This window comes from Phyllobates terribilis, unplaced genomic scaffold, assembly GCF_046119375.1.
Source record: "Phyllobates terribilis strain yellow unplaced genomic scaffold, ASM4611937v1 Scaffold_170__1_contigs__length_4071412, whole genome shotgun sequence".
Classification (NCBI taxonomy): domain Eukaryota; kingdom Metazoa; phylum Chordata; class Amphibia; order Anura; family Dendrobatidae; genus Phyllobates; species Phyllobates terribilis.
Window position 1 is genome coordinate 1,558,615 of NW_027362930.1, and position 1,106,697 is coordinate 2,665,311.

General features: G+C 44.8%; 421 non-coding genes and 41 pseudogenes across 421 annotated transcripts; 176 read left to right on the forward strand and 286 right to left on the reverse strand.

The window, feature by feature from the left end:
* Positions 1-5,418: 5,418 nt before the first annotated feature.
* LOC141212316 (U2 spliceosomal RNA) lies at positions 5,419-5,609 on the reverse strand. Its single transcript, XR_012282127.1, has one exon. It is a non-coding gene; the product is annotated as a U2 spliceosomal RNA (small nuclear RNA).
* Positions 5,610-6,724: 1,115 nt separating this feature from the next.
* On the reverse strand, positions 6,725-6,915 carry LOC141212317 (U2 spliceosomal RNA). The gene has a single exon (XR_012282128.1). It is a non-coding gene; the product is annotated as a U2 spliceosomal RNA (small nuclear RNA).
* Positions 6,916-8,030: 1,115 nt separating this feature from the next.
* On the reverse strand, positions 8,031-8,221 carry LOC141212318 (U2 spliceosomal RNA). Its single transcript, XR_012282129.1, has one exon. It is a non-coding gene; the product is annotated as a U2 spliceosomal RNA (small nuclear RNA).
* Positions 8,222-9,336: 1,115 nt separating this feature from the next.
* LOC141212319 (U2 spliceosomal RNA) lies at positions 9,337-9,527 on the reverse strand. The gene has a single exon (XR_012282130.1). It is a non-coding gene; the product is annotated as a U2 spliceosomal RNA (small nuclear RNA).
* Positions 9,528-10,642: 1,115 nt separating this feature from the next.
* LOC141212320 (U2 spliceosomal RNA) lies at positions 10,643-10,833 on the reverse strand. The gene has a single exon (XR_012282131.1). It is a non-coding gene; the product is annotated as a U2 spliceosomal RNA (small nuclear RNA).
* A 1,115-nt stretch (positions 10,834-11,948) lies between these two features.
* Positions 11,949-12,139, reverse strand: LOC141211947 (U2 spliceosomal RNA). The gene has a single exon (XR_012281769.1). It is a non-coding gene; the product is annotated as a U2 spliceosomal RNA (small nuclear RNA).
* Positions 12,140-13,254: 1,115 nt separating this feature from the next.
* LOC141212322 (U2 spliceosomal RNA) lies at positions 13,255-13,445 on the reverse strand. The gene has a single exon (XR_012282132.1). It is a non-coding gene; the product is annotated as a U2 spliceosomal RNA (small nuclear RNA).
* A 1,115-nt stretch (positions 13,446-14,560) lies between these two features.
* LOC141212323 (U2 spliceosomal RNA) lies at positions 14,561-14,751 on the reverse strand. Its single transcript, XR_012282133.1, has one exon. It is a non-coding gene; the product is annotated as a U2 spliceosomal RNA (small nuclear RNA).
* A 5,481-nt stretch (positions 14,752-20,232) lies between these two features.
* Positions 20,233-20,423, reverse strand: LOC141212324 (U2 spliceosomal RNA). The gene has a single exon (XR_012282134.1). It is a non-coding gene; the product is annotated as a U2 spliceosomal RNA (small nuclear RNA).
* Positions 20,424-21,538: 1,115 nt separating this feature from the next.
* On the reverse strand, positions 21,539-21,729 carry LOC141212325 (U2 spliceosomal RNA). Its single transcript, XR_012282135.1, has one exon. It is a non-coding gene; the product is annotated as a U2 spliceosomal RNA (small nuclear RNA).
* A 1,115-nt stretch (positions 21,730-22,844) lies between these two features.
* LOC141212326 (U2 spliceosomal RNA) lies at positions 22,845-23,035 on the reverse strand. Its single transcript, XR_012282136.1, has one exon. It is a non-coding gene; the product is annotated as a U2 spliceosomal RNA (small nuclear RNA).
* Positions 23,036-24,150: 1,115 nt separating this feature from the next.
* On the reverse strand, positions 24,151-24,341 carry LOC141212328 (U2 spliceosomal RNA). The gene has a single exon (XR_012282138.1). It is a non-coding gene; the product is annotated as a U2 spliceosomal RNA (small nuclear RNA).
* Positions 24,342-25,453: 1,112 nt separating this feature from the next.
* Positions 25,454-25,644, reverse strand: LOC141212329 (U2 spliceosomal RNA). Its single transcript, XR_012282139.1, has one exon. It is a non-coding gene; the product is annotated as a U2 spliceosomal RNA (small nuclear RNA).
* A 1,115-nt stretch (positions 25,645-26,759) lies between these two features.
* On the reverse strand, positions 26,760-26,941 carry LOC141211590 (U2 spliceosomal RNA). The gene has a single exon (XR_012281559.1). It is a non-coding gene; the product is annotated as a U2 spliceosomal RNA (small nuclear RNA).
* A 524-nt stretch (positions 26,942-27,465) lies between these two features.
* On the reverse strand, positions 27,466-27,581 carry LOC141211837 (U2 spliceosomal RNA; annotated as a pseudogene).
* Positions 27,582-28,696: 1,115 nt separating this feature from the next.
* LOC141211625 (U2 spliceosomal RNA) lies at positions 28,697-28,892 on the reverse strand. The gene has a single exon (XR_012281592.1). It is a non-coding gene; the product is annotated as a U2 spliceosomal RNA (small nuclear RNA).
* Positions 28,893-34,456: 5,564 nt separating this feature from the next.
* LOC141211825 (U2 spliceosomal RNA) lies at positions 34,457-34,534 on the reverse strand (annotated as a pseudogene).
* A 1,112-nt stretch (positions 34,535-35,646) lies between these two features.
* Positions 35,647-35,837, reverse strand: LOC141211494 (U2 spliceosomal RNA). Its single transcript, XR_012281467.1, has one exon. It is a non-coding gene; the product is annotated as a U2 spliceosomal RNA (small nuclear RNA).
* A 1,115-nt stretch (positions 35,838-36,952) lies between these two features.
* Positions 36,953-37,143, reverse strand: LOC141212330 (U2 spliceosomal RNA). Its single transcript, XR_012282140.1, has one exon. It is a non-coding gene; the product is annotated as a U2 spliceosomal RNA (small nuclear RNA).
* Positions 37,144-38,258: 1,115 nt separating this feature from the next.
* On the reverse strand, positions 38,259-38,449 carry LOC141212331 (U2 spliceosomal RNA). The gene has a single exon (XR_012282141.1). It is a non-coding gene; the product is annotated as a U2 spliceosomal RNA (small nuclear RNA).
* A 1,115-nt stretch (positions 38,450-39,564) lies between these two features.
* On the reverse strand, positions 39,565-39,755 carry LOC141212332 (U2 spliceosomal RNA). The gene has a single exon (XR_012282142.1). It is a non-coding gene; the product is annotated as a U2 spliceosomal RNA (small nuclear RNA).
* Positions 39,756-40,870: 1,115 nt separating this feature from the next.
* LOC141212333 (U2 spliceosomal RNA) lies at positions 40,871-41,061 on the reverse strand. Its single transcript, XR_012282143.1, has one exon. It is a non-coding gene; the product is annotated as a U2 spliceosomal RNA (small nuclear RNA).
* A 1,115-nt stretch (positions 41,062-42,176) lies between these two features.
* LOC141212334 (U2 spliceosomal RNA) lies at positions 42,177-42,367 on the reverse strand. Its single transcript, XR_012282144.1, has one exon. It is a non-coding gene; the product is annotated as a U2 spliceosomal RNA (small nuclear RNA).
* A 1,115-nt stretch (positions 42,368-43,482) lies between these two features.
* LOC141211544 (U2 spliceosomal RNA) lies at positions 43,483-43,673 on the reverse strand. Its single transcript, XR_012281515.1, has one exon. It is a non-coding gene; the product is annotated as a U2 spliceosomal RNA (small nuclear RNA).
* A 6,093-nt stretch (positions 43,674-49,766) lies between these two features.
* On the reverse strand, positions 49,767-49,957 carry LOC141212335 (U2 spliceosomal RNA). The gene has a single exon (XR_012282145.1). It is a non-coding gene; the product is annotated as a U2 spliceosomal RNA (small nuclear RNA).
* Positions 49,958-51,072: 1,115 nt separating this feature from the next.
* On the reverse strand, positions 51,073-51,263 carry LOC141212336 (U2 spliceosomal RNA). The gene has a single exon (XR_012282146.1). It is a non-coding gene; the product is annotated as a U2 spliceosomal RNA (small nuclear RNA).
* A 1,115-nt stretch (positions 51,264-52,378) lies between these two features.
* On the reverse strand, positions 52,379-52,565 carry LOC141211723 (U2 spliceosomal RNA). Its single transcript, XR_012281663.1, has one exon. It is a non-coding gene; the product is annotated as a U2 spliceosomal RNA (small nuclear RNA).
* Positions 52,566-53,359: 794 nt separating this feature from the next.
* LOC141211900 (U2 spliceosomal RNA) lies at positions 53,360-53,451 on the reverse strand (annotated as a pseudogene).
* A 1,115-nt stretch (positions 53,452-54,566) lies between these two features.
* Positions 54,567-54,757, reverse strand: LOC141212337 (U2 spliceosomal RNA). Its single transcript, XR_012282147.1, has one exon. It is a non-coding gene; the product is annotated as a U2 spliceosomal RNA (small nuclear RNA).
* Positions 54,758-55,872: 1,115 nt separating this feature from the next.
* LOC141211657 (U2 spliceosomal RNA) lies at positions 55,873-56,055 on the reverse strand. The gene has a single exon (XR_012281613.1). It is a non-coding gene; the product is annotated as a U2 spliceosomal RNA (small nuclear RNA).
* A 791-nt stretch (positions 56,056-56,846) lies between these two features.
* On the reverse strand, positions 56,847-56,938 carry LOC141211888 (U2 spliceosomal RNA; annotated as a pseudogene).
* Positions 56,939-58,053: 1,115 nt separating this feature from the next.
* Positions 58,054-58,288, reverse strand: LOC141211774 (U2 spliceosomal RNA; annotated as a pseudogene).
* Positions 58,289-64,505: 6,217 nt separating this feature from the next.
* Positions 64,506-64,696, reverse strand: LOC141212339 (U2 spliceosomal RNA). The gene has a single exon (XR_012282149.1). It is a non-coding gene; the product is annotated as a U2 spliceosomal RNA (small nuclear RNA).
* A 1,115-nt stretch (positions 64,697-65,811) lies between these two features.
* Positions 65,812-66,002, reverse strand: LOC141212340 (U2 spliceosomal RNA). Its single transcript, XR_012282150.1, has one exon. It is a non-coding gene; the product is annotated as a U2 spliceosomal RNA (small nuclear RNA).
* Positions 66,003-67,117: 1,115 nt separating this feature from the next.
* Positions 67,118-67,308, reverse strand: LOC141212341 (U2 spliceosomal RNA). The gene has a single exon (XR_012282151.1). It is a non-coding gene; the product is annotated as a U2 spliceosomal RNA (small nuclear RNA).
* Positions 67,309-68,423: 1,115 nt separating this feature from the next.
* On the reverse strand, positions 68,424-68,614 carry LOC141212342 (U2 spliceosomal RNA). Its single transcript, XR_012282152.1, has one exon. It is a non-coding gene; the product is annotated as a U2 spliceosomal RNA (small nuclear RNA).
* Positions 68,615-69,732: 1,118 nt separating this feature from the next.
* On the reverse strand, positions 69,733-69,923 carry LOC141212343 (U2 spliceosomal RNA). The gene has a single exon (XR_012282153.1). It is a non-coding gene; the product is annotated as a U2 spliceosomal RNA (small nuclear RNA).
* Positions 69,924-71,038: 1,115 nt separating this feature from the next.
* On the reverse strand, positions 71,039-71,229 carry LOC141211437 (U2 spliceosomal RNA). The gene has a single exon (XR_012281411.1). It is a non-coding gene; the product is annotated as a U2 spliceosomal RNA (small nuclear RNA).
* A 1,118-nt stretch (positions 71,230-72,347) lies between these two features.
* Positions 72,348-72,538, reverse strand: LOC141211438 (U2 spliceosomal RNA). Its single transcript, XR_012281413.1, has one exon. It is a non-coding gene; the product is annotated as a U2 spliceosomal RNA (small nuclear RNA).
* A 1,118-nt stretch (positions 72,539-73,656) lies between these two features.
* LOC141211110 (U2 spliceosomal RNA) lies at positions 73,657-73,847 on the reverse strand. Its single transcript, XR_012281096.1, has one exon. It is a non-coding gene; the product is annotated as a U2 spliceosomal RNA (small nuclear RNA).
* Positions 73,848-74,962: 1,115 nt separating this feature from the next.
* LOC141211111 (U2 spliceosomal RNA) lies at positions 74,963-75,153 on the reverse strand. The gene has a single exon (XR_012281097.1). It is a non-coding gene; the product is annotated as a U2 spliceosomal RNA (small nuclear RNA).
* Positions 75,154-76,268: 1,115 nt separating this feature from the next.
* LOC141211112 (U2 spliceosomal RNA) lies at positions 76,269-76,459 on the reverse strand. Its single transcript, XR_012281098.1, has one exon. It is a non-coding gene; the product is annotated as a U2 spliceosomal RNA (small nuclear RNA).
* Positions 76,460-77,574: 1,115 nt separating this feature from the next.
* On the reverse strand, positions 77,575-77,765 carry LOC141211537 (U2 spliceosomal RNA). The gene has a single exon (XR_012281509.1). It is a non-coding gene; the product is annotated as a U2 spliceosomal RNA (small nuclear RNA).
* A 1,115-nt stretch (positions 77,766-78,880) lies between these two features.
* On the reverse strand, positions 78,881-79,070 carry LOC141211566 (U2 spliceosomal RNA). The gene has a single exon (XR_012281537.1). It is a non-coding gene; the product is annotated as a U2 spliceosomal RNA (small nuclear RNA).
* Positions 79,071-80,188: 1,118 nt separating this feature from the next.
* Positions 80,189-80,379, reverse strand: LOC141211431 (U2 spliceosomal RNA). The gene has a single exon (XR_012281406.1). It is a non-coding gene; the product is annotated as a U2 spliceosomal RNA (small nuclear RNA).
* Positions 80,380-82,703: 2,324 nt separating this feature from the next.
* Positions 82,704-82,894, reverse strand: LOC141211113 (U2 spliceosomal RNA). Its single transcript, XR_012281099.1, has one exon. It is a non-coding gene; the product is annotated as a U2 spliceosomal RNA (small nuclear RNA).
* A 1,115-nt stretch (positions 82,895-84,009) lies between these two features.
* On the reverse strand, positions 84,010-84,200 carry LOC141211114 (U2 spliceosomal RNA). The gene has a single exon (XR_012281100.1). It is a non-coding gene; the product is annotated as a U2 spliceosomal RNA (small nuclear RNA).
* A 1,114-nt stretch (positions 84,201-85,314) lies between these two features.
* On the reverse strand, positions 85,315-85,505 carry LOC141211424 (U2 spliceosomal RNA). Its single transcript, XR_012281399.1, has one exon. It is a non-coding gene; the product is annotated as a U2 spliceosomal RNA (small nuclear RNA).
* Positions 85,506-86,620: 1,115 nt separating this feature from the next.
* Positions 86,621-86,811, reverse strand: LOC141211116 (U2 spliceosomal RNA). Its single transcript, XR_012281102.1, has one exon. It is a non-coding gene; the product is annotated as a U2 spliceosomal RNA (small nuclear RNA).
* Positions 86,812-87,926: 1,115 nt separating this feature from the next.
* LOC141211117 (U2 spliceosomal RNA) lies at positions 87,927-88,117 on the reverse strand. Its single transcript, XR_012281103.1, has one exon. It is a non-coding gene; the product is annotated as a U2 spliceosomal RNA (small nuclear RNA).
* Positions 88,118-89,229: 1,112 nt separating this feature from the next.
* On the reverse strand, positions 89,230-89,420 carry LOC141211118 (U2 spliceosomal RNA). The gene has a single exon (XR_012281104.1). It is a non-coding gene; the product is annotated as a U2 spliceosomal RNA (small nuclear RNA).
* A 1,115-nt stretch (positions 89,421-90,535) lies between these two features.
* Positions 90,536-90,726, reverse strand: LOC141211552 (U2 spliceosomal RNA). Its single transcript, XR_012281523.1, has one exon. It is a non-coding gene; the product is annotated as a U2 spliceosomal RNA (small nuclear RNA).
* A 1,115-nt stretch (positions 90,727-91,841) lies between these two features.
* LOC141211119 (U2 spliceosomal RNA) lies at positions 91,842-92,032 on the reverse strand. Its single transcript, XR_012281105.1, has one exon. It is a non-coding gene; the product is annotated as a U2 spliceosomal RNA (small nuclear RNA).
* A 1,115-nt stretch (positions 92,033-93,147) lies between these two features.
* Positions 93,148-93,338, reverse strand: LOC141211120 (U2 spliceosomal RNA). Its single transcript, XR_012281106.1, has one exon. It is a non-coding gene; the product is annotated as a U2 spliceosomal RNA (small nuclear RNA).
* A 1,115-nt stretch (positions 93,339-94,453) lies between these two features.
* On the reverse strand, positions 94,454-94,644 carry LOC141211121 (U2 spliceosomal RNA). The gene has a single exon (XR_012281107.1). It is a non-coding gene; the product is annotated as a U2 spliceosomal RNA (small nuclear RNA).
* A 1,115-nt stretch (positions 94,645-95,759) lies between these two features.
* LOC141211122 (U2 spliceosomal RNA) lies at positions 95,760-95,950 on the reverse strand. The gene has a single exon (XR_012281108.1). It is a non-coding gene; the product is annotated as a U2 spliceosomal RNA (small nuclear RNA).
* A 1,115-nt stretch (positions 95,951-97,065) lies between these two features.
* LOC141211123 (U2 spliceosomal RNA) lies at positions 97,066-97,256 on the reverse strand. The gene has a single exon (XR_012281109.1). It is a non-coding gene; the product is annotated as a U2 spliceosomal RNA (small nuclear RNA).
* A 647-nt stretch (positions 97,257-97,903) lies between these two features.
* Positions 97,904-98,111, reverse strand: LOC141211798 (U2 spliceosomal RNA; annotated as a pseudogene).
* A 796-nt stretch (positions 98,112-98,907) lies between these two features.
* LOC141211889 (U2 spliceosomal RNA) lies at positions 98,908-98,999 on the reverse strand (annotated as a pseudogene).
* A 1,115-nt stretch (positions 99,000-100,114) lies between these two features.
* Positions 100,115-100,305, reverse strand: LOC141211124 (U2 spliceosomal RNA). Its single transcript, XR_012281110.1, has one exon. It is a non-coding gene; the product is annotated as a U2 spliceosomal RNA (small nuclear RNA).
* Positions 100,306-101,420: 1,115 nt separating this feature from the next.
* Positions 101,421-101,603, reverse strand: LOC141211653 (U2 spliceosomal RNA). The gene has a single exon (XR_012281609.1). It is a non-coding gene; the product is annotated as a U2 spliceosomal RNA (small nuclear RNA).
* A 6,205-nt stretch (positions 101,604-107,808) lies between these two features.
* On the reverse strand, positions 107,809-107,998 carry LOC141211711 (U2 spliceosomal RNA). Its single transcript, XR_012281652.1, has one exon. It is a non-coding gene; the product is annotated as a U2 spliceosomal RNA (small nuclear RNA).
* Positions 107,999-114,168: 6,170 nt separating this feature from the next.
* LOC141211125 (U2 spliceosomal RNA) lies at positions 114,169-114,359 on the reverse strand. The gene has a single exon (XR_012281111.1). It is a non-coding gene; the product is annotated as a U2 spliceosomal RNA (small nuclear RNA).
* Positions 114,360-115,474: 1,115 nt separating this feature from the next.
* Positions 115,475-115,658, reverse strand: LOC141211748 (U2 spliceosomal RNA). Its single transcript, XR_012281680.1, has one exon. It is a non-coding gene; the product is annotated as a U2 spliceosomal RNA (small nuclear RNA).
* Positions 115,659-116,457: 799 nt separating this feature from the next.
* On the reverse strand, positions 116,458-116,549 carry LOC141211890 (U2 spliceosomal RNA; annotated as a pseudogene).
* Positions 116,550-117,664: 1,115 nt separating this feature from the next.
* LOC141211127 (U2 spliceosomal RNA) lies at positions 117,665-117,855 on the reverse strand. The gene has a single exon (XR_012281113.1). It is a non-coding gene; the product is annotated as a U2 spliceosomal RNA (small nuclear RNA).
* Positions 117,856-118,970: 1,115 nt separating this feature from the next.
* On the reverse strand, positions 118,971-119,154 carry LOC141211737 (U2 spliceosomal RNA). Its single transcript, XR_012281673.1, has one exon. It is a non-coding gene; the product is annotated as a U2 spliceosomal RNA (small nuclear RNA).
* Positions 119,155-119,953: 799 nt separating this feature from the next.
* Positions 119,954-120,045, reverse strand: LOC141211904 (U2 spliceosomal RNA; annotated as a pseudogene).
* Positions 120,046-121,160: 1,115 nt separating this feature from the next.
* Positions 121,161-121,351, reverse strand: LOC141211128 (U2 spliceosomal RNA). The gene has a single exon (XR_012281114.1). It is a non-coding gene; the product is annotated as a U2 spliceosomal RNA (small nuclear RNA).
* Positions 121,352-122,466: 1,115 nt separating this feature from the next.
* Positions 122,467-122,657, reverse strand: LOC141211674 (U2 spliceosomal RNA). Its single transcript, XR_012281628.1, has one exon. It is a non-coding gene; the product is annotated as a U2 spliceosomal RNA (small nuclear RNA).
* A 6,100-nt stretch (positions 122,658-128,757) lies between these two features.
* Positions 128,758-128,953, reverse strand: LOC141211738 (U2 spliceosomal RNA). The gene has a single exon (XR_012281674.1). It is a non-coding gene; the product is annotated as a U2 spliceosomal RNA (small nuclear RNA).
* A 2,445-nt stretch (positions 128,954-131,398) lies between these two features.
* LOC141211129 (U2 spliceosomal RNA) lies at positions 131,399-131,589 on the reverse strand. The gene has a single exon (XR_012281115.1). It is a non-coding gene; the product is annotated as a U2 spliceosomal RNA (small nuclear RNA).
* A 1,109-nt stretch (positions 131,590-132,698) lies between these two features.
* On the reverse strand, positions 132,699-132,889 carry LOC141211131 (U2 spliceosomal RNA). The gene has a single exon (XR_012281116.1). It is a non-coding gene; the product is annotated as a U2 spliceosomal RNA (small nuclear RNA).
* Positions 132,890-133,998: 1,109 nt separating this feature from the next.
* On the reverse strand, positions 133,999-134,189 carry LOC141211132 (U2 spliceosomal RNA). The gene has a single exon (XR_012281117.1). It is a non-coding gene; the product is annotated as a U2 spliceosomal RNA (small nuclear RNA).
* Positions 134,190-135,304: 1,115 nt separating this feature from the next.
* LOC141211753 (U2 spliceosomal RNA) lies at positions 135,305-135,495 on the reverse strand. Its single transcript, XR_012281685.1, has one exon. It is a non-coding gene; the product is annotated as a U2 spliceosomal RNA (small nuclear RNA).
* A 6,134-nt stretch (positions 135,496-141,629) lies between these two features.
* LOC141211736 (U2 spliceosomal RNA) lies at positions 141,630-141,824 on the reverse strand. The gene has a single exon (XR_012281672.1). It is a non-coding gene; the product is annotated as a U2 spliceosomal RNA (small nuclear RNA).
* Positions 141,825-144,268: 2,444 nt separating this feature from the next.
* On the reverse strand, positions 144,269-144,459 carry LOC141211133 (U2 spliceosomal RNA). The gene has a single exon (XR_012281118.1). It is a non-coding gene; the product is annotated as a U2 spliceosomal RNA (small nuclear RNA).
* A 1,109-nt stretch (positions 144,460-145,568) lies between these two features.
* LOC141211134 (U2 spliceosomal RNA) lies at positions 145,569-145,759 on the reverse strand. Its single transcript, XR_012281119.1, has one exon. It is a non-coding gene; the product is annotated as a U2 spliceosomal RNA (small nuclear RNA).
* A 1,112-nt stretch (positions 145,760-146,871) lies between these two features.
* Positions 146,872-147,062, reverse strand: LOC141211135 (U2 spliceosomal RNA). The gene has a single exon (XR_012281120.1). It is a non-coding gene; the product is annotated as a U2 spliceosomal RNA (small nuclear RNA).
* Positions 147,063-148,177: 1,115 nt separating this feature from the next.
* Positions 148,178-148,368, reverse strand: LOC141211136 (U2 spliceosomal RNA). Its single transcript, XR_012281121.1, has one exon. It is a non-coding gene; the product is annotated as a U2 spliceosomal RNA (small nuclear RNA).
* Positions 148,369-149,483: 1,115 nt separating this feature from the next.
* LOC141211696 (U2 spliceosomal RNA) lies at positions 149,484-149,678 on the reverse strand. Its single transcript, XR_012281642.1, has one exon. It is a non-coding gene; the product is annotated as a U2 spliceosomal RNA (small nuclear RNA).
* A 6,390-nt stretch (positions 149,679-156,068) lies between these two features.
* LOC141211137 (U2 spliceosomal RNA) lies at positions 156,069-156,259 on the reverse strand. The gene has a single exon (XR_012281122.1). It is a non-coding gene; the product is annotated as a U2 spliceosomal RNA (small nuclear RNA).
* Positions 156,260-157,374: 1,115 nt separating this feature from the next.
* On the reverse strand, positions 157,375-157,565 carry LOC141211139 (U2 spliceosomal RNA). The gene has a single exon (XR_012281124.1). It is a non-coding gene; the product is annotated as a U2 spliceosomal RNA (small nuclear RNA).
* Positions 157,566-158,680: 1,115 nt separating this feature from the next.
* LOC141211703 (U2 spliceosomal RNA) lies at positions 158,681-158,886 on the reverse strand (annotated as a pseudogene).
* A 6,370-nt stretch (positions 158,887-165,256) lies between these two features.
* Positions 165,257-165,447, reverse strand: LOC141211559 (U2 spliceosomal RNA). The gene has a single exon (XR_012281530.1). It is a non-coding gene; the product is annotated as a U2 spliceosomal RNA (small nuclear RNA).
* A 1,749-nt stretch (positions 165,448-167,196) lies between these two features.
* Positions 167,197-167,387, reverse strand: LOC141211465 (U2 spliceosomal RNA). The gene has a single exon (XR_012281439.1). It is a non-coding gene; the product is annotated as a U2 spliceosomal RNA (small nuclear RNA).
* Positions 167,388-168,485: 1,098 nt separating this feature from the next.
* Positions 168,486-168,676, reverse strand: LOC141211466 (U2 spliceosomal RNA). The gene has a single exon (XR_012281440.1). It is a non-coding gene; the product is annotated as a U2 spliceosomal RNA (small nuclear RNA).
* A 1,097-nt stretch (positions 168,677-169,773) lies between these two features.
* LOC141211560 (U2 spliceosomal RNA) lies at positions 169,774-169,964 on the reverse strand. The gene has a single exon (XR_012281531.1). It is a non-coding gene; the product is annotated as a U2 spliceosomal RNA (small nuclear RNA).
* Positions 169,965-171,062: 1,098 nt separating this feature from the next.
* LOC141211695 (U2 spliceosomal RNA) lies at positions 171,063-171,258 on the reverse strand. The gene has a single exon (XR_012281641.1). It is a non-coding gene; the product is annotated as a U2 spliceosomal RNA (small nuclear RNA).
* A 6,387-nt stretch (positions 171,259-177,645) lies between these two features.
* On the reverse strand, positions 177,646-177,836 carry LOC141211140 (U2 spliceosomal RNA). The gene has a single exon (XR_012281125.1). It is a non-coding gene; the product is annotated as a U2 spliceosomal RNA (small nuclear RNA).
* Positions 177,837-178,951: 1,115 nt separating this feature from the next.
* LOC141211540 (U2 spliceosomal RNA) lies at positions 178,952-179,142 on the reverse strand. The gene has a single exon (XR_012281512.1). It is a non-coding gene; the product is annotated as a U2 spliceosomal RNA (small nuclear RNA).
* A 1,115-nt stretch (positions 179,143-180,257) lies between these two features.
* LOC141211578 (U2 spliceosomal RNA) lies at positions 180,258-180,448 on the reverse strand. Its single transcript, XR_012281549.1, has one exon. It is a non-coding gene; the product is annotated as a U2 spliceosomal RNA (small nuclear RNA).
* Positions 180,449-181,563: 1,115 nt separating this feature from the next.
* Positions 181,564-181,754, reverse strand: LOC141211141 (U2 spliceosomal RNA). The gene has a single exon (XR_012281126.1). It is a non-coding gene; the product is annotated as a U2 spliceosomal RNA (small nuclear RNA).
* A 1,115-nt stretch (positions 181,755-182,869) lies between these two features.
* On the reverse strand, positions 182,870-183,060 carry LOC141211142 (U2 spliceosomal RNA). The gene has a single exon (XR_012281127.1). It is a non-coding gene; the product is annotated as a U2 spliceosomal RNA (small nuclear RNA).
* Positions 183,061-184,175: 1,115 nt separating this feature from the next.
* Positions 184,176-184,366, reverse strand: LOC141211143 (U2 spliceosomal RNA). Its single transcript, XR_012281128.1, has one exon. It is a non-coding gene; the product is annotated as a U2 spliceosomal RNA (small nuclear RNA).
* A 1,115-nt stretch (positions 184,367-185,481) lies between these two features.
* LOC141211144 (U2 spliceosomal RNA) lies at positions 185,482-185,672 on the reverse strand. The gene has a single exon (XR_012281129.1). It is a non-coding gene; the product is annotated as a U2 spliceosomal RNA (small nuclear RNA).
* Positions 185,673-186,781: 1,109 nt separating this feature from the next.
* Positions 186,782-186,972, reverse strand: LOC141211145 (U2 spliceosomal RNA). The gene has a single exon (XR_012281130.1). It is a non-coding gene; the product is annotated as a U2 spliceosomal RNA (small nuclear RNA).
* A 1,115-nt stretch (positions 186,973-188,087) lies between these two features.
* On the reverse strand, positions 188,088-188,278 carry LOC141211147 (U2 spliceosomal RNA). Its single transcript, XR_012281131.1, has one exon. It is a non-coding gene; the product is annotated as a U2 spliceosomal RNA (small nuclear RNA).
* Positions 188,279-189,387: 1,109 nt separating this feature from the next.
* On the reverse strand, positions 189,388-189,578 carry LOC141211475 (U2 spliceosomal RNA). The gene has a single exon (XR_012281448.1). It is a non-coding gene; the product is annotated as a U2 spliceosomal RNA (small nuclear RNA).
* A 1,115-nt stretch (positions 189,579-190,693) lies between these two features.
* Positions 190,694-190,884, reverse strand: LOC141211148 (U2 spliceosomal RNA). Its single transcript, XR_012281132.1, has one exon. It is a non-coding gene; the product is annotated as a U2 spliceosomal RNA (small nuclear RNA).
* Positions 190,885-191,993: 1,109 nt separating this feature from the next.
* Positions 191,994-192,184, reverse strand: LOC141211149 (U2 spliceosomal RNA). Its single transcript, XR_012281133.1, has one exon. It is a non-coding gene; the product is annotated as a U2 spliceosomal RNA (small nuclear RNA).
* A 1,109-nt stretch (positions 192,185-193,293) lies between these two features.
* On the reverse strand, positions 193,294-193,484 carry LOC141211151 (U2 spliceosomal RNA). Its single transcript, XR_012281135.1, has one exon. It is a non-coding gene; the product is annotated as a U2 spliceosomal RNA (small nuclear RNA).
* A 1,115-nt stretch (positions 193,485-194,599) lies between these two features.
* LOC141211152 (U2 spliceosomal RNA) lies at positions 194,600-194,790 on the reverse strand. The gene has a single exon (XR_012281136.1). It is a non-coding gene; the product is annotated as a U2 spliceosomal RNA (small nuclear RNA).
* A 1,109-nt stretch (positions 194,791-195,899) lies between these two features.
* Positions 195,900-196,090, reverse strand: LOC141211153 (U2 spliceosomal RNA). Its single transcript, XR_012281137.1, has one exon. It is a non-coding gene; the product is annotated as a U2 spliceosomal RNA (small nuclear RNA).
* Positions 196,091-197,199: 1,109 nt separating this feature from the next.
* On the reverse strand, positions 197,200-197,390 carry LOC141211154 (U2 spliceosomal RNA). The gene has a single exon (XR_012281138.1). It is a non-coding gene; the product is annotated as a U2 spliceosomal RNA (small nuclear RNA).
* A 1,115-nt stretch (positions 197,391-198,505) lies between these two features.
* LOC141211155 (U2 spliceosomal RNA) lies at positions 198,506-198,696 on the reverse strand. The gene has a single exon (XR_012281139.1). It is a non-coding gene; the product is annotated as a U2 spliceosomal RNA (small nuclear RNA).
* Positions 198,697-199,805: 1,109 nt separating this feature from the next.
* Positions 199,806-199,996, reverse strand: LOC141211156 (U2 spliceosomal RNA). Its single transcript, XR_012281140.1, has one exon. It is a non-coding gene; the product is annotated as a U2 spliceosomal RNA (small nuclear RNA).
* A 1,109-nt stretch (positions 199,997-201,105) lies between these two features.
* LOC141211157 (U2 spliceosomal RNA) lies at positions 201,106-201,296 on the reverse strand. Its single transcript, XR_012281141.1, has one exon. It is a non-coding gene; the product is annotated as a U2 spliceosomal RNA (small nuclear RNA).
* A 1,109-nt stretch (positions 201,297-202,405) lies between these two features.
* LOC141211158 (U2 spliceosomal RNA) lies at positions 202,406-202,596 on the reverse strand. Its single transcript, XR_012281142.1, has one exon. It is a non-coding gene; the product is annotated as a U2 spliceosomal RNA (small nuclear RNA).
* A 1,109-nt stretch (positions 202,597-203,705) lies between these two features.
* Positions 203,706-203,896, reverse strand: LOC141211159 (U2 spliceosomal RNA). The gene has a single exon (XR_012281143.1). It is a non-coding gene; the product is annotated as a U2 spliceosomal RNA (small nuclear RNA).
* Positions 203,897-205,011: 1,115 nt separating this feature from the next.
* LOC141211160 (U2 spliceosomal RNA) lies at positions 205,012-205,202 on the reverse strand. Its single transcript, XR_012281144.1, has one exon. It is a non-coding gene; the product is annotated as a U2 spliceosomal RNA (small nuclear RNA).
* A 1,109-nt stretch (positions 205,203-206,311) lies between these two features.
* LOC141211162 (U2 spliceosomal RNA) lies at positions 206,312-206,502 on the reverse strand. Its single transcript, XR_012281146.1, has one exon. It is a non-coding gene; the product is annotated as a U2 spliceosomal RNA (small nuclear RNA).
* Positions 206,503-207,617: 1,115 nt separating this feature from the next.
* Positions 207,618-207,808, reverse strand: LOC141211163 (U2 spliceosomal RNA). Its single transcript, XR_012281147.1, has one exon. It is a non-coding gene; the product is annotated as a U2 spliceosomal RNA (small nuclear RNA).
* Positions 207,809-208,917: 1,109 nt separating this feature from the next.
* LOC141211164 (U2 spliceosomal RNA) lies at positions 208,918-209,108 on the reverse strand. Its single transcript, XR_012281148.1, has one exon. It is a non-coding gene; the product is annotated as a U2 spliceosomal RNA (small nuclear RNA).
* Positions 209,109-210,223: 1,115 nt separating this feature from the next.
* LOC141211456 (U2 spliceosomal RNA) lies at positions 210,224-210,414 on the reverse strand. The gene has a single exon (XR_012281430.1). It is a non-coding gene; the product is annotated as a U2 spliceosomal RNA (small nuclear RNA).
* A 1,109-nt stretch (positions 210,415-211,523) lies between these two features.
* LOC141211165 (U2 spliceosomal RNA) lies at positions 211,524-211,714 on the reverse strand. The gene has a single exon (XR_012281149.1). It is a non-coding gene; the product is annotated as a U2 spliceosomal RNA (small nuclear RNA).
* A 1,115-nt stretch (positions 211,715-212,829) lies between these two features.
* LOC141211166 (U2 spliceosomal RNA) lies at positions 212,830-213,020 on the reverse strand. Its single transcript, XR_012281150.1, has one exon. It is a non-coding gene; the product is annotated as a U2 spliceosomal RNA (small nuclear RNA).
* A 1,115-nt stretch (positions 213,021-214,135) lies between these two features.
* On the reverse strand, positions 214,136-214,326 carry LOC141211529 (U2 spliceosomal RNA). The gene has a single exon (XR_012281501.1). It is a non-coding gene; the product is annotated as a U2 spliceosomal RNA (small nuclear RNA).
* Positions 214,327-215,441: 1,115 nt separating this feature from the next.
* On the reverse strand, positions 215,442-215,632 carry LOC141211530 (U2 spliceosomal RNA). Its single transcript, XR_012281502.1, has one exon. It is a non-coding gene; the product is annotated as a U2 spliceosomal RNA (small nuclear RNA).
* Positions 215,633-216,747: 1,115 nt separating this feature from the next.
* Positions 216,748-216,938, reverse strand: LOC141211532 (U2 spliceosomal RNA). The gene has a single exon (XR_012281504.1). It is a non-coding gene; the product is annotated as a U2 spliceosomal RNA (small nuclear RNA).
* Positions 216,939-218,053: 1,115 nt separating this feature from the next.
* LOC141211168 (U2 spliceosomal RNA) lies at positions 218,054-218,244 on the reverse strand. Its single transcript, XR_012281152.1, has one exon. It is a non-coding gene; the product is annotated as a U2 spliceosomal RNA (small nuclear RNA).
* A 1,115-nt stretch (positions 218,245-219,359) lies between these two features.
* On the reverse strand, positions 219,360-219,550 carry LOC141211417 (U2 spliceosomal RNA). The gene has a single exon (XR_012281392.1). It is a non-coding gene; the product is annotated as a U2 spliceosomal RNA (small nuclear RNA).
* Positions 219,551-220,665: 1,115 nt separating this feature from the next.
* On the reverse strand, positions 220,666-220,856 carry LOC141211542 (U2 spliceosomal RNA). Its single transcript, XR_012281513.1, has one exon. It is a non-coding gene; the product is annotated as a U2 spliceosomal RNA (small nuclear RNA).
* A 1,115-nt stretch (positions 220,857-221,971) lies between these two features.
* On the reverse strand, positions 221,972-222,162 carry LOC141211169 (U2 spliceosomal RNA). Its single transcript, XR_012281153.1, has one exon. It is a non-coding gene; the product is annotated as a U2 spliceosomal RNA (small nuclear RNA).
* A 1,115-nt stretch (positions 222,163-223,277) lies between these two features.
* Positions 223,278-223,468, reverse strand: LOC141211498 (U2 spliceosomal RNA). The gene has a single exon (XR_012281471.1). It is a non-coding gene; the product is annotated as a U2 spliceosomal RNA (small nuclear RNA).
* A 1,115-nt stretch (positions 223,469-224,583) lies between these two features.
* LOC141211170 (U2 spliceosomal RNA) lies at positions 224,584-224,774 on the reverse strand. The gene has a single exon (XR_012281154.1). It is a non-coding gene; the product is annotated as a U2 spliceosomal RNA (small nuclear RNA).
* A 1,116-nt stretch (positions 224,775-225,890) lies between these two features.
* On the reverse strand, positions 225,891-226,081 carry LOC141211490 (U2 spliceosomal RNA). Its single transcript, XR_012281463.1, has one exon. It is a non-coding gene; the product is annotated as a U2 spliceosomal RNA (small nuclear RNA).
* Positions 226,082-227,196: 1,115 nt separating this feature from the next.
* LOC141211171 (U2 spliceosomal RNA) lies at positions 227,197-227,387 on the reverse strand. Its single transcript, XR_012281155.1, has one exon. It is a non-coding gene; the product is annotated as a U2 spliceosomal RNA (small nuclear RNA).
* A 1,115-nt stretch (positions 227,388-228,502) lies between these two features.
* Positions 228,503-228,693, reverse strand: LOC141211173 (U2 spliceosomal RNA). Its single transcript, XR_012281156.1, has one exon. It is a non-coding gene; the product is annotated as a U2 spliceosomal RNA (small nuclear RNA).
* A 1,115-nt stretch (positions 228,694-229,808) lies between these two features.
* Positions 229,809-229,999, reverse strand: LOC141211175 (U2 spliceosomal RNA). Its single transcript, XR_012281158.1, has one exon. It is a non-coding gene; the product is annotated as a U2 spliceosomal RNA (small nuclear RNA).
* A 1,115-nt stretch (positions 230,000-231,114) lies between these two features.
* On the reverse strand, positions 231,115-231,305 carry LOC141211176 (U2 spliceosomal RNA). The gene has a single exon (XR_012281159.1). It is a non-coding gene; the product is annotated as a U2 spliceosomal RNA (small nuclear RNA).
* A 1,115-nt stretch (positions 231,306-232,420) lies between these two features.
* Positions 232,421-232,611, reverse strand: LOC141211177 (U2 spliceosomal RNA). Its single transcript, XR_012281160.1, has one exon. It is a non-coding gene; the product is annotated as a U2 spliceosomal RNA (small nuclear RNA).
* A 1,115-nt stretch (positions 232,612-233,726) lies between these two features.
* Positions 233,727-233,917, reverse strand: LOC141211178 (U2 spliceosomal RNA). Its single transcript, XR_012281161.1, has one exon. It is a non-coding gene; the product is annotated as a U2 spliceosomal RNA (small nuclear RNA).
* Positions 233,918-235,032: 1,115 nt separating this feature from the next.
* LOC141211441 (U2 spliceosomal RNA) lies at positions 235,033-235,223 on the reverse strand. The gene has a single exon (XR_012281416.1). It is a non-coding gene; the product is annotated as a U2 spliceosomal RNA (small nuclear RNA).
* A 3,382-nt stretch (positions 235,224-238,605) lies between these two features.
* Positions 238,606-238,793, reverse strand: LOC141211733 (U2 spliceosomal RNA). Its single transcript, XR_012281670.1, has one exon. It is a non-coding gene; the product is annotated as a U2 spliceosomal RNA (small nuclear RNA).
* Positions 238,794-239,586: 793 nt separating this feature from the next.
* On the reverse strand, positions 239,587-239,678 carry LOC141211892 (U2 spliceosomal RNA; annotated as a pseudogene).
* Positions 239,679-240,793: 1,115 nt separating this feature from the next.
* LOC141211179 (U2 spliceosomal RNA) lies at positions 240,794-240,984 on the reverse strand. The gene has a single exon (XR_012281162.1). It is a non-coding gene; the product is annotated as a U2 spliceosomal RNA (small nuclear RNA).
* A 1,115-nt stretch (positions 240,985-242,099) lies between these two features.
* Positions 242,100-242,290, reverse strand: LOC141211180 (U2 spliceosomal RNA). Its single transcript, XR_012281163.1, has one exon. It is a non-coding gene; the product is annotated as a U2 spliceosomal RNA (small nuclear RNA).
* A 1,115-nt stretch (positions 242,291-243,405) lies between these two features.
* On the reverse strand, positions 243,406-243,596 carry LOC141212286 (U2 spliceosomal RNA). The gene has a single exon (XR_012282098.1). It is a non-coding gene; the product is annotated as a U2 spliceosomal RNA (small nuclear RNA).
* Positions 243,597-244,711: 1,115 nt separating this feature from the next.
* On the reverse strand, positions 244,712-244,902 carry LOC141211181 (U2 spliceosomal RNA). The gene has a single exon (XR_012281164.1). It is a non-coding gene; the product is annotated as a U2 spliceosomal RNA (small nuclear RNA).
* Positions 244,903-246,020: 1,118 nt separating this feature from the next.
* Positions 246,021-246,211, reverse strand: LOC141211182 (U2 spliceosomal RNA). The gene has a single exon (XR_012281165.1). It is a non-coding gene; the product is annotated as a U2 spliceosomal RNA (small nuclear RNA).
* A 1,115-nt stretch (positions 246,212-247,326) lies between these two features.
* On the reverse strand, positions 247,327-247,517 carry LOC141211167 (U2 spliceosomal RNA). The gene has a single exon (XR_012281151.1). It is a non-coding gene; the product is annotated as a U2 spliceosomal RNA (small nuclear RNA).
* Positions 247,518-248,632: 1,115 nt separating this feature from the next.
* On the reverse strand, positions 248,633-248,823 carry LOC141211183 (U2 spliceosomal RNA). The gene has a single exon (XR_012281166.1). It is a non-coding gene; the product is annotated as a U2 spliceosomal RNA (small nuclear RNA).
* Positions 248,824-249,941: 1,118 nt separating this feature from the next.
* On the reverse strand, positions 249,942-250,132 carry LOC141211184 (U2 spliceosomal RNA). The gene has a single exon (XR_012281167.1). It is a non-coding gene; the product is annotated as a U2 spliceosomal RNA (small nuclear RNA).
* Positions 250,133-251,247: 1,115 nt separating this feature from the next.
* Positions 251,248-251,477, reverse strand: LOC141211744 (U2 spliceosomal RNA; annotated as a pseudogene).
* Positions 251,478-257,695: 6,218 nt separating this feature from the next.
* On the reverse strand, positions 257,696-257,886 carry LOC141211453 (U2 spliceosomal RNA). The gene has a single exon (XR_012281427.1). It is a non-coding gene; the product is annotated as a U2 spliceosomal RNA (small nuclear RNA).
* A 1,115-nt stretch (positions 257,887-259,001) lies between these two features.
* On the reverse strand, positions 259,002-259,192 carry LOC141211445 (U2 spliceosomal RNA). The gene has a single exon (XR_012281419.1). It is a non-coding gene; the product is annotated as a U2 spliceosomal RNA (small nuclear RNA).
* A 1,115-nt stretch (positions 259,193-260,307) lies between these two features.
* Positions 260,308-260,498, reverse strand: LOC141211186 (U2 spliceosomal RNA). Its single transcript, XR_012281169.1, has one exon. It is a non-coding gene; the product is annotated as a U2 spliceosomal RNA (small nuclear RNA).
* Positions 260,499-261,613: 1,115 nt separating this feature from the next.
* Positions 261,614-261,804, reverse strand: LOC141211460 (U2 spliceosomal RNA). Its single transcript, XR_012281434.1, has one exon. It is a non-coding gene; the product is annotated as a U2 spliceosomal RNA (small nuclear RNA).
* A 1,115-nt stretch (positions 261,805-262,919) lies between these two features.
* Positions 262,920-263,110, reverse strand: LOC141211187 (U2 spliceosomal RNA). Its single transcript, XR_012281170.1, has one exon. It is a non-coding gene; the product is annotated as a U2 spliceosomal RNA (small nuclear RNA).
* Positions 263,111-264,225: 1,115 nt separating this feature from the next.
* LOC141211189 (U2 spliceosomal RNA) lies at positions 264,226-264,416 on the reverse strand. The gene has a single exon (XR_012281171.1). It is a non-coding gene; the product is annotated as a U2 spliceosomal RNA (small nuclear RNA).
* Positions 264,417-265,531: 1,115 nt separating this feature from the next.
* LOC141211284 (U2 spliceosomal RNA) lies at positions 265,532-265,722 on the reverse strand. The gene has a single exon (XR_012281263.1). It is a non-coding gene; the product is annotated as a U2 spliceosomal RNA (small nuclear RNA).
* A 1,115-nt stretch (positions 265,723-266,837) lies between these two features.
* LOC141211190 (U2 spliceosomal RNA) lies at positions 266,838-267,028 on the reverse strand. The gene has a single exon (XR_012281172.1). It is a non-coding gene; the product is annotated as a U2 spliceosomal RNA (small nuclear RNA).
* A 1,115-nt stretch (positions 267,029-268,143) lies between these two features.
* Positions 268,144-268,334, reverse strand: LOC141211191 (U2 spliceosomal RNA). Its single transcript, XR_012281173.1, has one exon. It is a non-coding gene; the product is annotated as a U2 spliceosomal RNA (small nuclear RNA).
* A 1,115-nt stretch (positions 268,335-269,449) lies between these two features.
* LOC141211399 (U2 spliceosomal RNA) lies at positions 269,450-269,640 on the reverse strand. The gene has a single exon (XR_012281374.1). It is a non-coding gene; the product is annotated as a U2 spliceosomal RNA (small nuclear RNA).
* Positions 269,641-270,755: 1,115 nt separating this feature from the next.
* Positions 270,756-270,946, reverse strand: LOC141211192 (U2 spliceosomal RNA). Its single transcript, XR_012281174.1, has one exon. It is a non-coding gene; the product is annotated as a U2 spliceosomal RNA (small nuclear RNA).
* Positions 270,947-272,061: 1,115 nt separating this feature from the next.
* LOC141211418 (U2 spliceosomal RNA) lies at positions 272,062-272,252 on the reverse strand. The gene has a single exon (XR_012281393.1). It is a non-coding gene; the product is annotated as a U2 spliceosomal RNA (small nuclear RNA).
* Positions 272,253-273,367: 1,115 nt separating this feature from the next.
* LOC141211616 (U2 spliceosomal RNA) lies at positions 273,368-273,555 on the reverse strand. Its single transcript, XR_012281584.1, has one exon. It is a non-coding gene; the product is annotated as a U2 spliceosomal RNA (small nuclear RNA).
* Positions 273,556-275,967: 2,412 nt separating this feature from the next.
* On the reverse strand, positions 275,968-276,158 carry LOC141211193 (U2 spliceosomal RNA). The gene has a single exon (XR_012281175.1). It is a non-coding gene; the product is annotated as a U2 spliceosomal RNA (small nuclear RNA).
* Positions 276,159-277,273: 1,115 nt separating this feature from the next.
* Positions 277,274-277,464, reverse strand: LOC141211194 (U2 spliceosomal RNA). The gene has a single exon (XR_012281176.1). It is a non-coding gene; the product is annotated as a U2 spliceosomal RNA (small nuclear RNA).
* A 1,115-nt stretch (positions 277,465-278,579) lies between these two features.
* Positions 278,580-278,770, reverse strand: LOC141211195 (U2 spliceosomal RNA). The gene has a single exon (XR_012281177.1). It is a non-coding gene; the product is annotated as a U2 spliceosomal RNA (small nuclear RNA).
* Positions 278,771-279,888: 1,118 nt separating this feature from the next.
* LOC141211196 (U2 spliceosomal RNA) lies at positions 279,889-280,079 on the reverse strand. Its single transcript, XR_012281178.1, has one exon. It is a non-coding gene; the product is annotated as a U2 spliceosomal RNA (small nuclear RNA).
* A 1,118-nt stretch (positions 280,080-281,197) lies between these two features.
* On the reverse strand, positions 281,198-281,388 carry LOC141211198 (U2 spliceosomal RNA). The gene has a single exon (XR_012281180.1). It is a non-coding gene; the product is annotated as a U2 spliceosomal RNA (small nuclear RNA).
* A 9,059-nt stretch (positions 281,389-290,447) lies between these two features.
* Positions 290,448-290,638, reverse strand: LOC141211199 (U2 spliceosomal RNA). The gene has a single exon (XR_012281181.1). It is a non-coding gene; the product is annotated as a U2 spliceosomal RNA (small nuclear RNA).
* A 1,115-nt stretch (positions 290,639-291,753) lies between these two features.
* On the reverse strand, positions 291,754-291,939 carry LOC141211700 (U2 spliceosomal RNA). Its single transcript, XR_012281645.1, has one exon. It is a non-coding gene; the product is annotated as a U2 spliceosomal RNA (small nuclear RNA).
* A 789-nt stretch (positions 291,940-292,728) lies between these two features.
* Positions 292,729-292,820, reverse strand: LOC141211893 (U2 spliceosomal RNA; annotated as a pseudogene).
* Positions 292,821-293,935: 1,115 nt separating this feature from the next.
* On the reverse strand, positions 293,936-294,126 carry LOC141211200 (U2 spliceosomal RNA). Its single transcript, XR_012281182.1, has one exon. It is a non-coding gene; the product is annotated as a U2 spliceosomal RNA (small nuclear RNA).
* A 1,115-nt stretch (positions 294,127-295,241) lies between these two features.
* Positions 295,242-295,432, reverse strand: LOC141211201 (U2 spliceosomal RNA). Its single transcript, XR_012281183.1, has one exon. It is a non-coding gene; the product is annotated as a U2 spliceosomal RNA (small nuclear RNA).
* Positions 295,433-296,547: 1,115 nt separating this feature from the next.
* Positions 296,548-296,738, reverse strand: LOC141211202 (U2 spliceosomal RNA). The gene has a single exon (XR_012281184.1). It is a non-coding gene; the product is annotated as a U2 spliceosomal RNA (small nuclear RNA).
* Positions 296,739-297,853: 1,115 nt separating this feature from the next.
* LOC141211747 (U2 spliceosomal RNA) lies at positions 297,854-298,034 on the reverse strand (annotated as a pseudogene).
* An 809-nt stretch (positions 298,035-298,843) lies between these two features.
* LOC141211851 (U2 spliceosomal RNA) lies at positions 298,844-298,919 on the reverse strand (annotated as a pseudogene).
* A 1,115-nt stretch (positions 298,920-300,034) lies between these two features.
* LOC141211598 (U2 spliceosomal RNA) lies at positions 300,035-300,219 on the reverse strand. The gene has a single exon (XR_012281567.1). It is a non-coding gene; the product is annotated as a U2 spliceosomal RNA (small nuclear RNA).
* Positions 300,220-300,743: 524 nt separating this feature from the next.
* On the reverse strand, positions 300,744-300,896 carry LOC141211807 (U2 spliceosomal RNA; annotated as a pseudogene).
* Positions 300,897-302,011: 1,115 nt separating this feature from the next.
* LOC141211203 (U2 spliceosomal RNA) lies at positions 302,012-302,202 on the reverse strand. Its single transcript, XR_012281185.1, has one exon. It is a non-coding gene; the product is annotated as a U2 spliceosomal RNA (small nuclear RNA).
* Positions 302,203-303,317: 1,115 nt separating this feature from the next.
* LOC141211205 (U2 spliceosomal RNA) lies at positions 303,318-303,508 on the reverse strand. Its single transcript, XR_012281186.1, has one exon. It is a non-coding gene; the product is annotated as a U2 spliceosomal RNA (small nuclear RNA).
* A 1,115-nt stretch (positions 303,509-304,623) lies between these two features.
* Positions 304,624-304,814, reverse strand: LOC141211206 (U2 spliceosomal RNA). Its single transcript, XR_012281187.1, has one exon. It is a non-coding gene; the product is annotated as a U2 spliceosomal RNA (small nuclear RNA).
* Positions 304,815-305,929: 1,115 nt separating this feature from the next.
* LOC141211207 (U2 spliceosomal RNA) lies at positions 305,930-306,120 on the reverse strand. Its single transcript, XR_012281188.1, has one exon. It is a non-coding gene; the product is annotated as a U2 spliceosomal RNA (small nuclear RNA).
* A 1,115-nt stretch (positions 306,121-307,235) lies between these two features.
* Positions 307,236-307,426, reverse strand: LOC141211208 (U2 spliceosomal RNA). Its single transcript, XR_012281189.1, has one exon. It is a non-coding gene; the product is annotated as a U2 spliceosomal RNA (small nuclear RNA).
* A 1,115-nt stretch (positions 307,427-308,541) lies between these two features.
* On the reverse strand, positions 308,542-308,732 carry LOC141211210 (U2 spliceosomal RNA). Its single transcript, XR_012281192.1, has one exon. It is a non-coding gene; the product is annotated as a U2 spliceosomal RNA (small nuclear RNA).
* A 1,112-nt stretch (positions 308,733-309,844) lies between these two features.
* On the reverse strand, positions 309,845-310,035 carry LOC141211211 (U2 spliceosomal RNA). Its single transcript, XR_012281193.1, has one exon. It is a non-coding gene; the product is annotated as a U2 spliceosomal RNA (small nuclear RNA).
* A 1,115-nt stretch (positions 310,036-311,150) lies between these two features.
* On the reverse strand, positions 311,151-311,334 carry LOC141211791 (U2 spliceosomal RNA). Its single transcript, XR_012281708.1, has one exon. It is a non-coding gene; the product is annotated as a U2 spliceosomal RNA (small nuclear RNA).
* A 6,114-nt stretch (positions 311,335-317,448) lies between these two features.
* On the reverse strand, positions 317,449-317,639 carry LOC141211212 (U2 spliceosomal RNA). Its single transcript, XR_012281194.1, has one exon. It is a non-coding gene; the product is annotated as a U2 spliceosomal RNA (small nuclear RNA).
* A 1,115-nt stretch (positions 317,640-318,754) lies between these two features.
* LOC141211213 (U2 spliceosomal RNA) lies at positions 318,755-318,945 on the reverse strand. The gene has a single exon (XR_012281195.1). It is a non-coding gene; the product is annotated as a U2 spliceosomal RNA (small nuclear RNA).
* A 1,115-nt stretch (positions 318,946-320,060) lies between these two features.
* On the reverse strand, positions 320,061-320,251 carry LOC141211214 (U2 spliceosomal RNA). The gene has a single exon (XR_012281196.1). It is a non-coding gene; the product is annotated as a U2 spliceosomal RNA (small nuclear RNA).
* A 1,115-nt stretch (positions 320,252-321,366) lies between these two features.
* Positions 321,367-321,557, reverse strand: LOC141211216 (U2 spliceosomal RNA). Its single transcript, XR_012281197.1, has one exon. It is a non-coding gene; the product is annotated as a U2 spliceosomal RNA (small nuclear RNA).
* Positions 321,558-322,672: 1,115 nt separating this feature from the next.
* Positions 322,673-322,863, reverse strand: LOC141211217 (U2 spliceosomal RNA). Its single transcript, XR_012281198.1, has one exon. It is a non-coding gene; the product is annotated as a U2 spliceosomal RNA (small nuclear RNA).
* Positions 322,864-323,978: 1,115 nt separating this feature from the next.
* On the reverse strand, positions 323,979-324,169 carry LOC141211420 (U2 spliceosomal RNA). Its single transcript, XR_012281395.1, has one exon. It is a non-coding gene; the product is annotated as a U2 spliceosomal RNA (small nuclear RNA).
* Positions 324,170-325,284: 1,115 nt separating this feature from the next.
* On the reverse strand, positions 325,285-325,475 carry LOC141211218 (U2 spliceosomal RNA). The gene has a single exon (XR_012281199.1). It is a non-coding gene; the product is annotated as a U2 spliceosomal RNA (small nuclear RNA).
* A 1,115-nt stretch (positions 325,476-326,590) lies between these two features.
* LOC141211219 (U2 spliceosomal RNA) lies at positions 326,591-326,781 on the reverse strand. The gene has a single exon (XR_012281200.1). It is a non-coding gene; the product is annotated as a U2 spliceosomal RNA (small nuclear RNA).
* Positions 326,782-327,896: 1,115 nt separating this feature from the next.
* On the reverse strand, positions 327,897-328,087 carry LOC141211220 (U2 spliceosomal RNA). The gene has a single exon (XR_012281201.1). It is a non-coding gene; the product is annotated as a U2 spliceosomal RNA (small nuclear RNA).
* Positions 328,088-329,202: 1,115 nt separating this feature from the next.
* Positions 329,203-329,393, reverse strand: LOC141211222 (U2 spliceosomal RNA). Its single transcript, XR_012281203.1, has one exon. It is a non-coding gene; the product is annotated as a U2 spliceosomal RNA (small nuclear RNA).
* Positions 329,394-330,508: 1,115 nt separating this feature from the next.
* LOC141211223 (U2 spliceosomal RNA) lies at positions 330,509-330,699 on the reverse strand. Its single transcript, XR_012281204.1, has one exon. It is a non-coding gene; the product is annotated as a U2 spliceosomal RNA (small nuclear RNA).
* Positions 330,700-331,814: 1,115 nt separating this feature from the next.
* Positions 331,815-332,005, reverse strand: LOC141211224 (U2 spliceosomal RNA). The gene has a single exon (XR_012281205.1). It is a non-coding gene; the product is annotated as a U2 spliceosomal RNA (small nuclear RNA).
* Positions 332,006-333,120: 1,115 nt separating this feature from the next.
* On the reverse strand, positions 333,121-333,311 carry LOC141211225 (U2 spliceosomal RNA). The gene has a single exon (XR_012281206.1). It is a non-coding gene; the product is annotated as a U2 spliceosomal RNA (small nuclear RNA).
* A 1,115-nt stretch (positions 333,312-334,426) lies between these two features.
* LOC141211226 (U2 spliceosomal RNA) lies at positions 334,427-334,617 on the reverse strand. The gene has a single exon (XR_012281207.1). It is a non-coding gene; the product is annotated as a U2 spliceosomal RNA (small nuclear RNA).
* Positions 334,618-335,732: 1,115 nt separating this feature from the next.
* LOC141211227 (U2 spliceosomal RNA) lies at positions 335,733-335,923 on the reverse strand. Its single transcript, XR_012281208.1, has one exon. It is a non-coding gene; the product is annotated as a U2 spliceosomal RNA (small nuclear RNA).
* A 1,115-nt stretch (positions 335,924-337,038) lies between these two features.
* On the reverse strand, positions 337,039-337,229 carry LOC141211228 (U2 spliceosomal RNA). Its single transcript, XR_012281209.1, has one exon. It is a non-coding gene; the product is annotated as a U2 spliceosomal RNA (small nuclear RNA).
* Positions 337,230-338,344: 1,115 nt separating this feature from the next.
* On the reverse strand, positions 338,345-338,535 carry LOC141211229 (U2 spliceosomal RNA). The gene has a single exon (XR_012281210.1). It is a non-coding gene; the product is annotated as a U2 spliceosomal RNA (small nuclear RNA).
* A 1,118-nt stretch (positions 338,536-339,653) lies between these two features.
* Positions 339,654-339,844, reverse strand: LOC141211230 (U2 spliceosomal RNA). The gene has a single exon (XR_012281211.1). It is a non-coding gene; the product is annotated as a U2 spliceosomal RNA (small nuclear RNA).
* A 1,115-nt stretch (positions 339,845-340,959) lies between these two features.
* Positions 340,960-341,150, reverse strand: LOC141211231 (U2 spliceosomal RNA). Its single transcript, XR_012281212.1, has one exon. It is a non-coding gene; the product is annotated as a U2 spliceosomal RNA (small nuclear RNA).
* A 1,115-nt stretch (positions 341,151-342,265) lies between these two features.
* Positions 342,266-342,456, reverse strand: LOC141211513 (U2 spliceosomal RNA). The gene has a single exon (XR_012281486.1). It is a non-coding gene; the product is annotated as a U2 spliceosomal RNA (small nuclear RNA).
* A 1,115-nt stretch (positions 342,457-343,571) lies between these two features.
* On the reverse strand, positions 343,572-343,762 carry LOC141211433 (U2 spliceosomal RNA). Its single transcript, XR_012281407.1, has one exon. It is a non-coding gene; the product is annotated as a U2 spliceosomal RNA (small nuclear RNA).
* A 1,115-nt stretch (positions 343,763-344,877) lies between these two features.
* On the reverse strand, positions 344,878-345,068 carry LOC141211233 (U2 spliceosomal RNA). Its single transcript, XR_012281214.1, has one exon. It is a non-coding gene; the product is annotated as a U2 spliceosomal RNA (small nuclear RNA).
* A 1,115-nt stretch (positions 345,069-346,183) lies between these two features.
* LOC141211234 (U2 spliceosomal RNA) lies at positions 346,184-346,374 on the reverse strand. The gene has a single exon (XR_012281215.1). It is a non-coding gene; the product is annotated as a U2 spliceosomal RNA (small nuclear RNA).
* A 1,115-nt stretch (positions 346,375-347,489) lies between these two features.
* Positions 347,490-347,680, reverse strand: LOC141211235 (U2 spliceosomal RNA). Its single transcript, XR_012281216.1, has one exon. It is a non-coding gene; the product is annotated as a U2 spliceosomal RNA (small nuclear RNA).
* A 1,115-nt stretch (positions 347,681-348,795) lies between these two features.
* LOC141211924 (U2 spliceosomal RNA) lies at positions 348,796-348,986 on the reverse strand. Its single transcript, XR_012281746.1, has one exon. It is a non-coding gene; the product is annotated as a U2 spliceosomal RNA (small nuclear RNA).
* Positions 348,987-350,101: 1,115 nt separating this feature from the next.
* LOC141211236 (U2 spliceosomal RNA) lies at positions 350,102-350,292 on the reverse strand. The gene has a single exon (XR_012281217.1). It is a non-coding gene; the product is annotated as a U2 spliceosomal RNA (small nuclear RNA).
* A 1,112-nt stretch (positions 350,293-351,404) lies between these two features.
* LOC141211237 (U2 spliceosomal RNA) lies at positions 351,405-351,595 on the reverse strand. The gene has a single exon (XR_012281218.1). It is a non-coding gene; the product is annotated as a U2 spliceosomal RNA (small nuclear RNA).
* Positions 351,596-352,710: 1,115 nt separating this feature from the next.
* On the reverse strand, positions 352,711-352,901 carry LOC141211238 (U2 spliceosomal RNA). Its single transcript, XR_012281219.1, has one exon. It is a non-coding gene; the product is annotated as a U2 spliceosomal RNA (small nuclear RNA).
* A 1,115-nt stretch (positions 352,902-354,016) lies between these two features.
* LOC141211239 (U2 spliceosomal RNA) lies at positions 354,017-354,207 on the reverse strand. Its single transcript, XR_012281220.1, has one exon. It is a non-coding gene; the product is annotated as a U2 spliceosomal RNA (small nuclear RNA).
* Positions 354,208-355,322: 1,115 nt separating this feature from the next.
* Positions 355,323-355,513, reverse strand: LOC141211240 (U2 spliceosomal RNA). Its single transcript, XR_012281221.1, has one exon. It is a non-coding gene; the product is annotated as a U2 spliceosomal RNA (small nuclear RNA).
* Positions 355,514-356,628: 1,115 nt separating this feature from the next.
* Positions 356,629-356,819, reverse strand: LOC141211241 (U2 spliceosomal RNA). The gene has a single exon (XR_012281222.1). It is a non-coding gene; the product is annotated as a U2 spliceosomal RNA (small nuclear RNA).
* A 1,115-nt stretch (positions 356,820-357,934) lies between these two features.
* Positions 357,935-358,125, reverse strand: LOC141211242 (U2 spliceosomal RNA). Its single transcript, XR_012281223.1, has one exon. It is a non-coding gene; the product is annotated as a U2 spliceosomal RNA (small nuclear RNA).
* Positions 358,126-359,240: 1,115 nt separating this feature from the next.
* LOC141211666 (U2 spliceosomal RNA) lies at positions 359,241-359,429 on the reverse strand. Its single transcript, XR_012281622.1, has one exon. It is a non-coding gene; the product is annotated as a U2 spliceosomal RNA (small nuclear RNA).
* Positions 359,430-366,034: 6,605 nt separating this feature from the next.
* LOC141211244 (U2 spliceosomal RNA) lies at positions 366,035-366,225 on the reverse strand. The gene has a single exon (XR_012281225.1). It is a non-coding gene; the product is annotated as a U2 spliceosomal RNA (small nuclear RNA).
* A 1,115-nt stretch (positions 366,226-367,340) lies between these two features.
* LOC141211245 (U2 spliceosomal RNA) lies at positions 367,341-367,531 on the reverse strand. The gene has a single exon (XR_012281226.1). It is a non-coding gene; the product is annotated as a U2 spliceosomal RNA (small nuclear RNA).
* A 1,115-nt stretch (positions 367,532-368,646) lies between these two features.
* Positions 368,647-368,837, reverse strand: LOC141211504 (U2 spliceosomal RNA). The gene has a single exon (XR_012281477.1). It is a non-coding gene; the product is annotated as a U2 spliceosomal RNA (small nuclear RNA).
* A 1,115-nt stretch (positions 368,838-369,952) lies between these two features.
* Positions 369,953-370,135, reverse strand: LOC141211714 (U2 spliceosomal RNA). The gene has a single exon (XR_012281655.1). It is a non-coding gene; the product is annotated as a U2 spliceosomal RNA (small nuclear RNA).
* A 791-nt stretch (positions 370,136-370,926) lies between these two features.
* Positions 370,927-371,018, reverse strand: LOC141211894 (U2 spliceosomal RNA; annotated as a pseudogene).
* A 1,115-nt stretch (positions 371,019-372,133) lies between these two features.
* On the reverse strand, positions 372,134-372,324 carry LOC141211246 (U2 spliceosomal RNA). Its single transcript, XR_012281227.1, has one exon. It is a non-coding gene; the product is annotated as a U2 spliceosomal RNA (small nuclear RNA).
* Positions 372,325-373,439: 1,115 nt separating this feature from the next.
* LOC141211444 (U2 spliceosomal RNA) lies at positions 373,440-373,630 on the reverse strand. The gene has a single exon (XR_012281418.1). It is a non-coding gene; the product is annotated as a U2 spliceosomal RNA (small nuclear RNA).
* A 1,115-nt stretch (positions 373,631-374,745) lies between these two features.
* LOC141211715 (U2 spliceosomal RNA) lies at positions 374,746-374,928 on the reverse strand. Its single transcript, XR_012281656.1, has one exon. It is a non-coding gene; the product is annotated as a U2 spliceosomal RNA (small nuclear RNA).
* A 790-nt stretch (positions 374,929-375,718) lies between these two features.
* On the reverse strand, positions 375,719-375,810 carry LOC141211895 (U2 spliceosomal RNA; annotated as a pseudogene).
* A 1,113-nt stretch (positions 375,811-376,923) lies between these two features.
* LOC141211511 (U2 spliceosomal RNA) lies at positions 376,924-377,114 on the reverse strand. Its single transcript, XR_012281484.1, has one exon. It is a non-coding gene; the product is annotated as a U2 spliceosomal RNA (small nuclear RNA).
* Positions 377,115-378,229: 1,115 nt separating this feature from the next.
* On the reverse strand, positions 378,230-378,420 carry LOC141211247 (U2 spliceosomal RNA). Its single transcript, XR_012281228.1, has one exon. It is a non-coding gene; the product is annotated as a U2 spliceosomal RNA (small nuclear RNA).
* A 1,115-nt stretch (positions 378,421-379,535) lies between these two features.
* On the reverse strand, positions 379,536-379,725 carry LOC141211661 (U2 spliceosomal RNA). The gene has a single exon (XR_012281617.1). It is a non-coding gene; the product is annotated as a U2 spliceosomal RNA (small nuclear RNA).
* Positions 379,726-385,825: 6,100 nt separating this feature from the next.
* Positions 385,826-386,016, reverse strand: LOC141211545 (U2 spliceosomal RNA). The gene has a single exon (XR_012281516.1). It is a non-coding gene; the product is annotated as a U2 spliceosomal RNA (small nuclear RNA).
* A 1,115-nt stretch (positions 386,017-387,131) lies between these two features.
* LOC141211248 (U2 spliceosomal RNA) lies at positions 387,132-387,322 on the reverse strand. The gene has a single exon (XR_012281229.1). It is a non-coding gene; the product is annotated as a U2 spliceosomal RNA (small nuclear RNA).
* Positions 387,323-388,434: 1,112 nt separating this feature from the next.
* On the reverse strand, positions 388,435-388,625 carry LOC141211249 (U2 spliceosomal RNA). Its single transcript, XR_012281230.1, has one exon. It is a non-coding gene; the product is annotated as a U2 spliceosomal RNA (small nuclear RNA).
* A 1,115-nt stretch (positions 388,626-389,740) lies between these two features.
* On the reverse strand, positions 389,741-389,931 carry LOC141211428 (U2 spliceosomal RNA). The gene has a single exon (XR_012281403.1). It is a non-coding gene; the product is annotated as a U2 spliceosomal RNA (small nuclear RNA).
* Positions 389,932-391,046: 1,115 nt separating this feature from the next.
* LOC141211250 (U2 spliceosomal RNA) lies at positions 391,047-391,237 on the reverse strand. Its single transcript, XR_012281231.1, has one exon. It is a non-coding gene; the product is annotated as a U2 spliceosomal RNA (small nuclear RNA).
* A 1,115-nt stretch (positions 391,238-392,352) lies between these two features.
* On the reverse strand, positions 392,353-392,538 carry LOC141211776 (U2 spliceosomal RNA). Its single transcript, XR_012281697.1, has one exon. It is a non-coding gene; the product is annotated as a U2 spliceosomal RNA (small nuclear RNA).
* Positions 392,539-393,331: 793 nt separating this feature from the next.
* On the reverse strand, positions 393,332-393,423 carry LOC141211859 (U2 spliceosomal RNA; annotated as a pseudogene).
* A 1,115-nt stretch (positions 393,424-394,538) lies between these two features.
* LOC141211719 (U2 spliceosomal RNA) lies at positions 394,539-394,722 on the reverse strand. The gene has a single exon (XR_012281660.1). It is a non-coding gene; the product is annotated as a U2 spliceosomal RNA (small nuclear RNA).
* Positions 394,723-395,513: 791 nt separating this feature from the next.
* Positions 395,514-395,605, reverse strand: LOC141211896 (U2 spliceosomal RNA; annotated as a pseudogene).
* A 1,115-nt stretch (positions 395,606-396,720) lies between these two features.
* Positions 396,721-396,911, reverse strand: LOC141211252 (U2 spliceosomal RNA). The gene has a single exon (XR_012281232.1). It is a non-coding gene; the product is annotated as a U2 spliceosomal RNA (small nuclear RNA).
* A 1,115-nt stretch (positions 396,912-398,026) lies between these two features.
* Positions 398,027-398,217, reverse strand: LOC141211253 (U2 spliceosomal RNA). Its single transcript, XR_012281233.1, has one exon. It is a non-coding gene; the product is annotated as a U2 spliceosomal RNA (small nuclear RNA).
* Positions 398,218-399,332: 1,115 nt separating this feature from the next.
* LOC141211254 (U2 spliceosomal RNA) lies at positions 399,333-399,523 on the reverse strand. Its single transcript, XR_012281234.1, has one exon. It is a non-coding gene; the product is annotated as a U2 spliceosomal RNA (small nuclear RNA).
* A 1,115-nt stretch (positions 399,524-400,638) lies between these two features.
* LOC141211720 (U2 spliceosomal RNA) lies at positions 400,639-400,822 on the reverse strand. Its single transcript, XR_012281661.1, has one exon. It is a non-coding gene; the product is annotated as a U2 spliceosomal RNA (small nuclear RNA).
* A 791-nt stretch (positions 400,823-401,613) lies between these two features.
* LOC141211897 (U2 spliceosomal RNA) lies at positions 401,614-401,705 on the reverse strand (annotated as a pseudogene).
* A 1,115-nt stretch (positions 401,706-402,820) lies between these two features.
* Positions 402,821-403,011, reverse strand: LOC141211256 (U2 spliceosomal RNA). The gene has a single exon (XR_012281236.1). It is a non-coding gene; the product is annotated as a U2 spliceosomal RNA (small nuclear RNA).
* Positions 403,012-404,126: 1,115 nt separating this feature from the next.
* Positions 404,127-404,317, reverse strand: LOC141211257 (U2 spliceosomal RNA). The gene has a single exon (XR_012281237.1). It is a non-coding gene; the product is annotated as a U2 spliceosomal RNA (small nuclear RNA).
* A 1,115-nt stretch (positions 404,318-405,432) lies between these two features.
* On the reverse strand, positions 405,433-405,623 carry LOC141211258 (U2 spliceosomal RNA). The gene has a single exon (XR_012281238.1). It is a non-coding gene; the product is annotated as a U2 spliceosomal RNA (small nuclear RNA).
* A 1,115-nt stretch (positions 405,624-406,738) lies between these two features.
* Positions 406,739-406,923, reverse strand: LOC141211626 (U2 spliceosomal RNA). The gene has a single exon (XR_012281593.1). It is a non-coding gene; the product is annotated as a U2 spliceosomal RNA (small nuclear RNA).
* Positions 406,924-413,313: 6,390 nt separating this feature from the next.
* Positions 413,314-413,504, reverse strand: LOC141211508 (U2 spliceosomal RNA). The gene has a single exon (XR_012281481.1). It is a non-coding gene; the product is annotated as a U2 spliceosomal RNA (small nuclear RNA).
* Positions 413,505-414,619: 1,115 nt separating this feature from the next.
* Positions 414,620-414,810, reverse strand: LOC141211259 (U2 spliceosomal RNA). Its single transcript, XR_012281239.1, has one exon. It is a non-coding gene; the product is annotated as a U2 spliceosomal RNA (small nuclear RNA).
* Positions 414,811-415,925: 1,115 nt separating this feature from the next.
* On the reverse strand, positions 415,926-416,101 carry LOC141211746 (U2 spliceosomal RNA; annotated as a pseudogene).
* Positions 416,102-418,104: 2,003 nt separating this feature from the next.
* Positions 418,105-418,295, reverse strand: LOC141211484 (U2 spliceosomal RNA). The gene has a single exon (XR_012281457.1). It is a non-coding gene; the product is annotated as a U2 spliceosomal RNA (small nuclear RNA).
* A 1,115-nt stretch (positions 418,296-419,410) lies between these two features.
* LOC141211567 (U2 spliceosomal RNA) lies at positions 419,411-419,601 on the reverse strand. Its single transcript, XR_012281538.1, has one exon. It is a non-coding gene; the product is annotated as a U2 spliceosomal RNA (small nuclear RNA).
* Positions 419,602-420,716: 1,115 nt separating this feature from the next.
* LOC141211260 (U2 spliceosomal RNA) lies at positions 420,717-420,907 on the reverse strand. The gene has a single exon (XR_012281240.1). It is a non-coding gene; the product is annotated as a U2 spliceosomal RNA (small nuclear RNA).
* Positions 420,908-422,022: 1,115 nt separating this feature from the next.
* LOC141211261 (U2 spliceosomal RNA) lies at positions 422,023-422,213 on the reverse strand. Its single transcript, XR_012281241.1, has one exon. It is a non-coding gene; the product is annotated as a U2 spliceosomal RNA (small nuclear RNA).
* Positions 422,214-423,328: 1,115 nt separating this feature from the next.
* Positions 423,329-423,519, reverse strand: LOC141211262 (U2 spliceosomal RNA). Its single transcript, XR_012281242.1, has one exon. It is a non-coding gene; the product is annotated as a U2 spliceosomal RNA (small nuclear RNA).
* A 1,115-nt stretch (positions 423,520-424,634) lies between these two features.
* LOC141211263 (U2 spliceosomal RNA) lies at positions 424,635-424,825 on the reverse strand. Its single transcript, XR_012281243.1, has one exon. It is a non-coding gene; the product is annotated as a U2 spliceosomal RNA (small nuclear RNA).
* A 1,115-nt stretch (positions 424,826-425,940) lies between these two features.
* On the reverse strand, positions 425,941-426,131 carry LOC141211264 (U2 spliceosomal RNA). Its single transcript, XR_012281244.1, has one exon. It is a non-coding gene; the product is annotated as a U2 spliceosomal RNA (small nuclear RNA).
* A 1,115-nt stretch (positions 426,132-427,246) lies between these two features.
* On the reverse strand, positions 427,247-427,437 carry LOC141211265 (U2 spliceosomal RNA). The gene has a single exon (XR_012281245.1). It is a non-coding gene; the product is annotated as a U2 spliceosomal RNA (small nuclear RNA).
* A 1,115-nt stretch (positions 427,438-428,552) lies between these two features.
* On the reverse strand, positions 428,553-428,743 carry LOC141211267 (U2 spliceosomal RNA). The gene has a single exon (XR_012281247.1). It is a non-coding gene; the product is annotated as a U2 spliceosomal RNA (small nuclear RNA).
* A 1,115-nt stretch (positions 428,744-429,858) lies between these two features.
* LOC141211268 (U2 spliceosomal RNA) lies at positions 429,859-430,049 on the reverse strand. Its single transcript, XR_012281248.1, has one exon. It is a non-coding gene; the product is annotated as a U2 spliceosomal RNA (small nuclear RNA).
* Positions 430,050-431,161: 1,112 nt separating this feature from the next.
* Positions 431,162-431,352, reverse strand: LOC141211269 (U2 spliceosomal RNA). Its single transcript, XR_012281249.1, has one exon. It is a non-coding gene; the product is annotated as a U2 spliceosomal RNA (small nuclear RNA).
* Positions 431,353-432,464: 1,112 nt separating this feature from the next.
* Positions 432,465-432,655, reverse strand: LOC141211270 (U2 spliceosomal RNA). The gene has a single exon (XR_012281250.1). It is a non-coding gene; the product is annotated as a U2 spliceosomal RNA (small nuclear RNA).
* A 1,115-nt stretch (positions 432,656-433,770) lies between these two features.
* LOC141211271 (U2 spliceosomal RNA) lies at positions 433,771-433,961 on the reverse strand. Its single transcript, XR_012281251.1, has one exon. It is a non-coding gene; the product is annotated as a U2 spliceosomal RNA (small nuclear RNA).
* Positions 433,962-435,076: 1,115 nt separating this feature from the next.
* Positions 435,077-435,267, reverse strand: LOC141211568 (U2 spliceosomal RNA). Its single transcript, XR_012281539.1, has one exon. It is a non-coding gene; the product is annotated as a U2 spliceosomal RNA (small nuclear RNA).
* Positions 435,268-440,525: 5,258 nt separating this feature from the next.
* LOC141211272 (U2 spliceosomal RNA) lies at positions 440,526-440,716 on the reverse strand. The gene has a single exon (XR_012281252.1). It is a non-coding gene; the product is annotated as a U2 spliceosomal RNA (small nuclear RNA).
* Positions 440,717-441,831: 1,115 nt separating this feature from the next.
* On the reverse strand, positions 441,832-442,022 carry LOC141211273 (U2 spliceosomal RNA). The gene has a single exon (XR_012281253.1). It is a non-coding gene; the product is annotated as a U2 spliceosomal RNA (small nuclear RNA).
* Positions 442,023-443,137: 1,115 nt separating this feature from the next.
* Positions 443,138-443,328, reverse strand: LOC141211274 (U2 spliceosomal RNA). Its single transcript, XR_012281254.1, has one exon. It is a non-coding gene; the product is annotated as a U2 spliceosomal RNA (small nuclear RNA).
* Positions 443,329-444,443: 1,115 nt separating this feature from the next.
* LOC141211629 (U2 spliceosomal RNA) lies at positions 444,444-444,634 on the reverse strand. Its single transcript, XR_012281596.1, has one exon. It is a non-coding gene; the product is annotated as a U2 spliceosomal RNA (small nuclear RNA).
* Positions 444,635-445,749: 1,115 nt separating this feature from the next.
* Positions 445,750-445,940, reverse strand: LOC141211275 (U2 spliceosomal RNA). The gene has a single exon (XR_012281255.1). It is a non-coding gene; the product is annotated as a U2 spliceosomal RNA (small nuclear RNA).
* A 1,112-nt stretch (positions 445,941-447,052) lies between these two features.
* Positions 447,053-447,243, reverse strand: LOC141211276 (U2 spliceosomal RNA). The gene has a single exon (XR_012281256.1). It is a non-coding gene; the product is annotated as a U2 spliceosomal RNA (small nuclear RNA).
* A 1,115-nt stretch (positions 447,244-448,358) lies between these two features.
* On the reverse strand, positions 448,359-448,549 carry LOC141211279 (U2 spliceosomal RNA). Its single transcript, XR_012281258.1, has one exon. It is a non-coding gene; the product is annotated as a U2 spliceosomal RNA (small nuclear RNA).
* A 1,115-nt stretch (positions 448,550-449,664) lies between these two features.
* LOC141211505 (U2 spliceosomal RNA) lies at positions 449,665-449,855 on the reverse strand. Its single transcript, XR_012281478.1, has one exon. It is a non-coding gene; the product is annotated as a U2 spliceosomal RNA (small nuclear RNA).
* Positions 449,856-450,970: 1,115 nt separating this feature from the next.
* LOC141211434 (U2 spliceosomal RNA) lies at positions 450,971-451,161 on the reverse strand. Its single transcript, XR_012281408.1, has one exon. It is a non-coding gene; the product is annotated as a U2 spliceosomal RNA (small nuclear RNA).
* A 1,115-nt stretch (positions 451,162-452,276) lies between these two features.
* Positions 452,277-452,467, reverse strand: LOC141211483 (U2 spliceosomal RNA). The gene has a single exon (XR_012281456.1). It is a non-coding gene; the product is annotated as a U2 spliceosomal RNA (small nuclear RNA).
* A 1,115-nt stretch (positions 452,468-453,582) lies between these two features.
* Positions 453,583-453,759, reverse strand: LOC141211707 (U2 spliceosomal RNA; annotated as a pseudogene).
* Positions 453,760-459,871: 6,112 nt separating this feature from the next.
* On the reverse strand, positions 459,872-460,062 carry LOC141211446 (U2 spliceosomal RNA). The gene has a single exon (XR_012281420.1). It is a non-coding gene; the product is annotated as a U2 spliceosomal RNA (small nuclear RNA).
* Positions 460,063-461,177: 1,115 nt separating this feature from the next.
* On the reverse strand, positions 461,178-461,368 carry LOC141211501 (U2 spliceosomal RNA). The gene has a single exon (XR_012281474.1). It is a non-coding gene; the product is annotated as a U2 spliceosomal RNA (small nuclear RNA).
* A 1,112-nt stretch (positions 461,369-462,480) lies between these two features.
* Positions 462,481-462,671, reverse strand: LOC141211280 (U2 spliceosomal RNA). The gene has a single exon (XR_012281259.1). It is a non-coding gene; the product is annotated as a U2 spliceosomal RNA (small nuclear RNA).
* Positions 462,672-463,786: 1,115 nt separating this feature from the next.
* LOC141211470 (U2 spliceosomal RNA) lies at positions 463,787-463,977 on the reverse strand. Its single transcript, XR_012281443.1, has one exon. It is a non-coding gene; the product is annotated as a U2 spliceosomal RNA (small nuclear RNA).
* Positions 463,978-465,092: 1,115 nt separating this feature from the next.
* On the reverse strand, positions 465,093-465,283 carry LOC141211281 (U2 spliceosomal RNA). The gene has a single exon (XR_012281260.1). It is a non-coding gene; the product is annotated as a U2 spliceosomal RNA (small nuclear RNA).
* Positions 465,284-466,392: 1,109 nt separating this feature from the next.
* Positions 466,393-466,583, reverse strand: LOC141211512 (U2 spliceosomal RNA). Its single transcript, XR_012281485.1, has one exon. It is a non-coding gene; the product is annotated as a U2 spliceosomal RNA (small nuclear RNA).
* Positions 466,584-467,701: 1,118 nt separating this feature from the next.
* On the reverse strand, positions 467,702-467,892 carry LOC141211282 (U2 spliceosomal RNA). Its single transcript, XR_012281261.1, has one exon. It is a non-coding gene; the product is annotated as a U2 spliceosomal RNA (small nuclear RNA).
* A 1,115-nt stretch (positions 467,893-469,007) lies between these two features.
* Positions 469,008-469,198, reverse strand: LOC141211283 (U2 spliceosomal RNA). Its single transcript, XR_012281262.1, has one exon. It is a non-coding gene; the product is annotated as a U2 spliceosomal RNA (small nuclear RNA).
* Positions 469,199-470,313: 1,115 nt separating this feature from the next.
* Positions 470,314-470,504, reverse strand: LOC141211285 (U2 spliceosomal RNA). The gene has a single exon (XR_012281264.1). It is a non-coding gene; the product is annotated as a U2 spliceosomal RNA (small nuclear RNA).
* Positions 470,505-471,619: 1,115 nt separating this feature from the next.
* On the reverse strand, positions 471,620-471,810 carry LOC141211286 (U2 spliceosomal RNA). The gene has a single exon (XR_012281265.1). It is a non-coding gene; the product is annotated as a U2 spliceosomal RNA (small nuclear RNA).
* Positions 471,811-472,928: 1,118 nt separating this feature from the next.
* On the reverse strand, positions 472,929-473,119 carry LOC141211287 (U2 spliceosomal RNA). Its single transcript, XR_012281266.1, has one exon. It is a non-coding gene; the product is annotated as a U2 spliceosomal RNA (small nuclear RNA).
* A 1,118-nt stretch (positions 473,120-474,237) lies between these two features.
* Positions 474,238-474,428, reverse strand: LOC141211288 (U2 spliceosomal RNA). Its single transcript, XR_012281267.1, has one exon. It is a non-coding gene; the product is annotated as a U2 spliceosomal RNA (small nuclear RNA).
* Positions 474,429-475,543: 1,115 nt separating this feature from the next.
* LOC141211289 (U2 spliceosomal RNA) lies at positions 475,544-475,734 on the reverse strand. Its single transcript, XR_012281268.1, has one exon. It is a non-coding gene; the product is annotated as a U2 spliceosomal RNA (small nuclear RNA).
* A 30,839-nt stretch (positions 475,735-506,573) lies between these two features.
* LOC141211291 (U2 spliceosomal RNA) lies at positions 506,574-506,764 on the forward strand. Its single transcript, XR_012281270.1, has one exon. It is a non-coding gene; the product is annotated as a U2 spliceosomal RNA (small nuclear RNA).
* A 6,082-nt stretch (positions 506,765-512,846) lies between these two features.
* LOC141211992 (U2 spliceosomal RNA) lies at positions 512,847-513,037 on the forward strand. Its single transcript, XR_012281813.1, has one exon. It is a non-coding gene; the product is annotated as a U2 spliceosomal RNA (small nuclear RNA).
* Positions 513,038-519,427: 6,390 nt separating this feature from the next.
* Positions 519,428-519,616, forward strand: LOC141211642 (U2 spliceosomal RNA). The gene has a single exon (XR_012281602.1). It is a non-coding gene; the product is annotated as a U2 spliceosomal RNA (small nuclear RNA).
* A 1,115-nt stretch (positions 519,617-520,731) lies between these two features.
* LOC141211547 (U2 spliceosomal RNA) lies at positions 520,732-520,922 on the forward strand. Its single transcript, XR_012281518.1, has one exon. It is a non-coding gene; the product is annotated as a U2 spliceosomal RNA (small nuclear RNA).
* A 1,115-nt stretch (positions 520,923-522,037) lies between these two features.
* LOC141211292 (U2 spliceosomal RNA) lies at positions 522,038-522,228 on the forward strand. The gene has a single exon (XR_012281271.1). It is a non-coding gene; the product is annotated as a U2 spliceosomal RNA (small nuclear RNA).
* A 1,115-nt stretch (positions 522,229-523,343) lies between these two features.
* Positions 523,344-523,534, forward strand: LOC141211536 (U2 spliceosomal RNA). The gene has a single exon (XR_012281508.1). It is a non-coding gene; the product is annotated as a U2 spliceosomal RNA (small nuclear RNA).
* Positions 523,535-524,643: 1,109 nt separating this feature from the next.
* Positions 524,644-524,834, forward strand: LOC141211293 (U2 spliceosomal RNA). Its single transcript, XR_012281272.1, has one exon. It is a non-coding gene; the product is annotated as a U2 spliceosomal RNA (small nuclear RNA).
* Positions 524,835-525,949: 1,115 nt separating this feature from the next.
* LOC141211294 (U2 spliceosomal RNA) lies at positions 525,950-526,140 on the forward strand. Its single transcript, XR_012281273.1, has one exon. It is a non-coding gene; the product is annotated as a U2 spliceosomal RNA (small nuclear RNA).
* A 1,115-nt stretch (positions 526,141-527,255) lies between these two features.
* On the forward strand, positions 527,256-527,446 carry LOC141211295 (U2 spliceosomal RNA). Its single transcript, XR_012281274.1, has one exon. It is a non-coding gene; the product is annotated as a U2 spliceosomal RNA (small nuclear RNA).
* A 1,115-nt stretch (positions 527,447-528,561) lies between these two features.
* Positions 528,562-528,752, forward strand: LOC141211296 (U2 spliceosomal RNA). The gene has a single exon (XR_012281275.1). It is a non-coding gene; the product is annotated as a U2 spliceosomal RNA (small nuclear RNA).
* Positions 528,753-529,867: 1,115 nt separating this feature from the next.
* Positions 529,868-530,058, forward strand: LOC141211297 (U2 spliceosomal RNA). The gene has a single exon (XR_012281276.1). It is a non-coding gene; the product is annotated as a U2 spliceosomal RNA (small nuclear RNA).
* A 1,115-nt stretch (positions 530,059-531,173) lies between these two features.
* LOC141211298 (U2 spliceosomal RNA) lies at positions 531,174-531,364 on the forward strand. Its single transcript, XR_012281277.1, has one exon. It is a non-coding gene; the product is annotated as a U2 spliceosomal RNA (small nuclear RNA).
* A 1,115-nt stretch (positions 531,365-532,479) lies between these two features.
* LOC141211299 (U2 spliceosomal RNA) lies at positions 532,480-532,670 on the forward strand. Its single transcript, XR_012281278.1, has one exon. It is a non-coding gene; the product is annotated as a U2 spliceosomal RNA (small nuclear RNA).
* Positions 532,671-533,785: 1,115 nt separating this feature from the next.
* LOC141211300 (U2 spliceosomal RNA) lies at positions 533,786-533,976 on the forward strand. Its single transcript, XR_012281279.1, has one exon. It is a non-coding gene; the product is annotated as a U2 spliceosomal RNA (small nuclear RNA).
* A 1,109-nt stretch (positions 533,977-535,085) lies between these two features.
* Positions 535,086-535,276, forward strand: LOC141211302 (U2 spliceosomal RNA). Its single transcript, XR_012281281.1, has one exon. It is a non-coding gene; the product is annotated as a U2 spliceosomal RNA (small nuclear RNA).
* A 1,115-nt stretch (positions 535,277-536,391) lies between these two features.
* On the forward strand, positions 536,392-536,582 carry LOC141211304 (U2 spliceosomal RNA). The gene has a single exon (XR_012281282.1). It is a non-coding gene; the product is annotated as a U2 spliceosomal RNA (small nuclear RNA).
* A 1,115-nt stretch (positions 536,583-537,697) lies between these two features.
* LOC141211935 (U2 spliceosomal RNA) lies at positions 537,698-537,888 on the forward strand. The gene has a single exon (XR_012281757.1). It is a non-coding gene; the product is annotated as a U2 spliceosomal RNA (small nuclear RNA).
* A 1,115-nt stretch (positions 537,889-539,003) lies between these two features.
* Positions 539,004-539,194, forward strand: LOC141211305 (U2 spliceosomal RNA). The gene has a single exon (XR_012281283.1). It is a non-coding gene; the product is annotated as a U2 spliceosomal RNA (small nuclear RNA).
* Positions 539,195-540,309: 1,115 nt separating this feature from the next.
* LOC141211306 (U2 spliceosomal RNA) lies at positions 540,310-540,500 on the forward strand. The gene has a single exon (XR_012281284.1). It is a non-coding gene; the product is annotated as a U2 spliceosomal RNA (small nuclear RNA).
* A 1,115-nt stretch (positions 540,501-541,615) lies between these two features.
* On the forward strand, positions 541,616-541,806 carry LOC141211307 (U2 spliceosomal RNA). Its single transcript, XR_012281285.1, has one exon. It is a non-coding gene; the product is annotated as a U2 spliceosomal RNA (small nuclear RNA).
* A 1,115-nt stretch (positions 541,807-542,921) lies between these two features.
* On the forward strand, positions 542,922-543,112 carry LOC141211308 (U2 spliceosomal RNA). Its single transcript, XR_012281286.1, has one exon. It is a non-coding gene; the product is annotated as a U2 spliceosomal RNA (small nuclear RNA).
* A 1,115-nt stretch (positions 543,113-544,227) lies between these two features.
* On the forward strand, positions 544,228-544,418 carry LOC141211309 (U2 spliceosomal RNA). The gene has a single exon (XR_012281287.1). It is a non-coding gene; the product is annotated as a U2 spliceosomal RNA (small nuclear RNA).
* Positions 544,419-545,533: 1,115 nt separating this feature from the next.
* On the forward strand, positions 545,534-545,724 carry LOC141211310 (U2 spliceosomal RNA). The gene has a single exon (XR_012281288.1). It is a non-coding gene; the product is annotated as a U2 spliceosomal RNA (small nuclear RNA).
* Positions 545,725-546,839: 1,115 nt separating this feature from the next.
* LOC141211311 (U2 spliceosomal RNA) lies at positions 546,840-547,030 on the forward strand. Its single transcript, XR_012281289.1, has one exon. It is a non-coding gene; the product is annotated as a U2 spliceosomal RNA (small nuclear RNA).
* Positions 547,031-548,145: 1,115 nt separating this feature from the next.
* On the forward strand, positions 548,146-548,336 carry LOC141211312 (U2 spliceosomal RNA). The gene has a single exon (XR_012281290.1). It is a non-coding gene; the product is annotated as a U2 spliceosomal RNA (small nuclear RNA).
* Positions 548,337-549,451: 1,115 nt separating this feature from the next.
* LOC141211314 (U2 spliceosomal RNA) lies at positions 549,452-549,642 on the forward strand. Its single transcript, XR_012281292.1, has one exon. It is a non-coding gene; the product is annotated as a U2 spliceosomal RNA (small nuclear RNA).
* A 1,115-nt stretch (positions 549,643-550,757) lies between these two features.
* Positions 550,758-550,948, forward strand: LOC141211315 (U2 spliceosomal RNA). Its single transcript, XR_012281293.1, has one exon. It is a non-coding gene; the product is annotated as a U2 spliceosomal RNA (small nuclear RNA).
* A 1,115-nt stretch (positions 550,949-552,063) lies between these two features.
* LOC141211316 (U2 spliceosomal RNA) lies at positions 552,064-552,254 on the forward strand. Its single transcript, XR_012281294.1, has one exon. It is a non-coding gene; the product is annotated as a U2 spliceosomal RNA (small nuclear RNA).
* Positions 552,255-553,369: 1,115 nt separating this feature from the next.
* LOC141211471 (U2 spliceosomal RNA) lies at positions 553,370-553,560 on the forward strand. Its single transcript, XR_012281444.1, has one exon. It is a non-coding gene; the product is annotated as a U2 spliceosomal RNA (small nuclear RNA).
* A 1,112-nt stretch (positions 553,561-554,672) lies between these two features.
* LOC141211317 (U2 spliceosomal RNA) lies at positions 554,673-554,863 on the forward strand. Its single transcript, XR_012281295.1, has one exon. It is a non-coding gene; the product is annotated as a U2 spliceosomal RNA (small nuclear RNA).
* A 1,115-nt stretch (positions 554,864-555,978) lies between these two features.
* Positions 555,979-556,169, forward strand: LOC141211318 (U2 spliceosomal RNA). The gene has a single exon (XR_012281296.1). It is a non-coding gene; the product is annotated as a U2 spliceosomal RNA (small nuclear RNA).
* Positions 556,170-557,284: 1,115 nt separating this feature from the next.
* On the forward strand, positions 557,285-557,475 carry LOC141211319 (U2 spliceosomal RNA). The gene has a single exon (XR_012281297.1). It is a non-coding gene; the product is annotated as a U2 spliceosomal RNA (small nuclear RNA).
* Positions 557,476-558,590: 1,115 nt separating this feature from the next.
* LOC141211320 (U2 spliceosomal RNA) lies at positions 558,591-558,781 on the forward strand. The gene has a single exon (XR_012281298.1). It is a non-coding gene; the product is annotated as a U2 spliceosomal RNA (small nuclear RNA).
* A 1,115-nt stretch (positions 558,782-559,896) lies between these two features.
* LOC141211321 (U2 spliceosomal RNA) lies at positions 559,897-560,087 on the forward strand. Its single transcript, XR_012281299.1, has one exon. It is a non-coding gene; the product is annotated as a U2 spliceosomal RNA (small nuclear RNA).
* Positions 560,088-561,202: 1,115 nt separating this feature from the next.
* LOC141211322 (U2 spliceosomal RNA) lies at positions 561,203-561,393 on the forward strand. The gene has a single exon (XR_012281300.1). It is a non-coding gene; the product is annotated as a U2 spliceosomal RNA (small nuclear RNA).
* A 1,115-nt stretch (positions 561,394-562,508) lies between these two features.
* Positions 562,509-562,699, forward strand: LOC141211323 (U2 spliceosomal RNA). Its single transcript, XR_012281301.1, has one exon. It is a non-coding gene; the product is annotated as a U2 spliceosomal RNA (small nuclear RNA).
* Positions 562,700-563,814: 1,115 nt separating this feature from the next.
* On the forward strand, positions 563,815-564,005 carry LOC141211325 (U2 spliceosomal RNA). Its single transcript, XR_012281303.1, has one exon. It is a non-coding gene; the product is annotated as a U2 spliceosomal RNA (small nuclear RNA).
* A 1,115-nt stretch (positions 564,006-565,120) lies between these two features.
* Positions 565,121-565,311, forward strand: LOC141211326 (U2 spliceosomal RNA). Its single transcript, XR_012281304.1, has one exon. It is a non-coding gene; the product is annotated as a U2 spliceosomal RNA (small nuclear RNA).
* A 6,155-nt stretch (positions 565,312-571,466) lies between these two features.
* LOC141211757 (U2 spliceosomal RNA) lies at positions 571,467-571,665 on the forward strand. The gene has a single exon (XR_012281686.1). It is a non-coding gene; the product is annotated as a U2 spliceosomal RNA (small nuclear RNA).
* A 1,115-nt stretch (positions 571,666-572,780) lies between these two features.
* Positions 572,781-572,971, forward strand: LOC141211327 (U2 spliceosomal RNA). Its single transcript, XR_012281305.1, has one exon. It is a non-coding gene; the product is annotated as a U2 spliceosomal RNA (small nuclear RNA).
* A 1,112-nt stretch (positions 572,972-574,083) lies between these two features.
* On the forward strand, positions 574,084-574,193 carry LOC141211806 (U2 spliceosomal RNA; annotated as a pseudogene).
* Positions 574,194-574,458: 265 nt separating this feature from the next.
* LOC141211656 (U2 spliceosomal RNA) lies at positions 574,459-574,658 on the forward strand. The gene has a single exon (XR_012281612.1). It is a non-coding gene; the product is annotated as a U2 spliceosomal RNA (small nuclear RNA).
* Positions 574,659-575,770: 1,112 nt separating this feature from the next.
* LOC141211328 (U2 spliceosomal RNA) lies at positions 575,771-575,961 on the forward strand. The gene has a single exon (XR_012281306.1). It is a non-coding gene; the product is annotated as a U2 spliceosomal RNA (small nuclear RNA).
* Positions 575,962-579,317: 3,356 nt separating this feature from the next.
* On the forward strand, positions 579,318-579,508 carry LOC141211329 (U2 spliceosomal RNA). Its single transcript, XR_012281307.1, has one exon. It is a non-coding gene; the product is annotated as a U2 spliceosomal RNA (small nuclear RNA).
* A 1,115-nt stretch (positions 579,509-580,623) lies between these two features.
* Positions 580,624-580,715, forward strand: LOC141211863 (U2 spliceosomal RNA; annotated as a pseudogene).
* Positions 580,716-581,509: 794 nt separating this feature from the next.
* LOC141211754 (U2 spliceosomal RNA) lies at positions 581,510-581,685 on the forward strand (annotated as a pseudogene).
* A 1,115-nt stretch (positions 581,686-582,800) lies between these two features.
* LOC141211330 (U2 spliceosomal RNA) lies at positions 582,801-582,991 on the forward strand. The gene has a single exon (XR_012281308.1). It is a non-coding gene; the product is annotated as a U2 spliceosomal RNA (small nuclear RNA).
* A 1,115-nt stretch (positions 582,992-584,106) lies between these two features.
* LOC141211458 (U2 spliceosomal RNA) lies at positions 584,107-584,297 on the forward strand. The gene has a single exon (XR_012281432.1). It is a non-coding gene; the product is annotated as a U2 spliceosomal RNA (small nuclear RNA).
* Positions 584,298-585,412: 1,115 nt separating this feature from the next.
* Positions 585,413-585,603, forward strand: LOC141211423 (U2 spliceosomal RNA). The gene has a single exon (XR_012281398.1). It is a non-coding gene; the product is annotated as a U2 spliceosomal RNA (small nuclear RNA).
* Positions 585,604-586,718: 1,115 nt separating this feature from the next.
* On the forward strand, positions 586,719-586,909 carry LOC141211454 (U2 spliceosomal RNA). Its single transcript, XR_012281428.1, has one exon. It is a non-coding gene; the product is annotated as a U2 spliceosomal RNA (small nuclear RNA).
* Positions 586,910-588,024: 1,115 nt separating this feature from the next.
* On the forward strand, positions 588,025-588,215 carry LOC141211331 (U2 spliceosomal RNA). Its single transcript, XR_012281309.1, has one exon. It is a non-coding gene; the product is annotated as a U2 spliceosomal RNA (small nuclear RNA).
* A 1,115-nt stretch (positions 588,216-589,330) lies between these two features.
* On the forward strand, positions 589,331-589,521 carry LOC141211332 (U2 spliceosomal RNA). Its single transcript, XR_012281310.1, has one exon. It is a non-coding gene; the product is annotated as a U2 spliceosomal RNA (small nuclear RNA).
* Positions 589,522-590,636: 1,115 nt separating this feature from the next.
* On the forward strand, positions 590,637-590,827 carry LOC141211333 (U2 spliceosomal RNA). Its single transcript, XR_012281311.1, has one exon. It is a non-coding gene; the product is annotated as a U2 spliceosomal RNA (small nuclear RNA).
* A 1,115-nt stretch (positions 590,828-591,942) lies between these two features.
* On the forward strand, positions 591,943-592,133 carry LOC141211487 (U2 spliceosomal RNA). The gene has a single exon (XR_012281460.1). It is a non-coding gene; the product is annotated as a U2 spliceosomal RNA (small nuclear RNA).
* A 1,115-nt stretch (positions 592,134-593,248) lies between these two features.
* Positions 593,249-593,439, forward strand: LOC141211334 (U2 spliceosomal RNA). The gene has a single exon (XR_012281312.1). It is a non-coding gene; the product is annotated as a U2 spliceosomal RNA (small nuclear RNA).
* A 1,115-nt stretch (positions 593,440-594,554) lies between these two features.
* On the forward strand, positions 594,555-594,745 carry LOC141211336 (U2 spliceosomal RNA). Its single transcript, XR_012281314.1, has one exon. It is a non-coding gene; the product is annotated as a U2 spliceosomal RNA (small nuclear RNA).
* Positions 594,746-595,860: 1,115 nt separating this feature from the next.
* LOC141211488 (U2 spliceosomal RNA) lies at positions 595,861-596,051 on the forward strand. Its single transcript, XR_012281461.1, has one exon. It is a non-coding gene; the product is annotated as a U2 spliceosomal RNA (small nuclear RNA).
* A 1,115-nt stretch (positions 596,052-597,166) lies between these two features.
* Positions 597,167-597,357, forward strand: LOC141211337 (U2 spliceosomal RNA). Its single transcript, XR_012281315.1, has one exon. It is a non-coding gene; the product is annotated as a U2 spliceosomal RNA (small nuclear RNA).
* A 1,115-nt stretch (positions 597,358-598,472) lies between these two features.
* Positions 598,473-598,663, forward strand: LOC141211551 (U2 spliceosomal RNA). The gene has a single exon (XR_012281522.1). It is a non-coding gene; the product is annotated as a U2 spliceosomal RNA (small nuclear RNA).
* A 1,115-nt stretch (positions 598,664-599,778) lies between these two features.
* LOC141211338 (U2 spliceosomal RNA) lies at positions 599,779-599,969 on the forward strand. The gene has a single exon (XR_012281316.1). It is a non-coding gene; the product is annotated as a U2 spliceosomal RNA (small nuclear RNA).
* A 1,115-nt stretch (positions 599,970-601,084) lies between these two features.
* LOC141211827 (U2 spliceosomal RNA) lies at positions 601,085-601,162 on the forward strand (annotated as a pseudogene).
* Positions 601,163-606,725: 5,563 nt separating this feature from the next.
* LOC141211628 (U2 spliceosomal RNA) lies at positions 606,726-606,923 on the forward strand. The gene has a single exon (XR_012281595.1). It is a non-coding gene; the product is annotated as a U2 spliceosomal RNA (small nuclear RNA).
* A 1,115-nt stretch (positions 606,924-608,038) lies between these two features.
* Positions 608,039-608,229, forward strand: LOC141211517 (U2 spliceosomal RNA). Its single transcript, XR_012281489.1, has one exon. It is a non-coding gene; the product is annotated as a U2 spliceosomal RNA (small nuclear RNA).
* Positions 608,230-609,344: 1,115 nt separating this feature from the next.
* LOC141211340 (U2 spliceosomal RNA) lies at positions 609,345-609,535 on the forward strand. The gene has a single exon (XR_012281317.1). It is a non-coding gene; the product is annotated as a U2 spliceosomal RNA (small nuclear RNA).
* Positions 609,536-615,708: 6,173 nt separating this feature from the next.
* LOC141211664 (U2 spliceosomal RNA) lies at positions 615,709-615,900 on the forward strand. Its single transcript, XR_012281620.1, has one exon. It is a non-coding gene; the product is annotated as a U2 spliceosomal RNA (small nuclear RNA).
* Positions 615,901-617,015: 1,115 nt separating this feature from the next.
* LOC141211341 (U2 spliceosomal RNA) lies at positions 617,016-617,206 on the forward strand. The gene has a single exon (XR_012281318.1). It is a non-coding gene; the product is annotated as a U2 spliceosomal RNA (small nuclear RNA).
* Positions 617,207-618,321: 1,115 nt separating this feature from the next.
* LOC141212004 (U2 spliceosomal RNA) lies at positions 618,322-618,512 on the forward strand. Its single transcript, XR_012281824.1, has one exon. It is a non-coding gene; the product is annotated as a U2 spliceosomal RNA (small nuclear RNA).
* A 1,118-nt stretch (positions 618,513-619,630) lies between these two features.
* Positions 619,631-619,821, forward strand: LOC141211467 (U2 spliceosomal RNA). The gene has a single exon (XR_012281441.1). It is a non-coding gene; the product is annotated as a U2 spliceosomal RNA (small nuclear RNA).
* Positions 619,822-626,208: 6,387 nt separating this feature from the next.
* LOC141211663 (U2 spliceosomal RNA) lies at positions 626,209-626,398 on the forward strand. The gene has a single exon (XR_012281619.1). It is a non-coding gene; the product is annotated as a U2 spliceosomal RNA (small nuclear RNA).
* A 1,114-nt stretch (positions 626,399-627,512) lies between these two features.
* Positions 627,513-627,604, forward strand: LOC141211898 (U2 spliceosomal RNA; annotated as a pseudogene).
* Positions 627,605-628,398: 794 nt separating this feature from the next.
* LOC141211778 (U2 spliceosomal RNA) lies at positions 628,399-628,595 on the forward strand. The gene has a single exon (XR_012281699.1). It is a non-coding gene; the product is annotated as a U2 spliceosomal RNA (small nuclear RNA).
* Positions 628,596-629,710: 1,115 nt separating this feature from the next.
* On the forward strand, positions 629,711-629,901 carry LOC141212017 (U2 spliceosomal RNA). Its single transcript, XR_012281836.1, has one exon. It is a non-coding gene; the product is annotated as a U2 spliceosomal RNA (small nuclear RNA).
* A 1,115-nt stretch (positions 629,902-631,016) lies between these two features.
* Positions 631,017-631,207, forward strand: LOC141211342 (U2 spliceosomal RNA). The gene has a single exon (XR_012281319.1). It is a non-coding gene; the product is annotated as a U2 spliceosomal RNA (small nuclear RNA).
* A 1,115-nt stretch (positions 631,208-632,322) lies between these two features.
* Positions 632,323-632,513, forward strand: LOC141212028 (U2 spliceosomal RNA). Its single transcript, XR_012281847.1, has one exon. It is a non-coding gene; the product is annotated as a U2 spliceosomal RNA (small nuclear RNA).
* A 1,115-nt stretch (positions 632,514-633,628) lies between these two features.
* On the forward strand, positions 633,629-633,819 carry LOC141211343 (U2 spliceosomal RNA). The gene has a single exon (XR_012281320.1). It is a non-coding gene; the product is annotated as a U2 spliceosomal RNA (small nuclear RNA).
* Positions 633,820-639,994: 6,175 nt separating this feature from the next.
* LOC141211670 (U2 spliceosomal RNA) lies at positions 639,995-640,184 on the forward strand. Its single transcript, XR_012281626.1, has one exon. It is a non-coding gene; the product is annotated as a U2 spliceosomal RNA (small nuclear RNA).
* Positions 640,185-641,299: 1,115 nt separating this feature from the next.
* LOC141211549 (U2 spliceosomal RNA) lies at positions 641,300-641,490 on the forward strand. The gene has a single exon (XR_012281520.1). It is a non-coding gene; the product is annotated as a U2 spliceosomal RNA (small nuclear RNA).
* Positions 641,491-642,605: 1,115 nt separating this feature from the next.
* Positions 642,606-642,796, forward strand: LOC141211449 (U2 spliceosomal RNA). The gene has a single exon (XR_012281423.1). It is a non-coding gene; the product is annotated as a U2 spliceosomal RNA (small nuclear RNA).
* Positions 642,797-643,911: 1,115 nt separating this feature from the next.
* On the forward strand, positions 643,912-644,102 carry LOC141211450 (U2 spliceosomal RNA). The gene has a single exon (XR_012281424.1). It is a non-coding gene; the product is annotated as a U2 spliceosomal RNA (small nuclear RNA).
* A 1,115-nt stretch (positions 644,103-645,217) lies between these two features.
* On the forward strand, positions 645,218-645,408 carry LOC141211344 (U2 spliceosomal RNA). The gene has a single exon (XR_012281321.1). It is a non-coding gene; the product is annotated as a U2 spliceosomal RNA (small nuclear RNA).
* A 1,118-nt stretch (positions 645,409-646,526) lies between these two features.
* Positions 646,527-646,717, forward strand: LOC141211345 (U2 spliceosomal RNA). Its single transcript, XR_012281322.1, has one exon. It is a non-coding gene; the product is annotated as a U2 spliceosomal RNA (small nuclear RNA).
* A 1,115-nt stretch (positions 646,718-647,832) lies between these two features.
* LOC141211346 (U2 spliceosomal RNA) lies at positions 647,833-648,023 on the forward strand. Its single transcript, XR_012281323.1, has one exon. It is a non-coding gene; the product is annotated as a U2 spliceosomal RNA (small nuclear RNA).
* Positions 648,024-649,138: 1,115 nt separating this feature from the next.
* LOC141211348 (U2 spliceosomal RNA) lies at positions 649,139-649,329 on the forward strand. Its single transcript, XR_012281325.1, has one exon. It is a non-coding gene; the product is annotated as a U2 spliceosomal RNA (small nuclear RNA).
* Positions 649,330-650,444: 1,115 nt separating this feature from the next.
* Positions 650,445-650,635, forward strand: LOC141211349 (U2 spliceosomal RNA). Its single transcript, XR_012281326.1, has one exon. It is a non-coding gene; the product is annotated as a U2 spliceosomal RNA (small nuclear RNA).
* Positions 650,636-651,750: 1,115 nt separating this feature from the next.
* Positions 651,751-651,941, forward strand: LOC141211350 (U2 spliceosomal RNA). The gene has a single exon (XR_012281327.1). It is a non-coding gene; the product is annotated as a U2 spliceosomal RNA (small nuclear RNA).
* A 1,115-nt stretch (positions 651,942-653,056) lies between these two features.
* LOC141211489 (U2 spliceosomal RNA) lies at positions 653,057-653,247 on the forward strand. Its single transcript, XR_012281462.1, has one exon. It is a non-coding gene; the product is annotated as a U2 spliceosomal RNA (small nuclear RNA).
* Positions 653,248-654,362: 1,115 nt separating this feature from the next.
* Positions 654,363-654,553, forward strand: LOC141211351 (U2 spliceosomal RNA). Its single transcript, XR_012281328.1, has one exon. It is a non-coding gene; the product is annotated as a U2 spliceosomal RNA (small nuclear RNA).
* A 1,115-nt stretch (positions 654,554-655,668) lies between these two features.
* LOC141211352 (U2 spliceosomal RNA) lies at positions 655,669-655,859 on the forward strand. Its single transcript, XR_012281329.1, has one exon. It is a non-coding gene; the product is annotated as a U2 spliceosomal RNA (small nuclear RNA).
* A 1,115-nt stretch (positions 655,860-656,974) lies between these two features.
* On the forward strand, positions 656,975-657,165 carry LOC141211353 (U2 spliceosomal RNA). The gene has a single exon (XR_012281330.1). It is a non-coding gene; the product is annotated as a U2 spliceosomal RNA (small nuclear RNA).
* A 1,115-nt stretch (positions 657,166-658,280) lies between these two features.
* Positions 658,281-658,471, forward strand: LOC141211354 (U2 spliceosomal RNA). Its single transcript, XR_012281331.1, has one exon. It is a non-coding gene; the product is annotated as a U2 spliceosomal RNA (small nuclear RNA).
* A 1,112-nt stretch (positions 658,472-659,583) lies between these two features.
* Positions 659,584-659,774, forward strand: LOC141211356 (U2 spliceosomal RNA). Its single transcript, XR_012281332.1, has one exon. It is a non-coding gene; the product is annotated as a U2 spliceosomal RNA (small nuclear RNA).
* Positions 659,775-660,889: 1,115 nt separating this feature from the next.
* On the forward strand, positions 660,890-661,080 carry LOC141211572 (U2 spliceosomal RNA). The gene has a single exon (XR_012281543.1). It is a non-coding gene; the product is annotated as a U2 spliceosomal RNA (small nuclear RNA).
* Positions 661,081-662,195: 1,115 nt separating this feature from the next.
* On the forward strand, positions 662,196-662,386 carry LOC141211357 (U2 spliceosomal RNA). Its single transcript, XR_012281333.1, has one exon. It is a non-coding gene; the product is annotated as a U2 spliceosomal RNA (small nuclear RNA).
* A 5,994-nt stretch (positions 662,387-668,380) lies between these two features.
* Positions 668,381-668,562, forward strand: LOC141211712 (U2 spliceosomal RNA). Its single transcript, XR_012281653.1, has one exon. It is a non-coding gene; the product is annotated as a U2 spliceosomal RNA (small nuclear RNA).
* Positions 668,563-669,674: 1,112 nt separating this feature from the next.
* On the forward strand, positions 669,675-669,865 carry LOC141211358 (U2 spliceosomal RNA). Its single transcript, XR_012281334.1, has one exon. It is a non-coding gene; the product is annotated as a U2 spliceosomal RNA (small nuclear RNA).
* A 1,115-nt stretch (positions 669,866-670,980) lies between these two features.
* LOC141211360 (U2 spliceosomal RNA) lies at positions 670,981-671,171 on the forward strand. Its single transcript, XR_012281336.1, has one exon. It is a non-coding gene; the product is annotated as a U2 spliceosomal RNA (small nuclear RNA).
* Positions 671,172-677,164: 5,993 nt separating this feature from the next.
* Positions 677,165-677,346, forward strand: LOC141211713 (U2 spliceosomal RNA). Its single transcript, XR_012281654.1, has one exon. It is a non-coding gene; the product is annotated as a U2 spliceosomal RNA (small nuclear RNA).
* Positions 677,347-678,458: 1,112 nt separating this feature from the next.
* LOC141211361 (U2 spliceosomal RNA) lies at positions 678,459-678,649 on the forward strand. Its single transcript, XR_012281337.1, has one exon. It is a non-coding gene; the product is annotated as a U2 spliceosomal RNA (small nuclear RNA).
* A 1,115-nt stretch (positions 678,650-679,764) lies between these two features.
* On the forward strand, positions 679,765-679,955 carry LOC141211362 (U2 spliceosomal RNA). Its single transcript, XR_012281338.1, has one exon. It is a non-coding gene; the product is annotated as a U2 spliceosomal RNA (small nuclear RNA).
* A 6,473-nt stretch (positions 679,956-686,428) lies between these two features.
* Positions 686,429-686,616, forward strand: LOC141211645 (U2 spliceosomal RNA). Its single transcript, XR_012281604.1, has one exon. It is a non-coding gene; the product is annotated as a U2 spliceosomal RNA (small nuclear RNA).
* A 1,115-nt stretch (positions 686,617-687,731) lies between these two features.
* LOC141211363 (U2 spliceosomal RNA) lies at positions 687,732-687,922 on the forward strand. Its single transcript, XR_012281339.1, has one exon. It is a non-coding gene; the product is annotated as a U2 spliceosomal RNA (small nuclear RNA).
* A 1,115-nt stretch (positions 687,923-689,037) lies between these two features.
* On the forward strand, positions 689,038-689,228 carry LOC141211546 (U2 spliceosomal RNA). Its single transcript, XR_012281517.1, has one exon. It is a non-coding gene; the product is annotated as a U2 spliceosomal RNA (small nuclear RNA).
* Positions 689,229-690,343: 1,115 nt separating this feature from the next.
* On the forward strand, positions 690,344-690,534 carry LOC141211364 (U2 spliceosomal RNA). The gene has a single exon (XR_012281340.1). It is a non-coding gene; the product is annotated as a U2 spliceosomal RNA (small nuclear RNA).
* Positions 690,535-691,649: 1,115 nt separating this feature from the next.
* On the forward strand, positions 691,650-691,840 carry LOC141211365 (U2 spliceosomal RNA). Its single transcript, XR_012281341.1, has one exon. It is a non-coding gene; the product is annotated as a U2 spliceosomal RNA (small nuclear RNA).
* A 1,115-nt stretch (positions 691,841-692,955) lies between these two features.
* LOC141211366 (U2 spliceosomal RNA) lies at positions 692,956-693,146 on the forward strand. Its single transcript, XR_012281342.1, has one exon. It is a non-coding gene; the product is annotated as a U2 spliceosomal RNA (small nuclear RNA).
* A 6,613-nt stretch (positions 693,147-699,759) lies between these two features.
* Positions 699,760-699,875, forward strand: LOC141211838 (U2 spliceosomal RNA; annotated as a pseudogene).
* A 524-nt stretch (positions 699,876-700,399) lies between these two features.
* Positions 700,400-700,581, forward strand: LOC141211600 (U2 spliceosomal RNA). The gene has a single exon (XR_012281569.1). It is a non-coding gene; the product is annotated as a U2 spliceosomal RNA (small nuclear RNA).
* Positions 700,582-706,687: 6,106 nt separating this feature from the next.
* Positions 706,688-706,900, forward strand: LOC141211730 (U2 spliceosomal RNA; annotated as a pseudogene).
* A 1,112-nt stretch (positions 706,901-708,012) lies between these two features.
* LOC141211367 (U2 spliceosomal RNA) lies at positions 708,013-708,203 on the forward strand. Its single transcript, XR_012281343.1, has one exon. It is a non-coding gene; the product is annotated as a U2 spliceosomal RNA (small nuclear RNA).
* A 1,115-nt stretch (positions 708,204-709,318) lies between these two features.
* Positions 709,319-709,509, forward strand: LOC141211941 (U2 spliceosomal RNA). The gene has a single exon (XR_012281763.1). It is a non-coding gene; the product is annotated as a U2 spliceosomal RNA (small nuclear RNA).
* Positions 709,510-710,624: 1,115 nt separating this feature from the next.
* On the forward strand, positions 710,625-710,815 carry LOC141211368 (U2 spliceosomal RNA). Its single transcript, XR_012281344.1, has one exon. It is a non-coding gene; the product is annotated as a U2 spliceosomal RNA (small nuclear RNA).
* A 1,115-nt stretch (positions 710,816-711,930) lies between these two features.
* Positions 711,931-712,046, forward strand: LOC141211839 (U2 spliceosomal RNA; annotated as a pseudogene).
* A 524-nt stretch (positions 712,047-712,570) lies between these two features.
* Positions 712,571-712,752, forward strand: LOC141211591 (U2 spliceosomal RNA). Its single transcript, XR_012281560.1, has one exon. It is a non-coding gene; the product is annotated as a U2 spliceosomal RNA (small nuclear RNA).
* A 1,115-nt stretch (positions 712,753-713,867) lies between these two features.
* LOC141211840 (U2 spliceosomal RNA) lies at positions 713,868-713,983 on the forward strand (annotated as a pseudogene).
* Positions 713,984-714,507: 524 nt separating this feature from the next.
* On the forward strand, positions 714,508-714,689 carry LOC141211592 (U2 spliceosomal RNA). The gene has a single exon (XR_012281561.1). It is a non-coding gene; the product is annotated as a U2 spliceosomal RNA (small nuclear RNA).
* A 6,106-nt stretch (positions 714,690-720,795) lies between these two features.
* Positions 720,796-721,008, forward strand: LOC141211731 (U2 spliceosomal RNA; annotated as a pseudogene).
* Positions 721,009-722,123: 1,115 nt separating this feature from the next.
* LOC141211369 (U2 spliceosomal RNA) lies at positions 722,124-722,314 on the forward strand. Its single transcript, XR_012281345.1, has one exon. It is a non-coding gene; the product is annotated as a U2 spliceosomal RNA (small nuclear RNA).
* A 1,115-nt stretch (positions 722,315-723,429) lies between these two features.
* On the forward strand, positions 723,430-723,620 carry LOC141212056 (U2 spliceosomal RNA). The gene has a single exon (XR_012281875.1). It is a non-coding gene; the product is annotated as a U2 spliceosomal RNA (small nuclear RNA).
* A 1,115-nt stretch (positions 723,621-724,735) lies between these two features.
* LOC141211457 (U2 spliceosomal RNA) lies at positions 724,736-724,926 on the forward strand. Its single transcript, XR_012281431.1, has one exon. It is a non-coding gene; the product is annotated as a U2 spliceosomal RNA (small nuclear RNA).
* Positions 724,927-726,041: 1,115 nt separating this feature from the next.
* On the forward strand, positions 726,042-726,232 carry LOC141211371 (U2 spliceosomal RNA). The gene has a single exon (XR_012281347.1). It is a non-coding gene; the product is annotated as a U2 spliceosomal RNA (small nuclear RNA).
* A 1,115-nt stretch (positions 726,233-727,347) lies between these two features.
* LOC141211372 (U2 spliceosomal RNA) lies at positions 727,348-727,538 on the forward strand. The gene has a single exon (XR_012281348.1). It is a non-coding gene; the product is annotated as a U2 spliceosomal RNA (small nuclear RNA).
* Positions 727,539-728,652: 1,114 nt separating this feature from the next.
* Positions 728,653-728,843, forward strand: LOC141211587 (U2 spliceosomal RNA). The gene has a single exon (XR_012281557.1). It is a non-coding gene; the product is annotated as a U2 spliceosomal RNA (small nuclear RNA).
* A 1,115-nt stretch (positions 728,844-729,958) lies between these two features.
* LOC141211373 (U2 spliceosomal RNA) lies at positions 729,959-730,149 on the forward strand. Its single transcript, XR_012281349.1, has one exon. It is a non-coding gene; the product is annotated as a U2 spliceosomal RNA (small nuclear RNA).
* A 1,112-nt stretch (positions 730,150-731,261) lies between these two features.
* LOC141211374 (U2 spliceosomal RNA) lies at positions 731,262-731,452 on the forward strand. The gene has a single exon (XR_012281350.1). It is a non-coding gene; the product is annotated as a U2 spliceosomal RNA (small nuclear RNA).
* Positions 731,453-732,567: 1,115 nt separating this feature from the next.
* On the forward strand, positions 732,568-732,758 carry LOC141211375 (U2 spliceosomal RNA). The gene has a single exon (XR_012281351.1). It is a non-coding gene; the product is annotated as a U2 spliceosomal RNA (small nuclear RNA).
* A 1,118-nt stretch (positions 732,759-733,876) lies between these two features.
* LOC141211376 (U2 spliceosomal RNA) lies at positions 733,877-734,067 on the forward strand. Its single transcript, XR_012281352.1, has one exon. It is a non-coding gene; the product is annotated as a U2 spliceosomal RNA (small nuclear RNA).
* A 1,115-nt stretch (positions 734,068-735,182) lies between these two features.
* LOC141211377 (U2 spliceosomal RNA) lies at positions 735,183-735,373 on the forward strand. Its single transcript, XR_012281353.1, has one exon. It is a non-coding gene; the product is annotated as a U2 spliceosomal RNA (small nuclear RNA).
* A 1,115-nt stretch (positions 735,374-736,488) lies between these two features.
* LOC141211378 (U2 spliceosomal RNA) lies at positions 736,489-736,679 on the forward strand. The gene has a single exon (XR_012281354.1). It is a non-coding gene; the product is annotated as a U2 spliceosomal RNA (small nuclear RNA).
* Positions 736,680-737,794: 1,115 nt separating this feature from the next.
* On the forward strand, positions 737,795-737,985 carry LOC141211379 (U2 spliceosomal RNA). The gene has a single exon (XR_012281355.1). It is a non-coding gene; the product is annotated as a U2 spliceosomal RNA (small nuclear RNA).
* Positions 737,986-739,103: 1,118 nt separating this feature from the next.
* On the forward strand, positions 739,104-739,294 carry LOC141211380 (U2 spliceosomal RNA). The gene has a single exon (XR_012281356.1). It is a non-coding gene; the product is annotated as a U2 spliceosomal RNA (small nuclear RNA).
* A 6,386-nt stretch (positions 739,295-745,680) lies between these two features.
* On the forward strand, positions 745,681-745,894 carry LOC141211652 (U2 spliceosomal RNA; annotated as a pseudogene).
* A 1,118-nt stretch (positions 745,895-747,012) lies between these two features.
* LOC141211382 (U2 spliceosomal RNA) lies at positions 747,013-747,203 on the forward strand. The gene has a single exon (XR_012281358.1). It is a non-coding gene; the product is annotated as a U2 spliceosomal RNA (small nuclear RNA).
* A 1,118-nt stretch (positions 747,204-748,321) lies between these two features.
* LOC141211383 (U2 spliceosomal RNA) lies at positions 748,322-748,512 on the forward strand. Its single transcript, XR_012281359.1, has one exon. It is a non-coding gene; the product is annotated as a U2 spliceosomal RNA (small nuclear RNA).
* A 1,115-nt stretch (positions 748,513-749,627) lies between these two features.
* On the forward strand, positions 749,628-749,705 carry LOC141211826 (U2 spliceosomal RNA; annotated as a pseudogene).
* A 5,564-nt stretch (positions 749,706-755,269) lies between these two features.
* LOC141211619 (U2 spliceosomal RNA) lies at positions 755,270-755,464 on the forward strand. The gene has a single exon (XR_012281587.1). It is a non-coding gene; the product is annotated as a U2 spliceosomal RNA (small nuclear RNA).
* Positions 755,465-756,582: 1,118 nt separating this feature from the next.
* On the forward strand, positions 756,583-756,674 carry LOC141211865 (U2 spliceosomal RNA; annotated as a pseudogene).
* A 794-nt stretch (positions 756,675-757,468) lies between these two features.
* LOC141211750 (U2 spliceosomal RNA) lies at positions 757,469-757,650 on the forward strand. Its single transcript, XR_012281682.1, has one exon. It is a non-coding gene; the product is annotated as a U2 spliceosomal RNA (small nuclear RNA).
* Positions 757,651-758,765: 1,115 nt separating this feature from the next.
* Positions 758,766-758,956, forward strand: LOC141211384 (U2 spliceosomal RNA). Its single transcript, XR_012281360.1, has one exon. It is a non-coding gene; the product is annotated as a U2 spliceosomal RNA (small nuclear RNA).
* Positions 758,957-760,074: 1,118 nt separating this feature from the next.
* On the forward strand, positions 760,075-760,265 carry LOC141211385 (U2 spliceosomal RNA). The gene has a single exon (XR_012281361.1). It is a non-coding gene; the product is annotated as a U2 spliceosomal RNA (small nuclear RNA).
* A 1,115-nt stretch (positions 760,266-761,380) lies between these two features.
* On the forward strand, positions 761,381-761,571 carry LOC141211482 (U2 spliceosomal RNA). Its single transcript, XR_012281455.1, has one exon. It is a non-coding gene; the product is annotated as a U2 spliceosomal RNA (small nuclear RNA).
* Positions 761,572-762,689: 1,118 nt separating this feature from the next.
* Positions 762,690-762,880, forward strand: LOC141211387 (U2 spliceosomal RNA). The gene has a single exon (XR_012281362.1). It is a non-coding gene; the product is annotated as a U2 spliceosomal RNA (small nuclear RNA).
* A 1,115-nt stretch (positions 762,881-763,995) lies between these two features.
* On the forward strand, positions 763,996-764,186 carry LOC141211388 (U2 spliceosomal RNA). Its single transcript, XR_012281363.1, has one exon. It is a non-coding gene; the product is annotated as a U2 spliceosomal RNA (small nuclear RNA).
* Positions 764,187-765,304: 1,118 nt separating this feature from the next.
* Positions 765,305-765,495, forward strand: LOC141211389 (U2 spliceosomal RNA). The gene has a single exon (XR_012281364.1). It is a non-coding gene; the product is annotated as a U2 spliceosomal RNA (small nuclear RNA).
* A 1,115-nt stretch (positions 765,496-766,610) lies between these two features.
* Positions 766,611-766,801, forward strand: LOC141211390 (U2 spliceosomal RNA). Its single transcript, XR_012281365.1, has one exon. It is a non-coding gene; the product is annotated as a U2 spliceosomal RNA (small nuclear RNA).
* A 1,115-nt stretch (positions 766,802-767,916) lies between these two features.
* Positions 767,917-768,107, forward strand: LOC141211391 (U2 spliceosomal RNA). The gene has a single exon (XR_012281366.1). It is a non-coding gene; the product is annotated as a U2 spliceosomal RNA (small nuclear RNA).
* A 1,115-nt stretch (positions 768,108-769,222) lies between these two features.
* On the forward strand, positions 769,223-769,413 carry LOC141211392 (U2 spliceosomal RNA). Its single transcript, XR_012281367.1, has one exon. It is a non-coding gene; the product is annotated as a U2 spliceosomal RNA (small nuclear RNA).
* Positions 769,414-775,521: 6,108 nt separating this feature from the next.
* Positions 775,522-775,706, forward strand: LOC141211735 (U2 spliceosomal RNA). Its single transcript, XR_012281671.1, has one exon. It is a non-coding gene; the product is annotated as a U2 spliceosomal RNA (small nuclear RNA).
* A 1,115-nt stretch (positions 775,707-776,821) lies between these two features.
* LOC141211841 (U2 spliceosomal RNA) lies at positions 776,822-776,937 on the forward strand (annotated as a pseudogene).
* Positions 776,938-777,461: 524 nt separating this feature from the next.
* On the forward strand, positions 777,462-777,643 carry LOC141211593 (U2 spliceosomal RNA). The gene has a single exon (XR_012281562.1). It is a non-coding gene; the product is annotated as a U2 spliceosomal RNA (small nuclear RNA).
* Positions 777,644-778,758: 1,115 nt separating this feature from the next.
* On the forward strand, positions 778,759-778,949 carry LOC141211394 (U2 spliceosomal RNA). Its single transcript, XR_012281369.1, has one exon. It is a non-coding gene; the product is annotated as a U2 spliceosomal RNA (small nuclear RNA).
* A 1,115-nt stretch (positions 778,950-780,064) lies between these two features.
* On the forward strand, positions 780,065-780,255 carry LOC141211395 (U2 spliceosomal RNA). Its single transcript, XR_012281370.1, has one exon. It is a non-coding gene; the product is annotated as a U2 spliceosomal RNA (small nuclear RNA).
* Positions 780,256-781,370: 1,115 nt separating this feature from the next.
* Positions 781,371-781,561, forward strand: LOC141211396 (U2 spliceosomal RNA). The gene has a single exon (XR_012281371.1). It is a non-coding gene; the product is annotated as a U2 spliceosomal RNA (small nuclear RNA).
* A 1,114-nt stretch (positions 781,562-782,675) lies between these two features.
* Positions 782,676-782,866, forward strand: LOC141211397 (U2 spliceosomal RNA). The gene has a single exon (XR_012281372.1). It is a non-coding gene; the product is annotated as a U2 spliceosomal RNA (small nuclear RNA).
* Positions 782,867-783,981: 1,115 nt separating this feature from the next.
* On the forward strand, positions 783,982-784,172 carry LOC141211398 (U2 spliceosomal RNA). Its single transcript, XR_012281373.1, has one exon. It is a non-coding gene; the product is annotated as a U2 spliceosomal RNA (small nuclear RNA).
* Positions 784,173-785,287: 1,115 nt separating this feature from the next.
* LOC141211400 (U2 spliceosomal RNA) lies at positions 785,288-785,478 on the forward strand. Its single transcript, XR_012281375.1, has one exon. It is a non-coding gene; the product is annotated as a U2 spliceosomal RNA (small nuclear RNA).
* Positions 785,479-786,593: 1,115 nt separating this feature from the next.
* Positions 786,594-786,685, forward strand: LOC141211858 (U2 spliceosomal RNA; annotated as a pseudogene).
* A 799-nt stretch (positions 786,686-787,484) lies between these two features.
* Positions 787,485-787,670, forward strand: LOC141211788 (U2 spliceosomal RNA). The gene has a single exon (XR_012281705.1). It is a non-coding gene; the product is annotated as a U2 spliceosomal RNA (small nuclear RNA).
* A 1,114-nt stretch (positions 787,671-788,784) lies between these two features.
* LOC141211401 (U2 spliceosomal RNA) lies at positions 788,785-788,975 on the forward strand. Its single transcript, XR_012281376.1, has one exon. It is a non-coding gene; the product is annotated as a U2 spliceosomal RNA (small nuclear RNA).
* Positions 788,976-790,090: 1,115 nt separating this feature from the next.
* Positions 790,091-790,281, forward strand: LOC141211402 (U2 spliceosomal RNA). The gene has a single exon (XR_012281377.1). It is a non-coding gene; the product is annotated as a U2 spliceosomal RNA (small nuclear RNA).
* Positions 790,282-791,396: 1,115 nt separating this feature from the next.
* On the forward strand, positions 791,397-791,587 carry LOC141211403 (U2 spliceosomal RNA). Its single transcript, XR_012281378.1, has one exon. It is a non-coding gene; the product is annotated as a U2 spliceosomal RNA (small nuclear RNA).
* A 1,115-nt stretch (positions 791,588-792,702) lies between these two features.
* Positions 792,703-792,882, forward strand: LOC141211842 (U2 spliceosomal RNA; annotated as a pseudogene).
* A 710-nt stretch (positions 792,883-793,592) lies between these two features.
* On the forward strand, positions 793,593-793,778 carry LOC141211770 (U2 spliceosomal RNA). Its single transcript, XR_012281695.1, has one exon. It is a non-coding gene; the product is annotated as a U2 spliceosomal RNA (small nuclear RNA).
* A 1,115-nt stretch (positions 793,779-794,893) lies between these two features.
* LOC141211404 (U2 spliceosomal RNA) lies at positions 794,894-795,084 on the forward strand. Its single transcript, XR_012281379.1, has one exon. It is a non-coding gene; the product is annotated as a U2 spliceosomal RNA (small nuclear RNA).
* A 1,112-nt stretch (positions 795,085-796,196) lies between these two features.
* LOC141211899 (U2 spliceosomal RNA) lies at positions 796,197-796,288 on the forward strand (annotated as a pseudogene).
* Positions 796,289-797,077: 789 nt separating this feature from the next.
* On the forward strand, positions 797,078-797,262 carry LOC141211630 (U2 spliceosomal RNA). Its single transcript, XR_012281597.1, has one exon. It is a non-coding gene; the product is annotated as a U2 spliceosomal RNA (small nuclear RNA).
* Positions 797,263-798,377: 1,115 nt separating this feature from the next.
* LOC141211406 (U2 spliceosomal RNA) lies at positions 798,378-798,568 on the forward strand. The gene has a single exon (XR_012281381.1). It is a non-coding gene; the product is annotated as a U2 spliceosomal RNA (small nuclear RNA).
* Positions 798,569-799,683: 1,115 nt separating this feature from the next.
* LOC141211407 (U2 spliceosomal RNA) lies at positions 799,684-799,874 on the forward strand. The gene has a single exon (XR_012281382.1). It is a non-coding gene; the product is annotated as a U2 spliceosomal RNA (small nuclear RNA).
* Positions 799,875-800,989: 1,115 nt separating this feature from the next.
* LOC141211408 (U2 spliceosomal RNA) lies at positions 800,990-801,180 on the forward strand. Its single transcript, XR_012281383.1, has one exon. It is a non-coding gene; the product is annotated as a U2 spliceosomal RNA (small nuclear RNA).
* A 1,115-nt stretch (positions 801,181-802,295) lies between these two features.
* On the forward strand, positions 802,296-802,486 carry LOC141211409 (U2 spliceosomal RNA). Its single transcript, XR_012281384.1, has one exon. It is a non-coding gene; the product is annotated as a U2 spliceosomal RNA (small nuclear RNA).
* A 1,115-nt stretch (positions 802,487-803,601) lies between these two features.
* On the forward strand, positions 803,602-803,792 carry LOC141211410 (U2 spliceosomal RNA). The gene has a single exon (XR_012281385.1). It is a non-coding gene; the product is annotated as a U2 spliceosomal RNA (small nuclear RNA).
* Positions 803,793-804,907: 1,115 nt separating this feature from the next.
* LOC141211411 (U2 spliceosomal RNA) lies at positions 804,908-805,098 on the forward strand. Its single transcript, XR_012281386.1, has one exon. It is a non-coding gene; the product is annotated as a U2 spliceosomal RNA (small nuclear RNA).
* Positions 805,099-806,213: 1,115 nt separating this feature from the next.
* Positions 806,214-806,404, forward strand: LOC141211429 (U2 spliceosomal RNA). The gene has a single exon (XR_012281404.1). It is a non-coding gene; the product is annotated as a U2 spliceosomal RNA (small nuclear RNA).
* A 1,115-nt stretch (positions 806,405-807,519) lies between these two features.
* LOC141211412 (U2 spliceosomal RNA) lies at positions 807,520-807,710 on the forward strand. Its single transcript, XR_012281387.1, has one exon. It is a non-coding gene; the product is annotated as a U2 spliceosomal RNA (small nuclear RNA).
* Positions 807,711-808,825: 1,115 nt separating this feature from the next.
* On the forward strand, positions 808,826-809,016 carry LOC141211413 (U2 spliceosomal RNA). Its single transcript, XR_012281388.1, has one exon. It is a non-coding gene; the product is annotated as a U2 spliceosomal RNA (small nuclear RNA).
* Positions 809,017-810,131: 1,115 nt separating this feature from the next.
* LOC141211414 (U2 spliceosomal RNA) lies at positions 810,132-810,322 on the forward strand. The gene has a single exon (XR_012281389.1). It is a non-coding gene; the product is annotated as a U2 spliceosomal RNA (small nuclear RNA).
* Positions 810,323-811,438: 1,116 nt separating this feature from the next.
* Positions 811,439-811,630, forward strand: LOC141211724 (U2 spliceosomal RNA). Its single transcript, XR_012281664.1, has one exon. It is a non-coding gene; the product is annotated as a U2 spliceosomal RNA (small nuclear RNA).
* Positions 811,631-1,039,225: 227,595 nt separating this feature from the next.
* Positions 1,039,226-1,039,328, reverse strand: LOC141211831 (U2 spliceosomal RNA; annotated as a pseudogene).
* Between the last annotated feature and the right edge of the window lie 67,369 nt (positions 1,039,329-1,106,697).

Sequence of the window (1,106,697 nt, forward strand, 5' to 3'; positions counted from 1 at the left end):
CATCGAGAATTTTTTTCATTTAAAAATGCTTGCTTATTGTATTTTCGTTTGAGACCCAAGTCCTCTGGGGATGAATCCCAGCGCGTAGGGTTCATAATGTCACTTTTGCGCAAAGAGCCTCAGGAGTGGGCCTTTTCTTTGCAACCTAGTGATACATGCTTCAGATCAGTGGATAGTTTTTTTTCTGCTTTAGGACTATTATATGATGATCCTGACCGTGTGGCATCAGCTGAGACTGAGTTGAGACGTTTAAAACAAGGATCAGGTAATATGGAAAAATATTGTACACATTTTCGTCGTTGGTCCACTCAAACAGGGTGGAACGATTCTGCTCTGAAAAGTCTATTTCTTGCTGGGCTCAGTGAAAAGGTTAAAGACCTGCTAATTGCTTATCCTACACCTGAGGATTTGCAACAGGCTATGCAATTAGCTATACGGGTGGATAGAAGACTGCGTGCTAGGGTTAATGAGAGCAAATCCTCTGCTATGTCAGTTTCTGGTTATGATAATGTGTGTACTAACAGTGGTGAACCGATGGAGATTGGATCGGTGGCACCTCGCTCTCAAGAAAAACACCGTCGTTTTTCAGAAGGCTTGTGTTTCTATTGCGGGAAATCTGGTCATTTGATTAAAGGCTGTGAGCTTCGTATGAAGAAAGAAAAAAAAATGGTCAGTCACGCCCGTATTGCCTGTTTAAATTCCAAGGGTATATTTTTAGCTGCTTCCACGATTGCTCAGGAAAAATTAATGGAATTTCGGGTGTTTGTTGATTGCGGGTCTACACTGAATGTTATTGATGGGGGATTCGTGGAAAAACTCAATTTAAAACCTGAACCTTTATCATCCCCCATTGCTGTGGTTTCTGTGGATGGCTCCCCTTTGAAGAATATTACTCTCAAGGTCAGTGAATTTCCTCTCACTATTAATGGTGTTCATCATGAGAAATTGGATTTGGTAGTGTTGAATAACTTGCCTTCTCCAGTAATATTGGGTTTGCCCTGGTTAAAATTTCACAATCCTGTACTGGATTGGTCTACCAGTGAAATTAAATCCTGGAGCCATAAATGTTATGACAAGTGTTGTAACGGGCGTATTGCAGCTTTGGATAGGGGAGAATTGCCTGTTCCTATTCAGGATTTTTGGAGAGTTTTTTCTGAGAAAGAATCGCAGGTTTTGCCTCCCCATAGAGACTATGATTGTTCTATTGAATTTGTCCCTGGAGCGACTCTTCCTAAAAGTCGTTTATTTAACCTTACTATTCCTGAGAGGAAGGCTTTGGAGGAATACATACAGACAAGTTTGGCCGCCGGTCACATTAGGCCCTCTAAGTCTCCTGTGGCGGTTGGATTTTTTTTTGTAAAAAAAAAGGACGGCGGTTTACGTCCTTGTCTGGATTTTCGTGAGATTAACAAAATTACGGTACGCAATCCTTACCCACTGCCATTGATTCCTGATCTGTTTAACCAGTTATTGGGGGCCAAGTGGTTCTCTAAAATTGACCTTAAGGGGGCATACAATCTGTTGCGCATGAAGGAGGGTGATGAATGGAAGACTGCTTTTAACACTCCTGTGGGTCATTTTGAGAATCTGGTTATGCCTTTTGGTCTTACTAATGCTCCTGCATTTTTTCAGAATCTGATTAATGACATCCTTAGACCTTTGATCGGTAAAAATGTGGTTGTGTATTTGGATGACATTTTGATTTATTCGCCAGATCTGGAGTCTCATTGGCGGAGCGTGCGTGAGGTATTACAGTTATTAATGGACAATTCGCTTTTTGCTAAGCTGGAGAAATGTGAGTTCGCTGTACAGAGAATTAGTTTTTTGGGCTACATTATCTCCAGCAAAGGTTTTGAGATGGATCCGGTTAAGGTTCAGGCTGTGCAGGAATGGCCTAGGCCTATTGGTTTGAAATCGATACAGAGGTTTTTGGGTTTCGCCAATTACTATAGAAAATTCATAAAAAATTTTTCTAGTATTGTCAAACCTCTGACTGATCTCACCAGGAAAGGTGCTGATGCGGTTCAGTGGTCTTCTGAGGCCATTGAAGCTTTTGTGTATCTCAAGGAGAGGTTCACCTCTGCTCCCATCCTTATGCAGCCTGATGTTACTAGGCCGTTTTTGGTTGAGGTTGATGCTTCCTCTGTGGGGGTTGGCGCAGTATTGTCTCAGGATAACGGGGATGGATTACATCCCTGTGCATTTTTTTCAAAAAAATTTTCGGAGACTGAATTGAATTACGATATTGGTAATCGGGAATTATTGGCTATTAAACTCGCATTTGAACACTGGCGCCACTTCTTGGAAGGTGCGGAATTTCCCGTTCAGGTTCTTACGGATCATAAAAATCTGATATATCTTGACGCTGCCAAGCGCCTGAATGCCCGTCAGGCTAGGTGGGCACTGTTTTTCTCGCGGTTTAATTTCTCCATTACTTGCATCCCTGGTACTAAGAATGTTAAGGCGGATGCCTTGTCTCGCAGTTTTTCTCCCATAGTCGGTGCTGAGAAAGAGGAAAACATTTTACAAGAAGGTGTTGTGATAGCTGCTTTAGACTCCGTTTTGGAAGATGAGATTCTTAAAGCTCAGGAGAATGCCCCATCTAACACTCCTCATGGGAGGTTGTTTGTGCCTGGGACCTTTAGGAGAGATTTGTTTGTTGAGTGTCACGAATCTCGGTTGGCAGGTCATCCCGGAATCTCTGAGACCAAGAGACTGGTGGGTCGCAGTTTTTGGTGGCCTGGATGGCAGAAGGAAGTCATTAAGTGGGTGCGCCAATGTACTATATGTGCTAGATCTAAGTCCTCACATACTCCTGCTGCGGGGTTGCTTTGTCCTTTGGAGGTCCCCAGTGCTCCTTGGACACATTTGGCTATGGACTTTATAACTGACCTTCCCCCCTCTGAGGGTTTTACTGTCATCTGGGTGGTCGTGGACCGTTTTAGCAAGATGTGTCACTTGGTTCCCTTCGTCAAACTGCCCTGCGCTAAAACTCTCGCTAAGGCCTTTGTCAAGGAAATTGTCAGACTTCATGGCGTTCCTACTGACATTGTTTCTGATAGGGGTCCTCAGTTCGTGGCTCGTTTTTGGCGTGCCTTTTGTGACAGGTTGGGAATTCATTTGTCGTTTTCGTCCGGATATCATCCTGAATCTAATGGCCAGACAGAAAGGAAAAACCAGGATGTTGAGCAGTTCTTGCGTTGTTTTGTGGCAGACAATCAAGAGGGGTGGTCTGAGTTTCTGCCACTTGCCGAATTTGCTCTGAACAATCATACATCTTCTTCTGCTGGTTGTTCGCCTTTTTTTTGTTGTTCTGGGAGACATCCGTCGTTTGGGTCGTTCTCCAAGTTGGGATCTGCCGTGCCTGAGGAGGAGAATTTTTCCGGTGATTTGGAAAGAGTTTGGACGGATGTGCGTGGTAATCTTCAGGAGGCCAACAGAAAATCTAAAGACTACTTTGATAGGAAACGACAGGAGGTTTTGTTCGCTGTTGGTGACATGGTTTGGTTGTCCTCTAGGAATCTGCGGTTGAGGATTCCTTCTAAGAAATTGGGTCCCAAGTTTGTAGGGCCCTTTAAGGTGCTTCAGGTTGTCAACCAATCTGCTGTTAGGTTGGAGGTTCCTACCTCCTGGAGAATTAATCCGGTCTTTCATGTCTCTCTGTTAAAAAAAGCTGTTGTGTCGGATGGTGACGCCTCTGCCTCTGTTCCTCCGGTGGTGGAGGACGGGGAATATGAAATTTCTCGCATCCTTGACTCTAGACGGTATAGAGGTAGTTTGCAGTATCTTGTGGCCTGGAAAGGTTTCGGACCCGAGGATAACTCCTTGGGTGAGGTCAGATGATGTTTCCGCGTCCAGACTTATCAGAGCGTTTCACAGGAGATTTCCTGATAAGCCTGGTCCTAGGGGATCCGGAGGATCCTCTTAGAAGGGGGGGTACTGTTAGAACCTTGCTGTTAGGTTTTTTTTTCCTTTGCTGGTCACATTACCTTGTTGGCCTATTTAATCCTGCTCCGCCCTTCTGGCTTTGCTGGACTTCATTGTATATCTACTTTCTAGCTAGCCTGTGCTCTGTATCTAACTCTGTTAGTTTGCTTGGTCTACGGACCTCTATGTTCTATCTATTTTGTTTGTTCGTCTGTCTGCTACTTTTTCTGTTAGGAGGTGTCCCATATTCCTCCCAGTCCTTAGTACTTGTAGGGATTCCCTCCCCAAATCTATAGGTCTCCGTACAGACTAGATTAGGACTTTAGCAGGTCTGATCGCAGGATCAGGTTCCCTGTTACATCGTAGGGATTCAGCTGAGTCTTATAGTAGGGACAGATCTCCTCTCTTTCCTTAGCTTTGGTAGCAGAACATAACAGATGAGCTCCTGGACTCCCGTTAAGAAGACATGTTGTCAACCTCTAGATCCCTTACATGCCTGCACTTTTCGGCTTGCTGCTGCTGCAATCCACGCGTTTTAGATCTGCATAACTCCACCTCTTTAAACACAGCACCTTCACCCCCTGCTGTTCCCACCCGCCTCAACACCGTTGGAAGGGAGGAGAACCAATTAAGGCGGGGGGTGGGGTGGAACGAGCAGCTGTCTACCCTTAGCAGGAGGGCTCCTGATTACATACCTCTCCTGCTGCTGCTGCTGCTGGCTGTCCAGCAGCAGACTGAAGGTGGCTGCTGCTGTGCACAGGTATATAAAGGCTCAGAGCCTATTATGACACGCGCAGCCAGCGTTCCATTGCCACATTCCATCTACTGCAGGCAGGATACCTGGCTGGCTGAATGTCGCTGAGAAGCTCACAGAGACCGCCATAAGCAACAGTTTAACAGAATGCCACAGACTAATCAACCAAACTTTTTGGGTTGGGTTCTCTTTTATAGTCTGCAGGCATTAAATGAAAGAAGTCAGTGTTCCAGCAGAAGGAGACAACGTTTCAGAAAAGGCATTGTAGCAAACCAAAAAAGAAATTTTAAGCGCAGCAGAGTAACCAGCGCACATACCTGTTAGCTCAGGTGAGTTTAAAAGGCTGCTGTTGATAACAAGGGCATTTGCTAAATAGATGGTGTGTGTGCAACAATATACTGAAAGGTCAATTATATTGTGCAGCTTATCTCACCACCTGTAGTTATTTAGGTGAAAGCTCCAAAATGCTTGCCTAATATGTCTGTTTATCCAAAAGGAAGTAAAAAGGGAGAGCTAGAAAGATAGCATTGCATCACATTACATGGCAATGCAATGCACAGTTGCTGAAGTTGAACCAAAATGAGCTTGTAATCTGGCTTCTGCAACTTTGAACATGAAAAATCCAATGAGGAGAAGAAAAGCAAAGCCAAAGAGTCCATCCCAAAATCCGACAAACAAGCAAAATGAACAAAAAACATTGAATTCAATTCTTTCTGATTTTAGAAACTGCATTAAAGAAGGGGTGCACCGGTCCTGGAGATACTGCAATACCAGGTCAATGCGTGGAGTGGACAGAGCAAGCTCTTTTTCCATCTCCCTGTTCTAAAAATCCATTTAATATATGGTCCCCAGATAGGGGACGTATCAGATATTAAACTGATAAGAACAGATACTACACTTGATCTTAGCCAAAAGGCCGAGAAGCGATAACCAGAATTGGTTTCAAACTACGGAGCCACCCAAGGATCCTGAAAAGTCCATTTGTGGAGATGAGCTCCTGGACTCCCGTTAAGAAGACATGTTGTCAACCTCTAGATCCCTTACATGCCTGCACTTTTCGGCTTGCTGCTGCTGCAATCCACGCGTTTTAGATCTGCATAACTCCACCTCTTTAAACACAGCACCTTCACCCCCTGCTGTTCCCACCCGCCTCAACACCGTTGGAAGGGAGGAGAACCAATTAAGGCGGGGGGTGGGGTGGAACGAGCAGCTGTCTACCCTTAGCAGGAGGGCTCCTGATTACATACCTCTCCTGCTGCTGCTGCTGCTGGCTGTCCAGCAGCAGACTGAAGGTGGCTGCTGCTGTGCACAGGTATATAAAGGCTCAGAGCCTATTATGACACGCGCAGCCAGCGTTCCATTGCCACATTCCATCTACTGCAGGCAGGATACCTGGCTGGCTGAATGTCGCTGAGAAGCTCACAGAGACCGCCATAAGCAACAGTTTAACAGAATGCCACAGACTAATCAACCAAACTTTTTGGGTTGGGTTCTCTTTTATAGTCTGCAAGCATTAAATGAAAGAAGTCAGTGTTCCAGCAGAAGGAGACAACGTTTCAGAAAAGGCATTGTAGCAAACCAAAAAAGAAATTTTAAGCGCAGCAGAGTAACCAGCGCACATACCTGTTAGCTCAGGTGAGTTTAAAAGGCTGCTGTTGATAACAAGGGCATTTGCTAAATAGATGGTGTGTGTGCAACAATATACTGAAAGGTCAATTATATTGTGCAGCTTATCTCACCACCTGTAGTTATTTAGGTGAAAGCTCCAAAATGCTTGCCTAATATGTCTGTTTATCCAAAAGGAAGTAAAAAGGGAGAGCTAGAAAGATAGCATTGCATCACATTACATGGCAATGCAATGCACAGTTGCTGAAGTTGAACCAAAATGAGCTTGTAATCTGGCTTCTGCAACTTTGAACATGAAAAATCCAATGAGGAGAAGAAAAGCAAAGCCAAAGAGTCCATCCCAAAATCTGACAAACAAGCAAAATGAACAAAAAACATTGAATTCAATTCTTTCTGATTTTAGAAACTGCATTAAAGAAGGGGTGCACCGGTCCTGGAGATACTGCAATACCAGGTCAATGCGTGGAGTGGACAGAGCAAGCTCTTTTTCCATCTCCCTGTTCTAAAAATCCATTTAATATATGGTCCCCAGATAGGGGACGTATCAGATATTAAACTGATAAGAACAGATACTACACTTGATCTTAGCCAAAAGGCCGAGAAGCGATAACCAGAATTGGTTTCAAACTACGGAGCCACCCAAGGATCCTGAAAAGTCCATTTGTGGAGATGAGCTCCTGGACTCCCGTTAAGAAGACATGTTGTCAACCTCTAGATCCCTTACATGCCTGCACTTTTCGGCTTGCTGCTGCTGCAATCCACGCGTTTTAGATCTGCATAACTCCACCTCTTTAAACACAGCACCTTCACCCCCTGCTGTTCCCACCCGCCTCAACACCGTTGGAAGGGAGGAGAACCAATTAAGGCGGGGGGTGGGGTGGAACGAGCAGCTGTCTACCCTTAGCAGGAGGGCTCCTGATTACATACCTCTCCTGCTGCTGCTGCTGCTGGCTGTCCAGCAGCAGACTGAAGGTGGCTGCTGCTGTGCACAGGTATATAAAGGCTCAGAGCCTATTATGACACGCGCAGCCAGCGTTCCATTGCCACATTCCATCTACTGCAGGCAGGATACCTGGCTGGCTGAATGTCGCTGAGAAGCTCACAGAGACCGCCATAAGCAACAGTTTAACAGAATGCCACAGACTAATCAACCAAACTTTTTGGGTTGGGTTCTCTTTTATAGTCTGCAGGCATTAAATGAAAGAAGTCAGTGTTCCAGCAGAAGGAGACAACGTTTCAGAAAAGGCATTGTAGCAAACCAAAAAAGAAATTTTAAGCGCAGCAGAGTAACCAGCGCACATACCTGTTAGCTCAGGTGAGTTTAAAAGGCTGCTGTTGATAACAAGGGCATTTGCTAAATAGATGGTGTGTGTGCAACAATATACTGAAAGGTCAATTATATTGTGCAGCTTATCTCACCACCTGTAGTTATTTAGGTGAAAGCTCCAAAATGCTTGCCTAATATGTCTGTTTATCCAAAAGGAAGTAAAAAGGGAGAGCTAGAAAGATAGCATTGCATCACATTACATGGCAATGCAATGCACAGTTGCTGAAGTTGAACCAAAATGAGCTTGTAATCTGGCTTCTGCAACTTTGAACATGAAAAATCCAATGAGGAGAAGAAAAGCAAAGCCAAAGAGTCCATCCCAAAATCCGACAAACAAGCAAAATGAACAAAAAACATTGAATTCAATTCTTTCTGATTTTAGAAACTGCATTAAAGAAGGGGTGCACCGGTCCTGGAGATACTGCAATACCAGGTCAATGCGTGGAGTGGACAGAGCAAGCTCTTTTTCCATCTCCCTGTTCTAAAAATCCATTTAATATATGGTCCCCAGATAGGGGACGTATCAGATATTAAACTGATAAGAACAGATACTACACTTGATCTTAGCCAAAAGGCCGAGAAGCGATAACCAGAATTGGTTGCAAACTACGGAGCCACCCAAGGATCCTGAAAAGTCCATTTGTGGAGATGAGCTCCTGGACTCCCGTTAAGAAGACATGTTGTCAACCTCTAGATCCCTTACATGCCTGCACTTTTCGGCTTGCTGCTGCTGCAATCCACGCGTTTTAGATCTGCATAACTCCACCTCTTTAAACACAGCACCTTCACCCCCTGCTGTTCCCACCCGCCTCAACACCGTTGGAAGGGAGGAGAACCAATTAAGGCGGGGGGTGGGGTGGAACGAGCAGCTGTCTACCCTTAGCAGGAGGGCTCCTGATTACATACCTCTCCTGCTGCTGCTGCTGCTGGCTGTCCAGCAGCAGACTGAAGGTGGCTGCTGCTGTGCACAGGTATATAAAGGCTCAGAGCCTATTATGACACGCGCAGCCAGCGTTCCATTGCCAAATTCCATCTACTGCAGGCAGGATACCTGGCTGGCTGAATGTCGCTGAGAAGCTCACAGAGACCGCCATAAGCAACAGTTTAACAGAATGCCACAGACTAATCAACCAAACTTTTTGGGTTTGGTTCTCTTTTATAGTCTGCAGGCATTAAATGAAAGAAGTCAGTTTTCCAGCAGAAGGAGACAACGTTTCAGAAAAGGCATTGTAGCAAACCAAAAAAGAAATTTTAAGCGCAGCAGAGTAACCAGCGCACATACCTGTTAGCTCAGGTGAGTTTAAAAGGCTGCTGTTGATAACAAGGGCATTTGCTAAATAGATGGTGTGTGTGCAACAATATACTGAAAGGTCAATTATATTGTGCAGCTTATCTCACCACCTGTAGTTATTTAGGTGAAAGCTCCAAAATGCTTGCCTAATATGTCTGTTTATCCAAAAGGAAGTAAAAAGGGAGAGCTAGAAAGATAGCATTGCATCACATTACATGGCAATGCAATGCACAGTTGCTGAAGTTGAACCAAAATGAGCTTGTAATCTGGCTTCTGCAACTTTGAACATGAAAAATCCAATGAGGAGAAGAAAAGCAAAGCCAAAGAGTCCATCCCAAAATCCGACAAACAAGCAAAATGAACAAAAAACATTGAATTCAATTCTTTCTGATTTTAGAAACTGCATTAAAGAAGGGGTGCACCGGTCCTGGAGATACTGCAATACCAGGTCAATGCGTGGAGTGGACAGAGCAAGCTCTTTTTCCATCTCCCTGTTCTAAAAATCCATTTAATATATGGTCCCCAGATAGGGGACGTATCAGATATTAAACTGATAAGAACAGATACTACACTTGATCTTAGCCAAAAGGCCGAGAAGCGATAACCAGAATTGGTTTCAAACTACGGAGCCACCCAAGGATCCTGAAAAGTCCATTTGTGGAGATGAGCTCCTGGACTCCCGTTAAGAAGACATGTTGTCAACCTCTAGATCCCTTACATGCCTGCACTTTTCGGCTTGCTGCTGCTGCAATCCACGCGTTTTAGATCTGCATAACTCCACCTCTTTAAACACAGCACCTTCACCCCCTGCTGTTCCCACCCGCCTCAACACCGTTGGAAGGGAGGAGAACCAATTAAGGCGGGGGGTGGGGTGGAACGAGCAGCTGTCTACCCTTAGCAGGAGGGCTCCTGATTACATACCTCTCCTGCTGCTGCTGCTGCTGGCTGTCCAGCAGCAGACTGAAGGTGGCTGCTGCTGTGCACAGGTATATAAAGGCTCAGAGCCTATTATGACACGCGCAGCCAGCGTTCCATTGCCACATTCCATCTACTGCAGGCAGGATACCTGGCTGGCTGAATGTCGCTGAGAAGCTCACAGAGACCGCCATAAGCAACAGTTTAACAGAATGCCACAGACTAATCAACCAAACTTTTTGGGTTGGGTTCTCTTTTATAGTCTGCAGGCATTAAATGAAAGAAGTCAGTGTTCCAGCAGAAGGAGACAACGTTTCAGAAAAGGCATTGTAGCAAACCAAAAAAGAAATTTTAAGCGCAGCAGAGTAACCAGCGCACATACCTGTTAGCTCAGGTGAGTTTAAAAGGCTGCTGTTGATAACAAGGGCATTTGCTAAATAGATGGTGTGTGTGCAACAATATACTGAAAGGTCAATTATATTGTGCAGCTTATCTCACCACCTGTAGTTATTTAGGTGAAAGCTCCAAAATGCTTGCCTAATATGTCTGTTTATCCAAAAGGAAGTAAAAAGGGAGAGCTAGAAAGATAGCATTGCATCACATTACATGGCAATGCAATGCACAGTTGCTGAAGTTGAACCAAAATGAGCTTGTAATCTGGCTTCTGCAACTTTGAACATGAAAAATCCAATGAGGAGAAGAAAAGCAAAGCCAAAGAGTCCATCCCAAAATCCGACAAACAAGCAAAATGAACAAAAAACATTGAATTCAATTCTTTCTGATTTTAGAAACTGCATTAAAGAAGGGGTGCACCGGTCCTGGAGATACTGCAATACCAGGTCAATGCGTGGAGTGGACAGAGCAAGCTCTTTTTCCATCTCCCTGTTCTAAAAATCCATTTAATATATGGTCCCCAGATAGGGGACGTATCAGATATTAAACTGATAAGAACAGATACTACACTTGATCTTAGCCAAAAGGCCGAGAAGCGATAACCAGAATTGGTTTCAAACTACAGAGCCACCCAAGGATCCTGAAAAGTCCATTTGTGGAGATGAGCTCCTGGACTCCCGTTAAGAAGACATGTTGTCAACCTCTAGATCCCTTACATGCCTGCACTTTTCGGCTTGCTGCTGCTGCAATCCACGCGTTTTAGATCTGCATAACTCCACCTCTTTAAACACAGCACCTTCACCCCCTGCTGTTCCCACCCGCCTCAACACCGTTGGAAGGGAGGAGAACCAATTAAGGCGGGGGGTGGGGTGGAACGAGCAGCTGTCTACCCTTAGCAGGAGGGCTCCTGATTACATACCTCTCCTGCTGCTGCTGCTGCTGGCTGTCCAGCAGCAGACTGAAGGTGGCTGCTGCTGTGCACAGGTATATAAAGGCTCAGAGCCTATTATGACACGCGCAGCCAGCGTTCCATTGCCACATTCCATCTACTGCAGGCAGGATACCTGGCTGGCTGAATGTCGCTGAGAAGCTCACAGAGACCGCCATAAGCAACAGTTTAACAGAATGCCACAGACTAATCAACCAAACTTTTTGGGTTGGGTTCTCTTTTATAGTCTGCAGGCATTAAATGAAAGAAGTCAGTGTTCCAGCAGAAGGCGACAACGTTTCAGAAAAGGCATTGTAGCAAACCAAAAAAGAAATTTTAAGCGCAGCAGAGTAACCAGCGCACATACCTGTTAGCTCAGGTGAGTTTAAAAGGCTGCTGTTGATAACAAGGGCATTTGCTAAATAGATGGTGTGTGTGCAGCAATATACTGAAAGGTCAATTATATTGTGCAGCTTATCTCACCACCTGTAGTTATTTAGGTGAAAGCTCCAAAATGCTTGCCTAATATGTCTGTTTATCCAAAAGGAAGTAAAAAGGGAGAGCTAGAAAGATAGCATTGCATCACATTACATGGCAATGCAATGCACAGTTGCTGAAGTTGAACCAAAATGAGCTTGTAATCTGGCTTCTGCAACTTTGAACATGAAAAATCCAATGAGGAGAAGAAAAGCAAAGCCAAAGAGTCCATCCCAAAATCCGACAAACAAGCAAAATGAACAAAAAACATTGAATTCAATTCTTTCTGATTTTAGAAACTGCATTAAAGAAGGGGTGCACCGGTCCTGGAGATACTGCAATACCAGGTCAATGCGTGGAGTGGACAGAGCAAGCTCTTTTTCCATCTCCCTGTTCTAAAAATCCATTTAATATATGGTCCCCAAATAGGGGACGTATCAGATATTAAACTGATAAGAACAGATACTACACTTGATCTTAGCCAAAAGGCCGAGAAGCGATAACCAGAATTGGTTTCAAACTACGGAGCCACCCAAGGATCCTGAAAAGTCCATTTGTGGAGATGAGCTCCTGGACTCCCGTTAAGAAGACATGTTGTCAACCTCTAGATCCCTTACATGCCTGCACTTTTCGGCTTGCTGCTGCTGCAATCCACGCGTTTTAGATCTGCATAACTCCACCTCTTTAAACACAGCACCTTCACCCCCTGCTGTTCCCACCCGCCTCAACACCGTTGGAAGGGAGGAGAACCAATTAAGGCGGGGGGTGGGGTGGAGCGAGCAGCTGTCTACCCTTAGCAGGAGGGCTCCTGATTACATACCTCTCCTGCTGCTGCTGCTGCTGGCTGTCCAGCAGCAGACTGAAGGTGGCTGCTGCTGTGCACAGGTATATAAAGGCTCAGAGCCTATTATGACACGCGCAGCCAGCGTTCCATTGCCACATTCCATCTACTGCAGGCAGGATACCTGGCTGGCTGAATGTCGCTGAGAAGCTCACAGAGACCGCCATAAGCAACAGTTTAACAGAATGCCACAGACTAATCAACCAAACTTTTTGGGTTGGGTTCTCTTTTATAGTCTGCAGGCATTAAATGAAAGAAGTCAGTGTTCCAGCAGAAGGAGACAACGTTTCAGAAAAGGCATTGTAGCAAACCAAAAAAGAAATTTTAAGCGCAGCAGAGTAACCAGCGCACATACCTGTTAGCTCAGGTGAGTTTAAAAGGCTGCTGTTGATAACAAGGGCATTTGCTAAATAGATGGTGTGTGTGCAACAATACACTGAAAGGTCAATTATATTGTGCAGCTTATCTCACCACCTGTAGTTATTTAGGTGAAAGCTCCAAAATGCTTGCCTAATATGTCTGTTTATCCAAAAGGAAGTAAAAAGGGAGAGCTAGAAAGATAGCATTGCATCACATTACATGGCAATGCAATGCACAGTTGCTGAAGTTGAACCAAAATGAGCTTGTAATCTGGCTTCTGCAACTTTGAACATGAAAAATCCAATGAGGAGAAGAAAAGCAAAGCCAAAGAGTCCATCCCAAAATCCGACAAACAAGCAAAATGAACAAAAAACATTGAATTCAATTCTTTCTGATTTTAGAAACTGCATTAAAGAAGGGGTGCACCGGTCCTGGAGATACTGCAATACCAGGTCAATGCGTGGAGTGGACAGAGCAAGCTCTTTTTCCATCTCCCTGTTCTAAAAATCCATTTAATATATGGTCCCCAGATAGGGGACGTATCAGATATTAAACTGATAAGAACAGATACTACACTTGATCTTAGCCAAAAGGCCGAGAAGCGATAACCAGAATTGGTTTCAAACTACGGAGCCACCCAAGGATCCTGAAAAGTCCATTTGTGGAGATGAGCTCCTGGACTCCCGTTAAGAAGACATGTTGTCAACCTCTAGATCCCTTACATGCCTGTACTTTTCGGCTTGCTGCTGCTGCAATCCACGCGTTTTAGATCTGCATAACTCCACCTCTTTAAACACAGCACCTTCACCCCCTGCTGTTCCCACCCGCCTCAACACCGTTGGAAGGGAGGAGAACCAATTAAGGCGGGGGGTGGGGTGGAACGAGCAGCTGTCTACCCTTAGCAGGAGGGCTCCTGATTACATACCTCTCCTGCTGCTGCTGCTGCTGGCTGTCCAGCAGCAGACTGAAGGTGGCTGCTGCTGTGCACAGGTATATAAAGGCTCAGAGCCTATTATGACACGCGCAGCCAGCGTTCCATTGCCACATTCCATCTACTGCAGGCAGGATACCTGGCTGGCTGAATGTCGCTGAGAAGCTCACAGAGACCGCCATAAGCAACAGTTTAACAGAATGCCACAGACTAATCAACCAAACTTTTTGGGTTGGGTTCTCTTTTATAGTCTGCAGGCATTAAATGAAAGAAGTCAGTGTTCCAGCAGAAGGAGACAACGTTTCAGAAAAGGCATTGTAGCAAACCAAAAAAGAAATTTTAAGCGCAGCAGAGTAACCAGCGCACATACCTGTTAGCTCAGGTGAGTTTAAAAGGCTGCTGTTGATAACAAGGGCATTTGCTAAATAGATGGTGTGTGTGCAACAATATACTGAAAGGTCAATTATATTGTGCAGCTTATCTCACCACCTGTAGTTATTTAGGTGAAAGCTCCAAAATGCTTGCCTAATATGTCTGTTTATCCAAAAGGAAGTAAAAAGGGAGAGCTAGAAAGATAGCATTGCATCACATTACATGGCAATGCAATGCACAGTTGCTGAAGTTGAACCAAAATGAGCTTGTAATCTGGCTTCTGCAACTTTGAACATGAAAAATCCAATGAGGAGAAGAAAAGCAAAGCCAAAGAGTCCATCCCAAAATCCGACAAACAAGCAAAATGAACAAAAAACATTGAATTCAATTCTTTCTGATTTTAGAAACTGCATTAAAGAAGGGGTGCACCGGTCCTGGAGATACTGCAATACCAGGTCAATGCGTGGAGTGGACAGAGCAAGCTCTTTTTCCATCTCCCTGTTCTAAAAATCCATTTAATATATGGTCCCCAGATAGGGGACGTATCAGATATTAAACTGATAAGAACAGATACTACACTTGATCTTAGCCAAAAGGCCGAGAAGCGATAACCAGAATTGGTTTCAAACTACGGAGCCACCCAAGGATCCTGAAAAGTCCATTTGTGGAGATGAGCTCCTGGACTCCCGTTAAGAAGACATGTTGTCAACCTCTAGATCCCTTACATGCCTGCACTTTTCGGCTTGCTGCTGCTGCAATCCACGCGTTTTAGATCTGCATAACTCCACCTCTTTAAACACAGCACCTTCACCCCCTGCTGTTCCCACCCGCCTCAACACCGTTGGAAGGGAGGAGAACCAATTAAGGCGGGGGGTGGGGTGGAACGAGCAGCTGTCTACCCTTAGCAGGAGGGCTCCTGATTACATACCTCTCCTGCTGCTGCTGCTGCTGGCTGTCCAGCAGCAGACTGAAGGTGGCTGCTGCTGTGCACAGGTATATAAAGGCTCAGAGCCTATTATGACACGCGCAGCCAGCGTTCCATTGCCACATTCCATCTACTGCAGGCAGGATACCTGGCTGGCTGAATGTCGCTGAGAAGCTCACAGAGACCGCCATAAGCAACAGTTTAACAGAATGCCACAGACTAATCAACCAAACTTTTTGGGTTGGGTTCTCTTTTATAGTCTGCAGGCATTAAATGAAAGAAGTCAGTGTTCCAGCAGAAGGAGACAACGTTTCAGAAAAGGCATTGTAGCAAACCAAAAAAGAAATTTTAAGCGCAGCAGAGTAACCAGCGCACATACCTGTTAGCTCAGGTGAGTTTAAAAGGCTGCTGTTGATAACAAGGGCATTTGCTAAATAGATGGTGTGTGTGCAACAATATACTGAAAGGTCAATTATATTGTGCAGCTTATCTCACCACCTGTAGTTGACGCGCCCCCTGGGACATATTCCTTTTTGAGGGGAATACCCGGCACCGGATCAGATGGGGGGTTGTAGTCTCCGAGCGGCTGTGACCCGGCCCGTGCCCAGGGCGTCAAGCTCAGTGTTATGTGGCAGTCCTACAGATGTTATTAAGAGTTCTTTTGTGTCGACTACGCCACCCGTTGTGATGCGGTCACTGTGGCCGCCGCTGCAGCAGGGTCCGCTGAGGCTGATGGTGGGTGCGCAGCTTGGTGGGATAACCCCCAACGGGAGGGGTATAGCCTCAGAGGGGACAGGCGCAGAGGATGGGGGTTGTGGTGGTGTAGTGCAGACGGCAGTGAAGACAGAGTCGGGTTGTGCAGTTAAGGGTGTTTACTTACTGCAGATGTTGTACTGGTCACTCCAGCTGCTAGTGACCACCCGAGCCGTGCTGCGTCCACCAGGTCCTGGATCCAGCCAACCCCCAAACAAGTCCGGAGCGTGGCCCTGAGCTCTCTTTCTGTCCCGTTCTCTGGCCGTCCCCACCAGTAATCCACCTAGGTCCAGCTCCCTCGGGCCTTCTGTTGGGACACCCTTGGCCCTGGGTTCCCTGACCCTTCATGTGGTGTGCCTTCGGGGTGGATGTGATGGGTGACCGTGGCAGACGCTGCCCACGGTCTCCGGTCTCTGGCTGGGGAATGTTTTTACCCCCACCAGCTTGGGTTCCGGTACCCTGATGCCGACTCTTCACCCGGTGCTTTTAGTTGGGATCTCAGAGTCCTTCTCTTCTGTGCTCTGGGTCTCTCTCTTTTCTCCTCTCTCACTCTGGGTCTTTGTCTTTCTTCTCTCCTCTGCTCCTGACTTGTTCTCTGCAGCTGACTGACTCTCTGCATCTGATCCTCTGCATCTGACCCTGATCTTAGTTGGTGCCCACCTTATATACACCCTCTATGTGTGAGCTCAGGTGACCAGCACCCAATGAGCTCCTATCTTTACCCAGGCTGCTCCCCCTATCTGCCCCTACACTACATGGGATGTACCACCCCCCTCCCACTCCAGCCAGGAACAGACTCGGTCGTACCTGCACATTTCTAAGTGGGAGTACCGTCGGCCTGTTCCCCGGAAATGGGATGTGTGTAGTGCATGCAGCCTACCGAGCTCAGTTCCACTCTCCATCCTTGCCCGGGAGTGGAATATCACACCTCTGGGTTGAGGTGCAATACTCCTGTAGCAGCCGAATCCTCAGGGTGCTACATTCCCCCCTGGTAAACCACAGCACGTCCTCGGGCTGTAAAGACAAAAACACCAAAACATACAAAAAAAATTTTTTTTTTCATATAAACATAATAAAACATATAAAACATTATATATATAAAACTTTTCATATAAACATTCTCGTCGTCTCTTGTTTCAGGTTCCTCCTCCGGACACTGTGCAACGTGTGTCCGGGAAAAGTGCGACAGTCTCTTAGAAAAACTGGTTTTACTATAAAACCGGTAGGGGGCGCTTTAGGACGCGCAACTATATACAGGGGAAGTTGGCCGCTCTCAGTCCTCGGCCAGGTAGAGGGAAGGGGATGGCTGCTCACAGTCCTCAGCCTGTGGGATTAAGGGGTTAACGGGTAAACAGTTCACTCAGCTGGTCCCAACGGGGACTATATATATGTAGCAACAGTTTCAGTTTCTTTATACCCCGATTGGGTAACTATTTACATCACTTCTCTGCCGCACTCAACGGCGTCTTCCTCCTGCTCTTTGCTTGTAGCTGGTTGTAACTTCAGACCCGTCCGGCCATGTGAGCTGGCTGAACAAGTCCTCCCCCAGGTGTGGCACCCTTGGTTTTACGGGCGCGGGCGCGGTGGTGGTGGCGCCCGGGTTGCCCAGGCCTTGCGGCCAGGCCTGGGGCACCTGGAAGGTGAAGGGCACCGTTAATACGGTGGCGCCCTGGGCTACCTGGCCTTGCGACCAGGCCGGAGGCTCCGCAGAGGTAGGGGGCGCTGTTGGTGTTGCGGCGCCCGGGAATTCTAGGCCCTGCGACCAGGCTGGTGGTACTTCCTGCTTGGTCACGCTCGGGGTCGAGGCGTGTGACGTCACAGGGGTCGCGGCGGCGGCTTCCGGTTGGGGCCTAGTCTGCGTCGGTGACATGGCGTTTTCGGGCACAGCAGGGGGACTTTCGGACTCTGCGACGGGGAGCTGGGGCAGGTAAGCGGTGTCACGGCTTGGGGTATAGGCGTCCCCTTTACCTGCCTCCACTCGTTCGGCTCCCTCCTCGGCGCCGTCTCCGGCCTTGGGTCCTCCCGCGCCATCCTCAGAGGCGGTCTCCTTCCTCATCTCGGCTGGCGTGCTCCGGGTCTTGGTTTCAGCTTGCTGGGCCATCTCCCGGCTCCATTCCGCCAATATCTCGCGCTGTACCCGGGCCATCCTCCGTGCGAGGCCCTCCAGGGCAGTCTGTGCACACTCCCGGTCTCGGGGGAGCTGTGCAAGGACCTCCACTAGGCCTAGTGGGGTCGTGGTGTCCAGCAGGCTCCTGACCAACGGGTCGGTGCTGCTCTGCTCTTCTTCCAGCAGGCTCCTGGCCAGCGGGCCGGTGCTGCTCTGCTCTCTGGACATCTCCGGGTGAGCTTCTCTGCTACTCCTCTCCAGGCTTCTTGCCTCCGGGTGCGCTCGCTCCAGACTGCTCCAGGCGGCACCCATCTTCGCTCTCTTCTTTCGTCTCCTCCCACTTCGAGGGCGGTCCCGGGGCAACTCGGTGACTGTCAGCTCCAGGGGTAGTTCTTTCACGCTGACAGACACCTCCAGCATCACAGTCTCTGTTGGTGGGGGCGGTTTCCACTTTTGGCGCCATTTTCTGTCCCGGCCCACGATGGGAGGCGGCCTCTCGCCCTCCTTTGGCACGCCCATAATGGCGTCCGCTGCTCTTCCAAGGCGGGAAATCTTCGGATTTGGCGGGAAGCGTCGCCCAGTGGCGGGAAACTCTGCAGATGGCGGGAACAAGCTGGAAATGGCGGACAATCGGCGGGAAACGACCTGTGATGGGGTCCGATGGCGTGGACCCTCCGGAACCGGCGGGAGACTTCTTTCTGAGGTAAACTTGCACTTTTCTTCAGGCACGCAGTACCCGGGTGTTGCGGGCACGTAATCCTGCCGACTACGCCAAAGTTGACGCGCCCCCTGGGACATATTCCTTTTTGAGGGGAATACCCGGCACCGGATCAGATGGGGGGTTGTAGTCTCCGAGCGGCTGTGACCCGGCCCGTGCCCAGGGCGTCAAGCTCAGTGTTATGTGGCAGTCCTACAGATGTTATTAAGAGTTCTTTTGTGTCGACTACGCCACCCGTTGTGATGCGGTCACTGTGGCCGCCGCTGCAGCAGGGTCCGCTGAGGCTGATGGTGGGTGCGCAGCTTGGTGGGATAACCCCCAACGGGAGGGGTATAGCCTCAGAGGGGACAGGCGCAGAGGATGGGGGTTGTGGTGGTGTAGTGCAGACGGCAGTGAAGACAGAGTCGGGTTGTGCAGTTAAGGGTGTTTACTTACTGCAGATGTTGTACTGGTCACTCCAGCTGCTAGTGACCACCCGAGCCGTGCTGCGTCCACCAGGTCCTGGATCCAGCCAACCCCCAAACAAGTCCGGAGCGTGGCCCTGAGCTCTCTTTCTGTCCCGTTCTCTGGCCGTCCCCACCAGTAATCCACCTAGGTCCAGCTCCCTCGGGCCTTCTGTTGGGACACCCTTGGCCCTGGGTTCCCTGACCCTTCATGTGGTGTGCCTTCGGGGTGGATGTGATGGGTGACCGTGGCAGACGCTGCCCACGGTCTCCGGTCTCTGGCTGGGGAATGTTTTTACCCCCACCAGCTTGGGTTCCGGTACCCTGATGCCGACTCTTCACCCGGTGCTTTTAGTTGGGATCTCAGAGTCCTTCTCTTCTGTGCTCTGGGTCTCTCTCTTTTCTCCTCTCTCACTCTGGGTCTTTGTCTTTCTTCTCTCCTCTGCTCCTGACTTGTTCTCTGCAGCTGACTGACTCTCTGCATCTGATCCTCTGCATCTGACCCTGATCTTAGTTGGTGCCCACCTTATATACACCCTCTATGTGTGAGCTCAGGTGACCAGCACCCAATGAGCTCCTATCTTTACCCAGGCTGCTCCCCCTATCTGCCCCTACACTACATGGGATGTACCACCCCCCTCCCACTCCAGCCAGGAACAGACTCGGTCGTACCTGCACATTTCTAAGTGGGAGTACCGTCGGCCTGTTCCCCGGAAATGGGATGTGTGTAGTGCATGCAGCCTACCGAGCTCAGTTCCACTCTCCATCCTTGCCCGGGAGTGGAATATCACACCTCTGGGTTGAGGTGCAATACTCCTGTAGCAGCCGAATCCTCAGGGTGCTACATAGTTATTTAGGTGAAAGCTCCAAAATGCTTGCCTAATATGTCTGTTTATCCAAAAGGAAGTAAAAAGGGAGAGCTAGAAAGATAGCATTGCATCACATTACATGGCAATGCAATGCACAGTTGCTGAAGTTGAACCAAAATGAGCTTGTAATCTGGCTTCTGCAACTTTGAACATGAAAAATCCAATGAGGAGAAGAAAAGCAAAGCCAAAGAGTCCATCCCAAAATCCGACAAACAAGCAAAATGAACAAAAAACATTGAATTCAATTCTTTCTGATTTTAGAAACTGCATTAAAGAAGGGGTGCACCGGTCCTGGAGATACTGCAATACCAGGTCAATGCGTGGAGTGGACAGAGCAAGCTCTTTTTCCATCTCCCTGTTCTAAAAATCCATTTAATATATGGTCCCCAGATAGGGGACGTATCAGATATTAAACTGATAAGAACAGATACTACACTTGATCTTAGCCAAAAGGCCGAGAAGCGATAACCAGAATTGGTTTCAAACTACGGAGCCACCCAAGGATCCTGAAAAGTCCATTTGTGGAGATGAGCTCCTGGACTCCCGTTAAGAAGACATGTTGTCAACCTCTAGATCCCTTACATGCCTGCACTTTTCGGCTTGCTGCTGCTGCAATCCACGCGTTTTAGATCTGCATAACTCCACCTCTTTAAACACAGCACCTTCACCCCCTGCTGTTCCCACCCGCCTCAACACCGTTGGAAGGGAGGAGAACCAATTAAGGCGGGGGGTGGGGTGGAACGAGCAGCTGTCTACCCTTAGCAGGAGGGCTCCTGATTACATACCTCTCCTGCTGCTGCTGCTGCTGGCTGTCCAGCAGCAGACTGAAGGTGGCTGCTGCTGTGCACAGGTATATAAAGGCTCAGAGCCTATTATGACACGCGCAGCCAGCGTTCCATTGCCACATTCCATCTACTGCAGGCAGGATACCTGGCTGGCTGAATGTCGCTGAGAAGCTCACAGAGACCGCCATAAGCAACAGTTTAACAGAATGCCACAGACTAATCAACCAAACTTTTTGGGTTGGGTTCTCTTTTATAGTCTGCAGGCATTAAATGAAAGAAGTCAGTGTTCCAGCAGAAGGAGACAACGTTTCAGAAAAGGCATTGTAGCAAACCAAAAAAGAAATTTTAAGCGCAGCAGAGTAACCAGCGCACATACCTGTTAGCTCAGGTGAGTTTAAAAGGCTGCTGTTGATAACAAGGGCATTTGCTAAATAGATGGTGTGTGTGCAACAATATACTGAAAGGTCAATTATATTGTGCAGCTTATCTCACCACCTGTAGTTATTTAGGTGAAAGCTCCAAAATGCTTGCCTAATATGTCTGTTTATCCAAAAGGAAGTAAAAAGGGAGAGCTAGAAAGATAGCATTGCATCACATTACATGGCAATGCAATGCACAGTTGCTGAAGTTGAACCAAAATGAGCTTGTAATCTGGCTTCTGCAACTTTGAACATGAAAAATCCAATGAGGAGAAGAAAAGCAAAGCCAAAGAGTCCATCCCAAAATCCGACAAACAAGCAAAATGAACAAAAAACATTGAATTCAATTCTTTCTGATTTTAGAAACTGCATTAAAGAAGGGGTGCACCGGTCCTGGAGATACTGCAATACCAGGTCAATGCGTGGAGTGGACAGAGCAAGCTCTTTTTCCATCTCCCTGTTCTAAAAATCCATTTAATATATGGTCCCCAGATAGGGGACGTATCAGATATTAAACTGATAAGAACAGATACTACACTTGATCTTAGCCAAAAGGCCGAGAAGCGATAACCAGAATTGGTTTCAAACTACGGAGCCACCCAAGGATCCTGAAAAGTCCATTTGTGGAGATGAGCTCCTGGACTCCCGTTAAGAAGACATGTTGTCAACCTCTAGATCCCTTACATGCCTGCACTTTTCGGCTTGCTGCTGCTGCAATCCACGCGTTTTAGATCTGCATAACTCCACCTCTTTAAACACAGCACCTTCACCCCCTGCTGTTCCCACCCGCCTCAACACCGTTGGAAGGGAGGAGAACCAATTAAGGCGGGGGGTGGGGTGGAACGAGCAGCTGTCTACCCTTAGCAGGAGGGCTCCTGATTACATACCTCTCCTGCTGCTGCTGCTGCTGGCTGTCCAGCAGCAGACTGAAGGTGGCTGCTGCTGTGCACAGGTATATAAAGGCTCAGAGCCTATTATGACACGCGCAGCCAGCGTTCCATTGCCACATTCCATCTACTGCAGGCAGGATACCTGGCTGGCTGAATGTCGCTGAGAAGCTCACAGAGACCGCCATAAGCAACAGTTTAACAGAATGCCACAGACTAATCAACCAAACTTTTTGGGTTGGGTTCTCTTTTATAGTCTGCAGGCATTAAATGAAAGAAGTCAGTGTTCCAGCAGAAGGAGACAACGTTTCAGAAAAGGCATTGTAGCAAACCAAAAAAGAAATTTTAAGCGCAGCAGAGTAACCAGCGCACATACCTGTTAGCTCAGGTGAGTTTAAAAGGCTGCTGTTGATAACAAGGGCATTTGCTAAATAGATGGTGTGTGTGCAACAATATACTGAAAGGTCAATTATATTGTGCAGCTTATCTCACCACCTGTAGTTATTTAGGTGAAAGCTCCAAAATGCTTGCCTAATATGTCTGTTTATCCAAAAGGAAGTAAAAAGGGAGAGCTAGAAAGATAGCATTGCATCACATTACATGGCAATGCAATGCACAGTTGCTGAAGTTGAACCAAAATGAGCTTGTAATCTGGCTTCTGCAACTTTGAACATGAAAAATCCAATGAGGAGAAGAAAAGCAAAGCCAAAGAGTCCATCCCAAAATCCGACAAACAAGCAAAATGAACAAAAAACATTGAATTCAATTCTTTCTGATTTTAGAAACTGCATTAAAGAAGGGGTGCACCGGTCCTGGAGATACTGCAATACCAGGTCAATGCGTGGAGTGGACAGAGCAAGCTCTTTTTCCATCTCCCTGTTCTAAAAATCCATTTAATATATGGTCCCCAGATAGGGGACGTATCAGATATTAAACTGATAAGAACAGATACTACACTTGATCTTAGCCAAAAGGCCGAGAAGCGATAACCAGAATTGGTTTCAAACTACGGAGCCACCCAAGGATCCTGAAAAGTCCATTTGTGGAGATGAGCTCCTGGACTCCCGTTAAGAAGACATGTTGTCAACCTCTAGATCCCTTACATGCCTGCACTTTTCGGCTTGCTGCTGCTGCAATCCACGCGTTTTAGATCTGCATAACTCCACCTCTTTAAACACAGCACCTTCACCCCCTGCTGTTCCCACCCGCCTCAACACCGTTGGAAGGGAGGAGAACCAATTAAGGCGGGGGGTGGGGTGGAACGAGCAGCTGTCTACCCTTAGCAGGAGGGCTCCTGATTACATACCTCTCCTGCTGCTGCTGCTGCTGGCTGTCCAGCAGCAGACTGAAGGTGGCTGCTGCTGTGCACAGGTATATAAAGGCTCAGAGCCTATTATGACACGCGCAGCCAGCGTTCCATTGCCACATTCCATCTACTGCAGGCAGGATACCTGGCTGGCTGAATGTCGCTGAGAAGCTCACAGAGACCGCCATAAGCAACAGTTTAACAGAATGCCACAGACTAATCAACCAAACTTTTTGGGTTGGGTTCTCTTTTATAGTCTGCAGGCATTAAATGAAAGAAGTCAGTGTTCCAGCAGAAGGAGACAACATTTCAGAAAAGGCATTGTAGCAAACCAAAAAAGAAATTTTAAGCGCAGCAGAGTAACCAGCGCACATACCTGTTAGCTCAGGTGAGTTTAAAAGGCTGCTGTTGATAACAAGGGCATTTGCTAAATAGATGGTGTGTGTGCAACAATATACTGAAAGGTCAATTATATTGTGCAGCTTATCTCACCACCTGTAGTTATTTAGGTGAAAGCTCCAAAATGCTTGCCTAATATGTCTGTTTATCCAAAAGGAAGTAAAAAGGGAGAGCTAGAAAGATAGCATTGCATCACATTACATGGCAATGCAATGCACAGTTGCTGAAGTTGAACCAAAATGAGCTTGTAATCTGGCTTCTGCAACTTTGAACATGAAAAATCCAATGAGGAGAAGAAAAGCAAAGCCAAAGAGTCCATCCCAAAATCCGACAAACAAGCAAAATGAACAAAAAACATTGAATTCAATTCTTTCTGATTTTAGAAACTGCATTAAAGAAGGGGTGCACCGGTCCTGGAGATACTGCAATACCAGGTCAATGCGTGGAGTGGACAGAGCAAGCTCTTTTTCCATCTCCCTGTTCTAAAAATCCATTTAATATATGGTCCCCAGATAGGGGACGTATCAGATATTAAACTGATAAGAACAGATACTACACTTGATCTTAGCCAAAAGGCCGAGAAGCGATAACCAGAATTGGTTTCAAACTACGGAGCCACCCAAGGATCCTGAAAAGTCCATTTGTGGAGATGAGCTCCTGGACTCCCGTTAAGAAGACATGTTGTCAACCTCTAGATCCCTTACATGCCTGCACTTTTCGGCTTGCTGCTGCTGCAATCCACGCGTTTTAGATCTGCATAACTCCACCTCTTTAAACACAGCACCTTCACCCCCTGCTGTTCCCACCCGCCTCAACACCGTTGGAAGGGAGGAGAACCAATTAAGGCGGGGGGTGGGGTGGAACGAGCAGCTGTCTACCCTTAGCAGGAGGGCTCCTGATTACATACCTCTCCTGCTGCTGCTGCTGGCTGTCCAGCAGCAGACTGAAGGTGGCTGCTGCTGTGCACAGGTATATAAAGGCTCAGAGCCTATTATGACACGCGCAGCCAGCGTTCCATTGCCACATTCCATCTACTGCAGGCAGGATACCTAGCTGGCTGAATGTCGCTGAGAAGCTCACAGAGACCGCCATAAGCAACAGTTTAACAGAATGCCACAGACTAATCAACCAAACTTTTTGGGTTGGGTTCTCTTTTATAGTTTGCAGGCATTAAATGAAAGAAGTCAGTGTTCCAGCAGAAGGAGACAACGTTTCAGAAAAGGCATTGTAGCAAACCAAAAAAGAAATTTTAAGCGCAGCAGAGTAACCAGCGCACATACCTGTTAGCTCAGGTGAGTTTAAAAGGCTGCTGTTGATAACAAGGGCATTTGCTAAATAGATGGTGTGTGTGCAACAATATACTGAAAGGTCAATTATATTGTGCAGCTTATCTCACCACCTGTAGTTATTTAGGTGAAAGCTCCAAAATGCTTGCCTAATATGTCTGTTTATCCAAAAGGAAGTAAAAAGGGAGAGCTAGAAAGATAGCATTGCATCACATTACATGGCAATGCAATGCACAGTTGCTGAAGTTGAACCAAAATGAGCTTGTAATCTGGCTTCTGCAACTTTGAACATGAAAAATCCAATGAGGAGAAGAAAAGCAAAGCCAAAGTGTCCATCCCAAAATCCGACAAACAAGCAAAATGAACAAAAAACATTGAATTCAATTCTTTCTGATTTTAGAAACTGCATTAAAGAAGGGGTGCACCGGTCCTGGAGATACTGCAATACCAGGTCAATGCGTGGAGTGGACAGAGCAAGCTCTTTTTCCATCTCCCTGTTCTAAAAATCCATTTAATATATGGTCCCCAGATAGGGGACGTATCAGATATTAAACTGATAAGAACAGATACTACACTTGATCTTAGCCAAAAGGCCGAGAAGCGATAACCAGAATTGGTTTCAAACTACGGAGCCACCCAAGGATCCTGAAAAGTCCATTTGTGGAGATGAGCTCCTGGACTCCCGTTAAGAAGACATGTTGTCAACCTCTAGATCCCTTACATGCCTGCACTTTTCGGCTTGCTGCTGCTGCAATCCACGCGTTTTAGATCTGCATAACTCCACCTCTTTAAACACAGCACCTTCACCCCCTGCTGTTCCCACCCGCCTCAACACCGGTGGAAGGGAGGAGAACCAATTAAGGCGGGGGGTGGGGTGGAACGAGCAGCTGTCTACCCTTAGCAGGAGGGCTCCTGATTACATACCTCTCCTGCTGCTGCTGCTGCTGGCTGTCCAGCAGCAGACTGAAGGTGGCTGCTGCTGTGCACAGGTATATAAAGGCTCAGAGCCTATTATGACACGCGCAGCCAGCGTTCCATTGCCACATTCCATCTACTGCAGGCAGGATACCTGGCTGGCTGAATGTCGCTGAGAAGCTCACAGAGACCGCCATAAGCAACAGTTTAACAGAATGCCACAGACTAATCAACCAAACTTTTTGGGTTGGGTTCTCTTTTATAGTCTGCAGGCATTAAATGAAAGAAGTCAGTGTTCCAGCAGAAGGAGACAACGTTTCAGAAAAGGCATTGTAGCAAACCAAAAAAGAAATTTTAAGCGCAGCAGAGTAACCAGCGCACATACCTGTTAGCTCAGGTGAGTTTAAAAGGCTGCTGTTGATAACAAGGGCATTTGCTAAATAGATGGTGTGTGTGCAACAATATACTGAAAGGTCAATTATATTGTGCAGCTTATCTCACCACCTGTAGTTATTTAGGTGAAAGCTCCAAAATGCTTGCCTAATATGTCTGTTTATCCAAAAGGAAGTAAAAAGGGAGAGCTAGAAAGATAGCATTGCATCACATTACATGGCAATGCAATGCACAGTTGCTGAAGTTGAACCAAAATGAGCTTGTAATCTGGCTTCTGCAACTTTGAACATGAAAAATCCAATGAGGAGAAGAAAAGCAAAGCCAAAGAGTCCATCCCAAAATCCGACAAACAAGCAAAATGAACAAAAAACATTGAATTCAATTCTTTCTGATTTTAGAAACTGCATTAAAGAAGGGGTGCACCGGTCCTGGAGATACTGCAATACCAGGTCAATGCGTGGAGTGGACAGAGCAAGCTCTTTTTCCATCTCCCTGTTCTAAAAATCCATTTAATATATGGTCCCCAGATAGGGGACGTATCAGATATTAAACTGATAAGAACAGATTTTTTGATTGAAGCTGCATCCAAGGCACTGAAAAATGTGACCGAAGTCACACCAAAACAGCGCACGAGGCGAGGATTCATGTGGACCCTTCCCGGAGGAGAGGGTCCCCAATAAACCATCCCCATCCCTCCGAGCCAGAAGGCCACAGCGAGGGTCAGGGATCTCCGATGCTCTCCCTAGCCGAAGCCGGAGAAGAGCCGTTTTCGTGCTCCCAGCTTCCATCTAGGCTGCCACCCTAGTGGAGCTGGAGCCTGTGTTGGTTTCTCAGCCCAAAGCTGACCGGACCTCCGACCGGGTTTATAAAAATTCCCCTTCCTAGCCCGGAGGCCAGGAATAGGGGGGGTTGCTCAGAAAGTATGATTGGCAAAGGTGCGGCGTGCTACGAAGCCAAGTCTTTCTGGGGTTCCCAGTCCCAGTAAGCTTGGACTCCCACCAGGGCGCCTACTCCTGGGGCACATTGCTCCAAAGCCCTCACACTTACCCAGCCTAGTGACTTCGATCCTGGAGGGCCATGTTTTCCATCAGATAACTCTATGAGCCACCTGGCGTACTAACAAGTGCACCAAACCAGTGTGTAATATGCATCAATTTACTAGGGCAGCCCAAGGACAAAACTGCCTTTTCAAAAGATACTACACTTGATCTTAGCCAAAAGGCCGAGAAGCGATAACCAGAATTGGTTTCAAACTACGGAGCCACCCAAGGATCCTGAAAAGTCCATTTGTGGAGATGAGCTCCTGGACTCCCGTTAAGAAGACATGTTGTCAACCTCTAGATCCCTTACATGCCTGCACTTTTCGGCTTGCTGCTGCTGCAATCCACGCGTTTTAGATCTGCATAACTCCACCTCTTTAAACACAGCACCTTCACCCCCTGCTGTTCCCACCCGCCTCAACACCGTTGGAAGGGAGGAGAACCAATTAAGGCGGGGGGTGGGGTGGAACGAGCAGCTGTCTACCCTTAGCAGGAGGGCTCCTGATTACATACCTCTCCTGCTGCTGCTGCTGCTGGCTGTCCAGCAGCAGACTGAAGGTGGCTGCTGCTGTGCACAGGTATATAAAGGCTCAGAGCCTATTATGACACGCGCAGCCAGCGTTCCATTGCCACATTCCATCTACTGCAGGCAGGATACCTGGCTGGCTGAATGTCGCTGAGAAGCTCACAGAGACCGCCATAAGCAACAGTTTAACAGAATGCCACAGACTAATCAACCAAACTTTTTGGGTTGGGTTCTCTTTTATAGTCTGCAGGCATTAAATGAAAGAAGTCAGTGTTCCAGCAGAAGGAGACAACGTTTCAGAAAAGGCATTGTAGCAAACCAAAAAAGAAATTTTAAGCGCAGCAGAGTAACCAGCGCACATACCTGTTAGCTCAGGTGAGTTTAAAAGGCTGCTGTTGATAACAAGGGCATTTGCTAAATAGATGGTGTGTGTGCAACAATATACTGAAAGGTCAATTATATTGTGCAGCTTATCTCACCACCTGTAGTTATTTAGGTGAAAGCTCCAAAATGCTTGCCTAATATGTCTGTTTATCCAAAAGGAAGTAAAAAGGGAGAGCTAGAAAGATAGCATTGCATCACATTACATGGCAATGCAATGCACAGTTGCTGAAGTTGAACCAAAATGAGCTTGTAATCTGGCTTCTGCAACTTTGAACATGAAAAATCCAATGAGGAGAAGAAAAGCAAAGCCAAAGAGTCCATCCCAAAATCCGACAAACAAGCAAAATGAACAAAAAACATTGAATTCAATTCTTTCTGATTTTAGAAACTGCATTAAAGAAGGGGTGCACCGGTCCTGGAGATACTGCAATACCAGGTCAATGCGTGGAGTGGACAGAGCAAGCTCTTTTTCCATCTCCCTGTTCTAAAAATCCATTTAATATATGGTCCCCAGATAGGGGACGTATCAGATATTAAACTGATAAGAACAGATTTTTTTTTGATTGAATATATCTTTTATTAGCACAAAAAATAAGTTAACAGACAGTGTACAGTGCCGCAGCCCAGTACACACAGAATTCTACATCATATTTACATAGCATGAGGATACGACGCACTAACTAGACACATCACACCCCTATGCTACACAAAACACTCAATCTGAAAGAAAAAGCATGTCAATCAATACAGTACGACGAACCGTGATAAGGGATGGGGATTGGGAAAAAGGGGATGGGGAGGGGAAAATCACAGGCCCGAAGCTTTATTGAAAGACAAGACACATAAGGGGAGAGGGGGAGGAGGGGTTTAGTCCTCGTCCTCGTCCTCCGGACCGTCCATGATGGAATAGTCTCTGAGCAGGCTGTGGATCAGCCTGCGGCAGTCCTGGATGGACATCCTCTCCCTCCTCAAGATGAGCCGGTTCCTGGCGACCCAAACGGCATCCTTGAAGCAGTTCATAAGGCGCCAAGCCTCCTGGATGGCTCCGACGGTATGAACCCCAGGGAAGAGTCCGTAAAGCACAGAATGGTGCGATAGGCTCGCCCTGGGGACAGAGTTCCTCAGGTCGTCCTCAAGTGCAGTCAATAGGCGCTGTGCAAATCCGCAGTCCCAAAAAGTGTGCAAAGATGTTTCCTCCACGAAGGGGCACCTTGGGCAGTACCGGGTCTTGCACAGGTTCCGGGCATGCATGAATGACCGGACGGGCAGTCCGCCCTGAATCGCCATCCACGACAAGTCCTTGTGCCCGTTGGTCAGCCTGTCAGACGACACATTTGTCCACACAGTCTCCAGCGTGTCCTGGTGAAGTCCTGTGATGTTCTCCACGTCATCCTTGGCTCTGATTAGCTTGTGGATAGTTTTGGGCTTCCACAAGTCGGGCTTGAGTCCCTCCAGTTGATGCTCCCCCACAAATCGAACGACGTCTCCGTAGAACCATGGCGTCGTCCAGTTGTAGGGGAAGGAGCTGTCCCACTTGTCCCAGCCGAGTCGCCTCCAAAGAGGAAGCAGGAAGAAGCGAGACATGGACCTGCCCGCGGAGCCATTCTTGACTTGCAAAGTCCGGCGGACACAATCACACACAAAAGAGGATCGCAGGAGGGTGGGGATATCTGGAACGCCCTTCCCACCCTTGCGAGGCTCCTTGTACATGACGGCCCGCCTGACTCTGTCCATCTTGGATCCCCAGACAAAGTGAAACACTGTCCTGGTAATGGCCCTGCACACAGTGACGTGTGGGGGCCAGGCCTGCGCCGTGTACTGCAAGACGGGCAGGACCTCATTACGCAGGACGAGTGCCTTACCCTCACAAGTGAGGTGTCTGAGGCTCCAGAGTCCGATCCGTTGCTTCACCTTGGCCAAGCGTTCTTGCCAGGACTTGAGGGCCGCTCCTTCCTTCCCGAACCAGACTCCCAGCACCTTGAGGAAATCCGGTTGAATGTTGAAGGGGAAGGGGGCGGAGGAGGCCGGCTGCCAATCCCCGAAGAGCATGGCTTCCGACTTCCTGCAGTTGACTTTGGCCCCTGAAGCCCGGCCGAACCTCTCACACGTCTGGACGAGGGCGTCGACTGAACCACGATCAGCGCAGAAGACGGTGACGTCGTCCATGTAGAGCGAGCACTTGACCTCGTGTCGTCCCGGACCCGGTGCGGTGATCCCTCTGATCTCTCCATTCTGCCGGATAGCCTCTGCGAAGAGTTCTATAACACAAACAAAAAGAAGAGGTGATAGAGGGCAGCCTTGTCTGACCCCAGAGAGGACAGGGAAGGGGTCAGTCTTCCAGCCGTTCACCAACACCGAGCTGTGGATATCAAAATACATCAGACGGACATACGAACAAAACATGTTACCCAAACCTAACCGGTGCAGAGCTCGGCCCATGAACTCGTGGGAAACCCGGTCGAAGGCCTTCTCCTGATCCAAGGAGACCAGGGCCGCGTGTGCGCGGCGGACCTTGATGTACTCGACCGTGTCCCGCACGAGAGCGAGGCTGTCTGCGATGCGACGTCCAGGGATGCCGCAGGTCTGGTCCGGGTGGATGATCCGTCCGATGACCGTCTTAAGTCGTGTCGCCATCGTCTTGGCCAGGATCTTGTAGTCCACGTTGAGCAGAGTGATGGGACGCCAATTCCTCAGGTCGCACCTCTCTCCCTTCCGCTTGTACAGGATCGTGACCATTCCTTCCCTCAAAGATGGAGGCATTCTACCCTCCACCACCATCTCCTCGTACAGGTCCAACAGGTCCGGACAGATGAGGTCTCCCAGCGCTACATAGAGCTCCGCTGGAAGACCATCACTGCCCGGGGTCCTGCCGGTCCTAAAGGATTTAGCGGCAGAGAGCAATTCGCCCACCATCAGAGGTTTGTCCAAGGCTGCCGTGCCTGCAGGATCAAGATGGTTAGTGATACCTGACAGGAACTTATCAGCAGCGTCGGGGTCGGTAGTCTTGTGGGAGTAGAGTTCGCTGTAGAAGTCGCTGACGACCCTCATCACGTCCTCCTTCCCACGTCGCATGTTTCCGCTCTCGTCTCGCAGCTCGTTCAGGGGCGTGTGACCGGCATGAAGTTTCCTGAAAAAGAATGAGTTACATTTCTCACCCTTCTCCAGATTCTCCACTTTGGAACGGAAGATGATTCGCTTGGACTCCTCCTCAAAGTGCCTTTTCAGGCTCTTCTTGGTCTCCTCCAGCTCCTCCCTCACGTCCCAGCCGCAGTGAAGAAGGTCCTGCAGCGACCGCAGCTCGCGCTGCAGCCCTCTGAAGTCCCTCCTCTTCTCACACGCCTGTTGTCGACCCTTGGCCTGAAAGAAACAGCGAAACTCAAGTTTAACATATTCCCACCAATCAGAGACTGTTTGGAAGCTACCCTTGTAGGACTGCCACATTGCGTAGGCTGCTCTCAGCTCCTCCACGACTTCATCCTGAGCCAGCAGAGCACAATTCAGCTTCCAGGAGCCGGGGCCGGACGGAAAACCGTCGCCGAGGACACCTTGTAAGTGAATGGCTCTGTGGTCGGAGAAGAAGCAGGAGACCATCGAGTGCCTACTCTGCCTGACTGCCCGAGAGGTGAACACAAAGTCAATCCTGGAGCGGAGTGAGCCATCGGGTCGGCTCCACGAATAGTTCGTGGAGCCTCTCCCCATGGAGCCCACCACGTCCTGAAGAGAGGCCTCGGTTACCATCTCGATGAGCAGCTTGGACGTGATGTCCAACTTGGCAGATGTGCCAGAACTACGACCGTCCTCCTCGATGGGGCAGTTGAAATCCCCGGCCATCACTAAGGTCCTGGTGGTGGCAAGCTGAAGCTGCAGGGTCTGGAAAAGCTCCAAACGCTCATTCTTCAGTGGGGACGCATACACGTTGATGAACCTGACAGGTTCTCCCGCCCAGTTGCCATCTACAACAAGAGCCCTGCCGCAGATGAGCTCCTGGACGGACTCAAGCGTGAATGCGCCCCCCCTGATCAGAATTGCGACCCCCGCAGACTTGCAGTCACCCCCACCGGACCAGTAGGATGGACCGTGGGACCACTCCCTGGCCAGATGTTTGAAGGACCTAGAGGAGGGAAGGGAACATTCCTGCAACATATAAACATCACACAACTGGGAAGTAAGGAAGGCATAAATAGTCTGACGTCTGAACTTGTCCTTGATGCTCCTGACATTAATGGAAAATAAGTTAATATTAGCCATCATGTAGGGAAAAAAGAAAAAGTTAGCGCAGGCAATACACCTTAGTTACCACTCCGGTCGGGTGGTCCCTCGTCGGTGTTGACTGCTGGTGACGGGATCACCAGCAGGCCCTCTTCCTCCATCTGGTCAAGCAGCGCGGCCTCAATCTCGGCGACCACCAGTTCCTCCTCTTCTGGCTCGGCCACCAGGGTCTCAACCATGTGCTCCATCTCTTCTGGCTCAGGGAGGGTATCCTCCTTTTCGCCTACGAAATCCAGAATCTTCTTTTTGGAGGATTCAGTAGCAGGGCTGTCCTCCACCTTCCTCTTTCCCCGGGTTGGAACTGGGGAGACAAGAAGGGGAAAATCCTCCTCGGAATAGATAGCGGCGGGTGGAGGAAAGGTTAATTCCACCGCTACCATGGTCTGGGGAGGGAGAGTGGCTGCCGGGGCAGGGGAAAGGACACCTGCTGAGGAGTAGGGGAAGGAGGAAGAGGAAGTGGAATCCTCAGCAGGGGTGGCCGGGGTGGGGGGGGATTGGACGGGGGTGGCAGGGGGAGGGATCGAGAGAGGGGTGACAGAACTCTTACCCTCCTTTGACTTTTTCTTCTGCTTCGGAGCTGCTGGGACCGTCGCTGGGGCTTTGGCCACCGACTCCTTGACCGCTTTGGCCTTGGTCGTCTCGGCCTTGGCCGCTGGGGCCTTGGTCGTCGCGTCCTTGACCTTCACAGGCCTGGTCGTCGGGGCCTTGTCCTCCGTAGCTGGGGTCGTCGCAACCACCGATGCCCAGGATCTCTCACGCCTGGGGCAATCCTTGTACAGATGAGCCGCCAGCCCACACAGGTTGCAGGACGTCTTCTTCGGGCAGTCCTTCGAGCTGTGTCCCGTCACTCGACAAATCCTGCAGGCATCCTCCTTGCAGTCCTTCATCTCGTGGCCGTTCTTGCCGCATCTCCTGCAGTTCCGCGGCATGTCCGGGTAATAGATGAGGCCGTAGGAGTTGCCCAGGGAGAATGTCGGGGGCAGGTGCCGAAGTCCGTCTGAGTACGCCAGGTCCCTGTGAAGTCTAACGGTCACCGACCACTTACCTGTCCAGAAGCCGAGTCCATTCAGGATGTGAGAGGGTTCCTTCACAACCAAACAGAAGCGTCTCAGGAAGGTACAGATGTCTTGGCCTGGGGTGTGCGGGTTGCGCATGGAGACCGTGATCCTCCTTTCATCCCTCTGGATAGGGCAGCTACCTGTAAAGCCAGAGAAAGAATTATCCGGTCCTTTTGCGCTTACCATTTCCCAGAACCTCCTGCAGGTGTTCACAGTGGCGAAGGTGACGAAGAAGATCCCCGTCAAGAAGGTCTGGATGCTGAGTGTGTCCGACCTGGAGAAGCCTCGATCCAGCAGCATCTTCTGGCAGAACACGTCCGAGGACATGTCCGGCACCCTCCCATCCACTTCCTTCAGCTTCAGGGCCACCGTCTGCCGCATCCATGGCTCCAGGGCTGGAGCTTCGTGGCGGGGCTTCTGGGGTCCCTTCTGCTGGCCAGTCGTGGAGGCAGAGTCCTTGGGGTCAGAATCGGCTCCTGGCTGGGCCCTCCTGGCTGTCCCCAGCTCCAGGCTCTTCTTTTCGGCCTTCCTCGCAGCGCTTGCCATGGCTTTCCTCCTGCAGTTACTTCTTGGAGCTGGATCTGGAACTCTTCCCGGAATGGGTGGAGCTATGCAGATTCTTCTCCCGTCGTGTTCTGGACAAATTCCCCGAAAGGTCTTTGTCTCGATGATTTTCTTCCTCGAAGATTCCACAGGACAGCCCGATTCTTCTCCGAGTCTTCATCTTCTTCTGGATTCTTTAGAGCTTCTTCCTCCCACCGATATCCGCCTTCGTTCTCTGATGTCAGCTGGGCTCCGAAGCTCTTCTCCTTCCGAGTTCGATCGCTCTCGTCAAGTGTAGATCGTAGCTCTTGTGTTCTTAAAAGAACAGATACTACACTTGATCTTAGCCAAAAGGCCGAGAAGCGATAACCAGAATTGGTTTCAAACTACGGAGCCACCCAAGGATCCTGAAAAGTCCATTTGTGGAGATGAGCTCCTGGACTCCCGTTAAGAAGACATGTTGTCAACCTCTAGATCCCTTACATGCCTGCACTTTTCGGCTTGCTGCTGCTGCAATCCACGCGTTTTAGATCTGCATAACTCCACCTCTTTAAACACAGCACCTTCACCCCCTGCTGTTCCCACCCGCCTCAACACCGTTGGAAGGGAGGAGAACCAATTAAGGCGGGGGGTGGGGTGGAACGAGCAGCTGTCTACCCTTAGCAGGAGGGCTCCTGATTACATACCTCTCCTGCTGCTGCTGCTGGCTGTCCAGCAGCAGACTGAAGGTGGCTGCTGCTGTGCACAGGTATATAAAGGCTCAGAGCCTATTATGACACGCGCAGCCAGCGTTCCATTGCCACATTCCATCTACTGCAGGCAGGATACCTGGCTGGCTGAATGTCGCTGAGAAGCTCACAGAGACCGCCATAAGCAACAGTTTAACAGAATGCCACAGACTAATCAACCAAACTTTTTGGGTTGGGTTCTCTTTTATAGTCTGCAGGCATTAAATGAAAGAAGTCAGTGTTCCAGCAGAAGGAGACAACGTTTCAGAAAAGGCATTGTAGCAAACCAAAAAAGAAATTTTAAGCGCAGCAGAGTAACCAGCGCACATACCTGTTAGCTCAGGTGAGTTTAAAAGGCTGCTGTTGATAACAAGGGCATTTGCTAAATAGATGGTGTGTGTGCAACAATATACTGAAAGGTCAATTATATTGTGCAGCTTATCTCACCACCTGTAGTTATTTAGGTGAAAGCTCCAAAATGCTTGCCTAATATGTCTGTTTATCCAAAAGGAAGTAAAAAGGGAGAGCTAGAAAGATAGCATTGCATCACATTACATGGCAATGCAATGCACAGTTGCTGAAGTTGAACCAAAATGAGCTTGTAATCTGGCTTCTGCAACTTTGAACATGAAAAATCCAATGAGGAGAAGAAAAGCAAAGCCAAAGAGTCCATCCCAAAATCCGACAAACAAGCAAAATGAACAAAAAACATTGAATTCAATTCTTTCTGATTTTAGAAACTGCATTAAAGAAGGGGTGCACCGGTCCTGGAGATACTGCAATACCAGGTCAATGCGTGGAGTGGACAGAGCAAGCTCTTTTTCCATTTCCCTGTTCTAAAAATCCATTTAATATATGGTCCCCAGATAGGGGACGTATCAGATATTAAACTGATAAGAACAGATACTACACTTGATCTTAGCCAAAAGGCCGAGAAGCGATAACCAGAATTGGTTTCAAACTACGGAGCCACCCAAGGATCCTGAAAAGTCCATTTGTGGAGATGAGCTCCTGGACTCCCGTTAAGAAGACATGTTGTCAACCTCTAGATCCCTTACATGCCTGCACTTTTCGGCTTGCTGCTGCTGCAATCCACGCGTTTTAGATCTGCATAACTCCACCTCTTTAAACACAGCACCTTCACCCCCTGCTGTTCCCACCCGCCTCAACACCGTTGGAAGGGAGGAGAACCAATTAAGGCGGGGGGTGGGGTGGAACGAGCAGCTGTCTACCCTTAGCAGGAGGGCTCCTGATTACATACCTCTCCTGCTGCTGCTGCTGCTGGCTGTCCAGCAGCAGACTGAAGGTGGCTGCTGCTGTGCACAGGTATATAAAGGCTCAGAGCCTATTATGACACGCGCAGCCAGCGTTCCATTGCCACATTCCATCTACTGCAGGCAGGATACCTGGCTGGCTGAATGTCGCTGAGAAGCTCACAGAGACCGCCATAAGCAACAGTTTAACAGAATGCCACAGACTAATCAACCAAACTTTTTGGGTTGGGTTCTCTTTTATAGTCTGCAGGCATTAAATGAAAGAAGTCAGTGTTCCAGCAGAAGGAGACAACGTTTCAGAAAAGGCATTGTAGCAAACCAAAAAAGAAATTTTAAGCGCAGCAGAGTAACCAGCGCACATACCTGTTAGCTCAGGTGAGTTTAAAAGGCTGCTGTTGATAACAAGGGCATTTGCTAAATAGATGGTGTGTGTGCAACAATATACTGAAAGGTCAATTATATTGTGCAGCTTATCTCACCACCTGTAGTTATTTAGGTGAAAGCTCCAAAATGCTTGCCTAATATGTCTGTTTATCCAAAAGGAAGTAAAAAGGGAGAGCTAGAAAGATAGCATTACATCACATTACATGGCAATGCAATGCACAGTTGCTGAAGTTGAACCAAAATGAGCTTGTAATCTGGCTTCTGCAACTTTGAACATGAAAAATCCAATGAGGAGAAGAAAAGCAAAGCCAAAGAGTCCATCCCAAAATCCGACAAACAAGCAAAATGAACAAAAAACATTGAATTCAATTCTTTCTGATTTTAGAAACTGCATTAAAGAAGGGGTGCACCGGTCCTGGAGATACTGCAATACCAGGTCAATGCGTGGAGTGGACAGAGCAAGCTCTTTTTCCATCTCCCTGTTCTAAAAATCCATTTAATATATGGTCCCCAGATAGGGGACGTATCAGATATTAAACTGATAAGAACAGATACTACACTTGATCTTAGCCAAAAGGCCGAGAAGCGATAACCAGAATTGGTTTCAAACTACGGAGCCACCCAAGGATCCTGAAAAGTCCATTTGTGGAGATGAGCTCCTGGACTCCCGTTAAGAAGACATGTTGTCAACCTCTAGATCCCTTACATGCCTGCACTTTTCGGCTTGCTGCTGCTGCAATCCACGCGTTTTAGATGTGCATAACTCCACCTCTTTAAACACAGCACCTTCACCCCCTGCTGTTCCCACCCGCCTCAACACCGTTGGAAGGGAGGAGAACCAATTAAGGCGGGGGGTGGGGTGGAACGAGCAGCTGTCTACCCTTAGCAGGAGGGCTCCTGATTACATACCTCTCCTGCTGCTGCTGCTGCTGGCTGTCCAGCAGCAGACTGAAGGTGGCTGCTGCTGTGCACAGGTATATAAAGGCTCAGAGCCTATTATGACACGCGCAGCCAGCGTTCCATTGCCACATTCCATCTACTGCAGGCAGGATACCTAGCTGGCTGAATGTCGCTGAGAAGCTCACAGAGACCGCCATAAGCAACAGTTTAACAGAATGCCACAGACTAATCAACCAAACTTTTTGGGTTGGGTTCTCTTTTATAGTCTGCAGGCATTAAATGAAAGAAGTCAGTGTTCCAGCAGAAGGAGACAACGTTTCAGAAAAGGCATTGTAGCAAACCAAAAAAGAAATTTTAAGCGCAGCAGAGTAACCAGCGCACATACCTGTTAGCTCAGGTGAGTTTAAAAGGCTGCTGTTGATAACAAGGGCATTTGCTAAATAGATGGTGTGTGTGCAACAATATACTGAAAGGTCAATTATATTGTGCAGCTTATCTCACCACCTGTAGTTATTTAGGTGAAAGCTCCAAAATGCTTGCCTAATATGTCTGTTTATCCAAAAGGAAGTAAAAAGGGAGAGCTAGAAAGATAGCATTGCATCACATTACATGGCAATGCAATGCACAGTTGCTGAAGTTGAACCAAAATGAGCTTGTAATCTGGCTTCTGCAACTTTGAACATGAAAAATCCAATGAGGAGAAGAAAAGCAAAGCCAAAGTGTCCATCCCAAAATCCGACAAACAAGCAAAATGAACAAAAAACATTGAATTCAATTCTTTCTGATTTTAGAAACTGCATTAAAGAAGGGGTGCACCGGTCCTGGAGATACTGCAATACCAGGTCAATGCGTGGAGTGGACAGAGCAAGCTCTTTTTCCATCTCCCTGTTCTAAAAATCCATTTAATATATGGTCCCCAGATAGGGGACGTATCAGATATTAAACTGATAAGAACAGATACTACACTTGATCTTAGCCAAAAGGCCGAGAAGCGATAACCAGAATTGGTTTCAAACTACGGAGCCACCCAAGGATCCTGAAAAGTCCATTTGTGGAGATGAGCTCCTGGACTCCCGTTAAGAAGACATGTTGTCAACCTCTAGATCCCTTACATGCCTGCACTTTTCGGCTTGCTGCTGCTGCAATCCACGCGTTTTAGATCTGCATAACTCCACCTCTTTAAACACAGCACCTTCACCCCCTGCTGTTCCCACCCGCCTCAACACCGTTGGAAGGGAGGAGAACCAATTAAGGCGGGGGGTGGGGTGGAACGAGCAGCTGTCTACCCTTAGCAGGAGGGCTCCTGATTACATACCTCTCCTGCTGCTGCTGCTGCTGGCTGTCCAGCAGCAGACTGAAGGTGGCTGCTGCTGTGCACAGGTATATAAAGGCTCAGAGCCTATTATGACACGCGCAGCCAGCGTTCCATTGCCACATTCCATCTACTGCAGGCAGGATACCTGGCTGGCTGAATGTCGCTGAGAAGCTCACAGAGACCGCCATAAGCAACAGTTTAACAGAATGCCACAGACTAATCAACCAAACTTTTTGGGTTGGGTTCTCTTTTATAGTCTGCAGGCATTAAATGAAAGAAGTCAGTGTTCCAGCAGAAGGAGACAACGTTTCAGAAAAGGCATTGTAGCAAACCAAAAAAGAAATTTTAAGCGCAGCAGAGTAACCAGCGCACATACCTGTTAGCTCAGGTGAGTTTAAAAGGCTGCTGTTGATAACAAGGGCATTTGCTAAATAGATGGTGTGTGTGCAACAATATACTGAAAGGTCAATTATATTGTGCAGCTTATCTCACCACCTGTAGTTATTTAGGTGAAAGCTCCAAAATGCTTGCCTAATATGTCTGTTTATCCAAAAGGAAGTAAAAAGGGAGAGCTAGAAAGATAGCATTGCATCACATTACATGGCAATGCAATGCACAGTTGCTGAAGTTGAACCAAAATGAGCTTGTAATCTGGCTTCTGCAACTTTGAACATGAAAAATCCAATGAGGAGAAGAAAAGCAAAGCCAAAGAGTCCATCCCAAAATCCGACAAACAAGCAAAATGAACAAAAAACATTGAATTCAATTCTTTCTGATTTTAGAAACTGCATTAAAGAAGGGGTGCACCGGTCCTGGAGATACTGCAATACCAGGTCAATGCGTGGAGTGGACAGAGCAAGCTCTTTTTCCATCTCCCTGTTCTAAAAATCCATTTAATATATGGTCCCCAGATAGGGGACGTATCAGATATTAAACTGATAAGAACAGATACTACACTTGATCTTAGCCAAAAGGCCGAGAAGCGATAACCAGAATTGGTTTCAAACTACGGAGCCACCCAAGGATCCTGAAAAGTCCATTTGTGGAGATGAGCTCCTGGACTCCCGTTAAGAAGACATGTTGTCAACCTCTAGATCCCTTACATGCCTGCACTTTTCGGCTTGCTGCTGCTGCAATCCACGCGTTTTAGATCTGCATAACTCCACCTCTTTAAACACAGCACCTTCACCCCCTGCTGTTCCCATCCGCCTCAACACCGTTGGAAGGGAGGAGAACCAATTAAGGCGGGGGGTGGGGTGGAACGAGCAGCTGTCTACCCTTAGCAGGAGGGCTCCTGATTACATACCTCTCCTGCTGCTGCTGCTGCTGGCTGTCCAGCAGCAGACTGAAGGTGGCTGCTGCTGTGCACAGGTATATAAAGGCTCAGAGCCTATTATGACACGCGCAGCCAGCGTTCCATTGCCACATTCCATTTACTGCAGGCAGGATACCTGGCTGGCTGAATGTCGCTGAGAAGCTCACAGAGACCGCCATAAGCAACAGTTTAACAGAATGCCACAGACTAATCAACCAAACTTTTTGGGTTGGGTTCTCTTTTATAGTCTGCAGGCATTAAATGAAAGAAGTCAGTGTTCCAGCAGAAGGAGACAACGTTTCAGAAAAGGCATTGTAGCAAACGAAAAAAGAAATTTTAAGCGCAGCAGAGTAACCAGCGCACATACCTGTTAGCTCAGGTGAGTTTAAAAGGCTGCTGTTGATAACAAGGGCATTTGCTAAATAGATGGTGTGTGTGCAACAATATACTGAAAGGTCAATTATATTGTGCAGCTTATCTCACCACCTGTAGTTATTTAGGTGAAAGCTCCAAAATGCTTGCCTAATATGTCTGTTTATCCAAAAGGAAGTAAAAAGGGAGAGCTAGAAAGATAGCATTGCATCACATTACATGGCAATGCAATGCACAGTTGCTGAAGTTGAACCAAAATGAGCTTGTAATCTGGCTTCTGCAACTTTGAACATGAAAAATCCAATGAGGAGAAGAAAAGCAAAGCCAAAGAGTCCATCCCAAAATCCGACAAACAAGCAAAATGAACAAAAAACATTGAATTCAATTCTTTCTGATTTTAGAAACTGCATTAAAGAAGGGGTGCACCGGTCCTGGAGATACTGCAATACCAGGTCAATGCGTGGAGTGGACAGAGCAAGCTCTTTTTCCATCTCCCTGTTCTAAAAATCCATTTAATATATGGTCCCCAGATAGGGGACGTATCAGATATTAAACTGATAAGAACAGATACTACACTTGATCTTAGCCAAAAGGCCGAGAAGCGATAACCAGAATTGGTTTCAAACTACGGAGCCACCCAAGGATCCTGAAAAGTCCATTTGTGGAGATGAGCTCCTGGACTCCCGTTAAGAAGACATGTTGTCAACCTCTAGATCCCTTACATGCCTGCACTTTTCGGCTTGCTGCTGCTGCAATCCACGCGTTTTAGATCTGCATAACTCCACCTCTTTAAACACAGCACCTTCACCCCCTGCTGTTCCCACCCGCCTCAACACCGTTGGAAGGGAGGAGAACCAATTAAGGCGGGGGGTGGGGTGGAACGAGCAGCTGTCTACCCTTAGCAGGAGGGCTCCTGATTACATACCTCTCCTGCTGCTGCTGCTGCTGGCTGTCCAGCAGCAGACTGAAGGTGGCTGCTGCTGTGCACAGGTATATAAAGGCTCAGAGCCTATTATGACACGCGCAGCCAGCGTTCCATTGCCACATTCCATCTACTGCAGGCAGGATACCTGGCTGGCTGAATGTCACTGAGAAGCTCACAGAGACCGCCATAAGCAACAGTTTAACAGAATGCCACAGACTAATCAACCAAACTTTTTGGGTTGGGTTCTCTTTTATAGTCTGCAGGCATTAAATGAAAGAAGTCAGTGTTCCAGCAGAAGGAGACAACGTTTCAGAAAAGGCATTGTAGCAAACGAAAAAAGAAATTTTAAGCGCAGCAGAGTAACCAGCGCACATACCTGTTAGCTCAGGTGAGTTTAAAAGGCTGCTGTTGATAACAAGGGCATTTGCTAAATAGATGGTGTGTGTGCAACAATATACTGAAAGGTCAATTATATTGTGCAGCTTATCTCACCACCTGTAGTTATTTAGGTGAAAGCTCCAAAATGCTTGCCTAATATGTCTGTTTATCCAAAAGGAAGTAAAAAGGGAGAGCTAGAAAGATAGCATTGCATCACATTACATGGCAATGCAATGCACAGTTGCTGAAGTTGAACCAAAATGAGCTTGTAATCTGGCTTCTGCAACTTTGAACATGAAAAATCCAATGAGGAGAAGAAAAGCAAAGCCAAAGAGTCCATCCCAAAATCCGACAAACAAGCAAAATGAACAAAAAACATTGAATTCAATTCTTTCTGATTTTAGAAACTGCATTAAAGAAGGGGTGCACCGGTCCTGGAGATACTGCAATACCAGGTCAATGCGTGGAGTGGACAGAGCAAGCTCTTTTTCCATCTCCCTGTTCTAAAAATCCATTTAATATATGGTCCCCAGATAGGGGACGTATCAGATATTAAACTGATAAGAACAGATACTACACTTGATCTTAGCCAAAAGGCCGAGAAGCGATAACCAGAATTGGTTTCAAACTACGGAGCCACCCAAGGATCCTGAAAAGTCCATTTGTGGAGATGAGCTCCTGGACTCCCGTTAAGAAGACATGTTGTCAACCTCTAGATCCCTTACATGCCTGCACTTTTCGGCTTGCTGCTGCTGCAATCCACGCGTTTTAGATCTGCATAACTCCACCTCTTTAAACACAGCACCTTCACCCCCTGCTGTTCCCACCCGCCTCAACACCGTTGGAAGGGAGGAGAACCAATTAAGGCGGGGGGTGGGGTGGAACGAGCAGCTGTCTACCCTTAGCAGGAGGGCTCCTGATTACATACCTCTCCTGCTGCTGCTGCTGCTGGCTGTCCAGCAGCAGACTGAAGGTGGCTGCTGCTGTGCACAGGTATATAAAGGCTCAGAGCCTATTATGACACGCGCAGCCAGCGTTCCATTGCCACATTCCATCTACTGCAGGCAGGATACCTGGCTGGCTGAATGTCGCTGAGAAGCTCACAGAGACCGCCATAAGCAACAGTTTAACAGAATGCCACAGACTAATCAACCAAACTTTTTGGGTTGGGTTCTCTTTTATAGTCTGCAGGCATTAAATGAAAGAAGTCAGTGTTCCAGCAGAAGGAGACAACGTTTCAGAAAAGGCATTGTAGCAAACCAAAAAAGAAATTTTAAGCGCAGCAGAGTAACCAGCGCACATACCTGTTAGCTCAGGTGAGTTTAAAAGGCTGCTGTTGATAACAAGGGCATTTGCTAAATAGATGGTGTGTGTGCAACAATATACTGAAAGGTCAATTATATTGTGCAGCTTATCTCACCACCTGTAGTTATTTAGGTGAAAGCTCCAAAATGCTTGCCTAATATGTCTGTTTATCCAAAAGGAAGTAAAAAGGGAGAGCTAGAAAGATAGCATTGCATCACATTACATGGCAATGCAATGCACAGTTGCTGAAGTTGAACCAAAATGAGCTTGTAATCTGGCTTCTGCAACTTTGAACATGAAAAATCCAATGAGGAGAAGAAAAGCAAAGCCAAAGAGTCCATCCCAAAATCCGACAAACAAGCAAAATGAACAAAAAACATTGAATTCAATTCTTTCTGATTTTAGAAACTGCATTAAAGAAGGGGTGCACCGGTCCTGGAGATACTGCAATACCAGGTCAATGCGTGGAGTGGACAGAGCAAGCTCTTTTTCCATCTCACTGTTCTAAAAATCCATTTAATATATGGTCCCCAGATAGGGGACGTATCAGATATTAAACTGATAAGAACAGATACTACACTTGATCTTAGCCAAAAGGCCGAGAAGCGATAACCAGAATTGGTTTCAAACTACGGAGCCACCCAAGGATCCTGAAAAGTCCATTTGTGGAGATGAGCTCCTGGACTCCCGTTAAGAAGACATGTTGTCAACCTCTAGATCCCTTACATGCCTGCACTTTTCGGCTTGCTGCTGCTGCAATCCACGCGTTTTAGATCTGCATAACTCCACCTCTTTAAACACAGCACCTTCACCCCCTGCTGTTCCCACCCGCCTCAACACCGTTGGAAGGGAGGAGAACCAATTAAGGCGGGGGGTGGGGTGGAACGAGCAGCTGTCTACCCTTAGCAGGAGGGCTCCTGATTACATACCTCTCCTGCTGCTGCTGCTGGCTGTCCAGCAGCAGACTGAAGGTGGCTGCTGCTGTGCACAGGTATATAAAGGCTCAGAGCCTATTATGACACGCGCAGCCAGCGTTCCATTGCCACATTCCATCTACTGCAGGCAGGATACCTGGCTGGCTGAATGTCGCTGAGAAGCTCACAGAGACCGCCATAAGCAACAGTTTAACAGAATGCCACAGACTAATCAACCAAACTTTTTGGGTTGGGTTCTCTTTCATAGTCTGCAGGCATTAAATGAAAGAAGTCAGTGTTCCAGCAGAAGGAGACAACGTTTCAGAAAAGGCATTGTAGCAAACCAAAAAAGAAATTTTAAGCGCAGCAGAGTAACCAGCGCACATACCTGTTAGCTCAGGTGAGTTTAAAAGGCTGCTGTTGATAACAAGGGCATTTGCTAAATAGATGGTGTGTGTGCAACAATATACTGAAAGGTCAATTATATTGTGCAGCTTATCTCACCACCTGTAGTTATTTAGGTGAAAGCTCCAAAATGCTTGCCTAATATGTCTGTTTATCCAAAAGGAAGTAAAAAGGGAGAGCTAGAAAGATAGCATTGCATCACATTACATGGCAATGCAATGCACAGTTGCTGAAGTTGAACCAAAATGAGCTTGTAATTGTTATGTTCTGCTACCAAAGCTAAGGAAAGAGAGGAGATCTGTCCCTACTATAAGACTCAGCTGAATCCCTACGATGTAACAGGGAACCTGATCCTGCGATCAGACCTGCTAAAGTCCTAATCTAGTCTGTACGGAGACCTATAGATTTGGGGAGGGAATCCCTACAAGTACTAAGGACTGGGAGGAATATGGGACACCTCCTAACAGAAATAGCAGCAGACAGACGAACAAACAAAAATAGATAGAACCTAGAGGTCCGTAGACCAAGCAAACTAACAGAGTTAGATACAGAGCACAGGCTAGCTAGAAAGTAGATATACAATGAAGTCCAGCAAAGCCAGAAGGGCGGAGCAGGATTAAATAGGCCAACAAGGTCATGTGACCAGCAAAGGAAAAAAAACATAACAGCAAGGTTCTAACAGTACCCCCCCTTCTAAGAGGATCCTCCGGATCCCCTAGGACCAGGCTTATCAGGAAATCTCCTGTGAAACGCTCTGATAAGTCTGGACGCGGAAACATCATCTGACCTCACCCAAGAGTTATCCTCGGGTCCGAAACCTTTCCAGGCCACAAGATACTGCAAACTACCTCTATACCGTCTAGAGTCAAGGATGCGAGAAATTTCATATTCCCCGTCCTCCACCACCGGAGGAACAGAGGCAGAGGCGTCACCATCCGACACAACAGCTTTTTTTAACAGAGAGACATGAAAGACCGGATTAATTCTCCAGGAGGTAGGAACCTCCAACCTAACAGCAGATTGGTTGACAACCTGAAGCACCTTAAAGGGCCCTACAAACTTGGGACCCAATTTCTTAGAAGGAATCCTCAACCGCAGATTCCTAGAGGACAACCAAACCATGTCACCAACAGCGAACAAAACCTCCTGTCGTTTCCTATCAAAGTAGTCTTTAGATTTTCTGTTGGCCTCCTGAAGATTACCACGCACATCCGTCCAAACTCTTTCCAAATCACCGGAAAAATTCTCCTCCTCAGGCACGGCAGATCCCAACTTGGAGAACGACCCAAACGACGGATGTCTCCCAGAACAACAAAAAAAAGGCGAACAACCAGCAGAAGAAGATGTATGATTGTTCAGAGCAAATTCGGCAAGTGGCAGAAACTCAGACCACCCCTCTTGATTGTCTGCCACAAAACAACGCAAGAACTGCTCAACATCCTGGTTTTTCCTTTCTGTCTGGCCATTAGATTCAGGATGATATCCGGACGAAAACGACAAATGAATTCCCAACCTGTCACAAAAGGCACGCCAAAAACGAGCCACGAACTGAGGACCCCTATCAGAAACAATGTCAGTAGGAACGCCATGAAGTCTGACAATTTCCTTGACAAAGGCCTTAGCGAGAGTTTTAGCGCAGGGCAGTTTGACGAAGGGAACCAAGTGACACATCTTGCTAAAACGGTCCACGACCACCCAGATGACAGTAAAACCCTCAGAGGGGGGAAGGTCAGTTATAAAGTCCATAGCCAAATGTGTCCAAGGAGCACTGGGGACCTCCAAAGGACAAAGCAACCCCGCAGCAGGAGTATGTGAGGACTTAGATCTAGCACATATAGTACATTGGCGCACCCACTTAATGACTTCCTTCTGCCATCCAGGCCACCAAAAACTGCGACCCACCAGTCTCTTGGTCTCAGAGATTCCGGGATGACCTGCCAACCGAGATTCGTGACACTCAACAAACAAATCTCTCCTAAAGGTCCCAGGCACAAACAACCTCCCATGAGGAGTGTTAGATGGGGCATTCTCCTGAGCTTTAAGAATCTCATCTTCCAAAACGGAGTCTAAAGCAGCTATCACAACACCTTCTTGTAAAATGTTTTCCTCTTTCTCAGCACCGACTATGGGAGAAAAACTGCGAGACAAGGCATCCGCCTTAACATTCTTAGTACCAGGGATGTAAGTAACGGAGAAATTAAACCGCGAGAAAAACAGTGCCCACCTAGCCTGACGGGCATTCAGGCGCTTGGCAGCGTCAAGATATATCAGATTTTTATGATCCGTAAGAACCTGAACGGGAAATTCCGCACCTTCCAAGAAGTGGCGCCAGTGTTCAAATGCGAGTTTAATAGCCAATAATTCCCGATTACCAATATCGTAATTCAATTCAGTCTCCGAAAATTTTTTTGAAAAAAATGCACAGGGATGTAATCCATCCCCGTTATCCTGAGACAATACTGCGCCAACCCCCACAGAGGAAGCATCAACCTCAACCAAAAACGGCCTAGTAACATCAGGCTGCATAAGGATGGGAGCAGAGGTGAACCTCTCCTTGAGATACACAAAAGCTTCAATGGCCTCAGAAGACCACTGAACCGCATCAGCACCTTTCCTGGTGAGATCAGTCAGAGGTTTGACAATACTAGAAAAATTTTTTATGAATTTTCTATAGTAATTGGCGAAACCCAAAAACCTCTGTATTGATTTCAAACCAATAGGCCTAGGCCATTCCTGCACAGCCTGAACCTTAACCGGATCCATCTCAAAACCTTTGCTGGAGATAATGTAGCCCAAAAAACTAATTCTCTGTACAGCGAACTCACATTTCTCCAGCTTAGCAAAAAGCGAATTGTCCATTAATAACTGTAATACCTCACGCACGCTCCGCCAATGAGACTCCAGATCTGGCGAATAAATCAAAATGTCATCCAAATACACAACCACATTTTTACCGATCAAAGGTCTAAGGATGTCATTAATCAGATTCTGAAAAAATGCAGGAGCATTAGTAAGACCAAAAGGCATAACCAGATTCTCAAAATGACCCACAGGAGTGTTAAAAGCAGTCTTCCATTCATCACCCTCCTTCATGCGCAACAGATTGTATGCCCCCTTAAGGTCAATTTTAGAGAACCACTTGGCCCCCAATAACTGGTTAAACAGATCAGGAATCAATGGCAGTGGGTAAGGATTGCGTACCGTAATTTTGTTAATCTCACGAAAATCCAGACAAGGACGTAAACCGCCGTCCTTTTTTTTTACAAAAAAAAATCCAACCGCCACAGGAGACTTAGAGGGCCTAATGTGACCGGCGGCCAAACTTGTCTGTATGTATTCCTCCAAAGCCTTCCTCTCAGGAATAGTAAGGTTAAATAAACGACTTTTAGGAAGAGTCGCTCCAGGGACAAATTCAATAGAACAATCATAGTCTCTATGGGGAGGCAAAACCTGCGATTCTTTCTCAGAAAAAACTCTCCAAAAATCCTGAATAGGAACAGGCAATTCTCCCCTATCCAAAGCTGCAATACGCCCGTTACAACACTTGTCATAACATTTATGGCTCCAGGATTTAATTTCACTGGTAGACCAATCCAGTACAGGATTGTGAAATTTTAACCAGGGCAAACCCAATATTACTGGAGAAGGCAAGTTATTCAACACTACCAAATCCAATTTCTCATGGTGAACACCATTAATAGTGAGAGGAAATTCACTGACCTTGAGAGTAATATTCTTCAAAGGGGAGCCATCCACAGAAACCACAGCAATGGGGGATGATAAAGGTTCAGGTTTTAAATTGAGTTTTTCCACGAATCCCCCATCAATAACATTCAGTGTAGACCCGCAATCAACAAACACCCGAAATTCCATTAATTTTTCCTGAGCAATCGTGGAAGCAGCTAAAAATATACCCTTGGAATTTAAACAGGCAATACGGGCGTGACTGACCATTTTTTTTTCTTTCTTCATACGAAGCTCACAGCCTTTAATCAAATGACCAGATTTTCCACAATAGAAACACAAGCCTTCTGAAAAACGACGGTGTTTTTCTTGAGAGCGAGGTGCCACCGATCCAATCTCCATCGGTTCACCACTGTTAGTACACACATTATCATAACCAGAAACTGACATAGCAGAGGATTTGCTCTCATTAACCCTAGCACGCAGTCTTCTGTCCACCCGTATAGCTAATTGCATAGCCTGTTGCAAATCCTCAGGTGTAGGATAAGCAATTAGCAGGTCTTTAACCTTTTCACTGAGCCCAGCAAGAAATAGACTTTTCAGAGCAGAATCGTTCCACCCTGTTTGAGTGGACCAACGACGAAAATGTGTACAATATTTTTCCATATTACCTGATCCTTGTTTTAAACGTCTCAACTCAGTCTCAGCTGATGCCACACGGTCAGGATCATCATATAATAGTCCTAAAGCAGAAAAAAAACTATCCACTGATCTGAAGCATGTATCACTAGGTTGCAAAGAAAAGGCCCACTCCTGAGGCTCTTTGCGCAAAAGTGACATTATGAACCCTACGCGCTGGGATTCATCCCCAGAGGACTTGGGTCTCAAACGAAAATACAATAAGCAAGCATTTTTAAATGAAAAAAATTCTCGATGTTCACCAAAAAATAAATCCGGCAAACATACCTTAGGCTCCAAGAAATATGCTCCAGGACAGTTACTCACGTGCTGACGGAGCTCGGCCACTTCCAGAGAGAGTCCCTGCAGGTGTTTAGCCAAATCCTGAACCGACACCATGATGGAACAAAAAAAAATCTTTCCTTAGAGAATTTACAGGCTGGACTTACTGTTATGTTCTGCTACCAAAGCTAAGGAAAGAGAGGAGATCTGTCCCTACTATAAGACTCAGCTGAATCCCTACGATGTAACAGGGAACCTGATCCTGCGATCAGACCTGCTAAAGTCCTAATCTAGTCTGTACGGAGACCTATAGATTTGGGGAGGGAATCCCTACAAGTACTAAGGACTGGGAGGAATATGGGACACCTCCTAACAGAAATAGCAGCAGACAGACGAACAAACAAAAATAGATAGAACCTAGAGGTCCGTAGACCAAGCAAACTAACAGAGTTAGATACAGAGCACAGGCTAGCTAGAAAGTAGATATACAATGAAGTCCAGCAAAGCCAGAAGGGCGGAGCAGGATTAAATAGGCCAACAAGGTCATGTGACCAGCAAAGGAAAAAAAACATAACAGCAAGGTTCTAACAGTAATCTGGCTTCTGCAACTTTGAACATGAAAAATCCAATGAGGAGAAGAAAAGCAAAGCCAAAGAGTCCATCCCAAAATCCGACAAACAAGCAAAATGAACAAAAAACATTGAATTCAATTCTTTCTGATTTTAGAAACTGCATTAAAGAAGGGGTGCACCGGTCCTGGAGATACTGCAATACCAGGTCAATGCGTGGAGTGGACAGAGCAAGCTCTTTTTCCATCTCCCTGTTCTAAAAATCCATTTAATATATGGTCCCCAGATAGGGGACGTATCAGATATTAAACTGATAAGAACAGATACTACACTTGATCTTAGCCAAAAGGCCGAGAAGCGATAACCAGAATTGGTTTCAAACTACGGAGCCACCCAAGGATCCTGAAAAGTCCATTTGTGGAGATGAGCTCCTGGACTCCCGTTAAGAAGACATGTTGTCAACCTCTAGATCCCTTACATGCCTGCACTTTTCGGCTTGCTGCTGCTGCAATCCACGCGTTTTAGATCTGCATAACTCCACCTCTTTAAACACAGCACCTTCACCCCCTGCTGTTCCCACCCGCCTCAACACCGTTGAAAGGGAGGAGAACCAATTAAGGCGGGGGGTGGGGTGGAACGAGCAGCTGTCTACCCTTAGCAGGAGGGCTCCTGATTACATACCTCTCCTGCTGCTGCTGCTGCTGGCTGTCCAGCAGCAGACTGAAGGTGGCTGCTGCTGTGCACAGGTATATAAAGGCTCAGAGCCTATTATGACACGCGCAGCCAGCGTTCCATTGCCACATTCCATCTACTGCAGGCAGGATACCTGGCTGGCTGAATGTCGCTGAGAAGCTCACAGAGACCGCCATAAGCAACAGTTTAACAGAATGCCACAGACTAATCAACCAAACTTTTTGGGTTGGGTTCTCTTTTATAGTCTGCAGGCATTAAATGAAAGAAGTCAGTGTTCCAGCAGAAGGAGACAACGTTTCAGAAAAGGCATTGTAGCAAACCAAAAAAGAAATTTTAAGCGCAGCAGAGTAACCAGCGCACATACCTGTTAGCTCAGGTGAGTTTAAAAGGCTGCTGTTGATAACAAGGGCATTTGCTAAATAGATGGTGTGTGTGCAACAATATACTGAAAGGTCAATTATATTGTGCAGCTTATCTCACCACCTGTAGTTATTTAGGTGAAAGCTCCAAAATGCTTGCCTAATATGTCTGTTTATCCAAAAGGAAGTAAAAAGGGAGAGCTAGAAAGATAGCATTGCATCACATTACATGGCAATGCAATGCACAGTTGCTGAAGTTGAACCAAAATGAGCTTGTAATCTGGCTTCTGCAACTTTGAACATGAAAAATCCAATGAGGAGAAGAAAAGCAAAGCCAAAGAGTCCATCCCAAAATCCGACAAACAAGCAAAATGAACAAAAAACATTGAATTCAATTCTTTCTGATTTTAGAAACTGCATTAAAGAAGGGGTGCACCGGTCCTGGAGATACTGCAATACCAGGTCAATGCGTGGAGTGGACAGAGCAAGCTCTTTTTCCATCTCCCTGTTCTAAAAATCCATTTAATATATGGTCCCCAGATAGGGGACGTATCAGATATTAAACTGATAAGAACAGATACTACACTTGATCTTAGCCAAAAGGCCGAGAAGCGATAACCAGAATTGGTTTCAAACTACGGAGCCACCCAAGGATCCTGAAAAGTCCATTTGTGGAGATGAGCTCCTGGACTCCCGTTAAGAAGACATGTTGTCAACCTCTAGATCCCTTACATGCCTGCACTTTTCGGCTTGCTGCTGCTGCAATCCACGCGTTTTAGATCTGCATAACTCCACCTCTTTAAACACAGCACCTTCACCCCCTGCTGTTCCCACCCGCCTCAACACCGTTGGAAGGGAGGAGAACCAATTAAGGCGGGGGGTGGGGTGGAACGAGCAGCTGTCTACCCTTAGCAGGAGGGCTCCTGATTACATACCTCTCCTGCTGCTGCTGCTGCTGGCTGTCCAGCAGCAGACTGAAGGTGGCTGCTGCTGTGCACAGGTATATAAAGGCTCAGAGCCTATTATGACACGCGCAGCCAGCGTTCCATTGCCACATTCCATCTACTGCAGGCAGGATACCTGGCTGGCTGAATGTCGCTGAGAAGCTCACAGAGACCGCCATAAGCAACAGTTTAACAGAATGCCACAGACTAATCAACCAAACTTTTTGGGTTGGGTTCTCTTTTATAGTCTGCAGGCATTAAATGAAAGAAGTCAGTGTTCCAGCAGAAGGAGACAACGTTTCAGAAAAGGCATTGTAGCAAACCAAAAAAGAAATTTTAAGCGCAGCAGAGTAACCAGCGCACATACCTGTTAGCTCAGGTGAGTTTAAAAGGCTGCTGTTGATAACAAGAGCATTTGCTAAATAGATGGTGTGTGTGCAACAATATACTGAAAGGTCAATTATATTGTGCAGCTTATCTCACCACCTGTAGTTATTTAGGTGAAAGCTCCAAAATGCTTGCCTAATATGTCTGTTTATCCAAAAGGAAGTAAAAAGGGAGAGCTAGAAAGATAGCATTGCATCACATTACATGGCAATGCAATGCACAGTTGCTGAAGTTGAACCAAAATGAGCTTGTAATCTGGCTTCTGCAACTTTGAACATGAAAAATCCAATGAGGAGAAGAAAAGCAAAGCCAAAGAGTCCATCCCAAAATCCGACAAACAAGCAAAATGAACAAAAAACATTGAATTCAATTCTTTCTGATTTTAGAAACTGCATTAAAGAAGGGGTGCACCGGTCCTGGAGATACTGCAATACCAGGTCAATGCGTGGAGTGGACAGAGCAAGCTCTTTTTCCATCTCCCTGTTCTAAAAATCCATTTAATATATGGTCCCCAGATAGGGGACGTATCAGATATTAAACTGATAAGAACAGATTTTTCTTTTCTTTTTTCGAAAGCCCGAATTCGTGTACAAAACCCGAGTGCGCTTAAAAAAGTGACAAGTGCCACAAAAAAAAGTGCACTAGGATGCTGGTCTTCTTGAAACCCTCTCCAAAAGGAGAAGGGTCCCCCAAACCATTCCCTGTCCCTCCGAGCCAGAAGGCCACAGCGAGGAACAGGGACAAATAGCCACCTCCAGCCGGAGCCAGAGGCGACCCAATCTTACCCCCAATACCTGCCCGAGTTCTCACCCGAGCAAGGCACTGGGAGCCAAAGACTGTGCTCCCCTCCCGGAAGAGGGGAGCCAACAACGCTCTCCTCCCGAAAGAGGAGAGCCAGTGGGGTTCAGGGGGGAGCGGAACCTGATGGCCACACACTCCCCCCCTAGACCTGCCAAGAGAGGAACCCGTAAGGGAACCGCATCCCGACAAAATCCTAGTAAGGACGTGGACACACGTGAAAAAGTGGACACACAGTGACAAAAAAAAATTAAATAAATAGTGAAGGTTTCACAGTATAATACTGCCCGGACCTTCGACCGGGAATTGAAAAATTCCCCATCCTAAGGCCAGAAGGCCCGGAATAAGGGTGTGTGTGAAGAAAGAAATATTGAAGTGCTAGTGCAAATGTGCCATAAACTCAAGTGGGGTTCCCAATCCCAGTGAGTTAAGGCACCCCAGGGTCACCACTCCTGGGGCACTTCACACTTCGGGCTTTCGATCTTCCCCGGCCCAATGGCGTCGATCCTGGGGGGCCATGCTTTCCACCAGATGACTATATTAGCCACCTGGCGTACTAACAAACGCCTAAACCCCAGTGTGCATAATGTATCAATCTACTAGGGCGGCCAACATCCAAAACCGCCTTTTCGAAAGATACTACACTTGATCTTAGCCAAAAGGCCGAGAAGCGATAACCAGAATTGGTTTCAAACTACGGAGCCACCCAAGGATCCTGAAAAGTCCATTTGTGGAGATGAGCTCCTGGACTCCCGTTAAGAAGACATGTTGTCAACCTCTAGATCCCTTACATGCCTGCACTTTTCGGCTTGCTGCTGCTGCAATCCACGCGTTTTAGATCTGCATAACTCCACCTCTTTAAACACAGCACCTTCACCCCCTGCTGTTCCCACCCGCCTCAACACCGTTGGAAGGGAGGAGAACCAATTAAGGCAGGGGGTGGGGTGGAACGAGCAGCTGTCTACCCTTAGCAGGAGGGCACCTGATTACATACCTCTCCTGCTGCTGCTGCTGCTGGCTGTCCAGCAGCAGACTGAAGGTGGCTGCTGCTGTGCACAGGTATATAAAGGCTCAGAGCCTATTATGACACGCGCAGCCAGCGTTCCATTGCCACATTCCATCTACTGCAGGCAGGATACCTGGCTGGCTGAATGTCGCTGAGAAGCTCACAGAGACCGCCATAAGCAACAGTTTAACAGAATGCCACAGACTAATCAACCAAACTTTTTGGGTTGGGTTCTCTTTTATAGTCTGCAGGCATTAAATGAAAGAAGTCAGTGTTCCAGCAGAAGGAGACAACGTTTCAGAAAAGGCATTGTAGCAAACCAAAAAAGAAATTTTAAGCGCAGCAGAGTAACCAGCGCACATACCTGTTAGCTCAGGTGAGTTTAAAAGGCTGCTGTTGATAACAAGGGCATTTGCTAAATAGATGGTGTGTGTGCAACAATATACTGAAAGGTCAATTATATTGTGCAGCTTATCTCACCACCTGTAGTTATTTAGGTGAAAGCTCCAAAATGCTTGCCTAATATGTCTGTTTATCCAAAAGGAAGTAAAAAGGGAGAGCTAGAAAGATAGCATTGCATCACATTACATGGCAATGCAATGCACAGTTGCTGAAGTTGAACCAAAATGAGCTTGTAATCTGGCTTCTGCAACTTTGAACATGAAAAATCCAATGAGGAGAAGAAAAGCAAAGCCAAAGAGTCCATCCCAAAATCCGACAAACAAGCAAAATGAACAAAAAACATTGAATTCAATTCTTTCTGATTTTAGAAACTGCATTAAAGAAGGGGTGCACCGGTCCTGGAGATACTGCAATACCAGGTCAATGCGTGGAGTGGACAGAGCAAGCTCTTTTTCCATCTCCCTGTTCTAAAAATCCATTTAATATATGGTCCCCAGATAGGGGACGTATCAGATATTAAACTGATAAGAACAGATACTACACTTGATCTTAGCCAAAAGGCCGAGAAGCGATAACCAGAATTGGTTTCAAACTACGGAGCCACCCAAGGATCCTGAAAAGTCCATTTGTGGAGATGAGCTCCTGGACTCCCGTTAAGAAGACATGTTGTCAACCTCTAGATCCCTTACATGCCTGCACTTTTCGGCTTGCTGCTGCTGCAATCCACGCGTTTTAGATCTGCATAACTCCACCTCTTTAAACACAGCACCTTCACCCCCTGCTGTTCCCACCCGCCTCAACACCGTTGGAAGGGAGGAGAAACAATTAAGGCGGGGGGTGGGGTGGAACGAGCAGCTGTCTACCCTTAGCAGGAGGGCTCCTGATTACATACCTCTCCTGCTGCTGCTGCTGCTGGCTGTCCAGCAGCAGACTGAAGGTGGCTGCTGCTGTGCACAGGTATATAAAGGCTCAGAGCCTATTATGACACGCGCAGCCAGCGTTCCATTGCCACATTCCATCTACTGCAGGCAGGATACCTGGCTGGCTGAATGTCGCTGAGAAGCTCACAGAGACCGCCATAAGCAACAGTTTAACAGAATGCCACAGACTAATCAACCAAACTTTTTGGGTTGGGTTCTCTTTTATAGTCTGCAGGCATTAAATGAAAGAAGTCAGTGTTCCAGCAGAAGGAGACAACGTTTCAGAAAAGGCATTGTAGCAAACCAAAAAAGAAATTTTAAGCGCAGCAGAGTAACCAGCGCACATACCTGTTAGCTCAGGTGAGTTTAAAAGGCTGCTGTTGATAACAAGGGCATTTGCTAAATAGATGGTGTGTGTGCAACAATATACTGAAAGGTCAATTATATTGTGCAGCTTATCTCACCACCTGTAGTTATTTAGGTGAAAGCTCCAAAATGCTTGCCTAATATGTCTGTTTATCCAAAAGGAAGTAAAAAGGGAGAGCTAGAAAGATAGCATTGCATCACATTACATGGCAATGCAATGCACAGTTGCTGAAGTTGAACCAAAATGAGCTTGTAATCTGGCTTCTGCAACTTTGAACATGAAAAATCCAATGAGGAGAAGAAAAGCAAAGCCAAAGAGTCCATCCCAAAATCCGACAAACAAGCAAAATGAACAAAAAACATTGAATTCAATTCTTTCTGATTTTAGAAACTGCATTAAAGAAGGGGTGCACCGGTCCTGGAGATACTGCAATACCAGGTCAATGCGTGGAGTGGACAGAGCAAGCTCTTTTTCCATCTCCCTGTTCTAAAAATCCATTTAATATATGGTCCCCAGATAGGGGACGTATCAGATATTAAACTGATAAGAACAGATTTTTTTTTTTTTCGAAAGCCCGAATTCGTGTACAAAACCCGAGTGCGCTTAAAAAAGTGACAAGTGCCACAAAAAAAGTGCACTAGGATGCTGGTCTTCTTGAAACCCTCTCCAAAAGGAGAAGAGTCCCCCAAACCATTCCCCGTCCCTCCGAGCCAGAAGGCCACAGCGAGGAACAGGGACAAATAGCCACCTCCAGCCGGAGCCAGAGGCGACCCAATCTTACCCCCAGCACCTGCCCGAGTTCTCACCCGAGCAAGGCACTGGGAGCCAAAGACTGTGCTCCCCTCCCGGAAGAGGGGAGCCAACAACGCTCTCCTCCAGAAAGAGGAGAGCCAGGGGGGTTCAGGGGGGAGCGGAACCTGATGGCCACACACTCCCCCCCTAGACCTGCCAAGAGAGGAACCCGTAAGGGAACCGCATCCCGACAAAATCCTAGTAAGGACGTGGACACACGTGAAAAAGTGGACACACAGTGACAAAAAAATTAAATAAATAGTGAAGGTTTCACAGTATAATACTGCCCGGACCTTCGACCGGGAATTGAAAAATTCCCCATCCTAAGGCCAGAAGGCCCGGAATAAGGGTGTGTGGGAAGAAAGAAATATTGAAGTGCTAGTGCAAATGTGCCATAAACTCAAGTGGGGTTCCCAATCCCAGTGAGTTGAGGCACCCCAGGGTCACCACTCCTGGGGCACTTCACACTTCGGGCTTTCGATCTTCCCCGGCCCAATGGCGTCGATCCTGGGGGGCCATGCTTTCCACCAGATGACTATATTAGCCACCTGGCGTACTAACAAGCGCCTAAACCCCAGTGTGCATAATGTATCAATCTACTAGGGCGGCCAACATCCAAAACCGCCTTTTCGAAAGATACTACACTTGATCTTAGCCAAAAGGCCGAGAAGCGATAACCAGAATTGGTTTCAAACTACGGAGCCACCCAAGGATCCTGAAAAGTCCATTTGTGGAGATGAGCTCCTGGACTCCCGTTAAGAAGACATGTTGTCAACCTCTAGATCCCTTACATGCCTGCACTTTTCGGCTTGCTGCTGCTGCAATCCACGCGTTTTAGATCTGCATAACTCCACCTCTTTAAACACAGCACCTTCACCCCCTGCTGTTCCCACCCGCCTCAACACCGTTGGAAGGGAGGAGAACCAATTAAGGCGGGGGGTGGGGTGGAACGAGCAGCTGTCTACCCTTAGCAGGAGGGCTCCTGATTACATACCTCTCCTGCTGCTGCTGCTGCTGGCTGTCCAGCAGCAGACTGAAGGTGGCTGCTGCTGTGCACAGGTATATAAAGGCTCAGAGCCTATTATGACACGCGCAGCCAGCGTTCCATTGCCACATTCCATCTACTGCAGGCAGGATACCTGGCTGGCTGAATGTCGCTGAGAAGCTCACAGAGACCGCCATAAGCAACAGTTTAACAGAATGCCACAGACTAATCAACCAAACTTTTTGGGTTGGGTTCTCTTTTATAGTCTGCAGGCATTAAATGAAAGAAGTCAGTGTTCCAGCAGAAGGAGACAACGTTTCAGAAAAGGCATTGTAGCAAACCAAAAAAGAAATTTTAAGCGCAGCAGAGTAACCAGCGCACATACCTGTTAGCTCAGGTGAGTTTAAAAGGCTGCTGTTGATAACAAGGGCATTTGCTAAATAGATGGTGTGTGTGCAACAATATACTGAAAGGTCAATTATATTGTGCAGCTTATCTCACCACCTGTAGTTATTTAGGTGAAAGCTCCAAAATGCTTGCCTAATATGTCTGTTTATCCAAAAGGAAGTAAAAAGGGAGAGCTAGAAAGATAGCATTGCATCACATTACATGGCAATGCAATGCACAGTTGCTGAAGTTGAACCAAAATGAGCTTGTAATCTGGCTTCTGCAACTTTGAACATGAAAAATCCAATGAGGAGAAGAAAAGCAAAGCCAAAGAGTCCATCCCAAAATCCGACAAACAAGCAAAATGAACAAAAAACATTGAATTCAATTCTTTCTGATTTTAGAAACTGCATTAAAGAAGGGGTGCACCGGTCCTGGAGATACTGCAATACCAGGTCAATGCGTGGAGTGGACAGAGCAAGCTCTTTTTCCATCTCCCTGTTCTAAAAATCCATTTAATATATGGTCCCCAGATAGGGGACGTATCAGATATTAAACTGATAAGAACAGATTTTTTTTTTTTTTTTTTTTTTTTTCTTTTTCTACTCAGATCTTTAAGTCCACCATCACAAGTCATCATGTTAAAATGGTTTCAAACTTAAAAGTTTCCTCATTGTAGATAGCAAACTGGATCTTTTTTTTTTTTTTTTCCTTTTTTTGTTGTTGTAAATTTACAGCTTATATTATTTTCCATATTCCAGTTTATTTCCGTTTTAACTTTAGAATTTCCATTTTTTACAGGGGGGTACATATGGTGCAACAAGAACATCACAAGGTAAGTACATTCCAATCTTTTTGCTTCCAAATTTCATTAGCTTTTTTATCACCAAACAACACCTTATCTCTCCAGAAATATAAAAACATATAACTTAGGCATAACTTAATACATTCTTGTACCGATACTTCCTTATGTTTAAAAATCAAAATATTCCGAGTTTTCCAAAGCGCCATTTTCACACAAGATAAAATTATCCATACAACCTTGAACACTTCATCCTTGACACCCAACCCGTAAAAAATCCTATTAAAATCTAGAAAATTAACACCACTTAGAGCTTTAACTAAATTACTAATCTTTCTCCATACTAATTGCGCATAACAACAGTTCCAAAAAATGTGCATAGCTGTTTCGCCAGCAGCACATTTACGTCTTGGGCATTTTTCAAACCGTACCAATCCTCTTCTATATTGGAAATCTCGAGTTGGCAGACAGTCTTTAATACTACACCATATTAAGTCCTTGTGTTCATTAGTCAAACACTTAAAATTTGCATTAATCCAAATTTTATCTACAACATTATCGGAAAATCGCTCTACCGGACTAGCTATCACCCTGCTTTCTAAGACTTTTAAAATGTTCTTATGATTTCCAAGTATTTTAAGATCCATATTCATTAATTTAAAATCCCTCAGAATTCTTTCTAAAATAATATAATTCCCAGATGGCATAAACTTATATGGCCGATCCAAATGCATTTGTAACCATTTGTATTTCCTAATAAAAAAACCCAAATTGTATGTTAAAAAGGTTTTCAGCCTAGAAACTGGTCCTAATAAAGTGCATATGCAATTAGCTAAATACTTGGCATAAATGAAGGTTCTGATGTCTGGGAAGCCTTTCCCTCCTTTCCCTTTAATTTTGTACAACTCTTCCCTTTTTACCCTTTCCATTTTTGACTTCCATAGGAAATTAAAACATAACTTAATTATCTTTTTCATTACATTAATAGGAGGTATAAAAACAGTTGAAATGTATAAAATTACCGGAAGTAAGACCTGCTTTATTATCAAGATTTTGCCTTCCATTGTTAAACTTCTCAAGTTCCAAAAATCAATCTTTTTCCTTACCCTTTCAAGCAGGGACTCCCAATTCCTCACATTCCCACATGTCTCTGTAAAAAATACCCCTAAAACTTTAATTTCCATTACTCTCATCAGCATGCAATCCGAATTTAAAAGAAATTTACCCATAGTTAAAACACCTGATTTTTCTAAATTTATTTTAAAACCAGATGCTCCACCAAACCACACAACTGTCCTTAAAACTCTATGAAGACTCTTAATGTCCCGCACTAAAACTGACACATCATCCATATAAGCTAAAACCTTCACTTGGTCATTCCTACTGCCAGGAATAAAAAAGCCATTAATAACTTTATCTTTCCTAAAAGCAGTTAAAAGGGGTTCTATTGCACAAATGAAAAGTATAGGCGACAGGGGGCACCCCTGCTTAACCCCACAATTAATATTAATATTTTCCGATAAAAAACCATTAATAGAAATCTTACTAAAACATAACTTATACAGACATTTAATACGTTCAATAAAAACACCAGGACATCCTATTTTTTTTAAAACGGCAAATAAAAACTCATGAGCAACCCTATCATATGCCTTCTCAAAATCAAGGGAAACAAGGGCCAAGTCCTGCTTCCTATCAGCCACATCCCATATTATATCTCTCAGTAAGATTAGCGTGTCGGTAATCTTACGATTCGGGACTGCACAAGACTGATCCACCTCAATAACCGACCCTATCACACTCTTTAATCTATTGGCCAATAGTTTTGCATATACTTTATAGTCTGTATTTAGCAGCGTAATAGGCCTCCAATTTTTAATCAGTTCTTTTCCTCCTTTTTTATATAATAAAACAATAAGGCCTTCTGCCCATGACTTGGGAATATTAAAAGAGGACTCCACTTCTAAAAACAACTCATAAAAATCTTCCCCTATAATATCCCACACAACCCTGTAAAACTCCACAGGGAGGCCATCCACACCTGGTGTCTTCTGATTTTGTAAAGTGCAAATAGTATTAAATATCTCCTCCTTAGTAAACTCCCTAGATAAAAGTAATTTTTCTTCCTCACTAAGAGCTTTATCCAGAACCTCTAAAAAATGGTTTTTCAATGATTCATCAATCTTTTTTCGAGAAAACAGATCATCATAAAACATTTTGGCCTGCAATGCTTTCCCTTCTGGGCTCACCTCACCCTCTAAGACCTCAATAAAATCCTTTTTTCCACATATTTTTTTAAAGAAAAACTTAGTGCATTTCTCATCCTCATCCAGGACCTTTACCCTAGAGTTGAAGATGATTTCTTTTCCCTTCTCTTTTAGTGCATTCTGAATTTTCTCCTTTACCTCACTAATACTGCTGTCCATATTAACTCCATTGTTTTGAAAATAATAATAACACTGCAAATTAGCATTTAACGCATCATAAAACTGCCTTTTCTCATACGCTTTCCTCTTTCCCAATTTAACAAAGAAGGTTCTGATCTTACCCTTCATAAAATCCCACCAGTCTAAAATACACTTAAAACCCTTTTTGTTAAGTTTTAATTCATTATAAAAAACCTTAAAGTCTTCTTTAAAATTCTCCCCCTGTAATAAAGAAACATTCAGTTTCCAATGCGAAGGTTTTTTCTTACCGCAAGGGTCTATTGCTAAAGTGCATCCCAATAACTTATGATCCGAAAAAGGATTAATACTTGTCTTAAAAGAGGAACATTTAAAAGAATCAGACATAAAAAAGTGATCAATCCTAGACGTAAAACCTCTGTTTGACCACGTAACTTCAAATTCTTTTTTACTACCATCCATAGCCCATGCATCCTTTAAACTGAAGGCAGAAATTATGTTCTTAAGGCAGGTTACCGACCCATCCCGTACATTATTTAACTGGCAGTTAAAATCCCCACCAATTAAAATCGGATCCGCACCTGATAAAAAAAGCTGTAAAATCTCGAATAAATGTAATCTTTGATTTTTCTCAGTATGAGCATAAATATTAAAACAACACACCCTTTTACCCTCCCTCATTACTTCTACACATAGAATACGACCAGGGTAAATTTCCTCATACTTCACCACCTCCCACTCACTAGAGCACAAAAAACCCACCCCATCACTTTTCAATTCATTCCCACCAGAAAAAACCATGTTACCCTTCCATATTCCACGTAAATATTCATAGCTCATTTTCCTTTCTAAATTACATTCTTGTAAAAAAATAAAATCGCATTTCTCATTATTCAAAAAATCATATAATGCAGTGCGTTTGTATAAATTGTTCAACCCCTGAACATTCAGGGATACAACAGTAATCATCTTCTAGTAATAGGCCCAGGGCTAATCCCTCCGCCCTCATCTACCAAAGGTGATTTCACATCCACAATTAAGGATTCTTGATCAGAAGAACTTGAGGGAGATACATCCCCAAACAAAGAAGACGCGTCACCACGAGATTTTTTCCCACCCAAGTCCTCCATGATCTCCTGTTGCTCTTCTTCCCATGTACTCCTTTTCAAAGATTTTGAACTTAAGTCCATATTTTCCTGGGCACAAGGAATCCCTGACGACATCTCTGATAATACCGCCAGAGCAGCAACTGTATCCACAATACCTTGTTGCCCCTCCTTTTCCTCTTCCAATGTTCCTTCCTCTCTTCCATCTTCTTTCCTCTCTCCTTCTTTCTTTTTATCTTCTTTCTTCTTGTCTTCCTTCTTCTTGTCTTCCTTCTTCTTTTCTTCCTTCTTCTTTACTTCCTTCTTCTTTTCTTCCTTCTTCCTTTCTTCTTTCTTCTTTTCTTCAGCTTTCTTCCTCTCTTCTCTTTTTTCTCTATTACTTAGAGGTGCCAGAACCTCTACTTCCTGCGCCACATTAGAAGAACTTTCTGATCCTCCATCCTCCATCTGCCCACCATCCCCTTGTTTATCTTCAGCATCAGCCTCAGATCTTTGCCTGGCTTGCATTGGGCACTCTCTCGCCTGATGAACCGGGCCAGAACATACTTCACAAGGGGCGCAATTTTCATCCATATGGCCATATTTCCGACATCGTTTACAATATGGTGGCATATTAGAAAAAAACAAAAAGCCTCTATCTCTATTTATGAACACGACTGGTGGGGGTCTTAAGACACCCCCCTCCACTGACGGGTCCTTTTTAAAAACGACCTGATACAGTCTCTTGCCGTTCCAGGCCCCAAAACCAGTCGTACAACGTTTTTTCATAATTAATACGGAGCAAAACCTTCTTAAGTATGAAGTCACTTGCTCATCAGATATGAAAGGGTTATACATATGTATTGTTAGCATCCTTTGATCAAATTGAAAGCGAGGCGTGGCTGAAATTCCTTCCAATACCTCACTATGCTCACAGGCTGCAGCATATCTAAAACTGGAAAAAACCCTCTCACATACACCAGCACCTCTCAAAGTCACATCGTGTACTCCTCTGTTAGAAAATGACTGAACACAAAAGTACTCATCCTTGCTGATATGCAAGATAGGAGTAAAGACTTTCCTGTACAAAAAGTCCAAGTTTTTAACTTGCCTAAATTCCACACTCACCACAAACCGGATGGTGTCCTTCATGTAGGCATCGTCCTGATCCAAATTCATCTCCATTTCCACACAGAGAAAATTCAAAAGAAAGCCCGATGACGTCCAAAAATAACAGCACCAGACTCGATCCCTTCTGTTCAGCAGCGTCCAGAACTCCAGTCCTGAAGAAATCCTCCTCCACGATCCAGAATTCCTTCCACGCCGAAAGGTACGAGAAACACCTTCCTTCCTTCCCAATAGCAGCAGTTCCAATCGGAAAAGGCCGAGAAAGAATTCCAGTGATCACGAACCTGCCTCCTGACACCAATCACAAGGATCGTGCCAAAAGGCCGAGAAGCGATAACCAGAATTGGTTTCAAACTACGGAGCCACCCAAGGATCCTGAAAAGTCCATTTGTGGAGATGAGCTCCTGGACTCCCGTTAAGAAGACATGTTGTCAACCTCTAGATCCCTTACATGCCTGCACTTTTCGGCTTGCTGCTGCTGCAATCCACGCGTTTTAGATCTGCATAACTCCACCTCTTTAAACACAGCACCTTCACCCCCTGCTGTTCCCACCCGCCTCAACACCGTTGGAAGGGAGGAGAACCAATTAAGGCGGGGGGTGGGGTGGAACGAGCAGCTGTCTACCCTTAGCAGGAGGGCTCCTGATTACATACCTCTCCTGCTGCTGCTGCTGCTGGCTGTCCAGCAGCAGACTGAAGGTGGCTGCTGCTGTGCACAGGTATATAAAGGCTCAGAGCCTATTATGACACGCGCAGCCAGCGTTCCATTGCCACATTCCATCTACTGCAGGCAGGATACCTGGCTGGCTGAATGTCGCTGAGAAGCTCACAGAGACCGCCATAAGCAACAGTTTAACAGAATGCCACAGACTAATCAACCAAACTTTTTGGGTTGGGTTCTCTTTTATAGTCTGCAGGCATTAAATGAAAGAAGTCAGTGTTCCAGCAGAAGGAGACAACGTTTCAGAAAAGGCATTGTAGCAAACCAAAAAAGAAATTTTAAGCGCAGCAGAGTAACCAGCGCACATACCTGTTAGCTCAGGTGAGTTTAAAAGGCTGCTGTTGATAACAAGGGCATTTGCTAAATAGATGGTGTGTGTGCAACAATATACTGAAAGGTCAATTATATTGTGCAGCTTATCTCACCACCTGTAGTTATTTAGGTGAAAGCTCCAAAATGCTTGCCTAATATGTCTGTTTATCCAAAAGGAAGTAAAAAGGGAGAGCTAGAAAGATAGCATTGCATCACATTACATGGCAATGCAATGCACAGTTGCTGAAGTTGAACCAAAATGAGCTTGTAATCTGGCTTCTGCAACTTTGAACATGAAAAATCCAATGAGGAGAAGAAAAGCAAAGCCAAAGAGTCCATCCCAAAATCCGACAAACAAGCAAAATGAACAAAAAACATTGAATTCAATTCTTTCTGATTTTAGAAACTGCATTAAAGAAGGGGTGCACCGGTCCTGGAGATACTGCAATACCAGGTCAATGCGTGGAGTGGACAGAGCAAGCTCTTTTTCCATCTCCCTGTTCTAAAAATCCATTTAATATATGGTCCCCAGATAGGGGACGTATCAGATATTAAACTGATAAGAACAGATACTACACTTGATCTTAGCCAAAAGGCCGAGAAGCGATAACCAGAATTGGTTTCAAACTACGGAGCCACCCAAGGATCCTGAAAAGTCCATTTGTGGAGATGAGCTCCTGGACTCCCGTTAAGAAGACATGTTGTCAACCTCTAGATCCCTTACATGCCTGCACTTTTCGGCTTGCTGCTGCTGCAATCCACGCGTTTTAGATCTGCATAACTCCACCTCTTTAAACACAGCACCTTCACCCCCTGCTGTTCCCACCCGCCTCAACACCGTTGGAAGGGAGGAGAACCAATTAAGGCGGGGGGTGGGGTGGAACGAGCAGCTGTCTACCCTTAGCAGGAGGGCTCCTGATTACATACCTCTCCTGCTGCTGCTGCTGCTGGCTGTCCAGCAGCAGACTGAAGGTGGCTGCTGCTGTGCACAGGTATATAAAGGCTCAGAGCCTATTATGACACGCGCAGCCAGCGTTCCATTGCCACATTCCATCTACTGCAGGCAGGATACCTGGCTGGCTGAATGTCGCTGAGAAGCTCACAGAGACCGCCATAAGCAACAGTTTAACAGAATGCCACAGACTAATCAACCAAACTTTTTGGGTTGGGTTCTCTTTTATAGTCTGCAGGCATTAAATGAAAGAAGTCAGTGTTCCAGCAGAAGGAGACAACGTTTCAGAAAAGGCATTGTAGCAAACCAAAAAAGAAATTTTAAGCGCAGCAGAGTAACCAGCGCACATACCTGTTAGCTCAGGTGAGTTTAAAAGGCTGCTGTTGATAACAAGGGCATTTGCTAAATAGATGGTGTGTGTGCAACAATATACTGAAAGGTCAATTATATTGTGCAGCTTATCTCACCACCTGTAGTTATTTAGGTGAAAGCTCCAAAATGCTTGCCTAATATGTCTGTTTATCCAAAAGGAAGTGAAAAGGGAGAGCTAGAAAGATAGCATTGCATCACATTACATGGCAATGCAATGCACAGTTGCTGAAGTTGAACCAAAATGAGCTTGTAATCTGGCTTCTGCAACTTTGAACATGAAAAATCCAATGAGGAGAAGAAAAGCAAAGCCAAAGAGTCCATCCCAAAATCCGACAAACAAGCAAAATGAACAAAAAACATTGAATTCAATTCTTTCTGATTTTAGAAACTGCATTAAAGAAGGGGTGCACCGGTCCTGGAGATACTGCAATACCAGGTCAATGCGTGGAGTGGACAGAGCAAGCTCTTTTTCCATCTCCCTGTTCTAAAAATCCATTTAATATATGGTCCCCAGATAGGGGACGTATCAGATATTAAACTGATAAGAACAGATACTACACTTGATCTTAGCCAAAAGGCCGAGAAGCGATAACCAGAATTGGTTTCAAACTACGGAGCCACCCAAGGATCCTGAAAAGTCCATTTGTGGAGATGAGCTCCTGGACTCCCGTTAAGAAGACATGTTGTCAACCTCTAGATCCCTTACATGCCTGCACTTTTCGGCTTGCTGCTGCTGCAATCCACGCGTTTTAGATCTGCATAACTCCACCTCTTTAAACACAGCACCTTCACCCCCTGCTGTTCCCACCCGCCTCAACACCGTTGGAAGGGAGGAGAACCAATTAAGGCGGGGGGTGGGGTGGAACGAGCAGCTGTCTACCCTTAGCAGGAGGGCTCCTGATTACATACCTCTCCTGCTGCTGCTGCTGCTGGCTGTCCAGCAGCAGACTGAAGGTGGCTGCTGCTGTGCACAGGTATATAAAGGCTCAGAGCCTATTATGACACGCGCAGCCAGCGTTCCATTGCCACATTCCATCTACTGCAGGCAGGATACCTGGCTGGCTGAATGTCGCTGAGAAGCTCACAGAGACCGCCATAAGCAACAGTTTAACAGAATGCCACAGACTAATCAACCAAACTTTTTGGGTTGGGTTCTCTTTTATAGTCTGCAGGCATTAAATGAAAGAAGTCAGTGTTCCAGCAGAAGGAGACAACGTTTCAGAAAAGGCATTGTAGCAAACCAAAAAAGAAATTTTAAGCGCAGCAGAGTAACCAGCGCACATACCTGTTAGCTCAGGTGAGTTTAAAAGGCTGCTGTTGATAACAAGGGCATTTGCTAAATAGATGGTGTGTGTGCAACAATATACTGAAAGGTCAATTATATTGTGCAGCTTATCTCACCACCTGTAGTTATTTAGGTGAAAGCTCCAAAATGCTTGCCTAATATGTCTGTTTATCCAAAAGGAAGTAAAAAGGGAGAGCTAGAAAGATAGCATTGCATCACATTACATGGCAATGCAATGCACAATTGCTGAAGTTGAACCAAAATGAGCTTGTAATCTGGCTTCTGCAACTTTGAACATGAAAAATCCAATGAGGAGAAGAAAAGCAAAGCCAAAGAGTCCATCCCAAAATCCGACAAACAAGCAAAATGAACAAAAAACATTGAATTCAATTCTTTCTGATTTTAGAAACTGCATTAAAGAAGGGGTGCACCGGTCCTGGAGATACTGCAATACCAGGTCAATGCGTGGAGTGGACAGAGCAAGCTCTTTTTCCATCTCCCTGTTCTAAAAATCCATTTAATATATGGTCCCCAGATAGGGGACGTATCAGATATTAAACTGATAAGAACAGATACTACACTTGATCTTAGCCAAAAGGCCGAGAAGCGATAACCAGAATTGGTTTCAAACTACGGAGCCACCCAAGGATCCTGAAAAGTCCATTTGTGGAGATGAGCTCCTGGACTCCCGTAAAGAAGACATGTTGTCAACCTCTAGATCCCTTACATGCCTGCACTTTTCGGCTTGCTGCTGCTGCAATCCACGCGTTTTAGATCTGCATAACTCCACCTCTTTAAACACAGCACCTTCACCCCCTGCTGTTCCCACCCGCCTCAACACCGTTGGAAGGGAGGAGAACCAATTAAGGCGGGGGGTGGGGTGGAACGAGCAGCTGTCTACCCTTAGCAGGAGGGCTCCTGATTACATACCTCTCCTGCTGCTGCTGCTGCTGGCTGTCCAGCAGCAGACTGAAGGTGGCTGCTGCTGTGCACAGGTATATAAAGGCTCAGAGCCTATTATGACACGCGCAGCCAGCGTTCCATTGCCACATTCCATCTACTGCAGGCAGGATACCTGGCTGGCTGAATGTCGCTGAGAAGCTCACAGAGACCGCCATAAGCAACAGTTTAACAGAATGCCACAGACTAATCAACCAAACTTTTTGGGTTGGGTTCTCTTTTATAGTCTGCAGGCATTAAATGAAAGAAGTCAGTGTTCCAGCAGAAGGAGACAACGTTTCAGAAAAGGCATTGTAGCAAACCAAAAAAGAAATTTTAAGCGCAGCAGAGTAACCAGCGCACATACCTGTTAGCTCAGGTGAGTTTAAAAGGCTGCTGTTGATAACAAGGGCATTTGCTAAATAGATGGTGTGTGTGCAACAATATACTGAAAGGTCAATTATATTGTGCAGCTTATCTCACCACCTGTAGTTATTTAGGTGAAAGCTCCAAAATGCTTGCCTAATATGTCTGTTTATCCAAAAGGAAGTAAAAAGGGAGAGCTAGAAAGATAGCATTGCATCACATTACATGGCAATGCAATGCACAGTTGCTGAAGTTGAACCAAAATGAGCTTGTAATCTGGCTTCTGCAACTTTGAACATGAAAAATCCAATGAGGAGAAGAAAAGCAAAGCCAAAGAGTCCATCCCAAAATCCGACAAACAAGCAAAATGAACAAAAAACATTGAATTCAATTCTTTCTGATTTTAGAAACTGCATTAAAGAAGGGGTGCACCGGTCCTGGAGATACTGCAATACCAGGTCAATGCGTGGAGTGGACAGAGCAAGCTCTTTTTCCATCTCCCTGTTCTAAAAATCCATTTAATATATGGTCCCCAGATAGGGGACGTATCAGATATTAAACTGATAAGAACAGATACTACACTTGATCTTAGCCAAAAGGCCGAGAAGCGATAACCAGAATTGGTTTCAAACTACGGAGCCACCCAAGGATCCTGAAAAGTCCATTTGTGGAGATGAGCTCCTGGACTCCCGTTAAGAAGACATGTTGTCAACCTCTAGATCCCTTACATGCCTGCACTTTTCGGCTTGCTGCTGCTGCAATCCACGCGTTTTAGATCTGCATAACTCCACCTCTTTAAACACAGCACCTTCACCCCCTGCTGTTCCCACCCGCCTCAACACCGTTGGAAGGGAGGAGAACCAATTAAGGCGGGGGGTGGGGTGGAACGAGCAGCTGTCTACCCTTAGCAGGAGGGCTCCTGATTACATACCTCTCCTGCTGCTGCTGCTGCTGCTGGCTGTCCAGCAGCAGACTGAAGGTGGCTGCTGCTGTGCACAGGTATATAAAGGCTCAGAGCCTATTATGACACGCGCAGCCAGCGTTCCATTGCCACATTCCATCTACTGCAGGCAGGATACCTGGCTGGCTGAATGTCGCTGAGAAGCTCACAGAGACCGCCATAAGCAACAGTTTAACAGAATGCCACAGACTAATCAACCAAACTTTTTGGGTTGGGTTCTCTTTTATAGTCTGCAGGCATTAAATGAAAGAAGTCAGTGTTCCAGCAGAAGGAGACAACGTTTCAGAAAAGGCATTGTAGCAAACCAAAAAAGAAATTTTAAGCGCAGCAGAGTAACCAGCGCACATACCTGTTAGCTCAGGTGAGTTTAAAAGGCTGCTGTTGATAACAAGGGCATTTGCTAAATAGATGGTGTGTGTGCAACAATATACTGAAAGGTCAATTATATTGTGCAGCTTATCTCACCACCTGTAGTTATTTAGGTGAAAGCTCCAAAATGCTTGCCTAATATGTCTGTTTATCCAAAAGGAAGTAAAAAGGGAGAGCTAGAAAGATAGCATTGCATCACATTACATGGCAATGCAATGCACAGTTGCTGAAGTTGAACCAAAATGAGCTTGTAATCTGGCTTCTGCAACTTTGAACATGAAAAATCCAATGAGGAGAAGAAAAGCAAAGCCAAAGAGTCCATCCCAAAATCCGACAAACAAGCAAAATGAACAAAAAACATTGAATTCAATTCTTTCTGATTTTAGAAACTGCATTAAAGAAGGGGTGCACCGGTCCTGGAGATACTGCAATACCAGGTCAATGCGTGGAGTGGACAGAGCAAGCTCTTTTTCCATCTCCCTGTTCTAAAAATCCATTTAATATATGGTCCCCAGATAGGGGACGTATCAGATATTAAACTGATAAGAACAGATACTACACTTGATCTTAGCCAAAAGGCCGAGAAGCGATAACCAGAATTGGTTTCAAACTACGGAGCCACCCAAGGATCCTGAAAAGTCCATTTGTGGAGATGAGCTCCTGGACTCCCGTTAAGAAGACATGTTGACAACCTCTAGATCCCTTACATGCCTGCACTTTTCGGCTTGCTGCTGCTGCAATCCACGCGTTTTAGATCTGCATAACTCCACCTCTTTAAACACAGCACCTTCACCCCCTGCTGTTCCCACCCGCCTCAACACCGTTGGAAGGGAGGAGAACCAATTAAGGCGGGGGGTGGGGTGGAACGAGCAGCTGTCTACCCTTAGCAGGAGGGCTCCTGATTACATACCTCTCCTGCTGCTGCTGCTGCTGGCTGTCCAGCAGCAGACTGAAGGTGGCTGCTGCTGTGCACAGGTATATAAAGGCTCAGAGCCTATTATGACACGCGCAGCCAGCGTTCCATTGCCACATTCCATCTACTGCAGGCAGGATACCTGGCTGGCTGAATGTCGCTGAGAAGCTCACAGAGACCGCCATAAGCAACAGTTTAACAGAATGCCACAGACTAATCAACCAAACTTTTTGGGTTGGGTTCTCTTTTATAGTCTGCAGGCATTAAATGAAAGAAGTCAGTGTTCCAGCAGAAGGAGACAACGTTTCAGAAAAGGCATTGTAGCAAACCAAAAAAGAAATTTTAAGCGCAGCAGAGTAACCAGCGCACATACCTGTTAGCTCAGGTGAGTTTAAAAGGCTGCTGTTGATAACAAGGGCATTTGCTAAATAGATGGTGTGTGTGCAACAATATACTGAAAGGTCAATTATATTGTGCAGCTTATCTCACCACCTGTAGTTATTTAGGTGAAAGCTCCAAAATGCTTGCCTAATATGTCTGTTTATCCAAAAGGAAGTAAAAAGGGAGAGCTAGAAAGATAGCATTGCATCACATTACATGGCAATGCAATGCACAGTTGCTGAAGTTGAACCAAAATGAGCTTGTAATCTGGCTTCTGCAACTTTGAACATGAAAAATCCAATGAGGAGAAGAAAAGCAAAGCCAAAGAGTCCATCCCAAAATCCGACAAACAAGCAAAATGAACAAAAAACATTGAATTCAATTCTTTCTGATTTTAGAAACTGCATTAAAGAAGGGGTGCACCGGTCCTGGAGATACTGCAATACCAGGTCAATGCGTGGAGTGGACAGAGCAAGCTCTTTTCCCATCTCCCTGTTCTAAAAATCCATTTAATATATGGTCCCCAGATAGGGGACGTATCAGATATTAAACTGATAAGAACAGATACTACACTTGATCTTAGCCAAAAGGCCAAGAAGCGATAACCAGAATTGGTTTCAAACTACGGAGCCACCCAAGGATCCTGAAAAGTCCATTTGTGGAGATGAGCTCCTGGACTCCCGTTAAGAAGACATGTTGTCAACCTCTAGATCCCTTACATGCCTGCACTTTTCGGCTTGCTGCTGCTGCAATCCACGCGTTTTAGATCTGCATAACTCCACCTCTTTAAACACAGCACCTTCACCCCCTGCTGTTCCCACCCGCCTCAACACCGTTGGAAGGGAGGAGAACCAATTAAGGCGGGGGGTGGGGTGGAACGAGCAGCTGTCTACCCTTAGCAGGAGGGCTCCTGATTACATACCTCTCCTGCTGCTGCTGCTGCTGCTGGCTGTCCAGCAGCAGACTGAAGGTGGCTGCTGCTGTGCACAGGTATATAAAGGCTCAGAGCCTATTATGACACGCGCAGCCAGCGTTCCATTGCCACATTCCATCTACTGCAGGCAGGATACCTGGCTGGCTGAATGTCGCTGAGAAGCTCACAGAGACCGCCATAAGCAACAGTTTAACAGAATGCCACAGACTAATCAACCAAACTTTTTGGGTTGGGTTCTCTTTTATAGTCTGCAGGCATTAAATGAAAGAAGTCAGTGTTCCAGCAGAAGGAGACAACGTTTCAGAAAAGGCATTGTAGCAAACCAAAAAAGAAATTTTAAGCGCAGCAGAGTAACCAGCGCACATACCTGTTAGCTCAGGGGAGTTTAAAAGGCTGCTGTTGATAACAAGGGCATTTGCTAAATAGATGGTGTGTGTGCAACAATATACTGAAAGGTCAATTATATTGTGCAGCTTATCTCACCACCTGTAGTTATTTAGGTGAAAGCTCCAAAATGCTTGCCTAATATGTCTGTTTATCCAAAAGGAAGTAAAAAGGGAGAGCTAGAAAGATAGCATTGCATCACATTACATGGCAATGCAATGCACAGTTGCTGAAGTTGAACCAAAATGAGCTTGTAATCTGGCTTCTGCAACTTTGAACATGAAAAATCCAATGAGGAGAAGAAAAGCAAAGCCAAAGAGTCCATCCCAAAATCCGACAAACAAGCAAAATGAACAAAAAACATTGAATTCAATTCTTTCTGATTTTAGAAACTGCATTAAAGAAGGGGTGCACCGGTCCTGGAGATACTGCAATACCAGGTCAATGCGTGGAGTGGACAGAGCAAGCTCTTTTCCCATCTCCCTGTTCTAAAAATCCATTTAATATATGGTCCCCAGATAGGGGACGTATCAGATATTAAACTGATAAGAACAGATACTACACTTGATCTTAGCCAAAAGGCCAAGAAGCGATAACCAGAATTGGTTTCAAACTACGGAGCCACCCAAGGATCCTGAAAAGTCCATTTGTGGAGATGAGCTCCTGGACTCCCGTTAAGAAGACATGTTGTCAACCTCTAGATCCCTTACATGCCTGCACTTTTCGGCTTGCTGCTGCTGCAATCCACGCGTTTTAGATCTGCATAACTCCACCTCTTTAAACACAGCACCTTCACCCCCTGCTGTTCCCACCCGCCTCAACACCGTTGGAAGGGAGGAGAACCAATTAAGGCGGGGGGTGGGGTGGAACGAGCAGCTGTCTACCCTTAGCAGGAGGGCTCCTGATTACATACCTCTCCTGCTGCTGCTGCTGCTGCTGGCTGTCCAGCAGCAGACTGAAGGTGGCTGCTGCTGTGCACAGGTATATAAAGGCTCAGAGCCTATTATGACACGCGCAGCCAGCGTTCCATTGCCACATTCCATCTACTGCAGGCAGGATACCTGGCTGGCTGAATGTCGCTGAGAAGCTCACAGAGACCGCCATAAGCAACAGTTTAACAGAATGCCACAGACTAATCAACCAAACTTTTTGGGTTGGGTTCTCTTTTATAGTCTGCAGGCATTAAATGAAAGAAGTCAGTGTTCCAGCAGAAGGAGACAACGTTTCAGAAAAGGCATTGTAGCAAACCAAAAAAGAAATTTTAAGCGCAGCAGAGTAACCAGCGCACATACCTGTTAGCTCAGGGGAGTTTAAAAGGCTGCTGTTGATAACAAGGGCATTTGCTAAATAGATGGTGTGTGTGCAACAATATACTGAAAGGTCAATTATATTGTGCAGCTTATCTCACCACCTGTAGTTATTTAGGTGAAAGCTCCAAAATGCTTGCCTAATATGTCTGTTTATCCAAAAGGAAGTAAAAAGGGAGAGCTAGAAAGATAGCACTGCATCACATTACATGGCAATGCAATGCACAGTTGCTGAAGTTGAACCAAAATGAGCTTGTAATCTGGCTTCTGCAACTTTGAACATGAAAAATCCAATGAGGAGAAGAAAAGCAAAGCCAAAGAGTCCATCCCAAAATCCGACAAACAAGCAAAATGAACAAAAAACATTGAATTCAATTCTTTCTGATTTTAGAAACTGCATTAAAGAAGGGGTGCACCGGTCCTGGAGATACTGCAATACCAGGTCAATGCGTGGAGTGGACAGAGCAAGCTCTTTTTCCATCTCCCTGTTCTAAAAATCCATTTAATATATGGTCCCCAGATAGGGGACGTATCAGATATTAAACTGATAAGAACAGATACTACACTTGATCTTAGCCAAAAGGCCGAGAAGCGATAACCAGAATTGGTTTCAAACTACGGAGCCACCCAAGGATCCTGAAAAGTCCATTTGTGGAGATGAGCTCCTGGACTCCCGTTAAGAAGACATGTTGTCAACCTCTAGATCCCTTACATGCCTGCACTTTTCGGCTTGCTGCTGCTGCAATCCACGCGTTTTAGATCTGCATAACTCCACCTCTTTAAACACAGCACCTTCACCCCCTGCTGTTCCCACCCGCCTCAACACCGTTGGAAGGGAGGAGAACCAATTAAGGCGGGGGGTGGGGTGGAACGAGCAGCTGTCTACCCTTAGCAGGAGGGCTCCTGATTACATACCTCTCCTGCTGCTGCTGCTGCTGGCTGTCCAGCAGCAGACTGAAGGTGGCTGCTGCTGTGCACAGGTATATAAAGGCTCAGAGCCTATTATGACACGCGCAGCCAGCGTTCCATTGCCACATTCCATCTACTGCAGGCAGGATACCTGGCTGGCTGAATGTCGCTGAGAAGCTCACAGAGACCGCCATAAGCAACAGTTTAACAGAATGCCACAGACTAATCAACCAAACTTTTTGGGTTGGGTTCTCTTTTATAGTCTGCAGGCATTAAATGAAAGAAGTCAGTGTTCCAGCAGAAGGAGACAACGTTTCAGAAAAGGCATTGTAGCAAACCAAAAAAGAAATTTTAAGCGCAGCAGAGTAACCAGCGCACATACCTGTTAGCTCAGGTGAGTTTAAAAGGCTGCTGTTGATAACAAGGGCATTTGCTAAATAGATGGTGTGTGTGCAACAATATACTGAAAGGTCAATTATATTGTGCAGCTTATCTCACCACCTGTAGTTATTTAGGTGAAAGCTCCAAAATGCTTGCCTAATATGTCTGTTTATCCAAAAGGAAGCAAAAAGGGAGAGCTAGAAAGATAGCACTGCATCACATTACATGGCAATGCAATGCACAGTTGCTGAAGTTGAACCAAAATGAGCTTGTAATCTGGCTTCTGCAACTTTGAACATGAAAAATCCAATGAGGAGAAGAAAAGCAAAGCCAAAGAGTCCATCCCAAAATCCGACAAACAAGCAAAATGAACAAAAAACATTGAATTCAATTCTTTCTGATTTTAGAAACTGCATTAAAGAAGGGGTGCACCGGTCCTGGAGATACTGCAATACCAGGTCAATGCGTGGAGTGGACAGAGCAAGCTCTTTTTCCATCTCCCTGTTCTAAAAATCCATTTAATATATGGTCCCCAGATAGGGGACGTATCAGATATTAAACTGATAAGAACAGATACTACACTTGATCTTAGCCAAAAGGCCGAGAAGCGATAACCAGAATTGGTTTCAAACTACGGAGCCACCCAAGGATCCTGAAAAGTCCATTTGTGGAGATGAGCTCCTGGACTCCCGTTAAGAAGACATGTTGTCAACCTCTAGATCCCTTACATGCCTGCACTTTTCGGCTTGCTGCTGCTGCAATCCACGCGTTTTAGATCTGCATAACTCCACCTCTTTAAACACAGCACCTTCACCCCCTGCTGTTCCCACCCGCCTCAACACCGTTGGAAGGGAGGAGAACCAATTAAGGCGGGGGGTGGGGTGGAACGAGCAGCTGTCTACCCTTAGCAGGAGGGCTCCTGATTACATACCTCTCCTGCTGCTGCTGCTGCTGGCTGTCCAGCAGCAGACTGAAGGTGGCTGCTGCTGTGCACAGGTATATAAAGGCTCAGAGCCTATTATGACACGCGCAGCCAGCGTTCCATTGCCACATTCCATCTACTGCAGGCAGGATACCTGGCTGGCTGAATGTCGCTGAGAAGCTCACAGAGACCGCCATAAGCAACAGTTTAACAGAATGCCACAGACTAATCAACCAAACTTTTTGGGTTGGGTTCTCTTTTATAGTCTGCAGGCATTAAATGAAAGAAGTCAGTGTTCCAGCAGAAGGAGACAACGTTTCAGAAAAGGCATTGTAGCAAACCAAAAAAGAAATTTTAAGCGCAGCAGAGTAACCAGCGCACATACCTGTTAGCTCAGGTGAGTTTAAAAGGCTGCTGTTGATAACAAGGGCATTTGCTAAATAGATGGTGTGTGTGCAACAATATACTGAAAGGTCAATTATATTGTGCAGCTTATCTCACCACCTGTAGTTATTTAGGTGAAAGCTCCAAAATGCTTGCCTAATATGTCTGTTTATCCAAAAGGAAGTAAAAAGGGAGAGCTAGAAAGATAGCATTGCATCACATTACATGGCAATGCAATGCACAGTTGCTGAAGTTGAACCAAAATGAGCTTGTAATCTGGCTTCTGCAACTTTGAACATGAAAAATCCATTGAGGAGAAGAAAAGCAAAGCCAAAGAGTCCATCCCAAAATCCGACAAACAAGCAAAATGAACAAAAAACATTGAATTCAATTCTTTCTGATTTTAGAAACTGCATTAAAGAAGGGGTGCACCGGTCCTGGAGATACTGCAATACCAGGTCAATGCGTGGAGTGGACAGAGCAAGCTCTTTTTCCATCTCCCTGTTCTAAAAATCCATTTAATATATGGTCCCCAGATAGGGGACGTATCAGATATTAAACTGATAAGAACAGATACTACACTTGATCTTAGCCAAAAGGCCGAGAAGCGATAACCAGAATTGGTTTCAAACTACGGAGCCACCCAAGGATCCTGAAAAGTCCATTTGTGGAGATGAGCTCCTGGACTCCCGTTAAGAAGACATGTTGTCAACCTCTAGATCCCTTACATGCCTGCACTTTTCGGCTTGCTGCTGCTGCAATCCACGCGTTTTAGATCTGCATAACTCCACCTCTTTAAACACAGCACCTTCACCCCCTGCTGTTCCCACCCGCCTCAACACCATTGGAAGGGAGGAGAACCAATTAAGGCGGGGGGTGGGGTGGAACGAGCAGCTGTCTACCCTTAGCAGGAGGGCTCCTGATTACATACCTCTCCTGCTGCTGCTGCTGCTGGCTGTCCAGCAGCAGACTGAAGGTGGCTGCTGCTGTGCACAGGTATATAAAGGCTCAGAGCCTATTATGACACGCGCAGCCAGCGTTCCATTGCCACATTCCATCTACTGCAGGCAGGATACCTGGCTGGCTGAATGTCGCTGAGAAGCTCACAGAGACCGCCATAAGCAACAGTTTAACAGAATGCCACAGACTAATCAACCAAACTTTTTGGGTTGGGTTCTCTTTTATAGTCTGCAGGCATTAAATGAAAGAAGTCAGTGTTCCAGCAGAAGGAGACAACGTTTCAGAAAAGGCATTGTAGCAAACCAAAAAAGAAATTTTAAGCGCAGCAGAGTAACCAGCGCACATACCTGTTAGCTCAGGTGAGTTTAAAAGGCTGCTGTTGATAACAAGGGCATTTGCTAAATAGATGGTGTGTGTGCAACAATATACTGAAAGGTCAATTATATTGTGCAGCTTATCTCACCACCTGTAGTTATTTAGGTGAAAGCTCCAAAATGCTTGCCTAATATGTCTGTTTATCCAAAAGGAAGTAAAAAGGGAGAGCTAGAAAGATAGCATTGCATCACATTACATGGCAATGCAATGCACAGTTGCTGAAGTTGAACCAAAATGAGCTTGTAATCTGGCTTCTGCAACTTTGAACATGAAAAATCCAATGAGGAGAAGAAAAGCAAAGCCAAAGAGTCCATCCCAAAATCCGACAAACAAGCAAAATGAACAAAAAACATTGAATTCAATTCTTTCTGATTTTAGAAACTGCATTAAAGAAGGGGTGCACCGGTGCTGGAGATACTGCAATACCAGGTCAATGCGTGGAGTGGACAGAGCAAGCTCTTTTTCCATCTCCCTGTTCTAAAAATCCATTTAATATATGGTCCCCAGATAGGGGACGTATCAGATATTAAACTGATAAGAACAGATACTACACTTGATCTTAGCCAAAAGGCCGAGAAGCGATAACCAGAATTGGTTTCAAACTACGGAGCCACCCAAAGATCCTGAAAAGTCCATTTGTGGAGATGAGCTCCTGGACTCCCGTTAAGAAGACATGTTGTCAACCTCTAGATCCCTTACATGCCTGCACTTTTCGGCTTGCTGCTGCTGCAATCCACGCGTTTTAGATCTGCATAACTCCACCTCTTTAAACACAGCACCTTCACCCCCTGCTGTTCCCACCCGCCTCAACACCGTTGGAAGGGAGGAGAACCAATTAAGGTGGGGGGTGGGGTGGAACGAGCAGCTGTCTACCCTTAGCAGGAGGGCTCCTGATTACATACCTCTCCTGCTGCTGCTGCTGCTGGCTGTCCAGCAGCAGACTGAAGGTGGCTGCTGCTGTGCACAGGTATATAAAGGCTCAGAGCCTATTATGACACGCGCAGCCAGCGTTCCATTGCCACATTCCATCTACTGCAGGCAGGATACCTGGCTGGCTGAATGTCGCTGAGAAGCTCACAGAGACCGCCATAAGCAACAGTTTAACAGAATGCCACAGACTAATCAACCAAACTTTTTGGGTTGGGTTCTCTTTTATAGTCTGCAGGCATTAAATGAAAGAAGTCAGTGTTCCAGCAGAAGGAGACAACGTTTCAGAAAAGGCATTGTAGCAAACCAAAAAAGAAATTTTAAGCGCAGCAGAGTAACCAGCGCACATACCTGTTAGCTCAGGTGAGTTTAAAAGGCTGCTGTTGATAACAAGGGCATTTGCTAAATAGATGGTGTGTGTGCAACAATATACTGAAAGGTCAATTATATTGTGCAGCTTATCTCACCACCTGTAGTTATTTAGGTGAAAGCTCCAAAATGCTTGCCTAATATGTCTGTTTATCCAAAAGGAAGTAAAAAGGGAGAGCTAGAAAGATAGCATTGCATCACATTACATGGCAATGCAATGCACAGTTGCTGAAGTTGAACCAAAATGAGCTTGTAATCTGGCTTCTGCAACTTTGAACATGAAAAATCCAATGAGGAGAAGAAAAGCAAAGCCAAAGAGTCCATCCCAAAATCCGACAAACAAGCAAAATGAACAAAAAACATTGAATTCAATTCTTTCTGATTTTAGAAACTGCATTAAAGAAGGGGTGCAACGGTCCTGGAGATACTGCAATACCAGGTCAATGCGTGGAGTGGACAGAGCAAGCTCTTTTCCATCTCCCTGTTCTAAAAATCCATTTAATATATGGTCCCCAGATAGGGGACGTATCAGATATTAAACTGATAAGAACAGATACTACACTTGATCTTAGCCAAAAGGCCGAGAAGCGATAACCAGAATTGGTTTCAAACTACGGAGCCACCCAAGGATCCTGAAAAGTCCATTTGTGGAGATGAGCTCCTGGACTCCCGTTAAGAAGACATGTTGTCAACCTCTAGATCCCTTACATGCCTGCACTTTTCGGCTTGCTGCTGCTGCAATCCACGCGTTTTAGATCTGCATAACTCCACCTCTTTAAACACAGCACCTTCACCCCCTGCTGTTCCCACCCGCCTCAACACCGTTGGAAGGGAGGAGAACCAATTAAGGCGGGGGGTGGGGTGGAACGAGCAGCTGTCTACCCTTAGCAGGAGGGCTCCTGATTACATACCTCTCCTGCTGCTGCTGCTGCTGCTGGCTGTCCAGCAGCAGACTGAAGGTGGCTGCTGCTGTGCACAGGTATATAAAGGCTCAGAGCCTAATATGACACGCGCAGCCAGCGTTCCATTGCCACATTCCATCTACTGCAGGCAGGATACCTGGCTGGCTGAATGTCGCTGAGAAGCTCACAGAGACCGCCATAAGCAACAGTTTAACAGAATGCCACAGACTAATCAACCAAACTTTTTGGGTTGGGTTCTCTTTTATAGTCTGCAGGCATTAAATGAAAGAAGTCAGTGTTCCAGCAGAAGGAGACAACGTTTCAGAAAAGGCATTGTAGCAAACCAAAAAAGAAATTTTAAGCGCAGCAGAGTAACCAGCGCACATACCTGTTAGCTCAGGTGAGTTTAAAAGGCTGCTGTTGATAACAAGGGCATTTGCTAAATAGATGGTGTGTGTGCAACAATATACTGAAAGGTCAATTATATTGTGCAGCTTATCTCACCACCTGTAGTTATTTAGGTGAAAGCTCCAAAATGCTTGCCTAATATGTCTGTTTATCCAAAAGGAAGTAAAAAGGGAGAGCTAGAAAGATAGCATTGCATCACATTACATGGCAATGCAATGCACAGTTGCTGAAGTTGAACCAAAATGAGCTTGTAATCTGGCTTCTGCAACTTTGAACATGAAAAATCCAATGAGGAGAAGAAAAGCAAAGCCAAAGAGTCCATCCCAAAATCCGACAAACAAGCAAAATGAACAAAAAACATTGAATTCAATTCTTTCTGATTTTAGAAACTGCATTAAAGAAGGGGTGCACCGGTCCTGGAGATACTGCAATACCAGGTCAATGCGTGGAGTGGACAGAGCAAGCTCTTTTTCCATCTCCCTGTTCTAAAAATCCATTTAATATATGGTCCCCAGATAGGGGACGTATCAGATATTAAACTGATAAGAACAGATACTACACTTGATCTTAGCCAAAAGGCCGAGAAGTGATAACCAGAATTGGTTTCAAACTACGGAGCCACCCAAGGATCCTGAAAAGTCCATTTGTGGAGATGAGCTCCTGGACTCCCGTTAAGAAGACATGTTGTCAACCTCTAGATCCCTTATGACGCGCCCCCTGGGACATATTCCTTTTTTAGGGGAATACCCGGCACCGGATCAGATGGGGGGTTGTAGTCTCCGAGCGGCTGAGACCCGGTCCCGTGCCCAGGGCGTCAAGCTATGTGTTATGTGGCAGTCCTTACTGATGTTATAAGAGTTCTTTTGTGTCGACTACGCCACCCGTTGTAATGCGGTCACTGTGGCCGCCGCTGCAGCAGGGTCCGCTGAGGCTGATGGTGGATGTGCAGCTTGGTGGGATAACCCCCAACGGGAGGGGTATAGCCTCAGAGGGGACAGGCGCAGAGGATGGGGGTTGTGGTGGTGCGGTGCAGCCGGCAATGAAGACAGACTCGGGTTGTGCAGTTAAGGGAGTTTACTTACTGCTGATGTTTCGGTCACTCCAGCTGTTAGTGACCACCCGAGCCGTGCTGCGTCCACCAGGTCCTGGATCCGGCCAACCCCCAAACAAGTCCGGAGCGTGGCCCTGAGCTCTCCCTCTGTCCTTTCTTCAGCCGTCCCCACCAGGGATTCACCTAGGTCCAGCTCCCTCGGGCCTTCTGTTGGGACACCCTTGGCCCTGGGTTCCCTGACCCTCCATGTGGTGTGCCTTCGGGGTGAATGTGGTGGGTGACCGTGACAGACACTGCCCACGGTCTCCGGTCTCTGGCTGGGGAATGTCTTTGCCCCCACCAGCTTGGGTTCCGGTACCCTCTTGCTGACTCCTCACCCGATGCTCTAATTTGGGTTCTTGGGTCCCTTCAGTCTTCCCCCTCTGGGTCTTTCTCTTTCTTTCTCCTCTCTCTCTCTCCAGGGCTGCTGTTTCCTTCTCTCTCCTCTCCAACTGACTTGTTCTCAGCGTCTGACCCTGATTCTAGTTGGTGCCCTCCTTATATATCCCTCTATGTGTGAGCTCAGGTGACCAGCACCCAATGAGCTCCTATCACTACCCAGACTGCTCCCCCTATCTGCCCCTACACTACATGGGATGTACCACCCCCCTCCCACTCCAGCCAGGAACAGACTCGGTCGTACCTGCACATTTCTAAGTGGGAGTACCGTCGGCCTGCTCCTCTGGAATGGGATGTATGTAGTGCATGCAGTCTATCTGAGCTCAGTTCCACACTCCATCCTTACCCGGGAGTGGAATATCACACCTCTGGGTTGAGGTGCAATACCCCTGTAGCAGCCGAATCCTCAGGGTGCTACACTTACATGCCTGCACTTTTCGGCTTGCTGCTGCTGCAATCCACGCGTTTTAGATCTGCATAACTCCACCTCTTTAAACACAGCACCTTCACCCCCTGCTGTTCCCACCCGCCTCAACACCGTTGGAAGGGAGGAGAACCAATTAAGGCGGGGGGTGGGGTGGAACGAGCAGCTGTCTACCCTTAGCAGGAGGGCTCCTGATTACATACCTCTCCTGCTGCTGCTGCTGCTGCTGGCTGTCCAGCAGCAGACTGAAGGTGGCTGCTGCTGTGCACAGGTATATAAAGGCTCAGAGCCTATTATGACACGCGCAGCCAGCGTTCCATTGCCACATTCCATCTACTGCAGGCAGGATACCTGGCTGGCTGAATGTCGCTGAGAAGCTCACAGAGACCGCCATAAGCAACAGTTTAACAGAATGCCACAGACTAATCAACCAAACTTTTTGGGTTGGGTTCTCTTTTATAGTCTGCAGGCATTAAATGAAAGAAGTCAGTGTTCCAGCAGAAGGAGACAACGTTTCAGAAAAGGCATTGTAGCAAACCAAAAAAGAAATTTTAAGCGCAGCAGAGTAACCAGCGCACATACCTGTTAGCTCAGGTGAGTTTAAAAGGCTGCTGTTGATAACAAGGGCATTTGCTAAATAGATGGTGTGTGTGCAACAATATACTGAAAGGTCAATTATATTGTGCAGCTTATCTCACCACCTGTAGTTATTTAGGTGAAAGCTCCAAAATGCTTGCCTAATATGTCTGTTTATCCAAAAGGAAGTAAAAAGGGAGAGCTAGAAAGATAGCATTGCATCACATTACATGGCAATGCAATGCACAGTTGCTGAAGTTGAACCAAAATGAGCTTGTAATCTGGCTTCTGCAACTTTGAACATGAAAAATCCAATGAGGAGAAGAAAAGCAAAGCCAAAGAGTCCATCCCAAAATCCGACAAACAAGCAAAATGAACAAAAAACATTGAATTCAATTCTTTCTGATTTTAGAAACTGCATTAAAGAAGGGGTGCACCGGTCCTGGAGATACTGCAATACCAGGTCAATGCGTGGAGTGGACAGAGCAAGCTCTTTTTCCATCTCCCTGTTCTAAAAATCCATTTAATATATGGTCCCCAGATAGGGGACGTATCAGATATTAAACTGATAAGAACAGATACTACACTTGATCTTAGCCAAAAGGCCGAGAAGCGATAACCAGAATTGGTTTCAAACTACGGAGCCACCCAAGGATCCTGAAAAGTCCATTTGTGGAGATGAGCTCCTGGACTCCCGTTAAGAAGACATGTTGTCAACCTCTAGATCCCTTACATGCCTGCACTTTTCGGCTTGCTGCTGCTGCAATCCACGCGTTTTAGATCTGCATAACTCCACCTCTTTAAACACAGCACCTTCACCCCCTGCTGTTCCCACCCGCCTCAACACCGTTGGAAGGGAGGAGAACCAATTAAGGCGGGGGGTGGGGTGGAACGAGCAGCTGTCTACCCTTAGCAGGAGGGCTCCTGATTACATACCTCTCCTGCTGCTGCTGCTGCTGGCTGTCCAGCAGCAGACTGAAGGTGGCTGCTGCTGTGCACAGGTATATAAAGGCTCAGAGCCTATTATGACACGCGCAGCCAGCGTTCCATTGCCACATTCCATCTACTGCAGGCAGGATACCTGGCTGGCTGAATGTCGCTGAGAAGCTCACAGAGACCGCCATAAGCAACAGTTTAACAGAATGCCACAGACTAATCAACCAAACTTTTTGGGTTGGGTTCTCTTTTATAGTCTGCAGGCATTAAATGAAAGAAGTCAGTGTTCCAGCAGAAGGAGACAACGTTTCAGAAAAGGCATTGTAGCAAACCAAAAAAGAAATTTTAAGCACAGCAGAGTAACCAGCGCACATACCTGTTAGCTCAGGTGAGTTTAAAAGGCTGCTGTTGATAACAAGGGCATTTGCTAAATAGATGGTGTGTGTGCAACAATATACTGAAAGGTCAATTATATTGTGCAGCTTATCTCACCACCTGTAGTTATTTAGGTGAAAGCTCCAAAATGCTTGCCTAATATGTCTGTTTATCCAAAAGGAAGTAAAAAGGGAGAGCTAGAAAGATAGCATTGCATCACATTACATGGCAATGCAATGCACAGTTGCTGAAGTTGAACCAAAATGAGCTTGTAATCTGGCTTCTGCAACTTTGAACATGAAAAATCCAATGAGGAGAAGAAAAGCAAAGCCAAAGAGTCCATCCCAAAATCCGACAAACAAGCAAAATGAACAAAAAACATTGAATTCAATTCTTTCTGATTTTAGAAACTGCATTAAAGAAGGGGTGCACCGGTCCTGGAGATACTGCAATACCAGGTCAATGCGTGGAGTGGACAGAGCAAGCTCTTTTTCCATCTCCCTGTTCTAAAAATCCATTTAATATATGGTCCCCAGATAGGGGACGTATCAGATATTAAACTGATAAGAACAGATACTACACTTGATCTTAGCCAAAAGGCCGAGAAGCGATAACCAGAATTGGTTTCAAACTACGGAGCCACCCAAGGATCCTGAAAAGTCCATTTGTGGAGATGAGCTCCTGGACTCCCGTTAAGAAGACATGTTGTCAACCTCTAGATCCCTTACATGCCTGCACTTTTCGGCTTGCTGCTGCTGCAATCCACGCGTTTTAGATCTGCATAACTCCACCTCTTTAAACACAGCACCTTCACCCCCTGCTGTTCCCACCCGCCTCAACACCGTTGAAAGGGAGGAGAACCAATTAAGGCGGGGGTGGGGTGGAACGAGCAGCTGTCTACCCTTAGCAGGAGGGCTCCTGATTACATACCTCTCCTGCTGCTGCTGCTGCTGGCTGTCCAGCAGCAGACTGAAGGTGGCTGCTGCTGTGCACAGGTATATAAAGGCTCAGAGCCTATTATGACACGCGCAGCCAGCGTTCCATTGCCACATTCCATCTACTGCAGGCAGGATACCTGGCTGGCTGAATGTCGCTGAGAAGCTCACAGAGACCGCCATAAGCAACAGTTTAACAGAATGCCACAGACTAATCAACCAAACTTTTTGGGTTGGGTTCTCTTTTATAGTCTGCAGGCATTAAATGAAAGAAGTCAGTGTTCCAGCAGAAGGAGACAACGTTTCAGAAAAGGCATTGTAGCAAACCAAAAAAGAAATTTTAAGCGCAGCAGAGTAACCAGCGCACATACCTGTTAGCTCAGGTGAGTTTAAAAGGCTGCTGTTGATAACAAGGGCATTTGCTAAATAGATGGTGTGTGTGCAACAATATACTGAAAGGTCAATTATATTGTGCAGCTTATCTCACCACCTGTAGTTATTTAGGTGAAAGCTCCAAAATGCTTGCCTAATATGTCTGTTTATCCAAAAGGAAGTAAAAAGGGAGAGCTAGAAAGATAGCATTGCATCACATTACATGGCAATGCAATGCACAGTTGCTGAAGTTGAACCAAAATGAGCTTGTAATCTGGCTTCTGCAACTTTGAACATGAAAAATCCAATGAGGAGAAGAAAAGCAAAGCCAAAGAGTCCATCCCAAAATCCGACAAACAAGCAAAATGAACAAAAAACATTGAATTCAATTCTTTCTGATTTTAGAAACTGCATTAAAGAAGGGGTGCACCGGTCCTGGAGATACTGCAATACCAGGTCAATGCGTGGAGTGGACAGAGCAAGCTCTTTTTCCATCTCCCTGTACTAAAAATCCATTTAATATATGGTCCCCAGATAGGGGACATATCAGATATTAAACTGATAAGAACAGATACTACACTTGATCTTAGCCAAAAGGCCGAGAAGCGATAACCAGAATTGGTTTCAAACTACGGAGCCACCCAAGGATCCTGAAAAGTCCATTTGTGGAGATGAGCTCCTGGACTCCCGTTAAGAAGACATGTTGTCAACCTCTAGATCCCTTACATGCCTGCACTTTTCGGCTTGCTGCTGCTGCAATCCACGCGTTTTAGATCTGCATAACTCCACCTCTTTAAACACAGCACCTTCACCCCCTGCTGTTCCCACCCGCCTCAACACCGTTGGAAGGGAGGAGAACCAATTAAGGCGGGGGGTGGGGTGGAACGAGCAGCTGTCTACCCTTAGCAGGAGGGCTCCTGATTACATACCTCTCCTGCTGCTGCTGCTGCTGGCTGTCCAGCAGCAGACTGAAGGTGGCTGCTGCTGTGCACAGGTATATAAAGGCTCAGAGCCTATTATGACACGCGCAGCCAGTGTTCCATTGCCACATTCCATCTACTGCAGGCAGGATACCTGGCTGGCTGAATGTCGCTGAGAAGCTCACAGAGACCGCCATAAGCAACAGTTTAACAGAATGCCACAGACTAATCAACCAAACTTTTTGGGTTGGGTTCTCTTTTATAGTCTGCAGGCATTAAATGAAAGAAGTCAGTGTTCCAGCAGAAGGAGACAACGTTTCAGAAAAGGCATTGTAGCAAACCAAAAAAGAAATTTTAAGCGCAGCAGAGTAACCAGCGCACATACCTGTTAGCTCAGGTGAGTTTAAAAGGCTGCTGTTGATAACAAGGGCATTTGCTAAATAGATGGTGTGTGTGCAACAATATACTGAAAGGTCAATTATATTGTGCAGCTTATCTCACCACCTGTAGTTATTTAGGTGAAAGCTCCAAAATGCTTGCCTAATATGTCTGTTTATCCAAAAGGAAGTAAAAAGGGAGAGCTAGAAAGATAGCATTGCATCACATTACATGGCAATGCAATGCACAGTTGCTGAAGTTGAACCAAAATGAGCTTGTAATCTGGCTTCTGCAACTTTGAACATGAAAAATCCAATGAGGAGAAGAAAAGCAAAGCCAAAGAGTCCATCCCAAAATCCGACAAACAAGCAAAATGAACAAAAAACATTGAATTCAATTCTTTCTGATTTTAGAAACTGCATTAAAGAAGGGGTGCACCGGTCCTGGAGATACTGCAATACCAGGTCAATGCGTGGAGTGGACAGAGCAAGCTCTTTTTCCATCTCCCTGTTCTAAAAATCCATTTAATATATGGTCCCCAGATAGGGGACGTATCAGATATTAAACTGATAAGAACAGATACTACACTTGATCTTAGCCAAAAGGCCGAGAAGCGATAACCAGAATTGGTTTCAAACTACGGAGCCACCCAAGGATCCTGAAAAGTCCATTTGTGGAGATGAGCTCCTGGACTCCCGTTAAGAAGACATGTTGTCAACCTCTAGATCCCTTACATGCCTGCACTTTTCGGCTTGCTGCTGCTGCAATCCACGCGTTTTAGATCTGCATAACTCCACCTCTTTAAACACAGCACCTTCACCCCCTGCTGTTCCCACCCGCCTCAACACCGTTGGAAGGGAGGAGAACCAATTAAGGCGGGGGGTGGGGTGGAACGAGCAGCTGTCTACCCTTAGCAGGAGGGCTCCTGATTACATACCTCTCCTGCTGCTGCTGCTGCTGGCTGTCCAGCAGCAGACTGAAGGTGGCTGCTGCTGTGCACAGGTATATAAAGGCTCAGAGCCTATTATGACACGCGCAGCCAGCGTTCCATTGCCACATTCCATCTACTGCAGGCAGGATACCTGGCTGGCTGAATGTCGCTGAGAAGCTCACAGAGACCGCCATAAGCAACAGTTTAACAGAATGCCACAGACTAATCAACCAAACTTTTTGGGTTGGGTTCTCTTTTATAGTCTGCAGGCATTAAATGAAAGAAGTCAGTGTTCCAGCAGAAGGAGACAACGTTTCAGAAAAGGCATTGTAGCAAACCAAAAAAGAAATTTTAAGCGCAGCAGAGTAACCAGCGCACATACCTGTTAGCTCAGGTGAGTTTAAAAGGCTGCTGTTGATAACAAGGGCATTTGCTAAATAGATGGTGTGTGTGCAACAATATACTGAAAGGTCAATTATATTGTGCAGCTTATCTCACCACCTGTAGTTATTTAGGTGAAAGCTCCAAAATGCTTGCCTAATATGTCTGTTTATCCAAAAGGAAGTAAAAAGGGAGAGCTAGAAAGATAGCATTGCATCACATTACATGGCAATGCAATGCACAGTTGCTGAAGTTGAACCAAAATGAGCTTGTAATCTGGCTTCTGCAACTTTGAACATGAAAAATCCAATGAGGAGAAGAAAAGCAAAGCCAAAGAGTCCATCCCAAAATCCGACAAACAAGCAAAATGAACAAAAAACATTGAATTCAATTCTTTCTGATTTTAGAAACTGCATTAAAGAAGGGGTGCACCGGTCCTGGAGATACTGCAATACCAGGTCAATGCGTGGAGTGGACAGAGCAAGCTCTTTTTCCATCTCCCTGTTCTAAAAATCCATTTAATATATGGTCCCCAGATAGGGGACGTATCAGATATTAAACTGATAAGAACAGATACTACACTTGATCTTAGCCAAAAGGCCGAGAAGCGATAACCAGAATTGGTTTCAAACTACGGAGCCACCCAAGGATCCTGAAAAGTCCATTTGTGGAGATGAGCTCCTGGACTCCCGTTAAGAAGACATGTTGTCAACCTCTAGATCCCTTACATGCCTGCACTTTTCGGCTTGCTGCTGCTGCAATCCACGCGTTTTAGATCTGCATAACTCCACCTCTTTAAACACAGCACCTTCACCCCCTGCTGTTCCCACCCGCCTCAACACCGTTGGAAGGGAGGAGAACCAATTAAGGCGGGGGGTGGGGTGGAACGAGCAGCTGTCTACCCTTAGCAGGAGGGCTCCTGATTACATACCTCTCCTGCTGCTGCTGCTGGCTGTCCAGCAGCAGACTGAAGGTGGCTGCTGCTGTGCACAGGTATATAAAGGCTCAGAGCCTATTATGACACGCGCAGCCAGCGTTCCATTGCCACATTCCATCTACTGCAGGCAGGATACCTGGCTGGCTGAATGTCGCTGAGAAGCTCACAGAGACCGCCATAAGCAACAGTTTAACAGAATGCCACAGACTAATCAACCAAACTTTTTGGGTTGGGTTCTCTTTTATAGTCTGCAGGCATTAAATGAAAGAAGTCAGTGTTCCAGCAGAAGGAGACAACGTTTCAGAAAAGGCATTGTAGCAAACCAAAAAAGAAATTTTAAGCGCAGCAGAGTAACCAGCGCACATACCTGTTAGCTCAGGTGAGTTTAAAAGGCTGCTGTTGATAACAAGGGCATTTGCTAAATAGATGGTGTGTGTGCAACAATATACTGAAAGGTCAATTATATTGTGCAGCTTATCTCACCACCTGTAGTTATTTAGGTGAAAGCTCCAAAATGCTTGCCTAATATGTCTGTTTATCCAAAAGGAAGTAAAAAGGGAGAGCTAGAAAGATAGCATTGCATCACATTACATGGCAATGCAATGCACAGTTGCTGAAGTTGAACCAAAATGAGCTTGTAATCTGGCTTCTGCAACTTTGAACATGAAAAATCCAATGAGGAGAAGAAAAGCAAAGCCAAAGAGTCCATCCCAAAATCTGACAAACAAGCAAAATGAACAAAAAACATTGAATTCAATTCTTTCTGATTTTAGAAACTACATTAAAGAAGGGGTGCACCGGTCCTGGAGATACTGCAATACCAGGTCAATGCGTGGAGTGGACAGAGCAAGCTCTTTTTCCATCTCCCTGTTCTAAAAATCCATTTAATATATGGTCCCCAGATAGGGGACGTATCAGATATTAAACTGATAAGAACAGATACTACACTTGATCTTAGCCAAAAGGCCGAGAAGCGATAACCAGAATTGGTTTCAAACTACGGAGCCACCCAAGGATCCTGAAAAGTCCATTTGTGGAGATGAGCTCCTGGACTCCCGTTAAGAAGACATGTTGTCAACCTCTAGATCCCTTACATGCCTGCACTTTTCGGCTTGCTGCTGCTGCAATCCACGCGTTTTAGATCTGCATAACTCCACCTCTTTAAACACAGCACCTTCACCCCCTGCTGTTCCCACCCGCCTCAACACCGTTGGAAGGGAGGAGAACCAATTAAGGCGGGGGGTGGGGTGGAACGAGCAGCTGTCTACCCTTAGCAGGAGGGCTCCTGATTACATACCTCTCCTGCTGCTGCTGCTGCTGGCTGTCCAGCAGCAGACTGAAGGTGGCTGCTGCTGTGCACAGGTATATAAAGGCTCAGAGCCTATTATGACACGCGCAGCCAGCGTTCCATTGCCACATTCCATCTACTGCAGGCAGGATACCTGGCTGGCTGAATGTCGCTGAGAAGCTCACAGAGACCGCCATAAGCAACAGTTTAACAGAATGCCACAGACTAATCAACCAAACTTTTTGGGTTGGGTTCTCTTTTATAGTCTGCAGGCATTAAATGAAAGAAGTCAGTGTTCCAGCAGAAGGAGACAACGTTTCAGAAAAGGCATTGTAGCAAACCAAAAAAGAAATTTTAAGCGCAGCAGAGTAACCAGCGCACATACCTGTTAGCTCAGGTGAGTTTAAAAGGCTGCTGTTGATAACAAGGGCATTTGCTAAATAGATGGTGTGTGTGCAACAATATACTGAAAGGTCAATTATATTGTGCAGCTTATCTCACCACCTGTAGTTATTTAGGTGAAAGCTCCAAAATGCTTGCCTAATATGTCTGTTTATCCAAAAGGAAGTAAAAAGGGAGAGCTAGAAAGATAGCATTGCATCACATTACATGGCAATGCAATGCACAGTTGCTGAAGTTGAACCAAAATGAGCTTGTAATCTGGCTTCTGCAACTTTGAACATGAAAAATCCAATGAGGAGAAGAAAAGCAAAGCCAAAGAGTCCATCCCAAAATCCGACAAACAAGCAAAATGAACAAAAAACATTGAATTCAATTCTTTCTGATTTTAGAAACTGCATTAAAGAAGGGGTGCACCGGTCCTGGAGATACTGCAATACCAGGTCAATGCGTGGAGTGGACAGAGCAAGCTCTTTTTCCATCTCCCTGTTCTAAAAATCCATTTAATATATGGTCCCCAGATAGGGGACGTATCAGATATTAAACAGATAAGAACAGATACTACACTTGATCTTAGCCAAAAGGCCGAGAAGCGATAACCAGAATTGGTTTCAAACTACGGAGCCACCCAAGGATCCTGAAAAGTCCATTTGTGGAGATGAGCTCCTGGACTCCCGTTAAGAAGACATGTTGTCAACCTCTAGATCCCTTACATGCCTGCACTTTTCGGCTTGCTGCTGCTGCAATCCACGCGTTTTAGATCTGCATAACTCCACCTCTTTAAACACAGCACCTTCACCCCCTGCTGTTCCCACCCGCCTCAACACCGTTGGAAGGGAGGAGAACCAATTAAGGCGGGGGGTGGGGTGGAACGAGCAGCTGTCTACCCTTAGCAGGAGAGCTCCTGATTACATACCTCTCCTGCTGCTGCTGCTGCTGGCTGTCCAGCAGCAGACTGAAGGTGGCTGCTGCTGTGCACAGGTATATAAAGGCTCAGAGCCTATTATGACACGCGCAGCCAGCGTTCCATTGCCACATTCCATCTACTGCAGGCAGGATACCTGGCTGGCTGAATGTCGCTGAGAAGCTCACAGAGACCGCCATAAGCAACAGTTTAACAGAATGCCACAGACTAATCAACCAAACTTTTTGGGTTGGGTTCTCTTTTATAGTCTGCAGGCATTAAATGAAAGAAGTCAGTGTTCCAGCAGAAGGAGACAACGTTTCAGAAAAGGCATTGTAGCAAACCAAAAAAGAAATTTTAAGCGCAGCAGAGTAACCAGCGCACATACCTGTTAGCTCAGGTGAGTTTAAAAGGCTGCTGTTGATAACAAGGGCATTTGCTAAATAGATGGTGTGTGTGCAACAATATACTGAAAGGTCAATTATATTGTGCAGCTTATCTCACCACCTGTAGTTATTTAGGTGAAAGCTCCAAAATGCTTGCCTAATATGTCTGTTTATCCAAAAGGAAGTAAAAAGGGAGAGCTAGAAAGATAGCATTGCATCACATTACATGGCAATGCAATGCACAGTTGCTGAAGTTGAACCAAAATGAGGTTGTAATCTGGCTTCTGCAACTTTGAACATGAAAAATCCAATGAGGAGAAGAAAAGCAAAGCCAAAGAGTCCATCCCAAAATCTGACAAACAAGCAAAATGAACAAAAAACATTGAATTCAATTCTTTCTGATTTTAGAAACTGCATTAAAGAAGGGGTGCACCGGTCCTGGAGATACTGCAATACCAGGTCAATGCGTGGAGTGGACAGAGCAAGCTCTTTTTCCATCTCCCTGTTCTAAAAATCCATTTAATATATGGTCCCCAGATAGGGGACGTATCAGATATTAAACTGATAAGAACAGATACTACACTTGATCTTAGCCAAAAGGCCGAGAAGCGATAACCAGAATTGGTTTCAAACTACGGAGCCACCCAAGGATCCTGAAAAGTCCATTTGTGGAGATGAGCTCCTGGACTCCCGTTAAGAAGACATGTTGTCAACCTCTAGATCCCTTACATGCCTGCACTTTTCGGCTTGCTGCTGCTGCAATCCACGCGTTTTAGATCTGCATAACTCCACCTCTTTAAACACAGCACCTTCACCCCCTGCTGTTCCCACCCGCCTCAACACCGTTGGAAGGGAGGAGAACCAATTAAGGCGGGGGGTGGGGTGGAACGAGCAGCTGTCTACCCTTAGCAGGAGGGCTCCTGATTACATACCTCTCCTGCTGCTGCTGCTGCTGGCTGTCCAGCAGCAGACTGAAGGTGGCTGCTGCTGTGCACAGGTATATAAAGGCTCAGAGCCTATTATGACACGCGCAGCCAGCGTTCCATTGCCACATTCCATCTACTGCAGGCAGGATACCTGGCTGGCTGAATGTCGCTGAGAAGCTCACAGAGACCGCCATAAGCAACAGTTTAACAGAATGCCACAGACTAATCAACCAAACTTTTTGGGTTGGGTTCTCTTTTATAGTCTGCAGGCATTAAATGAAAGAAGTCAGTGTTCCAGCAGAAGGAGACAACGTTTCAGAAAAGGCATTGTAGCAAACCAAAAAAGAAATTTTAAGCGCAGCAGAGTAACCAGCGCACATACCTGTTAGCTCAGGTGAGTTTAAAAGGCTGCTGTTGATAACAAGGGCATTTGCTAAATAGATGGTGTGTGTGCAACAATATACTGAAAGGTCAATTATATTGTGCAGCTTATCTCACCACCTGTAGTTATTTAGGTGAAAGCTCCAAAATGCTTGCCTAATATGTCTGTTTATCCAAAAGGAAGTAAAAAGGGAGAGCTAGAAAGATAGCATTGCATCACATTACATGGCAATGCAATGCACAGTTGCTGAAGTTGAACCAAAATGAGCTTGTAATCTGGCTTCTGCAACTTTGAACATGAAAAATCCAATGAGGAGAAGAAAAGCAAAGCCAAAGAGTCCATCCCAAAATCCGACAAACAAGCAAAATGAACAAAAAACATTGAATTCAATTCTTTCTGATTTTAGAAACTGCATTAAAGAAGGGGTGCACCGGTCCTGGAGATACTGCAATACCAGGTCAATGCGTGGAGTGGACAGAGCAAGCTCTTTTTCCATCTCCCTGTTCTAAAAATCCATTTAATATATGGTCCCCAGATAGGGGACGTATCAGATATTAAACTGATAAGAACAGATACTACACTTGATCTTAGCCAAAAGGCCGAGAAGCGATAACCAGAATTGGTTTCAAACTACGGAGCCACCCAAGGATCCTGAAAAGTCCATTTGTGGAGATGAGCTCCTGGACTCCCGTTAAGAAGACATGTTGTCAACCTCTAGATCCCTTACATGCCTGCACTTTTCGGCTTGCTGCTGCTGCAATCCACGCGTTTTAGATCTGCATAACTCCACCTCTTTAAACACAGCACCTTCACCCCCTGCTGTTCCCACCCGCCTCAACACCGTTGGAAGGGAGGAGAACCAATTAAGGCGGGGGGTGGGGTGGAACGAGCAGCTGTCTACCCTTAGCAGGAGGGCTCCTGATTACATACCTCTCCTGCTGCTGCTGCTGCTGGCTGTCCAGCAGCAGACTGAAGGTGGCTGCTGCTGTGCACAGGTATATAAAGGCTCAGAGCCTATTATGACACGCGCAGCCAGCGTTCCATTGCCACATTCCATCTACTGCAGGCAGGATACCTGGCTGGCTGAATGTCGCTGAGAAGCTCACAGAGACCGCCATAAGCAACAGTTTAACAGAATGCCACAGACTAATCAACCAAACTTTTTGGGTTGGGTTCTCTTTTATAGTCTGCAGGCATTAAATGAAAGAAGTCAGTGTTCCAGCAGAAGGAGACAACGTTTCAGAAAAGGCATTGTAGCAAACCAAAAAAGAAATTTTAAGCGCAGCAGAGTAACCAGCGCACATACCTGTTAGCTCAGGTGAGTTTAAAAGGCTGCTGTTGATAACAAGGGCATTTGCTAAATAGATGGTGTGTGTGCAACAATATACTGAAAGGTCAATTATATTGTGCAGCTTATCTCACCACCTGTAGTTATTTAGGTGAAAGCTCCAAAATGCTTGCCTAATATGTCTGTTTATCCAAAAGGAAGTAAAAAGGGAGAGCTAGAAAGATAGCATTGCATCACATTACATGGCAATGCAATGCACAGTTGCTGAAGTTGAACCAAAATGAGGTTGTAATCTGGCTTCTGCAACTTTGAACATGAAAAATCCAATGAGGAGAAGAAAAGCAAAGCCAAAGAGTCCATCCCAAAATCTGACAAACAAGCAAAATGAACAAAAAACATTGAATTCAATTCTTTCTGATTTTAGAAACTGCATTAAAGAAGGGGTGCACCGGTCCTGGAGATACTGCAATACCAGGTCAATGCGTGGAGTGGACAGAGCAAGCTCTTTTTCCATCTCCCTGTTCTAAAAATCCATTTAATATATGGTCCCCAGATAGGGGACGTATCAGATATTAAACTGATAAGAACAGATACTACACTTGATCTTAGCCAAAAGGCCGAGAAGCGATAACCAGAATTGGTTTCAAACTACGGAGCCACCCAAGGATCCTGAAAAGTCCATTTGTGGAGATGAGCTCCTGGACTCCCGTTAAGAAGACATGTTGTCAACCTCTAGATCCCTTACATGCCTGCACTTTTCGGCTTGCTGCTGCTGCAATCCACGCGTTTTAGATCTGCATAACTCCACCTCTTTAAACACAGCACCTTCACCCCCTGCTGTTCCCACCCGCCTCAACACCGTTGGAAGGGAGGAGAACCAATTAAGGCGGGGGGTGGGGTGGAACGAGCAGCTGTCTACCCTTAGCAGGAGGGCTCCTGATTACATACCTCTCCTGCTGCTGCTGCTGCTGGCTGTCCAGCAGCAGACTGAAGGTGGCTGCTGCTGTGCACAGGTATATAAAGGCTCAGAGCCTATTATGACACGCGCAGCCAGCGTTCCATTGCCACATTCCATCTACTGCAGGCAGGATACCTGGCTGGCTGAATGTCGCTGAGAAGCTCACAGAGACCGCCATAAGCAACAGTTTAACAGAATGCCACAGACTAATCAACCAAACTTTTTGGGTTGGGTTCTCTTTTATAGTCTGCAGGCATTAAATGAAAGAAGTCAGTGTTCCAGCAGAAGGAGACAACGTTTCAGAAAAGGCATTGTAGCAAACCAAAAAAGAAATTTTAAGCGCAGCAGAGTAACCAGCGCACATACCTGTTAGCTCAGGTGAGTTTAAAAGGCTGCTGTTGATAACAAGGGCATTTGCTAAATAGATGGTGTGTGTGCAACAATATACTGAAAGGTCAATTATATTGTGCAGCTTATCTCACCACCTGTAGTTATTTAGGTGAAAGCTCCAAAATGCTTGCCTAATATGTCTGTTTATCCAAAAGGAAGTAAAAAGGGAGAGCTAGAAAGATAGCATTGCATCACATTACATGGCAATGCAATGCACAGTTGCTGAAGTTGAACCAAAATGAGCTTGTAATCTGGCTTCTGCAACTTTGAACATGAAAAATCCAATGAGGAGAAGAAAAGCAAAGCCAAAGAGTCCATCCCAAAATCCGACAAACAAGCAAAATGAACAAAAAACATTGAATTCAATTCTTTCTGATTTTAGAAACTGCATTAAAGAAGGGGTGCACCGGTCCTGGAGATACTGCAATACCAGGTCAATGCGTGGAGTGGACAGAGCAAGCTCTTTTTCCATCTCCCTGTTCTAAAAATCCATTTAATATATGGTCCCCAGATAGGGGACGTATCAGATATTAAACTGATAAGAACAGATACTACACTTGATCTTAGCCAAAAGGCCGAGAAGCGATAACCAGAATTGGTTTCAAACTACGGAGCCACCCAAGGATCCTGAAAAGTCCATTTGTGGAGATGAGCTCCTGGACTCCCGTTAAGAAGACATGTTGTCAACCTCTAGATCCCTTACATGCCTGCACTTTTCGGCTTGCTGCTGCTGCAATCCACGCGTTTTAGATCTGCATAACTCCACCTCTTTAAACACAGCACCTTCACCCCCTGCTGTTCCCACCCGCCTCAACACCGTTGGAAGGGAGGAGAACCAATTAAGGCGGGGGGTGGGGTGGAACGAGCAGCTGTCTACCCTTAGCAGGAGGGCTCCTGATTACATACCTCTCCTGCTGCTGCTGCTGCTGGCTGTCCAGCAGCAGACTGAAGGTGGCTGCTGCTGTGCACAGGTATATAAAGGCTCAGAGCCTATTATGACACGCGCAGCCAGCGTTCCATTGCCACATTCCATCTACTGCAGGCAGGATACCTGGCTGGCTGAATGTCGCTGAGAAGCTCACAGAGACCGCCATAAGCAACAGTTTAACAGAATGCCACAGACTAATCAACCAAACTTTTTGGGTTGGGTTCTCTTTTATAGTCTGCAGGCATTAAATGAAAGAAGTCAGTGTTCCAGCAGAAGGAGACAACGTTTCAGAAAAGGCATTGTAGCAAACCAAAAAAGAAATTTTAAGCGCAGCAGAGTAACCAGCGCACATACCTGTTAGCTCAGGTGAGTTTAAAAGGCTGCTGTTGATAACAAGGGCATTTGCTAAATAGATGGTGTGTGTGCAACAATATACTGAAAGGTCAATTATATTGTGCAGCTTATCTCACCACCTGTAGTTATTTAGGTGAAAGCTCCAAAATGCTTGCCTAATATGTCTGTTTATCCAAAAGGAAGTAAAAAGGGAGAGCTAGAAAGATAGCATTGCATCACATTACATGGCAATGCAATGCACAGTTGCTGAAGTTGAACCAAAATGAGCTTGTAATCTGGCTTCTGCAACTTTGAACATGAAAAATCCAATGAGGAGAAGAAAAGCAAAGCCAAAGAGTCCATCCCAAAATCCGACAAACAAGCAAAATGAACAAAAAACATTGAATTCAATTCTTTCTGATTTTAGAAACTGCATTAAAGAAGGGGTGCACCGGTCCTGGAGATACTGCAATACCAGGTCAATGCGTGGAGTGGACAGAGCAAGCTCTTTTTCCATCTCCCTGTTCTAAAAATCCATTTAATATATGGTCCCCAGATAGGGGACGTATCAGATATTAAACTGATAAGAACAGATACTACACTTGATCTTAGCCAAAAGGCCGAGAAGCGATAACCAGAATTGGTTTCAAACTACGGAGCCACCCAAGGATCCTGAAAAGTCCATTTGTGGAGATGAGCTCCTGGACTCCCGTTAAGAAGACATGTTGTCAACCTCTAGATCCCTTACATGCCTGCACTTTTCGGCTTGCTGCTGCTGCAATCCACGCGTTTTAGATCTGCATAACTCCACCTCTTTAAACACAGCACCTTCACCCCCTGCTGTTCCCACCCGCCTCAACACCGTTGGAAGGGAGGAGAACCAATTAAGGCGGGGGGTGGGGTGGAACGAGCAGCTGTCTACCCTTAGCAGGAGGGCTCCTGATTACATACCTCTCCTGCTGCTGCTGCTGCTGGCTGTCCAGCAGCAGACTGAAGGTGGCTGCTGCTGTGCACAGGTATATAAAGGCTCAGAGCCTATTATGACACGCGCAGCCAGCGTTCCATTGCCACATTCCATCTACTGCAGGCAGGATACCTGGCTGGCTGAATGTCGCTGAGAAGCTCACAGAGACCGCCATAAGCAACAGTTTGAACATGAAAAATCCAATGAGGAGAAGAAAAGCAAAGCCAAAGAGTCCATCCCAAAATCCGACAAACAAGCAAAATGAACAAAAAACATTGAATTCAATTCTTTCTGATTTTAGAAACTGCATTAAAGAAGGGGTGCACCGGTCCTGGAGATACTGCAATACCAGGTCAATGCGTGGAGTGGACAGAGCAAGCTCTTTTTCCATCTCCCTGTTCTAAAAATCCATTTAATATATGGTCCCCAGATAGGGGACGTATCAGATATTAAACTGATAAGAACAGATTTTTTTTTTTTTTTTTTTTTTTTCTTTTTTTCTTTTTTTTATCGAAAGCCCGAATTCGTGTACAAAACCCGAGTGCGCTTAAAAAAGTGACAAGTGCCACAAAAAAAAAGTGCACTAGGATGCTGGTCTTCTTGAAACCCTCTCCAAAAGGAGAAGGGTCCCCCAAACCATTCCCCGTCCCTCCGAGCCAAAAGGCCACAGCGAGGAACAGGGACAAAAAGCCACCTCCAGCCGAAGCCAGAGGCGACCCAATCTTACCCCCAGCACCTGCCCGAGTTCTCACCCGAGCAAGGCACTGCGAGCCAAAGACTGTGCTCCCCTCCCGGAAGAGGGGAGCCAACAACGCTCTCCTCCCGAAAGAGGAGAGCCAGGGGGGTTCAGGGGGGAGCGGAACCTGATGGCCACACACTCCCCCCCTAGACCTGCCAAGAGAGGAACCCGTAAGGGAACCGCATCCCGACAAAATCCTAGTAGGACGTGACACACGTGAATAAGTGGACACACAGTGACAAAGAAATTGAATAAATAGTGAAGGTTTCACAGTATAATACTGCCCGGACCTTCGACCGGGAATTGAAAAATTCCCCATCCTAAGGCCAGAAGGCCCGGAATAAGGGTGTGTGCGAAGAAAGAAAATTTGAAGTGCTTGTGCAAATGTGCCATAAACTCAAGTGGGGTTCCCAATCCCAGTGAGTTAAGGCACCCCAGGGTCACCACTCCTGGGGCACTTCACACTTCGGGCTTTCGATCTTCCCCGGCCCAATGGCGTCGATCCTGGGGGGCCATGCTTTCCACCAGATGACTATATTAGCCACCTGGCGTACTAACAAGCGCCTAAACCCCAGTGTGCATAATGTATCAATCTACTAGGGCGGCCAACATCCAAAACCGCCTTTTCGAAAGATACTACACTTGATCTTAGCCAAAAGGCCGAGAAGCGATAACCAGAATTGGTTTCAAACTACGGAGCCACCCAAGGATCCTGAAAAGTCCATTTGTGGAGATGAGCTCCTGGACTCCCGTTAAGAAGACATGTTGTCAACCTCTAGATCCCTTACATGCCTGCACTTTTCGGCTTGCTGCTGCTGCAATCCACGCGTTTTAGATCTGCATAACTCCACCTCTTTAAACACAGCACCTTCACCCCCTGCTGTTCCCACCCGCCTCAACACCGTTGGAAGGGAGGAGAACCAATTAAGGCGGGGGGTGGGGTGGAACGAGCAGCTGTCTACCCTTAGCAGGAGGGCTCCTGATTACATACCTCTCCTGCTGCTGCTGCTGCTGGCTGTCCAGCAGCAGACTGAAGGTGGCTGCTGCTGTGCACAGGTATATAAAGGCTCAGAGCCTATTATGACACGCGCAGCCAGCGTTCCATTGCCACATTCCATCTACTGCAGGCAGGATACCTGGCTGGCTGAATGTCGCTGAGAAGCTCACAGAGACCGCCATAAGCAACAGTTTAACAGAATGCCACAGACTAATCAACCAAACTTTTTGGGTTGGGTTCTCTTTTATAGTCTGCAGGCATTAAATGAAAGAAGTCAGTGTTCCAGCAGAAGGAGACAACGTTTCAGAAAAGGCATTGTAGCAAACCAAAAAAGAAATTTTAAGCGCAGCAGAGTAACCAGCGCACATACCTGTTAGCTCAGGTGAGTTTAAAAGGCTGCTGTTGATAACAAGGGCATTTGCTAAATAGATGGTGTGTGTGCAACAATATACTGAAAGGTCAATTATATTGTGCAGCTTATCTCACCACCTGTAGTTATTTAGGTGAAAGCTCCAAAATGCTTGCCTAATATGTCTGTTTATCCAAAAGGAAGTAAAAAGGGAGAGCTAGAAAGATAGCATTGCATCACATTACATGGCAATGCAATGCACAGTTGCTGAAGTTGAACCAAAATGAGCTTGTAATCTGGCTTCTGCAACTTTGAACATGAAAAATCCAATGAGGAGAAGAAAAGCAAAGCCAAAGAGTCCATCCCAAAATCCGACAAACAAGCAAAATGAACAAAAAACATTGAATTCAATTCTTTCTGATTTTAGAAACTGCATTAAAGAAGGGGTGCACCGGTCCTGGAGATACTGCAATACCAGGTCAATGCGTGGAGTGGACAGAGCAAGCTCTTTTTCCATCTCCCTGTTCTAAAAATCCATTTAATATATGGTCCCCAGATAGGGGACGTATCAGATATTAAACTGATAAGAACAGATACTACACTTGATCTTAGCCAAAAGGCCGAGAAGCGATAACCAGAATTGGTTTCAAACTACGGAGCCACCCAAGGATCCTGAAAAGTCCATTTGTGGAGATGAGCTCCTGGACTCCCGTTAAGAAGACATGTTGTCAACCTCTAGATCCCTTACATGCCTGCACTTTTCGGCTTGCTGCTGCTGCAATCCACGCGTTTTAGATCTGCATAACTCCACCTCTTTAAACACAGCACCTTCACCCCCTGCTGTTCCCACCCGCCTCAACACCGTTGGAAGGGAGGAGAACCAATTAAGGCGGGGGGTGGGGTGGAACGAGCAGCTGTCTACCCTTAGCAGGAGGGCTCCTGATTACATACCTCTCCTGCTGCTGCTGCTGCTGGCTGTCCAGCAGCAGACTGAAGGTGGCTGCTGCTGTGCACAGGTATATAAAGGCTCAGAGCCTATTATGACACGCGCAGCCAGCGTTCCATTGCCACATTCCATCTACTGCAGGCAGGATACCTGGCTGGCTGAATGTCGCTGAGAAGCTCACAGAGACCGCCATAAGCAACAGTTTAACAGAATGCCACAGACTAATCAACCAAACTTTTTGGGTTGGGTTCTCTTTTATAGTCTGCAGGCATTAAATGAAAGAAGTCAGTGTTCCAGCAGAAGGAGACAACGTTTCAGAAAAGGCATTGTAGCAAACCAAAAAAGAAATTTTAAGCGCAGCAGAGTAACCAGCGCACATACCTGTTAGCTCAGGTGAGTTTAAAAGGCTGCTGTTGATAACAAGGGCATTTGCTAAATAGATGGTGTGTGTGCAACAATATACTGAAAGGTCAATTATATTGTGCAGCTTATCTCACCACCTGTAGTTATTTAGGTGAAAGCTCCAAAATGCTTGCCTAATATGTCTGTTTATCCAAAAGGAAGTAAAAAGGGAGAGCTAGAAAGATAGCATTGCATCACATTACATGGCAATGCAATGCACAGTTGCTGAAGTTGAACCAAAATGAGCTTGTAATCTGGCTTCTGCAACTTTGAACATGAAAAATCCAATGAGGAGAAGAAAAGCAAAGCCAAAGAGTCCATCCCAAAATCCGACAAACAAGCAAAATGAACAAAAAACATTGAATTCAATTCTTTCTGATTTTAGAAACTGCATTAAAGAAGGGGTGCACCGGTCCTGGAGATACTGCAATACCAGGTCAATGCGTGGAGTGGACAGAGCAAGCTCTTTTTCCATCTCCCTGTTCTAAAAATCCATTTAATATATGGTCCCCAGATAGGGGACGTATCAGATATTAAACTGATAAGAACAGATAAGGTTTCAACATAAATTTATTCAGATATAAAAAAGTACAAAAACACATTATTCTTATTTACAGCGTTAATAGAGCTCTTTCCACAGACATTATTAGTACAAAATAGTATTCCACATGTAAAAACACCATCTTCTATTCGCTTCGTGTTTACCCACATCTTTGACATCTTTCAAATAATAAATATACATTTCGCTAAAAACCATTCTAATACAATCATTGATGGAAATACAGTCACGTTTGAACAACAAAATATTCCTCACTTTCCACATAGCACTTTTTGCACAATTTATTATACACCAGCATATTTTGGTTTGATGTAAAGTTGGGCAATTAAAAAGTCCGTATAAAACATATTCGTGACAAAAGTCTTTCAGACCACAAACCCATTTCAAAAGCACCCCCAGTCTCCGCCAAAGTTCTTGCGCATAAAAACAGTTCCAAAACAGATGTAAAACCGTCTCATCACTTCCACACGAGTCTCTAGGACATTTTGCCCGCGCCGCCAGGCCTCTCCTGTGCTGAAAGTCTCTAGTTGGGAGGCACTGGTGGACGGACATCCAGGCAAGGTCTTTATGAATATTTGCGAGAAACTTTCCAAACACATTCCTCCAGACTCGCTTGGATCTGCTCCAGGAAAAGTTGATTACTTCAGATACTCTTTCTTCCCTTCTCAGATGAGTTATCAATTTCCTTCGGTCTTGAAGAATATCAGTATCCAAGTCTCTTAATTTATAATTTCTACATACTTTCTCTAAGATGATAAGATGCTTTGGGGGACATAATAAAACAGGCGAAGATAAGGATGGCCGTAGCCATCTCTTAAAAACATAACCACAAGTATATTTTAAAAACAGACTAAAAACACTGTTAGAATTAAGAAGCTTAAAACAGAAACAGAAGAAATTTATATACAAAAACATGCTCAAATCCGGGACATCCTTTCCACCATTTTGATGCCTTTTATACATTTCTGTGCGTTTTACTTTTTCCATCTTCGAGCCCCAAATAAATATAAACATGCAGCGAGTCAGCTTTTTGAGCATTAAGTCGGAGGGAGGGTACACAATTGCAACATATAACATCATTGGCAATAATACAGACTTAATAATTAGAACTTTCCCTTCGATTGACAAACTACGCAAATTCCAAAAGGATAGTTTCTTCACCATTTTCTCCTGGACCTCCCCCCAACTCACAACCCCGTCATTTTCTTTATTAAAAGTAATGCCCAAAATTTTAACTTTATCACACTTCATTTTGACTGCTGGTAGGTCCACTGTATCCCAGGAACCAATTGTCAAACACTCAGTTTTATTAAAATTCAACTTAAAACCTGAAGCCTGACTAAAAAAACTGGTACACCTCACCACCCTCCGGAGGGAAGCAGGATCCGTGCAGATGGCAGTAACATCGTCCATATACCCGAAGACTTTAATTTGGGCCCCCCCTCCACCCGGAACAGGGACCCCACGGATCACTTTATCTTTCCTAATTTGGCATAATAAAGGCTCCATAGCACAAATAAACAGGATCGGGGACAAAGGGCAGCCCTGCTTCACTCCGGATTCCAGCGGTATTTCACCTGTTAAGAAGCCATTAACAGAGATTTGACAATATGAATCTTTATACAAAATCTTAATTAGAGACATGATAAAATCCGGGATCGCCATCTTCTTTAAAACACTAAAAAGATACTTGTGCGATACCCTGTCGAACGCCTTCTCAAAGTCCAGCGCCAACAGGGCTAAATTCTGACCACGATCCCTAGTATACCATATTGCATCTCTTATGACATTTAACACCTCCGCAATACTCCTTCCCGGTACACCACAAACTTGTTCTGGTTGTATCAACTTATCAATTATCATTTTAAGCCGGCATGCAATAAATTTGGCTAATACTTTATAATCCATGTTGAGGAGGGTGATAGGCCTCCAATTTGCAAGGTCCTCACGAGCCCCTTTCTTTTTAAAGATCAAGGACACTATTCCCCTCCTCCATCCCTTGGGCAACCGTTTACACTTAAAAACCTCCTTAAAAAGTGCTAAAAGATCATCCTTTAAAATATCCCAGAAAGTCAGATAAAATTCGACGGGGAGACCGTCTGCTCCCGGAGCTTTGCCCTTTGAAAAACTTTTAAAAATGTTAAAAAGTTCCTCTAAGCTAAAATCCCGTATTAAAAACTCCTGATCTGACTGATTCAACTTAAAATCTAGGACATTAAGAGCATCTTGTAAAAAGGAATCATCCACACTTTTCTCACTAAAAAGGAGTCGGTAAAAATCAAAAGCCACGTTCTTCATGCCCTGTATAGTGGATTCTTCACCTAAACAAGTAATCGCATCTTTCCTCTCCATTGCTTTTTTAAAAAAGAAGCGTGTACATTTTTCATCTTCTTCTAACTGCTTTACCTTTGAATTAAAAATAACCTCTCTCCCCTTCTGCTCCAAAAGTGTATGTATTTCTGCTTTTAGGCTGACAATGTCTTCCTCCACCTCCAACCCAATCTCTTTAAATTTATAAAGTGTCTGCAGCCTAGTATTTAGATTTGAGAAAAATTGTTTTTTCTGTCTTGATTTCTTCCTCCCTGCCGTGATAAAAAAAAGCCTAATTTTATTTTTAATCTTTTCCCACCAAGACAACATTTTTATATAAGGAGGCCTATGTTGTCTCCATTCCTGGTAGGCTGTACAAAAATCCGACCTTATCTGAGGATCCTCCAGCAGATGTGTCCCCAAACGCCACAGTCCTTTGTTTATTCTCTGCTCTCCTTGGTATTCTAACTGTAATTTTAACATTTTGTGATCGGAAAATAAATTAGACATTAGATCAAACATCACCGGCTTAAAATCCACAGATAAAAACATAAAATCGATCCTAGAGGCCACTCCCCGACCGGACCATGTAAATCCAGGGTCCGTCGGTGAAAGAGACCTCCAGGCATCGCATAGCTTAAAATCAGTTTGAAAATTTTTTAGCAGAAAACATGACTTATCCAACTTACGGAGAGGGTCCCCTCCTACTCGTTGTTCGCCGACACTAAGGCAGTTGAAATCCCCACCTATCAGGAGGGGAGAAGACCCAACACAAAATACAGGCAAAATTTCAAACAATTGGATGCGCTCTTGCTTGTCGGGAGGAGCATACACATTAATTATGCGAAAACTAAAATTATTAATATGCAAATGTACTAACATTGCCCTGCCTGGTGTAATCTCTGTAACAGAGGAAAACACGATGTTATTACCACGACAGAGCAAACCCACTCCAGCAGACCTATTCACATTTGAGCCGGACCACACTGACGGTCCCGACTTCCAATCCTTTTTAAGCTCGTCATAATTAATTGAGTGTTGTAGTCCACATTCCTGCAATAAACACACATCAAAGTCTAAAGTCTCTAAATATTGAAAAAGAGCAGCCCTGCGAACAGGGCTCTTTAAAGATCTCACATTCAGTGAGAGGCATTTTATGGACGGCATTAAAGTCAAGGTGGGAGGGAGTCATCCAGAATCATCTTGACCTGTTCAGGACTATGATCCAACAGTGCCTCCAAGATCCCTGACTCCGGGGAAAAGGAAATGTTCATTGGATCCGAGGCAGTGACCGGGTATCCAGCTCCTGCTCCCTGCAGCCACAAATCACCGACACCCAAGGAAACATCCGGTGAATCCGGACAGACATCCGCACGCATCTTTTTCCCGCTGGGTTCAGGTAGGTCACTAGTGCAATCTTCTCCCACTACTGCCTCATGGTCTCTCTTCTCGAGGTCGTCACCTAGGGAAAAACACACTGCGTCCTGCTGGCTCGACACTTGAATAGCATCTGGGGCCTTCGCAGCAGGGTCCACCAGTGCCAACATACTGGGGGCACCCTGCTCCAGCACACCAGAAACACACACATCTTCAGGGGCCATCGACACAGAGACACCCTCCCGAACAGAAGAGCATCCCTGCTCCGGTCCCTGGACGGACCGCCCATAGTCCCCTTTTTGCGGGGGCTTCTTCTTTGCCACCTCCACTACAGAGGGGCCAGTAGAGCTTAGCTCAGTCCTGTCAAGGGGATCCTCCCCGACGGACACTGAGGGGCGAGCTAGAGATTGTCTTCGCCAGGGACCCCCAGTTGCCTCTGCATATGTCCGTACCTTGGTTCTCTGGGGGCAACTCCGGAATACATGTCCATCCTCCCCGCACAGATTACACTGTTTCTTGTGAGGACAGTCTTTCGTCAAGTGTCCATACTGGCTGCAATTATTACAACGGGCAGCCCTCCTCTCCTGGCAAGCGTCTTGGGTATGCCCCATTGTGCCACAATTCCTACAATACAAGGGCATACCTTGATAGAAGAGGTATCCTCGGCTCTTCCCGATTGTGAAGGTGGAGGGAGGGTGCTGTGTTCCTCCGACTCCCGTTGGATCCTTCTTTAATCGTGCCAGGAACCTCCGCTTCCCACACCAAAAATTAACTGCATTTTTAATTTTTCCTAAAAAGGACACGTCATCGCAATAGCGACGCAAGAAAGTCAAAATATCCAGCACTTCCACAAAAGGGTTAGGGAGGTGAACCACAATCTGGACTTCTTCATAAACAAATAATAAGGAAAAAATCAAACCTTCCATTTCGTCCATGTGGCTATTTTCGTTCACTTTCTGGACCAGTTGTTGGCAGCACCCTTGACTCCTAAAAGTGATGGTGTAGGTACCTTTCGATTCGTTGTCCTGGAAGCAGAAGATGTCCTCTCTACTAAATCCCAGAAGTCCAAGAAGGATGATGTTGCAAACATACTGGATGTTTTTCTCACAGCGAAACTTCTCCAAAACGTCAATTCGCACTGTATTTCTCATCCGGGGTTCACCCGATGCATATGACAGCACAGCCGGCATCTCTTCCAAAAAAAGTACGCCAACTACGGAAAGAAAAAAAAAGGCATATGCCTTTTTAGGGGATCACTTCCCGTTGCTCCCGGACTAAGCCTCTCTCCCTATAGCAGCAGGGGGGTGAAGTCCCTCCGAAGAGGAACGATCCCCCCAGGCCGAGAGAGAGGGTACCGGAAGCACCCAGATAGACAACAACCAAACAGACAAGCTGTAAGATCGAAGCCAAAAGGCCGAGAAGCGATAACCAGAATTGGTTTCAAACTACGGAGCCACCCAAGGATCCTGAAAAGTCCATTTGTGGAGATGAGCTCCTGGACTCCCGTTAAGAAGACATGTTGTCAACCTCTAGATCCCTTACATGCCTGCACTTTTCGGCTTGCTGCTGCTGCAATCCACGCGTTTTAGATCTGCATAACTCCACCTCTTTAAACACAGCACCTTCACCCCCTGCTGTTCCCACCCGCCTCAACACCGTTGGAAGGGAGGAGAACCAATTAAGGCGGGGGGTGGGGTGGAACGAGCAGCTGTCTACCCTTAGCAGGAGGGCTCCTGATTACATACCTCTCCTGCTGCTGCTGCTGCTGGCTGTCCAGCAGCAGACTGAAGGTGGCTGCTGCTGTGCACAGGTATATAAAGGCTCAGAGCCTATTATGACACGCGCAGCCAGCGTTCCATTGCCACATTCCATCTACTGCAGGCAGGATACCTGGCTGGCTGAATGTCGCTGAGAAGCTCACAGAGACCGCCATAAGCAACAGTTTAACAGAATGCCACAGACTAATCAACCAAACTTTTTGGGTTGGGTTCTCTTTTATAGTCTGCAGGCATTAAATGAAAGAAGTCAGTGTTCCAGCAGAAGGAGACAACGTTTCAGAAAAGGCATTGTAGCAAACCAAAAAAGAAATTTTAAGCGCAGCAGAGTAACCAGCGCACATACCTGTTAGCTCAGGTGAGTTTAAAAGGCTGCTGTTGATAACAAGGGCATTTGCTAAATAGATGGTGTGTGTGCAACAATATACTGAAAGGTCAATTATATTGTGCAGCTTATCTCACCACCTGTAGTTATTTAGGTGAAAGCTCCAAAATGCTTGCCTAATATGTCTGTTTATCCAAAAGGAAGTAAAAAGGGAGAGCTAGAAAGATAGCATTGCATCACATTACATGGCAATGCAATGCACAGTTGCTGAAGTTGAACCAAAATGAGCTTGTAATCTGGCTTCTGCAACTTTGAACATGAAAAATCCAATGAGGAGAAGAAAAGCAAAGCCAATGAGTCCATCCCAAAATCCGACAAACAAGCAAAATGAACAAAAAACATTGAATTCAATTCTTTCTGATTTTAGAAACTGCATTAAAGAAGGGGTGCACCGGTCCTGGAGATACTGCAATACCAGGTCAATGCGTGGAGTGGACAGAGCAAGCTCTTTTTCCATCTCCCTGTTCTAAAAATCCATTTAATATATGGTCCCCAGATAGGGGACGTATCAGATATTAAACTGATAAGAACAGATCAGGTTTCAACATATTTTATTATGTGCGTAAAAGATGGTTTACAATCAAAAAACAGCAACACAAATACATTAATAAAACACAGAATTCCACCCATAAAAACCCCATATACGATTAGCATCCCTCCTCCCAATACATTTGACATCCCTCAAGTAATAAATATACATCTGACTAAAAGCAATTTTAAGACAATCCTTCACAGAAATAGCATCACGTTTAAAAAGTAAAATATTGCGTGCCTTCCAAAGGGCGTCTTTAAAACAGTTAATCATGCACCAACATATACAATACTGTTGAGGGGTCGGACATTTAAAAAGGCCATATAAAACATATTCATGGTTAAAATCTCTTAAACCGCAAGTCCATTTTAAAAGAATCCCAACTTTGTGCCAAAGTTCCTGTGCAAACGGGCAATTCCACATAAGGTGCAAGGTGGTTTCGTCATTAACACATGAGTCTCTGGGGCATTTGGCTCTGGCCACCAGGCCTCTCCTGTGTTGAAACTCTCTGGTGGGGAGGCACTGGTGGACCACCATCCATGCGATGTCCTTATGTCCATTTGCTAAAAATTTTCCGAAGACATTCTTCCAAACTTGCTTCGACCTCTCTTCTGAGAAATTTACTATGGGGGTCACATCTTCATTCCTCCTCAGAAAAGATAAAAGCTTCTTGCGGTCTTTAAAAATGTCCATTTTAAAATCACCAAGGCTATAAAATCGAACAGTCTTTTCTAAGATTGCTTGGTGTTTGGGGGGGCATAGTAAAACAGGGGAATTCAACGACAACTTAAACCATCTTTTAAAAATCATCCCACAGGTATATTTTAAAAAATAACTTAGCGCACTATTACCATTAAAATGTTTGAAACAAAAGCAGAAATAATTTAAATACAAATAAATATGTAAGTCGGGGACATCCCTTCCGCCGTTCATTTTATTCTTCCTCATTATTTCTCGCCTTAATTTTTCCATTTTGGAGTTCCATAAAAACATAAAGATCATCCTAGTCATTTTTTTAATTAAAACATCAGAGGGGGGGTACACCATAGCTATATACAGTATGAGGGGTAACAACACTGATTTTATAATTAAAATTTTCCCCTCCATTGTTAGGGACCTCAAACCCCAAAATGATATTTTCTTTGACATTTTTTCTATGACATTCTCCCAGCTTTGAGTTCCCACATTCTCCTCGTTAAAAACAACTCCAAGAATTTTTACATTGTCTCGTTTTATAGTGAGCTGCGGGAGTTGGGCGGTGTCCCAGGATCCCAAAGTCAGACATTCAGATTTATTTAAATTAAGTTTAAACCCGGATGCCTGGGAAAAAAATTCAATGCGCAACACCGCCCTCCGGAGGGAAGCAGGGTCCACGCACACAACCGTCACGTCATCCATGTAGCCAAAGACTCTCACATCACTGCCACCTCCGCCAGGAACAGGAACCCCTCTAATCACTTTGTCTTTCCTTATTGCGCTCAGCAGGGGCTCCATGGCGCAGATGAACAGGATGGGCGACAAGGGGCATCCCTGCTTCACTCCGGACTCAAGGGGAACTCCATCTGTTAAAAAGCCATTAAGAGAAATTTGACTAAAACAATTTTTATATAAAATCTTAATACAATTTAAAAGCATATTAGGGATACCCATTCTTTTTAAAACTCTAAAAAGAAATCTATGAGAGACTCTATCGAAAGCTTTTTCAAAATCAAGGGCTAAAAGAGCTACATTTTGACCCCGGTCTCTGGAATACCAAATTACATCCCTTAATACGTTTAAAACCTCTGAAATACTTCTGCCTGGTACACTACAAACCTGCTCAGGCTGGATTAGTTTGGCAATGACATTCCTGAGCCGGTTTGCAACCACCTTAGCAAGTACCTTGTAATCGACGTTTAGGAGAGTTATGGGTCTCCAATTCGCTAGAGCACTGCGATCACCTTTTTTATATATCAAAGACACCACTCCTCTCCTCCACGAAAATGGCAACTGTTCACAAATAAAAACTTCTTTAAAAAGCATAAAAAGGTCCTCTTTTAAAATGTCCCAAAAAGTAAGATAAAACTCTACAGGTAGTCCATCACACCCAGGTGCTTTGCCCTTAGAGAAACTTTTAAAAACATAAAATAATTCCTCTAAAACAATATCGCGTTCTAAAAACTCCTGGTCTATAAAATTTAACTTAAAATCGAGATCATTAAGAGCATCAGATAAAAAGGACTCATCTATACACTTTTTACTAAAAAGATGCTTATAAAAGTTAAAAGTAGCATTCAACATTCCCTGCATAGATGTTTCACCCTCTAGATTTGTGATCACTTCTCTTTTATCCATGACTTTTTTGAAGAAGAAGCGAGAGCACTTCTCCCCCTCCTCCAAGTGCTGCACTCTAGAGTTAAAAATAATCTCTTTCCCCTTTGTGTCTATGCAGTTCTGAATTTCAGTTTTTAGGCTAGCAATATCATCTCCCACCTCCACCCCTAGCTCTTTGAATTTAAAAAGTGTTTGTAGTTTGGTGTTAAGATCACTAAAACATCTTTTTTTCTCTCTAGCTTTACGTCTCCCTGCTTTTATAAAAAACATTCTGACTTTTTTTTTCAAATTTTCCCACCAGGTTACCATAGGGGCATCAGAAGGTTTTTGTCGCCGCCAGGCTTGATAGGCTTTACAAAAGTCTTGTCGAATCAGAGGGTCCTCCAGCAGGTAAGTACTTAGACGCCAGAGGCCCCTGTTGACCCTCTGTTCATCCCGGTATTCTAGGTGCACCTCCAAGCCCTTATGGTCAGAAAATATATTTGATGTTAAAACACATTTTACAGGGTTAAAATCATCTGATAGGAAAATAAAATCGATCCTGGAGGACACCCCTCTTCCGGACCACGTATAACCAGGGTCCGTCGGCAGGAGTGACCTCCACGCATCGCATAATTTAAAATCAGTTATAAAATCTTTCAATAGATGACATGACTTATCCAATTTGCGTTTAGGGTCACCCCCCGCTCGTTGTTCACTAGCACAAAGACAATTAAAATCACCCCCTACGATCAGGGGAGATGACCCAGTACAGTACAATGGCAATATCCCAAATAAATAAATTCTCTCTTGCTTATCAGGGGAAGCATAAACATTCATTACACGTAGGGTAAAACCATTAAATTTAAAATGCACTAAAACCACTCTGCCTGGTACTATTTCTGTGACAGTATTTATAGCAATATTTCTCCCACGACAGAGGAAGCCCACCCCCGCTGACTTGTTGTCATTGGAGCCAGACCAGATGGAGGGCCCCAGTCTCCAATCTGTCTTGATGTCATTATAATTTAGTGCATGTTGTATCCCGCATTCCTGTAATAAACATATGTCAACGTCAGTGGTTTCTAAGTACTTAAATAGAGCAGCCCTACGAACTGGGCTCTTTAATGACCTCACATTCAGTGAGACAAGTCTTAATGTGGGCATTCATAGGTCAGGGTGGTGGATCTTCCATGAGGACACCTGACTCAAAGCCCTGTATGCCAAATTGCTCCAGGACATCCGGGCTAGAGGACCCAAATGACTCGATATTCTGTGAGCCGGCGGTTGCCCCCTCGTAGGTCACGGTTCCCAGCCACATTCCAGGAGACGCTGGGGCTTCGACATTCCGTCTCTTTTTCGGGGCAGACTCCACTAGGTCACTGGTGCAGTCCTCCTCTTCCTCCACCTCCTCCAGGGGGAGAGACTGGTCCATCAGGATAAGATCACCAACACAGATTCCCTGATGTTCGCCACCTAGAAGCAAAGCCCCCTCATCTGGCTGGCTAATCGCCCTGGAAGATCCTGAGGCCATCGCTGCGTGGTCCCCTGTAGCCAACCGCACAGGGGCACCACCCTCCAGCCCAACAGGATCGGTATCGGGAACCATCGACACGGAGGATACCCTCCCAGAAGGAGGACCCCTCCGCTCCGGTCCATGCGAGGTCCGCCCATCGTTAAGGGACTTCGATGCAGGGGCCGCCCCAGAGGGGCCTCCGGCTCCCTGCTCCATCCCAGCCTTCTCGCCCTTCGAACCGCCCTCCGACGCCGGCCCGCCAGTGAAGACCGGCGGGCGCATCGGCTCAGCTGCAGAAGATGCAGCTTCTGCGTAAGTCCTGGTCCTGGTCCTGTTGGGGCATCCTCGGAACATGTGCCCCGCCTCACCACAAAGATTGCATTTCCTCCCAGCGGGACAGTCCTTCATTAAATGTCCGTAACAGCTGCAATTATTGCAGCGGTCTACTTTCCTGCCCGTGCAGGACGTTTGGGTATGACCCATTTGTCCACAGTTCCTGCAACATACCGGCATTCCAGGGTAAAATAAGTAGCCTCTGCTCTTACCGATCACAAATGTTGAGGGAGGGTGTAGCATTCCTCCCACTCCGCTTGGGTCCCTCTTTAGACGGGCCATGTACCTCCTCTTGCCGCACCAGAAGCCTACCGCGTTCTTCACAGTGCCCAGGTATCTCAGATCATCACAATAACGGATAAGGTAGGTCGAGATGTCTGCAGCCTCCACAAAGGGGTTCGGGAAATGCACCACGATAGGGATCTCGTCATAGGCATACAAGAGACAAAAGGTTAGTCCATCCAATTCATCTAAGTAGTTTTTCTCATTTACCTTTTGTACGAGTTGGTGACAGCATCCCTGGCTCTTGAAGGTGATGGTGTAAGTCCCCTTGTACTCATTGTCCTGGAAGCAGAATATGTCTTCCCGCCGAAACTCCAGAACTCCAAGCAGAATCCTATGGCAGATGTAGTCCAAGTTCTTCTCCGTCCTCGATCCTGCTCCAACTTCAATCCTCACGGTGTTCCGCATCCGGGCATCACCCGATGAATATGTGAGCGTTGCCGGCATCCTTCACTCAGGAACGTACCGACTCTTCTCTCTGAAAGGCGCAAGCCTTCATGGGATCCCTTCCCGTTGCTCCCGGACTAATCCTTCCTCCCAATAGCAGCAGGGGGGTTAAGTCCCTCCGAAGAGGAACGATCCCCCCAGGCCGAGAGAAAGGGTACCAAGAGCACCTCACAGGCAAGACCACACAGGTAAACCTGATAGATCGTGCCAAAAGGCCGAGAAGCGATAACCAGAATTGGTTTCAAACTACGGAGCCACCCAAGGATCCTGAAAAGTCCATTTGTGGAGATGAGCTCCTGGACTCCCGTTAAGAAGACATGTTGTCAACCTCTAGATCCCTTACATGCCTGCACTTTTCGGCTTGCTGCTGCTGCAATCCACGCGTTTTAGATCTGCATAACTCCACCTCTTTAAACACAGCACCTTCACCCCCTGCTGTTCCCACCCGCCTCAACACCGTTGGAAGGGAGGAGAACCAATTAAGGCGGGGGGTGGGGTGGAACGAGCAGCTGTCTACCCTTAGCAGGAGGGCTCCTGATTACATACCTCTCCTGCTGCTGCTGCTGGCTGTCCAGCAGCAGACTGAAGGTGGCTGCTGCTGTGCACAGGTATATAAAGGCTCAGAGCCTATTATGACACGCGCAGCCAGCGTTCCATTGCCACATTCCATCTACTGCAGGCAGGATACCTGGCTGGCTGAATGTCGCTGAGAAGCTCACAGAGACCGCCATAAGCAACAGTTTAACAGAATGCCACAGACTAATCAACCAAACTTTTTGGGTTGGGTTCTCTTTTATAGTCTGCAGGCATTAAATGAAAGAAGTCAGTGTTCCAGCAGAAGGAGACAACGTTTCAGAAAAGGCATTGTAGCAAACCAAAAAAGAAATTTTAAGCGCAGCAGAGTAACCAGCGCACATACCTGTTAGCTCAGGTGAGTTTAAAAGGCTGCTGTTGATAACAAGGGCATTTGCTAAATAGATGGTGTGTGTGCAACAATATACTGAAAGGTCAATTATATTGTGCAGCTTATCTCACCACCTGTAGTTATTTAGGTGAAAGCTCCAAAATGCTTGCCTAATATGTCTGTTTATCCAAAAGGAAGTAAAAAGGGAGAGCTAGAAAGATAGCATTGCATCACATTACATGGCAATGCAATGCACAGTTGCTGAAGTTGAACCAAAATGAGCTTGTAATCTGGCTTCTGCAACTTTGAACATGAAAAATCCAATGAGGAGAAGAAAAGCAAAGCCAAAGAGTCCATCCCAAAATCCGACAAACAAGCAAAATGAACAAAAAACATTGAATTCAATTCTTTCTGATTTTAGAAACTGCATTAAAGAAGGGGTGCACCGGTCCTGGAGATACTGCAATACCAGGTCAATGCGTGGAGTGGACAGAGCAAGCTCTTTTTCCATCTCCCTGTTCTAAAAATCCATTTAATATATGGTCCCCAGATAGGGGACGTATCAGATATTAAACTGATAAGAACAGATACTACACTTGATCTTAGCCAAAAGGCCGAGAAGCGATAACCAGAATTGGTTTCAAACTACGGAGCCACCCAAGGATCCTGAAAAGTCCATTTGTGGAGATGAGCTCCTGGACTCCCGTTAAGAAGACATGTTGTCAACCTCTAGATCCCTTACTTGCCTGCACTTTTCGGCTTGCTGCTGCTGCAATCCACGCGTTTTAGATCTGCATAACTCCACCTCTTTAAACACAGCACCTTCACCCCCTGCTGTTCCCACCCGCCTCAACACCGTTGGAAGGGAGGAGAACCAATTAAGGCGGGGGGTGGGGTGGAACGAGCAGCTGTCTACCCTTAGCAGGAGGGCTCCTGATTACATACCTCTCCTGCTGCTGCTGCTGCTGGCTGTCCAGCAGCAGACTGAAGGTGGCTGCTGCTGTGCACAGGTATATAAAGGCTCAGAGCCTATTATGACACGCGCAGCCAGCGTTCCATTGCCACATTCCATCTACTGCAGGCAGGATACCTGGCTGGCTGAATGTCGCTGAGAAGCTCACAGAGACCGCCATAAGCAACAGTTTAACAGAATGCCACAGACTAATCAACCAAACTTTTTGGGTTGGGTTCTCTTTTATAGTCTGCAGGCATTAAATGAAAGAAGTCAGTGTTCCAGCAGAAGGAGACAACGTTTCAGAAAAGGCATTGTAGCAAACCAAAAAAGAAATTTTAAGCGCAGCAGAGTAACCAGCGCACATACCTGTTAGCTCAGGTGAGTTTAAAAGGCTGCTGTTGATAACAAGGGCATTTGCTAAATAGATGGTGTGTGTGCAACAATATACTGAAAGGTCAATTATATTGTGCAGCTTATCTCACCACCTGTAGTTATTTAGGTGAAAGCTCCAAAATGCTTGCCTAATATGTCTGTTTATCCAAAAGGAAGTAAAAAGGGAGAGCTAGAAAGATAGCATTGCATCACATTACATGGCAATGCAATGCACAGTTGCTGAAGTTGAACCAAAATGAGCTTGTAATCTGGCTTCTGCAACTTTGAACATGAAAAATCCAATGAGGAGAAGAAAAGCAAAGCCAAAGAGTCCATCCCAAAATCCGACAAACAAGCAAAATGAACAAAAAACATTGAATTCAATTCTTTCTGATTTTAGAAACTGCATTAAAGAAGGGGTGCACCGGTCCTGGAGATACTGCAATACCAGGTCAATGCGTGGAGTGGACAGAGCAAGCTCTTTTTCCATCTCCCTGTTCTAAAAATCCATTTAATATATGGTCCCCAGATAGGGGACGTATCAGATATTAAACTGATAAGAACAGATTTTTTTTTTTTTTTTTATCGAAACCCCGAATTCGTGTACAAAACCCGAGTGCGCTTAAAAAAGTGACAAGTGCCACAAAAAAAAGTGCACTAGGATGCTGGTCTTCTTGAAACCCTCTCCAAAAGGAGAAGGGTCCCCCAAACCATTCCCCGTCCCTCCGAGCCAGAAGGCCACAGCGAGGAACAGGGACAAATAGCCACCTCCAGCCGGAGCCAGAGGCGACCCAATCTTACCCCCAATACCTGCCCGAGTTCTCACCCGAGCAAGGCACTGGGAGCCAAAGACTGTGCTCCCCTCCCGGAAGAGGGGAGCCAACAACGCTCTCCTCCCGAAAGAGGAGAGCCAGTGGGGTTCAGGGGGGAGCGGAACCTGATGGCCACACACTCCCCCCCTAGACCTGCCAAGAGAGGAACCCGTAAGGGAACCGCATCCCGACAAAATCCTAGTAAGGACGTGGACACACGTGAAAAAGTGGACACACAGTGACAAAAAAAAATTAAATAAATAGTGAAGGTTTCACAGTATAATACTGCCCGGACCTTCGACCGGGAATTGAAAAATTCCCCATCCTAAGGCCAGAAGGCCCGGAATAAGGGTGTGTGTGAAGAAAGAAATATTGAAGTGCTAGTGCAAATGTGCCATAAACTCAAGTGGGGTTCCCAATCCCAGTGAGTTAAGGCACCCCAGGGTCACCACTCCTGGGGCACTTCACACTTCGGGCTTTCGATCTTCCCCGGCCCAATGGCGTCGATCCTGGGGGGCCATGCTTTCCACCAGATGACTATATTAGCCACCTGGCGTACTAACAAGCGCCTAAACCCCAGTGTGCATAATGTATCAATCTACTAGGGCGGCCAACATCCAAAACCGCCTTTTCGAAAGATACTACACTTGATCTTAGCCAAAAGGCCGAGAAGCGATAACAAGAATTGGTTTCAAACTACGGAGCCACCCAAGGATCCTGAAAAGTCCATTTGTGGAGATGAGCTCCTGGACTCCCGTTAAGAAGACATGTTGTCAACCTCTAGATCCCTTACATGCCTGCACTTTTCGGCTTGCTGCTGCTGCAATCCACGCGTTTTAGATCTGCATAACTCCACCTCTTTAAACACAGCACCTTCACCCCCTGCTGTTCCCACCCGCCTCAACACCGTTGGAAGGGAGGAGAACCAATTAAGGCGGGGGGTGGGGTGGAACGAGCAGCTGTCTACCCTTAGCAGGAGGGCTCCTGATTACATACCTCTCCTGCTGCTGCTGCTGCTGGCTGTCCAGCAGCAGACTGAAGGTGGCTGCTGCTGTGCACAGGTATATAAAGGCTCAGAGCCTATTATGACACGCGCAGCCAGCGTTCCATTGCCACATTCCATCTACTGCAGGCAGGATACCTGGCTGGCTGAATGTCGCTGAGAAGCTCACAGAGACCGCCATAAGCAACAGTTTAACAGAATGCCACAGACTAATCAACCAAACTTTTTGGGTTGGGTTCTCTTTTATAGTCTGCAGGCATTAAATGAAAGAAGTCAGTGTTCCAGCAGAAGGAGACAACGTTTCAGAAAAGGCATTGTAGCAAACCAAAAAAGAAATTTTAAGCGCAGCAGAGTAACCAGCGCACATACCTGTTAGCTCAGGTGAGTTTAAAAGGCTGCTGTTGATAACAAGGGCATTTGCTAAATAGATGGTGTGTGTGCAACAATATACTGAAAGGTCAATTATATTGTGCAGCTTATCTCACCACCTGTAGTTATTTAGGTGAAAGCTCCAAAATGCTTGCCTAATATGTCTGTTTATCCAAAAGGAAGTAAAAAGGGAGAGCTAGAAAGATAGCATTGCATCACATTACATGGCAATGCAATGCACAGTTGCTGAAGTTGAACCAAAATGAGCTTGTAATCTGGCTTCTGCAACTTTGAACATGAAAAATCCAATGAGGAGAAGAAAAGCAAAGCCAAAGAGTCCATCCCAAAATCCGACAAACAAGCAAAATGAACAAAAAACATTGAATTCAATTCTTTCTGATTTTAGAAACTGCATTAAAGAAGGGGTGCACCGGTCCTGGAGATACTGCAATACCAGGTCAATGCGTGGAGTGGACAGAGCAAGCTCTTTTTCCATCTCCCTGTTCTAAAAATCCATTTAATATATGGTCCCCAGATAGGGGACGTATCAGATATTAAACTGATAAGAACAGATACTACACTTGATCTTAGCCAAAAGGCCGAGAAGCGATAACCAGAATTGGTTTCAAACTACGGAGCCACCCAAGGATCCTGAAAAGTCCATTTGTGGAGATGAGCTCCTGGACTCCCGTTAAGAAGACATGTTGTCAACCTCTAGATCCCTTACATGCCTGCACTTTTCGGCTTGCTGCTGCTGCAATCCACGCGTTTTAGATCTGCATAACTCCACCTCTTTAAACACAGCACCTTCACCCCCTGCTGTTCCCACCCGCCTCAACACCGTTGGAAGGGAGGAGAACCAATTAAGGCGGGGGGTGGGGTGGAACGAGCAGCTGTGTACCCTTAGCAGGAGGGCTCCTGATTACATACCTCTCCTGCTGCTGCTGCTGCTGGCTGTCCAGCAGCAGACTGAAGGTGGCTGCTGCTGTGCACAGGTATATAAAGGCTCAGAGCCTATTATGACACGCGCAGCCAGCGTTCCATTGCCACATTCCATCTACTGCAGGCAGGATACCTGGCTGGCTGAATGTCGCTGAGAAGCTCACAGAGACCGCCATAAGCAACAGTTTAACAGAATGCCACAGACTAATCAACCAAACTTTTTGGGTTGGGTTCTCTTTTATAGTCTGCAGGCATTAAATGAAAGAAGTCAGTGTTCCAGCAGAAGGAGACAACGTTTCAGAAAAGGCATTGTAGCAAACCAAAAAAGAAATTTTAAGCGCAGCAGAGTAAGCAGCGCACATACCTGTTAGCTCAGGTGAGTTTAAAAGGCTGCTGTTGATAACAAGGGCATTTGCTAAATAGATGGTGTGTGTGCAACAATATACTGAAAGGTCAATTATATTGTGCAGCTTATCTCACCACCTGTAGTTATTTAGGTGAAAGCTCCAAAATGCTTGCCTAATATGTCTGTTTATCCAAAAGGAAGTAAAAAGGGAGAGCTAGAAAGATAGCATTGCATCACATTACATGGCAATGCAATGCACAGTTGCTGAAGTTGAACCAAAATGAGCTTGTAATCTGGCTTCTGCAACTTTGAACATGAAAAATCCAATGAGGAGAAGAAAAGCAAAGCCAAAGAGTCCATCCCAAAATCCGACAAACAAGCAAAATGAACAAAAAACATTGAATTCAATTCTTTCTGATTTTAGAAACTGCATTAAAGAAGGGGTGCACCGGTCCTGGAGATAATGCAATACCAGGTCAATGCGTGGAGTGGACAGAGCAAGCTCTTTTTCCATCTCCCTGTTCTAAAAATCCATTTAATATATGGTCCCCAGATAGGGGACGTATCAGATATTAAACTGATAAGAACAGATTTTTTTTTTTTTTTTTATCGAAACCCCGAATTCGTGTACAAAACCCGAGTGCGCTTAAAAATGTGACAAGTGCCACAAAAAAAAGTGCACTAGGATGCTGGTCTTCTTGAAACCCTCTCCAAAAGGAGAAGGGTCCCCCAAACCATTCCCCGTCCCTCCGAGCCAGAAGGCCACAGCGAGGAACAGGGACAAATAGCCACCTCCAGCCGGAGCCAGAGGCGACCCAATCTTACCCCCAATACCTGCCCGAGTTCTCACCCGAGCAAGGCACTGGGAGCCAAAGACTGTGCTCCCCTCCCGGAAGAGGGGAGCCAACAACGCTCTCCTCCCGAAAGAGGAGAGCCAGTGGGGTTCAGGGGGGAGCGGAACCTGATGGCCACACACTCCCCCCCTAGACCTGCCAAGAGAGGAACCCGTAAGGGAACCGCATCCCGACAAAATCCTAGTAAGGACGTGGACACACGTGAAAAAGTGGACACACAGTGACAAAACAAAATTAAATAAATAGTGAAGGTTTCACAGTATAATACTGCCCGGACCTTCGACCGGGAATTGAAAAATTCCCCATCCTAAGGCCAGAAGGCCCGGAATAAGGGTGTGTGTGAAGAAAGAAATATTGAAGTGCTAGTGCAAATGTGCCATAAACTCAAGTGGGGTTCCCAATCCCAGTGAGTTAAGGCACCCCAGGGTCACCACTCCTGGGGCACTTCACACTTCGGGCTTTCGATCTTCCCCGGCCCAATGGCGTCGATCCTGGGGGGCCATGCTTTCCACCAGATGACTATATTAGCCACCTGGCGTACTAACAAGCGCCTAAACCCCAGTGTGCATAATGTATCAATCTACTAGGGCGGCCAACATCCAAAACCGCCTTTTCGAAAGATACTACACTTGATCTTAGCCAAAAGGCCGAGAAGTGATAACCAGAATTGGTTTCAAACTACGGAGCCACCCAAGGATCCTGAAAAGTCCATTTGTGGAGATGAGCTCCTGGACTCCCGTTAAGAAGACATGTTGTCAACCTCTAGATCCCTTACATGCCTGCACTTTTCGGCTTGCTGCTGCTGCAATCCACGCGTTTTAGATCTGCATAACTCCACCTCTTTAAACACAGCACCTTCACCCCCTGCTGTTCCCACCCGCCTCAACACTGTTGGAAGGGAGGAGAACCAATTAAGGCGGGGGGTGGGGTGGAACGAGCAGCTGTCTACCCTTAGCAGGAGGGCTCCTGATTACATACCTCTCCTGCTGCTGCTGCTGCTGGCTGTCCAGCAGCAGACTGAAGGTGGCTGCTGCTGTGCACAGGTATATAAAGGCTCAGAGCCTATTATGACACGCGCAGCCAGCGTTCCATTGCCACATTCCATCTACTGCAGGCAGGATACCTGGCTGGCTGAATGTCGCTGAGAAGCTCACAGAGACCGCCATAAGCAACAGTTTAACAGAATGCCACAGACTAATCAACCAAACTTTTTGGGTTGGGTTCTCTTTTATAGTCTGCAGGCATTAAATGAAAGAAGTCAGTGTTCCAGCAGAAGGAGACAACGTTTCAGAAAAGGCATTGTAGCAAACCAAAAAAGAAATTTTAAGCGCAGCAGAGTAACCAGCGCACATACCTGTTAGCTCAGGTGAGTTTAAAAGGCTGCTGTTGATAACAAGGGCATTTGCTAAATAGATGGTGTGTGTGCAACAATATACTGAAAGGTCAATTATATTGTGCAGCTTATCTCACCACCTGTAGTTATTTAGGTGAAAGCTCCAAAATGCTTGCCTAATATGTCTGTTTATCCAAAAGGAAGTAAAAAGGGAGAGCTAGAAAGATAGCATTGCATCACATTACATGGCAATGCAATGCACAGTTGCTGAAGTTGAACCAAAATGAGCTTGTAATCTGGCTTCTGCAACTTTGAACATGAAAAATCCAATGAGGAGAAGAAAAGCAAAGCCAAAGAGTCCATCCCAAAATCCGACAAACAAGCAAAATGAACAAAAAACATTGAATTCAATTCTTTCTGATTTTAGAAACTGCATTAAAGAAGGGGTGCACCGGTCCTGGAGATACTGCAATACCAGGTCAATGCGTGGAGTGGACAGAGCAAGCTCTTTTTCCATCTCCCTGTTCTAAAAATCCATTTAATATATGGTCCCCAGATAGGGGACGTATCAGATATTAAACTGATAAGAACAGATACTACACTTGATCTTAGCCAAAAGGCCGAGAAGCGATAACCAGAATTGGTTTCAAACTACGGAGCCACCCAAGGATCCTGAAAAGTCCATTTGTGGAGATGAGCTCCTGGACTCCCGTTAAGAAGACATGTTGTCAACCTCTAGATCCCTTACATGCCTGCACTTTTCGGCTTGCTGCTGCTGCAATCCACGCGTTTTAGATCTGCATAACTCCACCTCTTTAAACACAGCACCTTCACCCCCTGCTGTTCCCACCCGCCTCAACACCGTTGGAAGGGAGGAGAACCAATTAAGGCGGGGGGTGGGGTGGAACGAGCAGCTGTCTACCCTTAGCAGGAGGGCTCCTGATTACATACCTCTCCTGCTGCTGCTGCTGCTGGCTGTCCAGCAGCAGACTGAAGGTGGCTGCTGCTGTGCACAGGTATATAAAGGCTCAGAGCCTATTATGACACGCGCAGCCAGCGTTCCATTGCCACATTCCATCTACTGCAGGCAGGATACCTGGCTGGCTGAATGTCGCTGAGAAGCTCACAGAGACCGCCATAAGCAACAGTTTAACAGAATGCCACAGACTAATCAACCAAACTTTTTGGGTTGGGTTCTCTTTTATAGTCTGCAGGCATTAAATGAAAGAAGTCAGTGTTCCAGCAGAAGGAGACAACGTTTCAGAAAAGGCATTGTAGCAAACCAAAAAAGAAATTTTAAGCGCAGCAGAGTAACCAGCGCACATACCTGTTAGCTCAGGTGAGTTTAAAAGGCTGCTGTTGATAACAAGGGCATTTGCTAAATAGATGGTGTGTGTGCAACAATATACTGAAAGGTCAATTATATTGTGCAGCTTATCTCACCACCTGTAGTTATTTAGGTGAAAGCTCCAAAATGCTTGCCTAATATGTCTGTTTATCCAAAAGGAAGTAAAAAGGGAGAGCTAGAAAGATAGCATTGCATCACATTACATGGCAATGCAATGCACAGTTGCTGAAGTTGAACCAAAATGAGCTTGTAATCTGGCTTCTGCAACTTTGAACATGAAAAATCCAATGAGGAGAAGAAAAGCAAAGCCAAAGAGTCCATCCCAAAATCCGACAAACAAGCAAAATGAACAAAAAACATTGAATTCAATTCTTTCTGATTTTAGAAACTGCATTAAAGAAGGGGTGCACCGGTCCTGGAGATACTGCAATACCAGGTCAATGCGTGGAGTGGACAGAGCAAGCTCTTTTTCCATCTCCCTGTTCTAAAAATCCATTTAATATATGGTCCCCAGATAGGGGACGTATCAGATATTAAACTGATAAGAACAGATTTTTTTTTTTTTTTTTATACCATTCAGTAAAATTTTTCAAGCAACAATCAATAGTATAAAAACTCATACTACGTTGCCCAGTCTTACATCATAATGGTACTTTCTTTATTTCATATTTATAACTTTATACTGAAACAGTTGTAATACCTTTTGAATGGACAAAAAACTATAAAACATACCATTATCATAAAAAAAGACAGATCACAACACTTAAACAAGGACTTACTGGTACTTTACCAGTGACCTCCATTTTTTTACTTTCCAAAAACCTTCTGAATCAGAGCCACCACCGCCACGGCTGTCCCATAAATAAACTATGTATAACCTTGACAAAACCATCCTAACACAATTATTAACTGAGATTATTTTCCTTTTAAATAAACACAAATTCCTAACGTCCCACAGACTTTCTATTACACATGCCATTATCAACCACAACAATCTCTCTTTCACCCGGCTACTTGCACCCATCCCAAACATTACCACTCTCCAATTTATAAAGTTCACGCCCGCTAGTTCCTTGCATAAACCACCCACTCCCTTCCAAACACTCTGAGCATAATCACAATTCCAAACCAAATGCATAACAGTTTCACTCGCCCCACATCCATCCCTCGGACATACCTCTGTTCTAATCAGATCCCTCCTCTTCTGTACCTCTCTCACAGGCAAAATCTCATGCAAACTCATCCATACGATATCACGCTGCCTATTCGATATTCCTTTTATACTCAGGTTCCTCCATACACACAACGCTTCACTCGATCTCAAGCCCCTAATGTTACATTCAAACTCTCTAACACGCATCCTTCTCCTTACATTCCTTATCACTTTGAAATCACCCATAGGAACATCCAACAAATCATGCTTGACAACAAATTTTTCAACAAACTCATACCACACTGGACATTTAAACGAAACAGGCACTCTTGCATCCCTTCTCATCCATTTCAACCCAAACAACATCCATCCAGCCATATATTTAATCATAAAAGCCGTCTTGTTATCCCTACCTAACAGAACAACCACCGTTTTAATATAATTTAAACCAAGACAAAATTCAAAATTTGGGAAATCCATTCCCCCATGTTCACGTAACTTACACAAATATTCCCTTTTAAGTTTTTCCATCTTACTTCCCCAATAAAACGTAAAAATTAGCTTCTCAATCCGCCTAAAACCCCTATAAGGGGCTGGAAAAACCACTGACACAAAAAGTAACATAGGAAGAATCACTGACTTAATAATAAGGACTTTGCCTGACAATGTCAAGTCCCGTAACCTCCAAAAATTTAACTTCTGTTCAATCCTCTTACCGCATTCATCCCAACTCTCATTCCCTTTCAGATCTTTGTTAAACCACACCCCCAAAACCTTAATAGCACCTTCTTCACATATCACACCATCCATCCTAACACTCGAATCCCCGAAACACTTAAAGCTACACTTCCCCCAATTCACCCTAAAACCAGATGCACCACAAAAGAAATCTAAAAGCAACCTTGCTCGATTCATAGCAGCCATATTATCACTCACCACAACAACATCGTCCATATACCCCATTACCTTTACAGTCTTTCCACCACTCCCTGGGATCAGAAGACCATTCATCACTTTCTCTTTCCGAATCATGCACAACAGGGGCTCAATCACACTTATAAACAGGACAGGGGACAACGGACACCCCTGCCTGACCCCTGATTTTATGCACACCTTCTCACTCAAACATCCATTCACTAACACTTCACTCACCACACCATCATACAAACACCTTATGGCATTCACAAAAACACTAGGAAAACCCATCCTAACTAACACCTCAAACATAAACGCATGCGACACTCTATCAAAAGCTTTCTCAAAATCCACACAAAAAACCATACATTTCCCCTTCCTAAACATACAATCTCCAATTACGTCCCGCAACAACAAGAGGTTATCAGTCATACACCTACCTGGCACCGCGCACACTTGATCATCACCAACCACACTTCCAATCACCCCACGCATACGGTTAGCCAGAATTTTGCTAAAGACTTTATAATCTGCATTGAGTAATGTAATCGGCCTCCAATTACGCAAATTCTTTTTCTCACCCTTCTTATATAGTAAAACAACTACTCCTTCTTTCATGGAATTACAAAGTACACCATTCATCCACATATATTGACATACCTCCACAAAATCAACACCAATCACATCCCATGCTTTTACATAAAACTCCACAGGCAACCCATCTTTCCCAGGTGTTTTATTCTTTTTCGCACCATCCACCGCCTTTTTAACCTCATCAAAAACAATATCCTCACTCAAACACTCACGTTCCCCTGATTCAAGCTGACTCTCCAACATACCTAACACATGCTCTTTCAAACCCCCATCCACCCATTTAGACTCAAATAAACTACTATAGAAACTATGTACCTCATCCAACACTTCCCTTCCAACCACAGTCATACCATTATCATTTACAACCTCATCCAACTCATCTTTTTTACTGCACATTTTTTTAAAAAAGTACCTCGTACACTTCTCATCCATATCCAAATGCTCAACTCTCGTCCTAAAAATAATTTCCTTCCCACGCTTTTCCAAAACACGCTTCATCTCATCTCTCGCTCCTCTGAGTTGATCACTAACATCAATTCCTTTCATACTCATTTTATGTAACCACTCAATCCTCATATTTAAATCTTTAAATCTGCCTCTTTCAATTGCTGCTTTTTTATAACCCCACCTCCTAAAAAAATTCTTAATTTCCACTTTCACCCAATCCCACCATACAGTCACATCCACAAAATTATTTTTCCTAGACCTCCACCATTCATACTTACTTTCGAAGTCTCTCATAACCCTAACATCCTCTAACAACCTAACATTTAGCTTCCATACCCCAACACCATGCACCATTTTTTTATCACCTTCAAACATACCCCACAAACATTCATGGTCTGTGAAAGAAAAAACATGCTGTTTAAAAAATTTACACACCAAACCTCTATTTGTATACAGCATGCGGTCAATCCTGGACACTATTCCTCCCCTATCAGCTCTATATGTGGCCGGTGGTGGCTTACTCAAAAATTCCGCTGCATCTAAAAAAGAAAAATCAGATGTAATTTGATTAAGGACCTTACCCGTGACATCAATTTCCCCTTCAGAAACACAATTGAAATCACCAACTAATAATATTGGAATCCTTCCAGGCAAAAATAAACGTATTTTCTCTAATAGTGCTAACCTATCCCCTTTGTTAATTGGACAATACACGTTAACAATTTTCACCCTCCACCCTCTCCCCTTAACCACTGCCATTATACAACGACCTGGCTCCACCACCATATAATTTTCAAAACTTAAATCCCTATTCCCCAACAAAATCCCCACACCATCATTTTTGTTTGTCATTGAACCTGACCAAATACTATGCCCATATACCCAGTCCTTTTCAGGAGGTGACTCTTCAATTCCGCACTCTTGCAGACAGTAAATATTTGCTCCAAGATTTTTTAGTTCTTCCAGTATAGCCAATCTTCTAGGCTTAGATTTTATAAGCCTTACATTTATTGACAGTACACTACAGCCCACGTTGGAGCCCATTTTTTAACCATATTCGGTAAAAAAGAACATACCCCCCACCGAAGAGTCAACCTTTCTCGTCTTGAAACTCGATTCCTGATGTTAAGCAGAGAATGCTGGCCCCCTCCTCCAAAAAAGACCTCCTAGGAGAGGCACTGTAGCTCTCGGGATAGCTCCTATCACTTAAGGGGCTGATGCTCCCAATACTGGCAGGTGAAAAATCTGGCCGGAACTTCTTTGCAGAAGACACATCAGAGTCCTCATCAGGGGGCCTCACCACAGCCCCGGTGAAGTCACCCTGGCCACCACCACCTTCATGAATTGCCTCTGAGCTTTCCAAAGCCAACACCGGTGTTGTGGAGAGTGAACCGCTCACTTCTCCCTCACCACTCATATCAAGCAGAATTGACATATCTGCAGGCTCTATCTCAACAGCGCTTCCACCAGCAGGATCGGGTGCTTGCTCCATCTCTTCCATGAAGTCCCTTACTGCCTCGATCGCCTCACCAATAGTGGCGGCAGTAGTAGGACGTGGGGACACGGCCTCTGCATATGACCTGGAACGATGGGGACAGTCCTTGAAAGCGTGTCCCTCCTCGCCACATGCATTACAAACCATGGAGTTAGTACACTCCATTGCCAGATGACCCTCTTTATTGCATTTCCCACAAAACTTCTCCACCGTGCAGTCCTCTTGGTAGTGTCCAAAGGATTTACACTTCCTGCAAAAACGCGGAGCACCAGGAAAAAACATATACCCTCTATCCCTCCCGATGGCAAAACTGAGGGGAGGGTAGTGGATACCCCCAGGTCCCTGGGGGTCCTCCTGGAACCGAACAAAAAACTTGTGTTTGCCAGTCCACAAGCCCACCTCATTCCTCACCTTGTGTGAGTAGGACACATAGCTGCAATGAAGGTTCAGGAATCTAGTAATGTCCTCCACATCCACAAGGGGGTTGTGCATAAACACAACAACTGGCACTTCCCCCTTAGTATACAATACCGTGAATGTAAGCCCATCAAGAGCCGGATGATCCAAGGCTTGCTGATCCTTTAGAGTCTTGAAAAGATTCTGGCAAGCTGCCATACGATCAAGGACTAAAACGTACCGGCCATTCTTTGGGAACTCCTGTAGGCAAATGATGTCTCCACGACCAACATTCAAAATCTTGAAGATGACGACTTCCACCAAGAACCGCAGGTTAAAGAAATTCCTCTTCGACTCCTCAATATCAATGCGAAAAGCATTTTTGACCCGAATATCATCGGTCCCGGCATAGCGAATCTTGACGCCCATTATCACCTCTCGTTTCCTCTGGACCCCCCCCAATAGCAGCAGGCAGCTTAAGCCACCTAAGTGGCGATGCTGCAAGGCCGAGGGGGAGACACTATAGGATCCTTCTGACCAGATACAAGATCTAAGCCAAAAGGCCGAGAAGCGATAACCAGAATTGGTTTCAAACTACGGAGCCACCCAAGGATCCTGAAAAGTCCATTTGTGGAGATGAGCTCCTGGACTCCCGTTAAGAAGACATGTTGTCAACCTCTAGATCCCTTACGTGCCTGCACTTTTCGGCTTGCTGCTGCTGCAATCCACGCGTTTTAGATCTGCATAACTCCACCTCTTTAAACACAGCACCTTCACCCCCTGCTGTTCCCACCCGCCTCAACACCGTTGGAAGGGAGGAGAACCAATTAAGGCGGGGGGTGGGGTGGAACGAGCAGCTGTCTACCCTTAGCAGGAGGGCTCCTGATTACATACCTCTCCTGCTGCTGCTGCTGCTGGCTGTCCAGCAGCAGACTGAAGGTGGCTGCTGCTGTGCACAGGTATATAAAGGCTCAGAGCCTATTATGACACGCGCAGCCAGCGTTCCATTGCCACATTCCATCTATTGCAGGCAGGATACCTGGCTGGCTGAATGTCGCTGAGAAGCTCACAGACACCGCCATAAGCAACAGTTTAACAGAATGCCACAGACTAATCAACCAAACTTTTTGGGTTGGGTTCTCTTTTATAGTCTGCAGGCATTAAATGAAAGAAGTCAGTGTTCCAGCAGAAGGAGACAACGTTTCAGAAAAGGCATTGTAGCAAACCAAAAAAGAAATTTTAAGCGCAGCAGAGTAACCAGCGCACATACCTGTTAGCTCAGGTGAGTTTAAAAGGCTGCTGTTGATAACAAGGGCATTTGCTAAATAGATGGTGTGTGTGCAACAATATACTGAAAGGTCAATTATATTGTGCAGCTTATCTCACCACCTGTAGTTATTTAGGTGAAAGCTCCAAAATGCTTGCCTAATATGTCTGTTTATCCAAAAGGAAGTAAAAAGGGAGAGCTAGAAAGATAGCATTGCATCACATTACATGGCAATGCAATGCACAGTTGCTGAAGTTGAACCAAAATGAGCTTGTAATCTGGCTTCTGCAACTTTGAACATGAAAAATCCAATGAGGAGAAGAAAAGCAAAGCCAAAGAGTCCATCCCAAAATCCGACAAACAAGCAAAATGAACAAAAAACATTGAATTCAATTCTTTCTGATTTTAGAAACTGCATTAAAGAAGGGGTGCACCGGTCCTGGAGATACTGCAATACCAGGTCAATGCGTGGAGTGGACAGAGCAAGCTCTTTTTCCATCTCCCTGTTCTAAAAATCCATTTAATATATGGTCCCCAGATAGGGGACGTATCAGATATTAAACTGATAAGAACAGATTTTTTTTTTTTTTTTTTTTTTTTCCAAACACTCAGAAATTAAGTTTTATAATCTTAAATCGTATATCACCAAACTCAAGATTTTAGTTCCATCATCGTGTTTAGATATTATATTTATATTTTTTTATTTGAATTAATATATATAAAGTTAAACATAACAATTCCTTTGCAGTTTCAACAGTTTCCAAACAAATCACCACTGACATTACTTCACCCGGTTTCCCAAACTAAATATCCCCTTTTTCTCTTTTACTTTCCTCCCAACAAAACCCCTTAACTTCTTTTCTTCCTCCTCATGCTCTAACCGCATCTGTTCCCTATCATACTCTTCCTCATCATCTCTGAAAGTCACCACCTTCTCCAACACTTTACCCTTTTCCTCTTTTACTTCTTTCTTTTCACCAGATACTTTCCTTGATCCACAATTTTCCTGTACCGTTACCTTTTTCTTCAATTTCACCTTTAAACTTTCAACTTCTTTTCCCTGCTTATTCTCCTCTATAATTATGGCATCAACTTCCTTCTTCATTTTATCACCAATATCTTCCTTTTGTCCTCCAAAGTTCTTTTCAAAAGTTCCTTTGCTGCTTTCCATGTAACAATACCCAGAACTCCCGTTTACCATAATCCTCCCATTATGCAAATTTTCTTCTCCTGTTGTCCACACCAAAAAACGTCTCTTTCCGTTCCAAATACCAACTTTGTTCCTGTATAATTTCTGAAACTTTACCATCTTACATTTAGATTCCAAAAAAAACATTATCTCCTCTATTTCCACAAACGGATTGTCCATGTAAATTATCACACTCTTCGGTTTCCCCATGAATGATGCACTTACTCCAATTTTCCCAGAATCCTCTTCACTCCAGCCTTTGAAAAAATGAATGCACTTTTCCTCAGAAACTAGAGTCACATCACAAACTTTACCTTGCTTTATTTCTTGCATACAGTAGATATCCTTCTCCAAAACTTCATATTTCCTCAAAATTTCCAGAATCCATTTTTCTTCCAAAAAAGTTTCTTCCGTCTCCCGTTTCACAAAAAAACGTAAGCATCTCTTCTTTTTCCAAAACTCCATCTCAACGATCCGTTTTCCTTCCGTTTTTTCCTTTTAATCCTCCAAATGTTGCCACCACAGCTATGTGTGGCGACAGTTGCCCCCCACAGCTATGTGTGGTGACAAGGTGATCGCCTCTCGTTGCCCAGGGACTAATCCGACTCCCTAATAGCAGCAGGGGGGTTTAGCTCCACCGATAAGTGTAGCGATCCCCCCAGGCCAAGGAGCCGGGTACCCCAAGCGCCTCCCAGCCAAGACCAAGGCAGAAACCGCTAGATCACTGCACTTGATCTTAGCCAAAAGGCCGAGAAGCGATAACCAGAATTGGTTTCAAACTACGGAGCCACCCAAGGATCCTGAAAAGTCCATTTGTGGAGATGAGCTCCTGGACTCCCGTTAAGAAGACATGTTGTCAACCTCTAGATCCCTTACATGCCTGCACTTTTCGGCTTGCTGCTGCTGCAATCCACGCGTTTTAGATCTGCATAACTCCACCTCTTTAAACACAGCACCTTCACCCCCTGCTGTTCCCACCCGCCTCAACACCGTTGGAAGGGAGGAGAACCAATTAAGGCGGGGGGTGGGGTGGAACGAGCAGCTGTCTACCCTTAGCAGGAGGGCTCCTGATTACATACCTCTCCTGCTGCTGCTGCTGCTGGCTGTCCAGCAGCAGACTGAAGGTGGCTGCTGCTGTGCACAGGTATATAAAGGCTCAGAGCCTATTATGACACGCGCAGCCAGCGTTCCATTGCCACATTCCATCTACTGCAGGCAGGATACCTGGCTGGCTGAATGTCGCTGAGAAGCTCACAGAGACCGCCATAAGCAACAGTTTAACAGAATGCCACAGACTAATCAACCAAACTTTTTGGGTTGGGTTCTCTTTTATAGTCTGCAGGCATTAAATGAAAGAAGTCAGTGTTCCAGCAGAAGGAGACAACGTTTCAGAAAAGGCATTGTAGCAAACCAAAAAAGAAATTTTAAGCGCAGCAGAGTAACCAGCGCACATACCTGTTAGCTCAGGTGAGTTTAAAAGGCTGCTGTTGATAACAAGGGCATTTGCTAAATAGATGGTGTGTGTGCAACAATATACTGAAAGGTCAATTATATTGTGCAGCTTATCTCACCACCTGTAGTTATTTAGGTGAAAGCTCCAAAATGCTTGCCTAATATGTCTGTTTATCCAAAAGGAAGTAAAAAGGGAGAGCTAGAAAGATAGCATTGCATCACATTACATGGCAATGCAATGCACAGTTGCTGAAGTTGAACCAAAATGAGCTTGTAATCTGGCTTCTGCAACTTTGAACATGAAAAATCCAATGAGGAGAAGAAAAGCAAAGCCAAAGAGTCCATCCCAAAATCCGACAAACAAGCAAAATGAACAAAAAACATTGAATTCAATTCTTTCTGATTTTAGAAACTGCATTAAAGAAGGGGTGCACCGGTCCTGGAGATACTGCAATACCAGGTCAATGCGTGGAGTGGACAGAGCAAGCTCTTTTTCCATCTCCCTGTTCTAAAAATCCATTTAATATATGGTCCCCAGATAGGGGACGTATCAGATATTAAACTGATAAGAACAGATACTACACTTGATCTTAGCCAAAAGGCCGAGAAGCGATAACCAGAATTGGTTTCAAACTACGGAGCCACCCAAGGATCCTGAAAAGTCCATTTGTGGAGATGAGCTCCTGGACTCCCGTTAAGAAGACATGTTGTCAACCTCTAGATCCCTTACATGCCTGCACTTTTCGGCTTGCTGCTGCTGCAATCCACGCGTTTTAGATCTGCATAACTCCACCTCTTTAAACACAGCACCTTCACCCCCTGCTGTTCCCACCCGCCTCAACACCGTTGGAAGGGAGGAGAACCAATTAAGGCGGGGGGTGGGGTGGAACGAGCAGCTGTCTACCCTTAGCAGGAGGGCTCCTGATTACATACCTCTCCTGCTGCTGCTGGCTGTCCAGCAGCAGACTGAAGGTGGCTGCTGCTGTGCACAGGTATATAAAGGCTCAGAGCCTATTATGACACGCGCAGCCAGCGTTCCATTGCCACATTCCATCTACTGCAGGCAGGATACCTGGCTGGCTGAATGTCGCTGAGAAGCTCACAGAGACCGCCATAAGCAACAGTTTAACAGAATGCCACAGACTAATCAACCAAACTTTTTGGGTTGGGTTCTCTTTTATAGTCTGCAGGCATTAAATGAAAGAAGTCAGTGTTCCAGCAGAAGGAGACAACGTTTCAGAAAAGGCATTGTAGCAAACCAAAAAAGAAATTTTAAGCGCAGCAGAGTAACCAGCGCACATACCTGTTAGCTCAGGTGAGTTTAAAAGGCTGCTGTTGATAACAAGGGCATTTGCTAAATAGATGGTGTGTGTGCAACAATATACTGAAAGGTCAATTATATTGTGCAGCTTATGTCAACACCTGTAGTTATTTAGGTGAAAGCTCCAAAATGCTTGCCTAATATGTCTGTTTATTAAAAAGGAAGTAAAAAGGGAGAGCTAGAAAGATAGCATTGCATCACATTACATGGCAATGCAATGCACAGTTGCTGAAGTTGAACCAAAATGAGCTTGTAATCTGGCTTCTGCAACTTTGAACATGAAAAATCCAATGAGGAGAAGAAAAGCAAAGCCAAAGAGTCCATCCCAAAATCCGACAAACAAGCAAAATGAACAAAAAACATTGAATTCAATTCTTTCTGATTTTAGAAACTGCATTAAAGAAGGGGTGCACCGGTCCTGGAGATACTGCAATACCAGGTCAATGCGTGGAGTGGACAGAGCAAGCTCTTTTTCCATCTCCCTGTTCTAAAAATCCATTTAATATATGGTCCCCAGATAGGGGACGTATCAGATATTAAACTGATAAGAACAGATACTACACTTGATCTTAGCCAAAAGGCCGAGAAGCGATAACCAGAATTGGTTTCAAACTACGGAGCCACCCAAGGATCCTGAAAAGTCCATTTGTGGAGATGAGCTCCTGGACTCCCGTTAAGAAGACATGTTGTCAACCTCTAGATCCCTTACATGCCTGCACTTTTCGGCTTGCTGCTGCTGCAATCCACGCGTTTTAGATCTGCATAACTCCACCTCTTTAAACACAGCACCTTCACCCCCTGCTGTTCCCACCCGCCTCAACACCGTTGGAAGGGAGGAGAACCAATTAAGGCGGGGGGTGGGGTGGAACGAGCAGCTGTCTACCCTTAGCAGGAGGGCTCCTGATTACATACCTCTCCTGCTGCTGCTGGCTGTCCAGCAGCAGACTGAAGGTGGCTGCTGCTGTGCACAGGTATATAAAGGCTCAGAGCCTATTATGACACGCGCAGCCAGCGTTCCATTGCCACATTCCATCTACTGCAGGCAGGATACCTGGCTGGCTGAATGTCGCTGAGAAGCTCACAGAGACCGCCATAAGCAACAGTTTAACAGAATGCCACAGACTAATCAACCAAACTTTTTGGGTTGGGTTCTCTTTTATAGTCTGCAGGCATTAAATGAAAGAAGTCAGTGTTCCAGCAGAAGGAGACAACGTTTCAGAAAAGGCATTGTAGCAAACCAAAAAAGAAATTTTAAGCGCAGCAGAGTAACCAGCGCACATACCTGTTAGCTCAGGTGAGTTTAAAAGGCTGCTGTTGATAACAAGGGCATTTGCTAAATAGATGGTGTGTGTGCAACAATATACTGAAAGGTCAATTATATTGTGCAGCTTATGTCAACACCTGTAGTTATTTAGGTGAAAGCTCCAAAATGCTTGCCTAATATGTCTGTTTATTAAAAAGGAAGTAAAAAGGGAGAGCTAGAAAGATAGCATTGCATCACATTACATGGCAATGCAATGCACAGTTGCTGAAGTTGAACCAAAATGAGCTTGTAATCTGGCTTCTGCAACTTTGAACATGAAAAATCCAATGAGGAGAAGAAAAGCAAAGCCAAAGAGTCCATCCCAAAATCCGACAAACAAGCAAAATGAACAAAAAACATTGAATTCAATTCTTTCTGATTTTAGAAACTGCATTAAAGAAGGGGTGCACCGGTCCTGGAGATACTGCAATACCAGGTCAATGCGTGGAGTGGACAGAGCAAGCTCTTTTTCCATCTCCCTGTTCTAAAAATCCATTTAATATATGGTCCCCAGATAGGGGACGTATCAGATATTAAACTGATAAGAACAGATACTACACTTGATCTTAGCCAAAAGGCCGAGAAGCGATAACCAGAATTGGTTTCAAACTACGGAGCCACCCAAGGATCCTGAAAAGTCCATTTGTGGAGATGAGCTCCTGGACTCCCGTTAAGAAGACATGTTGTCAACCTCTAGATCCCTTACATGCCTGCACTTTTCGGCTTGCTGCTGCTGCAATCCACGCGTTTTAGATCTGCATAACTCCACCTCTTTAAACACAGCACCTTCACCCCCTGCTGTTCCCACCCGCCTCAACACCGTTGGAAGGGAGGAGAACCAATTAAGGCGGGGGGTGGGGTGGAACGAGCAGCTGTCTACCCTTAGCAGGAGGGCTCCTGATTACATACCTCTCCTGCTGCTGCTGCTGCTGGCTGTCCAGCAGCAGACTGAAGGTGGCTGCTGCTGTGCACAGGTATATAAAGGCTCAGAGCCTATTATGACACGCGCAGCCAGCGTTCCATTGCCACATTCCATCTACTGCAGGCAGGATACCTGGCTGGCTGAATGTCGCTGAGAAGCTCACAGAGACCGCCATAAGCAACAGTTTAACAGAATGCCACAGACTAATCAACCAAACTTTTTGGGTTGGGTTCTCTTTTATAGTCTGCAGGCATTAAATGAAAGAAGTCAGTGTTCCAGCAGAAGGAGACAACGTTTCAGAAAAGGCATTGTAACAAACCAAAAAAGAAATTTTAAGCGCAGCAGAGTAACCAGCGCACATACCTGTTAGCTCAGGTGAGTTTAAAAGGCTGCTGTTGATAACAAGGGCATTTGCTAAATAGATGGTGTGTGTGCAACAATATACTGAAAGGTCAATTATATTGTGCAGCTTATCTCACCACCTGTAGTTATTTAGGTGAAAGCTCCAAAATGCTTGCCTAATATGTCTGTTTATCCAAAAGGAAGTAAAAAGGGAGAGCTAGAAAGATAGCATTGCATCACATTACATGGCAATGCAATGCACAGTTGGTGAAGTTGAACCAAAATGAGCTTGTAATCTGGCTTCTGCAACTTTGAACATGAAAAATCCAATGAGGAGAAGAAAAGCAAAGCCAAAGAGTCCATCCCAAAATCCGACAAACAAGCAAAATGAACAAAAAACATTGAATTCAATTCTTTCTGATTTTAGAAACTGCATTAAAGAAGGGGTGCACCGGTCCTGGAGATACTGCAATACCAGGTCAATGCGTGGAGTGGACAGAGCAAGCTCTTTTTCCATCTCCCTGTTCTAAAAATCCATTTAATATATGGTCCCCAGATAGGGGACGTATCAGATATTAAACTGATAAGAACAGATTTTTTTTTTTTTTTTTTTTTTTTTTTTTTTAAACCATTCAGTTTAGTTTTTTAGCAAACAGTATGAATTTCTCCAAAATTTGCTACTTAAAACTTCTCATCATCATGGTTCTATTTATTTAGCAGTAGTATAAGACGAAATATAATCACAAGGGAACATCCTTTACGTAACACAAATGCAGAAACTTCAAGGAATCACAAAGAAAAAAAATCACTGGTATTTGATAAGGTAATGCCACTTTTTAAATTTCCAAATCCCTTCGGCATCTGTGCCACCACCGCCTCTGCTGTCCAACTTATATATCAGGTATAGTCTTGAAAGAATAAGTCTAACACATTCATTCACTGATAAAGATTTCCTCTTGAAAAGTCCAAGGTTCCTTGCATCCCACAAACTCTCCATCACACAAGCCATTATCAACCATAAAATTCTATCTTTAGACCGACTACACGCACCAATTCCAAACATCGCCACACGCCAATCCACAAAATTCACGCCTGCTAAACCCTTACACAATCCACCTACACACTTCCACACACTGTACGCGTACTCACAATCCCACATAACATGCCTCACAGTCTCACAACCACCACATCCCACTCTCGGACACACATCTGTTCTTATCAACTCTCTTTTCTTCTGCACTTCTCTCACAGGTAAAATATTATGTAAAGTCATCCACACAACATCCTTCTGTTTGTTTGACATCCCAAACGTATCTAACTTCTTCCATGCATCTGAAACCTCATTCCCTCTCAGCCCAACAATATTACACTCTACCTCATTTGCACTCATTCTTTTCACCACATTCTTGGTCATTCTAAATTCATTCATTCCCACACTCAACAAATCATGCTTTCTCACAAATTTCTCAATCACCTCATACCAAACAGGACACTTAAAGGCCACAGGCACACTCGCATCTCTCTTCCTCCAGCATAACCCATACAACATCCATCCAGCAGAATAATTAGCCATAAAAGCACCTTTATTGCCTTTACCCAGCAAAATAACCACAGTCTTAATATAATTAAGGCCTAAAAAAACTTCAATATTGGGAAAGGCCAGCCCACCATGCTGACAAGCCTTAAAAAGGCTCTCCCGCTTCAACTTCTCCATCTTACTACACCACAGGAATGTGAATACCAACTTCTCTATTCTCTTAATTTTCCTGTAAGGAGAAGGAAAAACAGTCGCCACATAAAGCAGGATAGGGAGAATCACTGCTTTGATAATTAATACCTTACCACGCAGAGTCAATTCTCTCATTCGCCAAAAATTCAATTTACGTTCAACCCGCATACCACACTCTTCCCAACTTTCATTCCCTTTTAAGTCATCATTAAATAATACGCCCAAAATCTTGATTGCACCCACTTCACACTTTACACCATCCATACGAATACTACTATCTCCAAAACATTTAAAACTACATTTATTCCAATTTACCCTAAAACCAGACGCACCAACAAAAAAATCCAAAAGCAATTTAATTCTACTCAAAGAAGCCATACTTTCACTCACAACCACAACATCATCCATATAACCTAACACTTTCACATGCTTACCACCACTACCAGGCACCAACAAACCTCTCATCATTTTATCCCGTCTAATCAAACATAACAATGGTTCTATTACACATACAAATAAGACGGGGGACATAGGACACCCCTGCCTTACTCCTGACCTAATCTTCACTTTGTCACACAGCCACCCATTAACCAAGAACTCACTTGACACACAATCATACAATGATTTTACACAATTCACAAATTCTCTAGGAAACCCCATTCTTTCCAGTACTTTAAACAGAAACACATGCGAAACCCTGTCAAACGCCTTCTCAAAATCAATAGCTAAAGTCATACATTTCTGCTTTCTATCCTTGCAATCCCCAATCATATCTCTCAACAATAACAAGTTATCACTCATACTTCTTCCAGGCACTGCACATACTTGGTCCTCCTCCACAACACTACCAATCACTTCACGCATACGATTTGCCAGTAACTTACTGTAGACCTTATAATCCGAATTCAGCAGTGTTATTGGTCTCCAGTTTTCCAAACGTTTCCTCTCACCCTTTTTATACACAAGCACAACCACTCCTTCTTTCATTGATTCACACAACCTACCATTCACCCACATATACTTACATACCTCAGTCAAATCTGTTCCCAAAACTTCCCATGCTTTCACATACAACTCTACAGGTATACCATCTTTCCCAGGAGTCTTACTCTTTTTAGCACTCCACACCACATTCTTCACTTCATCCAGAACTACATCCTCACACAACAGATCACGCTCCTCAGAATCAAGTTTTTTCTCCACACCATTCAGAACATATGACACAAGCCCAGAGTCAATCCATTTCTCATCATACAACTTGCTATAAAACCTATTCACTTCTTTCAGCACATCCTCACCCATACAGTTGGTTCCACTTTCATTCACAACTTCATTCATATCAGTCTTCCTACCATTCATTTTTTTAAAAAAGAACCTCGTACACTTCTCATTTTTCTCCAGGTGCTCAATTTTAGTACGATATATAATTTCCTTTCCTTTCTCATCCAACACACGCTTCAATTCATTCTTAGCCTCAGTAAGTTGATCAGACATCTCCAAACCACTTGCAACACACTTTCTCAACCAGTCAATCCGTCTATTAAGGTCATTAAACCTATTCCTATATCTGGCAGCTTTTCTATAGCCCCACTTTTTGAAGAAAGTTTTAAATTGCACTTTCACCCAGTCCCACCAGTCAAGAACACACACAAAATCCTTCTTACGCATTCTCCATCTTTCATACTTTACATTAAACTCATTCATCACCTCATCATCCTCTAACAGCCTTGCATTCAACTTCCATACCCCACCGCCATACACTTGGTCACCATTCGCACAAAACACGCCTCTCAAACATTCATGGTCCGAAAAAGGTACCTTTTGTTGAGAAAAATCCAAACATACCATATTTTTAGAAAATAACATTAAATCAATTCTGGAATGAATCTCACCACGGTCAGCATGGTATGTCGGCGGTGGTGGCATGCCAAGAACAATAACTGCTGCATCTAAAAAGGAAAAATCACAAATTAAATGGGACAATTTCTTTCCTGTTATGTCACACTTTCCTTCTGTGACACAATTAACGTCCCCAACAAAAATAGTGGGAGATTTCCCTGGAAGAAAAAAACTTAATTTTTCAAGAAGAGCAAGCCGCTCTTCCTTCCCTGTAGGGCAATATAAATTAATAATTCTGACCCGCCACCCTCTATAACTCAAAAATGCAATTAAACATCGGCCCACCTCCACCACAATATAACTATCAATAGAGATTTCTTTATTCCCAACTAATATCCCCACCCCATCATTTTTATTATGATTAGACCCTGACCAGATATGCTGTCCGTAAGGCCAGTCTTTGTCACAAGGAGCATCCTGAATCCCACACTCCTGAAGGCAAAAAACATCAGCACCTAAATGTTTCAGGTAGTCCAGAACAGTTGTTCTTCTGATTTTAGATCTGATCTGCCTTACATTTAGGGACACTACATCCCAACCAGATTGGCAAGACATTAATTAAAGAAAAGAAATACATGACTCAATGTTGATCACACCATACTCATCCATTATCATCAGACTGGGAAAGCACCCCAAAGGTGTTGATGCTCTCAGGGATGCCAAGGTAAGGAGCATCAGGGGAGAAGACATCCTGCGGGTAAATGCGGTCACTTGCAGGACTGTCGCACCCTCCGCTGGCAGGTGAGTACTCTCGTCTGGGTTTTTTATTGGCCAGTTCAGGAGTATCATCATCATCAAAAGACCTCCCAGAAGTAAAGTCTCCTTGGCCACCATCCCTGGCCACCTCTTCGTCTGTAGCACCCCAGGACAATGCAGGGGTTCGAGCAAGAGACACATCCATGTCACCCTCACCACATATTTCGGACTGATGAGGGAGGTCCACATCCAACTCGGAGATCTCCATACTTGGCCCAGCAGGGGCTGGAGGGTCCAACAGGGTCTGGGCCTCACCCACCAGATCTTCAACCTCAGGGGGCTCCGTCTCCTCATTGATCTCTGCAGTAGTCACCTGTGGGGTAACAGCAGGGACAGTAGGCTTACCTTTGGTCACTTCGGAGAAGGACCTAGGCTTGACTTTAGCCTTACAATCCCGAATCACATGTCCTTCCTCCCCGCAGGCATCACATACCACCGGGTTGGAACAATCCTTCGCCAGATGACCGTACTTGTTGCACTTTCTACAGTTTGGCAATTGTTTGCAGAAATCCTGGATATGCCCGAACATGTTGCATCTCCTGCAGAACAATGGCGCCTCGGGAAAAAACAGATATCCAGAGTCTCTTCCAATTGTAAAGTTCAGGGGAGGATAGTGAATACCTCCAGGACCATGAGGGTCTATCCCAAACCTCACAAAGTATTTATACTTCCCAGTCCACAGCCCTTCTCCATTTAAGATTTTATGGGAGAATTGCACAAAAATGCAGTGTCTTCTCAGGAATGCAGTGATATCATCCCGGGAGATAAAGGGGTTGTGCATGAATACTACCACCGGGATATCCCCCTTAGAGTAGAGTACAGTGAAGATAAGTCCATCCAGCTGAGGGTGCTCTGAAAGGACTTGAAGAGTTTTGAAAAGGTTTTGGCAAGCCGCCATAGAAGAAAGCACCAAGACGTACCTATGCTCCCTTCTGAACTCCTGCAAACAGATGATCTCCGACTTCTGGATCTTCAGAATTTCATAGAAAATGGCGTTGACCAGGTATGACAACGAGAAATGGTCCTTCTTCTCCTCAGAGACCTCGATACGGAAAGCATTCTTGACCCGGGGATCCCCGGTCCCAGCAAAGCGAAGCTTGACACCCATGGTCGCTTCAGGAATCGCCTTCTCGTTTCCTCCTCACTCTCCCCCTATAGCAGCATCCAGCTTAAGCCACCGAAGTGGCGATGCTGGAAGGCCGAGGGCTAGTACACAAGGAACCTCTTGTCCAAACACTAGGTCTGAGCCAAAAGGCCGAGAAGCGATAACCAGAATTGGTTTCAAACTACGGAGCCACCCAAGGATCCTGAAAAGTCCATTTGTGGAGATGAGCTCCTGGACTCCCGTTAAGAAGACATGTTGTCAACCTCTAGATCCCTTACATGCCTGCACTTTTCGGCTTGCTGCTGCTGCAATCCACGCGTTTTAGATCTGCATAACTCCACCTCTTTAAACACAGCACCTTCACCCCCTGCTGTTCCCACCCGCCTCAACACCGTTGGAAGGGAGGAGAACCAATTAAGGCGGGGGGTGGGGTGGAACGAGCAGCTGTCTACCCTTAGCAGGAGGGCTCCTGATTACATACCTCTCCTGCTGCTGCTGCTGCTGGCTGTCCAGCAGCAGACTGAAGGTGGCTGCTGCTGTGCACAGGTATATAAAGGCTCAGAGCCTATTATGACACGCGCAGCCAGCGTTCCATTGCCACATTCCATCTACTGCAGGCAGGATACCTGGCTGGCTGAATGTCGCTGAGAAGCTCACAGAGACCGCCATAAGCAACAGTTTAACAGAATGCCACAGACTAATCAACCAAACTTTTTGGGTTGGGTTCTCTTTTATAGTCTGCAGGTATTAAATGAAAGAAGTCAGTGTTCCAGCAGAAGGAGACAACGTTTCAGAAAAGGCATTGTAGCAAACCAAAAAAGAAATTTTAAGCGCAGCAGAGTAACCAGCGCACATACCTGTTAGCTCAGGTGAGTTTAAAAGGCTGCTGTTGATAACAAGGGCATTTGCTAAATAGATGGTGTGTGTGCAACAATATACTGAAAGGTCAATTATATTGTGCAGCTTATCTCACCACCTGTAGTTATTTAGGTGAAAGCTCCAAAATGCTTGCCTAATATGTCTGTTTATCCAAAAGGAAGTAAAAAGGGAGAGCTAGAAAGATAGCATTGCATCACATTACATGGCAATGCAATGCACAGTTGCTGAAGTTGAACCAAAATGAGCTTGTAATCTGGCTTCTGCAACTTTGAACATGAAAAATCCAATGAGGAGAAGAAAAGCAAAGCCAAAGAGTCCATCCCAAAATCCGACAAACAAGCAAAATGAACAAAAAACATTGAATTCAATTCTTTCTGATTTTAGAAACTGCATTAAAGAAGGGGTGCACCGGTCCTGGAGATACTGCAATACCAGGTCAATGCGTGGAGTGGACAGAGCAAGCTCTTTTTCCATCTCCCTGTTCTAAAAATCCATTTAATATATGGTCCCCAGATAGGGGACGTATCAGATATTAAACTGATAAGAACAGATTTTTTTTTTTTTTTTTTTTTTTCCAAACACTCAGAAATTAAGTTTTATAATCTTAAATCGTATATCACCAAACTCAAGATTTTAGTTCCATCATCGTGTTTAGATATTATATTTATATTTTTTCATTTGAATTAATATATATAAAGTTAAACATAACAATTCCTTTGCAGTTTCAACAGTTTCCAAACAAATCACCACTGACATTACTTCACCCGGTTTCCCAAACTAAATATCCCCTTTTTCTCTTTTACTTTCCTCCCAACAAAACCCCTTAACTTCTTTTCTTCCTCCTCATGCTCTAACCGCATCTGTTCCCTATCATACTCTTCCTCATCATCTCTGAAAGTCACCACCTTCTCCAACACTTTACCCTTTTCCTCTTTTACTTCTTTCTTTTCACCAGATACTTTCCTTGATCCACAATTTTCCTGTACCGTTACCTTTTTCTTCAATTTCACCTTTAAACTTTCAACTTCTTTTCCCTGCTTATTCTCCTCTATAATTATGGCATCAACTTCCTTCTTCATTTTATCACCAATATCTTCCTTTTGTCCTCCAAAGTTCTTTTCAAAAGTTCCTTTGCTGCTTTCCATGTAACAATACCCAGAACTCCCGTTTACCATAATCCTCCCATTATGCAAATTTTCTTCTCCTGTTGTCCACACCAAAAAACGTCTCTTTCCGTTCCAAATACCAACTTTGTTCCTGTATAATTTCTGAAACTTTACCATCTTACATTTAGATTCCAAAAAAAACATTATCTCCTCTATTTCCACAAACGGATTGTCCATGTAAATTATCACACTCTTCGGTTTCCCCATGAATGATGCACTTACTCCAATTTTCCCAGAATCCTCTTCACTCCAGCCTTTGAAAAAATGAATGCACTTTTCCTCAGAAACTAGAGTCACATCACAAACTTTACCTTGCTTTATTTCTTGCATACAGTAGATATCCTTCTCCAAAACTTCATATTTCCTCAAAATTTCCAGAATCCATTTTTCTTCCAAAAAAGTTTCTTCCGTCTCCCGTTTCACAAAAAAACGTAAGCATCTCTTCTTTTTCCAAAACTCCATCTCAACGATCCGTTTTCCTTCCGTTTTTTCCTTTTAATCCTCCAAATGTTGCCACCACAGCTATGTGTGGCGACAGTTGCCCCCCACAGCTATGTGTGGTGACAAGGTGATCGCCTCTCGTTGCCCAGGGACTAATCCGACTCCCTAATAGCAGCAGGGGGGTTTAGCTCCACCGATAAGTGTAGCGATCCCCCCAGGCCAAGGAGCCGGGTACCCCAAGCGCCTGACAGCCAAGACCAAGGCAGAAACCGCTAGATCACTGCACTTGATCTTAGCCAAAAGGCCGAGAAGCGATAACCAGAATTGGTTTCAAACTACGGAGCCACCCAAGGATCCTGAAAAGTCCATTTGTGGAGATGAGCTCCTGGACTCCCGTTAAGAAGACATGTTGTCAACCTCTAGATCCCTTACATGCCTGCACTTTTCGGCTTGCTGCTGCTGCAATCCACGCGTTTTAGATCTGCATAACTCCACCTCTTTAAACACAGCACCTTCACCCCCTGCTGTTCCCACCCGCCTCAACACCGTTGGAAGGGAGGAGAACCAATTAAGGCGGGGGGTGGGGTGGAACGAGCAGCTGTCTACCCTTAGCAGGAGGGCTCCTGATTACATACCTCTCCTGCTGCTGCTGCTGCTGGCTGTCCAGCAGCAGACTGAAGGTGGCTGCTGCTGTGCACAGGTATATAAAGGCTCAGAGCCTATTATGACACGCGCAGCCAGCGTTCCATTGCCACATTCCATCTACTGCAGGCAGGATACCTGGCTGGCTGAATGTCGCTGAGAAGCTCACAGAGACCGCCATAAGCAACAGTTTAACAGAATGCCACAGACTAATCAACCAAACTTTTTGGGTTGGGTTCTCTTTTATAGTCTGCAGGCATTAAATGAAAGAAGTCAGTGTTCCAGCAGAAGGAGACAACGTTTCAGAAAAGGCATTGTAGCAAACCAAAAAAGAAATTTTAAGCGCAGCAGAGTAACCAGCGCACATACCTGTTAGCTCAGGTGAGTTTAAAAGGCTGCTGTTGATAACAAGGGCATTTGCTAAATAGATGGTGTGTGTGCAACAATATACTGAAAGGTCAATTATATTGTGCAGCTTATCTCACCACCTGTAGTTATTTAGGTGAAAGCTCCAAAATGCTTGCCTAATATGTCTGTTTATCCAAAAGGAAGTAAAAAGGGAGAGCTAGAAAGATAGCATTGCATCACATTACATGGCAATGCAATGCACAGTTGCTGAAGTTGAACCAAAATGAGCTTGTAATCTGGCTTCTGCAACTTTGAACATGAAAAATCCAATGAGGAGAAGAAAAGCAAAGCCAAAGAGTCCATCCCAAAATCCGACAAACAAGCAAAATGAACAAAAACATTGAATTCAATTCTTTCTGATTTTAGAAACTGCATTAAAGAAGGGGTGCACCGGTCCTGGAGATACTGCAATACCAGGTCAATGCGTGGAGTGGACAGAGCAAGCTCTTTTTCCATCTCCCTGTTCTAAAAATCCATTTAATATATGGTCCCCAGATAGGGGACGTATCAGATATTAAACTGATAAGAACAGATACTACACTTGATCTTAGCCAAAAGGCCGAGAAGCGATAACCAGAATTGGTTTCAAACTACGGAGCCACCCAAGGATCCTGAAAAGTCCATTTGTGGAGATGAGCTCCTGGACTCCCGTTAAGAAGACATGTTGTCAACCTCTAGATCCCTTACATGCCTGCACTTTTCGGCTTGCTGCTGCTGCAATCCACGCGTTTTAGATCTGCATAACTCCACCTCTTTAAACACAGCACCTTCACCCCCTGCTGTTCCCACCCGCCTCAACACCGTTGGAAGGGAGGAGAACCAATTAAGGCGGGGGGTGGGGTGGAACGAGCAGCTGTCTACCCTTAGCAGGAGGGCTCCTGATTACATACCTCTCCTGCTGCTGCTGGCTGTCCAGCAGCAGACTGAAGGTGGCTGCTGCTGTGCACAGGTATATAAAGGCTCAGAGCCTATTATGACACGCGCAGCCAGCGTTCCATTGCCACATTCCATCTACTGCAGGCAGGATACCTGGCTGGCTGAATGTCGCTGAGAAGCTCACAGAAACCGCCATAAGCAACAGTTTAACAGAATGCCACAGACTAATCAACCAAACTTTTTGGGTTGGGTTCTCTTTTATAGTCTGCAGGCATTAAATGAAAGAAGTCAGTGTTCCAGCAGAAGGAGACAACGTTTCAGAAAAGGCATTGTAGCAAACCAAAAAAGAAATTTTAAGCGCAGCAGAGTAACCAGCGCACATACCTGTTAGCTCAGGTGAGTTTAAAAGGCTGCTGTTGATAACAAGGGCATTTGCTAAATAGATGGTGTGTGTGCAACAATATACTGAAAGGTCAATTATATTGTGCAGCTTATGTCAACACCTGTAGTTATTTAGGTGAAAGCTCCAAAATGCTTGCCTAATATGTCTGTTTATTAAAAAGGAAGTAAAAAGGGAGAGCTAGAAAGATAGCATTGCATCACATTACATGGCAATGCAATGCACAGTTGCTGAAGTTGAACCAAAATGAGCTTGTAATCTGGCTTCTGCAACTTTGAACATGAAAAATCCAATGAGGAGAAGAAAAGCAAAGCCAAAGAGTCCATCCCAAAATCCGACAAACAAGCAAAATGAACAAAAAACATTGAATTCAATTCTTTCTGATTTTAGAAACTGCATTAAAGAAGGGGTGCACCGGTCCTGGAGATACTGCAATACCAGGTCAATGCGTGGAGTGGACAGAGCAAGCTCTTTTTCCATCTCCCTGTTCTAAAAATCCATTTAATATATGGTCCCCAGATAGGGGACGTATCAGATATTAAACTGATAAGAACAGATACTACACTTGATCTTAGCCAAAAGGCCGAGAAGCGATAACCAGAATTGGTTTCAAACTACGGAGCCACCCAAGGATCCTGAAAAGTCCATTTGTGGAGATGAGCTCCTGGACTCCCGTTAAGAAGACATGTTGTCAACCTCTAGATCCCTTACATGCCTGCACTTTTCGGCTTGCTGCTGCTGCAATCCACGCGTTTTAGATCTGCATAACTCCACCTCTTTAAACACAGCACCTTCACCCCCTGCTGTTCCCACCCGCCTCAACACCGTTGGAAGGGAGGAGAACCAATTAAGGCGGGGGGTGGGGTGGAACGAGCAGCTGTCTACCCTTAGCAGGAGGGCTCCTGATTACATACCTCTCCTGCTGCTGCTGCTGGCTGTCCAGCAGCAGACTGAAGGTGGCTGCTGCTGTGCACAGGTATATAAAGGCTCAGAGCCTATTATGACACGCGCAGCCAGCGTTCCATTGCCACATTCCATCTACTGCAGGCAGGATACCTGGCTGGCTGAATGTCACTGAGAAGCTCACAGAGACCGCCATAAGCAACAGTTTAACAGAATGCCACAGACTAATCAACCAAACTTTTTGGGTTGGGTTCTCTTTTATAGTCTGCAGGCATTAAATGAAAGAAGTCAGTGTTCCAGCAGAAGGAGACAACGTTTCAGAAAAGGCATTGTAACAAACCAAAAAAGAAATTTTAAGCGCAGCAGAGTAACCAGCACACATACCTGTTAGCTCAGGTGAGTTTAAAAGGCTGCTGTTGATAACAAGGGCATTTGCTAAATAGATGGTGTGTGTGCAACAATATACTGAAAGGTCAATTATATTGTGCAGCTTATCTCACCACCTGTAGTTATTTAGGTGAAAGCTCCAAAATGCTTGCCTAATATGTCTGTTTATCCAAAAGGAAGTAAAAAGGGAGAGCTAGAAAGATAGCATTGCATCACATTACATGGCAATGCAATGCACAGTTGGTGAAGTTGAACCAAAATGAGCTTGTAATCTGGCTTCTGCAACTTTGAACATGAAAAATCCAATGAGGAGAAGAAAAGCAAAGCCAAAGAGTCCATCCCAAAATCCGACAAACAAGCAAAATGAACAAAAAACATTGAATTCAATTCTTTCTGATTTTAGAAACTGCATTAAAGAAGGGGTGCACCGGTCCTGGAGATACTGCAATACCAGGTCAATGCGTGGAGTGGACAGAGCAAGCTCTTTTTCCATCTCCCTGTTCTAAAAATCCATTTAATATATGGTCCCCAGATAGGGGACGTATCAGATATTAAACTGATAAGAACAGATACTACACTTGATCTTAGCCAAAAGGCCGAGAAGCGATAACCAGAATTGGTTTCAAACTACGGAGCCACCCAAGGATCCTGAAAAGTCCATTTGTGGAGATGAGCTCCTGGACTCCCGTTAAGAAGACATGTTGTCAACCTCTAGATCCCTTACATGCCTGCACTTTTCGGCTTGCTGCTGCTGCAATCCACGCGTTTTAGATCTGCATAACTCCACCTCTTTAAACACAGCACCTTCACCCCCTGCTGTTCCCACCCGCCTCAACACCGTTGGAAGGGAGGAGAACCAATTAAGGCGGGGGGTGGGGTGGAACGAGCAGCTGTCTACCCTTAGCAGGAGGGCTCCTGATTACATACCTCTCCTGCTGCTGCTGCTGCTGGCTGTCCAGCAGCAGACTGAAGGTGGCTGCTGCTGTGCACAGGTATATAAAGGCTCAGAGCCTATTATGACACGCGCAGCCAGCGTTCCATTGCCACATTCCATCTACTGCAGGCAGGATACCTGGCTGGCTGAATGTCGCTGAGAAGCTCACAGAGACCGCCATAAGCAACAGTTTAACAGAATGCCACAGACTAATCAACCAAACTTTTTGGGTTGGGTTCTCTTTTATAGTCTGCAGGCATTAAATGAAAGAAGTCAGTGTTCCAGCAGAAGGAGACAACGTTTCAGAAAAGGCATTGTAGCAAACCAAAAAAGAAATTTTAAGCGCAGCAGAGTAACCAGCGCACATACCTGTTAGCTCAGGTGAGTTTAAAAGGCTGCTGTTGATAACAAGGGCATTTGCTAAATAGATGGTGTGTGTGCAACAATATACTGAAAGGTCAATTATATTGTGCAGCTTATCTCACCACCTGTAGTTATTTAGGTGAAAGCTCCAAAATGCTTGCCTAATATGTCTGTTTATCCAAAAGGAAGTAAAAAGGGAGAGCTAGAAAGATAGCATTGCATCACATTACATGGCAATGCAATGCACAGTTGCTGAAGTTGAACCAAAATGAGCTTGTAATCTGGCTTCTGCAACTTTGAACATGAAAAATCCAATGAGGAGAAGAAAAGCAAAGCCAAAGAGTCCATCCCAAAATCCGACAAACAAGCAAAATGAACAAAAAACATTGAATTCAATTCTTTCTGATTTTAGAAACTGCATTAAAGAAGGGGTGCACCGGTCCTGGAGATACTGCAATACCAGGTCAATGCGTGGAGTGGACAGAGCAAGCTCTTTTTCCATCTCCCTGTTCTAAAAATCCATTTAATATATGGTCCCCAGATAGGGGACGTATCAGATATTAAACTGATAAGAACAGATACTACACTTGATCTTAGCCAAAAGGCCGAGAAGCGATAACCAGAATTGGTTTCAAACTACGGAGCCACCCAAGGATCCTGAAAAGTCCATTTGTGGAGATGAGCTCCTGGACTCCCGTTAAGAAGACATGTTGTCAACCTCTAGATCCCTTACATGCCTGCACTTTTCGGCTTGCTGCTGCTGCAATCCACGCGTTTTAGATCTGCATAACTCCACCTCTTTAAACACAGCACCTTCACCCCCTGCTGTTCCCACCCGCCTCAACACCGTTGGAAGGGAGGAGAACCAATTAAGGCGGGGGGTGGGGTGGAACGAGCAGCTGTCTACCCTTAGCAGGAGGGCTCCTGATTACATACCTCTCCTGCTGCTGCTGCTGCTGGCTGTCCAGCAGCAGACTGAAGGTGGCTGCTGCTGTGCACAGGTATATAAAGGCTCAGAGCCTATTATGACACGCGCAGCCAGCGTTCCATTGCCACATTCCATCTACTGCAGGCAGGATACCTGGCTGGCTGAATGTCGCTGAGAAGCTCACAGAGACCGCCATAAGCAACAGTTTAACAGAATGCCACAGACTAATCAACCAAACTTTTTGGGTTGGGTTCTCTTTTATAGTCTGCAGGCATTAAATGAAAGAAGTCAGTGTTCCAGCAGAAGGAGACAACGTTTCAGAAAAGGCATTGTAGCAAACCAAAAAAGAAATTTTAAGCGCAGCAGAGTAACCAGCGCACATACCTGTTAGCTCATGTGAGTTTAAAAGGCTGCTGTTGATAACAAGGGCATTTGCTAAATAGATGGTGTGTGTGCAACAATATACTGAAAGGTCAATTATATTGTGCAGCTTATCTCACCACCTGTAGTTATTTAGGTGAAAGCTCCAAAATGCTTGCCTAATATGTCTGTTTATCCAAAAGGAAGTAAAAAGGGAGAGCTAGAAAGATAGCATTGCATCACATTACATGGCAATGCAATGCACAGTTGCTGAAGTTGAACCAAAATGAGCTTGTAATCTGGCTTCTGCAACTTTGAACATGAAAAATCCAATGAGGAGAAGAAAAGCAAAGCCAAAGAGTCCATCCCAAAATCCGACAAACAAGCAAAATGAACAAAAAACATTGAATTCAATTCTTTCTGATTTTAGAAACTGCATTAAAGAAGGGGTGCACCGGTCCTGGAGATACTGCAATACCAGGTCAATGCGTGGAGTGGACAGAGCAAGCTCTTTTTCCATCTCCCTGTTCTAAAAATCCATTTAATATATGGTCCCCAGATAGGGGACGTATCAGATATTAAACTGATAAGAACAGATTTTTTTTTTTTTTTTAATTTGGCTATCCCCTGCAGAGGGATAAAACCGTTTATTAAAACTTTAACAAATTACAAGCATAATTACACAAATACCAAACGTTAAAAGACAAATGAAATTTACAAAACAAAAAAATACAAAGATTTTAAATAATTAGGTTCCATTGGTCAACAAGCCATTTTTTGGAAATATGTACATTCTTCTTTTTGTCAATTAAATAATAAGTATACATTTCACATAAACATAAACTTAAAACATCATTCACTGATAAAACATCTTGTTTAAAAATAGCAATGTTGCGCGCTTTCCAGAGAGATGACTTGGCGCAGTTCACTGTCTTCCAAGCCATTGTGTACTGGTCCATTGTGGGGCATTCCATAAGTCCGTATAGCACAGTTTTATATGTAAAGTCCTTGAGGTCTGCCACCCTTTCCAGTAGGGGGAGCAGTCTTCTCCAGAAATCCTTTGCAAAATTACATGTCCATAATAGATGTTCCACCGTTTCCTCGTCTTGGCATCCGGCTCTTGGGCAGATGGCAGACCTCACAAATCCTCTTCTGTATTGGAATGCCCGGCAAGGAAGACAGCGGTGCATGCAACTCCAAGCCAGATCTCTCTGTTCATTAAAAAGATAAAAAACGTTAATCATTTTCCAGATAGACATAGATTTGTCATCATCATATCTGTCAACATTACATATTTCCTCACTTTTACGTATTTCTTTAATTAGTTTCTTACTATTTCTTAATTCCTCTATTTTCTTAGTCCCTAAATTAAAATCGGACACTATTTTCCTTAAAATCTCATAATGCGTCGACAAATTAAAAGCATGGGGCACAGATATATTAACTTCATACCATCCAAACTTTCTCATAAAAAATCCTGTATTAAAACGCATAAAAAAGGACCAATAGTGATTCTTAAAAAGGGCATTAAAACAGTAAACGAACAGATGGATTAAAAGAAACCTATTAAAATCTGGAAAATCTTTACCACCTTTTACTTTTGATTTCATCACGATTTCTCTTTTCAGCTTTTCCATTTTTGAGTTCCAAAAGAAGGTAAAACAGGTTTTGGTTATCTTTTTTAAAACATTAACAGGCGGGGGGAAAACCATGCTAAGATACAATAAAAGAGGTAAAATCACCATCTTTAAAACCAATACTTTACCCTCCATTGTAAGTCTCCTCATGTTCCACATACATATTTTCGTATTTACTTTCTGTGTAACTGTTTCCCAACTATTATAACCATCATTATTTTCAGTGAATGATATACCTAAAATGGAAATGGATTCGGAGACATTAATTGGTACATCACGTAAAATCATCCCCCCAACACTTAAAATGTTACACTTATTAAAATTGATTTTAAAACCAGAAGCTAGGCAAAAGGATTGCACTTGATGGAGAGTGGCCGTAAGTGATGGTGCATCTGTACACAAGACCGCCACGTCATCCATGTAGCCTACAACCTTGGCCTCCAAACCACCGCTTCCAGGCAGAGGGACACCGCATATCTGTTTATTTTGGCGTATTGCACATAACATTGGTTCCAGTGCACAGATAAACAGTAGGGGGGACAGAGGGCATCCCTGTTTCACCCCTGACCGTAAAAATACCTCTTGTGTCTTAAAACCATTCACTAAAATCTTACTTGTACAATCCTTGTAAAATGCTTTAAGCGATAGTAAAAACCCTTCTGGTATGCCCATTTTCTCTAAAACTTTAAAAAGATAAAAGTGTGAGACACGGTCAAATGCTTTTTCAAAATCAATAGATAAAATCGCCATTTTCCCCTTTCTGTCTTTCACATCCTCAATACAGTCTTTCACTAAATTCAGATTGTCCCATATACTGCGCCCCGGCACCCCACACACTTGATTAGAATGAATAACTTTGCTGATGACTTCTTTTAGACGATTTGCACAAATTTTAGCCATTATTTTATAGTCACAATTTAAAAGTGTTATTGGTCTCCAGTTTTCTAATTTTGATTTATCACCTTTTTTGTATAGGAGGGAGACTTCACCTTTCTTCCAGGAATTTAATAAAACCTTATTATTAAAAACCTCAGTAAACAAATAAAACAAATCATCTTTTAAAATATCATAAAAACATACATAAAATTCTATTGGGATGCCATCAGGACCAGGGACCTTTCCAGTTTTAAAACTTTTAATAGTTTTTAACACTTCTTGTTCCATTAAAACTTGGGATAAAAACTCTTGGGATGCGGGATCTAAAACAGCTGTTAGTCCTTGCAGCGAATCATCCATTAATTTATTATCTATATTTTTTCCATTAAATAGATTAGAAAAAAAAACCTAAACTTTACCCAGCATATTTTTTATATTATTCTCACCATCTATATGGTCAATTATCACTTTTTCTTTTTTATTTTTCCTAAAAAAATATCTGGAACACTTTTCATTTTCTTCTATATGTTGTACTCTAGAACGAAAAATGATCTCTTTTCCTTTTTGTTCTAGCCATTTTGAAATCTCTTCTTTTAAGTTTGAAATATCAAGTTGTACATCTATCCCATTGTCTCTGAGCTTAAATAATGTTTGTAGGCGGGTATTTAAAATTCTATATTCTTCATATTTTTCTTTGGCTCTACATATACTCTTTTTAATAAAAAAGTCTTTTATTTTTACTTTCATTCTATCCCACCATACACTCATAGTCTCATTTGTTTTTTTCCCTTTTCTACATTTCCTATAAAACTCAATAAAATCTGATAAAATCTGCGGGTCGGTTAAAAGGGATACATTCATTTTCCAGCTTTTCTTACCACATTTTTTGTTGTCATTTACTTTTATGGTAAAGGATAAAAGTTTATGGTCTGAAAATATATTAGTTAAAACTTCACATTTGGCAGGTATTGTTTTATCTGAACCAAAAATAAAATCAATCCTAGAGCTACAATTAGCATTGCTCCAAGTGAAACCGGCGTCCTCTGTGCTGTCACTATGACACTCTTTATATATGTCTATCAATTTAGCATCTTTGACTATATCATGTAGCATACCTGAGGTTTTATCGTAGTTCCTGCTTACAGAGCTGGAGCGCCGGTTTTCACCTTTAAAAACACAATTAAAATCCCCTGCTAAGATAAAAGGTTCAGAGTTATTAATAAATAATGGTAAAAGATCAAGCATTTCGGCTCTTTCATTTTTCTCTGGGGATCCATAAAAATTTAAAAACTGCCATCTAATACCATCAATAAAAGCTTTCACTAATAAAATACGACCTGGTAAAATTTCCTGAATAAAATCAATTAAAACGTTCCCTTTAAAAAGTATGGCTACACCCGCTGATCCTGCAGCATTCGATCCGGACCAGACAGATGGCCCACACTTCCACTCATCTTTATATTTTTGATATGACATTTCATGTGGGATATTACATTCTTGCAGAAAAAATACAGATGCAGTAAAACACGTAAAAAAATTAAAAAGAGCAGTTCTTCTCGTGTTAGATTTTATGCCTCTCACGTTGAGGGAAATACCTTTCAGTTCAGCCATCATTAGAAAATGTAGAAATTTTACTTAGGTAACTAAGAGCAACGGATTTACCTGTCCGATGAACCTGATCAGACCACTGGGCTTACGCCTCCCTCCTCATCTGATAGTATCGTCACGAGAGTCTCCGTGGAGGAGGAAAGATTACCACATTTATATAAACCCGACGCTACACTGGCATAGCTCGGAGGGCTGGCTGGCAGAACCCGCTGGGTCTCCATTGGCTGGCCATGCAGTTCCTCATCAGGTGGGTCCCCGAGGGGTTCCGCCGCCCCTGTTTGACCTGTAGAAGGTCGTCCTATAGGAGGAGGTTGCGCACAAGGCAGAGCCTCTGACTCTTCAGAGGCAGCAAGATCCCGGTCCCCACCTGTAGCAGCGGAGACCGAAACCCCTGAGGGTCCAGCGTCCACGTCCCCTTCTGGAGAAGTGTCCATCTGTTCACCTCCTGCTGCCTCCTCCGAACCACCCTTTTTCTTTTTCTTAGGACCCACCTTTATCCACTCAGCGCCCTCAGCACTAGGAGACCCAGACTGGGCATGGGCTTCTGTGTCGGCCTTTTGCCGGTCCCTTTTGACCTTACCAGTAGTGCCCTTCTGCTCCTTCTCAGCCCTCCTTTTGGACTCCCGCAGGTCCTGCAGCCAGGTTTTGGGATTTGGTATTTTACCTGTCATAGACTCTGGAGACACTTCACTATTTGGTACGCCCTTATTGTCTCCAGAGGCTCCAGGTTGTTGTTCCTCCTCCTGAGGGGTGGTCTGATCTTTTGGTCCTTGATCGGACGTCTTGGACTTCCCCTTTTGCTCATCTTCCCGAAATCTGTGAGGGCAAGAAAAATAAAAGTGACCTGGAGTCTGGCAAAAACTGCATTTCTTTTCCTTAGGGCATTCTTTTGTCTCATGTTCTTCACTAGCACAATTTCTACATGATACATGACAGTTTTCTTTTGAATGACCATAGCGCCCACAATTTCTGCAATATACTGGCATCCCAGAAAAGAAGAAATCCCCATTTGTTTGCCCAATTTTGAAACGGGCAGGGGGGAGCCGTATACCACCTGGTGTATTTGGATCTCTTGTACACTTCACAAGGAATTTCCACTTAGATGTCCATATGTTATATTCGTTTAATATCTTCCCAATACATTTAACACTTTTAAAATAAATTGCTAGAAATGACATTACTTCTGGAGCAGAAACAAAGGGCGAAAATATTTTTACAATAACCAGTCTTACCTCATCCAGGACGTGCTCAACAATTTGTATCCCTTTCAAAACAGGACTATTTTCAACTTTTTTTAACTTTTCTAGTACATCTCTAAAAATACCTTCTCCGGTGAATGTGATGTCATAGTCACCTCTTCTGGGATAATCCTGGATGGAGAGAATTTCATTCCTTTGTACGCCAAGAAGGTTCCTGAGCACGTCCTGGACTACATACCCTAATTTCCTCATATCCGAGCCACCCGCCGTGAAGTGAACTCGGATAGAGTTTTTTAGCCTCGCATAAAGAGGCACGAGGTTAGGGTCAACCTCCATGGAAAAACGCAACAAGGTTGCAAGTTGCAGCCGCTTGCAATCTGCGCTCCCAGTGTTCTTGCAGCGAAAAACACCTGGAAGCTGGGGGATCGCAACTCGTTACCCTGGGACTAAGCCCTCTCCCTAATAGCAGCAAGCAGGTTAAGTCCACCAAAGTGGACGATCCTGCCAGGCCAAGGAGAGGGGTACCCGAGTGCCCTTCAACCACAATCTCCTGCAATAAAGCACTTGATCTTAGCCAAAAGGCCGAGAAGCGATAACCAGAATTGGTTTCAAACTACGGAGCCACCCAAGGATCCTGAAAAGTCCATTTGTGGAGATGAGCTCCTGGACTCCCGTTAAGAAGACATGTTGTCAACCTCTAGATCCCTTACATGCCTGCACTTTTCGGCTTGCTGCTGCTGCAATCCACGCGTTTTAGATCTGCATAACTCCACCTCTTTAAACACAGCACCTTCACCCCCTGCTGTTCCCACCCGCCTCAACACCGTTGGAAGGGAGGAGAACCAATTAAGGCGGGGGGTGGGGTGGAACGAGCAGCTGTCTACCCTTAGCAGGAGGGCTCCTGATTACATACCTCTCCTGCTGCTGCTGCTGCTGGCTGTCCAGCAGCAGACTGAAGGTGGCTGCTGCTGTGCACAGGTATATAAAGGCTCAGAGCCTATTATGACACGCGCAGCCAGCGTTCCATTGCCACATTCCATCTACTGCAGGCAGGATACCTGGCTGGCTGAATGTCGCTGAGAAGCTCACAGAGAACGCCATAAGCAACAGTTTAACAGAATGCCACAGACTAATCAACCAAACTTTTTGGGTTGGGTTCTCTTTTATAGTCTGCAGGCATTAAATGAAAGAAGTCAGTGTTCCAGCAGAGGGAGACAACGTTTCAGAAAAGGCATTGTAGCAAACCAAAAAAGAAATTTTAAGCGCAGCAGAGTAACCAGCGCACATACCTGTTAGCTCAGGTGAGTTTAAAAGGCTGCTGTTGATAACAAGGGCATTTGCTAAATAGATGGTGTGTGTGCAACAATATACTGAAAGGTCAATTATATTGTGCAGCTTATCTCACCACCTGTAGTTATTTAGGTGAAAGCTCCAAAATGCTTGCCTAATATGTCTGTTTATCCAAAAGGAAGTAAAAAGGGAGAGCTAGAAAGATAGCATTGCATCACATTACATGGCAATGCAATGCACAGTTGCTGAAGTTGAACCAAAATGAGCTTGTAATCTGGCTTCTGCAACTTTGAACATGAAAAATCCAATGAGGAGAAGAAAAGCAAAGCCAAAGAGTCCATCCCAAAATCCGACAAACAAGCAAAATGAACAAAAAACATTGAATTCAATTCTTTCTGATTTTAGAAACTGCATTAAAGAAGGGGTGCACCGGTCCTGGAGATACTGCAATACCAGGTCAATGCGTGGAGTGGACAGAGCAAGCTCTTTTTCCATCTCCCTGTTCTAAAAATCCATTTAATATATGGTCCCCAGATAGGGGACGTATCAGATATTAAACTGATAAGAACAGATACTACACTTGATCTTAGCCAAAAGGCCGAGAAGCGATAACCAGAATTGGTTTCAAACTACGGAGCCACCCAAGGATCCTGAAAAGTCCATTTGTGGAGATGAGCTCCTGGACTCCCGTTAAGAAGACATGTTGTCAACCTCTAGATCCCTTACATGCCTGCACTTTTCGGCTTGCTGCTGCTGCAATCCACGCGTTTTAGATCTGCATAACTCCACCTCTTTAAACACAGCACCTTCACCCCCTGCTGTTCCCACCCGCCTCAACACCGTTGGAAGGGAGGAGAACCAATTAAGGCGGGGGGTGGGGTGGAACGAGCAGCTGTCTACCCTTAGCAGGAGGGCTCCTGATTACATACCTCTCCTGCTGCTGCTGCTGCTGGCTGTCCAGCAGCAGACTGAAGGTGGCTGCTGCTGTGCACAGGTATATAAAGGCTCAGAGCCTATTATGACACGCGCAGCCAGCGTTCCATTGCCACATTCCATCTACTGCAGGCAGGATACCTGGCTGGCTGAATGTCGCTGAGAAGCTCACAGAGACCGCCATAAGCAACAGTTTAACAGAATGCCACAGACTAATCAACCAAACTTTTTGGGTTGGGTTCTCTTTTATAGTCTGCAGGCATTAAATGAAAGAAGTCAGTGTTCCAGCAGAAGGAGACAACGTTTCAGAAAAGGCATTGTAGCAAACCAAAAAAGAAATTTTAAGCGCAGCAGAGTAACCAGCGCACATACCTGTTAGCTCAGGTGAGTTTAAAAGGCTGCTGTTGATAACAAGGGCATTTGCTAAATAGATGGTGTGTGTGCAACAATATACTGAAAGGTCAATTATATTGTGCAGCTTATCTCACCACCTGTAAATATTTAGGTGAAAGCTCCAAAATGCTTGCCTAATATGTCTGTTTATCCAAAAGGAAGTAAAAAGGGAGAGCTAGAAAGATAGCATTGCATCACATTACATGGCAATGCAATGCACAGTTGCTGAAGTTGAACCAAAATGAGCTTGTAATCTGGCTTCTGCAACTTTGAACATGAAAAATCCAATGAGGAGAAGAAAAGCAAAGCCAAAGAGTCCATCCCAAAATCCGACAAACAAGCAAAATGAACAAAAAACATTGAATTCAATTCTTTCTGATTTTAGAAACTGCATTAAAGAAGGGGTGCACCGGTCCTGGAGATACTGCAATACCAGGTCAATGCGTGGAGTGGACAGAGCAAGCTCTTTTTCCATCTCCCTGTTCTAAAAATCCATTTAATATATGGTCCCCAGATAGGGGACGTATCAGATATTAAACTGATAAGAACAGATACTACACTTGATCTTAGCCAAAAGGCCGAGAAGCGATAACCAGAATTGGTTTCAAACTACGGAGCCACCCAAGGATCCTGAAAAGTCCATTTGTGGAGATGAGCTCCTGGACTCCCGTTAAGAAGACATGTTGTCAACCTCTAGATCCCTTACATGCCTGCACTTTTCGGCTTGCTGCTGCTGCAATCCGCGCGTTTTAGATCTGCATAACTCCACCTCTTTAAACACAGCACCTTCACCCCCTGCTGTTCCCACCCGCCTCAACACCGTTGGAAGGGAGGAGAACCAATTAAGGCGGGGGGTGGGGTGGAACGAGCAGCTGTCTACCCTTAGCAGGAGGGCTCCTGATTACATACCTCTCCTGCTGCTGCTGCTGCTGGCTGTCCAGCAGCAGACTGAAGGTGGCTGCTGCTGTGCACAGGTATATAAAGGCTCAGAGCCTATTATGACACGCGCAGCCAGCGTTCCATTGCCACATTCCATCTACTGCAGGCAGGATACCTGGCTGGCTGAATGTCGCTGAGAAGCTCACAGAGACCGCCATAAGCAACAGTTTAACAGAATGCCACAGACTAATCAACCAAACTTTTTGGGTTGGGTTCTCTTTTATAGTCTGCAGGCATTAAATGAAAGAAGTCAGTGTTCCAGCAGAAGGAGACAACGTTTCAGAAAAGGCATTGTAGCAAACCAAAAAAGAAATTTTAAGCGCAGCAGAGTAACCAGCGCACATACCTGTTAGCTCAGGTGAGTTTAAAAGGCTGCTGTTGATAACAAGGGCATTTGCTAAATAGATGGTGTGTGTGCAACAATATACTGAAAGGTCAATTATATTGTGCAGCTTATCTCACCACCTGTAGTTATTTAGGTGAAAGCTCCAAAATGCTTGCCTAATATGTCTGTTTATCCAAAAGGAAGTAAAAAGGGAGAGCTAGAAAGATAGCATTGCATCACATTACATGGCAATGCAATGCACAGTTGGTGAAGTTGAACCAAAATGAGCTTGTAATCTGGCTTCTGCAACTTTGAACATGAAAAATCCAATGAGGAGAAGAAAAGCAAAGCCAAAGAGTCCATCCCAAAATCCGACAAACAAGCAAAATGAACAAAAAACATTGAATTCAATTCTTTCTGATTTTAGAAACTGCATTAAAGAAGGGGTGCACCGGTCCTGGAGATACTGCAATACCAGGTCAATGCGTGGAGTGGACAGAGCAAGCTCTTTTTCCATCTCCCTGTTCTAAAAATCCATTTAATATATGGTCCCCAGATAGGGGACGTATCAGATATTAAACTGATAAGAACAGATTTTTTTTTTTTTTTTTTAATTTGGCTATCCCCCACATGGGGATAAAAACCGTTTATTTAAAATTTAACAAATTACAGAAATAAAACCATTACATCCACATTACACTTTCGGGACTTCAAAGAAAAATAAAAATTCCATCACAGCAAATTTTACAAGACTTCAAATATTCCATAGGTTAAAAAGCCATTTGCCTGCCAACGTTACATTCTTTTTCCTGTCCAATAAATAGTATATGTACATTTCACTTTTACAAAAGGCTAAAACATCATCTACTGGTAACATTTCATGTTTGAAAACAGCAATATTTCTAGCATTCCAGAGCGCTATCTTGGCACAATTCACTGTCTTCCACGCCATTATTTTTTGGTCCATTGTTGGGCATTCCAGAAGACCATATAACACTGATGCAAAATTAAAGTCCTTGAGGTCCACCATTTTCTCCAGCAGGGGGATTAATCTTCTCCAGAACTCTTTAGCAAAAGCACAAGTCCATAAAAGATGCTTCACTGTCTCTTCTTCTTGACAACCTTCTCTTGGGCAGATGGCAGACCTCACAAAACCTCTTCTGTACTGGAATGCCCGGCAAGGAAGACAGTGGTGTGCGCAGCTCCAAGACATGTCTTTCTGTACATTAAAAAGATAAGGGGCGTTAATCATTTTCCATATGTGTACAGTTTTGTCATCATCATAACGTTCAATATCACACAACGTCACATCAGTACTAATTTGTTTGAGTAGTGTCTTGCTGTTACATAGATCCCCTGTCTGTTTCTTATTCAAATTAAAATCAAGAATAATTTTCTTTAAAATCTCATAATGTGCAGGTAGGTTAAAAGCATAAGGAAAGGATAAAACCGTTTCAAACCAACCAAACCTTCTCATGAGAAAACCAGTGTTAAAACGCATAAAATAGGAAAGGTAATTATCTTTAAAAAGGGTTTTAAAACAGAAACAGAAAAAATGTATTAAAAGAAACTTATCTAAAACAGGGAAATCTTTCCCACCTTTAACCTTTGGCTTTGTCACAATTTCTCTTTTGAGTTTCTCCATTTTTGAGCCCCAAAAAAAGGTAAAACATACTTTTGTAATTCGTTTCAACAAATTTGTAGGAGGGGGGAACACCAAACTAAGATATAACAGGATAGGTAATATCACCATTTTTACAATCAGAACTTTACCTTCCATTGACAGCTTTCTCATATTCCACATGCAGATTTTCTGATTAATTTTCTGTGCTGCCGCATCCCAGCTATTAAAACCATTATTAGATTCATTAAAAGAAACACCTAAAATAGTAATGGAATCTGTAACTTCAATTGGTACATCATGTAAACTCATCCCCCCGACATTTAAAATATTACATTTAGTAAGATTAATTTTAAAACCGGAAACTGTACAAAAAGACTGAATTTGGCTTATCGTTTTTTGTATTGAAGGTACATCACATCCAAACACTGCTACATCATCCATATAGCTTACAACTTTAACTTGTAGACCGTTCCCTCCGGGTAAGGGTACTCCACATATTTGCTTATCCCGGCGTATTGTACATAAAAGGGGTTCTATAGCACATATAAAAAGCAGGGGGGACAAAGGGCAACCCTGCTTCACCCCTGATTTTAAAACTACCTCTTTTGTTTTAAAACCATTAACTAAAATCTTACTCGTACAATCATTATAAAAAGCTTTAAGAGACAATAAAAACTCACCCGGAATGCCCATTTTTTCTAAAACTTTAAAAAGATAAAAATGAGACACGCGGTCAAAAGCTTTCTCAAAATCCACCGCTAGGATTGACATCTTTGTCTTTCTGGTTTTTACATCTTCAATACAATCTTTCACCAGGTTTAAATTGTCCCAGATACTACGCCCAGGTACCCCGCATACCTGATTTGCATGAATTACTTTATGTATCACCTTTTTCAACCGATTTGCACAGATCTTAGCCATAATTTTGTAATCACTATTTAAAAGAGTTATCGGCCTCCAGTTTTTAAGATCCGTTTTGTCACCTTTTTTGTATAGTAGTGATACCTCACCTTTCTTCCATGAGTTGAGTAAAACCTTATTATTAAAAACTTCGGAAAACAAATTAAACAAATCATCTTTTAAAATATCATAAAAACTTATATAAAACTCTATGGGGATACCATCAGGGCCGGGCACTTTACCATTTTTAAAACTCTTCATGGTTTCTAAAATCTCTTCCTCACATAGAGGTTGGGATAAAAAACTTTGGGCATCAGCATCTAGGGTGGACTTGATCTCCCCCAGGAAAGTGTGTATTAAATCATGGTCTACAGTTTTTACATTAAAAAGATCATTAAAATAGACATTTACCTTATCCAATATAACGTTGATATTATTATCTCCATCTATGTTATCAATTATTGTTTTCGCCTGTTTGTTTTTCTTAAAAAAATACCTGGAACAAGTCTCATCCTCTTCTACGTGTTTTACCTTTGAACGAAAAATCAGTTCTTTTCCTTTTTGTTCCAACCACTTTGAAATTTCTCCTTTAAGACTCAATATATCATTACCTACATCCAGACCATTGTCTTTGAATTTGTACAATGTCTGTAACCTGATATTAAGAAAATTATAGATCTCAAACTTTTCTTTAGCTTTTTGTATGCTTTTCTTTATAAAGAAATCTTTAATGCTTATTTTCATTCTATCCCACCAGGAGCTAAAAGAAATATTGGGGTTTTTCCTTTTTCTACAGTTTACATAAAACTCAATAAAATCCGATAAAATTTGTGGATCTTTTAAAAGGGACACATTCAATTTCCAAGATTTCTTACCACATTTCTTCTTTCCATTAATCCTCACTCTAAAAGATAAAACCTTGTGATCTGAGAGAATATTAGTTAAAACTTCACATTTCACTGGCAGTATTTTTTCTGAACCTAAAACAAAATCTATCCTGGAGCTACATGTAGAATTGCTCCAGGTGAAACGAGCGTCTATAGGGTTATCCTTGTTACATTCTTTATACACATCAGTTAATTTACAATCATTTATAATATTGCTTAACATTCCAGACGTTTTGTCATAATTTCTACTCACGGAACCGGAGCGTCGGCTTTCGCCTTTTAAAATACAATTAAAATCACCTGCCAGGATAAAAGGTTCAGAAATGTTAATAAATAAAGGTAAAATTTCCAGCATATCAGCCCTTTCATTTTTATCAGGTGACCCATAAAAATTTAAAAACTGCCATCTTGTCCCATCAATAAAAGCCTTAACTAAAAGAATACGACCCGGTAAAATATCTTGGATAAAATCAATAGACACATTTCCCTTAAAAAGTATAGCTACCCCGGCTGATCCGGTTGCATTTGATCCAGACCAGACCGATGGACCATGTTTCCACTCTTCCTTATATTTTTTGTAAGAAATCTTATGAGGGATATGACATTCTTGTAAAAAGAAAACAGAAGCTGTAAAACAGGTTAAAAAATGTAAAACAGTAGCTCTTCTGGTCTTGGATCCTATGCCTCTCACATTGAGGGAAACACCACTAATGTCAGCCATCATAACAAATGGTTAGGAAGAAACAAAAACTGGACTTTACCTATCCGATGGACGGATCAGACCACTTGGACTTTCACCAACGCCCTCTTCTGAATCCACCGTTATCAAAGAGTCTTCATCATCGGAGAAGGAACATTCACTTAAATTAAGACCCGACGCTACTGGGGTGTAGCTCGGAAGGATATTGAGAGAAAGGTTACACTGGGTCTCCATAGGCTGACCATTTAGGTCCTCGTCAGGTGGGTCTCCGAGAGGCTCCGCACTCCCCTGCTGACCCGCAGAGGGTCGTAACACAGGGGCAGGCTGCGCACATGGCGGAGCCTCAGAGTCCCCGGAGGCAGCCAGGTTCGGGGCCCCACCTGGGGCAGCAGAGCCCCGGGACCTCGGGATTCCAGAGTCTACACCCCCGTGATGGGATGTATCCATCTCCTCCCTATTAGCCACCTCCACGGAACCATTCTTTTTCTTATTATGAGACCTCACCAAATGCCACGTACCGCCCTCGCTCTCGTGAGACCCAGTGGGAATTTTGGGCTCGGTGTCAGCCTTTTGGCGCTCTTTTTTGGCCTTACCGACCGCCCCTTTATGATCTTTCTCAGCCTTCCTTTTAGCCTCCTTATGGTCTTTCAGCCAGCTCCTGGGCTCCTGTGAGTTACCTGTCATTGACTCGGAGGGATTGTTACTAGTCGAAGCGCCCTTATCACCTCCCGAGGCTCCAGGTTGTTGTTCCTCCTCCTGAGGGGTGGTCTGATTGGCCCGTCCATTCCCGGATGTCTTGGACTTCTCCTTTTGTTTTTGTTCATCCTCTCTGAACCTGTGAGGGCAAGAAAAATAGAAATGACCAGGTGTCCGACAAAAAGAGCATTTTTTTTCATTTGGGCACTCCTTTGTGTCATGTTCAGTACTGGCACAATTTCTACAAGTGGCACCACAACTATCCTTAGAGTGCCCATAGAGACCACAATACCTACAGAAAAGTGGCATTCCTGAGAAAAAAAAATCCCCATTAGTTTGTCCTATTTTAAATCGAGCTGGAGGAAGTCTCACACCTCCAGGGAATTTAGGGTCTCTTTCACATTTTACTAAAAACTTCCATTTTGAGGTCCAGATGTTAAACTCATTCAACACTTTCCCAATCAATTTCACACTTTTAAAATAAACTGACAAAAAGGAAATAACCTCTGGTGCTGTTATGAAGGGTGAAAAGATTTTCACAACCACCATCTTTACCTCATCCAGGACGTGCTCGATGATCTGAATCCCTTTTAGACCAGGGCTATTTTCTACCGACTTAACTCTGGACAAAACATCTTTGAAAATACCTTCGCCAGTAAAGGTTACATCATAATCTCCACGTCGAGGATAATCCTGGATAGAAAGGATTTCGTTGGTTCTGACGTGGAGCAGTTTCTCAAGCACGTCCTGGACTACATATCCCAGATTCCGCATATCGGAACCACCAGCCGTAAAGCGGACCCTTATGGTGTTCTTAAGCCTCGCATATAGAGGCACGAGGTTGGGGTCAACCTCCATGGTATGGCGCAACAAAATGCAAATTGCAACCGCCTGCAATCTGCGCCTTCAGAGCTTTGAGATAAAGCACCTGAAGGCTGGGGGATCGCTGCCCGTTACCCTAGGACTAATCCCTCTCCCTAATAGCAGCAGGCAGGTGAAGCCCACCGAAGTGGACGATCCTGCCAGGCCAAGGAGAGGGGTACCTGAGTGCCATTCAACTGAAACCTCCTGCTGTGAAGCACTTGGTCTCAGCCAAAAGGCCGAGAAGCGATAACCAGAATTGGTTTCGGCCTACGGTGCCACCCTCGGATCCTGAAAAGTCCATTTGTGGAGATGGCCACCTGGACTCCCGTTAAGAAGACATGTTGTCAACCTCTAGATCCCTTACATGCCTGCACTTTTCGGCTTGCTGCTACAGCAATCCACGCGTTTTAGATCTGCATGACTCCAACTATTTTTGCGCAGCACCCTCACCCCCTGCTGTTCCCACCCGCCTCAACACCGGTGGAAGGGAGGAGAACCAATTAAGGGGGGGACGAGCAGCTGTCTACCCTTAGCAGGAGTGTTGCTGATTACTTACCTTTCCTGCTGCTGCTGGCTGTCCAGCAGCAGACTGAAGGTGGCTGCTGCCGTGCGCTGGTATATAAAGGCTCAGAGCCTATTATGACACGCGCAGCCAGTGTTCCATTGCCACATTCCATCTACTGCAGGCAGGATACCTGGCTGGTTGAACGGCACTGAGAAGCTCACAGAGACCGCCATAAGCAACAGTTTAAAAGAATGCCACAGACTAATCAACCAAACTTTTTGGGTTGGGTTATTTTTTATAGTCTGCAGGCATTAAATGAAAGAAGTCAGTGTTCCACCAGAGGGAGACAACGTTTCAGAAAAGGCATTGGAGCAAGCCAAAAAAGACATTTTAAGTGCAGCAGAGTAACCAGCGCACATACCTGTTAGCTCAGGTGAGTTTAAATGGCTGCTGTTGATAACAAGGGCATTTGCTAAATAGATGGTGTGTGTGCAACAATATACTGAAAGAACAATTATATTGTGCAGCTTATCTCACCACCTGTAATTAGTTAGGTGAAAGCTCCAAAATGCTTGCCTAATATGGCTGTTTATCCAAAAGGAAGTAAAGAGGGAGAGCTAGATAGATAGCATTGCATTACAGTACATGGCTATGCAATGCAGAGTTGCTGAAGTTGAACCAAAATGAGTTTGTCATCTGGCTTCTGCAACTTTTAACATGAAAAATACAATGAGGAGAAGAAAAGCAAAGCCAAAAAGTCCATCCAAAAATCCGACAAACAAGCAAAAGCAACAAAAAGCATTGAATTCAATTCTTTCTGATTTTAGAAACTGCATTAAAGAATGAGTGCACTGGTTCTGGAAATGCTGCAATACCAGGTCAATGCGTGGAGTGGACAGAGCAAGCTCTTTTACCATCTCCCTGTTCTAAAAATCCATTTAATATATGGTCCCCAGATAGGGGACGTATCAGATATTAAACTGATAAGAACAGATACTACACTTGATCTTAGCCAAAAGGCCGAGAAGCGATAACCAGAATTGGTTTCGGCCTACGGTGCCACCCTCGGATCCTAAAAAGTCCATTTGTGGAGATGGCCACCTGGACTCTCGTTAAGAAGACATGTTGTCAACCTCTAGATCCCTTACATGCCTGCACTTTTCGGCTTGCTGCTGCAGCAATCCACGCGTTTTAGATCTGCATGACTCCAACTATTTTAGCACAGCACCCTCACCCCCTGCTGTTCCCACCCGCCTCAACACCGGTGGAAGGGAGGAGAACCAATTAAGGGGGGGACGAGCAGCTGTCTACCCTTAGCAGGAGTGTTGCTGATTACTTACCTTTCCTGCTGCTGCTGGCTGTCCAGCAGCAGACTGAAGGTGGCTGCTGCCGTGCGCTGGTATATAAAGGCTCAGAGCCTATTATGACAGGCGCAGCCAGTGTTCCATTGCCACATTCCATCTACTGCAGGCAGGATACCTGGCTGGTTGAACGGCACTGAGAAGCTCACAGAGACCGCCATAAGCAACAGTTTAAAAGAATGCCACAGACTAATCAACCAAACTTTTTGGGTTGGGTTATTTTTTATAGTCTGCAGGCGTTAAATGAAAGAAGTCAGTGTTCCACCAGAGGGAGACAACGTTTCAGAAAAGGCATTGGAGCAAGCCATAAAAGACATTTTAAGTGCAGCAGAGTAACCAGCGCACATACCTGTTAGCTCAGGTGAGTTTAAATGGCTGCTGTTGATAACAAGGGCATTTGCTAAATAGATGGTGTGTATGCAACAATATACTGAAAGAACAATTATACTGTGCATCTTATCTCACCACATGTAATTAGTTAGGTGAAAGCTCCAAAATGCTTGCCTAATATGGCTGTTTATCCAAAAGGAAGTAAAGAGGGAGAGCTAGATAGATAGCATTGCATTACAGTACATTGCATTACAGTACAGTGCGATGCAGCAGCAAAAAAGGCAAATACAATTCTGGGATGTATTAACAGAAGCATACAGTCTAGATCACGTGAAGTCATTATCGGTCTTTACTCCTCTTTGGTCAGACCTCATCTGGAATACTGTGTACAGTTTTGGGCACCACATTTTAAAAAAGACATAGACAAACTGGAGCAAGTTCAGAGAAGAGCGACCAGAATGGTGACTGGTCTGCAAACCATGTCCTATGAGGAACGGTTGCAGGATTTGGGAATGTTTAGCTTGCAAAAAAGAAGACTGAGAGGAGACTTAATAGCTGTCTACAAATATGTCAAAGGCTGTCACATTGTAGAAGGATCATCTTTATTCTCATTTGCACAAGGAAAGACTAGAAGCAATGGGATGAAACTAAATGGGAGGAGACACAGATTAGATATTAGAAAAAACTTTTTGACAGTTAGGGTGATTAATGAGTGGAACAGGCTGCCACGAGAGGTGGTGAGTTCCCCTTCAATGGACGTCTTCAAACAGAGGCTGGACAGACATCTGTCTGAGATGATCTAGTGAATCCTGCTTTGAGCAGGGGGTTGGACCAGATGACCCAGGAGGTCCCTTCCAACTCTACCATTCTATGATTCTATGATTCTATGATTCTATGGCTATGCAATGCAGAGTTGCTGAAGTTGAACCAAAATGAGTTTGTCATCTGGCTTCTGCAACTTTTAACATGAAAAATACAATGAGGAGAAGAAAAGCAAAGCCAAAAAGTCCATCCAAAAATCCGACAAACAAGCAAAAGCAACAAAAAGCATTGAATTCAATTCTTTCTGATTTTAGAAACTGCATTAAAGAATGAGTGCACTGGTCCTGGAAATGCTGCAATACCAGGTCAATGCGTGGAGTGGACAGAGCAAGCTCTTTTACCATCTCCCTGTTCTAAAAATCCATTTAATATATGGTCCCCAGATAGGGGACGTATCAGATATTAAACTGATAAGAACAGATACTACACTTGATCTTAGCCAAAAGGCCGAGAAGCGATAACCAGAATTGGTTTCGGCCTACGGTGCCACCCTCGGATCCTGAAAAGTCCATTTGTGGAGATGGCCACCTGGACTCCCGTTAAGAAGACATGTTGTCAACCTCTAGATCCCTTACATGCCTGCACTTTTCGGCTTGCTGCTGCAGCAATCCACGCGTTTTAGATCTGCATGACTCCAACTATTTTAGCACAGCACCCTCACCCCCTGCTGTTCCCACCCGCCTCAACACCGGTGGAAGGAAGGAGAACCAATTAAGGGGGGGACGAGCAGCTGTCTACCCTTAGCAGGAGTGTTGCTGATTACTTACCTTTCCTGCTGCTGCTGGCTGTCCAGCAGCAGACTGAAGGTGGCTGCTGCCGTGCGCTGGTATATAAAGGCTCAGAGCCTATTATGACACGCGCAGCCAGTGTTCCATTGCCACATTCCATCTACTGCAGGCAGGATACCTGGCTGGTTGAACGGCACTGAGAAGCTCACAGAGACCGCCATAAGCAACAGTTTAAAAGAATGCCACAGACTAATCAACCAAACTTTTTGGGTTGGGTTATTTTTTATAGTCTGCAGGCGTTAAATGAAAGAAGTCAGTGTTCCACCAGAGGGAGACAATGTTTCAGAAAAGGCATTGGAGCAAGCCAAAAAAGACATTTTAAGTGCAGCAGAGTAACCAGCGCACATACCTGTTAGCTCAGGTGAGTTTAAATGGCTGCTGTTGATAACAAGGGCATTTGCTAAATAGATGGTGTGTGTACAACAATATACTGAAAGAACAATTATATTGTGCAGCTTATCTCACCACCTGTAATTAGTTAGGTGAAAGCTCCAAAATGCTTGCCTAATATGGCTGTTTATCCAAAAGGAAGTAAAGAGGGAGAGCTAGATAGATAGCATTGCATTACAGTACATGGCTATGCAATGCAGAGTTGCTGAAGTTGAACCAAAATGAGTTTGTCATCTGGCTTCTGCAACTTTTAACATGAAAAATACAATGAGGAGAAGAAAAGCAAAGCCAAAAAGTCCATCCAAAAATCCGACAAACAAGCAAAAGCAACAAAAAGCATTGAATTCAATTCTTTCTGATTTTAGAAACTGCATTAAAGAATGAGTGCACTGGTCCTGGAAATGCTGCAATACCAGGTCAATGCGTGGAGTGGACAGAGCAAGCTCTTTTACCATCTCCCTGTTCTAAAAATCCATTTAATATATGGTCCCCAGATAGGGGACGTATCAGATATTAAACTGATAAGAACAGATACTACACTTGATCTTAGCCAAAAGGCCGAGAAGCGATAACCAGAATTGGTTTCGGCCTACGGTGCCACCCTCGGATCCTGAAAAGTCCATTTGTGGAGATGGCCACCTGGACTCCCGTTAAGAAGACATGTTGTCAACCTCTAGATCCCTTACATGCCTGCACTTTTCGGCTTGCTGCTGCAGCAATCCACGCGTTTTAGATCTGCATGACTCCAACTATTTTAGCACAGCACCCTCACCCCCTGCTGTTCCCACCCGCCTCAACACCGGTGGAAGGGAGGAGAACCAATTAAGGGGGGGACGAGCAGCTGTCTACCCTTAGCAGGAGTGTTGCTGATTACTTACCTTTCCTGCTGCTGCTGGCTGTCCAGCAGCAGACTGAAGGTGGCTGCTGCCGTGCGCTGGTATATAAAGGCTCAGAGCCTATTATGACACGCGCAGCCAGTGTTCCATTGCCACATTCCATCTACTGCAGGCAGGATACCTGGCTGGTTGAACGGCACTGAGAAGCTCACAGAGACCGCCATAAGCAACAGTTTAAAAGAATGCCACAGACTAATCAACCAAACTTTTTGGGTTGGGTTATTTTTTATAGTCTGCAGGCGTTAAATGAAAGAAGTCAGTGTTCCACCAGAGGGAGACAACGTTTCAGAAAAAGCATTGGAGCAAGCCAAAAAAGACATTTTAAGTGCAGCAGAGTAACCAGCGCACATACCTGTTAGCTCAGGTGAGTTTAAATGGCTGCTGTTGATAACAAGGGCATTTGCTAAATAGATGGTGTGTGTGCAACAATATACTGAAAGAACAATTATATTGTGCAGCTTATCTCACCACCTGTAATTAGTTAGGTGAAACTCCAAAATGCTTGCCTAATATGGCTGTTTATCCAAAAGGAAGTAAAGAGGGAGAGCTAGATAGATAGCATTGCATTACAGTACATGGCTATGCAATGCAGAGTTGCTGAAGTTGAACCAAAATGAGTTTGTCATCTGGCTTCTGCAACTTTTAACATGAAAAATACAATGAGGAGAAGAAAAGCAAAGCCAAAAAGTCCATCCAAAAATCCGACAAAGAAGCAAAAGCAACAAAAAGCATTGAATTCAATTCTTTTTGATTTTAGAAACTGCATTAAAGAATGAGTGCACTGGTACTGGAAATGCTGCAATACCAGGTCAATGCGTGGAGTGGACAGAGCAAGCTCTTTTACCATCTCCCTGTTCTAAAAATCCATTTAATATATGGTCCCCAGATAGGGGACGTATCAGATATTAAACTGATAAGAACAGATACTACACTTGATCTTAGCCAAAAGGCCGAGAAGCGATAACCAGAATTGGTTTCGGCCTACAGTGCCACCCTCGGATCCTGAAAAGTCCATTTGTGGAGATGGCCACCTGGACTCCCGTTAAGAAGACATGTTGTCAACCTCTAGATCCCTTACATGCCTGCACTTTTCGGCTTGCTGCTGCAGTAATCCACGCGTTTTAGATCTGCATGACTCCAACTATTTTAGCACAGCACCCTCAACCCCTGCTGTTCCCACCCGCCTCAACACCGGTGGAAGGGAGGAGAACCAATTAAGGGGGGGACGAGCAGCTGTCTACCCTTAGCAGGAGTGTTGCTGATTACTTACCTTTCCTGCTGCTGCTGGCTGTCCAGCAGCAGACTGAAGGTGGCTGCTGCCGTGCGCTGGTATATAAAGGCTCAGAGCCTATTATGACACGCGCAGCCAGTGTTCCATTGCCACATTCCATCTACTGCAGGCAGGATACCTGGCTGGTTGAACGGCACTGAGAAGCTCACAGAGACCGCCATAAGCAACAGTTTAAAAGAATGCCACAGACTAATCAACCAAACTTTTTGGGTTGGGTTATTTTTTATAGTCTGCAGGCGTTAAATGAAAGAAGTCAGTGTTCCACCAGAGGGAGACAACGTTTCAGAAAAGGCATTGGAGCAAGCCAAAAAAGACACTTTAAGTGCAGCAGAGTAACCAGCGCACATACCTGTTAGCTCAGGTGAGTTTAAATGGCTGCTGTTGATAACAAGGGCATTTGCTAAATAGATGGTGTGTGTACAACAATATACTGAAAGAACAATTATATTCTGCAGCTTATCTCACCACCTGTAATTAGTTAGGTGAAAGCTCCAAAATGCTTGCCTAATATGGCTGTTTATCCAAAAGGAAGTAAAGAGGGAGAGCTAGATAGATAGCATTGCATTACAGTACATGGCTATGCAATGCAGAGTTGCTGAAGTTGAACCAAAATGAGTTTGTCATCTGGCTTCTGCAACTTTTAACATGAAAAATACAATGAGGAGAAGAAAAGCAAAGCCAAAAAGTCCATCCAAAAATCCGACAAACAAGCAAAAGCAACAAAAAGCATTGAATTCAATTCTTTCTGATTTTAGAAACTGCATTAAAGAATGAGTGCACTGGTCCTGGAAATGTTGCAATACCAGGTCAATGCGTGGAGTGGACAGAGCAAGCTCTTTTACCATCTCCCTGTTCTAAAAATCCATTTAATATATGGTCCCCAGATAGGGGACGTATCAGATATTAAACTGATAAGAACAGATTTTTTTTAATTTGGCTATCCCCCACATGGGGATAAAAACCGTTTATTTAAAATTTAACAAATTACAGAAATAAAACCATTACATCCACATTACACTTTCGGGACTTCAAAGAAAAATAAAAATTCCATCACAGCAAATTTTACAAGACTTCAAATATTCCATAGGTTAAAAAGCCATTTGCCTGCCAACGTTACATTCTTTTTCCTGTCCAATAAATAGTATATGTACATTTCACTTTTACAAAAGGCTAAAACATCATCTACTGGTAACATTTCATGTTTAAAAACAGCAATATTTCTAGCATTCCAGAGCGCTATCTTGGCACAATTCACTATCTTCCACGCCATTATTTTTTGGTCCATTGTTGGGCATTCCAGAAGACCATATAACACTGATGCAAAATTAAAGTCCTTGAGGTCCACCATTTTCTCCAGCAGGGAGATTAGTCTTCTCCAGAACTCTTTAGCAAAAGCACAAGTCCATAAAAGATGCTTCACTGTCTCTTCTTCTTGACAACCTTCTCTTGGGCAGATGGCAGACCTCACAAAACCTCTTCTGTACTGGAATGCCCGGCAAGGAAGACAGTGGTGTGCGCAGCTCCAAGACATGTCTTTCTGTACATTAAAAAGATAAGGGGCGTTAATCATTTTCCATATGTGTACAGTTTTGTCATCATCATAACGTTCAATATCACACAACGTCACATCAGTACTAATTTGTTTGAGTAGTGTCTTGCTGTTACATAGATCCCCTGTCTGTTTCTTATTCAAATTAAAATCAAGAATAATTTTCTTTAAAATCTCATAATGTGCAGGTAGGTTAAAAGCATAAGGAAAAGATAAAACCGTTTCAAACCAACCAAACCTTCTCATGAGAAAACCAGTGTTAAAACGCATAAAATAGGAAAGGTAATTATCTTTAAAAAGGGTTTTAAAACAGAAACAGAAAAAATGTATTAAAAGAAACTTATCTAAAACAGGGAAATCTTTCCCACCTTTAACCTTTGGCTTTGTCACAATTTCTCTTTTGAGTTTCTCCATTTTTGAGCCCCAAAAAAAGGTAAAACATACTTTTGTAATTCGTTTCAACAAATTTGTAGGAGGGGGGAACACCAAACTAAGATATAACAGGATAGGTAATATCACCATTTTTACAATCAGAACTTTACCTTCCATTGACAGCTTTCTCATATTCCACATGCAGATTTTCTGATTAATTTTCTGTGCTGCCGCATCCCTGCTATTAAAACCATTATTAGATTCATTAAAAGAAACACCTAAAATAGTGATGGAATCTGTAACTGCAATTGGTACATCATGTAAACTCATCCCCCCGACATTTAAAATATTACATTTAGTAAGATTAATTTTAAAACCGGAAACTGTACAAAAAGACTGAATTTGGCTTATCGTTTTTTGTATTGAAGGTACATCACATCCAAACACTGCTACATCATCCATATAGCTTACAACTTTAACTTGTAGACCGTTCCCTCCGGGTAAGGGTACTCCACATATTTGCTTATCCCGGCGTATTGTACATAAAAGGGGTTCTATAGCACATATAAAAAGCAGGGGGGACAAAGGGCAACCCTGCTTCACCCCTGATTTTAAAACTACCTCTTTTGTTTTAAAACCATTAACTAAAATCTTACTCGTACAATCATTATAAAAAGCTTTAAGAGACAATAAAAACCCACCCGGAATGCCCATTTTTTCTAAAACTTTAAAAAGATAAAAATGAGACACGCGGTCAAAAGCTTTCTCAAAATCCACCGCTAGGATTGACATCTTTGTCTTTCTGGTTTTTACATCTTCAATACAATCTTTCACCAGGTTTAAATTGTCCCAGATACTACGCCCAGGTACCCCGCATACCTGATTTGCATGAATTACTTTATGTATCACCTTTTTCAACCGATTTGCACAGATCTTAGCCATAATTTTGTAATCACTATTTAAAAGAGTTATCGGCCTCCAGTTTTTAAGATCCGTTTTGTCACCTTTTTTGTATAGTAGTGATACCTCACCTTTCTTCCATGAGTTGAGTAAAACCTTATTATTAAAAACTTCGGAAAACAAATTAAACAAATCATCTTTTAAAATATCATAAAAATTTATATAAAACTCTATGGGGATACCATCAGGGCCGGGCACTTTACCATTTTTAAAACTCTTCATGGTTTCTAAAATCTCTTCCTCACATAGAGGTTGGGATAAAAAACTTTGGGCATCAGCATCTAGGGTGGACTTGATCTCCCCCAGGAAAGTGTGTATTAAATCATGGTCTACAGTTTTTACATTAAAAAGATCATTAAAATAGACATTTACCTTATCCAATATAACGTTGATATTATTATCTCCATCTATGTTATCAATTATTGTTTTCGCCTGTTTGTTTTTCTTAAAAAAATACCTGGAACAAGTCTCATCCTCTTCTACGTGTTTTACCTTTGAACGAAAAATCAGTTCTTTTCCTTTTTGTTCCAACCACTTTGAAATTTCTCCTTTAAGACTCAATATATCATTACCTACATCCAGACCATTGTCTTTGAATTTGTACAATGTCTGTAACCTGATATTAAGAAAATTATAGATCTCAAACTTTTCTTTAGCTTTTTGTATGCTTTTCTTTATAAAGAAATCTTTAATGCTTATTTTCATTCTATCCCACCAGGAGCTAAAAGAAATATTGGGGTTTTTCCTTTTTCTACAGTTTACATAAAACTCAATAAAATCCGATAAAATTTGTGGATCTTTTAAAAGGGACACATTCAATTTCCAAGATTTCTTACCACATTTCTTCTTTCCATTAATCCTCACTCTAAAAGATAAAACCTTGTGATCTGAGAGAATATTAGTTAAAACTTCACATTTCACTGGCAGTATTTTTTCTGAACCTAAAACAAAATCTATCCTGGAGCTACATGTAGAATTGCTCCAGGTGAAACCAGCGTCTATAGGGCTATCCTTGTTACATTCTTTATACACATCAGTTAATTTACAATCATTTATAATATTGCTTAACATTCCAGATGTTTTGTCATAATTTCTACTCACGGAACCGGAGCGTCGGCTTTCGCCTTTTAAAATACAATTAAAATCACCTGCCAGGATAAAAGGTTCAGAAATGTTAATAAATAAAGGTAAAATTTCCAGCATATCAGCCCTTTCATTTTTATCAGGTGACCCATAAAAATTTAAAAACTGCCATCTTGTCCCATCAATAAAAGCCTTAACTAAAAGAATACGACCCGGTAAAATATCTTGGATAAAATCAATAGACACATTTCCCTTAAAAAGTATAGCTACCCCGGCTGATCCGGTTGCATTTGATCCAGACCAGACCGATGGACCATGTTTCCACTCTTCCTTATATTTTTTGTAAGAAATCTTATGAGGGATATGACATTCTTGTAAAAAGAAAACAGAAGCTGTAAAACAGGTTAAAAAATGTAAAACAGTAGCTCTTCTGGTCTTGGATCCTATGCCTCTCACATTGAGGGAAACACCACTAATGTCAGCCATCATAACAAATGGTTAGGAAGAAACAAAAACTGGACTTTACCTATCCGATGGACGGATCAGACCACTTGGACTTTCACCAACGCCCTCTTCTGAATCCACCGTTATCAAAGAGTCTTCATCATCGGAGAAGGAACATTCACTTAAATTAAGACCCGACGCTACTGGGGTGTAGCTCGGAAGGATATTGAGAGAAAGGTTACACTGGGTCTCCATAGGCTGACCATTTAGGTCCTCGTCAGGTGGGTCTCCGAGAGGCTCCGCACTCCCCTGCTGACCCGCAGAGGGTCGTAACACAGGGGCAGGCTGCGCACATGGCGGAGCCTCAGAGTCCCCGGAGGCAGCCAGGTTCGGGGCCCCACCTGGAGCAGCAGAGCCCCGGGACCTCGGGATTCCAGAGTCTACACCCCCGTGAGGGGATGTATCCATCTCCTCCCTATTAGCCACCTCCACGGAACCATTCTTTTTCTTATTATGAGACCTCACCAAATGCCACGTACCGCCCTCGCTCTCGTGAGACCCAGTGGGAATTTTGGGCTCGGTGTCAGCCTTTTGGCGCTCTTTTTTGGCCTTACCGACCGCCCCTTTATGATCTTTCTCAGCCTTCCTTTTAGCCTCCTTATGGTCTTTCAGCCAGCTCCTGGGCTCCTGTGAGTTACCTGTCATTGACTCGGAGGGATTGTTACTAGTTGAAGCGCCCTTATCACCTCCCGAGGCTCCAGGTTGTTGCTCCTCCTCCTGAGGGGTGGTCTGATTGGCCCGTCCATTCCCGGATGTCTTGGACTTCTCCTTTTGTTTTTGTTCATCCTCTCTGAACCTGTGAGGGCAAGAAAAATAGAAATGACCAGGTGTCCGACAAAAAGAGCATTTTTTTTCATTTGGGCACTCCTTTGTGTCATGTTCAGTACTGGCACAATTTCTACAAGTGGCACCACAACTATCCTTAGAGTGCCCATAGAGACCACAATACCTACAGAAAAGTGGCATTCCTGAGAAAAAAAAATCCCCATTAGTTTGCCCTATTTTAAATCGAGCTGGAGGAAGTCTCACACCTCCAGGGAATTTAGGGTCTCTTTCACATTTTACTAAAAACTTCCATTTTGAGGTCCAGATGTTAAACTCATTCAACACTTTCCCAATCAATTTCACACTTTTAAAATAAACTGACAAAAAGGAAATAACCTCTGGTGCTGTTATGAAGGGTGAGAAGATTTTCACAACCACCATCTTTACCTCATCCAGGACGTGCTCGATGATCTGAATCCCTTTTAGACCAGGGCTATTTTCTACCGACTTAACTCTGGACAAAACATCTTTGAAAATACCTTCGCCAGTAAAGGTTACATCATAATCTCCACGTCGAGGATAATCCTGGATAGAAAGGATTTCGTTGGTTCTGACGTGGAGCAGTTTCTCAAGCACGTCCTGGACTACATATCCCAGATTCCGTATATCGGAACCACCAGCCGTAAATCGGACCCTTATGGTGTTCTTAAGCCTCGCATATAGAGGCACGAGGTTGGGGTCAACCTCCATGGTATGGCGCAACAAAATGCAAATTGCAACCGCCTGCAATCTGCGCCTTCAGAGCTTTGAGATAAAGCACCTGAAGGCTGGGGGATCGCTGCCCGTTACCCTAGGACTAATCCCTCTCCCTAATAGCAGCAGGCAGGTGAAGCCCACCGAAGTGGACGATCCTGCCAGGCCAAGGAGAGGGGTACCTGAGTGCCCTTCAACTGAAACCTCCTGCTGTGAAGCACTTGGTCTCAGCCAAAAGGCCGAGAAGCGATAACCAGAATTGGTTTCAAACTACGGAGCCACCCAAGGATCCTGAAAAGTCCATTTGTGGAGATGAGCTCCTGGACTCCCGTTAAGAAGACATGTTGTCAACCTCTAGATCCCTTACATGCCTGCACTTTTCGGCTTGCTGCTGCTGCAATCCACGCGTTTTAGATCTGCATAACTCCACCTCTTTAAACACAGCACCTTCACCCCCTGCTGTTCCCACCCGCCTCAACACCGTTGGAAGGGAGGAGAACCAATTAAGGCGGGGGGTGGGGTGGAACGAGCAGCTGTCTACCCTTAGCAGGAGGGCTCCTGATTACATACCTCTCCTGCTGCTGCTGCTGCTGGCTGTCCAGCAGCAGACTGAAGGTGGCTGCTGCTGTGCACAGGTATATAAAGGCTCAGAGCCTATTATGACACGCGCAGCCAGCGTTCCATTGCCACATTCCATCTACTGCAGGCAGGATACCTGGCTGGCTGAATGTCGCTGAGAAGCTCACAGAGACCGCCATAAGCAACAGTTTAACAGAATGCCACAGACTAATCAACCAAACTTTTTGGGTTGGGTTCTCTTTTATAGTCTGCAGGCATTAAATGAAAGAAGTCAGTGTTCCAGCAGAAGGAGACAACGTTTCAGAAAAGGCATTGTAGCAAACCAAAAAAGAAATTTTAAGCGCAGCAGAGTAACCAGCGCACATACCTGTTAGCTCAGGTGAGTTTAAAAGGCTGCTGTTGATAACAAGGGCATTTGCTAAATAGATGGTGTGTGTGCAACAATATACTGAAAGGTCAATTATATTGTGCAGCTTATCTCACCACCTGTAGTTATTTAGGTGAAAGCTCCAAAATGCTTGCCTAATATGTCTGTTTATCCAAAAGGAAGTAAAAAGGGAGAGCTAGAAAGATAGCATTGCATCACATTACATGGCAATGCAATGCACAGTTGCTGAAGTTGAACCAAAATGAGCTTGTAATCTGGCTTCTGCAACTTTGAACATGAAAAATCCAATGAGGAGAAGAAAAGCAAAGCCAAAGAGTCCATCCCAAAATCCGACAAACAAGCAAAATGAACAAAAAACATTGAATTCAATTCTTTCTGATTTTAGAAACTGCATTAAAGAAGGGGTGCACCGGTCCTGGAGATACTGCAATACCAGGTCAATGCGTGGAGTGGACAGAGCAAGCTCTTTTTCCATCTCCCTGTTCTAAAAATCCATTTAATATATGGTCCCCAGATAGGGGACGTATCAGATATTAAACTGATAAGAACAGATACTACACTTGATCTTAGCCAAAAGGCCGAGAAGCGATAACCAGAATTGGTTTCAAACTACGGAGCCACCCAAGGATCCTGAAAAGTCCATTTGTGGAGATGAGCTCCTGGACTCCCGTTAAGAAGACATGTTGTCAACCTCTAGATCCCTTACATGCCTGCACTTTTCGGCTTGCTGCTGCTGCAATCCACGCATTTTAGATCTGCATAACTCCACCTCTTTAAACACAGCACCTTCACCCCCTGCTGTTCCCACCCGCCTCAACACCGTTGGAAGGGAGGAGAACCAATTAAGGCGGGGGGTGGGGTGGAACGAGCAGCTGTCTACCCTTAGCAGGAGGGCTCCTGATTACATACCTCTCCTGCTGCTGCTGCTGCTGGCTGTCCAGCAGCAGACTGAAGGTGGCTGCTGCTGTGCACAGGTATATAAAGGCTCAGAGCCTATTATGACACGCGCAGCCAGCGTTCCATTGCCACATTCCATCTACTGCAGGCAGGATACCTGGCTGGCTGAATGTCGCTGAGAAGCTCACAGAGACCGCCATAAGCAACAGTTTAACAGAATGCCACAGACTAATCAACCAAACTTTTTGGGTTGGGTTCTCTTTTATAGTCTGCAGGCATTAAATGAAAGAAGTCAGTGTTCCAGCAGAAGGAGACAACGTTTCAGAAAAGGCATTGTAGCAAACCAAAAAAGAAATTTTAAGCGCAGCAGAGTAACCAGCGCACATACCTGTTAGCTCAGGTGAGTTTAAAAGGCTGCTGTTGATAACAAGGGCATTTGCTAAATAGATGGTGTGTGTGCAACAATATACTGAAAGGTCAATTATATTGTGCAGCTTATCTCACCACCTGTAGTTATTTAGGTGAAAGCTCCAAAATGCTTGCCTAATATGTCTGTTTATCCAAAAGGAAGTAAAAAGGGAGAGCTAGAAAGATAGCATTGCATCACATTACATGGCAATGCAATGCACAGTTGCTGAAGTTGAACCAAAATGAGCTTGTAATCTGGCTTCTGCAACTTTGAACATGAAAAATCCAATGAGGAGAAGAAAAGCAAAGCCAAAGAGTCCATCCCAAAATCCGACAAACAAGCAAAATGAACAAAAAACATTGAATTCAATTCTTTCTGATTTTAGAAACTGCATTAAAGAAGGGGTGCACCGGTCCTGGAGATACTGCAATACCAGGTCAATGCGTGGAGTGGACAGAGCAAGCTCTTTTTCCATCTCCCTGTTCTAAAAATCCATTTAATATATGGTCCCCAGATAGGGGACGTATCAGATATTAAATTGATAAGAACAGATACTACACTTGATCTTAGCCAAAAGGCCGAGAAGCGATAACCAGAATTGGTTTCAAACTACGGAGCCACCCAAGGATCCTGAAAAGTCCATTTGTGGAGATGAGCTCCTGGACTCCCGTTAAGAAGACATGTTGTCAACCTCTAGATCCCTTACATGCCTGCACTTTTCGGCTTGCTGCTGCTGCAATCCACGCGTTTTAGATCTGCATAACTCCACCTCTTTAAACACAGCATCTTCACCCCCTGCTGTTCCCACCCGCCTCAACACCGTTGGAAGGGAGGAGAACCAATTAAGGCGGGGGGTGGGGTGGAACGAGCAGCTGTCTACCCTTAGCAGGAGGGCTCCTGATTACATACCTCTCCTGCTGCTGCTGCTGCTGGCTGTCCAGCAGCAGACTGAAGGTGGCTGCTGCTGTGCACAGGTATATAAAGGCTCAGAGCCTATTATGACACGCGCAGCCAGCGTTCCATTGCCACATTCCATCTACTGCAGGCAGGATACCTGGCTGGCTGAATGTCGCTGAGAAGCTCACAGAGACCGCCATAAGCAACAGTTTAACAGAATGCCACAGACTAATCAACCAAACTTTTTGGGTTGGGTTCTCTTTTATAGTCTGCAGGCATTAAATTAAAGAAGTCAGTGTTCCAGCAGAAGGAGACAACGTTTCAGAAAAGGCATTGTAGCAAACCAAAAAAGAAATTTTAAGCGCAGCAGAGTAACAAGCGCACATACCTGTTAGCTCAGGTGAGTTTAAAAGGCTGCTGTTGATAACAAGGGCATTTGCTAAATAGATGGTGTGTGTGCAACAATATACTGAAAGGTCAATTATATTGTGCAGCTTATCTCACCACCTGTAGTTATTTAGGTGAAAGCTCCAAAATGCTTGCCTAATATGTCTGTTTATCCAAAAGGAAGTAAAAAGGGAGAGCTAGAAAGATAGCATTGCATCACATTACATGGCAATGCAATGCACAGTTGCTGAAGTTGAACCAAAATGAGCTTGTAATCTGGCTTCTGCAACTTTGAACATGAAAAATCCAATGAGGAGAAGAAAAGCAAAGCCAAAGAGTCCATCCCAAAATCCGACAAACAAGCAAAATGAACAAAAAACATTGAATTCAATTCTTTCTGATTTTAGAAACTGCATTAAAGAAGGGGTGCACCGGTCCTGGAGATACTGCAATACCAGGTCAATGCGTGGAGTGGACAGAGCAAGCTCTTTTTCCATCTCCCTGTTCTAAAAATCCATTTAATATATGGTCCCCAGATAGGGGATGTATCAGATATTAAACTGATAAGAACAGATACTACACTTGATCTTAGCCAAAAGGCCGATAAGCGATAACCAGAATTGGTTTCAAACTACGGAGCCACCCAAGGATCCTGAAAAGTCCATTTGTGGAGATGAGCTCCTGGACTCCCGTTAAGAAGACATGTTGTCAACCTCTAGATCCCTTACATGCCTGCACTTTTCGGCTTGCTGCTGCTGCAATCCACGCGTTTTAGATCTGCATAACTCCACCTCTTTAAACACAGCACCTTCACCCCCTGCTGTTCCCACCCGCCTCAACACCGTTGGAAGGGAGGAGAACCAATTAAGGCGGGGGGTGGGGTGGAACGAGCAGCTGTCTACCCTTAGCAGGAGGGCTCCTGATTACATACCTCTCCTGCTGCTGCTGCTGCTGGCTGTCCAGCAGCAGACTGAAGGTGGCTGCTGCTGTGCACAGGTATATAAAGGCTCAGAGCCTATTATGACACGCGCAGCCAGCGTTCCATTGCCACATTCCATCTACTGCAGGCAGGATACCTGGCTGGCTGAATGTCGCTGAGAAGCTCACAGAGACCGCCATAAGCAACAGTTTAACAGAATGCCACAGACTAATCAACCAAACTTTTTGGGTTGGGTTCTCTTTTATAGTCTGCAGGCATTAAATGAAAGAAGTCAGTGTTCCAGCAGAAGGAGACAACGTTTCAGAAAAGGCATTGTAGCAAACCAAAAAAGAAATTTTAAGCGCAGCAGAGTAACCAGCGCACATACCTGTTAGCTCAGGTGAGTTTAAAAGGCTGCTGTTGATAACAAGGGCATTTGCTAAATAGATGGTGTGTGTGCAACAATATACTGAAAGGTCAATTATATTGTGCAGCTTATCTCACCACCTGTAGTTATTTAGGTGAAAGCTCCAAAATGCTTGCCTAATATGTCTGTTTATCCAAAAGGAAGTAAAAAGGGAGAGCTAGAAAGATAGCATTGCATCACATTACATGGCAATGCAATGCACAGTTGCTGAAGTTGAACCAAAATGAGCTTGTAATCTGGCTTCTGCAACTTTGAACATGAAAAATCCAATGAGGAGAAGAAAAGCAAAGCCAAAGAGTCCATCCCAAAATCCGACAAACAAGCAAAATGAACAAAAAACATTGAATTCAATTCTTTCTGATTTTAGAAACTGCATTAAAGAAGGGGTGCACCGGTCCTGGAGATACTGCAATACCAGGTCAATGCGTGGAGTGGACAGAGCAAGCTCTTTTTCCATCTCCCTGTTCTAAAAATCCATTTAATATATGGTCCCCAGATAGGGGACGTATCAGATATTAAACTGATAAGAACAGATACTACACTTGATCTTAGCCAAAAGGCCGAGAAGCGATAACCAGAATTGGTTTCAAACTACGGAGCCACCCAAGGATCCTGAAAAGTCCATTTGTGGAGATGAGCTCCTGGACTCCCGTTAAGAAGACATGTTGTCAACCTCTAGATCCCTTACATGCCTGCACTTTTCGGCTTGCTGCTGCTGCAATCCACGCGTTTTAGATCTGCATAACTCCACCTCTTTAAACACAGCACCTTCACCCCCTGCTGTTCCCACCCGCCTCAACACCGTTGGAAGGGAGGAGAACCAATTAAGGCGGGGGGTGGGGTGGAACGAGCAGCTGTCTACCCTTAGCAGGAGGGCTCCTGATTACATACCTCTCCTGCTGCTGCTGCTGCTGGCTGTCCAGCAGCAGACTGAAGGTGGCTGCTGCTGTGCACAGGTATATAAAGGCTCAGAGCCTATTATGACACGCGCAGCCAGCGTTCCATTGCCACATTCCATCTACTGCAGGCAGGATACCTGGCTGGCTGAATGTCGCTGAGAAGCTCACAGAGACCGCCATAAGCAACAGTTTAACAGAATGCCACAGACTAATCAACCAAACTTTTTGGGTTGGGTTCTCTTTTATAGTCTGCAGGCATTAAATGAAAGAAGTCAGTGTTCCAGCAGAAGGAGACAACGTTTCAGAAAAGGCATTGTAGCAAACCAAAAAAGAAATTTTAAGCGCAGCAGAGTAACCAGCGCACATACCTGTTAGCTCAGGTGAGTTTAAAAGGCTGCTGTTGATAACAAGGGCATTTGCTAAATAGATGGTGTGTGTGCAACAATATACTGAAAGGTCAATTATATTGTGCAGCTTATCTCACCACCTGTAGTTATTTAGGTGAAAGCTCCAAAATGCTTGCCTAATATGTCTGTTTATCCAAAAGGAAGTAAAAAGGGAGAGCTAGAAAGATAGCATTGCATCACATTACATGGCAATGCAATGCACAGTTGCTGAAGTTGAACCAAAATGAGCTTGTAATCTGGCTTCTGCAACTTTGAACATGAAAAATCCAATGAGGAGAAGAAAAGCAAAGCCAAAGAGTCCATCCCAAAATCCGACAAACAAGCAAAATGAACAAAAAACATTGAATTCAATTCTTTCTGATTTTAGAAACTGCATTAAAGAAGGGGTGCACCGGTCCTGGAGATACTGCAATACCAGGTCAATGCGTGGAGTGGACAGAGCAAGCTCTTTTTCCATCTCCCTGTTCTAAAAATCCATTTAATATATGGTCCCCAGATAGGGGACGTATCAGATATTAAACTGATAAGAACAGATACTACACTTGATCTTAGCCAAAAGGCCGAGAAGCGATAACCAGAATTGGTTTCAAACTACGGAGCCACCCAAGGATCCTGAAAAGTCCATTTGTGGAGATGAGCTCCTGGACTCCCGTTAAGAAGACATGTTGTCAACCTCTAGATCCCTTACATGCCTGCACTTTTCGGCTTGCTGCTGCTGCAATCCACGCGTTTTAGATCTGCATAACTCCACCTCTTTAAACACAGCACCTTCACCCCCTGCTGTTCCCACCCGCCTCAACACCGTTGGAAGGGAGGAGAACCAATTAAGGCGGGGGGTGGGGTGGAACGAGCAGCTGTCTACCCTTAGCAGGAGGGCTCCTGATTACATACCTCTCCTGCTGCTGCTGCTGCTGGCTGTCCAGCAGCAGACTGAAGGTGGCTGCTGCTGTGCACAGGTATATAAAGGCTCAGAGCCTATTATGACACGCGCAGCCAGCGTTCCATTGCCACATTCCATCTACTGCAGGCAGGATACCTGGCTGGCTGAATGTCGCTGAGAAGCTCACAGAGACCGCCATAAGCAACAGTTTAACAGAATGCCACAGACTAATCAACCAAACTTTTTGGGTTGGGTTCTCTTTTATAGTCTGCAGGCATTAAATGAAAGAAGTCAGTGTTCCAGCAGAAGGAGACAACGTTTCAGAAAAGGCATTGTAGCAAACCAAAAAAGAAATTTTAAGCGCAGCAGAGTAACCAGCGCACATACCTGTTAGCTCAGGTGAGTTTAAAAGGCTGCTGTTGATAACAAGGGCATTTGCTAAATAGATGGTGTGTGTGCAACAATATACTGAAAGGTCAATTATATTGTGCAGCTTATCTCACCACCTGTAGTTATTTAGGTGAAAGCTCCAAAATGCTTGCCTAATATGTCTGTTTATCCAAAAGGAAGTAAAAAGGGAGAGCTAGAAAGATAGCATTGCATCACATTACATGGCAATGCAATGCACAGTTGCTGAAGTTGAACCAAAATGAGCTTGTAATCTGGCTTCTGCAACTTTGAACATGAAAAATCCAATGAGGAGAAGAAAAGCAAAGCCAAAGAGTCCATCCCAAAATCCGACAAACAAGCAAAATGAATAAAAAACATTGAATTCAATTCTTTCTGATTTTAGAAACTGCATTAAAGAAGGGGTGCACCGGTCCTGGAGATACTGCAATACCAGGTCAATGCGTGGAGTGGACAGAGCAAGCTCTTTTTCCATCTCCCTGTTCTAAAAATCCATTTAATATATGGTCCCCAGATAGGGGACGTATCAGATATTAAACTGATAAGAACAGATACTACACTTGATCTTAGCCAAAAGGCCGAGAAGCGATAACCAGAATTGGTTTCAAACTACGGAGCCACCCAAGGATCCTGAAAAGTCCATTTGTGGAGATGAGCTCCTGGACTCCCGTTAAGAAGACATGTTGTCAACCTCTAGATCCCTTACATGCCTGCACTTTTCGGCTTGCTGCTGCTGCAATCCACGCGTTTTAGATCTGCATAACTCCACCTCTTTAAACACAGCACCTTCACCCCCTGCTGTTCCCACCCGCCTCAACACCGTTGGAAGGGAGGAGAACCAATTAAGGCGGGGGGTGGGGTGGAACGAGCAGCTGTCTACCCTTAGCAGGAGGGCTCCTGATTACATACCTCTCCTGCTGCTGCTGCTGCTGGCTGTCCAGCAGCAGACTGAAGGTGGCTGCTGCTGTGCACAGGTATATAAAGGCTCAGAGCCTATTATGACACGCGCAGCCAGCGTTCCATTGCCACATTCCATCTACTGCAGGCAGGATACCTGGCTGGCTGAATGTCGCTGAGAAGCTCACAGAGACCGCCATAAGCAACAGTTTAACAGAATGCCACAGACTAATCAACCAAACTTTTTGGGTTGGGTTCTCTTTTATAGTCTGCAGGCATTAAATGAAAGAAGTCAGTGTTCCAGCAGAAGGAGACAACGTTTCAGAAAAGGCATTGTAGCAAACCAAAAAAGAAATTTTAAGCGCAGCAGAGTAACCAGCGCACATACCTGTTAGCTCAGGTGAGTTTAAAAGGCTGCTGTTGATAACAAGGGCATTTGCTAAATAGATGGTGTGTGTGCAACAATATACTGAAAGGTCAATTATATTGTGCAGCTTATCTCACCACCTGTAGTTATTTAGGTGAAAGCTCCAAAATGCTTGCCTAATATGTCTGTTTATCCAAAAGGAAGTAAAAAGGGAGAGCTAGAAAGATAGCATTGCATCACATTACATGGCAATGCAATGCACAGTTGCTGAAGTTGAACCAAAATGAGCTTGTAATCTGGCTTCTGCAACTTTGAACATGAAAAATCCAATGAGGAGAAGAAAAGCAAAGCCAAAGAGTCCATCCCAAAATCCGACAAACAAGCAAAATGAACAAAAAACATTGAATTCAATTCTTTCTGATTTTAGAAACTGCATTAAAGAAGGGGTGCACCGGTCCTGGAGATACTGCAATACCAGGTCAATGCGTGGAGTGGACAGAGCAAGCTCTTTTTCCATCTCCCTGTTCTAAAAATCCATTTAATATATGGTCCCCAGATAGGGGACGTATCAGATATTAAACTGATAAGAACAGATACTACACTTGATCTTAGCCAAAAGGCCGAGAAGCGATAACCAGAATTGGTTTCAAACTACGGAGCCACCCAAGGATCCTGAAAAGTCCATTTGTGGAGATGAGCTCCTGGACTCCCGTTAAGAAGACATGTTGTCAACCTCTAGATCCCTTACATGCCTGCACTTTTCGGCTTGCTGCTGCTGCAATCCACGCGTTTTAGATCTGCATAACTCCACCTCTTTAAACACAGCACCTTCACCCCCTGCTGTTCCCACCCGCCTCAACACCGTTGGAAGGGAGGAGAACCAATTAAGGCGGGGGGTGGGGTGGAACGAGCAGCTGTCTACCCTTAGCAGGAGGGCTCCTGATTACATACCTCTCCTGCTGCTGCTGGCTGTCCAGCAGCAGACTGAAGGTGGCTGCTGCTGTGCACAGGTATATAAAGGCTCAGAGCCTATTATGACACGCGCAGCCAGCGTTCCATTGCCACATTCCATCTACTGCAGGCAGGATACCTGGCTGGCTGAATGTCGCTGAGAAGCTCACAGAGACCGCCATAAGCAACAGTTTAACAGAATGCCACAGACTAATCAACCAAACTTTTTGGGTTGGGTTCTCTTTTATAGTCTGCAGGCATTAAATGAAAGAAGTCAGTGTTCCAGCAGAAGGAGACAACGTTTCAGAAAAGGCATTGTAGCAAACCAAAAAAGAAATTTTAAGCGCAGCAGAGTAACCAGCGCACATACCTGTTAGCTCAGGTGAGTTTAAAAGGCTGCTGTTGATAACAAGGGCATTTGCTAAATAGATGGTGTGTGTGCAACAATATACTGAAAGGTCAATTATATTGTGCAGCTTATCTCACCACCTGTAGTTATTTAGGTGAAAGCTCCAAAATGCTTGCCTAATATGTCTGTTTATCCAAAAGGAAGTAAAAAGGGAGAGCTAGAAAGATAGCATTGCATCACATTACATGGCAATGCAATGCACAGTTGCTGAAGTTGAACCAAAATGAGCTTGTAATCTGGCTTCTGCAACTTTGAACATGAAAAATCCAATGAGGAGAAGAAAAGCAAAGCCAAAGAGTCCATCCCAAAATCCGACAAACAAGCAAAATGAACAAAAAACATTGAATTCAATTCTTTCTGATTTTAGAAACTGCATTAAAGAAGGGGTGCACCGGTCCTGGAGATACTGCAATACCAGGTCAATGCGTGGAGTGGACAGAGCAAGCTCTTTTTCCATCTCCCTGTTCTAAAAATCCATTTAATATATGGTCCCCAGATAGGGGACGTATCAGATATTAAACTGATAAGAACAGATACTACACTTGATCTTAGCCAAAAGGCCGAGAAGCGATAACCAGAATTGGTTTCAAACTACGGAGCCACCCAAGGATCCTGAAAAGTCCATTTGTGAAGATGGGCTCCTGGACTCCCGTTAAGAAGACATGTTGTCAACCTCTAGATCCCTTACATGCCTGCACTTTTCGGATTGCTGCTGCTGCAATCCACGCGTTTTAGATCTGCATAACTCCACCTCTTTAAACACAGCACCTTCACCCCCTGCTGTTCCCACCCGCCTCAACACCGTTGGAAGGGAGGAGAACCAATTAAGGCGGGGGGTGGGGTGGAACGAGCAGCTGTCTACCCTTAGCAGGAGGGCTCCTGATTACATACCTCTCCTGCTGCTGCTGCTGCTGGCTGTCCAGCAGCAGACTGAAGGTGGCTGCTGCTGTGCACAGGTATATAAAGGCTCAGAGCCTATTATGACACGCGCAGCCAGCGTTCCATTGCCACATTCCATCTACTGCAGGCAGGATACCTGGCTGGCTGAATGTCGCTGAGAAGCTCACAGAGACCGCCATAAGCAACAGTTTAACAGAATGCCACAGACTAATCAACCAAACTTTTTGGGTTGGGTTCTCTTTTATAGTCTGCAGGCATTAAATGAAAGAAGTCAGTGTTCCAGCAGATGGAGACAACGTTTCAGAAAAGGCATTGTAGCAAACCAAAAAAGAAATTTTAAGCGCAGCAGAGTAACCAGCGCACATACCTGTTAGCTCAGGTGAGTTTAAAAGGCTGCTGTTGATAACAAGGGCATTTGCTAAATAGATGGTGTGTGTGCAACAATATACTGAAAGGTCAATTATATTGTGCAGCTTATCTCACCACCTGTAGTTATTTAGGTGAAAGCTCCAAAATGCTTGCCTAATATGTCTGTTTATCCAAAAGGAAGTAAAAAGGGAGAGCTAGAAAGATAGCATTGCATCACATTACATGGCAATGCAATGCACAGTTGCTGAAGTTGAACCAAAATGAGCTTGTAATCTGGCTTCTGCAACTTTGAACATGAAAAATCCAATGAGGAGAAGAAAAGCAAAGCCAAAGAGTCCATCCCAAAATCCGACAAACAAGCAAAATGAACAAAAAACATTGAATTCAATTCTTTCTGATTTTAGAAACTGCATTAAAGAAGGGGTGCACCGGTCCTGGAGATACTGCAATACCAGGTCAATGCGTGGAGTGGACAGAGCAAGCTCTTTTTCCATCTCCCTGTTCTAAAAATCCATTTAATATATGGTCCCCAGATAGGGGACGTATCAGATATTAAACTGATAAGAACAGATACTACACTTGATCTTAGCCAAAAGGCCGAGAAGCGATAACCAGAATTGGTTTCAAACTACGGAGCCACCCAAGGATCCTGAAAAGTCCATTTGTGGAGATGAGCTCCTGGACTCCCGTTAAGAAGACATGTTGTCAACCTCTAGATCCCTTACATGCCTGCACTTTTCGGCTTGCTGCTGCTGCAATCCACGCGTTTTAGATCTGCATAACTCCACCTCTTTAAACACAGCACCTTCACCCCCTGCTGTTCCCACCCGCCTCAACACCGTTGGAAGGGAGGAGAACCAATTAAGGCGGGGGGTGGGGTGGAACGAGCAGCTGTCTACCCTTAGCAGGAGGGCTCCTGATTACATACCTCTCCTGCTGCTGCTGGCTGTCCAGCAGCAGACTGAAGGTGGCTGCTGCTGTGCACAGGTATATAAAGGCTCAGAGCCTATTATGACACGCGCAGCCAGCGTTCCATTGCCACATTCCATCTACTGCAGGCAGGATACCTGGCTGGCTGAATGTCGCTGAGAAGCTCACAGAGACCGCCATAAGCAACAGTTTAACAGAATGCCACAGACTAATCAACCAAACTTTTTGGGTTGGGTTCTCTTTTATAGTCTGCAGGCATTAAATGAAAGAAGTCAGTGTTCCAGCAGAAGGAGACAACGTTTCAGAAAAGGCATTGTAGCAAACCAAAAAAGAAATTTTAAGCGCAGCAGAGTAACCAGCGCACATACCTGTTAGCTCAGGTGAGTTTAAAAGGCTGCTGTTGATAACAAGGGCATTTGCTAAATAGATGGTGTGTGTGCAACAATATACTGAAAGGTCAATTATATTGTGCAGCTTATCTCACCACCTGTAGTTATTTAGGTGAAAGCTCCAAAATGCTTGCCTAATATGTCTGTTTATCCAAAAGGAAGTAAAAAGGGAGAGCTAGAAAGATAGCATTGCATCACATTACATGGCAATGCAATGCACAGTTGCTGAAGTTGAACCAAAATGAGCTTGTAATCTGGCTTCTGCAACTTTGAACATGAAAAATCCAATGAGGAGAAGAAAAGCAAAGCCAAAGAGTCCATCCCAAAATCCGACAAACAAGCAAAATGAACAAAAAACATTGAATTCAATTCTTTCTGATTTTAGAAACTGCATTAAAGAAGGGGTGCACCGGTCCTGGAGATACTGCAATACCAGGTCAATGCGTGGAGTGGACAGAGCAAGCTCTTTTTCCATCTCCCTGTTCTAAAAATCCATTTAATATATGGTCCCCAGACAGGGGACGTATCAGATATTAAACTGATAAGAACAGATACTACACTTGATCTTAGCCAAAAGGCCGAGAAGCGATAACCAGAATTGGTTTCAAACTACGGAGCCACCCAAGGATCCTGAAAAGTCCATTTGTGGAGATGGGCTCCTGGACTCCCGTTAAGAAGACATGTTGTCAACCTCTAGATCCCTTACATGCCTGCACTTTTCGGATTGCTGCTGCTGCAATCCACGCGTTTTAGATCTGCATAACTCCACCTCTTTAAACACAGCACCTTCACCCCCTGCTGTTCCCACCCGCCTCAACACCGTTGGAAGGGAGGAGAACCAATTAAGGCGGGGGGTGGGGTGGAACGAGCAGCTGTCTACCCTTAGCAGGAGGGCTCCTGATTACATACCTCTCCTGCTGCTGCTGCTGCTGGCTGTCCAGCAGCAGACTGAAGGTGGCTGCTGCTGTGCACAGGTATATAAAGGCTCAGAGCCTATTATGACACGCGCAGCCAGCGTTCCATTGCCACATTCCATCTACTGCAGGCAGGATACCTGGCTGGCTGAATGTCGCTGAGAAGCTCACAGAGACCGCCATAAGCAACAGTTTAACAGAATGCCACAGACTAATCAACCAAACTTTTTGGGTTGGGTTCTCTTTTATAGTCTGCAGGCATTAAATGAAAGAAGTCAGTGTTCCAGCAGATGGAGACAACGTTTCAGAAAAGGCATTGTAGCAAACCAAAAAAGAAATTTTAAGCGCAGCAGAGTAACCAGCGCACATACCTGTTAGCTCAGGTGAGTTTAAAAGGCTGCTGTTGATAACAAGGGCATTTGCTAAATAGATGGTGTGTGTGCAACAATATACTGAAAGGTCAATTATATTGTGCAGCTTATCTCACCACCTGTAGTTATTTAGGTGAAAGCTCCAAAATGCTTGCCTAATATGTCTGTTTATCCAAAAGGAAGTAAAAAGGGAGAGCTAGAAAGATAGCATTGCATCACATTACATGGCAATGCAATGCACAGTTGCTGAAGTTGAACCAAAATGAGCTTGTAATCTGGCTTCTGCAACTTTGAACATGAAAAATCCAATGAGGAGAAGAAAAGCAAAGCCAAAGAGTCCATCCCAAAATCCGACAAACAAGCAAAATGAACAAAAAACATTGAATTCAATTCTTTCTGATTTTAGAAACTGCATTAAAGAAGGGGTGCACCGGTCCTGGAGATACTGCAATACCAGGTCAATGCGTGGAGTGGACAGAGCAAGCTCTTTTTCCATCTCCCTGTTCTAAAAATCCATTTAATATATGGTCCCCAGATAGGGGACGTATCAGATATTAAACTGATAAGAACAGATACTACACTTGATCTTAGCCAAAAGGCCGAGAAGCGATAACCAGAATTGGTTTCAAACTACGGAGCCACCCAAGGATCCTGAAAAGTCCATTTGTGGAGATGAGCTCCTGGACTCCCGTTAAGAAGACATGTTGTCAACCTCTAGATCCCTTACATGCCTGCACTTTTCGGCTTGCTGCTGCTGCAATCCACGCGTTTTAGATCTGCATAACTCCACCTCTTTAAACACAGCACCTTCACCCCCTGCTGTTCCCACCCGCCTCAACACCGTTGGAAGGGAGGAGAACCAATTAAGGCGGGGGGTGGGGTGGAACGAGCAGCTGTCTACCCTTAGCAGGAGGGCTCCTGATTACATACCTCTCCTGCTGCTGCTGGCTGTCCAGCAGCAGACTGAAGGTGGCTGCTGCTGTGCACAGGTATATAAAGGCTCAGAGCCTATTATGACACGCGCAGCCAGCGTTCCATTGCCACATTCCATCTACTGCAGGCAGGATACCTGGCTGGCTGAATGTCGCTGAGAAGCTCACAGAGACCGCCATAAGCAACAGTTTAACAGAATGCCACAGACTAATCAACCAAACTTTTTGGGTTGGGTTCTCTTTTATAGTCTGCAGGCATTAAATGAAAGAAGTCAGTGTTCCAGCAGAAGGAGACAACGTTTCAGAAAAGGCATTGTAGCAAACCAAAAAAGAAATTTTAAGCGCAGCAGAGTAACCAGCGCACATACCTGTTAGCTCAGGTGAGTTTAAAAGGCTGCTGTTGATAACAAGGGCATTTGCTAAATAGATGGTGTGTGTGCAACAATATACTGAAAGGTCAATTATATTGTGCAGCTTATCTCACCACCTGTAGTTATTTAGGTGAAAGCTCCAAAATGCTTGCCTAATATGTCTGTTTATCCAAAAGGAAGTAAAAAGGGAGAGCTAGAAAGATAGCATTGCATCACATTACATGGCAATGCAATGCACAGTTGCTGAAGTTGAACCAAAATGAGCTTGTAATCTGGCTTCTGCAACTTTGAACATGAAAAATCCAATGAGGAGAAGAAAAGCAAAGCCAAAGAGTCCATCCCAAAATCCGACAAACAAGCAAAATGAACAAAAAACATTGAATTCAATTCTTTCTGATTTTAGAAACTGCATTAAAGAAGGGGTGCACCGGTCCTGGAGATACTGCAATACCAGGTCAATGCGTGGAGTGGACAGAGCAAGCTCTTTTTCCATCTCCCTGTTCTAAAAATCCATTTAATATATGGTCCCCAGATAGGGGACGTATCAGATATTAAACTGATAAGAACAGATACTACACTTGATCTTAGCCAAAAGGCCGAGAAGCGATAACCAGAATTGGTTTCAAACTACGGAGCCACCCAAGGATCCTGAAAAGTCCATTTGTGGAGATGAGCTCCTGGACTCCCGTTAAGAAGACATGTTGTCAACCTCTAGATCCCTTACATGCCTGCACTTTTCGGCTTGCTGCTGCTGCAATCCACGCGTTTTAGATCTGCATAACTCCACCTCTTTAAACACAGCACCTTCACCCCCTGCTGTTCCCACCCGCCTCAACACCGTTGGAAGGGAGGAGAACCAATTAAGGCGGGGGGTGGGGTGGAACGAGCAGCTGTCTACCCTTAGCAGGAGGGCTCCTGATTACATACCTCTCCTGCTGCTGCTGGCTGTCCAGCAGCAGACTGAAGGTGGCTGCTGCTGTGCACAGGTATATAAAGGCTCAGAGCCTATTATGACACGCGCAGCCAGCGTTCCATTGCCACATTCCATCTACTGCAGGCAGGATACCTGGCTGGCTGAATGTCACTGAGAAGCTCACAGAGACCGCCATAAGCAACAGTTTAACAGAATGCCACAGACTAATCAACCAAACTTTTTGGGTTGGGTTCTCTTTTATAGTCTGCAGGCATTAAATGAAAGAAGTCAGTGTTCCAGCAGAAGGAGACAACGTTTCAGAAAAGGCATTGTAGCAAACCAAAAAAGAAATTTTAAGCGCAGCAGAGTAACCAGCGCACATACCTGTTAGCTCAGGTGAGTTTAAAAGGCTGCTGTTGATAACAAGGGCATTTGCTAAATAGATGGTGTGTGTGCAACAATATACTGAAAGGTCAATTATATTGTGCAGCTTATCTCACCACCTGTAGTTATTTAGGTGAAAGCTCCAAAATGCTTGCCTAATATGTCTGTTTATCCAAAAGGAAGTAAAAAGGGAGAGCTAGAAAGATAGCATTGCATCACATTACATGGCAATGCAATGCACAGTTGCTGAAGTTGAACCAAAATGAGCTTGTAATCTGGCTTCTGCAACTTTGAACATGAAAAATCCAATGAGGAGAAGAAAAGCAAAGCCAAAGAGTCCATCCCAAAATCCGACAAACAAGCAAAATGAACAAAAAACATTGAATTCAATTCTTTCTGATTTTAGAAACTGCATTAAAGAAGGGGTGCACCGGTCCTGGAGATACTGCAATACCAGGTCAATGCGTGGAGTGGACAGAGCAAGCTCTTTTTCCATCTCCCTGTTCTAAAAATCCATTTAATATATGGTCCCCAGATAGGGGACGTATCAGATATTAAACTGATAAGAACAGATACTACACTTGATCTTAGCCAAAAGGCCGAGAAGCGATAACCAGAATTGGTTTCAAACTACGGAGCCACCCAAGGATCCTGAAAAGTCCATTTGTGGAGATGGGCTCCTGGACTCCCGTTAAGAAGACATGTTGTCAACCTCTAGATCCCTTACATGCCTGCACTTTTCGGATTGCTGCTGCTGCAATCCACGCGTTTTAGATCTGCATAACTCCACCTCTTTAAACACAGCACCTTCACCCCCTGCTGTTCCCACCCGCCTCAACACCGTTGGAAGGGAGGAGAACCAATTAAGGCGGGGGGTGGGGTGGAACGAGCAGCTGTCTACCCTTAGCAGGAGGGCTCCTGATTACATACCTCTCCTGCTGCTGCTGCTGCTGGCTGTCCAGCAGCAGACTGAAGGTGGCTGCTGCTGTGCACAGGTATATAAAGGCTCAGAGCCTATTATGACACGCGCAGCCAGCGTTCCATTGCCACATTCCATCTACTGCAGGCAGGATACCTGGCTGGCTGAATGTCGCTGAGAAGCTCACAGAGACCGCCATAAGCAACAGTTTAACAGAATGCCACAGACTAATCAACCAAACTTTTTGGGTTGGGTTCTCTTTTATAGTCTGCAGGCATTAAATGAAAGAAGTCAGTGTTCCAGCAGATGGAGACAACGTTTCAGAAAAGGCATTGTAGCAAACCAAAAAAGAAATTTTAAGCGCAGCAGAGTAACCAGCGCACATACCTGTTAGCTCAGGTGAGTTTAAAAGGCTGCTGTTGATAACAAGGGCATTTGCTAAATAGATGGTGTGTGTGCAACAATATACTGAAAGGTCAATTATATTGTGCAGCTTATCTCACCACCTGTAGTTATTTAGGTGAAAGCTCCAAAATGCTTGCCTAATATGTCTGTTTATCCAAAAGGAAGTAAAAAGGGAGAGCTAGAAAGATAGCATTGCATCACATTACATGGCAATGCAATGCACAGTTGCTGAAGTTGAACCAAAATGAGCTTGTAATCTGGCTTCTGCAACTTTGAACATGAAAAATCCAATGAGGAGAAGAAAAGCAAAGCCAAAGAGTCCATCCCAAAATCCGACAAACAAGCAAAATGAACAAAAAACATTGAATTCAATTCTTTCTGATTTTAGAAACTGCATTAAAGAAGGGGTGCACCGGTCCTGGAGATACTGCAATACCAGGTCAATGCGTGGAGTGGACAGAGCAAGCTCTTTTTCCATCTCCCTGTTCTAAAAATCCATTTAATATATGGTCCCCAGATAGGGGACGTATCAGATATTAAACTGATAAGAACAGATACTACACTTGATCTTAGCCAAAAGGCCGAGAAGCGATAACCAGAATTGGTTTCAAACTACGGAGCCACCCAAGGATCCTGAAAAGTCCATTTGTGGAGATGAGCTCCTGGACTCCCGTTAAGAAGACATGTTGTCAACCTCTAGATCCCTTACATGCCTGCACTTTTCGGCTTGCTGCTGCTGCAATCCACGCGTTTTAGATCTGCATAACTCCACCTCTTTAAACACAGCACCTTCACCCCCTGCTGTTCCCACCCGCCTCAACACCGTTGGAAGGGAGGAGAACCAATTAAGGCGGGGGGTGGGGTGGAACGAGCAGCTGTCTACCCTTAGCAGGAGGGCTCCTGATTACATACCTCTCCTGCTGCTGCTGGCTGTCCAGCAGCAGACTGAAGGTGGCTGCTGCTGTGCACAGGTATATAAAGGCTCAGAGCCTATTATGACACGCGCAGCCAGCGTTCCATTGCCACATTCCATCTACTGCAGGCAGGATACCTGGCTGGCTGAATGTCGCTGAGAAGCTCACAGAGACCGCCATAAGCAACAGTTTAACAGAATGCCACAGACTAATCAACCAAACTTTTTGGGTTGGGTTCTCTTTTATAGTCTGCAGGCATTAAATGAAAGAAGTCAGTGTTCCAGCAGAAGGAGACAACGTTTCAGAAAAGGCATTGTAGCAAACCAAAAAAGAAATTTTAAGCGCAGCAGAGTAACCAGCGCACATACCTGTTAGCTCAGGTGAGTTTAAAAGGCTGCTGTTGATAACAAGGGCATTTGCTAAATAGATGGTGTGTGTGCAACAATATACTGAAAGGTCAATTATATTGTGCAGCTTATCTCACCACCTGTAGTTATTTAGGTGAAAGCTCCAAAATGCTTGCCTAATATGTCTGTTTATCCAAAAGGAAGTAAAAAGGGAGAGCTAGAAAGATAGCATTGCATCACATTACATGGCAATGCAATGCACAGTTGCTGAAGTTGAACCAAAATGAGCTTGTAATCTGGCTTCTGCAACTTTGAACATGAAAAATCCAATGAGGAGAAGAAAAGCAAAGCCAAAGAGTCCATCCCAAAATCCGACAAACAAGCAAAATGAACAAAAAACATTGAATTCAATTCTTTCTGATTTTAGAAACTGCATTAAAGAAGGGGTGCACCGGTCCTGGAGATACTGCAATACCAGGTCAATGCGTGGAGTGGACAGAGCAAGCTCTTTTTCCATCTCCCTGTTCTAAAAATCCATTTAATATATGGTCCCCAGATAGGGGACGTATCAGATATTAAACTGATAAGAACAGATACTACACTTGATCTTAGCCAAAAGGCCGAGAAGCGATAACCAGAATTGGTTTCAAACTACGGAGCCACCCAAGGATCCTGAAAAGTCCATTTGTGGAGATGAGCTCCTGGACTCCCGTTAAGAAGACATGTTGTCAACCTCTAGATCCCTTACATGCCTGCACTTTTCGGCTTGCTGCTGCTGCAATCCACGCGTTTTAGATCTGCATAACTCCACCTCTTTAAACACAGCACCTTCACCCCCTGCTGTTCCCACCCGCCTCAACACCGTTGGAAGGGAGGAGAACCAATTAAGGCGGGGGGTGGGGTGGAACGAGCAGCTGTCTACCCTTAGCAGGAGGGCTCCTGATTACATACCTCTCCTGCTGCTGCTGGCTGTCCAGCAGCAGACTGAAGGTGGCTGCTGCTGTGCACAGGTATATAAAGGCTCAGAGCCTATTATGACACGCGCAGCCAGCGTTCCATTGCCACATTCCATCTACTGCAGGCAGGATACCTGGCTGGCTGAATGTCACTGAGAAGCTCACAGAGACCGCCATAAGCAACAGTTTAACAGAATGCCACAGACTAATCAACCAAACTTTTTGGGTTGGGTTCTCTTTTATAGTCTGCAGGCATTAAATGAAAGAAGTCAGTGTTCCAGCAGAAGGAGACAACGTTTCAGAAAAGGCATTGTAGCAAACCAAAAAAGAAATTTTAAGCGCAGCAGAGTAACCAGCGCACATACCTGTTAGCTCAGGTGAGTTTAAAAGGCTGCTGTTGATAACAAGGGCATTTGCTAAATAGATGGTGTGTGTGCAACAATATACTGAAAGGTCAATTATATTGTGCAGCTTATCTCACCACCTGTAGTTATTTAGGTGAAAGCTCCAAAATGCTTGCCTAATATGTCTGTTTATCCAAAAGGAAGTAAAAAGGGAGAGCTAGAAAGATAGCATTGCATCACATTACATGGCAATGCAATGCACAGTTGCTGAAGTTGAACCAAAATGAGCTTGTAATCTGGCTTCTGCAACTTTGAACATGAAAAATCCAATGAGGAGAAGAAAAGCAAAGCCAAAGAGTCCATCCCAAAATCCGACAAACAAGCAAAATGAACAAAAAACATTGAATTCAATTCTTTCTGATTTTAGAAACTGCATTAAAGAAGGGGTGCACCGGTCCTGGAGATACTGCAATACCAGGTCAATGCGTGGAGTGGACAGAGCAAGCTCTTTTTCCATCTCCCTGTTCTAAAAATCCATTTAATATATGGTCCCCAGATAGGGGACGTATCAGATATTAAACTGATAAGAACAGATACTACACTTGATCTTAGCCAAAAGGCCGAGAAGCGATAACCAGAATTGGTTTCAAACTACGGAGCCACCCAAGGATCCTGAAAAGTCCATTTGTGGAGATGGGCTCCTGGACTCCCGTTAAGAAGACATGTTGTCAACCTCTAGATCCCTTACATGCCTGCACTTTTCGGATTGCTGCTGCTGCAATCCACGCGTTTTAGATCTGCATAACTCCACCTCTTTAAACACAGCACCTTCACCCCCTGCTGTTCCCACCCGCCTCAACACCGTTGGAAGGGAGGAGAACCAATTAAGGCGGGGGGTGGGGTGGAACGAGCAGCTGTCTACCCTTAGCAGGAGGGCTCCTGATTACATACCTCTCCTGCTGCTGCTGCTGCTGGCTGTCCAGCAGCAGACTGAAGGTGGCTGCTGCTGTGCACAGGTATATAAAGGCTCAGAGCCTATTATGACACGCGCAGCCAGCGTTCCATTGCCACATTCCATCTACTGCAGGCAGGATACCTGGCTGGCTGAATGTCGCTGAGAAGCTCACAGAGACCGCCATAAGCAACAGTTTAACAGAATGCCACAGACTAATCAACCAAACTTTTTGGGTTGGGTTCTCTTTTATAGTCTGCAGGCATTAAATGAAAGAAGTCAGTGTTCCAGCAGATGGAGACAACGTTTCAGAAAAGGCATTGTAGCAAACCAAAAAAGAAATTTTAAGCGCAGCAGAGTAACCAGCGCACATACCTGTTAGCTCAGGTGAGTTTAAAAGGCTGCTGTTGATAACAAGGGCATTTGCTAAATAGATGGTGTGTGTGCAACAATATACTGAAAGGTCAATTATATTGTGCAGCTTATCTCACCACCTGTAGTTATTTAGGTGAAAGCTCCAAAATGCTTGCCTAATATGTCTGTTTATCCAAAAGGAAGTAAAAAGGGAGAGCTAGAAAGATAGCATTGCATCACATTACATGGCAATGCAATGCACAGTTGCTGAAGTTGAACCAAAATGAGCTTGTAATCTGGCTTCTGCAACTTTGAACATGAAAAATCCAATGAGGAGAAGAAAAGCAAAGCCAAAGAGTCCATCCCAAAATCCGACAAACAAGCAAAATGAACAAAAAACATTGAATTCAATTCTTTCTGATTTTAGAAACTGCATTAAAGAAGGGGTGCACCGGTCCTGGAGATACTGCAATACCAGGTCAATGCGTGGAGTGGACAGAGCAAGCTCTTTTTCCATCTCCCTGTTCTAAAAATCCATTTAATATATGGTCCCCAGATAGGGGACGTATCAGATATTAAACTGATAAGAACAGATACTACACTTGATCTTAGCCAAAAGGCCGAGAAGCGATAACCAGAATTGGTTTCAAACTACGGAGCCACCCAAGGATCCTGAAAAGTCCATTTGTGGAGATGAGCTCCTGGACTCCCGTTAAGAAGACATGTTGTCAACCTCTAGATCCCTTACATGCCTGCACTTTTCGGCTTGCTGCTGCTGCAATCCACGCGTTTTAGATCTGCATAACTCCACCTCTTTAAACACAGCACCTTCACCCCCTGCTGTTCCCACCCGCCTCAACACCGTTGGAAGGGAGGAGAACCAATTAAGGCGGGGGGTGGGGTGGAACGAGCAGCTGTCTACCCTTAGCAGGAGGGCTCCTGATTACATACCTCTCCTGCTGCTGCTGGCTGTCCAGCAGCAGACTGAAGGTGGCTGCTGCTGTGCACAGGTATATAAAGGCTCAGAGCCTATTATGACACGCGCAGCCAGCGTTCCATTGCCACATTCCATCTACTGCAGGCAGGATACCTGGCTGGCTGAATGTCGCTGAGAAGCTCACAGAGACCGCCATAAGCAACAGTTTAACAGAATGCCACAGACTAATCAACCAAACTTTTTGGGTTGGGTTCTCTTTTATAGTCTGCAGGCATTAAATGAAAGAAGTCAGTGTTCCAGCAGAAGGAGACAACGTTTCAGAAAAGGCATTGTAGCAAACCAAAAAAGAAATTTTAAGCGCAGCAGAGTAACCAGCGCACATACCTGTTAGCTCAGGTGAGTTTAAAAGGCTGCTGTTGATAACAAGGGCATTTGCTAAATAGATGGTGTGTGTGCAACAATATACTGAAAGGTCAATTATATTGTGCAGCTTATCTCACCACCTGTAGTTATTTAGGTGAAAGCTCCAAAATGCTTGCCTAATATGTCTGTTTATCCAAAAGGAAGTAAAAAGGGAGAGCTAGAAAGATAGCATTGCATCACATTACATGGCAATGCAATGCACAGTTGCTGAAGTTGAACCAAAATGAGCTTGTAATCTGGCTTCTGCAACTTTGAACATGAAAAATCCAATGAGGAGAAGAAAAGCAAAGCCAAAGAGTCCATCCCAAAATCCGACAAACAAGCAAAATGAACAAAAAACATTGAATTCAATTCTTTCTGATTTTAGAAACTGCATTAAAGAAGGGGTGCACCGGTCCTGGAGATACTGCAATACCAGGTCAATGCGTGGAGTGGACAGAGCAAGCTCTTTTTCCATCTCCCTGTTCTAAAAATCCATTTAATATATGGTCCCCAGATAGGGGACGTATCAGATATTAAACTGATAAGAACAGATACTACACTTGATCTTAGCCAAAAGGCCGAGAAGCGATAACCAGAATTGGTTTCAAACTACGGAGCCACCCAAGGATCCTGAAAAGTCCATTTGTGGAGATGAGCTCCTGGACTCCCGTTAAGAAGACATGTTGTCAACCTCTAGATCCCTTACATGCCTGCACTTTTCGGCTTGCTGCTGCTGCAATCCACGCGTTTTAGATCTGCATAACTCCACCTCTTTAAACACAGCACCTTCACCCCCTGCTGTTCCCACCCGCCTCAACACCGTTGGAAGGGAGGAGAACCAATTAAGGCGGGGGGTGGGGTGGAACGAGCAGCTGTCTACCCTTAGCAGGAGGGCTCCTGATTACATACCTCTCCTGCTGCTGCTGGCTGTCCAGCAGCAGACTGAAGGTGGCTGCTGCTGTGCACAGGTATATAAAGGCTCAGAGCCTATTATGACACGCGCAGCCAGCGTTCCATTGCCACATTCCATCTACTGCAGGCAGGATACCTGGCTGGCTGAATGTCACTGAGAAGCTCACAGAGACCGCCATAAGCAACAGTTTAACAGAATGCCACAGACTAATCAACCAAACTTTTTGGGTTGGGTTCTCTTTTATAGTCTGCAGGCATTAAATGAAAGAAGTCAGTGTTCCAGCAGAAGGAGACAACGTTTCAGAAAAGGCATTGTAGCAAACCAAAAAAGAAATTTTAAGCGCAGCAGAGTAACCAGCGCACATACCTGTTAGCTCAGGTGAGTTTAAAAGGCTGCTGTTGATAACAAGGGCATTTGCTAAATAGATGGTGTGTGTGCAACAATATACTGAAAGGTCAATTATATTGTGCAGCTTATCTCACCACCTGTAGTTATTTAGGTGAAAGCTCCAAAATGCTTGCCTAATATGTCTGTTTATCCAAAAGGAAGTAAAAAGGGAGAGCTAGAAAGATAGCATTGCATCACATTACATGGCAATGCAATGCACAGTTGCTGAAGTTGAACCAAAATGAGCTTGTAATCTGGCTTCTGCAACTTTGAACATGAAAAATCCAATGAGGAGAAGAAAAGCAAAGCCAAAGAGTCCATCCCAAAATCCGACAAACAAGCAAAATGAACAAAAAACATTGAATTCAATTCTTTCTGATTTTAGAAACTGCATTAAAGAAGGGGTGCACCGGTCCTGGAGATACTGCAATACCAGGTCAATGCGTGGAGTGGACAGAGCAAGCTCTTTTTCCATCTCCCTGTTCTAAAAATCCATTTAATATATGGTCCCCAGATAGGGGACGTATCAGATATTAAACTGATAAGAACAGATACTACACTTGATCTTAGCCAAAAGGCCGAGAAGCGATAACCAGAATTGGTTTCAAACTACGGAGCCACCCAAGGATCCTAAAAAGTCCATTTGTGGAGATGAGCTCCTGGACTCCCGTTAAGAAGACATGTTGTCAACCTCTAGATCCCTTACATGCCTGCACTTTTCGGCTTGCTGCTGCTGCAATCCACGCGTTTTAGATCTGCATAACTCCACCTCTTTAAACACAGCACCTTCACCCCCTGCTGTTCCCACCCGCCTCAACACCGTTGGAAGGGAGGAGAACCAATTAAGGCGGGGGGTGGGGTGGAACGAGCAGCTGTCTACCCTTAGCAGGAGGGCTCCTGATTACATACCTCTCCTGCTGCTGCTGGCTGTCCAGCAGCAGACTGAAGGTGGCTGCTGCTGTGCACAGGTATATAAAGGCTCAGAGCCTATTATGACACGCGCAGCCAGCGTTCCATTGCCACATTCCATCTACTGCAGGCAGGATACCTGGCTGGCTGAATGTCGCTGAGAAGCTCACAGAGACCGCCATAAGCAACAGTTTAACAGAATGCCACAGACTAATCAACCAAACTTTTTGGGTTGGGTTCTCTTTTATAGTCTGCAGGCATTAAATGAAAGAAGTCAGTGTTCCAGCAGAAGGAGACAACGTTTCAGAAAAGGCATTGTAGCAAACCAAAAAAGAAATTTTAAGCGCAGCAGAGTAACCAGCGCACATACCTGTTAGCTCAGGTGAGTTTAAAAGGCTGCTGTTGATAACAAGGGCATTTGCTAAATAGATGGTGTGTGTGCAACAATATACTGAAAGGTCAATTATATTGTGCAGCTTATCTCACCACCTGTAGTTATTTAGGTGAAAGCTCCAAAATGCTTGCCTAATATGTCTGTTTATCCAAAAGGAAGTAAAAAGGGAGAGCTAGAAAGATAGCATTGCATCACATTACATGGCAATGCAATGCACAGTTGCTGAAGTTGAACCAAAATGAGCTTGTAATCTGGCTTCTGCAACTTTGAACATGAAAAATCCAATGAGGAGAAGAAAAGCAAAGCCAAAGAGTCCATCCCAAAATCCGACAAACAAGCAAAATGAACAAAAAACATTGAATTCAATTCTTTCTGATTTTAGAAACTGCATTAAAGAAGGGGTGCACCGGTCCTGGAGATACTGCAATACCAGGTCAATGCGTGGAGTGGACAGAGCAAGCTCTTTTTCCATCTCCCTGTTCTAAAAATCCATTTAATATATGGTCCCCAGATAGGGGACGTATCAGATATTAAACTGATAAGAACAGATACTACACTTGATCTTAGCCAAAAGGCCGAGAAGCGATAACCAGAATTGGTTTCAAACTACGGAGCCACCCAAGGATCCTGAAAAGTCCATTTGTGGAGATGAGCTCCTGGACTCCCGTTAAGAAGACATGTTGTCAACCTCTAGATCCCTTACATGCCTGCACTTTTCGGCTTGCTGCTGCTGCAATCCACGCGTTTTAGATCTGCATAACTCCACCTCTTTAAACACAGCACCTTCACCCCCTGCTGTTCCCACCCGCCTCAACACCGTTGGAAGGGAGGAGAACCAATTAAGGCGGGGGGTGGGGTGGAACGAGCAGCTGTCTACCCTTAGCAGGAGGGCTCCTGATTACATACCTCTCCTGCTGCTGCTGGCTGTCCAGCAGCAGACTGAAGGTGGCTGCTGCTGTGCACAGGTATATAAAGGCTCAGAGCCTATTATGACACGCGCAGCCAGCGTTCCATTGCCACATTCCATCTACTGCAGGCAGGATACCTGGCTGGCTGAATGTCGCTGAGAAGCTCACAGAGACCGCCATAAGCAACAGTTTAACAGAATGCCACAGACTAATCAACCAAACTTTTTGGGTTGGGTTCTCTTTTATAGTCTGCAGGCATTAAATGAAAGAAGTCAGTGTTCCAGCAGAAGGAGACAACGTTTCAGAAAAGGCATTGTAGCAAACCAAAAAAGAAATTTTAAGCGCAGCAGAGTAACCAGCGCACATACCTGTTAGCTCAGGTGAGTTTAAAAGGCTGCTGTTGATAACAAGGGCATTTGCTAAATAGATGGTGTGTGTGCAACAATATACTGAAAGGTCAATTATATTGTGCAGCTTATCTCACCACCTGTAGTTATTTAGGTGAAAGCTCCAAAATGCTTGCCTAATATGTCTGTTTATCCAAAAGGAAGTAAAAAGGGAGAGCTAGAAAGATAGCATTGCATCACATTACATGGCAATGCAATGCACAGTTGCTGAAGTTGAACCAAAATGAGCTTGTAATCTGGCTTCTGCAACTTTGAACATGAAAAATCCAATGAGGAGAAGAAAAGCAAAGCCAAAGAGTCCATCCCAAAATCCGACAAACAAGCAAAATGAACAAAAAACATTGAATTCAATTCTTTCTGATTTTAGAAACTGCATTAAAGAAGGGGTGCACCGGTCCTGGAGATACTGCAATACCAGGTCAATGCGTGGAGTGGACAGAGCAAGCTCTTTTTCCATCTCCCTGTTCTAAAAATCCATTTAATATATGGTCCCCAGATAGGGGACGTATCAGATATTAAACTGATAAGAACAGATACTACACTTGATCTTAGCCAAAAGGCCGAGAAGCGATAACCAGAATTGGTTTCAAACTACGGAGCCACCCAAGGATCCTGAAAAGTCCATTTGTGGAGATGGGCTCCTGGACTCCCGTTAAGAAGACATGTTGTCAACCTCTAGATCCCTTACATGCCTGCACTTTTCGGATTGCTGCTGCTGCAATCCACGCGTTTTAGATCTGCATAACTCCACCTCTTTAAACACAGCACCTTCACCCCCTGCTGTTCCCACCCGCCTCAACACCGTTGGAAGGGAGGAGAACCAATTAAGGCGGGGGGTGGGGTGGAACGAGCAGCTGTCTACCCTTAGCAGGAGGGCTCCTGATTACATACCTCTCCTGCTGCTGCTGCTGCTGGCTGTCCAGCAGCAGACTGAAGGTGGCTGCTGCTGTGCACAGGTATATAAAGGCTCAGAGCCTATTATGACACGCGCAGCCAGCGTTCCATTGCCACATTCCATCTACTGCAGGCAGGATACCTGGCTGGCTGAATGTCGCTGAGAAGCTCACAGAGACCGCCATAAGCAACAGTTTAACAGAATGCCACAGACTAATCAACCAAACTTTTTGGGTTGGGTTCTCTTTTATAGTCTGCAGGCATTAAATGAAAGAAGTCAGTGTTCCAGCAGATGGAGACAACGTTTCAGAAAAGGCATTGTAGCAAACCAAAAAAGAAATTTTAAGCGCAGCAGAGTAACCAGCGCACATACCTGTTAGCTCAGGTGAGTTTAAAAGGCTGCTGTTGATAACAAGGGCATTTGCTAAATAGATGGTGTGTGTGCAACAATATACTGAAAGGTCAATTATATTGTGCAGCTTATCTCACCACCTGTAGTTATTTAGGTGAAAGCTCCAAAATGCTTGCCTAATATGTCTGTTTATCCAAAAGGAAGTAAAAAGGGAGAGCTAGAAAGATAGCATTGCATCACATTACATGGCAATGCAATGCACAGTTGCTGAAGTTGAACCAAAATGAGCTTGTAATCTGGCTTCTGCAACTTTGAACATGAAAAATCCAATGAGGAGAAGAAAAGCAAAGCCAAAGAGTCCATCCCAAAATCCGACAAACAAGCAAAATGAACAAAAAACATTGAATTCAATTCTTTCTGATTTTAGAAACTGCATTAAAGAAGGGGTGCACCGGTCCTGGAGATACTGCAATACCAGGTCAATGCGTGGAGTGGACAGAGCAAGCTCTTTTTCCATCTCCCTGTTCTAAAAATCCATTTAATATATGGTCCCCAGATAGGGGACGTATCAGATATTAAACTGATAAGAACAGATACTACACTTGATCTTAGCCAAAAGGCCGAGAAGCGATAACCAGAATTGGTTTCAAACTACGGAGCCACCCAAGGATCCTGAAAAGTCCATTTGTGGAGATGAGCTCCTGGACTCCCGTTAAGAAGACATGTTGTCAACCTCTAGATCCCTTACATGCCTGCACTTTTCGGCTTGCTGCTGCTGCAATCCACGCGTTTTAGATCTGCATAACTCCACCTCTTTAAACACAGCACCTTCACCCCCTGCTGTTCCCACCCGCCTCAACACCGTTGGAAGGGAGGAGAACCAATTAAGGCGGGGGGTGGGGTGGAACGAGCAGCTGTCTACCCTTAGCAGGAGGGCTCCTGATTACATACCTCTCCTGCTGCTGCTGGCTGTCCAGCAGCAGACTGAAGGTGGCTGCTGCTGTGCACAGGTATATAAAGGCTCAGAGCCTATTATGACACGCGCAGCCAGCGTTCCATTGCCACATTCCATCTACTGCAGGCAGGATACCTGGCTGGCTGAATGTCGCTGAGAAGCTCACAGAGACCGCCATAAGCAACAGTTTAACAGAATGCCACAGACTAATCAACCAAACTTTTTGGGTTGGGTTCTCTTTTATAGTCTGCAGGCATTAAATGAAAGAAGTCAGTGTTCCAGCAGAAGGAGACAACGTTTCAGAAAAGGCATTGTAGCAAACCAAAAAAGAAATTTTAAGCGCAGCAGAGTAACCAGCGCACATACCTGTTAGCTCAGGTGAGTTTAAAAGGCTGCTGTTGATAACAAGGGCATTTGCTAAATAGATGGTGTGTGTGCAACAATATACTGAAAGGTCAATTATATTGTGCAGCTTATCTCACCACCTGTAGTTATTTAGGTGAAAGCTCCAAAATGCTTGCCTAATATGTCTGTTTATCCAAAAGGAAGTAAAAAGGGAGAGCTAGAAAGATAGCATTGCATCACATTACATGGCAATGCAATGCACAGTTGCTGAAGTTGAACCAAAATGAGCTTGTAATCTGGCTTCTGCAACTTTGAACATGAAAAATCCAATGAGGAGAAGAAAAGCAAAGCCAAAGAGTCCATCCCAAAATCCGACAAACAAGCAAAATGAACAAAAAACATTGAATTCAATTCTTTCTGATTTTAGAAACTGCATTAAAGAAGGGGTGCACCGGTCCTGGAGATACTGCAATACCAGGTCAATGCGTGGAGTGGACAGAGCAAGCTCTTTTTCCATCTCCCTGTTCTAAAAATCCATTTAATATATGGTCCCCAGATAGGGGACGTATCAGATATTAAACTGATAAGAACAGATACTACACTTGATCTTAGCCAAAAGGCCGAGAAGCGATAACCAGAATTGGTTTCAAACTACGGAGCCACCCAAGGATCCTGAAAAGTCCATTTGTGGAGATGGGCTCCTGGACTCCCGTTAAGAAGACATGTTGTCAACCTCTAGATCCCTTACATGCCTGCACTTTTCGGATTGCTGCTGCTGCAATCCACGCGTTTTAGATCTGCATAACTCCACCTCTTTAAACACAGCACCTTCACCCCCTGCTGTTCCCACCCGCCTCAACACCGTTGGAAGGGAGGAGAACCAATTAAGGCGGGGGGTGGGGTGGAACGAGCAGCTGTCTACCCTTAGCAGGAGGGCTCCTGATTACATACCTCTCCTGCTGCTGCTGCTGCTGGCTGTCCAGCAGCAGACTGAAGGTGGCTGCTGCTGTGCACAGGTATATAAAGGCTCAGAGCCTATTATGACACGCGCAGCCAGCGTTCCATTGCCACATTCCATCTACTGCAGGCAGGATACCTGGCTGGCTGAATGTCGCTGAGAAGCTCACAGAGACCGCCATAAGCAACAGTTTAACAGAATGCCACAGACTAATCAACCAAACTTTTTGGGTTGGGTTCTCTTTTATAGTCTGCAGGCATTAAATGAAAGAAGTCAGTGTTCCAGCAGATGGAGACAACGTTTCAGAAAAGGCATTGTAGCAAACCAAAAAAGAAATTTTAAGCGCAGCAGAGTAACCAGCGCACATACCTGTTAGCTCAGGTGAGTTTAAAAGGCTGCTGTTGATAACAAGGGCATTTGCTAAATAGATGGTGTGTGTGCAACAATATACTGAAAGGTCAATTATATTGTGCAGCTTATCTCACCACCTGTAGTTATTTAGGTGAAAGCTCCAAAATGCTTGCCTAATATGTCTGTTTATCCAAAAGGAAGTAAAAAGGGAGAGCTAGAAAGATAGCATTGCATCACATTACATGGCAATGCAATGCACAGTTGCTGAAGTTGAACCAAAATGAGCTTGTAATCTGGCTTCTGCAACTTTGAACATGAAAAATCCAATGAGGAGAAGAAAAGCAAAGCCAAAGAGTCCATCCCAAAATCCGACAAACAAGCAAAATGAACAAAAAACATTGAATTCAATTCTTTCTGATTTTAGAAACTGCATTAAAGAAGGGGTGCACCGGTCCTGGAGATACTGCAATACCAGGTCAATGCGTGGAGTGGACAGAGCAAGCTCTTTTTCCATCTCCCTGTTCTAAAAATCCATTTAATATATGGTCCCCAGATAGGGGACGTATCAGATATTAAACTGATAAGAACAGATACTACACTTGATCTTAGCCAAAAGGCCGAGAAGCGATAACCAGAATTGGTTTCAAACTACGGAGCCACCCAAGGATCCTGAAAAGTCCATTTGTGGAGATGAGCTCCTGGACTCCCGTTAAGAAGACATGTTGTCAACCTCTAGATCCCTTACATGCCTGCACTTTTCGGCTTGCTGCTGCTGCAATCCACGCGTTTTAGATCTGCATAACTCCACCTCTTTAAACACAGCACCTTCACCCCCTGCTGTTCCCACCCGCCTCAACACCGTTGGAAGGGAGGAGAACCAATTAAGGCGGGGGGTGGGGTGGAACGAGCAGCTGTCTACCCTTAGCAGGAGGGCTCCTGATTACATACCTCTCCTGCTGCTGCTGGCTGTCCAGCAGCAGACTGAAGGTGGCTGCTGCTGTGCACAGGTATATAAAGGCTCAGAGCCTATTATGACACGCGCAGCCAGCGTTCCATTGCCACATTCCATCTACTGCAGGCAGGATACCTGGCTGGCTGAATGTCGCTGAGAAGCTCACAGAGACCGCCATAAGCAACAGTTTAACAGAATGCCACAGACTAATCAACCAAACTTTTTGGGTTGGGTTCTCTTTTATAGTCTGCAGGCATTAAATGAAAGAAGTCAGTGTTCCAGCAGAAGGAGACAACGTTTCAGAAAAGGCATTGTAGCAAACCAAAAAAGAAATTTTAAGCGCAGCAGAGTAACCAGCGCACATACCTGTTAGCTCAGGTGAGTTTAAAAGGCTGCTGTTGATAACAAGGGCATTTGCTAAATAGATGGTGTGTGTGCAACAATATACTGAAAGGTCAATTATATTGTGCAGCTTATCTCACCACCTGTAGTTATTTAGGTGAAAGCTCCAAAATGCTTGCCTAATATGTCTGTTTATCCAAAAGGAAGTAAAAAGGGAGAGCTAGAAAGATAGCATTGCATCACATTACATGGCAATGCAATGCACAGTTGCTGAAGTTGAACCAAAATGAGCTTGTAATCTGGCTTCTGCAACTTTGAACATGAAAAATCCAATGAGGAGAAGAAAAGCAAAGCCAAAGAGTCCATCCCAAAATCCGACAAACAAGCAAAATGAACAAAAAACATTGAATTCAATTCTTTCTGATTTTAGAAACTGCATTAAAGAAGGGGTGCACCGGTCCTGGAGATACTGCAATACCAGGTCAATGCGTGGAGTGGACAGAGCAAGCTCTTTTTCCATCTCCCTGTTCTAAAAATCCATTTAATATATGGTCCCCAGATAGGGGACGTATCAGATATTAAACTGATAAGAACAGATACTACACTTGATCTTAGCCAAAAGGCCGAGAAGCGATAACCAGAATTGGTTTCAAACTACGGAGCCACCCAAGGATCCTGAAAAGTCCATTTGTGGAGATGGGCTCCTGGACTCCCGTTAAGAAGACATGTTGTCAACCTCTAGATCCCTTACATGCCTGCACTTTTCGGATTGCTGCTGCTGCAATCCACGCGTTTTAGATCTGCATAACTCCACCTCTTTAAACACAGCACCTTCACCCCCTGCTGTTCCCACCCGCCTCAACACCGTTGGAAGGGAGGAGAACCAATTAAGGCGGGGGGTGGGGTGGAACGAGCAGCTGTCTACCCTTAGCAGGAGGGCTCCTGATTACATACCTCTCCTGCTGCTGCTGCTGCTGGCTGTCCAGCAGCAGACTGAAGGTGGCTGCTGCTGTGCACAGGTATATAAAGGCTCAGAGCCTATTATGACACGCGCAGCCAGCGTTCCATTGCCACATTCCATCTACTGCAGGCAGGATACCTGGCTGGCTGAATGTCGCTGAGAAGCTCACAGAGACCGCCATAAGCAACAGTTTAACAGAATGCCACAGACTAATCAACCAAACTTTTTGGGTTGGGTTCTCTTTTATAGTCTGCAGGCATTAAATGAAAGAAGTCAGTGTTCCAGCAGATGGAGACAACGTTTCAGAAAAGGCATTGTAGCAAACCAAAAAAGAAATTTTAAGCGCAGCAGAGTAACCAGCGCACATACCTGTTAGCTCAGGTGAGTTTAAAAGGCTGCTGTTGATAACAAGGGCATTTGCTAAATAGATGGTGTGTGTGCAACAATATACTGAAAGGTCAATTATATTGTGCAGCTTATCTCACCACCTGTAGTTATTTAGGTGAAAGCTCCAAAATGCTTGCCTAATATGTCTGTTTATCCAAAAGGAAGTAAAAAGGGAGAGCTAGAAAGATAGCATTGCATCACATTACATGGCAATGCAATGCACAGTTGCTGAAGTTGAACCAAAATGAGCTTGTAATCTGGCTTCTGCAACTTTGAACATGAAAAATCCAATGAGGAGAAGAAAAGCAAAGCCAAAGAGTCCATCCCAAAATCCGACAAACAAGCAAAATGAACAAAAAACATTGAATTCAATTCTTTCTGATTTTAGAAACTGCATTAAAGAAGGGGTGCACCGGTCCTGGAGATACTGCAATACCAGGTCAATGCGTGGAGTGGACAGAGCAAGCTCTTTTTCCATCTCCCTGTTCTAAAAATCCATTTAATATATGGTCCCCAGATAGAGGACGTATCAGATATTAAACTGATAAGAACAGATACTACACTTGATCTTAGCCAAAAGGCCGAGAAGCGATAACCAGAATTGGTTTCAAACTACGGAGCCACCCAAGGATCCTGAAAAGTCCATTTGTGGAGATGAGCTCCTGGACTCCCGTTAAGAAGACATGTTGTCAACCTCTAGATCCCTTACATGCCTGCACTTTTCGGCTTGCTGCTGCTGCAATCCACGCGTTTTAGATCTGCATAACTCCACCTCTTTAAACACAGCACCTTCACCCCCTGCTGTTCCCACCCGCCTCAACACCGTTGGAAGGGAGGAGAACCAATTAAGGCGGGGGGTGGGGTGGAACGAGCAGCTGTCTACCCTTAGCAGGAGGGCTCCTGATTACATACCTCTCCTGCTGCTGCTGGCTGTCCAGCAGCAGACTGAAGGTGGCTGCTGCTGTGCACAGGTATATAAAGGCTCAGAGCCTATTATGACACGCGCAGCCAGCGTTCCATTGCCACATTCCATCTACTGCAGGCAGGATACCTGGCTGGCTGAATGTCGCTGAGAAGCTCACAGAGACCGCCATAAGCAACAGTTTAACAGAATGCCACAGACTAATCAACCAAACTTTTTGGGTTGGGTTCTCTTTTATAGTCTGCAGGCATTAAATGAAAGAAGTCAGTGTTCCAGCAGAAGGAGACAACGTTTCAGAAAAGGCATTGTAGCAAACCAAAAAAGAAATTTTAAGCGCAGCAGAGTAACCAGCGCACATACCTGTTAGCTCAGGTGAGTTTAAAAGGCTGCTGTTGATAACAAGGGCATTTGCTAAATAGATGGTGTGTGTGCAACAATATACTGAAAGGTCAATTATATTGTGCAGCTTATCTCACCACCTGTAGTTATTTAGGTGAAAGCTCCAAAATGCTTGCCTAATATGTCTGTTTATCCAAAAGGAAGTAAAAAGGGAGAGCTAGAAAGATAGCATTGCATCACATTACATGGCAATGCAATGCACAGTTGCTGAAGTTGAACCAAAATGAGCTTGTAATCTGGCTTCTGCAACTTTGAACATGAAAAATCCAATGAGGAGAAGAAAAGCAAAGCCAAAGAGTCCATCCCAAATTCCGACAAACAAGCAAAATGAACAAAAAACATTGAATTCAATTCTTTCTGATTTTAGAAACTGCATTAAAGAAGGGGTGCACCGGTCCTGGAGATACTGCAATACCAGGTCAATGCGTGGAGTGGACAGAGCAAGCTCTTTTTCCATCTCCCTGTTCTAAAAATCCATTTAATATATGGTCCCCAGATAGGGGACGTATCAGATATTAAACTGATAAGAACAGATACTACACTTGATCTTAGCCAAAAGGCCGAGAAGCGATAACCAGAATTGGTTTCAAACTACGGAGCCACCCAAGGATCCTGAAAAGTCCATTTGTGGAGATGGGCTCCTGGACTCCCGTTAAGAAGACATGTTGTCAACCTCTAGATCCCTTACATGCCTGCACTTTTCGGATTGCTGCTGCTGCAATCCACGCGTTTTAGATCTGCATAACTCCACCTCTTTAAACACAGCACCTTCACCCCCTGCTGTTCCCACCCGCCTCAACACCGTTGGAAGGGAGGAGAACCAATTAAGGCGGGGGGTGGGGTGGAACGAGCAGCTGTCTACCCTTAGCAGGAGGGCTCCTGATTACATACCTCTCCTGCTGCTGCTGCTGCTGGCTGTCCAGCAGCAGACTGAAGGTGGCTGCTGCTGTGCACAGGTATATAAAGGCTCAGAGCCTATTATGACACGCGCAGCCAGCGTTCCATTGCCACATTCCATCTACTGCAGGCAGGATACCTGGCTGGCTGAATGTCGCTGAGAAGCTCACAGAGACCGCCATAAGCAACAGTTTAACAGAATGCCACAGACTAATCAACCAAACTTTTTGGGTTGGGTTCTCTTTTATAGTCTGCAGGCATTAAATGAAAGAAGTCAGTGTTCCAGCAGATGGAGACAACGTTTCAGAAAAGGCATTGTAGCAAACCAAAAAAGAAATTTTAAGCGCAGCAGAGTAACCAGCGCACATACCTGTTAGCTCAGGTGAGTTTAAAAGGCTGCTGTTGATAACAAGGGCATTTGCTAAATAGATGGTGTGTGTGCAACAATATACTGAAAGGTCAATTATATTGTGCAGCTTATCTCACCACCTGTAGTTATTTAGGTGAAAGCTCCAAAATGCTTGCCTAATATGTCTGTTTATCCAAAAGGAAGTAAAAAGGGAGAGCTAGAAAGATAGCATTGCATCACATTACATGGCAATGCAATGCACAGTTGCTGAAGTTGAACCAAAATGAGCTTGTAATCTGGCTTCTGCAACTTTGAACATGAAAAATCCAATGAGGAGAAGAAAAGCAAAGCCAAAGAGTCCATCCCAAAATCCGACAAACAAGCAAAATGAACAAAAAACATTGAATTCAATTCTTTCTGATTTTAGAAACTGCATTAAAGAAGGGGTGCACCGGTCCTGGAGATACTGCAATACCAGGTCAATGCGTGGAGTGGACAGAGCAAGCTCTTTTTCCATCTCCCTGTTCTAAAAATCCATTTAATATATGGTCCCCAGATAGGGGACGTATCAGATATTAAACTGATAAGAACAGATACTACACTTGATCTTAGCCAAAAGGCCGAGAAGCGATAACCAGAATTGGTTTCAAACTACGGAGCCACCCAAGGATCCTGAAAAGTCCATTTGTGGAGATGAGCTCCTGGACTCCCGTTAAGAAGACATGTTGTCAACCTCTAGATCCCTTACATGCCTGCACTTTTCGGCTTGCTGCTGCTGCAATCCACGCGTTTTAGATCTGCATAACTCCACCTCTTTAAACACAGCACCTTCACCCCCTGCTGTTCCCACCCGCCTCAACACCGTTGGAAGGGAGGAGAACCAATTAAGGCGGGGGGTGGGGTGGAACGAGCAGCTGTCTACCCTTAGCAGGAGGGCTCCTGATTACATACCTCTCCTGCTGCTGCTGCTGCTGGCTGTCCAGCAGCAGACTGAAGGTGGCTGCTGCTGTGCACAGGTATATAAAGGCTCAGAGCCTATTATGACACGCGCAGCCAGCGTTCCATTGCCACATTCCATCTACTGCAGGCAGGATACCTGGCTGGCTGAATGTCGCTGAGAAGCTCACAGAGACCGCCATAAGCAACAGTTTAACAGAATGCCACAGACTAATCAACCAAACTTTTTGGGTTGGGTTCTCTTTTATAGTCTGCAGGCATTAAATGAAAGAAGTCAGTGTTCCAGCAGAAGGAGACAACGTTTCAGAAAAGGCATTGTAGCAAACCAAAAAAGAAATTTTAAGCGCAGCAGAGTAACCAGCGCACATACCTGTTAGCTCAGGTGAGTTTAAAAGGCTGCTGTTGATAACAAGGGCATTTGCTAAATAGATGGTGTGTGTGCAACAATATACTGAAAGGTCAATTATATTGTGCAGCTTATCTCACCACCTGTAGTTATTTAGGTGAAAGCTCCAAAATGCTTGCCTAATATGTCTGTTTATCCAAAAGGAAGTAAAAAGGGAGAGCTAGAAAGATAGCATTGCATCACATTACATGGCAATGCAATGCACAGTTGCTGAAGTTGAACCAAAATGAGCTTGTAATCTGGCTTCTGCAACTTTGAACATGAAAAATCCAATGAGGAGAAGAAAAGCAAAGCCAAAGAGTCCATCCCAAAATCCGACAAACAAGCAAAATGAACAAAAAACATTGTATTCAATTCTTTCTCATTTTAGAAACTGCATTAAAGAAGGGGTGCACCGGTCCTGGAGATACTGCAATACCAGGTCAATGCGTGGAGTGGACAGAGCAAGCTCTTTTTCCATCTCTCTGTTCTAAAAATCCATTTAATATATGGTCCCCAGATAGGGGACGTATCAGATATTAAACTGATAAGAACAGATACTACACTTGATCTTAGCCAAAAGGCCGAGAAGCGATAACCAGAATTGGTTTCAAACTACGGAGCCACCCAAGGATCCTGAAAAGTCCATTTGTGGAGATGAGCTCCTGGACTCCCGTTAAGAAGACATGTTGTCAACCTCTAGATCCCTTACATGCCTGCACTTTTCGGCTTGCTGCTGCTGCAATCCACGCGTTTTAGATCTGCATAACTCCACCTCTTTAAACACAGCACCTTCACCCCCTGCTGTTCCCACCCTCCTCAACGCCGTTGGAAGGGAGGAGAACCAATTAAGGCAGGGGGTGGGGTGGAACGAGCAGCTGTCTACCCTTAGCAGGAGGGCTCCTGATTACATACCTCTCCTGCTGCTGCTGCTGCTGGCTGTCCAGCAGCAGACTGAAGGTGGCTGCTGCTGTGCACAGGTATATAAAGGCTCAGAGCCTATTATGACACGCGCAGCCAGCGTTCCATTGCCACATTCCATCTACTGCAGGCAGGATACCTGGCTGGCTGAATGTCGCTGAGAAGCTCACAGAGACCGCCATAAGCAACAGTTTAACAGAATGCCACAGACTAATCAACCAAACTTTTTGGGTTGGGTTCTCTTTTATAGTCTGCAGGCATTAAATGAAAGAAGTCAGTGTTCCAGCAGATGGAGACAACGTTTCAGAAAAGGCATTGTAGCAAACCAAAAAAGAAATTTTAAGCGCAGCAGAGTAACCAGCGCACATACCTGTTAGCTCAGGTGAGTTTAAAAGGCTGCTGTTGATAACAAGGGCATTTGCTAAATAGATGGTGTGTGTGCAACAATATACTGAAAGGTCAATTATATTGTGCAGCTTATCTCACCACCTGTAGTTATTTAGGTGAAAGCTCCAAAATGCTTGCCTAATATGTCTGTTTATCCAAAAGGAAGTAAAAAGGGAGAGCTAGAAAGATAGCATTGCATCACATTACATGGCAATGCAATGCACAGTTGCTGAAGTTGAACCAAAATGAGCTTGTAATCTGGCTTCTGCAACTTTGAACATGAAAAATCCAATGAGGAGAAGAAAAGCAAAGCCAAAGAGTCCATCCCAAAATCCGACAAACAAGCAAAATGAACAAAAAACATTGTATTCAATTCTTTCTCATTTTAGAAACTGCATTAAAGAAGGGGTGCACCGGTCCTGGAGATACTGCAATACCAGGTCAATGCGTGGAGTGGACAGAGCAAGCTCTTTTTCCATCTCTCTGTTCTAAAAATCCATTTAATATATGGTCCCCAGATAGGGGACGTATCAGATATTAAACTGATAAGAACAGATACTACACTTGATCTTAGCCAAAAGGCCGAGAAGCGATAACCAGAATTGGTTTCAAACTACGGAGCCACCCAAGGATCCTGAAAAGTCCATTTGTGGAGATGAGCTCCTGGACTCCCGTTAAGAAGACATGTTGTCAACCTCTAGATCCCTTACATGCCTGCACTTTTCGGCTTGCTGCTGCTGCAATCCACGCGTTTTAGATCTGCATAACTCCACCTCTTTAAACACAGCACCTTCACCCCCTGCTGTTCCCACCCTCCTCAACGCCGTTGGAAGGGAGGAGAACCAATTAAGGCAGGGGGTGGGGTGGAACGAGCAGCTGTCTACCCTTAGCAGGAGGGCTCCTGATTACATACCTCTCCTGCTGCTGCTGCTGCTGGCTGTCCAGCAGCAGACTGAAGGTGGCTGCTGCTGTGCACAGGTATATAAAGGCTCAGAGCCTATTATGACACGCGCAGCCAGCGTTCCATTGCCACATTCCATCTACTGCAGGCAGGATACCTGGCTGGCTGAATGTCGCTGAGAAGCTCACAGAGACCGCCATAAGCAACAGTTTAACAGAATGCCACAGACTAATCAACCAAACTTTTTGGGTTGGGTTCTCTTTTATAGTCTGCAGGCATTAAATGAAAGAAGTCAGTGTTCCAGCAGAAGGAGACAACGTTTCAGAAAAGGCATTGTAGCAAACCAAAAAAGAAATTTTAAGCGCAGCAGAGTAACCAGCGCACATACCTGTTAGCTCAGGTGAGTTTAAAAGGCTGCTGTTGATAACAAGGGCATTTGCTAAATAGATGGTGTGTGTGCAACAATATACTGAAAGGTCAATTATATTGTGCAGCTTATCTCACCACCTGTAGTTATTTAGGTGAAAGCTCCAAAATGCTTGCCTAATATGTCTGTTTATCCAAAAGGAAGTAAAAAGGGAGAGCTAGAAAGATAGCATTGCATCACATTACATGGCAATGCAATGCACAGTTGCTGAAGTTGAACCAAAATGAGCTTGTAATCTGGCTTCTGCAACTTTGAACATGAAAAATCCAATGAGGAGAAGAAAAGCAAAGCCAAAGAGTCCATCCCAAAATCCGACAAACAAGCAAAATGAACAAAAAACATTGTATTCAATTCTTTCTGATTTTAGAAACTGCATTAAAGAAGGGGTGCACCGGTCCTGGAGATACTGCAATACCAGGTCAATGCGTGGAGTGGACAGAGCAAGCTCTTTTTCCATCTCTCTGTTCTAAAAATCCATTTAATATATGGTCCCCAGATAGGGGACGTATCAGATATTAAACTGATAAGAACAGATACTACACTTGATCTTAGCCAAAAGGCCGAGAAGCGATAACCAGAATTGGTTTCAAACTACGGAGCCACCCAAGGATCCTGAAAAGTCCATTTGTGGAGATGAGCTCCTGGACTCCCGTTAAGAAGACATGTTGTCAACCTCTAGATCCCTTACATGCCTGCACTTTTCGGCTTGCTGCTGCTGCAATCCACGCGTTTTAGATCTGCATAACTCCACCTCTTTAAACACAGCACCTTCACCCCCTGCTGTTCCCACCCGCCTCAACACCGTTGGAAGGGAGGAGAACCAATTAAGGCGGGGGGTGGGGTGGAACGAGCAGCTGTCTACCCTTAGCAGGAGGGCTCCTGATTACATACCTCTCCTGCTGCTGCTGCTGCTGGCTGTCCAGCAGCAGACTGAAGGTGGCTGCTGCTGTGCACAGGTATATAAAGGCTCAGAGCCTATTATGACACGCGCAGCCAGCGTTCCATTGCCACATTCCATCTACTGCAGGCAGGATACCTGGCTGGCTGAATGTCGCTGAGAAGCTCACAGAGACCGCCATAAGCAACAGTTTAACAGAATGCCACAGACTAATCAACCAAACTTTTTGGGTTGGGTTCTCTTTTATAGTCTGCAGGCATTAAATGAAAGAAGTCAGTGTTCCAGCAGAAGGAGACAACGTTTCAGAAAAGGCATTGTAGCAAACCAAAAAAGAAATTTTAAGCGCAGCAGAGTAACCAGCGCACATACCTGTTAGCTCAGGTGAGTTTAAAAGGCTGCTGTTGATAACAAGGGCATTTGCTAAATAGATGGTGTGTGTGCAACAATATACTGAAAGGTCAATTATATTGTGCAGCTTATCTCACCACCTGTAGTTATTTAGGTGAAAGCTCCAAAATGCTTGCCTAATATGTCTGTTTATCCAAAAGGAAGTAAAAAGGGAGAGCTAGAAAGATAGCATTGCATCACATTACATGGCAATGCAATGCACAGTTGCTGAAGTTGAACCAAAATGAGCTTGTAATCTGGCTTCTGCAACTTTGAACATGAAAAATCCAATGAGGAGAAGAAAAGCAAAGCCAAAGAGTCCATCCCAAAATCCGACAAACAAGCAAAATGAACAAAAAACATTGAATTCAATTCTTTCTGATTTTAGAAACTGCATTAAAGAAGGGGTGCACCGGTCCTGGAGATACTGCAATACCAGGTCAATGCGTGGAGTGGACAGAGCAAGCTCTTTTTCCATCTCCCTGTTCTAAAAATCCATTTAATATATGGTCCCCAGATAGGGGACGTATCAGATATTAAACTGATAAGAACAGATACTACACTTGATCTTAGCCAAAAGGCCGAGAAGCGATAACCAGAATTGGTTTCAAACTACGGAGCCACCCAAGGATCCTGAAAAGTCCATTTGTGGAGATGAGCTCCTGGACTCCCGTTAAGAAGACATGTTGTCAACCTCTAGATCCCTTACATGCCTGCACTTTTCGGCTTGCTGCTGCTGCAATCCACGCGTTTTAGATCTGCATAACTCCACCTCTTTAAACACAGCACCTTCACCCCCTGCTGTTCCCACCCGCCTCAACACCGTTGGAAGGGAGGAGAACCAATTAAGGCGGGGGGTGGGGTGGAACGAGCAGCTGTCTACCCTTAGCAGGAGGGCTCCTGATTACATACCTCTCCTGCTGCTGCTGCTGCTGGCTGTCCAGCAGCAGACTGAAGGTGGCTGCTGCTGTGCACAGGTATATAAAGGCTCAGAGCCTATTATGACACGCGCAGCCAGCGTTCCATTGCCACATTCCATCTACTGCAGGCAGGATACCTGGCTGGCTGAATGTCGCTGAGAAGCTCACAGAGACCGCCATAAGCAACAGTTTAACAGAATGCCACAGACTAATCAACCAAACTTTTTGGGTTGGGTTCTCTTTTATAGTCTGCAGGCATTAAATGAAAGAAGTCAGTGTTCCAGCAGAAGGAGACAACGTTTCAGAAAAGGCATTGTAGCAAACCAAAAAAGAAATTTTAAGCGCAGCAGAGTAACCAGCGCACATACCTGTTAGCTCAGGTGAGTTTAAAAGGCTGCTGTTGATAACAAGGGCATTTGCTAAATAGATGGTGTGTGTGCAACAATATACTGAAAGGTCAATTATATTGTGCAGCTTATCTCACCACCTGTAGTTATTTAGGTGAAAGCTCCAAAATGCTTGCCTAATATGTCTGTTTATCCAAAAGGAAGTAAAAAGGGAGAGCTAGAAAGATAGCATTGCATCACATTACATGGCAATGCAATGCACAGTTGCTGAAGTTGAACCAAAATGAGCTTGTAATCTGGCTTCTGCAACTTTGAACATGAAAAATCCAATGAGGAGAAGAAAAGCAAAGCCAAAGAGTCCATCCCAAAATCCGACAAACAAGCAAAATGAACAAAAAACATTGAATTCAATTCTTTCTGATTTTAGAAACTGCATTAAAGAAGGGGTGCACCGGTCCTGGAGATACTGCAATACCAGGTCAATGCGTGGAGTGGACAGAGCAAGCTCTTTTTCCATCTCCCTGTTCTAAAAATCCATTTAATATTTGGTCCCCAGATAGGGGACGTATCAGATATTAAACTGATAAGAACAGATACTACACTTGATCTTAGCCAAAAGGCCGAGAAGCGATAACCAGAATTGGTTTCAAACTACGGAGCCACCCAAGGATCCTGAAAAGTCCATTTGTGGAGATGAGCTCCTGGACTCCCGTTAAGAAGACATGTTGTCAACCTCTAGATCCCTTACATGCCTGCACTTTTCGGCTTGCTGCTGCTGCAATCCACGCGTTTTAGATCTGCATAACTCCACCTCTTTAAACACAGCACCTTCACCCCCTGCTGTTCCCACCCGCCTCAACACCGTTGGAAGGGAGGAGAACCAATTAAGGCGGGGGGTGGGGTGGAACGAGCAGCTGTCTACCCTTAGCAGGAGGGCTCCTGATTACATACCTCTCCTGCTGCTGCTGCTGCTGGCTGTCCAGCAGCAGACTGAAGGTGGCTGCTGCTGTGCACAGGTATATAAAGGCTCAGAGCCTATTATGACACGCGCAGCCAGCGTTCCATTGCCACATTCCATCTACTGCAGGCAGGATACCTGGCTGGCTGAATGTCGCTGAGAAGCTCACAGAGACCGCCATAAGCAACAGTTTAACAGAATGCCACAGACTAATCAACCAAACTTTTTGGGTTGGGTTCTCTTTTATAGTCTGCAGGCATTAAATGAAAGAAGTCAGTGTTCCAGCAGAAGGAGACAACGTTTCAGAAAAGTCATTGTAGCAAACCAAAAAAGAAATTTTAAGCGCAGCAGAGTAACCAGCGCACATGCCTGTTAGCTCAGGTGAGTTTAAAAGGCTGCTGTTGATAACAAGGGCATTTGCTAAATAGATGGTGTGTGTGCAACAATATACTGAAAGGTCAATTATATTGTGCAGCTTATCTCACCACCTGTAGTTATTTAGGTGAAAGCTCCAAAATGCTTGCCTAATATGTCTGTTTATCCAAAAGGAAGTAAAAAGGGAGAGCTAGAAAGATAGCATTGCATCACATTACATGGCAATGCAATGCACAGTTGCTGAAGTTGAACCAAAATGAGCTTGTAATCTGGCTTCTGCAACTTTGAACATGAAAAATCCAATGAGGAGAAGAAAAGTAAAGCCAAAGAGTCCATCCCAAAATCCGACAAACAAGCAAAATGAACAAAAAACATTGAATTCAATTCTTTCTGATTTTAGAAACTGCATTAAAGAAGGGGTGCACCGGTCCTGGAGATACTGCAATACCAGGTCAATGCGTGGAGTGGACAGAGCAAGCTCTTTTTCCATCTCCCTGTTCTAAAAATCCATTTAATATATGGTCCCCAGATAGGGGACGTATCAGATATTAAACTGATAAGAACAGATACTACACTTGACCTTAGCCAAAAGGCCGAGAAGCGATAACCAGAATTGGTTTCAAACTACGGAGCCACCCAAGGATCCTGAAAAGTCCATTTGTGGAGATGAGCTCCTGGACTCCCGTTAAGAAGACATGTTGTCAACCTCTAGATCCCTTACATGCCTGCACTTTTCGGCTTGCTGCTGCTGCAATCCACGCGTTTTAGATCTGCATAACTCCACCTCTTTAAACACAGCACCTTTACCCCCTGCTGTTCCCACCCGCCTCAACACCGTTGGAAGGGAGGAGAACCAATTAAGGCGGGGGGTGGGGTGGAACGAGCAGCTGTCTACCCTTAGCAGGAGGGCTCCTGATTACATACCTCTACTGCTGCTGCTGCTGCTGGCTGTCCAGCAGCAGACTGAAGGTTGCTGCTGCTGTGCACAGGTATATAAAGGCTCAGAGCCTATGATGACACGCGCAGCCAGCGTTCCATTGCCACATTCCATCTACTGCAGGCAGGATACCTGGCTGGCTGAATGTCGCTGAGAAGCTCACAGAGACCGCCATAAGCAACAGTTTAACAGAATGCCACAGACTAATCAACCAAACTTTTTGGGTTGGGTTCTCTTTTATAGTCTGCAGGCATTAAATGAAAGAAGTCAGTGTTCCAGCAGAAGGAGACAACGTTTCAGAAAAGGCATTGTAGCAAACCAAAAAAGAAATTTTAAGCGCAGCAGAGTAACCAGCGCACATACCTGTTAGCTCAGGTGAGTTTAAAAGGCTGCTGTTGATAACAAGGGCATTTGCTAAATAGATGGTGTGTGTGCAACAATATACTGAAAGGTCAATTATATTGTGCAGCTTATCTCACCACCTGTAGTTATTTAGGTGAAAGCTCCAAAATGCTTGCCTAATATGTCTGTTTATCCAAAAGGAAGTAAAAAGGGAGAGCTAGAAAGATAGCATTGCATCACATTACATGGCAATGCAATGCACAGTTGCTGAAGTTGAACCAAAATGAGCTTGTAATCTGGCTTCTGCAACTTTGAACATGAAAAATCCAATGAGGAGAAGAAAAGCAAAGCCAAAGAGTCCATCCCAAAATCCGACAAACAAGCAAAATGAACAAAAAACATTGAATTCAATTCTTTCTGATTTTAGAAACTGCATTAAAGAAGGGGTGCACCGGTCCTGGAGATACTGCAATACCAGGTCAATGCGTGGAGTGGACAGAGCAAGCTCTTTTTCCATCTCCCTGTTCTAAAAATCCATTTAATATATGGTCCCCAGATAGGGGACGTATCAGATATTAAACTGATAAGAACAGATACTACACTTGATCTTAGCCAAAAGGCCGAGAAGCGATAACCAGAATTGGTTTCAAACTACGGAGCCACCCAAGGATCCTGAAAAGTCCATTTGTGGAGATGAGCTCCTGGACTCCCGTTAAGAAGACATGTTGTCAACCTCTAGATCCCTTACATGCCTGCACTTTTCGGCTTGCTGCTGCTGCAATCCACGCGTTTTAGATCTGCATAACTCCACCTTTTTAAACACAGCACCTTCACCCCCTGCTGTTCCCACCCGCCTCAACACCGTTGGAAGGGAGGAGAACCAATTAAGGCGGGGGGTGGGGTGGAACGAGCAGCTGTCTACCCTTAGCAGGAGGGCTCCTGATTACATACCTCTTCTGCTGCTGCTGCTGCTGGCTGTCCAGCAGCAGACTGAAGGTGGCTGCTGCTGTGCACAGGTATATAAAGGCTCAGAGCCTATTATGACACGCGCAGCCAGCGTTCCATTGCCACATTCCATCTACTGCAGGCAGGATACCTGGCTGGCTGAATGTCGCTGAGAAGCTCACAGAGACCGCCATAAGCAACAGTTTAACAGAATGCCACAGACTAATCAACCAAACTTTTTGGGTTGGGTTCTCTTTTATAGTCTGCAGGCATTAAATGAAAGAAGTCAGTGTTCCAGCAGAAGGAGACAACGTTTCAGAAAAGGCATTGTAGCAAACCAAAAAAGAAATTTTAAGCGCAGCAGAGTAACCAGCGCACATACCTGTTAGCTCAGGTGAGTTTAAAAGGCTGCTGTTGATAACAAGGGCATTTGCTAAATAGATGGTGTGTGTGCAACAATATACTGAAAGGTCAATTATATTGTGCAGCTTATCTCACCACCTGTAGTTATTTAGGTGAAAGCTCCAAAATGCTTGCCTAATATGTCTGTTTATCCAAAAGGAAGTAAAAATGGAGAGCTAGAAAGATAGCATTGCATCACATTACATGGCAATGCAATGCACAGTTGCTGAAGTTGAACCAAAATGAGCTTGTAATCTGGCTTCTGCAACTTTGAACATGAAAAATCCAATGAGGAGAAGAAAAGCAAAGCCAAAGAGTCCATCCCAAAATCCGACAAACAAGCAAAATGAACAAAAAACATTGAATTCAATTCTTTCTGATTTTAGAAACTGCATTAAAGAAGGGGTGCACCGGTCCTGGAGATACTGCAATACCAGGTCAATGCGTGGAGTGGACAGAGCAAGCTCTTTTTCCATCTCCCTGTTCTAAAAATCCATTTAATATATGGTCCCCAGATAGGGGACGTATCAGATATTAAACTGATAAGAACAGATACTTCACTTGATCTTAGCCAAAAGGCCGAGAAGCGATAACCAGAATTGGTTTCAAACTACGGAGCCACCCAAGGATCCTGAAAAGTCCATTTGTGGAGATGAGCTCCTGGACTCCCGTTAAGAAGACATGTTGTCAACCTCTAGATCCCTTACATGCCTGCACTTTTCGGCTTGCTGCTGCTGCAATCCACGCGTTTTAGATCTGCATAACTCCACCTCTTTAAACACAGCACCTTCACCCCCTGCTGTTCCCACCCGCCTCAACACCGTTGGAAGGAAGGAGAACCAATTAAGGCGGGGGGTGGGGTGGAACGAGCAGCTGTCTACCCTTAGCAGGAGGGCTCCTGATTACATACCTCTCCTGCTGCTGCTGCTGCTGGCTGTCCAGCAGCAGACTGAAGGTGGCTGCTGCTGTGCACAGGTATATAAAGGCTCAGAGCCTATTATGACACGCGCAGCCAGCGTTCCATTGCCACATTCCATCTACTGCAGGCAGGATACCTGGCTGGCTGAATGTCGCTGAGAAGCTCACAGAGACCGCCATAAGCAACAGTTTAACAGAATGCCACAGACTAATCAACCAAACTTTTTGGGTTGGGTTCTCTTTTATAGTCTGCAGGCATTAAATGAAAGAAGTCAGTGTTCCAGCAGAAGGAGACAACGTTTCAGAAAAGGCATTGTAGCAAACCAAAAAAGAAATTTTAAGCGCAGCAGAGTAACCAGCGCACATACCTGTTAGCTCAGGTGAGTTTAAAAGGCTGCTGTTGATAACAAGGGCATTTGCTAAATAGATGGTGTGTGTGCAACAATATACTGAAAGGTCAATTATATTGTGCAGCTTATCTCACCACCTGTAGTTATTTAGGTGAAAGCTCCAAAATGCTTGCCTAATATGTCTGTTTATCCAAAAGGAAGTAAAAAGGGAGAGCTAGAAAGATAGCATTGCATCACATTACATGGCAATGCAATGCACAGTTGCTGAAGTTGAACCAAAATGAGCTTGTAATCTGGCTTCTGCAACTTTGAACATGAAAAATCCAATGAGGAGAAGAAAAGCAAAGCCAAAGAGTCCATCCCAAAATCCGACAAACAAGCAAAATGAACAAAAAACATTGAATTCAATTCTTTCTGATTTTAGAAACTGCATTAAAGAAGGGGTGCACCGGTCCTGGAGATACTGCAATACCAGGTCAATGCGTGGAGTGGACAGAGCAAGCTCTTTTTCCATCTCCCTGTTCTAAAAATCCATTTAATATATGGTCCCCAGATAGGGGACGTATCAGATATTAAACTGATAAGAACAGATACTACACTTGATCTTAGCCAAAAGGCCGAGAAGCGATAACCAGAATTGGTTTCAAACTACGGAGCCACCCAAGGATCCTGAAAAGTCCATTTGTGGAGATGAGCTCCTGGACTCCCGTTAAGAAGACATGTTGTCAACCTCTAGATCCCTTACATGCCTGCACTTTTCGGCTTGCTGCTGCTGCAATCCACGCGTTTTAGATCTGCATAACTCCACCTCTTTAAACACAGCACCTTCACCCCCTGCTGTTCCCACCCGCCTCAACACCGTTGGAAGGGAGGAGAACCAATTAAGGCGGGGGGTGGGGTGGAACGAGCAGCTGTCTACCCTTAGCAGGAGGGCTCCTGATTACATACCTCTCCTGCTGCTGCTGCTGCTGGCTGTCCAGCAGCAGACTGAAGGTGGCTGCTGCTGTGCACAGGTATATAAAGGCTCAGAGCCTATTATGACACGCGCAGCCAGCGTTCCATTGCCACATTCCATCTACTGCAGGCAGGATACCTGGCTGGCTGAATGTCGCTGAGAAGCTCACAGAGACCGCCATAAGCAACAGTTTAACAGAATGCCACAGACTAATCAACCAAACTTTTTGGGTTGGGTTCTCTTTTATAGTCTGCAGGCATTAAATGAAAGAAGTCAGTGTTCCAGCAGAAGGAGACAACGTTTCAGAAAAGGCATTGTAGCAAACCAAAAAAGAAATTTTAAGCGCAGCAGAGTAACCAGCGCACATACCTGTTAGCTCAGGTGAGTTTAAAAGGCTGCTGTTGATAACAAGGGCATTTGCTAAATAGATGGTGTGTGTGCAACAATATACTGAAAGGTCAATTATATTGTGCAGCTTATCTCACCACCTGTAGTTATTTAGGTGAAAGCTCCAAAATGCTTGCCTAATATGTCTGTTTATCCAAAAAGGAAGTAAAAAGGGAGAGCTAGAAAGATAGCATTGCATCACATTACATGGCACTGCAATGCACAGTTGCTGAAGTTGAACCAAAATGAGCTTGTAATCTGGCTTCTGCAACTTTGAACATGAAAAATCCAATGAGGAGAAGAAAAGCAAAGCCAAAGAGTCCATCCCAAAATCCGACAAACAAGCAAAATGAACAAAAAACATTGAATTCAATTCTTTCTGATTTTAGAAACTGCATTAAAGAAGGGGTGCACCGGTCCTGGAGATACTGCAATACCAGGTCAATGCGTGGAGTGGACAGAGCAAGCTCTTTTTCCATCTCCCTGTTCTAAAAATCCATTTAATATATGTTCCCCAGATAGGGGACGTATCAGATATTAAACTGATAAGAACAGATACTACACTTGATCTTAGCCAAAAGGCCGAGAAGCGATAACCAGAATTGGTTTCAAACTACGGAGCCACCCAAGGATCCTGAAAAGTCCATTTGTGGAGATGAGCTCCTGGACTCCCGTTAAGAAGACATGTTGTCAACCTCTAGATCCCTTACATGCCTGCACTTTTCGGCTTGCTGCTGCTGCAATCCACGCGTTTTAGATCTGCATAACTCCACCTCTTTAAACACAGCATCTTCACCCCCTGCTGTTCCCACCCGCCTCAACACCGTTGGAAGGGAGGAGAACCAATTAAGGCGGGGGGTGGGGTGGAACGAGCAGCTGTCTACCCTTAGCAGGAGGGCTCCTGATTACATACCTCTCCTGCTGCTGCTGCTGCTGGCTGTCCAGCAGCAGACTGAAGGTGGCTGCTGCTGTGCACAGGTATATAAAGGCTCAGAGCCTATTATGACACGCGCAGCCAGCGTTCCATTGCCACATTCCATCTACTGCAGGCAGGATACCTGGCTGGCTGAATGTCGCTGAGAAGCTCACAGAGACCGCCATAAGCAACAGTTTAACAGAATGCCACAGACTAATCAACTAAACTTTTTGGATTGGGTTCTCTTTTATAGTCTGCAGGCATTAAATGAAAGAAGTCAGTGTTCCAGCAGAAGGAGACAACGTTTCAGAAAAGGCATTGTAGCAAACCAAAAAAGAAATTTTAAGCGCAGCAGAGTAACCAGCGCACATACCTGTTAGCTCAGGTGAGTTTAAAAGGCTGCTGTTGATAACAAGGGCATTTGCTAAATAGATGGTGTGTGTGCAACAATATACTGAAAGGTCAATTATATTGTGCAGCTTATCTCACCACCTGTAGTTATTTAGGTGAAAGCTCCAAAATGCTTGCCTAATATGTCTGTTTATCCAAAAGGAAGTAAAAAGGGAGAGCTAGAAAGATAGCATTGCATCACATTACATGGCAATGCAATGCACAGTTGCTGAAGTTGAACCAAAATGAGCTTGTAATCTGGCTTCTGCAACTTTGAACATGAAAAATCCAATGAGGAGAAGAAAAGCAAAGCCAAAGAGTCCATCCCAAAATCCGACAAACAAGCAAAATGAACAAAAAACATTGAATTCAATTCTTTCTGATTTTAGAAACTGCATTAAAGAAGGGGTGCACCGGTCCTGGAGATACTGCAATACCAGGTCAATGCGTGGAGTGGACAGAGCAAGCTCTTTTTCCATCTCCCTGTTCTAAAAATCCATTTAATATATGGTCCCCAGATAGGGGACGTATCAGATATTAAACTGATAAGAACAGATACTACACTTGATCTTAGCCAAAAGGCCGAGAAGCGATAACCAGAATTGGTTTCAAACTACGGAGCCACCCAAGGATCCTGAAAAGTCCATTTGTGGAGATGAGCTCCTGGACTCCCGTTAAGAAGACATGTTGTCAACCTCTAGATCCCTTACATGCCTGCACTTTTCGGCTTGCTGCTGCTGCAATCCACGCGTTTTAGATCTGCATAACTCCACCTCTTTAAACACAGCACCTTCACCCCCTGCTGTTCCCACCCGCCTCAACACCGTTGGAAGGGAGGAGAACCAATTAAGGCGGGGGGTGGGGTGGAACGAGCAGCTGTCTACCCTTAGCAGGAGGGCTCCTGATTACATACCTCTCCTGCTGCTGCTGCTGCTGGCTGTCCAGCAGCAGACTGAAGGTGGCTGCTGCTGTGCACAGGTATATAAAGGCTCAGAGCCTATTATGACACGCGCAGCCAGCGTTCCATTGCCACATTCCATCTACTGCAGGCAGGATACCTGGCTGGCTGAATGTCGCTGAGAAGCTCACAGAGACCGCCATAAGCAACAGTTTAACAGAATGCCACAGACTAATCAACCAAACTTTTTGGGTTGGGTTCTCTTTTATAGTCTGCAGGCATTAAATGAAAGAAGTCAGTGTTCCAGCAGAAGGAGACAACGTTTCAGAAAAGGCATTGTAGCAAACCAAAAAAGAAATTTTAAGCGCAGCAGAGTAACCAGCGCACATACCTGTTAGCTCAGGTGAGTTTAAAAGGCTGCTGTTGATAACAAGGGCATTTGCTAAATAGATGGTGTGTGTGCAACAATATACTGAAAGGTCAATTATATTGTGCAGCTTATCTCACCACCTGTAGTTATTTAGGTGAAAGCTCCAAAATGCTTGCCTAATATGTCTGTTTATCCAAAAGGAAGTAAAAAGGGAGAGCTAGAAAGATAGCATTGCATCACATTACATGGCAATGCAATGCACAGTTGCTGAAGTTGAACCAAAATGAGCTTGTAATCTGGCTTCTGCAACTTTGAACATGAAAAATCCAATGAGGAGAAGAAAAGCAAAGCCAAAGAGTCCATCCCAAAATCCGACAAACAAGCAAAATGAACAAAAAACATTGAATTCAATTCTTTCTGATTTTAGAAACTGCATTAAAGAAGGGGTGCACCGGTCCTGGAGATACTGCAATACCAGGTCAATGCGTGGAGTGGACAGAGCAAGCTCTTTTTCCATCTCCCTGTTCTAAAAATCCATTTAATATATGGTCCCCAGATAGGGGACGTATCAGATATTAAACTGATAAGAACAGATACTACACTTGATCTTAGCCAAAAGGCCGAGAAGCGATAACCAGAATTGGTTTCAAACAACGGAGCCACCCAAGGATCCTGAAAAGTCCATTTGTGGAGATGAGCTCCTGGACTCCCGTTAAGAAGACATGTTGTCAACCTCTAGATCCCTTACATGCCTGCACTTTTCGGCTTGCTGCTGCTGCAATCCACGCGTTTTAGATCTGCATAACTCCACCTCTTTAAACACAGCACCTTCACCCCCTGCTGTTCCCACCCGCCTCAACACCGTTGGAAGGGAGGAGAACCAATTAAGGCGGGGGGTGGGGTGGAACGAGCAGCTGTCTACCCTTAGCAGGAGGGCTCCTGATTACATACCTCTCCTGCTGCTGCTGCTGCTGGCTGTCCAGCAGCAGACTGAAGGTGGCTGCTGCTGTGCACAGGTATATAAAGGCTCAGAGCCTATTATGACACGCGCAGCCAGCGTTCCATTGCCACATTCCATCTACTGCAGGCAGGATACCTGGCTGGCTGAATGTCGCTGAGAAGCTCACAGAGACCGCCATAAGCAACAGTTTAACAGAATGCCACAGACTAATCAACCAAACTTTTTGGGTTGGGTTCTCTTTTATAGTCTGCAGGCATTAAATGAAAGAAGTCAGTGTTCCAGCAGAAGGAGACAACGTTTCAGAAAAGGCATTGTAGCAAACCAAAAAAGAAATTTTAAGCGCAGCAGAGTAACCAGCGCACATACCTGTTAGCTCAGGTGAGTTTAAAAGGCTGCTGTTGATAACAAGGGCATTTGCTAAATAGATGGTGTGTGTGCAACAATATACTGAAAGGTCAATTATATTGTGCAGCTTATCTCACCACCTGTAGTTATTTAGGTGAAAGCTCCAAAATGCTTGCCTAATATGTCTGTTTATCCAAAAGGAAGTAAAAAGGGAGAGCTAGAAAGATAGCATTGCATCACATTACATGGCAATGCAATGCACAGTTGCTGAAGTTGAACCAAAATGAGCTTGTAATCTGGCTTCTGCAACTTTGAACATGAAAAATCCAATGAGGAGAAGAAAAGCAAAGCCAAAGAGTCCATCCCAAAATCCGACAAACAAGCAAAATGAACAAAAAACATTGAATTCAATTCTTTCTGATTTTAGAAACTGCATTAAAGAAGGGGTGCACCGGTCCTGGAGATACTGCAATACCAGGTCAATGCGTGGAGTGGACAGAGCAAGCTCTTTTTCCATCTCCCTGTTCTAAAAATCCATTTAATATATGGTCCCCAGATAGGGGACGTATCAGATATTAAACTGATAAGAACAGATACTACACTTGATCTTAGCCAAAAGGCCGAGAAGCGATAACCAGAATTGGTTTCAAACAACGGAGCCACCCAAGGATCCTGAAAAGTCCATTTGTGGAGATGAGCTCCTGGACTCCCGTTAAGAAGACATGTTGTCAACCTCTAGATCCCTTACATGCCTGCACTTTTCGGCTTGCTGCTGCTGCAATCCACGCGTTTTAGATCTGCATAACTCCACCTCTTTAAACACAGCACCTTCACCCCCTGCTGTTCCCACCCGCCTCAACACCGTTGGAAGGGAGGAGAACCAATTAAGGCGGGGGGTGGGGTGGAACGAGCAGCTGTCTACCCTTAGCAGGAGGGCTCCTGATTACATACCTCTCCTGCTGCTGCTGCTGCTGGCTGTCCAGCAGCAGACTGAAGGTGGCTGCTGCTGTGCACAGGTATATAAAGGCTCAGAGCCTATTATGACACGCGCAGCCAGCGTTCCATTGCCACATTCCATCTACTGCAGGCAGGATACCTGGCTGGCTGAATGTCGCTGAGAAGCTCACAGAGACCGCCATAAGCAACAGTTTAACAGAATGCCACAGACTAATCAACCAAACTTTTTGGGTTGGGTTCTCTTTTATAGTCTGCAGGCATTAAATGAAAGAAGTCAGTGTTCCAGCAGAAGGAGACAACGTTTCAGAAAAGGCATTGTAGCAAACCAAAAAAGAAATTTTAAGCGCAGCAGAGTAACCAGCGCACATACCTGTTAGCTCAGGTGAGTTTAAAAGGCTGCTGTTGATAACAAGGGCATTTGCTAAATAGATGGTGTGTGTGCAACAATATACTGAAAGGTCAATTATATTGTGCAGCTTATCTCACCACCTGTAGTTATTTAGGTGAAAGCTCCAAAATGCTTGCCTAATATGTCTGTTTATCCAAAAGGAAGTAAAAAGGGAGAGCTAGAAAGATAGCATTGCATCACATTACATGGCAATGCAATGCACAGTTGCTGAAGTTGAACCAAAATGAGCTTGTAATCTGGCTTCTGCAACTTTGAACATGAAAAATCCAATGAGGAGAAGAAAAGCAAAGCCAAAGAGTCCATCCCAAAATCCGACAAACAAGCAAAATGAACAAAAAACATTGAATTCAATTCTTTCTGATTTTAGAAACTGCATTAAAGAAGGGGTGCACCGGTCCTGGAGATACTGCAATACCAGGTCAATGCGTGGAGTGGACAGAGCAAGCTCTTTTTCCATCTCCCTGTTCTAAAAATCCATTTAATATATGGTCCCCAGATAGGGGACGTATCAGATATTAAACTGATAAGAACAGATACTACACTTGATCTTAGCCAAAAGGCCGAGAAGCGATAACCAGAATTGGTTTCAAACTACGGAGCCACCCAAGGATCCTGAAAAGTCCATTTGTGGAGATGAGCTCCTGGACTCCCGTTAAGAAGACATGTTGTCAACCTCTAGATCCCTTACATGCCTGCACTTTTCGGCTTGCTGCTGCTGCAATCCACGCGTTTTAGATCTGCATAACTCCACCTCTTTAAACACAGCACCTTCACCCCCTGCTGTTCCCACCCGCCTCAACACCGTTGGAAGGGAGGAGAACCAATTAAGGCGGGGGGTGGGGTGGAACGAGCAGCTGTCTACCCTTAGCAGGAGGGCTCCTGATTACATACCTCTCCTGCTGCTGCTGCTGCTGGCTGTCCAGCAGCAGACTGAAGGTGGCTGCTGCTGTGCACAGGTATATAAAGGCTCAGAGCCTATTATGACACGCGCAGCCAGCGTTCCATTGCCACATTCCATCTACTGCAGGCAGGATACCTGGCTGGCTGAATGTCGCTGAGAAGCTCACAGAGACCGCCATAAGCAACAGTTTAACAGAATGCCACAGACTAATCAACCAAACTTTTTGGGTTGGGTTCTCTTTTATAGTCTGCAGGCATTAAATGAAAGAAGTCAGTGTTCCAGCAGAAGGAGACAACGTTTCAGAAAAGGCATTGTAGCAAACCAAAAAAGAAATTTTAAGCGCAGCAGAGTAACCAGCGCACATACCTGTTAGCTCAGGTGAGTTTAAAAGGCTGCTGTTGATAACAAGGGCATTTGCTAAATAGATGGTGTGTGTGCAACAATATACTGAAAGGTCAATTATATTGTGCAGCTTATCTCACCACCTGTAGTTATTTAGGTGAAAGCTCCAAAATGCTTGCCTAATATATCTGTTTATCCAAAAGGAAGTAAAAAGGGAGAGCTAGAAAGATAGCATTGCATCACATTACATGGCAATGCAATGCACAGTTGCTGAAGTTGAACCAAAATGAGCTTGTAATCTGGCTTCTGCAACTTTGAACATGAAAAATCCAATGAGGAGAAGAAAAGCAAAGCCAAAGAGTCCATCCCAAAATCCGACAAACAAGCAAAATGAACAACAAACATTGAATTCAATTCTTTCTGATTTTAGAAACTGCATTAAAGAAGGGGTGCACCGGTCCTGGAGATACTGCAATACCAGGTCAATGCGTGGAGTGGACAGAGCAAGCTCTTTTTCCATCTCCCTGTTCTAAAAATCCATTTAATATATGGTCCCCAGATAGGGGACGTATCAGATATTAAACTGATAAGAACAGATACTACACTTGATCTTAGCCAAAAGGCCGAGAAGCGATAACCAGAATTGGTTTCAAACTACGGAGCCACCCAAGGATCCTGAAAAGTCCATTTGTGGAGATGAGCTCCTGGACTCCCGTTAAGAAGACATGTTGTCAACCTCTAGATCCCTTACATGCCTGCACTTTTCGGCTTGCTGCTGCTGCAATCCACGCGTTTTAGATCTGCATAACTCCACCTCTTTAAACACAGCACCTTCACCCCCTGCTGTTCCCACCCGCCTCAACACCGTTGGAAGGGAGGAGAACCAATTAAGGCGGGGGGTGGGGTGGAACGAGCAGCTGTCTACCCTTAGCAGGAGGGCTCCTGATTACATACCTCTCCTGCTGCTGCTGCTGCTGGCTGTCCAGCAGCAGACTGAAGGTGGCTGCTGCTGTGCACAGGTATATAAAGGCTCAGAGCCTATTATGACACGCGCAGCCAGCGTTCCATTGCCACATTCCATCTACTGCAGGCAGGATACCTGGCTGGCTGAATGTCGCTGAGAAGCTCACAGAGACCGCCATAAGCAACAGTTTAACAGAATGCCACAGACTAATCAACCAAACTTTTTGGGTTGGGTTCTCTTTTATAGTCTGCAGGCATTAAATGAAAGAAGTCAGTGTTCCAGCAGAAGGAGACAACGTTTCAGAAAAGGCATTGTAGCAAACCAAAAAAGAAATTTTAAGCGCAGCAGAGTAACCAGCGCACATACCTGTTAGCTCAGGTGAGTTTAAAAGGCTGCTGTTGATAACAAGGGCATTTGCTAAATAGATGGTGTGTGTGCAACAATATACTGAAAGGTCAATTATATTGTGCAGCTTATCTCACCACCTGTAGTTATTTAGGTGAAAGCTCCAAAATGCTTGCCTAATATGTCTGTTTATCCAAAAGGAAGTAAAAAGGGAGAGCTAGAAAGATAGCATTGCATCACATTACATGGCAATGCAATGCACAGTTGCTGAAGTTGAACCAAAATGAGCTTGTAATCTGGCTTCTGCAACTTTGAACATGAAAAATCCAATGAGGAGAAGAAAAGCAAAGCCAAAGAGTCCATCCCAAAATCCGACAAACAAGCAAAATGAACAAAAAACATTGAATTCAATTCTTTCTGATTTTAGAAACTGCATTAAAGAAGGGGTGCACCGGTCCTGGAGATACTGCAATACCAGGTCAATGCGTGGAGTGGACAGAGCAAGCTCTTTTTCCATCTCCCTGTTCTAAAAATCCATTTAATATATGGTCCCCAGATAGGGGACGTATCAGATATTAAACTGATAAGAACAGATACTACACTTGATCTTAGCCAAAAGGCCGAGAAGCGATAACCAGAATTGGTTTCAAACTACGGAGCCACCCAAGGATCCTGAAAAGTCCATTTGTGGAGATGAGCTCCTGGACTCCCGTTAAGAAGACATGTTGTCAACCTCTAGATCCCTTACATGCCTGCACTTTTTGGCTTGCTGCTGCTGCAATCCACGCGTTTTAGATCTGCATAACTCCACCTCTTTAAACACAGCACCTTCACCCCCTGCTGTTCCCACCCGCCTCAACACCGTTGGAAGGGAGGAGAACCAATTAAGGCGGGGGGTGGGGTGGAACGAGCAGCTGTCTACCCTTAGCAGGAGGGCTCCTGATTACATACCTCTCCTGCTGCTGCTTCTGCTGGCTGTCCAGCAGCAGACTGAAGGTGGCTGCTGCTGTGCACAGGTATATAAAGGCTCAGAGCCTATTATGACACGCGCAGCCAGCGTTCCATTGCCACATTCCATCTACTGCAGGCAGGATACCTGGCTGGCTGAATGTCGCTGAGAAGCTCACAGAGACCGCCATAAGCAACAGTTTAACAGAATGCCACAGACTAATCAACCAAACTTTTTGGGTTGGGTTCTCTTTTGTAGTCTGCAGGCATTAAATGAAAGAAGTCAGTGTTCCAGCAGAAGGAGACAACGTTTCAGAAAAGGCATTGTAGCAAACCAAAAAAGAAATTTTAAGCGCAGCAGAGTAACCAGCGCACATACCTGTTAGCTCAGGTGAGTTTAAAAGGCTGCTGTTGATAACAAGGGCATTTGCTAAATAGATGGTGTGTGTGCAACAATATACTGAAAGGTCAATTATATTGTGCAGCTTATCTCACCACCTGTAGTTATTTAGGTGAAAGCTCCAAAATGCTTGCCTAATATGTCTGTTTATCCAAAAGGAAGTAAAAAGGGAGAGCTAGAAAGATAGCATTGCATCACATTACATGGCAATGCAATGCACAGTTGCTGAAGTTGAACCAAAATGAGCTTGTAATCTGGCTTCTGCAACTTTGAACATGAAAAATCCAATGAGGAGAAGAAAAGCAAAGCCAAAGAGTCCATCCCAAAATCCGACAAACAAGCAAAATGAACAAAAAACATTGAATTCAATTCTTTCTGATTTTAGAAACTGCATTAAAGAAGGGGTGCACCGGTCCTGGAGATACTGCAATACCAGGTCAATGCGTGGAGTGGACAGAGCAAGCTCTTTTTCCATCTCCCTGTTCTAAAAATCCATTTAATATATGGTCCCCAGATAGGGGACGTATCAGATATTAAACTGATAAGAACAGATACTACACTTGATCTTAGCCAAAAGGCAGAGAAGCGATAACCAGAATTGGTTTCAAACTACGGAGCCACCCAAGGATCCTGAAAAGTCCATTTGTGGAGATGAGCTCCTGGACTCCCGTTAAGAAGACATGTTGTCAACCTCTAGATCCCTTACATGCCTGCACTTTTCGGCTTGCTGCTGCTGCAATCCACGCGTTTTAGATCTGCATAACTCCACCTCTTTAAACACAGCACCTTCACCCCCTGCTGTTCCCACCCGCCTCAACACCGTTGGAAGGGAGGAGAACCAATTAAGGCGGGGGGTGGGGTGGAACGAGCAGCTGTCTACCCTTAGCAGGAGGGCTCCTGATTACATACCTCTCCTGCTGCTGCTGCTGCTGGCTGTCCAGCAGCAGACTGAAGGTGGCTGCTGCTGTGCACAGGTATATAAAGGCTCAGAGCCTATTATGACACGCGCAGCCAGCGTTCCATTGCCACATTCCATCTACTGCAGGCAGGATACCTGGCTGGCTGAATGTCGCTGAGAAGCTCACAGAGACCGCCATAAGCAACAGTTTAACAGAATGCCACAGACTAATCAACCAGGGCCGGCGTCAGCACCCGGCGCACCCGGGCAAATGCCGGGGCCCTGAGCAGGCAGAGGGGCCCACTGGCGGTCGCGCACCGCGCTGGGCTATGGGCGGAGGAGAGCGGTGTCAGCGCCCGCCCTTCTCCGCCGCTTGCTCAGGGCCCCGGCAGCCGGATACTTACCTCTCCCCGTGCCTCCGCAGATCAGCTGTCTTCCTGGTGCGCGCTCCCTGTGACGTCTCAGGTCAGAGGGCGCGGTGACGTCTTTAGACCGCGCCCTCCCCTGAGCCGTCACAGGGAGCGCTGAGCGGGAAGACACCGACAACGCTGCAGCAGCGGGCAGCAGGCAGCGGGCAGCAGGTAGCAGGTGAGGAGAAGGGAGGTGAGTATTTGATTTTTTTTTTTTTAATGTATGGAGGCATGGGGCAGTATAAAGAGAATGGGGGGGGGCATCCTGCATGGGGCAGTATAAAGAGAAGGGGGGGGACATCCTGCATGGGGCATTATAAGGTGGGGAACAGCCTGCATGGAGCATTATAAGGGGGGGGCAGCCTGTATGGGGCATTATGTGGGGGGGGGGTAACAGCCTGCATGGAGCATTAAAAGGGGGGGGGGCCTGTATGGGGCATTATGTGGGGGGGAACAGCCTGCATGGAGCATTATAAGGGGGGGGGGCCTGTATGGGGCATTATGTGGGGGGGAACAGCCTGCATGGAGCATTATAAGGGGGGGGGGCATCCTGCATGGGGCATTATAAAGAGGGGGGGGCATCCTGCATGGGGCATTATATAGAGGGGGGGGTGACATCCTGCATGGGGCATTATAAGGTGGGGAACAGCCTGCATGGGGCATTATAAAGGGGGGGCAGCCTGCATAGTGCATTATGTGGGGGGGAACAGCCTGCATGGAGCATTATAAGGGGGGGCAACCTGTATGGGGCATTATGTGGGGGGTAACAGCCTGCATGGAGCATTAAAAGGGGGGAGCCTGTATGGGGCATTATGTCGGGGGTAACAGCCTGCATGGAGCATTATAAGGGGGGGACAGCCTGTATGGGGCATTATGTGGGGGGTAACAGCCTGCATGCAGCATTATATGGGGGCCAGTATCCTGTATGGAGAGTTATAAGGGGACCGGTATCCTGTATGGAGCGTTATAAGGGGACCGGTATCCTGTATGGAGCGTTATATGGGGGCCAGTATCCTGTATGGAGCTTTATAAGGGGACCAGTATCCTGTATGGAGCGTTATATGGGGGCCAGTATTCCGTATGGAGCCTTATATGGGTGCCAGTATTCCGTATGGAGCCTTATATGGAGGCCAGTATTCCGTATGGAGCCTTATATGGGGGCCAGTATTCCGTATGGAGCCTTATATGGGGGCCAGTATTCCGTATGGGGCATAATATGGGGGCCAGTATTCCGTATGGGGCATAATATGGGGGCCAGTATTCCGTATGGAGCCTTATATGGGGGCCAGTATTCCGTATGGAGCCTTATATGGGGGCCAGTATTCCGTATGGAGCCTTATATGGGGGGCCAGTATTCCGTATGGAGCCTTATATGGAGGCCAGTATTCCGTATGGGGCCTTATATGGGGGCCAGTATTCCGTATGGGGCCTTATATGGGGGCCAGTATTCCGTATGGAGCCTTACATGGGGGCCAGTATTCCATATGGGGCCTTACATGGGGGCCAGTATTCCGTATGGAGCCTTATATGGGGGCCAGTATTCCGTATGGAGCCTTATATGGGGGCCAGTATTCCGTATGGAGCCTTATATGGGGGCCAGTATTCCGTATGAAGCGTTATATGGGGGCCAGTATTCCGTATGGAGCCTTATATGGGGGCCAGTATTCCGTATGGAGCCTTATATGGGGGCCAGTATTCCGTATGGAGCCTTATATGGGGGCCAGTATTCCGTATGGAGCCTTATATGGGGGCCAGTATTCCGTATGGAGCCTTATATGGGGGCCAGTATTCCGCATGGGGCCTTATATGGGGGCCAGTATTCCGTATGGAGCCTTATATGGGGGCTAGTATTCTGTGTGTAGCGATTCATCAGTTTCTGAGCTATTGTGGAATTTACAATAGATATCACTCATGTAATGTAAGAAGTTAAATCTTTGCATTGTACTATATATATATATATATATATATATATATATATATATATATTTCTCCGCTTTATCTCTGCATCATGAATCGTGGTATGTGTTAAAGGGGCCCACTGAGACTCTTTCGCCCGGGGCCCAGAAAAACCTGGAGCCGGCCCTGTAATCAACCAAACTTTTTGGGTTGGGTTCTCTTTTATAGTCTGCAGGCATTAAATGAAAGAAGTCAGTGTTCCAGCAGAAGGAGACAACGTTTCAGAAAAGGCATTGTAGCAAACCAAAAAAGAAATTTTAAGCGCAGCAGAGTAACCAGCGCACATACCTGTTAGCTCAGGTGAGTTTAAAAGGCTGCTGTTGATAACAAGGGCATTTGCTAAATAGATGGTGTGTGTGCAACAATATACTGAAAGGTCAATTATATTGTGCAGCTTATCTCACCACCTGTAGTTATTTAGGTGAAAGCTCCAAAATGCTTGCCTAATATGTCTGTTTATCCAAAAGGAAGTAAAAAGGGAGAGCTAGAAAGATAGCATTGCATCACATTACATGGCAATGCAATGCACAGTTGCTGAAGTTGAACCAAAATGAGCTTGTAATCTGGCTTCTGCAACTTTGAACATGAAAAATCCAATGAGGAGAAGAAAAGCAAAGCCAAAGAGTCCATCCCAAAATCCGACAAACAAGCAAAATGAACAAAAAACATTGAATTCAATTCTTTCTGATTTTAGAAACTGCATTAAAGAAGGGGTGCACTGGTCCTGGAGATACTGCAATACCAGGTCAATGCGTGGAGTGGACAGAGCAAGCTCTTTTTCCATCTCCCTGTTCTAAAAATCCATTTAATATATGGTCCCCAGATAGGGGACGTATCAGATATTAAACTGATAAGAACAGATTTTTTTTTTTTTTTTTTTTTATCGAAAGCCCGAATTCGTGTACAAAACCCGAGTGCGCTTAAAAAAGTGACAAGTGCCACAAAAAAAGTGCACTAGGATGCTGGTCTTCATGAAACCCTCTCCAAAAGGAGAAGGGTCCCCCAAACCATTCCCCGTCCCTCCGAGCCAAAAGGCCACAGCGAGGAACAGGGACAAAAAGCCACCTCCAGCCGAAGCCAGAGGCGACCCAATCTTACCCCCAGCACCTGCCCGAGTTCTCACCCGAGCAAGGCACTGGGAGCCAAAGACTGTGCTCCCCTCCCGGAAGAGGGGAGCCAACAACGCTCTCCTCCCAAAAGAGGAGAGCCAGGGGGGTTCAGGGGGGAGCGGAACCTGATGGCCACACACTCCTCCCCTAGACCTGCCAAGAGAGGAACCCGTAAGGGAACCGCATCCCGACAAAATCCTAGTAGGACGTGACACACGTGAATAAGTGGACACACAGTGACAAAGAAATTAAATAAATAGTGAAGGTTTCACAGTATAATACTGCCCGGACCTTCGACCGGGAATTGAAAAATTCCCCATCCTAAGGCCAGAAGGCCCGGAATAAGGGTGTGTGCGAGAAAGAAAATTTGAAGTGCTTGTGCAAATGTGCCATAAACTCAAGTGGGGTTCCCAATCCCAGTGAGTTAAGGCACCCCAGGGTCACCACTCCTGGGGCACTTCACACTTCGGGCTTTCGATCTTCCCCGGCCCAATGGCGTCGATCCTGGGGGGCCATGCTTTCCACCAGATGACTATATTAGCCACCTGGCGTACTAACAAGCGCCTAAACCCCAGTGTGCATAATGTATCAATCTACTAGGGCGGCCAACATCCAAAACCGCCTTTTCGAAAGATACTACACTTGATCTTAGCCAAAAGGCCGAGAAGCGATAACCAGAATTGGTTTCAAACTACGGAGCCACCCAAGGATCCTGAAAAGTCCATTTGTGGAGATGAGCTCCTGGACTCCCGTTAAGAAGACATGTTGTCAACCTCTAGATCCCTTACATGCCTGCACTTTTCGGCTTGCTGCTGCTGCAATCCACGCGTTTTAGATCTGCATAACTCCACCTCTTTAAACACAGCACCTTCACCCCCTGCTGTTCCCACCCGCCTCAACACCATTGGAAGGGAGGAGAACCAATTAAGGCGGGGGGTGGGGTGGAACGAGCAGCTGTCTACCTTTAGCAGGAGGGCTCCTGATTACATACCTCTCCTGCTGCTGCTGCTGCTGGCTGTCCAGCAGCAGACTGAAGGTGGCTGCTGCTGTGCACAGGTATATAAAGGCTCAGAGCCTATTATGACACGCGCAGCCAGCGTTCCATTGCCACATTCCATCTACTGCAGGCAGGATACCTGGCTGGCTGAATGTCGCTGAGAAGCTCACAGAGACCGCCATAAGCAACAGTTTAACAGAATGCCACAGACTAATCAACCAAACTTTTTGGGTTGGGTTCTCTTTTGTAGTCTGCAGGCATTAAATGAAAGAAGTCAGTGTTCCAGCAGAAGGAGACAACGTTTCAGAAAAGGCATTGTAGCAAACCAAAAAAGAAATTTTAAGCGCAGCAGAGTAACCAGCGCACATACCTGTTAGCTCAGGTGAGTTTAAAAGGCTGCTGTTGATAACAAGGGCATTTGCTAAATAGATGGTGTGTGTGCAACAATATACTGAAAGGTCAATTATATTGTGCAGCTTATCTCACCACCTGTAGTTATTTAGGTGAAAGCTCCAAAATGCTTGCCTAATATGTCTGTTTATCCAAAAGGAAGTAAAAAGGGAGAGCTAGAAAGATAGCATTGCATCACATTACATGGCAATGCAATGCACAGTTGCTGAAGTTGAACCAAAATGAGCTTGTAATCTGGCTTCTGCAACTTTGAACATGAAAAATCCAATGAGGAGAAGAAAAGCAAAGCCAAAGAGTCCATCCCAAAATCCGACAAACAAGCAAAATGAACAAAAAACATTGAATTCAATTCTTTCTGATTTTAGAAACTGCATTAAAGAAGGGGTGCACCGGTCCTGGAGATACTGCAATACCAGGTCAATGCGTGGAGTGGACAGAGCAAGCTCTTTTTCCATCTCCCTGTTCTAAAAATCCATTTAATATATGGTCCCCAGATAGGGGACGTATCAGATATTAAACTGATAAGAACAGATACTACACTTGATCTTAGCCAAAAGGCCGAGAAGCGATAACCAGAATTGGTTTCAAACTACGGAGCCACCCAAGGATCCTGAAAAGTCCATTTGTGGAGATGAGCTCCTGGACTCCCGTTAAGAAGACATGTTGTCAATCTCTAGATCCCTTACATGCCTGCACTTTTCGGCTTGCTGCTGCTGCAATCCACGCGTTTTAGATCTGCATAACTCCACCTCTTTAAACACAGCACCTTCACCCCCTGCTGTTCCCACCCGCCTCAACACCGTTGGAAGGGAGGAGAACCAATTAAGGCGGGGGGTGGGGTGGAACGAGCAGCTGTCTACCCTTAGCAGGAGGGCTCCTGATTACATACCTCTCCTGCTGCTGCTGCTGCTGGCTGTCCAGCAGCAGACTGAAGGTGGCTGCTGCTGTGCACAGGTATATAAAGGCTCAGAGCCTATTATGACACGCGCAGCCAGCGTTCCATTGCCACATTCCATCTACTGCAGGCAGGATACCTGGCTGGCTGAATGTCGCTGAGAAGCTCACAGAGACCGCCATAAGCAACAGTTTAACAGAATGCCACAGACTAATCAACCAAACTTTTTGGGTTGGGTTCTCTTTTATAGTCTGCAGGCATTAAATGAAAGAAGTCAGTGTTCCAGCAGAAGGAGACAACGTTTCAGAAAAGGCATTGTAGCAAACCAAAAAAGAAATTTTAAGCGCAGCAGAGTAACCAGCGCACATACCTGTTAGCTCAGGTGAGTTTAAAAGGCTGCTGTTGATAACAAGGGCATTTGCTAAATAGATGGTGTGTGTGCAACAATATACTGAAAGGTCAATTATATTGTGCAGCTTATCTCACCACCTGTAGTTATTTAGGTGAAAGCTCCAAAATGCTTGCCTAATATGTCTGTTTATCCAAAAGGAAGTAAAAAGGGAGAGCTAGAAAGATAGCATTGCATCACATTACATGGCAATGCAATGCACAGTTGCTGAAGTTGAACCAAAATGAGCTTGTAATCTGGCTTCTGCAACTTTGAACATGAAAAATCCAATGAGGAGAAGAAAAGCAAAGCCAAAGAGTCCATCCCAAAATCCGACAAACAAGCAAAATGAACAAAAAACATTGAATTCAATTCTTTCTGATTTTAGAAACTGCATTAAAGAAGGGGTGCACCGGTCCTGGAGATACTGCAATACCAGGTCAATGCGTGGAGTGGACAGAGCAAGCTCTTTTTCCATCTCCCTGTTCTAAAAATCCATTTAATATATGGTCCCCAGATAGGGGACGTATCAGATATTAAACTGATAAGAACAGATACTACACTTGATCTTAGCCAAAAGGCCGAGAAGCGATAACCAGAATTGGTTTCAAACTACGGAGCCACCCAAGGATCCTGAAAAGTCCATTTGTGGAGATGAGCTCCTGGACTCCCGTTAAGAAGACATGTTGTCAACCTCTAGATCCCTTACATGCCTGCACTTTTCGGCTTGCTGCTGCTGCAATCCACGCGTTTTAGATCTGCATAACTCCACCTCTTTAAACACAGCACCTTCACCCCCTGCTGTTCCCACCCGCCTCAACACCGTTGGAAGGGAGGAGAACCAATTAAGGCGGGGGGTGGGGTGGAACGAGCAGCTGTCTACCCTTAGCAGGAGGGCTCCTGATTACATACCTCTCCTGCTGCTGCTGCTGCTGGCTGTCCAGCAGCAGACTGAAGGTGGCTGCTGCTGTGCACAGGTATATAAAGGCTCAGAGCCTATTATGACACGCGCAGCCAGCGTTCCATTGCCACATTCCATCTACTGCAGGCAGGATACCTGGCTGGCTGAATGTCGCTGAGAAGCTCACAGAGACCGCCATAAGCAACAGTTTAACAGAATGCCACAGACTAATCAACCAAACTTTTTGGGTTGGGTTCTCTTTTATAGTCTGCAGGCATTAAATGAAAGAAGTCAGTGTTCCAGCAGAAGGAGACAACGTTTCAGAAAAGGCATTGTAGCAAACCAAAAAAGAAATTTTAAGCGCAGCAGAGTAACCAGCGCACATACCTGTTAGCTCAGGTGAGTTTAAAAGGCTGCTGTTGATAACAAGGGCATTTGCTAAATAGATGGTGTGTGTGCAACAATATACTGAAAGGTCAATTATATTGTGCAGCTTATCTCACCACCTGTAGTTATTTAGGTGAAAGCTCCAAAATGCTTGCCTAATATGTCTGTTTATCCAAAAGGAAGTAAAAAGGGAGAGCTAGAAAGATAGCATTGCATCACATTACATGGCAATGCAATGCACAGTTGCTGAAGTTGAACCAAAATGAGCTTGTAATCTGGCTTCTGCAACTTTGAACATGAAAAATCCAATGAGGAGAAGAAAAGCAAAGCCAAAGAGTCCATCCCAAAATCCGACAAACAAGCAAAATGAACAAAAAACATTGAATTCAATTCTTTCTGATTTTAGAAACTGCATTAAAGAAGGGGTGCACTGGTCCTGGAGATACTGCAATACCAGGTCAATGCGTGGAGTGGACAGAGCAAGCTCTTTTTCCATCTCCCTGTTCTAAAAATCCATTTAATATATGGTCCCCAGATAGGGGACGTATCAGATATTAAACTGATAAGAACAGATACTACACTTGATCTTAGCCAAAAGGCCGAGAAGCGATAACCAGAATTGGTTTCAAACTACGGAGCCACCCAAGGATCCTGAAAAGTCCATTTGTGGAGATGAGCTCCTGGACTCCCGTTAAGAAGACATGTTGTCAACCTCTAGATCCCTTACATGCCTGCACTTTTCGGCTTGCTGCTGCTGCAATCCACGCGTTTTAGATCTGCATAACTCCACCTCTTTAAACACAGCACCTTCACCCCCTGCTGTTCCCACCCGCCTCAACACCGTTGGAAGGGAGGAGAACCAATTAAGGCGGGGGGTGGGGTGGAACGAGCAGCTGTCTACCCTTAGCAGGAGGGCTCCTGATTACATACCTCTCCTGCTGCTGCTGCTGCTGGCTGTCCAGCAGCAGACTGAAGGTGGCTGCTGCTGTGCACAGGTATATAAAGGCTCAGAGCCTATTATGACACGCGCAGCCAGCGTTCCATTGCCACATTCCATCTACTGCAGTCAGGATACCTGGCTGGCTGAATGTCGCTGAGAAGCTCACAGAGACCGCCATAAGCAACAGTTTAACAGAATGCCACAGACTAATCAACCAAACTTTTTGGGTTGGGTTCTCTTTTATAGTCTGCAGGCATTAAATGAAAGAAGTCTGTGTTCCAGCAGAAGGAGACAACGTTTCAGAAAAGGCATTGTAGCAAACCAAAAAAGAAATTTTAAGCGCAGCAGAGTAACCAGCGCACATACCTGTTAGCTCAGGTGAGTTTAAAAGGCTGCTGTTGATAACAAGGGCATTTGCTAAATAGATGGTGTGTGTGCAACAATATACTGAAAGGTCAATTATATTGTGCAGCTTATCTCACCACCTGTAGTTATTTAGGTGAAAGCTCCAAAATGCTTGCCTAATATGTCTGTTTATCCAAAAGGAAGTAAAAAGGGAGAGCTAGAAAGATAGCATTGCATCACATTACATGGCAATGCAATGCACAGTTGCTGAAGTTGAACCAAAATGAGCTTGTAATCTGGCTTCTGCAACTTTGAACATGAAAAATCCAATGAGGAGAAGAAAAGCAAAGCCAAAGAGTCCATCCCAAAATCCGACAAACAAGCAAAATGAACAAAAAACATTGAATTCAATTCTTTCTGATTTTAGAAACTGCATTAAAGAAGGGGTGCACCGGTCCTGGAGATACTGCAATACCAGGTCAATGCGTGGAGTGGACAGAGCAAGCTCTTTTTCCATCTCCCTGTTCTAAAAATCCATTTAATATATGGTCCCCAGATAGGGGACGTATCAGATATTAAACTGATAAGAACAGATACTACACTTGATCTTAGCCAAAAGGCCGAGAAGCGATAACCAGAATTGGTTTCAAACTACGGAGCCACCCAAGGATCCTGAAAAGTCCATTTGTGGAGATGAGCTCCTGGACTCCCGTTAAGAAGACATGTTGTCAACCTCTAGATCCCTTACATGCCTGCACTTTTCGGCTTGCTGCTGCTGCAATCCACGCGTTTTAGATCTGCATAACTCCACCTCTTTAAACACAGCACCTTCACCCCCTGCTGTTCCCACCCGCCTCAACACCGTTGGAAGGGAGGAGAACCAATTAAGGCGGGGGGTGGGGTGGAACGAGCAGCTGTCTACCCTTAGCAGGAGGGCTCCTGATTACATACCTCTCCTGCTGCTGCTGCTGCTGCTGGCTGTCCAGCAGCAGACTGAAGGTGGCTGCTGCTGTGCACAGGTATATAAAGGCTCAGAGCCTATTATGACACGCGCAGCCAGTGTTCCATTGCCACATTCCATCTACTGCAGGCAGGATACCTGGCTGGCTGAATGTCGCTGAGAAGCTCACAGAGACCGCCATAAGCAACAGTTTAACAGAATGCCACAGACTAATCAACCAAACTTTTTGGGTTGGGTTCTCTTTTATAGTCTGCAGGCATTAAATGAAAGAAGTCAGTGTTCCAGCAGAAGGAGACAACGTTTCAGAAAAGGCATTGTAGCAAACCAAAAAAGAAATTTTAAGCGCAGCAGAGTAACCAGCGCACATACCTGTTAGCTCAGGTGAGTTTAAAAGGCTGCTGTTGATAACAAGGGCATTTGCTAAATAGATGGTGTGTGTGCAACAATATACTGAAAGGTCAATTATATTGTGCAGCTTATCTCACCACCTGTAGTTATTTAGGTGAAAGCTCCAAAATGCTTGCCTAATATGTCTGTTTATCCAAAAGGAAGTAAAAAGGGAGAGCTAGAAAGATAGCATTGCATCACATTACATGGCAATGCAATGCACAGTTGCTGAAGTTGAACCAAAATGAGCTTGTAATCTGGCTTCTGCAACTTTGAACATGAAAAATCCAATGAGGAGAAGAAAAGCAAAGCCAAAGAGTCCATCCCAAAATCCGACAAACAAGCAAAATGAACAAAAAACATTGAATTCAATTCTTTCTGATTTTAGAAACTGCATTAAAGAAGGGGTGCACCGGTCCTGGAGATACTGCAATACCAGGTCAATGCGTGGAGTGGACAGAGCAAGCTCTTTTTCCATCTCCCTGTTCTAAAAATCCATTTAATATATGGTCCCCAGATAGGGGACGTATCAGATATTAAACTGATAAGAACAGATACTACACTTGATCTTAGCCAAAAGGCCGAGAAGCGATAACCAGAATTGGTTTCAAACTACGGAGCCACCCAAGGATCCTGAAAAGTCCATTTGTGGAGATGAGCTCCTGGACTCCCGTTAAGAAGACATGTTGTCAACCTCTAGATCCCTTACATGCCTGCACTTTTCGGCTTGCTGCTGCTGCAATCCACGCGTTTTAGATCTGCATAACTCCACCTCTTTAAACACAGCACCTTCACCCCCTGCTGTTCCCACCCGCCTCAACACCGTTGGAAGGGAGGAGAACCAATTAAGGCGGGGGGTGGGGTGGAACGAGCAGCTGTCTACCCTTAGCAGGAGGGCTCCTGATTACATACCTCTCCTGCTGCTGCTGCTGCTGGCTGTCCAGCAGCAGACTGAAGGTGGCTGCTGCTGTGCACAGGTATATAAAGGCTCAGAGCCTATTATGACACGCGCAGCCAGCGTTCCATTGCCACATTCCATCTACTGCAGGCAGGATACCTGGCTGGCTGAATGTCGCTGAGAAGCTCACAGAGACCGCCATAAGCAACAGTTTAACAGAATGCCACAGACTAATCAACCAAACTTTTTGGGTTGGGTTCTCTTTTATAGTCTGCAGGCATTAAATGAAAGAAGTCAGTGTTCCAGCAGAAGGAGACAACGTTTCAGAAAAGGCATTGTAGCAAACCAAAAAAGAAATTTTAAGCGCAGCAGAGTAACCAGCGCACATACCTGTTAGCTCAGGTGAGTTTAAAAGGCTGCTGTTGATAACAAGGGCATTTGCTAAATAGATGGTGTGTGTGCAACAATATACTGAAAGGTCAATTATATTGTGCAGCTTATCTCACCACCTGTAGTTATTTAGGTGAAAGCTCCAAAATGCTTGCCTAATATGTCTGTTTATCCAAAAGGAAGTAAAAAGGGAGAGCTAGAAAGATAGCATTGCATCACATTACATGGCAATGCAATGCACAGTTGCTGAAGTTGAACCAAAATGAGCTTGTAATCTGGCTTCTGCAACTTTGAACATGAAAAATCCAATGAGGAGAAGAAAAGCAAAGCCAAAGAGTCCATCCCAAAATCCGACAAACAAGCAAAATGAACAAAAAACATTGAATTCAATTCTTTCTGATTTTAGAAACTGCATTAAAGAAGGGGTGCACTGGTCCTGGAGATACTGCAATACCAGGTCAATGCGTGGAGTGGACAGAGCAAGCTCTTTTTCCATCTCCCTGTTCTAAAAATCCATTTAATATATGGTCCCCAGATAGGGGACGTATCAGATATTAAACTGATAAGAACAGATACTACACTTGATCTTAGCCAAAAGGCCGAGAAGCGATAACCAGAATTGGTTTCAAACTACGGAGCCACCCAAGGATCCTGAAAAGTCCATTTGTGGAGATGAGCTCCTGGACTCCCGTTAAGAAGACATGTTGTCAACCTCTAGATCCCTTACATGCCTGCACTTTTCGGCTTGCTGCTGCTGCAATCCACGCGTTTTAGATCTGCATAACTCCACCTCTTTAAACACAGCACCTTCACCCCCTGCTGTTCCCACCCGCCTCAACACCGTTGGAAGGGAGGAGAACCAATTAAGGCGGGGGGTGGGGTGGAACGAGCAGCTGTCTACCCTTAGCAGGAGGGCTCCTGATTACATACCTCTCCTGCTGCTGCTGCTGCTGGCTGTCCAGCAGCAGACTGAAGGTGGCTGCTGCTGTGCACAGGTATATAAAGGCTCAGAGCCTATTATGACACGCGCAGCCAGCGTTCCATTGCCACATTCCATCTACTGCAGTCAGGATACCTGGCTGGCTGAATGTCGCTGAGAAGCTCACAGAGACCGCCATAAGCAACAGTTTAACAGAATGCCACAGACTAATCAACCAAACTTTTTGGGTTGGGTTCTCTTTTATAGTCTGCAGGCATTAAATGAAAGAAGTCTGTGTTCCAGCAGAAGGAGACAACGTTTCAGAAAAGGCATTGTAGCAAACCAAAAAAGAAATTTTAAGCGCAGCAGAGTAACCAGCGCACATACCTGTTAGCTCAGGTGAGTTTAAAAGGCTGCTGTTGATAACAAGGGCATTTGCTAAATAGATGGTGTGTGTGCAACAATATACTGAAAGGTCAATTATATTGTGCAGCTTATCTCACCACCTGTAGTTATTTAGGTGAAAGCTCCAAAATGCTTGCCTAATATGTCTGTTTATCCAAAAGGAAGTAAAAAGGGAGAGCTAGAAAGATAGCATTGCATCACATTACATGGCAATGCAATGCACAGTTGCTGAAGTTGAACCAAAATGAGCTTGTAATCTGGCTTCTGCAACTTTGAACATGAAAAATCCAATGAGGAGAAGAAAAGCAAAGCCAAAGAGTCCATCCCAAAATCCGACAAACAAGCAAAATGAACAAAAAACATTGAATTCAATTCTTTCTGATTTTAGAAACTGCATTAAAGAAGGGGTGCACCGGTCCTGGAGATACTGCAATACCAGGTCAATGCGTGGAGTGGACAGAGCAAGCTCTTTTTCCATCTCCCTGTTCTAAAAATCCATTTAATATATGGTCCCCAGATAGGGGACGTATCAGATATTAAACTGATAAGAACAGATACTACACTTGATCTTAGCCAAAAGGCCGAGAAGCGATAACCAGAATTGGTTTCAAACTACGGAGCCACCCAAGGATCCTGAAAAGTCCATTTGTGGAGATGAGCTCCTGGACTCCCGTTAAGAAGACATGTTGTCAACCTCTAGATCCCTTACATGCCTGCACTTTTCGGCTTGCTGCTGCTGCAATCCACGCGTTTTAGATCTGCATAACTCCACCTCTTTAAACACAGCACCTTCACCCCCTGCTGTTCCCACCCGCCTCAACACCGTTGGAAGGGAGGAGAACCAATTAAGGCGGGGGGTGGGGTGGAACGAGCAGCTGTCTACCCTTAGCAGGAGGGCTCCTGATTACATACCTCTCCTGCTGCTGCTGCTGCTGCTGGCTGTCCAGCAGCAGACTGAAGGTGGCTGCTGCTGTGCACAGGTATATAAAGGCTCAGAGCCTATTATGACACGCGCAGCCAGCGTTCCATTGCCACATTCCATCTACTGCAGGCAGGATACCTGGCTGGCTGAATGTCGCTGAGAAGCTCACAGAGACCGCCATAAGCAACAGTTTAACAGAATGCCACAGACTAATCAACCAAACTTTTTGGGTTGGGTTCTCTTTTATAGTCTGCAGGCATTAAATGAAAGAAGTCAGTGTTCCAGCAGAAGGAGACAACGTTTCAGAAAAGGCATTGTAGCAAACCAAAAAAGAAATTTTAAGCGCAGCAGAGTAACCAGCGCACATACCTGTTAGCTCAGGTGAGTTTAAAAGGCTGCTGTTGATAACAAGGGCATTTGCTAAATAGATGGTGTGTGTGCAACAATATACTGAAAGGTCAATTATATTGTGCAGCTTATCTCACCACCTGTAGTTATTTAGGTGAAAGCTCCAAAATGCTTGCCTAATATGTCTGTTTATCCAAAAGGAAGTAAAAAGGGAGAGCTAGAAAGATAGCATTGCATCACATTACATGGCAATGCAATGCACAGTTGCTGAAGTTGAACCAAAATGAGCTTGTAATCTGGCTTCTGCAACTTTGAACATGAAAAATCCAATGAGGAGAAGAAAAGCAAAGCCAAAGAGTCCATCCCAAAATCCGACAAACAAGCAAAATGAACAAAAAACATTGAATTCAATTCTTTCTGATTTTAGAAACTGCATTAAAGAAGGGGTGCACCGGTCCTGGAGATACTGCAATACCAGGTCAATGCGTGGAGTGGACAGAGCAAGCTCTTTTTCCATCTCCCTGTTCTAAAAATCCATTTAATATATGGTCCCCAGATAGGGGACGTATCAGATATTAAACTGATAAGAACAGATACTACACTTGATCTTAGCCAAAAGGCCGAGAAGCGATAACCAGAATTGGTTTCAAACTACGGAGCCACCCAAGGATCCTGAAAAGTCCATTTGTGGAGATGAGCTCCTGGACTCCCGTTAAGAAGACATGTTGTCAACCTCTAGATCCCTTACATGCCTGCACTTTTCGGCTTGCTGCTGCTGCAATCCACGCGTTTTAGATCTGCATAACTCCACCTCTTTAAACACAGCACCTTCACCCCCTGCTGTTCCCACCCGCCTCAACACCGTTGGAAGGGAGGAGAACCAATTAAGGCGGGGGGTGGGGTGGAACGAGCAGCTGTCTACCCTTAGCAGGAGGGCTCCTGATTACATACCTCTCCTGCTGCTGCTGCTGCTGGCTGTCCAGCAGCAGACTGAAGGTGGCTGCTGCTGTGCACAGGTATATAAAGGCTCAGAGCCTATTATGACACGCGCAGCCAGCGTTCCATTGCCACATTCCATCTACTGCAGGCAGGATACCTGGCTGGCTGAATGTCGCTGAGAAGCTCACAGAGACCGCCATAAGCAACAGTTTAACAGAATGCCACAGACTAATCAACCAAACTTTTTGGGTTGGGTTCTCTTTTATAGTCTGCAGGCATTAAATGAAAGAAGTCAGTGTTCCAGCAGAAGGAGACAACGTTTCAGAAAAGGCATTGTAGCAAACCAAAAAAGAAATTTTAAGCGCAGCAGAGTAACCAGCGCACATACCTGTTAGCTCAGGTGAGTTTAAAAGGCTGCTGTTGATAACAAGGGCATTTGCTAAATAGATGGTGTGTGTGCAACAATATACTGAAAGGTCAATTATATTGTGCAGCTTATCTCACCACCTGTAGTTATTTAGGTGAAAGCTCCAAAATGCTTGCCTAATATGTCTGTTTATCCAAAAGGAAGTAAAAAGGGAGAGCTAGAAAGATAGCATTGCATCACATTACATGGCAATGCAATGCACAGTTGCTGAAGTTGAACCAAAATGAGCTTGTAATCTGGCTTCTGCAACTTTGAACATGAAAAATCCAATGAGGAGAAGAAAAGCAAAGCCAAAGAGTCCATCCCAAAATCCGACAAACAAGCAAAATGAACAAAAAACATTGAATTCAATTCTTTCTGATTTTAGAAACTGCATTAAAGAAGGGGTGCACCGGTCCTGGAGATACTGCAATACCAGGTCAATGCGTGGAGTGGACAGAGCAAGCTCTTTTTCCATCTCCCTGTTCTAAAAATCCATTTAATATATGGTCCCCAGATAGGGGACGTATCAGATATTAAACTGATAAGAACAGATTTTTTTTTTTTTTTTTTTTTCTTTTCTACTCAGATCTTTAAGTCCACCATCACAAGTCATCATGTTAAAATGGTTTCAAACTTAAAAGTTTCCTCATTGTAGATAGCAAACTGGATCTTTTTTTTTTTTTTTTTTCTTTTTTTGTTGTTGTAAATTTACAGCTTATATTATTTTCCATATTCCAGTTTATTTTCCTTTTAACTTTAGAATTTCCATTTTTTACAGGGGGGTACATATGGTGCAACAAGAACATCACAAGGTAAGTACATTCCAATCTTTTTGCTTCCAAATTTCATTAGCTTTTTTATCACCAAACAACACCTTATCTCTCCAGAAATATAAAAACATATAACTTAGGCATAACTTAATACATTCTTGTACCGATACTTCCTTATGTTTAAAAATCAAAATATTCCGAGTTTTCCAAAGCGCCATTTTCACACAAGATAAAATTATCCATACAACCTTGAACACTTCATCCTTGACACCCAACCCGTAAAAAATCCTATTAAAATCTAGAAAATTAACACCACTTAGAGCTTTAACTAAATTACTAATCTTTCTCCATACTAATTGCGCATAACAACAGTTCCAAAAAATGTGCATAGCTGTTTCGCCAGCAGCACATTTACGTCTTGGGCATTTTTCAAACCGTACCAATCCTCTTCTATATTGGAAATCTCGAGTTGGCAGACAGTCTTTAATACTACACCATATTAAGTCCTTGTGTTCATTAGTCAAACACTTAAAATTTGCATTAATCCAAATTTTATCTACAACATTATCGGAAAATCGCTCTACCGGACTAGCTATCACCCTGCTTTCTAAGACTTTTAAAATGTTCTTATGATTTCCAAGTATTTTAAGATCCATATTCATTAATTTAAAATCCCTCAGAATTCTTTCTAAAATAATATAATTCCCAGATGGCATAAACTTATATGGCCGATCCAAATGCATTTGTAACCATTTGTATTTCCTAATAAAAAAACCCAAATTGTATGTTAAAAAGGTTTTCAGCCTAGAAACTGGTCCTAATAAAGTGCATATGCAATTAGCTAAATACTTGGCATAAATGAAGGTTCTGATGTCTGGGAAGCCTTTCCCTCCTTTCCCTTTAATTTTGTACAACTCTTCCCTTTTTACCCTTTCCATTTTTGACTTCCATAGGAAATTAAAACATAACTTAATTATCTTTTTCATTACATTAATAGGAGGTATAAAAACAGTTGAAATGTATAAAATTATCGGAAGTAAGACCTGTTTTATTATCAAGATTTTGCCTTCCATTGTTAAACTTCTCAAGTTCCAAAAATCAATCTTTTTCCTTACCCTTTCAAGCAGGGACTCCCAATTCCTCACATTCCCACATGTCTCTGTAAAAAATACCCCTAAAACTTTAATTTCCATTACTCTCATCAGCATGCAATCCGAATTTAAAAGAAATTTACCCATAGTTAAAACACCTGATTTTTCTAAATTTATTTTAAAACCAGATGCTCCACCAAACCACACAACTGTCCTTAAAACTCTATGAAGACTCTTAATGTCCCGCACTAAAACTGACACATCATCCATATAAGCTAAAACCTTCACTTGGTCATTCCTACTGCCAGGAATAAAAAAGCCATTAATAACTTTATCTTTCCTAAAAGCAGTTAAAAGGGGTTCTATTGCACAAATGAAAAGTATAGGCGACAGGGGGCACCCCTGCTTAACCCCACAATTAATATTAATATTTTCCGATAAAAAACCATTAATAGAAATCTTACTAAAACATAACTTATACAGACATTTAATACGTTCAATAAAAACACCAGGACATCCTATTTTTTTTAAAACGGCAAATAAAAACTCATGAGCAACCCTATCATATGCCTTCTCAAAGTCAAGGGAAACAAGGGCCAAGTCCTGCTTCCTATCAGCCACATCCCATATTATATCTCTCAGTAAGATTAGCGTGTCGGTAATCTTACGATTCGGGACTGCACAAGACTGATCCACCTCAATAACCGACCCTATCACACTCTTTAATCTATTGGCCAATAGTTTTGCATATACTTTATAGTCTGTATTTAGCAGCGTAATAGGCCTCCAATTTTTAATCAGTTCTTTTCCTCCTTTTTTATATAATAAAACAATAAGGCCTTCTGCCCATGACTTGGGAATATTAAAAGAGGACTCCACTTCTGAAAACAACTCATAAAAATCTTCCCCTATAATATCCCACACAACCCTGTAAAACTCCACAGGGAGGCCATCCACACCTGGTGTCTTCTGATTTTGTAAAGTGCAAATAGTATTAAATATCTCCTCCTTAGTAAACTCCCTAGATAAAAGTAATTTTTCTTCCTCACTAAGAGCTTTATCCAGAACCTCTAAAAAATGGTTTTTCAATGATTCATCAATCTTTTTTCGAGAAAACAGATCATCATAAAATATTTTGGCCTGCAATGCTTTCCCTTCTGGGCTCACCTCACCCTCTAAGACCTCAATAAAATCCTTTTTTCCACATATTTTTTTAAAGAAAAACTTAGTGCATTTCTCATCCTCATCCAGGACCTTTACCCTAGAGTTGAAGATGATTTCTTTTCCCTTCTCTTTTAGTGCATTCTGAATTTTCTCCTTTACCTCACTAATACTGCTGTCCATATTAACTCCATTGTTTTGAAAATAATAATAACACTGCAAATTAGCATTTAACGCATCATAAAACTGCCTTTTCTCATACGCTTTCCTCTTTCCCAATTTAACAAAGAAGGTTCTGATCTTATCCTTCATAAAATCCCACCAGTCTAAAATACACTTAAAACCCTTTTTGTTAAGTTTTAATTCATTATAAAAAACCTTAAAGTCTTCTTTAAAATTCTCCCCCTGTAATAAAGAAACATTCAGTTTCCAATGCGAAGGTTTTTTCTTACCGCAAGGGTCTATTGCTAAAGTGCATCCCAATAACTTATGATCCGAAAAAGGATTAATACTTGTCTTAAAAGAGGAACATTTAAAAGAATCAGACATAAAAAAGTGATCAATCCTAGACGTAAAACCTCTGTTTGACCACGTAACTTCAAATTCTTTTTTACTACCATCCATAGCCCATGCATCCTTTAAACTGAAGGCAGAAATTATGTTCTTAAGGCAGGTTACCGACCCATCCCGTACATTATTTAACTGGCAGTTAAAATCCCCACCAATTAAAATCGGATCCGCACCTGATAAAAAAAGCTGTAAAATCTCGAATAAATGTAATCTTTGATTTTTCTCAGTATGAGCATAAATATTAAAACAACGCACCCTTTTACCCTCCCTCATTACTTCTACACATAGAATACGACCAGGGTAAATTTCCTCATACTTCACCACCTCCCACTCACTAGAGCACAAAAAACCCACCCCATCACTTTTCAATTCATTCCCACCAGAAAAAACCATGTTACCCTTCCATATTCCACGTAAATATTCATAGCTCATTTTCCTTTCTAAATTACATTCTTGTAAAAAAATAAAATCGCATTTCTCATTATTCAAAAAATCATATAATGCAGTGCGTTTGTATAAATTGTTCAACCCCTGAACATTCAGGGATACAACAGTAATCATCTTCTAGTAATAGGCCCAGGGCTAATCCCTCCGCCCTCATCTACCAAAGGTGATTTCACATCCACAATTAAGGATTCTTGATCAGAAGAACTTGAGGGAGATACATCCCCAAACAAAGAAGACGCGTCACCACGAGATTTTTTCCCACCCAAGTCCTCCATGATCTCCTGTTGCTCTTCTTCCCATGTACTCCTTTTCAAAGATTTTGAACTTAAGTCCATATTTTCCTGGGCACAAGGAATCCCTGACGACATCTCTGATAATACCGCCAGAGCAGCAACTGTATCCACAATACCTTGTTGCCCCTCCTTTTCCTCTTCCAATGTTCCTTCCTCTCTTCCATCTTCTTTCCTCTCTCCTTCTTTCTTTTTATCTTCTTTCTTCTTGTCTTCCTTCTTCTTGTCTTCCTTCTTCTTTTCTTCCTTCTTCTTTACTTCCTTCTTCTTTTCTTCCTTCTTCCTTTCTTCTTTCTTCTTTTCTTCAGCTTTCTTCCTCTCTTCTCTTTTTTCTCTATTACTTAGAGGTGCCAGAACCTCTACTTCCTGCGCCACATTAGAAGAACTTTCTGATCCTCCATCCTCCATCTGCCCACCATCCCCTTGTTTATCTTCAGCATCAGCCTCAGATGTTTGCCTGGCTTGCATTGGGCACTCTCTCGCCTGATGAACCGGGCCAGAACATACTTCACAAGGGGCGCAATTTTCATCCATATGGCCATATTTCCGACATCGTTTACAATATGGTGGCATATTAGAAAAAAACAAAAAGCCTCTATCTCTATTTATGAACACGACTGGTGGGGGTCTTAAGACACCCCCCTCCACTGACGGGTCCTTTTTAAAAACGACCTGATACAGTCTCTTGCCGTTCCAGGCCCCAAAACCAGTCGTACAACGTTTTTTCATAATTAATACGGAGCAAAACCTTCTTAAGTATGAAGTCACTTGCTCATCAGATATGAAAGGGTTATACATATGTATTGTTAGCATCCTTTGATCAAATTGAAAGCGAGGCGTGGCTGAAATTCCTTCCAATACCTCACTATGCTCACAGGCTGCAGCATATCTAAAACTGGAAAAAACCCTCTCACATACACCAGCACCTCTCAAAGTCACATCGTGTACTCCTCTGTTAGAAAATGACTGAACACAAAAGTACTCATCCTTGCTGATATGCAAGATAGGAGTAAAGACTTTCCTGTACAAAAAGTCCAAGTTTTTAACTTGCCTAAATTCCACACTCACCACAAACCGGATGGTGTCCTTCATGTAGGCATCGTCCTGATCCAAATTCATCTCCATTTCCACACAGAGAAAATTCAAAAGAAAGCCCGATGACGTCCAAAAATAACAGCACCAGACTCGATCCCTTCTGTTCAGCAGCGTCCAGAACTCCAGTCCTGAAGAAATCCTCCTCCACGATCCAGAATTCCTTCCACGCCGAAAGGTACGAGAAACACCTTCCTTCCTTCCCAATAGCAGCAGTTCCAATCGGAAAAGGCCGAGAAAGAATTCCAGTGATCACGAACCTGCCTCCTGACACCAATCACAAGGATCGTGCCAAAAGGCCGAGAAGCGATAACCAGAATTGGTTTCAAACTACGGAGCCACCCAAGGATCCTGAAAAGTCCATTTGTGGAGATGAGCTCCTGGACTCCCGTTAAGAAGACATGTTGTCAACCTCTAGATCCCTTACATGCCTGCACTTTTCGGCTTGCTGCTGCTGCAATCCACGCGTTTTAGATCTGCATAACTCCACCTCTTTAAACACAGCACCTTCACCCCCTGCTGTTCCCACCCGCCTCAACACCATTGGAAGGGAGGAGAACCAATTAAGGCGGGGGGTGGGGTGGAACGAGCAGCTGTCTACCCTTAGCAGGAGGGCTCCTGATTACATACCTCTCCTGCTGCTGCTGCTGCTGGCTGTCCAGCAGCAGACTGAAGGTGGCTGCTGCTGTGCACAGGTATATAAAGGCTCAGAGCCTATTATGACACGCGCAGCCAGCGTTCCATTGCCACATTCCATCTACTGCAGGCAGGATACCTGGCTGGCTGAATGTCGCTGAGAAGCTCACAGAGACCGCCATAAGCAACAGTTTAACAGAATGCCACAGACTAATCAACCAAACTTTTTGGGTTGGGTTCTCTTTTATAGTCTGCAGGCATTAAATGAAAGAAGTCAGTGTTCCAGCAGAAGGAGACAACGTTTCAGAAAAGGCATTGTAGCAAACCAAAAAAGAAATTTTAAGCGCAGCAGAGTAACCAGCGCACATACCTGTTAGCTCAGGTGAGTTTAAAAGGCTGCTGTTGATAACAAGGGCATTTGCTAAATAGATGGTGTGTGTGCAACAATATACTGAAAGGTCAATTATATTGTGCAGCTTATCTCACCACCTGTAGTTATTTAGGTGAAAGCTCCAAAATGCTTGCCTAATATGTCTGTTTATCCAAAAGGAAGTAAAAAGGGAGAGCTAGAAAGATAGCATTGCATCACATTACATGGCAATGCAATGCACAGTTGCTGAAGTTGAACCAAAATGAGCTTGTAATCTGGCTTCTGCAACTTTGAACATGAAAAATCCAATGAGGAGAAGAAAAGCAAAGCCAAAGAGTCCATCCCAAAATCCGACAAACAAGCAAAATGAACAAAAAACATTGAATTCAATTCTTTCTGATTTTAGAAACTGCATTAAAGAAGGGGTGCACCGGTCCTGGAGATACTGAAATACCAGGTCAATGCGTGGAGTGGACAGAGCAAGCTCTTTTTCCATCTCCCTGTTCTAAAAATCCATTTAATATATGGTCCCCAGATAGGGGACGTATCAGATATTAAACTGATAAGAACAGATACTACACTTGATCTTAGCCAAAAGGCCGAGAAGCGATAACCAGAATTGGTTTCAAACTACGGAGCCACCCAAGGATCCTGAAAAGTCCATTTGTGGAGATGAGCTCCTGGACTCCCGTTAAGAAGACATGTTGTCAACCTGTAGATCCCTTACATGCCTGCACTTTTCGGCTTGCTGCTGCTGCAATCCACGCGTTTTAGATCTGCATAACTCCACCTCTTTAAACACAGCACCTTCACCCCCTGCTGTTCCCACCCGCCTCAACACCGTTGGAAGGGAGGAGAACCAATTAAGGCGGGGGGTGGGGTGGAACGAGCAGCTGTCTACCCTTAGCAGGAGGGCTCCTGATTACATACCTCTCCTGCTGCTGCTGCTGCTGGCTGTCCAGCAGCAGACTGAAGGTGGCTGCTGCTGTGCACAGGTATATAAAGGCTCAGAGCCTATTATGACACGCGCAGCCAGCGTTCCATTGCCACATTCCATCTACTGCAGGCAGGATACCTGGCTGGCTGAATGTCGCTGAAAAGCTCACAGAGACCGCCATAAGCAACAGTTTAACAGAATGCCACAGACTAATCAACCAAACTTTTTGGGTTGGGTTCTCTTTTATAGTCTGCAGGCATTAAATGAAAGAAGTCAGTGTTCCAGCAGAAGGAGACAACGTTTCAGAAAAGGCATTGTAGCAAACCAAAAAAGAAATTTTAAGCGCAGCAGAGTAACCAGCGCACATACCTGTTAGCTCAGGTGAGTTTAAAAGGCTGCTGTTGATAACAAGGGCATTTGCTAAATAGATGGTGTGTGTGCAACAATATACTGAAAGGTCAATTATATTGTGCAGCTTATCTCACCACCTGTAGTTATTTAGGTGAAAGCTCCAAAATGCTTGCCTAATATGTCTGTTTATCCAAAAGGAAGTAAAAAGGGAGAGCTAGAAAGATAGCATTGCATCACATTACATGGCAATGCAATGCACAGTTGCTGAAGTTGAACCAAAATGAGCTTGTAATCTGGCTTCTGCAACTTTGAACATGAAAAATCCAATGAGGAGAAGAAAAGCAAAGCCAAAGAGTCCATCCCAAAATCCGACAAACAAGCAAAATGAACAAAAAACATTGAATTCAATTCTTTCTGATTTTAGAAACTGCATTAAAGAAGGGGTGCACCGGTCCTGGAGATACTGCAATACCAGGTCAATGCGTGGAGTGGACAGAGCAAGCTCTTTTTCCATCTCCCTGTTCTAAAAATCCATTTAATATATGGTCCCCAGATAGGGGACGTATCAGATATTAAACTGATAAGAACAGATACTACACTTGATCTTAGCCAAAAGGCTGAGAAGCGATAACCAGAATTGGTTTCAAACTACGGAGCCACCCAAGGATCCTGAAAAGTCCATTTGTGGAGATGAGCTCCTGGACTCCCGTTAAGAAGACATGTTGTCAACCTCTAGATCCCTTACATGCCTGCACTTTTCGGCTTGCTGCTGCTGCAATCCACGCGTTTTAGATCTGCATAACTCCACCTCTTTAAACACAGCACCTTCACCCCCTGCTGTTCCCACCCGCCTCAACACCGTTGGAAGGGAGGAGAACCAATTAAGGCGGGGGGTGGGGTGGAACGAGCAGCTGTCTACCCTTAGCAGGAGGGCTCCTGATTACATACCTCTCCTGCTGCTGCTGCTGCTGGCTGTCCAGCAGCAGACTGAAGGTGGCTGCTGCTGTGCACAGGTATATAAAGGCTCAGAGCCTATTATGACACGCGCAGCCAGCGTTCCATTGCCACATTCCATCTACTGCAGGCAGGATACCTGGCTGGCTGAATGTCGCTGAGAAGCTCACAGAGACCGCCATAAGCAACAGTTTAACAGAATGCCACAGACTAATCAACCAAACTTTTTGGGTTGGGTTCTCTTTTATAGTCTGCAGGCATTAAATGAAAGAAGTCAGTGTTCCAGCAGAAGGAGACAACGTTTCAGAAAAGGCATTGTAGCAAACCAAAAAAGAAATTTTAAGCGCAGCAGAGTAACCAGCGCACATACCTGTTAGCTCAGGTGAGTTTAAAAGGCTGCTGTTGATAACAAGGGCATTTGCTAAATAGATGGTGTGTGTGCAACAATATACTGAAAGGTCAATTATATTGTGCAGCTTATCTCACCACCTGTAGTTATTTAGGTGAAAGCTCCAAAATGCTTGCCTAATATGTCTGTTTATCCAAAAGGAAGTAAAAAGGGAGAGCTAGAAAGATAGCATTGCATCACATTACATGGCAATGCAATGCACAGTTGCTGAAGTTGAACCAAAATGAGCTTGTAATCTGGCTTCTGCAACTTTGAACATGAAAAATCCAATGAGGAGAAGAAAAGCAAAGCCAAAGAGTCCATCCCAAAATCCGACAAACAAGCAAAATGAACAAAAAACATTGAATTCAATTCTTTCTGATTTTAGAAACTGCATTAAAAAAGGGGTGCACCGGTCCTGGAGATACTGCAATACCAGGTCAATGCGTGGAGTGGACAGAGCAAGCTCTTTTTCCATCTCCCTGTTCTAAAAATCCATTTAATATATGGTCCCCAGATAGGGGACGTATCAGATATTAAACTGATAAGAACAGATACTACACTTGATCTTAGCCAAAAGGCCGAGAAGCGATAACCAGAATTAGTTTCAAACTACGGAGCCACCCAAGGATCCTGAAAAGTCCATTTGTGGAGATGAGCTCCTGGACTCCCGTTAAGAAGACATGTTGTCAACCTCTAGATCCCTTACATGCCTGCACTTTTCGGCTTGCTGCTGCTGCAATCCACGCGTTTTAGATCTGCATAACTCCACCTCTTTAAACACAGCACCTTCACCCCCTGCTGTTCCCACCCGCCTCAACACCGTTGGAAGGGAGGAGAACCAATTAAGGCGGGGGGTGGGGTGGAACGAGCAGCTGTCTACCCTTAGCAGGAGGGCTCCTGATTACATACCTCTCCTGCTGCTGCTGCTGCTGGCTGTCCAGCAGCAGACTGAAGGTGGCTGCTGCTGTGCACAGGTATATAAAGGCTCAGAGCCTATTATGACACGCGCAGCCAGCGTTCCATTGCCACATTCCATCTACTGCAGGCAGGATACCTGGCTGGCTGAATGTCGCTGAGAAGCTCACAGAGACCGCCATAAGCAACAGTTTAACAGAATGCCACAGACTAATCAACCAAACTTTTTGGGTTGGGTTCTCTTTTATAGTCTGCAGGCATTAAATGAAAGAAGTCAGTGTTCCAGCAGAAGGAGACAACGTTTCAGAAAAGGCATTGTAGCAAACCAAAAAAGAAATTTTAAGCGCAGCAGAGTAACCAGCGCACATACCTGTTAGCTCAGGTGAGTTTAAAAGGCTGCTGTTGATAACAAGGGCATTTGCTAAATAGATGGTGTGTGTGCAACAATATACTGAAAGGTCAATTATATTGTGCAGCTTATCTCACCACCTGTAGTTATTTAGGTGAAAGCTCCAAAATGCTTGCCTAATATGTCTGTTTATCCAAAAGGAAGTAAAAAGGGAGAGCTAGAAAGATAGCATTGCATCACATTACATGGCAATGCAATGCACAGTTGCTGAAGTTGAACCAAAATGAGCTTGTAATCTGGCTTCTGCAACTTTGAACATGAAAAATCCAATGAGGAGAAGAAAAGCAAAGCCAAAGAGTCCATCCCAAAATCCGACAAACAAGCAAAATGAACAAAAAACATTGAATTCAATTCTTTCTGATTTTAGAAACTGCATTAAAGAAGGGGTGCACCGGTCCTGGAGATACTGCAATACCAGGTCAATGCGTGGAGTGGACAAAGCAAGCTCTTTTTCCATCTCCCTGTTCTAAAAATCCATTTAATATATGGTCCCCAGATAGGGGACGTATCAGATATTAAACTGATAAGAACAGATACTACACTTGATCTTAGCCAAAAGGCCGAGAAGCGATAACCAGAATTGGTTTCAAACTACGGAGCCACCCAAGGATCCTGAAAAGTCCATTTGTGGAGATGAGCTCCTGGACTCCCGTTAAGAAGACATGTTGTCAACCTCTAGATCCCTTACATGCCTGCACTTTTCGGCTTGCTGCTGCTGCAATCCACGCGTTTTAGATCTGCATAACTCCACCTCTTTAAACACAGCACCTTCACCCCCTGCTGTTCCCACCCGCCTCAACACCGTTGGAAGGGAGGAGAAACAAGTAAGGCGGGGGGTGGGGTGGAACGAGCAGCTGTCTACCCTTAGCAGGAGGGCTCCTGATTACATACCTCTCCTGCTGCTGCTGCTGCTGGCTGTCCAGCAGCAGACTGAAGGTGGCTGCTGCTGTGCACAGGTATATAAAGGCTCAGAGCCTATTATGACACGCGCAGCCAGCGTTCCATTGCCACATTCCATCTACTGCAGGCAGGATACCTGGCTGGCTGAATGTCGCTGAGAAGCTCACAGAGACCGCCATAAGCAACAGTTTAACAGAATGCCACAGACTAATCAACCAAACTTTTTGGGTTGGGTTCTCTTTTATAGTCTGCAGGCATTAAATGAAAGAAGTCAGTGTTCCAGCAGAAGGAGACAACGTTTCAGAAAAGGCATTGTAGCAAACCAAAAAAGAAATTTTAAGCGCAGCAGAGTAACCAGCGCACATACCTGTTAGCTCAGGTGAGTTTAAAAGGCTGCTGTTGATAACAAGGGCATTTGCTAAATAGATGGTGTGTGTGCAACAATATACTGAAAGGTCAATTATATTGTGCAGCTTATCTCACCACCTGTAGTAATTTAGGTGAAAGCTCCAAAATGCTTGCCTAATATGTCTGTTTATCCAAAAGGAAGTAAAAAGGGAGAGCTAGAAAGATAGCATTGCATCACATTACATGGCAATGCAATGCACAGTTGCTGAAGTTGAACCAAAATGAGCTTGTAATCTGGCTTCTGCAACTTTGAACATGAAAAATCCAATGAGGAGAAGAAAAGCAAAGCCAAAGAGTCCATTCCAAAATCCGACAAACAAGCAAAATGAACAAAAAACATTGAATTCAATTCTTTCTGATTTTAGAAACTGCATTAAAGAAGGGGTGCACCGGTCCTGGAGATACTGCAATACCAGGTCAATGCGTGGAGTGGACAGAGCAAGCTCTTTTTCCATCTCCCTGTTCTAAAAATCCATTTAATATATGGTCCCCAGATAGGGGACGTATCAGATATTAAACTGATAAGAACAGATACTACACTTGATCTTAGCCAAAAGGCCGAGAAGCGATAACCAGAATTGGTTTCAAACTACGGAGCCTCCCAAGGATCCTGAAAAGTCCATTTGTGGAGATGAGCTCCTGGACTCCCGTTAAGAAGACATGTTGTCAACCTCTAGATCCCTTACATGCCTGCACTTTTCGGCTTGCTGCTGCTGCAATCCACGCGTTTTAGATCTGCATAACTCCACCTCTTTAAACACAGCACCTTCACCCCCTGCTGTTCCCACCCGCCTCAACACCGTTGGAAGGGAGGAGAACCAATTAAGGCGGGGGGTGGGGTGGAACGAGCAGCTGTCTACCCTTAGCAGGAGGGCTCCTGATTACATACCTCTCCTGCTGCTGCTGCTGCTGGCTGTCCAGCAGCAGACTGAAGGTGGCTGCTGCTGTGCACAGGTATATAAAGGCTCAGAGCCTATTATGACACGCGCAGCCAGCGTTCCATTGCCACATTCCATCTACTGCAGGCAGGATACCTGGCTGGCTGAATGTCGCTGAGAAGCTCACAGAGACCGCCATAAGCAACAGTTTAACAGAATGCCACAGACTAATCAACCAAACTTTTTGGGTTGGGTTCTCTTTTATAGTCTGCAGGCATTAAATGAAAGAAGTCAGTGTTCCAGCAGAAGGAGACAACGTTTCAGAAAAGGCATTGTAGCAAACCAAAAAAGAAATTTTAAGCGCAGCAGAGTAACCAGCGCACATACCTGTTAGCTCAGGTGAGTTTAAAAGGCTGCTGTTGATAACAAGGGCATTTGCTAAATAGATGGTGTGTGTGCAACAATATACTGAAAGGTCAATTATATTGTGCAGCTTATCTCACCACCTGTAGTTATTTAGGTGAAAGCTCCAAAATGCTTGCCTAATATGTCTGTTTATCCAAAAGGAAGTAAAAAGGGAGAGCTAGAAAGATAGCATTGCATCACATTACATGGCAATGCAATGCACAGTTGCTGAAGTTGAACCAAAATGAGCTTGTAATCTGGCTTCTGCAACTTTGAACATGAAAAATCCAATGAGGAGAAGAAAAGCAAAGCCAAAGAGTCCATCCCAAAATCCGACAAACAAGCAAAATGAACAAAAAACATTGAATTCAATTCTTTCTGATTTTAGAAACTGCATTAAAGAAGGGGTGCACCGGTCCTGGAGATACTGCAATACCAGGTCAATGCGTGGAGTGGACAGAGCAAGCTCTTTTTCCATCTCCCTGTTCTAAAAATCCATTTAATATATGGTCCCCAGATAGGGGACGTATCAGATATTAAACTGATAAGAACAGATACTACACTTGATCTTAGCCAAAAGGCCGAGAAGCGATAACCAGAATTGGTTTCAAACTACGGAGCCACCCAAGGATCCTGAAAAGTCCATTTGTGGAGATGAGCTCCTGGACTCCCGTTAAGAAGACATGTTGTCAACCTCTAGATCCCTTACATGCCTGCACTTTTTGGCTTGCTGCTGCTGCAATCCACGCGTTTTAGATCTGCATAACTCCACCTCTTTAAACACAGCACCTTCACCCCCTGCTGTTCCCACCCGCCTCAACACCGTTGGAAGGGAGGAGAACCAATTAAGGCGGGGGGTGGGGTGGAACGAGCAGCTGTCTACCCTTAGCAGGAGGGCTCCTGATTACATACCTCTCCTGCTGCTGCTGCTGCTGGCTGTCCAGCAGCAGACTGAAGATGGCTGCTGCTGTGCACAGGTATATAAAGGCTCAGAGCCTATTATGACACGCGCAGCCAGCGTTCCATTGCCACATTCCATCTACTGCAGGCAGGATACCTGGCTGGCTGAATGTCGCTGAGAAGCTCACAGAGACCGCCATAAGCAACAGTTTAACAGAATGCCACAGACTAATCAACCAAACTTTTTGGGTTGGGTTCTCTTTTATAGTCTGCAGGCATTAAATGAAAGAAGTCAGTGTCCCAGCAGAAGGAGACAACGTTTCAGAAAAGGCATTGTAGCAAACCAAAAAAGAAATTTTAAGCGCAGCAGAGTAACCAGCGCACATACCTGTTAGCTCAGGTGAGTTTAAAAGGCTGCTGTTGATAACAAGGGCATTTGCTAAATAGATGGTGTGTGTGCAACAATATACTGAAAGGTCAATTATATTGTGCAGCTTATCTCACCACCTGTAGTTATTTAGGTGAAAGCTCCAAAATGCTTGCCTAATATGTCTGTTTATCCAAAAGGAAGTAAAAAGGGAGAGCTAGAAAGATAGCATTGCATCACATTACATGGCAATGCAATGCACAGTTGCTGAAGTTGAACCAAAATGAGCTTGTAATCTGGCTTCTGCAACTTTGAACATGAAAAATCCAATGAGGAGAAGAAAAGCAAAGCCAAAGAGTCCATCCCAAAATCCGACAAACAAGCAAAATGAACAAAAAACATTGAATTCAATTCTTTCTGATTTTAGAAACTGCATTAAAGAAGGGGTGCACTGGTCCTGGAGATACTGCAATACCAGGTCAATGCGTGGAGTGGACAGAGCAAGCTCTTTTTCCATCTCCCTGTTCTAAAAATCCATTTAATATATGGTCCCCAGATAGGGGACGTATCAGATATTAAACTGATAAGAACAGATACTACACTTGATCTTAGCCAAAAGGCCGAGAAGCGATAACCAGAATTGGTTTCAAACTACGGAGCCACCCAAGGATCCTGAAAAGTCCATTTGTGGAGATGAGCTCCTGGATTCCCGTTAAGAAGACATGTTGTCAACCTCTAGATCCCTTACATGCCTGCACTTTTCGGCTTGCTGCTGCTGCAATCCACGCGTTTTAGATCTGCATAACTCCACCTCTTTAAACACAGCACCTTCACCCCCTGCTGTTCCCACCCGCCTCAACACCGTTGGAAGGGAGGAGAACCAATTAAGGCGGGGGGTGGGGTGGAACGAGCAGCTGTCTACCCTTAGCAGGAGGGCTCCTGATTACATACCTCTCCTGCTGCTGCTGCTGCTGGCTGTCCAGCAGCAGACTGAAGGTGGCTGCTGCTGTGCACAGGTATATAAAGGCTCAGAGCCTATTATGACACGCGCAGCCAGCGTTCCATTGCCACATTCCATCTACTGCAGGCAGGATACCTGGCTGGCTGAATGTCGCTGAGAAGCTCACAGAGACCGCCATAAGCAACAGTTTAACAGAATGCCACAGACTAATCAACCAAACTTTTTGGGTTGGGTTCTCTTTTATAGTCTGCAGGCATTAAATGAAAGAAGTCAGTGTTCCAGCAGAAGGAGACAACGTTTCAGAAAAGGCATTGTAGCAAACCAAAAAAGAAATTTTAAGCGCAGCAGAGTAACCAGCGCACATACCTGTTAGCTCAGGTGAGTTTAAAAGGCTGCTGTTGATAACAAGGGCATTTGCTAAATAGATGGTGTGTGTGCAACAATATACTGAAAGGTCAATTATATTGTGCAGCTTATCTCACCACCTGTAGTTATTTAGGTGAAAGCTCCAAAATGCTTGCCTAATATGTCTGTTTATCCAAAAGGAAGTAAAAAGGGAGAGCTAGAAAGATAGCATTGCATCACATTACATGGCAATGCAATGCACAGTTGCTGAAGTTGAACCAAAATGAGCTTGTAATCTGGCTTCTGCAACTTTGAACATGAAAAATCCAATGAGGAGAAGAAAAGCAAAGCCAAAGAGTCCATCCCAAAATCCGACAAACAAGCAAAATGAACAAAAAACATTGAATTCAATTCTTTCTGATTTTAGAAACTGCATTAAAGAAGGGGTGCACCGGTCCTGGAGATACTGCAATACCAGGTCAATGCGTGGAGTGGACAGAGCAAGCTCTTTTTCCATCTCCCTGTTCTAAAAATCCATTTAATATATGGTCCCCAGATAGGGGACGTATCAGATATTAAACTGATAAGAACAGATACTACACTTGATCTTAGCCAAAAGGCCGAGAAGCGATAACCAGAATTGGTTTCAAACTACGGAGCCACCCAAGGATCCTGAAAAGTCCATTTGTGGAGATGAGCTCCTGGACTCCCGTTAAGAAGACATGTTGTCAACCTCTAGATCCCTTACATGCCTGCACTTTTCGGCTTGCTGCTGCTGCAATCCACGCGTTTTAGATCTGCATAACTCCACCTCTTTAAACACAGCACCTTCACCCCCTGCTGTTCCCACCCGCCTCAACACCATTGGAAGGGAGGAGAACCAATTAAGGCGGGGGGTGGGGTGGAACGAGCAGCTGTCTACCCTTAGCAGGAGGGCTCCTGATTACATACCTCTCCTGCTGCTGCTGCTGCTGGCTGTCCAGCAGCAGACTGAAGGTGGCTGCTGCTGTGCACAGGTATATAAAGGCTCAGAGCCTACTATGACACGCGCAGCCAGCGTTCCATTGCCACATTCCATCTACTGCAGGCAGGATACCTGGCTGGCTGAATGTCGCTGAGAAGCTCACAGAGACCGCCATAAGCAACAGTTTAACAGAATGCCACAGACTAATCAACCAAACTTTTTGGGTTGGGTTCTCTTTTATAGTCTGCAGGCATTAAATGAAAGAAGTCAGTGTTCCAGCAGAAGGAGACAACGTTTCAGAAAAGGCATTGTAGCAAACCAAAAAAGAAATTTTAAGCGCAGCAGAGTAAGCAGCGCACATACCTGTTAGCTCAGGTGAGTTTAAAAGGCTGCTGTTGATAACAAGGGCATTTGCTAAATAGATGGTGTGTGTGCAACAATATACTGAAAGGTCAATTATATTGTGCAGCTTATCTCACCACCTGTAGTTATTTAGGTGAAAGCTCCAAAATGCTTGCCTAATATGTCTGTTTATCCAAAAGGAAGTAAAAAGGGAGAGCTAGAAAGATAGCATTGCATCACATTACATGGCAATGCAATGCACAGTTGCTGAAGTTGAACCAAAATGAGCTTGTAATCTGGCTTCTGCAACTTTGAACATGAAAAATCCAATGAGGAGAAGAAAAGCAAAGCCAAAGAGTCCATCCCAAAATCCGACAAACAAGCAAAATGAACAAAAAACATTGAATTCAATTCTTTCTGATTTTAGAAACTGCATTAAAGAAGGGGTGCACCGGTCCTGGAGATACTGCAATACCAGGTCAATGCGTGGAGTGGACAGAGCAAGCTCTTTTTCCATCTCCCTGTTCTAAAAATCCATTTAATATATGGTCCCCAGATAGGGGACGTATCAGATATTAAACTGATAAGAACAGATACTACACTTGATCTTAGCCAAAAGGCCGAGAAGCGATAACCAGAATTGGTTTCAAACTACGGAGCCACCCAAGGATCCTGAAAAGTCCATTTGTGGAGATGAGCTCCTGGACTCCCGTTAAGAAGACATGTTGTCAACCTCTAGATCCCTTACATGCCTGCACTTTTCGGCTTGCTGCTGCTGCAATCCACGCGTTTTAGATCTGCATAACTCCACCTCTTTAAACACAGCACCTTCACCCCCTGCTGTTCCCACCCGCCTCAACACCGTTGGAAGGGAGGAGAACCAATTAAGGCGGGGGGTGGGGTGGAACGAGCAGCTGTCTACCCTTAGCAGGAGGGCTCCTGATTACATACCTCTCCTGCTGCTGCTGCTGCTGGCTGTCCAGCAGCAGACTGAAGGTGGCTGCTGCTGTGCACAGGTATATAAAGGCTCAGAGCCTATTATGACACGCGCAGCCAGCGTTCCATTGCCACATTCCATCTACTGCAGGCAGGATACCTGGCTGGCTGAATGTCGCTGAGAAGCTCACAGAGACCGCCATAAGCAACAGTTTAACAGAATGCCACAGACTAATCAACCAAACTTTTTGGGTTGGGTTCTCTTTTATAGTCTGCAGGCATTAAATGAAAGAAGTCAGTGTTCCAGCAGAAGGAGACAACGTTTCAGAAAAGGCATTGTAGCAAACCAAAAAAGAAATTTTAAGCGCAGCAGAGTAACCAGCGCACATACCTGTTAGCTCAGGTGAGTTTAAAAGGCTGCTGTTGATAACAAGGGCATTTGCTAAATAGATGGTGTGTGTGCAACAATATACTGAAAGGTCAATTATATTGTGCAGCTTATCTCACCACCTGTAGTTATTTAGGTGAAAGCTCCAAAATGCTTGCCTAATATGTCTGTTTATCCAAAAGGAAGTAAAAAGGGAGAGCTAGAAAGATAGCATTGCATCACATTACATGGCAATGCAATGCACAGTTGCTGAAGTTGAACCAAAATGAGCTTGTAATCTGGCTTCTGCAACTTTGAACATGAAAAATCCAATGAGGAGAAGAAAAGCAAAGCCAAAGAGTCCATCCCAAAATCCGACAAACAAGCAAAATGAACAAAAAACATTGAATTCAATTCTTTCTGATTTTAGAAACTGCATTAAAGAAGGGGTGCACTGGTCCTGGAGATACTGCAATACCAGGTCAATGCGTGGAGTGGACAGAGCAAGCTCTTTTTCCATCTCCCTGTTCTAAAAATCCATTTAATATATGGTCCCCAGATAGGGGACGTATCAGATATTAAACTGATAAGAACAGATACTACACTTGATCTTAGCCAAAAGGCCGAGAAGCGATAACCAGAATTGGTTTCAAACTACGGAGCCACCCAAGGATCCTGAAAAGTCCATTTGTGGAGATGAGCTCCTGGACTCCCGTTAAGAAGACATGTTGTCAACCTCTAGATCCCTTACATGCCTGCACTTTTCGGCTTGCTGCTGCTGCAATCCACGCGTTTTAGATCTGCATAACTCCACCTCTTTAAACACAGCACCTTCACCCCCTGCTGTTCCCACCCGCCTCAACACCGTTGGAAGGGAGGAGAACCAATTAAGGCGGGGGGTGGGGTGGAACGAGCAGCTGTCTACCCTTAGCAGGAGGGCTCCTGATTACATACCTCTCCTGCTGCTGCTGCTGCTGGCTGTCCAGCAGCAGACTGAAGGTGGCTGCTGCTGTGCACAGGTATATAAAGGCTCAGAGCCTATTATGACACGCGCAGCCAGCGTTCCATTGCCACATTCCATCTACTGCGGGCAGGATACCTGGCTGGCTGAATGTCGCTGAGAAGCTCACAGAGACCGCCATAAGCAACAGTTTAACAGAATGCCACAGACTAATCAACCAAACTTTTTGGGTTGGGTTCTCTTTTATAGTCTGCAGGCATTAAATGAAAGAAGTCAGTGTTCCAGCAGAAGGAGACAACGTTTCAGAAAAGGCATTGTAGCAAACCAAAAAAGAAATTTTAAGCGCAGCAGAGTAACCAGCGCACATACCTGTTAGCTCAGGTGAGTTTAAAAGGCTGCTGTTGATAACAAGGGCATTTGCTAAATAGATGGTGTGTGTGCAACAATATACTGAAAGGTCAATTATATTGTGCAGCTTATCTCACCACCTGTAGTTATTTAGGTGAAAGCTCCAAAATGCTTGCCTAATATGTCTGTTTATCCAAAAGGAAGTAAAAAGGGAGAGCTAGAAAGATAGCATTGCATCACATTACATGGCAATGCAATGCACAGTTGCTGAAGTTGAACCAAAATGAGCTTGTAATCTGGCTTCTGCAACTTTGAACATGAAAAATCCAATGAGGAGAAGAAAAGCAAAGCCAAAGAGTCCATCCCAAAATCCGACAAACAAGCAAAATGAACAAAAAACATTGAATTCAATTCTTTCTGATTTTAGAAACTGCATTAAAGAAGGGGTGCACCGGTCCTGGAGATACTGCAATACCAGGTCAATGCGTGGAGTGGACAGAGCAAGCTCTTTTTCCATCTCCCTGTTCTAAAAATCCATTTAATATATGGTCCCCAGATAGGGGACGTATCAGATATTAAACTGATAAGAACAGATACTACACTTGATCTTAGCCAAAAGGCCGAGAAGCGATAACCAGAATTGGTTTCAAACTACGGAGCCACCCAAGGATCCTGAAAAGTCCATTTGTGGAGATGAGCTCCTGGACTCCCGTTAAGAAGACATGTTGTCAACCTCTAGATCCCTTACATGCCTGCACTTTTCGGCTTGCTGCTGCTGCAATCCACGCGTTTTAGATCTGCATAACTCCACCTCTTTAAACACAGCACCTTCACCCCCTGCTGTTCCCACCCGCCTCAACACCGTTGGAAGGGAGGAGAACCAATTAAGGCGGGGGGTGGGGTGGAACGAGCAGCTGTCTACCCTTAGCAGGAGGGCTCCTGATTACATACCTCTCCTGCTGCTGCTGCTGCTGGCTGTCCAGCAGCAGACTGAAGGTGGCTGCTGCTGTGCACAGGTATATAAAGGCTCAGAGCCTATTATGACACGCGCAGCCAGCGTTCCATTGCCACATTCCATCTACTGCAGGCAGGATACCTGGCTGGCTGAATGTCGCTGAGAAGCTCACAGAGACCGCCATAAGCAACAGTTTAACAGAATGCCACAGACTAATCAACCAAACTTTTTGGGTTGGGTTCTCTTTTATAGTCTGCAGGCATTAAATGAAAGAAGTCAGTGTTCCAGCAGAAGGAGACAACGTTTCAGAAAAGGCATTGTAGCAAACCAAAAAAGAAATTTTAAGCGCAGCAGAGTAACCAGCGCACATACCTGTTAGCTCAGGTGAGTTTAAAAGGCTGCTGTTGATAACAAGGGCATTTGCTAAATAAATGGTGTGTGTGCAACAATATACTGAAAGGTCAATTATATTGTGCAGCTTATCTCACCACCTGTAGTTATTTAGGTGAAAGCTCCAAAATGCTTGCCTAATATGTCTGTTTATCCAAAAGGAAGTAAAAAGGGAGAGCTAGAAAGATAGCATTGCATCACATTACATGGCAATGCAATGCACAGTTGCTGAAGTTGAACCAAAATGAGCTTGTAATCTGGCTTCTGCAACTTTGAACATGAAAAATCCAATGAGGAGAAGAAAAGCAAAGCCAAAGAGTCCATCCCAAAATCCGACAAACAAGCAAAATGAACAAAAAACATTGAATTCAATTCTTTCTGATTTTAGAAACTGCATTAAAGAAGAGGTGCACCGGTCCTGGAGATACTGCAATACCAGGTCAATGCGTGGAGTGGACAGAGCAAGCTCTTTTTCCATCTCCCTGTTCTAAAAATCCATTTAATATATGGTCCCCAGATAGGGGACGTATCAGATATTAAACTGATAAGAACAGATACTACACTTGATCTTAGCCAAAAGGCCGAGAAGCGATAACCAGAATTGGTTTCAAACTACGGAGCCACCCAAGGATCCTGAAAAGTCCATTTGTGGAGATGAGCTCCTGGACTCCCGTTAAGAAGACATGTTGTCAACCTCTAGATCCCTTACATGCCTGCACTTTTCGGCTTGCTGCTGCTGCAATCCACGCGTTTTAGATCTGCATAACTCCACCTCTTTAAACACAGCACCTTCACCCCCTGCTGTTCCCACCCGCCTCAACACCGTTGGAAGGGAGGAGAACCAATTAAGGCGGGGGGTGGGGTGGAACGAGCAGCTGTCTACCCTTAGCAGGAGGGCTCCTGATTACATACCTCTCCTGCTGCTGCTGCTGCTGGCTGTCCAGCAGCAGACTGAAGGTGGCTGCTGCTGTGCACAGGTATATAAAGGCTCAGAGCCTATTATGACACGCGCAGCCAGCGTTCCATTGCCACATTCCATCTACTGCAGGCAGGATACCTGGCTGGCTGAATGTCGCTGAGAAGCTCACAGAGACCGCCATAAGCAACAGTTTAACAGAATGCCACAGACTAATCAACCAAACTTTTTGGGTTGGGTTCTCTTTTATAGTCTGCAGGCATTAAATGAAAGAAGTCAGTGTTCCAGCAGAAGGAGACAACGTTTCAGAAAAGGCATTGTAGCAAACCAAAAAAGAAATTTTAAGCGCAGCAGAGTAACCAGCGCACATACCTGTTAGCTCAGGTGAGTTTAAAAGGCTGCTGTTGATAACAAGGGCATTTGCTAAATAAATGGTGTGTGTGCAACAATATACTGAAAGGTCAATTATATTGTGCAGCTTATCTCACCACCTGTAGTTATTTAGGTGAAAGCTCCAAAATGCTTGCCTAATATGTCTGTTTATCCAAAAGGAAGTAAAAAGGGAGAGCTAGAAAGATAGCATTGCATCACATTACATGGCAATGCAATGCACAGTTGCTGAAGTTGAACCAAAATGAGCTTGTAATCTGGCTTCTGCAACTTTGAACATGAAAAATCCAATGAGGAGAAGAAAAGCAAAGCCAAAGAGTCCATCCCAAAATCCGACAAACAAGCAAAATGAACAAAAAACATTGAATTCAATTCTTTCTGATTTTAGAAACTGCATTAAAGAAGGGGTGCACCGGTCCTGGAGATACTGCAATACCAGGTCAATGCGTGGAGTGGACAGAGCAAGCTCTTTTTCCATCTCCCTGTTCTAAAAATCCATTTAATATATGGTCCCCAGATAGGGGACGTATCAGATATTAAACTGATAAGAACAGATTTTTTTTAATTGAATGCGTCAGAAGACGCGACATAAATTAAATTCCATTTGCATGGATAACCAAAAAAATGTCGCCTACGCCTTCATCATCCGAATTCAACTTTTTGTTTTTTTTAAGAAAATTTAATGATAATTAATAAATAAAACATAACATAACATATCCTTACATCAACAACAAAAAACTTCCAACAAAAACATCAACTCAACATTTTTCTTCTTCCACGTTTCTTCTTCCTCCATGACATGTCCAACAATTTCCAGTCAAAACCTTGCAGCAAAATCTTTTCATCTTCTTCAGCTTCAGCACTGGTATCAACACAATCCTGCATTACTTTCTCTTTTCCCTTATCATCCACCTTCCTTTTTTCCTTAATGTCTTTACTTCTAGGTACTCTCTCCAGTCTGCAAAACATAGAGTCCCCAACTCCTGAGAACTCCTGCTTCTCTCCCACAAACTCCTTCTTATTTTCAACTACTTGTATATCTTTGTCTTCTTTCTCTTTACAATCTTCAAACGATTCTTCAAATATCTTTTTCCCTTTCTCCTCTTTTTTCCCACCTTCCTCATAACAAAATCCAGGTTTCCCATTATCAATTCTTCTTTTACCATTTTCCACATAACTGAATCCACATTTACCATTTATAACAATCCTTCCTAAACTTAGTTCATTTTGTCCATTTTCCCAAACTAGGAAACTTCTCTTCCCATTCCAGACTCCCACTTTATTTAAGTAGTCCTTCTGGAATTTTACCAAAATACTCCATGGCTTCAAAAACTCCATCACTTCCTCCATCTCTACAAAGGGGTCATCCATACAGATAACCACCTTTTTCGGCCTTCCAGCAAAAAGAGCATTAACTCCAATTTCTTTTCCTTCCCAATTCTTGAGAAGACAAATACACTTTTCTTCAGACTTCAGTGTTACGTCAAATACCTTTTTAAACTTGATTTCTTGCATACAAAAAATGTCCTCTTCAATGATCGTCCCATACTTGAACAGAATATCCAAGATCTGATTCTCCTCCAACGAAAAATCCTCCAACTCCGTCTTCACATAGAACCGTAAACAGTTCCTCTTCCTCGTCAACTCCATCTTCTTCCTCCAAAAGAACTGCCCCCCACAGCTATGTGTGGTGACACGATGATCGCCTCTCGTTGCCCAGGGACTAATCCGACTCCCCAATAGCAGCAGGAGGGTGAAGCCCTGCCGTTAGACAAAGCGATCCCCCCAGGCCAAGGAGCCGGGTACCCTGGGCACCTCCTAGCCAAGGCCAAGGCAGCAACTGGTAGATCACTGCACCTGATCTTAGCCAAAAGGCCGAGAAGCGATAACCAGAATTGGTTTCAAACTACGGAGCCACCCAAGGATCCTGAAAAGTCCATTTGTGGAGATGAGCTCCTGGACTCCCGTTAAGAAGACATGTTGTCAACCTCTAGATCCCTTACATGCCTGCACTTTTCGGCTTGCTGCTGCTGCAATCCACGCGTTTTAGATCTGCATAACTCCACCTCTTTAAACAAAGCACCTTCACCCCCTGCTGTTCCCACCCGCCTCAACACCGTTGGAAGGGAGGAGAACCAATTAAGGCGGGGGGTGGGGTGGAACGAGCAGCTGTCTACCCTTAGCAGGAGGGCTCCTGATTACATACCTCTCCTGCTGCTGCTGCTGCTGGCTGTCCAGCAGCAGACTGAAGGTGGCTGCTGCTGTGCACAGGTATATAAAGGCTCAGAGCCTATTATGACACGCGCAGCCAGCGTTCCATTGCCACATTCCATCTACTGCAGGCAGGATACCTGGCTGGCTGAATGTCGCTGAGAAGCTCACAGAGACCGCCATAAGCAACAGTTTAACAGAATGCCACAGACTAATCAACCAAACTTTTTGGGTTGGGTTCTCTTTTATAGTCTGCAGGCATTAAATGAAAGAAGTCAGTGTTCCAGCAGAAGGAGACAACGTTTCAGAAAAGGCATTGTAGCAAACCAAAAAAGAAATTTTAAGCGCAGCAGAGTAACCAGCGCACATACCTGTTAGCTCAGGTGAGTTTAAAAGGCTGCTGTTGATAACAAGGGCATTTGCTAAATAGATGGTGTGTGTGCAACAATATACTGAAAGGTCAATTATATTGTGCAGCTTATCTCACCACCTGTAGTTATTTAGGTGAAAGCTCCAAAATTCTTGCCTAATATGTCTGTTTATCCAAAAGGAAGTAAAAAGGGAGAGCTAGAAAGATAGCATTGCATCACATTACATGGCAATGCAATGCACAGTTGCTGAAGTTGAACCAAAATGAGCTTGTAATCTGGCTTCTGCAACTTTGAACATGAAAAATCCAATGAGGAGAAGAAAAGCAAAGCCAAAGAGTCCATCCCAAAATCCGACAAACAAGCAAAATGAACAAAAAACATTGAATTCAATTCTTTCTGATTTTAGAAACTGCATTAAAGAAGGGGTGCACCGGTCCTGGAGATACTGCAATACCAGGTCAATGCGTGGAGTGGACAGAGCAAGCTCTTTTTCCATCTCCCTGTTCTAAAAATCCATTTAATATATGGTCCCCAGATAGGGGACGTATCAGATATTAAACTGATAAGAACAGATACTACACTTGATCTTAGCCAAAAGGCCGAGAAGCGATAACCAGAATTGGTTTCAAACTACGGAGCCACCCAAGGATCCTGAAAAGTCCATTTGTGGAGATGAGCTCCTGGACTCCCGTTAAGAAGACATGTTGTCAACCTCTAGATCCCTTACATGCCTGCACTTTTCGGCTTGCTGCTGCTGCAATCCACGCGTTTTAGATCTGCATAACTCCACCTCTTTAAACACAGCACCTTCACCCCCTGCTGTTCCCACCCGCCTCAACACCGTTGGAAGGGAGGAGAACCAATTAAGGCGGGGGGTGGGGTGGAACGAGCAGCTGTCTACCCTTAGCAGGAGGGCTCCTGATTACATACCTCTCCTGCTGCTGCTGCTGCTGGCTGTCCAGCAGCAGACTGAAGGTGGCTGCTGCTGTGCACAGCTATATAAAGGCTCAGAGCCTATTATGACACGCGCAGCCAGCGTTCCATTGCCACATTCCATCTACTGCAGGCAGGATACCTGGCTGGCTGAATGTCGCTGAGAAGCTCACAGAGACCGCCATAAGCAACAGTTTAACAGAATGCCACAGACTAATCAACCAAACTTTTTGGGTTGGGTTCTCTTTTATAGTCTGCAGGCATTAAATGAAAGAAGTCAGTGTTCCAGCAGAAGGAGACAACGTTTCAGAAAAGGCATTGTAGCAAACCAAAAAAGAAATTTTAAGCGCAGCAGAGTAACCAGCGCACATACCTGTTAGCTCAGGTGAGTTTAAAAGGCTGCTGTTGATAACAAGGGCATTTGCTAAATAGATGGTGTGTGTGCAACAATATACTGAAAGGTCAATTATATTGTGCAGCTTATCTCACCACCTGTAGTTATTTAGGTGAAAGCTCCAAAATGCTTGCCTAATATGTCTGTTTATCCAAAAGGAAGTAAAAAGGGAGAGCTAGAAAGATAGCATTGCATCACATTACATGGCAATGCAATGCACAGTTGCTGAAGTTGAACCAAAATGAGCTTGTAATCTGGCTTCTGCAACTTTGAACATGAAAAATCCAATGAGGAGAAGAAAAGCAAAGCCAAAGAGTCCATCCCAAAATCCGACAAACAAGCAAAATGAACAAAAAACATTGAATTCAATTCTTTCTGATTTTAGAAACTGCATTAAAGAAGGGGTGCACCGGTCCTGGAGATACTGCAATACCAGGTCAATGCGTGGAGTGGACAGAGCAAGCTCTTTTTCCATCTCCCTGTTCTAAAAATCCATTTAATATATGGTCCCCAGATAGGGGACGTATCAGATATTAAACTGATAAGAACAGATACTACACTTGATCTTAGCCAAAAGGCCGAGAAGCGATAACCAGAATTGGTTTCAAACTACGGAGCCACCCAAGGATCCTGAAAAGTCCATTTGTGGAGATGAGCTCCTGGACTCCCGTTAAGAAGACATGTTGTCAACCTCTAGATCCCTTACATGCCTGCACTTTTCGGCTTGCTGCTGCTGCAATCCACGCGTTTTAGATCTGCATAACTCCACCTCTTTAAACAAAGCACCTTCACCCCCTGCTGTTCCCACCCGCCTCAACACCGTTGGAAGGGAGGAGAACCAATTAAGGCGGGGGGTGGGGTGGAACGAGCAGCTGTCTACCCTTAGCAGGAGGGCTCCTGATTACATACCTCTCCTGCTGCTGCTGCTGCTGGCTGTCCAGCAGCAGACTGAAGGTGGCTGCTGCTGTGCACAGGTATATAAAGGCTCAGAGCCTATTATGACACGCGCAGCCAGCGTTCCATTGCCACATTCCATCTACTGCAGGCAGGATACCTGGCTGGCTGAATGTCGCTGAGAAGCTCACAGAGACCGCCATAAGCAACAGTTTAACAGAATGCCACAGACTAATCAACCAAACTTTTTGGGTTGGGTTCTCTTTTATAGTCTGCAGGCATTAAATGAAAGAAGTCAGTGTTCCAGCAGAAGGAGACAACGTTTCAGAAAAGGCATTGTAGCAAACCAAAAAAGAAATTTTAAGCGCAGCAGAGTAACCAGCGCACATACCTGTTAGCTCAGGTGAGTTTAAAAGGCTGCTGTTGATAACAAGGGCATTTGCTAAATAGATGGTGTGTGTGCAACAATATACTGAAAGGTCAATTATATTGTGCAGCTTATCTCACCACCTGTAGTTATTTAGGTGAAAGCTCCAAAATTCTTGCCTAATATGTCTGTTTATCCAAAAGGAAGTAAAAAGGGAGAGCTAGAAAGATAGCATTGCATCACATTACATGGCAATGCAATGCACAGTTGCTGAAGTTGAACCAAAATGAGCTTGTAATCTGGCTTCTGCAACTTTGAACATGAAAAATCCAATGAGGAGAAGAAAAGCAAAGCCAAAGAGTCCATCCCAAAATCCGACAAACAAGCAAAATGAACAAAAAACATTGAATTCAATTCTTTCTGATTTTAGAAACTGCATTAAAGAAGGGGTGCACCGGTCCTGGAGATACTGCAATACCAGGTCAATGCGTGGAGTGGACAGAGCAAGCTCTTTTTCCATCTCCCTGTTCTAAAAATCCATTTAATATATGGTCCCCAGATAGGGGACGTATCAGATATTAAACTGATAAGAACAGATACTACACTTGATCTTAGCCAAAAGGCCGAGAAGCGATAACCAGAATTGGTTTCAAACTACGGAGCCACCCAAGGATCCTGAAAAGTCCATTTGTGGAGATGAGCTCCTGGACTCCTGTTAAGAAGACATGTTGTCAACCTCTAGATCCCTTACATGCCTGCACTTTTCGGCTTGCTGCTGCTGCAATCCACGCGTTTTAAATCTGCATAACTCCACCTCTTTAAACACAGCACCTTCACCCCCTGCTGTTCCCACCCGCCTCAACACCGTTGGAAGGGAGGAGAACCAATTAAGGCGGGGGGTGGGGTGGAACGAGCAGCTGTCTACCCTTAGCAGGAGGGCTCCTGATTACATACCTCTCCTGCTGCTGCTGCTGCTGCTGGCTGTCCAGCAGCAGACTGAAGGTGGCTGCTGCTGTGCACAGGTATATAAAGGCTCAGAGCCTATTATGACACGCGCAGCCAGCGTTCCATTGCCACATTCCATCTACTGCAGGCAGGATACCTGGCTGGCTGAATGTCGCTGAGAAGCTCACAGAGACCGCCATAAGCAACAGTTTAACAGAATGCCACAGACTAATCAACCAAACTTTTTGGGTTGGGTTCTCTTTTATAGTCTGCAGGCATTAAATGAAAGAAGTCAGTGTTCCAGCAGAAGGAGACAACGTTTCAGAAAAGGCATTGTAGCAAACCAAAAAAGAAATTTTAAGCGCAGCAGAGTAACCAGCGCACATACCTGTTAGCTCAGGTGAGTTTAAAAGGCTGCTGTTGATAACAAGGGCATTTGCTAAATAGATGGTGTGTGTGCAACAATATACTGAAAGGTCAATTATATTGTGCAGCTTATCTCACCACCTGTAGTTATTTAGGTGAAAGCTCCAAAATTCTTGCCTAATATGTCTGTTTATCCAAAAGGAAGTAAAAAGGGAGAGCTAGAAAGATAGCATTGCATCACATTACATGGCAATGCAATGCACAGTTGCTGAAGTTGAACCAAAATGAGCTTGTAATCTGGCTTCTGCAACTTTGAACATGAAAAATCCAATGAGGAGAAGAAAAGCAAAGCCAAAGAGTCCATCCCAAAATCCGACAAACAAGCAAAATGAACAAAAAACATTGAATTCAATTCTTTCTGATTTTAGAAACTGCATTAAAGAAGGGGTGCACCGGTCCTGGAGATACTGCAATACCAGGTCAATGCGTGGAGTGGACAGAGCAAGCTCTTTTTCCATCTCCCTGTTCTAAAAATCCATTTAATATATGGTCCCCAGATAGGGGACGTATCAGATATTAAACTGATAAGAACAGATACTACACTTGATCTTAGCCAAAAGGCCGAGAAGCGATAACCAGAATTGGTTTCAAACTACGGAGCCACCCAAGGATCCTGAAAAGTCCATTTGTGGAGATGAGCTCCTGGACTCCCGTTAAGAAGACATGTTGTCAACCTCTAGATCCCTTACATGCCTGCACTTTTCGGCTTGCTGCTGCTGCAATCCACGCGTTTTAAATCTGCATAACTCCACCTCTTTAAACACAGCACCTTCACCCCCTGCTGTTCCCACCCGCCTCAACACCGTTGGAAGGGAGGAGAACCAATTAAGGCGGGGGGTGGGGTGGAACGAGCAGCTGTCTACCCTTAGCAGGAGGGCTCCTGATTACATACCTCTCCTGCTGCTGCTGCTGCTGCTGGCTGTCCAGCAGCAGACTGAAGGTGGCTGCTGCTGTGCACAGGTATATAAAGGCTCAGAGCCTATTATGACACGCGCAGCCAGCGTTCCATTGCCACATTCCATCTACTGCAGGCAGGATACCTGGCTGGCTGAATGTCGCTGAGAAGCTCACAGAGACCGCCATAAGCAACAGTTTAACAGAATGCCACAGACTAATCAACCAAACTTTTTGGGTTGGGTTCTCTTTTATAGTCTGCAGGCATTAAATGAAAGAAGTCAGTGTTCCAGCAGAAGGAGACAACGTTTCAGAAAAGGCATTGTAGCAAACCAAAAAAGAAATTTTAAGCGCAGCAGAGTAACCAGCGCACATACCTGTTAGCTCAGGTGAGTTTAAAAGGCTGCTGTTGATAACAAGGGCATTTGCTAAATAGATGGTGTGTGTGCAACAATATACTGAAAGGTCAATTATATTGTGCAGCTTATCTCACCACCTGTAGTTATTTAGGTGAAAGCTCCAAAATGCTTGCCTAATATGTCTGTTTATCCAAAAGGAAGTAAAAAGGGAGAGCTAGAAAGATAGCATTGCATCACATTACATGGCAATGCAATGCACAGTTGCTGAAGTTGAACCAAAATGAGCTTGTAATCTGGCTTCTGCAACTTTGAACATGAAAAATCCAATGAGGAGAAGAAAAGCAAAGCCAAAGAGTCCATCCCAAAATCCGACAAACAAGCAAAATGAACAAAAAACATTGAATTCAATTCTTTCTGATTTTAGAAACTGCATTAAAGAAGGGGTGCACCGGTCCTGGAGATACTGCAATACCAGGTCAATGCGTGGAGTGGACAGAGCAAGCTCTTTTTCCATCTCCCTGTTCTAAAAATCCATTTAATATATGGTCCCCAGATAGGGGACGTATCAGATATTAAACTGATAAGAACAGATACTACACTTGATCTTAGCCAAAAGGCCGAGAAGCGATAACCAGAATTGGTTTCAAACTACGGAGCCACCCAAGGATCCTGAAAAGTCCATTTGTGGAGATGAGCTCCTGGACTCCCGTTAAGAAGACATGTTGTCAACCTCTAGATCCCTTACATGCCTGCACTTTTCGGCTTGCTGCTGCTGCAATCCACGCGTTTTAAATCTGCATAACTCCACCTCTTTAAACACAGCACCTTCACCCCCTGCTGTTCCCACCCGCCTCAACACCGTTGGAAGGGAGGAGAACCAATTAAGGCGGGGGGTGGGGTGGAACGAGCAGCTGTCTACCCTTAGCAGGAGGGCTCCTGATTACATACCTCTCCTGCTGCTGCTGCTGCTGCTGGCTGTCCAGCAGCAGACTGAAGGTGGCTGCTGCTGTGCACAGGTATATAAAGGCTCAGAGCCTATTATGACACGCGCAGCCAGCGTTCCATTGCCACATTCCATCTACTGCAGGCAGGATACCTGGCTGGCTGAATGTCGCTGAGAAGCTCACAGAGACCGCCATAAGCAACAGTTTAACAGAATGCCACAGACTAATCAACCAAACTTTTTGGGTTGGGTTCTCTTTTATAGTCTGCAGGCATTAAATGAAAGAAGTCAGTGTTCCAGCAGAAGGAGACAACGTTTCAGAAAAGGCATTGTAGCAAACCAAAAAAGAAATTTTAAGCGCAGCAGAGTAACCAGCGCACATACCTGTTAGCTCAGGTGAGTTTAAAAGGCTGCTGTTGATAACAAGGGCATTTGCTAAATAGATGGTGTGTGTGCAACAATATACTGAAAGGTCAATTATATTGTGCAGCTTATCTCACCACCTGTAGTTATTTAGGTGAAAGCTCCAAAATGCTTGCCTAATATGTCTGTTTATCCAAAAGGAAGTAAAAAGGGAGAGCTAGAAAGATAGCATTGCATCACATTACATGGCAATGCAATGCACAGTTGCTGAAGTTGAACCAAAATGAGCTTGTAATCTGGCTTCTGCAACTTTGAACATGAAAAATCCAATGAGGAGAAGAAAAGCAAAGCCAAAGAGTCCATCCCAAAATCCGACAAACAAGCAAAATGAACAAAAAACATTGAATTCAATTCTTTCTGATTTTAGAAACTGCATTAACCCCTTAATAACATCTGACGTACTAATACGCGTCTGTGCCCTGGGACTTAAGAGCCAGACCCGTATTAGTACGTCATGGCGATCGCGCGCGCACACAGGCTGTGCGGGCGCGATCGCCGCCGGGTGTCAGCTGATTGTCACAGCTGACACCCGGTACTATGTGCAGGGAGCGGTCACGCACCGCTCCCAGCACATTAACCCCCGCGATGCTGCGATCGAAGTCGATCGAAGTCGATCGCGGCATTGCGGGGGCAAGGGGAGGTGATCGCCGATACTCACCTCCTCTTCCGGCTTCCAGCGCAGTCTGCAAAGGCTTCCCGGGTGTTGCCATGACGACCCGATGTCGTCATGACAACATCCGGGTCACCAGAGAGCAGGAAGATTGCTTGGACATGCGCAGTGCATCTCCAAGCAATCTTCACACTGTGCACTTCTGACAGCCTTCATGGCATAGGGATGGTGCTCCATTCCTGTGCCATGCAGGCGATCAGAAAAAAAAAAGTGAAAGTCCCAGAGTGGGACAAAGTAATAAAGTGTATAAACTGTGTGAAAGTGGAAAAAAAAAAAAAAAAAAAATGTGCAAAAATATTATAAAAAAATAAAAAAAATAATACACCAAAAATAAAAATATAATGTACCCATCAATAAATATTATTATAAAAAAAATAAAAAAAAAATAATAAAAGTACACATATTTGGTATCGCCGCGTCCGGAACAACCTGACCTATAAAACTGTCCCACTAGTTAACCCCTTCAGTGAACACGGTAAAAAAAAAAAAAAAAAAACCAAGCAAAAAACAATGCTTTATCACCATACCGCCAAACAAAAAGTGGAATAACACGCGATCAAAAAGACGCATATAAATAAAAATGATACCGCTGAAAACGTCATCTCGTCCCGCAAAAAACAAGCCACCATATAGCTCAATCAGCCGAAAAATAAAAAAGTTATAGCTCTCAGAATAAAGCGATACTAAAAAATATTTTTTTCTATAAAATAGCTTTTATTGTGTATAAGCGCCAAAACATAGAAAAATTATACAAATGTGGTACCGCTGTAAACGTTACTGACCCGAAGAGTAAAGCTGCCTCATCAATTTTACCACACGCGGAACAGAATAAAAAAAAAAAAAAAAAAACAATTCCTGAATTGTTGGTTTTTGTTTATTCTGCCTCCCAAAAATCGGAATAGAAAGCGATCAAAAAATGTCACGTGCCTGAAAATGGCACCAATAACAACGTCAAGTCATCCCGCAAAAAACGAGCCGTCACATGACTGTCTGCCAAAATTTGGAAAAATTATAGCTCTCAAAATATGGCGATGCAAAAACTAGATTTTACAAAAAATGCGTCTTTTAGTGTGTGACAGCTGTCAGTCATAAAAACCCCATATGATTCTGGCATTGCTGTAATCACACCGACCCGAAGAATAAAGTCGTCTAATCACTTATACCGCACAAGGAACGGCGTCAAAAATAAACTCTTGAGTTAGGATTGGGCTAGGGTTAGGGCTGGGTTTGGGGCTAGGGTTGTGCTGGGGCTAGGGTTGTGCTGGGGCTAGGGTTGTGCTGGGGCTAGGGTTGTGCTGGGGCTAGGGTTGTGCTAGGGTTAGGGCTGGGGTTGGGATTTTTTTCAAAAGTAAGAAAAAAAGATGACGATATGGCGACTAGTGTTGAGAGCAAGTGCTCGCTACTTGAGTTTGCATCGGGTGCTCTGGTATGCATTTAGTATCGTGGGTATTTGAGTGACATGCTCGAGTCTCTGCCCCATATGCTTCGCGGCCAAAAAACTTTACGGGGATTGCCTGCCATGCACGAGCGATCCCCGCATGTTTTTTTTTGGGTGTCTAATAACCGTGAAACATGCGGAGCAGGGACTCGAGCATGTCACTCGAGCACACGCTGTACATGGTGCATACCTGAGTACCCGATGCAAACTCAAGTAGCGAGCACTTGCGCTCAAGAATAATGAAAACTTATTCAATATGATGACCTAATGTAAACAAATAATGTGCCGTACCTCTGGGTTCAAAATGTTCACTATACACCTTAATAAAATCTTTGAGGGGTATAGTTTCCAAAATGGGGACACTTGTGGGGGAGCTCCACTGTTTAGGCACATCACGGGCTCTCCAAACGCGACATGGTGTCCGCTAACAAATTGAATGGAAAATCGGCTCAAATTGTTAGCGGACGCCATGTTGCGTTTGGAGAGCCCCTGTGTGTCCAAACATTGGAGCTCCCCCACAAGTGACCCCATTTTGGAAACTAGACCCCCCAAGGCACCTATCTAGATGCATAGTGAGCACTTAGAACCCCCAGGTGCTTCACAAATTGATTCGTAAAAATGAAAAAGTGAAAATAAAACACTTTTTCATTTTTATGAATCAATTTGTGAAGCACCTGGGGGTTCCAACTGCTCACTATGCATCTAGATAGGTGCCTTGGGGGGTCTAGTTTCCAAAATGGGGTCACTTGTGGGGGAGCTCCAATGTTTGGGCACACAGGGACTCTCTAAATGCAACATGGTATCCGCTAACAAATTGAATGGAAAATCGGCTCAAATTGTTAGCGGACACCACATTGCGTTTGGAGAGCCCCTCTGTGCCCAAACTTTGGAGCTCCCCCACAAGTGACCCCATTTTGGAAACTAGATCCCCCAAGGCACCTTTCTAGATGCATAGTGAGCACTTGGAACCCCCAGGTGCTTCACAAATTGATTCGTAAAAATGAAAAAGTGAAAAAAAAAACACTTTTTCATTTTTATGAATCAATTTGTGAAGCACCTGGGGTTCCAAGTGCTCACTATGAATCTAGATAGGTGCCTTGGGGGGTCTAGTTTCCAAAATGGGGTCACTTGTGGGGGAGCTCCAATGTTTGAGCACACAGGGACTCTCCAAATGCAACATGATATCCGCTAACAAATTGTCGGCTCAAATTGTTAGCGGATATCATGTTGCATTTGGAGAGTCCCTGTGTGCCCAAACATTGGAGCTCCTCCACAAGTGACCCCATTTTGGAAACTAGACCCCCCAAGGCACCTATCTAGATGCATAGTGAGCACTTAGAACCCCCAGGTGCTTCACAAATTGATTCGTAAAAATGAAAAAGTGAAAATAAAACACTTTTTCATTTTTATGAATCAATTTGTGAAGCACCTGGGGGTTCCAACTGCTCACTATGCATCTAGATAGGTGCCTTGGGGGGTCTAGTTTCCAAAATGGGGTCACTTGTGGGGGAGCTCCAATGTTTGGGCACACAGGGACTCTCTAAATGCAACATGGTATCCGCTAACAAATTGAATGGAAAATCGGCTCAAATTGTTAGCGGACACCACATTGCGTTTGGAGAGCCCCTCTGTGCCCAAACTTTGGAGCTCCCCCACAAGTGACCCCATTTTGGAAACTAGATCCCCCAAGGCACCTTTCTAGATGCATAGTGAGCACTTGGAACCCCCAGGTGCTTCACAAATTGATTCGTAAAAATGAAAAAGTGAAAAAAAAAACACTTTTTCATTTTTATGAATCAATTTGTGAAGCACCTGGGGTTCCAAGTGCTCACTATGAATCTAGATAGGTGCCTTGGGGGGTCTAGTTTCCAAAATGGGGTCACTTGTGGGGGAGCTCCAATGTTTGAGCACACAGGGACTCTCCAAATGCAACATGATATCCGCTAACAAATTGTCGGCTCAAATTGTTAGCGGATATCATGTTGCATTTGGAGAGTCCCTGTGTGCCCAAACATTGGAGCTCCTCCACAAGTGACCCCATTTTGGAAACTAGACCCCCCAAGGCACCTATCTAGATGCATAGTGAGCACTTGGAACCCCTAGGTGCTTCACAAATTGATTCGTAAAAATGAAAAAGTGTTTTTTTTTTCACTTTTTCATTATTACGAATCAATTTGTGAAGCACCTGGGGGTTCCAAGTGCTCACTATGCATCTAGAAAGGTGCCTTGGGGGGTCTAGTTTCCAAAATGGGGTCACTTGTGGGGGAGCTCCAAAGTTTGGGCACAGAGAAGCTCTCCAAACGCAATGTGGTGTCCGCTAACAATTTGAGCCGATTTTCCATTCAATTTGTTAGCGGATACCATGTTGCATTTAGAGAGTCCCTGTGTGCCCAAACATTGGAGCTCTCCCACAAGTGACCCCATTTTGGAAACTAGACCACCCAAGGCACCTATCTAGATGCATAGTGAGCACTTGGAACCCTCAGGTGCTTCACAAATTGATTCATACAAATGAAAAAGTGTTTTTTTTTTCACTTTTTCATTGTTACGAATCAATTTGTGAAGCACCTGGGGGTTCCAAGTGCTCACTATGCATCTAGATAGGTGCCTTGGGGGGTCTAGTTTCCAAAATGGGGTCACTTGTGGGGGAGCTCCAATGTTTGGGCACACAGGGACTCTCTAAATGCAACATGGTGTCCTCTAACAAATTTAACGGAAAATCGGCTCAAATTGTTAGCGACACCATGTTGCGTTTGGAGAGCCGCTGTGTGCCCAAACATTGGAGCTCCCCCACAAGTGACCCCATTTTGGAAACTAGACCCCCCAAGGCACCTATCTAGATGCATTGTGAGCACTTGGAACACTCAGGTGCTTCACAAATTGATTCATAAAAATGAAAAAGTGTTTTTTTTTTTCACTTTTTCATTATTACGAATCAATTTGTGAAGCACCTGGGGGTTCCAAGTGCTCACTATGCATCTAGAAAGGTGCCTTGGGGGGTCTAGTTTCCAAAATGGGGTCACTTGTGGGGGAGCTCCAAAGTTTGGGCACAGAGAAGCTCTCCAAACGCAATGTGGTGTCCGCTAACAATTTGAGCCGATTTTCCATTCAATTTGTTAGCGGATACCATGTTGCATTTAGAGAGTCCCTGTGTGCCCAAACATTGGAGCTCTCCCACAAGTGACCCCATTTTGGAAACTAGACCCCCCAAGGCACCTATCTAGATGCATAGTGAGCAGTTGGAACCCCCAGGTGCTTCACAAATTGATTCATAAAAATGAAAAAGTGTTTTTTTTTTCACTTTTTCATTGTTACGAATCAATTTGTGAAGCACCTGGGGGTTCCAAGTGCTCACTATGCATCTAGATAGGTGCCTTGGGGGGTCTAGTTTCCAAAATGGGGTCACTTGTGGGGGAGCTCCAAAGTTTGGGCACACAGCAGCTCTCCAAACGCAACATGGTGTCGCTAACAATTTGAGCCAATTTTGCGTTAAATTTGTTAGCGGACACCATGTTGCATTTAGAGAGCCGCTGTGTGCCCAAATATTGGAGCTCCCCCACAAGTGACCCCATTTTGGAAACTAGACCACCCAAGGCACCTATCTAGATGCATAGTGAGCACTTGGAACCCTCAGGTGCTTCACAAATTGATTCATACAAATGAAAAAGTGTTTTTTTTTTCACTTTTTCATTGTTACGAATCAATTTGTGAAGCACCTGGGGGTTCCAAGTGCTCACTATGCATCTAGATAGGTGCCTTGGGGGGTCTAGTTTCCAAAATGGGGTCACTTGTGGGGGAGCTCCAATGTTTGGGCACACAGGGACTCTCTAAATGCAACATGGTGTCCTCTAACAAATTTAACGGAAAATCGGCTCAAATTGTTAGCGACACCATGTTGCGTTTGGAGAGCCGCTGTGTGCCCAAACATTGGAGCTCCCCCACAAGTGACCCCATTTTGGAAACTAGACCCCCCAAGGCACCTATCTAGATGCATTGTGAGCACTTGGAACACTCAGGTGCTTCACAAATTGATTCATAAAAATGAAAAAGTGTTTTTTTTTTTCACTTTTTCATTATTACGAATCAATTTGTGAAGCACCTGGGGGTTCCAAGTGCTCACTATGCATCTAGAAAGGTGCCTTGGGGGGTCTAGTTTCCAAAATGGGGTCACTTGTGGGGGAGCTCCAAAGTTTGGGCACAGAGAAGCTCTCCAAACGCAATGTGGTGTCCGCTAACAATTTGAGCCGATTTTCCATTCAATTTGTTAGCGGATACCATGTTGCATTTAGAGAGTCCCTGTGTGCCCAAACATTGGAGCTCTCCCACAAGTGACCCCATTTTGGAAACTAGACCCCCCAAGGCACCTATCTAGATGCATAGTGAGCAGTTGGAACCCCCAGGTGCTTCACAAATTGATTCATAAAAATGAAAAAGTGTTTTTTTTTTCACTTTTTCATTGTTACGAATCAATTTGTGAAGCACCTGGGGGTTCCAAGTGCTCACTATGCATCTAGATAGGTGCCTTGGGGGGTCTAGTTTCCAAAATGGGGTCACTTGTGGGGGAGCTCCAAAGTTTGGGCACACAGCAGCTCTCCAAACGCAACATGGTGTCGCTAACAATTTGAGCCAATTTTGCGTTAAATTTGTTAGCGGACACCATGTTGCATTTAGAGAGCCGCTGTGTGCCCAAATATTGGAGCTCCCCCACAAGTGACCCCATTTTGGAAACTAGACCACCCAAGGCACCTATCTAGATGCATAGTGAGCACTTGGAACCCTCAGGTGCTTCACAAATTGATTCATACAAATGAAAAAGTGTTTTTTTTTTCACTTTTTCATTGTTACGAATCAATTTGTGAAGCACCTGGGGGTTCCAAGTGCTCACTATGCATCTAGATAGGTGCCTTGGGGGGTCTAGTTTCCAAAATGGGGTCACTTGTGGGGGAGCTCCAATGTTTGGGCACACAGGGACTCTCTAAATGCAACATGGTGTCCTCTAACAAATTTAACGGAAAATCGGCTCAAATTGTTAGCGACACCATGTTGCGTTTGGAGAGCCGCTGTGTGCCCAAACATTGGAGCTCCCCCACAAGTGACCCCATTTTGGAAACTAGACCCCCCAAGGCACCTATCTAGATGCATTGTGAGCACTTGGAACACTCAGGTGCTTCACAAATTGATTCATAAAAATGAAAAAGTGTTTTTTTTTTTCACTTTTTCATTGTTACGAATCAATTTGTGAAGCACCTGGGGGTTCCAAGTGCTCACTATGCATCTAGAAAGGTGCCTTGGGGGGTCTAGTTTCCAAAATGGGGTCACTTGTGGGGGAGCTCCAAAGTTTGGGCACACATGGGCTCTCCAAACACAACATGGCGTCCGCTAATTATTCAAGCAAATTTTACAATCAAAAAGTCAAATAGCGCTCCTTCCCTTCCGAGCCCTGCCGTGCGCCCAAACAGTATTTTTTCCCCAAATATTGGGTATCTGCGTGCCCAGGGGAAATTGCACAACAAATTTTGGGGTCCATTTTTTCTTGTTACCCCTGTGAAAATAAAAAAAATTGGGTCTAAATTAACATTTTTGTGAAAAAAGTTAAATGTTCATTTTTTTCTTCCACATTCAAAAAATTCCTGTGAAGCACCTGAAGGGTTAATAAAGTTCTTGAATGTGGTTTTGAGCACCTTGAAGGGTGCAGTTTTTAGAATGGTGTCACTTTTGGGTATTTTCTGTCATAAAGACCTCTCAAAGTGACTTCAAATGTGATGTGGTCCCTAAAAAAATGGTTTTGTAAATTTTGTTGGAAAAATGAGAAATCGCTGGTCAACTTTTAACCCTTATAGCTCCCTAACAAAAAAAAATTTTGGTTCCAAAATTGTGCTGATGTAAAGTAGACATGTGGGAAATGTTATTTATTAACTCTTTTGTGTGACATATCGCTCTGATTTCAGGGCTTAAAAATTCAAATTTTGAAAATTGCAAAATTTTCAAAATTTTCGCCAAATTTCCGTTTTTTTCACAAATAAACGCAAGTGATATCGAAGAAATTTTTCCACAATCATGAAGTACAATATGTCACGAAAAAACAATCTCAGAATCAGGGGGATCCGTTGAAGCGTTCGAGAGTAATTACCTCATAAAGTGACAGTGGTCAGAATTGTAAAAATTGGCCCGGTCATTAACGTGCAAACCACCCGCGGGGCTTAAGGGGTTAAAGAAGGGGTGCACCGGTCCTGGAGATACTGCAATACCAGGTCAATGCGTGGAGTGGACAGAGCAAGCTCTTTTTCCATCTCCCTGTTCTAAAAATCCATTTAATATATGGTCCCCAGATAGGGGACGTATCAGATATTAAACTGATAAGAACAGATACTACACTTGATCTTAGCCAAAAGGCCGAGAAGCGATAACCAGAATTGGTTTCAAACTACGGAGCCACCCAAGGATCCTGAAAAGTCCATTTGTGGAGATGAGCTCCTGGACTCCCGTTAAGAAGACATGTTGTCAACCTCTAGATCCCTTACATGCCTGCACTTTTCGGCTTGCTGCTGCTGCTATCCACGCGTTTTAGATCTGCATAACTCCACCTCTTTAAACACAGCACCTTCACCCCCTGCTGTTCCCACCCGCCTCAACACCGTTGGAAGGGAGGAGAACCAATTAAGGCGGGGGGTGGGGTGGAACGAGCAGCTGTCTACCCTTAGCAGGAGGGCTCCTGATTACATACCTCTCCTGCTGCTGCTGCTGCTGGCTGTCCAGCAGCAGACTGAAGGTGGCTACTGCTGTGCACAGGTATATAAAGGCTCAGAGCCTATTATGACACGCGCAGCCAGCGTTCCATTGCCACATTCCATCTACTGCAGGCAGGATACCTGGCTGGCTGAATGTCGCTGAGAAGCTCACAGAGACCGCCATAAGCAACAGTTTAACAGAATGCCACAGACTAATCAACCAAACTTTTTGGGTTGGGTTCTCTTTTATAGTCTGCAGGCATTAAATGAAAGAAGTCAGTGTTCCAGCAGAAGGAGACAACGTTTCAGAAAAGGCATTGTAGCAAACCAAAAAAGAAATTTTAAGCGCAGCAGAGTAACCAGCGCACATACCTGTTAGCTCAGGTGAGTTTAAAAGGCTGCTGTTGATAACAAGGGCATTTGCTAAATAGATGGTGTGTGTGCAACAATATACTGAAAGGTCAATTATATTGTGCAGCTTATCTCACCACCTGTAGTTATTTAGGTGAAAGCTCCAAAATGCTTGCCTAATATGTCTGTTTATCCAAAAGGAAGTAAAAAGGGAGAGCTAGAAAGATAGCATTGCATCACATTACATGGCAATGCAATGCACAGTTGCTGAAGTTGAACCAAAATGAGCTTGTAATCTGGCTTCTGCAACTTTGAACATGAAAAATCCAATGAGGAGAAGAAAAGCAAAGCCAAAGAGTCCATCCCAAAATCCGACAAACAAGCAAAATGAACAAAAAACATTGAATTCAATTCTTTCTGATTTTAGAAACTGCATTAAAGAAGGGGTGCACCGGTCCTGGAGATACTGCAATACCAGGTCAATGCGTGGAGTGGACAGAGCAAGCTCTTTTTCCATCTCCCTGTTCTAAAAATCCATTTAATATATGGTCCCCAGATAGGGGACGTATCAGATATTAAACTGATAAGAACAGATTTTTTTTTTTTTTATCGAAAGCCCGAATTCGTGTACAAAACCCGAGTGCGCTTAAAAAAGTGACAAGTGCCACAAAAAAAGTGCACTAGGATGCTGGTCTTCTTGAAACCCTCTCCAAAAGGAGAAGGGTCCCCCAAACCATTCCCCGTCCCTCCGAGCCAAAAGGCCACAGCGAGGAACAGGGACAAAAAGCCACCTCCAGCCGAAGCCAGAGGCGACCCAATCTTACCCCCAGCACCTGCCCGAGTTCTCACCCGAGCAAGGCACTGGGAGCCAAAGACTATGCTCCCCTCCCGGAAGAGGGGAGCCAACAACGCTCTCCTCCCGAAAGAGGGGAGCCAGGGGGGTTCAGGGGGGAGCGGAACCTGATGGCCACACACTCCCCCCCTAGACCTGCCAAGAGAGGAACCCGTAAGGGAACCGCATCCCGACAAAATCCTAGTAGGACGTGACACACGTGAATAAGTGGACACACAGTGACAAAGAAATTAAATAAATAGTGAAGGTTTCACAGTATAATACTGCCCGGACCTTCGACCGGGAATTGAAAAATTCCCCATCCTAAGGCCAGAAGGCCCGGAATAAGGGTGTGTGCGAAGAAAGAAAATTTTAAGTGCTTGTGCAAATGTGCCATAAACTCAAGTGGGGTTCCCAATCCCAGTGAGTTAAGGCACCCCAGGGTCACCACTCCTGGGGCACTTCACACTTCGGGCTTTCGATCTTCCCCGGCCCAATGGCGTCGATCCTGGGGGGCCATGCTTTCCACCAGATGACTATATTAGCCACCTGGCGTACTAACAAGCGCCTAAACCCCAGTGTGCATAATGTATCAATCTACTAGGGCGGCCAACATCCAAAACCGCCTTTTCGAAAGATACTACACTTGATCTTAGCCAAAAGGCCGAGAAGCGATAACCAGAATTGGTTTCAAACTACGGAGCCACCCAAGGATCCTGAAAAGTCCATTTGTGGAGATGAGCTCCTGGACTCCCGTTAAGAAGACATGTTGTCAACCTCTAGATCCCTTACATGCCTGCACTTTTCGGCTTGCTGCTGCTGCAATCCACGCGTTTTAGATCTGCATAACTCCACCTCTTTAAACACAGCACCTTCACCCCCTGCTGTTCCCACCCGCCTCAACACCGTTGGAAGGGAGGAGAACCAATTAAGGCGGGGGGTGGGGTGGAACGAGCAGCTGTCTACCCTTAGCAGGAGGGCTCCTGATTACATACCTCTCCTGCTGCTGCTGCTGCTGGCTGTCCAGCAGCAGACTGAAGGTGGCTGCTGCTGTGCACAGGTATATAAAGGCTCAGAGCCTATTATGACACGCGCAGCCAGCGTTCCATTGCCACATTCCATCTACTGCAGGCAGGATACCTGGCTGGCTGAATGTCGCTGAGAAGCTCACAGAGACCGCCATAAGCAACAGTTTAACAGAATGCCACAGACTAATCAACCAAACTTTTTGGGTTGGGTTCTCTTTTATAGTCTGCAGGCATTAAATGAAAGAAGTCAGTGTTCCAGCAGAAGGAGACAACGTTTCAGAAAAGGCATTGTAGCAAACCAAAAAAGAAATTTTAAGCGCAGCAGAGTAACCAGCGCACATACCTGTTAGCTCAGGTGAGTTTAAAAGGCTGCTGTTGATAACAAGGGCATTTGCTAAATAGATGGTGTGTGTGCAACAATATACTGAAAGGTCAATTATATTGTGCAGCTTATCTCACCACCTGTAGTTATTTAGGTGAAAGCTCCAAAATGCTTGCCTAATATGTCTGTTTATCCAAAAGGAAGTAAAAAGGGAGAGCTAGAAAGATAGCATTGCATCACATTACATGTCAATGCAATGCACAGTTGCTGAAGTTGAACCAAAATGAGCTTGTAATCTGGCTTCTGCAACTTTGAACATGAAAAATCCAATGAGGAGAAGAAAAGCAAAGCCAAAGAGTCCATCCCAAAATCCGACAAACAAGCAAAATGAACAAAAAACATTGAATTCAATTCTTTCTGATTTTAGAAACTGCATTAAAGAAGGGGTGCACCGGTCCTGGAGATACTGCAATACCAGGTCAATGCGTGGAGTGGACAGAGCAAGCTCTTTTTCCATCTCCCTGTTCTAAAAATCCATTTAATATATGGTCCCCAGATAGGGGACGTATCAGATATTAAACTGATAAGAACAGATACTACACTTGATCTTAGCCAAAAGGCCGAGAAGCGATAACCAGAATTGGTTTCAAACTACGGAGCCACCCAAGGATCCTGAAAAGTCCATTTGTGGAGATGAGCTCCTGGACTCCCGTTAAGAAGACATGTTGTCAACCTCTAGATCCCTTACATGCCTGCACTTTTCGGCTTGCTGCTGCTGCAATCCACGCGTTTTAGATCTGCATAACTCCACCTCTTTAAACACAGCACCTTCACCCCCTGCTGTTCCCACCCGCCTCAACACCGTTGGAAGGGAGGAGAACCAATTAAGGCGGGGGGTGGGGTGGAACGAGCAGCTGTCTACCCTTAGCAGGAGGGCTCCTGATTACATACCTCTCCTGCTGCTGCTGCTGCTGGCTGTCCAGCAGCAGACTGAAGGTGGCTGCTGCTGTGCACAGGTATATAAAGGCTCAGAGCCTATTATGACACGCGCAGCCAGCGTTCCATTGCCACATTCCATCTACTGCAGGCAGGATACCTGGCTGGCTGAATGTCGCTGAGAAGCTCACAGAGACCGCCATAAGCAACAGTTTAACAGAATGCCACAGACTAATCAACCAAACTTTTTGGGTTGGGTTCTCTTTTATAGTCTGCAGGCATTAAATGAAAGAAGTCAGTGTTCCAGCAGAAGGAGACAACGTTTCAGAAAAGGCATTGTAGCAAACCAAAAAAGAAATTTTAAGCGCAGCAGAGTAACCAGCGCACATACCTGTTAGCTCAGGTGAGTTTAAAAGGCTGCTGTTGATAACAAGGGCATTTGCTAAATAGATGGTGTGTGTGCAACAATATACTGAAAGGTCAATTATATTGTGCAGCTTATCTCACCACCTGTAGTTATTTAGGTGAAAGCTCCAAAATGCTTGCCTAATATGTCTGTTTATCCAAAAGGAAGTAAAAAGGGAGAGCTAGAAAGATAGCATTGCATCACATTACATGGCAATGCAATGCACAGTTGCTGAAGTTGAACCAAAATGAGCTTGTAATCTGGCTTCTGCAACTTTGAACATGAAAAATCCAATGAGGAGAAGAAAAGCAAAGCCAAAGAGTCCATCCCAAAATCCGACAAACAAGCAAAATGAACAAAAAACATTGAATTCAATTCTTTCTCATTTTAGAAACTGCATTAAAGAAGGGGTGCACCGGTCCTGGAGATACTGCAATACCAGGTCAATGCGTGGAGTGGACAGAGCAAGCTCTTTTTCCATCTCCCTGTTCTAAAAATCCATTTAATATATGGTCCCCAGATAGGGGACGTATCAGATATTAAACTGATAAGAACAGATACTACACTTGATCTTAGCCAAAAGGCCGAGAAGCGATAACCAGAATTGGTTTCAAACTACGGAGCCACCCAAGGATCCTGAAAAGTCCATTTGTGGAGATGAGCTCCTGGACTCCCGTTAAGAAGACATGTTGTCAACCTCTAGATCCCTTACATGCCTGCACTTTTCGGCTTGCTGCTGCTGCAATCCACGCGTTTTAGATCTGCATAACTCCACCTCTTTAAACACAGCACCTTCACCCCCTGCTGTTCCCACCCGCCTCAACACCGTTGGAAGGGAGGAGAACCAATTAAGGCGGGGGGTGGGGTGGAACGAGCAGCTGTCTACCCTTAGCAGGAGGGCTCCTGATTACATACCTCTCCTGCTGCTGCTGCTGCTGGCTGTCCAGCAGCAAACTGAAGGTGGCTGCTGCTGTGCACAGGTATATAAAGGCTCAGAGCCTATTATGACACGCGCAGCCAGTGTTCCATTGCCACATTCCATCTACTGCAGGCAGGATACCTGGCTGGCTGAATGTCGCTGAGAAGCTCACAGAGACCGCCATAAGCAACAGTTTAACAGAATGCCACAGACTAATCAACCAAACTTTTTGGGCTGGGTTCTCTTTTATAGTCTGCAGGCATTAAATGAAAGAAGTCAGTGTTCCAGCAGAAGGAGACAACGTTTCAGAAAAGGCATTGTAGCAAACCAAAAAAGAAATTTTAAGCGCAGCAGAGTAACCAGCGCACATACCTGTTAGCTCAGGTGAGTTTAAAAGGCTGCTGTTGATAACAAGGGCATTTGCTAAATAGATGGTGTGTGTGCAACAATATACTGAAAGGTCAATTATATTGTGCAGCTTATCTCACCACCTGTAGTTATTTAGGTGAAAGCTCCAAAATGCTTGCCTAATATGTCTGTTTATCCAAAAGGAAGTAAAAAGGGAGAGCTAGAAAGATAGCATTGCATCACATTACATGGCAATGCAATGCACAGTTGCTGAAGTTGAACCAAAATGACCTTGTAATCTGGCTTCTGCAACTTTGAACATGAAAAATCCAATGAGGAGAAGAAAAGCAAAGCCAAAGAGTCCATCCCAAAATCCGACAAACAAGCAAAATGAACAAAAAACATTGAATTCAATTCTTTCTGATTTTAGAAACTGCATTAAAGAAGGGGTGCACCGGTCCTGGAGATACTGCAATACCAGGTCAATGCGTGGAGTGGACAGAGCAAGCTCTTTTTCCATCTCCCTGTTCTAAAAATCCATTTAATATATGGTCCCCAGATAGGGGACGTATCAGATATTAAACTGATAAGAACAGATACTACACTTGATCTTAGCCAAAAGGCCGAGAAGCGATAACCAGAATTGGTTTCAAACTACGGAGCCACCCAAGGATCCTGAAAAGTCCATTTGTGGAGATGAGCTCCTGGACTCCCGTTAAGAAGACATGTTGTCAACCTCTAGATCCCTTACATGCCTGCACTTTTCGGCTTGCTGCTGCTGAAATCCACGCGTTTTAGATCTGCATAACTCCACCTCTTTAAACACAGCACCTTCACCCCCTGCTGTTCCCACCCGCCTCAACACCGTTGGAAGGGAGGAGAACCAATTAAGGCGGGGGGTGGGGTGGAACGAGCAGCTGTCTACCCTTAGCAGGAGGGCTCCTGATTACATACCTCTCCTGCTGCTGCTGCTGCTGGCTGTCCAGCAGCAGACTGAAGGTGGCTGCTGCTGTGCACAGGTATATAAAGGCTCAGAGCCTATTATGACACGTGCAGCCAGCGTTCCATTGCCACATTCCATCTACTGCAGGCAGGATACCTGGCTGGCTGAATGTCGCTGAGAAGCTCACAGAGACCGCCATAAGCAACAGTTTAACAGAATGCCACAGACTAATCAACCAAACTTTTTGGGTTGGGTTCTCTTTTATAGTCTGCAGGCATTAAATGAAAGAAGTCAGTGTTCCAGCAGAAGGAGACAACGTTTCAGAAAAGGCATTGTAGCAAACCAAAAAAGAAATTTTAAGCGCAGCAGAGTAACCAGCGCACATACCTGTTAGCTCAGGTGAGTTTAAAAGGCTGCTGTTGATAACAAGGGCATTTGCTAAATAGATGGTGTGTGTGCAACAATATACTGAAAGGTCAATTATATTGTGCAGCTTATCTCACCACCTGTAGTTATTTAGGTGAAAGCTCCAAAATGCTTGCCTAATATGTCTGTTTATCCAAAAGGAAGTAAAAAGGGAGAGCTAGAAAGATAGCATTGCATCACATTACATGGCAATGCAATGCACAGTTGCTGAAGTTGAACCAAAATGAGCTTGTAATCTGGCTTCTGCAACTTTGAACATGAAAAATCCAATGAGGAGAAGAAAAGCAAAGCCAAAGAGTCCATCCCAAAATCCGACAAACAAGCAAAATGAACAAAAAACATTGAATTCAATTCTTTCTGATTTTAGAAACTGCATTAAAGAAGGGGTGCACCGGTCCTGGAGATACTGCAATACCAGGTCAATGCGTGGAGTGGACAGAGCAAGCTCTTTTTCCATCTCCCTGTTCTAAAAATCCATTTAATATATGGTCCCCAGATAGGGGACGTATCAGATATTAAACTGATAAGAACAGATTTTTTTTTTTTTTTTTGAAAGCCCGAATTCGTGTACAAAACCCGAGTGCGCTTAAAAAAGTGACAAGTGCCACAAAAAAAGTGCACTAGGATGCTGGTCTTCTTGAAACCCTCTCCAAAAGGAGAAGGGTCCCCCAAACCATTCCCCGTCCCTCCGAGCCAAAAGGCCACAGCGAGGAACAGGGACAAAAAGCCACCTCCAGCCGAAGCCAGAGGCGACCCAATCTTACCCCCAGCAACTGCCCGAGTTCTCACCCGAGCAAGGCACTGGGAGCCAAAGACTGTGCTCCCCTCCCGGAAGAGGGGAGCCAACAACGCTCTCCTCCCGAAAGAGGAGAGCCAGGGGGTTCAGGGGGGAGCGGAACCTGATGGCCACACACTCCCCCCCTAGACCTGCCAAGAGAGGAACCCGTAAGGGAACCGCATCCCGACAAAATCCTAGTAGGACGTGACACACGTGAATAAGTGGACACACAGTGACAAAGAAATTAAATAAATAGTGAAGGTTTCACAGTATAATACTGCCCGGACCTTCGACCGGGAATTGAAAAATTCCCCATCCTAAGGCCAGAAGGCCCGGAATAAGGGTGTGTGCGAAGAAAGAAAATTTGAAGTGCTTGTGCAAATGTACCATAAACTCAAGTGGGGTTCCCAATCCCAGTGAGTTAAGGCACCCCAGGGTCACCACTCCTGGGGCACTTCACACTTCGGGCTTTCGATCTTCCCCGGCCCAATGGCGTCGATCCAGGGGGGCCATGCTTTCCACCAGATGACTATATTAGCCACCTGGCGTACTAACAAGCGCCTAAACCCCAGTGTGCATAATGTATCAATCTACTAGGGTGGCCAACATCCAAAACCGCCTTTTCGAAAGATACTACACTTGATCTTAGCCAAAAGGCCGAGAAGCGATAACCAGAATTGGTTTCAAACTACGGAGCCACCCAAGGATCCTGAAAAGTCCATTTGTGGAGATGAGCTCCTGGACTCCCGTTAAGAAGACATGTTGTCAACCTCTAGATCCCTTACATGCCTGCACTTTTCGGCTTGCTGCTGCTGCAATCCACGCGTTTTAGATCTGCATAACTCCACCTCTTTAAACACAGCACCTTCACCCCCTGCTGTTCCCACCCGCCTCAACACCGTTGGAAGGGAGGAGAACCAATTAAGGCGGGGGGTGGGGTGGAACGAGCAGCTGTCTACCCTTAGCAGGAGGGCTCCTGATTACATACCTCTCCTGCTGCTGCTGCTGCTGGCTGTCCAGCAGCAGACTGAAGGTGGCTGCTGCTGTGCACAGGTATATAAAGGCTCAGAGCCTATTATGACACGCGCAGCCAGCGTTCCATTGCCACATTCCATCTACTGCAGGCAGGATACCTGGCTGGCTGAATGTCGCTGAGAAGCTCACAGAGACCGCCATAAGCAACAGTTTAGCAGAATGCCACAGACTAATCAACCAAACTTTTTGGGTTGGGTTCTCTTTTATAGTCTGCAGGCATTAAATGAAAGAAGTCAGTGTTCCAGCAGAAGGAGACAACGTTTCAGAAAAGGCATTGTAGCAAACCAAAAAAGAAATTTTAAGCGCAGCAGAGTAACCAGCGCACATACCTGTTAGCTCAGGTGAGTTTAAAAGGCTGCTGTTGATAACAAGGGCATTTGCTAAATAGATGGTGTGTGTGCAACAATATACTGAAAGGTCAATTATATTGTGCAGCTTATCTCACCACCTGTAGTTATTTAGGTGAAAGCTCCAAAATGCTTGCCTAATATGTCTGTTTATCCAAAAGGAAGTAAAAAGGGAGAGCTAGAAAGATAGCATTGCATCACATTACATGGCAATGCAATGCACAGTTGCTGAAGTTGAACCAAAATGAGCTTGTAATCTGGCTTCTGCAACTTTGAACATGAAAAATCCAATGAGGAGAAGAAAAGCAAAGCCAAAGAGTCCATCCCAAAATCCGACAAACAAGCAAAATGAACAAAAAACATTGAATTCAATTCTTTCTGATTTTAGAAACTGCATTAAAGAAGGGGTGCACCGGTCCTGGAGATACTGCAATACCAGGTCAATGCGTGGAGTGGACAGAGCAAGCTCTTTTTCCATCTCCCTGTTCTAAAAATCCATTTAATATATGGTCCCCAGATAGGGGACGTATCAGATATTAAACTGATAAGAACAGATTTTTTTTTGATTGAAGCTGCATCCAAGGCACTGAAAAATGTGACCGAAGTCACACCAAAACAGCGCACGAGGCGAGGATTCATGTGGACCCTTCCCGGAGGAGAGGGTCCCCAATAAACCATCCCCATCCCTCCGAGCCAGAAGGCCACAGCGAGGGTCAGGGATCTCCGATGCTCTCCCTAGCCGAAGCCGGAGAAGAGCCGTTTTCGTGCTCCCAGCTTCCATCTAAGCTGCCACCCTAGTGGAGCTGGAGCCTGTGTTGGTTTCTCAGCCCAAAGCTGACCGGACCTCCGACCGGGTTTATAAAAATTCCCCTTCCTAGCCCGGAGGCCAGGAATAGGGGGGGTTGCTCAGAAAGTATGATTGGCAAAGGTGCGGCGTGCTACGAAGCCAAGTCTTTCTGGGGTTCCCAGTCCCAGTAAGCTTGGACTCCCACCAGGGCGCCTACTCCTGGGGCACATTGCTCCAAAGCCCTCACACTTACCCAGCCTAGTGACTTCGATCCTGGAGGGCCATGTTTTCCTTCAGATAACTCTATGAGCCACCTGGCGTACTAACAAGTGCACCAAACCAGTGTGTAATATGCATCAATTTACTAGGGCAGCCCAAGGACAAAACTGCCTTTTCAAAAGATACTACACTTGATCTTAGCCAAAAGGCCGAGAAGCGATACTACACTTGATCTTAGCCAAAAGGCCGAGAAGCGATAACCAGAATTGGTTTCAAACTACGGAGCCACCCAAGGATCCTGAAAAGTCCATTTGTGGAGATGAGCTCCTGGACTCCCGTTAAGAAGACATGTTGTCAACCTCTAGATCCCTTACATGCCTGCACTTTTCGGCTTGCTGCTGCTGCAATCCACGCGTTTTAGATCTGCATAACTCCACCTCTTTAAACACAGCACCTTCACCCCCTGCTGTTCCCACCCGCCTCAACACCGTTGGAAGGGAGGAGAACCAATTAAGGCGGGGGGTGGGGTGGAACGAGCAGCTGTCTACCCTTAGCAGGAGGGCTCCTGATTACATACCTCTCCTGCTGCTGCTGCTGCTGGCTGTCCAGCAGCAGACTGAAGGTGGCTGCTGCTGTGCACAGGTATATAAAGGCTCAGAGCCTATTATGACACGCGCAGCCAGCGTTCCATTGCCACATTCCATCTACTGCAGGCAGGATACCTGGCTGGCTGAATGTCGCTGAGAAGCTCACAGAGACCGCCATAAGCAACAGTTTAACAGAATGCCACAGACTAATCAACCAAACTTTTTGGGTTGGGTTCTCTTTTATAGTCTGCAGGCATTAAATGAAAGAAGTCAGTGTTCCAGCAGAAGGAGACAACGTTTCAGAAAAGGCATTGTAGCAAACCAAAAAAGAAATTTTAAGCGCAGCAGAGTAACCAGCGCACATACCTGTTAGCTCAGGTGAGTTTAAAAGGCTGCTGTTGATAACAAGGGCATTTGCTAAATAGATGGTGTGTGTGCAACAATATACTGAAAGGTCAATTATATTGTGCAGCTTATCTCACCACCTGTAGTTATTTAGGTGAAAGCTCCAAAATGCTTACCTAATATGTCTGTTTATCCAAAAGGAAGTAAAAAGGGAGAGCTAGAAAGATAGCATTGCATCACATTACATGGCAATGCAATGCACAGTTGCTGAAGTTGAACCAAAATGAGCTTGTAATCTGGCTTCTGCAACTTTGAACATGAAAAATCCAATGAGGAGAAGAAAAGCAAAGCCAAAGAGTCCATCCCAAAATCCGACAAACAAGCAAAATGAACAAAAAACATTGAATTCAATTCTTTCTGATTTTAGAAACTGCATTAAAGAAGGGGTGCACCGGTCCTGGAGATACTGCAATACCAGGTCAATGCGTGGAGTGGACAGAGCAAGCTCTTTTTCCATCTCCCTGTTCTAAAAATCCATTTAATATATGGTCCCCAGATAGGGGACGTATCAGATATTAAACTGATAAGAACAGATACTACACTTGATCTTAGCCAAAAGGCCGAGAAGCGATAACCAGAATTGGTTTCAAACTACGGAGCCACCCAAGGATCCTGAAAAGTCCATTTGTGGAGATGAGCTCCTGGACTCCCGTTAAGAAGACATGTTGTCAACCTCTAGATCCCTTACATGCCTGCACTTTTCGGCTTGCTGCTGCTGCAATCCACGCGTTTTAGATCTGCATAACTCCACCTCTTTAAACACAGCACCTTCACCCCCTGATGTTCCCACCCGCCTCAACACCGTTGGAAGGGAGGAGAACCAATTAAGGCGGGGGGTGGGGTGGAACGAGCAGCTGTCTACCCTTAGCAGGAGGGCTCCTGATTACATACCTCTCCTGCTGCTGCTGCTGCTGGCTGTCCAGCAGCAGACTGAAGGTGGCTGCTGCTGTGCACAGGTATATAAAGGCTCAGAGCCTATTATGACACGCGCAGCCAGCGTTCCATTGCCACATTCCATCTACTGCAGGCAGGATACCTGGCTGGCTGAATGTCGCTGAGAAGCTCACAGAGACCGCCATAAGCAACAGTTTAACAGAATGCCACAGACTAATCAACCAAACTTTTTGGGTTGGGTTCTCTTTTATAGTCTGCAGGCATTAAATGAAAGAAGTCAGTGTTCCAGCAGAAGGAGACAACGTTTCAGAAAAGGCATTGTAGCAAACCAAAAAAGAAATTTTAAGCGCAGCAGAGTAACCAGCGCACATACCTGTTAGCTCAGGTGAGTTTAAAAGGCTGCTGTTGATAACAAGGGCATTTGCTAAATAGATGGTGTGTGTGCAACAATATACTGAAAGGTCAATTATATTGTGCAGCTTATCTCACCACCTGTAGTTATTTAGGTGAAAGCTCCAAAATGCTTGCCTAATATGTCTGTTTATCCAAAAGGAAGTAAAAAGGGAGAGCTAGAAAGATAGCATTGCATCACATTACATGGCAATGCAATGGACAGTTGCTGAAGTTGAACCAAAATGAGCTTGTAATCTGGCTTCTGCAACTTTGAACATGAAAAATCCAATGAGGAGAAGAAAAGCAAAGCCAAAGAGTCCATCCCAAAATCCGACAAACAAGCAAAATGAACAAAAAACATTGAATTCAATTCTTTCTGATTTTAGAAACTGCATTAAAGAAGGGGTGCACCGGTCCTGGAGATACTGCAATACCAGGTCAATGCGTGGAGTGGACAGAGCAAGCTCTTTTTCCATCTCCCTGTTCTAAAAATCCATTTAATATATGGTCCCCAGATAGGGGACGTATCAGATATTAAACTGATAAGAACAGATACTACACTTGATCTTAGCCAAAAGGCCGAGAAGCGATAACCAGAATTGGTTTCAAACTACGGAGCCACCCAAGGATCCTGAAAAGTCCATTTGTGGAGATGAGCTCCTGGACTCCCGTTAAGAAGACATGTTGTCAACCTCTAGATCCCTTACATGCCTGCACTTTTCGGCTTGCTGCTGCTGCAATCCACGCGTTTTAGATCTGCATAACTCCACCTCTTTAAGCACAGCACCTTCACCCCCTGCTGTTCCCACCCGCCTCAACACCGTTGGAAGGGAGGAGAACCAATTAAGGCGGGGGGTGGGGTGGAACGAGCAACTGTCTACCCTTAGCAGGAGGGCTCCTGATTACATACCTCTCCTGCTGCTGCTGCTGCTGGCTGTCCAGCAGCAGACTGAAGGTGGCTGCTGCTGTGCACAGGTATATAAAGGCTCAGAGCCTATTATGACACGCGCAGCCAGCGTTCCATTGCCACATTCCATCTACTGCAGGCAGGATACCTGGCTGGCTGAATGTCGCTGAGAAGCTCACAGAGACCGCCATAAGCAACAGTTTAACAGAATGCCACAGACTAATCAACCAAACTTTTTGGGTTGGGTTCTCTTTTATAGTCTGCAGGCATTAAATGAAAGAAGTCAGTGTTCCAGCAGAAGGAGACAACGTTTCAGAAAAGGCATTGTAGCAAACCAAAAAAGAAATTTTAAGCGCAGCAGAGTAACCAGCGCACATACCTGTTAGCTCAGGTGAGTTTAAAAGGCTGCTGTTGATAACAAGGGCATTTGCTAAATAGATGGTGTGTGTGCAACAATATACTGAAAGGTCAATTATATTGTGCAGCTTATCTCACCACCTGTAGTTATTTAGGTGAAAGCTCCAAAATGCTTGCCTAATATGTCTGTTTATCCAAAAGGAAGTAAAAAGGGAGAGCTAGAAAGATAGCATTGCATCACATTACATGGCAATGCAATGCACAGATGCTGAAGTTGAACCAAAATGAGCTTGTAATCTGGCTTCTGCAACTTTGAACATGAAAAATCCAATGAGGAGAAGAAAAGCAAAGCCAAAGAGTCCATCCCAAAATCCGACAAACAAGCAAAATGAACAAAAAACATTGAATTCAATTCTTTCTGATTTTAGAAACTGCATTAAAGAAGGGGTGCACCGGTCCTGGAGATACTGCAATACCAGGTCAATGCGTGGAGTGGACAGAGCAAGCTCTTTTTCCATCTCCCTGTTCTAAAAATCCATTTAATATATGGTCCCCAGATAGGGGACGTATCAGATATTAAACTGATAAGAACAGATACTACACTTGATCTTAGCCAAAAGGCCGAGAAGCGATAACGAGAATTGGTTTCAAACTACGGAGCCACCCAAGGATCCTGAAAAGTCCATTTGTGGAGATGAGCTCCTGGACTCCCGTTAAGAAGACATGTTGTCAACCTCTAGATCCCTTACATGCCTGCACTTTTCGGCTTGCTGCTGCTGCAATCCACGCGTTTTAGATCTGCATAACTCCACCTCTTTAAACACAGCACCTTCACCCCCTGCTGTTCCCACCCACCTCAACACCGTTGGAAGGGAGGAGAACCAATTAAGGCGGGGGGTGGGGTGGAACGAGCAGCTGTCTACCCTTAGCAGGAGGGCTCCTGATTACATACCTCTCCTGCTGCTGCTGCTGCTGGCTGTCCAGCAGCAGACTGAAGGTGGCTGCTGCTGTGCACAGGTATATAAAGGCTCAGAGCCTATTATGACACGCGCAGCCAGCGTTCCATTGCCACATTCCATCTACTGCAGGCAGGATACCTGGCTGGCTGAATGTCGCTGAGAAGCTCACAGAGACCGCCATAAGCAACAGTTTAACAGAATGCCACAGACTAATCAACCAAACTTTTTGGGTTGGGTTCTCTTTTATAGTCTGCAGGCATTAAATGAAAGAAGTCAGTGTTCCAGCAGAAGGAGACAACGTTTCAGAAAAGGCATTGTAGCAAACCAAAAAAGAAATTTTAAGCGCAGCAGAGTAACCAGCGCACATACCTGTTAGCTCAGGTGAGTTTAAAAGGCTGCTGTTGATAACAAGGGCATTTGCTAAATAGATGGTGTGTGTGCAACAATATACTGAAAGGTCAATTATATTGTGCAGCTTATCTCACCACCTGTAGTTATTTAGGTGAAAGCTCCAAAATGCTTGCCTAATATGTCTGTTTATCCAAAAGGAAGTAAAAAGGGAGAGCTAGAAAGATAGCATTGCATCACATTACATGGCAATGCAATGCACAGTTGCTGAAGTTGAACCAAAATGAGCTTGTAATCTGGCTTCTGCAACTTTGAACATGAAAAATCCAATGAGGAGAAGAAAAGCAAAGCCAAAGAGTCCATCCCAAAATCCGACAAACAAGCAAAATGAACAAAAAACATTGAATTCAATTCTTTCTGATTTTAGAAACTGCATTAAAGAAGGGGTGCACCGGTCCTGGAGATACTGCAATACCAGGTCAATGCGTGGAGTGGACAGAGCAAGCTCTTTTTCCATCTCCCTGTTCTAAAAATCCATTTAATATATGGTCCCCAGATAGGGGACGTATCAGATATTAAACTGATAAGAACAGATACTACACTTGATCTTAGCCAAAAGGCCGAGAAGCGATAACCAGAATTGGTTTCAAACTACGGAGCCACCCAAGGATCCTGAAAAGTCCATTTGTGGAGATGAGCTCCTGGACTCCCGTTAAGAAGACATGTTGTCAACCTCTAGATCCCTTACATGCCTGCACTTTTCGGCTTGCTGCTGCTGCAATCCACGCGTTTTAGATCTGCATAACTCCACCTCTTTAAACACAGCACCTTCACCCCCTGCTGTTCCCACCCGCCTCAACACCGTTGGAAGGGAGGAGAACCAATTAAGGCGGGGGGTGGGGTGGAACGAGCAGCTGTCTACCCTTAGCAGGAGGGCTCCTGATTACATACCTCTCCTGCTGCTGCTGCTGCTGGCTGTCCAGCAGCAGACTGAAGGTGGCTGCTGCTGTGCACAGGTATATAAAGGCTCAGAGCCTATTATGACACGCGCAGCCAGCGTTCCATTGCCACATTCCATCTACTGCAGGCAGGATACCTGGCTGGCTGAATGTCGCTGAGAAGCTCACAGAGACCGCCATAAGCAACAGTTTAACAGAATGCCACAGACTAATCAACCAAACTTTTTGGATTGGGTTCTCTTTTATAGTCTGCAGGCATTAAATGAAAGAAGTCAGTGTTCCAGCAGAAGGAGACAACGTTTCAGAAAAGGCATTGTAGCAAACCAAAAAAGAAATTTTAAGCGCAGCAGAGTAACCAGCGCACATACCTGTTAGCTCAGGTGAGTTTAAAAGGCTGCTGTTGATAACAAGGGCATTTGCTAAATAGATGGTGTGTGTGCAACAATATACTGAAAGGTCAATTATATTGTGCAGCTTATCTCACCACCTGTAGTTATTTAGGTGAAAGCTCCAAAATGCTTGCCTAATATGTCTGTTTATCCAAAAGGAAGTAAAAAGGGAGAGCTAGAAAGATAGCATTGCATCACATTACATGGCAATGCAATGCACAGATGCTGAAGTTGAACCAAAATGAGCTTGTAATCTGGCTTCTGCAACTTTGAACATGAAAAATCCAATGAGGAGAAGAAAAGCAAAGCCAAAGAGTCCATCCCAAAATCCGACAAACAAGCAAAATGAACAAAAAACATTGAATTCAATTCTTTCTGATTTTAGAAACTGCATTAAAGAAGGGGTGCACCGGTCCTGGAGATACTGCAATACCAGGTCAATGCGTGGAGTGGACAGAGCAAGCTCTTTTTCCATCTCCCTGTTCTAAAAATCCATTTAATATATGGTCCCCAGATAGGGGACGTATCAGATATTAAACTGATAAGAACAGATACTACACTTGATCTTAGCCAAAAGGCCGAGAAGCGATAACGAGAATTGGTTTCAAACTACGGAGCCACCCAAGGATCCTGAAAAGTCCATTTGTGGAGATGAGCTCCTGGACTCCCGTTAAGAAGACATGTTGTCAACCTCTAGATCCCTTACATGCCTGCACTTTTCGGCTTGCTGCTGCTGCAATCCACGCGTTTTAGATCTGCATAACTCCACCTCTTTAAACACAGCACCTTCACCCCCTGCTGTTCCCACCCACCTCAACACCGTTGGAAGGGAGGAGAACCAATTAAGGCGGGGGGTGGGGTGGAACGAGCAGCTGTCTACCCTTAGCAGGAGGGCTCCTGATTACATACCTCTCCTGCTGCTGCTGCTGCTGGCTGTCCAGCAGCAGACTGAAGGTGGCTGCTGCTGTGCACAGGTATATAAAGGCTCAGAGCCTATTATGACACGCGCAGCCAGCGTTCCATTGCCACATTCCATCTACTGCAGGCAGGATACCTGGCTGGCTGAATGTCGCTGAGAAGCTCACAGAGACCGCCATAAGCAACAGTTTAACAGAATGCCACAGACTAATCAACCAAACTTTTTGGGTTGGGTTCTCTTTTATAGTCTGCAGGCATTAAATGAAAGAAGTCAGTGTTCCAGCAGAAGGAGACAACGTTTCAGAAAAGGCATTGTAGCAAACCAAAAAAGAAATTTTAAGCGCAGCAGAGTAACCAGCGCACATACCTGTTAGCTCAGGTGAGTTTAAAAGGCTGCTGTTGATAACAAGGGCATTTGCTAAATAGATGGTGTGTGTGCAACAATATACTGAAAGGTCAATTATATTGTGCAGCTTATCTCACCACCTGTAGTTATTTAGGTGAAAGCTCCAAAATGCTTGCCTAATATGTCTGTTTATCCAAAAGGAAGTAAAAAGGGAGAGCTAGAAAGATAGCATTGCATCACATTACATGGCAATGCAATGCACAGTTGCTGAAGTTGAACCAAAATGAGCTTGTAATCTGGCTTCTGCAACTTTGAACATGAAAAATCCAATGAGGAGAAGAAAAGCAAAGCCAAAGAGTCCATCCCAAAATCCGACAAACAAGCAAAATGAACAAAAAACATTGAATTCAATTCTTTCTGATTTTAGAAACTGCATTAAAGAAGGGGTGCACCGGTCCTGGAGATACTGCAATACCAGGTCAATGCGTGGAGTGGACAGAGCAAGCTCTTTTTCCATCTCCCTGTTCTAAAAATCCATTTAATATATGGTCCCCAGATAGGGGACGTATCAGATATTAAACTGATAAGAACAGATACTACACTTGATCTTAGCCAAAAGGCCGAGAAGCGATAACAAGAATTGGTTTCAAACTACGGAGCCACCCAAGGATCCTGAAAAGTCCATTTGTGGAGATGAGCTCCTGGACTCCCGTTAAGAAGACATGTTGTCAACCTCTAGATCCCTTACATGCCTGCACTTTTCGGCTTGCTGCTGCTGCAATCCACGCGTTTTAGATCTGCATAACTCCACCTCTTTAAACACAGCACCTTCACCCCCTGCTGTTCCCACCCGCCTCAACATCGTTGGAAGGGAGGAGAACCAATTAAGGCGGGGGGTGGGGTGGAACGAGCAGCTGTCTACCCTTAGCAGGAGGGCTCCTGATTACATACCTCTCCTGCTGCTGCTGCTGGCTGTCCAGCAGCAGACTGAAGGTGGCTGCTGCTGTGCACAGGTATATAAAGGCTCAGAGCCTATTATGACACGCGCAGCCAGCGTTCCATTGCCACATTCCATCTACTGCAGGCAGGATACCTGGCTGGCTGAATGTCGCTGAGAAGCTCACAGAGACCGCCATAAGCAACAGTTTAACAGAATGCCACAGACTAATCAACCAAACTTTTTGGGTTGGGTTCTCTTTTATAGTCTGCAGGCATTAAATGAAAGAAGTCAGTGTTCCAGCAGAAGGAGACAACGTTTCAGAAAAGGCATTGTAGCAAACCAAAAAAGAAATTTTAAGCGCAGCAGAGTAACCAGCGCACATACCTGTTAGCTCAGGTGAGTTTAAAAGGCTGCTGTTGATAACAAGGGCATTTGCTAAATAGATGGTGTGTGTGCAACAATATACTGAAAGGTCAATTATATTGTGCAGCTTATCTCACCACCTGTAGTTATTTAGGTGAAAGCTCCAAAATGCTTGCCTAATATGTCTGTTTATCCAAAAGGAAGTAAAAAGGGAGAGCTAGAAAGATAGCATTGCATCACATTACATGGCAATGCAATGCACAGTTGCTGAAGTTGAACCAAAATGAGCTTGTAATCTGGCTTCTGCAACTTTGAACATGAAAAATCCAATGAGGAGAAGAAAAGCAAAGCCAAAGAGTCCATCCCAAAATCCGACAAACAAGCAAAATGAACAAAAAACATTGAATTCAATTCTTTCTGATTTTAGAAACTGCATTAAAGAAGGGGTGCACCGGTCCTGGAGATACTGCAATACCAGGTCAATGCGTGGAGTGGACAGAGCAAGCTCTTTTTCCATCTCCCTGTTCTAAAAATCCATTTAATATATGGTCCCCAGATAGGGGACGTATCAGATATTAAACTGATAAGAACAGATACTACACTTGATCTTAGCCAAAAGGCCGAGAAGCGATAACCAGAATTGGTTTCAAACTACGGAGCCACCCAAGGATCCTGAAAAGTCCATTTGTGGAGATGAGCTCCTGGACTCCCGTTAAGAAGACATGTTGTCAACCTCTAGATCCCTTACATGCCTGCACTTTTCGGCTTGCTGCTGCTGCAATCCACGCGTTTTAGATCTGCATAACTCCACCTCTTTAAACACAGCACCTTCACCCCCTGCTGTTCCCACCCGCCTCAACACCGTTGGAAGGGAGGAGAACCAATTAAGGCGGGGGGTGGGGTGGAACGAGCAGCTGTCTACCCTTAGCAGGAGGGCTCCTGATTACATACCTCTCCTGCTGCTGCTGCTGCTGGCTGTCCAGCAGCAGACTGAAGGTGGCTGCTGCTGTGCACAGGTATATAAAGGCTCAGAGCCTATTATGACACGCGCAGCCAGCGTTCCATTGCCACATTCCATCTACTGCAGGCAGGATACCTGGCTGGCTGAATGTCGCTGAGAAGCTCACAGAGACCGCCATAAGCAACAGTTTAACAGAATGCCACAGACTAATCAACCAAACTTTTTGGGTTGGGTTCTCTTTTATAGTCTGCAGGCATTAAATGAAAGAAGTCAGTGTTCCAGCAGAAGGAGAGAACGTTTCAGAAAAGGCATTGTAGCAAACCAAAAAAGAAATTTTAAGCGCAGAAGAGTAACCAGCGCACATACCTGTTAGCTCAGGTGAGTTTAAAAGGCTGCTGTTGATAACAAGGGCATTTGCTAAATAGATGGTGTGTGTGCAACAATATACTGAAAGGTCAATTATATTGTGCAGCTTATCTCACCACCTGTAGTTATTTAGGTGAAAGCTCCAAAATGCTTGCCTAATATGTCTGTTTATCCAAAAGGAAGTAAAAAGGGAGAGCTAGAAAGATAGCATTGCATCACATTACATGGCAATGCAATGCACAGTTGCTGAAGTTGAACCAAAATGAGCTTGTAATCTGGCTTCTGCAACTTTGAACATGAAAAATCCAATGAGGAGAAGAAAAGCAAAGCCAAAGAGTCCATCCCAAAATCCGACAAACAAGCAAAATGAACAAAAAACATTGAATTCAATTCTTTCTGATTTTAGAAACTGCATTAAAGAAGGGGTGCACCGGTCCTGGAGATACTGCAATACCAGGTCAATGCGTGGAGTGGACAGAGCAAGCTCTTTTTCCATCTCCCTGTTCTAAAAATCCATTTAATATATGGTCCCCAGATAGGGGACGTATCAGATATTAAACTGATAAGAACAGATTTTTTTTTTTTTTTTTTTTTTTTTCCATATTCCAGTTTATTTTCGTTTTAACTTTAGAATTTCCATTTTTTACAGGGGGGTACATATGGTGCAACAAGAACATCACAAGGTAAGTACATTCCAATCTTTTTGCTTCCAAATTTCATTAGCTTTTTTATCACCAAACAACACCTTATCTCTCCAGAAATATAAAAACATATAACTTAGGCATAACTTAATACATTCTTGTACCGATACTTCCTTATGTTTAAAAATCAAAATATTCCGAGTTTTCCAAAGCGCCATTTTCACACAAGATAAAATTATCCATACAACCTTGAACACTTCATCCTTGACACCCAACCCGTAAAAAATCCTATTAAAATCTAGAAAATTAACACCACTTAGAGCTTTAACTAAATTAGTAATCTTTCTCCATACTAATTGCGCATAACAACAGTTCCAAAAAATGTGCATAGCTGTTTCGCCAGCAGCACATTTACGTCTTGGGCATTTTTCAAACCGTACCAATCCTCTTCTATATTGGAAATCTCGAGTTGGCAGACAGTCTTTAATACTACACCATATTAAGTCCTTGTGTTCATTAGTCAAACACTTAAAATTTGCATTAATCCAAATTTTATCTACAACATTATCGGAAAATCGCTCTACCGGACTAGCTATCACCCTGCTTTCTAAGACTTTTAAAATGTTCTTATGATTTCCAAGTATTTTAAGATCCATATTCATTAATTTAAAATCCCTCAGAATTCTTTCTAAAATAATATAATTCCCAGATGGCATAAACTTATATGGCCGATCCAAATGCATTTGTAACCATTTGTATTTCCTAATAAAAAAACCCAAATTGTATGTTAAAAAGGTTTTCAGCCTAGAAACTGGTCCTAATAAAGTGCATATGCAATTAGCTAAATACTTGGCATAAATGAAGGTTCTGATGTCTGGGAAGCCTTTCCCTCCTTTCCCTTTAATTTTGTACAACTCTTCCCTTTTTACCCTTTCCATTTTTGACTTCCATAGGAAATTAAAACATAACTTAATTATCTTTTTCATTACATTAATAGGAGGTATAAAAACAGTTGAAATGTATAAAATTACCGGAAGTAAGACCTGCTTTATTATCAAGATTTTGCCTTCCATTGTTAAACTTCTCAAGTTCCAAAAATCAATCTTTTTCCTTACCCTTTCAAGCAGGGACTCCCAATTCCTCACATTCCCACATGTCTCTGTAAAAAATACCCCTAAAACTTTAATTTCCATTACTCTCATCAGCATGCAATCCGAATTTAAAAGAAATTTACCCATAGTTAAAACACCTGATTTTTCTAAATTTATTTTAAAACCAGATGCTCCACCAAACCACACAACTGTCCTTAAAACTCTATGAAGACTCTTAATGTCCCGCACTAAAACTGACACATCATCCATATAAGCTAAAACCTTCACTTGGTCATTCCTACTGCCAGGAATAAAAAAGCCATTAATAACTTTATCTTTCCTAAAAGCAGTTAAAAGGGGTTCTATTGCACAAATGAAAAGTATAGGCGACAGGGGGCACCCCTGCTTAACCCCACAATTAATATTAATATTTTCCGATAAAAAACCATTAATAGAAATCTTACTAAAACATAACTTATACAGACATTTAATACGTTCAATAAAAACACCAGGACATCCTATTTTTTTTAAAACGGCAAATAAAAACTCATGAGCAACCCTATCATATGCCTCCTCAAAATCAAGGGAAACAAGGGCCAAGTCCTGCTTCCTATCAGCCACATCCCATATTATATCTCTCAGTAAGATTAGCGTGTCGGTAATCTTACGATTCGGGACTGCACAAGACTGATCCACCTCAATAACCGACCCTATCACACTCTTTAATCTATTGGCCAATAGTTTTGCATATACTTTATAGTCTGTATTTAGCAGCGTAATAGGCCTCCAATTTTTAATCAGTTCTTTTCCTCCTTTTTTATATAATAAAACAATAAGGCCTTCTGCCCATGACTTGGGAATATTAAAAGAGGACTCCACTTCTGAAAACAACTCATAAAAATCTTCCCCTATAATATCCCACACAACCCTGTAAAACTCCACAGGGAGGCCATCCACACCTGGTGTCTTCTGATTTTGTAAAGTGCAAATAGTATTAAATATCTCCTCCTTAGTAAACTCCCTAGATAAAAGTAATTTTTCTTCCTCACTAAGAGCTTTATCCAGAACCTCTAAAAAATGGTTTTTCAATGATTCATCAATCTTTTTTCGAGAAAACAGATCATCATAAAACATTTTGGCCTGCAATGCTTTCCCTTCTGGGCTCACCTCACCCTCTAAGACCTCAATAAAATCCTTTTTTCCACATATTTTTTTAAAGAAAAACTTAGTGCATTTCTCATCCTCATCCAGGACCTTTACCCTAGAGTTGAAGATGATTTCTTTTCCCTTCTCTTTTAGTGCATTCTGAATTTTCTCCTTTACCTCACTAATACTGCTGTCCATATTAACTCCATTGTTTTGAAAATAATAATAACACTGCAAATTAGCATTTAACGCATCATAAAACTGCCTTTTCTCATACGCTTTCCTCTTTCCCAATTTAACAAAGAAGGTTCTGATCTTACCCTTCATAAAATCCCACCAGTCTAAAATACACTTAAAACCCTTTTTGTTAAGTTTTAATTCATTATAAAAAACCTTAAAGTCTTCTTTAAAATTCTCCCCCTGTAATAAAGAAACATTCAGTTTCCAATGCGAAGGTTTTTTCTTACCGCAAGGGTCTATTGCTAAAGTGCATCCCAATAACTTATGATCCGAAAAAGGATTAATACTTGTCTTAAAAGAGGAACATTTAAAAGAATCAGACATAAAAAAGTGATCAATCCTAGACGTAAAACCTCTGTTTGACCACGTAACTTCAAATTCTTTTTTACTACCATCCATAGCCCATGCATCCTTTAAACTGAAGGCAGAAATTATGTTCTTAAGGCAGGTTACCGACCCATCCCGTACATTATTTAACTGGCAGTTAAAATCCCCACCAATTAAAATCGGATCCGCACCTGATAAAAAAAGCTGTAAAATCTCGAATAAATGTAATCTTTGATTTTTCTCAGTATGAGCATAAATATTAAAACAACGCACCCTTTTACCCTCCCTCATTACTTCTACACATAGAATACGACCAGGGTAAATTTCCTCATACTTCACCACCTCCCACTCACTAGAGCACAAAAAACCCACCCCATCACTTTTCAATTCATTCCCACCAGAAAAAACCATGTTACCCTTCCATATTCCACGTAAATATTCATAGCTCATTTTCCTTTCTAAATTACATTCTTGTAAAAAAATAAAATCGCATTTCTCATTATTCAAAAAATCATATAATGCAGTGCGTTTGTATAAATTGTTCAACCCCTGAACATTCAGGGATACAACAGTAATCATCTTCTAGTAATAGGCCCAGGGCTAATCCCTCCGCCCTCATCTACCAAAGGTGATTTCACATCCACAATTAAGGATTCTTGATCAGAAGAACTTGAGGGAGATACATCCCCAAACAAAGAAGACGCGTCACCACGAGATTTTTTCCCACCCAAGTCCTCCATGATCTCCTGTTGCTCTTCTTCCCATGTACTCCTTTTCAAAGATTTTGAACTTAAGTCCATATTTTCCTGGGCACAAGGAATCCCTGACGACATCTCTGATAATACCGCCAGAGCAGCAACTGTATCCACAATACCTTGTTGCCCCTCCTTTTCCTCTTCCAATGTTCCTTCCTCTCTTCCATCTTCTTTCCTCTCTCCTTCTTTCTTTTTATCTTCTTTCTTCTTGTCTTCCTTCTTCTTGTCTTCCTTCTTCTTTTCTTCCTTCTTCTTTACTTCCTTCTTCTTTTCTTCCTTCTTCCTTTCTTCTTTCTTCTTTTCTTCAGCTTTCTTCCTCTCTTCTCTTTTTTCTCTATTACTTAGAGGTGCCAGAACCTCTACTTCCTGCGCCACATTAGAAGAACTTTCTGATCCTCCATCCTCAATCTGCCCACCATCCCCTTGTTTATCTTCAGCATCAGCCTCAGATGTTTGCCTGGCTTGCATTGGGCACTCTCTCGCCTGATGAACCGGGCCAGAACATACTTCACAAGGGGTGCAATTTTCATCCATATGGCCATATTTCCGACATCGTTTACAATATGGTGGCATATTAGAAAAAAACAAAAAGCCTCTATCTCTATTTATGAACACGACTGGTGGGGGTCTTAAGACACCCCCCTCCACTGACGGGTCCTTTTTAAAAACGACCTGATACAGTCTCTTGCCGTTCCAGGCCCCAAAACCAGTCGTACAACGTTTTTTCATAATTAATACGGAGCAAAACCTTCTTAAGTATGAAGTCACTTGCTCATCAGATATGAAAGGGTTATACATATGTATTGTTAGCATCCTTTGATCAAATTGAAAGCGAGGCGTGGCTGAAATTCCTTCCAATACCTCACTATGCTCACAGGCTGCAGCATATCTAAAACTGGAAAAAACCCTCTCACATACACCAGCACCTCTCAAAGTCACATCGTGTACTCCTCTGTTAGAAAATGACTGAACACAAAAGTACTCATCCTTGCTGATATGCAAGATAGGAGTAAAGACTTTCCTGTACAAAAAGTCCAAGTTTTTAACTTGCCTAAATTCCACACTCACCACAAACCGGATGGTGTCCTTCATGTAGGCATCGTCCTGATCCAAATTCATCTCCATTTCCACACAGAGAAAATTCAAAAGAAAGCCCGATGACGTCCAAAAATAACAGCACCAGACTCGATCCCTTCTGTTCAGCAGCGTCCAGAACTCCAGTCCTGAAGAAATCCTCCTCCACGATCCAGAATTCCTTCCACGCCGAAAGGTACGAGAAACACCTTCCTTCCTTCCCAATAGCAGCAGTTCCAATCGGAAAAGGCCGAGAAAGAATTCCAGTGATCACGAACCTGCCTCCTGACACCAATCACAAGGATCGTGCCAAAAGGCCGAGAAGCGATAACCAGAATTGGTTTCAAACTACGGAGCCACCCAAGGATCCTGAAAAGTCCATTTGTGGAGATGAGCTCCTGGACTCCCGTTAAGAAGACATGTTGTCAACCTCTAGATCCCTTACATGCCTGCACTTTTCGGCTTGCTGCTGCTGCAATCCACGCGTTTTAGATCTGCATAACTCCACCTCTTTAAACACAGCACCTTCACCCCCTGCTGTTCCCACCCGCCTCAACACCGTTGGAAGGGAGGAGAACCAATTAAGGCGGGGGGTGGGGTGGAACGAGCAGCTGTCTACCCTTAGCAGGAGGGCTCCTGATTACATACCTCTCCTGCTGCTGCTGCTGCTGGCTGTCCAGCAGCAGACTGAAGGTGGCTGCTGCTGTGCACAGGTATATAAAGGCTCAGAGCCTATTATGACACGCGCAGCCAGCGTTCCATTGCCACATTCCATCTACTGCAGGCAGGATACCTGGCTGGCTGAATGTCGCTGAGAAGCTCACAGAGACCGCCATAAGCAACAGTTTAACAGAATGCCACAGACTAATCAACCAAACTTTTTGGGTTGGGTTCTCTTTTATAGTCTGCAGGCATTAAATGAAAGAAGTCAGTGTTCCAGCAGAAGGAGACAACGTTTCAGAAAAGGCATTGTAGCAAACCAAAAAAGAAATTTTAAGCGCAGCAGAGTAACCAGCGCACATACCTGTTAGCTCAGGTGAGTTTAAAAGGCTGCTGTTGATAACAAGGGCATTTGCTAAATAGATGGTGTGTGTGCAACAATATACTGAAAGGTCAATTATATTGTGCAGCTTATCTCACCACCTGTAGTTATTTAGGTGAAAGCTCCAAAATGCTTGCCTAATATGTCTGTTTATCCAAAAGGAAGTAAAAAGGGAGAGCTAGAAAGATAGCATTGCATCACATTACATGGCAATGCAATGCACAGTTGCTGAAGTTGAACCAAAATGAGCTTGTAATCTGGCTTCTGCAACTTTGAACATGAAAAATCCAATGAGGAGAAGAAAAGCAAAGCCAAAGAGTCCATCCCAAAATCCGACAAACAAGCAAAATGAACAAAAAACATTGAATTCAATTCTTTCTGATTTTAGAAACTGCATTAAAGAAGGGGTGCACCGGTCCTGGAGATACTGCAATACCAGGTCAATGCGTGGAGTGGACAGAGCAAGCTCTTTTTCCATCTCCCTGTTCTAAAAATCCATTTAATATATGGTCCCCAGATAGGGGACGTATCAGATATTAAACTGATAAGAACAGATACTACACTTGATCTTAGCCAAAAGGCCGAGAAGCGATAACCAGAATTGGTTTCAAACTACGGAGCCACCCAAGGATCCTGAAAAGTCCATTTGTGGAGATGAGCTCCTGGACTCCCGTTAAGAAGACATGTTGTCAACCTCTAGATCCCTTACATGCCTGCACTTTTCGGCTTGCTGCTGCTGCAATCCACGCGTTTTAGATCTGCATAACTCCACCTCTTTAAACACAGCACCTTCACCCCCTGCTGTTCCCACCCGCCTCAACACCGTTGGAAGGGAGGAGAACCAATTAAGGCGGGGGGTGGGGTGGAACGAGCAGCTGTCTACCCTTAGCAGGAGGGCTCCTGATTACATACCTCTCCTGCTGCTGCTGCTGCTGGCTGTCCAGCAGCAGACTGAAGGTGGCTGCTGCTGTGCACAGGTATATAAAGGCTCAGAGCCTATTATGACACGCGCAGCCAGCGTTCCATTGCCACATTCCATCTACTGCAGGCAGGATACCTGGCTGGCTGAATGTCGCTGAGAAGCTCACAGAGACCGCCATAAGCAACAGTTTAACAGAATGCCACAGACTAATCAACCAAACTTTTTGGGTTGGGTTCTCTTTTATAGTCTGCAGGCATTAAATGAAAGAAGTCAGTGTTCCAGCAGAAGGAGACAACGTTTCAGAAAAGGCATTGTAGCAAACCAAAAAAGAAATTTTAAGCGCAGCAGAGTAACCAGCGCACATACCTGTTAGCTCAGGTGAGTTTAAAAGGCTGCTGTTGATAACAAGGGCATTTGCTAAATAGATGGTGTGTGTGCAACAATATACTGAAAGGTCAATTATATTGTGCAGCTTATCTCACCACTTGTAGTTATTTAGGTGAAAGCTCCAAAATGCTTGCCTAATATGTCTGTTTATCCAAAAGGAAGTAAAAAGGGAGAGCTAGAAAGATAGCATTGCATCACATTACATGGCAATGCAATGCACAGTTGCTGAAGTTGAACCAAAATGAGCTTGTAATCTGGCTTCTGCAACTTTGAACATGAAAAATCCAATGAGGAGAAGAAAAGCAAAGCCAAAGAGTCCATCCCAAAATCCGACAAACAAGCAAAATGAACAAAAAACATTGAATTCAATTCTTTCTGATTTTAGAAACTGCATTAAAGAAGGGGTGCACCGGTCCTGGAGATACTGCAATACCAGGTCAATGCGTGGAGTGGACAGAGCAAGCTCTTTTTCCATCTCCCTGTTCTAAAAATCCATTTAATATATGGTCCCCAGATAGGGGACGTATCAGATATTAAACTGATAAGAACAGATACTACACTTGATCTTAGCCAAAAGGCCGAGAAGCGATAACCAGAATTGGTTTCAAACTACGGAGCCACCCAAGGATCCTGAAAAGTCCATTTGTGGAGATGAGCTCCTGGACTCCCGTTAAGAAGACATGTTGTCAACCTCTAGATCCCTTACATGCCTGCACTTTTCGGCTTGCTGCTGCTGCAATCCACGCGTTTTAGATCTGCATAACTCCACCTCTTTAAACACAGCACCTTCACCCCCTGCTGTTCCCACCCGCCTCAACACCGTTGGAAGAGAGGAGAACCAATTAAGGCGGGGGGTGGGGTGGAACGAGCAGCTGTCTACCCTTAGCAGGAGGGCTCCTGATTACATACCTCTCCTGCTGCTGCTGCTGCTGGCTGTCCAGCAGCAGACTGAAGGTGGCTGCTGCTGTGCACAGGTATATAAAGGCTCAGAGCCTATTATGACACGCGCAGCCAGCGTTCCATTGCCACATTCCATCTACTGCAGGCAGGATACCTGGCTGGCTGAATGTCGCTGAGAAGCTCACAGAGACCGCCATAAGCAACAGTTTAACAGAATGCCACAGACTAATCAACCAAACTTTTTGGGTTGGGTTCTCTTTTATAGTCTGCAGGCATTAAATGAAAGAAGTCAGTGTTCCAGCAGAAGGAGACAACGTTTCAGAAAAGGCATTGTAGCAAACCAAAAAAGAAATTTTAAGCGCAGCAGAGTAACCAGCGCACATACCTGTTAGCTCAGGTGAGTTTAAAAGGCTGCTGTTGATAACAAGGGCATTTGCTAAATAGATGGTGTGTGTGCAACAATATACTGAAAGGTCAATTATATTGTGCAGCTTATCTCACCACTTGTAGTTATTTAGGTGAAAGCTCCAAAATGCTTGCCTAATATGTCTGTTTATCCAAAAGGAAGTAAAAAGGGAGAGCTAGAAAGATAGCATTGCATCACATTACATGGCAATGCAATGCACAGTTGCTGAAGTTGAACCAAAATGAGCTTGTAATCTGGCTTCTGCAACTTTGAACATGAAAAATCCAATGAGGAGAAGAAAAGCAAAGCCAAAGAGTCCATCCCAAAATCCGACAAACAAGCAAAATGAACAAAAAACATTGAATTCAATTCTTTCTGATTTTAGAAACTGCATTAAAGAAGGGGTGCACCGGTCCTGGAGATACTGCAATACCAGGTCAATGCGTGGAGTGGACAGAGCAAGCTCTTTTTCCATCTCCCTGTTCTAAAAATCCATTTAATATATGGTCCCCAGATAGGGGACGTATCAGATATTAAACTGATAAGAACAGATACTACACTTGATCTTAGCCAAAAGGCCGAGAAGCGATAACCAGAATTGGTTTCAAACTACGGAGCCACCCAAGGATCCTGAAAAGTCCATTTGTGGAGATGAGCTCCTGGACTCCCGTTAAGAAGACATGTTGTCAACCTCTAGATCCCTTACATGCCTGCACTTTTCGGCTTGCTGCTGCTGCAATCCACGCGTTTTAGATCTGCATAACTCCACCTCTTTAAACACAGCACCTTCACCCCCTGCTGTTCCCACCCGCCTCAACACCGTTGGAAGGGAGGAGAACCAATTAAGGCGGGGGGTGGGGTGGAACGAGCAGCTGTCTACCCTTAGCAGGAGGGCTCCTGATTACATACCTCTCCTGCTGCTGCTGCTGCTGGCTGTCCAGCAGCAGACTGAAGGTGGCTGCTGCTGTGCACAGGTATATAAAGGCTCAGAGCCTATTATGACATGCGCAGCCAGCGTTCCATTGCCACATTCCATCTACTGCAGGCAGGATACCTGGCTGGCTGAATGTCGCTTTGAAGCTCACAGAGACCGCCATAAGCAACAGTTTAACAGAATGCCACAGACTAATCAACCAAACTTTTTGGGTTGGGTTCTCTTTTATAGTCTGCAGGCATTAAATGAAAGAAGTCAGTGTTCCAGCAGAAGGAGACAACGTTTCAGAAAAGGCATTGTAGCAAACCAAAAAAGAAATTTTAAGCGCAGCAGAGTAACCAGCGCACATACCTGTTAGCTCAGGTGAGTTTAAAAGGCTGCTGTTGATAACAAGGGCATTTGCTAAATAGATGGTGTGTGTGCAACAATATACTGAAAGGTCAATTATATTGTGCAGCTTATCTCACCACCTGTAGTTATTTAGGTGAAAGCTCCAAAATGCTTGCCTAATATGTCTGTTTATCCAAAAGGAAGTAAAAAGGGAGAGCTTGAAAGATAGCATTGCATCACATTACATGGCAATGCAATGCACAGTTGCTGAAGTTGAACCAAAATGAGCTTGTAATCTGGCTTCTGCAACTTTGAACATGAAAAATCCAATGAGGAGAAGAAAAGCAAAGCCAAAGAGTCCATCCCAAAATCCGACAAACAAGCAAAATGAACAAAAAACATTGAATTCAATTCTTTCTGATTTTAGAAACTGCATTAAAGAAGGGGTGCACCGGTCCTGGAGATACTGCAATACCAGGTCAATGCGTGGAGTGGACAGAGCAAGCTCTTTTTCCATCTCCCTGTTCTAAAAATCCATTTAATATATGGTCCCCAGATAGGGGACGTATCAGATATTAAACTGATAAGAACAGATACTACACTTGATCTTAGCCAAAAGGCCGAGAAGCGATAACCAGAATTGGTTTCAAACTACGGAGCCACCCAAGGATCCTGAAAAGTCCATTTGTGGAGATGAGCTCCTGGACTCCCGTTAAGAAGACATGTTGTCAACCTCTAGATCCCTTACATGCCTGCACTTTTCGGCTTGCTGCTGCTGCAATCCACGCGTTTTAGATCTGCATAACTCCACCTCTTTAAACACAGCACCTTCACCTCCTGCTGTTCCCACCCGCCTCAACACCGTTGGAAGGGAGGAGAACCAATTAAGGCGGGGGGTGGGGTGGAACGAGCAGCTGTCTACCCTTAGCAGGAGGGCTCCTGATTACATACCTCTCCTGCTGCTGCTGCTGCTGGCTGTCCAGCAGCAGACTGAAGGTGGCTGCTGCTGTGCACAGGTATATAAAGGCTCAGAGCCTATTATGACACGCGCAGCCAGCGTTCCATTGCCACATTCCATCTACTGCAGGCAGGATACCTGGCTGGCTGAATGTCGCTGAGAAGCTCACAGAGACCGCCATAAGCAACAGTTTAACAGAATGCCACAGACTAATCAACCAAACTTTTTGGGTTGGGTTCTCTTTTATAGTCTGCAGGCATTAAATGAAAGAAGTCAGTGTTCCAGCAGAAGGAGACAACGTTTCAGAAAAGGCATTGTAGCAAACCAAAAAAGAAATTTTAAGCGCAGCAGAGTAACCAGCGCACATACCTGTTAGCTCAGGTGAGTTTAAAAGGCTGCTGTTGATAACAAGGGCATTTGCTAAATAGATGGTGTGTGTGCAACAATATACTGAAAGGTCAATTATATTGTGCAGCTTATCTCACCACCTGTAGTTATTTAGGTGAAAGCTCCAAAATGCTTGCCTAATATGTCTGTTTATCCAAAAGGAAGTATAAAGGGAGAGCTAGAAAGATAGCATTGCATCACATTACATGGCAATGCAATGCACAGTTGCTGAAGTTGAACCAAAATGAGCTTGTAATCTGGCTTCTGCAACTTTGAACATGAAAAATCCAATGAGGAGAAGAAAAGCAAAGCCAAAGAGTCCATCCCAAAATCCGACAAACAAGCAAAATGAACAAAAAACATTGAATTCAATTCTTTCTGATTTTAGAAACTGCATTAAAGAAGGGGTGCACCGGTCCTGGAGATACTGCAATACCAGGTCAATGCGTGGAGTGGACAGAGCAAGCTCTTTTTCCATCTCCCTGTTCTAAAAATCCATTTAATATATGGTCCCCAGATAGGGGACGTATCAGATATTAAACTGATAAGAACAGATACTACACTTGATCTTAGCCAAAAGGCCGAGAAGCGATAACCAGAATTGGTTTCAAACTACGGAGCCACCCAAGGATCCTGAAAAGTCCATTTGTGGAGATGAGCTCCTGGACTCCCGTTAAGAAGACATGTTGTCAACCTCTAGATCCCTTACATGCCTGCACTTTTCGGCTTGCTGCTGCTGCAATCCACGCGTTTTAGATCTGCATAACTCCACCTCTTTAAACACAGCACCTTCACCCCCTGCTGTTCCCACCCGCCTCAACACCGTTGGAAGGGAGGAGAACCAATTAAGGCGGGGGGTGGGGTGGAACGAGCAGCTGTCTACCCTTAGCAGGAGGGCTCCTGATTACATACCTCTCCTGCTGCTGCTGCTGCTGGCTGTCCAGCAGCAGACTGAAGGTGGCTGCTGCTGTGCACAGGTATATAAAGGCTCAGAGCCTATTATGACACGCGCAGCCAGCGTTCCATTGCCACATTCCATCTACTGCAGGCAGGATACCTGGCTGGCTGAATGTCGCTGAGAAGCTCACAGAGACCGCCATAAGCAACAGTTTAACAGAATGCCACAGACTAATCAACCAAACTTTTTGGGTTGGGTTCTCTTTTATAGTCTGCAGGCATTAAATGAAAGAAGTCAGTGTTCCAGCAGAAGGAGACAACGTTTCAGAAAAGGCATTGTAGCAAACCAAAAAAGAAATTTTAAGCGCAGCAGAGTAACCAGCGCACATACCTGTTAGCTCAGGTGAGTTTAAAAGGCTGCTGTTGATAACAAGGGCATTTGCTAAATAGATGGTGTGTGTGCAACAATATACTGAAAGGTCAATTATATTGTGCAGCTTATCTCACCACCTGTAGTTATTTAGGTGAAAGCTCCAAAATGCTTGCCTAATATGTCTGTTTATCCAAAAGGAAGTAAAAAGGGAGAGCTAGAAAGATAGCATTGCATCACATTACATGGCAATGCAATGCACAGTTGCTGAAGTTGAACCAAAATGAGCTTGTAATCTGGCTTCTGCAACTTTGAACATGAAAAATCCAATGAGGAGAAGAAAAGCAAAGCCAAAGAGTCCATCCCAAAATCCGACAAACAAGCAAAATGAACAAAAAACATTGAATTCAATTCTTTCTGATTTTAGAAACTGCATTAAAGAAGGGGTGCACCGGTCCTGGAGATACTGCAATACCAGGTCAATGCGTGGAGTGGACAGAGCAAGCTCTTTTTCCATCTCCCTGTTCTAAAAATCCATTTAATATATGGTCCCCAGATAGGGGACGTATCAGATATTAAACTGATAAGAACAGATACTACACTTGATCTTAGCCAAAAGGCCAAGAAGCGATAACCAGAATTGGTTTCAAACTACGGAGCCACCCAAGGATCCTGAAAAGTCCATTTGTGGAGATGAGCTCCTGGACTCCCGTTAAGAAGACATGTTGTCAACCTCTAGATCCCTTACATGCCTGCACTTTTCGGCTTGCTGCTGCTGCAATCCACGCGTTTTAGATCTGCATAACTCCACCTCTTTAAACACAGCACCTTCACCCCCTGCTGTTCCCACCCGCCTCAACACCGTTGGAAGGGAGGAGAACCAATTAAGGCGGGGGGTGGGGTGGAACGAGCAGCTGTCTACCCTTAGCAGGAGGGCTCCTGATTACATACCTCTCCTGCTGCTGCTGCTGCTGGCTGTCCAGCAGCAGACTGAAGGTGGCTGCTGCTGTGCACAGGTATATAAAGGCTCAGAGCCTATTATGACACGCGCAGCCAGCGTTCCATTGCCACATTCCATCTACTGCAGGCAGGATACCTGGCTGGCTGAATGTCGCTTTGAAGCTCACAGAGACCGCCATAAGCAACAGTTTAACAGAATGCCACAGACTAATCAACCAAACTTTTTGGGTTGGGTTCTCTTTTATAGTCTGCAGGCATTAAATGAAAGAAGTCAGTGTTCCAGCAGAAGGAGACAACGTTTCAGAAAAGGCATTGTAGCAAACCAAAAAAGAAATTTTAAGCGCAGCAGAGTAACCAGCGCACATACCTGTTAGCTCAGGTGAGTTTAAAAGGCTGCTGTTGATAACAAGGGCATTTGCTAAATAGATGGTGTGTGTGCAACAATATACTGAAAGGTCAATTATATTGTGCAGCTTATCTCACCACCTGTAGTTATTTAGGTGAAAGCTCCAAAATGCTTGCCTAATATGTCTGTTTATCCAAAAGGAAGTAAAAAGGGAGAGCTTGAAAGATAGCATTGCATCACATTACATGGCAATGCAATGCACAGTTGCTGAAGTTGAACCAAAATGAGCTTGTAATCTGGCTTCTGCAACTTTGAACATGAAAAATCCAATGAGGAGAAGAAAAGCAAAGCCAAAGAGTCCATCCCAAAATCCGACAAACAAGCAAAATGAACAAAAAACATTGAATTCAATTCTTTCTGATTTTAGAAACTGCATTAAAGAAGGGGTGCACCGGTCCTGGAGATACTGCAATACCAGGTCAATGCGTGGAGTGGACAGAGCAAGCTCTTTTTCCATCTCCCTGTTCTAAAAATCCATTTAATATATGGTCCCCAGATAGGGGACGTATCAGATATTAAACTGATAAGAACAGATACTACACTTGATCTTAGCCAAAAGGCCGAGAAGCGATAACCAGAATTGGTTTCAAACTACGGAGCCACCCAAGGATCCTGAAAAGTCCATTTGTGGAGATGAGCTCCTGGACTCCCGTTAAGAAGACATGTTGTCAACCTCTAGATCCCTTACATGCCTGCACTTTTCGGCTTGCTGCTGCTGCAATCCACGCGTTTTAGATCTGCATAACTCCACCTCTTTAAACACAGCACCTTCACCCCCTGCTGTTCCCACCCGCCTCAACACCGTTGGAAGGGAGGAGAACCAATTAAGGCGGGGGGTGGGGTGGAACGAGCAGCTGTCTACCCTTAGCAGGAGGGCTCCTGATTACATACCTCTCCTGCTGCTGCTGCTGCTGGCTGTCCAGCAGCAGACTGAAGGTGGCTGCTGCTGTGCACAGGTATATAAAGGCTCAGAGCCTATTATGACACGCGCAGCCAGCGTTCCATTGCCACATTCCATCTACTGCAGGCAGGATACCTGGCTGGCTGAATGTCGCTGAGAAGCTCACAGAGACCGCCATAAGCAACAGTTTAACAGAATGCCACAGACTAATCAACCAAACTTTTTGGGTTGGGTTCTCTTTTATAGTCTGCAGGCATTAAATGAAAGAAGTCAGTGTTCCAGCAGAAGGAGACAACGTTTCAGAAAAGGCATTGTAGCAAACCAAAAAAGAAATTTTAAGCGCAGCAGAGTAACCAGCGCACATACCTGTTAGCTCAGGTGAGTTTAAAAGGCTGCTGTTGATAACAAGGGCATTTGCTAAATAGATGGTGTGTGTGCAACAATATACTGAAAGGTCAATTATATTGTGCAGCTTATCTCACCACCTGTAGTTATTTAGGTGAAAGCTCCAAAATGCTTGCCTAATATGTCTGTTTATCCAAAAGGAAGCAAAAAGGGAGAGCTAGAAAGATAGCACTGCATCACATTACATGGCAATGCAATGCACAGTTGCTGAAGTTGAACCAAAATGAGCTTGTAATCTGGCTTCTGCAACTTTGAACATGAAAAATCCAATGAGGAGAAGAAAAGCAAAGCCAAAGAGTCCATCCCAAAATCCGACAAACAAGCAAAATGAACAAAAAACATTGAATTCAATTCTTTCTGATTTTAGAAACTGCATTAAAGAAGGGGTGCACCGGTCCTGGAGATACTGCAATACCAGGTCAATGCGTGGAGTGGACAGAGCAAGCTCTTTTTCCATCTCCCTGTTCTAAAAATCCATTTAATATATGGTCCCCAGATAGGGGACGTATCAGATATTAAACTGATAAGAACAGATACTACACTTGATCTTAGCCAAAAGGCCGAGAAGCGATAACCAGAATTGGTTTCAAACTACGGAGCCACCCAAGGATCCTGAAAAGTCCATTTGTGGAGATGAGCTCCTGGACTCCCGTTAAGAAGACATGTTGTCAACCTCTAGATCCCTTACATGCCTGCACTTTTCGGCTTGCTGCTGCTGCAATCCACGCGTTTTAGATCTGCATAACTCCACCTCTTTAAACACAGCACCTTCACCCCCTGCTGTTCCCACCCGCCTCAACACCGTTGGAAGGGAGGAGAACCAATTAAGGCGGGGGGTGGGGTGGAACGAGCAGCTGTCTACCCTTAGCAGGAGGGCTCCTGATTACATACCTCTCCTGCTGCTGCTGCTGCTGGCTGTCCAGCAGCAGACTGAAGGTGGCTGCTGCTGTGCACAGGTATATAAAGGCTCAGAGCCTATTATGACACGCGCAGCCAGCGTTCCATTGCCACATTCCATCTACTGCAGGCAGGATACCTGGCTGGCTGAATGTCGCTGAGAAGCTCACAGAGACCGCCATAAGCAACAGTTTAACAGAATGCCACAGACTAATCAACCAAACTTTTTGGGTTGGGTTCTCTTTTATAGTCTGCAGGCATTAAATGAAAGAAGTCAGTGTTCCAGCAGAGGGAGACAACGTTTCAGAAAAGGCATTGTAGCAAACCAAAAAAGAAATTTTAAGCGCAGCAGAGTAACCAGCGCACATACCTGTTAGCTCAGGTGAGTTTAAAAGGCTGCTGTTGATAACAAGGGCATTTGCTAAATAGATGGTGTGTGTGCAACAATATACTGAAAGGTCAATTATATTGTGCAGCTTATCTCACCACCTGTAGTTATTTAGGTGAAAGCTCCAAAATGCTTGCCTAATATGTCTGTTTATCCAAAAGGAAGTAAAAAGGGAGAGCTAGAAAGATAGCATTGCATCACATTACATGGCAATGCAATGCACAGTTGCTGAAGTTGAAACAAAATGAGCTTGTAATCTGGCTTCTGCAACTTTGAACATGAAAAATCCAATGAGGAGAAGAAAAGCAAAGCCAAAGAGTCCATCCCAAAATCCGACAAACAAGCAAAATGAACAAAAAACATTGAATTCAATTCTTTCTGATTTTAGAAACTGCATTAAAGAAGGGGTGCACCGGTCCTGGAGATACTGCAATACCAGGTCAATGCGTGGAGTGGACAGAGCAAGCTCTTTTTCCATCTCCCTGTTCTAAAAATCCATTTAATATATGGTCCCCAGATAGGGGACGTATCAGATATTAAACTGATAAGAACAGATACTACACTTGATCTTAGCCAAAAGGCCGAGAAGCGATAACCAGAATTGGTTTCAAACTACGGAGCCACCCAAGGATCCTGAAAAGTCCATTTGTGGAGATGAGCTCCTGGACTCCCGTTAAGAAGACATGTTGTCAACCTCTAGATCCCTTACATGCCTGCACTTTTCGGCTTGCTGCTGCTGCAATCCACGCGTTTTAGATCTGCATAACTCCACCTCTTTAAACACAGCACCTTCACCCCCTGCTGTTCCCACCCGCCTCAACACCATTGGAAGGGAGGAGAACCAATTAAGGCGGGGGGTGGGGTGGAACGAGCAGCTGTCTACCCTTAGCAGGAGGGCTCCTGATTACATACCTCTCCTGCTGCTGCTGCTGCTGGCTGTCCAGCAGCAGACTGAAGGTGGCTGCTGCTGTGCACAGGTATATAAAGGCTCAGAGCCTATTATGACACGCGCAGCCAGCGTTCCATTGCCACATTCCATCTACTGCAGGCAGGATACCTGGCTGGCTGAATGTCGCTGAGAAGCTCACAGAGACCGCCATAAGCAACAGTTTAACAGAATGCCACAGACTAATCAACCAAACTTTTTGGGTTGGGTTCTCTTTTATAGTCTGCAGGCATTAAATGAAAGAAGTCAGTGTTCCAGCAGAAGGAGACAACGTTTCAGAAAAGGCATTGTAGCAAACCAAAAAAGAAATTTTAAGCGCAGCAGAGTAACCAGCGCACATACCTGTTAGCTCAGGTGAGTTTAAAAGGCTGCTGTTGATAACAAGGGCATTTGCTAAATAGATGGTGTGTGTGCAACAATATACTGAAAGGTCAATTATATTGTGCAGCTTATCTCACCACCTGTAGTTATTTAGGTGAAAGCTCCAAAATGCTTGCCTAATATGTCTGTTTATCCAAAAGGAAGTAAAAAGGGAGAGCTAGAAAGATAGCATTGCATCACATTACATGGCAATGCAATGCACAGTTGCTGAAGTTGAACCAAAATGAGCTTGTAATCTGGCTTCTGCAACTTTGAACATGAAAAATCCAATGAGGAGAAGAAAAGCAAAGCCAAAGAGTCCATCCCAAAATCCGACAAACAAGCAAAATGAACAAAAAACATTGAATTCAATTCTTTCTGATTTTAGAAACTGCATTAAAGAAGGGGTGCACCGGTCCTGGAGATACTGCAATACCAGGTCAATGCGTGGAGTGGACAGAGCAAGCTCTTTTTCCATCTCCCTGTTCTAAAAATCCATTTAATATATGGTCCCCAGATAGGGGACGTATCAGATATTAAACTGATAAGAACAGATACTACACTTGATCTTAGCCAAAAGGCCGAGAAGCGATAACCAGAATTGGTTTCAAACTACGGAGCCACCCAAGGATCCTGAAAAGTCCATTTGTGGAGATGAGCTCCTGGACTCCCGTTAAGAAGACATGTTGTCAACCTCTAGATCCCTTACATGCCTGCACTTTTCGGCTTGCTGCTGCTGCAATCCACGCGTTTTAGATCTGCATAACTCCACCTCTTTAAACACAGCACCTTCACCCCCTGCTGTTCCCACCCGCCTCAACACCGTTGGAAGGGAGGAGAACCAATTAAGGCGGGGGGTGGGGTGGAACGAGCAGCTGTCTACCCTTAGCAGGAGGGCTCCTGATTACATACCTCTCCTGCTGCTGCTGCTGCTGGCTGTCCAGCAGCAGACTGAAGGTGGCTGCTGCTGTGCACAGGTATATAAAGGCTCAGAGCCTATTATGACACGCGCAGCCAGCGTTCCATTGCCACATTCCATCTACTGCAGGCAGGATACCTGGCTGGCTGAATGTCGCTGAGAAGCTCACAGAGACCGCCATAAGCAACAGTTTAACAGAATGCCACAGACTAATCAACCAAACTTTTTGGGTTGGGTTCTCTTTTATAGTCTGCAGGCATTAAATGAAAGAAGTCAGTGTTCCAGCAGAAGGAGACAACGTTTCAGAAAAGGCATTGTAGCAAACCAAAAAAGAAATTTTAAGCGCAGCAGAGTAACCAGCGCACATACCTGTTAGCTCAGGTGAGTTTAAAAGGCTGCTGTTGATAACAAGGGCATTTGCTAAATAGATGGTGTGTGTGCAACAATATACTGAAAGGTCAATTATATTGTGCAGCTTATCTCACCACCTGTAGTTATTTAGGTGAAAGCTCCAAAATGCTTGCCTAATATGTCTGTTTATCCAAAAGGAAGTAAAAAGGGAGAGCTAGAAAGATAGCATTGCATCACATTACATGGCAATGCAATGCACAGTTGCTGAAGTTGAACCAAAATGAGCTTGTAATCTGGCTTCTGCAACTTTGAACATGAAAAATCCAATGAGGAGAAGAAAAGCAAAGCCAAAGAGTCCATCCCAAAATCCGACAAACAAGCAAAATGAACAAAAAACATTGAATTCAATTCTTTCTGATTTTAGAAACTGCATTAAAGAAGGGGTGCACCGGTCCTGGAGATACTGCAATACCAGGTCAATGCGTGGAGTGGACAGAGCAAGCTCTTTTTCCATCTCCCTGTTCTAAAAATCCATTTAATATATGGTCCCCAGATAGGGGACGTATCAGATATTAAACTGATAAGAACAGATACTACACTTGATCTTAGCCAAAAGGCCGAGAAGCGATAACCAGAATTGGTTTCAAACTACGGAGCCACCCAAGGATCAGGAAAAGTCCATTTGTGGAGATGAGCTCCTGGACTCCCGTTAAGAAGACATGTTGTCAACCTCTAGATCCCTTACATGCCTGCACTTTTCGGCTTGCTGCTGCTGCAATCCACGCGTTTTAGAACTGCATAACTCCACCTCTTTAAACACAGCACCTTCACCCCCTGCTGTTCCCACCCGCCTCAACACCGTTGGAAGGGAGGAGAACCAATTAAGGCGGGGGGTGGGGTGGAACGAGCAGCTGTCTACCCTTAGCAGGAGGGCTCCTGATTACATACCTCTCCTGCTGCTGCTGCTGCTGGCTGTCCAGCAGCAGACTGAAGGTGGCTGCTGCTGTGCACAGGTATATAAAGGCTCAGAGCCTATTATGACACGCGCAGCCAGCGTTCCATTGCCACATTCCATCTACTGCAGGCAGGATACCTGGCTGGCTGAATGTCGCTGAGAAGCTCACAGAGACCGCCATAAGCAACAGTTTAACAGAATGCCACAGACTAATCAACCAAACTTTTTGGGTTGGGTTCTCTTTTATAGTCTGCAGGCATTAAATGAAAGAAGTCAGTGTTCCAGCAGAAGGAGACAACGTTTCAGAAAAGGCATTGTAGCAAACCAAAAAAGAAATTTTAAGCGCAGCAGAGTAACCAGCGCACATACCTGTTAGCTCAGGTGAGTTTAAAAGGCTGCTGTTGATAACAAGGGCATTTGCTAAATAGATGGTGTGTGTGCAACAATATACTGAAAGGTCAATTATATTGTGCAGCTTATCTCACCACCTGTAGTTATTTAGGTAAAAGCTCCAAAATGCTTGCCTAATATGTCTGTTTATCCAAAAGGAAGTAAAAAGGGAGAGCTAGAAATATAGCATTGCATCACATTACATGGCAATGCAATGCACAGTTGCTGAAGTTGAACCAAAATGAGCTTGTAATCTGGCTTCTGCAACTTTGAACATGAAAAATCCAATGAGGAGAAGAAAAGCAAAGCCAAAGAGTCCATCCCAAAATCCGACAAACAAGCAAAATGAACAAAAAACATTGAATTCAATTCTTTCTGATTTTAGAAACTGCATTAAAGAAGGGGTGCACCGGTCCTGGAGATACTGCAATACCAGGTCAATGCGTGGAGTGGACAGAGCAAGCTCTTTTTCCATCTCCCTGTTCTAAAAATCCATTTAATATATGGTCCCCAGATAGGGGACGTATCAGATATTAAACTGATAAGAACAGATACTACACTTGATCTTAGCCAAAAGGCCGAGAAGCGATAACCAGAATTGGTTTCAAACTACGGAGCCACCCAAGGATCCTGAAAAGTCCATTTGTGGAGATGAGCTCCTGGACTCCCGTTAAGAAGACATGTTGTCAACCTCTAGATCCCTTACATGCCTGCACTTTTCGGCTTGCTGCTGCTGCAATCCACGCGTTTTAGATCTGCATAACTCCACCTCTTTAAACACAGCACCTTCACCCCCTGCTGTTCCCACCCGCCTCAACACCGTTGGAAGGGAGGAGAACCAATTAAGGCGGGGGGTGGGGTGGAACGAGCAGCTGTCTACCCTTAGCAGGAGGGCTCCTGATTACATACCTCTCCTGCTGCTGCTGCTGCTGGCTGTCCAGCAGCAGACTGAAGGTGGCTGCTGCTGTGCACAGGTATATAAAGGCTCAGAGCCTATTATGACACGCGCAGCCAGCGTTCCATTGCCACATTCCATCTACTGCAGGCAGGATACCTGGCTGGCTGAATGTCGCTGAGAAGCTCACAGAGACCGCCATAAGCAACAGTTTAACAGAATGCCACAGACTAATCAACCAAACTTTTTGGGTTGGGTTCTCTTTTATAGTCTGCAGGCATTAAATGAAAGAAGTCAGTGTTCCAGCAGAAGGAGACAACGTTTCAGAAAAGGCATTGTAGCAAACCAAAAAAGAAATTTTAAGCGCAGCAGAGTAACCAGCGCACATACCTGTTAGCTCAGGTGAGTTTAAAAGGCTGCTGTTGATAACAAGGGCATTTGCTAAATAGATGGTGTGTGTGCAACAATATACTGAAAGGTCAATTATATTGTGCAGCTTATCTCACCACCTGTAGTTATTTAGGTGAAAGCTCCAAAATGCTTGCCTAATATGTCTGTTTATCCAAAAGGAAGTAAAAAGGGAGAGCTAGAAAGATAGCATTGCATCACATTACATGGCAATGCAATGCACAGTTGCTGAAGTTGAACCAAAATGAGCTTGTAATCTGGCTTCTGCAACTTTGAACATGAAAAATCCAATGAGGAGAAGAAAAGCAAAGCCAAAGAGTCCATCCCAAAATCCGACAAACAAGCAAAATGAACAAAAAACATTGAATTCAATTCTTTCTGATTTTAGAAACTGCATTAAAGAAGGGGTGCACCGGTCCTGGAGATACTGCAATACCAGGTCAATGCGTGGAGTGGACAGAGCAAGCTCTTTTTCCATCTCCCTGTTCTAAAAATCCATTTAATATATGGTCCCCAGATAGGGGACGTATCAGATATTAAACTGATAAGAACAGATACTACACTTGATCTTAGCCAAAAGGCCGAGAAGCGATAACCAGAATTGGTTTCAAACTACGGAGCCACCCAAGGATCCTGAAAAGTCCATTTGTGGAGATGAGCTCCTGGACTCCCGTTAAGAAGACATGTTGTCAACCTCTAGATCCCTTACATGCCTGCACTTTTCGGCTTGCTGCTGCTGCAATCCACGCGTTTTAGATCTGCATAACTCCACCTCTTTAAACACAGCACCTTCACCCCCTGCTGTTCCCACCCGCCTCAACACCGTTGGAAGGGAGGAGAACCAATTAAGGCGGGGGGTGGGGTGGAACGAGCAGCTGTCTACCCTTAGCAGGAGGGCTCCTGATTACATACCTCTCCTGCTGCTGCTGCTGCTGGCTGTCCAGCAGCAGACTGAAGGTGGCTGCTGCTGTGCACAGGTATATAAAGGCTCAGAGCCTATTATGACACGCGCAGCCAGCGTTCCATTGCCACATTCCATCTACTGCAGGCAGGATACCTGGCTGGCTGAATGTCGCTGAGAAGCTCACAGAGACCGCCATAAGCAACAGTTTAACAGAATGCCACAGACTAATCAACCAAACTTTTTGGGTTGGGTTCTCTTTTATAGTCTGCAGGCATTAAATGAAAGAAGTCAGTGTTCCAGCAGAAGGAGACAACGTTTCAGAAAAGGCATTGTAGCAAACCAAAAAAGAAATTTTAAGCGCAGCAGAGTAACCAGCGCACATACCTGTTAGCTCAGGTGAGTTTAAAAGGCTGCTGTTGATAACAAGGGCATTTGCTAAATAGATGGTGTGTGTGCAACAATATACTGAAAGGTCAATTATATTGTGCAGCTTATCTCACCACCTGTAGTTATTTAGGTGAAAGCTCCAAAATGCTTGCCTAATATGTCTGTTTATCCAAAAGGAAGTAAAAAGGGAGAGCTAGAAAGATAGCATTGCATCACATTACATGGCAATGCAATGCACAGTTGCTGAAGTTGAACCAAAATGAGCTTGTAATCTGGCTTCTGCAACTTTGAACATGAAAAATCCAATGAGGAGAAGAAAAGCAAAGCCAAAGAGTCCATCCCAAAATCCGACAAACAAGCAAAATGAACAAAAAACATTGAATTCAATTCTTTCTGATTTTAGAAACTGCATTAAAGAAGGGGTGCACCGGTCCTGGAGATACTGCAATACCAGGTCAATGCGTGGAGTGGACAGAGCAAGCTCTTTTTCCATCTCCCTGTTCTAAAAATCCATTTAATATATGGTCCCCAGATAGGGGACGTATCAGATATTAAACTGATAAGAACAGATACTACACTTGATCTTAGCCAAAAGGCCGAGAAGCGATAACCAGAATTGGTTTCAAACTACGGAGCCACCCAAGGATCAGGAAAAGTCCATTTGTGGAGATGAGCTCCTGGACTCCCGTTAAGAAGACATGTTGTCAACCTCTAGATCCCTTACATGCCTGCACTTTTCGGCTTGCTGCTGCTGCAATCCACGCGTTTTAGAACTGCATAACTCCACCTCTTTAAACACAGCACCTTCACCCCCTGCTGTTCCCACCCGCCTCAACACCGTTGGAAGGGAGGAGAACCAATTAAGGCGGGGGGTGGGGTGGAACGAGCAGCTGTCTACCCTTAGCAGGAGGGCTCCTGATTACATACCTCTCCTGCTGCTGCTGCTGCTGGCTGTCCAGCAGCAGACTGAAGGTGGCTGCTGCTGTGCACAGGTATATAAAGGCTCAGAGCCTATTATGACACGCGCAGCCAGCGTTCCATTGCCACATTCCATCTACTGCAGGCAGGATACCTGGCTGGCTGAATGTCGCTGAGAAGCTCACAGAGACCGCCATAAGCAACAGTTTAACAGAATGCCACAGACTAATCAACCAAACTTTTTGGGTTGGGTTCTCTTTTATAGTCTGCAGGCATTAAATGAAAGAAGTCAGTGTTCCAGCAGAAGGAGACAACGTTTCAGAAAAGGCATTGTAGCAAACCAAAAAAGAAATTTTAAGCGCAGCAGAGTAACCAGCGCACATACCTGTTAGCTCAGGTGAGTTTAAAAGGCTGCTGTTGATAACAAGGGCATTTGCTAAATAGATAGTGTGTGTGCAACAATATACTGAAAGGTCAATTATATTGTGCAGCTTATCTCACCACCTGTAGTTATTTAGGTAAAAGCTCCAAAATGCTTGCCTAATATGTCTGTTTATCCAAAAGGAAGTAAAAAGGGAGAGCTAGAAATATAGCATTGCATCACATTACATGGCAATGCAATGCACAGTTGCTGAAGTTGAACCAAAATGAGCTTGTAATCTGGCTTCTGCAACTTTGAACATGAAAAATCCAATGAGGAGAAGAAAAGCAAAGCCAAAGAGTCCATCCCAAAATCCGACAAACAAGCAAAATGAACAAAAAACATTGAATTCAATTCTTTCTGATTTTAGAAACTGCATTAAAGAAGGGGTGCACCGGTCCTGGAGATACTGCAATACCAGGTCAATGCGTGGAGTGGACAGAGCAAGCTCTTTTTCCATCTCCCTGTTCTAAAAATCCATTTAATATATGGTCCCCAGATAGGGGACGTATCAGATATTAAACTGATAAGAACAGATACTACACTTGATCTTAGCCAAAAGGCCGAGAAGCGATAACCAGAATTGGTTTCAAACTACGGAGCCACCCAAGGATCAGGAAAAGTCCATTTGTGGAGATGAGCTCCTGGACTCCCGTTAAGAAGACATGTTGTCAACCTCTAGATCCCTTACATGCCTGCACTTTTCGGCTTGCTGCTGCTGCAATCCACGCGTTTTAGATCTGCATAACTCCACCTCTTTAAACACAGCACCTTCACCCCCTGCTGTTCCCACCCGCCTCAACACCGTTGGAAGGGAGGAGAACCAATTAAGGCGGGGGGTGGGGTGGAACGAGCAGCTGTCTACCCTTAGCAGGAGGGCTCCTGATTACATACCTCTCCTGCTGCTGCTGCTGCTGGCTGTCCAGCAGCAGACTGAAGGTGGCTGCTGCTGTGCACAGGTATATAAAGGCTCAGAGCCTATTATGACACGCGCAGCCAGCGTTCCATTGCCACATTCCATCTACTGCAGGCAGGATACCTGGCTGGCTGAATGTCGCTGAGAAGCTCACAGAGACCGCCATAAGCAACAGTTTAACAGAATGCCACAGACTAATCAACCAAACTTTTTGGGTTGGGTTCTCTTTTATAGTCTGCAGGCATTAAATGAAAGAAGTCAGTGTTCCAGCAGAAGGAGACAACGTTTCAGAAAAGGCATTGTAGCAAACCAAAAAAGAAATTTTAAGCGCAGCAGAGTAACCAGCGCACATACCTGTTAGCTCAGGTGAGTTTAAAAGGCTGCTATTGATAACAAGGGCATTTGCTAAATAGATGGTGTGTGTGCAACAATATACTGAAAGGTCAATTATATTGTGCAGCTTATCTCACCACCTGTAGTTATTTAGGTAAAAGCTCCAAAATGCTTGCCTAATATGTCTGTTTATCCAAAAGGAAGTAAAAAGGGAGAGCTAGAAATATAGCATTGCATCACATTACATGGCAATGCAATGCACAGTTGCTGAAGTTGAACCAAAATGAGCTTGTAATCTGGCTTCTGCAACTTTGAACATGAAAAATCCAATGAGGAGAAGAAAAGCAAAGCCAAAGAGTCCATCCCAAAATCCGACAAACAAGCAAAATGAACAAAAAACATTGAATTCAATTCTTTCTGATTTTAGAAACTGCATTAAAGAAGGGGTGCACCGGTCCTGGAGATACTGCAATACCAGGTCAATGCGTGGAGTGGACAGAGCAAGCTCTTTTTCCATCTCCCTGTTCTAAAAATCCATTTAATATATGGTCCCCAGATAGGGGACGTATCAGATATTAAACTGATAAGAACAGATACTACACTTGATCTTAGCCAAAAGGCCGAGAAGCGATAACCAGAATTGGTTTCAAACTACGGAGCCACCCAAGGATCCTGAAAAGTCCATTTGTGGAGATGAGCTCCTGGACTCCCGTTAAGAAGACATGTTGTCAACCTCTAGATCCCTTACATGCCTGCACTTTTCGGCTTGCTGCTGCTGCAATCCACGCGTTTTAGATCTGCATAACTCCACCTCTTTAAACACAGCACCTTCACCCCCTGCTGTTCCCACCCGCCTCAACACCGTTGGAAGGGAGGAGAACCAATTAAGGCGGGGGGTGGGGTGGAACGAGCAGCTGTCTACCCTTAGCAGGAGGGCTCCTGATTACATACCTCTCCTGCTGCTGCTGCTGCTGGCTGTCCAGCAGCAGACTGAAGGTGGCTGCTGCTGTGCACAGGTATATAAAGGCTCAGAGCCTATTATGACACGCGCAGCCAGCGTTCCATTGCCACATTCCATCTACTGCAGGCAGGATACCTGGCTGGCTGAATGTCGCTGAGAAGCTCACAGAGACCGCCATAAGCAACAGTTTAACAGAATGCCACAGACTAATCAACCAAACTTTTTGGGTTGGGTTCTCTTTTATAGTCTGCAGGCATTAAATGAAAGAAGTCAGTGTTCCAGCAGAAGGAGACAACGTTTCAGAAAAGGCATTGTAGCAAACCAAAAAAGAAATTTTAAGCGCAGCAGAGTAACCAGCGCACATACCTGTTAGCTCAGGTGAGTTTAAAAGGCTGCTGTTGATAACAAGGGCATTTGCTAAATAGATGGTGTGTGTGCAACAATATACTGAAAGGTCAATTATATTGTGCAGCTTATCTCACCACCTGTAGTTATTTAGGTGAAAGCTCCAAAATGCTTGCCTAATATGTCTGTTTATCCAAAAGGAAGTAAAAAGGGAGAGCTAGAAAGATAGCATTGCATCACATTACATGGCAATGCAATGCACAGTTGCTGAAGTTGAACCAAAATGAGCTTGTAATCTGGCTTCTGCAACTTTGAACATGAAAAATCCAATGAGGAGAAGAAAAGCAAAGCCAAAGAGTCCATCCCAAAATCCGACAAACAAGCAAAATGAACAAAAAACATTGAATTCAATTCTTTCTGATTTTAGAAACTGCATTAAAGAAGGGGTGCACCGGTCCTGGAGATACTGCAATACCAGGTCAATGCGTGGAGTGGACAGAGCAAGCTCTTTTTCCATCTCCCTGTTCTAAAAATCCATTTAATATATGGTCCCCAGATAGGGGACGTATCAGATATTAAACTGATAAGAACAGATACTACACTTGATCTTAGCCAAAAGGCCGAGAAGCGATAACCAGAATTGGTTTCAAACTACGGAGCCACCCAAGGATCCTGAAAAGTCCATTTGTGGAGATGAGCTCCTGGACTCCCGTTAAGAAGACATGTTGTCAACCTCTAGATCCCTTACATGCCTGCACTTTTCGGCTTGCTGCTGCTGCAATCCACGCGTTTTAGATCTGCATAACTCCACCTCTTTAAACACAGCACCTTCACCCCCTGCTGTTCCCACCCGCCTCAACACCGTTGGAAGGGAGGAGAACCAATTAAGGCGGGGGGTGGGGTGGAACGAGCAGCTGTCTACCCTTAGCAGGAGGGCTCCTGATTACATACCTCTCCTGCTGCTGCTGCTGCTGCTGGCTGTCCAGCAGCAGACTGAAGGTGGCTGCTGCTGTGCACAGGTATATAAAGGCTCAGAGCCTATTATGACACGCGCAGCCAGCGTTCCATTGCCACATTCCATCTACTGCAGGCAGGATACCTGGCTGGCTGAATGTCGCTGAGAAGCTCACAGAGACCGCCATAAGCAACAGTTTAACAGAATGCCACAGACTAATCAACCAAACTTTTTGGGTTGGGTTCTCTTTTATAGTCTGCAGGCATTAAATGAAAGAAGTCAGTGTTCCAGCAGAAGGAGACAACGTTTCAGAAAAGGCATTGTAGCAAACCAAAAAATAAATTTTAAGCGCAGCAGAGTAACCAGCGCACATACCTGTTAGCTCAGGTGAGTTTAAAAGGCTGCTGTTGATAACAAGGGCATTTGCTAAATAGATGGTGTGTGTGCAACAATATACTGAAAGGTCAATTATATTGTGCAGCTTATCTCACCACCTGTAGTTATTTAGGTGAAAGCTCCAAAATGCTTGCCTAATATGTCTGTTTATCCAAAAGGAAGTAAAAAGGGAGAGCTAGAAAGATAGCATTGCATCACATTACATGGCAATGCAATGCACAGTTGCTGAAGTTGAACCAAAATGAGCTTGTAATCTGGCTTCTGCAACTTTGAACATGAAAAATCCAATGAGGAGAAGAAAAGCAAAGCCAAAGAGTCCATCCCAAAATCCGACAAACAAGCAAAATGAACAAAAAACATTGAATTCAATTCTTTCTGATTTTAGAAACTGCATTAAAGAAGGGGTGCACCGGTCCTGGAGATACTGCAATACCAGGTCAATGCGTGGAGTGGACAGAGCAAGCTCTTTTTCCATCTCCCTGTTCTAAAAATCCATTTAATATATGGTCCCCAGATAGGGGACGTATCAGATATTAAACTGATAAGAACAGATACTACACTTGATCTTAGCCAAAAGGCCGAGAAGCGATAACCAGAATTGGTTTCAAACTACGGAGCCACCCAAGGATCCTGAAAAGTCCATTTGTGGAGATGAGCTCCTGGACTCCCGTTAAGAAGACATGTTGTCAACCTCTAGATCCCTTACATGCCTGCACTTTTCGGCTTGCTGCTGCTGCAATCCACGCGTTTTAGATCTGCATAACTCCACCTCTTTAAACACAGCACCTTCACCCCCTGCTGTTCCCACCCGCCTCAACACCGTTGGAAGGGAGGAGAACCAATTAAGGCGGGGGGTGGGGTGGAACGAGCAGCTGTCTACCCTTAGCAGGAGGGCTCCTGATTACATACCTCTCCTGCTGCTGCTGCTGCTGGCTGTCCAGCAGCAGACTGAAGGTGGCTGCTGCTGTGCACAGGTATATAAAGGCTCAGAGCCTATTATGACACGCGCAGCCAGCGTTCCATTGCCACATTCCATCTACTGCAGGCAGGATACCTGGCTGGCTGAATGTCGCTGAGAAGCTCACAGAGACCGCCATAAGCAACAGTTTAACAGAATGCCACAGACTAATCAACCAAACTTTTTGGGTTGGGTTCTCTTTTATAGTCTGCAGGCATTAAATGAAAGAAGTCAGTGTTCCAGCAGAAGGAGACAACGTTTCAGAAAAGGCATTGTAGCAAACCAAAAAAGAAATTTTAAGCGCAGCAGAGTAACCAGCGCACATACCTGTTAGCTCAGGTGAGTTTAAAAGGCTGCTGTTGATAACAAGGGCATTTGCTAAATAGATGGTGTGTGTGCAACAATATACTGAAAGGTCAATTATATTGTGCAGCTTATCTCACCACCTGTAGTTATTTAGGTGAAAGCTCCAAAATGCTTGCCTAATATGTCTGTTTATCCAAAAGGAAGTAAAAAGGGAGAGCTAGAAAGATAGCATTGCATCACATTACATGGCAATGCAATGCACAGTTGCTGAAGTTGAACCAAAATGAGCTTGTAATCTGGCTTCTGCAACTTTGAACATGAAAAATCCAATGAGGAGAAGAAAAGCAAAGCCAAAGAGTCCATCCCAAAATCCGACAAACAAGCAAAATGAACAAAAAACATTGAATTCAATTCTTTCTGATTTTAGAAACTGCATTAAAGAAGGGGTGCACCGGTCCTGGAGATACTGCAATACCAGGTCAATGCGTGGAGTGGACAGAGCAAGCTCTTTTTCCATCTCCCTGTTCTAAAAATCCATTTAATATATGGTCCCCAGATAGGGGACGTATCAGATATTAAACTGATAAGAACAGATACTACACTTGATCTTAGCCAAAAGGCCGAGAAGCGATAACCAGAATTGGTTTCAAACTACGGAGCCACCCAAGGATCCTGAAAAGTCCATTTGTGGAGATGAGCTCCTGGACTCCCGTTAAGAAGACATGTTGTCAACCTCTAGATCCCTTACATGCCTGCACTTTTCGGCTTGCTGCTGCTGCAATCCACGCGTTTTAGATCTGCATAACTCCACCTCTTTAAACACAGCACCTTCACCCCCTGCTGTTCCCACCCGCCTCAACACCGTTGGAAGGGAGGAGAACCAATTAAGGCGGGGGGTGGGGTGGAACGAGCAGCTGTCTACCCTTAGCAGGAGGGCTCCTGATTACATACCTCTCCTGCTGCTGCTGCTGCTGGCTGTCCAGCAGCAGACTGAAGGTGGCTGCTGCTGTGCACAGGTATATAAAGGCTCAGAGCCTATTATGACACACGCAGCCAGCGTTCCATTGCCACATTCCATCTACTGCAGGCAGGATACCTGGCTGGCTGAATGTCGCTGAGAAGCTCACAGAGACCGCCATAAGCAACAGTTTAACAGAATGCCACAGACTAATCAACCAAACTTTTTGGGTTGGGTTCTCTTTTATAGTCTGCAGGCATTAAATGAAAGAAGTCAGTGTTCCAGCAGAAGGAGACAACGTTTCAGAAAAGGCATTGTAGCAAACCAAAAAAGAAATTTTAAGCGCAGCAGAGTAACCAGCGCACATACCTGTTAGCTCAGGTGAGTTTAAAAGGCTGCTGTTGATAACAAGGGCATTTGCTAAATAGATGGTGTGTGTGCAACAATATACTGAAAGGTCAATTATATTGTGCAGCTTATCTCACCACCTGTAGTTATTTAGGTGAAAGCTCCAAAATGCTTGCCTAATATGTCTGTTTATCCAAAAGGAAGTAAAAAGGGAGAGCTAGAAAGATAGCATTGCATCACATTACATGGCAATGCAATGCACAGTTGCTGAAGTTGAACCAAAATGAGCTTGTAATCTGGCTTCTGCAACTTTGAACATGAAAAATCCAATGAGGAGAAGAAAAGCAAAGCCAAAGAGTCCATCCCAAAATCCGACAAACAAGCAAAATGAACAAAAAACATTGAATTCAATTCTTTCTGATTTTAGAAACTGCATTAAAGAAGGGGTGCACTGGTCCTGGAGATACTGCAATACCAGGTCAATGCGTGGAGTGGACAGAGCAAGCTCTTTTTCCATCTCCCTGTTCTAAAAATCCATTTAATATATGGTCCCCAGATAGGGGACGTATCAGATATTAAACTGATAAGAACAGATACTACACTTGATCTTAGCCAAAAGGCCGAGAAGCGATAACCAGAATTGGTTTCAAACTACGGAGCCACCCAAGGATCCTGAAAAGTCCATTTGTGGAGATGAGCTCCTGGACTCCCGTTAAGAAGACATGTTGTCAACCTGTAGATCCCTTACATGCCTGCACTTTTTGGCTTGCTGCTGCTGCAATCCACGCGTTTTAGATCTGCATAACTCCACCTCTTTAAACACAGCACCTTCACCCCCTGCTGTTCCCACCCGCCTCAACACCGTTGGAAGGGAGGAGAACCAATTAAGGCGGGGGGTGGGGTGGAACGAGCAGCTGTCTACCCTTAGCAGGAGGGCTCCTGATTACATACCTCTCCTGCTGCTGCTGCTGCTGGCTGTCCAGCAGCAGACTGAAGGTGGCTGCTGCTGTGCACAGGTATATAAAGGCTCAGAGCCTATTATGACACGCGCAGCCAGCGTTCCATTGCCACATTCCATCTACTGCAGGCAGGATACCTGGCTGGCTGAATGTCGCTGAGAAGCTCACAGAGACCGCCATAAGCAACAGTTTAACAGAATGCCACAGACTAATCAACCAAACTTTTTGGGTTGGGTTCTCTTTTATAGTCTGCAGGCATTAAATGAAAGAAGTCAGTGTTCCAGCAGAAGGAGACAACGTTTCAGAAAAGGCATTGTAGCAAACCAAAAAAGAAATTTTAAGCGCAGCAGAGTAACCAGCGCACATACCTGTTAGCTCAGGTGAGTTTAAAAGGCTGCTGTTGATAACAAGGGCATTTGCTAAATAGATGGTGTGTGTGCAACAATATACTGAAAGGTCAATTATATTGTGCAGCTTATCTCACCACCTGTAGTTATTTAGGTGAAAGCTCCAAAATGCTTGCCTAATATGTCTGTTTATCCAAAAGGAAGTAAAAAGGGAGAGCTAGAAAGATAGCATTGCATCACATTACATGGCAATGCAATGCACAGTTGCTGAAGTTGAACCAAAATGAGCTTGTAATCTGGCTTCTGCAACTTTGAACATGAAAAATCCAATGAGGAGAAGAAAAGCAAAGCCAAAGAGTCCATCCCAAAATCCGACAAACAAGCAAAATGAACAAAAAACATTGAATTCAATTCTTTCTGATTTTAGAAACTGCATTAAAGAAGGGGTGCACCGGTCCTGGAGATACTGCAATACCAGGTCAATGCGTGGAGTGGACAGAGCAAGCTCTTTTTCCATCTCCCTGTTCTAAAAATCCATTTAATATATGGTCCCCAGATAGGGGACGTATCAGATATTAAACTGATAAGAACAGATACTACACTTGATCTTAGCCAAAAGGCCGAGAAGTGATAACCAGAATTGGTTTCAAACTACGGAGCCACCCAAGGATCCTGAAAAGTCCATTTGTGGAGATGAGCTCCTGGACTCCCGTTAAGAAGACATGTTGTCAACCTCTAGATCCCTTACATGCCTGCACTTTTCGGCTTGCTGCTGCTGCAATCCACGCGTTTTAGATCTGCATAACTCCACCTCTTTAAACACAGCACCTTCACCCCCTGCTGTTCCCACCCGCCTCAACACCGTTGGAAGGGAGGAGAACCAATTAAGGCGGGGGGTGGGGTGGAACGAGCAGCTGTCTACCCTTAGCAGGAGGGCTCCTGATTACATACCTCTCCTGCTGCTGCTGCTGCTGGCTGTCCAGCAGCAGACTGAAGGTGGCTGCTGCTGTGCACAGGTATATAAAGGCTCAGAGCCTATTATGACACGCGCAGCCAGCGTTTCATTGCCACATTCCATCTACTGCAGGCAGGATACCTGGCTGGCTGAATGTCGCTGAGAAGCTCACAGAGACCGCCATAAGCAACAGTTTAACAGAATGCCACAGACTAATCAACCAAACTTTTTGGGTTGGGTTCTCTTTTATAGTCTGCAGGCATTAAATGAAAGAAGTCAGTGTTCCAGCAGAAGGAGACAACTTTTCAGAAAAGGCATTGTAGCAAACCAAAAAAGAAATTTTAAGCGCAGCAGAGTAGCCAGCGCACATACCTGTTAGCTCAGGTGAGTTTAAAAGGCTGCTGTTGATAACAAGGGCATTTGCTAAATAGATGGTGTGTGTGCAACAATATACTGAAAGGTCAATTATATTGTGCAGCTTATCTCACCACCTGTAGTTATTTAGGTGAAAGCTCCAAAATGCTTGCCTAATATGTCTGTTTATCCAAAAGGAAGTAAAAAGGGAGAGCTAGAAAGATAGCATTGCATCACATTACATGGCAATGCAATGCACAGTTGCTGAAGTTGAACCAAAATGAGCTTGTAATCTGGCTTCTGCAACTTTGAACATGAAAAATCCAATGAGGAGAAGAAAAGCAAAGCCAAAGAGTCCATCCCAAAATCCGACAAACAAGCAAAATGAACAAAAAACATTGAATTCAATTCTTTCTGATTTTAGAAACTGCATTAAAGAAGGGGTGCACCGGTCCTGGAGATACTGCAATACCAGGTCAATGCGTGGAGTGGACAGAGCAAGCTCTTTTTCCATCTCCCTGTTCTAAAAATCCATTTAATATATGGTCCCCAGATAGGGGACGTATCAGATATTAAACTGATAAGAACAGATACTACACTTGATCTTAGCCAAAAGGCCGAGAAGCGATAACCAGAATTGGTTTCAAACTACGGAGCCACCCAAGGATCCTGAAAAGTCCATTTGTGGAGATGAGCTCCTGGACTCCCGTTAAGAAGACATGTTGTCAACCTCTAGATCCCTTACATGCCTGCACTTTTCGGCTTGCTGCTGCTGCAATCCACGCGTTTTAGATCTGCATAACTCCACCTCTTTAAACACAGCACCTTCACCCCCTGCTGTTCCCACCCGCCTCAACACCGTTGGAAGGGAGGAGAACCAATTAAGGCGGGGGGTGGGGTGGAACGAGCAGCTGTCTACCCTTAGCAGGAGGGCTCCTGATTACATACCTCTCCTGCTGCTGCTGCTGCTGGCTGTCCAGCAGCAGACTGAAGGTGGCTGCTGCTGTGCACAGGTATATAAAGGCTCAGAGCCTATTATGACACGCGCAGCCAGCGTTCCATTGCCACATTCCATCTACTGCAGGCAGGATACCTGGCTGGCTGAATGTCGCTGAGAAGCTCACAGAGACCGCCATAAGCAACAGTTTAACAGAATGCCACAGACTAATCAACCAAACTTTTTGGGTTGGGTTCTCTTTTATAGTCTGCAGGCATTAAATGAAAGAAGTCAGTGTTCCAGCAGAAGGAGACAACGTTTCAGAAAAGGCATTGTAGCAAACCAAAAAAGAAATTTTAAGCGCAGCAGAGTAACCAGCGCACATACCTGTTAGCTCAGGTGAGTTTAAAAGGCTGCTGTTGATAACAAGGGCATTTGCTAAATAGATGGTGTGTGTGCAACAATATACTGAAAGGTCAATTATATTGTGCAGCTTATCTCACCACCTGTAGTTATTTAGGTGAAAGCTCCAAAATGCTTGCCTAATATGTCTGTTTATCCAAAAGGAAGTAAAAAGGGAGAGCTAGAAAGATAGCATTGCATCACATTACATGGCAATGCAATGCACAGTTGCTGAAGTTGAACCAAAATGAGCTTGTAATCTGGCTTCTGCAACTTTGAACATGAAAAATCCAATGAGGAGAAGAAAAGCAAAGCCAAAGAGTCCATCCCAAAATCCGACAAACAAGCAAAATGAACAAAAAACATTGAATTCAATTCTTTCTGATTTTAGAAACTGCTTTAAAGAAGGGGTGCACCGGTCCTGGAGATACTGCAATACCAGGTCAATGCGTGGAGTGGACAGAGCAAGCTCTTTTTCCATCTCCCTGTTCTAAAAATCCATTTAATATATGGTCCCCAGATAGGGGACGTATCAGATATTAAACTGATAAGAACAGATACTACACTTGATCTTAGCCAAAAGGCCGAGAAGCGATAACCAGAATTGGTTTCAAACTACGGAGCCACCCAAGGATCCTGAAAAGTCCATTTGTGGAGATGAGCTCCTGGACTCCCGTTAAGAAGACATGTTGTCAACCTCTAGATCCCTTACATGCCTGCACTTTTCGGCTTGCTGCTGCTGCAATCCACGCGTTTTAGATCTGCATAACTCCACCTCTTTAAACACAGCACCTTCACCCCCTGCTGTTCCCACCCGCCTCAACACCGTTGGAAGGGAGGAGAACCAATTAAGGCGGGGGGTGGGGTGGAACGAGCAGCTGTCTACCCTTAGCAGGAGGGCTCCTGATTACATACCTCTCCTGCTGCTGCTGCTGCTGGCTGTCCAGCAGCAGACTGAAGGTGGCTGCTGCTGTGCACAGGTATATAAAGGCTCAGAGCCTATTATGACACGCGCAGCCAGCATTCCATTGCCACATTCCATCTACTGCAGGCAGGATACCTGGCTGGCTGAATGTCGCTGAGAAGCACACAGAGACCGCCATAAGCAACAGTTTAACAGAATGCCACAGACTAATCAACCAAACTTTTTGGGTTGGGTTCTCTTTTATAGTCTGCAGGCATTAAATGAAAGAAGTCAGTGTTCCAGCAGAAGGAGACAACGTTTCAGAAAAGGCATTGTAGCAAACCAAAAAAGAAAATTTAAGCGCAGCAGAGTAACCAGCGCACATACCTGTTAGCTCAGGTGAGTTTAAAAGGCTGCTGTTGATAACAAGGGCATTTGCTAAATAGATGGTGTGTGTGCAACAATATACTGAAAGGTCAATTATATTGTGCAGCTTATCTCACCACCTGTAGTTATTTAGGTGAAAGCTCCAAAATGCTTGCCTAATATGTCTGTTTATCCAAAAGGAAGTAAAAAGGGAGAGCTAGAAAGATAGCATTGCATCACATTACATGGCAATGCAATGCACAGTTGCTGAAGTTGAACCAAAATGAGCTTGTAATCTGGCTTCTGCAACTTTGAACATGAAAAATCCAATGAGGAGAAGAAAAGCAAAGCCAAAGAGTCCATCCCAAAATCCGACAAACAAGCAAAATGAACAAAAAACATTGAATTCAATTCTTTCTGATTTTAGAAACTGCATTAAAGAAGGGGTGCACCGGTCCTGGAGATACTGCAATACCAGGTCAATGCGTGGAGTGGACAGAGCAAGCTCTTTTTCCATCTCCCTGTTCTAAAAATCCATTTAATATATGGTCCCCAGATAGGGGACGTATCAGATATTAAACTGATAAGAACAGATACTACACTTGATCTTAGCCAAAAGGCCGAGAAGCGATAACCAGAATTGGTTTCAAACTACGGAGCCACCCAAGGATCCTGAAAAGTCCATTTGTGGAGATGAGCTCCTGGACTCCCGTTAAGAAGACATGTTGTCAACCTCTAGATCCCTTACATGCCTGCACTTTTCGGCTTGCTGCTGCTGCAATCCACGCGTTTTAGATCTGCATAACTCCACCTCTTTAAACACAGCACCTTCACCCCCTGCTGTTCCCACCCGCCTCAACACCGTTGGAAGGGAGGAGAACCAATTAAGGCGGGGGGTGGGGTGGAACGAGCAGCTGTCTACCCTTAGCAGGAGGGCTCCTGATTACATACCTCTCCTGCTGCTGCTGCTGCTGGCTGTCCAGCAGCAGACTGAAGGTGGCTGCTGCTGTGCACAGGTATATAAAGGCTCAGAGCCTATTATGACACGCGCAGCCAGCGTTCCATTGCCACATTCCATCTACTGCAGGCAGGATACCTGGCTGGCTGAATGTCGCTGAGAAGCTCACAGAGACCGCCATAAGCAACAGTTTAACAGAATGCCACAGACTAATCAACCAAACTTTTTGGGTTGGGTTCTCTTTTATAGTCTGCAGGCATTAAATGAAAGAAGTCAGTGTTCCAGCAGAAGGAGACAACGTTTCAGAAAAGGCATTGTAGCAAACCAAAAAAGAAATTTTAAGCGCAGCAGAGTAACCAGCGCACATACCTGTTAGCTCAGGTGAGTTTAAAAGGCTGCTGTTGATAACAAGGGCATTTGCTAAATAGATGGTGTGTGTGCAACAATATACTGAAAGGTCAATTATATTGTGCAGCTTATCTCACCACCTGTAGTTATTTAGGTGAAAGCTCCAAAATGCTTGCCTAATATGTCTGTTTATCCAAAAGGAAGTAAAAAGGGAGAGCTAGAAAGATAGCATTGCATCACATTACATGGCAATGCAATGCACAGTTGCTGAAGTTGAACCAAAATGAGCTTGTAATCTGGCTTCTGCAACTTTGAACATGAAAAATCCAATGAGGAGAAGAAAAGCAAAGCCAAAGAGTCCATCCCAAAATCCGACAAACAAGCAAAATGAACAAAAAACATTGAATTCAATTCTTTCTGATTTTAGAAACTGCATTAAAGAAGGGGTGCACCGATCCTGGAGATACTGCAATACCAGGTCAATGCGTGGAGTGGACAGAGCAAGCTCTTTTTCCATCTCCCTGTTCTAAAAATCCATTTAATATATGGTCCCCAGATAGGGGACGTATCAGATATTAAACTGATAAGAACAGATACTACACTTGATCTTAGCCAAAAGGCCGAGAAGCGATAACCAGAATTGGTTTCAAACTACGGAGCCACCCAAGGATCCTGAAAAGTCCATTTGTGGAGATGAGCTCCTGGACTCCCGTTAAGAAGACATGTTGTCAACCTCTAGATCCCTTACATGCCTGCACTTTTCGGCTTGCTGCTGCTGCAATCCACGCGTTTTAGATCTGCATAACTCCACCTCTTTAAACACAGCACCTTCACCCCCTGCTGTTCCCACCCGCCTCAACACCGTTGGAAGGGAGGAGAACCAATTAAGGCGGGGGGTGGGGTGGAACGAGCAGCTGTCTACCCTTAGCAGGAGGGCTCCTGATTACATACCTCTCCTGCTGCTGCTGCTGCTGGCTGTCCAGCAGCAGACTGAAGGTGGCTGCTGCTGTGCACAGGTATATAAAGGCTCAGAGCCTATTATGACACGCGCAGCCAGCGTTCCATTGCCACATTCCATCTACTGCAGGCAGGATACCTGGCTGGCTGAATGTCGCTGAGAAGCTCACAGAGACCGCCATAAGCAACAGTTTAACAGAATGCCACAGACTAATCAACCAAACTTTTTGGGTTGGGTTCTCTTTTATAGTCTGCAGGCATTAAATGAAAGAAGTCAGTGTTCCAGCAGAAGGAGACAACGTTTCAGAAAAGGCATTGTAGCAAACCAAAAAAGAAATTTTAAGCGCAGCAGAGTAACCAGCGCACATACCTGTTAGCTCAGGTGAGTTTAAAAGGCTGCTGTTGATAACAAGGGCATTTGCTAAATAGATGGTGTGTGTGCAACAATATACTGAAAGGTCAATTATATTGTGCAGCTTATCTCACCACCTGTAGTTATTTAGGTGAAAGCTCCAAAATGCTTGCCTAATATGTCTGTTTATCCAAAAGGAAGTAAAAAGGGAGAGCTAGAAAGATAGCATTGCATCACATTACATGGCAATGCAATGCACAGTTGCTGAAGTTGAACCAAAATGAGCTTGTAATCTGGCTTCTGCAACTTTGAACATGAAAAATCCAATGAGGAGAAGAAAAGCAAAGCCAAAGAGTCCATCCCAAAATCCGACAAACAAGCAAAATGAACAAAAAACATTGAATTCAATTCTTTCTGATTTTAGAAACTGCATTAAAGAAGGGGTGCACCGGTCCTGGAGATACTGCAATACCAGGTCAATGCGTGGAGTGGACAGAGCAAGCTCTTTTTCCATCTCCCTGTTCTAAAAATCCATTTAATATATGGTCCCCAGATAGGGGACGTATCAGATATTAAACTGATAAGAACAGATACTACACTTGATCTTAGCCAAAAGGCCGAGAAGCGATAACCAGAATTGGTTTCAAACTACGGAGCCACCCAAGGATCCTGAAAAGTTCATTTGTGGAGATGAGCTCCTGGACTCCCGTTAAGAAGACATGTTGTCAACCTCTAGATCCCTTACATGCCTGCACTTTTCGGCTTGCTGCTGCTGCAATCCACGCGTTTTAGATCTGCATAACTCCACCTCTTTAAACACAGCACCTTCACCCCCTGCTGTTCCCACCCGCCTCAACACCGTTGGAAGGGAGGAGAACCAATTAAGGCGGGGGGTGGGGTGGAATGAGCAGCTGTCTACCCTTAGCAGGAGGGCTCCTGATTACATACCTCTCCTGCTGCTGCTGCTGCTGGCTGTCCAGCAGCAGACTGAAGGTGGCTGCTGCTGTGCACAGGTATATAAAGGCTCAGAGCCTATTATGACACGCGCAGCCAGCGTTCCATTGCCACATTCCATCTACTGCAGGCAGGATACCTGGCTGGCTGAATGTCGCTGAGAAGCTCACAGAGACCGCCATAAGCAACAGTTTAACAGAATGCCACAGACTAATCAACCAAACTTTTTGGGTTGGGTTCTCTTTTATAGTCTGCAGGCATTAAATGAAAGAAGTCAGTGTTCCAGCAGAAGGAGACGTTTCAGAAAAGGCATTGTAGCAAACCAAAAAAGAAATTTTAAGCGCAGCAGAGTAACCAGCGCACATACCTGTTAGCTCAGGTGAGTTTAAAAGGCTGCTGTTGATAACAAGGGCATTTGCTAAATAGATGGTGTGTGTGCAACAATATACTGAAAGGTCAATTATATTGTGCAGCTTATCTCACCACCTGTAGTTATTTAGGTGAAAGCTCCAAAATGCTTGCCTAATATGTCTGTTTATCCAAAAGGAAGTAAAAAGGGAGAGCTAGAAAGATAGCATTGCATCACATTACATGGCAATGCAATGCACAGTTGCTGAAGTTGAACCAAAATGAGCTTGTAATCTGGCTTCTGCAACTTTGAACATGAAAAATCCAATGAGGAGAAGAAAAGCAAAGCCAAAGAGTCCATCCCAAAATCCGACAAACAAGCAAAATGAACAAAAAACATTGAATTCAATTCTTTCTGATTTTAGAAACTGCATTAAAGAAGGGGTGCACCGGTCCTGGAGATACTGCAATACCAGGTCAATGCGTGGAGTGGACAGAGCAAGCTCTTTTTCCATCTCCCTGTTCTAAAAATCCATTTAATATATGGTCCCCAGATAGGGGACGTATCAGATATTAAACTGATAAGAACAGATACTACACTTGATCTTAGCCAAAAGGCCGAGAAGCGATAACCAGAATTGGTTTCAAACTACGGAGCCACCCAAGGATCCTGAAAAGTCCATTTGTGGAGATGAGCTCCTGGACTCCCGTTAAGAAGACATGTTGTCAACCTCTAGATCCCTTACATGCCTGCACTTTTCGGCTTGCTGCTGCTGCAATCCACGCGTTTTAGATCTGCATAACTCCACCTCTTTAAACACAGCACCTTCACCCCCTGCTGTTCCCACCCGCCTCAACACCGTTGGAAGGGAGGAGAACCAATTAAGGCGGGGGGTGGGGTGGAACGAGCAGCTGTCTACCCTTAGCAGGAGGGCTCCTGATTACATACCTCTCCTGCTGCTGCTGCTGCTGGCTGTCCAGCAGCAGACTGAAGGTGGCTGCTGCTGTGCACAGGTATATAAAGGCTCAGAGCCTATTATGACACGCGCAGCCAGCGTTCCATTGCCACATTCCATCTACTGCAGGCAGGATACCTGGCTGGCTGAATGTCGCTGAGAAGCTCACAGAGACCGTCATAAGCAACAGTTTAACAGAATGCCACAGACTAATCAACCAAACTTTTTGGGTTGGGTTCTCTTTTATAGTCTGCAGGCATTAAATGAAAGAAGTCAGTGTTCCAGCAGAAGGAGACAACGTTTCAGAAAAGGCATTGTAGCAAACCAAAAAATAAATTTTAAGCGCAGCAGAGTAACCAGCGCACATACCTGTTAGCTCAGGTGAGTTTAAAAGGCTGCTGTTGATAACAAGGGCATTTGCTAAATAGATGGTGTGTGTGCAACAATATACTGAAAGGTCAATTATATTGTGCAGCTTATCTCACCACCTGTAGTTATTTAGGTGAAAGCTCCAAAATGCTTGCCTAATATGTCTGTTTATCCAAAAGGAAGTAAAAAGGGAGAGCTAGAAAGATAGCATTGCATCACATTACATGGCAATGCAATGCACAGTTGCTGAAGTTGAACCAAAATGAGCTTGTAATCTGGCTTCTGCAACTTTGAACATGAAAAATCCAATGAGGAGAAGAAAAGCAAAGCCAAAGAGTCCATCCCAAAATCCGACAAACAAGCAAAATGAACAAAAAACATTGAATTCAATTCTTTCTGATTTTAGAAACTGCATTAAAGAAGGGGTGCACCGGTCCTGGAGATACTGCAATACCAGGTCAATGCGTGGAGTGGACAGAGCAAGCTCTTTTTCCATCTCCCTGTTCTAAAAATCCATTTAATATATGGTCCCCAGATAGGGGACGTATCAGATATTAAACTGATAAGAACAGATACTACACTTGATCTTAGCCAAAAGGCCGAGAAGCGATAACCAGAATTGGTTTCAAACTACGGAGCCACCCAAGGATCCTGAAAAGTCCATTTGTGGAGATGAGCTCCTGGACTCCCGTTAAGAAGACATGTTGTCAACCTCTAGATCCCTTACATGCCTGCACTTTTCGGCTTGCTGCTGCTGCAATCCACGCGTTTTAGATCTGCATAACTCCACCTCTTTAAACACAGCACCTTCACCCCCTGCTGTTCCCACCCGCCTCAACACCGTTGGAAGGGAGGAGAACCAATTAAGGCGGGGGGTGGGGTGGAACGAGCAGCTGTCTACCCTTAGCAGGAGGGCTCCTGATTACATACCTCTCCTGCTGCTGCTGCTGCTGGCTGTCCAGCAGCAGACTGAAGGTGGCTGCTGCTGTGCACAGGTATATAAAGGCTCAGAGCCTATTATGACATGCGCAGCCAGCGTTCCATTGCCACATTCCATCTACTGCAGGCAGGATACCTGGCTGGCTGAATGTCGCTGAGAAGCTCACAGAGACCGCCATAAGCAACAGTTTAACAGAATGCCACAGACTAATCAACCAAACTTTTTGGGTTGGGTTCTCTTTTATAGTCTGCAGGCATTAAATGAAAGAAGTCAGTGTTCCAGCAGAAGGAGACAACGTTTCAGAAAAAGCATTGTAGCAAACCAAAAAAGAAATTTTAAGCGCAGCAGAGTAACCAGCGCACATACCTGTTAGCTCAGGTGAGTTTAAAAGGCTGCTGTTGATAACAAGGGCATTTGCTAAATAGATGGTGTGTGTGCAACAATATACTGAAAGGTCAATTATATTGTGCAGCTTATCTCACCACCTGTAGTTATTTAGGTGAAAGCTCCAAAATGCTTGCCTAATATGTCTGTTTATCCAAAAGGAAGTAAAAAGGGAGAGCTAGAAAGATAGCATTGCATCACATTACATGGCAATGCAATGCACAGTTGCTGAAGTTGAACCAAAATGAGCTTGTAATCTGGCTTCTGCAACTTTGAACATGAAAAATCCAATGAGGAGAAGAAAAGCAAAGCCAAAGAGTCCATCCCAAAATCCGACAAACAAGCAAAATGAACAAAAAACATTGAATTCAATTCTTTCTGATTTTAGAAACTGCATTAAAGAAGGGGTGCACCGGTCCTGGAGATACTGCAATACCAGGTCAATGCGTGGAGTGGACAGAGCAAGCTCTTTTTCCATCTCCCTGTTCTAAAAATCCATTTAATATATGGTCCCCAGATAGGGGACGTATCAGATATTAAACTGATAAGAACAGATACTACACTTGATCTTAGCCAAAAGGCCGAGAAGCGATAACCAGAATTGGTTTCAAACTACGGAGCCACCCAAGGATCCTGAAAAGTCCATTTGTGGAGATGAGCTCCTGGACTCCCGTTAAGAAGACATGTTGTCAACCTCTAGATCCCTTACATGCCTGCACTTTTCGGCTTGCTGCTGCTGCAATCCACGCGTTTTAGATCTGCATAACTCCACCTCTTTAAACACAGCACCTTCACCCCCTGCTGTTCCCACCCGCCTCAACACCGTTGGAAGGGAGGAGAACCAATTAAGGCGGGGGGTGGGGTGGAACGAGCAGCTGTCTACCCTTAGCAGGAGGGCTCCTGATTACATACCTCTCCTGCTGCTGCTGCTGCTGGCTGTCCAGCAGCAGACTGAAGGTGGCTGCTGCTGTGCACAGGTATATAAAGGCTCAGAGCCTATTATGACACGCGCAGCCAGCGTTCCATTGCCACATTCCATCTACTGCAGGCAGGATACCTGGCTGGCTGAATGTCGCTGAGAAGCTCACAGAGACCGCCATAAGCAACAGTTTAACAGAATGCCACAGACTAATCAACCAAACTTTTTGGGTTGGGTTCTCTTTTATAGTCAGCAGGCATTAAATGAAAGAAGTCAGTGTTCCAGCAGAAGGAGACAACGTTTCAGAAAAGGCATTGTAGCAAACCAAAAAAGAAATTTTAAGCGCAGCAGAGTAACCAGCGCACATACCTGTTAGCTCAGGTGAGTTTAAAAGGCTGCTGTTGATAACAAGGGCATTTGCTAAATAGATGGTGTGTGTGCAACAATATACTGAAAGGTCAATTATATTGTGCAGCTTATTTCACCACCTGTAGTTATTTAGGTGAAAGCTCCAAAATGCTTGCCTAATATGTCTGTTTATCCAAAAGGAAGTAAAAAGGGAGAGCTAGAAAGATAGCATTGCATCACATTACATGGCAATGCAATGCACAGTTGCTGAAGTTGAACCAAAATGACCTTGTAATCTGGCTTCTGCAACTTTGAACATGAAAAATCCAATGAGGAGAAGAAAAGCAAAGCCAAAGAGTCCATCCCAAAATCCGACAAACAAGCAAAATGAACAAAAAACATTGAATTCAATTCTTTCTGATTTTAGAAACTGCATTAAAGAAGGGGTGCACCGGTCCTGGAGATACTGCAATACCAGGTCAATGCGTGGAGTGGACAGAGCAAGCTCTTTTTCCATCTCCCTGTTCTAAAAATCCATTTAATATATGGTCCCCAGATAGGGGACGTATCAGATATTAAACTGATAAGAACAGATACTACACTTGATCTTAGCCAAAAGGCCGAGAAGCGATAACCAGAATTGGTTTCAAACTACGGAGCCACCCAAGGATCCTGAAAAGTCCATTTGTGGAGATGAGCTCCTGGACTCCCGTTAAGAAGACATGTTGTCAACCTCTAGATCCCTTACATGCCTGCACTTTTCGGCTTGCTGCTGCTGCAATCCACGCGTTTTAGATCTGCATAACTCCACCTCTTTAAACACAGCACCTTCACCCCCTGCTGTTCCCACCCGCCTCAACACCGTTGGAAGGGAGGAGAACCAATTAAGGCGGGGGGTGGGGTGGAACGAGCAGCTGTCTACCCTTAGCAGGAGGGCTCCTGATTACATACCTCTCCTGCTGCTGCTGCTGCTGGCTGTCCAGCAGCAGACTGAAGGTGGCTGCTGCTGTGCACAGGTATATAAAGGCTCAGAGCCTATTATGACATGCGCAGCCAGCGTTCCATTGCCACATTCCATCTACTGCAGGCAGGATACCTGGCTGGCTGAATGTCGCTGAGAAGCTCACAGAGACCGCCATAAGCAACAGTTTAACAGAATGCCACAGACTAATCAACCAAACTTTTTGGGTTGGGTTCTCTTTTATAGTCTGCAGGCATTAAATGAAAGAAGTCAGTGTTCCAGCAGAAGGAGACAACGTTTCAGAAAAAGCATTGTAGCAAACCAAAAAAGAAATTTTAAGCGCAGCAGAGTAACCAGCGCACATACCTGTTAGCTCAGGTGAGTTTAAAAGGCTGCTGTTGATAACAAGGGCATTTGCTAAATAGATGGTGTGTGTGCAACAATATACTGAAAGGTCAATTATATTGTGCAGCTTATCTCACCACCTGTAGTTATTTAGGTGAAAGCTCCAAAATGCTTGCCTAATATGTCTGTTTATCCAAAAGGAAGTAAAAAGGGAGAGCTAGAAAGATAGCATTGCATCACATTACATGGCAATGCAATGCACAGTTGCTGAAGTTGAACCAAAATGACCTTGTAATCTGGCTTCTGCAACTTTGAACATGAAAAATCCAATGAGGAGAAGAAAAGCAAAGCCAAAGAGTCCATCCCAAAATCCGACAAACAAGCAAAATGAACAAAAAACATTGAATTCAATTCTTTCTGATTTTAGAAACTGCATTAAAGAAGGGGTGCACCGGTCCTGGAGATACTGCAATACCAGGTCAATGCGTGGAGTGGACAGAGCAAGCTCTTTTTCCATCTCCCTGTTCTAAAAATCCATTTAATATATGGTCCCCAGATAGGGGACGTATCAGATATTAAACTGATAAGAACAGATACTACACTTGATCTTAGCCAAAAGGCCGAGAAGCGATAACCAGAATTGGTTTCAAACTACGGAGCCACCCAAGGATCCTGAAAAGTCCATTTGTGGAGATGAGCTCCTGGACTCCCGTTAAGAAGACATGTTGTCAACCTCTAGATCCCTTACATGCCTGCACTTTTCGGCTTGCTGCTGCTGCAATCCACGCGTTTTAGATCTGCATAACTCCACCTCTTTAAACACAGCACCTTCACCCCCTGCTGTTCCCACCCGCCTCAACACCGTTGGAAGGGAGGAGAACCAATTAAGGCGGGGGGTGGGGTGGAACGAGCAGCTGTCTACCCTTAGCAGGAGGGCTCCTGATTACATACCTCTCCTGCTGCTGCTGCTGCTGGCTGTCCAGCAGCAGACTGAAGGTGGCTGCTGCTGTGCACAGGTATATAAAGGCTCAGAGCCTATTATGACATGCGCAGCCAGCGTTCCATTGCCACATTCCATCTACTGCAGGCAGGATACCTGGCTGGCTGAATGTCGCTGAGAAGCTCACAGAGACCGCCATAAGCAACAGTTTAACAGAATGCCACAGACTAATCAACCAAACTTTTTGGGTTGGGTTCTCTTTTATAGTCTGCAGGCATTAAATGAAAGAAGTCAGTGTTCCAGCAGAAGGAGACAACGTTTCAGAAAAGGCATTGTAGCAAACCAAAAAAGAAATTTTAAGCGCAGCAGAGTAACCAGCGCACATACCTGTTAGCTCAGGTGAGTTTAAAAGGCTGCTGTTGATAACAAGGGCATTTGCTAAATAGATGGTGTGTGTGCAACAATATACTGAAAGGTCAATTATATTGTGCAGCTTATCTCACCACCTGTAGTTATTTAGGTGAAAGCTCCAAAATGCTTGCCTAATATGTCTGTTTATCCAAAAGGAAGTAAAAAGGGAGAGCTAGAAAGATAGCATTGCATCACATTACATGGCAATGCAATGCACAGTTGCTGAAGTTGAACCAAAATGAGCTTGTAATCTGGCTTCTGCAACTTTGAACATGAAAAATCCAATGAGGAGAAGAAAAGCAAAGCCAAAGAGTCCATCCCAAAATCCGACAAACAAGCAAAATGAACAAAAAACATTGAATTCAATTCTTTCTGATTTTAGAAACTGCATTAAAGAAGGGGTGCACCGGTCCTGGAGATACTGCAATACCAGGTCAATGCGTGGAGTGGACAGAGCAAGCTCTTTTTCCATCTCCCTGTTCTAAAAATCCATTTAATATATGGTCCCCAGATAGGGGACGTATCAGATATTAAACTGATAAGAACAGATACTACACTTGATCTTAGCCAAAAGGCCGAGAAGCGATAACCAGAATTGGTTTCAAACTACGGAGCCACCCAAGGATCCTGAAAAGTCCATTTGTGGAGATGAGCTCCTGGACTCCCGTTAAGAAGACATGTTGTCAACCTCTAGATCCCTTACATGCCTGCACTTTTCGGCTTGCTGCTGCTGCAATCCACGCGTTTTAGATCTGCATAACTCCACCTCTTTAAACACAGCACCTTCACCCCCTGCTGTTCCCACCCGCCTCAACACCGTTGGAAGGGAGGAGAACCAATTAAGGCGGGGGGTGGGGTGGAACGAGCAGCTGTCTACCCTTAGCAGGAGGGCTCCTGATTACATACCTCTCCTGCTGCTGCTGCTGCTGGCTGTCCAGCAGCAGACTGAAGGTGGCTGCTGCTGTGCACAGGTATATAAAGGCTCAGAGCCTATTATGACACGCGCAGCCAGCGTTCCATTGCCACATTCCATCTACTGCAGGCAGGATACCTGGCTGGCTGAATGTCGCTGAGAAGCTCACAGAGACCGCCATAAGCAACAGTTTAACAGAATGCCACAGACTAATCAACCAAACTTTTTGGGTTGGGTTCTCTTTTATAGTCTGCAGGCATTAAATGAAAGAAGTCAGTGTTCCAGCAGAAGGAGACAACGTTTCAGAAAAGGCATTGTAGCAAACCAAAAAAGAAATTTTAAGCGCAGCAGAGTAACCAGCGCACATACCTGTTAGCTCAGGTGAGTTTAAAAGGCTGCTGTTGATAACAAGGGCATTTGCTAAATAGATGGTGTGTGTGCAACAATATACTGAAAGGTCAATTATATTGTGCAGCTTATCTCACCACCTGTAGTTATTTAGGTGAAAGCTCCAAAATGCTTGCCTAATATGTCTGTTTATCCAAAAGAAAGTAAAAAGGGAGAGCTAGAAAGATAGCATTGCATCACATTACATGGCAATGCAATGCACAGTTGCTGAAGTTGAACCAAAATGAGCTTGTAATCTGGCTTCTGCAACTTTGAACATGAAAAATCCAATGAGGAGAAGAAAAGCAAAGCCAAAGAGTCCATCCCAAAATCCGACAAACAAGCAAAATAAACAAAAAACATTGAATTCAATTCTTTCTGATTTTAGAAACTGCATTAAAGAAGGGGTGCACCGGTCCTGGAGATACTGCAATACCAGGTCAATGCGTGGAGTGGACAGAGCAAGCTCTTTTTCCATCTCCCTGTTCTAAAAATCCATTTAATATATGGTCCCCAGATAGGGGACGTATCAGATATTAAACTGATAAGAACAGATAAGGTTTCAACGCAATTTTATTGATTCAAAAGTATATTTACAAAGGTTTTAAAAAAGAACATTTATAACATTACAATAAAATGATAAAACATGATAATAATCAATTCAAGTTTTTTGTAAAAACACAATTTACCATCATAAAACCATTGTAACAATTAAGAAAATCATAATTACAGATGTACTTGGGTTTATTTAATTACCACTAATTGTGTTCCATAATTGTACACACCACATAGAAGCCGCTTCTTTTGCTCCATACAGTTTTTTATCTCTGAGATAGTAAATATACATTTCACTTAAAGCAATTTTTATACAGTCTGTTGAATCAATATGATCATGTTTGAAGAGTAAAATATTTCTAACTTTCCACATGGCATTTTTAAAACAATTAATAATAATCCAGGCAACTCGGAATTGTTTAAAATTTGGACACTTAAAAAGACCATAAAAGACATAAAAGTGATTAAAATCTTTCAGGCCACATGCCCATTTTAAAAGTGGGCCTACCTTTCTCCAAACCTCCTGTGCAAAATGACAATTCCAAAAGAGATGCAATACAGACTCACTTTCCCCGCATATATCTCTTGGACATTTGGCTCTCGCCACCAGCCCCCGCCTATGTTGAAACTCACGGGTAGGGAGGCACTGGTGGACGATAGCCCAGGCAAGGTCCTTGTGTACATTTGCAAGATATTTCCCGTACACATTTCGCCACACCGTTTTGGACCTTGCCTGTGAAAAATTGGAGACAGGAATTGTGTCCTCAGAGTGTCTGCAAGCAATAGATACCTTCCTTTGGTCCCCCAATATATCAGGCTCCAATTCCTGGAGACCTAAAAGTCTGACCGTTTTCTCAAGTATCACATACTGTTTAGGTGGGCACAGGAGCACAGGAGAACTTAAAGGTAGGCTAAACCACCTTTTAAAAATCATTCCTGCTGCATATTTTAAAAAATAACTAAAAATGCCATCAGATTTAAAAACCTTAAAACAGAAGCAGAAATACTTTATATGGAAAAAGGTAAAAAAATTGGGTACATCTTTACCTCCATTAGATTTACATTTGTACATCAGATCTCTTTTTAACTTTTCCATTTTTGAACCCCATAAAAACATAAAAACAATTCTTGTTACTTTCTTGATTTGTAAATTGGAAGGGGGAAACACCATTGCAACATACAACATAATGGGAATTAAAACGGCTTTAATAATTAAAATTTTACCTTCCATACTAAGGTTCCTTAAATTCCACAATGAGATCTTTTTTTCTATTTTATCCATTGCAGAGTCCCAGTTAGGGTCCCCCTCATTGGCTTGGTTAAAAATAATTCCTAAAATTTTTATGTGATTTTTCTGTATCACTATCCCAGGGGTCAAAGAGGAGTCCCATCCCCCCACATTAAAACAGTCACATTTATCTATATTTAATTTAAAACCTGAGGCTTCACAGAAAAATTGTGTGTTTCTCAATACCCTCCTCAGAGATGTGGAATCTGGACATAGTATGGTAACATCATCCATGTAACTTAGGGCTTTAAGTTGCATACCCCTACTCCCGGGAATAGGTACCCCTTTAATTACTTTATCTTTTCTCAGTATGGTTAATAGTGGTTCCATAACACAGATAAAGAGCAGTGGTGAGAGAGGGCACCCTTGTTTCACCCCTGATAATAGAGGAACCCCCTTCGTTAAAAACCCATTTACAGAAATTTGACTAAAACAAGAATGATATAAAAGCATAATGCGGGTTAAAATTTTCTCTGGAAACGCCATTTTTTTAAGAACCATAAAAAGAAATTCATGCGATACCCTGTCAAAAGCTTTTTCAAAGTCTAAGGATAAAATAGCAAGGTTTTGACTTCTCTCTTTTGAATACCATATGGTATCCCTAATTATGTTGAGGGACTCAGCTATGGTTCTTCCGGGAACACCACATACCTGGTTAGGGTGAATTAATTTGGCTATAAAGGGTTTTAAACGGACTGCAATAAGTTTAGCTAAAATTTTATAATCAAGGTTTAAAAGCGTAATAGGCCGCCAGTTTTTAAGTTGGCTCCTATCCCCTTTTTTATATATTAAAGATACCAGACCTCTCCTCCAAGATGGGGGTAATTTATTAGTATTAAAAGCTTCTTTAAACAATAAAAACATATCGTTCTTTAAAATTCCCCAAAAAGTCAGATAAAACTCAATCGGTAGACCGTCTTCCCCAGGGGCTTTCCCACTGGAGAAACTTTTAAAAATCTGTAAAAGTTCCTCACTGGTGAGATCCCTAGATAAAATACCCTGGTCTAAAATATCTAACTTAAAATCAAGGGAATTAATAGCATACTCTAAAAAGGATGGATCTATAACTTTAGTGTTAAAAAGAAGTTGATAAAAATTAAAAGCTTTTCCTAACATACCCTTAATATCATTTTCACCTTCAAGATTTAGGATTGCGTCCCTCCTCCCCATTACCTTTTTGAAGAAGAATCGGGAGCATTTCTCTCCTTCCTCCAGGTGCTGTACATGGGAGTTAAAAATTATTTGTTTTCCTTTTTCATTAAGAGCATTTTTTATTTCAGACTTAAGATTTGCAATATCATCATCCACATCAATACCAACTTCTTTTAGTTTAAAGAGTACTTGTAATCTCATATTAAAAACATAAAACCACTGCTTTTTCTTTTTTGCTTTCATTTTCCCTGCCTTAATAAAAAATAATTTAATCTTAGGTTTAATGCTCTCCCACCAATCCAGCATCGAGGCGCGGGGGTCTCTCTTTGATTGCCAGCACTGGTAGGCCTGCACAAACCTCTTTTGAATATCAATATCCTCTAGGAGAGTTGTATTTAATCTCCATGGGCCTCTTGAGGTATTTTGTTCCCCTGCTAACTCTAAAAACACAGATAAAACTTTATGATCAGAGAATAAATTAGATAAAAGAAAACATTTACAAGGTTTAAAGGCAGTAGAAGCAAATATGAAATCAATTCTAGAAGAAACTCTTCCATTGGACCATGTAACACCTGGATCCGCCGGCAAGAGTTCCTTCCAGCAGTCCTGTAATCTAAAATCATCAATTAAACTTTTCAACAAATAGGAGGTACGGTCTTTACGATTCACATCCCCACCCTGCCGGGATTCCCCATCACGTAAACAATTAAAATCTCCTCCCACTAGCAGGGGGGTTGACCCAACACAAAATAATGGCAATATTTCAAGTAAATCCGCCCTTTCCTGCTTCCCAGGAGGAGCGTACACATTTAATAAACGTAAAGAAAGTCCATTAAAAACAAGATGTATTAAAATAGCTCTGCCAGGTATAATTTCAGTCACAGATTGAATGATGGTAGAATGTCCACGGCAAAGTAGTCCAACTCCGGCAGCACGACAGTCATTAGCACCGGACCACACAGAAGCGCCCAGTTTCCAGTCTTCTTTTAAGTCCTTATAATTTAAATTACTCTGTATACCACATTCTTGTAGAAACCAGAAATCAAAGTCCAATGTCTCTAAATAAGAAAATAAAGCAGCCCTACGTGTAGGGCTCTTTAGGGACCTCACATTTAGTGAGGAGATTTTAAAAGGAACAGACATTAAGAAGAATCAGGATCTGAAGATGGGAAGAAGTCAATACACGGCACCTCCTCCTCCGCATCTCCAGGGGTCAGGATTTGTTTAATATTACCGGGATCTGAAGCAGGCAAAAAGGAATCATCCACTTTTGACTCCTCATCTGGACCTCGACATCCGTGTTTTCTTTGGATATCAGGTTGCTTTACGTCCTCCCGTTGCCTTTTCAGAGGCTGGGAGCTGTCCATCTTTTCCAAGTCCTGTGCATCTACAGTCCTCATGGCGGTCTGGTCTATGGAACGGGTGTCATCCCTCTGGGTCGTCTTGTCCTCTGGTCTGGTCACGGAACTACTGCGACTTCTGGTTCAAGGACCAGGGCTCGACTGGGTCTTAGCCGGGTCCTTTTTACTTCGCGCCCTAGAGGTCTCTCTATCCGACACACTGGTTGATCGATTAAGGAGCGTACCCTTTTTGCCCTTACCCAAGATCACCGATGATGGTGTGGTGAATCTGGGTGCTTGCTTAATCGGGGTACTAGAGGTCTCCTCAGTTCCACATAATGCCGGTGGTGCATTCATGCTGGATGAGGACCCTTCCTCTTGACTCTGAGATACGGCAACATCTAGAGCCAGAACATCGATCAATTCCACAGAGAGCGAACCCTCGGTTAATCTTATGGAACCCCTACGACCGTCCTTCTGTGGAACTACCAGCGGGCCCTCTGGCGGAGCCGTTGAAGGATTTGTTCCGGACCCGTCAGCGTGCGCCAACCCAGGTCCAGGGGCAGGTGTAGTAATACTCCCTCCGAAGTATTCTTGGATAGTCAGTTGACCTGACTTAAACATGTCATATGTTTTTGACTTTTTGCTCGGACAATTCCTGAAGGCGTGACCTGCCTTCCCACATAGGTTACATACGATCTCAGAGTCACACGTAGCGGAGGTGTGCCCACTCTTACCGCACTTGTTGCAAAAGACTACATGAGCCCTTGTACAATTTTCTCGTGTATGCCCATATTCATGACAATTCCGGCATTGAAGGGGCATTCCTGGGTAGCGTAGGAATCCCCTGACATTACCAATGGCAAAATTAGCAGGCGGGTGGTGAAGACCACCAATGCCGCTCTGATCTGGATGGAACTTCACCAGGTATTTCCTCTTCCCATTCCAGAAGCGCTGGGAGTTGAGGATATCATGTGAGAAGCGCACTGACTTGCAGTAACGCTTCAAAAAGGTTTCGATATCGCCCTCAGAGACGAATGGGCTGTACATGAAGATCACCAAGGGTACTTCCTCTTCACCGTACAGGAAGTCAAAGCTCAGCCCGTTCAGTCTCTCATCGTCCTTGTCCGCAACCATCAGTGCTGCATGGATATTATCACAGCATGATTTAGCCATAAAGGAAATGGTATATCGCCCACGGAATTCCTGATCGTAAAGACACAGGATCTTATCTCGCTCCAGGTGGAAGAACCCAAAAAGAATCTCATGCACGATGTACTGCAGATTCTTCTCATGGCGCTGGCATTCATCCACCATGATTCTAATGGACTGTCGCAGTGGAGTCTCCCCCACCGCAAATCCAAAAGAAAAAGGCATTTTCGGCCCTCAGGGACTAAGCCCTCCCCCAATAGTAACAAGGGAATGAATCCCACAAAAGCAGGAACAAACCCAAGACCGAGGGAGGGGTACCCCAAGAACTTACACAGCCCACTAAGCGATAAAGCTCAGCAAAGGAAAACGCCCTTATTTCCTCGGGTCGCCCCGAAGACAAGACGCGATCGCTCCCCGTTGTCCGGGGACTAAGCCGACCTGCCAATAGCTGCAAGGAGGTGAAGCTCCCTCCGTTAAGAGAGAGCGATCCCCCAAGGCCCACAAGTCGGGTACCCCAGGCACCTCCTAGCCGAGACCAAGGCAGCAACCTTTAGATCACTGCACCTGATCTTAGCCAAAAGGCCGAGAAGCGATAACCAGAATTGGTTTCAAACTACGGAGCCACCCAAGGATCCTGAAAAGTCCATTTGTGGAGATGAGCTCCTGGACTCCCGTTAAGAAGACATGTTGTCAACCTCTAGATCCCTTACATGCCTGCACTTTTCGGCTTGCTGCTGCTGCAATCCACGCGTTTTAGATCTGCATAACTCCACCTCTTTAAACACAGCACCTTCACCCCCTGCTGTTCCCACCCGCCTCAACACCGTTGGAAGGGAGGAGAACCAATTAAGGCGGGGGGTGGGGTGGAACGAGCAGCTGTCTACCCTTAGCAGGAGGGCTCCTGATTACATACCTCTCCTGCTGCTGCTGCTGCTGGCTGTCCAGCAGCAGACTGAAGGTGGCTGCTGCTGTGCACAGGTATATAAAGGCTCAGAGCCTATTATGACACGCGCAGCCAGCGTTCCATTGCCACATTCCATCTACTGCAGGCAGGATACCTGGCTGGCTGAATGTCGCTGAGAAGCTCACAGAGACCGCCATAAGCAACAGTTTAACAGAATGCCACAGACTAATCAACCAAACTTTTTGGGTTGGGTTCTCTTTTATAGTCTGCAGGCATTAAATGAAAGAAGTCAGTGTTCCAGCAGAAGGAGACAACGTTTCAGAAAAGGCATTGTAGCAAACCAAAAAAGAAATTTTAAGCGCAGCAGAGTAACCAGCGCACATACCTGTTAGCTCAGGTGAGTTTAAAAGGCTGCTGTTGATAACAAGGGCATTTGCTAAATAGATGGTGTGTGTGCAACAATATACTGAAAGGTCAATTATATTGTGCAGCTTATCTCACCACCTGTAGTTATTTAGGTGAAAGCTCCAAAATGCTTGCCTAATATGTCTGTTTATCCAAAAGGAAGTAAAAAGGGAGAGCTAGAAAGATAGCATTGCATCACATTACATGGCAATGCAATGCACAGTTGCTGAAGTTGAACCAAAATGAGCTTGTAATCTGGCTTCTGCAACTTTGAACATGAAAAATCCAATGAGGAGAAGAAAAGCAAAGCCAAAGAGTCCATCCCAAAATCCGACAAACAAGCAAAATGAACAAAAAACATTGAATTCAATTCTTTCTGATTTTAGAAACTGCATTAAAGAAGGGGTGCACCGGTCCTGGAGATACTGCAATACCAGGTCAATGCGTGGAGTGGACAGAGCAAGCTCTTTTTCCATCTCCCTGTTCTAAAAATCCATTTAATATATGGTCCCCAGATAGGGGACGTATCAGATATTAAACTGATAAGAACAGATACTACACTTGATCTTAGCCAAAAGGCCGAGAAGCGATAACCAGAATTGGTTTCAAACTACGGAGCCACCCAAGGATCCTGAAAAGTCCATTTGTGGAGATGAGCTCCTGGACTCCCGTTAAGAAGACATGTTGTCAACCTCTAGATCCCTTACATGCCTGCACTTTTCGGCTTGCTGCTGCTGCAATCCACGCGTTTTAGATCTGCATAACTCCACCTCTTTAAACACAGCACCTTCACCCCCTGCTGTTCCCACCCGCCTCAACACCGTTGGAAGGGAGGAGAACCAATTAAGGCGGGGGGTGGGGTGGAACGAGCAGCTGTCTACCCTTAGCAGGAGGGCTCCTGATTACATACCTCTCCTGCTGCTGCTGCTGCTGGCTGTCCAGCAGCAGACTGAAGGTGGCTGCTGCTGTGCACAGGTATATAAAGGCTCAGAGCCTATTATGACACGCGCAGCCAGCGTTCCATTGCCACATTCCATCTACTGCAGGCAGGATACCTGGCTGGCTGAATGTCGCTGAGAAGCTCACAGAGACCGCCATAAGCAACAGTTTAACAGAATGCCACAGACTAATCAACCAAACTTTTTGGGTTGGGTTCTCTTTTATAGTCTGCAGGCATTAAATGAAAGAAGTCAGTGTTCCAGCAGAAGGAGACAACGTTTCAGAAAAGGCATTGTAGCAAACCAAAAAAGAAATTTTAAGCGCAGCAGAGTAACCAGCGCACATACCTGTTAGCTCAGGTGAGTTTAAAAGGCTGCTGTTGATAACAAGGGCATTTGCTAAATAGATGGTGTGTGTGCAACAATATACTGAAAGGTCAATTATATTGTGCAGCTTATCTCACCACCTGTAGTTATTTAGGTGAAAGCTCCAAAATGCTTGCCTAATATGTCTGTTTATCCAAAAGGAAGTAAAAAGGGAGAGCTAGAAAGATAGCATTGCATCACATTACATGGCAATGCAATGCACAGTTGCTGAAGTTGAACCAAAATGAGCTTGTAATCTGGCTTCTGCAACTTTGAACATGAAAAATCCAATGAGGAGAAGAAAAGCAAAGCCAAAGAGTCCATCCCAAAATCCGACAAACAAGCAAAATGAACAAAAAACATTGAATTCAATTCTTTCTGATTTTAGAAACTGCATTAAAGAAGGGGTGCACCGGTCCTGGAGATACTGCAATACCAGGTCAATGCGTGGAGTGGACAGAGCAAGCTCTTTTTCCATCTCCCTGTTCTAAAAATCCATTTAATATATGGTCCCCAGATAGGGGACGTATCAGATATTAAACTGATAAGAACAGATACTACACTTGATCTTAGCCAAAAGGCCGAGAAGCGATAACCAGAATTGGTTTCAAACTACGGAGCCACCCAAGGATCCTGAAAAGTCCATTTGTGGAGATGAGCTCCTGGACTCCCGTTAAGAAGACATGTTGTCAACCTCTAGATCCCTTACATGCCTGCACTTTTCGGCTTGCTGCTGCTGCAATCCACGCGTTTTAGATCTGCATAACTCCACCTCTTTAAACACAGCACCTTCACCCCCTGCTGTTCCCACCCGCCTCAACACCGTTGGAAGGGAGGAGAACCAATTAAGGCGGGGAGTGGGGTGGAACGAGCAGCTGTCTACCCTTAGCAGGAGGGCTCCTGATTACATACCTCTCCTGCTGCTGCTGCTGCTGGCTGTCCAGCAGCAGACTGAAGGTGGCTGCTGCTGTGCACAGGTATATAAAGGCTCAGAGCCTATTATGACACGCGCAGCCAGCGTTCCATTGCCACATTCCATCTACTGCAGGCAGGATACCTGGCTGGCTGAATGTCGCTGAGAAGCTCACAGAGACCGCCATAAGCAACAGTTTAACAGAATGCCACAGACTAATCAACCAAACTTTTTGGGTTGGGTTCTCTTTTATAGTCTGCAGGCATTAAATGAAAGAAGTCAGTGTTCCAGCAGAAGGAGACAACGTTTCAGAAAAGGCATTGTAGCAAACCAAAAAAGAAATTTTAAGCGCAGCAGAGTAACCAGCGCACATACCTGTTAGCTCAGGTGAGTTTAAAAGGCTGCTGTTGATAACAAGGGCATTTGCTAAATAGATGGTGTGTGTGCAACAATATACTGAAAGGTCAATTATATTGTGCAGCTTATCTCACCACCTGTAGTTATTTAGGTGAAAGCTCCAAAATGCTTGCCTAATATGTCTGTTTATCCAAAAGGAAGTAAAAAGGGAGAGCTAGAAAGATAGCATTGCATCACATTACATGGCAATGCAATGCACAGTTGCTGAAGTTGAACCAAAATGAGCTTGTAATCTGGCTTCTGCAACTTTGAACATGAAAAATCCAATGAGGAGAAGAAAAGCAAAGCCAAAGAGTCCATCCCAAAATCCGACAAACAAGCAAAATGAACAAAAAACATTGAATTCAATTCTTTCTGATTTTAGAAACTGCATTAAAGAAGGGGTGCACCGGTCCTGGAGATACTGCAATACCAGGTCAATGCGTGGAGTGGACAGAGCAAGCTCTTTTTCCATCGCCCTGTTCTAAAAATCCATTTAATATATGGTCCCCAGATAGGGGACGTATCAGATATTAAACTGATAAGAACAGATACTACACTTGATCTTAGCCAAAAGGCCGAGAAGCGATAACCAGAATTGGTTTCAAACTACGGAGCCACCCAAGGATCCTGAAAAGTCCATTTGTGGAGATGAGCTCCTGGACTCCCGTTAAGAAGACATGTTGTCAACCTCTAGATCCCTTACATGCCTGCACTTTTCGGCTTGCTGCTGCTGCAATCCACGCGTTTTAGATCTGCATAACTCCACCTCTTTAAACACAGCACCTTCACCCCCTGCTGTTCCCACCCGCCTCAACACCGTTGGAAGGGAGGAGAACCAATTAAGGCGGGGGGTGGGGTGGAACGAGCAGCTGTCTACCCTTAGCAGGAGGGCTCCTGATTACATACCTCTCCTGCTGCTGCTGCTGCTGGCTGTCCAGCAGCAGACTGAAGGTGGCTGCTGCTGTGCACAGGTATATAAAGGCTCAGAGCCTATTATGACACGCGCAGCCAGCGTTCCATTGCCACATTCCATCTACTGCAGGCAGGATACCTGGCTGGCTGAATGTCGCTGAGAAGCTCACAGAGACCGCCATAAGCAACAGTTTAACAGAATGCCACAGACTAATCAACCAAACTTTTTGGGTTGGGTTCTCTTTTATAGTCTGCAGGCATTAAATGAAAGAAGTCAGTGTTCCAGCAGAAGGAGACAACGTTTCAGAAAAGGCATTGTAGCAAACCAAAAAAGAAATTTTAAGCGCAGCAGAGTAACCAGCGCACATACCTGTTAGCTCAGGTGAGTTTAAAAGGCTGCTGTTGATAACAAGGGCATTTGCTAAATAGATGGTGTGTGTGCAACAATATACTGAAAGGTCAATTATATTGTGCAGCTTATCTCACCACCTGTAGTTATTTAGGTGAAAGCTCCAAAATGCTTGCCTAATATGTCTGTTTATCCAAAAGGAAGTAAAAAGGGAGAGCTAGAAAGATAGCATTGCATCACATTACATGGCAATGCAATGCACAGTTGCTGAAGTTGAACCAAAATGAGCTTGTAATCTGGCTTCTGCAACTTTGAACATGAAAAATCCAATGAGGAGAAGAAAAGCAAAGCCAAAGAGTCCATCCCAAAATCCGACAAACAAGCAAAATGAACAAAAAACATTGAATTCAATTCTTTCTGATTTTAGAAACTGCATTAAAGAAGGGGTGCACCGGTCCTGGAGATACTGCAATACCAGGTCAATGCGTGGAGTGGACAGAGCAAGCTCTTTTTCCATCTCCCTGTTCTAAAAATCCATTTAATATATGGTCCCCAGATAGGGGACGTATCAGATATTAAACTGATAAGAACAGATTTTTTTTTCTTTCGAAAGCCCGAATTCGTGTACAAAACCCGAGTGCGCTTAAAAAAGTGACAAGTGCCACAAAAAAAGTGCACTAGGATGCTGGTCTTCTTGAAACCCTCTCCAAAAGGAGAAGGGTCCCCCAAACCATTCCCCGTCCCTCCGAGCCAGAAGGCCACAGCGAGGAACAGGGACAAATAGCCACCTCCAGCCGGAGCCAGAGGCGACCCAATCTTACCCCCAGCACCTGCCCGAGTTCTCACCCGAGCAAGGCACTGGGAGCCAAAGACTGTGCTCCCCTCCCGGAAGAGGGGAGCCAACAACGCTCTCCTCCCGAAAAAGGAGAGCCAGGGGGGTTCAGGGGGGAGCGGAACCTGATGGCCACACACTCCCCCCCTAGACCTGCCAAGAGAGGAACCCATAAGGGAACCGCATCCCGACAAAATCCTAGTAAGGACGTGGACACACGTGAAAAAGTGGACACACAGTGACAAAAAAATTAAATAAATAGTGAAGGTTTCACAGTATAATACTGCCCGGACCTTCGACCGGGAATTGAAAAATTCCCCATCCTAAGGCCAGAAGGCCCGGAATAAGGGTGTGTGTGAAGAAAGAAATATTGAAGTGCTAGTGCAAATGTGCCATAAACTCAAGTGGGGTTCCCAATCCCAGTGAGTTAAGGCAATCCCAGGGTCACCACTCCTGGGGCACTTCACACTTCGGGCTTTCGATCTTCCCCGGCCCAATGGCGTCGATCCTGGGGGCCATGCTTTCCACCAGATGACTATATTAGCCACCTGGCGTACTAACAAGCGCCTAAACCCCAGTGTGCATAATGTATCAATCTACTAGGGCGGCCAACATCCAAAACCGCCTTTTCGAAAGATACTACACTTGATCTTAGCCAAAAGGCCGAGAAGCGATAACCAGAATTGGTTTCAAACTACGGAGCCACCCAAGGATCCTGAAAAGTCCATTTGTGGAGATGAGCTCCTGGACTCCCGTTAAGAAGACATGTTGTCAACCTCTAGATCCCTTACATGCCTGCACTTTTCGGCTTGCTGCTGCTGCAATCCACGCGTTTTAGATCTGCATAACTCCACCTCTTTAAACACAGCACCTTCACCCCCTGCTGTTCCCACCCGCCTCAACACCGTTGGAAGGGAGGAGAACCAATTAAGGCGGGGGGTGGGGTGGAACGAGCAGCTGTCTACCCTTAGCAGGAGGGCTCCTGATTACATACCTCTCCTGCTGCTGCTGCTGCTGGCTGTCCAGCAGCAGACTGAAGGTGGCTGCTGCTGTGCACAGGTATATAAAGGCTCAGAGCCTATTATGACACGCGCAGCCAGCGTTCCATTGCCACATTCCATCTACTGCAGGCAGGATACCTGGCTGGCTGAATGTCGCTGAGAAGCTCACAGAGACCGCCATAAGCAACAGTTTAACAGAATGCCACAGACTAATCAACCAAACTTTTTGGGTTGGGTTCTCTTTTATAGTCTGCAGGCATTAAATGAAAAAAGTCAGTGTTCCAGCAGAAGGAGACAACGTTTCAGAAAAGGCATTGTAGCAAACCAAAAAAGAAATTTTAAGCGCAGCAGAGTAACCAGCGCACATACCTGTTAGCTCAGGTGAGTTTAAAAGGCTGCTGTTGATAACAAGGGCATTTGCTAAATAGATGGTGTGTGTGCAACAATATACTGAAAGGTCAATTATATTGTGCAGCTTATCTCACCACCTGTAGTTATTTAGGTGAAAGCTCCAAAATGCTTGCCTAATATGTCTGTTTATCCAAAAGGAAGTAAAAAGGGAGAGCTAGAAAGATAGCATTGCATCACATTACATGGCAATGCAATGCACAGTTGCTGAAGTTGAACCAAAATGAGCTTGTAATCTGGCTTCTGCAACTTTGAACATGAAAAATCCAATGAGGAGAAGAAAAGCAAAGCCAAAGAGTCCATCCCAAAATCCGACAAACAAGCAAAATGAACAAAAAACATTGAATTCAATTCTTTCTGATTTTAGAAACTGCATTAAAGAAGGGGTGCACCGGTCCTGGAGATACTGCAATACCAGGTCAATGCGTGGAGTGGACAGAGCAAGCTCTTTTTCCATCTCCCTGTTCTAAAAATCCATTTAATATATGGTCCCCAGATAGGGGACGTATCAGATATTAAACTGATAAGAACAGATACTACACTTGATCTTAGCCAAAAGGCCGAGAAGCGATAACCAGAATTGGTTTCAAACTACAGAGCCACCCAAGGATCCTGAAAAGTCCATTTGTGGAGATGAGCTCCTGGACTCCCGTTAAGAAGACATGTTGTCAACCTCTAGATCCCTTACATGCCTGCACTTTTTGGCTTGCTGCTGCTGCAATCCACGCGTTTTAGATCTGCATAACTCCACCTCTTTAAACACAGCACCTTCACCCCCTGCTGTTCCCACCCGCCTCAACACCGTTGGAAGGGAGGAGAACCAATTAAGGCGGGGGGTGGGGTGGAACGAGCAGCTGTCTACCCTTAGCAGGAGGGCTCCTGATTACATACCTCTCCTGCTGCTGCTGCTGCTGGCTGTCCAGCAGCAGACTGAAGGTGGCTGCTGCTGTGCACAGGTATATAAAGGCTCAGAGCCTATTATGACACGCGCAGCCAGCGTTCCATTGCCACATTCCATCTACTGCAGGCAGGATACCTGGCTGGCTGAATGTCGCTGAGAAGCTCACAGAGACCGCCATAAGCAACAGTTTAACAGAATGCCACAGACTAATCAACCAAACTTTTTGGGTTGGGTTCTCTTTTATAGTCTGCAGGCATTAAATGAAAGAAGTCAGTGTTCCAGCAGAAGGAGACAACGTTTCAGAAAAGGCATTGTAGCAAACCAAAAAAGAAATTTTAAGCGCAGCAGAGTAACCAGCGCACATACCTGTTAGCTCAGGTGAGTTTAAAAGGCTGCTGTTGATAACAAGGGCATTTGCTAAATAGATGGTGTGTGTGCAACAATATACTGAAAGGTCAATTATATTGTGCAGCTTATCTCACCACCTGTAGTTATTTAGGTGAAAGCTCCAAAATGCTTGCCTAATATGTCTGTTTATCCAAAAGGAAGTAAAAAGGGAGAGCTAGAAAGATAGCATTGCATCACATTACATGGCAATGCAATGCACAGTTGCTGAAGTTGAACCAAAATGAGCTTGTAATCTGGCTTCTGCAACTTTGAACATGAAAAATCCAATGAGGAGAAGAAAAGCAAAGCCAAAGAGTCCATCCCAAAATCCGACAAACAAGCAAAATGAACAAAAAACATTGAATTCAATTCTTTCTGATTTTAGAAACTGCATTAAAGAAGGGGTGCACCGGTCCTGGAGATACTGCAATACCAGGTCAATGCGTGGAGTGGACAGAGCAAGCTCTTTTTCCATCTCCCTGTGCTAAAAATCCATTTAATATATGGTCCCCAGATAGGGGACGTATCAGATATTAAACTGATAAGAACAGATACTACACTTGATCTTAGCCAAAAGGCCGAGAAGCGATAACCAGAATTGGTTTCAAACTACGGAGCCACCCAAGGATCCTGAAAAGTCCATTTGTGGAGATGAGCTCCTGGACTCCCGTTAAGAAGACATGTTGTCAACCTCTAGATCCCTTACATGCCTGCACTTTTCGGCTTGCTGCTGCTGCAATCCACGCGTTTTAGATCTGCATAACTCCACCTCTTTAAACACAGCACCTTCACCCCCTGCTGTTCCCACCCGCCTCAACACCGTTGGAAGGGAGGAGAACCAATTAAGGCGGGGGGTGGGGTGGAACGAGCAGCTGTCTACCCTTAGCAGGAGGGCTCCTGATTACATACCTCTCCTGCTGCTGCTGCTGCTGGGTGTCCAGCAGCAGACTGAAGGTGGCTGCTGCTGTGCACAGGTATATAAAGGCTCAGAGCCTATTATGACACGCGCAGCCAGCGTTCCATTGCCACATTCCATCTACTGCAGGCAGGATACCTGGCTGGCTGAATGTCGCTGAGAAGCTCACAGAGACCGCCATAAGCAACAGTTTAACAGAATGCCACAGACTAATCAACCAAACTTTTTGGGTTGGGTTCTCTTTTATAGTCTGCAGGCATTAAATGAAAGAAGTCAGTGTTCCAGCAGAAGGAGACAACGTTTCAGAAAAGGCATTGTAGCAAACCAAAAAAGAAATTTTAAGCGCAGCAGAGTAACCAGCGCACATACCTGTTAGCTCAGGTGAGTTTAAAAGGCTGCTGTTGATAACAAGGGCATTTTCTAAATAGATGGTGTGTGTGCAACAATATACTGAAAGGTCAATTATATTGTGCAGCTTATCTCACCACCTGTAGTTATTTAGGTGAAAGCTCCAAAATGCTTGCCTAATATGTCTGTTTATCCAAAAGGAAGTAAAAAGGGAGAGCTAGAAAGATAGCATTGCATCACATTACATGGCAATGCAATGCACAGTTGCTGAAGTTGAACCAAAATGAGCTTGTAATCTGGCTTCTGCAACTTTGAACATGAAAAATCCAATGAGGAGAAGAAAAGCAAAGCCAAAGAGTCCATCCCAAAATCCGACAAACAAGCAAAATGAACAAAAAACATTGAATTCAATTCTTTCTGATTTTAGAAACTGCATTAAAGAAGGGGTGCACCGGTCCTGGAGATACTGCAATACCAGGTCAATGCGTGGAGTGGACAGAGCAAGCTCTTTTTCCATCTCCCTGTTCTAAAAATCCATTTAATATATGGTCCCCAGATAGGGGACGTATCAGATATTAAACTGATAAGAACAGATTTTTTTTTCTTTCGAAAGCCCGAATTCGTGTACAAAACCCGAGTGCGCTTAAAAAAGTGACAAGTGCCACAAAAAAAGTGCACTAGGATGCTGGTCTTCTTGAAACCCTCTCCAAAAGGAGAAGGGTCCCCCAAACCATTCCCCGTCCCTCCGAGCCAGAAGGCCACAGCGAGGAACAGGGACAAATAGCCACCTCCAGCCGGAGCCAGAGGCGACCCAATCTTACCCCCAGCACCTGCCCGAGTTCTCACCCGAGCAAGGCACTGGGAGCCAAAGACTGTGCTCCCCTCCCGGAAGAGGGGAGCCAACAACGCTCTCCTCCCGAAAAAGGAGAGCCAGGGGGGTTCAGGGGGGAGCGGAACCTGATGGCCACACACTCCCCCCCTAGACCTGCCAAGAGAGGAACCCATAAGGGAACCGCATCCCGACAAAATCCTAGTAAGGACGTGGACACACGTGAAAAAGTGGACACACAGTGACAAAAAAATTAAATAAATAGTGAAGGTTTCACAGTATAATACTGCCCGGACCTTCGACCGGGAATTGAAAAATTCCCCATCCTAAGGCCAGAAGGCCCGGAATAAGGGTGTGTGTGAAGAAAGAAATATTGAAGTGCTAGTGCAAATGTGCCATAAACTCAAGTGGGGTTCCCAATCCCAGTGAGTTAAGGCACCCCAGGGTCACCACTCCTGGGGCACTTCACACTTCGGGCTTTCGATCTTCCCCGGCCCAATGGCGTCGATCCTGGGGGCCATGCTTTCCACCAGATGACTATATTAGCCACCTGGCGTACTAACAAGCGCCTAAACCCCAGTGTGCATAATGTATCAATCTACTAGGGCGGCCAACATCCAAAACCGCCTTTTCGAAAGATACTACACTTGATCTTAGCCAAAAGGCCGAGAAGCGATAACCAGAATTGGTTTCAAACTACGGAGCCACCCAAGGATCCTGAAAAGTCCATTTGTGGAGATGAGCTCCTGGACTCCCGTTAAGAAGACATGTTGTCAACCTCTAGATCCCTTACATGCCTGCACTTTTCGGCTTGCTGCTGCTGCAATCCACGCGTTTTAGATCTGCATAACTCCACCTCTTTAAACACAGCACCTTCACCCCCTGCTGTTCCCACCCGCCTCAACACCGTTGGAAGGGAGGAGAACCAATTAAGGCGGGGGGTGGGGTGGAACGAGCAGCTGTCTACCCTTAGCAGGAGGGCTCCTGATTACATACCTCTCCTGCTGCTGCTGCTGCTGGCTGTCCAGCAGCAGACTGAAGGTGGCTGCTGCTGTGCACAGGTATATAAAGGCTCAGAGCCTATTATGACACGCGCAGCCAGCGTTCCATTGCCACATTCCATCTACTGCAGGCAGGATACCTGGCTGGCTGAATGTCGCTGAGAAGCTCACAGAGACCGCCATAAGCAACAGTTTAACAGAATGCCACAGACTAATCAACCAAACTTTTTGGGTTGGGTTCTCTTTTATAGTCTGCAGGCATTAAATGAAAAAAGTCAGTGTTCCAGCAGAAGGAGACAACGTTTCAGAAAAGGCATTGTAGCAAACCAAAAAAGAAATTTTAAGCGCAGCAGAGTAACCAGCGCACATACCTGTTAGCTCAGGTGAGTTTAAAAGGCTGCTGTTGATAACAAGGGCATTTGCTAAATAGATGGTGTGTGCAACAATATACTGAAAGGTCAATTATATTGTGCAGCTTATCTCACCACCTGTAGTTATTTAGGTGAAAGCTCCAAAATGCTTGCCTAATATGTCTGTTTATCCAAAAGGAAGTAAAAAGGGAGAGCTAGAAAGATAGCATTGCATCACATTACATGGCAATGCAATGCACAGTTGCTGAAGTTGAACCAAAATGAGCTTGTAATCTGGCTTCTGCAACTTTGAACATGAAAAATCCAATGAGGAGAAGAAAAGCAAAGCCAAAGAGTCCATCCCAAAATCCGACAAACAAGCAAAATGAACAAAAAACATTGAATTCAATTCTTTCTGATTTTAGAAACTGCATTAAAGAAGGGGTGCACCGGTCCTGGAGATACTGCAATACCAGGTCAATGCGTGGAGTGGACAGAGCAAGCTCTTTTTCCATCTCCCTGTTCTAAAAATCCATTTAATATATGGTCCTCAGATAGGGGACGTATCAGATATTAAACTGATAAGAACAGATACTACACTTGATCTTAGCCAAAAGGCCGAGAAGCGATAACCAGAATTGGTTTCAAACTACAGAGCCACCCAAGGATCCTGAAAAGTCCATTTGTGGAGATGAGCTCCTGGACTCCCGTTAAGAAGACATGTTGTCAACCTCTAGATCCCTTACATGCCTGCACTTTTCGGCTTGCTGCTGCTGCAATCCACGCGTTTTAGATCTGCATAACTCCACCTCTTTAAACACAGCACCTTCACCCCCTGCTGTTCCCACCCGCCTCAACACCGTTGGAAGGGAGGAGAACCAATTAAGGCGGGGGGTGGGGTGGAACGAGCAGCTGTCTACCCTTAGCAGGAGGGCTCCTGATTACATACCTCTCCTGCTGCTGCTGCTGCTGGCTGTCCAGCAGCAGACTGAAGGTGGCTGCTGCTGTGCACAGGTATATAAAGGCTCAGAGCCTATTATGACACGCGCAGCCAGCGTTCCATTGCCACATTCCATCTACTGCAGGCAGGATACCTGGCTGGCTGAATGTCGCTGAGAAGCTCACAGAGACCGCCATAAGCAACAGTTTAACAGAATGCCACAGACTAATCAACCAAACTTTTTGGGTTGGGTTCTCTTTTATAGTCTGCAGGCATTAAATGAAAGAAGTCAGTGTTCCAGCAGAAGGAGACAACGTTTCAGAAAAGGCATTGTAGCAAACCAAAAAAGAAATTTTAAGCGCAGCAGAGTAACCAGCGCACATACCTGTTAGCTCAGGTGAGTTTAAAAGGCTGCTGTTGATAACAAGGGCATTTGCTAAATAGATGGTGTGTGTGCAACAATATACTGAAAGGTCAATTATATTGTGCAGCTTATCTCACCACCTGTAGTTATTTAGGTGAAAGCTCCAAAATGCTTGCCTAATATGTCTGTTTATCCAAAAGGAAGTAAAAAGGGAGAGCTAGAAAGATAGCATTGCATCACATTACATGGCAATGCAATGCACAGTTGCTGAAGTTGAACCAAAATGAGCTTGTAATCTGGCTTCTGCAACTTTGAACATGAAAAATCCAATGAGGAGAAGAAAAGCAAAGCCAAAGAGTCCATCCCAAAATCCGACAAACAAGCAAAATGAACAAAAAACATTGAATTCAATTCTTTCTGATTTTAGAAACTGCATTAAAGAAGGGGTGCACCGGTCCTGGAGATACTGCAATACCAGGTCAATGCGTGGAGTGGACAGAGCAAGCTCTTTTTCCATCTCCCTGTTCTAAAAATCCATTTAATATATGGTCCCCAGATAGGGGACGTATCAGATATTAAACTGATAAGAACAGATACTACACTTGATCTTAGCCAAAAGGCCGAGAAGCGATAACCAGAATTGGTTTCAAACTACGGAGCCACCCAAGGATCCTGAAAAGTCCATTTGTGGAGATGAGCTCCTGGACTCCCGTTAAGAAGACATGTTGTCAACCTCTAGATCCCTTACATGCCTGCACTTTTCGGCTTGCTGCTGCTGCAATCCACGCGTTTTAGATCTGCATAACTCCACCTCTTTAAACACAGCACCTTCACCCCCTGCTGTTCCCACCCGCCTCAACACCGTTGGAAGGGAGGAGAACCAATTAAGGCGGGGGGTGGGGTGGAACGAGCAGCTGTCTACCCTTAGCAGGAGGGCTCCTGATTACATACCTCTCCTGCTGCTGCTGCTGCTGGGTGTCCAGCAGCAGACTGAAGGTGGCTGCTGCTGTGCACAGGTATATAAAGGCTCAGAGCCTATTATGACACGCGCAGCCAGCGTTCCATTGCCACATTCCATCTACTGCAGGCAGGATACCTGGCTGGCTGAATGTCGCTGAGAAGCTCACAGAGACCGCCATAAGCAACAGTTTAACAGAATGCCACAGACTAATCAACCAAACTTTTTGGGTTGGGTTCTCTTTTATAGTCTGCAGGCATTAAATGAAAGAAGTCAGTGTTCCAGCAGAAGGAGACAACGTTTCAGAAAAGGCATTGTAGCAAACCAAAAAAGAAATTTTAAGCGCAGCAGAGTAACCAGCGCACATACCTGTTAGCTCAGGTGAGTTTAAAAGGCTGCTGTTGATAACAAGGGCATTTTCTAAATAGATGGTGTGTGTGCAACAATATACTGAAAGGTCAATTATATTGTGCAGCTTATCTCACCACCTGTAGTTATTTAGGTGAAAGCTCCAAAATGCTTGCCTAATATGTCTGTTTATCCAAAAGGAAGTAAAAAGGGAGAGCTAGAAAGATAGCATTGCATCACATTACATGGCAATGCAATGCACAGTTGCTGAAGTTGAACCAAAATGAGCTTGTAATCTGGCTTCTGCAACTTTGAACATGAAAAATCCAATGAGGAGAAGAAAAGCAAAGCCAAAGAGTCCATCCCAAAATCCGACAAACAAGCAAAATGAACAAAAAACATTGAATTCAATTCTTTCTGATTTTAGAAACTGCATTAAAGAAGGGGTGCACCGGTCCTGGAGATACTGCAATACCAGGTCAATGCGTGGAGTGGACAGAGCAAGCTCTTTTTCCATCTCCCTGTTCTAAAAATCCATTTAATATATGGTCCCCAGATAGGGGACGTATCAGATATTAAACTGATAAGAACAGATTTTTTTTTTTTTTTTATACCATTCAGTAAAATTTTTCAAGCAACAATCAATAGTATAAAAACTCATACTACGTTGCCCAGTCTTACATCATAATGGTACTTTCTTTATTTCATATTTATAACTTTATACTGAAACAGTTGTAATACCTTTTGAATGGACAAAAAACTATAAAACATACCATTATCATAAAAAAAGACAGATCACAACACTTAAACAAGGACTTACTGGTACTTTACCAGTGACCTCCATTTTTTTACTTTCCAAAAACCTTCTGAATCAGAGCCACCACCGCCACGGCTGTCCCATAAATAAACTATGTATAACCTTGACAAAACCATCCTAACACAATTATTAACTGAGATTATTTTCCTTTTAAATAAACACAAATTCCTAACGTCCCACAGACTTTCTATTACACATGCCATTATCAACCACAACAATCTCTCTTTCACCCGGCTACTTGCACCCATCCCAAACATTACCACTCTCCAATTTATAAAATTCACGCCCGCTAGTTCCTTGCATAAACCACCCACTCCCTTCCAAACACTCTGAGCATAATCACAATTCCAAACCAAATGCATAACAGTTTCACTCGCCCCACATCCATCCCTCGGACATACCTCTGTTCTAATCAGATCCCTCCTCTTCTGTACCTCTCTCACAGGCAAAATCTCATGCAAACTCATCCATACGATATCACGCTGCCTATTCGATATTCCTTTTATACTCAGGTTCCTCCATACACACAACGCTTCACTCGATCTCAAGCCCCTAATGTTACATTCAAACTCTCTAACACGCATCCTTCTCCTTACATTCCTTATCACTTTGAAATCACCCATAGGAACATCCAACAAATCATGCTTGACAACAAATTTTTCAACAAACTCATACCACACTGGACATTTAAACGAAACAGGCACTCTTGCATCCCTTCTCATCCATTTCAACCCAAACAACATCCATCCAGCCATATATTTAATCATAAAAGCCGTCTTGTTATCCCTACCTAACAGAACAACCACCGTTTTAATATAATTTAAACCAAGACAAAATTCAAAATTTGGGAAATCCATTCCCCCATGTTCACGTAACTTACACAAATATTCCCTTTTAAGTTTTTCCATCTTACTTCCCCAATAAAACGTAAAAATTAGCTTCTCAATCCGCCTAAAACCCCTATAAGGGGCTGGAAAAACCACTGACACAAAAAGTAACATAGGAAGAATCACTGACTTAATAATAAGGACTTTGCCTGACAATGTCAAGTCCCGTAACCTCCAAAAATTTAACTTCTGTTCAATCCTCTTACCGCATTCATCCCAACTCTCATTCCCTTTCAGATCTTTGTTAAACCACACCCCCAAAACCTTAATAGCACCTTCTTCACATATCACACCATCCATCCTAACACTCGAATCCCCGAAACACTTAAAGCTACACTTCCCCCAATTCACCCTAAAACCAGATGCACCACAAAAGAAATCTAAAAGCAACCTTGCTCGATTCATAGCAGCCATATTATCACTCACCACAACAACATCGTCCATATACCCCATTACCTTTACAGTCTTTCCACCACTCCCTGGGATCAGAAGACCATTCATCACTTTCTCTTTCCGAATCATGCACAACAGGGGCTCAATCACACTTATAAACAGGACAGGGGACAACGGACACCCCTGCCTGACCCCTGATTTTATGCACACCTTCTCACTCAAACATCCATTCACTAACACTTCACTCACCACACCATCATACAAACACCTTATGGCATTCACAAAAACACTAGGAAAACCCATCCTAAATAACACCTCAAACATAAACGCATGCGACACTCTATCAAAAGCTTTCTCAAAATCCACACAAAAAACCATACATTTCCCCTTCCTAAACATACAATCTCCAATTACGTCTCTCAACAACAAGAGGTTATCAGTCACACACCTACCTGGCACCGCGCACACTTGATCATCACCAACCACACTTCCAATCACCCCACGCATACGGTTAGCCAGAATTTTGCTAAAGACTTTATAATCTGCATTGAGTAATGTAATCGGCCTCCAATTACGCAAATTCTTTTTCTCACCCTTCTTATATAGTAAAACAACTACTCCTTCTTTCATGGAATTACAAAGTACACCATTCATCCACATATATTGACATACCTCCACAAAATCAACACCAATCACATCCCATGCTTTTACATAAAACTCCACAGGCAACCCATCTTTCCCAGGTGTTTTATTCTTTTTCGCACCATCCACCGCCTTTTTAACCTCATCAAAAACAATATCCTCACTCAAACACTCACGTTCCCCTGATTCAAGCTGACTCTCCAACATACCTAACACATGCTCTTTCAAACCCCCATCCACCCATTTAGACTCAAATAAACTACTATAGAAACTATGTACCTCATCCAACACTTCCCTTCCAACCACAGTCATACCATTATCATTTACAACCTCATCCAACTCATCTTTTTTACTGCACATTTTTTTAAAAAAGTACCTCGTACACTTCTCATCCATATCCAAATGCTCAACTCTCGTCCTAAAAATAATTTCCTTCCCACGCTTTTCCAAAACACGCTTCATCTCATCTCTCGCTCCTCTGAGTTGATCACTAACATCAATTCCTTTCATACTCATTTTATGTAACCACTCAATCCTCATATTTAAATCTTTAAATCTGCCTCTTTCAATTGCTGCTTTTTTATAACCCCACCTCCTAAAAAAATTCTTAATTTCCACTTTCACCCAATCCCACCATACAGTCACATCCACAAAATTATTTTTCCTAGACCTCCACCATTCATACTTACTTTCGAAGTCTCTCATAACCCTAACATCCTCTAACAACCTAACATTTAGCTTCCATACCCCAACACCATGCACCATTTTTTTATCACCTTCAAACATACCCCACAAACATTCATGGTCTGTGAAAGAAAAAACATGCTGTTTAAAAAATTTACACACCAAACCTCTATTTGTATACAGCATGCGGTCAATCCTGGACACTATTCCTCCCCTATCAGCTCTATATGTGGCCGGTGGTGGCTTACTCAAAAATTCCGCTGCATCTAAAAAAGAAAAATCAGATGTAATTTGATTAAGGACCTTACCCGTGACATCAATTTCCCCTTCAGAAACACAATTGAAATCACCAACTAATAATATTGGAATCCTTCCAGGCAAAAATAAACATATTTTCTCTAATAGTGCTAACCTATCCCCTTTGTTAATTGGACAATACACGTTAACAATTTTCACCCTCCACCCTCTCCCCTTAACCACTGCCATTATACAACGACCTGGCTCCACCACCATATAATTTTCAAAACTTAAATCCCTATTCCCCAACAAAATCCCCACACCATCATTTTTGTTTGTCATTGAACCTGACCAAATACTATGCCCATATACCCAGTCCTTTTCAGGAGGTGACTCTTCAATTCCGCACTCTTGCAGACAGTAAATATTTGCTCCAAGATTTTTTAGTTCTTCCAGTATAGCCAATCTTCTAGGCTTAGATTTTATAAGCCTTACATTTATTGACAGTACACTACAGCCCACGTTGGAGCCCATTTTTTAACCATATTCGGTAAAAAAGAACATACCCCCCACCGAAGAGTCAACCTTTCTCGTCTTGAAACTCGATTCCTGATGTTAAGCAGAGAATGCTGGCCCCCTCCTCAAAAAAAGACCTCCTAGGAGAGGCACTGTAGCTCTCGGGATAGCTCCTATCACTTAAGGGGCTGATGCTCCCAATACTGGCAGGTGAAAAATCTGGCCGGAACTTCTTTGCAGAAGACACATCAGAGTCCTCATCAGGGGGCCTCACCACAGCCCCGGTGAAGTCACCCTGGCCACCACCACCTTCATGAATTGCCTCTGAGCTTTCCAAAGCCAACACCGGCGTTGTGGAGAGTGAACCGCTCACTTCTCCCTCACCACTCACATCAAGCAGAATTGACATATCTGCAGGCTCTATCTCAACAGCGCTTCCACCAGCAGGATCGGGTGCTTGCTCCATCTCTTCCATGAAGTCCCTTACTGCCTCGATCGCCTCACCAATAGTGGCGGCAGTAGTAGGACGTGGGGACACGGCCTCTGCATATGACCTGGAACGATGGGGACAGTCCTTGAAAGCGTGTCCCTCCTCGCCACATGCATTACAAACCATGGAGTTAGTACACTCCATTGCCAGATGACCCTCTTTATTGCATTTCCCACAAAACTTCTCCACCGTGCAGTCCTCTTGGTAGTGTCCAAAGGATTTACACTTCCTGCAAAAACGCGGAGCACCAGGAAAAAACATATACCCTCTATCCCTCCCGATGGCAAAACTGAGGGGAGGGTAGTGGATACCCCCAGGTCCCTGGGGGTCCTCCTGGAACCGAACAAAAAACTTGTGTTTGCCAGTCCACAAGCCCACCTCATTCCTCACCTTGTGTGAGTAGGACACATAGCTGCAATGACGGTTCAGGAATCTAGTAATGTCCTCCACATCCACAAGGGGGTTGTGCATAAACACAACAACTGGCACTTCCCCCTTAGTATACAATACCGTGAATGTAAGCCCATCAAGAGCCGGATGATCCAAGGCTTGCTGATCCTTTAGAGTCTTGAAAAGATTCTGGCAAGCTGCCATACGATCAAGGACTAAAACGTACCGGCCATTCTTTGGGAACTCCTGTAGGCAAATGATGTCTCCACGACCAACATTCAAAATCTTGAAGATGACGACTTCCACCAAGAACCGCAGGTTAAAGAAATTCCTCTTCGACTCCTCAATATCAATGCGAAAAGCATTTTTGACCCGAATATCATCAGTCCCGGCATAGCGAATCTTGACGCCCATTATCACCTCTCGTTTCCTCTGGACCCCCCCCAATAGCAGCAGGCAGCTTAAGCCACCTAAGTGGCGATGCTGCAAGGCCGAGGGGGAGACACTATAGGATCCTTCTGACCAGATATAAGATCTAAGCCAAAAGGCCGAGAAGCGATAACCAGAATTGGTTTCAAACTACGGAGCCACCCAAGGATCCTGAAAAGTCCATTTGTGGAGATGAGCTCCTGGACTCCCGTTAAGAAGACATGTTGTCAACCTCTAGATCCCTTACATGCCTGCACTTTTCGGCTTGCTGCTGCTGCAATCCACGCGTTTTAGATCTGCATAACTCCACCTCTTTAAACACAGCACCTTCACCCCCTGCTGTTCCCACCCGCCTCAACACCGTTGGAAGGGAGGAGAACCAATTAAGGCGGGGGGTGGGGTGGAACGAGCAGCTGTCTACCCTTAGCAGGAGGGCTCCTGATTACATACCTCTCCTGCTGCTGCTGCTGCTGGCTGTCCAGCAGCAGACTGAAGGTGGCTGCTGCTGTGCACAGGTATATAAAGGCTCAGAGCCTATTATGACACGCGCAGCCAGCGTTCCATTGCCACATTCCATCTACTGCAGGCAGGATACCTGGCTGGCTGAATGTCGCTGAGAAGCTCACAGAGACCGCCATAAGCAACAGTTTAACAGAATCCCACAGACTAATCAACCAAACTTTTTGGGTTGGGTTCTCTTTTATAGTCTGCAGGCATTAAATGAAAGAAGTCAGTGTTCCAGCAGAAGGAGACAACGTTTCAGAAAAGGCATTGTAGCAAACCAAAAAAGAAATTTTAAGCGCAGCAGAGTAACCAGCGCACATACCTGTTAGCTCAGGTGAGTTTAAAAGGCTGCTGTTGATAACAAGGGCATTTGCTAAATAGATGGTGTGTGTGCAACAATATACTGAAAGGTCAATTATATTGTGCAGCTTATCTCACCACCTGTAGTTATTTAGGTGAAAGCTCCAAAATGCTTGCCTAATATGTCTGTTTATCCAAAAGGAAGTAAAAAGGGAGAGCTAGAAAGATAGCATTGCATCACATTACATGGCAATGCAATGCACAGTTGCTGAAGTTGAACCAAAATGAGCTTGTAATCTGGCTTCTGCAACTTTGAACATGAAAAATCCAATGAGGAGAAGAAAAGCAAAGCCAAAGAGTCCATCCCAAAATCCGACAAACAAGCAAAATGAACAAAAAACATTGAATTCAATTCTTTCTGATTTTAGAAACTGCATTAAAGAAGGGGTGCACCGGTCCTGGAGATACTGCAATACCAGGTCAATGCGTGGAGTGGACAGAGCAAGCTCTTTTTCCATCTCCCTGTTCTAAAAATCCATTTAATATATGGTCCCCAGATAGGGGACGTATCAGATATTAAACTGATAAGAACAGATACTACACTTCATCTTAGCCAAAAGGCCGAGAAGCGATAACCAGAATTGGTTTCAAACTACGGAGCCACCCAAGGATCCTGAAAAGTCCATTTGAGGAGATGAGCTCCTGGACTCCCGTTAAGAAGACATGTTGTCAACCTCTAGATCCCTTACATGCCTGCACTTTTCGGCTTGCTGCTGCTGCAATCCACGCGTTTTAGATCTGCATAACTCCACCTCTTTAAACACAGCACCTTCACCCCCTGCTGTTCCCACCCGCCTCAACACCGTTGGAAGGGAGGAGAACCAATTAAGGCGGGGGGTGGGGTGGAACGAGCAGCTGTCTACCCTTAGCAGGAGGGCTCCTGATTACATACCTCTCCTGCTGCTGCTGCTGCTGGCTGTCCAGCAGCAGACTGAAGGTGGCTGCTGCTGTGCACAGGTATATAAAGGCTCAGAGCCTATTATGACACGCGCAGCCAGCGTTCCATTGCCACATTCCATCTACTGCAGGCAGGATACCTGGCTGGCTGAATGTCGCTGAGAAGCTCACAGAGACCGCCATAAGCAACAGTTTAACAGAATGCCACAGACTAATCAACCAAACTTTTTGGGTTGGGTTCTCTTTTATAGTCTGCAGGCATTAAATGAAAGAAGTCAGTGTTCCAGCAGAAGGAGACAACGTTTCAGAAAAGGCATTGTAGCAAACCAAAAAAGAAATTTTAAGCGCAGCAGAGTAACCAGCGCACATACCTGTTAGCTCAGGTGAGTTTAAAAGGCTGCTGTTGATAACAAGGGCATTTGCTAAATAGATGGTGTGTGTGCAACAATATACTGAAAGGTCAATTATATTGTGCAGCTTATCTCACCACCTGTAGTTATTTAGGTGAAAGCTCCAAAATGCTTGCCTAATATGTCTGTTTATCCAAAAGGAAGTAAAAAGGGAGAGCTAGAAAGATAGCATTGCATCACATTACATGGCAATGCAATGCACAGTTGCTGAAGTTGAACCAAAATGAGCTTGTAATCTGGCTTCTGCAACTTTGAACATGAAAAATCCAATGAGGAGAAGAAAAGCAAAGCCAAAGAGTCCATCCCAAAATCCGACAAACAAGCAAAATGAACAAAAAACATTGAATTCAATTCTTTCTGATTTTTGAAACTGCATTAAAGAAGGGGTGCACCGGTCCTGGAGATACTGCAATACCAGGTCAATGCGTGGAGTGGACAGAGCAAGCTCTTTTTCCATCTCCCTGTTCTAAAAATCCATTTAATATATGGTCCCCAGATAGGGGACGTATCAGATATTAAACTGATAAGAACAGATACTACACTTGATCTTAGCCAAAAGGCCGAGAAGCGATAACCAGAATTGGTTTCAAACTACGGAGCCACCCAAGGATCCTGAAAAGTCCATTTGTGGAGATGAGCTCCTGGACTCCCGTTAAGAAGACATGTTGTCAACCTCTAGAACCCTTACATGCCTGCACTTTTCGGCTTGCTGCTGCTGCAATCCACGCGTTTTAGATCTGCATAACTCCACCTCTTTAAACACAGCACCTTCACCCCCTGCTGTTCCCACCCGCCTCAACACCGTTGGAAGGGAGGAGAACCAATTAAGGCGGGGGGTGGGGTGGAACGAGCAGCTGTCTACCCTTAGCAGGAGGGCTCCTGATTACATACCTCTCCTGCTGCTGCTGCTGGCTGTCCAGCAGCAGACTGAAGGTGGCTGCTGCTGTGCACAGGTATATAAGGGCTCAGAGCCTATTATGACACGCGCAGCCAGCGTTCCATTGCCACATTCCATCTACTGCAGGCAGGATACCTGGCTGGCTGAATGTCGCTGAGAAGCTCACAGAGACCGCCATAAGCAACAGTTTAACAGAATGCCACAGACTAATCAACCAAACTTTTTGGGTTGGGTTCTCTTTTATAGTCTGCAGGCATTAAATGAAAGAAGTCAGTGTTCCAGCAGAAGGAGACAACGTTTCAGAAAAGGCATTGTAGCAAACCAAAAAAGAAATTTTAAGCGCAGCAGAGTAACCAGCGCACATACCTGTTAGCTCAGGTGAGTTTAAAAGGCTGCTGTTGATAACAAGGGCATTTGCTAAATAGATGGTGTGTGTGCAACAATATACTGAAAGGTCAATTATATTGTGCAGCTTATCTCACCACCTGTAGTTATTTAGGTGAAAGCTCCAAAATGCTTGCCTAATATGTCTGTTTATCCAAAAGGAAGTAAAAAGGGAGAGCTAGAAAGATAGCATTGCATCACATTACATGGCAATGCAATGCACAGTTGCTGAAGTTGAACCAAAATGAGCTTGTAATCTGGCTTCTGCAACTTTGAACATGAAAAATCCAATGAGGAGAAGAAAAGCAAAGCCAAAGAGTCCATCCCAAAATCCGACAAACAAGCAAAATGAACAAAAAACATTGAATTCAATTCTTTCTGATTTTAGAAACTGCATTAAAGAAGGGGTGCACCGGTCCTGGAGATACTGCAATACCAGGTCAATGCGTGGAGTGGACAGAGCAAGCTCTTTTTCCATCTCCCTGTTCTAAAAATCCATTTAATATATGGTCCCCAGATAGGGGACGTATCAGATATTAAACTGATAAGAACAGATACTACACTTGATCTTAGCCAAAAGGCCGAGAAGCGATAACCAGAATTGGTTTCAAACTACGGAGCCACCCAAGGATCCTGAAAAGTCCATTTGTGGAGATGAGCTCCTGGACTCCCGTTAAGAAGACATGTTGTCAACCTCTAGATCCCTTACATGCCTGCACTTTTCGGCTTGCTGCTGCTGCAATCCACGCGTTTTAGATCTGCATAACTCCACCTCTTTAAACACAGCACCTTCACCCCCTGCTGTTCCCACCCGCCTCAACACCGTTGGAAGGGAGGAGAACCAATTAAGGCGGGGGGTGGGGTGGAACGAGCAGCTGTCTACCCTTAGCAGGAGGGCTCCTGATTACATACCTCTCCTGCTGCTGCGGCTGCTGGCTGTCCAGCAGCAGACTGAAGGTGGCTGCTGCTGTGCACAGGTATATAAAGGCTCAGAGCCTATTATGACACGCGCAGCCAGCGTTCCATTGCCACATTCCATCTACTGCAGGCAGGATACCTGGCTGGCTGAATGTCGCTGAGAAGCTCACAGAGACCGCCATAAGCAACAGTTTAACAGAATGCCACAGACTAATCAACCAAACTTTTTGGGTTGGGTTCTCTTTTATAGTCTGCAGGCATTAAATGAAAGAAGTCAGTGTTCCAGCAGAAGGAGACAACGTTTCAGAAAAGGCATTGTAGCAAACCAAAAAAGAAATTTTAAGCGCAGCAGAGTAACCAGCGCACATACCTGTTAGCTCAGGTGAGTTTAAAAGGCTGCTGTTGATAACAAGGGCATTTGCTAAATAGATGGTGTGTGTGCAACAATATACTGAAAGGTCAATTATATTGTGCAGCTTATCTCACCACCTGTAGTTATTTAGGTGAAAGCTCCAAAATGCTTGCCTAATATGTCTGTTTATCCAAAAGGAAGTAAAAAGGGAGAGCTAGAAAGATAGCATTGCATCACATTACATGGCAATGCAATGCACAGTTGCTGAAGTTGAACCAAAATGAGCTTGTAATCTGGCTTCTGCAACTTTGAACATGAAAAATCCAATGAGGAGAAGAAAAGCAAAGCCAAAGAGTCCATCCCAAAATCCGACAAACAAGCAAAATGAACAAAAAACATTGAATTCAATTCTTTCTGATTTTAGAAACTGCATTAAAGAAGGGGTGCACCGGTCCTGGAGATACTGCAATACCAGGTCAATGCATGGAGTGGACAGAGCAAGCTCTTTTTCCATCTCCCTGTTCTAAAAATCCATTTAATATATGGTCCCCAGATAGGGGACGTATCAGATATTAAACTGATAAGAACAGATACTACACTTGATCTTAGCCAAAAGGCCGAGAAGCGATAACCAGAATTGGTTTCAAACTACGGAGCCACCCAAGGATCCTGAAAAGTCCATTTGTGGAGATGAGCTCCTGGACTCCCGTTAAGAAGACATGTTGTCAACCTCTAGATCCCTTACATGCCTGCACTTTTCGGCTTGCTGCTGCTGCAATCCACGCGTTTTAGATCTGCATAACTCCACCTCTTTAAACACAGCACCTTCACCCCCTGCTGTTCCCACCCGCCTCAACACCGTTGGAAGGGAGGAGAACCAATTAAGGCGGGGGGTGGGGTGGAACGAGCAGCTGTCTACCCTTAGCAGGAGGGCTCCTGATTACATACCTCTCCTGCTGCTGCTGCTGCTGGCTGTCCAGCAGCAGACTGAAGGTGGCTGCTGCTGTGCACAGGTATATAAAGGCTCAGAGCCTATTATGACACGCGCAGCCAGCGTTCCATTGCCACATTCCATCTACTGCAGGCAGGATACCTGGCTGGCTGAATGTCGCTGAGAAGCTCACAGAGACCGCCATAAGCAACAGTTTAACAGAATGCCACAGACTAATCAACCAAACTTTTTGGGTTGGGTTCTCTTTTATAGTCTGCAGGCATTAAATGAAAGAAGTCAGTGTTCCAGCAGAAGGAGACAACGTTTCAGAAAAGGCATTGTAGCAAACCAAAAAAGAAATTTTAAGCGCAGCAGAGTAACCAGCGCACATACCTGTTAGCTCAGGTGAGTTTAAAAGGCTGCTGTTGATAACAAGGGCATTTGCTAAATAGATGGTGTGTGTGCAACAATATACTGAAAGGTCAATTATATTGTGCAGCTTATCTCACCACCTGTAGTTATTTAGGTGAAAGCTCCAAAATGCTTGCCTAATATGTCTGTTTATCCAAAAGGAAGTAAAAAGGGAGAGCTAGAAAGATAGCATTGCATCACATTACATGGCAATGCAATGCACAGTTGCTGAAGTTGAACCAAAATGAGCTTGTAATCTGGCTTCTGCAACTTTGAACATGAAAAATCCAATGAGGAGAAGAAAAGCAAAGCCAAAGAGTCCATCCCAAAATCCGACAAACAAGCAAAATGAACAAAAAACATTGAATTCAATTCTTTCTGATTTTAGAAACTGCATTAAAGAAGGGGTGCACCGGTCCTGGAGATACTGCAATACCAGGTCAATGCGTGGAGTGGACAGAGCAAGCTCTTTTTCCATCTCCCTGTTCTAAAAATCCATTTAATATATGGTCCCCAGATAGGGGACGTATCAGATATTAAACTGATAAGAACAGATACTACACTTGATCTTAGCCAAAAGGCCGAGAAGCGATAACCAGAATTGGTTTCAAACTACGGAGCCACCCAAGGATCCTGAAAAGTCCATTTGTGGAGATGAGCTCCTGGACTCCCGTTAAGAAGACATGTTGTCAACCTCTAGATCCCTTACATGCCTGCACTTTTCGGCTTGCTGCTGCTGCAATCCACGCGTTTTAGATCTGCATAACTCCACCTCTTTAAACACAGCACCTTCACCCCCTGCTGTTCCCACCCGCCTCAACACCGTTGGAAGGGAGGAGAACCAATTAAGGCGGGGGGTGGGGTGGAACGAGCAGCTGTCTACCCTTAGCAGGAGGGCTCCTGATTACATACCTCTCCTGCTGCTGCTGCTGCTGGCTGTCCAGCAGCAGACTGAAGGTGGCTGCTGCTGTGCACAGGTATATAAAGGCTCAGAGCCTATTATGACATGCGCAGCCAGCGTTCCATTGCCACATTCCATCTACTGCAGGCAGGATACCTGGCTGGCTGAATGTCGCTGAGAAGCTCACAGAGACCGCCATAAGCAACAGTTTAACAGAATGCCACAGACTAATCAACCAAACTTTTTGGGTTGGGTTCTCTTTTATAGTCTGCAGGCATTAAATGAAAGAAGTCAGTGTTCCAGCAGAAGGAGACAACGTTTCAGAAAAGGCATTGTAGCAAACCAAAAAAGAAATTTTAAGCGCAGCAGAGTAACCAGCGCACATACCTGTTAGCTCAGGTGAGTTTAAAAGGCTGCTGTTGATAACAAGGGCATTTGCTAAATAGATGGTGTGTGTGCAACAATATACTGAAAGGTCAATTATATTGTGCAGCTTATCTCACCACCTGTAGTTATTTAGGTGAAAGCTCCAAAATGCTTGCCTAATATGTCTGTTTATCCAAAAGGAAGTAAAAAGGGAGAGCTAGAAAGATAGCATTGCATCACATTACATGGCAATGCAATGCACAGTTGCTGAAGTTGAACCAAAATGAGCTTGTAATCTGGCTTCTGCAACTTTGAACATGAAAAATCCAATGAGGAGAAGAAAAGCAAAGCCAAAGAGTCCATCCCAAAATCCGACAAACAAGCAAAATGAACAAAAAACATTGAATTCAATTCTTTCTGATTTTAGAAACTGCATTAAAGAAGGGGTGCACCGGTCCTGGAGATACTGCAATACCAGGTCAATGCGTGGAGTGGACAGAGCAAGCTCTTTTTCCATCTCCCTGTTCTAAAAATCCATTTAATATATGGTCCCCAGATAGGGGACGTATCAGATATTAAACTGATAAGAACAGATTTTTTTTTTTTTTTTTTTTGTGAAAGCCCGAATTCGTGTACAAAACCCGAGTGCGCTTAAAAAAGTGACAAGTGCCACAAAAAAAGTGCACTAGGATGCTGGTCTTCTTGAAACCCTCTCCAAAAGGAGAAGGGTCCCCCAAACCATTCCCCGTCCCTCCGAGCCAAAAGGCCACAGCGAGGAACAGGGACAAAAAGCCACCTCCAGCCGAAGCCAGAGGCGACCCAATCTTACCCCCAGCACCTGCCCGAGTTCTCACCCGAGCAAGGCACTGGGAGCCAAAGTCTGTGCTCCCCTCCCGGAAGAGGGGAGCCAACAACGCTCTCATCCCGAAAGAGGAGAGCCAGGGGGGTTCAGGGGGGAGCGGAACCTGATGGCCATACACTCCCCCCCTAGACCTGCCAAGAGAGGAACCCGTAAGGGAACCGCATCCGACAAAATCCTAGTAGGACGTGACACACGTGAATAAGTGGACACACAGTGACAAAGAAATTAAATAAATAGTGAAGGTTTCACAGTATAATACTGCCCGGACCTTCGACCGGGAATTGAAAAATTCCCCATCCTAAGGCCAGAAGGCCCGGAATAAGGGTGGGTGCGAAGAAAGAAAATTTGAAGTGCTTGTGCAAATGTGCCATAAACTCAAGTGGGGTTCCCAATCCCAGTGAGTTAAGGCACCCCAGGGTCACCACTCCTGGGGCACTTCACACTTCGGGCTTTCGATCTTCCCCGGCCCAATGGCGTCGATCCTGGGGGGCCATGCTTTCCACCAGATGACTCTATTAGCCACCTGGCGTACTAACAAGCGCCTAAACCCCAGTGTGCATAATGTATCAATCTACTAGGGCGGCCAACATCCAAAACCGCCTTTTCGAAAGATACTACACTTGATCTTAGCCAAAAGGCCGAGAAGCGATAACCAGAATTGGTTTCAAACTACGGAGCCACCCAAGGATCCTGAAAAGTCCATTTGTGGAGATGAGCTCCTGGACTCCCGTTAAGAAGACATGTTGTCAACCTCTAGATCCCTTACATGCCTGCACTTTTCGGCTTGCTGCTGCTGCAATCCACGCGTTTTAGATCTGCATAACTCCACCTCTTTAAACACAGCACCTTCACCCCCTGCTGTTCCCACCCGCCTCAACACCGTTGGAAGGGAGGAGAACCAATTAAGGCGGGGGGTGGGGTGGAACGAGCAGCTGTCTACCCTTAGCAGGAGGGCTCCTGATTACATACCTCTCCTGCTGCTGCTGCTGCTGGCTGTCCAGCAGCAGACTGAAGGTGGCTGCTGCTGTGCACAGGTATATAAAGGCTCAGAGCCTATTATGACACGCGCAGCCAGCGTTCCATTGCCACATTCCATCTACTGCAGGCAGGATACCTGGCTGGCTGAATGTCGCTGAGAAGCTCACAGAGACCGCCATAAGCAACAGTTTAACAGAATGCCACAGACTAATCAACCAAACTTTTTGGGTTGGGTTCTCTTTTATAGTCTGCAGGCATTAAATGAAAGAAGTCAGTGTTCCAGCAGAAGGAGACAACGTTTCAGAAAAGGCATTGTAGCAAACCAAAAAAGAAATTTTAAGCGCAGCAGAGTAACCAGCGCACATACCTGTTAGCTCAGGTGAGTTTAAAAGGCTGCTGTTGATAACAAGGGCATTTGCTAAATAGATGGTGTGTGTGCAACAATATACTGAAAGGTCAATTATATTGTGCAGCTTATCTCACCACCTGTAGTTATTTAGGTGAAAGCTCCAAAATGCTTGCCTAATATGTCTGTTTATCCAAAAGGAAGTAAAAAGGGAGAGCTAGAAAGATAGCATTGCATCACATTACATGGCAATGCAATGCACAGTTGCTGAAGTTGAACCAAAATGAGCTTGTAATCTGGCTTCTGCAACTTTGAACATGAAAAATCCAATGAGGAGAAGAAAAGCAAAGCCAAAGAGTCCATCCCAAAATCCGACAAACAAGCAAAATGAACAAAAAACATTGAATTCAATTCTTTCTGATTTTAGAAACTGCATTAAAGAAGGGGTGCACCGGTCCTGGAGATACTGCAATACCAGGTCAATGCGTGGAGTGGACAGAGCAAGCTCTTTTTCCATCTCCCTGTTCTAAAAATCCATTTAATATATGGTCCCCAGATAGGGGACGTATCAGATATTAAACTGATAAGAACAGATTTTTTTTTTTTTTCGAAAGCCCGAATTCGTGTACAAAACCCGAGTGCGCTTAAAAAAGTGACAAGTGCCACAAAAAAAGTGCACTAGGATGCTGGTCTTCTTGAAACCCTCTCCAAAAGGAGAAGAGTCCCCCAAACCATTCCCCGTCCCTCCGAGCCAGAAGGCCACAGCGAGGAACAGGGACAAATAGCCACCTCCAGCCGGAGCCAGAGGCGACCCAATCTTACCCCCAGCACCTGCCCGAGTTCTCACCCGAGCAAGGCACTGGGAGCCAAAGACTGTGCTCCCCTCCCGGAAGAGGGGAGCCAACAACGCTCTCCTCCAGAAAGAGGAGAGCCAGGGGGGTTCAGGGGGGAGCGGAACCTGATGGCCACACACTCCCCCCCTAGACCTGCCAAGAGAGGAACCCGTAAGGGAACCGCATCCCGACAAAATCCTAGTAAGGACGTGGACACACGTGAAAAAGTGGACACACAGTGACAAAAAAATTAAATAAATAGTGAAGGTTTCACAGTATAATACTGCCCGGACCTTCGACCGGGAATTGAAAAATTCCCCATCCTAAGGCCAGAAGGCCCGGAATAAGGGTGTGTGTGAAGAAAGAAATATTGAAGTGCTAGTGCAAATGTGCCATAAACTCAAGTGGGGTTCCCAATCCCAGTGAGTTGAGGCACCCCAGGGTCACCACTCCTGGGGCACTTCACACTTCGGGCTTTCGATCTTCCCCGGCCCAATGGCGTCGATCCTGGGGGGCCATGCTTTCCACCAGATGACTATATTAGCCACCTGGCGTACTAACAAGCGCCTAAACCCCAGTGTGCATAATGTATCAATCTACTAGGGCGGCCAACATCCAAAACCGCCTTTTCGAAAGATACTACACTTGATCTTAGCCAAAAGGCCGAGAAGCGATAACCAGAATTGGTTTCAAACTACGGAGCCACCCAAGGATCCTGAAAAGTCCATTTGTGGAGATGAGCTCCTGGACTCCCGTTAAGAAGACATGTTGTCAACCTCTAGATCCCTTACATGCCTGCACTTTTCGGCTTGCTGCTGCTGCAATCCACGCGTTTTAGATCTGCATAACTCCACCTCTTTAAACACAGCACCTTCACCCCCTGCTGTTCCCACCCGCCTCAACACCGTTGGAAGGGAGGAGAACCAATTAAGGCGGGGGGTGGGGTGGAACGAGCAGCTGTCTACCCTTAGCAGGAGGGCTCCTGATTACATACCTCTCCTGCTGCTGCTGCTGCTGGCTGTCCAGCAGCAGACTGAAGGTGGCTGCTGCTGTGCACAGGTATATAAAGGCTCAGAGCCTATTATGACACGCGCAGCCAGCGTTCCATTGCCACATTCCATCTACTGCAGGCAGGATACCTGGCTGGCTGAATGTCGCTGAGAAGCTCACAGAGACCGCCATAAGCAACAGTTTAACAGAATGCCACAGACTAATCAACCAAACTTTTTGGGTTGGGTTCTCTTTTATAGTCTGCAGGCATTAAATGAAAGAAGTCAGTGTTCCAGCAGAAGGAGACAACGTTTCAGAAAAGGCATTGTAGCAAACCAAAAAAGAAATTTTAAGCGCAGCAGAGTAACCAGCGCACATACCTGTTAGCTCAGGTGAGTTTAAAAGGCTGCTGTTGATAACAAGGGCATTTGCTAAATAGATGGTGTGTGTGCAACAATATACTGAAAGGTCAATTATATTGTGCAGCTTATCTCACCACCTGTAGTTATTTAGGTGAAAGCTCCAAAATGCTTGCCTAATATGTCTGTTTATCCAAAAGGAAGTAAAAAGGGAGAGCTAGAAAGATAGCATTGCATCACATTACATGGCAATGCAATGCACAGTTGCTGAAGTTGAACCAAAATGAGCTTGTAATCTGGCTTCTGCAACTTTGAACATGAAAAATCCAATGAGGAGAAGAAAAGCAAAGCCAAAGAGTCCATCCCAAAATCCGACAAACAAGCAAAATGAACAAAAAACATTGAATTCAATTCTTTCTGATTTTAGAAACTGCATTAAAGAAGGGGTGCACCGGTCCTGGAGATACTGCAATACCAGGTCAATGCGTGGAGTGGACAGAGCAAGCTCTTTTTCCATCTCCCTGTTCTAAAAATCCATTTAATATATGGTCCCCAGATAGGGGACGTATCAGATATTAAACTGATAAGAACAGATACTACACTTGATCTTAGCCAAAAGGCCGAGAAGCGATAACCAGAATTGGTTTCAAACTACGGAGCCACCCAAGGATCCTGAAAAGTTCATTTGTGGAGATGAGCTCCTGGACTCCCGTTAAGAAGACATGTTGTCAACCTCTAGATCCCTTACATGCCTGCACTTTTCGGCTTGCTGCTGCTGCAATCCACGCGTTTTAGATCTGCATAACTCCACCTCTTTAAACACAGCACCTTCACCCCCTGCTGTTCCCACCCGCCTCAACACCGTTGGAAGGGAGGAGAACCAATTAAGGCGGGGGGTGGGGTGGAACGAGCAGCTGTCTACCCTTAGCAGGAGGGCTCCTGATTACATACCTCTCCTGCTGCTGCTGCTGCTGGCTGTCCAGCAGCAGACTGAAGGTGGCTGCTGCTGTGCACAGGTATATAAAGGCTCAGAGCCTATTATGACACGCGCAGCCAGCGTTCCATTGCCACATTCCATCTACTGCAGGCAGGATACCTGGCTGGCTGAATGTCGCTGAGAAGCTCACAGAGACCGCCTTAAGCAACAGTTTAACAGAATGCCACAGACTAATCAACCAAACTTTTTGGGTTGGGTTCTCTTTTATAGTCTGCAGGCATTAAATGAAAGAAGTCAGTGTTCCAGCAGAAGGAGACAACGTTTCAGAAAAGGCATTGTAGCAAACCAAAAAAGAAATTTTAAGCGCAGCAGAGTAACCAGCGCACATACCTGTTAGCTCAGGTGAGTTTAAAAGGCTGCTGTTGATAACAAGGGCATTTGCTAAATAGATGGTGTGTGTGCAACAATATACTGAAAGGTCAATTATATTGTGCAGCTTATCTCACCACCTGTAGTTATTTAGGTGAAAGCTCCAAAATGCTTGCCTAATATGTCTGTTTATCCAAAAGGAAGTAAAAAGGGAGAGCTAGAAAGATAGCATTGCATCACATTACATGGCAATGCAATGCACAGTTGCTGAAGTTGAACCAAAATGAGCTTGTAATCTGGCTTCTGCAACTTTGAACATGAAAAATCCAATGAGGAGAAGAAAAGCAAAGCCAAAGAGTCCATCCCAAAATCCGACAAACAAGCAAAATGAACAAAAAACATTGAATTCAATTCTTTCTGATTTTAGAAACTGCATTAAAGAAGGGGTGCACCGGTCCTGGAGATACTGCAATACCAGGTCAATGCGTGGAGTGGACAGAGCAAGCTCTTTTTCCATCTCCCTGTTCTAAAAATCCATTTAATATATGGTCCCCAGATAGGGGACGTATCAGATATTAAACTGATAAGAACAGATACTACACTTGATCTTAGCCAAAAGGCCGAGAAGCGATAACCAGAATTGGTTTCAAACTACGGAGCCACCCAAGGATCCTGAAAAGTCCATTTGTGGAGATGAGCTCCTGGACTCCCGTTAAGAAGACATGTTGTCAACCTCTAGATCCCTTACATGCCTGCACTTTTCGGCTTGCTGCTGCTGCAATCCACGCGTTTTAGATCTGCATAACTCCACCTCTTTAAACACAGCACCTTCACCCCCTGCTGTTCCCACCCGCCTCAACACCGTTGGAAGGGAGGAGAACCAATTAAGGCGGGGGGTGGGGTGGAACGAGCAGCTGTCTACCCTTAGCAGGAGGGCTCCTGATTACATACCTCTCCTGCTGCTGCTGCTGCTGGCTGTCCAGCAGCAGACTGAAGGTGGCTGCTGCTGTGCACAGGTATATAAAGGCTCAGAGCCTATTATGACACGCGCAGCCAGCGTTCCATTGCCACATTCCATCTACTGCAGGCAGGATACCTGGCTGGCTGAATGTCGCTGAGAAGCTCACAGAGACCGCCTTAAGCAACAGTTTAACAGAATGCCACAGACTAATCAACCAAACTTTTTGGGTTGGGTTCTCTTTTATAGTCTGCAGGCATTAAATGAAAGAAGTCAGTGTTCCAGCAGAAGGAGACAACGTTTCAGAAAAGGCATTGTAGCAAACCAAAAAAGAAATTTTAAGCGCAGCAGAGTAACCAGCGCACATACCTGTTAGCTCAGGTGAGTTTAAAAGGCTGCTGTTGATAACAAGGGCATTTGCTAAATAGATGGTGTGTGTGCAACAATATACTGAAAGGTCAATTATATTGTGCAGCTTATCTCACCACCTGTAGTTATTTAGGTGAAAGCTCCAAAATGCTTGCCTAATATGTCTGTTTATCCAAAAGGAAGTAAAAAGGGAGAGCTAGAAAGATAGCATTGCATCACATTACATGGCAATGCAATGCACAGTTGCTGAAGTTGAACCAAAATGAGCTTGTAATCTGGCTTCTGCAACTTTGAACATGAAAAATCCAATGAGGAGAAGAAAAGCAAAGCCAAAGAGTCCATCCCAAAATCCGACAAACAAGCAAAATGAACAAAAAACATTGAATTCAATTCTTTCTGATTTTAGAAACTGCATTAAAGAAGGGGTGCACCGGTCCTGGAGATACTGCAATACCAGGTCAATGCGTGGAGTGGACAGAGCAAGCTCTTTTTCCATCTCCCTGTTCTAAAAATCCATTTAATATATGGTCCCCAGATAGGGGACGTATCAGATATTAAACTGATAAGAACAGATACTACACTTGATCTTAGCCAAAAGGCCGAGAAGCGATAACCAGAATTGGTTTCAAACTACGGAGCCACCCAAGGATCCTGAAAAGTCCATTTGTGGAGATGAGCTCCTGGACTCCCGTTAAGAAGACATGTTGTCAACCTCTAGATCCCTTACATGCCTGCACTTTTCGGCTTGCTGCTGCTGCAATCCACGCGTTTTAGATCTGCATAACTCCACCTCTTTAAACACAGCACCTTCACCCCCTGCTGTTCCCACCCGCCTCAACACCATTGGAAGGGAGGAGAACCAATTAAGGCGGGGGGTGGGGTGGAACGAGCAGCTGTCTACCCTTAGCAGGAGGGCTCCTGATTACATACCTCTCCTGCTGCTGCTGCTGCTGGCTGTCCAGCAGCAGACTGAAGGTGGCTGCTGCTGTGCACAGGTATATAAAGGCTCAGAGCCTATTATGACACGCGCAGCCAGCGTTCCATTGCCACATTCCATCTACTGCAGGCAGGATACCTGGCTGGCTGAATGTCGCTGAGAAGCTCACAGGGACCGCCATAAGCAACAGTTTAACAGAATGCCACAGACTAATCAACCAAACTTTTTGGGTTGGGTTCTCTTTTATAGTCTGCAGGCATTAAATGAAAGAAGTCAGTGTTCCAGCAGAAGGAGACAACGTTTCAGAAAAGGCATTGTAGCAAACCAAAAAAGAAATTTTAAGCGCAGCAGAGTAACCAGCGCACATACCTGTTAGCTCAGGTGAGTTTAAAAGGCTGCTGTTGATAACAAGGGCATTTGCTAAATAGATGGTGTGTGTGCAACAATATACTGAAAGGTCAATTATATTGTGCAGCTTATCTCACCACCTGTAGTTATTTAGGTGAAAGCTCCAAAATGCTTGCCTAATATGTCTGTTTATCCAAAAGGAAGTAAAAAGGGAGAGCTAGAAAGATAGCATTGCATCACATTACATGGCAATGCAATGCACAGTTGCTGAAGTTGAACCAAAATGAGCTTGTAATCTGGCTTCTGCAACTTTGAACATGAAAAATCCAATGAGGAGAAGAAAAGCAAAGCCAAAGAGTCCATCCCAAAATCCGACAAACAAGCAAAATGAACAAAAAACATTGAATTCAATTCTTTCTGATTTTAGAAACTGCATTAAAGAAGGGGTGCACCGGTCCTGGAGATACTGCAATACCAGGTCAATGCGTGGAGTGGACAGAGCAAGCTCTTTTTCCATCTCCCTGTTCTAAAAATCCATTTAATATATGGTCCCCAGATAGGGGACGTATCAGATATTAAACTGATAAGAACAGATTTTTTTTTTTTTTCGAAAGCCCGAATTCGTGTACAAAACCCGAGTGCGCTTAAAAAAGTGACAAGTGCCACAAAAAAAGTGCACTAGGATGCTGGTCTTCTTGAAACCCTCTCCAAAAGGAGAAGAGTCCCCCAAACCATTCCCCGTCCCTCCGAGCCAGAAGGCCACAGCGAGGAACAGGGACAAATAGCCACCTCCAGCCGGAGCCAGAGGCGACCCAATCTTACCCCCAGCACCTGCCCGAGTTCTCACCCGAGCAAGGCACTGGGAGCCAAAGACTGTGCTCCCCTCCCGGAAGAGGGGAGCCAACAACGCTCTCCTCCAGAAAGAGGAGAGCCAGGGGGGTTCAGGGGGGAGCGGAACCTGATGGCCACACACTCCCCCCCTAGACCTGCCAAGAGAGGAACCCGTAAGGGAACCGCATCCCGACAAAATCCTAGTAAGGACGTGGACACACGTGAAAAAGTGGACACACAGTGACAAAAAAATTAAATAAATAGTGAAGGTTTCACAGTATAATACTGCCCGGACCTTCGACCGGGAATTGAAAAATTCCCCATCCTAAGGCCAGAAGGCCCGGAATAAGGGTGTGTGTGAAGAAAGAAATATTGAAGTGCTAGTGCAAATGTGCCATAAACTCAAGTGGGGTTCCCAATCCCAGTGAGTTGAGGCACCCCAGGGTCACCACTCCTGGGGCACTTCACACTTCGGGCTTTCGATCTTCCCCGGCCCAATGGCGTCGATCCTGGGGGGCCATGCTTTCCACCAGATGACTATATTAGCCACCTGGCGTACTAACAAGCGCCTAAACCCCAGTGTGCATAATGTATCAATCTACTAGGGCGGCCAACATCCAAAACCGCCTTTTCGAAAGATACTACACTTGATCTTAGCCAAAAGGCCGAGAAGCGATAACCAGAATTGGTTTCAAACTACGGAGCCACCCAAGGATCCTGAAAAGTCCATTTGTGGAGATGAGCTCCTGGACTCCCGTTAAGAAGACATGTTGTCAACCTCTAGATCCCTTACATGCCTGCACTTTTCGGCTTGCTGCTGCTGCAATCCACGCGTTTTAGATCTGCATAACTCCACCTCTTTAAACACAGCACCTTCACCCCCTGCTGTTCCCACCCGCCTCAACACCGTTGGAAGGGAGGAGAACCAATTAAGGCGGGGGGTGGGGTGGAACGAGCAGCTGTCTACCCTTAGCAGGAGGGCTCCTGATTACATACCTCTCCTGCTGCTGCTGCTGCTGGCTGTCCAGCAGCAGACTGAAGGTGGCTGCTGCTGTGCACAGGTATATAAAGGCTCAGAGCCTATTATGACACGCGCAGCCAGCGTTCCATTGCCACATTCCATCTACTGCAGGCAGGATACCTGGCTGGCTGAATGTCGCTGAGAAGCTCACAGAGACCGCCATAAGCAACAGTTTAACAGAATGCCACAGACTAATCAACCAAACTTTTTGGGTTGGGTTCTCTTTTATAGTCTGCAGGCATTAAATGAAAGAAGTCAGTGTTCCAGCAGAAGGAGACAACGTTTCAGAAAAGGCATTGTAGCAAACCAAAAAAGAAATTTTAAGCGCAGCAGAGTAACCAGCGCACATACCTGTTAGCTCAGGTGAGTTTAAAAGGCTGCTGTTGATAACAAGGGCATTTGCTAAATAGATGGTGTGTGTGCAACAATATACTGAAAGGTCAATTATATTGTGCAGCTTATCTCACCACCTGTAGTTATTTAGGTGAAAGCTCCAAAATGCTTGCCTAATATGTCTGTTTATCCAAAAGGAAGTAAAAAGGGAGAGCTAGAAAGATAGCATTGCATCACATTACATGGCAATGCAATGCACAGTTGCTGAAGTTGAACCAAAATGAGCTTGTAATCTGGCTTCTGCAACTTTGAACATGAAAAATCCAATGAGGAGAAGAAAAGCAAAGCCAAAGAGTCCATCCCAAAATCCGACAAACAAGCAAAATGAACAAAAAACATTTAATTCAATTGTTTCTGATTTTAGAAACTGCATTAAAGAAGGGGTGCACCGGTCCTGGAGATACTGCAATACCAGGTCAATGCGTGGAGTGGACAGAGCAAGCTCTTTTTCCATCTCCCTGTTCTAAAAATCCATTTAATATATGGTCCCCAGATAGGGGACGTATCAGATATTAAACTGATAAGAACAGATACTACACTTGATCTTAGCCAAAAGGCCGAGAAGCGATAACCAGAATTGGTTTCAAACTACGGAGCCACCCAAGGATCCTGAAAAGTCCATTTGTGGAGATGAGCTCCTGGACTCCCGTTAAGAAGACATGTTGTCAACCTCTAGATCCCTTACATGCCTGCACTTTTCGGCTTGCTGCTGCTGCAATCCACGCGTTTTAGATCTGCATAACTCCACCTCTTTGAACACAGCACCTTCACCCCCTGCTGTTCCCACCCGCCTCAACACCGTTGGAAGGGAGGAGAACCAATTAAGGCGGGGGGTGGGGTGGAACGAGCAGCTGTCTACCCTTAGCAGGAGGGCTCCTGATTACATACCTCTCCTGCTGCTGCTGCTGCTGGCTGTCCAGCAGCAGACTGAAGGTGGCTGCTGCTGTGCACAGGTATATAAAGGCTCAGAGCCTATTATGACACGCGCAGCCAGCGTTCCATTGCCACATTCCATCTACTGCAGGCAGGATACCTGGCTGGCTGAATGTCGCTGAGAAGCTCACAGAGACCGCCTTAAGCAACAGTTTAACAGAATGCCACAGACTAATCAACCAAACTTTTTGGGTTGGGTTCTCTTTTATAGTCTGCAGGCATTAAATGAAAGAAGTCAGTGTTCCAGCAGAAGGAGACAACGTTTCAGAAAAGGCATTGTAGCAAACCAAAAAAGAAATTTTAAGCGCAGCAGAGTAACCAGCGCACATACCTGTTAGCTCAGGTGAGTTTAAAAGGCTGCTGTTGATAACAAGGGCATTTGCTAAATAGATGGTGTGTGTGCAACAATATACTGAAAGGTCAATTATATTGTGCAGCTTATCTCACCACCTGTAGTTATTTAGGTGAAAGCTCCAAAATGCTTGCCTAATATGTCTGTTTATCCAAAAGGAAGTAAAAAGGGAGAGCTAGAAAGATAGCATTGCATCACATTACATGGCAATGCAATGCACAGTTGCTGAAGTTGAACCAAAATGAGCTTGTAATCTGGCTTCTGCAACTTTGAACATGAAAAATCCAATGAGGAGAAGAAAAGCAAAGCCAAAGAGTCCATCCCAAAATCCGACAAACAAGCAAAATGAACAAAAAACATTGAATTCAATTCTTTCTGATTTTAGAAACTGCATTAAAGAAGGGGTGCACCGGTCCTGGAGATACTGCAATACCAGGTCAATGCGTGGAGTGGACAGAGCAAGCTCTTTTTCCATCTCCCTGTTCTAAAAATCCATTTAATATATGGTCCCCAGATAGGGGACGTATCAGATATTAAACTGATAAGAACAGATACTACACTTGATCTTAGCCAAAAGGCCGAGAAGCGATAACCAGAATTGGTTTCAAACTACGGAGCCACCCAAGGATCCTGAAAAGTCCATTTGTGGAGATGAGCTCCTGGACTCCCGTTAAGAAGACATGTTGTCAACCTCTAGATCCCTTACATGCCTGCACTTTTCGGCTTGCTGCTGCTGCAATCCACGCGTTTTAGATCTGCATAACTCCACCTCTTTAAACACAGCACCTTCACCCCCTGCTGTTCCCACCCGCCTCAACACCGTTGGAAGGGAGGAGAACCAATTAAGGCGGGGGGTGGGGTGGAACGAGCAGCTGTCTACCCTTAGCAGGAGGGCTCCTGATTACATACCTCTCCTGCTGCTGCTGCTGCTGGCTGTCCAGCAGCAGACTGAAGGTGGCTGCTGCTGTGCACAGGTATATAAAGGCTCAGAGCCTATTATGACACGCGCAGCCAGCGTTCCATTGCCACATTCCATCTACTGCAGGCAGGATACCTGGCTGGCTGAATGTCACTGAGAAGCTCACAGAGACCGCCTTAAGCAACAGTTTAACAGAATGCCACAGACTAATCAACCAAACTTTTTGGGTTGGGTTCTCTTTTATAGTCTGCAGGCATTAAATGAAAGAAGTCAGTGTTCCAGCAGAAGGAGACAACGTTTCAGAAAAGGCATTGTAGCAAACCAAAAAAGAAATTTTAAGCGCAGCAGAGTAACCAGCGCACATACCTGTTAGCTCAGGTGAGTTTAAAAGGCTGCTGTTGATAACAAGGGCATTTGCTAAATAGATGGTGTGTGTGCAACAATATACTGAAAGGTCAATTATATTGTGCAGCTTATCTCACCACCTGTAGTTATTTAGGTGAAAGCTCCAAAATGCTTGCCTAATATGTCTGTTTATCCAAAAGGAAGTAAAAAGGGAGAGCTAGAAAGATAGCATTGCATCACATTACATGGCAATGCAATGCACAGTTGCTGAAGTTGAACCAAAATGAGCTTGTAATCTGGCTTCTGCAACTTTGAACATGAAAAATCCAATGAGGAGAAGAAAAGCAAAGCCAAAGAGTCCATCCCAAAATCCGACAAACAAGCAAAATGAACAAAAAACATTGAATTCAATTCTTTCTGATTTTAGAAACTGCATTAAAGAAGGGGTGCACCGGTCCTGGAGATACTGCAATACCAGGTCAATGCGTGGAGTGGACAGAGCAAGCTCTTTTTCCATCTCCCTGTTCTAAAAATCCATTTAATATATGGTCCCCAGATAGGGGACGTATCAGATATTAAACTGATAAGAACAGATACTACACTTGATCTTAGCCAAAAGGCCGAGAAGCGATAACCAGAATTGGTTTCAAACTACGGAGCCACCCAAGGATCCTGAAAAGTCCATTTGTGGAGATGAGCTCCTGGACTCCCGTTAAGAAGACATGTTGTCAACCTCTAGATCCCTTACATGCCTGCACTTTTCGGCTTGCTGCTGCTGCAATCCACGCGTTTTAGATCTGCATAACTCCACCTCTTTAAACACAGCACCTTCACCCCCTGCTGTTCCCACCCGCCTCAACACCATTGGAAGGGAGGAGAACCAATTAAGGCGGGGGGTGGGGTGGAACGAGCAGCTGTCTACCCTTAGCAGGAGGGCTCCTGATTACATACCTCTCCTGCTGCTGCTGCTGCTGGCTGTCCAGCAGCAGACTGAAGGTGGCTGCTGCTGTGCACAGGTATATAAAGGCTCAGAGCCTATTATGACACGCGCAGCCAGCGTTCCATTGCCACATTCCATCTACTGCAGGCAGGATACCTGGCTGGCTGAATGTCGCTGAGAAGCTCACAGGGACCGCCATAAGCAACAGTTTAACAGAATGCCACAGACTAATCAACCAAACTTTTTGGGTTGGGTTCTCTTTTATAGTCTGCAGGCATTAAATGAAAGAAGTCAGTGTTCCAGCAGAAGGAGACAACGTTTCAGAAAAGGCATTGTAGCAAACCAAAAAAGAAATTTTAAGCGCAGCAGAGTAACCAGCGCACATACCTGTTAGCTCAGGTGAGTTTAAAAGGCTGCTGTTGATAACAAGGGCATTTGCTAAATAGATGGTGTGTGTGCAACAATATACTGAAAGGTCAATTATATTGTGCAGCTTATCTCACCACCTGTAGTTATTTAGGTGAAAGCTCCAAAATGCTTGCCTAATATGTCTGTTTATCCAAAAGGAAGTAAAAAGGGAGAGCTAGAAAGATAGCATTGCATCACATTACATGGCAATGCAATGCACAGTTGCTGAAGTTGAACCAAAATGAGCTTGTAATCTGGCTTCTGCAACTTTGAACATGAAAAATCCAATGAGGAGAAGAAAAGCAAAGCCAAAGAGTCCATCCCAAAATCCGACAAACAAGCAAAATGAACAAAAAACATTGAATTCAATTCTTTCTGATTTTAGAAACTGCATTAAAGAAGGGGTGCACCGGTCCTGGAGATACTGCAATACCAGGTCAATGCGTGGAGTGGACAGAGCAAGCTCTTTTTCCATCTCCCTGTTCTAAAAATCCATTTAATATATGGTCCCCAGATAGGGGACGTATCAGATGTTAAACTGATAAGAACAGATTTTTTAATTTGGCTATCCCCTGCAGAGGGATAAAACCGTTTATTAAAACTTTAACAAATTACAAGCATAATTAAACAAATACCAAACGTTAAAAGACAAATGAAATTTACAAAACAAAAAAATACAAAGATTTTAAATAATTAGGTTCCATTGGTCAACAAGCCATTTTTTGGAAATATGTACATTCTTCTTTTTGTCAATTAAATAATAAGTATACATTTCACATAAACATAAACTTAAAACATCATTCACTGATAAAACATCTTGTTTAAAAATAGCAATGTTGCGCGCTTTCCAGAGAGATGACTTGGCGCAGTTCACTGTCTTCCAAGCCATTGTGTACTGGTCCATTGTGGGGCATTCCATAAGTCCGTATAGCACAGTTTTATATGTAAAGTCCTTGAGGTCTGCCACCCTTTCCAGTAGGGGGAGCAGTCTTCTCCAGAAATCCTTTGCAAAATTACATGTCCATAATAGATGTTCCACCGTTTCCTCGTCTTGGCATCCGGCTCTTGGGCAGATGGCAGACCTCACAAATCCTCTTCTGTATTGGAATGCCCGGCAAGGAAGACAGCGGTGCATGCAACTCCAAGCCAGATCTCTCTGTTCATTAAAAAGATAAAAAACGTTAATCATTTTCCAGATAGACATAGATTTGTCATCATCATATCTGTCAACATTACATATTTCCTCACTTTTACGTATTTCTTTAATTAGTTTCTTACTATTTCTTAATTCCTCTATTTTCTTAGTCCCTAAATTAAAATCGGACACTATTTTCCTTAAAATCTCATAATGCGTCGACAAATTAAAAGCATGGGGCACAGATATATTAACTTCATACCATCCAAACTTTCTCATAAAAAATCCTGTATTAAAACGCATAAAAAAGGACCAATAGTGATTCTTAAAAAGGGCATTAAAACAGTAAACGAACAGATGGATTAAAAGAAACCTATTAAAATCTGGAAAATCTTTACCACCTTTTACTTTTGATTTCATCACGATTTCTCTTTTCAGCTTTTCCATTTTTGAGTTCCAAAAGAAGGTAAAACAGGTTTTGGTTATCTTTTTTAAAACATTAACAGGCGGGGGGAAAACCATGCTAAGATACAATAAAAGAGGTAAAATCACCATCTTTAAAACCAATACTTTACCCTCCATTGTAAGTCTCCTCATGTTCCACATACATATTTTCGTATTTACTTTCTGTATAACTGTTTCCCAACTATTATAACCATCATTATTTTCAGTGAATGATATACCTAAAATGGAAATGGATTCGGAGACATTAATTGGTACATCACGTAAAATCATCCCCCCAACACTTAAAATGTTACACTTATTAAAATTGATTTTAAAACCAGAAGCTAGGCAAAAGGATTGCACTTGATGGAGAGTGGCCGTAAGTGATGGTGCATCTGTACACAAGACCGCCACGTCATCCATGTAGCCTACAACCTTGGCCTCCAAACCACCGCTTCCAGGCAGAGGGACACCGCATATCTGTTTATTTTGGCGTATTGCACATAACATTGGTTCCAGTGCACAGATAAACAGTAGGGGGGACAGAGGGCATCCCTGTTTCACCCCTGACCGTAAAAATACCTCTTGTGTCTTAAAACCATTCACTAAAATCTTACTTGTACAATCCTTGTAAAATGCTTTAAGCGATAGTAAAAACCCTTCTGGTATGCCCATTTTCTCTAAAACTTTAAAAAGATAAAAGTGTGAGACACGGTCAAATGCTTTTTCAAAATCAATAGATAAAATCGCCATTTTCCCCTTTCTGTCTTTCACATCCTCAATACAGTCTTTCACTAAATTCAGATTGTCCCATATACTGCGCCCCGGCACCCCACACACTTGATTAGAATGAATAACTTTGCTGATGACTTCTTTTAGACGATTTGCACAAATTTTAGCCATTATTTTATAGTCACAATTTAAAAGTGTTATTGGTCTCCAGTTTTCTAATTTTGATTTATCGCCTTTTTTGTATAGGAGGGAGACTTCACCTTTCTTCCAGGAATTTAATAAAACCTTATTATTAAAAACCTCAGTAAACAAATAAAACAAATCATCTTTTAAAATATCATAAAAACATACATAAAATTCTATTGGGATGCCATCAGGACCAGGGACCTTTCCAGTTTTAAAACTTTTAATAGTTTTTAACACTTCTTGTTCCGTTAAAACTTGGGATAAAAACTCTTGGGATGCGGGATCTAAAACAGCTGTTAGTCCTTGCAGCGAATCATCCATTAATTTATTATCTATATTTTTTCCATTAAAAAGATTAGAAAAAAAAACCTCAACTTTACCCAGCATATTTTTTAGATTATTCTCACCATCTATATGGTCAATTATCACTTTTTCTTTTTTATTTTTCCTAAAAAAATATCTGGAACACTTTTCATTTTCTTCTATATGTTGTACTCTAGAACGAAAAATTATCTCTTTTCCTTTTTGTTCTAGCCATTTTGAAATCTCTTCTTTTAAGTTTGAAATATCAACTTGTACATCTATCCCATTGTCTCTGAGCTTAAATAATGTTTGTAGGCGGGTATTTAAAATTCTATATTCTTCATATTTTTCTTTGGCTCTACATATACTCTTTTTAATAAAAAAGTCTTTTATTTTTACTTTCATTCTATCCCACCATACACTCATAGTCTCACTTGTTTTTTTCCCTTTTCTACATTTCCTATAAAACTCAATAAAATCTGATAAAATCTGCGAGTCGGTTAAAAGGGATACGTTCATTTTCCAGCTTTTCTTACCACATTTTTTGTTGTCATTTACTTTTATGGTAAAGGATAAAAGTTTATGGTCTGAAAATATATTAGTTAAAACTTCACATTTGGCAGGTATTGTTTTATCTGAACCAAAAATAAAATCAATCCTAGAGCTACAATTAGAATTGCTCCAAGTGAAACCGGCGTCCTCTGTGCTGTCACTATGACACTCTTTATATATGTCTATCAATTTAGCATCTTTGACTATATCATGTAGCATACCTGAGGTTTTATCGTAGTTCCTGCTTACAGAGCTGGAGCGCCGGTTTTCACCTTTTAAAACACAATTAAAATCCCCTGCTAAGATAAAAGGTTCAGAGTTATTAATAAATAATGGTAAAAGATCAAGCATTTCGGCTCTTTCATTTTTCTCTGGGGATCCATAAAAATTTAAAAACTGCCATCTAATACCATCAATAAAAGCTTTCACTAATAAAATACGACCTGGTAAAATTTCCTGAATAAAATCAATTAAAACGTTCCCTTTAAAAAGTATGGCTACACCCGCTGATCCTGCAGCATTCGATCCGGACCAGACAGATGGCCCACACTTCCACTCATCTTTATATTTTTGATATGACATTTCATGTGGGATATTACATTCTTGCAGAAAAAATACAGATGCAGTAAAACACGTAAAAAAATTAAAAAGAGCAGTTCTTCTCGTGTTAGATTTTATGCCTCTCACGTTGAGGGAAATACCTTTGAGTTCAGCCATCATTAGAAAATGTAGAAATTTTACTTAGGTAACTAAGAGCAACGGATTTACCTGTCCGATGAACCTGATCAGACCACTGGGCTTGCGCCTCCCTCCTCATCTGATAGTATCGTCACGAGAGTCTCCGTGGAGGAGGAAAGATTACCACATTTATATAAACCCGACGCTACACTGGCATAGCTCGGAGGGCTGGCTGGCAGAACCCGCTGGGTCTCCATTGGCTGGCCATGCAGTTCCTCATCAGGTGGGTCCCCGAGGGGTTCCGCCGCCCCTGTTTGACCTGTAGAAGGTCGTCCTATAGGAGGAGGTTGCGCACAAGGCAGAGCCTCTGACTCTTCAGAGGCAGCAAGATCCCGGTCCCCACCTGTAGCAGCGGAGACCGAAACCCCTGAGGGTCCAGCGTCCACGTCCCCTTCTGGAGAAGTGTCCATCTGTTCACCTCCTGCTGCCTCCTCCGAACCACCCTTTTTCTTTTTCTTAGGACCCACCTTTATCCACTCAGCGCCCTCAGCACTAGGAGACCCAGACTGGGCATGGGCTTCTGTGTCGGCCTTTTGCCGGTCCCTTTTGACCTTACCAGTAGTGCCCTTCTGCTCCTTCTCAGCCCTCCTTTTGGACTCCCGCAGGTCCTGCAGCCAGGTTTTGGGATTTGGTATTTTACCTGTCATAGACTCTGGAGACACTTCACTATTTGGTACGCCCTTATTGTCTCCAGAGGCTCCAGGTTGTTGTTCCTCCTCCTGAGGGGTGGTCTGATCTTTTGGTCCTTGGTCGGACGTCTTGGACTTCCCCTTTTGCTCATCTTCCCGAAATCTGTGAGGGCAAGAAAAATAAAAGTGACCTGGAGTCTGGCAAAAACTGCATTTCTTTTCCTTAGGGCATTCTTTTGTCTCATGTTCTTCACTAGCACAATTTCTACATGATACATGACAGTTTTCTTTTGAATGACCATAGCGCCCACAATTTCTGCAATATACTGGCATCCCAGAAAAGAAGAAATCCCCATTTGTTTGCCCAATTTTGAAACGGGCAGGGGGGAGCCGTATACCACCTGGTGTATTTGGATCTCTTGTACACTTCACAAGGAATTTCCACTTAGATGTCCATATGTTATATTCGTTTAATATCTTCCCAATACATTTAACACTTTTAAAATAAATTGCTAGAAATGACATTGCTTCTGGAGCAGAAACAAAGGGCGAAAATATTTTTACAATAACCAGTCTTACCTCATCCAGGACGTGCTCAACAATTTGTATCCCTTTCAAAACAGGACTATTTTCAACTTTTTTTAACTTTTCTAGTACATCTCTAAAAATACCTTCTCCGGTGAATGTGATGTCATAGTCACCTCTTCTGGGATAATCCTGGATGGAGAGAATTTCATTCCTTTGTACGCCAAGAAGGTTCCTGAGCACGTCCTGGACTACATACCCTAATTTCCTCATATCCGAGCCACCCGCCGTGAAGTGAACTCGGATAGAGTTTTTTAGCCTTGCATAAAGAGGCACGAGGTTAGGGTCAACCTCCATGGAAAAACGCAACAAGGTTGCAAATTGCAGCCGCTTGCAGTCTGCGCTCCCAGTGTTCTTGCAGCGAAAAACACCTGGAAGCTGGGGGATCGCAACTCGTTACCCTGGGACTAAGCCCTCTCCCTAATAGCAGCAAGCAGGTTAAGTCCACCAAAGTGGACGATCCTGCCAGGCCAAGGAGAGGGGTACCCAAGTGCCCTTCAACCACAATCTCCTGCAATAAAGCACTTGATCTTAGCCAAAAGGCCGAGAAGCGATAACCAGAATTGGTTTCAAACTACGGAGCCACCCAAGGATCCTGAAAAGTCCATTTGTGGAGATGAGCTCCTGGACTCCCGTTAAGAAGACATGTTGTCAACCTCTAGATCCCTTACATGCCTGCACTTTTCGCCTTGCTGCTGCTGCAATCCACGCGTTTTAGATCTGCATAACTCCACCTCTTTAAACACAGCACCTTCACCCCCTGCTGTTCCCACCCGCCTCAACACCGTTGGAAGGGAGGAGAACCAATTAAGGCGGGGGGTGGGGTGGAACGAGCAGCTGTCTACCCTTAGCAGGAGGGCTCCTGATTACATACCTCTCCTGCTGCTGCTGCTGCTGGCTGTCCAGCAGCAGACTGAAGGTGGCTGCTGCTGTGCACAGGTATATAAAGGCTCAGAGCCTATTATGACACGCGCAGCCAGCGTTCCATTGCCACATTCCATCTACTGCAGGCAGGATACCTGGCTGGCTGAATGTCGCTGAGAAGCTCACAGAGACCGCCATAAGCAACAGTTTAACAGAATGCCACAGACTAATCAACCAAACTTTTTGGGTTGGGTTCTCTTTTATAGTCTGCAGGCATTAAATGAAAGAAGTCAGTGTTCCAGCAGAAGGAGACAACGTTTCAGAAAAGGCATTGTAGCAAACCAAAAAAGAAATTTTAAGCGCAGCAGAGTAACCAGCGCACATACCTGTTAGCTCAGGTGAGTTTAAAAGGCTGCTGTTGATAACAAGGGCATTTGCTAAATAGATGGTGTGTGTGCAACAATATACTGAAAGGTCAATTATATTGTGCAGCTTATCTCACCACCTGTAGTTATTTAGGTGAAAGCTCCAAAATGCTTGCCTAATATGTCTGTTTATCCAAAAGGAAGTAAAAAGGGAGAGCTAGAAAGATAGCATTGCATCACATTACATGGCAATGCAATGCACAGTTGCTGAAGTTGAACCAAAATGAGCTTGTAATCTGGCTTCTGCAACTTTGAACATGAAAAATCCAATGAGGAGAAGAAAAGCAAAGCCAAAGAGTCCATCCCAAAATCCGACAAACAAGCAAAATGAACAAAAAACATTGAATTCAATTCTTTCTGATTTTAGAAACTGCATTAAAGAAGGGGTGCACCGGTCCTGGAGATACTGCAATACCAGGTCAATGCGTGGAGTGGACAGAGCAAGCTCTTTTTCCATCTACCTGTTCTAAAAATCCATTTAATATATGGTCCCCAGATAGGGGACGTATCAGATATTAAACTGATAAGAACAGATACTACACTTGATCTTAGCCAAAAGGCCGAGAAGCGATAACCAGAATTGGTTTCAAACTACGGAGCCACCCAAGGATCCTGAAAAGTCCATTTGTGGAGATGAGCTCCTGGACTCCCGTTAAGAAGACATGTTGTCAACCTCTAGATCCCTTACATGCCTGCACTTTTCGGCTTGCTGCTGCTGCAATCCACGCGTTTTAGATCTGCATAACTCCACCTCTTTAAACACAGCACCTTCACCCCCTGCTGTTCCCACCCGCCTCAACACCGTTGGAAGGGAGGAGAACCAATTAAGGCGGGGGGTGGGGTGGAACGAGCAGCTGTCTACCCTTAGCAGGAGGGCTCCTGATTACATACCTCTCCTGCTGCTGCTGCTGCTGGCTGTCCAGCAGCAGACTGAAGGTGGCTGCTGCTGTGCACAGGTATATAAAGGCTCAGAGCCTATTATGACACGTGCAGCCAGCGTTCCATTGCCACATTCCATCTACTGCAGGCAGGATACCTGGCTGGCTGAATGTCGCTGAGAAGCTCACAGAGACCGCCATAAGCAACAGTTTAACAGAATGCCACAGACTAATCAACCAAACTTTTTGGGTTGGGTTCTCTTTTATAGTCTGCAGGCATTAAATGAAAGAAGTCAGTGTTCCAGCAGAAGGAGACAACGTTTCAGAAAAGGCATTGTAGCAAACCAAAAAAGAAATTTTAAGCGCAGCAGAGTAACCAGCGCACATACCTGTTAGCTCAGGTGAGTTTAAAAGGCTGCTGTTGATAACAAGGGCATTTGCTAAATAGATGGTGTGTGTGCAACAATATACTGAAAGGTCAATTATATTGTGCAGCTTATCTCACCACCTTTAGTTATTTAGGTGAAAGCTCCAAAATGCTTGCCTAATATGTCTGTTTATCCAAAAGGAAGTAAAAAGGGAGAGCTAGAAAGATAGCATTGCATCACATTACATGGCAATGCAATGCACAGTTGCTGAAGTTGAACCAAAATGAGCTTGTAATCTGGCTTCTGCAACTTTGAACATGAAAAATCCAATGAGGAGAAGAAAAGCAAAGCCAAAGAGTCCATCCCAAAATCCGACAAACAAGCAAAATGAACAAAAAACATTGAATTCAATTCTTTCTGATTTTAGAAACTGCATTAAAGAAGGGGTGCACCGGTCCTGGAGATACTGCAATACCAGGTCAATGCGTGGAGTGGACAGAGCAAGCTCTTTTTCCATCTCCCTGTTCTAAAAATCCATTTAATATATGGTCCCCAGATAGGGGACGTATCAGATATTAAACTGATAAGAACAGATACTACACTTGATCTTAGCCAAAAGGCCGAGAAGCGATAACCAGAATTGGTTTCAAACTACGGAGCCACCCAAGGATCCTGAAAAGTCCATTTGTGGAGATGAGTTCCTGGACTCCCGTTAAGAAGACATGTTGTCAACCTCTAGATCCCTTACATGCCTGCACTTTTCGGCTTGCTGCTGCTGCAATCCACGCGTTTTAGATCTGCATAACTCCACCTCTTTAAACACAGCACCTTCACCCCCTGCTGTTCCCACCCGCCTCAACACCGTTGGAAGGGAGGAGAACCAATTAAGGCGGGGGGTGGGGTGGAACGAGCAGCTGTCTACCCTTAGCAGGAGGGCTCCTGATTACATACCTCTCCTGCTGCTGCTGCTGCTGGCTGTCCAGCAGCAGACTGAAGGTGGCTGCTGCTGTGCACAGGTATATAAAGGCTCAGAGCCTATTATGACACGCGCAGCCAGCGTTCCATTGCCACATTCCATCTACTGCAGGCAGGATACCTGGCTGGCTGAATGTCGCTGAGAAGCTCACAGAGACCGCCATAAGCAACAGTTTAACAGAATGCCACAGACTAATCAACCAAACTTTTTGGGTTGGGTTCTCTTTTATAGTCTGCAGGCATTAAATGAAAGAAGTCAGTGTTCCAGCAGAAGGAGACAACGTTTCAGAAAAGGCATTGTAGCAAACCAAAAAAGAAATTTTAAGCGCAGCAGAGTAACCAGCGCACATACCTGTTAGCTCAGGTGAGTTTAAAAGGCTGCTGTTGATAACAAGGGCATTTGCTAAATAGATGGTGTGTGTGCAACAATATACTGAAAGGTCAATTATATTGTGCAGCTTATCTCACCACCTGTAGTTATTTAGGTGAAAGCTCCAAAATGCTTGCCTAATATGTCTGTTTATCCAAAAGGAAGTAAAAAGGGAGAGCTAGAAAGATAGCATTGCATCACATTACATGGCAATGCAATGCACAGCTGCTGAAGTTGAACCAAAATGAGCTTGTAATCTGGCTTCTGCAACTTTGAACATGAAAAATCCAATGAGGAGAAGAAAAGCAAAGCCAAAGAGTCCATCCCAAAATCCGACAAACAAGCAAAATGAACAAAAAACATTGAATTCAATTCTTTCTGATTTTAGAAACTGCATTAAAGAAGGGGTGCACCGGTCCTGGAGATACTGCAATACCAGGTCAATGCGTGGAGTGGACAGAGCAAGCTCTTTTTCCATCTCCCTGTTCTAAAAATCCATTTAATATATGGTCCCCAGATAGGGGACGTATCAGATATTAAACTGATAAGAACAGATTTTTTTTTTTGAAAGCCCGAATTCGTGTACAAAACCCGAGTGCGCTTAAAAAAGTGACAAGTGCCACAAAAAAAGTGCACTAGGATGCTGGTCTTCTTAAAACCCTCTCCAAAAGGAGAAGGGTCCCCCAAACCATTCCCCGTCCCTCCGAGACAGAAGGCCACAGCGAGGAACAGGGACAAATAGCCACCTCCAGCCGGAGCCAGAGGCGACCCAATCTTACCCCCAATACCTGCCCGAGTTCTCACCCGAGCAAGGCACTGGGAGCCAAAGACTGTGCTCCCCTCCCGGAAGAGGGGAGCCAACAATGCTCTCCTCCCGAAAGAGGAGAGCCAGGGGGGTTCAGGGGCGAGCGGAACCTGATGGCCACACACTCCCCCCCTAGACCTGCCAAGAGAGGAACCCGTAAGGGAACCGCATCCCGACAAAATCCTAGTAAGGACGTGGACACACGTGAAAAAGTGGACACACAGTGACAAAAAAAATTAAATAAATAGTGAAGGTTTCACAGTATAATACTGCCCGGACCTTCGACCGGGAATTGAAAAATTCCCCATCCTAAGGCCAGAAGGCCCGGAATAAGGGTGTGTGTGAAGAAAGAAATATTGAAGTGCTAGTGCAAATGTGCCATAAACTCAAGTGGGGTTCCCAATCCCAGTGAGTTAAGGCACCCCAGGGTCACCACTCCTGGGGCACTTCACACTTCGGGCTTTCGATCTTCCCCGGCCCAATGGCGTCGATCCTGGGGGGCCATGCTTTCCACCAGATGACTATATTAGCCAACTGGCGTACTAACAAGCGCCTAAACCCCAGTGTGCATAATGTATCAATCTACTAGGGCGGCCAACATCCAAAACCGCCTTTTCGAAAGATACTACACTTGATCTTAGCGAAAAGGCCGAGAAGCGATAACCAGAATTGGTTTCAAACTACGGAGCCACCCAAGGATCCTGAAAAGTCCATTTGTGGAGATGAGCTCCTGGACTCCCGTTAAGAAGACATGTTGTCAACCTCTAGATCCCTTACATGCCTGCACTTTTCGGCTTGCTGCTGCTGCAATCCACGCGTTTTAGATCTGCATAACTCCACCTCTTTAAACACAGCACCTTCACCCCCTGCTGTTCCCACCCGCCTCAACACCGTTGGAAGGGAGGAGAACCAATTAAGGCGGGGGGTGGGGTGGAACGAGCAGCTGTCTACCCTTAGCAGGAGGGCTCCTGATTACATACCTCTCCTGCTGCTGCTGCTGCTGGCTGTCCAGCAGCAGACTGAAGGTGGCTGCTGCTGTGCACAGGTATATAAAGGCTCAGAGCCTATTATGACACGCGCAGCCAGCGTTCCATTGCCACATTCCATCTACTGCAGGCAGGATACCTGGCTGGCTGAATGTCGCTGAGAAGCTCACAGAGACCGCCATAAGCAACAGTTTAACAGAATGCCACAGACTAATCAACCAAACTTTTTGGGTTGGGTTCTCTTTTATAGTCTGCAGGCATTAAATGAAAGAAGTCAGTGTTCCAGCAGAAGGAGACAACGTTTCAGAAAAGGCATTGTAGCAAACCAAAAAAGAAATTTTAAGCGCAGCAGAGTAACCAGCGCACATACCTGTTAGCTCAGGTGAGTTTAAAAGGCTGCTGTTGATAACAAGGGCATTTGCTAAATAGATGGTGTGTGTGCAACAATATACTGAAAGGTCAATTATATTGTGCAGCTTATCTCACCACCTGTAGTTATTTAGGTGAAAGCTCCAAAATGCTTGCCTAATATGTCTGTTTATCCAAAAGGAAGTAAAAAGGGAGAGCTAGAAAGATAGCATTGCATCACATTACATGGCAATGCAATGCACAGTTGCTGAAGTTGAACCAAAATGAGCTTGTAATCTGGCTTCTGCAACTTTGAACATGAAAAATCCAATGAGGAGAAGAAAAGCAAAGCCAAAGAGTCCATCCCAAAATCCGACAAACAAGCAAAATGAACAAAAAACATTGAATTCAATTCTTTCTGATTTTAGAAACTGCATTAAAGAAGGGGTGCACCGGTCCTGGAGATACTGCAATACCAGGTCAATGCGTGGAGTGGACAGAGCAAGCTCTTTTTCCATCTCCCTGTTCTAAAAATCCATTTAATATATGGTCCCCAGATAGGGGACGTATCAGATATTAAACTGATAAGAACAGATTCTACACTTGATCTTAGCCAAAAGGCCGAGAAGCGATAACCAGAATTGGTTTCAAACTACGGAGCCACCCAAGGATCCTGAAAAGTCCATTTGTGGAGATGAGCTCCTGGACTCCCGTTAAGAAGACATGTTGTCAACCTCTAGATCCCTTACATGCCTGCACTTTTCGGCTTGCTGCTGCTGCAATCCACGCGTTTTAGATCTGCATAACTCCACCTCTTTAAACACAGCACCTTCACCCCCTGCTGTTCCCACCCGCCTCAACACCGTTGGAAGGGAGGAGAACCAATTAAGGCGGGGGGTGGGGTGGAACGAGCAGCTGTCTACCCTTAGCAGGAGGGCTCCTGATTACATACCTCTCCTGCTGCTGCTGCTGCTGGCTGTCCAGCAGCAGACTGAAGGTGGCTGCTGCTGTGCACAGGTATATAAAGGCTCAGAGCCTATTATGACACGCGCAGCCAGCGTTCCATTGCCACATTCCATCTACTGCAGGCAGGATACCTGGCTGGCTGAATGTCGCTGAGAAGCTCACAGAGACCGCCATAAGCAACAGTTTAACAGAATGCCACAGACTAATCAACCAAACTTTTTGGGTTGGGTTCTCTTTTATAGTCTGCAGGCATTAAATGAAAGAAGTCAGTGTTCCAGCAGAAGGAGACAACGTTTCAGAAAAGGCATTGTAGCAAACCAAAAAAGAAATTTTAAGCGCAGCAGAGTAACCAGCGCACATACCTGTTAGCTCAGGTGAGTTTAAAAGGCTGCTGTTGATAACAAGGGCATTTGCTAAATAGATGGTGTGTGTGCAACAATATACTGAAAGGTCAATTATATTGTGCAGCTTATCTCACCACCTGTAGTTATTTAGGTGAAAGCTCCAAAATGCTTGCCTAATATGTCTGTTTATCCAAAAGGAAGTAAAAAGGGAGAGCTAGAAAGATAGCATTGCATCACATTACATGGCAATGCAATGCACAGTTGCTGAAGTTGAACCAAAATGAGCTTGTAATCTGGCTTCTGCAACTTTGAACATGAAAAATCCAATGAGGAGAAGAAAAGCAAAGCCAAAGAGTCCATCCCAAAATCCGACAAACAAGCAAAATGAACAAAAAACATTGAATTCAATTCTTTCTGATTTTAGAAACTGCATTAAAGAAGGGGTGCACCGGTCCTGGAGATACTGCAATACCAGGTCAATGCGTGGAGTGGACAGAGCAAGCTCTTTTTCCATCTCCCTGTTCTAAAAATCCATTTAATATATGGTCCCCAGATAGGGGACGTATCAGATATTAAACTCATAAGAACAGATACTACACTTGATCTTAGCCAAAAGGCCGAGAAGCGATAACCAGAATTGGTTTCAAACTACGGAGCCACCCAAGTATCCTGAAAAGTCCATTTGTGGAGATGAGCTCCTGGACTCCCGTTAAGAAGACATGTTGTCAACCTCTAGATCCCTTACATGCCTGCACTTTTCGGCTTGCTGCTGCTGCAATCCACGCGTTTTAGATCTGCATAACTCCACCTCTTTAAACACAGCACCTTCACCCCCTGCTGTTCCCACCCGCCTCAACACCGTTGGAAGGGAGGAGAACCAATTAAGGCGGGGGGTGGGGTGGAACGAGCAGCTGTCTACCCTTAGCAGGAGGGCTCCTGATTACATACCTCTCCTGCTGCTGCTGCTGCTGGCTGTCCAGCAGCAGACTGAAGGTGGCTGCTGCTGTGCACAGGTATATAAAGGCTCAGAGCCTATTATGACACGCGCAGCCAGCGTTCCATTGCCACATTCCATCTACTGCAGGCAGGATACCTGGCTGGCTGAATGTCGCTGAGAAGCTCACAGAGACCGCCATAAGCAACAGTTTAACAGAATGCCACAGACTAATCAACCAAACTTTTTGGGTTGGGTTCTCTTTTATAGTCTGCAGGCATTAAATGAAAGAAGTCAGTGTTCCAGCAGAAGGAGACAACGTTTCAGAAAAGGCATTGTAGCAAACCAAAAAAGAAATTTTAAGCGCAGCAGAGTAACCAGCGCACATACCTGTTAGCTCAGGTGAGTTTAAAAGGCTGCTGTTGATAACAAGGGCATTTGCTAAATAGATGGTGTGTGTGCAACAATATACTGAAAGGTCAATTATATTGTGCAGCTTATCTCACCACCTGTAGTTATTTAGGTGAAAGCTCCAAAATGCTTGCCTAATATGTCTGTTTATCCAAAAGGAAGTAAAAAGGGAGAGCTAGAAAGATAGCATTGCATCACATTACATGGCAATGCAATGCACAGTTGCTGAAGTTGAACCAAAATGAGCTTGTAATCTGGCTTCTGCAACTTTGAACATGAAAAATCCAATGAGGAGAAGAAAAGCAAAGCCAAAGAGTCCATCCCAAAATCCGACAAACAAGCAAAATGAACAAAAAACATTGAATTCAATTCTTTCTGATTTTAGAAACTGCATTAAAGAAGGGGTGCACCGGTCCTGGAGATACTGCAATACCAGGTCAATGCGTGGAGTGGACAGAGCAAGCTCTTTTTCCATCTCCCTGTTCTAAAAATCCATTTAATATATGGTCCCCAGATAGGGGACGTATCAGATATTAAACTGATAAGAACAGATACTACACTTGATCTTAGCCAAAAGGCCGAGAAGCGATAACCAGAATTGGTTTCAAACTACGGAGCCACCCAAGGATCCTGAAAAGTCCATTTGTGGAGATGAGCTCCTGGACTCCCGTTAAGAAGACATGTTGTCAACCTCTAGATCCCTTACATGCCTGCACTTTTCGGCTTGCTGCTGCTGCAATCCACGCGTTTTAGATCTGCATAACTCCACCTCTTTAAACACAGCACCTTCACCCCCTGCTGTTCCCACCCGCCTCAACACCGTTGGAAGGGAGGAGAACCAATTAAGGCGGGGGGTGGGGTGGAACGAGCAGCTGTCTACCCTTAGCAGGAGGGCTCCTGATTACATACCTCTCCTGCTGCTGCTGCTGCTGGCTGTCCAGCAGCAGACTGAAGGTGGCTGCTGCTGTGCACAGGTATATAAAGGCTCAGAGCCTATTATGACACGCGCAGCCAGCGTTCCATTGCCACATTCCATCTACTGCAGGCAGGATACCTGGCTGGCTGAATGTCGCTGAGAAGCTCACAGAGACCGCCATAAGCAACAGTTTAACAGAATGCCACAGACTAATCAACCAAACTTTTTGGGTTGGGTTCTCTTTTATAGTCTGCAGGCATTAAATGAAAGAAGTCAGTGTTCCAGCAGAAGGAGACAACGTTTCAGAAAAGGCATTGTAGCAAACCAAAAAAGAAATTTTAAGCGCAGCAGAGTAACCAGCGCACATACCTGTTAGCTCAGTTGAGTTTAAAAGGCTGCTGTTGATAACAAGGGCATTTGCTAAATAGATGGTGTGTGTGCAACAATATACTGAAAGGTCAATTATATTGTGCAGCTTATCTCACCACCTGAAGTTATTTAGGTGAAAGCTCCAAAATGCTTGCCTAATATGTCTGTTTATCCAAAAGGAAGTAAAAAGGGAGAGCTAGAAAGATAGCATTGCATCACATTACATGGCAATGCAATGCACAGTTGCTGAAGTTGAACCAAAATGAGCTTGTAATCTGGCTTCTGCAACTTTGAACATGAAAAATCCAATGAGGAGAAGAAAAGCAAAGCCAAAGAGTCCATCCCAAAATCCGACAAACAAGCAAAATGAACAAAAAACATTGAATTCAATTCTTTCTGATTTTAGAAACTGCATTAAAGAAGGGGTGCACCGGTCCTGGAGATACTGCAATACCAGGTCAATGCGTGGAGTGGACAGAGCAAGCTCTTTTTCCATCTCCCTGTTCTAAAAATCCATTTAATATATGGTCCCCAGATAGGGGACGTATCAGATATTAAACTGATAAGAACAGATACTACACTTGATCTTAGCCAAAAGGCCGAGAAGCGATAACCAGAATTGGTTTCAAACTACGGAGCCACCCAAGGATCCTGAAAAGTCCATTTGTGGAGATGAGCTCCTGGACTCCCGTTAAGAAGACATGTTGTCAACCTCTAGATCCCTTACATGCCTGCACTTTTCGGCTTGCTGCTGCTGCAATCCACGCGTTTTAGATCTGCATAACTCCACCTCTTTAAACACAGCACCTTCACCCCCTGCTGTTCCCACCCGCCTCAACACCGTTGGAAGGGAGGAGAACCAATTAAGGCGGGGGGTGGGGTGGAACGAGCAGCTGTCTACCCTTAGCAGGAGGGCTCCTGATTACATACCTCTCCTGCTGCTGCTGCTGCTGGCTGTCCAGCAGCAGACTGAAGGTGGCTGCTGCTGTGCACAGGTATATAAAGGCTCAGAGCCTATTATGACACGCGCAGCCAGCGTTCCATTGCCACATTCCATCTACTGCAGGCAGGATACCTGGCTGGCTGAATGTCGCTGAGAAGCTCACAGAGACCGCCATAAGCAACAGTTTAACAGAATGCCACAGACTAATCAACCAAACTTTTTGGGTTGGGTTCTCTTTTATAGTCTGCAGGCATTAAATGAAAGAAGTCAGTGTTCCAGCAGAAGGAGACAACGTTTCAGAAAAGGCATTGTAGCAAACCAAAAAAGAAATTTTAAGCGCAGCAGAGTAACCAGCGCACATACCTGTTAGCTCAGGTGAGTTTAAAAGGCTGCTGTTGATAACAAGGGCATTTGCTAAATAGATGGTGTGTGTGCAACAATATACTGAAAGGTCAATTATATTGTGCAGCTTATCTCACCACCTGTAGTTATTTAGGTGAAAGCTCCAAAATGCTTGCCTAATATGTCTGTTTATCCAAAAGGAAGTAAAAAGGGAGAGCTAGAAAGATAGCATTGCATCACATTACATGGCAATGCAATGCACAGTTGCTGAAGTTGAACCAAAATGAGCTTGTAATCTGGCTTCTGCAACTTTGAACATGAAAAATCCAATGAGGAGAAGAAAAGCAAAGCCAAAGAGTCCATCCCAAAATCCGACAAACAAGCAAAATGAACAAAAAACATTGAATTCAATTCTTTCTGATTTTAGAAACTGCATTAAAGAAGGGGTGCACCGGTCCTGGAGATACTGCAATACCAGGTCAATGCGTGGAGTGGACAGAGCAAGCTCTTTTTCCATCTCCCTGTTCTAAAAATCCATTTAATATATGGTCCCCAGATAGGGGACGTATCAGATATTAAACTGATAAGAACAGATACTACACTTGATCTTAGCCAAAAGGCCGAGAAGCGATAACCAGAATTGGTTTCAAACTACGGAGCCACCCAAGGATCCTGAAAAGTCCATTTGTGGAGATGAGCTCCTGGACTCCCGTTAAGAAGACATGTTGTCAACCTCTAGATCCCTTACATGCCTGCACTTTTCGGCTTGCTGCTGCTGCAATCCACGCGTTTTAGATCTGCATAACTCCACCTCTTTAAACACAGCACCTTCACCCCCTGCTGTTCCCACCCGCCTCAACACCGTTGGAAGGGAGGAGAACCAATTAAGGCGGGGGGTGGGGTGGAACGAGCAGCTGTCTACCCTTAGCAGGAGGGCTCCTGATTACATACCTCTCCTGCTGCTGCTGCTGCTGGCTGTCCAGCAGCAGACTGAAGGTGGCTGCTGCTGTGCACAGGTATATAAAGGCTCAGAGCCTATTATGACACGCGCAGCCAGCGTTCCATTGCCACATTCCATCTACTGCAGGCAGGATACCTGGCTGGCTGAATGTCGCTGAGAAGCTCACAGAGACCGCCATAAGCAACAGTTTAACAGAATGCCACAGACTAATCAACCAAACTTTTTGGGTTGGGTTCTCTTTTATAGTCTGCAGGCATTAAATGAAAGAAGTCAGTGTTCCAGCAGAAGGAGACAACGTTTCAGAAAAGGCATTGTAGCAAACCAAAAAAGAAATTTTAAGCGCAGCAGAGTAACCAGCGCACATACCTGTTAGCTCAGTTGAGTTTAAAAGGCTGCTGTTGATAACAAGGGCATTTGCTAAATAGATGGTGTGTGTGCAACAATATACTGAAAGGTCAATTATATTGTGCAGCTTATCTCACCACCTGAAGTTATTTAGGTGAAAGCTCCAAAATGCTTGCCTAATATGTCTGTTTATCCAAAAGGAAGTAAAAAGGGAGAGCTAGAAAGATAGCATTGCATCACATTACATGGCAATGCAATGCACAGTTGCTGAAGTTGAACCAAAATGAGCTTGTAATCTGGCTTCTGCAACTTTGAACATGAAAAATCCAATGAGGAGAAGAAAAGCAAAGCCAAAGAGTCCATCCCAAAATCCGACAAACAAGCAAAATGAACAAAAAACATTGAATTCAATTCTTTCTGATTTTAGAAACTGCATTAAAGAAGGGGTGCACCGGTCCTGGAGATACTGCAATACCAGGTCAATGCGTGGAGTGGACAGAGCAAGCTCTTTTTCCATCTCCCTGTTCTAAAAATCCATTTAATATATGGTCCCCAGATAGGGGACGTATCAGATATTAAACTGATAAGAACAGATACTACACTTGATCTTAGCCAAAAGGCCGAGAAGCGATAACCAGAATTGGTTTCAAACTACGGAGCCACCCAAGGATCCTGAAAAGTCCATTTGTGGAGATGAGCTCCTGGACTCCCGTTAAGAAGACATGTTGTCAACCTCTAGATCCCTTACATGCCTGCACTTTTCGGCTTGCTGCTGCTGCAATCCACGCGTTTTAGATCTGCATAACTCCACCTCTTTAAACACAGCACCTTCACCCCCTGCTGTTCCCACCCGCCTCAACACCGTTGGAAGGGAGGAGAACCAATTAAGGCGGGGGGTGGGGTGGAACGAGCAGCTGTCTACCCTTAGCAGGAGGGCTCCTGATTACATACCTCTCCTGCTGCTGCTGCTGCTGGCTGTCCAGCAGCAGACTGAAGGTGGCTGCTGCTGTGCACAGGTATATAAAGGCTCAGAGCCTATTATGACACGCGCAGCCAGCGTTCCATTGCCACATTCCATCTACTGCAGGCAGGATACCTGGCTGGCTGAATGTCGCTGAGAAACTCACAGAGACCGCCATAAGCAACAGTTTAACAGAATGCCACAGACTAATCAACCAAACTTTTTGGGTTGGGTTCTCTTTTATAGTCTGCAGGCATTAAATGAAAGAAGTCAGTGTTCCAGCAGAAGGAGACAACGTTTCAGAAAAGGCATTGTAGCAAACCAAAAAAGAAATTTTAAGCGCAGCAGAGTAACCAGCGCACATACCTGTTAGCTCAGGTGAGTTTAAAAGGCTGCTGTTGATAACAAGGGCATTTGCTAAATAGATGGTGTGTGTGCAACAATATACTGAAAGGTCAATTATATTGTGCAGCTTATCTCACCACCTGTAGTTATTTAGGTGAAAGCTCCAAAATGCTTGCCTAATATGTCTGTTTATCCAAAAGGAAGTAAAAAGGGAGAGCTAGAAAGATAGCATTGCATCACATTACATGGCAATGCAATGCACAGTTGCTGAAGTTGAACCAAAATGAGCTTGTAATCTGGCTTCTGCAACTTTGAACATGAAAAATCCAATGAGGAGAAGAAAAGCAAAGCCAAAGAGTCCATCCCAAAATCCGACAAACAAGCAAAATGAACAAAAAACATTGAATTCAATTCTTTCTGATTTTAGAAACTGCATTAAAGAAGGGGTGCACCGGTCCTGGAGATACTGCAATACCAGGTCAATGCGTGGAGTGGACAGAGCAAGCTCTTTTTCCATCTCCCTGTTCTAAAAATCCATTTAATATATGGTCCCCAGATAGGGGACGTATCAGATATTAAACTGATAAGAACAGATACTACACTTGATCTTAGCCAAAAGGCCGAGAAGCGATAACCAGAATTGGTTTCAAACTACGGAGCCACCCAAGGATCCTGAAAAGTCCATTTGTGGAGATGAGCTCCTGGACTCCCGTTAAGAAGACATGTTGTCAACCTCTAGATCCCTTACATGCCTGCACTTTTCGGCTTGCTGCTGCTGCAATCCACGCGTTTTAGATCTGCATAACTCAACCTCTTTAAACACAGCACCTTCACCCCCTGCTGTTCCCACCCGCCTCAACACCGTTGGAAGGGAGGAGAACCAATTAAGGCGGGGGGTGGGGTGGAACGAGCAGCTGTCTACCCTTAGCAGGAGGGCTCCTGATTACATACCTCTCCTGCTGCTGCTGCTGCTGGCTGTCCAGCAGCAGACTGAAGGTGGCTGCTGCTGTGCACAGGTATATAAAGGCTCAGAGCCTATTATGACACGCGCAGCCAGCGTTCCATTGCCACATTCCATCTACTGCAGGCAGGATACCTGGCTGGCTGAATGTCGCTGAGAAGCTCACAGAGACCGCCATAAGCAACAGTTTAACAGAATGCCACAGACTAATCAACCAAACTTTTTGGGTTGGGTTCTCTTTTATAGTCTGCAGGCATTAAATGAAAGAAGTCAGTGTTCCAGCAGAAGGAGACAACGTTTCAGAAAAGGCATTGTAGCAAACCAAAAAAGAAATTTTAAGCGCAGCAGAGTAACCAGCGCACATACCTGTTAGCTCAGGTGAGTTTAAAAGGCTGCTGTTGATAACAAGGGCATTTGCTAAATAGATGGTGTGTGTGCAACAATATACTGAAAGGTCAATTATATTGTGCAGCTTATCTCACCACCTGTAGTTATTTAGGTGAAAGCTCCAAAATGCTTGCCTAATATGTCTGTTTATCCAAAAGGAAGTAAAAAGGGAGAGCTAGAAAGATAGCATTGCATCACATTACATGGCAATGCAATGCACAGTTGCTGAAGTTGAACCAAAATGAGCTTGTAATCTGGCTTCTGCAACTTTGAACATGAAAAATCCAATGAGGAGAAGAAAAGCAAAGCCAAAGAGTCCATCCCAAAATCCGACAAACAAGCAAAATGAACAAAAAACATTGAATTCAATTCTTTCTGATTTTAGAAACTGCATTAAAGAAGGGGTGCACCGGTCCTGGAGATACTGCAATACCAGGTCAATGCGTGGAGTGGACAGAGCAAGCTCTTTTTCCATCTCCCTGTTCTAAAAATCCATTTAATATATGGTCCCCAGATAGGGGACGTATCAGATATTAAACTGATAAGAACAGATACTACACTTGATCTTAGCCAAAAGGCCGAGAAGCGATAACCAGAATTGGTTTCAAACTACGGAGCCACCCAAGGATCCTGAAAAGTCCATTTGTGGAGATGAGCTCCTGGACTCCCGTTAAGAAGACATGTTGTCAACCTCTAGATCCCTTACATGCCTGCACTTTTCGGCTTGCTGCTGCTGCAATCCACGCGTTTTAGATCTGCATAACTCCACCTCTTTAAACACAGCACCTTCACCCCCTGCTGTTCCCACCCGCCTCAACACCGTTGGAAGGGAGGAGAACCAATTAAGGCGGGGGGTGGGGTGGAACGAGCAGCTGTCTACCCTTAGCAGGAGGGCTCCTGATTACATACCTCTCCTGCTGCTGCTGCTGCTGGCTGTCCAGCAGCAGACTGAAGGTGGCTGCTGCTGTGCACAGGTATATAAAGGCTCAGAGCCTATTATGACACGCGCAGCCAGCGTTCCATTGCCACATTCCATCTACTGCAGGCAGGATACCTGGCTGGCTGAATGTCGCTGAGAAGCTCACAGAGACCGCCATAAGCAACAGTTTAACAGAATGCCACAGACTAATCAACCAAACTTTTTGGGTTGGGTTCTCTTTTATAGTCTGCAGGCATTAAATGAAAGAAGTCAGTGTTCCAGCAGAAGGAGACAACGTTTCAGAAAAGGCATTGTAGCAAACCAAAAAAGAAATTTTAAGCGCAGCAGAGTAACCAGTGCACATACCTGTTAGCTCAGGTGAGTTTAAAAGGCTGCTGTTGATAACAAGGGCATTTGCTAAATAGATGGTGTGTGTGCAACAATATACTGAAAGGTCAATTATATTGTGCAGCTTATCTCACCACCTGTAGTTATTTAGGTGAAAGCTCCAAAATGCTTGCCTAATATGTCTGTTTATCCAAAAGGAAGTAAAAAGGGAGAGCTAGAAAGATAGCATTGCATCACATTACATGGCAATGCAATGCACAGTTGCTGAAGTTGAACCAAAATGAGCTTGTAATCTGGCTTCTGCAACTTTGAACATGAAAAATCCAATGAGGAGAAGAAAAGCAAAGCCAAAGAGTCCATCCCAAAATCCGACAAACAAGCAAAATGAACAAAAAACATTGAATTCAATTCTTTCTGATTTTAGAAACTGCATTAAAGAAGGGGTGCACCGGTCCTGGAGATACTGCAATACCAGGTCAATGCGTGGAGTGGACAGAGCAAGCTCTTTTTCCATCTCCCTGTTCTAAAAATCCATTTAATATATGGTCCCCAGATAGGGGACGTATCAGATATTAAACTGATAAGAACAGATACTACACTTGATCTTAGCCAAAAGGCCGAGAAGCGATAACCAGAATTGGTTTCAAACTACGGAGCCACCCAAGGATCCTGAAAAGTCCATTTGTGGAGATGAGCTCCTGGACTCCCGTTAAGAAGACATGTTGTCAACCTCTAGATCCCTTACATGCCTGCACTTTTCGGCTTGCTGCTGCTGCAATCCACGCGTTTTAGATCTGCATAACTCCACCTCTTTAAACACAGCACCTTCACCCCCTGCTGTTCCCACCCGCCTCAACACCGTTGGAAGGGAGGAGAACCAATTAAGGCGGGGGGTGGGGTGGAACGAGCAGCTGTCTACCCTTAGCAGGAGGGCTCCTGATTACATACCTCTCCTGCTGCTGCTGCTGCTGGCTGTCCAGCAGCAGACTGAAGGTGGCTGCTGCTGTGCACAGGTATATAAAGGCTCAGAGCCTATTATGACACGCGCAGCCAGCGTTCCATTGCCACATTCCATCTACTGCAGGCAGGATACCTGGCTGGCTGAATGTCGCTGAGAAGCTCACAGAGACCGCCATAAGCAACAGTTTAACAGAATGCCACAGACTAATCAACCAAACTTTTTGGGTTGGGTTCTCTTTTATAGTCTGCAGGCATTAAATGAAAGAAGTCAGTGTTCCAGCAGAAGGAGACAACGTTTCAGAAAAGGCATTGTAGCAAACCAAAAAAGAAATTTTAAGCGCAGCAGAGTAACCAGCGCACATACCTGTTAGCTCAGGTGAGTTTAAAAGGCTGCTGTTGATAACAAGGGCATTTGCTAAATAGATGGTGTGTGTGCAACAATATACTGAAAGGTCAATTATATTGTGCAGCTTATCTCACCACCTTTAGTTATTTAGGTGAAAGCTCCAAAATGCTTGCCTAATATGTCTGTTTATCCAAAAGGAAGTAAAAAGGGAGAGCTAGAAAGATAGCATTGCATCACATTACATGGCAATGCAATGCACAGTTGCTGAAGTTGAACCAAAATGAGCTTGTAATCTGGCTTCTGCAACTTTGAACATGAAAAATCCAATGAGGAGAAGAAAAGCAAAGCCAAAGAGTCCATCCCAAAATCCGACAAACAAGCAAAATGAACAAAAAACATTGAATTCAATACTTTCTGATTTTAGAAACTGCATTAAAGAAGGGGTGCACCGGTCCTGGAGATACTGCAATACCAGGTCAATGCGTGGAGTGGACAGAGCAAGCTCTTTTTCCATCTCCCTGTTCTAAAAATCCATTTAATATATGGTCCCCAGATAGGGGACGTATCAGATATTAAACTGATAAGAACAGATACTACACTTGATCTTAGCCAAAAGGCCGAGAAGCGATAACCAGAATTGGTTTCAAACTACGGAGCCACCCAAGGATCCTGAAAAGTCCATTTGTGGAGATGAGCTCCTGGACTCCCGTTAAGAAGACATGTTGTCAACCTCTAGATCCCTTACATGCCTGCACTTTTCGGCTTGCTGCTGCTGCAATCCACGCGTTTTAGATCTGCATAACTCCACCTCTTTAAACACAGCACCTTCACCCCCTGCTGTTCCCACCCGCCTCAACACCGTTGGAAGGGAGGAGAACCAATTAAGGCGGGGGGTGGGGTGGAACGAGCAGCTGTCTACCCTTAGCAGGAGGGCTCCTGATTACATACCTCTCCTGCTGCTGCTGCTGGCTGTCCAGCAGCAGACTGAAGGTGGCTGCTGCTGTGCACAGGTATATAAAGGCTCAGAGCCTATTATGACACGCGCAGCCAGCGTTCCATTGCCACATTCCATCTACTGCAGGCAGGATACCTGGCTGGCTGAATGTCGCTGAGAAGCTCACAGAGACCGCCATAAGCAACAGTTTAACAGAATGCCACAGACTAATCAACCAAACTTTTTGGGTTGGGTTCTCTTTTATAGTCTGCAGGCATTAAATGAAAGAAGTCAGTGTTCCAGCAGAAGGAGACAACGTTTCAGAAAAGGCATTGTAGCAAACCAAAAAAGAAATTTTAAGCGCAGCAGAGTAACCAGCGCACATACCTGTTAGCTCAGGTGAGTTTAAAAGGCTGCTGTTGATAACAAGGGCATTTGCTAAATAGATGGTGTGTGTGCAACAATATACTGAAAGGTCAATTATATTGTGCAGCTTATCTCACCACCTGTAGTTATTTAGGTGAAAGCTCCAAAATGCTTGCCTAATATGTCTGTTTATCCAAAAGGAAGTAAAAAGGGAGAGCTAGAAAGATAGCATTGCATCACATTACATGGCAATGCAATGCACAGTTGCTGAAGTTGAACCAAAATGAGCTTGTAATCTGGCTTCTGCAACTTTGAACATGAAAAATCCAATGAGGAGAAGAAAAGCAAAGCCAAAGAGTCCATCCCAAAATCCGACAAACAAGCAAAATGAACAAAAAACATTGAATTCAATTCTTTCTGATTTTAGAAACTGCATTAAAGAAGGGGTGCACCGGTCCTGGAGATACTGCAATACCAGGTCAATGCGTGGAGTGGACAGAGCAAGCTCTTTTTCCATCTCCCTGTTCTAAAAATCCATTTAATATATGGTCCCCAGATAGGGGACGTATCAGATATTAAACTGATAAGAACAGATACTACACTTGATCTTAGCCAAAAGGCCGAGAAGCGATAACCAGAATTGGTTTCAAACTACGGAGCCACCCAAGGATCCTGAAAAGTCCATTTGTGGAGATGAGCTCCTGGACTCCCGTTAAGAAGACATGTTGTCAACCTCTAGATCCCTTACATGCCTGCACTTTTCGGCTTGCTGCTGCTGCAATCCACGCGTTTTAGATCTGCATAACTCCACCTCTTTAAACACAGCACCTTCACCCCCTGCTGTTCCCACCCGCCTCAACACCGTTGGAAGGGAGGAGAACCAATTAAGGCGGGGGGTGGGGTGGAACGAGCAGCTGTCTACCCTTAGCAGGAGGGCTCCTGATTACATACCTCTCCTGCTGCTGCTGCTGGCTGTCCAGCAGCAGACTGAAGGTGGCTGCTGCTGTGCACAGGTATATAAAGGCTCAGAGCCTATTATGACACGCGCAGCCAGCGTTCCATTGCCACATTCCATCTACTGCAGGCAGGATACCTGGCTGGCTGAATGTCGCTGAGAAGCTCACAGAGACCGCCATAAGCAACAGTTTAACAGAATGCCACAGACTAATCAACCAAACTTTTTGGGTTGGGTTCTCTTTTATAGTCTGCAGGCATTAAATGAAAGAAGTCAGTGTTCCAGCAGAAGGAGACAACGTTTCAGAAAAGGCATTGTAGCAAACCAAAAAAGAAATTTTAAGCGCAGCAGAGTAACCAGCGCACATACCTGTTAGCTCAGGTGAGTTTAAAAGGCTGCTGTTGATAACAAGGGCATTTGCTAAATAGATGGTGTGTGTGCAACAATATACTGAAAGGTCAATTATATTGTGCAGCTTATCTCACCACCTGTAGTTATTTAGGTGAAAGCTCCAAAATGCTTGCCTAATATGTCTGTTTATCCAAAAGGAAGTAAAAAGGGAGAGCTAGAAAGATAGCATTGCATCACATTACATGGCAATGCAATGCACAGTTGCTGAAGTTGAACCAAAATGAGCTTGTAATCTGGCTTCTGCAACTTTGAACATGAAAAATCCAATGAGGAGAAGAAAAGCAAAGCCAAAGAGTCCATCCCAAAATCCGACAAACAAGCAAAATGAACAAAAAACATTGAATTCAATTCTTTCTGATTTTAGAAACTGCATTAAAGAAGGGGTGCACCGGTCCTGGAGATACTGCAATACCAGGTCAATGCGTGGAGTGGACAGAGCAAGCTCTTTTTCCATCTCCCTGTTCTAAAAATCCATTTAATATATGGTCCCCAGATAGGGGACGTATCAGATATTAAACTGATAAGAACAGATACTACACTTGATCTTAGCCAAAAGGCCGAGAAGCGATAACCAGAATTGGTTTCAAACTACGGAGCCACCCAAGGATCCTGAAAAGTCCATTTGTGGAGATGAGCTCCTGGACTCCCGTTAAGAAGACATGTTGTCAACCTCTAGATCCCTTACATGCCTGCACTTTTCGGCTTGCTGCTGCTGCAATCCACGCGTTTTAGATCTGCATAACTCCACCTCTTTAAACACAGCACCTTCACCCCCTGCTGTTCCCACCCGCCTCAACACCGTTGGAAGGGAGGAGAACCAATTAAGGCGGGGGGTGGGGTGGAACGAGCAGCTGTCTACCCTTAGCAGGAGGGCTCCTGATTACATACCTCTCCTGCTGCTGCTGCTGCTGGCTGTCCAGCAGCAGACTGAAGGTGGCTGCTGCTGTGCACAGGTATATAAAGGCTCAGAGCCTATTATGACACGCGCAGCCAGCGTTCCATTGCCACATTCCATCTACTGCAGGCAGGATACCTGGCTGGCTGAATGTCGCTGAGAAGCTCACAGAGACCGCCATAAGCAACAGTTTAACAGAATGCCACAGACTAATCAACCAAACTTTTTGGGTTGGGTTCTCTTTTATAGTCTGCAGGCATTAAATGAAAGAAGTCAGTGTTCCAGCAGAAGGAGACAACGTTTCAGAAAAGGCATTGTAGCAAACCAAAAAAGAAATTTTAAGCGCAGCAGAGTAACCAGCGCACATACCTGTTAGCTCAGGTGAGTTTAAAAGGCTGCTGTTGATAACAAGGGCATTTGCTAAATAGATGGTGTGTGTGCAACAATATACTGAAAGGTCAATTATATTGTGCAGCTTATCTCACCACCTGTAGTTATTTAGGTGAAAGCTCCAAAATGCTTGCCTAATATGTCTGTTTATCCAAAAGGAAGTAAAAAGGGAGAGCTAGAAAGATAGCATTGCATCACATTACATGGCAATGCAATGCACAGTTGCTGAAGTTGAACCAAAATGAGCTTGTAATCTGGCTTCTGCAACTTTGAACATGAAAAATCCAATGAGGAGAAGAAAAGCAAAGCCAAAGAGTCCATCCCAAAATCCGACAAACAAGCAAAATGAACAAAAAACATTGAATTCAATTCTTTCTGATTTTAGAAACTGCATTAAAGAAGGGGTGCACCGGTCCTGGAGATACTGCAATACCAGGTCAATGCGTGGAGTGGACAGAGCAAGCTCTTTTTCCATCTCCCTGTTCTAAAAATCCATTTAATATATGGTCCCCAGATAGGGGACGTATCAGATATTAAACTGATAAGAACAGATACTACACTTGATCTTAGCCAAAAGGCCGAGAAGCGATAACCAGAATTGGTTTCAAACTACGGAGCCACCCAAGGATCCTGAAAAGTCCATTTGTGGAGATGAGCTCCTGGACTCCCGTTAAGAAGACATGTTGTCAACCTCTAGATCCCTTACATGCCTGCACTTTTCGGCTTGCTGCTGCTGCAATCCACGCGTTTTAGATCTGCATAACTCCACCTCTTTAAACACAGCACCTTCACCCCCTGCTGTTCCCACCCGCCTCAACACCGTTGGAAGGGAGGAGAACCAATTAAGGCGGGGGGTGGGGTGGAACGAGCAGCTGTCTACCCTTAGCAGGAGGGCTCCTGATTACATACCTCTCCTGCTGCTGCTGCTGCTGGCTGTCCAGCAGCAGACTGAAGGTGGCTGCTGCTGTGCACAGGTATATAAAGGCTCAGAGCCTATTATGACACGCGCAGCCAGCGTTCCATTGCCACATTCCATCTACTGCAGGCAGGATACCTGGCTGGCTGAATGTCGCTGAGAAGCTCACAGAGACCGCCATAAGCAACAGTTTAACAGAATGCCACAGACTAATCAACCAAACTTTTTGGGTTGGGTTCTCTTTTATAGTCTGCAGGCATTAAATGAAAGAAGTCAGTGTTCCAGCAGAAGGAGACAACGTTTCAGAAAAGGCATTGTAGCAAACCAAAAAAGAAATTTTAAGCGCAGCAGAGTAACCAGCGCACATACCTGTTAGCTCAGGTGAGTTTAAAAGGCTGCTGTTGATAACAAGGGCATTTGCTAAATAGATGGTGTGTGTGCAACAATATACTGAAAGGTCAATTATATTGTGCAGCTTATCTCACCACCTGTAGTTATTTAGGTGAAAGCTCCAAAATGCTTGCCTAATATGTCTGTTTATCCAAAAGGAAGTAAAAAGGGAGAGCTAGAAAGATAGCATTGCATCACATTACATGGCAATGCAATGCACAGTTGCTGAAGTTGAACCAAAATGAGCTTGTAATCTGGCTTCTGCAACTTTGAACATGAAAAATCCAATGAGGAGAAGAAAAGCAAAGCCAAAGAGTCCATCCCAAAATCCGACAAACAAGCAAAATGAACAAAAAACATTGAATTCAATTCTTTCTGATTTTAGAAACTGCATTAAAGAAGGGGTGCACCGGTCCTGGAGATACTGCAATACCAGGTCAATGCGTGGAGTGGACAGAGCAAGCTCTTTTTCCATCTCCCTGTTCTAAAAATCCATTTAATATATGGTCCCCAGATAGGGGACGTATCAGATATTAAACTCATAAGAACAGATACTACACTTGATCTTAGCCAAAAGGCCGAGAAGCGATAACCAGAATTGGTTTCAAACTACGGAGCCACCCAAGGATCCTGAAAAGTCCATTTGTGGAGATGAGCTCCTGGACTCCCGTTAAGAAGACATGTTGTCAACCTCTAGATCCCTTACATGCCTGCACTTTTCGGCTTGCTGCTGCTGCAATCCACGCGTTTTAGATCTGCATAACTCCACCTCTTTAAACACAGCACCTTCACCCCCTGCTGTTCCCACCCGCCTCAACACCGTTGGAAGGGAGGAGAACCAATTAAGGCGGGGGGTGGGGTGGAACGAGCAGCTGTCTACCCTTAGCAGGAGGGCTCCTGATTACATACCTCTCCTGCTGCTGCTGCTGCTGGCTGTCCAGCAGCAGACTGAAGGTGGCTGCTGCTGTGCACAGGTATATAAAGGCTCAGAGCCTATTATGACACGCGCAGCCAGCGTTCCATTGCCACATTCCATCTACTGCAGGCAGGATACCTGGCTGGCTGAATGTCGCTGAGAAGCTCACAGAGACCGCCATAAGCAACAGTTTAACAGAATGCCACAGACTAATCAACCAAACTTTTTGGGTTGGGTTCTCTTTTATAGTCTGCAGGCATTAAATGAAAGAAGTCAGTGTTCCAGCAGAAGGAGACAACGTTTCAGAAAAGGCATTGTAGCAAACCAAAAAAGAAATTTTAAGCGCAGCAGAGTAACCAGCGCACATACCTGTTAGCTCAGGTGAGTTTAAAAGGCTGCTGTTGATAACAAGGGCATTTGCTAAATAGATGGTGTGTGTGCAACAATATACTGAAAGGTCAATTATATTGTGCAGCTTATCTCACCACCTGTAGTTATTTAGGTGAAAGCTCCAAAATGCTTGCCTAATATGTCTGTTTATCCAAAAGGAAGTAAAAAGGCAGGGGAGGAGTCCTGAGGAGATAATTTGCATATTTCCACTGCATTTTGGGGTAAGTGAAGAGTCTCCGCGAGCTCAAAGAACACTGGATTTTGGCTGTTGGAGCTGAAAAGAGGACATCGGTAAACCGCGCGCATTTTGAAGCATTTTTCACTGTTTTCAGAACATTAACAGTAAGAACATGGAAGAGTCCAGGAGCCATTTGGTGAGCTGCATATCCTGCTACATGTTCACAGACTTGCCAGTGGAAAAGCCAAACTTCACATGCCAGAAATGCAAGCTTGTGTCCCTGTTGGAGGAAAAGTTGCAAAATCTAGAAGAGAGGTTAACTACCTTGAAAATCATTAAGGAAGGTGAAGAGTTCTTAGACAGAGCAGAATTATCTCTTCATGATTCAGAAAGAGAAGAAATTCGAACTGTACCTGACGAAACAGAGGAATGGAAGCATGTGACCCACAGAAGCAGGAGGATCGAGAGGCAGTCAGCACCCATACTGCTCAGGAACCAGTACCAGGCTCTCACACAGGAGAACCATGAAGAAATACAGCAAAATAAGACTTTGCCAGCAATGAATAACCTTGTAAGCCCTCAGATTCCTCCTGGATGGAGAAAGAAGAATGTTGTGAAGAAAAAACGGAGAGTGGTGGTCATGGGGGATTCCCTGTTAAGAGGAACAGAGGCCGCTATCTGCAGACCAGACATAACCTCAAGAGAAATGTGCTGTCTTCCAGGAGCAAAAATTAAAGATGTGTCTGACAGGATATCAAGACTCTTCAGACCTACAGATCACTACCCATTCCTGCTAATACATGTGGGGACAAATGACACCGCAAGAAAGGACCTGGAAACCATCTGCAGTGACTTTGAAGACTTAGGCAAGAAAGTGAAAGAATTGGGAGCGCAGGTGGTCTTCTCATCCATCCTCCCTGTGGATGGCCATGGAACAATGAGGTGGAATAAGATTCTACAGGTGAACAACTGGCTACGTCGATGGTGCCGTCAACAAGGATTTGGATTTCTGGATCACGGGATGAATTACCTATACGATGGACTACTTGCTAGAGATGGGGTGCACCTTACGAAGACTGGAAAACATGTATTTGGAAGTCGCCTTGCTACACTCATCAGGAGAGCTTTAAACTAGAACAATGTGGGAAGGGAAGCAAAAGGCCAGAAAAAGCCATACAGCTGACAAATACTATTGAGATCTCTGCTACTGGAAGTGGAAAGAAAGAACAAAGACAAAAAAATCTAAATAAAAATATGGGAGGAAGAGAAACCAATCACAAACTAAAATGTTTTTATACAAATGCACAAAGCATGGGCAACAAACAAGGAGAATTGGAACTACTAATGCAGGAAAAGAAATATGATGTCATTGGAATCACTGAAACTTGGTGGGACGATACACATGATTGGAATAAAAGGCTAAAAGGATACAACTTATTTGCAAGAAACAGAATTGATAAACGAGGAGGAGGTGTCGCATTGTATGTTAGAAAAGCGTATATCTGCACAGAGATTGATGCTTCAGAGACTGGGAGTTCTGTGGAAACTGTTTGGGTAAGAATACAAGGAGAGAACAACGGAAAGGACACCATTGTAGGCATTTACTACAGGCCACCTGGGCAAGCTGAAGATATGGATGAACTCTTTATGTATCAAATGACCAAGTTCTCCAAAAAATATGACGTAGTGGTCATGGGAGATTTCAACTATCCAGACATTTGTTGGGAATCTCTCTCAAGTAAAACTAACAGGTCAAGCAAATTCTTATCCTCTCTTGCTGACAACTTTATCTTCCAAAAGGTAGGGGAGAAAACAAGGGGATCTGCTACTTTGGATCTAATCCTTATAAACAGGGAGGAAATGGTTGAGGAGGTAAAGGTGGCTGGGACCCTAGGAGGCAGCGATCATGCTATTATAGAATTTTGGATAACTAGAGGAGGAAGACATGTGAAGACTCAAACTTCAAGGTTAGATTTTAGAAAGGCAGATTTTAAGAGACTCAGAAAGAGAATAGGAGGGATCCAATGGCTGGATGTCCTTAAGGACAAAAATGTCCAGGAAGGATGGGAAATTTTTAAAAATGAGATTCTCAAAGCACAATCGTTAACAATCCCGAAAAGTAGGAAGAATGGGAAGCATTTAAGGAAACCAGGATGGATGAACACAGAACTTAAACACATGCTAAAAAGAAAGAAAGAAATGTTTATTAAATGGAAAGAGGGAGGCATATCTAAAGAAGATTATAATGCAGTCTGCAGATCCTGCAGGGCACGTATCAGGTTAGCTAAAGCGGACAATGAATTAAGGCTTGCAAGAGATGTCAAAAGCAATAAAAAAGGATTTTGGGGGTATGTCAAAAGTAAAAGAAAAGTCAAAGATGCTATAGGATTTTTACAGGATGAAAATGGAGAAATGGTAAGAGAGGATGTTGAGAAGGCCGAACTTTTTAATTCCTATTTTGCATCTGTTTTCTCTCAGAAAGAAAATGTAACATCAACTGATTTTCACTGTCCTTTTAAAGGAATAGAAGAATCCAAGTTATCTGTAAACAGAAAGATTGTGAGGGAATGTTTAGCTAACATAAATGAGTTCAAGTCTCCAGGTCCAGATGAATTACACCCCAGAGTACTGAAGGAGATCGTAGAAGAAATTTTAGAACCACTCTCCATAATCTTTGAAAATTCTTGGAGAACAGGAGAAGTCCCAGAAGACTGGAGAAGAGCAAATGTTGTTCCTATCTTCAAAAAGGGGAAGAAGGTGGACCCAGGGAACTATAGGCCGGTGAGTCTGACTTCTATACCAGGAAAGATCTTTGAACAAATTATTAAACATCATGTATGTAAGTACCTGGATAAGAATGAAGTGATTAACCAGAGTCAGCATGGGTTTGTAGCTAACAAGTCATGTCAGACTAACTTAATTTCCTTCTATGACAGAATCACTGACTGGGTGGATCAGGGAAATGCTGTAGATATAGTATATCTTGACTTCAGCAAAGCATTTGACAAAGTATCTCACAACATCCTTATTGAAAAAATGACCAAGTATGCAATGGACCAGGCAACTGTTAGGTGGATTCATAACTGGCTTAGTGATCGGACTCAAAGGGTGGTTGTAAATGGCTTCACATCCAGCTGGATGAATGTCTCAAGTGGGATACCACAGGGCTCTGTCCTGGGACCTGTATTGTTCAACATCTTCATCAATGATTTAGATGAAGGAATTGAGGGTAAACTGATTAAATTTGCTGATGACACAAAGCTAGGAGGGATAGCTAATACTAGACAAGAGAGAGAGAGGATTCAAAAAGACCTAAATAAACTGGAGCAGTGGGCAGCAACCAACAGAATGGTTTTTAACAGGGAAAAATGCAAAGTACTACATCTGGGCAATAAAAATGAAAAAAGCATATACAGAATGGGAGGAATAGAGCTAAGCAACAGTACATGTGAAAAAGACTTAGGTATACTAATAGATCATAGACTGAACATGAGTCAACAGTGTGATGCAGCAGCAAAAAAGGCAAATACAATTCTGGGATGTATTAACAGAAGCATACAGTCTAGATCACGTGAAGTCATTATCGGTCTTTACTCCTCTTTGGTCAGACCTCATCTGGAATACTGTGTACAGTTTTGGGCACCACATTTTAAAAGAGACATAGACAAACTGGAACAAGTTCAGAGAAGAGCGACCAGAATGGTGACTGGTCTGCAAACCATGTCCTATGAGGAACGGTTGCAGGATTTGGGAATGTTTAGCTTGCAAAAAAGAAGACTGAGAGGAGACTTAATAGCTGTCTACAAATATGTCAAGGGCTGTCACATTGTAGAAGGATCATCTTTATTCTCATTTGCACAGGGAAAGACTAGAAGCAATGGGATGAAACTAAATGGGAGGAGACACAGATTAGATATTAGAAAAAACTTTTTGACAGTTAGGGTGATTAATGAGTGGAACAGGCTGCCACGAGAGGTGGTGAGTTCCCCTTCAGTGGACGTCTTCAAACAGAGGCTGGACAGACGTCTGTCTGGGATGATCTAGTGGGTCCTGCTTTGAGCAGGGGGTTGGACCAGATGACCCAGGAGGTCCCTTCCAACTCTTCCATTCTATGATTCTATGATTCTATGATTCTATGAGCTAGAAAGATAGCATTGCATCACATTACATGGCAATGCAATGCACAGTTGCTGAAGTTGAACCAAAATGAGCTTGTAATCTGGCTTCTGCAACTTTGAACATGAAAAATCCAATGAGGAGAAGAAAAGCAAAGCCAAAGAGTCCATCCCAAAATCCGACAAACAAGCAAAATGAACAAAAAACATTGAATTCAATTCTTTCTGATTTTAGAAACTGCATTAAAGAAGGGGTGCACCGGTCCTGGAGATACTGCAATACCAGGTCAATGCGTGGAGTGGACAGAGCAAGCTCTTTTTCCATCTCCCTGTTCTAAAAATCCATTTAATATATGGTCCCCAGATAGGGGACGTATCAGATATTAAACTGATAAGAACAGATACTACACTTGATCTTAGCCAAAAGGCCGAGAAGCGATAACCAGAATTGGTTTCAAACTACGGAGCCACCCAAGGATCCTGAAAAGTCCATTTGTGGAGATGAGCTCCTGGACTCCCGTTAAGAAGACATGTTGTCAACCTCTAGATCCCTTACATGCCTGCACTTTTCGGCTTGCTGCTGCTGCAATCCACGCGTTTTAGATCTGCATAACTCCACCTCTTTAAACACAGCACCTTCACCCCCTGCTGTTCCCACCCGCCTCAACACCGTTGGAAGGGAGGAGAACCAATTAAGGCGGGGGGTGGGGTGGAACGAGCAGCTGTCTACCCTTAGCAGGAGGGCTCCTGATTACATACCTCTCCTGCTGCTGCTGCTGCTGGCTGTCCAGCAGCAGACTGAAGGTGGCTGCTGCTGTGCACAGGTATATAAAGGCTCAGAGCCTATTATGACACGCGCAGCCAGCGTTCCATTGCCACATTCCATCTACTGCAGGCAGGATACCTGGCTGGCTGAATGTCGCTGAGAAGCTCACAGAGACCGCCATAAGCAACAGTTTAACAGAATGCCACAGACTAATCAACCAAACTTTTTGGGTTGGGTTCTCTTTTATAGTCTGCAGGCATTAAATGAAAGAAGTCAGTGTTCCAGCAGAAGGAGACAACGTTTCAGAAAAGGCATTGTAGCAAACCAAAAAAGAAATTTTAAGCGCAGCAGAGTAACCAGCGCACATACCTGTTAGCTCAGGTGAGTTTAAAAGGCTGCTGTTGATAACAAGGGCATTTGCTAAATAGATGGTGTGTGTGCAACAATATACTGAAAGGTCAATTATATTGTGCAGCTTATCTCACCACCTGTAGTTATTTAGGTGAAAGCTCCAAAATGCTTGCCTAATATGTCTGTTTATCCAAAAGGAAGTAAAAAGGGAGAGCTAGAAAGATAGCATTGCATCACATTACATGGCAATGCAATGCACAGTTGCTGAAGTTGAACCAAAATGAGCTTGTAATCTGGCTTCTGCAACTTTGAACATGAAAAATCCAATGAGGAGAAGAAAAGCAAAGCCAAAGAGTCCATCCCAAAATCCGACAAACAAGCAAAATGAACAAAAAACATTGAATTCAATTCTTTCTGATTTTAGAAACTGCATTAAAGAAGGGGTGCACCGGTCCTGGAGATACTGCAATACCAGGTCAATGCGTGGAGTGGACAGAGCAAGCTCTTTTTCCATCTCCCTGTTCTAAAAATCCATTTAATATATGGTCCCCAGATAGGGGACGTATCAGATATTAAACTGATAAGAACAGATACTACACTTGATCTTAGCCAAAAGGCCGAGAAGCGATAACCAGAATTGGTTTCAAACTACGGAGCCACCCAAGGATCCTGAAAAGTCCATTTGTGGAGATGAGCTCCTGGACTCCCGTTAAGAAGACATGTTGTCAACCTCTAGATCCCTTACATGCCTGCACTTTTCGGCTTGCTGCTGCTGCAATCCACGCGTTTTAGATCTGCATAACTCCACCTCTTTAAACACAGCACCTTCACCCCCTGCTGTTCCCACCCGCCTCAACACCGTTGGAAGGGAGGAGAACCAATTAAGGCGGGGGGTGGGGTGGAACGAGCAGCTGTCTACCCTTAGCAGGAGGGCTCCTGATTACATACCTCTCCTGCTGCTGCTGCTGCTGGCTGTCCAGCAGCAGACTGAAGGTGGCTGCTGCTGTGCACAGGTATATAAAGGCTCAGAGCCTATTATGACACGCGCAGCCAGCGTTCCATTGCCACATTCCATCTACTGCAGGCAGGATACCTGGCTGGCTGAATGTCGCTGAGAAGCTCACAGAGACCGCCATAAGCAACAGTTTAACAGAATGCCACAGACTAATCAACCAAACTTTTTGGGTTGGGTTCTCTTTTATAGTCTGCAGGCATTAAATGAAAGAAGTCAGTGTTCCAGCAGAAGGAGACAACGTTTCAGAAAAGGCATTGTAGCAAACCAAAAAAGAAATTTTAAGCGCAGCAGAGTAACCAGCGCACATACCTGTTAGCTCAGGTGAGTTTAAAAGGCTGCTGTTGATAACAAGGGCATTTGCTAAATAGATGGTGTGTGTGCAACAATATACTGAAAGGTCAATTATATTGTGCAGCTTATCTCACCACCTGTAGTTATTTAGGTGAAAGCTCCAAAATGCTTGCCTAATATGTCTGTTTATCCAAAAGGAAGTAAAAAGGGAGAGCTAGAAAGATAGCATTGCATCACATTACATGGCAATGCAATGCACAGTTGCTGAAGTTGAACCAAAATGAGCTTGTAATCTGGCTTCTGCAACTTTGAACATGAAAAATCCAATGAGGAGAAGAAAAGCAAAGCCAAAGAGTCCATCCCAAAATCCGACAAACAAGCAAAATGAACAAAAAACATTGAATTCAATTCTTTCTGATTTTAGAAACTGCATTAAAGAAGGGGTGCACCGGTCCTGGAGATACTGCAATACCAGGTCAATGCGTGGAGTGGACAGAGCAAGCTCTTTTTCCATCTCCCTGTTCTAAAAATCCATTTAATATATGGTCCCCAGATAGGGGACGTATCAGATATTAAACTGATAAGAACAGATACTACACTTGATCTTAGCCAAAAGGCCGAGAAGCGATAACCAGAATTGGTTTCAAACTACGGAGCCACCCAAGGATCCTGAAAAGTCCATTTGTGGAGATGAGCTCCTGGACTCCCGTTAAGAAGACATGTTGTCAACCTCTAGATCCCTTACATGCCTGCACTTTTCGGCTTGCTGCTGCTGCAATCCACGCGTTTTAGATCTGCATAACTCCACCTCTTTAAACACAGCACCTTCACCCCCTGCTGTTCCCACCCGCCTCAACACCGTTGGAAGGGAGGAGAACCAATTAAGGCGGGGGGTGGGGTGGAACGAGCAGCTGTCTACCCTTAGCAGGAGGGCTCCTGATTACATACCTCTCCTGCTGCTGTTGCTGCTGGCTGTCCAGCAGCAGACTGAAGGTGGCTGCTGCTGTGCACAGGTATATAAAGGCTCAGAGCCTATTATGACACGCGCAGCCAGCGTTCCATTGCCACATTCCATCTACTGCAGGCAGGATACCTGGCTGGCTGAATGTCGCTGAGAAGCTCACAGAGACCGCCATAAGCAACAGTTTAACAGAATGCCACAGACTAATCAACCAAACTTTTTGGGTTGTGTTCTCTTTTATAGTCTGCAGGCATTAAATGAAAGAAGTCAGTGTTCCAGCAGAGGGAGACAACGTTTCAGAAAAGGCATTGTAGCAAACCAAAAAAGAAATTTTAAGCGCAGCAGAGTAACCAGCGCACATACCTGTTAGCTCAGGTGAGTTTAAAAGGCTGCTGTTGATAACAAGGGCATTTGCTAAATAGATGGTGTGTGTGCAACAATATACTGAAAGGTCAATTATATTGTGCAGCTTATCTCACCACCTGTAGTTATTTAGGTGAAAGCTCCAAAATGCTTGCCTAATATGTCTGTTTATCCAAAAGGAAGTAAAAAGGGAGAGCTAGAAAGATAGCATTGCATCACATTACATGGCAATGCAATGCACAGATGCTGAAGTTGAACCAAAATGAGCTTGTAATCTGGCTTCTGCAACTTTGAACATGAAAAATCCAATGAGGAGAAGAAAAGCAAAGCCAAAGAGTCCATCCCAAAATCCGACAAACAAGCAAAATGAACAAAAAACATTGAATTCAATTCTTTCTGATTTTAGAAACTGCATTAAAGAAGGGGTGCACTGGTCCTGGAGATACTGCAATACCAGGTCAATGCGTGGAGTGGACAGAGCAAGCTCTTTTTCCATCTCCCTGTTCTAAAAATCCATTTAATATATGGTCCCCAGATAGGGGACGTATCAGATATTAAACTGATAAGAACAGATACTACACTTGATCTTAGCCAAAAGGCCGAGAAGCGATAACCAGAATTGGTTTCAAACTACGGAGCCACCCAAGGATCCTGAAAAGTCCATTTGTGGAGATGAGCTCCTGGACTCCCGTTAAGAAGACATGTTGTCAACCTCTAGATCCCTTACATGCCTGCACTTTTCGGCTTGCTGCTGCTGCAATCCACGCGTTTTAGATCTGCATAACTCCACCTCTTTAAACACAGCACCTTCACCCCCTGCTGTTCCCACCCGCCTCAACACCGTTGGAAGGGAGGAGAACCAATTAAGGCGGGGGGTGGGGTGGAACGAGCAGCTGTCTACCCTTAGCAGGAGGGCTCCTGATTACATACCTCTCCTGCTGCTGCTGCTGCTGGCTGTCCAGCAGCAGACTGAAGGTGGCTGCTGCTGTGCACAGGTATATAAAGGCTCAGAGCCTATTATGACACGCGCAGCCAGCGTTCCATTGCCACATTCCATCTACTGCAGGCAGGATACCTGGCTGGCTGAATGTCGCTGAGAAGCTCACAGAGACCGCCATAAGCAACAGTTTAACAGAATGCCACAGACTAATCAACCAAACTTTTTGGGTTGGGTTCTCTTTTATAGTCTGCAGGCATTAAATGAAAGAAGTCAGTGTTCCAGCAGAGGGAGACAACGTTTCAGAAAAGGCATTGTAGCAAACCAAAAAAGAAATTTTAAGCGCAGCAGAGTAACCAGCGCACATACCTGTTAGCTCAGGTGAGTTTAAAAGGCTGCTGTTGATAACAAGGTCATTTGCTAAATAGATGGTGTGTGTGCAACAATATACTGAAAGGTCAATTATATTGTGCAGCTTATCTCACCACCTGTAGTTATTTAGGTGAAAGCTCCAAAATGCTTGCCTAATATGTCTGTTTATCCAAAAGGAAGTAAAAAGGGAGAGCTAGAAAGATAGCATTGCATCACATTACATGGCAATGCAATGCACAGTTGCTGAAGTTGAACCAAAATGAGCTTGTAATCTGGCTTCTGCAACTTTGAACATGAAAAATCCAATGAGGAGAAGAAAAACAAAGCCAAAGAGTCCATCCCAAAATCCGACAAACAAGCAAAATGAACAAAAAACATTGAATTCAATTCTTTCTGATTTTAGAAACTGCATTAAAGAAGGGGTGCACCGGTCCTGGAGATACTGCAATACCAGGTCAATGCGTGGAGTGGACAGAGCAAGCTCTTTTTCCATCTCCCTGTTCTAAAAATCCATTTAATATATGGTCCCCAGATAGGGGACGTATCAGATATTAAACTGATAAGAACAGATACTACACTTGATCTTAGCCAAAAGGCCGAGAAGCGATAACCAGAATTGGTTTCAAACTACGGAGCCACCCAAGGATCCTGAAAAGTCCATTTGTGGAGATGAGCTCCTGGACTCCCGTTAAGAAGACATGTTGTCAACCTCTAGATCCCTTACATGCCTGCACTTTTCGGCTTGTTGCTGCTGCAATCCACGCGTTTTAGATCTGCATAACTCCACCTCTTTAAACACAGCACCTTCACCCCCTGCTGTTCCCACCCGCCTCAACACCGTTGGAAGGGAGGAGAACCAATTAAGGCGGGGGGTGGGGTGGAACGACCAGCTGTCTACCCTTAGCAGGAGGGCTCCTGATTACATACCTCTCCTGCTGCTGCTGCTGGCTGTCCAGCAGCAGACTGAAGGTGGCTGCTGCTGTGCACAGGTATATAAAGGCTCAGAGCCTATTATGACACGCGCAGCCAGCGTTCCATTGCCACATTCCATCTACTGCAGGCAGGATACCTGGCTGGCTGAATGTCGCTGAGAAGCTCACAGAGACCGCCATAAGCAACAGTTTAACAGAATGCCACAGACTAATCAACCAAACTTTTTGGGTTGGGTTCTCTTTTATAGTCTGCAGGCATTAAATGAAAGAAGTCAGTGTTCCAGCAGAGGGAGACAACGTTTCAGAAAAGGCATTGTAGCAAACCAAAAAAGAAATTTTAAGCGCAGCAGAGTAACCAGCGCACATACCTGTTAGCTCAGGTGAGTTTAAAAGGCTGCTGTTGATAACAAGGGCATTTGCTAAATAGATGGTGTGTGTGCAACAATATACTGAAAGGTCAATTATATTGTGCAGCTTACCTCACCACCTGTAGTTATTTAGGTGAAAGCTCCAAAATGCTTGCCTAATATGTCTGTTTATCCAAAAGGCAGTAAAAAGGGAGAGCTAGAAAGATAGCATTGCATCACATTACATGGCAATGCAATGCACAGTTGCTGAAGTTGAACCAAAATGAGCTTGTAATCTGGCTTCTGCAACTTTGAACATGAAAAATCCAATGAGGAGAAGAAAAGCAAAGCCAAAGAGTCCATCCCAAAATCCGACAAACAAGCAAAATGAACAAAAAACATTGAATTCAATTCTTTCTGATTTTAGAAACTGCATTAAAGAAGGGGTGCACCGGTCCTGGAGATACTGCAATACCAGGTCAATGCGTGGAGTGGACAGAGCAAGCTCTTTTTCCATCTCCCTGTTCTAAAAATCCATTTAATATATGGTCCCCAGATAGGGGACGTATCAGATATTAAACTGATAAGAACAGATACTACACTTGATCTTAGCCAAAAGGCCGAGAAGCGATAACCAGAATTGGTTTCAAACTACGGAGCCACCCAAGGATCCTGAAAAGTCCATTTGTGGAGATGAGCTCCTGGACTCCCGTTAAGAAGACATGTTGTCAACCTCTAGATCCCTTACATGCCTGCACTTTTCGGCTTGCTGCTGCTGCAATCCACGCGTTTTAGATCTGCATAACTCCACCTCTTTAAACACAGCACCTTCACCCCCTGCTGTTCCCACCCGCCTCAACACCGTTGGAAGGGAGGAGAACCAATTAAGGCGGGGGGTGGGGTGGAACGAGCAGCTGTCTACCCTTAGCAGGAGGGCTCCTGATTACATACCTCTCCTGCTGCTGCTGCTGCTGGCTGTCCAGCAGCAGACTGAAGGTGGCTGCTGCTGTGCACAGGTATATAAAGGCTCAGAGCCTATTATGACACGCGCAGCCAGCGTTCCATTGCCACATTCCATCTACTGCAGGCAGGATACCTGGCTGGCTGAATGTCGCTGAGAAGCTCACAGAGACCGCCATAAGCAACAGTTTAACAGAATGCCACAGACTAATCAACCAAACTTTTTGGGTTGGGTTCTCTTTTATAGTCTGCAGGCATTAAATGAAAGAAGTCAGTGTTCCAGCAGAGGGAGACAACGTTTCAGAAAAGGCATTGTAGCAAACCAAAAAAGAAATTTTAAGCGCAGCAGAGTAACCAGCGCACATACCTGTTAGCTCAGGTGAGTTTAAAAGGCTGCTGTTGATAACAAGGGCATTTGCTAAATAGATGGTGTGTGTGCAACAATATACTGAAAGGTCAATTATATTGTGCAGCTTATCTCACCACCTGTAGTTATTTAGGTGAAAGCTCCAAAATGCTTGCCTAATATGTCTGTTTATCCAAAAGGAAGTAAAAAGGGAGAGCTAGAAAGATAGCATTGCATCACATTACATGGCAATGCAATGCACAGTTGCTGAAGTTGAACCAAAATGAGCTTGTAATCTGGCTTCTGCAACTTTGAACATGAAAAATCCAATGAGGAGAAGAAAAGCAAAGCCAAAGAGTCCATCCCAAAATCCGACAAACAAGCAAAATGAACAAAAAACATTGAATTCAATTCTTTCTGATTTTAGAAACTGCATTAAAGAAGGGGTGCACCGGTCCTGGAGATACTGCAATACCAGGTCAATGCGTGGAGTGGACAGAGCAAGCTCTTTTTCCATCTCCCTGTTCTAAAAATCCATTTAATATATGGTCCCCAGATAGGGGACGTATCAGATATTAAACTGATAAGAACAGATACTACACTTGATCTTAGCCAAAAGGCCGAGAAGCGATAACCAGAATTGGTTTCAAACTACGGAGCCACCCAAGGATCCTGAAAAGTCCATTTGTGGAGATGAGCTCCTGGACTCCCGTTAAGAAGACATGTTGTCAACCTGTAGATCCCTTACATGCCTGCACTTTTCGGCTTGCTGCTGCTGCAATCCACGCGTTTTAGATCTGCATAACTCCACCTCTTTAAACACAGCACCTTCACCCCCTGCTGTTCCCACCCGCCTCAACACCGTTGGAAGGGAGGAGAACCAATTAAGGCGGGGGGTGGGGTGGAACGAGCAGCTGTCTACCCTTAGCAGGAGGGCTCCTGATTACATACCTCTCCTGCTGCTGCTGCTGCTGGCTGTCCAGCAGCAGACTGAAGGTGGCTGCTGCTGTGCACAGGTATATAAAGGCTCAGAGCCTATTATGACACGCGCAGCCAGCGTTCCATTGCCACAATCCATCTACTGCAGGCAGGATACCTGGCTGGCTGAATGTCGCTGAGAAGCTCACAGAGACCGCCATAAGCAACAGTTTAACAGAATGCCACAGACTAATCAACCAAACTTTTTGGGTTGGGTTCTCTTTTATAGTCTGCAGGCATTAAATGAAAGAAGTCAGTGTTCCAGCAGAAGGAGACAACGTTTCAGAAAAGGCATTGTAGCAAACCAAAAAAGAAATTTTAAGCGCAGCAGAGTAACCAGCGCACATACCTGTTAGCTCAGGTGAGTTTAAAAGGCTGCTGTTGATAACAAGGGCATTTGCTAAATAGATGGTGTGTGTGCAACAATATACTGAAAGGTCAATTATATTGTGCAGCTTATCTCACCACCTGTAGTTATTTAGGTGAAAGCTCCAAAATGCTTGCCTAATATGTCTGTTTATCCAAAAGGAAGTAAAAAGGGAGAGCTAGAAAGATAGCATTGCATCACATTACATGGCAATGCAATGCACAGTTGCTGAAGTTGAACCAAAATGAACTTGTAATCTGGCTTCTGCAACTTTGAACATGAAAAATCCAATGAGGAGAAGAAAAGCAAAGCCAAAGAGTCCATCCCAAAATCCGACAAACAAGCAAAATGAACAAAAAACATTGAATTCAATTCTTTCTGATTTTAGAAACTGCATTAAAGAAGGGGTGCACCGGTTCTGGAGATACTGCAATACCAGGTCAATGCGTGGAGTGGACAGAGCAAGCTCTTTTTCCATCTCCCTGTTCTAAAAATCCATTTAATATATGGTCCCCAGATAGGGGACGTATCAGATATTAAACTGATAAGAACAGATACTACACTTGATCTTAGCCAAAAGGCCGAGAAGCGATAACCAGAATTGGTTTCAAACTACGGAGCCACCCAAGGATCCTGAAAAGTCCATTTGTGGAGATGAGCTCCTGGACTCCCGTTAAGAAGACATGTTGTCAACCTCTAGATCCCTTACATGCCTGCACTTTTCGGCTTGCTGCTGCTGCAATCCACGCGTTTTAGATCTGCATAACTCCACCTCTTTAAACACAGCACCTTCACCCCCTGCTGTTCCCACCCGCCTCAACACCGTTGGAAGGGAGGAGAACCAATTAAGGCGGGGGGTGGGGTGGAACGAGCAGCTGTCTACCCTTAGCAGGAGGGCTCCTGATTACATACCTCTCCTGCTGCTGCTGCTGCTGGCTGTCCAGCAGCAGACTGAAGGTGGCTGCTGCTGTGCACAGGTATATAAAGGCTCAGAGCCTATTATGACACGCGCAGCCAGCGTTCCATTGCCACATTCCATCTACTGCAGGCAGGATACCTGGCTGGCTGAATGTCGCTGAGAAGCTCACAGAGACCGCCATAAGCAACAGTTTAACAGAATGCCACAGACTAATCAACCAAACTTTTTGGGTTGGGTTCTCTTTTATAGTCTGCAGGCATTAAATGAAAGAAGTCAGTGTTCCAGCAGAAGGAGACAACGTTTCAGAAAAGGCATTGTAGCAAACCAAAAAAGAAATTTTAAGCGCAGCAGAGTAACCAGCGCACATACCTGTTAGCTCAGGTGAGTTTAAAAGGCTGCTGTTGATAACAAGGGCATTTGCTAAATAGATGGTGTGTGTGCAACAATATACTGAAAGGTCAATTATATTGTGCAGCTTATCTCACCACCTGTAGTTATTTAGGTGAAAGCTCCAAAATGCTTGCCTAATATGTCTGTTTATCCAAAAGGAAGTAAAAAGGGAGAGCTAGAAAGATAGCATTGCATCACATTACATGGCAATGCAATGCACAGTTGCTGAAGTTGAACCAAAATGAGCTTGTAATCTGGCTTCTGCAACTTTGAACATGAGAAATCCAATGAGGAGAAGAAAAGCAAAGCCAAAGAGTCCATCCCAAAATCCGACAAACAAGCAAAATGAACAAAAAACATTGAATTCAATTCTTTCTGATTTTAGAAACTGCATTAAAGAAGGGGTGCACCGGTCCTGGAGATACTGCAATACCAGGTCAATGCGTGGAGTGGACAGAGCAAGCTCTTTTTCCATCTCCCTGTTTTAAAAATCCATTTAATATATGGTCCCCAGATAGGGGACGTATCAGATATTAAACTGATAAGAACAGATACTACACTTGATCTTAGCCAAAAGGCCGAGAAGCGATAACCAGAATTGGTTTCAAACTACGGAGCCACCCAAGGATCCTGAAAAGTCCATTTGTGGAGATGAGCTCCTGGACTCCCGTTAAGAAGACATGTTGTCAACCTCTAGATCCCTTACATGCCTGCACTTTTCGGCTTGCTGCTGCTGCAATCCACGCGTTTTAGATCTGCATAACTCCACCTCTTTAAACACAGCACCTTCACCCCCTGCTGTTCCCACCCGCCTCAACACCGTTGGAAGGGAGGAGAACCAATTAAGGCGGGGGGTGGGGTGGAACGAGCAGCTGTCTACCCTTAGCAGGAGGGCTCCTGATTACATACCTCTCCTGCTGCTGCTGCTGCTGGCTGTCCAGCAGCAGACTGAAGGTGGCTGCTGCTGTGCACAGGTATATAAAGGCTCAGAGCCTATTATGACACGCGCAGCCAGCGTTCCATTGCCACATTCCATCTACTGCAGGCAGGATACCTGGCTGGCTGAATGTCGCTGAGAAGCTCACAGAGACCGCCATAAGCAACAGTTTAACAGAATGCCACAGACTAATCAACCAAACTTTTTGGGTTGGGTTCTCTTTTATAGTCTGCAGGCATTAAATGAAAGAAGTCAGTGTTCCAGCAGAAGGAGACAACGTTTCAGAAAAGGCATTGTAGCAAACCAAAAAAGAAATTTTAAGCGCAGCAGAGTAACCAGCGCACATACCTGTTAGCTCAGGTGAGTTTAAAAGGCTGCTGTTGATAACAAGGGCATTTGCTAAATAGATGGTGTGTGTGCAACAATATACTGAAAGGTCAATTATATTGTGCAGCTTATCTCACCACCTGTAGTTATTTAGGTGAAAGCTCCAAAATGCTTGCCTAATATGTCTGTTTATCCAAAAGGAAGTAAAAAGGGAGAGCTAGAAAGATAGCATTGCATCACATTACATGGCAATGCAATGCACAGTTGCTGAAGTTGAACCAAAATGAGCTTGTAATCTGGCTTCTGCAACTTTGAACATGAAAAATCCAATGAGGAGAAGAAAAGCAAAGCCAAAGAGTCCATCCCAAAATCCGACAAACAAGCAAAATGAACAAAAAACATTGAATTCAATTCTTTCTGATTTTAGAAACTGCATTAAAGAAGGGGTGCACCGGTCCTGGAGATACTGCAATACCAGGTCAATGTGTGGAGTGGACAGAGCAAGCTCTTTTTCCATCTCCCTGTTCTAAAAATCTATTTAATATATGGTCCCCAGATAGGGGACGTATCAGATATTAAACTGATAAGAACAGATACTACACTTGATCTTAGCCAAAAGGCCGAGAAGCGATAACCAGAATTGGTTTCAAACTACGGAGCCACCCAAGGATCCTGAAAAGTCCATTTGTGGAGATGAGCTCCTGGACTCCCGTTAAGAAGACATGTTGTCAACCTCTAGATCCCTTACATGCCTGCACTTTTCGGCTTGCTGCTGCTGCAATCCACGCGTTTTAGATCTGCATAACTCCACCTCTTTAAACACAGCACCTTCACCCCCTGCTGTTCCCACCCGCCTCAACACCGTTGGAAGGGAGGAGAACCAATTAAGGCGGGGGGTGGGGTGGAACGAGCAGCTGTCTACCCTTAGCAGGAGGGCTCCTGATTACATACCTCTCCTGCTGCTGCTGCTGCTGGCTGTCCAGCAGCAGACTGAAGGTGGCTGCTGCTGTGCACAGGTATATAAAGGCTCAGAGCCTATTATGACACGCGCAGCCAGCGTTCCATTGCCACATTCCATCTACTGCAGGCAGGATACCTGGCTGGCTGAATGTCGCTGAGAAGCTCACAGAGACCGCCATAAGCAACAGTTTAACAGAATGCCACAGACTAATCAACCAAACTTTTTGGGTTGGGTTCTCTTTTATAGTCTGCAGGCATTAAATGAAAGAAGTCAGTGTTCCAGCAGAAGGAGACAACGTTTCAGAAAAGGCATTGTAGCAAACCAAAAAAGAAATTTTAAGCGCAGCAGAGTAACCAGCGCACATACCTGTTAGCTCAGGTGAGTTTAAAAGGCTGCTGTTGATAACAAGGGCATTTGCTAAATAGATGGTGTGTGTGCAACAATATACTGAAAGGTCAATTATATTGTGCAGCTTATCTCACCACCTGTAGTTATTTAGGTGAAAGCTCCAAAATGCTTGCCTAATATGTCTGTTTATCCAAAAGGAAGTAAAAAGGGAGAGCTAGAAAGATAGCATTGCATCACATTACATGGCAATGCAATGCACAGTTGCTGAAGTTGAACCAAAATGAGCTTGTAATCTGGCTTCTGCAACTTTGAACATGAAAAATCCAATGAGGAGAAGAAAAGCAAAGCCAAAGAGTCCATCCCAAAATCCGACAAACAAGCAAAATGAACAAAAAACATTGAATTCAATTCTTTCTGATTTTAGAAACTGCATTAAAGAAGGGGTGCACCGGTCCTGGAGATACTGCAATACCAGGTCAATGCGTGGAGTGGACAGAGCAAGCTCTTTTTCCATCTCCCTGTTCTAAAAATCCATTTAATATATGGTCCCCAGATAGGGGACGTATCAGATATTAAACTGATAAGAACAGATTTTTTTTTTTTTTTTTAAACCATTCAGGTTAGTTTTATAGCAAATCAGTAGGATATACCAAAACTGTTGCAAAAAAAACTTCTCATCATCATGGCCATATTTATTAAGCATAAAGTAACCTAATATTACAGAAAGAAGAACATCTTATTAATATAAACCAAAAGATCACTGAAATTTTACAATATGCCTCCACTTTTTAAATTTCCATATTCCCTCGGCATCTGTTCCACCACCGCTACTACTATCCATCTTGTAAATCAAAAATAGCCTAGAAAGAATAATCCTAATACATTCATTTACTGTAATTGATTTCCTTTTAAATACACAAAGATTCCTCACATCCCACAAACTTTCTAACACACAAGCCATAATTAACCACAAAACTCTCTCCTTTACACGTCCACTTGCACCAATACCAAACATAACCACACGCCAATCCACAAAAGTCACTCCTGCCAAACTCCTACACAACCCCCCTACACATTTCCACACGTCTTGCGCAAAATCACAATTCCACATCAGATGCATAACCGTCTCACAACCATTACATCCATCTCTTGGACAAACATCCGACCTAATCAAACCTCTCTTCTTTTGAACGTCTCTCACTGGAAGAATATTGTGAAACGCCATCCACACTACATCCTTCTGTTTGTTGGACATCCCATACATACCCAACTTTCTCCAAGCATCCGCAACCTCATTCCCTCTCAAACCAACAATATTAGACTCGACCTCATTTGCACACAATTTCCTATACACCCTCTTAGTCATTCTAAACTCATCCACCGGCACACTCAGCAAATCATACTTCTTGACAAACTTCTCAATCACCTCATACCACACCGGACACTTAAAAGACACAGGCACTCTCGCATCCCTCTTTCTCCAACCTAACCCATACAACATCCATCCTGCAGAATAACTTGCCATACATGCACCCTTATTACCTTTACCCAACAATACCACAATCGTCTTAATATAATGGAGCCCTAAAAAAACCTCAACATTAGGAAATCCCAAACCACCATGCTGGCAGGCCTTATAAAGGCTTTCCCTCTTCAGCTTCTCCATCTTGCTGCACCAGAAAAAGGAAAAAATCATTTTCTCAACTCTCTTCACTTTCCTAAAAGGGGATGGAAAAATTATGGCCACAAAAAGCAGAATGGGTAAGATCACTGCTTTGATAACTAGAACTTTGCCCCGCAAAGAAAGATCTCTCATTCTCCAAAAATTCAATTTTCGCTCAACACGCATACCACACTCGTCCCAACTCTCATTTCCTTTCAGATCATCATTGAAAAATACCCCTAAAACCTTAATTGCACTCTCCTCATACTTAACACCTTCCATACGAATACTGTCATCTCCAAAGCATTTGAAACTACACTTAGTCCAGTTAACTCTAAAACCTGATGCACCACAGAAAAAATCCAAAAGCAACCTCACCCTACTCATTGAAGCCATACTTTCACTCACCATCACAACATCATCCATGTAACCTAACACCTTCACATGCTTACCACCACTCCCAGGCACTAAGAATCCTCTCATCATTTTCTCACGTCTCACTAAACACAGCAAAGGCTCAATCACACATACAAACAAGACAGGGGACATAGGGCACCCCTGTCTTACACCAGACCTAATCATCACTTTGTCAGACAACCATCCATTCACTAAAAACTCACTTGACACATAATCATATAAAGACTTAACTCCATTCAGAAAAACCCTAGGGAAACCCATCCTCTCCAATACTTTAAACAGAAACACATGCGAAACTCTATCAAAAGCCTTTTCGAAATCAATTGCTAACACCATACACTTCTGCTTTCTAGTCTTACAATCCCCAAGCATATCCCTTAACAATAACAAATTATCACTTATACTCCGACCAGGCACGGCACACACTTGGTCATCCTCCACAACCCTACCAATCACCTCACGCATACGATTTGCTAACAATTTACTGTAGACCTTATAATCAGCGTTAAGCAATGATATGGGTCTCCAGTTCTCCAAACGCTTTTTCTCACCCTTCTTAAACACAAGAACCACTATACCCTCTTTCATACTGTCACACAAAACACCATTCATCCACATATACCTACAAACCTCAGTCAAGTCCTTACCCAAAAACTCCCAAGCTTTCACATACAGCTCCACAGGCAACCCATCCTTCCCAGGCGTCTTATTCTTTTTAGCACTCATAACAACATTCCTCACCTCATCCAAAATAACATCCTCACACAAAGCATCACATTCATCCGAACCAAGTCTCTTCTCCATACCACTCAATACATGCGACACAAGTCCAGGATCAATCCATTTCTCATCGTACAACTTACTATAGAAGCCATTCACCTCATTCAACACATTCTTCCCAACCACACTAGATCCATCTTCACCTACCACTTCACTCAAATCCAACTTCCTTCCATTCATTTTTTTAAAAAAGTACCTGGTGCACTTTTCATTCTTTTCCAAATGCTCTAACTTGGTACGGTAAATAATCTCTTTACCTTTTTCATCCAGAAGACATTTTAACTCATTCTTAGCAACCTCAAGCTGATCAGACATATCCATTCCTTTCCTAACACACCCACGCAACCAATCAATCCGTCTACTTAAGTCATTAAATCTATTACGATATCTGGCAGCTTTTTTGTAGCCCCATTTTTTAAAGAAAGTTTTTAACTGTAATTTCACCCAATCCCACCATTCAAGCACACTACCAAAATCACGCTTACGCCACCTCCAACTTGCATACCTTTTCTCCAACTCACTCATCACCTCCTCATCCTCCAACAACCTCGTATTCAATTTCCAAACCCCACCCCCAAACACCATGTCCCCATTCGCACTAAAAACTCCACGCAAACACTCATGATCAGAAAAAGGTACCTTATGTTGAACATAACTTGAACAAACCATATTTTTGGAAAATAACATCCTATCTATCCTCGATGAAATATTACCACGGTCAGCATAATATGTAGGCGGTGGTGGAATGCCATACTCAAGTATTGCAGCGTCTAAGAAAGAAAAATCAGAAATAAGTTGAGATAACTTTTTTCCCGTAATGTCCACATTACCTTCTGTGACACAATTACAGTCACCAACAAAAACTGTAGGAATTTTTCCAGGGAGAAAAAAACTCAATTTCTCAAGAAGAGCAAGCCGCTCCTCTTTTTTAGTAGGACAATATAAATTAATCATTCTAACCTTCCACCCCCTATAACTCAAAAAAACAATAATGCAGCGACCCACCTCCACAACCGTGTAACTATCAATAGTAATATTCTTATTACCAACTAAAATCCCCACACCATCATTTTTGTTAAAGCTGGACCCCGACCAAACATACTGGCCATAAGGCCAGTCCTTATCCCCTGGAGATTCAGTAATCCCACACTCTTGTAGACAATAGACATCTGCACTCAAACCCTTTAGATAATCCAGAACTGTTGTTCTTCGGGTAACAGATCTAATTTGCCTAACATTAAGGGACACAATGTCCCATCCAGAATGATGCGGCATAACTAAAGGGGATCACACATAACCTGAAAAAAAAAGAAAGAAAACATCAACTCAAACTTCATCAAGCAAAGCAAAGCTATTACCATCTGGCTGAATGCCAAATGTAACAATGTCAGGAGAAAATACATCTGACGGGTAAGCACGAGAGTCCACCGGGCTATCACACACGGCAGCAATGGATGAACACTCAGTCCTTGGCTTCTTCTTGACCACATCAGGATCCTCCTCATCAGAGAAACGGACAGCAGACAAGTCCCCTTGGCCACCGCCCCCGATCTCCTCTGAAGCAGTATTGCACCAAGATATGACAGGAGAATTGGACAAGTCCATTTCCCCCTCACCACGGACACCAAACTGGGGAGGGAAAGGTGACATCACCTCTGGAATCACCATGTCAAAGCCTCCTGACGCAGGAGGCTGAAGCTGGGCATCTTCAAATATGTCGTCCATCTGAGTGCCATCCTCTTCCTCTTGGGGAGCAGTTGCCTCCCCGACATCCGGAAGGGGACCTTGTGGAACCCTAGTAGAAGTCGAAGGAACAGCAGGCCCCTCCGCGACCACTTGAGCAAAAGACTTAGGAGTGGTTCTAGCTTGACACTGCCTAAGAACATGCCCCTCCTCACCACAAGCATCACACTTTACCTGGTTCTTGCAGTCTTTCGCCATATGACCAGACGTGTTACACCTCCTGCAGGTTGGCGGATACCTGCAGGACTCCTGGACATGACCATACTTGTTACATCTTCTGCAGAAAAAAGGAGCATCAGGAAAGTACAAGAAACCAGTGTCTCTCCCAATAGAGAAACTCATAGGAGGATAATGTATGCCCCCTGGCCCCTCGGGGTCTGTAGCAAAACGAACAAAGTACTTGTATTTGCCAGTCCACAAGCCTTCTTCATTCGAGATCTTGTGGGAAAAATGCACATAAGTACAATGCCTCCTCAAGAATACAGTAATGTCCTCCTGGGGGATAAAGGGATTGTGCATAAACACAACAACAGGAACATCCCCCTTTGAATAGAGGACAGTAAAAGTGAGTCCATCTAGGAGGGAGTTCTCAGTATGGCCTTTCAAGGTTCTATAAAGATTTTGGCAAGCAGCCATAGTAGAAAGAACCAGCACATACCTTCCATGACTTCTAAATTCCTGCAGGCAAAGAATGTCCGACTTCTTAATCTTCAATGCTTCATAGAAGATGGCATTCACCAGGTAGGACATGGAAAAATGTCCCTTCTTCTCCTCGGAAATCTCAATGCGAAATCCATTCTTGACCCGGGGGTCCCCGGTCCCAGCAAATTTCAGCTTGACTCCCATAGTCAGCCACGGAAATCGCCTTCCCGTTTCCTCCTCACTCTCCCCCTATAGCAGCATCCAGCTTAAGCCACCGGAGTGGCGATGCTGGAAGGCCGAGGGCTAGCACTCAAGGAACCTGATGTCCAGACACTTGATCTGAGCCAAAAGGCCGAGAAGCGATAACCAGAATTGGTTTCAAACTACGGAGCCACCCAAGGATCCTGAAAAGTCCATTTGTGGAGATGAGCTCCTGGACTCCCGTTAAGAAGACATGTTGTCAACCTCTAGATCCCTTACATGCCTGCACTTTTCGGCTTGCTGCTGCTGCAATCCACGCGTTTTAGATCTGCATAACTCCACCTCTTTAAACACAGCACCTTCACCCCCTGCTGTTCCCACCCGCCTCAACACCGTTGGAAGGGAGGAGAACCAATTAAGGCGGGGGGTGGGGTGGAACGAGCAGCTGTCTACCCTTAGCAGGAGGGCTCCTGATTACATACCTCTCCTGCTGCTGCTGCTGCTGCTGGCTGTCCAGCAGCAGACTGAAGGTGGCTGCTGCTGTGCACAGGTATATAAAGGCTCAGAGCCTATTATGACACGCGCAGCCAGCGTTCCATTGCCACATTCCATCTACTGCAGGCAGGATACCTGGCTGGCTGAATGTCGCTGAGAAGCTCACAGAGACCGCCATAAGCAACAGTTTAACAGAATGCCACAGACTAATCAACCAAACTTTTTGGGTTGGGTTCTCTTTTATAGTCTGCAGGCATTAAATGAAAGAAGTCAGTGTTCCAGCAGAGGGAGACAACGTTTCAGAAAAGGCATTGTAGCAAACCAAAAAAGAAATTTTAAGCGCAGCAGAGTAACCAGCGCACATACCTGTTAGCTCAGGTGAGTTTAAAAGGCTGCTGTTGATAACAAGGGCATTTGCTAAATAGATGGTGTGTGTGCAACAATATACTGAAAGGTCAATTATATTGTGCAGCTTATCTCACCACCTGTAGTTATTTAGGTGAAAGCTCCAAAATGCTTGCCTAATATGTCTGTTTATCCAAAAGGAAGTAAAAAGGGAGAGCTAGAAAGATAGCATTGCATCACATTACATGGCAATGCAATGCACAGTTGCTGAAGTTGAACCAAAATGAGCTTGTAATCTGGCTTCTGCAACTTTGAACATGAAAAATCCAATGAGGAGAAGAAAAGCAAAGCTAAAGAGTCCATCCCAAAATCCGACAAACAAGCAAAATGAACAAAAAACATTGAATTCAATTCTTTCTGATTTTAGAAACTGCATTAAAGAAGGGGTGCACCGGTCCTGGAGATACTGCAATACCAGGTCAATGCGTGGAGTGGACAGAGCAAGCTCTTTTTCCATCTCCCTGTTCTAAAAATCCATTTAATATATGGTCCCCAGATAGGGGACGTATCAGATATTAAACTGATAAGAACAGATACTACACTTGATCTTAGCCAAAAGGCTGAGAAGCGATAACCAGAATTGGTTTCAAACTACGGAGCCACCCAAGGATCCTGAAAAGTCCATTTGTGGAGATGAGCTCCTGGACTCCCGTTAAGAAGACATGTTGTCAACCTCTAGATCCCTTACATGCCTGCACTTTTCGGCTTGCTGCTGCTGCAATCCACGCGTTTTAGATCTGCATAACTCCACCTCTTTAAACACAGCACCTTCACCCCCTGCTGTTCCCACCCGCCTCAACACCGTTGGAAGGGAGGAGAACCAATTAAGGCGGGGGGTGGGGTGGAACGAGCAGCTGTCTACCCTTAGCAGGAGGGCTCCTGATTACATACCTCTCCTGCTGCTGCTGCTGCTGGCTGTCCAGCAGCAGACTGAAGGTGGCTGCTGCTGTGCACAGGTATATAAAGGCTCAGAGCCTATTATGACACGCGCAGCCAGCGTTCCATTGCCACATTCCATCTACTGCAGGCAGGATACCTGGCTGGCTGAATGTCGCTGAGAAGCTCACAGAGACCGCCATAAGCAACAGTTTAACAGAATGCCACAGACTAATCAACCAAACTTTTTGGGTTGGGTTCTCTTTTATAGTCTGCAGGCATTAAATGAAAGAAGTCAGTGTTCCAGCAGAGGGAGACAACGTTTCAGAAAAGGCATTGTAGCAAACCAAAAAAGAAATTTTAAGCGCAGCAGAGTAACCAGCGCACATACCTGTTAGCTCAGGTGAGTTTAAAAGGCTGCTGTTGATAACAAGGGCATTTGCTAAATAGATGGTGTGTGTGCAACAATATACTGAAAGGTCAATTATATTGTGCAGCTTATCTCACCACCTGTAGTTATTTAGGTGAAAGCTCCAAAATGCTTGCCTAATATGTCTGTTTATCCAAAAGGAAGTAAAAAGGGAGAGCTAGAAAGATAGCATTGCATCACATTACATGGCAATGCAATGCACAGTTGCTGAAGTTGAACCAAAATGAGCTTGTAATCTGGCTTCTGCAACTTTGAACATGAAAAATCCAATGAGGAGAAGAAAAGCAAAGCCAAAGAGTCCATCCCAAAATCCGACAAACAAGCAAAATGAACAAAAAACATTGAATTCAATTCTTTCTGATTTTAGAAACTGCATTAAAGAAGGGGTGCACCGGTCCTGGAGATACTGCAATACCAGGTCAATGCGTGGAGTGGACAGAGCAAGCTCTTTTTCCATCTCCCTGTTCTAAAAATCCATTTAATATATGGTCCCCAGATAGGGGACGTATCAGATATTAAACTGATAAGGACAGATACTACACTTGATCTTAGCCAAAAGGCCGAGAAGCGATAACCAGAATTGGTTTCAAACTACGGAGCCACCCAAGGATCCTGAAAAGTCCATTTGTGGAGATGAGCTCCTGGACTCCCGTTAAGAAGACATGTTGTCAACCTCTAGATCCCTTACATGCCTGCACTTTTCAGCTTGCTGCTGCTGCAATCCACGCGTTTTAGATCTGCATAACTCCACCTCTTTAAACACAGCACCTTCACCCCCTGCTGTTCCCACCCGCCTCAACACCGTTGGAATGGAGGAGAACCAATTAAGGCGGGGGGTGGGGTGGAACGAGCAGCTGTCTACCCTTAGCAGGAGGGCTCCTGATTACATACCTCTCCTGCTGCTGCTGCTGGCTGTCCAGCAGCAGACTGAAGGTGGCTGCTGCTGTGCACAGGTATATAAAGGCTCAGAGCCTATTATGACATGCGCAGCCAGCGTTCCATTGCCACATTCCATCTACTGCAGGCAGGATACCTGGCTGGCTGAATGTCGCTGAGAAGCTCACAGAGACCGCCATAAGCAACAGTTTAACAGAATGCCACAGACTAATCAACCAAACTTTTTGGGTTGGGTTCTCTTTTATAGTCTGCAGGCATTAAATGAAAGAAGTCAGTGTTCCAGCAGAGGGAGACAACGTTTCAGAAAAGGCATTGTAGCAAACCAAAAAAGAAATTTTAAGCGCAGCAGAGTAACCAGCGCACATACCTGTTAGCTCAGGTGAGTTTAAAAGGCTGCTGTTGATAACAAGGGCATTTGCTAAATAGATGGTGTGTGTGCAACAATATACTGAAAGGTCAATTATATTGTGCAGCTTATCTCACCACCTGTAGTTATTTAGGTGAAAGCTCCAAAATGCTTGCCTAATATGTCTGTTTATCCAAAAGGAAGTAAAAAGGGAGAGCTAGAAAGATAGCATTGCATCACATTACATGGCAATGCAATGCACAGTTGCTGAAGTTGAACCAAAATGAGCTTGTAATCTGGCTTCTGCAACTTTGAACATGAAAAATCCAATGAGGAGAAGAAAAGCAAAGCCAAAGAGTCCATCCCAAAATCCGACAAACAAGCAAAATGAACAAAAAACATTGAATTCAATTCTTTCTGATTTTAGAAACTGCATTAAAGAAGGGGTGCACCGGTCCTGGAGATACTGCAATACCAGGTCAATGCGTGGAGTGGACAGAGCAAGCTCTTTTTCCATCTCCCTGTTCTAAAAATCCATTTAATATATGGTCCCCAGATAGGGGACGTATCAGATATTAAACTGATAAGAACAGATACTACACTTGATCTTAGCCAAAAGGCCGAGAAGCGATAACCAGAATTGGTTTCAAACTACGGAGCCACCCAAGGATCCTGAAAAGTCCATTTGTGGAGATGAGCTCCTGGACTCCCGTTAAGAAGACATGTTGTCAACCTCTAGATCCCTTACATGCCTGCACTTTTCAGCTTGCTGCTGCTGCAATCCACGCGTTTTAGATCTGCATAACTCCACCTCTTTAAACACAGCACCTTCACCCCCTGCTGTTCCCACCCGCCTCAACACCGTTGGAAGGGAGGAGAACCAATTAAGGCGGGGGGTGGGGTGGAACGAGCAGCTGTCTACCCTTAGCAGGAGGGCTCCTGATTACATACCTCTCCTGCTGCTGCTGCTGCTGGCTGTCCAGCAGCAGACTGAAGGTGGCTGCTGCTGTGCACAGGTATATAAAGGCTCAGAGCCTATTATGACACGCGCAGCCAGCGTTCCATTGCCACATTCCATCTACTGCAGGCAGGATACCTGGCTGGCTGAATGTCGCTGAGAAGCTCACAGAGACCGCCATAAGCAACAGTTTAACAGAATGCCACAGACTAATCAACCAAACTTTTTGGGTTGGGTTCTCTTTTATAGTCTGCAGGCATTAAATGAAAGAAGTCAGTGTTCCAGCAGAGGGAGACAACGTTTCAGAAAAGGCATTGTAGCAAACCAAAAAAGAAATTTTAAGCGCAGCAGAGTAACCAGCGCACATACCTGTTAGCTCAGGTGAGTTTAAAAGGCTGCTGTTGATAACAAGGGCATTTGCTAAATAGATGGTGTGTGTGCAACAATATACTGAAAGGTCAATTATATTGTGCAGCTTATCTCACCACCTGTAGTTATTTAGGTGAAAGCTCCAAAATGCTTGCCTAATATGTCTGTTTATCCAAAAGGAAGTAAAAAGGGAGAGCGAGAAAGATAGCATTGCATCACATTACATGGCAATGCAATGCACAGTTGCTGAAGTTGAACCAAAATGAGCTTGTAATCTGGCTTCTGCAACTTTGAACATGAAAAATCCAATGAGGAGAAGAAAAGCAAAGCCAAAGAGTCCATCCCAAAATCCGACAAACAAGCAAAATGAACAAAAAACATTGAATTCAATTCTTTCTGATTTTAGAAACTGCATTAAAGAAGGGGTGCACCGGTCCTGGAGATGCTGCAATACCAGGTCAATGCGTGGAGTGGACAGAGCAAGCTCTTTTTCCATCTCCCTGTTCTAAAAATCCATTTAATATATGGTCCCCAGATAGGGGACGTATCAGATATTAAACTGATAAGAACAGATACTACACTTGATCTTAGCCAAAAGGCCGAGAAGCGATAACCAGAATTGGTTTCAAACTACGGAGCCACCCAAGGATCCTGAAAAGTCCATTTGTGGAGATGAGCTCCTGGACTCCCGTTAAGAAGACATGTTGTCAACCTCTAGATCCCTTACATGCCTGCACTTTTCGGCTTGCTGCTGCTGCAATCCACGCGTTTTAGATCTGCATAACTCCACCTCTTTAAACACAGCACCTTCACCCCCTGCTGTTCCCACCCGCCTCAACACCGTTGGAAGGGAGGAGAACCAATTAAGGCGGGGGGTGGGGTGGAACGAGCAGCTGTCTACCCTTAGCAGGAGGGCTCCTGATTACATACCTCTCCTGCTGCTGCTGCTGCTGGCTGTCCAGCAGCAGACTGAAGGTGGCTGCTGCTGTGCACAGGTATATAAAGGCTCAGAGCCTATTATGACACGCGCAGCCAGCGTTCCATTGCCACATTCCATCTACTGCAGGCAGGATACCTGGCTGGCTGAATGTCGCTGAGAAGCTCACAGAGACCGCCATAAGCAACAGTTTAACAGAATGCCACAGACTAATCAACCAAACTTTTTGGGTTGGGTTCTCTTTTATAGTCTGCAGGCATTAAATGAAAGAAGTCAGTGTTCCAGCAGAGGGAGACAACGTTTCAGAAAAGGCATTGTAGCAAACCAAAAAAGAAATTTTAAGCGCAGCAGAGTAACCAGCGCACATACCTGTTAGCTCAGGTGAGTTTAAAAGGCTGCTGTTGATAACAAGGGCATTTGCTAAATAGATGGTGTGTGTGCAACAATATACTGAAAGGTCAATTATATTGTGCAGCTTATCTCACCACCTGTAGTTATTTAGGTGAAAGCTCCAAAATGCTTGCCTAATATGTCTGTTTATCCAAAAGGAAGTAAAAAGGGAGAGCTAGAAAGATAGCATTGCATCACATTACATGGCAATGCAATGCACAGTTGCTGAAGTTGAACCAAAATGAGCTTGTAATCTGGCTTCTGCAACTTTGAACATGAAAAATCCAATGAGGAGAAGAAAAGCAAAGCCAAAGAGTCCATCCCAAAATCCGACAAACAAGCAAAATGAACAAAAAACATTGAATTCAATTCTTTCTGATTTTAGACACTGCATTAAAGAAGGGGTGCACCGGTCCTGGAGATACTGCAATACCAGGTCAATGCGTGGAGTGGACAGAGCAAGCTCTTTTTCCATCTCCCTGTTCTAAAAATCCATTTAATATATGGTCCCCAGATAGGGGACGTATCAGATATTAAACTGATAAGAACAGATACTACACTTGATCTTAGCCAAAAGGCCGAGAAGCGATAACCAGAATTGGTTTCAAACTACGGAGCCACCCAAGGATCCTGAAAAGTCCATTTGTGGAGATGAGCTCCTGGACTCCCGTTAAGAAGACATGTTGTCAACCTCTAGATCCCTTACATGCCTGCACTTTTCGGCTTGCTGCTGCTGCAATCCACGCGTTTTAGATCTGCATAACTCCACCTCTTTAAACACAGCACCTTCACCCCCTGCTGTTCCCACCCGCCTCAACACCGTTGGAAGGGAGGAGAACCAATTAAGGCGGGGGGTGGGGTGGAACGAGCAGCTGTCTACCCTTAGCAGGAGGGCTCCTGATTACATACCTCTCCTGCTGCTGCTGGCTGTCCAGCAGCAGACTGAAGGTGGCTGCTGCTGTGCACAGGTATATAAAGGCTCAGAGCCTATTATGACACGCGCAGCCAGCGTTCCATTGCCACATTCCATCTACTGCAGGCAGGATACCTGGCTGGCTGAATGTCGCTGAGAAGCTCACAGAGACCGCCATAAGCAACAGTTTAACAGAATGCCACAGACTAATCAACCAAACTTTTTGGGTTGGGTTCTCTTTTATAGTCTGCAGGCATTAAATGAAAGAAGTCAGTGTTCCAGCAGAGGGAGACAACGTTTCAGAAAAGGCATTGTAGCAAACCAAAAAAGAAATTTTAAGCGCAGCAGAGTAACCAGCGCACATACCTGTTAGCTCAGGTGAGTTTAAAAGGCTGCTGTTGATAACAAGGGCATTTGCTAAATAGATGGTGTGTGTGCAACAATATACTGAAAGGTCAATTATATTGTGCAGCTTATCTCACCACCTGTAGTTATTTAGGTGAAAGCTCCAAAATGCTTGCCTAATATGTCTGTTTATCCAAAAGGAAGTAAAAAGGGAGAGCTAGAAAGATAGCATTGCATCACATTACATGGCAATGCAATGCACAGTTGCTGAAGTTGAACCAAAATGAGCTTGTAATCTGGCTTCTGCAACTTTGAACATGAAAAATCCAATGAGGAGAAGAAAAGCAAAGCCAAAGAGTCCATCCCAAAATCCGACAAACAAGCAAAATGAACAAAAAACATTGAATTCAATTCTTTCTGATTTTAGAAACTGCATTAAAGAAGGGGTGCACCGGTCCTGGAGATACTGCAATACCAGGTCAATGCGTGGAGTGGACAGAGCAAGCTCTTTTTCCATCTCCCTGTTCTAAAAATCCATTTAATATATGGTCCTCAGATAGGGGACGTATCAGATATTAAACTGATAAGAACAGATACTACACTTGATCTTAGCCAAAAGGCCGAGAAGCGATAACCAGAATTGGTTTCAAACTACGGAGCCACCCAAGGATCCTGAAAAGTCCATTTGTGGAGATGAGCTCCTGGACTCCCGTTAAGAAGACATGTTGTCAACCTCTAGATCCCTTACATGCCTGCACTTTTCGGCTTGCTGCTGCTGCAATCCACGCGTTTTAGATCTGCATAACTCCACCTCTTTAAACACAGCACCTTCACCCCCTGCTGTTCCCACCCGCCTCAACACCGTTGGAAGGGAGGAGAACCAATTAAGGCGGGGGGTGGGGTGGAACGAGCAGCTGTCTACCCTTAGCAGGAGGGCTCCTGATTACATACCTCTCCTGCTGCTGCTGCTGCTGCTGGCTGTCCAGCAGCAGACTGAAGGTGGCTGCTGCTGTGCACAGGTATATAAAGGCTCAGAGCCTATTATGACACGCGCAGCCAGCGTTCCATTGCCACATTCCATCTACTGCAGGCAGGATACCTGGCTGGCTGAATGTCGCTGAGAAGCTCACAGAGACCGCCATAAGCAACAGTTTAACAGAATGCCACAGACTAATCAACCAAACTTTTTGGGTTGGGTTCTCTTTTATAGTCTGCAGGCATTAAATGAAAGAAGTCAGTGTTCCAGCAGAGGGAGACAACGTTTCAGAAAAGGCATTGTAGCAAACCAAAAAAGAAATTTTAAGCGCAGCAGAGTAACCAGCGCACATACCTGTTAGCTCAGGTGAGTTTAAAAGGCTGCTGTTGATAACAAGGGCATTTGCTAAATAGATGGTGTGTGTGCAACAATATACTGAAAGGTCAATTATATTGTGCAGCTTATCTCACCACCTGTAGTTATTTAGGTGAAAGCTCCAAAATGCTTGCCTAATATGTCTGTTTATCCAAAAGGAAGTAAAAAGGGAGAGCTAGAAAGATAGCATTGCATCACATTACATGGCAATGCAATGCACAGTTGCTGAAGTTGAACCAAAATGAGCTTGTAATCTGGCTTCTGCAACTTTGAACATGAAAAATCCAATGAGGAGAAGAAAAGCAAAGCCAAAGAGTCCATCCCAAAATCCGACAAACAAGCAAAATGAACAAAAAACATTGAATTCAATTCTTTCTGATTTTAGAAACTGCATTAAAGAAGGGGTGCACCGGTCCTGGAGATACTGCAATACCAGGTCAATGCGTGGAGTGGACAGAGCAAGCTCTTTTTCCATCTCCCTGTTCTAAAAATCCATTTAATATATGGTCCCCAGATAGGGGACGTATCAGATATTAAACTGATAAGAACAGATACTACACTTGATCTTAGCCAAAAGGCCGAGAAGCGATAACCAGAATTGGTTTCAAACTACGGAGCCACCCAAGGATCCTGAAAAGTCCATTTGTGGAGATGAGCTCCTGGACTCCCGTTAAGAAGACATGTTGTCAACCTCTAGATCCCTTACATGCCTGCACTTTTCGGCTTGCTGCTGCTGCAATCCACGCGTTTTAGATCTGCATAACTCCACCTCTTTAAACACAGCACCTTCACCCCCTGCTGTTCCCACCCGCCTCAACACCGTTGGAAGGGAGGAGAACCAATTAAGGCGGGGGGTGGGGTGGAACGAGCAGCTGTCTACCCTTAGCAGGAGGGCTCCTGATTACATACCTCTCCTGCTGCTGCTGCTGCTGGCTGTCCAGCAGCAGACTGAAGGTGGCTGCTGCTGTGCACAGGTATATAAAGGCTCAGAGCCTATTATGACACGCGCAGCCAGCGTTCCATTGCCACATTCCATCTACTGCAGGCAGGATACCTGGCTGGCTGAATGTCGCTGAGAAGCTCACAGAGACCGCCATAAGCAACAGTTTAACAGAATGCCACAGACTAATCAACCAAACTTTTTGGGTTGGGTTCTCTTTTATAGTCTGCAGGCATTAAATGAAAGAAGTCAGTGTTCCAGCAGAGGGAGACAACGTTTCAGAAAAGGCATTGTAGCAAACCAAAAAAGAAATTTTAAGCGCAGCAGAGTAACCAGCGCACATACCTGTTAGCTCAGGTGAGTTTAAAAGGCTGCTGTTGATAACAAGGGCATTTGCTAAATAGATGGTGTGTGTGCAACAATATACTGAAAGGTCAATTATATTGTGCAGCTTATCTCACCACCTGTAGTTATTTAGGTGAAAGCTCCAAAATGCTTGCCTAATATGTCTGTTTATCCAAAAGGAAGTAAAAAGGGAGAGCTAGAAAGATAGCATTGCATCACATTACATGGCAATGCAATGCACAGTTGCTGAAGTTGAACCAAAATGAGCTTGTAATCTGGCTTCTGCAACTTTGAACATGAAAAATCCAATGAGGAGAAGAAAAGCAAAGCCAAAGAGTCCATCCCAAAATCCGACAAACAAGCAAAATGAACAAAAAACATTGAATTCAATTCTTTCTGATTTTAGAAACTGCATTAAAGAAGGGGTGCACCGGTCCTGGAGATACTGCAATACCAGGTCAATGCGTGGAGTGGACAGAGCAAGCTCTTTTTCCATCTCCCTGTTCTAAAAATCCATTTAATATATGGTCCCCAGATAGGGGACGTATCAGATATTAAACTGATAAGAACAGATACTACACTTGATCTTAGCCAAAAGGCCGAGAAGCGATAACCAGAATTGGTTTCAAACTACGGAGCCACCCAAGGATCCTGAAAAGTCCATTTGTGGAGATGAGCTCCTGGACTCCCGTTAAGAAGACATGTTGTCAACCTCTAGATCCCTTACATGCCTGCACTTTTCGGCTTGCTGCTGCTGCAATCCACGCGTTTTAGATCTGCATAATTCCACCTCTTTAAACACAGCACCTTCACCCCCTGCTGTTCCCACCCGCCTCAACACCGTTGGAAGGGCGGAGAACCAATTAAGGCGGGGGGTGGGGTGGAACGAGCAGCTGTCTACCCTTAGCAGGAGGGCTCCTGATTACATACCTCTCCTGCTGCTGCTGCTGCTGGCTGTCCAGCAGCAGACTGAAGGTGGCTGCTGCTGTGCACAGGTATATAAAGGCTCAGAGCCTATTATGACACGCGCAGCCAGCGTTCCATTGCCACATTCCATCTACTGCAGGCAGGATACCTGGCTGGCTGAATGTCGCTGAGAAGCTCACAGAGACCGCCATAAGCAACAGTTTAACAGAATGCCACAGACTAATCAACCAAACTTTTTGGGTTGGGTTCTCTTTTATAGTCTGCAGGCATTAAATGAAAGAAGTCAGTGTTCCAGCAGAGGGAGACAACGTTTCAGAAAAGGCATTGTAGCAAACCAAAAAAGAAATTTTAAGCGCAGCAGAGTAACCAGCGCACATACCTGTTAGCTCAGGTGAGTTTAAAAGGCTGCTGTTGATAACAAGGGCATTTGCTAAATAGATGGTGTGTGTGCAACAATATACTGAAAGGTCAATTATATTGTGCAGCTTATCTCACCACCTGTAGTTATTTAGGTGAAAGCTCCAAAATGCTTGCCTAATATGTCTGTTTATCCAAAAGGAAGTAAAAAGGGAGAGCTAGAAAGATAGCATTGCATCACATTACATGGCAATGCAATGCACAGTTGCTGAAGTTGAACCAAAATGAGCTTGTAATCTGGCTTCTGCAACTTTGAACATGAAAAATCCAATGAGGAGAAGAAAAGCAAAGCTAAAGAGTCCATCCCAAAATCCGACAAACAAGCAAAATGAACAAAAAACATTGAATTCAATTCTTTCTGATTTTAGAAACTGCATTAAAGAAGGGGTGCACCGGTCCTGGAGATACTGCAATACCAGGTCAATGCGTGGAGTGGACAGAGCAAGCTCTTTTTCCATCTCCCTGTTCTAAAAATCCATTTAATATATGGTCCCCAGATAGGGGACGTATCAGATATTAAACTGATAAGAACAGATACTACACTTGATCTTAGCCAAAAGGCCGAGAAGCGATAACCAGAATTGGTTTCAAACTACGGAGCCACCCAAGGATCCTGAAAAGTCCATTTGTGGAGATGAGCTCCTGGACTCCCGTTAAGAAGACATGTTGTCAACCTCTAGATCCCTTACATGCCTGCACTTTTCGGCTTGCTGCTGCTGCAATCCACGCGTTTTAGATCTGCATAACTCCACCTCTTTAAACACAGCACCTTCACCCCCTGCTGTTCCCACCCGCCTCAACACCGTTGGAAGGGAGGAGAACCAATTAAGGCGGGGGGTGGGGTGGAACGAGCAGCTGTCTACCCTTAGCAGGAGGGCTCCTGATTACATACCTCTCCTGCTGCTGCTGCTGCTGGCTGTCCAGCAGCAGACTGAAGGTGGCTGCTGCTGTGCACAGGTATATAAAGGCTCAGAGCCTATTATGACACGCGCAGCCAGCGTTCCATTGCCACATTCCATCTACTGCAGGCAGGATACCTGGCTGGCTGAATGTCGCTGAGAAGCTCACAGAGACCGCCATAAGCAACAGTTTAACAGAATGCCACAGACTAATCAACCAAACTTTTTGGGTTGGGTTCTCTTTTATAGTCTGCAGGCATTAAATGAAAGAAGTCAGTGTTCCAGCAGAGGGAGACAACGTTTCAGAAAAGGCATTGTAGCAAACCAAAAAAGAAATTTTAAGCGAAGCAGAGTAACCAGCGCACATACCTGTTAGCTCAGGTGAGTTTAAAAGGCTGCTGTTGATAACAAGGGCATTTGCTAAATAGATGGTGTGTGTGCAACAATATACTGAAAGGTCAATTATATTGTGCAGCTTATCTCACCACCTGTAGTTATTTAGGTGAAAGCTCCAAAATGCTTGCCTAATATGTCTGTTTATCCAAAAGGAAGTAAAAAGGGAGAGCTAGAAAGATAGCATTGCATCACATTACATGGCAATGCAATGCACAGTTGCTGAAGTTGAACCAAAATGAGCTTGTAATCTGGCTTCTGCAACTTTGAACATGAAAAATCCAATGAGGAGAAGAAAAGCAAAGCCAAAGAGTCCATCCCAAAATCCGACAAACAAGCAAAATGAACAAAAAACATTGAATTCAATTCTTTCTGATTTTAGAAACTGCATTAAAGAAGGGGTGCACCGGTCCTGGAGATACTGCAATACCAGGTCAATGCGTGGAGTGGACAGAGCAAGCTCTTTTTCCATCTCCCTGTTCTAAAAATCCATTTAATATATGGTCCCCAGATAGGGGACGTATCAGATATTAAACTGATAAGAACAGATACTACACTTGATCTTAGCCAAAAGGCCGAGAAGCGATAACCAGAATTGGTTTCAAACTACGGAGCCACCCAAGGATCCTGAAAAGTCCATTTGTGGAGATGAGCTCCTGGACTCCCGTTAAGAAGACATGTTGTCAACCTCTAGATCCCTTACATGCCTGCACTTTTCGGCTTGCTGCTGCTGCAATCCACGCGTTTTAGATCTGCATAACTCCACCTCTTTAAACACAGCACCTTCACCCCCTGCTGTTCCCACCCGCCTCAACACCGTTGGAAGGGAGGAGAACCAATTAAGGCGGGGGGTGGGGTGGAACGAGCAGCTGTCTACCCTTAGCAGGAGGGCTCCTGATTACATACCTCTCCTGCTGCTGCTGCTGCTGCTGGCTGTCCAGCAGCAGACTGAAGGTGGCTGCTGCTGTGCACAGGTATATAAAGGCTCAGAGCCTATTATGACACGCGCAGCCAGCGTTCCATTGCCACATTCCATCTACTGCAGGCAGGATACCTGGCTGGCTGAATGTCGCTGAGAAGCTCACAGAGACCGCCATAAGCAACAGTTTAACAGAATGCCACAGACTAATCAACCAAACTTTTTGGGTTGGGTTCTCTTTTATAGTCTGCAGGCATTAAATGAAAGAAGTCAGTGTTCCAGCAGAGGGAGACAACGTTTCAGAAAAGGCATTGTAGCAAACCAAAAAAGAAATTTTAAGCGCAGCAGAGTAACCAGCGCACATACCTGTTAGCTCAGGTGAGTTTAAAAGGCTGCTGTTGATAACAAGGGCATTTGCTAAATAGATGGTGTGTGTGCAACAATATACTGAAAGGTCAATTATATTGTGCAGCTTATCTCACCACCTGTAGTTATTTAGGTGAAAGCTCCAAAATGCTTGCCTAATATGTCTGTTTATCCAAAAGGAAGTAAAAAGGGAGAGCTAGAAAGATAGCATTGCATCACATTACATGGCAATGCAATGCACAGTTGCTGAAGTTGAACCAAAATGAGCTTGTAATCTGGCTTCTGCAACTTTGAACATGAAAAATCCAATGAGGAGAAGAAAAGCAAAGCCAAAGAGTCCATCCCAAAATCCGACAAACAAGCAAAATGAACAAAAAACATTGAATTCAATTCTTTCTGATTTTAGAAACTGCATTAAAGAAGGGGTGCACCGGTCCTGGAGATACTGCAATACCAGGTCAATGCGTGGAGTGGACAGAGCAAGCTCTTTTTCCATCTCCCTGTTCTAAAAATCCATTTAATATATGGTCCCCAGATAGGGGACGTATCAGATATTAAACTGATAAGAACAGATACTACACTTGATCTTAGCCAAAAGGCCGAGAAGCGATAACCAGAATTGGTTTCAAACTACGGAGCCACCCAAGGATCCTGAAAAGTCCATTTGTGGAGATGAGCTCCTGGACTCCCGTTAAGAAGACATGTTGTCAACCTCTAGATCCCTTACATGCCTGCACTTTTCGGCTTGCTGCTGCTGCAATCCACGCGTTTTAGATCTGCATAACTCCACCTCTTTAAACACAGCACCTTCACCCCCTGCTGTTCCCACCCGCCTCAACACCGTTGGAAGGGAGGAGAACCAATTAAGGCGGGGGGTGGGGTGGAACGAGCAGCTGTCTACCCTTAGCAGGAGGGCTCCTGATTACATACCTCTCCTGCTGCTGCTGCTGCTGCTGGCTGTCCAGCAGCAGACTGAAGGTGGCTGCTGCTGTGCACAGGTATATAAAGGCTCAGAGCCTATTATGACACGCGCAGCCAGCGTTCCATTGCCACATTCCATCTACTGCAGGCAGGATACCTGGCTGGCTGAATGTCGCTGAGAAGCTCACAGAGACCGCCATAAGCAACAGTTTAACAGAATGCCACAGACTAATCAACCAAACTTTTTGGGTTGGGTTCTCTTTTATAGTCTGCAGGCATTAAATGAAAGAAGTCAGTGTTCCAGCAGAGGGAGACAACGTTTCAGAAAAGGCATTGTAGCAAACCAAAAAAGAAATTTTAAGCGCAGCAGAGTAACCAGCGCACATACCTGTTAGCTCAGGTGAGTTTAAAAGGCTGCTGTTGATAACAAGGGCATTTGCTAAATAGATGGTGTGTGTGCAACAATATACTGAAAGGTCAATTATATTGTGCAGCTTATCTCACCACCTGTAGTTATTTAGGTGAAAGCTCCAAAATGCTTGCCTAATATGTCTGTTTATCCAAAAGGAAGTAAAAAGGGAGAGCTAGAAAGATAGCATTGCATCACATTACATGGCAATGCAATGCACAGTTGCTGAAGTTGAACCAAAATGAGCTTGTAATCTGGCTTCTGCAACTTTGAACATGAAAAATCCAATGAGGAGAAGAAAAGCAAAGCCAAAGAGTCCATCCCAAAATCCGACAAACAAGCAAAATGAACAAAAAACATTGAATTCAATTCTTTCTGATTTTAGAAACTGCATTAAAGAAGGGGTGCACCGGTCCTGGAGATACTGCAATACCAGGTCAATGCGTGGAGTGGACAGAGCAAGCTCTTTTTCCATCTCCCTGTTCTAAAAATCCATTTAATATATGGTCCCCAGATAGGGGACGTATCAGATATTAAACTGATAAGAACAGATACTACACTTGATCTTAGCCAAAAGGCCGAGAAGCGATAACCAGAATTGGTTTCAAACTACGGAGCCACCCAAGGATCCTGAAAAGTCCATTTGTGGAGATGAGCTCCTGGACTCCCGTTAAGAAGACATGTTGTCAACCTCTAGATCCCTTACATGCCTGCACTTTTCGGCTTGCTGCTGCTGCAATCCACGCGTTTTAGATCTGCATAACTCCACCTCTTTAAACACAGCACCTTCACCCCCTGCTGTTCCCACCCGCCTCAACACCGTTGGAAGGGAGGAGAACCAATTAAGGCGGGGGGTGGGGTGGAACGAGCAGCTGTCTACCCTTAGCAGGAGGGCTCCTGATTACATACCTCTCCTGCTGCTGCTGCTGCTGGCTGTCCAGCAGCAGACTGAAGGTGGCTGCTGCTGTGCACAGGTATATAAAGGCTCAGAGTCTATTATGACACGCGCAGCCAGCGTTCCATTGCCACATTCCATCTACTGCAAGCAGGATACCTGGCTGGCTGAATGTCGCTGAGAAGCTCACAGAGACCGCCATAAGCAACAGTTTAACAGAATGCCACAGACTAATCAACCAAACTTTTTGGGTTGGGTTCTCTTTTATAGTCTGCAGGCATTAAATGAAAGAAGTCAGTGTTCCAGCAGAGGGAGACAATGTTTCAGAAAAGGCATTGTAGCAAACCAAAAAAGAAATTTTAAGCGCAGCAGAGTAACCAGCGCACATACCTGTTAGCTCAGGTGAGTTTAAAAGGCTGCTGTTGATAACAAGGGCATTTGCTAAATAGATGGTGTGTGTGCAACAATATACTGAAAGGTCAATTATATTGTGCAGCTTATCTCACCACCTGTAGTTATTTAGGTGAAAGCTCCAAAATGCTTGCCTAATATGTCTGTTTATCCAAAAGGAAGTAAAAAGGGAGAGCTAGAAATATAGCATTGCATCACATTACATGGCAATGCAATGCACAGTTGCTGAAGTTGAACCAAAATGAGCTTGTAATCTGGCTTCTGCAACTTTGAACATGAAAAATCCAATGAGGAGAAGAAAAGCAAAGCCAAAGAGTCCATCCCAAAATCCGACAAACAAGCAAAATGAACAAAAAACATTGAATTCAATTCTTTCTGATTTTAGAAACTGCATTAAAGAAGGGGTGCACCGGTCCTGGAGATACTGCAATACCAGGTCAATGCGTGGAGTGGACAGAGCAAGCTCTTTTTCCATCTCCCTGTTCTAAAAATCCATTTAATATATGGTCCCCAGATAGGGGACGTATCAGATATTAAACTGATAAGAACAGATACTACACTTGATCTTAGCCAAAAGGCCGAGAAGCGATAACCAGAATTGGTTTCAAACTACGGAGCCACCCAAGGATCCTGAAAAGTCCATTTGTGGCTAAGTGCCAGAATTGGCGCATCCTATGAATGCGCCATTTCTGGGGCGGCTGACGGCTGGTGTTTCTAGCCTGGGAGGGGGCCAATATTCATGGCTCCCTTCCTGGGCTATTAATATCAGCCCCCAGCTGTCTGCCTAGCCTTTGCTAGCTATTAAATTAGGGGGGACCCCACGTCATTTTTTTTGGGGGGTCCCCCATTTTAATAGCTAGTAAAGGCTATGTATTCAGCTGGGGGCTGATATTAGTAGCCTGGGAAGCTCCGTGGGTATTACCCCCTTCCCAGGCTTCAAACATCTGCCCCAGCCGTCTGCTTAACCTCCGCTAGAGCCTAAAATTAAGGGGAACCCCACGCCAATTTTTTTAATAATAAATCCTTTATTTTAATACTAAATGACAAGTACAGTAACCAACACTATCACTGTACTTCATATATATGTGACTGACATGTTTCTATCTATCTAATCTATGTGTGATGCTCTATCTTTCTGTTCTAAATTGTCGGGTACCGCTGCTGAATTGCCGGCCGGCTTTTTTAAAGAGACAGTGCATGAAAACACTATTATTTTTTTAAATAAATCCTTTACACTAAATGACAAGTACAGTAAGCAACACTATCACTGTTCTTATTATATATGTGACTGACATGTTTCTATCTATCTAATCTATGTGTGAAGCTCTATTCTTTCTGTTCTAAATTGTCGGGTACAGATGCTGAATTGCCGGCCGGCTTTTTTAAAGAGACAGTGCATGAAAACACTATTATTTTTTTAAATAAATCCTTTACACTAAATGACAAGTACAGTAAGCAACACTATCACTGTTCTTATTATATATGTGACTGACATGTTTCTATCTATCTAATCTATGTGTGATGCTCTATTCCTTCTTGTCTAAATTGTCGGGTACCGGTGTATGTCGCTGCTGAATTTGCTGGCCGGCTTTTTTAAAGAGAGTGTCTTCTGAGCAGTTTGTCAGCTTTTGGACACCTTTGCAGGTGTTTTCTATGTGTTTCTATGTGTTTTTGTTTGCCTGCCATTGGTTTTAACGGTGTTCGACGGTGTTCTAAGGTGTTCGACGAACAGTTCGACGAACAGTTCCTCGAACATCCCAGTGTTCGACGAACCGAACCGAACCCGAACACTACGGGGGTGGCTCAACACTAGTGGTGATATCTGAGATGGAGGCTGAACATGAGGAGGAGGAGGAGGAGGAGGAGGATGCGCAGGAGCTGTACACTGTGGGGGCAACTCTGACTGACATAGGGCCCGCAATCCTCGGTGTGGGGAGGATGTGTTCCGTCCCAAGGTCCGACTAGGTCCCGGCTTCCACTATGTTTACCCAGTGTGCCGTCAGAGAGATGTACCGTCCCTGGCCACAAGCACTTGTCCACGTGTCCGTTGTCAGGTGGACTCTCCCAGTAACTGCATTGTTGAGGGCACGGCAGATGCTTTGGGACACGTGCTTGTGTAGTGCGGGGATGGCACACCGGGCAAAATAGTGTCGGCAGGGGACCGAGTACCGAGGGACGGCCACCGCCATAAGATTGCGGAAGGATTCCGTCTCCACCAGCCTAAAAGGCAGCATTTCCAATGCAAGCAGTCGTGAAATGTGCGAATTTAGGACTGTGGCCTGTGGGGCATTAGCTGCGAATTTCCACTTTCGTTCAAAGGTCTGGGATATGGACAATTGAACGCTGCGGTGGGACGTGGACGTGGACGTTGATGCTGTTTCTTGAGAAACTGCCATAACAAGTGAAGACTAGTGTTGAGCCACCCCCGTAGTGTTCGAGTTCGGTTCGGTTCGTCGAACACCCGTGTGTTCGCCAAACTGTTCGTCGAACTGTTCGTCGAACACCTTCGAACACCGTTAAAACCAATGGCAGGCAAACAAAAACACATAGAAACACATAGAAAACACCTTCAAAGGTGTCCAAAAGCTGACAAACTGCTCAGAAGACATAACTAACACATGGAAAAATGACAAGTACATATAGTCATGCGAAAATAAAAGAGGTGGAGGAGTAAAAGGAGGGGGAGACACAGATATAGGCATGTCATGCCCTTCTAAAATCCAAAAAGTGAGAAGCCGACACGGCCAGTCCGTTCCTGCCCGTGCCACCTCCGTGTCGACGGGTTTGTGCCAGAGCCGCGGTGGACCCTGACGGCCAGCCCCCTTCTCCTAATACTGGTGCCTGTCCGCTGGTGGGTCGAGCCCCCCGCGGTGGGGGGGGAGTAACATCTGCAGAGGAAAGACCATCTTCCAGCCAAACTAACATGTCGACTTCTTTTCGTGGACAATGTGATACGATCCCTTTGTTACGGACACGCCCATCGCTACAAATTCCAGATGAGGCACAAAAACAGCAGGTGCTTCAGCGGATATCAAGTGCTCCTTCAAGTGGGCTCTCCTCCACCTCAACTTCAACATCACAAATACTCCAGTCCTCAGAGGTGTCACCCCAATCGCACTTGCTTCCTCACAGCTCCCAAGTCTCCAGCTGCCCGTCTGAGTATGGGGTAACACAGATGGTTGAGTCTGCACAGCTGTTTACTCATACTATAGCCTGGGAAACGGAGGTCTGCTCCAGAGCTTCTGTTAATCCAGACGAGGAAATGATCTGCACTGATGCCCAGAATCTTTATAAGTCGGATCCAGGACCAGATGAAGAAGGTTCTGAGCATAATGTAGACCCTCGTTCCCAAACTGTGACTCCTGTTGGTGGAGACAATGATGAAGACGATGATGAGACTCAAATACCTGATTGGAGCGACAACTTGATTTTTCGGTCAGGGCAGGAAGAGGTTGGCTTTGAGGACGACGGGTGTGATAACACACAGGGTGATGATGACAAGGTTGGAGATCCCACTTACTGTCAACCCACAGTCAGCCAGTCGATGAGGTCACCCTTGCCTTTGCTTGGCCTTTGGGATGTCGCGGTGGTCGGCTCCCTGGCCCGTACCCTGGGGTCACTCTTTAAAAGGGTGGATAATTGTTAATTTTATAAGAGTTTGTGACACCACCTGTGGTATCTGGTGAGAAGCACCAGCGCTGCAGCAGTCCACTGAGGCCCGTGATAAGGCAGCTCGATGGTATAGCTCCCCACAGGTGGAGCTAGGTCTCAGGGCAGCGTATGCAGGGGGAATGCAGGACAGGCGAGACCCAGCTGGGTCAGAGCAAGAACGGAAACGGACACGGTAGTCACTTCAGTACCTTTTACTGGAGGAAATTCAGGCACATCCTGGAGCACTGTAGGGTGAAGGGTGCATATCAGGATCCTCCCCAATGAGCGGGTGTAGGGCCTCCTGTTTCTTTCCTCTGCGCAGTAAGTTTCTGACCTGCCTGGAGCTAGGCCTAACTTTGTCTCTGTCCTGCGCTGGCTGACCTTGTGGTAGGGCCTTCTCTTGAAGTTCACGCTCCCAGTATGCGGGGCCTAAGCGTCTCCTGGCTCTGTTACGTATCAGCACCTTAGCGATCCTGGGACTTGTAGTTCTCCAGGGATTCCGGTTATGCCTTACTGGGTCATAGAGATCCCGGTAAGCTCGGATCCGGTGTCCGGTAAATGCTTCGGGGTGAGCTGGTTAAGCTCCTCTGCCCCTTATGTACTAACTCGCCACTCGCCTTCGGCCTACTCGGGCCCTCAATAGGCTATACACACTAACGGCAGCTTGCCGCGCTTCACCGATCTTATGACGCCGGCACACCTTAAGCTCTATCTGGGCTCCCTGAATCTAGCTAGCAGGAGCCTCGTGCTCCACTGCTGAACTATTAACTGAGTTCTCTAGACTAGACTGAGCTCCACTGCAGACTGACCTCTCTTAGGCTTCTCTACTGCAGGAACTCTTCAGAGGAACTGAACTGCCTAGCTCCACCTTCCCTATTTATATCCCTAACGGGCTCCCTCTGCTGGTCTGAGGTGGAAGGTGGAGATGTGTGAATGTTTATGGGGGCCTCTTGTGGAGGATTCCATCAATACACTCTTCTAGGATCTGTGATACCAAGCGCAGCGGGGCGTCACAGATGCTATTGACGACGAGGTTAGGTTGCGCCTTCCTGGACAGAGACGGAGTACTGGAAGCACGTCAACAACTGCATCCTCAACCACAACTCCGCCTCTGACCACAAGTCGTAGTGGCTCTTCAGGTCGCATGGGCTCTAAGCCTTGCATAGCCTGGGCATTTATTCAGATCGATAAGGATGACCCAACTCGTGTTATCTGTAATATTTGTCACCAAAAGCTAAGTAGAGGCCAAAAAATCCATAGTTTGAGTACTTCATGCATGTACCGTCACATGGATATGAAGCATAAGTTGCAGTGGGAAGCTCACTGTGCTACAATGCGGCCTAGCAGGCTGGGCCAACCACCGTCTGCCCCGTCTTGTGCATCCGCGGCCTCTTCATCCTCTGTGACTGGGGGGACAGCAGTCACACATGTTTTTGGACGCAGACCTGCCACCTCTTTACCTGCAACAGCCAGTGTGATTGGCAGGTCGTCAGTTCATTGGGAAGTGGAAACACCTGCTGGTGTTGAGAGCTCTCTGACATCGAGAGCACCACCTTTGGATCAAGGCAACCTAACATGTCCGCCTGCATCTTCCTCACAGACCGGCAGTTTGCCAGGGACACCCTACTCAACCCCGTCAAAGCACAACAGCCAGCCCTCGGTCCCTCAGATGTGGACAAGTAAAAGACCATTTCCTCCTAGCCATGAGAAAGCTAAGAGGTTGAATTTCACCATCTGCAAGCTGTTGGCTACAGAAATGCTGCCTTTCCGCCTGGAGGACACAGTGGATTTTTGAGACCTTATGTCCGTCGCAGTGCCCCAGTACCAGATGCCCAGTCGGCACTACTTCTCAAAGAAAGGTGTGCCTGCGCTCCACCAGCATGTCGCACACAACATCACCGCTTCTTTGAGAAACTCTGTGTGTGACAGGGTGCATTTCACCACAGACACTTGGACGAGTAGGCATGGACAGGGGCGTTACATGTCGCTGACAGGGCACTGGGTAACTATGGTGACAGCAGGACAAGGGGCTGCTGTCCAAGTCTTGCCGTCCCCGCGAGTTGTACGTCAATCCTCTTTATCTAGAAGTTCCTCCACTGCTTCTGCCTCCTCAACCTCCTCTCGGTCCTCCACCTGCACCCAAAGCCTGTCTGGTAATGCCACCTGCTTTCTAACTGCGCACCTCCTTACTATGCTGGCAGCAGGGCTCAACGGCATCAGTGTTTACTTTGAAATGTCTGGGAAATGTGAGTCACACAGCTGAGGACTTGTGGTCAGCTCTGGAGACCCAGTTTCATGAATGGTTGTCTCCACTGGACCTGCAACCAGGGAAGGCCGTGTGCGACAATGCTGCAAACCTGGGTGCGGCCCTTCGCCGGGGCAATGTTACACACGTGCCTTGTATGGCTCACGTGTTGAACCTGGTTGTCCATAAATTTTTAGCCCACTATCCCGGACTAGATGGCCTTCTGCAGAGGGCACGGTCGCTGTGTGCTCACTTCCGCCGTTCGCATCCCACAGCTCAACGACTTACATCTCTACAGAAGTCGTTGGGCCTGCCAGTTCACCGGCTGAAATGCGATGTGCCGACACGGTGGAATTCAACTCTGCACATGTTGCAGCGACTGTGGCAGCACCGACAAGCCCTGGTGCAATAGTTTCTGACGTATAGCCTGGGCCAACGAGATCCAGAGGTGGGGCAAATCACACAGCAGGAGTGGTCTCAGATCAGGGACCTATGAAGTTGACGCGCCCCCTGGGCCGTGGGGTACCCGGAGCCGGGCCGGTAGACGCTGGGGGTTGTAGTCACTGTGGCGGTGACCCGGTCCGTGACCCAGGGCGGTCAATCCAACGGTAATTTGTATATATGGATTTTATAATGTCCGACTACGCCACCTGTGGAGTGCGGCCAAAGGGGCCGCCGCTGCGGAACAGTACTCTGAAGCTGGTGGTTTTGCTGCAATGGTATTATTACTCACCACAGGAAGAGTGTAGCTTCAGGGCAGTGTGGGTGGATGATGGTGGTTGTAGTGCAGGGAGTCAGTAATGAACACAGAGTCCGTGTGATGCAGTCCCAAGATCTTTACTCACAGTTGTTGCAGTCCAGATTACAGGTACCAGAGCTATCTCACCCGTCGTGCTGTGCGTACTCAGTGAGGGGCTCAGTCCACCCCCAGATAGCTCCGGAGTACTTAGCAGGACCCCCTTCTGTGTGTCCTTTCTCTGGCCTTCTCCCTGCACCTCACACCCAGTGACACTTCTATCCGGTATCCTCGGGCCTTGGCGGGCGACTTGTGTTCTGTCCCCTGGGTCCTATGTGGCTACCTTCTTAGTGAGACTGGTGTGGACTTTTGCCTGCAGTACATGAAATGCTGCAGCCTCCGGTTTCTAGTTGAGCCTTGCTGTTTCTCCTCTAGTTGAGGGACCGGTTCCCCTTATCTGGCCTGACCCCTCTACCTCCTGGTAGCAGCGGGAGTACAGGTGGCCTTCTGCACGGCCCGTAGCCCTAGGGTCCCTTCGGTTCCTGGAGCCTTCCTGCTCCCACTCCTCTCTTCTCTCCTTCAGTCCTGGGCCTCCCAGGCTAGGCCCGCCTCCGGAGCAGAGCTCATGCCGAGCCTCTGCTCCTGTCACTTTTCCTCCTCTGACTGGCTTGCTCTTTCTAAGATGGCTTCCTATTTATACTCTCCCTGTCATGTGCTCCCCTAAGCTGCTCCCCTAAGCACCCACTACATAGGATCCTCCCACCAGCTAGGGACCTGGGACTGTGCTCTCCCTTAGGAGCAATCTCGCCCTAACCCCACTGCGGGTATGTGTTGGATGCAGGTGTTAGGGTCCCGAGCCATACGCCTTCCTTACCTGAGGGTGAGATACCACACCTCTGGGTGAGATGCAGTAACTCTGTGGTGACTGCACCCTCAGGGGCGCCACACTCCTTTCTGCACAGTTTTGAAATGGCGACGAAGATGTTTAGTGCTGACGACGATGCCATTATCAGCATAACTATTCCGGTGATTTACATGCTGGAGCACACATTAAACAGAATTCAGAGTCAGGTGGTCGGACAAGAGGAGGTGGAGGAAGTAGAGGAGGAGTCGTATGCGGAAGGGATAACATCTCCAAGGTCCAGACGGTTGGCAGCACCAAGGAGGCAGGCATGGGAGGGTGGGGGAGAGGGATTAAACAGGGCGCATGGTAGCAGCCAAACTGTTGAGGAAGGTGCAGGAGCCGAGGAAGAAGTGGAGGATGAACTGGCGATGGGCATGGAAGACTCAGATGAGGGAGACCTTGATCACATTTCTGTTGTGCGAGGTTGGGGGGAGAGGGCTGAGGAAAGAAGCATGATTCTTACCTCGCTACCAACACAACAAGGACTTGGTCCTCCTGGATGCGCAAGACACATGAGTGCCTTCTTGCTGCACTACCTGCAACATGACCCTCAGATTGCAGAATTCGAAGTAATCTCGACTACTGGGTTGCCACACTCTTAGATCCCCGGTACAAAAGTAAATTTGCCGAAATAATTCCTGCCATAAAAAGGGATTGACGCATGCAGGAGTATCTGCAGACGCTGTTGCAGAATCTTACATGTGCTTTTCCACAAAACACCAGTGATGCACGAAGTGAATCTCACAGTTCTAACTTGCCAACCGCGGGACTGTCGAGTCTTCATCACTCAAACCGTAACAGTAACACAGTATCTGCTGGTAACAGCAATTTTGTGAAATCGTTTCACCACTTTTTTAGACCATCCTTTGCAAGGCCACAGGAGACAAGAAGTCTGACACATAGTCAATGCCTAGAGAGGATGGTGCAGGAGTATCTCCAAGTGAACATCGAAGCCATGACTGTGTCACTGGACCCTTGCTCATTTTGGTATTCCAATCTGGAAAAATGGCCGGAGCTCGCCACTCACGCCTTGGAGATCTTGTCATGCCCTGCAGCCAGTGTTCTCTCTGAACGTGTGTTCAGCGCTGCTGATGGTGTGCTGACAGATAAGCGCACGCGGCTGTCCACTGAGAATGTAGACAGACTCACGTTCATAAAGATGAACAAATCATGGATTCGCAAGGACTTTTCTAATCCTGTGTTATCCTTGGGAGGCTAAAAGCTTGAGGATTTGGTAATATCACCTCACCAACCGTTTTAAGCAACTGTGGGGCAATTGATGCCACTTAACCCTAGAACGCATGACCATAAAAATCTACACTTTCATATACCTGGGGCCTTTTAGGCCCGTGTGCAAATAACATTGAATAAGTCAAACTCAAATGACAAACAACTATATACATGAAGAATACCTAGAGTTTCAAAATTCTAACTAAAGTAATCTTGCAGAAAATAGAAAACAATTAACAGGGCGGGACTGCGAGGCCCCAGGTATGCGTTCTAGGGTTAAGTGGTGTCTGTGCCACAATTTTGGGAAAAAATGGAAACTCTTTTTGGAGTCCCCTTGCTGTGTCTTACGTGACGTTGGCATCGTCAATTCCAGGTGGGTTGGGTCGCTCCCCCCCCCCTTTTAACTGTAAGAAACTACATACACTATGGCTTGGGGTAACACAGATGATTGAGATGATTGAGTCTGAAGAGCTGTTTACTCAGAAGTCTGCTCCAAATCTTCAGTGTCTGCTAGTCAGCGTAGAATTTTTAACTGCATCTAGCCTAGACAATACTTTGGGCGTAGTAGCCCAGCTGCGAAGCAAGCTGCACCGCCTGTGTATCTAATAAGAATTTTTAAATGCATCTAGCCTAGGCAGACTGTGGGGACTCCCAACCAAACCCAGACGCTCAGCCCCCCTACCGCCCCCCTTTCCTTGACAATACAATAATGTAACTCTTACAACTGGATGGGTGAGGATCGGTCACAGCTTTATTAACTCTTTATACTCATTCCATTAGAAAGACATTTTATTTCTAAAATAATTCAGCTTGTTGCAGCATGCCCTGGGTCTCCACTCCGGCAACTTGGCCAACAAGTGTAACTCTCCAACATGTCCTTTCTATTTCCAGGCCACGGAGGATCCTGCGTACTCGTATGCAGGACTCTGACCCCCACCCATCACTCTTAACGCTTGTTCCACTCCGTCCTGGAGTCCTGACAGGAATATGTCCAGTCCAATATCCATTAAGTGAACACCGTCGGGCCGTATGAGGCCTGCTTTATCTCCTTCCAGTTGTCGGTGTCGTACCACTACACTGCCTCTGTCTCTTCTAAATTTTGCCATCCGAATATTTATTACCCGCCTTGTCCGTTCGATGGCCGTGATGTCTCGCGCACCTTGCCATACCGCTATCGGCACAATCTCTGACCATACTATAGCTAGTTTTGTGAAAAATTCTCTGAAGCGCTCAGTGTCTAGTTTCATTATTGCCATTAGTTATGCGCTCTTGTGATGACCTAGGTTGTTTCCCCCGGCCTGTATAACTAAGATGACCAGACATCTTGCCTCTCTCCCTACCTTGATTACCTCCATTAGTACCTGTGGCCATAGCAGGCCTCTAATACCTCTCCAGTTGAAACATGTGTTATGAAACTCTAATTTCCTCCCGCCTGGGCGAACTTTCGCCCTTTAATCTGCCCAATATATATACGAGTGGCCTATCACCCACACTGTTGGCTTAGCGTCACCTGTAAAAGAAACAAACCACGTTAGGATAACAAGTCCGGTCTTATGTATCTTGCCAAACACGTGGATCACCATCTCTCTATCCTCTGAACTTCCGTTTCTGACAGTCCTGCTCTTGCTGCTTCTGTGGCCGCGTCTATGCGGAATGAGTGTGTCCCGTAATCTTTGGGGTGGTTCCCTGCCGATGTTATGCATTTATTAAATATAGCTTGGAACTGGTATCTTGATAATGGCGTCCCATCAATGTGTGATAGGAACAAATTACTTTGTGATCTGATGGTTAGATATGGTTTTACTATTGTTACCCGACTCAGTGTACCGCTTGTGGGTTGTAGAAGTACCCAAGTGCCCCTGCCCGCTGGAACCATTTTCGATTTGTGTATGCGTAGACGTATTGCATTATTGCCTATGACTACGTCCTGGTGTAATAAGCCTCCACTGGTGCTAATTTTGGATTGAGGGACTAATTCGCTTATGCATAGCGCCCCGAAGAAGGCGATCACAAATGCAGTAGACAGTAGTGTTGCTTCAAATTGTGAGTGTCATGTTAATGGTGTTAGGGATATGATGTGAGAAATCAGTTTTAGTGACACGGGACGGGACGTCTACACTCCTGACTTGGCTGACCCCTTTTCCACCCTTTTATGGATTGTCTGATGATGAATCTTTGTCACATCTCCCCAATTCAGTAGTTGGAAGTGAAATGCTACTCCGGTCAGACACCGCTGCGCTGACGCCCCTGATATGCCCCTCATCATTAGCTGGTGGAGAAATTCTATGGTGACTTGTGATCTGGCTTGTTCACATTGGTCAACCCGTCTGCCTGCTACTAGTCGTGTCCACTCTTCCCATGCCTTACCGTATGCTTGCCACGTCGACGGGGCAACTGACGCTCTGATTAATGGCATCAACTATTCGCCACTAGATCCCATAGGGAAGGTGGGCAACTGTTGTCCCGATGGGTGGGCCTTGTGGAAGAGCTCTGTGAAAATCTGCCAATTGAATTGTTATAAAGCGTTAGCAGCAGCTTTAAACCCCTCAGCATAGTGGCTAGCGCGGACCCATACATTGTGTTTTAGGCACAGGAATGCTAGCCTGGGTAGTAGGCCTAGCACTGGGAGAGACGATGATGCCATCTTATTAATGCAGTGCGCTAAGCTGGTGTTTTTTGTTATGAAGCGTATATTTTTGTAAGCCAGGAGCGCGCCCCATATTTCTATTGCTACCACTATTGGGAAGAAAAATTATTTTCAGGGCTAGATGCAGCGAAAAATTATTATTAATTGAAAAGCTGGTGGAGCTTGGTATAGATGGCCTAACACAATGAGACCCACACACTGCTAGAAGGCCAAATATTTTTTCAGAGTTAGATGCAGAAAAAAATTATATTCAGTTTGCAACCTGATGGAGGTCAGTATAGATGGATTAATAGAACAAGTCCCACACACTGCTAGAAGGCCAAATATTTTTTCAGAGGTAGGTGCAGACAAAAAATTATTTTGAATTTGCAACCTGATGGAGGTCAGTATAGATGACTAATAGAACAAGTCCCACACACTGCTAGAAGGCCAAATATTTTTTCAGTGCTAGATGCAGAAAAAAATTATATTCAGTTTGCAACCTTATGGAGGTCAGTATAGATGGACTAATAGAACAAGTCCCACACACAGCTAGAAGCCCAAATATTTTTTCAGAGGTAGATGCAGAAAAAAATTATATTCAGTTTGCAACCTGATGGAGGTCTGTATAGATGGATTAATAGAACAAGTCCCACACACAGCTAGAAGCCCAATATTTTTTCAGAGGTAGATGCAGAAAAAAATATATTCAGTTTGCAACCTGATGGAGGTCTGTATAGATGGATTAATAGAACAAGTCCCACACACAGCTAGAAGCCCAATATTTTTTCAGAGGTAGATGCAGAAAAAAATATATTCAGTTTGCAACCTGATGGAGGTCAGTATAGATGGACTAATAGAACAAGTCCCACATACTGCTAGAAGGCCAAACATTTTTTCAGAGCTAGATGCAGAAAAATATTATATTCAATTTGCAACCTGATGGAGGTCAGTATAGATGGACTGATAGAACAAGTCCCACACACAGCTAGAAGGCCAAATATTTTTTCAGAGGTAGATGCAGAAAAAAATTATATTCAGTTTGCAACCTGATGGAGGTCAGTATAGATGGACTAATAGAACAAGTCCCACACACTGCTAGAAGGCCAAACATTTTTTCAGAGCTAGATGCAGAAAAAAATTATATTCAATTTGCAACCTGATGGAGGTCAGTATAGATGGACTAATAGAACAAGTCCCACACACAGCTAGAAGGCCAAATATTTTTTCAGAGGTAGATGCAGAAAAAAATTATATTCAGTTTGCAACCTTATGGAGGTCACTATAGATGGACTAATAGAACAAGTCCCACACACAGCTAGAAGCCCAAATATTTTTTCAGAGGTAGATGCAGAAAAAAATTATATTCAGTTTGCAACCTGATGGAGGTCAGTATAGATGGACTAATAGAACAAGTCCCACACACTGCTAGAAGGCCAAACATTTTTTCAGAGCTAGATGCAGAAAAATATTATATTCAATTTGCAACCTGATGGAGGTCAGTATAGATGGATTAATAGAACAAGTCCCACACACAGCTAGAAGCCCAATATTTTTTCAGAGGTAGATGCAGAAAAAAATATATTCAGTTTGCAACCTGATGGAGGTCTGTATAGATGGATTAATAGAACAAGTCCCACACACAGCTAGAAGCCCAATATTTTTTCAGAGGTAGATGCAGAAAAAAATATATTCAGTTTGCAACCTGATGGAGGTCAGTATAGATGGACTAATAGAGCAAGTCCCAGAACACTGCTAGAAGGCCAAACATTTTTTCAGAGCTAGATGCAGAAAAATATTATATTCAATTTGCAACCTGATGGAGGTCAGTATAGATGGACTAATAGAACAAGTCCCACACACAGCTAGAAGGCCAAATATTTTTTCAGAGGTAGATGCAGAAAAAAATTATATTCAGTTTGCAACCTTATGGAGGTCAGTATAGATGGACTAATAGAACAAGTCCCACACACAGCTAGAAGCCCAAATATTTTTTCAGAGGTAGATGCAGAAAAAAATTATATTCAGTTTGCAACCTGATGGAGGTCAGTATAGATGGACTAATAGAACAAGTCCCACACACAGCTAGAAGGCCAAATATTTTTTCAGAGGTAGATGCAGAAAAAAATTATATTCAGTTTGCAACCTTATGGAGGTCAGTATAGATGGACTAATAGAACAAGTCCCACATACAGCTAGAAGCCCAAATATTTTTTCAGAGGTAGATGCAGAAAAAAATTATATTCAGTTTGCAACCTGATGGAGGTCAGTATAGATGGACTAATAGAACAAGTCCCACACACTGCTAGAAGGCCAAACATTTTTTCAGAGCTAGATGCAGAAAAAAATTATATTCAGTTTGCAACCTTATGGAGGTCAGTATAGATGGACTAATAGAACAAGTCCCACACACAGCTAGAAGCCCAAATATTTTTTCAGAGGTAGATGCAGAAAAAAATTATATTCAGTTTGCAACCTGATGGAGGTCAGTATAGATGGACTAATAGAACAAGTCCCACACACTGCTAGAAGGCCAAACATTTTTTCAGAGCTAGATGCAGAAAAATATTATATTCAATTTGCAACCTGATGGAGGTCAGTATAGATGGACTAATAGAACAAGTCCCACACACAGCTAGAAGGCCAAATATTTTTTCAGAGGTAGATGCAGAAAAAAATTATATTCAGTTTGAAACCTTATGGAGGTCAGTATAGATGGACTAATAGAACAAGTCCCACACACAGCTAGAAGCCCAAATATTTTTTCAGAGGTAGATGCAGAAAAAAATTATATTCAGTTTGCAACCTGATGGAGGTCTGTATAGATGGATTAATAGAACAAGTCCCACACAGAGCTAGAAGCCCAATATTTTTTCAGAGGTAGATGCAGAAAAAAATATATTCAGTTTGCAACCTGATGGAGGTCTGTATAGATGGATTAATAGAACAATTCCCACACACAGCTAGAAGCCCAATATTTTTTCAGAGGTAGATGCAGAAAAAAATATATTCAGTTTGCAACCTGATGGAGGTCTGTATAGATGGATTAATAGAACAAGTCCCACACACAGCTAGAAGCCCAATATTTTTTCAGAGGTAGATGCAGAAAAAAATATATTCAGTTTGCAACCTGATGGAGGTCAGTATAGATGGACTAATACAACAAGTCCCACACACAGCTAGAAGCCCAATATTTTTTCAGAGGTAGATGCAGAAAAAAATATATTCAGTTTGCAACCTGATGGAGGTCTGTATAGATGGATTAATAGAACAAGTCCCACACACTGCTAGAAGCCGAATATTTTTTCAGAGGTAGATGCAGAAAAATATATATTCAGTTTGCAACCTGATGGAGGTCTGTATAGATGGATTAATAGAACAAGTCCCACACACAGCTAGAAGCCCAATATTTTTTCAGAGGTAGATGCAGAAAAAAATATATTCAGTTTGCAACCTGATGGAGGTCTGTATAGATGGATTAATAGAACAAGTCCCACACACAGCTAGAAGCCCAATATTTTTTCAGAGCTAGATGCAGAAAAAAATTATATTCAATTTGCAACCTGATGGAGGTCAGTATAGATGGACTAATAGAATGATGCTATGCCCAAAAGATTTTACTTCACTAGGTGCAGTAAAAAAATTGGTATTCTATACACAGGTGGTATATCTTGCAACACAGATAGGCTACTCCACTGACTAACACACTCTGCAATAGGCCAAAAAGGATTAGCTTTGCTAGATTCAGCCAAATGCTGTGAAAAAAACTTGCACAGCACTGGCACAGACCTGCCTGGCAAAAACTGATAGGAACTGATGTAACCTAGTCCTGAAAAGGACTCCAATTACAATTAGTCTTTACTCCCACAACCTATCTATTTAAGAGCACAGACCTGCCTGATAAAAGTCGTAGGAAATGCTGTAACCTAGTCCTTAAAAGGACTGCAATCACAACTATTCCCTACTCCCAAGCTATCTGTAGATTTGTGCGAAAATTGGCTTGAAATTAACAAGGTATAGCGCACACAGCAACAGCGGTGCCGTCTAACACGCAGCTGCAGCAGTGAGAAAATGGTGGCGACGGGGAAAATGGCTTGGTCTTATAGGGCAAGGACATGTGACATACACTGCCAATGACACATGCCCTTGCTTGTGTGAAAAAAAGCACTTCGCTCCGTGTGTGCGCTGCTGATAGGCTGACAGATTGCACCTCCCCACTGCAAATGCGGGAAAGAGAAAAAAAATGGAGATCTTCATTGTTCCTGCAGAGATCCATCCCCTGCCCCTCCCCCCACCCCGCTGTACACTCAAACTGCGTATTAACATTAATTTTCATCATTACTGAGCAAAAATCCAGTTATGATTTTGGTGCACGAACAGTTATCGAACATAACCTCGAACAGCCGAATTTTTCTCAAATTGTTCGTGTTCGCCGAACGGCTCGAACACCGCCCAAAACAGCTCGAATTTGAGATTGGTGAACAGTTCGAGTAGAACAACGCTCATCTCTAGTGAAGACTGAGAGGAGGGGGCATCTTTATATGCAGTATGGACAGGGGATTGCCTTGCACACACAACAGGGGGTTCTATTGCACGCACAACAGTGGAAGAAGCAGTGGTGACACCCGCTGACACTGGTCGTGGACCCTGGGTTTCGCCCCACAAAGTCGGGTGCTTTGCTGCCATGTGCCTGATCATGCTGGTGGTGGTCAGGCTGGTAGTTTTGTCACCCCTGCTGATGCTGGCATGGCAGGTGGAACATATGGCCTTTTTGGGGTTATCAGCAGAGTCTTTAAAAAAATTCCAGACTCTGGAAGACCTACCGCTTGTACTGGCAACGTCCCTCGTGTTGGTGTTACGGGGAACGGTTGCCTGCCTTCTGTCTGCGGCCACCACACTGCTTCTTCCTGCCTGTTGGGGTACTCTGCCTCCCTCCCCCTGTGTGCTGCTGGCCTCACTCTGCATGTCCTCCTTCCACGTTGGGTCAGTTACTAGATCATCCACCACCTCCTCATCTTCCACTTGCGCACCACGATCCTCCTCCTCACTTCCTGGCAATTGTGTCTCGTCATCGTCCACCTCTTGTGACAGATTGCCAACGTCGACTTCCTGTGGCCGTGGCTGTTCAAATATTTGGGCATCGCAACATGGGATCTCCTCTTCCACCACTTCAAGCGTATCAGGCGAGGGGCCCAAATATGGAAATGGACCAGTGAACAGCTCTTCAGAGTGTCCAAGTGTGGGATCACTTGCTGTCTGACTACACTCGGCATGGTGGGATGAAGGAGCATCAGGGTGAGGTGGAGTATGCGGTCGAGACTCACGGCTACTAAGAGTTGACCGTGTGGAAGACAGACCGGAGGTGGTGGTGCCCAGGTAACTGGAAGTATTGTCTGCTATCCAATTAATAACCTGTTCACACTGATCAGTTCTCAATACTGGTGTTGTTCTGTGCTTCCCTAGTAATTCGGTCAAGAAGTGGGAGCGAGAAGATGTGGCTGTTGGTTGTGGCACATTTTCACCTTGGCCACGGCCCCGTCCTCTGCTCGAACCATCACCAAAACGTCCACTTCCACGTCCCTTGCCACGCACCTTGCCCATTGTAAATGAAGTAAAATAGCTTACACTTGCACTATCAATGGAAAAAGGGTAATAAAGAGTAGATTAGAACCGTGGAAGAGGAAAACCACAGTTATTGTTTACTGGAGTATACCACACTTTTTTAAATAGAGATATTTGCGGCTCAACAGTGAGCGACACACTCAAACTGCTTTTTTTTAGATACCAAAGGCCCAAAACTGGATAGTACAGCGATTTGACCCGTGGAACTGCGAAACCACACTGGGATGTCGGGCCTACACAAGACTATTTTCAACAGATATATTTTTGTGTCACAACAGTCAGGAGACACTACTGTTTTTCTTTACGGAAAAAACTACCAAAACCTGAATAATAGAGATTTTTTACCGTGGGATGGCAAAACCACAATTATAATTTACTGGTGTATACCAGGCTTTTTAAAATATATATATATTTGCGGCTGAACAGTGAGCGACACACTCAAACTGTTTTTTTTAGATACAAATGGCCCAAAAGTGGATAATACAGAGGTTTGAACCGTGGAACTGCAAAACCACACTTGTATTTCTCGGGCCTACACCAGACTATTTTCAACAGATATATTTGTGTCTGAAAAATCAGGGAGACACTATTATTTTTTTTTTACAGCAAAAAATGCAAAAAGCAGGATAATAGAGATTTTTTACCGTGGAACAGCAAAAGCACACTTCTGTCTCTTTGGCCTACACCAGACTATTTTCAACAGATATATTTGTGTCTGAAAAATCAGGGAGACACTATTATTATTTTTATACAGCAAAAAATGCCAAAAACAGGATAATAGAGATGTTTTACTGTGGAACATCAAAACCACAGTAATAATTTACTGGTGTATACCAGACTTTTTTAAATATATATATTTGCGGCTGAACAGTGAGCGACACACTCAAACTGTTTTTTTTAGATACAAATGGCCCATAGAACTGCAAAACCACACTTCTATTTCTCTGGCCTACACCAGACTATTTTCAACAGATATATTTGTGTCTGAAAAATCAGAGGCACACTTTTTTTTTTTGGGGGGGGGGGACACCAAAAGGTTAATAAGATGGGTATTTGTACATTGTGAAGGAGGGAAAAAAAAAGAGGATTTAGATAAAAAAAAGGATTTTTCCTGGCCCCCGGGACCTGGAGCTAAGTCCAGCAATTTCAGCAACAGGAGCAGCACACAGGACTGTAATGCAGCGTTTGCTGGTATAACCACTGCGTCTCCTATACAGCCTGCCTGCCTGCCTGATATACCTGGGATGGATATTAGTCCTGAGAAGGACTGTTTGTTTGATCTGGCAGCCTTTACAGACCCTACACTAACTATTTTGCAGCATATATCTCTCCCTAAATCAGCAGCGCTGTCCCTACACTGTCTGATCCGGAGCGACTGTGTCCAAGATGGCGGCGCCCGGTTTTAAATACTCAAGGTGACGCTGTGCGGCCAGCCAATCACTGTAATGCCCACAAACAACATGGCTGCGGCATTACAGTGACTGGCTGGCAATCCCTGCATGTTCATTGGCTCTGTAAAGAGCGCCAAACATGTAGGGCGGAGACCCGAGCTCCCGCCCGAGCAACCCGGAAATGCTCGGAGCTCGCCGAACATCCCGAGTAGCGTGATGCTCGGGCGAGTACCGAGCAGTGTCGAGCATGTTCGCTCAACACTAATAATGTTGTATTGGAAGGTGCAGGAGAACTCAGCGATGTCACTCTGCGGGGTGATGTTGCTGAGGATCCCCTAGCAGGAGCAAATGTCAGTGCCAAGGGTAATGGGGAGAGGCACGAAGACCATGAAGCAGGTGGTGCTGTGCCAGTGACCAGTGTCACAACTAGAGATGAGCGTTGTTCTACTCGAACTGTTCGCCAATCTCAAATTCGAGCTGTTTTGGGCGGTGTTCGAGCCGGTCGGCGAACACGAACAATTTGAGAAAAATTCGGCTGTTCGAGGTTATGTTCGATAACTGTTCGTGCACCAAAATCATAACTGGATTTTTTCTCAGTAATGATGAAAATTAATGTTAATACGCAGTTTGAGTGTACAGCGGGGCGGGGGGAGGGGCAGGGGATGGATCTCTGCAGGAACAATGAAGATCTCCATTTTTTTTTCTCTTTCCCGCATTTGCAGTGGGGAGGTGCAATCTGTCAGCCTATCAGCAGCGCACACACGGAGCGAAGTGCTTTTTTTCACACAAGCAAGGGCATGTGTGATTGGCAGTGTATGTCACATGTCCTTGCCCTATAAGACCAAGCCATTTTCCCCGTCGCCACCATTTTCTCACTGCTGCAGCTGCGTGTTAGACGGCACCGCTGTTGCTGTGTGCGCTATACCTTGTTAATTTCAAGCCAATTTTCGCACAAATATACAGATAGCTTGGGAGTAGGGAATAGTTGTGATTGCAGTCCTTTTAAGGACTAGGTTACAGCATTTCCTACGACTTTTATCAAGCAGGTCTGTGCTCTTAAATAGATAGATTGTGGGAGTAAAGACTAATTGTAATTGGAGTCCTTTTCAGGACTAGGTTACATCAGTTCCTATCAGTTTTTGCCAGGCAGGTCTGTGCCAGTGCTGTGCAAGTTTTTTTCACAGCATTTGGCTGAATCTAGCAAAGCTAATCCTTTTTGGCCTATTGCAGAGTGTGTTAGTCAGTGGAGTAGCCTATCTGTGTTGCAAGATATACCACCTGTGTATAGAATACCAATTTTTTTACTGCACCTAGTGAAGTAAAATCTTTTGGGCATAGCATCATTCTATTAGTCCATCTATACTGACCTCCATCAGGTTGCAAATTAAAAATAATTTTTTTCTGCATCTAGCTCTGAAAAAATATTTGGGCTTCTAGCAGTGTGTGGGACTTGGTCTATTAGTCCATCTATACTGACCTCCATCAGGTTGCAAATTAAAAATAATTTTTTTCTTCATTTATCTCTGAAAAAATATTTGGGCTTCTAGCAGCGTGTGGGACTTGTTCTATTAGTCCATCTATACTGACCTCCATCAGGTTGCAAATTAAAAATAATTTTTTTCTGCATCTAGCTCTGAAAAAATATTTGGGCTTCTAGCAGTGTGTGGGACTTGGTCTATTAGTCCATCTATACTGACCTCCATCAGGTTGCAAATTAAAAATAATTTTTTTCTGCATCTAGCTCTGAAAAAATATTTGGGCTTCTAGCAGTGTGTGGGACTTGGTCTATTAGTCCATCTATACTGACCTCCATCAGGTTGCAAATTAAAAATAATTTTTTTCTTCATTTATCTCTGAAAAAATATTTGGGCTTCTAGCAGCGTGTGGGACTTGTTCTATTAGTCCATCTATACTGACCTCCATCAGGTTGCAAATTAAAAATAATTTTTTTCTGCATCTAGCTCTGAAAAACTATTTGGGCTTCTAGCAGTGTGTGGGACTTGGTCTATTAGTCCATCTACACTGACCTCCATCAGGTTGCAAATTAAAAATAATTTTTTTCTTCATTTAGCTCTGAAAAAATATTTGGGCTTCTAGCAGTGTGTGGGACTTGTTCTATTAGTCCTTCTATACTGACCTCCAGCAGGTTGCAAATTGAATATAATTTTTTTCTGCATCTAGCTCTGAAAAAATATTTGGGCTTCTAGCGGTGTGTGGGACTTGGTCTATTAGTCCATCTATACTGACCTCCATCAGGTTGCAAATTAAAAATATTTTTTTTCTGCATCTAGCTCTGAAAAAATATTTGGGCTTCTAGCAGTGTGTGGGACTTGGTCTATTAGTCCATCTATACTGACCTCCATCAGGTTGCAAATTGAATAAAAAAAATTTCTGCATCTAGCTCTGAAAAAATATTTGGGCTTCTAGCGGTGTGTGGGACTTGGTCTATTAGTCCATCTATACTGACCTCCATCAGGTTGCAAATTAAAAATAATTTTTTTCAGCATCTAACCCAGCCAATAGTTTTGGCCTAATACCACAGTTTGGCCACTCAGCTCTGCTCGGTTACCATCCATTGTTTTTTTGTGCAAACAACTCCAGAGTTGTGAATTAGTTAACCACCAAAATGAGTGGAAAAAGGCCTGCTGCTGGTGGAAAGGGGAATAGGCGTGTTGGGAAGGGGAAAAAAGGTTGTGTCCGTGGGGTAGGTGCAGAAGAAAGACCATCTTCCAGCCAAACTAAAATGTCTACTTCTTTTAGCGGACAATGTGATAAGATCCCTTTCTTACGGCCACGCCAATCGCTACAAATTCCAGATGAGGCACAAAAACAGCAGGTGCTTCAACGGATATCAAGTGCTCCTTTAAGTGGGCTCTCCTCCACATCAACTTCAACATCACAAATACTCCAGTCCTCAAAGGTGTCACCCAAATCGCACTTGCTTCCTCACAGCTCCCAAATCTCCAGCTGCCCGTCTGAGTATGAGGTAGAACAGATGGTTGAGTCTGCAGAGCTGTTTACTCATACTATAGCCTGGGAATCAGAGGTCGACTCCAGCGCTTCTGTGAATCCAGACGAGGAAATGATCTGCACTGATGCCCAGAATCTTTATGAGTCGGATCCAGGACCAGACGCAGAAGGTTCTGACCATAATGTAGACCCTCATTCCCAAACTGTAACTCCTGTTGGTGGAGACAATGAGGAAGACGATGATAAGACTCAAATACCTGATTGGAGCGACAACTTTAGTTTTTTGTCAGGGCAGGAACAGGTTGGCTCTGAGGACGACGGGTGTGATAACGCACAGGGTGATGATGATGAGGTCGGAGATCCCACTTACTGTCAACCCACAGTCAGCCAAGAGATGAGGTCAGCAGAGGAGGTGGAGGAAGATGCTAGTGACGACGAGGTCAGGTTGCGCCTTCCTGGACAGAGACGTAGTACTGGAAGCACGTCAACAACTGCATCCTCAAACACAACTCTGCCTCTCACCACAAGTCGTGGTGGCTCTTCAGGTCGCATGGGTGCTAAGCCTTGCATAGCCTGGGCATTTTTTCAGATCGATAAAGATGACCCAACTCGTGTTATCTGTAACATTTGTCAGCAAAAGCTAAGTAGAGGCCAAAAAATACATAGTTTGAGTACTTCATGCATGAACCGGCACATGGACATGAAGCATAAGTTGCAGTGGGAAGCTCAGTGTGCTACAATGCGGCCTAGCCGGCCGGGCCAACCACCGTCTGCCATATCTTGTGCATCCACGGCCTCTTCATCCTCTGTGACTGGGGGGACAGCAGTCACACCTGTTTTGGGGCGCAGACCTGCCACCTCTTTACCCGCAACAGCCAGCGTGATTGGCAGGTCATCATTTTCTTTGGAGGTGGTAACACCAGCTGGTCTTGAGCACTGTCCGACATCGATAGCACCACCTTTGGATCAAGGCAACCTAACATGTCCGCCTGCATCTTCCTCACAGACCGGCAGTTTGCCGGGGACACCCTTATCAACCCCGTCTAAGCACAATAGCCAGCCCTCGGTCCCTCAGATGTGGACAAGTAAAAGACCATTTCCTCCTAGCCATGAGAAAGCTAAGAGGTTGAATTTCACCATCTGCAAGCTCTTGGCTACAGAAATGCTGCCTTTCCGCCTGGTGGACACAGAGGATTTTCGAGACCTTATGTCCGTCGCAGTGCCCCAGTACCAGATGCCCAGTCGGCACTACTTCTCAAAGAAAGGTGTGCCTGCGCTCCACCAGCATGTCGCACACAACATCACCGCTTCTTTGAGAAACTCTGTGTGTGACAGGGTGCATTTCACCACAGACACTTGGACGAGTAGGCATGGACAGAGGCGTTACATGTCGCTGACTGGGCACTGGGTAACTATGGTGATAGCAGGACAAGGGGCTGCTGTCCAAGTCTTGCCGTCCCCACGAGTTGTGCGTCAATCCTCTTTATGTCAAAGTTCCTCCACTGCTTCTGCCTCCTCAACCTCCTCTCGGTCTTCCACCTGCACCCAAAGCCTGTCTGGTCATGCCACAAGCTTTCTAACTGCGCAGAAGGGATCCTGCACACCTCCTTACTATGCTGGCAGTAGGGCTCAACGTTTTTACATTGAAATGTCTGGGAAATGTGAGTCACACAGCTGAGGAGTTGTGGTCAGCTCTGGAGAACCAATTTCATGAATGGTTGTCTCCACTGGACCTGAAACCAGGGAAGGCCGTGTGCGACAATGCTGCAAACCTGGGTGCGGCCCTTCGCCGGGGCAATGTCACACACGTGCCTTGTATGGCTCACGTGTTGAACCTGGTTGTCCAGCAATTTTTAGCCCACTATCCCAGACTAGATGGCCTTCTGCAGAGGGCACGGTCGCTGTGTGCTCACTTCCGCCGTTCACATCCCGCAGCTCAGCGACTTACATCTCTACAGAAGTCGTTGGGCCTGCCACTTCACCGGCTAAAATGCGATGTGCCTACCCGGTGGAATTCAACTCTGCACATGTTGCAGCGACTGTGGCAGCACCGACAAGCCCTGGTGCAATACGTTCTGACGTATAGCCTGGGCCAACGAGATTCAGAGGTGGGGCAAATCACGCTGGAGGAGTGGTCTCAGATCAGGGACCTATGCACCCTTCTGCACAGTTTTGAAATGGCGACGAAGATGTTTAGTGCTGACGATGCCATTATCAGCATGACTATTCCGGTGATTTACATGCTGGAGCACATGTTAAACAGAATTCGGAGTCAGGTGGTGGCACAAGAGGAGGTGGAGGAAGTAGAGGAGGAGGAGTTGTATGCGGAAGGGCTAACATCTGCAAGGTCCAGACGGTCGGCAGCACCAAGGCGGCAGGCATGTGAGGGTGGGGGAGATGATTTTACCAGGGCGCATGGTAGCAGCCAAACTAGTGAGGAAGGTGCAGGAGCCCAGGAAGAAGTGGAGGACGAACTGATGGAAGACTCATCAGATGAGGGAGACCTTGATCACATTTCTGTTGTGCGAGGTTGGGGGGAGAGGACAGAGGAAGGAAGCATGATTGTTACCTCGCCACCAACACAACAGGGACTTGGTGCTCCTGGATGCGCAACACACATGAGTGCCTTCTTGCTGCACTACCTGCAACATGACCCTCGAATTGTGAGAATTAGAAATAATCCTGACTACTGGGTTGCCACACTGTTAGATCCCCGGTACAAAAGTAAATTTGCAGAAATTATTCCTGCCATAGAAAGGGATGCACGCATGCAGGAGTATCAGCAGAGACTGTTGCAGAATCTTACATGTGCTTTTCCACAAAATACCAGTGGTGCACGTAGTGAATCTCACAGTTCCAACTTGCCAACCGTGGGACCGTCAAGTGTTCAGCACTCAAACCGTAACAGAACCACAGTATCTGCTGGTAACATCAATTTTGCGGAATCATTTCACCACTTTTTTAGCCCATCCTTTGCAAGGCCACAGGAGACAAGAAGTCTGACACATAGTCAACGCCTAGAGACGATGGTACAGGAGTATCTCCAAGTAAACATTGAAGCCACGACTGTGTCACTGGACCCTTGCTCTTTTTGGGCTTCCAATCTGGATAAATGGCCGGAGCTAGCCACTTACGCCTTGGAGATCTTGTCATGCCCCGCAGCCAGCGTTCTGTCTGAACGTGTGTTCAGCGCTGCTGGTGGTGTGCTGACAGATAAGCGCACGCGGCTCTCCACTGATAATGTAGACAGACTCACGTTCATAAAGATGAACAAATCATGGATCCGAAACGACTTTTCTACCCCTGTGTCATCCTGGGGAGAGTAAAAGCTTGATGATTGGTTAAAATCACCCTACCAACCGTTTTAAGCTTTCAAATTACTAATCATGTTTATCTGTATCTTGACTGGAAAATAATTTGGGCTTTGTAGCAGTGTGCAGCACTGATCCTATTAGGCCATCTATAATAAGCTTCACCAGATTTAAAATTAAAAATAATTTTTAGCTGCATCTAGCCCGGAAAATAATTTTGGGGCTCCGAGATGCGCAAGACACATAAGTGCCTTCTTGCTGCACTACCTGCAGCATGACCCTCATATTGTCAGAATTCGAAGTAATCATGACTACTGGGTTGCCACACTCTTGGATCCCCCAAACTTTTCGATCAACCTTTTCATTTTAATAAAGACCAAAAAAATGGTCATTTTTGAAATTATAAGCATTAGCAGGTTGTTAGAAACTGAAATCAAACAGTTTTCAACTCAAAACTTTATTCTAGGTGATGTTACATTTTCACATAGGACCCCTTGTTCGAAAGGAGCTTCTGAACTCTCTCGTCCATTGAATTTGTCAGGTTTTGGATGGTTTCTGCTTCAATTGTTTTGCATGAGGACAGAATACCCTCCCAGAGCTGTTGCTTAGATGTGAACTGCCTCCCGCCATCATAGACACTCCTTTTAATGATGCTCCAAAGGTTCTGAATGGGGTAGAGGTCAGGGGAGCATGGGGGTCACACCATAAGTTTGTCCCCTTTTATGCCCATATCAGCCAGAGATGCAGATGTTTTATGTGCAGCATGAGATGGTGCATTATCATGCAGAAAAATGATCTTGCTGTGAAATACACGGTTCTTCTTCTTGAACCATGGCAGGAAGTGCTGTTTGAGAAAATCCACATACATTATGGAGTTCATCTTTAGCGCCTTCAGGGATCCTAAAGGGGCCGACAATCTCTCTCCCCATGATTCCAGCCCAAAACATTACTCCACCTCCTCCTTGTTGGCGCTGTAGCCGTGTTTGCGTGGGGTGTCCATCAACCAGCCATCCTCCACTTCATTCATCTGGACCATCGAGCGCTGCACGGCACTCATCCGTGAACAAAACAGTTTTGAAATCAGTCTTCATGTAATGTTTGGCCCACTGGAGCCGTTTCTGCTTGTGTGAAGTGGATAGAGGAGGTCGACAGGATGGCGTATGCACAGCTGCAAACCTCTGAAGGACCCTGCATCTTGTTGTTCGGGGGACGTTGGAGGCACAAGCAGCTTCAAAAACTTGTCTGCTGCTATGACAAGGCTTTTTTGCCGCTGCTCTTTCAACCTGACGGAATTGCCTGTAGGAAAGAGTCCTCAATTTGCCCTTATCAGCACGCACACGTGTGTACTGTGAATCAGCTACATACTTCTTGATTGCCAAGACACTTCATCCTGATCATCGCACAATGTTGATTGTAGTCATGCCTTGACCTAAACACTCCACAATTTGTTGCTTCTCAGCAGCCGACACATCCTTTTTCTTTCCCATTTTGGCAGAAAATGTAGGCTGCTTAATAATGTGAGAGAGCCTTCTTAAGTAGTCTTGCCTTTCATTGGACACACCTGCCAAACTAATTAGCACAGGTGTCTGCAATTGCTTACAGTGATATAAAGAGCCCTGACACACATCACCATCAATGAGTTTAACTGACAAACAAACAAATTCTTCCCTTATCGCTCCTAAACACTTTTTGCATAATAATTTGGAACGCGGTGTACATGTGCTTTTCCACAAAACACCAGTGGTTCACGTAGTGAATCTTACAGTTCTAACTTGCCAACCGTGGTCTGTATGGAATTGTTCAATAAAGGGCCCAAAATTAAGATAACATAGATGGGAGAGGTCTCTATGAATAGGAATTCCTAAGTATTTGATACCCTGTGAGGGCCAGGCAAAGGGAAAGTTGGACTGGATGGAATCCTATATGGATTTAGGGAGGGAGACATCGAGGGCCTCAGACTTCGCTGCATTGATTTTAAAATTTTACCATGTAACAAAGTGATCTATTTCAGCCATAACAGCAGGGATGGATATATGTGATTGAGTGATATATACTAGGACATCATCAGCAAATAGAGAGCACTTGTACTCGGTGCCTCCCACCTCAATCCACCTAATATTGGGGTTATGGCGAATTGATGAGAGCAGGTGCTCCGTCACTAGGATGTATAAGAGAGGGGACAGAGGACATCCCTGCCTTGTCCCATTGGTGATTGTGAAAGGTGATGAAAATGTTCTGACGCACCCCCTGGGCCTTGGGACACCCGGAGCCGGACCCTTTTTGGTGGATGCTGGTGGTTGTAGTCTTCGTGGCGGCGATCCGGTTCCATGGCTCAGGGCGGTCAAACCAGTGGCGGAACTATTTATGTGGTTTTGATGTTTAAATGTCCGACTACGCCACCCGTGGATTGCGGTCAGAGTGAACCGCCGCTACAGGGCAGACCGCTAAGGCTGGTGTTGTGGGTGCAGCAGAGCGTAGCATAACTCCCCACGGTAGGAGTATAGCCTCAGGGCAGTGTATGCGGAGGATGGGGGTGATGGTGCAGGGCAGCAGCAGTAACGACACGGAGTCAGTGATGCAGTTCAGGGCCTTTACTCACAGTTCTTATTATCCAGACCACGTCTGCAGGTAACGGCTGCCCACGTCGTACTGTGCTCACCAGGTGAGGGGCTCAGACAACTCCCAGATAACTTTGGAGCACTTCACAGGACCCCCTTTGTGTGTCCTTTGTCTGGCCTTTCTTACCAACACTTCTGTCCGGCTGCCTCGGGCCTCCTCTTGGTAAACTTGGCGCCAGTTTCCCTGACCCTATGTGGTGCCTTCCTAGCGGGTGGAGCAAGGGGCTGCGCCACATAAAATGTCAGAGCCTCCGGTTTCTAGCTGAGGGTCTTTCCTGCCTCCACTAGTTCGGGGACCGGTCTCCCCCTTTGGCCTGACCCCTCCACGCAGGTGGATTCGGGCGTGCGGTGGCGACTCGCCCGTCCGCACCCCTGGGATCCCTTCATTCCTCGTTCCTGGAGCCTTCTCCGCTCCTCTTCCTTCCTTCTCCCTCTTGCAGGCCTGGGCCTCTGTTACTAGGCCCGCCTCCGGAGCAGGGCTCATGCAGAGCCCCTGCTCCCTGCCACTTCTGCTCAGACTTCTCTGCACTGAACTAAGATGGTGCCCACCTTTTATACTCCCTTCTCAATGCACCCAGGAACTGCTTCCTCCCTGCTCCTGCACTGCAGGGTTCCCCTTCCTCAGTGTTCCCTCCCCCCACTCCAGCCAGGGACAGGGACTGTCGTGCCCATCTCAGGGGCATATTGGTCGCCCTGCCCCACGGCAATGTGGTGTAATGCATGCAGGTGTCGGGTCCTGATCCACACTCCATCCTTATCTGAGAGTGAGATATCACACCTCTGGGTGAGGTGCAATACGTCTGTAGCAACCGAGCCCTCGGTGCTACAGTTCCATTTATCTTCAGCCTAGGTGACGTATTGTGATACAGGGCCGTGATTTTGGCTATAAAAGGGTCCCCTAGACCCCTACCCCAAGCTTTTTAAGAGAATCATATATGGCGTGCCAGGAGACTCTATGGAATGCTTTCTCAGCATCCAACGAGAGTATCTACTTACAAATTTTTAACTGCATCTAGCCCAGGAAATACTTTGTGCCTAGTAGCAGTGTCTGCTAGTCAGCGGATTATCCCGGCTGTTAAGCAAGCTACACCACCTGTAGTTTGGACACTTAATTTTTTCAAAGGAAATGCTTTGGGACCACGGGATACTCAGTGAAGAGCATCAGGAGGCACCCTAAGGCATAGGGGCTGGGACTGGCACTAGGATGCCTTGCGGTGGACAGCCGAGCTCGATCCTTATAAAAGCTTTTTAACTGCAGCAGCTTTAGTGGACGCTACTGGAGCTGGAATTACGCGGCTGCTGGCATGAGACTTGCCCTCCAATAGATCCTTGTAAATGGATTTAAAGTGTATTCATTCAAATTAGAGGGACAATTTAAATTAAAAAGCTTAGAGCTGCCTCCACCACAGGGGGGCTCTCTCGACCCACCAGCGGACAGGCACCAGTATTGGGAGAGGGGGGCTGGCCGTCAGGGTTCACCGCGGCTCTGGCACAAACCCGGCGACACGGAGGTGGCACGGGCAGGAGCGGACTGGCCGTCTCGGCTTCTCACTTTTTGGATTTTAGAAGGGCATGACATGCCTATATCTGTGTCTCCCCCTCCTTTTACTCCTCCACCTCTTTTCTTTTCGCATGACTATATGTACTTGTCACTTTTCCATGTGTTAGTTGTGTCTTCTGAGCAGTTTATCAGCTTTTGGACACCTTTGAAGGTGTTTTCTATGTGTTTCTATGTGTTTTTGTTTGCCTGCCATTGGTTTTAACGGTGTTCGAAGGTGTTCGACGAACAGTTCGACGAACAGTTCGGCGAACACACGGGTGTTCGACGAACCGAACCGAACTCGAACACTACGGGGGTGGCTCAACACTAGTCACAACAGAAGGTGACCTGGCTGATAGTCGCTGCCCCATACGTAGCACTGTGCCTGAGGTAATGGAGGATGATGGAGAAGTAGTTCTCATGGCCTCGCAGGCTAATGAGACGGTGTTATTCCCCGGGGAGACGGCCTATATAGCCGCTGTTACCTGCAGTCAGAGTGCCCAGAATGCAAGTAACGCCCTGCCTTCTGGACCCTTCTCGAGCAGAGGAATAACAGGATCATGTATGGACCCAGGGCCGGTCCCAGAGGGTCCCAGTGAGGATGTGGCCTTAACCTCATTTCTGGTTTCCTCCAGCCAGGAGTTTCAGGCAGCTCTGCACTCAGATGCTAGCCTGGAGACGTTAAGGAGCCTCGCTGAGGAACCCACCTCCGAGTCGGATAAGGAGAGGGTATTCTGGGACCAAGGGAGGTTGTACCGGTAGACAGTTCCCTGTACACCCCAACAGGAGTGGCTGAGGGAAAGACACCTGGTCGTCCCCTACCAATTCAGGGATGAGTTGTTGCGGATCGCCCATGAAATTCTACTCGCTGGACACTTGGGGGTCAGCAAAACCAAGGCCCGGCTGTCTCATCACTTTTATTGGCCCAAAATGAGGACAGATGTGGTGAACTACTGTCGCTCCTGTACCACATGTCAAAGAGTGGGAAAGTCAGGGCCGGCCCCCAAAGCCCCCCTGATCTCCTTGCCAGTGATAGAGGAGCCTTTCCAGAGGATTGCTGTGGACATTGTGGGACCACTGGCCATACCCAGCAGCTCTGGAAAATGTTTCATCCTTACCGTGGTAGACTATGCTACCCGGTATCCGGAGGCAGTAGCCCTGTCCTCAATTAGGGTGGATAAGGTGGCGGATGCCCTCTTGGCCATCTTTTCGCGAGTAGGATTTCCCAGGGAGATGCTTACCAACCAGGGGACCCAGTTCATGTCACACTTAATGGAGGCCCTATGTAAGAAAATGCAGGAGCAGCATTTGGTATCGAGCGCGTATCACCCACAGACCAATGGTTTGTGTGAGCGATTCAACGGTACCCTCAAACAGATGTTAAAAATGCTGGTTGAAACCCAGGGTCGCGACTGGGAGTGTTACCTCCCACACCTGCTATTTGCTTACAGAGAGGTTCCACAGGCCCTTCTTTAATGCAGTTTCTAAAATCAGAAAGAATTGAATTCAATGTTTTTTGTTCATTTTGCTTGTTTGTCGGATTTTGGGATGGACTCTTTGGCTTTGCTTTTCTTCTCCTCATTGGATTTTTCATGTTCAAAGTTGCAGAAGCCAGATTACAAGCTCATTTTGGTTCAACTTCAGCAACTGTGCATTGCATTGCCATGTAATGTGATGCAATGCTATCTTTCTAGCTCTCCCTTTTTACTTCCTTTTGGATAAACAGACATATTAGGCAAGCATTTTGGAGCTTTCACCTAAATAACTACAGGTGGTGAGATAAGCTGCACAATATAATTGACCTTTCAGTATATTGTTGCACACACACCATCTATTTAGCAAAAGCCCTTGTTATCAACAGCAGCCTTTTAAACTCACCTGAGCTAACAGGTATGTGCGCTGGTTACTCTGCTGCGCTTAAAATTTATTTTTTGGTTTGCTACAATGCCTTTTCTGAAACGTTGTCTCCCTCTGCTGGAACACTGACTTCTTTCATTTAATGCCTGCAGACTATAAAAGAGAACCCAACCCAAAAAGTTTGGTTGATTAGTCTGTGGCATTCTGTTAAACTGTTGCTTATGGCGGTCTCTGTGAGCTTCTCAGCGACATTCAGCCAGCCAGGTATCCTGCCTGCAGTAGATGGAATGTGGCAATGGAACGCTGGCTGCGCGTGTCATAATAGGCTCTGAGCCTTTATATACCTGTGCACAGCAGCAGCCACCTTCAGTCTGCTGCTGGACAGCCAGCAGCAGCAGCAGCAGGAGAGGTATGTAATCAGGAGCCCTCCTGCTAAGGGTAGACAGCTGCTCGTTCCACCCCACCCCCCGCCTTAATTGGTTCTCCTCCCTTCCAACGGTGTTGAGGCGGGTGGGAACAGCAGGGGGTGAAGGTGCTGTGTTTAAAGAGGTGGAGTTATGCAGATCTAAAACGCGTGGATTGCAGCAGCAGCAAGCCGAAAAGTGCAGGCATGTAAGGGATCTAGAGGTTGACAACATGTCTTCTTAACGGGAGTCCAGGAGCTCATCTCCACAAATGGACTTTTCAGGATCCTTGGGTGGCTCCGTAGTTTGAAACCAATTCTGGTTATCGCTTCTCGGCCTTTTGGCTAAGATCAAGTGTAGTATCTGTTCTTATCAGTTTAATATCTGATACGTCCCCTATCTGGGGACCATATATTAAATGGATTTTTAGAACAGGGAGATGGAAAAAGAGCTTGCTCTGTCCACTCCACGCATTGACCTGGTATTGCAGTATCTCCAGGACCGGTGCACCCCTTCTTTAATGCAGTTTCTAAAATCAGAAAGAATTGAATTCAATGTTTTTTGTTCATTTTGCTTGTTTGTCGGATTTTGGGATGGACTCTTTGGCTTTGCTTTTCTTCTCCTCATTGGATTTTTCATGTTCAAAGTTGCAGAAGCCAGATTACAAGCTCATTTTGGTTCAACTTCAGCAACTGTGCATTGCATTGCCATGTAATGTGATGCAATGCTATCTTTCTAGCTCTCCCTTTTTACTTCCTTTTGGATAAACAGACATATTAGGCAAGCATTTTGGAGCTTTCACCTAAATAACTACAGGTGGTGAGATAAGCTGCACAATATAATTGACCTTTCAGTATATTGTTGCACACACACCATCTATTTAGCAAATGCCCTTGTTATCAACAGCAGCCTTTTAAACTCACCTGAGCTAACAGGTATGTGCACTGGTTACTCTGCTGCGCTTAAAATTTCTTTTTTGGTTTGCTACAATGCCTTTTCTGAAACGTTGTCTCCCTCTGCTGGAACACTGACTTCTTTCATTTAATGCCTGCAGACTATAAAAGAGAACCCAACCCAAAAAGTTTGGTTGATTAGTCTGTGGCATTCTGTTAAACTGTTGCTTATGGCGGTCTCTGTGAGCTTCTCAGCGACATTCAGCCAGCCAGGTATCCTGCCTGCAGTAGATGGAATGTGGCAATGGAACGCTGGCTGCGCGTGTCATAATAGGCTCTGAGCCTTTATATACCTGTGCACAGCAGCAGCCACCTTCAGTCTGCTGCTGGACAGCCAGCAGCAGCAGCTTCAGGAGAGGTATGTGTAGCACCCTGAGGATTCGGCTGCTACAGGGGTATTGCACCTCAACCCAGAGGTGTGATATTCCACTCCCGGGTAAGGAAGGAGTGTGGAACTGAGCTCAGATAGACTGCATGCACTACATACATCCCATTCCAGAGGAGCAGGCCGACGGTACTCCCACTTAGAAATGTGCAGGTACAACCGAGCCTGTTCCTGGCTGGAGTGGGAGGGGGGTGGTACATCCCATGTAGTGTAGGGGCAGATAGGGGGAGCAGTCTGGGTAGTGATAGGAGCTCATTGGGTGCTGGTCACCTGAGCTCACACATAGAGGGATATATAAGGAGGGCACCAACTTAGATCAGGGTCAGACGCTGAGAACAAGTCAGTTGGAGAGGAGAGAGAAGAAAACAGCAGCCCTGGAGAGAGAGAGAGGAGAAAGAAAGAGAAAGACCCAGAGGGGGACAGCAGAAGGGACCCAAGAACCCAAATTAGAGCACCGGGTGAGGAGTCAGCACAAGGGTACCGGAACCCAAGCTGGTGGGGGCAAAAACATCCCTAGCCAGAGACCGGAGGCTGTGGGCAGCATCTGCCACGGCCACCCACTACATCCACCCTGAAGGCATACCACATGGAGGGTCAGGGAACCTAAGGCCAAGGGTTGCCCAACAGAAGGCCCGAGGGAGCTGGACCTAGGTGGATCCCTGGTGGGGACGGCTGAAGAAAGGACAGAGGGAGAGCTCAGGGCCACGCTCCGGACTTGTTTGGGGGTTGGCCGGATCCAGGACCTGGTGGACGCAGCACGGCTCGGGTGGTCACTAACAGCTGGAGTGACCGAAACATCAGCAGTAAGTAAACTCCCTTAACTGCACAACCCGAGTCTGTCTTCATTGCCGGCTGCACCGCCCCACCACAACCCCCATCCTCTGCGCCTGTCCCCTCTGAGGCTATACCCCTCCCGTTGGGGGTTATCCCACCAAGCTGCACATCCACCATCAGCCTCAGCGGACCCTGCTGCAGCGGCGGCCACAGTGACCGCATTACAACGGGTGGCGTAGTCGACACAAAAGAACTCTTATAACATCAGTAAGGACTGCCACATAACACTTAGCTTGACGCCCTGGGCACGGGACCGGGTCACAGCCGCTCGGAGACTACAACCCCCCATCTGATCCGGTGCCGGGTATTCCCCTCAAAAAGGAATATGTCCCAGGGGGCGCGTCAACTTTGGCGTAGTCGGCAGGATTACGTGCCCGCAACAACCGGGTACTGCGTGCCTGAAGAAAAGTGCAAGTTTACCTCAGAAAGAAGACTCCCGCCGGTTCCGGAGGGTCCACGCCATCGGACTCCATCACCAGTCGTTTCCCGCCGATTGTCCGCCATTTCCAGCTTGTTCCCGCCATCTGCAGAGTTTCCCGCCACTGGGAAGCGATTCCCGCCAAAACCGCAGATTTCCCGCCTTGGAAGAGCAGCGGACGCCATTATGGGCGTGCCAAAGGAGGGCAAGAGGCCACATCCCATCGTGGGCCGGGACAGAAAATGGCGCCAAAAGTGGAAACCGCCCCCACCAACGGAGACTGTGATGCTGGAGGTGTCTGTCAGCGTGAAAGAACTCCCCCTGGAGCTGACAGTCACCGAGTTGCCCCGGGACCGCCCTCGAAGTGGGAGGAGACGAAAGAGAAGAGAAAAGATGGGTGTCGCTTGGAGCAGTCTGGAGCGAGCGCACCCGGAGGCAGGAAGCCTGGAAAGGAGCAGCAGAAAAGCTCACCCGGAGATGGAAAGAGAGCAGAACAGCACCGGCCCGCAGGCCAGGAGTCTGCTAGAGACCGAGGAAGGAGGGCAGAGCAGCACCGGCCCGCTGGCCAGGAGCCTGCCGGAAGCCGAGCAGAGCAGCACCGACCCGATGGTCAGGAGCCTGCTAGAGTCCACAACCCCGCTAGGTCTAGCGGAGATCCTAGCGCAGCTCCCCCGAGACCGGGAGTGTGCACAGACTGCCCTGGAGGGCCTCGCACGGAGGATGGCCCGGGTACAGCGCGAGATACTGGCGGAGTGGAGCCGGGAGATGGCTCAGCACGCAGAGACCAGTCAGCGGAGCACGCTACCCTGGAAGAGGAAGCAGACCGCCTCTGAGGATGGCGCAGGAGGACCCAAGGCCGGAGACGGCGCCGAGGAGGGAGCCGAACGCGTGGAGGCAGGTAAAGGGGACGCCTATACCCCAAGCCGTGACACCGCTTACCTGCCCCAGCTCCCCGTCGCAGAGCCCGAAAGTCCCCCTGCTGTGCCCGTAGCCGCCAGGTCACCGCCATGGACTAGGCCCCGACCGGAAGCCGCCGCAGCGACCCCTGTGACGTCACGCGCCCCGACCCGGAGCGTGACCAAGCAGGAAGTACCACCAGCCTGGTCGCAAGGCCTAGTACCTCCGGGCGCCGCATCGCCAACAGCGCCCCCTACCTCCGCGGAGCCTCCGGCCTGGCCGCAAGGCCAGGTAGCCCAGGGCGCCGCTGTCCTAACGGTGCCCTTCACCTTCCAGGTGCCCCAGGCCTGGCCGCAAGGCCTGGGCAACCCGGGCGCCACCACCACCGCGCCCGCGCCCGCAATACCTAGGGTGCCACACCTGGGGGAGGACCTCTTCGGCCAGCTCACATGGCCGGACGGGCGGCCCTTCATCTGGCCCGAAGGGTACCCTGAGCTGGAGCGGCAGCAAAGACTAGGGCCCTTGTGTGAGCCCCTAATCCCGGCTCCGAAGCCCGTGGCTCGGGTCTCGCCTCCTCTAGCAGAAGCCCAATTCGTGTGGGACCCCACGGGAGAAGATTTGATGGGGTTCACCGGAGAAACTCGGGCAGCCGCAGCTGAACGTACAGAGTGTTGCCGTCAACAGCTGGCAGAGTTTAAGAGAGAACGGGAGGAGAGGCGGGTCAGAGAACAACAGGCCCAAATCCAGAGCGCGGAGCAGAAGAGCCGGACTAGGAGGAACCCCCGTGCAGCGCATTGTCCCCGCACCATCGGGACAGTGATAAAGTTCAACCCGCAGCATGGGTGGGGCTTTATTCGGGACCGTAACAACCGCGGTGACGTTTTTGTGACTCGCAGAGACGTCGAGTCCCACCTGCCGGAAGGTCACAAAGGCCGTGACCTCTACGTCGGAGACGAGGTCACTTTCACCCGGCACAAGTGTGCCAAAGGACCTTATGCCCTCCACGTACACCGCCTGACGGAGGAGGAGTTGCGGTGCGAGGAGGAGGAGCAAGAGGACCCGGACGGGTCTGAAGTAATAACCAGCTATAAGCAAAGAGCAGGAGGAAGACGCCGTTGAGTGCGGCCGAGAAGTGTTGTAAATAGTTACCCAATCGGGGTATATAGAAACTGAAACTGTTGCTGCTGCTAAAATAGTCCCCGTTGGGACCAGTGAACTGTTTTACCCGTTAACCCCTTCATCCTACAGGCTGAGGACTGTGAGCAGCCATTCCCTTCCCTCTACCTGGCCGAGGACTGAGAGCGGCCAACTTCCAACTTTCCCTGTATATAGTTGCGCTTCCTAAAGCGCCCCCTACCGGTTTTATAGGAGAAACCATTTTTCTAGAAAGACTGTCGCACTTTTCCCGGACACACGTTGCACAGTGTCCGGAGGAGGAACCAGAGACCAGAGAAGTCTACGAGAATGTTTATATGAAAAAGTTTTATATATATATAATGTTTATATGTTTTATATGTTCATATAAAAATTTTGTATGTTTTGGTATTTTGTCTTACAGCCCGAGGACGTGCTGTGATTTACCAGGGGGGAATGTAGCACCCTGAGGATTCGGCTGCTACAGGGGTATTGCACCTCAACCCAGAGGTGTGATATTCCACTCCCGGGTAAGGAAGGAGTGTGGAACTGAGCTCAGATAGACTGCATGCACTACATACATCCCATTCCAGAGGAGCAGGCCGACGGTACTCCCACTTAGAAATGTGCAGGTACAACCGAGCCTGTTCCTGGCTGGAGTGGGAGGGGGGTGGTACATCCCATGTAGTGTAGGGGCAGATAGGGGGAGCAGTCTGGGTAGTGATAGGAGCTCATTGGGTGCTGGTCACCTGAGCTCACACATAGAGGGATATATAAGGAGGGCACCAACTTAGATCAGGGTCAGACGCTGAGAACAAGTCAGTTGGAGAGGAGAGAGAAGAAAACAGCAGCCCTGGAGAGAGAGAGAGGAGAAAGAAAGAGAAAGACCCAGAGGGGGACAGCAGAAGGGACCCAAGAACCCAAATTAGAGCACCGGGTGAGGAGTCAGCACAAGGGTACCGGAACCCAAGCTGGTGGGGGCAAAAACATCCCTAGCCAGAGACCGGAGGCTGTGGGCAGCATCTGCCACGGCCACCCACTACATCCACCCTGAAGGCATACCACATGGAGGGTCAGGGAACCTAAGGCCAAGGGTTGCCCAACAGAAGGCCCGAGGGAGCTGGACCTAGGTGGATCCCTGGTGGGGACGGCTGAAGAAAGGACAGAGGGAGAGCTCAGGGCCACGCTCCGGACTTGTTTGGGGGTTGGCAGGATCCAGGACCTGGTGGACGCAGCACGGCTCGGGTGGTCACTAACAGCTGGAGTGACCGAAACATCAGCAGTAAGTAAACTCCCTTAACTGCACAACCCGAGTCTGTCTTCATTGCCGGCTGCACCGCCCCACCACAACCCCCATCCTCTGCGCCTGTCCCCTCTGAGGCTATACCCCTCCCGTTGGGGGTTATCCCACCAAGCTGCACATCCACCATCAGCCTCAGCGGACCCTGCTGCAGCGGCGGCCACAGTGACCGCATTACAACGGGTGGCGTAGTCGACACAAAAGAACTCTTATAACATCAGTAAGGACTGCCACATAACACTTAGCTTGACGCCCTGGGCACGGGACCGGGTCACAGCCGCTCGGAGACTACAACCCCCCATCTGATCCGGTGCCGGGTATTCCCCTCAAAAAGGAATATGTCCCAGGGGGCGCGTCATATGTAATCAGGAGCCCTCCTGCTAAGGGTAGACAGCTGCTCGTTCCACCCCACCCCCCGCCTTAATTGGTTCTCCTCCCTTCCAACGGTGTTGAGGCGGGTGGGAACAGCACGGGGTGAAGGTGCTGTGTTTAAAGAGGTGGAGTTATGCAGATCTAAAACGCGTGGATTGCAGCAGCAGCAAGCCGAAAAGTGCAGGCATGTAAGGGATCTAGAGGTTGACAACATGTCTTCTTAACGGGAGTCCAGGAGCTCATCTCCACAAATGGACTTTTCAGGATCCTTGGGTGGCTCCGTAGTTTGAAACCAATTCTGGTTATCGCTTCTCGGCCTTTTGGCTAAGATCAAGTGTAGTATCTGTTCTTATCAGTTTAATATCTGATATGTCCCCTATCTGGGGACCATATATTAAATGGATTTTTAGAACAGGGAGATGGAAAAAGAGCTTGCTCTGTCCACTCCACGCATTGACCTGGTATTGCAGTATCTCCAGGACCGGTGCACCCCTTCTTTAATGCAGTTTCTAAAATCAGAAAGAATTGAATTCAATGTTTTTTGTTCATTTTGCTTGTTTGTCGGATTTTGGGATGGACTCTTTGGCTTTGCTTTTCTTCTCCTCATTGGATTTTTCATGTTCAAAGTTGCAGAAGCCAGATTACAAGCTCATTTTGGTTCAACTTCAGCAACTGTGCATTGCATTGCCATGTAATGTGATGCAATGCTATCTTTCTAGCTCTCCCTTTTTACTTCCTTTTGGATAAACAGACATATTAGGCAAGCATTTTGGAGCTTTCACCTAAATAACTACAGGTGGTGAGATAAGCTGCACAATATAATTGACCTTTCAGTATATTGTTGCACACACACCATCTATTTAGCAAATGCCCTTGTTATCAACAGCAGCCTTTTAAACTCACCTGAGCTAACAGGTATGTGCGCTGGTTACTCTGCTGCGCTTAAAATTTCTTTTTTGGTTTGCTACAATGCCTTTTCTGAAACGTTGTCTCCCTCTGCTGGAACACTGACTTCTTTCATTTAATGCCTGCAGACTATAAAAGAGAACCCAACCCAAAAAGTTTGGTTGATTAGTCTGTGGCATTCTGTTAAACTGTTGCTTATGGCGGTCTCTGTAAGCTTCTCAGCGACATTCAGCCAGCCAGGTATCCTGCCTGCAGTAGATGGAATGTGGCAATGGAACGCTGGCTGCGCGTGTCATAATAGGCTCTGAGCCTTTATATACCTGTGCACAGCAGCAGCCACCTTCAGTCTGCTGCTGGACAGCCAGCAGCAGCAGCAGCAGGAGAGGTATGTAATCAGGAGCCCTCCTGCTAAGGGTAGACAGCTGCTCGTTCCACCCCACCCCCCGCCTTAATTGGTTCTCCTCCCTTCCAACGGTGTTGAGGCGGGTGGGAACAGCAGGGGGTGAAGGTGCTGTGTTTAAAGAGGTGGAGTTATGCAGATCTAAAACGCGTGGATTGCAGCAGCAGCAAGCCGAAAAGTGCAGGCATGTAAGGGATCTAGAGGTTGACAACATGTCTTCTTAACGGGAGTCCAGGAGCTCATCTCCACAAATGAACTTTTCAGGATCCTTGGGTGGCTCCGTAGTTTGAAACCAATTCTGGTTATCGCTTCTCGGCCTTTTGGCTACGATCAAGTGCTTTATTGCAGGAGATTGTGGTTGAAGGGCACTCGGGTACCCCTCTCCTTGGCCTGGCAGGATCGTCCACTTTGGTGGACTTAGCCTGCTTGCTGCTATTAGGGAGAGGGCTTAGTCCCAGGGTAACGAGTTGCGATCCCCCAGCTTCCAGGTGTTTTTCGCTGCAAGAACACTGGGAGCGCAGATTGCAAGCGGCTGCAATTTGCAACCTTGTTGCGTTTTTCCATGGAGGTTGACCCTAACCTCGTGCCTCTTTATGCGAGGCTAAAAAACTCTATCCGAGTTCACTTCACGGCGGGTGGCTCGGATATGAGGAAATTAGGGTATGTAGTCCAGGACGTGCTCAGGAACCTTCTTGGCGTACAAAGGAATGAAATTCTCTCCATCCAGGATTATCCCAGAAGAGGTGACTATGACATCACATTCACCGGAGAAGGTATTTTTAGAGATGTACTAGAAAAGTTAAAAAAAGTTGAAAATAGTCCTGTTTTGAAAGGGATACAAATTGTTGAGCACGTCCTGGATGAGGTAAGACTGGTTATTGTAAAAATATTTTCGCCCTTTGTTTCTGCTCCAGAAGTAATGTCATTTCTAGCAATTTATTTTAAAAGTGTTAAATGTATTGGGAAGATATTAAACGAATATAACATATGGACATCTAAGTGGAAATTCCTTGTGAAGTGTACAAGAGATCCAAATACACCAGGTGGTATACGGCTCCCCCCTGCCCGTTTCAAAATTGGGCAAACAAATGGGGATTTCTTCTTTTCTGGGATGCCAGTATATTGCAGAAATTGTGGGCGCTATGGTCATTCAAAAGAAAACTGTCATGTATCATGTAGAAATTGTGCTAGTGAAGAACATGAGACAAAAGAATGCCCTAAGGAAAAGAAATGCAGTTTTTGCCAGACTCCAGGTCACTTTTATTTTTCTTGCCCTCACAGATTTCGGGAAGATGAGCAAAAGGGGAAGTCCAAGACGTCCGACCAAGGACCAAAAGATCAGACCACCCCTCAGGAGGAGGAACAACAACCTGGAGCCTCTGGAGACAATAAGGGCGTACCAAATAGTGAAGTGTCTCCAGAGTCTATGACAGGTAAAATACCAAATCCCAAAACCTGGCTGCAGGACCTGCGGGAGTCCAAAAGGAGGGCTGAGAAGGAGCAGAAGGGCACTACTGGTAAGGTCAAAAGGGACCGGCAAAAGGCCGACACAGAAGCCCATGCCCAGTCTGGGTCTCCTAGTGCTGAGGGCGCTGAGTGGATAAAGGTGGGTCCTAAGAAAAAGAAAAAGGGTGGTTCGGAGGAGGCAGCAGGAGGTGAACAGATGGACACTTCTCCAGAAGGGGACGTGGACGCTGGACCCTCAGGGGTTTCGGTCTCCGCTGCTACAGGTGGAGACCAGGATCTTGCTGCCTCTGAAGAGTCAGAGGCTCTGCCTTGTGCGCATCCTCCTCCTATAGGACGACCTTCTACAGGTCAAACAGGGGCGGCGGGACCCCAAGGGGACCCACCTGATGAGGAACTGCATGGCCAGCCAATGGAGACCCAGCGGGTTCTGCCAGCCAGCCCTCCGAGCTATGCCAGTGTAGCGTCGGGTTTATATAAATGTGGTAATCTTTCCTCCTCCACGGAGACTCTCGTGACGATACTATCAGATGAGGAGGGAGGCGCAAGCCCAGTGGTCTGATCAGGTTCATCGGACAGGTAAATCCGTTGCTCTTAGTTACCTAAGTAAAATTTCTACATTTTCTAATGATGGCTGAACTGAAAGGTATTTCCCTCAACGTGAGAGGCATAAAATCTAACACGAGAAGAACTGCTCTTTTTAATTTTTTTACGTGTTTTACTGCATCTGTATTTTTTCTGCAAGAATGTAATATCCCACATGAAATGTCATATCAAAAATATAAAGATGAGTGGAAGTGTGGGCCATCTGTCTGGTCCGGATCGAATGCTGCAGGATCAGCGGGTGTAGCCATACTTTTTAAAGGGAACGTTTTAATTGATTTTATTCAGGAAATTTTACCAGGTCGTATTTTATTAGTAAAAGCTTTTATTGATGGTATTAGATGGCAGTTTTTAAATTTTTATGGATCCCCAGAGAAAAATGAAAGAGCCGAAATGCTTGATCTTTTACCATTATTAATTAATAACTCTGAACCTTTTATCTTAGCAGGGGATTTTAATTGTGTTTTAAAAGGTGAAAACCGGCGCTCCAGCTCTGTAAGCAGGAACTACGATAAAACCTCAGGTATGCTACATGATATAGTCAAAGATGCTAAATTGATAGACATATATAAAGAGTGTCATAGTGACAGCCCAGAGGACGCCGGTTTCACTTGGAGCAATGCTAATTGTAGCTCTAGGATTGATTTTATTTTTGGTTCAGATAAAACAATACCTGCCAAATGTGAAGTTTTAGCTAATATATTTTCAGACCATAAACTTTTATCCTTTACCATAAAAGTAAATGACAACAAAAAATGTGGTAAGAAAAGCTGGAAAATGAACGTATCCCTTTTAACCGACCCGCAGATTTTATCAGATTTTATTGAGTTTTATAGGAAATGTAGAAAAGGGAAAAAAACAAATGAGACTATGAGTGTATGGTGGGATAGAATGAAAGTAAAAATAAAAGACTTTTTTATTAAAAAGAGTATATGTAGAGCCAAAGAAAAATATGAAGAATATAGAATTTTAAATACCCGCCTACAAACATTATTTAAGCTCAGAGACAATGGGATAGATGTACAACTTGATATTTCAAACTTAAAAGAAGAGATTTCAAAATGGCTAGAACAAAAAGGAAAAGAGATAATTTTTCGTTCTAGAGTACAACATATAGAAGAAAATGAAAAGTGTTCCAGATATTTTTTTAGGAAAAATAAAAAAGAAAAAGTGATAATTGACCATATAGATGGTGAGAATAATATAAAAAATATGCTGGGTAAAGTTGAGGTTTTTTTTTCTAATCTTTTTAATGGAAAAAATATAGATAATAAATTAATGGATGATTTGCTGCAAGGACTAACAGCTGTTTTAGATCCCGCATCCCAAGAGTTTTTATCCCAAGTTTTAACGGAACAAGAAGTGTTAAAAACTATTAAAAGTTTTAAAACTGGAAAGGTCCCTGGTCCTGATGGCATCCCAATAGAATTTTATGTATGTTTTTATGATATTTTAAAAGATGATTTGTTTTATTTGTTTACTGAGGTTTTTAATAATAAGGTTTTATTAAATTCCTGGAAGAAAGGTGAAGTCTCCCTCCTATACAAAAAAGGTGATAAATCAAAATTAGAAAACTGGAGACCAATAACACTTTTAAATTGTGACTATAAAATAATGGCTAAAATTTGTGCAAATCGTCTAAAAGAAGTCATCAGCAAAGTTATTCATTCTAATCAAGTGTGTGGGGTGCCGGGGCGCAGTATATGGGACAATCTGAATTTAGTGAAAGACTGTATTGAGGATGTGAAAGACAGAAAGGGGAAAATGGCGATTTTATCTATTGATTTTGAAAAAGCATTTGACCGTGTCTCACACTTTTATCTTTTTAAAGTTTTAGAGAAAATGGGCATACCAGAAGGGTTTTTACTATCGCTTAAAGCATTTTACAAGGATTGTACAAGTAAGATTTTAGTGAATGGTTTTAAGACACAAGAGGTATTTTTACGGTCAGGGGTGAAACAGGGATGCCCTCTGTCCCCCCTACTGTTTATCTGTGCACTGGAACCAATGTTATGTGCAATACGCCAAAATAAACAGATATGCGGTGTCCCTCTGCCTGGAAGCGGTGGTTTGGAGGCCAAGGTTGTAGGCTACATGGATGACGTGGCGGTCTTGTGTACAGATGCACCATCACTTACGGCCACTCTCCATCAAGTGCAATCCTTTTGTCTAGCTTCTGGTTTTAAAATCAATTTTAATAAGTGTAACATTTTAAGTGTTGGGGGGATGATTTTACGTGATGTACCAATTAATGTCTCCGAATCCATTTCCATTTTAGGTATATCATTCACTGAAAATAATGATGGTTATAATAGTTGGGAAACAGTTACACAGAAAGTAAATACGAAAATATGTATGTGGAACATGAGGAGACTTACAATGGAGGGTAAAGTATTGGTTTTAAAGATGGTGATTTTACCTCTTTTATTGTATCTTAGCATGGTTTTCCCCCCGCCTGTTAATGTTTTAAAAAAGATAACCAAAACCTGTTTTACCTTCTTTTGGAATTCAAAAATGGAAAAGCTGAAAAGAGAAATCGTGATGAAATCAAAAGTAAAAGGTGGTAAAGATTTTCCAGATTTTAATAGGTTTCTTTTAATCCATCTGTTCGTTTACTGTTTTAATGCCCTTTTTAAGAATCACTATTGGTCCTTTTTTATGCGTTTTAATACAGGATTTTTTATGAGAAAGTTTGGATGGTATGAAGTTAATATATCTGTGCCCCATGCTTTTATTTTGTCGACGCATTATGAGATTTTAAGGAAAATAGTGTCCGATTTTAATTTAGGGACTAAGAAAATAGAGGAATTAAGAAATAGTAAGAAACTAATTAAAGAAATACGTAAAAGTGAGGAAATATGTAATGTTGACAGATATGATGATGACAAATCTATGTCTATCTGGAAAATGATTAACGTTTTTTATCTTTTTAATGAACAGAGAGATCTGGCTTGGAGTTGCATGCACCGCTGTCTTCCTTGCCGGGCATTCCAATACAGAAGAGGATTTGTGAGGTCTGCCATCTGCCAAAGAACCGGATGCCAAGACGAGGAAACGGTGGAACATCTATTATGGACATGTAATTTTGCAAAGGATTTCTGGAGAAGACTGCTCCCCCTACTGGAAAGGGTGGCAGACCTCAAGGACTTTACATATAAAACTGTGCTATACGGACTTATGGAATGCCCCACAATGGACCAGTACACAATGGCTTGGAAGACAGTGAACTGCGCCAAGTCATCTCTCTGGAAAGCGCGCAACATTGCTATTTTTAAACAAGATGATTTATCAGTGAATGATGTTTTAAGTTTATGTTTATGTGAAATGTATACTTATTATTTAATTGACAAAAAGAAGAATGTACATATTTCCAAAAAATGGCTTGTTGACCAATGGAACCTAATTATTTAAAATCTTTGTATTTTTTTGTTTTGTAAATTTCATTTGTCTTTTAACGTTTGGTATTTGTTTAATTATGCTTGTAATTTGTTAAAGTTTTAATAAACGGTTTTATCCCTCTGCAGGGGATAGCCAAATTAAAAAAAAAATCTGTTCTTATCAGTTTAATATCTGATACGTCCCCTATCTGGGGACCATATATTAAATGGATTTTTAGAACAGGGAGATGGAAAAAGAGCTTGCTCTGTCCACTCCACGCATTGACCTGGTATTGCAGTATCTCCAGGACCGGTGCACCCCTTCTTTAATGCAGTTTCTAAAATCAGAAAGAATTGAATTCAATGTTTTTTGTTCATTTTGCTTGTTTGTCGGATTTTGGGATGGACTCTTTGGCTTTGCTTTTCTTCTCCTCATTGGATTTTTCATGTTCAAAGTTGCAGAAGCCAGATTACAAGCTCATTTTGGTTCAACTTCAGCAACTGTGCATTGCATTGCCATGTAATGTGATGCAATGCTATCTTTCTAGCTCTCCCTTTTTACTTCCTTTTGGATAAACAGACATATTAGGCAAGCATTTTGGAGCTTTCACCTAAATAACTACAGGTGGTGAGATAAGCTGCACAATATAATTGACCTTTCAGTATATTGTTGCACACACACCATCTATTTAGCAAATGCCCTTGTTATCAACAGCAGCCTTTTAAACTCACCTGAGCTAACAGGTATGTGCGCTGGTTACTCTGCTGCGCTTAAAATTTCTTTTTTGGTTTGCTACAATGCCTTTTCTGAAACGTTGTCTCCCTCTGCTGGAACACTGACTTCTTTCATTTAATGCCTGCAGACTATAAAAGAGAACCCAACCCAAAAAGTTTGGTTGATTAGTCTGTGGCATTCTGTTAAACTGTTGCTTATGGCGGTCTCTGTGAGCTTCTCAGCGACATTCAGCCAGCCAGGTATCCTGCCTGCAGTAGATGGAATGTGGCAATGGAACGCTGGCTGCGCGTGTCATAATAGGCTCTGAGCCTTTATATACCTGTGCACAGCAGCAGCCACCTTCAGTCTGCTGCTGGACAGCCAGCAGCAGCAGCAGCAGGAGAGGTATGTAATCAGGAGCCCTCCTGCTAAGGGTAGACAGCTGCTCGTTCCACCCCACCCCCCGCCTTAATTGGTTCTCCTCCCTTCCAACGGTGTTGAGGTGGGTGGGAACAGCAGGGGGTGAAGGTGCTGTGTTTAAAGAGGTGGAGTTATGCAGATCTAAAACGCGTGGATTGCAGCAGCAGCAAGCCGAAAAGTGCAGGCATGTAAGGGATCTAGAGGTTGACAACATGTCTTCTTAACCGGAGTCCAGGAGCTCATCTCCACAAATGGACTTTTCAGGATCCTTGGGTGGCTCCGTAGTTTGAAACCAATTCTGGTTATCGCTTCTCGGCGTTTTGGCTAAGATCAAGTGTAGTATCTGTTCTTATCAGTTTAATATCTGATACGTCCCCTATCTGGGGACCATATATTAAATGGATTTTTAGAACAGGGAGATGGAAAAAGAGCTTGCTCTGTCCACTCCACGCATTGACCTGGTATTGCAGTATCTCCAGGACCGGTGCACCCCTTCTTTAATGCAGTTTCTAAAATCAGAAAGAATTGAATTCAATGTTTTTTGTTCATTTTGCTTGTTTGTCGGATTTTGGGATGGACTCTTTGGCTTTGCTTTTCTTCTCCTCATTGGATTTTTCATGTTCAAAGTTGCAGAAGCCAGATTACAAGCTCATTTTGGTTCAACTTCAGCAACTGTGCATTGCATTGCCATGTAATGTGATGCAATGCTATCTTTCTAGCTCTCCCTTTTTACTTCCTTTTGGATAAACAGACATATTAGGCAAGCATTTTGGAGCTTTCACCTAAATAACTACAGGTGGTGAGATAAGCTGCACAATATAATTGACCTTTCAGTATATTGTTGCACACACACCATCTATTTAGCAAATGCCCTTGTTATCAACAGCAGCCTTTTAAACTCACCTGAGCTAACAGGTATGTGCGCTGGTTACTCTGCTGCGCTTAAAATTTCTTTTTTGGTTTGCTACAATGCCTTTTCTGAAACGTTGTCTCCCTCTGCTGGAACACTGACTTCTTTCATTTAATGCCTGCAGACTATAAAAGAGAACCCAACCCAAAAAGTTTGGTTGATTAGTCTGTGGCATTCTGTTAAACTGTTGCTTATGGCGGTCTCTGTGAGCTTCTCAGCGACATTCAGCCAGCCAGGTATCCTGCCTGCAGTAGATGGAATGTGGCAATGGAACGCTGGCTGCGCGTGTCATAATAGGCTCTGAGCCTTTATATACCTGTGCACAGCAGCAGCCACCTTCAGTCTGCTGCTGGACAGCCAGCAGCAGCAGCAGCAGGAGAGGTATGTAATCAGGAGCCCTCCTGCTAAGGGTAGACAGCTGCTCGTTCCACCCCACCCCCCGCCTTAATTGGTTCTCCTCCCTTCCAACGGTGTTGAGGCGGGTGGGAACAGCAGGGGGTGAAGGTGCTGTGTTTAAAGAGGTGGAGTTATGCAGATCTAAAACGCGTGGATTGCAGCAGCAGCAAGCCGAAAAGTGCAGGCATGTAAGGGATCTAGAGGTTGACAACATGTCTTCTTAACGGGAGTCCAGGAGCTCATCTCCACAAATGGACTTTTCAGGATCCTTGGGTGGCTCCGTAGTTTGAAACCAATTCTGGTTATCGCTTCTCGGCCTTTTGGCTAAGATCAAGTGTAGTATCTGTTCTTATCAGTTTAATATCTGATACGTCCCCTATCTGGGGACCATATATTAAATGGATTTTTAGAACAGGGAGATGGAAAAAGAGCTTGCTCTGTCCACTCCACGCATTGACCTGGTATTGCAGTATCTCCAGGACCGGTGCACCCCTTCTTTAATGCAGTTTCTAAAATCAGAAAGAATTGAATTCAATGTTTTTTGTTCATTTTGCTTGTTTGTCGGATTTTGGGATGGACTCTTTGGCTTTGCTTTTCTTCTCCTCATTGGATTTTTCATGTTCAAAGTTGCAGAAGCCAGATTACAAGCTCATTTTGGTTCAACTTCAGCAACTGTGCATTGCATTGCCATGTAATGTGATGCAATGCTATCTTTCTAGCTCTCCCTTTTTACTTCCTTTTGGATAAACAGACATATTAGGCAAGCATTTTGGAGCTTTCACCTAAATAACTACAGGTGGTGAGATAAGCTGCACAATATAATTGACCTTTCAGTATATTGTTGCACACACACCATCTATTTAGCAAATGCCCTTGTTATCAACAGCAGCCTTTTAAACTCACCTGAGCTAACAGGTATGTGCGCTGGTTACTCTGCTGCGCTTAAAATTTCTTTTTTGGTTTGCTACAATGCCTTTTCTGAAACGTTGTCTCCCTCTGCTGGAACACTGACTTCTTTCATTTAATGCCTGCAGACTATAAAAGAGAACCCAACCCAAAAAGTTTGGTTGATTAGTCTGTGGCATTCTGTTAAACTGTTGCTTATGGCGGTCTCTGTGAGCTTCTCAGCGACATTCAGCCAGCCAGGTATCCTGCCTGCAGTAGATGGAATGTGGCAATGGAACGCTGGCTGCGCGTGTCATAATAGGCTCTGAGCCTTTATATACCTGTGCACAGCAGCAGCCACCTTCAGTCTGCTGCTGGACAGCCAGCAGCAGCAGCAGCAGGAGAGGTATGTAATCAGGAGCCCTCCTGCTAAGGGTAGACAGCTGCTCGTTCCACCCCACCCCCCGCCTTAATTGGTTCTCCTCCCTTCCAACGGTGTTGAGGCGGGTGGGAACAGCAGGGGGTGAAGGTGCTGTGTTTAAAGAGGTGGAGTTATGCAGATCTAAAACGCGTGGATTGCAGCAGCAACAAGCCGAAAAGTGCAGGCATGTAAGGGATCTAGAGGTTGACAACATGTCTTCTTAACGGGAGTCCAGGAGCTCATCTCCACAAATGGACTTTTCAGGATCCTTGGGTGGCTCCGTAGTTTGAAACCAATTCTGGTTATCGCTTCTCGGCCTTTTGGCTAAGATCAAGTGTAGTATCTGTTCTTATCAGTTTATTATCTGATACGTCCCCTATCTGGGGACCATATATTAAATGGATTTTTAGAACAGGGAGATGGAAAAAGAGCTTGCTCTGTCCACTCCACGCATTGACCTGGTATTGCAGTATCTCCAGGACCGGTGCACCCCTTCTTTAATGCAGTTTCTAAAATCAGAAAGAATTGAATTCAATGTTTTTTGTTCATTTTGCTTGTTTGTCGGATTTTGGGATGGACTCTTTGGCTTTGCTTTTCTTCTCCTCATTGGATTTTTCATGTTCAAAGTTGCAGAAGCCAGATTACAAGCTCATTTTGGTTCAACTTCAGCAACTGTGCATTGCATTGCCATGTAATGTGAAGCAATGCTATCTTTCTAGCTCTCCCTTTTTACTTCCTTTTGGATAAACAGACATATTAGGCAAGCATTTTGGAGCTTTCACCTAAATAACTACAGGTGGTGAGATAAGCTGCACAATATAATTGACCTTTCAGTATATTGTTGCACACACACCATCTATTTAGCAAATGCCCTTGTTATCAACAGCAGCCTTTTAAACTCACCTGAGCTAACAGGTATGTGCGCTGGTTACTCTGCTGCGCTTAAAATTTCTTTTTTGGTTTGCTACAATGCCTTTTCTGAAACGTTGTCTCCTTCTGCTGGAACACTGACTTCTTTCATTTAATGCCTGCAGACTATAAAAGAGAACCCAACCCAAAAAGTTTGGTTGATTAGTCTGTGGCATTCTGTTAAACTGTTGCTTATGGCGGTCTCTGTGAGCTTCTCAGCGACATTCAGCCAGCCAGGTATCCTGCCTGCAGTAGATGGAATGTGGCAATGGAACGCTGGCTGCGCGTGTCATAATAGGCTCTGAGCCTTTATATACCTGTGCACAGCAGCAGCCACCTTCAGTCTGCTGCTGGACAGCCAGCAGCAGCAGGAGAGGTATGTAATCAGGAGCCCTCCTGCTAAGGGTAGACAGCTGCTCGTTCCACCCCACCCCCCGCCTTAATTGGTTCTCCTCCCTTCCAACGGTGTTGAGGCGGGTGGGAACAGCAGGGGGTGAAGGTGCTGTGTTTAAAGAGGTGGAGTTATGCAGATCTAAAACGCGTGGATTGCAGCAGCAGCAAGCCGAAAAGTGCAGGCATGTAAGGGATCTAGAGGTTGACAACATGTCTTCATAACGGGAGTCCAGGAGCTCATCTCCACAAATGGACTTTTCAGGATCCTTGGGTGGCTCCGTAGTTTGAAACCAATTCTGGTTATCGCTTCTCGGCCTTTTGGCTAAGATCAAGTGTAGTATCTGTTCTTATCAGTTTAATATCTGATACGTCCCCTATCTGGGGACCATATATTAAATGGATTTTTAGAACAGGGAGATGGAAAAAGAGCTTGCTCTGTCCACTCCACGCATTGACCTGGTATTGCAGTATCTCCAGGACCGGTGCACCCCTTCTTTAATGCAGTTTCTAAAATCAGAAAGAATTGAATTCAATGTTTTTTGTTCATTTTGCTTGTTTGTCGGATTTTGGGATGGACTCTTTGGCTTTGCTTTTCTTCTCCTCATTGGATTTTTCATGTTCAAAGTTGCAGAAGCCAGATTACAAGCTCATTTTGGTTCAACTTCAGCAACTGTGCATTGCATTGCCATGTAATGTGATGCAATGCTATCTTTCTAGCTCTCCCTTTTTACTTCCTTTTGGATAAACAGACATATTAGGCAAGCATTTTGGAGCTTTCACCTAAATAACTACAGGTGGTGAGATAAGCTGCACAATATAATTGACCTTTCAGTATATTGTTGCACACACACCATCTATTTAGCAAATGCCCTTGTTATCAACAGCAGCCTTTTAAACTCACCTGAGCTAACAGGTATGTGCGCTGGTTACTCTGCTGCGCTTAAAATTTCTTTTTTGGTTTGCTACAATGCCTTTTCTGAAACGTTGTCTCCCTCTGCTGGAACACTGACTTCTTTCATTTAATGCCTGCAGACTATAAAAGAGAACCCAACCCAAAAAGTTTGGTTGATTAGTCTGTGGCATTCTGTTAAACTGTTGCTTATGGCGGTCTCTGTGAGCTTCTCAGCGACATTCAGCCAGCCAGGTATCCTGCCTGCAGTAGATGGAATGTGGCAATGGAACGCTGGCTGCGCGTGTCATAATAGGCTCTGAGCCTTTATATACCTGTGCACAGCAGCAGCCACCTTCAGTCTGCTGCTGGACAGCCAGCAGCAGCAGCAGCAGGAGAGGTATGTAATCAGGAGCCCTCCTGCTAAGGGTAGACAGCTGCTCGTTCCACCCCACCCCCCGCCTTAATTGGTTCTCCTCCCTTCCAACGGTGTTGAGGCGGGTGGGAACAGCAGGGGGTGAAGGTGCTGTGTTTAAAGAGGTGGAGTTATGCAGATCTAAAACGCGTGGATTGCAGCAGCAGCAAGCCGAAAAGTGCAGGCATGTAAGGGATCTAGAGGTTGACAACATGTCTTCTTAACGGGAGTCCAGGAGCTCATCTCCACAAATGGACTTTTCAGGATCCTTGGGTGGCTCCGTAGTTTGAAACCAATTCTGGTTATCGCTTCTCGGCCTTTTGGCTAAGATCAAGTGTAGTATCTGTTCTTATCAGTTTAATATCTGATACGTCCCCTATCTGGGGACCATATATTAAATGGATTTTTAGAACAGGGAGATGGAAAAAGAGCTTGCTCTGTCCACTCCACGCATTGACCTGGTATTGCAGTATCTCCAGGACCGGTGCACCCCTTCTTTAATGCAGTTTCTAAAATCAGAAAGAATTGAATTCAATGTTTTTTGTTCATTTTGCTTGTTTGTCGGATTTTGGGATGGACTCTTTGGCTTTGCTTTTCTTCTCCTCATTGGATTTTTCATGTTCAAAGTTGCAGAAGCCAGATTACAAGCTCATTTTGGTTCAACTTCAGCAACTGTGCATTGCATTGCCATGTAATGTGATGCAATGCTATCTTTCTAGCTCTCCCTTTTTACTTCCTTTTGGATAAACAGACATATTAGGCAAGCATTTTGGAGCTTTCACCTAAATAACTACAGGTGGTGAGATAAGCTGCACAATATAATTGACCTTTCAGTATATTGTTGCACACACACCATCTATTTAGCAAATGCCCTTGTTATCAACAGCAGCCTTTTAAACTCACCTGAGCTAACAGGTATGTGCGCTGGTTACTCTGCTGCGCTTAAAATTTCTTTTTTGGTTTGCTACAATGCCTTTTCTGAAACGTTGTCTCCCTCTGCTGGAACACTGACTTCTTTCATTTAATGCCTGCAGACTATAAAAGAGAACCCAACCCAAAAAGTTTGGTTGATTAGTCTGTGGCATTCTGTTAAACTGTTGCTTATGGCGGTCTCTGTGAGCTTCTCAGCGACATTCAGCCAGCCAGGTATCCTGCCTGCAGTAGATGGAATGTGGCAATGGAACGCTGGCTGCGCGTGTCATAATAGGCTCTGAGCCTTTATATACCTGTGCACAGCAGCAGCCACCTTCAGTCTGCTGCTGGACAGCCAGCAGCAGCAGCAGCAGGAGAGGTATGTAATCAGGAGCCCTCCTGCTAAGGGTAGACAGCTGCTCGTTCCACCCCACCCCCCGCCTTAATTGGTTCTCCTCCCTTCCAACGATGTTGAGGCGGGTGGGAACAGCAGGGGGTGAAGGTGCTGTGTTTAAAGAGGTGGAGTTATGCAGATCTAAAACGCGTGGATTGCAGCAGCAGCAAGCCGAAAAGTGCAGGCATGTAAGGGATCTAGAGGTTGACAACATGTCTTCTTAACGGGAGTCCAGGAGCTCATCTCCACAAATGGACTTTTCAGGATCCTTGGGTGGCTCCGTAGTTTGAAACCAATTCTGGTTATCGCTTCTCGGCCTTTTGGCTAAGATCAAGTGTAGTATCTGTTCTTATCAGTTTAATATCTGATACGTCCCCTATCTGGGGACCATATATTAAATGGATTTTTAGAACAGGGAGATGGAAAAAGAGCTTGCTCTGTCCACTCCACGCATTGACCTGGTATTGCAGTATCTCCAGGACCGGTGCACCCCTTCTTTAATGCAGTTTCTAAAATCAGAAAGAATTGAATTCAATGTTTTTTGTTCATTTTGCTTGTTTGTCGGATTTTGGGATGGACTCTTTGGCTTTGCTTTTCTTCTCCTCATTGGATTTTTCATGTTCAAAGTTGCAGAAGCCAGATTACAAGCTCATTTTGGTTCAACTTCAGCAACTGTGCATTGCATTGCCATGTAATGTGATGCAATGCTATCTTTCTAGCTCTCCCTTTTTACTTCCTTTTGGATAAACAGACATATTAGGCAAGCATTTTGGAGCTTTCACCTAAATAACTACAGGTGGTGAGATAAGCTGCACAATATAATTGACCTTTCAGTATATTGTTGCACACACACCATCTATTTAGCAAAAGCCCTTGTTATCAACAGCAGCCTTTTAAACTCACCTGAGCTAACAGGTATGTGCGCTGGTTACTCTGCTGCGCTTAAAATTTCTTTTTTGGTTTGCTACAATGCCTTTTCTGAAACGTTGTCTCCCTCTGCTGGAACACTGACTTCTTTCATTTAATGCCTGCAGACTATAAAAGAGAACCCAACCCAAAAAGTTTGGTTGATTAGTCTGTGGCATTCTGTTAAACTGTTGCTTATGGCGGTCTCTGTGAGCTTCTCAGCGACATTCAGCCAGCCAGGTATCCTGCCTGCAGTAGATGGAATGTGGCAATGGAACGCTGGCTGCGCGTGTCATAATAGGCTCTGAGCCTTTATATACCTGTGCACAGCAGCAGCCACCTTCAGTCTGCTGCTGGACAGCCAGCAGCAGCAGCAGCAGGAGAGGTATGTAATCAGGAGCCCTCCTGCTAAGGGTAGACAGCTGCTCGTTCCACCCCACCCCCCGCCTTAATTGGTTCTCCTCCCTTCCAACGGTGTTGAGGCGGGTGGGAACAGCAGGGGGTGAAGGTGCTGTGTTTAAAGAGGTGGAGTTATGCAGATCTAAAACGCGTGGATTGCAGCAGCAGCAAGCCGAAAAGTGCAGGCATGTAAGGGATCTAGAGGTTGACAACATGTCTTCTTAACGGGAGTCCAGGAGCTCATCTCCACAAATGGACTTTTCAGGATCCTTGGGTGGCTCCGTAGTTTGAAACCAATTCTGGTTATCGCTTCTCGGCCTTTTGGCTAAGATCAAGTGTAGTATCTGTTCTTATCAGTTTAATATCTGATACGTCCCCTATCTGGGGACCATATATTAAATGGATTTTTAGAACAGGGAGATGGAAAAAGAGCTTGCTCTGTCCACTCCACGCATTGACCTGGTATTGCAGTATCTCCAGGACCGGTGCACCCCTTCTTTAATGCAGTTTCTAAAATCAGAAAGAATTGAATTCAATGTTTTTTGTTCATTTTGCTTGTTTGTCGGATTTTGGGATGGACTCTTTGGCTTTGCTTTTCTTCTCCTCATTGGATTTTTCATGTTCAAAGTTGCAGAAGCCAGATTACAAGCTCATTTTGGTTCAACTTCAGCAACTGTGCATTGCATTGCCATGTAATGTGATGCAATGCTATCTTTCTAGCTCTCCCTTTTTACTTCCTTTTGGATAAACAGACATATTAGGCAAGCATTTTGGAGCTTTCACCTAAATAACTACAGGTGGTGAGATAAGCTGCACAATATAATTGACCTTTCAGTATATTGTTGCACACACACCATCTATTTAGCAAAAGCCCTTGTTATCAACAGCAGCCTTTTAAACTCACCTGAGCTAACAGGTATGTGCGCTGGTTACTCTGCTGCGCTTAAAATTTCTTTTTTGGTTTGCTACAATGCCTTTTCTGAAACGTTGTCTCCCTCTGCTGGAACACTGACTTCTTTCATTTAATGCCTGCAGACTATAAAAGAGAACCCAACCCAAAAAGTTTGGTTGATTAGTCTGTGGCATTCTGTTAAACTGTTGCTTATGGCGGTCTCTGTGAGCTTCTCAGCGACATTCAGCCAGCCAGGTATCCTGCCTGCAGTAGATGGAATGTGGCAATGGAACGCTGGCTGCGCGTGTCATAATAGGCTCTGAGCCTTTATATACCTGTGCACAGCAGCAGCCACCTTCAGTCTGCTGCTGGACAGCCAGCAGCAGCAGCAGCAGGAGAGGTATGTAATCAGGAGCCCTCCTGCTAAGGGTAGACAGCTGCTCGTTCCACCCCACCCCCCGCCTTAATTGGTTCTCCTCCCTTCCAACGGTGTTGAGGCGGGTGGGAACAGCAGGGGGTGAAGGTGCTGTGTTTAAAGAGGTGGAGTTATGCAGATCTAAAACGCGTGGATTGCAGCAGCAGCAAGCCGAAAAGTGCAGGCATGTAAGGGATCTAGAGGTTGACAACATGTCTTCTTAACGGGAGTCCAGGAGCTCATCTCCACAAATGGACTTTTCAGGATCCTTGGGTGGCTCCGTAGTTTGAAACCAATTCTGGTTATCGCTTCTCGGCCTTTTGGCTAAGATCAAGTGTAGTATCTGTTCTTATCAGTTTAATATCTGATACGTCCCCTATCTGGGGACCATATATTAAATGGATTTTTAGAACAGGGAGATGGAAAAAGAGCTTGCTCTGTCCACTCCACGCATTGACCTGGTATTGCAGTATCTCCAGGACCGGTGCACCCCTTCTTTAATGCAGTTTCTAAAATCAGAAAGAATTGAATTCAATGTTTTTTGTTCATTTTGCTTGTTTGTCGGATTTTGGGATGGACTCTTTGGCTTTGCTTTTCTTCTCCTCATTGGATTTTTCATGTTCAAAGTTGCAGAAGCCAGATTACAAGCTCATTTTGGTTCAACTTCAGCAACTGTGCATTGCATTGCCATGTAATGTGATGCAATGCTATCTTTCTAGCTCTCCCTTTTTACTTCCTTTTGGATAAACAGACATATTAGGCAAGCATTTTGGAGCTTTCACCTAAATAACTACAGGTGGTGAGATAAGCTGCACAATATAATTGACCTTTCAGTATATTGTTGCACACACACCATCTATTTAGCAAATGCCCTTGTTATCAACAGCAGCCTTTTAAACTCACCTGAGCTAACAGGTATGTGCGCTGGTTACTCTGCTGCGCTTAAAATTTCTTTTTTGGTTTGCTACAATGCCTTTTCTGAAACGTTGTCTCCCTCTGCTGGAACACTGACTTCTTTCATTTAATGCCTGCAGACTATAAAAGAGAACCCAACCCAAAAAGTTTGGTTGATTAGTCTGTGGCATTCTGTTAAACTGTTGCTTATGGCGGTCTCTGTGAGCTTCTCAGCGACATTCAGCCAGCCAGGTATCCTGCCTGCAGTAGATGGAATGTGGCAATGGAACGCTGGCTGCGCGTGTCATAATAGGCTCTGAGCCTTTATATACCTGTGCACAGCAGCAGCCACCTTCAGTCTGCTGCTGGACAGCCAGCAGCAGCAGCAGCAGGAGAGGTATGTAATCAGGAGCCCTCCTGCTAAGGGTAGACAGCTGCTCGTTCCACCCCACCCCCCGCCTTAATTGGTTCTCCTCCCTTCCAACGGTGTTGAGGCGGGTGGGAACAGCAGGGGGTGAAGGTGCTGTGTTTAAAGAGGTGGAGTTATGCAGATCTAAAACGCGTGGATTGCAGCAGCAGCAAGCCGAAAAGTGCAGGCATGTAAGGGATCTAGAGGTTGACAACATGTCTTCTTAACGGGAGTCCAGGAGCTCATCTCCACAAATGGACTTTTCAGGATCCTTGGGTGGCTCCGTAGTTTGAAACCAATTCTGGTTATCGCTTCTCGGCCTTTTGGCTAAGATCAAGTGTAGTATCTGTTCTTATCAGTTTAATATCTGATACGTCCCCTATCTGGGGACCATATATTAAATGGATTTTTAGAACAGGGAGATGGAAAAAGAGCTTGCTCTGTCCACTCCACGCATTGACCTGGTATTGCAGTATCTCCAGGACCGGTGCACCCCTTCTTTAATGCAGTTTCTAAAATCAGAAAGAATTGAATTCAATGTTTTTTGTTCATTTTGCTTGTTTGTCGGATTTTGGGATGGACTCTTTGGCTTTGCTTTTCTTCTCCTCATTGGATTTTTCATGTTCAAAGTTGCAGAAGCCAGATTACAAGCTCATTTTGGTTCAACTTCAGCAACTGTGCATTGCATTGCCATGTAATGTGATGCAATGCTATCTTTCTAGCTCTCCCTTTTTACTTCCTTTTGGATAAACAGACATATTAGGCAAGCATTTTGGAGCTTTCACCTAAATAACTACAGGTGGTGAGATAAGCTGCACAATATAATTGACCTTTCAGTATATTGTTGCACACACACCATCTATTTAGCAAATGCCCTTGTTATCAACAGCAGCCTTTTAAACTCACCTGAGCTAACAGGTATGTGCGCTGGTTACTCTGCTGCGCTTAAAATTTCTTTTTTGGTTTGCTACAATGCCTTTTCTGAAACGTTGTCTCCCTCTGCTGGAACACTGACTTCTTTCATTTAATGCCTGCAGACTATAAAAGAGAACCCAACCCAAAAAGTTTGGTTGATTAGTCTGTGGCATTCTGTTAAACTGTTGCTTATGGCGGTCTCTGTGAGCTTCTCAGCGACATTCAGCCAGCCAGGTATAATGCCTGCAGTAGATGGAATGTGGCAATGGAACGCTGGCTGCGCGTGTCATAATAGGCTCTGAGCCTTTATATACCTGTGCACAGCAGCAGCCACCTTCAGTCTGCTGCTGGACAGCCAGCAGCAGCAGCAGCAGGAGAGGTATGTAATCAGGAGCCCTCCTGCTAAGGGTAGACAGCTGCTCGTTCCACCCCACCCCCCGCCTTAATTGGTTCTCCTCCCTTCCAACGGTGTTGAGGCGGGTGGGAACAGCAGGGGGTGAAGGTGCTGTGTTTAAAGAGGTGGAGTTATGCAGATCTAAAACGCGTGGATTGCAGCAGCAGCAAGCCGAAAAGTGCAGGCATGTAAGGGATCTAGAGGTTGACAACATGTCTTCTTAACGGGAGTCCAGGAGCTCATCTCCACAAATGGACTTTTCAGGATCCTTGGGTGGCTCCGTAGTTTGAAACCAATTCTGGTTATCGCTTCTCGGCCTTTTGGCTAAGATCAAGTGTAGTATCTGTTCTTATCAGTTTAATATCTGATACGTCCCCTATCTGGGGACCATATATTAAATGGATTTTTAGAACAGGGAGATGGAAAAAGAGCTTGCTCTGTCCACTCCACGCATTGACCTGGTATTGCAGTATCTCCAGGACCGGTGCACCCCTTCTTTAATGCAGTTTCTAAAATCAGAAAGAATTGAATTCAATGTTTTTTGTTCATTTTGCTTGTTTGTCGGATTTTGGGATGGACTCTTTGGCTTTGCTTTTCTTCTCCTCATTGGATTTTTCATGTTCAAAGTTGCAGAAGCCAGATTACAAGCTCATTTTGGTTCAACTTCAGCAACTGTGCATTGCATTGCCATGTAATGTGATGCAATGCTATCTTTCTAGCTCTCCCTTTTTACTTCCTTTTGGATAAACAGACATATTAGGCAAGCATTTTGGAGCTTTCACCTAAATAACTACAGGTGGTGAGATAAGCTGCACAATATAATTGACCTTTCAGTATATTGTTGCACACACACCATCTATTTAGCAAATGCCCTTGTTATCAACAGCAGCCTTTTAAACTCACCTGAGCTAACAGGTATGTGCGCTGGTTACTCTGCTGCGCTTAAAATTTCTTTTTTGGTTTGCTACAATGCCTTTTCTGAAACGTTGTCTCCCTCTGCTGGAACACTGACTTCTTTCATTTAATGCCTGCAGACTATAAAAGAGAACCCAACCCAAAAAGTTTGGTTGATTAGTCTGTGGCATTCTGTTAAACTGTTGCTTATGGCGGTCTCTGTGAGCTTCTCAGCGACATTCAGCCAGCCAGGTATCCTGCCTGCAGTAGATGGAATGTGGCAATGGAACGCTGGCTGCGCGTGTCATAATAGGCTCTGAGCCTTTATATACCTGTGCACAGCAGCAGCCACCTTCAGTCTGCTGCTGGACAGCCAGCAGCAGCAGCAGCAGGAGAGGTATGTAATCAGGAGCCCTCCTGCTAAGGGTAGACAGCTGCTCGTTCCACCCCACCCCCCGCCTTAATTGGTTCTCCTCCCTTCCAACGGTGTTGAGGCGGGTGGGAACAGCAGGGGGTGAAGGTGCTGTGTTTAAAGAGGTGGAGTTATGCAGATCTAAAACGCGTGGATTGCAGCAGCAACAAGCCGAAAAGTGCAGGCATGTAAGGGATCTAGAGGTTGACAACATGTCTTCTTAACGGGAGTCCAGGAGCTCATCTCCACAAATGGACTTTTCAGGATCCTTGGGTGGCTCCGTAGTTTGAAACCAATTCTGGTTATCGCTTCTCGGCCTTTTGGCTAAGATCAAGTGTAGTATCTGTTCTTATCAGTTTAATATCTGATACGTCCCCTATCTGGGGACCATATATTAAATGGATTTTTAGAACAGGGAGATGGAAAAAGAGCTTGCTCTGTCCACTCCACGCATTGACCTGGTATTGCAGTATCTCCAGGACCGGTGCACCCCTTCTTTAATGCAGTTTCTAAAATCAGAAAGAATTGAATTCAATGTTTTTTGTTCATTTTGCTTGTTTGTCGGATTTTAGGATGGACTCTTTGGCTTTGCTTTTCTTCTCCTCATTGGATTTTTCATGTTCAAAGTTGCAGAAGCCAGATTACAAGCTCATTTTGGTTCAACTTCAGCAACTGTGCATTGCATTGCCATGTAATGTGAAGCAATGCTATCTTTCTAGCTCTCCCTTTTTACTTCCTTTTGGATAAACAGACATATTAGGCAAGCATTTTGGAGCTTTCACCTAAATAACTACAGGTGGTGAGATAAGCTGCACAATATAATTGACCTTTCAGTATATTGTTGCACACACACCATCTATTTAGCAAATGCCCTTGTTATCAACAGCAGCCTTTTAAACTCACCTGAGCTAACAGGTATGTGCGCTGGTTACTCTGCTGCGCTTAAAATTTCTTTTTTGGTTTGCTACAATGCCTTTTCTGAAACGTTGTCTCCTTCTGCTGGAACACTGACTTCTTTCATTTAATGCCTGCAGACTATAAAAGAGAACCCAACCCAAAAAGTTTGGTTGATTAGTCTGTGGCATTCTGTTAAACTGTTGCTTATGGCGGTCTCTGTGAGCTTCTCAGCGACATTCAGCCAGCCAGGTATCCTGCCTGCAGTAGATGGAATGTGGCAATGGAACGCTGGCTGCGCGTGTCATAATAGGCTCTGAGCCTTTATATACCTGTGCACAGCAGCAGCCACCTTCAGTCTGCTGCTGGACAGCCAGCAGCAGCAGGAGAGGTATGTAATCAGGAGCCCTCCTGCTAAGGGTAGACAGCTGCTCGTTCCACCCCACCCCCCGCCTTAATTGGTTCTCCTCCCTTCCAACGGTGTTGAGGCGGGTGGGAACAGCAGGGGGTGAAGGTGCTGTGTTTAAAGAGGTGGAGTTATGCAGATCTAAAACGCGTGGATTGCAGCAGCAGCAAGCCGAAAAGTGCAGGCATGTAAGGGATCTAGAGGTTGACAACATGTCTTCTTAACGGGAGTCCAGGAGCTCATCTCCACAAATGGACTTTTCAGGATCCTTGGGTGGCTCCGTAGTTTGAAACCAATTCTGGTTATCGCTTCTCGGCCTTTTGGCTAAGATCAAGTGTAGTATCTGTTCTTATCAGTTTAATATCTGATACGTCCCCTATCTGGGGACCATATATTAAATGGATTTTTAGAACAGGGAGATGGAAAAAGAGCTTGCTCTGTCCACTCCACGCATTGACCTGGTATTGCAGTATCTCCAGGACCGGTGCACCCCTTCTTTAATGCAGTTTCTAAAATCAGAAAGAATTGAATTCAATGTTTTTTGTTCATTTTGCTTGTTTGTCGGATTTTGGGATGGACTCTTTGGCTTTGCTTTTCTTCTCCTCATTGGATTTTTCATGTTCAAAGTTGCAGAAGCCAGATTACAAGCTCATTTTGGTTCAACTTCAGCAACTGTGCATTGCATTGCCATGTAATGTGATGCAATGCTATCTTTCTAGCTCTCCCTTTTTACTTCCTTTTGGATAAACAGACATATTAGGCAAGCATTTTGGAGCTTTCACCTAAATAACTACAGGTGGTGAGATAAGCTGCACAATATAATTGACCTTTCAGTATATTGTTGCACACACACCATCTATTTAGCAAATGCCCTTGTTATCAACAGCAGCCTTTTAAACTCACCTGAGCTAACAGGTATGTGCGCTGGTTACTCTGCTGCGCTTAAAATTTCTTTTTTGGTTTGCTACAATGCCTTTTCTGAAACGTTGTCTCCCTCTGCTGGAACACTGACTTCTTTCATTTAATGCCTGCAGACTATAAAAGAGAACCCAACCCAAAAACTTTGGTTGATTAGTCTGTGGCATTCTGTTAAACTGTTGCTTATGGCGGTCTCTGTGAGCTTCTCAGCGACATTCAGCCAGCCAGGTATCCTGCCTGCAGTAGATGGAATGTGGCAATGGAACGCTGGCTGCGCGTGTCATAATAGGCTCTGAGCCTTTATATACCTGTGCACAGCAGCAGCCACCTTCAGTCTGCTGCTGGACAGCCAGCAGCAGCAGCAGCAGGAGAGGTATGTAATCAGGAGCCCTCCTGCTAAGGGTAGACAGCTGCTCGTTCCACCCCACCCCCCGCCTTAATTGGTTCTCCTCCCTTCCAACGGTGTTGAGGCGGGTGGGAACAGCAGGGGGTGAAGGTGCTGTGTTTAAAGAGGTGGAGTTATGCAGATCTAAAACGCGTGGATTGCAGCAGCAGCAAGCCGAAAAGTGCAGGCATGTAAGGGATCTAGAGGTTGACAACATGTCTTCTTAACGGGAGTCCAGGAGCTCATCTCCACAAATGGACTTTTCAGGATCCTTGGGTGGCTCCGTAGTTTGAAACCAATTCTGGTTATCGCTTCTCGGCCTTTTGGCTAAGATCAAGTGTAGTATCTGTTCTTATCAGTTTAATATCTGATACGTCCCCTATCTGGGGACCATATATTAAATGGATTTTTAGAACAGGGAGATGGAAAAAGAGCTTGCTCTGTCCACTCCACGCATTGACCTGGTATTGCAGTATCTCCAGGACCGGTGCACCCCTTCTTTAATGCAGTTTCTAAAATCAAAAAGAATTGAATTCAATGTTTTTTGTTCATTTTGCTTGTTTGTCGGATTTTGGGATGGACTCTTTGGCTTTGCTTTTCTTCTCCTCATTGGATTTTTCATGTTCAAAGTTGCAGAAGCCAGATTACAAGCTCATTTTGGTTCAACTTCAGCAACTGTGCATTGCATTGCCATGTAATGTGATGCAATGCTATCTTTCTAGCTCTCCCTTTTTACTTCCTTTTGGATAAACAGACATATTAGGCAAGCATTTTGGAGCTTTCACCTAAATAACTACAGGTGGTGAGATAAGCTGCACAATATAATTGACCTTTCAGTATATTGTTGCACACACACCATCTATTTAGCAAAAGCCCTTGTTATCAACAGCAGCCTTTTAAACTCACCTGAGCTAACAGGTATGTGCGCTGGTTACTCTGCTGCGCTTGAAATTTCTTTTTTGGTTTGCTACAATGCCTTTTCTGAAACGTTGTCTCCCTCTGCTGGAACACTGACTTCTTTCATTTAATGCCTGCAGACTATAAAAGAGAACCCAACCCAAAAAGTTTGGTTGATTAGTCTGTGGCATTCTGTTAAACTGTTGCTTATGGCGGTCTCTGTGAGCTTCTCAGCGACATTCAGCCAGCCAGGTATCCTGCCTGCAGTAGATGGAATGTGGCAATGGAACGCTGGCTGCGCGTGTCATAATAGGCTCTGAGCCTTTATATACCTGTGCACAGCAGCAGCCACCTTCAGTCTGCTGCTGGACAGCCAGCAGCAGCAGCAGCAGGAGAGGTATGTAATCAGGAGCCCTCCTGCTAAGGGTAGACAGCTGCTCGTTCCACCCCACCCCCCGCCTTAATTGGTTCTCCTCCCTTCCAACGGTGTTGAGGCGGGTGGGAACAGCAGGGGGTGAAGGTGCTGTGTTTAAAGAGGTGGAGTTATGCAGATCTAAAACGCGTGGATTGCAGCAGCAGCAAGCCGAAAAGTGCAGGCATGTAAGGGATCTAGAGGTTGACAACATGTCTTCTTAACGGGAGTCCAGGAGCTCATCTCCACAAATGGACTTTTCAGGATCCTTGGGTGGCTCCGTAGTTTGAAACCAATTCTGGTTATCGCTTCTCGGCCTTTTGGCTAAGATCAAGTGTAGTATCTGTTCTTATCAGTTTAATATCTGATACGTCCCCTATCTGGGGACCATATATTAAATGAATTTTTAGAACAGGGAGATGGAAAAAGAGCTTGCTCTGTCCACTCCACGCATTGACCTGGTATTGCAGTATCTCCAGGACCGGTGCACCCCTTCTTTAATGCAGTTTCTAAAATCAGAAAGAATTGAATTCAATGTTTTTTGTTCATTTTGCTTGTTTGTCGGATTTTGGGATGGACTCTTTGGCTTTGCTTTTCTTCTCCTCATTGGATTTTTCATGTTCAAAGTTGCAGAAGCCAGATTACAAGCTCATTTTGGTTCAACTTCAGCAACTGTGCATTGCATTGCCATGTAATGTGATGCAATGCTATCTTTCTAGCTCTCCCTTTTTACTTCCTTTTGGATAAACAGACATATTAGGCAAGCATTTTGGAGCTTTCACCTAAATAACTACAGGTGGTGAGATAAGCTGCACAATATAATTGACCTTTCAGTATATTGTTGCACACACACCATCTATTTAGCAAAAGCCCTTGTTATCAACAGCAGCCTTTTAAACTCACCTGAGCTAACAGGTATGTGCGCTGGTTACTCTGCTGCGCTTAAAATTTCTTTTTTGGTTTGCTACAATGCCTTTTCTGAAACGTTGTCTCCCTCTGCTGGAACACTGACTTCTTTCATTTAATGCCTGCAGACTATAAAAGAGAACCCAACCCAAAAAGTTTGGTTGATTAGTCTGTGGCATTCTGTTAAACTGTTGCTTATGGCGGTCTCTGTGAGCTTCTCAGCGACATTCAGCCAGCCAGGTATCCTGCCTGCAGTAGATGGAATGTGGCAATGGAACGCTGGCTGCGCGTGTCATAATAGGCTCTGAGCCTTTATATACCTGTGCACAGCAGCAGCCACCTTCAGTCTGCTGCTGGACAGCCAGCAGCAGCAGCAGCAGGAGAGGTATGTAATCAGGAGCCCTCCTGCTAAGGGTAGACAGCTGCTCGTTCCACCCCACCCCCCGCCTTAATTGGTTCTCCTCCCTTCCAACGGTGTTGAGGCGGGTGGGAACAGCAGGGGGTGAAGGTGCTGTGTTTAAAGAGGTGGAGTTATGCAGATCTAAAACGCGTGGATTGCAGCAGCAGCAAGCCGAAAAGTGCAGGCATGTAAGGGATCTAGAGGTTGACAACATGTCTTCTTAACGGGAGTCCAGGAGCTCATCTCCACAAATGGACTTTTCAGGATCCTTGGGTGGCTCCGTAGTTTGAAACCAATTCTGGTTATCGCTTCTCGGCCTTTTGGCTAAGATCAAGTGTAGTATCTGTTCTTATCAGTTTAATATCTGATACGTCCCCTATCTGGGGACCATATATTAAATGGATTTTTAGAACAGGGAGATGGAAAAAGAGCTTGCTCTGTCCACTCCACGCATTGACCTGGTATTGCAGTATCTCCAGGACCGGTGCACCCCTTCTTTAATGCAGTTTCTAAAATCAGAAAGAATTGAATTCAATGTTTTTTGTTCATTTTGCTTGTTTGTCGGATTTTGGGATGGACTCTTTGGCTTTGCTTTTCTTCTCCTCATTGGATTTTTCATGTTCAAAGTTGCAGAAGCCAGATTACAAGCTCATTTTGGTTCAACTTCAGCAACTGTGCATTGCATTGCCATGTAATGTGATGCAATGCTATCTTTCTAGCTCTCCCTTTTTACTTCCTTTTGGATAAACAGACATATTAGGCAAGCATTTTGTAGCTTTCACCTAAATAACTACAGGTGGTGAGATAAGCTGCACAATATAATTGACCTTTCAGTATATTGTTGCACACACACCATCTATTTAGCAAATGCCCTTGTTATCAACAGCAGCCTTTTAAACTCACCTGAGCTAACAGGTATGTGCGCTGGTTACTCTGCTGCGCTTAAAATTTCTTTTTTGGTTTGCTACAATGCCTTTTCTGAAACGTTGTCTCCCTCTGCTGGAACACTGACTTCTTTCATTTAATGCCTGCAGACTATAAAAGAGAACCCAACCCAAAAAGTTTGGTTGATTAGTCTGTGGCATTCTGTTAAACTGTTGCTTATGGCGGTCTCTGTGAGCTTCTCAGCGACATTCAGCCAGCCAGGTATCCTGCCTGCAGTAGATGGAATGTGGCAATGGAACGCTGGCTGCGCGTGTCATAATAGGCTCTGAGCCTTTATATACCTGTGCACAGCAGCAGCCACCTTCAGTCTGCTGCTGGACAGCCAGCAGCAGCAGCAGCAGGAGAGGTATGTAATCAGGAGCCCTCCTGCTAAGGGTAGACAGCTGCTCGTTCCACCCCACCCCCCGCCTTAATTGGTTCTCCTCCCTTCCAACGGTGTTGAGGCGGGTGGGAACAGCAGGGGGTGAAGGTGCTGTGTTTAAAGAGGTGGAGTTATGCAGATCTAAAACGCGTGGATTGCAGCAGCAGCAAGCCGAAAAGTGCAGGCATGTAAGGGATCTAGAGGTTGACAACATGTCTTCTTAACGGGAGTCCAGGAGCTCATCTCCACAAATGGACTTTTCAGGATCCTTGGGTGGCTCCGTAGTTTGAAACCAATTCTGGTTATCGCTTCTCGGCCTTTTGGCTAAGATCAAGTGTAGTATCTGTTCTTATCAGTTTAATATCTGATACGTCCCCTATCTGGGGACCATATATTAAATGGATTTTTAGAACAGGGAGATGGAAAAAGAGCTTGCTCTGTCCACTCCACGCATTGACCTGGTATTGCAGTATCTCCAGGACCGGTGCACCCCTTCTTTAATGCAGTTTCTAAAATCAGAAAGAATTGAATTCAATGTTTTTTGTTCATTTTGCTTGTTTGTCGGATTTTGGGATGGACTCTTTGGCTTTGCTTTTCTTCTCCTCATTGGATTTTTCATGTTCAAAGTTGCAGAAGCCAGATTACAAGCTCATTTTGGTTCAACTTCAGCAACTGTGCATTGCATTGCCATGTAATGTGATGCAATGCTATCTTTCTAGCTCTCCCTTTTTACTTCCTTTTGGATAAACAGACATATTAGGCAAGCATTTTGGAGCTTTCACCTAAATAACTACAGGTGGTGAGATAAGCTGCACAATATAATTGACCTTTCAGTATATTGTTGCACACACACCATCTATTTAGCAAATGCCCTTGTTATCAACAGCAGCCTTTTAAACTCACCTGAGCTAACAGGTATGTGCGCTGGTTACTCTGCTGCGCTTAAAATTTCTTTTTTGGTTTGCTACAATGCCTTTTCTGAAACGTTGTCTCCCTCTGCTGGAACACTGACTTCTTTCATTTAATGCCTGCAGACTATAAAAGAGAACCCAACCCAAAAAGTTTGGTTGATTAGTCTGTGGCATTCTGTTAAACTGTTGCTTATGGCGGTCTCTGTGAGCTTCTCAGCGACATTCAGCCAGCCAGGTATCCTGCCTGCAGTAGATGGAATGTGGCAATGGAACGCTGGCTGCGCGTGTCATAATAGGCTCTGAGCCTTTATATACCTGTGCACAGCAGCAGCCACCTTCAGTCTGCTGCTGGACAGCCAGCAGCAGCAGCAGCAGGAGAGGTATGTAATCAGGAGCCCTCCTGCTAAGGGTAGACAGCTGCTCGTTCCACCCCACCCCCCGCCTTAATTGGTTCTCCTCCCTTCCAACGGTGTTGAGGCGGGTGGGAACAGCAGGGGGTGAAGGTGCTGTGTTTAAAGAGGTGGAGTTATGCAGATCTAAAACGCGTGGATTGCAGCAGCAGCAAGCCGAAAAGTGCAGGCATGTAAGGGATCTAGAGGTTGACAATATGTCTTCTTAACGGGAGTCCAGGAGCTCATCTCCACAAATGGACTTTTCAGGATCCTTGGGTGGCTCCGTAGTTTGAAACCAATTCTGGTTATCGCTTCTCGGCCTTTTGGCTAAGATCAAGTGTAGTATCTGTTCTTATCAGTTTAATATCTGATACGTCCCCTATCTGGGGACCATATATTAAATGGATTTTTAGAACAGGGAGATGGAAAAAGAGCTTGCTCTGTCCACTCCACGCATTGACCTGGTATTGCAGTATCTCCAGGACCGGTGCACCCCTTCTTTAATGCAGTTTCTAAAATCAGAAAGAATTGAATTCAATGTTTTTTGTTCATTTTGCTTGTTTGTCGGATTTTGGGATGGACTCTTTGGCTTTGCTTTTCTTCTCCTCATTGGATTTTTCATGTTCAAAGTTGCAGAAGCCAGATTACAAGCTCATTTTGGTTCAACTTCAGCAACTGTGCATTGCATTGCCATGTAATGTGATGCAATGCTATCTTTCTAGCTCTCCCTTTTTACTTCCTTTTGGATAAACAGACATATTAGGCAAGCATTTTGGAGCTTTCACCTAAATAACTACAGGTGGTGAGATAAGCTGCACAATATAATTGACCTTTCAGTATATTGTTGCACACACACCATCTATTTAGCAAATGCCCTTGTTATCAACAGCAGCCTTTTAAACTCACCTGAGCTAACAGGTATGTGCGCTGGTTACTCTGCTGCGCTTAAAATTTCTTTTTTGGTTTGCTACAATGCCTTTTCTGAAACGTTGTCTCCCTCTGCTGGAACACTGACTTCTTTCATTTAATGCCTGCAGACTATAAAAGAGAACCCAACCCAAAAAGTTTGGTTGATTAGTCTGTGGCATTCTGTTAAACTGTTGCTTATGGCGGTCTCTGTGAGCTTCTCAGCGACATTCAGCCAGCCAGGTATCCTGCCTGCAGTAGATGGAATGTGGCAATGGAACGCTGGCTGCGCGTGTCATAATAGGCTCTGAGCCTTTACATACCTGTGCACAGCAGCAGCCACCTTCAGTCTGCTGCTGGACAGCCAGCAGCAGCAGCAGCAGGAGAGGTATGTAATCAGGAGCCCTCCTGCTAAGGGTAGACAGCTGCTCATTCCACCCCACCCCCCGCCTTAATTGGTTCTCCTCCCTTCCAACGGTGTTGAGGCGGGTGGGAACAGCAGGGGGTGAAGGTGCTGTGTTTAAAGAGGTGGAGTTATGCAGATCTAAAACGCGTGGATTGCAGCAGCAGCAAGCCGAAAAGTGCAGGCATGTAAGGGATCTAGAGGTTGACAACATGTCTTCTTAACGGGAGTCCAGGAGCTCATCTCCACAAATGGACTTTTCAGGATCCTTGGGTGGCTCCGTAGTTTGAAACCAATTCTGGTTATCGCTTCTCGGCCTTTTGGCTAAGATCAAGTGTAGTATCTGTTCTTATCAGTTTAATATCTGATACGTCCCCTATCTGGGGACCATATATTAAATGGATTTTTAGAACAGGGAGATGGAAAAAGAGCTTGCTCTGTCCACTCCACGCATTGACCTGGTATTGCAGTATCTCCAGGACCGGTGCACCCCTTCTTTAATGCAGTTTCTAAAATCAGAAAGAATTGAATTCAATGTTTTTTGTTCATTTTGCTTGTTTGTCGGATTTTGGGATGGACTCTTTGGCTTTGCTTTTCTTCTCCTCATTGGATTTTTCATGTTCAAAGTTGCAGAAGCCAGATTACAAGCTCATTTTGGTTCAACTTCAGCAACTGTGCATTGCATTGCCATGTAATGTGATGCAATGCTATCTTTCTAGCTCTCCCTTTTTACTTCCTTTTGGATAAACAGACATATTAGGCAAGCATTTTGGAGCTTTCACCTAAATAACTACAGGTGGTGAGATAAGCTGCACAATATAATTGACCTTTCAGTATATTGTTGCACACACACCATCTATTTAGCAAATGCCCTTGTTATCAACAGCAGCCTTTTAAACTCACCTGAGCTAACAGGTATGTGCGCTGGTTACTCTGCTGCGCTTAAAATTTCTTTTTTGGTTTGCTACAATGCCTTTTCTGAAACGTTGTCTCCCTCTGCTGGAACACTGACTTCTTTCATTTAATGCCTGCAGACTATAAAAGAGAACCCAACCCAAAAAGTTTGGTTGATTAGTCTGTGGCATTCTGTTAAACTGTTGCTTATGGCGGTCTCTGTGAGCTTCTCAGCGACATTCAGCCAGCCAGGTATCCTGCCTGCAGTAGATGGAATGTGGCAATGGAACGCTGGCTGCGCGTGTCATAATAGGCTCTGAGCCTTTACATACCTGTGCACAGCAGCAGCCACCTTCAGTCTGCTGCTGGACAGCCAGCAGCAGCAGCAGCAGGAGAGGTATGTAATCAGGAGCCCTCCTGCTAAGGGTAGACAGCTGCTCATTCCACCCCACCCCCCGCCTTAATTGGTTCTCCTCCCTTCCAACGGTGTTGAGGCGGGTGGGAACAGCAGGGGGTGAAGGTGCTGTGTTTAAAGAGGTGGAGTTATGCAGATCTAAAACGCGTGGATTGCAGCAGCAGCAAGCCGAAAAGTGCAGGCATGTAAGGGATCTAGAGGTTGACAACATGTCTTCTTAACGGGAGTCCAGGAGCTCATCTCCACAAATGGACTTTTCAGGATCCTTGGGTGGCTCCGTAGTTTGAAACCAATTCTGGTTATCGCTTCTCGGCCTTTTGGCTAAGATCAAGTGTAGTATCTGTTCTTATCAGTTTAATATCTGATACGTCCCCTATCTGGGGACCATATATTAAATGGATTTTTAGAACAGGGAGATGGAAAAAGAGCTTGCTCTGTCCACTCCACGCATTGACCTGGTATTGCAGTATCTCCAGGACCGGTGCACCCCTTCTTTAATGCAGTTTCTAAAATCAAAAAGAATTGAATTCAATGTTTTTTGTTCATTTTGCTTGTTTGTCGGATTTTGGGATGGACTCTTTGGCTTTGCTTTTCTTCTCCTCATTGGATTTTTCATGTTCAAAGTTGCAGAAGCCAGATTACAAGCTCATTTTGGTTCAACTTCAGCAACTGTGCATTGCATTGCCATGTAATGTGATGCAATGCTATCTTTCTAGCTCTCCCTTTTTACTTCCTTTTGGATAAACAGACATATTAGGCAAGCATTTTGGAGCTTTCACCTAAATAACTACAGGTGGTGAGATAAGCTGCACAATATAATTGACCTTTCAGTATATTGTTGCACACACACCATCTATTTAGCAAAAGCCCTTGTTATCAACAGCAGCCTTTTAAACTCACCTGAGCTAACAGGTATGTGCGCTGGTTACTCTGCTGCGCTTGAAATTTCTTTTTTGGTTTGCTACAATGCCTTTTCTGAAACGTTGTCTCCCTCTGCTGGAACACTGACTTCTTTCATTTAATGCCTGCAGACTATAAAAGAGAACCCAACCCAAAAAGTTTGGTTGATTAGTCTGTGGCATTCTGTTAAACTGTTGCTTATGGCGGTCTCTGTGAGCTTCTCAGCGACATTCAGCCAGCCAGGTATCCTGCCTGCAGTAGATGGAATGTGGCAATGGAACGCTGGCTGCGCGTGTCATAATAGGCTCTGAGCCTTTATATACCTGTGCACAGCAGCAGCCACCTTCAGTCTGCTGCTGGACAGCCAGCAGCAGCAGCAGCAGGAGAGGTATGTAATCAGGAGCCCTCCTGCTAAGGGTAGACAGCTGCTCGTTCCACCCCACCCCCCGCCTTAATTGGTTCTCCTCCCTTCCAACGGTGTTGAGGCGGGTGGGAACAGCAGGGGGTGAAGGTGCTGTGTTTAAAGAGGTGGAGTTATGCAGATCTAAAACGCGTGGATTGCAGCAGCAGCAAGCCGAAAAGTGCAGGCATGTAAGGGATCTAGAGGTTGACAACATGTCTTCTTAACGGGAGTCCAGGAGCTCATCTCCACAAATGGACTTTTCAGGATCCTTGGGTGGCTCCGTAGTTTGAAACCAATTCTGGTTATCGCTTCTCGGCCTTTTGGCTAAGATCAAGTGTAGTATCTGTTCTTATCAGTTTAATATCTGATACGTCCCCTATCTGGGGACCATATATTAAATGGATTTTTAGAACAGGGAGATGGAAAAAGAGCTTGCTCTGTCCACTCCACGCATTGACCTGGTATTGCAGTATCTCCAGGACCGGTGCACCCCTTCTTTAATGCAGTTTCTAAAATCAGAAAGAATTGAATTCAATGTTTTTTGTTCATTTTGCTTGTTTGTCGGATTTTGGGATGGACTCTTTGGCTTTGCTTTTCTTCTCCTCATTGGATTTTTCATGTTCAAAGTTGCAGAAGCCAGATTACAAGCTCATTTTGGTTCAACTTCAGCAACTGTGCATTGCATTGCCATGTAATGTGATGCAATGCTATCTTTCTAGCTCTCCCTTTTTACTTCCTTTTGGATAAACAGACATATTAGGCAAGCATTTTGGAGCTTTCACCTAAATAACTACAGGTGGTGAGATAAGCTGCACAATATAATTGACCTTTCAGTATATTGTTGCACACACACCATCTATTTAGCAAAAGCCCTTGTTATCAACAGCAGCCTTTTAAACTCACCTGAGCTAACAGGTATGTGCGCTGGTTACTCTGCTGCGCTTAAAATTTCTTTTTTGGTTTGCTACAATGCCTTTTCTGAAACGTTGTCTCCCTCTGCTGGAACACTGACTTCTTTCATTTAATGCCTGCAGACTATAAAAGAGAACCCAACCCAAAAAGTTTGGTTGATTAGTCTGTGGCATTCTGTTAAACTGTTGCTTATGGCGGTCTCTGTGAGCTTCTCAGCGACATTCAGCCAGCCAGGTATCCTGCCTGCAGTAGATGGAATGTGGCAATGGAACGCTGGCTGCGCGTGTCATAATAGGCTCTGAGCCTTTATATACCTGTGCACAGCAGCAGCCACCTTCAGTCTGCTGCTGGACAGCCAGCAGCAGCAGCAGCAGGAGAGGTATGTAATCAGGAGCCCTCCTGCTAAGGGTAGACAGCTGCTCGTTCCACCCCACCCCCCGCCTTAATTGGTTCTCCTCCCTTCCAACGGTGTTGAGGCGGGTGGGAACAGCAGGGGGTGAAGGTGCTGTGTTTAAAGAGGTGGAGTTATGCAGATCTAAAACGCGTGGATTGCAGCAGCAGCAAGCCGAAAAGTGCAGGCATGTAAGGGATCTAGAGGTTGACAACATGTCTTCTTAACGGGAGTCCAGGAGCTCATCTCCACAAATGGACTTTTCAGGATCCTTGGGTGGCTCCGTAGTTTGAAACCAATTCTGGTTATCGCTTCTCGGCCTTTTGGCTAAGATCAAGTGTAGTATCTGTTCTTATCAGTTTAATATCTGATACGTCCCCTATCTGGGGACCATATATTAAATGGATTTTTAGAACAGGGAGATGGAAAAAGAGCTTGCTCTGTCCACTCCACGCATTGACCTGGTATTGCAGTATCTCCAGGACCGGTGCACCCCTTCTTTAATGCAGTTTCTAAAATCAGAAAGAATTGAATTCAATGTTTTTTGTTCATTTTGCTTGTTTGTCGGATTTTGGGATGGACTCTTTGGCTTTGCTTTTCTTCTCCTCATTGGATTTTTCATGTTCAAAGTTGCAGAAGCCAGATTACAAGCTCATTTTGGTTCAACTTCAGCAACTGTGCATTGCATTGCCATGTAATGTGATGCAATGCTATCTTTCTAGCTCTCCCTTTTTACTTCCTTTTGGATAAACAGACATATTAGGCAAGCATTTTGTAGCTTTCACCTAAATAACTACAGGTGGTGAGATAAGCTGCACAATATAATTGACCTTTCAGTATATTGTTGCACACACACCATCTATTTAGCAAATGCCCTTGTTATCAACAGCAGCCTTTTAAACTCACCTGAGCTAACAGGTATGTGCGCTGGTTACTCTGCTGCGCTTAAAATTTCTTTTTTGGTTTGCTACAATGCCTTTTCTGAAACGTTGTCTCCCTCTGCTGGAACACTGACTTCTTTCATTTAATGCCTGCAGACTATAAAAGAGAACCCAACCCAAAAAGTTTGGTTGATTAGTCTGTGGCATTCTGTTAAACTGTTGCTTATGGCGGTCTCTGTGAGCTTCTCAGCGACATTCAGCCAGCCAGGTATCCTGCCTGCAGTAGATGGAATGTGGCAATGGAACGCTGGCTGCGCGTGTCATAATAGGCTCTGAGCCTTTATATACCTGTGCACAGCAGCAGCCACCTTCAGTCTGCTGCTGGACAGCCAGCAGCAGCAGCAGCAGGAGAGGTATGTAATCAGGAGCCCTCCTGCTAAGGGTAGACAGCTGCTCGTTCCACCCCACCCCCCGCCTTAATTGGTTCTCCTCCCTTCCAACGGTGTTGAGGCGGGTGGGAACAGCAGGGGGTGAAGGTGCTGTGTTTAAAGAGGTGGAGTTATGCAGATCTAAAACGCGTGGATTGCAGCAGCAGCAAGCCGAAAAGTGCAGGCATGTAAGGGATCTAGAGGTTGACAACATGTCTTCTTAACGGGAGTCCAGGAGCTCATCTCCACAAATGGACTTTTCAGGATCCTTGGGTGGCTCCGTAGTTTGAAACCAATTCTGGTTATCGCTTCTCGGCCTTTTGGCTAAGATCAAGTGTAGTATCTGTTCTTATCAGTTTAATATCTGATACGTCCCCTATCTGGGGACCATATATTAAATGGATTTTTAGAACAGGGAGATGGAAAAAGAGCTTGCTCTGTCCACTCCACGCATTGACCTGGTATTGCAGTATCTCCAGGACCGGTGCACCCCTTCTTTAATGCAGTTTCTAAAATCAGAAAGAATTGAATTCAATGTTTTTTGTTCATTTTGCTTGTTTGTCGGATTTTGGGATGGACTCTTTGGCTTTGCTTTTCTTCTCCTCATTGGATTTTTCATGTTCAAAGTTGCAGAAGCCAGATTACAAGCTCATTTTGGTTCAACTTCAGCAACTGTGCATTGCATTGCCATGTAATGTGATGCAATGCTATCTTTCTAGCTCTCCCTTTTTACTTCCTTTTGGATAAACAGACATATTAGGCAAGCATTTTGGAGCTTTCACCTAAATAACTACAGGTGGTGAGATAAGCTGCACAATATAATTGACCTTTCAGTATATTGTTGCACACACACCATCTATTTAGCAAATGCCCTTGTTATCAACAGCAGCCTTTTAAACTCACCTGAGCTAACAGGTATGTGCGCTGGTTACTCTGCTGCGCTTAAAATTTCTTTTTTGGTTTGCTACAATGCCTTTTCTGAAACGTTGTCTCCCTCTGCTGGAACACTGACTTCTTTCATTTAATGCCTGCAGACTATAAAAGAGAACCCAACCCAAAAAGTTTGGTTGATTAGTCTGTGGCATTCTGTTAAACTGTTGCTTATGGCGGTCTCTGTGAGCTTCTCAGCGACATTCAGCCAGCCAGGTATCCTGCCTGCAGTAGATGGAATGTGGCAATGGAACGCTGGCTGCGCGTGTCATAATAGGCTCTGAGCCTTTATATACCTGTGCACAGCAGCAGCCACCTTCAGTCTGCTGCTGGACAGCCAGCAGCAGCAGCAGCAGGAGAGGTATGTAATCAGGAGCCCTCCTGCTAAGGGTAGACAGCTGCTCGTTCCACCCCACCCCCCGCCTTAATTGGTTCTCCTCCCTTCCAACGGTGTTGAGGCGGGTGGGAACAGCAGGGGGTGAAGGTGCTGTGTTTAAAGAGGTGGAGTTATGCAGATCTAAAACGCGTGGATTGCAGCAGCAGCAAGCCGAAAAGTGCAGGCATGTAAGGGATCTAGAGGTTGACAATATGTCTTCTTAACGGGAGTCCAGGAGCTCATCTCCACAAATGGACTTTTCAGGATCCTTGGGTGGCTCCGTAGTTTGAAACCAATTCTGGTTATCGCTTCTCGGCCTTTTGGCTAAGATCAAGTGTAGTATCTGTTCTTATCAGTTTAATATCTGATACGTCCCCTATCTGGGGACCATATATTAAATGGATTTTTAGAACAGGGAGATGGAAAAAGAGCTTGCTCTGTCCACTCCACGCATTGACCTGGTATTGCAGTATCTCCAGGACCGGTGCACCCCTTCTTTAATGCAGTTTCTAAAATCAGAAAGAATTGAATTCAATGTTTTTTGTTCATTTTGCTTGTTTGTCGGATTTTGGGATGGACTCTTTGGCTTTGCTTTTCTTCTCCTCATTGGATTTTTCATGTTCAAAGTTGCAGAAGCCAGATTACAAGCTCATTTTGGTTCAACTTCAGCAACTGTGCATTGCATTGCCATGTAATGTGATGCAATGCTATCTTTCTAGCTCTCCCTTTTTACTTCCTTTTGGATAAACAGACATATTAGGCAAGCATTTTGGAGCTTTCACCTAAATAACTACAGGTGGTGAGATAAGCTGCACAATATAATTGACCTTTCAGTATATTGTTGCACACACACCATCTATTTAGCAAATGCCCTTGTTATCAACAGCAGCCTTTTAAACTCACCTGAGCTAACAGGTATGTGCGCTGGTTACTCTGCTGCGCTTAAAATTTCTTTTTTGGTTTGCTACAATGCCTTTTCTGAAACGTTGTCTCCCTCTGCTGGAACACTGACTTCTTTCATTTAATGCCTGCAGACTATAAAAGAGAACCCAACCCAAAAAGTTTGGTTGATTAGTCTGTGGCATTCTGTTAAACTGTTGCTTATGGCGGTCTCTGTGAGCTTCTCAGCGACATTCAGCCAGCCAGGTATCCTGCCTGCAGTAGATGGAATGTGGCAATGGAACGCTGGCTGCGCGTGTCATAATAGGCTCTGAGCCTTTACATACCTGTGCACAGCAGCAGCCACCTTCAGTCTGCTGCTGGACAGCCAGCAGCAGCAGCAGCAGGAGAGGTATGTAATCAGGAGCCCTCCTGCTAAGGGTAGACAGCTGCTCATTCCACCCCACCCCCCGCCTTAATTGGTTCTCCTCCCTTCCAACGGTGTTGAGGCGGGTGGGAACAGCAGGGGGTGAAGGTGCTGTGTTTAAAGAGGTGGAGTTATGCAGATCTAAAACGCGTGGATTGCAGCAGCAGCAAGCCGAAAAGTGCAGGCATGTAAGGGATCTAGAGGTTGACAACATGTCTTCTTAACGGGAGTCCAGGAGCTCATCTCCACAAATGGACTTTTCAGGATCCTTGGGTGGCTCCGTAGTTTGAAACCAATTCTGGTTATCGCTTCTCGGCCTTTTGGCTAAGATCAAGTGTAGTATCTGTTCTTATCAGTTTAATATCTGATACGTCCCCTATCTGGGGACCATATATTAAATGGATTTTTAGAACAGGGAGATGGAAAAAGAGCTTGCTCTGTCCACTCCACGCATTGACCTGGTATTGCAGTATCTCCAGGACCGGTGCACCCCTTCTTTAATGCAGTTTCTAAAATCAGAAAGAATTGAATTCAATGTTTTTTGTTCATTTTGCTTGTTTGTCGGATTTTGGGATGGACTCTTTGGCTTTGCTTTTCTTCTCCTCATTGGATTTTTCATGTTCAAAGTTGCAGAAGCCAGATTACAAGCTCATTTTGGTTCAACTTCAGCAACTGTGCATTGCATTGCCATGTAATGTGATGCAATGCTATCTTTCTAGCTCTCCCTTTTTACTTCCTTTTGGATAAACAGACATATTAGGCAAGCATTTTGGAGCTTTCACCTAAATAACTACAGGTGGTGAGATAAGCTGCACAATATAATTGACCTTTCAGTATATTGTTGCACACACACCATCTATTTAGCAAATGCCCTTGTTATCAACAGCAGCCTTTTAAACTCACCTGAGCTAACAGGTATGTGCGCTGGTTACTCTGCTGCGCTTAAAATTTCTTTTTTGGTTTGCTACAATGCCTCTTCTGAAACGTTGTCTCCCTCTGCTGGAACACTGACTTCTTTCATTTAATGCCTGCAGACTATAAAAGAGAACCCAACCCAAAAAGTTTGGTTGATTAGTCTGTGGCATTCTGTTAAACTGTTGCTTATGGCGGTCTCTGTGAGCTTCTCAGCGACATTCAGCCAGCCAGGTATCCTGCCTGCAGTAGATGGAATTTGGCAATGGAACGCTGGCTGCGCGTGTCATAATAGGCTCTGAGCCTTTATATACCTGTGCACAGCAGCAGCCACCTTCAGTCTGCTGCTGGACAGCCAGCAGCAGCAGCAGCAGGAGAGGTATGTAATCAGGAGCCCTCCTGCTAAGGGTAGACAGCTGCTCGTTCCACCCCACCCCCCGCCTTAATTGGTTCTCCTCCCTTCCAACGGTGTTGAGGCGGGTGGGAACAGCAGGGGGTGAAGGTGCTGTGTTTAAAAAGGTGGAGTTATGCAGATCTAAAACGCGTGGATTGCAGCAGCAGCAAGCCGAAAAGTGCAGGCATGTAAGGGATCTAGAGGTTGACAACATGTCTTCTTAACGGGAGTCCAGGAGCTCATCTCCACAAATGGACTTTTCAGGATCCTTGGGTGGCTCCGTAGTTTGAAACCAATTCTGGTTATCGCTTCTCGGCCTTTTGGCTAAGATCAAGTGTAGTATCTGTTCTTATCAGTTTAATATCTGATACGTCCCCTATCTGGGGACCATATATTAAATGGATTTTTAGAACAGGGAGATGGAAAAAGAGCTTGCTCTGTCCACTCCACGCATTGACCTGGTATTGCAGTATCTCCAGGACCGGTGCACCCCTTCTTTAATGCAGTTTCTAAAATCAGAAAGAATTGAATTCAATGTTTTTTGTTCATTTTGCTTGTTTGTCGGATTTTGGGATGGACTCTTTGGCTTTGCTTTTCTTCTCCTCATTGGATTTTTCATGTTCAAAGTTGCAGAAGCCAGATTACAAGCTCATTTTGGTTCAACTTCAGCAACTGTGCATTGCATTGCCATGTAATGTGATGCAATGCTATCTTTCTAGCTCTCCCTTTTTACTTCCTTTTGGATAAACAGACATATTAGGGAAGCATTTTGGAGCTTTCACCTAAATAACTACAGGTGGTGAGATAAGCTGCACAATATAATTGACCTTTCAGTATATTGTTGCACACACACCATCTATTTAGCAAATGCCCTTGTTATCAACAGCAGCCTTTTAAACTCACCTGAGCTAACAGGTATGTGCGCTGGTTACTCTGCTGCGCTTAAAATTTCTTTTTTGGTTTGCTACAATGCCTTTTCTGAAACGTTGTCTCCCTCTGCTGGAACACTGACTTCTTTCATTTAATGCCTGCAGACTATAAAAGAGAACCCAACCCAAAAAGTTTGGTTGATTAGTCTGTGGCATTCTGTTAAACTGTTACTTATGGCGGTCTCTGTGAGCTTCTCAGCGACATTCAGCCAGCCAGGTATCCTGCCTGCAGTAGATGGAATGTGGCAATGGAACGCTGGCTGCGCGTGTCATAATAGGCTCTGAGCCTTTATATACCTGTGCACAGCAGCAGCCACCTTCAGTCTGCTGCTGGACAGCCAGCAGCAGCAGCAGCAGGAGAGGTATGTAATCAGGAGCCCTCCTGCTAAGGGTAGACAGCTGCTCGTTCCACCCCACCCCCCGCCTTAATTGGTTCTCCTCCCTTCCAACGGTGTTGAGGCGGGTGGGAACAGCAGGGGGTGAAGGTGCTGTGTTTAAAGAGGTGGAGTTATGCAGATCTAAAACGCGTGGATTGCAGCAGCAGCAAGCCGAAAAGTGCAGGCATGTAAGGGATCTAGAGGTTGACAACATGTCTTCTTAACGGGAGTCCAGGAGCTCATCTCCACAAATGGACTTTTCAGGATCCTTGGGTGGCTCCGTAGTTTGAAACCAATTCTGGTTATCGCTTCTCGGCCTTTTGGCTAAGATCAAGTGTAGTATCTGTTCTTATCAGTTTAATATCTGATACGTCCCCTATCTGGGGACCATATATTAAATGGATTTTTAGAACAGGGAGATGGAAAAAGAGCTTGCTCTGTCCACTCCACGCATTGACCTGGTATTGTAGTATCTCCAGGACCGGTGCACCCCTTCTTTAATGCAGTTTCTAAAATCAGAAAGAATTGAATTCAATGTTTTTTGTTCATTTTGCTTGTTTGTCAGATTTTGGGATGGACTCTTTGGCTTTGCTTTTCTTCTCCTCATTGGATTTTTCATGTTCAAAGTTGCAGAAGCCAGATTACAAGCTCATTTTGGTTCAACTTCAGCAACTGTGCATTGCATTGCCATGTAATGTGATGCAATGCTATCTTTCTAGCTCTCCCTTTTTACTTCCTTTTGGATAAACAGACATATTAGGCAAGCATTTTGGAGCTTTCACCTAAATAACTACAGGTGGTGAGATAAGCTGCACAATATAATTGACCTTTCAGTATATTGTTGCACACACACCATCTATTTAGCAAATGCCCTTGTTATCAACAGCAGCCTTTTAAACTCACCTGAGCTAACAGGTATGTGCGCTGGTTACTCTGCTGCGCTTAAAATTTCTTTTTTGGTTTGCTACAATGCCTTTTCTGAAACGTTGTCTCCCTCTGCTGGAACACTGACTTCTTTCATTTAATGCCTGCAGACTATAAAAGAGAACCCAACCCAAAAAGTTTGGTTGATTAGTCTGTGGCATTCTGTTAAACTGTTGCTTATGGCGGTCTCTGTGAGCTTCTCAGCGACATTCAGCCAGCCAGGTATCCTGCCTGCAGTAGATGGAATGTGGCAATGGAACGCTGGCTGCGCGTGTCATAATAGGCTCTGAGCCTTTATATACCTGTGCACAGCAGCAGCCACCTTCAGTCTGCTGCTGGACAGCCAGCAGCAGCAGCAGGAGAGGTATGTAATCAGGAGCCCTCCTGCTAAGGGTAGACAGCTGCTCGTTCCACCCCACCCCCCGCCTTAATTGGTTCTCCTCCCTTCCAACGGTGTTGAGGCGGGTGGGAACAGCAGGGGGTGAAGGTGCTGTGTTTAAAGAGGTGGAGTTATGCAGATCTAAAACGCGTGGATTGCAGCAGCAGCAAGCCGAAAAGTGCAGGCATGTAAGGGATCTAGAGGTTGACAACATGTCTTCTTAACGGGAGTCCAGGAGCTCATCTCCACAAATGGACTTTTCAGGATCCTTGGGTGGCTCCGTAGTTTGAAACCAATTCTGGTTATCGCTTCTCGGCCTTTTGGCTAAGATCAAGTGTAGTATCTGTTCTTATCAGTTTAATATCTGATACGTCCCCTATCTGGGGACCATATATTAAATGGATTTTTAGAACAGGGAGATGGAAAAAGAGCTTGCTCTGTCCACTCCACGCATTGACCTGGTATTGCAGTATCTCCAGGACCGGTGCACCCCTTCTTTAATGCAGTTTCTAAAATCAGAAAGAATTGAATTCAATGTTTTTTGTTCATTTTGCTTGTTTGTCGGATTTTGGGATGGACTCTTTGGCTTTGCTTTTCTTCTCCTCATTGGATTTTTCATGTTCAAAGTTGCAGAAGCCAGATTACAAGCTCATTTTGGTTCAACTTCAGCAACTGTGCATTGCATTGCCATGTAATGTGATGCAATGCTATCTTTCTAGCTCTCCCTTTTTACTTCCTTTTGGATAAACAGACATATTAGGCAAGCATTTTGGAGCTTTCACCTAAATAACTACAGGTGGTGAGATAAGCTGCACAATATAATTGACCTTTCAGTATATTGTTGCACACACACCATCTATTTAGCAAATGCCCTTGTTATCAACAGCAGCCTTTTAAACTCACCTGAGCTAACAGGTATGTGCGCTGGTTACTCTGCTGCGCTTAAAATTTCTTTTTTGGTTTGCTACAATGCCTTTTCTGAAACGTTGTCTCCCTCTGCTGGAACACTGACTTCTTTCATTTAATGCCTGCAGACTATAAAAGAGAACCCAACCCAAAAAGTTTGGTTGATTAGTCTGTGGCATTCTGTTAAACTGTTGCTTATGGCGGTCTCTGTGAGCTTCTCAGCGACATTCAGCCAGCCAGGTATCCTGCCTGCAGTAGATGGAATGTGGCAATGGAACGCTGGCTGCGCGTGTCATAATAGGCTCTGAGCCTTTATATACCTGTGCACAGCAGCAGCCACCTTCAGTCTGCTGCTGGACAGCCAGCAGCAGCAGCAGCAGGAGAGGTATGTAATCAGGAGCCCTCCTGCTAAGGGTAGACAGCTGCTCGTTCCACCCCACCCCCCGCCTTAATTGGTTCTCCTCCCTTCCAACGGTGTTGAGGCGGGTGGGAACAGCAGGGGGTGAAGGTGCTGTGTTTAAAGAGGTGGAGTTATGCAGATCTAAAACGCGTGGATTGCAGCAGCAGCAAGCCGAAAAGTGCAGGCATGTAAGGGATCTAGAGGTTGACAATATGTCTTCTTAACGGGAGTCCAGGAGCTCATCTCCACAAATGGACTTTTCAGGATCCTTGGGTGGCTCCGTAGTTTGAAACCAATTCTGGTTATCGCTTCTCGGCCTTTTGGCTAAGATCAAGTGTAGTATCTGTTCTTATCAGTTTAATATCTGATACGTCCCCTATCTGGGGACCATATATTAAATGGATTTTTAGAACAGGGAGATGGAAAAAGAGCTTGCTCTGTCCACTCCACGCATTGACCTGGTATTGCAGTATCTCCAGGACCGGTGCACCCCTTCTTTAATGCAGTTTCTAAAATCAGAAAGAATTGAATTCAATGTTTTTTGTTCATTTTGCTTGTTTGTCGGATTTTGTGATGGACTCTTTGGCTTTGCTTTTCTTCTCCTCATTGGATTTTTCATGTTCAAAGTTGCAGAAGCCAGATTACAAGCTCATTTTGGTTCAACTTCAGCAACTGTGCATTGCATTGCCATGTAATGTGATGCAATGCTATCTTTCTAGCTCTCCCTTTTTACTTCCTTTTGGATAAACAGACATATTAGGCAAGCATTTTGGAGCTTTCACCTAAATAACTACAGGTGGTGAGATAAGCTGCACAATATAATTGACCTTTCAGTATATTGTTGCACACACACCATCTATTTAGCAAATGCCCTTGTTATCAACAGCAGCCTTTTAAACTCACCTGAGCTAACAGGTATGTGCGCTGGTTACTCTGCTGCGCTTAAAATTTCTTTTTTGGTTTGCTACAATGCCTTTTCTGAAACGTTGTCTCCCTCTGCTGGAACACTGACTTCTTTCATTTAATGCCTGCAGACTATAAAAGAGAACCCAACCCAAAAAGTTTGGTTGATTAGTCTGTGGCATTCTGTTAAACTGTTGCTTATGGCGGTCTCTGTGAGCTTCTCAGCGACATTCAGCCAGCCAGGTATCCTGCCTGCAGTAGATGGAATGTGGCAATGGAACGCTGGCTGCGCGTGTCATAATAGGCTCTGAGCCTTTATATACCTGTGCACAGCAGCAGCCACCTTCAGTCTGCTGCTGGACAGCCAGCAGCAGCAGCAGCAGGAGAGGTATGTAATCAGGAGCCCTCCTGCTAAGGGTAGACAGCTGCTCGTTCCACCCCACCCCCCGCCTTAATTGGTTCTCCTCCCTTCCAACGGTGTTGAGGCGGGTGGGAACAGCAGGGGGTGAAGGTGCTGTGTTTAAAGAGGTGGAGTTATGCAGATCTAAAACGCGTGGATTGCAGCAGCAGCAAGCCGAAAAGTGCAGGCATGTAAGGGATCTAGAGGTTGACAACATGTCTTCTTAACGGGAGTCCAGGAGCTCATCTCCACAAATGGACTTTTCAGGATCCTTGGGTGGCTCCGTAGTTTGAAACCAATTCTGGTTATCGCTTCTCGGCCTTTTGGCTAAGATCAAGTGTAGTATCTGTTCTTATCAGTTTAATATCTGATACGTCCCCTATCTGGGGACCATATATTAAATGGATTTTTAGAACAGGGAGATGGAAAAAGAGCTTGCTCTGTCCACTCCACGCATTGACCTGGTATTGCAGTATCTCCAGGACCGGTGCACCCCTTCTTTAATGCAGTTTCTAAAATCAGAAAGAATTGAATTCAATGTTTTTTGTTCATTTTGCTTGTTTGTCGGATTTTGGGATGGACTCTTTGGCTTTGCTTTTCTTCTCCTCATTGGATTTTTCATGTTCAAAGTTGCAGAAGCCAGATTACAAGCTCATTTTGGTTCAACTTCAGCAACTGTGCATTGCATTGCCATGTAATGTGATGCAATGCTATCTTTCTAGCTCTCCCTTTTTACTTCCTTTTGGATAAACAGACATATTAGGCAAGCATTTTGGAGCTTTCACCTAAATAACTACAGGTGGTGAGATAAGCTGCACAATATAATTGACCTTTCAGTATATTGTTGCACACACACCATCTATTTAGCAAATGCCCTTGTTATCAACAGCAGCCTTTTAAACTCACCTGAGCTAACAGGTATGTGCGCTGGTTACTCTGCTGCGCTTAAAATTTCTTTTTTGGTTTGCTACAATGCCTCTTCTGAAACGTTGTCTCCCTCTGCTGGAACACTGACTTCTTTCATTTAATGCCTGCAGACTATAAAAGAGAACCCAACCCAAAAAGTTTGGTTGATTAGTCTGTGGCATTCTGTTAAACTGTTGCTTATGGCGGTCTCTGTGAGCTTCTCAGCGACATTCAGCCAGCCAGGTATCCTGCCTGCAGTAGATGGAATTTGGCAATGGAACGCTGGCTGCGCGTGTCATAATAGGCTCTGAGCCTTTATATACCTGTGCACAGCAGCAGCCACCTTCAGTCTGCTGCTGGACAGCCAGCAGCAGCAGCAGCAGGAGAGGTATGTAATCAGGAGCCCTCCTGCTAAGGGTAGACAGCTGCTCGTTCCACCCCACCCCCCGCCTTAATTGGTTCTCCTCCCTTCCAACGGTGTTGAGGCGGGTGGGAACAGCAGGGGGTGAAGGTGCTGTGTTTAAAAAGGTGGAGTTATGCAGATCTAAAACGCGTGGATTGCAGCAGCAGCAAGCCGAAAAGTGCAGGCATGTAAGGGATCTAGAGGTTGACAACATGTCTTCTTAACGGGAGTCCAGGAGCTCATCTCCACAAATGGACTTTTCAGGATCCTTGGGTGGCTCCGTAGTTTGAAACCAATTCTGGTTATCGCTTCTCGGCCTTTTGGCTAAGATCAAGTGTAGTATCTGTTCTTATCAGTTTAATATCTGATACGTCCCCTATCTGGGGACCATATATTAAATGGATTTTTAGAACAGGGAGATGGAAAAAGAGCTTGCTCTGTCCACTCCACGCATTGACCTGGTATTGCAGTATCTCCAGGACCGGTGCACCCCTTCTTTAATGCAGTTTCTAAAATCAGAAAGAATTGAATTCAATGTTTTTTGTTCATTTTGCTTGTTTGTCGGATTTTGGGATGGACTCTTTGGCTTTGCTTTTCTTCTCCTCATTGGATTTTTCATGTTCAAAGTTGCAGAAGCCAGATTACAAGCTCATTTTGGTTCAACTTCAGCAACTGTGCATTGCATTGCCATGTAATGTGATGCAATGCTATCTTTCTAGCTCTCCCTTTTTACTTCCTTTTGGATAAACAGACATATTAGGGAAGCATTTTGGAGCTTTCACCTAAATAACTACAGGTGGTGAGATAAGCTGCACAATATAATTGACCTTTCAGTATATTGTTGCACACACACCATCTATTTAGCAAATGCCCTTGTTATCAACAGCAGCCTTTTAAACTCACCTGAGCTAACAGGTATGTGCGCTGGTTACTCTGCTGCGCTTAAAATTTCTTTTTTGGTTTGCTACAATGCCTTTTCTGAAACGTTGTCTCCCTCTGCTGGAACACTGACTTCTTTCATTTAATGCCTGCAGACTATAAAAGAGAACCCAACCCAAAAAGTTTGGTTGATTAGTCTGTGGCATTCTGTTAAACTGTTGCTTATGGCGGTCTCTGTGAGCTTCTCAGCGACATTCAGCCAGCCAGGTATCCTGCCTGCAGTAGATGGAATGTGGCAATGGAACGCTGGCTGCGCGTGTCATAATAGGCTCTGAGCCTTTATATACCTGTGCACAGCAGCAGCCACCTTCAGTCTGCTGCTGGACAGCCAGCAGCAGCAGCAGCAGGAGAGGTATGTAATCAGGAGCCCTCCTGCTAAGGGTAGACAGCTGCTCGTTCCACCCCACCCCCCGCCTTAATTGGTTCTCCTCCCTTCCAACGGTGTTGAGGCGGGTGGGAACAGCAGGGGGTGAAGGTGCTGTGTTTAAAGAGGTGGAGTTATGCAGATCTAAAACGCGTGGATTGCAGCAGCAGCAAGCCGAAAAGTGCAGGCATGTAAGGGATCTAGAGGTTGACAACATGTCTTCTTAACGGGAGTCCAGGAGCTCATCTCCACAAATGGACTTTTCAGGATCCTTGGGTGGCTCCGTAGTTTGAAACCAATTCTGGTTATCGCTTCTCGGCCTTTTGGCTAAGATCAAGTGTAGTATCTGTTCTTATCAGTTTAATATCTGATACGTCCCCTATCTGGGGACCATATATTAAATGGATTTTTAGAACAGGGAGATGGAAAAAGAGCTTGCTCTGTCCACTCCACGCATTGACCTGGTATTGCAGTATCTCCAGGACCGGTGCACCCCTTCTTTAATGCAGTTTCTAAAATCAGAAAGAATTGAATTCAATGTTTTTTGTTCATTTTGCTTGTTTGTCGGATTTTGGGATGGACTCTTTGGCTTTGCTTTTCTTCTCCTCATTGGATTTTTCATGTTCAAAGTTGCAGAAGCCAGATTACAAGCTCATTTTGGTTCAACTTCAGCAACTGTGCATTGCATTGCCATGTAATGTGATGCAATGCTATCTTTCTAGCTCTCCCTTTTTACTTCCTTTTGGATAAACAGACATATTAGGCAAGCATTTTGGAGCTTTCACCTAAATAACTACAGGTGGTGAGATAAGCTGCACAATATAATTGACCTTTCAGTATATTGTTGCACACACACCATCTATTTAGCAAATGCCCTTGTTATCAACAGCAGCCTTTTAAACTCACCTGAGCTAACAGGTATGTGCGCTGGTTACTCTGCTGCGCTTAAAATTTCTTTTTTGGTTTGCTACAATGCCTCTTCTGAAACGTTGTCTCCCTCTGCTGGAACACTGACTTCTTTCATTTAATGCCTGCAGACTATAAAAGAGAACCCAACCCAAAAAGTTTGGTTGATTAGTCTGTGGCATTCTGTTAAACTGTTGCTTATGGCGGTCTCTGTGAGCTTCTCAGCGACATTCAGCCAGCCAGGTATCCTGCCTGCAGTAGATGGAATTTGGCAATGGAACGCTGGCTGCGCGTGTCATAATAGGCTCTGAGCCTTTATATACCTGTGCACAGCAGCAGCCACCTTCAGTCTGCTGCTGGACAGCCAGCAGCAGCAGCAGCAGGAGAGGTATGTAATCAGGAGCCCTCCTGCTAAGGGTAGACAGCTGCTCGTTCCACCCCACCCCCCGCCTTAATTGGTTCTCCTCCCTTCCAACGGTGTTGAGGCGGGTGGGAACAGCAGGGGGTGAAGGTGCTGTGTTTAAAAAGGTGGAGTTATGCAGATCTAAAACGCGTGGATTGCAGCAGCAGCAAGCCGAAAAGTGCAGGCATGTAAGGGATCTAGAGGTTGACAACATGTCTTCTTAACGGGAGTCCAGGAGCTCATCTCCACAAATGGACTTTTCAGGATCCTTGGGTGGCTCCGTAGTTTGAAACCAATTCTGGTTATCGCTTCTCGGCCTTTTGGCTAAGATCAAGTGTAGTATCTGTTCTTATCAGTTTAATATCTGATACGTCCCCTATCTGGGGACCATATATTAAATGGATTTTTAGAACAGGGAGATGGAAAAAGAGCTTGCTCTGTCCACTCCACGCATTGACCTGGTATTGCAGTATCTCCAGGACCGGTGCACCCCTTCTTTAATGCAGTTTCTAAAATCAGAAAGAATTGAATTCAATGTTTTTTGTTCATTTTGCTTGTTTGTCGGATTTTGGGATGGACTCTTTGGCTTTGCTTTTCTTCTCCTCATTGGATTTTTCATGTTCAAAGTTGCAGAAGCCAGATTACAAGCTCATTTTGGTTCAACTTCAGCAACTGTGCATTGCATTGCCATGTAATGTGATGCAATGCTATCTTTCTAGCTCTCCCTTTTTACTTCCTTTTGGATAAACAGACATATTAGGGAAGCATTTTGGAGCTTTCACCTAAATAACTACATGTGGTGAGATAAGCTGCACAATATAATTGACCTTTCAGTATATTGTTGCACACACACCATCTATTTAGCAAATGCCCTTGTTATCAACAGCAGCCTTTTAAACTCACCTGAGCTAACAGGTATGTGCGCTGGTTACTCTGCTGCGCTTAAAATTTCTTTTTTGGTTTGCTACAATGCCTTTTCTGAAACGTTGTCTCCCTCTGCTGGAACACTGACTTCTTTCATTTAATGCCTGCAGACTATAAAAGAGAACCCAACCCAAAAAGTTTGGTTGATTAGTCTGTGGCATTCTGTTAAACTGTTGCTTATGGCGGTCTCTGTGAGCTTCTCAGCGACATTCAGCCAGCCAGGTATCCTGCCTGCAGTAGATGGAATGTGGCAATGGAACGCTGGCTGCGCGTGTCATAATAGGCTCTGAGCCTTTATATACCTGTGCACAGCAGCAGCCACCTTCAGTCTGCTGCTGGACAGCCAGCAGCAGCAGCAGCAGGAGAGGTATGTAATCAGGAGCCCTCCTGCTAAGGGTAGACAGCTGCTCGTTCCACCCCACCCCCCGCCTTAATTGGTTCTCCTCCCTTCCAACGGTGTTGAGGCGGGTGGGAACAGCAGGGGGTGAAGGTGCTGTGTTTAAAGAGGTGGAGTTATGCAGATCTAAAACGCGTGGATTGCAGCAGCAGCAAGCCGAAAAGTGCAGGCATGTAAGGGATCTAGAGGTTGACAACATGTCTTCTTAACGGGAGTCCAGGAGCTCATCTCCACAAATGGACTTTTCAGGATCCTTGGGTGGCTCCGTAGTTTGAAACCAATTCTGGTTATCGCTTCTCGGCCTTTTGGCTAAGATCAAGTGTAGTATCTGTTCTTATCAGTTTAATATCTGATACGTCCCCTATCTGGGGACCATATATTAAATGGATTTTTAGAACAGGGAGATGGAAAAAGAGCTTGCTCTGTCCACTCCACGCATTGACCTGGTATTGCAGTATCTCCAGGACCGGTGCACCCCTTCTTTAATGCAGTTTCTAAAATCAGAAAGAATTGAATTCAATGTTTTTTGTTCATTTTGCTTGTTTGTCGGATTTTGGGATGGACTCTTTGGCTTTGCTTTTCTTCTCCTCATTGGATTTTTCATGTTCAAAGTTGCAGAAGCCAGATTACAAGCTCATTTTGGTTCAACTTCAGCAACTGTGCATTGCATTGCCATGTAATGTGATGCAATGCTATCTTTCTAGCTCTCCCTTTTTACTTCCTTTTGGATAAACAGACATATTAGGCAAGCATTTTGGAGCTTTCACCTAAATAACTACAGGTGGTGAGATAAGCTGCACAATATAATTGACCTTTCAGTATATTGTTGCACACACACCATCTATTTAGCAAATGCCCTTGTTATCAACAGCAGCCTTTTAAACTCACCTGAGCTAACAGGTATGTGCGCTGGTTACTCTGCTGCGCTTAAAATTTCTTTTTTGGTTTGCTACAATGCCTTTTCTGAAACGTTGTCTCCCTCTGCTGGAACACTGACTTCTTTCATTTAATGCCTGCAGACTATAAAAGAGAACCCAACCCAAAAAGTTTGGTTGATTAGTCTGTGGCATTCTGTTAAACTGTTGCTTATGGCGGTCTCTGTGAGCTTCTCAGCGACATTCAGCCAGCCAGGTATCCTGCCTGCAGTAGATGGAATGTGGCAATGGAACGCTGGCTGCGCGTGTCATAATAGGCTCTGAGCCTTTATATACCTGTGCACAGCAGCAGCCACCTTCAGTCTGCTGCTGGACAGCCAGCAGCAGCAGCAGCAGGAGAGGTATGTAATCAGGAGCCCTCCTGCTAAGGGTAGACAGCTGCTCGTTCCACCCCACCCCCCGCCTTAATTGGTTCTCCTCCCTTCCAACGGTGTTGAGGCGGGTGGGAACAGCAGGGGGTGAAGGTGCTGTGTTTAAAGAGGTGGAGTTATGCAGATCTAAAACGCGTGGATTGCAGCAGCAGCAAGCCGAAAAGTGCAGGCATGTAAGGGATCTAGAGGTTGACAACATGTCTTCTTAACGGGAGTCCAGGAGCTCATCTCCACAAATGGACTTTTCAGGATCCTTGGGTGGCTCCGTAGTTTGAAACCAATTCTGGTTATCGCTTCTCGGCCTTTTGGCTAAGATCAAGTGTAGTATCTGTTCTTATCAGTTTAATATCTGATACGTCCCCTATCTGGGGACCATATATTAAATGGATTTTTAGAACAGGGAGATGGAAAAAGAGCTTGCTCTGTCCACTCCACGCATTGACCTGGTATTGCAGTATCTCCAGGACCGGTGCACCCCTTCTTTAATGCAGTTTCTAAAATCAGAAAGAATTGAATTCAATGTTTTTTGTTCATTTTGCTTGTTTGTCGGATTTTGGGATGGACTCTTTGGCTTTGCTTTTCTTCTCCTCATTGGATTTTTCATGTTCAAAGTTGCAGAAGCCAGATTACAAGCTCATTTTGGTTCAACTTCAGCAACTGTGCATTGCATTGCCATGTAATGTGATGCAATGCTATCTTTCTAGCTCTCCCTTTTTACTTCCTTTTGGATAAACAGACATATTAGGGAAGCATTTTGGAGCTTTCACCTAAATAACTACATGTGGTGAGATAAGCTGCACAATATAATTGACCTTTCAGTATATTGTTGCACACACACCATCTATTTAGCAAATGCCCTTGTTATCAACAGCAGCCTTTTAAACTCACCTGAGCTAACAGGTATGTGCGCTGGTTACTCTGCTGCGCTTAAAATTTCTTTTTTGGTTTGCTACAATGCCTTTTCTGAAACGTTGTCTCCCTCTGCTGGAACACTGACTTCTTTCATTTAATGCCTGCAGACTATAAAAGAGAACCCAACCCAAAAAGTTTGGTTGATTAGTCTGTGGCATTCTGTTAAACTGTTGCTTATGGCGGTCTCTGTGAGCTTCTCAGCGACATTCAGCCAGCCAGGTATCCTGCCTGCAGTAGATGGAATGTGGCAATGGAACGCTGGCTGCGCGTGTCATAATAGGCTCTGAGCCTTTATATACCTGTGCACAGCAGCAGCCACCTTCAGTCTGCTGCTGGACAGCCAGCAGCAGCAGCAGCAGGAGAGGTATGTAATCAGGAGCCCTCCTGCTAAGGGTAGACAGCTGCTCGTTCCACCCCACCCCCCGCCTTAATTGGTTCTCCTCCCTTCCAACGGTGTTGAGGCGGGTGGGAACAGCAGGGGGTGAAGGTGCTGTGTTTAAAGAGGTGGAGTTATGCAGATCTAAAACGCGTGGATTGCAGCAGCAGCAAGCCGAAAAGTGCAGGCATGTAAGGGATCTAGAGGTTGACAACATGTCTTCTTAACGGGAGTCCAGGAGCTCATCTCCACAAATGGACTTTTCAGGATCCTTGGGTGGCTCCGTAGTTTGAAACCAATTCTGGTTATCGCTTCTCGGCCTTTTGGCTAAGATCAAGTGTAGTATCTGTTCTTATCAGTTTAATATCTGATACGTCCCCTATCTGGGGACCATATATTAAATGGATTTTTAGAACAGGGAGATGGAAAAAGAGCTTGCTCTGTCCACTCCACGCATTGACCTGGTATTGCAGTATCTCCAGGACCGGTGCACCCCTTCTTTAATGCAGTTTCTAAAATCAGAAAGAATTGAATTCAATGTTTTTTGTTCATTTTGCTTGTTTGTCGGATTTTGGGATGGACTCTTTGGCTTTGCTTTTCTTCTCCTCATTGGATTTTTCATGTTCAAAGTTGCAGAAGCCAGATTACAAGCTCATTTTGGTTCAACTTCAGCAACTGTGCATTGCATTGCCATGTAATGTGATGCAATGCTATCTTTCTAGCTCTCCCTTTTTACTTCCTTTTGGATAAACAGACATATTAGGCAAGCATTTTGGAGCTTTCACCTAAATAACTACAGGTGGTGAGATAAGCTGCACAATATAATTGACCTTTCAGTATATTGTTGCACACACACCATCTATTTAGCAAATGCCCTTGTTATCAACAGCAGCCTTTTAAACTCACCTGAGCTAACAGGTATGTGCGCTGGTTACTCTGCTGCGCTTAAAATTTCTTTTTTGGTTTGCTACAATGCCTTTTCTGAAACGTTGTCTCCCTCTGCTGGAACACTGACTTCTTTCATTTAATGCCTGCAGACTATAAAAGAGAACCCAACCCAAAAAGTTTGGTTGATTAGTCTGTGGCATTCTGTTAAACTGTTGCTTATGGCGGTCTCTGTGAGCTTCTCAGCGACATTCAGCCAGCCAGGTATCCTGCCTGCAGTAGATGGAATGTGGCAATGGAACGCTGGCTGCGCGTGTCATAATAGGCTCTGAGCCTTTATATACCTGTGCACAGCAGCAGCCACCTTCAGTCTGCTGCTGGACAGCCAGCAGCAGCAGCAGCAGGAGAGGTATGTAATCAGGAGCCCTCCTGCTAAGGGTAGACAGCTGCTCGTTCCACCCCACCCCCCGCCTTAATTGGTTCTCCTCCCTTCCAACGGTGTTGAGGCGGGTGGGAACAGCAGGGGGTGAAGGTGCTGTGTTTAAAGAGGTGGAGTTATGCAGATCTAAAACGCGTGGATTGCAGCAGCAGCAAGCCGAAAAGTGCAGGCATGTAAGGGATCTAGAGGTTGACAACATGTCTTCTTAACGGGAGTCCAGGAGCTCATCTCCACAAATGGACTTTTCAGGATCCTTGGGTGGCTCCGTAGTTTGAAACCAATTCTGGTTATCGCTTCTCGGCCTTTTGGCTGCGATCGTATGACGGTACCTTGATTGGTGCGAGTCTCCTGGAGGAATCCGGACCCTTTTGTGGAGGATTTTCTGCTTTTTCCTGTGGTATTCCATACCGACAGAATCCAAGATGTCTTTTGTGAAGAACACCATCCGTTTGTCCGTGGATCCATCTGACCAGAACAAGAACAACGTGGTTTTCATTGTCCAAGACATCGTTGAAGGCAAAGCTGGAGCAAGACGTTCTGAGATCTTCAGTGTCAACGAATTTTCACGTCAAGGTAATTATGACGTTACCTTTATGGACCAGGATGTTTGCCTTAATGTCTTTGAATGGCTCCGTGGTCACTCTAGTGACCCCTGCTTGGAAGGAGTTAGATGGGAACCTTTGTTTGGTCTGCAAGAAAAGGAGGTGACTGTGACTGTCTATAACCCTTTTACAGACCCTGAGCTGCTGGAGTGCTTCCTCTCTCGCTACTGTGAATATGTGCGGAAGGGAGTGAAGCAAGTCAATTGTCTAGGAATCTTTAACTGTCAGTATAAATTCCGTGTGAAATTGAAAAGGGATCCTGACAGTGTGGGGGGCTTTAGACACCCTCCATCAAATTTTTCTGTTGCAGGCCATAGAGGTTTCCTCTTTTACCCAGGCCAGCCCATGTTTTGCCGTAGATGCTTTTCTTTCGGACATACCATGGTAACATGCCTTAAAGGGCAGTGTTGCCGAAATTGCAGAAAGGAGGGGCATATGGCCAACCAGTGTCCAGAGGCCAAGTCCTGTGATGTCTGTGGGAGTAGTGATCACATGTATAAGGACTGTCCTATGAGTGCACCTAGACGTTCTGATAAAGAACAGAAGGAGGAGGAGCTGGAGAGGAGGCAGATGGCAAGCGCACTGAAAGTGCTGGAAAGATTGGAGAGGGAGGAGAGAGAGGGAAGGAGGCGGGAAACTGGTAGAGCCTCTCCCTCTACGGCGCCAGAGGAGGTGTCCCTGAGACCATGTTCTTCTTCTGCTGAAGAAATGAGGAAGAAGCGGAGGGAAGAAAAGGAGTTCTGGAGGGAAGTGGCAAAGGTGGAGAAAAAGGCAGTGTCTGCGAGAATATCTAGGAAAGTGGTGGAAGCAGAGCTGCCTGAGATGATGACTTTTGGAGAGGCAATGGACGCAACAGGATGTGAAGTGCAAATCTCGGAACCCGACAGTCCTGAACACCCTTCGGGTCCTGAAAACATTGAAGATTTTTCTTCGGAGGATGATAGGGGTGCAAAGAAGAGTCGTAGGGAGGATGGTGGGGGCAGTGATGATGCAGATTTTAGTGAGCCTCAGAGGAAGATCAGAACTGCCAGAATGAGGAGTGTGGCTGGTGAAGCCAGCGGGTCGGAAACCAGCTGTTCTGTTCTGATGGCGGAGGAGGATAGTGGTGGTGCTGGATAGTGTCACCATATAATATTGTAAATGTTTTTTCTTTTTGTCCTCTTGTGAGCTTTGGTTTAGGCCAAAGGCTATTTCTTTGTGTAATTGGTGAAGGAGTAGAAGTATTATGGGATTTACCATAGTGTCCCAAAACGTAAGAGTGTTTAAAAGTAAAGTAAGAAGAGCTACTATTTTTGAGTTTTTAGCTATGCAAAATGCATCTATTTTTTGTTTACAAGAATGTGGGGTAGTGGATGGTGTGAAAGGGGATGAATGGTCTTATGGAGCGTCTGTGTGGTCGGGGAGTGCATGTAATAAGAATGATGGTGTGGGTATTTTGGTTAAAGGAAGGGAGGTTGTTTTGAGTGATTATTTGGTTATTGAGGTGGGGAGATGTATCCTTGCTAATTTTGTATACAAGAATGTAAAGTTTTGTGTTATTAATGTTTATGCGCCAGTTGAAAAAAATGAGCGCAAAAATTTATTTGAAAAAATTAAGCTTTTTGTTCCAGGAAGAATACCTGTGGTAATTGTGGGTGATATGAACTGTGATGTGGGGAGAGTGAATGTGGATGTGTCTGGGAAAGCATTATTGGAGTTAGTGAATGATTTTGGGTTGTGTGATATGCAGCGCGTGTGTAACATGAATCCTTTGTTGAACACTTTCTTTTCTGAGAGTGGTAGGGTACAATCCAGATTGGATTATTGTTTTATTTCTAAAAATATGGTTTCTGTTAATTATAGGCAGGAAAACGTTCTTTTTTCAGATCATGTGTGTATGTTGTGTGAGTTGGATATAAAAGTTGATGGAGTGTTTGGGAGAGGATTGTGGAAGTTAAATGTTAAACTGTTAGAGAATGAAGATGTGAGAAAGGAGTATGAAAGGCGGTATGAAGAATGGTGTAAGCATAAAAATGAGTTTGGGAATGTTTGTGAGTGGTGGGACTGGGTGAAGAAACAAACAAAAATGTTCTTTAAAAATTTAGGATACAAGTATGCAGCAATTAAAAGAGAGAGTTTTGTTAAACTGAACGCGCGGTTGAGCGTTTTGCATAAGTTAAGGGAAGGAGGAGTTGAGGTGGAGGAGGATATTTTAGAGGTAAAAAAGGAGATTAGTGAGTTTTTGTTGGAGAGAGGGAGAAGCATAGTGTTTAGGGCAAAGATTGATAAGATGGAGCAGGATGAGAAATGTTCTCGGTTTTTCTTTAAAAAAGTTTTTGGAAAGAAACAGAGTATGAGCGTGGTGTATGGAGCAGATGGAAGTGAGGTGAGTGGAGAGGATATGTGTGAAGAGGTGGCTAAGTTTTATGAGGATCTGTATGCAGTGAAACAGAGGGATGAATGTTTGGAGAATGATGTTTTGAGTGTGTTAGAGAGTAAGTTGAGTGAAGCAGAAAGAGAGAGAGTGATGGGTGAGGTGACTGGTGATGAGGTATGGAAGGTTATGTGTAGTATGGCTTTGAATAAGACGCCGGGGGAGGATGGCCTCCCAGTAGAATTTTATCGTGTGATGTGGGGTGTGATTGGTAAGGACTTTGTGGATGTATGTAAGTATATGTGGGGAAACATGGAGGTGGCTGAGAGTATGCGTGCAGGTATGGTTGTGTTAATTCCTAAGAAAGGGGATTTGAAAAGTCTGAGGAATTGGAGGCCAATAACGTTACTTAATTGTGATTATAAAATCTATGCAAAACTTATGGCTAATAGGATGCGTGATGTGATAGAGAGTGTGATTGGGGATGAGCAGTGTTGTGCGGTACCTGGGAGGCGGATTCATGAGTGTGTGTGTATGTTAAGAGATTGTCTATGGGATTGCATGGGTCGTAAGAAGAGTGTATTTTTGTTAAGTTTGGATTTTGAAAAGGCTTATGATAGGTTGTCGCATGGTTTTTTGTTCAGAGTGTTGTTAAAAATGGGTTTTCCGGCTGATTTTGTTGGGCGAGTGAGAAGTTTGTATGCGGGTGTTTATAGCTGTGTTTTAATGAATGGGTATGTGGGTAGGAAAGTGAATGTGTTTTCGGGTGTGCGACAGGGGTGTCCTTTGTCCCCTGTAGCATTTATTTGTGCAATTGAGCCATTGTTGTGTATGCTGAGGAAAGATAAGGTAATTCGTGGTGTGCAAGTGCCGGGAGGTGGAGGAAAAGAATGGAAGGTGAGTGGTTATATGGATGACGTGTGTGTATTATGTGATTCTGAATGTTCGGTGAGGCGGGTGAAGTTGTTAGTGTCTATTTTTTGTGGTGCATCTGCGTTTAAAGTGAATTGGGAAAAGAGTGAGTGTAAGGGTTTTGGAGGCGGAAGTTTAAGTAGGGATGTAGGTGTGAATGTAGTGAATGGACCTATTAAAGTTTTGGGTGTGAAGTTTTCAGAGAGTTTGGATGGGAAAGAAAGTTGGGATGATGCGAAAGGAAAAGTTGAGCAGAAGTTGAATTTTTGGAAATTGAGGAGTTTATCCTTTTTTGGGAAGATTTTAATTGTTAAGAGTGTGGTGTTGCCAATATTTTTATATATTGCGGTAGTATTTCCACCAGGATATATGTGTATGAGAAGCTTGAATAGAATTTTATTTGTTTTTTTGTGGAACTCGAAAATGGAGAGAGCTAGGAGAGAAATTTTGGTTAAAAGAGTGGAAAAAGGTGGTTTGGGTTTTCCGAATTTGGACGTGTTTTTTGGTGTGCATATCGTTGTGTTTGTTTTGAAAGTGATTAGGGCGGATGGAAAGTTTTCATCTATGTGTAGGTATTTATTTGGAGCGTATTTGTTTCGTTTAAAGTGGCAAGAAAGGGATTTGCGATGTCCGATTGCTTTTGAGGTGCCTGTATGGTATGTGTGGGTTTATAAGTTTTCGGTGAGGTATGAACTGTGTGATGCAGATGTGAGATTGCTGGAGAATAAGAAGGCTGTGTATAGGATGATTGAATGTAGAGAGGTAGAATGTGGAATAAATATGGTTAGGGGTGGTGATGTGCAGAAGGTTTGGAAGAAAGTGCGGATGAGTGGTATGACCAACAAACAGAGTGAAGTTGTGTGGCAGTCTTTACATGGAGTATTACCTGTGAGAGAGTTTCAGAGGAATAGAGGTTTGGTGAGGAGTGAAATGTGTCCAAGAAATGGCTGTGGTGGAAGGGAAAGTGTGTTGCATGTTTTTTGGAATTGCCAGTATGCTAGAGATGTGATTGGGAGAATGGGGCCTTTGTGTAAAGAATTGTGTGGTGTGAATTTGTTGTCTTTTGAGTTGTTTATGTTTGGTTTGGGAATATGTGATGGGACGAAGGAAAGAGTCTTGTGGTTGATGCTTGCATGTATAAAGGAAGTGTTATGGGATGTGAGGAATGTGTATGTGTTTAAAAGGAAGGAAATTGCTGTAAAGGATAGTGTGAAGGTGATTTTGGGGAAGATGTATGTGTGTTTCCTATGGGACAAAAAGAGGAGAGGGGAAGTGGATGCGGAGGGAATATGGAAAGTTAAAAAGTGGAGATATATTGTTAGTACCTCTTGATTTTTGTTATTGTTGTTTTGAAATATGAAATAAATATTTCCGATGATGATGGGGACAGCAAATTGCGTATTGGATTTGACGCAGCTGTTTTGATGGAATTTTCCTTTGTCTGGTTTCCATAGACTGTGGAATTTCCTCGTCTGAGGAGAAAAAAAAAAAAAAAAAAAAAAAAAAAATCTGTTCTTATCAGTTTAATATCTGATACGTCCCCTATCTGGGGACCATATATTAAATGGATTTTTAGAACAGGGAGATGGAAAAAGAGCTTGCTCTGTCCACTCCACGCATTGACCTGGTATTGCAGTATCTCCAGGACCGGTGCACCCCTTCTTTAATGCAGTTTCTAAAATCAGAAAGAATTGAATTCAATGTTTTTTGTTCATTTTGCTTGTTTGTCGGATTTTGGGATGGACTCTTTGGCTTTGCTTTTCTTCTCCTCATTGGATTTTTCATGTTCAAAGTTGCAGAAGCCAGATTACAAGCTCATTTTGGTTCAACTTCAGCAACTGTGCATTGCATTGCCATGTAATGTGATGCAATGCTATCTTTCTAGCTCTCCCTTTTTACTTCCTTTTGGATAAACAGACATATTAGGCAAGCATTTTGGAGCTTTCACCTAAATAACTACAGGTGGTGAGATAAGCTGCACAATATAATTGACCTTTCAGTATATTGTTGCACACACACCATCTATTTAGCAAATGCCCTTGTTATCAACAGCAGCCTTTTAAACTCACCTGAGCTAACAGGTATGTGCGCTGGTTACTCTGCTGCGCTTAAAATTTCTTTTTTGGTTTGCTACAATGCCTTTTCTGAAACGTTGTCTCCCTCTGCTGGAACACTGACTTCTTTCATTTAATGCCTGCAGACTATAAAAGAGAACCCAACCCAAAAAGTTTGGTTGATTAGTCTGTGGCATTCTGTTAAACTGTTGCTTATGGCGGTCTCTGTGAGCTTCTCAGCGACATTCAGCCAGCCAGGTATCCTGCCTGCAGTAGATGGAATGTGGCAATGGAACGCTGGCTGCGCGTGTCATAATAGGCTCTGAGCCTTTATATACCTGTGCACAGCAGCAGCCACCTTCAGTCTGCTGCTGGACAGCCAGCAGCAGCAGCAGCAGGAGAGGTATGTAATCAGGAGCCCTCCTGCTAAGGGTAGACAGCTGCTCGTTCCACCCCACCCCCCGCCTTAATTGGTTCTCCTCCCTTCCAACGGTGTTGAGGCGGGTGGGAACAGCAGGGGGTGAAGGTGCTGTGTTTAAAGAGGTGGAGTTATGCAGATCTAAAACGCGTGGATTGCAGCAGCAGCAAGCCGAAAAGTGCAGGCATGTAAGGGATCTAGAGGTTGACAACATGTCTTCTTAACGGGAGTCCAGGAGCTCATCTCCACAAATGGACTTTTCAGGATCCTTGGGTGGCTCCGTAGTTTGAAACCAATTCTGGTTATCGCTTCTCGGCCTTTTGGCTAAGATCAAGTGTAGTATCTGTTCTTATCAGTTTAATATCTGATACGTCCCCTATCTGGGGACCATATATTAAATGGATTTTTAGAACAGGGAGATGGAAAAAGAGCTTGCTCTGTCCACTCCACGCATTGACCTGGTATTGCAGTATCTCCAGGACCGGTGCACCCCTTCTTTAATGCAGTTTCTAAAATCAGAAAGAATTGAATTCAATGTTTTTTGTTCATTTTGCTTGTTTGTCGGATTTTGGGATGGACTCTTTGGCTTTGCTTTTCTTCTCCTCATTGGATTTTTCATGTTCAAAGTTGCAGAAGCCAGATTACAAGCTCATTTTGGTTCAACTTCAGCAACTGTGCATTGCATTGCCATGTAATGTGATGCAATGCTATCTTTCTAGCTCTCCCTTTTTACTTCCTTTTGGATAAACAGACATATTAGGCAAGCATTTTGGAGCTTTCACCTAAATAACTACAGGTGGTGAGATAAGCTGCACAATATAATTGACCTTTCAGTATATTGTTGCACACACACCATCTATTTAGCAAATGCCCTTGTTATCAACAGCAGCCTTTTAAACTCACCTGAGCTAACAGGTATGTGCGCTGGTTACTCTGCTGCGCTTAAAATTTCTTTTTTGGTTTGCTACAATGCCTTTTCTGAAACGTTGTCTCCCTCTGCTGGAACACTGACTTCTTTCATTTAATGCCTGCAGACTATAAAAGAGAACCCAACCCAAAAAGTTTGGTTGATTAGTCTGTGGCATTCTGTTAAACTGTTGCTTATGGCGGTCTCTGTGAGCTTCTCAGCGACATTCAGCCAGCCAGGTATAATGCCTGCAGTAGATGGAATGTGGCAATGGAACGCTGGCTGCGCGTGTCATAATAGGCTCTGAGCCTTTATATACCTGTGCACAGCAGCAGCCACCTTCAGTCTGCTGCTGGACAGCCAGCAGCAGCAGCAGGAGAGGTATGTAATCAGGAGCCCTCCTGCTAAGGGTAGACAGCTGCTCGTTCCACCCCACCCCCCGCCTTAATTGGTTCTCCTCCCTTCCAACGGTGTTGAGGCGGGTGGGAACAGCAGGGGGTGAAGGTGCTGTGTTTAAAGAGGTGGAGTTATGCAGATCTAAAACGCGTGGATTGCAGCAGCAGCAAGCCGAAAAGTGCAGGCATGTAAGGGATCTAGAGGTTGACAACATGTCTTCTTAACGGGAGTCCAGGAGCTCATCTCCACAAATGGACTTTTCAGGATCCTTGGGTGGCTCCGTAGTTTGAAACCAATTCTGGTTATCGCTTCTCGGCCTTTTGGCTAAGATCAAGTGTAGTATCTGTTCTTATCTGCTCAGAGACTATTCCATCATGGACGGTCCGGAGGACGAGGACGAGGACTAAACCCCTCCTCCCCCTCTCCCCTTATGTGTCTTGTCTTTCAATAAAGCTTCGGGCCTGTGATTTTCCCCTCCCCATCCCCTTTTTCCCAATCCCCATCCCTTATCACGGTTCGTCGTACTGTATTGATTGACATGCTTTTTCTTTCAGATTGAGTGTTTTGTGTAGCATAGGGGTGTGATGTGTCTAGTTAGTGCGTCGTATCCTCATGCTATGTAAATATGATGTAGAATTCTGTGTGTACTGGGCTGCGGCACTGTACACTGTCTGTTAACTTATTTTTTGTGCTAATAAAAGATATATTCAATCAAAAAAAAAAAAATCTGTTCTTATCAGTTTAATATCTGATACGTCCCCTATCTGGGGACCATATATTAAATGGATTTTTAGAACAGGGAGATGGAAAAAGAGCTTGCTCTGTCCACTCCACGCATTGACCTGGTATTGCAGTATCTCCAGGACCGGTGCACCCCTTCTTTAATGCAGTTTCTAAAATCAGAAAGAATTGAATTCAATGTTTTTTGTTCATTTTGCTTGTTTGTCGGATTTTGGGATGGACTCTTTGGCTTTGCTTTTCTTCTCCTCATTGGATTTTTCATGTTCAAAGTTGCAGAAGCCAGATTACAAGCTCATTTTGGTTCAACTTCAGCAACTGTGCATTGCATTGCCATGTAATGTGATGCAATGCTATCTTTCTAGCTCTCCCTTTTTACTTCCTTTTGGATAAACAGACATATTAGGCAAGCATTTTGGAGCTTTCACCTAAATAACTACAGGTGGTGAGATAAGCTGCACAATATAATTGACCTTTCAGTATATTGTTGCACACACACCATCTATTTAGCAAATGCCCTTGTTATCAACAGCAGCCTTTTAAACTCACCTGAGCTAACAGGTATGTGCGCTGGTTACTCTGCTGCGCTTAAAATTTCTTTTTTGGTTTGCTACAATGCCTTTTCTGAAACGTTGTCTCCCTCTGCTGGAACACTGACTTCTTTCATTTAATGCCTGCAGACTATAAAAGAGAACCCAACCCAAAAAGTTTGGTTGATTAGTCTGTGGCATTCTGTTAAACTGTTGCTTATGGCGGTCTCTGTGAGCTTCTCAGCGACATTCAGCCAGCCAGGTATCCTGCCTGCAGTAGATGGAATGTGGCAATGGAACGCTGGCTGCGCGTGTCATAATAGGCTCTGAGCCTTTATATACCTGTGCACAGCAGCAGCCACCTTCAGTCTGCTGCTGGACAGCCAGCAGCAGCAGCAGGAGAGGTATGTAATCAGGAGCCCTCCTGCTAAGGGTAGACAGCTGCTCGTTCCACCCCACCCCCCGCCTTAATTGGTTCTCCTCCCTTCCAACGGTGTTGAGGCGGGTGGGAACAGCAGGGGGTGAAGGTGCTGTGTTTAAAGAGGTGGAGTTATGCAGATCTAAAACGCGTGGATTGCAGCAGCAGCAAGCCGAAAAGTGCAGGCATGTAAGGGATCTAGAGGTTGACAACATGTCTTCTTAACGGGAGTCCAGGAGCTCATCTCCACAAATGGACTTTTCAGGATCCTTGGGTGGCTCCGTAGTTTGAAACCAATTCTGGTTATCGCTTCTCGGCCTTTTGGCTAAGATCAAGTGTAGTATCTGTTCTTATCAGTTTAATATCTGATACGTCCCCTATCTGGGGACCATATATTAAATGGATTTTTAGAACAGGGAGATGGAAAAAGAGCTTGCTCTGTCCACTCCACGCATTGACCTGGTATTGCAGTATCTCCAGGACCGGTGCACCCCTTCTTTAATGCAGTTTCTAAAATCAGAAAGAATTGAATTCAATGTTTTTTGTTCATTTTGCTTGTTTGTCGGATTTTGGGATGGACTCTTTGGCTTTGCTTTTCTTCTCCTCATTGGATTTTTCATGTTCAAAGTTGCAGAAGCCAGATTACAAGCTCATTTTGGTTCAACTTCAGCAACTGTGCATTGCATTGCCATGTAATGTGATGCAATGCTATCTTTCTAGCTCTCCCTTTTTACTTCCTTTTGGATAAACAGACATATTAGGCAAGCATTTTGGAGCTTTCACCTAAATAACTACAGGTGGTGAGATAAGCTGCACAATATAATTGACCTTTCAGTATATTGCTATATTGCTAATGTTAAGAATGCTTATTCATCGGCTGCATTACCCCCCCTGGGGAAATCTGACCACAACCTCATACTATTGTCTCCTGCTTACCAACCAGACGTCCGCAAACAACCAGTGACAATTAAAAAGATAAGGAAGTGGTGTCCAGCAGCAGAGGAGGCGTTACAAGACTGCTTTGATTGTACAGACTGGGAGGTGTTGTGTACCATGAAAGAGAATTGTGATGTTAATGAGATTACTGGCAGAGTTACTGATTACATCAACTTCTGTATGGACATTGTAGTACCTGTTCAAGAGATTCGGTGTTATGCAAACAATAAGCCATGGATTACAAAAGAGTTGAAACATTTACTAAACATGAAAAAACTGGCTTTTAAAAGGAAGGACAAGGAGGCATTGAAAATTATACAGCGAGACCTAAAGGGGAAAATTAAGATTGCCCGTGAGGCATTCAGAGTTAAATTAGAAAATCAATTTGCACGAAAAAGCTCCAGAGAGGTGTGGGCTGGAATGAAGCTAGTGACTGGGTTTAAGGCAAGGTCGGAGCAGGTGGGTGGTGGACTTAGAATGGCTAATGAAATGAATGAGTTCTTCAATAGATTCAGCAATAAAGGTGCGGTAGCAGCAGGGAAGGGGGAGGAGGCCGGGGAACAACTAGCTAAATTAACAGGGGGTGAAATAGATCATTTCTCGGTCTCCAAAAATGACGTGAGGGACCAGTTTAGTAAGCTGGCCATTGGCAAAGCAGCAGGGCCTGACGGTCTCAGTCCACGTGTCCTCAGAGTGTGTGCAAATGAGTTGTGTACTGTCTTCCAGCATCTCTTTAACCAGAGCTTACAATCAAAGAGAGTACCAGTGCTATGGAAGACTTCCTGCCTGGTGCCGGTTCCCAAGACTACCTTCCCGACTTCCCCGGGGGACTATAGACCGGTGGCCTTAACATCGCATGCGATGAAGTCCTTGGAGAGAATAGTACTTGCTCACTTGTGTCCGAGGGTGATGGCGCATACTGATGATCTTCAGTTTGCGTACCGGCAGGGACTGGGGGTGGACGATGCTGTAGCGTCTCTGCTACAAACAGTACATTCCTTTTTGGACAATGATGGAACCACAGTGCGTGCTTTGTTCTTTGATTTCTCTAGTGCGTTCAACACATTACAGCCACTCTTACTGCGTGGAAAGTTGATTAAAATGGCGGTGGATGAGGGACTTGTGAATTGGATAATTGACTACCTGTCGGATAGGCCACAGTTTGTTAGGTGGGGGACGGCTACATCAGATAGTGTACTGAGCAGTGTCGGAGCCCCGCAGGGAACAGTGCTGTCGCCATTCCTCTTTACATTGTACACAGCTGACTTTCAGTATAAATCAGACCGTTGTTACCTCCAGAAGTACTCGGATGACTCTGTGATAGTTGGCGGTATTGGGAAGGACCAGGATGAAGAGGAATATAGAAGGGTGGTTGCGGACTTTGTAGTATGGTGCCAGGCTAACCATCTAGAACTAAATGTTAAGAAAACCAGGGAGTTGGTGATGAGCTATGGAAGGTGCAAGAAGGTATGCCTACCTGTTACCATTGACGGTCAGGATGTGGAGATGGTGGACAGTTTCAAATATTTGGGGGTTTACCTGGATAGCAAGCTAGACTGGAAGTGCCACGTGGAGAAGGTCTACAAGAAGGGGATGAGTAGATTGTACTTCCTAAGGAAGTTAAGGTCTTTTAATGTGTGTGGCAAAATGCTTGAGGTGTTCTACCAATCCATTGTGGCTAGTGCCACCTTTGCGGCAATAATTTGCTGGGGTAACAGTGTGCGTGTTGCTGACGCCAACAAGCTCAACAAACTTATAAAGAAGGCTAGCGCGACGGTGGGCCTACAGCTTGGGACTTTTGAAGAGGTGGTAGAGGAAAGGATTAAGAAGAAGTGCAGAGCTATAATGGGCAACAACACACACCCGCTTTATGAACTGTTTGCGAAACAGAAGAGCACATTCAGCAATCGCCTAATACAACTAAGGTGTAAAAAGGAAAAATACAGGAGATCGTTTGTTCCAACAGTTATGGGGGTGTTTAACAAATGTCTGAAAAGCAATGTCTAAAGTATTCCAAATGTTATGTTATCATATGTGTCATGTTCGAGATCTGTGTTCTGCTGCTGTGATACCGCAATTTCCTACGGGATAAATAAAGTATATCTTATCTTATCTTATCTTATCTTATCTTATCTTATCTTATATTGTTGCACACACACCATCTATTTAGCAAATGCCCTTGTTATCAACAGCAGCCTTTTAAACTCACCTGAGCTAACAGGTATGTGCGCTGGTTACTCTGCTGCGCTTAAAATTTCTTTTTTGGTTTGCTACAATGCCTTTTCTGAAACGTTGTCTCCCTCTGCTGGAACACTGACTTCTTTCATTTAATGCCTGCAGACTATAAAAGAGAACCCAACCCAAAAAGTTTGGTTGATTAGTCTGTGGCATTCTGTTAAACTGTTGCTTATGGCGGTCTCTGTGAGCTTCTCAGCGACATTCAGCCAGCCAGGTATCCTGCCTGCAGTAGATGGAATGTGGCAATGGAACGCTGGCTGCGCGTGTCATAATAGGCTCTGAGCCTTTATATACCTGTGCACAGCAGCAGCCACCTTCAGTCTGCTGCTGGACAGCCAGCAGCAGCAGCAGCAGGAGAGGTATGTAATCAGGAGCCCTCCTGCTAAGGGTAGACAGCTGCTCGTTCCACCCCACCCCCCGCCTTAATTGGTTCTCCTCCCTTCCAACGGTGTTGAGGCGGGTGGGAACAGCAGGGGGTGAAGGTGCTGTGTTTAAAGAGGTGGAGTTATGCAGATCTAAAACGCGTGGATTGCAGCAGCAGCAAGCCGAAAAGTGCAGGCATGTAAGGGATCTAGAGGTTGACAACATGTCTTCTTAACGGGAGTCCAGGAGCTCATCTCCACAAATGGACTTTTCAGGATCCTTGGGTGGCTCCGTAGTTTGAAACCAATTCTGGTTATCGCTTCTCGGCCTTTTGGCTAAGATCAAGTGTAGTATCTGTTCTTATCAGTTTAATATCTGATACGTCCCCTATCTGGGGACCATATATTAAATGGATTTTTAGAACAGGGAGATGGAAAAAGAGCTTGCTCTGTCCACTCCACGCATTGACCTGGTATTGCAGTATCTCCAGGACCGGTGCACCCCTTCTTTAATGCAGTTTCTAAAATCAGAAAGAATTGAATTCAATGTTTTTTGTTCATTTTGCTTGTTTGTCGGATTTTGGGATGGACTCTTTGGCTTTGCTTTTCTTCTCCTCATTGGATTTTTCATGTTCAAAGTTGCAGAAGCCAGATTACAAGCTCATTTTGGTTCAACTTCAGCAACTGTGCATTGCATTGCCATGTAATGTGATGCAATGCTATCTTTCTAGCTCTCCCTTTTTACTTCCTTTTGGATAAACAGACATATTAGGCAAGCATTTTGGAGCTTTCACCTAAATAACTACAGGTGGTGAGATAAGCTGCACAATATAATTGACCTTTCAGTATATTGTTGCACACACACCATCTATTTAGCAAATGCCCTTGTTATCAACAGCAGCCTTTTAAACTCACCTGAGCTAACAGGTATGTGCGCTGGTTACTCTGCTGCGCTTAAAATTTCTTTTTTGGTTTGCTACAATGCCTTTTCTGAAACGTTGTCTCCTTCTGCTGGAACACTGACTTCTTTCATTTAATGCCTGCAGACTATAAAAGAGAACCCAACCCAAAAAGTTTGGTTGATTAGTCTGTGGCATTCTGTTAAACTGCTGCTTATGGCGGTCTCTGTGAGCTTCTCAGCGACATTCAGCCAGCCAGGTATCCTGCCTGCAGTAGATGGAATGTGGCAATGGAACGCTGGCTGCGCGTGTCATAATAGGCTCTGAGCCTTTATATACCTGTGCACAGCAGCAGCCACCTTCAGTCTGCTGCTGGACAGCCAGCAGCAGCAGCAGCAGGAGAGGTATGTAATCAGGAGCCCTCCTGCTAAGGGTAGACAGCTGCTCGTTCCACCCCACCCCCCGCCTTAATTGGTTCTCCTCCCTTCCAACGGTGTTGAGGCGGGTGGGAACAGCAGGGGGTGAAGGTGCTGTGTTTAAAGAGGTGGAGTTATGCAGATCTAAAACGCGTGGATTGCAGCAGCAGCAAGCCGAAAAGTGCAGGCATGTAAGGGATCTAGAGGTTGACAACATGTCTTCTTAACGGGAGTCCAGGAGCTCATCTCCACAAATGGACTTTTCAGGATCCTTGGGTGGCTCCGTAGTTTGAAACCAATTCTGGTTATCGCTTCTCGGCCTTTTGGCTAAGATCAAGTGTAGTATCTTTCGAAAAGGCGGTTTTGGATGTTGGCCGCCCTAGTAGATTGATACATTATGCACACTGGGGTTTAGGCGCTTGTTAGTACGCCAGTTGGCTAATATAGTCATCTGGTGGAAAGCATGGCCCCCCAGGATCGACGCCATTGGGCCGGGGAAGATCGAAAGCCCGAAGTGTGAAGTGCCCCAGGAGTGGTGACCCTGGGGTGCCTTAACTCACTGGGATTGGGAACCCCACTTGAGTTTATGGCACATTTGCACAAGCACTTCAAATTTTCTTTCTTCGCACACACCCTTATTCCGGGCCTTCTGGCCTTAGGATGGGGAATTTTTCAATTCCCGGTCGAAGGTCCGGGCAGTATTATACTGTGAAACCTTCACTATTTATTTAATTTCTTTGTCACTGTGTGTCCACTTATTCACGTGTGTCACGTCCTACTAGGATTTTGTCGGGATGCGGTTCCCTTACGGGTTCCTCTCTTGGCAGGTCTAGGGGGGGAGTGTGTGGCCATCAGGTTCCGCTCCCCCCTGAACCCCCCTGGCTCTCCTCTTTCGGGAGGAGAGCGTTGTTGGCTCCCCTCTTCCGGGAGGGGAGCACAGTCTTTGGCTCCCAGTGCCTTGCTCGGGTGAGAACTCGGGCAGGTGCTGGGGGTAAGATTGGGTCGCCTCTGGCTTCGGCTGGAGGTGGCTTTTTGTCCCTGTTCCTCGCTGTGGCCTTTTGGCTCGGAGGGACGGGGAATGGTTTGGGGGACCCTTCTCCTTTTGGAGAGGGTTTCAAGAAGACCAGCATCCTAGTGCACTTTTTTTGTGGCACTTGTCACTTTTTTAAGCGCACTCGGGTTTTGTACACGAATTCGGGCTTTCAAAAAAAAAAAATCTGTTCTTATCAGTTTAATATCTGATACGTCCCCTATCTGGGGACCATATATTAAATGGATTTTTAGAACAGGGAGATGGAAAAAGAGCTTGCTCTGTCCACTCCACGCATTGACCTGGTATTGCAGTATCTCCAGGACCGGTGCACCCCTTCTTTAATGCAGTTTCTAAAATCAGAAAGAATTGAATTCAATGTTTTTTGTTCATTTTGCTTGTTTGTCGGATTTTGGGATGGACTCTTTGGCTTTGCTTTTCTTCTCCTCATTGGATTTTTCATGTTCAAAGTTGCAGAAGCCAGATTACAAGCTCATTTTGGTTCAACTTCAGCAACTGTGCATTGCATTGCCATGTAATGTGATGCAATGCTATCTTTCTAGCTCTCCCTTTTTACTTCCTTTTGGATAAACAGACATATTAGGCAAGCATTTTGGAGCTTTCACCTAAATAACTACAGGTGGTGAGATAAGCTGCACAATATAATTGACCTTTCAGTATATTGTTGCACACACACCATCTATTTAGCAAATGCCCTTGTTATCAACAGCAGCCTTTTAAACTCACCTGAGCTAACAGGTATGTGCGCTGGTTACTCTGCTGCGCTTAAAATTTCTTTTTTGGTTTGCTACAATGCCTTTTCTGAAACGTTGTCTCCCTCTGCTGGAAAACTGACTTCTTTCATTTAATGCCTGCAGACTATAAAAGAGAACCCAACCCAAAAAGTCTGGTTGATTAGTCTGTGGCATTCTGTTAAACTGTTGCTTATGGCGGTCTCTGTGAGCTTCTCAGCGACATTCAGCCAGCCAGGTATCCTGCCTGCAGTAGATGGAATGTGGCAATGGAACGCTGGCTGCGCGTGTCATAATAGGCTCTGAGCCTTTATATACCTGTGCACAGCAGCAGCCACCTTCAGTCTGCTGCTGGACAGCCAGCAGCAGCAGCAGCAGGAGAGGTATGTAATCAGGAGCCCTCCTGCTAAGGGTAGACAGCTGCTCGTTCCACCCCACCCCCCGCCTTAATTGGTTCTCCTCCCTTCCAACGGTGTTGAGGCAGGTGGGAACAGCAGGGGGTGAAGGTGCTGTGTTTAAAGAGGTGGAGTTATGCAGATCTAAAACGCGTGGATTGCAGCAGCAGCAAGCCGAAAAGTGCAGGCATGTAAGGGATCTAGAGGTTGACAACATGTCTTCTTAATGGGAGTCCAGGAGCTCATCTCCACAAATGGACTTTTCAGGATCCTTGGGTGGCTCCGTAGTTTGAAACCAATTCTGGTTATCGCTTCTCGGCCTTTTGGCTAAGATCAAGTGTAGTATCTGTTCTTATCAGTTTAATATCTGATACGTCCCCTATCTGGGGACCATATATTAAATGGATTTTTAGAACAGGGAGATGGAAAAAGAGCTTGCTCTGTCCACTCCACGCATTGACCTGGTATTGCAGTATCTCCAGGACCGGTGCACCCCTTCTTTAATGCAGTTTCTAAAATCAGAAAGAATTGAATTCAATGTTTTTTGTTCATTTTGCTTGTTTGTCGGATTTTGGGATGGACTCTTTAGCTTTGCTTTTCTTCTCCTCATTGGATTTTTCATGTTCAAAGTTGCAGAAGCCAGATTACAAGCTAATTTTGGTTCAACTTCAGCAACTGTGCATTGCATTGCCATGTAATGTGATGCAATGCTATCTTTCTAGCTCTCCCTTTTTACTTCCTTTTGGATAAACAGACATATTAGGCAAGCATTTTGGAGCTTTCACCTAAATAACTACAGGTGGTGAGATAAGCTGCAAAATATAATTGACCTTTCAGTATATTGTTGCACACACACCATCTATTTAGCAAATGCCCTTGTTATCAACAGCAGCCTTTTAAACTCACCTGAGCTAACAGGTATGTGTGCTGGTTACTCTGCTGCGCTTAAAATTTCTTTTTTGGTTTGCTACAATGCCTTTTCTGAAACGTTGTCTCCCTCTGCTGGAACACTGACTTCTTTAATTTAATGCCTGCAGACTATAAAAGAGAACCCAACCCAAAAAGTTTGGTTGATTAGTCTGTGGCATTCTGTTAAACTGTTGCTTATGGCGGTCTCTGTAAGCTTCTCAGCGACATTCAGCCAGCCAGGTATCCTGCCTGCAGTAGATGGAATGTGGCAATGGAACGCTGGCTGCGCGTGTCATAATAGGCTCTGAGCCTTTATATACCTGTGCACAGCAGCAGCCACCTTCAGTCTGCTGCTGGACAGCCAGCAGCAGCAGCAGCAGGAGAGGTATGTAATCAGGAGCCCTCCTGCTAAGGGTAGACAGCTGCTCGTTCCACCCCACCCCCCGCCTTAATTGGTTCTCCTCCCTTCCAACGGTGTTGAGGCGGGTGGGAACAGCAGGGGGTGAAGGTGCTGTGTTTAAAGAGGTGGAGTTATGCAGATCTAAAACGCGTGGATTGCAGCAGCAGCAAGCCGAAAAGTGCAGGCATGTAAGGGATCTAGAGGTTGACAACATGTCTTCTTAACGGGAGTCCAGGAGCTCATCTCCACAAATGGACTTTTCAGGATCCTTGGGTGGCTCCGTAGTTTGAAACCAATTCTGGTTATCGCTTCTCGGCCTTTTGGCTAAGATCAAGTGTAGTATCTGTTCTTATCAGTTTAATATCTGATACGTCCCCTATCTGGGGACCATATATTAAATGGATTTTTAGAACAGGGAGATGGAAAAAGAGCTTGCTCTGTCCACTCCATGCATTGACCTGGTATTGCAGTATCTCCAGGACTGGTGCACCCCTTCTTTAATGCAGTTTCTAAAATCAGAAAGAATTGAATTCAATGTTTTTTGTTCATTTTGCTTGTTTGTCGGATTTTGGGATGGACTCTTTGGCTTTGCTTTTCTTCTCCTCATTGGATTTTTCATGTTCAAAGTTGCAGAAGCCAGATTACAAGCTCATTTTGGTTCAACTTCAGCAACTGTGCATTGCATTGCCATGTAATGTGATGCAATGCTATCTTTCTAGCTCTCCCTTTTTACTTCCTTTTGGATAAACAGACATATTAGGCAAGCATTTTGGAGCTTTCACCTAAATAACTACAGGTGGTGAGATAAGCTGCACAATATAATTGACCTTTCAGTATATTGTTGCACACACACCATCTATTTAGCAAATGCCCTTGTTATCAACAGCAGCCTTTTAAACTCACCTGAGCTAACAGGTATGTGCGCTGGTTACTCTGCTGCGCTTAAAATTTCTTTTTTGGTTTGCTACAATGCCTTTTCTGAAACGTTGTCTCCCTCTGCTGGAACACTGACTTCTTTCATTTAATGCCTGCAGACTATAAAAGAGAACCCAACCTAAAAAGTTTGGTTGATTAGTCTGTGGCATTCTGTTAAACTGTTGCTTATGGCGGTCTCTGTGAGCTTCTCAGCGACATTCAGCCAGCCAGGTATCCTGCCTGCAGTAGATGGAATGTGGCAATGGAACGCTGGCTGCGCGTGTCATAATAGGCTCTGAGCCTTTATATACCTGTGCACAGCAGCAGCCACCTTCAGTCTGCTGCTGGACAGCCAGCAGCAGCAGCAGCAGGAGAGGTATGTAATCAGGAGCCCTCCTGCTAAGGGTAGACAGCTGCTCGTTCCACCCCACCCCCCGCCTTAATTGGTTCTCCTCCCTTCCAACGGTGTTGAGGCGGGTGGGAACAGCAGGGGGTGAAGGTGCTGTGTTTAAAGAGGTGGAGTTATGCAGATCTAAAACGCGTGGATTGCAGCAGCAGCAAGCCGAAAAGTGCAGGCATGTAAGGGATCTAGAGGTTGACAACATGTCTTCTTAACGGGAGTCCAGGAGCTCATCTCCACAAATGGACTTTTCAGGATCCTTGGGTGGCTCCGTAGTTTGAAACCAATTCTGGTTATCGCTTCTCGGCCTTTTGGCTAAGATCAAGTGTAGTATCTGTTCTTATCAGTTTAATATCTGATACGTCCCCTATCTGGGGACCATATATTAAATGGATTTTTAGAACAGGGAGATGGAAAAAGAGCTTGCTCTGTCCACTCCACGCATTGACCTGGTATTGCAATATCTCCAGGACCGGTGCACCCCTTCTTTAATGCAGTTTCTAAAATCAGAAAGAATTGAATTCAATGTTTTTTGTTCATTTTGCTTGTTTGTCGGATTTTGGGATGGACTCTTTGGCTTTGCTTTTCTTCTCCTCATTGGATTTTTCATGTTCAAAGTTGCAGAAGCCAGATTACAAGCTCATTTTGGTTCAACTTCAGCAACTGTGCATTGCATTGCCATGTAATGTGATGCAATGCTATCTTTCTAGCTCTCCCTTTTTACTTCCTTTTGGATAAACAGACATATTAGGCAAGCATTTTGGAGCTTTCACCTAAATAACTACAGGTGGTGAGATAAGCTGCACAATATAATTGACCTTTCAGTATATTGTTGCACACACACCATCTATTTAGCAAATGCCCTTGTTATCAACAGCAGCCTTTTAAACTCACCTGAGCTAACAGGTATGTGCGCTGGTTACTCTGCTGCGCTTAAAATTTCTTTTTTGGTTTGCTACAATGCCTTTTCTGAAACGTTGTCTCCCTCTGCTGGAACACTGACTTCTTTCATTTAATGCCTGCAGACTATAAAAGAGAACCCAACCCAAAAAGTTTGGTTGATTAGTCTGTGGCATTCTGTTAAACTGTTGCTTATGGCGGTCTCTGTGAGCTTCTCAGCAACATTCAGCCAGCCAGGTATCCTGCCTGCAGTAGATGGAATGTGGCAATGGAACGCTGGCTGCGCGTGTCATAATAGGCTCTGAGCCTTTATATACCTGTGCACAGCAGCAGCCACCTTCAGTCTGCTGCTGGACAGCCAGCAGCAGCAGCAGCAGGAGAGGTATGTAATCAGGAGCCCTCCTGCTAAGGGTAGACAGCTGCTCGTTCCACCCCACCCCCCGCCTTAATTGGTTCTCCTCCCTTCCAACGGTGTTGAGGCGGGTGGGAACAGCAGGGGGTGAAGGTGCTGTGTTTAAAGAGGTGGAGTTATGCAGATCTAAAACGCGTGGATTGCAGCAGCAGCAAGCCGAAAAGTGCAGGCATGTAAGGGATCTAGAGGTTGACAACATGTCTTCTTAACAGGAGTCCAGGAGCTCATCTCCACAAATGGACTTTTCAGGATCCTTGGGTGGCTCCGTAGTTTGAAACCAATTCTGGTTATCGCTTCTCGGCCTTTTGGCTAAGATCAAGTGTAGTATCTGTTCTTATCAGTTTAATATCTGATACGTCCCCTATCTGGGGACCATATATTAAATGGATTTTTAGAACAGGGAGATGGAAAAAGAGCTTGCTCTGTCCATTCCACGCATTGACCTGGTATTGCAGTATCTCCAGGACCGGTGCACCCCTTCTTTAATGCAGTTTCTAAAATCAGAAAGAATTGAATTCAATGTTTTTTGTTCATTTTGCTTGTTTGTCGGATTTTGGGATGGACTCTTTGGCTTTGCTTTTCTTCTCCTCATTGGATTTTTCATGTTCAAAGTTGCAGAAGCCAGATTACAAGCTCATTTTGGTTCAACTTCAGCAACTGTGCATTGCATTGCCATGTAATGTGATGCAATGCTATCTTTCTAGCTCTCCCTTTTTACTTCCTTTTGGATAAACAGACATATTAGGCAAGCATTTTGGAGCTTTCACCTAAATAACTACAGGTGGTGAGATAAGCTGCACAATATAATTGACCTTTCAGTATATTGTTGCACACACACCATCTATTTAGCAAATGCCCTTGTTATCAACAGCAGCCTTTTAAACTCACCTGAGCTAACAGGTATGTGCGCTGGTTACTCTGCTGCGCTTAAAATTTCTTTTTTGGTTTGCTACAATGCCTTTTCTGAAACGTTGTCTCCCTCTGCTGGAACACTGACTTCTTTCATTTAATGCCTGCAGACTATAAAAGAGAACCCAACCCAAAAAGTTTGGTTGATTAGTCTGTGGCATTCTGTTAAACTGTTGCTTATGGCGGTCTCTGTGAGCTTCTCAGCGACATTCAGCCAGCCAGGTATCCTGCCTGCAGTAGATGGAATGTGGCAATGGAACGCTGGCTGCGCATGTCATAATAGGCTCTGAGCCTTTATATATCTGTGCACAGCAGCAGCCACCTTCAGTCTGCTGCTGGACAGCCAGCAGCAGCAGCAGCAGGAGAGGTATGTAATCAGGAGCCCTCCTGCTAAGGGTAGACAGCTGCTCGTTCCACCCCACCCCCCGCCTTAATTGGTTCTCCTCCCTTCCAACGGTGTTGAGGCGGGTGGGAACAGCAGGGGGTGAAGGTGCTGTGTTTAAAGAGGTGGAGTTATGCAGATCTAAAACGCGTGGATTGCAGCAGCAGCAAGCCGAAAAGTGCAGGCATGTAAGGGATCTAGAGGTTGACAACATGTCTTCTTAACGGGAGTCCAGGAGCTCATCTCCACAAATGGACTTTTCAGGATCCTTGGGTGGCTCCGTAGTTTGAAACCAATTCTGGTTATCGCTTCTCGGCCTTTTGGCTAAGATCAAGTGTAGTATCTGTTCTTATCAGTTTAATATCTGATACGTCCCCTATCTGGGGACCATATATTAAATGGATTTTTAGAACAGGGAGATGGAAAAAGAGCTTGCTCTGTCCACTCCACGCATTGACCTGGTATTGCAGTATCTCCAGGACCGGTGCACCCCTTCTTTAATGCAGTTTCTAAAATCAGAAAGAATTGAATTCAATGTTTTTTGTTCATTTTGCTTGTTTGTCGGATTTTGGGATGGACTCTTTGGCTTTGCTTTTCTTCTCCTCATTGGATTTTTCATGTTCAAAGTTGCAGAAGCCAGATTACAAGCTCATTTTGGTTCAACTTCAGCAACTGTGCATTGCATTGCCATGTAATGTGATGCAATGCTATCTTTCTAGCTCTCCCTTTTTACTTCCTTTTGGATAAACAGACATATTAGGCAAGCATTTTGGAGCTTTCACCTAAATAACTACAGGTGGTGAGATAAGCTGCACAATATAATTGACCTTTCAGTATATTGTTGCACACACACCATCTATTTAGCAAATGCCCTTGTTATCAACAGCAGCCTTTTAAACTCACCTGAGCTAACAGGTATGTGCGCTGGTTACTCTGCTGCGCTTAAAATTTCTTTTTTGGTTTGCTACAATGCCTTTTCTGAAACGTTGTCTCCCTCTGCTGGAACACTGACTTCTTTCATTTAATGCCTGCAGACTATAAAAGAGAACCCAACCCAAAAAGTTTGGTTGATTAGTCTGTGGCATTCTGTTAAACTGTTGCTTATGGCGGTCTCTGTGAGCTTCTCAGCGACATTCAGCCAGCCAGGTATCCTGCCTGCAGTAGATGGAATGTGGCAATGGAACGCTGGCTGCGCGTGTCATAATAGGCTCTGAGCCTTTATATACCTGTGCACAGCAGCAGCCACCTTCAGTCTGCTGCTGGACAGCCAGCAGCAGCAGCAGCAGGAGAGGTATGTAATCAGGAGCCCTCCTGCTAAGGGTAGACAGCTGCTCGTTCCACCCCACCCCCCGCCTTAATTGGTTCTCCTCCCTTCCAACGGTGTTGAGGCGGGTGGGAACAGCAGGGGGTGAAGGTGCTGTGTTTAAAGAGGTGGAGTTATGCAGATCTAAAACGCGTGGATTGCAGCAGCAGCAAGCCGAAAAGTGCAGGCATGTAAGGGATCTAGAGGTTGACAACATGTCTTCTTAACGGGAGTCCAGGAGCTCATCTCCACAAATGGACTTTTCAGGATCCTTGGGTGGCTCCGTAGTTTGAAACCAATTCTGGTTATCGCTTCTCGGCCTTTTGGCTAAGATCAAGTGTAGTATCTGTTCTTATCAGTTTAATATCTGATACGTCCCCTATCTGGGGACCATATATTAAATGGATTTTTAGAACAGGGAGATGGAAAAAGAGCTTGCTCTGTCCACTCCACGCATTGACCTGGTATTGCAGTATCTCCAGGACCGGTGCACCCCTTCTTTAATGCAGTTTCTAAAATCAGAAAGAATTGAATTCAATGTTTTTTGTTCATTTTGCTTGTTTGTCGGATTTTGGGATGGACTCTTTGGCTTTGCTTTTCTTCTCCTCATTGGATTTTTCATGTTCAAAGTTGCAGAAGCCAGATTACAAGCTCATTTTGGTTCAACTTCAGCAACTGTGCATTGCATTGCCATGTAATGTGATGCAATGCTATCTTTCTAGCTCTCCCTTTTTACTTCCTTTTGGATAAACAGACATATTAGGCAAGCATTTTGGAGCTTTCACCTAAATAACTACAGGTGGTGAGATAAGCTGCACAATATAATTGACCTTTCAGTATATTGTTGCACACACACCATCTATTTAGCAAATGCCCTTGTTATCAACAGCAGCCTTTTAAACTCACCTGAGCTAACAGGTATGTGCGCTGGTTACTCTGCTGCGCTTAAAATTTCTTTTTTGGTTTGCTACAATGCCTTTTCTGAAACGTTGTCTCCCTCTGCTGGAACACTGACTTCTTTCATTTAATGCCTGCAGACTATAAAAGAGAACCCAACCCAAAAAGTTTGGTTGATTAGTCTGTGGCATTCTGTTAAACTGTTGCTTATGGCGGTCTCTGTGAGCTTCTCAGCGACATTCAGCCAGCCAGGTATCCTGCCTGCAGTAGATGGAATGTGGCAATGGAACGCTGGCTGCGCGTGTCATAATAGGCTCTGAGCCTTTATATACCTGTGCACAGCAGCAGCCACCTTCAGTCTGCTGCTGAACAGCCAGCAGCAGCAGCAGCAGGAGAGGTATGTAATCAGGAGCCCTCCTGCTAAGGGTAGACAGCTGCTCGTTCCACCCCACCCCCCGCCTTAATTGGTTCTCCTCCCTTCCAACGGTGTTGAGGCGGGTGGGAACAGCAGGGGGTGAAGGTGCTGTGTTTAAAGAGGTGGAGTTATGCAGATCTAAAACGCGTGGATTGCAGCAGCAGCAAGCCGAAAAGTGCAGGCATGTAAGGGATCTAGAGGTTGACAACATGTCTTCTTAACGGGAGTCCAGGAGCTCATCTCCACAAATGGACTTTTCAGGATCCTTGGGTGGCTCCGTAGTTTGAAACCAATTCTGGTTATCGCTTCTCGGCCTTTTGGCTAAGATCAAGTGTAGTATCTGTTCTTATCAGTTTAATATCTGATACGTCCCCTATCTGGGGACCATATATTAAATGGATTTTTAGAACAGGGAGATGGAAAAAGAGCTTGCTCTGTCCACTCCACGCATTGACCTGGTATTGCAGTATCTCCAGGACCGGTGCACCCCTTCTTTAATGCAGTTTCTAAAATCAGAAAGAATTGAATTCAATGTTTTTTGTTCATTTTGCTTGTTTGTCGGATTTTGGGATGGACTCTTTGGCTTTGCTTTTCTTCTCCTCATTGGATTTTTCATGTTCAAAGTTGCAGAAGCCAGATTACAAGCTCATTTTGGTTCAACTTCAGCAACTGTGCATTGCATTGCCATGTAATGTGATGCAATGCTATCTTTCTAGCTCTCCCTTTTTACTTCCTTTTGGATAAACAGACATATTAGGCAAGCATTTTGGAGCTTTCACCTAAATAACTACAGGTGGTGAGATAAGCTGCACAATATAATTGACCTTTCAGTATATTGTTGCACACACACCATCTATTTAGCAAATGCCCTTGTTATCAACAGCAGCCTTTTAAACTCACCTGAGCTAACAGGTATGTGCGCTGGTTACTCTGCTGCGCTTAAAATTTCTTTTTTGGTTTGCTACAATGCCTTTTCTGAAACGTTGTCTCCCTCTGCTGGAACACTGACTTCTTTCATTTAATGCCTGCAGACTATAAAAGAGAACCCAACCCAAAAAGTTTGGTTGATTAGTCTGTGGCATTCTGTTAAACTGTTGCTTATGGCGGTCTCTGTGAGCTTCTCAGCGACATTCAGCCAGCCAGGTATCCTGCCTGCAGTAGATGGAATGTGGCAATGGAACGCTGGCTGCGCGTGTCATAATAGGCTCTGAGCCTTTATATACCTGTGCACAGCAGCAGCCACCTTCAGTCTGCTGCTGGACAGCCAGCAGCAGCAGCAGCAGGAGAGGTATGTAATCAGGAGCCCTCCTGCTAAGACTAGACAGCTGCTCGTTCCACCCCACCCCCCGCCTTAATTGGTTCTCCTCCCTTTCAACGGTGTTGAGGCGGGTGGGAACAGCAGGGGGTGAAGGTGCTGTGTTTAAAGAGGTGGAGTTATGCAGATCTAAAACGCGTGGATTGCAGCAGCAGCAAGCCGAAAAGTGCAGGCATGTAAGGGATCTAGAGGTTGACAACATGTCTTCTTAACGGGAGTCCAGGAGCTCATCTCCACAAATGGACTTTTCAGGATCCTTGGGTGGCTCCGTAGTTTGAAACCAATTCTGGTTATCGCTTCTCGGCCTTTTGGCTAAGATCAAGTGTAGTATCTGTTCTTATCAGTTTAATATCTGATATGTCCCCTATCTGGGGACCATATATTAAATGGATTTTTAGAACAGGGAGATGGAAAAAGAGCTTGCTCTGTCCACTCCACGCATGGACCTGGTATTGCAGTATCTCCAGGACCGGTGCACCCCTTCTTTAATGCAGTTTCTAAAATCAGAAAGAATTGAATTCAATGTTTTTTGTTCATTTTGCTTGTTTGTCGGATTTTGGGATGGACTCTTTGGCTTTGCTTTTCTTCTCCTCATTGGATATTTCATGTTCAAAGTTGCAGAAGCCAGATTACAAGCTCATTTTGGTTCAACTTCAGCAACTGTGCATTGCATTGCCATGTAATGTGATGCAATGCTATCTTTCTAGCTCTCCCTTTTTACTTCCTTTTGGATAAACAGACATATTAGGCAAGCATTTTGGAGCTTTCACTTAAATAACTACAGGTGGTGAGATAAGCTGCACAATATAATTGACCTTTCAGTATATTGTTGCACACACACCATCTATTTAGCAAATGCCCTTGTTATCAACAGCAGCCTTTTAAACTCACCTGAGCTAACAGGTATGTGCGCTGGTTACTCTGCTGCGCTTAAAATTTCTTTTTTGGTTTGCTACAATGCCTTTTCTGAAACGTTGTCTCCCTCTGCTGGAACACTGACTTCTTTCATTTAATGCCTGCAGACTATAAAAGAGAACCCAACCCAAAAAGTTTGGTTGATTAGTCTGTGGCATTCTGTTAAACTGTTGCTTATGGCGGTCTCTGTGAGCTTCTCAGCGACATTCAGCCAGCCAGGTATCCTGCCTGCAGTAGATGGAATGTGGCAATGGAACGCTGGCTGCGCGTGTCATAATAGGCTCTGAGCCTTTATATACCTGTGCACAGCAGCAGCCACCTTCAGTCTGCTGCTGGACAGCCAGCAGCAGCAGCAGCAGGAGAGGTATGTAATCAGGAGCCCTCCTGCTAAGGGTAGACAGCTGCTCGTTCCACCCCACCCCCCGCCTTAATTGGTTCTCCTCCCTTCCAACGGTGTTGAGGCGGGTGGGAACAGCAGGGGGTGAAGGTGCTGTGTTTAAAGAGGTGGAGTTATGCAGATCTAAAACGCGTGGATTGCAGCAGCAGTAAGCCGAAAAGTGCAGGCATGTAAGGGATCTAGAGGTTGACAACATGTCTTCTTAACGGGAGTCCAGGAGCTCATCTCCACAAATGGACTTTTCAGGATCCTTGGGTGGCTCCGTAGTTTGAAACCAATTCTGGTTATCGCTTCTCGGCCTTTTGGCTAAGATCAAGTGTAGTATCTGTTCTTATCAGTTTAATATCTGATACGTCCCCTATCTGGGGACCATATATTAAATGGATTTTTAGAACAGGGAGATGGAAAAAGAGCTTGCTCTGTCCACTCCACGCATTGACCTGGTATTGCAGTATCTCCAGGACCGGTGCACCCCTTCTTTAATGCAGTTTCTAAAATCAGAAAGAATTGAATTCAATGTTTTTTGTTCATTTTGCTTGTTTGTCGGATTTTGGGATGGACTCTTTGGCTTTGCTTTTCTTCTCCTCATTGGATTTTTCATGTTCAAAGTTGCAGAAGCCAGATTACAAGCTCATTTTGGTTCAACTTCAGCAACTGTGCATTGCATTGCCATGTAATGTGATGCAATGCTATCTTTCTAGCTCTCCCTTTTTACTTCCTTTTGGATAAACAGACATATTAGGCAAGCATTTTGGAGCTTTCACCTAAATAACTACAGGTGGTGAGATAAGCTGCACAATATAATTGACCTTTCAGTATATTGTTGCACACACACCATCTATTTAGCAAATGCCCTTGTTATCAACAGCAGCCTTTTAAATTCACCTGAGCTAACAGGTATGTGCGCTGGTTACTCTGCTGCGCTTAAAATTTCTTTTTTGGTTTGCTACAATGCCTTTTCTGAAACGTTGTCTCCCTCTGCTGGAACACTGACTTCTTTCATTTAATGCCTGCAGACTATAAAAGAGAACCCAACCCAAAAAGTTTGGTTGATTAGTCTGTGGCATTCTGTTAAACTGTTGCTTATGGCGGTCTCTGTGAGCTTCTCAGCGACATTCAGCCAGCCAGGTATCCTGCCTGCAGTAGATGGAATGTGGCAATGGAACGCTGGCTGCGCGTGTCATAATAGGCTCTGAGCCTTTATATACCTGTGCACAGCAGCAGCCACCTTCAGTCTGCTGCTGGACAGCCAGCAGCAGCAGCAGCAGGAGAGGTATGTAATCAGGAGCCCTCCTGCTAAGGGTAGACAGCTGCTCGTTCCACCCCACCCCCCGCCTTAATTGGTTCTCCTCCCTTCCAACGGTGTTGAGGCGGGTGGGAACAGCAGGGGGTGAAGGTGCTGTGTTTAAAGAGGTGGAGTTATGCAGATCTAAAACGCGTGGATTGCAGCAGCAGCAAGCCGAAAAGTGCAGGCATGTAAGGGATCTAGAGGTTGACAACATGTCTTCTTAACGGGAGTCCAGGAGCTCATCTCCACAAATGGACTTTTCAGGATCCTTGGGTGGCTCCGTAGTTTGAAACCAATTCTGGTTATCGCTTCTCGGCCTTTTGGCTAAGATCAAGTGTAGTATCTGTTCTTATCAGTTTAATATCTGATACGTCCCCTATCTGGGGACCATATATTAAATGGATTTTTAGAACAGGGAGATGGAAAAAGAGCTTGCTCTGTCCACTCCACGCATTGACCTGGTATTGCAGTATCTCCAGGACCGGTGCACCCCTTCTTTAATGCAGTTTCTAAAATCAGAAAGAATTGAATTCAATGTTTTTTGTTCATTTTGCTTGTTTGTCGGATTTTGGGATGGACTCTTTGGCTTTGCTTTTCTTCTCCTCATTGGATTTTTCATGTTCAAAGTTGCAGAAGCCAGATTACAAGCTCATTTTGGTTCAACTTCAGCAACTGTGCATTGCATTGCCATGTAATGTGATGCAATGCTATCTTTCTAGCTCTCCCTTTTTACTTCCTTTTGGATAAACAGACATATTAGGCAAGCATTTTGGAGCTTTCACCTAAATAACTACAGGTGGTGAGATAAGCTGCACAATATAATTGACCTTTCAGTATATTGTTGCACACACACCATCTATTTAGCAAATGCCCTTGTTATCAACAGCAGCCTTTTAAACTCACCTGAGCTAACAGGTATGTGCGCTGGTTACTCTGCTGCGCTTAAAATTTCTTTTTTGGTTTGCTACAATGCCTTTTCTGAAACGTTGTCTCCCTCTGCTGGAACACTGACTTCTTTCATTTAATGCCTGCAGACTATAAAAGAGAACCCAACCCAAAAAGTTTGGTTGATTAGTCTGTGGCATTCTGTTAAACTGTTGCTTATGGCGGTCTCTGTGAGCTTCTCAGCGACATTCAGCCAGCCAGGTATCCTGCCTGCAGTAGATGGAATGTGGCAATGGAACGCTGGCTGCGCGTGTCATAATAGGCTCTGAGCCTTTATATACCTGTGCACAGCAGCAGCCACCTTCAGTCTGCTGCTGGACAGCCAGCAGCAGCAGCAGCAGGAGAGGTATGTAATCAGGAGCCCTCCTGCTAAGACTAGACAGCTGCTCGTTCCACCCCACCCCCCGCCTTAATTGGTTCTCCTCCCTTTCAACGGTGTTGAGGCGGGTGGGAACAGCAGGGGGTGAAGGTGCTGTGTTTAAAGAGGTGGAGTTATGCAGATCTAAAACGCGTGGATTGCAGCAGCAGCAAGCCGAAAAGTGCAGGCATGTAAGGGATCTAGAGGTTGACAACATGTCTTCTTAACGGGAGTCCAGGAGCTCATCTCCACAAATGGACTTTTCAGGATCCTTGGGTGGCTCCGTAGTTTGAAACCAATTCTGGTTATCGCTTCTCGGCCTTTTGGCTAAGATCAAGTGTAGTATCTGTTCTTATCAGTTTAATATCTGATATGTCCCCTATCTGGGGACCATATATTAAATGGATTTTTAGAACAGGGAGATGGAAAAAGAGCTTGCTCTGTCCACTCCACGCATGGACCTGGTATTGCAGTATCTCCAGGACCGGTGCACCCCTTCTTTAATGCAGTTTCTAAAATCAGAAAGAATTGAATTCAATGTTTTTTGTTCATTTTGCTTGTTTGTCGGATTTTGGGATGGACTCTTTGGCTTTGCTTTTCTTCTCCTCATTGGATATTTCATGTTCAAAGTTGCAGAAGCCAGATTACAAGCTCATTTTGGTTCAACTTCAGCAACTGTGCATTGCATTGCCATGTAATGTGATGCAATGCTATCTTTCTAGCTCTCCCTTTTTACTTCCTTTTGGATAAACAGACATATTAGGCAAGCATTTTGGAGCTTTCACTTAAATAACTACAGGTGGTGAGATAAGCTGCACAATATAATTGACCTTTCAGTATATTGTTGCACACACACCATCTATTTAGCAAATGCCCTTGTTATCAACAGCAGCCTTTTAAACTCACCTGAGCTAACAGGTATGTGCGCTGGTTACTCTGCTGCGCTTAAAATTTCTTTTTTGGTTTGCTACAATGCCTTTTCTGAAACGTTGTCTCCCTCTGCTGGAACACTGACTTCTTTCATTTAATGCCTGCAGACTATAAAAGAGAACCCAACCCAAAAAGTTTGGTTGATTAGTCTGTGGCATTCTGTTAAACTGTTGCTTATGGCGGTCTCTGTGAGCTTCTCAGCGACATTCAGCCAGCCAGGTATCCTGCCTGCAGTAGATGGAATGTGGCAATGGAACGCTGGCTGCGCGTGTCATAATAGGCTCTGAGCCTTTATATACCTGTGCACAGCAGCAGCCACCTTCAGTCTGCTGCTGGACAGCCAGCAGCAGCAGCAGCAGGAGAGGTATGTAATCAGGAGCCCTCCTGCTAAGGGTAGACAGCTGCTCGTTCCACCCCACCCCCCGCCTTAATTGGTTCTCCTCCCTTCCAACGGTGTTGAGGCGGGTGGGAACAGCAGGGGGTGAAGGTGCTGTGTTTAAAGAGGTGGAGTTATGCAGATCTAAAACGCGTGGATTGCAGCAGCAGTAAGCCGAAAAGTGCAGGCATGTAAGGGATCTAGAGGTTGACAACATGTCTTCTTAACGGGAGTCCAGGAGCTCATCTCCACAAATGGACTTTTCAGGATCCTTGGGTGGCTCCGTAGTTTGAAACCAATTCTGGTTATCGCTTCTCGGCCTTTTGGCTAAGATCAAGTGTAGTATCTGTTCTTATCAGTTTAATATCTGATACGTCCCCTATCTGGGGACCATATATTAAATGGATTTTTAGAACAGGGAGATGGAAAAAGAGCTTGCTCTGTCCACTCCACGCATTGACCTGGTATTGCAGTATCTCCAGGACCGGTGCACCCCTTCTTTAATGCAGTTTCTAAAATCAGAAAGAATTGAATTCAATGTTTTTTGTTCATTTTGCTTGTTTGTCGGATTTTGGGATGGACTCTTTGGCTTTGCTTTTCTTCTCCTCATTGGATTTTTCATGTTCAAAGTTGCAGAAGCCAGATTACAAGCTCATTTTGGTTCAACTTCAGCAACTGTGCATTGCATTGCCATGTAATGTGATGCAATGCTATCTTTCTAGCTCTCCCTTTTTACTTCCTTTTGGATAAACAGACATATTAGGCAAGCATTTTGGAGCTTTCACCTAAATAACTACAGGTGGTGAGATAAGCTGCACAATATAATTGACCTTTCAGTATATTGTTGCACACACACCATCTATTTAGCAAATGCCCTTGTTATCAACAGCAGCCTTTTAAATTCACCTGAGCTAACAGGTATGTGCGCTGGTTACTCTGCTGCGCTTAAAATTTCTTTTTTGGTTTACTACAATGCCTTTTCTGAAACGTTGTCTCCCTCTGCTGGAACACTGACTTCTTTCATTTAATGCCTGCAGACTATAAAAGAGAACCCAACCCAAAAAGTTTGGTTGATTAGTCTGTGGCATTCTGTTAAACTGTTGCTTATGGCGGTCTCTGTGAGCTTCTCAGCGACATTCAGCCAGCCAGGTATCCTGCCTGCAGTAGATGGAATGTGGCAATGGAACGCTGGCTGCGCGTGTCATAATAGGCTCTGAGCCTTTATATACCTGTGCACAGCAGCAGCCACCTTCAGTCTGCTGCTGGACAGCCAGCAGCAGCAGCAGCAGGAGAGGTATGTAATCAGGAGCCCTCCTGCTAAGGGTAGACAGCTGCTCGTTCCACCCCACCCCCCGCCTTAATTGGTTCTCCTCCCTTCCAACGGTGTTGAGGCGGGTGGGAACAGCAGGGGGTGAAGGTGCTGTGTTTAAAGAGGTGGAGTTATGCAGATCTAAAACGCGTGGATTGCAGCAGCAGCAAGCCGAAAAGTGCAGGCATGTAAGGGATCTAGAGGTTGACAACATGTCTTCTTAACGGGAGTCCAGGAGCTCATCTCCACAAATGGACTTTTCAGGATCCTTGGGTGGCTCCGTAGTTTGAAACCAATTCTGGTTATCGCTTCTCGGCCTTTTGGCTAAGATCAAGTGTAGTATCTGTTCTTATCAGTTTAATATCTGATACGTCCCCTATCTGGGGACCATATATTAAATGGAATTTTAGAACAGGGAGATGGAAAAAGAGCTTGCTCTGTCCACTCCACGCATTGACCTGGTATTGAAGTATCTCCAGGACCGGTGCACCCCTTCTTTAATGCAGTTTCTAAAATCAGAAAGAATTGAATTCAATGTTTTTTGTTCATTTTGCTTGTTTGTCGGATTTTGGGATGGACTCTTTGGCTTTGCTTTTCTTCTCCTCATTGGATTTTTCATGTTCAAAGTTGCAGAAGCCAGATTACAAGCTCATTTTGGTTCAACTTCAGCAACTGTGCATTGCATTGCCATGTAATGTGATGCAATGCTATCTTTCTAGCTCTCCCTTTTTACTTCCTTTTGGATAAACAGACATATTAGGCAAGCATTTTGGAGCTTTCACCTAAATAACTACAGGTGGTGAGATAAGCTGCACAATATAATTGACCTTTCAGTATATTGTTGCACACACACCATCTATTTAGCACATGCCCTTGTTATCAACAGCAGCCTTTTAAACTCACCTGAGCTAACAGGTATGTGCGCTGGTTACTCTGCTGCGCTTAAAATTTCTTTTTTGGTTTGCTACAATGCCTTTTCTGAAACGTTGTCTCCCTCTGCTGGAACACTGACTTCTTTCATTTAATGCCTGCAGACTATAAAAGAGAACCCAACCCAAAAAGTTTGGTTGATTAGTCTGTGGCATTCTGTTAAACTGTTGCTTATGGCGGTCTCTGTGAGCTTCTCAGCGACATTCAGCCAGCCAGGTATCCTGCCTGCAGTAGATGGAATGTGGCAATGGAACGCTGGCTGCGCGTGTCATAATAGGCTCTGAGCCTTTATATACCTGTGCACAGCAGCAGCCACCTTCAGTCTGCTGCTGGACAGCCAGCAGCAGCAGCAGCAGGAGAGGTATGTAATCAGGAGCCCTCCTGCTAAGGGTAGACAGCTGCTCGTTCCACCCCACCCCCCGCCTTAATTGGTTCTCCTCCCTTCCAACGGTGTTGAGGCGGGTGGGAACAGCAGGGGGTGAAGGTGCTGTGTTTAAAGAGGTGGAGTTATGCAGATCTAAAACGCGTGGATTGCAGCAGCAGCAAGCCGAAAAGTGCAGGCATGTAAGGGATCTAGAGGTTGACAACATGTCTTCTTAACGGGAGTCCAGGAGCTCATCTCCACAAATGGACTTTTCAGGATCCTTGGGTGGCTCCGTAGTTTGAAACCAATTCTGGTTATCGCTTCTCGGCCTTTTGGCTAAGATCAAGTGTAGTATCTGTTCTTATCAGTTTAATATCTGATACGTCCCCTATCTGGGGACCATATATTAAATGGATTTTTAGAACAGGGAGATGGAAAAAGAGCTTGCTCTGTCCACTCCACGCATTGACCTGGTATTGCAGTATCTCCAGGACCGGTGCACCCCTTCTTTAATGCAGTTTCTAAAATCAGAAAGAATTGAATTCAATGTTTTTTGTTCATTTTGCTTGTTTGTCGGATTTTGGGATGGACTCTTTGGCTTTGCTTTTCTTCTCCTCATTGGATTTTTCATGTTCAAAGTTGCAGAAGCCAGATTACAAGCTCATTTTGGTTCAACTTCAGCAACTGTGCATTGCATTGCCATGTAATGTGATGCAATGCTATCTTTCTAGCTCTCCCTTTTTACTTCCTTTTGGATAAACAGACATATTAGGCAAGCATTTTGGAGCTTTCACCTAAATAACTACAGGTGGTGAGATAAGCTGCACAATATAATTGACCTTTCAGTATATTGTTGCACACACACCATCTATTTAGCAAATGCCCTTGTTATCAACAGCAGCCTTTTAAACTCACCTGAGCTAACAGGTATGTGCGCTGGTTACTCTGCTGCGCTTAAAATTTCTTTTTTGGTTTGCTACAATGCCTTTTCTGAAACGTTGTCTCCCTCTGCTGGAACACTGACTTCTTTCATTTAATGCCTGCAGACTATAAAAGAGAACCCAACCCAAAAAGTTTGGTTGATTAGTCTGTGGCATTCTGTTAAACTGTTGCTTATGGCGGTCTCTGTGAGCTTCTCAGCGACATTCAGCCAGCCAGGTATCCTGCCTGCAGTAGATGGAATGTGGCAATGGAACGCTGGCTGCGCGTGTCATAATAGGCTCTGAGCCTTTATATACCTGTGCACAGCAGCAGGCACCTTCAGTCTGCTGCTGGACAGCCAGCAGCAGCAGCAGCAGGAGAGGTATGTAATCAGGAGCCCTCCTGCTAAGGGTAGACAGCTGCTCGTTCCACCCCACCCCCCGCCTTAATTGGTTCTCCTCCCTTCCAACGGTGTTGAGGCGGGTGGGAACAGCAGGGGGTGAAGGTGCTGTGTTTAAAGAGGTGGAGTTATGCAGATCTAAAACGCGTGGATTGCAGCAGCAGCAAGCCGAAAAGTGCAGGCATGTAAGGGATCTAGAGGTTGACAACATGTCTTCTTAACGGGAGTCCAGGAGCTCATCTCCACAAATGGACTTTTCAGGATCCTTGGGTGGCTCCGTAGTTTGAAACCAATTCTGGTTATCGCTTCTCGGCCTTTTGGCTAAGATCAAGTGTAGTATCTGTTCTTTTAAGAACACAAGAGCTACGATCTACACTTGACGAGAGCGATCGAACTCGGAAGGAGAAGAGCTTCGGATCCCAGCTGACATCGGAGAACGAAGGCGGATATCGGTGGGAGGAAGAAGCTCTAAAGAATCCAGAAGAAGACGAAGACTCGGAGAAGAATCGGGCTGTCCTGTGGAATCTTCGAGGAAGAAAATCATCGAGACAAAGACCTTTCGGGGAATTTGTCCAGAACACGACGGGAGAAGAATCTGCATAGCTCCACCCATTCCGGGAAGAGTTCCAGATCCAGCTCCAAGAAGTAACTGCAGGAGGAAAGCCATGGCAAGCGCTGCGAGGAAGGCCGAAAAGAAGAGCCTGGAGCTGGGGACAGCCAGGAGGGCCCAGCCAGGAGCCGATTCTGACCCCAAGGACTCTGCCTCCACGACTGGCCAGCAGAAGGGACCCCAGAAGCCCCGCCACGAAGCTCCAGCCCTGGAGCCATGGATGCGGCAGACGGTGGCCCTGAAGCTGAAGGAAGTGGATGGGAGGGTGCCGGACATGTCCTCGGACGTGTTCTGCCAGAAGATGCTGCTGGATCGAGGCTTCTCCAGGTCGGACACCCTCAGCATCCAGACCTTCTTGACGGGGATCTTCTTCGTCACCTTCGCCACTGTGAACACCTGCAGGAGGTTCTGGGAAATGGTAAGCGCAAAAGGACCGGATAATTCTTTCTCTGCCTTTACAGGTAGCTTCCCTATCCAGAGGGATGAAAGGAGGATCACGGTCTCCATGCGCAACCCGCACACCCCAGGCCAAGACATCTGTACCTTCCTGAGACGCTTCTGTTTGGTTGTGAAGGAACCCTCTCACATCCTGAATGGACTCGGCTTCTGGACAGGTAAGTGGTCGGTGACCGTTAGACTTCACAGGGACCTGGCGTACTCAGACGGACTTCGGCACCTGCCCCCGACATTCTCCCTGGGCAACTCCTACGGCCTCATCTATTACCCGGACATGCCGCGGAACTGCAGGAGATGCGGCAAGAACGGCCACGAGATGAAGGACTGCAAGGAGGATGCCTGCAGGATTTGTCGAGTGACGGGACACAGCTCGAAGGACTGCCTGAAGAAGACGTCCTGCAACCTGTGTGGGCTGGCGGCTCATCTGTACAAGGATTGCCCCAGGCGTGAGAGATCCTGGGCATCGGTGGTTGCGACGACCCCAGCTACGGAGGACAAGGCCCCGACGACCAGGCCTGTGAAGGTCAAGGACGCGACGACCAAGGCCCCAGCGGCCAAGGCCGAGACGACCAAGGCCAAAGCGGTCAAGGAGTCGGTGGCCAAAGCCCCAGCGACGGTCCCAGCAGCTCCGAAGCAGAAGAAAAAGTCAAAGGAGGGTAAGAGTTCTGTCAACCCTCTCTCGATCCCTCCCCCTGCCACCCCCGTCCAATCCCCCCCCACCCCGGCCACCCCTGCTGAGGATTCCACTTCCTCTTCCTCCTTCCCCTACTCCTCAGCAGGTGTCCTTTCCCCTGCCCCGGCAGCCACTCTCCCTCCCCAGACCATGGTAGCGGTGGAATTAACCTTTCCTCCACCCGCCGCTATCTATTCCGAGGAGGATTTTCCCCTTCTTGTCTCCCCAGTTCCAACCCGGGGAAAGAGGAAGGTGGAGGACAGCCCTGCTACTGAATCCTCCAAAAAGAAGATTCTGGATTTCGTAGGCGAAAAGGAGGATACCCTCCCTGAGCCAGAAGAGATGGAGCACATGGTTGAGACCCTGGTGGCCGAGCCAGAAGAGGAGGAACTGGTGGTCGCCGAGATCGAGGCCGCGCTGCTTGACCAGATGGAGGAAGAGGGCCTGCTGGTGATCCCGTCACCAGCAGTCAACACCGACGAGGGACCACCCGACCGGAGTGGTAACTAAGGTGTATTGCCTGCGCTAACTTTTTCTTTTTTCCCTACATGATGGCTAATATTAACTTATTTTCCATTAATGTCAGGAGCATCAAGGACAAGTTCAGACGTCAGACTATTTATGCCTTCCTTACTTCCCAGTTGTGTGATGTTTATATGTTGCAGGAATGTTCCCTTCCCTCCTCTAGGTCCTTCAAACATCTGGCCAGGGAGTGGTCCCACGGTCCATCCTACTGGTCCGGTGGGGGTGACTGCAAGTCTGCGGGGGTCGCAATTCTGATCAGGGGGGGCGCATTCACGCTTGAGTCCGTCCAGGAGCTCATCTGCGGCAGGGCTCTTGTTGTAGATGGCAACTGGGCGGGAGAACCTGTCAGGTTCATCAACGTGTATGCGTCCCCACTGAAGAATGAGCGTTTGGAGCTTTTCCAGACCCTGCGGCTTCAGCTTGCCACCACCAGGACCTTAGTGATGGCCGGGGATTTCAACTGCCCCATCGAGGAGGACGGTCGTAGTTCTGGCACATCTGCCAAGTTGGACATCACGTCCAAGCTGCTCATCGAGATGGTAACCGAGGCCTCTCTTCAGGACGTGGTGGGCTCCATGGGGAGAGGCTCCACGAACTATTCGTGGAGCCGACCCGATGGCTCACTCCGCTCCAGGATTGACTTTGTGTTCACCTCTCGGGCAGTCAGGCAGAGTAGGCACTCGATGGTCTCCTGCTTCTTCTCCGACCACAGAGCCATTCACTTACAAGGTGTCCTCGGCGACGGTTTTCCGTCCGGCCCCGGCTCCTGGAAGCTGAATTGTGCTCTGCTGGCTCAGGATGAAGTCGTGGAGGAGCTGAGAGCAGCCTACGCAATGTGGCAGTCCTACAAGGGTAGCTTCCAAACAGTCTCTGATTGGTGGGAATATGTTAAACTTGAGTTTCGCTGTTTCTTTCAGGCCAAGGGTCGACAACAGGCGTGTGAGAAGAGGAGGGACTTCAGAGGGCTGCAGCGCGAGCTGCGGTCGCTGCAGGACCTTCTTCACTGCGGCTGGGACGTGAGGGAGGAGCTGGAGGAGACCAAGAAGAGCCTGAAAAGGCACTTTGAGGAGGAGTCCAAGCGAATCATCTTCCGTTCCAAAGTGGAGAATCTGGAGAAGGGTGAGAAATGTAACTCATTCTTTTTCAGGAAACTTCATGCCGGTCACACGCCCCTGAACGAGCTGCGAGACGAGAGCGGAAACATGCGACGTGGGAAGGAGGACGTGATGAGGGTCGTCAGCGACTTCTACAGCGAACTCTACTCCCACAAGACTACCGACCCCGACGCTGCTGATAAGTTCCTGTCAGGTATCACTAACCATCTTGATCCTGCAGGCACGGCAGCCTTGGACAAACCTCTGATGGTGGGCGAATTGCTCTCTGCCGCTAAATCCTTTAGGACCGGCAGGACCCCGGGCAGTGATGGTCTTCCAGCGGAGCTCTATGTAGCGCTGGGAGACCTCATCTGTCCGGACCTGTTGGACCTGTACGAGGAGATGGTGGTGGAGGGTAGAATGCCTCCATCTTTGAGGGAAGGAATGGTCACGATCCTGTACAAGCGGAAGGGAGAGAGGTGCGACCTGAGGAATTGGCGTCCCATCACTCTGCTCAACGTGGACTACAAGATCCTGGCCAAGACGATGGCGACACGACTTAAGACGGTCATCGGACGGATCATCCACCCGGACCAGACCTGCGGCATCCCTGGACGTCGCATCGCAGACAGCCTCGCTCTCGTGCGGGACACGGTCGAGTACATCAAGGTCCGCCGCGCACACGCGGCCCTGGTCTCCTTGGATCAGGAGAAGGCCTTCGACCGGGTTTCCCACGAGTTCATGGGCCGAGCTCTGCACCGGTTAGGTTTGGGTAACATGTTTTGTTCGTATGTCCGTCTGATGTATTTTGATATCCACAGCTCGGTGTTGGTGAACGGCTGGAAGACTGACCCCTTCCCTGTCCTCTCTGGGGTCAGACAAGGCTGCCCTCTATCACCTCTTCTTTTTGTTTGTGTTATAGAACTCTTCGCAGAGGCTATCCGGCAGAATGGAGAGATCAGAGGGATCACCGCACCGGGTCCGGGACGACACGAGGTCAAGTGCTCGCTCTACATGGACGACGTCACCGTCTTCTGCGCTGATCGTGGTTCAGTCGACGCCCTCGTCCAGACGTGTGAGAGGTTCGGCCGGGCTTCAGGGGCCAAAGTCAACTGCAGGAAGTCGGAAGCCATGCTCTTCGGGGATTGGCAGCCGGCCTCCTCCGCCCCCTTCCCCTTCAACATTCAACCGGATTTCCTCAAGGTGCTGGGAGTCTGGTTCGGGAAGGAAGGAGCGGCCCTCAAGTCCTGGCAAGAACGCTTGGCCAAGGTGAAGCAACGGATCGGACTCTGGAGCCTCAGACACCTCACTTGTGAGGGTAAGGCACTCATCCTGCGTAATGAGGTCCTGCCCGTCTTGCAGTACACGGCGCAGGCCTGGCCCCCACACGTCACTGTGTGCAGGGCCATTACCAGGACAGTGTTTCACTTTGTCTGGGGATCCAAGATGGACAGAGTCAGGCGGGCCGTCATGTACAAGGAGCCTCGCAAGGGTGGGAAGGGCGTTCCAGATATCCCCACCCTCCTGCGATCCTCTTTTGTGTGTGATTGTGTCCGCCGGACTTTGCAAGTCAAGAATGGCTCCGCGGGCAGGTCCATGTCTCGCTTCTTCCTGCTTCCTCTTTGGAGGCGACTCGGCTGGGACAAGTGGGACAGCTCCTTCCCCTACAACTGGACGACGCCATGGTTCTACGGAGACGTCGTTCGATTTGTGGGGGAGCATCAACTGGAGGGACTCAAGCCCGACTTGTGGAAGCCCAAAACTATCCACAAGCTAATCAGAGCCAAGGATGACGTGGAGAACATCACAGGACTTCACCAGGACACGCTGGAGACTGTGTGGACAAATGTGTCGTCTGACAGGCTGACCAACGGGCACAAGGACTTGTCGTGGATGGCGATTCAGGGCGGACTGCCCGTCCGGTCATTCATGCATGCCCGGAACCTGTGCAAGACCCGGTACTGCCCAAGGTGCCCCTTCGTGGAGGAAACATCTTTGCACACTTTTTGGGACTGCGGATTTGCACAGCGCCTATTGACTGCACTTGAGGACGACCTGAGGAACTCTGTCCCCAGGGCGAGCCTATCGCACCATTCTGTGCTTTACGGACTCTTCCCTGGGGTTCATACCGTCGGAGCCATCCAGGAGGCTTGGCGCCTTATGAACTGCTTCAAGGATGCCGTTTGGGTCGCCAGGAACCGGCTCATCTTGAGGAGGGAGAGGATGTCCATCCAGGACTGCCGCAGGCTGATCCACAGCCTGCTCAGAGACTATTCCATCATGGACGGTCCGGAGGACGAGGACGAGGACTAAACCCCTCCTCCCCCTCTCCCCTTATGTGTCTTGTCTTTCAATAAAGCTTCGGGCCTGTGATTTTCCCCTCCCCATCCCCTTTTTCCCAATCCCCATCCCTTATCACGGTTCGTCGTACTGTATTGATTGACATGCTTTTCTTTCAGATTGAGTGTTTTGTGTAGCATAGGGGTGTGATGTGTCTAGTTAGTGCGTCGTATCCTCATGCTATGTAAATATGATGTAGAATTCTGTGTGTACTGGGCTGCGGCACTGTACACTGTCTGTTAACTTATTTTTTGTGCTAATAAAAGATATATTCAATCAAAAAAAAAAATCTGTTCTTATCAGTTTAATATCTGATACGTCCCCTATCTGGGGACCATATATTAAATGGATTTTTAGAACAGGGAGATGGAAAAAGAGCTTGCTCTGTCCACTCCACGCATTGACCTGGTATTGCAGTATCTCCAGGACCGGTGCACCCCTTCTTTAATGCAGTTTCTAAAATCAGAAAGAATTGAATTCAATGTTTTTTGTTCATTTTGCTTGTTTGGCGGATTTTGGGATGGACTCTTTGGCTTTGCTTTTCTTCTCCTCATTGGATTTTTCATGTTCAAAGTTGCAGAAGCCAGATTACAAGCTCATTTTGGTTCAACTTCAGCAACTGTGCATTGCATTGCCATGTAATGTGATGCAATGCTATCTTTCTAGCTCTCCCTTTTTACTTCCTTTTGGATAAACAGACATATTAGGCAAGCATTTTGGAGCTTTCACCTAAATAACTACAGGTGGTGAGATAAGCTGCACAATATAATTGACCTTTCAGTATATTGTTGCACACACACCATCTATTTAGCAAATGCCCTTGTTATCAACAGCAGCCTTTTAAACTCACCTGAGCTAACAGGTATGTGCGCTGGTTACTCTGCTGCGCTTAAAATTTATTTTTTGGTTTGCTACAATGCCTTTTCTGAAACGTTGTCTCCCTCTGCTGGAACACTGACTTCTTTCATTTAATGCCTGCAGACTATAAAAGAGAACCCAACCCAAAAAGTTTGGTTGATTAGTCTGTGGCATTCTGTTAAACTGTTGCTTATGGCGGTCTCTGTGAGCTTCTCAGCGACATTCAGCCAGCCAGGTATCCTGCCTGCAGTAGATGGAATGTGGCAATGGAACGCTGGCTGCGCGTGTCATAATAGGCTCTGAGCCTTTATATACCTGTGCACAGCAGCAGCCACCTTCAGTCTGCTGCTGGACAGCCAGCAGCAGCAGCAGCAGGAGAGGTATGTAATCAGGAGCCCTCCTGCTAAGGGTAGACAGCTGCTCGTTCCACCCCACCCCCCGCCTTAATTGGTTCTCCTCCCTTCTAACGGTGTTGAGGCGGGTGGGAACAGCAGGGGGTGAAGGTGCTGTGTTTAAAGAGGTGGAGTTATGCAGATCTAAAACGCGTGGATTGCAGCAGCAGCAAGCCGAAAAGTGCAGGCATGTAAGGGATCTAGAGGTTGACAACATGTCTTCTTAACGGGAGTCCAGGAGCTCATCTCCACAAATGGACTTTTCAGGATCCTTGGGTGGCTCCGTAGTTTGAAACCAATTCTGGTTATCGCTTCTCGGCCTTTTGGCTAAGATCAAGTGTGGTATCTGTTCTTATCAGTTTAATATCTGATACGTCCCCTATCTGGGGACCATATATTAAATGGATTTTTAGAACAGGGAGATGGAAAAAGAGCTTGCTCTGTCCACTCCACGCATTGACCTGGTATTGCAGTATCTCCAGGACCGGTGCACCCCTTCTTTAATGCAGTTTCTAAAATCAGAAAGAATTGAATTCAATGTTTTTTGTTCATTTTGCTTGTTTGTCGGATTTTGGGATGGACTCTTTGGCTTTGCTTTTCTTCTCCTCATTGGATTTTTCATGTTCAAAGTTGCAGAAGCCAGATTACAAGCTCATTTTGGTTCAACTTCAGCAACTGTGCATTGCATTGCCATGTAATGTGATGCAATGCTATCTTTCTAGCTCTCCCTTTTTACTTCCTTTTGGATAAACAGACATATTAGGCAAGCATTTTGGAGCTTTCACCTAAATAACTACAGGTGGTGAGATAAGCTGCACAATATAATTGACCTTTCAGTATATTGTTGCACACACACCATCTATTTAGCAAATGCCCTTGTTATCAACAGCAGCCTTTTAAACTCACCTGAGCTAACAGGTATGTGCGCTGGTTACTCTGCTGCGCTTAAAATTTCTTTTTTGGTTTGCTACAATGCCTTTTCTGAAACGTTGTCTCCCTCTGCTGGAACACTGACTTCTTTCATTTAATGCCTGCAGACTATAAAAGAGAACCCAACCCAAAAAGTTTGGTTGATTAGTCTGTGGCATTCTGTTAAACTGTTGCTTATGGCGGTCTCTGTGAGCTTCTCAGCGACATTCAGCCAGCCAGGTATCCTGCCTGCAGTAGATGGAATGTGGCAATGGAACGCTGGCTGCGCATGTCATAATAGGCTCTGAGCCTTTATATACCTGTGCACAGCAGCAGCCACCTTCAGTCTGCTGCTGGACAGCCAGCAGCAGCAGCAGCAGGAGAGGTATGTAATCAGGAGCCCTCCTGCTAAGGGTAGACAGCTGCTCGTTCCACCCCACCCCCCGCCTTAATTGGTTCTCCTCCCTTCTAACGGTGTTGAGGCGGGTGGGAACAGCAGGGGGTGAAGGTGCTGTGTTTAAAGAGGTGGAGTTATGCAGATCTAAAACGCGTGGATTGCAGCAGCAGCAAGCCGAAAAGTGCAGGCATGTAAGGGATCTAGAGGTTGACAACATGTCTTCTTAACGGGAGTCCAGGAGCTCATCTCCACAAATGGACTTTTCAGGATCCTTGGGTGGCTCCGTAGTTTGAAACCAATTCTGGTTATCGCTTCTCGGCCTTTTGGCTAAGATCAAGTGTAGTATCTGTTCTTATCAGTTTAATATCTGATACGTCCCCTATCTGGGGACCATATATTAAATGGATTTTTAGAACAGGGAGATGGAAAAAGAGCTTGCTCTGTCCACTCCACGCATTGACCTGGTATTGCAGTATCTCCAGGACCGGTGCACCCCTTCTTTAATGCAGTTTCTAAAATCAGAAAGAATTGAATTCAATGTTTTTTGTTCATTTTGCTTGTTTGTCGGATTTTGGGATGGACTCTTTGGCTTTGCTTTTCTTCTCCTCATTGGATTTTTCATGTTCAAAGTTGCAGAAGCCAGATTACAAGCTCATTTTGGTTCAACTTCAGCAACTGTGCATTGCATTGCCATGTAATGTGATGCAATGCTATCTTTCTAGCTCTCCCTTTTTACTTCCTTTTGGATAAACAGACATATTAGGCAAGCATTTTGGAGCTTTCACCTAAATAACTACAGGTGGTGAGATAAGCTGCACAATATAATTGACCTTTCAGTATATTGTTGCACACACACCATCTATTTAGCAAATGCCCTTGTTATCAACAGCAGCCTTTTAAACTCACCTGAGCTAACAGGTATGTGCGCTGGTTACTCTGCTGCGCTTAAAATTTCTTTTTTGGTTTGCTACAATGCCTTTTCTGAAACGTTGTCTCCCTCTGCTGGAACACTGACTTCTTTCATTTAATGCCTGCAGACTATAAAAGAGAACCCAACCCAAAAAGTTTGGTTGATTAGTCTGTGGCATTCTGTTAAACTGTTGCTTATGGCGGTCTCTGTGAGCTTCTCAGCGACATTCAGCCAGCCAGGTATCCTGCCTGCAGTAGATGGAATGTGGCAATGGAACGCTGGCTGCGCGTGTCATAATAGGCTCTGAGCCTTTATATACCTGTGCACAGCAGCAGCCACCTTCAGTCTGCTGCTGGACAGCCAGCAGCAGCAGCAGCAGGAGAGGTATGTAATCAGGAGCCCTCCTGCTAAGGGTAGACAGCTGCTCGTTCCACCCCACCCCCCGCCTTAATTGGTTCTCCTCCCTTCTAACGGTGTTGAGGCGGGTGGGAACAGCAGGGGGTGAAGGTGCTGTGTTTAAAGAGGTGGAGTTATGCAGATCTAAAACGCGTGGATTGCAGCAGCAGCAAGCCGAAAAGTGCAGGCATGTAAGGGATCTAGAGGTTGACAACATGTCTTCTTAACGGGAGTCCAGGAGCTCATCTCCACAAATGGACTTTTCAGGATCCTTGGGTGGCTCCGTAGTTTGAAACCAATTCTGGTTATCGCTTCTCGGCCTTTTGGCACGATCTATCAGGTTTACCTGTGTGGTCTTGCCTGTGAGGTGCTCTTGGTACCCTTTCTCTCGGCCTGGGGGGATCGTTCCTCTTCGGAGGGACTTAACCCCCCTGCTGCTATTGGGAGGAAGGATTAGTCCGGGAGCAACGGGAAGGGATCCCATGAAGGCTTGCGCCTTTCAGAGAGAAGAGTCGGTACGTTCCTGAGTGAAGGATGCCGGCAACGCTCACATATTCATCGGGTGATGCCCGGATGCGGAACACCGTGAGGATTGAAGTTGGAGCAGCATCGAGGATGGAGAAGAATTTGGACTACATCTGCCATAGGATTCTTCTTGGAGTTCTGGAGTTTCGGCGGGAAGACATATTCTGCTTCCAGGACAACGAGTACAAGGGGACATACACCATCACCTTCAAAAGCCAGGGATGCTGTCAGCAACTCGTACAAAAGGTAAACGAGAAAAACTACTTAGATGAGTTGGATGGACTAACCTTTTGTCTCTTGTATGCTTATGACGAGATCCCCATCGTGGTGCATTTCCCGAACCCCTTTGTGGAAGCTGCAGACATCTCGACCTACCTTACCCGCTATTGTGATGATCTGAGATACCTGGGTACTGTGAAGAACGCGGTAGGCTTCTGGTGCGGCAAGAGAAGGTATATGGCCCGTCTAAAGAGGGACCTTAGTGGAGTGGGAGGAATGCTACACCCTCCCTCAACCTTCGTAATCGGTAAGAGCAGAGGCTACTTATTTTATCCTGGAATGCCAGTATGTTGCAGGAACTGTGGACAAATGGGTCATACCCAAACGTCCTGCACGGGCAGGAAAGTAGACCGCTGCAATAATTGCAGCTGTTACGGACATTTAATGAAGGACTGTCCCGCTGGGAGGAAATGTAATCTCTGCGGTGAGGCGGGGCACATGTTCCGAGGATGCCCCAACAGGACCAGGACCAGGACCTACGCAGAAGCTGCATCTTCTGAAGCTGAGCCGATGCGCCCACCGGTCTTCACTGGCAGGCCGGCGTCGGAGGGCGGTTCGAAGGGCGAGAAGGCTGGGATGGAGCAGGGAGCCGGAGGCCCCTCTGGGGCGGCACCTGCATCGAAGTCCCTTAACGATGGGCGGACCTCGCATGGACCGGAGCGGGGGGGTCCTCCTTCTGGGAGGGTATCCTCCGTATCGATGGTTCCCGATACCGATCCTGTTGGGCTGGAGGGTGGTGCCCCTGTGCGGTTGGCTACAGGGGACCACGCAGCGATGGCCTCAGGATCTTCCAGGGCGATTAGCCAGCCAGATGAGGGGGCTTTGCTTCTAGGTGGCGAACATCAGGAAATCTGTGTTGCTGATCTTGTCCTGATGGACCAGTCTCCCCCCCTGGAGGAGGTGGAGGAAGAGGAGGACTGCACCAGTGACCTAGTGGAGTCTGCCCCGAAAAAGAGACGGAATGTCGAATCCCCAGCGTCTCCTGGAATGTGGCTGGGAACCGTGACATACGAGGGGGCAACCGCCGGCTCACAGAATATCGAGTCGTTTGGGTCTTCTAGCCCGGATGTCCTGGAGCAATTTGATATACAGGGCTTTGAGTCAGGTGTCCTCATGGAAGATCCACCACCCTGACCTATGAATGCCCACAATAAGACTTGTCTCACTGAATGTGAGGTCATTAAAGAGCCCAGTTCGTAGGGCTGCTCTATTCAAGTATTTAGAAACCACTGACTTTGACATATGTTTATTACAGGAATGCGGGATACAACATGCACTAAATTATAATGATATCAAGACAGATTGGAGACTGGGGCCCTCCATCTGGTCTGGCTCCAATGACAACAAGTCAGCGGGGGTGGGCTTCCTCTGTCGTGGGAGAAATATTACTATAAATGCTGTCACAGAAATAGTACCAGGCAGAGTGGTTTTAGTGCATTTTAAATTTAATGGTTTTACCCTACGTGTAATGAATATTTATGCTCCCCCTGATAAGCAAGAGAGAATTAATTTATTTGGGATATTGCCATTGTACTGTACTGGGTCATCTCCCCTGGTCGTAGGGGGTGATTTTAATTGTCTTTGTGCTAGTGAACAACGAGCAGGGGGTGACCCTTTACGCAAATTGGATAAGTCATGTCATCTATTGAAAGATTTTATAACTGATTTTAAATTATGCGATGCGTGGAGGTCACTCCTGCCGACGGACCCTGGTTATACGTGGTCCGGAAGAGGGGTGTCCTCCAGGATCGATTTTATTTTCCTATCAGATGATTTTAACCCTGTAAAATGTGTTTTAACATCAAATATATTTTCTGACCATAAGGGCTTGGAGGTGCATCTAGAATACCGGGATGAACAGAGGGTCAACAGGGGCCTCTGGCGTCTAAGTACTTACCTGCTGGAGGACCCTCTGATTCGACAAGACTTTGGTAAAGCCTATCAAGCCTGGCGGCGACAAAAACCTTCTGATGCCCCTATGGTAACCTGGTGGGAAAATTTGAAAAAAAAAGTCAGAATGTTTTTTATAAAAGCAGGGAGACGTAAAGCTAGAGAGAAAAAAAGATGTTTTAGTGATCTTAACACCAAACTGCAAACACTTTTTAAATTCAAAGAGCTAGGGGTGGAGGTGGGAGATGATATTGCTGGCCTAAAAACTGAAATTCAGAACTGCATAGACACAAAGGGGAAAGAGATTATTTTTAACTCTAGAGTGCAGCACTTGGAGGAGGGGGAGAAGTGCTCTCGCTTCTTCTTCAAAAAAGTCATGGATAAAAGAGAAGTGATCACAAATCTAGAGGGTGAAACATCTATGCAGGGAATGTTGAATGCTACTTTTAACTTTTATAAGCATCTTTTTAGTAAAAAGTGTATAGATGAGTCCTTTTTATCTGATGCTCTTAATGATCTCGATTTTAAGTTAAATTTTACAGACCAGGAGTTTTTAGAACGCGATATTGTTTTAGAGGAATTATTTTATGTTTTTAAAAGTTTCTCTAAGGGTAAAGCACCTGGGTGTGACGGACTACCTGTAGAATTTTACCTTACTTTTTGGGACATTTTAAAAGAGGACCTTTTTATGCTTTTTAAAGAAGTTTTTATTTGTGAACAGTTGCCATTTTCGTGGAGGAGAGGAGTGGTGTCTTTGATATATAAAAAAGGTGACCGCAGTACTCTAGCGAATTGGAGACCCATAACTCTCCTAAATGTTGATTACAAGGTACTTGCTAAGGTGGTTGCAGACCGGCTCAGGAGTGTCATTGCCAAACTAATCCAGCCTGAGCAGGTTTGTAGTGTACCAGGCAGAAGTATTTCAGAGGTTTTAAACGTATTAAGGGATGTAATTTGGTATTCCAGAGACCGGGGTCAAAATGTAGCTCTTTTAGCCCTAGATTTTGAAAAAGCTTTCGATAGAGTCTCTCATAGATTTCTTTTTAGAGTTTTAAAAAGAATGGGTATCCCTAATATGCTTTTAAATTGTATTAAGATTTTATATAAAAATTGTTTTAGTCAAATTTCTCTTAATGGCTTTTTAACAGATGGAGTTCCCCTTGAGTCCGGAGTGAAGCAGGGATGCCCCTTGTCGCCCATCCTGTTCATCTGCGCCATGGAGCCCCTGCTGAGCGCAATAAGGAAAGACAAAGTGATTAGAGGGGTTCCTGTTCCAGGCGGAGGTGGCAGTGATGTGAGAGTCTTTGGCTACATGGATGACGTGACAGTTGTGTGCGTGGACCCTGCTTCCCTCCGGAGGGCGGTGTTGCGCATTGAATTTTTTTCCCAGGCATCCGGGTTTAAACTTAATTTAAATAAATCTGAATGTCTGACTTTGGGATCCTGGGACACCGCCCAACTCCCGCAGCTCACTATAAAACGAGACAATGTAAAAATTCTTGGAGTTGTTTTTAACGAGGAGAATGTGGGAACTCAAAGCTGGGAGAATGTCATAGAAAAAATGTCAAAGAAAATATCATTTTGGGGTTTGAGGTCCCTAACAATGGAGGGGAAAATTTTAATTATAAAATCAGTGTTGTTACCCCTCATACTGTATATAGCTATGGTGTACCCCCCCTCTGATGTTTTAATTAAAAAAATGACTAGGATGATCTTTATGTTTTTATGGAACTCCAAAATGGAAAAATTAAGGCGAGAAATAATGAGGAAGAATAAAATGAACGGCGGAAGGGATGTCCCCGATTTACATATTTATTTGTATTTAAATTATTTCTGCTTTTGTTTCAAACATTTTAATGGTAATAGTGCGCTAAGTTATTTTTTAAAATATACTTGTGGGATGATTTTTAAAAGATGGTTTAAGTTGTCGTTGAATTCCCCTGTTTTACTATGCCCCCCCAAACACCAAGCAATCTTAGAAAAGACTGTTCGATTTTATAGCCTTGGTGATTTTAATATGGACATTTTTAAAGACCGCAAGAAGCTTTTATCTTTTCTGAGGAGGAATGAAGATGTGACCCCCATAGTAAATTTCTCAGAAGAGAGATCGAAGCAAGTTTGGAAGAATGTCTTCGGGAAATTCTTAGCAAATGGACATAAGGACATCGCATGGATGGTGGTCCACCAGTGCCTCCCCACCAGAGAATTTCAACACAGGAGAGGCCTGGTGGCCAGAGCCAAATGCCCCAGAGACTCATGTGTTAATGACGAAACCACCTTGCACCTTATGTGGAATTGCCCATTTGCACAGGAACTTTGGCACAAAGTTGGGATTCTTTTAAAATGGACTTGCGGTTTAAGAGATTTTAACCATGAATATGTTTTATATGGCCTTTTTAAATGTCCGACCCCTCAACAGTATTGTATATGTTGGTGTATGATTAACTGTTTTAAAGACGCCCTTTGGAAGGCACGCAATATTTTACTTTTTAAACGTGATGCTATTTCTGTGAAGGATTGTCTTAAAATTGCTTTTAGCCAGATGTATATTTATTACTTGAGGGATGTCAAATGTATTGGGAGGAGGGATGCTAATCGTATATGGGGTTTTTATGGGTGGAATTCTGTGTTTTAATAATGTACTGTTTGTGTTGTTGTTTTTGATTGTAAAACATCTTTTACGCACTTAATAAATTATGTTGAAACCTGATCTGTTCTTATCAGTTTAATATCTGATACGTCCCCTATCTGGGGACCATATATTAAATGGATTTTTAGAACAGGGAGATGGAAAAAGAGCTTGCTCTGTCCACTCCACGCATTGACCTGGTATTGCAGTATCTCCAGGACCGGTGCACCCCTTCTTTAATGCAGTTTCTAAAATCAGAAAGAATTGAATTCAATGTTTTTTGTTCATTTTGCTTGTTTGTCGGATTTTGGGATGGACTCTTTGGCTTTGCTTTTCTTCTCCTCATTGGATTTTTCATGTTCAAAGTTGCAGAAGCCAGATTACAAGCTCATTTTGGTTCAACTTCAGCAACTGTGCATTGCATTGCCATGTAATGTGATGCAATGCTATCTTTCTAGCTCTCCCTTTTTACTTCCTTTTGGATAAACAGACATATTAGGCAAGCATTTTGGAGCTTTCACCTAAATAACTACAGGTGGTGAGATAAGCTGCACAATATAATTGACCTTTCAGTATATTGTTGCACACACACCATCTATTTAGCAAATGCCCTTGTTATCAACAGCAGCCTTTTAAACTCACCTGAGCTAACAGGTATGTGCGCTGGTTACTCTGCTGCGCTTAAAATTTCTTTTTTGGTTTGCTACAATGCCTTTTCTGAAACGTTGTCTCCTTCTGCTGGAACACTGACTTCTTTCATTTAATGCCTGCAGACTATAAAAGAGAACCCAACCCAAAAAGTTTGGTTGATTAGTCTGTGGCATTCTGTTAAACTGTTGCTTATGGCGGTCTCTGTGAGCTTCTCAGCGACATTCAGCCAGCCAGGTATCCTGCCTGCAGTAGATGGAATGTGGCAATGGAACGCTGGCTGCGCGTGTCATAATAGGCTCTGAGCCTTTATATACCTGTGCACAGCAGCAGCCACCTTCAGTCTGCTGCTGGACAGCCAGCAGCAGCAGCAGCAGGAGAGGTATGTAATCAGGAGCCCTCCTGCTAAGGGTAGACAGCTGCTCGTTCCACCCCACCCCCCGCCTTAATTGGTTCTCCTCCCTTCCAACGGTGTTGAGGCGGGTGGGAACAGCAGGGGGTGAAGGTGCTGTGTTTAAAGAGGTGGAGTTATGCAGATCTAAAACGCGTGGATTGCAGCAGCAGCAAGCCGAAAAGTGCAGGCATGTAAGGGATCTAGAGGTTGACAACATGTCTTCTTAACGGGAGTCCAGGAGCTCATCTCCACAAATGGACTTTTCAGGATCCTTGGGTGGCTCCGTAGTTTGAAACCAATTCTGGTTATCGCTTCTCGGCCTTTTGGCTAAGATCAAGTGTAGTATCTGTTCTTATCAGTTTAATATCTGATACGTCCCCTATCTGGGGACCATATATTAAATGGATTTTTAGAACAGGGAGATGGAAAAAGAGCTTGCTCTGTCCACTCCACGCATTGACCTGGTATTGCAGTATCTCCAGGACCGGTGCACCCCTTCTTTAATGCAGTTTCTAAAATCAGAAAGAATTGAATTCAATGTTTTTTGTTCATTTTGCTTGTTTGTCGGATTTTGGGATGGACTCTTTGGCTTTGCTTTTCTTCTCCTCATTGGATTTTTCATGTTCAAAGTTGCAGAAGCCAGATTACAAGCTCATTTTGGTTCAACTTCAGCAACTGTGCATTGCATTGCCATGTAATGTGATGCAATGCTATCTTTCTAGCTCTCCCTTTTTACTTCCTTTTGGATAAACAGACATATTAGGCAAGCATTTTGGAGCTTTCACCTAAATAACTACAGGTGGTGAGATAAGCTGCACAATATAATTGACCTTTCAGTATATTGTTGCACACACACCATCTATTTAGCAAATGCCCTTTTTATCAACAGCAGCCTTTTAAACTCACCTGAGCTAACAGGTATGTGCGCTGGTTACTCTGCTGCGCTTAAAATTTCTTTTTTGATTTGCTACAATGCCTTTTCTGAAACGTTGTCTCCCTCTGCTGGAACACTGACTTCTTTCATTTAATGCCTGCAGACTATAAAAGAGAACCCAACCCAAAAAGTTTGGTTGATTAGTCTGTGGCATTCTGTTAAACTGTTGCTTATGGCGGTCTCTGTGAGCTTCTCAGCGACATTCAGCCAGCCAGGTATCCTGCCTGCAGTAGATGGAATGTGGCAATGGAACGCTGGCTGCGCGTGTCATAATAGGCTCTGAGCCTTTATATACCTGTGCACAGCAGCAGCCACCTTCAGTCTGCTGCTGGACAGCCAGCAGCAGCAGCAGCAGGAGAGGTATGTAATCAGGAGCCCTCCTGCTAAGGGTAGACAGCTGCTCGTTCCACCCCACCCCCCGCCTTAATTGGTTCTCCTCCCTTCCAACGGTGTTGACGCGGGTGGGAACAGCAGGGGGTGAAGGTGCTGTGTTTAAAGAGGTGGAGTTATGCAGATCTAAAACGCGTGGATTGCAGCAGCAGCAAGCCGAAAAGTGCAGGCATGTAAGGGATCTAGAGGTTGACAACATGTCTTCTTAACGGGAGTCCAGGAGCTCATCTCCACAAATGGACTTTTCAGGATCCTTGGGTGGCTCCGTAGTTTGAAACCAATTCTGGTTATCGCTTCTCGGCCTTTTGGCTAAGATCAAGTGTAGTATCTGTTCTTATCAGTTTAATATCTGATATGTCCCCTATCTGGGGACCATATATTAAATGGATTTTTAGAACAGGGAGATGGAAAAAGAGCTTGCTCTGTCCACTCCACGCATTGACCTGGTATTGCAGTATCTCCAGGACCGGTGCACCCCTTCTTTAATGCAGTTTCTAAAATCAGAAAGAATTGAATTCAATGTTTTTTGTTCATTTTGCTTGTTTGTCGGATTTTGGGATGGACTCTTTGGCTTTGCTTTTCTTCTCCTCATTGGATTTTTCATGTTCAAAGTTGCAGAAGCCAGATTACAAGCTCATTTTGGTTCAACTTCAGCAACTGTGCATTGCATTGCCATGTAATGTGATGCAATGCTATCTTTCTAGCTCTCCCTTTTTACTTCCTTTTGGATAAACAGACATATTAGGCAAGCATTTTGGAGCTTTCACCTAAATAACTACAGGTGGTGAGATAAGCTGCACAATATAATTGACCTTTCAGTATATTGTTGCACACACACCATCTATTTAGCAAATGCCCTTGTTATCAACAGCAGCCTTTTAAACTCACCTGAGCTAACAGGTATGTGCGCTGGTTACTCTGCTGCGCTTAAAATTTCTTTTTTGGTTTGCTACAATGCCTTTTCTGAAACGTTGTCTCCCTCTGCTGGAACACTGACTTCTTTCATTTAATGCCTGCAGACTATAAAAGAGAACCCAACCCAAAAAGTTTGGTTGATTAGTCTGTGGCATTCTGTTAAACTGTTGCTTATGGCGGTCTCTGTGAGCTTCTCAGCGACATTCAGCCAGCCAGGTATCCTGCCTGCAGTAGATGGAATGTGGCAATGGAACGCTGGCTGCACGTGTCATAATAGGCTCTGAGCCTTTATATACCTGTGCACTGCAGCAGCCACCTTCAGTCTGCTGCTGGACAGCCAGCAGCAGCAGCAGCAGCAGGAGAGGTATGTAATCAGGAGCCCTCCTGCTAAGGGTAGACAGCTGCTCGTTCCACCCCACCCCCCGCCTTAATATGTTCTCCTCCCTTCCAACGGTGTTGAGGCGGGTGGGAACAGCAGGGGGTGAAGGTGCTGTGTTTAAAGAGGTGGAGTTATGCAGATCTAAAACGCGTGGATTGCAGCAGCAGCAAGCCGAAAAGTGCAGGCATGTAAGGGATCTAGAGGTTGACAACATGTCTTCTTAACGGGAGTCCAGGAGCTCATCTCCACAAATGGACTTTTCAGGATCCTTGGGTGGCTCCGTAGTTTGAAACCAATTCTGGTTATCGCTTCTCGGCCTTTTGGCTAAGATCAAGTGTAGTATTTGTTCTTATCAGTTTAATATCTGATACGTCCCCTATCTGGGGACCATATATTAAATGGATTTTTAGAACAGGGAGATGGAAAAAGAGCTTGCTCTGTCCACTCCACGCATTGACCTGGTATTGCAGTATCTCCAGGACCAGTGCACCCCTTCTTTAATGCAGTTTCTAAAATCAGAAAGAATTGAATTCAATGTTTTTTGTTCATTTTGCTTGTTTGTCGGATTTTGGGATGGACTCTTTGGCTTTGCTTTTCTTCTCCTCATTGGATTTTTCATGTTCAAAGTTGCAGAAGCCAGATTACAAGCTCATTTTGGTTCAACTTCAGCAACTGTGCATTGCATTGCCATGTAATGTGATGCAATGCTATCTTTCTAGCTCTCCCTTTTTACTTCCTTTTGGATAAACAGACATATTAGGCAAGCATTTTGGAGCTTTCACCTAAATAACTACAGGTGGTGAGATAAGCTGCACAATATAATTGACCTTTCAGTATATTGTTGCACACACACCATCTATTTAGCAAATGCCCTTGTTATCAACAGCAGCCTTTTAAACTCACCTGAGCTAACAGGTATGTTCGCTGGTTACTCTGCTGCACTTAAAATTTCTTTTTTGGTTTGCTACAATGCCTTTTCTGAAACGTTGTCTCCCTCTGCTGGAACACTGACTTCTTTCATTTAATGCCTGCAGACTATAAAAGAGAACCCAACCCAAAAAGTTTGGTTGATTAGTCTGTGGCATTCTGTTAAACTGTTGCTTATGGCGGTCTCTGTGAGCTTCTCAGCGACATTCAGCCAGCCAGGTATCCTGCCTGCAGTAGATGGAATGTGGCAATGGAACGCTGGCTGCGCGTGTCATAATAGGCTCTGAGCCTTTATATACCTGTGCACAGCAGCAGCCATCTTCAGTCTGCTGCTGGACAGCCAGCAGCAGCAGCAGGAGAGGTATGTAATCAGGAGCCCTCCTGCTAAGGGTAGACAGCTGCTCGTTCCACCCCACCCCCCGCCTTAATTGGTTCTCATCCCTTCCAACGGTGTTGAGGCGGGTGGGAACAGCAGGGGGTGAAGGTGCTGTGTTTAAAGAGGTGGAGTTATGCAGATCTAAAACGCGTGGATTGCAGCAGCAGCAAGCCAAAAAGTGCAGGCATGTAAGGGATCTAGAGGTTGACAACATGTCTTCTTAACGGGAGTCCAGGAGCTCATCTCCACAAATGGACTTTTCAGGATCCTTGGGTGGCTCCGTAGTTTGAAACCAATTCTGGTTATCGCTTCTCGGCCTTTTGGCTACGATCAAGTGCTTTATTGCAGGAGATTGTGGTTGAAGGGCACTCGGGTACCCCTCTCCTTGGCCTGGCAGGATCGTCCACTTTGGTGGACTTAACCTGCTTGCTGCTATTAGGGAGAGGGCTTAGTCCCAGGGTAACGAGTTGCGATCCCCCAGCTTCCAGGTGTTTTTCGCTGCAAGAACACTGGGAGCGCAGATTGCAAGCGGCTGCAATTTGCAACCTTGTTGCGTTTTTCCATGGAGGTTGACCCTAACCTCGTGCCTCTTTATGCGAGGCTAAAAAACTCTATCCGAGTTCACTTCACGGCGGGTGGCTCGGATATGAGGAAATTAGGGTATGTAGTCCAGGACGTGCTCAGGAACCTTCTTGGCGTACAAAGTAATGAAATTCTCTCCATCCAGGATTATCCCAGAAGAGGTGACTATGACATCACATTCACCGGAGAAGGTATTTTTAGAGATGTACTAGAAAAGTTAAAAAAAGTTGAAAATAGTCCTGTTTTGAAAGGGATACAAATTGTTGAGCACGTCCTGGATGAGGTAAGACTGGTTATTGTAAAAATATTTTCGCCCTTTGTTTCTGCTCCAGAAGTAATGTCATTTCTAGCAATTTATTTTAAAAGTGTTAAATGTATTGGGAAGATATTAAACGAATATAACATATGGACATCTAAGTGGAAATTCCTTGTGAAGTGTACAAGAGATCCAAATACACCAGGTGGTATACGGCTCCCCCCTGCCCGTTTCAAAATTGGGCAAACAAATGGGGATTTCTTCTTTTCTGGGATGCCAGTATATTGCAGAAATTGTGGGCGCTATGGTCATTCAAAAGAAAACTGTCATGTATCATGTAGAAATTGTGCTAGTGAAGAACATGAGACAAAAGAATGCCCTAAGGAAAAGAAATGCAGTTTTTGCCAGACTCCAGGTCACTTTTATTTTTCTTGCCCTCACAGATTTCGGGAAGATGAGCAAAATGGGAAGTCCAAGACGTCCGACCAAGGACCAAAAGATCAGACCACCCCTCAGGAGGAGGAACAACAACCTGGAGCCTCTGGAGACAATAAGGGCGTACCAAATAGTGAAGTGTCTCCAGAGTCTATGACAGGTAAAATACCAAATCCCAAAACCTGGCTGCAGGACCTGCGGGAGTCCAAAAGGAGGGCTGAGAAGGAGCAGAAGGGCACTACTGGTAAGGTCAAAAGGGACCGGCAAAAGGCCGACACAGAAGCCCATGCCCAGTCTGGGTCTCCTAGTGCTGAGGGCGCTGAGTGGATAAAGGTGGGTCCTAAGAAAAAGAAAAAGGGTGGTTCGGAGGAGGCAGCAGGAGGTGAACAGATGGACACTTCTCCAGCAGGGGATGTGGACGCTGGACCCTCAGGGGTTTCGGTCTCCGCTGCTACAGGTGGGGACCGGGATCTTGCTGCCTCTGAAGAGTCAGAGGCTCTGCCTTGTGCGCAACCTCCTCCTATAGGACGACCTTCTACAGGTCAAACAGGGGCGGCGGAACCCCTCGGAGACCCACCTGATGAGGAACTGCATGGCCAGCCAATGGAGACCCAGCGGGTTCTGCCAGCCAGCCCTCCGAGCTATGCCAGTGTAGCGTCGGGTTTATATAAATGTGGTAATCTTTCCTCCTCCACGGAGACTCTCGTGACGATACTATCAGATGAGGAGGGAGGCGCAAGCCCAGTGGTCTGATCAGGTTCATCGGACAGGTAAATCCGTTGCTCTTAGTTACCTAAGTAAAATTTCTACATTTTCTAATGATGGCTGAACTCAAAGGTATTTCCCTCAACGTGAGAGGCATAAAATCTAACACGAGAAGAACTGCTCTTTTTAATTTTTTTACGTGTTTTACTGCATCTGTATTTTTTCTGCAAGAATGTAATATCCCACATGAAATGTCATATCAAAAATATAAAGATGAGTGGAAGTGTGGGCCATCTGTCTGGTCCGGATCGAATGCTGCAGGATCAGCGGGTGTAGCCATACTTTTTAAAGGGAACGTTTTAATTGATTTTATTCAGGAAATTTTACCAGGTCGTATTTTATTAGTGAAAGCTTTTATTGATGGTATTAGATGGCAGTTTTTAAATTTTTATGGATCAACAGAGAAAAATGAAAGAGCCGAAATGCTTGATCTTTTACCATTATTTATTAATAACTCTGAACCTTTTATCTTAGCAGGGGATTTTAATTGTGTTTTAAAAGGTGAAAACCGGCGCTCCAGCTCTGTATGCAGGAACTACGATAAAACCTCAGGTATGCTACATGATATAGTCAAAGATGCTAAATTGATAGACATATATAAAGAGTGTCATAGTGATAGCCCAGAGGACGCCGGTTTCACTTGGAGCAATGCTAATTGTAGCTCTAGGATTGATTTTATTTTTGGTTCAGATAAAACAATACCTGCCAAATGTGAAGTTTTAACTAATATATTTTCAGACCATAAACTTTTATCCTTTACCATAAAAGTAAATGACAACAAAAAATGTGGTAAGAAAAGCTGGAAAATGAACGTATCCCTTTTAACCGACCCGCAGATTTTATCAGATTTTATTGAGTTTTATAGGAAATGTAGAAAAGGGAAAAAAACAAATGAGACTATGAGTGTATGGTGGGATAGAATGAAAGTAAAAATAAAAGACTTTTTTATTAAAAAGAGTATATGTAGAGCCAAAGAAAAATATGAAGAATATAGAATTTTAAATACCCGCCTACAAACATTATTTAAGCTCAGAGACAATGGGATAGATGTACAAGTTGATATTTCAAACTTAAAAGAAGAGATTTCAAAATGGCTAGAACAAAAAGGAAAAGAGATAATTTTTCGTTCTAGAGTACAACATATAGAAGAAAATGAAAAGTGTTCCAGATATTTTTTTAGGAAAAATAAAAAAGAAAAAGTGATAATTGACCATATAGATGGTGAGAATAATATAAAAAATATGCTGGGTAAAGTTGAGGGTTTTTTTTCTAATCTTTTTAATGGAAAAAATATAGATAATAAATTAATGGATGATTCGCTGCAAGGACTAACAGCTGTTTTAGATCCCGCATCCCAAGAGTTTTTATCCCAAGTTTTAACGGAACAAGAAGTGTTAAAAACTATTAAAAGTTTTAAAACTGGAAAGGTCCCTGGTCCTGATGGCATCCCAATAGAATTTTATGTATGTTTTTATGATATTTTAAAAGATGATTTGTTTTATTTGTTTACTGAGGTTTTTAATAATAAGGTTTTATTAAATTCCTGGAAGAAAGGTGAAGTCTCCCTCCTATACAAAAAAGGCGATAAATCAAAATTAGAAAACTGGAGACCAATAACACTTTTAAATTGTGACTATAAAATAATGGCTAAAATTTGTGCAAATCGTCTAAAAGAAGTCATCAGCAAAGTTATTCATTCTAATCAAGTGTGTGGGGTGCCGGGGCGCAGTATATGGGACAATCTGAATTTAGTGAAAGACTGTATTGAGGATGTGAAAGACAGAAAGGGGAAAATGGCGATTTTATCTATTGATTTTGAAAAAGCATTTGACCGTGTCTCACACTTTTATCTTTTTAAAGTTTTAGAGAAAATGGGCATACCAGAAGGGTTTTTACTATCGCTTAAAGCATTTTACAAGGATTGTACAAGTAAGATTTTAGTGAATGGTTTTAAGACACAAGAGGTATTTTTACGGTCAGGGGTGAAACAGGGATGCCCTCTGTCCCCCCTACTGTTTATCTGTGCACTGGAACCAATGTTATGTGCAATACGCCAAAATAAACAGATATGCGGTGTCCCTCTGCCTGGAAGCGGTGGTTTGGAGGCCAAGGTTGTAGGCTACATGGATGACGTGGCGGTCTTGTGTACAGATGCACCATCACTTACGGCCACTCTCCATCAATTGCAATCCTTTTGCCTAGCTTCTGGTTTTAAAATCAATTTTAATAAGTGTAACATTTTAAGTGTTGGGGGGATGATTTTACGTGATGTACCAATTAATGTCTCCGAATCCATTTCCATTTTAGGTATATCATTCACTGAAAATAATGATGGTTATAATAGTTGGGAAACAGTTACACAGAAAGTAAATACGAAAATATGTATGTGGAACATGAGGAGACTTACAATGGAGGGTAAAGTATTGGTTTTAAAAATGGTGATTTTACCTCTTTTATTGTATCTTAGCATGGTTTTCCCCCCGCCTGTTAATGTTTTAAAAAAGATAACCAAAACCTGTTTTACCTTCTTTTGGAACTCAAAAATGGAAAAGCTGAAAAGAGAAATCGTGATGAAATCAAAAGTAAAAGGTGGTAAAGATTTTCCAGATTTTAATAGGTTTCTTTTAATCCATCTGTTCGTTTACTGTTTTAATGCCCTTTTTAAGAATCACTATTGGTCCTTTTTTATGCGTTTTAATACAGGATTTTTTATGAGAAAGTTTGAATGGTATGAAGTTAATATATCTGTGCCCCATGCTTTTAATTTGTCGACGCATTATGAGATTTTAAGGAAAATAGTGTCCGATTTTAATTTAGGGACTAAGAAAATAGAGGAATTAAGAAATAGTAAGAAACTAATTAAAGAAATACGTAAAAGTGAGGAAATATGTAATGTTGACAGATATGATGATGACAAATCTATGTCTATCTGGAAAATGATTAACGTTTTTTATCTTTTTAATGAACAGAGAGATCTGGCTTGGAGTTGCATGCACCGCTGTCTTCCTTGCCGGGCATTCCAATACAGAAGAGGATTTGTGAGGTCTGCCATCTGCCCAAGAGCCGGATGCCAAGACGAGGAAACGGTGGAACATCTATTATGGACATGTAATTTTGCAAAGGATTTCTGGAGAAGACTGCTCCCCCTACTGGAAAGGGTGGCAGACCTCAAGGACTTTACATATAAAACTGTGCTATACGGACTTATGGAATGCCCCACAATGGACCAGTACACAATGGCTTGGAAGACAGTGAACTGCGCCAAGTCATCTCTCTGGAAAGCGCGCAACATTGCTATTTTTAAACAAGATGTTTTATCAGTGAATGATGTTTTAAGTTTATGTTTATGTGAAATGTATACTTATTATTTAATTGACAAAAAGAAGAATATACATATTTCCAAAAAATGGCTTGTTGACCAATGGAACCTAATTATTTAAAATCTTTGTATTTTTTTGTTTTGGAAATTTCATTTGTCTTTTAACGTTTGGTATTTGTGTAATTATGCTTGTAATCTGTTAAAATTTTAATAAACGGTTTTATCCCTCTGCAGGGGATAGCCAAATTAAAAAAAAAAATCTGTTCTTATCAGTTTAATATCTGATACGTCCCCTATCTGGGGACCATATATTAAATGGATTTTTAGAACAGGGAGATGGAAAAAGAGCTTGCTCTGTCCACTCCACGCATTGACCTGGTATTGCAGTATCTCCAGGACCGGTGCACCCCTTCTTTAATGCAGTTTCTAAAATCAGAAAGAATTGAATTCAATGTTTTTTGTTCATTTTGCTTGTTTGTCGGATTTTGGGATGGACTCTTTGGCTTTGCTTTTCTTCTCCTCATTGGATTTTTCATGTTCAAAGTTGCAGAAGCCAGATTACAAGCTCATTTTGGTTCAACTTCAGCAACTGTGCATTGCATTGCCATGTAATGTGATGCAATGCTATCTTTCTAGCTCTCCCTTTTTACTTCCTTTTGGATAAACAGACATATTAGGCAAGCATTTTGGAGCTTTCACCTAAATAACTACAGGTGGTGAGATAAGCTGCACAATATAATTGACCTTTCAGTATATTGTTGCACACACACCATCTATTTAGCAAATGCCCTTGTTATCAACAGCAGCCTTTTAAACTCACCTGAGCTAACAGGTATGTGCGCTGGTTACTCTGCTGCGCTTAAAATTTCTTTTTTGGTTTGCTACAATGCCTTTTCTGAAACGTTGTCTCCCTCTGCTGGAACACTGACTTCTTTCATTTAATGCCTGCAGACTATAAAAGAGAACCCAACCCAAAAAGTTTGGTTGATTAGTCTGTGGCATTCTGTTAAACTGTTGCTTATGGCGGTCTCTGTGAGCTTCTCAGCGACATTCAGCCAGCCAGGTATCCTGCCTGCAGTAGATGGAATGTGGCAATGGAACGCTGGCTGCGCGTGTCATAATAGGCTCTGAGCCTTTATATACCTGTGCACAGCAGCAGCCACCTTCAGTCTGCTGCTGGACAGCCAGCAGCAGCAGCAGCAGGAGAGGTATGTAATCAGGAGCCCTCCTGCTAAGGGTAGACAGCTGCTCGTTCCACCCCACCCCCCGCCTTAATTGGTTCTCCTCCCTTCCAACGGTGTTGAGGCGGGTGGGAACAGCAGGGGTGAAGGTGCTGTGTTTAAAGAGGTGGAGTTATGCAGATCTAAAACGCGTGGATTGCAGCAGCAGCAAGCCGAAAAGTGCAGGCATGTAAGGGATCTAGAGGTTGACAACATGTCTTCTTAACGGGAGTCCAGGAGCTCATCTCCACAAATGGACTTTTCAGGATCCTTGGGTGGCTCCGTAGTTTGAAACCAATTCTGGTTATCGCTTCTCGGCCTTTTGGCTAAGATCAAGTGTAGTATCTTTCGAAAAGGCGGTTTTGGATGTTGGCCGCCCTAGTAGATTGATACATTATGCACACTGGGGTTTAGGCGCTTGTTAGTACGCCAGGTGGCTAATATAGTCATCTGGTGGAAAGCATGGCCCCCCAGGATCGACGCCATTGGGCCGGGGAAGATCGAAAGCCCGAAGTGTGAAGTGCCCCAGGAGTGGTGACCCTGGGGTGCCTTAACTCACTGGGATTGGGAACCCCACTTGAGTTTATGGCACATTTGCACAAGCACTTCAAATTTTCTTTCTTCGCACACACCCTTATTCCGGGCCTTCTGGCCTTAGGATGGGGAATTTTTCAATTCCCGGTCGAAGGTCCGGGCAGTATTATACTGTGAAACCTTCACTATTTATTTAATTTCTTTGTCACTGTGTGTCCACTTATTCACGTGTGTCACGTCCTACTAGGATTTTGTCGGGATGCGGTTCCCTTACGGGTTCCTCTCTTGGCAGGTCTAGGGGGGGAGTGTGTGGCCATCAGGTTCCGCTCCCCCCTGAACCCCCCTGGCTCTCCTCTTTCGGGAGGAGAGCGTTGTTGGCTCCCCTCTTTCGGGAGGGGAGCACAGTCTTTGGCTCCCAGTGCCTTGCTCGGGTGAGAACTCGGGCAGGTGCTGGTGGTAAGATTGGGTCGCCTCTGGCTTCGGCTGGAGGTGGCTTTTTGTCCCTGTTCCTCGCTGTGGCCTTTTGGCTCGGAGGGACGGGGAATGGTTTGGGGGACCCTTCTCCTTTTGGAGAGGGTTTCATGAAGACCAGCATCCTAGTGCACTTTTTTTGTGGCACTTGTCACTTTTTTAAGCGCACTCGGGTTTTGTACACGAATTCGGGCTTTCGCCAAAAGACAAAAAATAAAAAAAAAATAATAATCTGTTCTTATCAGTTTAATATCTGATACGTCCCCTATCTGGGGACCATATATTAAATGGATTTTTAGAACAGGGAGATGGAAAAAGAGCTTGCTCTGTCCACTCCACGCATTGACCTGGTATTGCAGTATCTCCAGGACCGGTGCACCCCTTCTTTAATGCAGTTTCTAAAATCAGAAAGAATTGAATTCAATGTTTTTTGTTCATTTTGCTTGTTTGTCGGATTTTGGGATGGACTCTTTGGCTTTGCTTTTCTTCTCCTCATTGGATTTTTCATGTTCAAAGTTGCAGAAGCCAGATTACAAGCTCATTTTGGTTCAACTTCAGCAACTGTGCATTGCATTGCCATGTAATGTGATGCAATGCTATCTTTCTAGCTCTCCCTTTTTACTTCCTTTTGGATAAACAGACATATTAGGCAAGCATTTTGGAGCTTTCACCTAAATAACTACAGGTGGTGAGATAAGCTGCACAATATAATTGACCTTTCAGTATATTGTTGCACACACACCATCTATTTAGCAAATGCCCTTGTTATCAACAGCAGCCTTTTAAACTCACCTGAGCTAACAGGTATGTGCGCTGGTTACTCTGCTGCGCTTAAAATTTCTTTTTTGGTTTGCTACAATGCCTTTTCTGAAACGTTGTCTCCCTCTGCTGGAACACTGACTTCTTTCATTTAATGCCTGCAGACTATAAAAGAGAACCCAACCCAAAAAGTTTGGTTGATTAGTCTGTGGCATTCTGTTAAACTGTTGCTTATGGCGGTCTCTGTGAGCTTCTCAGCGACATTCAGCCAGCCAGGTATCCTGCCTGCAGTAGATGGAATGTGGCAATGGAACGCTGGCTGCGCGTGTCATAATAGGCTCTGAGCCTTTATATACCTGTGCACAGCAGCAGCCACCTTCAGTCTGCTGCTGGACAGCCAGCAGCAGCAGCAGCAGGAGAGGTATGTAATCAGGAGCCCTCCTGCTAAGGGTAGACAGCTGCTCGTTCCACCCCACCCCCCGCCTTAATTGGTTCTCCTCCCTTCCAACGGTGTTGAGGCGGGTGGGAACAGCAGGGGGTGAAGGTGCTGTGTTTAAAGAGGTGGAGTTATGCAGATCTAAAACGCGTGGATTGCAGCAGCAGCAAGCCGAAAAGTGCAGGCATGTAAGGGATCTAGAGGTTGACAACATGTCTTCTTAACGGGAGTCCAGGAGCTCATCTCCACAAATGGACTTTTCAGGATCCTTGGGTGGCTCCGTAGTTTGAAACCAATTCTGGTTATCGCTTCTCGGCCTTTTGGCTAAGATCAAGTGTAGTATCTGTTCTTATCAGTTTAATATCTGATATGTCCCCTATCTGGGGACCATATATTAAATGGATTTTTAGAACAGGGAGATGGAAAAAGAGCTTGCTCTGTCCACTCCACGCATTGACCTGGTATTGCAGTATCTCCAGGACCGGTGCACCCCTTCTTTAATGCAGTTTCTAAAATCAGAAAGAATTGAATTCAATGTTTTTTGTTCATTTTGCTTGTTTGTCGGATTTTGGGATGGACTCTTTGGCTTTGCTTTTCTTCTCCTCATTGGATTTTTCATGTTCAAAGTTGCAGAAGCCAGATTACAAGCTCATTTTGGTTCAACTTCAGCAACTGTGCATTGCATTGCCATGTAATGTGATGCAATGCTATCTTTCTAGCTCTCCCTTTTTACTTCCTTTTGGATAAACAGACATATTAGGCAAGCATTTTGGAGCTTTCACCTAAATAACTACAGGTGGTGAGATAAGCTGCACAATATAATTGACCTTTCAGTATATTGTTGCACACACACCATCTATTTAGCAAATGCCCTTGTTATCAACAGCAGCCTTTTAAACTCACCTGAGCTAACAGGTATGTGCGCTGGTTACTCTGCTGCGCTTAAAATTTCTTTTTTGGTTTGCTACAATGCCTTTTCTGAAACGTTGTCTCCCTCTGCTGGAACACTGACTTCTTTCATTTAATGCCTGCAGACTATAAAAGAGAACCCAACCCAAAAAGTTTGGTTGATTAGTCTGTGGCATTCTGTTAAACTGTTGCTTATGGCGGTCTCTGTGAGCTTCTCAGCGACATTCAGCCAGCCAGGTATCCTGCCTGCAGTAGATGGAATGTGGCAATGGAACGCTGGCTGCGCGTGTCATAATAGGCTCTGAGCCTTTATATACCTGTGCACAGCAGCAGCCACCTTCAGTCTGCTGCTGGACAGCCAGCAGCAGCAGCAGCAGGAGAGGTATGTAATCAGGAGCCCTCCTGCTAAGGGTAGACAGCTGCTCGTTCCACCCCACCCCCCGCCTTAATTGGTTCTCCTCCCTTCCAACGGTGTTGAGGCGGGTGGGAACAGCAGGGGGTGAAGGTGCTGTGTTTAAAGAGGTGGAGTTATGCAGATCTAAAACGCGTGGATTGCAGCAGCAGCAAGCCGAAAAGTGCAGGCATGTAAGGGATCTAGAGGTTGACAACATGTCTTCTTAACGGGAGTCCAGGAGCTCATCTCCACAAATGGACTTTTCAGGATCCTTGGGTGGCTCCGTAGTTTGAAACCAATTCTGGTTATCGCTTCTCGGCCTTTTGGCTAAGATCAAGTGTAGTATCTGTTCTTATCAGTTTAATATCTGATACGTCCCCTATCTGGGGACCATATATTAAATGGATTTTTAGAACAGGGAGATGGAAAAAGAGCTTGCTCTGTCCACTCCACGCATTGACCTGGTATTGCAGTATCTCCAGGACCGGTGCACCCCTTCTTTAATGCAGTTTCTAAAATCAGAAAGAATTGAATTCAATGTTTTTTGTTCATTTTGCTTGTTTGTCGGATTTTGGGATGGACTCTTTGGCTTTGCTTTTCTTCTCCTCATTGGATTTTTCATGTTCAAAGTTGCAGAAGCCAGATTACAAGCTCATTTTGGTTCAACTTCAGCAACTATGCATTGCATTGCCATGTAATGTGATGCAATGCTATCTTTCTAGCTCTCCCTTTTTACTTCCTTTTGGATAAACAGACATATTAGGCAAGCATTTTGGAGCTTTCACCTAAATAACTACAGGTGGTGAGATAAGCTGCACAATATAATTGACCTTTCAGTATATTGTTGCACACACACCATCTATTTAGCAAATGCCCTTGTTATCAACAGCAGCCTTTTAAACTCACCTGAGCTAACAGGTATGTGCGCTGGTTACTCTGCTGCGCTTAAAATTTCTTTTTTGGTTTGCTACAATGCCTTTTCTGAAACGTTGTCTCCCTCTGCTGGAACACTGACTTCTTTCATTTAATGCCTGCAGACTATAAAAGAGAACCCAACCCAAAAAGTTTGGTTGATTAGTCTGTGGCATTCTGTTAAACTGTTGCTTATGGCGGTCTCTGTGAGCTTCTCAGCGACATTCAGCCAGCCAGGTATCCTGCCTGCAGTAGATGGAATGTGGCAATGGAACGCTGGCTGCGCGTGTCATAATAGGCTCTGAGCCTTTATATACCTGTGCACAGCAGCAGCCACCTTCAGTCTGCTGCTGGACAGCCAGCAGCAGCAGCAGCAGGAGAGGTATGTAATCAGGAGCCCTCCTGCTAAGGGTAGACAGCTGCTCGTTCCACCCCACCCCCCGCCTTAATTGGTTCTCCTCCCTTCCAACGGTGTTGAGGCGGGTGGGAACAGCAGGGGGTGAAGGTGCTGTGTTTAAAGAGGTGGAGTTATGCAGATCTAAAACGCGTGGATTGCAGCAGCAGCAAGCCGAAAAGTGCAGGCATGTAAGGGATCTAGAGGTTGACAACATGTCTTCTTAACGGGAGTCCAGGAGCTCATCTCCACAAATGGACTTTTCAGGATCCTTGGGTGGCTCCGTAGTTTGAAACCAATTCTGGTTATCGCTTCTCGGCCTTTTGGCTAAGATCAAGTGTAGTATCTGTTCTTATCAGTTTAATATCTGATATGTCCCCTATCTGGGGACCATATATTAAATGGATTTTTAGAACAGGGAGATGGAAAAAGAGCTTGCTCTGTCCACTCCACGCATTGACCTGGTATTGCAGTATCTCCAGGACCGGTGCACCCCTTCTTTAATGCAGTTTCTAAAATCAGAAAGAATTGAATTCAATGTTTTTTGTTCATTTTGCTTGTTTGTCGGATTTTGGGATGGACTCTTTGGCTTTGCTTTTCTTCTCCTCATTGGATTTTTCATGTTCAAAGTTGCAGAAGCCAGATTACAAGCTCATTTTGGTTCAACTTCAGCAACTGTGCATTGCATTGCCATGTAATGTGATGCAATGCTATCTTTCTAGCTCTCCCTTTTTACTTCCTTTTGGATAAACAGACATATTAGGCAAGCATTTTGGAGCTTTCACCTAAATAACTACAGGTGGTGAGATAAGCTGCACAATATAATTGACCTTTCAGTATATTGTTGCACACACACCATCTATTTAGCAAATGCCCTTGTTATCAACAGCAGCCTTTTAAACTCACCTGAGCTAACAGGTATGTGCGCTGGTTACTCTGCTGCGCTTAAAATTTCTTTTTTGGTTTGCTACAATGCCTTTTCTGAAACGTTGTCTCCCTCTGCTGGAACACTGACTTCTTTCATTTAATGCCTGCAGACTATAAAAGAGAACCCAACCCAAAAAGTTTGGTTGATTAGTCTGTGGCATTCTGTTAAACTGTTGCTTATGGCGGTCTCTGTGAGCTTCTCAGCGACATTCAGCCAGCCAGGTATCCTGCCTGCAGTAGATGGAATGTGGCAATGGAACGCTGGCTGCGCGTGTCATAATAGGCTCTGAGCCTTTATATACCTGTGCACAGCAGCAGCCACCTTCAGTCTGCTGCTGGACAGCCAGCAGCAGCAGCAGCAGGAGAGGTATGTAATCAGGAGCCCTCCTGCTAAGGGTAGACAGCTGCTCGTTCCACCCCACCCCCCACCTTAATTGGTTCTCCTCCCTTCCAACGGTGTTGAGGCGGGTGGGAACAGCAGGGGGTGAAGGTGCTGTGTTTAAAGAGGTGGAGTTATGCAGATCTAAAACGCGTGGATTGCAGCAGCAGCAAGCCGAAAAGTGCAGGCATGTAAGGGATCTAGAGGTTGACAACATGTCTTCTTAACGGGAGTCCAGGAGCTCATCTCCACAAATGGACTTTTCAGGATCCTTGGGTGGCTCCGTAGTTTGAAACCAATTCTGGTTATCGCTTCTCGGCCTTTTGGCTAAGATCAAGTGTAGTATCTGTTCTTATCAGTTTAATATCTGATACGTCCCCTATCTGGGGACCATATATTAAATGGATTTTTAGAACAGGGAGATGGAAAAAGAGCTTGCTCTGTCCACTCCACGCATTGACCTGGTATTGCAGTATCTCCAGGACCGGTGCACCCCTTCTTTAATGCAGTTTCTAAAATCAGAAAGAATTGAATTCAATGTTTTTTGTTCATTTTGCTTGTTTGTCGGATTTTGGGATGGACTCTTTGGCTTTGCTTTTCTTCTCCTCATTGGATTTTTCATGTTCAAAGTTGCAGAAGCCAGATTACAAGCTCATTTTGGTTCAACTTCAGCAACTGTGCATTGCATTGCCATGTAATGTGATGCAATGCTATCTTTCTAGCTCTCCCTTTTTACTTCCTTTTGGATAAACAGACATATTAGGCAAGCATTTTGGAGCTTTCACCTAAATAACTACAGGTGGTGAGATAAGCTGCACAATATAATTGACCTTTCAGTATATTGTTGCACACACACCATCTATTTAGCAAATGCCCTTGTTATCAACAGCAGCCTTTTAAACTCACCTGAGCTAACAGGTATGTGCGCTGGTTACTCTGCTGCGCTTAAAATTTCTTTTTTGGTTTGCTACAATGCCTTTTCTGAAACGTTGTCTCCCTCTGCTGGAACACTGACTTCTTTCATTTAATGCCTGCAGACTATAAAAGAGAACCCAACCCAAAAAGTTTGGTTGATTAGTCTGTGGCATTCTGTTAAACTGTTGCTTATGGCGGTCTCTGTGAGCTTCTCAGCGACATTCAGCCAGCCAGGTATCCTGCCTGCAGTAGATGGAATGTGGCAATGGAACGCTGGCTGCGCGTGTCATAATAGGCTCTGAGCCTTTATATACCTGTGCACAGCAGCAGCCACCTTCAGTCTGCTGCTGGACAGCCAGCAGCAGCAGCAGCAGGAGAGGTATGTAATCAGGAGCCCTCCTGCTAAGGGTAGACAGCTGCTCGTTCCACCCCACCCCCCGCCTTAATTGGTTCTCCTCCCTTCCAACGGTGTTGAGGCGGGTGGGAACAGCAGGGGGTGAAGGTGCTGTGTTTAAAGAGGTGGAGTTATGCAGATCTAAAACGCGTGGATTGCAGCAGCAGCAAGCCGAAAAGTGCAGGCATGTAAGGGATCTAGAGGTTGACAACATGTCTTCTTAACGGGAGTCCAGGAGCTCATCTCCACAAATGGACTTTTCAGGATCCTTGGGTGGCTCCGTAGTTTGAAACCAATTCTGGTTATCGCTTCTCGGCCTTTTGGCACGATCTATCAGGTTTACCTGTGTGGTCTTGCCTGTGAGGTGCTCTTGGTACCCTTTCTCTCGGCCTGGGGGGATCGTTCCTCTTCGGAGGGACTTAACCCCCCTGCTGCTATTGGGAGGAAGGATTAGTCCGGGAGCAACGGGAAGGGATCCCATGAAGGCTTGCGCCTTTCAGAGAGAAGAGTCGGTACGTTCCTGAGTGAAGGATGCCGGCAACGCTCACATATTCATCGGGTGATGCCCGTATGCGGAACACCGTGAGGATTGAAGTTGGAGCAGCATCGAGGATGGAGAAGAATTTGGACTACATCTGCCATAGGATTCTTCTTGGAGTTCTGGAGTTTCGGCGGGAAGACATATTCTGCTTCCAGGACAACGAGTACAAGGGGACATACACCATCACCTTCAAGAGCCAGGGATGCTGTCAGCAACTCGTACAAAAGGTAAACGAGAAAAACTACTTAGATGAGTTGGATGGACTAACCTTTTGTCTCTTGTATGCTTATGACGAGATCCCCATCGTGGTGCATTTCCCGAACCCCTTTGTGGAAGCTGCAGACATCTCGACCTACCTTACCCGCTATTGTGATGATCTGAGATACCTGGGTACTGTGAAGAACGCGGTAGGCTTCTGGTGCGGCAAGAGAAGGTATATGGCCCGTCTAAAGAGGGACCTTAGTGGAGTGGGAGGAATGCTACACCCTCCCTCAACCTTCGTAATCGGTAAGAGCAGAGGCTACTTATTTTATCCTGGAATGCCAGTATGTTGCAGGAACTGTGGACAAATGGGTCATACCCAAACGTCCTGCACGGGCAGGAAAGTAGACCGCTGCAATAATTGCAGCTGTTACGGACATTTAATGAAGGACTGTCCCGCTGGGAGGAAATGTAATCTCTGCGGTGAGGCGGGGCACATGTTCCGAGGATGCCCCAACAGGACCAGGACCAGGACCTACGCAGAAGCTGCATCTTCTGAAGCTGAGCCGATGCGCCCACCGGTCTTCACAGGCAGGCCGGCGTCGGAGGGCGGTTCGAAGGGCGAGAAGGCTGGGATGGAGCAGGGAGCCGGAGGCCCCTCTGGGGCGGCACCTGCATCGAAGTCCCTTAACGATGGGCGGACCTCGCATGGACCGGAGCGGGGGGGTCCTCCTTCTGGGAGGGTATCCTCCGTATCGATGGTTCCCGATACCGATCCTGTTGGGCTGGAGGGTGGTGCCCCTGTGCGGTTGGCTACAGGGGACCACGCAGCGATGGCCTCAGGATCTTCCAGGGCGATTAGCCAGCCAGATGAGGGGGCTTTGCTTCTAGGTGGCGAACATCAGGAAATCTGTGTTGCTGATCTTGTCCTGATGGACCAGTCTCCCCCCCTGGAGGAGGTGGAGGAAGAGGAGGACTGCACTAGTGACCTAGTGGAGTCTGCCCCGAAAAAGAGACGGAATGTCGAATCCCCAGCGTCTCCTGGAATGTGGCTGGGAACCGTGACCTACGAGGGGGCAACCGCCGGCTCACAGAATATCGAGTCGTTTGGGTCTTCTAGCCCGGATGTCCTGGAGCAATTTGATATACAGGGCTTTGAGTCAGGTGTCCTCATGGAAGATCCACCACCCTGACCTATGAATGCCCACAATAAGACTTGTCTCACTGAATGTGAGGTCATTAAAGAGCCCAGTTCGTAGGGCTGCTCTATTCAAGTATTTAGAAACCACTGACTTTGACATATGTTTATTACAGGAATGCGGGATACAACATGCACTAAATTATAATGATATCAAGACAGATTGGAGACTGGGGCCCTCCATCTGGTCTGGCTCCAATGACAACAAGTCAGCGGGGGTGGGCTTCCTCTGTCGTGGGAGAAATATTACTATAAATGCTGTCACAGAAATAGTACCAGGCAGAGTGGTTTTAGTGCATTTTAAATTTAATGGTTTTACCCTACGTGTAATGAATATTTATGCTCCCCCTGATAAGCAAGAGAGAATTAATTTATTTGGGATATTGCCATTGTACTGTACTGGGTCATCTCCCCTGGTCGTAGGGGGTGATTTTAATTGTCTTTGTGCTAGTGAACAACGAGCAGGGGGTGACCCTTTACGCAAATTGGATAAGTCATGTCATCTATTGAAAGATTTTATAACTGATTTTAAATTATGCGATGCGTGGAGGTCACTCCTGCCGACGGACCCTGGTTATACGTGGTCCGGAAGAGGGGTGTCCTCCAGGATCGATTTTATTTTCCTATCAGATGATTTTAACCCTGTAAAATGTGTTTTAACATCAAATCTATTTTCTGACCATAAGGGCTTGGAGGTGCATCTAGAATACCGGGATGAACAGAGGGTCAACAGGGGCCTCTGGTGTCTAAGTACTTACCTGCTGGAGGACCCTCTGATTCGACAAGACTTTGGTAAAGCCTATCAAGCCTGGCGGCGACAAAAACCTTCTGATGCCCCTATGGTAACCTGGTGGGAAAATTTGAAAAAAAAAGTCAGAATGTTTTTTATAAAAGCAGGGAGACGTAAAGCTAGAGAGAAAAAAAGATGTTTTAGTGATCTTAACACCAAACTACAAACACTTTTTAAATTCAAAGAGCTAGGGGTGGAGGTGGGAGATGATATTGCTAGCCTAAAAACTGAAATTCAGAACTGCATAGACACAAAGGGGAAAGAGATTATTTTTAACTCTAGAGTGCAGCACTTGGAGGAGGGGGAGAAGTGCTCTCGCTTCTTCTTCAAAAAAGTCATGGATAAAAGAGAAGTGATCACAAATCTAGAGGGTGAAACATCTATGCAGGGAATGTTGAATGCTACTTTTAACTTTTATAAGCATCTTTTTAGTAAAAAGTGTATAGATGAGTCCTTTTTATCTGATGCTCTTAATGATCTCGATTTTAAGTTAAATTTTACAGACCAGGAGTTTTTAGAACGCGATATTGTTTTAGAGGAATTATTTTATGTTTTTAAAAGTTTCTCTAAGGGTAAAGCACCTGGGTGTGACGGACTACCTGTAGAATTTTACCTTACTTTTTGGGACATTTTAAAAGAGGACCTTTTTATGCTTTTTAAAGAAGTTTTTATTTGTGAACAGTTGCCATTTTCGTGGAGGAGAGGAGTGGTGTCTTTGATATATAAAAAAGGTGATCGCAGTGCTCTAGCGAATTGGAGACCCATAACTCTCCTAAATGTTGATTACAAGGTACTTGCTAAGGTGGTTGCTGACCGGCTCAGGAATGTCATTGCCAAACTAATCCAGCCTGAGCAGGTTTGTAGTGTACCAGGCAGAAGTATTTCAGAGGTTTTAAACGTATTAAGGGATGTAATTTGGTATTCCAGAGACCGGGGTCAAAATGTAGCTCTTTTAGCCCTAGATTTTGAAAAAGCTTTCGATAGAGTCTCTCATAGATTTCTTTTTAGAGTTTTAAAAAGAATGGGTATCCCTAATATGCTTTTAAATTGTATTAAGATTTTATATAAAAATTGTTTTAGTCAAATTTCTCTTAATGGCTTTTTAACAGATGGAGTTCCCCTTGAGTCCGGAGTGAAGCAGGGATGCCCCTTGTCGCCCATCCTGTTCATCTGCGCCATGGAGCCCCTGCTGAGCGCAATAAGGAAAGACAAAGTGATTAGAGGGGTTCCTGTTCCAGGCGGAGGTGGCAGTGATGTGAGAGTCTTTGGCTACATGGATGACGTGATGGTTGTGTGCGTGGACCCTGCTTCCCTCCGGAGGGCGGTGTTGCGCATTGATTTTTTTTCCCAGGCATCCGGTTTTAAACTTAATTTAAATAAATCTGAATGTCTGACTTTGGGATCCTGGGACACCGCCCAACTCCCGCAGCTCACTATAAAACGAGACAATGTAAAAATTCTTGGAGTTGTTTTTAACGAGGAGAATGTGGGAACTCAAAGCTGGGAGAATGTCATAGAAAAAATGTCAAAGAAAATATCATTTTGGGGTTTGAGGTCCCTAACAATGGAGGGGAAAATTTTAATTATAAAATCAGTGTTGTTACCCCTCATACTGTATATAGCTATGGTGTACCCCCCCTCTGATGTTTTAATTAAAAAAATGACTAGGATGATCTTTATGTTTTTATGGAACTCCAAAATGGAAAAATTAAGGCGAGAAATAATGAGGAAGAATAAAATGAACGGCGGAAGGGATGTCCCCGATTTACATATTTATTTGTATTTAAATTATTTCTGCTTTTGTTTCAAACATTTTAATGGTAATAGTGCGCTAAGTTATTTTTTAAAATATACTTGTGGGATGATTTTTAAAAGATGGTTTAAGTTGTCGTTGAATTCCCCTGTTTTACTATGCCCCCCCAAACACCAAGCAATCTTAGAAAAGACTGTTCGATTTTATAGCCTTGGTGATTTTAATATGGACATTTTTAAAGACCGCAAGAAGCTTTTATCTTTTCTGAGGAGGAATGAAGATGTGACCCCCATAGTAAATTTCTCAGAAGAGAGATCGAAGCAAGTTTGGAAGAATGTCTTCGGGAAATTCTTAGCAAATGGACATAAGGACATCGCATGGATGGTGGTCCACCAGTGCCTCCCCACCAGAGAATTTCAACACAGGAGAGGCCTGGTGGCCAGAGCCAAATGCCCCAGAGACTCATGTGTTAATGACGAAACCACCTTGCACCTTATGTGGAATTGCCCATTTGCACAGGAACTTTGGCACAAAGTTGGGATTCTTTTAAAATGGACTTGCGGTTTAAGAGATTTTAACCATGAATATGTTTTATATGGCCTTTTTAAATGTCCGACCCCTCAACAGTATTGTATATGTTGGTGTATGATTAACTGTTTTAAAGATGCCCTTTGGAAGGCACGCAATATTTTACTTTTTAAACGTGTTGCTATTTCTGTGAAGGATTGTCTTAAAATTGCTTTTAGCGAGATGTATATTTATTACTTGAGGGATGTCAAATGTATTGGGAGGAGGGATGCTAATCGTATATGGGGTTTTTATGGGTGGAATTCTGTGTTTTAATAATGTACTGTTTGTGTTGTTGTTTTTGATTGTAAACCATCTTTTACGCACTTAATAAATTATGTTGAAACCTGATCTGTTCTTATCAGTTTAATATCTGATACGTCCCCTATCTGGGGACCATATATTAAATGGATTTTTAGAACAGGGAGATGGAAAAAGAGCTTGCTCTGTCCACTCCACGCATTGACCTGGTATTGCAGTATCTCCAGGACCGGTGCACCCCTTCTTTAATGCAGTTTCTAAAATCAGAAAGAATTGAATTCAATGTTTTTTGTTCATTTTGCTTGTTTGTCGGATTTTGGGATGGACTCTTTGGCTTTGCTTTTCTTCTCCTCATTGGATTTTTCATGTTCAAAGTTGCAGAAGCCAGATTACAAGCTCATTTTGGTTCAACTTCAGCAACTGTGCATTGCATTGCCATGTAATGTGATGCAATGCTATCTTTCTAGCTCTCCCTTTTTACTTCCTTTTGGATAAACAGACATATTAGGCAAGCATTTTGGAGCTTTCACCTAAATAACTACAGGTGGTGAGATAAGCTGCACAATATAATTGACCTTTCAGTATATTGTTGCACACACACCATCTATTTAGCAAATGCCCTTGTTGTCAACAGCAGCCTTTTAAACTCACCTGAGCTAACAGGTATGTGCGCTGGTTACTCTGCTGCGCTTAAAATTTCTTTTTTGGTTTGCTACAATGCCTTTTCTGAAACGTTGTCTCCCTCTGCTGGAACACTGACTTCTTTCATTTAATGCCTGCAGACTATAAAAGAGAACCCAACCCAAAAAGTTTGGTTGATTAGTCTGTGGCATTCTGTTAAACTGTTGCTTATGGCGGTCTCTGTGAGCTTCTCAGCGACATTCAGCCAGCCAGGTATCCTGCCTGCAGTAGATGGAATGTGGCAATGGAACGCTGGCTGCGCGTGTCATAATAGGCTCTGAGCCTTTATATACCTGTGCACAGCAGCAGCCACCTTCAGTCTGCTGCTGGACAGCCAGCAGCAGCAGCAGCAGGAGAGGTATGTAATCAGGAGCCCTCCTGCTAAGGGTAGACAGCTGCTCGTTCCACCCCACCCCCCGCCTTAATTGGTTCTCCTCCCTTCCAACGGTGTTGAGGCGGGTGGGAACAGCAGGGGGTGAAGGTGCTGTGTTTAAAGAGGTGGAGTTATGCAGATCTAAAACGCGTGGATTGCAGCAGCAGCAAGCCGAAAAGTGCAGGCATGTAAGGGATCTAGAGGTTGACAACATGTCTTCTTAACGGGAGTCCAGGAGCTCATCTCCACAAATGGACTTTTCAGGATCCTTGGGTGGCTCCGTAGTTTGAAACCAATTCTGGTTATCGCTTCTCGGCCTTTTGGCTAAGATCAAGTGTAGTATCTGTTCTTATCAGTTTAATATCTGATACGTCCCCTATCTGGGGACCATATATTAAATGGATTTTTAGAACAGGGAGATGGAAAAAGAGCTTGCTCTGTCCACTCCACGCATTGACCTGCTATTGCAGTATCTCCAGGACCGGTGCACCCCTTCTTTAATGCAGTTTCTAAAATCAGAAAGAATTGAATTCAATGTTTTTTGTTCATTTTGCTTGTTTGTCGGATTTTGGGATGGACTCTTTGGCTTTGCTTTTCTTCTCCTCATTGGATTTTTCATGTTCAAAGTTGCAGAAGCCAGATTACAAGCTCATTTTGGTTCAACTTCAGCAACTGTGCATTGCATTGCCATGTAATGTGATGCAATGCTATCTTTCTAGCTCTCCCTTTTTACTTCCTTTTGGATAAACAGACATATTAGGCAAGCATTTTGGAGCTTTCACCTAAATAACTACAGGTGGTGAGATAAGCTGCACAATATAATTGACCTTTCAGTATATTGTTGCACACACACCATCTATTTAGCAAATGCCCTTGTTATCAACAGCAGCCTTTTAAACTCACCTGAGCTAACAGGTATGTGCGCTGGTTTCTCTGCTGCGCTTAAAATTTCTTTTTTGGTTTGCTACAATGCCTTTTCTGAAACGTTGTCTCCCTCTGCTGGAACACTGACTTCTTTCATTTAATGCCTGCAGACTATAAAAGAGAACCCAACCCAAAAAGTTTGGTTGATTAGTCTGTGGCATTCTGTTAAACTGTTGCTTATGGCGGTCTCTGTGAGCTTCTCAGCGACATTCAGCCAGCCAGGTATCCTGCCTGCAGTAGATGGAATGTGGCAATGGAACGCTGGCTGCGCGTGTCATAATAGGCTCTGAGCCTTTATATACCTGTGCACAGCAGCAGCCACCTTCAGTCTGCTGCTGGACAGCCAGCAGCAGCAGCAGCAGGAGAGGTATGTAATCAGGAGCCCTCCTGCTAAGGGTAGACAGCTGCTCGTTCCACCCCACCCCCCGCCTTAATTGGTTCTCCTCCCTTCCAACGGTGTTGAGGCGGGTGGGAACAGCAGGGGGTGAAGGTGCTGTGTTTAAAGAGGTGGAGTTATGCAGATCTAAAACGCGTGGATTGCAGCAGCAGCAAGCCGAAAAGTGCAGGCATGTAAGGGATCTAGAGGTTGACAACATGTCTTCTTAACGGGAGTCCAGGAGCTCATCTCCACAAATGGACTTTTCAGGATCCTTGGGTGGCTCCGTAGTTTGAAACCAATTCTGGTTATCGCTTCTCGGCCTTTTGGCTAAGATCAAGTGTAGTATCTGTTCTTATCAGTTTAATATCTGATACGTCCCCTATCTGGGGACCATATATCAAATGGATTTTTAGAACAGGGAGATGGAAAAAGAGCTTGCTCTGTCCACTCCACGCATTGACCTGGTATTGCAGTATCTCCAGGACCGGTGCACCCCTTCTTTAATGCAGTTTCTAAAATCAGAAAGAATTGAATTCAATGTTTTTTGTTCATTTTGCTTGTTTGTCGGATTTTGGGATGGACTCTTTGGCTTTGCTTTTCTTCTCCTCATTGGATTTTTCATGTTCAAAGTTGCAGAAGCCAGATTACAAGCTCATTTTGGTTCAACTTCAGCAACTGTGCATTGCATTGCCATGTAATGTGATGCAATGCTATCTTTCTAGCTCTCCCTTTTTACTTCCTTTTGGATAAACAGACATATTAGGCAAGCATTTTGGAGCTTTCACCTAAATAACTACAGGTGGTGAGATAAGCTGCACAATATAATTGACCTTTCAGTATATTGTTGCACACACACCATCTATTTAGCAAATGCCCTTGTTATCAACAGCAGCCTTTTAAACTCACCTGAGCTAACAGGTATGTGCGCTGGTTACTCTGCTGCGCTTAAAATTTCTTTTTTGGTTTGCTACAATGCCTTTTCTGAAACGTTGTCTCCCTCTGCTGGAACACTGACTTCTTTCATTTAATGCCTGCAGACTATAAAAGAGAACCCAACCCAAAAAGTTTGGTTGATTAGTCTGTGGCATTCTGTTAAACTGTTGCTTATGGCGGTCTCTGTGAGCTTCTCAGCGACATTCAGCCAGCCAGGTATCCTGCCTGCAGTAGATGGAATGTGGCAATGGAACGCTGGCTGCGCGTGTCATAATAGGCTCTGAGCCTTTATATACCTGTGCACAGCAGCAGCCACCTTCAGTCTGCTGCTGGACAGCCAGCAGCAGCAGCAGCAGGAGAGGTATGTAATCAGGAGCCCTCCTGCTAAGGGTAGACAGCTGCTCGTTCCACCCCACCCCCCGCCTTAATTGGTTCTCCTCCCTTCCAACGGTGTTGAGGCGGGTGGGAACAGCAGGGGGTGAAGGTGCTGTGTTTAAAGAGGTGGAGTTATGCAGATCTAAAACGCGTGGATTGCAGCAGCAGCAAGCCGAAAAGTGCAGGCATGTAAGGGATCTAGAGGTTGACAACATGTCTTCTTAACGGGAGTCCAGGAGCTCATCTCCACAAATGGACTTTTCAGGATCCTTGGGTGGCTCCGTAGTTTGAAACCAATTCTGGTTATCGCTTCTCGGCCTTTTGGCTAAGATCAAGTGTAGTATCTGTTCTTATCAGTTTAATATCTGATACGTCCCCTATCTGGGGACCATATATCAAATGGATTTTTAGAACAGGGAGATGGAAAAAGAGCTTGCTCTGTCCACTCCACGCATTGACCTGGTATTGCAGTATCTCCAGGACCGGTGCACCCCTTCTTTAATGCAGTTTCTAAAATCAGAAAGAATTGAATTCAATGTTTTTTGTTCATTTTGCTTGTTTGTTGGATTTTGGGATGGACTCTTTGGCTTTGCTTTTCTTCTCCTCATTGGATTTTTCATGTTCAAAGTTGCAGAAGCCAGATTACAAGCTCATTTTGGTTCAACTTCAGCAACTGTGCATTGCATTGCCATGTAATGTGATGCAATGCTATCTTTCTAGCTCTCCCTTTTTACTTCCTTTTGGATAAACAGACATATTAGGCAAGCATTTTGGAGCTTTCACCTAAATAACTACAGGTGGTGAGATAAGCTGCACAATATAATTGACCTTTCAGTATATTGTTGCACACACACCATCTATTTAGCAAATGCCCTTGTTATCAACAGCAGCCTTTTAAACTCACCTGAGCTAACAGGTATGTGCGCTGGTTACTCTGCTGCGCTTAAAATTTCTTTTTTGGTTTGCTACAATGCCTTTTCTGAAACGTTGTCTCCCTCTGCTGGAACACTGACTTCTTTCATTTAATGCCTGCAGACTATAAAAGAGAACCCAACCCAAAAAGTTTGGTTGATTAGTCTGTGGCATTCTGTTAAACTGTTGCTTATGGCGGTCTCTGTGAGCTTCTCAGCGACATTCAGCCAGCCAGGTATCCTGCCTGCAGTAGATGGAATGTGGCAATGGAACGCTGGCTGCGCGTGTCATAATAGGCTCTGAGCCTTTATATACCTGTGCACAGCAGCAGCCACCTTCAGTCTGCTGCTGGACAGCCAGCAGCAGCAGCAGCAGGAGAGGTATGTAATCAGGAGCCCTCCTGCTAAGGGTAGACAGCTGCTCGTTCCACCCCACCCCCCGCCTTAATTGGTTCTCCTCCCTTCCAACGGTGTTGAGGCGGGTGGGAACAGCAGGGGGTGAAGGTGCTGTGTTTAAAGAGGTGGAGTTATGCAGATCTAAAACGCGTGGATTGCAGCAGCAGCAAGCCGAAAAGTGCAGGCATGTAAGGGATCTAGAGGTTGACAACATGTCTTCTTAACGGGAGTCCAGGAGCTCATCTCCACAAATGGACTTTTCAGGATCCTTGGGTGGCTCCGTAGTTTGAAACCAATTCTGGTTATCGCTTCTCGGCCTTTTGGCTAAGATCAAGTGTAGTATCTGTTCTTATCAGTTTAATATCTGATACGTCCCCTATCTGGGGACCATATATTAAATGGATTTTTAGAACAGGGAGATGGAAAAAGAGCTTGCTCTGTCCACTCCACGCATTGACCTGGTATTGCAGTATCTCCAGGACCGGTGCACCCCTTCTTTAATGCAGTTTCTAAAATCAGAAAGAATTGAATTCAATGTTTTTTGTTCATTTTGCTTGTTTGTCGGATTTTGGGATGGACTCTTTGGCTTTGCTTTTCTTCTCCTCATTGGATTTTTCATGTTCAAAGTTGCAGAAGCCAGATTACAAGCTCATTTTGGTTCAACTTCAGCAACTGTGCATTGCATTGCCATGTAATGTGATGCAATGCTATCTTTCTAGCTCTCCCTTTTTACTTCCTTTTGGATAAACAGACATATTAGGCAAGCATTTTGGAGCTTTCACCTAAATAACTACAGGTGGTGAGATAAGCTGCACAATATAATTGACCTTTCAGTATATTGTTGCACACACACCATCTATTTAGCAAATGCCCTTGTTATCAACAGCAGCCTTTTAAACTCACCTGAGCTAACAGGTATGTGCGCTGGTTACTCTGCTGCGCTTAAAATTTCTTTTTTGGTTTGCTACAATGCCTTTTCTGAAACGTTGTCTCCCTCTGCTGGAACACTGACTTCTTTCATTTAATGCCTGCAGACTATAAAAGAGAACCCAACCCAAAAAGTTTGGTTGATTAGTCTGTGGCATTCTGTTAAACTGTTGCTTATGGCGGTCTCTGTGAGCTTCTCAGCGACATTCAGCCAGCCAGGTATCCTGCCTGCAGTAGATGGAATGTGGCAATGGAACGCTGGCTGCGCGTGTCATAATAGGCTCTGAGCCTTTATATACCTGTGCACAGCAGCAGCCACCTTCAGTCTGCTGCTGGACAGCCAGCAGCAGCAGCAGCAGCAGGAGAGGTATGTAATCAGGAGCCCTCCTGCTAAGGGTAGACAGCTGCTCGTTCCACCCCACCCCCCGCCTTAATTGGTTCTCCTCCCTTCCAACGGTGTTGAGGCGGGTGGGAACAGCAGGGGGTGAAGGTGCTGTGTTTAAAGAGGTGGAGTTATGCAGATCTAAAACGCGTGGATTGCAGCAGCAGCAAGCCGAAAAGTGCAGGCATGTAAGGGATCTAGAGGTTGACAACATGTCTTCTTATCGGGAGTCCAGGAGCTCATCTCCACAAATGGACTTTTCAGGATCCTTGGGTGGCTCCGTAGTTTGAAACCAATTCTGGTTATCGCTTCTCGGCCTTTTGGCTAAGATCAAGTGTAGTATCTGTTCTTATCAGTTTAATATCTGATACGTCCCCTATCTGGGGACCATATATTAAATGGATTTTTAGAACAGGGAGATGGAAAAAGAGCTTGCTCTGTCCACTCCACGCATTGACCTGGTATTGCAGTATCTCCAGGACCGGTGCACCCCTTCTTTAATGCAGTTTCTAAAATCAGAAAGAATTGAATTCAATGTTTTTTGTTCATTTTGCTTGTTTGTCGGATTTTGGGATGGACTCTTTGGCTTTGCTTTTCTTCTCCTCATTGGATTTTTCATGTTCAAAGTTGCAGAAGCCAGATTACAAGCTCATTTTGGTTCAACTTCAGCAACTGTGCATTGCATTGCCATGTAATGTGATGCAATGCTATCTTTCTAGCTCTCCCTTTTTACTTCCTTTTGGATAAACAGACATATTAGGCAAGCATTTTGGAGCTTTCACCTAAATAACTACAGGTGGTGAGATAAGCTGCACAATATAATTGACCTTTCAGTATATTGTTGCACACACACCATCTATTTAGCAAATGCCCTTGTTATCAACAGCAGCCTTTTAAACTCACCTGAGCTAACAGGTATGTGCGCTGGTTACTCTGCTGCGCTTAAAATTTCTTTTTTGGTTTGCTACAATGCCTTTTCTGAAACGTTGTCTCCCTCTGCTGGAACACTGACTTCTTTCATTTAATGCCTGCAGACTATAAAAGAGAACCCAACCCAAAAAGTTTGGTTGATTAGTCTGTGGCATTCTGTTAAACTGTTGCTTATGGCGGTCTCTGTGAGCTTCTCAGCGACATTCAGCCAGCCAGGTATCCTGCCTGCAGTAGATGGAATGTGGCAATGGAACGCTGGCTGCGCGTGTCATAATAGGCTCTGAGCCTTTATATACCTGTGCACAGCAGCAGCCACCTTCAGTCTGCTGCTGGACAGCCAGCAGCAGCAGCAGCAGGAGAGGTATGTAATCAGGAGCCCTCCTGCTAAGGGTAGACAGCTGCTCGTTCCACCCCACCCCCCGCCTTAATTGGTTCTCCTCCCTTCCAACGGTGTTGAGGCGGGTGGGAACAGCAGGGGGTGAAGGTGCTGTGTTTAAAGAGGTGGAGTTATGCAGATCTAAAACGCGTGGATTGCAGCAGCAGCAAGCCGAAAAGTGCAGGCATGTAAGGGATCTAGAGGTTGACAACATGTCTTCTTAACGGGAGTCCAGGAGCTCATCTCCACAAATGGACTTTTCAGGATCCTTGGGTGGCTCCGTAGTTTGAAACCAATTCTGGTTATCGCTTCTCGGCCTTTTGGCTAAGATCAAGTGTAGTATCTGTTCTTATCAGTTTAATATCTGATACGTCCCCTATCTGGGGACCATATATTAAATGGATTTTTAGAACAGGGAGATGGAAAAAGAGCTTGCTCTGTCCACTCCACGCATTGACCTGGTATTGCAGTATCTCCAGGACCGGTGCACCCCTTCTTTAATGCAGTTTCTAAAATCAGAAAGAATTGAATTCAATGTTTTTTGTTCATTTTGCTTGTTTGTCGGATTTTGGGATGGACTCTTTGGCTTTGCTTTTCTTCTCCTCATTGGATTTTTCATGTTCAAAGTTGCAGAAGCCAGATTACAAGCTCATTTTGGTTCAACTTCAGCAACTGTGCATTGCATTGCCATGTAATGTGATGCAATGCTATCTTTCTAGCTCTCCCTTTTTACTTCCTTTTGGATAAACAGACATATTAGGCAAGCATTTTGGAGCTTTCACCTAAATAACTACAGGTGGTGAGATAAGCTGCACAATATAATTGACCTTTCAGTATATTGTTGCACACACACCATCTATTTAGCAAATGCCCTTGTTATCAACAGCAGCCTTTTAAACTCACCTGAGCTAACAGGTATGTGCGCTGGTTACTCTGCTGCGCTTAAAATTTCTTTTTTGGTTTGCTACAATGCCTTTTCTGAAACGTTGTCTCCCTCTGCTGGAACACTGACTTCTTTCATTTAATGCCTGCAGACTATAAAAGAGAACCCAACCCAAAAAGTTTGGTTGATTAGTCTGTGGCATTCTGTTAAACTGTTGCTTATGGCGGTCTCTGTGAGCTTCTCAGCGACATTCAGCCAGCCAGGTATCCTGCCTGCAGTAGATGGAATGTGGCAATGGAACGCTGGCTGCGCGTGTCATAATAGGCTCTGAGCCTTTATATACCTGTGCACAGCAGCAGCCACCTTCAGTCTGCTGCTGGACAGCCAGCAGCAGCAGCAGCAGGAGAGGTATGTAATCAGGAGCCCTCCTGCTAAGGGTAGACAGCTGCTCGTTCCACCCCACCCCCCGCCTTAATTGGTTCTCCTCCCTTCCAACGGTGTTGAGGCGGGTGGGAACAGCAGGAGGTGAAGGTGCTGTGTTTAAAGAGGTGGAGTTATGCAGATCTAAAACGCGTGGATTGCAGCAGCAGCAAGCCGAAAAGTGCAGGCATGTAAGGGATCTAGAGGTTGACAACATGTCTTCTTAACGGGAGTCCAGGAGCTCATCTCCACAAATGGACTTTTCAGGATCCTTGGGTGGCTCCGTAGTTTGAAACCAATTCTGGTTATCGCTTCTCGGCCTTTTGGCTAAGATCAAGTGTAGTATCTGTTCTTATCAGTTTAATATCTGATACGTCCCCTATCTGGGGACCATATATTAAATGGATTTTTAGAACAGGGAGATGGAAAAAGAGCTTGCTCTGTCCACTCCACGCATTGACCTGGTATTGCAGTATCTCCAGGACCGGTGCACCCCTTCTTTAATGCAGTTTCTAAAATCAGAAAGAATTGAATTCAATGTTTTTTGTTCATTTTGCTTGTTTGTCGGATTTTGGGATGGACTCTTTGGCTTTGCTTTTCTTCTCCTCATTGGATTTCTCATGTTCAAAGTTGCAGAAGCCAGATTACAAGCTCATTTTGGTTCAACTTCAGCAACTGTGCATTGCATTGCCATGTAATGTGATGCAATGCTATCTTTCTAGCTCTCCCTTTTTACTTCCTTTTGGATAAACAGACATATTAGGCAAGCATTTTGGAGCTTTCACCTAAATAACTACAGGTGGTGAGATAAGCTGCACAATATAATTGACCTTTCAGTATATTGTTGCACACACACCATCTATTTAGCAAATGCCCTTGTTATCAACAGCAGCCTTTTAAACTCACCTGAGCTAACAGGTATGTGCGCTGGTTACTCTGCTGCGCTTAAAATTTCTTTTTTGGTTTGCTACAATGCCTTTTCTGAAACGTTGTCTCCCTCTGCTGGAACACTGACTTCTTTCATTTAATGCCTGCAGACTATAAAAGAGAACCCAACCCAAAAAGTTTGGTTGATTAGTCTGTGGCATTCTGTTAAACTGTTGCTTATGGCGGTCTCTGTGAGCTTCTCAGCGACATTCAGCCAGCCAGGTATCCTGCCTGCAGTAGATGGAATGTGGCAATGGAACGCTGGCTGCGCGTGTCATAATAGGCTCTGAGCCTTTATATACCTGTGCACAGCAGCAGCCACCTTCAGTCTGCTGCTGGACAGCCAGCAGCAGCAGCAGCAGGAGAGGTATGTAATCAGGAGCCCTCCTGCTAAGGGTAGACAGCTGCTCGTTCCACCCCACCCCCCGCCTTAATTGGTTCTCCTCCCTTCCAACGGTGTTGAGGCGGGTGGGAACAGCAGGGGGTGAAGGTGCTGTGTTTAAAGAGGTGGAGTTATGCAGATCTAAAACGCGTGGATTGCAGCAGCAGCAAGCCGAAAAGTGCAGGCATGTAAGGGATCTAGAGGTTGACAACATGTCTTCTTAACGGGAGTCCAGGAGCTCATCTCCACAAATGGACTTTTCAGGATCCTTGGGTGGCTCCGTAGTTTGAAACCAATTCTGGTTATCGCTTCTCGGCCTTTTGGCTAAGATCAAGTGTAGTATCTGTTCTTATCAGTTTAATATCTGATACGTCCCCTATCTGGGGACCATATATTAAATGGATTTTTAGAACAGGGAGATGGAAAAAGAGCTTGCTCTGTCCACTCCACGCATTGACCTGGTATTGCAGTATCTCCAGGACCGGTGCACCCCTTCTTTAATGCAGTTTCTAAAATCAGAAAGAATTGAATTCAATGTTTTTTGTTCATTTTGCTTGTTTGTCGGATTTTGGGATGGACTCTTTGGCTTTGCTTTTCTTCTCCTCATTGGATTTTTCATGTTCAAAGTTGCAGAAGCCAGATTACAAGCTCATTTTGGTTCAACTTCAGCAACTGTGCATTGCATTGCCATGTAATGTGATGCAATGCTATCTTTCTAGCTCTCCCTTTTTACTTCCTTTTGGATAAACAGACATATTAGGCAAGCATTTTGGAGCTTTCACCTAAATAACTACAGGTGGTGAGATAAGCTGCACAATATAATTGACCTTTCAGTATATTGTTGCACACACACCATCTATTTAGCAAATGCCCTTGTTATCAACAGCAGCCTTTTAAACTCACCTGAGCTAACAGGTATGTGCGCTGGTTACTCTGCTGCGCTTAAAATTTCTTTTTTGGTTTGCTACAATGCCTTTTCTGAAACGTTGTCTCCCTCTGCTGGAACACTGACTTCTTTCATTTAATGCCTGCAGACTATAAAAGAGAACCCAACCCAAAAAGTTTGGTTGATTAGTCTGTGGCATTCTGTTAAACTGTTGCTTATGGCGGTCTCTGTGAGCTTCTCAGCGACATTCAGCCAGCCAGGTATCCTGCCTGCAGTAGATGGAATGTGGCAATGGAACGCTGGCTGCGCGTGTCATAATAGGCTCTGAGCCTTTATATACCTGTGCACAGCAGCAGCCACCTTCAGTCTGCTGCTGGACAGCCAGCAGCAGCAGCAGCAGGAGAGGTATGTAATCAGGAGCCCTCCTGCTAAGGGTAGACAGCTGCTCGTTCCACCCCACCCCCCGCCTTAATTGGTTCTCCTCCCTTCCAACGGTGTTGAGGCGGGTGGGAACAGCAGGGGGTGAAGGTGCTGTGTTTAAAGAGGTGGAGTTATGCAGATCTAAAACGCGTGGATTGCAGCAGCAGCAAGCCGAAAAGTGCAGGCATGTAAGGGATCTAGAGGTTGACAACATGTCTTCTTAACGGGAGTCCAGGAGCTCATCTCCACAAATGGACTTTTCAGGATCCTTGGGTGGCTCCGTAGTTTGAAACCAATTCTGGTTATCGCTTCTCGGCCTTTTGGCTAAGATCAAGTGTAGTATCTGTTCTTATCAGTTTAATATCTGATACGTCCCCTATCTGGGGACCATATATTAAATGGATTTTTAGAACAGGGAGATGGAAAAAGAGCTTGCTCTGTCCACTCCACGCATTGACCTGGTATTGCAGTATCTCCAGGACCGGTGCACCCCTTCTTTAATGCAGTTTCTAAAATCAGAAAGAATTGAATTCAATGTTTTTTGTTCATTTTGCTTGTTTGTCGGATTTTGGGATGGACTCTTTGGCTTTGCTTTTCTTCTCCTCATTGGATTTTTCATGTTCAAAGTTGCAGAAGCCAGATTACAAGCTCATTTTGGTTCAACTTCAGCAACTGTGCATTGCATTGCCATGTAATGTGATGCAATGCTATCTTTCTAGCTCTCCCTTTTTACTTCCTTTTGGATAAACAGACATATTAGGCAAGCATTTTGGAGCTTTCACCTAAATAACTACAGGTGGTGAGATAAGCTGCACAATATAATTGACCTTTCAGTATATTGTTGCACACACACCATCTATTTAGCAAATGCCCTTGTTATCAACAGCAGCCTTTTAAACTCACCTGAGCTAACAGGTATGTGCGCTGGTTACTCTGCTGCGCTTAAAATTTCTTTTTTGGTTTGCTACAATGCCTTTTCTGAAACGTTGTCTCCCTCTGCTGGAACACTGACTTCTTTCATTTAATGCCTGCAGACTATAAAAGAGAACCCAACCCAAAAAGTTTGGTTGATTAGTCTGTGGCATTCTGTTAAACTGTTGCTTATGGCGGTCTCTGTGAGCTTCTCAGCGACATTCAGCCAGCCAGGTATCCTGCCTGCAGTAGATGGAATGTGGCAATGGAACGCTGGCTGCGCGTGTCATAATAGGCTCTGAGCCTTTATATACCTGTGCACAGCAGCAGCCACCTTCAGTCTGCTGCTGGACAGCCAGCAGCAGCAGCAGCAGGAGAGGTATGTAATCAGGAGCCCTCCTGCTAAGGGTAGACAGCTGCTCGTTCCACCCCACCCCCCGCCTTAATTGGTTCTCCTCCCTTCCAACGGTGTTGAGGCGGGTGGGAACAGCAGGGGGTGAAGGTGCTGTGTTTAAAGAGGTGGAGTTATGCAGATCTAAAACGCGTGGATTGCAGCAGCAGCAAGCCGAAAAGTGCAGGCATGTAAGGGATCTAGAGGTTGACAACATGTCTTCTTAACGGGAGTCCAGGAGCTCATCTCCACAAATGGACTTTTCAGGATCCTTGGGTGGCTCCGTAGTTTGAAACCAATTCTGGTTATCGCTTCTCGGCCTTTTGGCTAAGATCAAGTGTAGTATCTGTTCTTATCAGTTTAATATCTGATACGTCCCCTATCTGGGGACCATATATTAAATGGATTTTTAGAACAGGGAGATGGAAAAAGAGCTTGCTCTGTCCACTCCACGCATTGACCTGGTATTGCAGTATCTCCATGACCGGTGCACCCCTTCTTTAATGCAGTTTCTAAAATCAGAAAGAATTGAATTCAATGTTTTTTGTTCATTTTGCTTGTTTGTCGGATTTTGGGATGGACTCTTTGGCTTTGCTTTTCTTCTCCTCATTGGATTTTTCATGTTCAAAGTTGCAGAAGCCAGATTACAAGCTCATTTTGGTTCAACTTCAGCAACTGTGCATTGCATTGCCATGTAATGTGATGCAATGCTATCTTTCTAGCTCTCCCTTTTTACTTCCTTTTGGATAAACAGACATATTAGGCAAGCATTTTGGAGCTTTCACCTAAATAACTACAGGTGGTGAGATAAGCTGCACAATATAATTGACCTTTCAGTATATTGTTGCACACACACCATCTATTTAGCAAATGCCCTTGTTATCAACAGCAGCCTTTTAAACTCACCTGAGCTAACAGGTATGTGCGCTGGTTACTCTGCTGCGCTTAAAATTTCTTTTTTGGTTTGCTACAATGCCTTTTCTGAAACGTTGTCTCCCTCTGCTGGAACACTGACTTCTTTCATTTAATGCCTGCAGACTATAAAAGAGAACCCAACCCAAAAAGTTTGGTTGATTAGTCTGTGGCATTCTGTTAAACTGTTGCTTATGGCGGTCTCTGTGAGCTTCTCAGCGACATTCAGCCAGCCAGGTATCCTGCCTGCAGTAGATGGAATGTGGCAATGGAACGCTGGCTGCGCGTGTCATAATAGGCTCTGAGCCTTTATATACCTGTGCACAGCAGCAGCCACCTTCAGTCTGCTGCTGGACAGCCAGCAGCAGCAGCAGCAGGAGAGGTATGTAATCAGGAGCCCTCCTGCTAAGGGTAGACAGCTGCTCATTCCACCCCACCCCCCGCCTTAATTGGTTCTCCTCCCTTCCAACGGTGTTGAGGCGGGTGGGAACAGCAGGGGGTGAAGGTGCTGTGTTTAAAGAGGTGGAGTTATGCAGATCTAAAACGCGTGGATTGCAGCAGCAGCAAGCCGAAAAGTGCAGGCATGTAAGGGATCTAGAGGTTGACAACATGTCTTCTTAACGGAAGTCCAGGAGCTCATCTCCACAAATGGACTTTTCAGGATCCTTGGGTGGCTCCGTAGTTTGAAACCAATTCTGGTTATCGCTTCTCGGCCTTTTGGCTAAGATCAAGTGTAGTATCTGTTCTTATCAGTTTAATATCTGATACGTCCCCTATCTGGGGACCATATATTAAATGGATTTTTAGAACAGGGAGATGGAAAAAGAGCTTGCTCTGTCCACTCCACGCATTGACCTGGTATTGCAGTATCTCCAGGACCGGTGCACCCCTTCTTTAATGCAGTTTCTAAAATCAGAAAGAATTGAATTCAATGTTTTTTGTTCATTTTGCTTGTTTGTCGGATTTTGGGATGGACTCTTTGGCTTTGCTTTTCTTCTCCTCATTGGATTTTTCATGTTCAAAGTTGCAGAAGCCAGATTACAAGCTCATTTTGGTTCAACTTCAGCAACTGTGCATTGCATTGCCATGTAATGTGATGCAATGCTATCTTTCTAGCTCTCCCTTTTTACTTCCTTTTGGATAAACAGACATATTAGGCAAGCATTTTGGAGCTTTCACCTAAATAACTACAGGTGGTGAGATAAGCTGCACAATATAATTGACCTTTCAGTATATTGTTGCACACACACCATCTATTTAGCAAATGCCCTTGTTATCAACAGCAGCCTTTTAAACTCACCTGAGCTAACAGGTATGTGCGCTGGTTACTCTGCTGCGCTTAAAATTTCTTTTTTGGTTTGCTACAATGCCTTTTCTGAAACGTTGTCTCCCTCTGCTGGAACACTGACTTCTTTCATTTAATGCCTGCAGACTATAAAAGAGAACCCAACCCAAAAAGTTTGGTTGATTAGTCTGTGGCATTCTGTTAAACTGTTGCTTATGGCGGTCTCTGTGAGCTTCTCAGCGACATTCAGCCAGCCAGGTATCCTGCCTGCAGTAGATGGAATGTGGCAATGGAACGCTGGCTGCGCGTGTCATAATAGGCTCTGAGCCTTTATATACCTGTGCACAGCAGCAGCCACCTTCAGTCTGCTGCTGGACAGCCAGCAGCAGCAGCAGCAGGAGAGGTATGTAATCAGGAGCCCTCCTGCTAAGGGTAGACAGCTGCTCGTTCCACCCCACCCCCCGCCTTAATTGGTTCTCCTCCCTTCCAACGGTGTTGAGGCGGGTGGGAACAGCAGGGGGTGAAGGTGCTGTGTTTAAAGAGGTGGAGTTATGCAGATCTAAAACGCGTGGATTGCAGCAGCAGCAAGCCGAAAAGTGCAGGCATGTAAGGGATCTAGAGGTTGACAACATGTCTTCTTAACGGGAGTCCAGGAGCTCATCTCCACAAATGGACTTTTCAGGATCCTTGGGTGGCTCCGTAGTTTGAAACCAATTCTGGTTATCGCTTCTCGGCCTTTTGGCTAAGATCAAGTGTAGTATCTGTTCTTATCAGTTTAATATCTGATACGTCCCCTATCTGGGGACCATATATTAAATGGATTTTTAGAACAGGGAGATGGAAAAAGAGCTTGCTCTGTCCACTCCACGCATTGACCTGGTATTGCAGTATCTCCAGGACCGGTGCACCCCTTCTTTAATGCAGTTTCTAAAATCAGAAAGAATTGAATTCAATGTTTTTTGTTCATTTTGCTTGTTTGTCGGATTTTGGGATGGACTCTTTGGCTTTGCTTTTCTTCTCCTCATTGGATTTTTCATGTTCAAAGTTGCAGAAGCCAGATTACAAGCTCATTTTGGTTCAACTTCAGCAACTGTGCATTGCATTGCCATGTAATGTGATGCAATGCTATCTTTCTAGCTCTCCCTTTTTACTTCCTTTTGGATAAACAGACATATTAGGCAAGCATTTTGGAGCTTTCACCTAAATAACTACAGGTGGTGAGATAAGCTGCACAATATAATTGACCTTTCAGTATATTGTTGCACACACACCATCTATTTAGCAAATGCCCTTGTTATCAACAGCAGCCTTTTAAACTCACCTGAGCTAACAGGTATGTGCGCTGGTTACTCTGCTGCGCTTAAAATTTCTTTTTTGGTTTGCTACAATGCCTTTTCTGAAACGTTGTCTCCCTCTGCTGGAACACTGACTTCTTTCATTTAATGCCTGCAGACTATAAAAGAGAACCCAACCCAAAAAGTTTGGTTGATTAGTCTGTGGCATTCTGTTAAACTGTTGCTTATGGCGGTCTCTGTGAGCTTCTCAGCGACATTCAGCCAGCCAGGTATCCTGCCTGCAGTAGATGGAATGTGGCAATGGAACGCTGGCTGCGCGTGTCATAATAGGCTCTGAGCCTTTATATACCTGTGCACAGCAGCAGCCACCTTCAGTCTGCTGCTGGACAGCCAGCAGCAGCAGCAGCAGGAGAGGTATGTAATCAGGAGCCCTCCTGCTAAGGGTAGACAGCTGCTCGTTCCACCCCACCCCCCGCCTTAATTGGTTCTCCTCCCTTCCAACGGTGTTGAGGCGGGTGGGAACAGCAGGGGGTGAAGGTGCTGTGTTTAAAGAGGTGGAGTTATGCAGATCTAAAACGCGTGGATTGCAGCAGCAGCAAGCCGAAAAGTGCAGGCATGTAAGGGATCTAGAGGTTGACAACATGTCTTCTTAACGGGAGTCCAGGAGCTCATCTCCACAAATGGACTTTTCAGGATCCTTGGGTGGCTCCGTAGTTTGAAACCAATTCTGGTTATCGCTTCTCGGCCTTTTGGCTAAGATCAAGTGTAGTATCTGTTCTTATCAGTTTAATATCTGATACGTCCCCTATCTGGGGACCATATATTAAATGGATTTTTAGAACAGGGAGATGGAAAAAGAGCTTGCTCTGTCCACTCCACGCATTGACCTGGTATTGCAGTATCTCCAGGACCGGTGCACCCCTTCTTTAATGCAGTTTCTAAAATCAGAAAGAATTGAATTCAATGTTTTTTGTTCATTTTGCTTGTTTGTCGGATTTTGGGATGGACTCTTTGGCTTTGCTTTTCTTCTCCTCATTGGATTTTTCATGTTCAAAGTTGCAGAAGCCAGATTACAAGCTCATTTTGGTTCAACTTCAGCAACTGTGCATTGCATTGCCATGTAATGTGATGCAATGCTATCTTTCTAGCTCTCCCTTTTTACTTCCTTTTGGATAAACAGACATATTAGGCAAGCATTTTGGAGCTTTCACCTAAATAACTACAGGTGGTGAGATAAGCTGCACAATATAATTGACCTTTCAGTATATTGTTGCACACACACCATCTATTTAGCAAATGCCCTTGTTATCAACAGCAGCCTTTTAAACTCACCTGAGCTAACAGGTATGTGCGCTGGTTACTCTGCTGCGCTTAAAATTTCTTTTTTGGTTTGCTACAATGCCTTTTCTGAAACGTTGTCTCCCTCTGCTGGAACACTGACTTCTTTCATTTAATGCCTGCAGACTATAAAAGAGAACCCAACCCAAAAAGTTTGGTTGATTAGTCTGTGGCATTCTGTTAAACTGTTGCTTATGGCGGTCTCTGTGAGCTTCTCAGCGACATTCAGCCAGCCAGGTATCCTGCCTGCAGTAGATGGAATGTGGCAATGGAACGCTGGCTGCGCGTGTCATAATAGGCTCTGAGCCTTTATATACCTGTGCACAGCAGCAGCCACCTTCAGTCTGCTGCTGGACAGCCAGCAGCAGCAGCAGCAGGAGAGGTATGTAATCAGGAGCCCTCCTGCTAAGGGTAGACAGCTGCTCGTTCCACCCCACCCCCCGCCTTAATTGGTTCTCCTCCCTTCCAACGGTGTTGAGGCGGGTGGGAACAGCAGGGGGTGAAGGTGCTGTGTTTAAAGAGGTGGAGTTATGCAGATCTAAAACGCGTGGATTGCAGCAGCAGCAAGCCGAAAAGTGCAGGCATGTAAGGGATCTAGAGGTTGACAACATGTCTTCTTAACGGGAGTCCAGGAGCTCATCTCCACAAATGGACTTTTCAGGATCCTTGGGTGGCTCCGTAGTTTGAAACCAATTCTGGTTATCGCTTCTCGGCCTTTTGGCTAAGATCAAGTGTAGTATCTGTTCTTATCAGTTTAATATCTGATACGTCCCCTATCTGGGGACCATATATTAAATGGATTTTTAGAACAGGGAGATGGAAAAAGAGCTTGCTCTGTCCACTCCACGCATTGACCTGGTATTGCAGTATCTCCAGGACCGGTGCACCCCTTCTTTAATGCAGTTTCTAAAATCAGAAAGAATTGAATTCAATGTTTTTTGTTCATTTTGCTTGTTTGTCGGATTTTGGGATGGACTCTTTGGCTTTGCTTTTCTTCTCCTCATTGGATTTTTCATGTTCAAAGTTGCAGAAGCCAGATTACAAGCTCATTTTGGTTCAACTTCAGCAACTGTGCATTGCATTGCCATGTAATGTGATGCAATGCTATCTTTCTAGCTCTCCCTTTTTACTTCCTTTTGGATAAACAGACATATTAGGCAAGCATTTTGGAGCTTTCACCTAAATAACTACAGGTGGTGAGATAAGCTGCACAATATAATTGACCTTTCAGTATATTGTTGCACACACACCATCTATTTAGCAAATGCCCTTGTTATCAACAGCAGCCTTTTAAACTCACCTGAGCTAACAGGTATGTGCGCTGGTTACTCTGCTGCGCTTAAAATTTCTTTTTTGGTTTGCTACAATGCCTTTTCTGAAACGTTGTCTCCCTCTGCTGGAACACTGACTTCTTTCATTTAATGCCTGCAGACTATAAAAGAGAACCCAACCCAAAAAGTTTGGTTGATTAGTCTGTGGCATTCTGTTAAACTGTTGCTTATGGCGGTCTCTGTGAGCTTCTCAGCGACATTCAGCCAGCCAGGTATCCTGCCTGCAGTAGATGGAATGTGGCAATGGAACGCTGGCTGCGCGTGTCATAATAGGCTCTGAGCCTTTATATACCTGTGCACAGCAGCAGCCACCTTCAGTCTGCTGCTGGACAGCCAGCAGCAGCAGCAGGAGAGGTATGTAATCAGGAGCCCTCCTGCTAAGGGTAGACAGCTGCTCGTTCCACCCCACCCCCCGCCTTAATTGGTTCTCCTCCCTTCCAACGGTGTTGAGGCGGGTGGGAACAGCAGGGGGTGAAGGTGCTGTGTTTAAAGAGGTGGAGTTATGCAGATCTAAAACGCGTGGATTGCAGCAGCAGCAAGCCGAAAAGTGCAGGCATGTAAGGGATCTAGAGGTTGACAACATGTCTTCTTAACGGGAGTCCAGGAGCTCATCTCCACAAATGGACTTTTCAGGATCCTTGGGTGGCTCCGTAGTTTGAAACCAATTCTGGTTATCGCTTCTCGGCCTTTTGGCTAAGATCAAGTGTAGTATCTGTTCTTATCAGTTTAATATCTGATACGTCCCCTATCTGGGGACCATATATTAAATGGATTTTTAGAACAGGGAGATGGAAAAAGAGCTTGCTCTGTCCACTCCACGCATTGACCTGGTATTGCAGTATCTCCAGGACCGGTGCACCCCTTCTTTAATGCAGTTTCTAAAATCAGAAAGAATTGAATTCAATGTTTTTTGTTCATTTTGCTTGTTTGTCGGATTTTGGGATGGACTCTTTGGCTTTGCTTTTCTTCTCCTCATTGGATTTTTCATGTTCAAAGTTGCAGAAGCCAGATTACAAGCTCATTTTGGTTCAACTTCAGCAACTGTGCATTGCATTGCCATGTAATGTGATGCAATGCTATCTTTCTAGCTCTCCCTTTTTACTTCCTTTTGGATAAACAGACATATTAGGCAAGCATTTTGGAGCTTTCACCTAAATAACTACAGGTGGTGAGATAAGCTGCACAATATAATTGACCTTTCAGTATATTGTTGCACACACACCATCTATTTAGCAAATGCCCTTGTTATCAACAGCAGCCTTTTAAACTCACCTGAGCTAACAGGTATGTGCGCTGGTTACTCTGCTGCGCTTAAAATTTCTTTTTTGGTTTGCTACAATGCCTTTTCTGAAACGTTGTCTCCCTCTGCTGGAACACTGACTTCTTTCATATAATGCCTGCAGACTATAAAAGAGAACCCAACCCAAAAAGTTTGGTTGATTAGTCTGTGGCATTCTGTTAAACTGTTGCTTATGGCGGTCTCTGTGAGCTTCTCAGCGACATTCAGCCAGCCAGGTATCCTGCCTGCAGTAGATGGAATGTGGCAATGGAACGCTGGCTGCGCGTGTCATAATAGGCTCTGAGCCTTTATATACCTGTGCACAGCAGCAGCCACCTTCAGTCTGCTGCTGGACAGCCAGCAGCAGCAGCAGCAGGAGAGGTATGTAATCAGGAGCCCTCCTGCTAAGGGTAGACAGCTGCTCGTTCCACCCCACCCCCCGCCTTAATTGGTTCTCCTCCCTTCCAACGGTGTTGAGGCGGGTGGGAACAGCAGGGGGTGAAGGTGCTGTGTTTAAAGAGGTGGAGTTATGCAGATCTAAAACGCGTGGATTGCAGCAGCAGCAAGCCGAAAAGTGCAGGCATGTAAGGGATCTAGAGCTTGACAACATGTCTTCTTAACGGGAGTCCAGGAGCTCATCTCCACAAATGGACTTTTCAGGATCCTTGGGTGGCTCCGTAGTTTGAAACCAATTCTGGTTATCGCTTCTCGGTCTTTTGGCTAAGATCAAGTGTAGTATCTGTTCTTATCAGTTTAATATCTGATACGTCCCCTATCTGGGGACCATATATTAAATGGATTTTTAGAACAGGGAGATGGAAAAAGAGCTTGCTCTGTCCACTCCACGCATTGACCTGGTATTGCAGTATCTCCATGACCGGTGCACCCCTTCTTTAATGCAGTTTCTAAAATCAGAAAGAATTGAATTCAATGTTTTTTGTACATTTTGCTTGTTTGTCGGATTTTGGGATGGACTCTTTGGCTTTGCTTTTCTTCTCCTCATTGGATTTTTCATGTTCAAAGTTGCAGAAGCCAGATTACAAGCTCATTTTGGTTCAACTTCAGCAACTGTGCATTGCATTGCCATGTAATGTGATGCAATGCTATCTTTCTAGCTCTCCCTTTTTACTTCCTTTTGGATAAACAGACATATTAGGCAAGCATTTTGGAGCTTTCACCTAAATAACTACAGGTGGTGAGATAAGCTGCACAATATAATTGACCTTTCAGTATATTGTTGCACACACACCATCTATTTAGCAAATGCCCTTGTTATCAACAGCAGCCTTTTAAACTCACCTGAGCTAACAGGTATGTGCGCTGGTTACTCTGCTGCGCTTAAAATTTCTTTTTTGGTTTGCTACAATGCCTTTTCTGAAACGTTGTCTCCCTCTGCTGGAACACTGACTTCTTTCATTTAATGCCTGCAGACTATAAAAGAGAACCCAACCCAAAAAGTTTGGTTGATTAGTCTGTGGCATTCTGTTAAACTGTTGCTTATGGCGGTCTCTGTGAGCTTCTCAGCGACATTCAGCCAGCCAGGTATCCTGCCTGCAGTAGATGGAATGTGGCAATGGAACGCTGGCTGCGCGTGTCATAATAGGCTCTGAGCCTTTATATACCTGTGCACAGCAGCAGCCACCTTCAGTCTGCTGCTGGACAGCCAGCAGCAGCAGCAGCAGGAGAGGTATGTAATCAGGAGCCCTCCTGCTAAGGGTACACAGCTGCTCGTTCCACCCCACCCCCCGCCTTAATTGGTTCTCCTCCCTTCCAACGGTGTTGAGGCGGGTGGGAACAGCAGGGGGTGAAGGTGCTGAGTTTAAGGAGGTGGAGTTATGCAGATCTAAAACGCGTGGATTGCAGCAGCAGCAAGCCGAAAAGTGCAGGCATGTAAGGGATCTAGAGGTTGACAACATGTCTTCTTAACGGGAGTCCAGGAGCTCATCTCCACAAATGGACTTTTCAGGATCCTTGGGTGGCTCCGTAGTTTGAAACCAATTCTGGTTATCGCTTCTCGGCCTTTTGGCTAAGATCAAGTGTAGTATCTGTTCTTATCAGTTTAATATCTGATACGTCCCCTATCTGGGGACCATATATTAAATGGATTTTTAGAACAGGGAGATGGAAAAAGAGCTTGCTCTGTCCACTCCACGCATTGACCTGGTATTGCAGTATCTCCAGGACCGGTGCACCCCTTCTTTAATGCAGTTTCTAAAATCAGAAAGAATTGAATTCAATGTTTTTTGTTCATTTTGCTTGTTTGTCGGATTTTGGGATGGACTCTTTGGCTTTGCTTTTCTTCTCCTCATTGGATTTTTCATGTTCAAAGTTGCAGAAGCCAGATTACAAGCTCATTTTGGTTCAACTTCAGCAACTGTGCATTGCATTGCCATGTAATGTGATGCAATGCTATCTTTCTAGCTCTCCCTTTTTACTTCCTTTTGGATAAACAGACATATTAGGCAAGCATTTTGGAGCTTTCACCTAAATAACTACAGGTGGTGAGATAAGCTGCACAATATAATTGACCTTTCAGTATATTGTTGCACACACACCATCTATTTAGCAAATGCCCTTGTTATCAACAGCAGCCTTTTAAACTCACCTGAGCTAACAGGTATGTGCGCTGGTTACTCTGCTGCGCTTAAAATTTCTTTTTTGGTTTGCTACAATGCCTTTTCTGAAACGTTGTCTCCCTCTGCTGGAACACTGACTTCTTTCATTTAATGCCTGCAGACTATAAAAGAGAACCCAACCCAAAAAGTTTGGTTGATTAGTCTGTGGCATTCTGTTAAACTGTTGCTTATGGCGGTCTCTGTGAGCTTCTCAGCGACATTCAGCCAGCCAGGTATCCTGCCTGCAGTAGATGGAATGTGGCAATGGAACGCTGGCTGCGCGTGTCATAATAGGCTCTGAGCCTTTATATACCTGTGCACAGCAGCAGCCACCTTCAGTCTGCTGCTGGACAGCCAGCAGCAGCAGCAGCAGGAGAGGTATGTAATCAGGAGCCCTCCTGCTAAGGGTAGACAGCTGCTCGTTCCACCCCACCCCCCGCCTTAATTGGTTCTCCTCCCTTCCAACGGTGTTTGAGGCGGGTGGGAACAGCAGGGGGTGAAGGTGCTGTGTTTAAAGAGGTGGAGTTATGCAGATCTAAAACGCGTGGATTGCAGCAGCAGCAAGCCGAAAAGTGCAGGCATGTAAGGGATCTAGAGGTTGACAACATGTCTTCTTAACGGGAGTCCAGGAGCTCATCTCCACAAATGGACTTTTCAGGATCCTTGGGTGGCTCCGTAGTTTGAAACCAATTCTGGTTATCGCTTCTCGGCCTTTTGGCTACGACCAAGTGTTGTTGCTGGAAGACTCCAAAGCCTATCGCATCCTCGGCCTTGAGGCATCGACAGTTCTACTGTCTTAAGCCTCCTGCTGCTATAGGGGGTGTGCGTGCTGAAGAGAACCAAGAAGGCGATCGACTTACCTGAATATGGCGATGGCGACATCGGCTACTCTCCGTTCTGCTGGAGCTGGCGACTTGAAGATCAAGAACTCTTTCAAGATTGAAGTTGAAGAGCGAGCCCGTGACAAGTTCTCCCTGTCTTTCTTCGTGAGGAAAGTCCTGCTTGAGATCCTGCAGGTGAAAAGGGAGAACATTCTGGCACTTCAAGATGCTCCTGGACGCTTTGTGCTTACCCTGACCTCTGAAGTGGCATCTCAGAATTTTTACCATCAGATCAAGCTGAGACTTCAGGAGGAAGATCTTAAAGGACTGTGTTTTGTGACCCTCTGCCTGGCAGAAGAGAAGTCTGTGGTGGTTCATATGAGCAATCCGCATTTCTCTGAAAAGGATGTGGCTGCGTTTCTGCATAACTATTGCTCTGAGGTCCACTTCTCTCACAAAATCATGAACTCTGAGAGGTTGTGGACCGGAAAATACAAGTTCATCGTGAAGCTGAGAGAAGGTTTGGGAATTGGTGGACTCAATCATCCGCCTCAGAGCTTCCTGATTGGCAGAGAGAGAGGAAGACTCTTCTATCCAGGGATGCCTATCTTCTGCAGAAAATGTATGGACTTTGGGCATTCCTTTGAGAGCTGCAAGGAGGAGAACGCTCTTTGCAAGAAGTGCTATCAAAAAGGACATGTCACTCTGAACTGCCCAAATCAGATGATCTGTAATATCTGCCGTATCCCTGGGCACTCTTTTCGGGATTGTCCTTTGAGAAAAAAGACCTTCAGCTATGCAGATGCAGCTCGGGGGGGAGCCCCTCCGAAGCGGTCCAGTCCTGAAGAACAAACAGACAAATCCAAGGACCCTCCCGGGAACCCTTCTGGGGATCCGCCCAAGGACACTGCTGGGGACCCGCCTGGGGATAGCATTGTTCTCAAGGATTGGTCGGAGAGTCCAGATGGTCATGTGGTGGAGGAGAATCCAGCTGAGTCTGAAGTGGAGATGGGAGAGGAGTCTTCTAAGGAGGCTGGTGGTGAGGAGGAGGAGGAGGAGATTGACATTGACGTGGAGGTTTTGAGGAAAAGGAAAAAGGAGAAGTCGAGTTTGTTTAAGGGAGAGAGCGCCAGCAAAAGACCTGCCGGGCGTTTGAAAATAGTCCTCCCTAATTACTCACCTAAACCGATCATCTCAGTTCCTAAACCTGTAAACCCATCTGATCCGGTGAACATCGAGGAATTCTCAGACACGGACGTTTCTGCGGGTCCCTCTACCCCGGTCGGATTCATGTCAGATACGGACTCAAGTTCTGTTTAAATGATTTATGGCTACACTCAAAATTGCCTCACTAAATGTGAGGAGTTTAAAGGGCTCTGTCAAGAGAGCTGCTTTATTTTCTTACCTGATGACTTTAGATGCTGATATTTTTTTACTTCAAGAATGCGGCATTGACCATGACCCTAACTATAACAAACTAAGGGAAGATTGGGCGAACGGACCTTCCATCTGGTCCGGTGAAAATGGATCGCGTGCTACTGGTGTTGGCGTCCTGTTTAAAAACAAAGACTTTAAGGTTACCTCGTTCACTGAAGTTGAACCTGGACGTGCACTAGTTGTTAATGTGAGTTACTGTGGATCCGAGTTCAAGCTGATTAATGTTTATGCATCTCCGATTAAAGAGGAAAGATCCAGTTTATTAGATATCATCAAACTCTTTATACCTGGTCCTACACCAACTGTGGTTGGCGGTGACTTCAATTGTATCCGGTCTGATGAAAATAGGACATCAGGTACTAGAAGGAAAGACAAAACTGAGATGCAGTTAAAAAATCTAATCGACGATACTTGCCTGAATGATGTCTGGAGAGTAAAGAATACCTCTGAACCAGGATACACTTGGGAGAAAAATCTTCTAAAATCAAGAATTGACTTTGTTCTGACATCACAGAGTTTTAAAGTGAATAAAGTGGATCTAACAGGTAACATCTTTTCTGACCACAAAACGTTAATTACTCACTTGGAATTGCCCAGTCTAGAGAAAGGGCGAGGTGTCTGGAAGTTGAACACTCTGCTGCTGGAAGATGAAAGTATAAAAGAGGAATTTTTGAAATTTTATAAAAAACTACAGGGGAAAAAACGTTATTACAAAAGAATTCTAGAATGGTGGGAGTATGTGAAGTTTCAAATTAGACATTTTTTTCTCTTAGCTGGCAAAAGGAAGGCCAGACAGAATCAGAAATGGTTTAAAGACCTGAATACAAAACTGCAAACAGGTTACAAACTCAGAAATGCAGGGATAGATATGGAGGATGTTATTTTACAAGTCAAAGAAGACATTAAAAAAGCAATTGAACAGAAAGGCAAAGAAATAATTTTCAACGCCAAGGTAGAACATATGGAAAAAAATGAAACATGTTCCAGGTTCTTTTTCAAAAAATCTTTAGAACTCAAAGAATTAATTAAAGAACTTGATGGTGAAACAACTAAAGATGGACTGTTGGACAAAGCGCAAACTTTTTATCAAAATCTTTTTAGCGAAAAGAAAATTGACGCTGATTTTTTACCTGATGCTCTTAATTCATTGCAGAATCACCTTGAAAAGCAAGATCAAGAGTTGTTGATTGAAGATATCTGTGAAGAAGAACTGCTAAGTGCAATCAAAAGCTTTTCTAGAGGAAAAACACCGGGTACTGACGGACTACAAATTGAATTTTATCTTACTTTTTGGGAGATTTTAAAAGACGACCTGTTTGAGTTTTTTAAAGCTGTCTTTTTATGTGACAAATTGCCTGAATCTTGGAGAAGTGGTGTGGTCACCCTGCTTTTTAAAAAAGGAGATAAGACTAATCTAGAGAACTGGAGACCAATCACGTTACTCAACGTAGATTATAAAATTATGGCAAAAATCATGGTGAACAGAATGAAGAAGGTGATAGAGAAGGTCGTGCATCCTGATCAGGTATGTGGTGTGCCTGGTCGTACAATTGCAGAAAACTTGAATATTATACGGGACGCAATATGGTATCAGCAAGAGAGGAAGCAAAAGCTAGCTCTTCTGTCCCTTGATTTCCAGAAAGCGTACGACAGAGTCTCTCATAAGTACCTGTATTCTGTGTTAAAGAAAATGAAATTCCCGGATGTTTTTATTAAGCACATTGCACTTTTATATGATGAAAGTTTTAGCAGGATTTTAATTAATGGTTTTTTATCTTCAGAAGTTTTTCTAAAGTCGGGCGTCAAACAAGGATGCCCACTCTCGCCTCTGCTTTTTATCTGCACAATCGAGCCTCTACTGGCAATGTTGAGGAAAGATAAGATGGTGAAAGGTGTACCCATACCAGGTGGAAATGGACTAAGTACTAAGTCACTGGGGTACATGGATGACATCACGATCATGTGCGACTCAGAACAATCGCTGAGAAGAGCAGTAAGAACTACTGATTTTTTCTGTTTAGCATCTGCCTTCAAACTGAACTTGGAGAAGAGCGAATGTCTTGGATTCGGTGATTGGTCAGATGCGCAGATTCCTCAACTTAAAATAAGAAGTGATAAGATCAAAATTTTAGGTGTTGTGTTTACAAAGAAGAATGATGGAGAAGAAAGTTGGCAGTTGGTGAAGGAGAAAATGAAAAAGAAGATAAGTTTATGGAAACTCAGAAAATTATCAATGGAAGGTAAAAACTTGATCATTAAGTCTTTGTTGTTGCCGATAATGTTGTTTTTAAGTATGGTGTACCCTCCGAATGAGAACACAGTAAAGTTTCTCCAGAGACAAATTTTTCTTTTTCTATGGGGATCAAAAATGGAGAAGGTTCGAAGAGAGACAATGTACAAGCAGCATAAATATGGTGGAAAGAATATCCCAAATATCAAAAAATTTTTGTACCTAAAGTTCTTTAGTTTTTGCTTCAAAATGACCAATCTAAGAACTCATTGGTCTTTCTACTTAAGATATGCAGCTGGAGATATCTTTAGGAAAAGAAAGTGGATAACATTGCCCCAAAATTCTCCTGTCCTAATTACACTGCCAAAACAATATGTCTTACTAGAAAAAACAATTAGACTTTATAACTTACCTGAAATAGATGTGGAGATGCTGTCAAATTCAAGAAGACTGGCTCTAGAGACAAAGAGAAAAGAAACGATGACAGCAGTGGCAAACTTTACATACACTAAAAGTGGAAGAATTTGGAGAATGACTTATGCACCTTATCTAACAAATGAATATAAAGACTTGGCATGGGCAATAGTGCAAGAATGTGTTCCTGTTAGATTTTTTCAACACAGAAGGGGATTGTGCAATACTGCAAGATGCCCTAGAACAGGCTGTGTTAGAGAGGAAACAGTTTTACACACCTTTTGGAACTGTTTTTATGCCCAAAATGTCTGGAAAGAAGTTGGAAGTCTCTTAAAGTTTGTTACTGGTCTTAAGTTTTTAAATCACGAAGCAGTTTTATATGGAAATTTTACATGTCAATCAAAAGAAAAAGAAAGAGTCATCTGGATAATGATAAATGGAATAAAGAATGCGCTATGGAAAGTCCGAAACATATTGCTTTTTAAAAGAGATTTTATAAGTGAAAGTGAATGCATAAAATTAGCACTAAGTGAAATATATATTTATTACCTGTTAGATCTGAAGAGAATTGGGAAAAAAAGAGCCAAGAGTCTATGGAATTTTCATCTGTGGAACCTTGTAGCATGAACAGATTATAAGGCAAGAGAAATATTAGAAGAGAAATAACAACTGAAATATAAGAACAAAATGAAAAAGAAAAAAATCTGTTCTTATCAGTTTAATATCTGATACGTCCCCTATCTGGGGACCATATATTAAATGGATTTTTAGAACAGGGAGATGGAAAAAGAGCTTGCTCTGTCCACTCCACGCATTGACCTGGTATTGCAGTATCTCCAGGACCGGTGCACCCCTTCTTTAATGCAGTTTCTAAAATCAGAAAGAATTGAATTCAATGTTTTTTGTTCATTTTGCTTGTTTGTCGGATTTTGGGATGGACTCTTTGGCTTTGCTTTTCTTCTCCTCATTGGATTTTTCATGTTCAAAGTTGCAGAAGCCAGATTACAAGCTCATTTTGGTTCAACTTCAGCAACTGTGCATTGCATTGCCATGTAATGTGATGCAATGCTATCTTTCTAGCTCTCCCTTTTTACTTCCTTTTGGATAAACAGACATATTAGGCAAGCATTTTGGAGCTTTCACCTAAATAACTACAGGTGGTGAGATAAGCTGCACAATATAATTGACCTTTCAGTATATTGTTGCACACACACCATCTATTTAGCAAATGCCCTTGTTATCAACAGCAGCCTTTTAAACTCACCTGAGCTAACAGGTATGTGCGCTGGTTACTCTGCTGCGCTTAAAATTTCTTTTTTGGTTTGCTACAATGCCTTTTCTGAAGCGTTGTCTCCCTCTGCTGGAACACTGACTTCTTTCATTTAATGCCTGCAGACTATAAAAGAGAACCCAACCCAAAAAGTTTGGTTGATTAGTCTGTGGCATTCTGTTAAACTGTTGCTTATGGCGGTCTCTGTGAGCTTCTCAGCGACATTCAGCCAGCCAGGTATCCTGCCTGCAGTAGATGGAATGTGGCAATGGAACGCTGGCTGCGCGTGTCATAATAGGCTCTGAGCCTTTATATACCTGTGCACAGCAGCAGCCACCTTCAGTCTGCTGCTGGACAGCCAGCAGCAGCAGCAGGAGAGGTATGTAATCAGGAGCCCTCCTGCTAAGGGTAGACAGCTGCTCGTTCCACCCCACCCCCCGCCTTAATTGGTTCTCCTCCCTTCCAACGGTGTTGAGGCGGGTGGGAACAGCAGGGGGTGAAGGTGCTGTGTTTAAAGAGGTGGAGTTATGCAGATCTAAAACGCGTGGATTGCAGCAGCAGCAAGCCGAAAAGTGCAGGCATGTAAGGGATCTAGAGGTTGACAACATGTCTTCTTAACGGGAGTCCAGGAGCTCATCTCCACAAATGGACTTTTCAGGATCCTTGGGTGGCTCCGTAGTTTGAAACCAATTCTGGTTATCGCTTCTCGGCCTTTTGGCTAAGATCAAGTGTAGTATCTGTTCTTATCAGTTTAATATCTGATACGTCCCCTATCTGGGGACCATATATTAAATGGATTTTTAGAACAGGGAGATGGAAAAAGAGCTTGCTCTGTCCACTCCACGCATTGACCTGGTATTGCAGTATCTCCAGGACCGGTGCACCCCTTCTTTAATGCAGTTTCTAAAATCAGAAAGAATTGAATTCAATGTTTTTTGTTCATTTTGCTTGTTTGTCGGATTTTGGGATGGACTCTTTGGCTTTGCTTTTCTTCTCCTCATTGGATTTTTCATGTTCAAAGTTGCAGAAGCCAGATTACAAGCTCATTTTGGTTCAACTTCAGCAACTGTGCATTGCATTGCCATGTAATGTGATGCAATGCTATCTTTCTAGCTCTCCCTTTTTACTTCCTTTTGGATAAACAGACATATTAGGCAAGCATTTTGGAGCTTTCACCTAAATAACTACAGGTGGTGAGATAAGCTGCACAATATAATTGACCTTTCAGTATATTGTTGCACACACACCATCTATTTAGCAAATGCCCTTGTTATCAACAGCAGCCTTTTAAACTCACCTGAGCTAACAGGTATGTGCGCTGGTTACTCTGCTGCGCTTAAAATTTCTTTTTTGGTTTGCTACAATGCCTTTTCTGAAACGTTGTCTCCCTCTGCTGGAACACTGACTTCTTTCATTTAATGCCTGCAGACTATAAAAGAGAACCCAACCCAAAAAGTTTGGTTGATTAGTCTGTGGCATTCTGTTAAACTGTTGCTTATGGCGGTCTCTGTGAGCTTCTCAGCGACATTCAGCCAGCCAGGTATCCTGCCTGCAGTAGATGGAATGTGGCAATGGAACGCTGGCTGCGCGTGTCATAATAGGCTCTGAGCCTTTATATACCTGTGCACAGCAGCAGCCACCTTCAGTCTGCTGCTGGACAGCCAGCAGCAGCAGCAGCAGGAGAGGTATGTAATCAGGAGCCCTCCTGCTAAGGGTACACAGCTGCTCGTTCCACCCCACCCCCCGCCTTAATTGGTTCTCCTCCCTTCCAACGGTGTTGAGGCGGGTGGGAACAGCAGGGGGTGAAGGTGCTGTGTTTAAAGAGGTGGAGTTATGCAGATCTAAAACGCGTGGATTGCAGCAGCAGCAAGCCGAAAAGTGCAGGCATGTAAGGGATCTAGAGGTTGACAACATGTCTTCTTAACGGGAGTCCAGGAGCTCATCTCCACAAATGGACTTTTCAGGATCCTTGGGTGGCTCCGTAGTTTGAAACCAATTCTGGTTATCGCTTCTCGGCCTTTTGGCTAAGATCAAGTGTAGTATCTGTTCTTATCAGTTTAATATCTGATACGTCCCCTATCTGGGGACCATATATTAAATGGATTTTTAGAACAGGGAGATGGAAAAAGAGCTTGCTCTGTCCACTCCACGCATTGACCTGGTATTGCAGTATCTCCAGGACCGGTGCACCCCTTCTTTAATGCAGTTTCTAAAATCAGAAAGAATTGAATTCAATGTTTTTTGTTCATTTTGCTTGTTTGTCGGATTTTGGGATGGACTCTTTGGCTTTGCTTTTTTTCTCCTCATTGGATTTTTCATGTTCAAAGTTGCAGAAGCCAGATTACAAGCTCATTTTGGTTCAACTTCAGCAACTGTGCATTGCATTGCCATGTAATGTGATGCAATGCTATCTTTCTAGCTCTCCCTTTTTACTTCCTTTTGGATAAACAGACATATTAGGCAAGCATTTTGGAGCTTTCACCTAAATAACTACAGGTGGTGAGATAAGCTGCACAATATAATTGACCTTTCAGTATATTGTTGCACACACACCATCTATTTAGCAAATGCCCTTGTTATCAACAGCAGCCTTTTAAACTCACCTGAGCTAACAGGTATGTGCGCTGGTTACTCTGCTGCGCTTAAAATTTCTTTTTTGGTTTGCTACAATGCCTTTTCTGAAACGTTGTCTCCCTCTGCTGGAACACTGACTTCTTTCATTTAATGCCTGCAGACTATAAAAGAGAACCCAACCCAAAAAGTTTGGTTGATTAGTCTGTGGCATTCTGTTAAACTGTTGCTTATGGCGGTCTCTGTGAGCTTCTCAGCGACATTCAGCCAGCCAGGTATCCTGCCTGCAGTAGATGGAATGTGGCAATGGAACGCTGGCTGCGCGTGTCATAATAGGCTCTGAGCCTTTATATACCTGTGCACAGCAGCAGCCACCTTCAGTCTGCTGCTGGACAGCCAGCAGCAGCAGCAGCAGGAGAGGTATGTAATCAGGAGCCCTCCTGCTAAGGGTAGACAGGTGCTCGTTCCACCCCACCCCCCGCCTTAATTGGTTCTCCTCCCTTCCAACGGTGTTGAGGCGGGTGGGAACAGCAGGGGGTGAAGGTGCTGTGTTTAAAGAGGTGGAGTTATGCAGATCTAAAACGCGTGGATTGCAGCAGCAGCAAGCCGAAAAGTGCAGGCATGTAAGGGATCTAGAGGTTGACAACATGTCTTCTTAACGGGAGTCCAGGAGCTCATCTCCACAAATGGACTTTTCAGGATCCTTGGGTGGCTCCGTAGTTTGAAACCAATTCTGGTTATCGCTTCTCGGCCTTTTGGCTACGACCAAGTGTTGTTGCTGGAAGACTCCAAAGCCTATCGCATCCTCGGCCTTGAGGCATCGACAGTTCTACTGTCTTAAGCCTCCTGCTGCTATAGGGGGTGTGCGTGCTGAAGAGAACCAAGAAGGCGATCGACTTACCTGAATATGGCGATGGCGACATCGGCTACTCTCCGTTCTGCTGGAGCTGGCGACTTGAAGATCAAGAACTCTTTCAAGATTGAAGTTGAAGAGCGAGCCCGTGACAAGTTCTCCCTGTCTTTCTTCGTGAGGAAAGTCCTGCTTGAGATCCTGCAGGTGAAAAGGGAGAACATTCTGGCACTTCAAGATGCTCCTGGACGCTTTGTGCTTACCCTGACCTCTGAAGTGGCATCTCAGAATTTTTACCATCAGATCAAGCTGAGACTTCAGGAGGAAGATCTTAAAGGACTGTGTTTTGTGACCCTCTGCCTGGCAGAAGAGAAGTCTGTGGTGGTTCATATGAGCAATCCGCATGTCTCTGAAAAGGATGTGGCTGCGTTTCTGCATAACTATTGCTCTGAGGTCCACTTCTCTCACAAAATCATGAACTCTGAGAGGTTGTGGACCGGAAAATACAAGTTCATCGTGAAGCTGAGAGAAGGTTTGGGAATTGGTGGACTCAATCATCCGCCTCAGAGCTTCCTGATTGGCAGAGAGAGAGGAAGACTCTTCTATCCAGGGATGCCTATCTTCTGCAGAAAATGTATGGACTTTGGGCATTCCTTTGAGAGCTGCAAGGAGGAGAACGCTCTTTGCAAGAAGTGCTATCAAAAAGGACATGTCACTCTGAACTGCCCAAATCAGATGATCTGTAATATCTGCCGTATCCCTGGGCACTCTTTTCGGGATTGTCCGTTGAGAAAAAAGACCTTCAGCTATGCAGATGCAGCTCGGGGGGGAGCCCCTCCGAAGCGGTCCAGTCCTGAAGAACAAACAGACAAATCCAAGGACCCTCCCGGGAACCCTTCTGGGGATCCGCCCAAGGACACTGCTGGGGACCCGCCTGGGGATAGCATTGTTCTCAAGGATTGGTCGGAGAGTCCAGATGGTCATGTGGTGGAGGAGAATCCAGCTGAGTCTGAAGTGGAGATGGGAGAGGAGTCTTCTAAGGAGGCTGGTGGTGAGGAGGAGGAGGAGGAGATTGACATTGACGTGGAGGTTTTGAGGAAAAGGAAAAAGGAGAAGTCGAGTTTGTTTAAGGGAGAGAGCGCCAGCAAAAGACCTGCCGGGCGTTTGAAAATAGTCCTCCCTAATTACTCACCTAAACCGATCATCTCAGTTCCTAAACCTGTAAACCCATCTGATCCGGTGAACATCGAGGAATTCTCAGACACGGACGTTTCTGCGGGTCCCTCTACCCCGGTCGGATTCATGTCAGATACGGACTCAAGTTCTGTTTAAATGATTTATGGCTACACTCAAAATTGCCTCACTAAATGTGAGGAGTTTAAAGGGCTCTGTCAAGAGAGCTGCTTTATTTTCTTACCTGATGACTTTAGATGCTGATATTTTTTTACTTCAAGAATGCGGCATTGACCATGACCCTAACTATAACAAACTAAGGGAAGATTGGGCGAACGGACCTTCCATCTGGTCCGGTGAAAATGGATCGCGTGCTACTGGTGTTGGCGTCCTGTTTAAAAACAAAGACTTTAAGGTTACCTCGTTCACTGAAGTTGAACCTGGACGTGCACTAGTTGTTAATGTGAGTTACTGTGGATCCGAGTTCAAGCTGATTAATGTTTATGCATCTCCGATTAAAGAGGAAAGATCCAGTTTATTAGATATCATCAAACTCTTTATACCTGGTCCTACACCAACTGTGGTTGGCGGTGACTTCAATTGTATCCGGTCTGATGAAAATAGGACATCAGGTACTAGAAGGAAAGACAAAACTGAGATGCAGTTAAAAAATCTAATCGACGATACTTGCCTGAATGATGTCTGGAGAGTAAAGAATACCTCTGAACCAGGATACACTTGGGAGAAAAATCTTCTAAAATCAAGAATTGACTTTGTTCTGACATCACAGAGTTTTAAAGTGAATAAAGTGGATCTAACAGGTAACATCTTTTCTGACCACAAAACGTTAATTACTCACTTGGAATTGCCCAGTCTAGAGAAAGGGCGAGGTGTCTGGAAGTTGAACACTCTGCTGCTGGAAGATGAAAGTATAAAAGAGGAATTTTTGAAATTTTATAAAAAACTACAGGGGAAAAAACGTTATTACAAAAGAATTCTAGAATGGTGGGAGTATGTGAAGTTTCAAATTAGACATTTTTTTCTCTTAGCTGGCAAAAGGAAGGCCAGACAGAATCAGAAATGGTTTAAAGACCTGAATACAAAACTGCAAACAGGTTACAAACTCAGAAATGCAGGGATAGATATGGAGGATGTTATTTTACAAGTCAAAGAAGACATTAAAAAAGCAATTGAACAGAAAGGCAAAGAAATAATTTTCAACGCCAAGGTAGAACATATGGAAAAAAATGAAACATGTTCCAGGTTCTTTTTCAAAAAATCTTTAGAACTCAAAGAATTAATTAAAGAACTTGATGGTGAAACAACTAAAGATGGACTGTTGGACAAAGCGCAAACTTTTTATCAAAATCTTTTTAGCGAAAAGAAAATTGACGCTGATTTTTTACCTGATGCTCTTAATTCATTGCAGAATCACCTTGAAAAGCAAGATCAAGAGTTGTTGATTGAAGATATCTGTGAAGAAGAACTGCTAAGTGCAATCAAAAGCTTTTCTAGAGGAAAAACACCGGGTACTGACGGACTACAAATTGAATTTTATCTTACTTTTTGGGAGATTTTAAAAGACGACCTGTTTGAGTTTTTTAAAGCTGTCTTTTTATGTGACAAATTGCCTGAATCTTGGAGAAGTGGTGTGGTCACCCTGCTTTTTAAAAAAGGAGATAAGACTAATCTAGAGAACTGGAGACCAATCACGTTACTCAACGTAGATTATAAAATTATGGCAAAAATCATGGTGAACAGAATGAAGAAGGTGATAGAGAAGGTCGTGCATCCTGATCAGGTATGTGGTGTGCCTGGTCGTACAATTGCAGAAAACTTGAATATTATACGGGACGCAATATGGTATCAGCAAGAGAGGAAGCAAAAGCTAGCTCTTCTGTCCCTTGATTTCCAGAAAGCGTACGACAGAGTCTCTCATAAGTACCTGTATTCTGTGTTAAAGAAAATGAAATTCCCGGATGTTTTTATTAAGCACATTGCACTTTTATATGATGGAAGTTTTAGCAGGATTTTAATTAATGGTTTTTTATCTTCAGAAGTTTTTCTAAAGTCGGGCGTCAAACAAGGATGCCCACTCTCGCCTCTGCTTTTTATCTGCACAATCGAGCCTCTACTGGCAATGTTGAGGAAAGATAAGATGGTGAAAGGTGTACCCATACCAGGTGGAAATGGACTAAGTACTAAGTCACTGGGGTACATGGATGACATCACGATCATGTGCGACTCAGAACAATCGCTGAGAAGAGCAGTAAGAACTACTGATTTTTTCTGTTTAGCATCTGCCTTCAAACTGAACTTGGAGAAGAGCGAATGTCTTGGATTCGGTGATTGGTCAGATGCGCAGATTCCTCAACTTAAAATAAGAAGTGATAAGATCAAAATTTTAGGTGTTGTGTTTACAAAGAAGAATGATGGAGAAGAAAGTTGGCAGTTGGTGAAGGAGAAAATGAAAAAGAAGATAAGTTTATGGAAACTCAGAAAATTATCAATGGAAGGTAAAAACTTGATCATTAAGTCTTTGTTGTTGCCGATAATGTTGTTTTTAAGTATGGTGTACCCTCCGAATGAGAACACAGTAAAGTTTCTCCAGAGACAAATTTTTCTTTTTCTGTGGGGATCAAAAATGGAGAAGGTTCGAAGAGAGACAATGTACAAGCAGCATAAATATGGTGGAAAGAATATCCCAAATATCAAAAAATTTTTGTACCTAAAGTTCTTTAGTTTTTGCTTCAAAATGACCAATCTAAGAACTCATTGGTCTTTCTACTTAAGATATGCAGCTGGAGATATCTTTAGGAAAAGAAAGTGGATAACATTGCCCCAAAATTCTCCTGTCCTAATTACACTGCCAAAACAATATGTCTTACTAGAAAAAACAATTAGACTTTATAACTTACCTGAAATAGATGTGGAGATGCTGTCAAATTCAAGAAGACTGGCTCTAGAGACAAAGAGAAAAGAAACGATGACAGCAGTGGCAAACTTTACATACACTAAAAGTGGAAGAATTTGGAGAATGACTTATGCACCTTATCTAACAAATGAATATAAAGACTTGGCATGGGCAATAGTGCAAGAATGTGTTCCTGTTAGATTTTTTCAACACAGAAGGGGATTGTGCAATACTGCAAGATGCCCTAGAACAGGCTGTGTTAGAGAGGAAACAGTTTTACACACCTTTTGGAACTGTTTTTATGCCCAAAATGTCTGGAAAGAAGTTGGAAGTCTCTTAAAGTTTGTTACTGGTCTTAAGTTTTTAAATCACGAAGCAGTTTTATATGGAAATTTTACATGTCAATCAAAAGAAAAAGAAAGAGTCATCTGGATAATGATAAATGGAATAAAGAATGCGCTATGGAAAGTCCGAAACATATTGCTTTTTAAAAGAGATTTTATAAGTGAAAGTGAATGCATAAAATTAGCACTAAGTGAAATATATATTTATTACCTGTTAGATCTGAAGAGAATTGGGAAAAAAAGAGCCAAGAGTCTATGGAATTTTCATCTGTGGAACCTTGTAGCATGAACAGATTATAAGGCAAGAGAAATATTAGAAGAGAAATAACAACTGAAATATAAGAACAAAATGAAAAAGAAAAAAATCTGTTCTTATCAGTTTAATATCTGATACGTCCCCTATCTGGGGACCATATATTAAATGGATTTTTAGAACAGGGAGATGGAAAAAGAGCTTGCTCTGTCCACTCCACGCATTGACCTGGTATTGCAGTATCTCCAGGACCGGTGCACCCCTTCTTTAATGCAGTTTCTAAAATCAGAAAGAATTGAATTCAATGTTTTTTGTTCATTTTGCTTGTTTGTCGGATTTTGGGATGGACTCTTTGGCTTTGCTTTTCTTCTCCTCATTGGATTTTTCATGTTCAAAGTTGCAGAAGCCAGATTACAAGCTCATTTTGGTTCAACTTCAGCAACTGTGCATTGCATTGCCATGTAATGTGATGCAATGCTATCTTTCTAGCTCTCCCTTTTTACTTCCTTTTGGATAAACAGACATATTAGGCAAGCATTTTGGAGCTTTCACCTAAATAACTACAGGTGGTGAGATAAGCTGCACAATATAATTGACCTTTCAGTATATTGTTGCACACACACCATCTATTTAGCAAATGCCCTTGTTATCAACAGCAGCCTTTTAAACTCACCTGAGCTAACAGGTATGTGCGCTGGTTACTCTGCTGCGCTTAAAATTTCTTTTTTGGTTTGCTACAATGCCTTTTCTGAAGCGTTGTCTCCCTCTGCTGGAACACTGACTTCTTTCATTTAATGCCTGCAGACTATAAAAGAGAACCCAACCCAAAAAGTTTGGTTGATTAGTCTGTGGCATTCTGTTAAACTGTTGCTTATGGCGGTCTCTGTGAGCTTCTCAGCGACATTCAGCCAGCCAGGTATCCTGCCTGCAGTAGATGGAATGTGGCAATGGAACGCTGGCTGCGCGTGTCATAATAGGCTCTGAGCCTTTATATACCTGTGCACAGCAGCAGCCACCTTCAGTCTGCTGCTGGACAGCCAGCAGCAGCAGCAGGAGAGGTATGTAATCAGGAGCCCTCCTGCTAAGGGTAGACAGCTGCTCGTTCCACCCCACCCCCCGCCTTAATTGGTTCTCCTCCCTTCCAACGGTGTTGAGGCGGGTGGGAACAGCAGGGGGTGAAGGTGCTGTGTTTAAAGAGGTGGAGTTATGCAGATCTAAAACGCGTGGATTGCAGCAGCAGCAAGCCGAAAAGTGCAGGCATGTAAGGGATCTAGAGGTTGACAACATGTCTTCTTAACGGGAGTCCAGGAGCTCATCTCCACAAATGGACTTTTCAGGATCCTTGGGTGGCTCCGTAGTTTGAAACCAATTCTGGTTATCGCTTCTCGGCCTTTTGGCTAAGATCAAGTGTAGTATCTGTTCTTATCAGTTTAATATCTGATACGTCCCCTATCTGGGGACCATATATTAAATGGATTTTTAGAACAGGGAGATGGAAAAAGAGCTTGCTCTGTCCACTCCACGCATTGACCTGGTATTGCAGTATCTCCAGGACCGGTGCACCCCTTCTTTAATGCAGTTTCTAAAATCAGAAAGAATTGAATTCAATGTTTTTTGTTCATTTTGCTTGTTTGTCGGATTTTGGGATGGACTCTTTGGCTTTGCTTTTCTTCTCCTCATTGGATTTTTCATGTTCAAAGTTGCAGAAGCCAGATTACAAGCTCATTTTGGTTCAACTTCAGCAACTGTGCATTGCATTGCCATGTAATGTGATGCAATGCTATCTTTCTAGCTCTCCCTTTTTACTTCCTTTTGGATAAACAGACATATTAGGCAAGCATTTTGGAGCTTTCACCTAAATAACTACAGGTGGTGAGATAAGCTGCACAATATAATTGACCTTTCAGTATATTGTTGCACACACACCATCTATTTAGCAAATGCCCTTGTTATCAACAGCAGCCTTTTAAACTCACCTGAGCTAACAGGTATGTGCGCTGGTTACTCTGCTGCGCTTAAAATTTCTTTTTTGGTTTGCTACAATGCCTTTTCTGAAACGTTGTCTCCCTCTGCTGGAACACTGACTTCTTTCATTTAATGCCTGCAGACTATAAAAGAGAACCCAACCCAAAAAGTTTGGTTGATTAGTCTGTGGCATTCTGTTAAACTGTTGCTTATGGCGGTCTCTGTGAGCTTCTCAGCGACATTCAGCCAGCCAGGTATCCTGCCTGCAGTAGATGGAATGTGGCAATGGAACGCTGGCTGCGCGTGTCATAATAGGCTCTGAGCCTTTATATACCTGTGCACAGCAGCAGCCACCTTCAGTCTGCTGCTGGACAGCCAGCAGCAGCAGCAGCAGGAGAGGTATGTAATCAGGAGCCCTCCTGCTAAGGGTAGACAGCTGCTCGTTCCACCCCACCCCCCGCCTTAATTGGTTCTCCTCCCTTCCAACGGTGTTGAGGCGGGTGGGAACAGCAGGGGGTGAAGGTGCTGTGTTTAAAGAGGTGGAGTTATGCAGATCTAAAACGCGTGGATTGCAGCAGCAGCAAGCCGAAAAGTGCAGGCATGTAAGGGATCTAGAGGTTGACAACATGTCTTCTTAACGGGAGTCCAGGAGCTCATCTCCACAAATGGACTTTTCAGGATCCTTGGGTGGCTCCGTAGTTTGAAACCAATTCTGGTTATCGCTTCTCGGCCTTTTGGCTAAGATCAAGTGTAGTATCTGTTCTTATCAGTTTAATATCTGATACGTCCCCTATCTGGGGACCATATATTAAATGGATTTTTAGAACAGGGAGATGGAAAAAGAGCTTGCTCTGTCCACTCCACGCATTGACCTGGTATTGCAGTATCTCCAGGACCGGTGCACCCCTTCTTTAATGTAGTTTCTAAAATCAGAAAGAATTGAATTCAATGTTTTTTGTTCATTTTGCTTGTTTGTCGGATTTTGGGATGGACTCTTTGGCTTTGCTTTTCTTCTCCTCATTGGATTTTTCATGTTCAAAGTTGCAGAAGCCAGATTACAAGCTCATTTTGGTTCAACTTCAGCAACTGTGCATTGCATTGCCATGTAATGTGATGCAATGCTATCTTTCTAGCTCTCCCTTTTTACTTCCTTTTGGATAAACAGACATATTAGGCAAGCATTTTGGAGCTTTCACCTAAATAACTACAGGTGGTGAGATAAGCTTCACAATATAATTGACCTTTCAGTATATTGTTGCACACACACCATCTATTTAGCAAATGCCCTTGTTATCAACAGCAGCCTTTTAAACTCACCTGAGCTAACAGGTATGTGCGCTGGTTACTCTGCTGCGCTTAAAATTTCTTTTTTGGTTTGCTACAATGCCTTTTCTGAAACGTTGTCTCCCTCTGCTGGAACACTGACTTCTTTCATTTAATGCCTGCAGACTATAAAAGAGAACCCAACCCAAAAAGTTTGGTTGATTAGTCTGTGGCATTCTGTTAAACTGTTGCTTATGGCGGTCTCTGTGAGCTTCTCAGCGACATTCAGCCAGCCAGGTATCCTGCCTGCAGTAGATGGAATGTGGCAATGGAACGCTGGCTGCGCGTGTCATAATAGGCTCTGAGCCTTTATATACCTGTGCACAGCAGCAGCCACCTTCAGTCTGCTGCTGGACAGCCAGCAGCAGCAGCAGCAGCAGGAGAGGTATGTAATCAGGAGCCCTCCTGCTAAGGGTAGACAGCTGCTCGTTCCACCCCACCCCCCGCCTTAATTGGTTCTCCTCCCTTCCAACGGTGTTGAGGCGGGTGGGAACAGCAGGGGGTGAAGGTGCTGTGTTTAAAGAGGTGGAGTTATGCAGATCTAAAACGCGTGGATTGCAGCAGCAGCAAGCCGAAAAGTGCAGGCATGTAAGGGATCTAGAGGTTGACAACATGTCTTCTTAACGGGAGTCCAGGAGCTCATCTCCACAAATGGACTTTTCAGGATCCTTGGGTGGCTCCGTAGTTTGAAACCAATTCTGGTTATCGCTTCTCGGCCTTTTGGCTGCGGTCAAGTATCTTGTACAGGCGACTGTGGTCCAGAAGGTACTCGGGTACCCCTCTCCTCGGCCTTGCAGGGTGACCCACTTCGGTGGGCTCCCCTGCCTGCTGCTATTGGGAGAGGGCTTAGTCCCAGGGTAACGGGTTGCGATCCCCCCCAGCCTCTCAGGTGTTTTTGTTTACAGAACTCTGAAAGGCGCAGATTGCAAGCGGTTTGCGATTTGCTTTTTCTTGTTGCGCTACCATGGAGGTTGACCCCAACCTCGTGCCTCACTATGCGAGGCTTAAAAACACTATCCGTATTCATTTCACAGAGGGCGGAAGTGATGAAAGGAAATTGCGGTACGTAGTCCAGGACGTGCTTGAAGGGCTCTTTCATGTGCAGAAGAACGAGATTCTCTCTATCCAGGATTATCCGAGGCGTGGCGATTATGACATCACCTTCACCGGGGAAGGCATTTTTCAGGATGTCCTGGTAAGAGCCAGAAAGGCAAAAAACAATCCTATTCTAAAAGGAATACTAGTTATCGAGCACGTCCTGGATGAGGTAAAAATGGTAATCCTTAAAGTATTTTCTCCTTTCGTTACTTCAGTGGAACTAACATGTTTTCTTGCAATGTACTTTAAAAGTGTAAAATGTATAGGGAAAGTACTTAATGAGTTTCACATATGGACGTCCAAATGGAAATTTCTAGTAACATGTGAAAGAGACCCTAATTTCCCAGGCGGTGTGAAACTCCCTCCTGCACGTTTTAAAATAGGTTCCTCAAATGGAGACTTCTTTTTTTCTGGTATGCCACCCTTTTGTAGAAACTGTGGAAAATATGGCCATTTTAAGGATGACTGTGAGGCAACCTGTAGAAACTGTGCTAGTACAGAACATGACACCAAAGAATGTCCTCATGATAAAAAATGTAATTTCTGCCAAAAACCTGGTCATTTTTATTTTTCATGCCCACATAGGTTCTGGGAGGCCGAACAGAGACGGAAGGAAAAGGCCAGGACATCCGAAAATGAACCAACAGGTCAAACCACCCCTCAGGAGGAGGAACAACAACCTGGAGCCTCAGCGAGCAAAGAGGGCGATTCGAGTGATGAGGAAAGCTCAGAGGTAATGAAGGGTAACTCCCAAGCAGTGAGGAAAAGTTGGCACCAAGACAACAGGGAGGCTAAAAGAAAGGCGGAAAAGGAACAAAAGGGCATGATCGGTAAAACCAAAAGAGACCGGCAGAAGGTTGACACCGAGCCCGAGGCAAAAACTGGGTTTCCTGGGCCTGAGTCTGAGGCTAACTGGACTACGGTGGGTCCCCATAAAAAGAAAAGAGGGAAGAAAGATGGTTCGAATGGAGCGGCTGATGGGGATCAGATGGACACATCTCCTGGTGGGGAGGTGGACGTTGGTCCCCCAAAGGTCCCGGACCCTGCTGACCCCGGTGGGGAGCCGGACCTTGCCAGCTCCATGAGCTCGGGTACATTGCCTTGTACACAACCTTCCCCTGTGTGTCGGCCTCCCCTGGGTGCAGGGGAGCCACCTGGGGACCCACCTGATAAGGATCTGAATGGCCAGCCCATGGAGACCCAGGGTGCTGTTCCTCTTAGTTGTCTCCCAAGCTACTCACATGTAGCGTTGGGTCATTGTCTTGGTGAGTCAAGTTCCTCCTCCATGGAGTCCTTACTTACGATAAATTCGGACGAGGGAAGTAGCTCGAGCGTAAGTGGTCTGGCCGGTTCAGCGGATAGGAAGTAAGTTCCGGATTTCTGTTTTATATAATTTTTTTACTTTCCTCCAATGGCAGAACTTAAGGGCATTTCCCTCAATGTGAGGGGTCTAAAATCAAAAACCAGAAGAGTAACATTATTTAATTTTTTAACTTGTCTTACGGCTTCCGTCTTCTTTTTACAGGAATGCAATATCCCTCACACAGTATCCTACAAAAAATACAAAGAGGATTGGAAATGTGGCCCATCAGTGTGGTCCGGGTCAAATGTTACCGGATCAGCAGGGATAGCTATACTTTTTAAGGGAAACGTTCAAATTGATTTTATCCAAGAGATTTTACCAGGTCGTATGTTATTAGTTAAAGCTTTTATTAATGGTGTAAAATGGCAATTTTTAAATTTTTATGGGTCCCCAGATAAAAATGAAAGAGCTGACATGTTAGAGATTTTACCATTATTTATTAATACCTCTGAACCTTTTATCTTGGCAGGTGATTTTAATTGTATTTTAAAGGGTGAAAGTCGGCGCTCTACAGCCGTAAGTAGAAATTATGACAAAACTTCCGGTATGTTAAGTAATATTTTAAGTGATTTTAGACTTGTTGATATTTATAAAGAATGCAACAAGACTAGTTCAGTAGAGGCCGGCTTTACCTGGAGCAATTTAAATTGCAGTTCAAGAATAGATTTTATATTTGGTTCAGAACAAATTTTACCTGATAAATGTGAAACCCACGATAATATCTTCTCAGATCATAAATTTTTATCTTTTAGTGTAAAAATTAATGCTAATAAAAAATGTGGGAAAAAAACTTGGAAAATGAATGTATCCCTTTTAAATGATTCTAAGATTTTATCGGATTTTATTGAATTTTATAAAAACTGCAGGAGGAAGAAAGATGTAAATGTCCCTATAAGTGCCTGGTGGGATAAAATGAAAAAAAAAATAAAAGATTTTTTTATTAAGAAAAGCATATATAAAGCAAAAGAAAAGCTAGAATTATATAATAATTTAAATACCCGGTTACAGACCTTATATAAACTTAGAGAAAATGGTCTAGAAGTAGAAAAAGATATTAAAATACTGAAAGAAGAAATAACAAAATCACTAGAACAAAAAGGGAAAGAGCTCATTTTCCGCTCCAGAATAAAACATGTGGAGGAAGACGAAAAATGTTCTAGATATTTTTTTAAAAAAATTAGAGAGAAAAAAACAGTAATTGAAGATATAGATGGAGAGAAAAATATGGGAAAAATTTTGGAAAAGGTACATGGTTGCTATTTTAATCTTTTTAATGATAAAACAATAGATGAAAATATAATGCAAAATTCCCTAGAAGAAATAACATCTGTTTTAGATACCGCCTCCCAAGAATTTTTATCACAAAACATAACAGAAGAAGAAATTTTACAAACCATAAAAAGTTTTAAAATTGGAAAAGTCCCTGGATCAGACGGTATTCCTATAGAGTTTTATGTAAAATTTTATGATATTTTAAAAGAGGATCTGTTTTATGTTTTTACTGAAGTTTTTAATGATAAGGTTTTATTAAAATCCTGGAAAAAAGGGGAGGTCTCATTATTATATAAGAAAGGTGATAAGACAGACTTAAAAAACTGGAGACCTATAACCCTACTAAACTGTGACTATAAAATAATGGCAAAAATTTGTGCAAACCGCCTTAAAAAAATTATAGGAAAAATAATCCACTCAAACCAAGTATGTGGTGTGCCTGAGCGCAGTATCTGGGACAATCTAAACCTTGTTAAAGACTGTATTGAAGACATTAAAAACAGAAAAGGGAAGATGGCAATTTTATCAATTGACTTCGAAAAAGCTTTTGATCAGATTTCTCATTTTTATCTTTTTAAGGTTTTAGAAAAAATGGGCATACCAGAAAGGTTTTTATTATCTCTTAAAGCGTTTTATAAGGACTGCACAAGTAAGATTTTAGTAAATGGTTTTAAGACACAAGATGTTTTTTTAAAATCAGGGGTAAAACAGGGGTGCCCCCTGTCCCCACTACTTTTTATTTGTGCTCTTGAGCCACTTTTATGTGCAATCCGTAGAGATAGACAAATATGTGGTATCCCTCTACCTGGAAGCAAAGGAACAGAAGCAAAAGTGGTGGGTTACATGGACGATGTGGCGGTCCTTTGCCGAGATGCACCATCACTACAAAACTCACTCAAACAGATCCAATCCTTTTGTACAGCTTCTGGTTTTAAGGTTAATTTTAATAAGAGTAGTATTTTAAATATTGGGGAGATGATTTTACACGATGTTTTTATTCCAATAACTGAATCTATTAATATTTTAGGTATTTCTTTCTGTGAATCCAATAATGGTCTAAATAACTGGGAGGCGGTAGCTCAGAAAGTGAATACGAAAATATGTATGTGGAATATGAGAAAATTAACGATGGAGGGTAAAGTATTAATTATAAAAATGGTCATTTTGCCTCTTTTATTGTATTTGAGTTTGGTTTTCCCTCCCCCTGTAAATATTTTAAAAAAGATCACTAAAGCATGTTTTACTTTTTTCTGGAGTTCTAAGATGGAGAAATTAAAAAGAGAAATTGTAACAAAACCAAAGCTCAAAGGTGGGAAAGACTTTCCAGATTTTAGTAGATTCCTTTTAATTAAATTTTTTTGCTTCTGTTTTAATGCCCTTTTTAAAAATCACTATTGGTCCTTTTTTATGCGTTATAACACTGGTTTTTTTATGAGAAAGTTTGGGTGGTTTGAAACGGTTTTATCATCTCCATATGCTTTTAAACTGCCAACGCATTATTTAATTTTAGAAAAAATAGTGATTCATTTTAATTTAGGGGGTAAAGAAGCGGGAGATCTACAAAATAGTAAGAAATTAATTAAAAGTCTTTGTAAAAATGAAGAGTTATGTAACATTGAGCGCTATGATGATGAACAAATATTGAATATATGGAAAGTCATTAATGCAAAATATCTTTTTAATATACAGAAAGATTTGGCTTGGAGCTGCGCACACCAATGTCTTCCGTGCCGGGCATTCCAACATAGAAGAGGACTCGTGAGGTCTGCCATTTGCCCAAGAAGCAGATGTCAAGAGGAGGAATCAGTGAAACATCTACTATGGACTTGTCCTTTTGCAAAAGCGTTCTGGAGAAAATTGCTCCCTCTGATGGAAAAAGTGGCAGACCTCAAAGACTTTAACTACGCCACAATACTTTATGGACTTATGGAATGCCCAACAAAAGACCAAAAAATTATGGCATGGAAGACAATAAATTGCGCCAAAATAGATCTCTGGAAAGCCCGAAATATTTTAATTTTTAATCATGATGAATTGTCTTTAAATGATGTTTTTAGTTTTTGTTTAAGTGAAATGTATGTATATTTTTTATTAGATAAAAAAAATAATCCAAATATCTCCCTAAAATGGGATGTCAATGTATGGAACACATTTTGAATTTTTGTAACATTTTATTAATTTGAATATATGCAAATTTTTATCCTATTTGAATAATTTATGCTTTTAAGTCTCGTATGTTTCGAGACAATGTATTAAAATTTGTAATGATGTAAAATGTTGCTTTTATTTCTGTACATCTGTGTAATTTTTAAATAAAACTGGTTTTATCCCTGTGAGGGGATAGCCAAATTAAAAAAAAAATCTGTTCTTATCAGTTTAATATCTGATACGTCCCCTATCTGGGGACCATATATTAAATGGATTTTTAGAACAGGGAGATGGAAAAAGAGCTTGCTCTGTCCACTCCACGCATTGACCTGGTATTGCAGTATCTCCAGGACCGGTGCACCCCTTCTTTAATGCAGTTTCTAAAATCATAAAGAATTGAATTCAATGTTTTTTGTTCATTTTGCTTGTTTGTCGGATTTTGGGATGGACTCTTTGGCTTTGCTTTTCTTCTCCTCATTGGATTTTTCATGTTCAAAGTTGCAGAAGCCAGATTACAAGCTCACTTTGGTTCAACTTCAGCAACTGTGCATTGCATTGCCATGTAATGTGATGCAATGCTATCTTTCTAGCTCTCCCTTTTTACTTCCTTTTGGATAAACAGACATATTAGGCAAGCATTTTGGAGCTTTCACCTAAATAACTACAGGTGGTGAGATAAGCTGCACAATATAATTGACCTTTCAGTATATTGTTGCACACACACCATCTATTTAGCAAATGCCCTTGTTATCAACAGCAGCCTTTTAAACTCACCTGAGCTAACAGGTATGTGCACTGGTTACTCTGCTGCGCTTAAAATTTCTTTTTTGGTTTGCTACAATGCCTTTTCTGAAACGTTGTCTCCCTCTGCTGGAACACTGACTTCTTTCATTTAATGCCTGCAGACTATAAAAGAGAACCCAACCCAAAAAGTTTGGTTGATTAGTCTGTGGCATTCTGTTAAACTGTTGCTTATGGCGGTCTCTGTGAGCTTCTCAGCGACATTCAGCCAGCCAGGTATCCTGCCTGCAGTAGATGGAATGTGGCAATGGAACGCTGGCTGCGCGTGTCATAATAGGCTCTGAGCCTTTATATACCTGTGCACAGCAGCAGCCACCTTCAGTCTGCTGCTGGACAGCCAGCAGCAGCAGCAGCAGGAGAGGTATGTAATCAGGAGCCCTCCTGCTAAGGGTAGACAGCTGCTCGTTCCACCCCACCCCCCGCCTTAATTGGTTCTCCTCCCTTCCAACGGTGTTGAGGCGGGTGGGAACAGCAGGGGGTGAAGGTGCTGTGTTTAAAGAGGTGGAGTTATGCAGATCTAAAACGCGTGGATTGCAGCAGCAGCAAGCCGAAAAGTGCAGGCATGTAAGGGATCTAGAGGTTGACAACATGTCTTCTTAACGGGAGTCCAGGAGCTCATCTCCACAAATGGACTTTTCAGGATCCTTGGGTGGCTCCGTAGTTTGAAACCAATTCTGGTTATCGCTTCTCGGCCTTTTGGCTAAGATCAAGTGTAGTATCTGTTCTTATCAGTTTAATATCTGATACGTCCCCTATCTGGGGACCATATATTAAATGGATTTTTAGAACAGGGAGATGGAAAAAGAGCTTGCTCTGTCCACTCCACGCATTGACCTGGTATTGCAGTATCTCCAGGACCGGTGCACCCCTTCTTTAATGCAGTTTCTAAAATCAGAAAGAATTGAATTCAATGTTTTTTGTTCATTTTGCTTGTTTGTCGGATTTTGGGATGGACTCTTTGGCTTTGCTTTTCTTCTCCTCATTGGATTTTTCATGTTCAAAGTTGCAGAAGCCAGATTACAAGCTCATTTTGGTTCAACTTCAGCAACTGTGCATTGCATTGCCATGTAATGTGATGCAATGCTATCTTTCTAGCTCTCCCTTTTTACTTCCTTTTGGATAAACAGACATATTAGGCAAGCATTTTGGAGCTTTCACCTAAATAACTACAGGTGGTGAGATAAGCTGCACAATATAATTGACCTTTCAGTATATTGTTGCACACACACCATCTATTTAGCAAATGCCCTTGTTATCAACAGCAGCCTTTTAAACTCACCTGAGCTAACAGGTATGTGCGCTGGTTACTCTGCTGCGCTTAAAATTTCTTTTTTGGTTTGCTACAATGCCTTTTCTGAAACGTTGTCTCCCTCTGCTGGAACACTGACTTCTTTCATTTAATGCCTGCAGACTATAAAAGAGAACCCAACCCAAAAAGTTTGGTTGATTAGTCTGTGGCATTCTGTTAAACTGTTGCTTATGGCGGTCTCTGTGAGCTTCTCAGCGACATTCAGCCAGCCAGGTATCCTGCCTGCAGTAGATGGAATGTGGCAATGGAACGCTGGCTGCGCGTGTCATAATAGGCTCTGAGCCTTTATATACCTGTGCACAGCAGCAGCCACCTTCAGTCTGCTGCTGGACAGCCAGCAGCAGCAGCAGCAGGAGAGGTATGTAATCAGGAGCCCTCCTGCTAAGGGTAGACAGCTGCTCGTTCCACCCCACCCCCCGCCTTAATTGGTTCTCCTCCCTTCCAACGGTGTTGAGGCGGGTGGGAACAGCAGGGGGTGAAGGTGCTGTGTTTAAAGAGGTGGAGTTATGCAGATCTAAAACGCGTGGATTGCAGCAGCAGCAAGCCGAAAAGTGCAGGCATGTAAGGGATCTAGAGGTTGACAACATGTCTTCTTAACGGGAGTCCAGGAGCTTATCTCCACAAATGGACTTTTCAGGATCCTTGGGTGGCTCCGTAGTTTGAAACCAATTCTGGTTATCGCTTCTCGGCATTTTGGCTAAGATCAAGTGTAGTATCTGTTCTTATCAGTTTAATATCTGATACGTCCCCTATCTGGGGACCATATATTAAATGGATTTTTAGAACAGGGAGATGGAAAAAGAGCTTGCTCTGTCCACTCCACGCATTGACCTGGTATTGCAGTATCTCCAGGACCGGTGCACCCCTTCTTTAATGCAGTTTCTAAAATCAGAAAGAATTGAATTCAATGTTTTTTGTTCATTTTGCTTGTTTGTCGGATTTTGGGATGGACTCTTTGGCTTTGCTTTTCTTCTCCTCATTGGATTTTTCATGTTCAAAGTTGCAGAAGCCAGATTACAAGCTCATTTTTGTTCAACTTCAGCAACTGTGCATTGCATTGCCATGTAATGTGATGCAATGCTATCTTTCTAGCTCTCCCTTTTTACTTCCTTTTGGATAAACAGACATATTAGGCAAGCATTTTGGAGCTTTCACCTAAATAACTACAGGTGGTGAGATAAGCTGCACAATATAATTGACCTTTCAGTATATTGTTGCACACACACCATCTATTTAGCAAATGCCCTTGTTATCAACAGCAGCCTTTTAAACTCACCTGAGCTAACAGGTATGTGCGCTGGTTACTCTGCTGCGCTTAAAATTTCTTTTTTGGTTTGCTACAATGCCTTTTCTGAAACGTTGTCTCCCTCTGCTGGAACACTGACTTCTTTCATTTAATGCCTGCAGACTATAAAAGAGAGCCCAACCCAAAAAGTTTGGTTGATTAGTCTGTGGCATTCTTTTAAACTGTTGCTTATGGCGGTCTCTGTGAGCTTCTCAGCGACATTCAGCCAGCCAGGTATCCTGCCTGCAGTAGATGGAATGTGGCAATGGAACGCTGGCTGCGCGTGTCATAATAGGCTCTGAGCCTTTATATACCTGTGCACAGCAGCAGCCACTTTCAGTCTGCTGCTGGACAGCCAGCAGCAGCAGCAGCAGGAGAGGTATGTAATCAGGAGCCCTCCTGCTAAGGGTAGACAGCTGCTCGTTCCACCCCACCCCCCGCCTTAATTGGTTCTCCTCCCTTCCAACGGTGTTGAGGCGGGTGGGAACAGCAGGGGGTGAAGGTGCTGTGTTTAAAGAGGTGGAGTTATGCAGATCTAAAACGCGTGGATTGCAGCAGCAGCAAGCCGAAAAGTGCAGGCATGTAAGGGATCTAGAGGTTGACAACATGTCTTCTTAACGGGAGTCCAGGAGCTCATCTCCACAAATGGACTTTTCAGGATCCTTGGGTGGCTCCGTAGTTTGAAACCAATTCTGGTTATCGCTTCTCGGCCTTTTGGCTAAGATCAAGTGTAGTATCTGTTCTTATCAGTTTAATATCTGATACGTCCCCTATCTGGGGACCATATATTAAATGGATTTTTAGAACAGGGAGATGGAAAAAGAGCTTGCTCTGTCCACTCCACGCATTGACCTGGTATTGCAGTATCTCCAGGACCGGTGCACCCCTTCTTTAATGCAGTTTCTAAAATCAGAAAGAATTGAATTCAATGTTTTTTGTTCATTTTGCTTGTTTGTCGGATTTTGGGATGGACTCTTTGGCTTTGCTTTTCTTCTCCTCATTGGATTTTTCATGTTCAAAGTTGCAGAAGCCAGATTACAAGCTCATTTTGGTTCAACTTCAGCAACTGTGCATTGCATTGCCATGTAATGTGATGCAATGCTATCTTTCTAGCTCTCCCTTTTTACTTCCTTTTGGATAAACAGACATATTAGGCAAGCATTTTGGAGCTTTCACCTAAATAACTACAGGTGGTGAGATAAGCTGCACAATATAATTGACCTTTCAGTATATTGTTGCACACACACCATCTATTTAGCAAATGCCCTTGTTATCAACAGCAGCCTTTTAAACTCACCTGAGCTAACAGGTATGTGCGCTGGTTACTCTGCTGCGCTTAAAATTTCTTTTTTGGTTTGCTACAATGCCTTTTCTGAAACGTTGTCTCCCTCTGCTGGAACACTGACTTCTTTCATTTAATGCCTGCAGACTATAAAAGAGAACCCAACCCAAAAAGTTTGGTTGATTAGTCTGTGGCATTCTGTTAAACTGTTGCTTATGGCGGTCTCTGTGAGCTTCTCAGCGACATTCAGCCAGCCAGGTATCCTGCCTGCAGTAGATGGAATGTGGCAATGGAACGCTGGCTGCGCGTGTCATAATAGGCTCTGAGCCTTTATATACCTGTGCACAGCAGCAGCCACCTTCAGTCTGCTGCTGGACAGCCAGCAGCAGCAGCAGCAGGAGAGGTATGTAATCAGGAGCCCTCCTGCTAAGGGTAGACAGCTGCTCGTTCCACCCCACCCCCCGCCTTAATTGGTTCTCCTCCCTTCCAACGGTGTTGAGGCGGGTGGGAACAGCAGGGGGTGAAGGTGCTGTGTTTAAAGAGGTGGAGTTATGCAGATCTAAAACGCGTGGATTGCAGCAGCAGCAAGCCGAAAAGTGCAGGCATGTAAGGGATCTAGAGGTTGACAACATGTCTTCTTAACGGGAGTCCAGGAGCTCATCTCCACAAATGGACTTTTCAGGATCCTTGGGTGGCTCCGTAGTTTGAAACCAATTCTGGTTATCGCTTCTCGGCCTTTTGGCTAAGATCAAGTGTAGTATCTGTTCTTATCAGTTTAATATCTGATACGTCCCCTATCTGGGGACCATATATTAAATGGATTTTTAGAACAGGGAGATGGAAAAAGAGCTTGCTCTGTCCACTCCACGCATTGACCTGGTATTGCAGTATCTCCAGGACCGGTGCACCCCTTCTTTAATGCAGTTTCTAAAATCAGAAAGAATTGAATTCAATGTTTTTTGTTCATTTTGCTTGTTTGTCGGATTTTGGGATGGACTCTTTGGCTTTGCTTTTCTTCTCCTCATTGGATTTTTCATGTTCAAAGTTGCAGAAGCCAGATTACAAGCTCATTTTGGTTCAACTTCAGCAACTGTGCATTGCATTGCCATGTAATGTGATGCAATGCTATCTTTCTAGCTCTCCCTTTTTACTTCCTTTTGGATAAACAGACATATTAGGCAAGCATTTTGGAGCTTTCACCTAAATAACTACAGGTGGTGAGATAAGCTGCACAATATAATTGACCTTTCAGTATATTGTTGCACACACACCATCTATTTAGCAAATGCCCTTGTTATCAACAGCAGCCTTTTAAACTCACCTGAGCTAACAGGTATGTGCGCTGGTTACTCTGCTGCGCTTAAAATTTCTTTTTTGGTTTGCTACAATGCCTTTTCTGAAACGTTGTCTCCCTCTGCTGGAACACTGACTTCTTTCATTTAATGCCTGCAGACTATAAAAGAGAACCCAACCCAAAAAGTTTGGTTGATTAGTCTGTGGCATTCTGTTAAACTGTTGCTTATGGCGGTCTCTGTGAGCTTCTCAGCGACATTCAGCCAGCCAGGTATCCTGCCTGCAGTAGATGGAATGTGGCAATGGAACGCTGGCTGCGCGTGTCATAATAGGCTCTGAGCCTTTATATACCTGTGCACAGCAGCAGCCACCTTCAGTCTGCTGCTGGACAGCCAGCAGCAGCAGCAGCAGGAGAGGTATGTAATCAGGAGCCCTCCTGCTAAGGGTAGACAGCTGCTCGTTCCACCCCACCCCCCGCCTTAATTGGTTCTCCTCCCTTCCAACGGTGTTGAGGCGGGTGGGAACAGCAGGGGGTGAAGGTGCTGTGTTTAAAGAGGTGGAGTTATGCAGATCTAAAACGCGTGGATTGCAGCAGCAGCAAGCCGAAAAGTGCAGGCATGTAAGGGATCTAGAGGTTGACAACATGTCTTCTTAACGGGAGTCCAGGAGCTCATCTCCACAAATGGACTTTTCAGGATCCTTGGGTGGCTCCGTAGTTTGAAACCAATTCTGGTTATCGCTTCTCGGCCTTTTGGCTAAGATCAAGTGTAGTATCTGTTCTTATCAGTTTAATATCTGATACGTCCCCTATCTGGGGACCATATATTAAATGGATTTTTAGAACAGGGAGATGGAAAAAGAGCTTGCTCTGTCCACTCCACGCATTGACCTGGTATTGCAGTATCTCCAGGACCGGTGCACCCCTTCTTTAATGCAGTTTCTAAAATCAGAAAGAATTGAATTCAATGTTTTTTGTTCATTTTGCTTGTTTGTCGGATTTTGGGATGGACTCTTTGGCTTTGCTTTTCTTCTCCTCATTGGATTTTTCATGTTCAAAGTTGCAGAAGCCAGATTACAAGCTCATTTTGGTTCAACTTCAGCAACTGTGCATTGCATTGCCATGTAATGTGATGCAATGCTATCTTTCTAGCTCTCCCTTTTTACTTCCTTTTGGATAAACAGACATATTAGGCAAGCATTTTGGAGCTTTCACCTAAATAACTACAGGTGGTGAGATAAGCTGCACAATATAATTGACCTTTCAGTATATTGTTGCACACACACCATCTATTTAGCAAATGCCCTTGTTATCAACAGCAGCCTTTTAAACTCACCTGAGCTAACAGGTATGTGCACTGGTTACTCTGCTGCGCTTAAAATTTCTTTTTTGGTTTGCTACAATGCCTTTTCTGAAACGTTGTCTCCCTCTGCTGGAACACTGACTTCTTTCATTTAATGCCTGCAGACTATAAAAGAGAACCCAACCCAAAAAGTTTGGTTGATTAGTCTGTGGCATTCTGTTAAACTGTTGCTTATGGCGGTCTCTGTGAGCTTCTCAGCGACATTCAGCCAGCCAGGTATCCTGCCTGCAGTAGATGGAATGTGGCAATGGAACGCTGGCTGCGCGTGTCATAATTAGTGATGAGCCACCCCCGTAGTGTTCGGGTTCGGTTCGGTTCGTCGAACACCGGGATGTTCGAGGAACTGTTCGTCGAACTGTTCGTCGAACACCTTAGAACACTGTCGAACACAGTTAAAGCCAATGGCAGGCAAACAAAAACACATAGAAACACATAGAAAACACCTGCAAAGGTGTCCAAAAGCTGACAAACTGCTCAGAAGACACTCTCTTTAAAAAAGCCGGCCGGCAAATTCAGCAGCGGCATACACCGGTACCCGACAATTTAGACAAGAAGGAATAGAGCATCACACATAGATTAGATAGATAGAAACATGTCAGTCACACATATAAGAAGCACAGTGACAGTGTTGGTTACTGCACTTGTCATTTAGTGTAAAGGATTTATTAAAAAAAATATTAGTGTTTTCATGCACCGTCTCTTTAAAAAAGCCGGCCGGCAATTCAGCATCTGTACCCGACAATTTAGAACAGAAAGAATAGAGCTTCACACATAGATTAGATAGATAGAAACATGTCAGTCACATATATAATAAGTACAGTGATAGTGTTGCTTACTGTACTTGTCATTTAGTGTAAAGGATTTATTTAAAAAAATAATAGTGTTTTCATGCACTGTCTCTTTAAAAAAGCCGGCCGGCAATTCAGCAGCGGTACCCGACAATTTAGAACAGAAAGATAGAGCATCACACATAGATTAGATAGATAGAAACATGTCAGTCACATATATATGAAGTACAGTGATAGTGTTGGTTACTGTACTTGTCATTTAGTATTAAAATAAAGGATTTATTATTAAAAAAATTGGCGTGGGGTTCCCCTTAATTTTAGGCTCTAGCGGAGGTTAAGCAGACGGCTGGGGCAGATGTTTGAAGCCTGGGAAGGGGGTAATACCCACGGAGCTTCCCAGGCTACTAATATCAGCCCCCAGCTGAATACATAGCCTTTACTAGCTATTAAAATGGGGGACCCCCCAAAAAAAATGACGTGGGGTCCCCCCTAATTTAATAGCTAGCAAAGGCTAGGCAGACAGCTGGGGGCTGATATTAATAGCCCAGGAAGGGAGCCATGAATATTGGCCCCCTCCCAGGCTAGAAACACCAGCCGTCAGCCGCCCCAGAAATGGCGCATTCATAGGATGCGCCAATTCTGGCACTTAGCCTCGCTCTTCCACGCTGCCCTGGTGCGGTGGCAGGGGGTAATAGGGTTGGGGTTGATGTCAGCTTATAATGCCAGCTGACATCAAGCCCAGGTTAGTAATGGAGAGGCGTCTATAAGACACCCCCATTACTAACCCCATAGTCAAAGTTAAAAAAAACACAAACACCCAGAATAAAGTCCTTTAATTGAAATAAAGACACAGTCCTTTATTGTTCTAAATTAAACCATACTTACCGTCACGCCCATTCCAGCTGAAGCCAACGATCTCCTGCAATAAAAGAAAAATAATAAAGCAACCTCATCCTTACCTTTCCATGGTTCCCACGACAGCTTCAGCTCTGCTACATCGAGATGACAGGCTGGACCGCAGCAGAACGCTGCCATCCAGCCTGTCATCCCGCAGACACTGAGAAGCGCAGGCTTGCTTGCGCTGCTCAGCGTCTCTCTGTGACGACATCCAGATGAGCCGAGTTCATGTCCAATGAACTCGGCTCACCTCATTCACGTCACTGACAGCGTGGGAAAATTCTCACGCTGAAGCGCTGATTGCAGGAGAATTTTCCCACGCTGTCAGTGACGTGCAGGAGGTGAGCTGAGTTCATTGGACATGAGCTCACCTCATGCACATCACTGACAGCGTGGGAGAATTCTCCTGCACTCAGCACTTCAGCGTGAGAATTTTCCCACGCTGTCAGTGACGTGCATGAGGTGAGCCGAGTTCATTGGACATGACCTCGGCTCATCTGGATGCCGTCACAGCGAGACAGTGAGGAGCGCAAGCATGCCTGCGCTTCTCAGTGTCTGCGGGATGACAGACTGGATGGCAGCGTTCTGCTGCGGTCCAGCCAGTCATCTCGATGTAGCAGAGCTGAAGCTGTCGTGGGAACCATGGAAAGGTAAGGATGAGGTTGGTTTATTATTTTTCTTTTATTGCAGGAGATCGTTGGCTTCAGCTGGAATGGGTGTGATGGTAAGTATGGTTTAATTTAGAACAATAAAGAATTGTGTCTTTATTTCAATTAAAGGACTTTATTCTGGGTGTTGTGTTTTTTTTAAATACTTTACTAGAAATTCATGGCGGTCATGTCTAATACTGGCGTGACCCCATGAATTTTGGGCTTGGGGCCAGCTGATAATACCAAGCTGGCCCTAACCCCTTTATTACCCAGTGAGCCACCGCACCAGGGCCCTGGATGAGTTGGGTACAGCGCCAGAAGATGGCGCTTCTATGAACGCGCCATTTTCCGGGGTGGCTGCGGACTGCAATTTGTAGCGGGGGGGGGCCCAGAAAGCTTGGGCCTCCCTGCGCTGCAGATTCCAGCCCCCAGCTGCCTAGTTGTACCTGGCTGGACACAAAAATAGGGCGAAGCCCCACGTACTTTTTTTTTAATTATTTCATGAAATTCATGAAATAATTAAGAAAAAAAGGCCTTCCCTATATTGTTGTGTCCGGCCAGGTACAAATAGGCAGCTGGTGGTTGGGGGCAGCCCGTTCCTGCCTGCTGTACCTGGCTGGACACAAATATTGTGCGAAGCCCCACTTCAATTTTTTTTAATTATTTCATGAAATTCATGAAATAATTAAGAAAAAAAGGGCTTCCCTATATTGTTGTGTCCGGCCAGGTACAAATAGGCAGCTGGTGGATGGGGGCAGCCCGTTCCTGCCTGCTGTACCTGGCTGGACACAAATATAGTGCGAAGCCCCACTTAAATTTTTTTAAATTATTTCAGGAAATTCATGAAATAATTTTAAAAAAATTGACGTGGGGCTTCGCACTATATTTGTGTCCAGCCAGGTACAGCAGGCAGGAACGGGCTGCCCCCAACCACCAGCTGCCTATTTGTACCTGGCCGGACACAACAATATAGGGAAGCCCTTTTTTCTTAATTATTTCATGAAATAATTTAAAGAAAATTGACGTGGGGCTTCGCCCTGTTTTTGTGTCCAGCCAGGTACAACTAGGCAGCTGGGGGCTGGAATCCGCAGCGCAGGGAGGCCCAAGCTTTCTGGGCCACCCCCGCTGCAAATTGCAGTCCGCAGCCACCCCGGAAAATGGCGCGTTCATAGAAGCGCCATCTTCTGGCGCTATACCCAACTCATCCAGGGCCCTGATGCGGTGGCTCACTGGGTAATAAAGGGGTTAGGGCCAGCTTGGCATTATCAGCTGGCCCTAAGCCCGAAATTCATGGGGTCACGCCAATATTAGACATGACCACCATGAATTTCTAGTAAAGAATTTAAAAAAAACACAACACCCAGAAAAAAGTTCTTTAATTGAAATAAACACACAATTCTTTATTGTTCTAAATTAAACCATACTTACCATCACGCCCATTCCAGCTGAAGCCAACGATCTCCTGAAATAAAAGAAAAATAATAAAGCAACATCATCCTTACCTTTCCATGGTTCCCATGACAGCTTCAGCTCTGCTACATCGAGATGACAGGCTGGACCGCAGCAGAACGCTGCCATCCAGTCTGTCATCCCGCAGACACTGAGAAGCGCAGGCTTGCTTGCGCTCCACAGTGTCTCTCTGTGAGGGCATCCAGATGAGCCGAGTTAATGTCCAATGAACTCGGCTCACCTCATGCACGTCACTGACAGCGTGGGAAAATTCTCCTGCACTCAGCGCTTCAGCGTGGGAGAATTCTCACACTGAAGCGCTGAGTGCAGGAGAATTCTCCCACGCTGTCAGTGACGTGCAGGAGGTGAGCTGAGTTCATTGGACATGAGCTCACCTTATGCACGTCACTGACAGCGTGGGAAAATTCTCCTGCACTCAGCGCTTCAGCTTGAGAATTTTCCCACGCTGTCAGTGACGTGCATGAGGTGAGCCGAGTTCATTGGACATGAACTCGGCTCATCTGGATGTCGTCACAGAGAGACGCTGAGCAGCGCAAGCAAGCCTGCGCTTCTCAGTGTCTGCGGGATGAGAGGCTGGATGGCAGCGTTCTGCTGCGGTCCAGCCTGTCATCTCGATGTAGCAGAGCTGAAGCTGTCGTGGGAACCATGGAAAGGTAAGGATGAGGTTGCTTTATTATTTTTCTTTTATTGCAGGAGATCGTTGGCTTCAGCTGGAATGGGCGTGACGGTAAGTATGGTTTAATTTAGAACAATAAAGGACTGTGTCTTTATTTCAATTAAAGGACTTTATTCTGGGTGTTTGTGTTTTTTTTAACTTTGACTATGGGGTTAGTAATGGGGGTGTCTTATAGACGCCTCTCCATTACTAACCTGGGCTTGATGTCAGCTGGCATTATAAGCTGACATCAACCCCAACCCTATTACCCCCTGCCACCGCACCAGGGCAGCGTGGAAGAGCGAGGCTAAGTGCCAGAATTGGCGCATCCTATGAATGCGCCATTTCTGGGGCGGCTGACGGCTGGTGTTTCTAGCCTGGGAGGGGGCCAATATTCATGGCTCCCTTCCTGGGCTATTAATATCAGCCCCCAGCTGTCTGCCTAGCCTTTGCTAGCTATTAAATTAGGGGGGACCCCACGTCATTTTTTTTGGGGGGTCCCCCATTTTAATAGCTAGTAAAGGCTATGTATTCAGCTGGGGGCTGATATTAGTAGCCTGGGAAGCTCCGTGGGTATTACCCCCTTCCCAGGCTTCAAACATCTGCCCCAGCCGTCTGCTTAACCTCCGCTAGAGCCTAAAATTAAGGGGAACCCCACGCCAATTTTTTTAATAATAAATCCTTTATTTTAATACTAAATGACAAGTACAGTAACCAACACTATCACTGTACTTCATATATATGTGACTGACATGTTTCTATCTATCTAATCTATGTGTGAAGCTCTATTCTGTCTGTTATAAATTGTCGGGTACCGCTGCTGAATTGCCGGCCGGCTTTTTTAAAGAGACGGTGCATGAAAACACTATTATTTTTTTTGATAAATCCTTTACGCTAAATGACAAGTACAGTAAGCAGCACTTTCACTGTACTTCGTATATATGTGGCTGACATGTTTCTATCTATCTAATCTATGTGTGAAGCTCTATTCTTTCGGTTCTAAATTGTCGGGTACAGGTGTATGCCGCTGCTGAATTGACGGCTTTTCATGTTTCACTGTTGGCACTGTTCCCATCGATTTGGGCAATCACTGTAATGCCACAACCACCATGGCTGTGGCATTACAGTGAGTGGCAGACAATCCATGCAGGACACGCTTTTGGTGTACGAACAGTTATCGAACATAACCTTGAACAGCCGAATTTTTTGCAAATCGTTCGGGTTCGTCGAACAACTCGAACACCGCCCAAAACAGCTCGAATTTGAGATTGGCGAACAGTTCTAGTCGAACACCGCTCATCTCTAGTCATAATAGGCTCTGAGCCTTTATATACCTGTGCACAGCAGCAGCCACCTTCAGTCTGCTGCTGGACAGCCAGCAGCAGCAGCAGCAGGAGAGGTATGTAATCAGGAGCCCTCCTGCTAAGGGTAGACAGCTGCTCGTTCCACCCCACCCCCCGCCTTAATTGGTTCTCCTCCCTTCCAACGGTGTTGAGGCGGGTGGGAACAGCAGGGGGTGAAGGTGCTGTGTTTAAAGAGGTGGAGTTATGCAGATCTAAAACGCGTGGATTGCAGCAGCAGCAAGCCGAAAAGTGCAGGCATGTAAGGGATCTAGAGGTTGACAACATGTCTTCTTAACGGGAGTCCAGGAGCTCATCTCCACAAATGGACTTTTCAGGATCCTTGGGTGGCTCCGTAGTTTGAAACCAATTCTGGTTATCGCTTCTCGGCCTTTTGGCTAAGATCAAGTGTAGTATCTTTTGAAAAGGCAGTTTTGTCCTTGGGCTGCCCTAGTAAATTGATGCATATTACACACTGGTTTGGTGCACTTGTTAGTACGCCAGGTGGCTCATAGAGTTATCTGATGGAAAACATGGCCCTCCAGGATCGAAGTCACTAGGCTGGGTAAGTGTGAGGGCTTTGGAGCAATGTGCCCCAGGAGTAGGCGCCCTGGTGGGAGTCCAAGCTTACTGGGACTGGGAACCCCAGAAAGACTTGGCTTCGTAGCACGCCGCACCTTTGCCAATCATACTTTCTGAGCAACCCCCCCTATTCCTGGCCTCCGGGCTAGGAAGGGGAATTTTTATAAACCCGGTCGGAGGTCCGGTCAGCTTTGGGCTGAGAAACCAACACAGGCTCCAGCTCCACTAGGGTGGCAGCCTAGATGGAAGCTGGGAGCACGAAAACGGCTCTTCTCCGGCTTCGGCTAGGGAGAGCATCGGAGATCCCTGACCCTCGCTGTGGCCTTCTGGCTCGGAGGGATGGGGATGGTTTATTGGGGACCCTCTCCTCCGGGAAGGGTCCACATGAATCCTCGCCTCGTGCGCTGTTTTGGTGTGACTTCGGTCACATTTTTCAGTGCCTTGGATGCAGCTTCAATCAAAAAATCTGTTCTTATCAGTTTAATATCTGATACGTCCCCTATCTGGGGACCATATATTAAATGGATTTTTAGAACAGGGAGATGGAAAAAGAGCTTGCTCTGTCCACTCCACGCATTGACCTGGTATTGCAGTATCTCCAGGACTGGTGCACCCCTTCTTTAATGCAGTTTCTAAAATCAGAAAGAATTGAATTCAATGTTTTTTGTTCATTTTGCTTGTTTGTCGGATTTTGGGATGGACTCTTTGGCTTTGCTTTTCTTCTCCTCATTGGATTTTTCATGTTCAAAGTTGCAGAAGCCAGATTACAAGCTCATTTTGGTTCAACTTCAGCAACTGTGCATTGCATTGCCATGTAATGTGATGCAATGCTATCTTTCTAGCTCTCCCTTTTTACTTCCTTTTGGATAAACAGACATATTAGGCAAGCATTTTGGAGCTTTCAACTAAATAACTACAGGTGGTGAGATAAGCTGCACAATATAATTGACCTTTCAGTATATTGTTGCACACACACCATCTATTTAGCAAATGCCCTTGTTATCAACAGCAGCCTTTTAAACTCACCTGAGCTAACAGGTATGTGCGCTGGTTACTCTGCTGCGCTTAAAATTTCTTTTTTGGTTTGCTACAATGCCTTTTCTGAAACGTTGTCTCCCTCTGCTGGAACACTGACTTCTTTCATTTAATGCCTGCAGACTATAAAAGAGAACCCAACCCAAAAAGTTTGGTTGATTAGTCTGTGGCATTCTGTTAAACTGTTGCTTATGGCGGTCTCTGTGAGCTTCTCAGCGACATTCAGCCAGCCAGGTATCCTGCCTGCAGTAGATGGAATGTGGCAATGGAACGCTGGCTGCGCGTGTCATAATAGGCTCTGAGCCTTTATATACCTGTGCACAGCAGCAGCCACCTTCAGTCTGCTGCTGGACAGCCAGCAGCAGCAGCAGCAGGAGAGGTATGTAATCAGGAGCCCTCCTGCTAAGGGTAGACAGCTGCTCGTTCCACCCCACTCCCCGCCTTAATTGGTTCTCCTCCCTTCCAACGGTGTTGAGGCGGGTGGGAACAGCAGGGGGTGAAGGTGCTGTGTTTAAAGAGGTGGAGTTATGCAGATCTAAAACGCGTGGATTGCAGCAGCAGCAAGCCGAAAAGTGCAGGCATGTAAGGGATCTAGAGGTTGACAACATGTCTTCTTAACGGGAGTCCAGGAGCTCATCTCCACAAATGGACTTTTCAGGATCCTTGGGTGGCTCCGTAGTTTGAAACCAATTCTGGTTATCGCTTCTCGGCCTTTTGGCTCAGACCTAGTGTTTGGACAAGAGGTTCCTTGTGTACTAGCCCTCGGCCTTCCAGCATCGCCACTTCGGTGGCTTAAGCTGGATGCTGCTATAGGGGGAGAGTGAGGAGGAAACGAGAAGGCGATTCCTGAAGCGACCATGGGTGTCAAGCTTCGCTTTGCTGGGACCGGGGATCCCCGGGTCAAGAATGCTTTCCGTATCGAGGTCTCTGAGGAGAAGAAGGACCATTTCTCGTTGTCATACCTGGTCAACGCCATTTTCTATGAAATCCTGAAGATCCAGAAGTCGGAGATCATCTGTTTGCAGGAGTTCAGAAGGGAGCATAGGTACGTCTTGGTGCTTTCTTCTATGGCGGCTTGCCAAAACCTTTTCAAAACTCTTCAAGTCCTTTCAGAGCACCCTCAGCTGGATGGACTTATCTTCACTGTACTCTACTCTAAGGGGGATATCCCGGTGGTAGTATTCATGCACAACCCCTTTATCTCCCGGGATGATATCACTGCATTCCTGAGAAGACACTGCATTTTTGTGCAATTCTCCCATAAAATCTTAAATGGAGAAGGGCTGTGGACTGGGAAGTATAAATACTTTGTGAGGTTTGGGATAGACCCTCATGGTCCTGGAGGTATTCACTATCCTCCCCTGAACTTTACAATTGGAAGAGACTCTGGATATCTGTTTTTTCCCGAGGCGCCATTGTTCTGCAGGAGATGCAACATGTTCGGGCATATCCAGGATTTCTGCAAGCAATTGCCAAACTGTAGAAAGTGCAACAAGTACGGTCATCTGGCGAAGGATTGTTCCAACCCGGTGGTATGTGATGCCTGCGGGGAGGAAGGACATGTGATTCGGGATTGTAAGGCTAAAGTCAAGCCTAGGTCCTTCTCCGAAGTGACCAAAGGTAAGCCTACTGTCCCTGCTGTTACCCCACAGGTGACTACTGCAGAGATCAATGAGGAGACGGAGCCCCCTGAGGTTGAAGATCTGGTGGGTGAGGCCCAGAACCTGTTGGACCCTCCGGCCCCTGCTGGGCCAGGTATGGAGATCTCCGAGTTGGATGTGGACCTCCCTCATCAGTCCGAAATATGTGGTGAGGGTGACATGGATGTGTCTCTAGCTCGAACCCCTGCATTGTCCTGGGGTGCTACAGACGAAGAGGTGGCCAGGGATGGTGGCCAAGGAGACTTTACTTCTGGGAGGTCTTTTGATGATGATGATACTCCTGAACTGGCCAATAAAAAACCCAGACGAGAGTACTCACCTGCCAGCGGAGGGTGCGACAGTCCTGCAAGTGACCGCATTTACCCGCAGGATGTCTTCTCCCCTGATGCTCCTTACCTTGGCATCCCTGAGAGCATCAACACCTTTGGGGTGCTTTCCCAGTCTGATGATAATGGATGAGTATGGTGTGATCAACATTGAGTCATGTATTTCTTTTCATTAATTAATGTCTTGCCAATCTGGTTGGGATGTAGTGTCCCTAAATGTAAGGCAGATCAGATCTAAAATCAGAAGAACAACTGTTCTGGACTACCTGAAACATTTAGGTGCTGATGTTTTTTGCCTTCAGGAGTGTGGGATTCAGGATGCTCCTTGTGACAAAGACTGGCCTTACGGACAGCATATCTGGTCAGGGTCTAATCATAATAAAAATGATGGGGTGGGGATATTAGTTGGGAATAAAGAAATCTCTATTGATAGTTATATTGTGGTGGAGGTGGGCCGATGTTTAATTGCATTTTTGAGTTATAGAGGGTGGCGGGTCAGAATTATTAATTTATATTGCCCTACAGGGAAGGAAGAGCGGCTTGCTCTTCTTGAAAAATTAAGTTTTTTTCTTCCAGGGAAATCTCCCACTATTTTTGTTGGGGACGTTAATTGTGTCACAGAAGGAAAGTGTGACATAACAGGAAAGAAATTGTCCCATTTAATTTGTGATTTTTCCTTTTTAGATGCAGCAGTTGTTGTTCTTGGCATGCCACCACCGCCGACATACCATGCTGACCGTGGTGAGATTCATTCCAGAATTGATTTAATGTTATTTTCTAAAAATATGGTATGTTTGGATTTTTCTCAACAAAAGGTACCTTTTTCGGACCATGAATGTTTGAGAGGCGTGTTTTGTGCGAATGGTGACCAAGTGTATGGCGGTGGGGTATGGAAGTTGAATACAAGGCTGTTAGAGGATGATGAGGTGATGAATGAGTTTAATGTAAAGTATGAAAGATGGAGAATGCGTAAGAAGGATTTTGTGTGTGTTCTTGACTGGTGGGACTGGGTGAAAGTGCAATTTAAAACTTTCTTCAAAAAGTGGGGCTATAGAAAAGCTGCCAGATATAGGAATAGGTTTAATGACCTTAATAGACGGATTGACTGGTTGAGAAAGTGTGTTGCAAGTGGTTTGGAGATGTCTGATCAACTTACTGAGGCTAAGAATGAATTGAAGCGTGTGTTGGATGAGAAAGGAAAGGAAATTATATATCGTACTAAAATTGAGCACCTGGAGAAAAATGAGAAGTGTACGAGGTTCTTTTTTAAAAAAATGAATGGTAGGAAGACTGATATGAATGAAGTTGTGAATGAAAGTGGAACCAACTGTATGGGTGAGGATGTGCTGAAAGAAGTGAATAGGTTTTATAGCAAGTTGTATGATGAGAAATGGATTGACTCTGGGCTTGTGTCATATGTTCTGAATGGTGTGGAGAAAAAACTTGATTCTGAGGAGCGTGATCTGTTGTGTGAGGATGTAGTTCTGGATGAAGTGAAGAATGTGGTGTGGAGTGCTAAAAAGAGTAAGACTCCTGGGAAAGATGGTATACCTGTAGAGTTGTATGTGAAAGCATGGGAAGTTTTGGGAACAGATTTGACTGAGGTATGTAAGTATATGTGGGTGAATGGTAGGTTGTGTGAATCAATGAAAGAAGGAGTGGTTGTGCTTGTGTATAAAAAGGGTGAGAGGAAACGTTTGGAAAACTGGAGACCAATAACACTGCTGAATTCGGATTATAAGGTCTACAGTAAGTTACTGGCAAATCGTATGCGTGAAGTGATTGGTAGTGTTGTGGAGGAGGACCAAGTATGTGCAGTGCCTGGAAGAAGTATGAGTGATAACTTGTTATTGTTGAGAGATATGATTGGGGATTGCAAGGATAGAAAGCAGAAATGTATGACTTTAGCTATTGATTTTGAGAAGGCGTTTGACAGGGTTTCGCATGTGTTTTTGTTTAAAGTACTGGAAAGAATGGGGTTTCCTAGAGAATTTGTGAATTGTGTAAAATCATTGTATGATTGTGTGTCAAGTGAGTTCTTGGTTAATGGGTGGCTGTGTGACAAAGTGAAGATTAGGTCAGGAGTAAGGCAGGGGTGTCCTATGTCCCCCGTCTTATTTGTATGTGTAATAGAACCATTGTTATGTTTGATTAGACGGGATAAAATGATGAGAGGTTTGTTGGTGCCTGGTAGTGGTGGTAAGCATGTGAAAGTGTTAGGTTATATGGATGATGTTGTGGTTGTGAGTGAAAGTATGGCTTCTTTGAGTAGAATTAAATTGCTTTTGGATTTTTTTGTTGGTGCGTCTGGTTTTAGGGTAAATTGGAATAAATGTAGTTTTAAATGTTTTGGAGATAGTAGTATTCGTATGGATGGTGTAAAGTGTGAAGAGGGTGCAATCAAGATTTTGGGCGTATTATTTAATGATGACTTAAAAGGGAATGAAAGTTGGGAAGAGTGTGGTATGCGGGTTGAACGTAAATTGAATTTTTGGCGAATGAGAGAATTGACTCTGCGTGATAAGGTGTTAATTATCAAAGCAGTGATTCTCCCTATCCTGCTTTATGTGGCGACTGTTTTTCCTTCTCCTTACAGGAAAATTAAGAGAATAGAGAAGTTGGTATTCACATTCCTGTGGTGTAGTAAGATGGAGAAGTTGAAGCGGGAGAGCCTTTTTAAGGCTTGTCAGCATGGTGGGCTGGCCTTTCCCAATATTGAAGTTTTTTTAGGCCTTAATTATATTAAGACTGTGGTTATTTTGCTGGGTAAAGGCAATAAAGGTGCTTTTATGGCTAATTATTCTGCTGGATGGATGTTGTATGGGTTATGCTGGAGGAAGAGAGATGCGAGTGTGCCTGTGGCCTTTAAGTGTCCTGTTTGGTATGAGGTGATTGAGAAATTTGTGAGAAAGCATGATTTGTTGAGTGTGGGAATGAATGATTTTAGAATGACCAAGAATGTGGTGAAAAGAATGAGTGCAAATGAGGTAGAGTGTAATATTGTTGGGCTGAGAGGGAATGAGGTTTCAGATGCATGGAAGAAGTTAGATACGTATGGGATGTCAAACAAACAGAAGGATGTGGTGTGGATGACTTTACATAATATTTTACCTGTGAGAGAAGTGCAGAAGAAAAGAGAGTTGATAAGAACAGATGTGTGTCCGAGAGTGGGATGTGGTGGTTGTGAGACTGTCAGGCATGTTATGTGGGATTGTGAGTACGCGTACAGTGTGTGGAAGTGTGTAGGTGGATTGTGTAAGGGTTTAGCAGGCGTGAATTTTGTGGATTGGCGTGTGGCGATGTTTGGAATTGGTGCGTGTAGTCGGTCTAAAGATAGAATTTTATGGTTGATAATGGCTTGTGTGATGGAGAGTTTGTGGGATGCAAGGAACCTTGGACTTTTCAAAAGGAAATCTTTATCAGTGAATGAATGTGTTAGACTTATTCTTTCAAGACTATACCTGATATGTAAGTTGGACAGCAGAGGCGGTGGTGGCACAGATGCCGAAGGGATTTGGAAATTTAAAAAGTGGCATTACCTTATCAAATACCAGTGATTTTTTTCTTTGTGATTCCTTGAAGTTTCTGCATTTGTGTTACGTAAAGGATGTTCCCTTGTGATTATATTTCGTCTTATACTACTGCTAAATAAATAGAACCATGATGATGAGAAGTTTTAAGTAGCAAATTTTGGAGAAATTCATACTGTTTGCTAAAAAACTAAACTGAATGGTTTAAAAAAAAAAAAAAAAAAAAAAAAAATCTGTTCTTATCAGTTTAATATCTGATACGTCCCCTATCTGGGGACCATATATTAAATGGATTTTTAGAACAGGGAGATGGAAAAAGAGCTTGCTCTGTCCACTCCACGCATTGACCTGGTATTGCAGTATCTCCAGGACCGGTGCACCCCTTCTTTAATGCAGTTTCTAAAATCAGAAAGAATTGAATTCAATGTTTTTTGTTCATTTTGCTTGTTTGTCGGATTTTGGGATGGACTCTTTGGCTTTGCTTTTCTTCTCCTCATTGGATTTTTCATGTTCAAAGTTGCAGAAGCCAGATTACAAGCTCATTTTGGTTCAACTTCAGCAACTGTGCATTGCATTGCCATGTAATGTGATGCAATGCTATCTTTCTAGCTCTCCCTTTTTACTTCCTTTTGGATAAACAGACATATTAGGCAAGCATTTTGGAGCTTTCACCTAAATAACTACAGGTGGTGAGATAAGCTGCACAATATAATTGACCTTTCAGTATATTGTTGCACACACACCATCTATTTAGCAAATGCCCTTGTTATCAACAGCAGCCTTTTAAACTCACCTGAGCTAACAGGTATGTGCGCTGGTTACTCTGCTGCGCTTAAAATTTCTTTTTTGGTTTGCTACAATGCCTTTTCTGAAACGTTGTCTCCCTCTGCTGGAACACTGACTTCTTTCATTTAATGCCTGCAGACTATAAAAGAGAACCCAACCCAAAAAGTTTGGTTGATTAGTCTGTGGCATTCTGTTAAACTGTTGCTTATGGCGGTCTCTGTGAGCTTCTCAGCGACATTCAGCCAGCCAGGTATCCTGCCTGCAGTAGATGGAATGTGGCAATGGAACGCTGGCTGCGCGTGTCATAATAGGCTCTGAGCCTTTATATACCTGTGCACAGCAGCAGCCACCTTCAGTCTGCTGATGGACAGCCAGCAGCAGCAGCAGGAGAGGTATGTAATCAGGAGCCCTCCTGCTAAGGGTAGACAGCTGCTCGTTCCACCCCACCCCCCGCCTTAATTGGTTCTCCTCCCTTCCAACGGTGTTGAGGCGGGTGGGAACAGCAGGGGGTGAAGGTGCTGTGTTTAAAGAGGTGGAGTTATGCAGATCTAAAACGCGTGGATTGCAGCAGCAGCAAGCCGAAAAGTGCAGGCATGTAAGGGATCTAGAGGTTGACAACATGTCTTCTTAACGGGAGTCCAGGAGCTCATCTCCACAAATGGACTTTTCAGGATCCTTGGGTGGCTCCGTAGTTTGAAACCAATTCTGGTTATCGCTTCTCGGCCTTTTGGCTAAGATCAAGTGTAGTATCTGTTCTTATCAGTTTAATATCTGATACGTCCCCTATCTGGGGACCATATATTAAATGGATTTTTAGAACAGGGAGATGGAAAAAGAGCTTGCTCTGTCCACTCCACGCATTGACCTGGTATTGCAGTATCTCCAGGACCGGTGCACCCCTTCTTTAATGCAGTTTCTAAAATCAGAAAGAATTGAATTCAATGTTTTTTGTTCATTTTGCTTGTTTGTCGGATTTTGGGATGGACTCTTTGGCTTTGCTTTTCTTCTCCTCATTGGATTTTTCATGTTCAAAGTTGCAGAAGCCAGATTACAAGCTCATTTTGGTTCAACTTCAGCAACTGTGCATTGCATTGCCATGTAATGTGATGCAATGCTATCTTTCTAGCTCTCCCTTTTTACTTCCTTTTGGATAAACAGACATATTAGGCAAGCATTTTGGAGCTTTCACCTAAATAACTACAGGTGGTGAGATAAGCTGCACAATATAATTGACCTTTCAGTATATTGTTGCACACACACCATCTATTTAGCAAATGCCCTTGTTATCAACAGCAGCCTTTTAAACTCACCTGAGCTAACAGGTATGTGCGCTGGTTACTCTGCTGCGCTTAAAATTTCTTTTTTGGTTTGCTACAATGCCTTTTCTGAAACGTTGTCTCCCTCTGCTGGAACACTGACTTCTTTCATTTAATGCCTGCAGACTATAAAAGAGAACCCAACCCAAAAAGTTTGGTTGATTAGTCTGTGGCATTCTGTTAAACTGTTGCTTATGGCGGTCTCTGTGAGCTTCTCAGCGACATTCAGCCAGCCAGGTATCCTGCCTGCAGTAGATGGAATGTGGCAATGGAACGCTGGCTGCGCGTGTCATAATAGGCTCTGAGCCTTTATATACCTGTGCACAGCAGCAGCCACCTTCAGTCTGCTGCTGGACAGCCAGCAGCAGCAGCAGCAGGAGAGGTATGTAATCAGGAGCCCTCCTGCTAAGGGTAGACAGCTGCTCGTTCCACCCCACCCCCCGCCTTAATTGGTTCTCCTCCCTTCCAACGGTGTTGAGGCGGGTGGGAACAGCAGGGGGTGAAGGTGCTGTGTTTAAAGAGGTGGAGTTATGCAGATCTAAAACGCGTGGATTGCAGCAGCAGCAAGCCGAAAAGTGCAGGCATGTAAGGGATCTAGAGGTTGACAACATGTCTTCTTAACGGGAGTCCAGGAGCTCATCTCCACAAATGGACTTTTCAGGATCTTTGGGTGGCTCCGTAGTTTGAAACCAATTCTGGTTATCGCTTCTCGGCCTTTTGGCTAAGATCAAGTGTAGTATCTGTTCTTATCAGTTTAATATCTGATACGTCCCCTATCTGGGGACCATATATTAAATGGATTTTTAGAACAGGGAGATGGAAAAAGAGCTTGCTCTGTCAACTCCACGCATTGACCTGGTATTGCAGTATCTCCAGGACCGGTGCACCCCTTCTTTAATGCAGTTTCTAAAATCAGAAAGAATTGAATTCAATGTTTTTTGTTCATTTTGCTTGTTTGTCGGATTTTGGGATGGACTCTTTGGCTTTGCTTTTCTTCTCCTCATTGGATTTTTCATGTTCAAAGTTGCAGAAGCCAGATTACAAGCTCATTTTGGTTCAACTTCAGCAACTGTGCATTGCATTGCCATGTAATGTGATGCAATGCTATCTTTCTAGCTCTCCCTTTTTACTTCCTTTTGGATAAACAGACATATTAGGCAAGCATTTTGGAGCTTTCACCTAAATAACTACAGGTGGTGAGATAAGCTGCACAATATAATTGACCTTTCAGTATATTGTTGCACACACACCATCTATTTAGCAAATGCCCTTGTTATCAACAGCAGCCTTTTAAACTCACCTGAGCTAACAGGTATGTGCGCTGGTTACTCTGCTGCGCTTAAAATTTCTTTTTTGGTTTGCTACAATGCCTTTTCTGAAACGTTGTCTCCCTCTGCTGGAACACTGACTTCTTTCATTTAATGCCTGCAGACTATAAAAGAGAACCCAACCCAAAAAGTTTGGTTGATTAGTCTGTGGCATTCTGTTAAACTGTTGCTTATGGCGGTCTCTGTGAGCTTCTCAGCGACATTCAGCCAGCCAGGTATCCTGCCTGCAGTAGATGGAATGTGGCAATGGAACGCTGGCTGCGCGTGTCATAATAGGCTCTGAGCCTTTATATACCTGTGCACAGCAGCAGCCACCTTCAGTCTGCTGCTGGACAGCCAGCAGCAGCAGCAGCAGGAGAGGTATGTAATCAGGAGCCCTCCTGCTAAGGGTAGACAGCTGCTCGTTCCACCCCACCCCCCGCCTTAATTGGTTCTCCTCCCTTCCAACGGTGTTGAGGCGGGTGGGAACAGCAGGGGGTGAAGGTGCTGTGTTTAAAGAGGTGGAGTTATGCAGATCTAAAACGCGTGGATTGCAGCAGCAGCAAGCCGAAAAGTGCAGGCATGTAAGGGATCTAGAGGTTGACAACATGTCTTCTTAACGGGAGTCCAGGAGCTCATCTCCACAAATGGACTTTTCAGGATCCTTGGGTGGCTCCGTAGTTTGAAACCAATTCTGGTTATCGCTTCTCGGCCTTTTGGCTAAGATCAAGTGTAGTATCTGTTCTTATCAGTTTAATATCTGATACGTCCCCTATCTGGGGACCATATATTAAATGGATTTTTAGAACAGGGAGATGGAAAAAGAGCTTGCTCTGTCCACTCCACGCATTGACCTGGTATTGCAGTATCTCCAGGACCGGTGCACCCCTTCTTTAATGCAGTTTCTAAAATCAGAAAGAATTGAATTCAATGTTTTTTGTTCATTTTGCTTGTTTGTCGGATTTTGGGATGGACTCTTTGGCTTTGCTTTTCTTCTCCTCATTGGATTTTTCATGTTCAAAGTTGCAGAAGCCAGATTACAAGCTCATTTTGGTTCAACTTCAGCAACTGTGCATTGCATTGCCATGTAATGTGATGCAATGCTATCTTTCTAGCTCTCCCTTTTTACTTCCTTTTGGATAAGCAGACATATTAGGCAAGCATTTTGGAGCTTTCACCTAAATAACTACAGGTGGTGAGATAAGCTGCACAATATAATTGACCTTTCAGTATATTGTTGCACACACACCATCTATTTAGCAAATGCCCTTGTTATCAACAGCAGCCTTTTAAACTCACCTGAGCTAACAGGTATGTGCGCTGGTTACTCTGCTGCGCTTAAAATTTCTTTTTTGGTTTGCTACAATGCCTTTTCTGAAACGTTGTCTCCCTCTGCTGGAACACTGACTTCTTTCATTTAATGCCTGCAGACTATAAAAGAGAACCCAACCCAAAAAGTTTGGTTGATTAGTCTGTGGCATTCTGTTAAACTGTTGCTTATGGCGGTCTCTGTGAGCTTCTCAGCGACATTCAGCCAGCCAGGTATCCTGCCTGCAGTAGATGGAATGTGGCAATGGAACGCTGGCTGCGCGTGTCATAATAGGCTCTGAGCCTTTATATACCTGTGCACAGCAGCAGCCACCTTCAGTCTGCTGCTGGACAGCCAGCAGCAGCAGCAGCAGGAGAGGTATGTAATCAGGAGCCCTCCTGCTAAGGGTAGACAGCTGCTCGTTCCACCCCACCCCCCGCCTTAATTGGTTCTCCTCCCTTCCAACGGTGTTGAGGCGGGTGGGAACAGCAGGGGGTGAAGGTGCTGTGTTTAAAGAGGTGGAGTTATGCAGATCTAAAACGCGTGGATTGCAGCAGCAGCAAGCCGAAAAGTGCAGGCATGTAAGGGATCTAGAGGTTGACAACATGTCTTCTTAACGGGAGTCCAGGAGCTCATCTCCACAAATGGACTTTTCAGGATCCTTGGGTGGCTCCGTAGTTTGAAACCAATTCTGGTTATCGCTTCTCGGCCTTTTGGCTAAGATCAAGTGTAGTATCTTTTGAAAAGGCAGTTTTGTCCTTGGGCTGCCCTAGTAAATTGATGCATATTACACACTGGTTTGGTGCACTTGTTAGTACGCCAGGTGGCTCATAGAGTTATCTGATGGAAAACATGGCCCTCCAGGATCGAAGTCACTAGGCTGGGTAAGTGTGAGGGCTTTGGAGCAATGTGCCCCAGGAGTAGGCGCCCTGGTGGGAGTCCAAGCTTACTGGGACTGGGAACCCCAGAAAGACTTGGCTTCGTAGCACGCCGCACCTTTGCCAATCATACTTTCTGAGCAACCCCCCCTATTCCTGGCCTCCGGGCTAGGAAGGGGAATTTTTATAAACCCGGTCGGAGGTCCGGTCAGCTTTGGGCTGAGAAACCAACACAGGCTCCAGCTCCACTAGGGTGGCAGCCTAGATGGAAGCTGGGAGCACGAAAACGGCTCTTCTCCGGCTTCGGCTAGGGAGAGCATCGGAGATCCCTGACCCTCGCTGTGGCCTTCTGGCTCGGAGGGATGGGGATGGTTTATTGGGGACCCTCTCCTCCGGGAAGGGTCCACATGAATCCTCGCCTCGTGCGCTGTTTTGGTGTGACTTCGGTCACATTTTTCAGTGCCTTGGATGCAGCTTCAATCAAAAAATCTGTTCTTATCAGTTTAATATCTGATACGTCCCCTATCTGGGGACCATATATTAAATGGATTTTTAGAACAGGGAGATGGAAAAAGAGCTTGCTCTGTCCACTCCACGCATTGACCTGGTATTGCAGTATCTCCAGGACCGGTGCACCCCTTCTTTAATGCAGTTTCTAAAATCAGAAAGAATTGAATTCAATGTTTTTTGTTCATTTTGCTTGTTTGTCGGATTTTGGGATGGACTCTTTGGCTTTGCTTTTCTTCTCCTCATTGGATTTTTCATGTTCAAAGTTGCAGAAGCCAGATTACAAGCTCATTTTGGTTCAACTTCAGCAACTGTGCATTGCATTGCCATGTAATGTGATGCAATGCTATCTTTCTAGCTCTCCCTTTTTACTTCCTTTTGGATAAACAGACATATTAGGCAAGCATTTTGGAGCTTTCACCTAAATAACTACAGGTGGTGAGATAAGCTGCACAATATAATTGACCTTTCAGTATATTGTTGCACACACACCATCTATTTAGCAAATGCCCTTGTTATCAACAGCAGCCTTTTAAACTCACCTGAGCTAACAGGTATGTGCGCTGGTTACTCTGCTGCGCTTAAAATTTCTTTTTTGGTTTGCTACAATGCCTTTTCTGAAACGTTGTCTCCCTCTGCTGGAACACTGACTTCTTTCATTTAATGCCTGCAGACTATAAAAGAGAACCCAACCCAAAAAGTTTGGTTGATTAGTCTGTGGCATTCTGTTAAACTGTTGCTTATGGCGGTCTCTGTGAGCTTCTCAGCGACATTCAGCCAGCCAGGTATCCTGCCTGCAGTAGATGGAATGTGGCAATGGAACGCTGGCTGCGCGTGTCATAATAGGCTCTGAGCCTTTATATACCTGTGCACAGCAGCAGCCACCTTCAGTCTGCTGCTGGACAGCCAGCAGCAGCAGCAGCAGGAGAGGTATGTAATCAGGAGCCCTCCTGCTAAGGGTAGACAGCTGCTCGTTCCACCCCACCCCCCGCCTTAATTGGTTCTCCTCCCTTCCAACGGTGTTGAGGCGGGTGGGAACAGCAGGGGGTGAAGGTGCTGTGTTTAAAGAGGTGGAGTTATGCAGATCTAAAACGCGTGGATTGCAGCAGCAGCAAGCCGAAAAGTGCAGGCATGTAAGGGATCTAGAGGTTGACAACATGTCTTCTTAACGGGAGTCCAGGAGCTCATCTCCACAAATGGACTTTTCAGGATCCTTGGGTGGCTCCGTAGTTTGAAACCAATTCTGGTTATCGCTTCTCGGCCTTTTGGCTAAGATCAAGTGTAGTATCTTTTGAAAAGGCAGTTTTGTCCTTGGGCTGCCCTAGTAAATTGATGCATATTACACACTGGTTTGGTGCACTTGTTAGTACGCCAGGTGGCTCATAGAGTTATCTGATGGAAAACATGGCCCTCCAGGATCGAAGTCACTAGGCTGGGTAAGTGTGAGGGCTTTGGAGCAATGTGCCCCAGGAGTAGGCGCCCTGGTGGGAGTCCAAGCTTACTGGGACTGGGAACCCCAGAAAGACTTGGCTTCGTAGCACGCCGCACCTTTGCCAATCATACTTTCTGAGCAACCCCCCCTATTCCTGGCCTCCGGGCTAGGAAGGGGAATTTTTATAAACCCGGTCGGAGGTCCGGTCAGCTTTGGGCTGAGAAACCAACACAGGCTCCAGCTCCACTAGGGTGGCAGCCTAGATGGAAGCTGGGAGCACGAAAACGGCTCTTCTCCGGCTTCGGCTAGGGAGAGCATCGGAGATCCCTGACCCTCGCTGTGGCCTTCTGGCTCGGAGGGATGGGGATGGTTTATTGGGGACCCTCTCCTCCGGGAAGGGTCCACATGAATCCTCGCCTCGTGCGCTGTTTTGGTGTGACTTCGGTCACATTTTTCAGTGCCTTGGATGCAGCTTCAATCAAAAAATCTGTTCTTATCAGTTTAATATCTGATACGTCCCCTATCTGGGGACCATATATTAAATGGATTTTTAGAACAGGGAGATGGAAAAAGAGCTTGCTCTGTCCACTCCACGCATTGACCTGGTATTGCAGTATCTCCAGGACCGGTGCACCCCTTCTTTAATGCAGTTTCTAAAATCAGAAAGAATTGAATTCAATGTTTTTTGTTCATTTTGCTTGTTTGTCGGATTTTGGGATGGACTCTTTGGCTTTGCTTTTCTTCTCCTCATTGGATTTTTCATGTTCAAAGTTGCAGAAGCCAGATTACAAGCTCATTTTGGTTCAACTTCAGCAACTGTGCATTGCATTGCCATGTAATGTGATGCAATGCTATCTTTCTAGCTCTCCCTTTTTACTTCCTTTTGGATAAACAGACATATTAGGCAAGCATTTTGGAGCTTTCAACTAAATAACTACAGGTGGTGAGATAAGCTGCACAATATAATTGACCTTTCAGTATATTGTTGCACACACACCATCTATTTAGCAAATGCCCTTGTTATCAACAGCAGCCTTTTAAACTCACCTGAGCTAACAGGTATGTGCGCTGGTTACTCTGCTGCGCTTAAAATTTCTTTTTTGGTTTGCTACAATGCCTTTTCTGAAACGTTGTCTCCCTCTGCTGGAACACTGACTTTTTTCATTTAATGCCTGCAGACTATAAAAGAGAACCCAACCCAAAAAGTTTGGTTGATTAGTCTGTGGCATTCTGTTAAACTGTTGCTTATGGCGGTCTCTGTGAGCTTCTCAGCGACATTCAGCCAGCCAGGTATCCTGCCTGCAGTAGATGGAATGTGGCAATGGAACGCTGGCTGCGCGTGTCATAATAGGCTCTGAGCCTTTATATACCTGTGCACAGCAGCAGCCACCTTCAGTCTGCTGCTGGACAGCCAGCAGCAGCAGCAGCAGGAGAGGTATGTAATCAGGAGCCCTCCTGCTAAGGGTAGACAGCTGCTCGTTCCACCCCACCCCCCGCCTTAATTGGTTCTCCTCCCTTCCAACGGTGTTGAGGCGGGTGGGAACAGCAGGGGGTGAAGGTGCTGTGTTTAAAGAGGTGGAGTTATGCAGATCTAAAACGCGTGGATTGCAGCAGCAGCAAGCCGAAAAGTGCAGGCATGTAAGGGATCTAGAGGTTGACAACATGTCTTCTTAACGGGAGTCCAGGAGCTCATCTCCACAAATGGACTTTTCAGGATCCTTGGGTGGCTCCGTAGTTTGAAACCAATTCTGGTTATCGCTTCTCGGCCTTTTGGCTCAGACCTAGTGTTTGGACAAGAGGTTCCTTGTGTACTAGCCCTCGGCCTTCCAGCATCGCCACTTCGGTGGCTTAAGCTGGATGCTGCTATAGGGGGAGAGTGAGGAGGAAACGAGAAGGCGATTCCTGAAGCGACCATGGGTGTCAAGCTTCGCTTTGCTGGGACCGGGGATCCCCGGGTCAAGAATGCTTTCCGTATCGAGGTCTCTGAGGAGAAGAAGGACCATTTCTCGTTGTCATACCTGGTCAACGCCATTTTCTATGAAATCCTGAAGATCCAGAAGTCGGAGATCATCTGTTTGCAGGAGTTCAGAAGGGAGCATAGGTACGTCTTGGTGCTTTCTTCTATGGCGGCTTGCCAAAACCTTTTCAAAACTCTTCAAGTCCTTTCAGAGCACCCTCAGCTGGATGGACTTATCTTCACTGTACTCTACTCTAAGGGGGATATCCCGGTGGTAGTATTCATGCACAACCCCTTTATCTCCCGGGATGATATCACTGCATTCCTGAGAAGACACTGCATTTTTGTGCAATTCTCCCATAAAATCTTAAATGGAGAAGGGCTGTGGACTGGGAAGTATAAATACTTTGTGAGGTTTGGGATAGACCCTCATGGTCCTGGAGGTATTCACTATCCTCCCCTGAACTTTACAATTGGAAGAGACTCTGGATATCTGTTTTTTCCCGAGGCGCCATTGTTCTGCAGGAGATGCAACATGTTCGGGCATATCCAGGATTTCTGCAAGCAATTGCCAAACTGTAGAAAGTGCAACAAGTACGGTCATCTGGCGAAGGATTGTTCCAACCCGGTGGTATGTGATGCCTGCGGGGAGGAAGGACATGTGATTCGGGATTGTAAGGCTAAAGTCAAGCCTAGGTCCTTCTCCGAAGTGACCAAAGGTAAGCCTACTGTCCCTGCTGTTACCCCACAGGTGACTACTGCAGAGATCAATGAGGAGACGGAGCCCCCTGAGGTTGAAGATCTGGTGGGTGAGGCCCAGAACCTGTTGGACCCTCCGGCCCCTGCTGGGCCAGGTATGGAGATCTCCGAGTTGGATGTGGACCTCCCTCATCAGTCCGAAATATGTGGTGAGGGTGACATGGATGTGTCTCTAGCTCGAACCCCTGCATTGTCCTGGGGTGCTACAGACGAAGAGGTGGCCAGGGATGGTGGCCAAGGAGACTTTACTTCTGGGAGGTCTTTTGATGATGATGATACTCCTGAACTGGCCAATAAAAAACCCAGACGAGAGTACTCACCTGCCAGCGGAGGGTGCGACAGTCCTGCAAGTGACCGCATTTACCCGCAGGATGTCTTCTCCCCTGATGCTCCTTACCTTGGCATCCCTGAGAGCATCAACACCTTTGGGGTGCTTTCCCAGTCTGATGATAATGGATGAGTATGGTGTGATCAACATTGAGTCATGTATTTCTTTTCATTAATTAATGTCTTGCCAATCTGGTTGGGATGTAGTGTCCCTAAATGTAAGGCAGATCAGATCTAAAATCAGAAGAACAACTGTTCTGGACTACCTGAAACATTTAGGTGCTGATGTTTTTTGCCTTCAGGAGTGCGGGATTCAGGATGCTCCTTGTGACAAAGACTGGCCTTACGGACAGCATATCTGGTCAGGGTCTAATCATAATAAAAATGATGGGGTGGGGATATTAGTTGGGAATAAAGAAATCTCTATTGATAGTTATATTGTGGTGGAGGTGGGCCGATGTTTAATTGCATTTTTGAGTTATAGAGGGTGGCGGGTCAGAATTATTAATTTATATTGCCCTACAGGGAAGGAAGAGCGGCTTGCTCTTCTTGAAAAATTAAGTTTTTTTCTTCCAGGGAAATCTCCCACTATTTTTGTTGGGGACGTTAATTGTGTCACAGAAGGAAAGTGTGACATAACAGGAAAGAAATTGTCCCATTTAATTTGTGATTTTTCCTTTTTAGATGCAGCAGTTGTTGTTCTTGGCATGCCACCACCGCCGACATACCATGCTGACCGTGGTGAGATTCATTCCAGAATTGATTTAATGTTATTTTCTAAAAATATGGTATGTTTGGATTTTTCTCAACAAAAGGTACCTTTTTCGGACCATGAATGTTTGAGAGGCGTGTTTTGTGCGAATGGTGACCAAGTGTATGGCGGTGGGGTATGGAAGTTGAATACAAGGCTGTTAGAGGATGATGAGGTGATGAATGAGTTTAATGTAAAGTATGAAAGATGGAGAATGCGTAAGAAGGATTTTGTGTGTGTTCTTGACTGGTGGGACTGGGTGAAAGTGCAATTTAAAACTTTCTTCAAAAAGTGGGGCTATAGAAAAGCTGCCAGATATAGGAATAGGTTTAATGACCTTAATAGACGGATTGACTGGTTGAGAAAGTGTGTTGCAAGTGGTTTGGAGATGTCTGATCAACTTACTGAGGCTAAGAATGAATTGAAGCGTGTGTTGGATGAGAAAGGAAAGGAAATTATATATCGTACTAAAATTGAGCACCTGGAGAAAAATGAGAAGTGTACGAGGTTCTTTTTTAAAAAAATGAATGGTAGGAAGACTGATATGAATGAAGTTGTGAATGAAAGTGGAACCAACTGTATGGGTGAGGATGTGCTGAAAGAAGTGAATAGGTTTTATAGCAAGTTGTATGATGAGAAATGGATTGACTCTGGGCTTGTGTCATATGTTCTGAATGGTGTGGAGAAAAAACTTGATTCTGAGGAGCGTGATCTGTTGTGTGAGGATGTAGTTCTGGATGAAGTGAAGAATGTGGTGTGGAGTGCTAAAAAGAGTAAGACTCCTGGGAAAGATGGTATACCTGTAGAGTTGTATGTGAAAGCATGGGAAGTTTTGGGAACAGATTTGACTGAGGTATGTAAGTATATGTGGGTGAATGGTAGGTTGTGTGAATCAATGAAAGAAGGAGTGGTTGTGCTTGTGTATAAAAAGGGTGAGAGGAAACGTTTGGAAAACTGGAGACCAATAACACTGCTGAATTCGGATTATAAGGTCTACAGTAAGTTACTGGCAAATCGTATGCGTGAAGTGATTGGTAGTGTTGTGGAGGAGGACCAAGTATGTGCAGTGCCTGGAAGAAGTATGAGTGATAACTTGTTATTGTTGAGAGATATGATTGGGGATTGCAAGGATAGAAAGCAGAAATGTATGACTTTAGCTATTGATTTTGAGAAGGCGTTTGACAGGGTTTCGCATGTGTTTTTGTTTAAAGTACTGGAAAGAATGGGGTTTCCTAGAGAATTTGTGAATTGTGTAAAATCATTGTATGATTGTGTGTCAAGTGAGTTCTTGGTTAATGGGTGGCTGTGTGACAAAGTGAAGATTAGGTCAGGAGTAAGGCAGGGGTGTCCTATGTCCCCCGTCTTATTTGTATGTGTAATAGAACCATTGTTATGTTTGATTAGACGGGATAAAATGATGAGAGGTTTGTTGGTGCCTGGTAGTGGTGGTAAGCATGTGAAAGTGTTAGGTTATATGGATGATGTTGTGGTTGTGAGTGAAAGTATGGCTTCTTTGAGTAGAATTAAATTGCTTTTGGATTTTTTTGTTGGTGCGTCTGGTTTTAGGGTAAATTGGAATAAATGTAGTTTTAAATGTTTTGGAGATAGTAGTATTCGTATGGATGGTGTAAAGTGTGAAGAGGGTGCAATCAAGATTTTGGGCGTATTATTTAATGATGACTTAAAAGGGAATGAAAGTTGGGAAGAGTGTGGTATGCGGGTTGAACGTAAATTGAATTTTTGGCGAATGAGAGAATTGACTCTGCGTGATAAGGTGTTAATTATCAAAGCAGTGATTCTCCCTATCCTGCTTTATGTGGCGACTGTTTTTCCTTCTCCTTACAGGAAAATTAAGAGAATAGAGAAGTTGGTATTCACATTCCTGTGGTGTAGTAAGATGGAGAAGTTGAAGCGGGAGAGCCTTTTTAAGGCTTGTCAGCATGGTGGGCTGGCCTTTCCCAATATTGAAGTTTTTTTAGGCCTTAATTATATTAAGACTGTGGTTATTTTGCTGGGTAAAGGCAATAAAGGTGCTTTTATGGCTAATTATTCTGCTGGATGGATGTTGTATGGGTTATGCTGGAGGAAGAGAGATGCGAGTGTGCCTGTGGCCTTTAAGTGTCCTGTTTGGTATGAGGTGATTGAGAAATTTGTGAGAAAGCATGATTTGTTGAGTGTGGGAATGAATGATTTTAGAATGACCAAGAATGTGGTGAAAAGAATGAGTGCAAATGAGGTAGAGTGTAATATTGTTGGGCTGAGAGGGAATGAGGTTTCAGATGCATGGAAGAAGTTAGATACGTATGGGATGTCAAACAAACAGAAGGATGTGGTGTGGATGACTTTACATAATATTTTACCTGTGAGAGAAGTGCAGAAGAAAAGAGAGTTGATAAGAACAGATGTGTGTCCGAGAGTGGGATGTGGTGGTTGTGAGACTGTCAGGCATGTTATGTGGGATTGTGAGTACGCGTACAGTGTGTGGAAGTGTGTAGGTGGATTGTGTAAGGGTTTAGCAGGCGTGAATTTTGTGGATTGGCGTGTGGCGATGTTTGGAATTGGTGCGTGTAGTCGGTCTAAAGATAGAATTTTATGGTTGATAATGGCTTGTGTGATGGAGAGTTTGTGGGATGCAAGGAACCTTGGACTTTTCAAAAGGAAATCTTTATCAGTGAATGAATGTGTTAGACTTATTCTTTCAAGACTATACCTGATATGTAAGTTGGACAGCAGAGGCGGTGGTGGCACAGATGCCGAAGGGATTTGGAAATTTAAAAAGTGGCATTACCTTATCAAATACCAGTGATTTTTTTCTTTGTGATTCCTTGAAGTTTCTGCATTTGTGTTACGTAAAGGATGTTCCCTTGTGATTATATTTCGTCTTATACTACTGCTAAATAAATAGAACCATGATGATGAGAAGTTTTAAGTAGCAAATTTTGGAGAAATTCATACTGTTTGCTAAAAAACTAAACTGAATGGTTTAAAAAAAAAAAAAAAAAAAAAAAAAATCTGTTCTTATCAGTTTAATATCTGATACGTCCCCTATCTGGGGACCATATATTAAATGGATTTTTAGAACAGGGAGATGGAAAAAGAGCTTGCTCTGTCCACTCCACGCATTGACCTGGTATTGCAGTATCTCCAGGACCGGTGCACCCCTTCTTTAATGCAGTTTCTAAAATCAGAAAGAATTGAATTCAATGTTTTTTGTTCATTTTGCTTGTTTGTCGGATTTTGGGATGGACTCTTTGGCTTTGCTTTTCTTCTCCTCATTGGATTTTTCATGTTCAAAGTTGCAGAAGCCAGATTACAAGCTCATTTTGGTTCAACTTCAGCAACTGTGCATTGCATTGCCATGTAATGTGATGCAATGCTATCTTTCTAGCTCTCCCTTTTTACTTCCTTTTGGATAAACAGACATATTAGGCAAGCATTTTGGAGCTTTCACCTAAATAACTACAGGTGGTGAGATAAGCTGCACAATATAATTGACCTTTCAGTATATTGTTGCACACACACCATCTATTTAGCAAATGCCCTTGTTATCAACAGCAGCCTTTTAAACTCACCTGAGCTAACAGGTATGTGCGCTGGTTACTCTGCTGCGCTTAAAATTTCTTTTTTGGTTTGCTACAATGCCTTTTCTGAAACGTTGTCTCCCTCTGCTGGAACACTGACTTCTTTCATTTAATGCCTGCAGACTATAAAAGAGAACCCAACCCAAAAAGTTTGGTTGATTAGTCTGTGGCATTCTGTTAAACTGTTGCTTATGGCGGTCTCTGTGAGCTTCTCAGCGACATTCAGCCAGCCAGGTATCCTGCCTGCAGTAGATGGAATGTGGCAATGGAACGCTGGCTGCGCGTGTCATAATAGGCTCTGAGCCTTTATATACCTGTGCACAGCAGCAGCCACCTTCAGTCTGCTGATGGACAGCCAGCAGCAGCAGCAGCAGGAGAGGTATGTAATCAGGAGCCCTCCTGCTAAGGGTAGACAGCTGCTCGTTCCACCCCACCCCCCGCCTTAATTGGTTCTCCTCCCTTCCAACGGTGTTGAGGCGGGTGGGAACAGCAGGGGGTGAAGGTGCTGTGTTTAAAGAGGTGGAGTTATGCAGATCTAAAACGCGTGGATTGCAGCAGCAGCAAGCCGAAAAGTGCAGGCATGTAAGGGATCTAGAGGTTGACAACATGTCTTCTTAACGGGAGTCCAGGAGCTCATCTCCACAAATGGACTTTTCAGGATCCTTGGGTGGCTCCGTAGTTTGAAACCAATTCTGGTTATCGCTTCTCGGCCTTTTGGCTAAGATCAAGTGTAGTATCTGTTCTTATCAGTTTAATATCTGATACGTCCCCTATCTGGGGACCATATATTAAATGGATTTTTAGAACAGGGAGATGGAAAAAGAGCTTGCTCTGTCCACTCCACGCATTGACCTGGTATTGCAGTATCTCCAGGACCGGTGCACCCCTTCTTTAATGCAGTTTCTAAAATCAGAAAGAATTGAATTCAATGTTTTTTGTTCATTTTGCTTGTTTGTCGGATTTTGGGATGGACTCTTTGGCTTTGCTTTTCTTCTCCTCATTGGATTTTTCATGTTCAAAGTTGCAGAAGCCAGATTACAAGCTCATTTTGGTTCAACTTCAGCAACTGTGCATTGCATTGCCATGTAATGTGATGCAATGCTATCTTTCTAGCTCTCCCTTTTTACTTCCTTTTGGATAAACAGACATATTAGGCAAGCATTTTGGAGCTTTCACCTAAATAACTACAGGTGGTGAGATAAGCTGCACAATATAATTGACCTTTCAGTATATTGTTGCACACACACCATCTATTTAGCAAATGCCCTTGTTATCAACAGCAGCCTTTTAAACTCACCTGAGCTAACAGGTATGTGCGCTGGTTACTCTGCTGCGCTTAAAATTTCTTTTTTGGTTTGCTACAATGCCTTTTCTGAAACGTTGTCTCCCTCTGCTGGAACACTGACTTCTTTCATTTAATGCCTGCAGACTATAAAAGAGAACCCAACCCAAAAAGTTTGGTTGATTAGTCTGTGGCATTCTGTTAAACTGTTGCTTATGGCGGTCTCTGTGAGCTTCTCAGCGACATTCAGCCAGCCAGGTATCCTGCCTGCAGTAGATGGAATGTGGCAATGGAACGCTGGCTGCGCGTGTCATAATAGGCTCTGAGCCTTTATATACCTGTGCACAGCAGCAGCCACCTTCAGTCTGCTGCTGGACAGCCAGCAGCAGCAGCAGCAGGAGAGGTATGTAATCAGGAGCCCTCCTGCTAAGGGTAGACAGCTGCTCGTTCCACCCCACCCCCCGCCTTAATTGGTTCTCCTCCCTTCCAACGGTGTTGAGGCGGGTGGGAACAGCAGGGGGTGAAGGTGCTGTGTTTAAAGAGGTGGAGTTATGCAGATCTAAAACGCGTGGATTGCAGCAGCAGCAAGCCGAAAAGTGCAGGCATGTAAGGGATCTAGAGGTTGACAACATGTCTTCTTAACGGGAGTCCAGGAGCTCATCTCCACAAATGGACTTTTCAGGATCCTTGGGTGGCTCCGTAGTTTGAAACCAATTCTGGTTATCGCTTCTCGGCCTTTTGGCTAAGATCAAGTGTAGTATCTGTTCTTATCAGTTTAATATCTGATACGTCCCCTATCTGGGGACCATATATTAAATGGATTTTTAGAACAGGGAGATGGAAAAAGAGCTTGCTCTGTCAACTCCACGCATTGACCTGGTATTGCAGTATCTCCAGGACCGGTGCACCCCTTCTTTAATGCAGTTTCTAAAATCAGAAAGAATTGAATTCAATGTTTTTTGTTCATTTTGCTTGTTTGTCGGATTTTGGGATGGACTCTTTGGCTTTGCTTTTCTTCTCCTCATTGGATTTTTCATGTTCAAAGTTGCAGAAGCCAGATTACAAGCTCATTTTGGTTCAACTTCAGCAACTGTGCATTGCATTGCCATGTAATGTGATGCAATGCTATCTTTCTAGCTCTCCCTTTTTACTTCCTTTTGGATAAACAGACATATTAGGCAAGCATTTTGGAGCTTTCACCTAAATAACTACAGGTGGTGAGATAAGCTGCACAATATAATTGACCTTTCAGTATATTGTTGCACACACACCATCTATTTAGCAAATGCCCTTGTTATCAACAGCAGCCTTTTAAACTCACCTGAGCTAACAGGTATGTGCGCTGGTTACTCTGCTGCGCTTAAAATTTCTTTTTTGGTTTGCTACAATGCCTTTTCTGAAACGTTGTCTCCCTCTGCTGGAACACTGACTTCTTTCATTTAATGCCTGCAGACTATAAAAGAGAACCCAACCCAAAAAGTTTGGTTGATTAGTCTGTGGCATTCTGTTAAACTGTTGCTTATGGCGGTCTCTGTGAGCTTCTCAGCGACATTCAGCCAGCCAGGTATCCTGCCTGCAGTAGATGGAATGTGGCAATGGAACGCTGGCTGCGCGTGTCATAATAGGCTCTGAGCCTTTATATACCTGTGCACAGCAGCAGCCACCTTCAGTCTGCTGCTGGACAGCCAGCAGCAGCAGCAGCAGGAGAGGTATGTAATCAGGAGCCCTCCTGCTAAGGGTAGACAGCTGCTCGTTCCACCCCACCCCCCGCCTTAATTGGTTCTCCTCCCTTCCAACGGTGTTGAGGCGGGTGGGAACAGCAGGGGGTGAAGGTGCTGTGTTTAAAGAGGTGGAGTTATGCAGATCTAAAACGCGTGGATTGCAGCAGCAGCAAGCCGAAAAGTGCAGGCATGTAAGGGATCTAGAGGTTGACAAGATGTCTTCTTAACGGGAGTCCAGGAGCTCATCTCCACAAATGGACTTTTCAGGATCCTTGGGTGGCTCCGTAGTTTGAAACCAATTCTGGTTATCGCTTCTCGGCCTTTTGGCTAAGATCAAGTGTAGTATCTGTTCTTATCAGTTTAATATCTGATACGTCCTCTATCTGGGGACCATATATTAAATGGATTTTTAGAACAGGGAGATGGAAAAAGAGCTTGCTCTGTCCACTCCACGCATTGACCTGGTATTGCAGTATCTCCAGGACCGGTGCACCCCTTCTTTAATGCAGTTTCTAAAATCAGAAAGAATTGAATTCAATGTTTTTTGTTCATTTTGCTTGTTTGTCGGATTTTGGGATGGACTCTTTGGCTTTGCTTTTCTTCTCCTCATTGGATTTTTCATGTTCAAAGTTGCAGAAGCCAGATTACAAGCTCATTTTGGTTCAACTTCAGCAACTGTGCATTGCATTGCCATGTAATGTGATGCAATGCTATCTTTCTAGCTCTCCCTTTTTACTTCCTTTTGGATAAACAGACATATTAGGCAAGCATTTTGGAGCTTTCACCTAAATAACTACAGGTGGTGAGATAAGCTGCACAATATAATTGACCTTTCAGTATATTGTTGCACACACACCATCTATTTAGCAAATGCCCTTGTTATCAACAGCAGCCTTTTAAACTCACCTGAGCTAACAGGTATGTGCGCTGGTTACTCTGCTGCGCTTAAAATTTCTTTTTTGGTTTGCTACAATGCCTTTTCTGAAACGTTGTCTCCCTCTGCTGGAACACTGACTTCTTTCATTTAATGCCTGCAGACTATAAAAGAGAACCCAACCCAAAAAGTTTGGTTGATTAGTCTGTGGCATTCTGTTAAACTGTTGCTTATGGCGGTCTCTGTGAGCTTCTCAGCGACATTCAGCCAGCCAGGTATCCTGCCTGCAGTAGATGGAATGTGGCAATGGAACGCTGGCTGCGCGTGTCATAATAGGCTCTGAGCCTTTATATACCTGTGCACAGCAGCAGCCACCTTCAGTCTGCTGCTGGACAGCCAGCAGCAGCAGCAGCAGGAGAGGTATGTAATCAGGAGCCCTCCTGCTAAGGGTAGACAGCTGCTCGTTCCACCCCACCCCCCGCCTTAATTGGTTCTCCTCCCTTCCAACGGTGTTGAGGCGGGTGGGAACAGCAGGGGGTGAAGGTGCTGCGTTTAAAGAGGTGGAGTTATGCAGATCTAAAACGCGTGGATTGCAGCAGCAGCAAGCCGAAAAGTGCAGGCATGTAAGGGATCTAGAGGTTGACAACATGTCTTCTTAACGGGAGTCCAGGAGCTCATCTCCACAAATGGACTTTTCAGGATCCTTGGGTGGCTCCGTAGTTTGAAACCAATTCTGGTTATCGCTTCTCGGCCTTTTGGCTAAGATCAAGTGTAGTATCTGTTCTTATCAGTTTAATATCTGATACGTCCCCTATCTGGGGACCATATATTAAATGGATTTTTAGAACAGGGAGATGGAAAAAGAGCTTGCTCTGTCCACTCCACGCATTGACCTGGTATTGCAGTATCTCCAGGACCGGTGCACCCCTTCTTTAATGGAGTTTCTAAAATCAGAAAGAATTGAATTCAATGTTTTTTGTTCATTTTGCTTGTTTGTCGGATTTTGGGATGGACTCTTTGGCTTTGCTTTTCTTCTCCTCATTGGATTTTTCATGTTCAAAGTTGCAGAAGCCAGATTACAAGCTCATTTTGGTTCAACTTCAGCAACTGTGCATTGCATTGCCATGTAATGTGATGCAATGCTATCTTTCTAGCTCTCCCTTTTTACTTCCTTTTGGATAAACAGACATATTAGGCAAGCATTTTGGAGCTTTCACCTAAATAACTACAGGTGGTGAGATAAGCTGCACAATATAATTGACCTTTCAGTATATTGTTGCACACACACCATCTATTTAGCAAATGCCCTTGCTATCAACAGCAGCCTTTTAAACTCACCTGAGCTAACAGGTATGTGCGCTGGTTACTCTGCTGCGCTTAAAATTTCTTTTTTGGTTTGCTACAATGCCTTTTCTGAAACGTTGTCTCCCTCTGCTGGAACACTGACTTCTTTCATTTAATGCCTGCAGACTATAAAAGAGAACCCAACCCAAAAAGTTTGGTTGATTAGTCTGTGGCATTCTGTTAAACTGTTGCTTATGGCGGTCTCTGTGAGCTTCTCAGCGACATTCAGCCAGCCAGGTATCCTGCCTGCAGTAGATGGAATGTGGCAATGGAACGCTGGCTGCGCGTGTCATAATAGGCTCTGAGCCTTTATATACCTGTGCACAGCAGCAGCCACCTTCAGTCTGCTGCTGGACAGCCAGCAGCAGCAGCAGCAGGAGAGGTATGTAATCAGGAGCCCTCCTGCTAAGGGTAGACAGCTGCTCGTTCCACCCCACCCCCCCCCTTAATTGGTTCTCCTCCCTTCCAACGGTGTTGAGGCGGGTGGGAACAGCAGGGGGTGAAGGTGCTGTGTTTAAAGAGGTGAAGTTATGCAGATCTAAAACGTGTGGATTGCAGCAGCAGCAAGCCGAAAAGTGCAGGCATGTAAGGGATCTAGAGGTTGACAACATGTCTTCTTAACGGGAGTCCAGGAGCTCATCTCCACAAATGGACTTTTCAGGATCCTTGGGTGGCTCCGTAGTTTGAAACCAATTCTGGTTATCGCTTCTCGGCCTTTTGGCTAAGATCAAGTGTAGTATCTGTTCTTATCAGTTTAATATCTGATACGTCCCCTATCTGGGGACCATATATTAAATGGATTTTTAGAACAGGGAGATGGAAAAAGAGCTTGCTCTGTCCACTCCACGCATTGACCTGGTATTGCAGTATCTCCAGGACCGGTGCACCCCTTCTTTAATGCAGTTTCTAAAATCAGAAAGAATTGAATTCAATGTTTTTTGTTCATTTTGCTTGTTTGTCGGATTTTGGGATGGACTCTTTGGCTTTGCTTTTCTTCTCCTCATTGGATTTTTCATGTTCAAAGTTGCAGAAGCCAGATTACAAGCTCATTTTGGTTCAACTTCAGCAACTGTGCATTGCATTGCCATGTAATGTGATGCAATGCTATCTTTCTAGCTCTCCCTTTTTACTTCCTTTTGGATAAACAGACATATTAGGCAAGCATTTTGGAGCTTTCACCTAAATAACTACAGGTGGTGAGATAAGCTGCACAATATAATTGACCTTTCAGTATATTGTTGCACACACACCATCTATTTAGCAAATGCCCTTGTTATCAACAGCAGCCTTTTAAACTCACCTGAGCTAACAGGTATGTGCGCTGGTTACTCTGCTGCGCTTAAAATTTCTTTTTTGGTTTGCTACAATGCCTTTTCTGAAACGTTGTCTCCCTCTGCTGGAACACTGACTTCTTTCATTTAATGCCTGCAGACTATAAAAGAGAACCCAACCCAAAAAGTTTGGTTGATTAGTCTGTGGCATTCTGTTAAACTGTTGCTTATGGCGGTCTCTGTGAGCTTCTCAGCGACATTCAGCCAGCCAGGTATCCTGCCTGCAGTAGATGGAATGTGGCAAAGGAACGCTGGCTGCGCGTGTCATAATAGGCTCTGAGCCTTTATATACCTGTGCACAGCAGCAGCCACCTTCAGTCTGCTGCTGGACAGCCAGCAGCAGCAGCAGCAGGAGAGGTATGTAATCAGGAGCCCTCCTGCTAAGGGTAGACAGCTGCTCGTTCCACCCCACCCCCCCCTTAATTGGTTCTCCTCCCTTCCAACGGTGTTGAGGCGGGTGGGAACAGCAGGGGGTGAAGGTGCTTTGTTTAAAGAGGTGAAGTTATGCAGATCTAAAACGTGTGGATTGCAGCAGCAGCAAGCCGAAAAGTGCAGGCATGTAAGGGATCTAGAGGTTGACAACATGTCTTCTTAACGGGGGTCCAGGAGCTCATCTCCACAAATGGACTTTTCAGGATCCTTGGGTGGCTCCGTAGTTTGAAACCAATTCTGGTTATCGCTTCTCGGCCTTTTGGCTAAGATCAAGTGAAGTATCTGTTCTTATCATTTTAATATCTGATACGTCCCCTATCTGAGGACCATGTATTAAATGGATTTTTAGAACAGGGAGATGGAAAAAGAGCTTGCTCTGTCCACTCCACGCATTGACCTGGTATTGCAGTATCTCCAGGACCGGTGCACCCCTTCTTTAATGCAGTTTCTAAAATCAGAAAGAATTGAATTCAATGTTTTTTGTTCATTTTGCTTGTTTGTCGGATTTTGGGATGGACTCTTTGGCTTTGCTTTTCTTCTCCTCATTGGATTTTTCATGTTCAAAGTTGCAGAAGCCAGATTACAAGCTCATTTTGGTTCAACTTCAGCAACTGTGCATTGCATTGCCATGTAATGTGATGCAATGCTATCTTTCTAGCTCTCCCTTTTTACTTCCTTTTGGATAAACAGACATATTAGGCAAGCATTTTGGAGCTTTCACCTAAATAACTACAGGTGGTGAGATAAGCTGCACAATATAATTGACCTTTCAGTATATTGTTGCACACACACCATCTATTTAGCAAATGCCCTTGTTATCAACAGCAGCCTTTTAAACTCACCTGAGCTAACAGGTATGTGCGCTGGTTACTCTGCTGCGCTTAAAATTTCTTTTTTGGTTTGCTACAATGCCTTTTCTGAAACGTTGTCTCCTTCTGCTGGAACACTGACTTCTTTCATTTAATGCCTGCAGACTATAAAAGAGAACCCAACCCAAAAAGTTTGGTTGATTAGTCTGTGGCATTCTGTTAAACTGTTGCTTATGGCGGTCTCTGTGAGCTTCTCAGCGACATTCAGCCAGCCAGGTATCCTGCCTGCAGTAGATGGAATGTGGCAATGGAACGCTGGCTGCGCGTGTCATAATAGGCTCTGAGCCTTTATATACCTGTGCACAGCAGCAGCCACCTTCAGTCTGCTGCTGGACAGCCAGCAGCAGCAGCAGCAGGAGAGGTATGTAATCAGGAGCCCTCCTGCTAAGGGTAGACAGCTGCTCGTTCCACCCCACCCCCCGCCTTAATTGGTTCTCCTCCCTTCCAACGGTGTTGAGGCGGGTGGGAACAGCAGGGGGTGAAGGTGCTGTGTTTAAAGAGGTGGAGTTATGCAGATCTAAAACGCGTGGATTGCAGCAGCAGCAAGCCGAAAAGTGCAGGCATGTAAGGGATCTAGAGGTTGACAACATGTCTTCTTAACGGGAGTCCAGGAGCTCATCTCCACAAATGGACTTTTCAGGATCCTTGGGTGGCTCCGTAGTTTGAAACCAATTCTGGTTATCGCTTCTCGGCCTTTTGGCTAAGATCAAGTGTAGTATCTGTTCTTATCAGTTTAATATCTGATACGTCCCCTATCTGGGGACCATATATTAAATGGATTTTTAGAACAGGGAGATGGAAAAAGAGCTTGCTCTGTCCACTCCACGCATTGACCTGGTATTGCAGTATCTCCAGGACCGGTGCACCCCTTCTTTAATGCAGTTTCTAAAATCAGAAAGAATTGAATTCAATGTTTTTTGTTCATTTTGCTTGTTTGTCGGATTTTGGGATGGACTCTTTGGCTTTGTTTTTCTTCTCCTCATTGGATTTTTCATGTTCAAAGTTGCAGAAGCCAGATTACAAGCTCATTTTGGTTCAACTTCAGCAACTGTGCATTGCATTGCCATGTAATGTGATGCAATGCTATCTTTCTAGCTCTCCCTTTTTACTTCCTTTTGGATAAACAGACATATTAGGCAAGCATTTTGGAGCTTTCACCTAAATAACTACAGGTGGTGAGATAAGCTGCACAATATAATTGACCTTTCAGTATATTGTTGCACACACACCATCTATTTAGCAAATGCCCTTGTTATCAACAGCAGCCTTTTAAACTCACCTGAGCTAACAGGTATGTGCGCTGGTTACTCTGCTGCGCTTAAAATTTCTTTTTTGGTTTGCTACAATGCCTTTTCTGAAACGTTGTCTCCCTCTGCTGGAACACTGACTTCTTTCATTTAATGCCTGCAGACTATAAAAGAGAACCCAACCCAAAAAGTTTGGTTGATTAGTCTGTGGCATTCTGTTAAACTGTTGCTTATGGCGGTCTCTGTGAGCTTCTCAGCGACATTCAGCCAGCCAGGTATCCTGCCTGCAGTAGATGGAATGTGGCAATGGAACGCTGGCTGCGCGTGTCATAATAGGCTCTGAGCCTTTATATACCTGTGCACAGCAGCAGCCACCTTCAGTCTGCTGCTGGACAGCCAGCAGCAGCAGCAGGAGAGGTATGTAATCAGGAGCCCTCCTGCTAAGGGTAGACAGCTGCTCGTTCCACCCCACCCCCCGCCTTAATTGGTTCTCCTCCCTTCCAACGGTGTTGAGGCGGGTGGGAACAGCAGGGGGTGAAGGTGCTGTGTTTAAAGAGGTGGAGTTATGCAGATCTAAAACGCGTGGATTGCAGCAGCAGCAAGCCGAAAAGTGCAGGCATGTAAGGGATCTAGAGGTTGACAACATGTCTTCTTAACGGGAGTCCAGGAGCTCATCTCCACAAATGGACTTTTCAGGATCCTTGGGTGGCTCCGTAGTTTGAAACCAATTCTGGTTATCGCTTCTCGGCCTTTTGGCTAAGATCAAGTGTAGTATCTGTTCTTATCAGTTTAATATCTGATACGTCCCCTATCTGGGGACCATATATTAAATGGATTTTTAGAACAGGGAGATGGAAAAAGAGCTTGCTCTGTCCACTCCACGCATTGACCTGGTATTGCAGTATCTCCAGGACCGGTGCACCCCTTCTTTAATGCAGTTTCTAAAATCAGAAAGAATTGAATTCAATGTTTTTTGTTCATTTTGCTTGTTTGTCGGATTTTGGGATGGACTCTTTGGCTTTGCTTTTCTTCTCCTCATTGGATTTTTCATGTTCAAAGTTGCAGAAGCCAGATTACAAGCTCATTTTGGTTCAACTTCAGCAACTGTGCATTGCATTGCCATGTAATGTGATGCAATGCTATCTTTCTAGCTCTCCCTTTTTACTTCCTTTTGGATAAACAGACATATTAGGCAAGCATTTTGGAGCTTTCACCTAAATAACTACAGGTGGTGAGATAAGCTGCACAATATAATTGACCTTTCAGTATATTGTTGCACACACACCATCTATTTAGCAAATGCCCTTGTTATCAACAGCAGCCTTTTAAACTCACCTGAGCTAACAGGTATGTGCGCTGGTTACTCTGCTGCGCTTAAAATTTCTTTTTTGGTTTGCTACAATGCCTTTTCTGAAACGTTGTCTCCCTCTGCTGGAACACTGACTTCTTTCATTTAATGCCTGCAGACTATAAAAGAGAACCCAACCCAAAAAGTTTCGTTGATTAGTCTGTGGCATTCTGTTAAACTGTTGCTTATGGCGGTCTCTGTGAGCTTCTCACCGACATTCAGCCAGCCAGGTATCCTGCCTGCAGTAGATGGAATGTGGCAATGGAACGCTGGCTGCGCATGTCATAATAGGCTCTGAGCCTTTATATACCTGTGCACAGCAGCAGCCACCTTCAGTCTGCTGCTGGACAGCCAGCAGCAGCAGCAGCAGGAGAGGTATGTAATCAGGAGCCCTCCTGCTAAGGGTAGACAGCTGCTCGTTCCACCCCACCCCCCGCCTTAATTGGTTCTCCTCCCTTCCAACGGTGTTGAGGCGGGTGGGAACAGCAGGGGGTGAAGGTGCTGTGTTTAAAGAGGTGGAGTTATGCAGATCTAAAACGCGTGGATTGCAGCAGCAGCAAGCCGAAAAGTGCAGGCATGTAAGGGATCTAGAGGTTGACAACATGTCTTCTTAACGGGAGTCCAGGAGCTCATCTCCACAAATGGACTTTTCAGGATCCTTGGGTGGCTCCGTAGTTTGAAACCAATTCTGGTTATCGCTTCTCGGCCTTTTGGCTAAGATCAAGTGTAGTATCTGTTCTTATCAGTTTAATATCTGATACGTCCCCTATCTGGGGACCATATATTAAATGGATTTTTAGAACAGGGAGATGGAAAAAGAGCTTGCTCTGTCCACTCCACGCATTGACCTGGTATTGCAGTATCTCCAGGACCGGTGCACCCCTTCTTTAATGCAGTTTCTAAAATCAGAAAGAATTGAATTCAATGTTTTTTGTTCATTTTGCTTGTTTGTCGGATTTTGGGATGGACTCTTTGGCTTTGCTTTTCTTCTCCTCATTGGATTTTTCATGTTCAAAGTTGCAGAAGCCAGATTACAAGCTCATTTTGGTTCAACTTCAGCAACTGTGCATTGCATTGCCATGTAATGTGATGCAATGCTATCTTTCTAGCTCTCCCTTTTTACTTCCTTTTGGATAAACAGACATATTAGGCAAGCATTTTGGAGCTTTCACCTAAATAACTACAGGTGGTGAGATAAGCTGCACAATATAATTGACCTTTCAGTATATTGTTGCACACACACCATCTATTTAGCAAATGCCCTTGTTATCAACAGCAGCCTTTTAAACTCACCTGAGCTAACAGGTATGTGCGCTGGTTACTCTGCTGCGCTTAAAATTTCTTTTTTGGTTTGCTACAATGCCTTTTCTGAAACGTTGTCTCCCTCTACTGGAACACTGACTTCTTTCATTTAATGCCTGCAGACTATAAAAGAGAACCCAACCCAAAAAGTTTGGTTGATTAGTCTGTGGCATTCTGTTAAACTGTTGCTTATGGCGGTCTCTGTGAGCTTCTCAGCGACATTCAGCCAGCCAGGTATCCTGCCTGCAGTAGATGGAATGTGGCAATGGAACGCTGGCTGCGCGTGTCATAATAGGCTCTGAGCCTTTATATACCTGTGCACAGCAGCAGCCACCTTCAGTCTGCTGCTGGACAGCCAGCAGCAGCAGCAGCAGCAGGAGAGGTATGTAATCAGGAGCCCTCCTGCTAAGGGTAGACAGCTGCTCGTTCCACCCCACCCCCCGCCTTAATTGGTTCTCCTCCCTTCCAACGGTGTTGAGGCGGGTGGGAACAGCAGGGGGTGAAGGTGCTGTGTTTAAAGAGGTGGAGTTATGCAGATCTAAAACGCGTGGATTGCAGCAGCAGCAAGCCGAAAAGTGCAGCCATGTAAGGGATCTAGAGGTTGACACCATGTCTTCTTAACGGGAGTCCAGGAGCTCATCTCCACAAATGGACTTTTCAGGATCCTTGGGTGGCTCCGTAGTTTGAAACCAATTCTGGTTATCGCTTCTCGGCCTTTTGGCTAAGATCAAGTGTAGTATCTGTTCTTATCAGTTTAATATCTGATACGTCCCCTATCTGGGGACCATATATTAAATGGATTTTTAGAACAGGGAGATGGAAAAAGAGCTTGCTCTGTCCACTCCACGCATTGACCTGGTATTGCAGTATCTCCAGGACCGGTGCACCCCTTCTTTAATGCAGTTTCTAAAATCAGAAAGAATTGAATTCAATGTTTTTTGTTCATTTTGCTTGTTTGTCGGATTTTGGGATGGACTCTTTGGCTTTGCTTTTCTTCTCCTCATTGGATTTTTCATGTTCAAAGTTGCAGAAGCCAGATTACAAGCTCATTTTGGTTCAACTTCAGCAACTGTGCATTGCATTGCCATGTAATGTGATGCAATGCTATCTTTCTAGCTCTCCCTTTTTACTTCCTTTTGGATAAACAGACATATTAGGCAAGCATTTTGGAGCTTTCACCTAAATAACTACAGGTGGTGAGATAAGCTGCACAATATAATTGACCTTTCAGTATATTGTTGCACACACACCATCTATTTAGCAAATGCCCTTGTTATCAACAGCAGCCTTTTAAACTCACCTGAGCTAACAGGTATGTGCGCTGGTTACTCTGCTGCGCTTAAAATTTCTTTTTTGGTTTGCTACAATGCCTTTTCTGAAACGTTGTCTCCTTCTGCTGGAACACTGACTTCTTTCATTTAATGCCTGCAGACTATAAAAGAGAACCCAACCCAAAAAGTTTGGTTGATTAGTCTGTGGCATTCTGTTAAACTGTTGCTTATGGCGGTCTCTGTGAGCTTCTCAGCGACATTCAGCCAGCCAGGTATCCTGCCTGCAGTAGATGGAATGTGGCAATGGAACGCTGGCTGCGCGTGTCATAATAGGCTCTGAGCCTTTATATACCTGTGCACAGCAGCAGCCACCTTCAGTCTGCTGCTGGACAGCCAGCAGCAGCAGCAGCAGGAGAGGTATGTAATCAGGAGCCCTCCTGCTAAGGGTAGACAGCTGCTCGTTCCACCCCACCCCCCGCCTTAATTGGTTCTCCTCCCTTCCAACGGTGTTGAGGCGGGTGGGAACAGCAGGGGGTGAAGGTGCTGTGTTTAAAGAGGTGGAGTTATGCAGATCTAAAACGCGTGGATTGCAGCAGCAGCAAGCCGAAAAGTGCAGGCATGTAAGGGATCTAGAGGTTGACAACATGTCTTCTTAACGGGAGTCCAGGAGCTCATCTCCACAAATGGACTTTTCAGGATCCTTGGGTGGCTCCGTAGTTTGAAACCAATTCTGGTTATCGCTTCTCGGCCTTTTGGCTAAGATCAAGTGTAGTATCTGTTCTTATCAGTTTAATATCTGATACGTCCCCTATCTGGGGACCATATATTAAATGGATTTTTAGAACAGGGAGATGGAAAAAGAGCTTGCTCTGTCCACTCCACGCATTGACCTGGTATTGCAGTATCTCCAGGACCGGTGCACCCCTTCTTTAATGCAGTTTCTAAAATCAGAAAGAATTGAATTCAATGTTTTTTGTTCATTTTGCTTGTTTGTCGGATTTTGGGATGGACTCTTTGGCTTTGCTTTTCTTCTCCTCATTGGATTTTTCATGTTCAAAGTTGCAGAAGCCAGATTACAAGCTCATTTTGGTTCAACTTCAGCAACTGTGCATTGCATTGCCATGTAATGTGATGCAATGCTATCTTTCTAGCTCTCCCTTTTTACTTCCTTTTGGATAAACAGACATATTAGGCAAGCATTTTGGAGCTTTCACCTAAATAACTACAGGTGGTGAGATAAGCTGCACAATATAATTGACCTTTCAGTATATTGTTGCACACACACCATCTATTTAGCAAATGCCCTTGTTATCAACAGCAGCCTTTTAAACTCACCTGAGCTAACAGGTATGTGCGCTGGTTACTCTGCTGCGCTTAAAATTTCTTTTTTGGTTTGCTACAATGCCTTTTCTGAAACGTTGTCTCCCTCTGCTGGAACACTGACTTCTTTCATTTAATGCCTGCAGACTATAAAAGAGAACCCAACCCAAAAAGTTTGGTTGATTAGTCTGTGGCATTCTGTTAAACTGTTGCTTATGGCGGTCTCTGTGAGCTTCTCAGCGACATTCAGCCAGCCAGGTATCCTGCCTGCAGTAGATGGAATGTGGCAATGGAACGCTGGCTGCGCGTGTCATAATAGGCTCTGAGCCTTTATATACCTGTGCACAGCAGCAGCCACCTTCAGTCTGCTGCTGGACAGCCAGCAGCAGCAGCAGCAGGAGAGGTATGTAATCAGGAGCCCTCCTGCTAAGGGTAGACAGCTGCTCGTTCCACCCCACCCCCCGCCTTAATTGGTTCTCCTCCCTTCCAACGGTGTTGAGGCGGGTGGGAACAGCAGGGGGTGAAGGTGCTGTGTTTAAAGAGGTGGAGTTATGCAGATCTAAAACGCGTGGATTGCAGCAGCAGCAAGCCGAAAAGTGCAGGCATGTAAGGGATCTAGAGGTTGACAACATGTCTTCTTAACGGGAGTCCAGGAGCTCATCTCCACAAATGGACTTTTCAGGATCCTTGGGTGGCTCCGTAGTTTGAAACCAATTCTGGTTATCGCTTCTCGGCCTTTTGGCTAAGATCAAGTGTAGTATCTGTTCTTATCAGTTTAATATCTGATACGTCCCCTATCTGGGGACCATATATTAAATGGATTTTTAGAACAGGGAGATGGAAAAAGAGCTTGCTCTGTCCACTCCACGCATTGACCTGGTATTGCAGTATCTCCAGGACCGGTGCACCCCTTCTTTAATGCAGTTTCTAAAATCAGAAAGAATTGAATTCAATGTTTTTTGTTCATTTTGCTTGTTTGTCGGATTTTGGGATGGACTCTTTGGCTTTGCTTTTCTTCTCCTCATTGGATTTTTCATGTTCAAAGTTGCAGAAGCCAGATTACAAGCTCATTTTGGTTCAACTTCAGCAACTGTGCATTGCATTGCCATGTAATGTGATGCAATGCTATCTTTCTAGCTCTCCCTTTTTACTTCCTTTTGGATAAACAGACATATTAGGCAAGCATTTTGGAGCTTTCACCTAAATAACTACAGGTGGTGAGATAAGCTGCACAATATAATTGACCTTTCAGTATATTGTTGCACACACACCATCTATTTAGCAAATGCCCTTGTTATCAACAGCAGCCTTTTAAACTCACCTGAGCTAACAGGTATGTGCGCTGGTTACTCTGCTGCACTTAAAATTTCTTTTTTGGTTTGCTACAATGCCTTTTCTGAAACGTTGTCTCCCTCTGCTGGAACACTGACTTCTTTCATTTAATGCCTGCAGACTATAAAAGAGAACCCAACCCAAAAAGTTTCGTTGATTAGTCTGTGGCATTCTGTTAAACTGTTGCTTATGGCGGTCTCTGTGAGCTTCTCAGCGACATTCAGCCAGCCAGGTATCCTGCCTGCAGTAGATGGAATGTGGCAATGGAACGCTGGCTGCGCATGTCATAATAGGCTCTGAGCCTTTATATACCTGTGCACAGCAGCAGCCACCTTCAGTCTGCTGCTGGACAGCCAGCAGCAGCAGCAGCAGGAGAGGTATGTAATCAGGAGCCCTCCTGCTAAGGGTAGACAGCTGCTCGTTCCACCCCACCCCCCGCCTTAATTGGTTCTCCTCCCTTCCAACGGTGTTGAGGCGGGTGGGAACAGCAGGGGGTGAAGGTGCTGTGTTTAAAGAGGTGGAGTTATGCAGATCTAAAACGCGTGGATTGCAGCAGCAGCAAGCCGAAAAGTGCAGGCATGTAAGGGATCTAGAGGTTGACAACATGTCTTCTTAACGGGAGTCCAGGAGCTCATCTCCACAAATGGACTTTTCAGGATCCTTGGGTGGCTCCGTAGTTTGAAACCAATTCTGGTTATCGCTTCTCGGCCTTTTGGCTAAGATCAAGTGTAGTATCTGTTCTTATCAGTTTAATATCTGATACGTCCCCTATCTGGGGACCATATATTAAATGGATTTTTAGAACAGGGAGATGGAAAAAGAGCTTGCTCTGTCCACTCCACGCATTGACCTGGTATTGCAGTATCTCCAGGACCGGTGCACCCCTTCTTTAATGCAGTTTCTAAAATCAGAAAGAATTGAATTCAATGTTTTTTGTTCATTTTGCTTGTTTGTCGGATTTTGGGATGGACTCTTTGGCTTTGCTTTTCTTCTCCTCATTGGATTTTTCATGTTCAAAGTTGCAGAAGCCAGATTACAAGCTCATTTTGGTTCAACTTCAGCAACTGTGCATTGCATTGCCATGTAATGTGATGCAATGCTATCTTTCTAGCTCTCCCTTTTTACTTCCTTTTGGATAAACAGACATATTAGGCAAGCATTTTGGAGCTTTCACCTAAATAACTACAGGTGGTGAGATAAGCTGCACAATATAATTGACCTTTCAGTATATTGTTGCACACACACCATCTATTTAGCAAATGCCCTTGTTATCAACAGCAGCCTTTTAAACTCACCTGAGCTAACAGGTATGTGCGCTGGTTACTCTGCTGCGCTTAAAATTTCTTTTTTGGTTTGCTACAATGCCTTTTCTGAAACGTTGTCTCCCTCTACTGGAACACTGACTTCTTTCATTTAATGCCTGCAGACTATAAAAGAGAACCCAACCCAAAAAGTTTGGTTGATTAGTCTGTGGCATTCTGTTAAACTGTTGCTTATGGCGGTCTCTGTGAGCTTCTCAGCGACATTCAGCCAGCCAGGTATCCTGCCTGCAGTAGATGGAATGTGGCAATGGAACGCTGGCTGCGCGTGTCATAATAGGCTCTGAGCCTTTATATACCTGTGCACAGCAGCAGCCACCTTCAGTCTGCTGCTGGACAGCCAGCAGCAGCAGCAGCAGCAGGAGAGGTATGTAATCAGGAGCCCTCCTGCTAAGGGTAGACAGCTGCTCGTTCCACCCCACCCCCCGCCTTAATTGGTTCTCCTCCCTTCCAACGGTGTTGAGGCGGGTGGGAACAGCAGGGGGTGAAGGTGCTGTGTTTAAAGAGGTGGAGTTATGCAGATCTAAAACGCGTGGATTGCAGCAGCAGCAAGCCGAAAAGTGCAGCCATGTAAGGGATCTAGAGGTTGACACCATGTCTTCTTAACGGGAGTCCAGGAGCTCATCTCCACAAATGGACTTTTCAGGATCCTTGGGTGGCTCCGTAGTTTGAAACCAATTCTGGTTATCGCTTCTCGGCCTTTTGGCTAAGATCAAGTGTAGTATCTGTTCTTATCAGTTTAATATCTGATACGTCCCCTATCTGGGGACCATATATTAAATGGATTTTTAGAACAGGGAGATGGAAAAAGAGCTTGCTCTGTCCACTCCACGCATTGACCTGGTATTGCAGTATCTCCAGGACCGGTGCACCCCTTCTTTAATGCAGTTTCTAAAATCAGAAAGAATTGAATTCAATGTTTTTTGTTCATTTTGCTTGTTTGTCGGATTTTGGGATGGACTCTTTGGCTTTGCTTTTCTTCTCCTCATTGGATTTTTCATGTTCAAAGTTGCAGAAGCCAGATTACAAGCTCATTTTGGTTCAACTTCAGCAACTGTGCATTGCATTGCCATGTAATGTGATGCAATGCTATCTTTCTAGCTCTCCCTTTTTACTTCCTTTTGGATAAACAGACATATTAGGCAAGCATTTTGGAGCTTTCACCTAAATAACTACAGGTGGTGAGATAAGCTGCACAATATAATTGACCTTTCAGTATATTGTTGCACACACACCATCTATTTAGCAAATGCCCTTGTTATCAACAGCAGCCTTTTAAACTCACCTGAGCTAACAGGTATGTGCGCTGGTTACTCTGCTGCGCTTAAAATTTCTTTTTTGGTTTGCTACAATGCCTTTTCTGAAACGTTGTCTCCTTCTGCTGGAACACTGACTTCTTTCATTTAATGCCTGCAGACTATAAAAGAGAACCCAACCCAAAAAGTTTGGTTGATTAGTCTGTGGCATTCTGTTAAACTGTTGCTTATGGCGGTCTCTGTGAGCTTCTCAGCGACATTCAGCCAGCCAGGTATCCTGCCTGCAGTAGATGGAATGTGGCAATGGAACGCTGGCTGCGCATGTCATAATAGGCTCTGAGCCTTTATATACCTGTGCACAGCAGCAGCCACCTTCAGTCTGCTGCTGGACAGCCAGCAGCAGCAGCAGCAGGAGAGGTATGTAATCAGGAGCCCTCCTGCTAAGGGTAGACAGCTGCTCGTTCCACCCCACCCCCCGCCTTAATTGGTTCTCCTCCCTTCCAACGGTGTTGAGGCGGGTGGGAACAGCAGGGGGTGAAGGTGCTGTGTTTAAAGAGGTGGAGTTATGCAGATCTAAAACGCGTGGATTGCAGCAGCAGCAAGCCGAAAAGTGCAGGCATGTAAGGGATCTAGAGGTTGACAACATGTCTTCTTAACGGGAGTCCAGGAGCTCATCTCCACAAATGGACTTTTCAGGATCCTTGGGTGGCTCCGTAGTTTGAAACCAATTCTGGTTATCGCTTCTCGGCCTTTTGGCACGATCTGTAGTGGGTTGTGACATTGGGCTGAAGGTTACTGTGGTGGCAGAACCGATTCTTGGCCTTTGGAGATATCCAGTGCTGCTTTTGGGAATCGGTGCTAAAGCTGCAGTGCCTTTTCTTTACGGAGGACGGTGTGTTGGAGGGAGGACGAACTTCGTGGAGGCTGCGATCCGTGTGTGATATTTTCCTTGGTATCTGGAAAAGAAGAGGAAAATCATGGAGACAAGGAGAAACCCTGGAGGAAGGAAGGAGAATCAAGCAAGCAACCCGAATGATTATTTCTCGGAGGAGCATCCGCTGAAGGACACCATCAGGTTCGTGGTTGCTCCTGACCACCGGCAGGTGAAAGACTCTCAATTTATTTTCAATGTTATTTGTAAGCTCTTGAAGATCGACAAGGAGCATCTTTTTTGCTTTCAATCTTTTTTTTCTCGAGGACTTTATGATGTTACGCTTAATAAAGCCTCGCAGTGTGAAAGTGCCTACGCTCTTTATGAAGTAAATAAAGAGAAGGTAGAGCTGGAGGGGGTGAAAGTAATCCCCTCTTTTCAGTTTTCAATGAAAGTACTGACGATTCATTTGTTTAGTCCATTTATTACAGACTCTGAGGTTGAAAGTTACCTATCAATGTATTGTGACAAAATCATCCCTAAGAGACGCGGGGAAACACAGTTTGGAGTGTGGAACGGGAAACGTGTGTATGTGGTATCATTTAGGAAGAACCCGAATGAGGAGGGGGGCGTGTCCAGACCTCCGCCGCAGGTTTATATCAACCATAGCCGCGGTTATTTATTCTTCCCAGGGATGCCACACTACTGCCGTGTGTGTAAAAAATATGGACATCTGGATGCAGAATGTAACAAGTGTTTTAGTTGCATGGGTACTCCTCACCAGATGGATGAGTGCCCTAAAAATAAGAAAAAGGATGTAGAGGAGATGGACACATCGCCTGAAGAACAGCAACAAGAAGCTAAAGACGATGTGGAAGCAGGCATTGCTGCTGAAGAGGAAAAAGGGGAAGAGGAGAAAGAAAGGAGTGAGAAGGAGGAGACAGAAAGAAAGAGAAAAGAGGAAGAGGAGGGACGGGCAATGAAGGAGAAGAAGAAGGAGGAACGGGTTAAAAAATCACAAGAAGAAGAGGAAAGGAAGTTGGAAGAAAGGAAGAGAAAGAAGGAAGAGGAAAAACAGAAGAGGATAGAGGACATAGAAAAAAGGGCCATGGAGATAAAGAAACAGATGGAAAGGAAAAAGAGAGAAGAGCAGAAGAAAGAAGATAAGAAGAAAGAAGATAAGAATGAAAAGAAGAAGATAGAAGAACAGAAGAAAGAAGATCAGAAGAGAGAAGAGAAGAGTCAAATGTTGCAAGAAATTTCTCCACTAAGTAAAGGGAGTAGTTGTGGAGGGGAAAGTGATATTCCAGAAGTAGTGGAGTCCACTCCTACTAATTCCCTGTCGCAGAGCTTACCTTGCGCGCAGGTACAAATGGACTGCACAGAAAAATCTCTAAAAAGAAGTGTGGATAGAAGTGATAATGAAGGAATACCATGTGGTGGGAAAGTAAAGGCATTAGAAGCAACAAGTCTGCTGGGGAGTGTGTCATCTTCGGATGTATCAGATCTGGAGGTAGACCCATCTTCTCCGGCAGTAGAGAATGAGGGCGGAGGGAAGAGCCCTGCACTAAATGTTAGAAGATGATCCGCTCAATGTCCCTGAATGTTCAGGGGTTTAACGACCTATATAAGAGAACTGCTTTATATGATTTTTTAAATAATGAAAATATTGATTTTATCTTTCTACAAGAATGTAATTTGACAAAAAAAATAAGCTATGAATATTTACAGGGTATATGGAAGGGTAACTTATGCTTTTCTGGTGGGAACGAGTCAAAAAGTGATGGTGTGGGGTTTTTATGCTCTAAAGATTGGGAGATTGTAAATTATGAAGAGATATACCCTGGGAGGATTTTAAGAATTGATGTGCAGAAAAATGGGAAGAAAGTGAGGTGTTTTAATGTGTATGCAAATGCAGAAAAAGCCTTGAGATTACATTTGTTTGAACTGTTGCAGCTGTTTTTACCTGGAGTAGATCCATTAGTTTTAGGTGGGGATTTTAATTGTCATTTAAAAAATGTAAAAGATGGGTCAGCTTCATGTCTTAGAAATATTTTAGCAGCTTTTAATCTTAAAGATACATGGGCATTAGATGGACAAAAAAAGGAGCATGAAGTCACTTGGGTGGGGAGAGGTGTTTCATCCAGAATAGATTATATTTTTATATCTCAAGCCCTAACATGCTCAGGTTTTAAAACGCATTCAACACCTTTTTCAGATCATAAAATAATAGAATGTAGTTTTAAAATAGAATCAGATGTGGATAAAAGACCGTCACACTGGAAATTTAATGTATCCCTACTACAAGACGAGGTGGTTATGGAAGGTTTTAAAAAGCTGTATGAAAAACTGAAGCTAAAAAAAACGTTTTTTAAATCTATTTTTAATTGGTGGGATTTTGTCAAGAAGGAGGTAAAAATATTTTTTATTAAAGAAGGAAAGAAGAAAGCTGCTGCAAAACGTATTTTTTATAATGATCTTAATGCTAAACTGCAATGTTTTTTTCACCTCGAAAATAACGGATGTGATCTGCAGGAGGCGATCCGAACAACAAAAGAAAAGATCCAAAACTGCCTGAAAGAAAAAGGTAAAGAAATTATTTTTAATTCCCGAGTAAAAGTTTTAGACGAGGATGAAAAATGCACAAAATTCTTTTTTAAAAAAATATGTGACAAGAAGGATTATATGAAGGTTTTGGAAGGAGAAACAAGTTTGGAGGGGAAGAAGATGAAAGCAAAAGAATTTTATGATGATTTATTTTCTGTTAAAAACACGGATGTGTCTCTAAAAAAACATTTTTTAGAAGGACTGGAAAAAAATTTTAATGCGGAAGATAAATCTTTTTTAATAGGGAATTTTACTAAAGAGGAAGTTTTTAATACAATTAATACGCTACAAAATAACAAAACGCCGGGAGCAGATGGACTACCTGTTGAATTTTACAAGTGTTTATGGGAGATCATGGGTGAGGATTTTTATGAAGTAATTTTAGAAGCAGAAGCATCTTTTAGTGTCCCAGAGTCGTGGTGGGAGGGTCTTATTGTTTTATTATTTAAGAAAGGAAATAAAGAACTGATTAAAAATTGGAGACCAATAACCCTTTTAAATACGGACTGTAAGGTATATGCAAAGTTACTAGCAAATAGATTAAAAAAGGTAATCGGCTCAGTAATAGAAGTGGATCAGACGTGTGCAGTGCCAAATCGGAGAATCAGCGACTCATTGATTTTAATCAGGGATGTTTTATGGGATGTTTTAGACAGAAAACAAAAGCTTGCTCTAATTACTTTGGATTTTGAAAAAGCGTACGATAGAGTTGCCCATGATTTTTTATTTGCAGTTTTAGAGAAAATGGGATGCCCGGATGTTTTTAGCAAACGTATTAAATCTCTTTACAAATCATGTTTTAGCAAAATATCTATTAATGGTTTTTTATCTGATAATGTAAAAATAAACTGTGGCGTTAAACAGGGGTGTCCCTTATCCCCTATTCTTTTTATTTGTGCAATTGAACCACTTTTAGCAGCTTTTAGGAGAGATAAGGTAATCAATGGTTTTTTTATTCCCGGGAGTTGCAATGAACAAGTTAAAGTGGTGGCATATATGGATGATGTGACGGTTTTAGTTAAAGACACTAGAAGCATGAACAGAGCCATAAGAACAGTGGATTGGTTTGGGGGCGCATCGGGTTTTAAAATTAACATGGAAAAATCTGGTATTTTAACTGTTGGTGATTTTATTGTAGATTCTGAGTGTAAATTAACAAGAATGAATGAAGTAAAAATTTTAGGTATTTATTTCTCAGAGTCAGGTGGTAATGTAAGAAATTGGGAGTCTCTGCTGGAAAGAGTTAAGAAAAAGATTACTTTCTGGCAGTTGAGAGATCTTACCCTGGAAGGAAAAATTTTAATTATTAGACAGGTTTTACTCCCAATGTTTTTATATGTCTCAACAGTTTTTATCCCCCAAAATAATATCATGAAGAGAGTTATTAAGGTATGTTTTAATTTTTTATGGAGATCCAAGATGGAAAGAGTAAAGAGAGAGGAGATATATAAATCAAAGAAAAAAGGTGGGAAAGGTTTTCCGGATATTAGGTCCTTTTTATATGCAAAGTATGTAGCGAACTGTGTATGCACTTTATTAGGACCAGGCTCTAAGCTAAAGTTGTTTTCTATATATAATTTAGGTTTCTATATTAGAAATTATAAATGGTTGGAGATGTCTCTAAATAGGCCTTATAGGTTTTTACCTCCAGGAAATTATATTGTTTTAGAAAAAATTTTAAGAGATTTTAAACTTAAGATGGTCGAAATAAATGTTCTTAAATGCCATAAAAAAATCCTAAAAATCCTGGAAGAGAGAATAGGTATCAGTCCTGTGGAACATTTTTCATTCAAAATTGTGGAAAGAATCTGGATGAATGTAAATTATAGTGTGTTATCTAATGAACACAGGGATTTACTCTGGTGTATAGTAAAAGACTGCCTGCCAACCCGTGAGTTTCAACACAGGCGTGGGTTGGTAAGATCTGAAGTGTGCCCAAGATCCAGGTGTGGGAATAGTGAAACACCCATGCACATCTTCTGGAATTGTAATTTTGCACAGACAATATGGAGGAAAGTGTGCAATATAGTGAGAGCTGTGAGTACTGTTAATTTTTTGGATTTTTACAGAGTATTTTATGGGATGGGGATAAGAGAGGAGGATTTTAAAATTGTATGGATTATTATTGCATGTGTGAAGGCGGCATTGTGGAAAGCAAGGAACATTTTAGTGTTTAAACATAAGGAAGTAACAGTCGACCAGTGTATTAAATTATGTCTAAGTTATTTGTACATGTATTTCTGGAGGGACAAAATGACGCTTGGCAAGGTGAAAGCAAATGAGAAATGGAAACAATGTAAATGGAATGAACTTACCTTGTAAGATTTGATTTTTTGAAAACCTGTGGAAAAACAAAAAAAGAAGAACAAAAACAAACAAAAAAAAATAGCCAAAACTATATAATTTTTAAAAAAAAAAAAAAAAGAGGGAAAAAATAAATAAATATATATATATAAAAGAAAAAGGAAAATAAAAGATTTGGAGAAGTATTAAAATTGGTAGAATGCACGATGATGGATTTGAGTCTTCTTATCTTTTTGTTGATTCCAAGACTTTGTAATCTGAGTGTAAAAAAAAAAAAAAAAAAAAATCTGTTCTTATCAGTTTAATATCTGATACGTCCCCTATCTGGGGACCATATATTAAATGGATTTTTAGAACAGGGAGATGGAAAAAGAGCTTGCTCTGTCCACTCCACGCATTGACCTGGTATTGCAGTATCTCCAGGACCGGTGCACCCCTTCTTTAATGCAGTTTCTAAAATCAGAAAGAATTGAATTCAATGTTTTTTGTTCATTTTGCTTGTTTGTCGGATTTTGGGATGGACTCTTTGGCTTTGCTTTTCTTCTCCTCATTGGATTTTTCATGTTCAAAGTTGCAGAAGCCAGATTACAAGCTCATTTTGGTTCAACTTCAGCAACTGTGCATTGCATTGCCATGTAATGTGATGCAATGCTATCTTTCTAGCTCTCCCTTTTTACTTCCTTTTGGATAAACAGACATATTAGGCAAGCATTTTGGAGCTTTCACCTAAATAACTACAGGTGGTGAGATAAGCTGCACAATATAATTGACCTTTCAGTATATTGTTGCACACACACCATCTATTTAGCAAATGCCCTTGTTATCAACAGCAGCCTTTTAAACTCACCTGAGCTAACAGGTATGTGCGCTGGTTACTCTGCTGCGCTTAAAATTTCTTTTTTGGTTTGCTACAATGCCTTTTCTGAAACGTTGTCTCCTTCTGCTGGAACACTGACTTCTTTCATTTAATGCCTGCAGACTATAAAAGAGAACCCAACCCAAAAAGTTTGGTTGATTAGTCTGTGGCATTCTGTTAAACTGTTGCTTATGGCGGTCTCTGTGAGCTTCTCAGCGACATTCAGCCAGCCAGGTATCCTGCCTGCAGTAGATGGAATGTGGCAATGGAACGCTGGCTGCGCGTGTCATAATAGGCTCTGAGCCTTTATATACCTGTGCACAGCAGCAGCCACCTTCAGTCTGCTGCTGGACAGCCAGCAGCAGCAGCAGCAGCAGGAGAGGTATGTAATCAGGAGCCCTCCTGCTAAGGGTAGACAGCTGCTCGTTCCACCCCACCCCCCGCCTTAATTGGTTCTCCTCCCTTCCAACGGTGTTGAGGCGGGTGGGAACAGCAGGGGGTGAAGGTGCTGTGTTTAAAGAGGTGGAGTTATGCAGATCTAAAACGCGTGGATTGCAGCAGCAGCAAGCCGAAAAGTGCAGGCATGTAAGGGATCTAGAGGTTGACAACATGTCTTCTTAACGGGAGTCCAGGAGCTCATCTCCACAAATGGACTTTTCAGGATCCTTGGGTGGCTCCGTAGTTTGAAACCAATTCTGGTTATCGCTTCTCGGCCTTTTGGCTAAGATCAAGTGTAGTATCTGTTCTTATCAGTTTAATATCTGATACGTCCCCTATCTGGGGACCATATATTAAATGGATTTTTAGAACAGGGAGATGGAAAAAGAGCTTGCTCTGTCCACTCCACGCATTGACCTGGTATTGCAGTATCTCCAGGACCGGTGCACCCCTTCTTTAATGCAGTTTCTAAAATCAGAAAGAATTGAATTCAATGTTTTTTGTTCATTTTGCTTGTTTGTCGGATTTTGGGATGGACTCTTTGGCTTTGCTTTTCTTCTCCTCATTGGATTTTTCATGTTCAAAGTTGCAGAAGCCAGATTACAAGCTCATTTTGGTTCAACTTCAGCAACTGTGCATTGCATTGCCATGTAATGTGATGCAATGCTATCTTTCTAGCTCTCCCTTTTTACTTCCTTTTGGATAAACAGACATATTAGGCAAGCATTTTGGAGCTTTCACCTAAATAACTACAGGTGGTGAGATAAGCTGCACAATATAATTGACCTTTCAGTATATTGTTGCACACACACCATCTATTTAGCAAATGCCCTTGTTATCAACAGCAGCCTTTTAAACTCACCTGAGCTAACAGGTATGTGCGCTGGTTACTCTGCTGCGCTTAAAATTTCTTTTTTGGTTTGCTACAATGCCTTTTCTGAAACGTTGTCTCCTTCTGCTGGAACACTGACTTCTTTCATTTAATGCCTGCAGACTATAAAAGAGAACCCAACCCAAAAAGTTTGGTTGATTAGTCTGTGGCATTCTGTTAAACTGTTGCTTATGGCGGTCTCTGTGAGCTTCTCAGCGACATTCAGCCAGCCAGGTATCCTGCCTGCAGTAGATGGAATGTGGCAATGGAACGCTGGCTGCGCGTGTCATAATAGGCTCTGAGCCTTTATATACCTGTGCACAGCAGCAGCCACCTTCAGTCTGCTGCTGGACAGCCAGCAGCAGCAGCAGCAGCAGGAGAGGTATGTAATCAGGAGCCCTCCTGCTAAGGGTAGACAGCTGCTCGTTCCACCCCACCCCCCGCCTTAATTGGTTCTCCTCCCTTCCAACGGTGTTGAGGCGGGTGGGAACAGCAGGGGGTGAAGGTGCTGTGTTTAAAGAGGTGGAGTTATGCAGATCTAAAACGCGTGGATTGCAGCAGCAGCAAGCCGAAAAGTGCAGGCATGTAAGGGATCTAGAGGTTGACAACATGTCTTCTTAACGGGAGTCCAGGAGCTCATCTCCACAAATGGACTTTTCAGGATCCTTGGGTGGCTCCGTAGTTTGAAACCAATTCTGGTTATCGCTTCTCGGCCTTTTGGCTAAGATCAAGTGTAGTATCTGTTCTTATCAGTTTAATATCTGATACGTCCCCTATCTGGGGACCATATATTAAATGGATTTTTAGAACAGGGAGATGGAAAAAGAGCTTGCTCTGTCCACTCCACGCATTGACCTGGTATTGCAGTATCTCCAGGACCGGTGCACCCCTTCTTTAATGCAGTTTCTAAAATCAGAAAGAATTGAATTCAATGTTTTTTGTTCATTTTGCTTGTTTGTCGGATTTTGGGATGGACTCTTTGGCTTTGCTTTTCTTCTCCTCATTGGATTTTTCATGTTCAAAGTTGCAGAAGCCAGATTACAAGCTCATTTTGGTTCAACTTCAGCAACTGTGCATTGCATTGCCATGTAATGTGATGCAATGCTATCTTTCTAGCTCTCCCTTTTTACTTCCTTTTGGATAAACAGACATATTAGGCAAGCATTTTGGAGCTTTCACCTAAATAACTACAGGTGGTGAGATAAGCTGCACAATATAATTGACCTTTCAGTATATTGTTGCACACACACCATCTATTTAGCAAATGCCCTTGTTATCAACAGCAGCCTTTTAAACTCACCTGAGCTAACAGGTATGTGCGCTGGTTACTCTGCTGCGCTTAAAATTTCTTTTTTGGTTTGCTACAATGCCTTTTCTGAAACGTTGTCTCCTTCTGCTGGAACACTGACTTCTTTCATTTAATGCCTGCAGACTATAAAAGAGAACCCAACCCAAAAAGTTTGGTTGATTAGTCTGTGGCATTCTGTTAAACTGTTGCTTATGGCGGTCTCTGTGAGCTTCTCAGCGACATTCAGCCAGCCAGGTATCCTGCCTGCAGTAGATGGAATGTGGCAATGGAACGCTGGCTGCGCGTGTCATAATAGGCTCTGAGACTTTATATACCTGTGCACAGCAGCAGCCACCTTCAGTCTGCTGCTGGACAGCCAGCAGCAGCAGCAGCAGGAGAGGTATGTAATCAGGAGCCCTCCTGCTAAGGGTAGACAGCTGCTCGTTCCACCCCACCCCCCGCCTTAATTGGTTCTCCTCCCTTCCAACGGTGTTGAGGCGGGTGGGAACAGCAGGGGGTGAAGGTGCTGTGTTTAAAGAGGTGGAGTTATGCAGATCTAAAACGCGTGGATTGCAGCAGCAGCAAGCCGAAAAGTGCAGGCATGTAAGGGATCTAGAGGTTGACAACATGTCTTCTTAACGGGAGTCCAGGAGCTCATCTCCACAAATGGACTTTTCAGGATCCTTGGGTGGCTCCGTAGTTTGAAACCAATTCTGGTTATCGCTTCTCGGCCTTTTGGCTAAGATCAAGTGTAGTATCTGTTCTTTTAAGAACACAAGAGCTACGATCTACACTTGACGAGAGCGATCGAACTCGGAAGGAGAAGAGCTTCGGAGCCCAGCTGACATCAGAGAACGAAGGCGGATATCGGTGGGAGGAAGAAGCTCTAAAGAATCCAGAAGAAGACGAAGACTCGGAGAAGAATCGGGCTGTCCTGTGGAATCTTCGAGGAAGAAAATCATCGAGACAAAGACCTTTCGGGGAATTTGTCCAGAACACGACGGGAGAAGAATCTGCATAGCTCCACCCATTCCGGGAAGAGTTCCAGATCCAGCTCCAAGAAGTAACTGCAGGAGGAAAGCCATGGCAAGCGCTGCGAGGAAGGCCGAAAAGAAGAGCCTGGAGCTGGGGACAGCCAGGAGGGCCCAGCCAGGAGCCGATTCTGACCCCAAGGACTCTGCCTCCATGACTGGCCAGCAGAAGGGACCCCAGAAGCCCCGCCACGAAGCTCCAGCCCTGGAGCCATGGATGCGGCAGACGGTGGCCCTGAAGCTGAAGGAAGTGGATGGGAGGGTGCCGGACATGTCCTCGGACGTGTTCTGCCAGAAGATGCTGCTGGATCGAGGCTTCTCCAGGTCGGACACCCTCAGCATCCAGACCTTCTTGACGGGGATCTTCTTCGTCACCTTCGCCACTGTGAACACCTGCAGGAGGTTCTGGGAAATGGTAAGCGCAAAAGGACCGGATAATTCTTTCTCTGCCTTTACAGGTAGCTGCCCTATCCAGAGGGACGAAAGGAGGATCACGGTCTCCATGCGCAACCCGCACACCCCAGGCCAAGACATCTGTACCTTCCTGAGACGCTTCTGTTTGGTTGTGAAGGAACCCTCTCACATCCTGAATGGACTCGGCTTCTGGACAGGTAAGTGGTCGGTGACCGTTAGACTTCACAGGGACCTGGCGTACTCAGACGGACTTCGGCACCTGCCCCCGACATTCTCCCTGGGCAACTCCTACGGCCTCATCTATTACCCGGACATGCCGCGGAACTGCAGGAGATGCGGCAAGAACGGCCACGAGATGAAGGACTGCAAGGAGGATGCCTGCAGGATTTGTCGAGTGACGGGACACAGCTCGAAGGACTGCCCGAAGAAGACGTCCTGCAACCTGTGTGGGCTGGCGGCTCATCTGTACAAGGATTGCCCCAAGCGTGAGAGATCCTGGGCATCGGTGGTTGCGACGACCCCAGCTACGGAGGACAAGGCCCCGACGACCAGGCCTGTGAAGGTCAAGGACGCGACGACCAAGGCCCCAGCGGCCAAGGCCGAGACGACCAAGGCCAATGCGGTCAAGGAGTCGGTGGCCAAAGCCCCAGCGACGGTCCCAGCAGCTCCGAAGCAGAAGAAAAAGTCAAAGGAGGGTAAGAGTTCTGTCACCCCTCTCTCGATCCCTCCCCCTGCCACCCCCGTCCAATCCCCCCCCACCCCGGCCACCCCTGCTGAGGATTCCACTTCCTCTTCCTCCTTCCCCTACTCCTCAGCAGGTGTCCTTTCCCCTGCCCCGGCAGCCACTCTCCCTCCCCAGACCATGGTAGCGGTGGAATTAACCTTTCCTCCACCCGCCGCTATCTATTCCGAGGAGGATTTTCCTCTTCTTGTCTCCCCAGTTCCAACCCGGGGAAAGAGGAAGGTGGAGGACAGCCCTGCTACTGAATCCTCCAAAAAGAAGATTCTGGATTTCGTAGGCGAAAAGGAGGATACCCTCCCTGAGCCAGAAGAGATGGAGCACATGGTTGAGACCCTGGTGGCCGAGCCAGAAGAGGAGGAACTGGTGGTCGCCGAGATCGAGGCCGCGCTGCTTGACCAGATGGAGGAAGAGGGCCTGCTGGTGATCCCGTCACCAGCAGTCAACACCGACGAGGGACCACCCGACCGGAGTGGTAACTAAGGTGTATTGCCTGCGCTAACTTTTTCTTTTTTCCCTACATGATGGCTAATATTAACTTATTTTCCATTAATGTCAGGAGCATCAAGGACAAGTTCAGACGTCAGACTATTTATGCCTTCCTTACTTCCCAGTTGTGTGATGTTTATATGTTGCAGGAATGTTCCCTTCCCTCCTCTAGGTCCTTCAAACATCTGGCCAGGGAGTGGTCCCACGGTCCATCCTACTGGTCCGGTGGGGGTGACTGCAAGTCTGCGGGGGTCGCAATTCTGATCAGGGGGGGCGCATTCACGCTTGAGTCCGTCCAGGAGCTCATCTGCGGCAGGGCTCTTGTTGTAGATGGCAACTGGGCGGGAGAACCTGTCAGGTTCATCAACGTGTATGCGTCCCCACTGAAGAATGAGCGTTTGGAGCTTTTCCAGACCCTGCGGCTTCAGCTTGCCACCACCAGGACCTTAGTGATGGCCGGGGATTTCAACTGCCCCATCGAGGAGGATGGTCGTAGTTCTGGCACATCTGCCAAGTTGGACATCACGTCCAAGCTGCTCATCGAGATGGTAACCGAGGCCTCTCTTCAGGACGTGGTGGGCTCCATGGGGAGAGGCTCCACGAACTATTCGTGGAGCCGACCCGATGGCTCACTCCGCTCCAGGATTGACTTTGTGTTCACCTCTCGGGCAGTCAGGCAGAGTAGGCACTCGATGGTCTCCTGCTTCTTCTCCGACCACAGAGCCATTCACTTACAAGGTGTCCTCGGCGACGGTTTTCCGTCCGGGCCCGGCTCCTGGAAGCTGAATTGTGCTCTGCTGGCTCAGGATGAAGTCATGGAGGAGCTGAGAGCAGCCTACGCAATGTGGCAGTCCTACAAGGGTAGCTTCCAAACAGTCTCTGATTGGTGGGAATATGTTAAACTTGAGTTTCGCTGTTTCTTTCAGGCCAAGGGTCGACAACAGGCGTGTGAGAAGAGGAGGGACTTCAGAGGGCTGCAGCGCGAGCTGCGGTCGCTGCAGGACCTTCTTCACTGCGGCTGGGACGTGAGGGAGGAGCTGGAGGAGACCAAGAAGAGCCTGAAAAGGCACTTTGAGGAGGAGTCCAAGCGAATCGTCTTCCGTTCCAAAGTGGAGAATCTGGAGAAGGGTGAGAAATGTAACTCATTCTTTTTCAGGAAACTTCATGCCGGTCACACGCCCCTGAACGAGCTGCGAGACGAGAGCGGAAACATGCGACGTGGGAAGGAGGACGTGATGAGGGTCGTCAGCGACTTCTACAGCGAACTCTACTCCCACAAGACTACCGACCCCGACGCTGCTGATAAGTTCCTGTCAGGTATCACTAACCATCTTGATCCTGCAGGCACGGCAGCCTTGGACAAACCTCTGATGGTGGGCGAATTGCTCTCTGCCGCTAAATCCTTTAGGACCGGCAGGACCCCGGGCAGTGATGGTCTTCCAGCGGAGCTCTATGTAGCGCTGGGAGACCTCATCTGTCCGGACCTGTTGGACCTGTACGAGGAGATGGTGGTGGAGGGTAGAATGCCTCCATCTTTGAGGGAAGGAATGGTCACGATCCTGTACAAGCGGAAGGGAGAGAGGTGCGACCTGAGGAATTGGCGTCCCATCACTCTGCTCAACGTGGACTACAAGATCCTGGCCAAGACGATGGCGACACGACTTAAGACGGTGATCGGACGGATCATCCACCCGGACCAGACCTGCGGCATCCCTGGACGTCGCATCGCAGACAGCCTCGCTCTCGTGCGGGACACGGTCGAGTACATCAAGGTCCGCCGCGCACACGCGGCCCTGGTCTCCTTGGATCAGGAGAAGGCCTTCGACCGGGTTTCCCACGAGTTCATGGGCCGAGCTCTGCACCGGTTAGGTTTGGGTAACATGTTTTGTTCGTATGTCCGTCTGATGTATTTTGATATCCACAGCTCGGTGTTGGTGAACGGCTGGAAGACTGACCCCTTCCCTGTCCTCTCTGGGGTCAGACAAGGCTGCCCTCTATCACCTCTTCTTTTTGTTTGTGTTATAGAACTCTTCGCAGAGGCTATCCGGCAGAATGGAGAGATCAGAGGGATCACCGCACCGGGTCCGGGACGACACGAGGTCAAGTGCTCGCTCTACATGGACGACGTCACCGTCTTCTGCGCTGATCGTGGTTCAGTCGACGCCCTCGTCCAGACGTGTGAGAGGTTCGGCCGGGCTTCAGGGGCCAAAGTCAACTGCAGGAAGTCGGAAGCCATGCTCTTCGGGGATTGGCAGCCGGCCTCCTCCGCCCCCTTCCCCTTCAACATTCAACCGGATTTCCTCAAGGTGCTGGGAGTCTGGTTCGGGAAGGAAGGAGCGGCCCTCAAGTCCTGGCAAGAACGCTTGGCCAAGGTGAAGCAACGGATCGGACTCTGGAGCCTCAGACACCTCACTTGTGAGGGTAAGGCACTCGTCCTGCGTAATGAGGTCCTGCCCGTCTTGCAGTACACGGCGCAGGCCTGGCCCCCACACGTCACTGTGTGCAGGGCCATTACCAGGACAATGTTTCACTTTGTCTGGGGATCCAAGATGGACAGAGTCAGGCGGGCCGTCATGTACAAGGAGCCTCGCAAGGGTGGGAAGGGCGTTCCAGATATCCCCAGCCTCCTGCGATCCTCTTTTGTGTGTGATTGTGTCCGCCGGACTTTGCAAGTCAAGAATGGCTCCGCGGGCAGGTCCATGTCTCGCTTCTTCCTGCTTCCTCTTTGGAGGCGACTCGGCTGGGACAAGTGGGACAGCTCCTTCCCCTACAACTGGACGACGCCATGGTTCTACGGAGACGTCGTTCGATTTGTGGGGGAGCATCAACTGGAGGGACTCAAGCCCGACTTGTGGAAGCCCAAAACTATCCACAAGCTAATCAGAGCCAAGGATGACGTGGAGAACATCACAGGACTTCACCAGGACACGCTGGAGACTGTGTGGACAAATGTGTCGTCTGACAGGCTGACCAACGGGCACAAGGACTTGTCGTGGATGGCGATTCAGGGCGGACTGCCCGTCCGGTCATTCATGCATGCCCGGAACCTGTGCAAGACCCGGTACTGCCCAAGGTGCCCCTTCGTGGAGGAAACATCTTTGCACACTTTTTGGGACTGCGGATTTGCACAGCGCCTATTGACTGCACTTGAGGACGACCTGAGGAACTCTGTCCCCAGGGCGAGCCTATCGCACCATTCTGTGCTTTATGGACTCTTCCCTGGGGTTCATACCGTCGGAGCCATCCAGGAGGCTTGGCGCCTTATGAACTGCTTCAAGGATGCCCTTTGGGTCGCCAGGAACCGGCTCATCTTGAGGAGGGAGAGGATGTCCATCCAGGACTGCCGCAGGCTGATCCACAGCCTGCTCAGAGACTATTCCATCATGGACGGTCCGGAGGACGAGGATGAGGACTAAACCCCTCCTCCCCCTCTCCCCTTATGTGTCTTGTCTTTCAATAAAGCTTCGGGCCTGTGATTTTCCCCTCCCCATCCCCTTTTTCCCAATCCCTATCCCTTATCACGGTTCGTCGTACTGTATTGATTGATATGCTTTTTCTTTCAGATTGAGTGTTTTGTGTAGCATAGGGGTGTGATGTGTCTAGTTAGTGCGTCGTATCCTCATGCTATGTAAATATGATGTAGAATTCTGTGTGTACTGGGCTGCGGCACTGTACACTGTCTGTTAACTTATTTTTTGTGCTAATAAAAGATATATTCAATCAAAAAAAATCTGTTCTTATCAGTTTAATATCTGATACGTCCCCTATCTGGGGACCATATATTAAATGGATTTTTAGAACAGGGAGATGGAAAAAGAGCTTGCTCTGTCCACTCCACGCATTGACCTGGTATTGCAGTATCTCCAGGACCGGTGCACCCCTTCTTTAATGCAGTTTCTAAAATCAGAAAGAATTGAATTCAATGTTTTTTGTTCATTTTGCTTGTTTGTCGGATTTTGGGATGGACTCTTTGGCTTTGCTTTTCTTCTCCTCATTGGATTTTTCATGTTCAAAGTTGCAGAAGCCAGATTACAAGCTCATTTTGGTTCAACTTCAGCAACTGTGCATTGCATTGCCATGTAATGTGATGCAATGCTATCTTTCTAGCTCTCCCTTTTTACTTCCTTTTGGATAAACAGACATATTAGGCAAGCATTTTGGAGCTTTCACCTAAATAACTACAGGTGGTGAGATAAGCTGCACAATATAATTGACCTTTCAGTATATTGTTGCACACACACCATCTATTTAGCAAATGCCCTTGTTATCAACAGCAGCCTTTTAAACTCACCTGAGCTAACAGGTATGTGCGCTGGTTACTCTGCTGCGCTTAAAATTTCTTTTTTGGTTTGCTACAATGCCTTTTCTGAAACGTTGTCTCCTTCTGCTGGAACACTGACTTCTTTCATTTAATGCCTGCAGACTATAAAAGAGAACCCAACCCAAAAAGTTTGGTTGATTAGTCTGTGGCATTCTGTTAAACTGTTGCTTATGGCGGTCTCTGTGAGCTTCTCAGCGACATTCAGCCAGCCAGGTATCCTGCCTGCAGTAGATGGAATGTGGCAATGGAACGCTGGCTGCGCGTGTCATAATAGGCTCTGAGCCTTTATATACCTGTGCACAGCAGCAGCCACCTTCAGTCTGCTGCTGGACAGCCAGCAGCAGCAGCAGCAGCAGGAGAGGTATGTAATCAGGAGCCCTCCTGCTAAGGGTAGACAGCTGCTCGTTCCACCACACCCCCCGCCTTAATTGGTTCTCCTCCCTTCCAACGGTGTTGAGGCGGGTGGGAACAGCAGGGGGTGAAGGTGCTGTGTTTAAAGAGGTGGAGTTATGCAGATCTAAAACGCGTGGATTGCAGCAGCAGCAAGCCGAAAAGTGCAGGCATGTAAGGGATCTAGAGGTTGACAACATGTCTTCTTAACGGGAGTCCAGGAGCTCATCTCCACAAATGGACTTTTCAGGATCCTTGGGTGGCTCCGTAGTTTGAAACCAATTCTGGTTATCGCTTCTCGGCCTTTTGGCTAAGATCAAGTGTAGTATCTTTCGAAAAGGCGGTTTTGGATGTTGGCCGCCCTAGTAGATTGATACATTATGCACACTGGGGTTTAGGCGCTTGTTAGTACGCCAGGTGGCTAATATAGTCATCTGGTGGATAGCATGGCCCCCCAGGATCGACGCCATTGGGCCGGGGAAGATCGAAAGCCCAAAGTGTGAAGTGCCCCAGGAGTGGTGACCCTGGGGTGCCTTAACTCACTGGGATTGGGAACCCCACTTGAGTTTATGGCACATTTGCACTAGCACTTCAATATTTCTTTCTTCACACACACCCTTATTCCGGGCCTTCTGGCCTTAGGATGGGGAATTTTTCAATTCCCGGTCGAAGGTCCGGGCAGTATTATACTGTGAAACCTTCACTATTTATTTAATTTCTTTGTCACTGTGTGTCCATTTATTCACGTGTGTCACGTCCTACTAGGATTTTGTCGGGATGCGGTTCCCTTACGGGTTCCTCTCTTGGCAGGTCTAGGGGGGGAGTGTGTGGCCATCAGGTTCCGCTCCCCCCTGAACCCCCCTGGCTCTCCTCTTTCGGGAGGAGAGCGTTGTTGGCTCCCCTCTTCCGGGAGGGGATCACAGTCTTTGGCTCCCAGTGCCTTGCTCGGGTGAGAACTCGGGCAGGTGCTGGGGGTAAGATTGGGTCGCCTCTGGCTCCGGCTGGAGGTGGCTATTTGTCCCTGTTCCTCGCTGTGGCCTTCTGGCTCGGAGGGACGGGGAATGGTTTGGGGGACCCTTCTCCTTTTGGAGAGGGTTTCAAGAAGACCAGCATCCTAGTGCACTTTCTTTGTGGCACTTGTCACTTTTTTAAGCGCACTCGGGTTTTGTACACGAATTCGGGCTTTCAAAAAAAAAAAAAAAAAATCTGTTCTTATCAGTTTAATATCTGATACGTCCCCTATCTGGGGACCATATATTAAATGGATTTTTAGAACAGGGAGATGGAAAAAGAGCTTGCTCTGTCCACTCCACGCATTGACCTGGTATTGCAGTATCTCCAGGACCGGTGCACCCCTTCTTTAATGCAGTTTCTAAAATCAGAAAGAATTGAATTCAATGTTTTTTGTTCATTTTGCTTGTTTGTCGGATTTTGGGATGGACTCTTTGGCTTTGCTTTTCTTCTCCTCATTGGATTTTTCATGTTCAAAGTTGCAGAAGCCAGATTACAAGCTCATTTTGGTTCAACTTCAGCAACTGTGCATTGCATTGCCATGTAATGTGATGCAATGCTATCTTTCTAGCTCTCCCTTTTTACTTCCTTTTGGATAAACAGACATATTAGGCAAGCATTTTGGAGCTTTCACCTAAATAACTACAGGTGGTGAGATAAGCTGCACAATATAATTGACCTTTCAGTATATTGTTGCACACACACCATCTATTTAGCAAATGCCCTTGTTATCAACAGCAGCCTTTTAAACTCACCTGAGCTAACAGGTATGTGCGCTGGTTACTCTGCTGCGCTTAAAATTTCTTTTTTGGTTTGCTACAATGCCTTTTCTGAAACGTTGTCTCCTTCTGCTGGAACACTGACTTCTTTCATTTAATGCCTGCAGACTATAAAAGAGAACCCAACCCAAAAAGTTTGGTTGATTAGTCTGTGGCATTCTGTTAAACTGTTGCTTATGGCGGTCTCTGTGAGCTTCTCAGCGACATTCAGCCAGCCAGGTATCCTGCCTGCAGTAGATGGAATGTGGCAATGGAACGCTGGCTGCGCGTGTCATAATAGGCTCTGAGCCTTTATATACCTGTGCACAGCAGCAGCCACCTTCAGTCTGCTGCTGGACAGCCAGCAGCAGCAGCAGCAGGAGAGGTATGTAATCAGGAGCCCTCCTGCTAAGGGTAGACAGCTGCTCGTTCCACCCCACCCCCCGCCTTAATTGGTTCTCCTCCCTTCCAACGGTGTTGAGGCGGGTGGGAACAGCAGGGGGTGAAGGTGCTGTGTTTAAAGAGGTGGAGTTATGCAGATCTAAAACGCGTGGATTGCAGCAGCAGCAAGCCGAAAAGTGCAGGCATGTAAGGGATCTAGAGGTTGACAACATGTCTTCTTAACGGGAGTCCAGGAGCTCATCTCCACAAATGGACTTTTCAGGATCCTTGGGTGGCTCCGTAGTTTGAAACCAATTCTGGTTATCGCTTCTCGGCCTTTTGGCTAAGATCAAGTGTAGTATCTGTTCTTATCAGTTTAATATCTGATACGTCCCCTATCTGGGGACCATATATTAAATGGATTTTTAGAACAGGGAGATGGAAAAAGAGCTTGCTCTGTCCACTCCACGCATTGACCTGGTATTGCAGTATCTCCAGGACCGGTGCACCCCTTCTTTAATGCAGTTTCTAAAATCAGAAAGAATTGAATTCAATGTTTTTTGTTCATTTTGCTTGTTTGTCGGATTTTGGGATGGACTCTTTGGCTTTGCTTTTCTTCTCCTCATTGGATTTTTCATGTTCAAAGTTGCAGAAGCCAGATTACAAGCTCATTTTGGTTCAACTTCAGCAACTGTGCATTGCATTGCCATGTAATGTGATGCAATGCTATCTTTCTAGCTCTCCCTTTTTACTTCCTTTTGGATAAACAGACATATTAGGCAAGCATTTTGGAGCTTTCACCTAAATAACTACAGGTGGTGAGATAAGCTGCACAATATAATTGACCTTTCAGTATATTGTTGCACACACACCATCTATTTAGCAAATGCCCTTGTTATCAACAGCAGCCTTTTAAACTCACCTGAGCTAACAGGTATGTGCGCTGGTTACTCTGCTGCGCTTAAAATTTCTTTTTTGGTTTGCTACAATGCCTTTTCTGAAACGTTGTCTCCTTCTGCTGGAACACTGACTTCTTTCATTTAATGCCTGCAGACTATAAAAGAGAACCCAACCCAAAAAGTTTGGTTGATTAGTCTGTGGCATTCTGTTAAACTGTTGCTTATGGCGGTCTCTGTGAGCTTCTCAGCGACATTCAGCCAGCCAGGTATCCTGCCTGCAGTAGATGGAATGTGGCAATGGAACGCTGGCTGCGCGTGTCATAATAGGCTCTGAGCCTTTATATACCTGTGCACAGCAGCAGCCACCTTCAGTCTGCTGCTGGACAGCCAGCAGCAGCAGCAGCAGCAGGAGAGGTATGTAATCAGGAGCCCTCCTGCTAAGGGTAGACAGCTGCTCGTTCCACCCCACCCCCCGCCTTAATTGGTTCTCCTCCCTTCCAACGGTGTTGAGGCGGGTGGGAACAGCAGGGGGTGAAGGTGCTGTGTTTAAAGAGGTGGAGTTATGCAGATCTAAAACGCGTGGATTGCAGCAGCAGCAAGCCGAAAAGTGCAGGCATGTAAGGGATCTAGAGGTTGACAACATGTCTTCTTAACGGGAGTCCAGGAGCTCATCTCCACAAATGGACTTTTCAGGATCCTTGGGTGGCTCCGTAGTTTGAAACCAATTCTGGTTATCGCTTCTCGGCCTTTTGGCTAAGATCAAGTGTAGTATCTGTTCTTATCAGTTTAATATCTGATACGTCCCCTATCTGGGGACCATATATTAAATGGATTTTTAGAACAGGGAGATGGAAAAAGAGCTTGCTCTGTCCACTCCACGCATTGACCTGGTATTGCAGTATCTCCAGGACCGGTGCACCCCTTCTTTAATGCAGTTTCTAAAATCAGAAAGAATTGAATTCAATGTTTTTTGTTCATTTTGCTTGTTTGTCGGATTTTGGGATGGACTCTTTGGCTTTGCTTTTCTTCTCCTCATTGGATTTTTCATGTTCAAAGTTGCAGAAGCCAGATTACAAGCTCATTTTGGTTCAACTTCAGCAACTGTGCATTGCATTGCCATGTAATGTGATGCAATGCTATCTTTCTAGCTCTCCCTTTTTACTTCCTTTTGGATAAACAGACATATTAGGCAAGCATTTTGGAGCTTTCACCTAAATAACTACAGGTGGTGAGATAAGCTGCACAATATAATTGACCTTTCAGTATATTGTTGCACACACACCATCTATTTAGCAAATGCCCTTGTTATCAACAGCAGCCTTTTAAACTCACCTGAGCTAACAGGTATGTGCGCTGGTTACTCTGCTGCGCTTAAAATTTCTTTTTTGGTTTGCTACAATGCCTTTTCTGAAACGTTGTCTCCTTCTGCTGGAACACTGACTTCTTTCATTTAATGCCTGCAGACTATAAAAGAGAACCCAACCCAAAAAGTTTGGTTGATTAGTCTGTGGCATTCTGTTAAACTGTTGCTTATGGCGGTCTCTGTGAGCTTCTCAGCGACATTCAGCCAGCCAGGTATCCTGCCTGCAGTAGATGGAATGTGGCAATGGAACGCTGGCTGCGCGTGTCATAATAGGCTCTGAGCCTTTATATACCTGTGCACAGCAGCAGCCACCTTCAGTCTGCTGCTGGACAGCCAGCAGCAGCAGCAGCAGGAGAGGTATGTAATCAGGAGCCCTCCTGCTAAGGGTAGACAGCTGCTCGTTCCACCCCACCCCCCGCCTTAATTGGTTCTCCTCCCTTCCAACGGTGTTGAGGCGGGTGGGAACAGCAGGGGGTGAAGGTGCTGTGTTTAAAGAGGTGGAGTTATGCAGATCTAAAACGCGTGGATTGCAGCAGCAGCAAGCCGAAAAGTGCAGGCATGTAAGGGATCTAGAGGTTGACAACATGTCTTCTTAACGGGAGTCCAGGAGCTCATCTCCACAAATGGACTTTTCAGGATCCTTGGGTGGCTCCGTAGTTTGAAACCAATTCTGGTTATCGCTTCTCGGCCTTTTGGCTAAGATCAAGTGTAGTATCTGTTCTTATCAGTTTAATATCTGATACATCCCCTATCTGGGGACCATATATTAAATGGATTTTTAGAACAGGGAGATGGAAAAAGAGCTTGCTCTGTCCACTCCACGCATTGACCTGGTATTGCAGTATCTCCAGGACCGGTGCACCCCTTCTTTAATGCAGTTTCTAAAATCAGAAAGAATTGAATTCAATGTTTTTTGTTCATTTTGCTTGTTTGTCGGATTTTGGGATGGACTCTTTGGCTTTGCTTTTCTTCTCCTCATTGGATTTTTCATGTTCAAAGTTGCAGAAGCCAGATTACAAGCTCATTTTGGTTCAACTTCAGCAACTGTGCATTGCATTGCCATGTAATGTGATGCAATGCTATCTTTCTAGCTCTCCCTTTTTACTTCCTTTTGGATAAACAGACATATTAGGCAAGCATTTTGGAGCTTTCACCTAAATAACTACAGGTGGTGAGATAAGCTGCACAATATAATTGACCTTTCAGTATATTGTTGCACACACACCATCTATTTAGCAAATGCCCTTGTTATCAACAGCAGCCTTTTAAACTCACCTGAGCTAACAGGTATGTGCGCTGGTTACTCTGCTGCGCTTAAAATTTCTTTTTTGGTTTGCTACAATGCCTTTTCTGAAACGTTGTCTCCTTCTGCTGGAACACTGACTTCTTTCATTTAATGCCTGCAGACTATAAAAGAGAACCCAACCCAAAAAGTTTGGTTGATTAGTCTGTGGCATTCTGTTAAACTGTTGCTTATGGCGGTCTCTGTGAGCTTCTCAGCGACATTCAGCCAGCCAGGTATCCTGCCTGCAGTAGATGGAATGTGGCAATGGAACGCTGGCTGCGCGTGTCATAATAGGCTCTGAGCCTTTATATACCTGTGCACAGCAGCAGCCACCTTCAGTCTGCTGCTGGACAGCCAGCAGCAGCAGCAGCAGCAGGAGAGGTATGTAATCAGGAGCCCTCCTGCTAAGGGTAGACAGCTGCTCGTTCCACCCCACCCCCCGCCTTAATTGGTTCTCCTCCCTTCCAACGGTGTTGAGGCGGGTGGGAACAGCAGGGGGTGAAGGTGCTGTGTTTAAAGAGGTGGAGTTATGCAGATCTAAAACGCGTGGATTGCAGCAGCAGCAAGCCGAAAAGTGCAGGCATGTAAGGGATCTAGAGGTTGACAACATGTCTTCTTAACGGGAGTCCAGGAGCTCATCTCCACAAATGGACTTTTCAGGATCCTTGGGTGGCTCCGTAGTTTGAAACCAATTCTGGTTATCGCTTCTCGGCCTTTTGGCTAAGATCAAGTGTAGTATCTGTTCTTATCAGTTTAATATCTGATACGTCCCCTATCTGGGGACCATATATTAAATGGATTTTTAGAACAGGGAGATGGAAAAAGAGCTTGCTCTGTCCACTCCACGCATTGACCTGGTATTGCAGTATCTCCAGGACCGGTGCACCCCTTCTTTAATGCAGTTTCTAAAATCAGAAAGAATTGAATTCAATGTTTTTTGTTCATTTTGCTTGTTTGTCGGATTTTGGGATGGACTCTTTGGCTTTGCTTTTCTTCTCCTCATTGGATTTTTCATGTTCAAAGTTGCAGAAGCCAGATTACAAGCTCATTTTGGTTCAACTTCAGCAACTGTGCATTGCATTGCCATGTAATGTGATGCAATGCTATCTTTCTAGCTCTCCCTTTTTACTTCCTTTTGGATAAACAGACATATTAGGCAAGCATTTTGGAGCTTTCACCTAAATAACTACAGGTGGTGAGATAAGCTGCACAATATAATTGACCTTTCAGTATATTGTTGCACACACACCATCTATTTAGCAAATGCCCTTGTTATCAACAGCAGCCTTTTAAACTCACCTGAGCTAACAGGTATGTGCGCTGGTTACTCTGCTGCGCTTAAAATTTCTTTTTTGGTTTGCTACAATGCCTTTTCTGAAACGTTGTCTCCTTCTGCTGGAACACTGACTTCTTTCATTTAATGCCTGCAGACTATAAAAGAGAACCCAACCCAAAAAGTTTGGTTGATTAGTCTGTGGCATTCTGTTAAACTGTTGCTTATGGCGGTCTCTGTGAGCTTCTCAGCGACATTCAGCCAGCCAGGTATCCTGCCTGCAGTAGATGGAATGTGGCAATGGAACGCTGGCTGCGCGTGTCATAATAGGCTCTGAGCCTTTATATACCTGTGCACAGCAGCAGCTACCTTCAGTCTGCTGCTGGACAGCCAGCAGCAGCAGCAGCAGGAGAGGTATGTAATCAGGAGCCCTCCTGCTAAGGGTAGACAGCTGCTCGTTCCACCCCACCCCCCGCCTTAATTGGTTCTCCTCCCTTCCAACGGTGTTGAGGCGGGTGGGAACAGCAGGGGGTGAAGGTGCTGTGTTTAAAGAGGTGGAGTTATGCAGATCTAAAACGCGTGGATTGCAGCAGCAGCAAGCCGAAAAGTGCAGGCATGTAAGGGATCTAGAGGTTGACAACATGTCTTCTTAACGGGAGTCCAGGAGCTCATCTCCACAAATGGACTTTTCAGGATCCTTGGGTGGCTCCGTAGTTTGAAACCAATTCTGGTTATCGCTTCTCGGCCTTTTGGCTAAGATCAAGTGTAGTATCTGTTCTTATCAGTTTAATATCTGATACGTCCCCTATCTGGGGACCATATATTAAATGGATTTTTAGAACAGGGAGATGGAAAAAGAGCTTGCTCTGTCCACTCCACGCATTGACCTGGTATTGCAGTATCTCCAGGACCGGTGCACCCCTTCTTTAATGCAGTTTCTAAAATCAGAAAGAATTGAATTCAATGTTTTTTGTTCATTTTGCTTGTTTGTCGGATTTTGGGATGGACTCTTTGGCTTTGCTTTTCTTCTCCTCATTGGATTTTTCATGTTCAAAGTTGCAGAAGCCAGATTACAAGCTCATTTTGGTTCAACTTCAGCAACTGTGCATTGCATTGCCATGTAATGTGATGCAATGCTATCTTTCTAGCTCTCCCTTTTTACTTCCTTTTGGATAAACAGACATATTAGGCAAGCATTTTGGAGCTTTCACCTAAATAACTACAGGTGGTGAGATAAGCTGCACAATATAATTGACCTTTCAGTATATTGTTGCACACACACCATCTATTTAGCAAATGCCCTTGTTATCAACAGCAGCCTTTTAAACTCACCTGAGCTAACAGGTATGTGCGCTGGTTACTCTGCTGCGCTTAAAATTTCTTTTTTGGTTTGCTACAATGCCTTTTCTGAAACGTTGTCTCCTTCTGCTGGAACACTGACTTCTTTCATTTAATGCCTGCGGACTATAAAAGAGAACCCAACCCAAAAAGTTTGGTTGATTAGTCTGTGGCATTCTGTTAAACTGTTGCTTATGGCGGTCTCTGTGAGCTTCTCAGCGACATTCAGCCAGCCAGGTATCCTGCCTGCAGTAGATGGAATGTGGCAATGGAACGCTGGCTGCGCGTGTCATAATAGGCTCTGAGCCTTTATATACCTGTGCACAGCAGCAGCCACCTTCAGTCTGCTGCTGGACAGCCAGCAGCAGCAGCAGCAGCAGGAGAGGTATGTAATCAGGAGCCCTCCTGCTAAGGGTAGACAGCTGCTCGTTCCACCCCACCCCCCGCCTTAATTGGTTCTCCTCCCTTCCAACGGTGTTGAGGCGGGTGGGAACAGCAGGGGGTGAAGGTGCTGTGTTTAAAGAGGTGGAGTTATGCAGATCTAAAACGCGTGGATTGCAGCAGCAGCAAGCCGAAAAGTGCAGGCATGTAAGGGATCTAGAGGTTGACAACATGTCTTCTTAACGGGAGTCCAGGAGCTCATCTCCACAAATGGACTTTTCAGGATCCTTGGGTGGCTCCGTAGTTTGAAACCAATTCTGGTTATCGCTTCTCGGCCTTTTGGCTAAGATCAAGTGTAGTATCTGTTCTTATCAGTTTAATATCTGATACGTCCCCTATCTGGGGACCATATATTAAATGGATTTTTAGAACAGGGAGATGGAAAAAGAGCTTGCTCTGTCCACTCCACGCATTGACCTGGTATTGCAGTATCTCCAGGACCGGTGCACCCCTTCTTTAATGCAGTTTCTAAAATCAGAAAGAATTGAATTCAATGTTTTTTGTTCATTTTGCTTGTTTGTCGGATTTTGGGATGGACTCTTTGGCTTTGCTTTTCTTCTCCTCATTGGATTTTTCATGTTCAAAGTTGCAGAAGCCAGATTACAAGCTCATTTTGGTTCAACTTCAGCAACTGTGCATTGCATTGCCATGTAATGTGATGCAATGCTAGCTTTCTAGCTCTTCCTTTTTACTTCCTTTTGGATAAACAGACATATTAGGCAAGCATTTTGGAGCTTTCACCTAAATAACTACAGGTGGTGAGATAAGCTGCACAATATAATTGACCTTTCAGTATATTGTTGCACACACACCATCTATTTAGCAAATGCCCTTGTTATCAACAGCAGCCTTTTAAACTCACCTGAGCTAACAGGTATGTGCGCTGGTTACTCTGCTGCGCTTAAAATTTCTTTTTTGGTTTGCTACAATGCCTTTTCTGAAACGTTGTCTCCTTCTGCTGGAACACTGACTTCTTTCATTTAATGCCTGCAGACTATAAAAGAGAACCCAACCCAAAAAGTTTGGTTGATTAGTCTGTGGCATTCTGTTAAACTGTTGCTTATGGCGGTCTCTGTGAGCTTCTCAGCGACATTCAGCCAGCCAGGTATCCTGCCTGCAGTAGATGGAATGTGGCAATGGAACGCTGGCTGCGCGTGTCATAATAGGCTCTGAGCCTTTATATACCTGTGCACAGCAGCAGCCACCTTCAGTCTGCTGCTGGACAGCCAGCAGCAGCAGCAGCAGGAGAGGTATGTAATCAGGAGCCCTCCTGCTAAGGGTAGACAGCTGCTCGTTCCACCCCACCCCCCGCCTTAATTGGTTCTCCTCCCTTCCAACGGTGTTGAGGCGGGTGGGAACAGCAGGGGGTGAAGGTGCTGTGTTTAAAGAGGTGGAGTTATGCAGATCTAAAACGCGTGGATTGCAGCAGCAGCAAGCCGAAAAGTGCAGGCATGTAAGGGATCTAGAGGTTGACAACATGTCTTCTTAACGGGAGTCCAGGAGCTCATCTCCACAAATGGACTTTTCAGGATCCTTGGGTGGCTCCGTAGTTTGAAACCAATTCTGGTTATCGCTTCTCGGCCTTTTGGCTAAGATCAAGTGTAGTATCTGTTCTTATCAGTTTAATATCTGATACGTCCCCTATCTGGGGACCATATATTAAATGGATTTTTAGAACAGGGAGATGGAAAAAGAGCTTGCTCTGTCCACTCCACGCATTGACCTGGTATTGCAGTATCTCCAGGACCGGTGCACCCCTTCTTTAATGCAGTTTCTAAAATCAGAAAGAATTGAATTCAATGTTTTTTGTTCATTTTGCTTGTTTGTCGGATTTTGGGATGGACTCTTTGGCTTTGCTTTTCTTCTCCTCATTGGATTTTTCATGTTCAAAGTTGCAGAAGCCAGATTACAAGCTCATTTTGGTTCAACTTCAGCAACTGTGCATTGCATTGCCATGTAATGTGATGCAATGCTATCTTTCTAGCTCTCCCTTTTTACTTCCTTTTGGATAAACAGACATATTAGGCAAGCATTTTGGAGCTTTCACCTAAATAACTACAGGTGGTGAGATAAGCTGCACAATATAATTGACCTTTCAGTATATTGTTGCACACACACCATCTATTTAGCAAATGCCCTTGTTATCAACAGCAGCCTTTTAAACTCACCTGAGCTAACAGGTATGTGCGCTGGTTACTCTGCTGCGCTTAAAATTTCTTTTTTGGTTTGCTACAATGCCTTTTCTGAAACGTTGTCTCCTTCTGCTGGAACACTGACTTCTTTCATTTAATGCCTGCAGACTATAAAAGAGAACCCAACCCAAAAAGTTTGGTTGATTAGTCTGTGGCATTCTGTTAAACTGTTGCTTATGGCGGTCTCTGTGAGCTTCTCAGCGACATTCAGCCAGCCAGGTATCCTGCCTGCAGTAGATGGAATGTGGCAATGGAACGCTGGCTGCGCGTGTCATAATAGGCTCTGAGCCTTTATATACCTGTGCACAGCAGCAGCCACCTTCAGTCTGCTGCTGGACAGCCAGCAGCAGCAGCAGCAGGAGAGGTATGTAATCAGGAGCCCTCCTGCTAAGGGTAGACAGCTGCTCGTTCCACCCCACCCCCCGCCTTAATTGGTTCTCCTCCCTTCCAACGGTGTTGAGGCGGGTGGGAACAGCAGGGGGTGAAGGTGCTGTGTTTAAAGAGGTGGAGTTATGCAGATCTAAAACGCGTGGATTGCAGCAGCAGCAAGCCGAAAAGTGCAGGCATGTAAGGGATCTAGAGGTTGACAACATGTCTTCTTAACGGGAGTCCAGGAGCTCATCTCCACAAATGGACTTTTCAGGATCCTTGGGTGGCTCCGTAGTTTGAAACCAATTCTGGTTATCGCTTCTCGGCCTTTTGGCTAAGATCAAGTGTAGTATCTGTTCTTATCAGTTTAATATCTGATACGTCCCCTATCTGGGGACCATATATTAAATGGATTTTTAGAACAGGGAGATGGAAAAAGAGCTTGCTCTGTCCACTCCACGCATTGACCTGGTATTGCAGTATCTCCAGGACCGGTGCACCCCTTCTTTAATGCAGTTTCTAAAATCAGAAAGAATTGAATTCAATGTTTTTTGTTCATTTTGCTTGTTTGTCGGATTTTGGGATGGACTCTTTGGCTTTGCTTTTCTTCTCCTCATTGGATTTTTCATGTTCAAAGTTGCAGAAGCCAGATTACAAGCTCATTTTGGTTCAACTTCAGCAACTGTGCATTGCATTGCCATGTAATGTGATGCAATGCTATCTTTCTAGCTCTCCCTTTTTACTTCCTTTTGGATAAACAGACATATTAGGCAAGCATTTTGGAGCTTTCACCTAAATAACTACAGGTGGTGAGATAAGCTGCACAATATAATTGACCTTTCAGTATATTGTTGCACACACACCATCTATTTAGCAAATGCGCTTGTTATCAACAGCAGCCTTTTAAACTCACCTGAGCTAACAGGTATGTGCGCTGGTTACTCTGCTGCGCTTAAAATTTCTTTTTTGGTTTGCTACAATGCCTTTTCTGAAACGTTGTCTCCTTCTGCTGGAACACTGACTTCTTTCATTTAATGCCTGCAGACTATAAAAGAGAACCCAACCCAAAAAGTTTGGTTGATTAGTCTGTGGCATTCTGTTAAACTGTTGCTTATGGCGGTCTCTGTGAGCTTCTCAGCGACATTCAGCCAGCCAGGTATCCTGCCTGCAGTAGATGGAATGTGGCAATGGAACGCTGGCTGCGCGTGTCATAATAGGCTCTGAGCCTTTATATACCTGTGCACAGCAGCAGCCACCTTCAGTCTGCTGCTGGACAGCCAGCAGCAGCAGCAGCAGGAGAGGTATGTAATCAGGAGCCCTCCTGCTAAGGGTAGACAGCTGCTCGTTCCACCCCACCCCCCGCCTTAATTGGTTCTCCTCCCTTCCAACGGTGTTGAGGCGGGTGGGAACAGCAGGGGGTGAAGGTGCTGTGTTTAAAGAGGTGGAGTTATGCAGATCTAAAACGCGTGGATTGCAGCAGCAGCAAGCCGAAAAGTGCAGGCATGTAAGGGATCTAGAGGTTGACAACATGTCTTCTTAACGGGAGTCCAGGAGCTCATCTCCACAAATGGACTTTTCAGGATCCTTGGGTGGCTCCGTAGTTTGAAACCAATTCTGGTTATCGCTTCTCGGCCTTTTGGCTAAGATCAAGTGTAGTATCTGTTCTTATCAGTTTAATATCTGATACGTCCCCTATCTGGGGACCATATATTAAATGGATTTTTAGAACAGGGAGATGGAAAAAGAGCTTGCTCTGTCCACTCCACGCATTGACCTGGTATTGCAGTATCTCCAGGACCGGTGCACCCCTTCTTTAATGCAGTTTCTAAAATCAGAAAGAATTGAATTCAATGTTTTTTGTTCATTTTGCTTGTTTGTCGGATTTTGGGATGGACTCTTTGGCTTTGCTTTTCTTCTCCTCATTGGATTTTTCATGTTCAAAGTTGCAGAAGCCAGATTACAAGCTCATTTTGGTTCAACTTCAGCAACTGTGCATTGCATTGCCATGTAATGTGATGCAATGCTATCTTTCTAGCTCTCCCTTTTTACTTCCTTTTGGATAAACAGACATATTAGGCAAGCATTTTGGAGCTTTCACCTAAATAACTACAGGTGGTGAGATAAGCTGCACAATATAATTGACCTTTCAGTATATTGTTGCACACACACCATCTATTTAGCAAATGCCCTTGTTATCAACAGCAGCCTTTTAAACTCACCTGAGCTAACAGGTATGTGCGCTGGTTACTCTGCTGCGCTTAAAATTTCTTTTTTGGTTTGCTACAATGCCTTTTCTGAAACGTTGTCTCCTTCTGCTGGAACACTGACTTCTTTCATTTAATGCCTGCAGACTATAAAAGAGAACCCAACCCAAAAAGTTTGGTTGATTAGTCTGTGGCATTCTGTTAAACTGTTGCTTATGGCGGTCTCTGTGAGCTTCTCAGCGACATTCAGCCAGCCAGGTATCCTGCCTGCAGTAGATGGAATGTGGCAATGGAACGCTGGCTGCGCGTGTCATAATAGGCTCTGAGCCTTTATATACCTGTGCACAGCAGCAGCCACCTTCAGTCTGCTGCTGGACAGCCAGCAGCAGCAGCAGCAGGAGAGGTATGTAATCAGGAGCCCTCCTGCTAAGGGTAGACAGCTGCTCGTTCCACCCCACCCCCCGCCTTAATTGGTTCTCCTCCCTTCCAACGGTGTTGAGGCGGGTGGGAACAGCAGGGGGTGAAGGTGCTGTGTTTAAAGAGGTGGAGTTATGCAGATCTAAAACGCGTGGATTGCAGCAGCAGCAAGCCGAAAAGTGCAGGCATGTAAGGGATCTAGAGGTTGACAACATGTCTTCTTAACGGGAGTCCAGGAGCTCATCTCCACAAATGGACTTTTCAGGATCCTTGGGTGGCTCCGTAGTTTGAAACCAATTCTGGTTATCGCTTCTCGGCCTTTTGGCTCAGATCAAGTGTCTGGACATCAGGTTCCTTGAGTGCTAGCCCTCGGCCTTCCAGCATCGCCACTCCGGTGGCTTAAGCTGGATGCTGCTATAGGGGGAGAGTGAGGAGGAAACGGGAAGGCGATTTCCGTGGCTGACTATGGGAGTCAAGCTGAAATTTGCTGGGACCGGGGACCCCCGGGTCAAGAATGGATTTCGCATTGAGATTTCCGAGGAGAAGAAGGGACATTTTTCCATGTCCTACCTGGTGAATGCCATCTTCTATGAAGCATTGAAGATTAAGAAGTCGGACATTCTTTGCCTGCAGGAATTTAGAAGTCATGGAAGGTATGTGCTGGTTCTTTCTACTATGGCTGCTTGCCAAAATCTTTATAGAACCTTGAAAGGCCATACTGAGAACTCCCTCCTAGATGGACTCACTTTTACTGTCCTCTATTCAAAGGGGGATGTTCCTGTTGTTGTGTTTATGCACAATCCCTTTATCCCCCAGGAGGACATTACTGTATTCTTGAGGAGGCATTGTACTTATGTGCATTTTTCCCACAAGATCTCGAATGAAGAAGGCTTGTGGACTGGCAAATACAAGTACTTTGTTCGTTTTGCTACAGACCCCGAGGGGCCAGGGGGCATACATTATCCTCCTATGAGTTTCTCTATTGGGAGAGACACTGGTTTCTTGTACTTTCCTGATGCTCCTTTTTTCTGCAGAAGATGTAACAAGTATGGTCATGTCCAGGAGTCCTGCAGGTATCCGCCAACCTGCAGGAGGTGTAACACGTCTGGTCATATGGCGAAAGACTGCAAGAACCAGGTAAAGTGTGATGCTTGTGGTGAGGAGGGGCATGTTCTTAGGCAGTGTCAAGCTAGAACCACTCCTAAGTCTTTTGCTCAAGTGGTCGCGGAGGGGCCTGCTGTTCCTTCGACTTCTACTAGGGTTCCACAAGGTCCCCTTCCGGATGTCGGGGAGGCAACTGCTCCCCAAGAGGAAGAGGATGGCACTCAGATGGACGACATATTTGAAGATGCCCAGCTTCAGCCTCCTGCGTCAGGAGGCTTTGACATGGTGATTCCAGAGGTGATGTCACCTTTCCCTCCCCAGTTTGGTGTCCGTGGTGAGGGGGAAATGGACTTGTCCAATTCTCCTGTCATATCTTGGTGCAATACTGCTTCAGAGGAGATCGGGGGCGGTGGCCAAGGGGACTTGTCTGCTGTCCGTTTCTCTGATGAGGAGGATCCTGATGTGGTCAAGAAGAAGCCAAGGACTGAGTGTTCATCCATTGCTGCCGTGTGTGATAGCCCGGTGGACTCTCGTGCTTACCCGTCAGATGTATTTTCTCCTGACATTGTTACATTTGGCATTCAGCCAGATGGTAATAGCTTTGCTTTGCTTGATGAAGGTTGAGTTGATGTTTTCTTTCTTTTTTTTTCAGGTTATGTGTGATCCCCTTTAGTTATGCCGCATCATTCTGGATGGGACATTGTGTCCCTTAATGTTAGGCAAATTAGATCTGTTACCCGAAGAACAACAGTTCTGGATTATCTAAAGGGTTTGAGTGCAGATGTCTATTGTCTACAAGAGTGTGGGATTACTGAATCTCCAGGGGATAAGGACTGGCCTTATGGCCAGTATGTTTGGTCGGGGTCCAGCTTTAACAAAAATGATGGTGTGGGGATTTTAGTTGGTAATAAGAATATTACTATTGATAGTTACACGGTTGTGGAGGTGGGTCGCTGCATTATTGTTTTTTTGAGTTATAGGGGGTGGAAGGTTAGAATGATTAATTTATATTGTCCTACTAAAAAAGAGGAGCGGCTTGCTCTTCTTGAGAAATTGAGTTTTTTTCTCCCTGGAAAAATTCCTACAGTTTTTGTTGGTGACTGTAATTGTGTCACAGAAGGTAATGTGGACATTACGGGAAAAAAGTTATCTCAACTTATTTCTGATTTTTCTTTCTTAGACGCTGCAATACTTGAGTATGGCATTCCACCACCGCCTACATATTATGCTGACCGTGGTAATATTTCATCGAGGATAGATAGGATGTTATTTTCCAAAAATATGGTTTGTTCAAGTTATGTTCAACATAAGGTACCTTTTTCTGATCATGAGTGTTTGCGTGGAGTTTTTAGTGCGAATGGGGACATGGTGTTTGGGGGTGGGGTTTGGAAATTGAATACGAGGTTGTTGGAGGATGAGGAGGTGATGAGTGAGTTGGAGAAAAGGTATGCAAGTTGGAGGTGGCGTAAGCGTGATTTTGGTAGTGTGCTTGAATGGTGGGATTGGGTGAAATTACAGTTAAAAACTTTCTTTAAAAAATGGGGCTACAAAAAAGCTGCCAGATATCGTAATAGATTTAATGGCTTAAGTAGACGGATTGATTGGTTGCGTGGGTGTGTTAGGAAAGGAATGGATATGTCTGATCAGCTTGAGGTTGCTAAGAATGAGTTAAAATGTCTTCTGGATGAAAAAGGTAAAGAGATTATTTACCGTACCAAGTTAGAGCATTTGGAAAAGAATGAAAAGTGCACCAGGTACTTTTTTAAAAAAATGAATGGAAGGAAGTTGGATTTGAGTGAAGTGGTAGGTGAAGATGGATCTAGTGTGGTTGGGAAGAAAGTGTTGAATGAGGTGAATGGCTTCTATAGTAAGTTGTACGATGAGAAATGGATTGATCCTGGACTTGTGTCGCATGTATTGAGTGGTATGGAGAAGAGACTTGGTTCGGATGAATGTGATGCTTTGTGTGAGGATGTTATTTTGGATGAGGTGAGGAATGTTGTTATGAGTGCTAAAAAGAATAAGACGCCTGGGAAGGATGGGTTGCCTGTGGAGCTGTATGTGAAAGCTTGGGAGTTTTTGGGTAAGGACTTGACTGAGGTTTGTAGGTATATGTGGATGAATGGTGTTTTGTGTGACAGTATGAAAGAGGGTATAGTGGTTCTTGTGTTTAAGAAGGGTGAGAAAAAGCGTTTGGAGAACTGGAGACCCATATCATTGCTTAACGCTGATTATAAGGTCTACAGTAAATTGTTAGCAAATCGTATGCGTGAGGTGATTGGTAGGGTTGTGGAGGATGACCAAGTGTGTGCCGTGCCTGGTCGGAGTATAAGTGATAATTTGTTATTGTTAAGGGATATGCTTGGGGATTGTAAGACTAGAAAGCAGAAGTGTATGGTGTTAGCAATTGATTTCGAAAAGGCTTTTGATAGAGTTTCGCATGTGTTTCTGTTTAAAGTATTGGAGAGGATGGGTTTCCCTAGGGTTTTTCTGAATGGAGTTAAGTCTTTATATGATTATGTGTCAAGTGAGTTTTTAGTGAATGGATGGTTGTCTGACAAAGTGATGATTAGGTCTGGTGTAAGACAGGGGTGCCCTATGTCCCCTGTCTTGTTTGTATGTGTGATTGAGCCTTTGCTGTGTTTAGTGAGACGTGAGAAAATGATGAGAGGATTGTTAGTGCCTGGGAGTGGTGGTAAGCATGTGAAGGTGTTAGGTTACATGGATGATGTTGTGATGGTGAGTGAAAGTATGGCTTCAATGAGTAGGGTGAGGTTGCTTTTGGATTTTTTCTGTGGTGCATCAGGTTTTAGAGTTAACTGGACTAAGTGTAGTTTCAAATGCTTTGGAGATGACAGTATTCGTATGGAAGGTGTTAAGTATGAGGAGAGTGCAATTAAGGTTTTAGGGGTATTTTTCAATGATGATCTGAAAGGAAATGAGAGTTGGGACGAGTGTGGTATGCGTGTTGAGCGAAAATTGAATTTTTGGAGAATGAGAGATCTTTCTTTGCGGGGCAAAGTTCTAGTTATCAAAGCAGTGATCTTACCCATTCTGCTTTTTGTGGCCATAATTTTTCCATCCCCTTTTAGGAAAGTGAAGAGAGTTGAGAAAATGATTTTTTCCTTTTTCTGGTGCAGCAAGATGGAGAAGCTGAAGAGGGAAAGCCTTTATAAGGCCTGCCAGCATGGTGGTTTGGGATTTCCTAATGTTGAGGTTTTTTTAGGGCTCCATTATATTAAGACGATTGTGGTATTGTTGGGTAAAGGTAATAAGGGTGCATGTATGGCAAGTTATTCTGCAGGATGGATGTTGTATGGGTTAGGTTGGAGAAAGAGGGATGCGAGAGTGCCTGTGTCTTTTAAGTGTCCGGTGTGGTATGAGGTGATTGAGAAGTTTGTCAAGAAGTATGATTTGCTGAGTGTGCCGGTGGATGAGTTTAGAATGACTAAGAGGGTGTATAGGAAATTGTGTGCAAATGAGGTCGAGTCTAATATTGTTGGTTTGAGAGGGAATGAGGTTGCGGATGCTTGGAGAAAGTTGGGTATGTATGGGATGTCCAACAAACAGAAGGATGTAGTGTGGATGGCGTTTCACAATATTCTTCCAGTGAGAGACGTTCAAAAGAAGAGAGGTTTGATTAGGTCGGATGTTTGTCAAGAGATGGATGTAATTGTTGTGAGACGGTTATGCATCTGATGTGGAATTGTGATTTTGCGCAAGACGTGTGGAAATGTGTAGGGGGGTTGTGTAGGAGTTTGGCAGGAGTGACTTTTGTGGATTGGCGTGTGGTTATGTTTGGTATTGGTGCAAGTGGACGTGTAAAGGAGAGAGTTTTGTGGTTAATTATGGCTTGTGTGTTAGAAAGTTTGTGGGATGTGAGGAATCTTTGTGTATTTAAAAGGAAATCAATTACAGTAAATGAATGTATTAGGATTATTCTTTCTAGGCTATTTTTGATTTACAAGATGGATAGTAGTAGCGGTGGTGGAACAGATGCCGTGGGAATATGGAAATTTAAAAAGTGGAGGCATATTGTAAAATTTCAGTGATCTTTTGGTTTATATTAATAAGATGTTCTTCTTTCTGTAATATTAGGTTACTTTATGCTTAATAAATATGGCCATGATGATGAGAAGTTTTTTTTGCAACAGTTTTGGTATATCCTACTGATTTGCTATAAAACTAACCTGAATGGTTTAAAAAAAAAAAAAAAAAAAAAAAAATCTGTTCTTATCAGTTTAATATCTGATACGTCCCCTATCTGGGGACCATATATTAAATGGATTTTTAGAACAGGGAGATGGAAAAAGAGCTTGCTCTGTCCACTCCACGCATTGACCTGGTATTGCAGTATCTCCAGGACCGGTGCACCCCTTCTTTAATGCAGTTTCTAAAATCAGAAAGAATTGAATTCAATGTTTTTTGTTCATTTTGCTTGTTTGTCGGATTTTGGGATGGACTCTTTGGCTTTGCTTTTCTTCTCCTCATTGGATTTTTCATGTTCAAAGTTGCAGAAGCCAGATTACAAGCTCATTTTGGTTCAACTTCAGCAACTGTGCATTGCATTGCCATGTAATGTGATGCAATGCTATCTTTCTAGCTCTCCCTTTTTACTTCCTTTTGGATAAACAGACATATTAGGCAAGCATTTTGGAGCTTTCACCTAAATAACTACAGGTGGTGAGATAAGCTGCACAATATAATTGACCTTTCAGTATATTGTTGCACACACACCATCTATTTAGCAAATGCCCTTGTTATCAACAGCAGCCTTTTAAACTCACCTGAGCTAACAGGTATGTGCGCTGGTTACTCTGCTGCGCTTAAAATTTCTTTTTTGGTTTGCTACAATGCCTTTTCTGAAACGTTGTCTCCTTCTGCTGGAACACTGACTTCTTTCATTTAATGCCTGCAGACTATAAAAGAGAACCCAACCCAAAAAGTTTGGTTGATTAGTCTGTGGCATTCTGTTAAACTGTTGCTTATGGCGGTCTCTGTGAGCTTCTCAGCGACATTCAGCCAGCCAGGTATCCTGCCTGCAGTAGATGGAATGTGGCAATGGAACGCTGGCTGCGCGTGTCATAATAGGCTCTGAGCCTTTATATACCTGTGCACAGCAGCAGCCACCTTCAGTCTGCTGCTGGACAGCCAGCAGCAGCAGCAGCAGGAGAGGTATGTAATCAGGAGCCCTCCTGCTAAGGGTAGACAGCTGCTCGTTCCACCCCACCCCCCGCCTTAATTGGTTCTCCTCCCTTCCAACGGTGTTGAGGCGGGTGGGAACAGCAGGGGGTGAAGGTGCTGTGTTTAAAGAGGTGGAGTTATGCAGATCTAAAACGCGTGGATTGCAGCAGCAGCAAGCCGAAAAGTGCAGGCATGTAAGGGATCTAGAGGTTGACAACATGTCTTCTTAACGGGAGTCCAGGAGCTCATCTCCACAAATGGACTTTTCAGGATCCTTGGGTGGCTCCGTAGTTTGAAACCAATTCTGGTTATCGCTTCTCGGCCTTTTGGCTAAGATCAAGTGTAGTATCATTTGAAAAGGCAGTTTTGTCCTTGGGCTGCCCTAGTAAATTGATGCATATTACACACTGGTTTGGTGCACTTGTTAGTACGCCAGGTGGCTCATAGAGTTATCTGATGGAAAACATGGCCCTCCAGGATCGAAGTCACTAGTCTGGGTAAGTGTGAGGGCTTTGGAGCAATGTGCCCCAGGAGTAGGCGCCCTGGTGGGAGTCCAAGCTTACTGGGACTGGGAACCCCAGAAAGACTTGGCTTCGTAGCACGCCGCACCTTTGCCAATCATACTTTCTGAGCAACCCCCCCTATTCCTGGCCTCCGGGCTAGGAAGGGGAATTTTTATAAACCCGGTCGGAGGTCCGGTCAGCTTTGGGCTGAGAAACCAACACAGGCTCCAGCTCCACTAGGGTGGCAGCCTAGATGGAAGCTGGGAGCACGAAAACGGCTCTTCTCCGGCTTCGGCTAGGGAGAGCATCGGAGATCCCTGACCCTCGCTGTGGCCTTCTGGCTCGGAGGGATGAGGATGGTTTATTGGGGACCCTCTCCTACGGGAAGGGTCCACATGAATCCTCGCCTCGTGCGCTGTTTTGGTGTGACTTCGGTGACATTTTTCAGTGCCTTGGATGCAGCTTCAATCAAAAAATCTGTTCTTATCAGTTTAATATCTGATACGTCCCCTATCTGGGGACCATATATTAAATGGATTTTTAGAACAGGGAGATGGAAAAAGAGCTTGCTCTGTCCACTCCACGCATTGACCTGGTATTGCAGTATCTCCAGGACCGGTGCACCCCTTCTTTAATGCAGTTTCTAAAATCAGAAAGAATTGAATTCAATGTTTTTTGTTCATTTTGCTTGTTTGTCGGATTTTGGGATGGACTCTTTGGCTTTGCTTTTCTTCTCCTCATTGGATTTTTCATGTTCAAAGTTGCAGAAGCCAGATTACAAGCTCATTTTGGTTCAACTTCAGCAACTGTGCATTGCATTGCCATGTAATGTGATGCAATGCTATCTTTCTAGCTCTCCCTTTTTACTTCCTTTTGGATAAACAGACATATTAGGCAAGCATTTTGGAGCTTTCACCTAAATAACTACAGGTGGTGAGATAAGCTGCACAATATAATTGACCTTTCAGTATATTGTTGCACACACACCATCTATTTAGCAAATGCCCTTGTTATCAACAGCAGCCTTTTAAACTCACCTGAGCTAACAGGTATGTGCGCTGGTTACTCTGCTGCGCTTAAAATTTCTTTTTTGGTTTGCTACAATGCCTTTTCTGAAACGTTGTCTCCTTCTGCTGGAACACTGACTTCTTTCATTTAATGCCTGCAGACTATAAAAGAGAACCCAACCCAAAAAGTTTGGTTGATTAGTCTGTGGCATTCTGTTAAACTGTTGCTTATGGCGGTCTCTGTGAGCTTCTCAGCGACATTCAGCCAGCCAGGTATCCTGCCTGCAGTAGATGGAATGTGGCAATGGAACGCTGGCTGCGCGTGTCATAATAGGCTCTGAGCCTTTATATACCTGTGCACAGCAGCAGCCACCTTCAGTCTGCTGCTGGACAGCCAGCAGCAGCAGCAGCAGGAGAGGTATGTAATCAGGAGCCCTCCTGCTAAGGGTAGACAGCTGCTCGTTCCACCCCACCCCCCGCCTTAATTGGTTCTCCTCCCTTCCAACGGTGTTGAGGCGGGTGGGAACAGCAGGGGGTGAAGGTGCTGTGTTTAAAGAGGTGGAGTTATGCAGATCTAAAACGCGTGGATTGCAGCAGCAGCAAGCCGAAAAGTGCAGGCATGTAAGGGATCTAGAGGTTGACAACATGTCTTCTTAACGGGAGTCCAGGAGCTCATCTCCACAAATGGACTTTTCAGGATCCTTGGGTGGCTCCGTAGTTTGAAACCAATTCTGGTTATCGCTTCTCGGCCTTTTGGCTAAGATCAAGTGTAGTATCTGTTCTTATCAGTTTAATATCTGATACGTCCCCTATCTGGGGACCATATATTAAATGGATTTTTAGAACAGGGAGATGGAAAAAGAGCTTGCTCTGTCCACTCCACGCATTGACCTGGTATTGCAGTATCTCCAGGACCGGTGCACCCCTTCTTTAATGCAGTTTCTAAAATCAGAAAGAATTGAATTCAATGTTTTTTGTTCATTTTGCTTGTTTGTCGGATTTTGGGATGGACTCTTTGGCTTTGCTTTTCTTCTCCTCATTGGATTTTTCATGTTCAAAGTTGCAGAAGCCAGATTACAAGCTCATTTTGGTTCAACTTCAGCAACTGTGCATTGCATTGCCATGTAATGTGATGCAATGCTATCTTTCTAGCTCTCCCTTTTTACTTCCTTTTGGATAAACAGACATATTAGGCAAGCATTTTGGAGCTTTCACCTAAATAACTACAGGTGGTGAGATAAGCTGCACAATATAATTGACCTTTCAGTATATTGTTGCACACACACCATCTATTTAGCAAATGCCCTTGTTATCAACAGCAGCCTTTTAAACTCACCTGAGCTAACAGGTATGTGCGCTGGTTACTCTGCTGCGCTTAAAATTTCTTTTTTGGTTTGCTACAATGCCTTTTCTGAAACGTTGTCTCCTTCTGCTGGAACACTGACTTCTTTCATTTAATGCCTGCAGACTATAAAAGAGAACCCAACCCAAAAAGTTTGGTTGATTAGTCTGTGGCATTCTGTTAAACTGTTGCTTATGGCGGTCTCTGTGAGCTTCTCAGCGACATTCAGCCAGCCAGGTATCCTGCCTGCAGTAGATGGAATGTGGCAATGGAACGCTGGCTGCGCGTGTCATAATAGGCTCTGAGCCTTTATATACCTGTGCACAGCAGCAGCCACCTTCAGTCTGCTGCTGGACAGCCAGCAGCAGCAGCAGCAGGAGAGGTATGTAATCAGGAGCCCTCCTGCTAAGGGTAGACAGCTGCTCGTTCCACCCCACCCCCCGCCTTAATTGGTTCTCCTCCCTTCCAACGGTGTTGAGGCGGGTGGGAACAGCAGGGGGTGAAGGTGCTGTGTTTAAAGAGGTGGAGTTATGCAGATCTAAAACGCGTGGATTGCAGCAGCAGCAAGCCGAAAAGTGCAGGCATGTAAGGGATCTAGAGGTTGACAACATGTCTTCTTAACGGGAGTCCAGGAGCTCATCTCCACAAATGGACTTTTCAGGATCCTTGGGTGGCTCCGTAGTTTGAAACCAATTCTGGTTATCGCTTCTCGGCCTTTTGGCTAAGATCAAGTGTAGTATCTGTTCTTATCAGTTTAATATCTGATACGTCCCCTATCTGGGGACCATATATTAAATGGATTTTTAGAACAGGGAGATGGAAAAAGAGCTTGCTCTGTCCACTCCACGCATTGACCTGGTATTGCAGTATCTCCAGGACCGGTGCACCCCTTCTTTAATGCAGTTTCTAAAATCAGAAAGAATTGAATTCAATGTTTTTTGTTCATTTTGCTTGTTTGTCGGATTTTGGGATGGACTCTTTGGCTTTGCTTTTCTTCTCCTCATTGGATTTTTCATGTTCAAAGTTGCAGAAGCCAGATTACAAGCTCATTTTGGTTCAACTTCAGCAACTGTGCATTGCATTGCCATGTAATGTGATGCAATGCTATCTTTCTAGCTCTCCCTTTTTACTTCCTTTTGGATAAACAGACATATTAGGCAAGCATTTTGGAGCTTTCACCTAAATAACTACAGGTGGTGAGATAAGCTGCACAATATAATTGACCTTTCAGTATATTGTTGCACACACACCATCTATTTAGCAAATGCCCTTGTTATCAACAGCAGCCTTTTAAACTCACCTGAGCTAACAGGTATGTGCGCTGGTTACTCTGCTGCGCTTAAAATTTCTTTTTTGGTTTGCTACAATGCCTTTTCTGAAACGTTGTCTCCTTCTGCTGGAACACTGACTTCTTTCATTTAATGCCTGCAGACTATAAAAGAGAACCCAACCCAAAAAGTTTGGTTGATTAGTCTGTGGCATTCTGTTAAACTGTTGCTTATGGCGGTCTCTGTGAGCTTCTCAGCGACATTCAGCCAGCCAGGTATCCTGCCTGCAGTAGATGGAATGTGGCAATGGAACGCTGGCTGCGCGTGTCATAATAGGCTCTGAGCCTTTATATACCTGTGCACAGCAGCAGCCACCTTCAGTCTGCTGCTGGACAGCCAGCAGCAGCAGCAGCAGGAGAGGTATGTAATCAGGAGCCCTCCTGCTAAGGGTAGACAGCTGCTCGTTCCACCCCACCCCCCGCCTTAATTGGTTCTCCTCCCTTCCAACGGTGTTGAGGCGGGTGGGAACAGCAGGGGGTGAAGGTGCTGTGTTTAAAGAGGTGGAGTTATGCAGATCTAAAACGCGTGGATTGCAGCAGCAGCAAGCCGAAAAGTGCAGGCATGTAAGGGATCTAGAGGTTGACAACATGTCTTCTTAACGGGAGTCCAGGAGCTCATCTCCACAAATGGACTTTTCAGGATCCTTGGGTGGCTCCGTAGTTTGAAACCAATTCTGGTTATCGCTTCTCGGCCTTTTGGCTAAGATCAAGTGTAGTATCTGTTCTTATCAGTTTAATATCTGATACGTCCCCTATCTGGGGACCATATATTAAATGGATTTTTAGAACAGGGAGATGGAAAAAGAGCTTGCTCTGTCCACTCCACGCATTGACCTGGTATTGCAGTATCTCCAGGACCGGTGCACCCCTTCTTTAATGCAGTTTCTAAAATCAGAAAGAATTGAATTCAATGTTTTTTGTTCATTTTGCTTGTTTGTCGGATTTTGGGATGGACTCTTTGGCTTTGCTTTTCTTCTCCTCATTGGATTTTTCATGTTCAAAGTTGCAGAAGCCAGATTACAAGCTCATTTTGGTTCAACTTCAGCAACTGTGCATTGCATTGCCATGTAATGTGATGCAATGCTATCTTTCTAGCTCTCCATTTTACTTCCTTTTGGATAAACAGACATATTAGGCAAGCATTTTGGAGCTTTCACCTAAATAACTACAGGTGGTGAGATAAGCTGCACAATATAATTGACCTTTCAGTATATTGTTGCACACACACCATCTATTTAGCAAATGCCCTTGTTATCAACAGCAGCCTTTTAAACTCACCTGAGCTAACAGGTATGTGCGCTGGTTACTCTGCTGCGCTTAAAATTTCTTTTTTGGTTTGCTACAATGCCTTTTCTGAAACGTTGTCTCCTTCTGCTGGAACACTGACTTCTTTCATTTAATGCCTGCAGACTATAAAAGAGAACCCAACCCAAAAAGTTTGGTTGATTAGTCTGTGGCATTCTGTTAAACTGTTGCTTATGGCGGTCTCTGTGAGGTTCTCAGCGACATTCAGCCAGCCAGGTATCCTGCCTGCAGTAGATGGAATGTGGCAATGGAACGCTGGCTGCGCGTGTCATAATAGGCTCTGAGCCTTTATATACCTGAGCACAGCAGCAGCCACCTTCAGTCTGCTGCTGGACAGCCAGCAGCAGCAGCAGCAGGAGAGGTATGTAATCAGGAGCCCTCCTGCTAAGGGTAGACAGCTGCTCGTTCCACCCCACCCCCCGCCTTAATTGGTTCTCCTCCCTTCCAACGGTGTTGAGGCGGGTGGGAACAGCAGGGGGTGAAGGTGCTGTGTTTAAAGAGGTGGAGTTATGCAGATCTAAAACGCGTGGATTGCAGCAGCAGCAAGCCGAAAAGTGCAGGCATGTAAGGGATCTAGAGGTTGACAACATGTCTTCTTAACGGGAGTCCAGGAGCTCATCTCCACAAATGGACTTTTCAGGATCCTTGGGTGGCTCCGTAGTTTGAAACCAATTCTGGTTATCGCTTCTCGGCCTTTTGGCTAAGATCAAGTGTAGTATCTGTTCTTATCAGTTTAATATCTGATACGTCCCCTATCTGGGGACCATATATTAAATGGATTTTTAGAACAGGGAGATGGAAAAAGAGCTTGCTCTGTCCACTCCACGCATTGACCTGGTATTGCAGTATCTCCAGGACCGGTGCACCCCTTCTTTAATGCAGTTTCTAAAATCAGAAAGAATTGAATTCAATGTTTTTTGTTCATTTTGCTTGTTTGTCGGATTTTGGGATGGACTCTTTGGCTTTGCTTTTCTTCTCTTCATTGGATTTTTCATGTTCAAAGTTGCAGAAGCCAGATTACAAGCTCATTTTGGTTCACCTTCAGCAACTGTGCATTGCATTGCCATGTAATGTGATGCAATGCTATCTTTCTAGCTCTCCCTTTTTACTTCCTTTTGGATAAACAGACATATTAGGCAAGCATTTTGGAGCTTTCACCTAAATAACTACAGGTGGTGAGATAAGCTGCACAATATAATTGACCTTTCAGTATATTGTTGCACACACACCATCTATTTAGCAAATGCCCTTGTTATCAACAGCAGCCTTTTAAACTCACCTGAGCTAACAGGTATGTGCGCTGGTTACTCTGCTGCGCTTAAAATTTCTTTTTTGGTTTGCTACAATGCCTTTTCTGAAACGTTGTCTCCTTCTGCTGGAACACTGACTTCTTTCATTTAATGCCTGCAGACTATAAAAGAGAACCCAACCCAAAAAGTTTGGTTGATTAGTCTGTGGCATTCTGTTAAACTGTTGCTTATGGCGGTCTCTGTGAGCTTCTCAGCGACATTCAGCCAGCCAGGTATCCTGCCTGCAGTAGATGGAATGTGGCAATGGAACGCTGGCTGCGCGTGTCATAATAGGCTCTGAGCCTTTATATACCTGTGCACAGCAGCAGCCACCTTCAGTCTGCTGCTGGACAGCCAGCAGCAGCAGCAGCAGGAGAGGTATGTAATCAGGAGCCCTCCTGCTAAGGGTAGACAGCTGCTCGTTCCACCCCACCCCCCGCCTTAATTGGTTCTCCTCCCTTCCAACGGTGTTGAGGCGGGTGGGAACAGCAGGGGGTGAAGGTGCTGTGTTTAAAGAGGTGGAGTTATGCAGATCTAAAACGCGTGGATTGCAGCAGCAGCAAGCCGAAAAGTGCAGGCATGTAAGGGATCTAGAGGTTGACAACATGTCTTCTTAACGGGAGTCCAGGAGCTCATCTCCACAAATGGACTTTTCAGGATCCTTGGGTGGCTCCGTAGTTTGAAACCAATTCTGGTTATCGCTTCTCGGCCTTTTGGCTAAGATCAAGTGTAGTATCTGTTCTTATCAGTTTAATATCTGATACGTCCCCTATCTGGGGACCATATATTAAATGGATTTTTAGAACAGGGAGATGGAAAAAGAGCTTGCTCTGTCCACTCCACGCATTGACCTGGTATTGCAGTATCTCCAGGACCGGTGCACCCCTTCTTTAATGCAGTTTCTAAAATCAGAAAGAATTGAATTCAATGTTTTTTGTTCATTTTGCTTGTTTGTCGGATTTTGGGATGGACTCTTTGGCTTTGCTTTTCTTCTCCTCATTGGATTTTTCATGTTCAAAGTTGCAGAAGCCAGATTACAAGCTCATTTTGGTTCAACTTCAGCAACTGTGCATTCCATTGCCATGTAATGTGATGCAATGCTATCTTTCTAGCTCTCCCTTTTTACTTCCTTTTGGATAAACAGACATATTAGGCAAGCATTTTGGAGCTTTCACCTAAATAACTACAGGTGGTGAGATAAGCTGCACAATATAATTGACCTTTCAGTATATTGTTGCACACACACCATCTATTTAGCAAATGCCCTTGTTATCAACAGCAGCCTTTTAAACTCACCTGAGCTAACAGGTATGTGCGCTGGTTACTCTGCTGCGCGTAAAATTTCTTTTTTGGTTTGCTACAATGCCTTTTCTGAAACGTTGTCTCCTTCTGCTGGAACACTGACTTCTTTCATTTAATGCCTGCAGACTATAAAAGAGAACCCAACCCAAAAAGTTTGGTTGATTAGTCTGTGGCATTCTGTTAAACTGTTGCTTATGGCGGTCTCTGTGAGCTTCTCAGCGACATTCAGCCAGCCAGGTATCCTGCCTGCAGTAGATGGAATGTGGCAATGGAATGCTGGCTGCGCGTGTCATAATAGGCTCTGAGCCTTTATATACCTGTGCACAGCAGCAGCCACCTTCAGTCTGCTGCTGGACAGCCAGCAGCAGCAGCAGCAGGAGAGGTATGTAATCAGGAGCCCTCCTGCTAAGGGTAGACAGCTGCTCGTTCCACCCCACCCCCCGCCTTAATTGGTTCTCCTCCCTTCCAACGGTGTTGAGGCGGGTGGGAACAGCAGGGGGTGAAGGTGCTGTGTTTAAAGAGGTGGAGTTATGCAGATCTAAAACGCGTGGATTGCAGCAGCAGCAAGCCGAAAAGTGCAGGCATGTAAGGGATCTAGAGGTTGACAACATGTCTTCTTAACGGGAGTCCAGGAGCTCATCTCCACAAATGGACTTTTCAGGATCCTTGGGTGGCTCCGTAGTTTGAAACCAATTCTGGTTATCGCTTCTCGGCCTTTTGGCTAAGATCAAGTGTAGTATCTGTTCTTATCAGTTTAATATCTGATACGTCCCCTATCTGGGGACCATATATTAAATGGATTTTTAGAACAGGGAGATGGAAAAAGAGCTTGCTCTGTCCACTCCACGCATTGACCTGGTATTGCAGTATCTCCAGGACCGGTGCACCCCTTCTTTAATGCAGTTTCTAAAATCAGAAAGAATTGAATTCAATGTTTTTTGTTCATTTTGCTTGTTTGTCAGATTTTGGGATGGACTCTTTGGCTTTGCTTTTCTTCTCCTCATTGGATTTTTCATGTTCAAAGTTGCAGAAGCCAGATTACAAGCTCATTTTGGTTCAACTTCAGCAACTGTGCATTCCATTGCCATGTAATGTGATGCAATGCTATCTTTCTAGCTCTCCCTTTTTACTTCCTTTTGGATAAACAGACATATTAGGCAAGCATTTTGGAGCTTTCACCTAAATAACTACAGGTGGTGAGATAAGCTGCACAATATAATTGACCTTTCAGTATATTGTTGCACACACACCATCTATTTAGCAAATGCCCTTGTTATCAACAGCAGCCTTTTAAACTCACCTGAGCTAACAGGTATGTGCGCTGGTTACTCTGCTGCGCTTAAAATTTCTTTTTTGGTTTGCTACAATGCCTTTTCTGAAACGTTGTCTCCTTCTGCTGGAACACTGACTTCTTTCATTTAATGCCTGCAGACTATAAAAGAGAACCCAACCCAAAAAGTTTGGTTGATTAGTCTGTGGCATTCTGTTAAACTGTTGCTTATGGCGGTCTCTGTGAGCTTCTCAGCGACATTCAGCCAGCCAGGTATCCTGCCTGCAGTAGATGGAATGTGGCAATGGAACGCTGGCTGCGCGTGTCATAATAGGCTCTGAGCCTTTATATACCTGTGCACAGCAGCAGCCACCTTCAGTCTGCTGCTGGACAGCCAGCAGCAGCAGCAGCAGGAGAGGTATGTAATCAGGAGCCCTCCTGCTAAGGGTAGACAGCTGCTCGTTCCACCCCACCCCCTGCCTTAATTGGTTCTCCTCCCTTCCAACGGTGTTGAGGCGGGTGGGAACAGCAGGGGGTGAAGGTGCTGTGTTTAAAGAGGTGGAGTTATGCAGATCTAAAACGCGTGGATTGCAGCAGCAGCAAGCCGAAAAGTGCAGGCATGTAAGGGATCTAGAGGTTGACAACATGTCTTCTTAACGGGAGTCCAGGAGCTCATCTCCACAAATGGACTTTTCAGGATCCTTGGGTGGCTCCGTAGTTTGAAACCAATTCTGGTTATCGCTTCTCGGCCTTTTGGCTAAGATCAAGTGTAGTATCTTTCGAAAAGGCGGTTTTGGATGTTGGCCGCCCTAGTAGATTGATACATTATGCACACTGGGGTTTAGGCGCTTGTTAGTACGTCAGGTGGCTAATATAGTGATCTGGTGGAAAGCATGGCCCCCCAGGATCGACGCCATTGGGCCGGGGAAGATCGAAAGCCCGAAGTGTGAAGTGCCCCAGGAGTGGTGACCCTGGGGTGCCTTAACTCACTGGGATTGGGAACCCCACTTGAGTTTATGGCACATTTGCACTAGCACTTCAATATTTCTTTCTTCACACACACCCTTATTCCGGGCCTTCTGGCCTTAGGATGGGGAATTTTTCAATTCCCGGTCGAAGGTCCGGGCAGTATTATACTGTGAAACCTTCACTATTTATTTAATTTTTTTTTGTCACTGTGTGTCCACTTTTTCACGTGTGTCCACGTCCTTACTAGGATTTTGTCGGGATGCGGTTCCCTTACGGGTTCCTCTCTTGGCAGGTCTAGGGGGGGAGTGTGTGGCCATCAGGTTCCGCTCCCCCCTGAACCCCACTGGCTCTCCTCTTTCGGGAGGAGAGCGTTGTTGGCTCCCCTCTTCCGGGAGGGGAGCACAGTCTTTGGCTCCCAGTGCCTTGCTCGGGTGAGAAATCGGGCAGGTATTGGGGGTAAGATTGGGTCGCCTCTGGCTCCGGCTGGAGGTGGCTATTTGTCCCTGTTCCTCGCTGTGGCCTTCTGGCTCGGAGGGACGGGGAATGGTTTGGGGGACCCTTCTCCTTTTGGAGAGGGTTTCAAGAAGACCAGCATCCTAGTGCACTTTTTTTTGTGGCACTTGTCACTTTTTTAAGCGCACTCGGGTTTTGTACACGAATTCGGGCTTTCGATAAAAAAAAAAAAAAAAAAATCTGTTCTTATCAGTTTAATATCTGATACGTCCCCTATCTGGGGACCACATATTAAATGGATTTTTAGAACAGGGAGATGGAAAAAGAGCTTGCTCTGTCCACTCCACGCATTGACCTGGTATTGCAGTATCTCCAGGACCGGTGCACCCCTTCTTTAATGCAGTTTCTAAAATCAGAAAGAATTGAATTCAATGTTTTTTGTTCATTTTGCTTGTTTGTCGGATTTTGGGATGGACTCTTTGGCTTTGCTTTTCTTCTCCTCATTGGATTTTTCATGTTCAAAGTTGCAGAAGCCAGATTACAAGCTCATTTTGGTTCAACTTCAGCAACTGTGCATTGCATTGCCATGTAATGTGATGCAATGCTATCTTTCTAGCTCTCCCTTTTTACTTCCTTTTGGATAAACAGACATATTAGGCAAGCATTTTGGAGCTTTCACCTAAATAACTACAGGTGGTGAGATAAGCTGCACAATATAATTGACCTTTCAGTATATTGTTGCACACACACCATCTATTTAGCAAATGCCCTTGTTATCAACAGCAGCCTTTTAAACTCACCTGAGCTAACAGGTATGTGCGCTGGTTACTCTGCTGCGCTTAAAATTTCTTTTTTGGTTTGCTACAATGCCTTTTCTGAAACGTTGTCTCCTTCTGCTGGAACACTGACTTCTTTCATTTAATGCCTGCAGACTATAAAAGAGAACCCAACCCAAAAAGTTTGGTTGATTAGTCTGTGGCATTCTGTTAAACTGTTGCTTATGGCGGTCTCTGTGAGCTTCTCAGCGACATTCAGCCAGCCAGGTATCCTGCCTGCAGTAGATGGAATGTGGCAATGGAACGCTGGCTGCGCGTGTCATAATAGGCTCTGAGCCTTTATATACCTGTGCACAGCAGCAGCCACCTTCAGTCTGCTGCTGGACAGCCAGCAGCAGCAGCAGCAGGAGAGGTATGTAATCAGGAGCCCTCCTGCTAAGGGTAGACAGCTGCTCGTTCCACCCCACCCCCCGCCTTAATTGGTTCTCCTCCCTTCCAACGGTGTTGAGGCGGGTGGGAACAGCAGGGGGTGAAGGTGCTGTGTTTAAAGAGGTGGAGTTAGCAGATCTAAAACGCGTGGATTGCAGCAGCAGCAAGCCGAAAAGTGCAGGCATGTAAGGGATCTAGAGGTTGACAACATGTCTTCTTAACGGGAGTCCAGGAGCTCATCTCCACAAATGGACTTTTCAGGATCCTTGGGTGGCTCCGTAGTTTGAAACCAATTCTGGTTATCGCTTCTCGGCCTTTTGGCTAAGATCAAGTGTAGTATCTGTTCTTATCAGTTTAATATCTGATACGTCCCCTATCTGGGGACCATATATTAAATGGATTTTTAGAACAGGGAGATGGAAAAAGAGCTTGCTCTGTCCACTCCACGCATTGACCTGGTATTGCAGTATCTCCAGGACCGGTGCACCCCTTCTTTAATGCAGTTTCTAAAATCAGAAAGAATTGAATTCAATGTTTTTTGTTCATTTTGCTTGTTTGTCGGATTTTGGGATGGACTCTTTGGCTTTGCTTTTCTTCTCCTCATTGGATTTTTCATGTTCAAAGTTGCAGAAGCCAGATTACAAGCTCATTTTGGTTCAACTTCAGCAACTGTGCATTGCATTGCCATGTAATGTGATGCAATGCTATCTTTCTAGCTCTCCCTTTTTACTTCCTTTTGGATAAACAGACATATTAGGCAAGCATTTTGGAGCTTTCACCTAAATAACTACAGGTGGTGAGATAAGCTGCACAATATAATTGACCTTTCAGTATATTGTTGCACACACACCATCTATTTAGCAAATGCCCTTGTTATCAACAGCAGCCTTTTAAACTCACCTGAGCTAACAGGTATGTGCGCTGGTTACTCTGCTGCGCTTAAAATTTCTTTTTTGGTTTGCTACAATGCCTTTTCTGAAACGTTGTCTCCTTCTGCTGGAACACTGGCTTCTTTCATTTAATGCCTGCAGACTATAAAAGAGAACCCAACCCAAAAAGTTTGGTTGATTAGTCTGTGGCATTCTGTTAAACTGTTGCTTATGGCGGTCTCTGTGAGCTTCTCAGCGACATTCAGCCAGCCAGGTATCCTGCCTGCAGTAGATGGAATGTGGCAATGGAACGCTGGCTGCGCGTGTCATAATAGGCTCTGAGCCTTTATATACCTGTGCACAGCAGCAGCCACCTTCAGTCTGCTGCTGGACAGCCAGCAGCAGCAGCAGCAGGAGAGGTATGTAATCAGGAGCCCTCCTGCTAAGGGTAGACAGCTGCTCGTTCCACCCCACCCCCCGCCTTAATTGGTTCTCCTCCCTTCCAACGGTGTTGAGGCGGGTGGGAACAGCAGGGGGTGAAGGTGCTGTGTTTAAAGAGGTGGAGTTATGCAGATCTAAAACGCGTGGATTGCAGCAGCAGCAAGCCGAAAAGTGCAGGCATGTAAGGGATCTAGAGGTTGACAACATGTCTTCTTAACGGGAGTCCAGGAGCTCATCTCCACAAATGGACTTTTCAGGATCCTTGGGTGGCTCCGTAGTTTGAAACCAATTCTGGTTATCGCTTCTCGGCCTTTTGGCTAAGATCAAGTGTAGTATCTGTTCTTATCAGTTTAATATCTGATACGTCCCCTATCTGGGGACCATATATTAAATGGATTTTTAGAACAGGGAGATGGAAAAAGAGCTTGCTCTGTCCACTCCACGCATTGACCTGGTATTGCAGTATCTCCAGGACCGGTGCACCCCTTCTTTAATGCAGTTTCTAAAATCAGAAAGAATTGAATTCAATGTTTTTTGTTCATTTTGCTTGTTTGTCGGATTTTGGGATGGACTCTTTGGCTTTGCTTTTCTTCTCTTCATTGGATTTTTCATGTTCAAAGTTGCAGAAGCCAGATTACAAGCTCATTTTGGTTCAACTTCAGCAACTGTGCATTGCATTGCCATGTAATGTGATGCAATGCTATCTTTCTAGCTCTCCCTTTTTACTTCCTTTTGGATAAACAGACATATTAGGCAAGCATTTTGGAGCTTTCACCTAAATAACTACAGGTGGTGAGATAAGCTGCACAATATAATTGACCTTTCAGTATATTGTTGCACACACACCATCTATTTAGCAAATGCCCTTGTTATCAACAGCAGCCTTTTAAACTCACCTGAGCTAACAGGTATGTGCGCTGGTTACTCTGCTGCGCTTAAAATTTCTTTTTTGGTTTGCTACAATGCCTTTTCTGAAACGTTGTCTCCTTCTGCTGGAACACTGACTTCTTTCATTTAATGCCTGCAGACTATAAAAGAGAACCCAACCCAAAAAGTTTGGTTGATTAGTCTGTGGCATTCTGTTAAACTGTTGCTTATGGCGGTCTCTGTGAGCTTCTCAGCGACATTCAGCCAGCCAGGTATCCTGCCTGCAGTAGATGGAATGTGGCAATGGAACGCTGGCTGCGCGTGTCATAATAGGCTCTGAGCCTTTATATACCTGTGCACAGCAGCAGCCACCTTCAGTCTGCTGCTGGACAGCCAGCAGCAGCAGCAGCAGGAGAGGTATGTAATCAGGAGCCCTCCTGCTAAGGGTAGACAGCTGCTCGTTCCACCCCACCCCCCGCCTTAATTGGTTCTCCTCCCTTCCAACGGTGTTGAGGCGGGTGGGAACAGCAGGGGGTGAAGGTGCTGTGTTTAAAGAGGTGGAGTTATGCAGATCTAAAACGCGTGGATTGCAGCAGCAGCAAGCCGAAAAGTGCAGGCATGTAAGGGATCTAGAGGTTGACAACATGTCTTCTTAACGGGAGTCCAGGAGCTCATCTCCACAAATGGACTTTTCAGGATCCTTGGGTGGCTCCGTAGTTTGAAACCAATTCTGGTTATCGCTTCTCGGCCTTTTGGCTAAGATCAAGTGTAGTATCTGTTCTTATCAGTTTAATATCTGATACGTCCCCTATCTGGGGACCATATATTAAATGGATTTTTAGAACAGGGAGATGGAAAAAGAGCTTGCTCTGTCCACTCCACGCATTGACCTGGTATTGCAGTATCTCCAGGACCGGTGCACCCCTTCTTTAATGCAGTTTCTAAAATCAGAAAGAATTGAATTCAATGTTTTTTGTTCATTTTGCTTGTTTGTCGGATTTTGGGATGGACTCTTTGGCTTTGCTTTTCTTCTCCTCATTGGATTTTTCATGTTCAAAGTTGCAGAAGCCAGATTACAAGCTCATTTTGGTTCAACTTCAGCAACTGTGCATTGCATTGCCATGTAATGTGATTCAATGCTATCTTTCTAGCTCTCCCTTTTTACTTCCTTTTGGATAAACAGACATATTAGGCAAGCATTTTGGAGCTTTCACCTAAATAACTACAGGTGGTGAGATAAGCTGCACAATATAATTGACCTTTCAGTATATTGTTGCACACACACCATCTATTTAGCAAATGCCCTTGTTATCAACAGCAGCCTTTTAAACTCACCTGAGCTAACAGGTATGTGCGCTGGTTACTCTGCTGCGCTTAAAATTTCTTTTTTGGTTTGCTACAATGCCTTTTCTGAAACGTTGTCTCCTTCTGCTGGAACACTGACTTCTTTCATTTAATGCCTGCAGACTATAAAAGAGAACCCAACCCAAAAAGTTTGGTTGATTAGTCTGTGGCATTCTGTTAAACTGTTGCTTATGGCGGTCTCTGTGAGCTTCTCAGCGACATTCAGCCAGCCAGGTATCCTGCCTGCAGTAGATGGAATGTGGCAATGGAACGCTGGCTGCGCGTGTCATAATAGGCTCTGAGCCTTTATATACCTGTGCACAGCAGCAGCCACCTTCAGTCTGCTGCTGGACAGCCAGCAGCAGCAGCAGCAGGAGAGGTATGTAATCAGGAGCCCTCCTGCTAAGGGTAGACAGCTGCTCGTTCCACCCCACCCCCCGCCTTAATTGGTTCTCCTCCCTTCCAACGGTGTTGAGGCGGGTGGGAACAGCAGGGGGTGAAGGTGCTGTGTTTAAAGAGGTGGAGTTATGCAGATCTAAAACGCGTGGATTGCAGCAGCAGCAAGCCGAAAAGTGCAGGCATGTAAGGGATCTAGAGGTTGACAACATGTCTTCTTAACGGGAGTCCAGGAGCTCATCTCCACAAATGGACTTTTCAGGATCCTTGGGTGGCTCCGTAGTTTGAAACCAATTCTGGTTATCGCTTCTCGGCCTTTTGGCTAAGATCAAGTGTAGTATCTTTCGAAAAGGCGGTTTTGGATGTTGGCCGCCCTAGTAGATTGATACATTATGCACACTGGGGTTTAGGCGCTTGTTAGTACGCCAGGTGGCTAATATAGTGATCTGGTGGAAAGCATGGCCCCCCAGGATCGACGCCATTGGGCCGGGGAAGATCGAAAGCCCGAAGTGTGAAGTGCCCCAGGAGTGGTGACCCTGGGGTGCCTTAACTCACTGGGATTGGGAACCCCACTTGAGTTTATGGCACATTTGCACTAGCACTTCAATATTTCTTTCTTCACACACACCCTTATTCCGGGCCTTCTGGCCTTAGGATGGGGAATTTTTCAATTCCCGGTCGAAGGTCCGGGCAGTATTATACTGTGAAACCTTCACTATTTATTTAATTTTTTTTTGTCACTGTGTGTCCACTTTTTCACGTGTGTCCACGTCCTTACTAGGATTTTGTCGGGATGCGGTTCCCTTACGGGTTCCTCTCTTGGCAGGTCTAGGGGGGGAGTGTGTGGCCATCAGGTTCCGCTCCCCCCTGAACCCCACTGGCTCTCCTCTTTCGGGAGGAGAGCGTTGTTGGCTCCCCTCTTCCGGGAGGGGAGCACAGTCTTTGGCTCCCAGTGCCTTGCTCGGGAGAGAAATCGGGCAGGTATTGGGGGTAAGATTGGGTCGCCTCTGGCTCCGGCTGGAGGTGGCTATTTGTCCCTGTTCCTCGCTGTGGCCTTCTGGCTCGGAGGGACGGGAATGGTTTGGGGGACCCTTCTCCTTTTGGAGAGGGTTTCAAGAAGACCAGCATCCTAGTGCACTTTTTTTTGTGGCACTTGTCACTTTTTTAAGCGCACTCGGGTTTTGTACACGAATTCGGGCTTTCGATAAAAAAAAAAAAAAAAAAATCTGTTCTTATCAGTTTAATATCTGATACGTCCCCTATCTGGGGACCATATATTAAATGGATTTTTAGAACAGGGAGATGGAAAAAGAGCTTGCTCTGTCCACTCCACGCATTGACCTGGTATTGCAGTATCTCCAGGACCGGTGCACCCCTTCTTTAATGCAGTTTCTAAAATCAGAAAGAATTGAATTCAATGTTTTTTGTTCATTTTGCTTGTTTGTCGGATTTTGGGATGGACTCTTTGGCTTTGCTTTTCTTCTCCTCATTGGATTTTTCATGTTCAAAGTTGCAGAAGCCAGATTACAAGCTCATTTTGGTTCAACTTCAGCAACTGTGCATTGCATTGCCATGTAATGTGATGCAATGCTATCTTTCTAGCTCTCCCTTTTTACTTCCTTTTGGATAAACAGACATATTAGGCAAGCATTTTGGAGCTTTCACCTAAATAACTACAGGTGGTGAGATAAGCTGCACAATATAATTGACCTTTCAGTATATTGTTGCACACACACCATCTATTTAGCAAATGCCCTTGTTATCAACAGCAGCCTTTTAAACTCACCTGAGCTAACAGGTATGTGCGCTGGTTACTCTGCTGCGCTTAAAATGTCTTTTTTGGTTTGCTACAATGCCTTTTCTGAAACGTTGTCTCCTTCTGCTGGAACACTGACTTCTTTCATTTAATGCCTGCAGACTATAAAAGAGAACCCAACCCAAAAAGTTTGGTTGATTAGTCTGTGGCATTCTGTTAAACTGTTGCTTATGGCCGTCTCTGTGAGCTTCTCAGCGACATTCAGCCAGCCAGGTATCCTGCCTGCAGTAGATGGAATGTGGCAATGGAACGCTGGCTGCGCGTGTCATAATAGGCTCTGAGCCTTTATATACCTGTGCACAGCAGCAGCCACCTTCAGTCTGCTGCTGGACAGCCAGCAGCAGCAGCAGCAGGAGAGGTATGTAATCAGGAGCCCTCCTGCTAAGGGTAGACAGCTGCTCGTTCCACCCCACCCCCCGCCTTAATTGGTTCTCCTCCCTTCCAACGGTGTTGAGGCGGGTGGGAACAGCAGGGGGTGAAGGTGCTGTGTTTAAAGAGGTGGAGTTATGCAGATCTAAAACGCGTGGATTGCAGCAGCAGCAAGCCGAAAAGTGCAGGCATGTAAGGGATCTAGAGGTTGACAACATGTCTTCTTAACGGGAGTCCAGGAGCTCATCTCCACAAATGGACTTTTCAGGATCCTTGGGTGGCTCCGTAGTTTGAAACCAATTCTGGTTATCGCTTCTCGGCCTTTTGGCTAAGATCAAGTGTAGTATCTGTTCTTATCAGTTTAATATCTGATACGTCCCCTATCTGGGGACCATATATTAAATGGATTTTTAGAACAGGGAGATGGAAAAAGAGCTTGCTCTGTCCACTCCACGCATTGACCTGGTATTGCAGTATCTCCAGGACCGGTGCACCCCTTCTTTAATGCAGTTTCTAAAATCAGAAAGAATTGAATTCAATGTTTTTTGTTCATTTTGCTTGTTTGTCGGATTTTGGGATGGACTCTTTGGCTTTGCTTTTCTTCTCCTCATTGGATTTTTCATGTTCAAAGTTGCAGAAGCCAGATTACAAGCTCATTTTGGTTCAACTTCAGCAACTGTGCATTGCATTGCCATGTAATGTGATGCAATGCTATCTTTCTAGCTCTCCCTTTTTACTTCCTTTTGGATAAACAGACATATTAGGCAAGCATTTTGGAGCTTTCACCTAAATAACTACAGGTGGTGAGATAAGCTGCACAATATAATTGACCTTTCAGTATATTGTTGCACACACACCATCTATTTAGCAAATGCCCTTGTTATCAACAGCAGCCTTTTAAACTCACCTGAGCTAACAGGTATGTGCGCTGGTTACTCTGCTGCGCTTAAAATTTCTTTTTTGGTTTGCTACAATGCCTTTTCTGAAATGTTGTCTCCTTCTGCTGGAACACTGACTTCTTTCATTTAATGCCTGCAGACTATAAAAGAGAACCCAACCCAAAAAGTTTGGGTGATTAGTCTGTGGCATTCTGTTAAACTGTTGCTTATGGCGGTCTCTGTGAGCTTCTCAGCAACATTCAGCCAGCCAGGTATCCTGCCTGCAGTAGATGGAATGTGGCAATGGAACGCTGGCTGCGCGTGTCATAATAGGCTCTGAGCCTTTATATACCTGTGCACAGCAGCAGCCACCTTCAGTCTGCTGCTGGACAGCCAGCAGCAGCAGCAGGAGAGGTATGTAATCAGGAGCCCTCCTGCTAAGGGTAGACAGCTGCTCGTTCCACCCCACCCCCCGCCTTAATTGGTTCTCCTCCCTTCCAACGGTGTTGAGGCGGGTGGGAACAGCAGGGGGTGAAGGTGCTGTGTTTAAAGAGGTGGAGTTATGCAGTTCTAAAACGCGTGGATTGCAGCAGCAGCAAGCCGAAAAGTGCAGGCATGTAAGGGATCTAGAGGTTGACAACATGTCTTCTTAACGGGAGTCCAGGAGCTCATCTCCACAAATGGACTTTTCAGGATCCTTGGGTGGCTCCGTAGTTTGAAACCAATTCTGGTTATCGCTTCTCGGCCTTTTGGCTAAGATCAAGTGTAGTATCTTTCGAAAAGGCGGTTTTGGATGTTGGCCGCCCTAGTAGATTGATACATTATGCACACTGGGGTTTAGGCGCTTGTTAGTACGCCAGGTGGCTAATATAGTCATCTGGTGGAAAGCATGGCCCCCCAGGATCGACGCCATTGGGCCGGGGAAGATCGAAAGCCCGAAGTGTGAAGTGCCCCAGGACTGGTGACCCTGGGGTGCCTTAACTCACTGGGATTTTGAACCCCACTTGAGTTTATGGCACATTTGCACAAGCACTTCAAATTTTCTTTCTTCGCACACACCCTTATTCCGGGCCTTCTGGCCTTAGGATGGGGAATTTTTCAATTCCCGGTCGAAGGTCCGGGCAGTATTATACTGTGAAACCTTCATTATTTATTTAATTTCTTTGTCACTGTGTGTCCACTTATTCACGTGTGTCACGTCCTACTAGGATTTTGTCGGGATGCGGTTCCCTTACGGGTTCCTCTCTTGGCAGGTCTAGGGGGGGAGTGTGTGGCCATCAGGTTCCGCTCCCCCCTGAACCCCCCTGGCTCTCCTCTTTCGGGAGGAGAGCGTTGTTGGCTCCCCTCTTCCGGGAGGGGAGCACAGTCTTTGGCTCCCAGTGCCTTGCTCGGGTGAGAACTCGGGCAGGTGCTGGGGGTAAGATTGGGTCGCCTCTGGCTTCGGCTGGAGGTGGCTTTTTGTCCCTGTTCCTCGCTGTGGCCTTTTGGCTCGGAGGGACGGGGAATGGTTTGGGGGACCCTTCTCCTTTTGGAGAGGGTTTCAAGAAGACCAGCATCCTAGTGCACTTTTTTTGTGGCACTTGTCACTTTTTTAAGCGCACTCGGGTTTTGTACACGAATTCGGGCTTTCGATAAAAAATAAAAAATCTGTTCTTATCAGTTTAATATCTGATACGTCCCCTATCTGGGGACCATATATTAAATGGATTTTTAGAACAGGGAGATGGAAAAAGAGCTTGCTCTGTCCACTCCACGCATTGACCTGGTATTGCAGTATCTCCAGGACCGGTGCACCCCTTCTTTAATGCAGTTTCTAAAATCAGAAAGAATTGAATTCAATGTTTTTTGTTCATTTTGCTTGTTTGTCGGATTTTGGGATGGACTCTTTGGCTTTGCTTTTCTTCTCCTCATTGGATTTTTCATGTTCAAAGTTGCAGAAGCCAGATTACAAGCTCATTTTGGTTCAACTTCAGCAACTGTGCATTGCATTGCCATGTAATGTGATGCAATGCTATCTTTCTAGCTCTCCCTTTTTACTTCCTTTTGGATAAACAGACATATTAGGCAAGCATTTTGGAGCTTTCACCTAAATAACTACAGGTGGTGAGATAAGCTGCACAATATAATTGACCTTTCAGTATATTGTTGCACACACACCATCTATTTAGCAAATGCCCTTGTTATCAACAGCAGCCTTTTAAACTCACCTGAGCTAACAGGTATGTGCGCTGGTTACTCTGCTGCGCTTAAAATTTCTTTTTTGGTTTGCTACAATGCCTTTTCTGAAACGTTGTCTCCTTCTGCTGGAACACTGACTTCTTTCATTTAATGCCTGCAGACTATAAAAGAGAACCCAACCCAAAAAGTTTGGTTGATTAGTCTGTGGCATTCTGTTAAACTGTTGCTTATGGCGGTCTCTGTGAGCTTCTCAGCGACATTCAGCCAGCCAGGTATCCTGCCTGCAGTAGATGGAATGTGGCAATGGAACGCTGGCTGCGCGTGTCATAATAGGCTCTGAGCCTTTATATACCTGTGCACAGCAGCAGCCACCTTCAGTCTGCTGCTGGACAGCCAGCAGCAGCAGCAGCAGGAGAGGTATGTAATCAGGAGCCCTCCTGCTAAGGGTAGACAGCTGCTCGTTCCACCCCACCCCCCGCCTTAATTGGTTCTCCTCCCTTCCAACGGTGTTGAGGCGGGTGGGAACAGCAGGGGGTGAAGGTGCTGTGTTTAAAGAGGTGGAGTTATGCAGATCTAAAACGCGTGGATTGCAGCAGCAGCAAGCCGAAAAGTGCAGGCATGTAAGGGATCTAGAGGTTGACAACATGTCTTCTTAACGGGAGTCCAGGAGCTCATCTCCACAAATGGACTTTTCAGGATCCTTGGGTGGCTCCGTAGTTTGAAACCAATTCTGGTTATCGCTTCTCGGCCTTTTGGCTAAGATCAAGTGTAGTATCTGTTCTTATCAGTTTAATATCTGATACGTCCCCTATCTGGGGACCATATATTAAATGGATTTTTAGAACAGGGAGATGGAAAAAGAGCTTGCTCTGTCCACTCCACGCATTGACCTGGTATTGCAGTATCTCCAGGACCGGTGCACCCCTTCTTTAATGCAGTTTCTAAAATCAGAAAGAATTGAATTCAATGTTTTTTGTTCATTTTGCTTGTTTGTCGGATTTTGGGATGGACTCTTTGGCTTTGCTTTTCTTCTCCTCATTGGATTTTTCATGTTCAAAGTTGCAGAAGCCAGATTACAAGCTCATTTTGGTTCAACTTCAGCAACTGTGCATTGCATTGCCATGTAATGTGATGCAATGCTATCTTTCTAGCTCTCCCTTTTTACTTCCTTTTGGATAAACAGACATATTAGGCAAGCATTTTGGAGCTTTCACCTAAATAACTACAGGTGGTGAGATAAGCTGCACAATATAATTGACCTTTCAGTATATTGTTGCACACACACCATCTATTTAGCAAATGCCCTTGTTATCAACAGCAGCCTTTTAAACTCACCTGAGCTAACAGGTATGTGCGCTGGTTACTCTGCTGCGCTTAAAATTTCTTTTTTGGTTTGCTACAATGCCTTTTCTGAAACGTTGTCTCCTTCTGCTGGAACACTGACTTCTTTCATTTAATGCCTGCAGACTATAAAAGAGAACCCAACCCAAAAAGTTTGGTTGATTAGTCTGTGGCATTCTGTTAAACTGTTGCTTATGGCGGTCTCTGTGAGCTTCTCAGCGACATTCAGCCAGCCAGGTATCCTGCCTGCAGTAGATGGAATGTGGCAATGGAACGCTGGCTGCGCGTGTCATAATAGGCTCTGAGCCTTTATATACCTGTGCACAGCAGCAGCCACCTTCAGTCTGCTGCTGGACAGCCAGCAGCAGCAGCAGCAGGAGAGGTATGTAATCAGGAGCCCTCCTGCTAAGGGTAGACAGATGCTCGTTCCACCCCACCCCCCGCCTTAATTGGTTCTCCTCCCTTCCAACGGTGTTGAGGCGGGTGGGAACAGCAGGGGGTGAAGGTGCTGTGTTTAAAGAGGTGGAGTTATGCAGATCTAAAACGCGTGGATTGCAGCAGCAGCAAGCCGAAAAGTGCAGGCATGTAAGGGATCTAGAGGTTGACAACATGTCTTCTTAACGGGAGTCCAGGAGCTCATCTCCACAAATGGACTTTTCAGGATCCTTGGGTGGCTCCGTAGTTTGAAACCAATTCTGGTTATCGCTTCTCGGCCTTTTGGCTAAGATCAAGTGTAGTATCTGTTCTTATCAGTTTAATATCTGATACGTCCCCTATCTGGGGACCATATATTAAATGGATTTTTAGAACAGGGAGATGGAAAAAGAGCTTGCTCTGTCCACTCCACGCATTGACCTGGTATTGCAGTATCTCCAGGACCGGTGCACCCCTTCTTTAATGCAGTTTCTAAAATCAGAAAGAATTGAATTCAATGTTTTTTGTTCATTTTGCTTGTTTGTCGGATTTTGGGATGGACTCTTTGGCTTTGCTTTTCTTCTCCTCATTGGATTTTTCATGTTCAAAGTTGCAGAAGCCAGATTACAAGCTCATTTTGGTTCAACTTCAGCAACTGTGCATTGCATTGCCATGTAATGTGATGCAATGCTATCTTTCTAGCTCTCCCTTTTTACTTCCTTTTGGATAAACAGACATATTAGGCAAGCATTTTGGAGCTTTCACCTAAATAACTACAGGTGGTGAGATAAGCTGCACAATATAATTGACCTTTCAGTATATTGTTGCACACACACCATCTATTTAGCAAATGCCCTTGTTATCAACAGCAGCCTTTTAAACTCACCTGAGCTAACAGGTATGTGCGCTGGTTACTCTGCTGCGCTTAAAATTTCTTTTTTGGTTTGCTACAATGCCTTTTCTGAAACGTTGTCTCCTTCTGCTGGAACACTGACTTCTTTCATTTAATGCCTGCAGACTATAAAAGAGAACCCAACCCAAAAAGTTTGGTTGATTAGTCTGTGGCATTCTGTTAAACTGTTGCTTATGGCGGTCTCTGTGAGCTTCTCAGCGACATTCAGCCAGCCAGGTATCCTGCCTGCAGTAGATGGAATGTGGCAATGGAACGCTGGCTGCGCGTGTCATAATAGGCTCTGAGCCTTTATATACCTGTGCACAGCAGCAGCCACCTTCAGTCTGCTGCTGGACAGCCAGCAGCAGCAGCAGCAGGAAAGGTATGTAATCAGGAGCCCTCCTGCTAAGGGTAGACAGCTGCTCGTTCCACCCCACCCCCCGCCTTAATTGGTTCTCCTCCCTTCCAACGGTGTTGAGGCGGGTGGGAACAGCAGGGGGTGAAGGTGCTGTGTTTAAAGAGGTGGAGTTATGCAGATCTAAAACGCGTGGATTGCAGCAGCAGCAAGCCGAAAAGTGCAGGCATGTAAGGGATCTAGAGGTTGACAACATGTCTTCTTAACGGGAGTCCAGGAGCTCATCTCCACAAATGGACTTTTCAGGATCCTTGGGTGGCTCCGTAGTTTGAAACCAATTCTGGTTATCGCTTCTCGGCCTTTTGGCTAAGATCAAGTGTAGTATCTGTTCTTATCAGTTTAATATCTGATACGTCCCCTATCTGGGGACCATATATTAAATGGATTTTTAGAACAGGGAGATGGAAAAAGAGCTTGCTCTGTCCACTCCACGCATTGACCTGGTATTGCAGTATCTCCAGGACCGGTGCACCCCTTCTTTAATGCAGTTTCTAAAATCAGAAAGAATTGAATTCAATGTTTTTTGTTCATTTTGCTTGTTTGTCGGATTTTGGGATGGACTCTTTGGCTTTGCTTTTCTTCTCCTCATTGGATTTTTCATGTTCAAAGTTGCAGAAGCCAGATTACAAGCTCATTTTGGTTCAACTTCAGCAACTGTGCATTGCATTGCCATGTAATGTGATGCAATGCTATCTTTCTAGCTCTCCCTTTTTACTTCCTTTTGGATAAACAGACATATTAGGCAAGCATTTTGGAGCTTTCACCTAAATAACTACAGGTGGTGAGATAAGCTGCACAATATAATTGACCTTTCAGTATATTGTTGCACACACACCATCTATTTAGCAAATGCCCTTGTTATCAACAGCAGCCTTTTAAACTCACCTGAGCTAACAGGTATGTGCGCTGGTTACTCTGCTGCGCTTAAAATTTCTTTTTTGGTTTGCTACAATGCCTTTTCTGAAACGTTGTCTCCTTCTGCTGGAACACTGACTTCTTTCATTTAATGCCTGCAGACTATAAAAGAGAACCCAACCCAAAAAGTTTGGTTGATTAGTCTGTGGCATTCTGTTAAACTGTTGCTTATGGCGGTCTCTGTGAGCTTCTCAGCGACATTCAGCCAGCCAGGTATCCTGCCTGCAGTAGATGGAATGTGGCAATGGAACGCTGGCTGCGCGTGTCATAATAGGCTCTGAGCCTTTATATACCTGTGCACAGCAGCAGCCACCTTCAGTCTGCTGCTGGACAGCCAGCAGCAGCAGCAGCAGGAGAGGTATGTAATCAGGAGCCCTCCTGCTAAGGGTAGACAGCTGCTCGTTCCACCCCACCCCCCGCCTTAATTGGTTCTCCTCCCTTCCAACGGTGTTGAGGCGGGTGGGAACAGCAGGGGGTGAAGGTGCTGTGTTTAAAGAGGTGGAGTTATGCAGATCTAAAACGCGTGGATTGCAGCAGCAGCAAGCCGAAAAGTGCAGGCATGTAAGGGATCTAGAGGTTGACAACATGTCTTCTTAACGGGAGTCCAGGAGCTCATCTCCACAAATGGACTTTTCAGGATCCTTGGGTGGCTCCGTAGTTTGAAACCAATTCTGGTTATCGCTTCTCGGCCTTTTGGCTAAGATCAAGTGTAGTATCTGTTCTTATCAGTTTAATATCTGATACGTCCCCTATCTGGGGACCATATATTAAATGGATTTTTAGAACAGGGAGATGGAAAAAGAGCTTGCTCTGTCCACTCCACGCATTGACCTGGTATTGCAGTATCTCCAGGACCGGTGCACCCCTTCTTTAATGCAGTTTCTAAAATCAGAAAGAATTGAATTCAATGTTTTTTGTTCATTTTGCTTGTTTGTCGGATTTTGGGATGGACTCTTTGGCTTTGCTTTTCTTCTCCTCATTGGATTTTTCATGTTCAAAGTTGCAGAAGCCAGATTACAAGCTCATTTTGGTTCAACTTCAGCAACTGTGCATTGCATTGCCATGTAATGTGATGCAATGCTATCTTTCTAGCTCTCCCTTTTTACTTCCTTTTGGATAAACAGACATATTAGGCAAGCATTTTGGAGCTTTCACCTAAATAACTACAGGTGGTGAGATAAGCTGCACAATATAATTGACCTTTCAGTATATTGTTGCACACACACCATCTATTTAGCAAATGCCCTTGTTATCAACAGCAGCCTTTTAAACTCACCTGAGCTAACAGGTATGTGCGCTGGTTACTCTGCTGCGCTTAAAATTTCTTTTTTGGTTTGCTACAATGCCTTTTCTGAAACGTTGTCTCCTTCTGCTGGAACACTGACTTCTTTCATTTAATGCCTGCAGACTATAAAAGAGACCCCAACCCAAAAAGTTTGGTTGATTAGTCTGTGGCATTCTGTTAAACTGTTGCTTATGGCGGTCTCTGTGAGCTTCTCAGCGACATTCAGCCAGCCAGGTATCCTGCCTGCAGTAGATGGAATGTGGCAATGGAACGCTGGCTGCGCGTGTCATAATAGGCTCTGAGCCTTTATATACCTGTGCACAGCAGCAGCCACCTTCAGTCTGCTGCTGGACAGCCAGCAGCAGCAGCAGCAGGAGAGGTATGTAATCAGGAGCCCTCCTGCTAAGGGTAGACAGCTGCTCGTTCCACCCCACCCCCCGCCTTAATTGGTTCTCCTCCCTTCCAACGGTGTTGAGGCGGGTGGGAACAGCAGGGGGTGAAGGTGCTGTGTTTAAAGAGGTGGAGTTATGCAGATCTAAAACGCGTGGATTGCAGCAGCAGCAAGCCGAAAAGTGCAGGCATGTAAGGGATCTAGAGGTTGACAACATGTCTTCTTAACGGGAGTCCAGGAGCTCATCTCCACAAATGGACTTTTCAGGATCCTTGGGTGGCTCCGTAGTTTGAAACCAATTCTGGTTATCGCTTCTCGGCCTTTTGGCTAAGATCAAGTGTAGTATCTGTTCTTATCAGTTTAATATCTGATACGTCCCCTATCTGGGGACCATATATTAAATGGATTTTTAGAACAGGGAGATGGAAAAAGAGCTTGCTCTGTCCACTCCACGCATTGACCTGGTATTGCAGTATCTCCAGGACCGGTGCACCCCTTCTTTAATGCAGTTTCTAAAATCAGAAAGAATTGAATTCAATGTTTTTTGTTCATTTTGCTTGTTTGTCGGATTTTGGGATGGACTCTTTGGCTTTGCTTTTCTTCTCCTCATTGGATTTTTCATGTTCAAAGTTGCAGAAGCCAGATTACAAGCTCATTTTGGTTCAACTTCAGCAACTGTGCATTGCATTGCCATGTAATGTGATGCAATGCTATCTTTCTAGCTCTCCCTTTTTACTTCCTTTTGGATAAACAGACATATTAGGCAAGCATTTTGGAGCTTTCACCTAAATAACTACAGGTGGTGAGATAAGCTGCACAATATAATTGACCTTTCAGTATATTGTTGCACACACACCATCTATTTAGCAAATGCCCTTGTTATCAACAGCAGCCTTTTAAACTCACCTGAGCTAACAGGTATGTGCGCTGGTTACTCTGCTGCGCTTAAAATTTCTTTTTTGGTTTGCTACAATGCCTTTTCTGAAATGTTGTCTCCTTCTGCTGGAACACTGACTTCTTTCATTTAATGCCTGCAGACTATAAAAGAGAACCCAACCCAAAAAGTTTGGTTGATTAGTCTGTGGCATTCTGTTAAACTGTTGCTTATGGCGGTCTCTGTGAGCTTCTCAGCGACATTCAGCCAGCCAGGTATCCTGCCTGCAGTAGATGGAATGTGGCAATGGAACGCTGGCTGCGCGTGTCATAATAGGCTCTGAGCCTTTATATACCTGTGCACAGCAGCAGCCACCTTCAGTCTGCTGCTGGACAGCCAGCAGCAGCAGCAGCAGGAGAGGTATGTAATCAGGAGCCCTCCTGCTAAGGGTAGACAGCTGCTCGTTCCACCCCACCCCCCGCCTTAATTGGTTCTCCTCCCTTCCAACGGTGTTGAGGCGGGTGGGAACAGCAGGGGGTGAAGGTGCTGTGTTTAAAGAGGTGGAGTTATGCAGATCTAAAACGCGTGGATTGCAGCAGCAGCAAGCCGAAAAGTGCAGGCATGTAAGGGATCTAGAGGTTGACAACATGTCTTCTTAACGGGAGTCCAGGAGCTCATCTCCACAAATGGACTTTTCAGGATCCTTGGGTGGCTCCGTAGTTTGAAACCAATTCTGGTTATCGCTTCTCGGCCTTTTGGCTAAGATCAAGTGTAGTATCTGTTCTTATCAGTTTAATATCTGATACGTCCCCTATCTGGGGACCATATATTAAATGGATTTTTAGAACAGGGAGATGGAAAAAGAGCTTGCTCTGTCCACTCCACGCATTGACCTGGTATTGCAGTATCTCCAGGACCGGTGCACCCCTTCTTTAATGCAGTTTCTAAAATCAGAAAGAATTGAATTCAATGTTTTTTGTTCATTTTGCTTGTTTGTCGGATTTTGGGATGGACTCTTTGGCTTTGCTTTTCTTCTCCTCATTGGATTTTTCATGTTCAAAGTTGCAGAAGCCAGATTACAAGCTCATTTTGGTTCAACTTCAGCAACTGTGCATTGCATTGCCATGTAATGTGATGCAATGCTATCTTTCTAGCTCTCCCTTTTTACTTCCTTTTGGATAAACAGACATATTAGGCAAGCATTTTGGAGCTTTCACCTAAATAACTACAGGTGGTGAGATAAGCTGCACAATATAATTGACCTTTCAGTATATTGTTGCACACACACCATCTATTTAGCAAATGCCCTTGTTATCAACAGCAGCCTTTTAAACTCACCTGAGCTAACAGGTATGTGCGCTGGTTACTCTGCTGCGCTTAAAATTTCTTTTTTGGTTTGCTACAATGCCTTTTCTGAAATGTTGTCTCCTTCTGCTGGAACACTGACTTCTTTCATTTAATGCCTGCAGACTATAAAAGAGAACCCAACCCAAAAAGTTTGGTTGATTAGTCTGTGGCATTCTGTTAAACTGTTGCTTATGGCGGTCTCTGTGAGCTTCTCAGCGACATTCAGCCAGCCAGGTATCCTGCCTGCAGTAGATGGAATGTGGCAATGGAACGCTGGCTGCGCGTGTCATAATAGGCTCTGAGCCTTTATATACCTGTGCACAGCAGCAGCCACCTTCAGTCTGCTGCTGGACAGCCAGCAGCAGCAGCAGCAGGAGAGGTATGTAATCAGGAGCCCTCCTGCTAAGGGTAGACAGCTGCTCGTTCCACCCCACCCCCCGCCTTAATTGGTTCTCCTCCCTTCCAACGGTGTTGAGGCGGGTGGGAACAGCAGGGGGTGAAGGTGCTGTGTTTAAAGAGGTGGAGTTATGCAGATCTAAAACGCGTGGATTGCAGCAGCAGCAAGCCGAAAAGTGCAGGCATGTAAGGGATCTAGAGGTTGACAACATGTCTTCTTAACGGGAGTCCAGGAGCTCATCTCCACAAATGGACTTTTCAGGATCCTTGGGTGGCTCCGTAGTTTGAAACCAATTCTGGTTATCGCTTCTCGGCCTTTTGGCTAAGATCAAGTGTAGTATCTGTTCTTATCAGTTTAATATCTGATACGTCCCCTATCTGGGGACCATATATTAAATGGATTTTTAGAACAGGGAGATGGAAAAAGAGCTTGCTCTGTCCACTCCATGCATTGACCTGGTATTGCAGTATCTCCAGGACCGGTGCACCCCTTCTTTAATGCAGTTTCTAAAATCAGAAAGAATTGAATTCAATGTTTTTTGTTCATTTTGCTTGTTTGTCGGATTTTGGGATGGACTTTTTGGCTTTGCTTTTCTTCTCCTCATTGGATTTTTCATGTTCAAAGTTGCAGAAGCCAGATTACAAGCTCATTTTGGTTCAACTTCAGCAACTGTGCATTGCATTGCCATGTAATGTGATGCAATGCTATCTTTCTAGCTCTCCCTTTTTACTTCCTTTTGGATAAACAGACATATTAGGCAAGCATTTTGGAGCTTTCACCTAAATAACTACAGGTGGTGAGATAAGCTGCACAATATAATTGACCTTTCAGTATATTGTTGCACACACACCATCTATTTAGCAAATGCCCTTGTTATCAACAGCAGCCTTTTAAACTCACCTGAGCTAACAGGTATGTGCGCTGGTTACTCTGCTGCGCTTAAAATTTCTTTTTTGGTTTGCTACAATGCCTTTTCTGAAACGTTGTCTCCTTCTGCTGGAACACTGACTTCTTTCATTTAATGCCTGCAGACTATAAAAGAGAACCCAACCCAAAAAGTTTGGTTGATTAGTCTGTGGCATTCTGTTAAACTGTTGCTTATGGCGGTCTCTGTGAGCTTCTCAGCGACATTCAGCCAGCCAGGTATCCTGCCTGCAGTAGATGGAATGTGGCAATGGAACGCTGGCTGCGCGTGTCATAATAGGCTCTGAGCCTTTATATACCTGTGCACAGCAGCAGCCACCTTCAGTCTGCTGCTGGACAGCCAGCAGCAGCAGCAGCAGGAGAGGTATGTAATCAGGAGCCCTCCTGCTAAGGGTAGACAGCTGCTCGTTCCACCCCACCCCCCGCCTTAATTGGTTCTCCTCCCTTCCAACGGTGTTGAGGCGGGTGGGAACAGCAGGGGGTGAAGGTGCTGTGTTTAAAGAGGTGGAGTTATGCAGATCTAAAACGCGTGGATTGCAGCAGCAGCAAGCCGAAAAGTGCAGGCATGTAAGGGATCTAGAGGTTGACAACATGTCTTCTTAACGGGAGTCCAGGAGCTCATCTCCACAAATGGACTTTTCAGGATCCTTGGGTGGCTCCGTAGTTTGAAACCAATTCTGGTTATCGCTTCTCGGCCTTTTGGCTAAGATCAAGTGTAGTATCTGTTCTTATCAGTTTAATATCTGATACGTCCCCTATCTGGGGACCATATATTAAATGGATTTTTAGAACAGGGAGATGGAAAAAGAGCTTGCTCTGTCCACTCCACGCATTGACCTGGTATTGCAGTATCTCCAGGACCGGTGCACCCCTTCTTTAATGCAGTTTCTAAAATCAGAAAGAATTGAATTCAATGTTTTTTGTTCATTTTGCTTGTTTGTCGGATTTTGGGATGGACTCTTTGGCTTTGCTTTTCTTCTCCTCATTGGATTTTTCATGTTCAAAGTTGCAGAAGCCAGATTACAAGCTCATTTTGGTTCAACTTCAGCAACTGTGCATTGCATTGCCATGTAATGTGATGCAATGCTATCTTTCTAGCTCCCCCTTTTTACTTCCTTTTGGATAAACAGACATATTAGGCAAGCATTTTGGAGCTTTCACCTAAATAACTACAGGTGGTGAGATAAGCTGCACAATATAATTGACCTTTCAGTATATTGTTGCACACACACCATCTATTTAGCAAATGCCCTTGTTATCAACAGCAGCCTTTTAAACTCACCTGAGCTAACAGGTATGTGCGCTGGTTACTCTGCTGCGCTTAAAATTTCTTTTTTGGTTTGCTACAATGCCTTTTCTGAAACGTTGTCTCCTTCTGCTGGAACACTGACTTCTTTCATTTAATGCCTGCAGACTATAAAAGAGAACCCAACCCAAAAAGTTTGGTTGATTAGTCTGTGGCATTCTGTTAAACTGTTGCTTATGGCGGTCTCTGTGAGCTTCTCAGCGACATTCAGCCAGCCAGGTATCCTGCCTGCAGTAGATGGAATGTGGCAATGGAACGCTGGCTGCGCGTGTCATAATAGGCTCTGAGCCTTTATATACCTGTGCACAGCAGCAGCCACCTTCAGTCTGCTGCTGGACAGCCAGCAGCAGCAGCAGCAGGAGAGGTATGTAATCAGGAGCCCTCCTGCTAAGGGTAGACAGCTGCTCGTTCCACCCCACCCCCCGCCTTAATTGGTTCTCCTCCCTTCCAACGGTGTTGAGGCGGGTGGGAACAGCAGGGGGTGAAGGTGCTGTGTTTAAAGAGGTGGAGTTATGCAGATCTAAAACGCGTGGATTGCAGCAGCAGCAAGCCGAAAAGTGCAGGCATGTAAGGGATCTAGAGGTTGACAACATGTCTTCTTAACGGGAGTCCAGGAGCTCATCTCCACAAATGGACTTTTCAGGATCCTTGGGTGGCTCCGTAGTTTGAAACCAATTCTGGTTATCGCTTCTCGGCCTTTTGGCTAAGATCAAGTGTAGTATCTGTTCTTATCAGTTTAATATCTGATACGTCCCCTATCTGGGGACCATATATTAAATGGATTTTTAGAACAGGGAGATGGAAAAAGAGCTTGCTCTGTCCACTCCACGCATTGACCTGGTATTGCAGTATCTCCAGGACCGGTGCACCCCTTCTTTAATGCAGTTTCTAAAATCAGAAAGAATTGAATTCAATGTTTTTTGTTCATTTTGCTTGTTTGTCGGATTTTGGGATGGACTCTTTGGCTTTGCTTTTCTTCTCCTCATTGGATTTTTCATGTTCAAAGTTGCAGAAGCCAGATTACAAGCTCATTTTGGTTCAACTTCAGCAACTGTGCATTGCATTGCCATGTAATGTGATGCAATGCTATCTTTCTAGCTCTCCCTTTTTACTTCCTTTTGGATAAACAGACATATTAGGCAAGCATTTTGGAGCTTTCACCTAAATAACTACAGGTGGTGAGATAAGCTGCACAATATAATTGACCTTTCAGTATATTGTTGCACACACACCATCTATTTAGCAAATGCCCTTGTTATCAACAGCAGCCTTTTAAACTCACCTGAGCTAACAGGTATGTGCGCTGGTTACTCTGCTGCGCTTAAAATTTCTTTTTTGGTTTGCTACAATGCCTTTTCTGAAACGTTGTCTCCTTCTGCTGGAACACTGACTTCTTTCATTTAATGCCTGCAGACTATAAAAGAGAACCCAACCCAAAAAGTTTGGTTGATTAGTCTGTGGCATTCTATTAAACTGTTGCTTATGGCGGTCTCTGTGAGCTTCTCAGCGACATTCAGCCAGCCAGGTATCCTGCCTGCAGTAGATGGAATGTGGCAATGGAACGCTGGCTGCGCGTGTCATAATAGGCTCTGAGCCTTTATATACCTGTGCACAGCAGCAGCCACCTTCAGTCTGCTGCTGGACAGCCAGCAGCAGCAGCAGCAGGAGAGGTATGTAATCAGGAGCCCTCCTGCTAAGGGTAGACAGCTGCTCGTTCCACCCCACCCCCCGCCTTAATTGGTTCTCCTCCCTTCCAACGGTGTTGAGGCGGGTGGGAACAGCAGGGGGTGAAGGTGCTGTGTTTAAAGAGGTGGAGTTATGCAGATCTAAAACGCGTGGATTGCAGCAGCAGCAAGCCGAAAAGTGCAGGCATGTAAGGGATCTAGAGGTTGACAACATGTCTTCTTAACGGGAGTCCAGGAGCTCATCTCCACAAATGGACTTTTCAGGATCCTTGGGTGGCTCCGTAGTTTGAAACCAATTCTGGTTATCGCTTCTCGGCCTTTTGGCTAAGATCAAGTGTAGTATCTGTTCTTATCAGTTTAATATCTGATACGTCCCCTATCTGGGGACCATATATTAAATGGATTTTTAGAACAGGGAGATGGAAAAAGAGCTTGCTCTGTCCACTCCACGCATTGACCTGGTATTGCAGTATCTCCAGGACCGGTGCACCCCTTCTTTAATGCAGTTTCTAAAATCAAGAAAGAATTGAATTCAATGTTTTTTGTTCATTTTGCTTGTTTGTCGGATTTTGGGATGGACTCTTTGGCTTTGCTTTTCTTCTCCTCATTGGATTTTTCATGTTCAAAGTTGCAGAAGCCAGATTACAAGCTCATTTTGGTTCAACTTCAGCAACTGTGCATTGCATTGCCATGTAATGTGATGCAATGCTATCTTTCTAGCTCTCCCTTTTTACTTCCTTTTGGATAAACAGACATATTAGGCAAGCATTTTGGAGCTTTCACCTAAATAACTACAGGTGGTGAGATAAGCTGCACAATATAATTGACCTTTCAGTATATTGTTGCACACACACCATCTATTTAGCAAATGCCCTTGTTATCAACAGCAGCCTTTTAAACTCACCTGAGCTAACAGGTATGTGCGCTGGTTACTCTGCTGCGCTTAAAATTTCTTTTTTGGTTTGCTACAATGCCTTTTCTGAAACGTTGTCTCCTTCTGCTGGAACACTGACTTCTTTCATTTAATGCCTGCAGACTATAAAAGAGAACCCAACCCAAAAAGTTTGGTTGATTAGTCTGTGGCATTCTGTTAAACTGTTGCTTATGGCGGTCTCTGTGAGCTTCTCAGCGACATTCAGCCAGCCAGGTATCCTGCCTGCAGTAGATGGAATGTGGCAATGGAACGCTGGCTGCGCGTGTCATAATAGGCTCTGAGCCTTTATATACCTGTGCACAGCAGCAGCCACCTTCAGTCTGCTGCTGGACAGCCAGCAGCAGCAGCAGCAGGAGAGGTATGTAATCAGGAGCCCTCCTGCTAAGGGTAGACAGCTGCTCGTTCCACCCCACCCCCCGCCTTAATTGGTTCTCCTCCCTTCCAACGGTGTTGAGGCGGGTGGGAACAGCAGGGGGTGAAGGTGCTGTGTTTAAAGAGGTGGAGTTATGCAGATCTAAAACGCGTGGATTGCAGCAGCAGCAAGCCGAAAAGTGCAGGCATGTAAGGGATCTAGAGGTTGACAACATGTCTTCTTAACGGGAGTCCAGGAGCTCATCTCCACAAATGGACTTTTCAGGATCCTTGGGTGGCTCCGTAGTTTGAAACCAATTCTGGTTATCGCTTCTCGGCCTTTTGGCTAAGATCAAGTGTAGTATCTGTTCTTATCAGTTTAATATCTGATACGTCCCCTATCTGGGGACCATATATTAAATGATTGATGTATGATTGTTCAGAGCAAATTCGGCAAGTGGCAGAAACTCAGACCACCCCTCTTGATTGTCTGCCACAAAACAACGCAAGAACTGCTCAACATCCTGGTTTTTCCTTTCTGTCTGGCCATTAGATTCAGGATGATATCCGGACGAAAACGACAAATGAATTCCCAACCTGTCATAAAAGGCACGCCAAAAACGAGCCACGAACTGAGGACCCCTATCAGAAACAATGTCAGTAGGAACGCCATGAAGTCTGACAATTTCCTTGACAAAGTCCTTAGCGAGAGTTTTAGCGCAGGGCAGTTTGACGAAGGGAACCAAGTGACACATCTTGCTAAAACGGTCCACGACCACCCAGATGACAGTAAAACCCTCAGAGGGGGGAAGGTCAGTTATAAAGTCCATAGCCAAATGTGTCCAAGGAGCACTGGGGACCTCCAAAGGACAAAGTAACCCCGCAGCAGGAGTATGTGAGGACTTAGATCTAGCACATATAGTACATTGGCGCACCCACTTAATGACTTCCTTCTGCCATCCAGGCCACCAAAAACTGCGACCCACCAGTCTCTTGGTCTCAGAGATTCCGGGATGACCTGCCAACCGAGATTCGTGACACTCAACAAACAAATCTCTCCTAAAGGTCCCAGGCACAAACAACCTCCCATGAGGAGTGTTAGATGGGGCATTCTCCTGAGCTTTAAGAATCTCATCTTCCAAAACGGAGTCTAAAGCAGCTATCACAACACCTTCTTGTAAAATGTTTTCCTCTTTCTCAGCACCGACTATGGGAGAAAAACTGCGAGACAAGGCATCCGCCTTAACATTCTTAGTACCAGGGATGTAAGTAACGGAGAAATTAAACCGCGAGAAAAACAGTGCCCACCTAGCCTGACGGGCATTCAGGCGCTTGGCAGCATCAAGATATATCAGATTTTTATGATCCGTAAGAACCTGAACGGGAAATTCCGCACCTTCCAAGAAGTGGCGCCAGTGTTCAAATGCGAGTTTAATAGCCAATAATTCCCGATTACCAATATCGTAATTCAATTCAGTCTCCGAAAATTTTTTTTGAAAAAAAGGCACAGGGATGTAATCCATCCCCGTTATCCTGAGACAATACTGCGCCAACCCCCACAGAGGAAGCATCAACCTCAACCAAAAACGGCCTAGTAACATCAGGCTGCATAAGGATGGGAGCAGAGGTGAACCTCTCCTTGAGATACACAAAAGCTTCAATGGCCTCAGAAGACCACTGAACCGCATCAGCACCTTTCCTGGTGAGATCAGTCAGAGGTTTGACAATACTAGAAAAATTTTTTATGAATTTTCTATAGTAATTGGCGAAACCCAAAAACCTCTGTATCGATTTCAAACCAATAGGCCTAGGCCATTCCTGCACAGCCTGAACCTTAACCGGATCCATCTCAAAACCTTTGCTGGAGATAATGTAGCCCAAAAAACTAATTCTCTGTACAGCGAACTCACATTTCTCCAGCTTAGCAAAAAGCGAATTGTCCATTAATAACTGTAATACCTCACACACGCTCCGCCAATGAGACTCCAGATCTGGCGAATAAATCAAAATGTCATCCAAATACACAACCACATTTTTACCGATCAAAGGTCTAAGGATGTCATTAATCAGATTCTGAAAAAATGCAGGAGCATTAGTAAGACCAAAAGGCATAACCAGATTCTCAAAATGACCCACAGGAGTGTTAAAAGCAGTCTTCCATTCATCACCCTCCTTCATGCGCAACAGATTGTATGCCCCCTTAAGGTCAATTTTAGAGAACCACTTGGCCCCCAATAACTGGTTAAACAGATCAGGAATCAATGGCAGTGGGTAAGGATTGCGTACCGTAATTTTGTTAATCTCACGAAAATCCAGACAAGGACGTAAACCGCCGTCCTTTTTTTTTACAAAAAAAAATCCAACCGCCACAGGAGACTTAGAGGGCCTAATGTGACCGGCGGCCAAACTTGTCTGTATGTATTCCTCCAAAGCCTTCCTCTCAGGAATAGTAAGGTTAAATAAACGACTTTTAGGAAGAATCGCTCCAGGGACAAATTCAATAGAACAATCATAGTCTCTATGGGGAGGCAAAACCTGCGATTCTTTCTCAGAAAAAACTCTCCAAAAATCCTGAATAGGAACAGGCAATTCTCCCCTATCCAAAGCTGCAATACGCCCGTTACAACACTTGTCATAACATTTATGGCTCCAGGATTTAATTTCACTGGTAGACCAATCCAGTACAGGATTGTGAAATTTTAACCAGGGCAAACCCAATATTACTGGAGAAGGCAAGTTATTCAACACTACCAAATCCAATTTCTCATGGTGAACACCATTAATAGTGAGAGGAAATTCACAGACCTTGAGAGTAATATTCTTCAAAGGGGAGCCATCCACAGAAACCACAGCAATGGGGGATGATAAAGGTTCAGGTTTTAAATTGAGTTTTTCCACGAATCCCCCATCAATTACATTCAGTGTAGACCCGCAATCAACAAACACCCGAAATTCCATTAATTTTTCCTGAGCAATCGTGGAAGCAGCTAAAAATATACCCTTGGAATTTAAACAGGCAATACGGGCGTGACTGACCATTTTTTTTTCTTTCTTCATACGAAGCTCACAGCCTTTAATCAAATGACCAGATTTTCCGCAATAGAAACACAAGCCTTCCGAAAAACGACGGTCTTTTTCTTGAGAGCGAGGTGCCACCGATCCAATCTCCATCGGTTCACCACTGTTAGTACACACATTATCATAACCAGAAACTGACATAGCAGAGGATTTGCTCTCATTAACCCTAGCACGCAGTCTTCTATCCACCCGTATAGCTAATTGCATAGCCTGTTGCAAATCCTCAGGTGTAGGATAAGCAATTAGCAGGTCTTTAACCCTTTCACTGAGCCCAGCAAGAAATAGACTTTTCAGAGCAGAATCGTTCCACCCTGTTTGAGTGGACCAACGACGAAAATGAGTACAATATTTTTCCACATTACCTGATCCTTGTTTTAAACGTCTCAACTCAGTCTCAGCTGATGCCACACGGTCAGGATCATCATATAATAATCCTAAAGCAGAAAAAAAACTATCCACTGATCTGAAGCATGTATCACTAGGTTGCAAAGAAAAGGCCCACTCCTGAGGCTCTTTGCGCAAAAGTGACATTATGAACCCTACGCGCTGGGATTCATCCCCAGAGGACTTGGGTCTCAAACGAAAATACAATAAGCAAGCATTTTTAAATGAAAAAAATTCTCGATGTTCACCAAAAAATAAATCCGGCAAACATACCTTAGGCTCCAAGAAATATGCTCCAGGACAGTTACTCACGTGCTGACGGAGTTCGGCCACTTCCAGAGAGAGTCCCTGCAGGTGTTTAGCCAAATCCTGAACCGACACCATGATGGAACAAAAAAAAAAAATCTTTCCTTAGAGAATTTGCAGGCTGGACTTACTGTTATGTTCTGCTACCAAAGCTAAGGAAAGAGAGGAGATCTGTCCCTACTATAGGACTCAGCTGAATCCCTACGATGTAACAGGGAACCTGATCCTGCGATCAGACCTGCTAAAGTCCTAATCTAGTCTGTACGGAGACCTATAGATGTGGGGAGGGAATCCCTACAAGTACTAAGGACTGGGAGGAATATGGGACACCTCCTAACAGAAATAGTAGCAGACAGACGAACAAACAAAATAGATAGAACATAGAGGTCCGTAGACCAAGCAAACTAACAGAGCTAGATACAGAGCACAGGCTAGCTAGAAAGTAGATATACAATGAAGTCCAGCAAAGCCAGAAGGGCGGAGCAGGATTAAATAGGCCAACAAGGTCATGTGACCAGCAAAGGAAAAAAAACCTAACAGCAAGGTTCTAACACTATCACCAGGTCAGCAGGTGCAAAGAGAGACAGTAACCAAGCTAGGCCTAGCTTCAGGCAGGTCAGAAGCTTAGAGAATAAAGCAACGGATCAGGAGGCCCTATACTCGCTCACTGGGGAGAGTCCAAAAGTGTGCCCTTCACCTGGAGTACCCTGGACCGTGCCTGCAACATCACCAGTAAAGGTACTGAAGCTTACCCCCTTGTGAGTGTCCGTCTTTCCTCCGAGACTGTCCTGCCGTCTCTCCCCTGCACCACCATCCATTACACCCCACGCTGCCCTGGAGCAAGCTCTACCTGTGGAGAGCCACACCATCCCTGCTGCCGTAACACCAGCTCCAGAGGACTGCTCCGCAGCGGCGGCTCCCTCTAGCCGCAATCCACAGGTGGCGTCACGAACACTTTCACAAATCCCCTATATCTCCCCCTTTGACTGACCGCCCTGGGTCACGGACCGGGCCAGCTACCATGATATACCCCAGCAACCAGAGGCCCGGCTGCCGAGTACCCCACGGCCCTGGGGGCGCGTCAGAACAAAGGGTAGTTATTAATGGAACACACTTAGACTGGGTCTCAGTTAACAGTGGGGTACCACAGGAGTAAGTATTGGGCCAGCTTCTTTTTAACATATTTATTAATGACCTTGTAGGGGGCATACAGAGTAGTATTTCAATATTTGCAGATGACACTAAACTCTGCAGGGTAATCAATACAGAGGAGGACAATTTTATATTACAGGAGGATCTATGTAAATTAGAAGCTTGGGCTGATAAATGGCAATTGAGCTTCAATGGGGATAAATGTAAGGTAATGCACTTGGGCAGAGGAAATAAAATGTATAATCATATGCTTAATTGTAAAACACTGGGCAAAACTGTAACTGAAAAAGAACTGGGTGTATTGGTGGACGACAAGCTCACGTTTGGTGGCCAGTGTCAGGCATCTGCTGCAAAGGCAAATAAAATAATGGGATGTATTAAAAGAGGCCTAGATGCTCATGAGGAGAACATAATTTTACCTCTATACAAGTCATTAGTGCGACCACACTTAGAATACTATGTACAGTTCTGGTCTCTGGTGAATAAGAAAGACATAGAGCGGGTGTAGAGAAGAGCGACCAAGGTTATTAGAGGACTGGGGGGTCTGCAATACCAAGACAGGTTATTACACTCGGGGTTATTTACTTTGGAAAAACAAAGGCTTAGGGGTGATCTTATTACTATGTACAAGCATATGAGGGGACAGTACAAAGACCTGTCTACTGATCCTTTTACTCTGAGGCCTGAGACAAGGGGACAAGGGGGCATCTTCTACGTCTGGAGGAAAGAAGGTTTAATCATAATCACAGACGGGATTCTTTACTGTAAGAGCAGTGAGACTATGGAACTCTCTGCCGCATGATATTGTAATGAGTGATTCACTACTAAAATTTAAGAAGGGCATGGACGTCTTTCTTGAAAAATATAGTATTACAGGTTATATATACTAGATTCCTTGATAGGGCGTTGATCCAGGGAACTAGTCTGATTGTCATATGGAGTCAGGAAGGAATTTTTTTCCCCAATGTGGAGCTTAGTGTTTGCCACATGTGTTTTTTTGCCTTCCTCTGGATCAACATGTTAGGTTATGGGTTGAACTAGATGGACTTAGTCTTCCTTCAACCTTAAAAACTATGTTACTATGTACAGTACAGACAAAAAGTTAAAAAGATTTTTCTGTATGTTCATGACTATGAAAATTGTACATTCACACTGATGGCATCAAAACTATGAATTAACACATGTGGAATTATATACTTAACAAAAAAGTGTGAAACAACTGAAAATATGTCTTATATTCTAGGTTCTTCAAAGTAGCCACCTTTTGCTTTGATGACTGCTTTGCACACTCTTGGCATTCTCTTGATGAGCTTCAAGAGGTAGTCACCGGAAATGGTTTTCACTTCACAGGTGTGCCCTGTCAGGTTTAATAAGTGGGATTTCTTGCCTTATAAATGGGGTTGGGACCATCAGTTGTGTTGTGCAGAAGTCAGGTGGATACACAGCTGATAGTCCTACTGAATAAACTGTTAAAATTTGTATTATGGCAAGAAAAAAGCAGCTAAGTAAAGAAAAACGAGTGGCCATCATTACTTTAAGAAATGAAGGTCAGTCAGTCCGAAAAATTGGGCAAACTTTGAAAGTGTCCCCAAGTGCAGTTGCAAAAACCATCAAGCGCAACAAAGAAACTGGCTCACATGAGGACCGCCCCAGGAAAGGAAGACCAAGAGTCACCTCTGCTTCTGAGAATAACTTTATCCGAGTCACCAGCCTCAGAAATCGCAGGTTAACAGCAGCTCAGATTAGAGACCAGGTCAATGCCACACAGAGTTCTAGCAGCAGACACATCTCTACAACAACTGTTAAAAGGAGACTTTGTGCAGTAGGACTTCATGGTAAAATAGCTGCTAGGAAACCACTGCTAAGGACAGGCAACAAGCAGAAGAGACTTGTTTGGGCTAAAGAATGCAAGGAATGGACATTCGACCAGTGGAATCTGTGCTTTGGTCTGATGAATCCAAATTTGAGATCTTTGGTTCCAACCACCGTGTCTTTGTGCGACGCAGAAAAGGTGAACGGATGGACTCTACATGCCTGGTTCCCACCATGAAGCATGGAGGAGGAGGTGTGATGGTGTGGGGGTGCTTTGCTGGTGACACTGTTGGGGATTTATTCAAAATTGATGGCATACTGAACCAGCATGGCAACCACCACATCTTGCAGCGGCATCCTATTCCATCTGGTTTGCGTTTATTTGGACCATCATTTATTTTTCAACAGGACAATGACCCCAAACACACCTCCAGGCTCTGTAAGGGCTATTTGACCAAGAAGGAGAGTGTTGGGGTGCTACGCCAGATGACCTGGCCTCCACAGTCACCAGACCTGAACCCAATCGAGATGGTTTGGGGTGAGCTGGACCGCAGAGTGAAGGCAAAAGGGCCAACAAGTGCTAAGCATCTCTGGGAAGTCCTTCAAGATTGTTGGAAGACCATTTCCGGTGACTACCTCTTGAAGCTCATCAAGAGAATGCCAAGAGTGTGCAAAGCAGTCATCAAAGCAAAAGGTGGCTACTTTGAAGAACCTAGAATATAAGACATATTTTCAGTTGTTTCACGCTTTTTTGCTAAGTATATAATTCCACATGTGTTAATTCATAGTTTTGATGCCTTCAGTGTGAATGTACAATTTTCATAGTCATGAAAATACAGAAAAATCTTGAAATGAGAAGGTGTGTCCAAACTTTTGGTCTGTACTGTAACTATGTATGGAATAATGGAGGACTCACTACTAGATATTGTGGTGTCTCTGCACAAACCACTTAGTGTAACTCCAGTCAAAGTACCTGTATCCCTGGCCTTACTAATGACTCGCTGTCAGGGTATGTGCACATGGCGTCTTTTAGACCTCAGTATATCTGCATTTTTCTTGTAGGAAAACGTTTGAATAAAGCTCTGATGGTGTTTTACCTGAAGTGTCTTTTGCGATGTCTTTGTGTTAGTTTTTTTGCAGCGGCTTCACTGCGAAATCAGTCTATATATAAAATAGTAGCAGCTTCCAAGCGGAAGCTTCTAGAAGAAAAGACCAATCACTTCTTTTAGCCACTTCATAACTTTTGAAGCCAAAAGCAGTTAAAAGAAGTGACAACAGACGGATCATATGCACAGCAAGTCATTTTGACTTTTCAGTACATATGTTCATTCTTTTTGACGTTTGTACAACTTTTATTTTAGAATAGACATTTATCATCAATCCACCTGCTCTGTGCACAATGTTATGGAGTTCCCAGTATGCATACCATGCAAATAAGGTGAAAGCCACAGAATCAATATAATTGGTATAACATTCTTTAATGTGTATACATATATATATATATATATATATATATATATATATATATATATATATATTATGAACAAGGTCATGTGACCTAAACGTTGGCCCATTGCACACAGACGTTTGCTGATGATTGTTGTAATAAACTTCTAACTTTCGGCTTATATTGGAGAGCCTGGTTTCCTCTCTATCTCTACTTTCCAGATCATCTTCAAAATCTCCTCACAGAAAAGAGAGAAGGGGGTTCATCCGAAAATCGTCATGTGCAGGAGCAGGTTTCTTCTTCAGAGTCTCAATAATATCACAGAAAGAAGACCGCTATTTCATTGATCCTCATCTGAGAACTCAGTACTGGTCCGATGTTTCCCAAAGCTGATGGTAAACTAAAGAAAAGACAGAACAGAAGTAAAGGTGAATTATTTTTTTTAGCATCTGAAATGAATGCAGATGTAATCTATATGTTCTCTCTTACCTGGGCTGACGTACAAGATGGACTCTTCTAGTGTCACTGCCAAACTCTTAACTTCTTCCATGAAGATTTAAGATGTTCCACTGAATTTTAGAAGGAAGCAGTGTTTGCGACACAGGGGGCACCGAAGGTTGGAGTTGAGCCAGGTAGAGATGCAACCCTGATGGAAACAATGATTGCATGGTAGCACTGTGACTTCCTCTCCGGTCTCATAATCCGTCATGCAGATGACACACGACTCCTCCTGAGATGTTACAGCTCTTGTTGGGAGGTTCCTAATTTGCTGAGCTCGCCAAGTCTGCTGCCTTTCCTGCAGATTATATTGTGCAGGTGGTGATGGTGGCCGCATCTGTGGCGGAGGCGTCATCACTCCCATTCCCTGCTGCTGAAAGATGATGTTGAACAGACGGTTTGCCTGCAGTAATTGTACAGGAGATCCACTTGCAGCTGGAGACTCCCTGAGTCTGCGGCTGGGCAGAACGGGAAATGGCCGTCTGAATTCAAACTCAGTGACGGTGTCTGAGGATCCACTGTCATCCCTTCTGCTCTCTGATGTTTCTCTGGAGGGCTCTGCAGGGACTGGTCTAAGTGGAGAGCGGCTTCTTTCCCTGCTCTCTTGTCCTCTTTGCCGGAGAGGAGTTCTGGCTTCTCTGCCTCTCGCAGTGACAGCAGTGGCGTCTGTTCTGTGTCCACCAGTAGTAATTAGTCTTCTCTGATCCCTTTGAGAAGATCTCAATTGATGGACAATCATAGCCTGACCTATAAAGAAATAAAATGTACTATAAATATGCAAAAGTTTATAAAAAACACTTTTGAACCAAAGAAAAATAACCTGCTGTTGCTTTGGGGTTTAGGGAGAGGAGCAAAAATTGATTAATGTTTGGGCTAAATAAACCTGCTCAGTGGATCCCCTCTCTACAGACATCACAGAGCAGGGGTGGAACCAGATTGCGACTAACTCATCCCCCAAGGACTATGAATGGGAAGGTGGAGGATGCACTGAGTGTACTGAAACCGCTTACCCCAGGGAAATCTCCTCCCAGAAAAGATCCTATAAGGTGGAAATATTCTCTCACTTACCCTGATTTTCTGGTCGGCTCATCCAAGTCTCGTTGTCAGCAATAAGCTGATGCAGCTCCCTGGAAGTCATGGTTCAGTTTCCCGGGGCTGAGATGGTAGAGTGATAGAAAATGAGAACTAAGTTCTCTGCTGGCACGGATGTTATGGTGCCAAAATATCAATAAGAAGCTGTAGAAGTAAAGCACTAGATGTATGAAACAAACTAGCTCGCACTTCCAAAACCAAGGTAGAGTCTCAGCGAAAACTTCAACTCTGAAAATGGCGCTGATGTCACCGAGTGCATAGATTGTATAACCTCACAGCATTCTATGTCACTGTGACATCACATGTGAGACCAACAACGCGCTGTCATGACGGCCGACTGTCCAATCTGTTATATACATATTATAAAATGTTATATTATTATATATTATAATACACATTGTTAAAAAATATATATTATTACTAACCATCTAACACTCTTAAGGTGTGTGTATGTGTCTAAAGCATAGGAGATATATATATACATCTTATGAATATCAGATGCCTTGGAATAATAATCCTATACTCACCTTTCAGACCCCCAGTACTGCTGCTGTCAGTGTCCCCGCCGACCTCCGGGCTTCTCTTTCCCGCAGGGGCCATTGTGTGACCACTGCAGCTAATCAGTTAATACATATTTCCCATTCATATGTTTCATGTTGATGTAAATTAAACACTTTTAGAAAAGAAAACAGATAAATAAGATTTTCAGAATACGGCATGTACTAAGGTGGATACTCATGGTATGATATGCAGAGAGAGGAATACTGGGAGGACACAGAACATGTTAGTCCACCTGCTTAACCCTCAGGATAATTCTTATCAGGTCATATAGGGGTGTACATAGAAATCCACAGACCCCATAGCAAAGATCTGAAATGGGACCTCTTATTGGCCCCTGGCTGCCATTAAGTAACCCAGTGGTGGTCACAGAGACCCCCTGTCTAGCTGCTTAGATACCATAGTTGCTGGTCACTATGGAAGATAAGGGGTTAATCTGATGTAATCAGAGCTAGCTTGAATTGCAGCAATTACGATTGGCTGTCTGCTGTGTAAAACAGCCGGCACCCACTGGGTATGGAGTGGGCTGAGCATGTGAGTTTGCCCCTTATAAACCATCATAACTTATGCTGTATATATACGATATATGCAGGGGATGGGGCTATTCGGCACTAGGCTCCTCCTGTTCATGGGCTCCATAGCGGTCATGTGGCCTGCCAAAATTGGGTGTATGCTACTGAGGTCATACATATAATATGGAAAAAAATATCATACAAGGTAAATAATTGAAATTCATATCAGAAATAGTCCAGTTCTTTAGTGCCCATTCACATTAAAGGAAAATCATCTGAATTGACTGAATTTTGTGGGACAGGCCCATTATCCTCCCATGGAAAGCACATGCATGCTCGACTGAATCAGGCATACATGAGTATAGGAGCAGAGAGGGAGAGAAGAGAGGAAGGGAGAAGACGGTGATTGGTGAGTATCTTAATCTGCCTACATCACATAGATATTTAGGATGGATTAGGGAATCGTTAGCTTGGAGCGCTTCTTTCTCCAATAAGTTTTATTGATTTTTATAAACAAAGAAAAATATACAAACAATGAACAGAGAACGCAAAAGCGTAGGCAAATTATAGATGAAAGTTACCATAACATTGAGTGATGAAAATATCCAGCATGTGAAAAAGTGGAAATAATAGGAGTGGTAGAGATGCGGAGAAGGTTGGGACTGCTTGCCTCCCATGTAGACAGATTTTGATAAGGCATATGGGGCTCTATTACCCTAATCGAGATCTCAAGTAGGGGAATGACACCTTTGCTCTCACCCAGGTTCACCTGTCATGGCAGGTGTTGGTGTAACACAGAGGGAAAAGGGAAAGGGAGCCCAGACACTAGGGAAAGGGGGAAGTGGAGACCTCATAGTCTGGTCTAGCGTCACCCTGTCTCAACTACCGTCCCTATAATGCCTCTTCAGCAATCGCCGCACGCGTGCCTTGCCCTACTTTCCCTGGCGTATGGCTATGGCTAGGGATGGAAGGAGATGAGCATTAGTGAACCTCCAGTAAACACTATAGACAACAAGGGAAGACAAAACAGGGGGAAATTGCTTAGCTTTAGATGACTCCAAATATGCCCACGGCCTCAAACTCCAGAGAGGACAAAGAACTGCTCCTGCTAAGCCTCACAAGTAGAAATGAATATAGCCAGCGACTCCCTCTCAGACACACCAGGTATATATACACCCAGGCCAGAGAGATAATTAGCAAGAGAGAGGTAGCCGCTCAGTTGTAAAGACAGCCTCTTATTTAAGAAGCTGTCTGCAATGCCAAACGTAGAGATCTCCTGCAACCCACTGCAGGGCGACAGTCTGTCACCTCTGACACACTCGTGACATCACCAGAGGGAAACAGTTGATAACATAATTGGGAGAATAGGGGAACAGGAGGTAGGATTGATGTACTCAGACTGAAGAGTCCACCTGGCGAAACCAAATTTAGCAAAAACATTTTCAAACTGCATCCATCTGTGAGATTAATTTGATAAGTATTGGATTACTGCTATGCAAGAGCTAGGTGTGAGAACCTGTCTAGTTCAGATTTATGCAAAAAAACACTGCACAGCTGTTTAAAGTGGTGCACAGATTTATGTGAATGATAAAAATGGTAGAAATGTTTCTTAAAGGGAACTGTCACCCCCTGCGAGATTTCAGACCTCTAATATGGGCATACAATCTATTCATACCTGTATGGCCCATAGTAGAGTTCTGAATGCAGAGAAATGTAGTATTATAAAATCTGTTTTCACATGCTTGGCGTCCCCCGGAAGGGAAGAAATCCCTGCCTATATCTTTAGTTAGCCCAGAAATCCCCGCCTATCTGCTTATTTAGCATGTTCCCCCATCCCCTGCGCGTCACAGGGCCCTGTGACGTGCACTGGTGTAACTCATTTCCCGCGCATGCGCAATGCGACGCTCACATCAGGAGCATTTTGTTTCTCCCGGCCCCGTTTGTCTCTGCACTATTCCATAGTGTTCTAAATATGGACACACAGACCAAATACTGATGTCACACTGATCCAAAATGCTGATGACACTGGAACTATTATTGTCCACTTAAACGTTTAAACATGGACTTGTGAATGAAAAATATCAGATAATATAGCTGAGAGTTTCTCATTAATCATATACCAAGAGATCTGTCCTTTTCACTTCCTAGAAATCAGGTACTGGTTTTCTCCAGGCTAAGGCATCTGTGTTGGTTAGTGATGAGCGAGCATACTCGCAAGTACTCGGTACTCGCCTGAGCATCTCAGTACTCGAGATGCTCGAAGCTCGCCGAGTACTTCCGGGATGCTCGGGCGGATGCTGGGGTCTCCTCCCTGCATGTTTGGCGCTCTTTAGAGTGCCATTCAACATGCAGGAATTGTCTGTCACACACTGTAATGCTGCAGCCATGTTAGTTGTGGCATTACATTGATTGGCTGGCCGCACAGCATCATCAGGTCTATACCAGACCTAGCGCCGCCGTGCTCATCAGTCTACTCTGCAATCAGATAGTGTAGGGAGAGGTGCTGCTGAGCTAGGGAGAGATTTGGCTGTTTATTAGTTAGTGTAGGTATTCCACAAGATTCTCTACACATATTCATCTGAACTAACAGTCCTTCTGAGGACTAATCCAGCTGCAGAGATACCAGTGCTAGACAGGCAGGCAGGGTATATAGCAGACTGCAGTCCATATAGCAAGAGGATCCATTTCAGTTCTGTCTGCTGGTGCTTTTACAGATATTATATTTGTAGAAATAGCCCCACGTATCAGGGGCCAGGAATATTTTCTTTTTATCTTTATCTGATTGTTTGCTTAAGGCTGTGTGCCCACGATGCGTTTATTAAGTGTTTCCGCAGGGCAAAAATGCTGCAGAAATGCTTAAAAAACGCATGGTAGAAGGCCTGCCATGTTGCCTAATGATAATTTGCATGTGCTTTGCACATGCTGCGGAAATTTCAGCTGCGGATTATCATTGCGGAAAAAAACGCAGCACTACCAATTATTTTGCGGAAGCTCTGCATTTTCGCTGCCATTGACTTGCATTGGAACACTTGGATTCCGCATCACTGGATCTGTACATGCGGAATCCAAGCGTTTCAATGTGCGGATGGTACCCGGGTCTGGATGAGAGGAGACTCTCCTCCGGACCCGGGTACCATACAAACTGTAAAAAAAAAGAATAAAATAAAAAATAAATATGATGCTTACCTTCTGATGGCCCCCGGTGTGCTTGTCTTCGCTTGCCGGCAGATAGCGGTGGACGGAAGGACCTGCGCTGACGTCATTTAGTCATGTGACGGCAGGTCCTTCAGTGTACCGCGAGCTGCCGACAAGCCAGGACGGAGCGAATAAAGACTGCGCGGGCCATCAGAAGGTAAGCATATATTTATTTTTTAATTTTTTACCATTCTTTAAGGTCACACTATATAAATCCATGACGTTTGCCTGGATTTATATAGTGTGACCAAGTTGTCAAGCACTTTCCAAGTGATGCTAAAATCGCTTGGAAAGCGCTTGTCTACCCGCATGCGGAAATGCATGTGAAGAACGCTTCACATCCGGTTGTCCCTGGCAGGAAAAACGCATGCACAATCCGCATGCTTTTTTTCTGCCAGGGAGATGCAGAAATGCTCAGGAAAAAATCCAGAGCATTTCTGTATCATGGGCACATAGGCTAAAAACCATGCCAGAGAACACAGTTTTTCTTCGCCATTTGCTTGTTGGAACTGCATAATACAGCCAGGTCCTTTCCATATTACAGCGCTAAAAATCCATCTATTGAAAACTGTGGTTTGCCCGTCACACGGATCACATATAATTGCCCTCAACAAAGCAGTTACTGGGAAAGTCCACCTAACCACGGACACGTGGACAAGTGCTTGTGGGCAGGGACGATACATCTCTCTGACGGCACACTGGGTTAACATAGTGGAAGTCGGGACCCAGTCGGACCTTGGGACGGAACACATCCTGCCGATTCTGAGGATTGCGGGCCCTAGGTCAATCGGGGTTGCCCCCACAGTCTACAGCTCCTGCACCTCATCTTCCTCAGCCTCCTCCTCCTCTTCAGCCTCCATCTCCGAAATGACCACATCAGTCACAAGCTGGAAGCACTGCAGCACTGCCTCAGCCAAGCGGCAACAGGCTGTGCTGAAGCTAATATGCTTAGGTGACAAACCGCACAATGCTGAAGAGTTGTGGACAGCTCTGAAAGAACAGGCAGATCTGTGGCTGACACCGCTGAACCTACAGCCAGGCATGGTCGTGTGTAACAATGGCAGGAACCTGGTGGCGGCTCTGAGGCGAGGCGAGCTCACACATATACCATGCCTCGCCCATGTGCTTAACCTCGTGGTTCAGCGGTTTCTCAAAACCTACCCGGAGTTGCCTCATCTGCTTGTCAAAGTACCCCGCCTGTGTGCCCATTTTAGAAAGTGAGCTACAGCTTCCGCCGCCCTAGCCGTGCTTCAGCATCATTTGCTGGTGTGTGATGTCCCCACGCATTGGAATTTTACACTGCAGATGTTGGGAAGGATTTGTGAGCAGAAGGGGGCAGTTGTTGACTACCACCATCAACAAGGCCATCGGTATTCAGTTCAGACTCCACACATAAGAAATCAGGAGTGGACATGGATGTCAGACATATGTACCATCCTCCAAAACTTTGAGGACACCTCCAAGATGGTGAGTGGTGATGATGCCATAATAAGCATCACAATTCCGCTTCTCTGTCTTCTGAAACGCTCACTGCTAACAATCAAAGAGGATGCATTGCAGGAGGAGCTCGATGAGATGGAGCAAGAAACCATACAGAGTGATTCCTCACAGCCCAGCCTCATTTCATCCCAACGTGGATTGGGTGACAATGAGGAAGAGGAGGAGGAGGAGGAAGAACAGGAGCTAGTTTCATGCACTATAGACGGTACTACCTGCACAAATTTCATACCGTATGTTCATCATGGATGGCCTGAGAACAGGGAGGAGGAGGAGGAGAGAATGGTCAGTTGTCCTCTTGGTGAGGACACGGAAGTCTTGCCTGTTAGCAGCCTGGCACGCATGGCTGAGTTTATGTTACGCTGCCTTTCCCGTGACCCTTGCATTCTCAAAATTTTGGGAGACAGTCATTACTGGTTGATGACACTTCTAGACCCACGCTACAAGGAGATCTTTCTATCTCTTATTCCTGAGGCGGACAGGTCTACAAAGATGGGGCAGTACCAAAAAGCCCTTGTTACGGAACTATTAAAAAAATTCCCATCTGAAAACGCTGGTGGCAGAGGTCACAGTTCGTTGGACAACCAAGGAGTACAGGAAAGAGGGACACAAATCCAATCCAGCAGAGGCAGGGGAACACTGTCAAACTTCTGGGAGAGTTTTCTCAGCCCCTCCCATCGCACAGGCCCTGAGGCACGGGGTACTCTCACAAGGAGTGCAAAGTTTGGGAAGATGCTGAGGGAGTACCTTTCCGACCATACCAACATCCTCCGTGATTCCTCTGTGCCTTATAATTATTGGGTATCCAAGCTGGAGACGTGGAATGAACTGTCTCTCTACACCTTGGAGGTCCTGGCCTGCCCTGCCGCTAGCGTTTTGTCAGGGCTGGATTGGGCCAGACTTCTCAATACCACTGAATGATAGCAGTGTAACATAAACTCAAATCCAGTTTCTTTTTTGTGAAGTGTATTCCCATGCACCTTTTGACACCCAGACATGGGTATATGCTTCCTGATTTTGGCTATTTGCTCTTGTCCTCCTCCTTCTCCTCATCCTCATCCTCCACCACCATATCACCAGGGTGACATGGTCTGTGATGCAACACCCACATATTTTTTTTAAAGGGTGTTTATGATGCTAGTAAAAAAAATGTTTTATACAGTATGTTCATGTATACCCCCAGGGGTAAATGTTTGTCAGCCCATACACTTAGTGCATGGGCGTTACAAGTATAGGAGACCCGCTCCTTTCTAATGGTAAACATTTTTTTATGAGGTCCTCCTCCACGTCTTTTCCAAGGTGCATTGGAATGCCTCCCAATTTTTGGCAACACTATGGGAGACCCACTTCCCAATAATGGGAACATTTTTTCATGAGGTCCTCTACGTCTCTTCCAAGGGGCTTTGGAGTGCCTCCCAAATTTTGGCAGGCCTTGCATTCACTACATAGGCCAACTCTATGGGAGACCCACTTCCCAAAAATGGGAACATTTTTTCATGAGGACCTCTACGTCTTTTCCAAGGGGCATTGGAGTGCCTCCAAATTTTTGGCAGCCCTTGCATTCACTACATAGGCCAACACTATGGGAGTCCCACTTACTAATAATGGGAACATTGTTTTCAGTAAGCCCTCTGACCTCCACGTCTCTTCCAAGGGGCATTGGAGTGCCTCCAGATTTTTGGCATCCCTTGCATTCACTTCATAGGCAAACACAATGGGAGACCCACTTCCTAATAATGGGACCATTTTTTTTACGGAGGCCCTCCTCTACGTCTCTTCCAAGGGGCATTGGAGTAGGTCCAAATTTTTGGTAGCCCTTGCATTTACTGCATATGCAACAACAGTATAGGAGACCCACTCTTTAGTAATGGAAACAACAAAGCATAGCCAGCCGCTGGCTCTTTAAGAATAGTAAAGGCCGCCTGATGGCCCTATAAAAATAGGCTTTGAGACTTTCAGAGTCCCTCCTTCATAAATGAAACATGATGTGTCTGATCATGTCTCACACACCACATGGCCAGATAAGGTTGTAAAATGTTAAAATGACATTTCCTGGTGAATGCATTTGTCACGGTTGAAAGCAATGCAAAAGTGCAAAAATGCATCAAAAACGCTACGTGTGAACATAGCCCAAGCTGTGGAGGAGTATTTTTGTTTTTGGTTATGTATTTTGCCTTATATACAAGTCATTACCCTGGAAAGGATGTTCCTTTACATATTTCTCAGGAAAATCCATTTTGGTTTCATTTTTGTATGTTTTATTGTGAGTCCGTAAAAGTGGCGTAATACCTCTGACAACATTGTTCACAGCAGTGACCTGGGAGTCAGAAATGCTTCCAGGGGTCTTCCCCATGCTGTTCCCATGTCATTTGAGCACTGTTCCCATTGATTTGGGCAATTTTTAAGCCCTGTGCAGACTGCCGGGGGGAGCCACCTGAATAATGATCGAGTTTCCCATAGACTTACATTGGGCTCGTTGCTCGGGTCGAGCACCTGAGTATTCCACTGTGCTCGACCCGAGCAACGAGCACCCGAGCATTTTAGTGCTTGCCCATCACTAGTGTTGATGTGTTGATGGACATGGGGGACATGGGAGACATAACTGGACTACTATCTAAGGTGTATAGGCACAAGGCAGTTTAGGAGTTAAGGTTAAAGATGTTACAAGATATTACATGAAATGTTACATTTTTTGCTGATCACTAATGGTTCACATAAACCTAAAATCTTCAGTCTTAACTTTTTCTTAAGACATTATTGTAAAGTCTATGAGAAGATATGATGGGTTCAAAGAACTTCTGGAATTTTAACAAATGCAGAAGACAATTTTTGAGATGGGGATGGATAAATAAATAACATATCACCAATTATAAGAAGAGATCCTACTTTTTGGGGGTCGTGTTTTACTATAATCAATTGTCTATTCCATCTGGAATGGAAGTTGTGCCTTGATTTTGTCAGAGATAATCTGGGGAGGCAAAACCATGGGGGGTCACACAAACCTCCACTTTTGGTACCCTGACTGCTGTTAGGTGCTGTGATGAAATCCTTGGAGCCATTGTCAGACAATACACCGGTGCAGTTGTCCTGGGTTTCTCCTGGTACAAGACAATATCCATCCTCATGTGATCAGACTGTGGAGACAGTTTCTGGATGAGGAAGACATTTATGCCTTTGACTGGCCCTCATGTTTCCCAGAGCTGAATCCTTTTGAGATCCGGTGGTTTTTTCTGTATCAGGCATCCAACAAAGTCAAGTAACATTACAAACTATGCAGGAGCTCACCAATGCCCTGATAACCCAGTATACCGCCCATTGTCTCATCAGGAGCATGCCCAGACATTGTCAGGAGTGCTACAGACACGTGGGGTCATACTTTTATTTTTCACGTCACTGTAAATACTTCTATACCATCCTTTGTTATTATTCTGTACGTCAAAAGATATCATAAGCAGAGAATGGGAAGATAAACAGCAAAACAAATAATTATTAAAACAAATCCAATGGAAATATTTATTTTTTATTTATTTAATTTTTAGTTCTTCAAACTCGAATTGTCTTCTTTCTTTTCTCACTTTATGCAGAGAAGTTTTGCTACAAGAAGCAGACGTTCCACGGGTAAGTCCTTACTGATACAACGCTGTTACAATGCCTTATACCAATGTTCCCAGCCGGCAGCTCTCTGCTGGCGTCAGAACTGCAACTCCTAGAATGGCATAAATAGCCATAGATTGGGCAAAACTGGCCGACACATCCACTGGTAAAGCTCCAGAATAGTAATTTACAGGACTGACCGGAATGAAACAAGGATACTGATAGATGATGATGAATGGGTGAAGCTGCAGAAGAGACGATGTAGGACGGGGCGTTGCTTTGCCCGCTGTCAAGTTCTTCAAAAGTTGAACCATTTCGTCTCCAGATATGTTACTCCAGTTCCTGTAGTCCTTGACTGGGGTAACACTTCTGAAGGGGCACACGTACACGCACACCACTCATCAGATATGCCAAGTTCATTAAGTGTTGTGCGCCTCTTAATGAAAAGCATTCATGAATAAGATTTGCCGATTTCTTTAAGACTGGGGCCTGAAAAAGCACTCACAAAATGATTAAAATCATTTTCCTAGTCATTTCTATGGATAGAATATTTATGCACCTAAAGTGGCATAATTCTTGATGAATTTGCCCGTCAGGCTTCCACAAGCACAGTAGTGCCTTAGTTTTGCAACTTTTGGTGGATCCAGCCAGGAGTGGAGTAAAAATGCTAAAATTCGCAACATTTTTGTGCTACTTTGAATTGCGACCAAAATTTTGCAACGTTTCAAAGTGTTGAACACTAGAAAACTGTTGAAAACAACTTGATGAGTCGGGCCCTATATCTCCAGCAGTGGCAGTAAATAAATGGAGCAATGAATGGAGTAATGAAGCTTGTGCAAAACTATATCCCTCCATTCAAATGGAACAGAAAAAAACACAGAGGCGCTCTATGTGTGAACCAGCTTGGAGGTCCAGAAATCCAGCGTTCTGGAATTGCTCACCTGGGATACTTGTGCTAACCATGTGTGAAGCCCAGCTGTGCTTGGTATCACAAATCCTAGAAGGGTGTATTGATGGATTCCTCCTCAAGAGGCCCCCATAACCATTCACACATCTCCACCTTCCACCTCAGACCACGAGAGGGAGCCCGTTAGCGATATAAAAGGGAAGGTGGAGCTAGGCAGCAGTTAGTTGGAGTCAGAGTCTAGTTCAGTCTGGTTTAGCCGTGAGTCCAGTACAGCCTGAGAGGAGTTACCTCAGAGGACAAAAGCCTGTTCCAGCTCCTGCAATTGCTAGCCTGCAGTGGAGCTTATCCAGATCAAGACTCCATGTAGCTCAGAGAGGTGAGCTTCAGGTGTGCCAGCGCCATAAGATCGGTGAAGCGCGGCAAGCTGCCATTAGTGTGAGTAGCCTAGAGAGGGCCCGAGTAGGCCGAAAGAGAGTAGAGAGTTAGTTCATAGGGGGCAGAGGAGCTTAACTAGCTCACCCCGAAGAAGCAGTTACCGGACACCGGGTCCGAAGCTTACCGGGATCTCCATGACCCAGTAAGATAAACCGGAATCCCTGGAGAACTACAAGTCCCATGCTGATTCGTACCAGAGCCAGGAGACCCATAGGCCCCGTAGGTCGGGAGCGTGCACTCCAAGAGAAGGCCCTACCACAAGGACAGCCAGCGCAGGACAGAGACAAAGTTAGGCCTTGCTCCAGGCAGGTCAGAAACTTACTACGCAGAGTCAAGAAGCAGGAGGCCCAAAACCCGCTCATTGGGGAGGATCCGGACATACACCCTTCACCCTACAGTGCTCCGGGGAGTGCCTGAATTTCCATCAGTAAAAGGTACTGAAGTGACTATTGTGTCTGTCCCTGTTCTTGCTCCGACTCGGCTGAGTCTCCTTGTCCTGCATACCCCGTCCGTACCCTGCCCTGAGGCCTTGCTCCACCTGTGGGGAGCCATACCATCTAGCTGCCTTATCACCGGCCTCAGTGGACTGCGCAGCACTGGTGAATATCATCAGAAACCATAGGTGGCGTCACGAACTTTTATAAACTTGATATCTATCAACGCCTTTTTAAAGAGAGACCCCAGAATACGGGCCCGGAAGCCGACCACCGCGACCTCCTTAAGGCTAAAGGCCCGGGTAACCGAGTCTTCCCCCATCCCCTGGGCTAGTCACATGCACAACACTGCATGAAATGTGAACTGAAAACACTCAAAGCTGCGGCACCGACCTCCTGTCCCAATTGCCAGAGAAGGAAGCAAAGGATAATCCAGGAAGGAGGAAGAAATGCAGTTTCTCCAGGCGCTGCCACACAGGATGACGAGACAGATGGTAAGTAAGATTTTTCTATTGTTTTGTAATGGTAACAAGACTACACATTTCTGGGATGATTCAATTCAAATGGGACACTCTAGAGCCCCATGTTTTAAACTGTGGAGGTCCCAGTGTGGGATACCCAGTGGTCAGCAAGTATTTACTTTTTCGGTCGAAAGGTGATAACTTGCAACCTTTGTAGCATATCTTTAAATGATTATTCTCATTTCTTCTTCAGAAGCGCGCTGCTCCCCTGTCTTCCTACTTTCTGCTCGGCAGGGCAAAGTGCGCTCCGGACTGACTGACATTTTGGAGAAGCATCATAGATGCGCAATTGGCCCAAACTTAGTTCCCATGCCGCTATATGAAGCATCGGAGGATCACAGAAGTACTCAAGCTGGTTGGATTCACTCATCTGGCCAACTTCAGAGCAGCACTTGTAAGCTCTACAGCAAAGAGCTTGTAACTGTTGCGCTTCTCGCCTTGGAGAATGACCACCGAAATGAAATGGAAAAGACAGAAAATCATCTTTCCAGGTAATGCACTAATGTATGTTTTTCTTTATATTAAGCCATGTTTCCACATATTCAATATAATAAAATCTCATTCTCCCTCTATGAACGTTCATGTGCAGGAAAAAAACTGAGTAAAACTCTCTTCTTTATTAATTCCGGCATCTTTTTGACTTGCTACATATGAAAATAGTAGAAGATAAATATATAAGAGTAATGCAGAAGACGACAGTCCAATGGGAACAGATATTGTGCCTTTATAGAAACAAATGTGGGGCCTTTGCAGTTGTCACCAAATTGATGCAATGTATCCTTATTAATAAAACAAAGATGTCTCTGCCGGGTTCTCAAAATACTATTTATTGATTTATATAGCTCTGTTTCTAACAATCCAAACAATACAATAACTGCAAATATACAGCGAGTATAATAAGTATTGAACGTTTCACCAATGTTCTACATAAATATGTTTTGAATGGTGCTATTGACATGAAATTCTCACCAGATTTCAGTAAAAACCCATCCAATCCACACAGGCAAAGAAATGAAACCATAAATGTCCATAAATGAAATCATGTGTAATAATGAAGATGACACAGGGAAAAAGTATTGAACAAGCTTCCTGAAATGTATTTAATACTTCATACAAAAGCCTTTGGTGGTGATGACAGCTTTAAGACGCCTCTCGTATGGAGAAACTAGTCGCATGCATTGCTCAGGAGTGATTTTGGCCAATTCTTCTACACAAGCACTCTTCAAATCCTGAAGGTTCGGTGGGCTCCTTCTATGAATTTTGAACTTTAGTTCCTTCTATAAATTATGCAATTTTTACCAAATGTGGCAATACACCATATGTGGTTGTACACTAGAGTTTGAGCACACGGCAGGGATCGGATGAGTAGAAGCGCCACTTGGGTTTTAGAATGCAGATTCTGTTTGAATAGATTGAGGGTGCCATTAGCCGAGCCCCTGAGGTGTAAGATCAGCAGAAACCCCCACAAGTGACCCCATATTGGAAACTTTACTGCTTAAGGAATTCATCAAGGGGTGTAGTGAGTATTTTGAACCTACAGATGCCTCACAGAATATTATAACATTGGAATGTGGAAATTTCACATTTTAGTTGTTAAAATGTAATTTTTTTTTATTAGCTACAAATGTGTCAGTTACATGAGGGTTAGTAGGTGAAACTGGACCCCAAAATTTATTCTGCAATTTCTCCCGAATATGGTGATGCTCTATATGTTGTCAGAAACTACTGTTTAGCCTCACGTCATGGCTGAGAAGGAAGGAGCGCTATTTGGATTTGAACCACAGATTTTGCTAGAACAATTTTCGGGAAACATTTGCAGAGCTGTTAAGGTGCCAGAACAGCAGAAAACCTCCAAAAGAGACCCCATTGCAGAATTTGGACCTCTCAATGAATTCATCTACGGCTCAAGTGACTATTTTGTAACATCCACGCCATAGTTTTTTGGGGGGAGAATTGCAACTATGCCAGCTCAGTGCCCACACATTGTGCCCAGTTGGTGTTTCTGGGGAAAACCCGTAAAATGTTAAGTGCGCTCTTCCAGCTACAATAATGCCAAAAATGTAGCCTCTTACTGTAGTTTAGGCACAGTGGGGCTCAGAAGGAGGCGGTATTTGGGAGCGTATATTTCACTGTATTTTATTTGAGGGGTGGGAGCCATGTTGCTTTTCCAGAGTCTTTCTTCTACCAGTAACATGGGAACCCTCTACATTTCCAGTGACAGATGGCAGATCTGAGTGGGGGCTGGTTTTGTGCAGGAAAAGTTAGGGTTTTTTTGGTAACATTTTGGAGTACAAAATATTTTTTGATCACTTTCAGTATGGTGGGATCACATTCTTGTGTTCTACGCTGAGCATTTATAACACGGTTTCTGAGTAAATCTCACAAAAATGCGATTCAAACGAAATCCTGTCACACTGTCACAGAATACTGGAGGTAGGGGGCCTAAGCTGACCCTAAGCTGGGGCCCTGACTAATCCCTCATCCTGGAGGTACTGTTAAAGGTACAGAGGTCCAGGCCGCCAGCGTAACCCCTACCTCCTGAGGATCCCTGCACCACAGTAATCTAGTCCTGAGAAGGACCCCGATCACAACAATTGGGAACCAGCGATAATATGCCCACACACAGTATTTAGACGAACGAGACAGTACAAGGGAAAAACCAAAACCACCTTGCATACAACTTCAACAAAACTACAACAGAGGGAACACCAACGGGAAAGGAGATAAATGATAAAGCGAGGAAAGGGAAATAACACTTTCAAATACACTTATCTCAGCAACTCCAAACACCACGATCCGCTCTGTAAGTCTGAATGAAAAGCTTTCACCGACACCTCACAAACAGACCTGCAGGAATATAAAGGAGTCTCACTAACGAAGCATTGATTGCAGCTGGGCGAGGCTGGACCTCAGCTAGCCCAGAGAGAGAGAGAATTAACTCCTTCACTGCCGAGAAAACACAAAGCACCAACAAGTCAGCTGCGAGAAGTCAGGCTGTGTACTCGTGACGATCTTCGTGGCAACACACCCGTGACAGTACCCCCCCTTCTACGAGGGGCCTCCGGACCCTCAGGGCCAGGTTTATCCGGGTGAGTCGTGTGGAAGGCCCGAACTAATCGGTCTGCGTTAATATCCGACGCAGGAACCCACATCCTCTCCTCAGGACCATACCCCTTCCAATGAACCAAGTACTGAAGGGACCGGCGATTAAAGCGTGAATCAATGACCCTCGATACCTGGAACTCCAAGTTACCATTGACAACCACAGGAGGGGGAGGTAAAGGTGACGGTACCACCGGCGCCACATACCTCTTAAGCAATGATCTGTGAAACACGTTGTGAATTTTAAACGTAGGGGGGAGGTCAAGACGGAATGCCACCGGATTAATAACAGAACTGATTCTGTACGGCCCGATGAACCTGGGACCCAGTTTCCAGGAGGGAACCTTAAGTTTAATATTCCTGGTAGACAACCATACCTGATCGTTCACACTTAGGTCCGGACCAGACACTCTCCTCCTATCAGCCATACGTTTGTATCGGTTCCCCATAGTATTCAGATTCTTCAGCACCCCTCTCCATACTGAAGCGAGAGATGAGGAAAATCGTTCCTCCTCCGGAACCCCCGAAGAGCCCCCCCTACCGAAAGTACAAAACTGGGGGTGAAAACCATATGCCCCAAAAAACGGGGACTTACCAGTGGACTCGCTTCGCCTATTATTGAGAGCAAACTCTGCCAGAGGTAGGAAAGAAGCCCAGTCCTCCTGGTTCTCTGACACAAAACACCGAAGATATGTCTCCAAGCTCTGGTTCATACGTTCCGTCTGACCATTGGTCTGAGGATGAAAAGCCGACGAGAATGACAAATGCATCCCCCGCCGTGCACAAAACGCCTTCCAGAACTTGGACACAAACTGAGACCCCCGATCAGACACCACCTCGGAGGGTACCCCGTGAAGCCTCACAATCTCCCCAATGAACACCTGCGCAAGAGTTTTAGCATTAGGGAGAGCCGGAAGAGCGATAAAATGTGCCATCTTGCTGAACCTGTCCACTACAACGAGTATGACCGTTTTACCCGAAGACGGAGGGAGGTCCGTAATAAAGTCCATAGACAGATGAGTCCAAGGACGCTCCGGGATCTTCAAAGGTAAGAGGGCCCCAGACGGACGGGTATGTGAGGTCTTAGAGCGCGCACAAACCCCACAGGACGCGACAAAAGTTACCACCTCTTTATGTAAGTTAGGCCACCAAAACCGACGCGAGAGGAGATCCACAGTTGCTTTACTCCCCGGGTGTCCTGCAAAAACTGAGTTATGGTGTGCCTCGATCACCTTTTGTCGCAACTGATCTGGAACGAACAGTCTCCCCGGAGGTCCAACAGGGGCGTCCCCCTGAGCCTCCAATATCTCCTCCTCCAGCTCAGAGCATACTGCCGAAACCACCACCCCCTCCTGAAGAACAGGAATCGGGTCGTCCGTATTCCCGGCCCCAGGGAAACTACGAGATAAGGCATCCGCCTTTACATTTTTAGACCCAGGACGATATGTAACGACGAAATTAAACCTGGTAAAAAACAATGACCACCTAGCTTGTCTGGGATTCAGACGTTTAGCGGACTCCAGATATAGCAGGTTCTTGTGATCGGTGATGACGGTGACCGGATGAACTGCCCCCTCCAAAAAATGGCGCCACTCCTCAAAAGCTAACTTAATGGCCAGGAGTTCCCTATTGCCGACATCGTAATTCCTCTCAGCGGACGACAATTTTTTAGAGAAAAAGGCGCACGGATGCCACTTACCAGGGGACGAACCCTGTGACAATACTGCTCCCACCCCTACCTCGGAAGCGTCTACCTCTACAAAGAATGGCTGAGACGCATCAGGTTGAATGAGTATGGGTGCCGAGGCAAAACATTTTTTCAAGGAGGAGAATGCTTGACAAGCCTTGTCAGACCACCTAGAAAAATCCGTCCCCTTTTTAGTCATGTCTGTGAGAGGCTTAACCACGGACGAGAAATTACGAATGAACTTCCGGTAATAGTTAGCAAACCCCAGGAAACGTTGTAGTGCCTTAAGATTCTCCGGCCGATCCCACTCAAGAACTGCCCGCACTTTCCCAGGGTCCATACGAAAACCGGACGCAGAAACCAGGAAGCCTAAAAACTGGAGTTCCTGTACGGCGAACACACACTTTTCCCACTTGGCATACAGTTTATTATCCCGCAAGATCTGTAACACCTGTCTAACATGCTCCTGATGAGACACCAGATCCGGCGAGTAAATTAAGATATCATCCAGATATATGACAACAAACTGTCCCACCAGGTGGCGAAAAATATCATTAACAAAGTGTTGAAACACCGCCGGGGCATTAGTCAGACCGAATGGCATGACAAGGTTCTCATAATGCCCCTCCGGAGTGTTAAAAGCCGTCTTCCACTCATCCCCCTCCTTCATCCTAATCAAATTGTACGCCCCCCTGAGATCCAACTTAGAGAACCATTTGGCGCCCACGATCTGATTAAAGAGATCGGGAATAAGTGGGAGCGGATACGGATCTCGGACCGTAATCCGATTAAGTTCACGGAAATCCAGGCAAGGGCGTAGGCCTCCATCTTTCTTCTTAACAAAGAAGAACCCCGCGGCCACCGGTGAAGATGAAGGTCTAATATGCCCCTTAGCCAGACTTTCAGAAATATAATCCTTCATGGCCTGCCTCTCAGGACCAGAAAGGTTATACAACCTAGCTTTAGGTAACTTGGCCTCAGGGAGCAGTTTTACAGAACAGTCATACTCGCGATGAGGAGGTAGTTCCTGACACCCATTCTCCGAGAATACATCCTCAAAGTCTGCCAGAAATGGAGGTAAGACCCAAGGAGTAACCGCACCGATGACCGTGTTCATGCAGTTTTTATTACAGAATTTACTCCATTGGCTTATCTCTCTGGTTTGCCAATTAATAACAGGGTTATGCTTAGCTAACCAAGGAAGGCCCAACACTATAGGAGTGGGAAGACCCTCCAACACGTAGCAAGACAACAGTTCTTTATGTATTGCCCCCACTTGAAGTTTTACGCCATGCACAGCTTGCAAAAAACTTCCCTGACCGAGAGGCCTGGCATCGATCGAGAATATGGGGATGGGTTTAGCCAACTCACTCAATCGCATACCTTGAACCCGGGCAAACCGAGCATCAACCAAATTAGCCCCGGCCCCACTATCCAGAAGAACAGATATCCTCTCAGTTCTCGTACCCACCACCACCTCCGCCGGTACGAGAAACTGAGACGAACCTAGGGACGAAATACCTACTCCCAGATTGCCGTCCACCACACAACCTGGGATCAACAGTTTTTTCGACGACTCTTTACTCAGCAAGGGGCGGGATGGACACCCCCCAATAAAATGTCCCTTTTTCCCGCAGAGGAAACACCTTCCTGTCTTATGGCGCACCACCGGTCCCCTTCCCCGAAATGATGTCCCTCCTAATTGCATAGGCTCCTCCGGACTGACCAGGGGAACCACCATATGAGGGGACCTTGTAAGAGGTGGAGACATTACAGGGGGTAGAGTTATCCCGCACCTCTCCCGAAGCCGTCTGTCAACGCGAATAGCAAGGGCCATAGCGGCTTCCAGTGACGCGGGAGAGTCATACTGTGCCAACACATCCTGTAATTTGTCGGATAAACCATGACAAAACTGGCTCCTAAGAGCCGGGTCATTCCACTGGGTGTCCGTGGCCCACCTACGGAACTCCGAACAGAATTCCTCCGCCGGACGATCTCCCTGCTGAATCCTACGTAACTTAGACTCAGCAAGGGAGATCCGATCTGGGTCATCATATACGAGTCCCAAAGCAGCGAAAAACCTATCCACTGACTGGAGAACTGGGGAGCTAGGGGGAAGAGAGAACGCCCAAGATTGTGGGTCCCCATGTAGGAGCGAGATGACAATTCCCACCCTTTGTTCTTCACTGCCCGATGACCGAGGCCGCAGCCGAAAGTACAATTTGCATGCCTCCCGGAAAACAAAAAACTTGTCCCGCCCCCCAGTGAACCTGTCAGGGAGAGCTACTTTAGGTTCTGGTCCGGCTTGCTCCAGAGGATGCAAAACCTTGGACCTAACGTCCGCCAGCCCCAAGGACAAACTCTGCAACTGCTGAGCTAGACCGGCTACTGGATCCATGGTAGCTGGAGAAAAACTAAGTTGGTCGGTGAAAATGTCACACTGTCACAGAATACTGGAGGTAGGGGGCCTAAGCTGACCCTAAGCTGGGGCCCTGACTAATCCCTCATCCTGGAGGTACTGTTAAAGGTACAGAGGTCCAGGCCGCCAGCGTAACCCCTACCTCCTGAGGATCCCTGCACCACAGTAATCTAGTCCTGAGAAGGACCCCGATCACAACAATTGGGAACCAGCGATAATATGCCCACACACAGTATTTAGACGAACGAGACAGTACAAGGGAAAAACCAAAACCACCTTGCATACAACTTCAACAAAACTACAACAGAGGGAACACCAACGGGAAAGGAGATAAATGATAAAGCGAGGAAAGGGAAATAACACTTTCAAATACACTTATCTCAGCAACTCCAAACACCACGATCCGCTCTGTAAGTCTGAATGAAAAGCTTTCACCGACACCTCACAAACAGACCTGCAGGAATATAAAGGAGTCTCACTAACGAAGCATTGATTGCAGCTGGGCGAGGCTGGACCTCAGCTAGCCCAGAGAGAGAGAGAATTAACTCCTTCACTGCCGAGAAAACACAAAGCACCAACAAGTCAGCTGCGAGAAGTCAGGCTGTGTACTCGTGACGATCTTCGTGGCAACACACCCGTGACAAATCCCCAGAGGAACCATCCATCATAATGAGGCAGATGGAGACACTTTGGACTCTGTTTGCCGTCTATTCCGGTGGTATCCATCTTTTTTGGCGTGCACAAAACTGTGGTCGCCCACACTTGTGCGCTAAAAGGATGCATAAAATAATGTGACACCACTGTAACAGACACCAGAGTCCAAAGTGCCTCCATCTGCCTCTTTATAGTGAGTGGTTCCATTGGGAGTTTTGTCTGAATCGTGTTTTGTCTGAATCGCGTTTTCTCTGATTTACATAGAAACTCCAATGTAAGCGCTCAACAGAGAGCGCAGGATAAATGTGAATCGAGCCATATTCCAATTTTTGGGATGTAGAATGAACAAATAGACAGTAGTACAAGAACAGTTTTTATTTTTATTTTTGCGCTGCTCATTGTGCGGTATAAATTAATCTACGGGTCAGTGCAATTACAGCGATACCAGATTTATATAGTTTTTTATGTTTTGCTGCTGTCACGCAGTAAAAATGATTGTTTATAAAAAAAAATTTTTTTTTTGTCGCCATATTGTGAGAGCTATAAATTCTTTATCTTTTGACGAACAGAGCTGTATGAGGGCTTATTTTTCACAACGAGTTGAAGATTTTTTTGGTACCATTTTGGTTTACATAACAATTTTTGATTGCTTTTTACTAAGATTTTTCAGACACAGAATGAATAAAAAACAGCAATTCAGCTATTGTTTTTATACTGTACATTCTTTTGCACCGTTCACCATGCGGTAAAAGTGATAAGACTGATTTATTCTTCTGGCCTGTATGACTGTATGATTACAGTGATATCAAATTCATATGACCCCCTGATTCATTTGCTGTTTTGGGGTAACTTTGTTTCTCCTATTTTCCTTTGTCCATCTCTTCTTAAGGGTATTATATAGACCTGTTTACCTATCAAAATATATTTGTTTAATTCACCTTATGGACATCTATGGCATACAGTATATGTTCCATATGTATTTCATGTTCCTTTTGATCAGGGATATTCACTGAGTATACATATTTTTGTACGGTTTGTACCTTTCTCTACGTGACCCCAGGTGCTCATGTCACTTATATTGATTGTCTATCATTATTGCTTGGGGATATTTTTAGCACACTTTTTATTGTTATATTTTTTAATAATTTGTGGAATATTTATTATCCCCCACACATTTTTGGTACACCAGTGCACTTATTTTGCACGTATTCATTGTTAGTGCTTATGGCATTTATGTTCAATATTATTGCTATTATTATTGTAACAGGTTAACCCTTTTTATTATTCACTTTTTTATGTATCTCTTAGTACACTAGTGCACTTGCTCCGCACTTATTCACCCACAGTGCTTATGGTATTATGTCTAACATCATTGCTGTCATTAGTAATAGGTTATTTCATCCATCCTCTCTCTTGTAGCTTCTAATTCCATCTGAGTTATATACCAGGTGCAAGTGTTTATTAGGATTACTATGTATTATGTATTACCTTTTCCACCTCCTTTACACACGATGTGATATGAGTCCTGTCCAATAGCGATCCGGGCTCCCCCATCTTTTGTACACCTAGCGGTATTTGCTAGCCGCACACTTTACTTACTTCCTTTCCTTGGGCTTGTGCGCATGCGCATTCATAGCACTCAGTGGCTTCCGGCCTTGCGCACTCGGAACAGTGTGCGTGCCACGTGTGCGTTCCAAGCGCACAATCCTGAAGTCACCTTTTACATCTATGAGTTACTGAGGAACGCTTCATGTGCCGCCTTCCACCCATGGCAACAATTGGATATAAGGCTAAAAACTTTGATTAATGGCTGTATATATAAGGAACACTGTCCCCTCCCTAGTTAACGCCCCTTGGAAGAAGCACTGGCGAAACGGCGTTGTCGGGGGTTCATCCACATGTAGATCTGACTACTAACAGTAAGTTCTAAGTGACAACTCCTTTCAAATCAGTACTACTCAGTACTACCGGGATTCAAAGCCTCCAAGCATTGCACTGTGCACTTTACGACGGGCTAGTCCCTATAATCTGTGTTTTATTTGATTCATGTTTACTGTTTTATGCCAATAGACTTCTCCATGGAAAACCTTGATTTATTAGGTTTCTTTTCTCCAGCACAATGCACCTTAGACGTGGGGTTATATATCTGCGTGGTTTAATTAGTGATCACATGGAGTCATAGCTTATTTTCAAATAGCATTAGGCTCATCTGTATGTGGATTGGTTAACGGTTTCCCTTCCCTGCTATGTTTATATGTTGTTTTATTGATTTTAGCATTATCAAATTAATAGAATAGAGTGTGTTCTTAAACCACTGGTAAAGATTACACCCAGCTACATTCAGGACACATCAGACCTACTGAATAAACTAGCAGCAATAGGTCCTCTACCAGAAGGATCCATCCTGGCCACCATGGATGAGGAATCTTTGTATTCTAACATCCCACATCAGGATGGATTAAATGCCTGCAAAATCTTCATAGAAAATACAGGAATTGTTGCTGATTCTGTGGTCAAACTTACAGAATTCATCCTCACCCACAATTACTTTGAATTTGATAACAACATATATCTACAGGAAACTGGTACAGCGATGGGAAGTAAAATGGATCCACAGTACGCAAATCTTTTCATGGCCAAGCTTGAAAGTGACTTTTTGTCCTCATGCCCCATCAGGTCTCTGGCCTACTATCGTTTCATTGACGATATTTTAATCATCTGGACGGGGTCTGAGCAACAGCTGAAGACGTTCCATGAACACTTTAATCGATTTCATCCCACCATCAACCTAACACTCAACTACTCCTGTACTGAAATTAACTTTTTGGACACCATCATCAAGCTACAGAACAATGAAATAGAGACATCCTTGTACCGGAAACCAATCGACCGTCCTACATACCTTAAATTGTTTACAGACAAGCCATCAGATACAATCGGATATGTTCCAACCCTATGGATAGAGACAAACACCTTCATGGTCTCAGAAAGACCTTTTTGAATCAGGGCCACCATCCAAGAACAATTGAGAACCAGATTACAAGAGCCACCAGAATACCAAGGAATCACCTCCTACATTACAAAACCAAACAAGAAAGCAACCAGGTGCCTCTAGTAGTCATCTACAATTCAAATCTGGAGGCGCTAAGGAGAGCTACACGGAAACTACAACCCTTACTACAAAAAGATGCCCGATTACAATCCATATTTCCAGACCCCCCACTTCTGTGTTTCAGGCAGCCCCCAAATCTAAGAAGCATCATTGTCAGAAGCTTTCTGTCATCTCCTCCAGCTACAGGTACCTTTCCTTGCAACCAAAAAAAATGTAAAACCTGTCCGTTTATAATGACCACAGACAAGATGATAATACCCAACTCACATCAGGACTATAAGATCCCAGGTACGTTCAGCTGTATCACATCTAACGTAGTGTACTTAATTATATGTACCAAATGTCCAGCTGGGGTCTTTATGTAGGGAAGACAGGACAAAAACTTAGGACAAGAATGAATCATTATAGCCACACAATAAAAGAAAAAAGAATAGATCTACCTGTAGCCAAGCATTTTTGTTCCCCTGATCATAGCATAAAAGACATGAAATTACTGGTATTAAAAGGTCATTTCAAATCTCAAAGAGAAAGAAGAATCTCAGAATATAAACTAATGGTGACCTTTAACACTTTCAGAGCAGGAATGAATGTGTCGCATGGATTTATGTCATTTTACATCAACTAAGGAATGTGCCCCTCAGACTTTTGAGGCCATCATAACACTAGACCTAGTCACAGAACAATAAAACCTTCACACTCCTTATCTATTAACTGCTAAAATATTTATAGCCAGAACTGTTTATCTCTCCCATAATAACTCTGCTTTCCGTCACCTGTCGCATCTATTGCATTATTTCTGTGTCTTATTGTGAATAAATATGTGACTCTTCACATTTTGTGGTATACTAGCCTGATGAAGAGACTTGAGTAGTCTCGAAAGCTTGCAATTTGTTACTATCTTTTCAGTTAGCCATTAAAAGGAATCAACCACTGAGGACTCTCAAATCAAAGCATTATCAAATAAATTTCTGAAGTTTTATTTCTGCGCATATTTCTATTCTGTGTCTATAATTTGATTTTAATATTGCAGCTGTGGGATTATATTTATTGTTGAAGTGGTATGCAGTGACTTACCTGGGACACTTGTGTTAATTGCTATATTCTAACTGAGACAAAACCGTGTATGAATAAAGGATATTTATTACACACAAGTCTACAGTTCATATACTACTAATCACCACACTAACACAGTACACAATAATAACAATAGCAGACAGTACTAATATACGATTAATTCCCAATTACCTAATTATACTTCCCACCAACTTGAGCTAAAAACATACTTACATTAATACTAATATCCCACCCGTCTATCACTACACTATCCCTATGGAGAAAAAGGGGTTACAAGCAGTGATCAGTAGACCCTCAGCCAGATATCCTCATCATGGTGTCCATCGAGTTTTACCTGAAGTGGCTTTTGTGATTTCTTTGTGTTCGTTTTTTTGCGGCGGTTTCACTGCGAAATCAGTTTATATATAAAATAGTAGCAACTTCCAAGCAGAAGCTTCTAGAAGAAAAGACCAATCACTTCTTTTAGCCGCTTCATAGCTTTTGAAGCCTGAAGAAGTTAAAACAGACGGATCATATGCACAGCAAGTCCTTTTGACTTTTCAGTACATATGTTCATTCTTTTTGACGTTTGCACAGCTTTTATTGTTTAGAATAGACATTTATCATCAATCCACCTGCTCTGTGCACAATGTTATGGAGTTCCCAGTATGCATACCATGCAAATAAGGCGAAAGACACAGAATCAATATAATTGGTATAACATTTTTTAATGTATACATATATATATATATATATATATATATATATATATAAATAAGGTCATGTGACCTAAACGTTGGCCCATTGCACACAGACGTTTGCTGATGATTGTTGTAATAAACTTCTAACTTTCGGCTTATATTGGAGAGCCTGGTTTCCTCTCTATCTACTTTCCAGAGCATCTTCAAAATCCCCTCACAGAAAAGAGAGAAGGGGGTTCATCCGAAAATCGTCATGCGCAGGAGCAGGTTTCTTCTTCAGCGTCTCAATAATATCACAGAAAGAAGACCGCTATTTCATTGATCCTCATCTGAGAACTCAGTACTGGTACGATGTTTCCCAAAGCTGATGGTAAACTAAAGAAAAGACAGAACAGAAGTAAAGGTGAATTATTTTTTTTTTGCATTTGAAATGAATGCAGATGTAATCTATATGTTCTCTCTTACCTGGGCTGACGTACAAGATGGACTCTTCTAGTGTCACTGCCAAACTCTTAACTTCTTCCTTGAACATTTAAGATGTTCCACTGAATTTTAGAAGGAAGCAGTGTTTGCGACACAGGGGGCACCGAAGGTTGGAGTTGAGCCAGGTAGAGATGCAACCCTGATGGAAACAATGATTGCATGGTAGCACTGTGACTCCCTCTCCGGTCTCATAATCCGTCATGCAGATGACACACGACTCCTCCTGAGATGTTACAGCTCTTGTTGGGAGGTTCCTAATTTGCTGAGCTCGCCAACTCTGCTGCCTTTCCTGCAGATTATATTGTGCAGGTGGTGATGGTGGCCGCATCTGTGGCGGAGACGTCATCACTCCCATTCCCTGCTGCTGAAAGATGATGTTGAACAGACGGTTTGCCTGCAGTAATTGTACAGGAGATCCACTTGCAGCTGGAGACTCCCTGAGTCTGCGGCTGGGCGGAACGGGAAATGGCCGTCTGAATTCAAACTCAGTGGCGGTGTCTGAGGATCCACTGTCATCCCTTCTGCTCTCTGATGTTTCTCTGGAGGGCTCTGCAGGGACCGGTCTAAGCGGAGAGCGGCTTCTTTCCCTGCTCTCTTGTCCTCTTTGCCGGAGAGGAGTTCTGGCTTCTCTGCCTCTCGCAGTGACAGCAGTGGCATCTGTTCTGTGTCCACCAGTAGTAATTGGTCTTCTCTGATCCCTTTGAGAAGATCTCAATTGATGGACAATCATAGCCTGACCTATAAAGAAATACAATTTACTATAAATATGCAAATGTTTATAAAAATACACTTTCGAGCCAAACGGAGTGAACCTGCTGTTGCTTTGGGGTTTAGGGAGAGGAGAAAAAATTGATTAATGTTTGGGCTAAATAAACCTGCTCAATGGATCCCCTCTCTACAGACATCACAGAGCAGGGGTGGAACCAGACTGAAACTAACACAGCCCCCAAGGACGATGAATGGGAAGGTGGAGGATGCACTGAGTGTACTGAAACCGCTTACCCCAGGGAAATCTCCTCCCAGAAAAGATCCTATAAGGTGGGAATATTCTCTCACTTACCCTGATTTTCTGGTCGGCTCATCCAAGTCTCGTTGTCAGCAATAAGCTGATGCAGCTCCCTGGAAGTCATGGTTCAGTTTCCCGGGGCTGAGATGGTAGAGTGATAGAAAATGAGAACTAAGTTCTCTGCTGGCACGGATGTTATGGTGCCAAAATATCAATAAGAAGCTGTAGAAGTAAAGCACTAGATGTATGAAACAAACTAGCTCGCACTTCCAAAACCAAGGTAGAGTCTCAGCGAAAACTTCAACTCTGAAAATGGCGCTGATGTCACCGAGTGCATAGATTGTATAACCTCACAGCATTCTATGTCACTGTGACATCACATGTGAGACCAACAACGCGCTGTCATGACGGCCGACTGTCCAGTCTGTTATATACATATTATAAAATGTTATATTATTATATATTATAATACACATTGTGAAAAAATATATATTATTACTAACCATCTAACACTCTTAAGGTGTGTATATGTGTCTAAAGCATAGGAGATATATATATACATCTTATGTATATCAGATGCCTTGGAATAATAATCTCATACTTACCTTTCAGACCCCCAGTACTGCTGCTGTCAGTGTCCCCGCCGACCTCCTGGCTTCTCCTTCTCGCAGTGGCCATTGTGTGACCACTGCAGCTAATCAGTTAATAGAAATTTCCCATTCATATGTTTCATGTTGATGTAAAATAAACACTTTTAGAAAAGAAAACAGATAAATAAGATTTTCAGAATCCGGCATGTACTAAGGTGGATACTCATGGTATGATATGCAGAGAGAGGAATACTGGGAGGGCACAGAACATGTTAGTCCACCTGCTTAACCCTCAGGATAATTCTTATCAGGTCATAGAGGGGTGTACATAGAAATCCACAGACCCCATAGCAAAGATCCGAAATGGGACCTCTTATTGGCCACTGGCGGCCATTAAGCAACCCAGTGGTGGTCACAGAGACCCCCTGTCTAGCTGCTTAGTTACCATAATTGCTGGTCACTATGGAAGCTAAGGGGTTAAACTGATGCAATCAGAGGTAGCTTGAATTGCAGCAATTACGAGTGGCTGTCTGCTGTGTAAAACAGCCGGCACCCACTGGGTATGGAGTGGTCTCAGCATGTGAGTCTACTCCTTATAAGCCATCATAACTTATAATGTACATATACGGTATAAGCATTCGGCACTAGGCTTCTCCTGTTCATGGGCCCCATAGCGTTCATGTGGTCCAGTTCTTTAGTGCCCATTCACATTAAAGAAAAATCATCTGAATTGATTGAATTTTGTGGGACAGGCCCATTATCCTCCCATTGAAAGCACATGCATGCTCGGCTGAATCAGGCATACATGAGTATAGGAGCAGTGAGGGAGAGAAGAGAGGAAGGGAGAAGACGGTGATTGGTGAGTATTTTAATCTGCCTCCATCACATAGATATTTAGGATGGATTAGGGAATCGTTATCTTGGAGCGCTTCTTTCTCCAATAAGTTTTTATTGATTTTTATAAACAAAGAAAAATATTCAAACAATGAACAGAAAACGCAAAAGTGTAGACAAATTATAGATGAAAGTTACCATAAAAGTGAGTGATGAAAACATCCAGCATGTGAAAAAGTGGAAATAATAGGAGGGGGAGAGATGCGGAGAAGATGGGGATAGGACATTACAGCATAATAATAGGGACCACTGGGGGGGGGGCCACAGGGACCAGTCCTGATGAACCATGACTATTGAATGGATATTGGTAGTGAGAACACTTTCATGGTGAAAATGGGAATTCAGTATCTTATAGAAGGTTTACAAAACTTTTTCAGACGTATCCTCAATAAAGAGGTAATGGTGGAAGGGTGAAAGAGGGGATGTGTGTTGATAATAGAAGGCCAATAAGATGTGTCTGATCTGCAAGTATTGATAGAAAGATCCACGTTGGCGCTATTACTTTTTAATAATTGCGTCTAACTAAAGAAACAATAAATCCTTGCTAATATCTGCCAAGTCCTCAGACTGCTTACCTCCCATGTAGACAGAATTGATAAGGGATATGGGGCTCTAATTCTCTAATTGAGATCTCACATAGAGGACACATTTCCCAGGTTCTCCAAAGGGAAACAGTAGATAACATAATTGGGAGTATAGGGGAACAGGAGGTAGGTTTGATGTATTCAGACTGAAGAGTTCGCCTGGCGAAACCAAATTTAGCAAAAAAGTTTTCAAACTGCATCCATCTGTGAGATTCAATTTGATAAGGATTGGATTATTGCTAGGCAAGAAAGGGCTAGGTGTGAGAACCTGTCCAGTTCAGATTCATGTGAATGATAAAGATGGTAGAAATGTTTCTTAATAATCATGGGAGAAGTAGATAGTATAATCCCCAAGTATGGAATGACTTCTTCCAACCACCTAAATAGGAAAAGCGATTCAAGTTTCAATTTATTATGAGCCTGAACATTGATAGGGAGAATTAAAGGGGTTGTCCAGTACTTTATATTACCCCCGCAATGTATCCCCCCGGGGCGCCTAAGGATATTTGTAATTACGTTACACTGCAGATACTGCCTGTGAGCGGCGCTATCACTGGCTGCTCACAGGCATCACGTGACCCCCGGCTGTAGCTGACTCTGACATCCGCTGACGTCATGACAAGTGCTGGCAGCAGCCGGGGGTCTCTGTCTTCTGCGATCCACGGTGGATGCCAGGCTGTGGGCGGGGTTACTCCCCCGCGTCACACCCAGCATCCACCGTGCTCTGCCTCTCCCCATTCATTGGGAAAGCACGAGTTGGATGCTGGGTGTGATGCGGGGGGTAACCCAGCCCACAACCCAGCAGCCACCGTGGGGACCCCAGCGCTAAGTCACGCCTCATTTGTCGTGACGTCATCATGGGGTCACGTGATGCTTGTGAGCGGCCAAGGATAGCGCCGCTCACAGGCAGAAACAGCAACGTAAGGTATTTACAAAAATCCTTAGGGGCCCAGGGGGGATACATTGGGGGGGTAATATAAAGTACTGGACAACTTTTTTAAGGCCTTGTGGAATTTTTTTTCTTTTAAACTGTAAATTTTTGTTAAAGTTTCAAAAGATAAATGATGCAATAGTATTTAAAAAAACATTCATATAAATGTTTGACTTATAAAATATAGAGATGAAAATAGTGAGGAAAACAATAAGGGGGAAGAAAGAGAGAAAGGAAGAGATAGGTGCCGGAGAGGGAGTCAGATCATATACAAGAGGTAGGATTTGTTAAAGTAGAGGTGGTGTGGAAAATGGAGTGTGGTTGCCATAGTGTGCCCAATGTAACAATGTTGTCTCAAATTTGCAATAAGTTTATTGTCAAATCTCATCGGACATTTATTCACATTAGTGTACACCCCTATAATACTATACATTAATAAGGAAAAGAGAGGAGGGGAATAAAGTTTGTGAATAAAATGTAACTTTTATTGCTTTGTATAAAATAGGATTATATATTAAAGTATCATACACCCAGATAAGGGTATATTTTTGATCACTGCTGTATAGATGTTATGGTATACCGTATTTTTCAGACCATAAGACGCACTTTTTCCCCCCAAATTTGGGAGGAAAATGGAGGGTGCGTCTTATGGTTCAAACGCAACTTACCGGTGGTGGTGGAGCGGGATCGCAGGGCAGCGGCGGAAGAAGAGGTGAGGCGGGCCGGTATCTGGCTGGGGGCCGGGCCTGGCTGGGTACCGGGGCCGGTGTATTTCTGTGAGCGGAGTTTGCAGAGCAGAGTGAGCAGCTTCCGGTGGCCGTGGCCATGTTCCTGAAGCTGTGCTCTACAGGAAAATGGCCACACCCCAGGTACCAGGCCACCAGCACCCCAGGTACTAGGCACCAGGCCACCAGCACCCTGGCCCCCAGCACCCCAGCGCCAGGCACAAGCACCAGGCCCCCAGCACCCCAGATACCAGGGCACCAGGCCCCCAGGTACCAGGGAACCAAGCCCCCAGCACCAGGCCCCCAGCCATGAGGTACCAGCATGCCTCCACTTCCGCCGGCTTCCTGAATGACCCTGCCTTCTGTGACCCCAGCTCCACCACCCCCCCAGGTAAGATACCTATTCAGCCTATAAGACGGACCCCCATCTTATAAAAAATATATTTTTTCCTATTTTCCACCCTAAAATTTGGGGTGCGTCTTATGGCCCGGTGCGTCTTATAGTCCGAAAAATACGGTAAATAAAACAGCTGTGACCCAATAAAGTCACGGTTGTTGTGACAAGATGTAAATATATAAATCAATGTAAATTGTCAACTGTACATTGTCAAAATTGGCAATCTTGTGTTGATCACAAGCGGAAAGGTCACCATATAATTTTTAAGGTTTATTGCCATTTAGTTTATAAAATGAAATGTCAGCAAAAGATTATAGAAAAGCGATGACGGCATGAAGAGATATTTCTATATCTGTGGAGTAGATAATTAAGTCATCAGCTTACAATCCAATAACATGTTTTAAAGTTACCAACGCTAAGACCAGAAATGTCTGAATTGGGACGAATGGACTCTGCCAGGTGCTCCATAATTAACGCAAAAATTATTGGGGTTGACCTGGCTGGTTCCATTCGAGCTTTTCAAGTTGGATGATAAGGAACTGGAAGAAAGAACCATGGCTTTGGGGTTGAAATATAGGGATGTTATAAACGATTTGATAAAGCCAGTCAAACCAAATTTGATGAGTACTTTGTCTAAGTAGCCCAGTAAACCGTATCAAAGTCCTTTTTGGCATTAGGGATAGGAATACTGCCTTTATCATGGGGGTCTGCTGCATCCTGTTAGTGAATTGGTATTCTGACCTGGTGTTGGTAAGGCTGTTTCTTTTTCTGTGATAGAACTTGATGCAACCATTTAGTGAACAATTTAGAAAAAAATATTCAGATCCCAGTTTAGAAAGGCTATTGGCATAAATTTCCCAGGGGCGACTAGAGGGTTACCTGGTTACTCTGATGCTGCTAGTAGAGGTAGCTTTTCCTCTGCAGCATCGAAAGAGTGCACGGAAGCTGGAGCTGGTGTAATCCAGTAATACGGCCAGCTTCAGAGCAGCGCTCACAAGCTCTATAGCAGATCTTGCCTAGGTGGCCAGTACTTTGGGCAATGATCTGTAAACTATAGAATTAAAAATCCCAATAATAAAGTTGCATGTTTTTATAAGTACTTTACAATTTTATGAGGGAGTCCCGTTAAATAGAGAAGTGGGTTGCTTCTTGGTATGACCGGACAATACTCATTAGTTAAAATATGGCTAAACCCGCAAATTATATCTATTATATTGGGGGACTCCTGGCTTTAACGTAACAGGCTAAGTCAGGGGATAATAGGATCAGATGGTGGGAATATAATTGCCCAATACTTTAGTTCTGTGGGAAGATAACCCGCTGCCACATGATTCAACAGGGACTTACTCTACTCAAGTCATGAAGAGCACAGGAACTCACGGCCTAGCCAAATGTTCCTGCTTTTGGGGGAGTCAGGATCAGTGTGTTAAGCCAACAGTTATCTAAGGTGCATGGCCAGATTACCGTAGGTTTTGGAAGGAGTCAGTAATATCGGGGATTGTTAAGCTTTAAGTATAGATAGAATTCCTCCTTAATGACCGCTGTATAATAATTTAACTGTTGCCTCTTTATGGTAGCGCATTAGAAAAATATGTGCTGCAAAAGGATCGCACACAGGCTGCTATTAACAGCGCTGGGCATAAAGCCCAATAGAATTGGTCTCCGATCAGTTAACCCCGTAGATGACTATATGTGGGCTAATAGTTTGCCTGTCAGTGTAAAGTATTCTGAAGCATTATAGAAGCGATCAAATGATCACCTCCCGTTTGCACGACATTAAGCTACAAGCTAGACGACCAGCTATGGATGGTCCATTGAACTCACTACGCCGCTCTTAAAGGCTTCTTGATGCAGAGCAAAACTGCACTAGAGGCGGAATGGAGACCTATTCTCTTCAACAATGAGTCTCGCTTTTGTCGTAGACACAATGATAGCTGTAGATTTGTCTGGAAACCATGTGGGTGATGGCATGAAGATGTCCTACTGTCACGAGTGTGTCAGGGTTGACTAACAGTCTTGCGGTGTCCAACGGTAGAAGGTTGCTGCATTTGGCTTTACTAACGTCTCCATGATCTTTTTACTATACCTTTCTCTTTAGGACCCAGCAGTGACCCTCACCTTGCTTGGGGATTATACCTTTCCCTTTAGGACCCTGCTTTATCCTCACCTTTCTGCTGTTAGTCAACATTTCCTTTTTGTTTCCTCAAATACACTCAGATTCTCAGAGTGTTGCTGGTGATAGCATGTTATACCTATTCAGGCTTTGGATTCTAGTGGTCGACTAGAATTACCTTGGAGTTTCTTTGTGGATTGTTGCCATGATTTCTCCTGTGTCATCTTGGAGCTAAGTGTATTCCCCTGTGAGTATCCCCTGTGTGTTCTTTAGTCTTTAGTGGGGCTGACTTAGTGCTCATCCCTCCCGCTCCCTTCCTAGGGCCTAGCCTTAGGGTCTGCTAGGGCTAGGTATCCTGCTCGGCGAACCTATTTAGGGTCGATAGGGCAGTTAGGGTTTGTCATTAGTTCTGTTTAGGAGTCTCCACTCTCCCCTTTCCTAGATTTAGGGTTCCTTTCCCTTCATTATACGCTGGGCTCTCCCCATTCCCAACGTGACACCTATTACCGGGAATATGGTGTGCGGTGGGATAATGTATGATAGGTGGACCATTCTAGACTTCACTCCAGGTGCACTAACATTTCATTATTATATCGATTTGGTGGTGGAACCAGTGCTACGACCATTTCTCCAAAGTGTGCAAGTGGCCGATTTTCAACATAACAATGCGAGGCCATATATTGCTCAAGCTATTGGAAGCAGCCTGCCTGGCCTCAACATGCTATAATGGCCTGCAGCATTTCCAGACTTGTTTCCCATCGAACACATCTGGGATATAATTGTCAGCAGTTGCAATAAGAGCTGTCAGTAGTCGATCCTACAATTTCCATAATTCCATAACTTTTCCTTCTTGATGTTGCATTTTCAGTTTTGAGAAGTGCAACAGTGAGTATTTATAAGTGTGTATGTAGTATATAGTGTAGACAATAGTGTGTATTTATAAGTGTGTATGTAGTATATAGTGTAGACAATAGTGTGTATTTATAAGTGTGTATGTAGTATATAGTGTAGACAATAGTGTGTATTTATAAGTGTGTATGTAGAATATAGTGTAGACAATAGTGTGTATTTATAAGTGTGTATGTAGTATATAGTGTAGACAATAGTGTGTATTTATAAGTGTGTATGTAGTATATAGTGTAGACAATAGTGTGTATTTATAAGTGTGTATGTAGTATATAGTGTAGACAATAGTGTGTATATATAAGTGTGCATGTAGTATATAGTGTAGACAATAGTGTGTATTTATAAGTGTGTATGTAGTATATAGTGTAGACAATAGTGTGTATTTATAAGTGTGTATGTAGTATATAGTGTAGACAATAGTGTGTATTTATAAGTGTGTATGTAGTATATAGTGTAGACAATAGTGTGTATTTATAAGTGTGTATGTAGTCTATAGTGTAGACAATAGTGTGTATTTATAAGTGTGTATGTAGTATATAGTGTAGACAATAGTGTGTACATATAAGTGTGCATGTAGTATATAGTGTAGACAATAGTGTGTGTGTGTATATAAGTGTGTATGCAGTATATAGTGTAGACAATAGTGTGTATATATAAGTGTGTATGTAGAATATAGTGTAGACAGTAGTGTGGATTTATAAGTGTGTATGTAGTATATAGTGTAGACAATACTGTGTATTTATAAGTGTGTATGTAGTATATAGTGTAGACAGTAGTGTGGATTTATAAGTGTGTATGCAGTATATAGTGTAGACAATAGTCTGTATTTATAAGTGTGTATGTAGTATATAGTGTAGACAATAGTGTGTATTTATAAGTGTGTATGTAGTATATAGTGTAGACAATACTGTGTATTTATAAGTGTGTATGTAGTATATAGTGTAGACAATAGTGTGTACATATAAGTGTGTATGTAGTATATAGTGTAGACAATAGTGTGCATTTATAAGTGTGTATGTAGTATATAGTGTAGACAATAGTGTGTGCATATAAGTGTATATGTAGTATATAGTGTAGACAATAGTGAGTATATATAAGTTTGTATGTAGTATATAGTGTACACAATAGTGTGTACATATAAGTGTGTATGTAGTATATAGTGTAGACAATAGTGTGTATATATAAGTGTGTATGTAGTATATAGTGTACACAATAGTGTATACATATAAGTGTGTATGTAGTATATAGTGTACACAATAGTGTGTATATATAAGTGTGTATATAGTATATAGTGTACACAATAGTGAGTATATATGTGCGTATGTGGTATATAGTGTACACAATAGTGAGTATATATAAGTGTGTATGCAGTATATTGTGTAGACAATAGTGTGTACATATAAGTGTGTATGCAGTATATTGTGTAGACAATAGTGTGTACATATAAGTGTGTATGTAGTATATAGTGTAGACAATAGTGTGTATATATAAGTGTGTATGCAGTATATTGTGTAGACAATAGTGTGTACATATAAGTGTGTATGCAGTATATTGTGTAGACAATAGTGTGTGTACATATAAGTGTGTATGCAGTATATTGTGTAGACAATAGTGTGTGTGTATATAAGTGTGCATGTAATATATATTGTTCATAATAGTGTGTACAGTCATAAAAAGTAAACATAAGTCCGTCAAGATCAATATAACCTAAGATGTTGATCCAGCGGAAGACGAAAACCCCAAGAGGCAGATGCTAATTGCCCCATATTATGGAGAAAATTCCTTCCTGACTCAACATACGGCAACCAGTCGTGTCGAAAGGTTTTGAGAATGACACAAATTTAGCTTTTCACAAACTGCTGTTTCAGTGAGTTTTTTTTTTATTTTTTAGTCAGATGTTTCAATTATCAGCATTTCATAAGTTTTTATTTTTTATTGACAAAAACATCAAGTTTATGTGAAGACTCAATAGTTACAGTGTTGTCCCTTATTTTTCAAAACTTCTGTCCTTCACCCTGGCAGCTGGATAAAAGCTTGTGGGCCAAATCCTGACTGATGGCCCATTCTTGTCTAATCAGTGCTCACAGTTTATCACATTTTCTGTGTCCTTCCGCTTTTTGAGTATTCACCACAGGTTCTCAATGAGATTGACATCTGGGATGTTTCCTAGCCATGGACTCAAAATTGTAATGTTTTGTTCACCAAACCTCTTAGTTATCACTTTGGCCTTGTGACATGGTCTCCATCATACTGGAAAAATCGTTGTTCACCAAATTGCTCTTGGGTTATTGGGAAAAATTGCTCTTGGAGGATGTTTAGATCCCATTCTTTATTTATAGCAGTGTTCTCAGGCAATATTGTGAGTAAGCCCACTCCCTTAGGTGAAAGGCAATTCCACACATGAATGGTCTCAGGATGTTTTTCAATTGGCATAACACAGAACGTATGGTAACATTCAACCCCTTTTCTTCACCAAACAATCATTCTTCTGGATGTCCCAAACAGTCTGAAGGGGACTTCATCAAAGAAAATAACTTTACTCCAGTCTTCTGTAGTGCAATTCATGTATTTCCTGCAGAATGTCAGTCATACTGGATGCTTCTTTTTTTACAAAGTGGATTCTTTGCTGCCCTTATTGACACCAGGCCTACCTCTAAAATGCTTCACCTCACTGTACGCATAGAAGCACTGACAGCTGCCTGCTACCATTCCTGAGCAAGCTCTGCACTAGTGTTAAACCAATCCCATAGCTGAATCCTCTTTAGGAAAGAGTCCTGGCACTTGCTGGAAAATTTTCAGTGCCGTGAAGCCTTTCTCTCAGCTGTGGAACCTCTGTCTTTGAAGTTTTTGACGAATGTTCTTGATAAGTGATTGATTTTCAGTTTTGAGAAGTGCAACAGTGAGTATTTATAAGTGTGTATGTAGTATATAGTGTAGACAATAGTGTGTATTTATAAGTGTGTATGTAGTATATAGTGTAGACAATAGTGTGTACATATAAGTGTGTATGTAGTATATAATTTTACGATCAGCATGTCCTTGCCTGTAAAGCCGTTCTAATACAAAGGAATGATGACTGCACCTATTTCCTTGGAGGTAACCATGGTTTACAGAAAAAGATAATGATTTCAAGCACCAGCACCATGTGTTGCGGCTGTCTAACAGCCATGAGACATGCAGCCGCGGAGACGCAAACATATTTGACGAGCACGCCGAGAATACTTGGTTAGGTCTCGAGACGTTCGCGCATCTCTAGTCGCTATAGTTGTGTTTGTCTGTTGAGAATTATATCTATTGATAACTTAGTTTTAAGCATTTCTTCTTTGATTGTCTTTCATGCATTATTATAAACCATGTATGGAATTATGGAGGACTTACTACTAGATGTATTGGAGTATTGTGGGATCTCTTCACAAACCACTTAGTGCAACTAAGTCCCAGGCCTTACTAATAACTCGCTGTCAGGGTATGTGCACATGGCATCTTTTAGACATCGGAGTATCTGCATAGTATAAGCTGTAGGAAAATACTTGAGGAAAACTCTGGTGATGTTTTACCTGAAACGTCTTTTGTGACATCACAAAATACATTAAAAACATATACAGAAGTGTTCAAAATAATAGCAGTCCAATATGACTAACCAGATTAATCACTGTTTTTGATATAAATTATATTACCACATGTCAAACAATTTACCAGTTGGTGCAGTAGATTCTAAGAAAACCACTAGACTCCGCAATCATGATCTGCATGTTTTTGAGTCTGTGTATTTGAATAATTAATTGAAAGGGGGTTTGTTCAAAATAATAGCAGTGTGGAGTTCAATTAGTGAGGTCAATGATCAGCTCCAGGATGATCAAAAACAGTCTCAAGTTACATGAGAGTACTGTGACAGTTAGAAGATGCCTGTGTGAAGCTAATCTCTTAGCAAGAAGTCCCCGCAAAGTCCCACTGTTAAAAAAAAGACATGTACTGAAGCGGGTACAATTTGCCAAAGAACACATCAACTGGCCTAAAGAGAAACACTTTGTGGACTGCTGAATGTAAAATTGTTCTTTTTGGGTCCAAGGGCCGCAGACAGTTTGTTAGACGACCCCCAAACTCGGCATTCAAGCCACAGTACACTCTGAAGACATTGAAACATGGTGGTGCAAGCATCATGATATGGGCACGTTTCTCTTTCTATGGTGTCAGACCTACAGTACAGACCAAAAGTTTGGACACACCTTCTCATTTAAATATTTTTCTATATTTTCATGACTATGAAAATTGTACATTCACACTGAAGGTATCAAAACTATGAATTAACCCATGTGGAATTATATACTTAACAAAAAAGTGTGAAACAACTGATAATATGACTTATATTATAGGTTCTTCAAAGTAGCCACTTTTTGCTTTGATGACTGCTTTGCACACTCTTGGCATTCTCTTGATGAGCTTCAAGAGGTAGTCACCGGAAATGGTCTTCCAACTGTTAGAACCTTGCTCTTAGGTTTTTTTTCCTTTGCTGGTCACATGACCTCGTTGGCCTATTTAATCCTGCTCCGCCCTTCTGGCTTTGCTGGACTTCATTGTATAACTACTTTCTAGCTAGCCTGTGCTCTGTATCTAACTCTGTTAGTTTGCTTGGTCTACGGACCTTTTTGTTCTTTATATTTTGTTTGTTTGTCTGTCTGCTACTGTTTCTGTTAGGAGGTGTCCCATTTTCCTCCCAGTCCTTAGTACTTGTAGGGATTCCTTCCCCACATCTATAGGTCTCCGTACAGACTAGCTTAGGACTTTAGCAGGTCTGATCGCAGGATCAGGTTCCCTGTTACATCGTAGGGATTCAGCTGAGTTCTATCGTAGGGACAGATCTCCTCTCTTTCCTTAGCTCTGGTAGCAGAACATAACACCAACAATCTTGAAGGAGTTCCCAGAGATGCATAGCACTTGTTGGCCCTTTTGCCTTCACTCTGCGGTCCAGCTCACCCCAAACCATCTTGATTGGGTTCAGGTCTGGTGACTGTGGAGGCCAGGTCATCTGGCGTAGCACCCCATCACTCTCCCTCTTGGTCAAATAGCCCTTACACAGCCTGGAGGTTTGTTTGGGGTCATGTTCCTGTGGAAAAATAAATGATTTTCCAACTAAACGCAAACCGGATGGAATAGCATGTCGCTGCAAGATGCTGTGGTAGCCATGCTGGTTCAGTATGCCTTCAATTTTGAATAAATCCCCAACAGTGTCACCAGCAAAGCACCCCCACACCATCACACCTCCTCCTCCATGTTTCACGGTGGGAACCAGGCATGTAGAGTCCATCCGTTCACCTTTTCTGCGTCGCACAAAGACACGGTGGTTGGAATCAAAGATCTCAAATTTGGACTCATCAGACCAAAGCACAGATTTCCACTGGTCTAATGTCTATTTCTTGTGTTCTTTAGCCCAAACAAGTCTCTTCTGCTTGTTGCCTGTCCTTGGCAGTGGTTTCCTAGCAGCTATTTTGCCATAAAGGCCTGCTGCACAAATTCTCCTCTTAACAGTTGTTGAAGAGATGTGTCTGCTGCTAGAACTCTGTGTGGCATTGACCTGGTCTCTAATCTGAGCTGCTGTTAACCTGCGATTTCTGAGGCTGGTGAATTGGATAAACTTATCCTCAGAAGCAGAGGTGACTCTTGGTCTTCCTTTCCTGGGGCGGTCCTCATGTGAGCCAGTTTCTTTGTAGCGCTTGATGGTTTTTGCAACTGCACTTGGGGACACTTTCAAAGTTTTCCCAATTTTTCGGACTGACTGACCTTCATTTCTTAAAGTAATGATGGCCACTCGTTTTTCTTTACTTAGCTGCTTTTTTCTTGCCATAATACAAATTCTAACAGTCTATTCAGTAGCACTATCAGCTGTGCATCCACCAGACTTCTGCACAACACAACTGATGGTCCCAACCCCATTTATAAGGCAAGAAATCCCACTTAATAAACTTGACAGAGCACACCTGTTTTACCGCATAACAGGGATCATGGACCAGTTGGCATATATTAAAAGTAGTGATGAGCGAGCATGCTCGCTACTGCTCGGTAGTCACCCGAGCATCTCACTGCTCGAGATGTCGGAGCTCACCCAGTATTTCCGGGGTTGCACGGCAGGAGCTCGGGTCCCCTCCCTGCATGTTTGGTGCTCTTTAGAGAGCCAATGAACATGCAGGGATTGTCTGCCACACACTGTAATGCTGGTCATGTTGGTTGTGGCATTACAGTGATTGGCTGGCCACACAGCGTCATCAAGTCTATATCAGACCTGCTAGTCACAGTCTACTTCGGAATCAGGCAGTGTAGGGAAAGGTGCTGCTGAGCTAAGGAGAGATTTGCTTGTTTCTTAGTTAGTGTAGTTATACCACCATATATTATACACAAATCCATCTCAACTAACAGTCCTTCTGAGGACTAATCCAGCTGCATAGATATCAGTGCTAGGCAGGCAGGCCGTGTATGTGGCAGACTGCAGTGCATATAGCAAGAGAGTCCATTCCAGTTCTGTCTGCTGCTGGTGCTTTTACAGATATTTCTAGAAATAGTCCCAGGTATCAGGGGCCAGGAATATTTTTTTTTTATCTTAATCCTGATTATTTGTTTAAAAAGCAATCCAGAGAACACACTTTTTCTGCTCCATTTGCCTGTTGGCACTGCGGAATACAGCCAGATCTTTTCCAAATTACAGAGCTTAAAATCCATCTATTTTAAATTGTGGTTTGTCCGTCACATGGATCACATATAAGTGCGCTCAAAATTCTGCCATTTCTGGCCTCCATTTAAATTTTGTTGCAGTGTGTTAGCGAAGCTATTGACACCAGTTCGCTGTTAAAAATAGTTACCTATAGGCCAGCTATTTAAAACTATGGTTTTCTGTCACACGTATCACATATCACTGCGGTTCAATTCCAGCCATTTGTGGTGAACGTGGAAAATATTGTCCTCCATTTAAAATGGGCAAGGCGCATGGCAAGGGACAGGGAAGTGGACGTGATGGTGATGATGGTGCATGCAGAGGACGAGGCCGTGGGCTAGCTGAAATTGTGCCACAACAAACACCCACATCTTCTCGCTCGACATTCCTGTCCCAATTAATAGGGGACCGCAGAACACCACTATTGAACACAGAGCAGTGTGAAAAGGTTATTGATTGGATAGCAGATAATGCTTCCAGTCACTTAGCGACCACCACCACCCTGTCTTCCACACGGTCAAGTCTCAGTAGCCGTGAGTCTGGACTGCATATTCCTTACCCTGATCCTCTTCCCCCCACCATGCCGAATGCCCGGAGACAACTGATCCTACACTTGGACACTCCAAAGAGCTGTTCACTTTTCCATTTATAGATTTGGGCCTCTCTCCTGGTCCACTTGAAGTGGGGCAAAAGGAGATCGCATGTAGCGATGCCCAAATATTTGAGCAGCCACGGTCACACGAAAGCGGGGGTGGGAAGAAAGAGGAGGACCAGGGTGCGGAAGTGGAAGACGAGGTGGTGGATGATATAGTAACTGACCCAACGTGGCCGGGTGACATACAGAGTGAGGACAGCAGCACCCAGGGGGAGGGAGGCACAACAGGAGGAGGGAGGCACACAGCAGGGGAAGGGAGCACACAGGGGGAGGGAGGCACAACAGGCAGGAAGAACCAGTGTGGTGGCCGCCCACAGAAGGGGGGCAACCATTCTCCGTAACACCAACACGACGGAAGTTGCCAGTACAACTGTTAGGTCTTCCCGAGTCTGGTTGTTTTTTAAAGACTCTGCCGATAACCCCAAAAAGGCCATTTGCACCACCTGCCAGGCCAGCATCAGCAGGGGGAGCAAAACTACCAGCCTGACCACCACCATCATGATCAGGCAAACGGCAGCAAAGCACCCGACTTTGTGGGCTGAACCCCAGGGTCCAGGAACAGTGTCTGTGGGTGGCACCACTGCTTCTTCCAATTTTGTGCATGCAAGCCAATCCCCTGACCAATGCGCATGCGAAGATGCCTCCTGCCCTGCACCTGTCATTGCACTCTCAACTAGCACCATCAGCAAGCATGTCCACGTCCTTGTCCCAGTGCAGTGTTCAGTTGTCTCTACCCCAGTCCTTGGAACGCAAGCGTAAATACACAGTCATTGCCCCACAGGCCACACTAAATTCTCACATTTCGCGACTGCTTGCGCTCGAAATGTTCCCTTTTCGGCTCGTAGAGACGGAAACATTCCGCAACCTGATGGCGGCGGCCGTCCCTCGGTACTCGGTCCCCAGCCGCCACTATTTCTCCTGGTGTGCCGTCACCGCATTACACAAGCACGTGTCCCACAACATTAGCCGTGGCCTCAACAATGCAGTTACTGGGAAAGTCCACCTAACCACGGACACGTGGATAAGTGCTTGTGGACAGGGACGGTACATCTCGCTGACGACACAATGGGTTAACATAGTGGAAGCCGGGAACCAGTCGGACTTTGGGATGGAACACATCCTCCTTACGCCAAGGATTGTGGGCCCTAGGTCAATGAGGGTTGCCCCCACAGTCTACCATTCCTGCACCTCATCCTCCTCCTCTTCAGCCTCCATCTCCGAAATGACCACATCAGTCACAAGCTGGGAGCACTGCAGCACTGCCTCAGCCAAGCGGCAACAGGCTGTGCTGAAGCTAATATCCTTAGGTGAGAAACCGCACAATGCTGAAGAGTTATGGACAGCTCTGAAATAGCAAGCAGATCTGTGGCTGACACCACTGAACCTACAGCCATGCATGGTCATGTGTGACAATGGCTGGAATGTGGTGGCGGCTCTGAGGTGAGGCGAGCTCACACACGTACCATGCCTGGCCCATGTGCTTAACCTCGTGGTTCAGCGGTTTCTCAAAACCTACTCGGAGCTGCCGGATCTGCTTGTCAAAGTACGCCGCCTGTGTACCCATTTTAGAAAGTCACCTACAGCTTCCTCCACCCTTGCTGTGTTTCAGCAGAGTTTGCAGCTTCCGGCTCACCGAATGATGTGTGATGTCCCCACGCATTGGAACTCAACATTGCAGATGTTGAGAAGGATCTGTGAGCAGACGAGGAAAGTTGTTGACTACCAGCATCAACAAGGCCATCGGTATTCAGTTCAGACTCCACACATAAGACCTCAGGAGTGGACATGGATGTCAGACATATGTACCATCCTCCAAAACTTTGAGGACTCCATCAAGATGGTGAGCGACGATGACGCCATAATTAGCATCATCATCCCGCTTCTCTGTCTTCTTAAACGCTCTGCTCACAATCAAAGAGGATGCATTGCAGGCGGAGCATGATGAGATGGAGCAAGGAACCATACAGGGTGATTACACACAGCTCAGCCTCATCTCATCCCAACATGGATTGGGTGACAATGAGGAAGAGGAGGAGGAAGAACAGGAGCTAGTGTCATGCGCTATAGACAGTACTACATGCACAAATGTCATACTGTCTATTCAGCGTGGATGGCCTGAAGACAGGGAGGAGGAGGAGAGCATGGTCACTCGTCCTCTTGGTGAGGACACGGAAGTCTTACCTGTTAGCAGTCTGGCATGCATGGCTGAATTTATGTTACGCTGCCTTTCCCGTGAACCTCACGTTCTCAAAATTTTGGGCGATAGTCATTACTGGTTGGTGACACTTCTAGACCCACGCTACAAGGAGAACTTTCTATCTCTTATTCCCGAATCGGACAGGTCTACTAAAATGGGGCAGTACCAGAAGGCCCTTGTTGCGGTATTATTAAAAAAATTCCATCTAAAAACGCTGGCGGCAGAGGTCACAGTTCGTTGGACAACCAAGGAGTACAGGCGAGAGAGACATAACTCCAATCCAGCAGAGGCAGGAGAACATTGTCAAAGTTCTGGGAGAGTTTTCTCAGACCCTCCCATCTTACAGGCCCTGAGGCGCGGGTTACTCTCACAGGGAGCGCAAAGTTTGGGAAGATGCTGAGGGAGTACCTTGCCGACCGTACCAACGTCCTCCATGATTCCCCTGTGCCGTATAATTATTGGGTATCCAAGCTGGACACGTCGCATGAACGGGCTGTCTACGCCTTGGAGGTCCTGGCCTACCCTGCTGCTAGCGTTTTGTCAGAGCGGGCTTTTAGTGCCGCTAGTGGAATTATAACTGATAAGTGCATCCGCCTGTCAACTGAAAATGCTGACAGGCTGACTCTTATAAAAATGAACAAGGGCTGGATTGGGCCAGACTTCTCAACACCACCGAATGATAGCAGCATAACAAACTCAAATCCAGTGTTTTTTTTTGGAAGGTCTATTCCCATGCACCTCTTCACACCCACACATGGGTATACGCTTACTGATTTTGTTTATTTGCTCTTGTCCTCCTCCTTCTCCTCATCCTCCATCACCATATCATTCACCACCATATCTACCATATCACCTCATCTACGTGTCTTGCAAAGGGCATTGGAGTTCCTCCAAATTTTTGGCAGCTTTTGCATTTACTGCATAGGCAAACACTATGGAAGAGCCACTTCCTAATAATGGGAACATTTTTTCATGAGGCCTTCTACGTCTCTTCCAAGGGGCATTCGAGTGCCTCCAAATTTTTGGCAGCCGTTGTCCTTACTGCATACCCTATAACTGTATAGCACAACCGCTCCTTTGTAATGGGAACATGTCCTTATTGTGGCCCTGCTCTATGTGTCTTTAAATTGGTAGTGGGGATTTTCCTAAATTTTGTCAGGCCTTCCAGTCACAGCATCGGCATTACCACTATAGGAGACCCACTCCTTTATAATGGGAACATTTTTTTTACTGAGACCCTCCTCTATGTCTCTTCAAAGGGGTATTGGGTTACGTACGTCCAAATGTTTGGCAGCCCTTGCGGTCACTGCATACGCAATAATAGTATAGGAGACCCACTTGTTAATAATGGGAACAACAGAGCATAGCCGGCTGATGGCTCTCTAACAAAAGCGAGGACCGACTGCTGGCCCTTTAAGAATAGTAAGGGCCGCCTGTTGCCCCTAGAAAAATAGGCTTTGTGACTTTCAGAGTCCCTCCATCATAAATGAAACAGGATGTGTCTGATGATGTGTCACACACCACATGGCCAGATAAGGTTGTAAAATGTTAAAATGACATTTCCCAGTGAATGCATTTGTCTTGGTTGAAAGCAAAAGTGCAAAAACGCATCAAAAATGCTATGTGTGAACATAGCCCTAGGTGTGGAGGAGCATTTTTGTTTTTGGTTATTTATTTTGCCTTATATACAAGTCTTTACCCTGCAAAGGATGTTCTTTAACATTTTTCCCAGTAAAATTAATTTTGGTTTCGTTTTTGTATGTTTTATTGTGAGTCCATAAAAGTGGCATAATACTCTGACAACATTGTTCACAGCAGTGACCTGGGAGTCAGAAATGCTTCCATGGGTCTTCTCCATGCTGTTCCCATGTCATTTGAGCACTGTTCCCATCGATTTCTACAATTTCTAGTCCCTCTGCAGACCGCCGGGGGAGGCCGCTGGAAAAATGCTTGAGTTTCCCATAGACTTACATTGGGCTCGTTGCTCGGGTCGAGCACACGAGCATTCCAATTTGCTCGACCCGAGCAATGAGCACCCGAGAATTTTAGTGCTCGCCCATCACTAATTAAAATGTTTGAAGAGATCATGTTGCCTTATGCTGAAGAGGATATGGTCTTGAAATGGATGTTTCAACAAGACAACGACCTTAAACACACCAGTAAACGAGCAAAATCTTGGTTCCAGTCCAACAAAATTGAGGTTATGGAGTGGCCAGCCCAATCCCTGGATCTTAATCTGATAGAACACTTGTGGGGAGACATCAAAAATGCCGTTTCTGAGGCAAAGCCAACAAATGCTGAAAAATTGTGGGATGTAGTCAAAGCATCCTAGGCTGCAATAACAGTTGACAGGTGCCGGAAGTTGGTTGATTCTAAGCAACATAGATGTGAAGCAGTTCTAAAAAACTGTGGGTATACAACTAAATATTAGGTTAGTGATTCACAGGAATGCTAAATGCTCAAAAAAAAAGAGCACGTATTGTGCGTTTGTAAAGACAAATGTAGACACTGCTATTTTTAGAACAGACCAATGTTCATTTTTTGTTATTAAAAAGTACTGTAAATTAGTAAAGTACTGTCTTTTTTGGACTATAAGATGCACTGGACCATAAGATGTACCTAGGTTTTAGAGGAGGAAAATAGAAAAAAAATGTAAGCAAAAAATGTGGTCATGATGCACTGTTATGTGGGAGGGGGTCTGCTGCTGACACTTGTACTGGGGTAATGTCCCCCACTTCTGTTAACATCCTCAATCATGGTATGACCCCTCCTTCTTGGTATACGTGGCCCTCATCCCCATCCTGGTATACATGGCCCTCATCCCCATCCTGGTATACATGGCCCTCATCCCCATCCTTGTATGCATGGCACCCCAAGCCCCCATCCTGGTATGCATGGCACCCCTTGATCCCCTATCCTGGCATGCATGACACCCGTTGATCCCCCATCTTGGCATGCATGGCATTCCCTAATCCCCCATCCTGGTATGCATGGCACCCCTTGATCCCCCACCCTGGTATGAATGGCACCACTTGATCTCCCATCCTGGCATGCATGGCACCCCTTGATCCCCCATCCTGGTATGCATGGCACCCCTTGTTCCTGGTATGCGTGGCACCCCTTGATCCTGGTATGCGTGGCACCCCTTGATCCTGGTATGCTTGGCATCCCTTGATCCTGGTATGCATGGCACCCCTTGATCCTGGTATGCATGGCATCCCTTGATCCCCCATCCTGGTATACATGGCACCCCTTGATCCTGATATGCATGGCACCCATATTCCTGGTTGTTGGTATATGCAACAGTTGTGGACTTCTTTGTTTGTGTGAAGGAGGACTTTATGCTGATTTGACAGTAGATGGCGATGTTGTTTCCTTGTTCACTGTATTGTAAAAAAGAAAAATGTCTCTCTTGTATTTTCTGTTTTGCACTTACTTCCTGATGTAGTATTGAGTGACTGTGTTTTTTTTCCTTTACCTCATGTTCTGAGAAGTAAAAGCTTGTTATCCCACGTAATCTGCTCTGTGAAGTTTCTACCGCAACTGTGGGGATCCAGAAGCTATGCAACAGGTTATGGGCTCAGGTACCGAGGACCCCAGACACCCAGGACACCGTAACGCTCAGCAAGACCCTTGTGAATGCAGAATTCTTCAGTACAATTCTCTCCAAACAAGTAAGACAAGTTAAAGATGACAAGTAGCACAGAGCTAAAACTCACAGTAGCTAAGCTGAATAATGAGAATTACCAGTTATGGAAGTTCAAAGTAGAAATGTTATTGTCTAAAGATGATTTATGGGAAGGAATCACTACAGATAGACCTGATGAGGATAATCAGACATGGGATAAGAAAAATAGACAAGCAAGAGCTACCATCAGCCTGTTAGTGGATGATGCTCAATTAATCCACATAAGGGATGAAGATACAGCAAAGGGAATGTGGGAAACACTAAGAAAGCTACATGAAAGACCCAGCTTAAATCACAAGTTATTTCTGCTAAGAAAGCTTTACAGTATGAGACTAAGTGCAGACAATGACATGCAGAAGCATATATTCTCTATTATGGAAGTGATATCACACCGGAGATCAATTAGTGAAGATATTAAGGAAAGCCATGTAGCAGCAATATTATTGTGCAGTTTACCGGATTCATATACTGCTTTGATAAATGCACTAGAGACAAGACCTGAAACAGACATTACATTAGAGTTTGTGAAGACCAGACTCATAGATGCATATCAAAGAAGGAAAGAACAAACAAATGATTCTTCTACTGAAAAAGATAATGGAAATGCTCTTAAAGCTATAGAATCAAAAATACCCTATAATAAAGAGACAAGAGAATGTTTCAGATGTAAGAAAAAAGGACATTTAAAGAAAGACTGTACTATATGGAAAGCAGAACAACAGAAATTACATCATAAAGAGAATACACAGAAGGTGAAAAACACAATTTCTGATTCATGTGAAAATAATTGGAATGGCATATTTAAAGTGACTGATAAGAAATCATTGTTGGGTTGGTTTATTGACTCAGGAGCAACAAGTCACATGACAAGTAATAAAAAATTCTTTACTGAACTTAATTTTAATAAGAAGGAAGCCATTTATCTTGCAGATGGAAGCAAAATAACTGCAGAAGGTGTTGGTGTAGGAATGCTAAACTGTTCTAACAAGTTTGGGCATGATTCAAAAATACTTGTACAGGATGTGTTACATGTTCCAGGATAAGAAGGAGGATTGTTATCTGTAAAACGTTTAACAGCTAAAGGACTTACTGTAAAATTCAAAGATGATGAGTGTACAATCCTAGCATGAAACAAGGTAATAACCAATGTGTAGGCAGATGAACAATTATATCATCTAGACACATTAAAGGAACAGATGCAGTTGTGTACACAAGATCACAAGAATTGTATTCACATGTGGCATAGACGTCTAGGACACAGACATCCTGAAAGTATAATGGAGCTACAAAGGAAAGAATTGACAAAGGATTTATTGATATCTGACTGCTCAATTACCGTAAGATGTGAATGTTGTATGAAATAAAAAGCCACAAGGATATCTATTGCTAAAGAAAGTGAAACGAAAAGCACAAGACCACTTGATTTGGTGCATACTAACATATGTGGACCCATGAAATTGACTACATCAGGAGGCAATAGATATATGGTGACTTTTATAGATGACTACTCAAGATACACAGTCACATACTTGAGCAAGAACAAAAGCGAAGTTTTCAATAAACTAGTAGACTACGTGGCAAAGTCGAATAATGAATTTCAGAGGAAGCCAGTTGTCATTAGAAGTGATAATGGAGGTGAATTCACAGGACACCAAATAGAAAACTACTTAAGAAAAAATGGAGTAGCAGAAAGGAAAAACAGAACTCTAACTGAAATGATAAGGTGTATGCTGACAGATTCCAAACTATCAGAGAAATATTGGGGTGAAGCAGCAATGACAGCTACATTTCTACAGAACCGACTTTTCTAGAAAACTGAAAAAAAACCATATGAACTGTGGCAAGGTATGAAACCAAGTGTAAATCATTTAAGAGTTTTTGGTTGTAAAGTTTTTGTATTCATTCCAACAGAAAAACGTTTCAAACTTCAAAATAGGTCCATGGAAGGAATATTTGTTAGATATAGTGAAAATTGCAAAGGCTATAGAATCCTAGATCCCAAAACAAACAGAGTTATGGTGAGTAACAGTGTGACATTCATTGAGGATTTAAATGAAAACACTATGATTTCACTGGAAACAAAAAATGAGAAAAACAGCATTAATATAGCTGAAGGAATATCTGATGAAAAAGAAGCTGAAATTAATAAAAAACAGAATACTGAAAGTGAAGAGAAACAACTACAAACAGACACAGAACAGAGATGTTCAATAAGAGAAAACAAAGGAAAACCACCATTACGCCTTTTATATAAGGCAAGTACAAGTAAAATTTATGAGCCTACCTCTTGGGAAGACATATCTCGACTTCCTGAAGAAGAAGCCAATAAATGGATAGAGGTAACAGAAATAGAAATAAAATCCATGCATGACTCAAAAACATGGACACTAACAGAATTACCAGAAGGAAGAAAAGCTATAGGATGTAAATGGGTTTTTAAAGTAAAGTACCAAACAGATGGCACAGCTGAACGATATCGAGCAAGACTCGTAGATAAAGGTTATTCTCAAAAATATGGAGAAGACTATGATGGAACATTTGCTCCAGTTGTCAAACATACTACAATAAGAACTTTGTTTGCATTTGCAGCAATGAAGCAAGTGGAACTGAAACATCTGGATGTAAAGACAGCATTATTGAATGGAAGTTTAACAAAAGATATTTACATGAAACAACCTCCAGGATTCAAAGATGAAAGTAACCCAAACATGGTTTGCAAATCACAGAAAAGTGTATACGGTTTAAAACAAGCTGCTAAAGCGTGGAATGATAAAATCATGGAAGTGCTCACAAATGAAAAATTTAAACGAAGCAAAGCTGATCTTCACCTGTACACAAAAAGACCAATGGACAGATGGATCTATGTACTCATATATGTTGATGACATTTTAGTTAGTTTTGAAAAATAAAGGGATAAAGAGGACATACTAAAAATCCTGAATCAACATTTCGAGATCAAAGACTTGGGAAATGTGAAACAGTACTTAGGAATACAGATAGAAAGAGAAGAAGATGGAAGTTTCCTACTTAATCAAAATCACATGATTCAAGACATAACCGAAACATTTGGATTGAAGGATGCGAAAACAGAAAAGTCTCCAATGGAAACTAATTATCTTAAAGAGATGAGTAGTGAGAAAAATGTGTTACCAAATAATGAAGAGTACAGAATGGCGATAGGAAAATTACTGTATCTAGCGACTGTTACAAGGCCAGACATTGCAGCAGTAGGAATTCTGAGTAGAAAAGTGTCCAAGCCAAATAAAGCAGATTGGAATGCTGTGAAGAGAGTAATACGTTATTTGAAAGGAACCAGCAACGTTAAACTGAAACTGCCTACAAGTGATAAATGCATTTTAACTGGATACGTTGATGCAGATTGGGCTGGAGATCCAACTGACAGAAAATGTACCAGTGGCTAACTTTTCTTTCTCTCAGGTGGATCAATTAGTTGGACTAGTAAAAAACAATCAATAGTAACGCTGTCGACAACAGAAGCAGAATATGTTGCAGCTGCACATGCGAGTCAAGAAGTTCTATGATTAAGACAATTGATAACAGACATAGGACAAGCACAGTTGGAACCAACAAAAATAAATGAGGACAATCAGGGATGTCTTGTTCTTGCTCAAATGGATAGAGTTAACCGAAAAACCAAGCACATTGATGTGAAGTATCATTTCTTGAGGGACCATCAGGAACAAGGAATCCTGAAATTAGAATATTGTCCAACTGAAGATATGACAGCAGACATTTTCACAAAGGCATTGAATGCTGAAAAACATCAGAGACTAATGAAGAAATTGGGTTTGACTGAATAAGTCCTTACTGTTGAGAAAGGGTGTTGGTATATGCAACAGTTGTGGACTTCTTTGTGTGAAGGAGGACTTTATGCTGATCTGACAGTAGATGGCAATGTTGTGTACAGTTTCCTTGTTTACTGTATTGTAAAAAAGAAAAAAGTCTCTTTTGTATTTTCTGTTTTGCACTTACTTCCTGATGTAGTATTGAGTGACTGTGCGTTTTTTCCTTTACCTCATGTTCTGAGAAGTAAAAGCTTGTTATCCCATGTAATCTGCTCTGTGAAGTTTCTACCACAACTGTGGGGATCCAGAACCTGCGCAACACTGGTATGCATGGAACCCCTTGATTCTGGTATGCTTAGCACCCCCTGATACCTATCACGCTGCCCACAAAAAAAATAAACAATCATACTCACCTCCTCTCTCCTCCAGCGCTGCGCCCCACTCTGCTGCCGACACTCTCACTGTGTGAGCCGCGGATGGCGTCCCTACCATGCGCCCTCACACAGTGAGGTGCTGTGCCGGAATAGTCACTGCTCCTCACACCGGGACTGTGTGTGCGTGGGGAGCAGTGACCATTCACTCTCTTCAATAGCGTGCACACTGTAGCCACAGCGCTACTAAAGACCATGAATATTCACTACAACCCATGGGAGTGGGTTGTAGCGAATATTCATGGACTTTAATAGCGGGCAAACAGACCGCTGGCCGCAGCAGGAGCCGCACTGCGGCTACAGTGTGCGCGCTATAAAGGAAAATGAATATTCATTACTTTCCACACCCATGGGCGTGGGGAGCAGGGAATGTTCATTTTCTTTAGCAGTGGGCACACCAGTACATATGTATATATGGTCGGACTATAAGATGCACCCCCCCACACTTTCCTCCAAAATTTTGGAGGAAAAAAAGTGCATCTTATAGTCTGAAAAATACGGTAGTTAAAATGTTATACATTTCTCTACATGTTTTGAATTAGGAAACATTGTGCAATGTTCCCAATGCATGGAAATAAAAATTACTGTAAAGATTTTGTACTTAACTCATGTTTTTGAACGCACTGCTATTATTTTGAACACTACTGTATAAAAAAATATATACAAAATAGTGGTGGCTTCCAAGCGGAAGCTGCTAGAAGAAAAGACCAATCACTTCTTTTAGCGACTTCACAGCTTTTAAAGCCAGAAGCAGTTAAAAGAAGTGACAAAAGACGTATCATGCTGTAATCTTAATTACGTCATCGCTCGTCACTACAGCTGCGTTCTCATGCTACTGGCAGTGTGTTCTGGCTGTCGTGCTGAGCGGTCACATTACTAATGTCATCTGGATGTAGCAGTCGGGGATCGTCGTGTAAATAAATAAAATAAAAAAATGGCGTGGTCTCTTCTAGTCTTGATAACTAGCGTGGGTAAAGCTGACAGCTGCGGGCTAGAACAATAGAAAAACAGAGTGGTTCCACGCTATTTTTTTAAATTATTTAAATAAATAAATTTAATAAACTGTGTGGGGTCCCACTTTTTGACAACCAGCCAAGCTAAACCAGACAGCTGAGGGCTGATATTCTCAGACTGGAAAGCAGCCATGGATATTAGCCCTCTCCAGCCTAAAAATAGCAGCCTGCAGCTGCCCCATTAGATGCGCCAATTCTGAAGCTTTGCCCGGCTCTTCCCACTTGCCATAGGCGGTAGCAATTGGGGTAATAGTATTGGGGTTGATGTCAGCTTTGTAATGTCAGCTGACATCAAGCCAAATGGTTATTAATGGAGAGGTGTCTATCAGACGCCGCCATAACTAGACCCGTAAGTTTAAGTTAAAAAACACACACAGAGTAAAGTCCTTTATTTATTTATTTAGAAAGGATGGGATCAGCGAGCAATATAGGCCAGGATTTCTCCAGACATTGACACAACAAGTTTGTTTGTCCATGGTACTGTGTGCTAAATCTAATACAATTGTTTGATAGTTATATTTGGTCTGATGGAATACAGTGCTTCATGACGTAAAGTATGTCTTGCTCTATTAAAAGCTTTTTTGATGAAACAACGGCTGTATCCTCTATTTAGGAATCTAGATTTAAGCTCCAATGCATAACGTTCTAACTCAGCCTTGTCTGAACGGATTCTACATAGACGCAGAATTTGGCCAATAGGAATGGACCGAACCATGGCTGGGAGATGTGAAGAAGAGGCGTGCAAAAGTGCATTAACTGCCGTTGATTTACAAAATAAATCCGTTTGTAGGCAATTTTGATTATCTCTTTTAGTTTTCACATCCAGGAATTCAATGGAATTCCTATCATAATGGTACGTGAGATGGATTTCTACTTTCTTTACACCTTAGTATTCTCATATTTGTCATATCTTCACCATCAGTGTTCACTCTTGATGTTCACATTCTATTTGTTTATTTATTCACCCCTTGAATAAGCAATACATTATGTCAGGACTGCGAATATTTTTAATTACATTTTGGCCATTTTTGCCCTCTTTCAAGATGGTGTCTTTTGTCTCATGTGCCCCTTGTCTTCCTGCTTTATAACTCCATCCCAGCCGCTAATCAGTGCTAGAGTATTCTGCCTGTGACCTGTTCCTGGTGGTTTCCTAGTTTCCTGCTCTGCCCTGCAGACTTGTGTGGATCTTCTGTTACCTGCTCTCAGAGATTCTGCTGCATTCAATTGTTACCTGTAGTCCTTCTTCTCCTGGCTGCTCCTGCTGCTACCTCTGAGCCTCAGTCTTCACCTGCATTCTGCTAACAAGTAAGCTGGTTTCTGTTCTGACTCACCTGCATTAGATAGCTGCAGAGCACAGGACTGTGCTGCGCTTTCAGGGACTTCCTACCCAGGCCTCCCTGGATTATCTAATATATATATTGTATGGACTTCCTTGCATGGACTTGATAAAGACTTCCTTGTTTTCTAGCATCCTCTAGTGTGAACTGTGCTTTACAGATTGCTTTGCTGATTGCATTTAGAGCACAGGACTGTGCTGCATTATCTGGGACTTCCTACCCAGGCCTCCCTGGATTACCTAATATGTATTGTTTGGACTTCCTTGCATCTATATGTATACTTGTGTATGGACTTGATAAAGACTAACTTGTTTTCTAGCATCCTCTAGTGTGAACTGCGCTTTACAAACTTCTCAGCTGATTGCATTTTCCCCTGAACATTTATGGTCTTTTCGCCTGCACTTGTTTGAATCACCGTGTGTTTATAATATACACTTTGACACCTATAAGCTGTGTTCTGTTGTATCTTTGTTCCACGCAAAAAGACTCCTGTGGTATCCATTATAATTATTACAGGATACTCTAGCCTAAAATAAGGAGTCTGCTGGAACAATGTCTGCAGAAAGCAAATTAGAGCAGGTGTATTCCGTAATTAGATCTCTTCAGAAGGAGGTGGAAGGTCTGCAAAAGAAACTTGGAGGCATTGAATGTAATGAACAAGCATCTGGACAAACTTTACAGGACTTAAATACCCGAATGGCAGCCCAGGAAAAAAAACTAGCGGGCTTGGACTCCCAGTACGGATGGGCTTTCCAGGACACTAGTACTCAAATGGCGGCACAAGTGACTTTACCTTCTGGGATACCGCCACCAGCTAGCCCACCTAAGTTGCCTCCGTTCAGATTTAATGGTGAACGTGACAAATTTCGTGGCTTTGTGAATTAGTGTATGCTATATTTTTGACAGCTTCCTTACTGATAGATCTAAGGTATTGTGTGTAATTATGCTGCTGATCTCACGAGCACTCGCCTGGGCGAATCCGATGATCGACTCTCGTGATCCACGGTTAAATAATTTGGATGATTTCTTAGCCGCTATGGCATTAATGTTTGATGACCCTAACCGCCGTGCAACCGCTGAGTCTGCTTTACTATCTTTACGCCAGGGTAAACGTTCTGTTGTTGAATATGCTACTGAATTTAGGAGATTAGCGGTAGATACCAATTGGGACAGTTATGCACAATTACCTATTTTTAAGAGAGGTCTGTCTAGCATTTTAAAAGATGAATTGGCCCGCTCTGAGTCACCACAAGAGTTAGAAATGTTTATACAGCATTGTGTACGAATAGACATACGCCTTACTGAACGTAGGCAGGAGAAATTGGCTGTATTTAATCGTATGTATAACTTTTTCCTTCCTCCCAAAGAGCCTGCAGGTAAAACATCTCGGGAGGTAGAAGAAGCGCCCATGCAAATTGATTCTGTGCAGAGGCGTGAGAGTAATGAGCGCCGGGAGCACCGCCTGCGAGAGAGGCTATGTTTCTACTGCGGCCAATCTGACCACTTTCTAATCAACTGTCCCAAGCGGCCTAACAAGGTGTTAGCAGCGTTAGGACAGTATGATAACACTGATGATGAATCTGACATCTCTGAATGTAGCCTGCCATTAAATGCTGCATTCCATTCTCTCTCTATGACTACACCTCACAAGGAGTTGAAGGATAAGAACTCTCACTGTTCACTCCCTATTAAGATCCTGTGTTCAGGGCAGTGGATTTCCAGTGCAGCTATGATTGACTCTGGTGCAGGGGGCAACTTTATGGACATTACATTTGCCCAAAAACATGGTATTGAGATACAGCGAAGAACCTCTCCAATTACCATGGAAACAGTGGATGGGTCACCTTTAATCTCCGGGCCTGTGGATCAGGAGACTGTACCTCTTAAGATTTTGTTGGAGCCTAATCATCAGGAGCAACTTTCTTTCTTGTTAATTTTGTCTCCTCATTTCCCTGTGATTTTAGGCATCCCTTGGTTGCGTTCTCAGAACCCGACTATCAACTGGGAGACCAAGGAGATTATTTTTCCGACTAGGAGCAACCCAGTGATAACTGAAGCTGTCCCTGAGTCCACTGATACAAAATATACTGTACAGGTATTCACTTTACCTTCAGCGTATAAAGCATTCTCTGACATCTGTGACAAGAAGAAAGCAGATCAGCTTCCTCCACATAGGCATTATGACTGTCCCATTGAGCTGCTTCCTGGGGCGGCTATTCCTTATAGCAACGTATATCCTTTGGCAGCACCTGAACTTCAAGCCTTGAAGGAGTATATTGATGAAAATCTGGCCAAAGGCTTTATACGTCCTTCTTCCTCACCAGCAGGGGCGCCTATATTTTTTGTAAAAAAGAAGGATGGGACCCTAAGACCCTGTATTGACTATCGGGAACTCAATAAGGTAACCATACGGAATCGTTATCCTTTGCCTTTGATTCCAGAATTATTGGAAAGAGTCCACCATGCCAAGGTGTTCTCTAAACTAGATCTTCGTGGGGTTTATAATTTGGTGCGTATTCGTTCCGGTGATGAATGGAAGACAGCATTCAGATGCCGGTATGGACACTTTGAATATCTGGTGATGCCCTTCGGGCTTTGTAATGCCCCTGCGACATTTCAACATCTGGCTAATGACATTTTTAGAGATTTATTGGATCAGTTTGTGGTGATTTATTTGGACGATATTTTAATTTTTTCTGACTCTCTACAGGAACATGAAGAACATGTCAAAACTGTTTTGAAACGTTTGAAAGAGAACCATCTGTATATTAAGCTGGAGAAGTGTGCGTTCCATCGTTTTGAAATACAGTTTTTAGGTTATGTCATCTCTCCTCAGGGACTGAACATGGAATCTGGTAAGATTCAGGCAATCCTTGACTGGCCAGTACCCAGAAACGTTAAAGAGGTCCAACATTTTATTGGTTTTGCAAATTTCTATAGATGTTTTATTAGAAATTTTTCTGACATTGTCCATCCCATTACTTCCTTGACAAAGAAGGAAAAGCCCTGTAAGTGGTCATCACAGGCTCAAGAGGCTTTTGATCGACTTAAGGCTTGTTTCACCTCAGCACCGCTGTTGATCCACCCAGACCCAGCACTTCCTTTCATTGTGGAGGTGGATGCTTCTGATAATGCTTTAGGGGCCATTCTCTCCCAAAGAACTGGAGAGAAGAGTCTGCTACACCCTTGTGCTTTCTTTTCCCGTAGACTTACTTCAGCTGAGACAAACTACGATGTGGGAGACAAGGAACTGCTAGCTATTCTTGTAGCTTTCAAAGAATGGAGGCATCATCTGCAAGGAGCCACACAACAGATCGTAGTGCTGATTGACCATCGCAATTTGGAGTTTCTCAGATCCGCTCGATGTCTTTCTCCTCGTCAGGCTCGTTGGAATCTATTTTTAAATCAATTTAATTTTGTTATTTCCTACCATCCAGGTTCTTGTAATGGGAAGGCTGATGCTTTATCCGGAATCCATGCTGCGGATTCAGTACCTGGAGCCCCGTCCAAGACCATTCTATCCGATGCCAACTTCATCGGAGTTATCCACGATCAGGACTTGTGGAAGGAGTTCAAGGAGGCCTATGACGGTGATGTATTTCTGGCCAATTCACCTGTTGATATTAATCTTGTCCTTAAGGGTGGCATGTGGTTCAGGGATCGATGTATCTCCGTCCCTGAGGCCGTTCGTCTGCAGATCCTCAAGTTGGTCCATGACTCCAAGGTGGCTGGTCACAGGGGGGTACAGAAGACACAAGAGTTCCTAAGCCGATTTTTCTGGTGGCTGACTTGCTTGAAGGATACTAAGGACTATGTTCTCTCCTGCGAGGTATGTGCTCGTTATAAGACTCCTCGTATGTCACCTATGGGTCTTCTTCAACCATTACCTGTTCCGTCCCGCCCATGGGGCTCTATCTCAATGGACTTCATTGTGGAGCTGCCTACATCAGGTGGCATGAATACGATCCTGGTGGTAGTGGATCGCCTGACTAAAGCCGCTCATTTTGTTACTAGCCCCGGTCTTCCCCCAGCTAAGGATACAGAGACCTTGGTTATACAGAATGTTTTTCGGCTGCATGGGGTCCAGGATGAAATCATCTCTGACCATGGAGTGCAGTTTACCTCAAGATTCTGGAAGGAGTTTTGCTTTGCACTCAATATTAATGTCTGTCTTTCTTCCTCTTATCACCCCCAGACGAACGGTCAAACCGAGCGTACCAACCAGACCTTGCAACAATATCTACGATGCTATGTCAGTCATCTTCAGGGTGATTGGTCGGAGTTACTTCCATTAGCTGAATTCTCATATAACAATTCTCAGAGTGCCTCCACTAAGTTCACACCTTTCTTTGGCAATCTGCTTTACCATCCGAGTATCTTACCTAGGTCTCCGATTAATGCTCCGGTTCCAGCTGTAGAGGAGAGGCTGACTGCAATGAGGCAAAATCTGGAGGTTCTGAAGGAATCTTTGACCTCAGCTCAGGAACGTTACAAGAAATCGGCTGATAGATTCTGTAAACCGGCACCCATGTTCAAGGTAGGAGATTCCGTGTGGTTATCCACTAAAAATCTGAAGTTGAACGTTCCTTCACAGAAACTTGGACAGAAATTCATCGGCCCTTTAAAGATCAATGGTATTGCGAGCTCTGTGGCCTGCCGTCTGAAGTTGCCTAGGACTATGAAGGTACAGCCAGTTTTCCATGTTTCTTTACTAAAGTCTATACTTCCTAATACCTTCCAGGGACGTGTTGTGCCACCTCCACAGCCTGTGGTGATTGATGGGCAGGAACAATTTGTGGTGGAAGAGATTATTGATTCTAGGTTTTGCAGGAATCGGCTCCAATATCTGATAAGATGGCAGGGGTATCCCCCTGAAGAAGACTCTTGGGAACCTGTGGAAAACATCAATGCCCAACAGAAAATTACTCGTTTCCATCAGAGATTCCCCGAGAAACCAGGTCCAGGATCGTCCTGAGGCCGCATCTAAGGAGAGAGTAATATCAGGACTGCGAATATTTTTAATTACATTTTGGCCATTTTTGCCCTCTTTCAAGATGGTGTCTTTTGTCTCATGTGCCCCTTGTCTTCCTGCTTTATAACTCCACCCAGCCTCTAATCAGTGCTAGAGTATTCTGCCTGTGACCTGTTCCTGGTGGTTTACTAGTTTCCTGCTCTGCCTGCAGACTTGTGTGGATCTTCTGTTACCTGCTCTCAGAGATTCTGCTGCATTCAGTTGTTACCTGTATTCCTCCTTCTCCTGGCTGCTCCTGCTGCTACCTCTGAGCCTCAGTCTTCACCTGCATTCTGCTAACAAGTAAGCTGGTTTCTGTTCTGACTCACCTGCATTAGATAGTGCAGCACAGTCCCGTGCTCTGCAACTATCAGGGACTTCCTACCCAGGCCTCCTTGGATTATCTAGTATATATATTGTATGGACTTCCTTGCATGGACTTGATAAAGACTTTCTTGTTTTCTAGCATCCTCTTGTTTGAACTGTGCTTTACAGATGGCTTTGCTGATTGCATTTAGAGCACGGGACTGTGCTGCATTATCTGGGACTTCCTACCCAGGCCTCCCTGGATTATCTAATATATATTGTTTGGACTTCCTTGCATCTATATATATATTTGTGTATGGACTTGATAAAGACTTCCTTGTTTTCTAACATCCTCTAGTGTGAACTGCGCTTTACAGACTGCTCTGCTGATTGCATTTTCCCCTGAGTGTTTATGGACTTTGAGTTTTTGTCTGCACTTGTTTGAATCACCGTGTGTTTATAATATACACTTTGACACCTATAAGCTGTGTTCTGTTGTATCTTTGTTCCACGCAAAAAGACTCCTGTGGTATCCATTATAATTATTACAGATGTCTTGCAGGGGGATGCAGCAGTGTTGAAATTTCCAAACTTTTGAAGCGTGATCACCGAACAATCAAGCGTTTCATGGAAAATAGCCAACAGGGTCGCAAGAAGCGTGTTGGCCAAAAAAGGCGCAAAATAACTGCCCATGAATTGAGGAAAATCAAGCGTGAAGCTGCCAAGATGCCATTTGCCACCAGTTTTGCCATATTTCAGAGCTGCAATGTTACTGGAGTATCAAAAAGAACAAGGTGTGCGATACTCAGGGACATGGCCAAGGTAAGGAAGGCTGAAAAACGACCACCTTTGAACAAGAAACATAAGATAAAACGTCAAGAATGGGCCAAGAAATATCTTAAGACTGATTTTTCAAAGGTTTTATGGACTGATGAAATGAGAGTGACTCTTGATCGGCCAGATGGATGGGCCAGAGGCTGGATCAGTAAAGGGAAGAGAGCTCCACTCCGACTCAGATGCCAGCAAGGTGGAGGTGGGGTACTGGTATGGACTGGTATCATCAAAGATGAACTTGTGGGACCTTTTCGGGTTGAGGATGGAATGAAGCTCAACTCCCAGACCCACTGCCAGTTTCTGGAAGACAACTTCTTCAAGCAGTGGTACAGGAAGAAGTCGGTATCGTTCAAGAAAAACATGATTTTCATGCAGGACAATGCTCCATCACATGCATCCAACTACTCCACAGCATGGCTGGCCAGTAAAGGTCTAAAAGAAGAAAAAATAATGACATGGCCCCCTTGTTCACCTGATCTGAACCCCATAGAGAACCTGTGGTCCATAATAAAATGTGAGATCTACAGGGAGGGAAAACAGTACACCTCTTGGAACAGTGTCTGGGAGGCTGTGGTAGCTGCTGCACGCAATGTTGATCGAAAATAGATCAAGCAACTGACAGAATCTATGGATGGAAGGCTGTTGAGTGTCATCATAAAGAAAGGTGGCTATATTGATCACTAATTTTTTTTGTTTTTGCATGTCAGAAATGTTTATTTCTAAATTTTGTGCACTGATATTGGTTTACCTGGTGAAAATAAACACTCCAACTTCCAAAAATATTAAGCTTGGATATTTATGAGTCTTTTGGGTTGATTGCGAACATAGTTATTGATAAATGATAAAAATAATCCTCTAAAATACAACTTGCCTAATAATTCAGCACACAGTGTAGTTAACATGTCTTTAGTCATCCTTTTTTCAGTTAATTAAATGTATTTCTTTTCCTTTTTTTCCGACATCGGTCACACGGTCACACGTTGATCTGCAAACTTTTTGTAGAGCTGGGCATTTTAAAAACCTCCCAGTGCAGTCACTCCGCAATAAAATCAAATTATATCTGCAGCAGAATAAATTACCCGCAGTCCCAGAGGAAGCACTATTACATTTAGAGAAAGACTTTTCGCTTGAAGAAGTCAGTACAACCATGAAAGAATTAAAGCAAGGGAAAAGCCCTGGCCCAGATGGATATTCCACTGGTTTCTATAAACAGTTTTCTGAACTGATAAGCCCTCTATTCCTATCGGTATGTAACTTCATATCACTGGGAGGCTCTTTTCCATATCAGGCCTGATCTGCCCACATCACAGTGCTCCCCAAACCTGGATAAGATTTATCATCGTGCAGTAGTTATCGCCCCATTTCCCTGATAAACCTAGACATCAAAAATGTATGCAAAAATGATCGCAAAAAGATTGTGTCCTCTTCTCCTAAGACTGATAAATCAGGACCAGGTGAGATTCATCCCGGGACGTGAGGCGAGAGGCAACACCATAAGGACTATTTTGTTGATAGATGGAGCGGGGGAAGGGGGGGGATCCCATATGTATCCTGTCAATTGACGAAGAAAAAGTGTTCGACAGGGTACACTGGGAACTCATATTTCAAGCTTTCGAGGGAATTGGACTGCGGGAGAATATGCTCCGTAGAATAACTGCACTATACACCTCTCCTATTGCTCAAGTTAAAGTTAATGGTTCCATTTCAAGCCCGTTCTCAATATGGAATGGCACGAGGCAAGGTTGCCCCCTTTCACCCCTCCTATACATACTAACCATGGAATACCTTGCAACTGCAATACGTGGTAACTCCTCGATCAAGTGAGTCAAGCTCCAATCGGAGGAAAATAAATTAGCATTATTTGCGGATGATATCCTTTTATATATTACATCCCTGATCATAAGTATACCTAATATCATTTCGGAATTACACAAATTTGGCTCCCTAAGTAATTTTAAAATGAACCCCCACAAATCTGAGATAATGAACATATCATTGCAACCATCATTAGTGACCCAATTAGGTGCCGCCTTTCCCTTCAAATGGCGCTCGAATTCGATTACCTATATAGGAATTAAAATAACCGCCAAAACATCCCAATTGTATGACGCTAACTTCAAGAATGCTTTATATAAAGCTGAGCTTGATCTAGAGGAATGGTACAAACTACAGCTATCTTGGTTTGGCAGGGTCAATGCAATAAAAATGGACCTTCTACCATGCCTTCCAAACAATCCCACTGTGTTTACCTGCTTCCTTTTTCTCCCGACTTAAGAAAGCGATTACCAGATTCATATGGTCTCATAACCGACCACGCCTCTTACTTCCTACAAAGTAAATCCAAATTGGACTACCCAATTTCACTCTTCATAGCTCTGCCTCACTCGGAACCTGTGTACTAGATCTATCCATAATAAAAACAACAAAAAATAGGTTAACTTTGAAAAGTACCTCTCCTGTCGTGACCCGCAGGCGGTCCTGTCATCTACAAGAGCTGTGGAGGAAAGAGGCGAGCCCCTCCCCTTCCTTACCAAAAATCTCACACTATTCTTTAGACAAAGGAATAGGTCTCTTCATATATCGCCCACATCCGGTCCATTAACTCCAGTTTATGATAACCCATCATTCCCAGCAGGCATCAACAAAATAATCTTCTTAAACAAACATAAAAACTCACAACCTATTATTTATGATTACATAAATCAAACCGGAATAAGATCATTACAAGAAATTTTCTTCGTGAAGAACCTCCTGCAGGTTCCTGGTTTCATGAACAACTAAAAAGCTTCATTAACGCAATGGCCAAACAAACCAATGTATTTAGACCACTTCCGCCTTTCGAAACACTTTGCGTAATAAAGAGCCCTCCAGATCACACCGTCTCTTTATTATATAAATCATACCAAGAAGGTCAAACAACCACACACGATTTTCCTTTGTTCTTCTCAAAATGGGAGAGTGAACTGGGAGGACCCCTATCATCCGAGGATCGATCGAAAATCCTCCTATTGACATTCAGGTCTTCGCTATGCTCGTTGTCACAGGAGAGGGGCTATAAGGTCCTATCACGGTGTTATAGATGTCCCTCTGCCATCCACTCTATGTTCCCCACAACTTCAGACTCCTGCTGGAGATGTTTGGAAGACAAAGGCTCGTACTTACATATATGGTGTGCATGCCCACCTATTAAGAAATTGTGGGTGGCAATATTTGAACTCTACAACAAACTCTCTATACACAATATCCAACCCTCAATGGAGTTAGTCTTATCATCTTTAAGTGACATTTCAATATCTAGATTTAAGAAGGGACTGCTCAGACACTTTTTCATGGCTACCAGGAATCTGATCCCCCAGTATTGGAATCAAGAAAAATCACCACCACGTTCTGAATTCATATCTGAACTCAATAACATCTATAGAATGGAGCAATTGATAGGCCATGTTGACGGAAATTCTGACAAGATTTATAATACTTTGGCCCCCTGGATTGTGTTCAGGGAAACATCAGACTTGGTTGCCAGGTTAACAGAACACTAATTCATACCTCAAAAGGAGAATGCTCAACACCATTTTCCAGATATATTGAGCATCACAAATTGGTTACATCCTGGTCCAATCGACCTTGTCTTCTCACTGGGCTGAGGGCCCGGACTTGTCCAGAGGAGAGATCCAAAACCTAACTCCCTTCCCTTCTTCCCCCTCGCCAATGCTTTCTTCCTCTCTCCCTTAACCCATTCCTTTTTATTCACACCTTTTCTTCTACATATCACTATACTTACATTATCATATTCTATTATGGAATATACTTGTTATCAATGATTAGAATGGTCTACAATCTTTAAGTGTTATCTAATTACAAATGGCATTCTCTAAACAAGCTATAAAATTGCTATATTGCGATACGCCATATTCTGCTTAATTCTCAAAGTTTGTATTTCTTGTAATGCATTATATTAATAAACCTGATTAACAAAAGATTTAAACTGAAAAATGAGAAAGTCCATATAAACATATAAAATCTTACATATAAAGGGCGATGGTTTCACCATTTAGTCTAAGTGAAGCAAGAGTCACAATATTTTAGTATTAAAGATTACACTACTGATGTAACAGTTGGTAAGGTGATTTTGATATATCAACATTTAGACAAATGAAATAAGCTTTGTATCATGTATTTATAGAAATGTTATATAAGTTGATTTCTGAAGGTTTTATATTTTATTAACACGTGAAGGGATTGTAGAAGTAATAACTATAATGTGCATATACATGATCCAGTGAAATTATAGTCTATTGTAATTATGCTATTTTACTGTGCTGATTATATTATCTTGTAATTAGCCTCATTATGGTGTAATTTCCCTAATGTTACCTATATAAGACCTTAAATGAATTCAACCCACATTATTGAAAAAAGCCCAGGAGGGGCTGAAACGTCTGATGACTTGTGTGTTGAGACCAGGGCTAGATCCCGGGTTTTGTGGGCCCCGGGCGAAAGAGTCTCAGTTGCCTCTTTAACACATCCAACCATTCATGATGCACAGATACTGCAGAGACTTAGACACTGCACAAAAAAATAAAGGGAACACTTAAACAACAGAATATAACTCCAAGTACATCAAACTTCTGTGAAATCAAACTGTCCACTTAGGAAGCAACACTGATTGACAATCAATTTCACATGCTGTTGTGCAAATGGAATAGACAATAGATGGAAATTATTGGCAATTATCAAGACACACTCAATAAAGGAGTGGTTCAGTAGGTGTAACCACATTTCAGTACCAAAGATTTCGGGCTGGTGTTTTTGTCACTTTTGAATGTTGGTTGTGCTTTCACACTCGTGGTAGCATATGACGGACTTTACAACCCACAGAAGTTGCTCAGGTAGTGCAGCTCATCCAGCATGGCACATCAATGCGAGCTGTGGCAAGAAGGTTTGCTGTGTCTGTCAGCGTAGTGTCCAGAGGCTGGAGGCGCTACCAGGAGACAGGCCAGTACAACAGGAAATGTGGAGGGGGCCATAGGAGGGCAACAACCCAGCAGCAGGACCGCTACCTCCACCTTTGTGAAAGGAGGAACAGGAGGAGCACTGCCAGAGCCCTGCAAAATGACCTCCAGCAGGCCACAAATGTGCATGTGTCTGCACAAATAGTTAGAAACCGATTCCATGAGGGTGGTATGAGGGCCCGACGTCCACACATGGGGGTTGTGCTCACAGCCCAACACCGTGCAGGATGCTTGGCATTTGCCACAGAACACCAGGATTGGCAAAGTCGCTACTGGTGCCCTGTGCTCTTCACAGATGAAAGCAGGTTCACACTGAGCACATGTGACAGACGTGACACAGTCTGGAGATGCTGTGGAGAGTGATCTGCTGCCTGCAACATCCTACAGCATGAACGATTTGGCAGTGGGTCAGTAATGGTGTGGGGTGGCATTTCTTTGGAGGGCCGCACAGCCCTCCATGTGCTTGCCAGAGCTAGCCTGACTGCCTTTAGGTACCGAGATGAGATCCTCAGACCCCTTGTGAGACCATATGCTGGTGAGGTTGGCCCTGGGTTCCTTCTAATGCAGGACAATGCCAAACCTCATGTGGCTGGAGTGTGTCAGCAGTTTCTGCAAGATGAAGGCATTGAAGCTATGGACTGGCCCGCCTGTTCCCCAGACCTGAATCCGATTGAGCACATCTGGGACATCATGTCTCGCTCCATCCAACAACATCACGTTGCACCACAGACTGTCCAGGAGTTGGCGGATGCTTTAGTCCTGGTCTGGGAGGAGATCCCACAGGAGACCACCTCATCAGGAGCATGCCCAGGCGTTGTAGGGAGGTCATACAGGCACGTGGAGGCCACACACAATACTGAGCCTCATTTTGACTTGTTTTAAGGACATTACATCAAAGTTGGATCAGCCTGTAGTGTGATTTTCCACTTTAATTTTAGGGGTGACTCCAAATCCAGGCCTCCATTGGTTAATAAATTTGATTTCCAATGATGATTTTTGTGTGATTTTGTTGTCAGCACATTCAACTTTGTACAGAACAAAGTATTCAATGAGAATATTTCATTCATTCAGATCTAGGATGTGTTATTTGAGTGTTCCCTTTATTTTTTTGAGCAGTGCATATATAGTACAATGCCAAAGATTTCACTTCTTACATTACATGAGCGATATCTATTGTAAATTCGACAATAGCTCAGAAACCGGCGAATCCTCGCAGCGCACAGTGCAGACCAGACAGTATAGTCCTCCATACGGTATTATGGGCACCACCTAGTCCTCCATACAGTATTATGGGCTCTACATAGTCATTCATACAGAATAATGGACCCCATAAAATGCTCCATGCAGGATACTGGCCCCCCTAGAACGCTCCATACAGGATACTGGCCTCCATATAATGCCCCATGCAGACGGTCCCCCCCCCATAATGCCCCAAGCAGCCCCCCCCCCCACAATGCCCCATGCAGGCTGCCCCCCCCCCACATAATGTCCCATGGAGGCTGTCAACCCCACATAATGCCCCATGCTGGCTGTCTCCCTCATATAATGCTCCATGCCTCCATGCATGAAAAAAAAAGAAAATCAAAAACTTACCTCAATTCTCCTCACCTGCTGCCACTGCTCTCTTCACGGCCTCTGCTCCCGACTCCTCAACCGTGTCGCCGTCTTCCCGCTCTGCGCTGTGACTGCTCAGGCGAGGACATGGTGGAAAGATGTCATTGCGCCCTCTGACGTGAGATGTCACAGTGCAGCAGCCGCGGAAGATACAGGACCTGCCGCGGAGGCACGGGGAGAGGTAAGTATTGTGCCAGAGCCCTGAGAAAGCGGGGGGGGGGGCGCTGGCACCGCTCACGGGTCCCATAGCGTGGCGGGATGCCCAACAGCGAGTGAGCCCCCTGCCTGCTCAGGACCCCGGCTCTTGCCCGAGTGCTGACGCCAGGCCTGGTTGAGACAACAATAAATGGCTAATTATTTCACATGTGAGCGCCGGGATCCTACTTGGTTGAGTCTAGAAGGCTGACCAACCAGTAATCAGAGTTGGTCAAAATGCGTACAACATGAGGGTCTCGAGAAAGGCAGTGGAATATAAACTCAGCTATGTGTGCCAGACTGCCAACAGCCAAGACTTCCCTGTCACCACCAAGAGGACACCTGTCCATCTTCTCCACCTTGTCCTCCCTCTCCTCCTCCTCTTGAGGCCATCCTTGCTGAACAAATGGGATGAAGGTGGTGTGGGTAGTACCACCTGTAGCACAGGAAACCAGCTTCTGTTCCTCCTCCTCCTCATTATGTATTTGTCCTTCAATCCTGGTATATATGTTCCCCCATCTTTGTATATATGTCCCTCCCATCCTGGTATATATGGCCCCCATTCTGGAATATATTGCCCCCCATCCTGGTATACATGTTCCCCACCCTAGTATATATGGCCCCATATCCTGATATACATATTCCCCCCATCCTGGTATATATATCCCCCCCATCCTGGTATATATATATATCTCCCCATCCTGGTATATATATCCCCCCATTCTGGTATATATGATTTCAAATCCTGGTATATGTGGCCCTCCATCCTAGTATATATCCCCCCCAGTTCTGGTATAAATGATTCCCCCATCCTGGTGTATATGGACCTCCCGTCCTAGTGTATATGGACCTCCCATCCTGGTGTATATGATTTCCATCCTTGTATATGTGAACCTGAACTCCATTGAAACTCCCGCTGTCCCTTCCCCTTTGCATTTAGGCCGGCTATCAGTCAGTGCCGGGGGGCGCGGTTACAACCACTGCTCTGTATGGTTAGAGCAATGATTGAACCAGCGCCGACACCACCCCCGTGACTGAAATCAAATGCTGCCGGGGAAAATAAAGTTAATTTTCTCCCCGCAGCGGGCCCTGGGCTGGTTAGTAATGCTATTATCCTGTAGATTAACCCCATATCTGCAGGTTAATAGTGTTTTTCTAGTGACAGGTTCCATTTAAAGTTAATTTTCTCCCAAATGCTTTCTGTACAGCAACTGGGCACTTTCATAACACTATTATCCTGCAGATTAACCAGCTATCTGCTCATGACTAGTGTTCTTCAGCCTCCCATGTCTCCTTTAAGAGCTTCCCTGCTGCCTGTTCTCTCACTAGATAAGAACTGTTACCTCTGCAAACTGATCCACATGGCTTGGTCTTTTTTGACTTGCTCAGAGACCTTCACTGAACTTGCACTTTTTGGGCCTTTTGGGCTCCAGAGCCCGGGTGCGATTGCAACCCCTGCACCCATTGTAGTTATGCCCCTGCCTATAACTGCTGGACCCTTTTCCAATAAGCCACCTTTATGACAGCGCTGGTCTTTGGCAGAAATCACATAGGCACTGATTCATCATTGCTGTTTCTCCATTTTTCTGGAGTAATTTGCCCCATATTAGTGGCTTTAGTATTTGTGCCTTATTTGCTATATGTTTTGTGCCATTTTTTAAGTTGTCTTTCTTTTTCAAGTTTTTTTTTCATTTTCTTGACAACTTTGCTTATCCAGATGTTTTAGATTAATGAATTGCGACTTTTACCAAATATCACATTTTTTTTGCCATTTTTCTCCAGTCCTAACTGGAGAAAGATTTCTGGAGGAATTTTCAACGTGGCGCATTTCTGAGACTTTAAAAGATTTGCGAATTTTGGTGTTGAAAAAGAAAAAAAACAATAAAAAGCATTTTTTCTTTTCCCCAAATTAATGGACTGCATGTATCCGGATCATGAATGCCGATACAGTTGAAAACAATGATGAGAAGGGAGCCGTCAGGTGTTGTTCCCTCTCCCATCCTTCCCCCTCTGCAGCTGAGCTCTGTGATGTCTCATCGTAGAAGGCACAAAGACATTACTACAGCGCACCGTCTGTGCTGAGCAGTGCAGGGGCTGGAGCTGCGAGGGATTAGGGAGAGGTGAGTATTTGTTTATTTATTTTATATGTATGGAGAACTACATGGGGCCCATACCACTGTATGGAGCACTATATGGGGCTCATTATACTTTATGAAGGACTATATGGTGCCCACAAAGCTATATGAAGGACTTTATGGGGCCCATAATTCTGTATGGAGGACTATATGGGGAACATAACTGTATGAAGCACTATATGGGGCCCATTAAACTGTACCGATGACTATGTGGTGCCCATAATACTGTATGGAGGACTATATGGAGTCCTATATGGAGTCCATTATACTGTGTGAAGGACTATGTGTTGCCCATAATACTGTACGGAGCATGATATGGGGAACATTATACTGTATGGAGGACTAGGTGGGGTCCATAATATTGTATTGAAGACTATGTGGTGCCCATAATACTGTATGGAGCAATATATGAGGATCATTATACTGTATGGAGCGCTATGTGGTGCCCATTATACTGTATGGAGCACTATATGGGGAACATTATACTGTATGGAGGACTATGTGGTGCCCATTATTCTGTATGGAGGACTATGTAGTGCCCATAATACTGTATGGACCACTATATGAGGAACATTGTACTGTGTGGAGGACTATGTAGTGCCCATAATACTGTATGGAACACTATATGAGGAACATTGTACTGTGTGGAGGACTATGTGGTACCCAGAATAAAACTGAATGTCCCAAAAAAAGACTCAGGAGCTCATGCAGGCAGAGTGCTTAGAAAATAAATCTCAGACTAAGGGCCCAGAAACCAGCACATTCCGACATGAGAACGGCCAGTCTGGATGAATCGCGGCTAAATCTTTACTTGAAAGTTTCAAATGAAATAGAAATGTTCTGGCTGCAATGAGGAGGTCATGTGACTGCAGGTGATTGGCTGCAGCGAGGAGGTCATGTGACTGCAGGTGATTGGCTGCAGTGAGGAGGTCATGTGACTGCAGGTGATTGGCAGTTACTGATCATTTCTAGCTCCTGCAATGTTATCATTTGTATCTCAGGTGACAGTTGGGAGAGAGCGACGCAGCGACTTGTATACAAGGAGCATCCGGAGAGATTTTAGCTTCATAAGGCACTGTGTTTTGGCATTTTTTCCTTCCCTTCCCATTTGTACCCTCCCCCATTTCCCCTCTTTTCATTTTTGCAGGATTTGCAGGATTCCATCATCCTTTACTGGTCATCGTGTGGCAAGTATCATTCTCTGTACCCCATATACAGTTCACAGAGCACAATACATTCACATTACACAATGTATACACAGAGGGAGGAGCGGAGCTGGTCACATTATTTGGTTGGAAGGAGCTGTATAACAGATTTATAGTTTTAGAGTTGTAAAATAAACATTAAAAGTGTTCATCATCCATCAGAGGTATCTGTTTAGCTTATATGTCCCAGCGTATACATTAAATGGACGCCTAAATGTGATATAAAAATAGTCTAACACTGGCCATAGAAAGAAAGGGGAGAAGGGAGCAGGAGAACTCTATGTGTGTATACACACAACAAGCTCTATAGGAAAGTAATGTGGAGAACTGAAATTACCTGTATAATAAGTGTGTGTTCTTATATCTCAGACATTAGCGCCAGACTAATTGGTAACAAAACTGGCATGGACAAAAAAATAATAATTAAGTCAATATAGCGAGTCATAAATAAATGTCATAAAAGATGAACTTTATTGATGAAGTAAAAAGGTGCAGAGGATATACAAAAAATAGGAAGACGGCGCAGATCACACATATAAATAGCAAAATGTAAAGGAGGCTCACTGCTTAGTATAAAATCACAAATATAGTATATTAGATGTAACCCTCATCAGAAATATATATAAGCAAATATGTGTAAAATACATATCTAATAATGACGATGCAATGAGAATATCTGGGGGTATGGTGACTAAATAATGGTAAAGTATACAAGATTGGGGTAAAAGGTAAATATATTCCCATACATGGCATGGTCAAATAGTCGACGGACGCTCAGGATGGATGGGAGAAAATGAGTTTAGTACAGACTTGGTTCACAGCAGGAGCTGCCTTACGATGTGCCCACCCCGACACATCACAGGAAGGGGGAGAATAAAAATGCAGCACTAGCCAATAGGAGAGGGACGCAGAGCGTAGTGACGCATGCGTGCACTGGTGAAGTCTCGCCTCGACCCACGTCACATGACCCACCGTGGCACAAACTGGGCACGAAAGATACAGGAAGGGGAGAGCCAGCCGGGCACCAGACGAGCCAATGTGCAAGAGAAGTCTAGCATTAATAGTTGAGAGAAATCAACAACGTGCATAGTTGGAGAGTAATACTCACAAAAGGCCACAAGATGGTGTAAAAGAGCATGGTATTAAGGCTATGTGCCCACGTTGCGGACCTGAAGCATATTTTTTACGCTTCTCCCTGGCGGGAAAATCGCATGCGGATATTACATGCGGTTTTCCCGCCAGGTAGAAGCGTTTGTGAGGCGTCTTTGCATGCATTTCCGCATGCGGGTTATCAAGCACTTCTCCAAGCATCACTTGGAAAAGTGCTTGACAACTTGTTCAGAATGGTAAAAAATAAAAAAATAAACTTTATACTCACCTTCTGATGCATTCTCTGCCCCGTCCGGAGGCTTGAGCGGCTCACGCTGTTGTGTGCAGGACCTGCGGTGACGTCATTGAGTCATGTGGTGGGTCACATGACTCAATGACGTGGCAGGTCCTTCAGACAACAGCGCGACGGAGGGAAAACATCAGAAGATAAGTATAAACTTTATTTTATTCTTTTTTTTACAGGTTCTTTGGTACCCAGGTCTGGATGAGAGTCTCCTCTCCTCCAGACTTGGGTACCATCCGCACATTGATTCCGCAGCGCTTCCGCAAAATTAATGAACATGCTGCGGATTTTTGACTGCAGCATATACGCTGCGGAAAAATCCGCAGCATGGGCATTGACATTGCGGAATGCCATTGGGGACCATGGGGTGCGGATCTACATGCGTTTTTCAAGCGTTTACGCTGCGGAAATTCCGCAGCATATACGCTTGAAAAACGCTACGTGGGCACACAGCCTAACTGTATACAGCACAATGGAGAGAACACATGATGTGATATTATGACAAAAGGATATTAATAATGCCATAAATAAGATGCATATTATTGATGATATCTATAGTGACAAATACAAAAAAACAACATGAAATGGAAAATAATGTAATTAAATATAATGTAATAAAAAAGTGTGTCATTTATAAATGCGTGTGAAGAGAGAAAAAGAATATATATAATATTTATATATCCAAACAAGCAATGATGGGTGAATGTGAATAAGGGAACACATTGATCAAGGTTTATACCACTCAAAGTGGCACGATTTCATTACATTAGATAAGAGTACATACATGTATGTGAATCCACAATGTAAAATGTGTACGGAAATAACGGAGAGTAAGTGGGGTAGGAAAAGGGAAGAAGGGATGGAGATATGGGGGAGAGGGGGAAAAGAACGTCTAAGTACCATATTTTGTGGACTATAAGACGAGTTAGACCATAAGAATCACCTAGATTTTAGAGGAGGTAAATAGAAAATAAAATTTGAAGCAAAAAATGTGGTCATGATGCACTTATGGGGGTTCTGCTGCTGCCACTGTTATGGAGATAATGTCCCCCAATTCTGTATTTATGTCCCCCATCTTGGTGTATATGTGGGCCATCCTTGTCGCATCCTGGTATATGTGATCCCCATCCTGATATACAGTATATGGCCCCCATTCTGGTATATATGATTCCCATCCAGGTATACAGTATATGGCCCCAATCCTGGTATATATGATCCACATCATGGTATATATGGCCCTTCTTCCTGTTATATATGGCCCTCCAGCCTGGTATATATGTCCTCCCAGCCTGCTATACAGTGGGGAAAAGTAGTATTTGATACATTGCCGATATTGCAAGTTTTCCCACCTACAAAGAATGGAGAGGTCTGTAATTTTTATTGTAGGTACACTTAACCTGTAAGAGACAGAATCTTAAAACAAAATTACATTGTATGATTTTTGAATAATTAATTTGCATTTTATTTCATGAAATAAGTATTTGATACAATAGAAAAACAGAACTTAATATTTGGCACAGAAACCTTTGTTTGTAATTACAGAGGTCAAACGTTTCCTGCCGCAAGGATTTTGGCCCTCTCCTCCATACAGATCTTCCCCAGATCTTTCAGGTTTTGGGGTCGTCTCTGGGCAACATTGAGTTTCAGCTCCCTCCAAAGATTTTCTATTGGGTTCAGGTCTGGAAACTGGATAGGCCACTCCAGGACCGTGACATTTCTTACGGAGCCACTCCTTAGTTGCCCTGGCTGTGTGTTTCAGGTCATTGTCATGCTGGAAGACCCAGCCACAACCCATCTTCAATGCTCTTACTGAGGAAAGAGGTTGTTGGCCAAAATCTCGTGATACATGACCCCATCCATCCTACCTCCCTTCTATACAGTGCAGTCGTCCAGTCCCCTTTGCAGAAAAGCACTTCCAAGATATGACGTTTACCCCACCATGCTTCACAATTGGGACGGTGTTCTTGGGGTTGTCATCCTTCTTCCTCCAAACACGGCGAGTGGAGTTGATGCCAAAAAGTTCTATTTTGGTCTCATCTGACCACATGATCTTTTCCCGTGCTTCCTCTGGATCATCCAGATGGTCATTGGCGAACTTAAAACAGGCCTGAAAATGTGCTGATGTGAGCAGGGGGACCTTGCGTGCCCTGCAGGATTTTAATCCATTATGGTGTAGTGTGTTACTATTGGTAATGTTTGATACTGTGGTCCCAGCCCCCTTCAGATCATTGACCAGGTCCTCCTGTGTAGTTCTGCACTGATTTCTGACCTTTCTAAGAATCATCCTTACCCCACGAGGCGAGATCATACAATGTGATTTACTGTTTTTTATATTTCGATTCTGTCTCTCACAGTTGCAGTGTACCTACGATAAAATTGTAGACCTCTCCATTCTTTGTAGTGGGAGAACTTACAATATCGGCAATGTATCAAATACATATTTTCCCCACTGTATATATCCCCACCCATACTGGTATATATATCCCCACCCATACTAGTATATATATCCCCACCCATCCTGGTATATATATCCCCACCCATCCTGGTATATATATCCCCACCCATCCTGGTATATATATCCCCACCCATCCTGGTATATATATCCCCACCCATCCTGGTATATCTCTATCCTGGTATATGTGGCCCTCCATCCAGATACATGTGTAGCCCATCCTGATGTATATGTTCCCCGCCATCCTGGTGTATATGTCCCGTCATCCTGGTATATGATCTCCATCACGCCGCACACATAAAAGAAAATAAACCATTCTACTCACCTTCCCTTCGCTTCCTCGCATAGCGGCGTCCTCTTCTGATGCTGGCAACTGACTTCAGGGTGTAAGCGGCGCAGCTCATGACTTCAATGCCATGTGCCCCCACATGCCAACGACAGCTGCCGGAATATTCACTGTTCCCCACTCCCGGGATTATGGGCATGGGGAGCAGTGAATATTCATTTTCCTTAATAGCGAACACACGTGATCGCCCACTCAAAGCTGGAAGCCAGTGTCTGCGGCTAACACGTGCACCCCATATTGAAAAAAATGAATACGCACTGCTCCACACTCCCACAGTCCCACCCACCTCTACGTCCTGGCTTCAGTGCAGAGAGGTGGGCGGTATTATTGGCGTGGGGAGTGATGCATATTCATTTTCTTTAATAGCAGACACAGGTGGTAGCTCCAGCGCCGGCTCCTGCCTCCTGTGACCCTGCTCCTGCCTCCTGTGACTCGCTTCTTCATCACTGTCCACCCCTCAATTCCACAGCCACAGCCAGGTACATCATGACTATAAGATGCTCCCTTCTCCACTTTCCTCCAATTTTTTTGGGGAAAAGAGCATCTTATAGTCTGCAAAATACAGTATAAGTAAAACACCTATATGAAAATAAGTGAGTATAGTATAGATTATAGAGGTCTCACATAAATTGAAAGTAGAATAAATGGTGGAAGGTGTAAAAACCAAAGAGGACACAGTAAAGCAACATTGTGCAGTAATATAAAGAAATTATATATCTACATAGATGGTAAAATTGCGCACATCAGATGGTTCAGAGGGACCGTGAATGACGATGAGAATGATGTGAAGATACATCGCAGTCATTCCCAGAAACTAAGGGCACAGTCAGCCAAAGTAATCATGAGGAAGTGAGCGGCTGCAGCTCTGACCTGCTCCTGATTACATGTACATTCAAGGCGGGGACAGTGACACCAGCGGTGATTGGGCGCCGGGCTCACGAGTCATAACAGCCGCACAGGAGTCCCGGGAACGTGAGTGCTGAAACCGATGGAAAGGGGCCCGACACGAGAGGTGAGTATGGGAGTTTTTATTTTCATGGTGGCAAACATTCAGATTGAGAAGGGGTTGTCCTAATAATGGACACTCCCTTTAAGCTGATGAGTAGTGAGTACCACGTATATTTTTGAATAGCAGCATGTGGCATAATAAAAGGCTTTTGTGGTACAAGATATTTTATGATTGATGTTAAAATGTTTCAGTCTTGTGGAATCACAAAAGGTGTCAGTGTGTTCAATGTTAGGACAGGAAATGCATCTGCCACAAGGTGATCATCCTCGACGAGGGCGGACACTATCCAAAAAGAAGATTGGATCACTGTGGTAGTGACTTTCACCACATGATCACGGAGGTTTTTACTTCTCCGAAAGGTGATACTAGGTCTATTAGGCAAGTATTTGGATAGAGTAGAATCCGCCAAAAAGGATGGGCCACAATTTTTCTAAATATTTCCTTTTCAAGGAGGGTTGGGAAAACTCTTGATTATATAGTTGTATTCCATTATTAAACTATGGGTAATCAGACAACCCAAGATCCAAATCCCCCAAAAGGATTAAAGAAAAAAGTAAAAAAAAATCTAAAGAATTATAAAAAGTAAAAAAAAAGTCAACCACACTCCCTTACTTCTATTAAAAATAAAGATATTTAAAAAAATAGATAAATATATTTGATATCTCCACATTTGATAAAGTACAATCTATCAAACAATTAATTAACTGTAGAGCAATGGTCCCCAACATTTCTTACATTGAGTATCACATTCAGCTCTGAGAGAGGGTCACAAGCCACATCCAGACCCCACCAGTCCCCCGAGTAGTGACATCTCGCTCCCACTCCCCCTCGCAGTAGTGACACCTAGAGCTCCCATGACCAGTATGACGGCCAAGCTTTCACACAGAAATCACACTGATGCCTCCTTCACACATCCTGGTAATTCCTGTATAGGAAAATACATTACTGGCGAGATCTGTGGTCTGTGTCCGTGTGACATCCATGTGCTCTCCATATGTCTGTGTGTCCGTATGCAGCATCCGTTTTTTTGTCCAGGAAAAAAATGGATGCTATTTAAGCAATTTATTTTTAAAGTTTAATTGCAAGAAATTTAAGAACACAGGACTTTCAAGAGGAAGAACAGATGATAGATAGATAGAAATATGTGAGTGAGATATATATTCAGTGCTTTGGGGTTGTAACTTACTGTACATGTAATTTATTCATAAGTTATTACATTTTAAAAAAAATGGCTTGGGATCCCCCTACATTTTATTAACCAGCAGAGGGAAAGCGGAAAGCTGGGGCTGATGTTTATAGCCTGGGAAGAGGGTACTACCCATGTAGCTTCCCAGGCTATTAATATCAGTTCACAGGTGTATACTTATTCTTTACAGGTTATTAAAATGGGGGACCCCCCAAAAAATTTATGCGGGGTCCCCCCTATTTTAACAACCAGCAAAGGATAGGCAGACAGCTGCAGGCTGATATTAATAGCCTAGGAAGGGGCCATGGATTTTGGTCCCATCCCTTATTTAAACATCAGCTCTCATCCGCCCCAGAAATTGCGCATTCTTAGCCTCCGCTCTTCCCGCTTGCCCTGGTGCAGTGGCAAGTGGGGTAATAGGGTTGGAGGTTGATGACAGCTTTGTATCGGCAGCTGATATCAAGCCCAGGGGTTAGTAATGGAGAGGCGTCTATAAGACGCCTCCATTATTAACCCCAGAGTCAAATAGTCAAATACCCAGAATAAAGCACTTTATTTGAAATAAAAGTGCACACTGTTTTACACATTTATTTAAAAATAAAAAACATTTATACTCACCTTATGCCCATTCCTCTGAAACCCCCCCAAAAAAATTTAAAATAAAAACCAACCATATCCCTCATCGTAATCCATCTCTGTGATATTTGGTTTAGAACCTGAATGGTGCCAAGATGCGACCGTCCAGGCTGTAAATCAGGACACAATGAGCTGCTGCGTCCGGCGTCATAGAGGTTACCGCCTGTCACTGAAGGTGCGTTCCCACGGGCAGCTCACTGCAAGCTGGGACGAGGAACTGCCGTGACCTCAGTGAGATCACCATGAGAAATTTCTCATTGTTACGCTGAGCTCACCGAGTTCACCGCTGTTAACTCAGTTCACAGTGAATTGAGCTGAATTAAGTGAGCTCAGCGCAACAACGTGAAAAATTTCTCACGGTGCAAGCGGTGATCTCACCGAGGACATGGCAGTTCCTCGTCCCAGCTTGCAGTGAGCTGCCCATGGCAACGCACCTTCAGCCGCAGCAGCTGGGGATTCGCGCAAATGGTACCGCTGATTCCCAGGTGCCGGTACGTACCACACTGATGACACATGGTTGTCATCTGTGTGTCATCAGTGTGCAGGATCTATTCAGTGCGTGCTGCGCAAAAAAACCCCAAAAAACTGACATGTCTGCATTTTTTTATACAGACACAAGGTCAGCATGAAAAACCTAACATGTGTGCACACCCATTGAATACAATTGGTGTGCGTATGTCCGTATTTGTGGTCCTTTAAAAAAGGGCTGCATATAGACATAGAAAATGGACGTGTGAAGGGGGCCTGAAACAGTATACCTAGACCCACCTTCCCCCCATTCAGTATTGTCTCCTCAACCACCCCCACAACACTGTTACGTCCAGCTTCAAGCATCCCCTCTGACTATAAGTACCCTATCTCCACCTTACAATACTTAAATTATCACTAAACCCCCAAGGCCAGTATATGAGCATCCAGATCTGCTCTTCAGTACTGGGCTACACACAGAAGTCACCATCTGGAAATATACTGTTCATAGCCGTTAGCTAGGCTTGGTGCTAATGCACCATATTGGCAGACAGTCGTGAGCCACACTTCATGGGTCCGCAAGCCTCATGTGTGGCACCGAGCCACATGTTGGGACAGCTGCTGTAAAGAGAAGAAATCCAAAAGCCTGAACTGTGATTTTTTGGCTACAGCAACTCTGTAAAAAAATGCAATAAGCGATCAAAACGTGATATCTACCCCAAATGGCATCAATAAACACGTCAGCTCGCCATGCAAAGATAAAGCCCTCACACAGCAATATCGATGGAAAAATGAAACTGTAACAGGTCTTGGAAAATAGGGACACAATCACATTCTTTTTACAAAATTCCAATTTTTTTTTCTTTAAACAAAAAAATATGCAGGTTTGGTTTTGCTGTAAAGTATACAAATAGGGCAACACAAAAAATCAAGACACCAGATGTGGACTTCTTATAAGGCTGGTTATTAGTGATGAGCGAGCGTGCTCGTTTAACCCTTTAGTATTGGTTTTAGTGCCAAGTATTTGCGGCATGCTCGGCATCTATTTTTATCCGCTGCGGCTGCATGTTTCACTGCTTTTAGACAGCTGCGACACACGCAGGGATTGCCTGTTTGCTAGGCAATCCCTGCATGTGTCGCAACTGTCTAACAGCCGTGACACATGCAGCAGAGTAAACAGATGCCGAGCATGCCGCAAATACTCGGCGAGCACCCGAGCATGCTTGATTAAAGGGTTAAACGAGCAAGCTCGCTCATCACTACTGGTTATCTATTAAGATGCCTATGCTCATTTGCTTATTCTGTTTGGTGTCTTGATTTTTTGTTTTGCCCTATTTGTGTACTTTCCCTGATTACTCCTGATCATTTCTGCATATACTTATAAGGGTCAGGGACTTAATAATAATTGATGCACACTTTGATATATAACATCTTTGTCTTTTCAAACATGGACAGTGCATTGCTGTTTATTTAGTTACATTGACACACATCCAGGATTTTGTAATTACTACTACTTGTGTAGGGGTGTAATAGGGTCCTATATATCATATCCTGTCAAAATATTATATATTTTTTGTGGACCCTTATATATGTTGGATGTTAAATGTGTAATTGAGTACACACCTTATAATATATATTTTTGAGAGTTTTTAACATAATCATTAAAGGTTATATTTTAGGGGTCTATTTTTTGGTGGTTACTGAATAAACGTCATAACTGGTGTAAAATGCTGGGATCAGATGAGTAATAAATACGTCATGTTCAGAAAGTGAACTAAGTCCGCACCTCTGACCGCATGGCGCAGGGGAATACAGATTTGTGCATTGATCCTGTATATTGTACTTATGTGGTCGGGCACTCAGATATTGTATTCTGTTATATTTATTTACTCAGCACATTTCTAGTCTTATACAGTGGGGAAAAAAAGTATTTAGTCAGCCACCAATTGTGCAAGTTCTCCCACTTAAAAAGATGAGCGAGGCCTGTAATTGACATCATAGGTCGACCTCAACTATGAGACAAAATGAGAAAACAAATCCTGAAAATCACATTGTCTGATTTGGAAAAAGTTTTTCAAATTTTGGTGGAAAATAAGTATTTGGTCAATTACAAAAGTTCATCTCAATACTTTGTTATATATCCTTTGCTGCAATGACAGAGGTCAAACGTTTTATGTAAGTCTTCACAAGGTTGGCACACACTGTTGCTGGTATGCTGGCCCATTCCTCCATGCAGATCTCCTCTAGAGAAGTGATGTTTTGGGGCTGTAGCTGGGCAACACGGACTTTCAACTCCCTCCAAAGGTTTTCTATAGGGTTTAGATCTGGAGACTAGCTAGGCCACTCCAGGACCTTGAAATGCTTCTTACGAAGCCACTCCTTCGTTGCCCTGGCGGTATGCTTGGAATCATTGTCATGCTGAAAGACCCAGCCTCGTTTCATCTTCAATGCCCTTGCTGATGGAAGGAGGTTTGCACTCAAAATCTCATGATACATGGCCCCAATTATTCATTCATGTACATGGGTCACTCATCCTGGTCCCTTGGCAGAGAAACAGCTCCAAAGCATGATGTTGCCACCCCCATGCTTCACAGTAGGTATGGTGTTCTTTGGATGCAACTCAGCATTCTTTCTCCTCAAAACACGATGAGTTGTGTTTCTACCAAACAGTTCTACTTTGGTTTCATCTGACCATATGACATTCTCCCAATACTCTTCTGGATCATCCAAATGCTCTCCAGCAAACTTCAGACACGTCAGGACATGTAATGGCTTAAGCAGGATGACACGTCTGGCACTGCAGGATCTGAGTCCCTGGTGACTTAGTGTGTTACTAATGGTAGCATGTGTAAAATTGGTCCCAGCTTTCTGCAGGTCATTCACTAGGTCCCCCCGTGTGGTTCTGGGATTTTTGCTCACTGTTCTTGGGATCATTTTGACCCCACGGGGTGAGATCTTGTGTGGAACCCCAGATCGAGGGAGATTATCAGTGAATGGTCTTGTATGTCTTCCATTTTCTAATTATTGCTCCCACAGTTGAATTCTTCACACCAAGCTGCTTGCCTATTACAGATTCAGTCTTCCCAGCCTGGTGCAGGGCTACAATTTTGTTTCTGGTGTCCTTCGACAGCTCTTTGGTCTTCACCATAGTGGAGTTTGGAGTGTGACTGTTTGAGGTTGTGGACAGACGTCTTTTATACTGATAACAAGTTCAAACAGGTGCCAGTACTACAGGTAATGAGTGGAGGAAAGAGGAGCCAGTACTACAGGTAATGAGTGGAGGAAAGAGGAGCCAGTACTACAGGTAATGAGTGGAGGACAGAGGAGCCTCTTAAAGAATAAGTTACAGGTCTGTGAGAGACAGAAATCTTGCTTGTTTGTAATTGACCAAATACTTATTTTCCACCAAAATTTGAAAAGAAATTCTTTCCAAATCAGACAATGTGATTTTCAGGATTTGTTTTCTCATTTTGTCTCTCATAGTTCAGGTCTAACTATGATGTCAATTACAGGTCTCTCTCATCTTTTTAAGTGGGAGAACTTGCACAATTGGTGGCTGACTAAATACTTTTTCCCCTCACTGTATTCTGGTCTCCCTTTGTAACTTTATACTGGTGACTCTGGAATATGACATTCTTACATGTTTAAGCATATTTGTAATATCTGCCCAGGAACCAGCGATGTCCGGATCTACATCCTCTGACAGCGAGATGGACGATGCTGCGAGCTACCTGTCGATGATCTCTGACCTGCTGGACAGCTTTATAGACAGTGTCAGTGCCAGGCTCCTTCATCTATTAGATTGGCTGTGTACTGTATATGTTTGATTTCATTCAGAAAAACAGATGATTTTCATCTCCATTTTCATCCATATGGCATTTATATGACCAAATACAATTTCCTATGTTAAAGAATTGTTTGTATCCATAAAAATCTTACACTACATAGTAGTGTAAGATATATAGTACATACATATGGTATGTATATAGATCCGTATTGGATCCAATTTTTTTGCGCTTTCATAGACTCAATGCCTTTATTCTCCAAGTCATTACGAGTTCATAGACACCTAACATGTACAGCTTCTTTTTTTTAAATTGGTGAAAAAAAATCCAAAGTTTGCTAAAACAAATGCCTCCATTTTCAGAGACCCGTAGCGTCTGCATATTTCATGATCTGAGGCCGGGTGAGGGCTTATTTTTTCCACGCGGAGCTGACATTTTTATTGATACCAGTTTGGGCCTAGATCCAATGGTTTTGTCGTCCGTTATTGCATTTTATTGCAATGTTGGGCGACCAAAAAAATTTAATTCTGGCGTTTAAATTTTTTTTTCTCATTACGCCGTTTGCAGATTGGATTAATTCTCTTTTTATATTAGTAGATTTGGTATTGCCGCGTTCAGAACCACCCAATATGTGTATGTGATTTTTTTTATTGTTTTATTTTGAATGGGGTGAAAGGGGGTGATTTAAAGGGAATCTGTCACCCCCCTGGGACCTATCAGACCTCTAATATGGGCATACAGGTGATAGAAATGTGAATCTATACTTACCTGTATGGCCCATAGTAGAGGTTTGCTTGCTTTGAAATACATTTTAGTTTTGATAAGCTTCGCGTCTGGGGAACACAAAGAAATCCCTGCCTGTTAATTTCCATGTTCCCCCTCTCCCCTGCACATCACAGGGCCCTGTGACGTGCAGTTCCCGGCCGGATCACGCGCCTGTGTAATTTACCTTGTACGGGAGGCGCAGTAATCCCTGCAGTCTGTGTATCCTTGTGGAGCAAGAAACTTGTGCGCAGGCGCCGGGAAGGCAGAGTGACTCACCGGCGCCTGCGACAAGTTTCCTGCTCCACAAGGATACACAGACTGCAGGGATTACTGCACCTCCGGTACAAGGTAAATTACACAGGCGCGGGATCCGGCCGGGAACTGCACGTCACAGGGCCCTGTGACGTGCTGGGGAGGGGAGGAATATGGAAATTAAGTAGGTAGGCAGGAATTTCTTAGCATCCCCCGGACGTGAAGCTTGTCTAAACTAAGTTAATAAAAATGTATTTCAAGGCAAGCAAACCGCTAATATGGAACATACAGGTAAGTATAGATTCACATTTCTATCACCTGTACGCCCATATTAGAGGTCTGATAGGTCCCAGAGGGGTGACAGATTCCCTTTAAACTTTTATATATATTTTTTTATATATTTTTAAAAACATTTTTTTTATTACTGTTTGCTTGCTTCAATAGTCTCCATTAGAGACTAGAAGCAGCACTTACCTGATCGGCTCTGCTACATGAGCAGATCGCCTGTATGTAGCAGATTTGCTTACTTGCTATGAGCGCCAACCACTGGGCGGCGCTCATAGCAATCTGGACATGACAACCACAGGGGTCTTCCGCCAATCCATCGGTGACCCGCGATCATGTGACGTAGTCGCAGATGGGCGGGGCAAGTGACTCGCTTCCGGCGTGGCGATGTTAAATGCCACTGTCAGAGATTGACAGCGGCATTTAACTAGTTAACAGCCGCAGATGGATCGTGATTTCACCCATGGCTGTTGCGGGCACATGTCAGCTGTATAGATCAGCTGACATGTGCCCGGTTTAGCGCGGCAGGCTCAGCGCCGTAGTCCACGCTGAACAGGGGGTGTGTTACGCAAACGCCCGGACTGACTGGCGTGAGCATGGTTGGTGACCCCACTGGACCATTAACCGAGGAATGCCTGGAGGGGCGTAACTAAGTATCAACTCGGTCCGACCAAGGTCGCACAGCGGCTCAGTCGACTCCGCGAACCAGGGAGGAACCGAGCAGAGGAACCAGGTGCTACTCCAGGTCAGACCCTGGTCACAGCTGTTGACCCACACCGGGGAATGCAGGAGCAGACAAGTTAGGATGGCATACTGACAGGTGGGTACTGGCAGGCACGGCTGGTATGCAGACAGGTGGGTACTGGCAGGCACAGCTAGTATGCAGACAGGTGGGTACTGGCAGGCACAGCTAGTATGCAGACAGGTGGGTACTGGCAGGCAAAGCTGGTATGCAGACAGGTGGGCACTGGCAGGTAGGAACGCAGGCAGGATAGGGACCAGTACAGACTGGGATACTGGAACAGAGCCGCAGGTGCGGTAGACAAGCAGAGCAAAACCCGCAGGTGCGGTAGGCAAGCAGAGCAGAGCAAAACCCGCAGGTGCGGTAGACAAGCAAAGCAGAGAAAAAACCAGCAAGTGCGGTAGACAAGCAGAGCAGAGCAAAACCCGCAGGTGCGGTAAACAAGCAGAGCAGAGCAAAACCCGCAGATGCGGTAGACATTCAGAGCAAAACCCGCAGGTGCGGTAGACAAGCAGAGCAGAGCAAAACATGCAGGTGCGGTAGACAAGCAGAGCAGAGCAAAAGCCGCAGGTGCGGTAGACAAGCAGAGCAGAGCAAAACCCGCAAGTGCGGTAGACAAGCAAGGCAGAGCAAAATCCGCAAGTGCGGTAGACAAGCAAAGCAAAACCCGCAAGTGCGGTAGACATGCAGAGCAGAGCAAAACCCTCAGGTGCGGTAGACAAGCAGAGCAGAGCAAAATCCGCAGGTGCGGTAGACAAGCAGAGCAGATACAAAAAAGGTACTTACAATGAAGTAGTGAGTGAACACTAAACTCACAAACAGAAGTACAGAGACAACGAATTGGAGTTAGGTACAGGTTCAGACACTGCAGGAAAAGGGAAGATACAAACAGAGACAAACAAATAACGGGCTAGGACACTGTTCAGACAGGAACTGAACCAGAAACAAGATACAGGAACGAGCCTGGGAACTCAGCCCCCAGGGTGGCAAAACAGACTAGAAGTCACAGATACAGGTAAAGGGCCTGGGTATACAGCCCCCAGGGTGGCGGAGCAGACAAGATACAGGACTGGACAGGGCAACTCAGTTGCACAGAACACACTGAAAGAAAGTGTTGCTCAGGCACCGCCTACTGGGTGGAGGAGGTTTAAGTATCCAGTGACTCACAACAATAGGCTGGGGACCCATTAGGAATGCGCACACAGTAACTATAATAATCAGACAGTAACCGCACCGCCGCCCTAAGCAATCAGACAATAAACATGCACACAGCAGATACTGGAGCAAAGTGTGCAGCCAGGACTGATAGGTAAGATGGCGGCTTTGCATGGTGGGAGGTGGTAAGCCATGCCAGCACGCCACCAGGGATGTTACAGGGTGATGACGTGGTGCATACTATTATGTACAGTACAGACCAAAAGTTTGGACACACCTTCTCATTTAAAGATTTTTCTGTATCTTTATTTCCATGAAAATTGTACATTCACACTGAAGGCATCAAATCTATGAATTAACACATGTGGAATTATATACTTAACAAAAAAGTGTGAAACAACTGAAAATATGTCTTATATTCTAGGTATTTCAAAGTAGCCACCTTTTGCTTTGATGACTGCTTTGCACACTCTTGGCATTCTCTTGATGAGCTTCAAGAGGTAGTCACCGGAAATGGTTTTCACTTCACAGGTGTGCCCTGTCAGGTTCAATAAGTGGGATTTCTTGCCTTATAAATGGGGTTGGGACCATCAGTTGTGTTGTGCAGAAGTCAGGTGGATACACAGCTGATAGTCCTACTGAATAGACTGTTAGAATTTGTATTATGGCAAGAAAAAAGCAGCTAAGTAAAGAAAAACGAGTGGCCATCATTACTTTAAGAAATGAAGGTCAGTCAGTGCGAAAAATTGGGAAAACTTTGAAAGTGTCCCCAAGTGCAGTTGCAAAAACCATCAAGCGCTACAAAGAAACTGACTCACATGAGGACCGCCCCAGGAAAAGTAGACCAAGAGTCACCTCTGCTTCTGAGGATAAGTTTATCCGAGTTAACAGCAGATCAAATTAGAGACCAGGTCAATGCCACACAGAGTTCTAGCAGCAGACACATCTCTTGAACAACTGTTAAGAGGAGACTTTGTGCAGCAGGCCTTCATGGTAAAATAGCTGCTAGGAAACCACTGCTAAGGACAGGCAACAAGCAGAAGAGACTTGTTTGGGCTAAAGAACACAAGGAATGGACATTAGACCAGTGGAAATTTGTGCTTTGGTCTGATGAGTCCAAATTTCAGATCTTTGGTTCCAACCACCGTGTCTTTGTGTGACGCAGAAAAGGTGAGTGGATGGACTCTACATGCCTGGTTCCCACCGTGAAGCATGGGGGACGAGGTGTGATGGTGTGGGGGTGCTTTGCTGGTGACACTGTTGGGGATTTATTCAAAATTGAAGGCATACTGAACCAGCATGGCTACCACAGCATCTTGCAGCGGCATGCTATTCCATCCGGTTTGCGTTTAGTTGGACCATCATTTATTTTTCAACAGGACAATGACCCCAAACACACCTCCAGGCTGTGTAAGGGCTATTTGACCAAACAGAGTGATGGGGTGCTACGCCAGATAACCTGGCCTCCACAGTCACCAGACCTGAACCCAATCGAGATGGTTTGGGGTGAGCTGGACCGCAGAGTGAAGGCAAAAGGGCCAACAAGTGCTAAGCATCTCTGGGAACTCCTTCAAGATTGTTGGAAGACCATTTCTGGTGACTACATCTTGAAGCTCATCAAGAGAATGCCAGGAGTGTGCAAAGCAGTCATCAAAGCAAAAGGTGGCTACTTTGAAGAACCTAGAATATAAGACATATTTTCAGTTGCTTCACACTTTTTTGTTAAGTATATAATTCCACATGTGTTAATTCATAGTTTTGATGCCTTCAATGTGAATGTACAATTTTTATAGTCAAGAAAATACAGAAAAATCTTTAAATGAGAAGGTGTGTCCAAACTTTTGGTCTGCACTGTATATCATAAAGGGGTTAAAAAAAAAAAAAAAAAACCACGCTCCTATCAACTAATCGAATTGCATTGGTCCTAGCGCCGTCCGTGTGATTCATGTTTTTTCATGTACAGGCCGAAAATAAAACTGTGTGAACATGGCCTTACGATCAGAGGCGGAGTCTGTTTTGCCAGAGTGCTCTGCTAGTTTTGCTGTCAAAATGGCAGATCGGAACAAATCCTTAACCTGAATAAGAAAAGCAGTAATTTTCCAGATGCCACTGAGATTGTTGAGGAATTCAGCACAGATTATATTTGATAACGTGTGATGTGCATTGGGAGGACAGATACATACAGCTCTGGCAAAAATTAAGAGACCACTGCACAGTTTTCTAAAAATCACCATCTCTACATGTCTGACAGCCATTCCATTCCAGTGTCAGTTGAATTCCAACCAAAGTACATCCCATTCTTCTTAATGTGCTTCTGATTAGGTGATCACCTGAACCAAATCTTATGTAACGAGGGAAAGTATAAAAAACACTGCTGTGGTCTTCACAATCCTCTTGCAATAGGACAAGCTGGATGGCAAAACAAGTGCTAGGAATAGCCTAAAAGTAATTTGAATGAAAAACTAACTTTTAACCATGCCAAAGGAGTTGAAAAGAAAAGTCTTGAGTGAGGAAAAGAAGGGCTCAATTCTGGTTTTACTATACAGTGAGCGTCATGTTGCCTCCATACTTAAAATTTCGAAGACGGCAGTCCATTACAACAAAGTCAAGCAGCAGACATTGGGGACAACAAAGCTACAGACCGGCAGAGGGCGAAAGCGACTCTCCACTGACCGGGATGACCGTCATCTTATTCGAATGTCACTCATAACAGGCTCCTAGAGGCAGGCCTCAAGTCATGTAAAGCTAGAAAAAAGCCTTTAATCAATGAGAAGCAAAGGAGAGCCAGGCTGAAGTAAGGTACTAGAGGACTGGAGTAAGGTAATCTTCTCTGATGAGTCTAATTTTCAGCTTTGCCCAACACCTGGTCGTCTAATGGTTAGACGGAGACCTGGAGAGGCATACAAGCCACAGTGTCTTGTACCCACTGTGAAATTTGGTGGAGAATCGGTGATGATCTGGGGATGTTCCAGCAAGGCTGGAATTGGGCAGGTTAATCTTTGCGAAGGATGTATGAATCAAGCCGCATACAAGGTTATCCTTGAAAAACCACTTGCTTCCTTCTGCTCAGACAATGTTCCCCTACTCGGAAGACTGGTTTTTCCAGCAGGACAATGCCCCATGCCACACAACTTGGTCAATTAATGTGTGGATGAAGGAGCACCACATCAAGACCCTGTCATGGCCAGCCCAGTCTCCAGACCTGAACCCCATTGAAAACCTCTAATGTAATCAAGAGGAAGATGGATAGTCACAAGCCATCAAAGAAGAACTGCTTACATTTTTCTGCCAGGAGTGGCATAAGGTCACCCAAAAGCAGTGTGAAAGACTGGAGGAAAGCAGCCAAGACGCATGAAAGCTGGGATTAAAAATCATGGTTATTCCACCAAATATTGATGTCTGAACTCTTCCTGAGTTAAAACATGAGTATTGTGGTTTCTAAATGAATAAGGACTTGTTTTCTTTGCATTATTTGAGGTCTGACAGCACTGGTTCTCTGTTTCTCTGTTTCTTTTTTATTATTTTGACGATTTCTCATTTGCTGCAAATAAATTAAAAAATTTTAGCTTTGAATTTCGGAGACAAGTTGTCAGTAGTTTATAGAATAAAACAGCAATGTACATTTTACTCAAAAATAGACCTATAAAGAGAAAAATCAGAGAAAATGAAAATTTTGCAGTTGGTCTCTTAATTTTTACCACAGCTGTATAAAGGATGATCCGATTTGGCTATTGATAAAAATGTTTGTAACAGAAGCCACATGAGTCGAGTTTTTTAGATCTTTTACTAGAATACAGATAAGATACTAATAATGTTTTTTTTTTTCTCATTGCAACAGATGAGAGACTCTGTGCTACAGATGACGGAATACTACGTAAGCGATATGAGCGGATCATATTATTAAAGTGTATTCCAACTGCACCATAGCAACTTTCACTAGCGCGTTTCACACAAACAAATTGTTCTTAGTCAAGGTTCACCGTAACTAAAGTCACAGTGCAATATATACTGCTACCAATCACACACAAGGAGAAAAAACACACAAAATCACAGGAGAATAAGTGTGAGGGTCGCGAGTAGAGTCAGATCTGCTGTGTTCAAGTCAGTCAGCGGAAATATTGTATATTTGGACAGTTAATGAGAGTTAAATCATTATAATTCACTCCGCTCCGTGAGACATGTACAAAAGTAATATTCAGAAAAAAGCAAAATTGTATGACTAGCAGCGTATTAAGCAACTGATTAAAAGGGCACAAAATCATATATATTTGTGTGTCTACAATTTTTGTTATATGAAGCATAAAACAACTGCATCAAAACTAGAATATAGAAAAAAACACGAATACACAGAGAAAAACACCAATAATATCATAGTGCAGATCTGAGAGCACCCAAACATTTTCCCAATACATCACCAATTACGGAAAAAGATAGAGGAGCAGTGGATCAGAGTAATTTACATTTCAGAAATTTATTATATCAAAAAGAATATTTTTTAAAAGAATGATAACATAGATTTTCACATATACATAGAAATAGGACATAGCTTAGTACAAAGGTTTTTAAGAGACCAGTGAGCCGGACTACAATATTTTTTCACCCCTAAGTCTAAGGTATAAGATGGTAAACAGTAAAGTGAATGTGGGAGACTACCTAATAATACAATTTGATAGGTCTTATTGAAGTAGTAAATGATAGAGGTATATTTGATATGGTCTATAGGTGTCTCAAAGGTATAGTTAGAAAGATATATTACCTGTAGACATTGGATCTAGTCTTAGATGGTGAGCTCATTTGCTACCTCGACGCGCGTTTCACCGCTGCTGCAGTTTCGTCAGGAGGTGTTTTCCCAATATAATTTGTAATTTTCCTCTTTTCTTCTATAAGGATCAAGATGTGGATGGTTATGACGACAATGACGGGGTAAGAGACTCATTGCCACCATGGTTTATATAAGTGCTCCCTTACCTATGGCCCTGCAGGCATCTCTAAGCTACAAATCCTAGTATGCAATAATATGAGGAATGTATAAAATGATTGAAATCAAAGGGGTTGTTCAGCCCTGGTGTAATTTACAACAGAATGCAAGCAGTATGTAATGTGCTACTGACATGACAACTTGTATGCAAATTGCATACTTTTGATCATAAAACAACTGCTGACACCGACAGGCGAAGCCGAATCCTGACAGTGTGTTAGGGTACAATTCTTTATGAAAATTCCACCAGGGCTACACAACTCCTTTATAATATTAAAAAAAATAAATACTAACGAATTCTTACCTGTTGTATTGCAGCCCATCTACATGAAGCTGGATGATGGCATTAGGATCCCAGAGGATGAAGTAAGTGATGGTGGTGATGATCCAGGGTTTATCTTCATACTGAACTGAAAGGACATGATTTACATTAGCATCATGTAGAGGAAAAAAACTGGAATTGTCAAGCTCTTTGGTTATAGTAGTTATATACAGATCCCCATCACTATGCTCAGCATTGATTCAGATACACAGTTGATTATATATCAGTATCACCCCCATCTTTCAGCCGATGCACTTTTTAGCTTCTCTGATTATTACACATAGGGAACGGCTCCGGGTCACAGGCCCTGATTCATCATTGCCTTTGCACCAGATTTTTTGTCTAGTTTTGTGTGTTGAGCGCCTTTTTTGTTTCCACCTATTTCATTATTTTATTTGCGCCTTTTCTAAGTCTATACTATATGTGCTTGCCTGTTTTTTTATTTTGTTTTCTGATTTGTGGGTTTAGTCTAGTAATTCCAGATATTTTATCCTGATTCATCAATTGAAACCTTTAAAAAATTTACCACAAGTTTACTCCAGTCCAACCCGGCTGCATTTTTCAGTAAGCCAGTATTAGGGGCAATTTTTGAAACTTTTGGTGCCAAAATTTACAAAAACTAGTTCAAGACAGAGAAAGACCATTTTTTACTTAATGCCAGATTCATGAATCTGGTGCACCGATTTGATAAATTTGACACCCAAAAACGCAACTAATATCACAAGACAAAAAAAGGAAAGGAACTTAAAAATGCATATGATGAATCAGGGCCACAATATTTAGCTTTACTTCATTGTGTTTATAGGAACCAGAGACTGAGAATATTCCAGAAGAAGACATCACTTCTACAGAGGAAGAAGAACCTGTCCAAGAAAAAGACAGCCAAAGTACAGAGGAGGAAACAACTTGCTGCGCCTGGCCCGGCATTAATGCAAGAAGGATGATGAGAAGAGGAAGGGCCAGGATTGCCTCCTTCATAAATACTCTATTCAGATAAGTATAAATAAGAAAGGATAAGGATAAGGATAGGTAAGAAACGATAAGTAGATGTAAAAAAAAAAAAAAAAAAATATAAGAATAGGTAGGGAAGGATAAGTATTGATAAAAAAGCATAACTATAGATAAATATAGGTAAGAAACAATAAGTATATTTAAAAAAATAAGTAGAAGTAAAAAAGATAAGAATAAGTAATAAAGGCTAAATATATTTCAATTCAATAAAAATAAGAAAAAAAGTTTAAGTATGGTTAAGGATAAGTATAGCTAGGTAAGGATAACTGTAGGTAGGAGAGGATAACTATAGGAAAAAAGAAGAAATATAGGTAAGTACACTGCTCAAAAGCATAAAGGGAACACTTAAACAACAGAATATAGCTCCAAGTAAATCAAACTTCTGTGAAATCAAACTGTCCACTTAGGAAGCAGCACTGATTGAAAATCAATTTCACATGCTGTTGTGCAAATGGAATAGACAATACATGGAAATTGGCAATTATCAAGATACCCTCAATAAAGGAGTGGTTCTGCAGGTGGGGACCACAGACCACATCTCAGTACCAATGCTTTCTGGCTGATGTTTTGATCACTTTGGAATGTTGGTTGTGTTTTCACACTCGTGTTAGCATGAGACAGACTCTACAACCCACAGAAGCTGCTCAGGTAGTGCAGCTCATCCAAGATAGCACATCAATGAGAGCTGTGGCAAGAAGGTTTGCTGTGTCTGTCAGCGTAGTGTCCAGAGGCTGGAGACGCTACCAGGAGACAGGCCAGTACACCAGGAGATGTGGAGAAGGCCATAGGAGGGCAACAACCCAGCAGCAGGACCACTACCTCCACATTTGTGCAAGGAGGAACAGGAGGAACACTGCCAGAGCCCTGAAAAATGACCTCCAGCAGGCCACAAATGTGCATGTGTCTGCACAAACGGTTAGAAACCGACTCCATGAGGGTGGTATGATGGCCCGATGTCCACAGATGGGGATTTTGCTCACAGCCCTACACCATGCAGGATGCTTGGCATTTGCCACAGAACACCAGGATTGGCAAAGTCACCACTGGCTCCCTGTGCTCTACATAGATGAAAGCATGTTCACACTGAGCATGTGTGACAGACGTGACACAGTTTGGAGACACCGTAGAGAGCGATCTGCTGCCTGCAACATCCTTCAACATGACCGGTTTGGCAGTGGGTCAGTAATGGTGTGGGGTGGCATTTCTTTTGAGGGCTGCACAGCCCTCCATGTGCTCGCCAGAGGTAGCCTGACTGTTATTAGGTACTGAGATGAGATCCTCAGACCCCTTGTGAGACCATATGCTGGTGCGGTTGTCCCTGGGTTCCTCCTTATGCAGGACAATGCCAGACCTCACCACACCATTACTGACCCACTGCCAAACCAGTCATGCTGAAGGATGTTGCAGGCAGCAGATCGCTCTCCACGGCATCTCCAGACTCTGTCAGGTCTGTCACATGTGCTCAGTGTGAACCTGCTTTCATCTGTGAAGAGCACAGGGCGCCAGTGGCGACTTTGCCAATCCTGGTGTTCTGTGGTAAATGCCAAACGTCCTGCACGGTGTTGGGCTGTGAGCACAACCCCCATCTATGGATGTCGGACCCTCATACTACCCTCATGGAGTCGGTTTCTAACAGTTTGTGCAGACACCCGCACATTTTTGGCCTGCTGGAGATCATTTTGCAGGACTCTGGCAGTGCTCCTCCTGTTCCTCCTTGCACAAAGGCAGAGGTAGCGGTCCTGCAGCTGGGTTGTTGCCCTCCTACGGCCCCCTCCATGTCTCCTGGTGTACTGGCCTGTCTCCTGGTAACATATCCAGCCTCTGGACACTATGCTGACAGACACAGCAAACCTTCTTGCCACAGCTCGCATTGATGTGCTATCCTGGATGAGCTGCACTACCTGAGCAACTTCTGTGGGTTGTAGAGTCCGTCTCATGCTACCACGAGCGTGAAAGCACAACCAACGTTCAAAAGTGACCAAACCATCAGCCAGAAAGCATTGGTACTGAGATGTGGTCTGTGGTCCCCATCTCATGCTACCACGAGTGTGAAAGCACAACCGACATTCAAAAGTGACCAAACCATCAGCCAGAAAGCATTGGTACTGAGATGTGGTCTGTGGTCCCCACCGGCAGAACCACTCCTTTATTGAGAGTGTCTTGATAATTGCCAATAATTTCCATCTTTTGTCTATTCCATTTGCACAACAGCATGTGAAATTGATTGTCAATCAGTGTTGCTTCCTAAGTGGACAGTTTGATTTCACAGAAGTTTGATTTACTTGGAGTTATATTCTGTTGTTTAAGTGTTCCCTTTATTTTTTGAGCAGTGTATATAGGTGGGAAAGGATAAGTACAGATAAATAAGTATACTTAAAATTTAAAAAATAAAAAGAATACTTATAGATAAGGATAAGTATGTTTAGCATTCAATAAACATTTTCCTAAAATAAAATAATAAGTATAGGCAAGCTAGAATAAGTATAAGTAAGTATTGGTAAGAAAGTATAAGTAAATATAGGCAAGTAAAAATAAGTGTAGGAAAAAAATAATAAATATAGTTATGAAAGATTAAGTATAGGTAAGTAAGGATAAGTAAAAAAAGATAAGTATAGGTACAAAAATGATAAGTAGAAGTATATATAAGAAAGCTAAGTATATGTAAGAAACATATACATATACACATAGGATTTGGCATAAATGAGTACACCCCCTTTGAAAAGTTAGATTTTCATCAATGTCTCATTGAATACAAGACTAATTTCCAACATTTTTACAAGACTGACTTTGATAGCATAAAAGTAAGGTTAATAATACAACTTTCATTACAAAATCTTAAGTTCTACTCAAATTAAATGATGCAAAAATGAATACACCGCATGCAAAAAACTGCTACATCTAATATTTGTATGACCATGATTTTTAAGAATCGCAACAAGTCTTCAAGGCATGGGATGAAGAAGATGGCGACGTATTCCACCATCTATCTTATTTCATTCTTCATCAATGACCTCTTTTTATAGCCTGGATGCCTGTAATGCTCAACTTGTCTCTTCAGAATTCCCTATAGGTCTTCGGTTGGGTTCAGATCAGGAGACATACTTGGCCTCTGAATCACGTTCACGCTGTTCTTCTTCAGAAATGCAACAATAACCTTAAATGTGTGTTTTTGATCATTATCATGTTGCTAAATTACACATCTACCAAGGACACGGGGTGATGGTAGCATATTCTCTATCAACATAGAGCAGTAGATCTGTAAATTTAGGATACCCTCAATGAATTGTAGCTCACCGACACCAGCAGCACTCATATAACCCCACATAAGGACACTGCGACTACTATGTTTCACTGTAGGCACCATGCATTTAGAAAAAAAGTATTTATAAAAATGCCTGGAGACTAAAGTGAAACATGGTGGTGGCAGTCTCTTTATGTGGGGTGACATGGGTTCTGCTGGTGTAGTGGAATCACAGTTCGTGCAGGGTATTATAAATTCACAGATGTACTGCCACTACACAGTACATATACTATCTATATTGAAAGAGAAGATGCTACCCTCACTCCGTGCCTTTGGTAGATGCGCTCTTTTCCAACATGACAATCCAAAACACACATCTGTTGCATTTTTGAAAAAGAACAGGATGAACGTGATTCAGTGGACAAGTGTCTCCTGATCTGAACCCAATGAAACACCTATGGGGAATTCTGAAGAGACAAGTTGAGCATCACTCTCCATCCAGTGTCCAGGCTATATAAGAGGTACATTTTGAAGAATGGTATGAAAGTTAGATGTTACACTATGTCGCCGACTTGTTCATTTCATGCCTAGAAGACTTGGTGTTGTTCTTAAAATATCATAGCAGTCATACAAAATACTAGATGTAGCATTTTGATGAAGGTTATATGATTAACCTTACTTTCATGCTATGGGTTAATAAAATGTTATATGAAAATCAGCCTTGTAAAAATTGGAGACTGTTCTTGTATTAAGTGAGACACTGATTAAAATCTTATTTTTCAAAGCTTGTGTACTCATTTACGTGTGTGTATGTTACGCCGAGCACTGTATATGTGTGTGTATGTATGTTACACAGAGCACTGTATATGTGTGTGTGTATGTATGTTACACAGAGCACTGTATATGTGTGTGTGTATGTATGTTACGCTGAGCACTGTATATGTGTGTGTATGTATGTTACGCCGAGCACTGTATATGTGTGTGTGTATGTATGTTACACAGAGCACTGTATATGTGTGTGTGTATGTATGTTACGCCGAGCACTGTATATGTGTGTATGTATGTTACGCTGAGCACTGTATATGTGTGTGTGTGTATGTTACGCCGAGCACTGTATATGTGTGTGTGTATGTATGTTACACAGAGCACTGTATATATGTGTGTATGTATGTTACGCCGAGCACTGTATATGTGTGTGTGTGTGTGTGTGTGTATGTTACGCTGAGCACTGTATATGTGTGTGTGTATGTATGTTACGCCGAGCACTGTATATGTGTGTGTATGTATGTTACACAGAGCACTGTATATGTGTGTGTGTATGTATGTTACACAGAGCACTGTATATGTGTGTGTGTATGTATGTTACGCTGAGCACTGTATATGTGTGTGTGTATGTATGTTACGCCGAGCACTGTATATGTGTGTGTGTATGTATGTTACACAGAGCACTGTATATGTGTGTGTGTATGTATGTTACGCCGAGCACTGTATATGTGTGTATGTATGTTACGCTGAGCACTGTATATGTGTGTGTGTGTATGTTACGCCGAGCACTGTATATGTGTGTGTGTATGTATGTTACACAGAGCACTGTATATATGTGTGTATGTATGTTACGCCGAGCACTGTATATGTGTGTGTGTGTGTGTGTATGTTACGCTGAGCACTGTATATGTGTGTGTGTATGTATGTTACGCCGAGCACTGTATATGTGTGTGTGTATGTATGTTACACAGAGCACTGTATATGTGTGTGTGTATGTATGTTACGCCGAGCACTGTATATGTGTGTGTGTATGTATGTTACACAGAGCACTGTATATGTGTGTGTGTATGTTACGCCGAGCACTGTATATGTGTGTGTGTATGTTACGCCGAGCACTGTATATGTGTGTGTGTATGTTACGCCGAGCACTGTATATGTGTGTATGTATGTTACACAGAGCACTGTATATGTGTGTGTGTATGTATGTTACACAGAGCACTGTATATGTGTGTGTGTATGTATGTTACGCCGAGCACTGTATATGTGTGTGTGTATGTATGTTACACAGAGCACTGTATATGTGTGTGTGTATGTATGTTACGCCGAGCACTGTATATGTGTGTATGTATGTTACACAGAGCACTGTATATGTGTGTGTGTATGTATGTAACACAGAGCACTGTATATGTGTGTGTGTATGTATGTAACACAGAGCACTGTATATGTGTGTGTGTATGTATGTAACACAGAGCACTGTATATGTGTGTGTGTATGTATGTTACGCCGAGCACTGTATATGTGTGTGTATGTATGTTACGCCGAGCACTGTATATGTGTGTGTATGTATGTTACGCCGAGCACTGTATATGTGTGTGTATGTATGTTACGCTGAGCACTGTATATGTGTGTGTGTATGTATGTTACGCCGAGCACTGTATATGTGTGTGTGTGTATGTATGTTACGCCGAGCACTGTATATGTGTGTGTATGTGTGTGTGTGTGTATGTTACGCCGAGTACTGTATATGTGTGTGTGTATGTATGTTACGCTGAGTACTGTATATGTGTGTATGTATGTTACGCCGAGCACTGTATATGTGTGTGTGTGTGTATGTATGTTACGCCGAGTACTGTATATGTGTGTGTGTATGTATGTTACGCCGAGTACTGTATATGTGTGTGTGTATGTATGTATGTTACGCCGAGCACTGTGTGTGTGTGTGTGTGCGTGTATGTTACGCCAAGCACTGTGTGTGTGTGTATGTTGCGCGAAGCACTGTGTGTGTGTGTGTGTATGTTACGCCGAGCACTGTGTGTGTGTGTGTGTGTGTGCGTGTATGTTACGCCAAGCACTGTGTGTGTGTGTGTGTGTGTGTATGTTACGCCGAGCACTGTGTGTGTGTGCGTGTATGTTACGCCAAGCACTGTGTGTGTGTGTGTGTGCGCGTGTATGTTACGCCAAGCACTGTGTGTGTGTGTGTGTGCGCGTGTATGTTACGCCGAGCACTGTGTGTGTGTGTGTATGTTACGCCGAGCACTGTATATGTGTGTGTGTATGTTACGCCAAGCACTGTGTGTGTGTGTGTGTGTGTGTGCGTGTATGTTACGCCAAGCACTGTGTGTGTGTGTGCGCGTGTATGTTACGCCAAGCACTGTGTGTGTGTGTGTGTATGTTACGCCGAGCACTGTGTGTGTGTGTGTGTGTGTGTGTGTATGTTACGCCGAGCACTGTGTGTGTGTGTGTGCGTGTATGTTACGCCGAGCACTGTGTGTGTGTGTGCGTGTATGTTACGCCGAGCACTGTGTGTGTGTGTGTGCGTGTATGTTACGCCGAGCACTGTGTGTGTGTGTGTGTGTGTGTGTATGTATGTTACGCCGAGCACTGTATATGTGTGTGTGTGTATGTATGTTACGCCGAGCACTGTATATGTGTGTGTGTGTATGTGTGTATGTTACGCCGAGCACTGTGTGTGTATGTATGTGTGTATGTTACGCCGAGCACTGTGTGTGTGTGTGCGTGTATGTTACGCTGAGCACTGTGTGTGTGTGTGTGTGTGTGTGTGTATGTTACGCCAAGCACTGTGTGTGTGTGTGTATGTTACGCCGAGCACTGTGTGTGTGTGTGTGTGTGTATGTTACGCCGAGCACTGTGTGTGTGTGTGTGTGTATGTTACGCCGAGCACTGTGTGTGTGTGTGTGTGTATATAGACATATATATATCAACACTAACAAAACATCAGGGTGCCAAGCTTATCAGGTAAAGATCAAGACTTAAAGAGAACAAGAAAAATGGAGGCAGCGCAACAGATGAAAAAGTGAAAAAAGTGCTATTTGTTAGCCCATAATGGTGACGTTTTGGTTCTTAGTGAGAACCTTTCTCAAGCAGTACAGAAGTGCATGTGCATACCTTATGGAGAACATCAATTACAAAAAGTGTTTAACAATAATTACACAAGAAAGAGCATATCCCATCATATATAGTAAGATATACATACAGTGACTGACAATTCATAATGATGACATTGGAATAAAGTGCATTATGATGACCAGAATAGAAAAACAATGTAAATAATACATGAAAAAGATTAAATATAAATTAAGAAACAGCTGTATATGACTAATCAAGCCATGATCACCCCATTGTATTTTGAAAACAGCGCCAATATCGGCATCAAGACAGAAAGCCTGCATGCGCCCTAAAGTGCGGGATCGCACCAGCTGCATTTTGGACAAGGGATGTGAATTAATATGTGCCAGAAAAGTAACATTAATCATCAATGAGGAATAGTGATGAGCGAGCGTGCTAGTTTAACCCTTTAACTAAGCATGCTCAGGTGCTTATTGAGTAGCTTCGGTGCACTCGTATATTATGGTCGAGTCCCTGCGTCTGGGGGGGGTTTCTTTTAGGATTAAGTCCTGTGCCATTTTTGGGGATATTAAATGAATATGTATAAAGTCCTCCTTGCATATTATATTTTCTCTTTAATGATTTAATGTTACTTTTCTGGCACATTTTAATTCAAATCCCTTGGCCAAAATGCAGCTGGTGCGATCCGGCATTTTAGGGTGCATGCAGGCTTTCCGTCTTGTATCATTGGTCAGCCGGCTATACTGCCGTAACTTCAGGACACTCTGACGCATGCGCAGATGAGGGTTTGATTCTCCTTTACCAAGATGGCGCTGGAAACCTCATAGCATCTTTGCGCATGCATGAAATGCCGCTTATGTCCTTCCTTTCTTCTTTCTGACTTGCGCATTAAATGTAGCAGGACGCTGATATTGGCGCAGTTTTCACAATACAATGGAGTGAGTTATGGCATGATTAGTCATATACAGCTGTAAATTAATATTTAATCTTTCTCATGTATTATTTACATTGCATTATGATGACCAGAATAGAAAAACACTTTATTCCAATGTCATCATTATGGGCTAATAAATAGCACTTTTATCACCTGGTGCGCTGCCTCCATTTTTCTTGTTTTATATATACATATGTAAAAATATATATGTATTTACATGAAAATGAAACATCCATATGTCCGTTTGTATCAATCTATGTTAATGTGTGTAAATGAATCATTATGTGTGTATATGCGTGCTCCCTAGTCTACATGGATGTATTTTGTGGGTGTGATTAAATGTATATGTTTGTATGACTTTAAGTATGTATGTGTCTCAGTGTGAGATATGGGAGTGAATGTATGAATGTCGCCGTGTGTATCTGCAGATATGTAAGCATATATGTGTATGTGTCACAGCGTGTATATGTGTGAATGGATGTGTGACTGTGTGTTCATCACCTTTTGTTAGTTTGTCGGGTGATCGCACCTGTTTACACTACACAATTTTCAGAAAATGACTGTTCCTAAAAACGCCACTTCCCGATAATCGACCAGCGCCCTTAGTTAGACATAAGCTATAAGTAGTCTAGTTATAAAGATAAGATAGAAATCTATGTATTAGATATGTATAAATCTTCCATGTAGAGCGGTGATAGGGCCATCCAGAGCTGACACTGCAGTGAACCAGGGATCAGCCGATCGCCAGCACTTGGGGTCAGGAAGGAATTTTTCCCCACACATGGGGTTGTTTTGCCTTCCTCTGGTTCACATCCTGTTTATGCAGTAAATCCTATAAATGGCACTGGATGATTAAATTATACTAAATTTCATAATAGATAAGAATAAAGATTAATAAACTCCATTCATTGTGTCTGTCTTCTTTATATGCTGTTCTCTCTGCTGTTTTGGACAGCAGTAGTGAATGTTACAAATGGCCAAGGAATTAATAGTTAATCAGATTTTTTGTTTTGCGGAGAGTTGTGTCACGTGATCTCGCTGCCGATTGTTTCCCATCGTGACAGTGATGTTCTGTCCATCTGTCATATGGCTTTCCCAGACTAATGTCACTGCCCCAATATGCAGCAGATCATCAATCACATGTTGTACTTGGGATAGGGCTAACATCATCAGCGACTGCTCTTTACCCCAGTGTAGTCTCCTCCACTAATGTCCCCGCATATCACAGATCATGTAGAGATCGGCCATGTTCCATAGTCTCTGTACTTACCCCGCAGTAGCTCCACACCGTGCTCCATGTCAGGAGCCTCCAGCCCATCACATATGGAAAGGTGAACCTGGAGCAAGGGGATGGAATGGGAATAGCATATATTACTGCAGCACGAGATGTATTGGGTGGATACAGATGGAGAAAGGCCTTACATAACACGGAGGTATAGTAGCAGGATAAAGATGGTGGGAGCAGGATGCCACAATGTAAAGTTATAATTGTAGTGAGCTGAATTGGCACCATGACCATAAACCTGAAAGCAAACAAGTGGCATGTGCCCAGGATAATGGACCAGAAAAAACACCAAATGCAAGAAAAAGTTCATTGATATAATTTGCAACACAAAAACTTCATTTTCAAAGTCTAAGATAATGTATTCAGATTGTAATCTTGAATATTGGTGGTAGATCCACTTTAACTACTTTGATTTACTCCTTTTTCAAATATATTTATGTAAAATCTGATGTTAACACTTCTAAAAAAGTTATAAAAGCAACTACAAAAAAGCCCCATAAAACAAAATATTGTAGAATCACTTTTTGTGGATGCCAGAACAGGAGAGCCAGGAAGGTTTTACTTTTGCAAAGGCTCGCTATGGACACGTTCCTCACCGTTTTGCAGCTGAATATATTATTTATTCTGGTGGTCAGTGGAATCTGGAGGTTTGGTCCATGGTGGGTGGTAGATTTATGATGGGAACATAGAAGAAATTATAGAAATGTCTTATGAAAACAATGAACAGCTCACTTGTAAAATAATATATATATTTTTTTTTTTAAAATGTACTCCTTAACATTTAAATTACTACACCAATAAGGAAAAGTCCTAAAAAGTTATAGAAATCACAGGATGGATAGAAACAAAATTTCAATACATCGTGATCTATTCAGTACCGAGTATGAGCGCGAAGCGCAGAAATCCCCACACTTATAACCCTTGGCCACTGTCAATGAGGTTATTAAAGAAGTTGTCTACTACTTTCACATTGATACCCCATCCTATAAATAGGGCATCAATGTATAATCAGCCGGGGTGCCCACGGTGGCACCCCTGCCGATCAGCTGTTATCGGTGCCAGCGGCGGCAGTCGGCCGGAAGTCCTTACCCGCGGAGCTTGGCCGTCCATCTGTAGTGGCCGCCGCGGGGTACTGCACATCAGCCTCCCATTCAATTGAATGGAAGGCGGATGTGCAGTAACAAGCGCCAGCCACTACAACTTGACAGCCAAGCTCCGCAGGTAAGGACTTCTGGCCGGCAGCTGCCGGCACCAATAATTGCTGATCAGCGAGAGTGCCGCGTGCGGGACCCCGGCCGATCATACATTGATACCCTAGCCCAGGGGTCCTCAAACTTTTTAAACAGGGGGCCAGTTCACGGTCCCTCAGACCATTGGAGGGCCGGAATATAGTTTTTAAAAAAAAAACTAAAAACTATGTAACAAATTCCTATGCACACTGCACATATCTTATTTTGTAGTAAAAAAAAACAATAGAGGAACAAATACAATATTTAAAATGAAGAACAAGTAAAGTTAAATCAACCAGTATTTCAACAGGTAGGTAACTGTACCCAATAGTCAGCATAGGTCCTCAATAGGCAGGTAAATGTACCCAATAGGCAGCATAGGTCCCCAATAGGCAGGTAAATATCCCCAATAGGCAGCATAGGTCCCCAATAGGCAGGTAAATATCCCCAATAGGCAGCATAGGTCCCCAATAGGCAGGTAAATGTACCCAATAGGCAGCATAGGTCCCCAATAGGCAGGTAAATGTCCCAATAGGCAGGTAAATATCCCCAATAGGCAGCATAGGTCCTCAATGGGCAGGTAAATGTTCCCAATAGGCAGGCTGTTTCCCCCTTATAATGCCATATGCAGGCTGTTCCACCCCTTATAATGCCCCATGCAGGCTGTTCCCCCCATATAATGCCCCATGCAGCATGTCACCCCCCCATATTATGCCCCATGCAGCATGTCACCCCCCCATATTATGCCCCATGCAGGATGTCCCTTTCCCCCCATATAATGCCCCATGCAGGATGTCACCCCCCATATAATGCCCCATGCAGGATGTCACCCCCAATATAATGCCCCATGCAGGATGTCACCCCCCATATAATGCCCCATGCAGGATATCACTCCCCTGTCTTTATAATGCCCCATGCAGCATGTCATCCCCCATATAATGCCCCATGCAGCATGTCACCCCCCCATATAATGCCCCATGCAGGATGTCCCTTTCCCCCCCATATAATGCCCCATGCAGGATGTCACCCCCCATATAATGCCCCATGCAGGATGTCACCCCCAATATAATGCCCCATGCAGGATGTCACCCCCCATATAATGCCCCATGCAGGATATCACTCCCCTGTCTCTATAATGCCCCATGCAGCATGTCACCCCCCCATATAATGCCCCATGCAGCATGTCACCCCCCCATATAATGCCAAATGCAGCATGTCACCCCCCATATAATGCCACATGCAGCATGTCACCCCCCCATATAGTGCCCCATGCAGCATGTCACCCCCCCATATAATGCCCCATGCAGCATGTCACCCCCCATATAATGCCCCATGCAGGATGTCACCCCCAATATAATGCCCCATGCAGGATGTCACCCCCATATAATGCCCCATGCAGGATGTCACCCCCAATATAATGCCCCATGCAGGATGTCACCCCCCATATAATGCCCCATGCAGGATATCACTCCCCTGTCTTTATAATGCCCCATGCAGCATGTCACCCCCCATATAATGCCCCATGCAGCATGTCACCCCCCATATAATGCCCCATGCAGCATGTCACCCCCCATATAATGCCACATGCAGCATGTCACCCCCCATATAGTGCCCCATGCAGCATGTCACCCCCCCATATAATGCCCCATGCAGCATGTCACCCCCCCATATAATGCCCCATGCAGGATATCACTCCACTGTCTTTATAATGCCCCATGCAGCATGTCACCCCCCCATATAATGCCCCATGCAGCATGTCACCCCCCCATATAATGCCCCATGCAGGATGTCACCCCCATATCATGCCCCATGCAGGATGTCACCCCCCCATATTATACCCCTTGCAGGATGTCACCCCCCCATATAATGACCTATGCCTCCATACATTAAAAAAAAAAAAAAAAAAATCCAATACTCACCTCACTTCTCACTTGCTGCCGCTGCCGCTGCTCTACTCTGGACTCCAGCGTCGCGGCGTCGTCGTCCCGCTCTGTGCTGCCTGTGACGGCACTCGGGAGGGCGCGGTGTAAAGAAGTCACCTCACTCTCTGACCTGAGACGTCACAGGAAGCGCAGAGCAGGAAGACAGCGGATCTGCAGAGGCACGGGGAGAGGTAAGTATCCGCCTGCCGGGGCCCTGAGCAAGCGGGGGGGGAAGGGCGGGTGCTGACACCGCTCACCTCTCCTCCGCCCATAGCCCGGCGGGCCGGATAAAAGTCCTCCGCGGGCCGCATGTGGCCTGCGGGCTGTAGTTTGAGGACCCCTGCCCTAGCCTATAGATTGATGCCCTATCCTATAGATAGGGCATTAATGTGAAAGTAGTGGACAACCCCTTTAAATGGCTGTCTGAGGAACTTTCTACCACACTGGATGCATTTGGGAAAATCATCAACATCCGCTTCTGGCAGCTCCCTGTGCAAATTGGTAACTAATGATGTTCCAGATGTGCTTGATGGGAAACCAGAGAGGCGCTGCAGGCCATGTTAGGCCATTTACGCCTCGCTGCTCACAGTAGGGGAAATATGCGGTCTGGTGTTGTCTTGTTGAAAAATGGCTCCTGGGAGAAATGGCTTTAACACTGGATCCATGACCAAATCAATGTAATATCGAGCAGTTAGTGTACTTAGAATTAAGACTAGCGGGGTCTGGCTACCATATATTACGCCACCTCACACCATAACCCGAGCAGCATAACCTGTGTGATTTTCCTTTGTGAAGACCTCTTCATTGACCTCACGCCATCACTCTCATAGGCTATGATGTGATCAGTTCAGCCTTTTACTTGGATGCAGTGGTAGCCAGAGATTGCCATTTGGGCAATATCATGACGCTTTGTCTGTGTATGGTGGATTTTTAAACATTTTTATAAAAATCTAGAATGCAAAGAGGAACTGGAATAAAATGCAAGCAAACACTAGCCAATTTTGGCCTACTGACAAGTCCTCATTAAACAATAGGTCATTTTCTGATGACACATTCCCTTTTACTGCCATAATGAAATCTAACAGCTTATATGTGTGCAGGAGAAAATATTCATCAAGATCATTTGAATCAGAATCGTCTGAAAGAATTTCCTTGCGGAAAGATGAATCTCAAGATACATATGCCAGAGGAGAAGGGGATTTCAGGAGAGATTTTTTTTAACTCTTACTTTTCCGGCTCTCAACATGCAACTCATATCTGGAGGCAGATAAAAGTAGAATTAGACTTACCGGTAATTCAGTTTCTAATAACCCACCACAACTGCACACTGGAGGATGTAACTGGACCCTAGTAGGGACAGGAAACACAATGAGTCAAATAGTGCCTCCCACATCCTCCCTCCAGTTTTATTACAAAGGACCACAAGAATATGAATGCTTCTAATTATATTTATTATCACTTGATTCGAAAATATAAGAAATAATTGAGCAAAGGGAGAGAATTACCCATGCTGTCGTGGTGGGTTATTAGAAACCGGATTACGGAGTAAGTCTAATTCTATTTTTTCTAATAACCCCCCATGACAGCACACCTGAGGAATACCAAAGAGTAACGTCTAGGGAGGGACAATAGCCCGTAGAACTTTTCTCCCAAAGGACAAATCTCTAACAGACGCTAAGTTAAGTCTAATGTTTGGAGAAGATATGGATCGAGGACCAGGTAGCAGCTCTGCAGACCTGCTCGATTAAAGCGCTGGCTTTCTCAACCCACGAGACTGATAACCGCTCTAGTGGCGTGACCCGTGAATTTCTTTGAAGGCAAGAGGTTCTGAATCTGGTATGCTTCAGTAATCGGTCTTTTGATCCATATGACAATCGTAGCTTTGGAAGTCTTCTTCCCCTTATTTTGGCCATGAAGTTGGATAAACAGATTTTGGTCTTTCCTCCACATCTGTGTTTCTTGGAGGTAATGAAAGACCACTCTTCTTAAGTCCAGAGTGTGGAATTCTTCCTCCCTCTTGTTTGCTGGATTTTGGCACAATGAGGGAAGAATTATCTCTTGAGATTTGTGGAACTCTGAGACTACCTTAGGTTGAAATGATGGGTTGAGACGAAAAATAAGTCGGTCTTCCAGGATTCTCAAGTATGGCTCATTAATTAGGAGAGCCTGCAGTTCACTAACCCTTCTGGCTGTAGTGATCGCTACAACTAAGGCTTTCTTCCACAACAGTCTGTCTTCTTTTATTAATAAGAGCTCAAATGGTGGAAGTGTCAGCCTCTTATGGACGATATTATAGTCCCACGAGGTGACTAGATTGAGCATTCTAGGATGAAAGTGGGAGGCTACTGTAATGAATCTCTTCACCCAATGATATTCAGGCAGGCTCTGGTCAAAATATGAACTTCATGCTGCCACCTGGACCTTGAGGGTACTCGGTTTGCGACCTTTGTCCAGGCCATCCTGCAAAAAATCAAGGATTTGGGCAATGTTTGGTTGTCGAAGATCTGGATGTTCAGGCGCACACCATGATAAGAAGGTTTCCTGCTTTTTTGAAGGGTCTTAATGACTCTGAGAGGCCCCTGGTTTTTAATATTGAGAATTCAGAAGCCAGGCGTAAATTCGAGATCTGGATGGTAAATTGGCCCTTGGTGAAGGAGGTCTTTGGTGGAAGGAACAGGGGACTATCTTTAATCAGTTTGCTTAAGATGCCAAACCAGTTTCTTTTCAGCCAGAATAGTGCTATCAGGATTACTCTGGCCCTCTCTGTTCTTATTTTCTGCAGTGTTCTTGTTAGAATTGGAACCGGAGGGGAGGTGTATGCCAGTTTGAATTTCCATTGGTGGGAGAACGCGTCCATGCCTAGACAGGTATCGTCTGGGTTTATGGAAAAGTACTTGGCTACTTTTGTGTTCTGGCATCCTATCCAGAAGAGATCTACCTCTGGGCAACCCCACCTTCTGGTCAATATCCCGAAGACTTCTGGATTTAGGCTCCATTCTCCCGGATTAATATCTCTCCTGCTCAGGAAATCGGCCTGGATGTTGACAGAACCTTTTATATAGAGGGCTGAAAAGGAGAGAAGATGCTCTTTGGCCCAGGAGAATATTCTTGCAGAGATAGTCTTCAGGCCTTTGTGTCTCATGCTTCCTTGATGACATAGGTGCGTGACCGTAGTTTTGTTGTCTGAATAGATTTTTACATGGACATTCTGGATCAGAGATGTTGCTGATCTGAGTACTTCATCCACCGCCTTCAGCTCCCTGAAATTGGAAGATTGCTGGCTGACCTTTTTTGACCAGAGTCTCTGGAAGGAGTTTTGGGAGACGATGGCTCCCCATCCTCTTTTACTGGCGTCTACCTTTATTGTCACCAGGGGGTCCTGGATCCAGGGGACTCGCCTGTGTAGGTTCCTTGGGCTGAGCCACCAGGATAGAGAGGCTTTTACCAGGGCAGGTATTGGAATTTTCTTGTCCAGGGATTCTGGGGATCAATTCTAATTTGCAAGAATATGGGTCTGGAGGGTTCTGGTGTGTGCTTCGGCCCAAGCTACCGTCTGGATGCAAGATGTCATGGAGCCGAGGACTGTCATTGCAAACCTCACAGACATCGATATTTTGCTACATAGTGCACCAATCCTTGATCTTAACTGATTCTGCTTTTGCTTGGGCAAAAAGGATGTCTGACTGGGAGAATCCAGTGGAACACCTAGAAACGTCTTTGCCGTGGATGGAACCTTGTTGGACTGTTGGTAGTTCACTAGCCATCCCAGAGATGTTAGGATCTGGGTTGTTGTCTGTAAATGTTCCTGGAATAACGGTATTGAGGGGACCACAAACAAGAAGTCGTCGAGGTATGGTATTATGCAAATATTCTGACCTCTGATGTAAGCCATGACTTCTGCCATAATCTTCGTGAAGATTCATGGCACTGATGTTATCCCAAACGGGAGGATATTGAATTGAAGTGCATTATCTGTCTTGCCTGGACCACTGCAAACCTTCCAATAAATTGAGTGAATAGGAATGTGATAGTATGGGTCTTTTCAGAGGCATAGCTAGGTGTTCAAATCGGGGGAAGGGGCGAAACATCTGAGTGGGCCCCTAACTAGGTAACTGTGGGCACAACTACAGTGGTGAACCATGACCTTGGGTATAGAGGAACCTCAGCAGATGAACACACTGTTTACAGAAAATTAATTTCTATACAAAGACCAACACTGATCTTACCACCATATGGTGACCATATAGTGGTAGATACCAGACCTACAGACCATACAAGTAATTACAGTACAGGTATATATAGTAACTTACAGCTGATGATCTTTCTGGTGGCGTAGTTCATTTTCCCCATCTTTTCCATCTGGCCCAGACCGACATGACAACTTCTTCCAGCCACAACTCATCTGCAGAGAATACAATGAAAACACATTTAACTTCACATTTCCAGTGCCGTCCCCATCTATTCCCAATCTATACAAACTCCTCATCCTGCTGATACCCCAATACTGAGACACTGCTGTCAATGTGTCCTTATTACAGCACCTGCTGTGTGGTACAAAAACAGAACTCCTCTTAGTGCTTCACATAATAGTGCCCACCAGGGTCGCACTGGGGTGTCTGGGGCCCACAGGGGAATTGACTCTAGGGGCCCACCTACAGCAATATGCAAATATCTGTTATCCGCTATCCCTGTTATAGTGGAGCATTGACTGGAGGCTCCTGCACATCTACTGTGCACATACTATAACTGGGATGTTCAATTACGTTAGTTTGCATTAAAGTGGTTCTTTGGTTAAAACAAGTTATCACCGATCCATGGGATCCACAGGATCGGTGATCACTTATTGATTGTTTGGGTCGGAACATTGAAAAAAACAACTATGGGAAGAATGGGGAAGTTTCATCCCTGACAGGACACTTATCCCCATTTTAAAATGCAGCGACAGGTGGGACGTCTGACCACAGCTCTATTCATTCTCTTGGGGGCTTCCAAAAAAAGAGCAGCGCTCGCAGCCTCTGAGGGAATGAATGGATCAGTGGTCGCATCTCACATGCCGCTCCAGTCTAATGGGGAGAAAAGCTCCACATTCTGCCGATTCTGTGCCAGCAGTCAGACCCCCACCAATCAATATTAGCACTGATCCTGTGGAGAGGTGATTACTTGTTTTCACCAGAGAACCCCTGTAAGTGCATCTCTGACGCTCTGCTCCAAGTATTTCATCTTAAAGGTCACAGCCCCACTATCAGTATTCAGTCAGGATTTTTTCTTAGGAGTGGGAGCCAAAACCAGGTGAGGAACAATCAGAGAAAGAGAATAATAGAAACAAGTCACCAATTCTGCATTTATCACTCACTCCTTGTTTTGGCAGCCACTCCTGAGAAAAAAATACTGACCAAATACTGATGTGGGGCTGTGGCCTAATGGAAAAAAATATTTTCCTAGTTAATATCAGTGAGAACAAAATGACTGCCATACACAACACAGTCCACTATATCAACACCAATAATACCACATACAAAAGGGACAAATATCACCACACCATGACTAGATCACATATTACCACCACATAGGGACCAAATACTACAATACTGATCATGAATACAAACCACATCCTAGCTAACAATGCAGTCAGTCTGGATATAGTAGTCCGACACATGCCTCTCGCCACACAATAGCAAAATGAATGGGACCAACCAGGTTCTCTTCGAGGCCCCCATATCACCTACATGAACTCACCTACCTATCTGCCTCTATGACATGTATGGCTTTGTAATGCGTATAACTCTGGTTTGGCCAACAGCTATATCTCTCCACCCCCCTATACCCACTAACACTTTCTTTGGCCACTTAGTGGCAGGTTATTTGCAGGAAACAATAAAGGGAATTGGAGTTTGAAATCAAACTCCTTGAATTGGTGGATTTCCCAACCTTTAATGAGCTTCTGGGCCTTTATTCATGAACAGGTTTGTGCCAGCACCTGGTGAACCCTGATAAGTGCCTGAGCCCTAGTGATCCCATTCAGCTCTGTGCACACTGCATGTATGGAACGGGCTCAGGAGGTGTTGCACCGCCAGCACATGAGTCTAACTGGTGCGATGAGGGAAAGCAGTTTAAACCCTTAGATGCCGCTGTAATTGTGACAGAAGCATTAATAGGTTGGCAATTGAACGGAGATGGTGTTACAATGGGAACCATGGACAAACTGAATGCACCCTTACTTGCACGTTTATACACCTATGAAGCCCACATTGTGTCTGGGCTTCATAGAAAAATGCTAATTTTACAATACAGTGCAATAATGCTATATTGTATTGTATTGTGCAGACAATTTCAGTAGTGATGAGCAAGCATGCTCGTCGTTAAACAGGCAGGGATTGCCTGCCAGTCACTGTAATGCCGTAGCCATGTTGGTTGTAGCATTACTGTGATTGGCTGGCCGGATGGCGTCATCGGGTCTATATAAGACCTGGGACCCTATGCTCGTCACTGTATACTCCGGAAACAGGCAGAGTAGGGAGAGGTGAAATACAAGTCCCATAGGCATATTAAGATACAAATAATAAGATCATCATAGATCATTAATGCATGTAAAGAAATCTAGAAATGAATACTTGAAAAGAGGAGGAGCAAAGGGAGTGTGTATAAAATATACATTTATATTAAATTCTGGTTAAAAACATTCTTACAACTAACCAGGACAGGCAAAATAGCAACAAGCAAAAACCCTGGGGTAGGGAAAACACATGCAACATGCTAGTGTAGAAGGTATTATATTACGACTGATAGGTGGAATCCTGCCATGTATACAATCAATGATATATCACACATATGTAAATGAAAGTATGTCGGAAAAACCACCATCAAACAATTCAATAAAAACAAACCTTACCCATGTGGCAGGTGAGGCCCCCCAGGGAAAGCACAAGCAGAAAGTGCAGAGACCTACATACGCACGTTTCGCATGTTAACCACACGCTTTCTCAAGGGTAAGTAGAGGAATCCCATCTGTAGGACCTTTATACCATGTGATTTGGTCATATGGTCCTATCTCACCAAGGAGAGCGGGTGGGCGGCACATGCACAGATCACTGCACTCGCAGAACGCCCGCCCCCAGCTGTCAAGCTGAACCCCAACATACCAGGAGGCCCAAGACTCCCAGCATGCCCAGACCACCATAAAGACGCCGGGGCACGGCGCCCACGAGGCAGAGAAGAGGGCACGCGCTCACGATCCAGTGGTGAGTATAGGTAGAGATTAAAATAAAATGAGACCAATCCCCAAAAGGACACCATCATAATAGGAATGCAGAAGAATAGAAGGAAATAGAAAAAAAGAAGACAAAACGCATTGTGTGTTTACATTATATATGCAATAAATACGATAAATATGTCATAAATGCAGCAAACACACAAAAATCATCATTATATAATTAAAAAAATTACATTTTGACTAGACAAAAGTAGAAGGAAATTGTTTTCTGTCGATCCTTCACTGAAGCTGATCATTCCTAGAGCTGTATGATGGTATGCAGAAAGCACGCTAAGCATCTGTAGATATTATCCGCTGCCTCAGATTGCCGGAGGAATGTGCATAGAATCAGTCTCAGCTAAAGGGAACCAGAAACTGCAGATGGATTCACAAAAGAAAATTAAATTAGCATAAAATTAAAGACAAAAGGAAAATTAAAAACAAGACACAAACTGCTTGGTGACAGTGGTGGCAAGTGTCAATAAAGTCATAACTTATAAAAAGGACGAGAAGCTGAGTGCTTCATTAAGACCACATGGAACTAGGGTCCCCAGGGTGACAATCCATTTGGTCTCGTACTGCGCCAAACCTTTCCCTATATCTCCTCCCCGTATGCCAGCATGGATAAGGTCAATCCCCCTCACCTTGAAGGACTTGGGGCTACAGTCATGGTGCATCTTAAAATGTCAGGGGATAGTTTTTAATTGGGTAATATCAGCCGCTGTCCTGGCCGCAGCAATGTCTCTCACATGTTCCCGCACGCGTACACAATTCTCGGGTTGTAAGTCTGATGTATATCTTTGAACAGCCGCAAGTAGCATAATAAACTACATTTGTAATAGTACAAGTGATATGATGTTTGATTGTAAATTGGCGTAGTCCATCAGCCGACGTGGAGGAAGAACTGCGAAGGACATTGCTGCAGGCAAGACAGCGGCCGCACGGAAAAAATCCCAAATTAGGACCCCTATTTCCAAACAAATTTGCCACAGGTGGTGTGTAGTGGCTTTTAACTAACAAATCTCATCAATTTCTACAACGTCTAGATGTCATTAGAGGGGCGATTGGTAGACTCCATTGCAAAGACGATTCTGTCTTAAGAATTGGCTAGTGTTTCTTTAAAATACTGTAGTGCTCATATTATGCCATTCATTATTGTAAGTAGAGATGAATCAAATTCTCCCATCGCACCTCTGACATTTAGAAGGAGTGTAAAGAAGTGAATTCCGTGAGGTATTCTTAGCCCGTCTATAGCCCGCCTTGATGCATCTCTGACTATAGCCCCTGTCCTCAAAGCGAGATCTCAAGTCCCTCGCCTGCTTATTGAACTTAGCCTCGGATGAACAAATCCGCCTCATCCTGAGGAACTGACCAACTGGGACAGCAATAGTTGTGTGCGGATGACGCATGTAGCAGGGCGTTAACAGAGGTGGACTTTCTGAACACATCTGTCTGCATAAATGCATCATCATCTACTTCCAACTTAATGTCCAGGAAGTCCAACCTCTTCTTATCTGCCCTGTATGTAAGTTTGATATTAAATCAATTTTTATTTAAACGACCCATGAACCGCTCAAGCTGCTCCACCGTCCCTTTCCAAAGAAAAAATAAATCATCTATATATCTATACCAGCACTGGATGGGTTCCATGGCATGTGCGCCCTCGCTGCCAAATAGGGTCCTCTCCCAAAATCCAAGGAAGAGATTAGCATATGAAGGTGCACATGCTGCGCCCATCGCAATGCTGCGCATCCGTAAATAAAATGTATTTTTGAAAACAAAAATGTTATGAGTAAGTAAGAAATGGAGCAGCTCAAGTATCAGATCACAGGTTGTGCTGTCCCAGTTGCTGCCCCCCAGGAAGAAGCGGACCGCCTCAAGTCCATCCTCATGTTCGTTGCAGGTAGAAAGGGACTCTACATCTGCAGTTACAAGTAGAAAATCTGGCTCCACAAAAATCCCGTGAACCCTCCTCAACATATCGGTCGTGTCTCGTATATAAAACAGAAGGGTCTCGACCAAAGGCTTAAGGTAAAAGTCTATAAATAAACAGACAGGATGGCATAATCCTTCGAGACCAGACACGATTGGGCATCCAGGAGGGCTGACGGGATCCTTGTGGATTTTGGGGAGGAGATATAGGATGGTAACTCTTGGAAACTTAACTGTAAGACCCTCCAGAATTTTTTTGTCAATAATGCCTTTCTCGAAGGCAGAAGTTAATATACATTGTAACTGGTCCGAGAAGGAGACGGCAGGATTGCAGGACAGCTTTCTATAGGCATTATGGTCCCTCAGCTGTCTGAATACTTCTTTTTCATAACTTTCAATTGGCCAGATCACGATGTTACCCCCCTTGTCCTCCGCCTTGAAAACAACATCATTAAAGGATTGTAATTGATTGAGCGCAATTCTTTGTTGATGGGTTAAGTTATCAAAACTGCGCCTAGTAGACAACTTTTTAAAATCTTCCATTACCAGTCGGGTGAAAATTTCCACCGCCGGGCATAGGGACAAGGGGGAAAACCTTCTGGATCTAGCCAAAATTGTCTGAGGAAACGTACCTTCATTATCTGAAAGTTGTTCTTTCAGTAAATCCTCCAGAGCCTCCCCCTCCCCCTGCACACCCCATCTCCCTGGTCCATACTGCCCCCCCTCTGCACACCCCTCTGCCCCGGTCCATACTGCCCCCCCTGTGTGGCGCCCCTGAGGGTTCGGCCGCCACAGGAATGCTGCACTTCTTTAATGGAGTGTGGTGTTCCTCTTCTGAGGTAAGTCCGGTGTGCACATCCCATCTACCCGGTCCATATTGCCCCCCCTCCCCCTGCACACCCCATCTCTCCGGTCCATACTGCCCCCCCTCTGCACACCCCTCTGCCCCGGTCCATACTGCCCCCCCTGTGTGGCGCCCCTGAGGGTTCGGCCGCCACAGGAATGCTGCACTTCTTTAATGGAGTGTGGTGTTCCTCTTCTGAGGTAAGTCCGGTGTGATGGTAGTTACCTAGCGTTTTGCATCCAACACCACATTTCCACCAGAGGGAGCTAGTATGCACTAGGTGCTGCTCCCCTGGTTACAGGGAGACTGGGGAACACAAAGTGGTAGGAACCAGTTAGTGGGTGTGGGTGGAGGAACAGTTAGTTAGTGACATTTCTAATTTCATATTTAATAGCATGCCATCTTTGATCTTGGTCTCTTGTTCTTCGCTGGTCCTTTTGGTCCTGTGTGGACCTGTCCAGCCTTTCAGACCTGTGTGGTCTCTGACAGTGTGTCTGTCAAGTGGTTGTACTGTGCAGTCAAAATACTGTGTGTAAAGTGACTTCCCTCCGGGAGCGCAGATCCTGTGTGGGCCTGCACCGGCATGGGACACAGCCCTCGTACCCCGATCTATGGGACGAGAGGGAGGTTGCAGACAAGGAATGTCTCAACCCGACCAAGGACCAGGATCAAGAAGGCCCGGGAGCTTTAGAGTGTGGCTCCCTAGCAAATGGGTCCCGGGGAGGATGCAGATGGAGCGGAGTACGCCACCTGTCCTCTCCTACCTGATCTATTCAGAGGGATTCCGGCTGCAAAAGGGGTACCGGCCCCCGACACCCGACCTCGTACTCTATGTCCAGGAAGGGAAAGCCCGGCTAGGCCCTGAGGATCCCGCCGGGCTTGGGATGGAGAGGAATTGCCACCCGAGCCATACACCTGAGAGGAGCTCAGAGGGAGACCCGGCCTATCTACACATGCACAGACGGGAAGGGGTAAAGTCTGTAGTGCAGGAACACTCTGGTGTAGGGATTCTGCCTCACACTGGACTTCCTTGGAGGAAGACGGACTCCCGTCCCTGGTGGCCGCAGGACTCCGCGAGGAGCAGGGAGAAGCCTTGCGCTGCTTATGAGAACTGTGAGTAAAGCCTTGGAAATTCATCCCTATGGCCTCCGGACTGTTGATTACGCGCCATACCACGCGACATGGTGCCCGCACTCCCACACTACTACCCCCCTTCATCCCGCCTTGCCTGCCCTGAGGCCGCGCTCCACCTGTGGGGAGCAGCAAGAACTTTGGCCGCCATGACATCGGGCCTCAGTGGACTGTAGCGGCGCTGGTGGCGCATCACCAGACACCACAGGTGGCGTAGTCGATAATTACCACTCAACCTGGATAGCCCTAACATCATTTTTAATGTGACGGCCCTGGGCACGGAACGGGTCAAGGCCACGACTGCATCCCCCTTCTCAACATCTGACCCGGCTCCGAGTACCCCATCTTCCCAGGGCAGGGCTTGAGAGGCGTCACATCACTGGCATAGTCGGCAGGATTATCGTGCCCGCAGCAACGGAGAGAGTGCCCATTGCTATTTGGTACTGTGTGCCTTACACCTTGAACTGTTGTTTACACTTAAAATGGCGCCCGCCCAAGAAGAACAGGTGCCATCACGCTGTGAAAAGACTGACTTTGTACACCTCCCATCGTGGGCTGGGCTCCCGTTTGGCACCAAAAATGTGGACTGCCCCTTCCATCAGAAACTGTCCGCGGGGTAATGCCCGTCAAACTGGATGGGCTGAACGAAGGGGGGCCTGTCAGCATGCCGCCCAGGAACCGCCCCGAAAGAGGAGGGAGAAGAAGGAAAGCAACAAGGTGCGGCCATGTCAGTTGGAGCTTGGCAGTGAACAGAGGCGGTCATGGATGCCTCTGGAGAACGAAGCCATGCGACTGCTGCACCCACCCGATCCAGGCCCTTCATCTGGCGGAGAGGCTAGTGGCAGTGCGTTGACACCGGGAGACTTCGCGTTTCTCAACCAGGAGGCCCCAGAGCTGGCTAGACAGCAGAGAGAGGCCCAGGAGGCGGCGACTGCTGCATGGAAAGCAGAGATGCTGCAGCGGATCCGAGACCACCGTCGAGGAGTAGAGGCTCCGGAAGCAGTCGGCCCAGAGGTCGAAGTGGAAACCGACCTGACAGCAGGTGAGGAGGCAACCCCTGCCCCGGCTGCGGAGCCCTCGGAGCTGATCCTGGACCTCATGGCGGAGTATGTACATCCCCAAGCCGTCACCTGGGAGCAAGCGTTGGCCCCCGAGCTGCAAGCGGCGGCTATCGGTGGGGGTTTGCACTGCCACGAGGGCTCCATGACAGAGGTACCTGGAGTTGCGGAGGAGACTACCGACTCCAACCCGGATTGGTCCGCACTACTCGAGGACTTGCAGCAGCCCATCCTAACACCGCTACCTGCACCGGCGGTGACCTGGCCCGAGGCCGAAGAGTGGGCCTGGGAAAACCAGGGGGGCAACCTGATGGGCTTCCCGTGGGAGACCACGTCTGAAGCGCAGAGGAGGAGCCAGTGGTGTAGTGATCAGGTCCTCCAGTTGGCACGGGAGCGACGTCGGCGGGAGCAACGCTGCGAGATACTCGAAGTCCGGACCAAGGCTTCTAAGACTCGGGCGCGACTGGAGGAGGCTACCCATCCCGGTCCCCGGTATGAGGGCAGGGTCGTGCGATTCCACCACGAGGAAGGGTGGGGGTTTATTCGGTGTCCCCTCTTCCGTGATGATGTGTTCGTCAGCAGGCGGGACGTCGAGCCGCACCTGAAGAAGGGACACCCCGGCCAGAACCTTTTCCCAGGCGATACTGTGACTTTCACTCGCCACCAGGGGGAGCGTGGGTGGTACGCCCTGGACGTCCGCAAAGTGTCCGGGAGTGACGCCACCACCTCCTCGGCCTCGGGTGACCGGTTACCCTCTGTCGGGAGGAATGAGCCCTTCCCTCCTCGCGAGCCCCAAGTTTAAAGCAGCCCCTATTGTTGTTGTTTCATCTTGAAAGTTTGCTGCAATTACTGTGTGATCCTTCTTTTATAGAGACTTCGGTCCCTGCGGACTATGGCAGGCGGCGGACTGAATGTAAATAGTTATGCATCTATTTAGGTGCTCCCTATTGGTTTTATACAAAACCGTGCATACTTTCTACCTCAGACCTCAGAAGCAAAACCTGTCTGGAGTGGCATGTGTAGGGGTCCAGCACCGGATCTTCATGCCCTGCAGCCACCCCAGGGCCCACGTAGAGGGTTTAGGGCAGGTCCCTCTTGCTACTGAACTGACAATCGTCACTTTAAACCAGTCCGCTGACTAAATCAGAAAGTCTCTTGTCTTCATTTATAATTTTGCACTTTTATATCTCTGTATTTTTATAATTTTATACTTTTGCACTTTTGTACTTTTATAACTTGTTATGCAACGTTCCAAGAAATGTGCCTCCCATAAAGGGATGATAGTTCTACTTGTTTACATAAAAAATAATTTTTCTGGGTGATATTCCTTTGCAGCCCGCGGACGTGCTGTGTTTTACCAGGGGGGAATGTGGCGCCCCTGAGGGTTCGGCCGCCACAGGAATGCTGCACTTCTTTAATGGAGTGTGGTGTTCCTCCTCTGAGGTAAGTCCGGTGTGATGGTAGTTACCTAGCTTTTTGCATCCAACACCACATTTCCACCAGAGGGAGCTAGTATGCACTAGGTGCTGCTCCCCTGGTTACAGGGAGACTGGGGAACACAAAGTGGTAGGAACCAGTTAGTGGGTGTGGGTGGAGGAACAGTTAGTTAGTGACACTTCTAATTTCATATTTAATAGAATGCCATCTTTGATCTTGGTCTCTTGTTCTTCGCTGGTCCTTTTGGTCCTGTGTGGACCTGTCCAGCCTTTCAGACCTGTGTGGTCTCTGACAGTGTGTCTGTCAAGTGGTCGTACTGAGCAGTCAAAATACTGTGTGTAAAGTGACTTCCCTCCGGGAGCGCAGATCCTGTGTGGGCCTGCACCGGCATGGGACACAGCCCTCGTACCCCGATCTATGGGACGAGAGGGAGGTTGCAGACAAGGAATGTCTCAACCCGACCAAGGACCAGGATCAAGAAGGCCCGGGAGCTTTAGAGTGTGGCTCCCTAGCAAATGGGTTCCGGGGAGGATGCAGACGGAGCGGAGTACGCCACCTGTCCTCTCCTACCTGATCTATTCAGAGGGATTCCGGCTGCAAAAGGGGTACCGGCCCCCGACACCCGACCTCGTACTCTATGTCCAGGACGGGAAAGCCCGGTTAGGCCCTGAGGATCCGGCCGGGCTTGGGATGGAGAGGAATTGCCACCCGAGCCATACACCTGAGAGGAGCTCAGAGGGAGACCCGGCCTATCTACACATGCACAGACGGGAAGGGGTAAAGTCTGTAGTGCAGGAACACTCTGGTGTAGGGAAGCTGCCTCACACTGGACTTCCTTGGAGGTAGTCGGACCCCCGCCCCTGGTGGCCGCAGGACTCCGCGAGGAGCAGGGAGAAGCCTTGCGCTGCTTATAAGAACTGTGAGTAAAGCCTTGGAAATTCATCCCTATGGCCTCCGGACTGTTCATTACGTGCCATACCACGCGACATGGTGCCCGCACTCCCACACTACTACCCCCCTTCATCCCGCCTTGCCTGCCCTGAGGCCGCTCTCCACCTGTGGGGAGCAGCGAGAACTTTGGCCGCCATGACATCGGACCTCAGTGGACTGTAGCGGCGCTGGTGGCGCATCACCAGACACCACAGGTGGCGTAGTCGATAATTACCACTCAACCCGGATAGCCCTAACATCATTTTTAATGTGACGGCCCTGGGCACGGAACGGGTCAAGGCCACGACTGCATCCCCCTTCTCAACATCTGACCCAGCTCCGAGTACCCCATCTTCCCAGGGCAGGGCTTGAGAGGCATCACACCTGCACACCCCACTCCTCAGTCCATACTGACCCCCCTGCACACCCCTCCCCGGTCAATATTGCCCAACCTACTTCTGCACACCCCTCTCCGGTCCATATTGTCCCCCCTGGTTAATATTGAACTCCCACCTCTGGTCCATATATGGCCCGCATTCCCCCCCAGTTCAAAGTGAGCCCATCCCTCCTCAGTTTCATATTGGCCCCCCCAATCTATAGTGAGCCCCCCATCCACCCTAGTCTATAGTGAGCCCCCCATATGCCCCCAGTCCCTGTCCCCCCGTCCCTGTGGGCTCGGTCTGCCGTGCAGTCCCCGCCGGGCAGCAGTGATGGCCGCACACATACGTGGCTCTTCTACACGACGATCTCACTTCTCACTGCACAGGATGTAACTGGCCACCAGCTCCTCACATACCGAAACCCCCTCCGGAGGGGAACTCTTGTCTGGAGTGGTCTCCACCTCCTCTTCCTCCACTTTCATCGGTTCCGGTTCATTAATGCCTCCAGCTCCCGATTTCACCGACAACCGCAGTCCCCAGACCGCCGCCATCTAGGGATGAGCGAGTAGTGAAATAATAGGACTCGCTATACTCGTAACGAGTAGGTCCCAATACTCGGGTACTCGTTACGAGTAGCGAGTCCAATGTAAGTCAATGAGAAAAGCGAGTAAGCCGAGTAATTGTCTGATGGAGCCTATAAAGCGTTCTGGGGGCTGAGGAAAAGGCTGAATTGGGTGCATGATTGTTTAAAAGCCGGCGGTAAAAAGCCGCCGACTTTTAAACAATCACTAAGCCCCATACTCGCTTCCCCGCAGCCTCCCATCCCGATCTTCCACTCCCCCACCGCCACCCATCCCGATCCTAAGTTAGGACCGGGCGGGGAGTGCAGCACCAGGGAGTGCGGAGCGAAGGACTCGGACGGGGAAGCCAGCAGTGAAAAGACTTCACCGCCGGCTTTCCCGTTCGGTGCTGCGCTCCCCGCTTCCTGATGCTTCGCTCCGTGCCCGGTCCTAACTTAGGATCGGGATGAGAGGTGGCGGGGGAGCGGGGAGCGTACATCAGGGAGCGGAGAGCGCAGCACCGAACGGGAAAGCCGGCAGTGAAGTCTTTTCACTGCCGGCTTTCCCGCTGGTTATTTCAAATGAACAGCTGAGGTATCAGATGATGCTGATCAGCTGTTCATTTGAAGTAGCCGCGGTGCCCTCAGAGGGTTCATGTGAGTTCATGCTTGACTGCATGAACTCACATCAACTTTCCCACGGCCGCACAGCTCAGCTACATCTCTGGTAGAGAATCTCTACCAGAGATGTAGCCAAGTAGTGATGAGCGAGCACTAAAATGCTCAGTTGCTCGAAGCTCGAGTCGAGCACATTGGAATACTCGGGTGCTCGACCCGAGCAACAAGCCCAATGTAAGTCTATGGGAAACTCAAGCATTTTTCTGGCAGTTCCCCCTGGTGGTCTGCAGAAGGTCAAAAATTGACCAAATCGATGGGAACAGTGCTCAATTAAACATCAGGCAGGCAGAATATATAGGCAGACAGGCAGGCTGGGTATATAGGAGGGTGCATGAAAAACATAGCAGGGCACTTGGAACACACTAGTGCCCTCCAATTTTCATGCACCCGTCTCTTTAAAAAAGCCAGCCAGCAATTCATCAGCGGCATATACCGGTACCCGACAATTTAGAACAGAAAGAATAGAGCATCACACATAGATTAGATAGATAGAAACATGTCAGTCACATATATAATAAGTACAGTGACAGTGTTGGTTACTGTACTTGTCATTTAGTGTTAAAATAAAGGATTTATTTAAAAAAAAATTGACGTGGGATCCCCCGTAATTTTAATTTCTAGCGGAGGTTAAGCAGATGGCTGGGGCAGATGTTTGAAGCCTGGGAAGGGGGTAACACCCACGGAGCTTCCCAGGCTACTAATATCAGCCCCCAGCTGAATATCTAGCCTTTACTAGCTATTAAAATGGGGGACCCAAAAAAAAATGACGTGGGGTCACCCTGTTTTAATAGCTAGCAAAGGCTAAGCAGACAGCTGGGGGCTGATATTAATAGCCCAGGAAGGGTGCCATGAATATTGGCCCCCACCCAGGCTAGAAACATCAGCCCTCAGCTGCCCCAGAAATGGCGCATCCATAGGATGTGCCAATTCTGGCACTTAGCCTTGCTCTTCCCACTGCCCTGTAGCGGTGGCAGTGGGGTAATAGGGCTGGGGTTGATGTCAGCTTATAATGCCAGCTGACATCAAGCCCAGGTTTGTAATGGAGAGGCGTCTCTAAGACACCTCCATTACTAACCCCATAGTGAAAGTTAAAAAAAACACCCAGAATAAAGTCCTTTAATTGAAATAAACACACATTCCTTTAATGTTCTAAATTAAACTCTACTTACCATTACGCCCATTCCAGCTGAAGCCAATGTCTTCTGCAATAAAAGTAAAATAATAAACCAACATCATCCTTACCTTTCCATGGTTCCCAGACAGCTTCAGCTCTGCTACATTCACATACCAGGCTGGATCGCAGCCGAAAGCTGCCATCCAGCTTGCCATGCCGCAGACACTGAGATGCGCAGGCATGCTTGCGTTCCTCAGTGTCTGGCTGTGACGGCATCCAGATGAGCCGAGTTCATGTCCAATGAACTCAGCTCACCTCATGCACGTCACTGACAGCGTGGAAGAATTCTTCTGCGCTCAGCGCTGAGCGCAGGAGAATTCTCCCACGCTGGGATGGCATTCTGATGACAGGCTGGATCGCAGCTGAGCACTTTACAGTACGTGTGTGGTTACCACCTCTGATATGTTTGGGAACAGATTCGATGGCATATGTCAAAAAATGTGTCATCTGTCTGTTGTGGCATGAAATAAAATGTCTAGACACACTTGATATGTTACGATTTCAGGGAGTAGTTATGTCATAAAGTTGCTCTCTCATTCTAAATTTCAATATTCTTGTGGTTGATCCCACATATTTTAAATCGCAGACAGTGCACTCAATAACATAAACGACGAAATTAGAGTTGACAAGGCTCGATAAAGGGTCGATATTGACTTTTAGGATTGCTACTTCCAATAGGTGGCACTAGAGTTCAAGTCGTTTTCCTCTCTGAAGAGACAATTTAAAAATGAGTTAACGCTGACTGCAGCGTTAGCAAGGCTCATGTATCTTCTAAATTGATTTATGATGACAATAAAGCTCAACTTTCAAATGGTCAGAAATCAGCTTAGGTGATTGTAGGAAAAAAATAAGTATTACAAACCCTGTAAACTGAACAAGTCCACTAAATGAATTGACTGTTCACTCATTCAGCAGTTTCCTTATGTAATGTGGTATTGTAAAAACTGTAACAAGCACTGTAACACCATAAGACAAAGCTTTTGCCTAAAGTCCCCCCAGGCCATCCTCACACCTACTCAATACTCTTCCTCCAAAACCAGCTTCTCCACCATTACGGAAGATCAAGTTTCCTCTTTACTCTCCAAATCACACCTCACCACCTGTGAACTTGACCCAATCCCGTCATACCTCATCCCTATCCTCACCACAGTCTTAATCCCAACCCTAACCCACCTATTCAACCTGTCACTAACAATTGATGTCTTCCTCTCATGCTTCAAACATGCCTCGATCACACCCATCCTCAAAAAGCCATCCCTCGACCCATCCTCTCTGTTTAGCTATCTCCCCATATTACTCCTCCCCTACGCCTCAAAACTTCTGGAACAACATGTCCACTTTGAACTTTCCTCCCACCTCTCTTCCTGCTCTCTCTTTGACCGCCTCCAATCGGGCTTCCGACCGCACCATTCTACTGAAACTGCCCTGACTAAAGTCACCAACGACCTACTAACCGCCAAATCCAAGCAACACTACTCTGTCTTCCTCCTCCTAGACCTGTCATCTGCCTTCGACACAGTGGACCACTCCCTTTTACTACAGATTCTCTCATCTCTTGGCATCAAAGACTTTGCCCTATCTTGGATCTCCTCATATTTAACGGACAGGACATTCAGTGTCTCCCACTCACACACCACCTCCTCATCTCGCCCCCTATCTGTCGGTGTCCCCCAAGGTTCAGTCCTAGGACCCCTGCTCTTCTCCATCCACCTTTGGCCTGGGACAACTAGAGTCTCACGGCTTTCAGTACCACCTCTATGCTGACAACACACAGATCTACCTCTCTGGACCCGATATCTCCTCCCTACTAACCAAAATCCCACAATGTCTGTCCGCTTTCTCATCCTTCTTCTCTGACAGATTTCTAAAACTTAACATGGATAAAACAAAACTCTTTGTCTTTCCACCATCTCATTTATCCCCCCCATCTGACCTATATCAAAGTCAATGGCTGTTCACTCTTCCCAGTCTCGCAAGCTCGCTGCCTTGGGGTAACCCTGGACTCTGACCTCTCCTTCAAACCACATATCCAACCCCTTTCTACTTCCTGCCGACTCCAACTCCAAAATATCTCCCCGATCCGCACATTCCTCAACCACGAATCCACAAAAACAATAGTACACGCCCTCATCATCTCCCACCTCGACTACTGCAACCTCCTGCTCTGTGGCCTCCCCTCTAACACTCTCGCACCCCTCCAATCTATCCTAAACTCTGCTGCCCGACTAATCCATCTGTCCCCGTGCTATTCCCTGGCTTCTCCTCTCTGTCAATCTCTTCACTGGCTCCACATTGCCCAGAGACTCCAGTTCAAAACCTTAACCATGGCATACAAAGTCATCCACAACCTTTCTCCTCCTTATATATGTGACTTAGTCTCCCGGTACATACTTGCACGCAACCTCCAACCTCACAAGATCTCTTGCTCTACTTCCCTCTTCTCTCCTCTTCCCACAATCGCATACAAGATTTCTCCCGTGCAGCCCCCCTACTCTGGAACTCTCTACTCCAGCATATCAGACTCTCGCCCAGGGGCGAACTGGCCCACCAGAGGATCGGGAAAACCCCAGGTGGGCCCCGGGTCCCGTTGGCCATGCCCCCCTACCCCACCTGGGCTCTGTACAGAGAACAGAGGGCCCCCCTGGTTCGCTAATCATATCGGCAGCACTGCCGATAAGATTAGTGATGGGCCCTCTGCAGCGGCAAAGCAGGGAGAGCAATCTCCCTGTTCTGCTGCTGCCGCAGTGCCCCTCTGCCTCCTTTGCGCAGCGCGACACTGCTGACTCGTGCGCAGGAAGTCAGTCTCAGGGCGATGACGTCATCGCCCTGGGACTGCTTTCTGTGCGCGCTGTGGAGGACGGACCCGGTGTCACCCAAGGCAGCAGCAGCAGAATCCATGGGCTCTTGTCAGGTATGTATTATTGGAGGCAGCAGAATCCATGGGCTCCTGTCAGGTATATAGTATTGGAGGCAGTAGAATCCTTGGGCTCCTGTCAGGTATGTATTATTGGAGGCAGCAGAATCTATGGGCTCCTGTCAAGTATATAGTATTGGAGGCAGCAGAATCTATGGGCTCCTGTCAGGTATATAGTATTGGAGGCAGCAGAATCTATGGGCTCCTGTCAGGTATATATTATTGGAGGCAGCAGAATGTATGGGCTCCTACCAGGTATATATTATTGGAGGCAGTAGAATCCTTGGGCTCCTGTCAGGTATGTATTATTGTAGGCAGCAGAATCCATGGGTTGCTGTCAGGTATATAGTATTGGAGGCAGCAGAATCTAAGGGCTCCTGTCAGGTATATATTATTGGAGGCAGCAGAATGTATGGGCTCCTACCAGGTATATATTATTGGAGGCAGGAGAATCTATGGGCTCCTACCAAGTATATAGTATTGGAGGCAGCAGAATCTATGGGCTCCTGTCAGGTATATAGTATTGGAGGCAGCAGAATCTATGGGCTCCTGTCAGGTACATATTATTGGAGATAGGAGAATCTATGGGCTTCTGTCAGGTATATTTTATTGGAGGCAGCAGAGTCTATGGGCTCCTGTCAGGTATATATTATTGGAGGCAGCAGAATGCATGGGCTCCTACCAGGTATATATTATTGGAATCAGCACAATCCATGGGCTTCTGTCAGGTATATATTATTGGAGGCAGCAGAATCTTCTATGGGCTCCTGTCAGGTATATATTATTGGAGGCAGGAGAATGTATAGGCTCCTACCAGGTATATATTATTGGAGGCAGGAGAATGTATGGGCTCCTGTCAGGTATATATTATTGGAGGCAGCAGAATCCATGGGCTCCTGTCAGGTATATATTATTGGAGGCAGCAGAATCTTCTATGGGCTCCTGTCAGGTATACATTATTGGAGGCAAGAGAATGTATAGGCTCCTACCAGGTATATATTATTGGAGGCAGGAGAATGTATGGGCTCCTGTCAGGTATGTATTATTGGAGCCAGCAGAATCTATGGGCTCCTGTCAGGTATATATTATTGGAGGCAGGAGAATATATGGGCTCCTGTCAGGTATATATTATTGGAGGTAGGAGAATCTATGGGCTCCTGTCAGGTATATATTATTGGAGGCAGCAGAATCTATGGGCTCCTGTCAGGTATATAGTATTGGAGGCAGCAGAATCTATGGGCTCCTGTCAGGTATATATTATTGGAGATAGGAGAATCTATGGGCTTCTGTCAGGTATATTTTATTGGAGGCAGCAGAGTCTATGGGCTCCTGTCAGGTATATATTATTGGAGGCAGCAGAATGTATGGGCTCCTACCAGGTATATATTATTGGAATCAGCACAATCCATGGGCTCCTGTCAGGTATATATTATTGGAGGCAGCAGAATCTTCTATGGGCTCCTGTCAGGTATATATTATTGGAGGCAGGAGAATCTATGGGCTCCTGTCAGGTATATATTATTGGAGGCAGGAGAATGTATGGGCCCCTGTCAGGTATATATTATTGGAGGCAGGAGAATCTATGGGCTCCTGTCAGGTATATATTATTAGAGGCAGGAGAATGTATGGGCTCCTGTCAGGTATATATTATTGGAGGCAGCAGAATGTATGGGCTCCTGTCAGGTATATATTATTGGAGGCAGGAGAATGTATAGGCTCCTACCAGGTATATATTATTGGAGGAAGGAGAATGTATGGGCTCCTGTCAGGTATATATTATTGGAGGCAGCAGAATCCATGGGCTCCTGTCAGGTATATATTATTGGAGGCAGCAGAATCTTCTATGGGCTCCTGTCAGGTATACATTATTGGAGGCAAGAGAATGTATAGGCTCCTACCAGGTATATATTATTGGAGGCAGGAGAATGTATGGGCTCCTGTCAGGTATATATTATTGGAGGCAGCAGAATGTATGGGCTCCTGTCAGGTATATATTATTGGAGGCAGCAGAATCTATGGGCTCCTGTCAGGTATATAGTATTGGAGGCAGCAGAATCTATGGGCTCCTGTCAGGTATATATTATTGGAGGCAGCAGAATGTATGGGCTCCTACCAGGTATATATTATTGGAGGCAGTAGAATCCTTGGGCTCCTGTCAGGTATGTATTATTGGAGGCAGCAGAATCCATGGGTTGCTGTCAGGTATATAGTATTGGAGGCAGCAGAATCTATGGGCTCCTGTCAGGTATATATTATTGGAGGCAGCAGAATGTATGGGCTCCTACCAGGTATATATTATTGGAGGCAGGAGAATCTATGGGCTCCTACCAAGTATATAGTATTGGAGGCAGCAGAATCTATGGGCTCCTGTCAGGTATATAGTATTGGAGGCAGCAGAATCTATGGGCTCCTGTCAGGTACATATTATTGGAGATAGGAGAATCTATGGGCTTCTGTCAGGTATATTTTATTGGAGGCAGCAGAGTCTATGGGCTCCTGTCAGGTATATATTATTGGAGGCAGCAGAATGTATGGGCTCCTACCAGGTATATATTATTGGAATCAGCACAATCCATGGGCTTCTGTCAGGTATATATTATTGGAGGCAGCAGAATCTTTTATGGGCTCCTGTCAGGTATATATTATTGGAGGCAGGAGAATGTATAGGCTCCTACCAGGTATATATTATTGGAGGCAGGAGAATGTATGGGCTCCTGTCAGGTATATATTATTGGAGGCAGCAGAATCCATGGGCTCCTGTCAGGTATATATTATTGGAGGCAGCAGAATCTTCTATGGGCTCCTGTCAGGTATACATTATTGGAGGCAAGAGAATGTATAGGCTCCTACCATTTATATATTATTGGAGGCAGGAGAATGTATGGGCTCCTGTCAGGTATGTATTATTGGAGCCAGCAGAATCTATGGGCTCCTGTCAGGTATATATTATTGGAGGCAGGAGAATGTATGGGCTCCTGTCAGGTATATATTATTGGAGGTAGGAGAATCTATGGGCTCCTGTCAGGTATATATTATTGGAGGCAGCAGAATCTATGGGCTCCTGTCAGGTATATAGTATTGGAGGCAGCAGAATCTATGGGCTCCTGTCAGGGATATATTATTGGAGATAGGAGAATCTATGGGCTTCTGTCAGGTATATTTTATTGGAGGCAGCAGAGTCTATGGGCTCCTGTCAGGTATATATTATTGGAGGCAGCAGAATGTATGGGCTCCTACCAGGTATATATTATTGGAATCAGCACAATCCATGGGCTCCTGTCAGGTATATATTATTGGAGGCAGCAGAATCTTCTATGGGCTCCTGTCAGGTATATATTATTGGAGGCAGGAGAATCTATGGGCTCCTGTCAGGTATATATTATTGGAGGCAGCAGAATGTATGGGCCCCTGTCAGGTATATATTATTGGAGGCAGGAGAATCTATGGGCTCCTGTCAGGTATATATTATTGGAGGCAGGAGAATGTATGGGCTCCTGTCAGGTATATATTATTGGAGGCAGCAGAATGTATGGGCTCCTGTCAGGTATATATTATTGGAGGCAGGAGAATGTATAGGCTCCTACCAGGTATATATTATTGGAGGCAGGAGAATGTATGGGCTCCTGTCAGGTATATATTATTGGAGGCAGCAGAATGTATGGGCTCCTGTCAGGTATATATTATTGGAGGCAGCAGAATCTATGGGCTCCTGTCAGTTATATATTATTGGAGGCAGCAGAATCTTCTATGGGCTCCTGTCAGGTATATATTATTGAAGGCAGGAGAATGTATAGGCTCCTAGCAGGTATATATTATTGGAGGCAGGAGAATGTATGGGCTCCTGTCAGGTATATATTATTGGAGGCAGCAGAATCCATGGGCTCCTGTCAGGTATATATTATTGGAGGCAGCAGAATCTTCTATGGGCTCCTGTCAGGTATATATTATTGGAGGCAGGAGAATGTATAGGCTCCTACCAGGTATATATTATTGGAGGCAGGAGAATGTATGGGCTCCTGTCAGGTATATATTATTGGAGGCAGCAGAATCCATGGGCTCCTGTCAGGTATATATTATTCGAGGCAGCAGAATCTTCTATGGGCTCCTGTCAGGTATATATTATTGGAGGTAGGAGAATGTATGGGCTCCTGTCAGGTATATATTATTGGAGGCAAGAGAATGTATAGGCTCCTACCAGGTATATATTATTGAAGGCAGGAGAATGTATGGGCTCCTGTCAGGTATATATTATTGGAGGCTGCAGAATGTATGGGCTCCTGTCAGGCAGGTATATATCATTGGAGGCAGCAGAATCTATGGGCTCCTGTCAGGTATATATTATTGGAGGCAGGAGAATGTATGGGCTTTGTCAGCATTGTATTATCAGCTGGTACTAAGCCCGAAATTCATGGTTTCACGCCAAATTAGACATAGCCACCATGAATTTCTAGTAAACAGAAAAAAAAAAGCTAGAATTTTTTTTTTTTTGTTAAAAATAAAAGACATTTAGGGACTCCATCTTTAATAAAGAAAAATCCTCACTCCCAACGTAATCCATAGGTCGTCTGTCTTCATCTCTGTTAGATCTTTGCCATCAGACAAATATGTCTGCTGACAGATGAGCAGGCACAGAATGACACTGGAGCACTGTTACTGTGTAGTGCAGTGCTATGTTTCTTTTTTTGTCATTTCATGCAGTGTAAAAATCTTGGGAAAAGTGTGGATTGTGCTCAGGAAGTGATCAGTTATAGCTAACTATGTTATTTTCTGCAGAGATAAGTCCTGCATAGAAGATGTGATATCGGTTTGCAGATAAAGGACTTCACCTAGAGACATCAGTGGTGAGTATGTGTATTACCTATACACACACACTGACACTATATACAGAGCTCCTGTGTGTAATGTCACTGGTGATCACTGTATTACCTATACACACATACTGACACTATATACAGAGCTCCTGTGCATAATGTCACTGGTGATCCCAGTATTACCTCTACACTGACACCATACACAGAGCTCCTGTGTATAATGTCACTGATAATCTCTACATTATCTGTACACTGACTCTATATACAGAGCTTTTTTACATTTTCATTATCAGTCACTATCTGGTGCCATTATGTGCCATGGTCATGGCATTGCGGAATTTGTCCCTTGTATGTGGTATTATTCGGACAGTCATTATGTGGTGCTAATATGTGGTCTTCTCGTGGTGTGGCAGTATATATACCTTGTACTTGGTAGTATTTGATCACTATGTGGTGGTATGTATTCTGGTCATGGTGTGGTGGTATTTCTCTCTTCTATATGGTATTATTAGTTGTCACGGGTGTGTCGCCATGAAGATCGTCGCGATTACACAGCCTGACTTCTCGCAGCTGAGTTTTTGGTGCTTGGTGTTTTTCGGCAGGGAGGGAGTTAATTTTCTCTCTCTGTGCTAGACGAGGCCCAGCCTCGCCCAGCTGCAGTTAATTCTGCAGTATTGGGACTCCTTCAAATACCTGCCGTTCTGATAGGGTAGTTGTCGGTGAAAGCTTCTCATGCAGACTATCAGAGCGATACGTGGTATTGTGGAGTTAGGAGCGAAGTGTACTCGGTGTGGTTTTTTCCCTTCCTCGCTTTATTCTTTATCCCCTTACCCGTTGGTGTTCCCTCCGTTGTAGTGGTGTAAGTTTTTGTATGCGAGGTGGTTTTTGGTTTGCCCCTTGTACTGTCTCGTTCGTCTTGTACTGTGTTTGGCAAATACGGTCCTGTCCCCAATTGTTGTGATCGGGGTCCTTCTCAGGACTAGATTACTGAGGTTCAGGGATTCTCAGGAGGTAGGTTTACGCTGGCGGCCTGGACCTCTGTACCATCAACAGTACCTCCAGGTAGAAGGCTTAGGCAGGGCCTCAGTGTAGGGTCAGCATAGGCTCCTGAACGCCGAGACAGCGTGACATTTTCACCGACCACCTAAAAGATTCTCTCCAGCCACCATGGATCCAGTAGTAGAGATGAGCGTTGTTCTACTCAAACTGTTTGCCAATCTCAAATTCGAGCTGTTTTGGGCGGTGTTCGAGCCGGTCGGCGAACACGAACAATTTGAGAAAAATTCGGCTGTTCGAGGTTATGTTCGATAACTGTTCGTGCACCAAAATCATAACTGGATTTTTTCTCAGTAATGATGAAAATTAATGTTAATACGCAGTTTGAGTGTACAGCGGGGCGGGGGGAGGGGCAGGGGATGGATCTCTGCAGGAACAATGAAGATCTCCATTTTTTTTTCTCTTTCCCGCATTTGCAGTGGGGAGGTGCAATCTGTCAGCCTATCAGCAGCGCACACACGGAGCGAAGTGCTTTTTTTCACACAAGCAAGGGCATGTGTGATTGGCAGTGTATGTCACATGTCCTTGCCCTATAAAACCAAGCCATTTTCCCCGTCGCCACCATTTTCTCACTGCTGCAGCTGCGTGTTAGACGGCACCGCTGTTGCTGTGTGCGCTATACCTTGTTAATTTCAAGCCAATTTTCGCACAAATATACAGATAGCTTGGGAGTAGGGAATAGCTGTGATTGCAGTCCTTTTAAGGACTAGGTTACAGCATTTCCTACGACTTTTATCAGGCAGGTCTGTGCTCTTAAATAGATAGATTGTGGGAGTAAAGACTAATTGTAATTGGAGTCCTTTTCAGGACTAGGTTACATCAGTTCCTATCAGTTTTTGCCAGGCAGGTATGTGCCAGTGCTGTGCAAGTTTTTTTCACAGCATTTGGCTGAATCTAGCAAAGCTAATCCTTTTTGGCCTATTGCAGAGTGTGTTCGTCAGTGGAGTAGCCTATCTGTGTTGCAAGATATACCACCTGTGTATAGAATACCAATTTTTTTACTGCACCTAGTGAAGTAAAATCTTTTGGGCATAACATCATTCTATTAGTCCATCTATACTGACCTCCATCAGGTTGCAAACTGAATATAATTTTTTTCTGCATCTAGCTCTGAAAAAATATTTGGGCTTCTAGCAGTGTGTGGGACTTGGTCTATTAGTCCATCTATACTGACCTCCATCAGGTTGCAAATTAAAAATAATTTTTTTCTTCATTTAGCTCTGAAAAAATATTTGGGCTTCTAGCAGTGTGTGGGACTTGTTCTATTAGTCCTTCTATACTGACCTCCAGCAGGTTGCAAATTGAATATAATTTTTTTCTGCATCTAGCTCTGAAAAAATATTTGGGCTTCTAGCGGTGTGTGGGACTTGGTCTATTAGTCCATCTATACTGACCTCCATCAGGTTGCAAATTAAAAATAATTTTTTTCTGCATCTAGCTCTGAAAAAATATTTGGGCTTCTAGCAGTGTGTGGGACTTGGTCTATTAGTCCATCTATACTGACCTCCATCAGGTTGCAAATTAAAAATAATTTTTTTCTTCATTTATCTCTGAAAAAATATTTGGGCTTCTAGCAGCGTGTGGGACTTGTTCTATTAGTCCATCTATACTGACCTCCATCAGGTTGCAAATTAAAAATAATTTTTTTCTGCATCTAGCTCTGAAAAAATATTTGGGCTTCTAGCAGTGTGTGGGACTTGGTCTATTAGTCCATCTATACTGACCTCCATCAGGTTGCAAATTGAATAAAAAAATTTTCTGCATCTAGCTCTGAAAAAATATTTGGGCTTCTAGCGGTGTGTGGGACTTGGTCTATTAGTCCATCTATACTGACCTCCATCAGGTTGCAAATTAAAAATAATTTTTTTCTGCATCTAGCTCTGAAAAAATATTTGGGCTTCTAGCGGTGTGTGGGACTTGGTCTATTAGTCCATCTATACTGACCTCCATCAGGTTGCAAATTAAAAATAATTTTTTTCTGCATCTAGCTCTGAAAAAATATTTGGGCTTCTAGCAGTGTGTGGGACTTGGTCTATTAGTCCATCTATACTGACCTCCATCAGGTTGCAAATTGAATAAAAAAATTTTCTGCATCTAGCTCTGAAAAAATATTTGGGCTTCTAGCGGTGTGTGGGACTTGGTCTATTAGTCCATCTATACTGACCTCCATCAGGTTGCAAATTAAAAATAATTTTTTTCTGCATCTAACCCAGCCAATAGTTTTGGCCTAATACCACAGTTTGGCCACTCAGCTCTGCTCGGTTACCATCCATTGTTTTTTTGTGCAAACAACTCCAGAGTTGTGAATTAGTTAACCACCAAAATGAGTGGAAAAAGGCCTGCTGCTGGTGGAAAGGGGAATAGGCGTGTTGGGAAGGGGAAAAAAGGTTGTGTCCGTGGGGTAGGTGCAGAAGAAAGACCATCTTCCAGCCAAACTAAAATGTCTACTTCTTTTAGCGGACAATGTGATAAGATCCCTTTCTTACGGCCACGCCAATCGCTACAAATTCCAGATGAGGCACAAAAACAGCAGGTGCTTCAACGGATATCAAGTGCTCCTTTAAGTGGGCTCTCCTCCACATCAACTTCAACATCACAAATACTCCAGTCCTCAAAGGTGTCACCCAAATCGCACTTGCTTCCTCACAGCTCCCAAATCTCCAGCTGCCCGTCTGAGTATGAGGTAGAACAGATGGTTGAGTCTGCAGAGCTGTTTACTCATACTATAGCCTGGGAATCAGAGGTCGACTCCAGCGCTTCTGTGAATCCAGACGAGGAAATGATCTGCACTGATGCCCAGAATCTTTATGAGTCGGATCCAGGACCAGACGCAGAAGGTTCTGACCATAATGTAGACCCTCATTCCCAAACTGTAACTCCTGTTGGTGGAGACAATGAGGAAGACGATGATAAGACTCAAATACCTGATTGGAGCGACAACTTTAGTTTTTTGTCAGGGCAGGAACAGGTTGGCTCTGAGGACGACGGGTGTGATAACGCACAGGGTGATGATGATGAGGTCGGAGATCCCACTTACTGTCAACCCACAGTCAGCCAAGAGATGAGGTCAGCAGAGGAGGTGGAGGAAGATGCTAGTGACGACGAGGTCAGGTTGCGCCTTCCTGGACAGAGACGTAGTACTGGAAGCACGTCAACAACTGCATCCTCAAACACAACTCTGCCTCTCACCACAAGTCGTGGTGGCTCTTCAGGTCGCATGGGTGCTAAGCCTTGCATAGCCTGGGCATTTTTTCAGATCGATAAAGATGACCCAACTCGTGTTATCTGTAACATTTGTCAGCAAAAGCTAAGTAGAGGCCAAAAAATACATAGCTTGAGTACTTCATGCATGAACCGGCACATGGACATGAAGCATAAGTTGCAGTGGGAAGCTCAGTGTGCTACAATGCGGTCTAGCCGGCCGGGCCAACCACCGTCTGCCATATCTTGTGCATCCGCGGCCTCTTCATCCTCTGTGACTGGGGGGACAGCAGTCACACCTGTTTTGGGGCGCAGACCTGCCACCTCTTTACCCGCAACAGCCAGCGTGATTGGCAGGTCATCATTTTCTTTGGAGGTGGTAACACCAGCTGGTCTTGAGCGCTGTCCGACATCGATAGCACCACCTTTGGATCAAGGCAACCTAACATGTCCGCCTGCATCTTCCTCACAGACCGGCAGTTTGCCGGGGACACCCTTATCAACCCCGTCTAAGCACAATAGCCAGCCCTCGGTCCCTCAGATGTGGACAAGTAAAAGACCATTTCCTCCTAGCCATGAGAAAGCTAAGAGGTTGAATTTCACCATCTGCAAGCTCTTGGCTACAGAAATGCTGCCTTTCCGCCTGGTGGACACAGAGGATTTTCGAGACCTTATGTCCGTCGCAGTGCCCCAGTACCAGATGCCCAGTCGGCACTACTTCTCAAAGAAAGGTGTGCCTGCGCTCCACCAGCATGTCGCACACAACATCACCGCTTCTTTGAGAAACTCTGTGTGTGACAGGGTGCATTTCACCACAGACACTTGGTCGAGTAGGCATGGACAGGGGCGTTACATGTCGCTGACTGGGCACTGGGTAACTATGGTGACAGCAGGACAAGGGGCTGCTGTCCAAGTCTTGCCGTCCCCACGAGTTGTGCGTCAATCCTCTTTATGTCATTTTTCCTCCACTGCTTCTGCCTCCTCAACCTCCTCTCGGTCTTCCACCTGCACCCAAAGCCTGTCTGGTCATGCCACAAGCTTTCTAACTGCGCAGAAGGGATCCTGCACACCTCCTTACTATGCTGGCAGTAGGGCTCAACGTCATCAGGCGGTTTTTACATTGAAATGTCTGGGAAATGTGAGTCACACAGCTGAGGAGTTGTGGTCAGCTCTGGAGAACCAATTTCATGAATGGTTGTCTCCACTGGACCTGAAACCAGGGAAGGCCGTGTGCGACAATGCTGCAAACCTGGGTGCGGCCCTTCGCCGGGGCAATGTCACACACGTGCCTTGTATGGCTCACGTGTTGAACCTGGTTGTCCAGCAATTTTTAGCCCACTATCCCAGACTAGATGGCCTTCTGCAGAGGGCACGGTCGCTGTGTGCTCACTTCCGCCGTTCGCATCCCGCAGCTCAGCGACTTACATCTCTACAGAAGTCGTTGGGCCTGCCACTTCACCGGCTAAAATGCGATGTGCCTACCCGGTGGAATTCAACTCTGCACATGTTGCAGCGACTGTGGCAGCACCGACAAGCCCTGGTGCAATACGTTCTGACGTATAGCCTGGGCCAACGAGATTCAGAGGTGGGGCAAATCACGCTGGAGGAGTGGTCTCAGATCAGGGACCTATGCACCCTTCTGCACAGTTTTGAAATGGCGACGAAGATGTTTAGTGCTGACGATGCCATTATCAGCATGACTATTCCGGTGATTTACATGCTGGAGCACATGTTAAACAGAATTCGGAGTCAGGTGGTGGCACAAGAGGAGGTGGAGGAAGTAGAGGAGGAGGAGTTGTATGCGGAAGGGCTAACATCTGCAAGGTCCAGACGGTCGGCAGCACCAAGGCGGCAGGCATGTGAGGGTGGGGGAGATGGTTTTACCAGGGCGCATGGTAGCAGCCAAACTAGTGAGGAAGGTGCAGGAGCCCAGGAAGAAGTGGAGGACGAACTGATGGAAGACTCATCAGATGAGGGAGACCTTGATCACATTTCTGTTGTGCGAGGTTGGGGGGAGAGGACAGAGGAAGGAAGCATGATTGTTACCTCGCCACCAACACAACAGGGACTTGGTGCTCCTGGATGCGCAACACACATGAGTGCCTTCTTGCTGCACTACCTGCAACATGACCCTCGAATTGTGAGAATTAGAAATAATCCTGACTACTGGGTTGCCACACTGTTAGATCCCCGGTACAAAAGTAAATTTGCAGAAATTATTCCTGCCATAGAAAGGGATGCACGCATGCAGGAGTATCAGCAGAGACTGTTGCAGAATCTTACATGTGCTTTTCCACAAAATACCAGTGGTGCACGTAGTGAATCTCACAGTTCCAACTTGCCAACCGTGGGACCGTCAAGTGTTCAGCACTCAAACCGTAACAGAACCACAGTATCTGCTGGTAACATCAATTTTGCGGAATCATTTCACCACTTTTTTAGCCCATCCTTTGCAAGGCCACAGGAGACAAGAAGTCTGACACATAGTCAACGCCTAGAGACGATGGTACAGGAGTATCTCCAAGTAAACATTGAAGCCACGACTGTGTCACTGGACCCTTGCTCTTTTTGGGCTTCCAATCTGGATAAATGGCCGGAGCTAGCCACTTACGCCTTGGAGATCTTGTCATGCCCCGCAGCCAGCGTTCTGTCTGAACGTGTGTTCAGCGCTGCTGGTGGTGTGCTGACAGATAAGCGCACGCGGCTCTCCACTGATAATGTAGACAGACTCACGTTCATAAAGATGAACAAATCATGGATCCGAAACGACTTTTCTACCCCTGTGTCATCCTGGGGAGAGTAAAAGCTTGATGATTGGTTAAAATCACCCTACCAACCGTTTTAAGCTTTCAAATTACTAATCATGTTTATCTGTATCTTGACTGGAAAATAATTTGGGCTTTGTAGCAGTGTGCAGCACTGATCCTATTAGGCCATCTATAATAAGCTTCACCAGATTTAAAATTAAAAATAATTTTTAGCTGCATCTAGCCCGGAAAATAATTTTGGGGCTCCGAGATGCGCAAGACACATAAGTGCCTTCTTGCTGCACTACCTGCAGCATGACCCTCATATTGTCAGAATTCGAAGTAATCATGACTACTGGGTTGCCACACTCTTAGATCCCCCAAACTTTTCGATCAACCTTTTCATTTTAATAAAGACCAAACAAATGGTCATTTTTGAAATTATAAGCATTAGCAGGTTGTTAGAAACTGAAATCAAACAGTTTTCAACTCAAAACTTTATTCTAGGTGATGTTACATTTTCACATAGGACCCCTTGTTCGAAAGGAGCTTCTGAACTCTCTCGTCCATTGAATTTGTCAGGTTTTGGATGGTTTCTGCTTCAATTGTTTTGCATGAGGACAGAATACCCTCCCAGAGCTGTTGCTTAGATGTGAACTGCCTCCCGCCATCATAGACACTCCTTTTAATGATGCTCCAAAGGTTCTGAATGGGGTAGAGGTCAGGGGAGCATGGGGGTCACACCATAAGTTTGTCCCCTTTTATGCCCATATCAGCCAGAGATGCAGATGTTTTATGTGCAGCATGATATGGTGCATTATCATGCAGAAAAATGATCTTGCTGTGAAATACACGGTTCTTCTTCTTGAACCATGGCAGGAAGTGCTGTTTGAGAAAATCCACATACATTATGGAGTTCATCTTTAGCGCCTTCAGGGATCCTAAAGGGGCCGACAATCTCTCTCCCCATGATTCCAGCCCAAAACATTACTCCACCTCCTCCTTGTTGGCGCTGTAGCCGTGTTTGCGTGGGGTGTCCATCAACCAGCCATCCTCCACTCCATTCATCTGGACCATCGAGCGCTGCACGGCACTCATCCGTGAACAAAACAGTTTTGAAATCAGTCTTCATGTAATGTTTGGCCCACTGGAGCCGTTTCTGCTTGTGTGAAGTGGATAGAGGAGGTCGACAGGATGGCGTATGCACAGCTGCAAACCTCTGAAGGACCCTGCATCTTGTTGTTCGGGGGACGTTGGAGGCACAAGCAGCTTCAAAAACTTGTCTGCTGCTATGACAAGGCTTTTTTGCCGCTGCTCTTTCAACCTGACGTAATTGCCTGTAGGAAAGAGTCCTCAATTTGCCCTTATCAGCACGCACACGTGTGTACTGTGAATCAGCTACATACTTCTTGATTGCCAAGACACTTCATCCTGATCATCGCACAATGTTGATTGTAGTCATGCCTTGACCTAAACACTCCACAATTTGTTGCTTCTCAGCAGCCGACACATCCTTTTTCTTTCCCATTTTGGCAGAAAATGTAGGCTGCTTAATAATGTGAGAGAGCCTTCTTAAGTAGTCTTGTCTTTCATTGGACACACCTGCCAAACTAATTAGCACAGGTGTCTGCAATTGCTTACAGTGATATAAAGAGCCCTGACACACATCACCATCAATGAGTTTAACTGACAAACAAACAAATTCTTCCCTTATCACTCCTAAACACTTTTTGCATAATAATTTGGAACGCGGTGTACATGTGCTTTTCCACAAAACACCAGTGGTTCACGTAGTGAATCTTACAGTTCTAACTTGCCAACCGTGGTCTGTATGGAATTGTTCAATAAAGGGCCCAAAATTAAGATAACATAGATGGGAGAGGTCTCTATGAATAGGAATTCCTAAGTATTTGATACCCTGTGAGGGCCAGGCAAAGGGAAAGTTGGACTGGATGGAATCCTATATGGATTTAGGGAGGGAGTCATCGAGGGCCTCAGACTTCGCTGCATTGATTTTAAAATTTGACCATGTAACAAAGTGATCTATTTCAGCCATAACAGCAGGGATGGATATATGTGATTGAGTGATATATACTAGGACATCATCAGCAAATAGAGAGCACTTGTACTCGGTGCCTCCCACCTCAATCCACCTAATATTGGGGTTATGGCGAATTGATGAGAGCAGGTGCTCCGTCACTAGGATGTATAAGAGAGGGGACAGAGGACATCCCTGCCTTGTCCCATTGGTGATTGTGAAAGGTGATGAAAATGTTCTGACGCACCCCCTGGGCCTTGGGACACCCGGAGCCGGACCCTTTTTGGTGGATGCTGGTGGTTGTAGTCTTCGTGGCGGCGATCCGGTTCCATGGCTCAGGGCGGTCAAACCAGTGGCGGAACTATTTATGTGGTTTTGATGTTTAAATGTCCGACTACGCCACCCGTGGATTGCGGTCAGAGTGAACCGCCGCTACAGGGCAGACCGCTGAGGCTGGTGTTGTGGGTGCAGCAGAGCGTAGCATAACTCCCCACGGGAGGAGTATAGCCTCAGGGCAGTGTATGCGGAGGATGGGGGTGATGGTGCAGGGCAGCAGCAGTAACGACACGGAGTCAGTGATGCAGTTCAGGGCCTTTACTCACAGTTCTTATTATCCAGACCACGTCTGCAGGTAACGGCTGCCCACGTCGTACTGTGCTCACCAGGTGAGGGGCTCAGACAACTCCCAGATAACTTTGGAGCGCTTCACAGGACCCCCTTTGTGTGTCCTTTGTCTGGCCTTTCTTACCAACACTTCTGTCCGGCTGCCTCGGGCCTCCTCTTGGTAAACTTGGCGCCAGTTTCCCTGACCCTATGTGGTGCCTTCCTAGCGGGTGGAGCAAGGGGCTGCGCCACATAAAATGTCAGAGCCTCCGGTTTCTAGCTGAGGGTCGTTTCCTGCCTCCACTAGTTCGGGGACCGGTCTCCCCCTTTGGCCTGACCCCTCCACGCAGGTGGATTCGGGCGTGCGGTGGCGACTCGCCCGTCCGCACCCCTGGGATCCCTTCATTCCTCGTTCCTGGAGCCTTCTCCGCTCCTCTTCCTTCCTTCTCCCTCTTGCAGGCCTGGGCCTCTGTTACTAGGCCCGCCTCCGGAGCAGAGCTCATGCAGAGCCCCTGCTCCCTGCCACTTCTGCTCAGACTTCTCTGCACTGAACTAAGATGGTGCCCACCTTTTATACTCCCTTCTCAATGCACCCAGGAACTGCTTCCTCCCTGCTCCTGCACTGCAGGGTTCCCCTTCCTCAGTGTTCCCTCCCCCCACTCCAGCCAGGGACAGGGACTGTCGTGCCCATCTCAGGGGCATATTGGTCGCCCTGCCCCACGGCAATGTGGTGTAATGCATGCAGGTGTCGGGTCCTGATCCACACTCCATCCTTATCTGAGAGTGAGATATCACACCTCTGGGTGAGGTGCAATACGTCTGTAGCAACCGAGCCCTCGGTGCTACAGTTCCATTTATCTTCAGCCTAGGTGACGTATTGTGATACAGGGCCGTGATTTTGGCTATAAAAGGGTCCCCTAGACCCCTACCCCAAGCTTTTTAAGAGAATCATATATGGCGTGCCAGGAGACTCTATGGAATGCTTTCTCAGCATCCAACGAGAGTATCTACTTACAAATTTTTAACTGCATCTAGCCCAGGAAATACTTTGTGCCTAGTAGCAGTGTCTGCTAGTCAGCGGATTATCCCGGCTGTTAAGCAAGCTACACCACCTGTAGTTTGGACACTTAATTTTTTCAAAGGAAATGCTTCGGGACCACGGGATACTTAGTGAAGAGCATCAGGAGGCACCCCAAGGCATAGGGGCTGGGACTGGCACTAGGATGCCTTGCGGTGGACAGCCGAGCTCGATCCTTATAAAAGCTTTTTAACTGCAGCAGCTTTAGTGGACGCTACTGGAGCTGGAATTACGCGGCTGCTGGCATGAGACTTGCCCTCCAATAGATCCTTGTAAATGGATTTAAAGTGTATTCATTCAAATTAGAGGGACAATTTAAATTAAAAAGCTTAGAGCTGCCTCCACCACAGGGGGGCTCTCTCGACCCACCAGCGGACAGGCACCAGTATTGGGAGAGGGGGGCTGGCCGTCAGGGTTCACCGCGGCTCTGGCACAAACCCGGCGACACGGAGGTGGCACGGGCAGGAGCGGACTGGCCGTCTCGGCTTCTCACTTTTTGGATTTTAGAAGGGCATGACATGCCTATATCTGTGTCTCCCCCTCCTTTTACTCCTCCACCTCTTTTCTTTTCGCATGACTATATGTACTTGTCACTTTTCCATGTGTTAGTTGTGTCTTCTGAGCAGTTTGTCAGCTTTTGGACACCTTTGAAGGTGTTTTCTATGTGTTTCTATGTGTTTTTGTTTGCCTGCCATTGGTTTTAACGGTGTTCGAAGGTGTTCGACGAACAGTTCGACGAACAGTTCGGCGAACACACGGGTGTTCGACGAACCGAACCGAACTCGAACACTACGGGGGTGGCTCAACACTATCCAGTAGCCAATATAGCTCGGCAGTTGCAGAGTTTGTCCTTGGAGCTGGCGGACGTTAAGTCCAAGGTTTTGTATCCCCTGGAGCAAGCCGGATCAGAACCCAAAGTAGCTCTCCCTGACAGGTTCACGGGGGGGCGGGACAAGTTTTTTGCTTTCCGGGAGGCATGTAAGTTGTACTTTCAGCTGCGGCCTCGGTCATCGGGGAGTGAAGAACAAAGGGTGGGAATTGTCATCTCTCTCCTTCAAGGGGACCCCCAATCTTGGGCGTTCCCTCTTCCCCCGGGCTCTCCGGTCAGTGGATGGGTTTTTCTCTGCTCTGGGTCTCGTATATGATGACCCGGATCGAATCTCCCTTGCTGAATCTAAGTTACGTAGGATCCAGCAGGGAGATCGTCCAGCGGAGGAATTCTGTTCAGAGTTCCGTAGGTGGGCCACGGACACCCAGTGGAATGACCCGGCTCTTCGGAGCCAGTTTTGTCAAGGTTTATCTGACAAATTAAAGGATATGTTGGCACAGTATGACTCTCCCGCGTCGCTGGAAGCCGCTATGGCCCTTGCAATTCGCATTGACAGACGGCTTCGGGAGAGGTGCGGGAAAACTCCACCCCCTGTGATGACTCCACCTTCTACAAGGGTCCCTTATATGGAGGTTCCCCTGGTCAGTCCAGAGGAGCCTATGCAGTTAGAAGGGACATCCTTTCGGGGGAGGGGACCAGCGGTGCGAAACAAGACAGGAAGGTGTTTCTTCTGCGGGAGAAAGGGACATTTTATTGGGGGGTGTCCTTCCCGTCCTTTGCAGAGCAAAGAGTCGTCGGAAAACTATTGATCCCAGGTTGTGTGGTGGACGGCAATCTGGGAGTAGGTATTTCGTCCCTAGGTTCGTCTCAGTTTCTTGTACCGGCGGAGGTGGTGGTGGGTACGAGAACTGAGAGGTTATCAGTTCTTCTGTATAGTGGGGCCGGGGCTAATCTGGTGGACGCTCGGTTTGCTCGGGTTCAAGGTATGCGATTGAGTGTGTTGGCTAAACCCATCCCCATATTCTCGATTGATGCCAGGCCTCTCGGTCAGGGAAGTTTTTCGCAAGCTGTGCATAACATAAATCTTCAGGTGGGGGCAATACATAAAGTACTGTTGTCTTGTTACGTGTTGGAGGGTCTTCCCACTCCTATTGTGTTGGGCCTTCCTTGATTAACTAAGCATAACCCGGTTATTAATTGGCAATCCAGAGAGATAAGTCAGTGGAGTGAATTCTGTAAAAAAAAACACACCGAGTACACTTCGCTCCTAACTCCACAATACCACGTATCGCTCTGATAGTCTGCATGAGAAGCTTTCACCGACAACTACCCTATCAGAACGGCAGGTATTTGAAGGAGTCCCAATACTGCAGAATTAACTGCAGCTGGGCGAGGCTGGGCCTCGTCTAGCACAGAGAGAGAGAATTAACTCCCTCCCTGCCGAAAAACACCAAGCACCAAAAACTCAGCTGCGAGAAGTCAGGCTGTGTAATCGCGACGATCTTCGTGGCGACACACCCGTGACAGTACCCCCCCTTCTACGAGCGGCCTCCGGACCCTCAGGGCCAGGTTTATCCGGGTGAGTCGTGTGGAAGGCCCGAATTAATCGGTCTGCGTAAATATCCGACGCAGGAACCCACATCCTCCCCTCTACTTTTAAAATTCACAACGTGTTCCACAGATCTTTGCTTAAAAGGTATGTGGCGCCGGTGATACCGTCACCTTTTCCTCCTCCTCCTGTGGTGGTCAATGGTAACTTGGAGTTTCAGGTATCGAAAGTCATCGATTCACGTTTTAATCGCCGGTCCCTTCAGTACCTGGTTCATTGGAAGGGGTATGGTCCTGAGGAGAGGATGTGGGTTCCTGCGTCGGATATTAATGCAGACCGATTAATTCGGGCCTTCCACACGACTCACCCAGATAAACCTGGCCCTGAGGGTCCGGAGGCCCCTCGTAGAAGGGGGGGTACTGTCACGGGTGTGTCGCCACGAAGATCATCGCGATTACACAGCCTGACTTCTCGCAGCTGAGTTTTTGGTGCTTGGTGTTTTTCGGCAGGGAGGGAGTTAATTCTCTCTCTCTGTGCTAGACGAGGCCCAGCCTCGCCCAGCTGCAGTTAATTCTGCAGTATTGGGACTCCTTCAAATACCTGCCGTTCTGATAGGGTAGTTGTCGGTGAAAGCTTCTCATGCAGACTATCAGAGCGATACGTGGTATTGTGGAGTTAGGAGCGAAGTGTACTCGGTGTGGTTTTTTCCCTTCCTCGCTTTATTCTTTATCCCCTTACCCGTTGGTGTTCCCTCCGTTGTAGTGGTGTAAGTTTTTGTATGCGAGGTGGTTTTTGATTTGCCCCTTGTACTGTCTCGTTCGTCTTGTACTGTGTTTGGCAAATACGGTCCTGTCCCCAATTGTTGTGATCGGGGTCCTTCTCAGGACTAGATTACTGAGGTTCAGGGATTCTCAGGAGGTAGGTTTACGCTGGCGGCCTGGACCTCTGTACCATCAACAGTACCTCCAGGTAGAGGGCTTAGGCAGGGCCTCAGTGTAGGGTCAGCATAGGCTCCTGACCTCCTGAACGCCGAGACAGCATGACATTAGTCTAGGGATGGTTGTCAGTCATTTGTTTTTTCGGATATTAAGAATGGGAACATTCTTTATTTGCAATGCATATTAAATACTTGGATGTTTAACCTCTCCCTGTGTTGTGACTACTACACAGCAGCAGAGATGCACGTCAGCTCAAGACGCAATATTCCTACATACGGTAAATGCATGGTGCTGGTGGGCCCCAAGATTGATTTTTTCCTGGTGGGCCCCAGGTACTCCAGTCCGGCGCTGCTCTCGCCTACCATGGAAACCTTCAAAAAGAACCTGAAGACTTGTTGCACAGCTTCTGGATCACCACAGTTGCGGAAGAAACTTCACAGAGCAGATTACATGGGATAACAAGCTTTTACTTCTCTGAACATGAGGTAAAGGAAAAAATACAGTACTGCACCAGGAAGTAAGAACAAAACAGAAAAATACAAGAGAGACCTTTTTTCTTATATAATACAGTAAACAAGGAAAATTTACACAACATCGCCATCTACTGTCAGATCAGCATAACGTCCTCCTTCACACAAAGAAGTCCACAACTGTTGCATATACTAATACCCTTTCTCAACAGTAAGGACTTATTCAGTCAAACCCTTCATTAGTCTCTGATGTTTTTCAGCATTCAATGCCTTTGTGAAAATGTCTGCTGTCATATCTTCAGTTGGACAATATTCTAATTTCAGGATTCCTTGTTCCTGATGGTCCCCCAAGAAATGATACTTCACATCAATGTGCTTGGTTCTTGGGTTAACTCTTTCCATCTGAGCAAGAACTAGCCATCACTGATTGTCCTCATTTATTTTTGATGGTTCCAACTGTGCTTGTCCTAGGTCTGCTAGCAATTGTTTAAACCGTGGAACTTCTTGACTCGCATGTGCTGCTGAAACATATTCTGCTTCTGTTGATGACAGCGTTACTATTGATTGTTTTTTACTAGTCCAACTAATTGGTCCACCTGAGAGAAAGAAAAGATAGCCACTGGTACATTTTCTGTCAGTTGGATCTCCAGCCCAATCTGCATCAACGTATCCAGTTAAAATGCATTTATCACTTGTAGGCAGTTTCAGTTTAACATTGCTGGTTTCTTTCAAATAATGTATTACTCTCACAGCATTCCAATCCGCTTTATTTGGCTTGGACACTTTGCTACTCAGAATTCCTACTGCTGCTGCAATGTCTGGCCTTGTAACAGTCGCTAGATACAGTAATTTTCCTATCGCCATTCTGTACTCTTCATTATTTGGTAACACATTTTTCTCATTACTCATCTCTTTAAGACAATTAGTTTCCATTGGAGACTTTGCTGGTTTTGCATCCTTCATTCCAAATGTTTCGGTTATATCTTGAATCATGTGATTTTGATTACGTATGAATCTTCCATCTTCTTTTCTTTCTATCTCTATTCCTAAGTACTGTTTCACATTTCCCAAGTCTTTGATCTCGAAATTTTGATTCAGGAATTTAATATGTCCTCTTTATCCCTTTCTTTTTCAAAATAAACTAAAATGTCATCAACATATATGAGTACATAGATCCATCTGTCCATTAGTCTTTTTGGGTACAGGCAAGGATCAGCTTTGCTTCTTTTAAATTTTTCTTTTGTGAGCACCTCCGTGATTTTATCATTCCACGCTTTAGCAGCTTGTTTTAAACCCCATATACTTTTCTGTAATTTGCAAACCATGTTTGGGTTACTTTCATCTTTGAATCCTGGAGGTTGTTCCATGTAAATATCTTCTGTTAAACTTCCATTCAAAAATGCTGTCTTCACATCCAGATGTTTCAGTTCCATTTGTTTCATTGCTGCTACTGCAAACAAAGTTCTTATTGTAGTATGTTTGACAACTGGAGCAAATGTTTCATCATAGTCTTCACCATATTTTTGAGAATAACGTTTAGCTATGAGTCTTGCTCAGTATCGCTCAGCTGTGCCATCTGTTCGGTACTTTACTTTTAAAACCCATTTACATCCTATAGCTTTTCTTCCTTCTGGTACTTCTGTTAGTGTCCATGTTTTTGAGTCATGCATGGATTTTAATTCTATTTCTGTTACCTCTATCCATATATTGGCTTCTTCTTCAGGAAGTCGAGATATGTCTTCCCAAGAGGTAGGCTCATAAATTTTACTTGTACTTGCCTTGTATGAAAGGTGTATTGGTGGTTTTCCTTTGTTTTCTCTTATTGAACGTCTTGTTTCTGTGTCTGTTTATAGTTGTTTCTCTTCACTTTCCGTATTCTGGTTTTTATTAATTTCAACTTTGTTTTCATCAGATATTCCTTCAGCTATATCATTGCTGTTTTTCTCATTTTTTGTTTCCAGTGAAATCATAGTGTCTTCCTTTAGATCCTCAATGAATGTCACACTGTTACTCACCAAAACTGAGTCTGTTTTGGGATCTAGGATTCTATATCCTTTGCAATTTTCACTATATCCAACAAATATTCCTTCCATGGACCTATTTTGAAGTTTGGAATGTTTTTCTGTTGGAATGAATACAAAAACGTTACAACCAAAAACTCTTAAATGATTTACACTTGGTTTCATACCTTGCCACAGTTCATATGTTTTGTTTTTTTTCAATTTTCTAGAAAAAAGTTGTCTCTGTAGATATGTAGCTGTCATTGCTGCTTCATCCCAATATTTCTCTGATAGCTTGGAATCTGTCAGCATACACCTTATCATTTCTGTCAGAGTTCTGTTTTTCCTTTCTGCTACTCGATTTTGTTCAGAAAACAAAGCAATGTGAACTGAGGTTTAAGATGGTACACATGCAAGAAATAGGAGCGTGTTCACACTAGCAAAAAGATGCAAAACCTACAAAAGACAAAAAATATCTCATACCCTACCATCATTATATATAAATGTAAAGCAAAGTTGCATATGAAATATAGGGTACTTAGTGAACTATTTTTGATCAAAAAAAGTATACAAGCTGTCCCACCAGTGACAAGGTGACCCTAAATTGGGACGGTCCTACACTGTCTATATTAAAAACCTTACTGTATATCAAAGTTGAAGTAATGCATATAAAAGGGTAGACAAATAGAACCGGGTCCCAATATCAGACCACCTAAGCACGTGGTAAGCTACATATATACTAACCAGCTCAACAAGGGGGATGCCACACCCCTAATTTGCACAGAATGCAAACAAGACAAAAAACCAAGCAATGTGAACTGAGGTCTAAGATGGTACACATGCAAGAAATAGGAGCATGTTCACACTAGCAAAAAGATGCAAAACCTACAAAAGACAAAAAATATCTCATACCCTACCATCATTATATATAAATGTAAAGCAATGTTGCATATGACATATAGGGTACTTAGTGAACTATTTTTGATCAAAAAAAGTATACAAGCCGTCCCACCAGCGACAAGGTGACCCTAAATTGGGACGGTCCTACACTGTCTATATTAAAAACCTTACTGTATATCAAAGTTGAAGTAATGCATATAAAAGAGTAGACAAATAGAACCGGGTCTCAATATCAGACCACCTAAGCCCGTGGTAAGCTACATATATACTAACCAGCTCAACAAGGGGGATGCCACACCCCTAATTTGCACAGAATGCAAACAAGACAAAAAACCAAGCAATTTGAACTGAGGTCTAAGATGGTACACATACAAGAAATAGGAGCATGTTCACACTAGCAAAAAGATGCAAAACCTACAAAAGACAAAAAATATCTCATACCCTACCATCATTATATATAAATGTAAAGCAAAGTTGCATATGAAATAGAGGGTACTTAGTGAACTATTTCATTTATATATAATGATGGTAGGGTATGAGATATTTTTTGTCGTTTGTAGGTTTTCCATTTTGTTCAAGTGTGTAAGGAACAGTCTTTTGATGCACTATACCATTTTTTCTTAAGTAGTTTTCTATTTGGTGTCCTGTGAATTCACCTCCATTATCACTTCTAATGACAACTGGCTTCCTCTGAAATTTGTTATTCGACTTTGTCACTTAGTCTACTAGTTTATTGAAAACTTCGCTTTTGTTCTTGATCAAGTATGTGACTGTGTATCTTGAGTAGTCATCTATAAAAGTCACCATATATCTATTGCCTCCTGACGTAGTCACTTTCATGGGTCCACATATGTTAGTATGCACCAAATCAAGTGGTCTTGTGCTTTTCGTTTCACTTTCTTTAGGAATAGATATCCTTGTGGCTTTTGATTTTATACAACATTCACATCTTACGTTAATTGAGCAGTCAGATATCAATAGATCCTTTGTCAATTCTTTCCTTTGTAGCTCCATTATACTTTCAGGATGTCTGTGTCCTAGACGTCTATGTCACATGTGAATACAATTCTTGTGATCATGTGTACACAACTTCATCTGTTCCTTTAATGTGTCTAGATGATATAATTGTTCATCTGCCTTGACATTGGTTATTACCTTGTTTCCTGCTAGGATTGTACACTCATCATCTTTGAATTTTACAGTAAGTCCTTTAGCTGTTAGACGTTTTACAGATAACAATCCTCCTTCTAATCCTGGAACATATAACACATCCTCTACAAGTATTTTTGAATCATGCCCAAACTTGTTAGAACAGTTTAGCACTCTTTGTCCAACACCTTCTGCGGTTATTTTGTTTCCATCTGCAAGATAAATGGCTTCCTTCTTATTTAAATTAAAGGGGTTTTCCCATGAACGAAAGTTCATTTTAATCAATAGATCTTGGAATAATAATAAGTTCCACAATTGGATGTGTTTAATAAAATGTTCCTGTGCTGATATAATCTTATAAGTGTTCCCCTGTGCAATGTCTGTGTCTGACCGTGCAGGAACATGGTCTGATCATACCACATCTCCTAGGCAGGTGAGGAAGCAAACGATTATACAGACATTACAGCATGGGATCACAGCTGATTCTTTTTGTGCGGTAAAACATTTCCCTGCTTATTTTTAAACAATGTTTTATTTCAAAGAAAGAATCAGCTGTGATCCCCTGCTGAAATGTCTGTATCCTCTTTTGCCTCCTCCCCTGTCCAGGAGATGTGGTATGATCAGACCATCTTCCTGCACGGTTAGACACAGCCATTACACAGTGCACAGCAGGGGCACATTTGTAAGATTATCTCAGCACAGGAACATTTTATTTAAGTACATTCAATTGTGGAAGTTATTAATATTCAAAGAACTATTGATTAAAATGAACTTTTGTTCATGGGAAAACCCCTTTAAATTCAGTAAAGAAATTTTTATTACTTGTCATGTGACTTGTTGCTCCTGAGTCAATAAACCACCCAACGGTGATTTCTTATCAGTCACTTTAAATGTGCCATTCCAATTATTTTCACATTAATCAGAAATTGTGTTTTTCACCTTCTGTGTATTCTCTTTATGATGTAATTTCTGTTGCTCTGCTTTCCATATAGTACAGTCTTTCTTTAAATGTCCTTTTTTCTTACATCTGAAACATTCTCTTGTTTCTTTATTATAGGGTATTTTTGATTCTGTAGCTTTAAAAGTACTTCTGGATCCCTACAGTTGCGGTAGAAACTTCACAGAGCAGATTACATGGGATAACAAGCTTTTACTTCTCAGAACATGAGGTAAAGGAAAAAACGCACAGTCACACAGTAGTGCACAAGGATGTAAAAACAAAACAAAAAAAACAAGAGAGACTTTTTTTCTTTTACAATACAGTAAACAACAGTCAGATCAGCATAAAGTCCTCCTTCACACAAACAAAGATGTCCACAACTGTTGCATATACCAACAGATTGGACGGCTGAGCTGTCAGTAACTGCATCCCAGTCACAGTGACAGGTGGAACCGTGACAGTCTCCATCTTTCTCACTATAGGGAATCTTCTGTCAGGAGTTCAATCTGAATCACATATTTCAAAGATTTACACGGAAATCCCGATGTAAGCGCTCAAGGTAGAGCATAAGATAAAAGTGAGCCAGACTTTATTGTAATCTTTGGGAGGCAGAATGAACAAACCAACAGCAGGTCAAGAATTGGTTTTATGTACTTTTTACACTGTTGATGTGGAATAAGTGATTAGATGACTTTATTCTTCGGGTTGGTGCGATTACCATGATACTAGATTTATATCTTTTTTTTGTGTTTGGCTACTATCACACACTAGTTTTTGCATCTCCATATTTTGAGAGCTATGCTTTTTCTATATTACTGCCAACAGAGTTATGTGAGGGTTTTTTTTACAGGATGAGATGACGTTTGTAATGGTACCATATTTGGACTGATAGCATTTTTTATCACGTTCTGTTCTGATTTTTGGGAGCCAGAATAAATAAAAAACAGGAAAATGCAGAAATAGTTGTTTTCTTTTTTTTATGCCATTCACCGTGCGGTAAAATTAATAAGACAGCTTTATTCTTCAGGTCAGTACGATTACAGTGATACCACATTTCTATATTTTTTTTTATGTTTTGCCGCTTTTACACAATAAAAACAATTTTATAAAAAAAAGAATTGTTTTTTCATCACTACAGTTGTGCTCAAAAGTTTACATACCCCGGCATAATTTTTCTTGGCCTTGTTTCAGAGAATATGAATGATAACAAAAAAAATTTTTCTCCACTCATGGTTATTGGTTGGGTGAAGCCACTTATTGTCAAACTACTGTGTTTTCTCTTTTAGGAGAGGTGAGGATGTTTCCTTTAGTAGCCATTCCAACCTATTTGTGTCAAATTCTGTGCATGCTATCAGGCAAAAATCACCAGGGTATATGAACTTTTGATCAGGGTCATTTGGATGTTTTTGGTTGTGATTAAGATTTAAAAAGAGAAAACACAGTAGTTTGACAATAAATGGCTTCACCCAACCAATAACCATGAGTGGAGAAAAAGTTTTTTTGTTATCATTCATATTCTCTGAAACAAGGCCAAGAACGGAAAAATTCTGCCGGGGTATGTAAACTTTTGAGCACAACTGTATATTCTGAGAGTTATAGCTTTTTTATTTCTCCACTGATTTAACTGTATGGTGGCTTGTTTTTTGAGGGAAAAGATGTCGTTTTCAGCTGTACCATTTTTATTTATATTCGACTTTTTGATCGCATTTTATTCTACTTTTTTGTGATATTATGAAAAAGCCTAATTTTTTGCCACTTTTTTATGGTGTTTACTGAAGGGGTTAAGTAGTGTGACTTGCAGTGTGTTTTATAGGTCTGTACATACCAAATATGTGTACTGTATTTGTTTATTTTTGTTTTTACATAAATTATATATTTATTGGTATAATATTTTTTTTCTGTTCTTTATTATGTGTTTTAAAATGTTTTTACAATTATTAAAACTTTTTTTTTACTTTTTTCTTTTTTTTTTAATTCTATCAGTGCAATGTATAGGATGAGGTGAATCCGCATGGATTAATGAACACATGTGGATTCACCTGCGTGCAGCACTTTGGACGCATCATAAAGTATGCTGCATTCAAAGCGCTGCCAATAGCGCCCGTGTGCACATACCCTAAGGCATCCAGAATGTTCTGGGCATTATCAATCACAACAACTCCAAGTTGCAGTTCAAGTCTGTATTACACACACGCCGCTAGGTTCAGATAGGGGCGAGAGAGGTTACATGAATTCTTTGGAATCCTGGGGGAACAGTTACTCAGGGCGACCATAGACCATAGACCATGTGCTGCAGCTTCTCGCAGGCACACAGGGGTATTGACACTCAGGCACAGACACGTAGGTTGTTTCACTTGCTGACCAGACACACTTGACAAGAGTCCTCATAAACGGTAGAACAGTAGCATTTAATAAGAAGCCGCACACCCAGTCCAAGTTAAGACTTATGAGTAACAGGCTCCAGTGACAAACAGTACAGTTTCCTTAGCAGCACAGCAGTTCAGTCTTTCCAGTAGTACAGGACAGCACAGTTCTAATGCAAAGGCACATTAATGAACACAGCATTCCATACAGCACAGTGACAAGGAGGAGGGGGGAGGGTTTGCTGAGGGAGATGATCCCTGTGACACCATTTCTTCCAGTCCTTATCTTTCTGCCTGACAATACTCTGCACTGCTAGTTCAGGAACTCTACCTGACCTGTGCTTAGCTTCACTCCTGACTTGAATCCTTATCACTTGCAGGGGGCTTCTGTGAGATACAGAACACACACACACCACTTTTCTCTTCGGCTCTGGCCAGACGGTAAACTACTTCCCACAATCCCCCTTGGGCTCTGATAAAACACTCCCCTTCTAATGTGACTGTGTTAACCCCTCTAGTTGCTGGATGCTTCTGGAGCACAACACTTCCTGTCTCCTGTGCTTGTGTTACTTCTAATAGTTGCTGAATGCTTTTAAAGCAACAGTACTACTTCTGCATGTCACATCTGCCAGCAAGCAAGTTGCTTCTTTATGCACAGCAGCAACTTGTCCACCGTTTGACTTTTCTTCCTCAGGCTTTTAGAGGGAATATGTCAGCAGGTTTTTGCTATTTTATCTGAAGACAGCATGAGGTAGAGGTTAAAACACAGATTTCAGGGGTGCCTGTCTTGTCAAGCTCCCAGGTTTTGTTTGCTTACAATGATTGTTTTAGCACCAGTAGCTTATCATGGCTGTGACAAGCTGGTTGCCTGAGCCTTAGTCCAACACGCCTTCTCCGGTGATGGGCAGCTCACTGTCTATGGACATTGTATATACAGAGCCGTGGTTGGACAGGGTTAGCTTTTCAGCTCTACTTCATTGGTAAATTTAAAAACTCTGGTTGTATGAGAACCTCTGCACCCAGTAATCTAAGTGATACATCATTGGATTCAGCTTCTCTTTGCCTTCATCAGGATGCTCTCAGATGAGGTAGCAAAAATCTGCTGACAGATTCTCTTTAAGCTATAAAACTGTTAGGCAGCTCTTTGCTTTGCATGAACGAAAAGAAAGCGTTGATGTATGGAATCAACAATGTGACCTGTGGCTGTTCCAGTGGCACATGTAGAGGCAGGCACATGGGGCATTTGCACCGGACATAGCTAGTAGGAGGGCACCGTCTGACCACCTGATGTGGCTGTCTGAGATGTCTCCCAGGCTGCTGCATTTTGCCACCCCCCAAGAATGTGATTCAGCCGTGCTCCGAGCCGGCTGTCAAAATTTTCTCATGAAATAAAACATTTTGTTCTGTACAACTAAAGAAGTATAATCTATTCTATTGTGTTTGTATTTAATAGATATTCCATGGCCAGAAAAGATTGAAGTGTTGACATGGGTCAGACACACATTACATCTTCTGCTTGGATTTTCCAGGTGGAAAATCAACTACTTAATACAGTTTTAGGCTCTTTCACACGTCAGTGTCTCCAGTACGAGTAATGACAGTTTCCACACATACCGGAGACACTTAGGCTATGTGCCCACGATGCAGAAATGAAGCAGAAAATTTCTGCAGCATTTCTGCATCTCCCTGGCAGAAAAAAACGCATGCAGATTGTGCATGCGTTTTTCCTGCAGAATACATGCGGATCCACATGCGGGTTCACATGCGTTTCCGCATGCAGATTGACAAGCGCTTTCCAGGCGATAGCATCACTTAGAAAGTGCTTGACAACTAGGTCACACTGTATAAATCCATGCAAACAGCATGGATTTATACAGTGTGAACCGTAAAAATGAAAACAAATAAAGCTATACTCACCCCCGAGGCCCCGGCGTGGCTGCAGCGCTCGTTCCTGTCTGGTTCCCGGCTGCCGGCATATCGCAAGACAGAGCGGTGAAGGGCCTGCGGTCACATGACTGTGACGTCACCGAAGATCCTTCAGCGATGCCGGCATTCAGAGAGAAGACGCCGGACAGGTGAATATAACTTTATTTGTTATTTTACTCTTTTTTTACAGGTACAATGGTACCCAGGTCTGGATGAAAGTCTCCTCTCCTCCAGAACTGGGTACCATCCACACATAGAGACGCATAGAAGCCACTTGTAAAAATGTACAGTCGCGGTTTCTGTGCGTCTCAATGCAAGTCAATGGCGGGAGTTCCGCTGCACTTCCGCAAAATTAAATGACATGCTGCGGATTTTTGTACGCAGCATAAACGCTGTGGAAAAATCCGCAGCATGTGCATAGAACATGCGGAATCCCCTTGGGGACCATGGGGTGCGGATTACCTAGCGTTTTACAAGCGTTTCCGCTGCGGAAATTCCGCAGCATAAACGCTTGAAAAACGCTACGTGGGCACACAGCCTGACACACACATTCAAATCAATGGGTCTGTGCACATCTCACTGTGTTTTCACGGACTGTGTGTTGTTTGCTCCACTTGGAGACAAGTAGGTTTTTTTGCAGATACACGGTCTGCAAAATGTACCACACGGATCACATCCATGTGACACGTACCGGCATCCGGGAATCAGCGCTATAGTTAGCGCTGTTCCTAAGCACCGGGTGCTGAACACTGTCCTCATCTTGGTTCCCTGCCAGTGCTTTGATCAGAACCAGCAGGGACTATTATGAGAGTAGTAATGTCTGCTCCCGCAGTGTCCACACCTGTAAAAATAAGAATAAAATAATAAAATTCTTATACTCACTTCTCCTAGGTGTCCCCGGCTGTATCCATGCAACCGCTGATGCCGAGGAGCCGGGGAGAATGAGCTGCTCCGGAGCTGCGCTCACTGAGTGACAAGGCACAGCTTCTGAGCTGCAGCTTCAGAGCAGCTCATTCTCCCCGGCTCCTCGGCTGCAGCGGTTGCAAGGAACCATGATGAAGGCAGTGTCCAGCACCCGGTGCTTGGGAACAGCGCTAACTGTAGCGCTGATTCCCAGGCGTTGGTCCATGTGGTACTGATGTGGCACACCGGTAGCAGACGGTTACTACACGTATGACACACTTGGACACACGGGACACGGATATCTCCGGTACCGTTTTTTACGATATCGGAGATATGCGGACGTGTGAAACCGGCCTTAGAGCACCACATACTTTGGTGGTAGTTTGATAAAAAACACTATTTGTTTACAGTATGTCAATCTATTCTGCAAATCATTATAACAGATTTCAACCATTGAAATGCATATGTCTACAGAAAATTGCCAGCAGCGTAATCCATACAATTTTTGGTTCGGATTTTGCTACTTTGCTATAAATCTTGGGTGGACAAACCCTACAAGCGTTTTCCAGAAGTGTGAAAAATTAGTATTATGCTATGTGCCCACGATGCAGAAATGCTCCGGATTTTTCCTGAGCATTTCTGCATCTCCCTGGCAGAAAAAACGCATGTGGATTGTACATGCGGATTGTACATGCGGATTGTACATGCGGATTGTACATGCGGATTGTACATGCGGATTGTACATGCGGATTTTACATGCGGATTGTACATGCATTTTTCCTGCCAGGGACATGCGGATGTGAAGCGTTCTTCACTTGCATTTCCACATGCGGGTTGTCAAGCGCTTTCCAAGCGATTTTAGCATCACTTGGAAAATGCTTGACAACTTGGTCACACTATATAAATCCATGCAACCGGCATGGATTTATATAGTGTGACTATAAAAGAATGGTAAAAAATATATATTATACTTACCTTCTGATGGCCCCCGGTGTCCTTAGCGATCCGTCCTGGCTTGCCGGCAGCTTGCGGTGGTCTAAAAGGACCTGCCATGACGTCATTTAGTCATGTGACGGGTCACGCGACCGCCGACGTCAGCGGTCGCGTGACCCGTCACATGACTAAATGACATCATGACAGCTCCTTTTAGACTATCGTGAGCTGCCGGGGAGCCAGGACGGATCGCTAAGGACACCGGGGGCCATCCGAAGGTAAGTACAATATTTATTTTTTATTTTATTCTTTTTTTTACAGGTACTATGGTACCTGGGTCCGGAGGACAGTCTCCTCTTCTCCAACCCGGGTACCATGCGCACATTGAGCCGCATGATATATCCGCATGTGCAGATGCAGTGATGCGCATGTCATGCCGTCCAATGCAAGTCAATGGTGGCAAAAGAGCTGCGATTCCACAAAATAATTGGTAGTGCTGCGGATTTTTCCGCAATGATAATCCGCAGCGGAAATCTCCGCAGCAAGTGAGCAGCACATGCAGATTATCATTGGGGAACATGGCAGACCTTCTGCCCAGCGTTTTTTAAGCGTTTCTGCAGCGGAATTGCCGCTGCGGAAATGCTTGCAAAATGCATAGTGGGCACACAGCCTAACAATAAAAAATGTGATAATTAATGGCAAAAATAGTTACTCCCCTGTTAGAATCCCCCCTCCAGCATTAATGCTGCAGTTGCCCAAACCAATATTTTTAATTTATACTTCAATTGTAACCGCTGCTGACAATCAATGGACTCAGCTGTTTTTTGCCACAAAAAGATCACCAGAAGGAAGGTGAGTGCTGGAATGACACGGTTTTAAAATGTAACTTAGGCCACGGCTATCAGTATTTATAATAGAAACAAGTCACCAATTCTGCATTTATCACCCACTCCTGGTTTTGGCTTCCACTCCTGAGAAAAAATACTGACCAAATACTGACCGAATACTGATAGTGGGGCTGTGGCCTAATGGTTATTTTTTATTCCCATTATTTTTGCAATGCTAATTTTTAAACATCCTGGAAAACCCTAATAAAGAGCACAGCTGATTCTTGTCGCCTGCAAAAAAAAATTGAAATCAGTCAGATGTGGTAATATTGTCTGTATTGTTGGATATGTCAGTACTATCTGTAAAGTTGGCCTGGTTGATATTGTTAGTACGGTGGATTTTGGTAGTATTATTGGTATTATTATTGTTGGTATTTTCAGTACGTCGGTATTGTTAGTATTGGTGGTATTATCAGTACTGTCAGCATTGATGGTATTGTCAGTATGGTTGGTATTGTTAGTACGGTTGATTTTGGTAGTATTATTGGTATTATTATTGTTGGTATTTTCAGTACTGTCGGTATTGTTAGTATTGGGGTATTATCAGTACTGTCAGCATTGATGGTATTGTCAGTATGGTTGGTATTGTTAGTACGGTTGATTTTGGTAGTATTATTGGTATTATTATTGTTGGTATTTTCAGTACTGTTGGTATTGTTAGTATTGGGGTATTATCAGTACTGTCAGCATTGATGGTATTGTCAGTATGGTTGGTATTGTTAGTACGGTTGATTTTGGTAGTATTATTGGTATTATTATTGTTGGTATTTTCAGTACTGTCGGTATTGTTAGTATTGGTGGTATGATCAGTACTGTCAGCATTGATGGTATTGTCAGTATGGTTGGTATTGTTAGTACAGTTGATTTTGGTATTATTATTGGTATTATTATTGTTGGTATTTTCAGTACTGTCGGTATTGTTAGTATTGGTGGTATGATCAGTACTGTCAGCATTGATGGTATTGTCAGTATGGTTGGTATTGTTAGTACAGTTGATTTTGGTATTATTATTGGTATTATTATTGTTGGTATTTTCAGTACGTCGGTATTGTTAGTATTGGTGGTATTATCAGTACTGTCAGCATTGATGGTATTGTCAGTATGGTTGGTATTGTTAGTACGGTTGATTTTGGTAGTATTATTGGTATTATTATTGTTGGTATTTTCAGTACTGTTGGTATTGTTAGTATTGGGGTATTATCAGTACTGTCAGCATTGATGGTATTGTCAGTATGGTTGGTATTGTTAGTACGGTTGATTTTGGTAGTATTATTGGTATTATTATTGTTGGTATTTTCAGTACTGTCGGTATTGTTAGTATTGGTGGTATGATCAGTACTGTCAGCATTGATGGTATTGTCAGTATGGTTGGTATTGTTAGTACAGTTGATTTTGGTATTATTATTGGTATTATTATTGTTGGTATTTTCAGTACTGTCGGTATTGTTAGTATTGGTGGTATTATCAGTACTGTCAGCATTGATGGTATTGTCAGTATGGTTGGTATTGTTAGTACAGTTGATTTTGGTAGTATTATTGGTATTATTATTGTTGGTATTTTCAGTATTGTCAGTATTGTTAGTATTGGTGGTATTATCAGTACTGTCAGCATTGATGGTATTGTCAGTATGGTTGGTATTGTTAGTACAGTTGATTTTGGTAGTATTATTGGTATTATTATTGTTGGTATTTTCAGTACTGTCGGTATTGTTAGTATTGGTGGTATTATCAGTACTGTCAGCATTGATGGTATTGTCAGTATGGTTGGTATTGTTAGTACAGTTGATTTTGGTAGTATTATTGGTATTATTATTGTTGGTATTTTCAGTACTGTCAGTATTGTTAGTATTGGGGTATTATCAGTACTGTCAGCATTGATGGTATTGTCAGTATGGTTGGTATTGTTAGTACAGTTGATTTTGGTAGTATTATTGGTATTATTATTGTTGGTATTTTCAGTACTGTCGGTATTGTTAGTATTGGTGGTATGATCAGTACTGTCAGCATTGATGGTATTGTAAGTATGGTTGGTATTGTTAGTACAGTTGATTTTGGTATTATTATTGGTATTATTATTGTTGGTATTTTCAGTACTGTCAGTATTGTTAGTATTGGTGGTATTATCAGTACTGTCAGCATTGATGGTATTGTCAGTATGGTTGATATTGTTAGTACGGTTGATTTTGGTAGTATTATTGGTATTATTATTGTTGGTATTTTCAGTACGTCGGTATTGTTAGTATTGGTGGTATTATCAGTACTGTCAGCATTGATGGTATTGTCAGTATGGTTGGCATTGTTAGTACAGTTGATTTTGGTAGTATTATTGGTATCATTATTGTTGGTATTTTCAGTACTGTCGGTATTGTTAGTATTGGTGGTATTATCAGTACTGTTAGCATTGATGGTATTGTCAGTATGGTTGGTATTGTTAGTACAGTTGATTTTGTTAGTATTATTGGTATTATTATTGTTGGTATTTTCAGTACTGTCGGTATTGTTAGTATTGGGGTATTATCAGTACTGTCAGCATTGATGGTATTGTCAGTATGGTTGGTATTGTTAGTACAGTTGATTTTGGTAGTATTATTGGTATTATTATTGTTGGTATTTTCAGTACTGTCGGTATTGTTAGTATTGGGGTATTATCAGTACTGTCAGCATTGATGGTATTGTCAGTATGGTTGGTATTGTTAGTACAGTTGATTTTGGTAGTATTATTGGTATTATTATTGTTGGTATTTTCAGCACTGTCGGTATTGTTAGTTTTGGTGGTATTATCAGTACTGTCAGCATTGATGGTATTGTCAGTATGGTTGGTATTGTTAGTACAGTTGATTTTGGTAGTATTATTGGTATTATTATTGTTGGTATTTTCAGCACTGTCGGTATTGTTAGTATTGGTGGTATTATCAGTACTGTCAGCATTGATGGTATTGTCAGTATGGTTGGTATTGTTAGTACAGTTGATTTTGGTAGTATTATTGGTATTATTATTGTTGGTATTTTCAGTACTGTCGGTATTGTTAGTATTGGTGGTATTATCAGTACTGTCAGCATTGATGGTATTGTCAGTATGGTTGGTATTGTTAGTACAGTTGATTTTGGTAGTATTATTGGTATTATTATTGTTGGTATTTTCAGTACTGTCGGTATTGTTAGTATTGGTGGTATTATCAGTACTGTCAGCATTGATGGTATTGTCAGTATGGTTGGTATTGTTAGTACAGTTGATTTTGGTAGTATTATTGGTATTATTATTGTTGGTATTTTCAGTACTGTCGGTATTGTTAGTATTGGTGGTATTATCAGTACTGTCAGCATTGATGGTATTGTCAGTATGGTTGGTATTGTTAGTACAGTTGATTTTGGTAGTATTATTGGTATTATTATTGTTGGTATTTTCAGTACTGTCGGTATTGTTAGTATTGGTGGTATTATCAGTACTGTCAGCATTGATGGTATTGTCAGTATGGTTGGTATTGTTAGTACGGTTGATTTTGGTAGTATTATTGGTATTATTATTGTTGGTATTTTCAGTACTGTTGGTATTGTTAGTATTGGGGTATTATCAGTACTGTCAGCATTGATGGTATTGTCAGTATGGTTGGTATTGTTAGTACGGTTGATTTTGGTAGTATTATTGGTATTATTATTGTTGGTATTTTCAGTACTGTCGGTATTGTTAGTATTGGTGGTATGATCAGTACTGTCAGCATTGATGGTATTGTCAGTATGGTTGGTATTGTTAGTACAGTTGATTTTGGTATTATTATTGGTATTATTATTGTTGGTATTTTCAGTACTGTCGGTATTGTTAGTATTGGTGGTATGATCAGTACTGTCAGCATTGATGGTATTGTCAGTATGGTTGGTATTGTTAGTACAGTTGATTTTGGTATTATTATTGGTATTATTATTGTTGGTATTTTCAGTACGTCGGTATTGTTAGTATTGGTGGTATTATCAGTACTGTCAGCATTGATGGTATTGTCAGTATGGTTGGTATTGTTAGTACGGTTGATTTTGGTAGTATTATTGGTATTATTATTGTTGGTATTTTCAGTACTGTTGGTATTGTTAGTATTGGGGTATTATCAGTACTGTCAGCATTGATGGTATTGTCAGTATGGTTGGTATTGTTAGTACGGTTGATTTTGGTAGTATTATTGGTATTATTATTGTTGGTATTTTCAGTACTGTCGGTATTGTTAGTATTGGTGGTATGATCAGTACTGTCAGCATTGATGGTATTGTCAGTATGGTTGGTATTGTTAGTACAGTTGATTTTGGTATTATTATTGGTATTATTATTGTTGGTATTTTCAGTACTGTCGGTATTGTTAGTATTGGTGGTATTATCAGTACTGTCAGCATTGATGGTATTGTCAGTATGGTTGGTATTGTTAGTACAGTTGATTTTGGTAGTATTATTGGTATTATTATTGTTGGTATTTTCAGTATTGTCAGTATTGTTAGTATTGGTGGTATTATCAGTACTGTCAGCATTGATGGTATTGTCAGTATGGTTGGTATTGTTAGTACAGTTGATTTTGGTAGTATTATTGGTATTATTATTGTTGGTATTTTCAGTACTGTCGGTATTGTTAGTATTGGTGGTATTATCAGTACTGTCAGCATTGATGGTATTGTCAGTATGGTTGGTATTGTTAGTACAGTTGATTTTGGTAGTATTATTGGTATTATTATTGTTGGTATTTTCAGTACTGTCAGTATTGTTAGTATTGGGGTATTATCAGTACTGTCAGCATTGATGGTATTGTCAGTATGGTTGGTATTGTTAGTACAGTTGATTTTGGTAGTATTATTGGTATTATTATTGTTGGTATTTTCAGTACTGTCGGTATTGTTAGTATTGGTGGTATGATCAGTACTGTCAGCATTGATGGTATTGTAAGTATGGTTGGTATTGTTAGTACAGTTGATTTTGGTATTATTATTGGTATTATTATTGTTGGTATTTTCAGTACTGTCAGTATTGTTAGTATTGGTGGTATTATCAGTACTGTCAGCATTGATGGTATTGTCAGTATGGTTGATATTGTTAGTACGGTTGATTTTGGTAGTATTATTGGTATTATTATTGTTGGTATTTTCAGTACGTCGGTATTGTTAGTATTGGTGGTATTATCAGTACTGTCAGCATTGATGGTATTGTCAGTATGGTTGGCATTGTTAGTACAGTTGATTTTGGTAGTATTATTGGTATCATTATTGTTGGTATTTTCAGTACTGTCGGTATTGTTAGTATTGGTGGTATTATCAGTACTGTTAGCATTGATGGTATTGTCAGTATGGTTGGTATTGTTAGTACAGTTGATTTTGTTAGTATTATTGGTATTATTATTGTTGGTATTTTCAGTACTGTCGGTATTGTTAGTATTGGGGTATTATCAGTACTGTCAGCATTGATGGTATTGTCAGTATGGTTGGTATTGTTAGTACAGTTGATTTTGGTAGTATTATTGGTATTATTATTGTTGGTATTTTCAGTACTGTCGGTATTGTTAGTATTGGGGTATTATCAGTACTGTCAGCATTGATGGTATTGTCAGTATGGTTGGTATTGTTAGTACAGTTGATTTTGGTAGTATTATTGGTATTATTATTGTTGGTATTTTCAGCACTGTCGGTATTGTTAGTTTTGGTGGTATTATCAGTACTGTCAGCATTGATGGTATTGTCAGTATGGTTGGTATTGTTAGTACAGTTGATTTTGGTAGTATTATTGGTATTATTATTGTTGGTATTTTCAGCACTGTCGGTATTGTTAGTATTGGTGGTATTATCAGTACTGTCAGCATTGATGGTATTGTCAGTATGGTTGGTATTGTTAGTACAGTTGATTTTGGTAGTATTATTGGTATTATTATTGTTGGTATTTTCAGTACTGTCGGTATTGTTAGTATTGGTGGTATTATCAGTACTGTCAGCATTGATGGTATTGTCAGTATGGTTGGTATTGTTAGTACAGTTGATTTTGGTAGTATTATTGGTATTATTATTGTTGGTATTTTCAGTACTGTCGGTATTGTTAGTATTGGTGGTATTATCAGTACTGTCAGCATTGATGGTATTGTCAGTATGGTTGGTATTGTTAGTACAGTTGATTTTGGTAGTATTATTGGTATTATTATTGTTGGTATTTTCAGTACTGTCGGTATTGTTAGTATTGGTGGTATTATCAGTACTGTCAGCATTGATGGTATTGTCAGTATGGTTGGTATTGTTAGTACAGTTGATTTTGGTAGTATTATTGGTATTATTATTGTTGGTATTTTCAGTACTGTCGGTATTGTTAGTATTGGTGGTATTATCAGTACTGTCAGCATTGATGGTATTGTCAGTATGGTGGGTATTGTTAGTACAGTTGATTTTGGTAGTATTATTGGTATTATTATTGTTGGTATTTTCAGTACTGTCGGTATTGTTAGTATTGGTGGTATTATCAGTACTGTCAGCATTGATGGTATTGTCAGTATGGTTGGTATTGTTAGTACAGTTGATTTTGGTAGTATTATTGGTATTATTATTGTTGGTATTTTTTAGTACTGTCGGTATTGTTAGTATTGGTGGTATTATCAGTACTGTCAGCATTGATGGTATTGTCAGTATGGTTGATATTGTTAGTACAGTTGATTTTGGTAGTATTATTGGTATTATTATTGTTGGTATTTTCAGTACTGTCGGTATTGTTAGTATTGGGGTATTATCAGTACTGTCAGCATTGATGGTATTGTCAGTATGGTTGGTATTGTTAGTACAGTTGATTTTGGTAGTATTATTGGTATTATTATTGTTGGTATTTTCAGTACTGTCGGTATTGTTAGTATTGGTGGTATTATCAGTACTGTCAGCATTGATGGTATTGTCAGTATGGTGGGTATTGTTAGTACAGTTGATTTTGGTAGTATTATTGGTATTATTATTGTTGGTATTTTCAGTACTGTCGGTATTGTTAGTATTGGGGTATTATCAGTACTGTCAGCATTGATGGTATTGTCAGTATGGTTGGTATTGTTAGTACAGTTGATTTTGGTAGTATTATTGGTATTATTATTGTTGGTATTTTCAGTACTGTCGGTATTGTTAGTATTGGGGTATTATCAGTACTGTCAGCATTGATGGTATTGTCAGTATGGTTGGTATTGTTAGTACAGTTGATTTTGGTAGTATTATTGGTATTATTATTGTTGGTATTTTCAGTAATGTCGGTATTGTTAGTATTGGTGGTATTATCAGTACTGTCAGCATTGATGGTATTGTCAGTATGGTTGGTATTGTTAGTACAGTTGATTTTGGTAGTATTATTGGTATTATTATTGTTGGTATTTTCAGTACTGTCGGTATTGTTAGTATTGGTGGTATTATCAGTACTGTCAGCATTGATGGTATTGTCAGTATGGTGGGTATTGTTAGTACAGTTGATTTTGGCAGTATTATTGGTATTATTATTGTTGGTATTTTCAGTACTGTCGGTATTGTTAGTATTGGTGGTATTATCAGTACTGTCAGCATTGATGGTATTGTCAGTATGGTTGGTATTGTTAGTACAGTTGATTTTGGTAGTATTATTGGTATTATTATTGTTGGTATTTTCAGTACTGTCGGTATTGTTAGTATTGGTGGTATTATCAGTACTGTCAGCATTGATGGTATTGTCAGTATGGTTGGTATTGTTTTGCTATTATTTTTCATTCAAAATCGTGGAAAAAAACATTGTGGCAAAAAAATCACTGCCACATGTGAACACAGTTAAGAATATGTTGCACCAGGTCTGTGATATGATCGTTCCACCTGGTCTTACCCCAAGGGCACGTTCACACGTTCAGTATTTGGTCAGTATTTTACATCAGTATTTGTAAGCCAAAACCCGGAGTGGGTGATAAATACAGAAGTGGTGACGTGTTTCTATTATACTTTTCCTCTGATTGTTCCAGTCTTGATCTTGGCTTACAAATATCGATGTCAAATACTGAACATGTGAATGAAGCCTTAAGTTGTGTATATGAGGGGGAGCCAAACTGAATATTTGCCCCCCATGCAGGAAAACCGAGATTATCCTCTGCTGTAACCTGTGGAATGTAAAAAGTAACGTATTCCCTGTAAGCAGTCCCCTCCATTCCCAGTATCATAGAGGGGCATGTGTTTCTTATCCTTCCGGTCCCATGATGACTGCTCTGTTCGTCCTTCTCTGTGAATGTTGGGTAGCAGGTGTCGCTTTGAAAGTAAGCATTTGTTATAAGGGCTCGCTCACAGGAGCTCACATGGCCCAGCGCTGATGTTTTATCGGATAGCTCTCGGCCCAATGTTATACTATGGGGCAGTGCTGATCTGCCATCATTTTATCATGCCGATGGATCATGTGCACCCATACAAATCTATGGGTGCATGTGAAACATTGTACTGCACTCAAATGTAATCCGAGTGCAGTCCGACATCCACGCACACAGAGAATGGAGAAGATGGAGAAATTAAGTTCTCCGTCTTCTCCATACCTGTGCTGCGATTTTCTCATGCAAGAAAAATCGGATCACACTAAGATGATACTTGAATGAAACTCTGACATAGATTGAGCCGAGGGTCATTAGCATAATCGTCCTGATTCTCTCGCCTTTGTGAGCGTACCCTAGGAGTGCATGTATGCATCAAAACAGTTACAGAGCTCATCTACAGAGGGACATCATACTGGGAATGGGTGCTGGGTTTCCTGAGCTCAGCTGAGGAGGTATACCTTATATATACTTCCCATCGCCATCCTCATTCCCAGGATGCCAGCCTCCAGTCTCCAGACAGACAGCCGCTGACAGACTGCAGTGATTATGGAGCATAACAATCTCACATGGGCGCTGACATCGCTGTAATGTCGCCAGTTTGGGAGGTAAATATACATTTTTGTTCTTTCACACAGGGACTGCAGCATTTAAAAAGGGGTTGTCTAATTAGTGGATTAGTGGACGACCCTTTTAATGTTAAAAAAATCGTCCACTTTAGACAATCCTTTTTCCTTAGACAGGTCCCCTGATGATAAGCTGATCACATTGGGGTCCTGTTGGGTTGGACGGCCAGTGATCACCTAGAATCCAGAAGGGAATGTTTTATGCTTTACTTAATTAAAAAACTACACAGACTCATGTATTTGCTCAGCTCTGTATTCCAGTTCCAGCTGAAATACTGACCAACTGCATTTTCCCCTAATCATCCCCTATGCCACAATCAGAAATAGATCACAGGATCCAGTCATGGCCACCAATTGTTCTTCATGTTGTACCATTGCAACCTTCATGAGTTTATGCTTCTCAGAAGTGAAACCAACAAGCTCTACTTTTATCCGGCCCGCCGGGCTATGGGCGGAGGAGAGGGGAGCGGTGTCAGCACCCGCCCTTCCCCCCCGCTTGCTCAGGGCCCCGGCAGGCGGATACTTACCTCTCCCCGTGCCTCTGCAGATCCGCTGTCTTCCTGCTCTGCGCTTCCTGTGACGTCTCAAGTCAGAGAGTGCGGTGACTTCTTTACACCGCGCCCTCCCGAGTGCCGTCACACGCAACGCAGAGCGGGACGACGCCGCCGCGACACTGGAGTCCAGACCAGAGTAGAGCAGCGGCAGCAGGTGAGGAGGAGTGAGGCGAGTATTGGATTTTTTTTTTTTAATGTAGAGTCATGGCCAAAAGTATTGAGAATGAGACAAATAGTAATTTTTCCAAAGTTTACTGCTTCATTTTTTGTAATGGCAATTTGCATATACTCCTGAATATCAAAGAGTGATCAGCTTAACAGCAATTACTGTACTTACAAAGTCAATATTTGCCCAGAAAATGAACTTTAACCCCCAAAACACATTTCAACATCATTGCAGTCCTGCCTTAAAAGGAGCAGCTAACATCGTTTTAGTGATTGATCCATTAACACAGGTGTGGGTGTTGATGAGGACAGGGCTGGCGATCAATCAGTCATGATTAAGTAAGAATGACATCACTGGACACTTTAAAAGGAGGCTGGATCTTGGTATCATTGTTTCTCTTCAGTTAACCATGGTTATCTCTAAAGAAACACGTGCAGCCATCATTGCACTGCACAAAAATGGCCTAACAGGGAAGAGTATCGCAGCTACAAAGATTGCACTTCAGTCAACAATCTATCGCATCATCAAGAACTTCAAGGAGAGAGCTTCCATTGTTGTCAAAAAGGCTCCAGGGTGCCCAAGAAAGACCAGCAAGCGCCAGGACCGTATCTTAAAACTGTTTCAGCTGCGGGATCGGACTACCAGCAGTGCCGAGCTTGCTCAGGAATGGAAGCAGGCTGGTGTGAGTGCTTCTGCACGCACTGTGAGGCGGAGACTCTTTGTGCAAGGGCTGGTTTCAAGGAGGGCAGCAAAGAAGCCACTTCTCTCCAGAAAAAACATCAGGGACCGACTGATATTCTGCAAAAGGTACAGGGAGTGGACTGCTGAGGACTGGGGCAAAGTCATTTTCTCTGATGAATCCCCTTTTCGATTGTTTGGGACATCTGGAAAACAGCTTATTCGGAGAAGAAGAGGTGAGCACTACCACCAGTCTTGTCTCATGCCAACTGTAAAGCATCCTGAAACCATTCATGTGTGGGTTGCTTCTCAGCCAAGGGAATCGGCTCACTCACAGTCTTGCCTAAAAACACAGCCATGAATAAAGAATGGTACCAGAATGTCCTCCAAGAGCAACTTCTCCCAACCGTCCAAGAGCAGTTTGGCGCCCAACAATGCCTTTTCCAGCATGATGGAGCACCTTGCCATAAAGCAAAGGTGATAACTAAATGGCTCATGGAACAAAATATAGAGATTATGGGTCCATGGCCTGGAAACGCCCCAGATCTTAATCCCATTGAGAACTTGTGGTCAATAATCAAGAGACGGGTGGACAAACAAAAACCAACAAATTCTGGCAAAATGCAAGCATTGATTATGCAAGAATGGACTGCTATCAGTCAGGATTTGGTCCAAAAGTTGATTGAGAGCATGCCAGGAAGAATTACAGAGGTCTTGAAGAAGAAGGGGCAACACTGCAAATATTGACTTGCTGCATTAACTCATTCTAACTGTCAATATAACCTATTGGTACTCATAATATGATTGCAATTATATTTCTGTATGTGACATAAACATCAGACAAACACTAATAAAAACCAGAGGCCAGCAGATCATGTGAAAATATAATTTTGGTGTCATTCTCAAAACTTTTGGCCATGACTGTATGGAGGCATAGGTCATTATATGGGGGGTGACATCCTGCAAGGGGTATAATATGGGGGGGGGTGACATGCTGCATGGGGCATTATATGGGGGGTGACATGCTGCATGGGGCATTATATGGGGGGTGACATGCTGCATGGGGCATTATATGGGGGGGGTGACATGCTGCATGGGGCATTATAAAGACAGGGGAGTGATATCCTGCATGGGGCATTATATGGGGGGGTGACATGCTGCATGGGGCATTATATGGGGGCGTGACATGCTGCATGGGGCATTATATGGGGGGGGTGACATGCTGCATGGGGCATTATATGGGGGCGTGACATGCTGCATGGGGCATTATATGAGGGTGGCATCCAGCATGGGGCATTATAAGGGGGGAACAGCCTGCATGGGGCATTATAAGGGGTGGAACAGCCTGCATATGGCATTATAAGGGGGAAACAGCCTGCCTATTGGGAACATTTACCTGCCTATTGGGGACATTTACCTGCCTATTGGGGACATTTACCTGCCTATTGGGGACATTTACCTGCCTATTGAGGACCTATGCTGCCTATTGGGGATATTTACCTGCCTATTGGGGACATTTACCTGCCTATTGGGGACCTATGCTGCCTATTGGGGCTATTTACCTGCCTATTGAGGACCGATGCTGTCTATTGGGGACATTTACCTGCCTATTGAGGACCTATGCTGCCTATTGGGTACAGTTACCTACCTATTGAAATACCGGTTGATTTAACTTTACTTGTTCTTCATTTTAAATATTGTATTTGTGCCTCTATTGTTTTTTTTACTACAAAATAAGATATCTGCAGTGTGCATAGGAATTTGTTCATAGTTTTTTTTAAAAACTATATTCCGGCCCTCCAATGGTCTGAGGGACCGTGAACTGGCCCCCTGTTTAAAAAGTTTGAGGACCCCTGCTCTATACTGTAAAACAATGAGCTAACTGTTTAAAAATTAGTTCTAAGAAGTAACGTTTCTCCATGCGGAGAGCGACATGCTAAGCACGTCAAGGTGAGGAGACTTTTCGAGCCGCAATGCTCCTCTGGGAAAATATGCAAATTATCTCTTCAGAGGGGAAGAGAACTAGAACTCCAGAACCACCTATTGGAAGTAGAGAATGAGATTTCTAAACTCTCAGTCACACGTTGCATTTTTTTCCTGCGTTTTTTAAATCTGCAGCTTGTCAATTCTTTCAGGGGTTTTGAAGCATTTTTCCCCCATTGAAATGAATTAAAGTAAAACAAAACAATTAAAAATACTGCAGCGTTTTTTGCGTTTTTCCTGCTGCCACTTTGGTTTTTGCCGAAGAAAAAAAATGCTGCAAAAATGCAATATGTGAACATACTCTTATCCTGCTTGTGTTCTAGTTGGACATAAAAGAGAACGGCCATAGTAATATGGAGATGTAATTAATTCTATGGTGTTTCCACTTTCAATATTGCTAGGCGGCATCTATTTGTGTAGGGCTGCCCGTTTAAGATTCTATCACTAGATTCCATTCTATTATGACATCACAGCTCCCAGACACTACTTATAGAATGTACGCAGGGTCACGGGTGCCTTTCTTGGCTTCATAGTGATTGATAGCACTTGCAGTTTTTCGCTATGGCTGAATTTCTTCTGGATAATCTTCAGGTAGAAGCACTATTGGGGATTCTTATCAACAATCGCCCTGACACTGCGCTTCTACCACCTGATGGCGTCCTCAGCTTCACTCACCGGCTGGTGATGGAGCTAGTTAATGACTGCCTGACCAAATACTACCAAGGTCATCTAACGTCAGAGTATCTGACGGATTTACCTCAGAACATCAGGACATTACTACAGCAGGTAAGCGGCGGACGCTCCGCACAAATATTCTCCATAATATTAGATATATTCTTTGTTTTTTTGTCTTTTTTCATATGTGTATGGGACGTTTGCATGTTGGGGCTCATACAGTATATATAGAGAGGCTATGTGGAGCTCTTACTATGTATAGGAGGCTGCGTTTGGCGGCTCATACTGTATTTAGGGGGCTATGTGAGGCCTCATATTTAATATGTCAGCATATTTAATTCTACTCAATATTACATTATACAGTTAATAAGAATATCAAATATCTGGAATATGGTATCCAGTTTTGGGCTCCACATTTTAATAAGGATATTCAGAAGTCAGTCAGTCATTTCAAAGGCAACTAGAATATTACAAGGGATGTAGGTATCTCATATGATTGGAGGTTGAAAAAGTTGAGCTTGTTTAGCTTAGAAAAATGACACCTCAGAGGAGATCTCATTTACATGTATAAATACATGTGTGGTCATTATAAAGTACTGGCGCATGACTTATTCCTTCCAAAGACCATTCTAAGGACCCGGGGGCACTCATTACAGGTGGAAGAAAGGCGATTCCGGCAGATAAATAGGAAAGGGTTCTTTACAGCCAGAGCAGTCAGACTGTGGAATGTCCGACCACAAGAGGTAGTGATGGCAGATACTATAACAGCTTTTATACAAGGGCTGGATGATTTCCTCAGTATATATAACATTGTGGGTTATAGTTAAATTAGTGACAAAATGTATAATTGGTGAAGAAAGGTTGAACTTGATGGACCTAGGTCATTTTTCAACCTATTTAACTATGTAAAAAAATAAATAAAAAATGCTGCAAAAATATGAGTATTGTATGCAGTGTTTTTCCTGCTACCACTCTGTTTTATTGGGTAGAAAAAAAATGCAACATGTGAACATATCCTTATCCTGGTTGTGTTGTAGTTGGAAATAAAAAACGATCGGCCATAATAACATGGAGACATAATTAATTCTATGGTGTTTCCACTTTCAGTATTGCTCGGTGTTATCTATTTGTGCAGAGCCGCCGTTTAAGATTCTGTCACTAGATTCCATTCTATTATGACATCACAGCTCCCAGACACTACTTATAGAATGTACGCAGGGTCACGGGTGCCTTTCTTGGCTTTAAAGTGATTGATAGCTCTTGCAGTTTTTCACTATGGCTGAATTTCTTCTGGATAATCTTCAGGTAGAAGCACTATTGGGGATTCTTATCAACAATCGCCCTGACACTGCGCTTCTACCACCCGATGGCGTCCTCAGCTTCACTCACCGGCTGGTGATGGAGCTAGTAAATGACTGCCTGACCAAATACTACCAAGGTCATCTAACATCAGAGTATCTGACGGATTTACCTCAGAACATCAGGACATTACTACAGCAGGTAAATGGTGGATGCTCAGCACAAATCTACTCCATAATTATAGTGGGATAGAAACTTCTTCTTTCCTCCAATATAAAACGTGATGAATCCCCAGATATGGAGCCATTGTATCTGGAGACAGAGGAGCAGATGTCACATACAATGGCCGCCTCCATTATGCCTTTTCTCACCTCAGGATTTTCCTTTTAATCTCTTTTTTTTATAGGCTGAAAAAAGATTTCAAAATGGCGATTTGACTTTTATTAAAGATCTCGCCCATAAAGTCCTGTCTGTCCTGGAACGTCCGGCCCGCTCATCGGAACGCCTGGTAAGGAGCCGTCATCTTTTCTATCACACGTCCTTGTTTTCTGATCTTCTTCAGATCACCAGTAAGATATCAGATCTGGTGGTTGATGTTACAGGCCTCCTGTCAGCTCCTGGCTGGCACAGCATATGTATGGCGGCTAGTCTCTGCTGCTCCCTCGCCTGTGAGGACAGTCTGTATTCTGCTGATGTAGTCACAGCTCAGTGGTGGGAAGTCTGTGTTTCCACCTCTGTCTATCACTATTATCAGAGTCTTTCTGCTTGTAAAGGCTGCAGCTGAGATAATAGGCGATATTACAGAAATGTAGTGCACACAAGTCTCTTATACGGTATATTAATCTGGACTTGTGGAGAGGGGCTGCAGTGTAAAGCAATTCCACCCAATACTGTAATGAATGAAGTACAAGATGTACCTGTGATATAAAGAACGCAGGTAACACACCTCTGGGATATCACAGTGCAGAAAAGTCAAAGCTTACACGGAACGTTTGATTTTTCAATCTTAATTTATCATAATGCACCTAAATGAGAGAACTTTCTAAGAAAAGTTACCAAGATGGTGCATTACTTGTGTAGTTACAATTGCTGCATCTGTAAATGCAGGTTTAGTGCTTCCTGATTTATGTATTTGGTGATTTAGTGAAATCTTCCACATATTAAATATTTATATATGATATCTATTAGGAAACAGCAGAAGGCGAGACCGAAGATGGGCAAAATCTAGACCCGGAAATAATCCCTGACCCGAATATGGGTCAGCCGGAACTGACCAGCGATCTGATCACAGGTAAGCCGATCATCCGCCCTTCTATCAGAAATCTCCAGATATTATAGAGAACAGGGATAATGGTAGATTTACTCTCTGCTCTGTGTAAAGGGAACATGTTACATATGACGTAGTGGTGTGACTGTACAGGCCATTTACCTCTAAGATAGAGGATCCCTTTATGGCAGAAAACCAATGTCTCAGTCAGGAGAAATCTAACATAGAAGCCATATACAAATCTGGATGTAAGTTCACTGGGGGCGTGGAAGAAAGTCTGAGTGCAGTGACACGCCCCCAGTGCACTGCCAGGCTAATTTGCATATGGCTGCTCTGCTTGAGCTCTCTCTTCCCATCACTCACATGTGCAGCGAGGGTCATGAGTTCCTCATTTATGTAATGATAGGTTATTCCTCCATCATTTATATTATATTTATCTGTCTATGGAGGCGCCGTACGTTCTCATATTTAGAATCCCCATATAATTAGTAATAATCCCATTCACTCCATTATATTGTTGTATTATATATTGTAGGATTGATATCGTCTAATACGTTTTATTTCTTCATCGTTTTATTACTATTTTAGAAACAACTGTGCTGGCGGATCCTGGCAGTGGAATCTGTGAGATCCCGGAGATCCAAGAACCTGCCGCTGTAAGTATCATAGAGGGAGAAGTCTGTATATCACTAGATCATGGGGTGGGAACGACACATCCAGTATTATCCCCCATATAATCATGGGACATCTCTATTCTATATGTAGATGACACTATTGTGTTAGATAATAGCATTTATACTAAAGGGAATCTGTCACCAGGTTTTCCTACCTTATCTGAGGGCAGCATGATGTAGGGGCAGGGACTCTGATTCCAGCGATGTCACTTACTTTACTAGATGCAGCATTTGTAATAAAATCCCTCTTTTCTCCACTGCAGATCTAGCAGTGCTCTGAATGCTGAGCCCTGTGTAACCCTGCCCACATCACTGATTGGCAGCGTTCTGTGTACAGTACACTGTGAATAGGCAGAAATCCTCTAATCAGTGGTGGGGGCGGGGTACACAGAGCAATAGGACTACATGAGACAAGACTAGCCCTGCAGTGATCTCTTGCAGATTAAACATTGATTTTAATAAAACAATGACACACATCCTAGTAAGTGACACATCATTGGAATCAGGATTTCAGCCCATACATCATGCTGTTCTTAGATTACACATAAAAACCTGCTGACATATTCCCTTTAAGTTCTCCTCTGTGATCTCCCCTATTATTCAGCACTGTACAATGATTCTGGTTTATGGCGGATCTCCCCTTAAATTACAGTACATCCATGTCTGCGGAGTATCCTGCTTGTATCATCCCCTACATTCAATCAGTGTAAATCAGCTGGGACATAATATAGGAGGAAGAAGGTTTTGTATTTGGAGCTTTTTTCTTATCTGAATATCATTTCTTACTTTTTTATAGGGCGTGATCGAATCATTGATCCCGGCGAGAAAGCCGCAAATGAGCGACTTTGAGACATCAAAACTGATCGGCAGTGGAGCTTTTGGGTGAGATTTCTGTTGGCATAATCCATATTTCTCAGGGTTCCCTATGACAATACTTCAGCCTCTGTGCTGTGCCATTCAGTGTTATCATAGGGAACTGATCTGAGTCCACATCACTGTTCATATCTAATTCTCACTATTCTGGTCAGTTATATACAGCTGAGAAAACTGAACTGTAACAAATTAGATTGTAAGGGCCTGTGCACACACTGCACATTGACTTCTATAGGTGGACTGTTAATAAGGGTTCATTATAAACCATGATTCTCCTTCTCTCCAGGGCCGTCTATTTAGTGCACCATAAAGACTCCTGCCAGAACTTTGCAATGAAGACAATGGCCAAGTGCAACCTGGATACTCCAAAAAAAGTGGAATTGGCCTTTCTGGAGAGGGACATCTTAACATACGCTGATTGTCCCTTTGTGGTATCCATGGTCTGCTCCTTTCCAACGAAATCTCACCTGTGTATGGTCATGGAGCATGTAGGAGGTAGGACTGTACATTATATTATATTTAACCCAAGTCTGCTTACATCTTATCACCACTCATATAATTAGGATTTTCTAAGAGGTTGGTTACATCACCACAGAGCCTTTTCTATAGGTTATATATTACCAAGATGCCTGGAAATTCATTGATCTTTGTGCTGTAGGGCCCATGAGTTGGAGAGGGGAGGGCCCCACTTGGCACTTGGCCCCATCTCTCCTCTTGTCATCACAATTTCAGTGGTATCCGCATCCTCAGAAGGTGGATATGGCTGAACAGAATGGTGAATCAGGGAGCCAAAAGCTCCCTGATCCACCATTCAGCCTGTGCTGGTAAGTCTGAGACTCCGTGCATTGCAAGTGCAAAGTCATCACAGCATCAGGCCTATAGTGAGGAGTCTCAGTTCTCCCACTGCACAGACCAGAGCAGCGTGCCGGGGGAACGGGGCAAGGTGAGTAGTGCTTTTTTTAGGCCACATTCACATGTTCAGTATTTGGTCAGTATTTTACATCAGTATTTGTAAGCCAAAACCAGGAGTGGAACAACTATAACAAATCTATAATAGAAACACATCACCACTTCTGCTTTTTTGACCCACTCCTGGTTTTGGCTTACAACTAGTGGTGTGAAATACTGACCAAATACTGATAGTGTAACCGTAGCCTTAATGTCAGAAATTGGAGGGGTCAGAACACTAAATGGGTGGATAGAGAGAGCCAATCATACTGATTGGGACACTGGTGGGGGCCATCATACTGATTTAAGGGCTGGTGGTGGCCATGATACTGATTAGGGAGCTGACGGGGGCCATGATACTGATTGGTGGGGCTTGTGGGTGTCATAATACTATGTGGTAGGGCAGATCGGGGCCATAATACTGAGTGGTGGGGTTGGTGAGGGCCATAATACTGAGTGATGGTGCTGGTGGGGACCATAATACTGAGAGGTGGGGCTGGTGGGGGCCATAATATTAAGATGGGGGGGCTGGTGGAGAACTTAATACTGAGAGTTGGGGCTTATGGAGACCATAATACTGAGTGAGAGGGGCGTGGGGTCATAATACTGAATTGGGGGCTGTGGGGGACAAAATAATGTGTGAGAGGCTATGGGAGACTGGGAATGCCCCCTATTGATTTGCCGACTGTGAATGCCCCTATACTGAGTGGGATCCTCGTACTGAGTGGTGTGCTGTGGGGCTCCTTGTTCTGTGTGGGGGTCTTCATACTCTGTTGGGCTCCAAATTCTGTTTGAGGTGCTGTGAGGGCCATCATACTGAGTGGGACATGTGGTGGCCATTATATGGTGTGAGGTGCTGTGAGGGCCATTATATTCGGTGGTGTTACTGTGGACGCCATCATACTGGGTAGGCTTCAAACTGAGTGGGAGCATCATACGGACACTGTATATGTGGGGTGAACCTTTAGGGAGGGGGATTCACTGTGGGTATGCCACACTCAGTGTGTGTGGGTGGGGGCACTTTTAGGAGCATCATAATTTAAAATGACCATAAGGTATATTGCTGGTGAGAACACCAAGGGGCTTCAATAGATACATTATATATATCTTTTGAGGGGGGGGCTAATTAGAACTTTTTTGGGGGGATGATTTTGGCCCTGTGATTTTTATGTACGCCACTGTCTATGTGATCTCCCCTGTATGTCCGCACTGAGCATGTCAGTATCTCTGGCTGTTGATGAGATGTGACATCACTTTATGCTATTAGTTACATGGAGGACATTTCACCATTACTTTAGACTAATATCATGTGCACTGTACATTAAATCTGTATATATTCTCTCCTGCCCAATATCTCTGCTCACTTCTCATTATGCATCATGGTGATCTGCTTTATAAACCCCTCACCGGTCACATTTCCTTTTTATTCTATAGGTGGAGACTGTGAGATCCTTCTCAGGGGGGGTCCCTTACCTGTCTCTTTGGCCCGCTTGTACTTTGCAGAAGCTGTTCTTGCTGTGGAATACTTGCACAGCTATGGTGTTGTGCACAGAGACCTGAAGCCAGAGAAGTAAGTGCCCCCTTATGTATAATAAGGGTGAAACGGGAAGTTATCATTTATTATCACATAGTCTGTAAGGCTAAAACCATCTTTTCTTTCGCAGCCTTCTGATAACATCTGCTGGACATATTAAAGTTACCGATTTTGGGCTTTCAAAAGTTGGTGTTATGATACCAAAAACCAACAAGCACAAGCAATTAGTAGAAGACATCACCAGAGAATTCCTGGACTATGAGGTCAGCATCACTTACAGAAATCCAGCTTGTTCTTTACAAATCTCATCACACTACTGTTTCTTCTCTACGTTCTTCATTTCTAGAGAATTTTTCCATTGACATTTTATTTTCTGTCATTGTGTTTTTATGACGAGAACTTGTCATAATAATGGAATCATCAATCTCATCTCTTTCTTCTGTTGGTTTCCAGGTCTGTGGCACCCCGGAATATATAGCCCCAGAGGTCCTCCTGCAAAAAGGCTGTGGAAGACCTGTTGACTGGTGGTCAATGGGTATCATCCTATATGAATTTCTTGTGGGATATGCACCGTTCTATGGGGAATCCGTAATTGAGCTTTATAGAGATATCGTCGCTGGTAGGTAGAATAATCCGATCGTTGTTTTGATTGGTTACATTGGTTTAGTTATTTCCTTTTCTTTATCTTACAGTCCAATAATGAGGCTTTATTTTCTGTAATTTTCTATGTAACAGGAGACGTAGATTGGAATTGTAATCCCGTTCCTCCCTTTCCTGCTCAGATCCTCATCACTGAACTGCTCAGAAAAAATCCTGCACATAGACTTGGGACAGGTAACAATTTACTTATTACACTTATTGCTCGTGTCCATGAGAATCAACACTTATCTATCAGCACATCCATTTATAGTTCTCCATAATATGACTTTCAGTCTATTTCTTTCATCAACTACTCTGGGGACATAAAAAATTGTTTTACTGTCCCTGCACTTATAAACTATAAAGATGTGATGGCTGGTACTCATAGTGAGGACGCATTGTTCCATACTAGAGGGACAGAGCAGTGAGGAGCAGCTCCTCTCACATTGAATTACAAGTGTTCTAAAGATAATAGAAGTGCACTGGGCATCTTATGTTTATACTTTATGAGGGCAGGAAGAGTACAACCTTATTTTTTATCTCCTTGGAGTACCCCTTTAATTGTTCAGATATGGAGCAGTCATTGACAATATCCACAACACTTTTGCTTTGTCTTTTCCAGCAGGAGCATTTGAGATCAAGGGTCATCCATTCCTGACTGGCTTAGATTTTGACAATCTTCTAAGTCAGAAGCCGGAGTATGTTCTTCAGCCAGTTTCAGACGTGGACACAAGCTTCTTTATCCGTAAGTAGAAGAAGACGTCATCTAGACTAAGCGACTGTTTGTCTTATCTTCAATAATATGAGACAATCGGTTCCCATTACTATTAGTGATAAATGATGACTGTGTTATAAAGATATTCTCTAATAATATTTCATTACCTATGTCTTGTAGATCACTCTGATATCAATGAATATATGATCTCAGAGGATGAGGAGGGCACAAGTGAGGACAATGAGAGCCTTACCTTCCAAAATTTTACATCATCTTCTGAAAAGCTTTCTAAAGTAAGTATGAGAGCAATAAATCCAAAATATGTAAAAAAAAGACTTCTAAATGTAAAAAAATATATTTCATATTTTCTTGTTATCTACATTTAGCTCTGTACCACCGCTACCAGGACAATGAACAATGAGGATCCTAAGTCCCCTACAGAGTGCACTCCAGCATCCAGCACAAACCTCTTAGAAATGTGAGTAGATTATAGGGTCATTATTGGGAGCTCCAATGCGTACAAACCCAAATATAGGATATAAATACCATAATATCAAATACAGCATCCATCACCCCATGATTAGAAGTTATTGTGCTTTTGGCTTTAGAAACCGTTGGTGATAACAGCCCATAATTGCAGCCTGTCATGCATTTTTACTACTGCCCACACTGTAGGAGAGATGTAGTACTACATGCCAGCCATTCTGGATAGTTATTTTTTGCCTTATAGTCGGTGTTATTCTATTGAGAAAACCCCTTTCATACTGCATTTACTTGTGATTTACACGTTTTTCTTCTTTAAAACAGGCAGAAAGATTATTTTCCTGTATGTAATAGAGATGATGCTATGTTCAGCTTGCCATTCTCGTTCCTATTGTCAGGTATGTTTATGTCTATGTATATAGCACAAAAATGAGAAAGGCTCAAATATTTCCATATGTTTTTTTTGTTATTGGTCTCCTATGTTATCCATGTACCATGGATCCAAATTATCCACAGGCCCATACTGTATCTCAATTTCCCTAATTTTGTACAGTTTTTCCAGATTACAAGATCTGGAGGAGACAGGAATAGAACAATTTTACTATATACAGGAAAGATACAAAACAGTTCCTATAAGAATATATCGTTATTGATCTTTTTTTTTATTCTCTGTTCAGAATTTCCAGCTCAGGAGGAAAAATGCTTTTCAATAAATCTAAGCATAGAGCAAAAAACCTCAGAAAATGAAGAAGAGGGGAAAAAGAGACAAGGTAAGTGTGAGACTCAGCTCCATGTTGTATGTTGTAAGTCAGTGAGAATAATTCATGTGGAGCATATGATATGTCAGTGAAGGGATTGTCATTAGGGATGAGCGAACTCTAACGGTAAAGTTCGGGATTCATAACGAACACCTACTGTCCGGTGCAGAACCCCGAACACGGACTTCTCCAAGAAGTCTGTGTCACTTTTCGTGTTTGACAGCCAAACAAACCTTGTTGAAAGGCTGCAGCTCAGCCAATCAGCAAGCTTCAAAACTGTGGGCACTTCTGGCCCCATCACAACCATGCCAATTATTGGCATGGCTGTGATTGACCAGCTCCACCCGTGACCCGGCCTGTATGAATGCTGGATCATAAGTGGTGTGAGGGACAGTGTAAAAATAAATAAATCAATTAAAAAAACGACGTTGGGTCCCCACTATTCTTAATAACTCGCCAAGGGAAAACAGACAGCTGGGGGCTCATATAAACAGGCTGGGAAGGTCCATGCAAATTGGACCCTTCCCAACCTAATAAAACCAGCTCTCAGCCGCCCCAGAAATGGCGCAACCATTAGATGCGCCAATTTTGGTGCTTAGCCTCAACTCTTCCCAATTGCCCTGATGCATTTGACAATCGGGGTAATGGGATTGTGGGGCTGATGTCAGCAAGCCCATGGGTTATTAATAGAGAGCCGTCTATCAGACACCACCATTACTAACCCAGTAAGTAAAAAGAGAAAAAAAACACCCAAAAAAATCTTTATTTGAAAAAAAAACTACCAATTTCCTTCTTTCACCCATCTATTAAAAAAGCAACAGTTCACTGTAGTCCACATGGAGGTCCCACACTGGTCCGGTGTAGTCCACCTGGAGGTACCACAACGACTTCCCTTCTCTGTCTTCCAGTGTATGGAGCCCAGTTCAGAGAACGGGGCTTTATAGACTGGAGCAGCAGGGACTCCGGGTCTCGCACTGTACTCCACTGGTCTCGTGGAGTACAGCATGAGAGCCGAAATGATGAGTGCTATATGACCGCCAGTGACTTATGGAGCCTCGTTCTGCACAGTAGTATTATGTAATATGGAGTCCCATTACTTACATTATAGATACAAAGCAGATCCTATATGAATGTATCGTTACTGAGATTTTTTTACTTTCTGATCAGAATTTCCAGCTCCCGAGGAAAGAAAATCTTCTATAAATCTGACATTAGAGGAACAAACCTCTGAAAATGAAGAAAAGGGAGAAAATGGACAAGGTAAGTGTGATAATCAGCTCCATGTTGTGTGATGTCAGTCAGTGAGAATAATTCATGTGGACCATGTTATATATCATTGATGGGATTGTCACATGTACTGTATGATGGCTGACAATGATCCCTGACCTCTGTATGATAAGATTCCTCTGCCGATCGGCCACAGTGATCGCACAGTAGTATCAGGTAATATAGACGTTTGTCAAAAATTCAGGAAAAGATAGCACTCACCACAGGACATCGGTCTAAAGTCCTTTATTCCAGGTCATGCGTACATGTGAGCAGTGGGCACGGGGGATGAGGGAGTGAACGATGATGATGGCATCCCCCGTGCCCGCCGCTCACATGTACGCATGACCTGGAATAAAGGACTTTAGACCGATGCCCTGTGGTGGGTGCTATCTTTTCCTGAATTTTTGACAAACGTCTATATTAGTGCTACTGTGGAAGCACCACCAAACACAGGTGCAGCATGGCTATTACTCCGTATAAGGACCACAAGTATCACTTGGTGAATATTTGGACTGGTGCCACAGTAGCTTCATCTATATATATTTTAGTATCATGTAATAAGTCGCCCCATTACTTATATTATAGAAACCAAGCAGATCCTATAAGTATGTGTCATTACTGAGGGTTTCTTTTTTTCTTTCTGATCAGAATTTCCAGCTCCCGAGGAAAGAAAATCTTCTATAAATCTGAGTATAGAGAAACAAACCTCAGAAAATGGAGAAAAGAGGGGAAGGAGACGAGGTAAGTGTGAGAATCAGCTCCATGTTGTGTGATGTCAGTCAGTGATGAGAATAATTCATGTGGAGCAGATGTTATATGTCAGTGATGGGATTGTCACATGTATGATGGCTGACAATGATCCCTGACCTATTCATGAATCAGACTCCTCTACCGCACATTAGTATCATGTAATATGGAGTCCCATTACTTACATTATATTTACTTCTCTTCTCATAGGTTCCCTCCTCCGCCGGATCTTATCATCCTGCCGGCGTGGATTATCTAGGGCTGCTCGCGTATTTGCGTGTTGTCACCGTTCCCCCAGAACCATCTGAAAGACGGGAAGCCTCAGCATCTAGCGCCCTGAAGTACAGCAGATCCACCATCACTGCTGTACCTGTATAGAAGGACCTTCATCATCTACCTTTAATCCTATTCTTAATTAATAAAAACATCTAAAATCTGTTACTATTGCTCTGATTGCTTTTCAATTTGAACTCACAGCTAATTGTAACTTATTAATTGTTCTACTTATCGCTAAATGCATTTGTCATTATCCTGAATGTGGCAGCCAGGCTCATATTTCTATCCAGCAGCTACACCGATGCCTTCACTCAGTACCAGACATTGCACCTAACATCCTCCATATTTAGGACCTCCCACCTTCACTTCCATGACTTTTTCTGTGCTGCACCAGCTTTCAGGAGTGCACTACTCCAGACAATCAGGTTCATTCCCACTGTCTATTGATTTAAGTATGACCTAAAAACAGACAATTTTTGGCAGGATTATCAAGTCACCTCACTAATCTAAGTTTTGCCCACAGCACTCCAGTAGTACTTAATCTCTATACATATAGATATTGGCTGGTGACCTGTTCATGCAGCCTTAACTCCTCAAAAATATGAAAACAAAACATCAATCTGTTTCATACAGTCAAACCATCCATAATTATGGCAGAAAAACTTCACTTTAAGTTCAAACATTGAGTATTTGGTGAGTTTTTGACGTTGTGTATTTTCATTGCACAAAGAATGCGTCTTACAGTTCCAGCAAATCATTGTGCGCTGACGCATAGTGTTGTAGTTTAGAACAACGCCATTTATTTTATCATATAATATATTGAAAAATGGGAAGAGGGGTAAAAATGCCATGTTTGCATTTCTTCACTTTACAGTGCTCATTGGGTTGAAAAAATGAGTTGTCTAACTGAATCTTAGAGTCATTAGTACAATTACTGTGATACCAAACTTATAAGGTTTACATACATATGTATATGTACAGACTATATATAAAATGTGTAGTAAGAAAAATCCACCATAGGGTAATTTAAAGTAAATGTATTAAGTGTCCAAAAAATACAAGACAATACAAAAATATTAAAATCAACTGTCAGGCTATGTGCCCACGATGCAGAAATGAAGCAGAAAATTTCTGCAGCATTTCTGCATCTCCCTGGCAGAAAAAATGCATGCAGATTGACAAGCGCTTTCCAGGCGATAGCATCACTTGGAAAGTGCTTGACAACTAGGTCACACTATATAAATCCATGCAAACAGCATGGATTTATACAGTGTGAACCGTAAAAATTAAAACAAATAAAGCTATACTCACCCCCGAGGCCCCGGCGTGTGCTGCAGCGCTCGTTCCTCTCTGGTTCCGGCTGCCGGCATATCGCGAGACAGAGCGGTGAAGGGCCTGCGGTCACATGACTGTGACGTCACCGCAGGTCCTCAAGCGATGCCGGCATTCAGAGAGAAGCCGCCGGACAGGTGAATATAACTTTATTTGTTATTTTATTCTTTTTTTACAGGTACAATGGTACCCAGGTCTGGATGAGAGTCTTCTCTCCTCCAGAACTGGGTACCATCCGCACATAGAGACGCATAGAAGCCGCTTGTACAAATGTACAGTCGCGGTTTCTATGCGTCTCAATGCAAGTCAATGGCGGGAGTTCCGCTGCGCTTCCGCAAAATTAAATGACATGCTGCGGATTTTTGTACGCAACATAAACGCTGCGGAAAAATCCGCAGCATGTGCATAGAACATGCGGAATCCCATTGGGGACCATGGGGTGCGGATTACCTAGCGTTTCACAAGCGTTTATGCTGCGGAAATTCCGCAGCATAAAGGCTTGAAAAACGCTACGTGGGCACCCAGCCTAAAGAGTGAAGACTCAGGCATGAAAAATGGTACAGATTATATGTCTAATGTATAGAGGGGCAGTGTGATAAAGAGATAGGCAGTAAAACCTACAGTATCAAAAAGATAGACCAAGAGTAATATAAATCCATGTGTCCAAACCATTGATCAGGGCAGGTCAGGTAACCTACAGCAATGTGGATAGATAGCTGATCTAGGGAAAACACTGATTACCTATTACTCATGATGTCCCAATGTGCACAAGCAACTCCAACGTGCTTTTCACTTGGGCTTCCTTTGAGGAATGTATCTTACTGTGTAATGGTTGATATTAAATTCTCTCCCCACAGGTGTAAAGAGATGGAGTCACATAATTGCATTGCATGTGTGCCGGTGATAGCGTTATGCGCATTGCTTCCGGCCATCCAGGTGATATGGCGAGTAGAGGAAATTCCCATGATGTTGTTATTCCGCGTCCATCACCCTCAGATGCCATCTGCAATACACAAGAACAATATCAGCCATGCGTACAGCGATCTCCATCTTGAAAAAGGGCAAATATTGCCAGTCTAGTAGTGCAATTGATAAAACCTGAAAGCAGCGGACGAAAGGATATGATCCAGCTCCCAGTTCATATTTCCACAATGTGTTAAAACAAATAGTCCTTTATTATAAAAAATTTAAAAATTAAGGAGAAATATGACAAAATCAATAACAGGCGGGATACCTCAGGCAAGAGGTGAAGGGGGCCGGAAGCAGAAAAAAAATGTACACAATCAAACGCATTTCGAACGCCAAGCGTTCTTAGGCTTTGGTATCAGATTAAATAGGCAGAATGAATCTTTAAGGAAGGAAGGAATAATTAGAGAACAGGAATCAGATGGGTGAGATGGCCCAGGGAAGAATCCTCAGGGAAAATCACCCTGCAGAAACTAGGAACAAAGAAATATGTAATGCATAGTCAAGTAATGACAGCTCTGATATTAAAACATTGACAGGAAAATATATATATATAAAAAATTATGAAACATTGATTAAAAAACATATATAAACAAGCTTGACAAAACGAACCCAGTATTAATAATATAGCATAAGTTCTCTTCTCAAGTTCAGACCATACGGCACCCTTGTATTTAATGAAAAGATATAAAAAGCTTCCCTATTATGAAGTGTACGTGTGCGGTTACCACCTCTGATATGTTTGGGAACAGATTCGATAGCATATGTCAAAAAATGTGTGGTCTGTCTGTTGTGGCATGAAATAAAATGTCTAGACACACTTCATATGTTACGATTTGAGGGAGTAGTTATGTCATAAAGTTGCTCCCTCATTCTAGATTTTAATTTTCTGGTGGTTGATCCCACATATTTTAAATTGCAGACAGTGCACTCAATAACATAAACGACGAAATTAGAGTTGACAAGGCTCGATAAAGGGTCGATATTGACTTTTAGAATTGCTACTTCCAATAGGTGGCACTAGATTTCTAGTCCTTTTCCTCTCTGAAGAGACGATTTAAAAATGAGTTAACAAAGTATTCCCATCTCCAAGATCCTACCCCAATATGTAGTAGGTGTAATATAACAATGTTAGCAAATATCTCCAATTAGAAACATAGTATAGCATTTTTGATTTACTATCTCTCTTACCTCATGTGCAAGCATGGCAGGACCTTAGGTATCGTTGCTCGGGTTGAACAAATTGGAATACTTGGGTGCTCGACCTGAGCAACGAGCCCAATGTAAGTCTATGGGAAGCCACGCACCCACCCACCCACACGCTGCAATACTATACTTCCAAATTTTTGACAGCTGCTTGCACTTGAAATGTGGCCTTTTAGGCTCATGGAGGTGGAAGCTTTTCATAACCTCATGCCAGCGGCGGCCGGGAGTCCATACTCGGTCTCCAGCCGCCACTGTTTCTCCCGGTGTCGTCTCCGCCTTCCACAAGCACGGGTCCAACAACATTACCCGTGCCCTCCCCAGTGCACTTATTGGGAAGGACTGCCTAACCACAAACACATGGACAGGTGAATGTGGCCAGGGACGGTACGGAGCCAGTCCACAGCTTTTTTTGCTGAGTTGTATTTCACCACAGTCATATTCTTTAGCTTGGTGAAAGGACTTGGGAAACCATATCTACCCAGCTGTCAATTCTCCCAGGAAGTCCTCTAAAGCTGCTTTCACTTGAAATGTGGCCTTTTAGGCTCGTGGAGGCGGAAGCTTTTCATAACCTCATGCCGGCGGCGACCGGGTGTCCATACTCGTTCCCCAGCCGCCACTATTTCTCCCGGTATCGTCTCCTCCTTCCACAAGCACGGGTCCCACAACATTACCCGTGCCCTTCCCAGTGCACTTACTGGGAACGACCGCCTAACCACAAACATGTGGACAGGTGAATGTGGCCAGGGACGGTACGGAGCCAGTCCACAGCTTTTTTTGCTGAGAGTTGTATTTAGCTCGGTGAAAGAACTAGCATAGAGGGAAACCGTAACTACCCTGGGTGTCATTCCTCCCAGGAAGTCCTCTAATGCAGCTTGTTGCAGAAGCAATGGCAACCCGTCCAACATCAACTCGCACTTGTCGATGGTCCTTTGACACACATACATCTTTCTTTGCGCATTTAATTTCATGAATACAGAGATGGACAATGGCCTGATCTGCAATGCGGTTTAAGAAATAACATGCATAAGCATGTCTGATCCACATTAAAAAAGCAGCTATAGAGTGTCCGGGAACTTTCCCCCACACTTTTCTTAGCCAGGGCTGCTTCTCGGCAGGGTTGGACGGGCCCACCAGAGAACCGGAGACTCCTCCGGTGGGCCCTGGCTTCTCCTTCAGGAGAGTTCATAGTGCCGAGGTGAGGCCATGATGATGATAGAGGCCACCATCTCCTTAGTTTTCTGTTACTTGGAATGCAAGCGCAAGTATGCAGCCAGCCACCCACCCACCCACAGGCCGCAATACTAAACTGCCAGATTTCAGGGCAGCAGCTTGCACTTGAAATGTGGCCTTTTAGGCTCGTGGAGGCGGAAGCTGTCCAAAATCTTATGGCGGCAGTGACCGGGTATCCATACTCGGTCACCAGCCGCCATTATTTTTCCCGGTATCGTTTCCGCCTTCCACAAGCACGGGTCCAACAACATTACCCGTGCCCTCCCCAGTGCACTTACTGGGAAGGACCGCCTAACCACAAGCACGTGGACAGGTGAATGTGGCCAGGGACGGTATGGAGCCAGTCCACAGCTTTTTTTGCTGAGTTGTATTTCACCAAAGTCATATTCTTTAGCTTGGTGAAAGGACTTGGGAAACAATATCTACCCAGCTGTCATTTCTCCCAGGAAGTCCTCTAAAGCTGCTTTCACTTGCAATTTGGCCTTTTATGCTCATGGAGGCGGAAGCTTCTCATAACCTTATGCCGTCGGTAGCCGGGTGTCCATACTTGGTCCCCAGCCGCCACTATTTCTCCCGGTATCGTCTTCACCTTCCACAAGCACGGGTCCCACAACATTACCCGTGCCCTCCCCAGTGCACTTACTGGGAAGGACCGCCTAACCACAAACACGTGGACAGGTGAATGTGGCCAGGGACAGTACAGAGCCAGTCCACAGCTTTTTTTGCTGAGAGTTGTATTTAGCTCGGTGAAAGGACTGGCATAGAGGGAAACTGTATCTACTCCGACTGTCATTTCTCCATCACCAGGTTCGGCCCATTGTCACACACGGCTATGCCTGGCTTTATGTTCAGCGGTGAGAGCCACAGATCAGGCTGCTGTGTTACAGCTTTCAACAACTCTGCAGTACTGGGCGGTTTTCAATTAAGCATTAAGCATGTTATCTTCAGCACAGCCTGTTGCCGCTTAGCCAAAGCAGTGCTGTCAGCTTGTGACTGATGTGGTCATTTTGGAGATGGAGGAGGAGGTGCAGGAGCTGAACAATGTGATTACATTGAGGTTAAATTGGTGACGATGTTTTTTATACTAAAGAAAGATCCTATTTTTTTTTTATGTTATTTTTTAAGACAAATGCATTCACCGGGAAATGTCATTTTAACATTTTACAACCTTATCTGGCAATGTGGTGTGTGACACATCATCAGACACATCCTGTTTTATTTATGATGGAGGGACTCTGAAAGTCATAAAGTCTATTTTTATAGGGCCATCAAACAGCCCTTACTATTCTTAAAAGGCCAGCAGTCGGCCCTCGCTATTGTTAGAGAGTCATCAACTGGCTATGCTTTGTTGTTCCCATTATTAACAAGTGGATCTCCTATACTGTTATTGCGTATCCAGTGACTGCAAGGGCTGCCAAAAATATGGACGCAACCCAATATCCCTTTGAAGAGACATAGAGGAGGGTCTCAGTAAAAAAATTTTTACCATTATAAAGGAGCGGGTCTCCTATAGTGATAATGCCCATGCTGTGACTGCAAGGGCTGCCAAAATTTGGGAAAAACCCCACTAAGAATTTAAAGACACATAGAGCAGGGCCACAGTAACTACAAATTCCATTTAGAAAGGAGAGAGTCTGCTATACAGTTATAGGGAATGTAGTGAGTCCAACGGCTGACCAATTTTAGGAAAAACCCAACTAAGAATTTAAAGACACATAGAGCAGGACCACAGTAACGACAAATTTCATTTAGAAAGGAGATAGTATGCTATACAGCTATAGGGTAGGCAGTGAGTCCAACGGCTGACCAATTTCAGGAAAAACCCCAGTAAGAAATTAAAGACACATAGAGCAGGGCCACAGTAACGACAAGTTCCCATTAGAAAGGAGAGAGTCTGCTATACAGTTATAGGGTATGCAGTGAGTCCAACGGCTGACCAATTTTAGGAAAAACCCCACTAGGAATTTAAAGACACACAGAGCAGGGCTACAGTAACAAGTACGACATGTTCCCATTAGAAAGGAGAGGGGCTTCTATACAGTTATAGGGCATGCAGTGAGTCCAGCGGCTGACCAATTTTAGAAAAAACCACATTAAGAATTTATAGACACACAGAACAGGGCCACAGTAACAAGTACGACTTGTTCCTTTTAGAAAGGAGAGCGTCTGCTATACAGTTGTAGGGTATGCAGTGAGTCCAACGGCTGACCAATTTTAGAAAAAACCCCACTAAGAATTTAAAGACACATAGAGCAGGGTCACAGTAACAAGGTACGACATGTTGCCATTAGAAAGGAGAGGGTCTGCTATACAGTTATAGGGCATGCAGTGAGTCCAACGGCTGACTAAATTTAGGAAAAACCCCACTAAGAGATTAAAGACGCATAAAGCAGGGCCACAGTAGCAACAAATTCCCATTAGAAAGTAGAGGGTCGGCTATACAGTTATAGGGTATGCAGTGAGTCCAACGGCTGACCAAATTTAGGAAAAATCCCACTAACAATTTAAAGAGACAGAGCAAGGCCACAGTAGCGACAAATTCCCATTAGAAAGGAGAGAGTCTCCCATAGTGTTGGCCTATGAAGTGAATGCAAGGGCTGCCAAAATTTGGAGGCACTTCAATGCCTTCTGGAAGAGACGTGGAGGAGGGACTCATAAAAAACTGTTCCAAATAGAAAGGAGCGGGCCTCCTATACTTGTAATGCCCATGCACTAAGTGTATGGGCTGATAAACATTTATCTCTGGGGGGTATACATGAACATACTGTATAAAACATTTTTTTTACGGCCATCATAAACACCCTTTAAAAAAATGATGTGGGTGTTGCATCACGGACCACGGTCACCCTAGTGATATGGTGGTGGAGGATGAGGAGAAGGAGGAGGACAAGAGCAAATATACATAATCAGGAAGCGTATACCCATGTGTGGGTGTGAAAAGGTGCATGGGAATACACCTCCCAAGAAAAGACACTGGATTTGAGTTTATGTTACGCTGCTATTATTCGGTGGTGTTGAGAAGTCTTACCCAATCCAGCCCTTGTTCATTTTTATAAGAGTCAGCCTGTCAGCATTTTCAGTTGACAGGTGGTTGCGCTTATCAATTATAATTCCACCAGCGGCACTAAAAACCCGCTCTGATAAAACTCTGGCGGCAGGGCAGGCCAGGACCTCCAAGGCGTCGAGAGCTAGTTCATTCCACGTATCCAGCTTGGATACCCAATAATTATAAGGCACAGCGGAATCAAGGAGGGCGTTGGTACGGTTGGCAAGGTACTCCCTTCAGCATGTTCCCAAGCTTTGCAATCCTTGTGAGAGTACCCCGCGCCTCAGGGCCTGTGCAATGGGAGGGTCTGAGAAAACTCTCCCAGAAATTTGACAGTGTTCCCCTGCCTCTGCTGGATTGAAGTTGTGTCTCTCTCGCCTGTACTCCTTGGTTGTCCAATGAAGTGTGCCCTCTGCCGCCAGCGTTTTCAGATGGGAATTTTTTTAATAGTTCTGCAACAAGGGCCTTCTGGTACAGCCCCATTTTTGTAGACCTGTCCGCCTCAGGAATAAGAGATATAAAATTCTCCTTGTAGAGTGGGTCTAGAAGTGTCACCAACCAGTAATGACTGTGACTCACCCCCTAGGCTGTGGGGTACCCGGAACCAGGCTTCTGTACGATGCTGGTGGTAGTAGTGGCAACCCGATCCCGTGGCTCAGGGTGGTCAGACCAAATGTTGTAGCAGTCTATTTATAGATTTGGAAATGTCTGACTACGCCACCTGTGGATTGCGGTCAGGGATAACCGCCGCTGCAGGGCAGGCCACTGGGGCTGGTGTTGGTGTGCAGCACAGAGTGTAGCCCCAGGGCAGTGTAGGTGGATGTTGGGGGTGATAGTTCCGGCCGCGATGGTCAGAATGCAGAGTCAGCTTAAACAGTTCAGGGTCTTTATTATAACAGATGGTAATGACCCAACAACAGTACCGGCTAGAAGGGGGCCTGGATGTCTGAGAACACTCGGGAAGCCCCTCTGGTCAGGGTGAGGGTGTAGGCCTACCGTGCTCTCTAAGCTCTTTCTGACTATTTCCCCCTTTAGTGGTAAAATAGCCCACGTCCCTGAGCGTGCCGTGTACTCTCACCCGTATGGCTTGCAACTTGGGCTCCTTTTACCTCTGGCCTCTCTTGGCTTTGCTGGTTCCTTCTGTTGTGGCGGAGCCTCCGGGCTTTTTAGGCCAAAGGACATGAAATCCCTCGCGGATTGGTTCTATGCTGCTGGACTTAGAGTCTTTACAGCCTCGGACCCCAATGTCTGTTATATTGTTCTCCCCTTTTGCCAGGACAGGCTCTCGGCGCCGTACGTCCCTGGCTAGCAGTTCCTCCACTGCCTCACGACCTCCTCAGCTACAGCTGAACTGTCCCTCCTTCTCTGGGACTAGTCTCACTCCTGAGCTAGGTCGTCCAGTTCTCCCTAACCCTGCCCCCAGTTCCAGCTTTTATAGGGGCAGCCAGCTCCCCCTACTGGCCTTGGACAGGAGGTGCTGTATGCTAATTGTCCCTAACCAGGGAACCTCCCTCCTGCTCTCAGACACAGCCTTTATTATTTGTGGCATCCAGGCCTGGGGTGACACAACTGTCACCCAAAATTTAGAGCACGCGAGGGTCATGGTAAAGGCAACGTAACATAAACTCAGCCATGCGTGCTAGACTACTAACAGGCAAGATTTCCGTGTCCTCACCAAGAGGATGACTGACCATGCTCTCCTCCTCCTCCTCTCTGTCCTCTGGCCATCCACGCTGAACAGACGGTATGACAGTTGTGCAGGTGTAACATCCCTGGCGGCGTGCTTGCATAGTGCACCAACTCCCACCTTGCAAGACCGTAATCTTACCCATCAGTCCAGCCTGCAAACCTTGCTCCAGTTCAAGCTGTGTGCATGTCTCTTGACTGACTGCTTAGGGCGGCGGCCCGGTTACTTCCTGATTCTTATAGCTGCTGTGGGCGCACCTCTAATGCGTCTCCAGCCTATTGCTGTCAGTCACTGGATATTTAAACCCCCTCGACCCAGAAGGAGGGCCTGAGCAACCACCTTCACTCAGTTTGTCTTTGCAACTAAATTGCCAGGTCCTGTCCTGTATCTAGTCTCTTTCTGCCACCCTTGGGGGGCCGTATACCGAGGCCTGTTACCTGTATCTCTGACTTCTAGTCTGTTCTGCCACCCTGGGGGCTGCATACCCAGACCTGTTGCCTGTATCTGTGACTTCTAGTCCATTTCCGCCACCCTGGGGGCCGTATACCCAGGCTCGTTCCTGCATCTCGTTGCAGTATCAGTTCCTGTCTGAACTGTCTCTTAGCCTGTTACCTGTTTTGTCTCTATGTCCGTACCCTCCCTTTTCATGCAGTGTCTTAAGCAGCACCTAACTCCTACTCGTTGTCTCTGTACTTCTGTTTGTGAGTTTTGTGTCCACTCGCTACTTCATTGTAAGTACCTTGTGTGTATCTGGTTCTGCTTGTCCCTTTTTCCTTCCTCCGTATCTACCTACTGTGTTCTAGCCATCTTCCTGTATCTTTCAGTCTGTTCCATGTGAACAGAGCCCTGTCCTCTCTGCCTGCACCGTCAGCCCTGTTCTGCTCTGCCTAGCCCACCGCTCCGGCGGTTCCTCTCTGCTCTGCCTTGTTCACCGCACCTGCGGTTTAGTTCTGCTCTGCTTGCTCACCGCTCCGGCGGTTCCCCTCTGCTCTGCCTAGCCCACCGCTCCGGCAGTTCCTATCTGCTCAGCCTTGTTCACCGCACCTGTGGTTTAGTTCTGCTCTGCTTGCTCACCTCTCCGGCGGTTCCCCTCTGCTCTGCCTAGCCCACCGCTCCGGCGGTTCCGTCTATAGTGCATGAAACTAGCTCCAGTCCTTCCTCCTCCTCCTCTTCCTCTTTGTCACCCAATCCATGTTGGGATGAGATTAGTCTTGGCTGTGTGTAATCACCCAGCATGGTTCCTTGCTCCATCTCATCGTACTCCGCCTGCAATGCATCCTCTTTGATTGTGAGCAGAGAGCGTTTCAGAAGACAGAGAAGCGGGATGGTGACGCTAATTATGGCGTCATCGCCGCTCACCATCTTGGTGGAGTCCTCAAAGTTTTGGAGGATGGTACATATGTCTGACATCCATGTCCACTCCTGAGGTCTTATGTGTGGAGTCTGAACTGAATACCGACCGCCTTGTTGAAGCTAGTACTCAACAGCTGCCCTCTTCTTCTCACAAATCCTTCCCAACATCTGCAGTGTAGAGTTCCAATGCGTGGGGACATCACACACCAGTCTGTGAGCCGGAAGCTGCAAATGCTGCTGAAACACGGCAAGGGCGGCGGAAGCTGTAGGTGACTTTCTAAAATGGGCACACAGGTGGCGTACTTTAACAAGCAGATCCAGCAGCTCCGGGTAGGATTTGAGAAACCGCTGAATTACGAGGTTAAGCTCATGGGCCAGGCATGGTACGTGCGTGAGCTCGCCTCACCTCAGAGCCGCCACCAAGTTCCGGCCATTGTCACACACGACTATGCCTGGCTGTAGGTTCAGCGGTGTGAGCCACACATCTACCTGCTCTCTCAGAGCTGTCCACAACTCTTTAGCATTGTGCGGTTTGTCACCTAAGCATATTAGCTTCAGCACAGCCTGTTGCCGCTTGGCCAAGGCAGTGCTGCAGTGTTTCCAGCTTGTGACTGATGTGGTCATTTTGGAGATGGAGGCTGAAGAGGAGGCTGAGGAGGATGAGGTGCAGGAGCTGGAGACCGCGGGGGGCAACCCTGATTGACCTAGGGCCCGCAATCCTTGGCATCGGGAGGACGTGTTCCGTCGCACAGTCCGACAGGGTCCCGGCTTCCACTATGTTAACCCAGTGTGCCGTCAGCGAGATGTACCGTCCCTGCCCACAAGCACTTGTCCACGTGTCCGTGGTGAGGTGGACTTTACCAGTAACTGCGTTGTTGAGGGCATGGCTAATGTTTTGGGACACGTGCTTGTGTAATGCGGGGACGGCACACCGGGAGAAATAGTGGTGGCTGGGGACCGAGTACCGAGGGATGGCCGCCGCCATCAGATTGCGGAATGCTTCCGTGTCCACGAGCCTAAAAGGCAACATTTCGAGCGCAAGCAGTTGTGTAATGTGAGAATTTAGTAGTGTGGCCTGTGGGGCGTTGGCTCCATATTTGCGCTTGCGTTACAAGGACTGGGGTATGGACAACTGAATGCTGCACTGGGACAAGGACATGGACGTGCTTCCTGATGCTGCTACTTGACAGTGCGCAACGACAGGTGCACAGCAGGAGGCATCTTCGCATGCACCATGGACAGCGGATTGGCTTGCATGCACAACAGCGGAAGAAGCAATGATGCCACCTGCAGACACTGTTCCTGGACCCTGGGGTTCGGCCTACAAAGTCGGGTGCTTTGCTTCCATGTGCCTGATCATGCTGGTGGTGGTCAGGCTGGTCGTTTTGCCACCCCTGATGATGCTGGCCTGGCAGGTGGTGCAAATGGCCTTTTTGGGGTTATCGGCAGAGTCTTTAAAAAACAACCAGACTCGGTAAGACCTAACAGTTGTACTGGCAACTTCCTTCGCGTTGGTGTTACGGGGAATGGTTGCCTGTCTTCTATCTGCCACACTGTTTCTTCCTGCCTGTTGGGGTGCTCTGCCTCCCTCCCCCTGTGTGCTGCTGTCCTCGCTCTGCATGTCCTCCTGCCATGTTGGGTCAGTTACTATATCATCCACCTCCTCGTCTTCCACTTCCGCACCCTGGTCCTCCTCCTGACTTTCTGGCAATTGTGTCTCATCATCGTCCACCTCTTGTGACACTTTCCCACCATCGCCTTCGTGTGACCGTGGCTGCTCAAATATTTGGGCATCGCTACACGCAATCTTCTCTTGCCCGCTTCAAGTGGACCGGGCGAGAGGCCCGAATCTATAAATGGAAAAGTGAACAGCTCTTCAGAGTGTCCAAGTGTGGGATCATTTGTCTCCAGGCACTCGGCATGGTGGGAGGAAGGAGGATTAGGGTGAGGAATATGCGGTCCAGACTCACGGCTACTTGACCGTGTGGAAGACAGGGTGGTGGTAGTGGTGGTGGTTAAGTGACTGGAAGCATTATCCGCTATCCAACCAACAACCTTTTGACACTGCTCTGGGTTCAATAGTGGTGTGCTGCGGTCCCCTAGGAATTAGGACAGGAAGGTCAGGCGAGAAGATGTGGGTGTTAGAACCTTGCTCTTAGGTTTTTTCCTTTGCTGGTCACATGACCTCGTTGGCCTATTTAATCCTGCTCCGCCCTTCTGGCTTTGCTGGACTTCATTGTATAACTACTTTCTAGCTAGCCTGTGCTTTGAATCTGCTCTGTTAGTTTGCTTGGTCTACGGACCTCTGTGTTCTTTATATTTTGTTTGTTCGTCTGTCTGCTACTATTTCTGTTAGGAGGTGTCCCATTTTCCTCCCAGTCCTTAGTACTTGTAGGCATTCCTTCCCCACATCTATAGGTCTCCGTACAGACTAGCTTAGGACTTTAGCAGGTCTGATCGCAGGATCAGGTCCCCTGTTACATCGTAGGGATCTAGCTGAGTTCTATCGTAGGGACAGATCTCCTCTCTTTCCTTAGCTCTGGTAGCAGAACATAACAGTAAGTCCAGCCTGCAAATTCTCTAAGGAAAGATTTTTCTGTTCCATCATGGTGTCGGTTCAGGATTTGGCTCATCGCCTGCAGGGACTCTCTCTGGAGGTGGCCGAGCTCCGTCAGCACGTGAGTAACTGTCCTGGAGCACATTTCTTGGAGCCTAAGGTATGTTTGCCGGATTTATTTTTTGGTGAACACCGAGAATTTTTTTCATTTAAAAATGCTTGCTTATTGTATTTTCGTTTGAGACCCAAGTCCTCTGGGGATGAATCCCAGCGCATAGGGTTCATAATGTCACTTTTGCGCAAAGAGCCTCAGGAGTGGGCCTTTTCTTTGCAACCTAGTGATACATGCTTCAGATCAGTGGATAGTTTTTTTTCTGCTTTGGGACTATTATATGATGATCCTGACCGTGTCGCATCAGCTGAGACTGAGTTAAGACGTTTGAGACAGGGATCAGGTAATGTGGAAAAATATTGTACTCATTTCCGTCGTTGGTCTACTCAAACAGGGTGGAACGATTCTGCTCTGAAAAGTCTATTTCTTGCTGGGCTCAATGAAAGGGTTAAAGACCTGCTAATTGCTTATCCTACACCTGAAGATTTGCAACAGGCTATGCAATTAGCTATACGGGTGGATAGGAGACTGCGTGCAAGGGTTAATGAGAGCAAATCCTCTGCTATGTCAGTTTCTGGTTATGAGAATGTGTGTACTAACAGTGGTGAATCGATGGAGATTGGATCGGTGGCACCTCGCTCTCAAGAAAAAGACCGTCGATTTTCTGAAGGCTTGTGTTTCTATTGCGGAAAATCTGGTCATTTGATTAAAGGCTGTGAGCTTCGTATGAAGAAAGAAAAAAAAATGGTCAGTCATGCCCGTATTGCCTGTTTAAATTCCAAGGGTGTATTTTTAGCTGCTTCCATGATTGCTCAGGAAAAATTAATGGAATTTCGGGTGTTTGTTGATTGTGGATCTACTCTGAATGTAATTGATGGGGGATTCTTGGAAAGACTCAATTTAAAACCCGAACCTTTATCATCCCCCATTGCTGTGGTTTCTGTGGATGGTTCCCCTTTGAAGAATATTACTCTCAAGGTCTGTGAATTTCCTCACTATTAATGGTGTTCACCATGAGAAATTGGATTTGGTAGTTTTGAATAACTTGCCTTCTCCAGTAATATTGGGATTGCCCTGGTTAAAATTTCACAATCCTGTACTGGATTGGTCTACCAATGAAATTAAATCCTGGAGCCATAAATGTTATGACAAGTGTTGTAACGGGCGTATTGCAGCTTTGGATAGGGGAGAATTGCCTGTTCCTATTCAGGATTTTTGGAGAGTTTTTTCTGAGAAGGAATCGCAGGTTTTGCCTCCCCATAGAGACTATGATTGTTCTATTGAATTTGTCCCTGGAGCGACTCTTCCTAAAAGTCGTTTATTTAACCTTACTATTCCTGAGAGGAAGGCTTTGGAGGAATACATACAGACAAGTTTGGCCGCCGGTCACATTAGGCCCTCTAAGTCTCCTGTGGCGGTTGGATTTTTTTTTGTAAAAAAAAAGGACGGCGGTTTACGTCCTTGTCTGGATTTTCGTGAGATTAACAAAATTACTGTACGCAATCCTTACCCACTGCCATTGATTCCTGATCTGTTTAACCAATTAATGGGGGCCAAGTGGTTCTCTAAAATTGACCTTAAGGGGGCATACAATCTGTTGCGCATGAAGGAGGGTGACGAATGGAAGACTGCTTTTAACACTCCTGTGGGTCATTTTGAGAATCTGGTTATGCCTTTTGGTCTTACTAATGCTCCTGCATTTTTTCAGAATCTTATTAATGACATCCTTAGACCTTTGATCGGCAAAAATGTGGTTGTGTATTTGGATGACATTTTGATTTATTCGCCGCATCTGGAGTCTCATTGGCGGAGCGTACGTGAGGTATTACAATTGTTAATGGACAATTCGCTTTTTGCTAAGCTGGAGAAATGTGAGTTCGCTGTACAGAGAATTAGTTTTTTGGGTTACATTATCTCCAGCGAAGGTTTTGAGATGGACCCGGTTAAAGTTCAAGCTGTACAGGAATGGCCTAGGCCTATTGGTTTGAAATCGATACAGAGGTTTTTAGGTTTCGCCAATTATTACAGAAAATTCATAAAAAAATTTTCTAGTATTGTCAAACCTCTGACCGATCTCACCAGGAAAGGTGCTGATGCGGTTCAGTGGTCTTCTGAGGCCATTGAAGCTTTTGTGTATCTCAAGGAGAGGTTCACCTCTGCTCCCATCCTTATGCAGCCTGATGTGACTAAGCCGTTTTTGGTTGAGGTTGATGCTTCTTCAGTGGGGGTTGGCGCAGTATTGTCTCAGGATAACGGGGATGGATTACATCCCTGTGCCTTTTTTTCAAAAAAATTTTCGGAGACTGAACTGAATTACGATATTGGTAATCGGGAATTATTGGCTATTAAACTCGCATTTGAACACTGGCGCCACTTCTTGGAAGGTGCGGAATTTCCCGTTCAGGTTCTTACGGATCATAAAAATCTGATATATCTTGATGCTGCCAAGCGCCTGAATGCCCGTCAGGCTAGGTGGGCACTGTTTTTCTTGCGGTTTAATTTCTCTGTTACTTACATCCCTGGTACTAAGAATGTTAAGGCGGATGCCTTGTCTCGCAGTTTTTCTCCCATAGTCGGTGCTGAGAAAGAGGAGAACATTTTACAAGAAGGTGTTGTGATAGCTGCTTTGGACTCCGTTTTGGAAGATGAGATTCTTAAAGCACAGGAGAATGCCCCATCTAACACTCCTCATGGGAGGTTGTTTGTGCCTGGGACCTTTAGGAGAGATTTGTTTGTTGAGTGTCACGAATCTCGGTTGGCAGGTCATCCCGGAATCTCTGAGACCAAGAGACTGGTGGGTTGCAGTTTTTGGTGGCCTGGATGGCAGAAGGAAGTCATTAAGTGGGTGCGTCAATGTACTATATGTGCTAGATCTAAGTCCTCACATACTCCTGCTGCGGGGTTGCTTTGTCCTTTGGAGGTTCCCAGTGCTCCTTGGACACATTTGGCTATGGACTTTATAACTGACCTTCCCCCCTCTGAGGGTTTTACTGTCATCTGGGTGGTCGTGGACCGTTTTAGCAAGATGTGTCACTTGGTTCCCTTCGTCAAACTGCCCTGCGCTAAAACTCTCGCTAAGGCCTTTGTCAAGGAAATTGTCAGACTTCATGGCGTTCCTACTGACATTGTTTCTGATAGGGGTCCTCAGTTCGTGGCTCGTTTTTGGCGTGCCTTTTGTGACAGGTTGGGAGTTCATCTGTCGTTCTCGTCCGGATATCATCCTGAATCTAATGGCCAGACAGAAAGGAAAAACCAGGATGTTGAGCAGTTCTTGCGTTGTTTTGTGGCAGACAATCAAGAGGGGTGGTCTGAGTTTCTGCCACTTGCTGAATTTGCTCTGAACAATCATACATCTTCTTCTGCTGGTTGTTCGCCTTTTTTTTGTTGTTCTGGGAGACATCCGTCGTTTGGGTCGTTCTCCAAGTTGGGATCTGCCGTGCCTGAGGAGGAGAATTTTTCCGGTGATTTGGAGAGAGTTTGGACGGATGTGCGTGGTAATCTTCAGGAGGCCAACAGAAAATCTAAAAACTACTTTGATAGGAAACGACAGGAGGTTTTGTTCGCTGTTGGTGACATGGTTTGGTTGTCCTCTAGGAATCTGCGGTTGAGGATTCCTTCTAAGAAATTGGGTCCCAAGTTTGTAGGGCCCTTTAAGGTGCTTCAGGTTGTCAACCAATCTGCTGTTAGGTTGGAGGTTCCTACCTCCTGGAGAATTAATCCGGTATTTCATGTCTCTCTGTTAAAAAAAGCTGTTGTATCGGATGGTGACGCCTCTGCCTCTGTTCCTCCGGTGGTGGAGGACGGGGAATATGAAATTTCTCGCATCCTTAACTCTAGACGGTATAGAGGTAGTTTGCAGTATCTGGTGGCCTGGAAAGGTTTCGGACCCGAGGATAACTCTTGGGTGAGGTCAGATGATGTTTCCGCGTCCAGACTTATCAGAGCGTTTCACAGGAGATTTCCTGATAAGCCTGGTCCTAGGGGATCCGGAGGATCCTCTTAGAAGGGGGGGTACTGTTAGAACCTTACTCTTAGGTTTTTTCCTTTGCTGGTCACATGACCTCGTTGGCCTATTTAATCCTGCTCCGCCCTTCTGGCTTTGCTGGACTTCATTGTATAACTACTTTCTAGCTAGCCTGTGCTCTGAATCTGCTCTGTTAGTTTGCTTGGTCTACGGACCTCTGTGTTCTTTATATTTTGTTTGTTCGTCTGTCTGCTACTATTTCTGTTAGGAGGTGTCCCATTTTCCTCCCAGTCCTTAGTACTTGTAGGGATTCCTTCCCCACATCTATAGGTCTCCGTACAGACTAGCTTAGGACTTTAGCAGGTCTGATCGCAGGATCAGGTCCCCTGTTACATCGTAGGGATCTAGCTGAGTTCTATCGTAGGGACAGATCTCCTCTCTTTCCTTAGCTCTGGTAGCAGAACATAACAGTGGGTGTTTGTTGTGACACAATTTCACCTTGCCCAAGGCCTTGTCCTTGGCTTCTGCATGAACCATCACCATCACGTCCAATTCCCAGTCCCTTGCCATGTGCCTTGCCCAGTTTAAATGGAGGACAGTATCTTCAGCGCTCACTACAAATGACTGAGTTTGGAGCGAACTTATATGTTATCCGTGTGACGGAGAAAACAGAGATTTAAATACCTGGCCTGTAGGTAAGTAGTTTGACCAGCAAACTGCTGTGAATTGCTTCATTGACACACTAAAGGAGATTTTTAATGGAGGCCAGAAATGACAGTATTTTCTGACAACGTATATGTGTTCCGTGTGACGGAGAAAATAGAGTTTTAAATACCTGGCCTGTAGGTCAGTAGTTTGTAAAGCAAACTGCTGTGAATTGCTTCACTGACACACTAAAGGAAATTTTTAATGGAGGCCAGAAATGGCAGTATTTTCTGACAACGTATATGTGATCCGTTTGACAGAGAAAACATAGTTTTGAATAGCTGGATTCCTAGCGCTGTAAAATGGAAAGGACCTGGCTGTATTCTGCAGTGCCAACAAGCAAATGGCGCAGAAAAACGGTGTTCTCTGGATTGCTTTTTAAGCAAATAATGAAGATTAAGATCCAAATAAAAGTATTCCTGGCCCCTGAGACCTGGGCCTTTGTATAGAAGTATCTAACAGCATCAGAAGGCAGAATTGGAATGGAGACTCTTGTGCTATATGCACTGCAGTCTGCTATATACCCTGCCTGCCTGCCTATATACACTGCCTGTCTGATATCTAATTATTTTCACATGAATCAGAAATTGTGTTTTTCACCTTCTGTGTTTTCTCTTTATGATGTATTTTCTGTTGTTCTGCTTTCCATATAGTACAGTCTTTCTTTAAATGTCCTTTTTCTTACATCTGAAACATTCTCTTGTCTCTTTATTATAGGTTCTTTTTGACTCTGTAGCTTTAAGAGCATTTGCATTATCTTTTTCAGTAGAAGAATCATTTGTTTGTCCTTTCCTTCTTTGATATTCATCTATGAGTCTGGTCTTCACAAACTCTAATGTAATGTCTGTTTCAGGTCTTGTCTCTAGTGCATATATCAAAGCAGCATATGAATCCGGTTAACTGCACAATAATATTGCTGCTACATGGCTTTCCTTAATATCTTCACCAATTGATCTCCACTGTGATATCACTTCCATAATAGAGAATATATGCTTCTGCATGTCATTGCCTGCACTTAGTCTCATACTGTAAAGCTTTTTTAGCAGAAATAACTTGTGATTTAAGCTGGGTCTTTCATGTAGCTTTCTTAGCGCTTCCCACATTCCCTTTGCTGTATCCTCATTCCTTATGTGGATTAATTGAGCATCATCAACTAATAGGCTGATGGTAGCTCTTGCTTGTCTATTTTTCTTATTCCATGTCTGATTATCCTGATCAGGTCTATCTGTAGTGATTACTTCCCATAAAGCATCTTTAGACAATAACATTTCTACTTTGAACTTCCATAACTGATAATTCTCATTATTCAGCTTAGGTACTGTGAGTTTTAGCTCTGTGCTACTTGTCATCTTTAACTTGTCTTAATTGTTTGGAGAGAATTGTACTGAAGAATTCTTCTGCATTCAACAGGGTCTTGCTGAGAGTTCCAGTGTCCTGTGTGTCTGGGGTCCTCAGTGCCTGGGTCCATAACGTGTTGCGCAGCTTCTGGATCCCCACAGTTGCGGTAGAAACTTCACAGAGCAGATTACATGGGATAACAAGATTTTACTTCTCAGAACATGAGGTAAAGGAAAAAACGCACAGTCACACAGTACTGCACCAGGAAGTAAGAGCAAAACAGAAAAAAACAAGAGATTTTTTTCTTTTACAATACAATAAACAAGGAGCTTTACATAACATCGCCATCTACTGTGAGATCAGCATAAAGTCCTCCTTCACACAAACAAAGAAGTCCACAACTGTTGCATATACCAACAGATTGGACGGCTGAGCTGTCAGTAACTGCATCCCAGACACAGTGAGGGGTGGAACCGTGACAGTCTCCATCTTTCTCATTCTAGGGAATCTTCTATCAGGAGTTCAATCTGAATCACATATTTCAAAGATTTACACGGAAACCCCGATGTAAGTGACGCGCCCCTGGGCCTGTGTCGCGCTGCGTTGCGCACGCGGGAGCTTACCCGGAGCCGGATCTGTTGAGGGTTGTAGTCTCGTGGCGGTGATCCGGTCCGTGCCCAGGGAGTCAGACTAAGTGGCGCTGTTTTAGCGGTAGATGTTGGACGACTACGCCACCCGTTGAGTGCAGCCAGGGAGCTGCTGCTGCAGGGCAGACCGCTGAGGCCGGTGGTAGGATTGTGCAGCGTGATAGTATAACCCCCAACGGGAGGGGTATGGCCTCAGGGCAGCCGACGTGGATGATGGGGGTAGCAGGGACCACTCGGAGACGGTACTGTGTAGTTCAGGGTCTTTACTGGTGACAAAGATAGACCCTCCCGGAGTACTGGCTAGCGATTGGGGCCTGGTCAGTCCTTGAGCAGATGGGATCTCCCCTGGCCAGGCGGAGTTGTAGGCCTCCCAAACTAACGATACTCTTCTGGCTACCTTGCTAGAGGCGGGTATAAGTAGCCCACGTCCCTGAGTGTACCGTGTGGTGCTCACCCGTATGGCCGGTGACTCGGGGCCTTCGGGTTTCTGGGCCAGAGGACCTGCAATCCCCGGCCGGTCGGTTTCTGCTGCTGGATAGGAGTTAGTCCCCACAGCCTCGGACTCCGGGTCCGGTGATAACTTCTCAGTCAGGGCGAGCTCTGCAGCTGCCAGCCCCTGACTCCTTGTAACACTGCTCCCACAGAGCTCCTGTTGTTTCTTCCTATATTTGCTTCTTTTCTCTGCTTCTTCTCTACTCACTCACCCTGCCTCAGCCCTAGGTTTATATAGGGGAAGTTCTTCCCCTCCCAGGACTGGGCAGGAGGTGTGGCATGCATAGGATCCCTGACCAAGAGACCTCCCACCTGCTCTCAGACATAACATTGCTGTTACTGTGGAAAACCAGACCCCTGGGGTGCCACATTCCCCCCTAGTGAAATTTAGTACTCCGGGACTAAACATATTTTAGAAAAACATAACAAGATATAACAATAACAATAAAGAAACACATAAAGGTGGTCACGGCATGTCCGTAACCGGGTGCAGTCTTTGAAGAAAGCAAGGTGTCCATTTCACCAAAACAGGGAGACGTAACCAGGTAGGGGTCTGTCCTGCCCCGAGTCCTTAACAGTCTTTAGTCCGTCCTGGGTTACGCTCCAACTATGTACAAAGGATTCCCGGTAAATCCACCAAGGACTCCTAAAAATAACTAGAAACACATAGTTATACACAAGCAACAATAAACAGGTAACCACAAATAAAACAATTTATACACTTCAAATCCTCCAACGTGCGGGTAACTGGCCCCTAGTGGCCCTAGTGGACCTACGGAGCTGACTGTCTGGCCCTGAACTACAGGGTGTAGGAGCTGTTAAGGGTAAACTGGGCAGCGGTCTACGGGCCCTTTGGCTCACTAGGGATATGGCAGGCTCACTGCAAGCAGAGGGTTGATCCTCCTGGTCTGCTGGTGTGGGGTCTTCTGCCTCCTGGACCGGCTGTTCTTCCAGCTCTACCTGTTGCTCCGTAGGTGCTTGGGATGCTGGTTGGAGGAAGGTGAGTACGGGTACCACAACTGCACCATTGACTTGAGTCCAAGACCGAGGGAAGTCTCCGAGCACAGTATTAACCATGTCTTCCCTTTCCTCTACGGGTCGAGGGTCTTCTTGTTCCTCTTCAGGGTTCCGTAGCTGTTCGGGACACTTCTTCAGGTGATCCCGGGATACAATGGTTGTGGTTTCCCCTCCGTCTTTACTGATGGTACAGACCTTTGGGTTGTCGTGGCTTGAGGGCAGTACGGTGTACGGGTCCTTCTCCCACTGGTCGTCCAACTTGTGGAGCCGTCTTTTTCTCTTCAAGACCTGCTCTCCGGGTACCAGGGGAACAGCGGGAGCATACTGGTTGTAAGTTTTCTCTTGTCTTTCCCTAGCCTGACAGAGACTTCGCTCCACGCTCTCCTGTACTCTCCGGTACTGCTGCTGCCTCTCTGTGTCCCAGTCTGTTTCTGGTGAAGTGTCCTCAGGTGTCAGGACTCCCATTTCCAGGTCAACAGGTAACTTACCAGGTCTCGCCCTCATTAGGTAAGCCGGGGTACAGTTGGTGGAACCTACCGGGATGTGGTTGTATAGGTCCACCAGATCGGGCAGCTTCTCAGGCTACAGACTGCGTTCTTCCAGGGGCAACGTTTTCAGAAGATCCATTACCACCTGGTTCATTTTCTCACAAAGTCCATTAGTTTGCGGATGATAGGGTGTCGTCCTTATCTTCCGGCAGCCATACAGAGTGCAGAATTCTTGGAAGACCTCCGCTTCAAAGGCAGGTCCCTGGTCTGTCAACACTTGGTCCGGGTACCCGTGTGGACGGCAGAAATGCTGCTGGAAGGCTCTCGCTGCTGTTCGAGTTGTTAAGTCCTTGACGGGGACGACAACCAAGAACCGGGAGTAGTGATCCACGATGGTTAGTGCGTAGACGTAGCCACTTCTGCTTGGGGTCAGTTTTACATGATCCAAGGCTACCAGTTCCAACGGCTGCCGGGTGATGATGGACTGCAGGGGAGTCTTCTGGCTGGCACGGTCCTTCCTTCTTAGGTTGCACGGGCCACAGTCTCTGCACCACCTCTCGATGGTTCCCCTCATGCCTACCCAGTGGAACCGCTCGCGCAGCAGGAACTCCAGCTTCTTCCATCCGAAGTGTCCAGCCCCGTCGTGGTATGCCTCCATCACCATGGCTGCGTCTCTTCGTGGCACCACTACTTGCCAGATTAGTTCATGCGTCCGGGAGTTAACCATTCTGCGGCACAACTTCCCCTTATAAAGGAACAGTCGACTCTTCTCAGCCCACAGTTGCTTGGCTTCCTCCGAAGCGTCTGGGTCAAGGCGAGCCTCTGGCCGAGTCAGCATCTCCTTCACCAGTCGGACGGCAGGGTCACTGTCTTGCGTTTCCTCCCAGTTGTAGTGAGGCAAGGGGTTAAACGTAGCGGCTTGCTTACTCCTTACCCGGTGGGAATACTGGATAGTCCCATGCCGGTGGAACGCAGGGAGTTCGACTTCTTCCAGTCCCTCTGGATCTTCTCCTACGTCCGGTAGGTTTGGCATCCTGGACAGGGCGTCCGCGTTGGTATTGGAGCGTCCTGCCCGGTATTTGATTGTGAACTCGTAGTTGGACAGACGGGCCATCCATCTCTGCTCTAGGGCACCGAGCCTTGCTGTGTCCAGGTGTGTCAACGGGTTGTTATCCGTGTACACGACGAACCGGGAAGAAGCGAGGTAGTGCTTAAAGCGTTCGGTGACTGCCCACACCACTGCCAGGAACTCTAGCTTAAATGAGCTGTAATTCTCAGGGTTTCTCTCGGTGGGTCGCAGTTTTCGGCTGGCGTAAGCGATTACTCGTTCTTTCCCCTGCTGGATCTGGGACAGCACGGCTCCTAGCCCGATGTTACTTGCGTCGGTGTAGAGGATAAAGGGCTGGCTGTAATCCGGGTACGCCAGGATTTCATCCCCCGTGAGGGCCATCTTCAGCTGGCGGAAGGACTCCTCTTCCAACTTCTCTCATCTGAAGGGCGGCTTCTGGTTCTTGGCCTTCCGGGACTGGCCTATCAGGAGGTCCTGCATAGGAGCTGCCTTTTTGGTGAAACCGGGGATGAACCTGCGGTAGTAGCCTACCAACCCGAGGAACTGCCGCACTTCCTTTACACTGGAGGGACTTGGCCATTCCTTAATTGCGGTGATCTTATCAGGGTCGGGAGCTACTCCGTCAGCGCTCACCACGTGTCCCAGGTACTGCACCCTTGGTTTCAGGAGGTGACACTTGGAGGGTTTCACCTTTAGGCCGTAGCTTGCCAGAGCTTCGAACACTTCCGCCAGGTGTTTCAGGTGGTCCTCATAAGTCTTAGAATATACGATAACATCGTCCAGGTACAACAGGACCGTCTCGAAGTTTCTATGGCCCAGACAGCACTCCATTAATCGTTGGAAGGTTCCTGGTGCGTTGCAGAGTCCGAACGGCATGCAGGTAAACTCGCTAAGTCCCATCGGGGTGGTGAATGTGGTCTTCTCCCGGTCCGCCTCTGCTACAGGAACCTGCCAGTACCCACTAGTGAGATCCAAGGTAGAGAAGAAGTTAGCAGATCTTAAAGCAGCCAAAGACTCCTCTATCCTTGGTAAGGGGTACGCATCCTTGTGTGTGATACGGTTGATTTTCCGGTAATCTACACACATCCTCATGGTGTTGTCTTTCTTTTTGACTAAGACTAGTGGAGCTGCCCAGGGGCTACAGCTATCCCTGATCACCCCAGCCTCCTTCATGTCTCTAAGCATCCCCTTGGCGTGTTGGTAGTGTGCAGGGGGTACGGGTCGATACCTCTCTTTTATGGGAGGATGGTCTCCCGTGGGGATGTGGTGTTCTACCCCCTTGACTCGCCCGAAGTCTAACGGGTGTTTACTAAACACTCTCTCGTACTCTTGAACCACCCGATAGACTCCCTGTTTCTGATGTGAGGGAGTGGAGTCAGTACCCAAATGTAGTTGCTGACACCAGTCCTCCATTGTTTTCTTAGAGCCGTTACCTTCCTCCGGGTGAGATGGAGGCAAGGGTTCCACAGATTGTATAGCATTTTGGTTAATGGTATATAATTTGGCTAGCGTGGCATACCGGGGCAGGTACACTTCCCTCTTCCCGATATTGATTATGCGAACGGGCACCCTCCCATGGCGTACATTAACCACCCCCCGTGCTGTCAAGATGGTGGGCCTACTGTCTGAGTAAACTGGTTCTACCATTGCCTGGTAATCTCTACCTCTCAGACCAATAGCTGCCCGGCACCAAATCATCATTTCACTTTTTGGGGGCATGGCAATAGGGAAAGGGTCACACATTCTCACGCTACCAATCTCACCGCCGGAGAGTTCCACCTGCTGCCGTCGCATCAGTGCCCGGATCTCTTTTTGGAGCACTCGCTGCTCGCCGGAGCTGGCGTTCTTGGCAACCTGCTGTAAAAGGAAAATCACCTCTGCAAGACAATTTTCAATTACATTAGTTCCTAGAGTTATCTTTGGGTGACTCTCGTGTTTGTCAATGTCTACAATGATCAGTCCCTGTGCTGCCAGTTCAACTCTACCAATTTTAATGGTCACCTCTTTAAATCCGATCTGTGGCACGGGCTGACCATTGCTGGCGATGATACTCAAATCGTCGTCAGGGTAGCGGGTAATATCCGAGTCATTCCAGTACTGCTTGAAGAGCACGTACGGGATGGTGGTGACCTGTGACCCGGTGTCCAGTAGGGCACTCATAGGAATGCCATCCAGTACCACAGGCAAGACTGGACGTCCTCCCACATATTTGTCGCGCCAGTTTGATGGGCCTGATGATCTTTTTCCTAGGGGTTGGCCCTCTACCCTAGGTTGTGCCAGTTTAAAGGACAGTACCTTGCCATATGTCCGGGTTGATTACAGCGGCGGCAGATGGGTCGTCCGTCCTCGTTGTATCGGTCGCTGGGTCTTCCTCTGGCCGGTGGGGTCCTCCTTGGTTGACGCCACGGGATGTCCTCCGGTCCGGATGCCAGCTGGATCTTCCCTGGAGTGGAAACCTGTAAAGACTGCACAGTTCGGGTTAGCGCAGCAACGCTTTTAGCTAGCTCTTGGACCTGATGGTGCAGGTCTGGAGCTGAGTCATTGTTCAAAGCCTGCGCATCAGCTCCCACAGGCCCTGCCGACAAGGGCGCCGCCTCCTGGTGGTAGGTGGTAGTGGGGCATCTGTGGGTCACAACGCCACCTGGTGCCGGTTCTCGGAGCACCCGGATGGCTCTGTCCTTGAACTGTGCAAATCCCAGATGAGGGTCCTGTAAGGCCATTGCCCGCAACTGGGTTCGGTGGGCATTACAATATAAACCCTCTATAAATTGTTCAGTTAACAGCCTGTCCTCGTCTCCCACGCCGTCAGGGTCGGTCTGCTTAATGGCTCTCAGGGCCTCTTGTAGGTTCAGGGCATAGTCCCTTATACTCTCATGTGCCCGCTGTTTGCACCCGTAGAATCTAAGCTTGATCTCGGCTGAGGTGCGGGTATCAAAGGTGTCCCTCAGCCGGGTTAGTATCCCTGCGACAGTCCTCCCCCCAGGTGGCCAGGACTTTACCTCCCTTTGGGCTGCCCCGGTTAATTGGGCCACCAGGATGCTTACTTTTTGCTCTTCTGTGAGGGGGTACACCTGGAAGAGGCTATCCAGTTTTTCTCTAAAGTCCTGCAGGGTATGTGACTCCCCTGAGTACTGGGGTAGCCAGGCTGCCCCCGGGATATAGGGCATGGTGAAAGGCATGACCGCAACAGCGGTGGCGCTGGCGGGGGTTGGAGCAGTGAAGCTCTCCTCCGTATCCGACATCCTTCTCCCCCCTAGTGGACCGTGGCCTACCTTGCGATGATCCTCTTCCGTAGGCCGCGGCTCCGCAGTGGATCGTCAGGGTTGAGGACCTTCCGTCGCGCTCCTGTGACGTCGGCGTCTGCTGGGCTCCTTCCAGGACCTTACGCAACGTCCGGACGTGAGGCGGGGCTTCAGTTCTCGCGCGTTTTCGGAGTCCACGCCCCTCTTCTTTCCGCGCGGCGTCCTCAAGATGGCGTCCAATGGCGGGAAAACTCCACGGATGGCGGGAAGAAGGCCGAAGATGGCGCCGGATGGCGGGAAAACTCCACCGATGGCGGGAAGAAAGCAGAAGATGGCGCCGGATGGCGGGAATATTCACCACGGGTAAGTTTTCACAGTCTTTTTCAGGCACGCAGTACCCGGTGGTTGCGGGCACGAGATCCTGCCAACTACGCCAAAAGTTGACGCGCCCCTGGGCCTGTGTCGCGCTGCGTTGCGCACGCGGGAGCTTACCCGGAGCCGGATCTGTTGAGGGTTGTAGTCTCGTGGCGGTGATCCGGTCCGTGCCCAGGGAGTCAGACTAAGTGGCGCTGTTTTAGCGGTAGATGTTGGACGACTACGCCACCCGTTGAGTGCAGCCAGGGAGCTGCTGCTGCAGGGCAGACCGCTGAGGCCGGTGGTAGGATTGTGCAGCGTGATAGTATAACCCCCAACGGGAGGGGTATGGCCTCAGGGCAGCCGACGTGGATGATGGGGGTAGCAGGGACCACTCGGAGACGGTACTGTGTAGTTCAGGGTCTTTACTGGTGACAAAGATAGACCCTCCCGGAGTACTGGCTAGCGATTGGGGTCTGGTCAGTCCTTGAGCAGATGGGATCTCCCCTGGCCAGGCGGAGTTGTAGGCATCCCAAACTAACGATACTCTTCTGGCTACCTTGCTAGAGGCGGGTATAAGTAGCCCACGTCCCTGAGTGTACCGTGTGGTGCTCACCCGTATGGCCGGTGACTCGGGGCCTTCGGGTTTCTGGGCCAGAGGACCTGCAATCCCCGGCCGGTCGGTTTCTGCTGCTGGATAGGAGTTAGTCCCCACAGCCTCGGACTCCGGGTCCGGTGATAACTTCTCAGTCAGGGCGAGCTCTGCAGCTGCCAGCCCCTGACTCCTTGTAACACTGCTCCCACAGAGCTCCTGTTGTTTCTTCCTATATTTGCTTCTTTTCTCTGCTTCTTCTCTACTCACTCACCCTGCCTCAGCCCTAGGTTTATATAGGAGAAGTTCTTCCCCTCCCAGGACTGGGCAGGAGGTGTGGCATGCATAGGATCCCTGACCAAGAGACCTCCCACCTGCTCTCAGACATAACATTGCTGTTACTGTGGAAAACCAGACCCCTGGGGTGCCACATAAGCGCTCAAGGTAAAGCCCAGGATAAATGTGAGCCAGACTTTACTGCAATCTTTGGGAGGCAGAATGAACAAAACAGCAGCAGGTCAAGAATTGGTTTTATGTACTTTTTACACCGTTGATGTGGAATAAGTGATTAGATGACTTTATTCTTCGGGTTGGTGTGATTACAGTGATACTAGATTTATATATTTTTTTTGTGTTTGGCTACTATCACACACTAGTTTTTGCAACTCCATATTTTGAGAGCTATACTTTTTCTATATTACTGCCGACGGAGTTATGTGGGGTTTTTTTGCAGGATGAGATGACGTTTGTAATGGTACCATATTTGGACAGATAGCATTTTTTATCACTTTCTGTTCTGATTTTTGGGAGTCAGAATAAACAAAAACCAGGAAAAGTCAGAAATAGTTGTTTTCTTTTTTTTTATGCCATTCACCGTGTGGTAAAATTAATAAGACAGCTTTATTCTAAAGGTCAGTACGATTACAGTGATACCACATTTCTATATTTTTTTATGCTTTGCCGTTTTTACACAATAAAAAAATATTATAAAAAAAAGAATTGTTTTTTCATCACTACAGTTGTGCTCAAAAGTTTACATACCCCGGCAGAATTTTTCTTGGCCTTGTTTCAGAGAATATGAATGATAACAAAAAAAAAAATTTCTCCACTCATGGTTATTGGTTGGGTGAAGCCACTTATTGTCAAACTACTGTGTTTTCTCTTTTAGGAGAGGTGAGGCTGTTTCCTTTAGTAGCCATTCAAACCTATTTGTGTCAAATTCTGTGCATGCTATCAGGCAAAAATCACCAGGGTATATGAACTTTTGATCAGGGTCATTTGGATGTTTTTGGTTGTCATTAAGATTTAAAAAGAGAAAACACAGTAGTTTGACAATAATGGCTTCACCCAACCAATAACCATGAGTGGAGAAAAAGTTTTTTTGTTATCTCTGAAACAATCCCAAGAAAGGAAAAATTCTGCCGGGGTATGTAAACTTTTGAGCACAACTGTATATTCTGAGAGTTATAGCTTTTTTATTTCTCCACTGATTTAGCTGTATGGTGGCTTGTTTTTTGAGGGAAAAGATGTCGTTTTCAGCGATACCATTTTTATTTATATTCGACTTTTTGATCGCATTTTATTCCATTTTTTTGTGATATTATGAAAAAGCCTAATTTTTTGCCACTTTTTTATGGTGTTTACTGAAGGTGTTAAGTAGTGTGACTTGCAGTGTGTTTTATAGGTCTGTACATACCAAATATGTGTACTGTATTTGTTTATTTTTGTTTTTACATAAATTATATATTTATTGGTATAATATTTTTTTTTCTGTTCTTTATTATGTGGTTTAAAATGTTTTTACAATTATTAAAACTTTTTTTTTACTTTTTTCTTTTTTTTTAAATTCTATCAGTGCAATGTATAGGATGAGGTGAATCCGCATGGATTAATGAACACATGCGGATTCACCTGCGTGCAGCACTTTGGACGCATCATAAAGTATGCTGTATTCAAAGCGCTGCCAATAGCGCCCGTGTGCACACACCCTAAGGCATCCAGAATGTTCTGGGAATTATCAAGCACAACAATTTCTAGTTGCAGTTCAAGTCTGTGTTACACGCTTGCCGCTAGGTTCAGATAGGGGCGAGAGAGGTTACATGAATTCTTTGGAATCCTGGGGGAACAGTTACTCAGGGAGACCATAGACCATAGACCATGTGCTGCAGCTTCTCGCAGGCACACAGGGGTATTGACCCTCAGACACAGACACGTAGGTTGTTTCACTTGCTGACCAGACACACTTGACAAGAGTCCTCATAAACGGTAGAACAGTAGCATTTAATAAGAAGCCGCACACCCAGTGCAAGTTAAGACTTATGAGCAACAGGCTCCAGTGACACACAGTACAGTTTCCTTAGCAGCACAGCAGTTCAGTCTTTCCAGTAGTACAGGACAGCACAGTTCTAATGCAAAGGCACATTAATGAACACAGCATTCCATACAGCACAGTGAGAAGGAGGAGGGGGGAGGGTTTGCTGAGGGAGATGATCCCTGTGACACCATTTCTTCCAGTCCTTATCTTTCTTCCTGACAATACTCTGCACTGCTAGTTCAGGAACTCTACCTGACCTCTGCTTAGCTTCACTCCTGACTTGAATCCTTATCACTTGCAGGGGGCTTCTGTGAGATACAGAACACACACACACCACTTTTCTCTTCGGCTCTGGCCAGACAGTAAACTACTTCCCACAATCCCCCTTGGGCTCTGATAAAACACTCCCCTTCTCATGTGACTGTGTTAACCCCTCTAGTTGCTGGATGCTTCTGGAGCACAACACTTCCTGTCTCCTGTGCTTCTGTTACTTCTAATAGTTGCTGAATGCTTTTAAAGCAACAGTACTACTTCTGCATGTCACATCTGCCAGCAAGCAAGTTGCTTCTTTATGCACAGCAGCAACTTGTCCACCGTTTGACTTTTCTTCCTCAGGCTTTTAGAGGGAATATGTCAGCAGGTTTTTGCTATTTTATCTGAAGACAGCATGAGGTAGAGGTTAAAACACAGATTTCAGGGGTGCCTGTCTTGTCAAGCTCCCAGGTTTTGTTTGCTTACAGTGATTGTTTTAGCACCAGTAGCTTATCATGGCTGTGACAAGCTGGTTGCCTGAGCCTTAGTCCAACACGCCTTCTCCGGTGATGGGCAGCTCACTGTCTATGGACATTGTATATACAGAGCCGTGGTTGGACAGGGTTAGCTTTTCAGCTCTACTTCATTGGTAAATTTAAAAACTCTGGTTGTATGAGAACCTCTGCACCCAGTAATCTAAGTGATACATCATTGGATTCAGCTTCTCTTTGCCTTCATCAGGATGCTCTCAGATGAGGTAGCAAAAATCTGCTGACAGATTCTCTTTAAGCTATAAAACTGTTAGGCAGCTCTTTGCTTTGCATGAACGAAAAGAAAGCATTGATGTATGGAATCAACAATGTGACCTGTGGCTGTTCCAGTGGCACATGTAGAGGCAGGCACATGGGGCATTTGCACCGGACATAGCTAGTAGGAGGGCACCGTCTGACCACCTGATGTGGCTGTCTGAGATGTCTCCCAGGCTGCTGCATTTTGCCACCCCCCAAGAATGTGATTCAGCCGGCTGTCAAAATTTTCTCATGAAATAAAACATTTTGTTCTGTACAACTAAAGAAGTATAATCTATTCTATTGTGTTTGTATTTAATAGATATTCCATGGCCAGAAAAGATTGAAGTGTTGACATGGGTCAGACACACATTACATCTTCTGCTTGGATTTTCCAGGTGGAAAATCAACTACTTAATACAGTTTTAGGCTCTTTCACACGTCAGTGTCTCCAGTACGAGTAATGACAGTTTCCACACATACCGGAGACACTTAGGCTATGTGCCCACGATGCAGAAATGAAGCAGAAAATTTCTGCAGCATTTCTGCATCTCCCTGGCAGAAAAAAACGCATGCAGATTGTGCATGCGTTTTTCCTGCAGAATACATGCGGATCCACATGCGGGTTCACATGCGTTTCCGCATGCAGATTGACAAGCGCTTTCCAGGCGATAGCATCACTTAGAAAGTGCTTGACAACTAGGTCACACTGTATAAATCCATGCAAACAGCATGGATTTATACAGTGTGAACCGTAAAAATTAAAACAAATAAAGCTATACTCACCCCCGAGGCCCCGGCGTGGCTGCAGCGCTCGTTCCTGTCTGGTTCCCGGCTGCCGGCATATCGCGAGACAGAGCGGTGAAGGGCCTGCGGTCACATGACTGTGACGTCACCGAAGGTCCTTCAGCGCTGCTGGCATTCAGAGAGAAGACGCCGGACAGGTGAATATAACTTTATTTGTTATTTTACTCTTTTTTTACAGGTACAATGGTACCCAGGTCTGGATGAGAGTCTCCTCTCCTCCAGAACTGGGTACCATCCGCACATAGAGACGCATAGAAGCCACTTGTAAAAATGTACAGTCGCGGTTTCTGTGCGTCTCAATGCAAGTCAATGGCGGGAGTTCCGCTGCACTTCCGCAAAATTAAATGACATGCTGCGGATTTTTGTACGCAGCATAAACGCTGCGGAAAAATCCGCAGCATGTGCATAGAACATGCGGAATCCCCTTGGGGACCATGGGGTGCGGATTACCTAGCGTTTTACAAGCGTTTCCGCTGCGGAAATTCCGCAGCATAAACGCTTGAAAAACGCTACGTGGGCACTCAGCCTGACACACACATTCAAATCAATGGGTCTGTGCACATCTCACTGTGTTTTCACGGACTGTGTGTTGTTTGCTCCACTTGGAGACAAGTAGGTTTTTTTGCAGATACACGGTCTGCAAAATGTACCACACGGATCACATCCATGTGACACGTACCGGCATCCGGGAATCAGCGCTATAGTTAGCGCTGTTCCTAAGCACCGGGTGCTGAACACTGTCCTCATCTTGGTTCCCTGCCAGTGCTTTGATCAGAACCAGCAGGGACTATTATGAGAGTAGTAATGTCTGCTCCCGCAGTGTCCACACCTGTAAAAATAAGAATAAAATAATAAAATTCTTATACTCACTTCTCCTAGGTGTCCCCGGCTGTATCCATGCAACCGCTGATGCCGAGGAGCCGGGGAGAATGAGCTGCTCTGGAGCTGCGCTCACTGAGTGACAAGGCACAGCTTCTGAGCTGCAGCTTCAGAGCAGCTCATTCTCCCCGGCTCCTCGGCTGCAGCGGTTGCAAGAAACCATGATGAAGGCAGTGTTCAGCACCCGGTGCTTGGGAACAGCGCTAACTGTAGCGCTGATTCCCAGGCGTTGGTCCATGTGGTACTGATGTGGCACACCGGTAGCAGACGGTTACTACACGTATGACACACTTGGACACACGGGACACGGATATCTCCGGTACCGTTTTTTACGATATCGGAGATATGCGGACGTATGAAACCGGCCTTAGAGCACCACATACTTTGGTGGTAGTTTGATAAAAAACACTATTTGTTTACAGTATGTCAATCTATTCTGCAAATCATTATAACAGATTTCAACCATTGAAATGCAAATGTCTACAGAAAATTGCCAGCAGCGTAATCCATACAATTTTTGGTTCGGATTTTGCTACTTTGCTATAAATCTTGGGTGGACAAACCCTACAAGCGTTTTCCAGAAGTGTCAAAAATTAGTATTATGCTATGTGCCCACGATGCAGAAATGCTCCGCATTTTTCCTGAGCATTTCTGCATCTCCCTGGCAGAAAAAACGCATGTGGATTGTACATGCGGATTGTACATGTGGATTGTACATGCGGATTGTACATGCGGATTGTACATGCGGATTGTACATGCGGATTGTACATGCGGATTGTACATGCGGATTGTACATGCGGATTGTACATGTGGATTGTACATGTGGATTGTACATGCGGATTGTACATACGGATTGTACATGCGGATTGTACATGCGGATTGTACATGCGGATTTTACATGTGGATTGTACATGCATTTTTCCTGCCAGGGACATGCGGATGTGAAGCGTTCTTCACTTGCATTTCCACATGCGGGTTGTCAAGCGCTTTCCAAGCGATTTTAGCATCACTTGGAAAATGCTTGACAACTTGGTCACACTATATAAATCCATGCAACCGGCATGGATTTATATAGTGTGACTATAAAAGAATGGTAAAAAATAAAAAATATATATTATACTTACCTTCTGATGGCCCCCGGTGTCCTTAGCGATCCGTCCTGGCTTGCCGGCAGCTTGCGGTGGTCTAAAAGGACCTGCCATGACGTCATTTAGTCATGTGACGGGTCACGCGACCGCCGACGTCAGCGGTCGCGTGACCCGTCACATGACTAAATGACATCATGACAGGTCCTTTTAGACTATCGTGAGCTGCCGGGGAGCCAGGACGGATCGCTAAGGACACCGGGGGCCATCCGAAGGTAAGTACAATATTTATTTTTTATTTTATTCTTTTTTTTACAGGTACTATGGTACCCGGGTCCGGAGGACAGTCTCCTCTTCTCCAACCCGGGTACCATCCGCACATTGAGCCGCATGATATATCCGCATGTGCAGATGCAGTGATGCGCATGTCATGCCGTCCAATGCAAGTCAATGGTGGCAAAAGAGCTGCGATTCCACAAAATAATTGGTAGTGCTGCGGATTTTTCCGCAATGATAATCCGCAGCGGAAATCTCCGCAGCATGTGAGCAGCACATGCAGATTATCATTGGGGAACATGGCAGACCTTCTGCCCAGCGTTTTTTAAGCGTTTCTGCAGCGGAATTGCCGCTGCGGAAATGCTTACAAAACGCATAGTGGGCACACAGCCTAACAATAAAAAATGTGATAATTAATGGCAAAAATAGTTACTCCCCTGTTAGAATCCCCCCTCCAGCATTAATGCTGCAGTTGCCCAAACCAATGTTTTTAATTTATACTTCAATTGTAACCGCTGCTGACAATCAATGGACTCAGCTGTTTTTGCCACAAAAAGATCACCAGAAGGAAGGTGAGTGCTGGAATGACACGGTTTTAAAATGTAACTTAGGACTCGGCTATCAGTATTTATAATAGAAACAAGTCACCAATTCTGCATTTATCACCCACTCCTGGTTTTGGCTTCCACTCCTGAGAAAAAATACTGACCAAATACTGACCGAATACTGATAGTGGGGCTGTGGCCTAATGGTTATTTTTTATTCCCATTATTTTTGCAATGCTAATTTTTAAACATCCTGGAAAACCCTAATAAAGAGCACAGCTGATTCTTGTCGCCTGCAAAAAAAAATTGAAATCAGTCAGATGTGGTGATATTGTCTGTATTGTTGGATATGTCAGTACTATCTGTAAAGTTTGCCTGGTTGATATTGTTAGTACGGTTGATTTTGGTAGTATTATTGGTATTATTATTGTTGGTATTTTCAGTACGTCGGTATTGTTAGTATTGGTGGTATTATCAGTACTGTCAGCATTGATGGTATTGTCAGTATGGTTGGTATTGTTAGTACAGTTGATTTTGGTAGTATTATTGGTATTATTATTGTTGGTATTTTCAGTACTGTCGGTATTGTTAGTATTGGGGTATTATCAGTACTGTCAGCATTGATGGTATTGTCAGTATGGTTGATATTGTTAGTACAGTTGATTTTGGTAGTATTATTGGTATTATTATTGTTGGTATTTTCAGTACTGTCGGTATTGTTAGTATTGGGGTATTATCAGTACTGTCAGCATTGATGGTATTGTCAGTATGGTTGATATTGTTAGTACGGTTGATTTTGGTAGTATTATTGGTATTATTATTGTTGGTATTTTCAGTACTGTCAGTATTGTTAGTATTGGTGGTATTATCAGTACTGTCAGCATTGATGGTATTGTCAGTATGGTTGGCATTGTTAGTACAGTTGATTTTGGTAGTATTATTGGTATTATTATTGTTGGTATTTTCAGTACTGTCGGTATTGTTAGTATTGGTGGTATTATCAGTACTGTCAGCATTGATGGTATTGTCACTATGGTTGGTATTGTTAGTACGGTTGATTTTGGTAGTAGTATTGGTATTATTATTGTTGGTATTTTCAGTACTGTCGGTATTGTTAGTATTGGTGGTATTATCAGTACTGTCAGCATTGATGGTATTGTCAGTATGGTTGGTATTGTTAGTACGGTTGATTTTGGTAGTAGTATTGGTATTATTATTGTTGGTATTTTCAGTACTGTCGGTATTGTTAGTATTGGTGGTATTATCAGTACTGTCAGCATTGATGGTATTGTCAGTATGGTTGATATTGTTAGTACAGTTGGTTTTGGTAGTATTATTGGTATTATTATTGTTGGTATTTTCAGTACTGTCGGTATTGTTAGTATTGGTGGTATTATCAGTACTGTCAGCATTGATGGTATTGTCAGTATGGTTGGTATTGTTAGTACAGTTGATTTTGGTAGTAGTATTGGTATTATTATTGTTGGTATTTTCAGTACTGTCGGTATTGTTAGTATTGGTGGTATTATCAGTACTGTCAGCATTGATGGTATTGTCAGTATGGTTGGTATTGTTAGTACAGTTGATTTTGGTAGTATTATTGGTATTATTATTGTTGGTATTTTCAGTACTGTTGGTATTGTTAGTATTGGTGGTATTATCAGTACTGTCAGCATTGATGGTATTGTCAGTATGGTTGGTATTGTTAGTACAGTTGATTTTGGTAGTATTATTGGTATTATTATTGTTGGTATTTTCAGTACTGTCGGTATTGTTAGTATTGGGGTATTATCAGTACTGTCAGCATTGATGGTATTGTCAGTATGGTTGGTATTGTTAGTACAGTTGATTTTGGTAGTATTATTGGTATTATTATTGTTGGTATTTTCAGTACTGTCGGTATTGTTAGTATTGGGGTATTATCAGTACTGTCAGCATTGATGGTATTGTCAGTATGGTTGGTATTGTTAGTACAGTTGATTTTGGTAGTATTATTGGTATTATTATTGTTGGTATTTTCAGTACTGTCGGTATTGTTAGTGTTGGTGGTATTATCAGTACTGTCAGCATTGATGGTATTGTCAGTATGGCTGGTATTGTTAGTACAGTTGATTTTGGTAGTATTATTGGTATTATTATTGTTGGTATTTTCAGTACTGTCGGTATTGTTAGTATTGGTGGTATTATCAGTACTGTCAGCATTGATGGTATTGTCAGTATGGCTGGTATTGTTAGTACAGTTGATTTTGGTAGTATTATTGGTATTATTATTGTTGGTATTTTCAGTACTGTCGGTATTGTTAGTATTGGTGGTATTATCAGTACTGTCAGCATTGATGGTATTGTCAGTATGGTTGGTATTGTTAGTACAGTTGATTTTGGTAGTATTATTGGTATTATTATTGTTGGTATTTTCAGTACTGTCGGTATTGTTAGTATTGGTGGTATTATCAGTACTGTCAGCATTGATGGTATTGTCAGTATGGTTGGTATTGTTAGTACAGTTGATTTTGGTAGTATTATTGGTATTATTATTGTTGGTATTTTCAGTACTGTCGGTATTGTTAGTATTGGTGGTATTATCAGTACTGTCAGCATTGATGGTATTGTCAGTATGGTTGGTATTGTTTTGCTATTATTTTTCATTCAAAATCGTGGAAAAAAACATTGTGGCAAAAAAATCACTGCCACATGTGAACACAGTTAAGAATATGTTGCACCAGGTCTGTGATATGATCGTTCCACCTGGTCTCACCCCAAGGGCACGTTCACCGTTCAGTATTTGGTCAGTATTTTACATCAGTATTTGTAAGCCAAAACCCGGAGTGGGTGATAAATACAGAAGTGGTGACGTGTTTCTATTATACTTTTCCTCTGATTGTTCCAGTCTTGATCTTGGCTTACAAATATCGATGTCAAATACTGAACATGTGAATGAAGCCTTAAGTTGTGTATATGAGGGGGAGCCAAACTGAATATTTGCCCCCCATGCAGGAAAACCGAGATTATCCTCTGCTGTAACCTGTGGAATGTAAAAAGTAACGTATTCCCTGTAAGCAGTCCCCTCCATTCCCAGTATCATAGAGGGGCATGTGTTTCTTATCCTTCCGGTCCCATGATGACTGCTCTGTTCGTCCTTCTCTGTGAATGTTGGGTAGCAGGTGTCGCTTTGAAAGTAAGCATTTGTTATAAGGGCTCGCTCACAGGAGCTCACATGGCCCAGCGCTGATGTTTTATCGGATAGCTCTCGGCCCAATGTTATACTATGGGGCAGTGATGATCTGCCATCATTTTATCATGCCGATGGATCATGTGCACCCATACAAATCTATGGGTGCATGTGAAACATTGTACTGCACTCAAATGTCATCCGAGTGCAGTCCGACATCCACGCACACAGAGAATGGAGAAGATGGAGAAATTAAGTTCTCCGTCTTCTCCATACCTGTGCTGCGATTTTCTCATGCAAGAAAAATCGGATCACACTAAGATGATACTTGAATGAAACTCTGACATAGATTGAGCCGAGGGTCATTAGCATAATCGTCCTGATTCTCTCGCCTTTGTGAGCGTACCCTAGGAGTGCATGTATGCACCAAAACAGTTACAGAGCTCATCTACAGAGGGACAACATACTGGGAATGGGTGCTGGGTTTCCTGAGCTCAGCTGAGGAGGTATACCTTATATATACTTCCCATCGCCATCCTCATTCCCAGGATGCCAGCCTCCAGTCTCCAGACAGACAGCCGCTGACAGACTGCAGTGATTATGGAGCATAACAATCTCACATGGGCGCTGACATCGCTGTAATGTCGCCAGTTTGGGAGGTAAATATACATTTTTGTTCTTTCACACAGGGACTACAGCATTTAAAAAGGGGTTGTCTAATTAGTGGATTAGTGGACGACCCTTTTAATGTTAAAAAAATCGTCCACTTTAGACAATCCTTTTTCCTTAGACAGGTCCCCTGATGATAAGCTGATCACATTGGGGTCCTGTTGGGTTGGACGGCCAGTGATCACCTAGAATCCAGAAGGGAATGTTTTATGCTTTACTTAATTAAAAAACTACACAGACTCATGTATTTGCTCAGCTCTGTATTCCAGTTCCAGCTGAAATACTGACCAACTGCATTTTCCCCTAATCATCCCCTATGCCACAATCAGAAATAGATCACAGGATCCAGTCATGGCCACCAATTGTTCTTCATGTTGTACCATTGCAACCTTCATGAGTTTATGCTTCTCAGAAGTGAAACCAACAAGCTCTATACTGTAAAACAATGAGCTAACTGTTTAAAAATGAGTTCTAAGAAGTAACGTTTCTCCATGCGGAGAGCGACATGCTAAGCACGTCAAGGTGAGGAGACTTTTCGTGCCACAATGCTCCTCTGGGAAATATGCAAATTATCTCTTCAGAGAGGAAGAGAACTAGAACTCCAGTACCACCTATTGGAAGTAGAGAATGAGATTTCTAAACTCTCAGTCACACGTTGCATATTTTTCCTGCGTTTTTTAAATCTGCAGCTTGTCAATTCTTTCAGGGGTTTTCCAACATTTTTCCCCCATTGAAATGAATTAAAGTAAAACAAAACAATTAAAAATACTGCAGCGTTTTTCCTGCTGCCACTCTGGTTTTTGAGGTAGAAAAAAAATGCTGTAAAAATGCAACATGTGAACATACTCTTATCCTGCTTGTGTTCTAGTTGAACATAAAAGAGAACGGCCATAGTAATATGGAGACGTAATTAATTCTATGGTGTTTCCACTTTTAGTATTGCTCGGTGTCATCTTTTTGTGCAGAGCCGCCGTTTAAGATTCTATCACTAGATTCCATTCTATTATGACATCACAGCTCCCAGACACTACTTATAGAATGTACGCAGGGTCACGGGTGCCTTTCTTGGCTTCATAGTGATTGATAGCACTTGCAGTTTTTCGCTATGGCTGAATTGCTTCTGGATAATATTCAGGTAGGAACACTATTGGGGATTCTTATCAACAATCACCCTGACACTGCGCTTCTACTGCCTGATGGCGTCCTCAGCTTCACTCACCGGCTGGTGATGGAGCTAGTAAATAACTGCCTGACCAAATACTACCAAGGTCATCTAACGTCAGAGTATCTGACGGATTTACCTCAGAACATTAGGACATTACTACAGCAGGTAAGCGGCGGACGCTCCACACAAATGTTCTCCATAATATTAGATATATTCTTTGTTTTTTTGTCTTTTTTCATATGTGTATGGGACGTTTGCATGTTGGGGCTCATACAGTATATATAGAGAGGCTATGTGGAGCTCTTACTCTGTATAGGAGGCTGAGTTTGGCGACTCATACTGTATTTAGGGGACTATGTGAGGCCTCATAGTTAATATGTCAGCATATTTAATTCTACTCAATATTACATTATACAGTTAAAAGTGTAGCAGCTGATAACAAGGCCACTGACTAGGTATACGGTGTATGTGCAGCGGTGTAGCAAAGGACAAATGCATTATTGCAGCTTATCTCAGGAAGGAAGGGATAGATAGATAGATAACAGTACAATACAATATATTGGTAAAAGCAAAAGCACATATACTAAATGAGAACAAATACTACACTTGATGTTAGCCAAAAGGCCGAGAAGCGATAACCTGAATTGGTTTTGGCCTATGACTGCACCCTGCCTTCAAGAAGGCACCCATTGTAGGGATAGTGACAAAGACTTCCCTTAGGAGGACATGTTGTTCATCAATAGACACCTTTTAACCCACAACTTTACTGCTTGTTGCAGCTGCAGCCCACGCATGCATTTTTAATCTGCATGAGTCTGCCTATTTTCAAACATTCTCCCCTCCCCCGCCAATGTCCCATGCACCTGCAGACAAGGGGATGGGGAGAGGATAACTAATTAGTGAACAAACAAGCAGCGGTCCACCTTCTTCCTAGTCTGCAGGCTCCCTGCAGACTGTAGCTGACTGCAGCAGCACAGCCAGATAAAGGCCAGGAGCCCATTATGACACGTGCAATGATGTTCCATTCTTCCATTCTTGCATTATTCTATTGTTCCATTGTCCCATTCTCTTGCATTATTCCATTGTTCCATTCAGTCATTACATCTATTGCAAGTAATCTATCTGCCTGGGTGAAAACCAATAGGATGCTCTGATTGACAGACATAGCTAGCACTTTAAAACAACATCTCAGACCAAACTTTTTTTTTATCTTTTTTTCATCCACAGATAGAAAATTAAAGAAGTCAGTGCTCTTTCAGAGGGAGCCAGCATTTCACTAAAAAAATCGTAACGGCCCCCACATTTTTTTTAAATGCGTGGTACTTAGCAACACCCAACTGATGGGACAGTTGAATTAAAAGAGTAGCAGCTGATAACAAGGTCACTGATTAGGTATATGGTGTATGTGCAAAGGTGTAGCATAGGACAAATGCATTATTGCAGCTTATCTCAGAAAGGAAGGGATAGAAAGATAGATAGATAGATAGATAGATAGATTGGATGGATGGATGGAGGGGCATATACACCTACCCAGGATGGATGGATGGATGGAGGGGCATATACACCTACCCAGGATGGATGGTTGGGGCATATACACCTACCCAGGATGGATGGATGTATGGATAGAGGGGCATATACACCTACCGAGGATGGATGGATGAATGGAAAAGCATATACATCTACCCAGGATGGATGGCTGGAGGGGCATTTACACCTACCCAGGATGAATGGATGCAGGGGCATAAACACCTACCCAGGATGCATGGATGGACGCATGGGGCTGAAGGGGGGGCAGGCTGGACACGTGGGAACATGGATGGACGCATGGGGCTGAAGGGGGGGGCAGACTGGACACGTGGGAACATGGATGGACACATGGGCAGAAGGGGGGGCAGGCTGGACACGTGGGGACATGGATGGACGCATGGGGCTGAAGGGGGGGCAGGCTGGACACGTGGGGACATGGATGGATGCATGGGGCTGAAGGGGGGCAGGATGGACACGTGGGGACATGGATGGACCAATGGGGCTGAAGGGGGGTCAGGCTGGACACGTGGGGACATGGATGGACGCACGGGGCTGAAGGGGGGGCAGGATGGACACGTGGGGACCTGGATGGACGCATGGGGCTGAAGGGGGGGCAGGATGGACACGTGGGGACATGGATGGATGCATGGGGCTGAAGGGGGGGCAGGCTGGACACGTGGGAACCTGGATGGACGCATGGGGCTGAAGGGGGGGCAGGATGGACACGTGGGGACCTCGATGGATGCATGGGGCTGAAGGGGGGCAGGCTGGACATGTGGGTACCTGGATGGACGCATGGGGCTGAAGGGGGGGCAGGCTGGACACGTGGGGACCTGGATGGATGCAGGGGGCTGAAGGGGGGGGCAGGCTGGACACATGGGGACCTGGATGGACGCATGGGGCTGAAGGGGGGCAGGCTGGACACGTGGGGACCTGGATGGACGCATAGGGCTGAAGGGGGGGCAGGCTGGACACGTGGGGACCTGGATGGACACATGGGGCTGAAGGGGGGGCAGGCTGGAAACGTGGGGACCTGGATGGATGCATGGAGATGAAGGGGGGCAAGCTGGACACATGGGGACCTGGATGGACGCATGGAGGTGAAGGGGGGCAAGCTGGACACGTGGGGACCTGGATAGATATATGGGGTGGGGTGGGATGCATATATGGGGGGGCTAGGATGGATATATATAAATCAAAACTGTTATATATACAGTACAGACCAAAAGTTTGGACACACCTTCTCATTTAAATATTTTTCTGTTTTTTCATGACTATGAAAATTGTACATTCACCCTGAAGGCATCAAAACTATGAATTAACACATGTGGAATTATATACTTAACAAAAAAGTGTGAAACAACAGAAAATATGTCTTATATTCTAGGTTCTTCAAAGTAGCCACCTTTTGCTTTGATGACTGCTTTGCACACTCTTGGCATTCTCTTGATGAGCTTCAAGAAGTAGTCATCGGAAAAGGTCTTCCAACAATCTTGAAGGAGTTCCCAGAGATGCTTAGCACTTGTTGGCCCTTTTGCCTTCACTCTGCGGTCCAGCTCACCCCAAACCATCTCGATTGGGTTCAGGTCTGGTGACTGTGGAGGCCAGGTCATCTGTCGTAGCACCGCATCACTCTCCTTCTTGGTCAAATAGCCCTTACACAGCCTGGAGGTGTGTTTGGGGTCATTGTCCTGTTGAAAAATAAATGATGATCCAACTAAACGCAAACCGGATGGAATAGCATGCCGCTGCAAGATCCTGTGGTAGCCATGCTGGTTCAGTATGCCTTCAATTTTGAATAAATCCCCAAAAGTGTCACCAGCAAAGCACCCCCACACCATCACACCTCCTCCTCCATGCTTCAAGGTGGGAAACAGGCATGTAGAGTCCATCCGTTCACCTTTTCTGCGTCGCACAAAGACACGTTGGTTGGAACCAAAGATCTCAAATTTGGACTCATCAGACCAAAGCACAGATTTCCACTGGTCTAATGTCCATTCCTTGTGTTCTTTAGCCCAAACAAGACTCTTCTGCTTGTTGCCTGTCCTTAGCAGTGGTTTCCTAACAGTTATTTTACCATGAAGGCCTGCTGCACAAAGTCTCCTCTTAACAGTTGTTGTAGAGATGTGTCTGCTGCTAGAACTCTGTGTGGAATTGACCTGGTCTCTAATCTGAGCTGCTGTTAACCTGCGATTTCTGAGACTGGTGACTCGGATAAACTTATCCTCAGAAGCAGAGGTGACTCTTGGTCTTCCTTTCCTTGGGCAGTCCTCATGTGAGCCAGTTTCTTTGTAGCGCTTGATGGTTTTTACAACTGCACTTGGGGACACTTTCAAAGTTTGCCCAATTTTTCGGACTGACTGACCTTCATTTCTTAAAGTAATGATGGCCACTCGTTTTTCTTTACTTAGCTGCTTTTTTCTTGCCATAATACAAATTCTAACAGTCTATTCAGTAGGACTATCAGCTGTGCATCCACCTGACTTCTGCACAACACAACTAATGGTCCCAACCCCATTTATAAGGCAATAAATCCCACTTATTAAACCTGACAGGGCACACCTGTGAAGTAAAAAACATTTCCGGTGACTACCTCTTGAAGCTCATCAAGAGAATGCCAAGAGTGTGCAAAGCAGTCATCAAAGCAAAAGGTGGCTACTTTGAAGAACCTAGAATATAAGACATATTTTCAGTTGTTTCACACTTTTTTGTTAATTATATAATTCCACATGTGTTAATTCATAGTTTTGATGCCTTCAGTGTGAATGTACAATTTTCATAGTCATGAAAATACTGAAAAATCTTTAAATGATAAGGTGTGTCCAAACTTTTGGTCTGTACTGTATATATATATATATATGATATAGATATAGATATATATAGATATATGGGACAGAATGGATATATGAAGGGGGGCAGGCTGGACACATGGAGGCCAGGATGGATATATGGGAGGGGCATGGGTTGCAAAGGATGCTCACCACAGGGATATATTCCTGAAAAGGAGTCAATCATAATCAGTGTCCTGGGATTACGGCTACAAAAATGAAATAAAGGGTTATTCCCATCTTCATAGATATTGTAAAAACCTGCACTTTTGCAATTTACTGCTTCTTGACATTTGCAGCCGTTCTTGAGATATTAACACTTTTCTTTTGTTTACAGATCGTTGCCTAGGAGACCGACCACCCCTGCTGTCTCGATAGTAACCACTGTGCTGAAGTTGGCTGGGATTGGGAGGTAACAGCGCGCTCCAGCAAACCTGGCCCAGATTACTGATATATCCATTATTTGATGCATCTACCTTAAAAGCCTTGATTTGCTCGGTGATGGCAGAACACATGAGAACTATGCGGCTTTCCTTCTTTTCCTCGTCCACCGAATCCTTATCTTCAGACAGTGTCCGGTGTTGAGCCGCCTTTTTCTTCTCCTCTTCTAACGTCTTCTGCTTCTGCTGAAATAGTTTCATCATCTTGTAGACCTCTCGGAGGAATTCGTCCACCTCGGCTTCCATGCTTTCTCCGTTCAAGTCAAGGAAAGCGCCGTCGATCCACCTGGAAGCGTGAGATTTTTCAAGACATATTTTGATAAGTTTCATGTTTTTAGCTCATCTATTACTGTTTATTCTGCTTTTTTTCTCTTCTACATCTATGGCTATGGTTGTCCCATAAATAATGTTTAATCACCTATCCACAAGGTTGTTGATAAATGTCTGATCACTGGGAGTCCGACTGCTGCAGCCTCCAGCAGTTTTGAAAGCGGTGGTCCTAGATACAGCTTTGTGAATGAAGCATGTGTGCATCTATGGGAGTGATGGTTACGCATGCGCATGACTGCTCCCATAGACATGAATGGAGCGCTGGCTATGCATGCGCACGATCACTCCATTCACACAGCAGACTTTGGAACCTCTGTCCTCAGTATTAGAGCACCCCTACCGATCATACATTTATCTCCTATTTTGCAGAAGGGATTGTCTGGCCTTGGGGTACAAGTCTACAGTCTATGTAACTGCAGACTTGTAAATCCTCACATTGCACGCACTGCGAGGATTTTACGGTGCCGGGCTGTTATGTGACCACAAGTATGTGATTTTCATACTTCTGACCACATTCCAACTAGACGTGTCTGGCTCCACTCAATGTGCTTGCATTGAGCAAGGCCGGATATGTCTAGTTGGGATGTGACTGTATGTATGCAAATCACATACTTGCTGTCACACGCCTGTGCTCCCGATGCTGGAGAATCCTTATAACGCGCACAGTACACATGCTGTGAGGATTCACATGTCTGCAGTCACATGGAGTGACTGCAGACTTGTGCCCCAAGGCCGGACAGCCCTTTAATAACACATAATCCCCTTGTAATATATGCAAGACTTTTGGCGCTTGGTTATTTCCAGGACCAAAGAACAGTGATGGGGACAGAACGATTGGTTATTAGATATACTTTGTCCCTATAAGGTTACAAGGGGCGAAGTGCTGTAGATAAAGATGATTTTTGCTGCCATAAATGATTCGTTCCCGACGAATTAGTGTTTTGCTTGTTCATCGGGTGATTACTGGCACATTTACACGGGCTGATAATTGGGAATGATTATCAGCTTGTTTAAATGCGCCATTTACTCTCCACTTCAGATCACGTATGGTGTTAATAAATAATGGCATGCCAAGAGTTAACTCAGAATTCCCCAATGGGGTGCACATACTTTTTTTCAGTTTTTTGCCATTTGTAAATCAGTGCAAAAAGTTTCTGGTAAGGTTCGATGTTGACTTTGAAGAATCCAGCTGAGGGTATGTTGTAAGGTCCCATTTATACAGTGCTTCTTCTTTGTTAATATAAGCCAACGCCTCCTCTGCGTCTGCTATTCGCTTCTGTACAGTCCTCACATCTGTCACTTACTGAAACCAGGCACAATAAACACAGATAAGTAAAGGGTTAACCGGACTGCCTCCATTAAAGAAAATGAGTTAGACGCAACGCATTTCAGGCCTATTGGAACAACGCGTTTCAGGCCTATTGGACGCAATGCATTTCAGGCCTATTGGAAGCAATGCGTTTCAGGCCTATTGGACTCAAATCGTTTCAGGCCTATTGGACGTAACACGTTTCAGGCCTATTGGACGCAATGCATTTCAGGCCTATAGGACGCAATGCATTTCAGGCCTATTGGACGCAATGCATTTCAGGCCTATAGGACGCAATGCATTTCAGGCCTATTGGACGTAACACGTTTCAGGCCTATTGGACGCAATGCATTTCAGGCCTATAGGACGCAACGCATTTCAGGCCTAATGGAACAACGCGTTTCAGGCCTATTGGACTCAACGCGTTTCAGGCCTATTGGACTCAAATCGTTTCAGGCCTATTGGACGTAACACGTTTCAGGCCTATTGGACGCAATGCGTTTCAGGCCTATTGGACGTAACACGTTTCAGGCCTATTGGACGCAATGCGTTTCAGGCCTATTGGATGCAACGCGTTTCAGGCCTAGTGGACGCTTTCATACGCCAGTGCTCAGGTGTGACGACTGCCTCTGACCGGCCTTTGTTTGACTGCACTTCAGGTTAAGCACTAGGGACTGCCTCTATAAAGACTGTTCTGGCTGATAATGGTGGTCAGTCGGGTTTATGTTTTTTTCATAGTTTTTTTTGTATAGCAAAAATAATGCTGCCGTCAAGGGCGTAACTACAGTGCGTGCAGGGGTTGCAGTCGCATCTGGAGCTAAGGGGGGCTCAAAAGGTCTCTTTGACTCATATGAGAAGATCACTACTATTAAAGACCTGCAATAGTTGGGGGCCCTAATGGAGATTTTGCATTGAAGCTTCAGGTTACACTATTGGCTGTAGTCTCAATATTCTTGATTCTTGCCTTTAAAAAGGGATAGAACCCCCCCAAAAGAAACAACATAAAAAAAGCCTAATGCAACTCCAAACCAGAGTTGGGGAGCATTTTATAACTACTTCCCAGGAACGCTCGTTTAAGGATAATTGTGCAGTATAAATAGGCTGCCAATCACCGACGAATGGCCAAACACTTGATCGTCGGGTGAAATGATCTTTTGTGTTGCACAAAAAAATTATCATTCACGACAACCATGATGCGTTTTGGGTAAAAAGAATCTGTACAAATATGAAAAGAGTCTTAAAGTAATGAAAATAAGAAGAGGGAAAACTATAACACAGCCTGTGACTATCATACCTGCTGCATCATATCCAGCTCAGAGTACTCTGCAAATTCTTCCATCCGACGCAAAAGTTTCTCCAGTTCCAGCATAAGCGTCTCTCTTTTCCCAGCAGCTCGCCCTCTCCTTTACGCTTGGCGTTTTCAATCAGCTTTTAGAAAGGAACAGTTATCAAAAAACGCTCCCAGAGCGCCCCGTTTAATTACCTGGACACTGCAGGGGGCTGCTGCTTCATTGGAGCTGGCACCCGAGACCCCATTTTCAGAAATGAGCCCACATACCTGGCCATTTTCATCAAACACTGGGTTGATATTTTTTGGCCACAGTAACACTGTTGAGTTCAGGATGATATCTTCAGATACAAATAAATGAACGTCTAGAAGATAATTCATCCTCCGCTGACACTCCTAAAATGAAACAAATGAAACTCACTATGTATTAATGTATCTAGCATCTACAATCACAGGGGTTGCACCAATTATATTTTTTCCAAAAACTTAGGTTATAAAATTATACTGATGCTCCACAACTCCAGTTCCCTCCATCGGTTTGTGTTCTTCCTGCTCTATGTGGACATGTGATTTCTGTAGCCAATCACTGGCTGCAGCAGGTTACCACCGTAGTCACTGATAGGCTGCAGCAATCACATGATCATGTTGGGGATCTGATCACTGAAACCTGGAGGGGGACTGGTAAGTATAGCTAGTATGACATGACCTATATATGGAAAAATACATATTAACCAGGACACAAGAAATATCGGAATAATCCTATATATTATGTTTTACACTAATTATACCCAGGGACGTAAGTACAGCATTGATGCAGTAATTGATGCAAAAGGAGCCCCGACCAAGTATTGAGGGCATTTACTGAACATACATTTCAGATTTTAAAAACATTTTTCAAGCTGTTATAAAGTATTCTAATTTACTGAGATAATGACTTTGTGTTTCCATTGGCTGTAAGCCATAATCATCAACATTAACAGAAATAAACACTTGAAATATATCACTCTTTTTGTAATGACTCTATATGATATAGGAGTTTCACTTTTTGTACTGAAAACTGAAATAAATTAACTTTTTGATGATATTCTAATTTAGTGAGATGCACCTGTATATTATATACTGGAATGTGATGATATTTTATGGTATCATAAGTAAAGTAATGTGAGATTCTTAACTTTTACTGTAGCATCAGCATCTATAACTCACTGTATGAAATCATAGCAGAAGTAGCACTTGACCTCGACCCCAAGGGCCCCTGAACAGCACATGGCAGGTAGAGGCCCATTACAGATTATTTTTTTCTATTGTGAAACCTCCTTGAATCCAGGATTTTACTCACTCTTCATTCTCCAATCTGTGATTTGTCACCAGTCTATCTAGTAATATATTTGCAAAACTTTTTGCTTTGTCAGCCAGGCCTTGCTTTAAGTCATCGCAGTCGAGGTGTACCATGGTGAAGTAAGCGCGGGTGGGCAGTCCCATGATATCTCTGGCCAGGGTATGAAATTCTTCTATAAACTGGAATACAAATATAAATCAGTCTCGTTTACCCTTGAGATTTCTGATTTGACCCTCAATTATTATCGGACACGTTGCACCCCTCGCTCTGTAGGACTTAGGACAGTATTGATTCTAATGGGAATTGTAAGAAAATGATTCCTGCAACTTAGTCCTCGTTGCTGCGTCCACCCGACTACAGCTGTGATCAGCTTATTGTCAAGGGACCCTTCAAACGAGCCAAAGGGGGTCCCCGTATAGTGAACCTGTCAGGTCCTTCAGGCATGCCAAATTCCTGCATTGACATCCACGGTATATATCTGGCAAAAATGTTTCTACCTTAAAAAAACTAAACTTTTTATGTGCCGGCCGTCATATGCAAATTAGGCATGTGAAATTAAGTATTATACACCTGTCTTGGGTATTCAAGCTCTGCTTCCTTCACTTCGGTCTGCTGCCCCGTGTTGTGCTCCACGTCAGGTTTTACAGGTTGTCCTGTGCAGCTCAGTGACATAATCTCCTAAATCCTATTTATGGACCATTAGGACACACACCTGGGTCTTAGGATTGAGTTTTTAGACTTTTGTTTGGTGTGCTCCACCTTCTGCGTTAACTTTCTTCCATTCCTACTGGGTTACGCTACATCCATCCTGCAGCTCCCAAGATTCCTGAGTGCCAATTCCTTGCTGCTCATGTGCTTTCCTGCTTGCCACACCAACACCCGGGGTCCGTGTGCCCACCCGGACCCGAGGCTTAGAAGATCCACCTCGCCAGGTGAGACTAAGATGCCATGATTTGGGTGTGATCACAGCATCTGAGGTCGGATTTGTTTGTGGGAAGTGACGTCCCGCTGGACTAGTCCTAGATAACTTGCATATGATGAACGGCGCATAAGCAGTCAATTTTTACTAGAAACATCAAAGCCAGTGTTGCTGTGCAGGGATGAGTTAATTTAACATAATGACGGTCGAGATAATGTGCAAGAAGGTCCAATATGTAAAAAAAAAAAAAAACACATTATGATCACACATACGTACCTCTGTGTATTCATCAAAACTGTGCTCCTCGGATAAGAAAGTTTCTACTTTCTCCGCGGCTGAACCATCCACCAGCCAGCTGAAGCTTTCAACTATCAAATAATATAACACAGAATTTATAGTTGTATCTAGACTCATCTTAATGTCGGGCGGAGAAAACTTTCAAAGAGGATTATACAGCTGATCGGACATGGATTTTTGAAAGCGAGTTCTCTGGCTTCATCAGGTCTAAGAAATCAATTTGATAATCTACATTTATATGGTGAAATCTAGAGACAGATCCTCTTTGAAGTGCTTGTTAGACCAATGATATATAGTATTTCTGCATGATAATGTCTGATAGATGAGGATCACACCTCTGGGAACCCCTAACACTGAGTTCAATGGCTTTTGGAAAGGTATCAGGATCAAAGCGTCCACAGGAAGATCACGCTGCAAGCGCCGGCAGGAGATTTCTGATTGTGATTGTTCCATCCCTTTAATACTAGATTTACGTCCAGCTTCCCATATGTTCCATCCCTTTAATACTTACGATTCACGTGCAGCTTACTGTATGTACCATTCTTTTAATTATTCACGGCCAGCTTACCATATGTACCATCCCTTTAATGATTCGCGGCCAGCTTACCATATGTACCATCCTTTTAATGACTCACATCCTGCTTTACTTATGTACCATCCCTTTAATGACTCATGTCCAGCTTACCGTATGTACCATCCCTTTAATGACTCACGTCCAGCTTACCATATGTACCATCCCTTTAATGATTCACGTCCAGCTTACCGTATGTATCATCCTTTTAATGATTCACGTCCCGCTTACCGTAGGTTTGGAAATGCCTGAATGGCTGGTGTAGATTGTGGCTGACGGCCTCCTTCAGCTTCAGCGCGGCAGAATCAAAGATGTAATCAGGGAGTTTGGCCTCGATGATCTGAACCGTGTTACTACCAGAAAGCCACGGCTGCACCGTCTGAATGTTCTGGACAAAGAAGAACGTTCTATAAAGTGACATGAATACTGCAGAAGTCTCTAATATAAACCCCCTGAACATCCACCTATTTTGATATAAATAAATCAAAAACTCCATTCAATTCTCCATATCCTCAGCATAGACATGGAATAAAAGCTGCCATATTGTGTATCCTCAGTGGCCACTAAAGGGAGCTTAAAGGGCATCTGTCACCCCAAAAATTCAGATTTAACCACTTATACATTTAAACCGCACCTGTCAGCAGGATTGAGCTCAGTAAAACACATACATTGTTAGGTGGGTGCCACTACACTGATTAAAATGATACCTTAGTTGATTAAATCCGTCCTGTGGTTCTTGTGTAACCTTTACTTTCAGTTTGGAGATAATGATATGCTCGCGCTCTGGGGCGGCCTGTGGGGGGCGCTCTATCTGGTGCTCTGCTTACATATTCATCTGTATGCTCTTATGACAGCTTACTGTGCCTTCACTGACCTGCCTCCTATTTTACATAATGCATCTAGTAGTGCGGGGCTAGGTAAAATAGGAGGCAGGTCAGTGGACGATCAGTGAGCTGTCATAAGAGCATACACATGAATATGTAAGCAGAGCACCAGATAGAGTGCCCCCACACGCCGCCCTGGAGCATAAGCGTATCATTATTTCCAAACTGAAAGTAAAGATTACACAAGAACCACAGGACGAGTTTCATCAACTAAGGTATCATTTTACTCTGTGTAATGTCGCCCTCCTGACAGTGTATGTGGTTTACTGAGCACACTCCTGCTGACAGGTGCACTTTAATAGGGGACTGGAGTGGAGAGCCATCCCTTCATGGGGGCCCACCGGAGGATTCTCCAGTTCTCCTGTTGGCCAGTCCGAGCCTGTAAAAGTGTTCATGCTATCCAACTCTTCTACTTATAATTCTCATATATTTTTGCAATGAGTATTACAAAGTCAATATACTCGTTATCCTATCCCTGCATGGAGGCCCACCGGAGGATACTGCTGCGGACGCTCATATACTAGGTGACAGCCAATAGCAATTGTAAATCAGCCAGTACAATATTTTTTTTGCTGTGATATTCCAAAATGGTGGCAGCAAATTTCCAATTTTTTTTACTGCAGTTTTTACCTGTGAGCCACACATGTACCTACTATAAAAAGTAAGTTGTCAGCATTGAAAAAAAAATCCTGATACCTGAAGGGTCTTGGACATCCGAGTTAATATAAATAGTACAACTTCTTCTACGTCCTGGAAGCTTGGATAGAAATCCATTTTTTTTAATTCAAATGTAAGTTGCAATTTGAAGATTGGTAAAAATTGCACGTCTATCAGGTCAAATAAACGGACAAAAGTTTCTACAGTTTTCTGCAGAAGGTCTCTCACCTGTGGGGGGAGAAATCAGCAAGTATATATTAGTGTTTATAAGGAGAAAAAATACATGACTACGAGAGTGGTGCAGAAAATAGGGAGACGGACTGGGCCATAAGAGAAGAAAGCTGAGTGACAACATTTACTGTGGGTGGGAAATCCTTAATCCCTTCAGGACCGGATCATTTTTTGTTTTGCATTTTTTCCTTTCCGTCTTCAAAAAGCCATACATTTTTCATTTTTCCATTGATATAGCTGCAAGAGGCTATGTAATGTGCTGTAGCTTAAACCCTTCCCAACATATGACATATTGTTATGTCATGTTCCTGTAGATGTGCAAAATTTGGACCTGGGCCCCCACCAGCATATTGGTCAGATGTATGGGCCCTTGTAGCGTTCCAGATCCGATAATGATGCGCGTGTTCGCCCCTGCCTTGGATGTTTCCCATCGTAGTCCCATCCTATAATAATGTCTCTCATTCTAGGCCCCTTCCTGGTATAATGTTCACCATCCTGCGCCCCTTCCTGTTATAATATCCCCTATCCTGGGCCTCTTCCTGTTATAATATCCACTTTCTGTGTATAATACCCCCCATCCTGAGCCCCTTTCAGCAATAACGTCCCAATCCTGGGCTCCTTCCTGGTATAATGTCCTTGGTCTTGGGCCTCTTACTGTAATAATGTCCCCCATCCTGGCCCCTTCCTGTAACAATGTCCCCCATCCTGGTATAATGTTCCACATCCTATAACAATGTCCCCCATCCTGGTACAATGCCCCCCATCCTAGGCCCAATTCTAGTATAATGACCTCCATCCTTGTGCCCTTCCTGGTGTAATGTCCTTCATCCTGGTCCATGCCATGGTATAATGACCCCCATTCTGGTTTAATGCTCCCTATCCTGGGCCGCTTCCTTGTACAATGCCCCCCCATCCTGAACCCCTGCCTTGTATAATGCTCCCCATCCTAAGCCCCTTCCTTGTAAAATGCTCTCCATCATGCGCCCCTTCCTTGTATAATGCTCCCCATCATGCGCCCCTTCCTTGTATAGTGCTCCCCATCCTGCGCCCCTTCCTTGTGTAATGCTCCCCATCCTGCGCCCCTTCCTTGTATAATGCTCCCCATGTTACGCCCCTTCCTTGTGTAATGCTCCCCATCCTGTGCCCCTTCCTTGTATAGTGCTCCCCATCCTGCGCCCCTTCCTTGTGTAATGCTCCCCATCCTGCGCCCCTTCCTTGTATAATGCTCCCTATGTTACGCCCCTTCCTTGTGTAATGCTCCCCATACAGCGCCCCTTCCCTGTATAATGCTCCCCATCCTGTGCCCCGTCCTTGTATAGTGCTCCCCATCCTGCGCCCCTTCCTTGTGTAATGCTCCCCACCTTGCACCCTTCCTTGTATAATGCTCCCCATCTTACGCCCCTTCCTTGTGTAATGCTCCCCATACTGCGCTCCTTCCTTGTGTAATGCTCCTCATCCTAGGCTACTTCCTTGTATAATGTTCCCCATCCTGGGACCCTTCCTTGTCTAATTTCCCCCATCCTGGGCACCTTCCTTGTATTATGCTCCCCATCCTGGGACCCTTCCTTGTCTAATTCCCCCCATCCTGGGCCCTTTCCTTGTATAATGCTCCCCATCCTGGGCCCCTTCATTATATAATGCGCCCCATCCTGGGCCCCTTCCTTGTCTAATTCTCCCCACCCTAAGCCCCTTCCTTGTATAATGCTCCACATCCTTGGCCCTTTCCTAGTATAATGTTCTGTCGTTCTTTTCCAATACATTAAATAAACAAAAATAAATGATTCTTCTTACCTTCCTCCGCTCCCACGACATGCGGCGCCTTCTTCTGTAGCTGATTTCAGTGTGCCGGTACAGGCAGCGCATGACGTCACTTCCATGCGTCGCTCGTGACTGGCACGCCGACATCAGCTACCGGCCTTTGGCTGGCGGCATGCATTGCAGCTCAGGGACCCGGCATGTTCCTGCGCAGCAATATACTTCAGCCGGATGTGCGTCCTCAGACTGTGGAAGTGCCATAAATATATGAGATGGGAATACCACTCTGACTCTATGTTTGATCCAGAGATACAATAATGAACATGAATCCTTATATATCACGGATCTCGCAGCCGCCTTTAACTGGTTGGACATAAGTGTCGAGACGCAGTTATAAAAGGAATCCAATTTGTCCGCATTAATCAACTGCAGGGCATCTTGATTGGCAAATAGATTGATCACTTTGGGGTACCAAGTGTTCAGCAACTTTTCTTCTGTCTTGGCACAAGCCAAGGATCCGCTGTTCCTCAGGGATTCACATTCTACAGGACCCCTGGACCTGACAAAGATTAAAGCACTTTATCATATTAAACCTGACAGGGCACACCTGTGAAGTGAAGACCATTTCCGGTGACTACCTCTAGAAGCTCATCAAGAGAACGCCAAGAGTGTGCAAAGCAGTCATCAAAGCAAAAGGTGGCTACTTTGAAGAACCTAGAATATAAGACATATTTTCAGTTGTTTCACACTTTTTTGTTAAGTATATAATTCCACATGTGTTAATTCATAGTTTTGATGCCTTCAGTGTGAATGAAACTACAGAAAAATCTTTAAATGAGAAGGTGTGTCCAAACATTTATCCTGGGGATGGGTTATCAATATCAGATCGGTGGGCTCCGACACCCGGCACCGGCTCTACCCATCAGCTGATTGCAGCGCTCAAGTGTAAATAGTGTTAAGATTGAACATCACCGCTCCATTCACTGTACTGTGGGTCCTGCAAGTCAGCTAATATTCATGTAATAGGAGCTGATCTGCAGCACCAGGGAGCGGCCACTACACAGTGACCAGATCAGTGATGTTCAGCTCCTCCACACTGTTTACATCTGACCTCTGCCGAAGCTGCAAACAGCTGAGTAGTGGGGGTGCCACGTGCCGGACCCCCACAAATCTAATATTAATGAGCTAACCAGGGGATAGGCCATCATTATGTTTGTCCTGGAAATTCCCTTTAAGGTCCACCTGCACATACTATGTATATTATATATATATATATATATATATATATATATATATATATATATATATATATATATATATGTATATGGCCAAGAGTAGGAAGGGGTTAATCACAGGCTCATAAAAAAAACAAAAAAACACAAATATTGGTTCTATCTTTTACACATTTGGGGTAGCCCTTAAGAGGGCCGTTGGGTCAAAGAGAGAGAGAAGAGAGAGGGGAGGGAGAGATACCGGGAGATACCAAGAGAGAGAAAAAAAAGAGAGACCCAACCAGTGCAAGGCTAAGCCGGGCAGGCGGCAGCGGCTATTTATACCCACTGCTGATCTCTGATTGGTGGAAAATCTGGGTGTGGCTGCTCTCTGATTGGTGGAAAATCTGTGTGTGGCTGCTCTGTGATTGGTCAGCATTATGACCTCACAGTGGCGATGACTCATACCTCCTGGGTGGTTCTTCTGGACGGTTCTGTTTTCTGACTGGTGGAAATTCTAATCAGCATTATGACCTCACAGTGGCCGTGACTCATGTTTCATGGACTGTTCTATCTGGGTGACCTGAAACATGCTGATCACTGATTGGTGGAAATTCATGCCATCTTCATGACATCACAATCAGCATGTTATTACTGCTGAGATGTTCAGTTTTTTCCGAAATTTCCTACGTTTTGTCCTAATTTATTAGCACATATATACCACTCATTCCTACAATAAAAGGATCAGGAAACCACTCTGAAATCAATATCCTACAATTTACCCCAACAGCAAAAAAACAACTATACACAAAATACCAAAAGATATATCAGATTATTAATGAGCAAATAAAAGACACTATCACATAAAAATAATTTTTAGAAAGGTGTAGAAAAAATGCTGTAAAGTAAGAACGCTTCAAAAATAGAAATGTTAATGATTTATTTAATCAATTAACAAAATACAAGCGAATGAACAAACGAAAAATCTAGATACAATCAATATTTGGTGTGACCAACTTTTCACTTTAAAACAGCATCAATTCTTTTAGGTACACCTGCACAAAGTCAGGGATTTTTTAATAATACAGTCAGGTGTCTGGTCATACACCATGGCAAGACTGAGCAAGAATACACAAGGAAGTTATACTACATCAGCAAGGTCTCTAAGGCACAAATTTCAAAGCAGATTGAGGGTTCAAGATGTGTCATTCAAGCACTTATGAAGAAGCACAAGAAAATGTGCAACGTTGAGGTCAGTAGATGCAGTGGTCGGCCAAGGAAACTTAGTGCAGCAGATGTATGACACATTATGGTTACTTTCCTTCAAAAGCGGAAGATGTCCAGCAGTGCCATCAGCTCAGAACTGGCAGCAACCAGTGGGACTCAGCTTCACTCATCTACTGTTCAGTGAAGACTGGCCAGAAGTGGTCTTCATAGCAGAATTGTGGCGAAAAAGCCATATCTTCCACATCAAAACAAGGCCAAGTGACTCAACTATGCATTAAAACAGAGGAACCAGGGTGTAGAAAATTGGCAGGATGTGCTCTGGACGGTTGAGTTAAAATATGAAAAATGTTGTTATTACAGAAGAGATTTTGTTCACTGAAGGGCTGGAGAGCAGTACAATAATGAGTGTCTGTGGGCAATAGTGATGCATAAGCACGGTGGAGGGTCCGGTAAGTTTGGGGCTGCATTTCAGCAAATGGAGGTGGAAATTGGGTCAGAATTATTGGTCCCCTCAATGCTGAGATATAGAGGCAGATACTTATCCATTATGCAATATCATCAGGGAGGTGTCTGATTGGATCCAAATGTTTTCTTCAGCAGAACAACAACCCCAAACGTACAGCCAATGTCATTAAGAATTATCTTCAATGTAAAGAACAAGGAGTCCTGGAAATAATCTGGTCCCAACCAGTGGAGTAACTAGAGTCTGATAGGCCCCCACCTGCATGTTGGTCAGATGTATGGGCCCTTGTAGCGTTCTGGATCCTATAAAGATATATGTGTTCTCTCCCTATGTAGTAATGTCCCCCATCCTGGCTCCTTCTTGTAATAATCTCCCACATGCTGGGCCTTATGCTATAACCTTTTCCCCCACCTGTGCCCCTGTCTGGTAATGTCCCCATTCTGGCATCATTTCCTTCATTCTGGTTTAATGTCCCCATCCTGGTATGGTGTCCCCATTCTGATAAAATGTCCCCATTTTGGTATAATGTCTCTAACCTGGTATAATATCCCCCATGATGGTGTAATGCTCCCAATTCTGCTATAATGTCCCCAAAGCTGGTATAATGCCCCACATCCTGGTATAGTATCTCCAGTTCTGGCATAATGTCCCCCATGCTGCTATAATATCCCCCATACTGGTATAATATCATCATTGTGATATAAGGTTCCCCATCCTGGTATAACATCATCATTGTGATATGTAGCACCCTGAGGATTCGGCTGCTACAGGGGTATTGCACCTCAACCCAGAGGTGTGATATTCCACTCCCGGGTAAGGATGGAGTGTGGAACTGAGCTCGGTAGGCTGCATGCACTACACACATCCCATTTCCGAGGAACTCCCACTTAGAAATGTGCAGGTACGACCGAGTCTGTTCCTGGCTGGAGTGGGAGGGGGGTGGTACATCCCAAGTAGTGTAGGGGCAGATAGGGGGAGCAGCCTGGGTAAAGATAGGAGCTCATTGGGTGCTGGTCACCTGAGCTCACACATAGAGGGTGTATATAAGGTGGGCACCAACTAAGATCAGGGTCAGATGCAGAGAAAGTCAGCGAGCAGAGGAGAAGAGAGACCCAGAGTGAGAGAGGAGAAGAGGGAGAGACCCAGAGGGGGAAGCAGAAAAGAGGACTCCAAGAACCCAAATTAAATCCCCGGGTGAAGAGTCGGCACAGGGTACCGGATCCCAAACTGGCGGGGGCAGAAAACACACCCTAGCCAGAGACCGGAGGCCGTGGGCAGCATCTGCCACGGCCACCCATCACATCCACCCCGAAGGCACACCACATGAAGGGTCAGGGAACCCAAGGCCAAGGGTGTCCCAACAGAAGGCCCGAGGGAGCTGGACCTAGGTGGATCACTGGTGGGGACGGCCAGAGAACGGGACAGAAGGAGAGCTCAGGGCCACGCTCCGGACTTGTTTGGGGGTTGGCTGGATCCAGGACCTGGTGGACGCAGCACGGCTCGGGTGGTCACTCGAAGCTGGAGTGACCAGTACAACATCTGCAGTAAGTAAACACCCTTAACTGCACAACCCGACTCTGTCTTCATTGCCGTCTGCACTGCACCACCACAACCCCCATCCTCTGCACCTGTCCCCCCTGAGGCTATACCCCTCCCGTTGGGGGTTATCCCACCAAGCTGCGCACCCACCATCAGCCTCAGCGGACCCTGCTGCAGCGGCGGCCACAGTGACCGCATCACAACGGGTGGCGTAGTCGACACAAAAGAACTCTTAATAACATCTGTAGGACTGCCACATAACACTGAGCTTGACGCCCTGGGCACGGGCCGGGTCACAGCCGCTCGGAGACTACAACCCCCCATCTGATCCGGTGCCGGGTATTCCCCTCAAAAAGGAATATGTCCCAGGGGGCGCGTCAGATATAATGTCCCCATTCTGATATAGTGTCACCCCTCCAGGTATGGTGAACCTCATTCTGGTATAGTGTCCCTTATTCTGGTATAATGTCCCCAATTCTGGTATAATTTCCCCATTCTGATATAATGTCCCCATTCTGATTTAATGTCCCCGTTCCTGGTATATTGTCCCCATTCTGATATATTGTCCCCATTCTGATATAGTGTCCTTCATCTTGGTAAAACGTCCCCATACTAGTATAGTGTCCCCATTCTGGTATAATGTCCCCATCCTGGTATAATGACCATCATACTGGTTTAATGTCCCTCGCCCTGGTTTAATGTCCCCCATCCTGGTACAATGCACTCCATTCTGTAACAGTGTCTCACATTCTGGCATAATGACCTAATTCTGATATAATGTCCCCATTCTGGTATAATGTACCCATTCTGGCATAATGTCCCCCATCCTGGTATGGTATCTACTGAGCTGCCATCCTGGGGATGGGTTATCAATATCAGATCGGTGGGCTCCGAAACGCGGCACTGGCTCTACCCATCAGTTGTTTGCAACGCTCAGATGTAAATAGTTTGAAGATCTGAACATCACTGCTCCATTCACTGTACTGTGGGTCCTGCAAGTCAGCAAATATTCACGTAATAGGAGCTGATCTGCAGCACCAGGTAGCAGCCACTACACAGTGACCAGAGCTGTGATGTTCAGCTCCTCAACAATGTTTACATCTGACCTCTGCCAGAGTTTCAAACAACTGAGTAGTGGAGGTGCCACGTGCCAGACCCCCACAAATCTGATATTAATGAGCTAACCAGGGGATAGGCCATCAATATGTTTGTCCTGGAAATTCCCTTTAAGGCCCACCTGCACATACTATGTATATAATATATATATATATGGCAAAGAGTGGGAAAGGGTTAATCACAGGCTCATAAAACGGACAAACAACACAAATATTGGTTCTATCTTTTACACATTTGGGGTAGCCCTTAAGAGGGCCGTTGGGTCAAAAAGAGAGAGAGAGAGAAGGGAGGGAGAGATACCGGGAGATACCAAGAGAGAGAAAAAAAGAGAGACCCAACCAGTGCAAGGCTAAGCCGGGCAGGCGGCAGCGGCTATTTATACCCACTGCTGACCTCTGATTGGTGGAAAATCTGGGTGTGGCTGCTCTCTGATTGGTGGAAAATCTGTGTCTGGCTGCTCTGTGATTGGTCAGCATTATGACCTCACAGTGGCGATGACTCATACCTCCTGGGTGGTTCTTCTGGGCGGTTCTGTTTTCTGACTGGTGGAAATTCTAATCAGCATTATGACCTCACAGTGGCCGTGACTCATGTTTCATGGACTGTTCTATCTGGGTGACCTGAAACATGCTGATCTCTGATTGGTGGAAATTCAAGTCATCTTCATGACATCACAATCAGCATGTTATTACTGCTGAGATGTTCAGTTTCTTCCTAAATTTCCTACGTTTTGTCCTAATTTATTAGCACATATATACCACTCATTCCTACAATCAAAGGATCAGGAAACCACTCTGAAATCAATATCCTACAATTTACCCCAACAGCAAAAAAACAACTATACACAAAATACCAAAAGATATATCAGATTATTAATGAGCAAATAAAAGACACAATCACATAAAAATAATTTTTAGAAAGGTGTAGAAAAAATGCTGTAAAGTAAGAATGCTTCAAAAATAGAAATGTTAATGATTTATTTAATCAATTAACAAAATACAAGCGAATGAACAAACGAAAAATCTAGATCCAATCAATATTTGGTGTGACCAACTTTTCACTTTAAAACAGCATCAATTCTTCTAGGTACACCTGCGCAAAGTCAGGGATTTTGTAATAATACAGTCAGGTATCTGATCATACACCATGGCAAGAACGAGCAAGAATACACAAGGAAGTTATACTACATCAGCAAGGTCTCTAAGGCACAAATTGCAAAGCAGATTGAGGGTTCAAGATGTGTCATTCAAGCACTTATGAAGAAGCACAAGCAAATGTGCAACGTTGAGGTCAGTAGATGCAGTGGTCGGCCAAGGAAACTTAGTGCAGCAGATGTATGACACATTATGGTTACTTTCCTTCAAAAGCGGAAGATGTCCAGCAGTGCCATCAGCTCAGAACTGGCATCAACCAGTGGGACTCAGCTTCACTCATCTACTGTTCAGAGAAGACTGGCCAGAAGTGGTCTTCATAGCAGTATTGTGGCGAAAACGCCATATCTTCCACATCAAAACAAGGCCAAGTGACTCAACTATGCATTAAAACAGAGGAACCAGGGTGTAGAAAATTGGCAGGATGTGCTCTGGACGGTTGAGTCAAAATATGAAAAATGTTGTTATTACAGAAGAGATTTTGTTCACTGAAGGGCTGGAGAGCAGTACAATAATGAGTGTCTGTGGGCAATAGTGATGCATAAGCACGGTGGAGGGTCCGTTAAGTTTGGGGCTGCATTTCAGCAAATGGAGGTGGAAATTGGGTCAGAATTATTGGTCCCCTCAATGCTGAGATATAGAGGCAGATACTTATCCATCATGCAATATCATCAGGGAGGTGTCTGATTGGATCCAAATGTTTTCTTCAGCAGAACAACAACCCCAAACGTACAGCCAATGTCATTAAGAATTATCTTCAATGTAAAGAACAAGGAGTCCTGGAAATGATCTGGTCCCAACCAGTGGAGTAACTAGAGTCTGATAGGCCCCCACCTGCATGTTGGTCAGATGTATGGGCCCTTGTAGCGTTCTGGATCCTATAAAGATATATGTGTTCTCTCCCTATGTAGCAATGTCCCCCATCCTGGCTCCTTCTTGTAATAATCTCCCACATGCTGGGCCTTATGCTATAACATTTTCCCCCACCAGTGCCCCTGTCTGGTAATGTCCCCAATCTGGCATCATTTCCTTCATTCTGGTTTAATGTCCCCATCTTGGTATAGTGTCCCCATTCTGATAAAATGTCCCCATTTTGGTATAATGTCTCTAACCTTGTATAATATCCCCCATGCTGGTGAAATGCTTCCAATTCTGCTATAATGTCCCCAAAGCTGGTATAATGCCCCACATCCTGGTATAGTATCTCCAGTTCTGGCATAATGTCCCCCATGCTGCTGTAATATCCCCCATACTGGTATAATATCATCATTGTGATATAATGTCCCCCATCCTGGTATAACATCATCATTGTGATATAATGTCCCCATTCTGATATAGTGTCACCCATCCGGGTATGGTGTACCCCATTCTGGTATAGTGTCCCTTATTCTGGTATAATGTCCCCAATTCTGGTATAATTTCCCCATTCTGATATAATGTCCCTATTCTGAATTAATGTCCCCCTTCCTGGTATATTGTCCCCATTCTGATATATTGTCCCCATTGTGATATAGTGTCCTTCATCTTGGTAAAATGTCCCCATACTAGTATAGTGTTCCCATTCTGGTATAATGTCCCCATCCTGGTATAATGTCCCCCCATCCTGGTTTAATGACCATCAAACTGGTTTAATGTCCCTCGCCCTGGTTTAATGTCCCCCATCCTGCTACAATGCACTCCATTCTGTTACAGTGTCTCACATTCTGACATAATGACCTAATTCTGATATAATGTCCCCATTCTGGTATAATGTACCCATTCTGGCATAATGTCCCCCATCCTGGTATGGTATCTACTGAGCTGCCATCCTGGGGATGGGTTATCAATATCAGATCGGTGGGCTCCGACACGCGGCACTGGCTCTACCCATCAGTTGTTTGCAATGCTCAGATGTAAATAGTTTGAAGATCTGAACATCACTGCTCCATTCACTGTACTGTGGGTCCTGCAAGTCAGCTAATATTCATATAATAGGAGCTGATCTGCAGCACCAGGTAGCAGCCACTACACAGTGACCAGAGCTGTGATGTTCAGCTCCTCAACAATGTTTACATCTGACCTCTGCCAGAGTTTCAAACAACTGAGTAGTGGAGGTGCCACGTGCCGGACCCCCACAAATCTGATATTAATGAGCTAACCACGGGATAGGCCATCAATATGTTTATCCTGGAAATTCCCTTTAAGGCCCACCTGCACATACTATGAGTATAATATATATATATATGGCAAAGAGTGGGAAGGGGTTAATCACAGGCTCATAAAACGGACAAACAACAAAAATATTGGTTCTATCTTTTACACATTTGGGGTAGCCCTTAAGAGGGCCGTTGGGTCAAAGAGAGAGAGAGAGAGAAGAGAGAGGGGAGGGAGAGATACCGGGAGATACCAAGAGAGAGAAAAAAAGAGAGACCCAACCAGTGCAAGGCTAAGCCGGGCAGGCGGCAGCGGCTATTTATACCCACTGCTGATCTCTGATTGCTGGAAAATCTGGGTGTGGCTGTTCTCTGATTGGTGGAAAATCTGGGTGTGGCTGCTCTGTGATTGGTCAGCATCATGACCTCACAGTGGCGATGTCTCATATCTCCTGGGTGGTTCTTCTGGGCGGTTCTGTTTTCTGACTGGTGGAAATTCTAATCAGCATTATGACCTCACAGTGGCCGTGACTCATGTTTCATGTACAGTTCTATCTGGGTGACCTGAAACATGCTGATCTCTGATTGGTGGAAATTCATGTCATCTTCATGACATCACAATCAGCATGTTATTACTGCTGAGATGTTCAGTTTCTTCCTAAATTTCATACGTTTTGTCCTAATTTATTAGCACATATATACCACTCATTCCTACAATCAAAGGATCAGGAAAACACTCTGAAATCAATATCCTACAATTTACCCCAACAGCAAAAAAACAACTATACACAAAATACCAAAAGATATATCAGATTATTAATGAGCAAATAAAAGACACTATCGCATAAAAATAATTTTTAGAAAGGTGTAGAAAAAATGCTGTAAAGTAAGAACGCTTCAAAAATAGAAATGTTAATGATTTATTTAATCAATTAACAAAATACAAGTGTATGAACAAACGAAAAATCTAGATCCAATCAATATTTGGTGTGACCAACTTTTCACTTTAAAACAGCATCAATTCTTCTAGGCAACCTGCGCAAAGTCAGGGATTTTGTAATAATACAGTCAGGTGTCTGGTCATACACCATGGCAAGACGGAGCAAGCATACACAAGGAAGTTATACTACATCAGCAAGGTCTCTAAGGCACAAATTTCAAAGCAGATTGAGGGTTCAAGATGTGTCATTCAAGCACTTATGAAGAAGCACAAGAAAATGTGCAACGTTGAGGTCAGTAGATGCAGTGGTCGGCCAAGGAAACTTAGTGCAGCAGATGTATGACACATTATGGTTACTTTCCTTCAAAAGCGGAAGATGTCCAGCAGTGCCATCAGCTCAGAACTGGCAGCAACCAGTGGGACTCAGCTTCACTCATCTACTGTTCAGAGAAGACTGGCCAGAAGTGGTCTTCATAGCAGAATTGTGGCGAAAAAGCCATATCTTCCACATCAAAACAAGGCCAAGTGACTCAACTATGCATTAAAACAGAGGAACCAGGGTGTAGAAAATTGGCAGGATGTGCTCTGGACGGTTGAGTCAAAATATGAAAAATGTTGTTATTACAGAAGAGATTTTGTTCACTGAAGGGCTGGAGAGCAGTACAATAATGAGTGTCTGTGGGCAATAGTGATGCATAAGCACGGTGGAGGGTCCGGTAAGTTTGGGGCTGCATTTCAGCAAATGGAGGTGGAAATTGGGTCAGAATTATTGGTTCCCTCAATGCTGAGATACAGAGGCAGATACTTATTCATCTTGCAATATCATCAGGGAGGAGTCTGATTGGATCCAAATGTTTTCTTCAGCAGAACAACAACCCCAAACGTACAGCCAATGTCATTAAGAATTATCTTCAATGTAAAGAACAAGGAGTCCTGGAAATGATCTGGTCCCAACCAGTGGAGTAACTAGAGTCTGATAGGGCCCCACCTGCATGTTGGTCAGATGTATGGGCCCTTGTAGCGTTCTGGATCCTATAAAGATACAGTATATGTGTTCTCTCCCTATGTAGTAATGTCCCCCATCCTGGCTCCTTCTTGTAATAATCTCCCACATGCTGGGCCTTATGCTATAACATTTTCCCCCACCTGTGCCCCTGTCTGGTAATGTCCCCATTCTGGCATCATTTCCTTCATTCTGGTTTAATGTCCCCATCCTGGTATAGTGTCCCCATTCTGATAAAATGTCCCCATTTTGGTATAATGTCTCTAACCTGGTATAATATCCCCCATGATGGTGTAATGCTCCCAATTCTGCTATAATGTCCCCAAAGCTGGTATAATGCCCCACATCCTGGTATAGTATCTCCAGTTCTGGCATAATGTCCCCCATGCTGCTATAATATCCCCCATACTGGTATAATATCATCATTGTGATATAATGTTCTCCATCCTGGTATAACATCATCATTGTGATATAATGTCCCCATTCTGATATAGTGTCACCCCTCCGGGTATGGTGAACCTCATTCTGGTATAGTGGCCCTTATTCTGGTATAATGTCCAAAATTCTGGTATAATTTCCCCATTCTGATATAATGTCCCCATTCTGATTTAATGTCCCCGTTCCTGGTATATTGTCCCCATTCTGATATATTGTCCCCATTCTGATATAGTGTCCTTCATCTTGGTAAAACGTTCCCATACTAGTATAGTGTCCCCATTCTGGTATAATGTCCCCATCCTGGTATAATCACCATCATACTGGTTTAATGTCCCTCGCCCTGGTTTAATGTCCCCCATCCTGGTACAATGCACTCCATTCTGTTACAGTGTCTCACATTCTGGCATAATGACCTAATTCTGATATAATGTCCCCATTCTGGTATAATGTACCGATTCTGGCATAATATCCCCCATCCTGGTATGGTATCTACTGAGCTGCCATCCTGGGGATGGGTTATCAATATCAGATCGGTGGGCTCCGACACGCGGCACTGGCTCTACCCATCAGTTGTTTGCAACGCTCAGATGTAAATAGTTTGAAGATCTGAACATCACTGCTCAATTCACTGTACTGTGGGTCCTGCAAGTCAGCAAATATTCACGTAATAGGAGCTGATCTGCAGCACCAGGTAGCAGCCACTACACAGTGACCAGAACTGTGATGTTCAGCTCCTCAACAATGTTTACATCAGACCTCTGCCAGAGTTTCAAACAACTGAGTAGTGGAGGTGCCACGTGCCGGACCCCCACAAATCTAATATTAATGAGCTAACCAGGGGATAGGCCATCAATATATTTGTCCTGGAAATTCCCTTTAAGGCCCACCTGCACATACTATGTATATAATATATATATATATGGCAAAGAGTGGGAAAGGGTTAATCACAGGCTCATAAAACGGACAAACAACACAAATATTGGTTCTATCTTTTACACATTTGGGGTAGCCCTTAAGAGGGCCGTTGGGTGAAAAAGAGAGAGAGAGAGAAGAGAGAAGGGAGGGAGAGATACCGGGAGATACCAAGAGAGAGAAAAAAAGAGAGACCCAACCAGTGCAAGGCTAAGCCGGGCAGGCGGCAGCGGCTATTTATACCCACTGCTGACCTCTGATTGGTGGAAAATCTGGGTGTGGCTGCTCTCTGATTGGTGGAAAATCTGTGTGTGGCTGCTCTGTGATTGGTCAGCATTATGACCTCACAGTGGCGATGACTCATACCTCCTGGGTGGTTCTTCTGGGTGGCTCTGTTTTCTGACTGGTGGAAATTCTAATCAGCATTATGACCTCACAGTGGCCGCGACTCATGTTTCATGAACTGTTCTATCTGGGTGACCTGAAACATGCTGATCTCTGATTGGTGGAAATTCAAGTCATCTTCATGACATCACAATCAGCATGTTATTACTGCTGAGATGTTCAGTTTTTTCCTAAATTTCCTATGTTTTGTCCTAATTTATTAGCACATATATACCACTCATTCCTACAATCAAAGGATCAGGAAACCACTCTGAAATCAATATCCTACAATTTACCCGAACAGCAAAAAAACAACTATACACAAAATACCAAAAGATATATCAGATTATTAATGAGCAAATAAAAGACACAATCACATAAAAATAATTTTTAGAAAGGTGTAGAAAAAATGCTGTGAAGTAAGAACGCTTCAAATATAGAAATGTTAATAATTTATTTAATCAATTAACAAAATACAAAGTGAATGAACAAACGAAAAATCTAGATCCAATTAATATTTGGTGTGACCAACTTTTCACTTTAAAACAGCATCAATTATTCCAGGTACACCTGCGCAAAGTCAGGGATTTTGTAATAATACAGTCAGGTGTCTGGTCATACACCATAGCAAGACTGAGCAAGAATACACAAGGAAGTTATACTACATCAGCAAGGTCTCTAAGGCACACATTTCAAAGCAGATTGAGGGGTCAAGATGTGTCATTCAAGCACTTATGAAGAAGCACAAGAAATTGTGCAACGTTGAGGTCAGTAGGTGCAGTGGTCGGCCAAGGAAACTTAGTGCAGCAGATGTATGACACATTATGGTTACTTTCCTTCAAAAGCGGAAGATGTCCAGCAGTGCCATCAGCTCAGAACTGGCAGCAACCAGTGGGACTCAGCTTCACTCATCTACTGTTCAGAGAAGACTGGCCAGAAGTTCTCTTCATAGCAGAATTGTGGTGAAAAAGCCATATCTTCCACATCAAAACAAGGCCAAGTGACTCAACTATGCATTAAAACAGAGGAACCAGGGTGTAGAAAATTGGCAGGATGTGCTCTGGACGGTTGAGTCAAAATATGAAAAATGTTATTACAGAAGAGATTTTGTTCACTAAAGGACTGGAGAGCAGTACAATAATGAGTGTCTGTGGGCAATAGTGATCCATAAGCACGGTGGAGGGTCCTGTAAGTTTGGGGCTGCATTTCAGCAAATGGAAGTGGGAATTGGGTTAGAATTATTGGTTCCCTCAATGCTGAGATATAGAGGCAGATACTTATCCATCATGCAATATCATCAGGGAGGTGTCTGATTGGATCCAAATGTTTTCTTCAGCAGAACAACAACCCCAAACGTACACCCAATGTCATTAAGAATTATCTTCAATGTAAAGAACAAGGAGTCCTGGAAATGATATGGTCCCACCCAGTGGAGTAACTAGAGTCTGATAGGCCCCCACCTGCATGTTGGTCAGATGTATGGGCCCTTGTAGCGTTCTGGATCCTATAAAGATACAGTATATGTGTTCTCTCCCTATGTAGCAATGTCCCCCATCCTGGCTCCTTCTTGTAATAATCTCCCACATGCTGGGCCTTATGCTATAACATTTTCCCCCACCTGTGCCCCTGTCTGGTAATGTCCCCATTCTGGCATCATTTCCTTCATTCTGGTTTAATATCCCCATCCTGGTATAGTGTCCCCATTCTGATATAATGTCCCAATTTTGGTATAATGTCTCTAACTTGGTATAATATCCCCATGCTGGTGTAATGCTCCCAATTCTGCTATATTGTCCCCAAAGCTGGTATAATGCCCCACATCCTGGTATAGTATCTCCAGTTCTGGCATTATGTCCCCCATGTTGCTATAATATACCCCATACTGGTATAATATCATCGTTGTGATATAATGTCCCCCATCCTGGTATAACCTCGTCATTGTGATATAATGTCCCCATTCTGATATAGTGTCACCCATCCGGGTATGGTGTACCCCATTCTGGTATAGTGTCCCTTATTCTGGTATAATGTCCCCAATTCTGGTATAATTTCCCCATTCTGATATAATGTCCCCATTCTGATTTAATGTCCCCCTTCCTGGTATGTTGTCCCCCTTCCGATATATTGTCCCCATTCTGATATAGTGTCCTTCATCTTGGTAAAATGTCCCCATACTAGAATAGTGTCCCCATTCTGGTATAATGTCCCCATCCTGGTATAATGCCCCCCATCCTGGTTTAATGACCATCATACTGGTTTAATGTCCCTCGCCCTGGTTTAATGTCCCCCATCCTGGTACAATGCACTCCATTCTGTTACAGTGTCTCACATTCTGGCATAATGACCTAATTCTGATACAATGTCCCCATTCTGGTATAATGTACCCATTCTGGCATAATGTCCCCCATCCTGGTATGGTATCTACTGAGCTGCCATCCTGGGGATGGGTTATCAATATCAGATCGGTGGGCTCAGACACGCGGCACTGGCTCTACCCATCACTTGTTTGCAACGCTCAGATGTAAATAGTTTGAAGATCTGAACATCACTGCTCCATTCACTGTACTGTGGGTCCTGCAAGTCATCTAATATTCATGTAATAGGAGCTGATCTGCAGCACCAGGTAGCAGCCACTACACAGTGACCAGAGCTGTGATGTTCAGCTCCACAACAATGTTTACATCTGACCTCTGCCAGAGTTTCAAACAACTGAGTAGTTGAGGTGCCACGTGCCGTACCCCCACAAATCTGATATTAATGAGCTAACCAGGGGATAGGCCATCAATATGTTTGTCCTGGAAATTCCCTTTAAGGCCCACCTGCACATGCTACGTATATAATCTGTGTATATGGCAAAGAGTGGGAAGGGGTTAATCACAGGCTCATAAAACGGACAAACAACACAAATATTGGTTCTATCTTTTACACATTTGGGGTAGCCCTTAAGAGGGCCGTTGGGTCAAAGAGAGAGAGAGAGAGAGAAGAGAGAGGGGAGGGAGAGATACCGGGAGATACCAAGAGAGAGAAAAAAAGAGAGACCCAACCAGTGCAAGGCTAAGCCGGGCAGGTGGTAGCGGCTATTTATACCCACTGCTGATCTCTGATTGGTGGAAAATCTGGGTGTGGCTGCTCTCTGATTGGTGGAAAATCTGGGTGTGGCTGCTCTGTGATTGGTCAGCAATATGACCTCACAGTGGCGATGACTCATACCTCCTGGGTGGTTCTTCTGGGCGGTTCTGTTTTCTGACTGGTGGAAATTCTAATCAGCATTATGACCTCACAGTGGCCGTGACTCATGCTTCATGGACTGTTCTATCTGGGTGACCTGAAACATGCTGATCTCCGATTGGTGGAAATTCAAGTCATCTTCATGACATCACAATCAGCATGTTATTACTGCTGAGATGTTCAGTTTTTTCCTAAATTTCCTATGTTTTGTCCTAATTTATTAGCACATACAGTACAGACCAAAAGTTTGGACACATCTTCTCATTTAATGATTTTTCTGTATTTTCATGACTATGAAAATTGTACATTCACACTGAAGGCATCAAAAGTATGAATTAACACATGTGGAATTAGATACTTAACAGAAAAGTGTGAAACAACTGAACATATGTCTTATATTCTAGGTTCTTCAAAGTAGCCACCTTTTGCTTTGATGACTGTTTTGCACACTCTTGGCCTTCTCTTGATGAGCTTCAAGAGGCAGTCACCGGAAATGGTCTTCCAACAATCTTGAAGGAGTTCCCAGATATGCTTAGCATTTGTTGGCCCTTTTGCCTTCACTCTGCAGTCCAGCTCATCCCAAACCATCTCGATTGGGTTCAGTTCTGGTGACTGTGGAGGCCAGGTCATCTGGCGTATCACCCCATCACTCTCCTTCTTGGTCAAATAGCCCTTACACAGCCTGGAGGTGTGTTTGCGGTAATTGTCCTGTTGAAAAATAAATGATGGTCCAACTAAACGCAAACCGGATGGAATAGCATGCTGCTGCAAGATGCTGTGGTAGCCATGCTGGTTCAGTATGCCTTCAATTTTTAATAAATACCCAACAGTGTCACCAGCAAAGCACCCCCACACCATCACACCTCCTCCTCCATGCTTCAAGGTGGGAACCAGGCATGTAGAGTCCATCCGTTCATTTTTTCTGCGTCGCACAAAGACACGGTGGTTGCAACTAAAGATCTCAAATTTGTATTCGTCAGACCAAAGCACAGATTTCCACTGGTCTAATGTCCATTCCTTGTGTTCTTTAGCCCAAACAAGTCTCTTCTGCTTGTTGCCTGTCCTTAGCAGTGGTTTCCTAGCAGCTATTTTACCATGAAGGCCTGCTGCACTAAGTCTCCTCTTAACAGTTGTTGAAGAGATGTGTCTGCTGCTAGAACTCTGTGTGGCGTTGAATTGGTCTCTCATCTGAGCTGCTGTTAACCTGCGATTTCTGAGGCTGGTGACACGGATAAACTTATCCTCAGAAGCAGAGATGACACTTGGTCTTCCTTTTCTGGTGCGGTCCTCATGTGAGCCAGTTTCTTTGTAGCGCTTGATGGTTTTTGCAACTGAACTTGGGGACACATTCAAAGTTTTCCCAATTTTTCGCACTGACTGACCTTTATTTCTTAAAGTAAAGATGGCCACTCATTTTTCTTTACTTAGCTGCTTTTTTCTTGCCATAATACAAATTCTAACAGTCTATTCAGTAGGACTATCAGCTGTGTATCCACCAGACTTCTGCACAACACAACTGATGGTCCCAACCCCATTTATAAGGCAAGAAATCCCACTTATTAAACCTGACAGGGCACACCTGTGAAGTGAAAACCATTTCTGGTGTCTACCTCTTGAAGCTCATCAAGAGAATGCCAAGAGTGTGCAAAGCAGTCATCAAAGCAAAGGGTGGCTACTTTGAAGAACCTAGAATATAAGACATATTTTCAGTTGTTTCACACTTTTTTGTTATGTATATAATTCCACATGTGTTAATTCATAGTTTTGATGCCTTCAGTGTGAATGTACAATTTTCATACTCATGAAAATACAGAAAAATCTTTAAATGAGAAGGTGTGTCCAAACTTTTGGTCTGTACTGTATATACCACTCATTCCTACAATCAAAGGATCAGGAAACCACTTTGAAATCAATATCCTACAATTTGCCCCAACAGCAAAAAAACAACTATACACAAAATACCAAAAGATATATCAGATTATTAATGAGCAAATAAAAGACACTATCACATAAAAATAATTTTTAGAAAGGTGTAGAAAAAATGCTGTAAAGTAAGAACGCTTCAAAAATAGAAATGTTAATGATTTATTTAATCAATTAACAAAATACAAAGTGAATGAACAAACGAAAAATCTAGATCCAATTAATATTTGGTGTGACCAACTTTTCACTTTAAAACAGCATCAATTATTCCAGGTACACCTGCGCAAAGTCAGGGATTTTGTAATAATACAGTCAGGTGTCTGGTCATACACCATGGCAAGACTGAGCAAGAATACACAAGGAAGTTATACTACATCAGCAAGGTCTCTAAGGCACAAATTTCAAAGCAGATTGAGGGTTCAAGATGTGTCATTCAAGCACTTATGAAGAAGCACAAGAAATTGTGCAACGTTGAGGTCAGTAGATGCAGTGGTCGGCCATGGAAACTTAGTGCAGCAGATGTATGACACATTATGGTTACTTTCTGTAGCGCCGGCGTCCCTGCCCTCTGCTAGGCAGGGACGCTGTTCCCCTCACCTCTCTGCTCCGTGGCCGGCGTCCTCCTCCCGCTCTGCTGGCAGTGCGCGCTCCTTCCCGGCCACTGTGCTTAGGGGGCGCGCGCGCGCTCTCCCTCCCTCTTAAAGGGGCCGCGCGCGCCGTCCTAAGGAGTCCCCGGCCAATGGCCGGAGGACTTCACCATATATTAGGCACCTCCTCCAAAATGGAGGTGCCCGAGCAATGTTGTTGCACTGTTCACTACTCTGCTTCAGCCCTCAGGTCCCGTTGCCAGTTACCTGCCAGATACCTGCCAGATTCCTGCCAGCTTGCTGTCTTATTCCTGCCTGATATTCTGCTACCTGCCTGCTAGTCTGAGGTCCGACGGTCTGCCTTACTACTCCTGTCAGTCTGTCTAAGGACCAGCTTGCCCGCTCACCTGGGAGCGCACATCAACTACCTGCCTGCTTGCCTGAGGTCCGACGGTCTGCCTTCCAACTCTTGTCAGTCTGTCTATGGACCAGCTTGCCCGCTCACCTGGGAGCGCACATCTGCTACCTGCCTGCTAGCCTACCTGGAGGCTCTGCCGTCACGTGCTGTGACCACCTGCCTGTCCAGTGACTCCTGCCCGCTCACCTGGGAGCGCTCATCTGCTGCCTGTCTGCTAGCCTACCTGGAGGCTCTGCCGTCACGTGCTGTGACCACCCGCCTGTCCAGAGACTTCTGCCCGCTCACCTGGGAGCGCTCATCTGCCGCCTGTCTGTTGGTCTTCCTGGAGGCTCCGCCGTCACATGCTGTGACCACCCGTTTATCCAGAGACTCTCGCCTGCTCACCTGGGAGCTCACATCTACCATCAGCCGCCACAGGTCGTACCAACCCTTTACCCAGAGACTGCCCCGGTCACTTGCCGTGACCATCTGCCCGTTCACCCAGAGACTGCCCCGGTCACTTGCCGTGACCATCTGCCCGTTCACCCAGAGACTGCCCCGGTCACTTGCCGTGACCATCTGCCCGTTCATCCAGAGACTGCCCCGGTCACTTGCCGTGACCTCCTGCCCGTTCTTCTAGAGACTGTCCCGGTCACCTGCTGTGACTGCCTGCCTGGTCGCCACCCGCTCCCTTACAAGGACCGCCCCCTTGTATAGTAGCTCAGAGGTTCCGCCTCCCAGACCCGTTACAGTTTGCTCGGGCCATGGAACCCAGTGGCACCCAAGCTCCCTCGCTCTCGGACCTGTGTCATGAACTGTCCCGTCAGAGGTCCCAACTGGAGTCCATCCTGGGTCACCTGCGGAATGTCAATTCTCGCCTGGACACTCTGACTGCTCCGCCAGCAACCTCCGCCAGTGCCATGACTCGCAATCCGGCAGCTCCGCTGTCCACTAATACCATGGTATCCTACCCCGGACCCCGGCTTTCTGCACCTCCTCGCTTCGGAGGCGACTCCGCCCAGGCTCGGGGCTTCATAAATCAGTGCACCCTGCAATTTGAACTCCTGTCCCACCAGTTTAACTCCGACCGGGCCAAAATTGCCTTCATCATGTCCCATCTCACCGGGGAGGCCCTGGCCTGGCTAAATCCTCTATGGGAGAGAGGAGACCCCCTGGTGTCCGACTTGCCTGCCTTTCTCATGGCTTTCCGGAAAGTCTTCGACGAACCCGGACGGAAGACCTCATCCGCATCATCACTGCTACGCCTCCGTCAGGGAAGTCTCACCGTGGGCCAATATGCCATACGGTTCCGTACCCTTGCCTCGGAGCTGGCCTGGGATAACGACGCTCTGGTATCCGTCTTCTGGGAGGGTCTGTCCGGCCGTATTAAAGATGAACTTGCCGGTCGGGACATTCCTACCACTCTCGATGACCTAATAACTCTTGCCACCCGGATTGACCTACGGTTCCAGGAGCGTGCCAAAGAGGTCACCCGTGAGAGGAGGTTTCCACGTCTAGCTCCTGCTTTTCAGAAATCCGTCTCTCCCCAGGTACACTCTCCTGAGCCTATGCAGGTCGACCAGACCAAGATGGTCAAAACCCGTCAGGACTTACGCCGTGCCGAGGGGAGCTGCTTCTACTGTGGCAGTAAGGAGCACCGGATCCGTGCCTGCCCGGAGAGGTCGGGAAACGCCTGTGTCTAGGTTCGCTCAGAGAGGTCGACCTAGACAAGAATAAATCCTCTCCATCTCTGCTGCTGTCAGTCTCAATTGTCTGCGGGGAGAACCGTTATTTCGAACTAGCCCAACTTGACTCTGGAGCAGCCGGGAATCTTATTTCACAGTCCCTGGTAGAGAAATACCGCATCCCCACCAAACCTCTGGCTGTACCCTTGTCTGTTGCTGCCGTGGATGGGGGTCTCTTACCACGTCCCATCCAACTCATCACCGAATCCATTACTCTGCAGGTGGGAATGCTGCATTCTGAGAGTATCTCCTTTCATGTTCTGCCTGGACTCTCTCACGCCCTCTTGCTAGGTCTACCTTGGCTCCAGAGACATGCACCCGTGCTTGACTGGCAGACCGGAGAAGTCCTTCGCTGGGGACAGGACTGCCATAAGACCTGTCTGGTTCCCGTCCATCCCGTCCGTCCTTCTCCTACCCCAGCTAATCTACCTGGACTTCCGATTCCCTATTGGTCTTATGTGACCTCCTGCCCGTTCTTCTAGAGACTGTCCCGGTCACCTGCTGTGACTGCCTGCCTGGTCGACACCCGCTCCCTTACAAGGACCGCCCCCTTGTATAGTAGCTCAGAGGTTCCGCCTCCCAGACCCGTTACACTTTCCTTCAAAAGCGGAAGATGTCCAGCAGTGCCATCAGCTCAGAACTGGCAGCAACCAGTGGGACTCAGCTTCACTCATCTACTGTTCAGAGAAGACTGGCCAGAAGTTCTCTTCATAGCAGAATTGTGGTGAAAAAGCCATATCTTCCACATCAAAACAAGGCCAAGTGACTCAACTATGCATTAAAACAGAGGAACCAGGGTGTAGAAAATTGGCAGGATGTACTCTGGTCGGTTGAGTCAAAATATGAAAAATGTTGTTATTACAGAAGAGATTTTGTTCACTAAAGGGCTGGAGAGCAGTACAATAATGAGTGTCTGTGGGCAATAGTGATCCATAAGCACGGTGGAGGGTCCTGTAAGTTTGGGGCTGCATTTCAGCAAATGGAAGTGGGAATTGGGTTAGAATTATTGGTTCCCTCAATGCTGAGATATAGAGGCAGATACTTATCCATCATGCAATACCATCAAGGAGGTGTCTGATTGGATCCAAATGTTTTCTTCAGCAGAACAACAACCCCAAACGTACAGCCAATGTCATTAAGAATTATCTTCAATGTAAAGAACAAGGAGTCCTGGAAATGATATGGTCCCACCCAGTGGAGTAACTAGAGTCTGATAGGCCCCCACCTGCATGTTGGTCAGATGTATGGGCCCTTGTAGCGTTCTGGATCCTATAAAGATACAGTATATGTGTTCTCTCCCTATGTAGCAATGTCCCCCATCCTGGCTCCTTCTTGTAATAATCTCCCACATGCTGGGCCTTATGCTATAACATTTTCCCCCACCTGTGCCCCTGTCTGGTAATGTCCCCATTCTGGCATCATTTCCTTCATTCTGGTTTAATGTCCCCATCCTGGTATAGTGTCCCCATTCTGATATAATGTCCCCATTTTGGTATAATGTCTCTAACCTGGTATAAAATCCCCATGCTGGTGTAATGCTCCCAATTCTGCTATAATGTCCCCAAAGCTGGTATAATGCCCCACATCCTGGTATAGTATCTCCAGTTCTGGCATAATGTCCCCCATGTTGCTATAATATACCCCATACTGGTATAATATCATCATTGTGATATAATGTTCCCCATCCTGGTATAACATCATCATTGTGATATAATGTCCCCATTCTGATATAGTGTCACCCATCCGGGTATGGTGTACCCCATTCTGGTATAGTGTCCCTTATTCAGGTATAATGTCCCCAATTCTGGTATAATTTCCCCATTCTGATATAATGTCCCCATTCTGATTTAATGTCCCCCTTCCTGGTATGTTATCCCCCTTCCGATATATTGTCCCCATTCTGATATAGTGTCCTTCATCTTGGTAAAATGTTCCCATACTAGAATAGTGTCCCCATTCTGGTATAATGTCCCCATCCTGGTATAATGTCCCCCCATCCTGGTTTAATGACCATCATACTGGTTTAATGTCCCTCGCCCTGATTTAATGTCCCCCATCCTGGTACAATGCACTCCATTCTGTTACAGTGTCTCACATTCTGGCATAATGACCTAATTCTGATACAATGTCCCCATTCTGGTATAATGTACCCATTCTGGCATAATGTCCCCCATCCTGGTATGGTATCTACTGAGCTGCCATCCTGGGGATGGGTTATCAATATCAGATCGGTGGGCTCCGACACGCGGCACTGGCTCTACCCATCACTTGTTTACAACGCTCAGATGTAAATAGTTTGAAGATCTGAACATCACTGCTCCATTCACTGTACTGTGGGTCCTGCAAGTCAGCTAATATTCATGTAATAGGAGCTGATCTGCAGCACCAGGTAGCAGCCACTACACAGTGACCAGAGCTGTGATGTTCAGCTCCACAACAATGTTTACATCTGACCTCTGCCAGAGTTTCAAACAACTGAGTAGTTGAGGTGCCACGTGCCGGACCCCCACAAATCTGATATTAATGAGCTAACCAGGGGATAGGTCATCAATATGTTTGTCCTGGAAATTCCGTTTAAGGCCCACCTGCACATGCTACGTATATAATATATATATATATGGCAAAGAGTGGGAAGGGGTTAATCACAGGCTCATAAAACGGACAAACAACACAAATATTGGTTCTATCTTTTACACATTTGGGGTAGCCCTTAAGAGGGCCGTTGGGTCAAAGAGAGAGAGAGAGAAGAGAGAGGGGAGGGAGAGATACCGGGAGATACCAAGAGAGAGAAAAAAAGAGAGACCCAACCAGTGCAAGGCTAAGCCGGGCAGGTGGTAGCGGCTATTTATACCCACTGCTGATCTCTGATTGGTGGAAAATCTGGGTGTGGCTGCTCTCTGATTGGTGGAAAATCTGGGTGTGGCTGCTCTGTGATTGGTCAGCATTATGACCTCACAGTGGCGATGACTCATACCTCCTGGGTGGTTCTTCTGGGCGGTTCTGTTTTCTGACTGGTGGAAATTCTAATCAGCATTATGACCTCACAGTGGCCGTGACTCATGTTTCATGGACTGTTCTATCTGGGTGACCTGAAACATGCTGATCTCTGATTGGTGGAAATTCAAGTCATCTTCATGACATCACAATCAGCATGTTATTACTGCTGAGATGTTCAGTTTTTTCCTAAATTTCCTATGTTTTGTCCTAATTTATTAGCACATATATACCACTCATTCCTACAATCAAAGGATCAGGAAACCACTCTGAAATCAATATCCTACAATTTACCCCAACAGCAAAAAAACAATTATACACAAAATACCAAAAGATATATCAGATTATTAATGAGCAAATAAAAGACACTATCACATAAAAATAATTTTTAGAAAGGTGCAGAAAAAATGCTGTAAAGTAAGAACGCTTCAAAAATAGAAATGTTAATGATTTATTTAATCAATTAACAAAATACAAAGTGAATGAACAAACGAAAAATCTAGATCCAATTAATATTTTGTGTGACCAACTTTTCACTTTAAAACAGCATCAATTATTCCAGGTACACCTGCGCAAAGTCAGGGATTTTGTAATAATACAGTCAGGTGTCTGGTCATACACCATGGCAAGACTGAGCAAGAATACACAAGGAAGTTATACTACCTCAGCAAGGTCTCTAAGGCACAAATGTCAATGCAGATTGAGGGTTCAAGATGTGTCATTCAAGCACTTATGAAGAAGCACAAGAAAATGTGCAACGTTGAGGTCAGTAGATGCAGTGGTCGGCCAATGAAACTTAGTGCAGCAGATGTATGACACATTATGGTTACTTTCCTTCAAAAGAGGAAGATGTCCAACAGTGCCATCAGCTCAGAACTGGCAGCAACCAGTGGGACTCAGCTTCACTCATCTACTGTTCAGAGAAGACTGGCCAGAAGTTCTCTTCATAGCAGAATTGTGGTGAAAAAGCCATATCTTCCACATCAAAACAAGGCCAAGTGACTCAACTATACATTGAAACAGAGGAACCATGGTGTAGAAAATTGGCAGGATGTGCTCTGGACGGTTGAGTCCAAATATGAAAAATGTTGTTATTACAGAAAAGATTTTGTTCACTAAAGGGCTGGAGAGCAGTACAATAATGAGTGTCTGTGGGCAATAGTGATCCATAAGCACGGTGGAGGGTCCTGTAAGTTTGGGGCTGCATTTCAGCAAATGGAAGTGGGAATTGGGTTAGAATTATTGGTTCCCTCAATGCTGAGATATAGAGGCAGATACTTATCCATCATGCAATATCATCAGGGAGGTGTCTGATTGGATCCAAATGTTTTCTTCAGCAGAACAACAACCCCAAACGTACAGCAAATGTCATTAAGAATTATCTTCAATGTAAAGAACAAGGAGTCCTGGAAATGATATGGTCCCACCCAGTGGAGTAATTGGAGTCTCATAGGCCCCCACCTGCATGTTGTTCAGATGTATGGGCCCTTGTAGCGTTCTGGATCCTATAAAGATACAGTATATGTGTTCTCTCCCTATGTAGCAATGTCCCCCATCCTGGCTCCTTCTTGTAATAATCTCCCACATGCTGGGCCTTATGCTATAACATTTTCCCCCACCTGTGCCCCTGTCTGGTAATGTCCCCATTCTGGCATCATTTCCTTCATTCTGGTTTAATGTCCCCATCCTGGTATAGTGTCCCCATTCTGATATAATGTCCCCATTTTGGTATAATGTCTCTAACCTGGTATAATATCCCCATGCTGGTGTAATGCTCCCAATTCTGCTATAATGTCCCCAAAGCTGGTATAATGCCCCACAACCTGGTATAGTATCTCCAGTTCTGGCATTATGTCCCCCATGTTGCTATAATATACCCCATACTGGTATAATATCATCCTTGTGATATAATGTCCCCCATCCTGGTATAACATCATCATTGTGATATAATGTCCCCATTCTGATATAGTGTCACCCATCCGGGTATGGTGTACCCCATTCTGGTATAGTGTCCCTTATTCTGGTATAATTTCCCCAATTCTGGTATAATTTCCTCATTCTGATATAATGTCCCCATTCTGATTTAAAGTCCCCCTTCCTGGTATGTTGTCCCCCTTCCGATATATTGTCCCCATTCTGATATAGTGTCCTTCATCTTGGTAAAATGTCCCCATACTAGAATAGCGTCCCCATTCTGGTATAATGTCCCCATCCTGGTATAATGCCCCCCATCCTGGTTTAATGACCATCATACTGGTTTAATGTCCCTCGCCCTGGTTTAATGTCCCCCATCCTGGTACAATGCACTCCATTCTGTTACAGTGTCTCACATTCTGGCATAATTACCTAATTCTGATACAATGTCCCCATTCTGGTATAATGTACCCATTCTGGCATAATGTCCCCATCCTGGTATGGTATCTACTGAGCTGCCATCCTGGGGATGGGTTATCAATATCAGATCGGTGGGCTCCGACACGCGGCACTGGCTCTACCCCTCACTTGTTTGCAACGCTCAGATGTAAATAGTTTGAAGATCTGAACATCACTGCTCCATTCACTGTACTGTGGGTCCTGCAAGTCAGCTAATATTCATGTAATAGGAGCTGATCTGCAGCACCAGGTAGCAGCCACTACACAGTGACCAGAGCTGTGATGTTGAGCTCCACAACAATGTTTACATCTGACCTCTGCCAGAGTTTCAAACAACTGAGTAGTTGAGGTGCCACGTGCCGTACATCCACAAATCTGATATTAATGAGCTAACCAGGGGATAGGCCATCAATATGGTTGTCCTGGAAATTCCATTTAAGGCCCAACTGCACATATTACGTATATAATATATATATATGGCAAAGAGTGGGAAGGGGTTAATCACAGGCTCATAAAACGGACAAACAACACAAATATTGGTTCTATTTTTTACACATTTGGGGTAGCCCTTAAGAGGGCCGTTGGGTCAAAGAGAGAAAGAGAAGAGAGAGGGGAGGGAGAGATACCGGGAGATAACAAGAGAGAGAAAAAAAGAGAGACCCAACCAGTGCAAGGCTAAGCCGGGCAGGTGGTAGCAGCTATTTATACCCACTGCTGATATCTGATTGGTGGAAAATCTGGGTGTGGCTGCTCTCTGATTGGTGGAAAATCTGGGTGTGGCTGCTCTGTGATTGGTCAGCATTATGACCTCACAGTGGCGATGACTCATACCTCCTGGTTGGTTCTTCTGGGCGGTTCTGTTTTCTGACTGGTGGAAATTCTAATCAGCATTATGACCTCACAGTGGCCGTGACTCATGTTTCATGGACTGTTCTATCTGGGTGACCTGAAACATGCTGATCTCTGATTGGTGGAAATTCAAGTCATCTTCATGACATCACAATCAGCATGTTATTACTGCTGAGATGTTCAGTTTTTTCCTAAATTTCCTATGTTTTGTCCTAATTTATTAGCACATATATACCACTCATTCCTACAATCAAAGGATCAGGAAACCACGCTGAAATCAATATCCTACAATTTACCCCAACAGCAAAAAAACAACTATACACAAAATACCAAAAGATATATCAGATTATTAATGAGCAAATAAAAGACACTATCACATAAAAATAATTTTCAGAAAGGTGTAGAAAAAATGCTGTAAAGTAAGAACGCTTCAAAAATAGAAATGTTAATGATTTATTTAATCAATTAACAAAATAAAAAGTGAATGAACAAACGAAAAATCTAGATCCAATTAATATTTGGTGTGACCAATTTTTCACTTTAAAACAGCATCAATTATTCCAGGTACACCTGCGCAAAGTCAGGGATTTTGTAATAATACAGTCAGGTGTCTGGTCATATACCATGGCAAGACTGAGCAAGAATACACAAGGAAGTTATACTACATCAGCAAGGTCTCTAAGGCACAAATTTCAAAGCAGATTGAGGGTTCAAGATGTGTCATTCAAGCACTTATGAAGAAGCACAAGAAATTGTGCAACGTTGAGGTCAGTAGATGCAGTGGTCGGCCAAGGAAACTTAGTGCAGCAGATGTATGACACATTATGGTTACTTTCCTTCAAAAGCGGAAGATGTCCAGCAGTGCCATCAGCTCAGAACTGGCAGCAACCAGTGGGACTCAGCTTCACTCATCTACTGTTCAGAGAAGACTGGCCAGAAGTTCTCTTCATAGCAGAATTGTGGTGAAAAAGCCATATCTTCCACATCAAAACAAGGCCAAATGACTCAACTATGCATTAAAACAGAGGAAACAGGGTGTAGAAAATTGGCAGGATGTGCTCTGGACGGTTGAGTCAAAATATGAAAAATGTTGTTATTACAGTGGAGATTTTGTTCACTAAAGGGCTGGAGAGCAGTACAATAATGAGTGTCTGTGGGCAATAGTGATCCATAAGCACGGTGGAGGGTCCTGTAAGTTTGGGGCTGCATTTCAGCAAATGGAAGTGGGAATTGGGTTAGAATTATTGGTTCCCTCAATGCTGAGATATAGAGGCAGATACTTATCCATCATGCAGTATCATCAGGGAGGTGTCTGATTGGATCCAAATGGTTTCTTCAGCAGAGCAACAACCCCAAACGTACAGCCAATGTCATTAAGAATTATCTTCAATGTAAAGGAGTCCTGGAAATGATATGGTCCCACCAGTGGAGTAATTTGAGTCTCATAGGCCCCAACCTGCATGTTGGTCAGATGTATGGGCCCTTGTAGCGTTCTGGATCCTATAAAGATATATGTGTTCTCTCCCTATGTAGCAATGTCCCCCATCCTGGCTCCTTCTTGTAATAATCTCCCACATGCTGGGCCTTATGCTATAACATTTTCCCCCACCTGTGCCCCTGTCTGGTAATGTCCCCATTCTGGCATCATTTCCTTCATTCTGATTTAATGTCCCCATCCTGATATAGTGTCCCCATTCTGTATAATGTCCCCATTTTGGTATAATGTCTCTAACCTGGTATAATATCCCCATGCTGGTGTAATGCTCCCAATTCTGCTATCATGTCCCCAAAGCTGGTATAATGCCCCACATCCTGGTATAGTATCTCCAGTTCTGGCATTATGCCCCCCATGTTGCTATAATATACCCCATACTGGTATAATATCATCGTTGTGATATAATGTCCCCTATCCTGGTATAACATCATCATTGTGATATAATGTCCCCATTCTGATATAGTGTCACCCATCCGGGTATGGTGTACCCCATTCTGGTATAGTGTCCCTTATTCTGGTATAATGTCCCCAATTGTGGTATAATTTCCACATTCTGATATAATGTCCCCATTCTGATTTAATGTCCCCCTTCCTGGTATGTTGTCCCCCTTCCGATATATTGTCCCCATTCTGATATAGTGTCCTTCATCTTGGTAAAATGTCCCCATACTAGAATAGTGTCCCCATTCTGGTATAATGTCCCCATCCTGGTATAATGCCCCCCATCCTGGTTTAATGACCATCATACTGGTTTAATGTCTCTCGCCCTGGTTTAATGTCCCCCATCCTGGTACGATGCACTCCATTCTGTTAGTGTCTCAGATTCTGGCATAATGACCTAATTCTGATACAATGTCCCCATTCTGGTATAATGTACCCATTCTGGCATAATGTCCCCCATCCTGGTATGGTATCTACTGAGCTGCCATCCTGGGGATGGGTTATCAATATCAGATCGGTGGGCTCCGACACGCGGCACTGGCTCTACCCATCACTTGTTTGCAACGCTCAGATGTAAATAGTTTGAAGATCTGAACATCACTGCTCCATTCAGTGTACTGTGGGTCCTGCAAGTCAGCTAATATTCATGTAATAGGGGCTGATCTGCAGCACCAGGTAGCAGCCACTACACAGTGACCAGAGCTGTGATGTTCAGCTCCACAACAATGTTTACGTCTGACCTCTGCCAGAGTTTCAAACAACTGAGTAGTTGAGGTGCCACGTGCCGGACCCCCACAAATCTGATATTAATGAGCTAACCAGGGGATAGACCATCAATATGTTTGTCCTGGAAATTCCGTTTAAGGCCGACCTGCAAATACTACGTATATAATATATATATATGGCAAAGAGTGAGAAGGGGTTAATCACAGGCTCATAAAACGGACAAACAACACAAATATTGGTTCTATCTTTTACACATATGGGGTAGCCCTTAAGAGGGCCGTTGGGTCAAAGAGAGAGAGAGAGAAGAGAGAGGGGAGGGAGAGATACCGGGAGATAACAAGAGAGAGAAAAAAAAGAGAGACCCAACCAGTGCAAGGCTAAGTCGGGCAGGTGGTAGCGGCTATTTATACCCACTGCTGATCTCTGATTGGTGGAAAATCTGGGTGTGGCTGCTCTCTGATTGGTGGAAAATCTGGGTGTGGCTGCTCTGTGATTGGTCAGCATTATGACCTCACAGTGGCGATGACTCATACCTCCTGGGTGGTTCTTCTGGGCGGTTCTGTTTTCTGACTGGTGGAAATTCTAATCAGCATTATGACCTCACAGTGGCCGTGACTCAGGTTTCATGGACTGTTCTATCTGGGTGACCTGAAACATGCTGATCTCTGATTGGTGGAAATTCAAGTCATCTTCTTGACATCACAATCAGCATGTTATTACTGCTGAGATGTTCAGTTTTTTCCTAAATTTCCTATGTTTTGTCCTAATTTATTAGCACATATATACCACTCATTCCTACAATCAAAGGATCAGGAAACCACTCTGAAATCAATATCCTACAATTTACCCCAACAGCAAAAAAACAACTATACACAAAATACCAAAAGATATATCAGATTATTAATGAGCAAATAAAAGACACAATCACATAAAAATAATTTTTAGAAAGGTGTAGAAAAAATGCTGTAAAGTAAGAACGCTTCAAAAATAGAAATGTTAATGATTTATTTAATCAATTAACAAAATACAAAGTGAATGAACAAACGAAAAATCTAGATCCAACTAATATTTGGTGTGACCAACTTTTCACTTTAAAACAGCATCAATTATTCCAGGTACACCTGCGCAAAGTCAGGGATTTTGTAATAATACAGTCAGGTGTCTGGTCATACACCATGGCAAGACTGAGCAAGAATACACAAGGAAGTTATACTACATCAGCAAGGTCTCTAAGGCACAAATTTCACAGCAGGTTGAGGGTTCAAGATGTGTCATTCAAGCACTTATGAAGAAGCACAAGAAATTGTGCAACGTTGAGGTCAGTAGATGCAGTGGTCGGCCAAGGAAACTTAGTGCAGCAGATGTATGACACATTATGGTTACTTTCCTTCAAAAGCGGAAGATGTCCAGCAGTGCCATCAGCTCAGAACTGGCAGCAACCAGTGGGACTCAGCTTCACTCATCTACTGTTCAGAGAAGACTGGCCAGAAGTTCTCTTCATAGCAGAATTGTGGTGAAAAACCATATGTTCCTCATCAAAACAAGGCCAAGTGACTCAACTATGCATTAAAACAGAGGAACCAGGGTGTAGAAAATTGGCAGGATGTGCTCTGGACGGTTGAGTCAAAATATGAAAAATGTTGTTATTACAGAAGAGATTTTGTTCACTAAAGGGCTGGAGAGCAGTACAATAATGAGTGTCTGTGGGCAATAGTGATCCATAAGCACGGTAGAGGGTCCTGTAAGTTTGGGGCTGAATTTCATCAAATGGAAGTGGGAATTGGGTTAGAATTATTGGTTCCCTCAATGCTGAGATATAGAGGCAGATACTTATCCATCATGCAATACCATCAGGGAGGTGTCTGATTGGATCCAAATGTTTTCTTCAGCAGAACAACAACCCCAAACGTACAGCCAATGTCATTAAGAATTATTTTCAATGTAAAGAACAAGGAGTCCTAGAAATGATATGGTCCCACCCAGTAGAGTAACTAGAGTCTGATAGGCCCCCACCTGCATGTTGGTCAGATGTATGGGCCCTTGTAGCGCTCTGGATCCTATAAAGATACAGTATATGTGTTCTCTCCCTATGTAGCAATGTCCCCCATCCTGGCTCCTTCTTGTAATAATCTCCCACATGCTGGGCCTTATGCTATAACATTTTCCCCCACCTGTGCCCCTGTCTGGTAATGTCCCCATTCTGGCATCATTTCCTTCATTCTGGTTTAATGTCCCCATCCTGGTATAGTGTCCCCATTCTGATATAATGTCCCCATTTTGACCAGAGCTGTGATGTTCAGCTCCACAACAATGTTTACATCTGACCTCTGCCAGAGTTTCAAACAACTGAGTAGTTGAGGTGCCACGTGCCGGACCCCCACAAATCTGATATTAATGAGCTAACCAGGGGATAGGCCATCAATATGTTTGTCCTGGAAATTTCGTTTAAGGCCCACCTGCACATACTACGTATATAATATATATATATGGCAAAGAGTGGGAAGGGGTTAATCACAGGCTCATAAAACGGACAAACAGTACAAATATTGGTTCTATCTTTTACACATTTGGGGTAGCCCTTAAGAGGGCCGTTGGGTCAAAGAGAGAGAGAGAGAGAAGAGAGAGAGAAGAGAGAGGGGAGGGAGAGATACCGGGAGATACCAAGAGAGAGAAAAAAAGAGAGACCCAACCAGTGCAAGGCTAAGCCGGGCAGGTGGTAGCGGCTATTTATACCCACTGCTGATCTCTGATTGGTGGAAAATCTGGGTGTGGCTGCTCTCTGATTGGTGGAAAATCTGCGTGTGGCTGCTCTGTGATTGGTCAGCATTATGACCTCACAGTGGCGATGACTCATACCTCCTGGGTGGTTCTTCTGGGCGGTTCTGTTTTCTGACTGGTGGAAATTCTAATCAGCATTATGACCTCACAGTGGCCGTGACTCATGTTTCATGGACTGTTCTATCTGGGTGACCTGAAACATGCTGATCTCTGATTGGTGGAAATTCAAGTCATCTTCATGACATCACAATCAGCATGTTATTACTGCTGAGATGTTCAGTTTTTTTCCTAAATTTCCTATGTTTTGTCCTAATTTATTACCACATATATACCACTCATTCCTACAATCAAAGGATCAGGAAACCACTCTGAAATCAATATCCTACAATTTACCCCAACAGCAAAAAAACAACTATACACAAAATACCAAAAGATATATCAGATTTTTAATGAGCAAATAAAAGACACAATCACATAAAAATAATTTTTAGAAAGGTGTAGAAAAAATGCTGTAAAGTAAGAACGCTTCAAAAATAGAAATGTTAATGATTTATTTAATCAATTAACAAAATACAAAGTGAATGAACAAACGAAAAATCTAGATCCAATTAATATTTGGTGTGACCAACTTTTCACTTTAAAACAGCATCAATTATTCCAGGTACACCTGTGCAAAGTCAGGGATTTTGTAATAATACAGTCAGGTGTCTGGTCATACACCATGGCAAGACTGAGCAAGAATACACAAGGAAGTTATACTACATCAGCAAGGTCTCTAAGGCACAAATTTCAAAGCAGATTGAGGGTTCAAGATGTGTCATTCAAGCACTTATGAAGAAGCACAAGAAATTGTGCAACGTTGAGGTCAGTAGATGCAGTGGTCGGCCAAGGAAACTTAGTGCAGCAGATGTATGACACATTATGGTTACTTTCCTTCAAAAGCGGAAGATGTCCAGCAGTGCCATCAGCTCAGAACTGGCAGCAACCAGTGGGACTCAGCTTCACTCATCTACTGTTCAGAGAAGACTGGCGAGAAGTTCTCTTCATAGCAGAATTGTGGTGAAAAATGTAACGGGTCTGGGAGGTGGAACCTCTGTGCAACTATACAAGGGGGCAGTCCATGTAAGGAAGCGGGTGGCTCCCAGGGAAGACGGGCAGGTAGTCATGGCAAGTGACAGGGACAGTCTCTGGGTAGAGGGGCAGGTAGTCACGGCAAGTGACAGGGACAGTCTCTGGGTAAAAGGACGGGTACTCACGGCAAGTGACAGGGACAGTCTCTGGGTAGAAGGACAGCAGGCAGGTGGCTGGTGAGCGCTCCCAGGTGAGCGGGCGAGAGTCCCTGGACGGGCAGGTGGTCACGGCAAGTGACGGCAGAGCCTCCAGGTAGGCTAGCAGACAGGTAGCAGGTGAGCGCTCCCAGGTGAGCAGGCGAGAGTCTCTGGACAGGCAGGTGGTCACGGCAAGTGACGGCGGAGCCTCCAGGTAGGCTGGCAGGCAGGTAGCAGATGAGCGCTCCCAGGTGAGCGAGCAGGCTGGTCCATAGACAGACTGACAGGTGTAGGAAAGCAGACCGTCGGACCGCAGGCTTGCAAGCAGGTAAACGGATATCAGGCAGGTATCAAGCAGGAATCAGGCAGGTAACTGGCAGGTAACAGGCAGGAATCCGGCAGGTGACTGGCAGGTAACAAGCAGGAATCTGGCAGGTGACTGGCTGGTAACTGTAGCATCGGCGTCTCTGCCCCGTTCTAGGCAGAGACGCCGTCCCTCTCACCTCCCCGCTCCTGGCGCGGCGTCCTCCAGCGCTGCTCTCCCCGCTGCTTCCGGCACGCGCTCCTTCCCCGGCAGTGTGCTTAGGGCGCGCGCGCGCTCCCCCTCTCTTAAAGGGACCGCGCGCGCCGTCCTAAGGAGTCCCCGGCCAATTGCCGGAGGACCTCCCATATAAAAGGCACCTCCTCCAAAATGGAGGTGCCCGATCAATGTTGTAGCACTGTTCACTACTCTGCTTCAGCCCTCAGGTCCCGTTGCCAGTTACCTGCCAGATTCCTGCCAGTCTGCTGTCTAATTCCTGCCTGATATCCTGCTACCTGCCTGCTAGCCTGAGGTCCGACGGTCTGCCTTACTACTCCTGTCAGTCTGTCTAAGGACCAGCTTGCCCGCTCACCTGGGAGCGCACATCAACTACCTGCCTGCTTGCCTGAGGTCCGACGGTCTGCCTTCCAACTCTTGTCAGTCTGTCTATGGACCAGCTTGCCCGCTCACCTGGGAGCGCACATCTGCTACCTGTCTGCTAGCCTACCTGGAGGCTCTGCCGTCACGTGCTGTGACCACCTGCCTGTCCAGTGACTCCTGCCCGCTCACCTGGGAGCGCTCATCTGCCGCCTGTCTGTTGGTCTTCCTGGAGGCTCCGCCGTCACATGCTGTGACCACCCGTTTATCCAGAGACTCTCGCCTGCTCACCTGGGAGCTCACGTCTACCATCAGCCGCCACAGGTCGTACCAACCCTTTACCCAGAGACTGCCCCGGTCACTTGCCGTGACCATCTGCCTGTTCACCCAGAGACTGCCCCGGTCACTTGCCGTGACCATCTGCCCGTTCACCCAGAGACTGCCCCGGTCACTTGCCGTGACCATCTGCCCGTTCATCCAGAGACTGCCCCGGTCACTTGCCGTGACCTCCTGCCCGTTCTTCTAGAGACTGTCCCGGTCACCTGCTGTGACTGCCTGACTGGTCGCCACCCGCTCCCTTACAAGGACCGCCCCCTTGTATAGTAGCCCAGAGGTTCCGCCTCCCAGACCCGTTACAGTAACTGGTAACGGGACCTGAGGGCTGAAGCAGAGTGAAGGCTTTGCAACAACATTGCTCGGGCACCTCCATTTTGGAGGAGGTGCCTTAAATATGGGAGGTCCTCCGGCAATTGGCCGGGGTCTCCTTAGGACGGCGCGCGCGGTCCCTTTAAGAGAGGGGGAGCGCGCGCGCACCCTAAGCACACTGCCGGGGAAGGAGCTCGTGCCGGAAGCAGCGGGGAGAGAAGCGCTGGAGGACGCCGCGCCAGGAGCGGGGAGGTGAGAGGGACGGCGTCTCTGCCTAGTACGGGGCAGAGACGCCGATGCTACAGTACCCCCCCCTTTAGGCCCCCTCTTTTTTTGGCCAGAAAGAAATTTTTCAAGGAGAAGCGGGGCGTAGATGTTCTCCCTGGGTTCCCAAGTTCTCTCCTCAGGACCAAACCCCTTCCAATCTACCAGAAAAAAGGTCTTTCCTCTAACCCTCTTGGAGGCCAGAATACTCTCTACCTCAAAGACGTCATCAGCGGAAACCGGAGCAGGAGGGGCACCTGGATTATTGGAAAAAGAGTTAAAGACAACGGGTTTGAGGAGAGATACGTGGAAGGAGTTGGGAATCCGTAGGGTGGCCGGGAGTTTTAATTTGTAGGCCACAGGGTTAATTTGCCTGAGGACTTCGAAGGGACCGATGAATCGAGGGCCCAACTTGAAGGAGGGTACTTTGAGCCGCACATGTTTGGACGAGAGCCAAACCTTGTCTCCCGGACGGAATTGAGGCGGATCCAGACGTCTCTTATCAGCATATCTCTTCATCCGCTCAGAGGACAGAAGAAGAGCGGACCTGGTACTCTCCCAAATAGTAGAAAATTCGCTGACAAGAGACTCCGCAGCAGGGTTGTCCACAGAAACGGAGACAGGGAGCGGAATCCGGAGGTGCTGGCCATAGACAATAAAGAACGGGGACTTGGAAGAGGATTCGCTCTCGTGGTTATTATAAGAGAACTCGGCCCAAGGAAGGAGGTCCACCCATTCAGAATGGTGGTCATTAACAAAGTGCCGGAGATAGCTGGTAAGGATCTGATTGATCCGCTCCACTTGACCATTGGACTGAGGGTGGTAAGCGGAGGCGGAGGAGAAGTCCAGGGTGACGTCCAGCAGTTTACATGTGGCTCTCCAGAAGCGTGAGGTAAACTGAACCCCTCGATCCGACACGATGTGGAGGGGTAGGCCATGGAGACGGAAGATATGGCGAATAAAGTCCTTAGCCAGCTCAGGTGCAGACGGAAGACCAGGCAGGGGAATGAAGTGGGCCATTTTAGAGAAGCGGTCCGTGACCACCCAAATGACAGTACACCCGGCAGAGACAGGAAGATCGGTAATGAAGTCCATAGCGATGTGTTGCCACGGGGCAACAGGTATGGGAAGCGGCAGGAGATGACCAGCTGGTAAGTGTCTGGAAATTTTGTTGCGGCCACAAGATGAACAGGCAGAGACGAAAGTCTACCACATCCTTACGCAGGGTAGACCACCAGTAATGCCGGGAAATGAGTAGGAAGGTCTTCTTTTGGCCGGCATGGCCAGCTAGTTTAGAAGAATGACCCCAGCGAAGAACCCTCTCACGGTCTGGAGGTGCCACGAACGTCTTGCCGGGTGGAAGACGAGTCAAATCCAAGGGGGCCACATTCATCACCTTGGAGGGGTCGATAATGTGCATAGGCTCCTCCTCTTGGTCGGAGGACAGGAAGGATCGGGACAAGGCATCTGTGTCACCCTGACCTGGATGCCACAAGTGTAATTAAAGCTGTGTCTGAGAGCAAGGGGGAGGTTCTCTAGTCAGGGGAACATTAGCATGCAATGCCTCCTGTCTCAGGCCAGTAGGGGGAGCTGGCTGCCCCTATAAAAAGCTGGTACTGAGGGCAGGGTTAGAGAGAACTGGACGACCTGCCTCAGCACTGAGAGGTGTCCCAGAGCAGGGACAGAAAGTTGCACTGCACCTAAGAGGAAGTGTGGCAGGAGGAGAGCCACAAGCCAGAGACAAGAGGCGCAGAGAGCCTGTCTTGGCAGAGAAAAGACTTAATTTTACCAGACTTTGGTGTCTGAGGCTGGAAGGATTCCACATCCCCCAGCAGAGAACCAGTCCGCAAGGGACTGTACATTCCTTGGCCTAAGAAGCCTGGAGGCCCTGCCACAACCGAAGGGACCAGTAAAGCCGTACAAGGCTGGGAGCAGAAAGGAACCCACGTCGCAGGCCATACAGGCGAGAAAACACGAAAAGCTCGGAAACGTGGGCTGTTACCCTATAAGAAGGAGATAGCCAGAAGGAGCGCAGAAAGCACGGTAGGCCTACACCCTCACCCTGTCCAGGGCCAATTTCCCCGTTGCTCTCAGACATCCAGGTCCCCTCCTAGCCGGGACTGTTTATGGGTCAGTTTACCTGTTTCAGTAAAGACCCTGGACTGCAACTTGTTGTCTGTGTGCTCCTTGCTCCTCCAGCACTATCAGCACCGGGACTCTCACTACCATCACTCCCAACATCCACTACACTGCCCTGGGGCCGCACTCTTCCCGTGGGGAGTCACACCATCCCAGCTGCACATATCATCAGCCCCAGCGGTCTGCATGCAGCGGCGGTTCCTAATAACCGCAATCCACGGGTGGCGTAGTCGGACATAATCAACAACACATAACGGACTACCACTGGCCTGACCACCCTGAGCCACGGAACCGGGTTGCCACTACTACTCCCATCGTTCCCCCTATTGCCCGGATCCAAGTGCCCCACGGCCCAGGGGGCGAGTCAGCTTTGGCGTAGTCGGCAGGATTTCGTGCCCGCAACCACCGGGTACTGCGTGCCTGAAAAAGACTTTTGTAACTTACCTGTGGCAAAGTTTCCCGCCGTCCGGAGTCGTTTCCCGCCATTCGGAGCCGATTCCCGCCATCAGACGCCATCTTGGACCGTTTCCCGCCGTCTTCTGCCGTCTTCCCGCCATCTGCAGCTGTTTCCCGCCATCGGACGCCATCTCCAGGACGCCGCGCGGGAAGAAGAGGGGCGTGGACGTCAAAACCGCGCGAGATCCGAAGCTCCGCCCCACGCACCGACGCTGCGCAAGGTCCTGGAAGGGAGAGAGAGCGACGCTGACATCATTAGGACGCGACGCCAGGTCCTCGTCCAGAGCAGCAGCAGCGGAGCCGCGGCCTACAGAAGAGGATCGTCGGAAGGTAGGCCACGCTTGACTAGGGGGGAGGAAGATGTCGGACACAGAGGCGCCCACTACCACTAACGCAGCTGCAGCAGCGGTGATGCCCTTTTCCCTGCCCTACATCCCTGGAGCGGCCTGGCTGCCCAAATACTCAGGGGAGCCCCATGCCCTAACTGACTTCAAGGAAAGGCTATACAGTTTGTTCCACGTTTACCCCCTGACAGAGGAACAGAAGGTCAGCATACTAACAGGGCAGTTAACTGGCACTGCCCAAAGGGAGGTAAAATCATGGCCCACTGAGGAGAAAAGGACTGTGAAGGGTATTCTGGCCCGGCTGCGGGGTACCTTTGACACACGTACCTCCGCTGAGATTAAAATGAGGTTCTATGGATGTAGGCAGCGGTCACAGGACAGCATCAGAGACTATGCCCTAAATCTGCAGGAAGCCTTGAGGGCTATTCAACAAACTGACCCTGGCAGTGTGCAGGAAACGGATAAACTGCTAACAGAACAATTCATAGAGGGTCTGCTGTCTAGCGCCCACAGGGCCCAACTGCGCCTCATGTTCTTTCAGAACTCCGACCTGACCTTTGCCCAATTTAAGGACAGGGCCATAAGGGTGCTCCGTGAATCTGCAACCAGTGGCGCTATAAACCCCCGGCGCCCTGCTATCACTTATCACCAGGAGGCGGCGCCCTCCTCTATGGACTCCGTGGAGGCTGATGCACAGGCCCTGAACCAAGCCCCGTCGAAAGATCTGCACCACCAAGTCCAGGAGCAAACCAGGAGCGTCGTGGCGTTGACCAGGACCGTCCAGGCGTTGCAAGTGGACCCGTCAAGACCCATCGAGCTGGCTTCAAGTCCGGAGGATGTCCCGTGGCATCGACAGAGGAGGAAACCGTCGTTCCGAGGGAGGCCCACAGACCGCTACGCAGAGGATGGACAGCCCATTTGCCGTCGATGCAACCAGCCCGGACACCTTTCCAGGTACTGTAATTTAAACGGGTCCAACCTGGGGCAGAGGGCCGACCCCCAGGCATAAGATCACCAGGCCCTTATAATTGGCGTGATAAGTACGTTGGGGGGGGCCCGGTTTTACCCGTGGTGCTGGACGGTATCCCCATGAGCGCCTTGCTGGATACTGGGTCGCAAGTAACCACAATCCCTTATGTACTTTTTAAGCAGTATTGGACTGATGCTGATATCACACGGTATCCAGACAGTAACTTGAGCATCATCGCCAGTAATGGCTTACCCGTGCCGCAGATGGGGTTCAAGGAGATGACCATTAAAATTGGTAAAGTTGAACTGCCGGCACAGGGAGTGATTATTGTGGACATTGACCGTCATGAAAGTCACCCTAAAATAACTGTGGGTACTAACATAATTGAAAATTGTCTTTCAGAGGTAATTGTAATTCTACAACAGGTGGCGGTGAATGCTAGTTCCAGCCAACAGAGAGTCCTCAACAAGGAGATAAAAGCCCTGATGAGACGGCAGCAGGTAGAACTGTCTGGTGGTGAGATCGGTAGCGTAAGACAGAGTGACCCATTCCCCATTTCCATGCCTCCCAAAAGTGAAATGATGATCTGGTGTCGGACTGCAATCGGGTTGAGAGGTAGAGACTACCAAGCCATGGTAGAACCCGTGTACTCAGACAGCAGGCCCACCATTTTGACAGCCCGGGGGGTGGTTGATGTCCGTCATGGGAGGGTGCCCGTCCGCATCCTCAACATTGGGGAGAGGGAGGTACACTTACCCAGGTACGCTACACTTGCCAAACTGTTTGTTGTCAAACACAAATCTATCAGGGCCGTGGAACCCTTGCCCCCATCTCCACAGGCGGAGGGTAATGGCTCCCAGAAACAAAAGGAGGACTGGTGCCAGAAACTCCACGTGGGTGCTGACTCCACTCCCCTGCACCAAAAACAAGGAGTCTACCGGGTGGTACAGGAGTACGAGAGAGTCTTTAGTAAGCACCCGCTAGACTTCGGCAGAGTAAAGGGGATAGAACACCACATCCCCACAGGGAGCCACCCACCAATAAAAGAAAGACACAGACCTGTACCCCCTGCACATTATCAGAACGCCAAGGGTAGGCTAAGAGAGATGAAAGAAGCTGGGGTTATTAGAGACAGCTGTAGCCCCTGGGCAGCCCCCTTGGTTCTGGTGAAAAAGAAAGACGGCACCATGAGAATGTGCGTGGACTATAGACAAATCAACCGTATCACCCACAAAGACGCATATCCGTTGCCTAGAATAGAGGAGTCTTTAGCCGCACTAAAATCTGCTAACTTCTTTTCTACTTTGGACCTTACTAGCGGGTACTGGCAGGTTCCTGTGGCAGAGGCTGACAAGGAGAAGACCGCCTTCACCACCCCGATGGGACTGAGTGAGTTCAACTGTATGCCCTTCGGGCTCTGCAACGCACCAGGGACCTTCCAGCGGCTGATGGAATGCTGTCTAGGGCACCAAAACTTCGAGACGGTTCTCCTTTACCTGGACGACGCGATCGTCTATTCGAAGACCTACGAGGACCATCTAAAGCACCTGGCCGAGGTGTTCGAAGCCCTGGCAGGCTATGGCCTGAAGGTGAAACCATCGAAGTGTCACCTGCTGAAACCAAAGGTCCAGTACCTAGGGCACGTGGTAAGCGCGGAAGGAGTGGCCCCCGACCCTGACAAGGTCACGGCAATCAAGAGCTGGCCAAGCCCCTCGAACATCAAAGAGGTGAGACAGTTTCTCGGGTTGGTAGGCTACTACCGAAGGTTCATCCCCGGGTTCACTAAGATGGCAGTTCGTATGCAGGACCTCCTGATCGGACAGTCTAAGTCCCGAAGTCAAAAGCCACCCTTCAAGTGGGATAAACCGGAAGAGGAGTCCTTCCGCCAGCTAAAGATGGCCCTCACAGGGGACGAGATCCTGGCCTACCCTGATTATGGCCAGCCTTTCATTCTCCACACAGATGCCAGTAATGTGGGACTGGGAGCCGTACTGTCCCAAAACCAACAGGGCAGAGAACGGGTGATCGCATACGCCAGCCGGAAGCTGAGGCCCACCGAGAGGAACCCGGAGAATTACAGCTCCTTCAAGCTAGAATTCTTGGTGGTGGTGTGGGCCGTGACGGAACGCTTCAAGCATTACCTGGCCTCCGCAAAGTTCACCGTGTACACGGACAACAACCCGTTGACACACCTGAACAATGCAAGACTGGGTGCCCTGGAACAGCGGTGGATGGCCCGTCTCTCCAACTATGACTTCGTGATCAAGTACCGGGCAGGCAAAACCAACGCCAACGCGGACGCCCTATCAAGGATGCCTCACTTACCTGAAGGTGACAAAGACCCAGAAGAGCTGGAGGAGGTAGAACTCCCTGCGTTTCACCGGTATGGAGCCTCTCAACACTCTCACCGCGTGAAGGAGGAGGATCTAACAACTGTGATGATGAATCCCCTACCTCACCACAGCTGGGCCGAGACCCAAGATAGTGACCCTGCAGTCCGCCTGGTGAAAGATCTGCCGACCCGGGAAGACGCCCGCCTAGATCCAGATGCCCCAGAGGAAGCCAAGCAGCTATGGAAAGAGAAGAGCAAGCTGTTCCTCTACGAAGGCAAGTTGTGCAGAAGGATTGTCAACCACCGGACGCACGAGCTGACCTGGCAAGTCGTGGTTCCAAGGCGGGATGCAGCTATGGTCCTGGGAGCTTACCATGACAGAGCGGGACACTTCGGTTGGAAGAAACTGGAGGTCCTACTAAGAGGAAGGTTCTTTTGGGTCGGCATGAGAGGAGCTGTGGAAAAATGGTGCAGAGACTGTGGCCCTTGTCACCTAAGGAGGAAGGACCGTACCAGCCAGAAGACACCCTTGAGGCCCATCGTCACCACGCAGCCTCTTGAGCTGGTAGCTCTGGACCACGTCAAATTGGCTCCAAGCCGGTCTGGATACATCTATGCCCTGACAATCGTGGACCACTATTCCCGTTTTCTAGTGGTGGTCCCGGTAAAGGACTTGACAGCCCAAACAGCGGCCAGAGCCTTCCAACAATACTTCTGCCGTCCTCACGGTATCCGGAACAGGTCCTGACAGACCAGGGTCCAGCGTTCGAAGCTGAAATCTTCCAGGAGTTCTGCAACCTCTATGGCTGTAAGAAGATTCGGACAACGCCTTACCACCCCCAAACCAACGGGATGTGTGAGAAGATGAACAATATAGTCATTGATCTCCTGAAGATGTTGCCCCTGGAGGAACGCAGCCTGTGGCCAGAAAAATTGCCGGACCTGGTAGACATGTACAACAATATCCCGGTGAATGCTACAAACTGCACCCCGGCTTACCTGATGCGAGTTAGACCAGGTAAGCTGCCCGTAGACCTGGAGATGGGAGTCCTAATACCTGAGGACACCTCCCCGGATGCGGACTGGGATACGGAAAGGCAACTGCAGTACAAGAAGGTACAGGAGAGTGTGGAGAAGAGCCTGGCCCAGGTGAGAGAGAAGCAAGAAAGACTCTTCAATCAACACGCCCCTGCTGGTCCCCTAGAACCTGGTGAGCAAGTCCTAAAGCGAAAAAGAAGGCTACATAAGTTGGACGACCAGTGGGAAAGGGAACCCTACACCGTACTGCAGTCTGACCACGACAACCCAAAGGTGTGCGTAATCACCAAGGACGGAGGAGAAACCACTAGTGTCGTCTCCAGAGACCACCTCAAAAGATGCCCCGAGCAACTCCGTAGTGCAGAAGAAGATCAGAGTGACCTTGAACCCGCAGAGGACAAGGAAGAAATGATCAGCACCGTTCTCGGAGAGTTCCCTCAGTCCTGGACTCGCATAAATGATGCCATAGTGGTACCTGTCCTGCATTTCCTGCAACCGGCCCAGCAACAACCAACACCAGAGCTGGAAGGTGAAGAGGAGCAAGCGGTTCCAGAGGCAGAAGAGCCTGTTCCAGCAGCCCAGGAGAGCCAACCCTCTGCTGACAGTGAGCCTGCCATGCCTGCGGTAAGCCAAAGGACCCGCAGACAGCTGCCTGCCCTACCTGTACACCCAGCTGGTAGCTGTACCCCTAACGCTAGTGGGGAAAGCCAGGTTGGTCCACCACCAGACAGTGAGCTACGTAGGTCAACCAGGAGCACAAAGGGACAGATACCCGCTCGCTGGAGAATATAGAGTGTACTAAGATTGTAAATAACCCTGTTGCCAAATGTTGAAATGTTTGCCAAGTTACCTGCATGTTTATTAATAGTGTGTTTCAGTTTCTTGCAGCTACCGTAAGGACTCACAGGTTATGGACTTTTTATAACCGGGACCTTGTATGGACTGCATTCTGAGCATAACCCAGGAATGAACTAAGACTGTGAAGGACTTGGGGTAGAACAGACCCCCACCTGGTTAAGGCTCCCGTTGTTTTGGTGATATGGACACCCGGTCACAGGCCACACTGTGACCTAAAGAACTCAATTTGTGCGTCGTTTGTCCATTAATGTTTTATAGTCATGTATATTATCCTTGTTTACTGTTTACTCCCGGCGTACTAAATTTCACTAGGGGGGAATGTGTCACCCTGACCTGGATGCCTGGATGAGAGCAAGGGGGAGGTTCTCTAGTCAGGGGAACATTAGCATGCAATGCCTCCTGTCTCAGGCCAGTCGGGGGAGCTGGCTGCCCTTATAAAAAGCTGGTACTGAGGGCAGGGTTAGAGAGAACTGGACGACCTGCCTCAGCACTGAGAGGTGTCCCAGAGCAGGGACAGAAAGTTGCACTGCACCTAAGAGGAAGTGTGGCAGGAGGAGAGCCACAAGCCAGAGACAAGAGGCGCAGAGAGCCTGTCTTGGCAGAGAAAAGACTTAATTTTACCAGACTTTGGTGTTTGAGGCTGGAAGGATTCCACATCCCCCAGCAGAGAACCAGTCCGCAAGGGACTGTACATTCCTTGGCCTAAGAAGCCTGGAGGCCCTGCCACAACCGAAGGGACCAGTAAAGCCGTACAAGGCTGGGAGCAGAAAGGAACCCACGTCGCAGGCCATACAGGCGAGAAAACACGGAAAGCTCGGAAACGTGGGCTGTTACCCTATAAGAAGGAGATAGCCAGAAGGAGCGCAGAAAGCACGGTAGGCCTACACCCTCACCCTGACCAGGGCCAATTTCCCCGTTGCTCTCAGACATCCAGGTCCCCTCCTAGCCGGGACTGTTTATGGGTCAGTTTACCTGTTTCAGTAAAGACCCTGGACTGCAACTTGTTGTCTGTGTGCTCCTTGCTCCTCCAGCACTATCAGCACCGGGACTCTCACTACCATCACTCCTAACATCCACTACACTGCCCTGGGGCCGCACTCTTCCCGTGGGGAGTCACACCATCCCAGCTGCACATATCATCAGCCCCAGCGGTCTGCATGCAGCGGCGGTTCCTAATAACCGCAATCCATGGGTGGCGTAGTCGGACATAATCAACAACACATAACGGACTACCACTGGCCTGACCACCTTGAGCCACGGAACCGGGTTGCCACTACTACTCCAATCGTTCCCCCTATTGCCCGGATCCGAGTGCCCCACGGCCCAGGGGGCGAGTCACATCAGCTTTGACATTTTTGTCCGCCGGGCGGAAATGAAGGATGAAATCGAAGCGGGCAAAGAACAAAGACCACCGGGCTTGACGTGGATTAAGTCTCGGGGCATTTTGGAGATATGCCAGGTTCTTGTGATCCGTATAGATGATCACCGGGTATAGAGCCCCTTCAAGCAGGTAACGCCACTCCTCCAGCGCCAATTTAACGGCAAGCAGTTCTCGGTCTCCTATGGAGTAATTGCGCTCAGAGGAGGAGAAGATTTTAGAGAAAAAGCCGCAGGTTACCATTCTCCCGGAGGAAGACTTCTGGGTGAGCACCGCTCCGGCTCCAGAGGAGGAGGCATCAACCACCAGGTAGAACTGTTTGTTGCAGTACGGACGGTGCAGCACAGGGGCACAGGAGAAGGCTTGTTTCAGGGAAAGGAAGGCCTCCTCAGCTTCGGATGACCATACCTTGGGATTTGCTCCCTTACAGGTGAGCGCAGATATGGGCGCAGTCCGTGACGAGAAGTGAGGAATGAAGAGACGATAGTAATTAGCGAAGCCCAGGAATCGCTGTATCGCCTTCAAGCCCTCCGGACGGGGCCACTTTAGGACAGCAGAGAGCTTCTCGGGATCCATTCGCAAGCCTGTCTGGGAGATAACATAGCCCAAGAAAGGAAGAGAGGTCTGCTCAAAAAGGCACTTCTCGTATTTAACATAGAGGTGGTTCTGCCTGAGCCTAAGCAGGACCTGACGAACATCCCTCCGGTGTGTGGGAAGATCCGGAGAGAAGACCAAGATGTCGTCCAGGTATACCACCACACAGGAGTAAAGAAGGTCACGGAAGATGTCGTTGACCAGTTCTTGGAAGACGGCGGGAGCATTGCAGAGACCGAAGGGCATCACACGGTACTCATAGTGTCCGTCCCGGGTATTAAATGCTGTTTTCCACTCGTCTCCCTGACGGATACGGACCAGGTTATAAGCTCCACGTAGATCCAGCTTGGAGAAGATCCTGGCGCCTTTAAGACGATCAAATAACTCAGAGATGAGCGGAAGGGGGTATTTATTTTTAACCGTGATCTGATTGAGTCCTCTATAGTCAATACAGGGGCGTAGCGAGCCGTCTTTCTTTTTGACAAAGAAGAATCCGGCTCCAGCCGGGGAGGTAGATTTCCGGATAAATCCCCTAGCCAGATTCTCTTCAATGTACTCAGACATGGCCCGGGTCTCGGCTGCAGACAACGGGTAGATACGCCCACGGGGAGGAGTGGTGCCAGGTACCAGGTCGATCGGGCAGTCATATGGCCTATGGGGTGGCAACGTCTCTGCTTCCTTCTTACCGAAGACGTCCGCATAGGGCCAGTAAGGAGCCGGGAGACCTGGTAAATTAGCTGGAGTAGGCGGAGGGCGAACTGGGCGGACCGGAACCAGGCAGGTCCTATGGCAGTCTGGACCCCATCGGAGTACTTCACCGGATCGCCAGTTCAATACGGGTTCGTGTGTCTGGAGCCAAGGTAGACCTAGCAACAGGGAGTGAGAAAGTCCGGACAACACATGGAATGAGATTTCCTCAGAGTGCAGCATTCCCACCTGCAGGGTTATGGGTTCAGTGACGAGCAGGATGGTCTCCGAGAGAAGTCTTCCATCCACGGAGGCGACTGATACTGGTTCAGCCAGGGACTTGGTGGGAATACGGTATCTCTCTACCAGAGACTGGGAGATGAGGTTTCCAGCAGCTCCAGAATCCAGGTGGGCAAGTTCAAAGTGACGGTTTTCTCCCCAAGCAATAGAGACCGGTAAAGTCAGAGACAGAGAGGGCTTACTTTTGTCTAGGACGACCTCTCCGAGCGGTCCTAGACACTGGCGTTTCCCGGCTTCTCCGGGCAGGAACGGATGAAGTGCTCCATACTGCCACAATAGAAACAGCTTCCCTCGGCTCGGCGAGATTCTTGGCGAGATTTGACCATCTTGGTCTGGTCGATCTGCATAGGTTCAGGCGAGGGCACCCGCGGAGTGACTGATTGAGAGGCAGGTCTCAGGGAAGTAGGAGCAGAGCAAGAAAAGTCTTTCTCCCAGGTAGTCTCTTTGGCACGTTCTTGGAACGGGTAGCTAGTGACACCAGGTCATCCAGAGTGGTAGGAATGTCCCGACCAGCTAACTCGTCCTTAATCCGACCGGAAAGACCCTCCCAGAAGACGGACACCAGAGCCTTATTTTCCCAGTCAAGCTCAGAAGCGAGGGTGCGGAACCGTATGGCATATTGGCCCACGGTGAGACTCCCTTGGCGGAGACGTAGCAGTGAGGAGGCAGAAGAGGTTTTCCGTCCAGGTTCATCGAAGACTTTCCGGAAAGCAGCGAGGAAAGACGGCAGGTCGGACACCAGGGGATCCCCTCTCTCCCACAGGGGATTTAGCCATGCCAGTGCCTCCCCAGTAAGATGGGACATGATGAAGGCCACCTTGGCTCGGTCGGAGATGAACTGGTATGCCAATAGCTCAAAGTGCAGGGTGCACTGGTTTATGAAACCCCGAGCTAAAGTAGGTTCGCCGGCAAAGCGTGGAGGTGTCAGAAGCCGAGGTCCATAGTCGGGTACCATGAAGGGACTGGATTGCGGTACCGCAGGAATGGGCACGGCTGGACCAGAGGTAGACATAGACAAGTCACACAATGCGCCTAGACGAGAGTTAACGGACCGTAGATAGGACAGTACCACCTCCTGCAGAGTTTTCTGACGTAAGACTTCCTGGTGCAGATCGGAGATCTGGGAGCCACCGGGTTCCATGGCCCGAGCAAACTGTAACGGGTCTGGGAGGTGGAACGTCTGTGCAACTATACAAGGGGGCAGTCCATGTAAGGAAGCGGGTGGCTCCCAGGGAAGACGGGCAGGTAGTCACGGCAAGTGACAGGGACAGTCTCTGGGTAGAGGGGCAGGTAGTCACGGCAAGTGACAGGGACAGTCTCTGGGTAAAAGGATGGGTACTCACGGCAAGTGACAGGGACAGTCTCTGGGTAGAAGGACAGCAGGCAGGTGGCTGGTGAGCGCTCCCAGGTGAGCGGGCGAGAGTCTCTGGACGGGCAGGTGGTCACGGCAAGTGACGGCAGAGCCTCCAGGTAGGCTAGCAGACAGGTAGCAGGTGAGCGCTCCCAGGTGAGCAGGCGAGAGTCTCTGGACAGGCAGGTGGTCAGGGCAAGTGACGGCGGAGCCTCCAGGTAGGCTAGCAGGCAGGTAGCAGATGAGCGCTCCCAGGTGAGCGAGCAGGCTGGTCCATAGACAGACTGACAGGTGTAGGAAAGCAGACCGTCGGACCGCAGGCTTGCAAGCAGGTAAACGGATATCAGGCAGGTATCAAGCAGGAATCAGGCAGGTAACTGGCAGGTAACAGGCAGGAATCCGGCAGGTGACTGGCAGGTAACAAGCAGGAATCTGGCAGGTGATTGGCTGGTAACTGGTAATGGGACCTGAGGGCTGAAGCAGAGTGAAGGCTTTGCAACAACATTGCTCGGGCACCTCCATTTTGGAGGAGGTGCCTTAAATATGGGAGGTCCTCCGGCAATTGGCCGGGGACTCCTTAGGACGGCGCGCGCGGTCCCTTCAAGAGAGGGGGAGCGCGCGCGCGCGCGCCCTAAGCACACTGCCGGGGAAGGAGCGCGTGCCGGAAGCAGCGGGGAGAGAAGCGCTGGAGGACGCCGCGCCAGGAGCGGGGAGGTGAGAGGGACGGCGTCTCTGCCTAGTACGGGGCAGAGACGCCGATGCTACAAAAAAGTCATATGTTCCACATCAAAACAAGGCCAAGTGACTCAACTATGCATTAAAACAGAGGAACCAGGGTGTAGAAAATTGGCAGGATGTGCTCTGGACGGTTGAGTCAAAATATGAAAAATGTTGTTATTACAGAAGAGATTTTGTTCACTAAAGGGCTGGAGAGCAGTACAATAATGAGTGTCTGTGGGCAATAGTGATCCATAAGCACGGTGGAGGGTCCTGTAAGTTTGGGGCTGCATTTCAGCAAATGGAAGTGGGAATTGGGTTAGAATTATTGGTTCCCTCAATGCTGAGATATAGAGGCAGATACTTATCCATCATGCAATATCATCAGGGAGGTGTCTGATTGGATCCAAATGATTTCTTCAGCAGAACAACAACCCCAAACGTACAGCCAATGTCATTAAGAATTATCTTCAATGTAAAGAACAAGGAGTCCTGGAAATGATATGGTCCCACCCAGTGGAGTAACTAGAGTCTGATAGGCCCCCACCTGCATGTTGGTCAGATGTATGGGCCCTTGTAGCGTTCTGGATCCTATAAAGATACAGTATATGTGTTCTCTCCCTATGTAGCAATGTCCCCCATCCTGGCTCCTTCTTGTAATAATCTCCCACATGCTGGGCCTTATGCTATAACATTTTCCCCCACCTGTGCCCCTGTCTGGTAATGTCCCCATTCTGGCATCATTTCCTTCATTCTGGTTTAATGTCCCCATCCTGGTATAGTGTCCCCATTCTGATATAATGTCCCCATTTTGGTATAATGTCTCTAACCTGGTATAATATCCCCATGCTGGTGTAATGCTCCCAATTCTGCTATAATGTCCCCAAAGCAGGTATAATGCCCCACATCCTGGTATAGTATCTCCAGTTCTGGCATTATGTCCCCCATGTTGCTATAATATACCCCATACTGGTATAATATCATCGTTGTGATATAATGTCCCCCATCCTGGTATAACATCATCATTGTGATATAATGTCCCCATTCTGATATAGTGTCACCCATCCGGGTATGGTGTACCCCATTATGGTATAGTGTCCCTTATTCTGGTATAATGTCCCCAATTCTGGTATAATTTCCCCATTCTGATATAATGTCCCCATTCTGATTTAATGTCCCCCTTCCTGGTATGTTGTCCCCCTTCCGATATATTGTCCCCATTCTGATATAGTGTCCTTCATCTTGGTAAAATGTCCCCATACTAGAATAGTGTCCCCATTCTGGTATAATGTCCCCATCCTGGTATAATGCCCCCCATCCTGGTTTAATGACCATCATACTGGTTTAATGTCCCTCGCCCTGGTTTAATGTCCCTCATCCTGGTACAATGCACTCATTCTGGCATAATGACCTAATTCTGATACAATGTCCCCATTCTGGTATAATGTACCCATTCTGGCATAATGTCCCCATCCTGGTATGGTATCTACTGAGCTGCCATCCTGGGGATGGGTTATCAATATCAGATCGGTGGGCTCCGACACGCGGCACTGGCTCTACCCATCACTTGTTTGCAGCGCTCAGATGTAAATAGTTTGAATATCTGAACATCACTGCTCCATTCACTGTACTGTGGGTCCTGCAAGTCAGCTAATATTCATGTAATAGGAGCTGATCTGCAGCACCAGGTAGCAGCCACTACACAGTGACCAGAGCTGTGATGTTCAGCTCCACAACAATGTTTACATCTGACCTCTGCCAGAGTTTCAAACAACTGAGTAGTTGAGGTGCCACGTGCCGGACCCCCACAAATCTGATATTAATGAGCTAACCAGGGGATAGGCCATCAATATGTTTGTCCTGGAAGTTCCGTTTAAGGCCCACCTGCACATACTACGTATATAATATATATATATGGCAAAGAGTGGGAAGGCGTTAATCACAGGCTCATAAAACGGACAAACAACACAAATATTGGTTCTATCTTTTACACATTTGGGGTAGCCCTTAAGAGGGCCGTTGGGTCAAAGAGAGAGAGAGAAGAGAGAGGGGAGGGAGAGATACCGGGAGATACCAAGAGAGAGATAAAAAGAGAGACCCAACCAGTGCAAGGCTAAGCCGGGCAGGTGGTAGCGACTATTTCTACCCACTGCTGATTTCTGATTGGTGGAAAATCTGGGTGTGGCTGCTCTCTGATTGGTGGAAAATCTGGGTGTGGCTGTGTAGCACCCCGAGGGCTCAGCTGCTACAGGGGTATTGCACCTCAGACCAGAGGTGTGATATTCCACTCCCGGGTAAGGATGGAGTGTGGACCAGGACTCGTTTAGCTGCATGCACCACACACACCCCATTTCCGAGGGACAGCTCAACGGTGCTCCCACAGAGGTGCAGGCACGACAGCTTCTGTTCCTGGCTGGAGTGGGGCGGGGAAAGGGAAACCCAGTGGTGTAGGAGCAGAAAGGGGTGGGTCTCTGGGCATAGGCAGGAGCCCATTGGTTGCAAGTCACCTGGGCTCGGGTGTCAGAAGGAGGTATAAAAGGTGGGCACCATCTTAGATCAGGGTTCAGTTCAGTGGAGACAGTCTGAGAAGAAGACAGGAAGAAGAGCCCCTGCATGGGCTCTGCTCTGCAGGCAGGCCTTGTCAGGAGGCTGGAGCCTGAGAGAGAGAGAGAAGAAGGAACAGAAAGGAAAGTAGGAAAGGAACTGGAACAGAGGAGAAAGGAAGCAAGGAACACAGAGAAAGGCCCAGAGACACGAGGACAGAAGGAACCCCATATGCCCAGAGGAGATACAGGGTGAAGGGTTGGCAGAACAGGGTACCGGAACCCAAATTGGTGGAGGCAACAGATTCCTCAGCCAAAGACCGGAGGTTGTTAACACATCTTGGTGCGACCCCTCACTACATCCACCAGAAAGGCATACCGTATAGGGTCAGGGAAACCGGAGAGAGGTTTCGCCAACAGAAGGCCCGAGGAAACTGGACAAAGGTGGGTCACTGGTGGGGACGGCCAGAGAAAGGAAAGAGAAGGGAGCTCTGAACCACACTCTGGAATTGCCTGGGAGTTGACCGAGTCCCTCACCTGGTGGACGCAGCACGATTCGGGCGGTCCTAACTGCGCACAAGTGACCTGATAAAGAACTGTGAGTAAAGCATTGAAAACTGCAACTGCACGTCTCTGAGGTTCCTCGCCGCACCAGCACCATCAGTACTGGGACACTCACACCATCACCACCATCATCCACATTAGCTGCCCTGAGGCAATACTTCCCCCGTGGGGAGTCATCCCATACTCAGCTGTGCAAACAACATCAGCCTCAGCGGTCGGCAGCGCAGCGGCGGTCCCCACTGACCGCAATCCACGGGTGGCGTAGTCGGACATTGTTAGTACTTAAGACTGCCACTGGTTTGACCACCCTGGGCACGGACCGGGTCACCGCCACACGGAGACTACAACCCCCAGCATCCTACAACAGGCCCGGTTCCGAGTTCCCCTGCACAGCACAGGCCCAGGGGGCGCGTCAGCTGCTCTGTGATTGGTCAGCATTATGACCTCACAGTGGCGATGACTCATACCTCCTGGGTGGTTCTTTTGGGCGGTTCTGTTTTCTGACTGGTGGAAATTCTAATCAGCATTATGACCTCACAGTGGCCGTGACTCATGTTTCATGGACTGTTCTATCTGGGTGACCTGAAACATGCTGATCTCTGATTGGTGGAAATTCAAGTCATCTTCATGACATCACAATCAGCATGTTATTACTGCTGAGATGTTCAGTTTTTTCCTAAATTTCCTGTTTTGTCCTAATTTATTAGCACATATATACCACTCATTCCTACAATCAAAGGATCAGGAAACCACTCTGAAATCAATATCCTACAATTTACCCCAACAGCAAAAAAACAACTATACACAAAATACCAAAAGATATATCATATTATGAATGAGCAAATAAAAGACACTATCACATAAAAATAATTTTTAGAAAGGTGTAGAAAAAATGCTGTAAAGTAAGAACGCTTCAAAAATAGAAATGTTAATGATTTATTTAATCAATTAACAAAATACAAAGTGAATGAACAAACGAAAAATCTAGATCCAATCAATATTTGGTGTGACCAACTTTTCACTTTAAAACAGCATCAATTATTCCAGGTACACCTGCGCAAAGTCAGGGATTTTGTAATAATACAGTCAGGTGTCTGGTCATACACCATGGCAAGACTGAGCAAGAATACACAAGGAAGTTATACTACATCAGCAAGGTCTCTAAGGCACAAATTTCAAAGCAGATTGAGGGTTCAAGATGTGTCATTCAAGCACTTATGAAGAAGCACAAGAAATTGTGCAACGTTGAGGTCAGTAGATGCAGTGGTCGGCCAAGGAAACTTAGTGCAGCAGATGTATGACACATTATGGTTACTTTCCTTCAAAAGCGGAAGATGTCCAGCAGTGCCATCAGCTCAGAACTGGCAGCAACCAGTGGGACTCAGCTTCACTCATCTACTGTTCAGAGAAGACTGGCCAGAAGTTCTCTTCATAGCAGAATTGTGGCGAAAAAGCCATATGTTCCACATCAAAACAAGGCCAAGTGACTCAACTATGCATTAAAACAGAGGAACCAGGGTGTAGAAAATTGGCAGGATGTGCTCTGGACGGTTGAGTCAAAATATGAAAAATGTTGTTATTACAGAAGAGATTTTGTTCACTAAAGGGCTGGAGGGCAGTACAATAATGAGTGTCTGTGGGCAATAGTGATCCATAAGCACGGTGGAGGGTCCTGTAAGTTTGGGGCTGCATTTCAGCAAATGGAAGTGGGAATTGGGTTAGAATTATTGGTTCCCTCAATGCTGAGATATAGAGGCAGATACTTATCCATCATGCAATATCATCAGGGAGGTGTCTGATTGGATCCAAATGTTTTCTTCAGCAGAACAACAACCCCAAACGTACAGCCAATGTCATTAAGAATTATCTTCAATGTAAAGAACAAGGAGTCCTGGAAATGATCTGGTCCCACCCAGTGGAGTAACTAGAGTCTGATAGGCCCCCACCTGCATGTTGGTCAGATGTATGGGCCCTTGTAGCATTCTGGATCCTATAAAGATACAGTATATGTGTTCTCTCCCTATGTAGCAATGTCCCCCATCCTGGCTCCTTCTTGTAATAATCTCCCACATGCTGGGCCTTATGCTATAACATTTTCCCCCACCTGTGCCCCTGTCTGGTAATGTCCCCATTCTGGCATCATTTCCTTCATTCTGGTTTAATGTCCCCATCCTGGTATAGTGTCCCCATTCTGATATAATGTCCCCATTTTGGTATAATGTCTCTAACCTG